The sequence below is a fragment of the Lissotriton helveticus genome, chromosome 6, assembly GCF_964261635.1.
Source record: "Lissotriton helveticus chromosome 6, aLisHel1.1, whole genome shotgun sequence".
Classification (NCBI taxonomy): domain Eukaryota; kingdom Metazoa; phylum Chordata; class Amphibia; order Caudata; family Salamandridae; genus Lissotriton; species Lissotriton helveticus.
Genome location: NC_136067.1, coordinates 1683927229 through 1685080661, shown reverse-complemented (window position 1 = coordinate 1685080661; position 1153433 = coordinate 1683927229). Strand labels below are relative to the sequence as shown.

The 1153433-nt window shown below is 44.8% G+C and overlaps 5 protein-coding genes across 10 annotated transcripts; 4 read left to right on the top strand and 1 right to left on the bottom strand.

Annotated features, from left to right (window-relative positions):
- Positions 1-46171: 46171 nt before the first annotated feature.
- Positions 46172-96662, top strand: JAG1 (jagged canonical Notch ligand 1). The gene is made up of 26 exons (XM_078649542.1): positions 46172-46597; positions 48622-48933; positions 66345-66396; positions 70003-70257; positions 72019-72079; positions 75914-76044; positions 76516-76635; positions 77465-77578; positions 77901-78014; positions 78692-78805; positions 79232-79278; positions 79850-80023; positions 80414-80564; positions 81639-81803; positions 82698-82811; positions 83262-83375; positions 83486-83599; positions 83858-83974; positions 86157-86184; positions 86324-86409; positions 87740-87853; positions 87945-88054; positions 90298-90531; positions 92747-92878; positions 93452-93602; positions 94692-96662. The coding sequence occupies exons 1-26, from the start codon at positions 46529-46531 to the stop codon at positions 95147-95149; spliced, it is 3651 nt and encodes a 1216-aa protein (XP_078505668.1). The 5' UTR covers positions 46172-46528; the 3' UTR covers positions 95150-96662.
- Positions 96663-351266: 254604 nt separating this feature from the next.
- On the bottom strand, positions 351267-978492 carry SLX4IP (SLX4 interacting protein). 6 transcript variants are annotated; one of them, XM_078649535.1, is made up of 8 exons: positions 978425-978492; positions 949177-949230; positions 676959-677048; positions 642455-642578; positions 480725-480802; positions 474745-474839; positions 354436-354545; positions 351268-352991 (listed from the first exon to the last, which is right to left on the bottom strand). In XM_078649535.1, exons 2-8 carry the CDS (start codon positions 949201-949203, stop codon positions 352238-352240), a joined length of 1278 nt encoding a protein of 425 aa, XP_078505661.1. In that variant the 5' UTR covers positions 949204-949230; positions 978425-978492; the 3' UTR covers positions 351268-352237. The 6 variants fall into 6 exon arrangements, with proteins under 6 accessions (XP_078505664.1, XP_078505663.1, XP_078505661.1 ...); XM_078649534.1 differs by lacking the exon at positions 978425-978492 and adding an exon at positions 974915-975046; XM_078649533.1 differs by lacking the exon at positions 978425-978492 and adding an exon at positions 974775-975041.
- An 18676-nt stretch (positions 978493-997168) lies between these two features.
- LOC144763698 (uncharacterized) lies at positions 997169-1062882 on the top strand. Its single transcript, XM_078649540.1, has 2 exons — positions 997169-997383; positions 1062669-1062882. Exon 1 carries the CDS (start codon positions 997169-997171, stop codon positions 997358-997360), a length of 192 nt encoding a protein of 63 aa, XP_078505666.1. The 3' UTR covers positions 997361-997383; positions 1062669-1062882.
- LOC144763699 (uncharacterized) lies at positions 1062716-1062882 on the top strand. Its single transcript, XM_078649541.1, has one exon. It carries the CDS (start codon positions 1062716-1062718, stop codon positions 1062866-1062868), a length of 153 nt encoding a protein of 50 aa, XP_078505667.1. The 3' UTR covers positions 1062869-1062882.
- Positions 1062883-1063019: 137 nt separating this feature from the next.
- MKKS (MKKS centrosomal shuttling protein) lies at positions 1063020-1138828 on the top strand. The gene is made up of 4 exons (XM_078649539.1): positions 1063020-1064096; positions 1102258-1102433; positions 1127438-1127548; positions 1136519-1138828. The coding sequence occupies exons 1-4, from the start codon at positions 1063022-1063024 to the stop codon at positions 1136957-1136959; spliced, it is 1803 nt and encodes a 600-aa protein (XP_078505665.1). The 5' UTR covers positions 1063020-1063021; the 3' UTR covers positions 1136960-1138828.
- The last annotated feature ends 14605 nt before the right edge of the window (positions 1138829-1153433 follow it).

Genomic DNA, 1153433 nt, shown 5'->3' with positions numbered 1-1153433 from the left:
GGAGCGACAATTTATACACTGCCGTCCAGCCGCGGTGTATGCACCACCATGTCATCCTTGGGGGTCACAGAAGTGAAACAGCAGCCTACACGGGATCGAGGACGGGCCCACTTGCGGGGTCCATGCAGGACTTGATTATGTGCTTTCCGCACCACACTTCCCATAATACACAGTCTCATTTGAGCCTCCCCTTGGTGGTTGTGTCATATGGAAAATGGAGAAGTGGGTTAGCGGTTGCGCACACCGCTTCCGTTAAAGCCCCTGAAGAGAAGCATATGGAGCTTCGAAACGCATCGGGCAGATCCATTACGGAGCGGCATCTACAAGCGGATCCCCGTCCTCACCTATACATAAATCAAGCTGCTGCTCGTGTGCTACTCAAAGGTGGACAACCTTGGAGCGACAATTTATATGCGGCCGTCCAGCCGCGGAGTATGCACCACCCCGTCATCCTTGGGGGTCACAGAAGTGAAACAGCAGCCGTACACGGGATCAAGGACGGGCCCACTTGCGGGGTCCATACAGGACTTGATTATGTGCTTTCCGCACCACACTTCCCATAATACACAGTCTCATTCGAGCCTCCCATTGGTGGGTGTGTCATATGGAAAATGGAGAAGTGGGTTAGCGGTTGCGCACACCGCTTCCGTTAAAGCCCCTGAAGAGAAGCATATGGAGCTTCGAAACGCGTCGGGCAGATCCATTACGGAGTGGCATCTACAAGCAGATCCCTGTCCTCACCTATACATAAATCAAGCTGCTGCTCGTGTGCTACTCAAAGGTGGACAACCTTGGAGCGACAATTTATACACTGCCGTCCAGCCGCGGTGTATGCACCACCATGTCATCCTTGGGGGTCACAGAAGTGAAACATCAGCCGTACACGGGATCGAGGACGGGCCCACTTGCGGGGTCCATACAGGACTTGATTATGTGCTTTCCGCACCACACTTCCCATAATACACAGTCTCATTTGAGCCTCCCCTTGGTGGTTGTGTCATATGGAAAATGGAGAAGTGGGTTAGCGGTTGCGCACACCGCTTCCGTTAAAGCCCCTGAAGAGAAGCATATGGAGCTTCGAAACGCATCGGGCAGATCCATTACGGAGCGGCATCTACAAGCGGATCCCCGTCCTCACCTATACATAAATCAAGCTGGTGCTCGTGTGCTACTCAAAGGTGGACAACCTTGGAGCGACAATTTATATGCGGCCGTCCAGCCGCGGAGTATGCACCACCCCGTCATCCTTGGGGGTCACAGAAGTGAAACAGCAGCCGTACACGGGATCAAGGACGGGCCCACTTGCGGGGTCCATACAGGACTTGATTATGTGATTTCCGCACCACACTTCCCATAATACACAGTCTCATTTGAGCCTCCCATTGGTGGGTGTGTCATATGGAAAATGGAGAAGTGGGTTAGCGGTTGCGTACACCGCTTCCGTTAAAGCCCCTGAAGAGAAGCATATGGAGCTTCGAAATGCGTCGGGCAGATCCATTACGGAGCAGTGGATTGCGGGTGCGCGAAATATAGTTAGTACAACTAACTATATAGGAGCAATTTCAATGGTTTTGTATGAGTGAAATGTCCAGCTAACTATAACACCCCTAAAACTTATAGTTTTTTGAGTGAATTTCAAAGGTTTTTTAAATGCTAATTCCTAACTATATAAGGCCTGACACCTATGGTTTTTTCAGTGAATTTGCAAGGTTTTTTAAATGCTAATTCCTAACTATATAAGGCCTGAAACCTATGTTTTTTTCAGAGAATTTCAAAGGTTTTTTAAATGCTAATTCCTAACTATATAAGGCCTGAAACCTATGTTTTTTTCAGTGAATTTCAAAGGTTTTTAAATGCTAATTCCTAACTATATAAGACCTGAAAGCCCACCAGGAATCTCCAGTATGCGCCAGGGGACTGCATTGCAGAGAGGTGTAATGAGGCCACACCCTTTTTTACACCTCTCTGCAACGCAGCCCCGTGCATGTTTGAAGAGGGGGAACTAATTCCCCTTGCATACTGGGGGTCCTTGGGGGCCAACTAGCCCACCTGGAACCTCTAGTATGCGCCAGGGGGCTGTATTGCACAGAGGTGTAATGAGGCTATGCCCCTTTTTACACCTCTCTGCAACGCAGGCCACTGGCGCGTTTGCAGAGGGGGGACTAATTCCCCTTGCATACTGGGGGTACCTGGGTCATATCTGCCCAAACGCCGATATTCCGAACGATTGAAAATTACTTTTCTTGAGAAACATTTGGATTTGGATTATCATGTCCTATACTTTGGAATTTTTGAAAGACTGACTATGAGGATGCTATAAATTACTCAAGTCTGCCCAAATTGTGTGGGTAAAATTGATACCTAGTCACTTTGAATAAGAATGTACTTACGTCTCGTCTAACATTTGGAAGAAATATCTAGGTATATGACAACAGGATACCGACATAACTTGAAGGAAATAAGAACGCCCTGAAGAAGTTCTGTTGTACAGAACGAAATGCGTCGGCTGGCTGTGGTACATAAACTTAAGAAAAATAAAAGCATTTGAATATACACCAAGATTCAGCGCTTCAATAAGGACTCTAAGTGATATGATTTGATTGGACCTATTGTGCAAGTGGTGCTGTGCCAAACTTTGGAATATTCTCCACTACTCTCTACTACTTACTCTCTACTACTCCACTACTCTCTAATACTCACTCTCTACTACTCATTCTCTACTACTCTACTACTCTCTACTACTCTCTCTCTACTACTCACTCCTTACTACTCACTGTATACTACTCTCTACTACTCACTCTCTACTACTCTCTACTCTCTACTACTCACTCTCTACTACTCTCTCTCTACTACTCACTCTTTACTACTCACTCTCTACTACTCTCTACTACTCACTCTCTACTTCTCACTCTCTACTACTCTCTACTACTCACTCTCTACTACTCTCTACTACTCTCTACTACTCACTCTCTACTACTCACTCTACTACTCACTCTCTACTACTCACTCTCTACTACTCTCTCTCTACTACTCTCTACGACTCACTCTACTACTCACTCTCTATTACTCTCTACTATTCTCTCTCTCTGCTACTCACTCTCTACTACTCTCTACTACTCACTCTCTACTACTCACTCTTTACTACTCTCTACTACTCACTCTCTACTGCTCTCTACTACTCACTCTACTACTTACTCTCTACTACTCACTCTCTACTACTCTCTACTATTCTCTCTCTCTGCTGCTCACTTTATACTACTCTCTACTACTTACTCTCTACTACTCACTCTCTACTACTCTCTACTACTCACTCTTTACTACTCTCTACTACTCACTCTACTACTCACTCTCTACCACTCTCTACTACTCACTCTCTACTACTCACTCTCTACTACTCACTCTACTATTCACTCTACTACTCTCTACTACTCACTCTCTGCTACTCTCTCTACTGCTCTCTACTACTCTCTACTACTCACTCTCTACTCTCAATAACTCACTCTCTACTCTCTACCTCTCTACCTCTCTCTACTTCTCTCTCTACTAGTCTCTACCTCTCTACCTCTACCTCTCTACCTCTACCTCTCTACCTCTACACCTCTACCTCTCTACCTCTCTCTACACCCACACATATACACATATATATATGCATATGCATTTATATATATGTATGTGTATATATATATATACATACATATATAAACATATATAATCTGCATATCTATATAAATACAAATATAAATGCATGCATACATATACATATATGCATACATATGCATGTTATTTACATGAAAGTTTTAAAAACACTAATAAAAGCAAAGCTAAAAAGCCACCTCATTACAAACAGAATGGCTTTAACTTAAACGAGGGCGAGATCTATTGCATTTTCAATGCTTGTTTACTTTGGTTCCATCAAGAAGGCATTCAGATGTGTCACACATTTGCCATAAATTCTGAATGTTAGCACTCTAGTTGCTCATTAGATCACTGTAGTAGAGCTACTGCTCACCAGGGAAGTCTGCTGCTGGTATTCAAAGTGCATGTTTCAGTCTGCATGTCAGAATTCTTTTAATGAAATAGAAGAGGATTTGAGAAGTCACTCAAAATGTGCCCTAATTTTTCTTTCTGAAGCACTAATCATACTTTCTATGGCAAAATGAACCCCCTCATTTTGTTCCTTTTTAAATTAAATGTTTTAAGAGTTACCACTTTATTCCAATCAAGATGGCTTCAGGTGTGCCATACCTTTGTAATAAGTAGGACTGTTAGCGCTCTAGTTGTTCTTTAGAACACTCTGGGACATTCTGTCATTGGGCTATACTTGGGCTACATCTGGGTGATATTTGGGCTACATTTGGGCTCTTTTGTCTCTGGTGGCCATCTTGGGAGACTGCATGTCAAAAGTTTTTAATGAAATAGAAGAGGGTTTGAGAAGTCACTTAAAATGTGCCCTAATGTTTCTTTCTTTCTGCAGCACTAATCATACTTTCTGTGGCAAAATGATCCCCCTCATTTTGTTCCTTTTTAAATTAAATGTTTTCAGACTTACCACTTTATCCCAATCAAGATGGCTTCTGGTGTGTCATACTTTTGTCATAAGTAAGACTGTTAGCGCTCTAGTTGTTCTTTAGAACACTCTGGGACATTCTGTCATTGGGCTATACTTGGGCTACATCTGGGTGATATTTGGGCTACATTTGGGCTCTTTTGTCTCTGGTGGCCATCTTGGGAGACTGCATGTCAGAATTTTTTAATGAAATAGAAGAGGATTTGAGAAGTCACTCAAAATGTGCCCTAATTTTTCTTTCTGAAGCACTAATCATACTTTCTATGGCAAAATGAACCAACTCATTTTGTTCCTTTTTAAATTAAATGTTTTCAGTCTTACCACTTCATTCCAATCAAGATGGCTTCTGGTGTGTCATACTTTTGTCATAAGTAAGACTGTTAGCGCTCTAGTTGTTCTTTAGAACACTCTGGGACATTCTGTCATTGGGCTATACTTGGGATACATCTGGGTGATATTTGGGCTACATTTGGGCTCTTTTGTCTCTGGTGGCCATCTTGGGAGCCTGCATGTCAGAATTTTTTTATGAAATAGAAGAGGATTTGAGAAGTCACTCAAAATGTGCCCTAATTTTTCTTTCTGCAGCACTAATCATACTGTCTATGGCAAAATATACCCCCTCATTTTGTTCCTTTTTATATTAAATGTTTTAAGAGTTACCACTTTATTCCAATCAAGATGGCTTCAGGTGTGCCATACCTTTGTAATAAGTAGTGTAATAAGTAGGACTGTTAGCGCTCTAGTTGTTCTTTAGAACACTCTAGGAGGCTGCCGTAGAACACAAAGGAATCAACTGACAGTCTCTGTCCTTGTTGGATGTACATGTTTTACTGAGAATGTCAGACTTCATTCTCACTTGACTGAGAAAGATAATGTGAATTTACAGAAAATATGCTTTCAGTTTAGCTTATAGATCCCCTTCCAAACCACTGTGGGAAAAGCATGAGATAATAGTTTTCTTTCAAACATGATTCATGATATCCCAGCAGAAGGCTTTCTCACATGGTAAAATCACCTTCGAACACACCACAATTCCTAAAATGAGTATGGTACCATCAACAAATGATTTATAATGTAACTATTAACTACAATGCTTTTTAATGAGGTGCTCTCATGTATATTGGTCCCAAGATGGCTGCCAACACTTCTTGGATGAAGTACTGACAAGCCAATCAGATCTCACGATGAGATGTGTGGTTAGGCTCCGCCCAGATATATATGTGTTTTTGAAGTTAATTTTCATAAAAACCACTGGAGCAATTTTCACCAAATATAGAAAAGGCATTTCTGCGTACCAGTCCCTACAATTTTGCAAAGTTTGGTGTAATTCCATTCACCGGTTCGGGCTGTAGCCGTGTCTATTCGTCCTATGGAAATTAACATGGGGAAAACACGTTTTGGGACCCCCCTTTTTTCTCGGCCCCCGCATACCGAATCCCCCCGAAACTTCCAGGGAAGGAGCGGAGCGGAGCTGGCCTAAATTGTGGAAAATTACACGCAAATTCCTCGACCGGCGCCAAAGTTATTCCCAATAGAATGTTGCGGATTTCCTATGGTAGCTAGGTCCTAACTATATATACCTACTGGCTATCGCCAGTAGGTAATATATATATATATATACATATATATATGTATATCCATCAAGAGCAGGTTAGCCCCAAAGGAGTTCAACCACCAGAAGATCATGTAGTTCGAAATATTTAAATGAAAACTTGCAAGCAGGCAATAAACAGGATACAGGCATCAGTGTCTTCAAAATGCCAAACGTGTTTCAGGAATCCACAATGTTCCTTTCATCAGTGGCAAGCATGACGGCAAAGAGCAATGTTCATCGCGCACCTCATATATTCATAGCACCTGCCCCAATAGTCGTGGTTTTTCGTAAAGCCTTCTGGTGCTTGTAGTGCGCCTAGATTCTTCCCCGGTGGGTGTGCTCTTATACTTCATGAAACAATATGTATATATTATATATATATACATGTTTCAACAAATGCCCTTAAAGCTGCGCAGGTCGCACTCAGCAGTGAGCCTCCCATCCGGGTTTCGTTGACTGCTCGCCCTTGCTTACAGGTATTCAATTGTTTGCCTCTTTTTTTTTTTACGCGTTTCAAGACACAGGGTCTCTTCTTCAGAGGCAGCTTAACAAGTGAGTAACGGGTTGCTCCTTAACATTTTATTTAAATCATGCTCTCTCCTTATTGGATGATTGCCCTAAGTGGGCTGCACTCCCATTGGTGCCACAAACATAATGCATGTTGGGATTATAGTCCCGAGGAACAACACACACAGTCTCCGTTCAGTAGGTTCCGACTCACTTGTAAATTAAAAGCAGTTCATTTTCCTTGATAGGATCCTGGAAGTTCGGGTGAGCATCTTTGTTAGTCTGGCTCTCTGCGCCACAACAAGTCCAAACAAGTTTCAGACCACGGCCTCTCGCTATTGCCAAGATGGTGTGTCCTGCCACGATGAGGGCCGCTGTGCCTAAAATGTGTTTCAACAAATGCCCTTAAAGCTGTGCAGGTCGCACTCAGCAGTGAGCCTCCCATCCGGGTTTCGTTGACTACTCGCCCTTGCTTACAGGTATTCAATTGTTTGCAGTCAACGAAACCCGGATGGGAGGCTCACTGCGGAGTGCAACCTGCGCAGAATCTAGCAGCAGTGTTCTGAATTCTTTGTAGTCTGCTCATAGTTGACAAAGTTGAGTCATGAAACAGACCATTAGCGTAATCCAGTTTTGATAGAACAAGAGACAGTAGCTTGTACCCTGTGTAGGAATCCAAGGAGCTGGAAGATGTACTGCAGTGTTTTCATAGCGTGAAAGCTTGATTTGGCTACAAGTGGATACTTTATCCACTTATAGATTTATTGGCTGTTTGGCATCGATGGTTATTCACAGGTTTTTAACCTCCATAGATATTTTTGGAGGTGGTCCTAAATCATCAGGCCACGCACAGAGAGTGGCGCAGGTTTTCCAGTCACCAAGGGTAAGAATATAAATTTTGTAGGCATTCAATTGGAAGTGGCTCCATGTCATCAATTAATTAAGAGCCCAAGGCAATCTAAGATTTCTGAAGATTTAATTTCCTTTGGACTTTCCAATTTCAGAAGTATCTGCATGTAATCTGCGTACAGTCGCGGCTCACAATATTCGTGGTGGGGGAGCGGGGATAAGGGAGTTAAAAGGAAAAAAAACATACCTGACCAGGTCCCGCGCCGCCTCTGCTCCTGGGCCAGGTCCTGCGTTTGGTGTTTTCTGCTCCTGAACAGGAACAGGCATGCTCCCTCCCCTCCGTAAGCTATTCACAACACTGCAATAGCAGCGTTGTGATTGGTGCGTACAGCTCCCAGCCGGGCGCCTGTAGGGAGGCCATTTTCTCTATGTAGGCTGCAGCCTACATAGAGAAAATATAGAGTGCACATGACTGTTTTGGTCGGCCCCAGGGGAAACTGTTGTATGCGCTCCAGCGCAACAAAAGTAAAGTGCACAATTAAATGTACCAAGCCTATCGCTGCTCCTAACCGTGCTCCAGCGCGAGTACACGGAACAGCTTGAAGGCAGGGAAACTTCTGTTTGCGCTCCAGGGCGACGTAAGGAAACTTGCCCGAGGCAGTCTCTTTCTCTACCAGGAGAACCCCGGCGGCAGAGAGGATACGTGGGCTCGAAGTCTCCAGTCACCAGCTAGCAGCAAGAGAGGAGTAAGAAACGGCCTTCCGGGTGTGACCTCTAATCACAGGTGACAAGCACAGGGTTGTCAGTAGGCGGTGTTTAAATAGAGAGAGAGGTAGGACTGTGAAGTACTCCCTTAGCATTATGGGAGATGTAGTTCTAAGCGGGAAACATCATTTACCACGAAGGCATTACCACTACTAACATTTACCACGTGACACTTACCACGCAGGGTGCCTTCCACGCAGGGTGCCTTCCACGACGTCTTTACCACGGGCTGGGGGGGAGATGTGGTATTCCTTCGAGTCGTTCTGCGTGGGCTTGGGGGGCAGAGGGGGGTCTCCCCCCCCAAAAATAACAAGCGGGGGGCTGGGGGGGGTCTCCCCCCCAAAAAATAACAAGCATTTTACTTTAAAAAAAAAAAACGAACATAATTTTAAAAGAAAAAGGAAAGAGCCTCCCCCAAAGACGTGCCGTGTACGTCAAAAAAACAGTCCTTTTTTTATTTTGGTATACGTGTTTTGACGCTTGTTTCAATGGAGGATGGAAGTAAGGGCTCGTAGAGAAAGACGTGCAGGTAAGACGTTTCTAGGCGTAGTAAAATCCTACGTTGTAAATACCAGCGTGGTAAAGCCACTTGCGATGTAAAATTCGCGTGGTAAAGCCATGCGTGGTAATTGAAATCGTGGTATAATCATATATTCGTTCTAAGCCCTACACACTCCATACTTCCTCTTTCATTCAATGGTGTTTACTACGGTGCTTCTCCCGCTATCTACACCTAAACGTGACAGAGAGAGGGAGAATATTTGATTTGAGAGAAGTTTGTAGGCTAAGCAAAAGAATGATTTTATCTTATGTGTGTACGGTAGTGTTGATAGCATGTTTTCATTCTAGGTGCGTGAGAAGACAGTGTTTGTAAGTGCTATGATAGATGGTTGAAGTAAGGGTTCAGAGGGGTAGCAGGTGCATTACTAGAAGTAATGAGAGGTTAGTGAAAGGTGTTTATGTCAAAAGGGTGAAGTTTGCGAGATTATATTTTGTATTTTGTGTTTATTGGTAAGTAAAATGTGTATTTAGTTGTGTTGTAGTACAGAGTAATGGATTAATATATAATAATAATAATCCACATTTGTAAAGCGCACAATCACCCATTAGGGTCTCTAGGCGCTGGGGGCCGTCAGGAAGATTAAACAAGCTATTGCCCAGAGTCACATGGTGCTGGGCTAACCTGCCGCCGGAGCCAGAGATCGAACCCTGATCCCCAGATTCCAGCGTCAGTCGCCCTGGCTGCAGCGCCACACCTCTCCCTCCGATTGTGTAGATGTTTGTGAGTGTAGGAATATAAGGACGTGTGGAAGTGTGCTGTAGTACTGGGTAGAGTTTGGTAAGTAAGTAGATTGACAACGTATGTTTATAGAGTGTTGTGTGTGTTTTTTGTGAGATTGCATGCATGGCTGTGTTTGTGGCCTTTCTTGGAGAGTGGTTTTAGATTGTGATATGGGCAGAATCCCTAGGCCTGAACAGGCCCAAACAGGCAATACCATTAACCTGTCACCCGGGCTGGACTCCCCGAGCAATCAGATTAAATCGCTCTAGTGATCCTGGCCTTTGGGCCAGGGGAACACCTAGCTCTAGGCAATCTGAATCCTACCAACCGACAAATCAGATGCCAACACCTGAGCCCCAAGTATAATACAAATACTAAGCCCTGAGAACCAATCAGAACACTATCCCTATCGACCCCCTGTATGCCAAGAAATGAACGTGCGCTCTGCGTAGAGACCACTGAATGCAGGTTCTAGCATTAACCCCAGGATTCCTGGCAAATAGTGTCACTTGTCCATTGTGCACGACAAGGAGCCAGGAACCGGTCTGGGATACTCATCTATTATGCATAACCATATAAGGTAGCACTATCCAGGTGATCAGCTCCGACACCAATGTGCCACATCAGTGTGACAGAGCAATTTCAGTGTGACTAAAAGTATTATAAGAATCCTGAGCAAGCATTTCTGCTTAATGCCAAATTAGCAATAAAGAAAGCCATAGCGCTCCAGTCGAACACTTTTGTTGAGAGATCTGATTTTATGAGACTCATGACCATTGTAAACCACCACTGGAAGATCCCAAGTCACTTCTTTCTGACTCATGTCAGCAAGTGGTTTTTGCAATGGAAAAGGAAACATTCTCCGGGCAGTGGACAGCCAGCACTGCAGAGAATTCAACCTCAAGTTGTTCATCAACCAGCAACTTAATGCATGCAAGGCCTTGATGCTAAGTCCCACAGAGTTGATATGGAGAAGTAATCTGAAAAGGTGGTGTCACAATGGCTAACTCCACAAGCCCTGCTGAAAATGGCACACTGTAATTCCTGCATTGATGCTTGGGAACTGAATGCATGTACTTTGCTCTGCCTATGTTCTCCTACTTGTGGTTTCACATTTTGAGACACTGCCCACCCACCAAGGAGATGGTTTGTGATGCCCAATAGATTTGCCCTCATTTTAGTAGGTCATATGGTACCTTCAATTCTTTGCATACATTGTAGACCCCACAAAATCTATCACGACAACAGCAAATGGCACCATTAAAAATCAGCTGGATTTTGACATTGCATATTCCAAACCACATATCTGAGTAAAGCAGGGTGCTAAGTGCCTATGCCAACAATCACTTCAAAACACAGGACAGATCATTTTTTATAAACCTACTCAGTGACGGCTGACGCGCAATGTTTGTGGTGTTCTGCGGCCATGTCAGTCACAACAAGGAACTACATTTGGCGTATCTACTGTTCAGAACTGAAAGTGAGCATCATAAAGCTGGAATCACTGGGAGTAGAGGTGGTGAGGAAATGGTTGTCTGCTTTTGTGCTGAAGTTATTTTAATGGTATTTATATAGCGCTTACTACCCCATACGAGGCTTCGAAGCACTTTTTAGCGAGTAGCACGCTACTCCGGAACACAAAGAGGATTAGTGGTGAATTAGAATAGGGAGAAATTAATTTGAGCGGTGGACATGTGAGTTTGTTATTTGGGTTGAAAAAGGATAGTGGAAGGATAGAAGAGGGAAGGGTTTGCATTTACATAGCGCTTGCTACCCCTCATGAGGTGTCGAAGCACGCTACTATGTGTGCATAAAAGGCACTAACATCAGTATTGTAAACCGACAAGTATCATTCTTTTACCTATGCTGCAAGATCAAAGATGGCAGGTCTGAGTATGCATCTGGAGCAGTGCTATGTGTAGGTTGGCACCTATTTTATTAGGAAGAAGAGGACTGGAAGTGACGTATTGGCTAGCAAAAGGTAGAAAACAATTGCTGAATAGCTTCACAGCCTGTCTGCCTGAAGTTTGCGCTCAGTATCTGTGACGGGTTACACTGAGTTTACACAAATAACAGATATTTATGCAGATTTCCATACTCTATTTACTTATTTTCACAGACATCTTCATACAACAATCAAATAACAATACAATGCATTTACTAAAATAGACAGTTGACCCATATCATGAAATACATTTATATGCAAGCGTGGGGCAGGCTGAGATTTATTAAATTAAATGACTTGTTGTAGCAGGCCAGCGATTGTCTTCCCTGCATTTCTCTACTCTTCGCAGTGATCAAGTGACATCCTGGCATCCACAGATGGGCAAGCTAGCACAGGTCAATCTATTAGAAAATGTAGAAACATAAAATGTTTTCGCAGTCCAGGAACACCAGGCACACAGTGTATCTATTTCCGAGGACAGAGAACTCAAAAACCACAGACCCCCTACTTAGTTCACACTCTTCATTCTATATGTTAGTTTAGATATAATACCTGGGAAGGGTCACAGGATAGAAAACTCGTTACAAGCTTATTTTCCTATTTAAAAATGTTTTGAGTTCATTATTGAGTTTCACTTGAATAATTCTAATTTAATTCTACACAAGAAGACATTGTTTCCTGATCATCTTTATTCCAGACAGGATAACAACTATGTTTACCTTAAACAGTGAGGAATCCCTTATTAGGCCAAAAATGTCTCTCAGCAGGGTCTTCTTAAGGATTTTGTGGGCCCCTATTTAGGGCCCCTGTATAAAACAAATTTGAATTGTATAACACATTTTCTGCTTAATCAATCCTGCATGATGCCAAACGAAACTAAATTATATAAACTTCACCAGGATCACAGAAAAACTGTTGAAATAGGTCTTGCTCAGAACCCCAAACATCCTTAAAATGATATAGGGAACAGAGTCAGAGGTAAAGGTAGGCCAAGAGGGAGAGAGATTTAGCAGGAGAAATAAGATAGAAAGAGGGCAAATAGAGGGAAAACTCACTTTGCCAGGGGGCCCTTGGAAGGTGGGGGCCCTGGGCAATTGCAAAGGCCTCACTAATATATGCCACCATACCATGACTGGTAAAGGGCGAGACTCCTTAAAAGTGGCCTTTGTGGTACAAGTCAAAATGTGCAGTTTGATGAACGGCGTGATGTATGGCGCAATAGACAAGGTACCTAGTTAATGCTGTTCTGAGCAAATGGACACTGTTCTGCAGTACACAGGAATTTATGCCATTTCATTTTCCAATTTGAATTTATCCTGTCTTTGCTCAAGTATCATATTAAATCATAACATTTCGATGTCATCAAAATCATCTTGAAAGCTTTGATTCATTAGTACAATGCAAAAGCTGTTTGTGAAAGTGTCCATCCTTGAGTTGTGTTAAAGTTGACAAATTCTGGCCACACTTAATATGCAGTATTCCAAAAAGGTTTTCTTGAGAAAAAGGTGGCATCGCATTAGTCATTTGAAGATGTAGTTGCATCTTTCCGTGACACTGAGATATCATTTAATGGTGTTGTTCCAGATAAGGACACAGGTAAACTTTATCAATGGTACTGTTACTGGTCCACTTGTAATAACATCAGTTTCGTTGCTTAGTATAAGTGACTGCAAACCCTGGCTATAAAGTAATATATAGAATGTCCTATTGGAGACAGTGATCTTCAAATAATGCTTTCTGAAGAAACTGAATTACTTGTTACAATCTGGGATAATTTACCTGCGTACTGAGGACAGTGGGTACTCCCCTCCATGCCCTGGTGCTACCACCGGTGGGTCTCCCACATCGAGACCCTCTCTCCTTTTTCACAGTAGGGCAGTTGTCGGACTAGACTGATGCTGGGCTGGCGACTGTGGGGGACTGCTACCAACAGGGCGCCCTCCTCCTGCCGGAAGAACTGGTAACCCAATATGACAACCTCAGGACAATTCTTCATATATGAATCTCTGATTTGAACGTGGGTCTCGGGAGGTGGCGCTAGGAACTGCCAACTAATGTGGTGCTGCAGCTGTTGGTGTCCTTGGGCACCACAAGACACCTAGTGACATTGTTCTCTCGATCACTATCCACGATGACCCATAAACCATTGATGACATTACGACGGAGGTGGGGGAGACACAGGAACAGGAAATAACAGACTTGGAGAGGCGCAGGATAATGGCGTACCCTAAGAAGGTCTCCAGGAACATGAGGCTAAAACACACATAGTTTAATTACCTCCAAAGGACGTATATGATTCCCCATAGACTCCAGGTTGTTTACGGGGAGACCCATGTAGCTGCGCTAGATGCAGACAATAGGATGGAGACTTTGTACACATGGCTTGGCGCCCCCCGCTGCTGCATTCATTTTGGGGCACGATAATAGACACCCTGAATACCACATTGGGGCTCTCCTTTACTTGTTCCCTGGAGGCCTGTTTGCTGGGGTTGTTCCTGAGACCCCGCACATGGAAAGTGGGCTCTAGATTTCTAGACCTGGCCTTAGAGTTGGCCAAGAGGCAAAGAGCGATGTCCTCGAAATCCACAGTAGGGATTCCTCCAACTGACACTCAGTTGGAGGAATCTGAAAAAAATTATAAATGTATTGAATTACTGTGTGCTACATTTGAGCAAGGTCTATTTAGTAAACAGCCACATAGTGTCGCACTAGTCAGATTTCCTCAGAGTGGTTCTCTTATAAACCATAGGGGGACACTCGTATGTCTAATTTGTTTAGGGTTTTTGTTATGCGTCATATTGTGTATCAGTGTTTTTATATGTATAAATAATTGTATTTTGTGTTCTTTTTTCCACTGCTGACAGGCGTTAGAGCCTTTGTCTATGTAAGATTGATATACATTCATGATGAACAATGGTCATCTCTGAGAGAGTAATTAAATGTACTCAACTCATTTAAAGTATCCTGATCATTTCCTTTGATACCAATTTTGTTTGTATACCAATACTGTTGCAGGTGCAGGGCAGCTTGAAGGTATGGATGGGACAGTTAAGGCCCAGAGGAAGAGGGATGCAGGGGGAATCCTACCTGAAAGGGGCAAAAAAGTCTAAAGCCACCTTGGACGTTCTACTACGCATTATAGGCGGTGACATGAGCGATGCCTTGGGCACTACAGATGGCTAAAAAACAGGCCCGGAAATTCCCATCTCCATGACAGTGATGAGGAACTGAAGCCCAAGATGTACCTCTATTGCTCCTCTGAATTTGATACAAATATCGAGGAGGTGGAGATTAGGAGGATGGGAATGTCTGATGAAGCATGTAAGGTCTCAGGTTAAAAAAATGTGCATCGTTGACCCTTTTGTGGAAGATATGTTTGAAAACTGTCTTATCAAACACCCTTTCTCACCCGAGTGGGTGCCTTCTCAGCACATTGCTGAATACCTCTCATTCTGGCTTAGGAAAGAGATTCCAAACAAGGTCAGGTCTCGCTTGAGATCAGAATGCCCACACTCCTTCCTCCCTGACAAGGTTGCAATGCCAAAGGGGTGTCACTGCAACCTTGATGCCATAGTGGTGGAATTCATTTCTTAGGGGGCACGGACCCTAGAAAAGGGATCGTCACGGGCTTGACGTCTTGCCAGGATTGTCTGCTTGACGTCACTTGCCCTCTGACCAAACGTTTTGAGATGGCCGAGGTAGCCTATCGCTGCGACACTCTGATTGACCCTAAGGAGCAGTGCCAATGGGCCCAAATGGCCATCGGTCTCCTAGAGAACGCAAATACTGGGCTCTCAAATGAGAGAAGGGCATCCTACTCAAAATCAACCCTAAGCTGTTGGCTAGCAAGTAAGGGGGCCCTGCCTCGCAGAGGCTCCTCTTTGGTGATGATTTCATAAGTGACATGGCCAAGTATGTGGGAGTGTTTAACTCCATCCAGAAGTCCTAAAAGGACATCAAGAGGGTGTTCCAGGATAAGCTTTTTGGTAGGGCCGGGAGAACGAGGGGTCAGTTCCTCGGTCAAGGTCAACCTTCTACAAGACTCTTTCTGGGCCTTGGCGCAAGATTCTCACAGTCAAGCTTTGGCACCCACCAAAGCTTCAATCACCAGAAGCTGAGATTCCATGTGAGATCCTTCAGAGGTGATCAGAAGCAGAGAGGATTCTCCTCAGGGAAGGGTTTTGAAAGACCTTTCAGGTACCCCTTTCAAGGTGGGAGGCAGAGTGGGAATTGGAATTTAGTGACTCAGGACTCTTGGGTTCTGGACACAGTCAGGGGCTACAAGATCAAGTTTGTAGGCACCCTGGTCCAACTGAAGATACCTCGGGAAAATGGTGTTCTCACAGGAGGACACAAACCTAGTAAAATAGGAGGTAGAGGATTTACTGGCAAATGAAGCAATTCAAGACGGTACAGGGTCAGGTTTTGTCAGCAATATCTTCCTAGTAGAGAAGAAGGACAAAGGTTTGAGGTCGGTGATAAAGTTGAATGATCTAAATGAGTGAGCGGTCTACCATCATTTATTAATGGAAGGGGTTAACCTTTTATGGGACGAGCTAAGGAAAGGGGATTGGCTGACAAGGCTGGATCTCAAGGATGCATATTTCACTGCTCCAATTTGGCCTCCTCATCAGAGATATATCCAATTTACTTGGGAGGGCAAGCTTTGGCATTTTTGCAGTCTCACTTTAAGCCCTTCTTTGGCTTCTAGGAGTTCCACCAAAGTCCTTCGTACTATAGCGGCCTGGCTCCAAGCAAGGGGAATGAGGCTGATAATATACCTGGATGATATTCTGTTAATGGCTTAGTCCAGAGACGTGATTTCCCGTCATACCGATCTCAGCAAAGGCATACTAGAAAACCAGGGTTGTGTCATAAACAGGAAGAAATCATGACTGGTGCCGAGCCAGGAAATGAAGTTTCTGGGCTTTGTTGTGAACACAATACAGGCAGAATTTATGTCACTAGGGGAGAAGCTAAGGAGGATTCACAAGGAGTTGAGGAAAATGCTAGGGAAAAAGTAGTTCCCCTTAAGGTTTTTGGGGAGTATCCTGGGTCTTCTGTCCTTGACGATCCAGACAATAATCCCTGGTTCCCTATATTACCAGGCCCTCAAGGCAAGAACATTGAGAACAACTCAGTCATATTGCCAAATGCTGCCTTTGGACCAGGAATCAAGAAAGGAGCTGCTGTGGTGGCTCAGGTATGCAGAAACATGGAGTGGCAGAGCCATTTTTGGGGAGGAGCCGGAGGTATATATAGAATTGGATACAAGTTTGGAAGGATGGGGTGCGAGATGTGGCAGCTCATCAACAGAGGGATGCTGGACAGATCAAGAGAATGAGTTGCACATCAATTGCTTAGAATTGTTGGCAGGTTCATTTGCAATTTGCTGCTTTACCCAGGGCTTGATGAAGTGCTGTATGATGCTGTGTATGGACAATGTATCGGCAGTGAGGTGCATCAACAAGAAAGATGAGGGGCCTTCATTCCAAGCTGCTTGTAGATTTAGCACAGTTTCCGGAGGTCTGCTTGAGCAAAGGAGTTTCGGTGTGGCGGAACATATTCCTGTGTTAAGCAATAGTGTGGTAGATTGGTTCCCCGGAATTTCAAAGATTCCACCAATTGGAGAATGGACAGGGACATATTCCAGAATATCCAAGCAAGGTGGGGGCACTTAGGGGTGGACCTCTTTACAGGCAGTCTGAACACACAGTTGGTGAGATTCTTTAGCTGGAGGCCAGACCCTCAGGTTTGGGGGTAGATGCCTCTCTTCAGAATTGGAGGGGTCTAGCACAATATGCATTCCCTACGCTCTTGCATGTACGCCAGTGCGGAGAAACCACGTTGGTGATAACACCCCTCTGGAGGTCAAAGGCCTAGTTCCCAATTATGCTAGAAATTACTGTAGATTTCCCAATCTTTATACCGACATTCTGGGAAATAATTCTAGGCCCAGAAGGAGACTCACACCCTCTCGTAGAGCAAGGGCTACTGGTACTGATGGTCTGGAAGATTTCAGGAGACAGTGGGAATCCCAGGCCTTTTGTCAGAAGCTTTCCAACTCGTATCTGAGTCATGGGCATCTGGAACAAGGAAAGCATATTGATTTGCTTGGGAGAAATGGGTTTGTTGGTGTCTTCAAAGTAATTACCATCTTGTTTTAGCTGATTTAGTGCATGTGCTTAATTATCTATCAGACTTCTTCACCTCAGGTTAAACAGTTAATGTTTACAGATCAGCTATATCAGCAGGTCATCATCTTGTGGATAGTGTCTCTTTGGGCCAGAGCTTACTGACTAAGAAAATCATGCGAGGTATGCGTGTACTGAACCCGCCTACTGTGAAATAAACTGCTTTATGGGATGTAAGAGATGTCCTAAGGGTCCTAGTCAGTCGGGGCGAGAACTCTGGCCTATCTCTCAAGCGTATCTCAAATAAGTTTACAGTTTGACTCTGCCTGGTGTCTTTTAGACTGACTTTGGACATGAATGCCGTGGATATCACTAACAGGGCCTATCAACCGGAGGGGGTTTGCTTTTATTTTAAAAGGAAAACAAAGACAATGAAAACTTCTGTTTTCTATCCTTTCTGTACACAGAATGAAGACTTCACATTGTTAAGTGCTTGAAGGAGTATGAGAGGAGAACTGAAGGTTTGAGAGGAAATGCAGCACAATTGTTGATTTCTCATAGATGGCCTCATAGGGCTGTTTCTTCCACCACCTTGGCGAAGTGGGTGAAGGAGATTATGAGTAAGGCCGGTGTGAATATCACTATCTTTGGCGCACACTCCCTTAGGGGTGCATCAAGTTCCAAAGCTTTTATCTCGGAGGAAGGTTTGCAGAACATCCTTAGAGCTGCAGATTGGTCCAATGAAAATGTGTTAAAAAAAATATTTTAGACCTATTGCAAACGCAATTGATAATGTGTGAAATGCACGTTAACCTTGCATAATGCTAGCCTCCGTGTCATGCCATGAAATGTAGATTTTTCACAGCCCGGTGGGCAAAAAATCTGGATTTTATTAAAGACAGAAAAGCTAAGATTAGCCATCCACATTGATACCCTCCCTAGTAGAGTTAAAGTTTATTATCTTAAATGTGTTCGTTTTCTTTCAGAATAAGAAGTAGCATCTGTTTGGGAGATCTGCTGGTGACATTTTATCTACTGAAGTTTAAGTTCTTTGGAGAAGGCTGCATGTGGAGGGACTTTATACCTTGTTAGAATGTTCTTGAAGTTCTATTTTCTTCAATTGTTGCAGCTGTGAGCTGGCATTAAAGGAAATTTTCATTTTAGCCTCTGTGTCTTTAATAAAATCCAGATTGTCTGCCCACCAGGCTGTGAAAAATCGAAATTGCCTTTGAGTCTGTGAAAACACATCCTCTAACGATATCTTGTTAATAAGGACATTAAACACTGCAGTAAGTGTGAACATGCGGAAAGGAATTCACATAGCTTCACTGCTAAAGTGCTAAACCACAATGTGCAGTTGCCTAATTGACACATTTAGGATGAAACAAAGGTCAAATGTAAATCTTCATTTTTTTTATTATGCTCTTGTTTCTTGTTAGGGATGTGGCTGAATATCAGCAATGCAGTAGAGCTCTGATTGGGTTATGCTACTAACATACATGCCAATAGACCCGATTCAGGTGGGAGACTACCGATTTTTCAAGCCAACAATGGCTTTATTTTAGCTGTCTCATGCCTCCGATTCAGGTGGGAGACTACCGATTTTTCAAGCCAAAAATGGCTTTATTTTAGCTGTCTCATGCCTGAAATTGGATTTTTTACAATAGAAGTCAATGGGGAATTTTCATTCTCCCGAATTTTTATTTTATATCTCCCACGTCCCTGTCCTAAAATGTTGGCATGTATGCTGCTAATACCCCAGTCTTTGCATAATCCCGCGTCTCCTGGTAGTTTTGTTCCTGCTGCTGCACCTTTCCATACAGGGGAACTGGTGTTTTGTCCAGTGCAATGTCCACATACTCTTCCCTACGAGAACCAGCTATGAAACAGCTTGCGGGCCCCTACCGCCCTCCAGTGTGAAGAGCAGAGTGCCTGGCTGGAGACGGTAGAGAGGGCTTTCTACTCACTTGATTATACCTGGTGTTGTACCGGTGCAATCAGGCTGCCACTGGTGGTGAGCCACTACAATTACAGCAGCTTGATTCAGGCAAGACACTAGGCCAAGACACAAAATAGACACCTACCTGAACCCCGTCACCACATGCTTGTTCTTCACGGACAGGATGCTGATCACTCATAGTGATCACTGATTGCACATGAGAATATCTGAGAGGCTAGAAGCACTTTCCAGGTTCTCCCCTCTTGTGAATGGTCCTAGCCTGGTGAGGCTGTAAGACAGTAGGAAACTTATCAGTGGGGGTCCTGTGCAGTATATGGATTTAAATGGTCATCACATGCCAAAACGTGCTAGCACATGCACAGAAGGTGCTGTGTTTTAACCAGAAGTGTTGTCACATGCTTCAGAAGTCCTCTAAGATTCTTAAAATCTACCACCATATTTCCAAGAAACACTATCATATACCCAGGAAGTGTAATCACGTACCAAAGTACTGTCATATTCCCTTATTTGCCAAATGTGCCTCCATATAAGTATAAAGTTAAGGCCTATTTTTAGGATATGCCACTGTATGAAAGGCTGTGCAATTATATGCCGCACCAGTGAAATCAATGATAATGTCATTGGTAATGTCATATATGAGGCCATGAGCTGTGCAGAGTGTGGGATTTACTGTTGTGTAGTTAAGTAGTGAGTGTCTGGCTATGTTGGTGGTATGGATCATGGCTGCCCCGTCCCAATAATTTGCTTCTGACCTAAAAACTAATTCATTTACTGCATGGTTAAAAAGTATTTAAACTGATAAACCACTCGGGTGAAGAAGGATTAAATTGTACAAGCCAAAGGTACAGGGGAATCCATCACTGTAAGTGTGGAAATTCAGGGCAGAGTGATGATTTCCTAGTGATGGTGTACCTATTTGCACACATACTTTGTCACATATTTTTAAAACTGTCATTTTTTGCTTTCATTTCATGTCATAGAATTTGTGAGTCAAATGTTAACAGTTCCTTCTTTTTCATTGAGATATCTTATCAGAAAGCGAATGCCCACTTTTCTACTGTAGACATCCTGGTATCGAACACTAGCTACAGAACTAACAACAAAATAAAATGTGTACAACAGTAAGGCACAGTAGATGGGTTGAAAAAATGTGATCTAATGTTTGAAGAGGATGTTGGACAATAATCTGTTAGAGTCAGAGTAGCCTGGCTGTTTAACCACAATGGAGAAAGAATGGATGTGCTGCAGAAAGAATTCGGGAACATTTTGGAAAAAGGTACACTAATTGTAATTGATAATACTGATACAACAAAAATATGACAGTCAAGCAAGACATGTCAAGCAAGATGAGACATTCTAGCAGGACTTGACACTTTAATGTCAGAAAGGATCATCCCAGACCCTCTCCCTCATATCCTGACAGGTTCAGATGAGCCATCTCTGTGCATTCAGGTCAGTCTATTGTTTACTCCTGAGAACAAGTTAATCCCTCATTCATGTCTATTTAGATGCTAATTACTGGTTGGCCGAAGTGGGAGAGCAAAATGGAGATTTAAATTCCAGGGACTTCAGGCAGGTCAAAGGTAACTTAAAAAAGTTACTTTTCTGTAATATTTAGAAAATATCGGACTTCACAATTCAATTGAATTTTTAACAAAAAATAGTCAATTGTTTTTCTAGCCGGTCCCAATCCCATGATACAGTATTAGCACAGCATCCCAGTGTTTTCCTATGGACTGCCAGTCTTGTTACAGTGAAAATGGATTTGAGTTGCTAGTCACTATAAGGACACTTTGAAACACCATGCATCCTGTCTTGTGAGCAATAAGGCCTACTTGTACGAAAGGGTTATTTTGACAAGTCAAATCTGCACTGGATATCTGCATAGCCAAGCTACTGGTGGCAGGCCTGCAATCATGTTTACAATTTTCACTGTAGTGGGTGGCGCAACAGATGCTGCAGTCCACTTGTGATATTTAACTTAAAGGCCTTGGGTACACCTTGGTACCATATACTAGTGACTTCTATACAAGTTAAATAAGAGTACAAATGTAACCATGTTGAAAGGAAAAGCACAATCGCTTTACCGCTGGTTAACAGGAGTAAAGTGCACAGAGTTCTATAGCCAGCAAAAACAGGGTTGGGAATAAAGGCAATACAATTCAGGGAAACCCTGCAGAAAGGGCAACTTCCCAATAGTACTCACAGGTGAGTCTAGATTGTACGAATTTACCAGATTGCCAGCAACGCAGTAGAACATTCAGAGAGCTTTGTCCTAGTTAAAGCACAAAAAATCAGTACTCCCCTTAATTTAAAGAAGAACAATAAGGTTTCAGTTCTGGCACTTGGGTGCTTTCTGGCATGGGCGTCCTTCAAAACGATCTCAAACTGAAAGACTCTCAAAATAGGATTAAGTTGAGGCTGTGATCTTTGGAAAAGATATACACAGATTACATGGCTGCATTGCTAGTTTACAACAACGAGGTCCTATTAATGGCAGAAATACTCCTGACAAAAACCATATAAGCTATAATATATTATTCATAAATTTCAACTTTAACATTTATTTTGCTTATTTTGATTACACGTGTGCGGTGCAAACACGTGTTGTGAGTTTGTGTTAAACTGCCTTTTGGTAAAGCGCTGTGAACGTAGCACTGAGTAGCATATAGCGCTCTAAAATAAAGTGGCAGTGTTACAGTTACACGTTCATATGCATAGAGGAAATACATTCTACCATTTTGCGAGAGCTTTGAACTAGGGATACGTGTAAAACTCGGGACTCTGGAAGGGGCATTTTAGGAGAAAGGATATGGAGAAAAGGGGGAGGGAGGGGTCAGGTTCCTTCCTAACGTGATGATTAAGCAGCCCGTGTCTTGGAAGCGTGTGGTTAAATGAGGTGGGATGTGTTTATTTTCACAACTGTCTCACTGCTCCTAAAATACTGAGTTTAGGATTGCTGAGAAAACAACATACCAGAGCGACTCAATGCACATCACGTGCAAAATAAGACACTAGCGGTTCTACCTTGCCTTACCATGTAGCTGTGTTTATTCCAGACTGTGTTGCCGGTCTTTAATATACACTTCTAATAAACACGAGCAACTTGTATTTAATAAAAACTGTTTATCCCGTTATTTTGTTTTGCTGGTGTGTGCTAGCTCGTTTCAGTCTGCTTGCACGTTTAGAATGTTAACAAAATTCGCTAAAATTAAAAGAACCGTGTTTGAACCTCCATTCACTACACATTGGTCATGAAATGTCTCCTCCTGCGACAAATCCCCCTCACCCAATAAATGAGCCTTTCTGCTATTCGCGAATAAAGTTGGACAAACCAGGAACCTGAAATATTTGCGCCGTGACGGCTCAGGTCTTGACAAAGGAGCTGTGTGCCCTGGCCAACGTGAGAACTCCCTGGCAGGCCGCGCTGCAGGTAAATGACAGTGTTAATAAGTGGGATATTGCTGCGCGAGGCTTATCTGGCCCGCGTTAATAGGTAACAGAGCTCTGCCCGGGTGTAAATTGTTTCACATGGCAGGCAAAAACAACACTGCGGGTAATGTTTCAGTCAGAGCGCAGGCTCAAGCGACGCCTACAGGCGCAGTTCCACCAGGCCACGAGCGCTGAAGGCTGCAGGCCTGCTGAGAACCAGCTTGCTGCCCCCCAGTTTGCTGGCTTACAGGCACAGTGTTTTTAACCCGGTAACCCCATTCTGTCTGATCCCCAGAGCGGTTTCGGGTTCTACATAGTTAACTCTTGGACCAGCTGTCTTTTTTCGTTTGTTCTTCAGACTGGCGTTTTATAAATAGTACTGTAAACAGCGCTTGTAATGTGCTAATGACTGGTGTGCTGTGTGCCATTAGGGTTGGAGGCAAGTTGTGTCAGGTATGCGAGAAACATGCCGTTTACTACACAAGAGGTAAAAAGCACTGAGCTTAACCAGAGCATCAAGAAAGGCTAAGAAAAATGCTACTGATGCAACATAAAATACATTTGTTCGTCTGCACCCTAAGAAATTATGAGGCGAGACTTCACCTTGACAACTTTATTTCTCAATTATGTGATTTCTCTGAGGCACAACTAAGTGCAAAGTGATTCCTGCAATCTCTATTTTACAATTTTCTCTGTAAATAAATGTGGCATGGTCGCCAGCTTTACATGAAGCGGTGACACATGCACATTTGAGTTCATGCCATGACTGTGGATAAACACAAGACTGTTTATTTTTTTATGTATATAAAGGTTCGCTGGCTCTTATTTATTTGCGCGTTTTTGAGCCAAAAGGGTGTCAGGCCACTGTACAAAATTAGTTAAAAAAAAGGGTAACGGTAGATGAGGGAGCTGAAAATACTCGGACAGCAAAAACAATAAAATGTAATTTAAAAATATATTACATAGTGAGAAAACAAGAATATTACACAACTAGGGTACGGCATCATTTTTTTCTACTGGATTTCATGCATATTTGGAATATTGCAGGCAGTGTATATAGTAGAAGAAGGCAGGGAGAAATGAGCATCTCTTACAGAAGATAAAGTGAAAAAACACAAAAGTGTCCAACAAACGTAAGGTCAATTTCACATTTTAAATGTATATGTGTGGCATCTGTATAGCATACTTAGCCAAAGGCAGTGAAGAACTACATAGGGTCGAAGACAAGTATACAGTCAACAAGTGACTTGAGAGGTAGCTGGTTTGTGTACTGTTAGTCCATCATTATGTAGCGTTCTTTAAAGAGGTACATTTTCAATACCTTCTTGAACTAGAGCAGGGTTGGGGCTGTCCTGAAGGATGAAGTGATTTTGTTGCAGATCTTGAGTGGCATAGAAGCAAAAGGCCTGGTGCCCTGTTTTTTTTTCTTTTTTGCAGTTCAGCAGTCTGATGGTTTCCTGGCTGCAAGTGTGCCAAGAGCCCTCAGAAGTGGGGTCTTCTCAGCCAGATAGATGTGCAGTCCGTGACGGCTTTGTAAATGAAGGCATATTTTTAATATAGTGCTGGCCAACAAGGGGAGTCAATGGAGCACCACCAGGATGTAATGTGACCATATTCTTTCAGGTCCTAGAGGAGATGCCCTGCAGCATGTAGGATGCTCTAAACAGTGGCCAATGTATGGGAAGCCAGGGAACAGGGTGTTTCCAGCCTCCAGATGCACGACTTTGAGTGTTTGAACAGCAGTTCTGAAGTCGCTTTCTGGGAGGAATGGTTCCACTTTCTTCAGTACAGAGAGAAGGTACCAGGGTGTCTTTGTTTTCTTGGTGAAGTGTTCCTTGAGGTTGAGGTCCTGGATGAATCCAAGTGACTTGGCACTGGATGAAAGATGGGGTTTAGCCCTAACGTTTCATTCCACTAAGCTAGGTTTGTACTATTTCGTGCTTGTTCTTGGCAATAACAGAAATGCTGATTTGATGGGCTTGAGCTTCTAGTAGGTGCTGGATATCCAGGTCTGCATGAGATGCAAGCAGAGTTTGAGGTACTAGATGTATAGAGCAGAGACGACTTTCACATAGACTTGTGTAATGTAGGCATATTGCAGAATTTTGATGTTAAAATTCAGAAAAGCACCAAGGGGCTCGATGTAAAGGTTGAAGATGAGAGGAGTAGAAAAGAATCCTTTGGTGCTCTGCAAGTGATAGGGATCTTCTGGAACCAGGAGGTGCCCATGTGAACGAAGTGACATTGGTTTGACAGGAAGGCGGCAAACCATTGACAGACATTGCCAGTGAATCTTATTTGAGGCTTCAAGGTGTGGATGAGGTCTTCCACCCCCAAACAACAAATACAGCCCTTCCATTCACCCCCAGAGTCACAAAAGATGCACAATCCTCTGGATTAGGGGTCGTAAACCCCAGCCGTATTTTATTACGCAAATATTGTTGAAGAAAACAAACATCATTTCCATTATTCATATGCAGTAACCCTTAATATTTACGGCTTTATTTACAAATTCTGATGCCTAAACTTAACAGAGATGCTGTACATCAGATTTCCTACCACTATCTAGACACGTTCCTGTGTACCTCAATTTATGCCCTTGAGTGAGATCAAGACTGGTCCCAGTCGTGTCTCCTAGGTCCAGACCTACCCTTTTCGTCCACTGAATTGTGGTGGGACACTCCTTAGGGAAGGACCCCACCCACTCGCATCCCCTCTCAGGGGTACACCTGTGCAGGGGGCCCATCTACCCACCAGGATACCTACCTCGGGCACCCCATACACCCAAGACTTTTCCAGTCCCCCAAGGCCAGTGCTAGCTTCGTACCCATTGAGCATGTATGGGTGGTTGGTCACAAGGGCTAGATGCCATTGATCGCTCGCAACCCCTGCGCACCTGGATCCTCAATTCTACTTCCTGCCAGCACCCCTTGGAGGGCCCGTGACCCAGCTGTTGTGCAAATGTAAGGAAAGGTATGCCAAATTGTCCCCCAATCATGACTTCATCTACACCAGGTCAGTATTGTTACCCTACTATCTGACCTTCCCCAATCATGCACCTCTACCGAGGGCGATGCACTTGCCAAGCCAAAACATTCTCAAGAAACATATCATTACCAATCCTCAAGAGGTGTACGCTGTCCTGCAGGAAAAAACGCTCACCTTTTATGAAACCATGGGGTATGGATGCCAGCATAGGTGATCTGAACAACTTACTAACTTTATTCTTTATCCGCCTCACCGAACAATTAAAAGCTCTGATCGATTTGCCATCCGTCAACTGCAATTTCGGGATCATGTGAGACCATGCCAACACCACCTTAGGGATTTTTTTAGCCAGCCAACCAATCTCAGCTATCAGTAGCTCCAACAGCTGTCGCCAGCCATCATGCACCAAATCGTTGCCACCCAATGAACCACTTGGATAACATTGTGTCCAGAGAAGTCCTCAAGTGGGTCAGCTGTAAGCCTTCTCAACCATAACAGAATAGGCGGTAACCAGCTTGTTGCGCCATGGACGGAAAATCATCTGCAAAATAGTCCTCTTTCGTATGCTAAACTTAGGAGTGGCCTAGGACCCACACATCTGTAATCCCGGTCACCTCTGTTTGGACAAGGGCTACCAAGAGAATTCCAGCTGCTCACTTGACTCTTTGAACTCACAACCTGCACAAGCATGAAAAAGGAAAGAGAGAGATCAGGGATCCGGTGTAGCCTTCACAACATGTGCAGCCTCACAAAGCACTTGTAGCAGTCTGAACACCGCCTGCCAATCCTCCACACTGCCGCGCCAGAGAGCCCTATTGCGGCCGCCGCTGTGGCCGCCCCAATCCTAAAGGAATGAGACCCGAACTCTGATTGGTCATAACCAGTTGCCGTTGGGCTCTGTGAAGGATTCTGCAGAACTGATACCTGAGAAGGTGACCCATCAGCGTGGACAGGTATGGAGTCACCTACACCCCGAATTTGGTGAGCCAAGCATGCCTTTATGTTCTCAACTGGGCAGCATGCCTTAACCTGCAGCATACTATGCAGCAAGACGTGGTCGCCTCTACTGACCTGGTCTGTTATGGACCTGGGGATATTAACTGCCAGACTCCCAGTCCCATCCAACCACTGGACATCTGTCAGTTGCAACCTTCCACTCGTGTCCTTCTTGTTCTTGGCTACCAACTCACTCACCCTGAAGGCCCCATAAAAGGCGAGAGTAAATGCCGCCCTAAATAAACTGACCGCATCCAGTGACCCAGAAATGCCTGTGCCCCACAGATGCCCCCCTTGGATCCCAGAATTGCCACTAACGTGCCCATATCAATGGGTGCCTCACATCTGGCTTTGCCCCCTCTAGGCACTGCTATCCCATCAAGGCCCTTTGAACCAAGAAAGACTAGGTCCAGTCAGCATGCCTCTGCATTTTTGCAAAGAATGATATTGCCACTATGTGGCGTCTGGCACAAGCAACCAATCACTCCTCACCCCACAGAGCCCCCAGGAATGCCATGACTGACATAGAGGTATACCAAATTGTGGCATCCGGCATGCCTCATGAGGTCACAGTAAGTGTGGAACACCCCCTCATAAGCACACCTGATCCTGGGAATGAAGCTGGCTGCCACGAGATCCGGTAAGCTTGGGCACACCGCTGCCACTGATGGTCCAGCAATTCCGTAGGTGAGTCCACTGCTCCTGGGTGATGGAACCTGAAAGCCTGCATCTTGAAACAAGACAATGCATTAGAGGCGTTGTATAAAATGCCTGGTACACGCTTGGCTCTGTACAGCACATTTAGTTTCAGACACAGCAGAACAATTTCCTCCAATAGTCTTAGGATCATCTTGCATTTTGCTGACTGCTAATTAATGCACTCTACCATTGTCATAATATCAGACCAGAACATGACTCACTGATTGCAGGTCTGGTCTGTCCAAATTGACAATGCCTCCAAGATTGGAAACAGCTCGAGGAAGCCTATGTTGTTAAACAGCCCAGACTGCACCCACTCATTGGTCCACCGATGCGCACGCCATGCTGAACCTAAAATGTCGCCAAATCCCTCACTACCTGCCATGACGGTTAAAAGACCTAGCTCCTAACTGGTTCTGTGCTGAACAGGCCACACCACCGTCCCAATAAATTCCTTAAAAAATGACTTCCAGATTCTCATATCCTGTCTGACCTCGCTAGACAGTTTGGTATGATGATTTTTAACCTTCAGGCCAGATATGGCTTGGGCGATGGACCGTGAAAATGGGAGTTCCATGGGAATGAGCCACAAGGCAAAATTCAGCTGCCCAACAAAGACCTGCAACTGATGCAACATGACCTTCTTAGCCCCAGACATGCTTGCAAGGCTTGGGAGAAAGGGTTAACCGTCTCCATGGGAAGCTTGATGACCCATGCCACCAAATTCAACTCTATTCCTAGAAACTCAATCATGGTGGTAGACCCAAGAGTCTGTCCCTGAGCCAGTAGGACCCCAAACTCACACACCAATTCCTGAAAAGTTTGCAGGGCCTCTGCACATTGCCCCGTCCCTGGTGGCCCCAATAAGAAGAAATCATTGAGGTAATGCAATACCCATTGATTTCCCAACCTCTGCTTGTAAGCCCATTCAAGGAACGCACTCAACTTCTCAAAGTATGAGGAAGATAGCAAGCAGCCCATGTGCATAAACTTATCAAAGTATAAGGCACCCTCAAATTGGAAACCTAGCAAGTGAAAATCCTGCAGATGCACAGGGAGCAAATGGAAAGCAGATTCAATGTCAGACTGAGATAGCAAAGCCCCCGGATCCAGCTCTTGCAGCATCTAAATCGCCTGATCAAGGGAAGTGTATGTAACCGGGCACAGCACCCCATCAATAGCCTAATTCACTGCCCTCTGGGTGGTGACAAGTTATAAATAAGTCTAAACTATCCCTGCTCTTTTTTAGGAACCACTCCTTGAGAACAGCACACAAAACCATCTAACGGGATCGCATCAAATGGACCTGCCAAGACTCAACTTCTTCAAGATCTTTGCCCTGGCCACACCCGGATTCGCCCAGCGACTGTTTGTTTTTACAGTAGGGAGAGCCCACATAACCCACTGCTAAGATCCTAAAACCTTCCTTGAAACCTTTACATAATGTCTGAGCCGCCAAAGGATTATTGTACATATTGAGCCATGGGACCATTGCCATCAAGTTAACCGATGAGGGAGCATTATCCAAAACAACATGATCAATCCTGCTTCTTGGTACCCCTTTCTTTGGACTTTCTGAAACACTTGGATTCTGGGTTTGAGGACAAGCTGCAGAATGAACAACAGTGGTTAACCCTACAAGTTCCCGCTGGCCTGGTACAGGTTCGCCTGTTGCAATCCCAACAATCTCCTTTCTGTGCCCCCCGCCGCAGAAGCATAACTCAGGTCTGAGCGCTACAGATAAAATCCAGAGTGGGGGCCCCTCTGTGTATATTGCAGGGGGGCCCCTTAAACTTTTGTTAAGCCACTGCCCCGCTGGGCTGCTAGTGGACCTTGACCCAGTATGAAAGGGCTGACCAGCGGTAGCATCGGCACTGGGATGTTTCATGTGACAGAGCCACGCGATGGCCTCTATCTGATCCCATGTTAATGATGGGTTAGTAGCCCTACTCCCCCTGAACTCCTCATAATATTCCTTCCAGGCCACACACCCCCATACCCGTTATTCACATACAATTCTACATTGGCAGCACGAGAGTTGGGAGCCCAGATACTTAAAAACACTCCACCAAAATGGCTTGGTAAATCGAGATGCCTCTAACCTAGTTCCCTAATGTCTCGTCAAGGAGAGTCCGCCTCCCCCCGTTCAGATCGGAGGCCACCGAAGTCATCTGCGGCGTTCCTCAAGGCTCCTCGCTCAGCCCAACACTCTTCAATGTCTACATGAGCCCCCTCGCAGCCATCGCACGTCAGCACAACCTCAACATCATCTCCTACGCCGACGACACCCAGCTGATCCTCTCCCTCACCAATGACCCCGCCACCACCAGAGCCAACCTGCACGAAGGGATGACAGACGTAGCCAAATGGATGTCGAACAGCCGCCTGAGACTGAACTCGGACAAGACGGAAGTCCTCATCCTGGGATCCTCACCCTCCGCCTGGGACGACTCCTGGTGGCCCCCCGCCCTGGGCAGCGCACCCAAACCAACAGACCACGCACGCAACCTGGGCTTCATCCTGGACTCCTCCCTCTCCATGACCAGACAAGTCAACGCCGTCTCCTCGTCATGCTTCAACATCCTGCGCATGCTACGTAAGATCTTCTGATGGATCCTCACCGAGACCAGGAAGACGGTCACCCAGGCCCTCGGCACCAGCCGTCTGGACTACGGCAACTCCCTCTACGCCGGAACCACCGCCAAACTCCAGAAGAGACTCCAGCGGATCCAGAACACCTCAGCACGATTCATCCTGAACATCCCCCGCCGCAGCCACATCTCCGGACACCTGAGAGACCTGCACTGGCTCCCGGTCAACAAAAGAATCACCTTCCGGCTCCTCACCCTCGCACACAAAGCCCTACACAACCAAGGCCCAGGATACCTCAACAGCCGCCTCAACTTCTACGCTCCCAAACGCCAGCTTCGATCGACCAGCCACGCCCTCGCCACCGTCCCCCGCATCCGAAGAGCCACCACAGGAGGAAGGTCCTTCTCCTACCTGGCCGCCAAGACTTGGAACTCCCTCCCGACCCACCTCCGCCTGACCCAGGACCACCTTGCCTTCAGGAAGCAGCTCAAGACCTGGCTGTTCGAGCAGTAGCGGACCCCCTCCCCCCCAGCGCCTTGAGACCCTCCGGGTGAGTAGTGCGCTATATAAATGCCTTGATTGATTGATTGATTGACCTTCTACTTGAGGGGCCAATGACCACAGTCCCTAGAGTGCAAACATTTCTTGCAACACTTGGCTTCTTCCCTGTCAGATCTATCCACCAGTAACTCAAAGATATCCACATACGCCCCCTTCCAGATTTTTTCATTGACCTCCATTGAAACATGCCTGCCTAGCTGCTCACGCTCTGTCCACACCTCACTCAAACCCACGGGAAGTAAAGGAGACCCCGTACCTGATTCTGCTGTTCCCTGAGCAGAGGGAATCGTCACCATTGTTGTAGAACTTCCAGGCATGCAGCCCCAGACGCGGGCACCTGGCCCACCATCTGAGAGGGCACACCCCCAAGCCCAGCCACATTTCCACAAATGCTGCCTGCAAATTGGTGACCCCCAACTACCAGTCCCCCACAGCTATCAAGACACCAAAGTAAGCTGTCCTTGCACTCTGGCCAAAAGCTGCCCACCTCAATAAATAAAACAGCAGCCCCCAACTACCTCCACCACTGCTCAATGCATTGCCTGGAAGCATGTCGCTGAAGCACTCAAAGTGCCTCTGGGGTCTCTGCTTTGCCGACAACCAATCGCCGCCCGCCTTGTTGGCAAGCGGCCATGCAAACACCAGCCCGGCGAAATCCGCCATATGTGTGGCTCACCTGGTTTTGGGGAGTCTTTGCCATTGCCAGTGAATCCCATATGGGACTTCAGGGAGTGGATGAGGGTGGCACAGGTAAGGGTGTCTAAGGCAGCGAATGGTCCAACAATATCAGGAGGGAGGGATCATCTTCATCTGTGGTCGGGAAGGCGTTGTTTACAGTTCATACCGCTTTGTTCGCCATAAGTTGGCAGGGTATGCTCAGACGTGAGTCCCTTGCTCACTTTGCCACTGGATTCAAGCAAGCCTGGCTGAAGACGGCTGAAATGCCAGAAACCGGTCCTAGGAAGCTTGTTTCCGGTCCAGGGAAGGCATGGCTTGGCCGTTCGGGCTGGACTGTTCCCATGAGGCACAGGGTCAGACTGATTTGCATATGGCCATGTCTGAACAGGGGTGGCAGAGTGGGCTAAAGAACGGTGATGGATTAAACCCAGATCTTTTGACTGGGTGTGAGTTTTTGAATGGTTCAGATGCTCCGTCCATCACCACCCCCTTTTGTACCACGTTAGGTAGCCTAAGCACACCCAGCCCCTCCCAGAGCTCCTGTGTACACCTGTGTAATATTTCAGCTGTTTAGTAGCTCAGTATGGCACAAACAGCTTTCTAGAGTACACATGCAAAGTGTGAAATGAGTATCCCATTAAAATCTACAAGAACAGTTTTAAATGATTCAATCTTAGTAAATTAAGCAACAATTCCCCCCTGAAGAAGGCTCACTGCAACATGTGTCAACCTATATATTACTAAAACCGAATAAATAAACATGCTTTGAGAGCCCGACTCATAAAGATGTTTCCACGCATAGTTGTGACTTACTCCAGACTTGGGTGTGAATTATTCTTGAATTTCCAAGTCTGATTCTCAAAGCAATTTCATTGGTTGGTTGTGTCTTAACACAAATGTAAATGTAATGTACTCATGAATTTCCAGGAGCAAGACAAACTCACTGAGAATTAGTTGAAAATTAGGGTTCAGAGCAAGCATGTGCTACTCGTGCAAATAAATGAATTGGCCACTCTTTGGTCTGGAGAAGGCCATTGATACTCAAAGAAAAAGGTTTGTGAATCTGCCTTTGACTCCTACCTTTCGGTTTCATTTGCTTTGACCTCCTAAAATTGTTCTGAAATCCACCAAAGATCACTTGCTAGTGTCTATCCATATCTGTCTGATAAAATAATAATAATCTAGCCAAATGCAGCAGTGTTTTTCAACGAATCTGAACAAATATTTTCCATATGAAAAAGTACCCATTTCCTTCAAAGAAACTCCACTTTTTCTTTCCACAGTAAAGCAGGTTGCCTTTTTTTCTTGAAAAAACAGATGCTTTCAGCCGAATGGCATACCACAGTCAAGACCTTTAAGACGCAGCGCAAATTTGTGTTTACCAGTCATCTCCCAATTCACTGTCAGTTTCTTGGGTTAAGGCCACTTCAAAAATATCTCTGGAACAATTGTCTCTACCATTAGGGGGCAGCCAGGAAGCAGCTGCACTGCCTCGTTAAGATCAGTCTCCACGAAATGGTAACCAGCCACTGGTGCCTACCTTCTGAGAACACACCAATAAATGTCCTCTTTTCTGAGCAGTGCTGCTAATAAAAGGGAACTCTAACAGAGATACTCAGTCCAGGGTTTATTGTAAAAGCATTAGAAGAACTTCATATCACTCACTTCATAGCCAAACCTGGGCAGAGTTTTGGTAGTTAGCAGTTTTAGGTCTTGCAAGGTATATGGAAAAGGCTTTGTAAATAATCATACAATATAATACAATAAAACAATGTTCCTTATTTGCAAGTTGATTCAAGATGAGAAAAGGCTAATATTCCCATGACGGCAACCTCATTCAGAAAGCTACACATGGCATACCCACATATTTGGGTAAGACCTCGGATCCTTTCACCACTATTTCTTGTTTTTATTTGAAGCATTTATTAGTAGGTACATAGCCACAAAGGCAGAAAAGTGTTTTACAGATAACACAAGTAACATGGAACCATGGAATGACAGTATGGGTTGACGAGAGAAGGATAAGAAACAACCTACTTAGCATGGCCACCTGTTAAGAGGTGAGACTTCAGTTCCTTTTAGAATGTAATGACTTACAGATACAGTCTGTTTTTTTCTAATGGTATTTGCACAATCTATGAGCTTGGCACGATAAGGCTTTTATCCTGTTTTTCTTCTTGTACCTCCAGGGATTTCCAGAATAAGATGGTGCCTGGTTCTAATGTACACCTGGCAAACTGTAGCTGGACGTTTTTCATTTAGGTAGGACCGAACGACAGTGTAGATAACCTTTTGTGCTATGACTCGTACCTTGAACACTACAATAGATTTAAGAGGGAAACAAAATATATTAAAATAGAACTAATGTGGTCAGATTTTTTTACTCTTGTTACCTATCTAGTAGTAGCAAGGAAGACGACCTTTAGAGGTGTAACTGTGGTTTTGGGAAGCCTTGCAAGGACTGCATCTCATCCACCAAGATATGTGAGTGTGAGAGCTAATACTGCAAATCTTACCAGACCTGCTCTTTCTGACAGAAACTTGGCTGACCGCAACATCGGCCCCACTAACATTGCCATGGCAATTCCCCCAAATACAAGATCGTAAGACAAGACAGGACCAACAAACCCAGAGGACTCAACATAATTTTTATAGAGCAGATCTACTGCTACAGCACTCCGTGAACACCAGCAGGAGCATGAAATACTTGATCTTCAAACTTCACAAAACCGACAACTGCAGCCTGAGTGACACCCTTGTCTACTGACCTCCTGGACCAGGCGCCAGCTTCAGCTCCATAATCGGGGACTTTGTTGTCTACCTGGCATTCGACTACATCACCTTCATCGTCCTTGACAACCTCAATTACCACCTGGAGGACGTCACTGACCCTCGACGCGAACAACCTCTGGGAGAACCTGTTGACTATCGGACTCATCCAGCAAGTAAAAAGTCCCGCACACGCACGTTTTCACCAGCCTGAATACTATAATAGACAAGCCCACACCGCTCACCTTGACGGGCCATGCATTTGTCCAGTGCAACATGCCCATCCCCTACCACCACAGAACTCCTGTCAAATTCACACGAGAATGGAATAAGATTTCAAAAGAAAATTAGTCCCCGGAGTGCCTGGACAGCGTGCTGCTACCACAACAACGAATTCCCAATATCCATCTCTAACTTCAATGCCCGGATCACCTCATGCGCAGACATTTTGACCCCACCCTAAAACCACCAACCTCAATGAAAACCACCACCTCGCCACCACTTAACCTGGATTCTGACCCAACTACTGCAACAAGACCGTGATCACTACTGTCAAAGATGATGTAGGACTGGTCATGGCAGAGGAGACACCACATCCCTCATCCTACTGGACCAGTCTGCTGCTTTTGACACTGTACACCCCTCCATCCTCATTCAATGTCTACATAAAGCTGGCATAAAAGGACCCGCACTACACTTGATCAGCTATTTCCAAACAGACCGCAACCATTCGATCAGCCTGGCTCCCTACACTTCGGTTGCAACCAACCAGCAGAGTACCCCAAAGATCATTCCTGAGCCCCACACTTTTCTATATCTACATGACCCCACTCGCAAATATCATTTGATCCCACAAAATCAACATCATCTCATATGTTCACAACACCCATCCCATCCACTCCCTCCGACCAAACACCAAGCATCTGGATCAACTTCACCTTCTGCATGTCCGAAGTTCCCAGATGGATGAAGACCGACTGCCTAAAACTCAACAAATACAAAAGAGATATTGTGTTCTTTAGCAGAGACATCTCACTATGAAACTTCACCTGGTGGCCTGCGAACCTAGGACCTACACCTTGCCAGGCAACCCGCACTAAGAACCTCGGAACAGTGGTAGACAACCAGCTTGCTATGACTACCCAAGAGAAAGAAGTCAATGTTTCCTACTTCCACAGCCTCATAGTGCTCAAGAAAATCTTGAAATGGCTCCCGATCAACGAATGAAGAACAGGCATATACAGGCCCTCATCACCAGCAACCAAAACACTCTATGTAGGAATCAACACCCAACTGAGCAGAAGAATCCAGACCATACAAAACGCAGAGGCCAGACGCACACAAAGATTTTCTGCTCACACTTACATCACCCCACACCTCAAGAGATCTCTGTCTCCCCATCCACAAATGTGCACTCTTCAAACTCCTCACACACACTTACAAAGCTCTGCACAGCTATGGTCCCACCTACCTCAACGGCCACATAAATTTCCACACAACTACCAGACACCTCCGCTAAGCAGGACTCCTCGTCTTTCATACGCACCACCAGAGCCGGTGAGCGTGCCTTCTCCTACCTTGCCCCTAAGCCTGGAACAATCTGCCCGCTACACAGTAAAACTGCCTTCTTCGTACCTGAGCTCCACAAAAAACTAAAGACTTGTCTTTTCACCTAGACAAAGCCCAGATACTACCACTGCAGCCTGTTTCACAGCACCAGAACACATTCCAGAGTGAGTTGTGTGCTCAACAAATAACTATAACTTAACATAACATCTTGAATTTTTGTTCAGGATGAATGGTTTAGTCTTCCTGAGAAGATGCATTTGGTAGGTGGCAGAATCAGTCAGTTGGGTAATATGATAGGATTCAGTAAGGTGTTGGACATTGACAAAGCTGAGAATCTGGTGGGTGAAACCAGGGTTAGGTTTAAATGTTAACATAGTAAAGCATGTCAAGCCATTTTTGGACAAAGCTTAGGCTGGTGGAAGAGAGTAGCTGGCAGAGAGGAGTAAACATTCTATTTTACCAGGTTACATTTTTGAAAGAATGAGGACAATTAATTAATTAACATTTCAAGGAAGGGTTTTAGGCTTAATTACAGGACAGGTTAGATACACTTAGGTAAAGTCGAGTATCATCAGTGCATTTATGAATTTGGTTACTTTTGGCTTCTAGTATTGTTGCAGGGGAACAAGATGAGTCAGGGTTAGGGTAAAGTTAACATTAGGCTTTGAGGGTTATGGTAAGGATCAGGTTCTATGCACGCTGCAGTAGGGAAATGCTCTGAATACTGAAGAACTGGGCTCTCAAGTACCCAGCGGCGCCAGGGACACGCCCGAAGTCCTCTGGATTCCCTTGCCTTGGTATACAGAGACACGGAATACTTCTAGGTGGCGTCAGAGATCAAATTTATTAGCTGCAGCTAGTAGCAGAAATCCCAGCAATACAACACGGTGTACAACTCAAGAAACTGCTCAACTTTACAAAGCAAGTCATCCCTTTTTATGCCAAACAGTATGCTTCAGGCAAACATTCCTTGTTTACAGTTTAACCAATCACATGTTTCTACAGCAAAAGGTATTGCATAGCGACAAACCCATTTTACAGTTGTCCGGCCCATGATCAATCATTGAACAAACCCAACATTCTTCTTTAGACAAGCCGGACAAACCCATAATAAAAAAGGACCACAACCCATATCATAAATAGACCATAAAAGAAGGAACAGAAAACACCTATAAGTAAGATAAAGCATGTTTGTGTGCAGTAAAACTTTACGATGTCCTGTGCTCTGATCCTTAATCTAGATCAGCTAAAGGGCAGGAACTGGTTTAACAAGGTCAGCTTCAGGCAACAGGGTCAGTTCACTCAGGTCAAACAGAAGTCACCACGAACTCGAGCTAAGGTGTACGTGTACCTAAAAGACTAGTTCATCCACAGTCATCGGCCTATGTGAGGGCAACCACAAAATGGCTGCCATACACAAAATGGAACCCAAGGGTTCAGAACGAAATCCCTAAATACGTAGTGAATCCATCGGTCTAACATGACGAAAACACTCATACTTGCCGCACTAACTAGTTACGGTTCGCTAATATCAAATTCGTAACGAAACCATGCCATTTATAAAACGGGTTCAGAATTCACGGAACCACAGACCCTCCTTTTGCCCTTACATAGGCAATCACTCAGTCTGCGTCTGAGTCGATGTCAATATTCATTAGATCATCAAGATGCTGCTGGAGCATCATCCTATTACTCAGGACCTCTCTCGAGACAGGTCTTCTCACACACGTAGTAGCACAAAGGCCACATATGGCAGGGCCACACTGTATGCAAAGACAACATGAGAAGAGAATCGCTAAAACCATCCCAATGATCATCAGAATCTTCCATCCCCAAGTGGATAACAATCCCCAAAACCATCCAGTCAACGACCAATCTCCATTATCCACATATATAGACTCGGAGATCTTATGTAACTTAGGAATGGCCTGGTATACTGTAGGAGCATTGTCTGGAATGACAACGCAGCAACTCGATTGAATCACTTTACATACCCCACCTCGGTCCGCAAGTATGACGTCTAAAACCATTCGATTCTGTAACGTCATAAGACGATCCGCTTGAAGCTCAGCGGTCAGATTACTAAGGGCACCGGCAGTTTCATTTATGGTGGATTCGACCACTCTCGTTAATTGGTGTATGTTCCTACTGTTTGCCATAGGTCCCCAAAATGGCAGGAAACCCTTAAAAAAGTCTCCCACTTCTTGTCCAGCAGTATCTTCCTGATCGAAGACACCCCTAACAACTCTCATTCTATGGTAATCTACAGCAGCAGTGTACGTAGGAGGCAACAAATATGCAACATAACATGTTCCCGAAAAATCAGGGGGCAACCATGTATATGCTCTATCATAGCAGACAAAATACATGCCCTTAGCTGCTAAAAACGGTGGGGAAGTTTGGGACGCAAAAACATAAGTCTGAGTACAAACACTCTTCCCTAACTGAGCTCTCGGATTCTTGCCTTTCCCTTGCAGACAAAAATGACCACGATGGGGTACGATCCAAATCGGAGGTGACCTCTTCCGTCTCTGCTTCTCACCCAGACTAATACTATATCCGGTTGCATTCCAACCAACATATGCTAGTAACGCATCCTTGGGAATAGTCTTATACGTTTCGATATCTCTACTCATATCTGTAATTCCCTTCACCAAGGCTTTATTACTTGAGTTATCTCTCATGGAACGCAGGGGATAGACTTCGATGGCATAAACAAACATCGTCTGATATGCCCATACGGACCCATTGTAACTGAATGGCAGAACCAGATAAGGAATACCTCTATCCATAGTATGTGGCATAAGACCACACACCCAACAATTAGTGGTGTTCACTACCAACTGGTGTTGATGCAGAAGATGTACAAAAGAATTATTCACAAATTCCGACCTTCTAATTTGCTCGTGTTCAGGTAAAGTATGAAAAGAATGCAAAGAAGTAGTAGTAGGAAAAGACATAGGTTGGGAGGTGGGTGCAGTAGTCAATTGGGAAGAAAAACCAAGATATCCCACTAATGCTAACGTCATGCTTAAAAACATCAAAACACATGTTACCAAAAAACATTTGCTATGCATTAATTTTAAAGTTCATTTTCTCGGCAGCTCTCTCCATCACAAAAACTCCATCATCTAACCGTGCTGTTCGCGGCAGTTGGTTTTCTTCTGCTAAGGAATGCATCTGTCAGTCCAGGGAACGCCCTAGGACCAACCAGAATGGTCGACCTTGTGTCTACAGCTTACAATCCCAAGTCTTTATACCGCGACCCTACAGCTGAGCTCGGATGGCAGCTCGAAAAAGAAAAATAGGCCAAAACAGTTTCTTGGATGAGAGAGTGCAGTTCTCCAAAAACAAAAAGAACAATTATACTTTTATTTGTTCATTGTTTCTCGGTCGCAAATTATAACGGCCTTTACCAGGCACTGTCTGGTCTGTGAACAAGAGTTCAGGCTCAGTGGTGTCCAATCTCAAATGCGGAGGCACAGCGGCTTGTAGAACATCATCATCCTCACGTTCAGACCTTGTCCATGTCAAATGAGCATCACTAAATGGAATGAATCTAGGGACCTTCTCACAATCAAAATCAGCTTTTCCATCCCTTACCCACTGATCATATGGTAAAGGCAAAGGAACTTTTTTACAGTGGGTGGCATGCACCCAGTTCTTTTTGCCTGCTACTCTAACAGCAGTTCTAGTAACCAGCAAAATCAGATAGGGGCCGGTCCATCTAGGCTGCAAGTTCTTGGTACGCTGAAAATTCTTCACAAGAACATACTGTCCAGGTTCAAGTACGTGGCCTGGATCTGTAGTAGCTGTCGGCAGACTGTCATAGACCTGTTGGTGGAGAACACGTAATTTAGCAGTCAAGTCATGTAAGTAATCAACCAACATAGGGTATTCAATACTGCTGTATTCTTTCGGACGAGGCACACTCCAAACATTCGCTGGACGTCCAAACACAATCTCATACGGACTAAGTCCCACTCTAGAATGCACAGTCGTCCTTGTTGACAAAAGAGCCAACAGTAAGGCATCTGGCCATGTAAGACCAGTGCTCGCTTGTACCTTATCCAATTTCAGCTTAAGCGTACCATTGTAACATTCAACAAGTCCAGCAGACTGGGGGTGATTCGCTGCGTGGAACTTTTGGTTAATTCCCAATCCAGAACATACTTTCTTCATGATCTGACCCACAAATTCACTCCCATTGTCCGACCATACAATTCTCGGCAAACCATACCTAGGGAAATGCTCTCTCAACAAAACCTTGGCTGTAGACAAGGCAGTATTATCTTTTAGGGGGTAAGCCTCTATCCATCTAGAAAAGGCGCAAACAACCACGAGAACGTATTTTAGGTTGTTGCATCTCTCCATGTGAATATAATCTAACTGTATCACCTCAAACGGATACGTCGGAGGAGCAAAATGGCCAGCTGGAGTTGGAATTCCCTTACCAGGATTATATTGCAGACAAATCATACAATGTTTCACCACGTTCTCTGCACATTTCGGTATTCCGGCATTCTGCCAAACTGGAGCCAACAACTTGCATATCCCTTTCGAACTTATATGAGCCAATCCATGAGCCATCGTAACCACTGGGAGCACATATGCATCTGGCAACAACCATCGCTGGTGTTCCGACAACTCAATCCAACAACCTGTAGAATCCAACATACCCGTACTCTCTCTCCAAACATTCATTTCCTTTTCTGTAGCTTCAGCCTGAATCATCTTCACACTTTCTATCGTGTCTTCACACATTCCACCAGCCATAACCCAATTAGCTGGGCCTGCAACATACATACGGCTCATCATATCTTTCGCTGTTTCCTTCGCAACTTCATCCGCAAACACATTCCCTCGACCAACATCGTCCACAACTTTCTTATGCGCACTTCACTTCACTATGGCAATCTGTTTTGGGAGAATGAGAGATTCCAAAAGTTCATTCACTAACTGCCCATGTTGAATTTTAGTACCATGGGAAGTAAGGAACCCTCGTTCTCTCCACAAACGCCCAAAACTGTCAGCAACACCAAACGCATACTGGCTATCGGTATAAACATTCACTCGTTTTCCTTCTGACAACACACACGCTCGTGTCAGTGCAATTAATTCTGCTGCTTGCGCAGAATTCTGTGGTATGCGCGCTGTCTCAACAACTGTATGTAAAGTTGTGATAGCATACGCTGCAGTCGTTTCACCATTCGGAAGCTTGAAACACGAACCAACAACCCACAGCTTACCATCAACATTATCGAAAGGAGTGTCCTTAAGGTCCACTCTAGCTTTTGTTTCTTCCTCTGTACGAAGAAAACAATTATGCTGTTCTTGAGCATCCGTCTCTGTAGAGATCGGTAACAACGTAGCTGGATTCAACACGTTACATCTCTTAATATGAACATGGCTAGCCAACAGTGTCAACTCGTAACCTGAAAGACGTGCACTAGTAAGGTGCTGTGTCTTAGTCCTGTTTAATAAGGTATCCACTGCATGCAGAACCATCACAATCAGCGTATTATCCAATACCAAACCAGCAGACTGTCGGATAGAAACAGCCGCTGCCGCTGTAGCTCTCAAACAACTCGGCAATGCTTTAGCAACTGGGTCTAACGTTGCTGAGAAATACGCGCATGGACGCTGCTTGTCCCCAAAAGATTGTGTCAACACTGACAACGCACAACCTTCTCTCTCATGTACATACAACGTAAAAGGCTTGCTATAGTCTGGAGTACCCAACACTGGAGCAGAACACAATGCATCACGCAATTCAGAAAAACTTTTCTGACATTCGCCAGACCAAGGAAGAGGATACGGAGTATACTTCACAGTCAATGCCAACAAAGGTTTCGCCAGAAGAGAAAAATTGGGGATCCACTGTCTACAATATGACGTAATACCCCAAAAAGCACGAACTTCTCTCTGTGTGGATGGCACACTCATTTGCGCAATCGCTTGAATTCGTTCTGGGGTCAATCGCCTTCCCTCCTTCGACAAGAGATGACCTAAGTAGGTTACTTCTTGGCGGCAATACTGTAACTTCAAAGGTGACACTTTATGATGAAGGTCAGACAAATAACGCAACAATGAAAGAGTAGCCTCTTTACAAATCTTTTCGTCATTTATTTATTTATTTAAAACTTGTAATGCGCAACAGCTACCCGCAGTGGGTTTCCCGGCGCAAGGGATAGACTAGAGAAGAGAAGGACAACACTGCTGAGTTATTAACATCTGGAACTGCAAGGGACTATTAAAAAAGTAAAGTTTTCAGTCATCAGCAGTAACCAACAAATCATCGACGTACTGAATAAGAGTCGCACCAACAGGCAACACAAAACCACCATAAAGCTGAGTTTTCAACGCCTGACTATAAATTGAGGGACTTTCACAATAACCTTGCGGAGCTCTTTTAAACCGGAAGCTTCGTCCTCCTAAAGAGAATCCAAAAATATCTCTACTCTCCTCAGCAATCGGAATACTGAAGAAAGCATTCATCAGGTCAATAACAGAAAACCAAGCTGCCGAAGCAGGAATCAGAGTCAACAAAGCAGTGATTTCAGGGACAACAGGAAACTGTGGCACAACAATCTTATTCACTTCTCGAAGATCGATCACAAACCGATACACAGGTGGCTGAGAAGCATCAGTACGCTTAAGGACAGGCAAAACAGGACTGTTACACACATTACCTCTCGTTTCTTCAATTACACCCTTCTCAATCAAATCATAAATGATCGCCAAAAGAGCTCTCTCGCCATCACTTGAGATTTTATATTGGGGAATACGAGGCAATTTAGCATTCGATTTGAGCGTAACAACATACGGCGGAATCAGCAAAAGGCCAACATCATTTGGACCCGTAGCCCAAAGCGTATCAGGAAGCGAACGCAATTCCAGTGGCAAACAATCTTTCAACAAATACATTGGAGAAATCACGTTCTTACCAAGGGTAAGCTGTACTCCCGAAGGAGAACAATGCAATGTTGCATACAATCTTTTCAGCAAGTCCAATCCCAACAGATTCTCATTACAACCAGTCGTTAGAATAAGTGGAGCTTCCAATTCACAAGGGCCAATAGAAAGGGACAAAGGGCTAGAAATCGGATTACGAACTGGGGCGCCTGAAAATCCTACGGAAACATTGGTTAAGCCAGACAAAGGTGCGCCAGGGAGTTTAGAATGCATAATAGAACTCTTTGTCGCACCAGTATCCAAAAGAAAAGGCTCTACTACACCTGATGTAATCACTTCAACATACGGTCCACTCTGATCTACTGGAACTGACACTACCCCCTCTCTTTGCCCATGGCTGTCCTAGCTATCATTATAACCAGAACTCTCACCTTCGACATAGTAATCCTCAACATAATACTGGGCAGACTGTCCACTCGGAGCATTCTGCCTGTCGAAATATTTCGCAGAATTCTGTAGGGAAGAAGAACGCTCATTCTGGGGAATCACACCACGACCTCTTCCTCTAGGCGCTTGCTGAAAACCACCACGACCTCTCTGACCAGGTGCACCATTCGCACGTTGTAACAAAGCCGGGCAACTATTCTTGAAATGACCTTCCTCTCTACAATAAGCACACTGATTAGGGCCAGGAAAGAATCGCTGAGCATATGGGTCAGGTTTCTGTAACAATCTCTGAAATTGCGGAGGTTGCTGAAACTGAGGCTGATTTTGACGAGGAGGATAAGCTTGCTGTAAAAGAACTTTCGTCTTTAAATCTTTCGTTTTCTTCTCCGCTTTATCCTTTTCATCTTTATCCCTATTCTCGTAATATTGGGCAGTAGCCAATATCTGGGCCGACGAAGAAACAGCCATGAACTCTCAGAATCCTATAACTTATTAGAAAGTTCGGGAAGCAAATTAAAGACAAATTTATCCACGAACAACCTTTGACAACCTTCCGTACTCATATCCTGACCACTGTGATCAATAAACGTTTCTTCAAACCTAGTGAAGAAATCAGACACACTCTCCTCTTTCTTCTGCTTACATGCTGCTAACTTATCCCAATTCACTCGTAACGCAGGCATCGTCGTTTTCATCAAAGTAATAATTCTACCTGGCAATTCTGAAACCAAAGATTCAGGTTTAGCACCTCCCTCTTGTCTACCATCTGCAGCAATAATATTCGCCCAAGTATCTCCTAATTCTGCTGCATGATTCTCATGACGAATCTTCGCCCACAAAGGTTGCAGAACTACATTACCCATCAACATATCTATATCAGCTAAATTCATGATACATGCTTCAACTGTCTGAGACAACTCCTTGTAATAACCAGCAGGATTCTTACGAGAAGCATAAAAGGCCACAGCTGGAGGGTGCACATAAGCAAAGAGCTCAGTGATCTAGGTCTGAGGCCTTGTTTATGGCGGAACTCTAGCCACATAAATGCGGATAGAACTTTAGTTGTTAAGGGCGTCTACTGGTGAATGAAATCGGCCTCATAAATAGCAGCGCAAGCCCTATGACTGCAAACAAGTGCAATACATGGTAGTTTTAGATACAGAAATTATATATATGAAATGTAAGCTAGGAGCCTACCCAACTGGATTTTATCGCTCTAAATAGGTTTAAAGTCTTTCTCAGCTCTGTGCGTGTGCAAGGGGGTTTAGATTCAATATTACATGTCATGCTTCTTATACAACATCAGGTCTAAGCGGAATTGGTTTCTTCCTCTCAACAAAGAAATAAGAGCCTACCATGATGCCCTTTCACTATGTTACAGGACAGGTGATATTGCCATGGTTTGCACTGTTGCTTCTAACATATGGCCAGCTTGGCTTATTTTGAGAAAAGAGCCAGAGTGAGTCCCCGTCCATTAACTGCAATGCACAAAGACATTACTCTTCTAGTTCGTTGTTTTGATATAGGGCTTCTGTTGATTATTTTTAGAAAATTGCCAGATGGATTTTCCATCCATTGTTTGCACTTCATAACCTTGGTAGTTGCCCATTTATATTCATGTTCTTCTTTTCTAGACGTTTTTGAGCATATTCTAAGGAAGGGAATCGAGTTAATTTTACACATATGTTTGTATTTTGTCAGCTGAAATTCTTTCACAGATTTTTACAGAATATGGATTTTTGAAAACAGTCACAAATTTAGACGTTTTATATGTCCGTTTTGCTATGTTATGTTTATAAGCTGAAACAGTCATAAATGTAATCTAACTGAGTGACGTAACATTAAACGTTTTACTGGCCTGCTGCAGCAAAACAAAGCACCAAACCACAGTTCTGAACAAGACTTCAGACAAACAGCAAAAAAATCAATTACGTACTGGCAATGATCTCACTGTATAAAGGTATGACAATACAACGTGATGATCATGTAAAGGTGACTATGTACAGTTTGATAATGTAATTGCTGCAGATGTAGTGATAAAGGCTTAGAATTGCTGTTATTTACACTGTCCATTGTTGAGTAGACGACCATTGTATTCGTCCCCTTATATGTCATCTGTGACTGAAGAGTGTAAAATGTAACCTGTTTTCAAAGTATATCTAAAGCGTGCTGCCAGTCGTAAGATGTCTTCGTGCGGTTGTCAATAACAGATGTTAACTAATATCCAAGTCAATGGTACTAATTTTGCCAGCCTTGAAAATAATTATTGTGAATCCAACGCGAATTAAATGCGACTCTGGTGTCGCGTAAATTCTAGCAGCAAGCCCAGCACACACATGGTTGCCCTGTAGACTGACATGGGATGTCATCAAACCTAAAGGCAGCAGAGGCATTTTTGGTGACGTTTAAAGAATGACCATCCCTCGAAAATCAGAACATTTGGCGACCAAACCCAAACAGGTGTTAGATATACCAATGGGGAATTTTGCATCTCCGCAAAATAAATGCAGCTGCGGCGTGAGGGGGACGCCGAGAGCGTCCAGGAATCCAGCGCAAACAGCACACCGTCTGGAGTATATTATTAAGAGCACGCCGCCTCCCGACAGCTTGCTTTTTTGTTTCCCGCGGGATAGGCGTGCCGGGTCCCATCTGATCCCCCCTCTCCCTATTAAACTTTGCCCCCTCGCTACCTGTCCCAGGCACCTTGGCTCCCAGCGTTTTTTGTGTGTGCTGGGCTGGGAGGGCGTGGGGGGCGGGCTGCCGGAGGGGTGGGGGCTTGGCTGCGGGAGGAAGGCCTGGGCCTGGCGCTGAGGGCGTTCCCCGCCCGCCACCCTCCGCCTCATGCATATGGAGCAGACGCATGCGCCCGGCCCCGCCCGGGATGAGGCCGTCTCTCTCTGCAGCGCTCTCCCGGCCTCTCGCATTGTGGCTGCGCCCCCACGGATCACCCAGCGCTTTCCTGGCCTCTCTCCTCCTCCGCCTCCTCGCAGAGCCCGCTGCCCGCGAAGAAAAGAACAGACAGCAGAAGAAAAGGAGGGGAGGCACAGAAAGGACCCTGAATAATAACCGAGACCTGGGGCACAAAAGGGCGCTATTGAGGAGCCCCCCCGCCCCTTCGGAGGGCGCCGTCTGTCCTCCACTCGTGCATGCTGAAATCGGGCCGGTATATGAGCGCGGCCCGAGGCGCCCAGCAGCACTAAAGCGCACACCCCGGGGGCAGCAACAGCAGCACCACTAGAACCGCACAGAAGACCTGCACGCCCCGGGGAAGCACGGACCATGCCTACACCCGCCACCGCCTCCGGCTGCAGGAGGCTGCTGGCCCTGCTGCTATGCCTGCGCCTCAAGGTACGTGCAGGACCGCCGCCTCCAGGGCTCTCCACGGACCCCCGCCAGGATGCTTGATGGTTTTTTATTTGATTTTTTTGTCTTTGCATGTGGCACCGTGCACATGCATGCAACCTGCGACGCACAGGGGTGTGTGCGCCAGCCGAGCCTCAGCCCTGCCGCCAACATGGAAACTTCGTGCACTTTGCACTGTCTCAGCTTAGAAAGTTGGAAAGAGGAGCAGTTTGTGCCCGAGTGGCCCCATCTGTGTTGGAATGCAGCGAAAGAAGTGATTTGTTTTAAGGAGGACCAAGCAGTAAAACGCATTACAGAATGGACCAGCGTTGCTGCTTGCTGCTCGTTTTGTGTCAGTTCTGTGTGGGGGCCCTGAGCCTGGCTCACACTTGGAAGCACCTAAGAGGAGCAAACCAATAATGAGGGGTGGATTTGCAATTTCTTTGCACTAACTAGAAGGAATGTTTTAGCAGGGAGTCAGTGAAAAAAAAAATAAGTACAGACGGCTTTGGCTGTGAAACCAGAGTCTGCCTTCTACATGGGAGAGGGATAGCGTGTGTTTCCGAGCCGATCAGCCCAAGGTGTTAATCGTGGCACTAATGCTTTGAGCCTGGATGACACACCACCCTCCTCCCCAGAGACTATACAGCGTAATGATCCTACCCGCCCTCCCTAAGAGGGGCAGGCAGCTCCGTGTGTGCCTAGTGGGATGCATGTCCAGTTAAATGGTCTGGCTAGCATCAGTACATGTGTCTATCAAATCTAATGAGATTGTGTTAGTTATTTTTCCCCCAGGGCTGCTTCCACAAACTTGCATTGGGGTGAATAACTAGAAAGAAAGGCGAGGCTTTGTTCATTTGGTTTAAATATTGAAGTTGTTGTAGTAGAGTTGTAGATTACATTTTGTTGTTAACTCGACAGGAAGGAGTTGTGCACCCAGTGGCTTTGGATGTGGTCTCCACTTTAAGTGTTTCTCTATGCGTCCATGAATACTGTCCCCATCAGAACTGTATGCATTGTTACCATGTGTTCACTGCTGTAGCGCATACAAAATGCCATTCTCTGATCATTTTGTAAGTCGTCCACCCTGTATGTCGAATGTTGTGAAGTGCTGCGCACATGTGCTGGGATTCTGGTCACATACAGCTCGAGCTGTAGCTTTCCCTATGGGTAGGGTTTGTCACGCCTTGCAACCCCAACTACCGCTGGCTGCAGGTGCCTGTCTGCGAGGCCTGTTAGGTTTGGTGTGTTTCAATTCTCTATCCAGGTCACCGCCTCACCCCCGCAGATGTCCCTATGTTATGGAATGTGGCTGTGCATGTTACACATGCCCGAACCCTCGCTCTTCCACTTTTGACTTAAACGTTATGTCCTTGTACTTTCCATACTTTGTACATATGGCCATGTCTGTGCACGTGCTCTTACCCCTCTCCAATCCGGTGCAATACTGCCTGCATTTCCACGCACTCCTTTTCAGTTGTGTGTGCTTATTGTAATGCCTGGTGTGCGTGCTCGCTCCAATGCCCCTCCACACTTTCCACTGAGGTGTCCCTGTGTTGTGTATATTCTACATACCCTATTTCCCCCACACAATGGTGGAGAGATCACTGCTGTCTTGACTGTGCATTATCCTGCTTATGGTTTTATATTAGCGGCTGACCCCTCTGTATATGGTAATCCCTCTCCTGTTAGGTGCGCGTGTCCCTGCCCTGTGTCGAGTGCATGCTGTCGTGTTCTCTGAACATGATGTAATCCGTCTTCCAGGGAGGGCAGTTGTCTGCGGCACCGTGTGATTGCTGTCACCCACCTCCCTGGTGCACACGTGTGTTAGTTTGCAGAGTGCATGCTGTCATTTTCCCCACGAGGTGCAGCCGTCTCCATGAGGTACTGTTTGCTGAGTGCATGCTGTCATGTCCCGGGTACATACATGCTGTTTGTGCTTGCTGTTTTTGGTTTGAGTGCTCGTGTTTTTCTGCCGTGTGAATTGAGCGCAGTGCCAATGCTCTAACCCCAGCTCTCTCCCGGTGCAGGTGTGTCTGTGCTCCGGGCAGTTCGAGCTGGATATCCTCTCCATGCACAACCCCCGGGGGGAGCTGCAGAACGGCAACTGCTGCGACGGGACCCGCAACCCCGCTGACCTGCGCTGCACCCGCGACGAGTGCGACACCTACTTCAAGGTGTGCCTGAAGGAGTACCAGGCCCGGGTGACGGGCTCGGCCGCCGGACCCTGCAGCTTCGGCGGCGGCGCCACCGCCGTCCTCGGCGGCAACACCTTCAGCCTGCGCTCCGGACGCGCCTCGGCCTCCAGCCGCCTGGTGCTGCCCTTCACCTTCGCCTGGCCGGTGAGTCCCGGATACCTAATCGCGGAGGGATTTTAACCCAAGGATTGTTGTAAATTGTGGTGTGGTTTTTTTTTGTTGTTTTTTTTATTTTTTATTTTTTAAGAGTATCAATTGTGGTTGCGCGTGGCCTGGCAGGGAGGCCATCTTCCCACCCTGAGTTCCCCGACCCTGGGCCTCCCTCCTTGGGCGAGGCTGCCCGTCGCTCCCCGGCGGCGCGTCCAGCTCCCTGCCCCCGGGAGAAGCACGCGTGAGGCGCCGCCGGGAGCCGGCGAGGCCTGGGACTCTCAGCGCCGTAGTAAGCGCGCCCCCTAGTGTGGCCGGGGGGCATAGCGGGCACATAGCAGAAGACCAAAGCCTGACACAGGCCTCAGCCACCCAGCAGCAGCACTCCGGCTTTAGTAAGGCGCACGGGTCCTTGGTAGCCCACTGGGGACCTGCTTCTGACTTGCCCCCCTTCTAGAAGACACTGACACACAGGGGGCTTCATTCACCTACACACGTGTACCAGTGCCTCCCGACATGCTTGTGTAGACAGGAGTCCATGCACATGGCCTCGTTAACCTCAGGAGGCACGTGCTGAATACCTCCCAGCCACACATACCCCATGCGCCAAACTTTAATCACTTGTTGAGGAGACACGCTCTAACCTCCACATATCCTGCTTTCCCGCTCAGGGAACTTAATGGCCAAGGTCTCCAATCCCATGATCAGACTTGCCTGCCCAGGAGCCCAACCAGTGTAGAACCCCTTTCCTTCCTGAATTACCTAGCCAACCCCGCCGCCCACACCTCCCTCTTCATAGCCACATACTAGCACCTGATGAACCAGCCTGCTTCTTCCCCTCACTTGCTTTCTTCTTAATACTTGTGCTTTTATAACTATGGGTCAGGTTTCTTAAAAAATTGACATGTGGATTCGTGCATCTAGAAATGCATTGATTGTTGTAATCTGGGTTGTTTGTAATGTCCTGCTAATGGAGCTTAGCCAGTGACTAGAATACCATTTCAACCGTGTACAGAATATAGCCATCATCAGGGTTTTAAATGTTAGCATATTGTTTCAGAAGTATCTGGAAAATAATGTTTTCTGCGTGTTCTCTGGCCAGTTTCCCAGTTCAGTAAAAAGGTCAAATGACAATGGGTATGGCAGGCAGAGTGTCCTCGGCTAAATATCTGAAAATATGCTTCCTTAACGGGTGCTCAAACTGGCATGGCGTTTCTCACGAATTGACCTGTTAGTACTTTATTCTTGAAAGCAGCCACTGTTACAGTTAGTCTAATTTGCTTTGTTTGTGCTCTGAGAGCTCATAATACCTGTCTGGAGTGGAGTAAACTTTGGGTGTGATTCAAGTGTGACAATTGACTTGAGTGACAGCATTATTCTTGGTACAGGCATAGGTAGACGTGTTGAGGGAGGCAGTTTTGGAAGCATCCCATCCCATCGTTGATCTGAAGGACTCGAAGCAGGGTTTTGAGGCTGTGTCTGGCAACCATTGGCTGTTGCTAGGTTGCAACTTTTCAATAGGATGACATTCCAGATAAAATCTTACTCCTTTCTCTAGGTGTGCCACTTTTTCCTAAAAGGAAACTGTTGATGCTGCCTTGCTTCTGTAAGCTAGAAGATGACTCTGTATGTTTTTATTTTTAAGTGGCTTGATTCGTGCAGCAAGATTGGAACCAAGACCACCCTGCGCAACCTCCCAAAGATGGCCTGGGTTAACCCAGTGTCACTGGCAGCAGTAGCTGCTTAGGGTTCCCTGCAAAGCACTGCACAAGTGCAACTTACCACAGAACATAGGAGCCCTTGGGGCCTCTGCAGGCCACAGCCTTGAATAATTGCAATGAGCACACATTTCACAACTTGGCATCAGTGTGCTGTGGATTAACCAGTACATCGAGTATATCGGTTTTTGTACTATTTAAGTAGATGCCATTCAGTGGCACTTTCTGCAATATGTAATAATGCTGCCCATGGGAGTGAGCACTATTCTTGTTTTATTGTTTTATTACCTTTCGGATGTTAAAAAGATTGGCGCTGCACTCCTCTTTGGCCACAACAAATGTTAAAATTGACTTTAACATTAGGATGAATGTGTGGGAATAGTCCCACTAACTGCATTAACATGGTGTAACCGCAGTTGAGCCACACTGTGCCTGCCAGTGCTGCCACGCTAACAGGTGTTGAGAACGGGGATAATAGATAAGCAACCATAACTAGCTATTTCTTCCTTTGGGAATCTAGAAACATTAGGAGTTGGGCACATGCCAGCACCCTGTTTCCACCGCCTCCCGCTCCTTCATTTTTTTTGTTGGCAAAACACCATTGCTGGCAATAACAAACCAGAGGCTTGTTACTGGAGTGTCTTTCCCACAATATTTCAAGTTTGCAGCCAAGGGATTTAATTTACAAGTGTATCGGATAACGCCCTTAAAAAGGAATGCAGGAAGAAATGTGCATTTCAAAATGGGGTCCCCCCGCCTGCACCTTAAGCACCTCGGGCCGATTTCCTGAACTGCAGATAGGGAAATAAACTTTCATTTTTTGTGTGAGTGAGAACCATGGGAAGGACAATGTGAGCACAGTGTGCGAAACTATTCTGTCGGATGCATAAAAGCTGTGTTCTCTCAGAAGAAGATAGAAGTTGATATCAAATATGCCATCAAAGGGATTAAGGTTTTTATAAAAAAATCTGAGGTATTTGATGTGCTGCCAGGGCCTGCAGTTCTCTGTTGTGCAGCATTTGACTTTACTGAAGGGCAGAGCCGCGGTGGATGTCTGTCTCCTAACTGTAAAAAATGAACCGAGGAGGGACTTGAAGTCTCCACAAAGGGCTGGATTTCTTCAGTGGAGGACAATGTTGTGCGTTTTTCCTGGCTGTGATCCCTTTTTGTTTATCTCTATGCAAGATCAGTTTCCAGGTAATTGGGGCTTTTTATTTAGCCCTGCTGTTTGTTCAGCCTTTGTTCACCAGACCAGTTGGGCCCATAGCTTTGTTTTGAGGTACGTACAGGAAAAAATAGTAGTTGATCGCTGTAACTCATTGTGGTTTTGCAGGCAGGTTTTCAGGGCTTCAAACTACTAGCTGAAAGATCACAGGACAACTAAAAATTGGTGCACCTAACAGCGCGAACATGGCAGGTGAAAACTGAAATAGGAATTTTGTGTGACTTTTTCTTCGCGGTTGTGGCGTAGGGTAATGTAAATTGGGTCTTCTACTTGTAGGAGGCCCAGGAAAAAGTTATATGGTCAGAGTCCTTACAAGAACCCTCCACTTGACACTGTTCATGCAGTAGTAGTTCAGACAGCCCTGGTCTTTTCATCTTATTCCAGAACTGAGCCTTGAAACTATATTGAGATAAGCAAAACTACAAATCCCAAAATGCTAAAAAAAAACTGTCATGAATTGGATTCGGTCATGGACCTGGTAAATTTCAGAGCTCTGTTTTGCATTGATATTATGTTATTTCGATGGATGCTGCTCACTAAGAAGGGTGTATCGCTGCAAAGTAGCATATGGTCCAACACGTTTTCAGATATATAGTGATGGTATGCATATTATTTGGGAAGAGGGTTTGGGTCGTCCACTTTGCACGCCTGGCTATTATAACAAGGGTTTCAGTAGGAAACGTGTTTGTATGTGGGTCTTAATAACAAAAGTGTCTGATTGGGACTTGGGAAGGGGCGGTCTCGTCTGTGTATGAGTCGCACCCGTGCTTGTTTTACGTTGTTTCATTTAAAATGAAATGGAAAGCTGATTCAAATTCTCCTGCATAACTTTCAGTTCACATAGATACATGAATATGTATGAGCGCCTGGTTTTGAGAGATTTCCTTAAGCGTTCCTGCTCTGGAATTGGTTGCATTGAAGGCCCAGTTGCCCTGACTACTTTGTGACCTCTCGCTGGCGCACTCCTTATCCATGGCTGCCTCACCCTTGTGCCCTCTGTTAGAGGATTTAACAAGATCTTGTCGGTTTTTGTTTTCACGTTTCAGTGAATCCGTACAATGCAGCGTCAAGTTTCTTTTTTTGGTGGGCAGCTTGGTGTTTGCAAAATGCAGGCTCGGCAGTCCTGTTGGAGTGAAGATGGGCCACGGCCATGTGGTACCGGTGTGAGTAATGGTACTGGAGACGGTGGGCTGTAAAGTCATCCAAGTGATTTGGAGGTCTGACTGAGTTGCTAGGACACTAGCCAAGGTCCAGCGTGGAGGAGAAAGAAGGACCCCTGAATGCTGCACCTGCATCCAGTGTGAAGGAACGCCGTAAACTGTGCAGCTTGCTACTGTGGTTGGGTTCCTCAGCAAAGGCATCTTAGATGTAATATTAACTTCTGCTACGGTTGCTGGTTTTGAAAGGTAGCGGCAGAGAGAGAGCATGTTTCAACGTATAATAATGAGGCACAATGTCCATTGCCCCAACTGCATTTATGTTTCCTGAATTTAGGCTGTTATGTAATCTATAAATAGAGAGGTAAAACTGCTTAAATAACAGCAACTAAAACCTATTTCCTTTCAATCTCATGGGTAGTCATGTGTTGTATGACTGCCACCCCCACAGTATGGTTTATTTACATATAATCTGCCCCTTGTAGTCTCTTACGAAAACCTCTCTAGGGGGTTGAGCCACCTGTAGCCCCAGTCTGGCATCCATTTATGGTTTGTGTCTTGTATTTACTTGGAACAAATCCTATCTGAATAACTAACTGTTTACTAGGTTCAGTCCTGGACTTTGTGATACTCCACTTTAAATCCACACTCTGCTCAGAGGGACAGATCAGCACCACCCCTTGAAAGTCTACTTTTCTCTTTGGTCAAGAGTTGTGAAATTGAGTGACCACTTGGTCAGATGCGTTGTCAAAGTCCACATATGTAATATTCATCTTCTTTCCCAAATCCACATTTACTCTACTATCTTAAAATCTCCACTAGTTAGTTTGGTGAGACCTGTTTCATCACATGAATGCTAGTTGATTCTAATTCGGCCTCTCCCTTTCAGGGTTTCCTCCGTTGGCTAATAATAGACTTAATATTATTTCTAAAACGCATCTAATAGGCATCGATTTATAGGTTCTTTTGTTGCCCACTCCTGTTTGCATCCAGTTTATCCTCTACCAATCATTGGCCAGCAAAGTTTGATGGCTCTTAAGTCTGCATTTCTGGCACAGCAGTAACTTCTCTCGCTAAGAACTGACAATGTGTGTGCATACTGCGTTACGCCAGAATGTAGCCTCTAGGCACTCTACTGTGGACCTAAGATGACCAAGGCGGTTTCACTTTTACCATGACTGCCTTACTTTCTTCTAAGCAGGCACTAATCTTCCAGGTACTTCGGTCACTGCGGCATCTGTTCCATCCCATTATAAAGTACATTCATCTGTTAAGAAAGTAATTAATATGGTTCACCATAATTGGCGTTATTTCTGCTGTCCTCTGGAGTTCATACTTTACTTGTCGCTCTTAAAGTTGGCTTTTAATTGTTACTGATTGGTGGTATTCTGGGATTGCCAGAATGGACCACGGGGCTTTTGGAACAGTTTTGCTCTTTTGTTGTTGCGTTCGCGCACACAATACTTAGAACACGTGTTTCAGTGTGTGGAGGGAGATGTCTCGTTGTGAGTTGCTAGGTTCAGGCAGGTCAGGCTGGCGGCCCTGGGCATCCCTTGCAGTTTCTCTGGTATGCGTAACTTGCATTTCGCACACGTCGATTCTGGGAAATCACTCTGTGGCCCCTCGACATTTTCCCAGCGTGCCAACATCAATTGCACCAGCCCTGTTATGTGCAAACGTTCCTACATGTTTAAGTAAACAGCTTTGCTGTAAGTGTAGGCGCTGTAGCCCGAGGCTTAGGAAAGAGCAGGCTGCGAACTGCTTTTGTCAAGACCCTTTGCTAATGTTCTTCGAGGCTGAATGTGCCCTCGGTGGGGAGGGTGGTGCTTTGTTTCTAAACCTCCGCATTCAGTGCAGAAAGATTGTTATGAAGTGTGCAAAGTCTAGTGGTTTGTTTGCACAACATGGGAAGAAGGCATTTTGTGTTGTCAAGTAGCTTGGATAACGCGGCCTTTGACACGGTGATAAACCTGGCCCATGTGGGCTGTCCCTGCCTTACTCAAGGCCCAGGGAAGTGTCGTGCTTTCCCTTTGGTTAGCGATTGACAGTTTTTTGGTACTTTTAAAGAGACGGTGCTGGGCTTTATGTTTGGTTTTAGAGTCCAGTACACAGAATGATTGTTGGTACTTCAGCTGGTTGTGCCATGCTTCTGAACATTCCCATTGGCGTTAAACTGAGACCCAGGGTGCTAATGGCTGGCCTCCCGCTAGCCAGTGTGTTCTCGTATGATCTTGGACCTGTGGATTGATTTGGCACCGTCTCATTTCTGCCTCTATGTCTTTAAACACTGTTCACAAGTTGGCCCATCCTGGCACGAGCCGTACCCCCGCTTTGACATCTGCCACGAATGTGTGCGAGCAGGGATCCCCCGTCAAGCGATTTTTAATAAAAAAAAAAAAGCATAATCCCCAAAGTTCCATTTTGTACCCTTGTAAACCTATCCAGAGCTGGTCCATCAGACTTTTCATATGTGATTGGTATAAACTATACAGTGTTGTAGACATTGGAGAGTAATGTTCCCATAGCAGCCTAGAATAACATGTACTTGTTTCTTCGGTTGGTTGGTGTTCATGCTGTTCTTGATGTCAGTGGGCATCAGGTGCTTGCTAAGTGAAAAATATAGTAACAGTGATGTACCTCCAGCCCTTCAGAAGAGCCCTGTCTCTTTTGAGAAGTCACCAGGATACACCGAGTGCTTCCTAAAAGCTAAACATAACATCAAGTTATGTTCAGGGCCCTCTCCAAGAAAAGGCCTCGTGGGCTGTCCTCTCCCACCTCATTCCTCAAATGTATGGTACCAGGAGGCTACCTTGAAAACAACTTATCTGTACATTTTCTTCCAATGTGTTTAAGTGTAGGGAGGGGTCGAGCTACTCCTTGGCAATGACCAGTCTGTCTTTGTTTTTAGAGGTGCTAGTACCCTGTTCTTTTGCCCCCTCTTCTTGCAGTTTGTGTTTCGGCGTCTCATGTAAATCTTTTATACGTTTCTGCAAATCATGTACTTTCTGTCCTGCATGCAAACGAACGCTTGATCTCGTGCCATTTGCAGGGTTTGTTTTCTAATGTGTGAGTGTGTCTTGCAAGAATAGATTTGAAAAAAGGGCAGTATTTAGTTTTGTTTCCCTCTCCTCCATCGATTCGTCAAAAATGTGTGGGCCTTTCGCCTGTCTGGTGAGGACGTCTCAGTTGCTGTCATTTGTCTCCGAGCTGATAAATGGTGCCTTCTGCCCCCGCAGCTCTCCCTTTTACATCTGGCCATTGGCATCTGTGGTATTTCGACCATCATAGTTACTACCAGGCTCTGGACGTGTCACATAGCAGTGCATGCTTACTGCACAGGGCCCTGGCAAGGCGTGGAGGAAGGCCTGCTGCAACCCAGGCCTTGGTTACCACACTCCCACCCGTACGAAAGAAACTGGGTTTGGGCCTTTACCACCCATCCCAAGCCCGGTAACATCACCACTGGACCACTGCTTCCTCACGAGGCCACAGCGAGCCCAGGAGGCCGCTCTGCTGTAGATACAGCTGGTGTTGCTGGTAGCTAATGTATTAGGGGCCTTAGACAGTACTTAACTTAATGTGTCGGTAATGGGGGCGGGAAATGATGTCAAATGTGGTCGAGGGCACATGCTGGGTATTCACCAGATCACCATTACCTTAACAGACCTGAAAACTGGATCCAAAATGCACATGCATCTGTCCGCTTTTTGAACTGCATTTGTGGAAAATGTTAGTTTCTTTAAAATTAATTCCCCATTCTACTGGATTACCTTTTGCTCCTGAAGCGGGTAGAAACCCCCAAGTTTAAGAGTATGATATGTACATTAGATTATCGTGATGAAAATAAAAACAAGTATGTTGGTGTCATTTAACTGGGTTCCTACAAGGTGACATGGTTTCAGGGTTTCCAATTGAGCGTGCCATTGACATCGGTCAGGCCAGGCAGTGTATGGCCAAGACCTGTTTTCATGACGAAGATCTGTTGTGAGTCCATAAAGGCGACCTTTGAATGCGTGGAAGGTGGAACACTTACCAAGCAAGAACTTCACCCTTGACCGTCGCCGTTCACAGTGGACCTGCTCCTTGTGTGTTCCAACATAAAGAAACCGTTTCTGGTTGTGGCCATGAAGGCCTAGGGCTAGCATATGTGGAGGATTTGAGTTGCTGGGTAGGATTCTGGCAAACAAAGCATGGCCTTGTGGCTGCCTGGGGTCTGGTCCATCTTGTAAAGCGCAGCGCTTTGACTGGTCGCATTGGAGATGGGGCCTGGTCCGGTGCGGAAAGCGCAGTGCTTTGACTGGTCGCATTGGAGATGTGGCCTGGTCCGGTGTGGAAAGCGCAGTGCTTTGACTGGTCGCATTGGAGATGGGGCCTGGTCCGGTGTGGAAAGCGCAGTGCTTTGACTGGTCGCATTGGAGATGGGGCCTGGTCCGGTGTGGAAAGCGCAGTGCTTTGACTGGTCGCATTGGAGATGGGGCCTGGTCCGGTGTGGAAAGCGCAGTGCTTTGACTGGTTGCATTGGAGATAGGGCTTGGTCCGGGGCATAAAGCGCAGTGCTTTGACTGGTCGCATTGGAGATGGGGCCTGGTCCGGTGTGGAAAGCGCAGTGCTTTGACTGGTCGCATTGGAGATGGGGCCTGGTCCGGTGTGGAAAGCGCAGTGCTTTGACTGGTCGCATTGGAGATGGGGCCTGGTCCGGTGTGGAAAGCGCAGTGCTTTGACTGGTCGCATTGGAGATGGGGCCTGGTCCGGTGTGGAAAGCGCAGTGCTTTGACTGGTTGCATTGGAGATAGGGCTTGGTCCGGGGCATAAAGCGCAGTGCTTTGACTGGTCGCATTGGAGATGGGGCCTGGTCCGGTGTGGAAAGCGCAGTGCTTTGACTGGTCGCATTGGAGATGGGGCCTGGTCCGGTGTGGAAAGTGCAGTGCTTTGACTGGTCGCATTGGAGATGGGGCCTGGTCCGGTGCGGAAAGCGCAGTGCTTTGGTCGCATTGGAGATGGGGCCTGGTCCGGTGTGGAAAGCGCAGTGCTTTGACTGGTTGCATTGGAGATAGGGCCTGGTCCGGGGCATAAAGCGCAGTGCTTTGACTGGTCGCACTGGCGTTGGGGCCTGGTCCGGCATGGAAAGCGCAGTGCTGTGATTTGAACGTGATTGTTATTCCTTTCTCCGGCTCAAAGCGAGTAGAAAGGGCCCTTGTTCGGGCTTGCTCTGTGTGAACCTGACTGTTGTGCTTGGCTGGCTCAGTGGTATTCTATCCATTAACCTTGCCACCCCTAGTAACTGGTGCATTTAATTATCCGCAGGATGCTTGAAATGGGTAGGCCAGGTTCATGACAGCCCGGCTGACTTGTAATGCGCACACCACTACCACGAGAGGGCTCTGGGTCCTCCTGTTGTAGAGCGCCTTGAGAAGTTGCGGCTGTGGGTAGGTGCTGTTACCTTATGTTCAGATCTGAAAAAAGTTATTTAAAAAGTCCTTGTTGTGAATAGAGGTCGATCATCTTAAAAGTTCGAGGCTACATGATATCTCTCTTCTTTTTATTTTCCTCCCCCCTATCAGTGGCTTAGTTTTGCGATTATGATGGATTGTCGCCTGGCCACCCAGACGGAGGCCATGGCGGCTAATATTAACCGTGAACAATAGTGCGGCCACGCCGACTGCAGGGAGGATTACAGAACATAATGGGGCCCATCCAAAAATAATGCTCATACAGGACAAGCAACAGGAAGCAGCGGTAGACTCAGCAGAGCCCGGCTCCCAGACAACCCATGGACTGGCTCCGCACAATGGCAACTTCAGCACATTATGTATTCACAGGACCCTCTTTATTCCAGCAGGGTTGCCAGAGTGGATGCGCGTACACATAGTTTGGAAACAGGCACTTTTTGCGTTGTCCATCGTTTGGCATGAGAGGGCATCTGTTTTGTGGCAGGCGGCACAGCCTGGGTAGAGGATCTGCTAATATAACTCATTTTTTTTCATTTGTGTCCCTCTTTAATGAATGAATGATCAAATTGTAGAGCGCAAACAAATGCCCAAGGGCGTCAAGGCACTAATGTGGCAATGAAGTGTTTAGAACTCTTACCACAATCAAGAAATTGCACTTTACCATCTAGTATTAAATGTCAAGGCACATCCGTGGTGTTAAGCATATTGAAGGGTAGCCCCTGGTTGCTGAGCACAGATGGCAGTAGAATTCTCAAAGGCCCCATGGACTTAACAAGGGACCAGGTCCAACTTTGACATGTGCCCGCTTTCGTCACTCTGTTACAGGTGTGCCCTGCTTCTGTGGCGCGCACGCAGACAGCCCGCGACCCAAACCATCAGGAGAGCTTTTAACAGGCAACCTATAGCGTGCACATACCACAATTGTACATTTATGACCGAGTGAAGGGCAGGGTATTGCATTTTACAAGAAATTTTGGCAGGGTACTCAAATTCCGAATCCCTCCCAGAGCGGAAAACAATGAGGCCTTTAACAGAGGAAGTATGAAACGACTGATTTGTTTTGACTGGACCCAGTGCTCGCTGCATACATGGACAATATATATCGCAGCCAACATTTTTTTGTCAGTCATCTACTTGACTGTTTGAGCAAGCCTCCCGATAAGCCAAACCTGCTCTTTGGTACCTGCTCTACTGGCACAAGTTGTAGAAAGTCCAGCGCTGCAGTGGAAACTGCTATTCTTCATGCCATATGGAAAAAAAAAAGTTTCAATATAAATGCAACCCTTCCCTCTGCTATCCTTTTTCAATCCAAATCACAAACTCTCATGTCCACTGCTCAAATTCCATATCTCCCTATACTAATTAACCACTAATCCTCTTTGGGTTCCAGAGTAGCGTGCTATTTGCCGAAAAAGCGCTTTGGCGCCTTGTCCTGGGTAGTAAGCGCTATATAAATGCAGTTACATTTTCTCTCTTTCCTTTTGATATACCTTATTATAATGCCATACCTCCGTTGCAAGTATTTGTTTACAAGTGGCAAGTTCCACAAAACTATTTTTTCAGCATCCCCTGTGTGGCTTTTGATGCCAAACTTGACTTTTCTGCATGTTCAAGAAGGGCTTTGTTAATGTAATCCACCCCCCAAAAAGTCATATGTCAAAACTTTCCCTCCTCTTACATGAATTGTGGTTATTGTGCCATACAAGAAGTAAGACTACCTGATAAAAAACTAACCGGGGGCACTCCTATGGGATGACAGATCCTTGTGGTTTCATGCTAGCATCTTTCTTCATCTTCCGCCCCTCCTACTAACGGTGATCACTCTCAACCTGGTCCAAGAAGGAGAAACCAGAGTGCCTGTCCCTGAAGTCTTGACATAGAATACATGGGCAGGCATTTTAAAATCTAGTTTTATGAGAACTGTTCGACAGATGTATTGCTGTGTGCCAGTAAATCGAGCATTGTCCGTGAACGTCTTTCATCAACTTTCTTTGTCAGCGATGATTCCTAAGCAATCAATCGGGTTTCTTATAAAGTGCAACTACTCAACCGTGAGGGTCTCAAGGTGCTAAGTGGTGGTGGTGAGACCGGGGGTCTGCGGTTCAGTGTAAGAGCCAGGTCTTGAGGTCTTTACTGAATTGTGCCAGCGATGTTGATTGCCTACGGTGCAGAGGCAGGGAGTTCTAGGTCTTGGCAGTGAGATAGGAGAAAGATCTTCCTCCAGCTGTGCCCTTACGGATCCGTGGTATGGTGGCCAGCGTCAGTTGGACGGAGAAGAGATGTCTGGTGGGAGTGTAGGAGAGGCGGTGGTTGAGGTATGCAGGTCCGGCCTTGTTACGAGTTAGCCTAAGTAAAGTAAATCTTTCTTTGCTTTGGGAGGGGGGTGGAAGTTGTGATAGGCGCAGTTAATTCTAAAGTAAATAGCCATTCTAGACTTATCTTGTACAGCGAGTCGCACCCGTTCTTCTGTGGCAAGCACATCTGTATGCTTTTGCACAAGCTGTGAAAGTGAAAAGTGTTCAGAGGCACCAAAGAGCTGATGAGACGAACAAGCAGCTCTTTTGGACTTCATGTACTTGCTGGTCCGTATGGTTCATTTCTACTTACCTTAACGTAGCTGGATCTGAACTTAAGACTCCTGGTGAGTACCATTGAGTTGGGTGACAAACATCTGTTATTCAGTGCCAAGATACCCTTCGCAGTGAACGTGCTCTTTACAATTACACATTTTATGTTATGGTGAACGGTCAGTGTGTTTGCTACGCACCCTCAATCAAACCGCAGGTTTTTTCGAGGAGCGCGTAATCTCTCCTGAACCAAGCAGTCGTTGGCTGGTGGGGTGCGCCTTAATAATTCCCCGCTTATCTGTAACAGTGTACTTTCTTTTGATTAAATAAGGTGTGTGAGCTGCAATGTGTCAGCAGGTTTCTGAAGTTGTACAAAGGTCGCCTCTGGACATGTGAAAAAAAAGTCTTTGTGGGTGTGCAAAGGTTGGGGTTGGGAGGGCAAGGTCTCAGAAGTGGTGTAAACCACAGTACTGAAGTTCTGAACCTGTGTGGGTCTTGTGTTTTCCATTGCATGGGTGGCAAAACGCTGAAAAGGAGCACTAGACCTCTCGCCTCGGTACCACTGCTCTATAGATTTGTAGACTCAGCATTTGGTCATGTCCTTTACCTGAGTGTAGTGTTGATACTTTGATCCCTTTGTATGTGTCCTACTTTACATAGTCTCATTCATAGTACCGCTACCTCCACACTGATATTGAAATTAGGCTAGTTATTGTGGGGAAAGGCACTCTGAACGTAATGGCGGACGTGTAGTAAGTCTTTTCACTTCAGTCCTTTTTCAACCCCATGGGGTAGGGGGCTTCTGTAGTAGACATTTGTTTGCAATTTCTCATTCCCAAATATCTATATGTTCATTTGTAATTTAAATTTGAATGTGGATTTTGTTTTCTTGGCTCGCTTCTCCCCAACCTTTTACTGTGATTCCTCTTTCAGTTGAGTGTCTACCTGTATGCTTTGCCTGTTTTGAGAATGTTCATGATGTTTTCACTTTGGATTTTCCCTCCTTTTCTATTCACCCTTCCCTAGTTTTCTCTCTTCATTGAAATATGCTGCAACCTTTGTGCATTGCCTCCCCGGATACTTATGTTTCTCTGTGACCTCAGCGAGGGTCGCTATCTTTTGTGTTTAGTATTGTACAGGTGCTAACACACTTATTAGGTGTAAAAGGTTGGATTACAATTACCATGTGATCACTGTTGCCCTCTCCGAGCCCCTTTTCCGGGGTCTGGCTGTAATTTCTCCCTTTGAAGGCATGTGACCTGTCTCCACTGTTGGTCTTGCAGATGCTTTGCAGTACTGTTTGCAGTAGAGATGTGACCTGTGGGCAGGGATCCCTCAAGGTCTTTGTCAGTGTTCATTAAATGGTTGGAGGGGTGGTGTGGTGGAAGTAGGTGCCACCTACTGTTGGCTCAAGACCCACTGCGGCCAAGACCTAAGGTGGGCGATGGAGCTATATAGCAAAGAGAACTGTGATGAACAGCCCAGATACAATTGGTATTTTCACACGTATTCACCACCTGAAAGTTTGCTCTGTAGTCACAGTGTAATGTGTTGGAGTCCTCGGCCAATTTCCCAGAAGTTGTGGTTCACTTTATCAAAACTACTGTTGCCATTGGTCGGGTGCTCTTTTTGATAGTTACAGCAAAGAGGCAAAGGCATGAGTAAGTGTTGATTCTAAACTGCCCTGCTGGGCAGAGTTGGCGGGCACAGTGGGAGGTGTGGTGAAACTTGCACTGCTGCAGCAGAGTTGGCGGCGTATACTGTGGGAATTGAGGTGAAATCTGCTCTGCCCTAACAGAGTTTGCAGGCCTGTGGGAAGTGTGATGAAAGTTGAACATCTGCAGGAGAGTGAGTTAGTGGGACGTGTGGTGAAACATGCACTGCTGTATCATAGTGCCAGAGCTGTATCTCACTCTTTCTAAGTGTGCCATCCTACACTCTTCGAACCAACAAGGAAGGTACTGTTCCTATCAGAAAAAAAGAAAGAAAGAAAATGGTAGATGAGATGTGGAGAGGAAATTCTAAGGATTATTTCCTGGTGCCCTAAACATCCCTAAGAATATCATGCTTCATCATCGGGCATATTCCTTGTAGGGCCCACACTGCAATGCCCTACAGGCCCACGAAGGGTGGCTTTGGCAGAGATCTTTTATTGTTCTTGCTGTATGATGGGTGCAAGTGTGAGGGCGTCCTAAATGAGTGGGGTGGAATAATAATGAATTCAAGAGTTAGGAACAAAATTGATAACACTGTCTAGGAGATACCCCAAAAATTATTTTGATATGATGGTTCTCCTGGCAGGATTAAAAAACGTAAAGGTGTCAGGGCTACTGTAGGGGCGTGATGTATCCAAGTCGTTTCAAGTCTATGGGTGCAGTTAGATCAACATGTTTCGCACCCAACGGTCCAAAAAAGGATCTAAGGCACTTCTTCGGGACCTAAATAAGGAGTATGGTAATTCTACCCCACACCTAAACTGTGATGTGTAGTATAGGTATTCACCTAAAACAAATACCTGGTTCGCTGGCAAAAATGATTGCCCAACCCTTTGTATCAATCATAAACATGTCCCATAGGTTGGCACAGAGGTTAGCGCACAGTGCTAAGTGGCTTCTATGCATGTAGTGCAAGAGACATACCCTACTCGCCTAGATTTCGGTTCTGTATCATAGTGCCAGAGCTGTATCCCACTCTTAAGTGTGCTACTCCACATTCTCACATGAAACTTTGACCTGTGCTTCTAAGGCACTGCAGTTTCGCAGCTGCACTAGCTCTCTGATCCAAACCCTTGTACTGTAAAGGATTTTAATGGCCAGTGCCATCCTAACTTGCTGGCCAATCCCGGGCGTGGAACACTGAAGCTCAGTGAGTGCTGGATTCCTGCCACAGTGAAGCAAAAAGGGAATGGGGTGATAGAGTAGAGCGTTCAGTGAACCCCATCATCTTTGGATCTATTGACCTTATGAAGTCAAATTGAAAATAGTCAAACATTTGGCCAGTCGCCAAATTTGAATAAATTCTGAATAAACATTTGTTTTTATTAGGTATTGCAGAAGGCCTGTAGACTGCGCCTCTTGGGCCTTTTTGCAACATGGGTGAAGCATTCTGCTTGTACATTGTAATGGGACCTACTTTGTGGCTCCTTTTAGAAACTCTAGCGGTTTCGCACCGCGCTCTTTGAATTGGGTTTTGGGCGCTTAAGCCTGCGTGGGAACGCCAAGTGGAGTGTACACTTCAAACAGCTTAAGCGCGTTTCCTTGGGTTGGGTTTAGAAATCCTTAAACCAACACCATGTTTTTTGTCAGCGCCACACTGGGGGCAGGGCGTCGGCCCCAAATCTCGCGTTTTTACAGGAAATCCCAGTAGCAGGCCTGCTCCTCGCGCGGGGCATTTTGATAATGACAATAATAACAGGTCTGAGCTGCGTGCCTATGAATAGGAGCCGGGCTACATGCCCGAGCCTGCCCGGCTTTGCTTCTCATATAAGCATTTTCCCACAGTTATCAGTGCACGAGATGGAATCCTGTTCGGCGCTGAATATGAAACATATTTAGGCCGCATTCCAAGACAGTGCCTGTCACTGGGTAACTTTTCCCTCGCAGCCTGCAAGCTCTGTCACGTCGTGAGAAGCGAGATTGCCTTGACTTTTTAAGTTAGCTTTACAGCTACACCTCGCAGGTGTTTGCTTTTCTGTCTGAATGTTTGCCTCTGGAACGTAATATTTACCTGCCCCGTGAATTTGACAAATGGCTCGATATCTGAGAGTCGAGTCGGGTGTTTGCAAAGAGTGCCTCAGAACATACCTTGTGACTGCGAGGCTCGGGGCTGTTTTTCGCTCCCTCACCCCGCCTAACCCCACCACCCTAAAAAAAAATGTATGTATTTATTTTATGCGTTTTTATATAGCGCGGACTTCACCCGAAGGTGTCGGAGCGCTTCACAGTAGGAACAGAACTGATACATGAGGAGAAAATTACAAGTGAACACATTACAAAAGCAAACGTTAAGTTAGTTACATGAGGCAAAAGTGACAATTGTGAGCAAACAAAATACAAGAGGTAGCAAACGGTGCATTACAGGAGGACAAAGTGACATATGTGCAAGTTACAAAAGCGTACAAAGTACAAGTAGAGGTATAGTACTGCAATAAATGGCAGACACTCAAACACAAGAGCAGTCAAAGGGATTTGGAGCACCCTGCTGACACGTCACTCTAACACAAGAACAAACGTTACGTAGGCAACGTTGGTTACCCCCTCCTCCTGGGGCCACCACAAGTAAAGGAAATTATGGTTTTACCTTGCAGGCCGGTCCTGGCCTGCAAGGCATTATAAGGGCCGGTTCTCCCAACAGGTGAATTAAAAGCACGGGTTGGCGGAGCTGCCGTGTGCCAAGCGGCCGTCTCGTAGGCGGGCACATTAGAGTGCGAGCTGGCAGGGCTATAGAATTCCACAATAAGTGGCCGAAGCGCTCTTTTTATTCGTTCCCGTCTCGCGATAGGAGATTAAAGGGAGTCGGAGATAGGCGCTGGCGAGCTTCCAGCCCAAGCGCGCCCGTGTGAGCAGAGGGATGCCTTTGGTTGTTAATGGAATGTGCAGATCTCATTGGCAGATTAGTGCCTCTGTAAATGTGCCGCGGTGATGAGCCCCGTTTTTTCCGAATGGCTAGGCCGCACCGCGCTGGCTTTGTTTTAAACCAAGGGAGCGTTCCCTCCTCTCCCCCACCAGGGCAAGATTCATCCCTTCTTTCCTGCGTCACCTGATACTTGTGGGAGCAGGGAAGGGCTCGCGCATGGACAAAGCTTTCAAAGAGGTGCTGAAAAAATGTCCCCAGAGGATGCTCGGCCCAGACTTTAGTAGCACCCCCTCGCTCCCAGCACAGCAGCGAGCCGACTGATGTATCCGAATTTTTCTGGGCAAAATAAAGTTTGTTTTCAGCTGTGTGCGGTTTACAGGAATAGGTTTGTGGGTGGGTGCACGGGCACTTGGCGGTTAAATACATAAGTTTCCTTAGTGGGAACTGAGATGCGCACCTCGAGGTGAAAGGTTTCTGCTAATCCCCCCGGATAAGGTACTTTAAGGGGTTTCAAGAGGATTGCTTTGGCCGCGATTCTAATCTGTTTCCTGTGGAGATGGAAATAGATGCGACTTCATACAAGGTGACCGAGTTCTGTATGTGAACCAAATGCCTCTTGGAGTTTGAATCAATGCAGTGACTTTAGTACTTGTGTGTCCTTTTGTTGTGTAGCTTGTGAAAAGTTGCTGAATCTGTATTTTTTTCTGTTTTTGCAGCGCTCCTACACATTGCTGGTGGAAGCGTGGGATTACAATAATGACACGAACGGTAAGTATAGAGCCATTGCTAATTATAGCACTACCTGTGAAACAATGTTCTGCGCTTGGCCTGCGACCAACAGGCGTTCATCTGTACGGGTTGTGTGGGCCAAGCAAGCTGTGTCCGCCATTTTGCTTTGCGTATGTCCACTCTTATTACAAACCATCTTTAATGGACTTTATTTACCCGTCTCCTGGCTGTGCGTGGTTTTTTTTTAATCGAGAGGGGTTGCCAAGTAGCGGGCCTACTGTGGTCCACAGCTAAAAGTAAGAACATTCTTACACTGCAGTAGAGGAAGTATTTAATTAGAATTGATCCACAAAGGCCTGCTCCCTGCCAGAGTTTCAGGCTCACCCCTATTTAATTGATTACATGTTGATACATTGTATAAAAACGTGCTCCCAGTGTCTGAAAACCTGGTGGGACTCCATCACTTGGGAACTGACGTGGGAGACCCCCTAATATTCATGGCTTAGTGACCAGGTGCCTTGTGCATTCATGAGTATGTTTGTTGCTAATTGGCCCCGTGTTAGCATAGCCTGGAATAGTTATGTAGGAGTCATTTTATTATTAAATGCGTTTGTAGGAAACAATATTTTTTATGTTGTTCTGTTTTTTACGTACAGTTCGTAGTGACCACTCACTTTGGTAGCACAGCTTCTTAACCGGTCCCAGGATGCTTGTTTCCGGTCCAGGGAGGATCTGGCCTGGCAGTTGGGTTGCACTGTTCCCATGAGGCACAGGGTCAAGACTGATTTGCATATGGCTGGGTCCAAACTGGGGTGGCTTAGTGAGCAGAAGAATAATGGATGAGGCCCAGATCTGTGACTGGGCGGGTGAGTGTCTGAAAAGTTTCAGCAGTCCGTCCATCATCTTATTTTGTTTGCTAAACACAACAAGTGCCACAAAGATCACCCTACAATTTTTTTTTTTAAAGTTTGCTGGAGTACGGTTTACAGTTTTGCTCGCTTTCGCCCCTGCGTGTGAACGGCAGTGACATGCCTATGTATTTTCACCTGTCATGGCGCCCGTTTGGGCTTAGACGTAGGCACTTGTGCAGTCCAGCGTCTGGCTCGGGGTAGGCCGAGGGATGGACGGTCTGTGATTGTATAATATGCTCGGAGGGGTTGTGGGTGGAAGACAGGAGTGAGCGGTTTCCAAATGCGGTAGAATGCAATGGAACTAATGGGCTGTGGGGTAAACACAAATAAACTGAGCAGCTGTGTGCACCAGGCCCTTCTTTTTATCTCAGACGCCAACCGTTTTTTTCTCTCCAGCGGGTTGGTATTCGACTGGCAAGAACTACCGTATCGTGGGAATTTCTCTCAAATGTAAACCAACACTGCAGCCAACTTCACGGGTCTCTAAATGGATAATGACTCTTCCAACTTGTCAAGGTTTCAGGTCAGCGGAGTTTAAACGAGCTGTCGATGCAATTATGGAGGTCATTTTTTTCTCCATTCCTGGGGCTTCCTGAGGCCGCCCTCGGTGCTTATTAACGGCGCCCGGGTGGCCCGCTGCTGCTGGGCGCTGGGCTCTCTCCTGGTTCGGGGGGTCGCGTGCTGACAGGTGGGCTAGAGGGGGGGGGGGGGTCGGTCTGGGGCACTGAAGAGCTGGCTGTGCTGGGTTTATGAAAATGTTTTCATATGGTGATGGCTCCTGCCAGGTGCTGACTGGGTCATGTTGTGCCCGCATCAGGCGTTATGTAAACAGCTGTATTGTTACAACGTGTGTTCAGAGGAGCGTTATGCCATGTTAGGGCTGGGGCAGACTTCCCATTCTTTCCTGTCATATTGAAGCTGTTTATGGAAGTCTCTATTCTTAATTGTAAAATATCCCGGGGCTACTGGCAATATGATGCCTTTTTGGTGTTTGAATAATGGACCTTAAAGGGGCATTTACTATAATATAATACTCCGGCTGTCTTTTCGAATCACTGGAATGGATTTCATCTCCACATTCTGGACACGTAATTATTGGCGCTTGGTGTTGATTGGACACAAGGGGAGGAATTTGGCATGCAGTGCCATGTGACCCTGGAGGGCAGCCAATTTTCAAATACTCCCATCTAGTGCCTGCTGCCCATTGGGGGTAACGAGGGTGACGCGTAATGCCTGTATGTGGCTGGCACTGCCCGTGGGTTTGATTGGTTTAGTTCCGAGTTTATTGGAAAGTTGCACTTTGCTGTGTGTTGTGCAGGTGGAGTATGCAAGACCTGCATGGGTACTGCGCTGTCGGGCATATTTTTCTCAGTGCCTGCCATTGAAGCGGTCATGATGCTGGATAGATATGACGTTAGCCAATACCGATATATGCAACAGTGATCGATATATTTAATGGGACAATTGGTAAGACCACTTAAGTTTTAGCTTCATTTCACTGCGAGTTAAGGCATTCTGCTCTTTTAAAAGAAGCACCTAATGGCAATGTGTGCTTTATGAGACCAAATATGTTTGCTTTTAGGGATATTTTTATATGAGCAAGGGCTACAAACATTTACCCCCAAAAAACAAGCACTGGCAAAGCCAAAAGGCTATCAACCAACCCAGATATATTGGCTTTGTATTGCTTATTCTTGTGTGATTTGAAGCTGTTTCACTGCTGCCTTGTGCCTGGTTACAAGCCAGTAGTCGATGCCCAGGCATGTTTGTTGATGGTACATACAAGTGTTTTAGCAGCCTTGGAGGTGGCTTCCTCTGCACCCTTTGAAAAGGAGCCTTTGTGGTGCTGTTGGTCGAGCTGCCTGCCTTTTGCCGTGTGCCTGGGCGTTTGCTTGCTGTCTGAAGAATCTAGAGGCTGCAGTCACCGTGCTGCCAACAGCAGGTCGTAAGGCGGTGTCAGATCGCTGCGGTCACAAGACCTGGACTTCAGAGTGAAATACCACAGAGATGTACTATGTTCCGGCTTCATGCGAAATATTATTTGAAACAGATGCAGGGCTTGGAAAAAAGCAGGCCATTTTTTTGCTCCCATAATCCCAAACTCTGGTCGATGTCGGGCACAAATTCTGAACTCCTTGTCAGATGCTTTCAAGAGTGAAAGCGAGGAGGAAAGGGAAATTTGTCCCACAGGTATAAAGTAATTTGTGCTGTGTACACAAATCCCTGTGAGCCAACCGTGAAAATCCATTAAGGAATGAGGCCCAACATCTCAAGTGGTTGTTAATTTGCATGCTGTCCCCCTGCCAAATTTGAGTGAAGTCACTTATGTCAATGTTTTGGCAAGTCATTGGCTTCCTCGCAAAACAACTAGCCTTGTGGCATTCATACCTGCTTAAAGGAGCGTCGGACACACAGGTTAAACCATTGCTTCTGCTTTTAATTTTTTTTTTTTTGAAGGTTCATTCCTTTTATTCAACCCAAATCTAACCATTTTATTTTGAAATGTTGTAAATCCTGAGGTTGATTTGATTATAAGATATATTTTTTGACTTGCTCTCACTTGCGTAAGCTATGTCCCTCTGTAGCATTTACTGCTTGACATTAGACTAGACCTGTAGGCTTGCTTTGTAGAAATGTTTGTTTTGATGTAGGGTGTTCTGTTGAAGCTGGAAAGCTCTGCGACCGTCTCTTCAATAAGTATTTGTGTTTAATATTCTATTTCTTTCGATTTTAGATCCTGGTGACATTATAGAAAAGGCGACACACTCTGGAATGATCAACCCTAGCCGACAGTGGCAAACGCTGAAGCACAACGCCGGCATGTCGCACTTCGAGTACCAGATCAGAGTAGTTTGCGATGAGTACTATTATGGCTTTGGCTGCAACAAGTTATGCCGACCAAGAGATGACTTCTTTGGACACTACAACTGCGATCAAAATGGCAACAAAACATGCTTGGAAGGATGGATGGGCCCAGAGTGCAAGAATGGTATGCGCAAACATGGTCTTCTTGGTTATAACTCGATTACTTAAAGTCTCAAAATGTGCATAAAATGTGTTATTCAAGTGTCTGTGGTCTTGTACAGAGTTGAGATGCTGTTCTTTTTTAACAAAGCCGAAGGGCCAACAGAAATACAACTGTGTGACCTTTTTCTAAACCTTGTGCTGCAGTTTCTCATGGTGGCGGCTCATATTTAACATTTACTGTTTGTCTTGGAAAAGTGGTCAACAGCACAATATTACTTTTCAGGGAAGAGGAGATTGTTATTGATGACATGGTTATAGAACAGCAGTTTTATGGGGGCTAACATTGCAGTGTGCAACATTATTGGCAAGGAAGAGGGTTTTTGGAGAGTTCATCTGATCATTAATGCCTTTGGTACCGGGTGGGTCAGAATAGGCGGGAGCTCGGACTGAATCATTTGTTCTGACATGAAACCACGAAAGTTGTATTGTGTCCTTTGACATTGAGCGGTGCTTATGGCCAACCCGCAATTTTGACCTAGACATAGACCAACTAGAATCTAACTGGCTTCTCCAACAAGTAGCTCGTGAGCTACTGGTAGTCTCCTGCTACCTTTAAGGAGCTCTACAGGGTGCAGCCCTGCCTACTAATTGGAAGGTTTTGCATTGTTGAATTAATTCCTCATTGGCAAAAAATGTTTACATTTCTGTGGACTACCATGCCTGATGCACTGATGTGATCACTGCTGGCAAATGTAGCATATGGTGGATGGCCACTAATTCAGTCTTGTGTGAAGTGGTCCCTAGTAAAGCGCTCGTAATATTAGTAGCTCTGGATGATTTCCATTGAACATAAGCAGCTCTTGTTACAGAAATGGCTGGAGACCCCTGATCTAACTGGTATCTAGTGTTCTGGAAAAGTTAAGGTGCTAGCATGTAACCTCCACCTTAGTAACCACCCCGTCTGAAGCGACAGTGAGGTCCACTTTTGACTCGCACCCCTATTCACCCAGAATGCCTTCAGTTCTGGCTTTTCAGTTCTGTGGGGGTTTTTTTTGTTTTGTTTTAAGCTATGCAGAGGTCACATCAAACAAAAAGATATCATTTTATGTGAGTCTCTTTCTTCATGAGCATACTGTTTCCTGTTAATTTTGTCGAAATTGGGGAATCTGTAACACCTCGCCTTCTGTAAAGAGCCCTAGAAGAGATTAATTGTAGTAACATAAAGAAAGGGCTACACATGACATGTTTAAGAAACATAGTATTTGCAACAAGGCACCCGGTCAAGTGGTTTCTTATCTTGGATGGTGAGGGGCACAGCTTTCAATGTACTTAAAACCATAGTTGTCCTCTTTAAGGCGAGGATGGCCAAATGTATTCCACAATTTCAGTAGATTCAGGCAGAATGAAATGAAGGCGAGGGTTTCATGCTATCCAGACAGAATACAATACATTTATATAGAATGAATGTAGATGGAAATAAATTGAACAAGATATATTCCTAATATCTGGTGTGGATCTGGCCCTCCAAATCTTGTGTTGGGCACCCCTGTGTTAAACTCTGAGGCAGACTAGTAGCCCTTGATGATCCAGAGTCTTTGAAGAGGGAAATACCGGTGGCAGCAGAATGCCACAGGGCACACTGGTCCGCATTGGGTCCGCAGTGGTAATGTTTTTATGCTTGGCAGATACAAGAGGCTGGGCACAGATGAAACACATTCCTCTGGGCTTGGACTTGCTTGGGTTTTGCTGGCTGATTCATCCCTGTGTGCTCTTTTCTTCACAGCAATCTGCCGCCAGGGCTGCAGTCTGAAGCATGGCACTTGCAAAGTTCCAGGAGAATGCAGGTAAAAACCCAACCTCTTCTTTGTCATCTTGTGCCAAAAGGCTGCCTAAATTTCAGTGTGTCTGCGTGACCATGATTAAATGCTTTATAATAGAGTGACAGTGGAGAGTGTCGTTTTGTCTTCTTTTCCTGTAAGTTGTGGTTGAGCAAATTGAAGAAATGTGCACCCTTCCCTAAGTCGCTCTAAAACTCTTGGCGGTAAGAAGGATGCAGGTCAGTTGAAGGTGATGCTGATGAGAGCCAGTTTAGCACTTCTCCTGCCTCTGGTATTGCCTTTCCCTCGCCCCCTCTGCCCGCTCAGTGGGCAGAAGTGAAGCATTCTTCAGAGTGGGATTAGTTAAATCTCTTGCTTTCTTTGCTGTTGGGAGCCAGGCTCTGAGTGCTGAGAGGTTAATAGCTGGGAAGGAATCTTGTCGGGAGACACAGATGAATGCAGACTGTGGCCGCAGAGCTTTGATGTTGGGTCCATTCTGGCCCAGGCCCTGAGACGCAGTCCTCCACATTCTGCCAGTTTACCAGATATTGCACCCTTGGCGTGCATTTTGGCTTGTGGCATGGATTGTGTGTTTATGCAAGTGGTTGCTAAAGTGCTGGCTTGTTATGGGGGTTACTTTACAGCCCCAGTGCAGCCTTAGTGCAGTAGTTTGCAAGAGCCTCTGCGCTCACCGGCTGGGTAGGATACAGGGTCTGTCTGTGAATGTTCGAGGACGGCTGCAGGTTCTTCCACGGTGTCTCCAACCAGTAGCTCATAAGCTAACATAGCTCTCCAGCTACCTCTGAGTAGCTCACCTGTGTGAAAGCCCAGTTTATTACATTAGAAAGCTTTTCCTTCCCTGAATTATAATACTTATAAAAAATAGAAATTTTATAGCACTAATAATATTAGTAGCGGTCAATGTGTTTCATTGAACAGAAGTAGCTCTCAGTACAGAAAATGTTGGAGACCCCTGTGACACTGCAGTTTTACACACCTAGCAATCTGCATTCCTTGGTGTGTGCTCTACACGCGCCTGTGGTGCTCTAAAGTGCATGTGATGGGTTTGCCATGCACGACTAGTTATGGGAATGGTGCTTGTGGCTGTATTTTTTGTTTTCCGTGCTCAGTCGTACTTCAGTGTGGTTGATGGTATGCCGCAGGATTTATTTTGTTAAGCTTTAATAGCATTTCGAACAGAAATGTTCACCAGGACAGTAGTGGTTCATAGCATGAAAGGGTGATTCAGAGGTATCGAAGTGAGTGACTGAGGTGAGTGATCTTACTCGACGTATCTCCCTAAACAGAGAAGAGAAAGAGAGAGGAGGCAGCAGGGATTATATCTGTCAGTTTATAATGTGAAATAAAGGAGACCGAGGAGGGGCGTTAATTAAAGTAATATCCAGTAATAGTGGGGTGACTGAATTCTTGTGGTGTCCTTCCCTCAGTGAGTGACCTCCCCGCTTGGGCCCAGTGTCAGGCCTGGTTCGCACCACTGGAGTTAGCCAGATGCTGGCCTGTCCCTCCGCTGATACGCAAACAATAGTGTCCGCCACCAGTGGTCACAATGGACGTCCCTGGTGGGAGGGGCGGGGGGCCCCCAGCTCGGACAGCCGCCTTTGTCTCCAGATTTTGAGGCCCTTTCTCTTTCCAAAGCTCACCTCCCACTCACTGCCCAGACATGCACTGCTGCTCTTGTTTGCTTAAGGTGCAACTTTCCCACGCCTCATTTGCATACTTGTTTCTGATCAACTCGAAGTTGTCTCTTGCGGCGAGCGTCTGTGGCCCCCAAACTTTAATTATAAGCTTTACTTCTAAGCTTTTCATCCTATACCTACAGGAAAAATCATAATTGAAAATTCCTGGTCGAGGGGGCTGAGTGTGTTTATTCCATAGTCCCGTGCATTACTTTCCTCAGTTCTCCCTTGCCAACAATACCAAGTTTGCTTTCTACAAGCTCCAGTTTCTCACGAGAAAGTTAATTGGGCACGTTACATCCGCATAGCTGCAGGACTGGCTGTCTTCGGGGAGTTGGTTTCTAGCCGCTGCACGCTCGGGGGTTACCCGGCGTCTGGCCTGGTTTGTGTTGCTGGGCATTGACGTTTTAATCTGCGCTTTCTAGCGGCGTGCTCCGTTCTTCCAACTAGGCCCTAAAATCCGTCACGAGCAAGTGATTTCAGTGGCCAATATTTTGCATTTGTGGGTGGCGTTGATAGATCCTAGCAAAGAACATTCATGGTCCCGTTTAGTCCTTTCATATGCATTTGTGAAATCGGAGGTTACAGAACACCCCCCTCCCCCATGCCACCAAAGAACACAGTGTAGCGGGGGAGAAAGAACCCCTAAGCACAATGAATGTGTGTAAAAAAAAAAAAAGGAGAAAAAAAACTTGAGGAAATGTCTCCAGGAGATAACAATACCCCGCCCCCACTTTGTAATGAGGAAGCGATTTTTTTTCTCCCGAGGGAGCGGAAGGAGGGGTGAAGCTCACCTCCGGCAGAGGGTGATTAGTCTTTGGAGCCCTGTGTTTTCTCATGATGGGGATTAGCCGGTCGGTCTCGGTGAAGCTTTAGAAACCGCGAAGCTTCGCAGACTCCCGTGCAAGCCAAGGGGCTCATCTGTGGCGCGCGAGACTGCGTGGGAGGGGGGTGTGGCGTGGCGTGGCGGCCTGTCACTGACAGTCCTATGCACCTTTCTGCCTGCTGCCATGAAGAGAAAGACAAGAGTACACCAATTGGCGGGCTTTATTGAGTTAGGACGTTAGGAAATGAAATGGCCTTACACCAAAAGAATAAGAGATGTTTGCAAACGTTTACATGGCAGAATTAAGTGTTGCATGACTAAATGAATGTTTACATGTAATACAATTTGCTTGTGCAAGTGCTGTTTCCATTGGGGGCATCAGTAGGTGGGAGGAACTGTGGCTGTTTTCCCCAGGCCCATCTTATTTGGAGGGCCCCGGGCTGCCACTGTTAAATGTATTTGCATATTATGATCAGTTGGGCAACACCAGCCTTCTCTAGATGTCTGCACATTCTGGTGACCCCTCAAACGATATCCAAGGTCATAGTCTTTCTTTTGAAAGAGGTCCTGTTGCACCAAAGAGGACCCCAGCATTACTTTAGAGGCCCGGGGCCCCCAAGCCTTCAGACAGGTCTTCTTCCCACTCTGTTGCAGACAGAGGCCCTGGCTATCCAGCTATAACCTGGATCGCCTTCTCTGCGCTGACCCTTTCCATACCAATAGAGAACCCCCAATTTGTGACTACTGTTTGAGGAAAACTGTTCAGTTCATATATTACAAATAAGTATTTTACCTTGGGTGATATATATATAATCAAGGCTTATTTAGGGTCGCTTTTGGCTGCGAGGTCAGTGTGCAGGTCAGACAAATTGTTGTTTGTTAAGAAGGAACACCGAGTTCTGAATCCGTGTGACTTTATACATCTTAACTGTTACCTAGAATAGGTGTGTTTTGGCCATGTTGCCAACGTTTTGATTGGCCTAGCTTTACTCGTGTCTACAGCTAAGAGTCATATCTTACTGTACTCTGTGGCGGTGCAATTTGGTATCCACTTACAGATCTGTAGTCCTCGCCAACCTAGAACATTTTAATGCATACTCAGCATTTTGTCTCATCAGAGAGTATTTTGGGGTTGCCGTTCAGGGTTCGCGAGAGCCTCTCTTGGGATAGTTGTTTTAATCAGTGGGTTAGATCTGAGACCTAGGCAGACTTCTGTACCCTCACTTTGAGAATACCCCAATTCTGTGGATTTCAAAATGTGGCCTTATTCACCAATAAACTTGTTTTTTTGTTTACATTTTATAATTGTGGTTACTAAGTGTGTGCTTATGTTCACAGGTGCCAATATGGGTGGCAGGGCCAGTACTGTGATAAATGCATCTCGCACCCCGGATGTGTCCATGGCATTTGTGTTGAACCCTGGCAGTGCCTCTGTGAAACTAACTGGGGTGGCCAGTTGTGTGACAAAGGTAAGCGCTTCTTCGTGGTCCTATCTGTCAGATTAGAACTGTAGTAGTCTGTCTTTACTATCCCTGTGTGTGTGTGTGCTGTGTTTGTGTACTTTGTGGTGTCTACGTGCATGCACGTATGTGTTGCGTTTGTGTGTGTGCAATTTGTCACTATTAGCTGTAGGGGGCATATTTCCATACATGGCTTGGCAGTTCGGGCTGGACTGTTCCCATGAGGCACAGGGTCAGACTGATTTGCATATGGCTATGTCTGAACTGGGGTGGCAGAGTGGGCTAAAGAACGGTGATGGATTAAACCTAGATCAGTTGACTGGGGGTGAGTGTTTGTATTGTCAACGCTCCGTCCATCACCACCTTTGGTTTTTCTTTGGCATATTTCCAGTGCCAACATCTACACTTCCGTGTTCTTTAAAGTTCTTCTTCGAATAAAGGAGTTTGACACTTCATTAACACAGGCCTTTCATTTGACAGATCTTAATTACTGTGGAACACACCAGCCTTGTCTAAATGGAGGAACTTGCAGCAACACCGGGCCCGACAAGTATCAGTGCTCCTGCCCCGAGGGATACTCTGGACTTATCTGTGAAATTGGTAAGTGCTTTGAAACCGATACTAATTGCTGTTCAGCTTGAAATCTGCACCCAACCCTTTTCCAGCATAAGAGCAAGGCACTGCTGTGTTCCAAAATAGACAATGTAGTGCCGTTTTCTGCCTCCATGTGCGGGAAACCCACATTTTAATGAGACTAGGCGTTGTGCAAACGTTTAACGCCTCTAAATGCTTCTGATTGTTTTCGGGGCATGTGTATGTTCATGGTGTCGTGGGGGGTGAAGGGGGCCAGCCTTTCGGAGATTAATGAGTGTCTGGCTTGTGTCTGGTGGGGGAAGTGTCGGAATCCGCGAGATTTCCAGCAGATATGTCATGCTATGGTGATCAGTGTGGCCTAGCGTGAACAATCATTTCCTGCCTGTATCGCCAGCTGCAGGTGAAAGTGACAGGCGGTGACTGATGGGTGTCACGGCCACTTTTAGAAGGATGGCTTTTGTAGGCTTCAAGCAGCATTGGGAACCCGTCCAGCCAACCCCACTATCGAGCGTTGATCAGTGGGAAATAAAGCATTTATCTATCAAGCTGCTGTGCTGCCCTGTGTTGTTTCCCTCCTCGAAGTGTGCATGTATTGCTGCTATGTTATGTGCACCTTGCTGGTTGCTTCACTGTTCAGTGTGCCTGATTGGCCCGATTGTTTCTTCGATTTGGCCATAGAGATGGAATCAAAGGATTTATTTTTGTTAGTGACGGCTCGTATTGCTCGAATAAAACGCACAGTCGACTTTGAAAACATTTTCTTGTTTGTAATGTGTTCGCTTGTTTCGATCGTGCCACGTTCTCACTTTGTGTTTGTTTGTGTTTTTTTAAACAGCTGAGCATGCGTGCCTGTCGGATCCTTGCTCCAATAGCGGCAGTTGCTCCGAAACCTCGACGGGCTATGAATGCAAGTGTGCCCCTGGTTGGTCGGGCCCAACTTGCACTATCAGTAAGTACATTTCTGTAAACGCATTGTTAAAAGGCCCAGTTTGTTTATTTATTCTCCTATATGATTATATATTATTGTATATTTTCTACTTTATGTTCTCTCAATAAACTCTCTTTTGAATAACACAAAAAAAAAGTCTTAGTTAACTGGGGGAGCAAAACTATCTTTGAGTTTTGCATGCCTGTGAGGTAAACTATTTCTCCCGTCCCTCAAAATGTGTGTACCTTTATTCCCCTCGTGACTACGACCTTGCTGATTCCTTACTTCTGGTGCATATTATTAACTATTATGCATTTACATTTTTCTTTTGTTTTGTTTGCAGACGTTGACGACTGCTTTCCAAACCCCTGCGGCCATGGCGGGACCTGCCAAGATCTTGTGGATGGATTTAAATGCATATGCCCACATCAGTGGACTGGCAAAACATGTCAGATAGGTAAATGCACGTGTGTTTGCTTTGGCACATGACGCATGCCCTGCTTTCCGCGCTGGTGAATAGTCGCCCTTGCCAGCTGGATGAGCTTTAGGGCATACACATGTCGGTGTCGCTCTGTGCAGTACATTTCCTGGTTGGCGCTTCCCTGTGGGACTGCTGGGGACGCTTGCGCTGACACTGCAGATTATAGAAAGTAACAGAACTCGGGGCAGAGATAACGACCCATCAGTCTTGGCTTGAGCCTGCGTTCCCCTCGGCTGGGCCCTGTGGGAAAGTGACTGTATCTTTTCAGCCGTGTCAACTCCTCCAGACCAAGGAGCTCGCAGCTGGACTTGGGATGGCTGATCTCATGACGGATGGGCACTTGCATTCTCCACTCCAGCTGACCGCCCTGAGAGCAGCGCCCTCCCCGAATGGCTCACTTATTCCCAGTTAGTGGTTAGGCATCTCTGCTGCACATGCGTGTGGTGCGCCATCATGCACACACTCCAGCCATGCAATCAGGAAAGCAAGGCAATTTCATGCATTTGCATAAATGCCTATTTTTTAAAAACATGTTTTAACCCAAAACATTGCCTAAGGCCTAGAGGACTTACAAAAGTAGTGATGTGTTTTATTTTGACTTGGCTTCTCTGTCCTTTGGTCCTGAATATTGTTCTGTGCTTCTCTCCTTGTAGATGCAAATGAATGTGAAGGGAAACCTTGCGTGAATGCCAACTCCTGCAGGAACCTGATTGGCAGCTACTATTGTGACTGCATGGCTGGCTGGACCGGCCAGAACTGCGATACAGGTAAGCATATTTTGCCCTTCTCCCCGCTTGTAGGTTGTGTCCCAGGCCCTTGACTGGCTATTTTTGAGTTAAACGGAGTGTCTGGTGCAGAAGGGGAAATCTCAGCGGCTGGTGTTTTTAGAAAGGGAGTAGTCGGTCTGGAATGAAAATATACAATTTTATCAGACTCATTAGTCCGTAGCGTTGCCATATTCCGATAACATAACCGAAACAATGATGTGAAGTTGCGTGGAGCCTCCTGGAAGAATGGCCTGGGGTTCCCACCCATTATAATAACCTTATCTGGAGGAAAGCATGCAGGAAATTTGACAAAAGCTTTATCTCGCGAGAACTGTACAGACGTTTGCATTGTTTGTCTGCATCTGGAATGTACGTTGACGTTCTCTGTAGCAGGTATGCTAACAAGTGCAATGTTTTTTGGTGCAGATATTAACGACTGCGAAGGTCAATGTAAGAATGGAGGAACCTGCAGGGTAAGTTGTTATGCCCTACCTTTTTTTTTTTTCATCTCTTTGCCTATTTTAATAGTTTAAGTATTCCATACAGTACAGGCTTTGCGTGCCCTTTAGTAATTCTCAACCAGTATAACCGTTCTTCCCATCAGTTTAAAGTCCTGCTTTCTGGACAGTAATCTGTGCTATATAGCTTGAGCTTATGTACAGCTCCTCCTATTGAATACTACTTCCTTGTCCCAGCACCCCATTCCCTCACTTAAATATAGTGAGTGGATTGTATGATTCGTTGGGGTAAGGAGCTCCCCTCTTTAGCAATCTGACCATAAGGGGGCAAGACCAAGACTTAGCTCAATCCTCAAGCATGAGGCCTTGACTTTGGACGCAGGATTTCTTATATCCAGAAAATTAAAATGGTGTTGTGCCTATTGACGGCGAAAAACACTTGGCACGTGTTTCGTTTTATCGCTCTGCGTCGTGCCAGGAAATGTTAAAAGAATACAATCAACTGCAACACCAGAAATGTTCGGGGCGATGAAGGTTGGACTAATGCTGTGGCTTTTTTCTGTTGTGTTACCCTTCCTCCCTTCAGGATCTTGTTAATGGTTATCGCTGTGACTGCCCAGATGGCTATGCAGGCGACGACTGTGAGAAAGACCTCAATGAATGTGCGAGCAGCCCCTGCTTGAATGGGGGTGACTGCAAGGATGAAATCAATGGATTCCAGTGCCTATGCCCTGCTGGTTTCTCAGGAAACCTCTGTCAGGTGAGCATTGGTGAAAGGCAAGCCCCACATAGCCAGGGCTTCTTCCCGCAGTTTCTTTTATTTCCTCCCCTTTTCTTCCCCATATGATTTGTGCACCGAATACCTCCCGCAAAGTGAGGCCTACTATAAAGTCAAGTTTCTTATAGCTGACTAGCCCCAAAAAATGAATATTTTTTTGTTTGACTGTTTGTTTGTAAGTTAGCTTCTGCTGTTGTCTGTTCTTATCTGTGCTGCGATTGTGGCAAGTGTAGGGCACATTATGTGCAGTTAATGGGGCTGCCAGATAAAAGGTCATATTCCAGTGTCTGCTGCCTGTAGCAGTAAAAAGCACAATAATAAACCCTTTGTTTAACTTTGCTGTATGTTTTTTCTCCTCTTTTGCAATTACAGTTGGACATAGATTATTGTGAGCCCAACCCTTGCCAGAACGGAGCCCAGTGCTTTAACCTTGCCACTGATTACTTCTGCACCTGCCATGAAGATTACGAGGGGAAGAATTGTTCACACTTGAAAGATCACTGCCGCACTACTCCTTGTGAAGGTACATGGCTTGGTTTATATATAGTAGCGTGCGGGGAATCCCTTCATCTGCTTTTGCTTAATTATGTGAAGTTCTGCAAAAATTGCTCTATGTGAAATGTAAAACCTGCATTAAGCGCTATATTTTAGCACCCTGCCAGTTTGTTCATTAGTTTAATTTCTGCAACAAGCAGTTTTCAACCTTCTGGGGTCCTCTCAACTGGCCCCATGTCATAAGTGCCTTCAGTTCTGATTAGGCCAGCACCCCTCTGACTTCTGAAACATGTAGCTTTGCTCTTGCCCTTGTATGTACAGGCGGGCCATCCTCTGCATGCAATGTGCCAGTGTCTAAAAAGACCAGCTGAAGGCGCTCAGGGTAGCAGCCATATGTGTAAACAAGTTTGGCAAGAACAGTAGTTTGATAGAGGACAAAGCCTGCCTGTTAACAGCATGTTTGAGGGACTGGTGCCAGCACTTTCCATGCGTATTTTGCCCATTCTGTCCATTTGTTTTTATTAATGTACAATTTTTGTCTAGAGGTGGTGGTAAGTACCTGGTCTGCCCCAAAAAAAAATGTTCTAATGTTGGTCCTGGCACTCTTAGCCCACATCCCAGTCTCCAGCTCTAGTGGTCTATTCATCTGCTGCCCCTGTGTCCGTATATTCTATTAAGGAATTTGAAGGCCTCTTGCATGTCTCTCCTAACACACAAACCAACATGGTCCCTCAAATATGAGAAACTACTGTTATTTGTAGGTCTGTTATTTTGAGTAGGGTATAGCTTATTTTTTGTAATAAGTGTACATTTTTTAAATTCCCTATAATCTAGTATATCACTGTTAAGTCACCGCCAACACAGGGTTTAAACTCGCTCTGTTCAGTATAATGCATTTTACATACCTCTCACTCAACACCTGCTCACAGTACATATACCCTTCTAGGAGCGCGGTACACCACGGCGGGCTTCTTTCACTGCCATTTGCTTTATGCGCTATAAACTTAAATGACTACACAATTGCTAAAAACTGTTGATTCTTATTTTCAAAGAGTTGCATATTTAGAAGACTCTACAGACTTGTTTCTTGTATCATTTACAGTAATTGATAGCTGTACGGTTGCAATGGCTTCCAATAACACTCCGGAAGGTGTCCGTTACCTTTCTTCAAGTGTCTGTGGACCCAGTGGGAAGTGCAAGAGTCAGTCTGGAGGCAAATTCACATGTGAATGTAACCAGGGCTTCACCGGCAGCTACTGTCATGAAAGTAAGAGATCTCCATGTTTGCTGCTTGTATGATCTGTGTGTAGTACTGTCTGTGCCTAGTTCCTGAGATTGGATTTACAGAAATCAGCATTCTGCTCACAAGAGCTCATTGACCAGTTGACTATAGCCTTATAGCCCACCTTAGTGGGCTATGCCGGCTTTTAAAGACCCGAGCCGAAGGCCAGGGACTTTAACAAGGGACCGAGACTTTAATATCCCGTATAGCCCTGCTACGAAGGGCTATAAGGCTATTAGAACATCCTGCCACTAGAGGGCAGAATGTTCTAACAAATAAAACAAAGGCCTCTCGAGGGGATTTAAATCCCCCTGAGCTCCGAGAGGCCTTTGTAAAACATTGGAATGTTGCTCTGCGGGCCTTTACCGGCCCGTAGAAGCATGGAGCTCTCCATTGTCTACAATGGAGCTCCCAACATTCCAATGTTCTAATATATTTTAAATTCCAAGAAAAGGAAGTCTGGGTTTGAGAGTGCGTCCCTTTGCAAATACAGCAGGCAGCAGTCTAACCATTTTCAACCAGGGCCTACTGGTTATTAGTATTTTCTGCCTTCAGTGGGTGAAAAAAATCAGTTGATTTGTTAACGAAGGTGGTGTGTTGGGCTGTGGGCCACAGTCTAAGCATCCAGGCGTATCAATGTTTTGGTTTTGAAATTGGTGAGCATACTTCAGTTGATATCACTGTGTATGCACAAGGCTAGTTCCCTTACATGTAAAGCTTTTAATTTTAGTATGTTGTATCTGAAGTTTCCTAAAATTTTATGAGGGGAATACGTGTCCTTCTGTCTTACTCTTTCTAGGGTGGGGACTCCTCTGATTAGCCATGTGGCCCCTGTACCATTGCTTTAACTGAATCGTGTTCCCCCGCCTTTTGTTGCAGATATCAATGACTGCGAAAGCAACCCATGTGTGAATGGCGGGACATGCATTGATGGTGTAAACTCCTACACGTGCATTTGCAGTGACGGCTGGGAAGGAACGTTCTGTGAGACCAGTGAGTAACCCGCCAGGCATTCCACTTCAGGGCTGAGGGTTGGGCTTGGATAGCTTTCCTCTAGACTGACAGGTTTGGTGACCACAGAGAAAGTTGTTTGCTCGACTTGCTACATTGAAGCAAGAGTTTCCCTGAATTCATCTTTTTAGATGCTTGTTTTGGTGCTTGTCAGCTTTGGGTGGGGTTGTTGGAAGATGTACACCATGGAAACAAACCTTTTCAAAGTAGATTTTTAAAAACAACTTTTACAAAATGATATGTCAATTCTGGGTGAAATAATTTTGTGGTATGTAGGCAAGCTATGCATTCTAATATGTTTTAACTAGGTGTTTTGTTCCATGGGTGAGCGAAGATAAAGAAAGAGATAATTTATGCAGAGGGAGTGCCATCGAAAAATATTCTATTTAAATTTTGTTCCTCCTCTACAAAATGTTTTCTTTTCTTTTTTAGACATCAATGACTGTAGTCAAAATCCTTGCCACAATAGAGGAACATGTCGAGACTTGGTCAACGATTTCTTCTGCGAATGCAAGAATGGGTGGAAAGGAAAAACCTGCCACTCCCGTAAGTATTTTTTCACATTGAAATAGGCAATCGGGTCCAGTGTTTGTAAACGCGACAAATGTTTAATTTTAAAGAACATATCACCAAGGAATGTATTTCTCCCCCTGCAGGCGACAGCCAGTGCGATGAAGCCACCTGTAACAACGGAGGGACTTGTTATGATGAAGGGGATGTGTTCAAGTGCATGTGTTCGGGAGGATGGGAAGGAGCCACTTGCAATATTGGTACGTTGGGCATCTCTTGTCGGCGAGGTTAAAATTCATTGTTGGACACACACCCGTTACAAAAAACTCCATAACACACGCCTGTTGGTTCTAAGAAATTGAAAAAAGCTTATTTTTCTATTACCTAACTTATAATTTACCGACCTTTGGAAAGATGGTGGTAGTAGTAGTCTGCTAGCTGAGTTTCACACTTGTGACCTCCCATCACAACATTTCTCCGTGGTGTGGACTAACATTAAGTTTTTCCGCTTTCTACAGCAAGAAACAGTAGCTGTTTGCCGAATCCCTGTCATAATGGCGGCACCTGTGTGGTCAGCGGCGACACTTTCACTTGCGTCTGTAAAGAAGGCTGGGAAGGACCAACTTGCACACAGAGTACGTATCACACTGCTTCTTTCGCTTTAGTGGGGCATTGTACATTGCCTGATGGTAATATTACTGGCTTGTCCGCGATCCGCCTGAGATGTAAAATTAAAACCAGAAGGCGGAACCTTTTGATGTAGCCTGCTGCTTTACCTGAATATTGGGTTTTAATAACTTTTTTTGCTACAGTGCTGATCTGGGCATGAGTAAGTTGCAGATGTGATAAGTGCAGACAGATGTTGCTTCCTGCTCCCTCTTTTTTTCTCAAATCAACCTCTGCTTCCACTCAATTTCTTCCTTAAGCATCTTTCCAAGGCTCTCCTCCTGGGAGTGTATTTGTTGCTTTGAAGTTGGGCCATAGATCCCTTTTGGTTGATTTTGAAAGCTGTTCTTACCTTCCGTATGTGCTGGTGCTGCTTCATGTAACTGGCTCCTGAAGATTAATGGCCTGATTTAGATTTTGGCGGACGGGTTACTCTGTCACAGCGGTTATGGATATTCCGTCTGCTGAAATCTAAATCCCATAGGACATTATGAGATTACATTTCGGTGGATGAGATGTCCTTCACCATCTTGACGGAGAAACCTGACCACTGAAATCTAAGTCGGGCCCTACGGAACTTAAATTAAGGACCACACTAGCCTTGCTTGACCTAGTGGATGGAACTGGACTTATTGTGTAGGGAGATGTCGAACTAGGGTGTGGACAATAGAAATGTCAACACTATAATGTCAGCAAAAATCTATTTGGGGGCTTAGAACCTTGAGAGGCTAAGGATAACCTGGAGCTGGGCGGTACACTTCTCATTGCCATATGTCCACTGCTGTATTTCAGCTGGAATTAAAGCTTGGATTAGGAAAAGGTCTAGGCTCTCTATATAGGGCAAGGCAAATGCTACACACTGTACAGCAACAGCACTGATAGCTTTGCCAGTCTGAGGTCTTCTGCTTAATTGGAAGTAGCATAACGCATTAATTATGGGTAATCGACATCCCTTTTTCAACAGAGGTCAGTCCCAACAGGGACGTTTCTCGAAGTTTAGGAAAGCTAACTGTTTATTAGTGTGCAACCTTGAAGGCGTAGGAATATTCAGGAAGTGAAGATGTCCGCCAGAGAGCAGATGAGCATATTTAGTCAATTTTGTCATGGATGCCCAGGTTGCAGTGTTTGACACCTAATGTGCCGATTAACAGCCATTAAAAAAAATTATGAAGCGAAACATATAATTGGCATGCATGATGTCATCGATTGGATATTCTCAAATAACCCCAGTGACATCACAGAAAGCGATCAGCTCTCTTTATGTAAAAGAAGCTTGCACTGTGTAATTTTCTTATGGGGGGATTGTTTGCATAATCAGCGCAAGCTGTACTGGTGGTCTTTAAGGAAGCTTGCACGACTGCTCCCAGAACTACTCTTGTTATGGAAGCACGAGGGATGCTTATATTGTACTGCTTCCCTTCCTCTTGATTTCCTGGCCTCCATTTCTGTTTCCACTGCTTCTCTCCATCTGTTTATCTGCCTGCTCTGAGCATCATTGCGAAGTAGCAGGAATGGACAAGGATCGGAAGATTCTCCGATGAGAATTTTCAACTTTCCCTGACTCGCAGAGATGTCAGGCGGCTGTCCGATTGTCAGCTCTTTTTTTTATTTTGCCTCACTGTATTTGTGCGATTTTGTTTTGTAGAATTTATTTATACTTAAAACATCACTCAAAATCCAATCATGTTCTCTGGTAAACAAGTATTTTTTTTAATTCTTTGAACACTAAAATACTGGTTCAAAGTCCATCGAGGAATAAGTCTGCCGTGCTCTGTTGCCCTTTACTAAATATGTAACATTCTTCCATGAGGTGGGGGGGATTGCAATTAAAACAAAAAAAAACTCCGGAAGTAAAGAAAGTATCAAAGTACGAGTTGTGAAGCCAAAGAACGAGTAGGGTTTGGTGTGTTAGGCAGTGTGGGGAGACCACCAAACCAGAATTACCAGGCAGTCGTGTCTGAGCAGATCCGTTTATCTCCACCATTGACTCTTTAATAGATTAGCATGCCCAAAATTATTCAATGTCCCCAGACGGGGAATCTTGGATAGGAAATGCACTAATTTAATATAGTACTGTGTAGAGCCTTGTACAAAGCATGCAACTCCTTGCTGCTGTAAGATTTTTAAATTGTTCTTCGCTTGCTTTTTCAGATACCAATGACTGCAGTCCTCATCCTTGGTAAGTGGCGTTTCTACATTTCTTTCTTTGGGAAAATGCTGTCCTTGATGGACATTGTTACCCGCTTATTCGGTTTTTGCTAAAAGTTGTTTTAGTTGTTCAAATAGTAACCGCCTCTTTCTGTGTCTTGCTAATCTAGCTATAATAGTGGAACCTGCGTGGACGGCGACAACTGGTACAGATGTGAATGTGCTGCAGGCTTTGCTGGACCGGACTGCAGAATTAGTGAGTACTGCTGCAAGAATCAGCCCTTCTTAAACCTTGTGGTTGGTCGGAACCGGATTCAGTAGGCCAGACCCTATCCTTGAACATGGTCCGCCACATGCACCTTCTCTCCTTTTAGTCAGTGGGCTCCTTGATTGAATTCTGAAGCGTGCAACTACTGCCCGAGCTCCAATAGTGATAATTGTGCACAATTCAGAAATGTCTAATGTAACTATGATTTTTCAAATAATCTTGTATAAGTTGTTTCACAACGAGAGTAATTATTGCACAATATGTGCTCCCACGTTTAAATTAAGGGTTTATGTTAGTAGGAGGCATTCTAAATGTGATTAGTCGCGTTGTTTAACTTGTATGTTTTGTTAATGTGGTTTGGGCCACACATTTTTAATTTACACCAGGGAGCTTTTTGATGTATCTTGTGATTCTGTTTATTGACGTAGAAATTGAGTGTTACACTTTCTCCCACAAAGCATTGCTTTGTATTGTGGTGGTTCATATGTATGTTGCGACAACCTCTAGTCCCCAGAGTACCACCCCGCTTTGACATGCAGCTACACCACCCAATCACTTTTAGCCGGTTTCTCTCCCATCTTGGTTTTTCTCACGTTTTAAAATGCTAGCCACAAGCGCCCTTTGCAGGATTCACAACTGATATTTCTAGTTTTATCTAAATGGATCCTACGCCATTCCAAGCAACTTTTCCACTGAATCAAATAGTCCTTCCACAAACCGTTATTAGGAACTTGTCGGTGACTCCTGTCATCATGAGCCTATAAAAAAGGACTGCATTCTTCAAAACTTTGGTGGCTCTGTGGCAACGTCCCATCAAAGATCAGACTAGATGCTTCTTCTCTTCTTGCTTTTTAGAACACATTCCTTCCAGGAATATTTAATCTGCCATTGGGAACCTCCTGCCTCTGCTTCTCCCATTGGCTGACCTTGGAGAAAGTGTCCCTCTCTACTATGTACCCCGTCTTCTATTGTCCATCCTAAACTTGTGTACAGTGCCCACTGCTTCCCAGCTAGATTTGCTCTCTGTAACTTCCAATACATACATATATGTGTGGTTAATCTTAGTCTGAGCTTTGGAAAATGTAAGGGAGCCTTTAGCAGTTAAGCAATCCAGATATTTTGAGACTTCATTGGCCTGTGCCACATCCTTTAAATTAAATGTATTTGTGAAGAACAACAGCCTCTTCACCCCAAAACCAGCTTATTATTACCCCTGCCTCCTTCCTCACATCCCCCAGACTGCTGGCCTCCTATCATTGTAACTGCCTCATTGGTCAAAGAAGATGGATGAGATAATGAGATGTTTTTCTCTCTGCAGATATCAACGAGTGCCAGTCCTCACCCTGTGCTTATGGTGCTACATGCGTGGATGAAATCAACAGCTATCGCTGCCACTGCCCGCCAGGGCGCAGTGGACCAAGATGCCAAGAAGGTACTTTCATTGTTCACTTGTCTACTGTAACATTTCTTCTTGCTTGTTAAACTTGATAGAAATGAGTAAGTAAATGGTTTGCCTTTTTCAGTGACTGGAAGACCTTGCATTACAAATGGACAAGTGATGCCAGACGGAGCCAAGTGGGATGACGAGTGTAATACCTGCCAGTGCTTGAATGGAAGAGTTACCTGCTCAAAGGTGAGTGCACTTATCCCACTCCTGTCTTAGGCGCAGGAGGCATTCATGCCATGGGAAATGTTTTCATAGTTGTAAACTGCTGGGGCACTGAGTAACCATGAGTGAGCATGCTAATGCTTTGCTGATGAGATCAGATACTGAGAATGATAAGTGGTAACTGACTTCAGTGCCATCTAAGGGTGTTCTGCGTTGATTTAGGGAATGCTAGGGTTTTCATTTTGCTAGCATCTTGGTGGCATGGCTAGTACCACCAACACACAGCATGAACTTACTGTCAACACCAAACTCAGATCCGGGTCATTTCACTGTTGCATCCTGGTGGCATCTACAGCGTCCTCTTCCAACTCTGATTCATTGATCAATCTTTCATCCAAAGAGATGAGAAAATTGATCTCTTTGAGCTCTTTAAATCTTTTTGCTTCTTCGTGTGTTCTTGCTCCCACCGTGGGCAACCCTGAAGTATAGTGCATGAATACTTCTTCACTAAGACTTTTTACCATTTTTATGGCCAGGCATTCTTTATTTCCCCTTCAAAAAATTACCTAAAGCATGGGTTCAAATTCCCATGTTTCACCTCGAATAACTGTCCCGTTGTTTACTTGAGCCCGCTGTTCCTCAGACAGCATGCATATCCAGTATGCATTTGTATCGCTTCTCATGAGAACTAAAAGTATTCTGCGCTCCATTTGAAGCTGCCGCCTTGCTGGTACGATGGAAGCTATAATCTGTCTGAGGATGTTGCCATTGGCTGACCAGGGTCGAGTCTTTAACGAACAAACTCATAAAAACATTAGCAGTACTAAATATTGGTCTTCATGGGAGAATGTTTCGTTCAAGATTTCACCCTTGCTTTTTCAGAGAGATAGCTTGCTGCTTCCAGCAGACAAAGAGAACTCCACCTTGTTTTAGATCTTCCAGGCTTTTATTTTATGGGCCTTCTTGTGCAGATGTACTTTCTTGGTTGGCTGCTTGTTGGAAAGAATGCGGGGGTGGAATTGGTTGTAGGCATTTTTAAGTTTGTCCCGTCTCAGCTTGTCTTTTCAGAACCATATTCCAGTCTCCATTCACCTGCAGAGCACATCTTGTTGACGTAATACTGTAATTTGAATCAAACTTGTTTGCGTTAATGGCTCATTTTTCTGCTTCCAAGCAGATCTAGATTAGCCAATGTATAAGAGCCGGATAGAAGTCAAATAGAGGAAACACTGTCTTATTTTGTGTTTTTGTTTTTTTTTGTATTCAGAAGTTAAGATCCGTAGTTGGTCACAGATTTATTTGGGGCAATTTATTACAGATAAGGATTGGTAAAACAGGGTGACTTTGTGGTTTGATGTAGGACTTTAGGAGTCTGTGTTTGAGCAGCAAGATAGTCAGGGGTATCTTAGGGAGGGGATCCATCTCTCATTTATAAAATTAAGTCCACAAGCTCTGGATGTCTCTAAGCACCGCTCTTGCAGAACACAAAATGTTTGAGCGTCCAGTGTTAGGAAGAGGTTTTAGGTGGGGGTTTGGTGTTTGAAGTATTAAATTGGACAGGGCATTGAAAGGGAGAGAGGGCTGGCGCAGGAGTATTTTAAGAGGATGTTCTGCAATTTGACTATGCCTGGATTTTGGATAAACATTCCTTATGGACAACCCTGCAGCCCATGGCCCTGCTCTTGGTAACCTGCGAGTGCATGAGGTTTACTCACGCTCGCAATGTTGCTGCGCATGCTGGTTGTATCTGAATTAAGACAGTGAAATATTTGGTTGGCCGTATCCTTACAGCAGGGAGCTTACCATATGTTTTGCCCAGTTGTTCTATGGATATTACCAGATTCACTGAAATGAGGCGATTCTGAGGCTTGTTCTTTATAGATTTGCCACATATACCATCACCTGCTGCAGAATTTGCATATTTCAAGAAAAAAAATTCTTTAGCGCAAAAGGATCAAAATGCACTCAAACCACTGCCACACTTGTTGTTGCGCCTTGGTAGGCCCTTTGCACAGGTTAACCGGTCACCTTTCAGATATTATTTGCAGGTTAAATTGAGATTAATTTGGTGCATAATGAAATAAAGCTTCCACAATAAGGGTCTGCATTATGCCACATAATGTCTTTTCTTGACGCATAACTTAGCCTACCCTACCACATAATTCCAGAGCCCGGGGTACAACAAACAACATTTTAAGGGTGTAGAAAATTGTGCAACAGCCTCGAATCCCTTTACCGCACTTACATATGTTTCCTTTACCTTACAGGTGTGGTGCGGCCCTCTGCCTTGTCAAGTGAACGTCAAAGGCCACAACGAGTGCCCGGCTGGCCAGACCTGTGTGCCCATCAAGGACGACCATTGCTTTGTCCCGCCCTGCAATGGAGTCGGCGAATGCTGGCCGTCCAATCAACCCCCGGTGAAAACAAAGTGCAACTCCAACTCCCAGGACAGCAGCTGCGCCAACATCACTTTTGCCTTCAACAAAGACATGATGACGCCAGTGAGTGTTATGTTAAAAAATGCCCTTTAAAAATCTAGAATGGCTAGCACGGTTCTTTTCGAAGCTCTGTTTTCACAGTCTGAGCACAGGGATTTACGTAGGTCTCGAGAGAACAGAGAGGCTGACCCAGTTCAGGAAATGGCGTGATTATGAGATCAGCGTGTAAAGCTTCCCGCCTCCAGAGGCCGAGAGCGGCCCTGGACCGAGGCAGGGGAACTGCCGCCGACTGCTAGTCCCATTCGTGCAGGCCGATGGGTATTGTTGAAAGGGAGACAGAAATATAGAGTCCTGAATATCTCTGGGCTGCACCAGGAATCTCAGTTTGACCTGCTCCAAACTTTGAAAAGAACCCTCTGAATGTTTGGCTATTCCGGGAAGCTATTTTCCGTTGTAAGCGTCCAGGCTAGTCAACCTATTAATTGAAAATGTTAACATTTTAGTAATGGGATTAGTCAGAGCTTCCTCCGGCTGGTTGAGTTCTTGCCGCACAGTTGTGAACTCATAAAACGGAACCCTAGCATGGCGGCTGCAAAACCTCATTATTATGCGGTTTTCTGATTAGTGGAAACTGAAATGAGTACTGAACTTTTTTACCTATTATTATTATTATTATTATTAGGTTTTTTTTTTTTTTTTTTTGCAAGCCCTCTCTTTCCAAGTCTTCCATTTTTATTTGCCACGCTTCATTAAAATTTTTGGATTTTTCCCTTTGCTAATGGAGATATTCTGTCCTCTTCTAAAGGGGAGGTTTAATATCTTCAGTGTGCCTGTGTTTTCCTGGTTGCAGTTCTGAACTGTTGGCATCTGACCAGGGTTTCTTTAGGCTTCCATACACAATGAAGTCCCACATCACGATGTCGGGCGGACTGCCAATGACAGGCCGTCAGTGGCAGTATGCCTGACATCCAGGCCAGCGGTTTGACCGTTGGATTACAACACTGGCGGTCAGAGCGCAGTTGTCTAGGGGGTGGGGGGATGAGACCGCTGCCTCTGACAGGTTCAAGAAGCCAGTCGGGGCGGAGGTAGTTCTGTAATCCCTACAATGAAGCCAGTACCTGTTTGTACTGCGGCTTGTGCGGCACAAAAAGGCACATTCCGACTACCCTGCTGGCGGTCCTATCCTAATCAGGCAGGTGAGACCACCAACTCATTGTCGGACAGACACCTCCTGTGGCTATGACAGTCAGACGCTCGTCAGACCGCCATCTTAATGAGGGCCCAAGTTGGGTATTGGATTTTGCCCACTTCTTGGGTGCTGAAGGTACCCCACTTTTTCTGGTGATGGAGGCTGTAACTCTTTACCACACATTTGGTTGTCACTTCTCTCTAGTACTCTGTTTAGCTGCCCTCTTTTTTTCAGTGGTTTAAAGGAATTGGAGGTAGAGGCTGTGTTGCCTCAGAACTGTGGGGCATATTACCAAGCCCCAGCGATAATTATCGCTAAGCGCACTTAGCGCTAGGATAATTATCGCCGGGTTGCGTGGATTTTTATCACTGAGATAGCGTGCTATCAGCAACGCTTATCTCAGAAGTGATAAAAATCCTTGCCCTAACTGCCAAATGAGAGATTATCGCTGGAAAACCAGTCTCTCGAAGTTTGGCGTTAGCTTGATGATAGAGGCTCACAAATTTAGCCATGATATCCACCTTCCATAGGATATCATGGCTAAGTCAGGAAAATACCAGGTGTAAAAAAAGCAGCGCTAACCGCGGTTAGCGCTTTTTTAATCACTAACAGAGTTAGCAACATCCTTGATAATAGGAGAAATGTCGCTTAACAACATTTCTCCTATTATTTTTCTTTGGAACGCCCCCTTTGCATCTCATTAGAGATGCAAGGGGAAGCGTAGAGAAAATGGGTGCTAACATGCGAAGTTGCGTGTTAGCACCCTGTTGCTGATAAGGAGATAATTTTATCTCCGCTTTCTTGGCTTTTAAAGCCAAAAAAGCGGAGATAAATCCCTTGATAATATGCCCCTTTGTGCCTTAGCATGATGATTTTATTTAAGGTTTCTGTATAGTGCACACTGAATCGAGACCCCCTGCCATGAGAGAATCCGCGAGAATTATAATATGCAGAATTAGAATGTTGCCTGAATGTGGTGTATGCCTGGTCAGTGTAATTTAGCCGTTCGTGCTTTGCATGGTATTACGGTCACTGATTTCTGGCATAATGTTTCTTACAACCCTCTAAATCGGGTTTGTGTGCTTGCAGGGTTTCACCACAGACCGTATTTGCAACGAACTGAGGAATCTTGGCATTTTTAAGAATGCATCGGCTGAATATTCCATCTACATTACCTGTGAACCGTCGCTTTTCGCAAGCAATGAAATTCACGTTGCCATTGTAAGTATTTTATTGAAGCATGTTTTTTGTTGTGGTGGTCCAACACTCTTACAAGCTACTAGCAAGGTCTGCACTGCAAGTAATGACACAAGTTTACAATAGGCAGAACATTTGAGAGCTCAGTAGGGAGGTAATTGACTTATGTTCGTACCGTAGTGGCTTTGTACACCACAAATGAGGGTTTATGTGTATTTGTGCAGTGCACATTTCCTGGTACAATTAGCACTTTGTCAGGTGTGGACCATGCTAGGTCCCTCAATTTAATGTTGTTTATATGGTTATTCACGTCTTTCCGGTATGAAAGCTACTGGGTAGTAATACATTAAGTTAAAGAAAGTGCAACAAAAAAAGGGCCTAAAAATTATGGGGGGGGGGGGTTGCTGGTATGTTAGTTTGGTTTTCTGCTTATTGACTGTGGTTAGTATTTCTAGATTGTTAGTTGTGCTTCTGCTTTACTTTTCCATAATGTTTTACCCGATTGTTTTAAACTCTCGAAGTATTATTACACTGGCATATTTTTCAACCCTGGATTTGTATTAAGTTATTTAAACCGGCATGTTTTTTCCCCGCCAGTCTGCCGAGGACAGTGGCGAAGAAGGAAATACCATCAAAGACATCACGGACCGAATCATTGATCTTGTTAGCAGGCGAGATGGAAACAACACCTTTATTGCAGCTGTGGCGGAAGTCACTGTACAAAGGCGGCACACCAAAAGCAAGACTGGTGAGCCTCAATATTTCCTAGTCCACAAATGGCTAAGTGACCACTGGTGTGGTAGTAATAATGGCCCCACAGAAATATTAACATGGTGGCGTGGTACTTGTTCACCTGCTGGAACATGAACTGACTTCCTTGTAACAAACAGTGGAGATGCTTTTGGGTACCTCATGATTAGATGGCACAATTGTTTCCAGTAGGTGGCGAACTAACTAATTCTGTACCATTTGTTGATGAAAAGCTATGCAGTTTCCTGCAGTGAGATATATGTAGGAGTCCACATATCCTTGCCAAACAGTTAACCTGTACGGTGCTTGCATGGGTATTTTAAGGAAAGATATCTATTGAGTAGTGTCTTATGTTCTACACTTAATAAGTTGTCTTTATAATTAACTGGAGATTACTCAGTAGTTGGAGGCATAAGGGGATAACTGAGACAGCGGAAGAACCACTGAGTTACCCCCCCACACTGTTCTGTTCCTTTCTAAACAGAATGTGGGGTTCCCTCAAAGTAATGTACATGTAAAATGTCTGCTTGACTACAGGTACGTGCACAGACCAGGTTTCTGAAAGAAACTGGACCATTTTTTTCCTGTGGACTAGAAAATATATTTTTTCTCTGTTCGATCAGTCAAGCTCAACCTCTATGTAGCAGGGCATTGCACCACGGTTGGGTAGTTTATATGCCCTTGGTGTGCAATTATGGTACCAATAATGCAGTTGGTGCAGAAAAAAACTCTTATTTTTGTCACTCTAGGTATTGTGTAAAAGTAATCCTATCAATTGCCCATTTTAAAAACAAAAGGAATGAGCAAAATGGAGGTGAACCTATATTGGCAGCATAGCTCATAAAAATGGGTAGACACCCAGACATTACCTGATATTTCACCACTTGGATGGTGTCATTATACCGCAAGAAGAGATTGCAACCCTATGCATGTTTTGTGATGCATTGATACCTAGTCTTTAATATTCTGCGTTGAAGATCCATTTTTTCCCAGAGATTTCTACTAAAAATCATGATTTGCGAATCCTTATTTTTATTTATTGTGTTCAGAATTTCACTAATTTCTTGCTACTTTTGATGCCTTGCAGATTTCTTGGTGCCTTTGCTGAGCTCCATCTTGACCGTTGCTTGGATCTGTTGCTTAGTAACTGCGTTTTACTGGTGCATGCGAAAACGCAGAAAGCAGAGCAGCCACCCTCACACCGCTGCAGAAGACAACACCACAAATAATGTGCGGGAACAACTGAATCAAATAAAGAACCCAATTGAGAAACATGGAGCAAACAGTGTGCCCATAAAAGACTACGAAAACAAAAACTCCAAAATTGCCAAAATAAGGACACACAATTCCGAAGTGGAGGAAGACGACATGGATAAGCACCAGCAGAAGACACGATATGTCAAACAGCCAGCGTACACACTAGTAGACAGAGAGGAGAAGCCTCCCAATGGCTCTCCCTCAAAACACCCAAACTGGACAAGTAAACAGGACAACAGAGACTTAGAATCTGCACAGAGCTTAAGTCGGATGGAGTATATTGTATAGCAGACAACTATGCCTTCATTGTCAAGGCTTGGAGCTCCTAGTTCTTAACTGTTGTGTAATATTCTGAGTCTAAGGCTATTTTGTACTTAGAATCCTCTGTTAATTTAAGTTTTGACAAGCTGGCTTACACTGGCAAAGATAGTTGCTGTGGTTGGCTGAAATACCAAGTGCTGCATCTCACATCTATGCAAAACTAGTCAAAACTGTCCTAATGTACAGTCGGCGACAGCTGATACACCATGGATCTGTCTCGAGGGTTTGGCGCCATCCTTCTTTGCTCCTCCACATGCTTCAGCATTCTGCCTGGACTTCTGAGTTCTATATATAGCCTTAGAAAATGCATTTTATTTATATTTATTGAATGTCTTTTGTTCTCTTTTTTTGTATATTGGTTTTATGTTGAGTACAACTAGTTCTGTATTTGAAAGTGCCTTTGCAGCTTAGAACCACAGCAACTATCAAAATTATGTTTATTATTTATTTTTTTATTGTATTTGTGTTCGGGTCGGGAAGGGGTGGGGACTCTGTCGGCAGTTGCTGGTAAAATGAAGAATTTAAAGAGATGTGTCAAACTAGGGTTGTATAGATATGTAAATATTTTTTTTATTAATCACTGTGTATATTTGATTTATTAACTTAATAATCAAGAGCCTTAAATATCATTCCTTTTTATTTATACGTACGTGTTTAGAGTTGAAGGTTTTTGATAGCTTTGTAAAGCTCATGGCTCCTTTATTTTTGAATTTTTCTTGTTACATGTTGCCTATATGCCAAAACTGAGGTGTTCTAAAAAAAATAGTTTATTTTTTAACAATAGTCGGGATTTAATGCCCCGATGCAGTTTTTGTACAATGTCAAATGTTTGAACCACCTTCTCTAGTATCACTTGATTATTTGTAAGTATTGACTGAGGCAGTTTAGAAATTTAGACTAGATTTTTATTTTTTTTGCTGCTTTAGATTTAATGATAAAGGAGCGACTGGCAGATCTGCTGCAGAGCAGCTTAAGGGAACAAACCGAATTTGAACTATGTAGAAGATGTGAGTGGTTGCATGTAACAAAATCAAACTAGCGCATGAAGTTGGAAGCCAGCAATCTTGTTTTGTAAATTCTGATTTATTTTATTTTTCACCATGGAAACGTAATACCGAACCACTTGTAGATTTGATTTTTGTATTGTAACCTACTGCATTTAGGAAGTATTCTTATAAGCTAGTTGTTGAATACTTGAACAGTAGTATGTCCAGTGAGATCACGGTGTAGATTTGCTATAGACTCCACTGCCTGCCTTAACAAGTGATGAAATCAAAGTGCTATTACCATGTCCAAGGTAAACCGGATAGGCTGATAAACATAGTAATCTCTTTGGTAAGCCATTGAGATCCTGAAGATATCTTGTATTGTGATATTAGTGTTATATATGAACCTGAAAATGCATCTTTGATGTGTTACTGGCAATAAATTTTGAAAAGTAATATTTATTAAATTTTTTGTATGAAAACCTGAAAGAAAATGGTCTGTGTGGGATTTATTTGTAGCTGCTTGTTGTCTGTTCAAGTTTCTTTACAGCAGATTCTCTAAAGATGCTCTTGCTGGAAGAGAGCTGTCCTTTCAGGTTAACCTTAAATTTACATTTGTAGGACAATAAAATGTGTACAGGATAAGCATTCCTTTGGTAATAAGGTAAGGAGCTAAAATCAAGCGTGATCAAGGACTGGTTTAATGAAATAAAATTAAGAGCAACGGAAAGAACGCAATCTCATTCCTCTATTTTCAAGCATGGGGCTAAGTACATGTTTTTATCAGCTTCAGGTTATTGCCCGTCCTGTGCCAACATAGCATCCATTTCCTTAGAATCTCAACAGAGTGGAATAGTCCACTGGAGTTTAAGAATGTCATACCCGGTTCGAAAGATACACAACACTGGCTTCTCAGGTATTTTGAACGAATTGGCTGTTTTCATGTCATAATGATGCTATGTAACGCAAGCTTGTGTTCTTTGAGTTTCCTTGAGAGAACTATTTTTAGTAATAGTTGTTATTCAGCTAACGCTAAATGGATGATTTTATTTGAGGGAAAAGTCAAAAGACCTCGACACCATAACTGATAAAGTAAAAATCAACCCTAGATTCGAGCTTACAAAATGTATTGTGCCAAGTTTTCTTAAATAGGTGGAATGATAATTATTTACACCGATCCCCTTCCTCTACTTCCTGAGACCAGATTAACTTGGCATCTTGTATTCAAAGCTAAAAAGAGTTTATTAACATAATAAAAATTGCAGGTTCCAAACTGATCACTTGTCCCTACTCCTTTACTGCTGACAGCAGATCACACAGCTATCTGCACTCATGCACAACACTGCATTGCTATAGCCTTTCTGTATTTGTGTAAATGGGAAGTTGACCACTGATATAGCTGTTATGAATATTGTGGCAAACTATGTGGACTGTAGCCTAACGGTTAGGGAGTGGGGTGGAAGGAGAGTTATTCTAGTTTTAGGGTTTGTATGTGGTACATTAACTATCGCAAGTGAAAAAGGAAAAATGTGGCTTGCCATTTTAGGCAACACCAGTGTGCAGTATAATCAGAATAATGAATGATTGACGTATAACTGAAATACACCGATATGTACTGGGATATATTTTGTTTACTGAAGCCCATAATGTCACCTTATATATAACTTGAATACAAGATTTCCTAGCTATCATGAAGGAAAGTGTAAATTCTGTTAAAGACACTAAGGCAAGGAGTATGTTTAGCCATTTTATTAAAACAGCAGCTTCATTTAACAACATCAACCAGAACTACATGCCGCCATGAAACATGGCCTGGTGGAGAGTTTAAAATTAAACAAATTATGTAACATTAAGTTCATAACACTATCCCGCCTTTCCTTCTTGCGATCAGCGTTGGTTATCCGTACAATATTCCTTTATTCCAATTTTTAGTCCAATCCTATGTAAGAATGAGACCATCAGAGCATTCCATAATAAAACCTTAAGCACAAAAATGCAAATGTAGGTAATGGTTATTAACTAGATCATAAAACATCAACACATTTATACAGTATCAAAGTTTAACATAAGATCTATATATTTGCATAAGTACAAACATCTTCAAATCCATGGGTGTGTTGACCTTTGTTATACGGAGCAAGTGGGAGAGATAGTCCTCACCTCCCTGTCCTTAATAGAATTGCAACTTTCATTTAAGATAGCTAGAAAATATTTTATTCTGTGTCACGGGTACCCCAGATAGTGCTAGTTTAAAGCTTGTTCACCACTAAAGATGCCACATTTTAAAATGGCTTAAAGTAGAAATGTTTGAAGGTAAATTCAGACAACCAGTCTGCCACCTTCATTATGTACTCCAAAGGGGCTCCCTGAGGTGAACAAACCTTGAGGACATAGCTCCCCTTGCAGAATTAGCTCTATATATATATCTCAATGCCTGCCTCTTGCATCACCCACCTGACCCATTTAGTGATAGTGCGGGAGGATACGACTTTAAAGGTTTTTTGTTTTTTTTAGTTTCAACAAAACTTGTACCCCAGCCTGCTATCCTCAGACATAATTTTGTATGCCTTATGCACTGTACAATACACAGTATGGGGGTATCCTTGAAGTCCAGGTACAAGACAATCATTTTGTTGTCCTTAACACATCAAGACATGGAAAAAAAGTGATTTCATGAGGAGTAAACATCCTACCTGTTAACTCCAAAATTTGGATATCTGACACTCCTTTGCAAGACGCAAGGCAAAGAAGCATCACAAGCTTACTTGCCAGTTTCTTCATGGATAGGAACTGATTTGCAGCCATGATATGAATAGGTTCAATGTACAGTTTCCATCCTATAGACAGGAATATATCAGTGCTATGTAAATAGAATGTCTGACCCTTCTAAGGAGTCTACATACTAGTGGGTGTCCTCCAGTAGCTACGCCATCCACCAAAATATGGCCTGCTGAAATGTCTGATTTAATGTAATTTACCGACCTGTAAAGCTCTTCCATTGGATGCTTCTCCTAGTAGGAAGTTAAGTATATGGACACTATAGCCCCCGATCCAAAACCTGTTTAACACACCAAGAGGCCCAATTACACCATCTAGACTTGTATTACCTAACTGAGTTTTCTGACCAGGCTTGTGTGATCAGGCCTTCAGCCTGTCCCAAAAGGGCTAGGAAAGATCCTTGTTCCCTGTGATCCGCCCCACCATCAAACTGAGAACTGTCCTTTACCAGGTGATGGCGTTGACCCAATATTATCCTCTGAATGAGTGGAAGACAGATCAGTGTATCAGAAGAAAGTTCTATGAGAGTTGGAAACCAGACTTGTGATCTCCAGCTCAGAGTGATGAGAACTGTTTGCCCTCTGCCTCTTTACCTGTGCTGCCAACCAGTTGATCAATGAGAACGGTAGAATGGGATAGTTGGTCTCCGAGCCCAGTCCTGTAGAAATAGGTCTGTTGTTGCTGTCTCTGGATCCGATCTCCAGCTGAAGTAGCGCATAAGTTGATGGTTCAAGAGAGATGCGCAAAGGTCTGAACTGCACAAATTCCCGGTGGTCATGGAAGATCACAAGGAGTTTTCATGCACTGGTATCGTGGAAATGTCAGGACTACCAGTCTACTGTGAGGTTCTGTTGTACCAGGAGATATTTCGCTGTAACAGATAGCGGATGCTTCAGGCAGAAGTGCCAATAAATAATTTGCCAGTTCAGGGAATGCTTTTAACCTTGTTCCACAAAGATGATTGTGTAACATACCACCGAGATGATGTTCATCTTTGTAAATATGCAGCATCGTATATTGTCTCTCGACCAACATCAGGCCATGAAGGGGCCCACCAGAATCTCCAGGTAATTGATATGCAATGCAAATTCTTCCTCTGACCGCTGCCCTTCTGTAGAATACTTTTCACAGCTGGAAGCCCTGTCTGACCTGCTGGTGTCAGGCTCTATTACAAGATCCGGGGACGACACAAAGGTCTCCTTCCTGTTCCACGCTTCTATGTGTTGCATCCACCCAGTGGATCTCCTCCTTGGAAACTTAAGAGAGGTCAAACTGTTGTAAATACATTAGCCTTTTCTGTAGGTGTAAAATCTTCAGGCTTATGTTATGTATGTTATAACAGGATTTGTAGCGCGCACTGTTAGTAAAGAATGTCCTGGCGCGTGGAAGAAACCATGACAGATTAAGCCCGGGGTCTAAAGCACCTGTTGGAACAGATGAGTTCTCAGGAGTTTTTTTGAAGGTGGCCAGATCGGTCGTATGTCTCAGTGAGTCTGGCAAGGAGTTCCACATGTTGGCAGCTCTAACCGCCAGAGACTGACCGCCTAGATGAGATTTCCTAAACCTAGGGACAACCAGACGTCTAAGAGCAGCCGAGCGAAGTTGGCGCGTCGGCTGGTAGAACGTAAATCTGGCCCTCAGGTAAGATGGACAAGGTCCATGTAGAGCTTTGTGAGTCAGGATCAGAGCCTTGAAGCACACTATTTGAGCCACCGGGAGCCAGTGAAGATCACAAAGCTGTTTGCGAACACTTAGGCTCCTCTTTGACATTCCCAGGAGACTAACAGCCGCATTTTGTACCACTTGAAGTTTGCCTAAGAGAAAGCCAGGGGAGCCAATGTAGAGGGCATTAGCGTTGTCCAGTCGCGAGAGTATAAGGGCCCTGGCTACTGTCTCCTTGGCTGCTTGGGGCAGGAGGGTGAAAAACGTCCTTAGGGTTGTTAGGGTACCGAAACATGTTCCAGCTAGTCTCGTGATTTGTTCGCGGAAGCACAAGTCAGCCCCAAACCAAATCCCTAGGTTCTTAGCTACCCCACAGTCACCCTTTGACCAGGGTGATCCTTTGGGCCACAGTGATTCTTTAAAGGCCACCGGGAATTGGCCGTAGAGGAGTCATTCGGACTTATCCTCATTACATTTCAGGCTGGCCTGGGCAAGCCAGGTGAATACTGACGACAAACAATGTTGGGCTTCATCAGTCTTTAGATCACTGCCTTTCCAGGTGAAGAGAAGTTGGGTGCCCTGTAATGAAGAGGTGGCCATTATCGACGATGAGAAAAGCCCCAACAAGTGAGACTGTTGGTGCAGAGATATCTTGGGACTGCTCTCAGTTCTTTCTTGATATTGGCCAATTTCTTGTTGTGTAGCTTCAATAACTCCTGTACTGAGACCATTAGAAAACCCAGGAAGGTGGTTTGCTGAGATAGTTCCCGCTGTGATTTTTTCCTGGTTGATCAAAAAGTTCAAGTCTTGTAGAAAGGAAATTGTCATCTGTAGATGCTGCTTTAGTCTTTCCTTTGAATTGCCATGATCACTATGCCATCCAAACATAAGAATTTACAACAAGGGGTGGTGATGGACAGAGTCTCTGAATTAAGCAGAGTACTCTCACCCAGTCAAGAGATCAGGGCTAGATCCAACACCGTTTTTTAGCTCATTGCACCATCCCAGTTTCAGAACCTGGCTGTATGCAAATTAGTCTGTCCCTGGCCCAGTGCATCATGGGAACAGGGCAGACCAGACTACAAAAGCCAATTCTTACACTGGGAAGGAAACCAGCTTCCGGGGACCGGTTTCTGGCATTTCAGCCGTCTTCGGCCCGGCTTGCTTGAATCCTGATGGTGCAATGAGCAAGGGACTCACATCTGAGTATACCCTTCCACGCTTAGGGTGGACAAAATAATTTACAACAAGGGGTGGTGATGGACAGAGTCTCTGAATTAAGCAGAGTACTCTCACCCAGTCAAGAGATCAGGGCTAGATCCAACACCGTTTTTTAGCTCATTGCACCATCCCAGTTTCAGAACCTGGCTGTATGCAAATTAGTCTGTCCCTGGCCCAGTGCATCATGGGAACAGGGCAGACCAGACTACAAAAGCCAATTCTTACACTGGGAAGGAAACAAGCTTCCGGGGACCGGTTTCTGGCATTTCAGCCGTCTTCGGCCCGGCTTGCTTGAATCCTGATGGTGCAATGAGCAAGGGACTCACATCTGAGTATACCCTTCCACGCTTAGGGTGGACAAAATAATTTACAACAAGGGGTGGTGATGGACAGAGTCTCTGAATTAAGCAGAGTACTCTCACCCAGTCAAGAGATCAGAGCTAGATCCAACACCGTTTTTTAGCTCATTGCACCATCCCAGTTTCAGAACCTGGCTGTATGCAAATTAGTCTGTCCCTGGCCCAGTGCATCATGGGAACAGGGCAGACCAGACTACAAAAGCCAATTCTTACACTGGGAAGGAAACAAGCTTCCGGGGACCGGTTTCTGGCATTTCAGCCGTCTTCGGCCCGGCTTGCTTGAATCCTGATGGTGCAATGAGCAAGGGACTCACATCTGAGTATACCCTTCCACGCTTAGGGTGGACAAAATAATTTACAACAAGGGGTGGTGATGGACAGAGTCTCTGAATTAAGCAGAGTACTCTCACCCAGTCAAGAGATCAGGGCTAGATCCAACACCGTTTTTTAGCTCATTGCACCATCCCAGTTTCAGAACCTGGCTGTATGCAAATTAGTCTGTCCCTGGCCCAGTGCATCATGGGAACAGGGCAGACCAGACTACAAAAGCCAATTCTTACACTGGGAAGGAAACAAGCTTCCGGGGATCGGTTTCTGGCATTTCAGCCGTCTTCAGCCCGGCTTGCTTGAATCCTGATGGTGCAATGAGCAAGGGACTCACATCTGAGTATACCCTTCCACGCTTAGGGTGGACAAAATAATTTACAACAAGGGGTGGTGATGGACAGAGTCTCTGAATTAAGCAGAGTACTCTCACCCAGTCAAGAGATCAGGGCTAGATCCAACACCGTGCTTTAGCTCATTGCACCATCCCAGTTTCAGAACCTGGCTGTATGCAAATTAGTCTGTCCCTGGCCCAGTGCATCATGGGAACAGGGCAGACCAGACTACAAAAGCCAATTCTTACACTGGGAAGGAAACAAGCTTCCGGGGACCGGTTTCTGGCATTTCAGCCGTCTTCGGCCCGGCTTGCTTGAATCCTGACGGTGTTGGATCTAGCCCTGATCTCTTGACTGGGTGAGAGTATTCTGCTTAATTCAGAGACTCTGTCCCTCACCACCCCTTGTTGTAAATAATCCAAACATAAGAGGCGCAGTCCTGTGCCCTGAAAAACTTCATTAATGGACGAAGGAGATTTATAAAGTACCAAGGCAATTGCTATACTAATCCTGTTTCCGCCAAAGGCATTGGAGGAATTTGCCTTTGGGAGAAAATATGGTACTGCCAGGTTGGTATCCGTGATGCATAGTCTGAACATTCAGTCAGTGGGTCGAAGGGCATTCCTGAGGAGGTGAATACCCTCCATCTTGAAATGCTGGAATATCAACCATTTGTTGAATTCTGAGGTTGATTACTGGCAGATGGCATTTGTCCTTTTTCATTAACAGGAAGATATTGCTCAGTTGCGTGTAAGTTAGCTAGGCCTGGCCGGTGAACGTAGCTCAGTTTGCGGAGTATTGAAAACTCCCCTTCGTGATGTGCAACTGAGTTTTTTCCTGCTCACGATCGCGGTAAGTTCGCAAGCTACCGCTCTGGTAGAATTTCTACCCGAGCCGCCGGAATACCAGCACACACTACATTTCGAACGGCACGCCGCCACTCGCGTGACTTCGCAGAGTTTTTTGTAACTTTGCGGAGTTCCGTATAGCAAAACTCCGCGAACTACGCCCAGACCTAAAGTTAGCAATGAACTTACGTTTTTTCTATGAGCTCGGGATCCTTGTCCAACACAGGAAAATTATTTTGAAATGTGCACAAAGGGAATAAATTATTGATCAATAACTTTACTTGAATTGTATGATTGACGGATGGGGATGTCTAGATATGCTTTCCTTGCATTCTAGCATAGAATGGTGTTTCTTTGAATGATATGTTAAGTAGTGTATTACTGGGGGAGCACGCGCGGCACCGGAGCTCCGTGCCACAGCGGGGAAGGCCACATTAATTATCGCGGTTCTAGCAGCCTTTTCTCAGCGAAATGGAGAGATTGCCAAATCCGAAGTGCTCCTGCAGGTTTTCTCTTCCTTTTCTGTGTGCCTCCAAGCTTCTTTCTACTGTAATGGCATAATCTCCTACAAAATCAGATCCGGACGTCATTTTAGTTTTTTTTTCTAATACAGAAACTTCATGCTCTTCAGGTATTTCGCGCGCACAATGACTTTTACCATCATACAATCTGCTATTTTGGATTAAATACTCTCTTGTGTGACCAAGACTATTCATTCATCTTGCTTGTGCTGCATTCTACATCAATTTTCTGGTTTTACTTCAAATATGAATTTACCTCATCTGTACTGCTCTTCCTCAGGTGCTTGAATTTCACCCTTTGGCCTTAATGTTTGCCATGTATACGAGGCACCTGGTCTTCTGAGCACAATTATATTTCGTCTTACTTCAACAGTACTTTATTAGTTTAAATATTCTGTTCTGCGCAGTTATTTCAGTCGCTGAGGTTATTACTGGCGGTTTCTCCCATCTATCATTGAAGTGTACTGCTCCATTTTATGGGTAGGAGTAAGAGATTACTTACTACCAGCAGGAGATTTCCAGCCTGCGCCCCTATTTTGAAACCCCCCTCATTTGGATTCTGCGCTCCGTGGAGCTTTTGAAATGGCGCATTCTGGTTCTTCAAAATCTTAAACCCATCTATATCCTCCACCAAAATGCAGTCTCCTGCTTCTACTGTCAAAAGTCTCAAGCAAGACCCTCCCTCTCCACCGAAGCCGGCTTCTCCTGTTTCTTTAGATCTGGTTCTTGATGAAATCCGTGCCTTATGCCCCTTCATTGAAGAGACTAACTCACGGCTCCAACTGTTGGACACCAAATGGGCATCTATGGAATCCCGTATCACTAATGTGGAGCATCAAGGCGGTGACTTTCAGAATTTTTCGACTAAAATATCAACTTTAGAGAAGGAGGTCTCTTTACTCAGGAAATCGGCAGAGGACCTTAAAAACAGAAACAGGCACAATAATCTACGCCTGTACGGCCTTCCTGAAGGTTTGGAGGGGTCTGACCTGGTCCAATTCTTCAACAGCTTTCTTATAAAACGTTTGGACCTTCCTTCCTCTACAACGCTCAGCATTCAATGCGCTCACAGGTTGGGTCCTCGTCTATCCTCAGCTGCTGCGCCTTCGAAGCCAAGGGGTGTGATCTTTTTATTTTTTTAATTTACAGATCTGTTACTAGTCGTAAACGCTGCCAAGCACAAAAAGCAGCTGACTTGGCTCAGATCTAAATTTTACATTTCGCAGGATGTTTCTCAAGCAACAGCTAAACGACGGAAAGAGTTCCTTGATCTTCGTCCAGCCTTAAGTTTACTTAGACCACGTTATGGACTTTTTCCACCTCTGCATGTTTAAGGTTACTTTCCAAAACAATACTTCCTCTTTCGATGATCCAGCTGACCTGAAGAAATGTATCCACTCACATTCTTCCTCTTCTATGGAAACTTCCGGTGCTCTCTCCTCCTCAATGTCCCCCATAACGTGACTCTCATTTATTACCATGTATGGTTACTTGCTGTTATTTTGTTTTCTCTTACAGGTTGTTGATGGTGACTACTTAATAATGATTTATTTCTAACTCTTCATGTAATGTATTCTCTTTGTTCTTTTGCAGATGTTTCCCTTGATATCTCTCTCTCTTAGTTTCCCAATCATTTCATTTGGTTCCCTGTTGTGGTGCTTTCTCCTCAGTTGGCTGTGTCTTCGTCTTCTCTGTGTCGCTACCTTCCACCTGTTTCCTTTATTTATTGTCCTTTAAAGGTATGTATTACAGTCGTCAATCTTCCTTTACCTTCTCTTCTTGTTCATCACTCCAATTTGTATCAATTGTTGACATGTACGGTCTTCTTTTATTACTCATGTTTTCTTCCTCTTCTCTTTCCCTGATTTTTTCTTGTTCTTTCTCTCAGTTTTTCATTACTGCATGTTTTGCTATGTATACAATTTTAATGGTTTTACATTCAAAGTCATATCCTGGAATGTGAAGGGTTTTATTAATCCAATTAAAAGACACAGAATTCTTTCCCATCTTGCCTTCTATAACCCTGACTTGGTTCTCTTGCAGGAGACCCATCGTACAGAAATTGAAGTATTAAAATTAAAAAGAGGCTGGGTGGGTTCAGTTTTATTCTCCCCGCCTGCCAATAAGAAAAGTGGTGTTCTAATCTTATGCCACAAGGAATTAAATTGTAAAGTTATTTTGCAGGAAATTGACACAGATGGTAGATGGTTATTAGCGAAGTTGTTAATTAATAATGTTTCTTTAACGTTTATGGTCCTACAAATCCTGATTGTTCCTTTTGGCCATTGATTACACAGAAATGTATCCAATTTAGAGACGATCTCTTTATTCTAGGAGTCGATTGCAATCAAATCGTAGATCCATTCCTTGACCGCCAGTCACAAGTTAATTTTGTCCCTCATAAGACTCACAAACAATTTCTTAACTTAATTAATTTCTTAATCTCAAATACACCTTATAGATTCCTGTAGACTCTCCCACCCAGACACTCTTGATTTTTCTTTCTTCTCTCCTCCTCCTCATTCCTCCCTTTCCCACCTTGATTATATCTTTCTCTCTCAATCTTTGTCTCAAAACCTATTATCTTCCTCTATTGAGCCTATAGTTATCTCAGATCATGCTCCAATAATAACTGATATTGATTTGCTTCCCCTACATCTCAGGTCCTCCCGATGGCATTTTAATAACTCTCTTCTTCTAGACCCTCTTTTCGCCTCTTCCTTTCACTCTTTTGCAAATGAGTTTTTTTACCTTAATAATGACCCCGAGTCCTCTCCCCATATTGTATGGGACTCTTTTAAAGCAACTGCGAGAGGATTCATCATAGATTTTGTTTCAAAGAAAAAGGAACCCTTCCTTCAAGAACAAAAGTCTGCCTTGGTGAATATTAAATCCTTAGAACATACATTTTATACTTCTTCAATGAAGTCGATCCCACTAAATTAGACTTTAATAAAACTACTACTGATAACGTATCCTCCATAATTCTTCGCAGTATTGCTCGCTATTATGGTTGCCGTAATAAAGCGGGTAAACTCTTGGCAAATTATCTAAAAAGACGCAAATACCATACTTTAATTAATTCCATCTATTCTCCAAATGGTTCTCTCTTACATAAAGACCAAGATATCCTTAATGAATTCAAACTTTTTTATAAAGATCTTTACACCCCTCAATCCCCTCCTCCTTCTACTCTTATCCAAGACTATCTAAATAAACTTCAACTCCATCCAACTCTCATCTTAATCTTTCTGACCTAGATTTATCCCTTACTGAATTATCCAATTCCCTAAATACTTGGACCAAAGGAAAGACTTCTGGCCCAGATGATTTTTTTTTAATTCTATCTACACTTTTCAAAATTACTACTCCCTAAGCTCTTAAACCTTTTCCAATATTTTTTTCTAGCTGGTAAGACAGAAGGTACCTTTCAGGAAGCTATAATATACCTCATACATGAAGAAGGTCGTGACCCCATGTTTTGTAAGAATTATCGTCCGATTTCCCTGGTCAATGTTGATTATAAACTATTTGCCAAATCACTTGCTTTACGCCTAGATCCACTTATGCCCCATTTAATTGGCAAAGAACAGTGTGGGTTCATCAAGGGCATACTTACTTCTGACAATTCCCGTCTCTTCCTCAATGTTTTAAATAAAATTCCTTCCCTTTCCACATCCTTGGCGGCCATTTCTGTTGATGCAGAGAAAGCTTTCGATAGAGTGGATTAGTCCTTCTTATTTGCTTCATTAAAATTCCATGGTTTCGGTCCCAAGTTGATTTCTCTTATCTCCTTACTGTATTCGGTCGTAGAGCCTCAGTCTTAGTTAAAGGGTGTGTTTTATCTTATTTCTCTCTTCAACGTGGTGTCAGCCAAGGTTGCCCTCTTTCTCCTCCTTTTTATTTTAGGTCTTGATCCCTTTCTCTCTTTCTATCTTCTATTCGTTATAATGACTCCATTTCTGGGTTCTCTTATGGTGATCATCAATTAAAATTCTCTCCTTACGCAGATGACATATTTTTCTTTATTTCTGCACCCAAAACTTCTATTCCTCCTTTATTACATGAATTTTCTTCATTCTCCCTGGTTTCCGGTTATAAAATTAACTCAGACAAAACAGAAATTCTCCACCTCACAAAATGTTGTTTTCGCCATGATTTTTCTACCACTGGTTTTGCCTGGAATAATTCAAAAATTAAATATTTAGGTATGTGGTTCTCCAATTCCATCGCTTCCTCTATCAAGTTAAATATGTCCACAGTCTTATCCTGAACTGATAAATTACTTTCCTCTTGGAATCCCCTCTTTCTTTCCTGGTGGGGTCGGCTACACTCAATTAAAATGATGATCACCCCTATTTTGATTTATACATTATCTATGCTTCCTGTTCATATTCCTGCTTTTTACTTTACGCGGATTGACTCATAATTTTCTAAATTTCTTTGGAAGGATAAAAGAGCTAGGATCTCCTTATCTTCCCTGTGTAGGCCAAAATCCAATGGTGGTGTGAATTTTCCTGACTTTCGTCTCTACCATAAGTCATTTTCTCTTCGTCAAGCATCTTCCCGACCCTTCACCCTTTACTCCTCTCTGGCTACATATTGAACAAATCTTATCACCACCCTTCTCCTTCAAGGAAGTCATTACCTTCTCTGCTAAAAACCCCCTTACCACTCTTACTTTGTTTAAACACACTTGTTCTCTCTTGAGACTTCTAGTTCAATCAGATCCCATCTCTAGAGAATCCTTTTTAGAATCTCCTACTTGGCAAAACTCTCTTATTCTCATTAATAATAGACCCATTTGCTGGAAATCTTGGAGATCAAGGGGTATAATTTGGGTCAAACAGCTTTTTGATGGACTATCCCCATGCTCATTTCCAATCTCTATTCCACTGCCCCTGATCTTTCTTACAGAAATTCACTAATTTAATGACAGTTCTTAATGTTTATTACTCTTTTCCCTCTTCGTCCCCTCCTATTGTTCAAAATCCTCTCCTTCAAATATTCCTCTCTCTCTCTCTCCCTAAAGCTTCCCTTATTTATAAGTACTCCTTAGCCCCTAATCCAGATCGTGTAAAATCCAAGTTTGAACTCTCTTGGGAATCTGACCTAGGATGTGAATGGATTGTTATCTTTTGGGACAAACTTTGGTCCCGCTCCTTAAAAATATTTTGTTCTGCCTCACTTACACAATCTCTTTTTTTCTTTTATCACAGACTTTATCTCACACTATCTATTGCGCGTTTCACCTTCTGATTCTAATTGTTGGACCTGTGGTTATCCTAACGCTGGTTTCATTTACCTTATTTTTCTTTGCCCTTCAGTTTCTATCTTTTTGGGAGAAGCCTGGTCCTACATCTCTCGCCTGTGTCATATTTCTATCCCCTATTCTGTTCCTCTTCTTTTTTCCGGAAGCCTCTCTGACTTCATAGATATGCCTCCCTCTTATCATGGTCTTTACGATCTTATGCTTGCTTTAGCTTTCCAACATAACTGGAAATAGCTCACAAAATTATCTATAATACACTGGTGGAATAGCCTTTGCCAGTTTCAAAGACTTGACACTGTTTTCGCCTATGCCTGTAAACCAAGCTTTGATAGAGATCTTTTTTGGTTACCTCTTACTTAGATCAACTAGTCCTAATAGATAAGTCTTGTGTACATTCTGAGAATTTTAAACCTCCTTGAATGTATGTTCTCTCAGTTTTTCTATTTTTTAACCCTTGTTAGCTTATTGTATGAAATTACTTAGTTAGTTACTCTTTCACATTCCTTTGTAATATGCTCTACCCTAGTATACCAATGTATATAATGTTCTCCTCTCATTTCCCCTTCTCTCTTTTCCTTATCCTTCTTTTCCCCTTCATTCCCTATAATTTCTTTTTTTTTTTTTAAAGCTTTGTATCTTAATAATGCTAACCAATGCTTTCATTATATTGCCATTGATTATGTTTATTAGGTATTATTGGCTTCTTATATATTTTATTCATTTTAAATAAAGCTTTTTTTTTTTTACTTAAAAAAAGTAGTGTATTACTGCATTGGATAGTGACTTGTTTTTGTGTTGTCAACAGCTGTTGATTTACTTTCTCTCTCACTCTGTCCACTGCCTAACAACTTGTTTTTGCAGGATACAATCTGTTGTGTTTATCTTTCAGGGTGTAAAGTGTGAGTGAAAGGCATAATGGGCAGCTGAAATTCTAAAGACAATAGGAAGGTGGTAAGCCCATGTATGCAGAAAAAGAATGAAAAGTAGTTTAAACAGCTGGAAGGAAGACAGGGTATGAGAGGTGGCCTAAAGTTGGTTCTTGTGAAATAGGTGATATAAAATATTTACCAGAGACTATTTCTAATGAGGAATTACAGCTTACAAGTGTATTAAGGAATTCCCAATGTTAACCTATAAGAAGAGTGGGCCTCACATGAGTGAAAAATGAATGTAACTGTCACTACCATGAATCCAAAACGTTAAAGTACATGTCCTCCCTTTTGCTTACACAGCAGCCTGCCCCATGGGCTACCTAGGGCCCACCTTAGGGGTGATGTAGGTGTAATAAAAGTGGAGTTTAAGGCTTGGCAAAGAGTTTTGAATGCCAAGTCAAGTGGCAACAAAACTGCGCACACAGGCTCTGCAGTACAGGCCTGGACAGGTTTGAAAGGCTACTTGTGTGGGAGGCACAATAAGCCCTGCAGGCCTACTAGTAGAATTTAATTTACAGGCTCTGGGTATACGGTATACATGCAGACATTTATTAATCTATTGTTAGCATCTGTGGCCCATAGCTGTAAACTGCCCCAACCGTACTGGTCTACTAAATGATTTTGAGACGTGCACGCTTCCGATAAATATGGAAAGGGATGGTATTTTCAAGGTATAGAAGGACACAGTTAACAGTGACAAAAGGATAAGGCCCCGAGAAATATAGTCGCCCACTGGTTATGGCGAGTCAGATTTCATCAGGGCATGCTATTTTTAGGGCCTATTGTCCTGTTCTGGCGAGCTGACAACAAGGTGTTCTGTTCACTAACTAAATTGAATTAGCCATAAAGATACCTTTAAATAGTGTTTTATCTAGTCACATGTGCTCCCCATTCAGAGACAAAGGTCAAAAGACAGTTTGTCTTTTAACATTTGCCTTTCTTTCTCTGACTAGGAAGTTAGAGGATTTTGTAAAGTGAACTGTCTAACCATAGTGCTGTGCAAAAGCATGTAAAATGAAAGGCTGTAAGATGTGAAGGTTTTTCTAACATAATATTTAAATAGCTAATAAGTGAACTGCACAAACATTTCAGGAATATTTCAGTAGTTAGAAAAGCTTATTTGTTTTAATTCTGTTGTATAAAGAGAATTTAAGGATGAAAACAAATTAGAACACTTTACTTGGTGATGTGTAAATGATAAATGTTTTTGCTGAAACCCAATTTTCAAACATTGTTTATGAGCTAGATTGTTTTATTGGTAAAAATGCATGGTAGAGGGGAAGTTTGTGGCCATTCCAATGGAAAATGTGTGGGCTGCAAATTGACAGTGCACTACCACATCATGTTTACTAATATATTTATTAAAAGTACGTTTTAAACATGAACTGAGAAATATTCCTGCTCCTGCCATTATAACAATGCCATTGGTGAAATGAGAGGCAAGTCAGGGGTCATGTGTACCCTATATGTAGGCCAGTGATACAACTTGCAGTCAGACTGGTTACCCTTTCACAGTGCTCACATTTGGGACTGTTTTAACCCCTGATGAGATCCCCAGAGACCAATTACGGGGCACTGCCAGAGATGAGGTGCACCTGCTCGGCTCTCGTCCGAGGCTCTGACTAAGGTGCCAAATGAAACCTCATTAAACAACAAGACCGGAGAAGAAGTAAAGCCCTGGCACAATGACCATATGAAACAACTGGGAAATTGTGTTAATTAATATTGATTATTTCAATGGTGTCTGCGGCTTATCTCTGAACTCAAACATTAATTGACTAGGCATTGATGAGAGGCTAAATCAGCAGCACTGGAATTTAAAACAATGTCCTGGATACTGCAGGCAAATCTCCACAACAGAGTCACAGAGTGGTCTAACTTCAATAAAAACCAATGGCTTTCAGTCTATGTGAGTGTGATGATTATTGTAAGCGCTCAACCCACTGCACTGACTTCCCAGGATTCCAAAGGCATATAATCAATCAATCTATCAATCTATCTATCTATATCAGGGGTTTAAGCCACTTTGCAACCTTACCCGGAATAAAACTGGTATCTCAGTTTACATGATGGAGATCTTTAGTAAGCGCTCAACATACTGAGAAATGTTAAACCGGATAAATATTTTGAACTGCAGGTTAAAAACCGATCTCTGCCGCAGGCATATAACGCTGCTGAGTTATCTTACCATCATGTGTAGCCGCACACCAATAACTCTGAGCACAGGAGAGACTGGCAGATCCTGAGAATGACTGCTGCACGGCCTGGGAGGCTTTGTATCATGGGCTTTCCAAAAGAACTTTGGGGCAGATTTACAAGGCCCTTGCGGCACTTTTGCGTCATTTTTAACATGGGAAAAATGACGCAAAAGTGGTGCAAGAGGCTTGTAAATAAGCCCCTTTGTTTTCATTTATGAGGCTTCTCAGGTTGCCAGGTATTTTGAGAAGATTAGAGAGGTAAATCAGGGAGTTGGTGTGGACTGTGTCTTTGGCTAAATTTTAGTTGTGGAAGAGGTGTGGCGCAGCAGCCAGGGTGCCTGACTCTGAACCACAGGGTTCACGGTTCGATCCCTGACACCGGCGTGTGGTTATCCCAGCCTATGTGGCTCTGGGCAATAGCATGCTTAATCTTCTAGACGGCTCCCAGCGCCGAGACACCTCTCCGAAGGTAGCTGTGCTCTTTACAAATGCTGGTATTTCATATTTATTTCTAGCCTCACTGAGAAGCCAATGTGACTTGACGAGGGTTGCAGTGACGTGACTGAATTTAATTGAAAATGAGATACATGGAGTGTATGGCAGTTTTGAGCGGACAGAGGTAATGCTTTCTCCTCCAGCCCAGCTCCTGCACGAGTCAGGTATTCCCATCGCAGGCATGAACAAAACATGGGGCCGACTGCTGCCATGCCTGCTGATACTATGCTTCCTCGCTATGGCTCCCCACGAGGCGCCATCTTGGACCAGTTGAATTTTCTGCATGTTCCACTAGCAGTAGCGTGCAAAGAAAGACATGTGGGACAGTTGCAAGGGGAGAGGTAGTTTCTGTTGGTGCACAATTGCACATAGGGGGGCTTATTTACAAGCCCCCTGCACCACTTTTGCGTCATTTTTAACATGGGAAAAGTGATGTACGGGTGGCGCAAGTGGCTTGTAAATAAGCCACACGGTGTACCCGGAATACATTGAGCCACCATTATAGCCAAATATTTGTAATTCAGGCCCTATGAGTTCAGTGGTAAAACCGATTTTATTGTCAGCTTTTACCACATTAGTGGCAAGGTAAAAAGGGCATCATGTGTACCAAAAAGAAAAAAAAACTAAAGTATTAGGTTGCGCGCAATGGACATGTTTTGTGCCAGCTGAAATAGCTCTTTCCGAATGAGCCCATTATGTTTCTTTTAATTTTGTGATGTTAGAGATTTCAGATTGTTTTAGCATATTGTAATTTAGGTAACTTTGGGGCATATTAACAAGGGCCTTAGCTTTAAAAGCCCAAAAATCAGAGATAAGATTATTGCCCTATCTACAAGGGGATGCCAACGTGCATTAGCGCATGTTAGCGCCCATTTTCCCAACGCCTCGCTTTGCATCTCTAATGAGATGCAAAGTGGGCATCACTGGGCGTAAATCTGATGGATTACCTTGTAAATTATCGCTAAATACACATAGCAATATTTACAAGGTGGCCCTCAGGGTTTTAGCAGACGTTAGTTTTTGGCGAAAACCGCGGATTTCGCGAAAAACTAACGTCTGCTAAAATGTTCACTTAGCTATACTTATCATTGGGGGTGGATTATGCTGACACAACCACAGGGTCGTATAAGCAATGTTATCGCCGTTTTCAATGGAACATCGCTGAAAAACCAGCGATGTTCCATGGAAGTCATCGCTATCGCTTTGATAATTATCGCCATTGCGCTATGCATTGTTAATACAGCGCTAGCATGGCTATAATTATCAGCGATAGCCGGCGATAAACATTTTCCCGGAGGGCGGGCAGTGATAATTATCGCTGCCGCTTGGTAATATGCCCCTTTCTAACCTACAAAATTCCTCTTTTCTCTCTTATTGAGGTATACACATCCTGCAGAACTTTAACTTTAGCCCACTGAATTATTTTATCATTAATGGGCCCTTAACATAAATATGTGCAACACCACCGGTTGTGACTAAATAACAAACGCGCTGAAAGATGGTGGGAGAACACTGTGAGTAATGTACAGACAAGAACATAATGTTTCAAAAGTGCTAATTTATGGAATAGTAAATTGAACTAGGGTCTGATAATGCATTGGGGTTTCCATGTGCCCCAACACATTAGGGTTCAAATTCATGCTCAATACATTTAACATTTTTAGGATATTGTCATTTAAATACAAGGAATATGAATGGAGGCATTTACATAATGGTTGCAATGAAATTCTGGCCTTGGTACAGCCCTGCTGGACCTTGAATGGACACCACGGGTGTGTTTTCTATTCAGCAGTATACAAAAGATACACCATTGGTTCTTGGCCACTATACTTCTAGGATGAAAAAAATATTTATTGACCCCTTTATGGTACATTTTGCAGTGTCAATAAAGATGTAACTAAAGAAGTAGGTTGTAACTTGCTTTAAGGAGCATTACAATGCAACTCACAAGACTGGCTAAAAGAAGAAATGCATATTTTGTTAGGGTCAGAGCAGACATTTCTGCTTGCTTGACGAGTAGTACCTTTGTAGGAGATCTGCATGTTTTGGCCTACCTTACTGAATAAAATACTGTTCTTTAATTTGCATAGATTAGCTTATTTTCACTTACCTCAACACTTACAACTACAAAAAAATGATGCCCAGTTATAAATAAGATAAGAAAGAGAGAATGTACTGCCGGGAGGGGGATGGAGGGAGAGTAGACAGGATGGAGGACAAGGATAACTGAGAAGATACAAGAATAGGGATCAGTGTTATGTTCACCCATGCCCAGAGAATACCAGGAGATGACTTCATGAGGAACACTTTACGGGGACAACAAGGATCCACACAGGACAACGTGGAGAGATGGTGACCCAATTTGCAGAAACTCCAGCCCAGTGTTTTATGATGAAGGTAGCAGACACTCCTGAGGAGAATCTCGTGTTTCCAATTAAGGTAGGAGGTAAAGAGATAGATTTCTTAATATCAGCAGTGAGTAACAAGACAGTACCCAGCAGTGGCGAGAATGTGACCATTTTAACTGCGAATGGAATGCGGATGCATGAAGAGATAACAGAACCCCTACTAATATCTGTTGATAATTATAAAACGACCCATCAGTTTCTCCTGTCACCAGATGCGACCATCAATCTGCAAGAGAGAGACCTCCTCTGCAAATTGCATGCAACATTATATTTTTCACAAAATGCAATTTACTTAGAAGTACCTGAGGACAGATTAGAGTTGACTAATATGGTGCTAACTGCTTGCAAATTAAGTGAGGATTCTGGGTTATGTGCACCCCCTGTCTTGTGTCTCTCTCCCACATGATATCAATGGGCTCTGCTACAGGGAGATTTTTATAAAGACATGTTTCAAGAACTGTTTAAATACAGCCCTGATATATAAATTGATTGGTCACACATTTAGTACATTTGACATTAGTACCAGGGCACGTACACTGTACTGGAGTATTTTTCACAGTACCTGAATGGTACACCTACATTGCAGACAAACATTTCTACTGGACAATGGAGTTGCTAGAGGACACATTGGGGCAGATTTACAAGCCATTTGTGCCACTTTTGCATCACTTTTCCCTTGTTAAAAGTGACGCAAAAGTGGCGCAAGGGGCTTATAAATCTGCCCCATTGTATGTAGGCAAGGAACGGTGTGTAGTGAGCATTGAGCTTAGACCACAGGAAAATAGGTTATTTTAAGTGCCAGCTTCAGAACCACGTGTGTCTAAAGCACAAAATTGAGGCATGATTGTTGAAAATATGCCCTCCACATAAAGTGACACTTAAGTAGAATGCGGAATTACCTAATGTGCATCAGTACAGACTGTCTCCTCAGACAGAGGAAGGAAAAAAACTGTAATTGAGTCTCTCTTACTACAGGCTATCATTAAAAAGACCACTAGCCCCTGTAATAGTCCTATTATTCCACTGCCCAAGGCTAATACAGAACAATATAGGTACATACAGGATTAACTTCAGATAAACAACATTGTGGTTCCCTTAGCGCCTCTAGTGCCTGACACCAATACAAAATGATCTCTTATACCTGAAGAGGCAGAACATTCTTTGGTCATAGATCGCTCGTCTGCATTTTTCAGTGTGATAGTCCATCCAGAGAGTGAGTTCCTCTTTGCCTTCACAGTATAAGGAAGGCAGCACACGTTTACTTGATTAGTCCAAGGCTTCACTGAGAAACCCAGGGTCTGTGCACAGGCAGTAATGAGGGACCTGAACAGCCTACACCTGGATTGTGGTAGCGTCGTCTTGCAGTACACTGATGACCTCATTGTGGTATCACTATTACTTGAGGCCTGTGAAAAAGAAACTATAGCTGTGCTTAACCACGTCCAGGAGAGATGAAGCAAAGCCTGTTTGTAAAAATGTCTGTGCTCCCCAAAAGAGGCGACTTAACTGGGTTATATGGCATCCAAAGGTATACACCGCATATCACCTGGCAGAATAAGATTGATTCAGAGCATACAGCCCACCTCCACTAAGAAATGAATACTGTCCATCCTGGAGAGGATGAGCTACTGCCGGCAATGGATCCCTGAGTACAGTTCCTATGATGACATCTTTTTGGAGCCAGTGGGACACACAGCTGTGCTGCTGTATTTTGTATTTGGACGACACCCCAATTTTCTGGGGGTTGCCCTTATAAGGTTTCTTCTTTGCCTGGTTGTCTTCTCCCGTTTCGCTTTTGCTGCAGGAGCCCATAGGGGGGGTATTGGAATTGTTGATGTGCATGCCTGACCTCTACTTATCGGGAACCGGGAGGAAGGGAACGCTATTCATTGTTGTTTATTTCCCTTAGCTCTGAAATGGGTCATGTGATGCTTACCTGGAATGTCCGGGGTCTCCGCAGAGCTTCTCGTAGGTATGCAGTGTACTCCTATCTTAAACGCCATAATGTAAACAAAGCACTCTTGCAGGAGAAACACTTAAACGAAGTAGAGATTACCAGAATACAGTGCAGGTGGAGGTGTAAAATATATGCAGCAGATTACTCCCTGTTTGCTAAGGGGGCTCTTATTTGGATACGTCCTGGGACACCTTTTGCCATGGATGAGGTCCTTACTGACAGGGAGGGTACGTGCTCGTAAAGGCTAAACTGGACGGATGCCAGATATTGCTGGGGAATGTGTATTTGCACCAAATGTGGATCAGAGTCAGTTCTTTAATCACCTGTCCCTTGCTCTGAGGAAATGGCGTGAGATCCCGTGGTTACTGGGTGGGGGCTTAACAGTGTCTTAGATGTAGGAATGGACAGATCCTTTCCTCCACTTAGGAGCACGGCCGCCATGACCAACTCTGTGGTGCTGAATGGCTAGGCACGGGGTTGGGGTCTGGTTGACGTTTGGAGGCATCATCACCTGGAGGAGAGGGTGTACTCTTTCTGTTCAGGACCTCATAACCTGCATGTCCATCTTCATAGATTCTTTGGGTCCCCCTCTCTCCTTCCATATGTCTCGAGATCAGAGTATTTATTTTATTTATTTATTTAAACTTATAAGGCGCACCGCTAACCGCAATAGGTTTTCCGGCGCCAAGGGACAGACTGAAGAAGAAAGAACTACCAGGCAAACTATCAATGAAACTACTAAAGAAGACTGCTCTGATTACTGCTGAAAAAGCCAGGTTTTTAAACCCCTACGGAAGCGAAGAAGATCCGTCTCCAACTTCAGGGTCACGGGCAGGGCATTCCAAGATTTAGTGCCTAGATGAGAAAAAGTTTTAGAAAAAAAGTAGTGCTGGCCGTACATATACTTTACAACGTCTCCTTAATAGGAGTAACAAATCACCTATTGATTGAGGATTTGTATGGTATTGTTTATTTATACCTTTTGAATTATTTATTTTCAGGCAGGAAGATAATTTTAAGAAAAAGACATACCATATATACACAATTATTCGAAAAAAATCAACTATACAAAATTACGACACTACTACATAAAACATGAAACAAAACATTTCATATGTACATTTCATATGTACATTTTGCACAATATTCAAGTTTGGTCAATATCATATATACATTACCACAGTATCCACATTTTTGATACAGTTCCAATCAAGGAATGGTGAACACAATTAAGAAAAAATCAAGTGGAGAGCAGATGAATCAATAACATGCACAATATTAATCAATGAGAGAAAAGAATAAACTGAATCAATGTTTCAGTCATTTAAGAGTGCTTGTCTCCATTTGGCCGACGCGTTTCGAACTCGAGATATGAATTAACGTGTTCTCATCAGGGCTGTATGATTTTCCTGTGTGGTTTTGTGCAAAAGAGTAAAGAGAGAAGAAATATATACATGAGTTCCTAATTTAAAATAGCCTCTGTGAACTGCTCCAATGTGAGCTTTAATTGCAAGGGGGTTACCTTACAAGGGTCGTCGCACTTTTTATTGGGTTTCAGTTGAGGGAGTTCAGTTACTTTTTGTGGTCCCTGCCGCAGTTTCTGAAAGAGGGACACCAGATCAATAACTTGTTCCTAGATAAGGTCAGTTTATAATGCCAAAAACGTGCACTATTTTCTCGACATTTGTGACATGTATTACCTTAAGGTGATTGCGTTGGGCATCCCAGATAATTACAGAGAGGACTTGTGACGTGCCCACCGGTGCCAGTTGCGAGCCTAAAGAGTTAAAATAAGGTGGAATGTGAATCACACTCGTTGTGTGCTAGACCACATATTTAAATTTTGGATGAACAACGTTTGTACCTGTACTTGGGTTCGCGTGTTTTCAATGCACCAGGTGGTTTTAAGGATGGTTTTTAGAGTGAGAAAATTCCGGGCAGATCAGCGCGGTTCAGTGCAGTGCAGGACCTGCAAGGGGGAGAGGATGTTTGTACCATCATGCAACATGAGCGCTAGCTTTTTGACTCTCATTAGCGTGTTACAAGGCATCTATTATTCTCAACTGACAGTCGCTTGTACCTGGGTTTCAGGTCCCGTTTTTCCACTGCTTGTGGCGGGTTCAGGGCGGCAAAGCTCAAGACCAAATCAGAGCGTGTTCGATTCTGCAGGAAAAACGAGCGCTCAGTTACTAACTAATTTGTTTGTCAAATAGGCACTGATTCAAAGCGGTAGTGGCTACTAGAATTCACTTACTTATTAACTTTGGTTTAAGGGCTCTCCTTCCAAGTGCTGGCGACAAAACATCAAAGCGCCATGTTGGAAGGGGGGTGGGTACTATATTCAGTCACCTGACCTCAGGAATTGTGGGACATGTAGTTCGTGGAGATTTCCTTCTATTCTAAAGAGAAGGTTGCATTTATAATCTTGAAATTTCAGACATAGAATTTAGCCCAGTCTGGTGGCTATTAAATCGTAGTATCAGGTAAGCTTCCTTTTTCAGTAGAGCATCATCGACATCAAAGACTCTTCTATTATGCCCAATTGTGTGCAGGACTGTCCATTTAAAGTCCATTTCTGAATGGCCATGATCCATAAAGTGTTGTACCATGGGAGCAGATGTGACTTTGTTCTTAATGCGCGATCTATGTTGTGTGACCCAGGCATTAATTTGCTGGTTCGTTTTGCCTATGTACAGTTTGTTACACATACAAATGATTGCATAAACCACATTTTTGGTTTTGCAATTGCTGAAATTTTCATTTTTCCATTTTATATTTCTGTGGATGAATTCACTGCCCTCCATCGTTGTGTCGCACGACACGCAGTTGCCACATCTATGGTGGCCCGTGATCTGTTTTAGACCCCATGCTGATAACAAGTCATGTTTAGGTTTGTCAACCCTTATATCAGCACGAACAATCTGTTGTCCGATGCTTTTGTTTTTTTTAAAAGCAAAGATGGGCTTCGGAAATGGGCATTCCAACTCTTCCAGCAAATGCCAGTTCTTAAGTATAGTCTGTCTTATTTGATGGACATGGGGACCAAACGTCGTCACACAAACCATTTTATCCAATTCCTGTTTGGTTTTGCGTTAAAGGAGGCACTCGCGTGGAGTGTAACGTGCCCTCTTGCATGCGTGTTTGAGCAGTTTTTTAGGGTATCCCCTCGTCATCATCTCTTCACAAAAATTCTTGGAGTGTAAATCAAAATCTGTAATCTCTGAGCAGTTCCTCCTTATGCGGAGAAGCTGCCCATAGGGCAAATTAGTCCTCAGATTCCTCGGATGTGCACTCTGATGGTGGAGGATGGTATTTCTATCTGTCTCTTTCTTGAAAAGAGACGATTTGAGACGTCCTTCCTTACATTTTATTTCAACATCTAGGAACGTCATCTTAGCATTGCTCTGTTCCATCGAGAACTTGATGTCCTGATGCTTATTGTTAAGCCACTGATGGAATTCAGTCAATTCGGTGTGACTCCCCTGCCACAGGAGCCACACGTCGTCAATATATCTGAGCCACTGTTTGATGTGTTTCTTATATGGATTATTGTTCTCCACTAATTTGTTCTCGTACTCAGCCATAAACAATACGGCCATCTCCGGCGCATAGGGACAACCCATAGCTGTCCCCTTGATTTGAACAAAGAACTCATCGTTGAAGCGAAAATAATTTTTCTTCAACGTGAGCTCAGCAAGTTCTAAGATGAAAGACGTGGGGACCCTGTGTGGTCGTGTTCTCCTATCCAGGTATAGCTCCATCACCTCTAATGCTTCACTTTGAGGGATTTGCGTGTACAATGATGTCACGTCCATTGTAACCATGATTTCAGTGGAAGCGTTAAACTCCATGTTTTCAATTTTGACCAGAAACTCCGTAGTATCCTGTAAGTATGATTTTACAGTGGTCAAAAATGGTTTCAAAAAATAGTCGACGTATTTAGAAAGCGGTTCCAAGCACGAGTCACACCCTGAGACGATCGGTCTTCCAGGGGGCTCTGCTGGATTCTTGTGAATCTTGGGAAGAAGATACAGCACGGGTGTGCGGGGGAATTTTTTCACAAGAAAATCTTTTTCTTTCACACCCACATACCCACCGTCATATCCCTTTTGGATCAGGTCCACAATTATTCCTTGGATTTCTTTTGTTGGGTCCACAGTTACTTTTCTATACCAGGTTTGGTTGTTTACCTGGAGTTCGCCTTCCTTCAGATATTTATCCCTGGGCCACAGAACCGTCGCTCCGCCCTTGTCGGCGGGCTTTACTATGATTGTGCCGTCTTCGCTGAGGCCCCTCAGTGCTATCTGTTGGTTTTTACTTAAGTTGGGTTTGGTATACGTGTGTTTTTTCTCAAGCTTGTTAATTGAGGAAAGAACCACTTCCTCAAAAGCACGAATCTGTTTGGGAATATTCTGATTGGGAATGAATGTGGACTTGTTCCTCAGCCCAGTTGTTTCATAGTTGTTTATAAATGGCTGGTTGTGAAAGAAAGCCTTGAGCCGGATCTTACGGCAAAATGCGATCATTTCCATTTTAGTTTTAGTGAAATTTGGCCGTGTGTTCGGCACAAATTTCAGTCCCAAGTTGAGCACAGATTGTTCATCCGCTGTTAAAATTTTAGTTGACAAATTGACTATTGTAGATGGAGCCTCTATGATTTGTAGGAGTTTTTCCGGGTGCGCATCTCCCATGGTATTTTTTGTCTGGGTTTGTTTTGCTGGCCTTTCTCTAAAAAAGAGACCTGCTTTTTGTTAGTATTACCTCGTGTTTCGGGGCCGGACGAGTCAGATGAAGATGATGTCTCTGAAAAAGTTTCTAACCTGTTTCGTGATCGTCCTTGATAGTTATAAAGGGCCCCTCTTGATTCAGCCTGAGAGTAATAATCGTCCTTCAAGAACGGATAGGCTTTCTCCAAAGTGAAGGATTTGGAGTCCCTTTCGTATTGGGCAGTTTTATTGTTTATGGCGGTGTCTTTGAAAGACAAAATCTCTTTTTCAATTTTTTCGAGAAGTGCTTTGGCATCAGTAACCAACTGGTTATCCTGGATACTTTTAGTAACTTCCTCAATTTCTTCCAATTCCTTCTGGCACAAACGTTGAGCTGTCTCAATCGTGTGGACCATAAGGTCCCTACTACACTTGGTGTTTATACAACTGAAACCCTTTTTGTATTCTGCGTCCTCCGTGAAGATCACAGGCACATTTTTCACTTGAAGTCCCCAAGGGATGGTGCCACCCTTCAGGTGCCTCAAAAGAAAATGGCCGTGTAGTTCGGTTCGAATATGTTTTTTACTGAGTCTGATTAGTTTATCAGATTCATTTTGTTGCTGTGCGGAGGTGCTTAAAGCGATATTGGAGAATGGAGCGGAGGCTATTAAAGACTGAATGTGATTTTCAGAGAACGACAGGGTGTCTTTCTCGGACATATCTTGGAGGGGCGAGGACGTCCCTCCACTTGATCGAATCTCAATGAGTTAAGCGCACGTGCTGCTTATAGTGCCCTTACCCCTTGGGGACTTCAAGTGAAAAATGTGCCTGTGATCTTCACGGAGGACGCAGAATACAAAAAGGGTTTCAGTTGTATAAACACCAAGTGTAGTAGGGACCTTATGGTCCACACGATTGAGACAGCTCAACGTTTGTGCCAGAAGGAATTGGAAGAAATTGAGGAAGTTACTAAAAGTATCCAGGATAACCAGTTGGTTACTGATGCCAAAGCACTTCTCGAAAAAATTGAAAAAGAGATTTTGTCTTTCAAAGACACCGCCATAAACAATAAAACTGCCCAATACGAAAGGGACTCCAAATCCTTCACTTTGGAGAAAGCCTATCCGTTCTTGAAGGACGATTATTACTCTCAGGCTGAATCAAGAGGGGCCCTTTATAACTATCAAGGACGATCACGAAACAGGTTCAAAACTTTTTCAGAGACATCATCTTCATCTGACTCGTCCGGCCCCGAAACACGAGGTAATACTAACAAAAAGCAGGTCTCTTTTTTAGAGAAAGGCCAGCAAAACAAACCCAGACAAAAAATACCATGGGAGATGCGCACCCGGAAAAACTCCTACAAATCATAGAGGCTCCATCTACAATAGTCAATTTGTCAACTAAAATTTTAACAGCGGATGAACAATCTGTGCTCAACTTGGGACTGAAATTTGTGCCGAACACACGGCCAAATTTCACTAAAACTAAAATGGAAATGATCGCATTTTGCCGTAAGATCCGGCTCAAGGCTTTCTTTCACAACCAGCCATTTATAAACAACTATGAAACAACTGGGCTGAGGAACAAGTCCACATTCATTCCCAATCAGAATATTCCCAAACAGATTCGTGCTTTTGAGGAAGTGGTTCTTTCCTCAATTAACAAGCTTGAGAAAAAACACACGTATACCAAACCCAACTTAAGTAAAAACCAACAGATAGCACTGAGGGGCCTCAGCGAAGACGGCACAATCATAGTAAAGCCCGCCGACAAGGGCGGAGCGACGGTTCTATGGCCCAGGGATAAATATCTGAAGGAAGGCGAACTCCAGGTAAACAACCAAACCTGGTATAGAAAAGTAACTGTGGACCCAACAAAAGAAATCCAAGGAATAATTGTGGACCTGATCCAAAAGGGATATGACGGTGGGTATGTGGGTGTGAAAGAAAAAGATTTTCTTGTGAAAAAATTCCCCCGCACACCCGTGCTGTATCTTCTTCCCAAGATTCACAAGAATCCAGCAGAGCCCCCTGGAAGACCGATCGTCTCAGGGTGTGACTCGTGCTTGGAACCGCTTTCTAAATACGTCGACTATTTTTTGAAACCATTTTTGACCACTGTAAAATCATACTTACAGGATACTACGGATTTTCTGGTCAAAATTGAAAACATGGAGTTTAACGCTTCCACTGAAATCATGGTTACAATGGACGTGACATCATTGTACACGCAAATCCCTCAAAGTGAAGCATTAGAGGTGATGGAGCTATACCTGGATAGGAGAACACGACCACACAGGGTCCCCACATCTTTCATCTTAGAACTTGCTGAGCTCACGTTGAAGAAAAATTATTTTCGCTTCAACGATGAGTTCTTTGTTCAAATCAAGGGGACAGCTATGGGTTGTCCCTATGCGCCGGAGATGGCCGTATTGTTTATGGCTGAGTACGAGAACAAATTCGTGGAGAACAATAATCCATATAAGAAACACATCAAACAGTGGCTCAGATATATTGACGACGTGTGGCTCCTGTGGCAGGGGAGTCACACCGAATTGACTGAATTCCATCAGTGGCTTAACAATAAGCATCAGGACATCAAGTTCTCGATGGAACAGAGCAATGCTAAGATGACGTTCCTAGATGTTGAAATAAAATGTAAGGAAGGACGTCTCAAATCGTCTCTTTTCAAGAAAGAGACAGATAGAAATACCATCCTCCACCATCAGAGTGCACATCCGAGGAATCTGAGGACTAATTTGCCCTATGGGCAGCTTCTCCGCATAAGGAGGAACTGCTCAGAGATTACAGATTTTGATTTACACTCCAAGAATTTTTGTGAAGAGATGATGACGAGGGGATACCCTAAAAAACTGCTCAAACACGCATGCAAGAGGGCACGTTACACTCCACGCGAGTGCCTCCTTGAACGCAAAACCAAACAGGAATTGGATAAAATGGTTTGTGTGACGACGTTTGGTCCCCATGTCCATCAAATAAGACAGACTATACTTAAGAACTGGCATTTGCTGGAAGAGTTGGAATGCCCATTTCCGAAGCCCATCTTTGCTTTTAAAAAAAACAAAAGCATCGGACAACAGATTGTTCGTGCTGATATAAGGGTTGACAAACCTAAACATGACTTGTTATCAGCATGGGGTCTAAAACAGATCACGGGCCACCATAGATGTGGCAACTGCGTGTCGTGCGACACAACGATTGAGGGCAGTGAATTCATCCACAGAAATATAAAATGGAAAAATGAAAATTTCAGCAATTGCAAAACCAAAAATGTGGTTTATGCAATCATTTGTATGTGTAACAAACTGTACATAGGCAAAACGAACCAGCAAATTAATGCCCGGGTCACCCAACATAGATCGCGCATTAAGAACAAAGTCACATCTGCTCCCATGGTACAACACTTTATGGATCATGGCCATTCAGAAATGGACTTTAAATGGACAGTCCTGCACACAATTGGGCATAATAGAAGAGTCTTTGATGTCGATGATGCTCTACTGAAAAAGGAAGCTTACCTGATACTACGATTTAATAGCCACCAGACTGGGCTAAATTCTATGTCTGAAATTTCAAGATTATAAATGCAACCTTCTCTTTAGAACAGAAGGAAATCTCCACGAACTACATGTCCCACAATTCCTGAGGTCAGGTGACTGAATATAGTACCCACCCCCCTTCCAACATGGCGCTTTGATGTTTTGTGGCCAGCACTTGGAAGGAGAGCCCCTAAACCAAAGTTAATAAGTAAGTGAATTCTAGTAGCCACTACCGCTTTGAATCAGTGCCTATTTGACAAACAAATTAGTTAGTAACTGAGCGCTCGTTTTTCCTGCAGAATCGAACACGCTCTGATTTGGTCTTGAGCTTTGCCGCCCTGAACCCGCCACAAGCAGTGGAAAAACGGGACCTGAAACCCAGGTACAAGCGACTGTCAGTTGAGAATAATAGATGCCTTGTAACACGCTAATGAGAGTCAAAAAGCTAGCGCTCATGTTGCATGATGGTACAAACATCCTCTCCCCCTTGCAGGTCCTGCACTGCACTGAACCGCGCTGATCTGCCCGGAATTTTCTCACTCTAAAAACCATCCTTAAAACCACCTGGTGCATTGAAAACACGCGAACCCAAGTACAGGTACAAGCGTTGTTCATCCAAAATTTAAATATGTGGTCTAGCACACAACGAGTGTGATTCACATTCCACCTTATTTTAACTCTTTAGGCTCGCAACTGGCACCGGTGGGCACGTCACAAGTCCTCTCTGTAATTATCTGGGATGCCCAACGCAATCACCTTAAGGTAATACATGTCACAAATGTCGAGAAAATAGTGCACGTTTTTGGCATTATAAACTGACCTTATCTAGGAACAAGTTATTGATCTGGTGTCCCTCTTTCAGAAACTGCGGCAGGGACCACAAAAAGTAACTGAACTCCCTCAACTGAAACCCAATAAAAAGTGCGACGACCCTTGTAAGGTAACCCCCTTGCAATTAAAGCTCACATTGGAGCAGTTCACAGAGGCTATTTTAAATTAGGAACTCATGTATATATTTCTTCTCTCTTTACTCTTTTGCACAAAACCACACTGGAAAATCATACAGCCCTGATGAGAACACGTTAATTCATATCTCGAGTTCGAAACGCGTCGGCCAAATGGAGACAAGCACTCTTAAATGACTGAAACATTGATTCAGTTTATTCTTTTCTCTCATTGATTAATATTGTGCATGTTATTGATTCATCTGCTCTCCACTTGATTTTTTCTTAATTGTGTTCACCATTCCTTGATTGGAACTGTATCAAAAATGTGGATACTGTGGTAATGTATATATGATATTGACCAAACTTGAATATTGTGCAAATGTACATATGAAATGTACATATGAAATGTTTTGTTTCATGTTTTATGTAGTAGTGTCGTAATTTTGTATAGTTGATTTTTTTCGAATAATTGTGTATATATGGTATGTCTTTTTCGTAAAATTATCTTCCTGCCTGAAAATAAATAATTCAAAAGGTATAAATAAACAATACCATACAAATCCTCAATCAATAGGTGATTTGTTACTCCTATTAAGGAGACGTTGTAAAGTATATGTACGGCCAGCACTACTTTTTTTCTAAAATTGACATATGGTCCAGCTGCCCGTACGTCCCAGGACCTAACTCCCTGTTTATAACAATAGATGAGAAAAAGAGCGGCCGCCCATCTTCACCAACCTAAATCTAGGGACAATAAAATCGCCATTTCCCGAGGATCTCAAACAACGACTGGGCTTATAAGCCTGAATGAGATTCTGTAGGTACCTCGAGCTGAGCCCTGTTTTATCTTGAAAATGTGGCATAAGGCTTTGAATTTAATTCTACTCGTTATTCTCAGCCAATGCAGATCGCGAAGGGCTTGAAGGGCAGATGTTCTCCGAGGAACATTACGTAGAAGCCTTGCGGCCGCATTTTGGACGACCTGAAGTTTATTCACTGTTGTTAAATCGGCACCAAGATAGAGGACATTGCCGTAGTCCAGGCGAGAGACTACCAATGCCTGGACCACTGTCCTCTGTGTAGAGGCGGGGAGCATCCACAAGATTTTTTGAAGCCATCTTAAGGTGGCAAAATAGATGGAAGCCACCCTAACAGCCTGTTGTCGCATCGTGAGCTTTTCATCAATGAGGAATCAAAGATTGCGAACCTGAGCAACGGGTTGAGGGGTCGGACCCATACTCTCGGGCCAATGTTGAGGACCCCATAGATCTTTACCCTTGCCCAGGATCACAACCTCGGTCTTATCCCCATTTAACTTGAGGAAATTACCCTGCATCCACTCCGCGACTCGGGTCAAACCCTGCTTAAGAGCCGAGATGTTATTACCTTCCGTATTAGAAAGGGAGAAAATGGTTTGTGTATCATCGGCGTAAGAAAATAAAGTAAGACCAGCTTCCTCCACAATAGTAGCCAGGGGTCTAACATAGATGTTAAATATTAATGGACTGAGGATGGACCCCTGGGGGACGCCGTACGCTGATGAACGTATTTTAGAGGATGCTTTAGCTGAAAAAACTTGGAAAGTACGACCATTTAAAAAAGAGGTTATCCAAGCCAAAGCAGAGCCCTCAACTCCCAAGGATTGAAGAGTTGCGAGGAGGATGGAATGAGACACGGTATCAAACGCCGCACTTAACTCCAAAAGGATACGTGCAGATGTATCCCCGCGATCGATACCATACCATAAATTCTCAGTAACTCCTAGAAGTGTGGTCTCAGTTGAATGGTGCACTCTAAAGCCGGATTGGGATGGATGCAGAAAGCTCGAACTCTCTACCAAGAGAGTCAGCTGTGAGTTGATGTGCCTTTCCAAGATCTTAGAAAAAATGGGTAACAACGAAATAGGCCTGAAGTTGGATAAATTAGAGACATCAGCTCCAGCCTTTTTGAGCAGAGGAATAATCATCGCATGTTTCCACTCCTGTGGAACATGAGATTCTATCAGCGAGGAATTGAGGAGTGTCATCACAACGTGACGAGAGTCCAAATCAAGTTGTTTAAGAATCTTAGCCGGTAGGGGATCACGGGTGGAGCCAGATTTGATGCTCTCCAGACAGTGAACAAAAGAGACGTCATCAAAGAGTAGCCATTCAGTAAGTTTGACTGTCAGGGGGGACTGACTGTTTTGGACAGGCACAGGCATAGAAAATAATTCTTCATTCAAAAGTAACGGACTCAAAGAGTCATAGATGCGTTCCACCTTAGTGATGAAAAACTCAGCGATGGAATTACATTGTGCCTCATTCAAAACAGGAGGGGCAGGAGTAGAATCTGCACCTGTTAGTTTTTTTACCACAGAAAAAAGCACGCGAGGACAGTTCTGGGCGTGTGTTACGGTATTGGCAATAAAGGTCACTTTAGCCATTTTTCATTGTTTGTGGTAGTCTCTAAGAGCTTCCCTATATGCCACCTTGCGAAACGGAGAGTAAGAACGTCTCCATTTCCTCTCGAGGGCCTTACATTGAGATTTCATGGTTTTTTAATTTTCCGAGAACCATGCCGCAGGGTGACGGTGGGCAGAAGATGCCTAGGTACCAATGGAACAAGTTTGTCAACAGCAGCACTCAACCATTTGGAGACTGCAGCCTCCAGCACCAACAGAGATGCGTCAGCATCCGGTAAGGTATCAAACAGGTGCGAGTTGAGATCAGTGATGTCAAGCTTGCCCCAACGACGTAGACTCTCTCCTGTATCAACACCACCAGATGCTGTGATCTTAGTATAAGAGAGGGAAAACTGAACTGCGAAATGATCAGACCATTCCACAGGGCGAGCGGCAGGTTCACAATCATACGGAAGGTTCGAGAGGACAGGATCCAATAAATGTCCTGCAGAATGCATAGGGCCCTGAATTACACAACAGAATATTAAGAGCTTCTAGTATTGGGGGCGCACACACTCAGATCACAACCCTCATTGTGTTGTGCTGGCCTGGGAGGGTGTGATCCCGGGGGTCCCTACATGGAGGCTGCAACCGGCGATGCTTGAGGACCTGATCTTTTGAGAGACGATCAGAGAAGCATTCGGGGAATACTTTGCGCTCAACACGGGGACAGCCTCCTCTTCGTTGGTGGAGTAGGGGGCCATGAAGGTCACCCTGTGAGGGAAGTGTTTGGGGTTGGGCTGCGGATTGCGACAGCAGGTAGACTTGCGTGACATATAGGGGCGTCTGTTGCCGTTGGAGTCTAGGGCAGTGGTCGATGCTGGGAAATTGGCTTCCTTGGAGAAGGTGCGCAAGAAGCATGCAGACCTGCTTGATCGGCAGCGCTGCCTCAACTTTGTAGCGCTCGGGCCTCTATTCGCATTGTTAATCAAACAGGAGCAGTCGGTTGGGCCGATTACAGCTCTCCAATTTTTGGATTTGAGACTTAAGCACACACAGATAGAAATCCACGGTGAGTTGTGCGCACATTTTACAAGGCTTTACAAGTCTGGTCAACAGGCCCCGGAGGAGGCGATACAGGAGTTGTTAGATGGACTCCCGTTCCTGGTCCTGTCGCTGTAACAGCGGATTGAGCTAGGTGCCCCGCTCACGTTAGATGAAGTTAGAGGTACGATGAGGGCTCTGCCATCTGGGAAGGTTCCTGGTCCCGACGGTTTTCCCCATGAATTTTACAAGGCATATGCTGACCTCTTGAGCCCACACCTGCTTGATGTATACACAGAGGCACTCAAGACCCTCACCCTTCCAGCCTCAATGACAGAGGCTACGCTGATCACGCTTCCCAAACTGGGTAGGGACCCCACTTCTGTGGAGGCCTACCGCCCATTGGCGCTCCTGAATGGAGACTATAAGATCTTAGCGGACATCCTGGCAAATAGGTTAGCACCACTGATCCCACAATTGGTTCACCAAGACCAAAATGGGTTTGTACCGGCCCGTACCACGTCGCTTAACATACACCGGTTGTTCCGGGTGATGCGCTGTGCTACGGTGGATTGGCCGACGGCCGGTTGTATTGGACTTGGCGTAGGCTTTCGACACGGTTGAGTTGTCCTTCATGTTTGCGGTGCTTCATCGATTTGGATTTGGGCCGTACATCTTAAGCCTTATTACATTACTATACGGGCCTCCTACGGTCCGGGTGAGGGTGGGGACTCTCTTCTCTGACCCTATATTGATAGAATGGGGAACCCACCAGGGGTGTCCCCTTTCCCCATTGGTCTTTGCCCTGGTGATTGAATCACAAGCGATGGCACTGCAAAACTCAGCACCGGAATGGGGAATATGTCTTGGGGATGGCATGTATGCGATTTCGCTTTATGTGGACGATATTTTGTTGTATGTTAAGGATATTCTAGCGATCCCACGAGTCATCCCTGACATGTTGAAGTCCTTTGCGTCTCTGTCTGGGCTAGGTGTGCACGGTGGTAAGGCCTGCTTATACCCTTTTAATCCTGGTACGGAAGAGCCGGATTGGGAGGTGGACGGGACAGTAGTGCATTGGCAACCGGTGGCATTCAGGTATCTGGGAATCTGCATTATCATAATGATCAGGATCTTATGGATTGTAACATCACTAGGGTGGTTACAGCGCTCAAGTCTCAGATTGAGTTTTGGAAGACGCTTAACCTTTCGGTTATAGGTAAGGTAGAGTTGATTAAAATGGTCATGCTGTTGTGTCTCCTTTATTATTTTTCTACTCTACCGCTCTATCTACCCATGTCCTTCTTTCACTATCTGGAGAGGAGTGTCTGGAATAATTCATGGTGCAGGGTGGCGTTGACGAAGTTGTATCTACCACGGTCGAGGGGTGGGCTGCTCTACCCAACCTAAAGCATTATTTTCTGGCATCTCAAATTCTGTGGGTGGCAAAATGGGTGGAGGAACTACAGTTATTCGACTCCGCAGAGCGTGATCCCGGTACTCTCTGGACAAGATCCTCTCCATATTCCACCCTTGTAACAAATCAAATGAACCTCTTCCTTTATTGGTCCATACTACGCGGAAATGTATTCACAGGGCGCTGCACCTTACTAGACACATCACACCATACGCACCCGTAGTGCCCATACTGGGTATGCCGACAGTGCAGGGACAAGTACAGGGTACGGACCTTATTGACTGGGTGGGAGCTGGTAGAACCACCCTAGGGGATCTATACGGAGAGGGCGCATTACGGCCGTTCCTCACCATTACGGACGAAGACGGGGTTCCCCTAGGCCAATTTCTGAATCATGCTTCCTGGACGGCCGCAATGAGGTGCTGGTGGGGTGACATTGTGCAGGAGCCTCCAACACATCTCCTCATGCAATACATACACGTCATGGGTACGGGACGCCCCCTGATGAAGTGCTTGGCGGAATTGATCAGGGAACATATCCTGGTGGACTTAACTCCGTTGCGAGTTAAATGGGCGGCAGACCGGGAAGGGCTCTCCTCGGAGAAGGAGTGGTCCGTGGTTTAGGAGAATCCCAAACAGGCCCCCAGAAACACCAGTTTTAGATTAATTAAATTCTACATTGTCCACAGGGCACATCTTTCCCCTGATAAGATAAATAGATATTTTCATAGACAGGATGCGTGTTGTCTGGCTGCAGGCTGGTAGATGCTGATCTTTTACACATGCTCTGGTCCTGTCCCGATCTACATGCATACTGGGAGGGGGTAATTGGGGCGTTAGCCACTAGCATGGACAGGGAGGTGCCGAGGACATGGGAGGCTTGCATCACTGGCATATTTCCAAAAAGCACAAAGCATCCACTAGATTTCTGGATTTGGGTTTCATTGTGGCCAAACTATTAATTACGCGCAGGTGGAAGGCGGAGGAACCCCCGCCGATAAAGGCTTGGTTTTTTCCATGGTGAATTGGGTGAAGGCTGAAGCGGTTTTCTTAGTGGATGAGGATACATTGGGCCTGCGTTAATTCCCTATTTCTGTTGCATGGAATGCAATGCTGTGTGCGTTGCAGGGGCTGTTGGCATCAGAAGACCCTTTGAATATTCCTTTTCCGGATTGTGTGTTATACATGGGCAGACTTATGGCCCGAGCTATGCTTTGATTTGTAGACAGCGTCCCTTATACTCCAAACTCTACTGTCATTTCTCCTAGCAGTCATGATGTGCACCCATATGATAATTAAATGGGTTCTGTTTCACAGCATTTGGGATCTGTGTTTCTTTGCCATTCATCGCTAAGATCCTGGAAAAAACGACTAATAAAACGTTAACTGAATATTTGGACAGTAATAAGCTACTGGACCCATCCCAGCACGGCTTCGGCCCAAGACACTCCACTGAATCTGCCTTGATCGCCGCAGCTGAGGGGATTCGGACAGTAGTTGATGGAGGGGAGGGCTATTCTTGTTCTCCGTTATTTGTCAGCCGCATTCGACACCGTGAATCACATGGTGTTGGTGCGGCGACTACAGGAGATTGGAATCAACGGGCTGGCTCTTGCCCTCCTCTCCTCGTTTTTAGATAATAGGAAACAAAGCCTGAACTGGGAGGGTCTATAATCGGATAGTTTTAATCTGCCTTGTGGGGTTCCGCAAGGTTCAGCTTTGTCCCCAACATTGTTTAATGTATATGTGAAGCCGCTGGCCAGGCTTGTAAAGAAGCATGGCTTTAACCTCGTGTCGTATGCGGACGACTCGCAGCTGGTGGTATCCATCTCAGACAGGCCGGAGCTAACAGCGGAAGCATTCCATGCCTGTCTGAAGGACGTCATGGAATGGATGAGTCGGAGTTTTCTGAAAATGAATACTGAGAAAACAGAAGTGATTGAATTTGGGAACGGATTGCCAATCTGGAGCAATCTGTGGTGGCCACTGGAGGCCGGGGAATGTCCTTTACCAGTAAAGAAAGTGAGGAACCTTGGGGTCATTTTTGATGATAAACTGAATATGTCAGCTCAGGTGAATAGCTTATCATCGACTAGCTGTTTCTTACTCAAGACCCTGTGTAAAATCTTCCCTTTCATTCCCCTGGCACTTCAGAAAACAGTTATGGCCGCCCTTTTCATGTCCAGACTGGACTACTGTAATGCGATGTTTTTGGGCATCGATAAGCATCAGATTAGCAAACTTCAATCACTGCTGAATGCTGCAGTTCAAGTGATTTTAAAGCTTCCGAAGGGCCATCCCACTACTCAGGGTAGGTGGGCACTACACTTGCTCCCTGTCCAGCAGAGAATGGAGTTCAAGGCACTCTGCTTGGTGCACAAGGCATGCTATGGGGGTGGTTCAGAGGACTGTCAGAATAGGTTCAGGCTCTATACCCCCTCGCGAGACCTACGGTCGGCCAATCTTGGCTTGATTTGTATCCCTAGGTACAGACGTGCCAGATGGGAGGGCCGTTTACTTTCTAGTTGTGCGGCCCAATTGTGGAACAAACTGCCTGTGGCCCTGAGACTTCAGCCGAACCTTTCATCATTCAGGAAAATCCTGAAATCCTGGCTTTTTAATGCCGAGTAGCTTTTAGCCTATCTCTTTGCTCTGCTCCACTCACGCACATCAGCGCCAAGACGCCTCGGCATTCGATCGCTTTATAAGCATTTTTATAACATTATAACATACCTTTATGCGGCTCTGGTTTCCCTTCCTACCCTCTCTTCCCAACAGTGTTCTCACGTTAGGTGTTATTCATAAGTCTGTTTTGTTTACATAAGCAGACTGATATGATATGGTGGAGTGAAGCCATAAGTACTGTACATGTGTACTTGAAATGTAATCGCATAGTTGAGTTATAATGTACCACTACGTGATTAAACAGCATTATTGATGGAGGGGTGAGGCTCTGTGATTGATGGGGTATGCCAATTGCTGTTATCAGTTGTATATAATGCTAATGATGTAACCATGCCGTTGATTCACAAATTGGGTATGGCTAACTACCTACTGTTTCTGTATGATAATTCTTATGATGGTATATTGTTTTTTGTTCATGTACAAAAAACTTTTAATAAACAGATTAAACAACAAATCAGGCTGCTGATAAGTCTCTGCATCTTATATCTACAGGTAGTCCAGATATAGAGTTGGAGCAGACCAGTTCCTTTTCCTGGGATTGACTACTCTCTAATAAAATCAATTGGTGGTAATGTTGCTCCATCTGTTGCTCATGAAATTGGTATGATAATCACAAACCCAAAGCACCCTGCGAGCCTTTAACTGAATAAGGAGTAAATAAAGAAGCACGCTGAACCTTGCATGTGTTCTATTTGACCAAAATAGAAATGAGAAATGCATAAGTCTAACCAAAAGTGTTAAGCTGTCATTCTGCACCAGATCTATTAATTTAATCTAGTATAAAATACTGACACATTTATGAGCCAATTTGATCTCCCATTGGGATCATCAGAAGTAATAGACCAAAACACTGAATGATGTCTACCCAAATGTAATGATACCAGGCACCACAATATTTAGCTTGATGCTGTTTGAGTTTATGAACATAATGTTCAAAAGATCATTTGCCTTGAAGAACTATGGAGGGTTGAAACCCTGAGCTTGCCGCACTCCTACCATCAGCCCAGCCCCAACTTGTTTTCAACCCCACATTGTTTCTAGGATTTCTTGAAGAAAAAGGATCTTTTGACCATAATGTTCATAAACTCAACCAGGATCAAGCTAAACATCATTACTTCCTATCATTAGATTACAGATAGCATATGTCATGCGTTGTTTGAACACACTCACAGTAATACAAATAGAGAAATGGTGCATTTGTTCAGATATAATGAGTGAATGGAGAGCAGCTATAAAGCAGGAGAATGTATCTGACACGAAGAGATCTTGTTGGATAGCTGCACACTCTCTGGTTGCTCGAAACTTTTTGATTTTATAAAATGTATTGACTGGGGTCTTCCTTAAAGCCAATCCAACCTTGTGAAGCCTTTGCCTTATCCAACTGGAGTGTTTGGAGCTCCATAAATGATCCAAAGTCCAAAGGTAGAGTTGATTGAATATGAATTTACTTTGAAAAAACAAAAGACAAGAGGCGTTTGGCAAAACAGGAACAGTTGGTTTAATTAAACACTTCGGCCGGGAGCACAGGTACAGAAGCGGGTCTGATGACTGTCTCAAAGTACAATCAAACTGAGCATGGTTTTATACAATTTTTGGGTATCATAAAAATACTTCAGGCAAACCTTGCCGTAAATATGCTCCTGATAAAAAAAGTAGGTGGGCCTCGACCTTGCATGGACACAGTGTGGGCTGGTGGGTAATTTGTCAGATGTAAGGCATGAGGGGCGCATGATCCTTGTGTTTACTGTGTTTGTTTTGTCCTGATTGACTATGAGTTCCTAACTTCATGTGACACCTGACTTTATGATGCTTTGGGAATGTGTGCAACGCTTGGGGCCAATCTCCCAGGACCATTGTGGTACCACTGCACTTATCTGAGGGATGGATCTATTCATGCATTTTTCTGCCACCTACGTACCACCCCACTTGTGACCTGTCAAATCAGTTGCCTAGGCTGCAAAGCCTTTCTGACCTTGTATTTCTGAGTCTGGGTTGAAGGAGAGGTCATGATTGGCGAATGTGCTAATAGTGATGCGATTTCGCTAATACATGCGAGTGTATTATTATAAACATTGGCATTGATTTTATCAATATTAAGATTGCCCCTCTAGTTAAATTTTCAACTACATTATCTAACCCATACTTCATGACAGCCATATTATTGGGGACATTTTGTCCTTCCATTTTAACTATTACTGCTTTCCTATTTACTTGCATTCTACCTAATTTGAGGACTGCATTTTTACAGCAGGAAACCTGAAGAACCGGGTCAGAACCCAGCGGTGCCAGGGACACACCTGAAATCTTCGGGCTTCCACCTGTCTTGGTATACAGAGACACGGAATACTTCTGGGTGGCGTCAGAAACCAAGGTTATTAGCTGCAGCTAGTAACAGAAATCCCAACAATACATCACAATGTATATTCCTAGGAGACTGTTCAAATTACTACGGCAAGACATCTCCTTTTATACACCATATTCTCATTATAAATGTACACCCACTGTGCAAAATTCTAACCAATAGGGCACATTTTCTAACTGAGTATCACATTAACAAAACCCAATTTACAGTAACCCAACCCAAAAGTTAATTATTAGGAATGTCCCAAATTCAATCTTTGCAAGCCGGACAAATTTATAATTGAAAAGCACAACTCATGTAATGTCAGAACATAAAGGAAACAGTAATAGATGCTGAACAAGATAAAACATGTGCAAGGAAACTAAAGGTTAACGAGGTCCTGAACATTAAGTGGCAATCTTAGACAAGGATCAAACCAAGGGAAATTGGCTTTGCGAGGTCAGTTTCAGGTGAAGAGGTCAGTTTCTCTGCAGTTCTTTCAGAGTCGAAAGAAACCGAGTTAATGTATACATGAACTCAGAAGGCCAGGCCACTTGTTTGCCGGGCCTCTTTCACAGGCGTACGTGAGGGCAACACAAAATGGAGTCAGGCTCGAGAATTACAGAACCTCAAACCCCCAATTGTAGGAAACTACATAAGAACAATAAAAATATGAATAAAGACAACAATGATGTGCACTGTCTGGTCAGCCACTGGGAGAGCCAGGCAAACCAGTTCAAACACCATACCTGCTCAGGGGACCTTCCTCGTCATGCATGTCTCAGTGTGGTGTGTCCTAAGTAGGAAAAGACCAGGAGCCAGGATGTATATTTAAGTCTTCTTTATTTAGTCTTATGTCAAAGTTACATCAGTCTTGACTCCAGTCAACCTAGTGTGGTACCAGCCCCACCAGGAGCAGCCTGCCTAGCTGCTCAGCTCATCTCTAACTGCAAACGCTCATGCACTCAGACACCCAGGCATTCCACGCATCACAGGCACACCAACATTCCATTACCATTTCTCACTCTGGTTGAGCAGCTAGAGGCAGCAGCGCTGGAGTACATGTAAATACAACTTAGTAGGGTATAACATTATCCCGTTTTCTTCAAAAGAGAACGAAAAATGAAAATTAATAACAACAAGCAAGATCTATAAACAGGAAAAATTAATAATGGTACAAAACTCAAGGATGCAGCAATAAAGGCAGAGCGTCACAAGAGAGAGAACCATTAAGACAAGCAAGGATAGTTAAGATACAGCATACAAACATTTGAGCAACAATATCCCCCATCCTCCCTCATAAGAAATGATAAAACATTTTGAAGCATAAGCAAATCGTAGCATTAAAAGAAATACAATTTGTAACATTTTGTATCATAAACTGTAAGGTTATGTACTATAATGCAAAAGGTAAAAGACCCTGCAAAACAAATGCCATAAAGCATAACGTAGAGTAGCGAAAAAGATAGAATACCCTACAACCTCAATCCCAAGAGTAAGAGAAACAAAAAAGTGAATGGGTCATCACCCATAGAAACGCCTGTGAAGGGATGTACAATTATACTGCGCGCAACTGTAAATGGGGTATAGTCCATATCCCCACCCAGTGTAAGGGTTAACCTAGGTACTGTGTATGTATGGGAACTAAACCCATGTCCCAACCCCCTTGTGGAGAGTACTTACCCCCATGTAGGAGTAACAAAACTTAAATTAAAAAAGAGCTCCCAACCCCCTTGTGGAGGTTACATACCCCCATGTAGGAGTAACAAACATAACTGAGCAAAGGGCTGTTACCCACAACCTTCCCTCGTATATGGGAACAATGTGATGACCACCCAAGGGACATCAAGGAAGAACCATCCTTAGGAAAACGTAAGCCTGTGGCATCACAACATTTGAAACTATTACAACGCTAATACTAATGCAATTGCATTAACTGTAGAGCACTAGTGCAATGTGCCCCACGCCGGTGAGCGATCTCACACCCGAGTGAAATACATTTTAGCGTAAACATAGCGTGAACTGAAGTAACATAATACAACATAAAGTCTTCTCATAATAAAACAAAGAGTCTATGGTGTGGTTAATTCTTCAGTACCTCACCTCGAAAAAGTGTAACCAGGGCAAAGCACACAGCAATACCTTGTTGGGAACAACACCATGTCCAACCAGTGTCACGTTTCAACAGTGGGAGCATGCTGACATGTACCACAGTGCTAGCAAATACAGCGACTATCCGGTGTGATGTACATAAAACTTGGATACAGAAAGCTAGAGTCACCTTCAGAACGGTTACACTGCTTGCAAAAAATAGCTGAAGGCAGAAAAACAACTTGTAGCAGGAAACAGAAAAACAACAAGAGGCAGGAATCATGGTTGCAACGTGTAGCACACATGCACACAACTGTGGGAACAATAACCACGTATAATACCTTCGACATGCATGAAGTGGAGGATCTACAAGAAGATTCCAAAATCAACGATTCCAGATGATGTTCAAGTCGTGAAGACACCGCGCTGTCCCCGGCCCTGATGTCGACTTTCACAAAACGTTATTGAATTTAAGCACGAACACTGTAGTTGGCAGAAGGAAGCCACGTGGTTGGCAACTCTACAGCAAACAGGATCCACCAAAGGGGAAAGGCAATAACGGTCGGCAACCGCAAGATGGCGGCATGTTGTTGACATCGCTGCAGAGTGGCTCACGGTGCGTCCGTGCACCAAAACGTCCACAAGAGCCAGAAGACGGAGTTGAGGCAGCCCTCTACGTCACTCTGAAGATACAAGAACACAGGGAACATCGCCGGAAGACTGCACGCGACCCTGTAGCTGGACAAAGGTAAGCGCTGCGTGGCTTGTCTCGTGACATGACTAAATGAAGGCTGCAGTTTAACTGCCAAAAGTCCAAAGGGCAGCCGCGTGGGTTCGTATCCCATCCTCATTGCCAAAATTTGTTGTGTCCTAAGTAGGAAGACACCAGGAGCCAGGATGTATATTTAAGTGTTCTTTATTTAGTCTTATGTCAAAGTTACATCAGTCTTGACTCCAGCCAGCCTAGTGTGGTACCAGCCCCACCAGGAGCAGCCTGCCTAGCTGCTCAGCCCATCTCTAACTGCCAACACTCATCCACTCAGACACTCAGGCATTCCACGCATCACAGGCACACCAACATTCCATTACCATCTCTCACTCTGGCTGAGCAGCTAGAGGCAGCAGGGCTAGAGTACATATAAATACAACTTAGTAGGGTATAATATTGTGCAATGCTTGGATGGCAAGAGTCAAAGTCCCGTTATCCAGGTCGTTACCTGGGATAAGGGTGCAGCAGGAGGCACCGATCTTGGCACACACCCCTCTCTCCATTGCAGAAATTAAGTCCAACATATATCGATGTTGCATCACCATGAGGCGGATGGCTTTTAGCTCTTCCTTGATCGCAGTAAAGCCAAGCTCTGTGCTGTTTATCACCTTGAGCATTTCCCACCGCGTTATTTGCAACCACAGGCTTTTGCTTTCGTTTGCACTGTGAAGAAGGTTATGGAACCTCCTGCATTGATTTGCATGTCAGAAAACAGTTTGAATTCTTCCAGAATATCCTTGTACTGATTCCAGCCAAAATAATCAGCAGTTCTTTTTTCTCGAGCCTGGTGCAACAGAGCCGTCTTCTTCCTTAGTGGGTGTTGGTGTCACTCTGACAGATCCTCTCTTTGGGATGACCAGGGTCGGGTGGGTATGGTGATGAGCAAAGGCCACACCATCAGGGGATGAACTGAGTGTAGGAAAACTCATCACACTGCCAGTAGTTATCCTTCAGCATGGAGGTGCCCCATTGCATGTCCGGCATGTGCAGTACTGTGCCACAGTTCTCATTTGTTCCCAATGGAATGGTTTATTTACCTCTGAAACACAAGCAATAAGGTGTAAGTTTCTGTACAATTAAGGTTTGTCCCTTCCCTTCTAACCACGTATACCTATTCACCTGAGTATTCCTGATTTCCTGACATGGAGTATCTATGCTGATTTCAACTCTCCCCTATGAGACTCGTTTCCCTTTGTATCATCGAGTTGGATGGCCCTATGCTAGAAGTCCATGTCTGGGGTCCATTTGTGATTAAAGAAGAAAGTCCCAAAAATGCTAAGGGCCAACCTGGGACCACAGATGGAAGTGGGAAGCATGCATTGGGGTGCTGGCTTTTCTCCCTCCAAGAATCTCTTTTCTGGAAAATCTTGGGGTCCAACAGTATCCTCCCCTATGGTGCCCTTCCTGGGCATCCTATCAATCTCAGTCTGAATGCCAACAAGCTCTGTGAAAAAGTACAATGCTGTGGGATTGGTCTCATATTGGGTCAGATTCACTGCTACTCTATGGGGATCTACTCTGTTGGACTGTATCTTGGTCCTAATCCTACATAGGTATAGGTGGAGAAGGCATTTTGCTTTTTTGGGAGCCACCTATTGGGACAAGTAAAGTCTGTCGACACCTACTGCATACGGTATCAGCGAACAGATGTAACATGACTTGGCTGTTGTCTTGGAGCCCACGGTGGTCATGTGCTGATACCACATGTCGTGTAAGAGGGTGCTGTGTACTGTGTGTGGAATGCTAGTGTTGGGTTCGGTGTAATTAGAAGTGATGTGAAAGAGGTCCCTATGCAAGCGCTGGGATAGCTTCGGGTGGACTCCATCAGACCGGGAAGTGCTTTGGTGATGAATGGATGCGGAAACACACATAGCAAGCAGAGGGTACATAGAAGTACAACAATACATAAATTATTGAACATTACAGGTCTTGGGATTGGCTCCAGGGGAGACGTCTGTAATCCTTTGACAATTGGGAGTGTGTTTAGTCAATAACGTTTGAGGCAAAAGGTTCACTTTACAGTTTGCCGTTCTTAATTCACACACTATAGATCCTGTCAGGGTGCTGATGTGGCCACTGAAAAGGTGGTGCACTTGGATGTTTGATTGCCAACCTGTTGAATAAGAGCTATGTTCTGATGGTTAGTGTAGGCGGTCCGACGGTCAGACACAAAAGGGGATACTTTCTGAGTCCAACCAGTTCCTTTTATTGGCAGGACTTTAGCTTTTCACTGGGTTTTTAGGTATGGGACAGGTTCCTATCCCAATACAAAGATAATAAAGAAAATACGGCTACAGTCAAAGGTTAGGTTCAGGGTGGGATGTCCGCTCCTTGCTCCGGGTGTCTTGGGGCTTGTCTTGCTGCTCTCTGGGCTTCTTCCCCTTAGTCTCCAAAGAAAGGAAAGAGAAAATAAAAAAAGGGCCAGGATTAATTAGGCCTGTCCTTACTTAGGGTCTTTATGTGCTACCATCACCTGACGTTGTGTAGGAATGGGAAGGGATCATGGAGTGTAGGAAGGGATGCCGACAAGAACCAGTGACTTTTAGCTCCCCGTACCCCCCCCACCAGCCCCACCAAAATGAGCCCCTCAGAGCCACTTGCCTTGGGCCATGACCCGTAAACAGGGCCGTGGCATTGGGACCAGGGGCGTCCTCTCCCTTCCTTGGGCTGCCGGGTATGTCCGCGTTGTATGGTGTCTCGGGGTTTCCACTGCTCCGTTCCTCCCGCGTCTCGGCTCCACCACTCCGCTTCTCCCGTGTCTCGGCTCCATCGCTCCGCTCCGCACTTCCCGCGTCTCGCCTCCACCTCCTTGATTCCTGGGCTTCTCGTTCTCAGCTGTTCCGCTACTCTCCGCCTATAAACTGTGCCGCCACTCTGTCTTTGATTCTCCGGTCTTATAGTCCTTCTCTTGTTTTGCCGCTCTGACGTCGCCCAGTACAGCTAGACCGCTGGCTGCTTCCGGTCTTTCTTTAGCGTCTCCACGCGCTTCTGTAGGCTTCCGGTCAGCGGATTCCTCGTCCCTCTCACAGTTAAGAAAACATGGCAGTATTGCATATGCCGTCATTGTCTTTTGGAGTTCCTGTGCCTTCCTTTTTAAGGGTGTGCTCTCTGGACTATATTCAACATAATTTTTGGAGATTGGAGAGGCACCAGAAGGTTGCCCCAGTCAGAGTATCTATTTTTGATGGTGCGCTATTGTTCATGGGACGCATTAACTTATATGCGTTGTTTGGTCTTTAAATTTTATAGGACGTTGGGCTTCCCCCTCTCCATACCTAACTGGGAGATTGGTGCAAGATTTTTAAGGGGTAGTATCATGTACATGGGATGATATTAATTTTTGCCAGGGTTCCTTGGACGTCACCAGCCTCGTTCTCCAATGTATACATGGGGGTGTTATCAGTGCAGGTGGTGTCTTCTGACCTACATGTGCGCTGTGTGGTGTATAAGGAGTGGGCGTATCGCAATTGAATGTTGTTGGTGATTGCAACGTGCCCTGAGGTCATGTGTATACCCCTCAAGTCCTGTCATGCAACGTGTCCTTCCCTAGTGGCACCAGGTGTCTTGACTACGCCCTTTTTAGGGCTCGCTGCAAAAAGCACGCGAAAAGCACGCGAAAGCGCGCTCTCACTGAGAGAACTATAGCTGTCGGCTCAGCCGACAACGAGGGGAGACAAGAGCTGGCCACGTGCGCAGCATTGTCTGTGGCAGAGTCGGATTCCGACGCGCGCCTTGGGATTGGGTCACGCGCGTGAGCTTGTAATGTAGACAGCTCACGCGTGCGACCCAATCCCAAGGTGCGCGTCGGAATCCGACTCTGCCATGCTTCTGAATGCTGCGCGTGGCCAGCTCTTGTTTTAATGAGTTTCTCTTCGTGCAGGCACGATGTGCGCTGCTTGAGCTTGTTTTTTTAGCCAAGCAGAGTGAGTGCCTCTCCCGCTGACATCACATCCCTGGTCCGATTGCACAACAGTGAGGAGGGGTCCGGGCGCTGGAGGTGAGGAGGACAGAGGCAGGAACCGGACGGCGGTCACGGGTTAAGCAACGCTGCCCTGCGAGCGCCAGACGAGTTGCCAAACTTAAGGAAAGTGCGAGGGACGCTCCTGGGGCGTCAGGAGGAGCGGTCAGACCAGAGGAGGCGAGGGGTTCCCGACAAACAGCATGACCCAGACTAGGCACCTGGGAGGTGGTTTGCGCTGCCACACCATCAAGGAAACTACAGCCAGTGTCCGGCAGCCGAGCCGCCGCCTCCCCCTCCCCGGGACGGGCTTCTGAGCGGGGCAACCATTGACAGGCGGGCATCGGGACAGAGCGGGCACCAGGTCCCGTGCGGCGGAGCCCTTCTCTCCCCACGGCTGTCAGTAATGGGAGCCGCTGCCTGGAAGGAGGTAAGGGCTGCTCCTGCGCATCCTATGGAGGGGAGGCTGGCTGCGCCGGGGGCGCTCGCAGGACGGGCGCGGTGAGCGGGTGCGCTGTCTCCGCCTTGTACAGGTGCCAGCCGGAGTTGAACTTCAGTCGTGTCCCCCGGTGTTCTCATACTTCACGCCGCTGAACTGAACCGAAGTAAAATGCACCACCGCCCAAATTTGGCAGTTCTGGGGGCAATCACCACAGCCGGACCTCTGCAATCCGATGGGCCCCTTCATCTTGCAACACGGTCGCCTCTTTGGTCTTTAAATACGGGCTCCCACAACTCCACAGGGCCTACAGTCGCTGGCAGCTTTCCGCGATGATGACCTGTCATCAATAGCCGCCCCGGAGCAGGGAAAATACGGCCCAGCGCCGGAGCAATGGACCCACATGTTGGACTCCATGCGCTGCTTGTCTCGCCCCGATACCCTCTATTTTGGCAATAATGTGATTTCCTGTATTTCTTGACGCCCCCCTATCCATTCCCGGCAATCCCAATATTGTGCCTCCTCCAGTTTATCCTATGGTGTTTGTTTGCCACCATGAAAGGCTCACCGAGCATAGAAGGATGAAAGGCTGACTCAACCCAGTCGGGATTAAAACTCGTGGCGTGCAGTTGTGATATTCAGATGATGAAAATGTGATGGTATTGACACCTTAGGATTTCCCCCATTTTTTAAATGCATTTCGTGTAAATACCCACAGAAAAGTCAGTTTATACTGACTTTCTTTTTTGCTGCACAAAAGTACACGAAAATGCCTGCGCACTCTTGCAGAATATCTGAACAGCGTCTTTCAGCACACTAGTGACATTTTTGCCGGATGGACAGATGTCAAGTAGGCAGGCCGTAGCCACAAAAGTGGTTCCCATTGCCCAATCTCGGAAATATGTTAAGAAAGCAGAAGGGGTCGTTGTTTTTTAATTTTTATTTACATGCTTAATAATGGCTGCCGTGCTTAATGAGACACGCAGCTCACCCAACTCGAAACAAGCATTTCCAATGCAATAGATCTCGCATTTATGCAAGTTTGAGCTGTTGGCATTGTAAATGACAATGCCTTTTATTTATGTATTGGTTTTTAAATTTTAAATAAAAAGCATGGACATTTACAATGCCAATAGCTTAAACGTGTCATTCCTTTCCTCCACATATTGTTGTCACTTAGTGCCCCAAGGTGGATTTAGGACTTATGCATGCTATATTAGGACACCACATAACATCATATTGTCCCTTCTCGCCATGCTATGCACCACCAAGCCCAGGTGTTCATTTATACACCAATTCAAAGTTTCAAAAATAATTGATGCAACGCATTTTCATACACAATGCCAATAACTCAAACTTTAATGCTGCGAGACCTATTGCATTGTAAATGCTTGTTCTATACGTTATTTTTTGGGCTGGCTTCAGGCTTCTTTTTATTGGTCTTTTGGGCACTTTCCCTGGGTATCACATCATGATCTGTTATTCTATTGTAAATGGGGAAACAAAGGAGGAGGTGGGAAGGCTGTCTTGCGGCCTCTGTGTGCTTTCGATATTGTGGTGTCTGAGATTGGGCTTACATATTCTTTCAGATGGTGTGTAAGGCCTGGTGTATTCGGCCAATTGCTAGGCCTGATACTGGAGTGAGCATGTACTTGAGTATGGATTTTGCACGGAGCTGAGATGGACTTACGGACTCCCTTTTCCCAGGCACCCCCTCTTCCTTGGACCTTGTTTTTTAACCCGGGGCACACTTTTGTCATTATTGTGGAAGGGCATGGCCCGGCAAACAGGTGTTGGACACTTAGAAAACTTTAAGGGAGAAGGCAGAGAAACATTACTGAGGGCCTCATCGAAATTCATCTAGTGAAGGTGATCGATTTGGGGCATTGGTTACCCAGATGGGACCTCCCTCCTGACTGACTTGTCACTAGGTGGTGATTTGCAACCTGTTGGATATTGTGCGCTGGAGGTTATGGGTTCTTCACTATCCTGAGCATACGGTAATTCTGGCTTCCGACATTGGGGACAGCTTTGTTTTGTAATCTAATTAACTTAAACGCCATGAAGGAAGTTTGGCCCCGGACTGGGGGCAAAGAATTGGGTCCTTTTTATTTGGTGATTAGAACCTGTCCCAATCGACTTGTAGTTGCGAGGACCTGGGTCCCCGCTTTTAAGGACTGGATGGGAGCTGCCCGCCCCCTTGTCAGACTGCCCTCCCCTAGGGGTCTGGTCAGCAAGCCCTGCCCTGGGTGATCAGCAGCAGAGTGGGGCCTAGGCACTTGCAGGCACCCTGACTGGTATGGAGGTTTTGACTGACTGCACATTTGAGTTCAGTGTTTGCACGAAAGCATTGCCTTCCCAGACAGTTACCCCTCCATGCCACTGTTGTGGCCTCAGTCCCTGTTGGGCTAGGTTTCCTATCTGTTGTTGCTGTTGCCACGCGTTTGACCAACTACCTGATCCCTGTTGCGGTGGTGCGATACCTGACTGACTTCCCTGGGACTGTATTTAGGGTGTATTCATGTTCCCCATGGCTTAGTTTTGTGGATTGGGGTTTTGAGGGGACTGGCTCAGGTTTATTGACCTCTGTTCGTGGTACGCTTTTAGCCAGCATCGGTCGGCCATTCTGTGGCAATAGTAACATTCTCTAAGTTCTGGTTGCTGTCAACCTCTTTAAAGTCTGCCATTATATTTAGGTTGAAACCCACTGGTGTTTGAAGGAGGAGCACCCTTCAAGAGTGGTGCCATTTGCATGCTCTCGGCCAACGTGGCCCCCTCAAGGGTGGTCTTTTTCAAATTGTGTCGAACAAACTTAGCAATGTCTCTCTGGGTTTGCTTCTGTTTCTCCCTGTCCTTTTCTTGTTTCTTTTTGTAATAGTGTAATATGTGAGCTTGTATCTCCTGCCAAGGTTTGGTGTCTAACATAGACATCAAACCCTGGCTGTCCAAACTGCTCTGTTTCCGGGTGAGGATATTCTAAAGGAATGTGACTTGCTAGCCCATGTCAGTCCATGGCTGTCTGGTCTTTGGTCCGTACCATTCCCTCATTCTATCCAGAAACTCAGTTATGTTCTTCCCAGGTTTCACAGTTTCTGCCATCAACCCTACTACATCGGGGAGGTCGGGGAGCATTTCCCTCAGGACCCACCATATTTGGTGCCTGTACGAACTGAATGCGGCCCCAGCATGCTCTGTGTTTCTCAGCGTGATTGCTGGGATGGGAGCTCGGGGGAACAATGTGTTAGACTGCTCTCCAATGAGGCTACTTAGCAGGCTTTTAGCATTCCCAATCCCTAGATTTACTCCTGTGGTGTTCTTCCCAAAACATGAGATCCATTTCCCTGCTCCATCCAGGATGGACGGCAGTTTGGTCATTAGCCTTTCTTTATCCATTGGAGCACAGGGCACATAGATGGTCCCTGACATGCCCTTCTGCAGTAGTGGGTACATTTTGGTATGGCTGAGATCCACTGGTCTTTCCCTAACATAGCATTCCCATCTTCTTAGGCAATTCTACATGTAGGGGAAGTTCCACTTGGGATCTTATTTCCTGGTCAGCCCCTCTCCTGCATTGATTATTTGGTGAGGCTCAGATCCCAACCGGAAGCCTCTGGTTCTGCCTCAAAATCTTCCATGAACGGTGCTCTGCACCTACCCCCACTCTCCACAAGTTGAAGGCGCGCTGCTCTGCATTCTTGTAGTGCTTCCAGGGTGCGAGCTCTCTCTTTTTTCCTCCTTAGTTTGCGCCTTTCCTCTAAATTCCACCTAGATTGCCTTCTCTCTGAGCTGTGCTGTGTTCTTTTTGGTAGGAACTTGCCTTCAAACTCGCTTCCTGTCATTTCTTCAGCTACCTAAGCAAAACCTGTGGCTTCCACCTCTTCGTCAGATTCCAGAGGACTGGGATCCCGTTCCTCACTCTCACTAGTTGTATAACTGTCCAGACCTGCTATAAATCTCCCTGTTACTCGGGGGTGTCCACATGATCCGGTGGGGGTGCACATTCTTCGCGTCTCTGGGGTTCGATGGGCTGAATACCACAGATGGGGGGTTGAACTTCGGGGAGCTCTGGGACTGGACTGGGGTGGTGCTGGTTTTGCCCCGGGCCTGCTGGCCTATTAGACGCTTGTGCTGGACCTAACAGTTCATGTTCGGAAGGGGCCTCTTCGGCTCCCTCAATTGGTGGGTTTCTATATCCTAATGCAGGCTAGCCAGCATTGGTTAAAGCACATCCATACCTGTATATGGTGGGGGAGGTTGTGGTAAATATTTTAGTAATTTACCTTGATCGGAATTTCTAGGCAATATTAATAAGTTCAAGTATGAAGAGCAGAGTCTGTGGTGGTTCGAATTCAGGGTCTTTATTCAGTAACTCGAGTTAAGGGAGAGCTCCGTCACCTGAGGAGGATCGGAAGAATCTCTAACTTTATTCTCAGAACATACAGTATATATAACAGAAAAAGAGGAAGGAGCTTCCCTTCAATGCATGCCCGGATCGTACATTGAAATAGAACAGAAGTCATGTAGGCCCAGATCATATGTGGCAATAAAACAGAAGTCATGACCATAAAAGGAGACAACGTCGTGGAAAAAGGGGCACATGGTAGAGGAAATAAGGCTGAGTCAAGATTCAGAATGAGGAAGCACAAGAGAGCCAAAGGTGTGAAGAAATAACGCTAGGCTGGTTCCTTAGATAAGAGAGAGAGAGTCGTGACAGGATGTCTGTTTGTCGTGTTTCAGCATTCAGGGGCTCTTCTTCTCGGAATTGGTTGTCGTGGTTTAACAGAACGGGGGCTATTTCTCGGAATGGGTCTGATTATAGGGAAATGGTCACAGATGGGGGGTCTTGTTCTCGGCGTTGGCTTGACCACAGAAATGTATGGTTTAACTGAGGAAACTGGTTCTCGGAATCGCCCTGAGCATAAGGGTGTAATCTTTGACCCTTTTTGGGGAAGGAGAGTGTGTGTGCAACTTCGTGAGGTGCATGATCAGCACGTGATCAGTTCGTGCTCGTGTGCTCGTGTTCTCATGTTCCCGGGTGTTTGTGTTGTAGCAAGATGGGCTCGGGGACGTGACTGAAGAGGGTGTATGAGGGGACATAACTGTACGATAAATAGTCATTTTCCACAAGGTGCAGAGACTTTGCTTTTTGCCAGTGAAATTGGATTGTCTGTCTGGGCCTCCTCGAGGATGGCCCACAGCTCTAATAGTGCCTCTCTCCTGGGCTTTTTCTGTCCTGCATATTTGGTCCATATGAATAGGCATTGAGAGCTGTGGAGAACCACCTTCTGTGTTGCAGAACCTTTCGAATTCCGCAGGTGCTTAGCATCAGCAGAACAGTCGACTTAGCTGTGGTGCCTGCGAATGCAACGTCGTGACTACTTCACTTCACGGGAGATTCCTTCAGATGTCTTTGATGTCCACAGGCCTAGGTTCCTGTGTGGTGCAGAGGCACAAACGATGCATCAACTACTCATGAAGAGGAGACCCCTGAAGTTAACTATAGGCAGAGTAGCAGGGGAATGCAACCAGTAAATAAGAAAAACAATACTCTGCCTATAACGTTTGAAATATGCTAAATGTCATCTGATCAGTGAACCACTCTTGCTAGACCATAAAACAATATTATTCACACTATCCAAAGTGTATTAAATTAAATATTGCTTTATTTTATTTTTTACCTTTTCATCAAATATATTCATATCATAAATACATATCACTTCTAAAAGAGATTAGAAACACCAGAACCCATTACAATCCTTCCACTAACTATATGCATACAATTCATACTCAAACATCTTCACATACACCACAAAATACAAACATAACATTTCTGTCAAAGAGCATAATATGCACCAAGTCCCCTCACAGAGTGTAACAATAATGATCTTCCAACATGAACTTTTCTAACAGTTCATTATTTTTTTTAAAGCTAATAAGTAAAAAAAAATTCATAGAGGGGACAAATTCACAGTGCCGAAGCGTGTTTTGGTGAAACACCCCTTCTATGGGTAACACCTTCTTCAGGGCGCATATGGAATATAGGGACCAAGAAGCAATGGGACCTGTCTGAAGTAAAACTTGAATTGTGTCAATTAATCGTTATAAAAATCTGTTATACATACAATAAAGGCGATCACAGTTAAGCGTAATACATCGATGTTATATTTCAAGGTTTCTAAAAATATGGTCAATAGCATAGTGTCCATAGTTAGTATAATATGGATACAAAGAATAAATGCAAGAAAACACCTTTACACTAAGATAGAAGCAGGGTGAGAAGAAAAATCAAAAAAGAAGAAAAATACAAATTTAACTGACATTCATATTGGAAAGCCTGCCTAGACCTAACAGTTCATTGTTCGGTAGGGGACTCTTCGGCTCCCTCAATCGGTGGGTTGGTGTATCCTAATGCAGGCTAGCCGGCATTGGTTAGAGCACATCCATACCTGTATATGGTGGGGGAGGTGTGGAGACTTTGCTTTTTGCCTGTGAAATTGGATTGTCTGTCTGGGCCTCCTCAAGGATGGCCCACACCTCTAATAGTGCCTCTCTCCTGTGCTTTTTCTGTCCTGTGTATTTGGTCCATATGTATAGCCATTGAGAGCTGTGGAGAACCACCTTCTGTGTTACAGATCCTTTCGGAGTCCGCAGGAGCTTAGGATCAGCAGACCAGTCAACTTAGTTGCGGTGCCTGCGAATGCAATGTAGTGACTACTTCACTTCAAGGGAGATTCCTTCAGGTGTCTTAGATGTCCCCAGGCCTAGGTTCCTGAATGGTGCACAGGCACAGACGATGCAGCAGACTGAAAGGGGGACGAAGTTGAGCCCAAACGAAGTCCAGCGAAGTTCAGTGTGTCCTTACGGTAGAAAAAGTGGTGCCTGACTGCATCCTGTCCCACTATGAATCTAGGGACCCACCCTCAGGTGAGCCCTAAGTGCCCTAAGGAAAAGTTTGGGACGATTCAGGGGACTCTCCCAGGGGAGGGTCTGGACAGGGGGAGGCTTTTCCCATGTCCTTTGTCCAGTATTGCGCCAGAGCAGAAGCCAACGACTCCCAGAGCTGGTTTGAACTGGACTATGCACAGGGACACCAAATGTGCCCCTCATGCAGTCTTAGTCATGCTGACAAGCGCATCCACCCAGTCCCAATACACTAAATCCTGCCTGTATGCATCCTGTCCTCCCTGTGACAGGATGCCTATTGTTCTGCCTTCCCCTGCTCAAGTGTGGCTCAGCAGCAGGAGGGCAGAATTGTGTCTCTGGTCGGCAGCAACCATTTTGTTCTGTCCGGGTCTAGAAGGCTGGTACCGGGAACACTGAGAGTCTAACAGAGGGCTCTTCCAGTGCTTGGAACCCTACACCGTTTACAGTGTACAGGTATGATTCCAACATGTTTGATACCAAACATGATAGGAATAGTTGTAGCCAATGTCAAGATGGTCAGTGCGTAATTACACAGTGCCCCTCTATATAGTGTATGGCTGCTTCACTTACAACCTGGGAGAATGGACTCCATAGGCTGTAGGGGTGTCCTGCTCATGCAGGGCCACCCTCACTCTTAGAACCAAGCACCCTGCCTTCAGGATTGATAAGGCCTGCTATAGGGGTTATTTATAGGTTTTAAGTGCAGTGACCCTAGATATAGGAACCCTATAACTTTAGTAAGTGGTGCCAGCACCAGCTTACACAGGCTGCAATGGCAGGCCTGTAGTTCCATTTTGAATGGTCTCCCATGGGTGGCATAATACATGCTGCAGCTCATGGGGGACCTCTGGGGTACGTGTGCCCTGGGTACCTTAGTACCATATACTAGGGACTGATTAGAGGACCCCAGTATCCAACCTGGGATGTACTTAAGTACTGAATATAACAATTTATGGGAGAAAGCAGATAGACCGGGTCCTGATTAGCAGGATCCCAGTCAGACTTGTCAGTAACAGCTTAGCACCAGGCAAAAAGTGGGGATAATCATAAAAGCAGATCCTACTTTCCTACACGTCCACCCCCCAAACGTAAGGAGATGAGACTAACCTTGCCCAGTTGAGTCTTCATTCTCTAGATGGAAATATCTGGAGAGTCCATCTGCATTGGCATGGTTACTCCCAGGTCTATATCCCGCCGAACTATTCAAGATCTTCATTGGCTGCCTGTTGGGCAAAGGATTAAATTTAAGGCTCTTTGTTTAACTTTTAAAATTCTCAAGTTAGCCTCCCCCCTATTCTTTCGCAGATAATCTGTCATTATGTACCTTCCATAGCCCTTCGATCCTCGGGGTTAAATCTCGCCATTGTGCCACGCTTTAAAAGAGCTAGAATGGGTGGACGTTCTTTTTCCGTCATGGCGGCAGCTCTCTGGAACTCTTTGCCTGCCCCTCTCCGTTCCATCCCTGATCTGCTTTCTTTCAGAAAGGCCTCGAAGACCTTCCTATTTTCTACAGTCTAGTTCCTTCCTTTTTTGGGTCATTAGTTACTGTGTTGTGTTTTACCATATCCTAAGCGCCAGGACGCCACTTGGCTGCGGCATCTGTGCGCTATATAAAAATAAATAACATAACATAACATAACATAACTGTATAGTCCATCCCCTGTAGGGAAATGGACCACCTTAAAAGTTTGGGATTTTCACCCTTCAGCCATAAGAGGGGCTTATGGTCTGCCTGAACAATGAAGTCAATGCCAAACAAGTATGGCCTCAACTTCTTCAGGGCCGAGACCCCAGCAAAGGACCTCCTCTCAATAGCTGACCAACGTTTCTCACTGGGGGTCAACATTCTGCTGATAAAAGCTACTGGTTGATCCTGGCCCTCTGCATTCAGTTGTGATAACACAGCCCCTACCCCTAACTCAGATACATCTGGCTGTATATTGAAAGTTTCATCTGACCCACTACTTTTCTGGAGGTCATCTAACAGTAATGCCCCTAGGAGGCATTGGGTGTTGGCACCTTTCCCTGTCTTCAATGTTCTCGGCATATAGGGCTTTCAGTTCCTGGAACGAAAGCTCACTGTATCTAGCAGTCAGAGAGCCACTGGCATCTCCTTTAGTAGACATACTAAGTGTGGTGTTGCTCCTACCTAACCTAGTGGGAACTAAACTCTCTGAGTTTGGAGAAAGGGTGTGCTAGACCCTTGGCTACCTAACCCAACCCTACGTTTAATAGAACTTACTTATTCTAAGCTTGTATTATATGTGCCTAGTATTAGTGTCAGATCCCGCCTTCATCCTCACACGATTCAGGTCAGGCATTTTTCATGTGCCACTCCGTTTTTGCCCATGTGGAGTTGGCGGCAGAGAGTGGCGCAACAGTGGTCAAATAGGAGGTAAAGGCTTCCTGGTTGTGCCACCAGATTTCGTTGGTCAGCGTTCTAGTGTTCGCTGACTGTCCGCCATTTCGTGCGCGAGAGCCCTCTGCTCTGCGCACTTCAACTGTCGCTTTGAGTTGGAAGGTCGCACTTCCTCAGCGCTTCCGATTCTGAACTGTAATTAGTCTTTTGAGGGCTTTTGTTCCAGTTTTTTTTGGGCTCTTTGGTATATTACGAGCCTCTCAGCACACTCGGCCATTATTTCTGGTTGATTAATCGGCCCGTGTGCAAGTCCCGTTTTTTGTCCGTTCAGAGGCTTCATTTTCTTTCCGCCTCTCTTCACCGTTCAGCGGTTTTTCCCGTCAGACTGTAAATTAAGTTCCAGCATTCGTGCCAGTCCTGTGGTGTTTGGTTTCCTGGCAGCAACTTTGGCGTTTGAAGAGTTCCTGGGCATTATTCCTGACAGCAGTTCTGAAAACGACAATGCAGTAGGATTGCTCCTTGCTTTGTTTCTTCATTTGTGAACTCTCTTGTGTTATTAAGCCTGCATTAGCCTTGGTGAAACAGCCTTATAGCCTAGGGCTGACCTGCTATCTCATTGAACTTCAGTTGAGATATTCTTCTGGAACATTTATCAGTAATCTTCATAGCTTCCTGCATCTTCCAGTCATCATTCCTTTGAGCGTTGTAAATGGGGTATTCATTGTATGCATATAATTAATACTGCTGTCTACCAACATACCTTCATCCTACAACCTGCAATCTATGAGCACTGAACTGTATGCATGAACATTTCTAGGAAGCCTATTATATATCATATGAAGAATTAGAGAGCAGCAAATTCCACACTTGAGTAAGGTAAATTGAGCAGCTAGTGGATACGAGTAGTGTAGGAAGCCAATTCTTGTGGGAACTGTATTAATGATGTGCTTCATATTTTAGGTGCAGTTGGGCCATCGTAGAAGAGTCCTTAGGCACCAGTGTGGCAGTCTCTCTTGTCTATCCACTTCCCCTTTCCCTTCCGTTCCTGGTCTTGGAGAAATCCGGGTCCAGGGAGGTGAGGGAATTCGGAATTACTCAACAGGGCTCCTCCCTCAAGTCATCAGCTTCCACGGAAAAGCCAAGAGTTCAGGTACACTTCTGACAGATTGAAGTGCCTCAATTCTATTCCGTCTGAGCAAGATGGCTGAGGGATTAGATGTAAAAGCGCTAGCCTCTATTTTGGAAGGGTTGCAGAAACAACTTAGTGAGACTAGGGAGGAGGTTAGAAAATCTAATCAAGAGGCAAGTTTTCTTCGGCAAAGAATTGATCAGATGTCCTCAAGTCCTAGTCCTAATTTTGGGAATTTAAGAGCCCTGTGGAAAAGTAAATTTTGCCATGTTCTGTGTCCCTACGTGTCATCCATCATATGTTATGTGTGCATGACCAATATGCATATGTTATTCCCCATGTCCGATTAATGACGCAATTACGGTTGTGTCCACCTCTAATATGCCAGTTTCCAGTCCTCGTGAATACTACGAATATCAGGCCTATGTAAAGTAATGTTGCCACGTTTCTCAGTGTGCACGTTATTTCATTATAAAGTTCCCGTTTCCAGGCCTCAAAAGGGCCCGGACATCAGATTCAGCTCCTGTCTCCTGAAAGCCTCGCTAAGGAGCGATACAGCCCCCACCTGTATCCTCGACCCTTCACTTACTTCCTGCCTCGCAGTGCCCGGTGCAGCTCGGCTCTGCCTCTGAGTCTGCCAAGAGTATGTTATAGTTCCAGCTATCAGTTCAGTCCTCCTTCTCTGCATTCCTAAGCTACTGACCTGCATCAATAGTTTCCGTCATTGTCTAGCCTTCACGGCTCCATGTTAAGAGAAATACTGTATTTAATGGTCATTTAGTATTCTTCATCACGCACTACATGTAGAATAATGCATGGTCCAGTCTTAGAGTCAAGTTTGCTTTTCCCCTCATGACTTCTAGTTTATATCAACATGTTCCCTAAACATCAGATACTAGATAGGGTTTAGGTACATGTCGCTCCGACCCTCCAGACTTTAGTCTCTGCTCCTAGCACAGAGTTCATAGCCCCCAGCTTCTCCTAGTAATACGTCATTACCAGTTTACGCGCACCACCAGGTTAGAGGTCCCGGCTCCTTAGGTAGCCCCCTCCAAGGTTTCCGCCCCATTCATGACATATTCTGTTACGTTTGCACCACATGTCTATGTATACGCCCAGTTACACCTACTTTTACTGTTATCTTTCGCGACTGCTACGCGTCACGCCTTCTGCTCCACCCACTGCTACGCCTACTGCAATGTAATGCTATGTGTTTGCGCTATGTATATATGCCCGTGTATTGTTATTAAAAGTTAGCGCGCTCATCCCAGACCCGGCCCCAGCAGCTGCTGGGTCATCCTATGCAGGTTGTCCTGATCCTGTCCTTATGCTGTATTAAACCTGCAGAAACTCCTACTACCTCGAATCTTGACTCTTATTTATTGAGCTATCTGTTATGCTATATGCCTAGTCAAAAATAGGGTATTATTTATTTATTTACCACATAATGGCGCCCGAATAGGGACTTGCCCTTTCCCCACGCGTCGGTGAAGCCACGCCGACCCCCTGACCCTCTACAGTCGTGACGGAACTCTTCTGCGCAGTGGCAGATATTTCTGCTCAAGTATCCCTCAGGCCCACGGAGGAGACGGAGGAGGCGGTCCAGCATCCGAACGAGACGGTGGAGGAACGCGGCGAGTCCCGACCAGAGCCCAAGCCGAGAGTTCAAGGTCCGAGGTATCCGGAGGCCCACCCGTAACTGAAGTCCGAAGTCCGAAGTTCGTCGTCGTAGCAGTCCAGTCCCGTCCGAGGCCTTCCGTTCCGTGCTGCCCGGTGAGTACCATTGCTGGGGTAGTATCTAGACAGGACCAATCTAAATTGACTCCTGGTCCGTGGGTTGGTGGTACCCAGACTCACAAACGAAGTGTTCACCTAGGTGGATACGGGTCTTGATGCGTTCCTTTATGGGACCGGTATGTTCCGTACTGTTACAGCAGTGCATCCAGTAATTCTAGTCTGTTCCGTTCTCGAGAAAATTCTTGTATTTCTGCTCTCAGTATTCCAGGTAATATTCTGTTCAAACTGTTATTTATAATGTTCTTCATGTATTTTAATGTTGTGGTATGAGTGTGACGTGATTTCGTGTTTATTGTGTATTGTATTGTGTCCAGATTACAGTTCAGTCATGCCTATATTTTCCAAGTTACGTCAGTTAAAAACTAGAAAGGGTCTGCTGGAAGCAGCAGTTCCTGTTCCGCCTAGGGACAGTCCAGGTCATTTTATGTATCAGAAACATGGCATAAGCGCCATATTGTATCTAGATTTATGGGTAGAGTATACCAAACGGTTAGAAGAAAAGTATAGATGGCCCGTATCGGGTACATGGGATGCCGAATGTATCATGCGAGTAGAAGAAGCATTATGGAAAAAGAAAGCCAGACAGTCACAGAAAGATGCCATCGAGTTATGGCGTAAAGAAGCGCATAGAAGAACCGAAAAGGAAGTCAGAAAGTCAGAGTTAAGTAGAGAATCCCAAGAACGAGCCCAAGAAAGAGAATTAATCGAGATAGGTGAACGAGTCAAAGCCGAACAGTCAGACAGACAGAGGCATGCCCTCATTAAGGGAATGTATCCTCTTCTTGCCGAGGGCTTGCCAAAAGCGACCCCAGAGGCATCCAGTAATTTCCCGCCACCATTAGTTCCGACCAAGCTACGTCACAAACAGACCGCAGCTGATATTTTTATTTCGTCCTATTTGGACGACACAGTCCCAGAATATGCAAATCCTGTTCGCGCTCCGCCAGTCCCTGTAAATCAGGCACTTCCCGCTCTTCCAGACACCGGAGTACCTGCTACGGTACCCCCGGTCCAGCCAGCATTTCAACTTCCCGCTCCGCCACGAAGAATGTCCGTCGATGATTCTAGTTTAGGGGCCGCAGGAGGAGGTCCTCCTCAAACCCCGCCGCCACACAAGCGTTTAACGTTAGCCGAATTACATGCACAAGCATCACAGCGTACGCCTAGGTATCAGTCTGTTGCAGAAATAAGAAAATCCCTTGCCGAATGTGTCTATGATCCAGTCCCAGGCGAGGATAATATGGTTTTATATTCGTTCCGCGTAAGAAAGGTGGCCGAGTATCTAGTCACCTTACCGAATATGAAAGAAGATCTAGACAGAATATATCGTTTCATCCGTACAGGGGATGATCCAGAAAGTATTCACGAAGCCATGTCTCAAAGGAAAGCCGAGATCCAGCTCATGATATTAAAGTTTCTGATTAATTGTCTAATAAGAGAACAAGATTACCCGTCTAAAGATTCTGCCGAAATGAGAATCCTGACAAGGTGGAGTGATAATATAGCCGAGGGTAAGCACAAGACCGTCGGTGCTATGGAGAGTATGTACAAGAAAATCCGTAAAGAGATAATAAAGATACACGAACAGCGTAAAGCAGCACAAGTAAGCGAGAAAGAAAGTATCTCTGATCCCGAAGAAGAAGAGGACGAGAATCCCGCCAGAATAGCGTATGTAGGAAAATCTAGATTTCCAGATCGCCATTTACGCCTAGAACACAAGTCTATTTTTCATCATTCAGCACCAGAACAAGGTTCGCTAGAACAAGTATTCCAAGCTACCGATCATATTCTGAAATCACGAATCGGTTATAGTGAGTTAAGTACCATGCATGAACAAGAACTAGCCCGATCAGCAGTCCGATGGATTACTGATTCTACCACTTTTCCAGACGAAATAGTGGCACAAATGTTCCTGAAACTGCCCCCAGCCGAGCAGCGACTGGTGGGTATGTATATGATTCAGCACCTCATTACTCTGTATGAGGGTCAACACTCTGATCCAGGTCCGTTACATGATATCCTGAACGAGTTACTCCAGTACAGATGGAGAGGTCTAGGTACCGATTTAATTAGTGTCATTCTAGAACAACGCCACAAATATAGAACGTTCTTGAACCCGCATTTTGTTCATGTCTCACCCCCAGAAAGTAAACCATTCTACATAGACAGACAGAATCCGTTACGAGAAGTCCACCCAGTCAAAGGAACGGGTGGCGAAATGCAGCGAGTGTTTGTATACACTCCAATCACAAAGATGGAACTCCTTGAAATGAAGAAATTAATTCCCTGTCATGACAAAGATCCAGCAGGGTTCCATAGAGAATTAAAAGACATGCTCCGTATGGGAGAATACACTTACCCAGATATCATTAAAATGTTAAAGGTCCTGTTGCCCGCAGGGGTGTATGAAAAGCTAAAGGAAAAGGAATGGGAGGTGGGAGAGAAAAAGATCGATTGGACAGCTCTAGAAGCTGAAGACAAGGCACGAGTACCAGGTACCGGTCTTGGAGATAAATGTAAAGAATTACCAGAATTATTAATTCAAGTTTTACCCAGATTATTAACAACGAGAAAAGAAGACTGGGATGCAATCTCAGCCTGTAAACAGAAGCAAGATGAAGATATTAGTGATTTCTATTCTAGGTTTGAAAAGTGCTTTAGTATCAACAGTGGTCTCAAGACAAGTAGTGAGTCATACCCTCACCTTTTCGTTACTAAATTAGTCGAGAATTCAAGTCCACAAATTAAAAATCGAGTTTTGAAAGTTGAAAGCACCTGGCAAGCAAATACTCCGTCCCAGATGCTCCAGATGCTTCAGTATCACCAGAATAGAATTAGGGAAGAGCAAGAGCACGAGAGAAAACGTATGAAAGACACGAAAATGAAAGTGCTAGTTGCACAATCTGTTCCTCAAGACAGTCAGAAGAGGGGTCCGAATCAAGCCAGTCATTCTGCAGCTCCCGTTAAAGGGAACTGCAATTATTGTAAACAGCCAGGTCATTTTATAAATGAGTGTGCAGTTCTGAAACACAACATAGCTACTGGTAAGACTAAAGAAAGACCACGTCCGCCTAGACAAGAACAAGTTTCACAGATTCCTCAGCCACAGAATGCACAACAGACAGTTACAGCACCGCAGCCTATTGCTGCAACACAGCATGTCACATCGCAGATGTACCAGTATGCTCAGTCCGAGTATCCAGAGTACCAGCCATATTCATGAAACAGCCTAGAGAGGGAGGTAGGCTTGCCTCTCATCGAGATACCTGTAGATCAAGAAGGTCCCTATGTTCACAGTCAAGTATTAGGGAAAGACAGAAAGTTTTTGATCGATACAGGGGCAAGTAGGACCACAATTAGTCATGCCGAAGTTCCAGGGGCTCCGCTCTCAGGCTCAAGAAATGTTTCCCTTGGATTTTCAGGAAAACCCATTATAAATGAGATCTCAAAGCCAGTTACTCTAGAAGTAGGTCCATTGTCCCGCACTACTGATCTGTTACTTACTAAGTCGTGTCCAGAAAATCTATTAGGCATTAAGACACTGAAAGAGTTAGGTGCCGTCATATGCTGTTCCCCAGAGGGAATACGATTGTTCCTACGTGACTTTAAGGGCCACTATGTATTACGAGATTTTGATTCAAGATTGTCTAATGTTCCACAACATTTATGGGCGCAAGGTCCAACTGATGTAGGTTACATGCAGATCACACCCCATCGTGTGACTCTCAAGCCAGGTGTAGTGTTACCCCGAATCAGACAGTACAGATTGCCACCTGAGGCTGTAGCAGCCTTATCCAAAATTATTGACGAGCTCATCGCTCAAGGAGTAGTTGTAGAAACTGACTCCAATGTATGTAATTCTCCGATCATTCCAGTCATGAAACGTACGGATCCAAATGCACCCCCAGTATATCGATTAGTGATTGATTTACGAGAGCTTAATAAATGTATTATTCCTCAGTACCCAGTTGTCCCAGATATCTCTTCCCTGTTAACTGCTATTGATTCCGAAGCCACGTTCTTCACTGTCATAGACCTCAAGAACGCATTTTTTAGTGTTCCAATTCATCCAGACAGCCAGTTTCTTTTCGGATTTTGTTTAAATGGAAGGAGCTATATGTTCACACGCGCTCCTCAAGGTTTTACAGAAAGTCCTAGTATTTACAGTCAAGCACTCAAGAGACAACTAGACAACATTCACATGCCAACTGACACTACCCTGCTCCAGTATGTCGATGATCTACTGATCACAGCCCGTTCTGAACGTGCTTGCGAGCGAGCATCACTTACAGTCTTGTATTTCCTAGCCGAGATGGGGCACAAGGTGTCCCCTTCGAAGCTTCAATTCTGTGTCCAGCAAGTGGTCTACTTAGGACACTTACTGTCCAAGAGGGGTAGGCAGTTGACACCCGACCGTATCCAGTTAATAGCGAGTCTTCCCCAGCCCAGAACCCAGAAGGAGGTACGTGCCTTTATCGGCCTTACTTCTTATTGTAGACAATGGATTCCCCAGTATGCATTTCTAGCCAAGCCACTGATACAGTTAACGACACAGGAGGCAGCCGTATCGACTGTCCTCCCTTGGACATCTGAACATACACTTAGTTTCAACGAGTTAAAGAAAGCCCTATGTCAAGCTCCAGTTCTAGCTACACCGAACTACAGTAAGCCTTTTACACTTTTCGTTACTGAACGTGAAGGTACAGCATTATCTGTTCTCACCCAAGATCAAGCAGGAAAATACAAGCCCTGTGCTTACTTTTCTAGCACATTAGATCCAGTCGCCCAGGCGTTGCCTGTGTGCCTCAAGTCAGTTGCAGCCACAGCACTAGCTATCAGACAAAGTGATTCCATAGTTTTAGGACATTCCCTGACAGTACAAGTTCCACATTCCGTGGAAGTTCTTTTAAATCGAACACAAACACAGCACTTGACAATTGCACGTTTAACAGGTTATGAATTGACACTGTTCCAGCCACACATAGAAATTAGACGCTGCAACGTCCTGAATCCTGCTACACTGTTACCAGCAGTTAATTCAAATCCTGACCCACATGACTGCGTGGAAGTAGTCAATATTACGACAAAGCCAAGACAAGACCTGACAGACATTCCGTTACCAGATCCTGACCTGACACTTTATGTGGATGGTTCATGTATGAGAACTAGTACAGGAGAACTAGTCGCCGCGTATGCAGTGACTACTGACACCGAAGTTATTGAAACACACCGTATTGATACCCTGTCCGCTCAAGCAGCAGAGCTAGTCGCTCTGACACAAGCCTGTATACACGCCAAGAACCAGAAAGTTAATGTTTACACAGATTCACGTTACGCATTTGGAGTTGTACACGACTTCGGAGTGCTCTGGCAAGAGAGAGGTTTTATGACTTCTCATGGAACCAAGATTCAGCATGGTCTCCTTATTCAAGCTCTGCTAGATGCCATACATTTACCGACATCTATTGCTATCATGAAGTGCAAAGCACATACGAAAGTTACTGACATTATTTCCCAAGGTAACGATCTAGCAGATCGCACAGCCAAGCTTACCGCACAGACTCTAGACATTCCGGTTAATCAGACACACACTCCAGATCCGACTACATGTATGACAGTTAAGGACCCTACACAAGATGTCATAGATATCCAGTTACATGCTACTCCCGATGAAATCAAGAAATGGTCCGAACAAGGAGGGGTCCAGACAGATCAAGGATGGTTAACGAAGGGTAGAGCCACATGGTTTCTCCACGATTCTATGGTTCAAGTCATTATTAATACCGCACATAGTCCAGCACACTTAGGAGAAAAAGCAATGCTAGACAGTATCCAGAACATTTGGTTCAACAAGCATTTACGAGCTGCAGCCAAGCAGAAAGTCCGTACCTGTATGATATGTTGTCAGTTTAATCCAGGTAAAAGTGTCCCGGTGGAACAAGGTGGTTTCCAGCCCCCTGACCACCCTTTTGAGGTCCTCCAGATGGATTATATTCAAATGGAGCGATGTCGAGGTTTCAAGTATGTCCTTGTAGTTGTATGCGCTTTGTCCAGATGGACAGAAGCATATCCAGTCCCAGATTACACAGCCGCGACCACTACCAAGCAGTTGGTTCGTGAATTCTTCCCTAGATATGGACTCCCTAGAGTCGTATATTCTGATAACGGTCAGCCATTCTCATCTGAACTCATGAAGCACGTTTCCCTTTTGTTAGGGTACCAGTGGAAGTTTCATTGTGTACGCCATCCTGAAGCAGCCGGTCTCGTAGAGAGACATAATCAGACCCTGAAAATTCGAATCGCCAAAGTCTGTAAAGACAAGGGTGTGGACTGGCTAGTAGCTCTGCCAGTCGCTTTGTTTTATATGCGCATGGTCGCACATTCCAGATCAGGTCTGTCCCCGTATGAGGTCGTTTTCGGCCGCCCCCCTAACATGTGGGGTACTCCTATACCCCGAAGTATTACTGATGTTTCATGTAATATGCTGACAGATTACCTAGCTTCCTTGATGTCTGCCCTCAACTCATGTCGTTCACAGGTTGCCGCCGCATTTCCAGACAATACCGAGGTGGCACCGCATGAAATCGTTCCAGGTTCGCTGGTGATGATCCGAAATTTTGACAGATCAAGTCCGCTGGAACCTCGTTGGAAGGAGCCACGTCAGGTCCTCTTGACCACCCGTACTGCCGTCAAGCTGGAAGGCAGGAAGGGGTGGGTCCACCTTTCTCATGTAAAACTTTTCAATGGACTGAAACCCGTTTCTAAAAACATTTCCAAGGAGTCCCAGGATTTTAAAGACTGCCAAGACATTGCTCTTAAGGACTGTCCCGCAAAAGACATTGTTACAACCCCTTCCCTGTTAGAGAAAACTCCGCAGCAGGAGTATAAGTTAAAGCTCAGGTCTAGTAAAATAAGTCAGCCAGTTTGATTGTATAAGTCCTCCCCTAGGTGAAACGGTTAGACTGTTTCTGACATGTATAAAATAGACCCCCATAGTGAGAGAGTCAGTCAAAACTCAATTCAATGTATCGTTTTTCTAAGTTTCATATTATTCATCAGCATAATGATTTCCTGCACTAGCTACGCACTTTTCCTGTGTTTCTCAGTTCCTCATGTAAATAAGTCTGCTAATGCTACAGTAGAGCACACGTTTAGTGATCTGTCTCCTCACGAATATTCTTACCGCCTCGCTATGCGTAACAACACATTTATCCGTATGTTACATTATTCACACCAGACCAGCAATGCCACTAATTGTTGGGTGTGTGGTCGACTCCCCCCTTTCCAGACCCCGAAGGGAGTTCTGCCACTCTTTCCTTATCCTTTCTCACATAATGGTTCGTGTGGAGCATGGTCCACGTTAACGTCATCCTCAACAGATATGTTTTTTTCTTAACAGTACATGTTTCCCAGACAAGCAAGGTCTCCCCCACAGAACAGGTTTAGATCTAGAAAACGAAGTGTATAATTTAGGTAATTATTCGTCGAATTTCATGGTCCTGAATGTTCAGTCTGATACTACTCCAGACTCACCTGCTATTTCAGTACTACCAGTCAAAGGCGAATTATGTGTCCGTAATTATGGTTCTGTACACGTAGGACATAGTGATTGTACTACTATTATCCAGTATAGTGACAGTGGGAAATCTATTTTTAAAGCTTCACGTCATTCTTATTTTGTTTGTGGTCAGACCGCATATGTTCGTCTGCCCCTCGATTGGGAGGGAACCTGTTACATTGCCTTCCTACTGCCACCTGTTTTTCTAGCCCCAACTGACTACCATAGGAATCCCTTCCTAGTACACACTAGACACAAGAGAAACCTCCCGATTGTCGATTATACTGAAACTGCCGCAGAGCAATTCATTGATATAGATAAAGGTGTGTTCCCTTATTTAGGTACAGTTGTAAATAGTAAGCTAATCCGTAGGTTAACAAGAACCCTTGAAGCAGTAGTAGATGAGACTGCCTCCGCTCTAGGTAACTTAACCGAAGAGCAATCCTTTATGAGAATTGTCGTTTTACAGAATCGTCTCGTCCTTGACGTCATACTGGCCGATAGGGGCGGGGCCTGTAGACTCATCGGATCCAGTTGTTGCATTTTCATTTGTAATAACGCGCCGTCTGTTTATTCAGCTATAACCAGACTCCATAAAATTGCTCATCTGTTACACCAAGATCCAGGCACCTGGACATGGTCCGGTTGGTTCTGGAATATAATTTCCGCCTGGGGATGGAAAGTCCTGTCCTTTTTAGGTATTGCAGTAGCGATCATATTTAGCTGCTGCCTCTGTATACAATGTGGCCCTGCGATTTGCGGCATTTGCGCTACCTCTTGTATTCCTAGTCCCAAGCCCCGTTCTAAGTCCCGTTCCAAGATAATTCGAGACGAGCAAATGGTACTGTATGAAATGATAGATGGTATCATGAATATTGATGTTTCCTGATGGAAACGTAGTGACAAGGAGGGAATGTGGAAAAGTAAATTTTGCCATGTTCTGTGTCCCTACGTGTCATCCATCATATGTTATGTGTGCATGACCAATATGCATATGTTATTCCCCATGTCCGATTAATGACGCAATTACGGTTGTGTCCACCTCTAATATGCCAGTTTCCAGTCCTCGTGAATACTACGAATATCAGGCCTATGTAAAGTAATGTTGCCACGTTTCTCAGTGTGCACGTTATTTCATTATAAAGTTCCCGTTTCCAGGCCTCAAAAGGGCCCGGACATCAGATTCAGCTCCTGTCTCCTGAAAGCCTCGCTAAGGAGCGATACAGCCCCCACCTGTATCCTCGACCCTTCACTTACTTCCTGCCTCGCAGTGCCCGGTGCAGCTCGGCTCTGCCTCTGAGTCTGCCAAGAGTATGTTATAGTTCCAGCTATCATTTCAGTCCTCCTTCTCTGCATTCCTAAGCTACTGACCTGCATCAATAGTTTCCGTCATTGTCTAGCCTTCACGGCTCCATGTTAAGAGAAATACTGTATTTAATGGTCATTTAGTATTCTTCATCACGCACTACATGTAGAATAATGCATGGTCCAGTCTTAGAGTCAAGTTTGCTTTTCCCCTCATGACTTCTAGTTTATATCAACATGTTCCCTAAACATCAGATACTAGATAGGGTTTAGGTACATGTCGCTCCGACCCTCCAGACTTTAGTCTCTGCTCCTAGCACAGAGTTCATAGCCCCCAGCTTCTCCTAGTAATACGTCATTACCAGTTTACGCGCACCACCAGGTTAGAGGTCCCGGCTCCTTAGGTAGCCCCCTCCAAGGTTTCCGCCCCATTCATGACATATTCTGTTACGTTTGCACCACATGTCTATGTATACGCCCAGTTACACCTACTTTTACTGTTATCTTTCGCGACTGCTACGCGTCACGCCTTCTGCTCCACCCACTGCTACGCCTACTGCAATGTAATGCTATGTGTTTGCGCTATGTATATATGCCCGTGTATTGTTATTAAAAGTTAGCGCGCTCATCCCAGACCCGGCCCCAGCAGCTGCTGGGTCATCCTATGCAGGTTGTCCTGATCCTGTCCTTATGCTGTATTAAACCTGCAGAAACTCCTACTACCTCGAATCTTGACTCTTATTTATTGAGCTATCTGTTATGCTATATGCCTAGTCAAAAATAGGGTATTATTTATTTATTTACCACAGCCCCAGGGTTTGATCCTTCCCCAACTGCTTCATCGTCCCTTACCACTCAAGTAGTGCATGCCATGTCCCCCACCATTCCCTTGGCAGCCCCAGAGAGGTTTCAGGGGGATCCCAATAAGGCGCAGATCTTCATGACTCAGTGCTCTCTCCATTTTTTATGTAAGCCCATTTTGTTTAAGGAGGATCAATCCAAGGTGGCTTTCGTGCTCTCTTACCTGAGTGGAGACGCAGCTTCGTGGTCTATGCCATTGGTCTCCTCTAATGATCCTGTGCTGTACAAGTTTGAAGATTTTAAGAAAGAGTTCTTACGAATTTTCGACAGAAGAACCATCTCCCAGACTACTGATAATGAACTATTGGATTTGAAACAGGGCAATCGAGAATTGGTGGCATACCTTGCTCAGTTCAATAAATTAATTGTGGAAACGAATTGGCCTCCTGAAAAAAGAGCAGCAATCTTTTACAGAGGCCTCAAGGATGAGTTGAAAGATGGATTGTCGCAGATTCCCCAGAGACCCACGGATGTGTCCGAGCTCATCGATCTTGTGCTACAAATTGATCAGCGTCAGTCTGAACGTCGTAGTGAAAAGAGAAAAGACTTTAAGCCAGTCCCTCCTAGATTTGATCGTGTTAGAGCGGAACCGGTTAAGAACTCTGAAGGGGTTGTTCCTGAAGAACCTATGCAAATTGGCACAGTTCGTGGTCCGCTGTCCAAGGAAGAAAGGGAGAAACGCCAAATGGGAAGGCTCTGTATGTATTGTGGACAGTCTGGTCATTTTGTCCGAGAATGTACCAAGAAACCAAAATCTAAGCAATGGGTAAAAGACAGGCTCCACCAGTAGACGGAGTTGCTCTGGTGGGAGCTCCTTTTGAGTCAACTCCCAAACCTCAATCATTAGCGAACACTCTCCAGTCAGCAGCTCCACATCTGATCTTGTCCTGCAAAATTCGCTTTGGGGAAAACAGAGAAGAAGAGGTCGACATCATGTTGGATTCCGGTGCCACGGGGAATTTTTGCGATATCCAGTTTGCAAAAACTATGGGCATAAAATTTGAGAAGAAACCTAGGCCGGAGGCGGTTAGAGCAGTGGATGGTACCAACTTATCATCTGGTCCTATTGTCTTCGACACCGAAGCAATTTTGGTAGTAGGTCCCGGAGAACATCGAAGCAATATCAGTTTCAATTTAATTGACGCGCCTCAATTTCAGATGATTTTGGGATTGCCGTGGCTCACAGAACACAATCCACAGATCGATTGGTCTAGGCGTACTGTGGAAATGAATTCAACTTTCTGTCGTGAACATTGTTTCTGTGAGCAAATTGAAAGGGTGCAGACCACGATGTCATCCAGTTTGGCTGCTCAAGCACAAATGATTTGTGCGGTAGAGCTTCCTGAGATCCCCTCTGAATACCAGGATTTGGCAGAGGTGTTTAATGAACAAGAAGCCAGAAAATTACCACCTCATCGGGATTACGACTGTCGTATTGAGCTGGAGCCAGGAGCAACTCTGCCCTGCAGTCGTATTTATGCGTTGTCTGAGCCAGAGAATTTGCATTTGAAGGAATACATTGAGCAAAGTTTAGAGTGCGGATTCATACGACCCTCCCAGTCTCCTGTGTCTTCGCCTCTCTTCTTCATTCCCAAGAAGGATGGTTCTTTGAGAACCTGTATTGATTACAGAGCTTTAAATCTAGTGACAAAAAAGAATCGCTACCCGTTACCTCTCATTTCTGAACTCTTAGATCAGGTCAAGAACGCTTGCATCTATACCAAGTTGGACCTTCGAGGAGCGTATCATCTTGTTAGAATGGCAGAGGGAGAGGAATGGAAGACAGCCTTTCGAACGCGGTTGGGGTTGTTTGAATACCAAGGCATGCCCTTTGGGTTATGCAATGCCCCAGCTGCCTTCCAGCATTTTGTAAATGATGTGCTTCGAGAATTTTTGGATAGATTTGCTGTGGTCTACATCGATGATATCCTCATTTTTTCGAATAGTTTGGAGGAGCATGTCGGACATGTTAGAGTGATTTTGGAGCGTCTGTTGGAACATCACCTGTTCGTGAAATTGGAGAAGTGTGTTTTTCATTCTTCAAAGGTGGAGTTTTTGGGATTTATTCTGTCTCCTAGAGGGGTTTATATGGACGACTCCAAACTCCAGGCAATCAAATCTTGGCCAGCTCACAGATCTGTGAAAGAGATACAAAGTTTTTTGGGATTTGCCAATTTCTATCGGAGGTTTATCCAAAATTTTTCGGAAAAGGTGGGTCCCATTACCCGCCTTTTGAAGAAGGATGCGCGATTTGTTTGGGGCCAAGATTCTGAAGATTCTTTCCAATTGCTAAAGGAAGCGTTTGTGTCGGCCCCGGTCTTACAACACCCGAATTTAAAAGAACCTTTTTACATTGAAGCAGATGCCTCAAATCTGGCCATAGGAGGAATCCTTTCCCAACGTCATAATCAGACGGGCCAGTTACATCCTGTGGCGTATCATTCGCGGAAACTATCTCCTGCGGAAATCAACTACTCCATTGCAGACAAGGAACTACTGGCCGTCAAGGATGCCTTCCAGGTTTGGAGGCATTATTTGCTTGGGGCAAGACATGTGATAACTGTTTTCACAGATCACCGCAATTTGCAATTTTTGAAATCAGCTCGAACCCTCACACCTCGTCAATTGCGATGGTCGCTCTTCTTTGCAGATTATGACTTCGTGTTAACCTACAAGCCTGGATCTGCAAATGGAAAGGCAGACGCATTATCCCGCCTCAGTTCAGAAGAACAGAGTGAAAAGGTTTCTGAAGGATATATCATCCCACAAGAAAAGGTCGTAGCAACTGTGGCTGAAGATGACCTGGGAAAATTAATCAGGGAAGAATTTCAAAAAGAGAAATTTCATAATTGGCTGGCGGAAGGAGAGGATCGTGAAATTCGAGAAGGAAAGCCTTACATTCTGGGAAAGATGTTTGTGCCCAGTGAGGAACTGCAAGAAAAAGTCATTCGGCTTCTACATGATCATCCACTTGCTGGACACAAGGGAGAAGTCAAGACAGTGGAATTGGTGAAGAGGACTTTTACCTGGCCTGGAATGGAAGCTCAGGTGAGACAGCACGTAGCCACTTGCGAGCAGTGTATCAAGGGGAAGAGTTCTAGACAGGCTCCTCAGGGTTTACTCGTGCCCCTGCCATCAGCTCCGTCCCCATGGCATACTATCCTCATGGACTTTATAGTGGATTTGCCCTCCAGTCAGGGATTTTCTGTAATTTGGGTGGTGGTTGACCAATTTTCTAAGATGAGTCATTTCATTTCCCTCAAGACCTTACCCACAGCCCCGCAACTAGCCTCTTTATTCATTCAACACATTGTCCGGTTGCATGGGATTCCGAAGGTTGTCATTTCTGACCGGGGACCACAGTTTGTTTCTAGATTTTGGAGGTCCTTTTTGAAGGGGTTGGGGGTGGATTCTCGTCTGTCCACCAGTTTTCATCCAGAAACAGATGGACAGACGGAAAGAGTAAATCAGGACCTGGAGCAATATCTTCGTCTGTATTTGATGGATCAGGAAGGAGAGTGGCCTTCGTTATTAAGTACAGCGGAGTTTGCTTATAATAACTCAATTCATTCAGCTACAGGTTTCTCTCCATTTTTCCTAAACTCAGGTCGTCATCCCAATATGCTAGTTGGTCGGGAGGAAGTGGAGGTCCCAGCAGCTGCAGAGGTGATTCAGAATTTGCAGACAGCTTTCCAGTCTGCATCTCTCAATCTATCCAAGGCAAAATCAGGATACAAGAAACAAGCAGATAAGAAACGAAGAGAAAGTCCAGTTTTTAAGGCTGGGGACCTAGTTTGGATTTCAACTAAACATATGAGATTAGTGGGGAACCGAAAATTTCAACCTCGTTATGTAGGTCCATTCCCAGTAGATCGTATGATAAATCCAGTTAGCGTGAGAGTAGTGCTTCCAAAATCCATGAGAATCCATCCTACTTTCCATGTCTCTTTGGTCAAACCAAGTCCACCCGATTTGAGATGTGAGCCATCTCCATCTTCCGTTCGGGTGGAGTCGGATCAAGAGTTTGAGGTGAAAAGAATTCTGGACTCCAAATTGAAGAGGAATAGACTGTTCTACTTAGTGGATTGGAAGGGTTTCGGCCCTGAGGATCGTTCTTGGGAGCCCAGTTCAAATGTACACGCTCCCAGACTGGTATCTGAATTTCACAAGACTTACCCACAGAAGCCTAGAGAGGGGGTTTTAGTGGGGGGTACTGTCAGATCCCGCCTTCATCCTCACACGATTCAGGTCAGGCATTTTTCATGTGCCACTCCGTTTTTGCCCATGTGGAGTTGGCGGCAGAGAGTGGCGCAACAGTGGTCAAATAGGAGGTAAAGGCTTCCTGGTTGTGCCACCAGATTTCGTTGGTCAGCGTTCTAGTGTTCGCTGACTGTCCGCCATTTCGTGCGCGAGAGCCCTCTGCTCTGCGCACTTCAACTGTCGCTTTGAGTTGGAAGGTCGCACTTCCTCAGCGCTTCCGATTCTGAACTGTAATTAGTCTTTTGAGGGCTTTTGTTCCAGTTTTTTTTGGGCTCTTTGGTATATTACGAGCCTCTCAGCACACTCGGCCATTATTTCTGGTTGATTAATCGGCCCGTGTGCAAGTCCCGTTTTTTGTCCGTTCAGAGGCTTCATTTTCTTTCCGCCTCTCTTCACCGTTCAGCGGTTTTTCCCGTCAGACTGTAAATTAAGTTCCAGCATTCGTGCCAGTCCTGTGGTGTTTGGTTTCCTGGCAGCAACTTTGGCGTTTGAAGAGTTCCTGGGCATTATTCCTGACAGCAGTTCTGAAAACGACAATGCAGTAGGATTGCTCCTTGCTTTGTTTCTTCATTTGTGAACTCTCTTGTGTTATTAAGCCTGCATTAGCCTTGGTGAAACAGCCTTATAGCCTAGGGCTGACCTGCTATCTCATTGAACTTCAGTTGAGATATTCTTCTGGAACATTTATCAGTAATCTTCATAGCTTCCTGCATCTTCCAGTCATCATTCCTTTGAGCGTTGTAAATGGGGTATTCATTGTATGCATATAATTAATACTGCTGTCTACCAACATACCTTCATCCTACAACCTGCAATCTATGAGCACTGAACTGTATGCATGAACATTTCTAGGAAGCCTATTATATATCATATGAAGAATTAGAGAGCAGCAAATTCCACACTTGAGTAAGGTAAATTGAGCAGCTAGTGGATACGAGTAGTGTAGGAAGCCAATTCTTGTGGGAACTGTATTAATGATGTGCTTCATATTTTAGGTGCAGTTGGGCCATCGTAGAAGAGTCCTTAGGCACCAGTGTGGCAGTCTCTCTTGTCTATCCACTTCCCCTTTCCCTTCCGTTCCTGGTCTTGGAGAAATCCGGGTCCAGGGAGGTGAGGGAATTCGGAATTACTCAACAGGGCTCCTCCCTCAAGTCATCAGCTTCCACGGAAAAGCCAAGAGTTCAGGTACACTTCTGACAATTAGTGATGTTTTTTTCAATTATTCAACACAAAGATTTATCTGGTAAAACAATGCAGGCTTGAATCCCAACCGCTGCACACCAATGTGAGAAGCCAGCCTGGTATATGATGTCCACTTATGTAAGTGGCACCTTGCACGAGTCCAGACAACCCTCATGGTGACTAACGAGGTCTTCGATAACCTTAGAAAGCTATCTAAGTGATAGCTGTGGAGAGCAGTATTCGTGCTTAGTCCAAAAGGAGAGTAAAGCAGCTTGTTTTTACCAGAATGCAATCTTATAGTTTAGATTAAGTGAAAAAGAACCATACAAGGTATTTTTAAAAATATGTTTTTATTATATAATACTCTCTAACATATAGAAATATCTCCTACCCGGAGATATGCACAATGCACACAATACTTGGTAAAGAAACGCACTAAATAACACAGACTACACAGTGGACCTCGGGGAGGGGGGGACCATATACTAATAAAGTGGTATAAGAACCACCACTCAGGTCAAGACAATGTTGAGAGGCTTTAGAAGTGCTGGGGACCCAAGGAACCACCCAATGTGAGTGACTAGGAACTCCATTGAGAGCATTGTGCAGTGTGGGAACAAATCATTGTGTAAGTTGTGGTTGGATTTTTAAAGATTAAGGACCCTTCTCAGTGGACCCTGAAGAAACCCTGGGGAAGACAGAAGGTTGGAGAGCCACCCCACCCATGGATACCCTATTACCAGGGAATCCGGGTGCATAGGTGTAAAGTGGTGTCGGAAACCGCCGCCGAACCCAATGAGGACTTCAGGAAAGTGCAGCTGCTGAAGGAGGAGAAAGTGTCTGGTAGAATCCTAAGGTGGATTCTAGTTGAGAGTTACCTGCAAGCTTAGGGACAGAGTCTATGTCACTAAGGAGTGATCAGGCGATCTGGAAGACGAATGCCCACCAATGTTGGGAGTTGCAGGATAGCCGACGATGACCTTGACTCTGCAGCTGTGAGGACCGGGTGATGCTGAGGAAGAACAGGATCCGTATACGAGCTGTACTACATCAGATGTCGAGTGTTGAGGGGTCCGTGTCCAGCGGGAGCACCAACAAGCCTTGGCAAAGGCAACCCACATAGAAGTCGAAGAAGGTGCAATGTCGGGACCAGCAAGGTCCAGGGAGCTCACCACAAGCATGGGAGTCAGGGCAGGCCCCGAGCAATCAGGGGAGCCCAAAAAAAGCAAAGATAACCCTCAACAGGACCCACAGGCTGGAGGCATTGGAGTCGCAAGAGGACCTTGACCAGCTCACCAAAAGATGCAGGCCGCGGTGCAAACAATGCGATGTGGATGAAGACTTTGGTCACTGGAGATGCTTGAGGTTGGGGCTACTTGGAGACCAAAGATCTTGATGGAAGGAAACCAACAAGCCTTTGCAACTGCAAGTTGATGCATTGCACAGGGGTTTGGGTATTGCAGCCCCCACGAGGGATACTGGCCTCAAACTTAGTGAAAGGGCAGGGCAGGCCTTAAGAGTTGTGAAGAACCACCACCTGCATTGCAGAACCTTTCAGAGTCCGGAGGAGCCCAGGATCAACAGGCCGGTCGACTTAGATGTGGTGCCTGCGAATGCAGGGAAGTGACTCCTTCACTTCAAGGGAGATTCCTTCAGGTGTCTTTGATGCCCACAGGCCTTGAAAGGTTCCGGTATGGTGCACAGGCACAGACAATGCAGCAGACTGAAAGGGGGAACGAAGTTGAGCCCAAACGAAGTTCAGCGAAGTCCAAAGTGCCCAGACTGTAGAAGAAGTGGTGTCTGATCTGAATCTTGTCCCACGAAGAAACTAGGGACTCACCCTCAGGTAAGCCCTTAAGTAGCCTAAGGAAAGGGTTGGGATGATTCAGGGGACCCACCCAGGGGAAAGTCTGGACAGGGAGAAGGTGTTATGTAGATAGGCTTTGCCTTCACACTGTGTTAAGTTAGCATGAGCTTATTAAGTTTAAACGCCATTTTTCCTTTCTGCTGCTTCTGCACACGGCACATATTGTTATTAATGGTTTGAGCCTAGTAGAATATTTTGCTTCACACGAGAATAATATGTTTTTTTATTGTATCAGCTTTGCTTCGTGAGCTATGTCTGAACAGTGAGTGCCGAGGCCTTCAAGGTTATTTCAACACAGTGGTGTTGTGAGGTCTGATCAGCGCACGTCTTAGACATAACACATATGCAGCTGTGGCCAACTCTGGCTTTTGGCGCGTTTAATATAATGCACTGCGCAGAGCATGCATACACACTTGATGAATATTCGCATGCAGAGAGCTGGGGTAGAAGATGATGTGATCCCTTTCTACTAAGATCAGAGGTATGGGGCCGCCCTTCTAAAACCCAAAGAGACCTTCTTTAGATATAATATGATTAGGCTGTGGGGTTTTAGGTTTAAACCTATAATAACTGATAAAACCCCACTGAAAGAAAAATAGCCCTCACCGGTGAAAACATATAAACACTGAAAAAACACCTGGACAACCCCAAACTAAATGCCATTCAAAGAAAGGAAAAAGAGAGTGAAAGTGAAAAAATGTTCTTTCTGAAGGGGTCAAAACAATGTAACTTTGTTATACAAGCTAGCAGTAAGAAAGACTGGCTAACATTATTCTGCTCGAGTTTTGTTCTTTAGGGATGCCACTAAAATATTGTTTCTTCTTCCTTTTGCTGTTTTCAGTTTTGTGGCCTTTGGTCTAAAGATGCAGAGTTTAGTTTCATGTTTTAGGTCTAGTTTAATAATTTTATAAACTATAGAGAATCAGGAAATATCAAACTCATATTTGATATTTTGGCTGCATTTGAGGTAAAATGGCTGGTTTCATAAAAATCTTTCCTTATATGTGTCATCACATTTACCCACAGAGAATGGGTAAAAACCCTTAACACATCAGACCATAGTTTCTAGTGGGTCAGTATTGATAGTAGGTGAATTGCCAACACCTCAGGCTTTAAACATTCAATGCAAGGTATAGTGACAAGTATATATGTCACCATATATGTCACCAAGCATCTGGGATAGTGGTGAAAACATGACACCAGACTTTTGGAAAACATGGAACGCATTGTCACTTGTAATGCTCTGCAAAAAAGGTTCTTTCCAAGTTCAACAAAGATTGGAGTGATATTGTTTGTATTTGCAGTGATTCAGCTACGTATATAAAAAAGTTGTGTGATGACCTGTCAAAATTGATACCCGAGCTGAAGTGATTCCCTGTAGGAGATCCTTGCCACTTGTTAGATGGTATGCTGAAAGCATCTTTACAATCGTCAGAGTTAATGAGGGATGCTATTGACTTTTTAGTCTATTCTGGTGCACTGTTTTCTTATGCACAGGAACTAAAACGCAAGTATTCATCATTTTGTGCTTTATGTGGCATCAAAGAAAGAGTCATTCCAACTGTGTCCCTTAGGTGATGGTTCTCAGCCCAAGGGGCTATGAATGCTGAGAGGGCCTTTTCATAGAAGTTTACATAGGAAGGAAAGGGCGAGCGCACATGACCCAAAGACTCAGTGAAGAAGTATTGTATGGTGTGCTACAATAAGATTAATTTGCAAAAATCTATTTGGACCTAATATACACTACAAGTACATGTTCTTTCAGTGCAATAAGCAAGCAATAATAAAAGCAAAACGTTCCATAAACACCAGAAAAACACTTTTTCTGTTGCTTTTAGTGGCGCGAAAATGTGTGACCACTGATAACAACTGTTTTTTAAGATATTGAAAACACTGAAAAAACCCCACCAGAATTTACCAAAAATAGAAACTGAAAACAGGAAAGCCTAAATATGATATACTAGCAAGAGAGGGTAAGACTAAGATGCCATTTAGCCTTCTTCCCTTTAGCATTTTAACATGCTTTCTCCCTTTGTAATTATGGACTAGTAACTATGCTGATAACCTTGTTGCTTATAATATGTTTGCTTGTATTAGCTAAGATACTGGGACTGAGAACACGGCATTAGAAATAAATATTTAAAACTTGCACGTGTCTTCATTTACTCCTCGTTTTGGATTGGTATGTTAGTATAACGAAAGAGTGTTCATGTGTTCCACGTTACCTGAGGTGTTCTAAGTCCATGTTCTGGGTTGTCTAATCATTGGGGGGTATGGAAGAACCATTGAGACTCTGATTGCTAGTCTGGTAGGGGATTTTGGATACTGAGGTGAGTTTTGGTACACCGTAATTCACTGAGGTTCTAAGTCTCTATGCACAGTTCTGTGTAGGATTCCTGCGACATGGTGCCCAATCGTTGGTGGTCTTATTACGTGACACTTGAGTAGTGCTTATATCAGTCCTTAACCCCCTTCACTATTGTTTCCGGAAGACAGTGGTATAGGACAAACCTACCTATAGTTACATAGGTCTTTTCAAGCTTGAATCTTTTCAAATGGTTTCCTTTTGAATTACTACCCAGTTGTGCTACGTAGTTTTTGTTGTACCTTTTTCTTACTGTGTCACTACGGCTGACGTTGACATACCGGAGCATAGTCGAATTGCGGTTCGCAATCATTTGCAGGCTTATAGCGTCAGGTTGGAGGGCATGGCAGTTAATATGGTTGTGAGTGTGGAAGTAGCTTACCCAATTTTCTATTCATGGGTGACGTTCCCGGCTGTGAACGCAAATACCAATGTGTTCGACACTTATGCTCCTACTGCCGTGCCACAGGAATATGTTCCATATAGGACACAGGAGGTTCCGATTAATGCTTGGCAGCATCTAGTTTGGTTTAATTGTGCGCTACCCCACACTTTGTTAGGCTCAAGGTTAGGTCATTTGTCCATTCCAGGCACTACCTGGCCTATTTTGGCTGGATTTACACCACATCCTAGACATGGAGCAGTTCCCGTTGCAGATTTACGGCTGCTACATACAGTCACAATTAGTGTAATTCGGTCATTAGTGCATACATTACCCGCAACCTCCCGGGCGGGGCCCCAGGTGCTGCGGCGCTTCCAGCCGGACCGAGCGGTATGAAGCTTAGTTCTGTTATGGTTAATGCAGTGATGGGCAAGCGCCCCTAGGATAAGGATGATATGCTTTTCTGGCTTGCCGAGAAATTTGACCAGCTGGAAGCAGTATTTCCTAGCACCACTCCTGTCGAGAAACACAGGATTCTGACAAGTAAAGACTTGATACCAGAGGCAGGTGACTATGAGTCTTGGGGTAAGATTTTTGCGGCGGTGTACACGAGGTGCTCCGGCACTCCGTCAATGACCGTCCTTCCCTCGGTCATTAAACGTGTTCAAGATGAGCACGGATCTGAGGCAGCGGTTGAATTGCGGCAGTTCTGAAGTAGTTTCCGATCTCGTCCTTGCGAATGTCAAGGGAGATGTGGTAAGCTTTCAGGTGTCTAATGCTTTGCAGGTGGTGCCCGATACCGATAAACCCCGCCAGTTACCGAGAATTATTACGGCGGCTTATAAAACCGTGGGCCGTAACAGTTTGGGTGTAAAGCCTTTCGCTACAAAAGAGAAAAAACAACCCCAAGGGCAGAAGTCGGAAACAGACGACCAGCCCAAGGCTAAGAAGCACAATTGGCTGAAAAAACAAAAACAGGGTAAACAACAGCAACAGAAACAGGGGTCACGTCCTGCATCTCCAGTGCCTGCACCTACAGAACGTGTTTATGACTTGCGCAATCGCGTGACGATAAAATCTCCTGATCGTTTTCAGGTTTCTGAACAACGCTCTACTTGTTCTTTTCAGGACTCATCGGCCTCATCGACCGGTGGTGGAGGAGGCGGCAGAGGTCGAGGTGGCCAGCAGGGACGGGACCAGCCCCGCCCGAAAGACAGTAAAGGCAAGCAGGACGATTCAACACCGAAAAGACCCCAGTTTCAGAAAAAAAAGTTGCCGCTTTAACAGCGAGATATGCCACAGATAGTGAAAACGCAGCTTCGGAATCTGCCATGGGCTCTGACCTTGCTGGACAGCGTGGCGGAGATTACCATAGTGCGAGAAGCCCCCCGTCCACTACTGAAGGTGACAGCGACTGACCAGTATGTTGTTGTGGAAACAGCTGATACCAGAGTAGCTCCCCCTTATAGGCTGTATAACATTGTCCTTTTAATTGAAAGTGACATACAACGTACCGTAAAAGGGGTATTTTGGGAAAATCTTATGACTACCTATGACATTTTGTTAGCGGAGGCTGACTGGTCCCCACCTTTTGTCCTCGCAGCTCCGAGAGGAGAGGAGGTGATCCTCCCTAGTTTCGCGCACACTATCTCAAAGGAGCATGCGCTGAATTTTGCAGAACAGTGGGCTAAAGCCCTTGCGCCGGCTCTCTACGTACTCACTGTGGTTGGGATACATTTTCCCCACACCACGAGATTCCCTTACGGTCTATGCCACAGCCTGAACCTCAATATCCCATCCGACGCAAAGTTAAGGCTTCAGTTGCGGAAATCCTTGAACAATTGGAATATCAAGGTGTAATTAAAACTTGTGTGTCACCGATGAATAACCCTCTTTTTACTGTGACCAAGCCAGACAGCTCGTTCCGTTTGGTATTGGATTACCGGCATTTGAACTAGCATTGTCGTACCTGTGCAGTACAGAATACCCACGGCTCTGCCTTAGTGAATGGTCTTGTGCGTAAACGGTTTAAAACCACACTTGACATTTCCAATGGTTTTTTTGCCCACAATTTGGATGGTCTTAGTCACCCAATGGACCAGTTTTACACGTGGTGGCAAACAACGCCAATACAAACGTTAACTATGGGCTACAAGAATAGTACAGGCGTGTTTGTTGCCCGCATTGTCTCTCTCTTAGAGAGAGTGGACACGGATGCGTGATTGTATGTGGATGATATCCATCTCACAGACGACGAGCTTTGGGCGCATCTGTGTCACGTTGACCGCATAATTTGTAACTTTGCGGACTTTGGTTACAATTTCAACTTTGCAAAGTGTCACATTGCAGAGTACACAGTGTTGTTCCTGGGCTATGAGCTCAACAATGAAGGTCGAGGATTGGCTCCTCACTTCTTGGAGAAATGCGCACAACTGCGCGCTCCTACAACTCTGAAAAAGTTACAGTCCTTGCTGGGATTTTTGATTTTCTGGCGTACATACATTCCTGAATATGCCCAGCGTAGCAAGCCTTTGTATGCTTTGATACAACCTACTTTTACCAAATCTTGCTGGCTGCCGGAACATTCCGCTATTTTGCAATCTTTGCAGCATGATCTTCTAGAATCTACATTCTTACTGACTCGTGATAACCACACCAACCTGGTGATAAGAATCATCCCTGGGGCAGTGGGTTTCACTTACCTTACTTTTAACGAAGGAGACACAGTACCTATTGCTTACAAGTCACACTTGTACACTTCGGCAGAAATGCGGTTTTCCACTGTGGAAAAAGTTTTGACAGCAGTGCAGATGGCGATTATTAAGGAACGTGAACTGTCGCAGGGAAAACGCATGTTGGTTGTCACCCCGTATCCTGCATTAGAGGCAGTGACGAAAGCCAGTGTACCGAATTCTAAAGCTTTGCACCCACGGTGGATACAATGGGCAGCATCATTGACGTCTCCGGGTGTCACATTTATTTTTGATGCCTCCCTACAGTCGCAGGAATTTTTGCAGTATGAATTTGTTCATCCTGCGCCTTTGACTATGCGGCCTTTGGAGGATTTCCATTGCATCATATACACTGATGGTTCAGCGCAAGTTGCGCATAGGTCTAAGCACGCATACATTTCTGCTTGCGCCATTGTGGTAGGTGCCATGGTGAAGGATGAGTTCAAGTCCAGGGTCGTGCACACGCAGACTTTAGGGGACTGCACCGTGCAATTGGCAGAGCTTCGTGCTCTGATGCTTGCATTGGAGTACGCTGATCCTAGTGTGACGACTCTTATTGTGAGTGATTCTTACTACTGTGTACAGTCTTACAATGAAAACCTGTTCTTTTGGATTCAGAATGATATTCGTGATTCCAAGGGTAGCACAATAAAACATAAAATGATCTGGGTCCGAGTGGCTGAGCTTAAAGAGAAGTTGCCACTCGTGTTTGTAATTCATACTCTCGGTCATCAGAGCGTAGGAGTTCACGCTATTGGCAATTCATTGGCTGATGAGGCCGCAAAATCAGCAGTATCGACATATTTGGTTGCAGCAGTTACACGTTCCAAAAGTAAGATTGATGATGATATCTTGACAGCTGTTGCTGCTACTTAGAAGGGAAGTAAATATCCTAAGGGGTTCCCTTCGAAGTATTCATACCACTTATGTCCTGATAAAGTTCCTTATGTGAAAATACCTGACGGTGGTGAAAGTTTAATTCCCAACGCGGACCGCAAGCCAGCGCTGATTACTGCAGCCCATGAAGGTATTGCGTCTGCGCATGCGGTCGTTTCGGCTACTGAATCTCAGTTACAACAACGTTTCTGGTGGCGGGGACTGTACAAGAAGACGCGGGATTATGTCCTTCAATGTGACATTTGCCAGCAGATTAAACCTTCAACTGCTGCGCGTCCGCCCCAGACACAGTTGTACATTTCTAATAAACCACTTGGTTGTGTTTGCTTCGATCACTGCGGTCCTTTTTCTTCTGATACTGCGTATAAGTACATTTTAGTAGCAGTTGATTCATGCGCATGCTTGTGTGGGTGTGGCCACACCGCAGCACTGATTCACGAACTGTCATAAGAGACTTGCGTGTCTTTGTAGGGATTTTTGCTTGTGGTACCTCCCATTCGGATCAGGGTCCGGCTTTCGCCTCTAAGGCGTATAAGGATGCCATGACTTCTTTGGGGGTCCAAGTCAAATTTTCGTCTCCATACAGACCCGAGGGTAATAGTGTTGTGGAACGAATGAACCGAGATTTAAAGCAGTCTTTGACAGCTAGAGTTATAGGCACTGGCTAGCCCACCTCAATAGCGTGCAGCGTGCTCTCAATAATCTCCCTAGAAGGTCTCTGGGTGGGCGGACCCCATACGAAATGCTCTTTGGTATCAAGATGTTTGTACCGGACCTTGACGGTCTAGACCAGGCGGCTGTTGCTGCCTCCTTTGACGTAGATGAACGTTGCAATGTTTTACAGAATCTACAAGAGACGAGAGACAGTCTTGCAAAGGAACATTTGCCCTCTACCTCGGATGATGCGTTGCAGATCCCGGTAGTTGGCTGGCTACCCCAAGTTGGTGAATTGGTTCGAGAGAAGATCGAGAACAAGAAAGAATTTGGGGCCAGATGTAGGTCGGTCGGTAACGGCCGAAAATCGGTATTTTCGGCCGTTACTGACCGGTATTGAGCGATCGGCATGTAGGTAACAGAAATTTGGCCGAATCGGTAAATTTACCGAATCGGTAAAATACAGACTCGGAATATTTACCGAATCGGAAAATTTACCGAATCGGTAAAATACCGACTCGGAATATTTACCGATTCGGAAGATTTACCAAATCGGTAAAATACCGACTCAGTAAAATACCGATTTGGTAATTAAGAATAGGTAAAATTGAAGATTGAGATGTAGGGAGGCTCTGAAATACCGAATTTGCTTCAAATTCGGTATTTAAGAGTCGGTATTTACCATGGATTCAAATCAGGTGGTAACCAGGTGCAGCCTATAAAAATGGACCCAAAATGCAATGCTGTTTGCACAATGGCGGCATTTTATGTCATCGCAAGACGGCTACGGCTACAGGAGGAAGGAGAGAGGGAATGGCTGAGACAGGAGCAGGTCTACAAGCAGAGGGTGACCCTGTTCATGCTCACAGAGGAAGAGATACTGCAGAGGTACAGGTTGGCTCCAGACACCATCTTGGTGCTCATCAGGGACCTACAACCACTGTTGCAGCACCCCACCCCAAGGGCACATGCAATTCCACCCCATGTACAGGTGCTGTGCAGCCTCCACCTGCTGGCGTCAGGGAGCTACCAGAGCGTGGTTGCTGCGGTGGGAGGGGTGACCCAGAGCACCCTCTCAAGGTTTTTTCACAAATTCCTTGACGCCATGTTGCAAATGATGGAGCATTACATTTCTTTCCCATCCACCCATGCTGAACTGGTTCAAACCAAATCTGAGTTCTACCAGATGGCAAGATTTCCCCATATCATCGGCTGCATTGATGGCACGCACATCCCCATTTGTCCCCCTGCTGACACAGAATACATCTACCGGAATAGGAAGTCAACCCACACCATCAACGTCCAGGTGATTTGCAATGCAAAGTTCGTCATCTCAGAGATTGTTGTGAAATTCCCTGGAAGTACCCACGACTCCTATATTTTTCAGAACAGCGGCATCTATGCACGGCTGTCAGCCGGGGAATTTGGCGAAGGATACCTCCTAGGTAAGACAAAGTGTGCGACCCCTTCAACACCTATTGCAGTGAGAATTACAAGTATACATGTGAGTAATGTATTCCAATTTCCCTTTTAGGAGACCATGCATATGCCCTACGTTCACTTATCCTCACTCCCTACCTCAACCCCTCCACACCCAGCCAAAGGAGGTATAACCGGGCCCACAAAAGTACACGCAATGTGGTAGAACGGACCTTTGGCATCTGGAAGAGCAGATTTAGATGCCTTCACAAGAGTGGAGGTGCAAGGCAGTATACCCCCATCACCTGCTGCAAGATAATTGCTGTCTGTGCCATGTTGCACAACTTGGCTGTGAGGAAGGGTACTGTGGTGGAGTTGTCTGACTACGAGGATCATGACGACGACAATGCTGTGCCAGACAGACAACCTGCTGGAGTCACAACACCAAGTGATGGCAGATACAGACGTGAGGAAATAACAAGCAACTATTTCTGAGTAAGTAATGAGACACAGACAGGTTGTGTATGGGACAAAAGTATTTTTATGTTGCCACAAAGTTAAAGCACTTAAGTGCAACTAATTAAATTAAAGAAAGGTGGGGACAACATGTCCTGGGTTACATCACCCACACTGGCAAAGTCATTTGCGCCCGCGCTTCCCAGAGCCACTGGGATGTTGCTCACTGACTTCCTCATGGCCTGCAGGCTCAGCTGGGCGCCTGCTGCTCCTACGAGGCTGAACCACAGCGCTAGCCAAGCTGCTGCGGCTACTGCCGTCGTCTCCCTCAGCCACATCCAGGGCAGGATCCTGTGCAGTTTGAGATATTATCATTGCCTCGAGGGCACTGGTGATCCTGGCCATGCCCCTGGTGACCTCGGCCGTGTTCTGAGTGAGGCTTTCCTGCATGGTATTGCCTCTACGGTATAGCTGTGCTGTGGCTGTGGCCAGGCGATTCATGGCCCTATTGGTTACACGGGCGTCCCTGCGCCTTGTGTGCTCCATGCTGTCCAGTTTTGTGCACAGCTGCGTGATTGCAGTAGTTATTCCTGCAGCTAGGTCAGCATTGGATTTTGCAATCTCCCTGTTGCTTTGTACCATGTCACTGATGCCCTTCCCCATTTCTCCAATTTGTTGGTTTAGGGCACGGAATTGGCGGTGGCAGGCCTGTATTGCTTTCCCCTGCATGCGTTGGATGCGCACCATGCTTCCCTCCAGCCCACGGAACACAGTGCCATCTCCAGAGCCACCTGCACTGCTGGGCCTGCGTCGACGTCTGCGCATGGTGACAGATTCTGTGGTGGGCTGCAGTGCAGCAGGACGCATAGGTGCAGTGTCTTGAGCCTCAGCCTCTGCTGCCTCCATCACTGGCAGTGGGGCCACGACTCGCCTCCTGGCTGGTGAGGTTGCAGGTGCAGGCAGTAACATTGATGGGGAGGTCTCAGGAGAGAATAGCAATGAAGGGGATTGGGAAAGGTGTGGGGAGTGGGGAAACTCGGGGGTCAGGACTGTCTCCTCTTCCTGGGTGATGGCAGTTGTGTCCTCCTCATCCTGCGAGGCATGGACATGGCTTGGCCCTGCCTCGTCACTGTCCTCCCTCGCTGCTGCAGTCCCTGCTGTTGGTGTTGCTTGACTGGCTGATGTTGCCCCTAGGTGTAAATAAGCGTATGTCAACTGAGTGCAACTGTGTCACGGTGACTAAAATAAAATCTTTACACATTTTACTTTCATTAATCTGCATTACTTTCACTGCCTTGCTGATGTCTGTTCAGTTATACATGGTCTAATATTAGCAGACTACATTTCCCATAATGCATTGCTCCTATATAGTGCTAGCAGTACTGGACTGGGGTTGGCCTGTGCACAAAGGGTTAAGGGATGCTGATTGGCATGGGGTGTCATGCTGCGCATGCATCTTACCTTTTGCTTTGGCTCTGGCTGAGCTGTCCACATCTCTCAGTCCCACAACACTGTCTGCCTCGATGGTTGACGCCACCAACTCCTCCAGGTCAGTCAGGGGGGGTGCTGGGTTCCTGCCTCCACCGGTGAGACCAGCCTGTTTGTGTAGCTCTGCCATCTTTCTTTTTGTGAGGCTCCTAATGTCGTAGAACCTTTTTTTCAGGTCATCAATGCTCCTGCTGGTGACTCCCACAGCATTCACCCTTTCACCAATGTCTAGCCAGAGCTTGCGTTTAGCTGACTCAGCTACAGTGAGGGATAGCTTGCCAAAAAGTTGTTTGTGGACTCTAACCACCTCCTCCACTAGTACCTGCAGCTCCATGCTGCTGAACTTAACTTTCCTTTTCCTCTCTGCCTTCTGACTCTCACTGCTGCTAGCCATTTTCACTGTGAAACACTCCCAGAAATCACTCCCTGCTGCTCAGGGGCGTAGCTAGAGCTTGTGGCGCCCGGGGCTATCCCTCAGATTGCCGCCCCTGATGAGGAGGCGGAAGGGTACTAGGGAAAAAGGACCGAGAGACACATAGTATTGCCACTAATAGTTACCTCGATCATGCAAGTTACATGCACATACTTGACACGGTCCAAGGCTACGCAGTTGAATACACCAGTGACCGGCAGTACAAAGGAGAACACACAGACTGCCACCCTGCAGGATTTCAAGAAGGGCCTAAAAACATGGTTATTCGATTAACATACCTCATCAGCAGCATACATGAGAATAGCTAAAATTATAAATGTGAATAAATCACTGATGTTGCTGAATATATGACTAAAGAGTTTTAATTTTAACTGGTACACCAGTTGTTTGATGTTCTTGGGTAATATCGCATATATGTGGGAAATGGAGCGAGGACGATGGGCGAGGAGGTAATGATCAGTTTAATTACTAGTAATCTTTATTACTTGTCACAGTTCTAGTTAGCGACCCTCCCTCTTCATACACACACAAACCGACTGTACAGCTTCATTTTTAGATACCCTTGATAATACAAGAAGTTCGGAGGTGTACTTCCTCCTTTTCTAGAGGAGGGAACAGTGAAGTCATAGGATGAAGTTATATTGGGTACGTTTTTTTAATGCTATTGCTGAGATTGGTAAACAAAGCCTGCATGCGTAAAACAATCACTCATATGGGTAAGGATTGGGAGGAGTAAGACGGGTGAGGAGGTAATGCGTAATTTCGGTGGTCGTGGAAATAGCATTCAGGTATTCAGCATAACCTTCATAGCTGCCAAGGTTTCAGATTGCTATGTGTGACATTTTCATAATTTCAATGTAATTATGAGTGACGTTTCAACGACTATGAGTGACACTTCCTCGCAAGCAAAATCAAGTCACAATCCAAGGTGCTCAAGTCTGGGTGAAGTTTGCCTTTTACAGCAGCCTATAGTGCCACATTTCAAGGGTAAGCCAAGTCTACAACTCACCACATTAAATATAATTATCACACATTATAGCGCTTCCTCAGTGTCAAGCTGAAGTGCTGCAGTATAGGAATTGTTCATATAAGAAATATGGTAGCCATTAAGCTGTATTTACTTGGGGCCTCTCAGCTCCTTGAGTGTGTGAACAACATATTATAAGGGCGGCCTGCAGCGTCAGTGAAAGACAGTCATTATGCTGTCTGGGGGTAGGGGGGTTAGGAGCATGAGAGCCATATTAAAGATGTGCTCTCACCTGACTTCCCTGTGGTGCCGGCCACAACAAAAACAAAATCAGCCAGGATCCTGTACCATTCCCACTTCGCTACCCACTGACAGTGGAGCAGGCACCTTGCAGGAAAATCAGCAATGTAGGCAGAGCAGTAAGCAGCAGTCCATCACAGATCTACAAGGGGTGGGGAGTAGTACTATTAAGGTACGTTATAGGATGATGTCTAGGGTTAAAACAAATAAAGTGTTGGTGACACTGTACATATTAGAGTGTGGGCAAGGCGTAGTGTAAGGATTAACAGTTTATGCGTAGTTAGGGTTTGAATTTGGTTGTGTTTACTAAGGGTGATAACAAATATTTTTGCTACAGAAGACTCAGTTGTATATAGTCCACCATGGTGGGTAAAGTAGTGGTAATTTAAACATCTGTTTGGAGTCTCATTGTGACGGATTCTCAGAAAATATCCTTCTGAGTAACAGTCTCCTGGAATGACAAGGATCCTTTGCACAGTGCTCCTCCATCAGAAGACCCACTGCTGAAAATGACACGTGCCACATATTTTTTCCTCCTCGCTTAACTTTCCACTTGGAGTGCTTTGACTCTTCCATCCGCTGTGCTACCTCTATATAAGGGCACTACATGGACTAAATAGTTAATCCAGAAGTAAGGAAGAAAAAACACACACACACACACACAGTATTTAAACCTTCACGAACAGCATCCACTCATTTACATATCCCTGATGGGGTAGAGAAAAGCATGATAATATAACAACTTCATTTGGTATTCAAGAGTCCCTTCACTAGTCTGCAGTCTGCCATTCCCAATGTGTATCTCAGTAAACATAAATATACAGTACGTTTCATCTGCTATAAACATTTTAGTAAAATGTAAGAAGGATGCCTTCTTTTGTAGAGCATTATTTTCAACATAATGGCAACTCCATTTAGGATATTTTTTTCAAATAATGGATTTGAAATGAGCATGCAGACTTTATAGCGCTTTAATACGATCCAGGTAGCAGCACGCTTCCTGTGTGCGTTCTATTTTACTGAGGATAAAATAAAATCCATAGTTGCCCATTACCAAATAAATAAAATTTAATAATTACGTAATTATGAAAAACAAAGAGGAAGTCAGCAAAGAAAAGAAATGCTAAGAAACAAAGCAAAACATGATTACATTTTTCAGAATAAACGAAGTACTGTGAAGAAAATCATCTCGGCTTGAAACTCAGATGGCTGCAAACCGAAGCTACTTTATATTTCTTTCTAATGGTGAGGATTGTTACGAGAGAGCTAAGGATGGTGGGCGGGGTGAGGGAAGTTAAATGAAGCTAATTACCTTGACACTACTACTCACACAGCGTGGCCGCGGTCTCATCAGGACTCGCACAGAATTCTTGAGGCTCAGCTGCAGGAATTCTCTCGTGTGGCGTGATCGGCTGAGGAGGCTGCATACATTACTGGCACCTCAGCGCTACATAGCACACTAGGGGTGCCTCGGGAACTTCAACTACAGCGGCGGGATTTGCCTTCTGACCATAACGGCCGCCAGCTTGTGCCTCCTGCCGCCCGCCTTCATGTGTCCTGTCTCTGCTGTACAGCCATTGAATTCCTATACTGCAGCGTCAGACCGGCCCCGCTCCTACCGCGCACGAGGGGCAGGGCGTCAGAAGAGGCAGCATGCTGCCCGGCAGGTCATGGAAGGTTGGCATTGCCCAGGAGACTGCATGTCCTGACCTTAGTGTCCCAGGCGCGATTCGCGCTCTCACCAGACCAGTGCGTGCAGCTTGCGTGTGCGTGCGTGCAGCGTGCGTAAGCAGGTGAGCTTGCTTGAACTTCAAATGTGCCGCGCGGCACTGGTGGTCCGTTGCGGCGGCCTTTATTATTTATTTGGGGACAGTGAGCATCCCCAAATAAATGATAAATGCCGCCGCAACTGACCACCAGTGCCACGGGACCGCCGCCACCAAAACAGTGCCGCCTGGGGCGGTCCGCCCCCCTCGCCCCCCCCTAGCTACGCGGGTGCTGCTGCTCTGTGTCTCTGCTCAGCTCTGACTGCCTCTCCAGAACCTTCTAATGAGTTGCAGCTGCCTGGGTAGCCACTTCCTGGTTGGGAGGGGGAGGGTGGTAGCACCTGATTGGCTGTTTTCATTAGTTTCACTTTTGCTTGCTTCCCGAATCGGATCTTACCAAATCGGTATTTACCGATTCGGTATTTACCGAATCGGTATTTCCAATGCATTCCTATGGGCCTTTGGGCCCATAGGGATAAATGGGAAATACCGATTCGGAAAATACCGATTCGGTAAATACCGATTCGGTAAATACCGATTCGGTAAAATCCGAACGTCCGATACCGACTTTTAACGAAGCGGTAAAAAATACCGATTTTTTACCTACATCCCATTTACCGATTTTTGAATACCGAATCGGTAAAATTCGGTATTTAAGAATCGGTAAATCTGGATTACCTACATCTGGCCCTTGGTCCCTCTTATCGAGCTCCAGTTCCGGTGCTTGGTGTGAAGGGCCGATTCTTCTTAGTATGACACCGGCAGTCTCATGTCCTTCGATTTTGAGAAATTCTGTTTTGGCCCCGGCTTCTGATCCAGTGCCTGATGTTGCCCTCAAGATGCCTGCAGTTTCTAGTCCTTTATTAAGTACACTGCCTGTTACTCAACTTGATGAAACTGATTACACTTACCCAACTGACTTATAAATGTCCCTAATGTGCTTAGAGTTTCTATGGGGGATGTAATTAAACAAAATATACGTTCTGATGATTGGGATGTTCAGGCCGTAGAAGCTTTGTTTTCTGATTTGAAATATTATGCTGCCTTTGATGCTGAAGATTTGTATTTAGAATATGCTAATTACGGTGATTTATATTCTTACCAACATGTTGGCAATCACTACCTGCATAAAACTAATACCAGGAGGTACACTGTAAATTATACACAATGGGAGCATTGTCCAGCTCCTATACAAGGCAGTTCTGCTACCTGTTTGAAAAGGTTCACTTAATTTACTGATTTTAATCAGTCAAATCCCAATGCGTTTTATTTTAAGATGACGAAAAATCCACATCCAAAGTTAGACTTACCGATACTAAATTATTGTATTCGAAGTCCTTTCTAGACCAGTTGGCTGTAGGTGGCTACGAGTTGTGGAAGGATACAATTGACTTTAAATCAGTTTGGCGTTCTAAAAGCTGGCAAGTGCAAGGCACTGAGGCTTTGCACCGTGCATGCCTCATCCCGAACCATATGTTGTTCTTGAATTCTACAATTTCACAGACGGCATGCTTTGGATTGGCTACTACTAAAAAATTAAATGCTCCTTCTTTTCCTGAATTAGAAGAATATTCCGGTTGGAATAATAGCACTAAATTTTTGATCAGAGAGTTACAAACTCTGTTGCAAAATTCTTCCTTTAACATATCCAGTTTGGATCCTAAGGGTTGGTTGCTATGGCACAGAAGTGCTGATTCTTGTCAGCATCGTTTTCTGGGTTTGGCTCAAGGCTTTACACAGGTCAGGGTGGATCCCCGTTTTGAAAGTGGCCATTCTGTTACTACCTATTCTGTAGGCAAATTATGTCAGAATTGGCTCAAACATTCCACTTTGACCTCGGTTAAACTACATTTATCTAAACTGACTGACGATGTTGATCTGAATGATTTTATAAAGGGCCTCGGCTAATGGCAGATCTAAAAGATGGATATATGCTATTTACAACGAAGTCTGGAAAACGTCCCAGATTGAGGCGGCTACCCGCATTAGAGCTATAGATCAGGCTAATTCAGAGAAAGTGCTAGCAGTTGTAGATAACAGCATTAATACGCTTTCTTCTGGCATTTACACGTTAGACAATATTGTATCATCTGTTGTTGATATTGTGCAGGATGAAGTGTCTGTTTTGTACCATGGTCAAAATCAATTGCGTTCCATTATGCACTTTACACGGACTTTACAAACCTTAAAAGCTGGCAAAGTGCCATGGCATTGCATGAACACGTCATCATTGTTTGCCCCATTTAATTTGACTGATAAGCAGCGTTTACTGTCAATGAAAGATGCATCCTTTTCTATCTTACACATTGAAAGGTTAGAACCATTACCGTTTTCTGTGGCAGTGGCCAATTCAGCAACGTGGCCTATGCACGGGTTAATAACTCTCCCGTTCCCTCTGTTCAAGTTCGAAGGGTGTATGAAGTACTTTGCAATTGGTAGATATGAACCTCTTGGAAGGGCTTATCTCCATGAAGCTTGGTCGCTTCCGTTTACCTATAGATGCCTTAGGGAGGGTAAGGAAGTTTATTTGAATGGTGAAGATTGCACTGAAACCCCAGATCACTCATTGATGTGTAGACATATCCAATTACATGGCTCTTGTAACCAGAATGAGCCAAATTTAGCCTGTATTTTGAAAGGTACGCCTGTGCCTGCTATCGTGCCCACATTCACATTACTGGCAAACGGGAGTTATTTACTTTTAAACAATGAAGATTGCTGTGGGCTAATAAAAGGAATTGCTTATGTAGTTACCTTCAGTGAATGTGTGGTTTGCTGTAAGAATGTAATGTATCCACCCCCGCATGGGAAGCTTGATGTTTCCATCTGGCCCACGATTCCGACCTTGAAAGCAGAGTTCAACAAGATGAGTCGCATAAGAGCTCTATTGTCCCAGAAAGAAGTTGCCCTCACATCTGCTTGTGAGACATTCATCCTTCACGTGGCTAACACCCGCACAGAGGTGTATGCTTTATCAAATACTGACCTGCCTTTGCATTTTGGTGAATTACTTCACACTATCTTTAATGCATCCTCCACAACGGGGCTGGCACACTTTTTTAAAGTTATAAGCAGTGGCCTTGTGACTTAGTTTCAAACTATATTCGGTGTCTTCCATGCTTTCTTTCATTCGATCTTTTCCAGCCTATTTGGTGGATTTCCCTTACTGCTGGCTCTGGCTGCAGGCGTTCACTTACTGTTTTGTTTCAAAATGGATGCACGTCCTGTGTTTCGAGACGAGCTATCACGACTGGCGCTGTTTCGCAACCGCATGCTTGAGTACTACGGAGCGCTTCCTCTTGCAACCTTAAGTGCAACTTATGGATTATCGTTTTGATTTTCCTACTTTGCCTGTGTCCAGCCTGTGTCCAGCCTGTCTTTCATTGTCTGAGTTGCGATTTCGACTGGGCTCTGGATTTGTGTCTCTGCAATACGGTGTCTCCCGATGTGGATTATAATCAGTTTATGAGCCCCTTAGTTGCTCATGTATTGCTTTGTTCTGACGGAGGGATTATGGCCTTTGCAGCGATGCATGGAATACTGTGTCGTTGGAATGTGTTCGCAGCGGCACAAGATTTCTTGACACACAGCTTCATTGAAAACCCACCGAGTTGTCCTCTAATGTGCTAGAGGCTCCGGTAATTGAAGAACATGTATGTCCTTTCCCATTGTTAAATTGGATGGCTGAACTATTTTCGGATGAGAACAGTGACTTCCTGTTGGAGGCTGTTGCTGCATATTTTGCATATTCATTGTTAGGATGAGATATGTCATCGCTTCTCTCTCCCATAACCGAGGTCATTTATTGGACATCGAACATTTTTTATTTTTTTAAACCTCTACAAAAAAATGTCTCTGCCCCAGGCCTATTGACTTTGCTAAGGCCTATGACTCAATTTATTGGATTCGCATTCACCTTTGTCTATGTGGATTTTGAAAGACGATTTTTTTTTACCTTGTGCAAATTTGAGCTGACTGTCGTTCTTGAACTCTGCATTCAAAAATATTTGCCTCTTATCTTATCTTATCCGTGCACGGATCAAGGGAGGGTGTCATGTAGATAGGCTTTGCCTTCACACTGTGTTAAGTTAGCATGAGCTATTAGAAGTTTAAACGCCATTTTTCCTTTCTGCTACTTCTGCACACGGCACATATTGTTATTAATGCTTTGAGCCTAGTAGAATATTTTGCTTCACACGAGAATAATATGTTTTCCTATTGTATCAGCTTTGCTTGGTAAGCTATGTCTGAGCAGTGAGTGCCGAGGCCTTCAAGGTTATTTCAACACAGTGGTTGTTGTGAGGTCTGATCAGCGCACGTCCTAGACATAACACATATGCAGCTGTGGCCAACTCTGGCTTTTGGCGCGTTTAATAATGCAATGCACAGAGCATGCATACACACTTGATGAATATTCGCATGCAGAGAGCTGGGGTAGAAGATGATGTAATCCCTTTCTACTAAGACCAGAGGTATGGGGCCGCCCTTCTAAAACCCAAAGAGACATTCTTTAGATATAATATAATATACTAGCCAGGGAGGGTTAGACTAAGGTGGCATTTAGCCTTCTTGTAATGTAATGTATGTATACTTCTAAAGCGCACTGTTACCTCGTTACGTGGCGTCCTGGCGCTGTATACCGCTGGGGAACCCGTCCTGGCTTTCCCTGTGAGAGGGCACCCCAAGGTGAAGCTAGGCATCCCCGGCGTTGCTGGGGCCATTGTGGAGATTAAGTAAGCTATTGCCCAGAGTTGCAGAGTGGGACCCATGGTTAGCGTAGGCACCTAAGCGAGAATTATCGAGTCCGCGGACATTGACCCAAGACCCTGCCGCGTCGGGAATTGAACCCTGGTCCCGGGCCGACCTCTGCTTCAGGGTCTGCCGCTTCTAACCGGTGAGCCACACTTCTTCCCTTTAGCATTTTAACATGCTTTCTCCCTTTGTATTTTATGGGCTAGTAACTATGCTGATAACCTTGTTGCTTATAATATGTTTGCTTGTATTAGCTTAGATACTGCGCCTGAGAACACGGCATTAGAAATAAATATTTCAAACTTGCACGTGTCTTCATTTACTCCTCGTTTTGGATTGGTATGTTAGTATAACGAAAGAGTGTTCATGTGTTCCACGTTACCTGAGGTGTTCTAAGTCCATGTTCTGGGTTGTCTAATCATTGGGTGGTATGGAAGAACCAATGAGACACTGATTGCTAGTCTGGTAGGGGATTTTGGATACTGAGGTGAGTTTTGGTACACCCTAATTCACTGAGGTTCTAAGTCTCTATGCACAGTTCTGTGTAGGAGCAGAATCCCTGCGACAAAGGTTACTCCCATGTCCTTGTTCCAGTTTTGCGCCAGAACCAGTTTCAACTGGACCTTACACGAGAACACCAAATGTGCCCCTGATGCAGACTTAGTGGCGCTGGCAAGCACCCACCCGGTCCCAATACACTAAATTCTGTCTGGGAGGTGGTCACACCTCCCTGTGACAGAATGCCTATTGTTCTACCTTCCCCTGCTCAAGCTTGGCTCAGCAGCAGGATAGCAGAATCGTGTCTTTGGTCGGCAGCAACCATTTTGTGTTGTCCGGGTCTAGAAGGCGGGCACTGGGAACACTGAGAGCCTAACGGAGGGCTCTTCCAGTGCTTGGAATCATATCTCCCACTCTGTTTACGGTGTGGGTGTATGATTCCAACATGTTTGATACCTTAAGTGATAGGGTTAGTTGCAGCCAATTTCGAGATGGTTATCGCATAATTACGTTGTGCCCCTCTATATAGTCTATAGCTGCTTCACTTACAACCCGGGAGAATGGATTCTGTAGGCTGTAGGGGTGTCCTGTTCATGCAGGGGCACCCTCACACTTAGAACTAAGCACCCTGCCTTCAGGATTGATAAGTCCTGCTATAGGGGTGACTTATACGTTTTAAGTGCAGTGACCTTAGATATGGGAAACCTATATCTTTAGCAAGTGGTGCTAGTACCAGCTTACACAGGCTGCAATAGCAGGTCTATAGTTCCATTTTGAATGGTCTCCCATGGGTGGTATAGTACATGCTGCAGCCGATGGGGGACCTCTGGGGCACCTATGCCCTGGGTACATTAGTATCATATACTAAGGACTGATAAGGGTGCCCCAGTATCCGATCTGGGACGTACTTAAGTACTGAACATAACAATTTAAGGGAGAAAGCAGATAGACTGGGGTCCTGATTAGCAGGATCCCAGTCAGACTAGTCAGTAACAGCTTAGCACCAGGCAAAAAGTGGGGGGTAACCATAAAAGCAGAACCTACTTCCCTACAGGTACACTTTCCATATGGTACCAGATACCAAACATATCTGAACATATCCAGGAATGTTAGCATGGAAAGAAAACCTACTGCTCACATCCTGGCTGGGGGTGTGGCTTCTCTAAACACCTTTAAATTGCTGACAGTCAGTCATAAAGATACAATGTTCACGTTCGCAAAGGAACATACATTTGTTGCGGGGGAGGCTGTGGCATAACAACCAGAACTGCCAACTTTGGAACTGGGGAACAAGGTTCAAGTCTGGGCGCCCCAAATGTGATTCTGGGCAAATCACGTAATCTCCTCGTACCTACAAACAACATGAATGTGTAATGTAACTGGTGGTCATGTAAAGCGCTCCAATACCTTTGGCTCGAGTACTATGTAAAAACTGCAACAACAAAAATAAATCTGAATGACTGGAGTCTTTACAGCACAGGTATGAACAATACCCAGTATGGTAGGGAAATCCACCATTTGTATAAATGTGCACACTAAGAAATGAATATCTATGTACGTTGCCTTCTGCTTTGATTTGAATGCTTAAGATGGTACTTTTAGCTTTCTGCAAGCAATTGCCCCCCAACTTGGCATTTCTAGTATGCCTCCCTTCAACAAGAATTTGTCAGAGGATAAGGCATGACCTCAGAGTTATGCAAGTGCGAGGATACAAGATGTCTAAAGGTGTCCAAAGGATGTGGGATCTTTACTCATACATAAGTGATGTCTGATATGAATATCTCCTAATAAGTATATAAGCCCCAGTTCATCGTCTGCAATAAAAACAGAGGGACAGTGAATAAACTACCCAAACTATCTGATACTTCCATCACAAATAACTCACCTTTTGAATCCTCCCAGACTCCTAACTAGATCTGGAAACATCTGCAGTAACTCATGTACAGGTGGCACCATCTGCATTGACTCCGCACCACATCTGTATGTGGTGACACAGGGGTGCCATACAGGTGCCACCCTTGCTCACTGATGTCAGATCCTCTTTTTGGGGATCAGGTGCAATGCTCCTGAATTGCTCTTGACATATTTTTTGTCAAATAATAGTTTCATAATAGTGTTCTATGGATGTCTCCCCTCCATCCCCACGCCTAAAAGGGACATATTTCTGACCCTTGTGGTGAAGGGCAGCTAAGCAAGGGTCAAGGCACCTTGCTGTGCCACCCGGCGTCACAGGGAAAGGGCAGAAATGCGCCATATTTATCCAATACCACACATTCCTGTCCTTTCCTATTGCACTGGCACAGTTTTGGGAGTCTAGTGCCAGCGGAGGCACCCGTGCACCAAGGTGCAAGGGTGTCTCTGCTGTAGGCAGGATAGTTTTTGTGCTGGAAGGGGCACCTTCCTGCACACAAACAATCCTCAGAGACGTGTTTCTCTTTCTATGTGTGCTGTAGAATTCATCACACATAGAAAGACGAAATAATGAGGCAAAATAAAGATATTTCTCCTTGTTACAGCTCACCTAGAGAGGCGTATCTTTTTGAAGCATTCCCATGTTTACCATGTCTGCTAAATGTGGGAATACGTCAAAATCATGGGAGTTGCATGGGAACACCTACACAATGTCCATGGAACGCCTCCCCTGTGCAGAGTAGTGTAACAGAGAATATTTGAGGTGCGTTGCATTACTCCATATTTTTGAAGCCATTCAAAGCCACACAAACTGGCTTTCGGTTCCTTGAAAAATATGATTTTAGGTTTGCGTCGCTCTTGCACCACCTTGTATGATGCAAGAGCAACACAAACCAGGTCATAAATAAGGCCACAGGTTTCAAGCTGTGATGCACCTAAGTAAGGAGATATTTGTAATGGAACCTCATGACTTCTGCCTTTGGTGCCTCAGCACTAAGCATGACCTGAAGTCCTGTGATAAATACACCGGAGGCCAACCGGGAATGTATAACCAAATTTTATGTCGCTGAGCACAAGAAGAGGTGTGGGTTCCTTGCAAAGTCCTGCAGTCTTTCACTGTCCCTATCCCATTTGCTGTCCTTGGGTAAGTCTAAACCTAGAGTAAATGAGAAGTCAAGGCATAAGTCCAACTGGGGTTCGATTTCCACCCGGGGTGCTCTGTTCCACGGAGAAGCCATAAAGTCACGACTCTAAGGTGACTCTGGAGGCATTTTCTGATTTAAACCCAATTGTGATTCTGGAACGAATGCACCCCAAGCTAACTGGACAATCATCTACTCTCTTGCATATTGAGTTCTTCTGAGTCCCTTTGGTAGAGATTCAGGTCCCATGGCTCTAGAGCCAACATCAGCTTGATCCGCTCTATGTCATGCTATAAAATAACAACATAGTCGATGGTTTTGGGTGACTTCTCTGTTGCCCCTTTGCCCCGACATCAATATTGCCAAGGGTTGGTGGTCTTATGTGGTTCCAGTTCTGATGCCTTCCAGGGGCATGACCCAGTACCTCATAACGATGGTGAAGATAAAAAGGCGGATCAGCTTTTTCCCTCTCACTACACTGATGAAGGTCTGTATGGATTTCGCAGAATGCTAGTGTCCTAGACAATTTTCCTGAGACTGACCTGAATTTCCCGTTAGGGCTCCTGTCCACACTCACTGAGGTGCATGCCTCCTGGCGGTTGTACGCAGGGCTGCAGAGTTCTTGGATTTGTAGCTGCCTACAATGGACACTAAGGCTCATTTATTGACAGATATTTGCCAACCAAGACCATCTACCTCTGAGCCCTTGTTGCCATTTAATGAGGCCCTCATGGACTGCCTTTCTGTGACTTTGTCCAAATCTTGCTCTGGACTCCATAAGTGAGACACTCAGTTGCACAGCACTGTAGGCATGCTCTCAGGGACCTCACATGTTTGACTCAGCACCTGATGTCAGACAGCCTTGTGGTTCAAGCTTCCACTAGCAAGGTTATTCTCAATGCCATTCACACAGCTCCTCCAGATAGGGAGTCCAAATGGATTGATTCCTTGGACAATAGTGTGTTTACGTCTGGCCCTCAGGTCCTTGAATGACCTAAGCTTCATGGGCTCTTACACTCATACTCTTTGGGGCACTGTGACTGAGATTTTGACTGCCTTCCTGACAATTTTAGGAATTCATTTGCACAGACAGTGCAGGACAGCAAGGATGCGTCCAAATATGTACCTCAAGCTGGCATGAACACTACAGATTCTGCTGCTCGCTCCATGGGCACAGTCATGGTTCATTTTCATCACATCTGGATGATAGCCATTTTTCTGAAGCTGTCCATGTTTCTTTAATCGATCTAACATTCGATGGAGACAGGCTCTTTGGTGAAAAGGCAGCTTGAGCTCTAGAGCACATTACATATAGCAGAACTACGGCAGATTCTATGGAGCTCATTTCTCCTATTCGTCAGTCCCATCAGAAAATCTGGGGCTATTCAAGAGGCTCAGTTATTGACAGAATCAGCCCTTATAAAATATCTAGGAGGCTGACCTGTCTTTTCATGGCCCCAGTTAGGTGGCGGGAGCGGCTTTGGCCACCAGCAAGCACAGCATCCCCCTTCTTCATACTTGCCTACAGCAGCTGCCACCGAGCTGCTGTAGTTCTCCCTCCAGTGATCCTTTGAGGTTGTTAGGGGCATAATGTGATTTTGTCTGTCCTGCGGGCATGCAGTTGCTTCAGACTAGTGAGTCCTGCAGTTTGTTGAAGTTGGTTACACCCTCTTGTTAGACCTGGCATCCTTGGCGTGATTTCCCCTGACTTTTTGCCTCTACCGCCTGTATTTTTGATGCTGTGATGGATTTAGTTTTTTCTGGCTTAGATGCTTTGGGCACTTTGCCACTGCTGATCTGTGTCAAAGTGCAAGTGCTCCCCATGTAAATTGTTATTATGATTGGTTATCCATGATTGGCATCTTTGATTTACTGATAAGCCCCTAGTAAAGTGCACTGAGTGTGCCAGGGTCTGTAAATCAAATGCTACTAGTGGGCCTGTAGCACTATTTGTGCCACCCACATGAGTAGCCCTGAAAAGATGTCTCAGGCCTGCCACTGCAATACCTGTGCACAGTTTGTTAACTGCCATGTCGACCTGGCAAGTGCACCCACTTGCCATGCCCTAACCTTTCCTTTTCTTATATGTTAGTCACCCCTAAGTTAGGCCCAAGCTACCCCTGTAGGCAGGGTGCAATGTATGTGAAAGGTAGGACATGCCCTTATGTGTGTTGCATGTTCTGATAGTGAATTACTACCAATTTCGTTTTTCTCTGTTGTAAGGCTATCTGTTCCCGTAGGATAGAATGGGGAGTTTGCTTATACCATCTTATAAGCATAACTGCCCCTGGGAACCAGATAAGAAAATAAAGTTTAGTATGCCTGAACTTAGAATGTTGAAATGAATTATTTAGTGAGGGTGATTTTTACATTCTGTGTTTGAAAATACCACTTTTAGAAAGTGGACGGGGTGGAGATATGTTTTGGACCACAGACATCTCCCTAAGGATTGACAAATTCAAAATGCTGACACTGGCCTAGGTTCTTTCTGCAATTGATCACGGGACCGGATGGTATCATTGGATTACAGGATCAGTAATTTAATGTGCCAATGCCAAAGTCTCTCAGATGTTACCTCTGCTTTTTAGTCAGAATGGAGCACTACCAATTCACTGCCATGCCCTTTGAGCTTAACTCAGCCCACCCCTCAAGGTGTTCACGGAAGTGATGATGGTGGATCCTGCCCATCTTCACATATTGGGGATAGATGCAGTCCAATCTTTCGATGACTGGTCTCTAGAGATCTCCATCAACAAACAACACTCCCATCTTTGGCGTATGCAGCAGATTCTATTCATTTAGGTCACCCTGGCTATGTTGGCATAGAAGGCCTTCTCACTCAACATCGGGTCCCTGGAATTACTGTATTTTCTTTTGGTGCTATCCTATTATAATGTCTAGTTTCATATGTGGATTCTGCCATGAGGTTGTTCTTTTCTTGTTGGCAACTTTCGATGCACATATAATTGAGACATATGTATACAGTTATAATCCGCATTTGAAATTGTATATCTATGTCTGTTTATAGAAACTGCACGATGTAACATGGCATAATCATTTACGCAGGCTATGCTGTCGCTGAAACCCAATAAAGTTTATATTAAAAAAATAGAAGGCCTTCTAACCAAGTTCAAAACATTCAGGCTTTGATCCAGATTTTTCGGGCATAAGCATTTGCTCCAACTCTCATACTTCTGAAGTTTTGGCTTAGTAGGTTTTGCTGATGCACGATGCCCATTGGCAGATGCATGCTGTGCAGTGGAACCTTCAGCTACAGTCAGCCTAGTACTGAGGGGGCGGGGGGGGGAGGGGGGACTATCAGACAACAACCAAGAAAATAGGTCAATATCAGAGAATGCCTTCGTACAATCGGTTTGTGTATTATAAACCTCAAAACCAAATTTAGATCTTAGTAAGAGACACGTGTTTGAAAACAGGGCTCAAGTGCATCAGCTTGGCAAGTGGTTTAATTTTCAACTATAATCTGTCTTCAGGTACGTTCAAGTAGAGCACGATAGGAAAATGATATTACATGCTAGAGTCTGTTTAAATAGCTATACCTTCCAGGTAAGGCAGGGGCTCAAGTTATCTTATTATATAGATTTCTTTTATTGATATTGTCACTCAAACTAACAACAAAAACTTAGAATATTCACATATAACGCCTCCCTATGGCTAAAACCGGATTTATGTCCAGTCCATACGATTATACTGTAATTAGCTACAAAAGCAAATTTATTAATGTAACAACGCGCCTGGCCAAACTTGTGGGACCCTTTCTGTTCCTATAGATTGATTTTGACTTTTTCGCGGAGCTGGGGGTACACGCCCTTTTATCTTCCGGAATTAACAGTAACGGCTGCTAATGATGAAACAAAGATTCACAGATACAGTTCATAGCGGAGAGGGGTTGGCCTAACGGCTAAGGATACAGTTCATAGCGGAGAGGGCGCTCGACCTCGGACCTGGGGATCTGGGTTCGAGTCTCGGTAACGACGCCAAAAAACCCCTGTGATTCTGGGCAAATCACTTATCTCCCCGTGCCTAAAAAATGAAAGTGTGTCCTCATGTAAGGTAACTGGTGCTATGTAAAGCGCTCTGATAACTGATTCGGTTCGGTTCTAGTTCGCGCTATATAAAACTCCGAAAAAAAAAAAATAGCAGGGGTTCTTATAATATATTATAGATTACGAAAAGACAAGATCTTCGTTTGTAACATCAGATCAGTTAAAGGCAGTTTGAAAAGTTCAGTTTCCAGGGCTATATGCGGTTCACTTCTATTCCTTTGTTTCAGCTGGATGAGTGACCGAACAACGATGGGATGTTTCACGAATGCCTTTCACAATGACGCTGTAGCCACAACAGCATCATTACAACGGAAGTCTTAACATCTGTTTTTACCACGAACATGTAAGTTTTTTTACAGGTAAGTATAAACCCTTTTTTAATATATATCTATTTGTGCATATATATTTATATGTGAAATGGGTTTATATTGACTTATATAATACTTACATTTTCATTGTAAACGCATGCATGGCAGAAAATGAATAGGTAAGTTTAACCCCATTTTATTAGCACAAACACACACATATATATATAAATGTAATTATATTTTCAAATATATATATATTTATACTGCTTCCTCCTCACGAACACCCCCTCCTCCCGGCCCTGACGGCAGCGGTGCACAGTCGGTTGTGAGAACCGCATCAAATATTGACACACACTCCAAAACTGCTTGCTCTGTGCATTTATTTTAAATGTACAGAGCAAGCAGTTTTGGAGTGTGCGTATTCCTTGCCAGAGGAGCTTGTGATATGTATATATATCACCCTATTAACACACAATTCTTAAAACCTTGAATTACACATACAACCAAAAATACGCTACCCACCCTAAAATTATCCTTGCCACCCAAATACCCATACCCAACCTTAACCCTAAAATTGCCTTTGACACTCAAAAACCCATACCCACCCTAAGCCCTAAAATCACCCTTTCCAAACAAGAACCCAGGCCCTCCTTAAACCCTAAAATTTACCCATACCACCCAAAAACCCACACCCAAACTAAAAATACCATTGCCAACCAAAAACGCACACCCACTCTTAGCCCTCAAATAATCCTTGCCACCAAACAACCCATACCCACCCTAAACCCTAAAAATACCTTTGCTACCCAAAAAGACATACCCACCATTAACCCTAACATTTTCCTTGCAACCCAAAAACCTATATCTACCCTAAGCCCTAAAATTACCCTTGCCACCCAAACATCCAACCTACCCTACACCCTAAAAGTACCCATGCACCCAAAAACGAAACCCCCCCTAAACCCTATAGTTACACTTACCACCCAAAAACCTATACTCACCCTTAGCCCGAAAATTACCCATGCCACCCATAAACTCATACCCACCTTAACACTACAATTACCCTTTCTACCAAAGACCCATACCCACCCTAAACCCTAAAATTACCCTTTCCACCCCACATCTCATACCCACCCTAATATATATATACATACACATACATATTAAAAACATGCAATACTTACCAAAATGCTTACATGTAAAAATTTTACGAGTATGCCTTTACCATTCATGCTTTTTCAACGAAATTCGTTGTAAAGGCATGCATGGTAAAAGCATACTCGTAACAAATTTTGCTGTAAAAACAGTTGTGGTAAAGACTTTCGTTGGAAAGCCTGAATTGTAAAGGCATTCATTGAAAATTCATTATTGTAAATGATGTTTCTCAGTAGAATCACTATAGCAGATTATGTGTTTATATTCTGAGTTGTATGGTCTTCGCAAATAACTCCTGTGTACAATTTTCTTTAGATTCAGGTTGTAGGACAATATGCAGCCACTGACCTCTGTTTTAAAGGAGAAATTAATAGAATGACCAGCTGTGCTGTGAAGGTTTTTAAAGTGTATTGATAATTGCTATAGTGGTTATATAGGTAGCTGTTTTGTAATAAAACCTTTTTCCTTAATTTTAAGGCATGGCAGTGATGGATTCGTTTTTTGAACGTTTTTTAATTAGATAAGTCAAAGTCTGGTATTATATAAAATTTTATTTTATGGATAATATATATTTTTATAACTATTTTATTGCAAATAATGTTAAGCAATATGATGAAGTTCTTCCCGCCTATCTCACTGTAGATTCATTTGCATTAAGTATAGAAGCAAGTGATTCAATCTAGATTGCTTTCTTTTTGCATGCAAAGAGGAGCAAATGTAATCCAGGTTTCAAAATAATTTAAAAGGCTGATGTCTTGACATTGTTTGAAAGTTCCATTAAAAGTTGAAGTCTCCCATAAAAATGTTGTAACAGATGTGATGTGACGATGATCAACAAATTTAGCATTATGGTGAGCTTGACTGTACAATATGTGAAATAAACATAAGCCCACCATCGCGGATCTAATGGCGGTCACAGAATGGAATGCCTTTCCTCATTTTTCACAGTGAAATGCGGAGTGAGGAGGTGTGGCTTGACTGGCGTAGGACTTGCAGTTATGAGGTGGGGTGAAAAGTAAACACACGGTAACGAAAGTACACCCATAGAAAATGCAAGTGATGCATTCATTGAGAATTGGGCATCACTCAATTTGGAGAAAGATATGGGAATACCAATGTAGAGGTCGAATATAAGAGAAAGTCTTACTCCACTGATAAACTGTGATTCATGCATATATTAAATAACAAGTCAAAGTGAAAACTCTCTAACTTGAAAAGTAAACAAATAACTCTCTGTGACGTATGACGATTTGCCTGTGAACTGTAACTGGTGGAGAAGCGTAATTTAGACTCCACCCTCGATATATACTGTATTCACACGTTACTATACGTAGTGTACTATACATAGTGTATTCAGCATGTATCTTAACTCATTTACGCTTGTGTTTCACGCATATGCATAATTGTAGATAACCTTTCTGTGCACATTTACAAATCACCTGTAGTGTATTTGAGTGAATAATAACTCATGCATTTGCATGTATTGAATATGCATGTTCTAATGTTGACAGCTTGTTTTTCTTTGGTCAATAGTGTTAGAACATGCCTCCATTTTCATTCTCAAGCTAACTTAGCTTGATATTAGGCCTTAGTCGGGTGTTATACATTTTGAAACTGTTAGTATGCTGTTTATTCCCTTCTTTGTAGGTGTTTTATCAAGTCCCTCGTTAACTAGAGAAAGGCTAATTACCTCATCGTCCCTCCCTCGCTTCCCTACCTTACGCAATGAGGCATCCCTGCCTCACTAGACACCCATACCACGTGATTTATCACGCGGGGACTATAAGTAGCCCCCACCCCCCTCAAACCTCCTGTTTCACCTGTTGAGATGCGCGTACCACGCGCTGGCCGTTTGCGGTGCTGCGGTCTTCTTGTTCGAGGTTCTTCTTCGTTTTGGATTCTTCATGGGGGTGTCTTCTCCCTCGTTGTATTCTGCCTGCTGGGCCTGGCGGTGCCGGTCTGGACAGCACGGGGCCTTCCCTCACCGCATCTGGAGTAGCGGTGCACTTTTGGCGGCAGAGAGGACGGGGTCCGGCTGACGGAGTCACCGGTCCTGGGTGGCTGGGGCTGTCTTTCCGGGTCGGAGGCCGGAAGGGGAAGCAGCGGCAGTGGGGACGGCTGGAATCCTCAGGTGTCTGTTTCTGGTCCTCGTTACAGTAAGGGCCTCGTGTGAGGCCGTTTTTTATTATGCTTCAGTGTGTTTGCCCCTATTTTAGACATGGCTCTGCTGTACTTCTGGTTGCTGTGTCATTCTGGCATCGCGTGCTACAGAGCGCTTACATGTTTTGTCCTCCTCTTCTGTGGATGAGGGGACTACCCCGGCTCACCGGACTACGTCCCTGGGTCCGGGGGATTCTTCTGCCCTGCTATCGGCTCCTGGGGTCCAGGTCTTGATTGTGGGTGCGGTGGCTCGTGCTTTGGTAGACGGATTCCTCCTGCACACGAGTCCTCTCATTCTGAGGTGGGTCCGGTGGACTCTCCCTCTGGGGACTCTTCTTCTTCGGGTGCTGCCAGGCCTTCTGCCTCCTCAGGGATGTTTGTTCGTGGGGAAGAGGTTCCTGCGATTCTCCCACACGTTAGGGTGGTCTTGGGGTTTTCGTCTCTCTCTGCTCCCGTGGGGTCGGATGTCATGTTTCCACAGTATATTATGCCCCCTGTGCTCGCGATGCCCTTTCATGGTTGCATCATGGTCTTGATTTCGGGATAGTGGCATGTTCTAGAGCTCTCTTCGGTTCCCCGCTTTTGGCAGATGCTTTTCTCCCTGGAGGAGGGGGGGTCTTTCTTCCTCACTCCATCACAGTGGATGCCATGTTGGCCACCCTGATTGGTCATACGGCTATCAATCCAGAGGATTGTTCTCTTACTGTTGCTTCTGATATGACGGTGGAGGGGGCTCTGGAGTTGGGCTTTTCTGCTGGTAACTTGTCTGTGCGTGCTGGCTTTTACTCTGCTCTTGCGGCTCAATCATTGGTGTCTGCCTTTGGGAAGCTGGCCTCGGCTATTCTCCTTGGTTTTAGCGTGCTGTATTTGTGCATGCTAGCCTGGAGGGCTGTTTCTTCGGAGTAGTCCTATCTTCTGCTGCTCCCCTTTTATGACTGGATACTTTTTTGTGAACGGCTGGACAGTTTGTTCTCTAAGGCCTTCATAGTTCGTGTGCGTGCTTTGCCTTACGAGGGCGTGGCGTCTGCGTCTGATCTTAAATATGTTGGAACTTCTCCACTCTGACACCTGGGTGCAGGTGAAGCTAGGAAGCGGCACCCATCTGTCATCCAAAGTCCGTACCACCAAAGGTCTCAAACAACGGTGCGTGCTGGCCCCGACACTATTTAACCTATTCATGGCGGATCTATCAAGCCAATTAAACTCATGCAACTCCCACTCCCCGAGGCTGGGAGGAAAAACTCTAAGCAACCTACTATATGCGGACGATGTTGTACTCCTTAGCCACACTCATACTGGTTTACAGAAGCTATTGAATGAAATGCATAGCTACGCAATGCAAAACAACTTAATAATAAACCTGAGCAAAACACGCACAATGTCAGTCAACAACAGGAACAAACAGCAGAAGCCCTGGTTCCTGGGCGGCCGGAAAATAGAGCCATCAAGCAAATACAAATACCTGGGAGTCATTTTTGACAGTGAAGGTTCATTTGCCCATCAGCTGCAGGATACAAAAAGAAGAGGAGCTCTAATAGCCGTCACACTGAAAAACCTAGCCAACCAACTCTCAGGGCCAACTTTGACACCTTACTTGAAAGTCATTCAGGCTAAGTTACTCCCCTCTATTTCCTACGGAAGCGAGGCACTACGAGGAAGAGATTCCAGGAACCTAGACACCACCCAGGCAAAAGCATACAGAACAATGTTCTCGCTCCCGCCCTACACCTCGCCCGCACAACTAAGGCTGGAGTTTGGCTTGCAAAAACAGGATCTCGCCAGACAGGGAGCTTACATCATCTGTTGCCATAAACTCCGCGCTGCCAGAATTGACACACTAAATTCACTGCTGTGGCTTGATATACAAAGCAGGGATGTATCTCAGGCACGCTCCTACCTGAAGGCGGCATTGGGGGCCGTCAAAGCATCTGCGATCTGGGATATGCAACTCGGGCACAACCCGTTCAAAAAACTGGTCTGGAAAAGTGTAAGACATCTCTCCTTATTAGAGGACAAGGCGGCCTTCGCTAAAAGAAACCATGCTTGGATGACATTAAATACGTACAAAACACTGTCACCACAAGCATACTTCAGCCAGGGCTACTCAAAAACCATCAAACTGAAGTTCTTGAAACACAGACTGGGGGTGCTGCCCAGTAGAGAACACATTCCACCATGGCTCAGAAGCAACAACCACGAAACCTGTCCACTTTGCAACCTAGAAAAAGGAGACATACTCCACATGACCTGCCTCTGCGAAGAGCTTCGACAAGCCCGCCAACAGCTCTTAAAGGATCAGTTTAGGCAGTTAGGGACTACCACACGAAGGCAAGCGGTGCTCGCCTGCTTGAATCCAGCAAATACCAAACTGAACTGTAGATACGTTAAGTTCCTGGCTATAATAGAGCAAAGACTGCCAAAAACTGCAAAAACCGACGACCCTTAACACAATCAACAAGCAAACAGCAACTAGGTCGCAAAGGGTGCATGTTGCCCTGGCTCAGGGAAAAGACTGCCAGATATTCATTTTGGGCCCTCCACTGCATGTTTTAAAGAAATGCTGATTTAAATGATCAAACTTTTAATCATATTTTTTAAATTTTTAAATGCAAAATGTTTGTACTGGTTTTAATTAACTATGCAATAAACTTACTTACTTACTTACTTACTTACCCTGTGCTCGCGATGCCCTTTCATGGTTGCATCATGGTCTTGATTTCGGGATAGTGGCATGTTCTAGAGCTCTCTTTGGTTCCCCGCTTTTGGCAGATGCTTTTCTCCCTGGAGGAGGGGGGGTCTTTCTTCCTCACTCCATCACAGTGGATGCCATGTTGGCCACCCTGATTGGTCATACGGCTATCAATCCAGAGGATTGTTCTCTTACTGTTGCTTCTGATATGACGGTGGAGGGGGCTCTGGAGTTGGGCTTTTCTGCTGGTAACTTGTCTGTGCGTGCTGGCTTTTACTCTGCTCTTGCGGCTCAATCATTGGTGTCTGCCTTTGGGAAGCTGGCCTCGGCTATTCTCCTTGGTTTTAGCTTGCTGTATTTGTGCATGCTAGCCTGGAGGGCTGTTTCTTCGGAGTAGTCCTATCTTCTGCTGCTCCCCTTTTATGACTGGATACTTTTTTGTGAACGGCTGGACAGTTTGTTCTCTAAGGCCTTCATAGTTCGTGTGCGTGCTTTGCCTTACGAGGGCGTGGCGTCTGTGTCTGGCTCTCGCCACTTCTGGAATACGGCTCCTTCCTCCGCTTCTTCCTTCCAGTCTGCCCGGCAGTCCTCAGGGTCCTTTTTCATCCAGTCGGCGCTAGTTCCGGCCCTATTGGTCTTCTACCATAGCTGGGCCCGAGGATCCGTTGGTTGCCTTCATGTGGTTTTCCTGACATCAGCGGCATTTTGGCCTCAGGACCTGTGGGCGGGTGGCTGTTGTTTTTCCTGGAGGCTTGGTGGCTGGTTGTGACGGATCTCTGAGAATTGTCTGTTATCAGGGAGGGTTATCTTATAGACTTTGTCGCTATTCCGCCCGCCTGGGGCCCCGTCCGTGCTCCTGTTCCCAGGTCCCCGGCGCTACGGGTGTCTCTTCTGGAGGGGGTTCGGATTCTTCTGGCGGAATAGGCATCATTCCGTTGGTGGGGGTCCGGGACTTCATGACGTTTATCGATTTGCAGGACGCCTACCTTCATGTTCCGGTGGCTCAGGCTCATCAGCAGTTTCTACGTTTTGCGGTTGGCAACTCCCTCTTCCAGTTTGCGGTTTTGTCATTTGGGCTGTAGTCCGCTCCTCGGGTCTTCACCAGGCTTTTGGCCCCTTTGGTGGCCCTGGTCCACTGTCAGGGGATATTTCTACTTTCATATCTGGACGACTGGTTAATTCATGCTCCCTCTTTCCAGTTGACTCTCGGTCACACAGAAGTGGTTCTGGCCGTTTTGAGGGAGCCCGGCTTTCTTGTCCTGTTCCGTCCCAGGATCGTCTCTTCATTGGGGCCCGGTTTCGGACAGATTTGGGGGAGGTCACTCTGCCCGAGGCTCGGGTGGCCGAGATTCATTCTCATACTGTCTCTTCTGTCCGGACCAGTTCAGGTGGCAGCTCGTTGGCTCCAGGTTCAGGGGGATTTGGCAGCCACGGTTTTTCTGGTTCCATGGGCCAGGTTTCATTTACACATGCTGATGGCTCATGTACTGGCGCATTGGTCTCCCCATTGCCTTCCCCTCTCTTCTCCGATCCCGGTTTCCCCTCAGGTCAAGACGGCTCTGGGTTGGTGGCTGGTTCGAGACCGTCTGCTGCAGGGTGTCTCTCACTCTCTCCTCCGGCTCCGGTTGTGGTGTCCACGGATGCCAGCCTCTCGGGGTGGGGGGCCTGGCTGGGGGTTCATCAGTCCAGAGACTTCTGGTCTCCCACTCAGATCGGGTTGTCATCGAACTGGGGGGAGTTGGAGGCTGTCCGTTTGGCTCTGTTGGCCTTCTCCCGGTTTCTGCAAGGTTCCGTGGTCCTGGTCAGGGCGGACAACTTCTCTGCCATGGCTTACATATACAGACGAGGGGGGACCGGGTCCTCTTCTCTGGCCCTGGTGGCGAAGCGGTTGTTTGTTTGGGCGGAGTCTCATCTGTTGGCTCTCTCGGCGATCCATATTCAGGGGGTGTCCAATTATCTGGCGGATGCCCTCAGCAGGGCCTTTCCGTCCTCTGTGGATTTCTGCCTTCGTACGGAGTTGTTTGTGGATCTGACGATGCGTTGGGGTGTTCCGGTGGTGGTCCTCTTTGCGAATGTGGACAGTGCCTTGGTGTCCCGCTTTGTCTCCCGCAGTCGGGAGGGGTCGGCCTGGGCGGTGGATGCTCTGTCCTGCCCTTGGCCCCACGGGCTTATGTATGCCTTTTCTCCTTTCTCCGCTTCCTGCTGCGGGTCCGCTCCTCGGGGGCTTCTGTGATTCTGGTGGCCCCGGCTTGGCCTTGTGCCTCCTGGTTTCCTCTCCTGGTGGCAATGAGGTCGGAGGTGGAGTGGTTGCTGCCTCTGTCTCCGCCCCCTTTGATTTTTCCCGGCGTTACAACTGGATGTTCTGGGCCGGATGCGCTTGGCAGCTTGGAGGTTGAACGCTTAGGTCTTCTGCGTCAAGGGGTTCCGGCTGGTTTGACCTCTACTCTGCAGGCGGCTAGGCGCGCATCGTCCAACATGTCTTACCTGCGGCACTGGCGTTCTTTCAGTCGGTGGTGTCTTGTCAAGGGTTTGGACCCTACTTCCTCTTCTTTGTTTGAGGTGATGCTGTTTCTTCAGGAGGGTGCTGCCTTGGGCTTGGAGGTTTCTTCCCTTCGTTTGCAATGGGCTGCGTTTAAGGCGTTTAGGAGCTCTTGGGGCTCTCTATCTGGTTCTGAGGGCTTGGTCAGTCCCCTTTTTAGGGGTTTGGGTAATGTTCTTCCTACCCCCCGGAGGCATTTTCCGACCCGGGATCTGTCTCTGGTCTTGGACGCCTTGATGTCCTCTCCCTTTGAACCCTTACTTTCTGTGGATCAGCGCCTGTTGTCCTTCATAACTTTCTTTTTGGTGGCCATTTCCTCTGCTTGCCGCCTGGGTGAACTGGGTGCTCTTCTTCCAAACGCCCTTTTTGTCGGGTTTTTGAGGACGGGATCGTGTTGCGGCCGATTCTTTCCTTTCGTCCTGAAGTAGACTCTCGGTTCCACAGGGATCAGGGGTTGGTTCTTCCTTCCTTTTTTGATTCCCCGTCCTCGGAGTCTGGGGTGCGGCTTCACTCTTTGGATGTTAGGAGGGCTCTCCTGGTCTATTTGGAGCGGGCCAATCCTCTCTCGGATTCCCTTTTTGTTCATTTTGGGCCTGTGACTCGGGGTTTAAGTCCTTCTACACCTTCCTTGAGTCGTTGGGTTCGTTCGCTGATTTCTTTGGCGTACAAGGAGGGGGGGGCACCTTTCTCCTTTGGGGGTTCAGGGTTGTTCCACTCGCTCCATGGCTGCTTCCTGTGCAGAGGTCCAAGAGGCTTCATTTCTGTGATTTGCCGGGTTGCCGCCTGGGCTTCCCCGTTGACCTTTGCCCCTCATTACAGGATTGGACAGGTGGTTGCCTGTGCTGTTGTCTTTGGACGCAAGGTTCTTTCCGCTATGGTTCCTGAATAGTGGTTTTTCCCTTGTTTTATGTGCTTTTTATTGAGCCTGTTTTTGCATACCTTCTTTGGTTGTCTTGTTTGGCTTTGTACATCTCATTGAGTAAGGAAGGGAAGCGAGGGAGGGACGATGAGGTAATGCCTCAATTACTTACCGGTAATTGCATTACTCTGAGCCCTACTCCCTCGCTTCCCTTACTTACATCCCTCCCTCCCTCCCTGATGGTCCAAGCCAACCTATGGTATGGTTTCGGGGTCTGTGGTATTACAGGAGGTTTGGGGGGGGTGAGGGCTACTTATAGTCCCCGCGTGATAAATCACGTGGTATGGGTGTCTGGTGAGGCAGGGATGCCTCATTGCGTAAGTAAGGGAAGCGAGGGAGTAGGACTCAGAGTAGTGCAATTACCGGTAAGTAATTGAGGCATTATTTTATATAAGGGGAGAGGAGTTGGCATAACGACTAGGGCGCTCGACCTCGGATGTGGGGATCTGGGTTCGAGTCTCAGTAACGACGCCAAAACCTCCTGTGATTCTGGGAGAATCACTTAATCTCCCTGTGCCTAAAACGAATGTGTCCTCATGTAACGTAACTGGTGCTATGTAAAGCGCTCTGATACCCGATTCGGTTCGGGTCTAGTTCGCGCTATATAAAAATTTTTTAAAAAGCACAAAGACAAAAGGCTTGTAGGAGATGCCGAGAAACAATGATGAAAGGAGTCTCCTGTACCTGGCACACTCGAAAGATGCCACTGTCAAGGACGAGCAGATGGGGTAGCTAATTGTTTTGCGATGGGAATTTAGGGGGCTACCGGCTCCCAACAAATGCCACCTTAAGATTGTGTCTGGACTGTGGGAATGAGATATGGATGTTCTGGGACCTTCAATTTTGTTTTAATTGGTGTTCCATAGTAGTAATGGGGAAGACCTGTTCCTGACTTACAAGAGAGCAGATCTCTCTACTTTTCTGATTTTTCCCGAGTGTGAAGCATCATTCTAAACACACTTTTTTGATTTCTCAGAACATCTCACGAGGTACATATGATGCTGACACCTTCCTCTTTTCCCCTTTAGAAATCCCCTTTGCACTTTCATTGCTAAAATTAGCTAGGGCTAGTTTCTTTATGGAACACTAGGTTTGGATGTTTTGCATTCGTTACACATTGATTATTTGCATTCTGTACTTCATAATACTTAAATTCAGAGTGCTTGAGTGCCGTAACATTTTTACTGTAATGATATATTTAATTAGTCATTGCCAATTTTCCAAACTAATTTGAAAATAAACCTTTCGGGTTGCCTACCGTCCTCTCTGTCATTATTGTGGAACTGTACTGGTTTCACTGAAATACAAATTAATTCTGATTGTTAGCTCTCCCTAAATGCTTCAAGTCGACTACTAAAGGTCCATACCACCAGTGAGGGATTCTGTTTGATGACTATACCAAGAAACTGAGGTTTAAAAATCCGCGCTCGATCAAGTGGTAGATGAGAGGATGGTTAGTCACTTAAGTGTAGAAAGACAGAATACTATGGAAAACATTTGGAATTGCCCAAGTCCAGTCCATGCCCCTAAACCAATGTCGCAGTTTGGAGGATCAGCAGTGATTCAGCGATTCTGAAGGAGTTTGCGGTAGCTGAGGAGTGAGTATCAATATGGTTTTGCATCGCAATTGTAATGTTGAGGTTATAGTATTGTGTAGAATAGTGAGTGATTTGTATTTTGATTAGGTTATGGTTTAAAACTGCTTATTTGTGTGTAACCACTTGATGCTGAGGAGTTGAAATTGTTATCGGACCTGACGTGGTCTAAGATCCCGGGATAGGTAAAGATATTGTTGATAAACTTGTCTTCTAAGTTTTATGGTGTCAGTTCTTGAGGTATTATCGACCATAAACTCGATATAGGGACTTAACCAATTATTATGAGTATACTAATAGTGCTTGTTGTAAGAAGATCCTTGTTAGGCAGAGGTGAAACTACATTTGTCAGGGTGATTTCCCACTGGTTGAGATCTCATCAGTGTGTGTGTGTAAGTTGTAGAGTCTTTTCCAGTTGTGCTTGCATTAGTGATTAATTTGAATTTCTTTAGTGGAGCAGAAAAAAGGTATTTGTCCATTGTGCTTCCTTTGTAATGTGAGAGTTGAACGTATGGGAAAATTGTTAAGGAGGGTGAACTGCTGCGAGGAATGAGGATTGCAAGAGATAGTGTTGCACTGGGATCAATCAATCAATACATTTGTAGAGTGCACAACTCACCTGTGAGGGTCTCAAGGCACTGGGGGGGGGACAGGGGGTGCTGCTACTGCTCGAACAGCCAGGTCTTGAGGAATCTCCTGAAGGCCAGCAGGTCCTGGGTCTGTCGTAGGCGGATGGGGAGGGTGTTCCAGGGTTTTGCGGTGAGGTGGGAGAACAATCTGCCGCTGGCGGTCGATTGATGGATGTGGGGTAAGGTGGCAAGGGCGAGGTCAGCGGAGCGAAGCTGGCAGTTCGGGGTGTAAAAGGTGAGTCGTTCGTTGAGGTACACTGGTCTGATGTTGTGGAGAGCTTTGTGAGCGTGGGTGAGGAGCTTAAAGGTGATCCTCTTGTTGACGGGGAGCCAGTGTAGGTCTTTCAGGTGGGCTGTGATGTTGCTCTGGCAGGGGATGTCGAGGATGAGGTGTGCGGAGGCGTTCTGTATGCGCTGTAGTCGTTTCAGAAGTTTGGCTGATGTTCCAGCGTAGAGAGCATTGTTATGTTATGTTATGTTACATAGTTTTTATATAGCGTACGGCTACTCGAGAGGAGTGTCCCGACGCTTTTCCACCAGTGGCTCAGAAAAAGTAACACAACACAGCTAAAAACAGAAAACATAAAAGAAAAGTAAAAAGAAACAATTCAATAAAAGAACAGACTAAGAATTAAAAAGCCAAGTCTTCAGGCCCCTCCTAAACTGAAGCAGATTGGCAGTACTGCGCAATGAAAGTGGGAGCAGATTCCACAGCTGGGGAGCTCTACAACTAAAAGATCGCCCTCCAGCGCGGGCCTTCCTCACCCGTGGGACCCCAGCTTTAAAGAGGGATTCCGAACGGAGGGAACGGACTGGATGATAAAAGTTCAGTCTCCGCTGCAGATATCCCGCCCCTGATCCATGCAAAGCTTTATGCATCAGGGTCAGGGATTTAAACTGGATCCGCTTCCTAATAGGGAGCCAATGAAGCGTCTGAAGCAACCTCGAAGCACGGGCTCGTCTACCAAGACCGAAAATTGCCCGGGCAGCAGAGTTCTGCACCACCTGGAGGCGCTGAACCAGGTAATCGGGGAGGCCAAGAAAGAGGGCGTTTGCATAATCCAGCCTCGAGCCGACAAGAGCCTGAACGGTAATCCTCCTGTGCTCCCTCCGACAGCAGAGGCAAAAATTTGCGGAGCATCTTCAGGATTCCGTAGCAGGTGCCGGCCAGGCCAAGAATATGAGTTCGCAGCGACAACTGGTTGTCTAACTTGACGCCCAAATTTTTGGCAACCTGGGAGGACTGAGCAGGGGGATTCATGTCGGACGGCCACCAATGCTGCCAATCCGGCTCGACGACGCAACCAAAAAATAAAATCTCAGACTTGCCCGAGTTGGCCCTCAGACTGTTCCGTTGGAACCAGTCGAAGACCAACGCAAGGCAGTTCCGGATTCTCTCTCCATCAAACTCTTGGTCTTTCCCGCATGTGAAGAGGAGTTGCGTATCGTCTGCATAGGAGACGATCTGGGCCCCGTACGCCTCCACCAAGGCAGCCAAAGGGGACATAAAGATGTTAAATAACGTGGGGCTCAACACAGAACCCTGTGGAACCCCAACTCCCAATGGCGGCATCTCGGCGGAGCTCTGGGAAACCCAGACCGTCTGGCGGCGGTCTTCAAGGAAAGAAGTGAACCACCTGAACACCGTCCCCCTGAGGCCGATGTCATGAAGCCTCGCTAAAAGCGCATTATGGGGGACGGTGTCGAAGGCCGCCGACAGATCTAACATGACCAGCATAGCCCTACCGCCGACATCCAGAGTCTCCCTAATAATCTCAGTGACCTCCACCAGAGCCGTTTCCGTACTAAAATTAGGACGGAAACCCGATTGAGATGAATGGAGCAGATTGTTAGCTTCCAGAAAGCTCGACAAGACGCCGTGGGCATGTTTTTCCGTTATCTTCGCCAGTGCTGGTAAAAGCGAGATTGGCCTATAGTTCGCCAAAGCCTCGGTGTCAAGACCCGGTTTTTTTAGGAGGGGGATCACCATCGCTCTTTTCCAAGAGCTGGGAACCCTTCCCTCCCTCAAGGAGGTATTGAGGATAAAATTGACCAAAGGATTCACCACCTCCGCCATCCCGGCCAAAAATTTGGCAGGGCAGGGGTCAAGTGGCGAGCCAGATTTAAGATTGGCCAGTAACGTCTGAGAGACATCACAGGAGACAGTGGGGAAGTCGGACAGCACCGCCGCAGGTATCTGCGGAAGACTACAGTCCGCCCTAACACCACTGCCTCCATCCGGTCCCTCCACAAAGGTGGCCTGAATAGCCTTGATCTTACTTGTGAAGAAACCAGCAAGATCACATGCCCAGGCATCCGCCGAAGCTGGCGGGGGCGGATGGGAGCTGGGGGTTGTAAACTCCTTCACAATATTAAAGATCTCCTTACAGGAGTTCGCCGATGCCTCTATCCTCCTCGCCAGATAGTCCCTCTTGGCACCAAGGATGTCCCGATGGTAGGCCTTGACCGCCACCTTATAGGCAAGTTTGGCCTCCCCATCGTACATAAGGCGCCAGGCCCTCTCGGCCACCTTGCACTGACTACGGGCCACACGGAGCGCCTTCGTAAACCACGGGGCAGATTGCCGAGCCACCGTGGACCGGGAGGCAGCCTTAGGGGCTAACTCGTCAAGCCTGTCAGTAAGCCAACGCTGCAGAGTCTCCGTATCGCTGTCCAGATCACCCGAAAGATGGCAAGGGTGATCCAGCAGCGCCTGCTCAAGCATGTCAGGTGTCACTCTATACAGCGCTCGCGAGGCCGGTCTAAGCAAAGTGGGCGCTCTGTAATCCGGGCGCGCACATTCCATCACCGAAAAGCTGATCAACCGGTGGTCAGTCCAGAGCATCTGCCGGGTAGCAACCTCCATAGGTGGAACAGATGAAAACACCTGATCCAGGGTATGCCCCTTCTCATGTGTTGGCCCCGACACGCATGGCACAAGACCAAGCGGAGATGTAACATCCAACAGTTTGGCCGCATCGGAGTCATCTGCCACATCCAAGTGGAAATTAAAATCACCGGCCACAATGCAGTGCTGTGTGGTCAGCGCCAACTCAGAGGCGGCAGTCTGTAGATCCTCAAAAAAGGAACCCACAGGACCTGGTGGCCTATATACCAGCAGGCCCTTCAGGGCCTGACCCGGGGACAGTCTAATCGTAAAAGCGAGCGACTCGGCATTCCCGATAGGGTTCAAGGGAAGCACTGAGCAGGAAACGCTCTTTTTCACCACGACCGCCACTCCCCCTCCCCTGCCCTTGGCTCTGTCCGCCCGGAAGATGTTATACAACGGGGGAATGGCTGAGAAGACGTCCGGATTGGAAGCCTCTCCCAGCCAGGTTTCCGTTAAAAGCAGACACAGGGGATTTTCCCTGACCAAAAGGTCGTGAATATGCAGGGCATGGCGGCCTACCGACCTCGTGTTCAACAGCAGGCAAAGATGCTTCGCACCAACAGTTGGCGGGCGAGGAACGGTAGCGCACGTCCAGGCAGGCGTCCAACCACAGGCCGGGCATTGACGTTTGCCCCTAAACCGCCCCGGGAAAACGGAGCGACAGGAGCTGGAATGGCCCCGCAGATCCCGCAGTGACGCAGAGGAATAGCATATCATTGCTGCCCGAGTAATGCCAAACCAGAGTCCCCCGCCGCCCCGACGCCTCCTGGCGCGGACGGGCGCAGACGGGCAGGACTCCGGCACGACTCAGGCGCAGTGAAGGCGCGACCGCTGCGCGTCACCGCTGCGCGCTGAAGGGGAGTGTTAAGTGGGGCGGGTGGAGGAGGCCCAGAGAGCTAGAGCGCTCGGTCCGGCGCCTCTACAGCGTCGCACCCACACCCAAAATGGCGGCGAAAAAGCAGCAACAGGCTGAGAACCCCCAGATCCCGGACCCGCTAAGCAGCGGTGGTACAAACTATTAAAGTGCAGGTAGGGGCCAGTACCCTGTTAAAAGCAGGGACGCGCTAAATTAAATTTAAACTAAATCAAAAAAACGAGCGTTTTTTAAAAAGCGCAAAGCGCTGTCAGGCAGAGCAGCGTGCAGCATGCAGATCGCCAGCAAAGTGGAGTGAAAGATGGTCCAGTCTGTAGTCCAGTCTGCTGGTGACAAGGGCCTGAGTGACTATCCTTCTGGTACCAGTGGGGATCCATCTGTAGATCTTGCGGAGCATGCGGAAGGTGTTGAAGCAGGAGGAGGAGACGGCGTTCACTTGCTGGGTCATTGACAATGCGGAGTCCAGGATGACTCCCAGGTTGCATGCGTGGTTAGTGGGTATCGGCGCAGCTCCCAGTTTGGCCGGCCACCAAGAGTCGTCCCAGGCGAGGGGGTGGATCCGATGATGAGGACCTCCGTCTTGTCCGAGTTCAGTGTCAGGCGGCTGATCGTCATCCATTCGGCGATGGCCTTCATTCCTTCATGGAGGTCGGTTTTGGCGGTAATGGGGGCCTTGATGAGGGAGAGGATCAGCAGGGTGTCGTCGGCGTATGAGACGATGTTGAGGTCATGCGCTCTGGCGAAGTTGGCGAGCGGTGCCATGTATATGTTGAAGAGTGTCGGGCTGAAGGATGATCCTTGGGGTACGCCGCAGATGCTGTTGGTGTCGTTAGAGTAGAATGGGGGGAGGCTGACACTCTGGGTTCTGCTGGTGAGGAAGGAGGTGGTCCAGTCCAGTGCTTTGTTGCGGATCCCTGCGTTGTGAAAGCGTGTGCGGAGGGTGTGGTTGCAGACGGTGTCGAAGGCAGCCGAGAGGTCCAGGAGGATGAGGGCCGTGGTTTCTCTGTTGTCCATCATGGCCCTGATGTCGTTGGTTGTGGCGGTGAGGGCTGTTTCTGTGCTGCGGTTGCTGCGGAAGCCGGATTGAGACAGGTCCAGGATGTTGTTCTTTTTGAGGAAGGAGGTCAGTTGTCTGTTGACGACCTTCTCGATCACTTTCGCCGGGAACGGGAGGAGGGAGATGGGCCGGAAGTTCTTGAGGTCCTTGGGGTCAACTTTGGGTTTCTTGAGTAGGGCGTTGATCTCGGCGTGCTTCCAGCTCTCCGGGAAGGTGGCGGTCTCGAAGGAGCTGTTGATGATTTTGCGGAGATGGGGTGCGATGGTGGAGCTTTCTTTGTTGAAGATGTGGTGCGGGCAGGGGTTGGATGGTGAACCGAAGTGGATGGTGTTCATGATTTTGATGGTGTCTTCGTCATTGATGGGGTCCAGGAAAGCAGGGAGTCGATGTTGATGTTGCTGGGAGGCGGTGAGTTTGAGGTGTGTGTGTCTGTTGGGGAGGCCTGGTTGCTGAAGCTGTCGTGGATGTCTGCGATCTTGCGGTGGAAGAAGGTGGCTAGGGAGTCACAGAGTTCACACAGAAAACGTACTCTACCTCTATATTTCAATTTGTACAATGTATCATATACTCAACTAATGACACTCTGACTGGATCAAGGAACAAATTATCTAGACCATGATAAAAAATACATTCATTTTCTTGTTTAAAATATTTGTTTAAACAAGAAGAACAGTTCTGAAAAAACATGTGTAGACAACTGATAGATAATCATACATTAAAATGACTAGCATATAGCTGCAAATGGAATCAAATAGAGCGTAGTGAAGATCCCAATAACCAACCATTCAATCACAGCATTCACTCAGACTCAACCCAAATTCATACAGCATCACAAATACATATATCACACCTGTACCAGAAACAAACTAAGTGTATATTTTGGGCCCCACAGACCTTAAATCCAGAAATCCAATTTGTAAATACTTAAATTATATCACAATAGTAATAATTAAGTTATAGTTTCAGAAGCATAGCATTTAATATAATGCAATAAGGACGGGGCCTTGTTCAAGGCAGGGGTCGGATGGTAACCCGTAGTGGATGGTGTTCATGATTTTGATGGTGTCTTCGTTGTTGATGGGGGTCCAGGAAAGCAGGGGGTCGATGTTGATGTTGCTGGGGGGCGGTGAGTTTGAGTTGTCTGTGTCTGTCGGGATGCCTGGATGCTGATGCTGTCATGGATGTCTGCGACATTGCGGTGGAAGAAGGTGGCTAGGGAGTCACAGAGGTCTTGTGATGGTGGGATGTCGTTGGAGTTGGAGTTGGAGCTGGGGTTGGAGAGTTCCTTCACGATGTTGAAGAGCGCTTTGCTGTTGTGTGCGTTGTTGTTAATGCGCTGTTTGAAGGATGTCCTTTTGGCAGTACGGTTCAGTTGTTTGCGTATGGCGCTTTTGTAGGCTGTGTTGCTGTCTGGTGTCTGTTCGTGGTGCCACTTCTTCTCGAGCCTACGGCAGGCCGGCTTGGATGCCTGGAGGTCGGCGGTGAACTAGGTGGCTTTTCTGTCAGGGCGTCTGTTCGAGGATATTTTGATCGGGGCGAGAGTGTTGGCGCAGTCGTTGATCCATTGCCTGAGGTTGAGGGCGGTGGAGTCGGTGTCGGTAGTGTCCGTTGGTGGGTTTCGGGCAAGGGTGGTGACTAGCTGGTCTTCGGTGACTTTGCTCCAGCTGCGGTGGGGGGCCCGTTGTGTGCGGTGGTGCGTGGTGGGCTTCTCGAAGGAGAAGTGGACGCAACAGTGGTCGGTCCAGTGGAGTTCGGTGGTGTGGCTGAAGGTGACGTGGTTGCTGGCTGAGAAGATGGGGTCGAGCACGTGTCCAGCGGAGTGGGTGGGAGTCATGGCTTGCTGTTTGAGTCCGAGGTTGGCAAGGTTGTCGAGCAGGGTGGTGGAGTTGCTGTTGTTGGTGTTCACGTGTTGGAAGTTCAGGTCTCCGAGGAGGATGTAGTCCGTGGACGCAAGGGCGTGCATGCTGACGAAGTCGCTGAACTGTGGCCGGGGACCGGGTGGGTCTGTAGATAAGGGTTCCTCTGAGGGTGGTGTTGGGGTCGGTGTGGATCTAGAAGTGCAGGTGTTCAAGGGTGATGAGGTTGTTTTCGGTGCTGGTCAAGATTCTGAGGGTGTTTCTGTGGACGATGGCGATTCTTCCTTCTGTTCCGTTGGTGCGGACCCTGCGGGTGATCTTGTAGCTGTCAGGGATGGCTATGGCGATGTCGGGTGGCGAAGAGGGGTTTATCCAGGTCTCCGTCAGCAAGGCGACGTCTGGGGAGGTGGAGTCGAGTAGGTCCCAGAGTTCAATGGCATGTTTGCGGGCGGAGCGGGTGTTGAGTAGAAGGCATCGGAGGTTGTTGCTACCTGCCCCGGTGGGTGTGGTGGTGGTTTGGAGGCTGGTGTAGCGGCAGTTCTGGCAGGAGAAGGGTCCATGGGTCCACTTTGGGGTGAAGAGCCCCAGAAAAAGAAAAAGTTGAAGGGAGAGGCGATGAGTGTGATTCTATTGAAGGCCTTTTTGACATATTGTTGTCCTCTCATCCACTACCTTATAATGCTACCCCATCTTACAGTTCGAGTGGTGCTGCCACAAGTGGTAGTGCTGTGGGTGCCACAGCTCCTATAAAGCCTAATTAGGTCCTGACAGGAGAGACGCCTTTAATTCATAGCCCTCCAAACCCGTTGGTTGCTAATGCCTTGGATTTAATAAATGTTCCTGTTACAATTGGTCCTGCAGTTCCCATGTATAATCCAAAGTCATCTGGAGAGCAACAATATCCAGACTGTGATGACCCCTCAAAATAATGCCCCTATGGCCAAGACTTTAGGAGCAGGAGGAGGATTACACTTAATCGCAACTGTGACAGCCCTACCAGATAACGGCCCATGTTTACAACATTAGGCACAGTAGGAGTAACTCCTATAGAGTACCTTGCCCCGATACCCCGAAATTCTCCCATATCCATTTGGAACACACCCCAATGTATCCCTAACAGTAGCCCTAGAGGAAGAATGGTGTTTAATACCCCAGTGTCACAAAATGGGATTAGCACACAAGTAATAGAATGCTTTGGCTTGATTCTTTAATAGATACCGTGGAAGTGGCAAGCAGGTGCGCATCTTCAAGGAGGACAGATAATACAGGGTGTGAATGGTGTTCAAAAGGGTAGAGGGCAGTGCTTAAGAGAGGAGGATGAGTGTGCCCTTAGTGCAGTCTTGGAGGTAAAACAGAGCAGTCCATTCAAAGAATGTGATGTGAATGGCCACGGACACAGGTGCTACCCTTTCCACTGTTAGAACAGCAGAAGTCAAAAACCTACCCCTTTTGGGAAAATAATCCAATTTGTAGGTTTCTATTAATAGATTACTAACCCTGTCACAAAAAGGGTTCCAGTCAAAAGAGGGTTGTTTGAAGAAGGTCACCAATTTGTAGTACAGTCCCGTAAATCTTTAGGGATCTCATTTTTTATGCAAGTTAAATTGCACCATTTACTGTACCATGATGAATATGTGAATTTTAAATTCATCAGCTGGGTACAACTTGGTTTCAGTAACACAGTGAGTAAAGGACCCACTTTTGGGCATTCCCATGCCACTTAGGGCAGTACTTGAAATACACAAAAGATGATGGGAGGAATGCTTACAATTTGTCTAACCACTGGCAATTGCTTGTGGTAGCATCCCAACCCATTACTCTTTTGCTTACCATGCCACATCAGTTTGGACCCAGCCATATGCAAATCATTATTCACCCTCCTCCTCATGGGAAATGTCCAGCCCTACCTGCCAGGCCGGGTCCTCCCTGAAATGGAACACAAGCAAACCAGGACTGGTTTAGCCCTAGTTAAGGGCTCATCAGCCGGGTACAGCTTGGTTCCAGTGACATAGCGAGCATGGGACCCACTTCTGAGCATACACATGCCACGTAGAGTGGTAAATGAAGGGCGGTAGACAAGCTACTGTTGTTTTGTTGAACCACTTAGAAGAATGGACATAAAGTATCAACGAGTAAATTACAATAGTGCCATAAAGAAATCCTGTATCCTGGACACCACATCGAAAGGGGAGCAAGGAAGGTGTCACTAGAGAGAATTTCTGCCATTTTAAAATTGAATCTGCCAGCTACACAAAGAGAAGTCAGGATGTTCTTGTGAATAGTGGGCTACTGTTGACAGTGTATCCCCAATTTTCCCTGGTGGCAAAGCCTTTACAGAGGATGATGAACAACAATGTGCCAGATCTGCTACTGTGGGACAACTATTGCCTGATTGTGTTTCTAGAGCTGAGAGAATTTTTGCTGCAAGAGGGAGGGATGCACTCTCTCGGTGCTCAAAGACTGTGGATTATATTTCTGCTACTCTTGATCCTGTAGCCGCAGGGCTGCCTGGCTGCCTTAAAGTAGTAGCAGCGGTAAGTGTCAACATCAAAGTTATGAAAGCATAGTCATCGGACACCCTCTTACAGTGATGGTCCTGCATTCTATGGAGATTCTATTGACACCAGAACACAGCACTTGACTAATAGCCATTTAACATAATATGAACAAATAATCCTGTCAGCTGAAAATATAACTCTAAAAATATGTTTTATTCTTAACCCAGCTACATTGTTGCTATTGCTTAAAAATTAATTGGTAATGGGGAAATCGAGCTTGACTGTTTGGATGACATGGAAATATAGGGGGGGGGGGGTGTAGCCATCGTGGTGAATAACTCTGTTGCGTGCTCTATCATTCCCACTAAGGCCATCAAAGGGTCTGAGTCCCTTGCCTTTTCTTTAACTTTGGCGCCGCATCAGTCAGGGAAAGGTTTGTTAGTCTATAGACCCCCGGGTCCAGCAGGCTCGTTCTTTGATGAACTCCAGTCTGCTATGTCATCGCTGGCCATGAGAGCTGACCATTGCATTCTGGCCGGTGACTTTAACTTTCACATGGATGATGCCCAGGACTCAGACGTGATCAAACTATCGGATATCACGACCCCCTTGGGCTTAGTCCCTTTTCTCTCTGAACCTACGCACGACAAAGGCCATACCTTGGATCAGGTCTTTTCCTCCTCCCCCATAGAGGTGACAGCACTTCTGCCGGTGCTTTGGACCGACCATCGCCTGGTACAGTTTTATATACCGGCTAATGAGAGACCCTGGAGCAATGGCCCTAGGCAGCTTGGTTCAGGGACCAGGGCGTTGCACCAGGTAACTCCTGAATTGCTGTCCAAAGCACTACGTGAACATCCGTGCCCGTTGACGGGAGATCTGGATAGCGACCTGGAATCCTTGCAGGCCTGGCTTGAGGAGAGGCTAAATGACCTGGCCCCGGTTAGACCTCCTCGACCATGACCTAAGCGGGTTTCTGCCCCGTGGTTTACGGGTGCGCTGCTTGCTTCTTGCAGGCAGTGCAAGGTGGCTGAAAGGTCCTGGCGAGTCCAGTATAATCTAGAAGCCAAGCTCGAATATAGGACTATGGTCAAAGCCTACCACCGAGCGATTCTGGTCGAGAAGAAAAACTATTTTGCCAGGAGGATCGAGGATGCTTCGAACTCCTGTAAAGAGATCTTCACGATCGTTAGGGAATACATCGCCCCGCGGTCGAACGTGGCCCAGTCTGTTCCCACCCAGAAGTGGGCCTCGGATTTGGCTTGCTTCTTCACCGCGAAGATCAAGATGATACAGGAGTCGTTTCCATCGCGGCAGGCGGTTGCCCTGCCGGGCCCCGAGGTTGGCCCTGTTCCATCGATCCCCTCGGGACCTGTCTTGTCAGACTTCCCGCCTTTATCTATGGCCTCATCCTTGGCTCTGCTGGCCAATCTCAAATCTGGGTCACCGCTTGATCCATGCCCGGCCAAATTTTTGGCAAGGATGGCGGAGGTAGTTAACCCGTTGGTTAACCCTCTACTGAATTGTTCTCTCAGCCTAGGTGAGGTCCCTTTGGCGTGGAAGCAGGCCATGGTCATCCCCTTGATCAAGAAGCCTGGTCTGGCTCCTGAGATCTTGGCCAATTATAGGCCGATCTCTCTTCTTCCGGCTTTAGCCAAGACCCTGGAGAAGCATGTCCACAGCGTGCTTTCCAATTTTTTGGAATCCAATGACCTGCTTCACTCCACTCAGTCGGGCTTCCGCCCTAATCTGAGCACGGAGACGGTGTTGCTGGAGGTTTCTGAGGCCATCAAGGAGATGCTAGATCTGGGTGGGAGAGCTATGTTGATCATGCTCGATCTGTCGGCGGCCTTTGACACCGTCCCCCATGAGGGCTTGCTCATCAGACTCCATGAGATCGGTCTGAGGGGGACGGTGTTCAGCTGGTTTACATCCTTCTTAGCTGGTCGCCGACAGTCGGTCTGGGTTTCCTCGACTTCCGCCGAGATGCCGCCACTGGGAGTCGGAGTCCCGCAGGGCTCTGTATTGAGCCCGACTCTGTTTAACATCTTTATGACCCCTTTGGCGGCTCTGGCTGAGTCCTATGGAGCCCAGATCGTATCCTATGCGGATGACACCCAGCTGCTCTTCACCTGCCGGAAAGGGGAGGATTTTGACGGAGAGAGTATCCGTGAGTGCCTTGGGGCTGTTTTCAAATGGCTCCAACTGAACAGCCTCAAGTGCAACTCAGATAAATCGGAGGTACTCTTCTTCGGCTGTCAATCCGACCCGGACTGGCAGATGTGGTGGCCGGCGGGCATGTCTCCTCCGAGCCAGTCTTCGCAGGTAGCGAAGAATCTGGGGGTCAAAATTGACAACGGCCTGACCCTCAGATCTCAGATCTTCACCCTTACAGGCACATGCTTTGGACTTCTCCGCATGTTGCGGAAGTTTTTTCCGCTGCTTTCTGAGGATCACAGGAGGATTACGGTGCAGGCCTTGATCGGTTCAAGATTGGACTATGCTAACATCTTATATCTTGGCCTGCCCGAATACCTCCTGCAACGGATGCAGGTGGTCCAAAATGCGGCGGCTCGTGCCATCTTGGGTCTGCACAGGCGAGCGCCTGTTTCTGGTCTACTACAGGCACTCCATTGGCTGCCTATCCGACAGCGGATAGCTTTTAAAACCTTGACCCTTGCGCATAAAGCCTTCTATTCCACCGGGGCTAAATACCTGCAGAGGAGGTTTAAGCAATACTGTCCGTCGCGATCTCTGAGATCAGAATCGCAGCTCCTTGCCATTGTTCCCCGTGTGAGGAGGGCCCGACTGGGAGGTCGCTCTTTTATGCTTCGGGCTCCTCAGCTTTGGAACTCTCTGCCCTTCGCGTTACGAAGCAATTCCAACTTTCTTTCTTTTAGGAAGGGCCTAAAAACCTGTCTGTTTGCCTCTTAGATTTTAAACTTTTTCCACCCCTCTTCTTTTCTTCTGTGTGTTATGTTTGCTTTTCAGGATGTTAATAAAGCGCCGGGACACTCTTTTGAGTAGCCGTGAGCTATAAAAGCCACAATATAACATAACATAACATAACATATAGCACCAAGCCAAGACCAGATATCGGGGACGAGCCCCTGCCAGAGACTGATTATAAATTGTTTGTGGATGGCTCTTGTTTGAGAGATGATGCAGGAAATTTAAGAGCTGCATACACAGTCTGTACCGTGAAGGAAATAGTGAAAGCCTCTTTGCCCTGGGGTGTAACCTCAGTACAAGTGGGCAAACTGGTCACTCTTACAAGATCCCCCTGTGTTTCAGACTGTTAGAAAGGGGGTATCAAGTAAGTCTGGGCAGTGAACTAAACTCCGCTCGCAGCGCTTGCGGAGTTTTCCACAGTCTGCGTTATGCGTAGCCGCGGAGCTCGCGGAGCCCCGGAGCAGAGTTTTTTCCTCGCTCGTGCTCGTCCTTGTTTGCGATCGTCAATATCAAGTTAGCGAGCGCAAGCATGGAAGATCAACCTCCTGGTGAGATTTCTCAATCCGGGCGGTCAGATTTCAAATTGCGAGTGGCCACGTTGAGAAACCGCCTGTTCGCATTGCAAAAGCTGTAGCGCGAGTAAATAATGTACTCGAGTGGCAGAAAGGAAGCATGGCCCACTTGTGTTGTGCATGGTGCCATTCGCAATGACTGCACAGTGTGGACAAACACCCGGCGCTCAAAATCACTGTGAACGGCATTTATCTAAGGCACTCCTCCACTTGCGGAGCTCCGTGTGGTGGGGCAGTGTTTTTTGCACTTTGCGGAGTTCCGGAACTCCACCCAGGCTTAGTATCTAGTTGGCAGGTCTTTACCCTGTCAAAGTAGGGATCCACCCTCTAATCAGGGTAAGGGAGATCTTCTAAAATAACCCCTGATCACCCCCTTGGTAGCATGGCACGAGCAGACAGGCTTATCTCAGAGGCAATTTGTAAAACATTTGTACATAAGATACAGTAACAGTGAAAACGCTACAAATGGACCCCACACCAGTTTAGAAAAATAAAGTATCTTTTTCTAAACCAAACATGACTAAAACGACAAAAACCCAGCATACATATATATCAAGATATCACTTTCAGAATGATTATTGCAAAAATAACGCTTGTAGAAACATATAGCTCCAACTGAGGCTATTACAATGTCGTAACAGGCGCAAAGTATGGCGCCGACCGCAAGGTGCGTGGTCCGGCCACCGAGTCACATGGCGCCCCAAATAACAGTATCTTCTAAAATTAAGTCAACAGATGCTGCACGACATCAAAGAAGTGAGGCGTCGATGGGCCATGGCGAGGCCCGCTTCTTACTTCCACAGGTGAGGCTGTAGTATGTTTATCTAGGGACCTGTATCGATACTCCAATTTCTGACCCTTGTCCGGTTATAAATCACTAATATCCATACAACGGCACAGAAACCCGTTTCATAAATTAGTCATAGCGCATGCTGTCACATTAAGCAAGCACTATTCCTCCAGCCCCCTAGAAAGCACATCGAGTTCTCTAAACAAACCAAGCCTCCAGCAAACCTGGGAAATCCCCGCTGCTATTGTTTTGATTTCGTTTGAGAACTCCTGTAAAGAATGTAAGAACGACCAGTTCTTAATGACATCTTTTATTGACGTCTTATGTCCATCCTTACGTCAAACCCGGCACCTTTCAGGTATAAATATACCGACGCTGCCCTAAGCAAAGACACGGTGGTGATGAGCTTGGAGCAGTGACTACTTGCCGGAGAGCCCAGCTGATGCAGGAAGCCCACGGACGCTGCCCATCCCTCCTGACGCGCTGAGAGAGACGCTGCCCTTTCTCCTGCCGAGAAATCCAGCTTCCAGCGTTTCCAACTTGCCCTTGCGGGTGATTGGGATACCGAGTCCTGAGACAGAGATACCAGCCCTCCTGCTTTCTAAATCCCAGGTACTGAACTGACTAACCCCTTACAGAGAATTCTTGAGTCAGATTCTTGGCAAAACAAACTTAACTTAAACTGCTACTTACTTACTCCCTCCCACGTATTAGGCTTAGGTCAGGTACACCGGGGTAGGCGTAGTTAGAAGCACCAGTTGAGTACGATTAGTCAATGTATATATGTATGTATATCTTTTATCCATTTTAAAGTATCATATGGCTAAGAAACCATATCAATGCTTTTACAGTATTATTTTATAATCCTGCTTTTACTGTATGCATTTTACTTAACCTTAAGTATTGCTACTGTAGCGATTCATTTCTCTTGTATGAGAAAAAGAGACTGATCAATAAATAACACCTTTTATTGAACACGCACATCTCTTCTTTCTCTACAATCTGGTGGAACTAAGTATGCACGTACTGACTGAGTAAAATAGTTGTCTTTTGTTTTCACACGACTCTGGAGATATACTCTTGATTAGGGAGAGCAAAGTTGTCATGTTCTATGGTTGTCAGAAACTAAATCCCTTCTTGTCTATCCAGGGAGGTTAAACTCCTCCTCGCCTATTCGAGAAAGTTTCTAGTGAACTCTGAGCTAGCTGGCACACTAAACTTAAGTCTAATATCGTCAGTAGAAGACCTAGTTAACCTCTGTCCTACGTCTATACTATTGAAGATATTATTCCAATGCGCAGAGCCTATTGGGATAATAGGTACTACACTACATGGCGCCCAACGGTTTGGTAAGGCGATAAAACTAACGCAAGACATTAGAGTAACTCAGTCGTGCTTTTCACACAGACCCTTTCTCCCATAAAAACTCCAAAGACGTCTGGAGTGGGTAAAAGGTTAAAAATCCGCCAAACTTAGTAGGAGGAGACTTCTATGTATGGTTTTTTGGTTTATTCAACGTTGAAGGATACAGTGTTCCAAAATATTGTGCACCTAATCTTTGTTTCCGTGAAAACCTGATCTGCAACAAAAATCTTCTTGTCAGTAAAATGTCAGACAATGAAGAAGATAGGGAGACAGCTAGAATAGCAGCTCAACTCCTAGCGGATGACACAAGTCTCCTACAGCAAGACCCGGATGCAATACTCATCCCGGTCAGCATAAGAAAAACTATAACTTTAAAACTTATAGAAAATGGACTGACATCGAGAGGTGGTACAGTCATATTTGTAATTGAGGCACATGAATATCGGCAGACAGAGGTATTCTATTCATGGATAAACTTTCCAGCAGCAAATACTGTAACAAAGGAGTTCCACTATTACAAAATAGAGGAACCACCGGATGAGTACACTCCTTTCGAGGAGGTGGAAATCCCATTAAAATACCAAGAGCACCTGCTCTGGTTTAAAGGCGCCCTAAAACATAATGATCACATCACCAGGCTCGGTCCACTAGGTAGACCAGGAGCAACGTGGCCGGTTCTAGCCAGCTACACACCACATCCAGACATTGAAAAAATGTCAGTACCAGAACTTTTAGTACAGCTAAAACAACTGATTAAAATACATAGACAATTAGTCCAGTACATAATGCGGACTTCAACAGTCCAACCAGCTATTAAAATCCCACAGCTGACCCCTCATCAGGGGAACACAAATAAGATCACACCACAGAACATACAGTCCTGTCTAGGTAAAGTACCCATTAAAAGGGAACAAATTCCATTCTGGTTAGCACAAAAAAATCACTCAAATAGAGGCAGTATTTCCGGATACTACCCCTACTGAGAAACACAGAATTCTGACTATCTGTCTTCCAATGGGGATCGCACCACATGTGGAGGACTGTGACACTTGGGGTACAGTCTTTGCTTCCATTTACACAAAAACACATGGTGTTCCGTCCATGGCGGTAATACCAGAAGTGCTAAAACAGATTCAAAATGAATACGGTCCAGAACCTGCTTTAACTCTGGGTATGAAATTACTGAAAGATTTCAAGCAGGTCTCGGCAATATTACTAGCCAACATAAAGGGGGAAGAAGCAACTGTGGCAATCCGCCAAAGACTGAAAGAAACAGATATAGCAGAACAACCATTTGAACTTGCCAGAATCATAGAAAAATCCTATGAAGAACTAGGAAGAGATAGTTTGGGTGGAAAACCAGTGAAACCCCAACTAACTGAAAATCCTGAAAAGGTATTTATTAAAAATAATCTAAACACTCCAAAAAAGAGCTGGGATGGAAATAAACAATCCACTCCCAAAGAAAAAAGATTCCAGTCCAGAGGAAGGTCTCCTCGGCGGAGAGAAAGATCTCCGGACCAAGGACACAAGTCTCCCCAGAGGGAGCCCTCTGAGAAAAAATACAACCTTAGAAATAGGGATAATTTGAAGAAACCTGATAGATATCAAGATATTGATACACGTCCATCTCGATCTTTTCAGACTTCCTCGCAGAAATCGGAAAGAAGAGGACGGTCAGAACACAGGGAAGAGCACGTCAAGTCCAAAGACAAGGAACCTGCTCATCAAAATAAAAATTTCCAATTTCCAAAGAAGAAGGTAGCCAGTATTAAAGTAATCAAACATGCCGAGGATACTGAGGACACAGCTGAAAAACGGAGAGTGGGCTCAGACAATGCTAGACAGCGCAGCAGAAGTGAGCATAGCTCGCACGATCCTGATGAATCATCTGGAGACAGTGGACACGAATGAATACACTCAGGTGGAAACTGCAGATACCAGAGTTAGCAAACCTCATAAAATATATGAAATAACATTACCTATAGAGGGAGATAAGACTAGGAAAATAAGGGGTCTATTTTGGGATAACCTCTCCAAAGGCTATGACATCCTTTTAGCTGAAAAAGACTGGCCACCAGAGTTTGTCAGGGAGTGCCCTCATGGCGAAGAAATGATTATGCCTGCCTTCTCAAATCACATTCCAATACATAGAAAATATACACTTGCAAGAAAGTGGGCGGTAGCCCAAGCTCCTGCATTATATAAAAACCACGTAGGATGGGATGAGGACTCACCTCCTCACAAAATCCAGTTAAAATCTCAACCAACTGCCCAAAGGCAGTACCCAATTAAGCAAGAAGCTAAAAAACAGGTCAGGGAGATCTTAGATCAACTTGAATACCAGGGGGTGATTGAAACTTGCACCTCACAAATGAACAATCCTTTGTTTCCTGTCTCCAAGCCAGATGATTCATATCGTCTTGTTTTGGACTACAGACACCTTAACTCATGTTGCAAAACTTTTGCAGTACAAAACTCACACAGTGCAGCACTAATGAATAGCATAGTGCGCAAAAAATACAAAACAACATTAGACATCTCTAATGGATTCTTTTGTCAAAATATAGCACCTGAAAGCAGATATTTGACCGCTTTCTCAATAAATGGCTCACATGAAATTTCTGTCGTTTGCCACAGGGGTTCAAGAACAGCCCAGGATTATTCTCAGCGAGAGTAACAGAGTTACTACAAATGTATGATGATGAGGCATTATCTTTTGTCGACGACATCTATCTAACAGATGATGACTTGGATACTTGAAAAGAGTGAACACCATAATACTTGGGTGCGCAGCAGAGGGTTACAAATTCAACTTCAAAAAGTCAAGAATTGCCCATCTGACTGTCCTATTTTTAGGATATGAATTATCAAGTGAAGGCAAAAGCCTGGCTGACAATTTCCTGGAGAAATGTGCTGTAATCCAAGCACCAAGAACACTGAAAAACTTACAATCAATTCTAGGTTTCCTGAATTTCGGAAGAACTTACATTATAAATTACGCGGAGAGGGTTAAACCTCTCTATGACTTAATAAGACCAGATTTTAAAAGAATCAATTGGACTCAAAAGCACACAGAAATTTTGAGATCTTTACAAACAGACATGTTAGTTAAAACAAAACTACAAACACGCGATAACACACACAACCTTGTGATTCGGGTCATCCCAGGAAGATGCGGATTCACATACCTAACCTCTAATGAGGGAGAAACGGTACCAATAGCTTACAAATCACATTTGTACACAGAAGCTGAAAAAACATTCAGCATTAAGGAAAACATTGTTCATGCGGTTCAAACAGCTGTAGCAAGAGAAAGATACCAAGCAGACGGCAGACAGATTACAGTCAGAACAGCAGAATCGGCCTTTGAGGCATTAACAAGCCCATGTAATTTACCTACTATGGCATTAAATCCAAAATGGATACAATGGGAAAATTGTCTTGCTACAGACAGAGTGAAATACTATTTTGACCCGGAAATGAAAAAATTAAAAAATCTAGAATATGAAAGAGAATACCCTCTGCCTAGCGACATTCTGCCCATACAACTTTACGCCTGCGTAATATACACAAACAGTTATGCTCAACCCTCAGTTTGGGGAGAGCAAGCCTACAATGCCACATGCGAGATTGTAAAAGACGTGTGGAGCGGAGGTAAATTGAGACCTCTGTTTACAAAAACACACTCAGTGGAAAATAATTCAGAACAACAGACTGAAATAATAGCGTTAAAAATGGCGCTAGATAATGCCGATCGCGAATTCCCGACACTAATAGTGTGCGATTCGTATTACTGCGTCAAATCATACAACGAAGACTTGCAGAAATGGGTTCAAAACGGTTACAAAGATGACACAGATGCCACAATAAAGCAAAAATCGCTTTGGGAACAAGTAGTTCTTTTACAGAAAGAACTACCAAAGACTCATGTGATACATTCATTGAGTCATCAGCGTGATGGCGTTCACGCTGCAGGGAATTTATTGGCTGAGACAGCCACAGCGGAAGCAACTAAATTGGCTCCCGTTGCTACAAAAAAGCGTTCAGGAAAATACATTGACGGCGAAACAATGCTGGCGGTGAAAACGTCATCAAAAGGCGACTGCTCAGCGCTACCCATCACCTATCCACTCAATTATACATACATAATCGATGCAAACTCCGTTCCTTTTGCTCAAATCCCTGGAGTGGGGGATAGAGTAATTCCAAACACGAACAGGAGAATATTGTTAATAGCAGACGCACATATGGGTGAGGGTCATAGACACCTTAAGCTAAAAGATTCTCTGGAAGAATTGCAATCCACATACTGGTGGCCAGGAATGAGCCTGCAACATCACATATACAACAGAGATCGCAGTGGCGACCAAGACGGTGTTTTACCATGGCGTTTCGCTCAAGATGGGATTAAACAATAAATATATAAAACCCAGTATGATTAATGCGTCAAATTAACAAATAGAGACAATCGTCACTTAAAATGTAGACCCCAGCTCTCGGCTGACGTCTGAACTTTTATAAAAAGATTTGCGAGTCTATAATGGCATATACGCATGGGGCATGCTACATTCTGACCATTGCCCTGCTTTTGGCTCTCGAGCTTATGGGGGGTGTATGGCCAGAATGGGCATTGCATTGCGGGACTCTTATCACTTCCTTCCTGAGGGAAACGGGATGGTGTAAAGAAAAAACCAAGGCATAGAGCAATCTATAACGGCAAAGATATTAGGTTCGGGGCTGGGTGGGTCAAACATTTAATAAGTGTCCAACGTAGTCTTAATAATCTGCCAAGAAATTCTCTGAGAGGTCTCAGTCCGTACGAACTATTGTTTGGGACTAGAATGTTAATCCAGGACCTCGATAGTCAAACTTCAGTGGTTGAAGAAAAATGCTTTGATATCAAAGATCGTTTGGCTATTTTACAGGACTTAAATGAAAAAAGAAAAGACCTAAGCAACATAAAGTTGAAGCAACAGCCAACAGCCACTGAAGAGAAACCACCTGTCCCAGCAAGGCCTGTCTGGATTCCAAAAATCGGGGATCTGGTCAGAGAGAAGATTGCGGTAAAGAAAGAATTTGGGCCTTCTTACAGAAAAGCAGTACCTGTCTTGTCTGTCAACGGGACAAGATCAGTGGTATTACCGCCCCTTGCTGGTAAAAAGGAGAACCGAGTTGTATCCATCGACCTGGTTAAACCACAATCAGGTGGCCGATAATAAGTAGTAGGCCAAGTGGACTCCCAAGAAGTAGTAGAACACCAAAGTTTGCTACAAATACAGAGGTTCAAACTGAGAGACTAATCACAATTGATAAACCTACAGTGAATCAACAAGGACTATGCAACAAAGCCATGGAACTTAAACCTCTTGAAACCCAAATTAAAAACTTACATCAAGAAACACCAGTCTACAATGATGTAACAACAGACTATGCTAATGAAACAAAGAAAATTCAAAAAGCAAAAAAGAATCCAGAAACAATTGAAACAATTGACAGAACAGCATCAGGCTACTTCATCAACTTCGATGATTTTTCCGAGGATCCGAGTGAACATGATGAAGAACCAACAACAAAAACCTTTAGAAAACAAAACAAAGGAACTCTTTCATCAACTAAAAGAAACCTATCTGATTTCACCATGGATTGAACTTTGGGTGGCACTAGGAGTATTCATCCTCATACTTTGGCTCATCATGGTACTATTCTTGGGACATTTCATTGAGGGAAAATATGTTACAATGGACACAGCAAGTCAGAATATCAACTTGGTCCTGAAACCACACAAGTCTTCACACATCGAGAAAAGAGAACTTTCTTCAGTGAACTTCACAGCAAATCCTATACCAGGTGGGGTAGCATGGGACAAAACTGATTACGAAATCTATGGTCCGGTCGAGCTCCTGAAGTATCCTCATCAATTCAAGATTTCATTGAGTGACTTTGTAAAACCAAGCACATTCGCTGATGATTGGGACTTTGACAGTATTAATGATATGATGTCAGATCTAGTGATGTCAGCTAAATTTACAGGACATGATTATTTACAAGGTTCATCTAATTATGACCAGATGTATTGTTATAACCACTATGGTAACCATTATCTGCATAAATCAGCTCAACCTAGAAATGTTTTTACTTATAACCAATGGGAACATTGTGCAACTCCACCAAAAGGAAGTTCAAAAACATTTTATGATAAATTTTCATACTTCTCAGGGTTTAACACAAATGATGCAGAAACATTTTATTTTAGACTGTTAAATAAGACAGGAATGAAAAACATGGAACTTACCTTATACACACACATGTTACAGTAATAAGGGACAAAGTGTATTTCTTAGTGGTAATAATTGTGAAAAATCACTAAGTGGTATACTTCTGTGTCAGGGCAAAAGTTTACATGGGGCCTGCGAGGGGACTTCAAATAACCTTTCATGCCACCAGCTCGGCACACCTGCAGCGCAAATAGAACACTTCTTTAGACGGCTTTCTAACGGGAGCTATATTCTAATTGTGGATCACAGATGTTGTGGCTTACTGCCAGGAAAACCTTATCTAGTAAGCGTGACTTCCATGGTCATTTGCTGTGAGCGAGTATTGTTTCCGAATGACACTCCAGACAGGGAGGGAAAAATTTGGCCCAGTTTGAATATCTCTTCTATTCGAATTGATACTTTAAGCAGAATGAAGGCTGTGCTCCTACAGACGCCAGTTCACTTGACGTCATCAAAAGAAACGTATGATCTCCAAGTTGCAAGGACAACGGGAGAGATACATGCATTGTTATCAACAAATTGCCCCCTACACTTCGCAGAAATGCTAAACGAAATCTTAAATATTTCTGATACAAATGGTATCGCGAGTGTATTTAAGACCATTTTTTCCGGACTGTTAACCCCATTCAAAGCAGTCCTGGGTATTTTTCCAAATTTCGTCCATTCCATCTTTGGCGGACTTCCTCTCCTGTTGGGACTCGTAGCAGGCATCCTATTTTTGCTACTCTTGCTTCGTTATGGCAAGCCATGTCACAGACAAGACTCCAGCAACAATGGAAGAAACGATCCTAGCTATACGCTACCGGGACCGCATAACTAAAGTCCTTGGATTAGCCCGGCTAAGAGATCTAAATATGACCTGGTTTCTTCCGTTCAGACCCATATGGCAGAATTGTGTCTTACCTGTATTAAGATGCATGCTATGCGGCGAAGAATGCGTGTTGGACACTACAATCAGAAGTACCATTGGATGCAGATACTTTGTTGGGTCCAGTAAAGGCTCATGCATTGTGCTGTCCCCAGCGGCTACCTATCCTGATGACGGCATTCGTGGAGACTTCACCACTACGATTGAAGGGTAGTGAAGTACAGGATGAGAGCAGCATCAACCAGGTACGACCTTCCTTAAGCAGTACTGGTCTAAACATCACTGAAAGCGAACATGCGCATGACTGCATGGTAGCGACATTTTCCAACTTGGTCGAACTTTCACCAGAAGCGGTAGACTGTTTTTTCGAGAGTCTGTCTGAAATGATGTTTTCACCAGAACAGAGAGAATGACTTTAAGCAGGATTGCACACAGCGTTCCCTGAACTCTGAATTTGGCCTTCGGCTTTGAAAACAAAGCTGCTAACAGTTTTTTTTTCCTTCTTCACTGAAAAACTAAAACTTTTTCCCAAACCCAAAATATTTACCTTTTGGCACTTATCTTCTGCTTAAAGTAGAACTATTCTTAAAGAAAGAGCTTCTATTTTTAGGAACTCTAGAGACAATACGTTACCTCAACCTCTAGCTTATGTACAAGTAATTGTATTTATATGTGATGAGATGGTCTCGCACCTTTTTTCTGTATTAAGAGCCATTTCATGTGTTAATTTCGCAAAATCATTCATGCTGATATAAATTGTGCATCTTTTTGTGAATGATTACACTGCTTGAATGCATACAATACCTATACTCATTTTCGTGTATTTCGAATATGCCTATTTTCAAATGCAAAAAATTTATTTTGGGGTGGTTCGGTATACACATGCACTATTAGTTATGTTTACTATTGCTTAGTTAGTAAATATGGACATGAATTCGTGGAGTGGGTGTAGTATGTTTATCTAGGGACCTGTATCGATAATCCAATTTCTGACCCTTGTTCGGTTATAAATCACTAATATCCATACAACGGCACAGAAACCCGTTTCATAAATTAGTCATAGCGCATGCTGTCACATTAAGCAAGCACCATTCCTCCAGCCCCCTAGAAAGCACACCGAGTTCTCTAAACAAATCAAGCCTCCAGCAAACCTGGGAAATCCCCGCTGCTATTGTTTTGATTTCGTTCGAGAACTCCTGTAAAGAATGTAAGAACGACCAGTTCTTAATGACATCTTTTATTGACGTCTTATGTCCATCCTTACGTCAAACCCGGCACCTTTCAGGTATAAATATACCGACGCTGCCCTAAGCAAAGACACGGTGGTGATGAGCTTGGAGCAGTGACTACTTGCCGGAGAGCCCAGCTGATGCAGGAAGCCCACGGACGCTGCCCCTCCCTCCTGACGCGCTGAGAGAGACGCTGCCTTTTCTCCTGCCGAGAAATCCAGCTTCCAGCGTTTCCAACTTGCCCTTGCGGGTGATTGGGATACCGAGTCCTGAGACAGAGATACCAGCCCTCCTGCCTTCTAAATCCCAGGTACTGAACTGACTAACCCCTTACAGAGAATTCTTGAGTCAGATTCTTGGCAAAACAAACTTAACTTAAACTGCTACTTACTTACTCCCTCCCACGTATTAGGCTTAGGTCAGGTTCACTGGGGTAGGCGTAGTTAGAAGCACCAGTTGAGTACGATTAGTCAATGTATATATGTATGTATATCTTTTATCCATTTTAAAGTATCATATGGCTAAGAAACCATATCAATGCTTTTACAGTATTATTTTATAATCCTGCTTTTACTGTATGCATTTTACTTAACCTTAAGTATTGCTACTGTAGCGATTCATTTCTCTTGTATGAGAAAAAGAGACTGATCAATAAATAACACCTTTTATTGAACACGCCCATCTCTTCTTTCTCTACAATCTGGTGGAACTAAGTATGCACGTACTGACTGAGTAAAATAGTTGTCTTTTGTTTTCACACGACTCTGGAGATATACTCTTGATTAGGGAGAGCAAAGTTGTCATGTTCTATGGTTGTCAGAAACTAAATCCCTTCTTGTCTATCCAGGGAGGTTAAACTCCTCCTCGCCTATTCGAGAAAGTTTCTAGTGAACTCTGGGCTAGCTGGCACACAAAACTTAAGTCTAATATCGTCAGTAGAAGACCTAGTTAACCTCTGTCCTACGTCTATACTATTGAAGATATTATTCCAATGCGCAGAGCCTATTGGGATAATAGGAACTACACTACAAGGCGAGGCATCAAATCCATGAGGAGGTGAGGCGTCAAGTCTGGGCTGGCAGGGGAGGTGAGGCGGCATCGGCGGTGAAGCGTTGGTTCCATTCAGCAGTGCAGTGATGGTGATTTTGGGAAGTCACCCACATCGGTTATCGGCTGCGGGATGATGAGATGCAGGCTGCAACAGATGTCAGGGCTAGCGCTGGCATCGGGGAGATCGATAACATGCGGGCATCAGAGCTGCAGTGCAGGCAGGGCGGTGCAATGTGCATTTCACAAGCTGTGCCCACGGCATCAGTGCAGGTAGTAGCATCACTGACGACGTCGCTGACAGCATTGGTATTGTTTTTCCTGGGTTGCAGCACCAACCACACGATTCCAAAGGCCCAGGAACTAGAATTGACACCCTTAGGCAATCAGGAGTCCAGCTGCGGAACTAGGTGCTGTTTAGCAAGTTGCAGGTGAATACTTTGTGTCACTGAGACTTCAGAACAGGAAACAAGCTCTACTTCTAGCCCTTGGGGAATCTTCGTATGCAAGATACCACAGTAAGCAAAAAGCCCAGTCCTTTCCACTGCCCACAGACAGAAACATCAACTGTAGGCCAACCCAACAAAGCAAACCATAGCAAAGGGGCAGTACTCTTCCTGACAGCTCTTCAGCTCTTCTTCTTGGCAGGGTTCTCTAAGTCCAGAAGTAATCTAAAATTCCGGGGTTTAAGGTCTACTACTTATACCCCATTGTGATGTATTTCCTATGGGAACTGTATCAATATTCCTGTTTCTGACCCTTGTCCGGTTAATAAATCAATAGTGACCATACAACAGCACAGAAACCCGTTTTCTGATTAGGTCATAGCGCATGCTACCACGTTAGGCAAGCACTATTCCCCCAGCCCCCATAGAAAGCATACCGAGTTCTCAAAACAAATCAAACGTCCAGCAACCTGGGAAATCCCCAGTAGCTATTGTTTTGATTTAACCAAGAACTCCAGTAAAGAATGTACGAACGACCAGTTCTTATGACATCCTTATTGATGTATTTATGTCCATCCTTACGTCAATCTCGGCACCTTTCAGGTATAAATATTACCGACATTGCCCTAAGCAAACACACGGTGGTGACGAGATTGGAGCAGCGATACTTGCCGAGGAGCCCAGCAGATGCAGGAAGCCCACGGACGCTGCCCCTCCCTTTTGACGCGCTGAGAGACGCTGCCTTTTCTCTTGCCGAGAAATCCAGCCCCGGCGTTTCCAGCCGCCCTTGCGGGCAACTGGGATATCGAGTCCTGAGATTGAGATACCAGCCCTCCAGCCTTCTAAATCCCAGGTACTGAACTGAAAACCCCTCACAGAGAATTCTTGAATCAGATCCTTGGCAAAGCAAACTTAACTAAAACTGCTACTTATCTACTCCCGCCCACGTATTAGGCTTAGGTCAGGTACACTGGGGTAGGCGTAGCTAGAAGCACCAGTTGAGTACGATTAGTCAATGTATATATGTATATAACTTTTATCCATTTTAAGTATCATATGGCTAAGAAACCATATCAATGCTTTTACAGTATTATTTTATAATTCTGTTTTTACTGTATGCACTTTACTTAACTATAAGTATTGCAATAATAGCGATTCATTTCTCTTGTATAAGAAAGGAGACTGATCAATAAATAACACCTTTCTATTGAACACGCCTGTCTCTTCCTTTTCTCTACAATCTGGTGAAACTAAGAATGCACGTACTGACTGAGTAAAATAAGTTGTCTTTTGTTTTCACACGACTCTAGAGATATACTCTTGATTAGGGGAGAGCAAAGTTGTCATGTTCAATGGTTGTCAGAAACTAAATCCCTTCTTGTCTATCCAGGGAGGTTAAACTCCTCCTTGCCTATTCGAGAAAGTTTCTAGTGAACTCTGAGCTAGCTGGCACACATAACTTTAAGTCTAATATCGTCAGTAGAAGACCTAGTTAACCACAGTCCTACGTCTATACTATTGAAGATATTATTCCAATGCGCAGAGCCTATTGGGATAATAGGAACTACACTACATGGCGCCCAACGTGTTTGGATAGGCGATAAATCTAACGTAAGACATTAGAGTAACTCAGTCGTGCTTTTTCACACAGACCCCTTTTTCCCATAATACTCCAAAGACGTCTGGAGTGGGTGAAAGGTAAATCCGCCAAACTTCGTAGGAGGAGACTCCTATGTATGGTTCTTGGTTTATTCAACGTTGAAGGATACACTGTTCCAAAATATTGTGCATCTAATCTTTGTTTCCATAGAAACCTGATCTGCAAATAAACAAAATAACCTTCCTGACGGTAAAATGTCAGACAGTGAAGAAGGAAGGGAGACAGCTAGAATAGCAGCTCAACTACTAGCGGATGACAATAGTCTCCTACAGCAAGACCCGGAGGCAATACTCATCCCGGTCAACATAAGAAAAACTATAACCTTAAAACTTATAGAAAATGGACTAACACCGAGAGGTGGTACAGTCATATTCGTAATTGAGGCACACGAATATCGGCAGACAGAGGTATTTTACTCATGGATAAACTTTCCAGCAGCAAACGCTGTAACAAAAGAGTTCCACTATTATAAGATAGAGGAACCACCGGATATCTACACTCCTTTCGAGGAAGTGGAGATATCACTCAAATACCAAGAGCACCTGCTCTGGTTTAAAGGCGTCCTAAAACATAATAATCACATCACCAGGCTCGGTCCACTAGGTAGACCAGGAGCAACGTGGCCGGTCCTACCCGGATACACACCACATCCAGACATTGAAGAAATGTCTGCACCAGATCTTTTAGCACAGCTAAAACAACTAATTAAAATACACAGACAATTAGTCCAATATATAATGCGGACTTCAACAGTCCAACCAGCTATTAAAATTCCACAGCTGACCCCTCATCAGGGGAACACAAATAAAATCACACCACAGAACATACAGTCCTGTCTAGGGAGAGTACCCGCAAAACGGGAACAAATCCCATTCTGGTTAGCACAAAAAATCACTCAAATAGAGGCGGTATTTCCGGATACCACCCCGGTTGAGAAACACAGGATTCTGACTATCTGTCTTCCAATGGGAATCGCACCAAATGTGGAGGACTGTGACACTTGGGGTACAGTCTTTGCTTCCGTTTACACAAAAACACATGGTGTTCCATCCATGTCAGTAATACCAGATGTGCTAAAACAAATTCAAGATGAATACGGTCCAGAACCTGCTTTAACTCTTGGTATGAAATTACTAAAAGACTTCAAGCAGGTCTCGGCAATATTACTAGCCAATATAAAGGGAGAAGCAGCAAATGTGGCGATCCGTCAGAGGTTGAAAGAGACAGATATAGCAGACCAACCATTTGAAATTGCCAGAATCATAGAAAAATCCTATGAAGAACTAGGAAGAGATAGTTTGGGTGGAATACCTGTGAAACCCCAACTAATTGAAAATCCTGCAAAGGTATTTATTAAAAATAATCTAAACACTCAAAAAAAGAGCTGGGATGGAAATAAACAATCCACCCCTAAAGAAAAAAGATTCCAAACCAGAGGAAGGTCTCCTCGGCGGAGAGAAAGATCTCCGGACCAAAGACGCAAGTCTCCCCAAAGGGAGCCCTCTGTGAAAAAATACAACCTTAGAAATAGGGATAATATAAAGAAACCTGACAGATATCAAGATATTGATACACGTCCCTCTCAATCTTTTCAGACTTCCTCGCAGAAATCGGAAAGAAGAGGACGATCAGAGCACAGGGAAGAGCACATCAAGTCCAAATACAAGGAACCTGCTCATCAAAATAAAAAATTACAATTTCCAAAGAAGAAGGTAGCCAGTATTAAAGTAATCAACCATGCAGAGAATACTGAGGACACAGCTGAAAAACGGAGAATGGGCTCAGACAATGCTAGACAGCGCAGCAGAAGTGAGCATAGCTCGCAAGATCCTGATGAATCATCTGGAGACAGTGGACACGAATTAATACATTCAGGTGGAAACTGCAGATACCAGAGTTAGCAAACCTCATAAAATATATGAAATAACATTGCGTATAGAAGGGGATAAGACTAGGAAGATAAAGGGTCTGTTTTGGGATAATCTCTCTAAAGGCTATGACATCATTCTAGCTGAAAAAGACTGGCCACCAGAGTTTGTCAGGGAGTGCCCTCATGGCGAAGAAATAATTATGCCTGCCTTCTCTAATCATATTCCAATACATAAAAAGTATACACTTGCAAGAAAGTGGGCAGTAGCCCAAGCTCCTGCATTATATAAAAATCATGTGGGATGGGATGAGGACTCTCCTCCTCATAAAATCCAGTTAAAATCACAACCTACTGCACAGAGGCAGTACCCAATTAAGCAAGAAGCTAAAAAACAGGTAAAAGAGATCCTAGATCAACTTGAATACCAGAGGGTGATTGAAAATTGCACCTCACAAATGAACAATCCTTTGTTTCCTGTCTCCAAACCAGATAATTCATATCGTCTTGTTTTGGACTACAGACACTTGAACTCATGTTGCAAAACTTTTGCAGTACAAAACTCGCACAGTGCAGCACTAATGAATAACATAGTGCGCAAAAAATACAAAACCACATTAGACATCTCTAATGGATTCTTTTGTCAAAATATAGCACCAGAAAGCAGATATTTGATCGCGTTTTCAATAAATGGCGCGCAAAAAAATTCTGTCGTTTACCACAGGGGTTCAAGAACAGCCCAGGATTATTCTCAGCAAGAGTAACAGAGTTACTACAAATATATGATGACGAGGCATTATCTTATGTCGATTACATCTATCTAACAGATGATGACTTGGATACTCACTTGAAAAGAGTGAACACCATAATACTTGGGTTCGCAGCAGAGGGTTACAAATTCAACTTTAAAAAATCAAGAATTGCCCATCTAACTGTCCTGTTTTTGGGATATGAATTATCAAGTGAAGGCAAAAGCCTGGCTGACAATTTCCTAGAGAAATGTGCTGTAATCCAAGCACCAAGAACACTAAAAAACTTACAATCAATTCTAGGTTTCCTAAATTTCGGAAGAACTGACATTATAAATTATGCAGAGGGGGTCAAACCCCTCTATGACTTAATAAAACCAGATTTTAAAAGAATCAACTGGACTCAAAAACACACAGAAATTTAGAGATCTTTACAAACAGACATGTTAGTTAAAACAAAATTACAAACACGTGACAACACACGCAATCTTGTGATTCGAGTCATCCCAGGAAGATGCGGATTCACATACCTGACCTCTAATGAGGGAGAAAAGGTACCAATAGCATACAAATCACACTTGTACACAGAAGCTGAAAAGAAGTTCAGCATTAAGGAAAACATTGTTCATGGGGTTCAAACAGCTCTAGCAAAAGAAAAATACCAAGCTGACGGTAGACGTATTACAGTCAGAACAGCAGAATCAGCTTTTGAGGCATTAACAACCCCATGTAACTTACCAACAACGGCACTGAATCCAGAATGGATACAGTGGGTAAATTCTGTTGCTACAGACAAAGTGAAATACTATTTTGATCCAGAAATGAATTAATTAAAATATCTAGAATATGAAAGAGAATATCCTCTGCCAATCGACATTCTGCCTTTACGACAGTACGCCTGTGTAATCTATACAGACGGACATGCTCAACCCTCAGTATGGGGAGAGCAAGCATACAACGCCACATGCGAGATTGTAAAAGACGTGTGGCGCGGAGGTAAACTGAGACCTCTATTTACAAAAACACACTCAGTAGAAAATAACTCAGAGCAACAAACTGAAATAATAGCGTTAAAAATGGCGCTAGATAATGCTGATCACGAATTCCCGACACTTATAGTGTGCGATTCGTATTACTGCGTCAAATCATACAATTACGATTTAAAGAAATGGATTAAAAACGGTTACAAAGATGACACAGGTGCAACAATAAAGCAAAAATCACTTTGGGAACAAGTAGTTCTTTTACAGAAAGAACTACCAAAGACTCACGTGATACATTCACTGAGTCATCAACGTGATGGCGTTCACGTTGCAGGGAATTCATTGGCTAAAACAGCCACAGCGGTAGCAACTAAATCGGCTTCCGTAGCTACAAAAAAGCGTTCAGTAAAACCCATTGACGGTGAAACAGTGCTGGCGGTGAAAACGTCATCAAAAGGCGACTGCTCAGCTTTACCGATCAACTATCCACTCAATTATACATACATAATCGATGCAAACTCCGTTCCTTTTGCTCGAATCCCTGGAGTGGGGGATAGAGTGATTCCAAACATGAACAGGAGAGTCTTGTTAATAGTAGACGCACATATTGGCGAGGGTCTTAGACATCGCACAATTAAGGATTCTCTAGCAGAAGTACAATCAACATACTGGTGGCCAGGAATGAGTCTGGACCAACACCTATTCGCGAAAAACTGTTCAAACTGCAACAGAGATCGCAGTGGTGAACGAAACGGTGTATTCCCACGGCTTTTTGCTCAATAAGGAATAGGCTAACAACATAAACTCACCCAGTATGAATAATGCGTCTTATTAACATGTAAAGACTATTTTCACTTGTAATGTAGACCCCAACTTTCGGCTGACGTCTGAACTGTTATAAAAGATTTGCGAGTCTTTATCGGCACATACGCAATTGGCATGCTGCATTCTGATCAAGGTCCTGCTTTTAGCTCTCGGGCTTATAAGGAGGCCATGACCAGCATGGGCATTGCATTGCGGTACTCTTGTCCCTTTCATCCTGAGGGAAACGGAATTGTGGAAAGAAAAAACTGTGACATAAAGCAATCTATAACAGCAAAGGTATTAGGTTCGGGAGCTGGGTGGGTCAAACATTTAATAAGTGTCCAACGTAGTCTTAATAATCTGCCAAGAAATTCTCTGAGAGGTCTCAGTCCGTACGAACTGTTGTTTGGGACTAGAATGTTAGTCCAGGACTTAGATAGTCAGACTTCAGTGGTTAAAGAAAAATGCTTTGATATCAAAGATCGCTTGGCTATTTTACAGGACTTAAATGAAACAAGAAGAGACCTGAGCAACATAAAGTTGAAACAACAGCCAACAACCACTGAAGAGAAACCACCTGTCCCAGCAAGGCCTGTCTGGATTCCAAAAATCGGGGATCTGGTCAGAGAGAAGATCGCGGTAAAGAAGGAATTTGGGCCTTCTTACAGAAAAGCAGTTCCTGTCTTGTCTGTCAACGGGACAAGATCAGCAGTGCTACCGCCCCTTGCTGGTAAAAAGGAGAACCGAGTTGTATCCATTGACCTGGTTAAACCACAATCATGTGGCCGATAACAAGTAGTAGGCCAAGTGGACTCCCAAGAAGTAGCAGAACACCAAAGTTTGCTACATCCACAGAGGTTCACACTGAAAGACTAATCACATTTGAAAAATCTACAGTGAATCAACAAGGACTATGCAACAAAGCAATAGAACTTGAACCTCTTAGAACCCAAATCAAAACTTTACATCAAGAAACTCCACTCTACAGTGATGTAACCACGGACTATGCTAATGAAACAAAGCAAATCCTAAAAACAAAAAGTAATCCAGAAGCAATTGAAACAATTGACAGAACAGCATCCGGCTACTTCATCAACTTCGATGATTTTTCTGAAGATCTGAATGAACCTGACGATCATCCAACGAAAAGAACTTTTAAAGACAAAGCAAAGAAACTTTTTCATCAACTAAAAGAAACCTATCTGATTTCTCCATGGATTGAAATTTGGGTGGCATTTGGTGCATTTATCCTCATACTTTGGATCATCATGGTAGTATGCTTGGGACATTTCATTGAGGGAAGATATGCTAAAATGGACACAGCAAGCCAGAATATCAACTTGGTCCTTAAACCACACACATCTTCACACGTCGAGAAAAGAGAACTTTCTTCTGTCAACTTCACAGCCAATCCTATACCCGGCGGGGTAGCATGGGACAAAACTGAATATGAAATATATGGTCCGGTTGAACTCCTGAAGTATCCACACCAATTTAAGATTTCATCAAGTGACTTTGTAAAACCAAGCACATTCGCTGATGATTTGGATTTTGAAAGTATTAATGATATGATGTCTGATCTAGTGATGTCAGCTAAATTTACAGAACATGATTATTTACAAGGTTCATCTAATTACGATCAAATGTTTTGCTATAACCATTATGGTAACCATTATCTGCATAAATCAACTAAGCCTAGAAATGTTTTAAATTTTAACCAATGGGAACATTGTGCAACTCCACCAAAAGGCAGTTCAAAAACATTTTATGATAAATATTCATACTTTTCAGGGTTTAACACAAGTAATGCAGAAACATTCTACTTCAAATTGTTAAATAAGACAGGAGTGAAAACCATGCTTACAAACACAAAATTGATATATTCAGACTCATTTTTTGAAAAAATGAATACATTTGGTTTTGATTTCTGGAATGATAACATTGAAACGAAAACGATCTGGGGCACAAAAGATTGGCAAGTGCAAGGTATAGAATCATTATTTAGAGCCTGCATGATCCCAGAACAAATTATATTTTTGAATGACACAATTTAGCAGACCACCTGTCTTGGTCTAGCCAAAATCAAAGACTTAAACAAACCGTCTATTCCAAAACCAACAATGGATAGTAATAGCACCTCTGATGTTGAGATAGACGTAACCAGTATTTTAAACCAAAATAGAACACATCCTGAATGGAAACAATGGTTGATCTGGCCCACAGACACGCATAACTGTCAAGACAGATTCCTGAACAAAATACAGGGGTTCACATTGACCAGGCCAGACCCAAGATACTCCCAGAGACAACATCCAGGGATTGTAACTACTTACAGTGTGGGAAAGCTCTGCCTTCAGTGGCTACATACATCCACACTGGCGGAAATTAAGCAACACCTGACTTTACTTAAAGAAGGTGCTGACTTGCGCGATTTCATTATGGGACCACGCAAACAGCGTCAAAAACGTTTCATAGCGGCCTCTATATATGCAGCTTATAACGAAGCTTGGAAAGAAACTCAAATTGAGACATCAGAAAAAATACAGGAAATTGAGTGTGTTAATTTGGAAAAAAAACTTTCTGTTGTGGACAATGGGTTAATGAATATTCCAGAATATATTCACTGGACAGTATTGTGTCTTCAGCAATCGATATATTAGAGCAAGACTTACTGATGTTACAACACGGTCAGTCTCAATTACGTTCTATTGTACAGCTCGGCTGGACGTTGCAAAATCTGCGTTCAGGCTATGTGCCTTGGCGTTTAATCAACACAACGTCATTATTTAATATCTTTAACCTTACTGATAAACAAATCAGTTTGGCACAGAAGGGTGCTGACTATACAATTCTGAGCATTGAAAAACTTGAGAGATTACCATTGACAATGTCAGAACGACCTGTCATTGAATGGATAATACATGGGATAATAAATATTCCGATAACTACTTTCCAGTTTCAATACTGCCAAAAATATATACAGGCAGGCCAGTATGAAAGGTTGGGTAAAGGATACATTAAGTCGACATGGGACTTGCCCTATACACACACATGTGTTAGTAATAAAGGACAGAGTGTATTTCTTAGTGGCAATAATTGTGCAAAATCACTAAGTGGTATACTTCTGTGTCAGGGTTTAAGTTTGCATGGGGCCTGTGAAGGGACTTCAAATAACCTTTCATGTCACCAGCTAGGCACACCTGCAACACGAATAGAACCATTCTTTAGGAGACTCTCGAACGGGAGTTACATTCTAATTGTAGATCGCAGATGTTGCAGCCTAATGCCCGGAAAACCTTATCTCGTAAGCGTGACTACCAGGGTCATGTGCTGTGAAAGAGTATTTTTCCCAAACGATACTCCAGACAGGGAGGCAAGGTTATGGCCCAGTTTTAATTTCTCTTCTATTCGAATTGATACTTTAAGCAGAATGAAGACTGTGCTCCTACAGACGCCAACCAGGTTGACGTCATCAAAAGAAACGTATGATCTCCAAGTTGCAAGGACAACGGCAGAGATTCATTCACTGCTATCAACGAATAGCCCCCTACACTTCGCAGAAATACTAAAGAAATCTTAAATATTTCTGATACCAGTGGTATCGCCAGTGTATTTAAGACAGTTTTTTCAGGCGTTTTAACACCATTCAAAGCGATCCTGGGTATTGTTCCAAACTTCGTCCATTCCCTCTTTGGCGGACTACCTCTCCTGTTGGGACTAGTAGCAGGCGTCCTATTTTTGCTACTTTTGCTTCGATATGGCAAACCGTGTCACAGACATGACCCCAACAACAATGGAAGAAACAATCCTAGCTATCCGCTACCGGGACCGCATAACTAAAGTCCTTGGATTAGCATGACTACGAAATTTAAATATGACTTGGTTTCTTTCATTCAGACCCTTGTGGCAGACCTGTGTTATGCCTGTATTAAGGTGCTTGCTATGCGGCGAAAAATGCGTGTTGGACACCTGTCTCACACTACAATCAGAAGTGCCATTGGATGCAGAGACTTTGTTGAGTCCAGTAAAGGCTCATGCATTGTGCTGTCCCCAGCGGCTACCAATCCTGATGACGGCATTCGTGGAGACTTCACCACTGCGAATGAAGGGTAGTGAAGTACAAGATGAAAGCAGCATCGATCAGGTACGACCATCTGTCAGCTATGCTGATCAAACCATCACTGAAAGCAATCATGCTCATGACTGCATGGTAGCGTCATTTTCCAACCTTGTCGAACTCTCACCAGAAGCTGTTGACTGTTTTTTCGAACATCTAAATGATATGATGTTTTCACCAGAACAGAAAGAATGACTTTGAGCAAACGTGCACACAGCGTTCCCTGAACTCTGAATTTGGCCTTCAAATTTCAAAATAAAGCCACTAAGAATTCTTCGAGTCTGCTCCTGCAAACAGGAACGTTCTCCAAACATCCAAAATATTTACCTTTCAGGCACTTATCTTCTGCTTAAAGTAAACTATTCTTAGAGAACAGACACTTCTATTTTTAGGTACCTCTAGGAGACATTACCTCGAACTCTAGGTTATTTACACATACAATTGTATTTCTATGTGATGAAATGGACTCACACTTTTTTTTCTGTACTAAGAGCCATTTCATGTGTTATTTTCACAAATCATTCGTGCAGGTATAAAATGTGAATCCTCTTTGAATGATTACACTGCTTGAATGCATACAGTAACTATTTTCATTTTTCATGTGTTACGCAAATCCAAAGTTAATGCAAAATTATTGTATTTTGGGGCGGTTTTGAATACACATACAATATTAGTTATGTTTACTATGCTTAGGTTAGTAAATATGGACATAGATTCCGTGGAGTGGGTGTGATGTATTTCCTATGGGAACTGTATCAATATTCCTGTTTCTGACCCTTGTCCGGTTAATAAATCAATAGTGACCATACAACGGCACAGAAACCCGTTTTCTGATTAGGTCATAGCGCATGCTACCACGTTAGGCAAGCACTATTCCCCCAGTCCCCATAGAAAGCATACCGAGTTCTCAAAACAAATCAAACCTCCAGCAACCTGGGAAATCCCCCGCAGCTATTGTTTTGATTTAACCAAGAACTCCAGTAAAGAATGTGGGGAGGAGCCAAGCTCGCGTCCGAGATGGCCGCGTTTTAGCTCGGCTCCGATCACTCTCCTGTCTGCTACAAATATCCTGTACTTTATCCTGCCCCGGGAAGTATTCCACGATGTGCAGTGGAACGACGATAACTCACAGGCACTTACCGTTTGCTCCGGTGATTCCTGGGTGTCACGGATCCTGAGTTACGCCCCTTTCTGCTTCGGGGCCTCCGGAGCGGCCGGGCCTGGCACTCCTTGGCGGCGCCCGGGCTGGACGGGGCGCGGTGGCCGGCCCTTGGTGGTGGTGTGGAGTCGGTCGGAGGGGCCGATGTGCTAATAGACCGATTGCGGCCCCCCGAGCCTGGTCCGGCGGTCCTGCGGCCTGGTGTTGGGGAGCTGACTTCCATGGACGGGGTTGACCGTGCATCTGGCTCGTCTCCCCTTTGTTCTCCGGCCCGGCCATTTTGAGTTCCTCCGCCCGGACTCGGAGAACGGTGCCGGCGGCGTGTGGGGTGCCGGCGCATCGCCTTCTTTTGGTGGCTCCCCTTCCTGCCCTGGTGGCACCTCCGCTGGTGGTTGCCGGTATCCTGTTTTGCCCCGCTGATATCCGGGCGGGGGTCGGTGTTCGCAGCGGCCCCGCCGGGCTTCTAAGATGGCGGCCGGCCCCATGATTCTCGGCCTTGCGGGGACCGGCGATCCGAGTCCGCCGCGCGGCACGTTTGCTGAATACTGTAAAGGTGAGCCTACGCTCCGCGACATCCTCGCCGCCCTGCGCTCCTGGGGGGCACCCATGACCGCACCGACCGCTATCCTGGAGGGGGGTCCCTTTGTTGGGCCTGCCGGACCCCCCTCGGTTTGTGCGGCTTCATCTCTGTTGTGTGCTGCTGGAACTTTCCTTGGGGTCGTGGACCTGGAGGCTGCTGATGGTGTGGATGTGCGGGGGTCCGCTGCCCTTCTTCGTCCTGTGCCTCCTTCTGCTCCGGAGGTTCCCCGGCTGGATCCCGTCTGGACCGACCTCGATGGGTCTCCTTTTCCTCTTTTGCCTCACATGGCCGTACGAAGATCCTGTGACGGTGCCGCTGGACCGGCTTTCTCCGTATTCTCATCGGAACTTTGCCTGCTTTGCCTGAAGTGGTTACTGTACTTTCTGGATCATCCGGGTCACGATCGCTACAACTTGAGTGTATTTTTGATTCGACTCCCTGTTCTTCACCTCGTGTTTTATGTGATCTGGTTCCTGGTGCGCTGGACGATTACAGTTTGCGAAAAACGAGGGCAGGGTTGAGCTGATCTTGCCTCTGTGGACTGTTATTTTGTGGTATGGTTGGGTGATCCGTTCATAATTGTATGATTATGTTTGATACGTCTTTACGTTCCTGGAGCTTATCCGTGTGTTTATTATCTTCCCGTGGGCTCTGAGTATTTTCGGGCGGGGGGGTGGGAGCTGAAGTGGTTTTGATTCTGTGGCTCCTCTCCCGCTGTTTTTTCCCTGTTTCCCCTTCCCCCCCTTTTTTCATCTAAGTGATTCTTTCTTTCTTATATTTCTCTATATTTCGGGTTCTAATTAGGGCGACAGGCACGCTGCTGGGGGGTAGGCCATAGCCTTCTGCAGGGGTGCAGGGTGGGCTGTGCGGGGTGGTGGGGGGGTCTGTTTATTGTATCTTTCCCTGTTCCTCTTTTTGGTTCTATGGCTCTTATGTATCCCCTAATTTCGTGGCGCGGTGTCGGCACGTAGCCCCCCGGGGTGTTTGTGCTGGCATGGCCCTTTTGGTATGTGTGCTGTCACGGTTTGCTACGCATTCATTTCTCCTGTTGCCACTAGTTCCATGTGCCGAATTAGTATTGGGTGCTTTGTTAGCCGTGGGGGGCGTGCACTGATGCTGCGCCCTCACTTTCCCCCTCCCCTTTTTTGATGTCCTCTTCCTCCCCTTTTTTCCTTTTCCCCACCCCATTTTCTTTTCCTCCCTTGGGTTGTTGTAACGGAGGGCTTTTAGATTTGTAAACGTATTTTTCGCTGTTTTATTATTATGTGCCCTGATAGTGGCGGGTGGGTGCTGAGCAGCGATTGTGATTGTTCTTGATGTGGGACTCACGTTCTGCCTTTGCCAAAATGTATTGTTCTGTTGGTCTTTTCCTGTATTCGAGACTTCGGCTTGCTCACGGCCCGCCACGGCCCTCTGGACTTTACAGATTGACATTATCCTGTGACACCCTTTATTCTATTATAAAATTAACCTACTTTTATCCTGTCCTTGATGGCGACTCAAAGACTTGTTGCCTTTGCCTTTCATATGAGCTATTTAGAAATCCTGTTGTCTCTCCTGTATTGCCTCGTATGTTTCTTTATTGTGGTGGCCGGCCCGGTGGGTTGTAGGCCCGTATCTGTGCGCGCCTTCTGTACAATAAAGGTTTAAAAAAAAAAAAAAAAAGAATGTACGAACGACCAGTTCTTATGACATCCTTATTGACGTATTTATGTCCATCCTTACGTCAATCTCGGCACCTTTCAGGTATAAATATTACCGACAACGCCCTAAGCAAACACACGGTGGTGACGAGATTTGAGCAGCGATACTTGCCGAGGAGCCCAGCAGATGCAGGAAGCCCACGGACGCTGCCCCTCCATTTTGACGCGCTGAGAGAGAGACGCTGCCTTTTCTCTTGCCGAGAAATCCAGCCCCGGCGTTTCCAGCCGCCCTTGCGGGCAACTGGGATATCGAGTCCTGAGATTGAGATACCAGCCCTCCAGCCTTCTAAATCCCAGGTACTGAACAGAATAACCCCTCACAGAGAATTCTTTTTTAGTTCAAAGAAAAGTTTATTAAGAGAAACAAGTAGTGGCAGTACAATAAATAAAGAGAATACAGCAGGTAATGTATGAATAAGAACTGAGCACATCATTAAAAATCGTGGTAAGGTAAAATGGGGGAAAGGGCCAAGAAAGAAAGGAAGGATAGGGAAAAGAAAAAGGGAAGGGAGAGAGCTATCAGGCTAAAACTCTAAAAATTACAATCATTGAGGCTATACAACAGTAGAAGCAATGCGCAAATATGCAGATAAATAAACATTAGTGAATAAGAAGGAACAAAAGGTTATTCAAGGGGGTTTCGAAACTTCTTGTTGAATTGGGGATAGAGGAAAGGAGCGCTTGGCACAAGCATCTAGGTAAAGGGTGATGGGAAGCCATAACGCAAGTCTTTTCGGTGCTAGGGAAGTGGGATAAACAAATGCAGTATCTAATCTATGATTGTAACATACATTGAACCACCAAGCTTTAAAAGTAATACCCTTGGAGTCTTTCCAGTTAACAGTAATCTGCTGAAACGCAACAGCCAATAACAAATCAACGATATGAACATTTGCTTCAACATCAATCCAAGAAGAGGAAAGTGAACCAAGGAAAATGTCAGTGATAGAAAAGGGGATGGAGGTTTGGAAAATAGAATTGATTTGAGTCCAGACTTTAGTCCAGAAAGCATGCGTGAGAGGACATGTGAAAATCATATGAAAAAGTGTAGCATTAGGGTTGGAGCAAGACCAGCAGAGGTCCGGAGTCAGGGGAAAACGTTGGTGGAGGAGAGATGGTGTGTAAAGAAGTCGATTGTAAAGGAAAAAAAGTGTTTGCGTGAGAGAGGCTGCTCTGGAAGATTTGCGAATTTTAGTCCATATCTTGTCCCAAAGAGACGTGGACCAGGAGACATTTAGATCAGATTCCCATTGCTCCTCAACTTTGGATTTAGGCCTAGGTGATGGAGGATTGTAAAAGGAATGGTATATGGAAGACGCTGATGGATTGGAGCGTAGACGGGTGTGCAGAGAAGAGACGGGAGTATTAGTGGTTACAATCGAATTAGAGGTAGAGAGAGAATCATAGGCAGACATAACTGCATTTTTGAGTAGGGTGTACTTGTGAGCAAAGGAGGCAGGAAGAGAGAAGAGGCGACTAAGAATTGGAAAAGGTATGAAGGCAGATCCAGTGAAAAGTTGGGAGACCCAGATTAAGCCACGCTGTCGCCAAGTTTTCCAATAAAAGGGTTTCAATTTAATAAGAATGCTGTTATTATACCAAATCGTGGTAGCAAGAAGCTCTGGAATAGAAGAGGGAGGAGCCGGAGTAATGGCTAAAAGTAATTTCGCAGTATATTTGTGAATTGGACTGGACAGGAATTGGAGCTTGCGAGAGAAAGATAAGTACTCAGCAAAGGTAAAAGGAGAAAGAGAAAGACGCTCGAGTTCAGTACCTTTATGGTAGGCAGGAAAATTTGGGAAGTTAACCCCGCCCTCCGATTTGGGGAAGCAAAGGCGTGATAAGGACATACGCGGTTTCTTTCCAGACCATAAAAATACGGAGAGTATGAAGTTAATTTTAGTGAAAAATTTGGTAGGGATGGAAATCGGTAAATTAGAAATTGTGTATAGGACGATTGGGGAGAGCATCATCTTAATGGTGTCGAGACGGCCCCACCAAGAAAGGTATAGGGGGTGCCATCTAGAAGTAAGGTCAGACAGTTTTTGAGAGCATTTAGTAAGGCATAACGAGACAGTATCTGAAACGGAAGGAGTAATGTATAAACCGAGATATTTGATATGAACCGGACTCCAAGTGAAATTGGATGCAGCAAAATCGGGTTTAAAGGTGAATTTGGTGAGAGGCAGGATTTCGCACTTATCGCTATTAAGTTTATAACCAGAGAGGTGGGAATAGGTATGAACTTCATCGAGGAAAGCAGGAATGGAGACAGACGGATTTGAAAGGAAAAGTAAAATGTCATCTGCATAAGCAGCAACTTTAATTTGCGATGTTGAGGATCCTTACCCTCTTTCGGTATGATGCAGATGTAAGCATCCGAAAAAGTACCTAAGGAGGCATCGTTGGTCTGGAAGGAATCAAGAAGGCGGAACAATTTGGGTAGTAAAAGGTTGGCAAAGTGTTGGTAAAATTCGACGGTGAAGCCATCTGGACCGGGAGCCTTATCTTTTTTAAGTGAATGGAGTGCAGTGCGAAGTTCGTGAATGGTAAGGGGAGTCTCAAGGGAGGACAAATCAACAGGAAAGGAGGGAGGAGGATGTATGCTGGATAAGAAATTGGAAATAGAGTGGTCAGAAGGTTGAGTGCCAGAAGAGTAAAGCGTAGAGTAGAAGTGAGAAAATACCTCCAGGATGTCAGCATCTTTATGTTGCAATATTGAATTGACATCAAAAACAGACTCAACATTCAACTTATTTTGTTTGACTTTTAAATAATTGGCAAGAATTTTCCCCGCCTTATTTTTCCCACCATAAAATTTCGAACTGGATTTCAGGAGGTATAGGGAGGCATCATCAGTGGATTGTTTATTATAGTTCATTTTCGCAGTAATAAGAGCTGTCAAAGTCTCCTGAGTATGAGAGGTATAGTAGGAGTGCTCAAGGGTTTTAATCTGAGATAAAAGATCATGAGTGCGTTGGCGAGCAAGTTTACGTTTTGCCGCAACATGTCTGAGGATAAAGTCTCTGGCTGCTGCTTTGAAAGCGTCCCAGACAGTGTGAATAGGCAAGGATGGAGTCTCATTAATAACAAAAAATTCATTAGTAAATTCAATAAAGGAGGCGGTAAATTTGGGATCAGTGAGGAGGGTATTATTGAAGCGCCACCTTTTAGGACCATTGGATTTAGGTAAAAAATCAACGTTGATGAGGACAGGGGCGTGATCGGAGAATACAATGGGACCAATCTCAGCTTGGGTGAGGGATTGGGAAATATGGTGAGAAAGAAATATGTAGTCAAGACGGGATTGGGAGTGATGGACCGGGGAGTAGAACGTAAATTCTTTGTCTGTTGGGTGACAAAGTCGCCATGCATCAATTAATTTGTGTTGGGAGATGGCGTGGGTAAAAAGCTTATGGGATTTATTAGGAACAAAGGAAGATTTGGAGCGTCTATCCAAAAAGGGGTCTAATGGTAGATTACAATCACCTGCTAAAATGAAATTATCATCAATACAATCAGTGATACGAGAGGCAAACGCATTCCAAAAAATAGGACTTCCACCTGCAGCGGCATAGACATTAAGCAAAGAAAAAGGGACACCTTTAGAAGAAAGTTTGACAAATAACCATCTGCCCTCAGGGTCAAAGTCAGAATGTAGCACTGAATGAGTGAAAGATTTCCTAATTAACAAAACAACACCATTTCTTTTGCCATCGCCAGGGGCGGAAAAAACCTTACCCACCCATCCTCTTTGGAGCTTAGCAGCCTCACTATCAGATAGATGGGTTTCCTGTAAAAAGGCAATGTCAACATTGAATTTAGCTAAATGAGAAAGTATCTTTTGCCTCTTAATGGGCGAATGTAAACCTTTAACGTTCCAAGAAACAATACGGACTGACATCAAGAAGAAGGGAAAAGGGATAGTGCAGAACAAAGGTGAGAGTAAGCCTCATAAAATGCGAGAGGAGAAAAATGAAAAAAGGAGTAGAAGGAGGATGGTGTAAGGAAGAAAATAGTCAGAGAAGTGCTAAAAGGGGATAGCATGAGATAGAAAAATTCAAGGAGGAGAGAAGAGAATCGTATCGGGAAAGCAGGAAAAAATTGTGCATAAGAGGAAACAGTAAAGGGAGGAGTTGGCATGGTAGAAGTTAAAGATAGGATGTAAAAAAGGAGCATAAAGGAAATAGAGATGGTGTCTGAAGGAAAATGAGAAAGAAGGATAGAAAAAGAAAAAGAATGAGAAAAGACAATCGGCTAATAGGAGAGGAAACTGAGAAGAAAAATTAAAAGCAAAGCAGGAGCGATCTAAAGAAGATTAATCTCAGAAGAACCAGTAATAACAGATAAACAGTGAAGACAAAAACTAGCTGAAAAGTAGGGATCATGTCAACAATGGAGGAAGAAAACATGGGGTAGTACTTACAAAAAATGATGAGGGATGGGTGTTCAAGAGCAGGAAACAGAAGGGAAGGAGTGGAGACGAGAGGAGGGGGGAAAGGCCAACCAACGGAGGACAAGCAAACGGGGTCACGGGACGTCCCACCGGAGAGACATGACGGCACACAACGAGATGATCTGTGAGAAAAAGAAAACAGTGAGATTAGAACAAGCAAACGACTAAATAACAGGAAAAAAGCGTTAAATTAAACAATTGGAGAACAAGAATAAGCCAGCACGAGCTGAGACCGATAAGGTCATGTAATAACTGAGGAATCTGTGGAAGAAATATCATAACGTTAGAAGAACAACAAAATATCATAAATAGCAGGAAAGACCAGAAATACTAGCAACAGAGTCATGGCGGAAAGGAAGAAGAAGGGCCAGAGAATTCCATATCAGCTGGACCACAGGAATTGAGGAAACTGCGGAGTCGGAGAGGATCTTCATAAGTCATTGTCTTGTTGTTATAAGTAACTTTGAATAAACAAGGGTGAAAAAGTCCATATTTGGCTCCAATGGACCGCAGTTCTGCTCTCATGTCAAGAAATGCTTTGCGACGAGAGGCAGTAGCTTTGGCGTAATCCTGGGCAATAAACAAGGTGGAATCCGACCATTTCAAATGAGGTATTGCTTTAGCCGCGAAAAGAACCTTCAGCAGATCTGTATACTCAAGAAAGTACATTATGACGCCTCTTGGCTTTGTCTCAGGAGAAGTATTGGAAGGAGCTCTACCAAGCCTGTGTGCGCGTTGAATGTTAAGAGAGGTGCCTTCAGGAAGATGGAGGAGCTTGGGCAAGAAGGACTTGAAAAAGGCAATGGCATCATTCCCCTCGCAACCTTCTTTCAGGCCGTAAAGACGCAGGTTATTGCGCCTATTCCTGTTTTCAAGGTCCTCCACCTGCTTCTGGAGAGTGGAGAGCCTCACATCCATATGTACTGATTTGGTAGCGGCTTCCTGGAGAGAGGACACAGTCTTTTCCACATTAGAAACCCTGGTATCCATTAACGACCAATTGTCAGTTAGTACTTGCAGCTTTGAGTTGGTCTCCTCCATAAATGGGCGCAGTACTCGTATTTCCTCAAGAAGGAGTTCCATGGAGATAGCTGTCGGTGACTTTGGGGGCGACGGAGGATTATGTTTCACCCTCTTAGGAGTGGTTTTCGCTCCTGGCAGGGGGAGGGTGTCCATGTTGAGAGAAGAGTCGCAACTGGAGGGGCCTGCAGAGGCTTCTAATTGAGCCAACGCAGTAAATAACTTTGAGTTTTTAACGAAGTTGCGTTTAGGGGTCTTGCCAGGACCCTCCGCCATGGAAGCGACAATGAAAGGAAACCTCCAATAATGAATAGAGCAGATATACAGCACAAGAATGAGAAAAACCCAGCAGAGTCAGTTATAGGAGGAGGTGGAGTGAAATCCAACACAAGTCAAGAACAATTGAGAAGAAACGGTCGCATTCCGAGCAATATTAAGTGAATAGCAGAGGTGGCAGATCAACAAAGCAGTAGAAAGTTCAAAATGGCCGCCAAAGCTGAGGAGAGTGCTGGAAATCGAATAAAAATGAAAAAAAATGATTCCAGAAGAAAAAGAAAGTCACCTGGCTATGTATTCATGAAGCGCCGTCATTTCCTGCAATTATGGGATGTTTCCATGAGCTGTGCTCGGTGCTACAGATGACGACGTGTCAGGCGCGCTCCTGAGACAGGCGCCGGCTGAGGCATCAAGATGGCGGTCGCGGCAGTGGCAGAGCCGCGACCGAAGCAAAACGGAAGCTGCCGGGCAGGGATGAGGAGCCGGTTAGCAGCGTGTGGCTATTCAGGCGTGCGAGGTATTCCGCTATCGTTTGCAGGTAGGCATGTCGGCAGGGGAAGGCTGGAACCGCCGAATATCCCCGGTGGAGACGGAGCCTCACCCCGATGCGGCCATCCGTCACGGGCGCTTAGCCACGCCCCCCTCACAGAGAATTCTTGAATCAGATCCTTGGCAAAGCAAACTTAACTAAAACTGCTACTTATCTACTCCCGCCCACATATTAGGCTTAGGTCAGGTACACTGGGGTAGGCGTAGCTAGAAGCACCAGTTGAGTACGATTAGTCAATGTATATATGTATATAACTTTTATCCATTTTAAGTATCATATGGCTAAGAAACCATATCAATGCTTTTACAGTATTATTTTATAATTCTGTTTTTACTGTATGCACTTTACTTAACTATAAGTATTGCAATAATAGCGATTCATTTCTCTTGTATAAGAAAGGAGACTGATCAATAAATAACACCTTTCTATTGAACACGCCCGTCTCTTCCTTTTCTTTACAATCTGGTGAAACTAAGAATGCACGTACTGACTGAGTAAAATAAGTTGTCTTTTGTTTTCACACGACTCTAGAGATATACTCTTGATTAGGGGAGAGCAAAGTTGTCATGTTCTATGGTTGTCAGAAACTAAATCCCTTCTTGTCTAACCAGGGAGGTTAAACTCCTCTTTGCCTATTCGAGAAAGTTTCTAGTGAACTCTGAGCTAGCTGGCACACATAACTTTAAGTCTAATATCATCAGTAGAAGACCTAGTTAACCACAGTCCTACGTCTATACTATTGAAGATATTATTCCAATGCGCAGAGCCTATTGGGATAATAGGAACTACACCACACCATGTTCTCTTAGTAGTCTTTGTTTCAAGAGCGTCTGAGTTCAGTAAAAAAACAGTTCTGTCCTCTCTAGTCCAGCTTCACAACAAGAGGTGGGGAAAGCATTGTGCAGAGCAGACACAGCCTAATTAGGTGCTATTGAAAACTCCTCCCAACACTCTAAATGCAGCCTATTCAGCCTTGCTCTGAGACACCAAGGAAAGGCAGGACACCCCTCAACCCCCATTGTGACTGTCTAGAGTGAATGTACATTCCCAGCTCCTGTCACTACAAAATGAGATGGTGAATACACAAATAGCCAGAGGTACACAGGATGGTTAAACAAGAAAATGCCAACTAAAGTGGCATTTTCAAACATAAGTTAAAAACCACCTTTACTAAAAGGTGTGTTATTAAATTCTAAGTTCAGAGAGGCTCAGAAATCCAAATCTTTAGCTGTTCCCACTTGAAAGTTACACGTAACAAAATGTTACAGTGCAGCTCCAATGAGAGAGCTAGTCCTTGCAATAGTGAAAAACAAAATTCACCGGTACATGGCCTACCTTCATTATACACTACACAGTGCTCATGGGGGTACCCTGGCCCTACCTTAGGGGTGACTTACATGTAAGAAAAGGGAAGGTTAGGGCCTGGCAAGTGGGTGCACTTGCCAGGTAAACATGGCAGTTTAAAAAATGCGCACGGAGACATTCGAGTGGCAGGTCTGTGACACACTTGAAAGGCTACTAATGTGGGTGGCACAATCAGTTCTGCAAGCCCACTAGTAATATGTGATTTAGAGGCCCTGGGCACACACAGTGCACTTTACTAGAGACTTACCATTAAATCAAATATGCCAATTGTGAATAACCAATCATAATTACAATTTACACAGGGAACACTTGCACTTTGGCACTGATCAGCAGTGGCAAAGTGCCCAAAGCATCTAATTCAGCAAAAAACGAAATCCAGCACACAGTGAAAAATGCAGAAGATAGAGCAAAAAAGACAGGGGAATCACGCCAGGGATGCCAAGTCTAGTACAGACCAACTAAGAGTGACTGTTTTTACAGATATTCAGCACTGCTTTGGTATGGTCCGTGATTTTGGACAGTATGTCACAGAGGGGATTTATTATAACTTCAGGATCCCCAATTAGAAACGGGGAATATGTCATGAGACTGCTGGAATGCTTGCAGATGCCTCAAGAAATTGCTGTTGTCAAGTGTGCGGCAAACAGGAGTGTAAATTACTATATGACAATCGTTATGCTTATGAGGTCACACAGTATTGTTCTCACTGGTCCCATACCCTCAATGGAGAATATGTAAATTAATATGAAAATGAGACATCTTAAATCAATACCTGGGAAGAAGTTAAGAGGTTGCAGGAAGAAGTACCATAGGCATACAAAAGGGTTGGGCTAGAGCTGGTTGTGTAAAGAACGAAGATGAAATGTGGGTGTCTACCAACGGGAGACCAGTGTTGCCTGATAGTTTGAATTCTCCAATGGATAGGCATTTCTATGGTCCTGCCCATAAAGGAAGAGATGCAAAGGTGAGACTGTTTAGACAGAATTGCTTTAACTTTCGATTCAGACTGATGGTTGAGAGTTTGTGTCATCAGTGTGTTGTGTGCCACCTGATGAACTTAGGAAAGAGGACCCATGCGAAAATGAGTCACATAGGTAGATCAGGTGGTCCCTTCAACAGAATGCAAATTGACTATTTCGAGATGCCTGCGTGTAACAGGCTGAGATATGCCTTGGTTATTGTGTGTATTTTCTCCCAGTGGTTGGAAGTCTACCCTACCAGGAGGAATGACAGTCTTACGGTGGCAAAATTGTTGTTGAGAGAGTTCATATCCCGGTTTGAGTTCTCTTCTTTTCTAGAATGAGACCGAGGAACTCATTTTAACAATGAGGACCTGAAACTGTTGCATGCAGCACTGCTGGTGGAACAGAGGCTACACAGTGGTTACCAAACAGAGGCTTCTGGAAAAGGAGAAGACGTCAAGGGGAGAGGTGTGGCGCTACGGCCAGGGCGATTGACGCTGGATGCTGAGGATCACGGTTTGATCCCCGGCTCCAGCAGCAGGGGTCTGCCCAGCACCATGCGAATCTGAGCAATAGCTCGCTTAATCTCCTCAATGGCCCCCAGCGCCGAGATACCCCTTCGGGGGTGTTTCGCGCGCTATACAAGTACTGGATGCTGAAGTCGCAGCTGGCGAAAGTGTGTGCATCTACGTCTTTGAAATGGCTGGATGCTTTGCCTTTGGTAATACTGAGTCCTTGTAGTATGCTTGACAAGAGGACATGGCTGTCACCCCACGAGATCATCACGCGGAGAGCTAGAAGACTGCCTACTGGGCCTGCAAATGCACTTGTGAACATCACAGATTATATGATTTTCAACTACTGCAAAGGGCTAGCTGATGTGGTACGTTCTGTGTCTCACCAGGTTACTGCTGCCACTGCACTCCTACATCAAATACAGTGCCACGACCTCAGTCCTGGGTCCGGGTGATGTAACATTTCCAGAAGATGTCTCTAGAGCCTCACTGGAAAGGTCCTTTCCAAGTCATCTTTGTGACCAACACAGCTGTAAAGTGGAGGGGATACCCAACTGGGTTCATGCACCACACACCCACTGGGTGGAGTGTTACCTTGATGATGTGACTGTACCAATACAAAGGTGCAATCAGAAGTTGCCAGATCCCTGGAAGTACTGGAGGGGCGAGGTGAGTGAACCTGAGCCCAAAGATCCGTTGATGAGTCAAGACTCCACGGTGGTGCAAGAACGGGTTGAGGCGAGCCTTGACTCAATGGTGACCAAAGCTGAAGCAAATGAAGAAACCTGGACATTAGCAAAGGTTGAGACTGACCCTGATCCTGGTGAAGGGCCAAGTGGTGCGACCAGCAGAAAGCGAGACAGAGGAGAGTGGGCGAAATGGCAAGAAAGGGTGAGGCAAAGCCTGTCAGTTGACGCTTACTACAAACTGTTGTTAAAGAAGCGTAGAACAGAGGGGCAAGTCACATTGAAGACAAACAGTCAGTGCTAAGAAGGTCAACAAGGGCTTGGGTGCCTTGCTATAGATAGTCAGCTCTGTATGGACTTACTACACAAATAGTGACATTGTTCGAGTTCCTTACTTTTTCGATGACAATAGTGCTTTGCCAAAAAAGCCTCCATGGACCTGAACATTGCCACACAATATTGCTTGATACGGATTTCATGATCAGATGACCTGATCCACTCACTTTGCTTGCTAAACGTTTCAATTGAGCTGAACTTTGAAATTTTCCATTGAACTTTGATTTGTTGTATTAAGAAGAGTCCCTAAAGCCAAAGTGTAAGGGTGTCATTCTAGAAGAAGACAGAATAGGGAAACTGATGTCTCATGAAGACTGCTGTATATAAGGAAAATGTTATTACATTATGAACTTCAGTTTTGCCTTTTGCACAAGTAGAAATGTTCAGAGGATGAATCTGTGTGCTGTTCTACTCAATGGTAAGATTGTAGTGAAGTAATGAGTACCCATAATCCTTATAGTAATAGGTTGCTGGTAACAGGGATATTAATTGTTGTCATTATAGTGTTGATTGCTTTGCTTATAGGGTTAAGTCACCCAGCACTGAATGATTCGGCAAAGTCCAACTCTCAACCCACTGAGCTTAGTACTACTGTAAGAAGTTTGGAGAATTTTGATTTTAAGATGCAACATAAGGATGTTTCTAAGGGAGATTTTTCCTTGAACACATATTTTAAGTTGCTTTATGACTACATTGACACAATGGGCGCAAAGTATTTCTACGTTTGCACTCAATTACCAGCTTCAGTAGCTGAGGGTATTACCTTTCATCCTATCCCTCTCACTTATGGTATTTCCAAGTATGAGCTACTTTTTCCGACGTACCCATGTACAAACATGCAAACCTACACCTTAATGTGAAGGAGATGGAGACTGCCTGGAGCTTCTTTAGGTCCATAACTAAGCTTAACACTGCTTATGCCCATAGATGAAATTTAACCTGCTACGAATGCGATATAAAATAAATATATTGAGGAATTAGATGATAGGAGAAGGGTGATTAAGGAGAGAACATAAATGGGAAAATATTTTGGAAAGGATAAGTAGGCATCAGAGGAGATTACTCACTCACAAAATGAGTGGAGTTCAACCTACCTTAACTTTAGATTACTAAGATTAGGGGGAATTGTGTGTGTATAGAAGGCGAAATGTGGTGCATCATGTTTTTATGGGAGAAAGTAAGTATGAACACATGTTCAAGTTAGGGTGAAACCTTGATCAGATTATGGGAGGTAAAGATCCTGTCATTCCAGGAGTCTATCACGTGTGCGGCTCTAATGCACATTTACCATTCACAGAAGTTGGTCTTATACTTGCTAAAAATAGCTGTTGTTTTCCCAAAGATTTATCATGTAGAAAAGTTAGAGGAGCATTAAGGGAATTTGCCTGCTAGTCCAAAATGTAGTAATTGTGCATCTGAAATAGTAGGGGATATTTTTGGAACAATGAGCCCATCTGTGAGGGTTGTTCTGAATGATTTGAAGATAAAAACGTTTTCTACAATAGTGGATACATTAGCAGCTAGTCCTGCTGAATCATTGTTAGCTATTGATACTGAAATGATGGCCATTGGGTCTATGGTGTTACAGAATCGCCTTGCATTAGATATTTTCTTTGCATATTTCAGGGAGCTCAAATAGAGAAGCAGCCCCGCATAGTGTCAGATCATAGTCCATTGATCCTAACTTTGAAAATGGGACAGGTACAGAATACTAGGTCACAATGGACTTTCGAAAGAGCTTTATTAACAGATGCTGCATATAGAGGACATATGGAGAAATGGATACAATTTTATTGGGAAATTAATAGAGAAACCGCTTCTCCTGGAGTCGTATGGGATGCTTTTAAGGCTGGGATAAGGGGAGAGACAATCAGTTTTGTTCTAGCAAAACAAAAGAAAGAGAGGGTAAGATTGGAGGAAATAAGATTGAGACTGATAAAGGAGGAAGAAGATCTAGCCTCGGCTTTAACACAGAATCTTCCAGTAGAAACACATCTCTTTAGAATCATAGCTGTAAAAGCAGAAGCGTTAGAAGGTATTGCTGAGAAAGAGGCAAAGAACTATTTGACCAAAAAGGAGAATGCATATGAATTTAGTGAGAGGGTAGGGCATATTTTGGCTGTGCGCACTAGACAAAGAATGGCTACTTCAGATATTAAAGAGATTAAGGATTGTCAGAGCAACATGGTAAGTGAGGCTGAACAGGTTAGAGAAGTATTTAGGAATTACTACACTACCCTTTACACCCCTGAGAAGGAAGAGAGTACTATTGATATGGATGGGTATCTTAGGGGAATTGATTCTTATAAATTGTCTGAGGACAGAAGAGAAGAACTAGAAATAGCATTTCATATAGATGAGTTTAATGCTGCTTTGAATAGTCTACCATCAGGTAAAGCTGCAGGGCCGGACCAGATTCCGGTGGAATTTTATAAAGTATTTAAAGGATCACTGATAAATGACATGTTTAACATTATGGCTTTGGCGCAAAAGGGAGACGCGGTCCCTCAATCATGGGGGGGAGCGGACATCATTGTAATTTTAAAAAAGGGGAAGGATCCAAAAATCACAGGATCCTACAGACCGATAACACTGATGAACGCTGATGTTAAGGTGTATTCTAAAATCCTAGCTACAAGGCTGTCAGGGGTCATTGAGAGCTTGGTAAGTCCTGTCCAACATGGATTTATCCCCGGTAAAGGGACAACGCAGCATACTAGGACGGTTCTAACTATGTTCGATGCGGCAGGTAATCTGGGAGACCCTATGGCAGCGCTTTTCTTAGACGCCGAGAAGGCATTTGATAGGGTCTCGTGGGAGTACTTATGGCAAACTATGAAGTGGTCTGGGATAGGAGAAGGTTTTATCAGGGCTATACAGGCGCTGTATAAGGACCCTATAGCCAAAATTAGAGTTAACAGAGGGTATTCGGCAGATGTTAAAATTGGAAGGGGGACGAGACAGGGGTGCCCCTCATCCCCACTGTTGTTTGCACTTTATTTAGAACCATTGCTCCATAGACTTGAAGGTAACCCTCTGATCCCTCCAGTTAGGGTGAATGGATGTGTGGTCAAATCACTGGCCTATGCTGATGACGTGGCAATACTTACTCCCGATCCTCATATGTCAATTGCTGAAGTCGAACGCGAAGCTGAGCTATTTGGGCAAATTTCCGGATATAGTCTTAACAAAGCAAAGACGCAGATTGTAGAGAATGCATATTCTAGTTGTAATGACCCGCGTGTGGTTACCTCAGAAGTTTACCTAGGGGTGGATATTTCATCAGATTTGGATAATGTGGTGGGAAATAATATTGCCCCCCTACTATCAAAGGTTAAAAATGATTTGGAAAGGCTTAATAATCTGCACTTGTCCCTGTTAGGAACTACCAATGTTATCAAAATGTTAATTCTCCCCAAGTTCCTCTATTTATTCAGAGCTATCCCCCTTTTTTTCGAAAATAAATGGTTCAACTCATTAGAGATCATTTTGAATAGATTTATATGGGCACAGGGTAAGACCAGAAGGGCCTATAGATTTATGGCTCTACCGAGAGAGAAAGGGGGTTGGGGAGTGCCTGATTTTAGGATGTATTATTTTGCGGCGGCCCTGCAATATATGCAGGGGTTAATTGGGGGGGATGGTAATGTGCAAAAAGTTACAAGTATGTCTACAGAAATTTATGCGGCTGTTCTAGGTGAGGAAGCAGAAAATTGCTTCTTAAAATGCACAGAGTATGGGTCTTACAAAAGGTCCAGATTTAAAACACTTAATGCTGCAGTCAAAATTTGGAATGCTTTTTTAAAAAAGACAGGCCTTGGTAGATTTAATAGATATACTAGGCTATATAAGAATAAGTCATTTCCTGCGGCAATATTTGTGGATAGTACAATGGCTAGATGGGCTGAACGAGGAATTGTACAGATTGGGGATTTGAGAGGTACGGAAGAGATGGTACAGTTTACAGACCTTATGATGAAATATAATATTGACAGGAGGACTTTTTTTTAAATATCTCCAGATTAGGAGTTTTTTGTGTAATAAACAAGGAGGACCTGCAGGGTATCAAAGTAACGAAATTCTGGAGAAAATACAAGTTTCTGCAGACTGTACAATTAGGAGTTTGTATGCATGCCTGGTGAAAGGGAAAGTAGATGATATGGAAAAATTTTGTAACAAATGGGTAGCTAAGTTGAGCATTCCAAATGAAATATTTCAAGAGTCACTTGATCTTGCTCGTACGGTATTGTGTTCGGCACCCCTACAATCCCAGCATTATAAAACTTTGTACTTTTTATATTTCACCCCAGCGAGAATAGCTAAATGGGGAGGCACTACTGGTATCACTTGCCCGAGGTGCAACTTCCTCGAGGCAGATATAGTTCATGTTTTTGTCACCTGTCCACAATTGTATACCTTGATTGAAAATATAGAACGTTTTTTAAATAGATCACTGGATTTACAAATAACCCTCACCCCCTCATTATTATTGTTGGGGATAGATCATGATTGGGGAACTGCACAGAGAGGATTCATTTTTGTGGCTACCGCAGTCTATAGACTGACTATAGCTAGAGCATGGCTCGATAAAAATCCACCTATCATGCAAAACTGGTTGGCTAATTTATTAGCGGCTTACAATATGGAAAAATCTATTTATGCCCGGAAAGGGATAAGAGGTAAAATGAGAGGATTAAGAATTTGGGAACCTATAATTAGATGGAAAGAGAATATTGGTTCGCAGTAAGATTAAGATTTTCATGGTAATGAAGAGTTAAAAGATGTACTGTATATGTATAATAGAATGAGTTATTTTCGCTGATTTTTTCTTTACAGGTTATGTATATGAAATGTATAAGTGTACAATGTGCAATGTGCAAAGTATGGAAATAATAAAATATATTTTAAAAAAAATAAAAAGATATTTTCTTTGCAGAGGAAGGTGGAGTTTGTAAGATGTTGAAAGATCAGCAATCCTGTACTTACCTTCCCAACAGGAATGAAGAGATAAGAGTATTTGTAAGGAACATCACTGATTTGAAACAGGATTTAAAGTAATGAGAAGCTTCTGGTACCTAGGAAGCCCTTAAATTTCTTTTGCTACTGTAGTTAATTGGTTTAGTAACTTAGGTAGTGGGTTTTAGGTGCTATATTGAGGCCTATTATCATCACTGCTATTTGTTTGATTTTCTGGTTTGTTATGTTTCAGGGATTCAAGTACATGAGATCAAATGAAAGGGGATTAAGAGAAAGAGGGATGAAATATATCTAGAGGACAATCAGCAGTGGCGTAGTGAGCCCCCCGCTTTGTCAGCTTAAGTGTTCAGTGTTCATACATAAATATTTATGAGCCTTGTCTGTCTGCACCTCTGCAGAGGGCCAGATGAATGACCAATGGAATTTGCGACTCGCAAATTGCGAGTTGCAAAATCCAAGGTACAACAGTGTCTCAGACACTGTTTGCAATCACAAAGGGGTCGCAAATTGCATGCCTCATGAATAATAATGGGGCTGTCACAATATGTGACCCCATTATGAAAGGCTGGCACTCCCGGGGGTGTTGGCCTGCTGTGGTCAGCAGACCACCATGTCTGGGACTGCTTTGTCAATAAAGCAGTTTTTTAAAAAATGCAGCCCATTTTCCCTAAAGGAAAACAGGATGCATTAAAAGGAAAACAGGATGCATTTAAAAAATAAAAATGAAACATTTCAGTTTCATTTTTTAAGGGCAGGCACTGGTCCCTGGGACGGAATATTGCACATTGGCAAAACATTCACCCCCCAGTCACAGATCTGGGTTTAATCCATTGTTATTTTGCTCACCACACCACCCCAGTTCAGACATGGCCATATGCAAATCAGTCTTGACCCTGTGCCTCATGGGAACAGTCCAGCCGTAACTCTCAAGCCATGTCTTCCCTGGACTGGAATCAAGCATCCTAGGACTGGTTTCTGGCTATCAGCCGTCATCAGCCAGGATAGCTTGACTCCAGTGGCGTAGTGAGCACGGGACCCACGTCTGGGCATACCCTTCCCACATAGGACGAACAGCAAAACACACAAGATGATGGACGGAATGTTGCACATTGGCAAAACAGTCACCCCCAGTCACAGATCTGGGTTTAATCCATTGTTATGTTGCTCACCATGCCACCCCAGTTCGGACATGGCCATTTGCAAATCAGTCCTGACCCTGTGCCTCATGGGAACAGTCCAGCCCGAACTGCCAAGCCATGTGTTCCCTGGACCGGAATCAAGCATCTTAGGATCGGTTTCTGGCTATCAGCCATCATCAGCCAGGATAGCTTGACTCCAGTGGCGTAGTGAGCACGGGACCCACGTCTGGGCATACCATTCCCACATAGGGCGAACAGCAAAACACACGAGATGATGGACAGAATGTTGCACATTGGCAAAACATTCACCCCGAGTCATAGATCTGGGTTTAATCCATCGTTATTTTGCTCACCACACCACACCACCCCAGTTCAGACATGGCCATATGCAAATCAGTCCTGACACTGTGCCTCATGGGAACAGTCCAGCCCGAACTGCCAAGCCATGCCTTTCCTAGACCGGAATCAAACATCCTAGGACCAGTTTCTGGCTATCAGCTGACATCAGCCAGGATAGTGAGGTTTCGAGATTCTGAACCCGTTCAATAAAGGTTGTCGTATCGTGACGAATCTGGTGTCAGCAGACCGAGAATGGCGAGTATATTATGTACGAGTGTTTTCGCCATGTTCGAGTGATGGATTCATTATGAAATAAGGGATTCCGTTCTGAACCCTTGGGTTCCATTTTGTGTACGGCAGCCATTTTGTGGTTGCCCTCACATAGGCCGATGATTACGGCCGAACGAGTTCTTGAGACACGTACACCTTTAGCTGACTCTTGTGTGACCTGGGCAAGCTGATTTCGTTGCTCGAGGCCAAACTTGTTAGGCCAGTTCTTTTCCCAGTAGCTGATCAAGATTAGTGATCAAGGCACAGGACATTATTAACCCTTTTATTACACACAACTATGTCTTATCTTACTTACACCTGTCTCTGCTCCTTTCTTTATGGCCTGTTTACGATGGGGAGGTGACCGATTTTGTGATGGGTTTCGATCGACTTGTCTGATGAAGAAAGTTGGGTTCGACCAATAATTGATGGTGGGCTGGACAATGAAATGTGGGTTTGTCACGCAATGCCTTTTGTCGTATATACATGGGATTGGTTGATTGTAAATAAGGAATGTTTGCCTGAAGCACAATATTTTGTATAAAAAGGGTTGACTGGCTTTGTAAAGTTGAGCAGTCTCCTACAAATATAGGTCATTGTACTTCGTGGACTTCTGTTACTGGTTGCAGCCAATAAATTTGATCTTTGACGCCACCTAGAAGAGTCCCGTATCTCTGTATGCCAAGACAGGGGAATCCGAAGACTTCGGGCGTTATCCCTGGCGCCGCTGGGTTCTAAAAACCCGGTTCTTCACTTGGCGCCCAAAGTGGGGCGACTTCAGCGGTACCGGTCCAAGCCTGAAGATCGTGAGGAGCTTCGTGTGAAAATTCTGAAGGAAGGCCAACCCCTTCATCGACCCCTGTATGTCGTCGTGGTCCGAAAGTCTTTGCTGCGAGGTTCCCCGCTTTCCGACGGCTACGAAGGACTGCTGCCCTGACTGTCGCCCTGTCTTGAGCCCTTAGACGATTTGTAGAGCGAGACGATAGACGGGTCTTCTGGTAACATCATCGATACCTCAGTTAAGTATGAGTGGAGCGTCTCCCAGTCCTTAGTTTTGGTTATCCCCTTGGGATCTTAGATTTGGAACTTGCAAGTACCAAAGCCGAGGGACTCGTGTATTCACAAGACTATCGTATTCGATAATCCTTTGAAGTTAGCCTAACGGCTAAGGCGCTCGACCTCGGACCTGGGGATCTGGGTTCGAGTCTCGGTAACGACGCCAAAACCCCCTGTGATTCTGGGCAAATCACTTACTCTCCCCGTGCCTAAAATGAAAGTGTGTCCTCATGTAACGTAACTGGTGCTATGTAAAGCGCTCTGATAACTGATTCGGTTCGGTTCTAGTTCGCGCTATATAAAACTCTGCAAAAAAAAAAAAAGTTTGAAGCTAGACTAGTGAGCAAAGATGCCTGGTCTTAGCAGACTTGGAAATTTGTTTTGTTGTGGTCGAAATAGGGACTCCCGATTGGAAGATTCGTGTCCGGTTCCTCCAATTGGAACTCCAACATATGAGCTTTACGTAAAACATGGCGTGGGTCCTATCACGTATAATGAAGTATGGATCCGCTACACTAGGAAGGACGGTGCCTTAAAGTGGCCCCATTATGGTAGCAACGACACCGAGATTTTAGATAATTTAGAGGTTAGGCTCTTCAAGAAGAAAGCCCGGCCGGCGATGTTTGACTCTTTCCGCCTATGGCGAAAGGAAGCCAAACAGAGAGAAATTAAATTAGCGAAGAGGAATAACAGAGAAAAAGGTATTTCGATAATGCAGGCTGCTATACAATTTAAGGATAACGAAGAGGAACAAGTGAGCGAGCAGTTGCACAGGCAACGTAAACTAGTGATTGATAAGTGTTATCCAGCTTTGCCGCTTCTTCAGCAAGATGCAGCGAAGGAACTTGAGAAAGATCATTTAATGTCACAGTTGTTGAGTTCGCCACCCCCTTATATGCAGAGTGCTACAGCACCTCCGCAACATTTAGTTGCGCAACCTCCGGTTGTTTTGCCTCCTATTATTCCACAACCGCCAGCTCCCCTTCAGTTGGCTCCTACTCCTCTGGTGCAGCCTTCTCAAGGCCTGCCACCGACTTTGAAACCTGCTCCGCCTTAACTTCCTACGACTTTTTCGCCTGTTCTCGCTGCCTCTTCTGTTTCTGCTCCTACATTAACCTTTTCTCAGTCCGCTTTATCTCCTGTCCTGTCGACTTCTCCTTCTGTTTGACAGAGAATGACTGATACTGTTACCAGTCTTTTATCTCCTTTCTTTGGGTCATTAAGTATGACCCCTGTTTCAGAGTGTAAACAGTTGCGTAGTCAACTGCCTGATTCTAGAGAGCGGGAAGTATTGGGTCATTTGGCGCGTAAATGGGTTACTCGCCCTTTAAGATATGATGTGGATTCTGTTATGGATGTCTTCCATCAATGGGAAGCACCGAAGCAGAGATATGTTTTTGATAAGATGTGTATTTTCCTCCGTGAGGAATGGGAAGATGGTGATTTGGGACAGACTCCGTCTGAGTTGTCCCGTGTACAGTCCGAGTTTGCGAAGGGAACTATAGTGGGTTCCGATGTTGAGAAAGCGGTTGCGATATTGTTGTCGTTTAGAAGTGAGGATCCTTCTCAGTCGTTGTTTGAGCCTGATCCTTCTGTTAGGAGAAAGGTGCGACAATATCCAATGAGAGAAGTTCCCCCAGTTTGGAAAGATCCAACCGCTAATCCAGCTTTTCTGCCTCATTTTCAGCTTGTTTGGGTACATGTTCCATGGAAGCGAGCTGACGTTTTGGCTCTTAAACAGACCTTACCTGACCCCCGTAAAAATCCTGCAGGATACTATAAGGAATGATCACAGACTGCGGACTCCTGTATTATGAATTTAGCTGATATAGACATGTTGTTTGGGAATGTTGTCCCACAGCCTTTATGGGGATTGATTTGTCATACGGATCATGCGCAAGAGCTAGGTGATACTTGGGTTAATCTTTCTGCTGCGGATGCGCGACAAGTTGGTGGTGCTAAACCTGAGCCTTTAGTAGCAGAACTCCCTGGTAAGATTGTTACTTATATGAAGACTTTAATGCCGGCTATGCGAGTAAACTGGGATAAATTGTCTGCATGTCTGCGTGTAAGCAGAAAAAGGACGAAAATGTGTCTGATTTCTTTACCAGGTTTGAAGAGACATTTATTGACCATAGTGGTCAAGATAGGAGTACTGAAGGTGGCCAACGATTGATTGTTGATAAATTTGTGCATACTTTGCTTCCCGAGTTGTGTAAGAAGTTGAAGGATTCAGAGAGTTCTTGGGCCGTTTCCTCATCAGCACAGATATTGGCTACTGCACAGTATTATGAAAATAGAGATAAGAATGAGAAGGATAGAGCGGAGAAGAAGACTAAAGAGTTGAAGACGAAGGTGCTTTTACAGCAGGCGTATCCGCCTCGTAGTGGCCAGCGTGATTATCAGCAACCACAACAGTTTCAGAAGAACTCGCAAAGGTTCGAGTCTCCTCAATCGCGTTTTCCTGTAGGCCCTAATCAGTGTGCAGATTGTAAGGAAGAGGGTCATTTTAAAAGTAGTTGCCCGGTTTTGTTACAGCGCGGGAATGGTGTTTTTGGTGTGAGAGGTCGAGGTGTTCAGCAAGTTCCTAGAGGTAGGGGACGTGGAGGTTTCCCCCAGAATGCACGTTTCTTTCCTCAACAGAATACGATGAATTGCTTTGATCAGCAGAATGGTGCGGCTGGTAGGACGACTCAGTACTATGCTGACGACTACTACGTCGAAGGTGAGAATGTGGACGATAATGATTGCTAGGCCAGCCACAGACAAAGAGAGGGAGTTGTTTCAGTTCCAGTAGATCAGAGTGGACCTTATGTTGAGGTGATTACATCAGGTGTGTCAGAGCCTTTTCTGTTGGATACTGGTGCTACGAAGAGTTCTATTATGCACTCTAAACTCCCTGGCGCACCTTTGTCTGGCAAAATGAATGTTTCAGTAGGTTTTTCTGGCGCCCCGGTAAGGAATCCGATTTCTAGTCCTTTGTCTCTTTCTGTTGGACCTTGTGAATTGGAAGCACCCCTCATTTTGACGACAGGATGTGGTGAGAATTTGTTGGGATTGGATCTGTTAAAGAGATTGTATGCAACGCTACAGTGTTCTCCTTCGGGAGTACAACTTACATTAGGTAAGAGAGTGATCTCTCCGATGTATTTGTCGAGAGACCGACTCCCAGTTGAATTGTCCTCCCTGCCTAATACTCTTTGGGCTACTGGTCCTAATGATGTGGGTCTCCTGGAGATTCCGCCATATGTTGTGACGCTGAAAGCGAATGTTAGACTGCCACGTATTCCACAGTACAGGATTTCTAGTGATGGTGAAAGAGAGTTGCTAACGATCATTTATGATTTGATTGAGAAAGATGTGATTGAGGAAACGAGAGGTAATGTGTGCAATAGTCCGGTTTTGCCGTCTTGAAACGCACTGACTGTTCTCAGCCACCTGTATATAGGTTTGTGATTGATCTTCGAGAGGTGAACAAGATTGTAGTGCCACAATTTCCTGTTGTTCCGGATATTACTACTTTACTGACAATGATTCCAGCTTCGGCTGCCTGGTTTTCGGTGATTGATTTGAAGAATGCTTTCTTCAGCATCCCGATTGCCGCAGAGAGTAGGGATATTTTCGGCTTCTCTTTAGGAGGTCGAAGCTTCCGGTCTAAGAGACCTCCTCAAGGCTATTGTGAGAGTCCATCGATCTATAGTCAGGCTTTGAAAACACAACTTGATACGATTGTCTTACCTGATGGTGCTGCCCTTGTTCAGTACGTCGATGATTTGTTAGTGGCTACGGATACTGAGGAGATTTGTAAAGAGGCTACTTTGTCGTTGTTGCGTCCTTTGTCTGACTTCCATCATAAAGTGTCTCTCTCGAAGTTGCAATATTGTCGACAAGAAGTGACCTACTTAGGTCATCTCTTATCGAAGGAGGGAAGAAGATTGACCCCAGAGCGAATCCAAGCGATTGCGAGAATGAGTGTGCCAACTACAAAGAGAGAAGTGCGTGCTTTCTTGGGTATTATGTCATACTGTAGACAGTGGATCCCGAATTTTTCACTTCTTGCGAAACCTTTGATAGCCCTTACTGTTAAGGATACCCCGAATCCTATTCCTTGGACTGATGAATGCCAAAAGAGTTTTTCTGAATTGCGTGACGCATTGTGTTCGGCTCCTGTGTTGGGTACCCCCGACTACAGTGAGCCTTTTACACTCTATGTCCACGAGAGAGAGGGATGTGCGTTGTCAGTGTTGACACAGTCTTTTGGGGACAAGCAGCGTCCATGTGCTTATTTCTCGTCGACTTTGGATCCGGTAGCTAGAGCGTTGCCGAGTTGTTTGAGAGCAACAGCGGTAGCGGCTGTTTCTATTCGACAGTCTGCTGGTTTGGTGATGGATAATACGTTGATTGTGATGGTTCCACATGCAGTGGATACGTTGTTAAATAGAACCAAGACACAGCATTTAACTAGTGCTCGATTCTCAGGTTATGAGTTGACACTCTTAGTGAGTCATGTGCATATAAAGAGATGCAACACGTTGAATCCAGCTACGTTGTTGCCGACTTCAGTGGAGACAGATGTTTCTGAGCAGCATGATTGTTTTCTGAGGACAGAGGAAGAAACGAAAGGGAGAATAGACCTTAGGGATACTCCTCTTGCGGAATGTGATGGTACCTTATGGGTGGATGGTTCGTGTTTTAAGCTTCCGAATGGTGATACGACTGCGGCATATGCTGTTACGACTTTGCATACGATTGTTGAAGCTGCACGTATCCCACATAATTCAGCCCAAGCAGCGGAGTTGATTGCTTTAACGAGAGCGTGTGTGTTGTCAAAAGGGAAGCGAGTGACTGTATATACTGACTGCCAGTATGCATTTGGTGTGGCTCACAGTTTTGGACGATTGTGGAAGGAACGTGGGTTCCTCACTTCTCATGGAACTAAGATACAGCATGGTCAGTTGGTGAATGAGCTTCTTGAGTCACTGACCCTGCCGTTGCAAGTTGCAATTGTGAAGTGCAGTGCACATAAGAAGGTTACGGATGATGTTGGTCGTGGTAATGCATTTGCGGATGAAGTTGCGAAAGAAACAGCGAGAGATGTGATGGGTCGAATGTATGTTATGGGTCCGGCGAGATGGGTTCCGGATAGAGGAATGTTTGAAGATACAATAGAGAGTGTGAAGTCAATTCAAGCTGAAGCTACAGAGAAAGAATTGAGTGTATGGAGAGAGAGTACGGGTAGATTGGATTCGAATGGTTGTTGGGTTGAGTTGTAAGAGCATCAGTGATGGTTGTTACCCGATGCGTACGTGCTTGCAGTGGTTACGATGGCGCATGGGATGGCTCATATCAGTGTGAAAGGGATTTGTAAGTTGTTGGCTCTAGTATGGCAAAATGCTGGAATTCCTAAGTGTGCAGAGAATGTGGTTAAGAATTGTATGGTTTGTTTGAAATACAATCCTGGTAAGGGAACTCCAACTCCAGCTGGTCATTTTGCTCCTCCGACGTATCCGTTTGAGGTTTTGCAGCTAGATTTCATCCACATGGAGAGATGCAACAACCTGAAATATGTGCTCGTGGTTGTTTGTGCCTTTTCGAGATGGGTTGAAGCATATCCCCTGAAAGATAATACTGCCTTGTCCACAGCTAAAACACTAGTCAAAGAGTTCTTTCCTAGGTTTGGTTTGCCGAGAATGGTCTGGAGTGATAATGGGAGTGAATTTGTGGGTCAAGTGATGAAGAGAGTGTGTGAAGGGTTAGGAATCCGCCAGAAATTCCATGCTGCAAATCATACCCAATCAGCTGGACTAGTAGAATGCTATAATGGCACACTTAAGTTAAAACTTGCCAAGATACAGGCGAGCTCTGGTCTTAAATGGCCTGATGCTTTGCCATTAGCACTTTTGTCAACTAGGATGACTGTGCATTCACGAGTGGGACTTAGTCCCTACGAAATAGTTTTCGGTCGCCCGGCAAACATATGGGGAGTGCCGAGGCCGACAAAATTTAGCGAGATTGAACATCCTATACTGCTTGACTATCTGTATGATTTGACGGCTAAATTGCGTGTCTTACACCAACAGGTTCACGATACACTGCCTCAGGTTTCTGAAGATCCAGGACATGTCATCGATCCTGGTTCATGGGTGTTGATTAAGAATTTCCAGCGAACAAAGAACGATCAGCCCCGCTGGATTGGCCCCTACTTGGTCCTGTTATCGACACGATCTGCAGTACGAGTGCAAGGAAGGAAGCACTGGATCCACGGCGTACACTGTGAGAGGGTGCCTTTGCCTCTGCCGTACGACCGGTGGGTCCAGGAGGGTATTCCAGATTCGGAAACTGAGACTGTGCCTCGTTTTCTGCCTTTTAGCGATGCACGTTTATTGGGGACAAGTTCTGAGCGTGAAAGTGACAATCTTCTGCAAGGAGCTGTGCCATTACCGATTCGATTGGACACTACTGAGCCTGACCTTTTGTTTCGTGATGAGACATTGCCAGGGAAAAGCAGTTATAATTTGAGATCGAGAACTATGGACAAATAAAAGTAAAAATTATTTTCTTTGATACTTTTGAAAGTTCAGCTCTCCCATCTGAGAAACTGTTTTGACCGATTTTTGTTTTTCGAGCCGCCATCCGGGTTCATCTGTAGGGTCGCGGTGTCAAGTCTTTGGAGTGCAAGCCGAAGACACAAGGTCGACGGTTCTGGTTGGTCCTTGGGCGTTTCCCAGGACTGACAGACGCATTCCTTAGCACGGAACACCCTACCTCCGCGAGCAGCAAGGTTAGAGGATGGAGTTTTTCGAGATGGAGAGACCTGTTGAAGAAGAAAGTTTCAAAAGCAGAATGTGTAAAATAATGAGCAGAAAATGTTTTTTAATATTGTGTCTTTTCATAATGCTTAGCCTAATGATGTTTTTAATGGGATATGTTATATTCTCTTTTCAAGTGACGTTTGCACCCACTACACAACCCATGCCTCCTTCTACTGTTTCTTCGCATTCTTTTCACCCTCTGCCTGAACATGAGTCCATTAGGAGATTAGAGTTCGTTAATAACTCTTTTGTTCAGCTTTTGCACCAGCACCAATTAGTAGTGAACACGACTAACTGTTGGGTATGTGGTCTTATGCCCTATACTACTGATAAAGGTATTCCTTACCTGGTTTTGCCGTTTAGCTATAATGGTTCTGTGTGGGCATACAGAACGATGTTTATTTACGCCCGTGAAGCCTACCCCCTACGTTCTGTGAAGGACAATCCGAAGAATAGTGCTCTAGTTAAGGGAATAGTGGATATGATTAGAGGAATAGATTCCTATGAGACTATCCCGAAAGATGAGACACTAGCGTACATTGGATGGAACGTGACTGGATATGGAGCTAGTCTGAGTAAGAACCAGCAAGCGAAAAGATCCTCTCCGATTTGGATTGTACCCCATCAGGGTCATCTATGTCTGCAAGGTAATGGCAAGAATCCGAGAGCTCAGTTAGGGAAGAGTATCTGCACTGAGACGTATGTCTTTGCGTCCCAGACGACCCCATTGTTTCTAGCAGCTAAGGGTACCTAGTTCGTCTGTCATGATAGAGCGTACACATGGTTGCCCCCTGATTTTTCAGGCACATGTTTTGTCTCGTTCCTGTTGCCTTCTACCTATACAGCTGCGGCAGATTACCACAAGATGAGAGTTGTTAGAGGTGTCTTCAGTAAGGAAGATACTGCAGGACAAGAATCAGGTGATTTCCTGAAGGGTTTTCTACCGTTGTGGGGACCGATGGTTAACAGCAGGAACATACGGAAATTGACGAGGGGGTCGAGTCCACCATAGTTGAAACTGCCGGTGCCCTTAGTAACTTGACTGCTGAGCTCCAGTCGGATCGCCTTATGACTCTGCAGAACAGAGTTGCGTTAGATGTCATACTCGCAGATAGAGGAGGGGTATGTAAATTGATCCAATCGAGTTGCTGTGTTTTCATTCCAGACAATGCTCCGACAGTGTACCAAGCCATTTCCAAGCTACACAAGATCTCTGAGTCTATACATGTGGACGAAGGAGATTGGTCGTTAATGGGATGGTTTTGGGGATTGTTATCCAGATGGGGATGGAAGATTCTGATGGCCATTGGGGTGATCTTAGCCATTCTTTTCCTGTTCTGTCTGTGTGTACAGTGTGCTCCTGCTATATGTGGCGTCTGTGCTACTTCGTGTGCAAGGAGACCTGTATCAAAAGACGTGCTAAGTAATAGGATGATGCTACAGCAACATCTTAATGATCTGATGAGTATAGACCTGGATTCAGATTAACGTGAGTTTAGGTGATTAGCTATGTAAGGGCAAAAGGAGGGTCTGAGGTTCCGAGATTCTGAACCCGTTCAATAAAGGTTGTCGTATCGTGACGAATCTGGTGTCAGCAGACCGAGAATGGCGAGTATATTATGTACGAGTGTTTTCGCCATGTTCGAGTGATGGATTCATTATGAAATAAGGGATTCCGTTCTGAACCCTTGGGTTCCATTTTGTGTACGGCAGCCATTTTGTGGTTGCCATCACATAGGCCGATGATTACGGCCGAACGAGTTCTTGAGACACGTACACCTTTAGCTGACTCTTGTGTGACCTGGGCAAGCTGACTTCGTTGCTCGAGGCCAAACTTGTTAGGCCAGTTCTTTTCCCAGTAGCTGATCAAGATTAGTGATCAAGGCACAGGACATTATTAACCCTTTTATTACACGCAACTGTCTTATCTTACATACACCTGTCTCTGCTCCTTTCTTTATGGCCTGTTTACGATGGGGAGGTGACCGATTTTATGATGGGTTTCGATCGACTTGTCTGATGAAGAATGTTGGGTTCGACCAATAATTGATGGTGGGCTGGACAATGAAATGTGGGTTTGTCACGCAATGCCTTTTGTCATATATACATGGGATTGGTTGATGGTAAATAAGGAATGTTTGCCTGAAGCACAATATTTTGTATAAAAAGGGTTGACTGGCTTTGTAAAGTTGAGCAGTCTCCTACGAATATACGTCATTGTACTTTGTGGACTTCTGTTACTGGTTGCAGCCAATAAATTTGATCTTTGACGCCACCTAGAAGAGTCCCGTATCTCTGTATGCCGAGACAGGGGGATCCGAAGACTTCAGGCGTTATCCCTGGCGCCGCTGGGTTCTAAAAACCCGGTTCTTCAATAGCTTGACTCCAGTGGCGTAGTGAGCACGGGACCCACATCTGGGCATACCCTTCCCACATAGGGTGAACAGCAAAACACACAAGATGATGGATGGAATGTTGCACATTGGCAAAACATTCACCCCCAGTCACAGATCTGGGTTTAACCCATAGTTATTTTGCTCACCATGCCACCCCAGTTCAGACATGGCCATATGCAGATCAGTCTTGACCCTGTGCCTCATGGGAACAGTCCAGCCCGAACTGCCAAGCCATGTCTTCCCCGGACTGGAATCATACATCCTAGGACCGGTTTCTGGCTATCAGTCGTCATCAGCCAGGATAGCTTGACTCCAATGGCGTAGTGAGCACGGGACCCACGTCTAGGCATACCCTTCCCACATAGGGCGAACAGCAAAACACACAAGATGATGGGCGGAATGTTGCACATTGGCAAAACATTCACCCCAGTCACAGATCTGGGTTTAACCCATAGTTATTTTGCTCACCATGCCACCCCAGTTCAGACATGGCTATATGCAAATCAGTCCTGACCCTGTGCCTCATGGGAACAGTCCAGACCGAACTGCCAAGCCATGTCTTCCCTGAACAGGAATCAAGCATCCTAGAACCGGTTTCTCGCTATCAGCCGTCATCAGCCATGATAGCTTGACTCCAGTGGTTCATATGATCCTGACACCTTCCTTGTTTCCAGTACAGAAATCCGCTCTGCACTTTCATTGCTTAATTTAGCTAGGGTTAGTTTCTTTGTGGGACACTCAGTTTGGGTGTTTTTTTTTACAAATTGATTATTTGCATTCTGTACTTCATAATACTTAATTCAGAGTGCTTGTGTGCCCTAACATATCTCATGTAATTCTATATTTCATTATTCATTGCTAATTGTGCTGATTGCTATGAACTAATAATTAGAAAATAAACCTTTATGGTTGTATACCATCCTCTCTGTTGTTATTGTGGAACTGTACTAGATTCAATTAAATACATATGAATTCTAAATGTTAGTTCTCCCTCGATTCTTTAAGTCGACTACGAACGGTCCTTACGACCACTGGGGGATTCTGTTTGATGAGTATGCCAAGAGATTAAGGATTAAAAATCTCCATTCGATAACTGATAAATTGAATGTGAAGGCATCTTGGAAAAGGCAAACACATTCCGTTTAAACCACTGAAACATGACACCGATATATTGTCAGTATTCAATATGGTTGTAATTAATGTACTGTAGATCTGAAGTATGGAATAGAAGTTAGGAACTCATCATTTTTAATTGTGTAAGTGAGAGAGACTGATAAATTGCTGTGCTGGAGAGAGAAAAGGAAATCAAGTTTTATGTGCTCATGGAATTGAAAAGCGAATTTAAATATCATATAGCGTTTAACAATATCGATTATAAAACATAATTTAAGGTTGCCACTACCTCTTAGATGTATGCAATGCCTAATCCACTAATTAAACTATTTTTAAGAGAGAATAATGAACTAGAGGTAGACACAGGAAAGGAGGCCCATCGACTGAGATGGGAATAAACACCTCTAGATATGTCGAGGCACAAACCGAACTAAATTATTCGCCAGAACCTTCCCAAGTCCTTCATAACTAATTTAGGGGCGCTGTGATCAGGCCAAGCAGATTGAAGGGCCAATCAATCACATGTTGTTATGGAGGAAACAACGCTCTAGTGAACCCTGTCCAGTAATTTGCTGTCATCTGACTTGATAAACGTGCTGGTCCTCTAACAATATTGAGGTAAATGAATCAGCAACAAAGCAGCATCCCATCTCATATATGAGAAAAGAAACTCAATAAAGGGCTTAGCAGCCATTAAGTCCTTTGGGCAGTATAATACATGCAAATGCACTTGGAGGGGAACACCTGCTCAATAAACATTTAAACAGACTGGAGTCAAGCTATCTTGGCTGATGAGGGCTGAAAGCCCGAAACCAGTCCTAGGATGCTTGTTTCCAGTCCATGGAGGACCCGGCCTGGCAGTTTAGGCTGGACTGTTCCCATTGGGCGCAGGGTCAAGACTGATTTGCATCTCTGTACTGGGGTGAATGTATGACATTGTTCTGCATTCATTCCATCAATTGTTGTTTTTGCATTTGTCACCCCGAGTGGGACGGGTATGCCCAGACGTGGGTCCCATGCTCTCCATGCCACTGGAGTCAAGCTATCCTGGCTGATGAGGGTTGAAAGCCTGAAAGCGGTCCCAGAAGGCTTGTTTCCAGTCCTGGGAGGACCTGGCCTGGCAGTTCAGGTTGGACTGTCCCCATTGGGGGCAGGGTCAAGACTGATTTGCATATGGCTGGGTTCAAACTGAAATGGCCTGGTGAGCAAAAAAACTATGGATTTAGGCCCAGATCTCTGCACTGGGGTGAATGTATGACATTGTTCTGCATTCTGTTCATCAATTGTTATTTTTGCATTTGTCAACTCGAGTGGGACGAGTATGCCCAGACGTGGGTCCCGTGCTCTCCATGCCACTAGAGTCAAGCTATCCTGGCTGATGAGTGCTTGTTTCCAGTCCAGGGAGGACCTGGCCTGGCAGTTCGGGCTAGACTATTCCCATTGGGCGCAGGGTCAAGACTGATTTGCATACGACTGGGTCCAAACTGGAATGGCATGGTGAGCAAAAAAATGACGGATTTAGGCCCAGATCTCTGTGCTGGGGTGAATGTATGACATTGTTCTGCCTTCTGTCCATCAATTGTTCTTTTTGAAATAAACATTTACACATTATTTCTGTGCTCCTGAGCCCCTTTGGCGTTACTGAAGGGATTGGAGACATTTGTGAGGCCTCTTCCATAAGTGCACTGTGCAGATACATTTTTAGCACGTAGCATAATGGGATCCCTCTCATTTGCAAGGGGTCTGACCCAAGGAAAATAAAGGAACACCTTCTCCTGTACATATGTGCCATATTACAGATGTGGTAACATGGGCAAAGAGGCCCTTAAGGTATATTCTAACAGGTGTTCCATCCAATTGGAGGAGTAATTAGAACCCACTACAAGGGCATCTCTTAGGAGGTAGCATGGAGTGAGGCAGGGTCCTCCTCACACATGAGGTTGCAAGCAGCAGTCACAGAATGCACCCCCACCCCAAACAGTACCCCATCAATGGCAGGGGATGACCCTGCATTCTAACTGCTCCAAAATAAGAAACAGGAAGGCAGGGCCAATGCAGGTAGGAATGGCGCAACATAGGTATCCACCATCAGACCTCCAAAATAAGCATTACTAGAAGGGTTCATCAGTGGAGTGAAAGGCCTAAACCAGTCAGTTGTAGTTTGTAAGGAGGCATATTGGAAGATGCTTCTACTTTTCCATTGAGGTGGTGAGGAGCCAGCCCAAATCCACCATGATACCAGGGGCAGGGGGCAAGCAAAGAATTGATATACTGCAAAGTCCTGTGTCTTACTTTGGGATTAGCATGCATCCAAATCCAATAAAGGCATGCCATATTATTGCTCTAGGATTTGTACCAGGCCTAGCCAACAATCTAGTATGGACACTATTCTAGACACTATAGATGCCCTAATTAAGCTGGGACACTTCACTGTACACAAAGGCCTTTCTCTGGCACTTACATTATCCAGGGTAACAAACTGAAGGCAACCCCTGAGGTTATTGCTACAGGCAGGAGTGGAGGCAGATTATTTCATGTTTCCTGGAGGCGTTTTTTAAATTGCTGGGACTGACTTACGCCTGTTATGTGAATACTAAAACTGTACTGATGGCCAAATCAAAAGGGACAATCAAAAGGTCAAACAGTATCTACAATTTATTTCACAAGAAAGCGAAAAATAATTGTTTGACATTATTTAGTGTGCATAATTCAACTACAGTGCATACATTCCGCAACAATGTATTCCACCATTTTTAGTCATGTATAGTCTTCATCTTAAGATAATAATGAAAGGGGGCGTGGCTTGACGCCCGTGGAAGATGGTAGCGCCCGAGTGAGTCTCCTTAGGACGGCACAGACTGACCAAGCGTCGGAGCCTTGTGTGTTTGGCAAGGTGTTTTAACCAGCGGAAGGCGGGCACATCTCACGAGCAGTTTTCAAGACGTGTGACCTGACTTTCATTCGGTTATACTTTCACTTCATGCCGCGCTGACTACAACTGCCATTTTGGGCACAACATCTCCTCACGCTGAGGAGAATAATTTGGAGGTCTCTGTACTCTGGCAGCACTGACGATGAAGTATTCTTTGTGGAATACACTTAACTAAACCTACATAGCCTATGTAACGTTTTATTTTCTTCTTTTTTTTCATAAGCAAAGGCAGGAATTCCCACGTCGCCATTTTGTCTGTCCTGAGCGCTAGATTCCTGACACAGCTATAATGGAAATAGCCTTGTAATCCATATTTAACGCTACCCTTCACTTTTCTTTACTTCTTGCTGAGTCAACTGTGAGGCATTTCCACACTACATTTGTCTGGTGATAGTTTGGTGCATTTTTTCATGAAAGGAAGTAATTTTTTCCCAGATGCATTGCTGGTAACACTTCAAATGTGTTCTTTTCCGATGAGGGAGCGCTTCTACATTTTTTGATACAGCTGGGTCCTAGTATTCTATTTTTTTACTTCTTCTTATGGAAAGATTGGAAAAGCTGGGGCCCCCCTGCATCACTTTCTACGCAGTCCTTTATTAAAAATTCTAAGATTTTCATAGAAAACCGAGGATTCTCTGGTTTCTATACATACAGGCTCTTCATCCCCGAGCACTATCCCTCCTGCTGCATGGAAGGCGGCTACCATACGCTTGAAAAAGGATCCACATTCTCCACTAAAGCCCTCCTCTCCTTTCTTCTTCACATGCTATTGGAGGAGATATGTGCTCTTCATCCCTTCATAGAGGAAACAACTACCAAACTGCAATTTCTAACAGAGAACTGGACTCAGATGAACGACCGACTTACAACAGTAGAGCATAGAGTCTCCTCTTATTTACTCATCAACGAGAAAGTTAACACTTTTCAATCCCAGGTCTCTTCACTTCAGCGGCAGGTCGAAGACCTTGAAAATCGGGACAGAAGAAATAATCTTCGTATTTATTGTCTGCCGGAATGCTCGGAGGGCTATGACCCCCCACTCTTTCTTCAGGTGTTTCCTTCCTAAATTGCTGTATTTACCAGAAGGAACATCGCTCAATATCCAACGTGCTCACAGACTTGGTCATCAGAATACAGGTGTATCTCATTCTCAGAGACCAAGAGAAGTTATCATATACTTTCGCGAGTATACAGACCTACTCAAGGTTCTTTCTCAGTTTATTTATTTATAAAGTTTTATAAAGCGCAAACGTGACCCAAGCGGGTATCAGGGTGCTTTACAAATGTACAGAGGTACAAACAGAGTTGCAGGTAAAACAACAACAATGGTAAGCAAGGTAAAAGAGCCGTAAAATATGCAAGCGGCAATAGTTTAGCATATAAATGGAACAAACACATAGCAGGTTGAGCCCAAATCAGCAGACTGGGCATGGTCAATGGAGGTAGGTGCCATCAAGTGCATTCATCCAAGGGGCTTTCACTTCTTTTTTGAAAGACGCCGAAGAGGGAATCAGACTGATGTGGGGAGGCAATACCCGAGAACGCCAGGTTATAAGTTTTCTTTTTCGGGAATTTTTGAGGTTTCAGAAGCAGAGTGCTGGACCATCTAGAAGATCGGCTCCTGACAGTGAGCTCCAGTTTTTGGGCTTGGTACAAAGGGGTGTTAAAGTGAAGGGCCTTCTGCGTCATGCATGCAATCTTGCATAGAGTTGCATAGAGTCACATAGAGTTGCGCAGCCATAATCTAGCCTGGAGATTACTAGAGCTTGCACAGCAGACTTGAAGTCATCCGGGGGGAGAAAGGGTTTTATCTTTCTTAGAATACTCCTGTGGAAGTTGGCCCCATTGGTGGCTGAGCTAATGTGTTCCTGCATGCTCAAAGACTTGTCAAGTATAATTCCAAAAGACCTAGCAGAGTCAATGATGTGAGGGGTACATTTGAGAGCTGTTAAGTGTTTCAAGTACTCAGCGATGACGGGCGTATTTTTGGTTGGTGCTTTCAAGAGAAATTCCGTTTTGGAGGAGTTGAGCTTCAGATGTTGGGTAGTCAGCCAGTGTTGAGTTTTGAGTATGGTAGCATTGAGTGATTTGATGTCGTCTGGGGAAGAGATTTTCAAGTAAAGTTGGGTGTCATCGGCATACGTGTGAAAGTGAATGTTGATAGAATTGAGTAAAACCGTTAGAGGCTCCATGAACAGGTTGAAGAGCGTAGGAGAGAGAGCAGATCCTCGAGGAACCCCAATAGTGGATGGCAAGGTGTTAGAAAGGGCATGATTGACTTTAAATCTTTGTGTTCTGTTGTTGAAGGAGGCAAACCAGTTTAAAACGGGGCCTGAGAGACCCATCCTTCATTCCAGTAAGTCACGGAGGTTATCATGCTTGACTGTATCAAACGCAGAAGATAAGTCCAGGATGATTAGAAGGCAAGCTTAATTTTGATCGAGCATTTTTATGGCGTCATCTACTATATGAGTAATAGCCGTTTCAGTACTATGGCCCTGGCGAAAACCCGATTGAAATTGATCCAAGAGCTGGAATTGGTCAATGTGGTAACAGAGTTGGGTAAGAACACATTTCTCAAGGAGCTTCGCTAGAGTGGGGATGCTAGTGATATTACGAAAGTTATTAAGGTCCTCTTGGTCAGCCGTGGGTTTTTTGAGAGTGGGGGAATCCTGCCCTGCCTTCAGACAGTCAAGAATCATACCTTGATGTAGGGAGGCATTTACTATTTTGGTCCAGATGGGGACTAGGGACCCTTTCATCTCTTTTAAGAAGCTTGAGGGTAGAGGGTCACTGAAGTGGTTAAAGGGTTTCAGAGTAGTAAGCACGTTGAGAATAGAGCATTGATCATAGGGAGTGAATTGGCTCCAGCAGGAGTTGTTTTTTTATGAAAGTCCTATATCAGGCAGAGGCTGGAGTGGAGTGGATTGGCTCCAGCAGGAGATATTTTTGGATGAGGGAACAATAGCGGGCAGAAGATGAGGTGGAGGAGGGGAAGTAGGGTTAGTGGGGCAAAGGAGGGAAGATAGTTTGCTTCGTAGAGCTCGTAGATCATGTTCAAACTTAATAGTGTTTTCAAGGAAGAAAGAGGCAAACACTTCACAGTTTGGCTGCAAAGGAGCCTGCGATGGTGGAAGGGTGCGCAGATAGTTGGAGGAGTTTGATCAGTTCATAAGGTTTTTTAGGTCTGTTTCATCCATTATCTAGTTGGCTTCTGAAAAAGTTCAATTTTGCCCTCTTTATATGTTTATTGTAAGAGCTTCTTCTAGTTCTCAGGAGCATGAGGAGTTCCTTGGATGGGGATCCTCTCCAGGATCGTTTGGCAAGTCTAAGATTGCGTCTCTATATTTAAGCTACCATTGAACCAATGTTTGGAATCTTTGGAGGACTGTCGGTTCAGTTGTAGGGGGACAACGGAGTCTAGGATACTCAGCTTAGAGCTGTTATAACGTTCTGTGAGGTCCTGTACCTCGGACATATCAGTAGGAGGCAACAAGGTGTTCTTGCAGGTCATCCATGTTTGAGTTTTGAAGAGATTGTTTCCAGAGCCTCGGATTCTTGTCTTGTGATCTTTTCTTGGACCAGGGTTAGATGATGTGGAAGGAGATATAGTGATGATCAGACCAGTCACCAGAAACTAATTGCACTTAAATCAATTCAGCATGTTACATGGTCAGGCTCCACTTTTTTGCTCAAGACTACGCCAAATCCACAGCGAATAGACGCAAAGAATTTCTCAACATGAGACCTGATTTACGTTCTTTAGGGGCCCGCTATGGACTGTTTCACCCTTGTCTCTTCAGGCTCACCTATATGAACAAGACTACAACATATGAAGATCTAATTAAATTGCACAGTTTCATCAATTCCTGTAAATCAGAATCTATGGACTGCTCTAGAGTATCAACATCTCAAAATATTTGATGTTTCCCAACTTCCATAGTAGTTTCCATAGTAGTTTCTTTTTTCTCTTCTGTTTCAGAGTTCTAATATATGGTTTAATAGTTTAATGGTGTTTGGTACTTTGTTTCTCAACAGTTCACTTTGTCATCTTATTTTATATCTCCCTCCTATTTCATAATAATTGCTTTATCTCCTCATTTGCAAGATTGTTGATGTCTGTGCCTGCCTTATACCCTTGCCCTGTGTGATGTGATGTGGTTCTTCCTCGTTCTCTGTTCCGTCGAGTTTGGACGTGCCATCCGTTCCATGTGGTTTCATCCCCTCATCCCCATATGAAAATTAACCCTGGGCGCCCGATTCGGCTACGCCCACGGAGTAGGCGTAGTGTTGCCTTCTACGCATTTGGGTAGACAGCGTAGCCGGCAACACTACGCCCACTCCGTGTGCGTAGCCGAGTCGGCCGCCACCCGCCTCCCTTCCGCCCTCCCCTAGATACATTATTTGAGCAATTAGCCTTATTAAAACAATATTAAAGCACTTACCTTGTCCGGGGCTCGTCCGGGGCTCCCTCTTGAATAGCGTCCTTTTCCTGGATACCAATGCGCATCCGCGGGCGGCCGCGCATGCGCATTTCTCGGGAGAAATGCGCATGCGCGGCCGCCCGCGCATGCGCATTGGTATCCAGGAAAAGGACGCTATTCAAGAGGGAGCCCCGGACGAGCCCGGACAAGGTAGGTGCTTTAATATTGTTTTAATAAGGCTAATTGCTTAAATAATGTATGCAGGGGAGAGCGGGAGGGAGGTGCGTAGTGGGGCTACGCGGAGTGCGGGAGTGGGCGTAGCTTCTCGCCCTCTCCGCGTAGCTCCGCGGAGCCCCACTACGCCCACCCTTAATGAAAATCTTCTGTATGTCACACCTTCTTTAATGTTGTTTCTATCTCTTCCTTTCTCCTTTTTTCTCTTGCTTTACTTTCTGTTTTGTTTTCTGTCTCTCCTTTTCCTCTTTTCTCGGTTCAATATTTCACATTTATACTTGTATTCATTCTTTTAAAATACTATATATCGTCATGTTATATGCATACGTGGTTGGGCTGTTAGGAGATTTGTCTATGCTTTTTGATGGTTTTCCTAAGGCAATATCTTTTTATACTCTCATTGTTGTCTCCATGTCTATGAAACTTTTGTCATGGAATGTCAGAGGTTTGAATTCGCCTATTAAACAACAGTGTGTTTTATCACATTTACCTAAATTGGAGGCTGATATAGCCCTTATACAAGAGTCTCATTTAGCAGCAACTGAATCTTTAATACTGAAAAATGGCTTGGTAGAGGAAGTTCTTTTTCTCACCAGGTGATGGCAAATGAAATGGAGTATTAACCCTCTGTCATAAATCGATTTCTGTTAAGTTGCTCTCTCAGGTATCTGATGATGATGATGGAAGATGATTATACACTAAATTGCAAATTGGGAATGCTCCCACTAACGGAGACCCCACTTTTTGGATGTCTCTCGCTCAACAAATCTCATCTTGCATTGATGATTATTTCATCCTTGCAGGAGATTGCAATCAAGTAATTGATCCCTTTATAGATCGCAACTTGTTGGTCTCTTTTAAACCACATAAATATTTCGTCTTACTATCCAGCAATATAAACTTATAGATGCCTGGAGAATTTACAATCCTACCATGAGGGAATATACATACTACTCTCCGGCTCATTAGACCCAATCTCGAATAGACCACTTTTTTGTATCACACAATATATCCCAATCTTTAAGAGATGCAGATATTGGGTCTATTCTAATATCTGATCATGCTCCCATTTCCATTCAATTGGATATAGTCCCAAAATCTAATATATCCAGGAGATGGCATTTTAATAACTCACTCCTTTTAGATCCAAAATTTAACTCCTCTTTTGTTTCCTTCTTTAATGAATACTTCTCCTTAAACCAAACTGATACTTAATCATTCACTGTTGTTTGTGATGCATTTAAAGCAGCCGCCAGAGATTTTATTATTGGTTTTGTGTCCAAAAAACAGAACATTTCATGTAAACTAAGCAGAGATCTTTTGGGGAGGATAAAGAGATTGGAGCATTCCTATTATTCCTTGAAGTCCAAAGTTTGTTTGTTTGTCTCAGTTTATGATGGCAAAGTTGCAATTCAATAAGGAGTCAACCAATAATGCCTCAATTTATTTGTTGAAATCTAGTGCAAAGTTTTATGGTGCCCAGAACAAAGCTGGTACACTCTTGGCGAATTATTTAAAAGTTAGCAATAACAAGTTTGATATTGAATCTATAATGGATTACCAAAATACGTTAAGGTTTAAGGATACAGAAATATTAAATGAATTTCCTTCTTTTTTATAAAGCATTTTACACTCCTGAAACCACCCTCAGAAATTGATATTTCTCAGTTCCTTTCAGGCATTCACGTCCCTCTGACACCCAAATACATTTCACTTCTTTAGAATCGGATATTTCACAACAGGAACTCCTCATCGTTTTACAAACACTCTATAAAGACAAGGCCCCAGGTCCGGACGGCTTTACATTGGAATTCTTCACACATTTTGCAGCACTACTTCTTCCCAAATTACATACCCTTTTAATTTCATTTTCACAATTGGGTGAATCCTCTGGTTCTTTTTTTAGAAGCCTTAATTTGTCTAATTCCTAAAGAAGGGAAAGATTTAAAATATTGTAAAAATTACAGGCCTATTTCACTGGTCAATTTTGACTACAAAAATGTTTCTAAGGCTTTGGCCATGCGCCAGGAATCCTCTCTCCCTTAATTACTAGGCGCGGAACAATCCAGATTTTATCTCGGATAATACTTGTCTGTTTTTTTATGTTCTATCCAAGTCTTCTCACTTACCTCATTCTGTGGCAGCAGGGCCTTGGACGCAGAGAAGGTATTTGACTAAGTTTACTGCTCTTATCTCTTTCAAGTGCTTAAATGTTTCAGTTTCGGCCCAAGGATTATATCTTTGATTTCGGTTTTATACTCTAATCCAAGTGCAGCCGTATATGTAAACGGTAACACATACCCTTACTTTGAATCGGGAGAGGGGTTCGTCAAGGCTGTGCATTGTCCCCATTCCTTTTCAACCTAGCTTTGGAGCCTTTTCTGTCTAGAATTAGTCAAAATAAAGATATACATGAATTTTATGTTAATAACAAACAAATTAAATTGGGGGAATACGCTGATGATATACTATTATTTATCTCAAGACCGCAATCGTATATCCCACATTTTTACAAGAGGTGGGGCTCTTTGCCTCTGTTTCTGGCTACAAACTAAATGGAGATAAATGCAAAATGATATCTTTGACCAAGTATACTTTCAAGGAAGATTTCATTACTTCAAACTTTAGTTGGAATTCTAAGCACATAAAATACTTAGGACTATATTTTACCCCTTTAATTCCAACAACACTTTCTTTGTGTATAGAGAAGTGTACACAGAAAATTTCCACATTAACGACCAAATTGCACCCTTTAGATATTTTAAGGTGGGGTCATTTAGACACCATTAAAATGAAGCTCGTTCCTATAGTATTATATACCATCTCCAATATTCCAGTACCCATTCCCATAAAAAATAAAAAAATAAAAAATTCGATACTATCATCATTCTTGTGGAATAATAAAAAAAAACTAAAATGCCATTTGTGAGATTAACAAGATCAAAGTCAGAAGGTGGTGTTAACTTTCCTGACTTTCTCACTGATCACACATCTTTCTTACTTCGTTAATCTTCAAGATAGCGTTCTGAATCTTTATTGGATTGTCCTTTGTGGGTGGATCTTGAAAGTTCATATCTTTCTCCTTTTTCTTTTAAAGAATATCTTTCTTTCACCCATAAACCACAATCTATATCTACCCCTATCCTCAAACACACCTGCAAACTTCTAGAATCTAGTCCAACGATACCCCCACAGATTGAAAATATTTTCCTAATTCCACACTATGGCACAATAAGTTCATACTTATCCATAGCAAACCCTTTTATTGGAAATCTTGGAGACACAAGGGTTTAATTTGGACGGACCAACTTTTTTTTCTTCAAAATAAAGTCATATCCTTCTTACAAGCTAGTCAGCTTTTCGACCTACTCCCCTCTTTTCAGTCTAAGTACACTCTTCTCAAGCAGGTCCTCTCGCTGCGCATGCTCACATTTGATCCCACAGCCACTCTACTCCTCACCCTGTTAATGGTTTACACACTCTCATACACTAATGCCCTAGAGCTTCTACTATTTAAACTTATCTACGTAATTTACATACTGAAAGAGAGAAGCCTAAAGTAGAACTACATTCCGAGGAGGATCTTGAGGTGGATTGGCCAATTTCCTTTTGGAACAAAATATGGGCTAAAATCAGAAAATCCTCCAGAGCAGCAAAATACTACACAAACACAATTTTGTATTTATAACAGACTTTTATTACACCTGGTTATCTTACATAAAAGACATTCTGACATCGTTGATACCTGTTTGACATGTTCGTTCACTTCTGCTGATCTAAAACACTCTTTATGTGCACACTTCGGGAAAAATGTCTGGGTTCAAATTAATGTAATTTTTGGCTCCAAGATTCCTTTCTCCTTTGTTCACTTATTTTTAGGAAGTCTATCACCCGTCTGGGATGTGTATTTATAATACAAGGATTGTGGATCAGTTGCCTTTCAGCAGATTACAAAAATCTGGAAAGATTTTGCTAAACTATCCTTCCAAGCCAGGTGGTATGCAGTATACTTTAATCATAGATAGGATACAGTATTTGCAAAATGCATGAATTTATGGTCACAATATACACAAGCGCTATTTCTCCCAATCTCCTATTCAGTAAGAAGTTGCCCAACCTCTGTGACATTCCTCACCTTAGTAACATAGTGTTATATTTCTGTTAATATCATTTTTTAAAAAAAAATTTTTTAAACCTTTATTGTACAGAAGGCGCGCACAGATACGGGCCTACAACCCACCGGGCCGGCCACCACAATAAAGAAACATACGAGCAATACAGGAGAGACAACAGGATTTCTAAATAGCTCATATGAAAGGCAAAGGCAACAAGTCTTTGAGTCGCCATCACGGACAGGATAAAAGTAGGTTAGTTTTATAATAGAAAAAAGGGTGTCACAGGATAATGTCAATCTGTAAAGTCCAGAGGGCCGTGGTGGGCCGTGAGCAAGCCGAAGTCTCGAATACAGGAAAAGACCAACAGAACAATACATTTTGGCAAAGGCAGAACGTGAGTCCCACATCAAAGACAATCACAATCGCTGCTCAGTACCCACCCACCACTATCAGGGCACATAGTAATAAAACAGCGAAAAATACGTTTACAAAACTCAAAGCCCTCCGTTACAACAACCCAAGGGAGGAAAAGAAAATGGGGTGGGGAAAAGGAAAAAAGGGGAGGAAGAGGACATCAAAAAAAGGGGAGGGGGAAAGTGAGGGCGCAGCGTCAATGCACGCCCCCCACGGCTAACAAAGCACCCAATACTAATTCGGCACATGGAACTAGTGGCAACAGGAGAAATGAATGCGTAATAAACCGTGATAGCAGACATACCAAAAGGGCCATGCCAGCACAAACACCCGGGGGGCTACGTGCTGACACCGCGCCACGAAATTAGGGGATACATAAGAGCCATAGAACCAAAAAGAGGAACAGGGAAAGATACAATAAACAGACCCCCCCACCACCCCGCACAGCCCACCCTGCACCCCTGCAGAAGGCTATGGCCTACCCCCCAGCAGCGTGCCTGTCGCCCTAATTAGAACCCGAAATATAGAGAAATATCAGAAAGAAAGAATCACTTAGATTAAAAAGGGGGGAAGGGGAAACAGGGAAAAAACAGCGGGAGAGGAGCCACATAATCAAAACCCCTTCAGCTCCCACCCCCCCGCCCGAAAATACTCAGAGCCCACGGGAAGATAATAAACACACGGATAAACTCCAGGAACGTAAAGACGTATCAAACATAATCATACAATTATGAACGGATCACCCAACCATACCACAAAATAACAGTCCACAGAGGCAAAATCAGCTCAACCCTGTCCTCGTTTTTCGCAAACTGTAATCGTCCAGCGCACCAGGAACCAGACCACATTAAACAGGAGGTGAATAACAGGGAGTCGAATCAAAAATACACTCAAGTTGTAGCGATCGTGACCCGGATGATCCCGAAAGTACAGTAACCACTTCAGGCAAAACAGGCAAAGTTCCGATGAGAATACGGAGAAAGCCGGTCCAGCGGCACCGTCACAGGATCTTTGTACGGCCATGTGAGGCAAAAGAGGAGAAGGAGACCCATCGAGGTCGGTCCAGACGGGATCCAGCCGGGGAACCTCCGGAACAGAAGGAGGCACAGGACGAAGAAGGGCAGCGGACCCCCGCACATCCACACCATCAGCAGCCTCCAGGTCCACGACCCCAAGGAAAGGTCCAGCAGCACACAACAGAGATGAAGCCGCACAAACCGAGGGGGGTCCGGCAGGCCCAACAAAGGGATCCCCCTCCAGGATAGCGGTCGGTGCGGTCATGGGTGCCCCCCAGGAGCGCAGGGCGGCGAGGATGTCGCGGAGCGTAGGCTCACCTTTACAGTATTCAGCAAACGTGCCGCGCAGCGGACTCGCATCGCCGGTCTCCGCAAGGCCGAGAATCATGGGGCCGGCCGCCATCTTAGAAGCCCGGCGGGGCCGCTGCAAACACCGGCCCCCGCCCGGATATCAGCGGGGCAAAACAGGACACCGGCAACCACCAGCAGAAGTGCCACCAGGGCAGGAAGGGGAGCCACCAGAAGAAGGCGATGCGCCGGCCCCCCACACGCCGCCGGCACCGTTCTCCGAGTCCGGGCGGAGGAACTCAAAATGGCCGGGCCGGAGAACAAAGGGGAGACGAGCCAGATGTACGGTTAACCCCGTCCATGGAAGTCAGCTCCCCAACACCAGGCCGCAGGACCGCCGGACCGGGCCCGGGAGGCCGCAATCGGTCTATTAGCACATCGGCCCCTCCGACCGACTCCACACCACCACCAAGGGCCGGCCGCCGCGCCCCGTCCAGCCCGGGCGCCGCCAAGGAGTGCCAGGCCCGGCCGCTCCGGAGGCCCCGAAGCAGACAGGGGCGTAACTCAGGATCCGTGACACCCAGGAATCACCGGAGCAAACGGTAAGTGCCTGTGAGTTATCGTCGTTCCACTGCACATCGTGGAATACTTCCCGGGGCAGGATAAAGTACAGGATATTTGTTGCAGACAGGAGAGTGATCGGAGCCGAGCTAAAACGCGGCCATCTCGGACGCGAGCTTGGCTCCTCCCCCAATATCATTTTTGTATATTTTATAAGAAATGCATTATCTTATTGATTATATTACTATCTTTTTGCTTTGTGAATCCATCACAGCCATATGCCTTATACTTCTACTCAAATAAGTCTACTTCAATGCTTAATTCATATTTATATGCTTATTTATTTATTATTCTATGTTTCTTCAATAAATTTACTTTTGAACTTGCAATAATAACAAAACCATTTTAGTACCTCATCACCATTTCTTGGTGACCCTGTACATTTCCCCAACTGTGAACATATGGACCTGAACTCTGACCAAAGATCAAAATAAAACTGTAAGTGTTCCGAATTGCTCATGACACACAGATAAAAAAAATATGACTAGCACCTTTGTGCAAGGCAAGAGGCGAGCAGGGCTATTCACAAAGATAAATTAAATCTGTGAGTAAGTTACACGGATAACTTTACTCTTACACCTTTTATTAACTTTACTACTTCTGGCTATTCACCATTTTGAGTGTAAAGGTACTCAAAAGTGTAGACTTGCATGTCTTCACTCCCTCAGTTAAGAGAGAGGAGTCAGAATAATCATAGTTTATGATTGAATACTTATTATAAGTAACATATAACCATATTTTGTGTGTAGAGGAACCTTTACAATCATGGTTGAACTTCTACACTCAGGCAACAGACCTCAGCACAGTAGTGAATAAGAGACCTCCGTACTCGGAGAAGAATCCCCGCACTCAGGGTGGAGTCCTCTGTATGGTCACATGGCAGGAGAATGCAGTCTCTGTGAATGCACTGGGGAGGATGCCTGCTCTGTGGGAGATGTTAAAAAGAAATGGTAAGATGAAATGAGCCGGGTGAAGGAGAGGTTCTCCTGGAATCAGCTGGCAGAAGTTCTTCCGGGAGTACCTACTGGATCCCATTTCAGTCTCACCCCTCTTGAGAAGGCTGTCCTCTCCACATCGCATATATGTTATATGTGCTACCTCTTTCCGACAACAGTAACATGGTACCAAAAAATAAAATACCCTCAACTATCCCTCTCTAAATTCAAAGCGACAGGCATTCATTCATATCTGTCCTTTACACATATCTGAGTTATCGCACATCACATATATACCCCTCCGACACACACTGCAACACAAACTCTATAAAATCATAGATGTTGTGTTAATGTTGATTACAGCAACTTTTTCAAGTAGTTTGATTACTTCAGCTTAGGCAGTGGTCATGTAACTGCAGAAGGGCGACACACAGGGCATGTCTTATAACGCAACCCCCCCTCCATATGCAGGGTATGCCCTCACACTGATAATCTTATAATACACTCTAGAGGATTTTTATCACTTGTTTTTATTAAATCCTAACACTATTTTTTACTGTGTATTCTGCAATGTTTTCTAATTATACTCAAATGTAAACTTGTTTTTAATACTGTTACACTATTTTATACTCATACTTCTATTTGAATCGATTTAAAGCCCTGCGTTGTTGTCCATCCAACACCTGCCACAACATTGACTTCTCCTCGTAGCAGTACAACAAAACCTGGACTGGCGCCACACAGTAAAAAAATGGTACACAATGGTAAGTTAAATGTCTGCTCTTAAGCCGAAGGATTTACCCTCTTTACTACTGACAGGGAACCTGTATGTCTTTTATCACACCTCATGGTTGGCACCATGCTCAGTATGTTATCCTATTTTTCCAGATATTACATATTGTCTTAAAATAGCCCCTACATTTGGCAATGTAAGAGCAGTACTATAATATGTCTGGTAGGCCTTGTTTTAATTGGCAGGGTAACAATATTTATGGTTCTCAAAATTAGTATATTAGTATTGAAATCATATTCTTAGCACCTTCGTTTATGATCTACGATGACTTACTCCACTATGTATGTCTCTCTACTTTCAGCTTCTGTCATACAAAAGACTCTGATGTTCACCTTGAGAACATCCACAATGATGAAATCATGGGACATCCTGGCAGCTGCTTTTAGGCCCCCTACCATAAGTCAGGTAAGCCTGGGAATCTAAGATCTTAACTTTTGCATCTAATCAATTGTCCTTTCAATAACTCATTTATCTCGTTTCTGTAAGTTTATCAAATGTTAAAAGTCTGTTTACTGGTGCTGTATATTCTCCTGTACATATCTCTAATGCATTGGCATTTATTGTCACAATGACTTATATAGATTTACAATATAAATTGAACCTAATTTTTATCTCTATAGTTGCTGAAACTGTAGATACACAGGAAACACCAACTAAAAGGACCCACGTTCAGCAGCTGATGTTAGGGGGAATCTTCCCAAAACTATCATATATGTGACTGGAGCAGAGGAGTTCATATTGCTGAAATATAATAATTTTATTCATAGATCATCCCTTAATTATATATGATGCTGTATGCTCACATAGTACCAATATTATTATTTATTTGCACAACAATGCTCATTAATATATTGTGTTGAAATTTAGACACAAGACTGGATTTGTTGTACTGCATCTGTTGAATCGTCTTGTTTGGAACTGGGGACCTTGCCAGATGATGATGCTGAACCATCTACAAGCAGAGGAAGGCTTGCAATCTAAGGAGAGAATACAATCCAATAACAATTCCATGCTACAATATCAGCAGCGATCACTTCTTAACAAGAAGAGAAGGGGGAGGAGCAAGAAATGGCATAGGAGGAGAATGAGAACAAAGATGAGAACATTTTTGAACCATTATAGTACTTGGTTGACAAGTGCACAGCTGGGTTTAACAATAGTTTAACGAAATCTTCTGTCTGTTGAGTCGGTGCTCCTAAGGTATCGCCTTCCACCCGGGAGACGAGTACGAAATGAGTGAAGAAACGTGCTGTCAATTGAAAATTGATGGCATCCCTTGGGGCACACGAATATCAGGGGTGATATTCCTCCTTTCAATGTTTTTTTTTTTTTTTTTTTTTTTTTTTTATAGTTCAACTGCTTTTATTAGTTTTGACTTCAATACACTGTTTCGCACGCCTACAACCCGGAGGCCGGCGGCTACCCTGTAATCAGCAGAGAGTAATCAAGTATTCGGACACAGCCTTAAACCGGCATCCCTGAGGCCCGGTGGCGAAAAGACGGAGTAGTGAGAGGAGCAGTTATCAGCCTGTGCCATTGAATATGCAGCGCATTGAAGGATGTCGTGCAGTAGAACAAAGGTGTGCATTGTAACAAACCCAACTTCTAAACCCTTCCCCCCCCCCCACCCACGCGTAACCTAGAAACAAAGAAACAGTGGTCAGTGAGTTACATCAGTCTCAGCGCAGTACCAGCGCCACAGGCGCAGTGGCAATAGACCCATCCATCTGTTATTCCCATGTGACAGGGATCTTAGTCTATGTCTTCCTGCCCAGCCTGTGCAGCCAGGGGGGGTTCACATATGTTACCTCTAAATTCATTCCAGCAGGACCATATATCGCTCCATTTGCGGGGGCAGCCTCTTGTCTCATAGACTGTCTTTTCTTGCAGCATGCACCAGTCCATGTCGCTTCGCCACTCTCTCAGTGTCGGGGAATGAGGGGCTCCCCAGAGACTTGCTATGTTTCTCTTTGCCACCATCTGCCCAAGTGTTACCCAGACCCTCCCCTTGGAAGACAGGTCCGTGGGTTCCCATATGTTCAGGAGGCATCGTTTGGCCTCAGGGCGAAGTTCTACCTCCAGAACCTCCTGCATACAGTGGACCACTTTCCTCCAGTATCTTTGCACATTTGGACACTCCCATAGTATGTGGAAGAAGGTTCCTTTCCCTCCGCAACCCCTTCTACAGAGACCTTCTCCACCCTTCCCCATCGCCACCAGCCTAGTGCAGGAAATGTATACTCTATGGAGGATTTTTAGTTGGACTAGCCTTAGTCGGGCCGAGATCGCTACCTCCCTGGGTGAGGCTAGTGCGTGAGACCACTCCTCCTCATCTATCTCCAGCCCGTCTGTGACCCATTTGTCTCTCAGAGGAAGTAAGGAGTCAGGGGGGTTGTTAATTAGTTTGCGATATGTGAGGGAGATGGCATGTTCTGCTAGGTGTCCGTCAAGTAGTCTATCCTCCAGTGGAGAGGCTAGGGGCAAGGTGGTGTCTGGTGGGATATTCGCTTGTAGTGAATGTCGTACCTGTAGGTACCGGAAGTACTCAGTGCACCGCCATGTCGTATGTGTCTCGTAGGTGCGCAAACGTGTGGACACCCTTTGGTCCCCAGAGGTCTCTAACGTGTGAAATCCCTATCAGGTCCCAGCCGCGGAACCCTTTGGTGCGCCCCAGAGTGCCCAGCTTTTCAGAGGCCCACAGAGGCGTGGACATGGTGAGGACATTCGACCATCCCAGCTTTTTGTGAGCAATGTGCCAAATTTGAACTGAGTGCTGGGTCGGCCCGGTAAGTTGGTATCTCCCCGGCCTTGAGTAGAGCGCAGCCTCGTAGTTCCCCCCAGGGAGCTGCCACCTGTCCATCCCATATCCGGGGTCATCCCCACTACTGTATGTCCCTTGGTTAATGGCTGCGAGGTGTGCTGCCCAATAGTATTTGCGGATGTCGGGAAGGGCGATCCCACCATCGTACCATCCTAGTGTGAGTTTATGTAGTCCGATCCTGGGCGTGCCCGCCCACAAGAGTTCACGTTGCGCCGCTTCCACCGCCACAAAGTACGCGTTGGGCACTTTGTCTGGGTAGTTCTGTAGCGCATAGAGGAACCTAGGCAACGCCACCATTTTAAATAGGGCCGCCCGGCCCAACAACGACAGTGGAAGAGTTTGCCAGGATTTCGCCTCCCGCTGGAGCCGTCTGAGGGGAGGGAGTAGGTTGCGCTCATATAGCAAGGTCTTGTTAGTGGAGACAAAGACTCCCAGGTATGTGAATCCGTCCGTTGCCACCGTTAAGGGGCAGGCGGCCGGTAGTCTCGGGGGGTCTCCGCGTAGCACGTAAAGATGTGATTTACTCCAGTTTATTCGAAACCCTGAGTTTCGGCCGAAGCTGGTGAGGATGTCAAGCACTGCCAGGATGGATGTACGCGGTCTGGACAGGTACAGGAGGATGTCGTCAGCGTAAAGGGATATCTTGTCTTCCCATTCTTCCGTCCAGGCTATACCTCTAAGGTATACGTCCTGCCTTATCCAGGCCGCGAGAGGCTCGAGTGAAAGCGCAAACAGGAGGGGAGAGAGAGGGCATCCCTGTCGGGTCCCCCTCTCAAGGGTGAAGACTGCCGACGCCTTCCCGTTCACGACCACTTGGGCCAGAGGTTCGGCGTAGAGGAGGCGCACCCACGATATGAAGTTTGGTCCGAATCCCAGTTTGCGCAGCACTGCGATCATGTATGGCCATTCAAGGGTGTCGAATGCCATGGTGGCGTCGAGGGAGACCACCACCGCGTCCTCTTGCAGTTTATGTCTCTGACCGAGCACCCCGTGCAGGCGGCGAATGTTGAGCGCCGTGTTACGGCGGGGCATGAACCCTGACTGGTCCGGGTGGACCAGGGTAGCCAGGACCGGCTGGAGTCTATTTGCGAGCGCCTTGGCAAGGATTTTCGGCTCCGCGTTGATCAACGAGATCGGCCTGTAGGAGGCACACAGTTCCCTAGGTTTGCCCTCCTTAGGGATCGCCACAATAGTAGCCAGCCGCTGTTCTTTGGGCAGGATGCCATTCTCCCTACTTTCGTCGAACATGGGCTTAAGGCGCTTACTGAGGGCGTCTGGTTGCAGTTTGTAGAGCTCGATCGGGAGGCCATTCGGCCCCAGGGCCTTGCCTGGGCGTAAGTCTACAATTGCGCGCTGCAGTTCTGAGGGAGTGAGCGGGCTTTCGAGGGATTCTCTTTCCGTTTCTGACAGGCAGGGCATTTGGATGTCCGCCAAGAGGGCCAACGAGTCCTCTTCCGGGCGGTCCGATACCCGGCTGTATACTTGCCTGTAGTGACGCGCAAATTCTGCCACTATCTCCCGGGGTTCTGTTACCGTCGTCCCCTCCGCCGTCAGGATTTCGGGGACCACTCTGGTGGCCTGTTGCTTTTTTTCCAGCCACGCTATCAGTTTCCCGGCCTTGTCGCCCTGGTCGTATATCCTGCCCATCGTGTGTCTGGCTGCCCTTTGAGCGTCTTGCGTGACTAGTTCTTTATATTCAGCCGTTTTGAGCCTTAGCCTAAGGCGTATAGCAGGCGCTCTAGTTGTACTCACCTCCTTTTCTAGGGCCGCCAGGTCCGCTTCTACCGCAGTGACCTGGCGCTCTTTCTCCCTCCGTTTCCCGGCTATATTCGACAGTGCCTCCCCCCTGATTACTGTTTTAAAGGCCTCCCAGAGGATGACCGGGGAGTCCACTGAACCTGCATTACTATCGAAGTATTGGGTAATCGATTTTGTGAGCGCCTTCTTAGTCTCCTCCGATTTAAGGTGCCATGCGCTGATGGGCGCTATACAGCCCTCTTGCCGAGACCCAAACGTGAAGTGAGCGAGAACTGGTGAATGGTCAGATATGCCTCGCGGTAAGTGTGTTGCGTCGTGTACCATCACGTCTTGGGTTAGTAGGGTGAGGATGTGGTCCAGTCTGGAGAATGTACCATGGGGACCGGAGAAGAAGGTATACTGTCTATCAGTCGGGTGCAGCAGCCGCCAGACATCGGTAAGCCCGAAGGCTTCTAGGAAGGTGGATAGCCATTGCTGCCCTTGTGGTGTGTCTCTGGGTGGGTGTCTGTCTAAAGTGCCCGAGAAAACAGCATTGTAGTCCCCCCCCAGCACGAGTCGACCATCAGGAAGAGAAAGCAGCAATTTGCCCAAGTCAGCGTATGCTTGGGTTTGGAGGCCTGGCGGGACATATACCGACAGCAGGTTGAGGTGGTGTCCTTCCCACCTGCCGGACAGCACTGCGAAGCGGCCCTGCGGGTCTGACTCAGTGTTTGTTATATGGATGGGAAGTGATCGGCGTATCAAGATCCCCACCCCCCTGGAGCCTGACGTGAAGCCTGCATGTACTACAAGGGTGTACCCCAACCTATTGAGGGCCTGACACGTTACCCAGGAGGTGGGTTTCCTGCAGCAGTACTGCGTCTGGTTGGTGCCTTCTAATGAACTGGAGGACTATGGTGCATTTGAGTTTGTCTCCGAGCCCATTCACGTTCCAGCTCAGGATCTTGAGGTTTTTTTCCCAGCGTCTAGCCATAACCGTGACTGTGTGAGGCAAACTGTGGCCGCCTTCCGGCGCTCGGGCCGAGTCTGACAGTAAGAACTACACATGACCATAAAACACTCCCCCCCCCCCAATTGCCCTCCCAACAGTAATATGTAAAGCAAACAGAATAATCGTGTGTGGAAAATTGTTTCTCAATCCCCTTCCCGGCCCGCAGAACCCCCCCCCACAGTGAACTAGCCCCCCACCCTGCCCCCTGCTCTGTAGGCTTCGAACTACCCACAACCCCAATTAGCAGAGCGCCTGTCGTCCCCATCCCACCCCGGAGAGAGTAAACCACTTCCCCCCCGAGGAACTCTGGTAGTAGGCACGTGTGCCAGTCCCAACTCCAGCCGCCATTCCCGTGTCCCCGACATGTAAGTCCCTTAAGTCTATGGAAATGCGGCGATCAGCCCAGTATTACAATAGTCATGGGTAGGTGTGCCCGCACCCCAAAGCAGTGTAGGAGTCTTACCGCTGTTGACGTCAGCGCAGTCATGGCCAAGTGGCGGGCAGATGCTGTCCGGCGCCTCAACGTGTTGGATTGTCCCGGGGGGAGTCCCAACGAGGACTGACGGATCTGGAGCGCCACGACCTTTGGCTCTGTTCGCCCCCTGCAGCTCCCCCATCCGCCGACCCGGGGGAAGGGGCCCCAGGTTCCCTCCAGACGTCCCGGTTCTGCGTTGTCGGTGCCTCCGGCGCCTGCTCGTCGAGCCACTCCTGGACCGCCTCCGGCGAGGTGAAGAAGCGGGATTTTCCTCCAAATATGATCTTGAGCTTCGCGGGGAAGAACATCATGTACTTGATTCCTCGCTCTCTGAGTGCTGCCTTCACCCCCATGAAAGAGCGGCGTTCCTGCTGAACCTGCAAGGTAAAGTCGGGGAAGAATCTGATGGTGGTCCCCTCATACTGTAGGTCCCCCTGTTGTCTGGCCGCTTGTAGGATGGCATCCCGGTCACGGTAATTCAGGATTTTCGCGATGATCGTGCGCGGCGGGGCGCCAGGCTTGGGCTTGGGGAGCAGGGCTCGGTGGGCCCTCTCGATGGTGAAAAACTTGGAGAGCCGCTTCGGCCGAAGATGGTGCAGGATGAGGTCCTCCAAGAACAGCTCCGTACTCTGCTTCTCCGAATCTTCCGGCACACCTACGACGCGAATGTTACTGCGCCTGGCCCTCCCTTCCTGGTCCTCGAGTCTCAGAGCCATTAGCCGGTGTCGGTGGACGAGTTCATTTACCCGGCCTTCCAATTGCTTTGAGGAGGCCTGGAGCGTCGCAATGTCAGTTTCGTTGGCCTTGGATCTTTCGATGGTTTTGCCCAGGTCAGTACGCAGTAGATTGACTTCAATCGTAACCTTGTCCATCTTGGATTCCAGAGTGGTGCCGAGCGTCTGTATTGCGGCCATTATGGACGTCAGTGAGGGTTCGGTTGCGTCCGAGGTGCCTCCTCCCTTTGCTCCCGACTGCGCGGGTCCTGTAGCCACCGCATATTTGTCTAGTTTGTTCGTTTGGGTCGGGACTACCGTTTTGGGCCTCATGGTGGATCAGGGCCCTTCCTCCAGTGGCCAACAGTCGGCGGCGGTCACCTCTGTTCCCGGCTGGCGTGTATCGGTTGTGCAGGAGTCTGGCCTTTACGTCGGTGGATCTCACAGCTCCGGCCTGCGGTAGGCTTCCGGCCCACTTGTTCCCACTCGGCAATTGAGTATGGCCGTCAAGGTAGGCCGCGTCCCGTCGTCAATCTAGGAGTGGGCTGGGGTCTGCAGTTCTCCACTGTAAGCTGCCTGGCTGGGCCCTGCGAGTTCACCCCCGGCGCGGCCTGAAGGCGATAGGCCCCCCCTCGGGTGGCGGCACTAAGTGTGGGAGCCCGGCCGTGAGCTGAGTTCGTGGGCTCTCCCCCACAGTGGCCGGCACTACGTAGCCCCTTCCGAATGCCCAGCGCTCACCTCCGGAGTGTGGTCGAGGGCCGATGTCACTCGGCAGCAGGCAGCGCTGTGGACTCAGGCTGTCACGGCACCTACGTCGGGCTCTCCGCCCCCCCTTACTGCCCGTGTGTCCAGGCGGTGTTCAGCTCGGGGCCACCCCCCTCCGAGGCACTGGAGATTAGGCCCGATTCCGGCCGCCGAGGTGTAGGCCACAAGCCGGGGCCTCGATTTTGGGCAGCTCCGAATCCAGGCTCCGGCCGCTAACACGAGCCCGCCCGCGAGACGAACGCAGCGGCGTTTCGCCTCTGCAGGGAATGCGCTCTCCGTTCCAGAAGCGGATCAGCTGCGGAACTGTTCAGGGGGCCGGTGCGCTTATCAGAGGGCGCTCCGGCCAGGATTTAAAGGCGGATTTCTTCGGGGACAGGGTCGTCCCGGCGGAGCTCCGGTGCTAGGCGGCCATCTTCGTTGGCGTCTGGCCACGCCCCCCTCCTTTCAATGTTAAAGAAATTAATCTTGGTCAGTTGATTCAAGTTCATGATACTTTTTTAATCAATTATGATCATTGTCGTATGTTTCTTCACATACTTAACGTAGTTAATAAAGTTTTTGCTTTCAATATCAACAATTATTTTCTCCAGCTCCAATGCATTTCGGGCCACTGCCCTTGGTCTGGGAGCATCTAAAAAAAAAAACGACATATAAAGCGTGCTTATAGTTTCCTCCTATTTGTCAAAACAAAGCTATAGTATGTACTATCTTACTGAATAAAGTGATCGTGTGTCTTAAAAAATATGGTCTTCAAACGTCCTTACAACTATATAAAGTGTTGGATTGTGCACGATAAGAAGGTATAACATGCTATTAAAAAGTTACCGTCCGTGTTTGTGATGAAGCAGCTATACGACTGGTGATGGGAGAACCGAAGTGAAAAGTTACGCTGTTCAGCATCGATCAGGGCCTAGATAAAAGTAACAACCTAGTTGCGTGGTGGTTAGAAGTATAACTAATGATTAGCATGCGCATAAAGCTTCCGTGACTGTATTGAATAAAGAAACAAAATCGTGGTAGCAGTGCTGGGCTTCAGTGCAAAAACATGCAATAGAGTCTATAAAGTTACTTACGCTTGGAGGCAGGGGTTGGAATAACTGCGGGTAGTAAGCGAATTCCTGGTAGTTCAAACGCTAAGCGGTTAGTGTGTGAAAGACGCGGGACTAGCGCGGCTGTATAAATCAAACGGGTATGTCGATCACGTGATCGGAAGTATGGAGGTAAACAAAGGAGGTAAACAGAGGACTAATCATAGTAATAGTGGAAACGGTGAATGGTAAACACGGTAAACATAAGTAAAACAGTTCTAAAAGATGAAAACGGTTAACAAAACATTAAATCACAAATATAAGCACATGATATTGCAGTAAGGAAACAGTCCAGAACGAATGACCCCATAACAGGGGTGTCATAAAGTGTTATAGATAACAAGAAAATTCAATCCGTTCATTTAAATCAAATGGCTTCATGGACTTAAGTCTATATATCCAATAGTTTTCTCTTTGGAGTAAATATTTGTTGTTGTCTCTTCCCTCAACTTTATCGATTACTTCCAAAATCATGTATTTAAGTCGAGAGACGTTGTGATTCATTTCATGGAAATGGGTTGCAACTGTCGATTTTTGATTCTTTGTGCGAATGTTTGAATTGTTTTTTTTAAAAACCTTTATTGGCGACAAGGAGAGTGTACACAGCCAAATGCCTACAACCGGTCATCCCCAGGCCGGCAGCGCTCGCATGTCAAGCATGTATGCAGGTGAGCAAATGTTAGAAAGCAATGCAGTACTACAGACACGGCAAGTTGCCTACAACCCAGAGGGCCGGCCGCGGTGTAAAGGCTTAATTAACTGTTAAACTATGGTTTAGCAAGCTTGCAAGTTGGCAGCGTACAAACATATTCTCATGACATGAGGTTTAATTTATCTAGTAATGCAACCAAATAAAGCAACAGAACGAGAACAATCCCAACTGTGATGCCCTAATCATTCAAGAAAGAAGTAAGGGGTGTCGAAAGGTGTAGAGCGGCGCACGAGATGCAGGGGGGGGGGAGGACGATGAACCGATCTAGGTAAGAGTGGTGCATGACTTAACGAATTGGGCGCTCCGCGTGGCATGTGGGAGTGTGGCAGGGTAGCAGCAGAGATAAGAAGTGATGTCTGCTCGGCTGCGGCAGCAGGGGGTGATGGGGCAGTCCATGAATTCGTACCCTGTGGAAGTGTGTTCAGACCAGTGGTTGTACCCAACCTCCCGTGTTGGCAACTAACAAGCCATCATGCAGTAGGGCAGAGCCCCGGGGGCGGGGGGGGGGCAAGGCGTCAGGGCACAGTTCGGACTTAGGGAATGGGCACGCCTAGTCACCACCCCTAACCCCACCAGCCCAGGGGTCGTCCGCTCCCTGCAGTGAAAGGAGATACGTGGTCAGGGGGGTCCAGAGATCTTTAGGACGCGACTTCGGTGGTAATAGATCGGCATATGTGTGTAAATGTTCTTGCCATGTTGACATCGTAGAAAGCCATACCTTAAATTTGGGTGCGCGACCCCTACCCCAGCGGCACGCCACATGTCTCTTGGCCAATAGGAAGCCCAGCGCAAAGAACTTCCGATGCACCTTGATCGTTGGAGGTGAAAGACCTAACAAAGCAATCTTGGGGCGAATGTTTGACTTGTGCTCGCTAAGACGTGTTTTGATTTTTTGCTCAGTCTTACCGATATGATTTTGGAAGTAACGGAATCAAGCATCCAGAAACCGGTCTTTGGATGCTTGATTCCGGTCCAGGAAAGACATGGCTTGGCAGTTCGCGCTGGACTGTTCCCATGAGGCACAGGGTCAAGGCTGATTTGCATATGGCCATGTCTGACCTGGGGTGGTGTGGAGTGCAAAAAAACGATGGATTTAGGCCCAGATCTCTGTACTGGGGTGAATGTATGACATTGTTCTGCATTCTGTCCATCAATTGTTGTTCTTGCATTTGTCACCCCGAGTGGGATGGGTATGCTCAGACGTGAGTCCCATGCTCTCCACACCACTGGAGTCCAGCTGTCCAGGCTGATGACGGCTGATAGCCAGAAGCCGGTCCTTGGATGCTTGATTCCGGTCCAGGAAAGACATGGCTTGGCAGTTCGGGCTGGACTGTTCCCATGAGGCACAGAGTCAAGGCTGATTTGCATATGGCCATGTCTGACCTGGGGTGGTGTGGAGTGCAAAAAAACGATGGATTTAGGCCCAGATCTCTGTACTGGGGTGAATGTATGACATTGTTCTGCATTCTGTCCATCAATTGTTGTTCTTGCATTTGTCACCCCGAGTGGGATGGGTATGCTCAGACGTGAGTCCCATGCTCTCCACAACACTGGAGTCAAGCTATCCAGGCTGATGACGGCTGATGGCCAGAAACCGGTCCTTGGATGCTTGATTCCGGTCCAGGAAAGACATGGCTTGGCAGTTCGGGCTGGACTGTTCCCATGAGGCACAGGGTCAAGACTGATTTGCATATGGACATGTATGAACTGAGGTGGGGTGGTGAGCAAAATAATAATGGATTAAACCTAGATCTGTGACTGGGGGTGAATGTTTTGCCAATGTGCAACATTCCGTCCATCATCTTGTGTGTTTTGCTGTTCGCCCCATGTGGGAAGGGTATGCCCAGACGTGGGTCACGTGCTCTCCACACCACTGGAGTCAAGCTATCCAGGCTGATGACGGCTGATAGCCAGAAACCGATCCTTGGATGCTTGATTCCGGTCCAGGAAAGACATGGCTTGGCAGTTCGGGCTGGACTGTTCCCATGAGGCACAGGGTCAAGGCTGATTTGCATATGGCCATGTCTGACCAGGGGCGGTGTGGAGTGCAAAAACACGATGGATTTAGGCCCAGATCTCTGTAATGGGGTGAATGTATGACATTGTTCTGCATTCTGTCCATCAATTGTTGTTTTTGCATTTGAACTACACTCCCCAGCATTGCCCTCGGCACCCAGCGCATCCGCCAGCGTCATCGTTATTCCAGGAGGCGCATACTTAATGATCAAGATCACGCTCCCAAGCTTCGGGGACCCCGAAGTCTCTAGTCGGAAAGAGAGCCAAGCTAGCCTTGTACAGTTCAGATATTACGTTTTCCCGTCCAGAATGAGAAAACTGGGGATCTGGGCACTCAAAATCCTCTGCAGCCTGCTCAGTATAAACGGATCCATACATGGGGCCCCATTGAAACTGACATCTTCCGTCCTCGAGTATATACGCCCCCCCAGAAAGAGGTCATCCACGGTGTCAAGAGAATATTTTGTGAGGGTGTGCCGCACCAGCCCCTCTTGTGTGATGGGCAGCCACGGATTACCAGCCAGAGGAATAGCCGAGGAGTATAGTGAGCTATTGCCAGTCAGAAGGGCCAGTTTTTTCCAGGCCCAACTTATCGTCGATACCGTTTGTATATCATGGGGTCCTTAGAGAGGCCATGCGAAAGCACTGCGGCCAGCGGGGTTGGGTCAGCAAGTTCTGCTTCTGGTTTTGCGTACGGAACCCGGGGGTCGGGATACCAGTGGTGTGCAAAGCTGCACTGGCCCACCAGGTAGTATAGTTGAAAATTGGGGACTCCAAACACACCCCGTTCATATGACAGGGACATTGTTTCCCAATTGATCATGGGTCGCTTGTCCCCCCATACCAGGCTAATGAGGGTGGTGCGTAGTGTTTGGAAAAACGTATTGGTAAGCGGGATGGGTACATTGTGGAACAGATACAGGAATTTAGGCAGCACCACCATTTTTATAATGGCGACTCACCCCGCCAATGATAGAGGGAGTTTTAGCCAAAGCTCCACCTGCAAGTTTAGTTTACTTAACGCTGGCCCATAATTCAGTCGTATTATCTGTTCTGCCTCCTTGTGAATGTGTATCCCCAAATATTTAACAGACGTATCGCACCATGACCATGGGAATTCACAGTCCATGCTTACCGTTGTGGCCGTTAAGAGAAAAGCCTCACATTTGCTCCAATTTATTTGGAGCCCAGATAACGCACCATATCAAATTATTTCTTGGAGTACTTACGCCAGGTTTTCACTGGGGTGCCAGACATAGATGATAATGTTGTCCACGTAGAGTCTGATCAAGAATGTTCCGGTTTTGAACTGCAACCCCCTGTGGAGATGGTGTTCTTGTTGGTGCAGAATTAAGGGGTCAAGTGCAATGATGAAAAGCAAGGGTGATACAGGGCATCCCTGCCTCGTGCCAAGTGACAATGAAAAGGTGCGGGGGGGTAAGGGTCCTGCTTGGTCTGATTCGAGCCCTGGGCTGTGTATAAAGTAGTGTAATGAACGATATAAATTCCAATGTTATGTCCATCTTGTGCAGTGTTGCTATTAAGAACGGCCATTCTAGGGAGTCAAACCCCTTCTCCGCGTCCGGCAGTGTGGCAACTGCGGTTATGATGTCAGGCAAGATCCTATGCAGTACTGCAAACAGGGTGCACAGATTCAGGGCCGTGGATCTGTGCGGGATGAAGCCCGATTGGGCCGGTGAAATTATTTGTTCGAAAAAAAGGGAGAGTTGTGTCACTATCATTTTAGCTAGGATTTTGTTATCAAAGTTTAATAAAGAGAGTGGCCTGTATGAGCCACGCAACTGTGGGTCCCTCCCAGGTTTAGGAAGTAGTATGATAACCGCTTCTCGCAATGTGGATGGCAGTACTGTTGCGTTTGGGGTCTAAGGGTAGATTAAAGTTGCCCCCCGCCCCTTGCATATAGACTGCCTCAACATGATCAATCTGGGCTTTCAAATTGCAAAAAAAATCTGGACTTTCCATATTGGATGCATATAAGCAGATAAAGGCCATGAGGTAACCCATGAGGCGGCCCGCCACCAGGGTGTAGTGCCCCTCACCGTCTGCGCGGATCATCGAGGGTGCTCTTTTCACACACTGGCAGCTGAGCTATGGAATGGCCTCCCTGTACATATCCAGAGTATGGATAACTATCTAGCATTTGGAAAAGCACTAAAGACTCATCTGTTCCCTTCTCATTAGGTTTTCTGCAGTCCACGCTCTTCTGTCTGCCATTATGGTGCTCAACGGCCCACTGGCCTTCTTTCTTTCCCTCGTTATGTTGGGTTCATGCTGGCAACTGTTATCATTGCTCTTAGCGCCGGGACGCCCCTTTGCTTGGGGCAGCTGTGCGCTCTACAAGACATCTTAACTTAACTTTTTAGAATGACAGTACCCCTGGCATATGTGCTGTAGCCTGTAAAGTATCGGTGCACCCCCATGTGGATGTACACCCGCGGTTTGGCGTAGGTGGGAGGTGAGACTCCTGCGAAAAGGCAATATCAACCTTGTGTCTTTGGAAATAGTGTAAAACCTGTTTGCATTTGCGTGCATTTTTAATCCTCTGTTGTTCCATGTGACTAGAGTAGTGAAAATGGAAGTAGCCTACCTTGTGCATTCATGGGGTGTATTTTGTGAGGATTGGTGTATATGACTAGTGCCGTCACGTGTTAAGAACAGCAACCATAACATGAAATTGTTACAGAACTACCCACTTAAACCTGGTTTCTCGTCTTCCCTCCTCCCACCTATTGCTGCTGTATCCATAACCGGGAATTCCCAACTACCCACAATTTACCATGAATATGAAAAGATTGATTTCTTATCTATGGTTCAAGAAGGTGTAATTCACACTAAGAAAATGACGATGCTTCACCAGTTGGTCATCTATGTACGATGGTACATTTACAAAAATATGATGCTTCATTTGCCATATTCTGGTTATAGGAACTTTAAGCAGCATCTAGGCATTATGCTCTGCTGTCGCTTAGTTTCCATGTGTTCATGGTGGCTATATGTTGAGCCGGTAGCTATTCAGTGGACAAGAGGTCAGTGCTGGCTCCGGAGTTTCTGTCAGATGGGGATCTCAGCATCTGCTTCCTCCTGCGTGTCCCATGGGTCTCCGAGTATGTGCTGCAAAATTCTTGCACTGCGTTGAGGTATCAAAGAGCCGCATTATACCTTCCACCACTATACGCAGCCGGCCAGGGTAGATCATGCCGTATCTCAGGCCTAGGTTCCATAGAGTGGCCTTGACTCCTGTGTATTTATGGTGGGCCTCTTTTACCATGGCAGTGAAGTCTGGGTATAGGGAAATCGAGGAGCCCTGCCATTTCAGTGGACTTATTTCCCTAGCCAAATGTAGTGCAGTATTCCTGTCTCTGGAGTTTACCAACCGTGCTATTAGCGGCCTCGGGGGTCAGCCAGGGTTAGGGCAAGGGCCCAGTGTTCGATGGGCCCTCTCAACTAGGAATAAAGTTGTGAAGGATTCTTTGTTGAATAATTCAATAAAGAGTGTTTCTACAAGGTGATCCATGTGGCCTGTATTTGTGGTTTCAGGTACACCCAGGATGCGTATGGTATTGCGCCTACTTCTCACCTCTAGGTCTTCATTTTTCATTGCCACGGTTTTGAGGAGTTTTTCCATTTGATCTAATTTCTTTATCGACTGCACAGCTTCATCTTCAAGGTCAAAGACCCTTCCCTCAACCGTGTCCAGACGTTTTTTTATGAAAGTCTATGGTTGCCCCTATTGTGTCCAGCCACTTTTCCAGGGAGTCAAAGCATCCATCCAGGGCTCTAAAGCCAGCTCTAAGCTCCAGCATTAGGGCATCTGCCCCCACCGGTTCCGCATTTGTAGGGCCTGCTGCACCATCACTCTCCGCCATCGTCACACTGGGATTCTTCTCAGGGCCTTTTGTTTTTTTTAAACTGTAACGTCTCAGTTTGTGGTCCCTAAGGACCATCACCTGCTCCACCACAATATCTCTGTATGTCCTGAGCAGTCGAGGCCACAACTTGAGCCTAGACTCACAGAGGTGCGGGCTAGAGGTTCTACCCCTCCGCATGGTCGACTGTAGATGAAGGACCATTTTGCGGCACCCTCAAGTCTCCTCTCTATGTTTTATGGGGCGGGAGGGGAAGAATATCCCTCCAATTAGCTCCCCGTATCCATGGCTGCCAATGGCTCTAAGTGCCCCAACCGTTCTTCCCTGTTTTGCCAGAGCTAGGCCCAACTAGGTCGCAGGGCAAGCCATATATAACAATCCTGTCCTTCACGCGGCACTGGGCGTCAGTGGCCTGCACCCGCCAGGTCTCTCGCATCGCAGGGCAACCGTGTTCTGCGGTGCGCTGTTTTAGTGGTATGTGAGGGGGGAATGTGGAACGCAGGTGTCAGCAGATGCCGCTGCTCGCAGTCGGCCCGACCAGCCAGACAGCCGGCTCTCAGTCACGCCCGTGGATCCTTTCACAGCAAGGTATCCGTGAGCAACACGGACCAGCTTCCCTACCGCGCTGTGTTGACCTCTTGCTCTGGTAGGGCGTCGAGGGATCCCGGACTCCGCGGCTCCATCCCAGCCACTAGTGTTGCAGGCATCGGCAGTCCCGGAGAAGTTCTGTTTTGCAGGGCAGGGAGCACGAGTGATCCGACCCTCCGGGTCTACGGTCCACAGCCCAGGGAGGCTCCCGTCACTCCCCAGCAGGCTGTACCTAACCGGATGTCCCCCCATAGCAGCCGCCTCAGTGTGCAGGGTTCATGGCCGTAACTAGCGTACCATCTTCATTTTCGGGACTTCTGCTCCTGAATTCCTGTGTCCACCGTGACTAACTGCACAGCCCTCAATGACTGCGGTTACAATGGCTTTTTTAGGGCCTGATTGTGGCACGGATTATGGGATGCCTGGCGGAGCTGCAGCGCTATGAGCCCATCTTGGTCAGCAGCCTGGCCACGCCCAAAAGGTTCTTAGTTAATAAGGAAAGCAAAAACAAGAGACCACTGTCCCAAAGTCTCAGAAACATGTTCCTAGCTTGGGAGCAAAAGCTGGTGGCTTTATTTGCTCTCGGTCTTCACAACAATGTTCAAATCCTTCTCAGATGCGTTTGTCAAATGACTGGCTGTAGCAGGACCAGACACCGCACTGGAAAGACGAATCAGTGGGGTATCAGGGGAAACAGGAATCAAAGAGGCGGGAAACAAGGAGGTAAGGCCGGTAGGGGAGGCAGACAAGACATAAGACCTGCTATTAAGAAGGTCATAAGGCCACAAAGTTTGGAGCTTTTCAGTGGCAGTCTCTCAGAGTATCCAGACCTTGTCAATGAAGTCCTGGATATTCGATGAGATCATTCCCTAAACCTCACCGATTGGCCTCAGGCATCCTTGAGAGCATCCAAGGACACACATTCAGGTAGAAGGAATTAGGCGCACAGAGGGCTATGGGTGATGAGGGGCAAAGGTGTCCCTCAACTCTAGTACTGGGCGGGCTATGGAAAAAGGAGGTAATGAGTGGGGTGGGGTGCAGCTGGAATCCCTGCTGGAATTGGCTGCTCAGGACTTAAGGAGAGATGGTGCAGCTCTAGAAAGCGTGGGGTTCTGCTCTTGGAACACCACAGGTTGATCTTATTTAAGGCCAGTAGGAGACCCAGAATATTACTGATTCTGGCTGGTAGTGTTCGGATCCACTGCACCCCAAGTCGCTCTTCAGCCTCCACCTAGAGCCTCTTAGCAACCAATCTTGGTAGTCTTCAGGCCGGCCGGAGCACTACCTCTGCTGGTAGTGGGTTCCTCCTCACTGGTGGTGTAAAGTGGTTGTGCCCCTCTTCGAGCCAATGACTTACATTCTTGGCCCTGATCCTCCTGTGATCTTCCTTGGCCAGCCCAGTTCTCTGAAAAGGAAAGTGTAATAAAGGACTTTTTGAATCAATTTTGTCAATAATACATGGCAACATAAATTTGGCTAAAAGGGAAAATATTTCCCATTGTACAAGTGCTGACATTGTGGAGTCTTAAACAAGTGTGTCACTATCCTCCACTTTCTTTCGAAATGTTGGTAGTTACAAAGAGTTAAAATGAGAAATTCTCAAAATATCTGCAGAATCAGCCATTCAAAGGAGGAGAAATGGCAATAAGAGTTTATATCTATGAAACATTCAATTTAAACTGTTAAAAACATAGGTTTTCACCGGGATCCACACATTGATTATCTCAGAGGAGATAGTTTTTAAGCATGGCTACAAACTATTGTAAAGGGTGTTAAACTACCCTACATATTTAACATCAAACATTCTACACATTATTAATTAATTTTGTGAACTTTGAAGCCAATTGTAATTGTGGTTAGGTAGTAAGGTAAAGATGCATGGTATCCGCATTTCAAACTAAAATTGGCAAACCTGAAATGTTACAGATTTCAAAGTGATAATGTGGGTTTTAACTTTTATGTTGACAAAATGTCCCTTTATGTTAAAAGCATTTCCATAATGTCAAGATCAGATAATTAGTCAATCAATAGTAAAGAAATACTAAACATGCATGTTTAGAAAGTTTAACTTCCAAATCTGTCAACACACAAAAAATCTTGTTATTATAATATAACATGGAATGTTATTACAAAACTCCCAGCAAACACTTGACAGGACATTAATCTCAAAACGCATGTGAATTTAAGTTGTTAATAATAATATACACTTACAGTCTCTCTGCTGCTCAAACTCTTCAAGTTGAGCATGGTGGGTTGGCCAGGCAACTTTCAGGACCCTTCTCTACAGAGGTGTTATGCAGGCATAGCGAGAATGTTCTGTGCCTTAATTCTGGCCCGATGATGAAGTTCCTCCCAGCCCTTGTGGCTTGCGTCCCCCATGGGATGTGGAAGCCCACTGCATTAAAGCACAAAACGTCTTCCCAGATTTGTGCCCTGCTGCATCGCTCAGATGGGTCTCTATACCCCCATAAAGCCGACGGTACTTGTCGACTACCTCCTGACTAATGCTGTTCAATTTGGTCTTACAAAAGGAAGGAAACAACTTGCATAGTTGATGTATGGTTCTATGGTGGGGGTCTATGACTGGGTTGTAAACCATAGGTATTGAGATGTACTTGTGAAAATTATGATGAATATATAATTGATTAGAATTCTTTTTGTTATTTATAGTGATCCTTGATGAAGGGCATCTGTAATGCCCGAAATGCATTGGATTTTTTTGAATAAACACTGCCTGTGATGAATCGTGTGCCAGTCGTGTTTCCAAAAGAGATTCGGATGGGCACATTAGAAACATTAGAAATTTAGAAAATGGCACATAATTCCACTTGTGGACCAGCAAGCAAGAGAAACCATATCACAGAGGAGAATTAAAAGGATTACTAGGATTACATTGATAACATTGGAGTATAATTTACGACAAAGGGCACACAGCAGTGCAATTGGCTTGGGGCGCGATGACGCCCCACCCCCTGGCATGTGCAGTCAATGACACCTAGCACACTAGGGAAGTGGCCAAAGGCATAACATTCTCTTACCGCCCTTTGTCTTTCCGCTAGTGAATGTGGCATGGCGATAAAATGGTGCTCGCTTCTGTTGATGCATCTCAGAACCTGATGCATTGATTTCTGTGAGAGGGCGTTGCAGTACCAAGGTTCAGCCATTTGTGGTGCTGGACTTACTACAGCTCTAATCATGAGTACATTTACTACTTTTTGGCAGTAGTTACTTGAGAAGTACAGTTTAGAACAGTAATGGGCTTACTCTTTTGTGAGTGGAGCTTTAAACGTTTGTTAACCCCTCCCTTAACTCTTTCCCTTTAATAATAAGTATGCTCAATTTTCCAGCCACTCCCCTCTGTCCCTCCCACATTTACTACTAAAATGTATACTTTTGGGTATGGAGACCACAAAGTCAGGGCAGAGATTCCTGCACAGAGAAAGATAGAGATGGAGGTGAAAAGTCTGCAAGTAAGTTTGTAAATAGCATTTTGTAGTACATTTGCAGTGCTATTGTAGTACTACAAACGTACCACAAATGTAGTTTGTGAATAGGCCCCAATGTGTGGTTATCAATGAAGCACCTGCTTCTAGGAGGACCACACAAATGTTAAACTTCATAGAAATAAAGTCACCTATCCTGCAGCCGCATGACTTGGCTTTGTAGGAAACTGGAAAGTATGCTTAATGTTTATGCATCCCTAGTGAAACTAATAGCATGCAGTCTTTGTCTGAGAAAGCAACCTTGTCTAATTGTAGTAGGAGATTCATAGAATGCAAAGTTAAAAACCTGTACTCAACGCGAGGGGGAAATCAGTTACTATTTAACTAATTAGTTGTGAATCTTTGGTGAATATTTTGTAGCTGCATTGTGCTGATGTTGCATGATCTTTATGTGGTATTTCACTCCCTTATGAGGCGGGTGAGTAGGTTAACTTAGCTATAAAAAAATAATCTAGTCTCCTATTTCTTATTGCATATGTGGTCTACAATGCTGTTGTTAAATTTACCTCGACTGGAACCCTAGTGACTTGTTGAGTGCCCTAGGACTCGTGTTTCACCAGCACTTTTTAGTTCTGGCGTTAACCATAACATTTTGACGGAAACATAAAATATTCCCTTTGGTGTTAAGGACCTTTTGTAAAGAAAATATATATTTTTGACATTTTTATCTGCTTTTTATTTTTATTTTGCATTGGCTTGGCAACTTCCCAGACAAAGTTACCATCTTCTCGCTGTGGCTTGTAGTGCGCTGCATCCGGCGCAAGGACTCCAAGCATCAGCTATCATCAATGGGCTTGAAAACGTTTTAATTTTAAAAAATGACAAACAAAGCAAGCACTGGTAAAGCCAAAAGGCCTGCAGCCAATGCCAGACCTATTGGCGTTGTCAATAATTGTTAATGTATGTATGTATACAGTACACCAAGCCTCAGGAACTCTTTCCATAATGATGCAGATGAGATCCAAATGATCATTAAACTGTCTCATCCAGTCGACAAGGCCCTTCCTTCGAGCCATTCATTCTACTTTCTCCATCATACAAGAATGGAAGAGCAGCAATTTATTAGGCCTTAAGAAAATCGACCCTGCTACCCTAACAATCAACAAAAAACTTTACTTTTCTTAATCACTTCTTAGGCAAATTAAAAAACTTAGGTAGTCATCTTTGAATTAACGTTGCTATGGCAAGCACTATCAATGGTGTGCTGTCCACAAGGGGTGTGCTTTTTTGCCATGTTGGCAGAAAGGCATTGCTAAAGCAATTAATAGTTCATAAGAAAAAATTATTGTAACATCTGTTTACTAGACTCCAAAAACAGTTATTGAAACTGAAGAACATTTCGAATTTGACCATCATGTAACATATTTCCCTCACTCTCAGCAAAGTCTCCAGTCACTTGTTAGACTGCTTCCCTGCAGAGCAGTCAGCTCCTTTACAACCAACCACTTAAGAACACACCGCACCGAGGGAAAGCTTTTCCTGTTGGTGCTTACAGTTTGCTAGATGTGGCTGGTGACAGGTCGTTTTTCTGTTTCACACCAGTAGCCTGGGGAACTCATTGTCCAAACCTGTATGTCAGGAACATGGTAACATCTTAAATTTGTTGACAATTGACATCTGATCTGTAGATTGATAGTACCCGAATCCCTCTGTCATGATGTCCTGATTATCGTTCTATGAGACAATACAACCAACCAAAGGGTGTGTTGTAATGTTCCCCATGATGCGTGTACAAAGTGTTACGCGATTACCTTATTTACTACATGTATTTTTACATCCCATATCCAATTATAATATGTAGATATACATTTTCAAAGGCAGGATTATACATAATAGAACTATTATCGGGGAAACATAAATATCCCAATTAAAATAACTCAAAAAAAGGTATTTTCTTTTTAAAAAGGGTACAGTTGTGGAGTTTTTTTTAGCAGCTGTGCATTTCTGAAACACTGTGGCAACAGGGGCACTAGCTAATTTATAAGCCTTTATCAAATAATTGGGAAAAGTACATTATTGAAACTGCAAGCTATTCTTGAAAGACACTTTCAATAAAACCGCATTCGAATTGACTTGGTACGTTAGAAGTGTACTGAACGAATGTTACATTATCGAATAAAGGAGTGTTCAAACTGACAAAATACATGACAAATAATGCAGAGACAATGAACTCCTTTCGATAGATGGGAGAGGAAAGAACACTGAAATGCATTAAAATATTAGCTGCATAAAATGTAGAGCACAAATGCAAAGTTAAATCAATAACTTTTTTGTCACCATCGGACATTATCGAGGTGCAGGACAGTCCAATGGAAATGTTGAAAAACGACAATGTATAATCCTTGAAACAAAGGCATGTGTGTGGTACGTGACATTTCTGCACACACACTGCAGGCCACACGGTCATGGCGTGGGCTGCTGACAAAACAAATGTTGTCAAATTCTCCCACACTCTAGTCAGCGCTCCGAAACAATTGAAAATAAAACCTTCAGGGCCCTACTGATTGCAGTCTCTCACTTGGATGGACTCCAAAAAAAAGTGATTCAACAATAGCTGCTGATGCAACTTGAACTGCTTTGCACGAAGAATGGCGGAGGTCTGGAGTGCCCATAATATTCCGTTTCCATTTGTTAAGCTGCTCTCGTGCAGGATTCGGATTGCATGTTGTGCTAAATAAAGTTGAGTCGAGTGTTACGCCACAGAAAGCACCAGTGAAGATCAAAGGGAAGCCAGGAGACTTACTCAACACAAATGGTACAGAACATTGTTAAATGGGGTTATAACGCCACATTACCTCGTCATCCACATCTCTCATTTCATTCTTTACTAGTTGCATTTGTGAGGCCCTGCCTCTTTTCTAGGACCCCTTGACAAGCACACCTTTTCCATTTCTACTCAGAAATAAACCCACCCCCTTTACTATGTAAGGGAATTATGTCACGAGTTGTGAAGTCATGAATACTTTCTTGTGTGCCCTTTGGGTGCACTCTCTTTCTGGTCATAATGCTTGGGAATTTTAAGTTTTTGTTTTTTAGAGTTGTTTAGAATATAATGGGATGCATCAGCCCACATTATTGTAAACTATTTTCAGCTCTTGCATGAAAATATTTTAGAATGCATTATGCGATCTTCCTTCATCACTGTGCAGCAGCCTGTTCTTTGTGGGAGAGAGCAGCCTTCATTCACTGTGGTGCAGCATACCACGTGTTGTGATCTGGGGAGCCTTCACGCAGTGCAACAGCTTCAGTTTTGTGATCGTTCGCCTTCATCATGGTCCATCGGTCCACATTTATTTATCTAGGCTGCCTTTGTAAAGGTTTAGCAGCCCGCGTTTACCAATCCCACTTCTGATGTCTGCCACGGCCTGAGAGGTGATCGACAAGCGGTTCCCAGCAGGGCCTTCCTAACAGCATTGTGGCCCCCCAGGCAAAGCAGTGCACTGGGCCCTGCCTACACAACCACTCACAGGAATACAAATATTTAATTGAAAATTTGTGTTAAATTCTGGCCTGCATGTGGCCCCTATATTTGTGGGGCCCAGTGTGCCCACGCGTTAAGACAGAACTGGTTCCCAGGACAGTGTAAGGAGGACCAGGCCGACTGCTATGGTAAGCAGTCACCAATTCTCTATTTTAAATTTGAGTTGTGTCAATAGGTAGTGCAGGAAGGGAGCATTTGTGTGACATGATTTTGGAAGCCAGGGAGATCAGAGGTGATCTTAGCAGTGACTCAGCAGTGCTGTAGTTATTTGGATATCTACATTGCATGCCTACATAATTGATTTATTTATTGTTTGCTTACCTGCCATAAATGAGTATTTTTGTAGAGATTTCCTGCAGAGTATTTAAAAGACAGGCAATGTGTAGGGGTTGGTTCGAGGTGACAAAATGGAGACACAACCAGAAACCTCTGCCACTTGCCTCCCTCTCCTCCTCCCAAAAGGGGGACGTGGCAAGATTCTAGGAAGTCCTCAAGAGTCAGAGACCAGAGGCTTGGGTCACAGCATGTCAGGTAACCCATTACAGCTGATGGTCAAATCAATACCAGAAGCTTTTAATAAAGAACAGGAAGAGAAGGAAAAGATGGGATTCCCCATATCTTTTCAAGGGTCATGTTCTTCTCCATGATAAGAAATTAGACAACAGTGAATTTGCTGTTCCTAGAGAGAAGTATATCCACAAGGAAAAGCTTCATAAAATAATTTATAGATGTCTGATAATTGTTAACAACCATCTGAAGATGAGTAAAGTTCAACTATTGGGGAGTAGTTCAGACAATTCAACAGACATTCGGCGAAGCTTCCTGTTAACTCTACCATTCAGGATTCTTTTTTTTTAGCTTCAGGTCTGAGGACCGTGGTTAGACACACTTCCCGTTATTTATGGGTGAGATAGAGCTCTCGCAATTGATGGTAGAACTAATAAAGGTGCCTTCTTGAAGGGAGTGTATTCAGACCTGCATGTGGCAATAAGGGCAGTTCTTTATTCGATGGACACCTCTTCGCCCCTGGTGAAAAATTTTCTGTTTCTGTCCAAAGTCAGTCAGAACAGTGAGGATGTTTCAGAGCTGTTGGCGACAATGGATTACCTAGCAAAACATTATTGGCTGTCACTTTTGATAACTTGAAGACTTTTTTCTTTGGCAGTTGGTCGTATAGTAGCAGCTAAAAGACAATTGTTTTCAGGAGTTTGGAAGGCTGTTGATACGTAAAAAGCATGCTTCTTGAAATTCCTTTTGCATGGAATAAACTATTTCGGGAAGAACTGTTGGATGTGATTCTCAGATCCTTTCAGAACCAGAAACAAGCACAACTTTTTAAGTAACATTAAGGACAAAACATAATTTAGGCAGTTTTCGTAGGTTATTTAAAGAGCCTTCTATCTCTTCCCCCATATTCTTGTTATGCAGCGACTCCGAATCAGAGGAACTAAGAAAAAAAAGCAGATAAAGTGTTGATACTGTGGGTAGGAATGCAATTGTACCAGGCCCACAAGAGGGAAAGTGTTTTGGTTGGTACTCAATAGCATTACTAATAAAGAAGTAATTGGGCAATTAATGACTATCATAGACATAGGCATCTGAATGTTTTTTCTGTCAACAATTCATTGCAAGATAAATTCCTTGCAGCATTAGTAGCAGGGGGTAATTACTTGTACTCAATAGAGCTACAGGGCGCCTCCCTGCATGCCCTTATAATGAAGGACCATCAAAAGTATTTGAGATTTGCAGTTTGGGAAAGGTATTTGAAATTTCAGGTACTACTGTTTGACCTCAAACTATCTCCCAGAACATTCACCAAAGTTCTAGTGCCAGTGAAGGCACTCTTACATAAGCTGGGAGTTCAAGTACATCCTCACTTGGATGAATTATTAATTGTGTCTCACTCTAGTAAACACATGCGAGAGATAACACACAACACTGCTCTGATTCTGGAGAGGTTTGAGATTTTGTTGAACTTTTAGTAGTGTCATCTCCAACCACTGCAGAGCCTAGAATATATAGCTGCCTCATTCCGCACAGTCATGAGGATGGCGTGTTTACTACTACCGACAGGTGAACTTAGATGCTGGAGTCCTGCATCAATATTTAAATAGAAGGTCTTACAGTCACTACAAGCTACATGTACAAACAAGTGTTAAGCATTTATCTCCTATACATTGTTCCCAGGAGGATATTCTTACATTCCTTCATGATGGATTCGACAAAGAACCTTAGAAGTACAGCGGGCTGCGGTTAAGACATAGATCTCTATGGGATCCTCTTGCATTCATTGTAGGGTGGGTAGCTATGCTTTTCAGAGGATTTGAGGTCCGGACAACCAAAGATTAGAAACACATTTTCAGGTTGAGCTCTACATTTGGTTTTAGCATCTCTACAAGACAATCTCTTTGAACAATTAGACAAATGTTCATAAGAACTGAGGTCCTTTAATATGTTCTTTTTAGTAGTTATCAATGTGGTAATTCTGTTAATGGAGTTAAATGCACTGGTGTGCAACACCCCATATCTTGGATTTTTAGATGACTGAATTGTATTAAAATTGGATCCAATTTCTGTCCCAAAAGTAAATTCAGCTTTTCACAGCAGACAATAGATAATCCTACCTGTTTTGTTTTGCAACCCAGTAAGAGGTTATGCTGAAATTATTGGATCTGGGTAAAGAACTGAAGCTTTACTTGAATGGAACAGAGGAGTGCAGGAAGTGTGAATCACTTTCTCAATTTTGGTTAAACAAACAGTGGATATAAGTCTTTCTCGTCCACCGTGAATCGCTGGATTAAGGAAATGATCATTCTGGTGTATTAGTTACTGATCAGTATGTTCCATGTTCTGTGCATGAAAGGTCAACATGAAGAATGGTTGCCTTTTGGAGAAGTAGACTGAAGACTCTATTAAAGATATTTGTGCAGCAGTAACTTGGGCTAATTTGTCTACGTTTCTTTATCACTATTAACAGAATCAAGCCCAAGTAAAATAATTAGAGTTTGGTACTAGGGTTCTCCAAGCGAATGGTGTATATTAATTTGTTTACTTTTTGAACAGGAATATATCTTGAATTAGGGTGATCTTTGGTTGAATAATTTATGTTCTATTTGCATTTTCATTATTACGAAAGAAGACCGATTTTGAGGTTCCGTGAAAATCGTTACAACGTTTTGGGCATCGCCGAATATGGACGAGTGTGGTATCTATGAACCGTAAATGACGAGTTTAGTAAGTATACGCGGTATCGCCATGCTACTCAGAAGAGTTCGTCTCATTTACAGGTTTTTCCAATGAACCCTCGGGTTCCATTTTAGATACGGCATCCATTTTGTTTCTTGCCCTCACGTAGTCAGCGAACAGGCAACTGTCCGCATCGTGACCTTTTGTTCCCAAGCTTCACGGAAGAAGCATATGCCTTTTCATGCGTCTTTTATGAGTAGGGGGAGGACACTGCTAAAGCAGTTGCCTCCGCTCGAAGGTGATTCTGCCGTGCCGGTCTATTGTTTCAGCCTCGCACGTGCTGGGATCAAGCCCTTTTAAGCTACGATTACGCATCCAATATTATCCTCACACTCTCTCCTCCCTGTTGTCTGACTTCCCTGCAGCTGTTCTTGTCTCTTTCTCTTGCTTATTTACAACTCAAGTGGAATGTACCTAATGGTGGGAAGATGTGCTTTTACAGTTGGAACTGGTGATGTTAATGTAATTATGTTCCGGGGTTCTGAATACATGAAAGCGATCCTTTTGAATTTTACTGTGGGAACTGAGCTGTAACCTTTTGCTTACATATTGTGCAATGACATGATCTTGTATAAAAGAGAGCGACCCACAAATGCAATTTGAAGCAGACTCTTGGAACCTACACTCTGTTGTACTTCTCATGACTTTTGCATCCGTGCAGTAATAAACGCTGATCTTTGACGCCGAAGGAAGTCTCCCGTGTCTCTGTCTTTAGTGCGCCAGAACAGGTATCCCACGAAGGTTTTAGGTGTTGTTCCCTGGCACCGCTGGGCCTTAAATAGTCCAGTACTTCAGTTGGCGCCCAACGTGGGGCGACATCGGCGGTACCGGTCCAAAGCCTGACGATTGTGAGGAACTTCGTGTGAAATCTCCGAGGAAAAGGTGCACCCCGCTTCATCGATCCTGTTGTCGAAATAAGTGGTCCGAAGATTTTTCCCGCGAAGATTCCCGCCTCCTGACGGCTGCGACGGACCGATGCCCTGACTGTCGACCTGTTTTCGACGCCTGGCGTAGACCTTTCGTACAGCGAGACGATAGACGGGCCTTCCTGGTGACGCCATTGAAGCTCTCAGTTAAGTATTTGTGGGTCGCTCCCAGTCCTTAGTTGTTGTTTCAGCTTGTTGAAGCTTTGTTGTTTGCATGGTTCCATTGCATTTGTGGTTCTTAGTTGTTGGTTCTTAGTTGTTATTTGACAGTTGCAATTGCCAAAAACCGAGGGTTTTGTCTTTCACGAAGATTCAGTACTTCGGTAACCCTTGAAGTTTGATACTAGGTTAGTGTGCACGATGCCTAGCCATAGTGGTTTTCTTGGTTTCTTTAAATGTTGCAACAAGGATTCCCGGTTGGAGGACTCGTGTCCGATACCTCCAGTTGGAACTCCGATATATGAGCTCTATAGTCGACATGGTGTGGGCCCTATTATATATAATAAATATTGGGTCCGTTACACGAAAAAAGATGGTGTCCTTAGTTGGCCATCGCACGGAAGTTTTGAACTTGCGATTTTAGATAATCTTGAAGCTAAATTGTTTAAAAAGAAAGCTAGGCCAGCTATGTTTGATTCCTTTCGGTTGTGGCGTAAAGAGGCCAAGCAGAAAGAAATCAAACAGTTTAAAAAGAATCGAAGAGAAGGTATCGTTCCGATAATGCAAGTTGTACAACAATGTCAGCGAGATAAAGAAGAAAAAGAAATAGAAGTTTCCACTAGACTGCATCACATGAGGATAGACAAATGTTATCCGGTTTTACCAACTAGTCAGGATAAGAAAGAAGAGGATTTAAAGGAGGATCCCTTGTTAGCGTATTTGATGAAATCGCCACCTCCTTATGCACAGGGTGCTACAGCCCCTGTAGTTCCTCCTGTAGTTCCGCCTGTTGTTCCTCCTGTTGTCCCTCCTGTTGTTCCGGCGGCTGCGGGTCAGCCCGTTGTTGGTCCTACTTTTGTCCCACCACCTGTCTCTATTCCTACTGCTCCTTTGCCTGTACCTTCTCAGCCTCTTGTCCCTGCCACCCCGACTATCTTGCCTGCTTCTGCTGTGTCTGCCGTCACTTCAAACGCTGTGGCTCCTGTTCTCCTTTCTCCTTCTGTTCGTAATCGTATCCCTAACACTGTTGCTACCCTTTATTCACCGCTTTCTGGTCAGTTATTTCCATCCGATACTTCTGAAACTCCCCAAAGACGGAGTCAGATCCCTAGTGGAAGGGAAAAAGAGACGTTAGTGACAATGGCACATAGGTGGATAAGACATCCTGCCAACTACCCTCCACGCATGGTTTTCGAGACGTTTTCTCAGTTTAATGAGCCGACACAGAGATTCGTGTTCGAAGAAATGTGTAACTTTTTGAGGGAAGAATGGTATAATGACAATTTAGATAACGTACCGCCCGATATGATTGAACTTCAGAGTCAATTTTCGAGCGGTATGATTGTAGGTGGCGATGTACGACGTGCCTTAGAGCGATTGTTATCCTTTAGATCCACAGTGCCTTCTCGCGTGTCATTTAATGATGACGACTTAGAAACTTGGAAAGCGGCTCCTGGTCAGTATCCCATGAGAGAAGTTCCGCCAGTATACATGCCAGGTGCTCCTGCTGCTAATCCTCCGATTCTTCCACATTTCCAAAGAGTTTGGATACACCTCCCATGGAAGCGATCAGAAGTCTTGCAGGTGAAACAATCTTTGCCTGATCCACGCAAGAATCCGGCGGGTTACTATAAGGAGTTGTCCCAATTGGTAGATGCTACTATTATGAACCTTGCCGACATCGACATGCTGTTCGGTAATGTTGTGCCACAACCGGTTTGGGCGAAAATTCGTCAGGAAAATCATGCGAATGAGTTAGGCGGTGATTGGGCTGCACTAATAGCAGCTGATGGCCGACAAGTTGGTGGGGCTAAGCCTGAGCAGTTAATTACGGATCTACCTCAGAGAATAATTACACTTATGAAAACTCTCATGCCAGCGATGAGGGTGAACTGGGATAAATTATCAGCTTGTAAGCAAAAGAAAGACGAGAGTGTCTCGGACTTCTTTACTAGGTTCGAGGAAGCATTTGTCGATCATAGTGGTCAGGATATGAGCACTGAGGGAGGTCAGCGGTTATTCGTTGATAAGTTCGTGTTAAATTTGTTACATGAACTATGCAACAAATTGAAGAATTCAGAAAGTGCATGGGCTGTTTCAACCACTGCACAGATATTAGCGACGGCTCAATATTATGAGAATAGGGAAAAAGAAGAAAGTGATCGTGTAGATAAGAAAACGAAGGAGCTCAAAACGAAGGTTTTGTTGCAGCAAGCGTATCCTCCACGTTCAAATCAAAATGATTCGCAACAGCAATATAGACCACAATCGCAATCCTCCAGAATACAGTCACGTCCTGACTCCTCTGACTTCAGATCTATGCTTGGGTATAACCAGTGTGCATATTGTAGAAGAGAGGGACATATAAAATATGATTGTCCGGCTTTACGTGATCGCCTTAATGGTGTATCGGCACGAGGGGGTCGTGGTGGTCCTCAACAAGCATCTCGAGGTAGAGGCCGCGGTACCTTCCAAAATCAGACTGAGCGCCCTAATACGTCCTCGGACGCGATTAATTGTTTTGACCAGCGAAATGTAAGGTCCGATAAATCAGCGCAGTATTATGCGGACGACTATTACGTTGAACATGAGACTGTTGTAAACGATTGTTACTAGGACAGCCACCGACAGAGAGAGGGAGTAGTATCAGTTCCGGTTGATCAGAGTGGGCCTTACGTCGCAGTTGCTGCATCTGGCGTAGTAGAGCCTTTTCTGTTAGACACTGGTGCGCCGAAAAGTTCCATCATGCATTCGAAACTCCCTGGCGCACCTTTGTCCGGCTTAACAAATGTTTCCGTTGGATTCTCTGGCGCCCCTGTTAGCAATCCTGTCTCTAGCCCTTTACCCCTTACAATTGGCCCTCGTGAGCTGGAGGCTCCATTGATTTTATCTACTGGTTGTGGTGAGAATCTTCTGGGCTTGGATTTGTTAAAACGGTTATATGCGACATTGTATTGCTCTCCTAAAGGAGTGGAGCTTACATTAGGTCGGAGAGTAATCTCTCCTATGTACTTGTCGATCGATAAACTCCCGCCGGAATTGAGCTCCCTTCCTGCGTCTCTATGGGCCACAGGTCCCAATAATGTGGGTCTCTTGGACATCCCACCTTATATGATCAAGCTGAAACCAAATGTGTGATTGCCACGTATACCTCAGTATCGTATCTCCATTGAGGGAGAACGGGCGCTATTAACGATTGTACACGATCTGATCGAAAAGGACGTCGTTGAAGAAACTCGGGGAAATGTGTGTAATAGTCCTGTGTTACCCATTTTAAAACGAACTGATCCATCTAAACCTCCTGTGTACCGTTTCATAATCGATTTGAGAGAAGTAAATAAAATCGTGTTTCCACAGTTCCCCGTGGTCCCTGATATCACGACTTTGTTGACCCTGATTCCAGCGTCTGCCTCCTGGTTCACGGTGATCGACCTAAAGAATGCTTTTTTTTAGTATCCCGATTGCTGAGGAAAACAGAGACCTATTCGGATTCTCATTAGGTGGTCGCAGTTTTAGACTGAAACGTGCACCACAGGGCTATTGTGAGAGTCCGTCGATCTACAGTCAAGCCCTTAAAAGTCAACTTGATTCATTTGTATTACCGGCAGGCGCAGCCTTGATTCAGTACGTTGACGACCTGTTGGTAGCTGCTGATACCGAAGATATTTGTAGAACTGCTACAGTATCGTTGTTGCGGCATTTATGTGACTTACATCACAAGGTGTCACCTTCCAAGCTGCAATATTGTTGCCAAGAAGTAACCTACTTAGGTCACTTATTGTCAAAAGAAGGGAGAAGGTTGACCCCAGAGAGAATTGCAGCGATTACCCAAATGACTGTGCCAAAAACTCAGAGAGATGTACGTGCCTTTCTAGGTATCACGTCATACTGCAGACAATGGATCCCAAATTTTTCACTATTGGCGAAACCATTGTTAGCTCTCACCTGCAAGGATGTTCCGACTCCTTTGCCATGGACTGAAGAGTGTCAAAAAGGTTTTTCTGAATTACGTGATGCGTTGTGTTCGGCTCCTGTGTTAGGTACTCCTGATTACAGTAAGCCATTTACACTGTACGTTCACGAGAGGGATGGTTGTGCGTTGAGTGTTCTGGCGCAACAATTTGGTGACAAACAGCGCCCATGCGCATATTTTTCTTCGACCTTAGACCCAGTAGCTAGAGCTTTGCCGAGTTGTTTAAGAGCAACAGCGGCAGCTGCGGCGTCCATTCGACAGTCCGCAGGTCTGGTCATGGATAATATGCTTACGGTGATGGTTCCGCATGCAGTTGACACTCTTTTGAACCGAACGAAAACTCAACATTTGATGAGGGCAAGGTTGTCTGGGTATGAGCTGACGTTACTGGCTAGTCACATACGGATAAAACGGTGTAATGTGTTGAATCCAGCAACATTATTGCCGATCAACACGGAGTCAAGTGATGTAGCACCACATGACTGTTATCTGAGAACTGAAGAAGAAACGAAGGGTCGTATTGACCTAAAAGATACTCCATTGGTAGATCCCGATGGTACTTTGTATGTTGATGGTTCCTGTTTTAAGTTACCGAATGGTGATGTGACGACTGCGTATGCTGTAGTGACGTTGAGTACGATTGTGGAAACTGCGAGATTGAGTCAGAACTCAGCTCAGGCAGCTGAGTTGATTGCCTTGACGAGAGCGTGTGTGTTGTCTAGAGGAAAACGGGTGAATGTGTTTACAGACAGTCAGTATGCTTTTGGTGTGGCACATAGTTTTGGGCGATTGTGGAAAGAAAGAGGATTTTTTACGTCGCATGGTATGAAGATTCAGCATGGACAGCTTGTGAATGACCTTTTAGATGCACTTACATTGCCTAAGCAGGTGGCCATAATTAAATGTAGTGCGCACCGAAAAGTGACAGATGATGTTGGTCATGGTAATGCGTTTGCAGACGAAACTGCTAAAGAGACAGCTAGAGATCTGACAAATCGAATGTACGTTGCGAATTCGGTAAGATGGCCAGCCGAGACTAGCATGTGTGAGGACACAGTTGAAAGTGTGAAGGAAATACAGAATGAGGCCACTGAAATGGAAAAGACTAAGTGGAAAGAAAGCACGGGAAAGTTAGACGAGAATGGATGTTGGGTTGACTTGTCAGAGAAACAGAGATGGATGTTACCGGATGCATATGTGCTTGCTGTTGTTACAATGGCCCATGGCACAGCACATATTAGCTCGAAGGGCATATGCAAGTTATTGTCTCCTGTATGGAAGAATGATGGGATTACTAAATGTGCAGAGAGAGTGGTTAAGAATTGCATGGTATGTTTGATGCATAATCCCGGTAAGGGCACCCCCACTCCACCTGGTCATTTTGCCCCTCCTACATGTCCTTGCGAAGTTATCCAATTGGACTTCATCCATATGGAGAGATGCAACAATTTGAAGTATGTTTTGGTCGTAGTATGCACATTCTCCAGATGGATTGAGGCTTACCCTCCTAAGGATAATACTGCTCTATCCACAGCTAAAATTCTGCTCAAAGAGTATTTCCCCAGGTACAGCATGCCTCGGATTGTATGGTCGGACAACGGAAGTGAGTTTGTGGGAAGTGTGATGAAGAGTGTGTGTCGTGGTTTAGGAATATCCCAGAAATGTCATAGTGCTAATCATCCTCAGTCAGCAGGTTTGGTGGAAGGATATAATGGCACCCTGAAATTGAAGCTTGCTAAAATCCAGGCAACGACTGGTTTATCATGGCCCGACGCTTTGCCTCTAGCTCTCTTATCGACCAGGGCTACTGTACACTCTCGAGTAGGGCTTAGCCCATATGAGATTGTGTTCGGCCGTCCTGCGAACATTTGGGGGGTTCCGAGGCCTAAAGAGTTTAACAGACTTGAATATCCAATGTTGATTGATTATCTATATGATCTGACTGCTAAATTGAGTTTGATTCATCAACAGGTCTTTGAGGCTCTGCCGTCACAAACAGAGGGTCCTGGTCATCGGCTCCAACCAGGGGACTGGGTCCTCACCCGTAATTTCGGACGAAAACGTCACCTTGAGCCGAGATTTGTGGGACCCTTCCAGGTGCTACTAGCCACGAGGACGGCGGTTCGGCTGGAGGGACGAAAACACTGGGTGCATGCCACCCACACCAAGAAGGTTCCGCTTCCTCTGCCGGCAGACACATGGATACGTAAAGGTTTTTCCTCGTCTGAAACTGACGTTCCCCAGCGCTTTGTCCCATTTAGCGAAGCTCAGCCCATAGGGAACACTTCAGTTTTATCTGACACCCCTGTTGATTCCTCTCAAACAATTTCCTTTCCTTCATCATTGGAGAATTCAAGTACTGAACAATTGCCTGAACAATCGAACACTCTTTCGCCATCCAATCCACTGTTTGAAGATCAGACTCGACCCGGAAGAAACCGATACTTTCTTCGTACACGCACTAAAGATGAATACATTTTTTTATTATTTTGATTTCAAAATACCCCCTCACATTTTGCCTTGACCATTGTGGACATTTTATTATGTATGTATTTCTTTTCCAGAACAGCTAGGAGAGGTATATAAAATTGATTATTTAACTGATTAAAACCTGCCATCTGGGTTGGCCGTAGGGCCGCGCGGGTACTTCTTTCTGTTTAGCAGTTATTGACATTAGGTCAATTTCTTTTGTCGATTTCTGGGAACTCCTGGGAATTGATAATCGCTACTCAGAACGAAGTGCGTCAAGAACGTTGCGGACGGTTGTTAGAGGATGGAGTTCTCCAAGCTGTCGAAGCTAGAGGAAAAGACGGCGCAAAGATCTAAATTGTACAGCACATTTCGAACAAAATGTTTTTTATTACAGGTTTTCATGTTGTTCCTAACTGTTTCTATGCTGCTGGTGGGTGGAGTATATTTTGGTTTTCAATCATTACTGCCTTCTGCCTTACCTACCTCTCCTTCTCACGATCTAAATTTCGTCTCTACTGTTTCTCCACATTCTTTTCACCTACTGCCCCAACATGAGCAAGTCAGACGTGCGGAATTTAGAAACAATTCCTTTGTGCAACTTTTGCATCAGCATCAGTTGGTGGTAAATACTACAAATTGTTGGGTGTGTGGGCTAATGCCACATACCATGGACAGGGGTATCCCATATTTGGTTCTTTCGTACAGCCCCCAAGGGTCAGCTCGGGCATTCCAAATCATGTTCCGTAGTGCACTAGATTCCTACCCCCATCGAGAGCCACGCTCAGCAAGCTTTGGTCCTGGCCCGTACCATAAGTCTCTGGCGATAGCGATGGCTGATCTAGATAGAGACATTTTTGATGCTTCCAGAGGAGGAAGTGCAGGCCTATAAGTACCTTAGTGAGGCTGAGTATAGTATATCAGTGGGTGATAGGCAGCTTAAAAGCTCATCTCTGATCTGGATTGTACCTCACCTAGGCCACTTTTGTCTGCAAGGTCGTGGCCGAAATCCAAGAGCCCAGCTTGGGAAGAGTGCTTGTGTGGATACTTACGTTCTACCGATGCTCTCTTCCCCTGTCTTTCTGACTGCCAAGGGTACCTATTTTGTATGTTATGACCGAGCATATACGTGGTTACCTCATGACTTCTCAGGTACCTGCTATATTGCAAATCTCTTGCCCCCGACTTTCACTGTTGCTGCCGACTATCACAAAATCAGAGTTGTGAGAGGCGTCATTAGTAAAGAGGATACTTCCGGTCAAGAAGCAGGAGACTTCTTCAAGGGTTTTCTACCGTTTTGGGGCCCTATGGTCAATAGCAGAAATCTGAGACAGTTAACTTGTGTAGTAGAGTCAACCGCTAACATAACTGCAAGCGCCCTTGGTAATCTGACAGCAGAGCTTCAAGCGGATAGGCTTATGACGTTACAGAACCGTATGGTTCTAGACATTGTTCTAGCAGATAGAGGTGGTGTGTGCAAAGTCATCCATTCGAGCTGCTGCATATTCATACCGGATAACGCTCCAACGGTTTATCAAGCCATCTCCAAGTTGCACAAAATCTCGGAGTCCATACACGTGGACGAGGGAGATTGGACGCTTCTAGGATGGTTTTGGAATCTAATGTCGACTTGGGGTTGGAAGATTCTCATGGTTATAGGGGTTGTTGTGATGTTTCTGTTCACGTGTTGTCTTTGTGTACAGTGTGGTCCTGCCTTATGTGGCCTTTGTGCTACAACGTGTATAAGAAGGCCATCTGTTACCAAAGAGGCATTGATGGATAGAATTATGTTCCAACAACATCTGAATGATCAGATGAGAATCGAGATTGACTCCGACTTCGACTAGTTCTTGCCTACATGAGGGCAAAAGGAGCGTCTGAGGTTCCGTGAAAATCGTTACGACGTTTTGGGCATCGCCGAATATGGACGAGTGTGGTATCTATGAACCGTAAATGACGAGTTTAGTAAGTGTACGCGGTATCGCCATGCTACTCAGAAGGGTTCGTCTCATTTACAGGTTTTTCCAATGAACCCTCGGGTTCCATTTTTAGATACGGCATCCATTTTGTTTCTTGCCCTCACGTAGTCAGCGAACAGGCAACTGTCCGCATCGTGACCTTTTGTTCCCAAGCTTCACGGAAGAAGCATATGCCTTTTCATGCGTCTTTGATGAGCAGGGGGAGGACACTGCTAAAGCAGTTGCCTCCGCTCGAAGGTGATTCTGCCGTGCCGGTCTATTGTTTCAGCCTCGCACGTGCTGGGATCAAGCCCTTTTAAGCTACGATTACGCATCCAATATTATCCTCACACTCTCTCCTCCCTGTTGTCTGACTTCCCTGCAGCTGTTCTTGTCTCTTTCTCTTGCTTATTTACAACTCAAGTGGAACCGCTGGGCCTTAAATAGTCCAGTCCTTCAATTTGGCTTTGGCATGTCTGCAATTAGTAAGTGGTGAGACTATGAATGTGGATAAGAAGATAATGACTAGATTACTTAATTATAATCCTCATTACTCTGATTGCACAGTGCTTACGTTATACATAGGCTTTTCTGTTTTCAGTTTCTATTTTTGGTAAATTCTGGTGTTTTTTTTCTCAGTGTTTTCAAGTTATTTCAATACCTTAAAAAACAGTGGTTATCAGTGGTTACACATTTTCGTGCCATTAAAAACAACAGAAACAGTGTTTTTCCGGTGTTTATGGAACGTTTTCCTATTATTATTGCTTGTTTTCCGCACTGATAGCGCATGGTATATAGACAGTGTACGTACAGTGTATATGTGGCCCAAATAGATTTTTGCAAATTAAACTTATTGCAGTAGACCATACAATACTTCTTCAGTAAGTCTTTGGTCATGTGCACTCGCTCTTTCCTTCCCATGTAAACTTCTGTGAAAAGGCCCTCTCAACATTAGCAATTGAGACGGGCAACACCAAACAGCCAGTACACAATTTGTTAACTCTGGCCACTGACCTAGCTTACCATGCCAATACTGGTGCACTTGAAGATTGCGATTCTCAGGGCAGGTTCTGCAACAATTGCATTGAGATGGGCGCTTATCCCCTCAGAGTTATTGAAGAGGTCAAAACTAAAGCAGCACTTTTGAAACTACAGAGGAAATTCCCCTTTACGGAAGGAATCTAGAACTTGTACAGACTACTACAGTGAGGTTCCATTGACTTCAAAAGCCATTGGTGGTGAAGGAACATTTCTATGCATCATTGCAAGCCATTTCTCATACATTGTAAAATAATAGTTCCTGAATTGCTCTTCAACATTGCTTTGCCTACCAAGTGACAAGCACTCTAAAATGGAACAAGTTGCAGTGCCAAAGTCAATAAAGGGGTTGCCCAGCCTACTCTCCAGGAGATGTTTCACATCAACACCAATTATGCTGAACACTTGGCAGACAAGAGTGTATTCAGACTCTATTTTTTTTATTATGACCACTACAGCAGTTATGTTTTCCTGTAAAAATCTAAGAATGAAGTAGAGAGTACTTTTTTCACATCACTATCAATATGTGACCAAAGATCCTCACATTTCTTGCCTTTGGCATCATCACTCAGCAAAAAGTCTGTAAATAGTTGCCACATGGATAATATAGCATTAATCAATCAATTAATCAGGGGTTTGTATAGCGCGCTACTCACCCGTGAGGGTCTCAAGGCGCTGGGGGGAGGGGCGGCTCCTGATCAGTCGAAGAGCCAGGACTTGAGGTCCTTCCTGAACGTGTGCCGGGTGGGGAGCGTCCGATGTTCACAGGGAGCTTGTTCCAGGTTTTGACTGCGATGTAGGAGAAAGCTCTTCTGCCAGTTCTGTTTCTGCGGATGTGGGGAACCTCTGCCAGGGCGAGGTCGGCAGAGCGGAGGTTCGTCTTGGAAATGTGGAAGGATACTCTCTCGTTGAGGTATTTGGGAGCGATGTTGTGGAGGGATTTGTAGGCATGGGTGAGGAGTGAAGGTGTCATATGATCATGGCGTGGTGTCCCGAGGACGAGTCTGGCTGCGGCATTCTGGATGGTCTGGAGCCTGTGCAGAAGAGTCTTGTTGATTCCAGCGTAGAGGGCGTTGCCATAGTCCAGTCTGCTCGTGATGAGTGCGTGGATGACGGTCCTTCTGCAGTTGGGGGATCCACTTGAAGGTCTTGCGGAGGATGCGGAGGCAGTCGAAACAAGTGGAGTCGACAGGGTTGATCTGGCGGTTCATGGAGAGGGAGGAGTCCAAGATGATGCTGAGGCTCCGAGTGTGGTCTGTAGGGGTGGGTGGGCTCCCGAGGGCAGAGGGCCACCAGGTTTTGTCCCAGGCAAAAGAGCAGGGATCGAGGATGAGGACCTCGGTCCTCTCTGAGTTTAGCTTCAGGCAGCTTTCCTTTATTCAGGCTTCCACGTTCTTCATACCTTCCTGAAAACAGTGTCTGGTGTCTTCGGGATTTTTCGTGAGCGAGAGGATGAGCTGGGTGTCGTCGGTGTAGGATACGATTCTGAGCCCATGCTGTCTGATGATGGCGGCGAGGGGAGCCATGTAGATGTTGAAAAGCGTGGGGCTGAGTGATGATCTCTGGGGTTCATTTCCCTGGGTTTGGAGAGGAAGGGAAGGAGTCGGATCCTCTGGGTTCTGCTGGAGAGGAAGAATTGGATCCAGTCGAGGGCAGCTCCTTGATTTCCCGTGTTGTGCAGTCTGGCTGCGAGAGAGTGATAAGAAACGGTGTCGAAGGCTGCGGAGAGGTCTAGCAGGATGAGGGACGCGGTGTGTCCCTGGTCGAGTAGCATGCGGATGTCGTCAGTGGCGTCGAGGAGGGCAGTCTCGGTGCTGTGGTTGTTGGGATGCGTCCAGGATGGAGCTCCCTTCTATGAAGGCAGTCAGCTGTTTACAAGTCTCTCAGTGACTTTGGCCACAAAGGGGAGGAGAGAGATAGGCCGGTAATTTTTCAGGTGTGTTGGGTTGGCCGTTGGTTTCTTGAGGAGGGGTTTTACCTCCGCCCATTTCCAGTCATCTGGACAGATGCCTGATCTGAGGGAGGCATTGATGGTGCGTCCTAGTTCGGGTGCGATGACTGTGGCGGCTCTGTGGAACATGTGCGGAGGGCAGGGGTCCGTTGGGGTGCCTGAGTGGGTTTTCTTCATGGTTGCTGTGGTGAGTTAGATGGTAGCGGGCTCCCAGGACGTGATGGTCGCATTCATAGCCCCTTGGACTGAGAACCATCAGCTAATGGACACAGTTGGGATGACTCTTTCTTTGATGCCAGACAAAGCACAAAATGATAAATATTTGTGTTTTAGTTCCTGTGCATAAGAAAACAGTGCACCAAAATGGACTAAAAAGTCGATAGCTTCCCTCATTAACTCTGAAGATTGTAAAAATGCTTTCTGCATACCATCTAACAAGTGGCAAGGATCTCTTACAGGGAAGTACTTCAGCTCAGGTATCAATTTTGACAGGTCATCACACAACCTTTTCAAAATAATAATAAATAAATAAATATGTCATCCAGGAAGGATGCTGTGTAGCGTGGCTAAAAACCATTGGCACTATTTGGTCCAGTGTTTGCCAAGAATACACACATAGCCCTTCTCAGCAAATCTCTGTAATCAGAGCACTTCATGTACTCACAATTCAATAGAGGACATACCACCTGGCAGTATTCAAAAAGTATGGGCGCTCTACCTAGGACTGGTTCTGCCCTGATGTACCCTTCACTCTCCCACAGCATGCCTTTGCCACACTGGGTTAAAATGCAGACAAACCCATCGGCATCCCAATCAGGCTACAGCACAATCCCACAGCAACATCTTGAATATGGTGTCCCATAGAGGGAGGGCTCAGCTGCCTCAGAATTTAAAGGCTCAATGGGTGTAACCCATTCATCCAACTTACGCCTCAGGGGTTCTGGTACTCGGATCTGATTTTGCTACCTCAGCGCAGAAGCTTCATTGAAGTTCCTCAAAAACGTTTCCATTTGTCTGCCCAACAACTCCATTCCCTAGTGCAATCGCTTCAGGGCAAATAGAACAGTTTACAAATAAATGCTATGAACATTACAAATGCTGTGGGTGCATAAAGTAACACTGAAAAGTACTAATACAGAATCTTTTACAATAAGTTGTCATTTGACATAAAGGCGTGGCCGGCATTGGTGAGAGGGCTTTCCCAGCTTGTAATGATCGGTCTCTCTTAGTGTGATCAGCAATGAAATGATGCATGACAAGGGGTAGCTCTTCCATTACGGTGGAGGAGCGTCGCCCCACTAACTAAATTGACCCCAGAGATGGAAAAATAAAATGGTAATAAAGTTAATTTATTCCCATTTTATTTTTCAAAACCCTGTCCCGAGCCAAGTGTCAGGACGGGGGTGGGGCTTTCTGCTGCTGTCAGTCAGGTAGCAGCAGAAAGAAGTGATGGACAGGACACTTTAAGTTTAAAGTGCGCATGTCTCTTTGGCCAGCCGTCTTGCAAAAGTCAGCCAGGCATACGCTGGGTTAGAGACAGCATGGGGCTCCAGTGTCCTCGTGTGTGCCGAAGGGGGCCGCCCTCTCCAATCCTGGCACTTCTTTAATGCTGCATGAGAGCAGCGCCAGGATTGGTTACTGCAGTTTCCTGGGTCACATGTCGGAGCCTGCCTGCCTGGAGAAGACCCGAGCGAGGAGGACGTCACACCTTGAAGGTAAGTGAAATGATTTTTAAACGTATTTATGTATTTCTATTTTTGTCCCACCCGTCTCATCACCCTCTGTGCATGCCAGCCGCCACTGTAGCTTGACTCTGATATCAACCCTGGTACAGCTACCCACCAGAGTGCAGAGGTAAAGTGCTCAGTTTACAGACTCCTTTGAAAGGCGGCTGCATTCTACATGAATAAGTGGCTGGAAGAAGCCAGTCCTTAGACTGCACGGTAAATGCACAGCATGTACAAAGTTTGCAAGGTGCAACTCGCCTCTGACAAACTCCTGAATCACACGCCTGCGGGCAATCAATCCAATGTTTGTCTGGTATCGATTAAAACATCTACATAGGTGTGAGAAAGTAAGAATCATGTTAGTATTCTGTGTAGTGAAATAACGTAATGCTTAGATACGAAAGCAGAAGGAAAGTGGGTAAGTCTGAAGCACTGCAGATTTTCAGACGAGAAGGAGCTTGTAAACATCACCACGGATAAGAAGCATGAAGCTCTGACTGGTTCACAATGGGGACCCAGGGGGACTGTGGCGCGAGCCGGTGTCCCCCTGGGAAGTTTCGCGCGGTGGAACAATCCATCTTAGCGCGATTGGGCGTTAGGTAGGGAAGGGGGCGGGGCTTAGGCAGGCTACTTAGGAAAAGGTGGGCGGGAATTACGTCATCGGGAGGCGTGTGGCACAGTTTGTTGGTCCCACTCACCCTCCCTCTTTTTCCTTTTGTTTTTTTTTCTTTATTTGTTTTAAAAAAAAGAAAAGAAAAAAAAATATGTCACGTTAAGACAGTTGTTACAGTTTAACCTTTCTTGGTTTAGATTGGTATTAGGCGCTCTGTGGGGGGTCTGGATAGTCTAGAGCGGGCTTATCCTTTCCCTCTGGGGGTGGGGGGAGGGCAGGAGAAAAAATGGTGAGGAAAGACAATGAGGAGAAAAAGCAATATTGGGGACTGTACAGTATTTGGGGCATTGATTGATAAGTGGTTGGGAAATGTTTTGCAGTTTACATTTATTAAGTGAAATGTTTGGGGGAAAATGTAATGGGAGTTCTTTCGATCATAACAAATTGCAAAGAATTGGATATCTGTTTTTGACTGTGTTAAATAAAAGGGACCTTTTTGATATAAATATATGGTGTGGATTGTTCTTAATGCGCGAGGCTCTGCACTGCAAACTGCGTCATAGCTTCTACAAACACGCTCTCTTTAATGTACTAGTGATATAGGAACAGTGACAAACAGTTTGCATTTCAATTGAGCTCATCATATCTGCTTGTTCCTGCTTAACGAACAACACAGAGAGGATTTAAAAAAAAAAAAGTAATGAATTTATTTGTGTCAATAGTTTGGTACTGGGCAGAGACACCGGAACATAGAAAATCATAACAATTAACGTCTTGAGGTCATCTACGCGGAATGTCAAGTTACGGAAACAACTCCCATCCAACCTCGGCATAGTTTTCCAATTACCAAGTTAACAAAGTCCCTGAAATGTCGCGTATCACGGGGAAGAACTCCTCTAATGGGGCAGTCACCCAGGAGCGCAGATGATCTGCTAATTTTGGAGTCAAACAAGAGCCAAGCAAAGTTCCTTCTCTAATGACCCTTCATGAATATCCCAGCACCACAAACCATAAGACGGGCCTGAGGCTGCAGCCAGTGTAATGCTGTAGATTTCTTGTTGAGCAGTAAGCACAATTTACAAATCCGTAGCAGATATTACCCTTAGGAGTAGCCCCAATAAACAGAGACGTTTTAAGGCATGAGCAAAGTTGGCTCTGGCCCAGGGCCCCCCGCCTTTCAGGGACTCCCTAATAGAGCCTGCTCTGTTCTGCAGAGTCTTGCACTGATGACCTAGAATTCTTAAATAGAAATGCAGTTTTCATGCAACATTCATAAAAACGTTTTATTTAGATCAAAACAGGACTCACGTATGAGACAGGGGAGGGTGTCACTGACATTATTTGCAGTAATATTAGTGAGCTGCTTCTGTGTTACAATACTGAAAACACATGTCACTATTACAGGATATTAGATGTAAATACATTTAGGATTTGGACGAGTGTGCAATGTCAGTGACCTGGACAAAGAGGCCATGAAAAAGCTGACATTGGATCATAAATCAAAAGTTGTTAAAACTAGGGGCCCCAAAACACGTTCGGTCCAGGGCCACCCAAAATCCTTAAGCTGTCCCTGCAGATAAACACATACCGATATAGGTAAAGATTCTCTAAAGGGCCCCTGCCCTTATTCACAGCAGAAACCACTCTCCCAAACACACAGTCATCCATCGACAGGACAGTATCAACTGATAGGTTGCATCATTTGCAACAAATCAGAAACTTTAGTCTCGTACAGGGGAGATGGTTGGGGTATATCGTAAGCATTACTGATGGAGACAGGCTGTCTTAAACACTGTGACAGGACCCGTTTAGTTCTTCTATTTTTATCAAGTGCTTGTTGGCAGATTCTTTTATCTCTTATAGTAGGAAGTTTTAGACACACACAGAGGTGTTTGTATCATGGCTTCCTCCTATCTAGGCTGACATATTAGTTTTAAATTTTGCTATTGACACTGCCATAACATCATGGACGCTTACAGTGGAAGCTGAGATGCTTTTATTGTTTTAGTTATGGGGGCATATCGTCTATTTGTAAATCGAGATGACACATTTATAGGCAAATTGATTTAATCTTGTTGAGACTTTAGGGTCTGCAAGTACTTTTTTTTTATAGATATCAGCTAATATTGGTATTCAGATAGTATAAAAACCCTGGAATCAGAACATTAATTTGGAGGGGTTCACGCTAGGGTTATCAAGCTAGAGGTCAGGTTGCAGCAACAAACGGCCTCAGTCAGGGGCTGCTCTCGGAGCAGGGCAGAGAAGTGGCCTTCAGCCTTCTACTGATTATCATTCCCAGGCAAGAGCTGTAATACAGAATAGTTGAGCAGCTATTTTTATGGAAAGGAGTATGCTGTGTGATCCATCCTAAGAAACTCAATTTACAGGCTAGTTATTTTCTCCTACTAAAATTCAGCATAGCACTTAGAAGTACTGATAGGGTATTAGGATGCCAGGACCATGTTAGGAATGTTCATATTTTTTCCCCGGCTATATCATGCATTGCTGCACTTACATTTTAAACCTGTGGTTGCCATTCATATTTTATGCACACCTGGGTTTTAGAAATAGACATTTTATCCCGTTTCTTAGTGTTATTTTGAGAATGTTATTCATTTACGAAAGAGGATTTGGAATTTCACTATGTCCCTGAACTCATCTAGTGGGAATGATCATGATCAGGAACCACTTTCCACACAATACTGCTGAGTGGGTTGTGTATGGGTCGCATTTCAACTGGATGTCTAGTTTGCACTGGTACACCGAACTAAAACATAAACAAGGCTGGTCACCAGGTCTCACACTTGTACAAGCTCCTCCGCCCAGCATCCTCCAAACTAAACGCAAAGAACAGCAGCTATTGGGTATCACAGCTTGGCTCCAACCTCACAGACCAAGAGCTAGAAACCTTCTGGGCGGCCCCATCAAAAAACATGATATCCCCAGTGCTAGCACAAACTAAAATCTGGCTTTTACACCAAGCGTACTTGACATCTGCACGCCTAGCATCATTAGGCCTGAAAGACAACGATAGCTGCTGGAATTGCGGCACGGCAGATGGAGACCTCGCACACCTCATCTTCCACTGTAGTAAGGTCAGTAAATTCTGGGAAAAGGTGCTCAGCTTCACCAACAAGGACCTAGGATGTACTCTAGAACACTCATTTGCCACAACAACCACCGCTCACATCACAGCAGACCTAGCCACACAACAAGATAGAAATCTCCTGAACTGCCTCCTGACGACAGCGGTCAAAACGATACTAGCCAAATGGAAGGACACCACCAAAGCCACATTCAAGGGGTGGCTAAACTGGGTCACATTTCCCATCACCGTACTTAGACAGACACCAGGGAGAAACCCCAAACGAGGAATGTGGTCAACATTAGATAAATTCCTCAGTACATACAAACCTCCATAAACAACCGTAGACGCCTGATCAGCCACTAGCAACCCAATGCATACCGGAAGGTCTAACACTACACCACCGCCAAACACCTATATGTTTTGTTTTTATGTCATATGCTCAAATTGGACGCGTGCACAGACGCAAGTACCTATATGTTCAATGTTAAATGTATAATGTCATTTGCAGAAATGAGGAGCAAACAGTAATGTAAACCGTGTATCCCTACAGGCATGCCCGTGTGACATCCTATTCGCTATATGTCACAACTTTTCTATTTTTGTATTGTGTAAAATACCAATAAAAAGATTTAAAAAAAAAAAAAAAAAAAAGAGAAATCCAACCTCTGCAGCTCTGAAAGAGGGGGGGGGGGCACATGATAAGGTAAGCTCTTGTTAGGAACTTAAGCTGTGTGAATCTAAACCTAATGTTGCTAATTCCCTTTCGGTGTAAACAAGGATTATGCCACACTCAGCATGAGAAAATTGCATCCCACAATCTTCCTTCCATTTAGAGTGAGTTAAAAGTGTTGAGTAGCAAAGCTACCTTTTCTGCACAGTCTTACTGGATTTTCCACCTTTTTCTGGGCTCTGTGTTTGTGGATAGTAGGACTCTGTGCGCTGTGATAGTGCCAGTCAGTGTGCCAGTGTCTCAGTGCCACAGTGTGTGTGCTCTGTCTCTAAAAAAGGTACAGCAAAAAAAATAGTTTTTTTTCTCATTGGTTTATTTAACAGTCCAGTAAAGCAATTGTAAATTATTAGAACAGTACTTGCATTATTGGTGTGGAAGTTAAATGTCATATGTTAACTGTAGTGTGTTTTTACACCACCCTCATATATGGCAGAATTGCATGGCTCCAGGTAGCACCATTGAGCTCTGGCTGGGCTGCACTTAAAAGGACTGGAGTGACACATGGCAGGGAAAAGTGCTCTTGCCACGTAGGAAAATCTTTTTTATACATTAGATAAGTCATCCCTAAAGTGTGCGTTGAATGCCCACAGAGCTGAGTGCTTAGTAAATGCGACATACTACATATTAGAAATCGAATGCCCTCTTAGTGAAGAATTACATGAAAGCGTTTTTCACTTGAAGTGAAGGATAGATTTTTCCAGAACAGCCCTGAATGGATTTCGGGGCCACTGTTATTAGATTTCAATCATCTCCCTCCTGTTTCTCTCTATCTCGTTATAATGTGGATCTGATCCCTACCGCAATGTTGATGCAGTGCCCCCATATCAATGTCTTAAATGCTTCACACCAGGAGTGATGATGCAGTGCCCAGGTTTTCTCTAAATTATCTATGTATTTCTTCTCCTGTCGTATGTTTGAAGACCTAACCCTCCAGCGTCTCTCCCGTTAGTCTCCAAATAGGGACTGTTGTTCTCTGTTTGATTCATGCCACCACTATTGCCACTGGATTCAAGCAAGCCGGGCTGAAGACGGCTGTAATGCCAGAAACCGGTCCTCGGAAGCTTGTTTCCGGTCCAGGGAAGGCATGGCTTGGCAGTTCGGGCTGGACTGTTCCCATGAGGCACAGGGTCAGACTGATTTGCATATAGCCATGTCTGAACTGGGGTGGCTGAGTGGGCTAAAGAACGGTGATGGATTCAACCCAGATCTTTTGACTGGGTGTGAGTGTTTGATTGGTTCGGAGCTCCGTCCATCACCACCCCCTTTTGCACCACCCCCTTTTGTACCACTATTGTTAGCACATTTTGGCCTGGGTTTTTCTCTGTATGTATTCAGCTCTCTCATGGCTTGTAAATTCAGGGTATTTAATATGCTGTCTAGCCTCACATGTAGATCGCGTGGAGCTCAGGAGTGAGAGTAATCTCTAGTGTTTGGATGCAATGTTCTCCATGAATCTATTGAGTTCCATTGATATAACCAAGTTTGCAATGTCCTTGGAGTTCTTATTTTAGCCGATGCCAGCAGGGCATGGAGTTGAATTCATTCCCCTAGTAGTATTAAATCTGCTATTTGTTTGGATAGTCCATTAAATAAATTAAATTGGTCTCAGTTCTGGGTATAAATATTATAAGGCGGCCTGGTGATTCGCTATCTTCCGGTCATGCTGTTTTCTTGACTACCTGAACCCCAGAGATGACACACTATCGTCATTTTTAAGGTGAATGGTCATGCCCCTCATACTTTAGGGTATTGATGCACTTTGGGTCCGTTTTTATTTTTTCTTGTTTCCATAAAGTCCCGGTATATATGGTTACACCATTGTTTTCAATTTTAGATCTTTATCTGCTTGCGGTGGAGTTCCAAACTATCGTATTAATTTAGCGTGCATAATACAACACGTCTGCTATCCATTTCTTAAGACTCTAAGCATAGATGCTCACACCTATAATCAGGTAATAGTTGCTTTAGTCGCTTTTTCGACTATGCACTTGTGGCTCCATCTATTTACTACAGGTTGTTCTTTTGCTACATTGTTTCAATTTCTCTCAGTTTTCTTTATCCCAGCATCATCTGACTTTTGCCGAACTCCGTTTGCCTGCTGCCTCTGCAGTCTGTTGATATCGCCCTACCTATTGTGAATCTTACGCTATTCTTTCAGGTTTGTACTGTTTATTATTTCATCACGCTGCGGGCTCATTTAGTTTAGTTTAGCTTACATTGCTCACTTGACACTAGCCCTTGCGTGTTTCAAGCAATTAATGTCCACTACCTTTCTGCGTTTTACACATTAGGATTCAAATACTTTTGCATACAACTGTGGTGTCTTCTACATCGTCAAATTATCAATAGGTAAGGCATGGCTCATTTTAATATTCTTCATTTTCAAACCACATTGTCAGTTTGAAGTGCTACTCATCCATTGGGGGGAAACCCCCCCCCCCCTTTTCTTTTTTCTTGTGTCACCATTAGGCAACCTCATATTTTACTTATCAACTCTGCCTCCTAACCAACTTCTGTGCTCGCCATATTTGAATTTGAATTGAATTTGAATTTAAAAGAATTTATAAAGCGCGCATTCACCAGGCGGTTTCTTGACGCTGGGGGATACTAGTGCCGGGAGTACAAAGAGTTAGAGAAGAAAGGCTTGCTGGAACAAAAAGGTTTTAAGAGCCCTACGGAACTCCATATAGGAGTCGGAAGATCTAATAAGAGGCGGAAGTATGTTCCAGAAGGTGGGGGCGAGAACAGAAAATTTCAAACCACCGGATCTGCTTTTCTTGAAGCGGGGGATTGAAAGAAGGGATTTGGAGGAAGAGCGCAGGTCTCTGGTGGGGCAGTAGGCTTTAATAGCAGAAGAGATAAAAGCAGGGGCCGTGCCTGCACGAGCCTGAAAAGTCAGGCAACCCAGCTTAAAAAGAGCCCACTGTTTAATGGGTAACCAGTGTAGTGATTTGAGTAGGGGGGAGGAGTGGTGGAATTTGGGAAGGCCGTATATCAGGCGGGTGGCCTGGTTCTGCACTAGCTGGAGGGCGTAGGCGGGAACCCCGTTGTATATAATGTTCCCATAATCGATCCGAGACAGGACCATCGCCATTAAAATCAGCTTGAGTGCAGGAAAGGAAAAGAAACGGGAGATTTTCCGGACAATACGCAAAGTAAAGAAACAAGAAGAGACAACAGAACTAATGTGGGAGTGAAGTGTAAGATGTTGGTTAAGAGTGATCCCCAAGGTTTTGACTGAGTGTGAAGGAGAGGGAGATGGGCCTAGGGAGGGGGGCCAAAAGGAAGGGGACCAGGGGTTGCGACTGCCACCAGTCAGGAACAACTCTGTCTTATCCGGGTTGAGTTTAAGGTGGTTGGAATTCATCCAATCCCGGATAAACAGCATGACCGATTGGAAGCTGTGAATGCCTGCTGTGGAAGGGGACAAATTAAAAATGAGTTGGAGGTCGTCGGCGTAGTTATACACCGTGACCTCCATCTGCTGCAAGGCAAAAACCAGAGGGAAAATATAAAGGTTAAACAATAAAGGGGAAAGGGAGGACCCCTGGGGGACGCCACACTGCACCTTGCGGGGGAGGGCAGAGAATTCGGCCAATTGGACGGCCTGGGTACGGTCACTCAGGAAGGAGCTGAGCTGGGCCCCCCATGCCCGCCGCCTTGACACGGGAAAGAAGAATAGAATGATCAACCGTGTCAAAGGCGGCGGACAAGTCAAGGAGGACAAGAGCCTGAGGAACGTTAGTATCCAGCCCCTCCCTAAGCTGATCCATGACCGAGATCACCACCTTCTCGGTGGAATGCCGAGGGCAAAAGCCCACTTGGCAAGGTGCAAGGTAACCGCTATCCTCCACAAAGGAGCGGAGTACCTGAGTGATGTACGACTCAAGGACCTTTCCCAAAAAAGGAAGAAGGGAGATGGGACGGTAGTTTGCCGGGGAAGCAGGGTCAGCCCCGGGTATTTTTAGGATGGGGATGATGGTGGCGGTTTTGAAGGGGACAGGGACAACACCCGTAGTGAGGGAATCGTTCAAGATGGTAAGGGGAGGGGAAGGACAATCTGAAAAAATCTGGCGCAAAATGTGAGCTGGGCAAATGTCAGCAGGAGAGCCGGATTTGACACGGCTGAGAAAAGGGAGAAAAGCTTCTCTGGTCAATAGAGGAATGTGAGTGAGAGCAGACCTATTGGATGGCGGTTGGGGGTCGCTGAAAGTGGGGGAAAGGGGGGGGAATATTGGCCTTGATGAGTGCGACTTTCTCAATGAAAAACTCATTGAGAGAGTCTCAGAGATCCTGGGAAGGGGGAATTTTTGACGATGTCCTGTCAGATGAGGCCAGCTCACGAACAGTAGCAAAGATTTCTCTTGGCTGACTCTCAGCAGCCAGGATTCGCCCAGAGAAATATTCGGCCTTGGCGGCAAGAATATCTCTTTTGTATTCACTAAGAGTAGAAATATAGCGTTGCTTGCGAATGGGACAGTAGTACCATCAGGTATGATGGTTTGTTTTCTTTAGATACATTTTTGTCGTGTTCTTTAGATATCAGGCCGTCAACCTTGTGTATATGTTACAAATAGGGACTGCCTTTTTTCTATTGCATGTTTATATCCGTTGTATATACTCTGATACCAGCCATGGTGTTGCATCAACATGACATCTTCTATGTGCTAGCCAACGTCTCTTGCTGTTGTTTAGTCCACACAATATAGTGTTAATTGTCTCAATCTATATTTATACCACACCAGTGTTTACACATTTCTTGGTTTATTTAAATACAGGACCGCTCCGGTTTGTGACATTTCATGATCTGTTTATTGTTTTTGGTCAGCACTATAATCTGCTACTTTGTAAGTATATATATCCTTCGTTGTTTGTCTGGCTTGTCTTCGTTTTATCGCTTGAATGTTCTTCAATTTAAGGTATCCATGGATGGCCTACATGGATGTCCGTGTGTCTGCATCCAACATAGACAAGACTTTCATAAATATACATAACGTGAGATATTGGTTCATTTAGATCTCTTGGTTTCGGATATAACATAGTACATCATTGAAATGTTTTCTGATTATTTGTGATATAAATTGCTGCATTAGCAATATCTTTACCTGTGCTCTCTTTAATCAATATGTCCCCATGTATGTTTGCTTTTTTGAGTAATATACAATAATATGTATACATGATGTTCATAAACTATATCCATCTTGGTGTACATAAACAAACATTTATCATGTCATATATAAAAAAATCGACGTGTATTATATGTATATACAGCTCAGCACGTTTAATATATGGTTTTGGTACAAAATGTAGTTGTCGTCTAAAACTGTATAAAAAGTATGTGACTAATATCTTCCCTTATAAACAGCATAACTTGTTTGATATAAGTTTTTGTAATCAAATGGAGTTGTCAACTTAAATTGTATAGAATGTATATGGCCAATATCATTTCTTTTTTGAGTGAGTTCACATGTCTAGGTGTTCAAAAACTTTTTTAATATGTATTTCTCCCACACTGTATATTAATAAGATGTCACTTATTTTTATTTAATTGTAGTGCAATAGACGGTAACCTGATGAAGGCCCAGATGCCGAAACGCGCGTAGTTCTGATTCCACCTCATTGCCTCCGTCAATACTTGTCTAATGCTTTGATGTTTTTAATGGAACAAATGTACAATAATAGCAATGTCTGATATCAATTTTGCACATTAGATAAACAAGAGAAATATTGATTCAAAAATATATTTAAAAAATAATATATATTTCTAAATAACAAACAATTAATCAATAAATATTAGAAAGGGCCATATCCCTCCTATCCAGTTTACCACATACAATTTCAAACTGCCCATCCATGTCAATAGTTGAAACTGCCTAGAACGGTGTCCCCGGACAGGCCCAAATCATCACATCCCTGGTGTATGCTAAATAAAGAGTGAAATATCTGGACATCTCGAGCACTTTGCAGGGCTGCACACTCTGAATAAGATGTGTCTCCGGGAGAAACACTATCATATCACAAAATGGAGATTTCCACTCTGTGTGTGGACCAACAAGTGCCCTGTCATTTTCCCTGAGCTCTCTGGGTTCCCATAACCTATGAACAGTAAACATCCCCAACAATCCTTTCCAAAGACAGAAGCAACAGCCAATGTCTATAATTGCATTAACAAGTCAGTGTGCTATAGTTAGGTCCATGTTTGGGTGCCTACAAAGGGAGGTGACCTGTACTTTGGTTTTACTCACAGCTCCAGCCAAACCACCCAACAAGGAAGGTTGAGGATGCACTGCTCCGCTTTAGGTTTCAAACCGTCAGATGCAATGAAGAAGACTACCACGCTGACAATCCATGGCAATATCCATGTTAAGCAAAGTTAGATGTGACTGCAGATGCACTGTCTATTTGGTGATAGACCATCATTCCTCCCTCTATGATAAGTCCTCCTTCTTAGCTGTCAAAAGGTGTAATTAAGTGTGTTATTAGTTAAAAAAAGGTTAATACCTACTACAAATATTACTTCCAATACTTGTCTGGGTGAACCATTAAGTCTCACTAATTATGGTAGCAATGGCACAAGGCGGACAGGCTTAACGTAGAGGCAAGGTGTACAGTTTTTATGCATTACTAAAACAAAGAAAAATCTAAATGCAAAACAATAAAAATTCCCAAAAAATAGAGTAACATTTAATAAACAAAATGACAAAACTCCAATATAGGGAACCACAGTTGTGAATTTTCGTATGTTTAATTAAAATAGAGGCAAGAATGAAAAAGTACCAATGATAGTCATTGGTTGCAGAAGTCCGGGACCCAGTCGCAATTTGAGACTGACCGCAATGGAGCACGATTCGGACACACCAACCAGGTTTGTCATGGTCAAAGATTTTACCTTCATACTTTAGAACCTTATCCACCCAAGGAGAACACTTCTATAGCCCCCAAAATCTCAGGGAGGTAATGAAAGACTGACAGGGTGGCAGGCAGAGGCTAACAGTAGAGTCCAGCACAGGTCTAGTTGTCACTGGTCTACCGAATCTAGGTATGTGCTCTTTTGTCTATAGGTACTGTTGTAAAAGGAACAGTAGCATGGCTTTTCTTTGCTGATGCAATTCAAAATAATCTGGGGTAAGATTAGCTTTGAGAAACAGGAGGTCCTGCTCAGATGTTCTGTATTTCTTTGAAAGGAATGCTGGAGCTGCCTTAGCGGACACAGATACCGAGATAAGGTTCACAGAAAGTTCCAGACAAATGTTTTTTTAAATTATTGGAGGTTTTTGCCATCGGTGTGAGCATATATATATATTGTACTTAGCAACCCCTCTGACTAGGGCTTCATCAAAGATGTTTAGGTCATCTATTGGAGAATCTCTTGCTGGAGGAGAGTCTGACAATTTAGGTGAACACCGTTTGGTGGAGGATGAAGATGAGAAAAAAGGTGAAGCCACTCTAGGAGTTTGAGAGACTGGAGAAGAGTGAGATCTACATGTCAAACACAAGGAGATGATGGCCGGAGCGCTGAAACTTTTCAGACACTCACCCCCAGTCACAGATCTGGGTTGAATCCATTATCATTCTTTAGCTCACTTTGCCACCTCAGTTCAGACCCAGCTATATGCAAATCAGTCTTGAACCTGTGCTTCATGGTAACAGTCCAGCCCAAACTGCCAAGCCACTCTTCTCTGAACTGGAAACAAGCATCCTAGGACCAGTTTCGGGGTAACACCCCTCATCAGCCAGGCTAGCTTGAATCCAGTGGGAAAGTGAGCAAGAGACCCACGTCTGGGTATACCCTGCCAACTTAGGACAAACACAAGGAGATGATGGACAGAGCACTGAAACTTTTCAGACACTCACCCCCAGTCACAGATCTGGGTTGAATCCATCATCTTTCTTTAGCTCACTTTGCCACTTCAGGTCAGAACCAGTTATATGTAAATCAGTCTTGACCCTGTGACTCATGGGAACAGTCCAGCCCGAACTGCCAAGCCAGGTCTTCCCTGACCCGGAAACAAGCATCCTGGGACCGGTTTCGGGGTAACACCCCTCATCAGCCAGACTAGCTGAACCCAATGGCAAAGTGAGCAAGGGACCCACGTCTGGGCATACCCTGCCAACTTAGGGCGAACAAAGCAGGCACAAGGAGATGATGGACGGAGCGCTGAAACTTTTCAGACACTGACCCCCAGTCATAGATCTTTGTTGCATCTACATGTACCAGGAGAAGAATGCTGCCTAGGAGTAGGTGACCTTATGCAAGAATGTATCTTTGATGATGAGTGACATGATCATCTGTGTATCCTGAACCTCTGGTATGCTTAACTACTGAGCCGGTGCTGCTAGAAGTTGTGCAAATTGAGGGCACTGCTCTTGAGGAACTGAGGGTCCTGTGTAGGAATATCTTTAAAGTGATGCTGCAGAAGGAATTCAAGATGCACCACAAGCAGAAAACGTCTATAAAGATGAACTCAGCATCCGGCATGAAGACTGCCTCAGCAGGAGAGCCATAAACACAGGTGAAGAGCAGAACCAAAGCATAAGAACACACCTGAAAAGTTGAGATCAAACAGAGGGGCCCTCTCAGCAAGAGAAAGGGAAACCAAGTACCTAGCCATGTCCTGGTAGCGGCTTTTATAAATTGCATGGTCCTCAAATATTGCAAGGTGGACACAGAGTTCATCCTCTCAGATGTTTTCAACTTGTAGCACATCTTGGAACTTTTTCTATAGGGTCACTTCAATAATTATCTTGTATCCTTGGAACATAACTCTTCAAAGAATTTCCTTGCATCTTCGGAACTGTTTACCCTCTTCCAGTGCTGTCTTCAGATGCCCCAGGTTAGTTACTAGGTAAGAAGAGCTATATTCGTTTGCTTAGATTGTAAACAAGTTGGATTCTTGAACTGTCCCATGCACCTAGAGCTAGAACTCTACCTCATCTTGTAAGTTGTGCTGTACCAACTATCTCTTGGACATTCACAGAGTTATTTACAAATCCTGGGTAACTTTTGTTTCCGTTCAGTGCCTTAAGTTGTGGATTTTTAACACCTGTGTATAGGTCATCAGAACAAGAGAAGTGTCTAGCAAGATAAAAGTCCTCCAAAGGTCCTGTACCATTGATACATTGAGTGTTTATTATAACACACTTCGTGTTAGAGTGTTACTTTGGTATTTGTCAGGTTCTGTACAATGTTAATGTGTAATCCATGTAAAACTAAAAAGTGCTTGAAATTGAAATGTTTATTTTACTCAAACAAACACTGTGGCCTTCCACACACTTTGGGACGCATTTAAAGCTGCTGGCCGTGATTATCTTATCAGATATGCCTCTAACAAGCGAAAACAATCCGGTATTTCCACTGGTGAACTTCTAACCAAAATAAAGAGACTGGAAAATTCTTTTATACTTCAAATCGAAGGAGTGCTTATCAGAACTTATCAAAACCAAAATCCAATTAATAAGGAATCCAATGACAATGCCTTGCTATACTTACTGAAAACTAGAGCGAAATTTTATGGAGGTCAAAATAAATCAGGTAAACTGTCAGCTAATTACCTTAAGGTCAGACACAGTAAGCTTCAAATTGAATCCATTTTTGCTGCACACCAGACACTAAGATATAAGGATTAGGACATTTGAGACAAATGTGTGCAGTTGTATAGATCATTATACATGCCGAAGATTATACCTTCAGATGCTGACATATCTCAATACCTCTCTGCTATTCAAAAATCCTCCAACATTTTGGTGAATTTCGATCTGCTGGAATCCGATGTGTCACAGATGGAATTGCATAATGCATTGAGGTTTCTCAAAAAGCCCCAGGCCCAGATGGATTCACAGTGAAATGTTACTTACATTTTGCTCGATGACTCCTTCCACAATTGCACACTCTCATAACTTCCTTTTTTCACTCACATAGGTCCTCTGGATCCCTTTTAGATACTTTAATGTGTCTTATTCCCAAAGAAGGAAAAGGCTTGCACTATTGCAAAAATTACAGACCAATTGTTTTAGTCAACGTTGATATACAGTTTTTTCTAAAGCACTGACTATCCGTCTTTAATCCTGATCGCCTCAACTACTTGGCAAGGAACAATCAGATTTTGTTAAAGGGCGTTACATTACTAATAACACACGTTTATTTTTCGACATTCTGTCAAAAACTTCACTCTGTACTGAATCTCTTGCAACGATTGCCTTAGATGCCGAAAAGCCATTTGACCGAATATACTGGCCTTTTAGTTTTCATACACTTAAATGGTTTGGACCAAAAATTGTATCCCTTATTTCTCTACTCTATACTGATCCAAAAGCTGCTACTTTTGCAAATGGCCTTACTTCTTATTTTACTCAGCACAGAGGAGTTCTCCAAGGCGGGCGTCTATCCCCTTTCCATTTTAATTTGGCATTAAAACCATTTTTATCCAAAATACGGCAAACCCAACTTATTCATGACTTCACGTTTAACACTCATCAGATTAAATTAGCGGCATACGCTGATGATGTCTTACTGTTCCTCTCTCAATCTCAACCTTTTCTCCAAGCGTTCTTACATGAAATTGAGTCCTATATGTTGGCATCTGTCTACAAATCGAATAATGAAAAATGCGAAATATTACCTCTAACTAGTTATACTATTAAGGAGGAATTTTCAACTTCCAATTTCACACGGTGTCCCCACCATACTAAATATCTTGGCCTATGGTTCACCCAATCTATTAAACCTTTAATTTCTTAAAACGTTGACAATTGCCTCAACACATTAAATCTGCTCATAATTAAATGGTATCCACTTTATTTGTCCTGGTGGGGCCATCTTGACACCATTAAGATTATGTTAGTTCCTATCATAATTTATACTATCTCGAACATTCCACTACCTATACAACTCAAATCCTTCTATACTTACATAATTTTTGTGGAATAATAAAAAATCTTGTATGTCACTATCAAAATTGGCACATCCAAAATCAGAAGGAGGTGTAAATTTTCCTAATTTTTCAAGATACCATAAGGCGTTTTTATAACGACAATTATCTAGTTGGGTTTCAGAAGTATCATTAAACTCCCCATTATGGGTTGACTTTGAACATTACTTTCTTTACAAGAATACTTGCCTTTCACCTGCAGACCACAAACTGTGTCCACACCGGTCCTTACACATTTCTGTAAATTGCTTAATTCTGTCCTTCACTCTAACCCGAATGATCTAGATACTTTTCTTACTTCCACTATTTGGCACAATAAATTTATATTAATAAACAATAATCCCATATATTGGAAATTATGGAGAAATTAGGGATTACTCTAGGTACATCAACTTTTCTACCATTCTCACAAGCACACCATCTTTTTCACCTTCCCAAAGTAAATTTTCGGCTCTACAAACCGCAGTGTACATTGTATATACTCACTTTTGATTCTCTCTCTCCTCCTCTCTTGGAATGGGGTGGTATAACCTCCTACCTACAAATCCCAAAGCGTCTACTATTTATTCTCATTTGACATCCTCTTCTACTGATAGAGTTAAATCAAAGATAGAATTATCCCGGGAATCAGATTTAGGTACGGATTGGTCCATCTCCCTCTGGAATAAGATCTGGACAAAACTCAGGAAATCTTCTAGAGCAGCAAACACCATACAAACTCTTTTCTTCATTTATAACATACTCTTATTATCTCCTATGACCTTACATAAAATGCATTTCAAACTCACTGATACTTGCTTGTCATGCTCCTTTGAGCACGCTGACTTAAAGCGTTTCATTTTCACATGTCCATTAGCTCTCGAGTTTTGGATGCAAATTTGGACTTAGATTAACACAATTCCTTTTTTTATTTGCTAATATCTTCCTGGGAAGTTTATCTATTAATTTGAGATGTGTCCCTCTCGGATAAGAATTTTGGATTTGCTGTTGGTAGTATCACGCATTTCAGCAGATCACGATAAATTGGAAGGACTCCTCTAACCTATCCTTTCAACTATGGTGGTATGCGGTTTGTCACAACCATAGATTGGATACCACGTTTGTATATTCTATATCTCTTGCTGTGAAACGTTTACATTTATGGTCCCCTGTTACATAGTTCTTAGATGATAGTACAAAGCGCACCTTTGCTCCTACACCCTACCAACAAGACATTTTTCAGCCTCCTTAACTTTCCCTTTATTGATATTAATACTGATTTTACATGTTTATTTCTATCATTTAAACAATTGAATATTTTTATTATACTACGTTTCTACATGTACAAGCTAGCTTTTTTCATTCCTTGATGTATATTATTCCTTTTTTCCTTGGACAACTTATTTACATTAATACTGTTCCTTATGCAATCCCTTATGTTTCATTACGTTATATATTGATGTTTTAATATTTCTTCAACAAACTTACATTTGAACTGGAAATGTATGTAAGAGCAGAGAGTACCAGACAGCTGGTGTTCTGTTTAGTACAGATATTTATTTCTTGGTAGAGACTGCAGGACTCCCCAGAGAGCCTCTATTTGATGAGATGAGCTGTGTGACTACAACCCAACTTGTGCCTTGTTTCATATCGGTGTAGATGCGATCAGTATAGAGCAGTCTTTGATGTGTTGGGCACTGTCGATGGGAACGGAGACAGGTGCGTTTCACATCATTTTTGCATAAATACTGGCATGTAGAACCTAGTGACAATGGTCCTTATGGCAATATTCCACTCAGTTATTTTAGATGAAGAACAAGGGTAGTACGAGACCTACATACTCCTAAAATGTATGCTATTAAATTACACACCCCTTGATGGTTCTAGAAAATTGAAAAAAAAGATTTAAAAAGTTTTTGAGAGCAAGAAGATGACAGAGGTAAATTTTCATGTTCACTTTCAGAAGTTGATTTACATTGCTATAATAAAGAAACACTGTGTTTTGGTCCTCCTTATTTTACAATAATAAATGTTTATTGAAGATACACAGCAAAATGAGTGCATGTCTGTGTTATCACAAAAATACATTCCAAACACTAGTGAAAAAAAAGAGTACCAGCGCTAAATGCCTAACAAACATGATGTTTTCAGGATATTCATCCTACGATTGATCGTTGAATGGATCTCAAATATGTAAATGTATAGAAAGAGAAATCCTGTTTCAGAATCAGACACAGATTTATAAACTGAACTACTACTTAAAAATTAGGTTTTAGCCTTAAGATGACCATCTTTATCTAACTTCAGCATGGTATTTTTCAAAGGCAATTCTAATGATCCAGTTTTCCCATAACAAAAAGCTGGCAGACTGACTAAACAATTACAAATTCAGTTTTACGAAACAAATCTGAAATCTAAATCCGGATTATATGCTTTCACCAGGCGAATTAAGCTTGCTCAGATTTGTTCAAGGCCCCCAGGAACGTGTTGCGCATATTTTTAAAAAGTGTCGGTGTAAGAGTCATGGGAACAAACACACAGCCTTCGATTCTATCCAGCCATGGCTGAAGATGTTGTGGCCATGTGAAGGTGGTATGGCCCTCTTTCTAAAGAGTTTTCGGTCCGATCTTATAAATGAAAACTACAAGCACATTAACAAATAAATTAACATGCCTTACTCAATTCTTCCTCTCCTTTGGAACTGAATCAGTTCACTGGGCATTGATGAGCATCCCTTTTTTAAATCCACTTCATTAGCAATACAGGATGCTCTTTCATTAAATAACTACAGCAGTTCCTATAGTAAACTCTTGCCATTTGTTAATCTACATGAAATTAAATCCTGCTTTCGTAATTTATTTCTTAATTTTTTTCAATGCCAATCAATTGATGATAGGAAGAATGAGATTTTATGATGCAAGCTACAAGAATGTCAGAATTTCAGAAAAATACACTTTTAGTGGTAACTTAAACAACACGCTTCTATTACCTTTTACTTCTTTGTAATTTTAATTTTCTGGGCTGATTTTCTACCTTTTTTAGGTTTTCTGGGATAAGGGTATCAGGACTGCGGCATATTTTCACAGGAGAGACTTTCAGAACAGGGGCAACATCTTCAGGGCGCAATAAAGGTTTGATTTGGTTTATCTGCTCCATGGAATTTGCGGAAATCTGGACCAGAAGCGCATTTTCTGTGGGTGCAGGGATACTGAAGCTTTGACTACACATCACTGGATGTAAAGTCTGCACTGGATATTCAACATTGCTCTCTTGAATTGGCTTCACATCTGTAGGGATACAGTTATCCCTACCGTAGGCTGCTTTCTTGCTTGTGGCCAAATTTTCGTCAGAGAAAGGCCTCCTGCGCTTCTGCTGTGCTGGCGCTGCACCTCCATTTTGATTTCCATCTGGCACTTGTGATTCAGAGCTACATGGGAGTTTCCTGCTTAAAGTTCCTGCCTTGAAACACTCCCCAGAATTAGGTTTTTGCTGGCTGCTGGATTCATTTGGCTGCCTCTGATTAGCATAAAATTCCAATTTTGGAAGACTAGGCTCCACGCTGCTAGCAGCTGTTGTTATGCTGTCCAATGTCTGTCCTGTTCTAAAACATTGCATTTTAAGTGATCCATTTGAAGGAATTTCTTCTTTTTCTTGGTGGTTGTTAGAGTCCTTTGGTTCAAGCGGCATTTTTCTGGCTGAAGGCTCCATAACTTGTTCTTTTGTTTTTGTCTTCTTTATGCTGAAATAAAACACAAAAATACACATGTATATGCATCAGTAAAAATGTGAACAGATTCCAATTTAGGACATTATGTATTTTGGTTGAAGAATATGAACAATACCATATGAAGGTGTTTTAATGCTTCTATTCATCTCTGACAAGCAGTGTTGGTGAAACAATATTTGTAAAATCCCCTTCTGATTTTCCACCACACAACACAATGAAGTAATAATGGCGCCGCTCTGAAGGCGGTCAGCCTTTCTTCCAGCTGGAGAAGCTTGATTCCTTGCAGATGCAAAGGGTCAACGCTATATTTGCGTATTCATTTCTAGGATCGGTCGAATAAAGCGTGCAATAATCACACCACCCTCTTTCTTCTACGAACTGTCTCCCAGGACAATCACTAATATTACTGCACTCGCTTCTCTGTTGAAATCAGGCCCACTAACTGACCAGCTGGGGAAGGAGTGAGGTCATGGCTGCCTTCAAGACATGGAAGAGGAAAGGAAGAATTCACAGGAGAGAAGCAAGAGTGTTGTATATCGGTTTCTTTTACATTCCTTGTTAACTACAAAAGTAAAGACCACATAGGCTTCACAAGTAAACTATCTAGCAACGTGGCACAAAAGCGGAGAATAGTTTAAAGTTAGAAAATGTCACTTAAAGTCGAGGTCCTGAGAAAAAAGCAACAAAAAAAAAAGATCTGAAGCTATTATTCAACTTTAATTGGTAACTGTTCAACTTTAATTGGTAACTGTTCAGTTCCAGACTTGCCTGGATAGGACTAAGGAAACGTCTAATGTTCTTTAGCCTGCTAGGGTATGTGGGGGAAGAGGGAGGTATTTAGACTGACCTGGAGATAGCACTGAAGGGGGCTCCAGTAGCCCTCCTACATATACTGAGCGGCCCAACACAAGGTCAACCCTGAAGAATGTGAAGAGCAGGTCCGCACGGGGCGTAGCGGGCACTCGCCGTTCCCCAGTGGGCCAGAGTGGGGGCAGGTTTTGTACCCGCGGGGCCGGTTTTGCAGCAATGCTGCAATATGGCCCCCTGTAACAAAAGCGGGAGCGGTGCTTCTCACTAGCATCCACCCTCCCCTCCCCCCTTCCAAAGGTCGGTCCGAGCAGCACTCTGCCAGGGCTGGTTGCTGTTCCCAGTCCGGCCCGGGTGAAGAGGGGCCTCTGCGCCTACCATATCTCACAGATATTCATTGGCCTTGGTCTGAATGGGGGCAACTAGATGTGGTGGGGGGCCGGAAGGGTTGCCCGCTTACCTCCGGCACAGCAGGGGCTGTTGGGGCCTGCTTAATGCCGAGTAACTTTTTATACCATCACTCAGTTTCAGCCATGTTAAACAAATCTGATACACTACTTACAAAGTCTGATTACTAACAATGCAACATTCAATTACATCAAACGTGAATATGCTCATTGTAAACAATAAAGTAAGTGGGTACACCTACATTTCCTTGAGGATAAATTGTTGTTTCTTTGTGGCCGAAGGAACGGTAGCATTTCCGTTTTCTGTGCGTTGGATAAAATATTCGGATGTCCCACCGGAAACGCTGTCTTTCTACTCAAAAAGAAAACAAAACAGTGCAAATAAACTTCATAACAACACTATTTCTAAAAGAATGGTCAAACGTTTTTCATTTTGACAGACTGTGGCAGATTGGTTAGATTCGAATACTTTTCATTTTGTTGCCTGTGGTACTGAATATGGCGAAAGTCGAGTGGGGAATAAAAACAGTTCTGGCAAATGCTGACATATTCGCCCCATATTGAGGAGAACTACTCTGACTACAACAAGTAACACCTTTTACAGCATAAAATCGACAACGTCACAGTGATAATGATCTCTAGTGATGGTGTGCACGCAGGCGTTTAAAGCAAGCTTTGGCAAGCCCAATAGGTCTCGCCTATGGAAGGGCTATTAGCTTGGCCAATGTATTTTAGCCACGTTGTACACCAGCGTGGCTGCTCTTCAGGATGGCAAAAAATGTGTGGCAAAGAGCAGAGTGGTGTGGAGTGGTATAGAGTGGACCAGCTTAAAGGCCTGGGTATTGGAGTGTCAGAGTGGAGTCATGTAGAAAGGCATACAGTAGAGTGGCAGAGTAGACTGGATTATAGTGCATTGGCATTGATTTCATAGGTGTAGAATACAGTTGCATTGATTAGAGAGTTGCATAGTAAAGTGCAGTGGCGTAGAGAGCAGTGGTGTAGAGTACAGTGGTGCAGAGCATAGTGCTGCACAGTAGAGTGGCATAAAGTGCACAGGCATAGAGTGGTGCAGAGTATATTATAGTGCCATAGAGTTCAATTGCATAGAGTGATGGAGAGTGCAGTGGTGTAGAGTGGAGTGATGCAGAGTAGAGTGGCGTAGAGTGCACTGGCACAAAATGCAGTAATGCAGAGTAGATTATCAGAGTTCAGTGGTGCACAGTGAAGTTTTGCAGAGCAAAGAGTCGTAGAGTGCAGTGGTGTAGAGGGGCAGAGAGTGAATTGGCATATAGTGCAGTGGTGTAGAGTAAAATGGTGCACAGTAGAGTGCAGTGGCACAGAAAGGCATGGACTGGCGTAGAGTGGAATGGTGTAGAGTGCACTGGCGTAAAGTTTTGTCGAGTATAGTGGCGTAGAGTGCAGTGGCGTAGAGTGCAGTAGTGTAGAGTGCAGTGGTGTATAATGCAGTGTCGTAGAATGCAGTAAAGTAGATTAGAATGGTGCAAAGTAGAGTGCAGTGGCATAGAGTGAAGTGGTGCAGAGTGGAGTGGTGATGATTAGAGTGGCAAAGAACACAGTGGCGTACAGAACAGTGGTGCAGAGTGGCAGAGAGTGCAGTTGCATAGTGTGTGTAGAGTGGAGTGGAATGATGCAGAGGGTATTGGCGTTTAGCCCTGCAATGTAGAGTGGCGTAGAGTGCACTGGCATGGAGTGCAGAAGTGCAAAGAAGACTGGCAGAGAGTGCAGTGGTGTAGAGTGGCTTTGAGTGCATTGACGTAGAGTAGAGTAGTGCAGATTAGATTGCAATGATGTAGAGTGCACTGGCGTAGAGTGAACTGGCATAGTGTGCAGTGTTTTAGAGTAGAGTGGCATAGAGTGGTGTCAAGTGCACAGTGAAATGGAGTGGTGTTGAATGAAGTGGCGTAGGGTGAAGTGGTGAAGAGTAGAGTACAGTATCATAGAGTAGACTGGCATAGAGTGTAATGGCATAGAACAGTGTTCTCCAAAGTTGGTCCTGGAGGGCAGGATCCACGCCAGATTTTAAGCATATGCCTATCTAGATAAATGTAGTTCTCTTAAAAATCTGGAATGGATCCGCCCTCCAGGACTGACTTTTTAAAACCGTGGCGTAGAGTAAAGTGGTGTAGAGTGCAGTGGTGAAGAACAGAACAGAGTGGAGTACAGTGGATTGGTGTAGAATGCAGTGTTTCAGAGTTGTGTGGTTTAGAGTGGAGCTGTGCAGAGTAGAGTGGAGTGGAGTGGCCTAGACTGGAGTGGTGTAGAGTGCAGTGGTGAAGAGTGCAGTGGTGAAGAGTGCAGTGGTGAAGAGTGCAGTGGTGTAGAGTAGAACAAGATTTACAGGCCTGTTTACAGAAAGGAGCACTTGTGGAAGAGTATAAGGAGAGGTAGTGTGAAAAGGTTTTGCTCCTTGAGAGGGCTGAACTCACGCTGGATAGTCTAAAACAAATAAAGCCCGCACATAGAAATCCAGAACATGTGAGTAACAAACCACAAAGCCAATGGTAAGCAGCGGGCAGAATGTATTCCCAGAGAAGCCTTCTGAATGTCCCTAAGATGTCTTGTCTTGTAACTGGCTCCCTCACCCTCTAGGACTTTGCTTAGGTTTGAGACGGTACTGCAGTGCACCAATTCTAAGGGATCAGCAGTTTATTCCTTCAGCATGGGAGTCACAATTGCTTTAAAAGGATTCTGTTGTAGGAGTATATTTCTGGCTTTTCTTTTTTCAAAACATTTGTGAATTTACACCTCACAACCAATGGCAACTCATACAAAATGCAGGAGAATTACGCTGTGGAGGCAGAGTAGACCAGTGTCACGATGGAATCTGGTACATTTACAAACCTTATGTCTGGAATTGGGTTACAATTTAAATTGGAGTGCACAACCTAAGTTTAGATAGCAACAACTTCTGGCAGTGACAGCTGATGCCCACAGAATGTGCGCTCACCACAGACCAGGGCAATACTCATGCCACTACAACAATGCTACAAAGGCATATGTGCATATGTTAATACTATCAACTAGGTATGCCCCTGAAATGGAGCAAGAAAAGAAAATGGTTGTGGTTCACCAGCTACCCCTCGTCACTGCGCAGGGGCCTTCGGATCGCTTTTCTATCTGTATACTTTGGTTGCAAGTATACTACGAGAACACCCAGGCAATTACATTTGTGAAAGAGACTGTGTAAAGTGATATAGACAATTCTACAATCTCAAAGCACTGTGAAAGTATTAGAGTGGGCACACATGCTTTGTCAGGATAGGATATATCACCAGAATACCTTAGATACAGTTGTAGTTTTGGTATACAGATAAGGACTCACATAGGCAGTAAAATACCTTAACTGCAAATGGGGACCCAGGCAGAACATGATCCTGTAAATGCTGCATGTTCCAGATGCTTGCTCACCACGGGCTGCATTACTGCAAGAATCCCAATACTCTGACTCCTACAGCTTGTCTGAACTCTCTTATTTAAGCACTGTACCACCTAAGACCTGCAGAGCATTTAGATGAGGAATTACTTCTTTGTTTAGAAGTAAGTAAGGACTAGTGCAAAAGACTAAGGAAATATTCAGAGAAAGAGAATCTTGGTTAAAGTGGTCGGCGGAAATGTCCTTTTGAATGAAGAAACTGAGAATACTGAAGCTGTGTCAATAAACAATATTTATAGATCAGAAGGACTCCTGTAGCAGAAGGTTTACCTGTTACTCCTGTTCTCTCATACGGGTAATTCCATGATAGTTCTAAGCGTTGAATAGTCCTGTCCTCCTGTGGGGACCCCAAAGCACTTTTTCCAATATACCTTCTTAAGTGCTGAAGTTTAGCCTTCTTCAGGAAGGCCTTGAATAGTCACTTAAGAAAGTCATTATGCAGCATATAAAAGGGGAATACCCAAGGAAACATGCAACTATTGCATGAAAACCTTTGTAAGACAACAGAAACCGATTCAAGAGGTCTTTATTCGTTTGCATCATAAAAGACAAATACATAATAAAAAAAACAGTTCATACGCTTTTACATATAAGATAATAAATACGTTACATATTAAAACCATGTTAAGAAAAGTATTACATTTTTAGACAATGATGTACCGGAAGACCCCTTACTACATAAAAACAGTGCTACATTAAAACTAAGAGTCATAAAAAACATATACAATGGGAACTTCATTTACCAAGGTTGCGGGTACGGATTGACCAAGCCCAGCTCACAAATTTTGCTACACCAATGGCGATAGGGGGGGAAGTATCAGTTTTAAGAATCCTAGTCGCTGCAACAGCAGATCTAGTACATAGTAAGCGGCAGACTGGTAAAAGCCAAACTTTCCTGGGTAACAAGTACATAGGGCAGCAGAAGAAAAGATGTTCAACATTCTCTACTGCTGTTACACAGAAGGGACACTTATCGCTACCACCAGTTGACCAGGAGTGCGTAAGCCCCCGCACGGGTAACGAGCCTACTCGTAGTTGGTGATACAGTTTGCGATCATTTGGTTTAGTAATTAAGTCCCAGTAGGCTTCATATTTAGGGACATCCTTTACAACCAAAAATTCCAGTGACATGGTAGGACCAACAACCATAGCGGATCTCCTCTCAGCGATCCAGTACCAATAAATATCTTTGAGTGCCTTTTTTGATGGAAAGGTCGCACGTGCTGGATCAACCCATAATGCCTCCAGGCTCAAATTTTTCAAAAGCATCCTGAGATGAGAGAACCAGGGAACCCTATGGGACCCTTCAAGCCCCCTCACCTCAACGATAGCCTCAGCAAACAAGGTTAATTCAGGTGTAGTCCACAGACGACGCCAGAACGCCAGTGGTCTATACCGTGCCACGTCCTCAATGGATTTAACACCTAAGTCAAGCTGCAGGGGTAAGCAAGGTGTTGATTGTGGAAGACCAGTTGCCATTCTGAGAAACCTATTCTGAGCCACCCTCAAAGAGAATAAGTCACTATACCCCCACAGTTCTGCACCGTAGATAATTGCTGGAATTATCTTGGAGCCATAAATTTTTACCACCGGTGCCAGGGGTTTAGTGAGAGATTTTGCGTGCTCCTTCAGTAGAGCTCCCCCAAGTTGAGCATGTTTCAGGGTCATAAGATCCTGTTGGGGTTTCCAGCTCAAGTTCTCACTTAATGTGACACCCAGATATGTAAAAACCTCTGTTTGATCCAAAATGGCTCCGCTCATCGACACCTTGGCCTTCACAGCCTTGGGGCCTCGCAGAACCATAAATTTGGTCTTGTTAACGGTCACCTCTAACTCATGCTCGCTGCAGAAACACTCAAAACGGGCCAGTGCGGAATGAAGGCCCTGCCTCGTTTTAGAAATAATAAGAGTGTCGTCCGCGAACATGAGGAGGGGAATTTTCCTTCCAGCAAGAGAGGGCGCGTCCGTTGGATAGTTGGTGAAATACTTAGTCACCCCATTAATAAACAAGGAAAAAAGGGTGGGGGCCAACACACATCCTTGTCTAACCCCCTTGGCAACTTTAAAACTGTCAGTGACCTCCCCTGGACCACCCCATCTTACTTTGGCATAGGTGTTTGAGTGCAGATTGATCAGTAGTGCCACCAGCTCTTTGGGCATGCCCAAGTCCAGCAATACTTCCCAGAGCTTAATCCTGGGCACTAGGTCAAACGCAGACCTGAGGTCCACAAATGCCGCAAACAACAAACCTCCCCCAAGATAGACCACCTTCCAATATAATAACATCAATCTAAAAACTTGCTCTAAAGTCCCCATATGTTGCCGAAAACCCGCCTGGAGAGGACTTAAAAATCATAATCAGAGATTCAAGTCTGGATCCTACCCAAAAGAAGGCGAGCCACAATCTTTTGTACAGCATCAATAAGGCTAATAGGTCGATAATTAGCCGTTACTGAGCGATCACCCTTCTTGTGAATAGGGAGGATCTCCGCCCCCAGCCATGATTCAGGGACTTTCGCACCCCTTGCCAAAGCATTGGCTAAAAGAACAATGTATGGGACCCAGAGGTCCTGTTCCTGCTTAAACATATCAGCTGGTATGCAGTCAGGTCCTGGTGCTTTACCCCCCGCGATAACCCTTAACACTGCCCTCACTTCGGAAGGCGTAAAAACCAAGGCTTCGTTGGAAGTAATGGGCAACAAATTTGCAGAACTAGTGACATTCGCTTTGAATTGATTCCCATAGTATTCGACCCATTCCCTTGGCTCAACACAGTTTGAGGGGGATCTATCCTGTGGGCGATTGCCCCATTTAAGCTGCAGCCAGAATTTAGTCATGTTATTACTCTGGCAAGCCTCCAACAATTCCTTCCAACGGGTCTCGTCCCAGTTCGTCTTGGCAGTGGCCTGCACAGCTTTGTAGGAGGCCCTGCAACTGCGGATTAAGCTCTGATCTCTTGACTTTAAAGCCGCATGCAGCGCCTTTTGCGACTCCCTGCATGCACTGTCATACCAGGTTAGGGGCTTCAGCTTATTTCTTCTAGGGCCAGTGGATTTAATAAAAAGAGTTTTAAGATTTAGAAAAAGATCCCTATGTAATGTAGTGATGTTGTCCAGAAGGGCCGACTCTTGGCTGAACCCGCTGATTTGATCCATTGTATCCCTCAGCATGGTTCTAATCCTTGACAGAACCTCCTCATCCAGGGCTATTTTAGGCCAACTAACCCTTCTTTCATTATTGGATAACAGGACCTGCGGCAGGGACGCCTCTGCCACCAAGGGCTCTGCAAAGGTACCTTCTTTGATCGATAGAACCAGTGGAACAACAGAAACAATCTTTCACAAACCCTTTGTTATGTGGGCGAAGGATGAAGGAGTGCAGGGCAGTGTGGTCCATAGGCAGCCAGTATAAGGGAAGAAAAAGGAGACTGTGCTTTTAAGAACTGTGTGACCTCCAATATCCCATCATGCTCAGCCAGAGGCAGTTACCTCTGTTCTTTCTGTAGGCTCTACTAGCTGAATAACAGCAGAGCATAAAAGTGTCTGTGTAATCCACTGGGGAAGAGGGAGGGCTGCTTATGACTATCATGGAAATACCCCTACGAGAGAAGAGGAGTAACAGGTAAGAAACTATACCTTCTCTCATAGGAGATTTCCTTGTATAGTCATAAACATTGAATAGAGTATCAAGCCCATCCCCCTAGACGCGATGGAGTAGACAGAAACAATAGCTAGCAATCAATCAATCAATCGGAATTATAAGTGCACTTCTCACCCACAAGGGTATGTAAATGTAAATGTAAATGTAGTATACTTGTAAAGCGCACAGCTGCCCCAGCAACGGGGCGTCCCGGCGCTGTATAACTCTGGGGAACCCGTCCCGGCTTTCCCTGTGGGATGGTCCCTTGCTGGGAGTCCCCAAGGGGGAGCCAGGCATCCCCGGAATTGGTGGGGCCGTTGTGGAGATTAGGCAAGCTAATGCCCAGAGTTGCCGAGTGGAACCCCTGATTAGAGTAAGCACCGAAGCGAGAATTATCGAGTCCGCTGACCAAGGTCCACGACCTTGGGGAGGGGGTACTGTTCCGTTCAGCCAAAGAGCCAGGTCTTGAGTGTCTTCCTGAAGGTGTTCAGGGAGGGGGCACGTCTGATAGAGAGCTCGTTCAAGGTCTTGGCCGTAATGTAGGGGAAGGCTCTTCCACCTGTTCAAGATTGATAGCTAAGCAAAGAGTTTTCTGAGGGATGCCTGTCCCACTTGAGCATCTATTCTAGCATCAGCGTCCAGACAGTAGTGTCTATTGAATGTGTGGTCTGACCGCAATGTAGCAGCTTTGCTGCTTTGTTTTCCGCTGTATCGAAAAGGTCGGTAGAAGGTGTGCCCCACAAGCGGAAAATATCTCGCACAACATCTTCGTTCAGCACCGATGGTTTTCATCGAGAGCCCTACTAAGCGCATCTGCTTGGACATTCTGAACGCTTGGAAGGTGAGTGGCTGTTACCTTCAGATTCCTGGCAAGGAGCAAGTGCCAGATCATTTGGGCCTCTTGTGACAGGGCTCTGGGCCTTGTTCACCCCCTGCTTGTTCAGGCAGTACATGGTGGTGGTATTCTACATCTGAACAAGCAGGTTGTCAGTCATGAACGATGGGTGAAACGCCTTGAGCGCCTGATGAACTGTGAGGAGTTTAAGGAACTTGATGTGGTATGTCCTCTCCTTCAGAGACCATAAGCCTCGTATTTGCAGGTGACCCATGTGGGCTCCCCATCCGAGCAGAGAAGCATCCATCACAAGGGGCTGCGTTAGATCCTGTTGCTGTAATGGCATCCCTTGCAGGATGCTCAGAGAACACCACCACTTGAGGGATCTGATGGCATAGAGGGATAGAGTGATCCTGTCTTCCCAGTGTCCTGAAAGCTGGTTCCACTGGTCCTCCAGACACTCGTGGAGAGAGTGCATGTGGAGGCGAGCATTGGGAGCTAAAAAGATGCAGGAGGCCAACGAACCGAGCAGTAAGGAGATTATGCGGACTGTTGGACAACACATTCGTTGGAGAGTGTGACATTTTTGGAGATTGGATAAGCGTTGTTCCTCCGAAAGACACACGCTTGGGTAAATGGTGTCAACAGTAGCTCCTAAGTAGTGCAACTTCTGGACTGGTGTTCAAGTGGACTTGAGAAAATTGACCTGAAGACTACACCGATAGAGAAGATCGCAAGCCCATTTGAAATGTAGTTGGGCTTCTGGAAAAGTGGACGCCTTGATTAACCAGTCATCCAGGTAAGGATAGACAAAGATTCAGTGTTTTTGAAGATGTGCTGTCACCAAGGCCATGCACTTGTAGAACATCCTGGGTGCTGACTTGAGACCAAGTGGTAGGACGGCATATTGGTAGTGGTCTTTCCCCATGATGAATCTTAGGAACTTCTGATGGGAATATGAAAATAGGCATTGTGCAGATCAAATGAGCAAAGCCAGTCTCCCTGGTGAAGCTGAGAGTATACCTGGTGTAAAGCCAGCATCCTGAACTTCTTATTTCGACTCCATTTGTTAGCCACCCTGACGTCGAAAATGGGGTTGAACTCTTGTTTGTCCTCTTTTAGGCACGGGGAAGTACCTGAAATAAATGCCCTCTTCCCGTTAACTAAGGGGGGACAGGTTCCACCACCTTCTTGCGACACAGAGTGTTGACTTCCTTCTTTGAAAGTTTTAGGTGGGAGGTGGATGACTTTGGTGGAATGTCCGGTGGTGGGGAAGTAAATCTAAGACAATACCCATTTTTTACAATATTCAAGACCTACGTTTCTGTCGTTATGTGGTCCCACTCTGCCAGGTAATGAGATGCTTCTCCCTACCGGAGTGGCTAACAGAAGAGGGTGAAGGGGGGCTTTGATGTTGTTGGTAGTCAGCCCCCCTGGTTAGGTTGTTTTTGCCGCACGACCACTCTGATGCTTGCGCTGAGGTTAGTAGGACCTTTGGTACTGCTGTTGCAATCTCCCAGTCTGCCATTGAGGGGTTTAAACCCTCTGTGAAGAGAAACGACGATGTAGGGAGGGAACGATGGGCACTGGTCCTTAGATTTCTCAAGCCCTATGGCTTTTAAAGTGTCCATCGCTATCTTCATCCGTGCCATTTTGTCATCAGCGTGAGAGCCAAATAAATAGAGTGGAACCTAAAAATTATAAGTTCTGAATACGCAGCTGAATGTCAGGTTTTATTGATGTCAGTCAAAACCATGCATGTCTGCGCAAGGACACTCCATGGCAGTAACCGTGAGCCGCTAGAGTATAGGTATCCGCTGCCACACTAATGATCTGGTTGGAGATCATGGTACCTTCTTGGACGATTTCCTGAAAATCCTGCCGGTGATCAATTGGGAGGTGTTCTGCAAAATGAAAAATGGAATCCCACAAGGCTCTGTCATATCGGCCCAAGAGGGCTGTTGCACTGGCCGCCTTCATGGATGTACCTGCAGTGTTGTAGACTTTGCGACCCCAAGAATACAATCTTCTACTCTCCTTATCCGGAGGAGAAGTGGCAGAAAGAGTTGTGGGTTGAGACTTGCGGGCTGCCAGAATTACCATGGAGTCAGGTGGGGGGTGGAACACAGAAATAACGGATATTGATCCGCAGAATTATATTTTTTCTGGAGGTCGCCAACTTTGCCATAGCTGGAATAAGAAACAATTCCATGACTGGCTCAAGAAGACCTGGCACTGGTGGGTGCAAAGGACTCGAGGCTGTGCGTTGGTGGAGAATCTCGAAGACCACTGAGGTAGGTGGCGTTGAAACAGCCATTGGTATGTCCAGTTTATCTGCACCTCTAACAAGAACTTCTTGAAAGGTTTTTATGACGTCAACCGATGAGGAACGAGGCAGAGGAGAATCCGACAAGGTGAGCAAATAGTAGGGGGATGGGAGCACACTGTTTCACCTCCCAGCACAGTTCACCCCATAGCATCCTGGTAAATGCAGTTCAGTTTAAATGCTGACTTGAAATTTTGTGAAGTGTTTCACCAAAGTTAATCTCTAGACATATGTCTTTCTGGATATTATCCTTCATCAGTAGATTTATAAATAAAATTCATCTGGGGTTGCTGAGAAAGCTGCCACAATCCTCTCAGGTATCTGCACCTCGCCCTGGCGCACAGGTGCATCTCCAAGAGCTTGTCAGCTCAGCAGCAAAAGGGAGCCTTTTTAAACAGAAGGGGGATGGGGGCACCCTGCTTCATCTCCCAGCACAGTTCCTCCCTTAACATCCTGGTAGGTTATACATTTGTAATAATCAGTTTCAAGCGGGAGAGAGAGGAAAGGCTAGAGCTAGTTCACTTCCCCATATAATGTACGAAAATCAATGGGACCTAGCTACAGGGTAGAAGCTCCTAATGTGGGTATGCAGATGGAAACGCATTTTTTAAAAACATTTGTTTTTTATGAAGACCCACACCCACCAACCTAGTTAGTGGCATGCTTCATCATCAGGTCCCACCCAAGGCACCGAGTGTACCTTGGGTGTGCTACAACGCCTGATTACAGTGGAGGGGGTATTGTGCCGTGAGTGTGCAGTGAAGGTGAATAGTGTGTGGATTAAAAAATTGTCCAAAGGGTCCCTGGACTCAAAAGACTATTTTAATGGTGGGCCCTTGGCAGTTATAAAAACTGAGAGGTAGATATTAGTGGAGATAATTATTGACTCCAATATCCAGTGTGGTCAACATGTTTCAGCCAGGTCTCAGTACTAAACTGGCTTTCATCAGGACCTTATGTGTGTGAATTAAAATAATGGTCATAAAGAGTGTATATTTGAGACCAACTATGTGGCGCACACGCTAAGGTGCGATACATCGACGAGGATGATTTCCTCTAATGGTTCAGTTCTCTGAAACTTTCAGGAATAAGCCCCATGAGCTCCGTGGGGGGCCCGACCTATTGTCACACATTCATCAAGGTCTGGGATCCTGAGGGTCTGTGGGGGGGCCCGACCTATTGTCACACATTCATCAAGGTCTGGGACCCTGAGGGTCCGTGGGTGGCCTGACCTATTGTCACACATTTATCAAGGTCTGGGACCCAGAAGATCTCAGACCTTGATGAATGTGTGACAATAGGTTTGGCCCACCATGGAACTCATGGAGCTTATTCCTGAAAGTTTCAGAGAACTGAACCATCAGAGGAAATCATCCTCTTCCAGGTATCGTACCTTAGCGTGTGCGCCACATGGTTGATCTCAAATATACACTCCATTATTTTAGTTCACACACATAAGCTCCTGATTTAAGCCAGTTTAGTAGAGACCTGGCTGAAACATGTTGACCACACTGGATATTGGAGTCATTAATTATCTCCACTAATATCCACCTCTCAGTTTTTATAACTGCCAAGGGCCCACCATTAAAATAGTCTTTTGAGTCAAGGGACCCTTTGGACAGTTTTTTAATCCACACACTATTCACCTTCACTGCACACTCACAGCACAATACCTGCTCCGCTGTAATCAGGCGTTGAAGCACACGCGAGGTACACTCGGTGCCTTGGGTGGGACCCGATGAGGTTGGTGGATGAGGGTCTTCATAAAAAACAAATGTTTTTTCAAAATGCTTTTCCATCTCCAAACACACATTAGGAGCTTCTACCCTGTAGCTAGTTCCCATTGATTTCCATAGGTTATATATTTGTGCATTTATATTTTCAACTCACTGTGGTAATTACTATTTTTTTTTCTCAAAATTATGGGTTGGAATACTACGCTACCTCAAGTGATTGCTAATGGTTAGAATTATGGCAAGCATGAGAACCACCACCTTTTCTGTGTATGCCTAACCGTGGGATCCTTGCTCTCTGTGCCACTGGAACCAAGCTGCACCTGAATGACCCCAATCAGGGCGAAACAAGTCTTGGGCTGCTTGAGTTCAGGTACATGGAGGACCTGTTCTGACAGTTCAGGCTGTACAGTTCCTACTAGTGCATATAGCTGGGTCCAAACTGAGGTGGCATGGTGGGCAAAAGAACAATTGGGTGGAATGCTATCTAAGTGATTGGCAGTGGTTAGACTTATTGCAAGCATATATGGAACGTTATTTATCGTAGTAAGTCTCATTTTCTCATTACCAATACTTAGTAAACTCTTGACAGAACCTAACAAGACTTTTAACGTATGAGGAACTGACCATGCATCTGATGTTCGCTGGCCTGCTCACTGTAGGCCTTTTCAGAAAGGTAAATTTAACATGTGAGTAAATCTACATAAGTAAATTTACTGGCTATTCACCATTTCTAAATGTGTAAATTTACTACATGTATATTTATATGTCCCCACACCATGCAACTAGGAGGTACAGTCATATTAACAAGTGCAAAGTTCCTAATAGTAAAAAGGAAAAGTTGAAGATTATTACTTTTTAAGAAAAGTCAGCAAAAATATTTTTCAAGTTAAATAACAATGCAAGTAACTGTATATATTTATTTGAAATGTAGAACCAGTGAAAAATGTTACAGCACTATGAATTTTGAATTACATATTTAAATAATGTAAATATACACAATTAAATATAAAAAAAATATTTTTAAAAATCACACCTAAAGTACTTTATTTTCTTTATTATGTAGAAAGAATTATTAAACATAAGTATAGAATTAATGTAAAATATATTTAAATTATTTGCTAAAAAAATGAGTAACATTTATTTTTTAATTTAAAAAATTGTTATTAATATCTAAATATTTTCAAAAATAAATTCAACATATATATTTAACAAAAGTCAAAATAGATTAATTTATTTTAGCATTATTTCCTACAGGGTGTTTCTTTAAGTCCTCACCTCCATTATCATGTATGGAAGGGTGCTGCAGTACCAGTGGTTGGCCATGTGTGGTTCTGGGCATACTCCACATCTGGGCTGCAGTACGTTTACGACTGTTTTGTGACTTTTTTGGCTGTAGTAACTATAGACATTGAGATTGTGAATAACAATAGGCTTACTCTTTTGTGGGTCGGTGGGTGTTTGTCCCTCCCTAAACAACTCCATGACCCCTCTCTATTCCCATTCAATCCTGTAGTAGAGATTCCCCATTTTCAAGTCACTTATCCCTGTTCCTTCCACGTGTATAGCATTTTATAGTCTGTGAGTAGTACTACTGCAGTACTACTAAATATGCAACAAAAAGCAGTTTGTGAATGGGGCCCTGTGAGTTCTGACAATATAGCAAGAGGATTATGCTATTGCCTACACCTGATCCCAGATGGGAATGGAGCATGGTGTGCTCTGGCTATCTTTAAGTAAGAGATATAACAGTAAGTAACTTCTCATATTACATTCCACCACTGTGCCTGGCTATGGATTGCGCTGCCAACCCATGAAGCACTTGTCTGCAAGTGGGTGCATCCAAGAAAGATGGGAGCAACACACAAGTTATTTTGTAATCCTGGTGCTAACCATGTTCCTGGCTAAGACACTCCTCTTATACCAAAGGCAGCTGTTCACTCCTATTTAGAGGTATGGGGTTATCCCATTGCATTATTTGCTCTGTAAACACCAAACAATCTTATTTCTATGAATAGTACTTGATGCTATGATTTAGCCAAACCTCCTTGCACTTTCTAATTCTCACCTGAACTGCCACATCCGCCATACAAAGGGAAATGACAATACAGCCATACAAAGGGAAATGGCAATACAGCCACTCTGTAATATATAGCTAACACAAACCGAGCCCTATTACCTAACTACAGATGCCCAGTAGCTCTATTCCCTTTCATTCCATTAATTTCTCTTGTGAGCTTGCATTTCAAGCTCTATCCCGGTTATGGGCCATAGTTTGGAATAGGGCAGATAAAGTGCTGCTCTCCTGGAAATAAGGTTGTTGCTTGTGTGCATGTGTGTGTGGGGGAGCAACTGGGTAGGGGTTTGTTTGGGGGTGTGACACGACCTCCCCCATCCAATAAAATCCATTCTTGGCTTGGTAGTTTGGTTTGGATGACATGGGTACTGTTTGTAATGGCTCTGACTGTTTTACTCCAGATCTGATGCAAAGAGACCTTTCATATTGTAAAAAGCAATTTTGTCCCCATTTCACTAAGAAAATAGTTTTTAATGTGTTCATTTTTTGCATCAGGAAGTTAAAGATATATGGTGACTGCTTTACACAGACTAATAAATCTACACTCTCAGAAGAACTCCTATGAACAGGTGCAGATTTACTACGTTTTGGAATTCACAAACATTGGCAGTAGTAGGCTTGGAAAGATGCACCAATTTCATATCCCTGCATTCACTACTGGCTGTGTCATGTGACATTTTGGTCATGTAATATTTTGGCTATGTAATATTTTTGGATGGGTGTTACTCTTTCCAAAATGCAGCTTGTACACACAATACAGTTCCTCACTGGGAAAGGTAGATTTGTAGTTGTATTTTCTTTCTCCAAGTTGAAAATATTTTTCTCCTTCGAGAAACCCCTCACCCCACAACATTTTTGAGGGTTGCACTCCCCTTCCTACCATGTCAGAGGATTAACTTCAACGCTTTGCGGAAGCAAATCTCCAACAATTTCTAGTGTGTTAAAAGGTCTAAAAGGAGTCTGTGAATGCCCAATAAATCACATGTTGGCCACTCATGCCACACCTCCTGCATGGAGTTTAGAACTGTACACGTACAACTATGCAGTAGCAAAATGGAAGGTATTCTTTGGTTGATTCTTGACAGGCATAAATCTTTGGTAGTAAATATGACTTTCGGAATTTGACCCACAATGCCATATAGTTTAAGGGAGAGCAACGTAAATGTCAAAGATCCCCTTTTCCTTATGGTTTTTTTGGGGTGTTGTGAAGTGTGATGTGGAACAGCATGGCAAAAGAACACAACAGATCCATCAATCTATTTATTTATTTATAAAGTTTTATATAGCGCGATCTTGAACCAAGAGGGTATCAGAGCGCTTTACATTTAGGATCATTGCGTTAAAAGTTACATCAGTTACTTACAAGAGCATTGTAATGTATACTGAAAAATATATCAGTAGAGCTAGATTGATAGATCGGCAGAGATAGAGTGCAGAGCTACACTGGGGGCTAAAAGCAGCCCATCCCTTATTGCACTGAGCCAGCATGAGTTTCACCTTCTCCAGGAAGGTTTGAGTTACCCTACCAACACCATCTAAAATAAAGTAGGGGCTTCACAATTGATTTGAAAGCACATTTTAATGGATTAAACGCCATTTGCCCAATTAAAAAACAGTGAGAAAGCTACACCCGCAGGTTTCTGACCTCTCAAAGGTGCAGTACTCCTTGTCATCTCACCCCTCCACCAGTGGAAGAGGTGTGGTGCAGAGGCCAGGGCGATACAAAAGGGGATGATGGACGGAGCATTTGAGCAAATCAAACACTCACCCCCAGTCAACTGATCTGGGTTTAATCCATCACCATTCTTTAGCCCACTCAGCCACCCCATTTCAGACATGGCTATATGCAAATCAGTCTGACCCTGTGCCTCATGGGAACAGTCCAGCCCGAACTGCCAAGCCATGTCTTCCATTGACCGGAAACAAGCATCCTGGGACCGGTTTTGGATTCATAATCCTCATCAGCCAGGCTATCTTGAATCCAGTGGCCAAGTGAGCAAGGGACTCACGTCTGAGCATACCCTGCCACACTTAGGGCGAACAAAGCGATACAAAAGGGGATGATCGGACGGAGCATTTGAGCAAATCAAACACTCACCCCAGTCAACTGATCTGGGTTTAATCCATCACCATTCTTTAGCCCACTCAGCCACCCCATTTCAGACATGGCTATATGCAAATCAGTCTGACCCTGTGCCTCATGGGAACAGTCCAGCCCGAACTGCCAAGCCATGTCTTCCATGGACGGGAAACAAGCATCCTGGGACCGGTTTCGGATTCATAATCCTCATCAGCCAGGCTATCTTGAATCCAGTGGCCAAGTGAGCAAGGGACTCACGTCTGAGCATACCCTGCCACACTTAGGGCGAACAAAGCGATACAAAAGGGGATGATGGACGGAGCATTTGAGCAAATCAAACACTCACCCCCAGTCAACTGATCTGGGCTTAATCCATCACCATTCTTTAGCCCACTCAGCCACCCCATTTCAGACATGGCTATAAGCAAATCAGTCTGACCCTGTGCCTCATGGGAACAGTCCAGCCCGAACTGCCAGGCCAGGGCGCCTGACTCTAGAGCACAGGGGCTCACAGTTCGATCCCAGCACCATGTGACTCTGGGCAATAGCTCGCTTAATCTTCTTGACGGCCCCCAGCGCCTTGACACACTTAGGGGTAATTGTGGGCGCTTTACAAATACCGGGTTTCCTTTCCTTTTCTGCCCACCACTTTATTAGTTGGGAAATTTGAGATTCACATCCCCCGAATCTCACGGACTAAAATACGCCCCTAGCAGGAAGGGCTCTCTCCCCAGCCATGGCTGCTAGTAACACCCTCTGTCGGAGCGGATATTGGCCAGTAAGGAAACGGGCCACACAGCAACTAACAAGAAAGTGGAAGCCAGTGTTCACGGTCGGATCCAAAGGTATCTCCTTAGGGGGACCTCCAACTGAAGCAAAAAAAACAGAGAAGACAAGAGTTTTTTTTTTTTTTTGCAAAAGATGTTTCATTCCATCTGAAGACGGTTACAGTGGAAGACACAATCAGTTGTATCCGTTTCTCTTTTTCACTAAATTGGACAGACTTTAATATCCTCTTTTAGTCTTGTACACACCGTAAACATAATTTTGAGTTAAACTCGTCTTTGCAATCAGCTTCCCAGATGGTCATGCTCGGTGCATTGACTGAAGTCTTCAGTGTAATTTTCACAGCTGCTTGCCCTGTCCAGTAAGGAATTTAAAATTACAGGGAACAGGTCGCGAAAATGACATTCTTGCTTAAATGGGCCTCCCCACAGACAGCGCTACTCATACTTAGTCGTCAGCGGGCACCCGTTCGCAAGCTACAAACGCTGAGAGTATTGGTAACAACGCGATTAATTTTGTGCTATCAAAAGTTCTTTGGCTTCGTGCGTTTGAACTTCATCATGTAGACGGCCTCAATATCTGACCTTTTAATCGGAGGTGAACCTTTGCTACTTCCCAAACGCCAAGACTTGCGAGGAGAACGCCCCAGGCACAATGAGGGCGTATTCCAAGTCCTTCTGGCGTCAGACCCGAAGCACCGTCTGAAATGGACCTTATCAATCGGATGCCAAACATTCAGAAAGTCTGGGTACTTTTTTTTTTTCACAAGAGGGTTGAATCACGGCAGACCTCTGAGAATTCAGTCCCATTGTGCTCCAGAATCCTTTTTTTTTTTCGTACAGTGGCCGCGCTGAGGATAAAACAAATGCTGAAAACTAAATGATTTATATGTGAAACACTTCAGAACATGCCCTAGGAGTGCAGTAGACTTTCCCTTTGCAGCCACACCCTCGAAAATGCTGTATTTTGAGAGCTGAACAATTAACATAAGGAGCATGAGTCAGACACTGAACAACTGTGGGAAAGCAGAATCGTGGGCTGCGAGGAATGATGTAAACTCCCCGAGGCTGGACAATACCGACAGTCGAGCTGAAAGGAGCCATAAAAAACAACAAGGGATACTTCATGTTTGATGTCAATCTCGGCCTTACAAAAGGGGAGAATTATGTTATGTTCATAATGCGGCCTAATCATGTGTCTAGTTGGTTGTCCCATTTTCGTCGGTAGGGTTATTGAGATTGCTGTGGGGTTAAAACGCGCACAAAAGGCATCTGCGTCATCTGCGCAATCTCACACCTCGGTGAAACCATGGCATTGTGCCCACCCTTACCACTGCACCCCAACGCGAAACAAATGGAGGCAAATGGGTGCACAGAGAGTGTTTCACAACTTTTAGCCTGCACAAAGGAATGGCAGCAGAAAAAGGAATTCCTACAAACTTCCTTGAGAAGCCTTATGGTGGTAGATCATAAAATCCCACTGGTGCAAAATGACTTCCTGCTGTATCTACCTATATGGATCTAAAATTGACAGTATACATAGCTGCCGAGGTTTCAGATTGCTATGTGTGCCGTTTCATAATTTCAATGTAATTATGAGTGACATTTCAACGATATGAGTGACACTTTCTCGCAAGCAAAATCAAGCAATGAAGACAGGGAAAACATAGAAATATCAGATATTACACCCATTTGAGCAACGAGAAACTCTAAGATCTTAAAACTACTGGAAACACCAGAAATCAGGAGAGTGAGGCACACACAATACAGCCAGCCAGGATCCTGTATTAGACTTGCTTGACTATAGTTCTGCATGCTCAACCCTAATAGAAATGATTACCGACTACTACTGAGCGGTGTCCTCCCCAGTTAGCGTGCCGCTACCTGCTGCCCAGCCACACTGACACTGGGGGTGGCACCAGTTTGTCAGCCTAGCGGTGATATACGCTTATTGTAACTGCAAAATAAAACATGTCTCTACTCACATCACATGATCCTTGGTTTAAAAAAAAAAATCATGAATTTGGCTATGAGGTAGCCTGGAGGATCACAGCTGGAACAAGACCTGGGCGTCATAATGCGGCTCGGGGCTTCTATTTGCCGGTTCGACGAAGTGTCAAAGACTTCTCTCGTTTGTATGAGGAGTGGCAGAGTGACGGCGCGGCACAGTGTTTGGGAGACAGGTGCCATGGACAGGTGCTGGAAAGGTAAATCGCCGCAGAACACGCATGCACATTGTACCTTTGGCCAACCGCCTGTAGAAAACAAGCAGAAGCGCTGTGGGGGTTTATACTTGGGCAGTTACACAAAACAAGCTTAATCCCCTGTGGTAATAAGAAAAACAAACTGGAAGGCCGTTTTGAAGCAAGGCGGTCATTTATAGTTGGGCTGTAAAACAAAGTAAGCACAATCAGTTGAAAGAAAAAAAGGACCACCATTTTGGATTGGGGTCCATCTATCACGGAGGAACACTTGATGGGCGTCACACATAAGCAACATGAAACATTGGCAGCTATGAAGTTGAACGCCACGCTACTGTAAATGCAGCTTCAACGGTTGAGGTCGCTTACCTGCTTCACCCTTCAGCGCACAGGTAGTCACGCCGTTGCTAAGATGTGTGATTCATGTATTTTAATGCGGTGATGAGGACCACCACATTAAAATGATTTAGTCTAATGCCTGATGCGTGGTACTTGGCAGGGCTCAGTATATTTACGATGCACACATTGCTTACTTATTTTTTTTCTTTTTTCTATAGCGCAAACTCCACCCATTTGGGTTTCAGAGCCCTCTACAAAAGGAAGAACAAGGGGAGAGAACGCATAAGGTGAACATGGTTTCTGAATGCTTAGCAGAGTGCAGGCATGAATTAAAGCGCTATTTAAATACCTCTGCTGTCAAAAAAACATAGGAAACACCCACTATAACTTTCTAGGAAGCTGTAGAAACATTTATAATGTTAAGTGGGAGAAGCGTAGAAGCCCTGCGCTAACACAACAATAAGAGTAGCACTGACATGCAAACGAGTACATAGAAAAGTAGAAATGAGCAGCAGTCTCGTAATTGCTATTTGAAGGTGGGTTTATAGAAGTGCTGAGAGTAGGAACACTGTCCAGAGAATGGGCCATCTAATTCAGAAAGATCACAGCGCAGAATAGTACACCACAGATGGAAGCACAATAAGGGCCTGATTACAGGTCTGGTGGTCCGAGGACCAGCAGATTTGTGAGGGCGCAGCATTCCAGCCACCGCCGCACTATCAGTCCGACCGCCCAACTAGGACTTTGTCAGTTGAACCGCCTTTGCACCACTGCAACCGACAGGAAATCGCGTACCCTGGCGGTCCCGCAGCGGTCTGAGGCCCTGGGGCACCGCCAATTATATTACGGCTTTCCTTACCGCCAGCAGTGTAATGGAGGTTCTTCCTCCATGCAACTGCTGGTGGTGTGGTGAGGAAAGAAAGAGGCCCCTACAGGGCATACTCTTGCCCCTATGCACAGGGGTGCATGCAAGGGGGAACATGTGAGCCTTTAAACAGCACCGCCGCCAAATCACCCACCTGCCAGACCAAAAATTACTTGTAATCTGGTGGGCGGGTGGCAGCAGCTCTTGGCGGTACGGGGGCAAGGCGGTGGCATGCCGCCCGCTCCAGCACCGCCAAAAGTTAAAATCAGGCGGAACAGTCTTAAAATAGAACATTCGTATTGAGTTGGGTGGGTTGGATAATTATATTGTGAATCCAATAATCCCTGGTGAAGTGAGGTAAAGTTAAACAAGGTCAGTATAGTACAGTGAGAAAAGGCTACTGAATAAAGCAGGGAGTCTGAAGACATTATCCGAGTAGCATTTTTAGAAAGTATTTGACAGCAGAGAAATAGGGAGAGTTCCTTATAAGTATCAACAGGGCAGCAGATAGTGTTTGCATTTTCCAAAAACAAGGTGCAATTCTACTTGAAACATGCGGGACAGACAGATCTTTTGTTTCAGGATTTAAGTCTCTGGGAAGCTCTAGTAATGTAAAACGTTTCAGTGAGGTATTTTGATGTGTTGAGGTGTAAGGTTTTATCACTGGGGTAGGCAGATTTCATAGTGCACCTAGTGTCAATAGGTAACACTATGGAATGTAAGAGTTACCTGGTATGTTCATGTTTTTGGGTTTGGTCAAGGCTCGCCTCTTGCAGCTGAATGTAAGACCGTTCTAAGAGGAGCCAATCTGCTTTGGGAAGGATGGTGCGGATGGCCAAGCTGTAATCAAGGAGAGAACTTACCAGAGTCTCTACTGCCAATTTGAATGCAGGTCGTATGAGTTTTAGGTGTTTTGGCGGCTGAAGCTTATATCTTCCAGCTCTAGCTATAGCATGAATATGCTCATGTAGGTGAAAGTTGTCATAGAAGTGAAAAAGCGAGTGATTTGGCAGTAATGGCAAGTGTCGGACTAATACCAGCATTTTTATGGCTTCCAACACAGGGTGTCTATTGTTACAATTGGCTTTGATAGAGATACCACTAGGAAAAGAATACATGGGTAGCCTTGAACAAAGGTACGGCTGATGACATCTGATATAATCATGAGTATCATGAGGCCAACCGTAAATCTGGATTGAATGTGCCGTGGAATTCATTATCCTGAAAGTGTTTTTTTTATTGTGAAGCATCCCACCTCTGCATAGCTTAAGTATGAAAGACCAGGCTAGAGAGGGGGTAGTAGTTCTTAACCATAGATGGATTATGGCAGATGTGAGCATAGTTGAGATTCTGTCGCACTACACCATGGAGGAGAGAAACTTTTGATATAGCCATTGAGTGTGGGATTGTATACTAGTTCTTTCTTTGGCAGAAGCAGGTAGAGGAGATTTTTACAATACATAAAGGGCTTGGTGTTGGAGATAGTAAAAGGAAGGTCTACCGCCATTAAAGAAAATGAGGTCCAAGTAAGTGCTTACCTTCTGGTTTGTTTACAACAGAGGAGTCCTTGCAGTTGTATTGCTTACTTCTTTCCTGATTTTGATAACCTTATTTGACTTAGAGAAATACTTCTCTAATTTGAGTGGTGTTCGCGAAGGTAAAGGAAACAAAGCAGTGCGTCTGGTTGATCAGGTCGAACTGGAGAAAACATGTTTGCTTGTGACTTGATTTCAAGTTTTTTCGGTCTGTGTTTTTTGCTGAGTGAATAGAGAGTTTAGGCAGGTGTCTTTTGAGGAGATGATAGCTGATATGTAAAATTTTTGGAGGATTTTTAGCTCCTTAAGTGAAAGTGGGATTCCTTTTAAGTCAGTCATTTCTTTCAGATTTTCAGGGAGTACATTTTTTCAGACACTGAGATGTCTGAAGAGTCATTTTATAGATGTAGCTTTATTTAGAGTGTTTCTAGGTAAAGGAATACATTACTTAAGAAGACATTTAGCACCTGTGTGGTCCAGAGGTACTTAGTCCAGGCATATTTTTCTTTGAACACAAGGGCTAGCTGTTTGAGTAAAGATTGAGTATTGTTCCACCTAATGTTAAAGTTCTTTAACAGGAGTGTCAAAGGGGGGTAAGAAGATTAGAGGCCATACAGTCGCTAATCTCACTGGAGAGTTGCGCCCTGTGGTGTTGTAGATTAAATCAGTCTCTGCTTAGTTATAGTGGGGAGTGCGAGCTCAGCTTGGAGAAGGTCAAAGGATGAAAAGAAAGGCTAGAGAGACAAGGAGAGGGCATAACAAGTTGCTTTTGTAGAAGACAATCCTTATCCTCATTTAGAGACAATCTTGTAATGATAGAATAACTGGCAGGGACAAGAATGTCTAGGAGAGCTCTGGATGAGAGGTTTAACCACGTCTTGATCAAGAAGAAGTCTAAATTCCTATCCTTATACGGTAAGAGCTATTGGTATGCTTAAAAGCTGCCAAGTGCCAACTGAGAAGGGCACATCTTCAGCCATAAGAGGCAAAAAGGTTGGAGGATGAGGCAGAGCTAGAAAGGTCCCTCTTTACAAGATGGGTGTGGCACTGCTGTCTTCTGGAGGTGTGGTGTGTTCTGGGCTATTTAATCAGAGGCATTGAGGGGGTCAGAAATGCAGTGGTGACATTTATTTCTCACATGCAAAGGAAGGCGCACCAAAAGGTAAGACCAGGTACAGCAGATGCTTATCTCTGCAGCTTCTGATGGCAAGATACAATTCAAGTATATCAAGAAAGTTCTAGCTAAACCTGCTAGCTAGTTATGAATAAAGTTCCTGTTGTTTACTTCCACTACTGTGTTCATGTTACTTCAAGTGTACACTAACAAAGAGATGGTGCTTGAAATCCATGTATACATTCAGCGAGATGCTTGACTGCTTCTAAGGTGCTTTCTGTTGAGGGGCCTGCATTTTGTTCCATACAATGCTGTCCTACAATGAAAAGGTTAGTGGGCCTGAACCCAATAAGGAGCCTGTGTCACCAAATGGCAGTGCTGTCAAGCAAATCAAAGGGACCGGATGAAGCTGATTCTCATGCATCAGTCAACCCCGTGGTGCTAGTGCATCAGCGCACTGTGATACTTAAGTCAGGTGCTACTCGATCATGAGCTGGGATGGGCTGTAGGGGAACCCTGGTTGTGCTCTAGTGTTTTTGTTTGTTTCCCACCTTATGTTTCTAGTAGAAGTCAGGAGTAGTCTGGTACACGAAGTTCCGGATCTCTACACTCAAAACGAAGAAGTTAATTAACTTCTTGTTGTTTACACGTCTTCTGCCTGCACGAGGTGGGTATTATTATTTAAGCCGTGCTGCAGACAGGTAAGATGCTTGTCTTTAGTGCAGGGAACATGGAAGTAGGAATCAGTCCATACGTCAATGATGACAATCTTGCCACTGGCAATCCTGTGGCTTTGTTCTATGCCACATCGTTCCTTTGAGTGTGATAGCAGTAATGGTTGAGCGTATAAAATGTTATCTGAGGTATTTACAACTTGCCCATGGTTTTGTGTGTTTCCCACACTCAAATTAGCTTTTTGACAGTTGCTGATGCCACACAGATTTTAGAATGTTCAACGTTTCTTGTTAATTGGCGTCCTTGAATCCCTGCTTTTTTCTGCAAAACACCTGTTTCCCTGTTAGATAAGGGACTTCTTGGATATTAGGAACTTAGCAGGTCATTTTAAAGGTTTGTGACTGCTCAGTGAGATACTTCCCGGGTAATAGTAACTCAGCATAATAGTATTTGAAGTCACAGATGTTGAGTGAGATACTGTTGTTGGGCAGTAACTCTGTTCTGAGATTTTTTGAGATCCTTGAGTGAGGAACTGTTTCCTGGTAGTAGCTGAAGGCATTTGTGGTTGGACATTGTGCCACTTGTGCCTGCTAAAGTGTTTAGTGTAAGAAGGTATGCTTAAGTATTGAGACAGACCTTGTTCACTAGATAGTTTTGGACTAAACACGGTCTAGTTGTTTCTATGCACTAAGAAAAAGCAAGTCTAAGAGACCTGTGCAGAGGAACCCTCATATCTCCGCTGGTGATAATATTCTTCTGGAATAAATGGCTAATCCTTCCCTTTTAAGTCAGAACTCCAAAGAAAGGACACCATTATCCAGACACTGAGAGTCTCCTATTTTACAGAAATCACTGTGAAGACGTAGAGAAACATTCACTCCGAATGAAGCCTGCCATTATTTATTTTCGCCTCCGTCCAACATTTATGTATCTCTTCCAGGCCCTAAACTATATTCGGAACTGAGGATCGCCAATTACTGGGCAAGGTGGGCCACTCACGTCTCCGCAAGTCGCTTTTTGGTTCCTTGAAAGGTTAGTAAAAATTACCTGTTGCAATAGTCAGTGAATTGAGCAGCCTGGGTCCCAGATAGTCCTGCTGGATTAGGCGTTTCATCACACACAGACACTTTGGGTGGCATGGACGAGTAGGACATGAAAGGTCTCGGGGCTTTTATGCGCACGTCCTGATAATCAGTGCCTTGTCTGACATGGCAGCTTTAGTCACTAACTCATATAAAGGTTTGAAAGACACTCTCCTGAGATTTTTCCAGTCACATAAAAACAATGATTATAAGGTACATGTTTCACTCTATGCGTCAGAGTCCTGGGAACCCCCTGATGCATCCATAACACAACTCAACGGTCATCTCAAAGACTGTACATTTGATGAATGCATCTGTGAAAAGACCTTGAAGTCCAGGTCACAGCAGGCTTTGAGTCATCTTCCTAGGCATTTGGGGCTCCCTCTGCAACTGCTCAGGGGAAGGCATAGATTTCTACAGACACGCAATGACATAATGTGGTCAAATTTGTCATGTAAAAGGCAGTAGCTAGATTAGAATACAAGCTTTGTTCCCAAAATGCAGGTGAATGAGCTTCACTTACGAATGACTACAATATTTGTAGAGCGAGTGGTAATTTCAATAAAGTATGAATGTATCAAAAGACTGATAAATAACATTCCAAAAGACTGATAAATAACATTCCAAAAGACTGATAAATAACATTCTCTCTTATGTAGTTCCCCAAGGCACTCCATGGCGTAGCACAGTGAAGTGAGCAAGACAAGACATAGAGAGACAGAGCTTTAACAGCAAATGCAAATGTGATTTAGCTCAATCTCCTGAACACACAGATTTGAGACCGTTAATAATACACTCCATAGGAATCAAATGACGAAGGAGAAAACATCCCTGAACTGGTGCTACTATCAACAGCTGTGGCACAAAAATCCCATTGTTGCTCATTCAAGAAGCACAAATAAATGTAATGACTGGCACTGCATTTATGAATCTACCACATCATATCTCACTGCGTCCTGCAAACACGAAAATGTATGCTTATAACTCTGGGAAACTATGGGTGTTTTCATTTCACACAGTCGCCTGAGGGATAACAAGACGACTTTAATATATTTGTTATTGAAGCCACTGCTGGCAGAATGCCGTGTAAACATTCGTTTAGTAGTTAACATTGGTCTGCTCCTGGTACTCTACTGGATAATTGCAAGCACTGAGACATTAGAAGAAAACAACATGGAATAGGCAAGTTAAATGACCAGCAAATCAGACTGCATAATAAAGATGTTAAGCCTCAGGCTCAGCATTTTTCAGACACATACGATTCACCATACATAAGCAAGTTCAGACAGAAGTCAACAGTTTCTTGAAACAGTACGTTTTTGAGCCTTTGATAGGACCCAAGAAATGATCTTCAAGAGTTTGTGTGCTCAAGAGACAGCCGGGTGGAGGGATCTGCATCCATGTGGACATTCACCATCCATACCTGGCTATACAAAGAGAACATCACTTGTCTCCAACATCAACCAAACAGCACACAACTGAGCCTCAATAAACATCATCAGATGGAGATGAAAGAATTATCAATACTTCAATAAATATGAAACAATTATGGTTCTATTTTGATACAAAAACTTTTTTTCATGACATATCTTCTGCTGCTACGCAAACAAATGATGGACGGAATGCTGGGTCCAAACTGGAATGGCATGGTGAGCAAAAAAACAATGGATTTAGGCCCAGATCTCTGTACTGGGGTGAATGTATGACATTGTTCTGCATTCTGTCCATCAATTGTTCTTTTTGCATTTGTCACCCCGAGTGGGACGGGTATGCCCAGACGTGGGTCCCGTGCTCTCCGTGTCACTGGAGTCAAGCTATCCTGGCTGATGAGGGTTGAAAGCCCGAAACCGGTCCTAGGATGCTCGTTTCCAAAACAGGAAGGACCTGGTCTGGCATTTCGGGCTGGACTGTTCCCATTTGGCGCAGGATCAACACTGATTTGCATATGGTTGGGTCCAAACTGGAATGGCATGGTGAGCAAAAAACGATGGATTTAGACCCAGATCTCTGTACTGGGGGGAATGTAGGACATTGTTCTGCATTCTGTCCATTAATTGTTCTTTTTGCATCTTCTGCTGCAGCAGTCTTTCAGGAAGAGATTCAGAAGGTGGTCCAAGGTGTTTGCAAGTCTCAGAAAGAACACAATCAATCAATCAATCAATCAGGTCATTTGTAGAGCGCACTACTCACCCGTAGGGTCTCAAGGCGCTGGGAGGGGGGGGGGGTGCCGCTACTGCTCGAACAGCCAGGTCTTGAGCTTCTTCCTGAAGGAGAGGTGGTCTTGGGTCAGGCGCAGATTGGTCGGAAGTGAGTTCCAGGTCTTGGCTGCCAGGTAGGAGAAGGATCTTCCTCCTGTTGTCGTTCTTCGGATGCGGGGGACGGCGGCGAGGGCGTGGTTGGTTGATCTGAGGAGGCGCTTGGGAGTGTAGAAGCTGATCCGGTTGTTGAGGTAGCTCGGGCCTTGGTCGTGTAGGGCTTTGTGCGCGTGGGTGAGGAGCCGGAAGGTGATTCTCTTGTTGACCGGGAGCCAGTGCAGATCTCTCAGGTGTCCGGTGATGTGGCTACGTCGGGGGATGTCGAGGATGAGTCTCGCCGAGGCGTTCTGGATCCGCTGGAGTCTCTTCTGGAGTTTGGCCGTGGTTCCGGCGTAGAGGGCGTTGCCGTAGTCCAGTCGGCTGGTGACGAGGGCTTGGGTGACCGTCTTCCTCGTCTCGGTGGGGATCCACCGGAAGATCTTGCGTAGCATGCGCAGGATGTTGAAGCATGACGAGGAGACGGCGTTGACTTGTCTAGTCATGGAGAGGGAGGAGTCCAGGATGAAGCCCAGGTTGCGTGCGTGGTCTGTCGGTTTGGGTGCGGTGCCCAGGGCGGGGGGCCACCAGGAGTCGTCCCAGGCGGAGGGCGTGGAGCCCAGGATGAGGACCTCCGTCTTGTCTGAGTTCAGTTTCAGGCGGCTGGTCGTCATCCATTCGGCTACGTCTCTCATCCCTTCGTGCAGGTTGGCTCTGGCGGTGGCGGGGTCGTTGGTCAGGGAGAGGATCAGCTGGGTGTCGTCGGCGTAGGAGATGATGTTCAGGTTGTGTTGGCGTGCGATGGCCGCGAGGGGGCTCATGTAGACGTTGAAGAGGGTTGGGCTCAGCGAGGATCCTTGGGGTACGCCGCAGATGACTTTGGTGGCCTCTGACTTGTACGGTGGTAGGCGGACTCTTTGTGTTCTTCCGTCGAGGAAGGAGGTGATCCATTCCAGTGCCTTCTCCTGGATTCCGATGTTGCTGAGGCGCTGTACTAGGGTGCGGTGGCAGACAGTGTCGAAGGCCGCGGAGAGGTCCAGGAGGATGAGGGCCGCTGTTTCTCCGTTGTCCATCAGAGTTCGAAGGTCGTCGGTGGCGGCGATGAGGGCGGTCTCCGTGCTGTGGTTCGCTCGGAAGCCGGACTGTGAGGGGTCGAGGGATCCATTCGTCTCGAGGAAGGCGGCCAGCTGTTTGTTGACGGTCTTCTCGATGACTTTGGCCGGGAACGGGAGGAGCGAGATGGGACGGTAGTTCTTGAGGTCGGTGGGGTCTGCTGTGGGTTTCTTGAGGAGAGCGCTGATTTCGGCGTGCTTCCAGCTCTCAGGGAAGGTGGCGGAGTCGAAGGAGGTGTTGATGATGTCCCGCAGGTGGGGTGCGAGGACAGCGTCGGCCTTGTTGAAGACGTGGTGAGGGCAGGGGTCAGTCGGAGATCCGGAATGGGTGGAGTTCATGGTGCGGATGGTGTCTTCGGTGCTGATCGGGGTCCAGGTGCGGAGGGTGGTGGATGGTGGCGTCGTTGCGGTTGTGGCTTGCGTTGGTTGGTTGTTGAAGCTGTTGTGTATGTCCGTGATCTTGTTGTGGAAGTAGGACGCGAGGGAGTTGCAGAGGTCTTGCGACGGGGTGATGTCGTTGTTTCCGGCGTTGGGGTTGGAGAGCTCTTTCACGATGTTGAAGAGTTCCTTGCAGTTGTGTGCGTTGTTGTCCAGCCGGTCCTTGTATGCATTTTTCTTGGTGGCGCGGATCAGCTGGTGGTGTTTCCGGGTGGCGAGTTTGAGGGTGGCCATGTTGTCCGTCGTAGGTTCCCTTCTCCAGGCTTTCTCGAGGGCTCGACAGTTCTTCTTGGAGCACTTGAGTTCGTCGGTGAACCATGGTGTTTTTCTGCTGCAGGATCTGCTGGGCGGGGTCCTCAGAGGGGCGAGTTCGTCCGCGCAGTTGCTGATCCACTTCGTGAGGTTGTCGGCGGCCTGGCTGGGGTTCGCTGAGTTGTCGGGAGGGTGCTGGCTCAGGGAGGCGGTGAGCTGGTCGGCTGTGATCTTGTTCCAGCTTCTTCGAGCGACCTGTTGCTGGAGGTGGTGGATCGTCGTTCTTCTGAAGGTGAAGTGGACGCAGCTGTGGTCCGTCCAGTGGAGTCCTGTTGCGTGGCTGAAGGTGACGTCTTTGCTGGAAGAGAAGACGGCGTCGAGTGTGTGTCCGGCGAGGTGGGTGGGGGTGGTCACCAGTTGCTTGAGTCCGAGGTTGTCGAGGTTGTCGAGCAGGGTGGTGGTGTTGCGGTCGTTGTTGTTCTCCAGGTGGAAGTTGAGGTCCCCCAGGAGGATGTAGTCGGCGGAGGGGAGAGCGTGCGGGCTGACGAAGTCGGCGATGTCCTCGCTGAATCGTGTGCGCGGTCCCGGGGGTCGGTAGATCAGGGTGCCTCTGAGGGTGGTCTTTGGGTTGGTGTGGATCTGGAAGTGCAGGTGTTCAGCGGTGGTGAGGGTGTCGTCGGTGTTGGTCGTGATGCGGATGGTGTCTCTGTGGATGATGGCGATGCCTCCTCCGGTCTGGTTGTCGCGGTCCCTCCGGGTGATCTTGTAGCCCTCTGGGATGGCGATGGCGATGTCTGGGGCTGAGGAGGCGTTCATCCAGGTCTCGGTGATGAAGGCAACGTCGGGGGCGGTGGTGTCGAGCAGGTTCCAGAGTTCTACGGCGTGTCTGTGGACGGAGCGGGTGTTGAGCAGGATGCACTTGAGGTGGGTGCTGCTGGAGTTCGGCTTGGCGGGTGCAGGGAGGGTCCGGATGCAGGTGAACTTGCAGGCGAGGCAGCTGAAGGGTCCGTGGGTGTGCTTCGGGGCGGCTCGGTGACATCCTGGGATGTGGCCGGTGTTGAGTGCGACGAGGTCGGTGGCGCTGTAGGTTCGTCGGGTCGGCTTCCGTCGGTGGGGGCCAGGGGTCCTGGCGCTGGGCGCGGTCCAGGCGCGGACGGGCGTAGACGGGCTTACCTTTGGCGCGCCTTCGGCGCACAATCGGCGCGCCCGCTGCGCGTCAACGCTGCGCGTTCGCACGGTCGCCATTTAAGGCGAAGTGCGCGGGTGGGCGGAGCAGCTGGGAGGCGGGAGCGGGGAGGGAAACAGAAGAAAAAAAGGGGCGGGGCTAAGGCGGTGGCGGGAAGCGGGAGCGGGGGGCGGCGAGATGGGCAGATGCAAAAAGCGGGGAAAAAGTCAGAGAAACACGAATAAAACAACCACAATTTCAGGCAAAATACGGGCAAAAAGTCAGAGAAACAAGAATAAAACAAGCACAATTTCAGGCAAAATACGGGCAAAAAGTCAGAGAGACAAGAATAAAACAAGCACAATTTCAGGCAAAATACGGGCAAAAAGTCAGAGAAACAAGAATAAAACAAGCACAATTTTAGGCAAAATACGGGGAAAACCAAGGAGCGCGCTCAGGGCGGCAGCGAGGCCGGCGCTGAGACAGAGGCAGGCACTGGGGGCACACGCAGCAGCTGGTGGCCGTGCGGCGCGGGGGTGTCCCACAAGTGGGTCACACTCACCTGCGTCGCACGGTCGCCATTTAAGGCCAAGTGCGCGGGTGGGCGGAGCAGCTGGGAGGCGGGAGCGGGGAGGGAAACAGAAGAAAAAAGGGGCGGGGCTAAGGCGGTGGCGGGAAGCGGGAGCGGGGGGCGGCGAGATGGGCAGATGCAAAAAGCGGGGAAAAAGTCAGAGAAACACGAATAAAACAACCACAATTTCAGGCAAAATACGGGCAAAGAGTCAGAGAAACACGAATAAAACAAGCACAATATCAGGCAAAATACGGGCAAAAAGTCAGAGAGACAAGAATAAAACAAGCACAATTTCAGGCAAAATACGGGCAAAAAGTCAGAGAGACAAGAATAAAACAAGCACAATTTCAGGCAAAATACGGGCAAAAAGTCAGAGAAACAAGAATAAAACAAGCACAATTTTAGGCAAAATACGGGGAAAACCAAGGAGCGCGCTCAGGGCGGCAGCGAGGCCGGCGCTGAGACAGAGGCAGGCACTGGGGGCACACGCAGCAGCTGGTGCCCTTCTGAAAATCTGCCATGCAGCGTCACAATCTAACCTTACAATTAACAAGAGCAGATGGGATTATTGTAAGCCCTCCCTTAACTTCTGTGGTCTACATTTTCTTGTGTTAGAGAATGAAACCTGATACAGACAAGACAGAAGCCCCCTGCACCAGTGTCAGAAATCTGCATTGTATCATCCTTCGATCGTTTTGTTTCCAGGGAATTGCCAATTATTTTAAGTAGTACACCGAGGACTTTTTATATATCAATGCTGTGCTTTGCGAGCTTACTAAAAAGGGACATGAATTTCAGGGGTCCCGAGACTGTCTAGCCAGTTCTAAGACTATGCGAACAAGAATTCTGAAGCTGACGTAACACACTGTGACTCATTTTTAGGTCGCAGCCTACCAGACAGTGCAGCTGTGTGGTATGTGAAAGACATGTTGGGGAGTTTCAGAAATTCGACCTGGGATGCTTTCTGCCCATTGCTTGCCATTGACTGTGTGGTTTTTTTTTCTCAAATGTTTTTATTAAAATATAAGTTTCATATCAGAAGTTACATACAGTACATTATAATGCAGAAAGAAAGAGGAGAGAAAGAAAGAGAAAGGGGGGGGATTTGTTGTTAAGTCCTTCGTGACTCCAGGTATGTGTCGAGGAGCTCCCACATTTCATCTTTGGCATTGTGCTCCTTTGTGAACTTGCTGGTGATGTTGTCTGCGCCTCTGAGGAAAGTGACCCAGTTTATCCATGTTTTGAAGTTTGCTTTGGCTGTGTTCTTCCAGTTTGTTAGGATGATTTTTAGTGCTGCCGTTAGTAGGATGTTTACCAGGTCTCTCTCCTCTTTGCTGTCCAGGTCGTCCGTCATGAAGCCTGTGGCGAGGCTCACAAAGGTTAGCTTTATGTTCTTGTTGGTGATGTCCTTGATAAAGTTGTTTACTCTCGCCCAGAACTTCTTGACTTTGTGGCATTCGAAGGTTAGGTGTTCCAGGGTCCCTTCCTCTTTATCACAGTTCCAGCAGATGCTCGTGTCTTTTATGCCTATTTTGTGGAGTCTTGCCAGGGTCCAGTATGCTCTGTGGAGGAGCCAGAACTTAGTTTGTGCCAGTTGTGGCGTGACCTTGTTTGTTGTTGCCGACCGCCACAGTTTGCCCTTTTCTTCCTCGTTTAGCTGCCTTCCAAGGAGTGATTCCCATGTGTTCGTTACTTTCTTGTTTAGCGAGGATGTTTGAGGGTTGAGAAGCTTGTATATTTTTGCTGTGTGGTGGCCAGTCGCGTTGAGGGCTTCCATGTATTTGATGATGGTTGGCGGGATTTTGCTTAGGTTTGCCTTTGTAATGGCCGTTTTCATTTTCAGGAATGTGTATAGTTCCTTTGCCGGGAGGTCGTGTTGTTGTTGCAGGTTCTGGAATGTGACTGGCGAGTTTTTTGTTTCCAGTTGGTTGGGTGTGGTTATGCCTTTTTCCATCCACGTTTCACTGCTTAGTGTCTTACCTTGGTACGTTATTTTTGTGTTTAGCCAGATCGACTCCCAGGTTGAACCCTTCAGTTTCTGTTCCATTCGTTTGTCTATTTTCATTAGTGCCTCTTTGTTGTGTCTGAGGATTGGGTTGAATCGGTGAGGGTGTTTGTTCGCTGTGAGTAGCGCTATGGGGTTGAGCCCCCCCAAAATGTTTTTTTCCACCTTTAGCCACTCTGGTTCGTATTCCTGCAAGCTGGTCAGCCAAAAGGTGCCCTGTTTCACTAAGCAAGCCGTCTGGAAAATTTTGAAGTTCATTAGGTTGAGGCCTCCCAAATTTTTTGTTAGCCTCAGCTTTTGTAGACTTATTCTCGGTCTTTTGTCTCTCCAGATGAAGCCATTGATTAGTTTATCAAGTTTCTTGTGGAATTTGTCTGTCGTAGCCAGGGGCAGCATGCTGAGCGTGTAGTTGATAGCTGGTGTAACCATCATCTTGATCGTTTCAATCCTGCCCCACCAGCTTATGTATTTGGGCGCCCAGGTGTCCAGTCTCTCCTTTATCTTTTTCAGGATGGCCTCTTCGTTGTGTTCCAGTGTTGTCTTTAGGTCCCTGCCGAAGAGTAGGCCTAGGTATTTGAGCGGTTTGTTTTGCCAGGCTAAGCCTGACTGGCCCAGTACATCTTTAGTGGTGTGCACGTTCATTGGCTTACACTCCGACTTGTCCTTATTGAGTTTGTATCCCGAGGCTGCTGCGTATTCCCCTATGGTCTCCATTAGGGCTGTGATTGATGAGGTGGGCTCCGTGGTGGTGATGAGGATATCGTCTGCATAGGCAGCGAGTTTCACCGTCTTGTTTTTTATTTTGACACCGGTTATGTCGTTGTTGTTTCTTATTCTGGCTAGTAGTGGTTCTAGTGCCAGGAGGAAGAGACCGGGTGATAGGGGGCAGCCCTGCCTTGTGCCTCTTTCCAGCGTTAGTGTCTCCGATGTGCACCCGTTTACCACCACCTTTGCCCTTGGTTTGTTGTAGAGGGCCATTACCATTGTTCTGTATTTTGTACCTAGTCCGAATTTCTCCATGCATGCGTTGAGGAAGGGCCATAATACTCTGTCGAAGGCTTTCTCAGCATCTAGAGCTATCATTACTGCCTGGTCCTCGCTGTGTGTTGTGTGTGGTTGATGAGATGGCATAGTAGTCGCGTGTTATCCTGGGAGAGTCTGTTCTTGATGTAGCCCACTTGCGAGTTGTGGATGAGTAGTGGTAGGACCCTGTTCAGTCTGTTTGCCAGGATTTCCGCGTATATTTTACAATCTACATTAAGGATATTGGTCTGTGGTTTTGTGGAAGTTGCGGATCTTTCCCTTCTTTGGGTATCACAATGATGTTGGCTTCGGCCATGGAGTCTGTCACTCTGCCCCTGTGAATGCATTGCGTGAAGGTTGCGGCCATGATCGGTCTCAGTTGGCCGTTGAATGTCTTGTAGAAGTCTGCCGTGTACCCATCCGGTCCGGGAGCTTTGTTGGGTTTGAGTTGGGTGACTGCTGCGTCGATTTCCGCATCCATTATGTCTTCCTCAAGTGTATCCCTTTGAGCCGCTGTGAGGGCTGGCAGGTTGGTCTTGCTGAGTAGGCTTGAGCCTCCATCGGCGTCTAGGTTTTTGTCAGCGCAGTATAGTTCTTGGTAAAATTGTCTGAAGACCTCTAGGATACCCTTGTTTGTTGTTTGTGATTTGTTTGATTTGTCAGTTATGGCCGCGATTGTGTGCTGCCTCTGTTTTGCCTTCAGGTAAGACGCCAGTTGTTTCCCCGCCTTGTTGGCTGCGCATAGGTTTATTGCCCTGAATTTATTTATCCGCGTACCTGCCCTCTCGCTGAGTATCTTGTTTAGTTCATATTACCTTTTGGTTAGGGCCGTTAGGGTGTTCTTGTCTGTCAGGTTCGCGCAGTGCCCCTTTTCGTCTTCTAGGTCCTTGATTTTCTTGTTTCTACCGCGGTTCATTCTGGCCTTGATGCTTATCAGTTTCCCTCTCAATGTCGCTTTTAGGGCGTCCCCAAATAGTGCTCTTCTCCACCTCGTCATTGTCGTTGCGGTCCAGGTACTCTCGTATGGTGTCTTCGATCTCTTTCACATTGCTGGGGTTCTGCAGGATGTCGCTGTTCAATCTCCATCTGCTCGTTGGTTTCTCATTGTGTCTTCCGCTCAGTCTGATATGCGGTCTGATATGGTTATCGGCGCTATTTCAGTGTGGTCTATAAGGTGTGTGTGTGTGGTGGACATCAGTATGTAGTCTATCCTGCTGTAGGAGTTGTGTGGGTGTGAGTAAAAGGTGTACTCCCTTGCGCTTGGATGTTGAATTCTCCATGGATCGGCGAGGTGGAGCTTGGCACATAGGTTTTTCAGGGTGTTAGTGTTTTGTGATTCGTGGCTTGTTCTGTGTGGGTGTCTGTCTGTTGCCTGGTCCCAAACTTGGTTCATGTCGCCTGCCACTAATAGAAGCTCATCTTGAGGTACTTCCCCGAGCATCCTGCCTACTTCCTGCCAGAAGTGTTTGTCCTCTGCGTTGGGGCCGTAAATATTGGCAATATGTATCCGTTCATCTCCTCTGGCCAGGCTTGCGATTAGTACTCTGCCTTCCTCATCCGTACGGGAGGTGTTTAGGATTAGGTTAGCTTTCTTGCTCACTATGGTAATCACCCCCGCTTTTTTTGTTTGGCAGGAGAGCATAGGACTTCTCCTATCCATCTTGCCTTCAGGTGGGATGCTTCTTCTTGTGATAGCTTGGTTTCCTGAAGTACGTAGATGTCTCCCTTCAGTTTGGCTAGGTGGTCTAGCACCTTCCTGCGCTTGATGGGGTGGTTGAGACCTTTGACGTTCATGGACACTACTTTGAGGTTTGTGGCTCGCCCGGCTTGCGTTGGTGGGTTCATGGTGGTTTCGGTGTTTCGCTGCTCAGTGGGTTGGCTTGGTGTGTGGCTATCTATGGCATTGTTCTGTTAGTTCCTCCTCTAGCGGCCCCCCGGGCCGTGGGATAGTGACAGCGGGGATGTCGATAAGATAGAGATGTACAGTGAGTGAGATGCATATACATGTACTGTGGCGTTTACCCGTAGTTTCCCATTCCCATTTCTTCCCCCACCCCCCTCCCTCCGCCTATTGAATTGTGAGCGTGTGACAGCAAGGGTCCTCCCTCTCCCCCCACAAGTCCTTGTCTGTTAGGCAGGTGAGGAGGTCTTGTGTCCCATGCATAGTGGCATTCCCCCAATTGTTCGAGCGTGTGGAAAAGAGAAAAAGGATATGTCGACTCTGGTGTGTCTTTGCATTCTTCCGCCGCTTCTTTCCGTGGTGTCTGCGTCCTTTTTACCCCTCTGCTGCTAATGTCATTGGGTGATCGTAGTTGTCACGCTTGCTCTCGTCGGGAACTTGAGGTGGTTAGAGGTAGATAGGTTGTCTTTTTGTGTGCTTGTGCAAGGGTCCCTCTTGGGGTCGCATGATATTCGTGTCGCTGCTTTCTCCTGGTTGAGGTAGGTATGTTGTTGAAAGTTCGCAGGTGGTTGTGCATGTAGGACTTGCGGTTGGCTGTTGTTTATATTCAGTGCGTCCTTATTCTGCTCCGCCTGTGGCGGCATCTGACGATGCTCTTCTCTTCGCTCCTGGGCCCTGCAGGTCCATTTCCTCCTGGGTTGGTCCCTCTAGGTATCTCCTTAGTTTGTTAGGGTCCTCGAAGACGTTGGTGCCATTCCTGTCTGTTATTTTCATCTTGGACGGTCCTGCGAAGCTGAACGTGATGTTGTTCCTTCTCATTTTGTCTCTGAGGGCTAGGAACTCTTTCCTTATCTCCACCGTTATTTTGGAGAAGTCTTCTGTAATTGTTTCTTTCTGGCCGGTGATGTGAAGAGGCTGCCCTTTCCTTGCAACTGCGAAGATTGCATCTGTTTGGTTTGCTCGAAGTGGTTTGCATATTATAGGTCTTGGGCTGTTGCTGTTGGAGGGTTTCCTAGCTGGTATACGGTAAGCTCTCTCAATTTCAAAGGGCCTGTCGAACTTGAGGCCTGTGAGTTTCGGTATTATGGTCTCTAGCATGGCTGCGCACAATCCGGGGGTTTCTTCCTCGCCTTCAGGCACCCCCAGCAGTCTTATATTCCCCTTACGGCTTCTGTCGTCTTGCTCTGCTTGGATTCTTTGCAGGATGTTTGTTCTTCTTATGACCTTGCCCAAGTCTTTGTGCATTACTTCCGTGCGGTCCTCCACGGCACTCACTCTTCTTTCAGCCTCGTCTAACCTCTCATTTGCTCTACTTTGTTCGGCCCTAATAGCAATTAGTTCCATTTCAATGTTGTCCACAGTTTTTTTCGTGGCTTTAGCGAGGTCATTGCCTTCCGTAATTTTCTTTAGGAGTGTGTCTAGTGTTATTGTTTCACCGCCTTGACCGTTTTTGATTTTCCCTGGGGAGTCCTGGTATTCGTTCTTGCTTTTTTTTTAGTTCGTTTGAGATTCTTTTCTCGTCCTTCCCTGTCATGGTGTCAAAACCCCTTCTGATTTGGTGAGTTAGTAGCCTGCCCTCTCTTTGCTGCTGTTTAGTTGGGTCTTCTTTGGGAGCTTTGGTTGTTTTGGCGACCTTAGTGGTGGTATTCCCCTGCGGTGCGGGAACTTCTTCTCTGAATCGACACGGCCACTTGATCATCCTGGTTCTGGTTTTTGCCCCCGCCAGCTCTTTTGTCTGGTCTTCCTGGCCTGGGGGTATGTCTAGCTGCGTTTACTGCGTCTTGTTCTGCTGCTGTGGCCTTGTTCACGTGCTTGTCCCTTGGGAGGGGTGTGCCTATGGCCTCGTCTCAGGGTGGCCGCTCTTTGTGTCTGTTTTAATTGTACTCGCTGCCTTTACCCCCTCGTTAATTGGCCTCGGTCTTGAGAGCCTCCGCGAGCCACCGTGTTCTATCTTCTGTCTTCTTGTTTGATCTCCCTTCAAAATGGCCGCAGCAGCGCTATATTTGCCCTCACCAAGATGGCCTTCAATGATCGGTGTGTCAACCCGATCCAAAATGACCGCTGTGTTACCAAGAACCAGTGATGAGCCGTGCTCGTGAGAGCGCGTCCCGCTGTCTATGCTAGTCGCACACCTGTTGCAGACCGTGTTCAATCTTCTCTTTTGCCTATTTAGTCCCCCCTCAAAAATGGCCACCGCTGCATTTGCTCCTCTTACCGTGTGTTGTTCTTGTTAGATCCACTGCGTCAGTTCGTGCTCCCCCCAGCAGGTCGCTAGCCTCTTGTGCCTCTGGCTTGGTATGGTGCGATATTGAGAGAGAGCGCGTCGTGCTGCATCCGCGAGTCGCCGTGTTCAGTCTCCCTTCTTCTTTTTTTTTGGTCCCACCTCAAGATGGCCGCCGCGGCACTATGCTCCTCCCACCTTGCTGCTTTGGGGATTTACCTTTACCAAGATGGCCTCTGTTGACTGTTGTGTCTGCCCGATTCAAAATGGCCGCTGTATGTCCAAGTTCCGTTCCGCCTCTCCGTGCTGAGGTTTGTCTTGCTTGGGTGTGGTGGCTTTACACGCTTGTTTCCTGTTTGTTGGCTCCAAGGGAGTTGTTAATCCTGTCTCCTTTGTTGTTGTAGCCGCTCATATATCGATTCTTATTCCCGCATCATGATGGCCGCTGCCTGGTTCTGTTGGTCTCTGGCCGCCGGTGTTATTAGTGCAGGTTTGCGCTTGCCGCTGTTCTTGATTTTAACAGTTGGCTTCTGCGCCTGTCTCGCTTAGGCGTGGGCCGGTTGGTGGGGGCTGCACCCCTTAATTCGCACCTTGTGTCGCTGGTTGTGTCTTTGCGAGTTGGTGTCGCTTGGTCGCACCACCGCTTGCTTCTGTGCGTCTGATCTCCCTCCTCTCCCCTGCGCTCTGCCTTGCTTCCTGTTCTTCACGCGCTGTGGCGAGTGAGGGCTCTCCTGCTTGTATGCCGGGGTGAGAGGGCCGCCTGAAAATGGTTGCACCTTGAGCCCGCTTGTTGGTTTCGGTTTGCCTCGTGAGTCTTCCCAGTGCTTGGCTACCTTATGTCCCTATTGTGTGATCTTTTGTCCGATCGCTTCCTGCGCACCTCTCGGCGGTTACCTGCTGTGTGGTGCCAGCGTTGGGTGCGTTTACGCTGGTGGCTTCTTCTGTAGTAGCTTGATCGCCTACTTCCCTCTCGCCGCCATCTTGGGGCTGCGGTCCCTTCTCCCACAGCCGTTGTTTCGCCGCCTAAAACTTCTTCTTTACGGGTTTCGGGGGTCTGCAGACTGCTCCTTCGGATGCCTCTGGCCTTCATACACCTCTTCGTTCCACTTTTATCCCCTTTTGAGGTGTTTCCCCTCGGTTGCTCGCCGTTCGTTCGACTTGGGGGTCGGGAGCTCCGGACTTAGGTCTGCTGCCTCCTCACCATCCAAGGCCCACCCCGACTGTGTGACTTTTAACTTACATTTTCCTACTTTCCATTTGGTGGCTTAGGCTCTCCAGGTTCACTTCGTCCTTCCCATGCCAAAAACGTATTTACCAGTCCTTCTGAGAGCTCCCTTTATGTAAGAGGTCTGTAAATCTTGTTCTTATCTTATTTGCTGTGCATTCAAAGACAGAGGTCAGATGTCAAGCTGATTTCAATCTCTGCATGGAGCCACCCATGCTCCATTTACAAGGCAGTAACATTACCCTTAAATAGCACATCATGTAACATATTATTGTATATTTTGTTTTGGACAGAGAGAGATAAGTTCCTTGCCCAGAATCAACAGGATGTTGCAGAGGCGACGCAGTCTCTAATTGTTAAAATATATTGTGCTTGCTTGGGTGTTAACCTACAAATTACAAATATATATGCTTCTGTAATAAGAGCTACTCACCATTATTATTCATTGAAGAGACCCCCCCCCCCATCTCATGTCCATAGCCTTTGCACCCACGCTTACCAGGGAGTACCTTCTGTTCATCCAGCAGGCACAGTGGCACCAGGACAATGAGGAATCAGGAACATATTGAACACAGACTATTTCTTCATTTTATATTTTAAACAGGAGCCAAGGGGCCTGTTTCCTTCTTGACACTGGAGGCATTGTACACTGTCCACCCAACTGTGCACTTCCACACATTCCGCACATGAGCACTTTCACATATTACACTGGCAGTATATTTTGTTAACTACAAAGTATGCTGCCAGTGCCTTAGTGACATCTCCACTACCTGTCGCCATTCTTCACTGCCCAGTCACCCCTTCCACAACCCCTCTTCGTCCTCTGTCCGATACTGCACTTACTAGACCGTACTTTCCATTTGTGCCGCAGATGCAGTGCACATAGCCCTTTCCATCCCTAGCCTTTACCCTAACGGTTTCAGGGTCGTAGCTTCTGTTAGTGCAGCAGTTGCTGTCGCACCTGGACAGTAGTCTCTCTCCTGTGGGCTTTTCATCATGATCCACCCAATTTGTGATTTTTAGTGCCATTCTACTGGTAACTAACCAGAAGCCTACTCGTTGTTCTTGATAGGCCACAGATTTTGCTCTTTCAGTTGTAGGGGTGCATTATAATCAGGAGTAGTTTGAGCCCGCATATAATCCTATATTGTGCTAATATTGGGTGATTAGATTGTGTACATTTTAATGTAAACTCGAAGGAAACAACGTAAAATGACATGTGGTTAGATGAAAACGTTAACATGTAGGGCTCACGTGTGTGGTTAATGAAAAATCTCACATTTAGTGTGCTTATGTAAAGTGCTAGTGAATATGCTCAGTAATAATGTTCATTTATACGTGTGTTTTATGAAAAATACTTGTTATTTCTTATGTTGGCCGAATTCTGTAAGCCTATTGTGTATTCCTCCCTGAGACTCTTGAGCTAAGTTTTGCTAGTAAAATTCATGTGTATGCGGAATTTGTCTTTCTCACATTTCAGTTACAGGTGGATGAATTCATCCTTGTTAGTTAGAATAATGTCTTTGTTTTAGGAGTTAGGCTTAGGGAGGAGAAGATACATTGAACGGTGATGCTGATAATGTGGGATGGTGTTCTTTCTCACCGGAGAGATCCTGGGAATCAAGGTCATTGAGGCAAGGCATGGGAGCATTTATTTATTTATTACACTTATGAAGCGCACTATCACCTCGAGAGGCATCCTGGCGCTGGCAGCGTCGAAAAAGCAAAAGAGGGCGGCTAGTAGCAGGCTGAGAATTAAGGAGAGAGAGGAAAAAGCCAGGTTTTTAGCTGCCTTCTGAAGGCAGGAAGGCAGTTAATCTGCCTTCCTGCCTGCCTCCTCCTCATAAGTAACTTTCCATGAAGCATTGCAGCTTCATGGAAAGTTACTTATGAGGAGGAGGACCTAGACCAACACAGTTTGAGGCATTAGATGCTTGGATGCGAGCAGCTCAGGCAAGGAGCAGGGAAAGTTATCAAGGGAGAATGAAAAAGGCAATGAAAGCATAGCAGGATGCGCGATGGGTTGCACAGTTGAAGAAGTGGCGAGTAGACACCATTGGGGGAGAGAGATTGTATCCATTGTTGGTAAAGAAGGGAGACACTCGGTGTAGAAATGTAGATGGAGATGATGGGAGTGACACTGACGACAGCTTGTTAGATAGGTTATTAGCGGAGCATCCTCAACCATACAACCAACATTCAGAGGAAGGATGCAGGAATTGGCAAATGTGACGAATATGGAAAGAATGGTAACGCCACAGACAGGCACTAGTGAAGGGGTAGTGGGAAAGATTTCAGCAGAAGCAGAAGGGACAGGGATACCAGTGTTTGGAGGTGCAGAGTCAAGTGGAGTCAATGCTGCTATATGGTTACCAGAAGCCCTTAAGGTACCGGTCACCATCGGACCTTTCGTTTCCATATATAATCTGAGTTCAGGGGAAAACGCTAGTCAACAGCAGTCAAGAAAGGGAAACCAGGTCAAACCAGGGAGGAATGTTACGATGAATGGAAACAGCCCATTTTTAGTGCCCTTGGAAGCAAGTACCTCATTGCCATCAACTGTTGATCCTTCGAGGGTGCGTGTTGGGTCTAGTACCAAACGATCAGTGTCACTGAGAAATTCAAATTCAGATTTGAGAATGTGGGAAGTGGCAGTTGGAGGACCCATGGGAAGGATATCAGAGGTAGCGGCAGGCCATAGAGCTTCTGGAGATCAGCATGTTTTGCAGACCACAGCATTAGAAAACCGACAAAGGAATCAGAGTAGTGAAAGGGAAGGACTGAGTAGCATCTAAAGTCAGGAAACTATTAAAGCTGCAGTAAAGGTGAAATTGCTAGACATAGTGAGACTAAAAGCAGAAGTGGATTAGATAATTAGTGGCGCTTGCCCTTGGAGAGGATAGAACTTTACAAACAGGACGAGTTGTTGTTTGTTGCGAAGGATGTCACACGTAAAGCAAGGCGAGCACATGAGAAACTGACAGAATTGGCTCATAAATATGATGTGGATTTGTCCAAGACATAGATGTTACAGGGAATCCACAGGTTAAACTATACTCTTCATGAACTAGAGGAGAAAATAGTTATAGGGTTGAAGACACACATTAGAGAGCTTGTCATAGGGATACGCGCACAGAGCACGCTTGATAAAAGGGAGGCAAGTTGGTCAAAGAAGAAAAATGTTAGGAAGGTAATGGGAGATATGCCTCTGCCAGGAGGTGGCATACCAGGAGTTGACTCTTATCCACTGCAAGAGGTACCAATTGGAGGGTATGTGTGTGTGCCTTGGAGCAGGGGCGATTTGGCAGCGTTCACAAATGATTTTCCTCGGCTGAGGGAAAAACCTTCTGAAGGGTATAAGCAAGTTGATCGCTTTGTGAAGATTCCAAAGGTGTTGTGGATTAATTTGAATACAATGTTTGACATTGTGGCTCCTAGCGACTTATGGTCTGCTTGTAAAATTGCTATTGATTTGCCTTCTACTGAACCAGATAGAGACCCCATTACTCATAGTCCTTCAACCTTGGTCATGATAAAGCTTGAACAAGTAAATATAGGGTTACAGTCTAAAAATTGGTTTAAGATAGATCAAACCACCCAGGAGCCTAAGGAATCAGTGCACGCTTATTGTGAACGACTTTTGCAAGCCTTTAAGCAGTATAGTGGGTTGGATACTCTAGATCCAAAAGATATATAAAAAGACAGTTTGTTTCCAAGTTTGTACTAGGACTGAGACCAGAGATTAATGTCATGATTCAGCAACATTTAATCTGCTGGCAAAATAAGTCAGTGGACGAGATTCTATGGTATGCCAGATATTGTAGGTCCAGATGAGGAATGCAAATAAAGTAGAGCAAGTACAGACAAATGGAGGAACTTTAGTTCGGATTCAGGGAAATAATCAAGGAAGGACCAGGAATGTGGCAAATCAGACCGGACAGGGAAAGGGGAAAGAAACAGATCCCAAGTTAGGGGTAGGCATTGGTATACTTAAGAACCACTGCTTACCATTATTGTCACAAAATCGGGCATTGGAAGTGCGAGTATCGAGCTAATCCAGCAAATCAGTTCCAGGATGAGGAAATTGTACAGTGCTTGAAGTTGTAAATATTGTGACGAGACCTAGATCCATGAATGGGGGATGGCGCAAGTACCCCAACTTCTGAGAATTTCACAGAGCAATCAAGCGTATCATCAAATGCCCTTTATGGAGACTTTGGACGGATTAGATCCAAATCCATTACAATGACGGTGCCTGAGGGGGGATGAAGTCGGTACCCTTGGAGAAGTCTTAGAGGTAGGCCAGAGCGGACTGTATGTGGAGGCAGACGTAGACAGTCATCCCAATACAATCTTGATTGATCCTGGGGCTACCCGTTCTACTGTAAGATCCACAGTAGTTGCAAAAATGGGGGACCCCTCTATAAGAGATACTTTAAGACTAGGGAGAAGAGGGGAAAGAGAAAACACACAGCTAAATATCCTCCCTCATAGTCTATCCATGCTTTACATCAAGACGTGGTTCTTCTCAATTAATAATATGCATATATACACAACAGTGACTTTAGACAGAAAGATTTTCCATTGTCTTTATTTTTTGCATAACTGCATCATTTCAATTTTTTTCCTTTTATTCTCCTTTTATATATATTTTTTCTTTTTTGTTGATTCAAAGTAGATTTTTTTAACAAATACAAAGGTAAGCACAATAATTACAATCAATATTCTTTAGACAAATCTGTACAATAGAAAAACAGAACACCCCTGGACTGAATTCAATAAATACACACATACCATACCCATTCAAACACATTCACACACTCACAAAACTTCATACAACTTGCATCTGTACATGGTAGATGTTGTAAATGACCAGCGGAACCTCTGCAAAACACAGATGTTAAAGTTCAGAGCACAAAGCCCGACACACGGTAACAAACCTACCCCTCTCTGGACAATCAATCCAAGTTGTACGGTTGCCAATAGGAGAATGACAAACCTGTTTACAGACTAGATTCCAGTGAAGATAGGAACGTTCCGGGATCGACAACAGTTTGTGGGGTGCAATTCAAGTCCAGTCTGTTTATTGGCACATGGCCATCTGTGTTTGCTGAATTGTACCATCTATTGCACACCCAAAGGAGTAGAATTGCAGTCTAATGATGATGACATTGTGTTCAAATTGGCGAATCAGAATCACTGTATAGACATGTATCCCGTGTTAACAGTGGATGACATGCCACGTGACCTGAGAGACACAGTCTCTCCTGTGGTGTGGAACTTCTCAGGAGACGCGATAGGACTGATTTGAGGAGTTGAGCCAGTCCGCAAACAAATCAAGCCAAATGCCGAATTTCCGAAAACGCCCCAGTACAACCTGACCCCAGAAACGGTGGCAGGGATTATGCCTGTAATTGTGTCTATTACAGCGCAGCGCATCCTAAAGGAGATCATTGGAAGTCCATGCAATTCAGCTATAATGGGGTTGCAGAAACGGAGCAGTAAGTACCGCATTGTCCAGGACCTTAGGAAGGTCAACTCGATTGTGATTCCATGTTTTCCTGTGGTACTGAATCCATCTGTGATCCTATTTCAGATTCCTTGCGAAGCTGAATGGGTTACCGTGATGGACTTATGCCAAGCCTTCTTTTTGATACCCTTACATGAGGAAAAACAATTTTTATTTACTTTCCAGCTGAAGAATCGTGTGTTAACATGGTGTGGTATTCCACACGGGTATACTGAGAGTCCATCTATTCTTAACCAGATCCTGAAAAACAACCTTGAGAGCTTAGTGTTGCCGCAGAGATCAATGGTCATGCAATACATTGACAACCTCTTGATTGCTCCAGAACTGAGGAGGCTTGTAGGGTTGACGCTTTTGCTCTATTGAATCACTTGGCAGAGAATGGACACAAGGTGTCCCCGAGCAAACTTCAGTATTTGGTGTCATCATATTGAGAAAGGTGTCACCAGACCACATTGAGGCGATAATGAAAATGAATCAGCCTACCACGCAAAAGGAAGGCAGAATGTTTCTGGGAAAGGTTGGCTACTGCCGACAATGGATCCCAAACTTCTCATTGAAGGCAAAGCTCTTACAGAGATTGACACACAAGGATGTAAGAGATCCGGTACCATGGGATAACGATTGCTTGGTTGCCTTCTTGGAGCTGAGAGAATGTGTGTGCCGCACTCCGGCTCTGGGAATGCCTGATTACAACAACGCATTTTCATTATTCTGTTGCGAGAAGGAGGATTACGCTCTATCTGTACTCACCCAGGTACATGGGGGGGTACGTACACCAGTGCCGTACTTTTCAGCTACATTAGATCCTGTATTTTCAGCGTTGCCCTGATGTCTCAGATTCGTTGCTGCAACTGGTGTCAGCACTGAAAGATGTGAAAGTATTGTGATGGTTTCATCTTCTTACTGTTTATGTTCCACACTCAGTTGAGCTCATGATGACGAGAACCAAAACGCAGCACTTGACCACCAACAGTCTCACGCGATATGAACAGATCTACGAAGACCCTACTTTAAGGACTCCAATTGCCTATGTACATTTCTAGGGTCGAAACGTTGACGGCTTTTATTGTCTGTTAACCGAACAAGCACTGGGGAGAGTGAGGCGAGCGAGAGTACCATGTTGGAGATGCGCTGCCCCTGAGTGAACTTGTCTGATTACAGATGCCGGGAAAAGCGAAGTTCGGGAGAGTGAGGTCCAGATTAGTGAGGCGCGGAACCTCAGTGCTGACAATTGAAATTAAACTGTTGGTCCCTGGAGTAGAAGTTTATCGAGTGTTAACACTGACGGTGCAACATCCTCCGAGATTGAGTGGCTTGCCGAGCTTGATTCTGAAAGATCTCATGTTTCCAACTTTTGGTTATCAGCCACCAGCTCAGAAGATTGCTGAATTTCGTATTGAACTTTCACAGCGTATCACTGAAGAAATTGGCTCTGATCTTATAAGGAATGTGAATTGAACTGTGAACTGTAAATAAAAATTCTTGTTTAAAAGAAGATCTAGGCCCGAGTGGAAGAAGAATAAAATTAGGGACTCTTCCACACATTACATTGGGAGCTGACTGTGCTATGATCTATCAGACTGTGTTTGTTGCACATAGATTTGTCCAAAGGTGATTATAAGTTGAATTTTTATGCAAAATTGTTGTATGAATATGCGAATACAATGGATATGAGAGAGTGCTATGTGTGCATGCAGTTACCTGCGACATTTGAGGAGGATATCAGATACCATCATTTGCCTCTGACGTATTGTATTACTTGTAGCTCGCTGCTTAGTATATTTTATGGTAAGAGAAATTAAGAGTACTATTTCTCAAATTATGATGTGGCGCTTTTAGAGGTTCCAGCTTACAAGCATCTGAATAAGTATGATTATTATAAGCAAGAAGAGAGAGTGGGAAAGTATTTCATACCTACTGTTACATTAGACATGGCTTATGCACATAGACATAATTTGACATGCATGCTGACTGACATAGAGAAGAAGTTTGTAGATTGAGTAGAGGATAGACATAGGCCATTAGCAGTTAAGCTTAACAATAGAAAGGGACATTTCGAATGCACCACGGAGGAGTTAGCTCACAAGGCTAAGGGAAGTTATGGTCCAATACCTTTAGATTGGGAACAGCGAGGAAAGCTTTGCATTAGCCAGGTATAGACATAATATGACAAGGTCTTTGTGGGAAAGAGCCTTAGTGACCACATTTTCACAATTGAAGCCACTACAAAGAAGTTCTTACAAGAAGCAGTACAATGTGTGTGGTAAAAATGCCTACGACCAATTGCCATTGAATTGGTATGGCACATGTGGAGGATTTGAGAAGTGCTTTGAACACTGATACCAAGTTTGGGAGTGGTTCTTTTTTTTCATTTCAAAAGATTTTATTATTTCGAAGGAGCACATAAGGAAATAAGGTACAGACATTAGTGATACCATTGAAATCAGATAACTACAATCAACATATGAGGTTCAAAAATAATTTGCTCGAGACAGAGTTCTAATACACTAGGTCTACTGAAGTCAGATACAAAATCAATTAAAGGAGAAAAATTAATATGCAGCAGACGTAACTATCAAAAGTAACACTATCAGATAAAAAATTAGGGGAAAAAGAGAAGGAGAAGAGAAGATAGAAAAGAGGAAAAAAGTAGAGAAAGGAAGAAAGAAATGAGAGCAAGAGAAAAGGACTTCCAAAGAGCCTTCCTAAAAAAGGAAAAACACCATTGTAACAGACATATCAAAGGGATATTGAGCAACCAACCCTTTCGAGACTGAATCCATGTACGAATCCAAGGCAAACCAAACACCCCCAGATATGGAAGGAGAAAGATGAGCCTGATCAACTGAAGTATGAGCACTCCGTAAAAAGGAAACTCAAGCCCACCAAGTATGATAAGAGATTGAGGAAAAAGATTTCCATTCCATGAGAATGACTTTCACTGCAACAGTTAACAACAGGTCTAACAATTGCAATTCCATGGAGTCCAAAGGGAGAGGGACCGGGGTAGCTAACGGACCTAAAAGAATTAATGGAAAAGAAAGTTGGAACTGAATACCAAAAATAAGCATAAGATGTTTGTGTATTAGATCCCAAAAGGGTTGGAGAAGAGAGCAACCAAAGAACATATGCTGGAAATCACCAGGTAACAAACCGCAACTCCAACACAAGTTATCCTCTTTAAGATTCAGCGAATGCAAGCGAGTAGGAGTCCAGTGAAGGAGATTCATAGAGAAAAATTTAGATTGCATTAGTGAAGGGGCAATTTTATTATGGAGAGAGAGCTTACCAATAAGCTGCCAGGTATCAGGAGAGATATGATTCGTAACACTATGATCAAAATGATGCAACCATTTCCGTTGAGCAACAGTTGGGGTAGGTAATAAAGAAGATGATAAGAATTTATAAATTTTCGAGGCTACATGCCCAGACCATACCCATAGTTGAAAGAGGGTGATTGTGGGGGAAGAAGGATGAAGGCGCACCTTAGCAATTGCCACTTTAAGTTTAAGGAAGGTATAAAAATCCAAGTTAGTTAAAGAGAATCGGTTCGCTAAGGAAGAAAAAGGTACTGGTTGATCATCAGCATCATAGAGATGTTTAACAAGCGATATCCCTTTGTTAGCCCAATAAGACACCAGAGAAGGATCAATATTGATTTTGATTCTAGAATTCCGCCAAATAGACGACCATCTAGATTTATGCAATGGAACCGCAACCTTCTTATCAATCTTTCGGATCGCAGCAATAGTATCTATAATAATGGAGCGGGAGAAAGGGATAGAAAGTGTGTTCGTAGTTATAAAAGAAGCAGTCGGCAAAGGGGAGGCCAGAGTTTGTTCTATTAACAGCCAAGATGGAACATGAACAGAAGGGGAAGAAAACCAGAAAGCGCCTTGAGACGCCAAAAAGGCAATTTGGTACTTCTCCCAGTCAGGAAGATTACATCCTCCCATGTCACAAGGTTGACGTAAGGATTCATAGGCAATCCTAGCCCTTTTATCATTCCATAAGAATTTAGAAGTAAGAACATCGATTTCATGAAAGAAGGAAGCAGAAAGTTTAACCGGAAGCATAGAGGAAACAAAATTAATAATAGGGGTAATCATCATCTTAAGCGTTTGCAGGCGACCCCACCAAGAAATGTGTTTCGGAGACCAAGTTTCCAAAAGACGCCGCACCTTAAGAATGGTTTGAGATTCATTATAAGAGACGGTAGCAGAAAGGGAAGAACAAAAATAAATACCCAAATATTTTAATTGTTTAGATTGCCACTTAAAGCCAGCAGGACCCATATGGTGAGAGAAACAATACGCATTCAAAGGGAACATCTCAGTCTTATCCCTATTCAAGATGTATCCAGAAACCTTTGAAAAGAGAAAAATCGTGTCAGAAATAGCAGGGATGGCCAAGGCAATGTCATCAGAGAAAATAAGGACATCATCTGCGTAAGCAGCTGTTTTTAGACAGTGAGAACCAAAAGAAAAACCTTTAATATCTGTGTGGAGGTCAATCAGTCTGAGAAGAGGATCAATGGATAATAAAAATAAAAGAGGGGATAGGGGACAGCCCTGTCTAGTACCTTGGCGAAGGTTAAAAAAGGATGATGTAGCACCATTAACTCTTATGTTAGCTCTAGGGCAAGAATAAAGAGACATAACCATTTGAATGAAGGAGTCTCCAAGATTATGAGCACATAAAATAGCAAGCAGGAAAGGCCAAGAAACCTTATCAAAGGCCTTCTCAGCATAGAGTGCCAAGGCCGCGGCTGGAAGCTGAGAACGTTTAGCTGATCCGAGAATGTGACAGAATGTTCGAATATTGTCACGTGCCAATCGACCCTTTACAAATCCCATTTGAGAGGGATGTATCAGTTGAGGAATAAAGGATTCTAAGCGCTTAGCTAAGATTTTCGCAAAAATCTTAGCTTCCATGTTGAGAAGAGATATAGGACGGAAATTTTTGGAGTCGGAATGATCCTTACCCTCTTTTGGAATCACTACAATTGTAGCATCAGCGGCAGAACCAGAGACAGAGCCATCCTTAATAAAAGCATCAAAGACGGATTGTAGTTTGGGAACAATTACAGGAAGAAAGGTTTTGTAAAACAGAATAGGGTAGCCATCAGGACCTGGGGCTTTCCCAGAGCGAGTATCTTTAATTGCAGCAGTAATTTCGTCAGAAGTAATTGGATGATTCAAAAAGGAACTATCCTCCACTGATACCGATTTTATTGGAATTGTTGACATTGCTCAAACGATGCCTGATTAGAGGGAGTATATAATTTATTATAAAAATCTCGAAATACCTCAAGAATCTCCTCAGTCTGAAATTTCTTACGACCCAAGTGGTCATTAATAGAAGAAATCCGGGAAGATTTACAAGAAGATTCCTGAAATTTTAATGTAGCAGCAAGAATTTTGCCAGCTCGATTTTTTAATAAGAGCGCCTTAGATTTTTGAGCTTGAAGTCCAATATGAGCTCTTCTGGTGACAATAGTATTATATGTATATTTTTATTGTTTAATGGATTGTAGACAGGATTTATCTTTAGAGTGACGAAAAAGAGATTCTTGGCGTTTAATCTCTCCAGCTAAATCTGTGAGTTCCTTTTTAATAGCAGCATTTCTCCTTGACATACATTTAATGACCTGACCGCGGAAAGTACATTTAAAGGAATCCCAGAGCACCACCGGGGAAGCAACTGAGCCTACATTTTCAAGGAAAAAAGTTTCAATCTCCTTAGAAAACTCACAAACCTGGGAATCATCATACAAAATTTCGGTATTTAGTCTCCATGCACGAGATCTGGTCGTGGGAGCAAAGGACAACAGCGTGAAAGAAATCGCGGCATGATCTGAAATCAAAATAGGATGAATAAGAGGAGAGGAGGAAGATTGAAGAAGAGAGGAGTGTACCAAAAGATAGTCAATACGCGAAAAAGTAGAATGAGGGGAGGAGAAAAAGGAAAAATCACTACCAGTGGGATTAAAGAGACACCAGACATCCTGAAGATGGAGGAGAGAACACATATTAGTCATTTGTTTATGCGACTTCGGGGGGGCGAAAGTGAAAGGCTGAATTCCTATCTAGGATGGGATCCATTGGTAAATTAAAATCTCCACCAACAATAAGATTACCAGAATGAGGAGTGTCATGCAATTTTTTGGTTACTGCCTTCCAAAACAGCGGATCGTCCTTATTACGGGCATAAATATTCATGACAAAAAGATCAACATTACCATCAGACAACTTAGATAATAGCCAACGACCCTCCGTGTCCTGTTCAGAAGAGACAATAGACAAACCAGACCTTTTAGAAATCAACGTAATGACCCCATTTCTTTTGCCACACGCGTCTGAACATGCAACATCTGATACCCACTCCTTCCTCAGGAAGAGAGCCTCTCTGACCGAGACCTTTGTTTCCTGTAATAGTACGAGATCCGAAGCAAGAGATTTGCAATAGTCCAAAATTTTCGATCTTTTTACTGGGTGATTTAAACCCTTAACATTAAGGGATAATACATCCAAACCAGGCATGTTCTACGTAGGAGATAGAAAAGAAAATACATAGATGATAATATATGAACAAACAGAATAGTTGCAATCTCCAAACACCAAACAAAATCGTTAAAAAGGGGAAGTTCAAAAAAGAAGTCCAAGAAGAGAGAAAAGCGAAGAGAGAGGAGAAAAAAAAGAGGACAAGATAGGGGAAAAAGAGAAAGCAAGAGAGAAGAGAGAAGAAGGGGAAGAAGAGCAAGGAAGGGAAGTCTGAAAAAGACCAAATTCATACTAGGGGGAGCGTGAAAAGGGGGATCAAGGAAGCCGTTATGAGGAAAAATAAATTCAGAAACATCAGCCCCAATAGAAATCATTTCTTGACAACAGATAATTGACTGAAAAATATCTTGAAGAAGCAACAATAGTAAAAAAAACATATGATAGAAATAGACTATCATGTAAGTGCAAGAGAGAGTAGATATAAATAAAGAAGCTACAATAGAGGAATAAAAAAATACAATATAAATACAATAAATTGGTCATATTTTAGAAAAAGCATGTAATAAGTGCTCCAAGTAACAGACAATGAAACATTAGTGATAATAGATACTCTAAATAAGAATATAGTGAAATAGACAAAAAGCTCACAGAAATCCATACAACAGCAATCACCATACTATACAAAACTTATCATCATTAATTAGAAAAAGAAGGAACCACATAAAACAGAGGTGAACTCTAAACAGAACCATAGGAAAGTAGACCACCTTTGAAGGCTAGAAACTAAAGGCTAGAGACTAATAATGATGTGTAGGGTTACGTCTCGAGAAGAAGATAAAGTGCTATATAAATAAAAGAACATGACCCAAGGAAAAAGAAACAAGCAATAACTACTAAACAAAGTAATCCATGAATCTATAGAACAACTAGTGCAAGGAATTAATTTCTCTAGCAAATAGATAAACACTAAGGAGAAACAGCCTAAACACTACTTAAATAACTGCTTATGGGCATATACATTTAATTATAGGTAAGGTAAAAGAGAAGAAACATCTTACAAATAAGGCAAAATTCAGGAATGAAAACGTAGATTCTCCAACATGGGAGATAAGTAAACAACAATGAAATATTTATCAGTGGAGTATGAGCAACAGAAAGAGTAGTACTAACTGAGATAAAGTAGGAAAAATCAAAACCTAGAGATATGAATGCAAACAAGCCCACGGAGAGGGCAAAATTAAATTAAGAGACGAAACAGGATCAAAAGAACCATACCAGGGCCGGACAGACAGGCCCACGAACAAGATAGGAAAAGAAGAGCAGGAATAGGGATGATATGAAAAAGCGACAATCTCCCAACTAATGAGAGAAAGACAGAACGTAGAGATGGACAAAATAACAAACATCTACCCCATAAAAGGAGAAGGAAGAACAACAAACAGAGGAAAGAAGGAAACAAAACCCAAAACTCCATTGGTAGAGCCACAAACAAACAGCACCAATATACCAGCAACAGAGGAACATAAATCCACCATACAGATCATAAGAGACAATTAAGTCAATAGATCTGAAAAACAAAAGAGAGAGCAGAGCAGGTATAGGTATACACTTCAAGTGCCAGAAGCACCAGGATCAAGTGAAGCTGCCATTTGAAGCTCCTTCTGCAGTTCCATCTGATTGTCCAAGAAAGAAGCTAGATCTGCGGGTTCATCGAAAATCCTGGAACGACCTTTGAAGGTAATACGAAATTTCGATGGACCAGAAAAGGAAAAGGGGATGTTCATCTCAGAAAGACGTTTCCGAAGATTAAGAAAGCCCTTCCTCCTTATCACTGTATCCCTGGCGAAGTCCTGGGAGATTGAAATTCGATGACCTTCCCAGGAAACAGCTTTAACCTTCCGCATGTGGGCAAGAATCTGCTCCGTGTGTTGATGACGCAGTGGTTTAAAAATTATCGCTCTTGGCTGTGTGGCAGATTTAGAACGAAAGGTGGGGACACGATGAGCCCTTTCTAATTCAAAGTCTCTCTGGAAGGAGATTTGTAGAGTAGAAGGAATCCAGTGGTATAAAAAATCAATCATAGAAGAGGATGTTTTCTCTGCATCTTCCGGCAGACCAAAAATGCGCAGATTAGATCTGCGATTACGATCCTCCTGCTCAGTGAGATCCCTTCGTAATGCCGCCATTGAGCGCTTCAAGTGGGTAAGAGACCTAGATTGCTTCTGCATATTATCCTCTGCACCACTGATACGTGTCTCCGTGGCCGAAACACGAATAGAGAGAGCCTTGAAGTCATTTCTGATAGCGGACACCTCCACTTGCAGTAAATCTGTGTTAGTCTTTGTTGACTGCGCAATATCATGAACCTCATTGAGGCGCATTAAAATTGCGTCAAGAGTGGTATTTGTGTCCGTTTGAGAAGACTCAGGCGTAGGAGACAATGGTTTGAGTCTTTTAAGAGAGGCACCGGAGTCTTTTGAATCTTTAGGAGTTGAGGAACGGCCCATAGTTGCAGCCATGGAACACCAGCCACAGAGAAAAATATAAAGCCACTTGAGGTATAATAGAGGCAGGCAAAAAAGGTCAAAGGGAGTGTATTCCCCACCAAAAGTAAAGGAATAGAGCGCACTGAAAGCAAACAATCAAAATAGACAAAAAGGGCGGACTTATATGGCATGCACTCTCAGGAATTAATAAAAGAACCTTCCAGAAACCAGCAGGCCAAAGCAGAGACACAAAGAGTAGATGAAATGCAGCTCCGACTTCAAACTGCTGCACCAAGTTAATCCAAAACGTATGCAAGCATAAATAGCCACAAAATAACCAGCCAAGCAGCGCGAAGAAAAAAAAAATGAGTAATAAAGAGTCAAAAAGTAACCAAATGCATTCAATAGCACCTGATATCTCGCTGAACTGGCAAGAATGTATCCATGTCGTCGTGTCTGAGGAGAAATGCCGAACTCCGTCACAAGCAGCTAAAATGGCGGCCGCCCGTAAAGATAACGAGCGTCACTTCAGCCTGTCAGAACTCACTCAGCTGCAGCCGGAATCCGACGGAAATGCGCACAAACGGCTCTCGGCATATTCCCAAGACCGGGAGAGCTTTTGCGCGGAACAGGGGCACTTGGAAGCGGGTGAAAACCTCCAACGGACCTCAATCGCCCTGGAGCTCAAGCGCAACTCACCATCATGCAGCGGCGCGCAAGCCACGCCCCAAGTTTGGGAGTGGTTCTGAATGATGTTAAGATTAGGAAGTTATCAACCATAGTGGATAGGTTGTCAGTCAATACAGCTCAGTCATTACTACTCGTAGATGAAGAGATGGTCTTGATAAGAACTATGGTGATGCAAAAGCGTCTTGCTTTAGATGTGTGATTAGCAAAAGAAGGCGGAGTCTGTAACATGTTCAGGATTTAACAGTGCTGTACTTATATCCCAGACCATAGTAAGGATCTTATGGAAGTATATAAGTAACATCACTGAGATACATCATGAGATGCATGATTTGGCAACAGAGGGAGTCTGAAGCAAGGTTGGTAAAGGATTTGGGAAGGTTGGAAGTTGGTTTGCAAACATTGGTAAGGGAATCCTTGGTTATAATGTCTTTTTTTAGGAGTTAGGCTTAGGGAGGAGAAGATACATTGAACGGTGTTGCTGATAATGTTGGATGGTGTTCTTTCTCACCAGAGAGAGCCTGGGAATCAAGGTAATCGAGTCAAGGCCTGGAAGCATCGTGGCTGCATGGAAATTTATCTATGAGGAGGTTTCTTACACGGATGGGTTGATGTTATGTAGTATTGTGGGATGTTCTTTCTATTTGCTCATGTATTTGAGTTAGGGACAGAGCCCAGAGACTTCTGGCTTGCCATGAGAAGGAGAGCATCTTAGAACGAGTTCTGTAACTTTATGCTACTTGACCCATTCAAAGTGAATGGACTTCTTAGGAGGCCTTCACGTGCTGACACCTTTACAGAACTTGCCTTGGAAATGCTAAGTAGGGATGTTGCGCTAGTAGTAATAGTGTAGGGACAGGGTAAATGCTTTTACCTACGAACCTTCAATGGAGAGAACTATTAACATTGGTGCCGTCATATTCTGTGTCCTGATTCTAGAATTGGTAATTTTATGCATGCTGCACCGTCTTAACTTCATTCATAGGTTTGGCTTTATATTAGTTCCAATGTATTTTTACACCCTCGTCTTGAGGTGTTTGTATGTCCAACGGTTTTTGGCTGGCAATAAACATACTAGCATTTGGACCAGAGTCTGTGATTCTTCGTAGTCATGATTTACTGGAATTGTAATGTGTAATTGACCAATGTTTTTTTCTCCCCTTCACACTTTCGAGCAGACAAAAAGAGACATCGACCAGTGGTTCCTGAGTAATCTTGAACATGGAACCTGGCTCGTTCATTCTCTAGGCTACCCCCATGCACCTCTCCCTCTTCCTGTTCAGCTTTAAAGCTCGCCATCCCCCCTTCATGCCTTTTTTCCCCTTTTGCCGCCACAGCCTCTATGTGCATGGTCTCATCACACAGAGGCTGCCTTTCTTCCTGGAGTTTACTTTCAGCATTTGTGGAATTCTGCTCTGTACCAATTACACTCCATCCTTAATGGCCTTCCAGCCATTTCTAAAATACAAACTAGGCTTGTTTGAGCCTTGTCCTATATTTATAAACCCACCTAAGCGAGGTATGTTATAGCCTCCCCCAAACACACCTTCAAGCTTCCTTTCCCAAGCCTGCTCTATTCAACTAAACTTACTGGGCTGTAACTTAGGGATATACAGCAGGTGAAGTGCCACAGTAACCCAATATTACAACCAACACAGATGAATGCTTTATTTCACTTCTCTTTGAGAAGCACAGCTGCCCATTTCCTCACACTGCAGCCATTGACACGCTGGCTAGGATGCTGCATTTTTAAAATTAACTATGTAGAGGCTGCTGGTATTCTCACCTGAAAACTATGAGGACATGTCCTTCTGAAACAACAACAACTCCATTACTGATCTTCTATAGTGCCTCTCCAGTGCCTGCCCTTTGCATCTTCACTTCCACAGGAGTACTTTCCATTCATGCAGCGGATACAGTGGCACCAGGATACTGTGTTTTTCGGGACCAACTGACCACAAATTAATGCTTCATTTTAGATTCTAAAAGCCCCCAAGGAGCCTATTTCCTTCCTTGCACAGAGGCCATCACACACTGTCTACCCCCACTGCTCACTTCCACACATTTTGAACTTGGCTGCGTTGTTAACTACAAAGTGTCCTCTTTCACGCCTGTGCTATAAAAACACCATAAGCAGCTGTCACCCTTCTTCGCTGCACTCCTCTCCCAACACACCTCTCCATTCCGTCCATACCCAGCGCAGTTAAAGGTCCTGGCCCATAGCTTCCTTTTGTGCAACAAGTGCAGTGGCAACGTGCACCAGACAAAATCATTAGCCACACACTTCGGCTTCTTTTTTTTTTTTTTAAATATCTTTATTACATTTTTTATATTTTCCAATACAATAGTATACAGGCATCCATATGCAGCTCCTTACAGTTACCTTAGCAGTTGTTCGACAGCCTTATACATATAAATCAAGACATTCCTTTCTCACTGTTTTCCGCATCGTTTTCTGTTGTGGCATGATGCTACATGTGTATTAATAGGTTACCTTGGGCTCCTGCAGCCCGTACATTCCATCATCTCCAACAGAAGGCCGGACTCCCGGTATATATTGCTTCATTTTGTAGTTTTACATGGTAGTACGTGAACGCGATAGTACATTCATATCAAGGCTGTACAGAACAGGGCTGATCCCTTTAATAGAGGCAGGTATCGCATCATAATCAAATAAAACAGTAGATATGCAAATGCTAGGCCTGTATGCGTAGAGATTGATTCTCATAATAAGACAACTACATTTTAACAATAACCCTTACTAAATCTAAATAAAAAAAATAAAAAAGGGGAGGAGGGGGGCGACGTCAGATGACCGAACGTGCATGTAGCAAGTGTTTAATGTGTCGATTGAGCATTATCGCAGCCAGGTATATCGCGCTGGTATAAGGTGTGGGCCACCGCTCCCGTCACCTATGATGTAACATATCTTTCCTTTGTGTGAAGATGACGTTCGACAGGTGTTCTATCTGTTGAATGTCTCTGAAGAATATGAGGGCCTCGTCTAGTTCAACAGCAACAGTCGGAGTGGCATAGAAAGATAGCACATCCTCTACCCCGAGTGGCACCCTATGTTTCTGGTGCTGATCGCTCCGCAGGGAGTGGCCGCTGCAATGCGGCGTCCGGAGGTGTGAGTGTTCTGAGCATATCATCCCAGGTCTGCCGTTTCTTCCCTATGGAGGGTAGTGCTTTCCGCTCGTGCCCAGACTTTAAAGGATTTGACCCAGTACGATGCCTCCGGTGGATCCTTGTGTTTCCACCTCTTAGTTATAAGACGCTTCGCTGTTATGAAGCCTAGGTCCCAGAACCTGGCACATTTCGGCCTCATATCACACATCTATATATCCTCTCCCGTCCCTAGAGTTGGCTCCCCATTTCCAAGGGCATAGCCTCCATTGGTGCAGCAGGTGCAATGGTGCCACAACACCGTTCTCTCTCATATGTGATCTTCATCTGAAACCACGTTTGCTGTGCTTTTTTCACTCATGTTACTTGAAAAGAACCACAAACCGCAACTGTTATCTTTCTGGAAGACCACTCCCTCTCCATCTTCCTATTCCACATGAAACCTTTGCAACCTTCTTTCACGCTCATTTTGCCCATTTGCTGCCACCACATTCCATTACATTTTAACAAAATTCACACACTGCTTATGCTCTTTGTTCAATTCTGTTCTACACCCATTACACTCCATACTTCGTGCCCTTCAAGTCCATTCAAGAATACAAGCTTTGCTCTTTCACAAGAAGTGTCCTCTTCATACAAAACCAACAACTAAGATATGTTGTTCTTTCCTGTCCCTACCCTACACTATTACAGCTACTGGGCTGTAAGTTCATCATCATGTGCAACAGGTGCAGTACTACAGTATTCCAAAAATGCAATACTTTACAAACAAACATTAGCAAAGCCACCAGCTCAGCACTCACATTATAGGAATATAGCTGGTTACAACGCATGCGTTTAGAACGCATGCGATTCAATGCGGGCGTTACAACAACCGCGTTGTTACATCGCAGTACCATTACAATGCATGTCTTTACAACGACTTCAAAAGTACTTTATTCGGTTTACTTATAAGAAACCATAAAAGTGCAAATTACAAAATACAATTCTGACATTAAGTTAAAAATACACAAAATACAAGTTACCCAGATTAAAACAGTGATGATGGTTTTTGCTTCAACAGTTACACAATGATAAGGGCATCGGAAAAGATTCCATAAAAATACTAAGACAAATTAAAAATCCAAACTTTTTCTGTACTTCATTGAACATTTCAGGAAACCGGCCACAAACGGGATACAATCAGGTTTTAACAGTTGCAAGTAATGTAAAGCGGGACGTACTTGCACAAAGTTTAGCTTTTTTAAAATAGGTTTTATATAAAAAGCCTTTGGGAATTCATAATATTTACAGAAAAACAAAGTGCAGCAGATTCTGAGGAGACATGTTGTCGCAGCCACAGGGTGCTAGCACCTTCCCTTTGTGACAACTCCTTGGGACTGCTAATAAAAAGTGTAAAAGATTAAGCCTGAACCTGATTAATAAAAATCGCTCATATGCTGGTAGCGACCAGAGTAAATATGGTTCCATTTCAGGCGATGTTTTAAGCATCATATGTAAGCGCACACTGGGCTTCAGCAAATCTTTCTCCTCCCTTTCCATTGTTTTGCGTAGGGTGAAGGAGTGTTTTATGAGCGCCACATCTTTTCTAGTGATTTCTTCTGGTTTTAGAAACAAGTCCAAGCGGCCCTCCTTGCTAAAGCTAGATTTTAAGTATTTTATCCAAGGAATGTTGGTCATATAATTTAGACTCAAGATCTCTCTTAAAAGGCAATGTGTGAGACCAAGATGTTTGTTAAGCCAACATTGTTGCCAAAAAGTGAGGGGGCGCAAAGACAAGGTATCACTGATAAAAGGCGTGCCGGTTTCTTCATGCACGGACAGGTTCGAGGTCCCCTTTGGGACACTCAATAACTGCTTTAAAAAGTTGTTTTCGGTCACCTGAAGACCCTCAAGGCCAGAGTATCCCCATAGATCGCTCCCGTAGCTGGCTATCGATATGCTCTTTGCTCGATAGATCTTTAACATGGCCGCCACGGGTCGGTTGCCCATTTTAGAGGCAAAGCCGAATAGAGCTGCATTGGCCCTGATGACCTCACCCCTTTTGTTGTTTAAGAGTGCGACCCAGTTGAGCCGATGATCTAATAGGACGCCCAGATACGAAAAGGATGTGCATGTAGGCACCCTAACTCCGTTAACCTTGAAGGGATACTGTCTTTTTGAGCACTGCCCTACCTGCATCACATAAGATTTTGAGTTGTTTATGGATAGGTCTCGCCTAGCCATAAACCCATGGAAAGCATCAAGTAGGGTTTGTAGCCCTTTCGGGGTGCGGGCCAGGAGGACAGCATCGTCTGCGTATAGCAAGACAGGCAGTCCCCGTCGTCCCACATAAGGATAGTCAGCCCCTGTTTCTAACAGTGATCCTTCCAGATCGTTTATGTAACGATTGAAAAGGAAGGGAGCCAATATGCACACCTGTTAGACCCCCCTTCCGGTGCTAAGGTTCCTAGATACTTTGAGGTCTATGGTGTATCTGATGTTTGCCTTTGTATCTCTATGCAGATCCTTTAAGAAGTCCACCAAACATTGCTCCACACCCATGGCCTCCATGGATTGCCACAACTTTCCCCGGTTGACACAGTCAAAAGCGGACGAAAGATCCATGAAGGCCATGTAGATTGTCCCTGTGCGAGCAATGGTGTACTTTCCCAGGATCAAATAGAGATTTAGGCATTGAGTCATAGTCGAGTGACCTGGGCGAAACCCGTACTGGATATCTGAGATGATCTTGTTCTCCTTAGCCCAGGTAATCAATCTCTTTAATATAACTCCCCCTAGAACTTTTACAACGGAGTCAATCAGGGAGATAGGCCTGTAGTTAGCAGTACAGTTACAATCTCCCTTTTTGAATACTGGGACAATAGTTGAGACTCCCCAGGATGATGGGCATCCTTTTTTTGCCGCAGCATTTCCCACAGCTGCCAAGATCGGGGCCCAAAAAGAGGGGTTAGATTTAAAAAGGTCCGGGGGAATACCATCCAGGCCTGGGGCCTTCTTATTTGTAAGGTTATTAATGCCCTCCTCCATTTCATTCACTGTGAACACCACTACATCCTTGCCAGACGTCTTCTCAGGCAAAGCTAGCTGGGTAGATGTGTTTTTAAAAATATTAACAAAATGGGACACCCATTCATCCTCTTCTTTAGCCCCTACCGCTAAGAACGGTGATCGATTGATTGTGTTCCAGAATCTGTAGCTGCTCGATAAAGTCAGAGGGTCTAGGAGGTCCCTCCATAATGCATCTTTCATCTCCGCTTTCCGTTTAGCCTGAGCGTTTTTATAGTTAATCCGGAGTGAACTGATCAGGGTTCTATCCCTAGGAGTTACTTTCAGGGCCACCTTGAGATCTCTCGCAGCTTTGGAGCATAAGTGACAGAACCATTTAGGTTCGCTAGTCATACTTGGTCGCCCTGGGCCGAGTAACATTTCTCCCACCTTAAAGGCAATCCCTTCGAAGGCTTTAAGAACCCCTACAGCCGAAGATTCACCACGAAGGCAACAAGAGAATTCTGCTACGCAGATGTTCTCAAGTGTATCGTGGAAAAGGGACGGGATTACTTGGTTCCATTTAATCCGCCGCCCTCCATTGATTGGTTGTAGCGTGTTAATGCCTACTGCTTGACCCTTTTTCTTCATAAGGCTCCCCCCCCATGGTCACACAGACTGGGTTATGATCGCTGTGTGCACTTGGGATAATAGAAAAGCCCTGGAGGAGGGAGAGAGTGGTTCTGGATACCAGTATATGATCTATAAATGATCCATGTCCTCTTCCTTTAAAGGTTGGATCCCTTTGTATACTTGACGGCGGAGCATAACTCATCGCGGAAGATAGATCATGCTCATTTAACATAACATTAAGAGCGTTTCCCTGTTTAGTGTGCTCAGAATGAAGACCCGATATCAGGGGGCAACCCAATGTCCCTATAGTGTTTAACTTAGGGTCGCCACATGGGTGCACGGTAAAATCGCCTGCGATGAGCAAATTCTTCCTAGTAGAGCCACGACACTGTACGATATAATCATTTAGCTCAGTAATCCCACAACCCTCGTCTTTATGAATAGCGTTATAAAAATTAACCACACAGAGATTGCTGTCTTTTTTCCCCAAAATGATAGCCTGTATGTTTCTGTTGTCAGAAGGAAAGGCCCTGATACTGCATCTTAAAGCCAACGATGTAAAAATAACCAGTCCTCCAATTGCTCTGCCACTATTTGATCTTGTTGCTGGGACAAAGAAAGCTCTGTACCCCACCAGCAAAATGTTGCAATTGACAACCCACGTCTCTTGAAGGCAAATTATTGAGTAGTGGCTGACAAACTGCACCCATAAGGGGTCTGAGACCTTTTCTGCCAACCCCGCGATATTCCAGGAGAGTACATTGTGATCCCGGGTATACTCCTGTATACCAGGGATAGTCTCTCCAGGAAGATTAGGCGATGTTTTTTCAGGGAGGTTAGCTACACAAGGGCCTACTTCTGCAGAAACAACAGGTTTTTCTAATTTAACCTCCACGGGTACAGGCTCTAACACAAGGCTATCTGTTAGGGGAGGGTAAAAAGTCATGAGGCTAGTTCTGTTAAGGGGATTTGATGTTTCTTGATTACCACGCAGTCAACAGTCATTGAGACCAGAGAGAACTGCGTATCTATTTGGGCCCGACGGAAGCGGGGAGAATCCATATCTGCCCCTCGTGTAATCCCAGATGGGCCTCAAGAGTAATGGGTTCATCCCCGATTGTCCTCTGTGGTTAGGTATCTCGTTGTAATAATTCCTATTCCCAAGTTCAGGACCACCATGCGACACAGTCCTGTAGAAGAAGCCTAGAGGTAAAATCTCAATACCCGGGCCCCTATGTGAAGCTGTCTCCACTTCCCTGAATATCCTTTCTACTGGTGCCGGGCTATTAAAGTTTATCACTGTACAGTCTCCATTTCTAGATTTTTTGGAGCTGCCCAGCCAGGATACTCGCCGGGCCATGATTATGTTGTGCCCCGCCATGTGCCCCTCTACAGTGTTGCGAGACAGCCAGTGAGTTACCTTGTTTTTAAGCTGGCTGAATTCCTCTTTAACTCCCTCGGGAAGGGGCGGCACATTTCCCAGTACTATCACCAAAGGGGTAGATTGTGGAGGTAGGTCAATAATAAGGAGGTTATCCGCATACCTGGTTATCTTGTTAGTGTATGTATTTCCGTTAACCTGTGTAACTGATAGTGTGCTATCTTTCTGATGGTTCTTATGGACCCCTCAGTGCATAATTTTCCCACGTCTCCCTGAGGTTTGGTTTTTAAGTCCTCTGGTCTATGCTCCCTGTTAGTCATGTTCCCTCTCTTCTTAGCCGTGTCAGATGGAGTTATGGTGGACTTTAGTGAGGAATATTGGTTGGATTCACACCGTTTTCTTGGGTATGTGACTTGACCCCAGGTTTTCATACTGGCTGACAGGCTTTCCAGCATGTGAGTATTATCTAGGGTGGTCTGATGTAATTTCCCCAGGTTCTCGTTAATTATCTTCTGTCTCTCTATAAGTGGAAGCATGAGTGACTTTAAGATCTGTTCTACCTGTCCAACCAGTCCTCCGTCGCCCTGTACAGCTTGTATCAGTCGTTTGGGTTGCTGGAATATACCATTAGAAGTAGATTTAGGGGGTATGCCGTTTGATATGACAGCGGCGTTAGCTGGTAAAGAAGTGCTTGAAAGAGATGATTTTGCCACTGTGTTAGAGGTTTTAGGTACCTTTGAGCATCTACCTTTTTGTCCACCCCCGCCCCTCTTTCTTTTCCCTGTTTGTTTGGTGCATATTACTGGAATTTTTGTGGTAGGACATAATTGGGCCTTCATGGGACTTATAACGGGTGGCCCACTTTCTTCAAGGGATATGCTGCTACCTGGTGAGGTATTCACCGAGGTAATGATGTTACAACCATCTGGTCCTGTGCTAATCTCTAGCAAGCTGGTACCACTAAGTCTCAGGATGACTGGATGTTGTGGGGTTATAGCATTCTTGATGTGACCCAAAGAGGACCGTTTTGAGCTAAGAGATTCAAGGGAAAGCCGCTTTTCTGTGAGCACTATTTCCGGTTCTAAGACAACCGCTGCTCTGGTGATGAAATTATCTAATGTTCCAGTGATGCTGCCCCCTATGGGGTTTAACGCTGTCCTTCCCCCCTTCCCAGGTCGATGGAACATAGTTATCAATTGGGGGGTTACTTGTAATGGGCAAATCGAATACAAGCACAGGCAACAATATACACTGAACAATAATGGCAGTCCTGTTCACCTGGAAGTACTTTCGCTTCAGAATATGGCACATTAGAGAGGTGGCCCGTCCCGGCCTCCTCCGGCCTGTGACGGCCTAGGACGGTCCCGCCCTTGTCCCGGGCTTCTCCCGGGAGGCTCCCGCGCGCTCCCGCTCAGCGGGTGCCAAAGCCTATTTTGTATCACGTGTGGTAGCCTGTGGGCGGGGCTGGCAGCCGAATGCGGGACCAGGTGTTTTCAGTCAAGCAGGTACTTCGAGTCCCTGCAAGCGTTCAGCGCAAAATCTCCTTCCTTAACAGAGGCGCCCCCAAAACACAGGCATCAACTAGAGCCCAGGTAAGCACACAGTCCCGGCTCAAATCGGCGATGCGCGGCGAGTGGTAGTGGTGAGCAGGTTCTTTCCTCCCAAGGTGTCCTCAGGGTACAGTCAGTGACAACAAATGGCTCTCCAAACTCCTATGGCGATGCGTGCGGCGAGGAGTAATAATGCGGGTGGTGGCCTGTGGGCGGGGCTGGCAGCCGAGCGCGGGACCAGGTGTTTTCAGTCAAGCAGGGACTCCTGGTACTTCGAGTCCCTGCAAGCGTTCAGCACAGAATCTCCTTCCTTAACAGAGGCGCCCCCAAGACACAGGCAGCAACAAGAGCCCAGGTAAGCACACAGTCCCGGCTCAAATCGTGCGGCGAGGGTAGTGGTGAGCAGGTTCTTTCCTCCCAAGGCGTCCTCAGGGTACAGGCAGTGACAACAAATGGCTCTCCAAACTCCTATTGCAATGCAATGCGACTCCTTACAACGACTTGCTGTAGGGGGCGTGCTGGATTTAGGAATAATATAATTTACTATTCCAACTCCTTTGTGTGCAACAGTAGTGAAGGTGTTGGAATAGTAAATTATACTATTCCTTAGTTTAGAGCACATCCTAGAGCAAGTTGTTGCAACGACTTGCGTTAGACTGGTACTGCGATGTAACAATGTGGTCGTTATAACAACCGCGTTGTAATCGTGTGCGTTGTAACGCATGCGATGTGATGGCTGTTTCTCACATTATAGGGCTGAGACCTATTGGCTTTGCCAATGCTTGTTGTACATTGAAATCATTGTAGATGTCAGACATGTGGATTAGTGCTCACATGTTACAAGGTCACAGTGACCCTTAAGCTCAACAAAGTAACTGCGAGTGCCTGTGGAAGCTTCACCAATCTAGCAACAGCTCACTTAAGCTGTAATGGAGAATTTAGCAATGTTCTGGATGTGTGCGCCTGTTTGTATATGGAATAGCGTAAACTGTTGTCACCGATCACCAAGCACTCTCACGATATGACAAAATGAAACCAAAAATAGCAATTAGTACTGAACAAGGATCTGTGAGTTTAGCTCTATTAAAAGGCACGAAAAGCCCCCCCCCCCAAAAAAAAAGCCTGGCTCACAACTCCTTAAAGCCAACTGCTGAGGAACATTTGGGATAGAATAGGCAGCTGTGAAACAATCAGAAACAATAAGTCCAAGCAACATATTTTAGGTTACTCGCACTGACACAACACCATTGACTGTATCTGACCTCAATGAATCTCAGAGTAGAGTTGAATTACGTAAATAAAGCCTTTAGAAAATTAGAGGTGGTCGAGTCCACAAAATAACAGACAGCTGAGCTACAACCGAGGCAGTGGTCTGGCAGGGCTGTAAGAGCCAACGCACGAGCCCAGTTCGGTAAATGATTGGCACGTAAATAGATTAACAAACACCAAATAAAATTAAGACTGCTCGAAATTCTAAAAAAAAGTGGCTTTTTTTAACATGTGGAAGTGTTTCAACTTAGTACATCGGTTTACATCACGGCATTGAGAGGTGTTTAATAAAAGTGACAATTCTCAAACATGACCTTAAAAATATTCATGCCCAGGTGTGTGTAGCTAGGGGGGAGGGGTAGGGGGGCGGTGGGTACAGTCCACCCCATGTTGGTTAAAGGGGTGTAGCAGGGCACTTTTAAGTGGTTCTTAGAGGGAAATTCACAGCCATGAGGACTGGACTTCACAGACTGTGAGCATTACAGGTACAGTGGCAAAAGCCAGAACGTAAGGATACTAGAACCAAACAAAAAGACTTGGTGAAAATCAGGTAGAAATGACTTATAACTAAGGAATAGAAACAATTCAATCTTGGTTGACAAAAAAGGCTAACAAAGGTTTGGTATTTTTGTTCTGTGTGGTAGAAAAACAAATCAGACTGTGGTGCGGATCTTTCAAAAACCTATTGTATCTGCACATGGTCAATCTCCTGTTTGTGGCCTCTTGTTTGTGCTGGAAAGCAAGTGCAACACATCTGTGATATCTCTCACGCAACTTACTGGCTCTTGAAATGATACAAATCACCATTCTATAGTTAAATATACCATTCAGGGCCAGCTTCAGCATTGAGGTCAGATGACTAAAATGTTGATATGCTTCTGTTGAAAAAAAATCTGCCTTTTCTGGACCCTATTTCTGCTGGCTTTAGAGCCCTGTGCACTTTTCCCTAGCTAACCAGAAGTACACTGCCTGTGCTCCCCATCTAAACATAGTTAAATTGGCTTATTACCGATTGTCACAATAACCTTGACAGTAAATCTCTACTATATGGTGGAGAAAGTGCAGCCAGGTCCTATAAGTTAAATGCCAGTTGTGGACTGCAACACCTTTTGTATCATTCACCACAGTGGCAGTAAAGCTATGGCATCAGGCCTACCCTGTGTAGGCTTACTGCTGCAGTGTAATACCTGCAGTACAATCTGTAAAATAACCCCTTTTGACAGTTAAAGACCACCTTTTTAAATATCAGTAAGTCACCCCCATGTTGGCCTGTTAGCCCACAAGGCAAGGAGTAAGGTATGCAAAAGTGAGACAGGTAGGAAAATATTATCATAATATCCCTACAGTGACAAGGTCATAAAAGCTATTTTCAATGTAGCAGGCCTAGCTGTCCTATGCAGAAAATCAGATTACAGATTAACATACTAACACTGTATCTCGGGAATGGGACCAGGACCAGTGGAAAATAATAATTAAACAACTATCTTTAATAGTTATTGAAATCCAATGTAATAGCAAAGTCAGATTTTTAATAAATATTTAGGTAATGTAACTTTTTAAAAGTTCGCTTTTTCATGCCTGACGTTCCTGGAGGCTAGTTTGCATTAACTCTCCAGCAACTCCCAGCCTGTGCTTAGTTGGAGAAGAGGTGTGAATAAAATTCCTCTCAGGAGCACATACAGATTGACCGGAATTGGCAGAGATAGCTCCTCTGAACTTAGAATAAGCAGGGTGAGGGGTCTGTGGGCATTCCGTTGACACCACATAGTCAAATCCTACCTGCCTGGTTTGTTGAGCTAAATGCAACAGTATGGTGCACTTGAAAGGGAGAGAACAGGATGCCAGGATAATTCTTGCATATCCCTTATCTGGCTGCTGAAGGACCCTGCTTTAGTCCTACCAGACAGCTGTCTCTGGGTTTGTGTGGGCGCAGTGCCTGACTCAAACTGGATTTTAGAGTTAGATGTGGAAGGACACCAGTGAATATGACAGTGCGCTTCCCTACACACCTGCATCCCACAGGGCTCAAGTTTAGGGTGGCTGAAGCCTTTTGCCATCTTGAAAATGCCCTGACAAATGCACTGGTCTGTTTGTAGTAAGACAAATAAGAAAACTCCAGAAAAAGTGGGCAGGTATGCCCATTGGAGATTTTACCCCATTAATTAGGGAGAGCCCAGGAGTTCCACCAACTACTAGCTGGTGCCAGGCATAAATACGGCACCAGAACACACCTTTGTGGACCTGCAGAGCAGAAGAGAACCGGACCTGCTGTCTGTGACCTGATGGGAGCCCTGACAGACTGGACCTGTTCCTCCCTGCACCCAGGAAAAAAAAGTGAACTTCATGGGTCAGCTGGCTGGCCGCCCCTGTGGCTAATGGGACACAACAAGCTGCAAGAAGCTGTTTTCTGGAGTGCCCAGCTAACCAATAACAACAATTTATACAACTGTGGGTGGCCTGCTATTCCGCAGTGGGGACGGAGTAAATTACTCTGTCGCCATGACTAACAGCCCATCCGCCAAATTTATAAATGACCACCAACCAGGTAGCATTTATAAAGGCATTGGCAGGAACCGCCATCACAGGAATTATTGTCAATGCATTTAACCTTTTGCTAAAGGGATGCGTCAGCAGGATGCAGCCCTGTAGCAAACAGTATTCTTTGTTTTTTCTATTAAAAAAGAAGTCCTGTTTAAAAAAAAAAAGATAATGCTCGCCTTGCCATGGGAGTCTTTTCCCAAGGCCGAGGCGCATGATAACGATTTTGCTGTTCCTTGCTGTAAGGAACAGTAATGAATTACTACATGTCCACCAAGGATCAGTAAAAAATGAATACATGTCTGCCCATCTAAATTGGGCAGAGATGTAGTCATTTCTCTGGAAGCCCTTACTCCATAGGGCCGTCCAAGAAGTGTGGCCACGACGGAGACAGAATAGTCTCTCCTATGGCCAAACTTAAGCTCTGCCCGCAATGAAATTTGGCAGCATACCCACTATATTGTCAGGTAGGGAACTCTGTTGAGATGGAGTACCTTCTCCATCAACATATAAATAAGGCCCTAAGTCAGAAGAGAAAGTTTTTTTTTTCGTTCAAAATTTCTTTTTTGGCAAGAAGTTGTAACTTAACAAAAAGTCAGTCTTGTGTCAGCAAGTATATCAGCACTTGGGGGAACAGTGTACATATAAATAAAATAGAATATCAGCATACTGAGTGGGGACATCATGTGTGCACAATCTTCTCATGTCTACCTTAATGCAAGTAGGGTCTCTATTGCTATGACATTTCTCAGGGTGGTGCCAAGTATAAAGAAATGGAAAATAAAATGATAAACAATTGTAGCAACAAAACAAAAACACCAGAAGCAGCAAACCAGGACACCAAGGACTAAAGCAAAGGCATAATAATACGTATGGGAACACAAGCAAGAAGTATGAGTGTAGCATTTGTGTGGGTCGGGGGTCTACAGACTAGGGGGTCTACAGACCGGGCACATCCGCTGGCCAAACACCATACCCCAATACGGGCAACGGGCATCTGATGATGATCCTCTTCAGGCTGCTTAGGGGAAGAGATAATCGGGCCGATCTCAATCACTCTATGTCACGTATTCTCAAGCACTATGCAGGGGCATTTAATTGATAAGTTTAAGTATATGTGTGTCCCAAAGCGTGGCAGTTCCCTCTCCCCCACTAAGCTGCAGGTCTCAGGACATGGCATCAGATTCAACCACAGCCCATTTATGTACTTCCCGCAGTCAGAATTCGATCAGGGGTGGCTGGGTAGCCTTCCAGAACATTGCAAGAAAGCACTTAAAGAGGGCCATGGCTTGATCTACTAGCTTCATGTAGTGTTTGTAGCGTTTCGTCGGTTTAGTGATTCCCAATAGCAGAGCAAGGGGTCAGGTGGCAACTGTACATCTATCACACTGCTGAAATATGGTCCATCACTTGTGTCCATACCAGGGCCAATGACGGGCACCCCCACACCATGTTTAGGAAGGTAGCATTAGGGTGGTGACAGTGCGGCCACAATAGGGCCATATCTGCGAATATTCTCTGGAGTCCGTGCGGTGTAAGGTAAGTGTGATGTAAGGAACTGAATTGTGTAAATTTGGTGGGCATTATGGGAGACACACTTCACTTGTTCCATGGCCATCCTGTATTGCTTAACCTCCCAGCAGAGCTCACTGCGTGGGGCGTGAACTGCGTCCGCAGCCGGTAAGGCTGTGTATAGCATCGTGACAGCTTTCCTACCCAGGCTGTGTGTTAGGATGCACTGAAGTCCGTGAAGAAGGGTCGGTTCCTCCTGTCCTACCGCGGGTACCTCTGACCTCCAGGATGAGTGCATTATAGGTAAGAAATACCCAGGCGCCCAGCCCATATAGATCCTGCAGCTCCTGGAAGGAGCACAGGGCACCATCATTATAGAAGTCACCTTTACAGGACACCCCCACCACCTGCTATGGTATCGGGTCATGTGCCCCAGCAGGGCTCTCTTCATAGGCACGCTCCAAAGCGGCATTTGAGGTGCGTAGGGTGTTGGCTTGCGTTTGGGTTGCATATACCTATTCCAGCAGAGCTTGGCAACATGCACCAGTCTGCCCAGATCCCTAGACGGGTTGGCTGTCTCAGCAGCCAGCCCAGGACCCTCACATCTCCCAGCTCCGCCAAGATTGTTCTACCCTGTCCCATGGTGTCACCTATCAGCCATCGCATTGGCCACTGCATCTGTGCCGCCGCAAAATATAGTTCGAGGTCCAGCACCCCCAGACCATCCTCCATTAATAGACACTGGATTGTCTGTATAGACACTCGCTTGCAGGTCCCGCCCCATACTAGTCGGAGATGAACCCCTGCAGGTCTCTAAAGAATGCCTTAGTCTGGACAACCGGTACTGTCACAAAGGAATATAAAAAATCATTGGAAGCACTAACATCTTGGCTATGGAAGCCCGGCCCATAGACGATGGGGGCAAAAGCGTTTATAAGCCCAGAGACTGGAGTACCTATGCCAGGGTTCTCCCATGGTTACTGTCTAGGAGATGTTTATCAGTGTGGTACACATAGATACCTAGGTATCGAAAGGTCTTGTGATACCAGGGTAGGGGGCCAGGCACAGGAACCTCTACATGTGCGAGCTCCACTTTGCATAGGGGAAATACACAAGACTTCCCCCAACTGAGTCAGAGGACCGTCATTTCCCTGAAAAGTTCTAAAAGATCAAATAGTAAGGGAAACGAGCGTTCGTGGTCACGAAGGTAGACAAACACGTTGTCCGCATATAGGGAGATGGTATGCCAGACCGGACCGACCAATATGCCCCGTTCCAGGCCCCTCGCCCACAGGAGTGCGGCCAGTGCCTCCATGGCCAAAGCGAAAATTATTGGTGATAAAGTACAGCCCTGGCGCGTGCCTCTGCAAATCCCAAACTGCAGGGAGATTTAATTACCTGTTCTCACTCTGGCTCTAAGAGCCATGTAAAGCAACCTGAGCCATTCTAGAAATACAGGTCTCATCCCCCGGGCCTCCAACACTAGTAGCAAATAGGACCACCCAATGGTGTTAAAAGCTTTTTCTCAGTCTAGAGAGACCGCCACTGGAGGGCTTTCTGCCTCCTCAGCCGTACCAATAATGTGACACAGACAGTGTGTGTTATAATAAGTTGCCCCATGGATAACTAATCCACACTGGTCAGGGCAGACCAGTGTCCGAAGCAATGGAAGTAGTTGATTAGCTAGCAACTTTTTTAACATCTTATAATCAATGTTGAGCATTGATAGTGGGCAATAATAACTCACCTCTTAAGGGTCTCTGATGGGTTTGGGCAACACCACTAAAAGGCCCTCAAGGAGGGAATCTGGTAACATGTCCGTTGGTGCACCTTCTGGTGTACCACCAGCAACTCGGGGGCAAGGGTGGCCTTAAACATTGCATAATATTCTATAAGGAACCAGTCAGTTCCTGGGACTCTATTTTGGACCCTCTGGACGTATCGCCGCCTTGATCTCTTCGATTTGTAAGGGGTGTTTCAGTTCTTGGAATTGCAGGGGTGTCAGGCGGGGAACAGTATCTTCCTGAATACAGTTACTGGACCTGGTCTGGTGGAGGGTCTGGAGGAGCGGAGCAGTGCACTTCGTAGTATTGGACAAAGGCCTCATTTTTGTCTGCTTGAGTGTTTATGATGTCCCCAGCAGAGTTACAAACCGCTCCAATGAGGGTCCTAGGCACAGGCAATAGCAGTAGCCATGCCAGAGCGCGTCCAGGTTTGTCACTGTCTGCATGCTGGCGAGCCAAGGAGGACTTATAGTCGATGTTGCCCAGGCATCACGTCTCCTCCCTAGATTGTTTCCAAAGCTCAGTTAGCTGTACATAAGCCTCAACCACCCTCACCGCTTCTATTTCAGAGGTACAGCGAGGGGGGTGGCATGGCAGGTGAACTGTTGAACAAGAATCAATGAATACCGTGCATCTAATGTCCACACCCCGACAGCATCAGTCGCGACCCCTGATGCGGCAAGAGGAAGGGGAATGGGGAATGGGGAGAGCGGCGCCTGGAATTCAGTTCTACAACATCCTGACTGCAATTAGAACATCTGCGGAGTCCAGATGGAGGGGAAGGCGGCCGTTCAACGTGGCGCCAGTGGTTTATGACTTACTCTATGTGCCCAGTCAACACAGTAATCACTGAGGCCTCTCTTTGTCGGCATGGGTGGCTAGGCAGCACCGCTGTCCCCCGCCTCACACAGGTGCTAGTTCCCAAGGGAGCCCGCGCTCTAGGGTCCGGCTTGGCCTCCGCGGCAATGTCTAGCGGCATCGCCATCCAGTCCTGGAGCCCACCAACAAGCTGCACTCCTTACTGTGGCTGAAATTGTCCCAGGCTCCGATCGCCCCACGAATCCGGGCACGCCATGCCCCTTCAGCTCCTCATTTTTAGCTGCAAGGGGCCTATAGACAGGTATTGCTCCTAGCAGTGCAGGTGGCTAATGCAAGCGTGCCTGCCTCTGCCCTCCGGGCACCATGCAGGAAGGCAGCAAGGCCATTCATGGTCTGACATGGGTGGCCAGGCAGCACAGCGGATCCGTCTCACCCAGCACAATGTTTCCAGTTTCAAGGGGGCCCGCACTATGGGGCCCTAGATGGCCCCTGGGGTAAAGTTCAGCGGTGCGGCCGCTCTCATTCGGACCTTGTTGTCCCACCTCATCTCATACCTGCAGTGGATCTAGTCCCAGGCACCTGTCAATCCACAGGGCTAGGGAAGTCAGACATCCCTCTCTGCCACCCTGACGACCCCACCATGGCTAGCTGCAGCTCCTCAGTCTGTCCAGGCAGCTAGGGAGAGTCCACTATGCAGTGTGGGGGCCCAGATCGCCCCTAAGTAGAAGGATGCATACAGATGGGCCTGGTATAGAGAGGACCTCTATTCAGGGGCGACTGCTCCAGGCGCCATCTTGGCCAGCCCCCCTCCCTCTCTCCCCCTTCCTCCTCCGCCCAAAGGTAAAGTCTTTGACCATGATGAACCTGGTTGGAGTATCTGATACCCACTCAACTGCGGTCAGTCTAAAAGCGTGCCTAGGTTTTGTGAACACTCTTTTCATCTAGGTGGAGAGGTGTGGTGCAGCGGCCAGAGCAGCTGACTTCTGAGCACAGGGTTCACAGTTCGATCCCCGGCTCCGGCAGCAGCTCAGCACCACCATGTGCCTCTGGGCAATAGCTCACTTAATTTCCATGACAGCCCCTAACGCCTTGAGACCCGTAAGGGTGAGTAGTTCGCGCTTTACGAATACGGATCTATTCACTGTCCTCTGATATCTGGTTAAGAAAACCGATGTTTATCACCTTTAGGTTTGATAAAAAAGGAGCTTAGGGATATTAGGTGCTATTTCTACTTAAAACCTTTGAAATTCATATATCTGGTTCCCTTTATTAGATTTGCGTTGTTTTTGGTGTCATTTTGTTCATTGGATTTTTTAGGTCGAGCCTAGCTGCAATGTGCAGGCGCTGCGCGCTCTGCGAGGCATGGTGTAAGTATGCAGTGGAAGTCCCGCCGACTCTCCGCCCATATATGTCATTGGCTTGTGTCATTGTGCTTCTTAAATGCTGGCTTTTGATTCGTAAAAAGGCTTGTTAGTCCCTCCTTGGTACCGCCTTGTGTCTTTTAGTTACCGTCCATAACGACAAGACCTTTTACCTGGCTTGCTACACGGGATGCCTTATTTAGTCTGTGCTGTAAGCACTATTTTTTAAATGAATAATGTGGGACAATGGCAGCGCTTGAATTTGCAGCGCGTCCACACAACACTCGTGGGACAATTGCAGTTGCTACTTGTATAGAGCGCGCGCAATGCTCGCTTTCGCTTTGATTAGGCACGGGTCGCCGAAGCAGCCTGGTGATGGTTGGGCAGAAAGTGAAAGTTTTACATGTGAATAGGCACATCGAGTCTTTCGCAGCTTCTACCTAAATGGGTTTTATACCGTAAACAGTCTAAACATGTCGGCTTCATGGGCGTGACACTCCAGGTATTTTAGTTGTTGTTGGGGAAAAAAACGTTTTCGGTTCCGGGTTCATCAGGAAGTGGTATTAGAAGATCAGCAGCTTGCTTGCTTTCTGTAATGAAGTAAATGTGTTAAAAGCTTGTGGAAGCGCAGCGGACAAGGGTTAATTAGGGCACTGAGTTGCTTCTCTCCGTACAGCAAAGGAAGAGGCCAGTACGATTGGTATCCAAGAAAGGCAGCGGTGAACCCTCATCACGGTCACTGAGTTACTCTGAACTGACTATATTTGTCATTAGGACCCTGTTGTTTAATTTTGTGTTCTTCCATCTCAATTTTGCACAGAACATTAAATGTAGCTATTACGCTGTGAGTTTTCATTAGATAGAGACTGGCCAACCAGCATCTGCCACAGTTGTATTACTTGCAGTGAATTATTGTACGTATAACCCGGGTTTTAAGTAGGATGAACAAACTGGGGGCCTCTAAAAAGGGCGTGGTAAACCTGTTGAAGGAGAGGGGTCAACACAATTAGAGGCTTGGCTTAAATCATTTTCATGCGTTGAATTTGCAAACTGATCTTGCATCCACAACTGAGTGGCATGCCTTTGTTTTCAAGTTTACCATCACTCCTGCAAGTAGCAAGGAAAATAAGCATTTGCAATACAATAGGTCTTGCAAATGAGAGATTTTGAGCTATTGGCATTGTAAATGGCAATGCCTTTTATTTATGCGTTTAAAAAACCTGCGATAATAAAAGGCATTTTCATTTACAATATCAATAGGTCAAAGTGTCTAAAATGCGAGACCTATTGCATTGGAAATGCTTGCCAAAAATTGGTTTGGAATTTTTATTGCTTGGTATTGCATATATACTTCACACATTGCCCTAAGTTAAGCCTCTATACGCTGTGCCCTAGCTACCAGGGGGTTGAGTTCAGGTTAATTTAGTAAGTTAAGGGTTCACACAGACGGCAGTTGTGATTATTCCTTGAGATAGCAAACCGAACCCAAATAATAACACCACCGGGGAAGCGACCGAGGGGATCTCGGCGCTGGACCGTAGAAGGGTCCTTGGATACGGAGGCTCGATCGCAGTTTGCATAGGTATAGGTCTACGATCCAGCGCCGAGATCCCCTCGCTCGCTTCCCCGGCTTTAAACACTTGCTAACAGCGCAACACGCGACTGGATCAACTGCATCCAACTGACTACAGTCAGCCTACAGCCATCGATCTCTACCAACACACACTCCTGGACTCCGCTGTAACAGTCAGCAGTCCCATTGGTTATACTATCACCAGCAGACTGAATCCCCTTGTCTGACAACAAAATGTATTTAAACAAGAAATGTGTATTGTCCTGGATTTAAAGTACACAGGCATGAATTTTTACTGTCCTGAAGATGCTCCCTTTATTTTTGACATAGGGATCGAAACGCCATCGACGATCTGTACATCATATGCATATTATTATACTGTATAGTTTTACTTTGCAATGGTGTCTCCATCTTACTTAGGTCTACTACGAGGATATGTTTTTAGACTTCTTTTTGTTGCCTGAACCGTTTCCCCAATCTTTTTTTTGTCGTATTGTGGTAGTAGAACCCAGGTGGTGTCCCACTTCTATTATGTTTGAATGGTTTGTCTCTCTATATTCATTTGACTATTAAATTCTGTCCGGCTGGACAAAGAATATAGCAGCTATTCAGCCTATATTTATTATTGAGTAAATTCAGCAGCTGTCTAGGGACCACGGTCTTTAGCAACTGCATACGTACCCAAGGTCCCTGACCAATCGCATATTGGGTTCCCTTGTTCCTTAAAACAATACTGCATGATTGTACGCCATAACTGAATTCACGCAAGGGGTGGGTCTAGGCGTGGTTTGCCTTGAGATTTTGTGAACACTGATAACTTCAGAAGTTTGTGGTAATTCAAAAATTCATTTCTAACTCTTTTCTACCCTGAAAATGGTTTGAAATTACCTCCAGCAAAGAGAATACATCCTCTTCAATGGTGCAGAAAAGAATGGAGCACCCCAACTTATTGAAGGTCTGGAGGAAGAAAATTATTTCCCGATGGAGATAAAAAAGGAAAGAAAATAATGTAAATTTGCACAGCGTTCAGCCTAGGACCAACAACATTCAGACTGAGCATACTTTGGGGAAAAAGAAACAATGGATATGACATTCTCAGCAGTATGCCTGGAACCCTACAACTGGTAGAGCTTTCCAGGCATAGTACTGGGAATGTGCATACATTCCCAAACACTTAAAGCTATCCTGGTGCATATAAGTACCTGTATTATTGTGGATATATGAGTTTTCTTTGTGAAACGAACCCTGTATATTTGTGGATATAATAGTTTTATTTGCTATTCCAACCTTGTATGATTGGGGAGATGTGAGTTTTCATGGTGAATAGAACCCTTTGCTGCTAATCGTTCTTTAGTCATTTTCTCCTATGCTCCAATTGTTGAACTTTTTCTGTTACATTGTTAATTCTCATGTAAAGCACTCTGATACCTCCGGGTCTAGCCAGCACTATATAAAACTCTTTAAATAAAATAAAATAAATAAATAAATAAATAACCAGCCCTCAGCTTGCTTTTTAGGCGCTACAAAGGGAATCAGAAACTGACAAGTTAAAAACTGCTAAATAATAAGTGGAATCCAAAAGTGGAAAGATCTAGGATGTAGGGAATTGGACAGCCATTCTTTCATGTAATGCAATTTACTTCAACCACGAAAAATCAGTAGGAAATGAAATGATAATGACCCAACCATCAAAAAGGTATTAAGCAGTAACTATCCTTTCCCTGCAACATCCGAATGGCCATTTGGGGCAAAAGGGTATAGTTCTAAACAACATATCAAATGCTCCCTAAGAGGATTACCTTCCAGAATGTGATTTGCTCAAAAAGTATTAGTGCCTGAAATTGATTCTAAAATGTATTGCTAATTTTGGAGTTTCATATAGTGCCATGCTTGTCCCCAAGCGGCTACTGCAGAGTGCGTTTAGACATAATTACATAACTTACACAAAATGGGCTAGTGAGACCTAAATTGAGGATAGAGGTTCATGTGTTATTAATGTGGATACCTGGGATAGATTAAACATGCCCAACCCGAAGCTGGTAGGGCAGGTAAACTTTGGGGGATGCTGAAGAGCAAGTTTATGATGGGGTGAAGTGGAAAGGGGGGTGCCGATTGATTAGTCATTGTGCCTAGTCTGTGTGGTAAGGATCCAGCCGAATTCAAATGACGCGGTGCCCAAGAGATAACAGTTCAATCAAACGCATCCTTACAAAGCTTGCTTTTTATCATCTTTCTGAGGAGAAAGTTTATTGGTTGGGCTTTAAAGAGCAGATGATGCGTTCGAAATTATTCTATCAACAAGTAGATGGCAAATTCTAGATGCGTTGTCGTGTCCTATTTTATAATAACATAAGACTATCAAAGGCCCTCCAATTGTCATCTGATAACAAAATAAAATAATACAGTGACTTTAAAAGCGCGTTTTTTCACGTAACCCACTATCCCGGCCGGGAGTGAAGGCGGACAACGGAATCATATTTTTCAGTGAAAGTGAGACGGAAAGCTGTAAGAATGCAAGACTCCTAGACAGCGTTAATAGGCAATATCACCACGCTGAGGCCAATTACACCGAGTAAATGCGCTGGGAATGAGTTTCTCCATGTGTCATATTAGTGCGCCTGTTTCAAGAGAGCTTAGAACCAATTAGACCGTAATGTGGAAACTGAAGACGCCACAAAACCGGACCAGGCCGTTTCTTGACACTAAACTTGATGTCACCTTGCTTTTGTGAAGCATTGTATAAAGCAGACACACGTTTCTTTTGTGTCGCAGCTAACTGGAATTGTGTTACTGAAGGCAACTAGAAATTACTGTCCTGGAGAAAAAAATCCTGATATGCTCCAAGTTATGACAACAGAAACATTTATGCTTAAGGCTAGCTACCACGTGTATTTCTCAAAGACTGCCCTGCACATAAAATATTTGCCAAACTATGGGATGCTACTTCTAATCTTACTCCTCTTACCATTTCCTCTAAAGATGGTCAAAATCTTTAACAGATAGATCTTAACAAGCACTGTCAATGCCAATACGTCTGGGTTTAGAGGAATGCTGTATGGTAATGGGAAGCAATACAAGTAAATAGTTTGGTAATGCATATATATTTGTGTAGAAGCAAACAAATGTAGAATAATATTGTTGGTAGGTTAAAAGGTCAGGTGACAGTTGCACAATCAAGGCAAATTTAAAAATCCATGTAGTATAATGACAGCCTTCCTCCTATCCCTGATGCTGCCAGAGAAAACCAAAATATATCATCCAGTTATCTAAGAGACTAAAATAGCATTGAAATTTGTGTGCCACTGAAAGATCTGGCTCAAGCATCTGAATAACCAAAATAATCACAGTATGTGCAGGGCAAGCACTTTTTTGTGGAAGCACACAACTTCTTTCCAATAAAAACATGTACTCCTGGCTCCAAACATGTGGGCGGAGCCAAAACTCTGGTGCTTTTCACATAATTATCTGGCGATAAACCAGATTATAAAAACAGAACTCCAAAGTTGACAAGCATGAAGTGTTGTTCATGGTAACATCGGAACTGCAGCAAGGATGAACCAGCCGTCAAAATATGCACAACTCTTTATAGTGCTTCATTCAGTACAGTAGTTAAACTTTGTGCATTGCAATTTGTACTTGTCTGTGTTACTCAATATACTGTTGAGACTCTTGTGCACTCAGCCATACCTACACCTTACTTTATGACAGAGGTCTTCAAACCATTTTATTCCAGTCGTCCTTGAAAAACAAGTGTGTCTGCCCTCTCTTCAACTCACCCCTTAAGGTATTCTGTTAACATTAGAAGTAAATGAGTGTTTGGAACTGAACTCAAAGATCTACCACAATTTCCAGTGAGTCATGTCCACACCCGATCCCCACACATTACATAGCACAGCTAGGAACAGCCTTTCTCATCCAGTAAATAGGCATAGCACAGTAATGCGTAAGGCAACAGAAGCCACAAAGAACATGATCAGCAAGGCAACAGCAGTAAATGCTTTCCCTCAAACACAGAACATGAACAACAGATGTAGCAGCAAGCCTCTCACACCCAAAAGAACAAGTTACTTACCTTCGGTAACGATATATCTGTAAGAAACATAGGTCAGTTATAGATTCCTTCCCTTAGAATTACCCCCAGGCGTCAGACTGGATCCGGAAAGTTTTATGTCACCAGTACCCCTGCTCGTGGGTAGGTGGCATCGGTCAACTCTGCGTCCGTTGTCGGCGTCGTAGTTGCCAGGATGACGTTGCGCAAGTTACTTAGACGCCGCCCTCACGCCTTGACGTCAGTTCTGTACACGTCTTTCCACACCAGAAACGCATAGCCATGCAAGACACTGACCACTGGTGCACAAAACTAGGGCCCTGAATGGATGACCTTAACCCTAGAAATCAGTTCGCAGAAAGGGGAGGTTAGGTGGGGCCGTAAGGAATCTATATCTAACCTATGTTTCTTACAGATACATCGTTACCGAAGGTAAGTAACTTGTTCATCTGAAAGAAAAAGTTAGTTATAGATTACTTACCTTAGAATAGATACCCCAGCAATACCAACACCAGAGGTGGGTCTGCGAACTAAGATCACACCAGAAAGTCCTGAAGAACAGAACGGCCAAAGAGGCTGTCTCTTCGGACTTTGCTGTCCAGGCAGTAGTGCTTGGTGAACATGTGCAGTGATGCCCACTTAGCTGTCTGACAGATGTAATTTAGGGGGACTCCATGTCCCAAAGCAGTAGTAGCTGCCGTCGTCCTGGTGGAATGGGTGTACAGCCCCACTGGAGGTTCCTTCTTTGCCAAGGAATAGCAGGCTTTGATGCACACAACGACCCACCTGGAGATGGTCTGTTTGTGCACGGCCCGACCTTAGCGCCCACGTAACCAACAAAGAGCTGGTCGTCCACCCGGAATTGTTTGGTGCGATCCAAATTAAAGGAGAGCACACCATTTGGATCCAGACAGTGGACCTCTCTTTCACTTTTGAAGGATGCGGAGGCGGAAAGAAGGTGGGCAAAGTGATAGTTTGGCCAATATGAAGAGAAGTGACCACTTTTGGAAGAAAGGAAGGTTGAGTTCTGAGGACGACCTTGTCTGGATGAACAGCCAGAAAAGGAGGCTTGGAAGAGAGAGCTTGTAGCTCACTCACCCTGTGCGCAGAGGTGATGGCCACCAGAAAAGCAGTTTTCAGAACGAGGAGTCTGAGAGGACAGTTATGTAGCGGCTCAAAGGGAGCGCACATCAGAAAAGTAAGAACCAAGTTCAAGTCCCACTGAGGCATTACGAAGGGAACAGGAGGAAAATGATGAGTAATGCCTTTGTGAAATATATTTACAACAGGGGACTTGAAAAAAAAAGGCTGATCAGGAAGCCTGAGGAAGGCTGAAATGGTTGAGAGATAGCCATTAAGAGTGCCCAGAGCAGAGCCCTGCTGGGTCAAAGACAGGAGGAACAAGAGAACCTCAGAAAGAGGGGCAGAAAGAGGATCCACAGCCTTTGCTGTGCACCATGCCACATATTTATTCCATCTGCAGGCGTATACCGTCTTAGTGGAGGGACGCCTGGCAGCCAAGATTACATCACAGACTTCGGGAGGCAAGGCAAATGACACCAACTACCGCCGCTAAATCTCCACGCAAGGAGGTGGAGGCTGGACAGGCTCAGGTGGAGGATCATCCCTTGCTGCTGCGACAAAAGATCCTCCCGAAGAGACAGTCGGATTGGGGGATCGATGGCCATGTTGAGCAGCTCGGGATACCAGACTCTTCGTGCTCCTTCCGGAGCCACAAGAATGACTTGGGCCTGGTTACGCTTGATCTCCTTCAGTACTCTGGGCAGAAGTGGTATAGGCGGTAAGGCGTACAGAAGACCGCAACTCCACTCGCGATGAAAAGCGTTGCCTAGCCAGTGCTGCTTTGGAAATCCCAACACGCAGAATTGCTGGCATTGCGCAGTCTCTTTGGTGGCGAATAAATCTAACCAAGGCTCTCCCCACTGTTGAAAGAGAACTTGCACCACCTCTGAGTGAAGATGTTATTCGGGATCCATCATGCACCAGCGGCTGAGTTCGTCCGTCCTAGCGTTTAGTGAACCTGCCAGGTGTTGAACCACCAGGGATATGCCCTGATGTTTCAGCCATGTCCAGAGACGGAGGGCCTCTTGACATAGGGTCCACGACCCCACCTCGCCTTGTTTGTTGCAGTACATGGCGGTGGTGTTGTCCATGAACACCTGCACTACTCTTCCCCGGACAGAGGGAAGGAATGCTTTTGGTGCCTGACGGATCGCCCGAAGCTCCAGAAGGTTGATGTGGAGCTCGGACTCCGCCGGAAACCAGAGGCCCCTGATCTCCGCGTCTCTCATGTGGCCTCCCCATCCCAGAAGGGATGCGTCTGTCACCACTATGTGTTTTGGTTGGGGAAGGGAGAGGGATCTGCCATTGACCCAATCCTGGTTTGTGAGCCACCACTGCAATTGTCGTGCAGTGCCCTCCGAGATGTGGACGCAATCGGACAGATTCCCCTGATGTTGCATACACTGGAACTTCAGGTCCCACTGCAGAGCCCGCATATGCCACCTGGCATGATCGACCAGCAGGATGCAGGAGGCAATGAGGCCCAGCAGCCTCAGGGTCATCCTGACCGAAATCCGGGTTAGAGGTTGAAATATTGGAATCATAGCCCGAATATTCCGGACTCGCAGCTCAGTAGGATAAAGTTGAAACTGCGTTGTATCCAGAACCGCTCCGATGAAGAGGAGCTTCTGAGAGGGGGTCATGTGTGACTTTCGCACGTTGATGGTGAACCCCAGTGAATGCAGGAGGTCGGCCATAGTCTGGAGGTGGGAGACGACTGCGTGGGGCGAGCCCACCTTCAACAACCAGTCGTCGAGTTAGGGGAAGACTGGAACCCCTGATCTGCGCAGATGAGCTGCGACCACTACCATCCCTTTTGTGAACACCTGAGGGGCGCTGGTAAGGCCAGAGGGGAGCACGCTAAACTGAAAATGATCATGGCCTTCCGTGAACTGCAGGTAACGCCGGTGGGCCAGCAGGATGGGGATGTGAAAATAAGCGTCCTGCAAGTTCAACGCTACAATCCAGTCTCTAGGGTTGAGGGCAGACAAGACCTGAGCCAGGGTCAACATTTTGAACTTCTCCTTCCAGAGGAAGTGGTTGACATCCCTGAGATCCATGATAGGGCGCAGGCCCTTGTCTTGGGCACCAGAAAGTAGTGGGAACAGCAACCACGACCTACTTGTGGGGCAGGAACACGCTCAATGGCTCCCCTGGCCAAGAGAGCCGTAAAGTTCTGTTGGAGAAGGGCTAGATGATCCTCTGACATGTGATTGTACTGGGATGGCATGGCTTGAGGGATAGTCCCGAAGGGGAGGTTGTAGCCCCTTAGGACTATCCGCAAAACCCACCTGTCCGACGTGATGGTGCGCCAGTGGGGGAGGTGATGGGGAATCCTGCCACCCACCGGCGTTTGATGGGCCTGAAAGTTCAGACTAGGAAGGTTTGAAGGCTGCTGCAGAGGGGGCGGTGGTGGACTGGCCTGCCCGCTGGCCCCCAGAACCACGTCGGTGGTTACCACGTCCCCGACCACGCTGAGGATGAACAGCTTGCGCTGGCCTGTGGCTGTGAAAGGAACGTGTTGGGGCACCCCTTTCGTGGCCACGAAAGGGGCAAAAGGCAGACCGTGCAGGGAGCGTGGTGGAGAGGCCCAAGGACTTGGCTGTAGCCCGAGAGTCCTTGAAGCGCTCTAGCGCACTGTCTGCCTTGTCCCCGAACAGGCAACGGCCACCAAAGGGCATGTCAATCAAGGGGTTCTGCACATCCCCAGAAAAGCCAGTTGTCCTCAACCAGATGTGACGGCGAAGCGCCACTGGTGTTGAAATGGTCCTACCCAGTGAGTCGGCAGTGTCCAGTGCAGTGCACAGACCCAAGAGGCATGCGGTATTCACCGACTGCAGCCCTAAGCAGAAGGAAGGAAACAACTTCTTCCCAAACTGATACCGCTTCTTGGATTCCCTGTCCGGTGGTGCAGTAGGGAATGCGCTTTGGGATGCTGAGACTTGGACTACCAAGCTCTGGGGGGAGGGGTGTTGGGAGAGGAAAGTAGGGGCACCTGGAGGTGGCATCGGGCAACTATCCTATCCACAGGAGCCCCTGTGGTGGGCCTGGACCAGGTGCCCAAAAGGATGTCCGTGAGGGCTTAATTAAACGACAGCAGGGTCTCAGAAGAGCTCGCTGCCGGTTGAAGCACCTCTGTCAGGAGGTTAGTCCTAACTGCCACAGTAGGTAGCTCGAGGTGTAGGTCCTCGCCCGCCCTACGCAACACCACTACATAAGACGCTCCCTCCTCCGTAGGCACGGTAGGAGGAGACAACACGCTATGGTCTGGTGAGATGTCCAGACCACTGGCATCCCCCAGGTCCTCTCTCCAGTCCTGATCGTATTCCAGATGAGCAGTGAGAGGGTCCTTATACCCCTCCCAGTCGTCCTCACCCTCCTCTGGCTGCAAAACTGGCTGAAAATGGGCAGGGTGGAATGCAGGCACAAAAGTACCCATCGGTGTCGGATTCGGCATCGGTTGACGCCGGTCCGGCTCTGTATCCACATCAGGGTGGAAGCCGGGGTCGACGCAGGCTGAAGGTCCAGCTGTCGCCGGCTGCAGACGAGGTGCCGGTGGAATCGGTGCTGGTGGAGGTGTTATGAGGTCGATCATCGCCGATGAGTCTACAGGACTGGATCCAAGGGGGCCCTACGGAGCCGAGGCCAGAGCCACCGGCATCTAAGGCCTATGGTCCCCAGCCGAGTCCGCGGGGCCCAAAGGTGCACCAGCGGAGTCGGGCTGCCCAAAGATGGCATGCATCGCTTCACATAACTGACGAAGCTGGGCAGGGGTCGCTCCCGGTACCGGGAAGGCTGGAGTCGATCCTGAAGGCTCCGCACGCAGAGCCGCGGGAGTGGCACCACCCGCACCCTATGTCACTTCGGCCGAGGGACGAGAGGAATTCGAAGAGCGACGATGCTCTTCAGCTACGAGCGGAAAAATCTGAACCAGTCTTTTATAGAGGACTGAAAACCTGGCTCTACAATCTCTAGACCAACTATTATACCTACACCTACTTTTGTGTTTCTAGCGCGGGGACACACCTTTTGGGCTAACCAGGCGCTCTATAAATGTATTGTTATTGTTTCTTCTTCTTGAGCTTTGACTTACCTGACCCCGAGTGTGAACACTTAGTCGAGGAATGATAGTGGCTCCGCAATTGGTCCCTCGACCTCCAACGGAACCGGGACCTTGAACAATGCGGAGCACGACTTCGGGTCGGGGTTGCGCTCCAGGCAGTAGAGGCACACGCAGTGCGGATCCGTCACCGACATCAGTCAAGAACAGGAACCACAGGCCTTGAAACCGGGCACCCCTCGTGCACCTTGAGTCGATGTAAGACTCAAAAAGAAGTCGACAAAAGTCACAAAAAGTCAGTCAAAAAGTGACTGGGGGTACCAATCTCTGTGGATCTGCGCTTGCTGAGGCGGAAAAAGAAAGAACGGACGTCAGTGCGCAAGGGGGGTGTCTAAGTAACTTCTGCTACATCATCCCGGTGACCACGATCCCGACGACGGAAGCGGAATTGACCGACGCCATCTACCAAAGCGCAGGGGTACTGCTGACGAAAACATTTCCGGATCCAGTCTGACGCCTGGGGGTAATTCTAAGGTAAGGAATCTATAACTAACTGTTTCTTTCAGCTAGAAAGCACAGAATTAACGGCAGCACTGTAAGCTTACCTCACGAACAGAACAGCTATAGCAGTTGCAACAGAAAATCTAGTATGGGGGGCTTCTTGACCCCAGAAGTATATGGAGGCAGGTGTGGGGCATGGCCTGCTAATAGGCCTTCATGCAGTGTGCATCAGAGACCGGGTGAGAGTATGGGACTCCTCTTATCCACATATGTTCATGTAGTACTGACGTAAATTTGTCTCTTACAAATACAAGCTCATTTAACTGATAAATGCAAAAGTATATGAATATAAAATGTATATTTCAATGCAAATTTGCAGTGGGCAACCACACTTAGACAAAGTGAGCATAAAAGAAATAATAATGTACTGACTAAAGTTAGCTTAGCTGTCGATGCCATATTAATTGAAAATAATGCATTAACACTGAATGACCTGTTTTCCACACAGAAATGTTGTTTTGCTCTTTTGCTGCATATGTTGTAACATTCCAAAAGCCTTTTTGTTAGTGAATAGGCATTTGTTTTGTAATAGACAGCTGATAGTGAGCTTCTCACCGGGAGAAGATGAGTCAACAGGAAGGATGAAAAGCATGAACAATGGCACAGTCAAGTCAAAAGTTTCAAAGATGAGACCTTTTAGGTTTGGCAATGCTTGTTAGATTTCAGCACAACATCCCTGTGATTCTGAGTAAATCAATTAATCTCCCCATGTGTGAAAAAAACATTTGTCAAAAAAAAGTATCACACAAAAAAAAGCAACTGCACCTATATTCATGTGTTAGAGAAAATCCATTTGGAAGTAGATAATATCTACTGTTACGATAAAAACAGATGGCATCTGCAGTCACAATACACATCCATTTCAAAGGTAAAAAGGGCTTATTTGAAGAATGTGTAGCATAATAAAACTTCGCTACAAATGGCAACAGTTTCAACAAGAATGACGGGTAAGAAGAAAAAATAAAAGTAGTGCCTCAATCAAAGCACGATCAGTAGGACAACAGCAATCAAGCTGAAGCAATCAGTACTTAGTCCATACTTCAACCGAAAAAAGAAAAGTGAAGTCAGCACGCACTGGTCAATTAGAAGGCAGAAAATAAGAGTGACAATGAAGCCAACAAATGTATGGACGGGCTGCAAGCTCATTGTTGTATGCAAAATCTCTTGCAAGCAAGAGTGCATGTGCTGTCGCAGGCAAGTCCTTAACCGCATGCGCGCTAAGCGATTTCCCGCTGTGCGCGGCACTTTCAAAAAACCCGCATTTCATGACGAGCTCAGCTCGTCATGAGCGTACGAGAGGCTTAACTCATGAGGAGCTGAGCTCGTCATGAGCGTCGAAGGGGATAAAACGCTTTATCAATTTAGAATAAAACTACGTGGAATACTTCACAGCCTTAGCTGCAATGCTCCTAGCGCCAAGGTAATAATATGAGTAATACATTTCCCCAATGCCACATGCTTGATCACTCATATATCAGCTTTGAATATATCTTACAAATTCAACCATTTTTCCACAAAAATCAGCTTCTGAAAAAAATTCTTAAAATACACACATTTTTATCTCAAATACATGCTTTTCAGTTTTGGTATACATATGTTAATTACACCAAACAAAAGCTTCTATATTATTAGAATGGGCTGCACACTAGAGAACAACTTACAGCTAGGTGGAATCTACCAGTAGCTCACAAGCTACTCGTTGGAGAAACTTGCCTCATATCCATTCCATCAGGCCTCAGATACCCTCAGGTGCTCACCTGCGATTCTCATGGCCCTTGAGATATCTTTCCCTGCAATGCCTACCCTGGCCTTCACAACTCATAAGACTCCCCTGCCAGCCTGCACTCAGCTCCCTGACCAACAGAGTCCACAACCACCTGCATTCACTATGCAGCCAGGTGCTACACTCATTTTCAGCCCCTACACTGGCAAATTTGCTTCAAACAAAATGTAGACTTTAGGTGGGAATCTTCTAGGCTGCTTTACAGCAATCTTTATAACAGATATCAAATACATTTACATACATAAGTATGCAACTATGTGTTAGCGCATTTACACACATTTGTACTTTTCCTTGTTTATATACAACTTGTTATCAAAATCTTGCAGTTTAGTTACAGTGTTAATATATTTTCTGCAGAGCACTGTTTGCAACCTGCAACTCTGTTTCGAATCACAATACGATAACTCTGGGTTCACAGGCTTCCTGCAGAAGCCTATGTGTAACTTCCTGTTACAAGCTCTAATTTCAGTTAGTGCCCCTGCTGCAAACATCTACATGTGAAATGCTTGTATAATTTTATATGCTTGCAGGGCTAAGTGAAACTTTAAGTCATAGATCCTGGATTCACTGACTATTATACAATTGGGTAGTTATATTAGTTATTGCAAAGAATCAGTTTGTACTGTTATGTTTTATGTATTTGTTCATAAAATGGTTTATTTATTAGTATAAATGATACATATATACCTTTAAAAATTCCATAGAATTGGCTAGCCTTGTTATTTTTCATGCATGTAATGAAGACATGATGCAGCATTTCTGGGTGTTGCTCTTTGTTATTCTTTCATCCTTACATGTTGTTTCTTCAACTCTTTTGTGAACCCTTTGCTTTTTTAAAGGGGTATACAACAGAACACTTTCGGAACTATGTTGATTTGTGGACCACCTTTCAAAGTGAGATGTATAGGGCATCTTTGCCAGTGCGGCATCTGGAGCTCAGATGTGAATGTTCAGTGGGTTGGCCTTTGACATCTAATGCCTAATTATGGGATGCAAACCTCACAAAAGGTAGTCACTGAATGCTCTAAGAGGTTGAACTGGGGGTGTTCACTCTTTTCTTTCACTAACCTCAGCACTGCTAAACAACATGAGGCAGTGCCTTTGACAAGGCACACACCAGGCTCAAGTATCAGGTGCCCAAGGGCACAAAGCATAGGCTTAAGGCTATTGATCTCAAGTATTTCGGACGTGCCATTGAGCCCTCTGGGCAGGAGAAAACCGTCAGACTCAAGGCCCTACTCAATACTGATGCCAGATCCTACTTAGCAGGGGGTTAAAAATCCATTCTTAACAGAAAAAAAGATTAAAAAGCAGAGAGTATATAGGATTTTGCCCACATTCTACTCAATACTTTTTTCAATTTCAACAAGGTCCGTGCTTTTGTCCTCATTGATACAAACAATATACCCCAAGACAAGAGAGAATGGGTGCTTGGTGGGAGACTGAAAGGGAAAGGCGCTACTGTAGGTACGTTTTACTTCTAATTCCTAATCTCTTTCTTCTACACTAATGTAAAGTGTTACAAGAGGGAAGCATCTGTCAAGTGCAGAGAGGATTCAGCGAAAGATATTCTTGACCATCGCCTGGAAAAACTGAACATCGACTGCACAGTGTTTGTAAAGAGTATATCATGTTATTAAAGTGGTTGTCTGGCAGATAACTTCCAGAGGAATACGGATATGGAAAGTCACTGACCTCGCTTGGGTGTAACCGCATAGGAATGTAAGCCATGGAAAACAATAGGCTTCTTATATGTATGCATATAGTATTTCTATAGCATGATACTAGCCAAAATGCAGCAGTACGTTGTACATGGTCAAAGACATGCATAAAGTCAGAGTAATTGTGGAGGAAGCTGGGTTTCTGAAGGTTAATGCAGTTATTTAGTGTTCTTCAAAGAGGTGAGTATTCAATTCTTTCCTAAATTGGAGGAGCATTGGGACAATCCTGATGGATACAGGAATGCTGCTAAACATTCTGGGTGCATGGATGGAAAATGCCAGCTATCCTATTTGGTTTTATTTTTTACACTTCTTAGTCTGCAATCTGATGGTGTACCGGTTGTAGGTGTGAAGAAAACCACCAGAGATGGTGAGGTTGTATTCAAGGTAAGCGGGCTGCTGGTAATGATGGCTATGTAAATGATGCCGCTGGTTTGGAAGATGGCTACAAGCCAACGGAGTTCCATCAGGATGCGGTGAATACATGAGATAGCCAAATGGGCCATGGAGACATTTAAAAGAAATAACCATGAAACAAAAAGTATATCTGTGGAACTTAAAGACAAGGAGAAGCGTGGCTCAGTGGTTAGAGGCGGCAGACCCGGAAGCTGAGATCAGCTGTGGACCAGGGTTCGATTCCCCGCCTCGGCGGGTCTCGGGCTCAAAAATTCCATGGACTCGATAATTCTTGCCCCGGTGCCTCCTCAACTCACGGGTTCACACTCTGCGACTCTGGGCAATAGCTTGCTTAATCTCCACTACGGCCCCTCGCGGCGGGATGCCTGGCTTTCACCTTGTGAATACCCTGCCGGGGTATCTCACAGGGGAATACCAGGACGGGTTCCCTAAGCAAGCGCCTTGAGACCCCTGGGTGATTTGTGCGCTATATAAATCGAAATACATTTACATTTACAAGATGGTCCAAGGAAAATCTAAAAGTCCCCCTAGATTATGGGAGGCCATCTCAGTATCCAAACAGAGGCTTGGTAAAAAGACGGTTTGAAGAATTTCCTATTCGTATGGAACTTTTCAAGGATGGTACATGCACACCAATGTTCTAAAAGTGATGGTTAAGTTGCAACAGATTAAGAAGTTTTGCGTGCAGATCGGGTGTCGCTCACTGGTCCACGAGCATCTTAATTAATCATTAAAGTGTCACCCTATGGGAGACGTCTCCTCAGTGCACAGCCCTATTCTCCAGATGAGTGGAGTGATTCCATTTAAAAAAGCTTTAATTCGTAAATAATCAATCAATCGAAATTCTTTTTTCATAAATTCTTTTTTCCAATGTTAGTCATGTGAACTTCATGTAAGTTCCACAAAAGAGAACACTTTGCATTAGTTAGCATCAATTGTTGGGGGCCCAATTGGTCACTCCCAATGTATTTCGGGCTCTATGGGCCATTTGCCAGGGGAATATTCAAAATCTGTGAGAGTGAAGCACAAACGAATAGCTGGGTTACCATCACTATATTAGCCAGATACATATGTTAATCGATGTGGGGGACATGGTACCATACATGCACGTGACGACTGGCTCTGTCCAACTGGACCACGAGTGTGGTGAAAAGGTGAGGTTAAGTGAAGGGAATCCATCCCATAACAGTATATAATGAGAGAAAAAGCTGGTGATGTAAGAAAGGTAGTGACGACTTTACATACTGATAATACTATATTGTGTGCCCCCTGGGGGCAAATAAGACTCAAGTGGTATGAAGTGGCACAAGAAAGCCCCTGGCAGGCGGCAGATGTTAGAAAGTTCTGAAGTGCCTTGCAGCGCGAGTAAAAATAAACAACGTGGGGTGTTGAAACTTGCAGCAAAAACCACATAGTGCTCATGTTTCAGTCCCAAACAGTCTGTGGTGCCATATGCGCGATGAGTTTAATGTTTGAAAATAGTATAGTGCGAGTGCAATAGTGTAGAAAAATGCAACGAGAAAAAAGACGTCCTGCTTGCAAAAGACCATCTTAACATTAACGTGAGTGAAAGCTATTATGAGCGGCAGTGTATTTAACACACACTGCTCGTGTACAGACCCGAACTGTTTGTATTGCCACAAGCTGATTGGAATTAAAATTGGAATTGTAATGAGGGATAAAGAAACTAGTTCGTACCTCAAAGTTTATACCCACGGATTCCCGAAAGGATCCATAGTCGAAAGGACAGTGTGCTCAGTTGAGGCCAACGTTTAAAAGCGTCCCGATTGAGCCATCACAAAAGTAATGAAGTAAGAAAGCATACAAGTATAGAAAGGTAGAAAAATTGGATGAGTGCCATCTTGGAGTGTGGAAAGAGTAAGACATTAAAGCAAATACGCTAAAGCAAATAGTCACATATGATAAATGAATGGTAACAAATGAATTAAAATGAATGAATGAGCATATGTACATTAAAACACGAGCAAGAAAACTAGAAGGGTAGACTGAGAAAAACTAAGAAAAACTGAGAATTGGGAAGAGAAAACAGCAAATGTGTGAACAGAGTAAGAACAAGAGAGACTGGAGGCGTGCCAAGATAATCCAGGTAAATGAAAAAAACTGGAAATCTGTGGTTGAATGCATATAAACGAGGGTGGAAATTAAACATATATACTAGAGGTGATGATTCAAGACAAAGTCCACCCATTGTGAAAATAACCTGAAAAGAATCTGAAGACTTAATGTAGTAGCCGGTCTGTGAACTGGATGCTAAAAGAAGATAAAGTGAAATGAAAATAACTGAAGATGTAAAATGGTACAAGACATAAGATTGACAGAATCAAAATAATACTAACAAAGAAGAGTGGAAAACATATCAGAGGGTAAAAGCATGTCAAGACAATGAAGGAACTTGTTGAGAGAACCGTGTTTGGTTGTAAAAAGCAGCTGTACTCCATACGGTTATTCAGTCCATTAGGGTGCAAAGCGTCCAAAAGTTTAATTCAATAAATTTCTCTTTGTAAAAGAGCCTTGGTGGTATTCGTGCCTTCTGTGGGTGTCATAGATTCCAAAACCAAAAAGCGCAATTGGCTCACATTGTGGTTATGCACCTAAAAGTGTGTAGCTACACATGATTTTTGGTAGAAAGTATGTATGTTGCTTTTATGTTTATTTATTCCCTCTTTGATTTTTCGTTCTGTCTTGCCTATGTAGGCTAAGCCGCATGGGCATTTCAGCATGTAGATAACATTCACACTGTCACATGTTGCTGTGTTGCGTCTTTTATAAATATATATATATATATATATATATATATATATATATATATATATATATATATACATACATTTTGACTTTTAGACGATTGTTTCCATACAAATAAGCATTGACAAAGCCAAAAGGTCAGCTGCTGAAGTTGCCACTTGGCCAGTGTTATACCGGCATGACAGGCATTTTAATGGCTCTGTTGGTACAAAAAGTACAAAAATCACCTACAGCCGATATTTTTTACCTTATCAGTCCATGTTTTAAACAATAAATGTTAGAAGGAAACCCTTTAAATGTGTCCTACAACTGCCCTAGTGACCCATGACTGATAATTAAAGTAAACAGAGACAGAAAGAGCATGTTAAAATGAATGCAGACGATTTCATATAAAGTCCTACTTAAGAACCAGGCCTGGTCCTTTGTTTACTCTTACAACGTGGACAGGTGGTCCGTATTTCTCTCTGAGAAAAGTGGAAACCCTATGAGCAGTCAATTCCAGAGTTAATACCTTTTCCAATGCTTCCATACATTTTGAATATAGTAACAATTGCCACAGTAGTGATTCTTCATCCAGTGTTTATGGCTAGAAAGGGTTACATAGATTTTTTGTAAATGTTTACAAATGTTAGCTTTGAAACGTACACTTTTTTTGTAATCTTGTGCTACAACCTAGAAATACACTAATACAAGTATAATACTGTTGTCCTCTACTTAGATCATGACTCTCAAGCTTCAATGAGAAGTGCTCAGCAAGTTGATAGATATGAGGACTCAATCAAATGATGACCGAGCGCAAAACTGAGTGGGACTGAAGTGAATACATGCAGAAATGTTTGGATGAATATCAGTTGTTAATCTCAGAATTCTACCTCACGAGCCATTACATCCCAGGAGTTACATCGGAAGTGCCTTTAATTCACATCCTATTTTAAATATATATTTGAAAGTACATCTTAATATACACATTCACAAAAAAATGGTTATAGTGATGTTCTAGTATGGTGTTGGAATGAGACATGAACCACTGTTAATACACCAGTTACAGTATATTCATAAAATCTGCCCCCATCATGCACTGTCCTTCAGCCAGGCTATGCACCCAGCCTTGAGCAAACACCCAACCTACATCCTTGTCCTTTTCTCCCTAATTTTAACATGCCCAAAGAGATCCAACTTCCTGAGTGCTTCTCAGTGACACCTGAGAGTCATGATCTAATTTTAAAATGCCATAAGTGATGTAATAGGTTAGGTCATAAGCACTGCATGATATATTTTACTAAACTATAAATGAGCTTTTTTTGTTTTGTTTACATTAGCTTAATTCCAACACCTACGCATTTTTAAAGTTTTAAAAAGTTTTTTGGGGGACCGTTGTATTCTTATGGTACTGTCCTACAAGCGTCCAACATATAGTACCACTTCCTCAGTGAAGCTTTCACCTTACTGCGAGACCACGGAGTGGAAGCTTGTTGGATGAGGACTGCAAGAGTACTGCAGTACCTCATGGGAGGGCTGCTCTGGGTACCCGTAACACAATTTTCTTATTTGTAATCATTGGGGAGGTACTGTTGGGTCATCTACAGAAGTGCCTGGTAGTCAAGATGTCCATACCCTCCTCCCTTATGCCCTTTTATACAAAAAAGATTTCAACACCGGACACAGGTACTGGGACTCTGAGTTCTGTATTGGTGCTGCACCATTTCTTTGAGTTGTTGGGGGTTGCCAATCAGAATGCGGGGTACCACTGTACAGTCCCAGGTATTGCATTACCTCACTGGAAAAAAGGCTACCTTAACCAACGGGATTTGAGTATTTTTTTTAAATGTTGGTACCGCAGAACTGCTCCACTACATAACGGTCCAGAGCTAACTATAACTTATGGCCCCGCATTGCACTGCTTATGACTTCACATATCATGACATGACATCTCAAATGACCTCACTGATGACATGATCCAGTGAGTGTGAGCGTTTTCTAAAATATTATGAGTGTTAAACATATATACCAAGGTACTATTAAAGGTTAAAATAGTATGATTTCTTTACTACTAATGAGTGATACTATTTCTAACATATTATGTGAGTGACTGTGTGTATCTGTGTGAGTGGGTGTATAAGTAGGTGTGTGAGTAGCTGTGTGGGTAACTATTGGTGAGTGGGTGTGTGTGTCAGTGGCTGTAAGGGTGAGTGAGTAGCTGTATGGGTGGATGTGTAAGTAACTATATGGGTGAGTGAGTGGCTGTTAAGTGGCTATTTTGTTAAGTGAGTTGGTGTGTGGATGTGTGAGTTCTTGTATGGATGTGTGAATGGGTACGTAAGTGGTTGTGTGCTTTCTTGGGTGTGTGAGTGGCTGTGTTAAGAGGCTGTATGGGTGAGTGGGTCAGAGTAGCTGTATGGGCAAGTGTGTGGCTGTGTGAGTGGCTGTATGGGTAAGTAAAACACACAAGGTGATGGACGGAATGTTGCACATTGGCAAAACATTCACCCCCAGTCACAGATCTGGGTTTAATCCATTGTCATTTTGCTCACCACGCCACCCCAGTTCAGACATGGCCATATGCAAATCAGTCTTGACCCTGTGCCTCATGGGAACAGTCCAGCCCGAACTGCCAAGCCATGTCTTCCCTGGACCAGAATCAAGCATCCTAGGAACTGTTTCTGACTATCAGCCGTCATCAGCCAGGATAGCTTGACTCCAATGGCGAAGTGAGCTTGGGACCCACGTCTGGCATGGTGAGCAAAAAAAAGATTGATTCAGGCCCAGATCTCTGTACTGGGGTGAATGTATGACATTGTTCTGCATTCTGTCCATCAACTGTGGTTTTTGCATTTGTCACCACGAGTAGGACGGGTATGCTCAGACGTGAGTCCCCTGCTCTCCATGCCATTGGAATCAAGCTATCCTGGCTGATGAGGGCTGAAAGCCCGAAACCGGTCCTAGGACGCTTGCTTCCAGTCAAGGGAGGACTTGGCTTGGCAGTTCGGGCTGGACTGTTCCCATGGAGCACAGGGTAAAGACTGATTTGCATATGGCTGGGTTCAAACTGGAATGGCATGGTGAGCAACAAAACAATGGATTTAGGCCCAGATCTCTGAACTGGGGTGAATGTGTGACATTGTTCTGCATTCTGTCCATCAACTGTTGTTTTTGCATTTTTGTCACCCCAGGTGGGACGGGTATGCTCAGACGTGAGTCCTGTGCTCTCCATGCCACTGGAATCAAGCTATCCTGGCTGATGAGGGCTGAAAGCCTGAAACCGGTCCTAGGATGCTTGTTTCCAGTCCAGGGAGGGCCTTGCTTGGCAGTTCGGGCTGGACTGTTCCCATGGGGCACAGGGTCAAGACTGATTTGCATATGGCTGGGTTCAAACTGGAATGGCATGGTGAGCAAAAAAACTATGTATTTAGGCCCAGATTTCTGTACTGGGGTGAATGTATGACATTGTTCTGCATTCTGTCCATCGACTGTTCTTTTTGCATGTGTTACCCCGAGTCGGACGGGTATGCTCAGGCGTGAGTCCCGTGCTCTCCATGCCACTGGAATCAAGCTATCCTGGCTGATGAGGGCTAAAAGCCCGAAACCGGTCCTATGTTGCTTGTTTCCAGTCCAGGGAGGACCTGGCTTGGCAGTTCGGCTGGAATCTTCTCATGGGGCACAGGGTCAAGACTGATTTGCATGTGGCTGGGTTCAAACTGGAATGGCTTGGTGAGCAAACAAACAATGGATTTAGGCCCAGATCTCTGTTCTGGGGTGAATGTATGACATTGTTCTGCATTCTGTCCATCAACTGTTGTTTTTGCATTTGTCACCCCGAGTGGGACGGGTATGCTCAGACGTGAGTCCCGTGCTCTCCATGCCACTGGAATCAAGCTATCCTGGCTGTTGAGGGCTGAAAGCCCAAAACCGGTCCTAGGGTGCTTGTTTCCAGTCCAGGGAGGACCTGGCTTGGCAGTTCGGGCTGGACTGTTCCCATGGGGCACAGGGTCAAGACTGATTTGCATATGGCTGGGTTCAAACTGGAATGGCATGGTGAGCAAACAAACGATGGATTTAGGCCCAGATCTCTGTACTGGGGTGAATGTATTGCATTGTTCTGTATTCTGTCCAACAACTGTTGTTTTTGTATGGGTAAGTGACTGGTTGTATGAGTAGCTCTATGGTAAGTGAATGGTTGTGCGAGTACTATGGGTCTGTGAATGGGTATGTGAGTGGCTGAGTGAGTGGGTGTATGAGAGGTTGCATAGGGGTGTGAATGCTTCTGTGGCGGTTATCATCAGTGATGTCATTTGAGATGTCATCAGTGATACCATTTGAGATGTTATCAGTGATGTCACTGACCATGCCATGAGTGAAGTAATATGTGAGTTCATAAGCAGTGAATTGTGGGGGCGTAAGTTATAGTTAGCTCAGCCAACTATAGCTACTGAATTTCGCTGGTTTTGTACAAGTGAAATCTGAACCTAACTATAATGTCCCTGTAACCTTTGTTTTTTTGGGTGAATTTCAAAGGTTTTTTAAAAATTCTATTTCCTAACTATAACATCCTTGAAACCTTTGTTTTTTTCAGTGATTTTTTAAGAATTTTATTTCCTAAATGTAACCACTAACCTTTCACAGTGAGTGCCTGCATGAGTGTCTCAGTAAGTCTATGAGTGGGCGTGTGAGTCTGTGAGCGGGTTTTTGAGTCAGTGTGAGTGTGTCTGAGTGGGTCTGTGACTGCATGTGAGTGTCTGAGTGATCTCTATTTCGACCTCTTCGGCTTGTTTTTCTGCCCTCTCTTTTGCCTTTCCTGCTTGGTTTCTGGCTTCTGTTTTGCCTCTTTCTGCTCATTGGAGACCTTTAGTTTGCCTCTTTCTGCTCGTTTATTATCTTAATTCTGCCATTTTCTGCTCCCTTTCTGACCTTTATTTTACCTCTTTCTGCTTGCTGCTTACATTTATTTTGCCTCTTTCTGCTCGTTTTTCACCTTTATTTCGCTTCTTTCTGCTCGTTACTGATATAATGTTGGTTCTCAAATAGAAAAATGTTTTGATGTGAACAGAGTTTAATCATCTTTTGCAATATAACTGTGCGTTCTAGGAATTTTACTACTCTTGCACTAAGATAGTGTTTACATGCTCTGATTCCACCACAGTGTCTCATACTTGTTTATAATGCAGAGATGTCAATAGCAATTAGAATATAGACAGAATATAATTTGAATTGAAGGCAGTTCAGGTGTAGCTTGTGTGTCGACTAGACTAAGAATATTTTTTATCCTTTATGTAAGCGAGTGTGTGAGATACCCTGCCAGTAATCTCTGGCTCTTCAGCAGGGAAACTGACTCTCTTGAAAAGGTGCAGAAATAAATAAATATATATATATATATATATACACACACACACACACACACACACACACACACACACACACAGATGTTATACAGTGGCGGTCACCACTTTGTAGTTATAGTTAGGCCAGAATTTCTATAGGAAGGGTATTATTCGTTTTGCTAATAACTTTGGCGCTGTTTGACAAATCTTCACAAGTTTCCAAAAAACATTCATCCACCTCAGATCCTTCTCAGAAAGTTTTGGGGTGATCCGTCAGGCAGGGTCTGAGAAAAAGGGGAAGGTTCCAAACGTAATTTTCCCAGGGAATTTTAGACATCGCTACAATCAAAACAGCTGAATGAGATTACACCAAATTTTGCAGAAATCTACTTCTTTACCCAGAAAGCATGCTTTTTTGTGAATTTGGTATAAATGCGTGCACATATATATATATAGTTATATCATCCAACGTTTACCGCCTTAGAATTGCTGCTCTCTGCACAGCGGGTGCCGCAGACCACGAAGGCTGTTTCATAAAATTAATCACACCAAATGTCCAAAGACAAAACTGCGCACTCAGGCTGATAATGTAATTCGATTTTTATTCATGCCACTCGAAACAGACAAACGCGTTTCAGCCTCCTGGCTTTCGTAAATGTCCTTGACGCAGGCCAGGAAGCTGAAATGCATTTGTCAGTTTCGAGTGGCTTGTGGTGCTGAGGTGTGCCTTCCCTGCCCGTTCCACTGCGGTTGTTGTGCCGATTGAGTGGAGGGCGGGCGGCCATCGTGTGTGTAGTCCCGAACCCCGGCTGGACCAGTGGCAGCGTTCTAGCTGGGGGAGGGAGGTGCACCCATAAATTGAGCCTCATTTTGGGACACTTGCGGCTAGTGTGGGTGGTGGCAGCTCCCACGTGGACCCGTTTGTTGTGCTGAGGCTGCATTTACGTTTTTTTAACTTTGCTCAATTTAAATTGCATTTTAATCTTCCTGTGCCTAAGTTCTGCGCAGAGGCGCCTTCGCTTATTTTTTTAGCTCACTACTCTGATAAACCTTGGGTTTGTAAATCGCTTACCTGTTTTGACACTTGTGGTGCTGAGGTGTGCCTTCCCTGCCCCGTTCCACCACGGCTGTTGTGCCAATTGAGACTGAGGGCGGGCGGGCGGCCATCTTGTGTGTAGTCCCGGACCCCGGCTGGACCAGTGGCAGCGTTCTAGCTGGGGAAGGGAGGTGCACCCATAAATTGACCATGCCCTTTCGAACGCGCAGCGGTCGCGCTCAGCGGACGCGCCGCTGGCACGCCGAAGGTAAGCCAAAGGTCTACCCGTCTGCGCCCGTCCGCGCTTTGTGCTGGCCATGCTGCCCAAATTTTCCCAGACTTGGTAGTTGATGTTATAAGGTATTCTCGAGAGGAGCTATTTGCTTTCAAAACTACTCAGTGCAGGGACACTAGCTCATGGGATGTTTCGGATGGCGTCCCTAGCTTCTGCCCTGCCTGTGATTTTGATTCTCCTCAAATTTTGGCGACTCCCACTCACAATATAAATAATTAATTAACTATTGCAGCTGCTCTCATAAATGCGCGCTCCATGAGTAAACATGCCGCTGATATTTTTGAACTCCTGTCCGATGGCCAACTCGACATCTTATTTATAACAGAAACATGGCTTACTAACACCAGTGCCCCCATACCAGTGCCCCCATTATAGAACTCGCCATCCCAAGGGGTTTTAAAATCATCAGGGCTGATCGAGCAACAGGGAGAGGGGGGGGGCTGCTATTGTTTTTAAAGACATTTGGTCTTTTCACAGCAAATGCTCCAATGAGCTAGGAGAGGGGGAGGTTCTTCATTTCTCTCTCACCCTCTCACCTCATTTCACGCCTGGAGACACACTGGTTTACTGGCCTCCAGGCCCGTCTGGACCGTTCCTCAAGGCGTTGGTGGATGTTATTGTGCCCCGAGCCCTGAGGTTCTCTAGATTTCTTCTTCTGGGGGATCTTAATATCCACGTGGATGCGGGCGAGCTACCTGATTCCATAAATTGGTGGAATCTCTAAGCCTAGCCCAACTAACTCAATGGGTCTTGTTGCCCACACACTCGGGGGGCCATATTTTGGATGTGGTGTGCTCTAATTTTCCTCTAACGATATCTGACCCCGAAACACTTACCTGGTCCGATCATACGCTGATCAGGTTTTCCTGGTCTTTCGAAAACCCCTCTTCCAACAGTATGCCAATCTGCCTGCCCTGTCCAATGCTCTTCATCTGGGTCGCCCAGCGTTAGGCCCTGAGCTGATCACTGCGGTGCAGTTCTTCAATACCTGGATTTGCTCAGGGGTGGAGACCTCCGCTAAACGGAGCGTTAGCTCTAAAAAACGTTCCGCCCCCTCTAAGCCCTGGTTCTCGCATGCCTTAAAGGAGCTGAAGCTCGGCTGCAAGAAACTGGAAAATGCTGGTGGCGCTCTTATTGCCCTACTGCTAAGGGGATATTACATACAGCGCAGAGGGAGTACTATGCCAGCATCAGGACGGCTAAGAGTGAATACTATGCGGGTAGGATCTCTAAGGCCAATAATAATAGTAGGGAAATATTTGCTATTGTCAACAGCTTCCATTCCCCCTGCGCTGAGCAACCAATAGTGCCATCCTCTGCGGAGTGGTGCGAGGATTTGTCCTTATTCTTGGAAGATAAAATAGCAGGATCCAGGCTAGTCTGCGCACCGCCTGTCTCAGTCACAGCTTCTCAGCCCTAGCTCATTCCCCACCTTCCTCTCCCACTATTCACTACTTTAGGGAATTTTCCCCTCCATCTGCAGTTGACACCCTGGCAGTTCTAAAAACTATGAAATCTGGATCACCTACTGACCCCTGCCCTGCGCGTATTCTTGGACGGGTGGCTGAGGTGCTCTGTCACGAGGTCACTGAAATCATTAGTCTCTCCTTTAGGACGGCGACAGTCCCCGATTGCTGGAAGCAGGCCAAACTTTTGCCTCTGAAATCGGGCTTGGACCCGGCAGTTCCTGCTAACTACCGGCCAATCTCTTTTGCCAGTATTGGCCAAGGTAAGCAAGAAGATTGCTTTCCAGCAATTGAACACTTTTGTGGAAACCTCTCATGCCCTCCATCCTGCTCAGTCCGATTCCGCGCTGCACACAGCATGGAATCCGCCTTGGTGGAAATTTCCGAGGCTATCAGGAAGTGTCTGGATGCGGGGGGCAGAGCGGCTCTAATACTATTGGACCTCTGTGCCGCGTTCGACACGGTCCCCCATCAGCTTCTCCTTACCCGTCTGTCAACCATTGGCATTTCCGGTTCAGCCTTAGAGTGGCTGACTTCATTTCTTCTTAACCAGAAGCAGCAGGTATGGCTACCCCCTTTTTCGTCATCGGCCAAGCTTCTTTCCACCGGGGTGCCCCAGGGGTCGACTTTAAGTCCGTTATTGTTTAATATATATCTGACTCCTTTGATTTTTTTGGCTGAACAACTGGGCGCTAAAATAATAGCCTACGTCGATGAGACGCAGTTGCTGTTCATTTGGTCGGCCACGGATCTGGACACCTCATCCGCCCAGACCTGTCTTTCCTCAGTCTTCAATTGGCTGGCATCTGCCCAGCTAAAATGTAATGAAGACAAATCTGAAATTTTACTTCACGGGAAGTTCCCCCCACATTTCAGAGAATCTCTGTGACCTTTGGACATTCCATCTCCCAGCTCTCTGGGCAATCCGGCTAAGAACCTGGGGGTATGGTTCGGGGAAGATTTAAAATTTGAGGAACATATTAAGAAACTCACATGCGGTTGCTTTGGCACTCTCAAAGCCCTCCGCAAATTTTTTCCTCTTCTTCCCAGAGTGGCAAAAGAAACAGTGACGAGAGCTCTCATTCTCTCTTGCCTCGATTATGCTAATGCCCAGTTCATCGGCATCCCGGCATATCTGACTAATCGCTTACAGATAATACAAAATGCGGCTGCTAGACTACTTTTTAACATCTCAAGAAGGACCAGCGTCCGTTGCCATCTGCGCAGCCTGCACTGGCTTCCAGTCTCTCAACAGATTGTATTTAAGTCACTTACCTTTGCACACAGAGCTGTTTATGAGCAGGGCCCACTTTACCTGAGGAAACATTTTTTGTTATACTTTCCGACTCGCCCCCTCCGTTCTGCCACTCAATATCGGCTGGCTGTTCCCCGCTTCAAATGTTTTAGTCTTGGTGGACAGTCTATTGCCGTGAAAGCAGCAGCTGCCTGGAATTCTCTACCTCTGGCTCTTCGTGCTAATCAGAACATTAATCTCTTTAAAAAAGCACTTAAGACCCATCTTTTCATAACGGTGATGTAAGTCTCTTTCATCTTCTGTATTGCTGCCTCATCATAACTCCCCCACCACGCCAGGATACTCTTGAGTAATTGAGCGCGCTATAAAACCACCTGTAACATAACATAAATAAAAATCGAATTACATTATTAGCCTGAATGAGCAGTTTTGTCTTCTGACATTTGGTGTGATGTATATATATATATATATATCCCCTACTGGCGGTCGCCAGTAGGTAGTTATAGTTAAGACCTAGTTTCCATCGGAAGAGTGTTTTTTTATTTGGCAATAAGTTTGACGCAGTTTCATGAATCCTATAGAAATTTTCAAAACTAATACAACACTCACTTCCACTGCTGACTTGAAAGTTTTGGGTGATATGTCAAGCGGGGTCTGAGAAAAAGGGGGCTCCCAAAACACGTTTTTCCCATATTAATTCCAATTGGACCTTTAGACATGGCTGGCCGAATATAGCATGTTACAACGGGTGCATTCACAACCCTGTCATTTACAACGCGGTTGTTACAATGACTATGTTGTTACCACGTGTGCCATTACATGCAAGTCGTATCAACGACTTGCTGTAGGGGGCGCGCTGAACTTAGGAATAGTATTAATTACTAGTCCTACTCCAGTTTGTGCAACAGCAGGGAAGGTGTTAGAGTTAAAATCCAACACATTTCCTGGTGTTGCCCGCCCCCCTACAGCAAGTCATTGATACAACTTGTGATGTAATGGCATGCGTGTTAACAACGCAGTCGTTGACCCGACCGCGTTGTAAACTACTGCTTTGTGTTTACAGCGTTGTTTAAACGCTGTTTCCCGGCTGACCTTTATACATGGCTACAGCCTGAACTGCTGAACGGAATTACACCAAATTTGGCAGGTAGGTAGATGTTGGTCCAGGGAAATACCTTTTTGTTATTTGATGTAAATCCGTTCAGTAGTCTTAGAGATATTAACTGAAATCCATATTTGTATATCTAAAGACGCAGTGGAACCGCGACACCTCCCGATCTCGTGCTGAGATCTGATTGGTTGCCAACACTTCAAACCAGGAAGTGTTGGCGGCTAAACCGGGAAGTGTTAGCGGCTATTTTGGGACTTGACTTGAGCTGAGTTGTAGAAAAAAAGCAGAAAAAAAGAAAAGGGGGCAGGGTAGAAACAGTGTGACCTCCTAGGCCTCTTGTGGGGGGCTCCACAGGGTAACCGTAGGGCGAAATATTTTTTAAAATTTTTAGCAAAATCCACGGATCCTGCTGAAAATATTTTAAAAAAAGAAGCACCGGCTCCTGCGCTTTGTTAATTATTGACACCCAGGTGGGTCAGGTCCCAGGCGCATTTTCGATATAAAAGAGGAGGGGGCGCATGGGCCCCCCCTTCTGGGGCTTATTATGCTCCATGGACCACCACCTCCTTGGGGATTGATTCATGATAAATGGGTGGTCCTCTTGGAACACCCAGGGCCACCACCTTCCAGGGGCCATAGTCCAAACAAATAAGAGGGGAGAGGGTCTCAAGGATTTGCTGTGCGCCGTGGACCACTACCTGCCTGGGGCTTATGCATTCTATGAGGGGCTCTCGGACCCTTCATGACCCTGAGGTCCACCACTTCTGAAAGGCAAAGTTAATTATTTTTCAAATGGGAGGGGGGCCAAACGGCCACCTTCCCGGGGTAGGCCTTACAATAAGAAATGATCAGGGCCACGTGGCCCCCCTCTTGGAGCCAGAAGTGGCCCTGGGGACCACCACCCCCCAGGGCTGGCTCCTGCTATATCCCGGGGTACTCACCCCCAGGACATAGCTGTTTACTCTATGGCTTGGCGGGAGACTCATAAAACTGTGCTTCGCTTCCAGCAAGCGACAGCATTAAGAATGCTCTTGCTTGCTGGAGCAGAATTGCTTTGACAGAGAGGGCAGGAGGTGGGGAGCCGGCAGGGGCCTTAAGGCTCCCCCCGCGGTCCCCAACAAAAATACCTAGGTGGGACCAGGGCACCCAGAAGAGAGGCCGGGTCCTGGGGGATAGGTCCCCGGGGTCGAAATCGGCACAGGAAGGGGACTGCGAGGCCCCCTTCCCCTAATTAAAAAAACATACATACATAAAAAGGCCGGGCCCCGGGGGATGGGGAAATTAGCCCACTTTCACCACCACTTTGCAAACAGGCCTCCTGGCACACTACTAGTTGGAAAATGTGGCGCCCTTGGCTCCAGAAGGTCCTTGGGGGCAAACAAGCACTCCTGTTACCTTCAGTAATCCCCACACAGTCTGGCTGCTGAGAGGACTTTGGAGGCCAGGCCCCCTTTCTCCACCACTCTGCAAACATACCTCCTGGCGCACTGCTGGTTGGGGGATGAAATCCCCTTTGCTCTAGAGTGTCCTTGGGGCCAACAAGCCCTCCTGTTACCTCCAGTAAGTCCCACACAGTGGAATTGCTCAGGTCTTCGGAGGCCACACGCCCTTACTCCCCCACTCTCCTGGCACAGTGCTGGTTGGGGATGAAGCCCTCTTGGATGCTGAGGGTTCGTGGGGGCCCAGAAGCCCTCCTGGTACCCCAGTAAGTCCGACACAGCAGGATTCCTGACAGCTGGTTGGAGGCCCGCCCCTTTTCTCCACCACTCTGAAAACGCAACTAATAGTTAAACAACCACAGAAATTCACTCAAGAACCCAAACATTACAGGGACGTTATAGTTAGGAAATAGAATTTGAAAAACCCAAAATGCATCAGGCTCTTTCATTATGGCAGCTTAGTACGTTCTGTCGGGGAGGATGATGATTTTGGCTGGCAGGCACAGATGGAGGAGGAGACAGAAGAGGATATCTAGGGTGAGGGTCACCCTGTTTCAAGGGACCGAGGAGGAGATTTATGATTCAGTAGTCAGGCAAGTCTTGATTTAATTGCTGAGTTACAACCTCAGCTACAAACCCCAAGACTCAGAAGCAACGCAATCGCACCCCATGTGCAGGTATTGTGTCGCCTACACCTCTTAGCTTCTGCAAGTTACAAGGCGGTCATAGCAGGGGCAAGGGGGTGTCGCAAAGTGCCTTTCCAGGTTCTTTCACAATTTCATGGACAACATGGTTAGTAAAGTCAACCAATATAGATCTTTCCTCATTACCCCCAATTACTGCATCAAACCAAATTGATGTTCTACAGTGTAGCACAGTTCCCCATCATTGGCTGTGTTGATGCACACATACTGCCATATGTCTCCCCCCTAAGCAGATGAATACATATACAAGAACATGAAAAGCTCACATTCACTCAATGTGCAGGTAGTGTGTGATGCATCTTACATCATAACAAACTTTGTGGGTAAATTCCGAGGCAGCACCCACGACTCACTCATGTTCTGCCACAGTGGAATACAAAGCTGACTGTCACAGGGCAAATTTGGGGGTGGTTTCCTACTAGGTAAGAAAATTGAAGACTCAATGAAAACAGTGGTCAGGACGGTGTGTGTAATGTGACCTAATAGTTTTCCTTCTCATACTGTTCAGGTGACAGTGCATATGCCTTGCATCCCTAGATATTCACACCATACCTGACTCCAAGGACAAGAAGTGAAAGTACAACAGGGCACACAGGACAACGCGCTCAATCATAGCAAGAACCTGTGGGGTCCTGAAGTCCTAGTTCCGATGCCTCCATAAGGCCGGTGGGGCCCTACTGTACAGACCGGAGACATGCTGCAAGATCATCGCCAAATGTTCCATATTGCACAATATTGCAATGAAGAAGGGTCTGCACGACAACCCCATAGAATCTGATTCTGACTCTGATGATGAATTACCACCACTACAGGTACGGCAGGAGGTTGCACGTGCAGCAGACGGACGAGCATGACACAGAGATCACAAACAACTATTTATAAGTTAAGAGTAATTAAAACATCTTATAATGAGACATCACACAAGATGGTAATGCTTGGTCCATAACTGAGAGACCACCTTTTATTCAGGTAGTGACAACCTTATTTCACTCAAGGATCAACTGTTTCCTTGTAAGATGTAACATTGTTAAAAATAAACAACAAAGTATGGTATGCCAAACAAAACAAAGGCAACTCATTCCTCTGAGTGTTCAGTGGTTCACTTCTTTCAGGCTCTGGTGTTGGGCTGTGGGACTTTAAACGTGTTAGGCCCAGAAGTGTGCTGGAGTGAACGCCTGGAACTGCATGCCTCCTGAATGGATGTGCCACTGAGGCTAGAGCCCGGTTTGCTTTCATGTGGGGCAGGATGTTGGGTATATACAGGTTGTTGGTCTATATAGTCTCATGGGCTATAGTTACTTTCACTAGCCCACGTGCAACGCCCTGACAGCAGTGCCCCACATCAGTCTGTATGTTCACAGTCCACTTTGCTAGTGTTGTTGTGGCTACTGACAATGAGTTGATGGAACGGGTGACCGAAACCTTGCCAAGTACTGCCTGTGCCTCTGTCTATGCACACAGTGCTCCTTCTCCATTTCAGCTAGCCACCGGTCCTGCCCTTTCTCCAATTTCTGCATTGACCTAGACATTCATAGCAGATGCCTACCGATAGTCCGTAGTTGTTTTGTTTGCAGGCACTGTACGGAGATGATGGACCTCTCCAAGCCATCATCCAACTTGTCGTCTGACACATTATCATTATGGACTGTTTATGTTTGGTCTCTGCGCTGTGCGTCCTGCCCTCCGATGTTGTACGGTCCCTCTTCTATGATTGTCCCTTATCACTGTCCACAAACTCTGGAGATGGTTGCTTTCCTGGCAGTTGGAGTTGTGGTGATGGGCTGAGCGGATGGTGATGTTGTGTCCTTAATTTCCACATGAGTGTCAGTAGCCCCTTAGGCTGCAATAGTTCCTGACACGTCTGGGCTGTGATCTGTGGCAATGCATGTAATAGGGTTAGTGTAAATAAATGTTTAATATTTGCCCACAATATTGTTGTAACTGTGCTTCATGTGTTTGTGGCATATTTATGTTGTACAGATATGTTTGATGTGGTTATCAGCACACAGTACTGCAAGCAACTGATGTGTACTACAATTCCTATGATGCATTGCCAGGGTACGGCAAGTATATCAATGGAGTTATTCCTGCTGTGATGTATGATATATGGATTTGCTAACTTTAAGTTACGTAAGTAAAGGAAAGAAGATTTACCCTTGCTGGTGCCTGCTGGATTGGAAGTGTCGATGGCAGAGGGTTCTAGGGTCCCCTCGATGATTGTCTCCAGGAGAGCTGTTGGTGGTGTTTTGAGGGTCCATCACCTGTTCCACAACCCTCAGCGATATTGCTGACCACCTTCTCCTTTGTGCGAGACCGCAGGTCATACCAGAGTTTGCGAATCTCGGGAATGGTCCTCTGTGTGACTATTAGGGAGTTCACCTTCTCCAAGATGCTGGTTTTTTGTCTCTCTAGTACTGTGAAGGAGGTCTTCCCAAACAGTTGGTCCATATGGGAGACATTTTACAGTCAAGAGCTCCAGCTCCTTTTCTGAGAATTTTACCTTCCTCTAACTGCTCCCTGAGTCCTTGTTCCCATCTTCTATAGACATGGTCTTCTCCAGGAATGGTGTGATACAGTGTCAGTAGTGATGCAGGAGCACTCTTTACTTCCAGCACCTTCCTAGGCTCCTGGTCACACCCTATATTTGTAAACTACCTGGTCTGACATGATTCTGCATCCAGAAAGCTCAGTTTCCTATTTTGCGATTTCCTATTTTGCAATTGCGAATCCGTAGGAATTGCAATTTGTGTAATCGGCAGTTACATACATACCGTTTTATGATATCCAACTAGTGATTTCTATGTATTCGCAATTTGGAAATGGCAAATATGCTATTTCGTACATTAGGCCTTATAACTCACACCCCCTCCAAGCACAGTTTTCTCATCAATAATTTCATTGCAAATGAACAAGTTACTTATCTTCGGTAACGTCTTTTCTGGTGGACACAGTAACTGCCTGTGGATTCCTCACCTTTTGAATTACCCCTTGTGCAACATTCCATTAATACAGCGTATACAACATTTCCTCAAGTATACATAGAGTATCATATAGAGAAGAAAGAAAACTTGAAATTATAAAATATAGACATTTCATAGTGATATGCATCACAACATCTCGAATGACAATGAAATACAAGAATTTCATACCAATAAACTTTTCGGTATAAGTAGGCAGGCAAGAAGGAGGTGGGGTCAGTGAGGAATTCACAGGCAGATACTGTATCCACCAGAAAAAGCGTTACTGAAGGTAAGTAACCTGTTTTTCTGATGAATACATCTGCCAGTGGATTCCTCACCATTTGAATTGAATCCCCAGGCAGTCCTGCTCCCGGAGGAGGGTGCAACACAGAACGTGCAAAACGGCCGTCCCTCCGCACCTCTGAGTCTAAGCAGGAATGTTTCACAAAAGTGTGGAGGGAGGCCCAAGTTGCTGCCTTGCAGATGTCCACAACAGGGACACCTCTAACCAAGGCTGAAGAAGAAGACTTAACTCTGGTGGAATGAGCTTTAATACTCTCAGGAGGTTCCTTCTTGGCCATGCTGTAGAGGATGATCCACCAGGACAGTGTTCTCTTGTGGACAGCCTTGCCATTCATTTTCCCCATGTAACCAACAAAGAGTTGGTTGTCCAGCATGAAGTCTTTAGACCTTTCCAGGTAGAGCGGACCGCCCTCTTAGGGTCCAGGCAATTAAGTCTCTCCTCCTCCTTAGAAGGGTGAGGGGGACGATAGAAAGTGGGTAAAGTGATAGATTGTCCTAGGTGGAAGGGAGTGACCACCTTAGGCAGGAAAGCAGCTCTGGTCCTAAGAACCGTCTTATCTACATGAATAAAGGTAAAAGGACGCTTAGAACTAAGAGCCTGTAGCTCATTAACCCTCATGGCAGAGGTAATCACAATCAGAAAAATTGTCTTGAATGAGAGAAGCCTCAACAGACAACTATGCAAAGGCTCATAGGGGGTTCCCATCAGAAAAGTAAGAACTACATTTAAATCCCACTGAGGTATGATGAATGGAGTGGGAGGGAACCGGTTAGTGAGACCCTTAATGAACCTCATGACTATGGGAGACTTAAAAACAGAGTGTTGGTCTGGTTAGCAAAGAAAAGCTGACAAGGCAGACAAGTAGTCCTTAACAGTTGCTACTGCACAATCCTGCTGAGCTAAGGGAAGAGGATTGATCTCTATCCACACCACTTAACGAACCGGGACCATCTACCAGAATAAACAGATTTGGTGTAGTGTCTCCTGGCCTATAATTCAACACCCACCACATCCGGTGGGGGAGAGAAAGAACTCAGGTTGCCCGTTCAATCTCCAAGCATGAAGGTGCATGCTCTGGAGGTGGGGGTGGGGGTGTAGAACATGCCCTTGCGACTGTGAGAGGAGGTCTGCCCTGAAAGGGAGATGGAGCGGAGGGTGCTATGAGAGGTAAAGTAGGTCTGTGTATCACACCCTTCTTGGCCAATCCTGTGTGATCAATATGACTTGGGACTGGTCGTGGCGAACCTTCCTCAGAACCTGAGGAACAAAGGCTATGGGATGGAACACAGAGAAGCTGAGAGCCCCAATTCAACTGAAACGCGCCCCCCAGCGCTCACTGCATCGGAAACTGGAAATATGATGGACCACCTAAGGATGAAGATACCACTCGTGATCCGTCGAGGATTGTCGACTGAGACGGTCTGCAGGCACATTCAGCACCCCGGCCAGATAATTTGCAATTACACAAATGTGATGGTCCTGAACCCAGGACTAGAGTCACAGAGCCTCTCTGCAGAGACAATATGACCCTACTCCTCCCTGTTTGTTGAAGTACCATATCGCTGTAGTGTTGTCCGTCAGGACCTGAATTGACTGGCCGTGATGGGAGGGAAGAAAGGCCTTGAGAGCCAAAAGTATCGCCAGCAATTCTGGAAGATTAATGTGAAACAATCTTTCTTCTGGAGGCCAAACAAATTTGACCTCCAGATCCCCCAGATGAGCTTCCCACCCTAAAGTGGAGGCATCCGTTCTCACTGTGGCCACTGGTGGAGAAGGTTGAAATGGCTTCCCTTGAGAAAGGTTGTCTGGAACAATCCACCATGACAGCTCCGCTGTAGTGTCTGTAGATTCTGACCACTTCCCTGAGATCTCCGTTGTGTTGAAACTACTGCCTGCAAAGGCACTACTAAGAGCTCAGAAGGGCTCCGTGTAGGATAAACAAAAGCCCACCTTCAAAAATATATCTACTTTGGACTCCAACTTTTTAAGCAAGAACCTGCTAAACAGATGTGAGAGGTACCAAGTCCAACATAGAACTGAAAGCAACCACCATCCATTATCAATTGTGATTAATGTAAGCTTGATGACCAAAGGAGTTACATTCCGGCTGGCCAACCACCACCATCTAATGTCGGCTCACTAAAAAAAGTTAAATGGGGCCCGGTTTGTAAAGCTCGTTACTTATTTTGGAAATCAACTTTCATTCGTCCAGTTTCGGGGAACAAAAGGAATCTAGTTGAGAAATATTGAGGGATAACAATAACAAAGTTACACACAGCCCTAACATATTATAAGCACAAAATCCAACTCCATATGCCCATAAGAGGAAGTCCACATCCACCATTTTATGACTAAAGAGTACAAGGAGAGTAGAAGGAAGTGCCACCTTGTAGCGTGCCTCCATAGAAGACGGAAGGGCCCCAATATGGAACACAAGCTAAAAGATGGAAGGAACAAACATAAAAAGTTAGTTTGGGCATTAAAGCAAAAACATCTAGACGAGGAGTGCAAATGTATGTACTCACTGTTAGCACCAATCAAGTCCAGGGAATTCTGGTGCTACGTCAATAGCCTGGCAGGTAAAACCACAGGCAACGTGAACGATGTCCTAGCCGATAAATGGGCTGTGCATGTATCAAACCTTTATGTAGACCCCACACACACAAGGGCCACCATCAAGAATTCACTTGTTAATTTCCTAGAGGGCCTGGAGGAGAATCCAAATTTAGTCTTCGAAAAGGAGACGCTAAGCATCCTGAAGACAATCCAGAAGGATGGAGCCCTGGGCCCAAATGTCTTACCTGGAAGCATCTTCAAGGAGACTGGGAATTTTGGGCACTCTACATGCTCAAGTTCTTCAACTAATGTATTCGGCTGTCTGCCATCCTGGAATCATAGAAAGGCTCCGTTTTGGATCCAATATATAAAAAAGGGGCTAACACCTCACCTGAAAATTACAGGTTAATAGCCCTGCTTGACGTAGATGGTAAGGCCTTTGCAAAGGTACTCTTGCATGAGCTGGAAAACTAGATTAACAACAACATCATCATCCCATGCTATCAGACGGGGTTCAAGCCAAACTCCTCAACAATGGATAATGGGACAGCTCTTTCCTACCTGGGGGCCAAGGCCATTGATAAATCCATGACTGGCTGTATGCCTGCTTCATCTATTACAGCGTTGCATTCGATGCCATCGACTGGAACATCCTTTGGACCAAACTCGGGAATTGGGGAACACAAAGGCAACTCCTGGCTGCTATTACTGCACTGTATACAGACACCTGGGTCCGGATTAAAAGAACTCAAACCCATGCCACAGGAAAAATATGCAAAACGCCTGAAGCAGGGATGCGTTATTGCTCCCACCCTGTTTAATCTATATACAGCTGAATAAGGCGAGGGGCTGTTAAAAGGAAATATCTTTCCACCTGAGCTAGGCCACCTCAAATTACCCATCATTCAGTAGGCGGACGACCTGGTATTACTGGATCAAACATGAATTGGGATGAAGAGGTCCCTGGGCATATTACATTCATAAAACACCAAGAACGACCTGCATGCAAATGCTGCATAATCCAAAGTCATGATCTTTGACCAAAGAGCCTAGAAACATTGGCTGGAATGGCATTTGAGCCCCTTTAGCAGAAGTATGGCCTGAAAATAAAATTATATCTCTGCATCTGGCTGTCAGACACTGGCAAATCCTTCTTACATGCAAAGGCCCTGGTAGAAAAAACAGCCAAAAGTATGTTTGCATTAACCAAACTACATCACAATCTACAATCACTCACCAGAGGGGATACGATTAGTAACGCGGGTGAAACTAAGACCAACAATAAGTTACGGATACCTCATATTTCTTGGTACGCTCACAGAGCAGTTAGAGCGATGGCATACAGCTGCATACAGGAAAACATTCAACCTCTCCAAAACAACCTGACGTACATTGATTTGTCTAGAATTTGGACCACTGAAAATGGATATTGAATGTAAAAAGGATGTAATTAAATACTACCATCAAGTGGCAAGAGCAGACTCAGACTCAATGAAAAGGTGCCTCACATACGATATTTCAGATACAAAGAGCAACTGGGCAAGGTACCTCGGCAGTGCAAGAGACTCACTGAATATGACAACAGAATGTTTAACTAATACAACTGTAACAGCACAACACCTAAACAGGTCCCTAAAAGAGGAGGGCAAGCTCATATCAAGGGAACAGGATATTAATTAAATTAGTACACCCCGGGGTCAGAGGGACTTGACATATCACATGAAGCCACTGCTTGCCATCCATATCTGAAAGCAGCCTTGGGAAGACAAGCTTTAAAGAACATTCTGTTGACCAGGCTCCTAACACTGCCTGCATGGGAATACAGGTCCTACTTGAAGAACAATCTGCAAGGCCATGGGGTGTGTAGACTGTGCCCATATCCTTCAGAATCCATGGTGCATACTGTATGTTGTTGCCCAACACTGCTACCAGAGAGGTGAGTATATTTAAGCCTAATTTTTCTGCAACATGGTGTAAGAACATGCAAAGAGGCAATGACATACATCTTTACATCTGACGTCCCGATGGAACTAGCATGGATTGGCAAGTTTTTTTTGTTTTAGCAGGTAGGCTTGTGCGAGACGCTTGCACACTCCAGGGGACATATTTCTAACAAGTCTCAACTACGAACTGTAGACTGCAGCTGCTTATAAATGCTGTTGAATAGGCACCTTGTACTTTAAATGCTGGGCACGTTTATGAGGTTTGCTCATCTTGCTTATGATCCCACTGTACTGTGTTGTTTGGTATGGCAGGATGACTTGGCACCTCGATAGAACAGGCCTATTTATATTCATTGACGAATCAGCACGTGGCACTTTAGTGAATTTGCACCTTTGTGTTTCAAGCAGCTAGCCTTAGTCGGGATCTGCTTTGAATTATTCGATAAGTCTTGACAGCTTTGAACCGTGCATATTAAGCATGTTTTCACTTAGCCCAGAGATCTGGTATCTTGCACACAGTACCACTGCCTGGTAATACTTGATATGGCCTGACAACATCGCACCATGAAATAAAGGGCTGTTTGCAATTGCTACAACTGCCCTGAACTATTTTATATATGGCCTGACAACTTGGAATAATGCACCTTGAAAGAAATGTCTGTTTCTTAAATTACATCTGAATTGTCCATTCCTGCTGTATTTTATACTTCTTGTGTCACACTGTTTTAGTTTGGTTTTAGACAAAATTGTCTCTTAATTTTATGTTGTTTGTTTTTAATCAAAGACCCCACTTACTGTGTTTTCATTGCAAATTTTTATTCTGTGCACTTTTTGGCTCTTGGATTGCATTGTAAAGATTTTAAGTAATCACACATTAAAGTATTTGAGTGACTATCTATTTTCCCTTTTATTTTAATAATAAATGTAATACATTTAAATAAAAAATATTAATTAACAAATTATGATTCTAAGTAGAATACACTTTATACAATTATCATACTAAAAATAATAATAGTGTTGATAATGTTAATACTTATAACTATAACAATAATTAGATTTTTAAGAAATATTTTTGAACCCCAAAAACCCTTGAAAAACTCCTGAAACTTAAAACATAAATATCAAAACACTCCTCAAAAACCGAAATCTAATTTTTTACTCTGAATCCATTCCCTTGCATGAACCTTAAAACTCCATTACCCTTACAACTCTACCCATCAATGATCCCAAAAAATACAGTTAACCCTTATGAAACAGATCCCTGACAACCAAAACATACAAAAACGCTTTCACAAAACTGAAGCTACCCCTTTACCCTCAACCAATTCTCACGCCTGAACCATAAACTCAATATAGCCAAAACTCTACTCATTCCCTACATTTAAAAACCCATGAATCCTTAAAAAACACATCCATTAACTCTACAAAATTTGAAACCTTACACCAAAACACACCCTAGAAAAACTCCAGCCCTAAACCCATCCCGGAACCCTAAAAACTATTTACCCCCACAGGGGTGTGGAATTTAATAAAATATCTACTTGTCCATGGGGCAGGTTGCTTCTTAAATCTACTTGTCCTGTAACAAAATCCAATGTTTGCTTTTTGTGACCAAAAATAACTTTAGATTTTGCCAATGCTTGTTATAATGGTGAAGGCCCAGCAGCTCCCATAGCAATAAGGTTTTACCGTAAAAAACATGCCAAAACAAGTCACAAATTGACAAAACTAAAAAGCTGACCACCAATTTCAGACTACTGGCTTTGCCAATGCTTGTTTATTTGTGTTTCCCATAATCTTATTAAAACTGTTTACACTGATTTTCCACTATGAATATTTTTGGGAAATACTAGCATGCATCAACATATGTTACTAAATGATGCTGCAAGAAATGGTATCTGAAATTTTACAGTAGTTTACCAAAATGTTTTTATTCCTGCTTTCATTTTTTATGAACATTTTGTTTTGAAAGCAAAGAATTATCAATGTTGCTTTCAAGCTTCTGCAAATATTTGCATCATATCAGAAAGCATTCTGGGAGCATATACATAGCCTCACATTGCTAAACTTTGAAAACGTGTGTACACATTTTTATACTGGAAACACTGTCAGTAGTGCAGTCAGAGCTTACAACATTTACTTAGAGCGCTCACCCAAATAATAAAGGCTTTCAATGAATGAACCATAAATACAAGTTTGAACAGCATTAACATATGGACAAAAATATTACTTTAACTACAGACAGTGCCCTTCCCTGATCCATAAAGTGGGACTGCAAACTGGTAGCCAAAGGGTTTGTGCTGCAGGGGGTTGGGCCTACTTGTCCCAAGGACAAAATACACATGAAAACTTGTTGCCCATGACCCCAAACAATTTGTCCTGGGCGTCGGGCTATAGGAATTCCACATCCCTGCCCCAGGAATCTGTCCCTGAACCCTAAAAATCCCACAATATCATAAAAAACATCCCTAAACCCCAAATGCCCATAATACCTTATACTCAAACACTCCTGAAATCCCAGAAAGTTAACCAAAACCCACGCCCCATTCCCACTCCAAACCCTAAATATTCAATATATACATTAAATCAAATGATTATACATATCAAAATATACATACATTTGTATTTTATGTACAGATTACATTTCTTTAGTTTTAATTAAACCGATTTTTAAAAAACATTAATTTTCTTAACTTATAAACTTGTAAATTGAAAATAATTATTGACATTAAAATACACTTTTGCTAATAAGTTAACAATATACTTAACCTAATCATTAAATGTGCAATGTAATAAAATGTACTTTGAAGTAAAGGTCTGCAATGCTAAGGCATTAATACTTGCATGGCCTGCTAAGAAGGACAGGCTCCTGATTAGACCCGCAGAGCCCATCTACCTTCGTTGCCTTTACTCTCATCAAACGAAATGCTTTTCAGACGTTGTTATGAATAAGTAAAATATGCAAACCGAATGTTTGTGATTAAAAAGACTACCTAGAACTCAAAAATATTAATATAAAGCTGTTCGCCTTCTATGGCCTTGGACACTACATCTGACATGAAACAACGGAGGTGCCCTTATAGAGCTAATGTTAGAGATGTAGACCAAATGGTCTTTAAAACTAGCCAGACAATAAATATTTTGAGAGAATGTTAAATGGAGATTGTCTCCACATTTGTTCCCTATGTGTTGTATTTGGATGTAAATCCCTCCCTGAGAATGTTTATAGCTGCTCCACGGCTTAGTAGGGGCAAAGACCTGGTGATCTCTCTGGAAACACATGTTCTAAGTAACTATTTGGATCTGAGCTTGAGTAGGCTTTCTTTAAGGGCTATGAAACACTCTACAAAGGGTGTGAGGAGGGTGCAACCTTCTGCATTGACTACCAATACAAGACACACTGAAGTCTATATAAATTCAGCTTGATTCACTGAGAAACACAGTATATTCCTCCCGGAGGGCCTCCAGATGCTGATTGCCTCAAGATTCGGATGAACTGTGGCGGTGATAATTTAGCAGTTCAGTGAAAATGTGGGCTAATTAGTGGAGTAATGACAATTGTTAGCACCATGCCGAACACTTAAGGTTCTAAAGTAAAGCCCAGAGTACTCTGTACCATAGTAGTGTCTCAACCACAAACACAATGCTTGCCAAATTCCGACTGTGTCATGGATTAGGGCATCAAATAGGTTTACAGCATATGGCCAATTACCGCAAATTTTGGTACAGTAAACAAGCATTTACAATGCAATATGTCTCGCAATAGCGAGATTTTGCCCTATTGGCATTGTAAATGGCAAAGCCTTTTATAATATTAAAAGGCATTGTCATTTACAATTCCAATAGGTCAAATTTTAGCAAAAGCAGACGTATTGTATTGTAGAGCGCAGTGTCTGTAAAAACGAGCGCCGCGCTCACCAATAAAGTAAAAAAAAGAAAAAAGAAACAGAGCGCGGTGTCCCTGAAGCGGGCGTCACGCTCAACATTAAAGTTAAAACAAAAATAATTAAACTGAGCACAGTGTCACTAAAGCAGGCGCCGCGCTCAACAAGCAAATTGTTTAGAAAAAACAAAAGGTGAAAGAACATGCGGTGCCCCATGAAGCCGATGCCGCGTTCTTCTAAAATGTAGTAATACTTTTCAAAAGCTTGGCAATTGTGCAGTGAGTGCTGTGGGGGTAGGGGGCAGCCGCTAAAAAGTTAGATTGGCATAGCGCTGTATATGAAAACAGGTGGGTGGCTGCAAATACAAACAAAAAAGCAGCCGCCATTGTTTGTCCCCATAGTCAATAAACAAAATAGTGCTCACCCACATATAATGCCGACCGTGTAGCTAGCCAAGTAAAAGGTCCAGTTGTTATGGGCCGTAACAAATGCAGACAAGGCAGTACCAAGGAGGGACTAATAAGCCTACTAACGAATCAGAAGCCATCATTTATGAAGGACAAAGAGACATGCCAATGACAAATATGGGCGGAGAGTGGAAGGTGCTTCCAGTGGATACCCTAATACAGCATGCCTCGCAGAGCAAACAGCGCATGCGCGCCTCCCTTAAGCTCGACATAAAAATGGCATTAGTTTAAGACCTCTTTCATGTAATGTAGTTAAACTGTAGAAGAATCTTTGATCTCGTAATGCTACATGAACAGCTTGATAGCCTATTATATCTAGGAGTTTCTGGATATAAACTATGAGATATATAAAGTGCATTTACCGTAGGTAATGGCACATTAAAATGAAGAGTGCAAGTCTTAATTGAACGATTTAAAACAGGGTGCCACACAAAGGTTCAGAAGGACGAGATCCATATCAGACTTCCAGTATATCTTTACATGAGATAAAGAAAATCTAAGCACATAAACAATGGTTATCCTGAAAATCTGGCACAAGTTCAGCACTTCAGAATCAAAACTGGATCTCCCTGATTCATAGAAATGCTCGCTACTGACTACGAAGACAATTAATGACAAAATGAAGGAACTCTGTTGGCAGTAAAGAGATGTGCCCATTGAACTGTTTATTAGCACAGTGATCTCTGCAAGGAAGCCTACATAATCTTTTGGATGTCTTAATGTAGGTGACAAAGATTCTTGGAAGAAAAGTTGAAATAGCTCTCTTGCCAGTGCCAATTGTTACATCAAGTGTCAGCACGCGGAGCAGGTAATCTTTGAATTTTTTGCAATCCTTGCTTTATGTCGTCCAAACAATGCAGAAAAGTATTACATGAATCAGCATTTGGGTAATTATATAATTAACATGTGGTTCTATCCCATATTATACTTGCCAACAATGAAAAAATGCTGGGTGGTGTTTTGTGTTGAAGCATATCGGCATCCCCTGGACAGCTGTGCCAGTGAGACTGAACACTCGATTATAAGAGCAGTTCTTGCTTTTTCCAAGCCTTCATTAAATTAAGAACATTATTCTCTGCATGGTTCTCTACCAGTGTGGGCAACGAACTCTAGCAGCTCCACCCACATTACAATTTAAAAGTTGGAGAATGCTTCAGGTGGGGCAAATGGCAAAGAATAGGCTTGTGTTTTAATAGATTACACGTACAAAAATCTGTTAAACTGTCTCTCTATCTCCAAAGCTCATACATTAGATGAGTTGAACTTTTACCCCTCACAGTTGAGTAGATATTATAAAGGACTTTGGGCAGAGTCAGACAGACGTGATCAAAACCTGATAAACAACCCAAGACACCTTATTACAAGTGTCATATGCTATAATGTTCTTGTAATACGGCAGACTGAACCGTGTTTGTGACAGATTACCCCATCTTCTAAACTATAAACAAGCATTTACAATGTAACGGTCTCGCCTTTGCAAAAGTTAGAGCTATTGGCATTGTAAATGTCAAACTTTTAATTTATGTGTTTGTTTTGAAAACAGATAAATAAATGGCATTGTCATTTACAATGCCAATAGCTTAATCTCTCGCAAATGCCAGACCTATTGCATTGCATTTCGCTGCCTGTGCAAGAAAAGTGTTGGGTGCAGGACGAGATACAACAAGATGCATGCATATTCCTCTAACAAGTGTAGTGGGTAAAGGAGTGAACGGGTGGGGGAGAGACACGGGCAGCGGGCGGGTGGGGTTCAGGGCTCGAGTCGGGGTACCACACGGGTGGACGGAGTCCCCCCACTTATTTTACCGGGTGGACGCCATCCCCCCTGCCAAGCAGCTGAACTTCACTCTTTGGCCTCTCTGGGACGAGATCTGAGCCCATTCAGAATTCTGCTCATGCGCTGGCTTCTCAAGATGCGAACGCATATAAGGGGTGAGCGAGGGGAGGCCATGAGCCCGATGGGGCAAGCCACCTTCCGTGACGTCACTTCCTGTTGTGACGTCACTTCCGGTGACAGCGTCCCCCCACTTCTGTTTTTTGGACTTGTGCCCTGATGGGGTTGCTGGGGCCGAGAGTGCAGAGTGTGCGTAGAGTGGGCAATTCAAGCACATAACACAGTAAATGTTAAAAGAGTGGGTGGCATAGCAAGCACTGAGCAGGGCTACGGCGGAAGGGAAATTAAAGCTTGTTAGTCACTACCTGCAATATCAGCTGACTATCGACGGCAGAAATGGGCTTCGAAAGATGGGGGAGCCGCTGGTGTCCTTGGTGCTTGCGCAGGACGGTGGGGGTCAGGCATGGCCCTATTGGGGGTTGGTTCTGGGCGGTCGAGGTGCGGGGGGGGATGGAGCTATGCGGGCAGCTGCAGGGCTTGTTGCGGCTTGAATGGTGGTGCAGTCTGAGGGTAGAGGTCTCGGGCAAGGACCGTGGACCAGGGGTTAAACGCTGTCGGGTCATCGCGGGGATGCCATGGGGGGGGACTCGCAATTGAGTGTGACAAAGGGCTCGTAAAGAGTGACAGGATCAGGTGGGCACCCATTTGGGCGGCGGGGGGGGCTCTGAGGAAGGCAGGGAGCTGCTGCAGGTCGCCGGAGAGGGAGGATTGCTGGTCTGGTGGATTGTGGAAGGGTTGTGGTTTTGGGGTGTGCAGGGCATCATTGGCGGTGGAAAGGAAATACTGCGGGGCTCTGAGAGAGTGATGCTCGGGTTGGCAGGCATTGCAAGGAGACCCGGGGTGCTGTTGGAGGCTGCCGGGTTGGGGTTGGTTGCTTAGAGTTGTGGTTGTCGTGGCCAGTGGCCGCATATTGGTCTGCGGGTGAGAGCATTTGGGTTCCCGAGGGCCGGGAATGCGGGCGAGTGTCGCGGACCAGTTACCCTAAGGGTTGCTGTTTGGGAGGCCCCCCACACTGCACAGCTCCCAGCGGGCGGGCCAAGGCATGCGAGCGATCCGGGGCCGCAGCTGCAGAGAGGGCTGGCGCGCCCCCTGGTGAAGGTGTCAGACTCCGCGCTGCAGGGTGTGCAGGAGGCCGCCGTCGGCGGACTGCAGGAGTGCTACACACATGGGTGCGAATTTGGGCTTGGTGGGCACGTTGTGTGGGGAGTGATCGGGGTGCCCGTTGTATGTAGCACTTGGCATGGCGGGGCTGACTGAGTCCTTGGTTAGGGGGGTAGGGTGTGCTCTTTGTGTGGAATGGGAGCCCTTTGCGGGTGTCGTGTGGGGTGGGCATGGGACCGCACAGGGGCGACAGCTGGGCCAGGATGCGGGCCACACTCGAAAGAAAATACTGCAGGGCTCTGAGAAAGCGATGCTTGGGTTGGCAGGCATTGCAAGGAGACCCGGGGTGCTGTTGGAGGCTGCCGGGTTGGTTGGTTGCTTAGAGTTGTGGTTGCCGTGGCCAGTGGCTGCATATTGGTCTGCAGGTGAGAGCATTTGGGTTCCGGAGGGCGGGGAATGCGGGCGAGTGTCGCGGACCAGTTCCACTAAGGGTTGCCGTTTGGGAGGCCCCCCACACTGCGCAGCTCCCAGCAGACAGGCCAAGGCGTGCGGAGAGGGCTGGCGTGCCCTCGGATGAAGGAGTCAGACTCCGCGCTGCAGGGTGTGCAGGAGGCCACCGTCGGCGGACTGCAGGAGTGCTTCACTCATGGGTGCGAATTTGGGCTTGGTGGGCACGTTGTGTGTGGGTGATCGGGGTGCCCGTTGTATGCAGCACTTGGCACGGAGGGGGGCGGCAGCTGGGCCAGGATGCGGGCCACACTCCAGCACACTATGCCTGTGGTAGCGGGGGATTAGTGCACAGCAAGTCAAACCTTTTTACAATCACGCAGCGGAACATGTCAGCAAGCACGGGGAGGAGGGAAACAAAGTTCTTGCGAGGAGGGAGCGTTGGGGCCCGACTTACTGCTGAAGTAAAAGGTTCCTTATCTTCCTTATGGGGCGAAACAGATGGCCCCATAAACAAGATAAGAAACCTTTTACGCCACCAGTAAGTCAAGTAAGCCAGTCTGGAAAGGACGGGGCTTACAGAGAAAGAAGAATGTCACTAGGACCTCTTCTCCAATGGCTGGCCACCGTTTAGGACGCCAGCCAATGGAAAAGAGGGGCGGAGCTTAACCTTACTAGTGAACAATACTCTATCTCATTAAATCTCGCCAGCTCGACTGCGCATGTGCGCAGGCCGAGACCTAATAAGGCCTAAAGTCCAGTATACTGTCTTCTCAACACTCCATAGAAGAGGAAGACACAGAAATGTTGTCATACCTTTTAGAGCTAGGAGACAAAAGGTAAACGTTGCACAATTAAGCCTTTTAAAATGTTCTAGATTAAGACCAAAAAGTTTGAGACCTGATTCACTAGTCAACACCCGCCATCAGCTAAAAGAGACTCTTTTCCTGATTGGAAGTACAAAATACACTTTGATGTCGTACTACCTTAACAAGTGCATCCAATTTACACGTGTGTTATCCTATAGGTGATAAATGTGTGTAAGAAAAAAAGCCTCAATTCTTGTAATATGAGCACAATGACAAGGCAGAAGTAAGATAACAAAAGTTCTTTTCATCTGCTGATGTGGGCATCACTTCTGCCAAGGAGCTCCCTGTGTATTACTAGTAGTAATTTCTATGCAAATGAGAACAGAAACCGCACACGATAAGACTGGATAATTTTTGATTTAGTCATTTAACATACATACCATGGTTAAGCTATCACTAGTCCAGGGAGTGAGAGTGAGAGCTGGTTCCTGCAAGCTTGTGCAGACCACAAATCTGTATGGAAATACTCTCAGCCCTGTAAAAGATTAATGAAAAGTTTAGTTATTCAATTATTTAAAATAATGCATTCCAATTTTAAATTATAACAATACAATCTAACAAACAAATAGAAGAGGCATTATGAGCTTAAGTTAACACGACCTACATATCCTCTTTCTAAGATAGATCAAAAGCAGGCATTTTGGAACACAGACTGCCACCAAGGCCAATATTGTCAAGTAGATTGATTTACCTGATGTAGGAGCCACAGTGCAACACGCAAGTCACACAATGAATCTCAGTGGCCAAATAAACTACTCTCTCTTTAAAGATTGATACAATGTACACTTGGGGCCCGATCTCGTTCAGAATGCATTGCGACCGAATCGGTTTCGGAATGCTTTCCGGATGACTCAGATCGGGGGACTCCGACCGAGCGAGTATGATGCATCCGGATATGATTTGGTCGGACTCCCATTGACTTCAATGGGAGTCTGTGTTTTGAACGCGAACACAGGCTCCCATTGAAAAAATGGGTTGTTGGGGAAAAGCATGCACCCTGTGGCGGGCACCCCATGGTGCCTGCTACACTGTGCATAGGCGGGAAGAGGGGACCCAACGGGCATGATTCGGAGGGCCCAGGGTGAAGGGGGGCCTGCTACGGGGCCTGAAAGAACAATTCCTGAAGCTGATTCGTTTCGTTCAAACTGAATTGGAAAGGTTGTTCAAATTGTTCATCATCCTTGCTCGTTTGAGAACCAAGTCCAAGGAGCTGTATGAATCAGATCCGGAAGGCTCGTCCTGTCCGAATGCCTTTCGGAACCAATTCGGTTAGCGCTAATGGTTTCCAGGCATCGCACTTGGTCGTTCGGAACTGGGAACGAGTCGGTCGGAAACAAGGGCTCCGGATTGGATTCGGCAAACCTGAATCTGAGTCAGAGCCCTTCAGAACGACATCTGAATCGACCCCAAAGTGTTACTTAACAGTATTCATATTTCCATAAGTGCTAACTGAGGTGAGTGCTTTATCAAATCAATCAAAGTATATTTCGGTTAAACCATTCTGGCTGACTTAATAGTGGTAGGGTAATGCCACAGCGACACTACAGGTTCAGAATGGCTTTAGGACCATGGCAATTTAGGGCATGGGATTTATACCAAAGACTAGCCATGAATCTTAAATTCTGAACAATGCTAATATTTGGCCAGGCCTACCCTGATTGTTTTCTTTCTAAAAAAAGCATTTGTGAAATTTGGATTTCTTCCCCATTTCCATCTTTTTAATTTGCGACACACTGACACAAAATAATACAACTCTTCACATGTAAAAATCATCAAAAACTGGTACTCAGTTATCTATGCTTTATGTCCATTTTTCTTACTATTTGGATTTATTATTCTTAGAGCCCCATTCAGATGGCCAAGGGGGAAGCAAGAGCTATTGGTGCCAACCATGAGGGCTGAGGCCATTTAATCCTGATGTCGTGGGGCCCGACCTACTATGGATCCTAAGCAACTGGGTGAAGTAACCTTATAACACTTGACTGACTGTTAGTCATGGAGTGGGTCAAGCAGTCCATGGCTTCTTGGTGGGAGGTATGCATGGGGGGTGCAGGGTGGGGGGAGACAGTCTCACAGCTAAAATTACGTTCAGATGCAGCAGCAACAAATGACAGTTCGGCCAAATATTTGCTTTTTTTTTAAAGAGTATTTACATATGAACACAGAGTAAAATACAATGGATCACTGACAGAATCTCAGAAACAAAAATATTGTGTGGACAGAATATTGTGTCAAAAATATCAATGACCAAAATATCGAGAAGGTAAGTGCACATTCTTTACTATTTACTTTTGCTACTTTTAACTCCACAGCTATGTACCTTGACGATATATCATATGTGGGGTTATATATTGTAGAACTTTGCTAACCTACAGAAACTTATCTTCGCAATATTTTTGTCCTCAATATGCGTGACACAATATTTTGTCTACTTGATATTTTTTCCAATATTTTGTCTAAACACCAAAGACAACATTCAGAAACAATACACACAGTCCCCTGAGGTGAGGACTCTAGTGTTTTATAGCCGGGTCCCTGAGTCCCACTCACCACTCGCTAGTGGTAGTGGTTATTCCCCATTCACTATAGATGACATTTAAGGTAAGCCTTACTAATAGTCCAAGTCTGAGGAGTCTCACTCCGTCTCTTCATTAAAGTAAAAAATGTTCCAGTGCTAGAGCGCTATATAGCAGGTAAGTTCTCCACGGGGCCATCTGGCTCGTAAATCAGTCTTATCTACATCAGCAGGATATGAGAGCCTGGAGTCTCCAAGCGTTCTCCCTTCGCGGCTGCTGAAGTTGCAGCCGCTGTCTCCAGTAAGTGTCTCGGCCCCCTGTCCTAGTTACCTGCAGGAGTGACAGAGCTTTTCCTCCTCACACATTCCGACTAGCTGATTGACAACTGACAATTTTGGAGGCATCGAGCTCCCATTTTTATAGTCCATTTTCAGACACCAAATGTGATTAAGAGTCTGAGTCTTTGAAGTTTATGTGGGGCATCTGCTTCCTTCTGATATGCCCTCTCCTCTACCCTGCCCATTCTCCAGAAAGCAGTCTGTCACAGCAGGAGCGACTCTAAATCTGGTAGCCCCATAACACAGGCCATGGGAGTGACTAGAGGTTCACACCTGGATTTAAGCCACAGTGATATGTGTTTCAAAAAGGTTACCCCAGGGCCTTAGCCCTACTCTTTATGATTCTCTTTTCAGCCCCATATCCTTCTGGAGATGTGTCCAGGCCCCTTCCTATTGACCTTTCTTGGAATCAAAGAGCACATTTTGAAGTGTACTGAAGAGCCTGGCTCTCCCTTCCTCCAATGTGCCCAACTGTCTCATAGGAATGCAGCAATCTAGAAATGTATCTGGGGGATTCCTCTACCTCTTTATGTTCCTCCAGTTAACCCTGGGTTTCCGAAAATGGAGCCTAGCATCTTCTATGTATTGTACCATTCACAAGCACATATACACCCAGCACAAACATATAACACACACGCACTGTACAGCACTATATCCTTCACGTATGGTACCATTCCCATGTACACATACACCCGGCACATGACAATAACACCCACCCACTGCCCAATCCACATATTGTGCCATTCACAGGCACATATACACTCAGCACATGTATAATACACACACAAACACACTGTGCAGTACTATGCATGGGGAGTTAAGCACACAGCAGTGGAATTTTAAATGAGTGAGCCTGTAGGCTTCTCTCCAGTGACACAGGTAGAAAGGCCTGTTCACTCCTACTGATCACAATGTGGTATGCTGACACCACAAAAGCTGCCAGAAGGAGCAGAAAGGAGTGCGCTTACAATAGCCCGGAAGGCATCCAATGTTCCCTGAGCTGCCTTAGCCAAACATCTTGTTAGTATTTACTTAGCAATGTGTAGAAACGTATAGTATATTTACTCAAAAAGTGAGAGACAACTTCCAGAGCTGGAAGGTGCTACACATGTTGTTACGGGGAAGAGGACAAATTGTAAAAATGAATGTGGCACCTTAGGCTTAATTATATATTTGGAAGCTGACAATGCCCATTTCTAGGCCCATTAAGGGATATGGACGCAACTCTTAAAAACTGCGCTTGGGTGACAATAAACCGTATCTAAAGGTCTGATTTATATGCCTCCTCGAAAACTGGAGGTTTAAGAATGCCTCATCAGTACTCTTATTAATTAGCTAATAGACATGCACCCTATTTTACGATTATTCCAACAATATGACATACCACCAGCATGGCTGATAATAGAGATATAATTGATAGTAGCAGAGGACAGCAAGGAGCTCGTTTATGGGGATACTAGGGACTTAAGAAGGGCAGATAACCAGATACTGGACCCTATTAGACCAGCTTAGCGAGTGAAACATAAACTGCTCAAGGTTCACCCACACGTGCATGCTGAGTTCCCACTGTGGAGGAACATGCAATTAAAAATAGGCGTCTATGCTACTGGGTAGAAGTTGTGGGCTGATGCAGGGTTGAGGAACATGCGTGAATTACTTCATGAGGGACTACAATCTATCAGCTAATCAAAAGTAGAGACATTTGCACCCAACTCACTATTTAAGATCGATCGGAGTGCAAACCCATTATGATCCTCCTACATCACCCACTGAGACATATTTATAGAGGTGTTCTGTCAGAGTAATACGGGACAGTTGTGGTACGTTTGTTCTCGATACATACATGTCAGGGTCTTGGATAACAAAGGCAAAGGTTGCTGAAACATGAGTACATGGAAAAAGGCTGACAGAAATTAAACTGACGCTTAGTGTCTTCAAGGTCACACATGGGTGGCGCTGGGGACTACAACAGTGGCACAGATTAAACCTGAGTCCTAAATACAATTGTTGGAGTTGTTGACAAGAAGGAGAAGAAATATTGCATATTTTATGGCCATGTCTACGACTAACACAATATTGGCAGGAAACTCAAACAGAAATGGAGGTAACAGAGGGTTGGGCTTTACCAATGTCACACATGGTGATGCTGCACGCTTTTTCAGGCATTTGAGGTATGGCTAAACACTGGCCTAACTGTTTTGCTACAGCTCTTGCTGTGTGCATCGTTAGTAAATGGAAATATGATACCCCTCAAAGAGCTTAAATGTATTCTGGGTTCACCTGGTCCTAAGTTCCAGATTCTAGCACAGTTTGTATTGTCATCCCTTTGTATTCCTGTTCTGGTGTTATTGCAATGGTTGGCTGCAAGAACTCCATTAACAACTGGATAATAGGATTCTCCTCTGACCTCTCAAACCTTGGCAGGAGGACTTCACCCATAGGTAGTGCAACAGTGAATAGCTGATATTCAGTTCCCTAGTAGCAGAATCTATTTACCTGAGTTAGCACTCTTCACATGGTAACCCACAGTGTAGCCCATGCTGTAAAGCCAGCAGCCAGGGATTGGTATATTTTAATATGCAGGATAGTTATTGGTCCAAAAATTGCCAGATGGCCTTACTCAGGTGAGCACATTTTGAGCAGTTTGTGCATGTGTACCGTGCAACAAGAATTTTTCATCAAGTGGGTAGGGACTGTGTATATGTTAAGGGATCACATTCCTTTACTCCTACTCACTTTTTACAGATATGTTAGAAATACTGTGTGTATACATGTAACTCACTTGTGGTACAGATATCGCCCCAACTTTACAATGGAGTTTACGATCTCAGTCATGTCACAAAATGCCATTCTCTACCTCCACCATACTCCTTCAATGTCATAACTCAATTTTCACAAACATGACTTTGCAATCAGATTTGTGAACCTAATGGCAAACTGCTTCTCTGGGTGATAAGGTCCTAATTATTTTATGCTAATTGAACAGTTAGGATTTTCTGAGAAACTACTGCTAGCTTACTCCAGGCTGATTCTTGGATTTAAAAGAAAAACAAAGGGTAGCTGTTGTTACTTCTTTATTGATGTTGGCTGCAATGAGCTGATGTCACTTCCTGACAGAACATGTAAGCTTTGGGAAACATGAAAACGGTTTTGGCTCAATGACCACCTGTATTGTGAGGATTTATGGCAGTGGGCTGAACAAATGTTTTCGCTTGCATACACTTGTACCATGCAGTTAACTTTACAAAACACTATAAAGACTGATTCACTAAAGTGATTCAAAGGGCAAACGCTTTTGGGAGACACATTAAAACTGATCATAAAAACAAAAGTCTTGTGCAACCCACCCGATTGCCCTGGGGGAGTCCACGCAGACCACATTAGACATTTGCATTAATTGAGAGCTCTGTGAATTACTTCATTTCACAACACGAAACAAATCATAGATGCAAGCGAATTAAAGACAAGATCGGGAAATGGGGAACTCAAATTGAGATATACATTACCACGATACTGTTGTTTTAAAATGCAACGGAGGTTGACCCATCTTTTCATGAAGTACGCAGCAATACGACAGCGGGTGCCTGTAAGAGACAACACGTTCACACATCATTGATTCATCATCATTCTTTAATTGTAAAGTCCATGCAAACACAATTCTAGGGAAACACAAGGTTACTAAAATCAAGAATCGAATAATCGTCACATGTTCACATCTGAAGATAAAAAACATGCACCAAAGTAACAAGAAAGAGCTTTATTTAACAATTGTAAAAACATCATAGGTAGAGGCACTTGATTACAATACATAATTAAACCTCTTTAAAAAGGAAATAATAAAACCTCGTCTGGGCATGGCATAAAAAGCACAGAACAACAAAAAATGGGTTATATTTTGTAACAAAACATGGTCGCAGCTGTTAGGACCAAGATTTTTTTTTTAATCCATCCATCCTTTTGGGACGGACAAAAGTAAATGAGATAAGTGACACTAATAAAGGGTTAACAAAAAAATGGTTAGAGTTAGTCACTGATGTAAGATAAACCTCAGCATGAAAAACTGTTTTCAGAGATAAATATGCTCAGACAGGGGGGCTTATGAAATTCCAGGTACTCCATTTCAGCCTGGCGTCAGGTCATGAAAGCTTTCCTTCTCCGGGTCAGGTCTGTTTTAACACTTTTATTATGATTGACAAATAGATCACGGCGCCTCAAATGTGCAAACATTTTATAAAACAAAAAATAACAAGGGAATAAGCGGAACCCTATCAAGAGAGAAACAATCCGCAGTATGTCTTGATTCAATTTCATCTTAGGCTGCCACCAAATACTTATCCATCTGTAACAAGGGCACGGGGTCTCGCCCAGTACAGGGGACCCCTTTAACTATGTACGACCCCCCCCTCTTGTCTCAACAGCCTCCGCAAGCACCTGGATGGGCCCCCACCAAAAGGTACAGCTGCGACGAGGAGGATGATGAAGGTTGGAGCCCCTTTAAGTGGACTACTGACCCAATTGCGGAGGCGGAGCCCGAAGGGAGCATAAAAGGCGGTAACAACAACCCCCAGGTGTGTTACTACACCGGAGGAGCGGACAGAGTGCAGGAGAGCGGAGAGGCGGGAAGCAGAGAGACGGAGCGGAGCGGAGGAGCGTATTGGCGAGGAGAGGAGGTGTGGCGCGCTGGAGAGAGAGGACTCGCGACGGAGTGGCGAGGTGGTGAGAGCTGGTTCAGCGGAGCGGATCTTGAGGAGGAGGATACGTCGGAGGAAGCGTCCCCGAAGCCAGCGGCCGTGGAACCAGACACCCCGCCCGGAGCGGAGCAAGGAGAAGCGGAAGCCGTCAAGCCAGGAGGCCAACCCCGCGAGCCGCCCAGCCGTGCGCCAGGAGGTGTACGGCTAGCAGAGGTACGTGAACGGGTCCGGGGGTGGTGGAGGAAAACGAGCCGCCTACTGCCATAAGCAGTATAGTAAATCCCGCCCGCGCTTGCCTGCTGAACACGGTCACTTCACCTTTCCCACCAGAGTTTGCTGAGCACCGTGTGTCCCCTTCACTCTCCCCCTCACGTTCCCCTCCCCCTCAATACCTTGATCTGTGTTCACTTGTATTTACGGTTCCTCTCTTCTGTTCCCTTCTCGGTGGCCGGCGAGGGCGAGCACTACGGAGCCTCAGGAGAGCAGCACCAGGAGGAGGAGCCCCGTCAGGAGAAAGGAGGAGGGCATGATCCGCAAGACCCGACAGGAGAGAAGCCGTTCCCATAGGAAGAGTCACCTCAGAAAGAAATGTACCGATGACTTGTTAACTCGAATAAAAACCACTGCAACCAAAACACGTTTACTGCCACTTCCACGTCCCGCGATTACACCATCTTCATAAAAGAGGAAGGGCTAATTATTCCGATAATTAAGACCCAGCTCTTGATGTGCAATATACGCTGGAGAAGATGGGGGAACTTTCAAAAGACATTTTGTTTTCCAAAGTCTGTAGTATGGTACTACCAGAGTAACCACAAATGTTACTGTCAAAAGCAACTGCAGACAAACAATTTGCCCGATAAATCGAGTGGTTGAAAAAGGGGGTCCAGGTACCTTTCTAATCAAATAAGACTCTCAAATAGTTAACTTACAAATATTGCTTCAGAAAGTCCAAGACTCTTTTTCGAGGACCTAAAAAACTGAAGGTCTCACCATTGTCCTACTCTGAGAACTCAGTTGCAATGAAATTATATAATATTCAAAATTGTTTAATCAGGAGCATCCTTGATACACAAATTGTTAAAGTTACAATTGTTTAATGGGTACGATCAGGTACTTGATAACCACAGTACATGATAATTGCTAGAGACCTTGTTATAACACAAAATTATTGGCAGGTTTAACCACATGAAATATTCAACGATGTATATATGGATGTACCCCATCTTGAAACGCCTCATATATCATCGTAATTTACACACAAATATTTTCCTTCTTTTGGGAGCTTTCCAAGAACTTGGCAAGCTGGTGGAACACAGCACCTATAAATTCTTGAATATCGGGTTTATCGTTTTTCCAAACCACAAAATACAGCACTGCCATCTTAAAGATAAGACCCATGGGTAGCATTTTAACCTTAAACACAAAAAATCCTCGGGTCTACAATATTACCAAGCTAAACATGAAAGAGACACTAAAGATTGTCTCGATGTGCTTGTGGGGGAATCCCTTTGTTAGGACGAAATACCTCACCCACCATAGGTGGCATGCTTCATCATCTGGGATTCTCCTCTTGACTGGAAATCCTAGCCCCGCCAAGGGCTACGACTCCCTCTCTGAGAAGGATGAGCTCAGGGATGTTTTATTCCTACTCTGTTAGGCTATACAAAATCCTGCAAATGAGAAGAAAGATAACTGGTTGGGTCGAGGGCGCAGCGCAACAAAAATACAAACTGTGAGGGTAGTGATGTTAAAACTAGCTACAGAGAGCGACAGAGCTGGCTTTATTGACTCGTTCTTGGTGCTAGGATTAAAAACACTTTGGATCCCACGGATAGTCCGCGAGGTTGTTCTCATCTGAGATTGATTCTCAGTCAGCCGACCACGTTAGGGATCGGCGATCTAGAAATTAACTTCTTCTGGGATCTACAAGTGACTCGATATCTCTGACCCGGATTTACTCACAGCCAACTGAGCACGCTTGTGATCGGCCACATTGAAGCCACTTTTACCCGGGATTGCCACGGGACTCTACTACTCGAACCCGGACCAAGAAGTCACTTTGCACTTTGGAATCAACTGCTCGAGCTACTTCTGCTAGTCCTGAACCAGAAGCTGAACATACCTCTTGGCTATTGTTGTCAACCGGCGATTGATTGCCAGTTAAATGGCCCCCAGCACTGCCCACGACCCAGTCCTGATGAAGATCCTGTAGTAACCTGGATCGAAACGCCGACGACTTTTTCAGCGCAAATATAGGCGCGAGATACGAAGCGGTTGAATCTGGAACCGCCGTATATCAATGAATACACTGTATAATTATTCACTAGTCACTTTGCGCCATTCACGCTGTTTCACATTGTCACCTGCGTCGCTATATTGGTTTTCACTGTTACACCTAGAGCACCACGTACAATTTGGGTTGTTTTTTCAGTTGTTGTGATTTATATACTGCAGTGCTGCTATAACTGTAAACTATAATTTTGTTTCCTTTCCAAAAAAACTTTTATACATAAAATGATGCTTTTAGCACTTGTCAGAATTATATAGAGTCTCCTTGTTTCCTTTTAGATAATGCTTTTACATATCTTTACTAATTGTCTTTAATTAATACCAGTTGGGACATTGTTGTTCTTACAGGATTAAAAACAGAGCACCTGCAGTGTGAATTTATAACTGCACGTGTCAGACGAAGACAGGTCCAATAATCTTTTTGGCCCATGTTAGACTTAACTCTAAAAAATAATATCAAGTCAAGCACAGTTTTTCCAATACTTTATTTCTTAATGTGCTGGTGTTACAACCTTAGCTCCTGTAGACTATGACAATGATCAAGCAGGCAGGGAAGGTTAGCCTTATAGTCTTAGAGCCAATTACAAGCTAACTTCCATGTGACTGTCTTCTGCTTACTGCTCATTTCCTTTTTCAAAACAAATATATGCCACTAAAAGCTGTTCTTTGGCCTGACGTCTTGATATTAATCGATAAAATACTTGAGACATCATTTGATACTCAAAAACACTGTTCTGCTGGAATAACGGAGTTCCTCATTATATATATATTGACAAAGAGAAGGGGGACTATGGGGGGCTATTTAAAGACGTCCAGACTCCCTGCCCACCCGGGTCATTTTCAGCAAAAAGAGATTGGGGCCGTTCCTCTATGATTGGTGTCACCTACCAACTAATTAGTGGTGGTGAGGAAGGAGGGGGTTGAGGAGGTAGTGGGATTGGGGGATCCCGCTTTGGCGGAACTAGGGTCCTCACACACCCAGCAAGCTAGGTGTCATGCTTCATCATCTGGACCTGCTTCTCGTTGAGCCGGCGCTGCAATGCTCAACGAGCACCCGCGAAGGGGCTCTTTGTCGGAGATCTTTTGTTCCTTTGCCGTATGATGAAGTGCGGGTATGTGGCCCATGTGTGTGTAGATAAAGTGGTGGTGCAGTGAGTGCTTATCTATAAAAAAGGTCAGATATTCCAAATAAATACGTTTATTCTGATTGGTAATCCACCTTAATAAAAAGGGTATATGTATACTAGAGTGGCAACAGCCCAGATGAGGGATATTTCATGGATCTAGTGCTCTACTCTATGGGTCGACATGTTTCTTGCCCTGTTGGTCAGTAAGTACCGTGGCAATTCTTCAGGACCTATATACGTGCAATATGTGAGAGAAGGTGGTGTTTTAGTATCTACACTAAGTGGTGCTTTTAATTAGTTGCTACCATTAATGGTTGAGAGATTGAAGGACCTCCCTCATTGGTAAGAGGTACTTCAACATGGGCTGGCGGGTCGCCGGGGCGCCTCGTTAGTAGGAGCCTTGTTGCTGAATCGGTCCACGCTAGTAACCTACCCTCGCCGCCAGTACCACAGCCGCTGGTCCCTCATTACCAATGGCGAATTATTTGCTGCAGTAACACTATACCCAGTACAAAACAAAGGTAAAAGTTGGGTTAATAGCTGCGAAAGATAGGAGTCATTCACAAGTAATAAGTCTGCAACTCTCTCTGTATTGGGAATGAAGTACCCCATTGTAGCACTTAATACTCTCAGGGTAATGAATCAGAGCAGCATGAGGCCTACTCAGAGGAGGTGGACTGGGCTAATACCTGCAGCTAATTGCTACGCAACACCAACACTCAATAACTCATTATCCAGTCAGTCCTTTCACTTATAGAAAGGAAAAGTACTTTATTACACACACTACAAATACTACACCATTCATTTCAAACATATACAAATAGGTACATGGAAATGCCTTTGGTGACACCCTCAGTACAGTTGGCGCCCCAGCAAGCAAGAAACATAAATCACAGTAACACTACACATATGTCTAGACACAATATCACAACACAAGAAGGTGGCATTACTAATATTGCAGGCCTACCGCTTTTGTGAGGGTGTTGTCACATTAGTAAAAGAAGAACAATTGTATAATCAACCATTGTAACACTACTGAAATCAATGGGCATAGTACCGACATTCAGTACTATTCTCTTTAATAGCATTGTCCATCACCAACAATGTCAATAAAGCATTATATTGAATAACGTGTCCACCAGTCTTATTCCTACATTTACAATGCGGCTGCTGCATCTTTAGCACTAACAGAAGTCCCTGCACTCCACAGCGCATATACAAATTTACAGGCTCAGGGAGAGCTTTAAATCCAACAGAAACCATCTTTTGGGGCATGAATGCAACCCCAGAGGAGACTAATGGTAACTTTTGGAGGAAAACTGTGTGGGCTTTTGTGGGAGCTGCTACACTCCTGGCAACCCTCTGAACACATTATAGAATGTTGGTGGTCTTCCAAAGGCACCACAATACCCAATATGCTAATAAGAGAGCAGGGCTCGAGAAATCATAAAAAAGTTACTAGACCTGCAGGTGTAGTAACTTGAATGATCTACTCGACCTAACTGTAATGTACTTGACCCGTGAACTGGTCTCAAATTGTGTGATCCTAGGCAAATATTTTGTCTTATGGAGCCACCTTTTTCTTCATTATCAAATAAGAGAGCACCTTCAAATATGCAAGTTCACTACTTCTGCTGTACAAAAAAATATTTATTTACTAGACTAAACGTTTGCTTTATGTAAAATAAGAACCAAGCCCACATATAGAGTATATGGCTTCCCTCTTAGTTCACTAATAGCATTGTCATCTGGGCAGGAGCAACAATATTTACCAGTTCGTGTTTAAAAACTCACTTTTCATAAATAGATTACTTAAACATAATGTGGTAGTGCACTGTCATTTACAGATAGCACATTTTCCATTGAAATGGCCACAAATCTTTCCCACTAACATGTAGTTATACTGATTAAACTATAAAGAGCATAAACAATGTTAGGAACTTGGGTTTCAGCAAAAATATTTAAAATTGGCACGTCACAAGGTAAAGTGTTCTCATTAGTTCTGATCTTAAAATAATCTTTGTTTTACCACAGAATTACAAAAATGTGTCTTCATAACTAGTGAAATATATTTGAAATGTTTGAAGAGTTCACTTATTAGCCTTTTCAGTATTGTGTTAGAAAAAAAGCCTGAGATCTTACAGCCTTTCATTTAACATACTCTGCATAGTGTGATTGTCACACAGTTCACTTTAGTAAAAACCTCTAACTTCTGTCACAGAAAGAAAAGTAAATGTAACAAGAACAAATTACCTTTGACCTCTGGCTCTTAAAGCTGAGCAAATATGACAAGATAACAAGATTTAAAGGCATCTTTAATGCTCATTCACTCACTGTGAGCAGGCAGAACCCCTGTTGTCAGCACCCCAGAACGGGTGAGTAGGCTCTAAAAATAGCTCATCTTGATTAAATCTGGCTCGCCATAGCAAGTGGATTTTGCGAGCCCTGAATATGCTAAAAAGAGAGCCCAAACAGTGCTTCTGGGAGGCTCTTTTAACCTTGAGGCTTGAAAATTAGATTAGTGGCTTCTCGCCTTCCCAAGCAGGGAAGCCATGACTGTGCAGTTTTGTTTTTAATTTATGCGGCATTACACTGCACTGTCCAAATCAAATCAAATAACACTTTATTCGATTAATAAAAATCATAACAGCGATCACATATATACATACATAGAATAAAAATAGATTAAAACCTGATTCATCATTAATGTACAACATTTCATAAAAAGTTAAAATACAAAAATTCATTTGCAGGAGATAAACAATCACTCCACCATCTCTAATGCCGCTAATCTGCACTGTCCCATTTTTAAAGGGCTGGGTGCCCCTGCCCCTCCTTTGGGGCACTCAGCGCGTATACTCACATACACCAGAGTGGCTTGGGGGAGCCCTCTCCCATGCAGGCCACCTACACAGCTCCTGTGCGCCAGACCGGAGTTGGCTTCCTCTTCCTTCCTCCTGGGTGGCAAGAGGTGCAGGTTGGGAGGGATGTGCATTGGGTGCCGCCCGCACCCCCCAGACACAGGTAAGGAAAGATGGGTAATGCCCCAGGGGTTTGTCCCTCCCCTGGAATTTCAGTTGCAGAAGCGTAATGGCACTCAGGTCCTTTTGTCTCCCTGAACAATCTCCATGGTGCCAAGACTGGGGGAATGGTACCAGGGGCCTTGGGTGGTTCTGTGGAATGGGATCCGTGCACAACCTTCTCCCCATGCATGTAATTAAATGAAGTTGCGGCTACACATGTGGTCAAGCCCTGTCCAGGAGAAAATCAGTATTTTGCAAAAGAGCAATATTTGCTCTGTTTCCCCAGGGTCCTGAGTGTTATCTGCCTCATTTTGAGCTTTTTTTGCTGAAAGGACCGTGTGTAGCCACCAGGAGAATTTTTTTCAGGGCCCCGGACCCTTAAAGTGTACTTGTGTTGGGGTGCTTGGTTTTCAGGGTTCCCTTTAGCAGACTTGTCCTCTGCCTGAGCTCCTGAGGCACTTTCCCGTTTTGGGGGGTGAGTTCCATAGTCGCTCTACAGACACAAAACAGAGCACCCTCACTGCTGCACTCCCAACTTTTCCTCAGAGGGCAAAAGGGGCAGCGTCACCAGCCCTGGAGAAGCCCATCCGGTTGTTTGGCGGCCTTCTCAACCACCCCAGAACTTTTCTCTACTGATGAGGGATACTATCCCGAAACACGAGCCATGTCTCGTGTCTAGAGATGCTGAAATTTAAGTACTTACTTGCACCAACTTTGGTGAATCACACACAAACTTTTTCCGAAACTCTTCAAGTTATACGCACTGCATATACCACAATGCAGAGGGGAGATCCGGGGGAGAGGCTAGCAGTGTGCTCCCATCGTGGTTTTCCTGTTAAAGGGCTCCCGTGAGCCCTTAAGCTGACGAGCTTTTGGAGATGCACCTGCGCGCCTAACAGGCATCGAGGCCTGTGACGGTTGTTTGGCGGCCTTCTCAACCACCCCAGAACTTTTCTCTACTGATGAGGGATACTATCCCGAAACACGAGCCATGTCTCGTGTCTAGAGATGCTGAAATTTAAGTACTTACGTGCACCAACTTTGGTGAATCACACACAAACTTTTTCCGAAACTCTTCAAGTTATACGCACTGCATATACCACAATGCAGAGGGGCGATCCGGAGGAGAGGCTAGCAGTGTGCTCCCATCGTGGTTTTCCAAGCCCATCCTATGATGCCAGATGGAGTCCTTCAGTCTCAATGGGTTGGGTGGCTTCTTCCACCACTGTCACTCAAGGTCCAGTGTCTTCTTAGTGTCACACCCCTGTTCAGGGGTTTGTATGTGGGGCAGTAAGTTCTGGAAGATAGGCACATCTGCCCAATTTGACAGTGCCCCATCGTCACTCCGCCCATGCCTCAACAGTCCTGCACAGCACTCTGGTACATTACAACACGGCAGCTTCAGGTGGTCTATGGATAGACCTTCCCAAGGAACCTCAGCACCACTCCCACTTGACATAGCTGCCTGACCTCTTCCCACCAAAACTTGAAACGGGAGCCCCTTCTGTGTTTGGCTCCAGAGTTCTGGCCTTCCTCCTTTGGTTCCGTAGGTTTGGGCTTGCCCAGTCGAGGTGCAGTATGAAGGTATAATTAGTATATGCAGATTTCTTCTCCACCCCTTCATTTCCAAGGAACTTGCTAAACAATATCAATTGGCTCTACTATGTGAGAAGGCCTCCAGTTCTCCTACTGGCCAGCAGAGCAATTAACTTGGCCCAGTAGAGGGACAAAGGCCTTGAATATAATTATGGCTGAGCTAGAGAAATATATAAATTCTCAAAGTGTCCTAAGGAGTATAGCTATCACGAAAGGTTCAGTGGATCTGTATTTTGTGTACATGTTTTCCCTACGATTGACACCTGACTGGTATCACTGGGCCTACAAATTATGAAACTGTTGGCTGGTGCAAATTTTAAAACACTATATGACCGGATCCAATTTTGTGAACAAACTCCCTTGGATTTCAATATAACTATTAGCTCCCACAATTTTGTGTGCTATGTGGGCAGTGTATATATCTACTGTCCCCCACTTGAATCCCTGTTCAGTAAAATCGTCTGTTCCCTCCTTGTGCACCCTACTGTGTAGTGCAATACTTAAAAAGAACACCATAGAGAAGAACACCAGAAAAATGTGTGAAAAGATGTTGAGTGCCTCACGGACGTAACCCCATGGGAGTCCACTGGTAGGTTCTCACCAGTGGGCTCAGGTTCTCATCATTAGCACTACCACATCTAAAAACAAAAAACAAGAAATAATGTGTAAATGTAGAGATAGTGTTGTGAGCACTAGGATGTGTCTCCCTAGTACATATAAGTACTCAGCGGGACCACCATCCTTTGGACATTGTGATACAACCCCCTGGGTGGCACATTTTCATGTGGGTATTATGTTCACTTTTTCCGGCAGGCTGAAAGATAGTAGCAGTTGGATTGCACCGCCAGAGTGACAAATAATGGGGGTCCCCGGTATGCTACAGTCGGGCATTCAAGCGGTAAATATATAAACATGTCAGGATGATGTTGGTGGTGAATGAGAAATGGCAAGCGATGGCATGTCCCTAGAGATTGTACTCACGATGTGCTGTCTGTGTTTTTAAATCTGTTCCCCAGGTTACTTATACATGAAATGTATGCAGTGTGGGGAATACTGACCCTCGCCCTGACGAAATCGCCTAAAATTTGTAAGGCAATGAAATATGTTGGCCCTCTTTGGAGATAGAAGGCAACAGAGTGTATTTTAATGTGAGCAACCTCATGGCACAGAATAAAAAGGTAAAGCCAGTGTTGGTATAGCTCGTTTTTAATTCCAAATAACGTGGCCTGAATCTTTAAGGTCCACCTTATTTTGGGGTCAGTTGTTATATGCACTAGGGAGACACATCCTAGTGCTCACAACACTATCTCTACGCTTACACATTATTTCTTCTTCTTTTTTGATTTTAGATGTGGTAGTGCTAATGCTGAGAACCTGAGCCCACTGGTGAGAACCTACCAGTGGACTCCCATGTGGTTACTTCCGTGAGGCACTCCACATCTTTTCACACATTTTTCTTGTGTTCTTCTCTATGGTGTTCTAAGTATTGCACTATACAGTAGGGTGCACAAGGAGGGAACAGAAGATTTTACTGAACAGGGATTCAAGTGGGGGACAGTAGATATATACACTGCCCGCATAGCACACAAAATTGTGGGAGCTAATAGTTATATTGAAATCCAAGGGAGTTTGTTCACAAAATTGTATCAGGTCATATAGTGTTTTGGATTATTGAGTGGGGGCTGACCAGAGTCCTAGAGAGCCCCTTAGCTCCTTATTGAAGATGGTGCAGATGTTACCCATAAAGTATAATGCAGTGAGCAAACCCCCTTTCAGTAAGCACAGCAGACCTATGCTATGAATGCCAACTCAAATTATCAGGCCTACATCAGGTCAACACCAATCCCTGAATGGTCCATACTACGACAGGCTACCTGTGCGCAGATACCAAGCTAAAATAAACAGCAGTCTCATACCCAAATGCTCCAATTTCACTCTGAATCAGAGTGTGCACCAACCACTTGTGCATCCTGGATCAGTTACTATTTTATGTACATAGATTGTATAGCACCAGTGCGCTTTACACTTATTTAGTTCACTTACACTGCATCATTGCGCCGTTTGGGATCACCTTCTTTCTTACAGATTGATTTAAATATAAAATTGCTATAATTGTTTTGTATTAAGAAATTGAAATAAAGCTATCTTATCGAAATATTGAACCAGTCTCTTGATGGCCAAAATGACTCTCTCCTAGAAAGTAGAGGTTCAAACTTTCCCCTTGAGAGATCACTGTTCAGCCTGCATATGTATGCACACCTGTGTGTTTGCGTGTAACTAGCCTAGGGCTTCTTAGCACAGTTGCGCAACAGTAACCTTGGTCCTTTTTCAAAGAATTTACAGTGAGTGAGACTCGCTTGTAGTAAACAAAACCAGTTAGTCAAAAAGTACAAATTTCGGGGAGAAAACATTGGCAGCATCAATTTCCTGCTCTCATACCATACTGTGCGGTATTTATTGGGTACCATTTTGAGCTCTATATCTCAGAATTGGAAATCATGGTAATACTATGTTTCCCCAGCTCCCTGCTTCATATGAACTTCACAGGTGTATTTGTATTTTAATTCTTACTTATCTTGTGGGGTGAACTGAGTGCTCCAAATGTTAGAAAGGATACTCTGTACATGGTCATGAACCTAATATTAATCTTTTGCACTATGGTGTTGCACAACCAGGAATGTACAAACATCTTTCTATTTAACTCTACATTTACTCTTCGACTACAAATTTCTCAGAAGGTTGGTTCCTTATCATTTACTTGCTGTTTATTGCCCTTGATGCCACCGCTATACCTCATACCCATTCACACAAGTCAAAGTGTGAATTAACTGCAGAGTGGAAAACTATGAGCACTGTAAATACTCTAATAATGTTTATCATCCAGTCTTGCAGGAAAATTGGGAAGTGGGATATACATATGATTTATTGTCTGGAAAAAACAGGACACAAAATATAAAACTTATTTGAAGCAGGCATTATGGTTGATAATCCATATACTAAACACTTCATTCACAGAAACACTTACCAAAACTGCCTTTAACAAGACTAGTTTCTTTTAAAGACCTATTTCACTGGAGAATAAAAATACAATTTATTACTAAAAGTATGCATACCTGTGATAGAAAGAGAGCCATTTCAACCAACTCTGACTTTCTATATTCCTCGTTAGAGAGTCCAGTACTGAACTCCATTACCACTGAATGTGATGTAGGGTACACTTGGATGCTTTACTTTAATATAGCCTTATAGCCTGCTGTCGAGGGCGATACCGGTTGTTAAAGGACCTGAACCTGAGTTACAGACCTGAGCACAGGCGAGGGCCTATAACGAGGGTGAGGGCCTTCAACAACAGGTAAAGCCCAAAGCAGAAGGGCTATAATGCTATTAGAACATTCACCCAGTAAGGGTAAAATGTTCTAAATTAAAAAATGAGAAACAGAAATACAAATATAGAATATTGGAGCAGAATGCATATACTAGTCGTTATAGGCTGGAAGCCACTCTATTGTGTTAAAAGGAGAACTCAATATTCCAATGTACTACTATAGCCTTAGAGCCTGCCGTGGTAGGCTCTACAGGCCAATAAAGGTTTGCGCCCGCGTCAAAGGCCGGAGCGGGAGTCGAGGGCCTTTAACAAGGGAGCAGACATTCAATGGCCAGTAGAGCCTGTTATGGATGGCTCTAAGGCTATTAGAACATTTCGCCCCTGGAGGGAAGAATGTTCTAATTTGTAAAACAATGGCTTCACTGAGCCTAAGGGGGTTGATAATCCCCTCGGGCTCCGTGACGCCTTTGTTCACAGCAACAGCTGTTAACCAAGCATTGGAATATTAAAGCTCCGGGCTTCTACTGGCTATTACAAGCCCGGAGCACTCCACTGTTTTTAATGGGGCTCCCAACATTCCAATGTTCTAATTTTCTTTTTTTTCTTCCTCCTCTTATAATTTTCATGGATGGAAAAGGGGCTAGAGTTGCGTTTTATAATACTGGAAGCTGACTTTAGTACAAGTAGCAACAGTAAAGCTTTTAGAATAAACGCAGGAGGGGTGCAGGCATATATGGAGAAAAACTGTACAACAAACATGTTCACGTCTTATTGCCAGAACAAGCGACAGTTTTGGCAAACTGAACCATTGTTCAATGACTACCGACCTCAGAGTGATGGCTTGCCGTGTCTTGTAGGTATATGTGTATATCACCAAATTCATAGAGGGCAAACTAATCTATGAAGAAACAGACTGCTGTACAAGTACTGGGTATGAGACAGTCAGGATCATGTATAAAAACTGGAAGGGAAATCACTCCACATTTGTCATGTAAGTTGAAAGGGCTTCCTTATTAGTAGTTGATGATATGCTCCTTCTAGAGCTAAGTTTTCAGTGTCTTTCTGAAGCACAGGAGGGACATAACGAACTGAATATGTAGCAAAATGTTTTCAGGATCCTATGGGCCATATGCATGAACACATTTTCCCATAGACACAGAATGGGCAAAACCCTTTGATGCATCTGGCCCTTAGTACGCAAGCCTGACAAATCTTGTTGTGTTCTTTTCCTTTTTTCAGGTTATTAACTTCTGACTGCCATCATCATGGCTTTCACACTGAGAGGATGAGGTTTGCTTCTAAGTAGGGCGGTGTATTCATTGTGACTGACTTATGTGTGAGGCAGAAGGCAATGGCCCATTAAGAATGCTTTCGAGGAATCAAGTACCGGTCTTTTAGGGTGAGAGTAATGCAATTTTGCTTTTAAGTCTGCAGAAGTCCATGGCAGCATGCAGACCACAGGAGCCTGTTGAGAGTTTGGGATGCCAGTGAATACGGTGCTGCCTCCTCAAGCTGGGACAGGATCAGCGTTAGGACAGCATTATAAATCTGGGTTACCAAAGGAAGGGCCCCTTGGATAAAGAGTCCCAGGCAGTCTGTTTTTTTCTTATGATGTATTTTCTGAAAGAGGATTGCTGTTGAAATGAATTTGCAGCAGGGTGCCTAACAGACAAGCACATTTTGATCTAGGACTGGATTTCTTCGTTCAGAGGGCAAAGGGCTGCTGGTGGTCCCCCGTGATAGGAAACTATGAACAGGAGGCAAAACATTTGCCTATCTAGCTCCGAAATATTGGAATTCTTTGCCCGTGGAATTGCGTAAATGCTTCAATCTCCTCCTTTTCAGGAAACTCCTGAAGACTGAACTATTCGGTTATTGAATATTCTGACCTGTCTTTTGCCTTTTCTGCAGCGCGGAGATACTCCTTCGGGGGTGATTCCGGCGCTTTATAAATCCCATACAAATACAAATTTGCTGTTGGGGATGAACATGAACATAGCCTTCTTAGGCTTGCATGACAGAAAGGCAGTCTTTGGGAGTGGAGAATTCAAGATAGAGATAACCTGCTTCTGGCTCTCTTACTGCGATTGGCAAGGAGGATTCAAGAAATGACAAGGGAAGGGCCCTCAGTGGGACACAAGTAGCTGCTAGACTCTAAAGAGGACCATCTGGACGAACTGGTGGTGAGGCCAAATTAAATAAGACGACACTGAGACAATGTTCTCCTTTGCCTACCATAAGAAGAGCCTCATCCATGGCATGGATACTATTTGTTCCAGTGCTTTAAGTCTGAATGCTGAAGAGTGGTCATTCATTAGGCTGTAGAGTACTGATTTACTCATTCAAAGCTGGAATACAACTGCTGTCTCAATCATTTTCCAACAAAGGGTAAATATTAATTTGATTGAAGCTGGCAAGGTCATCAGGGTTTGTATTTTCTTTCAGTTGCAAGAGGATTTTTCAATCACTATGTAAGGGAAACACCATTGGAAGAAAGTGGCTGACAATATATAACACTGGCATGAGTGCTTCTCCGTGGAGGAATTTCACGATGGATGATAGGAGAACACTGTCTTTGTGGTGGATTTAGGGCATGGTCACTGCTGGTAAGGTACGGAAGAGTGAGCATTCTGAAGTATATCTTCCTTGGAATGATACATAGGAGAAAAGGAGGGAAGACCATTACTTACTTGGACTTGTTACTTGGCCCTGCTTCTTCAGCAAAGCATTAATATTGTTGTACTTGTTGGTTCGGTCCAATACCTCACAGTTTGATGACAGCTATGTAAAGGTCAAATTGTGCTAAGAGATTTAGCTGGGCTGATAAAGTTTATGTACAGAGAAAAGAGGGCTTTACATTTTCTAAAGCCATCCTGGACTAGAATTTTGCGTAATTTCATGACATGTTTGTGGAGGCCTCACTTGCGGATAAGTTATAAGGAGTACTACGGGTTTCATGGAGTGCGTTTTTATAGGAATGTGTCAATTTTGGTTTCAAAGATGAGGTTGAATGGGTCAAGGAGAAAGTTGATGCTAGTTGTGGTCACAAATTAATTTCGATGGGGGAAGTCCTCGACTGTGTGGCACTGTTGTTTGATAGTTTATAGTTGATCTTGCTAGTTCATGGTGGATGCAACTTGGGAAGGTGGTGTGGTTCATGCTGTCAAAGAGCATGGGAGATGGCATTTCTGGGGATGAATGGAAGTAAAGATGAAATTGGAAATGTTGTCACTGGCACGGAATGGTTTGGAGAAGGGTTCGTATTTCTGTACGTGGATATATATTGTACAAACCTAGCTAAAAATCAATCAAGCACCTTAAAATGTGGGTATGGTAAAGGGGAAAGAAGAGGAGATAGATGGAAAGACAAGGTTTTTACTAGGTGGGATGTATGATTCAGATGGTTGTGCAAATGAGGTGCTACCTCAAGACAATAGTTGTCAGCTCTATTCTGTTGCGCAGGAGTGAAGAAGCTTGCTGTATCTAGGTGGTGAGGGAATTCCAGTCCTAGGAGCACAGCAAGAGGAAGATCTGAATATTGTATGATATGGTGTTGCCCATTCAAGAGGTCAAGTGCTCAAGTCATTTAAAAAAGGTAAAGGTTCTTGAGAGCAACGCTGCTGGAGTGGTGCATGGGTCAGGTGTGTGAGAAGTTGGACTGGCATATGCTGTCCACTATTCTAGTGGGCACCTTGCACCAGTCCAAACGACCCTTATTGATGGTAGGTTTAAAGACAACCTATATAGAAAGCTATCCTAGTGGTAGCTGTGGAGAACAGCCTTCAGGCTAAGTCTTGAAGGAATGTAAAGCAGCTTGTTTTACCAGTCTATAATCTCGTGAATGACCAAATGAAAGGAGAACCACACCAGGTATACATATAAAATATATGTATTTAATCTAAACACATGCCTCTAGTCTCTTTATGAGGCTAGAGGCACATGTACATACAGTAAACTTATTTAGCACACAGTAAATTGGCACAATATATGATTGGCCCTAGGGGCGTCAAAAACCATATACTAAGTAAGTGGTATAAGAACCACGACAGACATAGAGACAAGGCCTAGGGCCTGTAGAACTGCTGCGGCAACCAGGAACCACCCAAGGTAGTGAGGCAGGAGACTCACGGGGGACGCGTGCAGTGTCTAAACACAGCCGCGAATCACTGTTGACTTCTATGGAGAAAGTTGCGATTAGATTTTTAAAGATTAGTGACACTTAGGAGTGGACTTGGAGCAAACCCCTTTAGAACTAGACAGTTCGAGAGTCAAGACCCACGGGAGAACCAGAGTACTCTTGTTACCTCACCTATGGAAGCTGGGTGCATAGGTGTCTTTTCTTGTTTGGTTTCATCGTTTTCTATGGCGAGCTGCGAAAAAGTGCTGCTGGCGTCCAAGTGGAAAGTGTCCGGGTGGATCCAAGGGTGAATCGGAGATCTGAAGAACCTGAAAGCAGAGGGGACAGAGTCTGGGTCCCTAGCCAGTGACCAGGAAGGCAATGAAAAGATGCCCACTTATGTCGGGTGATTTCAGGTGCAGAAGGTGAAGCTTGATTCTTCAGCCATGAGGACCAGGAGGCGTCGACGACGATCAGGAGCTGGATTTGAGCTGTCCCACGACGGATGTTACGTGCTGCGGTGTCGGTATCCAGATTGGACCCAACAAGCCTTGGCAACAGCTACCCACGCAGAAAGCAAAGATTGGCTTCGGAGCAGACCAGCAATGTCTGAGGGACTCACCCTTTGGAGGGGAGTCAGGGCACGTCTGGAGCAACCAGGGAAGCCCAGGAAATAGAAGAGTTTCCTTCGTAGGGACCCACCAGTCGACGGACCAGGGATCGCGAAGGGGCCTCGAGCAGATATGCTAGAAGCGGGCCCACGGAACACTCTTGGAGTGTAGGCCCACAATCTTCGGTGCAGAAGGTGCTCAGGGCTTGGACTACGAGTAGCCCAATGCACAACTTCGGGAAAGCTCGGGAAGTAGGTGCACAAGCAAATGTGCATGTGTCAAGGTGTTCCAGTTCCACGTCTCTCGTGAGGGCTGCGGGTCTCAGCTTTACTGTGATCTTGTGTCGGCCTCAGAGAAGTCTGGAAGTCTGGGTCCTGTGTCGCGAATCCTTCAGGATCCGGCGGGAGCCTTGGAAATGCAGACCGGAAAGATGCTTCTTTGGTGCCTGTTTGAACAGGGGAGTCACTCCTTGACCCCAAAGGGAGATTCATCCGTCTTCTAGTCAAAATAGAATGTCGAAGTTCCAGGATATATGTTGCAGAGTTTCGTCCAGGTATAATCTAAAGTCTTAAGGACTGGATTCCTATACTTATACTAAGTTTAGGGGTTGGACTTACTCTAGGGTCCCACCTATGGGAGGACCCAGGGAGGGGGTGGTTACACCCCTTCCCCTTTGTCCAGTTTTGCGCCAGAGCAGGGGCTGAGTGCCCCTGCAACCGGTTTGAACTGGGGTATGCACAGGGACAACAAATGTGCCCCCAGCACTGTCTGAAAAGCATTCACTGAGTGCACCCACCCGGCCTCAATACACTAAAGCCTGTCTGGGGAGATGGGTACACCTCCCTGTGACAGGAAACCTATTGTCAGGCCTCCTCTGCCGGAGTTTCGTTCAGCAGCCGGAGGTCACAATCGTGTCTGTGGACGCAGCATCCATTTGGTGATGCTGGGGCTCTTTTAAACTATTACCGGTCAGGTAAGTGGGTACTTGGGTACGGGGGGAGGGCGGTAGGATTCCAAATTGTTTGACACCAAACACGACATGTTTCCATGCAGCCATTCCATGGCGAAGTTATAATGAACTCAAGAGTATATGGTCTGGCTGCATCACAAAACAGCCTCAGAGAATAGATTCCGAAAGCTGCAGAGGGGCTCAGCTTATGCTTGGGCACCCTCTCACACAAAACCAAGCACTCTGCCTTCAGGATTGATAAGGCCTCCCATAGGAGTGACTAATAGGTTTATATGTGTCAGTGATTAAAGGTAGATATAGGTTACCTATATCTTAGTAAGGGGTGCAAGCACCACCTTACCCAGGCTGCAGTAGCAGACCTGTGGTGCCATTTTGGAAGGCTTCCCAGGGGTGGCATAATACATGCTTCAGCCAATGGTAGGCCTCTGGTGTACCAATGCCCTTGGTACCTAAGGTACAATATACTAGGGACTCACAAGGGTAACCCAGTAACCAATCTGGAGTGTACCTAAAGGACACGCAATCAATTTAGAGAAGAAGCAGCTAGGCTGGGGTCCTGAATAGCAGGGCACCAGCCAGACTAAAGTCGAAAAACAGTGAAACACAGCAAAAAGTGGGGGTAACCATAGTAAGCAGATCCTACTCTCCTACAAGGTGGCATTGAGGTTCGTTCTTTAGTGTGCAGTTCATGCACATCTGGGAAAGGGCATGTTTAGAATTCAGGTAGAAGTGGGTAGGACTAATTTTTTCACGAAGATTGCATATAATCGGTGTTTGCAGCATGATGAACTATGTCATGTGCATTAATGAGCAGGAGGTGGGTATCTCAGTATGTGTGCCAATGATGAGAGTAATGTGTATGAGGTTCCTGGAATTGGATATAAGTGCGAGTTGCATGCTAATGGATTGTGTTTTAGGGTGGAGACTGTGCATGGGGTTTGTGGAAGCAGGCCCATTATGGGCACTTATCTGGGGATATGGAATCAGGGGCGTTTTCTCATCCCAGCAGGCTCAAACCGGGGGCACCCTTGTTTTCATCTTATTTTATTTATTTATTTTGTGTATTTTATAAAGCGCGCAGCTACCCCAACGGGGCGTCCCGGCGCTGAAAGAACAAGTAGAAGATGGGCACAAAGTGGGACTTATGAGCCAAAGAGGAAGGTCTTGAGAGATTTGCGGAACTCGAGTTCCTACCGGCTCGCACGAAGGGATAGCGGAAGCTTATTCCACCGCTGCGAGGTACAGACTTCAAAAGTTTCAAAAGTTTTACCTCCCGTTCGAGTTTTTTTTATCCTTTGCCTCGGGTGCTTGTCAAGGATGCTCTGGAAGTCTTGCTCTTTAAAGAGTAGAGGGAAAAGGGGAGGTTAAGCCTCTGAATAGCTGCTGATTTGTAGGTGATATGCTGGTCATGTGACCAAGGACCTTTCCTCATTGAAGATTAAGTACAAACTGGATGCACCTTTTTTTATGCACTTTGGTAATAGCAGGAAGAGGAGGTTAAATCTCTAATTATCTATCAAGGTGTTGTTTGGTTACAGGGCCACACTTGTCGTGTGAGGTTTCTTAAATTAACATGCAGACAGAGGAGCTCTGCAATCAACGGCATAGAGGACACTGACCCAACCAGGCCCACCTTAATTTAAAGAAAGGCGGTATCTGATTTATGGGCGCTATTCTGACTGTAGGATTCCTTTGTGGGTAAATGCGTGTCTGGAGAGAGCACCCAGTGATTGGAAAGGCAAAGTAAGTATATGATGAAAGATGTGCTCGGTACACAGAACCCGGGACAAAATGTCAGATATATGGAACAACATGTCTTGAATCGAGCCCTCCGTGGTACAACCCAGTTGAAGATGCAAGATGCTGAGTGGGAGGGTCAAAGTGTAGACTCTTTCTGCTCCCCTGCAAAAGTTGAGGGAAAAGATATTCAACAACGGAATTCCACACAAAAACCCCCAAATAAAACAGGTAAGAAGGGAGGCTGAGTGTACACTGGAGAACTGTACATGTGCCTTTGGCCTTCCGAATTTGTAGCTCTGAAAAGTGCGTTTGAAATGGAATAGAGGTGGTAGAAGCAAAGACATAAAAGTACGGTGTGCCATTAAGAGTCGGATGAACCGGTCACAAAGTAATAAACAACAACTGAAACTGCCAGATGCTCGGTAGCTGCTATATTACAGATTTTAAATATGCTTTCAACAATGCTATTAAGGCATAATGGCAGCTGATGCTGTGAAAAGCAGAAGCTGCATTCCTCTGAGTTGAATGGTTCAACATTTTGAGCACAGTGACATTACGGTTAAGCTGCCAGAATTCCCAAGACGAATGCCAATGTCAACTTTATAGTCAGCTTTGGTATGCAAGTGGGATTTTCTGTGAATTCCCCTTCTCCAAACGTTTTGACCTGTCGCCCCTTGTGATATTCTGTAATCAGTGAACTAAGCCTCGCAGTCGATGGACGCAGTCACGGGGTTCTCGGACTGCTTGCCTGCTATGAAGTCTGGACTGCTTGCCTGCTATGAAGTCTGGACTGCTTGCCTGCTATGAAGTCTGGACTGCTTGCCTGCTATGAAGTCTAGCTCTTGGGCTGCACGAGATTACTCAGGGGAAAAAAAACTCAGAAAATTACTTAAACGTTGTTTTTTAATAATTAATAAACTTTGCATGCAAGCGACAGGCTGACTCTTCAGGAGCATTCATAAAGTTACAAGTGTTTTGAGCAGCTGCAGCCTTAGAAAAAAGGCCGCTTTTTAACGTCCACGTTTTAAGTTCATCAGCAAGCAGCGTGTTTAAGGGAGTAGCCATTTTTGCCTCGCTTGTTATGCTTCCCAGTCTGTCCCATGATGATGGGAGGAACATCAGACTGCGTGTTAAATGCTGGGCTATCCAACAACACTTGCTTTCCAGTGCAGTCACAGCCAAGCTGACTCGAGCTTCGCAGGGCTGCCAAGAAGAGTCTGCGGTGCAGTGTACAGCAGTGGAAAGCCCTCCCTCTCCCACGGCTATTAGTGACCATTCATCTGGGAGCCTGGGAAAATGCCTCAGAGCTGCTGAGTTATCTGGAGCAGGCTGGCAGGTGTTCGCTTCCCAGCACAATCTGGCACCTGCTTGGCTGTGCTGCTGAATCCTGCAAAGTCTCCAAAACCACAAGGCAGGCCCAAGAAGGCAGGCTGCCTCGAGACGATGATTCTACATGAGACACCTATCATTTGGCGTGAGCATCTCCTCTCCAGACTGACTCATCGAGCTGCTCCAGACATCACTGTTCCCTGCACAAACTACATATACAGATCAAATATTGGCTTTGGAATTCAAATACACATTTTACTTTGTAATAGTTTTAAATCTCCCATGGGTGAAATCGAAAGAAGATCATAAAAGTGTGAGAGATACAAGTCTGGTTAACTTACAAATTATGTTCCTCGTATGGTATGGTATGGTATGGTATGGTATGGGGTTCTTCCCACAGGTAAGAATCTGTGGTAGAAATAGCTAAAAGTTGAGGATATAGTTAAAGTAAGAAGTTATCTACCAAGTATCCATATATTTGAAATTGGAAAAGTTTTGTTATATCACATCTGCAATGCTGGAAGCCTGTGGTCAAAGATGCTCTTCCAAAATGTTTTCAAAATGTTAGCTTCCCTCAACCACAACCCTGTTTCAGCTGTGATTGTTTCTGGTTACAAGATGACAGGTATGGCCAACTACAACACGCCCAATGTTTGGCTTCCTGCCAACAATACTGAAGCAAGGCAAGGTACATAAAAATGCTGCATGAAGGGGTCTTCTATAGTATCCCTCCCAAACAACCAGCACACCTTTTTCTTCATGCCCCATCCCTAAAGATTCACATGGCAAATGAGAGGATGGTTTCCCACCCACCGCCAGGTTTGGGAATATTAAACTCTTACTCTTCACCCACAACTGCCTGCAAATCACATTAACTCCCTGGTCATGAACAATGAAATGCAGGGCACCCAGCAACAACTTGGCACGTAATGAGCTGACCGCATGTAATGACGACCCATACCAAGCTCATATGTGCCATAATAATTCTTTCAAGCCTCTCGGTCTTTTGGTCAGGTGCAACCGTATCTACCAGCTTCCACCTTCGTCCGCCTCACACTGATCGTCATCATGAGACATGACACCTTAAATGTGCACACATTCCTTCATCAACCAAATCTATCTGGCGAAACTCCCCACTAGGCTCTATCTACAATTTCAGGTATCATCCCCTTCCCCATCACTCCAGACCCTAGCAAAATGAAACGCCTTCTCCTATTTAAACTTAATATGTGCCCACCCACACTACTGTAAGGTCCCACTAACACTCCACAAACATAATACTGCTGCAACAAATTATCACCTTACCTAACCACTTCAATTCCAGCATCACTATACTCATCGTGATTGTGCTCTGTATCTACATTCAAGATAAACAAACAATATCCCAACTGGTATTATTGTAAAGACAGTTAAACATGCATGCGAAAAGCATTGCGAGAACAGAAATAAGGAGACTCAAATTGTTCCAGAACATGGACATGGCATCGTGTAATTGGGGAAAAATTATAATAACAGTAGAAAACACAGTTGTATCAGCACTGTACATGAATAAATAACAAAATAACCCGAATTGGACTTGGTGCTGGGTATGTGCAGGTGACACATTGATGGCGACGCAAGTGACAATTGTGTTCAGCGTGAACGGAGCATAGTGTGAAAATGTGTTCAATATAAACAGTGAATCGGAAGGTTAGTATGGCTCAAATTCAGTTACAATGCACAGGTAAGTCTGATTTTTAGCAGCGATGATTCAGACTAGCCAAATTGGGGGATGCGCCATTTAATGAGCTGAGGGGTCGACGACGTTTCGATCCTAGTAAATCAGGATCTTCATCAGGACCGGGTTGTCTTTTGAAAAACGGTGCTGCAAGGGACGTCAGGTGTCCTCAGGGGGTGTGTGGAAAGGCCTGATCCCAACGTGGTGTATGGGTCATACTCCTGTAGTTAGTTACAAAACGGTATCTACATTCAGCCACAACCCATAAACATCTATGGCAAGGGAACTGACAACGCTAGTTGATCAAACACTGGCTGAGCACAGAAAAAGGTCCCCCCAATCCATCCCTATTCCTTTACTCTAAGAACTTGGACACCAAGTCCCCCGTCATAAAACAAGTACCAGCAACATTAAATGTCCTTTCGCTCTCGAACGCTCTGCTGCACACCATAGCTCAAATCCATATAACCTGAGGACCTACAATCAGCAGCTACACAGCCTCAACACACTGGAACTATACCTCAAAACCATCTGCAAATACATGCTCTCATACCCGGAGCAATCAATAGTGATTGTGTCAGTTCCTGAAAAAGGAAGGGGTGGGGAGCAAATCTGCATCTGATAATCCGTTTATCACCCTGCACCTGGGCTGAGGCAGTCCAGGCATGCTGGAACTAAAGGAGGATGTCCAGACCTCTGGATCTAATTCAGGGGTTGCTCACCTTTGAAGCTTTAATGGGAAGGGATCAGGCAGCTGTGACAGCTAGATGCAGAGCGGAGGCTCTCCGAGGAGCTCTGACAAGAAGCAATTTGATGTTGCCATGCTGGATTGTTCCAGAATGCTGTGCAGAAGGGGTTGGACAGGGGTGGAGGAATGATGTGGCATCCTAGTATTGGCCAGGCAGTGCCTGTCATCTATAACTTTCAAAGTCCACTTAAAAATCCCTGTACAAGGATTGCACACTTTAGAAGACAGCAATAGGATGCTCAGCTGGAAGGAAAATCCACCTGTTGCTCTGCAAGGATGTCTGAAGGAATCCAGCTAATTCTCAGGACTTGGGTCTCTCCCTGATCAGTGGAGCTGGTCCCATTATGCCCCCAGAGGACCAGTTTGGGGAAAGGCTCAGCTTCGGGACTTTAGATGGTTGCCCTAGGATCTCTATGGACTGGCCCTAGACTCCACTGCCTACCCCCAGGTGTACTTCAAGAGACCAGGAGGCTCTGTGGCCTGAAGAGGGCAGGCAGTAGGGTGTTTTTCTGGATGGTATAACCAAAGAAAGGGAGGAGCACAACCGGAATTATTTACGAGAGTCTAAGAAGATCTCTTACACATCATAATGTCCATAGCCAAATTGTAACACAACTCTTGACAGCAAATTATAAGACGAGGAGTACTTTATAAAAGAGGTAAGCAGTAGTGGGATGCCGGCTTAAGCTAAATTGGTTATTATCCATGAGGCACATGTGGGTGATATGGTTGTGTTTTATTAATAGTGTTGAAAGAAACAAGACACAGCGGAAGACATTGATTGCGTTATTGATGTGCACAACAGATCTTGAATCTATAGAGGGAACTGATTGAGGTAAGAGATTGTGCAATGATGTTGTAAGATGGTGTAAAACTGTGGGTGGGTTTGAATTATTAATGCGAATACTCTCTATGGCTCCACATCTAGGTCTAAATAAGTGTATGAGGAGTATTGAACAGACAACGGGTGTTTAAGGATAAGGCTTACAACAACACAGAGCGCCAGTAAGCTGTTATCTGATTTACATTTAAAGGAATTTGGATCTAGAACAATTGGAGTAAACTCTTGTGGCACTACCAAGACAAAAGATATGTAGGTATAGAACATAGGGGACAACTGAGGCATGCCCCAAATATGTGTTAGATATGATACGATTAGTGAACCAAATGACAGCAAATTTAGGATTGAGCCGATTCATGATGAGGTTTTAAATTAGGAGAAATGTTCGTTATAAAACTGAGGGGAGTTTCTTGATTGGGAACAATGGTGGATGCTATCAATCAGAAAAGTGCTAAATAGAAAAAATTTGTAAAATCGATATGTCTATGACATATAATTTGCATTTCTGATGTGTACAATACAAAAGAATCATGTACTTATTGAAAACAAGTTACTTTTCTGTACATAAGAGAGCATATGGTGCAACTTCTTTAAATGTGTGAATATATATTTATATATATTTTTTAGAAATATATCTGTTACTTGCTAAATGAATTATAAGGAACGGATTTGAATGATAACTCCTTTCAGTGGAATTCTTGTTATTGTTAATAGATTTGTGGTTGACAGTTATTTCTAATGTACTGTTTGTCTGTATGTTTTTATGTTCAACAGCCCTGAAGAAGTCCCAAGTGCATAAGGACATAATGCGTAAGCTATTCATCTTGGACATGTCATTTTGCTTTTACTTGGAAAATTATGAATAAAATTGATGAAAAGCAATCTGAAAGAATAAGGTGTATTATATGATTGTTTGCTGTCAAGAGTTGTGTTACAATTTGGCAATAGACACTATGAAGTGTCAGAGATTTTCTTAGACTCTCGTAAAAAATTCCGGTTGTGCTCCTCACTTTGTTTGGTTATATGTATAGATTTGTTTTTTTTTTGGTTGACCCAAAAGAGTGAGCATATCTAAAAACATGTGGGACAAACGGTGTGCAGGCGAAAGTATACCATAACTGTCTTGCTATTGTTATATTTTTCTGGATGGTGGTCGAGAGTCTGTGTAACATACCTCCCCCAGCAGGGGAATGGTACCAGGAGCCCAGCAGAGGACAGATGTGGTGCAGAAAGCATTAAGAATCCAGCTCCCTATGCACAGCACCCTTTAGAGGCCAGGAGGCCTGAAGAGATTCCACTATCACTGATGCTGGATAAACAACAGAAATTGATCATTCAAACTTTCTCCGTGAAAGTATCATTATGAACAATGTGCTGTGCCCTGAAGAAGTTTATAAAACAATGATGTACCAAAAATTGTCAACATTTTGTTTTTGTTGTCTACCAATTGCTAGATTAACTTAATATAGATTGTTGAGTAAAAGATGACAGAAATTACTTCTTGTTGGGAAATTATTTAATGCAAACCTTATTAAAGGCTGATGGAACGCTCATCAAAAAAAAGGCAGCAGTTAATTTACATCTATAATAGATTAGCAAGACAATACACTCCCATGAAAGTACTAAGACAAATACTGTTCAAATAAGAATGCTGTCTTCTCTAAATATGCAAGGGCATTCAACTAATTTATTTGCTCTACTATAACACCCTTGAGGGTTGCCATTCATGCTTCTTTTCAAAACTATTATTATTCCTTTGAATAATGTCTACAACTATTTTTCCGTCTTGCTGTATGCTTAAACATTTGAAACTAAATATTTTTAGTATGAATGTTTTTCCATGTTTTAATGAGTTAATTAAAAGAGCAGTAAATTAATAAAATACTTCCATTTTATCTGGGTGAATGTTCAGGGATGCTTGATTATTTGAAATTATTGTACATTAGGTTGTACATATGAACTGCAAGGTGGATGAAACATTTATTGATGATCTAACCTGGTCACAAGTAGTGCTTTTATCAGGATGCAACAAAGTCATGTTTGTTTCTTGTATCGTTTCCTCCCAATTTTATTGTGTTAGAAGTTTCCTAGATTAATGGAATGTATTCTGAATTTACCAAGCACTACATTAATAGCATGTTTAACGAATATGTGCAGGGCTAAAGTTGAAAAGCAGGGTCAGTAAATTTCTTTTTGAAAAGTCTGCTTTGGACCCTCTCTTTCCTTCTAGCTACCACCATATCTACATTATGTCCTCCATAGCCAAAATCCTATTAAGATTTGTAGTACTGCAGCTTTAGTTCTACTTTCTCCAATGGGTATCCACACCAATTAAGCAATGAGAACAGTCCTCCTGGAGCGTGGGATGATATCCTAGCCATGGTGTGGGCAGAATTATATGCACTTGTTACTAGCTCATTCATATCCAAGTGGTTTCAGTAAGCACCTTTGTAGCCACTTCTAACAGAGATGACTAATTAGTTCCCTAGGGTTCACCATTGTGAACTGTGGTTATTTGTATAGATAGTCCTTGATTTAGTTCTAATAGTTGCAGCACATCCCATTCTTGTTGGGTCTAAAAAACAACTAGAGAACTAAAACAGTCCCCGGTTGCTTTCCATTTTCTTTTGAAAGACTACAAAGTTTGGGGTAAAAAAAAGACCTGGGGGTCTATCTTGGCAGGGAACTTACACACGTACTGCACATCCTCACCAAAGTGAAAGGGTATATTCAGGTCTATGATTGTTACAAAAGGTGGCACGTTATTCTAACTACATACACTGCATTAACGGTGTTGAACTCCAAACCAGCTCCATGCCCTCGCACCAGGTCTCATAGGTCTAAATCTTGTAATGATGTTCCCCTTATTTATCAATGTGTGCTCAATTTGACATTCCTATTGAAAAGCATTGGACTGGATGAATATGGTAGATGGTCACAGCAGAAAACTGGCAATTCGACTAAATGTTAGACTACAAGGAGGGTATGAACTATCAACAAGTGTCACTTTTGAGCTACACACTTTGTGCCCTAGTACATTCTTTTTCTATTTCTCTAATCTTTGCAAAGTGAAAATGACCAGTCATTAACAGACTCCTGCTTTTGACTGAAGCCTTTACTTACATAAGTTCAGCAGTAGATCATTCTCTTTACAGATGAATTATGCTTAGTCTATTTTATGAGGGAGCTCATATTGACTGAGGCACAAACAAAGCTGTATGAATCATGAGCACTAAAAATCCAACCACTGTATTGTGCTTTACAATTGGGGAAGCGGGTGAGGTACCGAGGTTCTCCAGACAGCAGGACAGAAGCATCCCAGCATTAGCATGTGCAGAAATTAAAGTAAACACTCCCCTTTTTAGGTCTCGCCTAGGTAGCGCGCACGCGCTGCTCTTGGAGATGACCTTTAGAAATTGGTCAGCTCTTTTCAAGCACTCGTCCTTGTGCTGACATCCACCTTGGGGGATCGAGCAGTGGCGCGCACGGCCACGCTAATTTAAAGCAGATGACTTGCACGCTGCTGCTCGCTCCCGCAAGATGGATGTCAGCACAATCATAAGTGCTTGAAAAGAGCTATTTGCATTTGCCTGCTCGCTATCACCGAAGCCTGAACAAGGCGAGGAGCTCTTGGGCCAGTGTTATCAAGCCATCTGTGATATTTAAGAAGAGAGACCGTCTCAATGAAAACTATTATTTCTAAGTTTTTGAACTTGAGCCCTGCTGTTCTCGCCATGATCCTGCTATCCCTCACAAAAGCAGATCGGTGCTCCCTCTTCCTGCAGTGAGGCTCCACCGGATGTGCTCGTTCACGTTTCATTTTAAATTGTGTGCAAAATCAATGCTAGTTAGGTAAGTTTGTAGACCTGCTCAAGATGAGTGGGGCTCAACCTAAAATTATTCTTGACACCTTGGTACGCTTGAACTTTTATGCCTCGCATCTGCAGACTACTCTCACATGTGACCTCTCCTCCCAGCGTGCCCCTCATTAAGCTGATTTTCGCTTTAAAGTTTGTAATATCAGCCGTCTCTAAGGGCAATTAGGAATGGGTGGCTCCCCGCACAACCACTTTTTTTTTTTAAAGCAGGGCGAAGTGCTTAATGTTTAATAATGGTGGCAGTGGCGGCTCCTTCTTGAGGAGGTGAGCATGGCTCCCTCACTACTTCCGGCATGTGCATAGCATCTGTATATGTTTTCTCTTTTAAAGACACTCCCTCTCTGCTTTACCGCCACGCAGCATGCCGCACTTGCTGGGACGTGTTCATAAAACTCGATTTTTGGTCCTGTCTTGCAGTCTGCACTTTGCAGCTAACGTAATGTCCTCCTTGTGTTTAGTGTCCTTCCCATTTGTCGCAATCGTCTTTACTTTGCAGTTCTTTAAGCTTCAAACTAATATGCCTCAAAGTTTGTTCCATTTAAGGGAAAGGATGCGTAATTTCATGAGCGGCTTTACCATATCAGTAAGGGACTTCTTTTTAACCCGTTTACCGTGGCGATAATTTCGCCGCAGTGCGGGGTGTTCTATTATGTGGGCGGGGCCGCATCGGCCAACGGCCGTGCGCAGCACTACCAAGGTAGTGCTCGCGACGGCCGTTGGCCGACGGCAGCAACAAAAGGGTTAAGCGCTTTTGAAATCACAGGAGATAAGAAGTGGCTATAAATATACCATTACAATACACTATCAGTATGAGCGCCTCCTAGCCTCAGAGATGGTATTTCCAGCTGCTGCCCCTTGGGAATGGCTGAACATGTGCTTGTTTACCTCGGGTTGGTTCTCTGAGGGGCCTTCATTACAGGGGAGGGCCTCTGCCTTTTACAGACTCTTAGTGCACTTTCTGTGGTGGCGATGTTTATCGCGGGTAATAAAACTCATTGTTCAAGTTTATTTAAGGGGCAGACAGCCCACCTGCCGCTCCGAAGGAAGTGGTTCCTATGAAGACAACGTTCTACTGGATAGGTTCGGAACCTAATAGCTACAGTTAGCCCCACCTTGCAGCCAGTGCAATCATTGAAAATACCAATGCTCTATTGCAATAACTAAAATATGCAAGCTCTGCTACAGCTTGGTGAGACATGGCATTTCTTTCACCTGTACAGCAGACTGAGGGCCCAATTGTTTTGTAGCCAGACTAAAACATTTGCAACACAATAGGTCTCGCATCAATTAAAGGCTGAGCTATTGGAGTTGCAAATAATAATGCAACGTTAATAACCCAAACTTTCAGTAATGCGAGACCTATTGATTGCAAATGCTTGTTCTTTCCTGGTGACGATGGGGGGCAATGGTGAGTGAGCGGTCAACACATGTAACATCTCTGAAACACACCACCTGCCTGGATCAGGTGCAGCACATGCACTGTGAAAGAGAAGATCAAGACACAACTACAGGAGGGGTTAAGTGAATGCTTCCGTCTTTAAAGTGCCAAGAGTCTCTAAATGTGCCTTATAGGCCTCAACCACTGAAGGCATCACACATGTTCAATTACTTGTCACACTTCTCCCTCTTCGAGTTGTCTGTTGCCTGCAAACAGGATGTAATGATACCTTACCCTCGTCAGCTGGGGCACCAAAGCTCCGAACCAGCCCACAACAAACGTGTGTGTGTGTGTGTGTGTGTGTGTGTGTGGGAGGGGGGGGGGGCGGGGTGAAGGTAGCAGCTCAGCTTCCAAGGATATGCTAAGTAGGATGCCCTCAGCGAACGAACCCTGATGCTTTTTTCACAGTTATGCGAAAAGAACATTCATCGTACAAACTGAGCAAATACCACAATTTAGTAACCGACTTTTATTTTGCTTTACTTTTCAAGAGTTCGGACTTTCTGAAACAGCAGTTTACTTTCATGTTAAAAAAATTATCTGACAAGAATATTGCGGTGGATACTGGATGAGATCCACTGGACACAGAAATGCTTAGACTAATTACAGAGAAGTAAAGTAAAGTCCCAGTTTAATCTACCTGCTCTCGTTCACATGGCTGTGCTTCCCTAATGTATACTGTTCTTCTATCAAGGAAAACATGATTAACCAGATACATAACAAACAAAAAAACTAAATTATCTAAAACTGTGCTGCTGAAAGAGTAACTTTTGGATATGTATTGAAAAATTGCATCTGAAATCAACCTTAATAGAATGAGAACACTTACATTGAGTTTTTACAAATGAAAAGCAGACTGACCCTGTCAGCATACCCTTATTTGAGTTTACAAAACATTTAAGATATGAATGTTAAAGACTCTTGGTTGACACTGGTTAATGGAGCATTTATATGAGGTTACATGGAAGAAAGTGACTTTTAGCGACCGAGCTACATACCTCAACTAGGAGTCCTTGCTTTCAATCTTAGATCCTTAACCGTATCAAATTGAATAACGCTTTATGTCCCAGTGACCCAATTCTCATGTTGTTTAAAACTGTAGGTGTGCCGAAGGGTGATACATTAACAGTGTGCTGTACACAAACATGCACAGATTGAAATTGCACCGATGAGACGTTCCTGACTCCATTTGATATGAAGTGCATGCCTCCTTCAAAATGACCCCTTGCTTCCCAGCTTACCTTGAGCATATTTGCACAAAATCTTTGCACAGGGAATGGTCATTGCTTCAATATGTGTTGGTTAGCTTTCGCTGCTTGGTGCATTTTAAAGGAATACTCGTTTGAGACATTACTGCCATTATTAGAGGGGCACTGTAAACACAAATGTATTAGAGGTATCTTTTGTGCAAAGCTACCTTCACCCGAATCAACGGCACCCCGACTTTTGCTCCCATTTCATTTTAACCTCACCCCAAGTTCTTAGTTTTATTTAAATCTCCATAGGCACTTTGAGTTTACTCAGGACAAAGTTTTAGAACTTTTCTTTTCGCCTTTTCTATTTCCATGGACTGCTAATGCTTTATACAGTTGCCAGTTTGTTATGCAGTGCACACTTTTAAGGGGAAATGAGTGTCTGTTTATTAGCCGAGATAAAGCACCCCTCTTTTCAATAGTCATTGGAAGCAAAAACGGCTAATGAAACACATAAGGATGTTTTGCGAAGAGCTGGTCCGGAGCCAACTGGGTTCCACGACCACGACAAATTATTTTCCTGACGGGGAATACTCTTGGTGAGTGCCTTTAGTTTACTGATTAGAGCCCAAAACCTAACATCCTCACAAATATGACAATGATTATGGTATAAGCCACAAGCCTTTTTGACTGGATATTCTCTCACATGCAGTCTTTGGGGAGGATGGTGAAGAATGGCTAGGACATGGACATCCTGACGCATAAACCCCATACCTATAAGTGGGATTTTAGGGCAAAGCTGGCAGTTAGTAGTAATCGTCGCATGCAGCATAAGGAGCAGCTATGGAAAAATTGTCAAGTCAAGAAAGTGACAGGAAGAAGAGCTTCTTAGTGAGGAAACACTATTTATTCACAAAGAGTAAGAACTGTAACTAAAACCTGGAGATCAGTGTTCAAGTTCTAGACTAGTGGACGAAAAGAAATACAGAGGCTTACAGGAAAGTGCAGATGGATGCCAGAGGCACACAAAACACACCATGATGATTCATGCCTGGGGTGTTCGGTTGCCAGAAACTGAGCAAAATCACAGGCAGAAAACATAGACTGTCCTCTTTACTGAAAATATGGCCTTTCTGTCAAGCCACTGCTACTTAACCCTACTTGAACTTAGCATTGACTATTAACTCGTTTGTATAATTTTCTTTCCAGAGACCAAATTGTTGAAAGCACTTCACAAACTTATTTCAAAAAGATCAAAGAGAAAAGTAGAAAATAGGGGTGCTTTATCTCGGCTAATAAACACACACTCATTTTCCCTTAAAAGTGTGCACTGCATAACAAAGTGGCAACTGCATAAAGCATTAGAGTCCATGGAAATAAAAATGGAGAAAAGGCGAAAAGAAAAGTTCTAAGACTTTGTCCTGAGTGAACTCAAAGTGCCTATGGAGATTTAAATAATTAACGCTTTAGTAAGAATATCTTAAATGTGCTGTAGGAGAAGCAACATACGATCACAATTTCTGCCTAGTGCCACAATATAGCAGGTTTTATCCGAAAGAATGAAGAAGAAATGGTGCTAAATGATTAGGCTTGCATTTATCATCCAGTAAAGTGTAAATGCATTTTTCCTCCCAGATAACATGACTGAATTGGGTATGATTGATGGCTCAAAGTTAGTCTATAGATTAGAAGTAAATGCTATAAACTCTCAGCTCATCATTAATTGTACTTAAAGTCTTACACAGCAGCTGCAGGGAAGATAAGAACATTCTTCAGCCATATGTTCTCAATACTGTATCTCTTTGATGTTATCCCTTATCAATAGAGATTATCCTCACTTCTTATGGGATCCTGTGTGCAGTAATACAGAAAATCAGCCAACAGCACTGAAACCTTGGCTGGGCAAGAACTAAAGCCTACTAGTTTGGGTTTGAAGATGGTGACACCTGCAGGTGCAGCTATCAATAGTGCAGCAAGGTGAGCCGCACCACAGCCTAGGGGTCTGAGAGGCCCACTGTACCCCACTGTAGCTGCTCTCTACTACCAAAGGGGCAGGGTATATTGTCCTTGCTTGCGTTAGAGTCCATAGCACCCTTGCTACGTCACTAACCACTTGCCATTTACAGCGCAACAAAATGGCAAAAAACATTACAAGTGCCACTTGTATATTACTGTTGATGTTATAAATATGGTTCAAAGTAAACAATATAAGTTCGACAAAAACAGGACAACTTTCAAATGTATTTTGCAAAAGACCATAATAATAGTTATTATGAATCTCGACAACTGATTTCGGTAGACATCTTAAAACTACATTCATGGAAGACATCCTTAATCAACAATATGGGACTACTGCATTTCAGATGAACGATTCTTCGGATTAAAAAAAACAAAAACAGGAGCTTTATTCTGTCAAAGACGGCAACAAATGTCACATCATAAACAACATTTTCCCTCTGTCTTGTCAAAGTGTCTGAAACCCGGATGATCTTCATGAAAGGCGTCAAGAACAAAGTGATCAATCCTAAACACAAACTGTCTTCTAACACCAGTAAGACACAGAGAGAGGTCAGCTCCGAAGAAAAAAATTCAGAACCTCTGAACGTGCAATACAGGTCCTCAAATCTGTGCAAGAACAACTACAGACCTGAAGAGGTACATTTGTGCCTGGAAAATGTGAGGCCTAGTAAAAATGGTGAACGCTATAATGCTTGAGGTAGGAGGCCAAGGGCCAACATCTTGTGGACTTGTATTTGCCCATCAAACATAACATCCCAATGATCTATATACAAACATTCACAATTGCTACAAAAATGAAATGATGGTTCTCACACATGGCCTCGCCACTTACCGTCGTGGAAATGAAGAAAGACAATACATCTAAAGATGAAACAAAACACTTCTGAGGACGTTTACTGCAAGTTGACTTCGCCATAGAGTCTTTCTAATCACAGTTCTAAATGTATTTCTAGGGACTGAATTGGTATGTCCTGACCCTGCAGCACTGGAATGGTTTGATTGCTATTCAGCAGATCACTAACCACTGATCTTTCTGTAGCGCCCTTAAGGTCCATCTGTCATGTCAATTGATCTTACAGGATTTTTTCTCAGTCCTATCAAACAAGATGTCCCTGGCCAGATGTCATGCTTTTAGGTCAATCACTCACTCACGAGAGGAGATCTCATAACTAGACAGAAAGGGATTACAGGTCTAGTTTCTGCACAGCAGTGGGTTAACTTTCTCTGTTTGTGCATACTTTAAAAAATATGTAAGCAAATGTATTCACGTTCTGGAGGGAACCCTTCTGCTTTTTATGATTCGAGATGGTTGCTAAAAAAATGTGAATGCAGGTAATATTGAGTCCCCATTAAAAGGAAGAGCCGGTTACTTACCTTTGATAAAGCTCTTTCTAACTGCAGATTCCTCACCTTAAGAATATCCCCATGTGCCTGACTAGACAAGGAGATTTTTTTCAGCAATCCTATTCATGTGCTAGTATATGGTGCTACATGGTACCAATAGCACAATCTTCACCATCATAAAAGATTTTACCTCTCCAGCAGCAATCTCCACAAGCAGCAATCCTTCACAAGACCTCTGCACCCAGCTGGCCTTCAGCAGCAGGCTCTCCAGAATCTACTACAACTTTGAGCCCAGGCCAGATCCCTTACCCCTGCCTGGTGCCTTTCTGATCACTTCCAATGCCCAGATGATCGCCCAGAGGACCACCCTGACTACCTGGACCACCATCACCATTCAAGAAATGGCAGCAACCAAGTGCACCATTAATTACAGAGCACAATGGACTTCTGCAAACACATAAAATGGTGACAGGAGGAATGCTTGCAATAAGTCTAACCACTAGCAATCATGTCACCTCTCGTGCGTTTGATGTGACACACTAAGTGGCCAGGGGTATGCACAGACGTGCGTCCCTTGCTCACTGTGCCACTGGACACAAGCTACACCTGACTGAAGAGCCCAATTCAGGGTGAACCCAGTATTGGCATTTCAGGCAGGACTGTTCCTTCTGGAGCAGGACCAAGACTGATTTGGATATGGTTGGATCTAATCTGAACTGGTATGGTGGGCAAAAGAACAATGTGTTGGAATGCTACTCCAAGCAATTGCCAGTAGTTAGACATATTGCAAGAATTCCTCCGGTCAATTTTTGGATCACTGGTAGTGCTTTAGTAATTTCATAGTGTGAAAAAGGCCTGGCGTGCTCTGACGTTGGTTCTTGGTCAGAAACTGGCATCAGAACAGGATCTGGTACCAGCAAGGCTGGCTCCGGGAGTTGTGCCAAAACCCAAGAAACTGGTGAGGACCCGAAGTCAGAGTATAAGTCAGTTGGCGTAGGGGAGGATTCTCCAGCAAATGTCCAATTAGGGGCCCCCGTGGCTGCATCAGGCCCAAAGGTGCACCATTGCGAGCTGTTAGCGCCTGGAAAATTTGCAGCGTTGCCTCCTGGAAGGGCACTATCTGATGCAGGGGCAATGACAACCCAGAGAATTTGGGGAACGCCAAGACCAAATATGAGACCAGCTCTGAGCCAGAAGTTGCTGGTCCCTTTTAGTGATGCTCTTGCGACTTCTAATCAGACTCTGAGTGGTGGGATGAGGATAAGTCTCGCTTAATTTTATTGTGCTTATGGCTTACTTTCGACTTACCACAAAACTTTGATAAGAAACAGGACTTCGCACAGAAGCGGCCTCATGACCACAATCAAGAACACCCCCTAACATGGAGTGGAACCTCTGTTTTGAACATAACCACATATTATGCTCAGTGACGTAAAGTCTTGTCTCCCTCTCCCTGATTTTATAAGGTGCATGAACGAGCACTTATCACACAACGTTTAGTCATTACCTGAACTCCCACATCACAAATACACATTGTGAGGGTCCATGATAGAAATCTGTTTCCTGTAGTCACATCACCCTTTGACTGCTACCATTTTTCAAAAAGACATCTACCGTGGCGAACTGTCTTAGAACTAAATTTGGATTTTTGGGGGAAAACCAACCAACTCAGGAACTTAGCTCACATCTATCTTAGAGGGTATAGAAAGAAAGAACTGATGTCTACGCACAGGCGTAGCGCTTATTTGCAACTCTGCTCCACCACTTCTGAGGTTATGTGACGTCAAAATGGAGACTTGTGGCACCACCTACCAGCGCACGGGGAGCACTTTTGAAAAAAGTTTCCGGATCCAGTATTGCACTTGGGTATTTTCTAAAGGTGAGGAATCTGGAGCGAGAAGTAGCCATCAGAAGTAATTTCTACCATGGAAAGTCCCTTCAATCTGAAGGCTCGTAGGGAGTTAAATTTGACTTTCGACTGATCTATGTCATTATCTGTTAGTACTCCCCGAGCTGGAGGGGTAGGATTTTTAACCCCTAGGTGTAAGGACTCAGTTCAATAAAAAATAGAAATTCAGCTGGACTGCGACGGATAAACAACCTACTGAGCAATACCTTGTAGGTGGTGTTTTGTGGTCATGATTAGTCCAAATAGATGAGTTCAGGGGCACAGTTGAACACCAATCCCTCTTTCGTAAATGAACACCACACTCAAAACAGCATTAAGAACTATGGGACAAAGTTTAAAAGTTTGTTTTTAAAACCCAAGTCTAGTGCATAAAATATGAATGGTACCCTCATACAATGAAAAAAATTGGTTCAGCAACGTATGACATGGCAAACAAAAACAATATGAACATTCCCAACATGGTTAGAAAGTTCCGAACACCCCATCGCTACTTCTAAGCACTATGCAACAATTTAGCAGGAAATAAGCCTATAAATCGAGTTTCTTATGACTAATTACATAGCATTACTTCTCCCAGTAAAAATAGCTGGTTAGCTATTCACTATCGTAGCTCTTTCCCGGGAATGATAAGCGTTGCTGCTGGGCTCAAGGCCACTTCTGTGCAATGCTCCTGGAGCTGCCTCCGACCGAAGCCGGTTGTTGCTGCACACCGGCGTGACATATAACTTGATAGTTATCTCGCAAAGCCCCTTCAATTATTGGTCAAATACCTGGGATAATATAGTACCGGATTGCCAATTTTATCTCATGTTTTTAAAACTAGAGACAGTAAAGTCTCAACCAGAAAAAAGAAGTGTGCTGATAAATGAGTCATTTCAAACTACACATAGATAGTGCCAACCTTCAAGGCAAGCATGCATAGTGTCATGGCAGCGACTATAAAAGAACAAAAATAGGTCAGCTAGATAGAAGGCAGACATACTAATACTTTTGCGTGTGCCTAAACTTCACACTTTCTAATAAAAGGAAGTAAAAGAGCCTGCAAGCAAGCATTTCATTTCATTTCAAGAATCTTTATTCGGTGATTAAAAAACACCATAAAAGCACATATACATATACATAAATTTAAAAAAGCATTAAATATTAATCAAGATCCTTATACATAGTTAGTACAATAAGAAATACCAACATACAGTGCCATAAAAAAAAAAGAAAAAAAAAAGGGAAACTCAAGTCTTTCAATCCACTTCTCTCGTCATCCTTAATCGGACTGCAACCTTGATAAAATTCATGATACTACACAAGGTAAGTGGGTCAGAGGCTTTTTGCAAAAAGACTAGTGCATCCCTGGCATGTTCCAGTTGGGCTTTTTTTAAAATATTTACAAGGTATCTACGCCTCGGCATAGAAAAATAGGGACAGAGCAAGACGAAGTGGAGGGAATCCTGCGGGGACCGATTGTCACACCCACAGGGCCCCTTCTGCTCAATTGACGAGGTGAAACCTGTCGGTGTAGCCAACATGAAAGGAAGCAAATTCAATCTGAAACGGCACATAAGGAATCTGTCCTGCATATTATGCACAAGAAATAAGTAAGGCTCCATACCCACCACACTCTTCACCAAATTATGAGCCCTCACAGATTTTTTCGCTCCTTCAGCCTCAGCTCGGCATTGGGTTTTCCGCTCTAGGAAAATTTCCCCTACTTGCTTCTTATGCTGTGCTGAGATGGATGCGGGGTTCGTGAAAAGATTTCCAAACCCTAAATCCTCTAGGGTGTTTTTCACATACTTTAGCCAGGGGATGCGCATACAGCGAGTTCTACCTAGACAGTCCAGGAGAATTTCTCTGCTTAAATGCGCATCAGGGTTGGTCCATATTTTTAACCAGGCCACAATTGGCCTGAATTTTACCAGATCATCTAAATATGGCCTCCCTAGCTCCCTGTGTGCTATGAATCCAGAGGTGCTGGGTGGGGCCCTCAGAACCGATTTCAGATATCTATTTTCTTCCTGTTGGATTTTAGTGGTGTTAACAAAGCCCCAAACTTCTGCCCCATAAGTTACTTTGGAGCATGTTATGGAGCTATACAAGTTCATCACCTGTTCCGGGCTCCATCTGCCCAGTCTCCTACCATATCCTGCTATTGCCCCATTAGTGGCGATCATTTTGCTACAGCGTTCCGCCACCAAGGAGTTAAATTGCAGAGCACCATCAAAAGTTACCCCAAGGTAGGAGAACGTTTTAACCTGCTCCAAATTGTGAGTGCCTATTGTGTAACTGAATTTGGAGGAGGGTTTTTTGCCGGCCAAGAGCACGTATGATTTACCTAGATTAACAGATAAATCCAGGTTACTCATGAACTTAACGAACCCATCTATTAAAATTTGTAGGCTTCGAGGTGTTCTTGCGAGTAAGACCGCATCATCTGCATAAAGCAGGACCGGGATATGCCGCGTCCCGATCCTTGGGGAATCTGCCTTTAGACCCAAAAGGAACTGCTCCAGGTTATTAATATAAAGGGAGAACAAAAAAGGGGCAAGTATACAGCCTTGTCTGACTCCGCTTTTGCATGGAAAGGAATCAGACAGTCCTCCCTCCCTATTAAATCTGACCTTGGCCGTGGTATCATTATGCAGTTCCCTTAGTATAGTAATTAGGCCACTCTCGATCCCCATTCCTGACATCATGTCCCACAACTTTCCTCTGTTGACGTGATCAAATGCTGCTGCCAAATCCATGAATCCCATATAAATGGGTTTGTCACTGGCTAGGGTATATTTGGCAGTCAGCATATATAGGTTCAGGCATTGGTCACTGGTTGACCTCCCTGTCCTAAACCCATATTGAGTGTCCGAGAGGATGTTATTCTCTTCGGACCACTCGGGCAGTCTACTCAGAATTGCCCTACCTAAAAGTTTGGCCGATACATCAATCAGGGAAATAGGCCGATAGCACTTAGGGTCGTCCCTGTTGCCCTTTTTGAAGATTGGCACAATAATCGCCTTGGACCAAGATGGCGGGAGACCGCAGGTGATGGCAGTGTTTATGACCCTAGTCATCAGAGGGGCCCATAATTCTATGTTACTAAGAAACAGGTCAGGGGGAATTCCATCCGGACCCGGGGCTTTATTTTTAGTTAAGCCCTCCATCCCTGCCGTGATCTCCTTGAGAGTAAATACTACAAGGGGAACCTGACTTGGAGTTGCCGATGACTCCACATGGGTGCCAGGCTCGTGGTTATATAAACCCCTAAAGTGAGCGACCCACTGCTCCGGGAGGATGTTAGCCCCTATCTCCGGGGAATCATTCTCTTGAAAGGTTGGTTTGTTAATAATTCTCCAAAACCCCGCTAGGTCCTTTCTTTCCCCTGCCTCTCTTAAATCAGCCCATGCTTCTGCCTGTAAGGCAAGTTTCCTCCTTTTGGTCTCCTTTTTATACTTTTCTCTGCACTGCCTAATGTTTTGAGGGTCCCTTGGTTTCATCTTAAGGGAACATTTCAATTCCCTCAGCGCCTTGGAACAGTCTTTGTCAAACCAACGGGGATTTACCAGATTGCGTGAGGGACCACTGGACCTCAGTAGTCCATCGATCAAGTTAGCGACGTGGTCAAACGCTTCCAGTAACTTTGACCCCTGGACTTCCAAGTCTAGGCAATCGTTAATAGCCGGTAGGCCCTTCTCACCCAGAGCTTTATAAAACTTTACCCCATCTATTTTAGACCATTTCAATCTCCTACCTTGGTCAGTGGCCCTCTCCTCGGATGAACAGAGGGGTTTAGTTCCAATACCCGCCTTATACAAAAGTGTTAAGGTAAGTGGATTATGATCGCTGAAGCTGCTCCAATCTATCCCTACATAAGTTATTTTATTAGTCAGGGATCTCGAGGCCAAGATATAATCAATAATAGATGAGCAGCCCCTGCCCTTAAATGTTGGTGGGAGTGTGCCATCCGGCTGAAGGTCTATCATATTAATAGTATGCTCTAGGTCATACTTAAGCCGAAGCATTCTGAGAGTCAGCCCAATAGGCGTGTGAGAAAAATGCGGCCCCTTCTCAGTTGGGCAATATTCCCAATCTATATTTGCCTTAATCAATGCCGGACAGAGATGACAATTAAAGTCACCCACCACAAGCAGCCCATGAGAAAGCCCCTTATTCTGAGATGTAATTTCTTGTCCTAGCCTGTGGTCAAGTTCAGCTAATAACGGGGTTTGGTTATTTAGTGTCTCGCTATTATAGACGTTAAAGACTGAGAATCTTAACCCCTTTCCAAAGAACCGAACTGCCTGGATTCCATGTGAGGTCCAATCTGGGGCCGACCAGGTGCATGGGAGAGCTAAATCTACATAGATAGACAACCCGCCTATAGCTCTTCCTGAGCTAGATTTTCGGGCGGGAACAAAAAAACACTTGTACCCATGGAGGTGGTAATTATTCACCACAGCCCATGTCTCCTGTACACATATAACATTGAATTTTCTGATAAAGTCAGCCCATTCCTTATTGTTGAATTTGCCCGCTATACCTGCTACGTTCCAAGAAATAAGCCTCACGCCCTCTCCACTCGGTTCCACACCCCCCCGGGTCCTTGATCTTGTCTCCTGTATCGGCCCTTGCGTGACCAGCCCGTTTCCCCCTCCTGTACTGTCTCTAGCCATAGTCTCAAATTCAGGAAGCATGGATTCCCCCACACCAGTCATTTGGGTTTGCAGAACCAGGTGATTTTGCTTCTCCGACATTTCTTCCTGAATTCCCTTGTCTATATAACCCTGGGGCGCATTTTCTGTTTGTCAATCCACCCCCTCTAACCCGTTCAGGCAATTAAACCGGTTATAAGTGTAAACGGGTGGTTCCGGTTGGGTGAATAATGGCCTAGGGTCAAAGACCTGATGTCTCCCCCTCCTTCCAACCCTCTCCCAGCTGTCATTACTTGGAAGTGGCTGAGATGGAACTGGGGTAATGGGAAAAAAGAAAGACACACGAAGGGTTTGGATAGTGGATTCCCTTGATCTGTTCTTCCCTTTGCATATATGAGACACCGTACCTGTGTCCCTAAAACTCACCAATATGCAGTCCCCTATAATAGATTTCCGAGATCTACCCACCCATGGTACCCTTCTTACCATTATGATTTCGTTGTTAAAATGTGTCGGGAGGGGTCTGTTTATGTTTAACCACTTGATTACCCTGCTTTTCAGGGCACAAAAGTCCTCAATTTCACCTTCCACAAGCGGAGGGACCCCCGCCATGACTACAGTGAAATCATTAGTCTCCGGGGGTAGGTTAGGTCGACGTGGTCTTGGGAGGAGCTTCATTAGAGGGGTTGGGGTGGTATTATCTACCGGCTGTGCCGGGGGTACAGGTCCTAGCGGAGGGTTAGGCAAATTGGCATTGATGGACTTAGTTACAGCGGGCTTTACCTTTAGAGGTTGTTGTGAAGCCACCGCTAAGTTTGCTGCACTATTTACCAACTGTTGAGGGGCTACATTGGTGACAGTGGATTCTGGGTACCTTCCCTGTCGATCAGCTGGAGTTTTCAGACTGCCTAGGGTGGCCTCTAATATAGTTAGTCTGATCTCAATCTTTTTTATACTTTCGCTGATCGGTAGCAGAAGAGACCTTAGCAAAAATTCCAGATTTCCAAGCGGGACCACAGAAAGAGGAACATTAACAGAACTAGTTCCTATATCCTTTATAATGACCGGAGCTGGGTCATCCTGGGCAGTAGATTTAGGGTGTGGATCCGCCGGTGGTTTTACTACTAATACAGGGGGTTTTAGGGATTTCCCAAAATCCAAGTAAGAGGTCTTAGGTTTATTACTTCCCTGGGCCCCCTTTGTCTTCCTCCTACGTTTATTAGGCGGTGGTCCCAGGATAACTTGTGTGGTAACTGTTTGCAGTTTAGCTTTCCTGTTCTTGGGTACTATGGGGGGTTGGGAGACTAAGTCAATGGTCACCTTAGTAGGGCTGGGACTGATTGCTGTAGCTGTACTCATAACAGCGACTGGTGAGATGTTAGTACACTCCCTCAACAATAGTGGTACATCGTCAATTCGGGACATCTCCTCCCTGGATATTATGGATTGTTCTTCAAGGGGGGTATTTTTCAAATTATCTACTGAGCGTCTCCGTTCTGCCCTTAACCGGGACAGATTACACTCTTTATCCCCCTCCCCCACTGCCCGGGAGAAGTATTTTTCTAGGGTCCCATTTTTTGCTCCGCCTGGCTTCGATGGAGTACTCTCCCTTGCTGGGGACGGCATAATGTTAGGAGACAGTAATGTTCCACCGGGGTTATAACAGAGTGATCAGTCCAGGGTAATTGCTCAAATCAAGAGGGTAGGCCCAGCCCGGCCTACTCTGGCCTATGACGGCCTTGGACGGTCCCGCCCTTGTCCCGGGCTTCTCCCGGCGCCCTCCCGCGCGCTCCCGCGCTGCTGGATACCCAACTGAAATTATACTAGCGGAGGTGGGTGGGGAGAAGCGGGGTGGGGCTGGGCGGGGCGGTCAGGGAGAGCGGGCCAGCTGGAATCGGCCTGTGCAACCCGGGACTCCTGGGAAACCGAGTCCGGGTTGCTGCTCGCAGCCCTGTCACACACTCACCGCCCAACAACAGCAGCAGCCTCTGCAAGCTCCCTCCTGCGACGCGGGACCCGCGGAGCGGGTTCCGCTAGCTGTGGCGAAAAGGTCCGTGAAAAGGTCCGTGGGCAGCAGCAAATTCCAAGCGTCCTTGTGAGTCCCGAGGCAAATGGAAATCCCCGCGCAATTTGAGGCGGGTGGGGCTGGGCGGGGCGGTCAGGGAGAGCGGGCCAGCTGGAATCGGCCTGTGCAACCCGGGACTCCTGGGAAACCGAGTCCGGGTTGCTGCTCGCAGCCCTGTCACACACTCACCGCCCAACAACAGCAGCAGCCTCTGCAAGCTCCCTCCTGCGACGCGGGACTCGCGGAGCGGGTTCCGCTAGCTGTGGCGAAAAGGTCCGTGAAAAGGTCCGTGGGCAGCAGCAAATTCCAAGGGTCCTTGCGAGTCCCGAGGCAAATGGAAATCCCCGCGCAATTTGAGGCGGGTGGGGCTGGGCGGGGCGGTCAGGGAGAGCGGGCCAGCTGGAATCGGCCTGTGCAACCCGGGACTCCTGGGAAACCGAGTCCGGGTTGCTGCTCGCAGCCCTGTCACACACTCACCGCCCAACAACAGCAGCAGCCTCTGCAAGCTCCCTCCTGCGACGCGGGACCCGCGGAGCGGGTTCCGCTAGCTGTGGCGAAAAGGTCAGTGAAAAGGTGCGTGGGCAGCAGCAAATTCCAAGCGTCCTTGCGAGTCCCCACTTTCTAATAAAAGGAAGTAAAAGAGCCTGCAAGCAAGCACATGACAAGCATTTGCAATGCAATAGATCTCGTATTGCTGAAAGTTTGAGCTATTGGCGTTGCTAATAATAATGCAACGCCAATAGCTCAAACTTTCAGCAATGCTCGAGCAATTGCATTGCAAATCTTTTTCCTAGCAATTATTGTGCTCCCTCGTGTTTATTGTAAATGCGCGAGCTATCGCCGAACCACGAGGCAAAATTCAAGTAAGAAAAAAGCAAATGCATGAAGTAAGGAAAGGGTGCAGTAGCACAAGCTCTTGCTAGGTGTCCCTGTGGGTGCAGTGCCTTATGTTGCTAATAGAGGTGTGTTTATAACTCCACAGGGTCACCTAGCAACAGCCTGTGGTACTGTACCCTTTCCTTGCTTTGTGTATGGAGGGAGATGCAGCACCAGGAAGCTGCAAGCAAAAGAAAGTATGCATGACGATGTAACAGACACAAAATGAGGAATGCTGAAGCAGGGAGAACGGAAGGTGGTGGTGTGGGGACCGCACTGGGGAGATTAAGGGCAGGAATGACGGGAGAGAAGGAGTACGAGCGAGACGCAACAGATTGCCAAAGCTGGCCAACCCCAAAAAATATATATAGTACTCACAGACTTATAAAGCCGACCGTGTAACAACACCAGTAAAAATGTCCAGTGCAGACAAGGCGGTACCAAGGAGGGACTACTAAACCTATTTACAAATGAAAAGCAACGATTTTGCAAGGACAGTAACAGGAGCCTATTGAAAAGATGGGCGGAGCTTCTATGCTGTACCTCAATACAGCATGCCTCGCAGAGCAGCGCATGCGCTGCCCAGGCTTGACCTAATAAAAACAGAAAAGGCCTTAAAGGGACTTGTCACGGTGTTCACCGCATGACAGAATGGAGTTCAGATCGAACCTAAGAGTGGATTCTAGGCATAAAAATACAGAAATGTCTCAAGGCTGGAACTGCGGCCAGAGAACTTCTGTGTAGATGGGGTAGAGAGGGGATGGCGTAACTAGAGTTAACAATACAGACTGGGTCACAGATCAGTCAACTGTTTTGAAGCTAGAGACAGGTTAAGCAAATGCAATTGTATAATGCTATTAATGTACACACACTGCAATTTTGATTCTGCCAAAATGTTGCTCTGTACATCCAAGTAGGATTATAAGTGCACAAATTGTAAAATATGCTAATGTCCATTTTGCATAATGCTAAGACCTCGAAAAATGTAGGGTGCACACATTTCTGCAGAACTCACAGTTAGCTTTCGCATGCTTACAAGTGAGTGAGTGGCCCTTTCCGAATGACTTGAGAATGCATCCCTCGTAGTAAAAAAAAAGAAGTTCAAAGCTAGGTGCGCCCCTATGCCTTCTGAAGGCCTGTGGGATCATCAAGCACCCTTAGAAAGTTGAAAAAAGTGGAGCAAATCTAACTCAGTAGAACACAGAAGTTAACATACCAAAGACAAGGGCAATTTGCTTTTTACAACAATCCATGATCACCCATTCTTTTATCCAAAGACATACCAGGAGATGGCGTCAACTGCGCTGAGCTCTCGGACATTGATAAATAGAATCACATCCAATAATTATGCGCTTTCTCCTTCTCTACTAGGTGGGGAAATACTGTTTCAAACTGACGCCCGTTTTATTAAAATATTTTGGCATCTTGTAGAGTGATGTGAACATTAACAAATCCCCAGAGAAGCCTTTTCCATTTATTTAGGATATTATCTACTGGTCACTCAGAGAGAACAGGGAACCGGATGGCCGGAAATCTGGGATTCTCTGGCATCAGTAAAACTAGGGTAAATATTTTAGAGAAGGAGGTTGTGGAGTAACTTCAAAGAAAACTTTGCCCTTACCATATTTTCTACCCTGCAAAGTCACTTCTTGGACCATTTTATGTGACAGACACAAGGTATGTAACTGGAAAATGATGTTGAGTCTGGGCATTTATTGCATATTTGGGGTTTTCGGCACTGAGTGAAGGTGGATAGACAGTGGACATTGTTATTGATTTTACTTAGTAATGAATCATACTTTTTTTTTTTTTTTTTTTATGAGGGAGGCCTGGGAGGAGGGCATCAAAACATAATCCAATCTCGAAAGGCTGCCATGGGCCCCAGAGTGAAAAGTAAACTGCTGTTGCCCAGGATGATATAAGCGCCAGCAATCGGTCAGCCCCAGCGCCTCCAGGAAGTCCCCTAGGGTAACGATCATACATCCCAGACACCACTGAGTTGAAATCCCCCCCTACTACAAGCAAACCCTCGGGGACTCCCAGGATCACTTTTCCCAGATCAGCATAGGTCGTAGTTTGAAGGCCTGGGGGTATGTAGACCGAGAGCAAAGTAATCACCCTCCCCTCCCAGCGCCCCACAATGGCGGCATATCGCCCCCTATCATCAAGTATGATGTCGTCAACGGCAAGAGGGAGGGAGGTCCGAACCAGAATGCCCACCCCTCTGGAGCCAGAAGTGAAACCTGAGTGTGCCGTGAGACGGTAGCCACGCCTATTCATGGCGTGGCACGTATTACCAAGCAAGTGCGTTTCTTGAAGCAAAACAACATCCGGAGACAAGCGTCGTAGCAACTGTAAAACCACCCCTCGTTTAACTCTGTCACCCAACCCATTTACGTTCCAACACAGTACACGTAGTCCCCTATCCCCCATCCCAGAATCCATCCCAGGTCCCCCCCACACCAGCCGCGACACAGCAACACAGAAGATCAACAGCACTATGCCTTGAATAAAACAGAGAAACACAAACCAAACCCCTCCAACCCCCCAAAACAACATCATACCCCCCACCCCGCACCCCTGCGTAAGACTCAAGAGCCACCCCAACTTGCAGTGTGCCTGTCGCCCTAACATACAACTAATCTACGAAAAGAACCCCAGAGGAGGAAGACTCACCCGACTCCCACCCACACCCCATTAAGACAACACAGTAGCGAACAATAGTAGCATAGCGTCAAACCACTGCCGAAAATCAATACGTTGGTCCAGGAGCCGCTGCGCTCCCTATTCCTGCTCCAGCGGGCCGCCCTCCGCTCCACCGGAGTGTTCCGAATGATCAAATTGCCCTCGTCCCGGGGGCAACGAGTCCAACCAGTCACCAGCCGCTCCAGGATGGTCAAAGAAAAATGTTCTATCATTGTAGACCACACGCAACCGAGCCGGGAAAAGCATGGCATATTTCATGTCTCTGTCCCTCAGTCTCTTCTTCACCCCCTGAAATCCCAATCGCTGCTTCTGAACCTGTTGGGTGAAGTCCGGGTAGAAGCTGACCACGGCGTTTTCATATTCCGTAGGGCCCGATGTGCGGGAAGCCTGCAGGATCGCATCTCTGTCGCGAAAGTTAAAGATCCGCGCAATGATGGGGCGCGGAGAAGCTCCCAGCTTGGGCGGGCCACCCGGGATTCGGTGGGCCCGTTCCACTGCAAAAAACTTGCTCAGTCCCTTGGGCGCTAGATGATTCAGGACAAGGTCCTCCAACAGTAGGTCTACTGCTGACGATTCCGTCTTCTCCGGGACACCGACCAACCGGACGTTGTTCCGTCGTGCGCGGCCTTCAAAATCGTCCAAGCGTCGAGAGAGGTGGTCACGGGCGGATCTCAGATTACCGACCTCCGTCTGTAATTCAGAGACGTCGGCGACAAGACTAGATGTCTTCAGATCAAGGGATTTGACCTTCTCGTTAGTCTTTGCGAGGTCCGCCCTAATCAGGGTAACATCTATAGCAACCGTGTCCAGCTTGTGGGTCAGGGCCTCATACTGTTGTCCCAGCGCGGCCTTCATCCCAGCAATGGCGCCCATGACGTCTTTCAACGACGGATCTTCACCCAGCAGGGAGTCATCCCCAAAGTTGGCCGGGGGTTTGGTTATGCCACTCGGAGAGCCCTTTGTGAGGGTATATCGATCCATAACGTTGGACTGCACAGGACCTCCCCGAGTTGCCGGTCTGGTCTTGCGTCTCTCCACCTCGGGCTTGGTGGCCATTTTAGGTCGTGCGCCCCGGAGGGTATTCTGAGACCTGGTAAAAATGGCTACACTCGATGCGCCCGCAACAAAGCGGAGAATAGGTCGAGGGCCAGCCACTAGTCAAGAGCAGTGAAAGTCCGGATCGCCAAACGATAACTTGGTAGTAGAAAGAAGCAGGAGACCAATGTGACCAAGGCAAAGTCAATGAGGGCAAACCACCAGAATCGAAACTGAAAGTAGAAGACCGGGCAAGGGAGACTCGCACGGGCCGATGTTATTCAATTACCACCCGGCTGGCAGAAGAACCAAGCCCGGGGCAGTACCACGGAGCAGGCCAAAAATGATCAAAAGTCCATATCTGCGGTTTCCGGGGGCCAAATCGTAATTCGGAAACGGATAATTGATCAGCAAGGTCTCGTCCACAAAAGCCCGTCGTCTAAATCAGGATAAGGTGCAGGATGATCGGTGGAGGTGGCGAAGGTCCGGGAGCTCTGAGCTCACGCGACCATCTTGGGTGCGCGCTAAGCTCCTCCCAGTAATGAATCATACTTGACTGCGTCCAACTGACTCATATTGGATAGTGTACAGCTAGATCCCACATTTGTCAATGTAATGTGGTTATGTGCACAGATGTACGTACCAAAGGACGCTGCTGTGTGTTCCTTATCTAAGGGGGATCATTAGCTGCTTATATGGATTAGATCCAATGTTTTGCTTCCACACAACAGTTACCTCTTAGACTTTTCCCTAGCACGTTTTGCAGAATTTATTCTGATCTATTTATTGATTCTACTACTTTCTTGTACATTTTTTGGAATATGTTGTGCTTCCGTGCTAAAGTGGTGAGACTTGCACTTACAAGCGGGTTCCTAAAGCATAAAATAGACTACATTCAAGTTACACAGCAGTCAATGCATGGGTAAATATATATGGAGGAGGATTCCTTTGCAAGGAATCCTGCACTATTCAAGTGCACCAGACGTTCAGTAGGCTATATTTTAAATTATAAATAATAAAGAAAATCTATTTTCTTGGGCATAGCAAAACAGCCGGGGAGACGGACTTAGAAATTAGTATACACTTGTGCTTGATCTGTTTTCATCTAGATGCATCCTACCTAACATGGTATATATACGCTACTCTACATTTAACTCATATTCGTACGGTGACATTTTGGTCACTACTGTCTGGCGGGTGTTGGAAAGCACAATGTCCAAAAGAAAGCAGATCTGTAAATAAGGTGGGGACCGACCGCAGCTTTTGCCGCCTTCTGGGGACAATCTTAAAGTAGCTAAATCTTGGTAAACTTGGTACAAGCATAAACTACAAATGCATTCATATCTATTCTGACATATCCACAGCTTTTTTTCTCAGTCTGTGCTGTGAAACGGAACGGACACCCTATTTCCTATGTAGGAGTTCAGTCATTGAAGCAGTAGTGAGGTTGGGAGAAAGAGGAGGAAACTGATGAAGGCTGCACGTTTCAGTTAAAAAAAAAAGCCAAGTATGGAATGGAGTCTGCCATTCTGAATTGCTGTCTTCATTTTGTACAATACTGTTTCAAGCTCATTTTCCACACAGGACCACTACATTTACAAGATACAGTATATTTAGAAGTATCATTTACTAGCTTGAGGAATAAGGCAAAGTCGATGTCCTATAAAAATTCTTAAAAATCATCGTAACAGTTTAGCAGCAAGAAACATATAAGGTGCATTATGTTCTCCATTATTAGTTTCAAGAGCATTCTACAGAAGATACTTTCATAGAGTCCCGAGGGGCTGATGATAGATGCAGCTATCCTCAGAATGTGACACACAGAGCATTACAGTTTAAAAACCCATAAAAGCAAAGCAGCATCATATATACACTGCACCGCGTTCTTACATCTTTAAACTGATAAAATACTGTACAGAATCTTTTCAGAGAGACGTGATATACCACATTCTACATACAATAAGCATAAATACAACAAGACATTTTTTTATCACTTTCTTTTAGTTTATTTAGACTGGAAAATGGTGCTTGCCAAAAAAAAATCGTGTGCTACTGTAATTCAAAATGTCTACATTTATTGTTTTAGTTTCTTAAAATGACGGAAAGTTGCGCGCTACTTTAATCCAAAACGTTTATATGTATTGGTTGTCCCAATCTTCATCTAATTCTCGTGGTCTCTTAAAATGAACTTAAATCAGCCACCCATCCGCTCTGACGTTAATACTGAAAAAATGTTTTCCCTGTGTAACACACAGCTTTAAGTTACCACTTTGCATAACTGTAGCAAGTAGGCTATCTATTTTCCTGATATTCAAGTGCCTGATACCCGGAAATAAGAAGCTCCATCTTATGTGCAAAATACTATTAGATGCATCAGGGTGACAGGGCAATTTTTACCAAATGGCATATTGGTGTTGCCTCAGCGGCTGTTCCACTAGTGTTTTTATCCAGCGTCCAGTTGATAAACAAGGGACTTGCCTGAATCTGAGCTCCAACCACTATCGCCTAGTACTACCCTCCTTCATCTCTTAACCCCTTCCGTGCTCATGACGAGCTGAGCTCGTCATGAGTTGCGCCGCTCGCATGCTCATGACGACCTCAGCTCGTCATGTAACGCGGCTTTTTAAAAAATGCCGCACAGCGCGAAAATAGCGGCCGCACGCATGCGGTTAAGTATGGCTATAATTTTCCATCCGGCTACACCTTTTTCCCACAGTGCTCTCCATCTTTTCCGCTCGTTTTCCTTCTGTTTCATAGTGTTATTTCTCCTGGATTTACTTTTCCGGTGGGGTCAACTATTGCCAGGATTTTACTTAAGTTATCGAGCCAAGATATTTGGATTCCTGACTGGAGATAGTATATTTCTTAGGCTCTAGCATACATCAGAGAGCCCTCTGATGCATCAACTATGCCTTTGCCAATAATTCACTATTCTCTGATAGTATTTACATATTATGTTCACCAATCCCAGGTCTAATCTCAGTGCGGAATTCCTGGTATTCTGGGAAGTTCAAACCATTTGTCTAAAATATTCATTTCCACTGTATCACCCCCTTGATTCCCATGCTCATGGACCTGGGTCAAAGAAAACTATTGCATAAATTGGGCTACAAGCAGCTAATGATCTGGCCAGGGGCGTAGGAGACACTAAAATTCTGGGGGGGACAGGGACAACCTTGTGGACTTTCCATTGACCCTATACAAATCACCGCCCGTTAAACAAATACAGTTGCATAGTTTTGAAGTGAAATATTGAGAAAAGCAAACATGTAGTCACAGTTTGCATGTATGCTTTATTGTTATTTACATTCACATAGTAATCAGACCAAATGTTAAAAAAACATGTATATGAATCTTGCATCTTCATGCACCAAGCAAAAAAGGTCGCTGACTTCGGGTGAGGGAATCATGTTTGTAAGTGCATTACGGTTTGAAAAGTACCTGCTGCTGCAGTCCTGGTCTCCCTCCAGCAATTTTCAGGCAACAATAAAAATGTGAAGATAACTTCGGTGATTAATGATCTTTATTGAGAGAGATCAGAGGTCTGACTACTGGAAGTTTTGACTCATGGTAAGGTAGCCACAATGTGTTAATATGCCTGCTGCAAAGAACGTGCACCAAGCAGATCACAAAATGCATATCATGTAAATAGGTCAGTGAGTTACTGCTTTTGTCTGAGAGATTATTTTGCTATTTGCGGTTTATAAGTTAAAATCCTAACATTGAACAGTGAGCTATTAACCATCATCAAAGAGCTGCATGAAAACTGCAAGGTATAGATTAGAACGTTATGATTTTTACCCAGTCTTTCATTATCCTAAGGTTGGAAAATGGGTTCATTAGGATGGAAATCAATTCTGATTATTAAAGAGAACCCCCAACCATGGTGTTATGTTTTAACTTCTGAGTTTGTGCTTCTCTAGTGTTGCAAAACCATCTGTGCCCTGGGCACTCTCCAACTTTTTGCTGACTTGTACTGGTGGTACCTCACTCTGACTGACCCTGGCCTCTAACTAACCAGGCCCAGGGCCAGTGCTATGTTGAAAGAGACACTTACAAATGCAGTAAAAACACCTACATACAATAGGGTGCACTATGGGTTAGGGTACCTCCATGATTGACATGACCTCTCCTATACGGCCCTAGTACATAATAGGGTATAGGGATTGAAACTACCTTTAAGTCCCTAGTATATATATATTAGGGCATAGTGGTTTAGAGGCCAGCAGCCCTTCCTGCACTTGCATGTGTGCACTGCTGTAGTCTGAAGTCAGTTTAAAAGCAGGCCCGTGTTGGAGGACTACTTTTAAAATGCAAATTGTGCCCAATATTGCATTTTGGGTTTGGGACACTTACAAATTGATAAACTACAATGTTGGGGCATATTAGGTATCCCCAGGGATTCCCCTAGGTGTCCCAGGGGTTAGAGGTCAGGTATCTACAAGGAGGACCCTTATAAAATGAGTGTTATATGCCCTGGGTTTAGTGAAATTGCACATTTCACAGCCTACATTGTAGTATAGTGCTTCCCAAAATTGGCTTTTGTGCTAGGAGCACTGTGAAGTGAGGATCTGCAATATTTTGATATAATCAGAACCCCTAAAGTCTTTCCTATGTATTCTAGGGGTGGGGGGTCCTGTGTATAAGGAGGATCCTTATATAGGCCCTGGTATTGGAGAATTTGGCCAGTTAATTTTTCCATTGCAGATCCCCAGCCCATAGGTTAACATTGCAAGAGGTTATTAATTAATAACTGGAGAAAGGGAAGCCATACAACTAGGATTAAAGGACTCAGAAGAATGTTAATGATAAATTCAACAATGTGGTTTTGTTGAATTTATTCTAAAATTTAGAGACATGAAGTTATAAGACTTTCTTGTCTGCAAGCCACAATTCAGCCCTCTAGTGCCCTGCCTTGATTTGTCAGAGGTAAGTGGATTGGACTGGCTGTTTGAAGAGGTGAGAAATGACCCCTAGAGTTAGGAGGCTTGTCTGGGAGTAGAGGTTGCTGGGCATAGGAATGCCAGAGCCAGGGGGAGGGGTAGTATACAATGCTCTTCAAGAGAAGGAAACAAGCTGGAAAAATCACTTTGATTTACACCTCTCCCACAGCCGGATGGGGGGATTAAGGAGAAATTCACAGATGTAAGTGGAGTGGACCTAGGTAGATGAAGCCATCCTGTAGGCTGGTTTAGTTAGTTCTGCTCCCTCTGCTGGAAAATCAGCCATGATGAATTTTGGAGAAATTCTGCTCTCTTAGGGAAAATAACATGTGGTCATACCCTGGAGCATTGCCCTGCACCTCATTGGACGGGAGTGTCCTCCTTTTTGACCCAGAGAAATTGGAATAAGTATCTGAAAGGGACAAAGCCTCTCAGATGATGCTGCTTCAAACTTGGGAGGAGAAGTGTCCCTGCTGAGGAGTTTGATTTGAACCAACCCGGCCCTGGACTGAAGATTGTGCATGTTGCACAATCTGGAATTACAGTCCTATGAACTACCTTGCTTCAAAAGGACTAAAGAGTGGAGTCCCTGCAAGCTGAAGGTTAACAGAGCACAACTGGACCACCAAGAATCCCCAGCCTGGAGGACTACCAGTGAATTTGAAAGGCTTTTGTCCAAGTGGATTGTGGTAACTGAAGTCCATTTCAAGGACCATCTTGGAGATTCCAGACCCTTGGAGTACATTTTGGACACTTTGAGACCCTTTGGAAAACTTCACGAAGAAGTTCCAGAGGTTTGGAGAAGTTTGGAGCAACTTTGGTAAAAAGCTCCATAAGTGGACCGACTCACTCTGGGCCAGCCAAGTCGACAACCATCAACCATGAGTTGGCCTGCCGTCCAGGTTCCTCCCGCTGAAAAGCTCCAGGAGTCCGACTTCCAGAGTATGATCGGGCATAGGCGGAAACCCAAGCTGGCGAACCCTCACCGACTCCGGCCTAGTGAAAAGCATTGAGGGACCCTGCAAGAAAAAGCTCTGCAAACATTTCTAATTCCGAACTTAGCAAAGGTGACCGGGACCAACCATGAGAGCCAAGCCACCCACTATCAACTGTGTGCCAGCCTGCATCCCTAGCTCGTACCGCTGGAAAGCTCCGGAGGTTGGACTTCCATAAGTTTGACCGGGAGTTCGTTGCAAGGCAAGCCGGCGAGCCCTCACCGAATCAGGGCGGGTTGAGAGCTTCGACGGACCCCGTGAAGAAAAGCTCCAGAAAAGTTTCTAAGTCAGAAGGTAAACACTTTGACCGAGACATACCGCAAGGAGTAGCCTCGCAGGGCCTCATCGTGGTCGGCCTGAAACTTTTACTTTGAGCAGGTCCAGCGTGACCAGATGTACCAAAAGGGGATATATGTGCTATATCGTGCTAAATTTTTTAAAAGTCATATTCCCTACATTGGATTTTTTTCATTTTAAAGAGAAAAATATTTTGTATTTTTATAAATTGGTGTTGGATTTTTATTGTGTGTTGTGTCTTAATTATTTACTGAATTGGTGTTTTTAAATGCTTTACATACCTGCTCACAGCCAAGCTACCAAGGGTTAAGCATGAGAATAATTTCCGAAGACCGGTAAGGAGCTATATATTGAGGTAGTGTCCTTATTGCCGGGGACATATATACATTTGCCCCTACTATTAACCCACTTTCCAACATCCAGACCAAGCACTCTTAAACAATACTGACTACAAGTATGGATGACATGTGACTCCTACACCCTGTAGTTTTATTTAACATTTCCTATACACAGATCTACACACCTATGATTGACTGCCTCTGTGTAGTGTGAATGATGTAAAGTGCTGACACCCTGCACTGGTATGAGTGGCGCTATATAACTAATTAAATGCATCTGAGAGAGTGGTTATGGAGACTTGAGCAGCATTATTAAAGGGTGGTAGTGAGGGAATCCCTGGCGGAGCTGGGTTGTTGAATACCAAGGCTGTCTGATTTCATCTCCTGCCTCCTTTATCCACCAACATACTCTCCCTCCACATTATCTCACTCTTCCAGGTTCTTTCTCATCTTTTCTTCCTCCTTTTCCTCCGTTTTCCTTATTTCCCTTCCTCCTTCTGCCAACAACTCTTGATGACTTTCTCTTGTTCGGTTTTACATTCTGATGGTTTAAATAATGTACCGGTCTCTAATAAAGAATACAGTTACGCCTCACCTGCAGACACCAACTTAAATTAAGCATAATTAGCTTGCAGCCCACAAAGGAAATGCCAGAGTGGCTAATCTGGCCCTTTCTGCATTGTATATCCTTCCTGAAGAGCAGATACACCTTTTTCTCTCCTTTCTGCAATAAACAAGGATCCCAGCCATCTCCCTTCCCTATGGAAGGGAGAAGTATGCGTGGCGATCGGTCTCTCCGACTGCCAAGGAACCGCCCGCCATTGTAATATGGCGTGCAGTAATGCAGTCATCAATGGCGGATGGACTGTCAACGACGCAGTGATGTGGCAGTCCCACCACCATTATAATCACCCCTTAAGTTTAATGTGCATGCAAATCCTACATTACCAATCCCTGGTAAGTTGCACTACTAATGCTGAAAAAGTCCAATGGAGGTACCAATGGACGAGGTGGACTGGCCTCAAGGGTCTTGTTACCTCAGTGACAGAGTCACTGTCGCTCTAGTGTGTGCTTTTCGTATGCCTGCTCGCAAGACTGGAGGTGAACTGCATGGATTGTGGTGGACAGGCCTTCACGGTTAACTCACACTTGCCACCGTTAGGGTCCACCTGCTGGTGATAAGACACCAGGGCTTCTAAGGTCTATCGGGCCTTCTAAGGTGTAGCATCGGAATGAGCTCTGTCAGGAGTGTGGTCTGGGGGACTGGTCATGAAGGCTGAAAATGGTGCTCCAGTTCCAAACTTGGCAGCTCTGGCCAGAGTGTCACATCCTCTCCCCTACTGAACACCATACTCCCCCACTGGGAGAAACTGGCACTGCCTTCAGCTACAACCCAATTGTGCTGAGACTCAATTCATATTATGCATTGGACAAGAGTAAAATGCTGCCTGGCAAAAAGTAACAACACCCTCTAAAAAGCAAACACTGAATGCAAGGATGAGCAAAGCATGTGAAATGTAAGCAGGAACAACATGGTTACCTTACGGTTTTAAACTAATTATTCAGAAATCAGTAAGTGATTTTGCCTGAAAATTTCAGGACATGACTACCGGACCAGGAAGGGACCCGTTTCAATGTCCATTGCTTATATCCTTACAACATGTAAGCAATTTGGTTTACAAAAGACCAAATCGACAGTGAAGAATGTGTGACGAAGCCTACCGTTGACTGTGAGAATATGTGCTTCATTGTCGGGTGATGACTTTAGTTGGGTTTGATAGTTTTTTGATGTTTACTACACAGTGAAATTGTTAGGGACGGGTACATGTGCCTATTGATACTCTGCCTCTCCGTTACCATCAAGGCATGGAACTGGTTACGTTCTATGTAGTAATTGATTCTGACAACCTCATGTCATGCTCAAGGTACCAAAAGTTGTATGTTGTAATACGGTCTATCTTATCGTTTATTCCTCAATGTGCACAGATTGATACTCGAACGTGAAATGCCTATGTTATTGAAAATATGTATCCTGTATTCCTGACAATAAAGTTTTTATAAAAAAAAAAAAAAAAGACCAAATCCCTCAACACAGAGCTGCGAAAACATTTTATAGGCTAAAATAATTAAAACAGTTGAAAACGCTCATATTAAACGTTTTCCACTCCACCCCTCAACCAGGTTTTGCAGTCCCTTTATGAATGGTGCACTTCCCCACTCTGGGAAAACAATGTTGTTCAAACAAAGAAGATAAAAAGAAAGTAGCGTTTCACTGGAAAACTCTGTAAAGCAGCGCTAAGGTGCATGGGTGTAAATAACAATCTGGCCTGTCTGCTGACCACTCTGTATTGCTTTATTTGGTTATTTAATTATTTTTCTTATTTTGATACTTTTTTCTCTCCGTCCCGAGGTTGTACTTTGGAATAGAGCCCTGTCAGAAAATGAGGACATTTCCAGCCAAAGTGTTCTGCTCGTTTTTGGATCCATTTCATGGGGGAACAAATAAAGAAAAGGAGAGGCAAGAGAGAGTATGTAACAGCTGTCGTTTGAAATCAGCACTTAAGGATAAGCGAGACAGAGACAGAAAGAGATGGAGGAATAACGAGAGAGAGAGAGAGAGAGAGATGGGGGGAGGAGGGAAGCTACCAGAGCAGAGCAGGAGAAGCAGACACTGTCCTTGTCTTCTCTGGGCATGACGGAAAATAGGTTTTTTCCTTCTCTGCCCTTCCCAGACTGGACAAGCCTTACTGCAGAATAACAAAGGGCAGAGGGCGGGGGGCCTCTGACTGCAGGCAGGTGAGGGCACAGGTCAAGTACAGGGCCATTAGGTAGCGCTTTCGCGCGCTAATGCCCTGCGACTAACATAAGGGAGAGGGGAAATTCTTTTGTCCCCTCATCCCCCCACCCTTGTCCCCCGTGTCCCCCCCACTCCAAAATCTGGGGGGGATATGTCCCCCTCACTTCCTACGCCCATGGTTCTGGCACCGCTTGTGGTCAGTAAATTAGCTCATCCCGTATAGAGCAGAGGCGATTGATCTCCTGAAGCGACCCCAGGTAAAATCTATACCGTGGTTCAGCTCTCTGAAGAATTTACTGGAGAGCCTTGGGATGGAGGAATATTGGTACACTCCTGAAAGATTGTGTTCTATCCCAAAATGTAGGGTCAAAGAGATCTATTGGAACACTATTATGGTGAAGGAGATGACCAAACCGGTGGGCGCGTTGACCATGGATTTTATTAATTTTAAAGTTGCCCCATTTTAGGAGGAAACAATTATCAGAATTGTACCTCTACTGGCACACATTTATTTATCCAATTTTGTTTCAAAAGTCTACTAACCAATCTGTTTTGTAAAAAGGGGAGTAACAAAACCACCACAGATGACCTGTGTCCTGCATGCAAGACAAGCCAAGAATCAAGTCCACTTGTTATTTTTCTGCCCCAATATAGAATCTTGAGGGGCAAACTATTGGGCCGTTGTGTAAATTGATTGGACCGGCTCACTACTTGGAGGTTATGAGAATTTCAGCTACCGACACTTGCAGGGTGGCTGTCTTTGGCCTGGCAAAAAGTTGGTAGGCATTATGGATCCAGCGTTCTAAATGTATTATATAGTTTGTAATCCCTTCATATCAAATCTTGGCCCATTTTATAGAAAATCTCTTTTAGCTTTCAATTCTTTTAATCATTGTTGTTTATTGCACTTTGCTACTGTCTTTTTTATTGCTTGTACTGCTTTTTGTATTGTATGGCACCTTGCAGTTCATAAGATCCATGTGAAAGAAAATAAAGTTAATGATGATGGTGTATCAATGTGTTTTGTGTTTCTCTCTTCAAGAATCTCAGTAGTTTATAACAAAAGGTTTACAATTTTCAGATTATGGGTTTCTTTTAAAACCTCCTCCTAATTGTGGCCTAGTCATGATCAAGTCAGCCAGGACTCCAGCCGCTGCTTTACTTCGTTGTTCCTGAGATGCAAAACGGTTTATAAAATTAGGAATGTCTTTAAACATCATCCCAGATACTTGTATTCTGTAACTAGCGCTACTTTTCGTCCATCCAGTCATCATTACTGGTCATGTTTTTCACCCAAATTCTTGGAGAAAAACAACAATGTTTTTTCTCATTAACTCAGTATTTAGCAAATCCATTCAGTTGCCTTTGCAGTATAACCAGTTTAAGGTCTATTAGAATTGTGTTATCTGCGTGTAATATAGAGGGGATTTGTTCCAGACCAACTTTGGTGGAAACATCCCACACCATCAAAATTTTCGGGATGTCAGCTCTATAGCCGGGACTGGTGGCTCAGTGGACTAATGCATCCACTGCAGGAGCCTGTGTTCAACCTCATGGTCACAGGTTCAAATCCCGGCGGGTCCACTCAGCCTTTCATCCACCTGAGGTCAATAAAATGAGTACCATTGAGTTGGGTAACAATAAACATCTGTTATTCAGCGCCAAGATACCTTCGGGTGAACGTGCGCTTTACAAATACACGTTATGTTATGTTGTGTTATATATTGGAAATAGAGGCGCATGTATGCAACCCTGCCTTAACCCATCTGGAGTCTCAGTTTTCTGGGATAGTGCTCCATTGCTGCCAACTCTTGTTGCGACCAGGACCCCTCATGTAGTTCAACAACCAGTTTCGAGAGCCCCAGGGATTGAACCATATTTCCAGTTTTTTAAATAATCGGGTTTGATTAATGGTATCAAAGGCTGATATTAAATAATCATAAGTCACAAAAATGCAGATTTTTCCTAATGGCATACATTTCAGCCAGAAGTTTCAATGTAAAACAACTGTCTATTAACCACATCGCACGGGATTTTTTTTTAAGTTGTATCAGAGAGCCACTGCTTCCCATTAGCACAACCATTTGCCTGATGTGAATCCAATTTGCACTGGGCACACAGTTTTTATTGGAACACACATGGTTAGCAGCAAGAGAGAAGAGTTGCACCTGAGTACCTGTTAAGTAAAGAAGTATTTCAGAACTACCTTTCTAATCTAAATGATGGCATTGTATTTAATGTTATAATGCGCTATAACAAGCACATGGCCTAAGGTCCACAAAACATCCTTTGATCCAACATATACCTACTTGTAAAGGGTTGGAGGTGTAATATTGAGCTGGCATGAACATTCTGCCAAGGCTGCTTTTGAATTCAAAGCCGGTGCGATAAGTGGACACCGCCATCTCTATGGGGGCTCCCTCAGTTAGTATTTTCGGTGTATTATAGGAGTTCTAGAGTCAGCAACATGCACCACGAATCTGCTCGAGTGTGCAAACGACACATTTAAAGCGATTCAGATAACTTGATTTGAGCAAAAGTGGTTTCTTATGTGGGAGGTACTTTGCTGCTTATAAAAAGGCTGGACTGAGAGCGAACCCGGAAGCAGTCATAGATCGTTTACAAGGTTTAGAGACCTGTAAACAACATCGACATCCAAACTATGGATTATTAGAAAAGATACTCAGGAAATATACGTTTAAGTTTCTCCTTTGTTTATTAGTGCAACACAAAGACTTGGTTGACAAGTGCAGTAAGTAAAAGAAAAACACACAAAAAACTGGCACTTATACAGGATGTAGTCATAGCTATGAGAGAAAGATCTGTGCTGCCCTGCTCTTTAACCTATGAATGAATAGCTGGTACATTCTTAGTGGGCAGCGGTGTGTGCACTGTATACCCACAAAAGATTGCTTTGGAAGGTTGCCTGCAGCTTTTATATGTGAACAATGCGGTCATATTGGATGTTATTGAAAGACAGCTTAGTAACAGCAACCATCACATGCGTTTGATGATTAAGCACAGTAACCATTAATCACGACATTGCAATGCAAAAATATTTTGCTGGTCAATTACTTTAATGAGTTAGTAACTGAGGAAAGTGTCTGTCTAGTTAGGTGTCAAATCGACTAACATTGATAGGATCTGTCAAAAAAACATAGCATTTCTCAAATGCAGTCATTTTCCAGTAAATGGCTTTCCAATGTACCTACTCATACATAAGCGGTATTTATGTAGGGAAAGCAGCTGAGAGGCCCTTTCTAGCTAAATCTTCATCATGCATTTTTGGAAAGTGTCTGGTTTTTCAGTGGATTTCAAAGGGTTTTTAAATGCTAACTTCTAATTATAATGTTCATTAAACTTATAGTTTTTTCAGTGATTTTCAATGATCATTCTATTCTCAACCTGGTGAAAACAGCCGATAGTGCCAGTTTTCCAGCAATAGCTTCCGCAAGAAAATTGCAACAAATGAGAGCAAGGACTAACCCTAATAATGTGCAGAGTAGGCATGCCTGTGCAAAAATAACACTAAAACACCACTTCCAGATATTTTTAACGAACAGCCAAATGAGCGGTGCGATCCAAAAACAGGCGATAAGCTGCGTTAGCAGTAGGAATGTAACATCTGCCTTTTACTAGTGTAAAATAAGACTACCTACAGTGTGAAAAGGAACCCAGCCCAGAATCACATCTGTAAACCAACACATGTCATAGAGCTACTGATCATGCACCTCCCACCCCCAAGAAGGCCACAAAACCCCTTGCCACCACCCTCAGGACCTCTCCACAGGACTCCCCCCCCCCCCGACTACCACCGAGGCAGCGCACTACAACACAGCAGACTTTCCAAAAACAGCATGGTCCCTCAGCTACACAATAGTTGCATGTTGAGAGATGTAGCAACCAAACTTGTGAAGGACGCAAGTCACCCACCAATAATAATGCACACAATACCAAGTGTAGCGGTGATGTGCTGGACAGACCTCACTATGCAGAGCACTAACCTTTCCATGTGTACATATACTGCTGGTGCTTGTAGTGTTGTGGACAGAGGACGCAACCATGTTACCTTAGGCAATGGGCAAGATCTCAGTCATGTATTTGTGTTGTCGTCCACCGGAAGCGGAAGCGCAGTGGGCTGGTCCAACGTACGCCACTCCAGCGTAGAAGTGTGAATAAATAGGCCGGGGCTCTGGGCGTGGTTCACTTGTGTGAAGGCCAACACGTCTGCCAAAGCAGCTGCCACCATGACCGTCGGCCTCCTCGACACAGGCCCCCTGCGAACACAGCGGCACAGCACCGCAGGCTTATGTCTGTACAGACTACTGCCTTCATTCTACACTATGGACAGCAGGGCTCACAATTCAGATGGAGTGGAGATTGCAGATGATACAGTCCAGTAGGCAAGACACATTGTTCCCAGTGAGGCCCGCCCAGACGGCGCATCATCGCAGGCTGCACACACGCTGAGCGCCAGAGGTACCACTAACTCAGTGCACCGCAAGTCAACGCCACGTGGCCTTATTAAGGCAGAATTAATTAGACAAAAGACATTGCTACCAGTGCTGCCCGACCGGACCATGCATCATCGCAGGCTGCGCACAAGCTGAGCACCAGAGGTACCACTAACTCAGTGCACCATAAGTCATCGCCACGTACCCTTATGAAGGCACAATTAATTAGACAAAAGACATTGCTACCAGTGCGACCCGCCCGGACCACGCATCATTGCAGGCTCAGCACATGCTGATTGCTTCAGGTGCCATTAACTATGCAGCTCAACTTAACACCACGTGGCTGTTGGCCTTTGCTGACCACTGCCTCCGGCCTACACTGCGGTCAGCAGAGCTCACAATTGAAATTCAGTTTTCATTCCTTAAATACAGAATTCAGTAGGCAACTAACAACAACGTCCCTAAATCCTACATAATATCCTTTTAGTATCCTTGCTTCAAGAACTTTTTTAGATCAATTAGAGCTTTAGAACAATGACCAAATTAATCATGCAAGTCCAAAGGAACACTGAATGGCAGTCTACACTGCGGACAGCAGAGCTCACAATTTGAATTCAGTTTTGATTTATTTATTGCAGAGTGAACTGTACTCTATGTCGTTGGATTTTCTCAAGAGGAAGTCCCAAAAAGCATTCTTCGATGTCTGTGCGGACTACTGCCTTCGATCTAGACTGCGAACAGCAGGGCTCACAATTCAGATGGAGTCACGATTGCAGATGACGCAATCCAGTAGGCAAGAGACATTGCTCCCACTGCGGCCCGCCCACACCACGCATCATCGCTGGCTGCGCACACGCTGAGCGCCACACCTACCACTAACTCTATACAGCTCAAGTCGATGCCACGTGGCTGTGGGCCCTTCCTGACCACTGCCTCCGGTCTACACTACGGTCAGCAGGGCTCACATTTTAAGATTAGAACTGATGCAAATTTTGTAAAAGACTATAATCGGTAAAGAAAACCAAATGCTCCCAATCTGTGCAGCTAAAGTCAACGCCACGTGGCTGTGGGCCTTTACTGACCGCTGCCTCCGGCCTACACTGGTCAGCAGGGCTCACAATTCAAATTCAGTCTTGATTCATTCATTTCAGAGTCCAGTAGGCAACTAACGACAACGTCCCTAAATCCTACATAATATCCTTTTAGTATCCTTGCTTCAAGAACTTTTTTGATATCAATTATAGCTTCAGTACAATGACCAAATTCATCTTGCAAGTCCAAAGGAACACCAAATGGCAGACTACACTGCAGACTGACTCACAACTTGAATTCAGTTTTGATTTTTGTTTTGCAGAGTGAACTGTACTCTATGTTGTTGGATTTTGTCAAGAGGAAGTGACAAAAAGAATCCCTCGATGTCTGTGCTGACGACTGCCTTCCATGTACATTGCGGACTGCAGGGCTCACAATTCAGATTGAGTTGCGATTGCAGATAACGCAGTCCAGTAGGCAACAGACATTGCTACCAGTGCGGCCCTCCCGGACCACACATCATCGCTGGCTGCGCACATGCTAAATGCTTCTGATGTCCCTACCTCAGTGTACCACAAGTCATGGACCCTTTATGATAGAATCTTTTGTGTATTATTTCACATCTGCTGCCCCTATCTTAGTGCAGCAAAAATCATTGACACTTTATGATTGAATCTCTGTGTCTGATCCAATGATTACTGGTGTACTTGTTGCCAGCACCAACCATTCCCGGAGGGCTGGCTTACACTCACCCCACACGCATCCATCACCGACGTCACTGGACATGTGACCCTGGTAATAAAAAAGAGACGAGCGCACATGCCCGTACCCAGTTCCACTATCTATCTGTGTCCATGTGTTCATTATGTATGCAAGATGGTGCCCCGGGACTCTACCACATTACATTGTGCTAAGGACAGCTTATGCAACCATGTTACCTCTGGCAGTGGGGAAAACTTTGGATATGTAACTTTGTCTCGGTCATTGTACAAGTACGTACATAGAGACTGGATCATTAGAGTACTGGAGAGTGTATAGTGAATTTATAAGTGCTTGGGAATTGGCAGAGTGATTGGATAACTACATATGTTGGCAGAGCCTAACCCCCGAGCACAAGCTTGGCTCTAATTGGCTGCCCTCCATGTGCCAAAAACAGAAATTTGGGCTTTGCATTGCCCTGCATTGCTACAGCTGCAACACTCCACTGAATGTGTAATAAACATTTATATCCACACAGATGTGTCATGTGCACGATCTTTCATGTGTGGAAGTATGGATTCCCCCTACCTTCCATGTCTGCCATGTTTTGGGTCTTGGGTCACAGGGTGACACATTGGCGCTTGCTGCCCGGGTGGCAGCAGCAGTACAACATGGACATCCGCATCATCTGATTCCTCATACAGCCCAGGACGGAACCATGCCCAGAGCTCATGAGTCATTCTTCACAGTCTCACGCAGGGCTAGCATATGCCAGGCCAGCCCACTCCACTTACGCATACAACAACAACGCTACATGGCCCAGATTTTCATTGCAGTGATCTGCTGGTCTAGTTGTCAGTACGCCACAGCCACTCCCTCACGGCTGGTATACACCCACACCACACCCATCCAGCACAGACGTAAAAGGATGCGTGACCCTGCCAATAAAAAAGACCGGTTGCACGTGCTCCTCGCCATTTTAGAATGGCTCGCACCGGTTTTGTGTGCCCTACTGGACCGCAGTGTAGGGCTGAGCCATGGAGCCGCGGGGCCTATCGCCACGTGGCGTGGCCTCACTGGTCACAGAGTTAGTGCCACCGCAAAGGCTGAGTGGGTGTGGAACCTGCAATAATGGTGGGTGCACTGGTATGTCCTCTGCCATGGTGAAATTAGGAGGCAGCACTAAATGTGAGAGCTAGTGGCTTGCGGAGCGGGGCTGCATGATAGGCAGGGTTCCCTGTCAGCGAGATCCGGGCTTGGAGCAGCATGTGATAGGCCCTCTTTTCTACACACAGGTTGCGAAAGGTGAGCAGAGAACCTTGTTTGCGCAGCGGCGGGCAGTCACCTTCGGGCAGTGGGAGTGGTTGTGGTGCGCAGCCTAGGTGCGCAGCGGTGGGCAGTCACCTCAGAGCAGTGGGAGTGGATGGGGTGCAGCAGACCGGGTGCGCAGCGGCGGGCAGACACCTCTGGGCAGTGGTAGTGGATGGGGTGCAGTAGCCTCGATGCACAAAGGTGGCACAGCAATTTAGGCGCGCGCACTCGTATGTACTCTGCCATTACTGATTCTGTACTGTTTTAGACGAGTGAGCTTGAGGGCTCCACTATGTCCCGGCACGTGGTTGGAGACACACCGGTGGCGGAAAGATGAACTGTGAGGGTTTTGTCCACAGTGTGGGCACTCACTGTCCCTCCCCATCTCTCCCTCATACTCCTTCTCTATCTCTCTCTCTCACTCTTCCGCTGTGTCTCTCTTCCTCTTTCTCACACTGTTTCTCTCTTCCTCTCTCTCACTGTTTATCTCTCTCTTCCTCTCTCTCTCTTTCTCTGTCTTCCTCTAACTCTTTCTTCCCCTCTCTCTCTCTTCCTCACTGTTTCTCTCTTTCACCCTATCTTTTGATGGGTGATTGACGCACACTCTTATCTTGCTTTTTGTCCAGCAGGCTGTGATTTACCGATTGTCGACCCCCCCCCACACGGACCTCCCGCCACAAGGCGATGACTTCACTTCCACTGAGTTAGTACCACCAGAGCTGAACGCATGTGCAGCCTGAGATGATGCGTGGCCATCCTGGCAATCAACACACTTTCTAAATTGTGAGCTTCGCTTGACCGCGTGTACCCAACTGTTTCCCTCTTACAGACACGCCGGTGGCGGAAGGTGAGCAGAGAGGCTTGTTTTCCGCAGCAGCTGGCAGTCACCTCTGGGCGGTGTGAGTGGATAGTGTGCAGCAGCCTGGGTGCACAAGAGTGGGCAGACACCTCCGAGCAGTGGGAGTGGATGGGGTGCAGCAGCCTGGGTGCACAGGAACAGGCAGTCACCTCTGGGCACTGGGGGTGGACGGAGTACAGCAGCCTGGGTGCACTGCAGAGGGCAGACACCTCTGGGCAGTGGGAATGGATGGGGTACAGCAGTCTGGGTGTGCGGAGGCGGGCAGACACCTCTGGGCGGTGGGAGTTGATAGGATGCAGCAGCCTGCGTGCACAGCAGCGGACAGACACCTCTGAGCAGTGGAACTGTATGGGAGGCAGCAGCCTGGGTGCACAGCAGCGGGCAGACATCTCTGGGCAGAGGGAGTGGATGAGGTACAGCTGCCTGGGTGCGCAGAGGCAGGCAGACACCTCTGGGTGGCGGGAGTCGATGGGGTGCAGCAGCCTGAGTGCGCAGGGGCAGGCAGACCTCTCTGGGCGGCGGGAGTCGATGAGGTGCAGCAGCCTGGGTGCGCAGGGGCGAAACAGTGAATCAGGCCTGTGCAGTTGTATGTACTCTGCCATTACTGATTCTATACTATGTTTCAGATGACTAAACTTGAGGATGCACTATGTCCCGGCACGTGGTTGGAGACACACCGGTGGCAGAAAGGTGAGCTGTGAGGTTTTTCTCCACAGTGTCAACCATCACTCTCCCTCTCCATCTCTTCCTTTCTGTCACTTACACTCTTTCTCTCTCTCTCACTCTCTATCTCTTCCTTTCTCTCTCACACTCTTTCTCTTCCTCTCTCTCGCATGCTTTCTCTTCCTCTCTGTCTCACTCTCTCTCCCTTCCTCTTTCTAACACTGTTTCTCTCTTTCGCTCTCTCTTCCTTGTATCTCACTCTTTGTCTCTCTTTCTTCTTCTCTCTCACTCTTTTTCTCTGTCTTCCTCTCTCTCTCTCACTCTTTCTTTATTTCTCTCTCTCTTCCTCTAAGCCTGGGTGCGCAGGAGCGGGAAGACACCTCTAGGCAGCGGGAGTGGATGGGATGCAGCAGCCTGGGTGCACAGCAGCGGGCAGACACCTCTGGGCATTGTGAGTGGATGGGGTACAGCAGCCTGGATGCGCAGAGGCGGGCAGAACCCCCTGGGCGGCGGAAGTCGGGGTGCAGCAGCCTGGGTGCACAGGGGCGAAACAGGCATGTGCAGTTGTATGTACTCTGCCATTACTGATTCTATAATATGTTTCAGATGACTAAACTGGAGGGCTGCTTTCTGGTGATTCGCTTCTACAGAGTCACAAGATGGCTGCCAACACTTCCTGGTTTGGAGTGTTGACAGCAAATTAGAATGAAGGTCGTGGTCGTGGCAGCCAAATAGAATGAAGCTCGTTGTCGGGAGGGGTCGCGACTCCACTGCTACCCTAGATATCGAAACTTTTATTTTTTTAATTTCTCAGCAACTACGGAACGGATTTACACCATTTGAAAAAAAGGTTGCTTTCTGATCCAAGAACTACCTTTTTGCCAAATATGGGGTACTTCCGTTCAGCAGTTTCGGCTGTAGCCCAATCCAAAATTTCGTATGAAAATTAACATGGGGAGAAAGCATTTTGGGACCCCCCTTTTTTCTCAGCCCCCCCTTGACGAATCACCCCCAAACTTTCAGAATAGGAGCTGATCTGGATGGACTTTTTTTGGGAAGAATTTCGCGAAGATTCGTCAAACAACGCCAAAGTTATTAGCAAATCAATAAATGCTATCTAAATATACCTACCTACTCATCGGACCCACCAAAACGATAATATACCCTATAGTGAAATATTGACGACTCGTAAATTGTGCATATCTGATTTTTAATACATTAAGAATGCAACATACATTGAAAAAAATCTATTTTCAGACAGAGTATCATTCCAAAGTAAACGACAAAGCACATCACCAAACTTCATCAATCAATAGTTATCATCTACTATATGAAATGAACCTGTCCAAGAAAGACAACACAGGTGATTAGATTCCCAGATTTATCAAAGGATATAATATGAAGAATTTGAGTAGCTATAGAATTTTTTTTTTAAACACTGGCATTTCTTCAAAAGTGATAAGGAAGTATCCCAAAGCCAATTAGGCAAACCTTTAGGAGAGGGACCACCCTCCAAAACTCCCAATGTGACTCTCCCCCCACCCCCCAGGGGGGCAGAAAGACCACTAGACGCCAGAGATGTTGCCTTTGGGGCAAAAAACAAAAAGGGATGAGGGCATCACACTCTGGCAATGGGTCATACTCCCACCCCAAAAAAAGGCAAACCCGCCTTTCTGCCCCCCCCCCCCTTTCCTGGGGAGACAAGGGCTTTATTTATTTGCTCCTTGGAAGGGCAGAATTCCCACTAGACACTAGGAATCTCAAAAAGTTGTCAAAACAAACACAAGGATGGGTCAGCCAACCCTGGCATCAGTCCATACCACCACCAACCCAGTAGGGGCAATAGTGTATTTCATCCCCAGTGCATATAGGATGTTTAAACCAATTTGGAAGTTTACCCCGACTATAACACACCAGGGTGGTAGAACGCCCACTACACTCCAGGATCCACAAAATCCCTACTGCCCAGCATTCCCCCACTTGTTATGACAAAACCAGTACCTTTCTTGTGAGGGTGGGCCTCGACCATGCATTACAGGAAAAGCCCCAAAATATAATGTGGAGACATCAACTTTTCTGTCAAAAATTGCCGTGCTTTGCCAATGAGAGTAGCTGCGTTAACTGAGCCCAGACTTGGCTGCCACCTAAAGAAGCCCCGCAAACCCAGATATTTCCAAAAAACTGGACACCCTGAGGATTCAGGGTGGTGTGTCTGATGTGGATCCCACAATGTTTTCTTACACATAGTTCCATGCAGTCATCAAACTTTCGTGGCTGACGCCCGGCACCCAAGGGTTAGGTTCCATTAGTACCTCGTCGCAGTATCTAATCATGTTAGGGGCAATTCCATAGAAGATGAAGTAAGTTGCTCACATCCTCTCCAGCATTGAATGCCCTCAGTTGTGTTCCACTTCCCCACTCTCTCCAATATTCTCAACCACTTCATCAATATTTTATATTAAGTATTACGTGTTTTGTAGCCGAACATTTATTTCAAATGTGTTCACCCTATCACAGAGTTTTCCACACTCCTTACCTTTTTTGTCTGGGTGTCTTGCCATGACGAGTAGTATCAGTAAGCTAACTATAGAATGAAGAGTTCAGAGCTCTGTTATATACGACATTTTTAAAACATTTCTCAAGCCCAGTGAGGGATCTCAAGGCAAGTGGCGGCTCCTCCTCAATGGGGGAGGAGTGTCCTCCCGCTGAGCCGCTGAGAGGCAGCTGAGGGAAACGGGGAGAAAAATGATAATAAATTATCATTTTTATTTTTCTAGTTTCCCCCTAGAGCCAGGGCGGGGCTTGGCTGTCATCACAGCCAGCAGGGGAGGAGTAGTGCGCACTGTAAGTATTCGGCCGGCCAAACTGATATGGGCACTTAGGCTTCTCCAACACAGCTGTGTTTCACAGCCGGGTAGGAGAAATTGTAAAACACACAAGATGATGGACGGAATGTTGCATAATGGCAAAACATTCACCACCAGTCACAGATCTGGGTTTAATCCATCGTTATTTTGCTCATTGCCACCCCAGTTCAGACATGGCCATATGCAAATTGGTCTTGACCCTGTGCCTCATGGGAACAGTCCAGCCCGAACTGCCAAGCCACGTCTTCCCTGGACCGGAATCAAGCATCCTAGGACCAGTTTCTGGCTATCAGCCGTCATCAGCCAGGATAGCTTGACTCCTGTGGGGAAGTGAGCATGGGACCCACGTCTGGGCATACCCTTCCCACATAGGGCGAACAGCAATACACGCAAGATGATGGACGGAATGTTGCACAATGGCAAAACATTCACCCCCAGTCACAGATCTGGGTTTAATCCACCGTTTTGCAACGGCCGCTACTGCTCAAAGCCCCTTCTCTGACTGAAGGATCGCATGACAGACTTGGGTATACACAAACTGATTAGTCTCCTGGAGACCAAACTGTTGTCAGAGTACCTCAAAGAAAATAATCTGTTGGTTTGAAAAGAGGGAGCCTACCATGAGGCATGTCTTTTCTCTCCAGATACGAAAGCTCTACATATCTCTGGCCGGCATAAAATAGATATAAAAGATAGGTGTGACTGGGGAGAGGAATAACATGAAGCCTGATTCTGAGACAACTTTGTCCAATATTGTTATCATGACACTAATGTTGAGTATAAACTCCAACTTCTCTGCGATTTACTCATCCAAGACACCTGGCAAAAAGGCATGACAGCTGTTGATTGTCCATAAACACCACTGCATATTCGTCTAATTTTTCCGCACGGAACTAGAAATCTTAGTTGGGTTCTCTGAAAGTAAGATATATTGTGTGGAACTGCCATATCCCTTTTTGTTATTGCCAGAAATTACATTCTGTTAGCAATGCATGGAACTTGCCCTTCCCATATGTCAGAGTTTATTCACCCTCGAGCTGCTTAAGGTTTGCGGGTGGAACCAGAAGAGTGATTGTCTGGAAGAGATAAAGTGTTGATTGCAACATTCTCACTTGATCACTGTGATGCTTCCTAGCCAAGAGAACTGCTTTCAGTAGCATCACTGGAAATGCTGTCTCATATATTTAATGAGTTTGGGGTAATACAGGGTCAAAACCTGACTGGTGCTGTGACCAAGTAGGACCCCTAGATATTTTTTGCACTCAGAGGGCCAGGGGATTTGTATGAGTTGGTAAAGACGTTCCGCTTGCTGGTAAGGGTTTGCATCAAAAGTGTCCTACATTAAGTAATGTTTACTTTGAAGATGGAGATAGCCTTAAACAAATACAGCTCATCCAACACCAGGGGAACTGAGGTCAAAGAATTAGTTAATTAGAGCATAATGTCATCAACAAACATGGTAAATTTGAAAGTAACTTCACCAATGGTGAACAACCTCCTTAAGTTTAATGGCATTCACAAAAGATTCAATGGTAAGTGCAAAGATAAGAGGTGATGGGGGTAGCCCTGTCTAGTGCCGCTCTCAATCATAATTGGCTGCAATATAGTACCATTCATTTGTAACCCGACTTTGGCTTCTGGTAATTCACTAAGGGAAGGGAGGACCCATGCCCAGTTTCCTCAGGACTCCTATCATGTAGGTCAAAATGTGCTGAATGCCTTTTCGGCATCCAATGACAGTAGGAGAACAATCCTTCTCTTCCTTTGAGCATTCTCCAGAATTAGATTTTTAGTGCTGTCCCCACACTGCCATCCTGGAACAAATCAAGCCTGGTTGGCTCGGACCATCTCAGGAAGGAGAGGTACCAGTCGTGCCACCAGAATCCCAATGAGAACCTTGACATCAGTGTTCAAAAGAGAAATGGGTCTGAAGTGCACCGAGCTGGGTCCTTCCCTACCTTGGAGATAACTACTACTGCTGCTTCACACATTGTATCTGCAAGTATCATGTCTTGCCAATGTTGTTAAAAAGGTGAACAAGGACCAGTGTGAGCTTGACACAGTTAAGCTTGTAAATGTTTGCTGTGTACCAGTCCAGGCCGAGGATTTCTCTGAGTTAAGCATAAACATTGCTGTTATTACTTTGTCTGCTTTATTGGGAGCATCTTGCCAGTTCTAGGTGAGGGGCCAGTTAAGGTGTTCCCAGAAATAGTACAATACCTTATCTGGAGTTACTTGTTCCCTAGTAAATAAATGCGCATAGAAGGCAAAGAGAAAGTCTGCAATGGCGATATGATCGCAAACTATTTCACCGGAATTGTTGCTTATCTTGTAGACTTTTTCCCAGTTTACTCTAGCTTTTAGTTGTGTTGCAAAATTTCCCTCCGTTGTTAGCCGAGGAGAAATATTGTTGCTTGTTTTAGAAGTAGGGTGTACTCTGCCTTTCCTCAATCTAATGCTTTGAGCTGGGTTCTGAGAACTACAACTCCATGTAAAGGTCTTTTTGATCAGATCTGTCCGTCGTCTTTCCCAGCCTGTGGTAGTGAGGAATCAATGTGCATCTCTAATCAGTTTGTACATTCTTCTATCTGGCTGCTACTGTGATGAGAATGCCCCAAATTAAAGCTTTGAGTGAGTATCAAAGAATGGAAGATGATGTCTCAGATGAGTCTTTTTCCTGTAAGTATCTCAAACTTTCCACTCCCATTTCCACTCTTTTGCCTGTTCTCATGAAGCACAGGGTCAAGACTGATTTGCATATAGCTGGATCGAAAATGGTGCGGCGAAGTGAGCTAAAGAAAGATGATGGACACAACCCAGATCTGTGACTGGGGTGAGTGTCTGATAAGTTTCAGTGCTCCGTCCTTTATCTCCTTGTGTTCACTCTTTTAGCTGTGACAAGTAGTAAGTACTCATTAAGGCACCAGGTTAAAGGATTATTGGGCGGTAAATAGGCTTCTAATGTGATTATAATGGGTGCATGATCTGACAGAGCAATCTAGCCTATTTTAATGTTAGCTTGTGCCCCTCTAAATCTAGCTCCAAACAAGAAATGGTCCAGGCTTGCACACCTTTTATGGGCTGAGAAGTAGAATGTCTAATCTTTATTGTGTCTAAGTGTGTTTCTCAATGCATCCATTAGCATAATCTCCCTAAGCTGGTCCCTGAAGTGGGCAGAAACAGAACTTCCACCATCATATCGCTGAGCCGCTCTATCTATTGTATTATCCCTAACAATGTTCAGATTTTGTCTCCCACCAACAGGTCCCCCTGGGTGGATTCCAATGCAGTGGCAATGTATGTCTTTAAATAAACATCTTGCTGGGTACTTGGGTGATACATGTTGAAACTATAGTGAATATTCACGTTTCTATCTATATCACCGGACCCAGGGTAAACTATGATTATGCAAACTCTCCAACCTCACCCTTTTCGCAAGAGCCAAGGTAAAACAGTAGAACCCAGGAATCGTGGAACATGGCCATCTTGTTTCACGTAGGTCAGCTACTTGATCGCTCAACCCCCCTCAACACCGAATTCTAAGTTCCACCATTGCCACCCCGGAGTATCTGCTTCCCACGTTGTTCAGTGTACTCATTAATGGAGAGATACCCTGAGGAACCACCTTCCTCTTCAGGAGCCAGATCAGCTGTTATCATCTCTCCGATTCACTGAGGGCTGTTCGGTTTGCCTTCTTAATAACACCAGGAGGCGGAGACACGCCTTTGTGATTCTTTGCCATCAGTAGCATACGTTGGTGTCCACTTCACTGGGAGGGATGCCCCACTGCTCCTTTTCCTTCAGTAGGTCCAACACTAGTCAAGCCTCCTGAGCCCTTTTTAGGATAATGTTTCTGTCATTCCACATGAAAATCAGGCAAAAGGGATTGCCCTATTGATTTAAGATATTGGCCTTTCAAAGGTAGTCTGTGGTCAGTGATCTGCATGTTTTGTCTGCGCTTGAGAGTAGGTGTTCCCAAATTTTGGTAGACAGTCATTTTGTGTCCCTTGTAAATGACGTGGTCCAAGGCATTGACACAGGCCATTATCTATTCTTCCTCGTCGAAGCAGGTAACACGTGTTGAGAGCCCGGAGATGCTTCTCTAAGTTGACCACCTGTGTTATTCTGTGTGTGCGATCAACGTGTAAGGGCAAGTCACATGAACGTTTCCAGACATAGTGTAGTAAGTTCAGACCTTAAGCCTCGGTGTTGTTTCCTTCTGCTCCTTTTGTGAGTCCTTGAATCCTTATATTATTACGTCATAATCTGTTTTCAGGGTCCTCTTATCTGAGTGCCAGCTCCGCATACTGATCTTCTACAGCCATGATTTTAATAGCTGCCTGGTGGGTTCCATCTGAATTTTCATTCATGTTATGCTCAAGATTGTTGATTCTGTAGCTGAGTTCCATTATGTCCTGCTGCATAGCCTTGAGGTAGCTCCGAATTTTACTAACTCCATCCATGATCTCCTTGAGGAACTGCTGGGAGAAATTCCTGCATAATGGCAACCCCTGGTGTTGAGCCCAGGTCTTCATCCACTGTGGCCCCAGAAGTTAAGGGGTACTTTTCTGGCCATTCCATTTTAGAGCTTGTGTTTGTTAGCATAGCTTTAATGGGGGTGTTCCTTTCATTTTTTTCATGCTGTCTAAGATTCACAAAGTGTGATGAGAGGATGCAGTTCTATCTAGTTTACAGAAAGAGCTTCTTGACCAGCTTACACAGCCTAGTCTTCTTACCGCATAAAGACTTCGCAATTGTGGCTGGTTTCTTGGGAGCTCTCCAAGGTCCCCCATGCATTATGGACTGTGTCTGCAATTCTGACAATGAGGCACAATATGTGAAGTAATTTGTTTTGGTTATGATAATCAAATGTAAATATAAATTGAACCAACATATTCGGCCCTTTCTTAACTTTTAATGCTGCAGCTGTGAGATGTGTTGACTATATACAGCATTTTTCCAGGTAACTTCCTCACAAACCATTGTCACCATAACTGAATGCGACCGTTCTACAATACATTTTGCCTCATCTGTATGTTCCTATCATGGTAGCCTGGGATGCCCACATTTAGTTCACAATAATGATAAGAGTTTGGTACATTTACTTGTAAAACGTGCAATACTTCGCCATATGTGTGTTAGACGACATGTATGCCAATTCACTTGTACTACATCTATAACAGGTGTTATGCTCTTCTAAAAAACATTACAATTAATAATTTATTTCCAATATGCCCCTCACTTATACATATTTTTTTGAATACAGCAAATAATTTGTTCTCTTTCCTAACCGTCATCCCTTAAATAAGGCTTTTGTGAGAGGCAAATATATAATTCCTTGAAACACTTTACCTTATTTTTTAGTCACGAAACACATGCCAGCCAATTAATTTTTAGACCCTTTTCTCTTTTTCTGAATAAAGTACAACATCTTTTAACCTTGAGAACACCCTGTTATTGAAGTATGACCTTTTGTTCTTAACAATCTGTCTTCAAAACACAATGTCTAGGTGGACATTTTGGTTAGGATGAGTAATATCCTTTCATTTTTTCATCACTTATATCCTCACCCCTGCTTTCTTTTCCTGCGTCCACCCTTTGTCCTCATCCTATGATGTCTTAATGTAGGCCCAGAGCCACCATAATATAAAACAAAATTGCAAACATCCGATATGGAAGGTTAAAAAAACAAAAGAAAACACCATTTGTTTTGTCCCATTTCAATCCTAGATGAAATGAAATGATGAAATGATGAAATGATTACGCACTTGTATAGCGCACGACTACCCGTAGGCATCTCTGCGCTTGTACGAATACCGCAGAGGAACCCTTCCTGACCTTTCCCTGTGAGGAGCCCACTCCTGGGCACCCCCAAGGTGAAGTCAGGCATCCTCAGCGTTGTTGGCGCCGTTGTAGAGATTAAGCAAGCTATTGCCCAGAGGTGCAGAGTGGGACTCATGATTAGAATAGGCACCGAAGCGAGAATTATCAGGTCCGAGGAAATTGAGCCCGAGACCCGCCGAGGCAGGAATTGAACCCTGGTCCCGGCCAGACTACTGCATCAGGGTCTGCCGCTCTAACCATTGAGCCACACTTCTCTACTCTAGATGGCTAGTCAATGCATAAATGGTCGGGCCTGTTTTTATTGAGAATAAAAGGGGAATGCAGCATTGAATGGTTTTATCGTTACAGAACATTACCATGTTTTACAGTACATAATGCAAGGAAATGGTGTCTTTTAGTAATAGCTTAATGGTTGCAGGAAAGTCTGATACTGAAGGATCCTAGAAGAATCAGAATGGAACATTGTTTTCTCGTCAATATGAAAACCAAGGCAGCATGGTACCAGCTCTCAAACCTTATTTTTCTGAAACTGACTTCAGAACAACAGTTCAAGATTTGGTGCTTCCCACTCGAATGGAGACAATGCTTTGCTCAATAGCGTATCGCACACCATATTGGCACCCTGAAAGGCATCAACCTTAGTGTATCCAACACATAAAGGGTCTAAAGAAATCTGAGCACATAATCCCAACACTGAAGGAACTACATTGGTTCTGCATTCAGACCTGTATCATCTTCAAGATACACTGCATCACCTAAAAGGCCATCAGAAGCAACACCGTATAATACTTGGCAGAGAAACAAACCACTTCACTTGGACTGTGCCACAAGGGGAGCCAGGACAGTGGCAGACTGGGGACAATGAAACAGAAGAAGGAAAAGACTAGAAGGCAGGCCGCCTTCCTGATCCTCACAGGTTCTGGAAAAATATCCACATCAACATCAGAACGGTTCCTCCCATTATGCAATTCAGAAAGAAACACAGGACACTTCTCTTCTAAGAAGAATTCCACATTCTACATATTCGGAAATCATGCAGTAGATTTAGAGGACAATTGTGAAGCGGCTCAAAGGGAGCGCACATGAGATAAGTTAAAACAAGATTCAAGTCCCACTGAGGCATTATGAAAGCAAAAGGAGGGGACATATGCGTAATACCTTTTAAGAATCTCTGTAAATGTAAATTGATACTTGTATAGCGCACTACTCACCCGCAAAGGTCTCAAGGCGCTCGCACGAATACCGCAGTGGAACCCATCCTGGCTTTCCCTGTGAGGTGTCCACTCCTGGGCCCCCCAAGGTGGAGGCCAGGCATCCTTAGCGTTGTGGGGGCCGTTGTGGAGATTAAGCAAGCTATTGCCCAGAGTTGCAGAGTGGGACTCTATGATTGGAATAGGCACCGAGGCGGGAATTATCAGGTCCGTGGAATTTTTGAGCCCAAGACCTGCCGCGGCGAGGAATTGAACCCTGGTCCCGGGCTAGATCTCTGCATCAGGGTCTGCCGCTCTAACCATTGAGCCACACTTCCACACTTCTCCAACAGGGGACTTGAAAAGAGAAGCTGATCTGGAAGTCTTAGAAAGGCTGAAATGGCTGAAAGATAGCCCTTGATAGTGCCCAGAGCAGAGCCCTTCCGGGCCAGAGAAAAAAGGACCAAAAGGACCTCAGAAAGAGGGACAGAAAGGGGATCCACAGCCTTGGCTGTGCACCATGCCAATAATTTGTTCCACCTGCAGGTGTATACCGATTTAATGGAGGGACACCTGGCTGCCAGAATGACATCACAGACTTCGGGATGCAAGTCAAATGCAATAAACTGTCGCCGCTCAATCTCCACACATGTAGGTGGAGGCTGGACAGGTTCGGGTGGAGAACCGTTCCCTGCTGCGTGACAGAAGATCCTCCCGCAGAGGCAGTTGGATCGGGGGATCCAGGCTCATACTGAGTAGCTCGGGATACCAAACTCTTCGAGCTCAGTCCGGAGCCACAAGGCTGACTTGGGCCCGGTCGTGCCTGATTTTCTTCAGCACTCTGGGTAGAAGAGGTATAGGCGTACAACAGACCACAGCTCCACTCGCGACAAAAAGCGTCACCGAGGGAGTGCCGCCTTGGAAATTCCAACGGGCAGAAATGCAGACATTTCGCGTTCTCTTCTGTGGCGCATAGATCTAACCAGGACTCTCCCCACTGTCGAAAGAGACCTTGCGTCACCTCCGAGTGAAGACGCCATTAGTGATCCATCAGACACCGGCGGCTGAGTTCCTTCAGCCCGGGTGTTCAAAGAACCCGCCAGGTGGTGAACCGTCAAGGAAATGCCGTGGCGTTTAAGCCATGTCCAGAGGCGCAGAGCCTCCTGACAAAGGGCCGAGAACCCCACAAGCCCTGTTTGTTGCAATACCACATGGCGGTGGTGTTGTCCGTGCTCGACATAACCAATCAGATGTGATGTATAAAATGCTGCACTTATTGTAATGCTCAAATAATACAAATGCCAATAAACAGATTTGACAAAAAAAAAAGAAAATGGTGTGGTGTTGTCCGTGAACTTCTGCACCACCTTCTGAGAGGAAATCAGGTGTGACTTCGGCATATTGATGGAGAAGCCCAGCAAATGCAGGAGGTCGGCCATAGTCTGGAGGTGGGAGGAGACTGTCGGGGGTGAGCCCGCCTTGAACAACCAGCCATCGAGATAGGGGAAGACTGAAACCCCTGATTTGCGCAGATGAGCTGCAACCACCACCATCACTTTTGTGAACACCCGAGGGGCGCTGGTAAGGCCAAAGTGGAACACGGTGAACTGAAAATGCTCCTGGCCCACTGTGAATCGCAGGTAAGGCCGATGGGCCAGCAGAATGGGAATATGAAAATAAGCGTCCTGTAGGTCCAGTGCCACCATCCAGTCTTGTGGGTCGAGAACAGACCAGACCTGAGCCAGAGTGAGCATCTTGAACTTCTCCTTCTGGAGGAAGCGATTTACATTCCGAAGGTCTAAGATGAGACGTAGACCCTTGTCCTTTTTCAGAACCATGAAGTAACAACCATGACCTACTTCTGGTGTAGGAACGCGCTTGACGGCCCCCTTGACCAAGAGGGTCATAACTTCCTGCTTGAGAAGTGCCAAACAATCCCCCCGACATGCGGTTGAACTGTGGTGGCATGGCTGGGGGGGGGCGGGGGGGTAGACTCGAAGGGGAGAGGGTAGCCCCTTCAAACAATCTCCAGAACCCACCTGTCTGATGTAATGGTGCGCCAGTGGGGGAGGTGAGGACGAATCCTGCCATCCACTGGCATCTGGTGGGTCTCAAACACCAGACTAGGAAGGTGTGGAGGCACAGGCAGCGGGGTGGTGGTGGACTGACCCGCACGCTGGCCCCATGACCCGCCTCTGCGAGTCCCATGTCCGCGGCTGCGCTGGGACTGCTGCTGCGCAGGCCTGTTCTGAAACTAACGCGTTTGGACAGACCCTACCGGAGCTACGAAAGAAACGAAAGGTAGAAGCGGAAGGAGTACGCGTGGCCGAAAGACCTGAGGACTTGGCTGTGGTTCGAGAGTCCTTGAAACGCTCCAATGTGGAATCTGCCTTATCACCCAAAAGGCGGGTGCCATCGAAGGGCATGTCCATCAAAGTATTTTGGACATCCACAGAAAAACAAGTCGTCCTCAACCATGCATGATGGCGCAGCGCCACCGTTGTGGAACTCGCTCTACCAAGCGAATCAGCGGTATCAAGACCACAACGTATCGTGAACTTAGCCGCATCTCTTCCCTCCGTGATAGTGCGGGAGAGAACTGCCTGGGCCCCCTCCAGACACTGAGGAAGCACCTGCGCAAGCGCATCCCATACAGAATGGGAATAGCGGCCCAAGAGACAGGCATTATTCACAGACCACAGTCCGGAACTTGCAGAAGAATAAATCTTCTTCCCAAACTACTCCAGTTTCTTGGATTCCTTGTCTGGCGGAGCAGAAGGGAATGTGCTCGGAATGTCGAAGCCTGAACCTCCAAACTCTCAGGTGTAGGGTGCTGGGTGAGGAAGGGGGGGGGATCGCCCGGGCCGGGCGATGGCGTCGGCCCCCACCCTTGTCCACATGGGCCCTTGTTTTGGGCCTGGACCAAGTGCCCAGAAGCACATCAGTGAGTGAATCATTAAACGGCAACAGTGGTTCTGTAGAAGAAGAAACTGGCCAAAGCACTTCTGTCAGTAGGTTGGTCCTGACAGCCACTGTAGGGAGCTCGAGGTTAGGAGCCTCTGCCGCCCTATGCAGCACCGTTGAAAAGGTACCACTCTCCTCCATAGTAGCAGAAGGAGATGGTGAACCAGGCGCTGGCGTGTAATCAGGGCCACCGGCCTCCGCGTCCTCATCTCAGTCGGGAAATATTAATGAAAGGGGGGTACCCCAAGAGGTACGGACCTGGGTATAATGCGTTAAGAATAAACAATGGTCCAGAAACTAGTACTTAATACACTGATTTGATCAGTACATATTTAACCATTTAAGTATTTATTGGCGTTCCTCACAGATACGCTCCAAAACCATGAATGAGCTAAGTTACTCAAAAATAAACAATATCACTACAACACAATTATCTAAACGAAGGAGAGGACAATGTATTAATTTATTGTCTCTAGCAAACAGTTGATAATTCACAAAATTTTCAACATTGTTAAAATAACAAAGAGGTTGCCAAAAGAGCGTGCACAATAGTGAGTGATTAAAGAAGTGTGCAGTGAATCAAGAGGAAAAGGAAATTCATAGAGAATAAACAAGAGTTATGTTCACAATTTTTTGTAATTACGGTCTTCCAAATTTCCGTATTCATACAACCTGGCCCATAAAACAATTGATAACAACTAGTATCTAAATCAAATAGATGCAAACCATCATATTAATGCGTGCACTTGTTCATACATAACAGAGATGGGTCCAAGGTAGAATTAGTATCGTCGACGTTTCGACTCGACTTAAGGTCATCCGGTGAATTAAACCTGGACCATGCGAGTCTTCATCAGGACAAACCATAAAGGGCAACCAAGGGCAAGGAAGATAACCCCAAAGATGTGAGGCTGTAGTACATATGCCTCCAGTTCAGTCAGACAAATTGACCTTTTGGATTCAATCCTTTTGACGCGTTCGGCGACGCGAAAGAATAGCGGACACCGTTTCACCCGGGTTCAACAACAGAACGTTCCTGATCACGATGGGACAGGAGCCAAGCTAAATGAGACTATCGGTTGCACGCTTCCTGATCATGATGGGACAGCTATTTTAAATGCAACTACCAGTTTAAAGAACTCCCACATTGGGCGGGGTCGAGAAAGGATTGAAGCAATTTCGCAAACGGCTGATTGACATATGTGTCAGCATTTCCTGATGCAGGATTGAATCCAAAAGGTCAATTTGTTTGACTGAACTGGAGGCAAATGTACTACAGCCTCACATCTTTGGGGTTATCTTCCGCCCTTGGTTGCCCTTTATGGTTTGCCCTGATGAAGACTCGCATGGTCCAGGTTTAATTCACCGGATGACCTTAAGTCGAGTCGAAACGTCGACGATACTAATTCTACCTTGGACCCATCTCTGTTATTTATGAACAAGTGCACGCATTAATATGATTGTTTGCATCTATTTGATTTAGATACTAGTTGTTATCAATTGTTTTATGGGCCAGGTTGTATGAATACGGAAATTTGGAAGACCGTAATTACAAAAAATTGTGAACATAACTCTTGTTTATTCTCTATGAATTTCCTTTTCCTCTTGATTCACTGCACACTTCTTTAATCACTCACTATTGTGCACGCTCTTTTGGGCAACCTCTTTGTTATTTTAACAATGTTGAACATTTTGTGAATTATCAACTATGTGCTAGAGACAATAAATTAATACATTGTCCTCTCCTTCGTTTAGATACTTGTGTTGTAGTGATATTGTTTATTTTTGAGTAACTTAGCTCATTCATGGTTTTGGAGCGTATGTGTGAGGAACGCCAATGAATACTTAAATGGTTAAATATGTACTGATCAAATCAGTCTATTAAGTACTAGGTTCTGGACCATTGTTTATTCTTAACTCATCTCAGTCGGGGACAGACTCGCACTGTGCTGCGAGAGGGCCTTCAAACCCTTCCCAGTCATCACCTTCCTCCACAAGTGGACGAGGATGTGGGTGAGTGAAAGAGTAAAATTCCCCCATCGGCGTCGGAATCTGAGTCGGGAGACACTCCTCTGGCACCGTGCCGACGCTGGAAAAGAAGTCGCCGCTGACGTCGGTGGCCGCCATAAGCGTTGATGTTGGTGGGGGCCGTACGGGGTCCACTGGCTAGAACGGGGAGGCACGGCCGGAGCCATGGAGGCCTCTGGGCGTCGACATTGGGGCCGGAGCCGGCGACATTGAGGAACACGGAACAGTGGGGCCCGCAGGCGTGCCGACCGGGCAACACGGGCCGAAGATACGTGCCATTGCAGACACAAACTGTAGCAATTCGGCTGGAGTCGCCGATAGACCCGGGAAAGGTGGGTAAACCAACGGTAACTGCTCAGGCTCCGTCGGAGCCACAGGGGCGGGGCCACCTGCCCCCTCAGCCGCGTCCTGCAACCGGCGAGGGGAGGACGAAGTGCGGCGATGCTTTTTCGACTTTTTCTGCTTCGCCTTACCTGACTCCAAGTGCGAAGACTTCGAATAATGGTGCTTGCTCTGCGACCGGGCCCTCGACCTCCCGCGGGGTATGGAGCAACGTCGGGCCGACTCCCGGGCCTCCAGCCACTTTCGGGATCGCACCCGCAAAGTTTTCGGGCCATGGCCCGGCAGTGGGAGCACGACTCGGTGTCATGCCCCAGGCAGAAGAGACACTCATGGTGTGGGTCCGTCAGCGACATCATGCGCGGACCGGCCTCGCAAAGCTTGAAACCGGGCATCCCTATGCACCAGGGGTACAGTGTACTCACAATTTCTAACAAAAAAAAACCTTAGTCAACAAGTGACGGGGTACTGCTCTCTCCGGATCTGCGCCTGCTGGCGCGGAAAAATAAAGAACTGACGTCCGCGCGCGACGGCGCGTCTATGTAGCTCCAGTGACGTAATTTCGGCGAATATGATGCCAACGACGCACGCGGAGCCGTACGACGACGCCTATCGAGGCGCAGGTGTACTGCTGACGAAAGCTTTCCGGGTCCAGTCTGACGCCTGGGGATATTCTAAGGTAAGGAATCTATCACTAACGTGTTTCTTTCAGATTTACATTTTAACAAATGTAATATGGGCAACATTTAGCTCAAGTGCAATATCGTTGTGTATTACGTTGCTGTATTTTATATTCATGATATAAATCTATAACAAGGTAGTTGTATTTTTATGTACCCTATATCTTGAATTCATGTTGTTTGAGTGTTGCAGGTATTGAGTACGCTTGTTATAAGTTTTGAAGTATATTAAGTTTGCTTGGCGTTAAAAGGCGAACTTATTTGAATCTGTTCCAGGGTAGTTATTCATTCAAGGGTGAATAATGTAACTTTAGCGTCAAGGATAATTATTGATAAGGAAGTGGGCATTAATTCCTCTTTGTGGAGCATAATTGCATCTAAAGATTTCTATTTTCAATACAATCTCCTTCTTTACTTTTCAAATTACTGGCCATAGAGTACTTACATTATAACGACTTTAGTAACGTGCAAAGTAAAGACATATACTTTCCGAATAATTCCATAACTGGCATACTTTAATCATCATAAGAATAAACTGACCTGCATCAAAAGATTGCTAATTCTTAAAATCTAGGCCCTAAACTTTGAGCAGCGACTGAGGTACAGAAGGCCCTTGACGGGTGGGAGATTGCAAGCTGCAGTCACTGAGCAGGATGAGGGCGTGGCTTGTCCTTGGGGGGGGATAGCTTGTCCTTGGGAGGGCATGGCTTGTCCCTGGGAGGGCATGGCTTGTCCCTGGGAGGGGGCGGCTTGTCCCTGGAGGGGGCGGTTTGTCCCTGGGAGGGGGCGGCTTCTTTCTGGGAGGGGTTGGCTTGTCCTTGGGAGAGCATGGCTTGTGCCTGGGAAGGAGCGGCTTGTCCTTGAGAGGGCATGGCTTGTCCCTGGGAGGAGGTGGCTTGTCCTTGGGAGGGCTTGGCTTGTCCCTGGGAGGGGGCGGCTTGTCCTTGGGAGGGCATGAATTGTCCCTGGGAGGGGGCGGCTTGTCCTTGGGGGGGAATGGCTTGTCCCTGGGAGGGGGCAGCTTGTCTTTGGGAGGGGGCGGCTTGTCCGCGGCAGTGAGCAGGGCAGGCTGGTTAAGAGATCGGACAGACTGAAGGGATGGGCTGGGCAGAGGAATGGGGAGTTACATGCTGAAGAAGGATTACGTTATTCAGTTGTTAATGACCACCTTACCATTGTTAGTTCATTCTTACCTCTATAGTTCATTCTTACCACTATAGTGAAAAATTTGTGAAAAGTCCTATTTAATCAAAAAAGTGTTATCTTCATTCAATCTGTGTGAAATCGGCCCACGTAGCAGCACTACAAAAGAATCTACCTTTACTGAACGGTGCAGTTTTAAACACTGAGGTTAACCAAGAAACCCTTTTCACACTTGAATTATTCACTAATTAAAGGCTTTAATATTGACAAATCGTTAAGGGCTAGGACTCCATGCCTAATCACCTAATCACCCTTTCGCGTGTGCCCGGCCTTGCTATGGACAGCTTCAGAGCTTGCATGCAAGATCTTGCAACCTGGATGTCCACTAACTGCCTCAAATTAAATGGCAGCAAGACCGAGGTGCTCGTGGTGGGGAGGAACCCATCTGTTTGGTCATCGGCGTGGTGGCCCCCATGCTTAGGTGAGGTTCCAACACCTCGTCAGGAAGTCAGGAACCTTGGAGTCTGGCTTGATGCCGACTTGTCCTTTGGACCCCAGATAAACCGTGTGGCGGGTGTCTGTTTCAGCGTTCTAAAAAGTCTACGGAAGGCCCTAGATCTCCTTCCTACGTCTGTCCGTAGAACGCTGGTGCATGCCCTCGTCACATCGCGCCTAGACTACGGCAATCTGTTGTATCTGGGAGCAACCTGTAAAGCAATAAACCGCCTTCAGGTGTTACAGAATGCGGCAGCCCGCCTCATTTTAAAATTTCCCAAAAGATCGGCCTCCAAAGCTGCCCTTCAGACGCTCCATTGGTTGCCAGTAAGGAGCAGAGTTGAATTCAAAGCCCTCTGTACTTGTCATCGCATCCTTGCTGGGAAGGTGCCAGCACCACTCCAGAACCTAGTCACCAGGTATGTACCAACACGCGCCCTACGCTCCTCACATGGAGGCCTATTAAAGGTCCCTAGGGTAAGGAGGGCTCGCATGGGAGGAAGATCTTTTCGCTACCTGGTGGCGAAGAGCTGGAATGCCCTACCTCTTAACCTCCGCCTGGAGCCATCTGAATCGAGCTTCCGGAAGAAGCTAAAAACATACCTATTTTCACGCTAACCGGGCTCACTCCACACTCCTGTTTCTGAGTTTTTCGGTTTCAGCGCGGGGACACGCCATCTGAGCGTAACCAGGCGCTCTATAAAACTCCCTTATTATATTATTATTATTACATTTGTGTCAACAGACAAAAAGCAGGATTTAGAGTAAATAATACGGTCCGCAACACACCAGATGTTTTTAATTTGAATGCAGTAACATTTCCAAACTGCAAACAAACCAGTGTCGAAACAATATTGCAGTAAAGATGTTTATAGTCCTCACCTGGAATTCAGATTCCCTTCCTGAGTTAAAAGACCGACAAATCGTCACTTTACCTAAAGGAAATAGCATAATGATGCATAACTTTGAGGAAACTCAATACATGCCCTTGTTCTTGTATGTAATGGACCTTTTTATGATATATTTGTATTTTTCTTTTCTGTATGCTATATGGTTATATTTTATATACCGAATAAAGCATTTGAAATTTGAATTTGAGTTAAAAGACCGACAAATCATGTACTACTGGAAAATGGTGGCTTTAAGGTGGTCCCCTTTTTAGGTCTCGCGACCTATCAATGCGCGCAAGCGCATTGAGGTAGCGAGAATTCAAGTGCTCAAAATACTTGTGAAACCACGGGTTTTTCCATGCGGTTTTCTTCGAGTTCACGTGGCCACAGGCACGCGCTTTTGGGGCATAAACGTTCCCCCTCCCCAGCCAGCTTTGCCAGCAGCATTTGCCTCATCAAAGGCTTCCGCTGCCCCGCCCCCCGCCCTCACTTATTCACGGCCGCAGGCCGTGACTTCAAAGGGTGCCCCCTGCTTCACGGCCATCTGTTCCCCAGCACCTCCCCTCTCTCTCCCCTAATTATTCACTAATGGCCGGCCCGCACATCTAGTTTTCCACGCCGTAGGACAAGCTTCTTTGCTGTTTACAGCGTTTTTTACTTTCAAAATATACAGAATGCTCTCTACATGTGTTTAGCACTATGCTTATCAACAATCTCTCGTTTTCACTGTTAACTTTCACTCCTACTTTGGGCAATGCTATATTTTCCTTGTGGCTGGAGTTTTGTATCAACAATTAATTTAAAAAAATGAAGCTACGTAATGAAATATCAAAACGAGCCTCGAGTTTCTTCGTGGTGCAGGGTTAGTCCATTATAATTCATGTCTTCATTATTTTGTTTTATGTGCTCCGTCCTTCAGGTAGTTCTTCTCTATTTTATTTACTTATTTCTTTTCAAGTTTTACATTTGTAGATTAAGAAGAGGACATTTTAGAGACTAACGCCAGTCTTAAATCTACCGGCAGGAGGCGCTCTTGCCACATGGCTCATGTTTATAATCTGAATAATTCATTAGGAAAGTGTAAGCTATTGGCTTTGTAAATAACAATGCTATTAATTTATATATGTTCAGTGGCAACACTATTAAAAAAATAATTGTCATTTACAATACCAATAGCCCACACTTTCCTAATGCGAGACCTATTGGCAACGCCAGTGCTTGTTTAAGTCTGGCGTTGGTCAAGACCTTTTGATCTTACTAAAATATGTATAACATACTTACATGTAGGGGCCTTCGGCCACCCCTCTTTTGTTGTGTCATTCACATTTTGCTTCAGCCAACAACAGCGCAGGGCATAGGGCAGTGGGTCAGCCTACTTAAGCCACTGATTAACTTCAACTTAAGTGACTGCATTTTGTTCTCTCACAAGGAGCATATCCACACACAAACTAGTTCCCTTCAGTGCCAGCGTTTTTGTTGTTGTTTACTTTATGATTATTTTATTGTTGCCCTTATGTTAAGAGCCTGATGTGATAGCAGGACACTTCTTGTGCACATTTCAACTTTATCAGATCCCATCTCCTGCCAATGCTGTTGCAAATTATTTTTTGAGTGTTTTGCTGCTATTTCACAATGTACCAGATTAGATTGTATACATTTGAAACTGTTCTACATGAAGTTATCCTTTTGTTTAACTTTTTCTTCCTTTCCTTCCTTCTGTTTTTTCTTCTTTCTTCGTTCTATGTCTTTCTCTTTTCCTCTGTTCTTTCTATTTCTTTCTTTCTTTTTTTTCTTGCCTTTCTCTCAGTCTTACCATTCTTTCTTCCTGCTTTCCTTCTCTCTTTTTTCTCGTCTACTTTACGTCTTTCTTTCTTTTGCCCTTTCCTTCTCTCTATTTTTCCTTCTTTCTTTCCTTTGCTTCTCTTGCCTTCTTGAATTGCTTTTCTTCGCTTACTTTCTTTCTTGTTCTTGCTCCATCTGTTTTTCTTTCTTTATTTCTTTCCCTCTTTCTTTCTTTCCTACTCTTTCCTTTCCTCTTTCTCCCTCTTTCCCTCTCTCTTTCTTTTGTTTACTTTCCTTCCTTCGTTCTTTCTTGCCTTTTCATTGTCACAGGTAGGAGGCCTGCAGCCAATGCCAGACTGAATGACTTTAGGTTAGTGTTAGCTAAGACCTTTTGATTTTTCTAAAATTATGTGTAAAACATAGTGACCTACAGGGGTTTCAGCCAGACCTCCTCCATCAGTCTGCAGTTGGTAGCATTCACAGATTTTCTTCCAACTAGTCCAGCACGCATTAAGGGGCAATGTATCAGCCCATTTCAGCAATTGGATGACTTCACTACGAGTTACAGCAGGAACCCTTTCATAAAGAACACATCTGCACAGAAAGTAGTTCCCTTCCGTGTCCGGGAGTACTATGGTAATGTGTACTTTTTTAGACCCCAAAAACTTTATGTGTAGTAATTTTTTTTTTTACTTGACTCTTTTGATTGGCTAGTGTCTGGCGTATATCCAAACATTAAAGTTTTGTAAACACCACGACAAAAGAAAACAAGAATTGGCAGAAGGCTGGCGCCAGACCTATTGGCTTTCCCAATGCTTGCTTAATCACGATCCTACACCTTAAGATACATTGACTTCTGGATTTCGCAGTGGGTCACTGGATTGAGCAGCGCACTCGGCTGCCGTCATACAGATCGTCAGGAGAAATACTAACCCTGGACTGAGCCCAACTCGGCTCGTCTTTCTTTCGAGTGCTGAAAATTGATCGTCACTTTACCTTAAGTGACATTGGACCATTTCATGTGATAAGTCCTTATTCATGTGATTTTACTTTGGGAATTTATTCCATTTCTACGCCAGCCGGGACGGAAGTACAACTGGCGGAGTGATCGATCCATTTCAGTCTTTTTGCCAAAGAGCCTTGAAGAAGTTGTGGGTTCATACCCTGACGAAACACATGTTGGATGGTCAATCGATCTCCATTAAAACAATAAGGACACAAGATACCCGGAGTGTTCTGCTGTTATTTCACTTATTTATGTGTAAACAGTAGTGTGTTACTTAAATTCTTACAAATTGAAGTTATGCAGTACTGTTTCTGCAATTTAAAAAAACGTGTGCAAAGGCATTTGTAACATACATTGCCTGATGTTCTGACCTCTACAAAGGACCATGTGCTTGACTACATACCATGTCATTCTTTAATGCTATACCTTGCGAAGTGGACCGTCAGGTGGAGTAAAGAACTTGAACCTAAGACTCCTGGTGAGTTGAATTGCCACTGCACACAGCACTGCTGTCCTGAGTGCTAGGGTGATTTTTTAATGCATAAGTAAGCTGCATATCCGCAGTCACCCTGAACAATAGGAAGATCTGTCCCACAGTTCTAAATTTTGGTGGACCTGCTTTCCAGAGCTACCCTGGCTGCCCAGATATTCCTCTCTTTTAGAGGGATGGTATTACCGCTGCAAGTATAGTCTGCTTTTACATCATCTCCCAAACATCCATTAACTTAAGAATCCGTAAGCCGCTGTCTGTTCTGGTCCGTGTCAAATAACTTTTACTTCCAACATCCTTCTATGCCTTAGACTTCACTATACAGTTGACAATGGTACCTATTAAACAATCTCCTAGAATCCCACAAATTCATCTTTTTGAAATGTGTCTTTTCAGAATAGAATTCCTGGCCTTAGCCATAGTGGTTTCATTCTTGCGGAGTTTCATAAAGGGCCACCATAATGAGTGCAAACGTTTTTATTTCCTCAATGGTTCATTTATTCAGTCAGTCAACCTCAGAGGTTCTTTTCAATGAATGTTGACTGACCCAGACCAGTTCCCATTTGTTGAGGTGGCCTTGGTGAAATTGCTAATGTACTTGCAGTTAGGACTGCCAATTGCTTCTGCTACCTATTTCTCCCCATGAGGTTGATGGGAGGCCAGTTCTTCGTGACATCCAGAATACAGGGGTAACTGGTCAATTGTAAGCGGTATTGGCTGCGGTCTGTAGAATCACAGAAACCAGATAATACTGAGAGCTTAATGAATGCTAAGAGTCTACTTTCTAGGTTTCAACTCCCAGGGGGTGTAGGATAGTGGATTATTATGGTGTGGTTGCAAAGTCTCACCATGTAATAATGTCACAATAAACCCCTTAGCTCAGTTCTGGGTGATGTGGCACAGATCAGTGAGGTTTAATCAAAGGAACAAGTGTAAAGCACACACATTTACTATAACAATTAATAAGTAAAAACACAACTCAATAAAAATGTTTACACCAATTTATAAAAATATGGTGTAATTCAATCTTAAAATAGATTAATAATTTATAGAGGGGAAGCGAATAAATGATTTTTGAAAGGTAAGTAAAATACTTCAACTTTAATCTTTTAGATACAAAAAAATGACTACAAGCGGCTGGCAGCCAATGGGCCAAAACTCCTGCTAGAGTCCTCTTGGATGAGCCACAATGGGCTGCGGCCAGACACAGAGTCCACTCAGGACAGTTTACCTGTCATAGTCAGAAGTCATAGGGTCCTCAGTGCACTTTATCCTTTAATGCTATCCAGCAAGAAGTGGTCCTGATGCTGGTGATGAAGGATGCCCAGATGCTGTAGATGTGCTGAAGAAATGCTTTTGAGTTTTCCTGGAACTACCCTGGGTTTTACGAACTTCAGGGGTTGTCTTCGGTCTCAGAACTCAAATTCTAAGTTGTAGCAGGGGAGACCAGTGCAGGTGCAGGTTTTACTGGTCGGCTGGTCTCTCATTTACAGCACATTCAGCGGTTGGCTACAGGAAAACAAATTATTTTCTTTGGAGACCCACAGTCCACTTTGAATTTAGCTATGGGTCCCAAAGGCTTGGGGACACCTTAGGAAGGTCTGGAATCGGTCACCCAGCAGGCATTTTGTCATACAGCAGCAGGCAGGCGTTCCTAGCTGCTGGGCTATAGATAGGTGCAGGCTAATTTAGCTTTTGGTGGCCCAGAAGCCTAGCCGAAGGCTAGCCAGCTAGCCCATGGAGTGCCTTCTTCCGCCTGATGGAGCGAGATAGAAAACAAAATTTTGTTTAAACTCGTGAAGTCACATTTCCATAACATGAATAATAATATTAATGATTTGTGATATGTCGTGTTAATACAACTTAGATTAAACTTTACACATGGGGGGACTAACATGTGTGCTCATAAACGTGCATAATTGTTGCATCTTTTTGTTCGTGCAAAATAATAAAATAATTTATTGTTTTCGTTTTTGTCATTACTAACTGCTGCAAACTTAAAAGAAGCATGTGCTTGTTTTGCTTTTCCTTGTCTGTGTGATGTCATTTCCACTATTCTAGGTGCATATAAGTCTCATGGATTATCGAAGACTGGTAGATATAAATGCTGCTTTATTTGTTTGCATTGGCTAGGTAACATTTGATTAATCGGGTGGGTTAAATTAATTAGTAAATCTTGGGGTGGATACAGAATCTACATTATTTCTTACATTAATACTTTTCTTGTGTTTGTTTTATACTAGAAAGCATAAGTTGCCTGCTTTTGGGCCTAGTCTACTCGAGCTACAAAAAGTTGAATTTTACTTCTGCAAAAGTCACGAGACGCCCATTCTGAAATAAAATGTTCGTCAAAAACTGCGTTCACAAAGCAAAAGCTGACGTGCTATCATCATTCTGTCGGACATGGCCAAGGTCGAAAAAGAACATTTTGTCAGTCCTTAACTTGGCATCCGCGGAAGTCAATTGGAAGTAATGAGACATTTGTAGCAAACCTAGGAAGCTCCTGGTTGCATACTGAAAAGACAATGGTCCTTAAGAAAAGTGACCTAATGGAACTTTTGAAATGTGGGTGACATGTCACTTGTCACTCTCAGCCAATGGGACGTCGAAGATTTCTGAAAACTTTCCTTTGCGTAGTTTAGTTAGCGTAGAAAGGTATAAAAAGTCATGCCCCTAGGGATGGGCTGGCTGCTGCTTTCTGACTTTCCGATGAGGGTGAAGTGCTGTCGGACTTTGCGTGGAGCACGTAAGAATCCTCAAAGAACTTTACTTTAATTTCTATCTATTTAGCTTAGTTAGAGACTTAGGTTTTAGAAATGCTAAACTTTAAATATTCACTTTAAATTTGATTCACTTGCTTAAATTGTATTTTTCTCACGTTTCTTTACAATCATGCTTGCTTTATTGCTAATAAAATTCATTTATAAAACTATCAACTTATATACCATAATTTAGTAAATAAAATCTTACTTTTGACAAACAAGCTGGTCTTGGTTATTCAGGAGTGTAGGTTACTATTAGCTAGATCACGTCGCCAATGGTGGTCGTTTAAATGGTTAGGTTTTATTCTAATGACAATATTCTTTCCGCAGATGTATAAAATTGTATATAGTTTGTAGATAATGTGTATATAGATTTAATCTGACCACCTGATTCAGTAGGCCCAAAATATGTCAGGTTTATAAATGGGTCCATATTTAGTATAGAATTTTGTTTATAGGTTATGAAGTTGGGTAGCGTTGTTTATGATATATTTTCTATAGGCCGCTGGATCAATTCTCTGGTAGCAGAAATTGATGGTTGCTAAGAGTAACCAAGGTAATATGTTGGTTGCTAAGGGTTACTAAAGCGTTATGGTATGGAAATAGGATCGATGTTTTAACACATGTTGAGTTCGTTTTTCGTGCTATCTGTAAGCTATACCGGTATAGATTGTGTGGCGAGAAATTAGTCACGCAAGCCATCTGTTCTGTTTGTAGTGATATCGCCGAGTATCACAAGAGGTATCGCCGTGTACCATAGTGTTGTCGCCGAGCAGCACAGTTTTAGGGCTAGGTGTGAATCTTGTATAGTGAGGGTTTTCTAAGAAATTAAAGCAGCATGAGAATAGGGACAAAGCGCCTTCCATAAAACTCACTGTGATAAGAGTATTAGTTATATCCGAGCTTGAGTGAAGGGTAAATTAGCGTCGGTGCATGACTATCTATAAACAGGTTAGAGTCCTGTACGGGTACATGTTTCATATCTATAAACAGGTGAGAGCCCTGTACGGATAACGTCGTTATTTTACTAACGGTGCATGATCTCTATAAACAGGTGAGAGTCCTGTACGGATTTCATGTGTGTTTGAAATTAGGGAATTTTCAGTGTGAAAGTGCGAGTTTGAATTGTATTTTATGTTCAAGTGGAACTCTTAGAACTGTCACTTCGCGGTGGGTTCAGAGCAAAGCGAGTTCATAATTATACGTGTTAGAAGGGTGGGGTAAGGGTTACTCTACTGACAATTGAATATTATCCTTAGTGTGAATAGCGCCGTCTATTCCGAAGTGTGGATACTTGAATGTATGTAAACTATCCTAAATAGTGAAACGAACAGATGTTGTCCTTATAGTCATTGTTAAGAATTAATTTACACTGAAAAGTGTTCTTAAAATGGCGCTGTGAAAAGATTTTGTGAAGGAGGGGTAAGCGCCAGGAGTGAGAAACGAGAAACCGCAGCTGCTGTGTACGTCACAGAGCCGCGCTGGGATTGGGTGACCTACGTCACAAGCTATATTCTAATTGGCTCTTGAATCTCTGACGACCTGTGAGCTGATTGGTCCTTCAGAAAAACTCCAATTTTATTGGTTGAGCAGAAAAGTGACGTAGCTCAACTGTCATTGGCTTGTTGGTGTGTTTCGCGCACGGATTGGTTGTTTTGCGGAACATCCCGGAAATATTTTACGAACGATTTTGTGAATTAGATTTAACTCTTAAAAATGAGTTATCATTTTAAACATGTTGAGAAAAAGCCAACATTATTTCAGAAATGTAAGAATTTATTTTCACCTGATAAGAAAATCGAAACGCGAGGTGGTAAATTACTTCATAAATATAAAACACCTGCAGCGTATATGGAAGGTGAATATGGATATCATACTGTCTTATGGTTCGACAGTTGGAAACGCTATACAAAGAACGACGGTGTTTTAACTTGGCCTGATGATGGTTCATTTAATGTAAAAGTCTTGAGAAATTTACGAGAGAAAATGAACGCTCTTGTACCGAAACCGAGACCAACTCAATTTGAAGCTTTAGTTGAGTGGGAAGACGAGATGTATCAGTTACAAAGAGAAGCTAGTGGAATTAAAAGACCTTCTAAAAATCCACCTTGGAGAAGAGAAACTCATGAAGATAGATTGCGAATGTGGAGACAGGGAAACATGAGTGAAGGATTATATTTAATTCAGGAAATGGTAATGGGTACTCCTACAGGGAAATCTATGGAAAGTGAATCTGAGGATGCAGTTATGGAAGAAATATATACAACTGCTAGAAAGAATCAGCCTTTGAGACCTCCTAGATCATGGTCTACTCCGGTGGTTTCTACTGAAACTTCACCGAGTGCACCTCCAATTAATGAAGCTCCTAAACTTTATCCAAATAATTGTGAAATCATTGAAACTCCTAGAAGACCAGAATTTGATAATGCTCGAAATGAAGGTAGACATTTTACAATGGCTCCAAGGGCAAGAGAAGCTCCAAAAGATTATACAAGAGAGGCAAGAAATGTTGAAGATGCTGATTATAATGAATATTTAAGACCTAAAGAAGAATTAATAAAAAGAATGACAAAAGGCATGGAAGCTGTGACAGTTCCAGTAACGATTGGTCCTGTTCAGCCTGTATTTGACCAAAAGGAAACAAACAAAACAGGATTAACTATTCCTTTAAATACAGAAATTCAAAAAGCTGCTGAAAAATTTTATTCAGACTTATCTGAAATAAACTCTTCTAAATCGAGAATGCCTGATTTAACCTTTAATGAGGATTTATCTCCAAAAACACCAATGGGTGCTATATCAGATATAGGGAGTCCTGAAGTCAGGGTAACCACACCAAAACTTGATGTGGCCAAATTAAAAGCAAATATCGAAGAATTAATAATTGGAACAATCGGTCCTGATAGTTTAAATTACTATCGAGATGATGAACTACTGTTCATTTGTAAAAGCATTCAGTGGAAAACAAAAAATAAATATGATCAACTAGAGGATCTAGCAGCAGAACTTGAAATTGATGTGAGCAAACAAAAGAATTTTGCGAAACATTACAGATTAGACTTTTCAGAAAGTGACATTGAGAGTTTGAACTCAATGGGAAGAATAGTACATATAAAAGATTTGATTGTCTATATCAAAAAGCTAGGAGAACTGAATAAATGGAGAGTAAAATGGACGAAAAAGAAGGAAGATGAAAGATTGGAAAAATTGTCAAAACAATTTCCAATGAGAGAAATTGCAGGTGGAGGATATGTTCATGTCCCTTGGTCGAGACAGGACATTCTGTTATTTACAAATGACTTTCCAAAATTGAGGGAAAAACCAGTTGAGTGGTACAGGCAAGTCGATAGATTTATCAAAGTGTCAAAAGTTCTGTGGATTGATTTAGATGGATTTTTTGACATTGTCGTTCCATCAGATCTTTGGACAGAATGCAAGATATCGATTAGTTGGCCAAAAACAGAACCTGAGCGAATCAAAGAAACAGGTGCTCCAAATCCACTTGTAATGGATTTTTATGAAAAAGTAATTGTTTGGATGAAAAACAAAATTCCACCGAAAGAAGTCGATTGGGTTAAAATAGAAAGGACAGAACAGGAAACAAAAGAATCAGTTCATTCTTTTTATGAAAGACTACTGTTAATCTTTAAACAATACAGTGGTTATGAAAAATTAGATGAAAAAGACATGAGCCATTTTGTCTATAGATTTGTTTATGGACTAAAACCTGAAATTGGAGAAATGATCAGAAATAGCATTGTCGGATGGCAATCACTATCTGTAGATGATATTCTAAGAAAGGCTAAATATTGCAGCGATGAAATAGAAGTAAAACAGAAGAAGCTCAAGGAGAAAGCCATGTGGGCTCAGGTAAAAGTGGCTGAGCAACAAATTGCCAGCATGGGTAATAAGAACACTAATTTTGTTCAAACTGGAAATACAAACCAGATACAAGGAAAGTTTAAAAGTAATAATTTCCCAAAGAAATTTAGCCCAAAAATTGAGGAGTTGAAACAAAGATTACCTTGTTTTAATTGTGGCGAAATTGGACATTGGAGAGACGAGTGTCCTCATCCTCCTAAAAACTTAAAGAATCCCTTATTGAATCCACAGATGCAGAATGGTGTTGACCTGCAGCGACAGCTACAGATGCAACAGGGGTTAAACGAATTAAATATTCAGCGACAGTTACAGCAACAGCAACAGGTGAATAATCGTCAAGACCAATTGCCACAACCACCTTTTCCGAATTGTGGGGGAGTTCAAAAATATAATCCAAACGTGGGATTTCAGGGAAGTGAACAGGTAATAAAACCACAAAAACAGCAAAAGCAACAAAGAATTCAAATGCAAAATGCTTCACAACAGTTTTTATTAACAGAAAGTCAAGACAGCGATTCTGATGATTATTGCTGACGGTGCCCGAGAGAGGAGGAAGAGTGTGTTGTTGGAGCCACTCTTGAGGTTGACCAGTCTGGTCCTTTTGTAAACGGGAAAGTTAATGATGTAGACATCACTTTTCTAGTGGACACTGGTGCTACCCGTTCTACTGTTAGATCAGTGGAAATTGAAAACCTACCTCTCTCTGGGGATACCATCCAAGTTGTCGGAGTAAGTAATCAGCAAATTAAAACTGACTTAACTGATCCAGTACCAGTTGAAATTGGAAATTACAGAGACAAACACAGATTTGTGGTTTGTAATAGTAGTCCAGTGAATCTATTGGGCAGAGACATCCTATGTAAAATGAATTGTAGAATATATTGTTCTCCTGATGGAGTTGAGTTACAAACAATGGAGGAAGATGGTTTATACAGAATGACAATGATGATGATGGAAGCAGAAGAAACAAAATTGTTTCCTGCATTTGAAGAAAAGGATTTACCTGAAGAACTCAAGGAAACAGTGAAATCTGAAATATGGGATTTTACTGGAAATGAGATTGGTCTGATGAAAAACGTAGATCCAGTAAAAATTACATTGAAACAGGGAATAGAATTTCCAAACATTCCACAATATAAAATGAAAACAGAAACAATTGAAGGTATTACACCAATAATTAAAAAATTAATCAAGCAAGGTGTATTAAAAGAAATGGAGAGTAGTCCTTGTAATTCACCAATTATGGGAGTTAAAAAGTCTAACGGAACATTTAGAATAGTACAAGATTTGAGAAAGGTTAATCAAATTGTCGTTCCATGTTGTCCTGTGGTTCCAAATCCAGCAGTAATTCTATTCCAGATTCCACATGATGCTGAATGGTATACAGTCATTGACCTTTGCAATGCATTCTTTACTGTTCCCTTACATCCAGACAGTTATGAAATCTTTGCTTTCAGATTCCAAGGTAAGACCCTCGGATGGTCAAGAATCCCTCAGGGCTATACAGAAAGTCCTTCAATCTTTAATGAACTGTTAAAAAGATCATTAGAAGACCTAGACTTACCTGGTAGGTCTACGCTAGTGCAATATATTGATGATTTGTTAATAGCTGCAAAGACAAGAGAAAACTGTGTGACAGACACAATAATTCTGTTAAATCGCCTTGCAGAAGAAGGACATAAAGTGTCCCCAGCAAAACTACAGTTTTGCAAACAAGAAGTAAAATATCTTGGTCACAGAATTGCAAAAGGAAAAAGACAAGTAACAATAGAGAGAATAAAAATGATTCAAGCAATGTTACCACCTAGAACACAGAGACAGGTCAGAATGTTCTTGGGAATGGTAGGTTACTGTCGACAATGGATAAGTGGATTTTCAGTAATTGCAAAACCACTACAAAGACTGACAAAGTCAGATGTAAAAGATCCAATTATTCTCAATGATGCTGAGATGGATTCTTTTGAAAACCTGAAAAAGAGCTTATGCCAAGCTCCTGCTTTAGGTATGCCAAATTATGAGAAAGATTTCGAACTGTATTGTAGTGAGAGAGAAGGATGTGCATTATCTGTGTTAATTCAGAGACACGGAAATTTAAAGAAACCTATTGCATACTTCTCTGCAGTTCTTGATCCAATTGCAAAAGCATTACCAGGTTGCTTGAAAGCAGTTGCAGCTACAAGTATCAGCCTCGAACAAAGTGAAGGGATCATTATGGGATTTCCTGTGAAAGTTTTTGTGCCTCATTCAGTAGAAATATTACTAACAAGAGGTAAGACTCAACATTTAACAAGTAGCAGATTAACAAAGTATGAGAAAATCATACTAGGAGCAGATAATGTTTCAATTTCAAGATGTTTAAATCTGAATCCTTCTACATTACTGCCTGATTCTGAAATTGTTGATGACATTGAAACAGAACATGAATGTTTAGATGTCATGGAATTCTGCACTAAACCAAGAAAAGACATCAAAGACAGACCTTTGTCTGAATCGGATTTTGTCTACTTTGTAGATGGCTCATGCTTAAGATCCGAAGGAGGTGTCTTAAAAGCTTCATATTCAGTTTGTACAGTCACAGATGTCGAAGAAGCATCATGTCTTGAAGGAGTTCGTTCAGCACAAGTGGCTGAATTAATTGCTTTAATTCGTGCATGTGAAATATCAAAGGATATAAGAGTTACCATCATTACTGATAGTCAGTATGGGTACGGAGTTGTGCATGATTATGGACAACTCTGGTCACAGAGAGGATACATGACATCAGCAGGATCACCAATTAAAAATGCAGTTTTCATTAGGAGATTAATTGAAGCAATACAATTGCCAAAAGAAATCGCCATTGTTAAGTGTGCAGCGCACACTAGAGGAATTGATTATATTTCCAAGGGAAATGCCTTCGCAGATGAAACAGCTAAATACTGCGCAAGAAAAAATTATTCTTACAATCGGGAGAGGAGTAAAGAAACTGATTCAAATTCATTAATGCTAACAACAGTTGTAGAAACATGGCATGAAATTAGAGATTTACAAAATGAAGCAGAAGATGAAGAAAAAGACTTGTGGTTAAGATCAGATTGCAGACCACGTGAAGAAGATGGAGTGTGGGTTTACAAAGATGGCAGAGTAGTCTTACCAAATTGCTTGATTGCTGACATGGCCAGATTATATCATGGTCCAGCACATTTAGGAAGAGATTCTATGGTTAGACTTTTCAGAGAAACATGGTTCAATACTAAGTTTAGAACTATTGCAGAATCTTTTTGTCAAAGGTGTTTGTCATGCCAACAAATGAATCCAAACAGAAAATCAGTGGTGGGGACAGGAATAATTGGTCGAGAGGGTGGTCCCTTTACCAGGTTACAAATGGATTTCATTGAAATGCCCTTACACAATTGTTTGAAATATGTGCTTGTAATTGTTTGCTTATTTTCAAGATGGGTAGAGGCTTTCCCTACACGACATTGTGATTCAATTACAGTAGCAAAATTAATGCTCAGAGAAATCATCCCAAGGTACGGTTTTCCAGTCACTATTGAGAGTGATGGAGGAAGCCATTTTGATAACAAACTGATGAAGTTAATTTGCGAAGCTTTGAGCATTGAGCAGAAAATACACTGTGCATACAGACCAGAGGCATCAGGAGTAGTTGAACAAATTAATGGAACAATTAAAAACAGAATTGGAAAAATGTGTCTTGAAACAGGTGTAAAGTGGACCGATGCTCTTCCACTTGTTTTGATGTCATTAAGAAGTACACCAGATAAAAAGACAGGTTTGAGTCCTCATGAAATTTTAATGGGAAGAGTTATGAGGCAAGCTTTTGTACCTGTAGGTAAACTGTTGAGCATAAATGACAGTGCTATTTTGGATTACTGTAAAAGGTTATCTGATATGGTAACTTCTGTGTCTAATCAGGTGGGAACTGAAGCACAATCAGATGAAAAGGTTTTGACACATGATCTGAGACCTGGCGATTGGGTCAGAACGAAAGTACATCGGAGAAGGAATTGTCTAGCTCCTAGATGGCAGAAACCTAGGCAGATAATTTTGATCACTACTAATGCTGTAAAGTGCAGAGGATTGAAACGCTGGATTCATCCTAGTCATACTATTCCAGTACCAACTCCGGAAAGTTCTGATGTTGAAAGTGATACCACAGATGATTCTGATTCTGAAGCAGAAGGCGAAACAGAAGGTGAAATAATTCCAGATTCTGAAGATCGACAAGAAAGTCGACATTTGGAAACTGTGCCAGTGAATGGAAATTTGACAAGAAAAGACTTAGAAATCATTGAAATAGATTCTGAAGGTGAAGAGAATCTGTTAAAAGGAAAGATAACTGAGGATTCGGTTGTCTCTATTGAAGACAAAGAAGCAGAACAAAAAGAAGTTTCAGACCAGGAGAGTATCGAAAGGCAGAGAACAAACTCTGAAGTAAGGAACAGAAATCCGAAATCTGGGAAGTTGAGGGTAATCGAAGAAGAGGAGGAAGAAGAATTACCGAGTACCAGTGATGGAAGACAAAGTGAAGTTCCTGAAGGAGTGAAATTGCCGAATAGAGAAGTTCCTGAGTCAATTGAAATTTCAGACTACGAAACTGAAGAAAGTGACGTGGATGGTGAAAGTGAAAACAGAAAGAAAAGGACTTCAAAGTCAGAATCAAATAATTCTGAACCAAAGAAGAAGTATGTGAGAAAAGCAGACTACTGGCCTGGTGGAAGATTGAGAGTCAGATTGATCAAGAAACCAAAAGAACAAGTTGAAGAAATCAGTAGTCAAAAGAGTCCTGGAAAAGAAGTTGGAGTTGGAAGAAAAATTGAAGTGATATCGAGAAAAGGAAAGAGAATAGTAAGACCAAACCAAAAATACAAGTCTCCTGAGTGGACTTACTTAGTAATTCCACCTGTTATTGACATATATGATAGTAGTGAAGAAGAAAACGAAATCCAAGAAATTAGTGACAATGATTGAAGTACAGATATATTAAAGTGGCAAAAGGCTGAAGAAAAACTGTTAGTTGACACAAGGTCGAAGAAAAACTGTTTAGTTGAAGAAAACTTATGTATGACATAAGGTCGAAGAAATCTTGTTTAGGGTTTTAAAAAAAAAAAAAAAAAAAAAAAATATATATATATTTTAAAAGGGGGGTGTAAATATAAATTTAGAATTTTAAAATTTATTTTTAATTTTTTTTGAGGCTAAAACTAACCAAAAATGCCTTATGTTAAGGAGAGCACTTCAAAGTGTTCTGTTTTTAAAAGATGCTGTAAGATGACTCTGGTGTGTCTGCTCATTTTAATTCTGCTCTGGTTGATTTTAGCTGTGATTATCCCTTTAGAGATGAATAGAGAATTACACAAAGTTAACATAACAAGCAAAGCTCTGGTTAGCCAAACTAAACATAGTGCGTCTGCAAAAGTTATTGATCATCAGCCTAACATTCATCAAGATAAATCAATTGGTGATTTTTCAAGTAATACATTCACAAAGCTATTGAGTGAATATGTTAAGGTAATGGATGCAAAAGACTGCTACGTCTGCGTTAAATTACCTGCTTCTGTTTCTGAGGGAGTAACATATAATATGCTTCCTCTCACTTATGCTGTAACATGTAGTGTGTTAACTAGTTTATTTTATCAAACTGGACGTTTAGAATATTACTATTCAAATTATGATGAAATTTTTGCAAATATTAAGATTGAAAATGCTTTAAATAAGCATAAGAAAGCAAAGCAAATGAGAGAATTTTTCCTTGTTACTAACGAACTTACTTATGAGTATGCTTATAAAAATAATCTAACTTGCAAATTAAGTGCTGAAGGAAAGAAATTTTTGAATATGGTTGAGGAGAGAAGAGCAATTTATAAGAGGAATGAATTAGTCAAGCAGACTAAGTCAAGTTTCTGGCAGAAAGAGGATGAGAAGTTAAATGGCAAAATGCTTGAAAATATTGCAATTCACATAGACAAACCAGTTAGTGGAAAGCTTTGCATTAGAAGAGATAATACACTTTTTGATAATTACTTTGTAGGTGCAAGTAACTGTGAAGATACTTATCAGATTTTGGGAGGTTGGGGATTCAAAGGTGGAAAGGATCCAATCTTTCCTGGGATTTATTTTGTTTGTGGTGACAAAGCCTACTACAACCTTCCAGACCACTGGTATGGAACTTGTTATGTGGGAATTGTTTTTCCTAAAGTGTTTCATGTTGACAGAGATTCAGAAGGATTGTTTAAAATTCATAATTATGTAAATAGAGTTAAAAGAGAAACATTTACTGAAGTTCTGGGAGATATTTTTCAAGCAATAATACCTTTTGTTGGTATAACCTTAAACGCAGGGAGAATTAGAAAATTATCCACTATAGTTGATAGATTATCAACTGACACAGCTGATGGGTTTCAATTAGTGAATGTTGAAGTTATTGCAATTAGATCCATGGTAATTCAAGACCGCCTTGCTTTAGACATACTCCTAGCAAAAGAGGGAGGAGTCTGTGGCATTTTACATGTACAACATTGTTGTACATATATACCTGACGAAAGTAAGAATATTGAAATGTATATTAAGAATATTACACAAATGCATTCAGAGATAATTCCTTTAGAAGAAGATGATTTTACAGGGAAACTTTCAAAAAGGTTTCAAGCAATTAAAAACTGGTTTCATGATATCGGAAGTTCAATTCTTGGCAAGATTTTGGCACCTTTGATTATAATAGTATTCATTTTTATTTTGACCAAAATAGGTTGTTTGTTACATAAAAGAAAGAAACAATTGAAAGAAAAGAAAAGAATCTATAAACTAAGAAAAGAAGAAGAAAGGGAGATCGAATTACAGGAGTTACATAGAGAGCGTTATGCTAATTCCAAAGATTATGCAGAAACAGACTTTTAGGTTTACTGATACAAATGAATTTGAATCGATTTCTTAGAAATTTAATTTACCAAAATTTTGAGTGCTGGTGTGGTGATTTGTTAATCACCAGATGAGGGAGTTGATGGAGCGAGATAGAAAACAAAATTTTGTTTAAACTCGTGAAGTCACATTTCCATAACATGAATAATAATATTAATGATTTGTGATATGTCGTGTTAATACAACTTAGATTAAACTTTACACATGGGGGGACTAACATGTGTGCTCATAAACGTGCATAATTGTTGCATCTTTTTGTTCGTGCAAAATAATAAAATAATTTATTGTTTTCGTTTTTGTCATTACTAACTGCTGCAAACTTAAAAGAAGCATGTGCTTGTTTTGCTTTTCCTTGTCTGTGTGATGTCATTTCCACTATTCTAGGTGCATATAAGTCTCATGGATTATCGAAGACTGGTAGATATAAATGCTGCTTTATTTGTTTGCATTGGCTAGGTAACATTTGATTAATCGGGTGGGTTAAATTAATTAGTAAATCTTGGGGTGGATACAGAATCTACATTATTTCTTACATTAATACTTTTCTTGTGTTTGTTTTATACTAGAAAGCATAAGTTGCCTGCTTTTGGGCCTAGTCTACTCGAGCTACAAAAAGTTGAATTTTACTTCTGCAAAAGTCACGAGACGCCCATTCTGAAATAAAATGTTCGTCAAAAACTGCGTTCACAAAGCAAAAGCTGACGTGCTATCATCATTCTGTCGGACATGGCCAAGGTCGAAAAAGAACATTTTGTCAGTCCTTAACTTGGCATCCGCGGAAGTCAATTGGAAGTAATGAGACATTTGTAGCAAACCTAGGAAGCTCCTGGTTGCATACTGAAAAGACAATGGTCCTTAAGAAAAGTGACCTAATGGAACTTTTGAAATGTGGGTGACATGTCACTTGTCACTCTCAGCCAATGGGACGTCGAAGATTTCTGAAAACTTTCCTTTGCGTAGTTTAGTTAGCGTAGAAAGGTATAAAAAGTCATGCCCCTAGGGATGGGCTGGCTGCTGCTTTCTGACTTTCCGATGAGGGTGAAGTGCTGTCGGACTTTGCGTGGAGCACGTAAGAATCCTCAAAGAACTTTACTTTAATTTCTATCTATTTAGCTTAGTTAGAGACTTAGGTTTTAGAAATGCTAAACTTTAAATATTCACTTTAAATTTGATTCACTTGCTTAAATTGTATTTTTCTCACGTTTCTTTACAATCATGCTTGCTTTATTGCTAATAAAATTCATTTATAAAACTATCAACTTATATACCATAATTTAGTAAATAAAATCTTACTTTTGACAAACAAGCTGGTCTTGGTTATTCAGGAGTGTAGGTTACTATTAGCTAGATCACGTCGCCAATGGTGGTCGTTTAAATGGTTAGGTTTTATTCTAATGACAATATTCTTTCCGCAGATGTATAAAATTGTATATAGTTTGTAGATAATGTGTATATAGATTTAATCTGACCACCTGATTCAGTAGGCCCAAAATATGTCAGGTTTATAAATGGGTCCATATTTAGTATAGAATTTTGTTTATAGGTTATGAAGTTGGGTAGCGTTGTTTATGATATATTTTCTATAGGCCGCTGGATCAATTCTCTGGTAGCAGAAATTGATGGTTGCTAAGAGTAACCAAGGTAATATGTTGGTTGCTAAGGGTTACTAAAGCGTTATGGTATGGAAATAGGATCGATGTTTTAACACATGTTGAGTTCGTTTTTCGTGCTATCTGTAAGCTATACCGGTATAGATTGTGTGGCGAGAAATTAGTCACGCAAGCCATCTGTTCTGTTTGTAGTGATATCGCCGAGTATCACAAGAGGTATCGCCGTGTACCATAGTGTTGTCGCCGAGCAGCACAGTTTTAGGGCTAGGTGTGAATCTTGTATAGTGAGGGTTTTCTAAGAAATTAAAGCAGCATGAGAATAGGGACAAAGCGCCTTCCATAAAACTCACTGTGATAAGAGTATTAGTTATATCCGAGCTTGAGTGAAGGGTAAATTAGCGTCGGTGCATGACTATCTATAAACAGGTTAGAGTCCTGTACGGGTACATGTTTCATATCTATAAACAGGTGAGAGCCCTGTACGGATAACGTCGTTATTTTACTAACGGTGCATGATCTCTATAAACAGGTGAGAGTCCTGTACGGATTTCATGTGTGTTTGAAATTAGGGAATTTTCAGTGTGAAAGTGCGAGTTTGAATTGTATTTTATGTTCAAGTGGAACTCTTAGAACTGTCACTTCGCGGTGGGTTCAGAGCAAAGCGAGTTCATAATTATACGTGTTAGAAGGGTGGGGTAAGGGTTACTCTACTGACAATTGAATATTATCCTTAGTGTGAATAGCGCCGTCTATTCCGAAGTGTGGATACTTGAATGTATGTAAACTATCCTAAATAGTGAAACGAACAGATGTTGTCCTTATAGTCATTGTTAAGAATTAATTTACACTGAAAAGTGTTCTTAAAATGGCGCTGTGAAAAGATTTTGTGAAGGAGGGGTAAGCGCCAGGAGTGAGAAACGAGAAACCGCAGCTGCTGTGTACGTCACAGAGCCGCGCTGGGATTGGGTGACCTACGTCACAAGCTATATTCTAATTGGCTCTTGAATCTCTGACGACCTGTGAGCTGATTGGTCCTTCAGAAAAACTCCAATTTTATTGGTTGAGCAGAAAAGTGACGTAGCTCAACTGTCATTGGCTTGTTGGTGTGTTTCGCGCACGGATTGGTTGTTTTGCGGAACATCCCGGAAATATTTTACGAACGATTTTGTGAATTAGATTTAACTCTTAAAAATGAGTTATCATTTTAAACATGTTGAGAAAAAGCCAACATTATTTCAGAAATGTAAGAATTTATTTTCACCTGATAAGAAAATCGAAACGCGAGGTGGTAAATTACTTCATAAATATAAAACACCTGCAGCGTATATGGAAGGTGAATATGGATATCATACTGTCTTATGGTTCGACAGTTGGAAACGCTATACAAAGAACGACGGTGTTTTAACTTGGCCTGATGATGGTTCATTTAATGTAAAAGTCTTGAGAAATTTACGAGAGAAAATGAACGCTCTTGTACCGAAACCGAGACCAACTCAATTTGAAGCTTTAGTTGAGTGGGAAGACGAGATGTATCAGTTACAAAGAGAAGCTAGTGGAATTAAAAGACCTTCTAAAAATCCACCTTGGAGAAGAGAAACTCATGAAGATAGATTGCGAATGTGGAGACAGGGAAACATGAGTGAAGGATTATATTTAATTCAGGAAATGGTAATGGGTACTCCTACAGGGAAATCTATGGAAAGTGAATCTGAGGATGCAGTTATGGAAGAAATATATACAACTGCTAGAAAGAATCAGCCTTTGAGACCTCCTAGATCATGGTCTACTCCGGTGGTTTCTACTGAAACTTCACCGAGTGCACCTCCAATTAATGAAGCTCCTAAACTTTATCCAAATAATTGTGAAATCATTGAAACTCCTAGAAGACCAGAATTTGATAATGCTCGAAATGAAGGTAGACATTTTACAATGGCTCCAAGGGCAAGAGAAGCTCCAAAAGATTATACAAGAGAGGCAAGAAATGTTGAAGATGCTGATTATAATGAATATTTAAGACCTAAAGAAGAATTAATAAAAAGAATGACAAAAGGCATGGAAGCTGTGACAGTTCCAGTAACGATTGGTCCTGTTCAGCCTGTATTTGACCAAAAGGAAACAAACAAAACAGGATTAACTATTCCTTTAAATACAGAAATTCAAAAAGCTGCTGAAAAATTTTATTCAGACTTATCTGAAATAAACTCTTCTAAATCGAGAATGCCTGATTTAACCTTTAATGAGGATTTATCTCCAAAAACACCAATGGGTGCTATATCAGATATAGGGAGTCCTGAAGTCAGGGTAACCACACCAAAACTTGATGTGGCCAAATTAAAAGCAAATATCGAAGAATTAATAATTGGAACAATCGGTCCTGATAGTTTAAATTACTATCGAGATGATGAACTACTGTTCATTTGTAAAAGCATTCAGTGGAAAACAAAAAATAAATATGATCAACTAGAGGATCTAGCAGCAGAACTTGAAATTGATGTGAGCAAACAAAAGAATTTTGCGAAACATTACAGATTAGACTTTTCAGAAAGTGACATTGAGAGTTTGAACTCAATGGGAAGAATAGTACATATAAAAGATTTGATTGTCTATATCAAAAAGCTAGGAGAACTGAATAAATGGAGAGTAAAATGGACGAAAAAGAAGGAAGATGAAAGATTGGAAAAATTGTCAAAACAATTTCCAATGAGAGAAATTGCAGGTGGAGGATATGTTCATGTCCCTTGGTCGAGACAGGACATTCTGTTATTTACAAATGACTTTCCAAAATTGAGGGAAAAACCAGTTGAGTGGTACAGGCAAGTCGATAGATTTATCAAAGTGTCAAAAGTTCTGTGGATTGATTTAGATGGATTTTTTGACATTGTCGTTCCATCAGATCTTTGGACAGAATGCAAGATATCGATTAGTTGGCCAAAAACAGAACCTGAGCGAATCAAAGAAACAGGTGCTCCAAATCCACTTGTAATGGATTTTTATGAAAAAGTAATTGTTTGGATGAAAAACAAAATTCCACCGAAAGAAGTCGATTGGGTTAAAATAGAAAGGACAGAACAGGAAACAAAAGAATCAGTTCATTCTTTTTATGAAAGACTACTGTTAATCTTTAAACAATACAGTGGTTATGAAAAATTAGATGAAAAAGACATGAGCCATTTTGTCTATAGATTTGTTTATGGACTAAAACCTGAAATTGGAGAAATGATCAGAAATAGCATTGTCGGATGGCAATCACTATCTGTAGATGATATTCTAAGAAAGGCTAAATATTGCAGCGATGAAATAGAAGTAAAACAGAAGAAGCTCAAGGAGAAAGCCATGTGGGCTCAGGTAAAAGTGGCTGAGCAACAAATTGCCAGCATGGGTAATAAGAACACTAATTTTGTTCAAACTGGAAATACAAACCAGATACAAGGAAAGTTTAAAAGTAATAATTTCCCAAAGAAATTTAGCCCAAAAATTGAGGAGTTGAAACAAAGATTACCTTGTTTTAATTGTGGCGAAATTGGACATTGGAGAGACGAGTGTCCTCATCCTCCTAAAAACTTAAAGAATCCCTTATTGAATCCACAGATGCAGAATGGTGTTGACCTGCAGCGACAGCTACAGATGCAACAGGGGTTAAACGAATTAAATATTCAGCGACAGTTACAGCAACAGCAACAGGTGAATAATCGTCAAGACCAATTGCCACAACCACCTTTTCCGAATTGTGGGGGAGTTCAAAAATATAATCCAAACGTGGGATTTCAGGGAAGTGAACAGGTAATAAAACCACAAAAACAGCAAAAGCAACAAAGAATTCAAATGCAAAATGCTTCACAACAGTTTTTATTAACAGAAAGTCAAGACAGCGATTCTGATGATTATTGCTGACGGTGCCCGAGAGAGGAGGAAGAGTGTGTTGTTGGAGCCACTCTTGAGGTTGACCAGTCTGGTCCTTTTGTAAACGGGAAAGTTAATGATGTAGACATCACTTTTCTAGTGGACACTGGTGCTACCCGTTCTACTGTTAGATCAGTGGAAATTGAAAACCTACCTCTCTCTGGGGATACCATCCAAGTTGTCGGAGTAAGTAATCAGCAAATTAAAACTGACTTAACTGATCCAGTACCAGTTGAAATTGGAAATTACAGAGACAAACACAGATTTGTGGTTTGTAATAGTAGTCCAGTGAATCTATTGGGCAGAGACATCCTATGTAAAATGAATTGTAGAATATATTGTTCTCCTGATGGAGTTGAGTTACAAACAATGGAGGAAGATGGTTTATACAGAATGACAATGATGATGATGGAAGCAGAAGAAACAAAATTGTTTCCTGCATTTGAAGAAAAGGATTTACCTGAAGAACTCAAGGAAACAGTGAAATCTGAAATATGGGATTTTACTGGAAATGAGATTGGTCTGATGAAAAACGTAGATCCAGTAAAAATTACATTGAAACAGGGAATAGAATTTCCAAACATTCCACAATATAAAATGAAAACAGAAACAATTGAAGGTATTACACCAATAATTAAAAAATTAATCAAGCAAGGTGTATTAAAAGAAATGGAGAGTAGTCCTTGTAATTCACCAATTATGGGAGTTAAAAAGTCTAACGGAACATTTAGAATAGTACAAGATTTGAGAAAGGTTAATCAAATTGTCGTTCCATGTTGTCCTGTGGTTCCAAATCCAGCAGTAATTCTATTCCAGATTCCACATGATGCTGAATGGTATACAGTCATTGACCTTTGCAATGCATTCTTTACTGTTCCCTTACATCCAGACAGTTATGAAATCTTTGCTTTCAGATTCCAAGGTAAGACCCTCGGATGGTCAAGAATCCCTCAGGGCTATACAGAAAGTCCTTCAATCTTTAATGAACTGTTAAAAAGATCATTAGAAGACCTAGACTTACCTGGTAGGTCTACGCTAGTGCAATATATTGATGATTTGTTAATAGCTGCAAAGACAAGAGAAAACTGTGTGACAGACACAATAATTCTGTTAAATCGCCTTGCAGAAGAAGGACATAAAGTGTCCCCAGCAAAACTACAGTTTTGCAAACAAGAAGTAAAATATCTTGGTCACAGAATTGCAAAAGGAAAAAGACAAGTAACAATAGAGAGAATAAAAATGATTCAAGCAATGTTACCACCTAGAACACAGAGACAGGTCAGAATGTTCTTGGGAATGGTAGGTTACTGTCGACAATGGATAAGTGGATTTTCAGTAATTGCAAAACCACTACAAAGACTGACAAAGTCAGATGTAAAAGATCCAATTATTCTCAATGATGCTGAGATGGATTCTTTTGAAAACCTGAAAAAGAGCTTATGCCAAGCTCCTGCTTTAGGTATGCCAAATTATGAGAAAGATTTCGAACTGTATTGTAGTGAGAGAGAAGGATGTGCATTATCTGTGTTAATTCAGAGACACGGAAATTTAAAGAAACCTATTGCATACTTCTCTGCAGTTCTTGATCCAATTGCAAAAGCATTACCAGGTTGCTTGAAAGCAGTTGCAGCTACAAGTATCAGCCTCGAACAAAGTGAAGGGATCATTATGGGATTTCCTGTGAAAGTTTTTGTGCCTCATTCAGTAGAAATATTACTAACAAGAGGTAAGACTCAACATTTAACAAGTAGCAGATTAACAAAGTATGAGAAAATCATACTAGGAGCAGATAATGTTTCAATTTCAAGATGTTTAAATCTGAATCCTTCTACATTACTGCCTGATTCTGAAATTGTTGATGACATTGAAACAGAACATGAATGTTTAGATGTCATGGAATTCTGCACTAAACCAAGAAAAGACATCAAAGACAGACCTTTGTCTGAATCGGATTTTGTCTACTTTGTAGATGGCTCATGCTTAAGATCCGAAGGAGGTGTCTTAAAAGCTTCATATTCAGTTTGTACAGTCACAGATGTCGAAGAAGCATCATGTCTTGAAGGAGTTCGTTCAGCACAAGTGGCTGAATTAATTGCTTTAATTCGTGCATGTGAAATATCAAAGGATATAAGAGTTACCATCATTACTGATAGTCAGTATGGGTACGGAGTTGTGCATGATTATGGACAACTCTGGTCACAGAGAGGATACATGACATCAGCAGGATCACCAATTAAAAATGCAGTTTTCATTAGGAGATTAATTGAAGCAATACAATTGCCAAAAGAAATCGCCATTGTTAAGTGTGCAGCGCACACTAGAGGAATTGATTATATTTCCAAGGGAAATGCCTTCGCAGATGAAACAGCTAAATACTGCGCAAGAAAAAATTATTCTTACAATCGGGAGAGGAGTAAAGAAACTGATTCAAATTCATTAATGCTAACAACAGTTGTAGAAACATGGCATGAAATTAGAGATTTACAAAATGAAGCAGAAGATGAAGAAAAAGACTTGTGGTTAAGATCAGATTGCAGACCACGTGAAGAAGATGGAGTGTGGGTTTACAAAGATGGCAGAGTAGTCTTACCAAATTGCTTGATTGCTGACATGGCCAGATTATATCATGGTCCAGCACATTTAGGAAGAGATTCTATGGTTAGACTTTTCAGAGAAACATGGTTCAATACTAAGTTTAGAACTATTGCAGAATCTTTTTGTCAAAGGTGTTTGTCATGCCAACAAATGAATCCAAACAGAAAATCAGTGGTGGGGACAGGAATAATTGGTCGAGAGGGTGGTCCCTTTACCAGGTTACAAATGGATTTCATTGAAATGCCCTTACACAATTGTTTGAAATATGTGCTTGTAATTGTTTGCTTATTTTCAAGATGGGTAGAGGCTTTCCCTACACGACATTGTGATTCAATTACAGTAGCAAAATTAATGCTCAGAGAAATCATCCCAAGGTACGGTTTTCCAGTCACTATTGAGAGTGATGGAGGAAGCCATTTTGATAACAAACTGATGAAGTTAATTTGCGAAGCTTTGAGCATTGAGCAGAAAATACACTGTGCATACAGACCAGAGGCATCAGGAGTAGTTGAACAAATTAATGGAACAATTAAAAACAGAATTGGAAAAATGTGTCTTGAAACAGGTGTAAAGTGGACCGATGCTCTTCCACTTGTTTTGATGTCATTAAGAAGTACACCAGATAAAAAGACAGGTTTGAGTCCTCATGAAATTTTAATGGGAAGAGTTATGAGGCAAGCTTTTGTACCTGTAGGTAAACTGTTGAGCATAAATGACAGTGCTATTTTGGATTACTGTAAAAGGTTATCTGATATGGTAACTTCTGTGTCTAATCAGGTGGGAACTGAAGCACAATCAGATGAAAAGGTTTTGACACATGATCTGAGACCTGGCGATTGGGTCAGAACGAAAGTACATCGGAGAAGGAATTGTCTAGCTCCTAGATGGCAGAAACCTAGGCAGATAATTTTGATCACTACTAATGCTGTAAAGTGCAGAGGATTGAAACGCTGGATTCATCCTAGTCATACTATTCCAGTACCAACTCCGGAAAGTTCTGATGTTGAAAGTGATACCACAGATGATTCTGATTCTGAAGCAGAAGGCGAAACAGAAGGTGAAATAATTCCAGATTCTGAAGATCGACAAGAAAGTCGACATTTGGAAACTGTGCCAGTGAATGGAAATTTGACAAGAAAAGACTTAGAAATCATTGAAATAGATTCTGAAGGTGAAGAGAATCTGTTAAAAGGAAAGATAACTGAGGATTCGGTTGTCTCTATTGAAGACAAAGAAGCAGAACAAAAAGAAGTTTCAGACCAGGAGAGTATCGAAAGGCAGAGAACAAACTCTGAAGTAAGGAACAGAAATCCGAAATCTGGGAAGTTGAGGGTAATCGAAGAAGAGGAGGAAGAAGAATTACCGAGTACCAGTGATGGAAGACAAAGTGAAGTTCCTGAAGGAGTGAAATTGCCGAATAGAGAAGTTCCTGAGTCAATTGAAATTTCAGACTACGAAACTGAAGAAAGTGACGTGGATGGTGAAAGTGAAAACAGAAAGAAAAGGACTTCAAAGTCAGAATCAAATAATTCTGAACCAAAGAAGAAGTATGTGAGAAAAGCAGACTACTGGCCTGGTGGAAGATTGAGAGTCAGATTGATCAAGAAACCAAAAGAACAAGTTGAAGAAATCAGTAGTCAAAAGAGTCCTGGAAAAGAAGTTGGAGTTGGAAGAAAAATTGAAGTGATATCGAGAAAAGGAAAGAGAATAGTAAGACCAAACCAAAAATACAAGTCTCCTGAGTGGACTTACTTAGTAATTCCACCTGTTATTGACATATATGATAGTAGTGAAGAAGAAAACGAAATCCAAGAAATTAGTGACAATGATTGAAGTACAGATATATTAAAGTGGCAAAAGGCTGAAGAAAAACTGTTAGTTGACACAAGGTCGAAGAAAAACTGTTTAGTTGAAGAAAACTTATGTATGACATAAGGTCGAAGAAATCTTGTTTAGGGTTTTAAAAAAAAAAAAAAAAAAAAAAAATATATATATATTTTAAAAGGGGGGTGTAAATATAAATTTAGAATTTTAAAATTTATTTTTAATTTTTTTTGAGGCTAAAACTAACCAAAAATGCCTTATGTTAAGGAGAGCACTTCAAAGTGTTCTGTTTTTAAAAGATGCTGTAAGATGACTCTGGTGTGTCTGCTCATTTTAATTCTGCTCTGGTTGATTTTAGCTGTGATTATCCCTTTAGAGATGAATAGAGAATTACACAAAGTTAACATAACAAGCAAAGCTCTGGTTAGCCAAACTAAACATAGTGCGTCTGCAAAAGTTATTGATCATCAGCCTAACATTCATCAAGATAAATCAATTGGTGATTTTTCAAGTAATACATTCACAAAGCTATTGAGTGAATATGTTAAGGTAATGGATGCAAAAGACTGCTACGTCTGCGTTAAATTACCTGCTTCTGTTTCTGAGGGAGTAACATATAATATGCTTCCTCTCACTTATGCTGTAACATGTAGTGTGTTAACTAGTTTATTTTATCAAACTGGACGTTTAGAATATTACTATTCAAATTATGATGAAATTTTTGCAAATATTAAGATTGAAAATGCTTTAAATAAGCATAAGAAAGCAAAGCAAATGAGAGAATTTTTCCTTGTTACTAACGAACTTACTTATGAGTATGCTTATAAAAATAATCTAACTTGCAAATTAAGTGCTGAAGGAAAGAAATTTTTGAATATGGTTGAGGAGAGAAGAGCAATTTATAAGAGGAATGAATTAGTCAAGCAGACTAAGTCAAGTTTCTGGCAGAAAGAGGATGAGAAGTTAAATGGCAAAATGCTTGAAAATATTGCAATTCACATAGACAAACCAGTTAGTGGAAAGCTTTGCATTAGAAGAGATAATACACTTTTTGATAATTACTTTGTAGGTGCAAGTAACTGTGAAGATACTTATCAGATTTTGGGAGGTTGGGGATTCAAAGGTGGAAAGGATCCAATCTTTCCTGGGATTTATTTTGTTTGTGGTGACAAAGCCTACTACAACCTTCCAGACCACTGGTATGGAACTTGTTATGTGGGAATTGTTTTTCCTAAAGTGTTTCATGTTGACAGAGATTCAGAAGGATTGTTTAAAATTCATAATTATGTAAATAGAGTTAAAAGAGAAACATTTACTGAAGTTCTGGGAGATATTTTTCAAGCAATAATACCTTTTGTTGGTATAACCTTAAACGCAGGGAGAATTAGAAAATTATCCACTATAGTTGATAGATTATCAACTGACACAGCTGATGGGTTTCAATTAGTGAATGTTGAAGTTATTGCAATTAGATCCATGGTAATTCAAGACCGCCTTGCTTTAGACATACTCCTAGCAAAAGAGGGAGGAGTCTGTGGCATTTTACATGTACAACATTGTTGTACATATATACCTGACGAAAGTAAGAATATTGAAATGTATATTAAGAATATTACACAAATGCATTCAGAGATAATTCCTTTAGAAGAAGATGATTTTACAGGGAAACTTTCAAAAAGGTTTCAAGCAATTAAAAACTGGTTTCATGATATCGGAAGTTCAATTCTTGGCAAGATTTTGGCACCTTTGATTATAATAGTATTCATTTTTATTTTGACCAAAATAGGTTGTTTGTTACATAAAAGAAAGAAACAATTGAAAGAAAAGAAAAGAATCTATAAACTAAGAAAAGAAGAAGAAAGGGAGATCGAATTACAGGAGTTACATAGAGAGCGTTATGCTAATTCCAAAGATTATGCAGAAACAGACTTTTAGGTTTACTGATACAAATGAATTTGAATCGATTTCTTAGAAATTTAATTTACCAAAATTTTGAGTGCTGGTGTGGTGATTTGTTAATCACCAGATGAGGGAGTTGATGGAGCGAGATAGAAAACAAAATTTTGTTTAAACTCGTGAAGTCACATTTCCATAACATGAATAATAATATTAATGATTTGTGATATGTCGTGTTAATACAACTTAGATTAAACTTTACACATGGGGGGACTAACATGTGTGCTCATAAACGTGCATAATTGTTGCATCTTTTTGTTCGTGCAAAATAATAAAATAATTTATTGTTTTCGTTTTTGTCATTACTAACTGCTGCAAACTTAAAAGAAGCATGTGCTTGTTTTGCTTTTCCTTGTCTGTGTGATGTCATTTCCACTATTCTAGGTGCATATAAGTCTCATGGATTATCGAAGACTGGTAGATATAAATGCTGCTTTATTTGTTTGCATTGGCTAGGTAACATTTGATTAATCGGGTGGGTTAAATTAATTAGTAAATCTTGGGGTGGATACAGAATCTACATTATTTCTTACATTAATACTTTTCTTGTGTTTGTTTTATACTAGAAAGCATAAGTTGCCTGCTTTTGGGCCTAGTCTACTCGAGCTACAAAAAGTTGAATTTTACTTCTGCAAAAGTCACGAGACGCCCATTCTGAAATAAAATGTTCGTCAAAAACTGCGTTCACAAAGCAAAAGCTGACGTGCTATCATCATTCTGTCGGACATGGCCAAGGTCGAAAAAGAACATTTTGTCAGTCCTTAACTTGGCATCCGCGGAAGTCAATTGGAAGTAATGAGACATTTGTAGCAAACCTAGGAAGCTCCTGGTTGCATACTGAAAAGACAATGGTCCTTAAGAAAAGTGACCTAATGGAACTTTTGAAATGTGGGTGACATGTCACTTGTCACTCTCAGCCAATGGGACGTCGAAGATTTCTGAAAACTTTCCTTTGCGTAGTTTAGTTAGCGTAGAAAGGTATAAAAAGTCATGCCCCTAGGGATGGGCTGGCTGCTGCTTTCTGACTTTCCGATGAGGGTGAAGTGCTGTCGGACTTTGCGTGGAGCACGTAAGAATCCTCAAAGAACTTTACTTTAATTTCTATCTATTTAGCTTAGTTAGAGACTTAGGTTTTAGAAATGCTAAACTTTAAATATTCACTTTAAATTTGATTCACTTGCTTAAATTGTATTTTTCTCACGTTTCTTTACAATCATGCTTGCTTTATTGCTAATAAAATTCATTTATAAAACTATCAACTTATATACCATAATTTAGTAAATAAAATCTTACTTTTGACAAACAAGCTGGTCTTGGTTATTCAGGAGTGTAGGTTACTATTAGCTAGATCACGTCGCCAATGGTGGTCGTTTAAATGGTTAGGTTTTATTCTAATGACAATATTCTTTCCGCAGATGTATAAAATTGTATATAGTTTGTAGATAATGTGTATATAGATTTAATCTGACCACCTGATTCAGTAGGCCCAAAATATGTCAGGTTTATAAATGGGTCCATATTTAGTATAGAATTTTGTTTATAGGTTATGAAGTTGGGTAGCGTTGTTTATGATATATTTTCTATAGGCCGCTGGATCACGCCCAGGCACGCAGAAATTGATGGTTGCTAAGAGTAACCAAGGTAATATGTTGGTTGCTAAGGGTTACTAAAGCGTTATGGTATGGAAATAGGATCGATGTTTTAACACATGTTGAGTTCGTTTTTCGTGCTATCTGTAAGCTATACCGGTATAGATTGTGTGGCGAGAAATTAGTCACGCAAGCCATCTGTTCTGTTTGTAGTGATATCGCCGAGTATCACAAGAGGTATCGCCGTGTACCATAGTGTTGTCGCCGAGCAGCACAGTTTTAGGGCTAGGTGTGAATCTTGTATAGTGAGGGTTTTCTAAGAAATTAAAGCAGCATGAGAATAGGGACAAAGCGCCTTCCATAAAACTCACTGTGATAAGAGTATTAGTTATATCCGAGCTTGAGTGAAGGGTAAATTAGCGTCGGTGCATGACTATCTATAAACAGGTTAGAGTCCTGTACGGGTACATGTTTCATATCTATAAACAGGTGAGAGCCCTGTACGGATAACGTCGTTATTTTACTAACGGTGCATGATCTCTATAAACAGGTGAGAGTCCTGTACGGATTTCATGTGTGTTTGAAATTAGGGAATTTTCAGTGTGAAAGTGCGAGTTTGAATTGTATTTTATGTTCAAGTGGAACTCTTAGAACTGTCACTTCGCGGTGGGTTCAGAGCAAAGCGAGTTCATAATTATACGTGTTAGAAGGGTGGGGTAAGGGTTACTCTACTGACAATTGAATATTATCCTTAGTGTGAATAGCGCCGTCTATTCCGAAGTGTGGATACTTGAATGTATGTAAACTATCCTAAATAGTGAAACGAACAGATGTTGTCCTTATAGTCATTGTTAAGAATTAATTTACACTGAAAAGTGTTCTTAAAATGGCGCTGTGAAAAGATTTTGTGAAGGAGGGGTAAGCGCCAGGAGTGAGAAACGAGAAACCGCAGCTGCTGTGTACGTCACAGAGCCGCGCTGGGATTGGGTGACCTACGTCACAAGCTATATTCTAATTGGCTCTTGAATCTCTGACGACCTGTGAGCTGATTGGTCCTTCAGAAAAACTCCAATTTTATTGGTTGAGCAGAAAAGTGACGTAGCTCAACTGTCATTGGCTTGTTGGTGTGTTTCGCGCACGGATTGGTTGTTTTGCGGAACATCCCGGAAATATTTTACGAACGATTTTGTGAATTAGATTTAACTCTTAAAAATGAGTTATCATTTTAAACATGTTGAGAAAAAGCCAACATTATTTCAGAAATGTAAGAATTTATTTTCACCTGATAAGAAAATCGAAACGCGAGGTGGTAAATTACTTCATAAATATAAAACACCTGCAGCGTATATGGAAGGTGAATATGGATATCATACTGTCTTATGGTTCGACAGTTGGAAACGCTATACAAAGAACGACGGTGTTTTAACTTGGCCTGATGATGGTTCATTTAATGTAAAAGTCTTGAGAAATTTACGAGAGAAAATGAACGCTCTTGTACCGAAACCGAGACCAACTCAATTTGAAGCTTTAGTTGAGTGGGAAGACGAGATGTATCAGTTACAAAGAGAAGCTAGTGGAATTAAAAGACCTTCTAAAAATCCACCTTGGAGAAGAGAAACTCATGAAGATAGATTGCGAATGTGGAGACAGGGAAACATGAGTGAAGGATTATATTTAATTCAGGAAATGGTAATGGGTACTCCTACAGGGAAATCTATGGAAAGTGAATCTGAGGATGCAGTTATGGAAGAAATATATACAACTGCTAGAAAGAATCAGCCTTTGAGACCTCCTAGATCATGGTCTACTCCGGTGGTTTCTACTGAAACTTCACCGAGTGCACCTCCAATTAATGAAGCTCCTAAACTTTATCCAAATAATTGTGAAATCATTGAAACTCCTAGAAGACCAGAATTTGATAATGCTCGAAATGAAGGTAGACATTTTACAATGGCTCCAAGGGCAAGAGAAGCTCCAAAAGATTATACAAGAGAGGCAAGAAATGTTGAAGATGCTGATTATAATGAATATTTAAGACCTAAAGAAGAATTAATAAAAAGAATGACAAAAGGCATGGAAGCTGTGACAGTTCCAGTAACGATTGGTCCTGTTCAGCCTGTATTTGACCAAAAGGAAACAAACAAAACAGGATTAACTATTCCTTTAAATACAGAAATTCAAAAAGCTGCTGAAAAATTTTATTCAGACTTATCTGAAATAAACTCTTCTAAATCGAGAATGCCTGATTTAACCTTTAATGAGGATTTATCTCCAAAAACACCAATGGGTGCTATATCAGATATAGGGAGTCCTGAAGTCAGGGTAACCACACCAAAACTTGATGTGGCCAAATTAAAAGCAAATATCGAAGAATTAATAATTGGAACAATCGGTCCTGATAGTTTAAATTACTATCGAGATGATGAACTACTGTTCATTTGTAAAAGCATTCAGTGGAAAACAAAAAATAAATATGATCAACTAGAGGATCTAGCAGCAGAACTTGAAATTGATGTGAGCAAACAAAAGAATTTTGCGAAACATTACAGATTAGACTTTTCAGAAAGTGACATTGAGAGTTTGAACTCAATGGGAAGAATAGTACATATAAAAGATTTGATTGTCTATATCAAAAAGCTAGGAGAACTGAATAAATGGAGAGTAAAATGGACGAAAAAGAAGGAAGATGAAAGATTGGAAAAATTGTCAAAACAATTTCCAATGAGAGAAATTGCAGGTGGAGGATATGTTCATGTCCCTTGGTCGAGACAGGACATTCTGTTATTTACAAATGACTTTCCAAAATTGAGGGAAAAACCAGTTGAGTGGTACAGGCAAGTCGATAGATTTATCAAAGTGTCAAAAGTTCTGTGGATTGATTTAGATGGATTTTTTGACATTGTCGTTCCATCAGATCTTTGGACAGAATGCAAGATATCGATTAGTTGGCCAAAAACAGAACCTGAGCGAATCAAAGAAACAGGTGCTCCAAATCCACTTGTAATGGATTTTTATGAAAAAGTAATTGTTTGGATGAAAAACAAAATTCCACCGAAAGAAGTCGATTGGGTTAAAATAGAAAGGACAGAACAGGAAACAAAAGAATCAGTTCATTCTTTTTATGAAAGACTACTGTTAATCTTTAAACAATACAGTGGTTATGAAAAATTAGATGAAAAAGACATGAGCCATTTTGTCTATAGATTTGTTTATGGACTAAAACCTGAAATTGGAGAAATGATCAGAAATAGCATTGTCGGATGGCAATCACTATCTGTAGATGATATTCTAAGAAAGGCTAAATATTGCAGCGATGAAATAGAAGTAAAACAGAAGAAGCTCAAGGAGAAAGCCATGTGGGCTCAGGTAAAAGTGGCTGAGCAACAAATTGCCAGCATGGGTAATAAGAACACTAATTTTGTTCAAACTGGAAATACAAACCAGATACAAGGAAAGTTTAAAAGTAATAATTTCCCAAAGAAATTTAGCCCAAAAATTGAGGAGTTGAAACAAAGATTACCTTGTTTTAATTGTGGCGAAATTGGACATTGGAGAGACGAGTGTCCTCATCCTCCTAAAAACTTAAAGAATCCCTTATTGAATCCACAGATGCAGAATGGTGTTGACCTGCAGCGACAGCTACAGATGCAACAGGGGTTAAACGAATTAAATATTCAGCGACAGTTACAGCAACAGCAACAGGTGAATAATCGTCAAGACCAATTGCCACAACCACCTTTTCCGAATTGTGGGGGAGTTCAAAAATATAATCCAAACGTGGGATTTCAGGGAAGTGAACAGGTAATAAAACCACAAAAACAGCAAAAGCAACAAAGAATTCAAATGCAAAATGCTTCACAACAGTTTTTATTAACAGAAAGTCAAGACAGCGATTCTGATGATTATTGCTGACGGTGCCCGAGAGAGGAGGAAGAGTGTGTTGTTGGAGCCACTCTTGAGGTTGACCAGTCTGGTCCTTTTGTAAACGGGAAAGTTAATGATGTAGACATCACTTTTCTAGTGGACACTGGTGCTACCCGTTCTACTGTTAGATCAGTGGAAATTGAAAACCTACCTCTCTCTGGGGATACCATCCAAGTTGTCGGAGTAAGTAATCAGCAAATTAAAACTGACTTAACTGATCCAGTACCAGTTGAAATTGGAAATTACAGAGACAAACACAGATTTGTGGTTTGTAATAGTAGTCCAGTGAATCTATTGGGCAGAGACATCCTATGTAAAATGAATTGTAGAATATATTGTTCTCCTGATGGAGTTGAGTTACAAACAATGGAGGAAGATGGTTTATACAGAATGACAATGATGATGATGGAAGCAGAAGAAACAAAATTGTTTCCTGCATTTGAAGAAAAGGATTTACCTGAAGAACTCAAGGAAACAGTGAAATCTGAAATATGGGATTTTACTGGAAATGAGATTGGTCTGATGAAAAACGTAGATCCAGTAAAAATTACATTGAAACAGGGAATAGAATTTCCAAACATTCCACAATATAAAATGAAAACAGAAACAATTGAAGGTATTACACCAATAATTAAAAAATTAATCAAGCAAGGTGTATTAAAAGAAATGGAGAGTAGTCCTTGTAATTCACCAATTATGGGAGTTAAAAAGTCTAACGGAACATTTAGAATAGTACAAGATTTGAGAAAGGTTAATCAAATTGTCGTTCCATGTTGTCCTGTGGTTCCAAATCCAGCAGTAATTCTATTCCAGATTCCACATGATGCTGAATGGTATACAGTCATTGACCTTTGCAATGCATTCTTTACTGTTCCCTTACATCCAGACAGTTATGAAATCTTTGCTTTCAGATTCCAAGGTAAGACCCTCGGATGGTCAAGAATCCCTCAGGGCTATACAGAAAGTCCTTCAATCTTTAATGAACTGTTAAAAAGATCATTAGAAGACCTAGACTTACCTGGTAGGTCTACGCTAGTGCAATATATTGATGATTTGTTAATAGCTGCAAAGACGAGAGAAAACTGTGTGACAGACACAATAATTCTGTTAAATCGCCTTGCAGAAGAAGGACATAAAGTGTCCCCAGCAAAACTACAGTTTTGCAAACAAGAAGTAAAATATCTTGGTCACAGAATTGCAAAAGGAAAAAGACAAGTAACAATAGAGAGAATAAAAATGATTCAAGCAATGTTACCACCTAGAACACAGAGACAGGTCAGAATGTTCTTGGGAATGGTAGGTTACTGTCGACAATGGATAAGTGGATTTTCAGTAATTGCAAAACCACTACAAAGACTGACAAAGTCAGATGTAAAAGATCCAATTATTCTCAATGATGCTGAGATGGATTCTTTTGAAAACCTGAAAAAGAGCTTATGCCAAGCTCCTGCTTTAGGTATGCCAAATTATGAGAAAGATTTCGAACTGTATTGTAGTGAGAGAGAAGGATGTGCATTATCTGTGTTAATTCAGAGACACGGAAATTTAAAGAAACCTATTGCATACTTCTCTGCAGTTCTTGATCCAATTGCAAAAGCATTACCAGGTTGCTTGAAAGCAGTTGCAGCTACAAGTATCAGCCTCGAACAAAGTGAAGGGATCATTATGGGATTTCCTGTGAAAGTTTTTGTGCCTCATTCAGTAGAAATATTACTAACAAGAGGTAAGACTCAACATTTAACAAGTAGCAGATTAACAAAGTATGAGAAAATCATACTAGGAGCAGATAATGTTTCAATTTCAAGATGTTTAAATCTGAATCCTTCTACATTACTGCCTGATTCTGAAATTGTTGATGACATTGAAACAGAACATGAATGTTTAGATGTCATGGAATTCTGCACTAAACCAAGAAAAGACATCAAAGACAGACCTTTGTCTGAATCGGATTTTGTCTACTTTGTAGATGGCTCATGCTTAAGATCCGAAGGAGGTGTCTTAAAAGCTTCATATTCAGTTTGTACAGTCACAGATGTCGAAGAAGCATCATGTCTTGAAGGAGTTCGTTCAGCACAAGTGGCTGAATTAATTGCTTTAATTCGTGCATGTGAAATATCAAAGGATATAAGAGTTACCATCATTACTGATAGTCAGTATGGGTACGGAGTTGTGCATGATTATGGACAACTCTGGTCACAGAGAGGATACATGACATCAGCAGGATCACCAATTAAAAATGCAGTTTTCATTAGGAGATTAATTGAAGCAATACAATTGCCAAAAGAAATCGCCATTGTTAAGTGTGCAGCGCACACTAGAGGAATTGATTATATTTCCAAGGGAAATGCCTTCGCAGATGAAACAGCTAAATACTGCGCAAGAAAAAATTATTCTTACAATCGGGAGAGGAGTAAAGAAACTGATTCAAATTCATTAATGCTAACAACAGTTGTAGAAACATGGCATGAAATTAGAGATTTACAAAATGAAGCAGAAGATGAAGAAAAAGACTTGTGGTTAAGATCAGATTGCAGACCACGTGAAGAAGATGGAGTGTGGGTTTACAAAGATGGCAGAGTAGTCTTACCAAATTGCTTGATTGCTGACATGGCCAGATTATATCATGGTCCAGCACATTTAGGAAGAGATTCTATGGTTAGACTTTTCAGAGAAACATGGTTCAATACTAAGTTTAGAACTATTGCAGAATCTTTTTGTCAAAGGTGTTTGTCATGCCAACAAATGAATCCAAACAGAAAATCAGTGGTGGGGACAGGAATAATTGGTCGAGAGGGTGGTCCCTTTACCAGGTTACAAATGGATTTCATTGAAATGCCCTTACACAATTGTTTGAAATATGTGCTTGTAATTGTTTGCTTATTTTCAAGATGGGTAGAGGCTTTCCCTACACGACATTGTGATTCAATTACAGTAGCAAAATTAATGCTCAGAGAAATCATCCCAAGGTACGGTTTTCCAGTCACTATTGAGAGTGATGGAGGAAGCCATTTTGATAACAAACTGATGAAGTTAATTTGCGAAGCTTTGAGCATTGAGCAGAAAATACACTGTGCATACAGACCAGAGGCATCAGGAGTAGTTGAACAAATTAATGGAACAATTAAAAACAGAATTGGAAAAATGTGTCTTGAAACAGGTGTAAAGTGGACCGATGCTCTTCCACTTGTTTTGATGTCATTAAGAAGTACACCAGATAAAAAGACAGGTTTGAGTCCTCATGAAATTTTAATGGGAAGAGTTATGAGGCAAGCTTTTGTACCTGTAGGTAAACTGTTGAGCATAAATGACAGTGCTATTTTGGATTACTGTAAAAGGTTATCTGATATGGTAACTTCTGTGTCTAATCAGGTGGGAACTGAAGCACAATCAGATGAAAAGGTTTTGACACATGATCTGAGACCTGGCGATTGGGTCAGAACGAAAGTACATCGGAGAAGGAATTGTCTAGCTCCTAGATGGCAGAAACCTAGGCAGATAATTTTGATCACTACTAATGCTGTAAAGTGCAGAGGATTGAAACGCTGGATTCATCCTAGTCATACTATTCCAGTACCAACTCCGGAAAGTTCTGATGTTGAAAGTGATACCACAGATGATTCTGATTCTGAAGCAGAAGGCGAAACAGAAGGTGAAATAATTCCAGATTCTGAAGATCGACAAGAAAGTCGACATTTGGAAACTGTGCCAGTGAATGGAAATTTGACAAGAAAAGACTTAGAAATCATTGAAATAGATTCTGAAGGTGAAGAGAATCTGTTAAAAGGAAAGATAACTGAGGATTCGGTTGTCTCTATTGAAGACAAAGAAGCAGAACAAAAAGAAGTTTCAGACCAGGAGAGTATCGAAAGGCAGAGAACAAACTCTGAAGTAAGGAACAGAAATCCGAAATCTGGGAAGTTGAGGGTAATCGAAGAAGAGGAGGAAGAAGAATTACCGAGTACCAGTGATGGAAGACAAAGTGAAGTTCCTGAAGGAGTGAAATTGCCGAATAGAGAAGTTCCTGAGTCAATTGAAATTTCAGACTACGAAACTGAAGAAAGTGACGTGGATGGTGAAAGTGAAAACAGAAAGAAAAGGACTTCAAAGTCAGAATCAAATAATTCTGAACCAAAGAAGAAGTATGTGAGAAAAGCAGACTACTGGCCTGGTGGAAGATTGAGAGTCAGATTGATCAAGAAACCAAAAGAACAAGTTGAAGAAATCAGTAGTCAAAAGAGTCCTGGAAAAGAAGTTGGAGTTGGAAGAAAAATTGAAGTGATATCGAGAAAAGGAAAGAGAATAGTAAGACCAAACCAAAAATACAAGTCTCCTGAGTGGACTTACTTAGTAATTCCACCTGTTATTGACATATATGATAGTAGTGAAGAAGAAAACGAAATCCAAGAAATTAGTGACAATGATTGAAGTACAGATATATTAAAGTGGCAAAAGGCTGAAGAAAAACTGTTAGTTGACACAAGGTCGAAGAAAAACTGTTTAGTTGAAGAAAACTTATGTATGACATAAGGTCGAAGAAATCTTGTTTAGGGTTTTAAAAAAAAAAAAAAAAAAAAAAAATATATATATATTTTAAAAGGGGGGTGTAAATATAAATTTAGAATTTTAAAATTTATTTTTAATTTTTTTTGAGGCTAAAACTAACCAAAAATGCCTTATGTTAAGGAGAGCACTTCAAAGTGTTCTGTTTTTAAAAGATGCTGTAAGATGACTCTGGTGTGTCTGCTCATTTTAATTCTGCTCTGGTTGATTTTAGCTGTGATTATCCCTTTAGAGATGAATAGAGAATTACACAAAGTTAACATAACAAGCAAAGCTCTGGTTAGCCAAACTAAACATAGTGCGTCTGCAAAAGTTATTGATCATCAGCCTAACATTCATCAAGATAAATCAATTGGTGATTTTTCAAGTAATACATTCACAAAGCTATTGAGTGAATATGTTAAGGTAATGGATGCAAAAGACTGCTACGTCTGCGTTAAATTACCTGCTTCTGTTTCTGAGGGAGTAACATATAATATGCTTCCTCTCACTTATGCTGTAACATGTAGTGTGTTAACTAGTTTATTTTATCAAACTGGACGTTTAGAATATTACTATTCAAATTATGATGAAATTTTTGCAAATATTAAGATTGAAAATGCTTTAAATAAGCATAAGAAAGCAAAGCAAATGAGAGAATTTTTCCTTGTTACTAACGAACTTACTTATGAGTATGCTTATAAAAATAATCTAACTTGCAAATTAAGTGCTGAAGGAAAGAAATTTTTGAATATGGTTGAGGAGAGAAGAGCAATTTATAAGAGGAATGAATTAGTCAAGCAGACTAAGTCAAGTTTCTGGCAGAAAGAGGATGAGAAGTTAAATGGCAAAATGCTTGAAAATATTGCAATTCACATAGACAAACCAGTTAGTGGAAAGCTTTGCATTAGAAGAGATAATACACTTTTTGATAATTACTTTGTAGGTGCAAGTAACTGTGAAGATACTTATCAGATTTTGGGAGGTTGGGGATTCAAAGGTGGAAAGGATCCAATCTTTCCTGGGATTTATTTTGTTTGTGGTGACAAAGCCTACTACAACCTTCCAGACCACTGGTATGGAACTTGTTATGTGGGAATTGTTTTTCCTAAAGTGTTTCATGTTGACAGAGATTCAGAAGGATTGTTTAAAATTCATAATTATGTAAATAGAGTTAAAAGAGAAACATTTACTGAAGTTCTGGGAGATATTTTTCAAGCAATAATACCTTTTGTTGGTATAACCTTAAACGCAGGGAGAATTAGAAAATTATCCACTATAGTTGATAGATTATCAACTGACACAGCTGATGGGTTTCAATTAGTGAATGTTGAAGTTATTGCAATTAGATCCATGGTAATTCAAGACCGCCTTGCTTTAGACATACTCCTAGCAAAAGAGGGAGGAGTCTGTGGCATTTTACATGTACAACATTGTTGTACATATATACCTGACGAAAGTAAGAATATTGAAATGTATATTAAGAATATTACACAAATGCATTCAGAGATAATTCCTTTAGAAGAAGATGATTTTACAGGGAAACTTTCAAAAAGGTTTCAAGCAATTAAAAACTGGTTTCATGATATCGGAAGTTCAATTCTTGGCAAGATTTTGGCACCTTTGATTATAATAGTATTCATTTTTATTTTGACCAAAATAGGTTGTTTGTTACATAAAAGAAAGAAACAATTGAAAGAAAAGAAAAGAATCTATAAACTAAGAAAAGAAGAAGAAAGGGAGATCGAATTACAGGAGTTACATAGAGAGCGTTATGCTAATTCCAAAGATTATGCAGAAACAGACTTTTAGGTTTACTGATACAAATGAATTTGAATCGATTTCTTAGAAATTTAATTTACCAAAATTTTGAGTGCTGGTGTGGTGATTTGTTAATCACCAGATGAGGGAGTTGATGGAGCGAGATAGAAAACAAAATTTTGTTTAAACTCGTGAAGTCACATTTCCATAACATGAATAATAATATTAATGATTTGTGATATGTCGTGTTAATACAACTTAGATTAAACTTTACACATGGGGGGACTAACATGTGTGCTCATAAACGTGCATAATTGTTGCATCTTTTTGTTCGTGCAAAATAATAAAATAATTTATTGTTTTCGTTTTTGTCATTACTAACTGCTGCAAACTTAAAAGAAGCATGTGCTTGTTTTGCTTTTCCTTGTCTGTGTGATGTCATTTCCACTATTCTAGGTGCATATAAGTCTCATGGATTATCGAAGACTGGTAGATATAAATGCTGCTTTATTTGTTTGCATTGGCTAGGTAACATTTGATTAATCGGGTGGGTTAAATTAATTAGTAAATCTTGGGGTGGATACAGAATCTACATTATTTCTTACATTAATACTTTTCTTGTGTTTGTTTTATACTAGAAAGCATAAGTTGCCTGCTTTTGGGCCTAGTCTACTCGAGCTACAAAAAGTTGAATTTTACTTCTGCAAAAGTCACGAGACGCCCATTCTGAAATAAAATGTTCGTCAAAAACTGCGTTCACAAAGCAAAAGCTGACGTGCTATCATCATTCTGTCGGACATGGCCAAGGTCGAAAAAGAACATTTTGTCAGTCCTTAACTTGGCATCCGCGGAAGTCAATTGGAAGTAATGAGACATTTGTAGCAAACCTAGGAAGCTCCTGGTTGCATACTGAAAAGACAATGGTCCTTAAGAAAAGTGACCTAATGGAACTTTTGAAATGTGGGTGACATGTCACTTGTCACTCTCAGCCAATGGGACGTCGAAGATTTCTGAAAACTTTCCTTTGCGTAGTTTAGTTAGCGTAGAAAGGTATAAAAAGTCATGCCCCTAGGGATGGGCTGGCTGCTGCTTTCTGACTTTCCGATGAGGGTGAAGTGCTGTCGGACTTTGCGTGGAGCACGTAAGAATCCTCAAAGAACTTTACTTTAATTTCTATCTATTTAGCTTAGTTAGAGACTTAGGTTTTAGAAATGCTAAACTTTAAATATTCACTTTAAATTTGATTCACTTGCTTAAATTGTATTTTTCTCACGTTTCTTTACAATCATGCTTGCTTTATTGCTAATAAAATTCATTTATAAAACTATCAACTTATATACCATAATTTAGTAAATAAAATCTTACTTTTGACAAACAAGCTGGTCTTGGTTATTCAGGAGTGTAGGTTACTATTAGCTAGATCACGTCGCCAATGGTGGTCGTTTAAATGGTTAGGTTTTATTCTAATGACAATATTCTTTCCGCAGATGTATAAAATTGTATATAGTTTGTAGATAATGTGTATATAGATTTAATCTGACCACCTGATTCAGTAGGCCCAAAATATGTCAGGTTTATAAATGGGTCCATATTTAGTATAGAATTTTGTTTATAGGTTATGAAGTTGGGTAGCGTTGTTTATGATATATTTTCTATAGGCCGCTGGATCACGCCCAGGCACAAGCGGATCTCTTATCGACTAATGGGCACAGCAGGCACAGTCCTCTTTTCTGGTCCTTTGAGTGCAGAAGATGCAGTCCAGTTTTTGGTGTAGCCTCTCTTTGCTGGGTCTGGGGAGAAGCAGGTTAGTCCTTCTCATCTTCTTTCCAGTCCAGATGTGATTTGAGGATTGTGGGTCTGCCACTTTTCTACCATCATCTCATTTGTGGGAGTGAAGGACTTACTAACAAATGGGCAATAGTTCCCACAAGGATACCCTTCCCACTTTAGATCACTTTTTGGAGATTGGGTTGTTTGGTACCCAATTCCCCAAAAGTGCAGGATGTCACTCTACTCTAAACTAAGAAGATGCAAGTCTTCTTCCCCTGTGAGGAGCACTGGGCACACCCTGGGTTGTGCCCAGCATAATGAACCACTCCTCCTGGAAAACCGATTCTGCAATGGATTTTCCCTATTTGGGGGAGATGCCAGTCTACTTGCCCACACAAAGGAGCGGGCAGGCGAAGGTGAAGGTGTGATCACCAGTTGCTTCACTGAGGCGGTAGCCACATGTAAGCTGGGCCATCTGTGGCCACTGCACAGTAGTCATCCTGTTGGAGGCACACACCTCCACCCTTCAGCAATTCTCTTTGTTCCCTGTTCCTAGGAGCACTTCACACTTCCTAGCACAGAAGCAGCATGTTGTCTCAGGGTGACAATTGCTTCAAATAGAAAACGCTACTGGAGGTCTGGGCAACAAAGTGGTGGCTTTTTAAAGTCACCTTTCTATTAAAAGTTACCTTAAATCTGATCTCAGTAATTTCATACCTAGGAGTAATATATTTGTCGGTCCTAAATGGAAGTTAGCACTTAGCGTGGTAGCTAGTGAAACACCATGTTAGCCAATGGAACTAATGGCATTGCTACAGTGAAAACAGCAACTTCGAGTTTTCACTGTCAGGGAATGTTAGCCACAAATATATATATATATCCTCCTTCTTATTAAGCACCCTGCCTGAAGGGCTAACAAGGCCTTCCCTAGGGGGGCTTACTAATATTAAAAAGGAAGGTTTTGACATGGCAACACGATTTACTTTGCCATATTAAGTTTGCAGGTTTAAAGTTGGCTGACCAGCATGCAGTGACAGGCTTAGAGTCACGTTTGCACCTTGTCACAGCAGTGGTGGCGCAATTAAGTATTACAGACCACGAGTGACATTTAACTTACTACCCCATGGTACCTATTGTACAATATACTAGTAAGTTAAATGAGCACATTGTACACAAACTTTGGGGGAGTCAGAACACATGCAATGAGGCCTGGAAAGCAGGGCCAGGACACTACACAGTCAAAAAACACAGCAGCATCAGTCCAAAATCTTGGAGGTGATCAGACCAATTGAGCTCCCTTCCTACGGGGGCAGCAATAGTAAACAGTCAGGACTTACGCTTAAATGTCCTGAATGGCAGTATCAGGTAGAGTTAATACTAAAATGGCACACTAAAGTCAGAAGACACATAATATATTTACAGAAAACAGGGCACGTTTTCCTCCCATGTGAAAAAGAGTGAGAGAAATAATGTGACTGCCTGCATCAAGAGTTAATACTAAAATGGCACGCTACAGCCAGAAAATACAGGTTATGTAAATATTTACAGAAACAGCGGAAGTTTCCCACCCATGTAGAAAAAGAGTGAACGAGTAAGAGAAATCATTTGACTGCTTGCCTCTTCTCCTCCCCTAGGTGGTTAAGAGCCTTTCATGAGGTGATGTGTGGTGCAAGGGCATAAGAAACACTACATTTGTAGAGGTCAAAGGGGTGGGGATAGGGGCGCATACAGCATAGGAGACAGCTGTGTCAGGGGTCTGGCTTGGCTCTAAGAGGCGACGAACATGCATGTGGTGAGCCATTAAAAGGTGTAAAATAGGCAAAGAATGTTCCCAAAAAAATGTATAACTTTAAAAGTGTCTCAAATAAATCAAACATTTATATCAATGAATTGAGTGACATTCATCGAAAGTAATATTTTGAACATAAAACATTCAAGAATACCTCCATGCACTGACAACGTTACAATAAGTTACCCAAAATGTGACCGTTTGCCATGTTCTCTCTTTATATAATCTATAGTGTTATTAAATGTGAAGCAAGATTATTTTATACTAATTTATGTGTAAAGTTTTTATAAAGCGTAGTAATACATAGTTAAGTGAAGCTATGAGCTGTCTGTCACACAATTTAGTCAAGAGGCTAAGCCAATGTTCAAATCCAGGACTGCAAATTGTGCAGTTCAGATTTTGTAAGATTACATCATTCTCTCTTGTTATGTTATGTTATGTATAGGTCTCTTCTATAGCGCACGGCTACCCGGAGGGGTGTCCCGGCGCTTTGGCAAAGAGAACTACGGCGGAGAACACAACACAGCTGCTCACGCAGGTCAGGAGAAAAAAAAATCATACTGAAAAGAGCCAGGCTGGTTGACTTTCTTAAAGAAACCGGTAGCTCGTTCCAGCAGCTTCCATTTAATGCCATAGGTCAGTGTTCTATGTTCATGTATTCAATTATTGTAATTCAATTAGCATTAGTATACGGAGTTCAATCAGTGCTTAATGTGAACTGGTGCTTTCCGGTGCTCAGCAACAGCACTTAATTCTTAGCACCGGCGCTTGTGACCGTCTGCCACATGGTGGCGCTGCCTGCCAGATTTGAGTATGAGCACAACAGCTGTTTATTAATTTAATATACATTAACAATCACTAATGCATGCCACCCAAGCCATTTTTACAGCTTTCGGGGCCTTGACTAGTCTGCATTGTCACACTTGTAGGAGTGTGATGTAAGTAGTTGTGTGGGTACTGTATGTAAGTGGCAGCGCTGGCAGGGGCAATGGATGGTGCAAGCTGCTGTGTCCTCCTGATGAGGGCCCTGCCACTTATTGTTTTACAAATCAACCACTGACAATAAATACACTTATCACACCTAAAATCAAACTGACTCAGTATACACATATACCCAGGTCTGTAGTCATAAAATTCAACGGTGTGTTTTTTGACTGAAATGTTTTCAAAGATAATGAAGACAAAACACAGTGGCAGAGCATGCTTGTCTGAAATGATGCTGCGCCTGGCAAGCGTCTCCTTCTTTGAAGAGCTGTAATCTAAACAGCAAACTCTGTGGAGGCTACCAGACCGTTTCCTTTTTTTAAATAATTATTTAATTATAGTTATTGAGGTGTTGAACTTCTCCTAAAATCAAGCCAGGCAAGCCAGCAGTAACATGAACATAAAATAGCATCCTCTACATTCCCTATCCTCAGTTGCCACGCCTACCTTGACAAACAAAAGGACTTTAGGAGAGGTTTAGCACCTGAGCGACTGCAATTACATAATTAACAACACAAAGAGGTCATACAGCCCCCACCAGGCATGTGCAGCTCGGCTTCCCAGACATGCTCTGTCTGCAACTGTTTATTCGTCAATTTACACTTAAGATATCTGGAAGGTGGGGGCGTAAATGCCCCTTGACCCCTTAGTTTCAAGCCGATGGAGTTGGTCTCGAACACCTACACCTACAGAACACCTACAATAAAATCATCGCATATAATATCATGTTTTTTTAATGAGTCTGCAAATATCAGTGGCTATTTTACTATCACTATTTCCGAGCAGCTTCCTGAAAGCGCCCTCTCGACCTGGCTCACTCCTCTTCAGAGAAGTGTGCAGTAAACGTCAGTCTCTCTGTTGATTCAGTTCGATCCAAACCTCAGTGGTTTCATTCAAGCCCATAAATACAAACCAATATGGCAGCAGCACAACACATTAAAACCCCTCATAATACCACAAAAACATACTTTGTCAAAACAAATTATCCTGCGCAGAAGATTCTGCCCAGTCAGGGCTCTTATAATGGCCCAAAGGACAACCATTGTTATTCTTCACTGTTTTGGTAACCGGTGCCATACTAGGCCAAACAGCTGATTCAGACAGTCATGAACTTGCTGATCTCGAAGAACTTTCGAAATAGAATTTGAGTTCTTGCAGTCCTTTACATTCATTCATTTTATTTGCATTTGTTTTCAAAACCAGAGGAACGTGACACTCAAGCGCGAATGCTATAGGTGGCCATACAGCAGCGCTTCATATCAGACGTGTAATTTCAAATCAATTTATACAACCAGGTACAGGTTCGACGTATAATTTTAGTGTGTGCTTGAGGGAAACATGCTCCTGTTGGAATGGGTGAAAACGTTGTCAATGAAGACCATGATCTGTGCAGGCCCGACAATGACAACTACAATACATGCAATGCCAAAGTGTGCCATAACCTGTGCCCGCATAACAATGTCAATACTCATAAATGCTATGTTAAAGTATGCAGTAATCAATGACCGCACAACAGTGTCGATACAGTCAGTACCAATGATAATGTATACTATAATCCATGTACGCATAACAATGTTACCAGTAGAAACAATGTAGATGTACGCCATGATCTTGGCATGCATAACTATGCCAATATCATTAAAGACAATGTTGATCTACGCTAAAACTGTACGCACAATGTTGAGAATGTTGATAAAAATGATATCAATGACTGCCATATTATTTTCAGGAGTTCTAGTGAACTCGTATCATTGCTGTTGGATTCCCCAAGGTGACCTTGCCATCAACTCTGAGTCAGAGATACGTGATCATACAAATCCTACGAACCCAACCCACGCCTCTCGAGTGACAGGTCCAAGTGGGGTAACACTTAGCCCAAAGACAAATGTGCGCCCAAGAGAAAACCCTGATCAACCCTACAGATAGATAGTTGCACCACAAACAGGTCCGAGGATATTGGCCCCAATAAAACACGTTTGGCCAAAGGTGCACTTTCCCCAAAAATACCACAAAAGTATATGTCACATGTAGGTAGGAATAGACAGCCAAACAGAACACGACATGCACACCACACATAGTGATCACATGCTTCCCACATCGGGCATGTGGGCAAATACACTGGAGCACACTAGCTCTCCCCGAGGTCTACAGCCATCTTTGTCCATTTATGACAAATGTTTTTTCAAAAATGCAGAGCGGTTTTATTGTATCTCACAAGATGTATAAATTGACAGCCGAAACTTGTGCAAAGTAAAACTTTCCTCAGGGGCACTCTGTCGAGACTCTCCCGGAAGCTGTATTTAATTAAACCAACTTCTTACTGTTATGCCTCTTGTCTTTCAATTTACTTATGTAAAATCATATCATAGCAACAATTTGGTAAGCCAGCCAGAAGAGATTGACATTTGTGCAAACAAGATCGGTGAGCAGACACCATAATTGATTAGAAATTCTGCTGAATCTGTGGGGCGGAGGTCCGGCTGGAGATAGCTGTCACAGGGTAAGAGACTACAACTGATCTGTAGTCCCAACAGGTGGAATGTGGCAAACTAGGACAAGGGAATAGCTCACCTTTGCTTTAAACCTAGTCAGCACGCTAGAGAGCGTAAAGGTAGCTACAGGTTTGGGACCACAGTGGAGGACACAGGGTACGTACGCTCTGTATCTGGGTGTCAGTCAGTTAGGGGCCGCCTAGGCCTTTGGGCATGATACATAGCCTAGCGGATTTCTTTTTGGAAAAGGTAGAAGGAGTTTATAATCTATTCTCCTCCTCAACCTCCTCTCCTGATAATATCACTGCCTCTACCTTTACATGTAGGAATGGACCAAGTCTTGGTAAATTTACGCCACTCACCTTAGAACAGGTAACAAACTCACTGAGAGTAACCTTGTTTGGCTCTCCACATGACCCATGCCCTCCAAAGATAGCAGGTTTAGTGGCGGAGACCACTGCTCCCCCACTGACTGCTATCTTCCAAACCATGCCAATTTCCATCTATCTCGAAAAAAGCTTCATGTTTTCCACTTTAAAAAAAGAAAGCCTGGACCTTAAAAGCCCCAGCAGCTACCGCCCTTTATCACATCTCCCTCTCAAGATCACCAAGAAGTTCATAAATACACACACGATGGACGATATTCCATCTAACAACCATCTGGATACCACGCAGTTCGGTTTTCGCAGCCAAAATAGCACAGAAACAGCTTTAATCAAGGCAACCGAAGAGATCAGGCAGTCGCTCGATCAGAACCAAGGAGCAGCACTTATACTGCTTGATCTCTCGGCTGCTTTTGATACGGTAGATCATGGAGTGCTATTAAACCGCTCATCCGAAATCAATGTCAGGTGTACTACATGGAACCTATTGAAATCTTTTCTTTCTGATAGAGAACAGTCCGTCAGACTTCACATCTCAATCTTTCTTCTTCCACTGTGGTATTCCTAAGGGTTCTTCACTCAGTACTACCTTATTTAATATTTACAATACACCCCAGGCCAACCTAATCAAAAGCTTTGGCTTTTTCTAAAGTCCTATGCAGACGACACCCAGACTGTCGTATCATTGGCCAAAAAAGACTCAGGAGTAGGCTACAGATTTCACGATTGCATGCAGGCAGTACATATCTAGATGGGTAGGAATTGTCTCAAATTAAATGCAGATAAAACTGAAATAATACTCTTTGGAGCACAAAATTCCTTCTGACACATCATACTGACCAGCAGAAATGAGCCATATGCCCGCACCCATCACCAAGGCTCAGAATTTGGGAGTTCTGATAGACCATAAACCAACCTACACAAATCACATCAATGGCCCATCAATGACAATATTTCTCACTTTAAGGATGCTAAAGAAAATCCTGCCTTTTATTCCTTCATATCTGCAAAAAACTCTTATTGCATCACTAGTAATGTCTAAATTAGACTATTGCAATGGTCTGTTACTCACCGCGCATCAACACACTCTTAATATGCTACAAGTATTACAAAATTCAGCAGCAAGACTTCTGCTAAAGATACCTAGACATCAATCTATAACCGCAACCATTAAAAATCTGCACTGGCTTCCTGTCAGACAGAGGTGCACTTTCAAGGCACTCCGTATTTCCTTCAATGCACTTCACAGCTTAGGTCTTACTTATCTGCAGCAAAGCTTCAACTGGTATGTCCCAGCCAGAACCTTATGATCGGCCTCTTTAAAAAACATTGCTGTGCCCTGATTTAAACTGTCCATGGCAGGAGTTTCTTTCTAGGCACATCCAAAGCCTGGAATGCTTTACTATTAAACAAAAAATCCACCCAACCTGCTGAACTTTAGGAAGCAGCTGAAGACTTGGCTCTTCAGTATCTGTTAATTGACACATATCTGCTTAAATCTCCCTCCATTATCAAAGCCAGCGCCAAGACACCTTTGGGTAATTGTGTGCTTTACAAGACATAATAACATGACAAAACACAATCTCTCACATACCCATTCACAGATCCATACAAGTACTCACACAACCACTCACTCTACCACACAGTTGCTCATACAACCAGTCACTCGCTCACTCAAACAGGCACACACACAGCCATACAGTTACTCACACACCCACTTCTTTACCTATACAACCACTTACTCACCCACACAGTCTCATAACACAGCCACTTAGTCACTCTTACAAGAACTTGTACACTCACTCACACACCCACACACTCACATACCCAATAACACATCCATACAAGCACTCACACATTGCTCACTCACCCATATAGTCATTCACACAGACATTCACTCTCCAATACAGCCACTCACACATCAGCTCACTTAACCAAACATCCACTTAAACAGCCACACACTCCCCCATGCAGCCACTTACACACCGTCACTTACTCATAGTCATTCAGACACCCACTCATTCGCCCATACACTCACTTACACACCCATTTACCCATCCATACAGCCACTCACACAGCCAATCACTCATCCATACAGCCACTCACCTCACTCACCAATACAGCCACTCACTAAACCAAACAACCCACTTATACACCCATACAGCCACTCACACACCCACTCACATCCATACACCCACTCACACACCCATACACCCACTTACATATGGATACAGTCACACAGCCACTCACATAATAGATTTTATAAATAGTATCACTTATCAGTAGTACACAATGTATATTAATTTACCGTTTGTAGTACCTTAGTATATATGTTTAACATTCAAACACTTAAAAAGCACTAACAATCACTGGATGATGTCATCAGTGATATCATCTGAGATGCCATCAGTGATGTCACTTATGTCATGAGTGATGCAATATGTGAGATCATAAGCAGTGCATTGCGTAAGTCATAGTTAGTTCAGGTATTTATATATGTATTCAGTGAAACAACTAAAGGTTACAGGTACGTTATAGTTAGACTCAGGTTTCACTCGTACAAAACCAGAGAAATTCAGCAGTTCTAGTTAGTTGAGTTAACTAGAACTTGTGCCCCTGCATTGCACTGTTTATGACCTCACATATTGCATCACTCATGACACGATCAGTGACATCACTGATGACATATCAAATGACATCACTGATAAAATCAAGTGAGTATAAGCGTGACCATGTCATGAGTGTGGTAATATGTGAGGTCATAAGCAGTGCATTGCGGGGGCGCAAGTCATAGTTAACTCAGCTAACTATAACGGCTGAATTTCTCTGGTTTTGTATGAGTAAAATCGGACCCTAACTATAACGTCCCTGTAACCTTTGGTTTTTTTGTGTGAATTTCTAAGTTTAAGTAAAATTCTATTTTTAACTATAACGTTCATGTAACCTTTGTTTTTTCAGTGAATATATATATATATATAATATAAATATATATATATACACACACACACACACATATGTATATATATATAATATATATCTCAAAATATATATATATATATATACACATGCCTTTTATACCCATCATATGTGGTAAAGACATCTGCGTGGTAAAGCCATTTGTCATACAATCCCTGCAGCCAGAATGGCCCAGCTGTGCTCTTCCCATAGGAGTACTGCAGTACCTCACGAGAGAGCCATAATGTGTCACTTTGTGTACCCCTCAATGAGTGCCAGGGGTTCAGAGTGTACGCTGCCCTTTACATGTTTTTACACTAGTTCAGGACACTAGACTGAGCCATGGTCCTGCAATGGCGGCTTCAACATTTGTTTTCAGGTGATGTCCAGCCACTGACATCTTTCGTCTTTGCTGTAAAAAAAGCTTTCTTGCAAATCAGAAGCCCTTATTATTTTAATTTAAAGTGCCACGGGTCACTGGCAGGACCAACTGCAAATTTCAAGAAAATGTGTGAACAGATTTTCACCAAATAGCAAAAAGTAAATTGTGGCCCCCGTTCCTCACCACTATTCTCCCAGGCTTGTCTCTTGTGATATGTGCTGGCAGCAGAAGAGCTGGCACCTCAATTAAGTTACCGGCAGTACCTCCCACCACTCCACACATTGCAATACTGCATAACATTCTTGTGTATCCTCTTTGGCATGGTTCAGTGAGGCATGGTAGTCTGCGGCATATAGGGAGAGATAACTCCATTTCAAACTGGCTTGTAGGAAGTAAGAGGGTGAGATAGTTAAAGATAAACCAGTTCCCTGGCCGGACCAAAATGGACCAATACACAGTAGGCGGGGGTGTGTGACAACCACCACCACTGTCTGTGGTATAAGATATAGGAGCGACCAGGGGGCTCTGTTGCCCGAGTTGGCAGTACTGAAATCCTGGCTCAAATCTTAATTTTCATTTGAACTCAGTGGGTGTATGTACCCTATGGATGGGTGGGGACAGGGTTAGCTTACTATGCCTATTTGTGGTGCTTTTGTTTTTTCCATGGAGTGACAGATAATTCAGAGGGCTATTGGTGTGGGCAGAAACCTCAACTGAGTGATGGATGCAGGGTTAGAAACTCACAGTAGACCTAGGTAGGCCAGCTCGCTGGGATTAATAGACCTTTGGCACTAATGGAACATGCAGACCAGACAATTCACTCACTACTCAGGCAAGCATCACTCCTCTTACTGAATCTCCTGCCGAATCTAGAGATGCTGGTTAACTTACATGTCTGTTTTGTTGGTGGGTACATGTTTGGTCAAATTTCTCCGCTTGTGCTCCTGGTTGGCTCTGTTAAATAGGAGTGAGTTGATAATACTTATGCTGAAACAGCTTTTTAAATCTTCATGCTTTGTTATAAAAAGCAAATAAAAAGTGTTTTAAAACATAAATCAATCTTCATTTTCGGTTGTGGTGTCTGTTCTTAATTAACCGGGAAGCATTTTCTTTAATCACACCTTAATTATTTTGGCTTCTTCCTCATTTAACGTCAATTTCTCTGCCTTCCTGTGTGTAATGTATCTTATTTCTTGAAGAGGCATTTTAAATGGTGCAGCCACATGTTTTTGGTTGTATGATTCCTAACAAATATCAACAGATGTTTTTGTGTGCACTCAAAATCTCAAGTAATATTTCTGTTTCTACCAGTAAACTGTTATAGGTGCATTAATAGATCAGCGACCTCAATGTATTTCTAGGTTTTACCTCTCACTAAGGGATAATGAAAGTTTTAGGTAGTAGAGAGCCAAAAAAACTGTATAGAGGCAAAGAAGACAGCATGTCACTAAATGTACACGAACACAATTAACAGACTTTTTAATTTGTTTTACAATTTAATATCCAGGTTGTTGAGTGTCGTCTCTCTTAAAACAGTAGGTAAGGCTCACCACCACCCACAAGCACACATTAACACCTTGTTGGGACACGCTACTTACTTTCAGTAACTCTCTTTCTGGTGTACAATCTATCTAACTGCACACACCCCACCACAGGATATATTCCCCAGGCGCCAGACTGGATCTGGAATTTTATTTCAGCAGTGCTCTCAAACGCTTCTAAAGATGTACAGTGCACATCGTGTTGGCTCAGTTCTGTTCCAGAGCCACATATAGCTGTAATATTTTATATTATAAAGATGTTTATGAATCATACAATAAAGAACACACCACTATAGCTGCCACCCTGTGCACTGGCGTCAATATATTTAGTTTTTCATGCCCTCCGATGTGGAGTCTGAACAGTTGTTGGTACCAGTCAGGTGATAGCATGGGCCTTTTTAAGATGCTAAAAATATGCCACTCCTCAGAACAGGGGAATGGGAGGGCGGTGAGGAATCTGTGGTCAGGTAGAGTATCCACCAGAAAGAGAATTAAGAAAGGTATGCAACTTGGTTTTCTGATGGATACTTCTAACCACAAGTTCCACACATAAAAAGAGATACCACAGCAGTGCCTCTTCAAGGTGAGGCAGGGGTTCTGTGGAGTAGACTCAGACCAAAACATCCGGCAGGACCAAATAGGCGAAGTTTCCATTCCATCGGAACTGGCCTTCTATGCAGTGGAGTTGCATGAACATATCCACTGAAACCCACGCCTCAGCCTGGTGGACGTCAAAGACAGGCACTCTGCAAGTCAATGTAGTGGTGGCATCCTTCGCCCCGGTGGAATAGGCCCTCAGACCTTCTGGGGGCTGCCTCTGGGCCAGTGCACAGCTGATCTTGAAGCAGAGGACTATCCGTCTCAACAGGGTCCACTTCTGCAAAGCCTTCCCTTTCTTCACCCTGGAGAACCCCACAAAAGACTTCATTGTATTCCTTGGTACAACCTAGGTAAAAGCTTTAATCTCTTCTGGGATCCATCTGATGGAGCCTCTCTTCCTCTTTCAAGGGGTTTCAGGGAACAAAGAACTCCGCCAGGGTGACGTGTTGTCTAATATGAAAGGGAGTCATAATTTTTGGTAAGAATGTTGCCTGCGTCCTCCGCACCAACTTGTCAGGCAAAAAAGCGATGTGCATGTACAAAAGTGTCTAAAGTTCACTCATGTTACAAGCTGATATAATCGTGATTAGGAAGATGGTCTTCAAAGTCAGACAACGCAGTAAGCAACTATGCTTCTGCTTGATTGACATATACATTAGAAATGTCAAGACCAAGTTAAGATCCAACTGTGACATTACAAATGGTCTGAGAGGGAACCGTAATAAATCTCATCACATAGAGTGGATTTTCAATCAGTGCGCAGATCTCCCCCTTTAGTGGTGGCCTCAAAATGTCTGAAACATATCTTTATTACTTGGCAGCACACTTGGTTCCAATAAATGATGGGTTTAATGGGAGTTGGGGTGATCCCTCTGGAAGTCCATCTAGTGGGCCTGGATTGTCTGTTGACCTCCTCTATGGAGCTGGTTTACCTCCAATATTATCTTCCTGCACGCAAATCTCTCTTATCTGCTGGAGGACAGTCTTACATAGTATCTATTGGGGCCGCCGCCTGACGGGGTTGACTCCCCTGTGGCAGGGTACATGGCTCACCACCTTTCAAATTTGGAGGGCTTTACCCAGTGGGACCGAATTGGCATTCCATATCTGAGGGATGAATATAGAGGGGAAAACGTGATGTCTTTTCAAGATTTGAAGGACCGATATGCATTCACCAATTCACAGTTATTTCGCTTTTTCAGCTGTGGTACGCCTTGCAATCGCATGCCCTTCCGGACACCCTGCTTCCTAAATATAACCTTCTTGAAGCCAAGATTTCTTTTGGAGACCTGGGGAAGGGAGCCATTTCTCCGATATACCGCTCACTGGTCATCCACGCACCAGAAGGACTTGAGCGACTTAGACAGAAATGGATATTGTGGATGGGAGACCTTGATGAAGATGAATGGAGGGAGGCTTGCATGGCACCTCGAGAGCTGGCGATCTCCTCCTGCATGCGCAAGATAGTGTGGGAATGCCCAGTGCTATGCCCCGTTTGGGATGAGGTGAGTCGAGAGCTATTAGCGGTTCTTGGTAGCTCTCTGGATCTGACCCCACGTAATGTGCTGCTGGGGGTGGTGGAGGAAGAGGGGGCACACAGACTGAAAGTAAATTCCTTGGGGTAGCATGTTTGGTGGCAAAGAGATGTAGCTCGTGCATGGAGGCAACAGGCACCCCCTTCGAGTTGGTGTTTGCATCGGGGAGTAGACTGGTGTGCGCAACAGGAAAAGCCTATCAACATTGTACTTGGGTGCCCTCACAAACATAAACAGGTGTGGGGGAAATGGAGCTCTTTCTATGGACTGTCGATGTAATGCAGTCGGTTTTCTCTGCCATGATGATCCCATGTTTTGATGACTCATTCTATGCCCAGTTCCATCTGTATGTGATAACAAATGTCTTTGCCGTAAAACTTTCAATAAAGTTGGTTATAAAAAAATAACTAATTAAATCTCATCCCAAAAGGTGATTTAAAAGAAGGACGATTGATCCGGTTAACCTAGAAAGGCCAAAAGGGAAGACAAATAACCTTTAAGCGTGCCCACTGCATGGCCTTGTTGGGCGTTAGACAAAATAAACACAAGGTTGTCTGTCAGCTTTGCTTGGAAGGGGCCAATATTACAAGCACCACACTAAGCCACAAATTAATTCCAGAACCCGCATAAATGGATTTTGTGGTAGGGCATGTGGTGGTAAGTATGCCATCGACTACCTCAGATGGCAGGTCATACAGTCAGTTGCTGAGGCACATTATCTGTGCATGTTGGTGTAGACTGAGAAGATTTGAGTGGAGTACCATGCCCTTTTGCTGAGTCAGAAAATTCTCTCAAAGTCCTATAGCGATGAGAGGACAAATAATCATGCCCAAACATTCAGGGTACCACACTCTTCTGGCCCAACTCAGAGCCACTAGGAGGACTTGCGCCCGGTCGACCTTGATCTTTTTCAGAACTTGAGGCAGGTTCAGGGAGCATACAGAAGACCTGTTTTGTATTCTTGTCGGAATGCATTTCCTAATGAGTGTTCTTGTTGAAATTCCAATGTGTGAAACTTTTTACACTGGTCATTCTCAATAGTGGCAAAAAGATCTAGCCCGGGTTCGCCATGCAACACCTGGGTATATAGACGCTACTTGTGGTCTGCTAGGTACCCACCTGCTCAACTCATTCTCTCCGACATTCAATGACATTACCAGATGGTTCACAACCAAGGAAATGCCCTGTCGATCCAACTCCAAAGGTGCACACCCTCTTGGTGAAGGGACCAGGACCACACTTTGCCCTGCTTGCCATACCACATGGCAGTGGTGTTGTCCAGGAGAACCTGCACTACACACCCCCGATGGACAGAAGGAAGGGCTTCAGAGCCACCCGAATGGCACACAACTCCCAAAAATGTATGTGGCGCTGGGCTTCTGTTTGAGACCAAAGTCCTATGATCTAGCCTCCCCACCCCCTCCAAACAGCCTACCCAACCCAGCAGAAAGTTATCCATAACCCCTATCAGCTCAGGGTGTGGGAAAGGAGAGGGGTCTGCCGAAGGACCAATTTGGTTCTAGCAGCCACCACTGTAGGCAGTGGTCAGTCTCCTCCAAAATCTGGATGACATACACCAGATTTCTTTGATTCTCTGCCCATTGGAACTTTAGATTTGATTGCAGAGCCTGTATGTGCCACCTAGAATAACTGACAAGAAGATGCAGGAGTGGAGAATGCAAAGAAACATCAGAGCTGCCCCCATCATGATCCAGGACTGGGACTGAAACATCGAGATATAAACCTGAATGTCCCCGGTCTTGTTCTGGCAGAGGGAAGGCCTCGAACGCTCATGACTGCTCCAATGAATGGAAGACTCTGCAAAGGAGTCAGGTGCGACTTCACTATTAGTGAACTCCAACGATGTCAAGGGGGTTCACTGTTGTCTGGAGGTGATCTACGACTGACTGTGGTGAGCCTGCTTTCAACGGCAAGCTAGTGAGATAGAGGGAAACTGGTGTCCCCAAGCTTCGAAAAGGGGCTGTGACTACCGCCATCACTTACAGGCACACCCAAGGGGCACGGGCAAGGCCAAAAGGGAGCACAGCAAACTGAAAATAATCTTAGTCTGCCTTGCATGTAGGTTACATCTGTGGGACTGCCGGGTGGATATATAAAAATACACGCCCTGCAGATCCAAGGACACCATCCAGGCACAGGGATCCAGAGCAGACAGGAATTGGATCACAATAAGCATTTGGAATGTATCCTTCCACAGAAAGGTGGTTAGAGGTGGAAGGTTCAAATGAGACAAGAGACCAGCGACCCCGTCCTTTTTCGGCACAAGAAAATAACCAGAAAGAATCCTCTCCTCTTTCTGAGTACAGTACGCCATCAAGAGCACCCTGGAGAGTTATGCTCACACCTCCTGCGAAATGGACAGGTGCTTTTCTGATGTGGGGGGAATGTTTGCTGTGCAAAAAAGTAGGCCATAGCAAAGCTGCACAATTTGGAAGACCCATCTGTCGGACCTTGGAAGAAGTGCTGAATCCTGCTCCTCCACTGGATGGCAATGCATTAATACAGGGAAACTAAAGCAGTTTGGTGGCTGTTGTCAGTCAGTCAGTCAGTCAAAATAGCTTTATTCGATCAATTAAAATCATAAAAGCATAGAAAGATGCACAATATTCCAAAAAGATAAAATCTATAACATCCATAAGCAAAGAACAATAAAATTCAGGGTTAAATATTTCATGTTAATAGTGTACAGCATAACAGAAGAATCTACTACACAAATAAATAAAACAATTTAAAACCAACATCAATAGAGAAACAAGAATTTCACACATATTAGAACAACCACGTAAGGGGTTATTTTCTTTTGCTTCTTACTCTGACTGCTGCAACTAAAAAACTAGCAATATTAAAAATTTCCCAAGAGTTGTTCAGCATCTGCAGGTACACTAAAGGCTGGTCGAACCTGCAAAAAGCCCTTATTTTTTAAAATTGGGAAGATAAAACGCTTCCGTAACTGCAATTAATGATTGCAAAACATTACAAAGTGCATGGTGGCTGTTGTCACAAAGGAAGGGGAATAGGAAGACTAGTAAGTTCAGCTTTGAACTGTGGCTCCTCCTCACTAACCACAGCCGTTGTGCAGCAGTGCCAAAATCGTACCTGCCTACTAGATTCGGTTTGGCTTGGTTCCACGCTGATGCGAACCACCAATTTTGGCAGTTGATCCTAGCTCCCCATTGCCGCTCTCCCATGGCTTTTCCTGCCAGGGGGTATCGCTGGGTCTAAACAAACAGAATGCGGCACTCCCAGATGGGGTGTAGCTCTACAACTCAGTGGTGACCAATCTAGCAATCGGCCATATGAGTTGCGCCACCTGTCCGCACTGTGTCTTCCTCCTTCTCTACCTCCGCCCCTCTTGCCTCCGGCAGTATACAGAGGAGCCTGTGTTCAGTGCCAGAGTGCAGAGGCGTTGCGAGGGGCAGGGGCTTGGGGCAGAGTAGATTTGCGGTCTTGTTGACATGACCAATGTAGATGCCCAGGATTTAGATGGGACAGGGGCACCTACTCGCCAATAACCAGCCAAGTGGGTGGAGGAAGCGGCTTGGCAGACACTGTTTGAGGGAGGAAAGGTAAGTAGTCCCCCCAAAACACACAATTTCTCCCAATTGCACTAAGCTGTGGAATGTTACTGGGGAGTAACAAGGAAATTGCTACCTGGAGACGCAACAAACTTTAAAGCCTCTTTTTGTGAGGAGTAGGATTTCTACTGATATTAGCCACCCATATCTTGCTAGTTTTTAACAAGGCACTACTTCAACCTTTGCCTATATGTGAACAAATGCATCACCCACTCTGTAAGCCATACGCCTTCTTGTAGCACCAATTATTCTTCAAGGACTGTATAATCTGCTGCTGAAATACGAAACTAATGGGATGCTACCTCTCTCCTCCTAACTTGCGTCCCAAGCGTGCGTTTCTTGGGAACTCCAAGGACAAGAGGTGTGAGAGGCTGAATAAAAGGAGGATAGTGGCTATAGTGCCACATGATAATATTCAAAGTTTCTCTGCAAGTAATGAAAATGCGACACTTTCCCCCTTAACTAGCTCCATAAAGAAGTTTGTCACTAAACACTTTAACCTCACCCCTAACCCTTATGCAAGTACGCCTTAGGTATTAAGGATGGTGTAGAAGTGTCTGTATAATGCGATAATAGGCGGCAAGAGTGTAATCTGGAGGAGTCTCTCTCTTTTAATCAGAGGGGCACCAGATTTTTATCTTCGCCTTGGCTTGGGTTGCTGGCCAGCCCATTGTCAGTATGGTGGACCGATGCCTATAAGAAACAATCCAACCTGGATCATCAGGCCTTATTACAGTCTTGGGAGCTGCAGTCCCTATGATCCATTTTATGCCAGGCATAGTGGCATCTACTGACATTTAGCCATCTGCATCTTAATCTTTGTTGGAAAAATAAGAAGAGTGGTAAAGCGCAATCAACAAAGAAGTGTTTGCGGCTAAATATAGGGAAAAGGACACAATGTTCCTCTAGTATTACGATTGCTGTGCCAGGTGTGTCCGGTTCAGTGGGGATCACATTCCAAGGTTGAGGTCAGCCGCCCAAGATAGTATAGCTTACACTTGGATCAAGTTGACAAAAATAATAGCAGCCCAGTGTTTGGTGATGGGAGGGAGACTGAGCCTAAATTCAGTAATGTCAAGGGTAAGAAAAACCTTCCTGTGCTTAAAACAGGTAACTGTGTATGGATATTAGATACAGTCTGGAGTGGAAAGAAAGTTAAGTAACTGTGCCGGCTGATTCATTTGAAATATTGGAGACATTTTAAAAGATCCCCTCTCTCCGTGATCTCTTGAGGTGGTTTAACCTATGTGGGGTTTCAGGTCGGGGAGGATGGGAGGGAACTAACCATAATCGATTTTATCTCACTGCTTATTGCAAATATGGTAGCCGAAGCAGAATAATTTAGCTGGTGCGGGCCTGGGGTTAAAGGTTCCCACAGAGGACGAGTCTTTGTTAAGGGGATCCAGTTTAAGTTCACTTAGAAGCTCAATTTCAATCCAATGGGAGTTTATCTTTTCTTACTCCTTAACATGGAAAATGCAAAGGCCCAACCTAGAGGGGTATAGGCCTGATTCACAGCCCCTTGAGAATCTGATAGTTGTTATAGCCAACAATAGAAATGTGGAGCCAAGGGGGGCTCCTAATTTGTGGGAGAGGAACAATTGGTTTACCCCTGATGAAGCATCGGGACTTGTAAGAATGGGATAGCTGGGAAAGTGATGCTTAGATGGTGAAGTCCTCGCGCAACCTGAGAATCCTGATTTAGAATATACAACGGTTTGATCAAGTTAAAAAGGCTGGTAATCTTGATCAGACAGTCTATACCATATTGTGTTCCTGCAGAAATCTTAGTTGGGAGAGGTTATAGCAGTTGAGGGCTTTGTGACTGTAAGCAACAAAGGTAATCAGTGGGGAAAGGACAAAGCTTCTGCAGGAGTATTGACTCTTAATTTCCACTAAAGTAACTACAAAGATAGTCGAGGTGTTCAATGTATCTGACAGAATACAAAATGTTAGTAGTAGAATTACGGGTAAAGAACGAGGCATATAAACAAGTTATATTAATAAATATATACATCTTGAAAGAAGAGTATGGTAGGATTTTTAAATGGATTGAGGATTTTGATCACACTTTCCAGAAGGTTTTGGGAAAGTTCCCAGATGCCATGGTAATTATTGCTCTGGATTGGTGTGTCCTAGGCAAATGGATGAAATGTTGCACGAGGTACTAAAGTGCTTTGTATCCTTCCTGCTACATTCCCAGTATGTACTATTAAGAAAGAGGCTAGGGTGTTGGGTCAATGACTGACAAATAATGGGTCGTTATCCCTAAATGGTGCCTTCAGAATCATGTACTGGCAGCCGAAACGTTTCATTATGGCTGCCAAGAATGTACCATTGTTAATATTTTTGTTCCTGCCTGACAGTACCAATTTAACTTGGATTTTAAAAACTTGTCTTATCAGGGAAGTGACTACTGGGTAATTTCGGCCCCATTATGCTTTGAGGAACCAGAAGCGATTGGTAAAGGTTTGACTCTGGGTATAAGCTACCCTCTGAAACTCACAACATGCCTTGAGCCACCATATTTTCAGCATTTGGAAGCATACCAAGCTTTGGAATGCCTAGATGTTTATTCTATGGATATTATATCTATGGAAGATAGAATAGAGCGGTTTAGTAAGATTTCAGAAAATGTGCTGGCTTGAATCTGTGAAAAAATGTGCTGACTCATATAACTGGACCAATGTTGAAGCATGTAGTATTTGGTTTAGTTTATGTCCGGTTAGATATTCTAATTGCTTTAGTTGCTGGGAAATTGATCCCCTTTGTATATCTGTTAATTTGAAATACAAAAGGGTATGTGGAGGGTCGAGGGGAAATATTTAATGACCTTTCTGCTCGCTCCCCTTCATCAAAATACTAAACACACAGAAGAGCAGACCAGGTCTATGAGTGGTGTGTGGCTGCAACAGTGACCGAGAGGCACTGGTGGTGAGTGCGTGAGACAGAGGTGTAAAGACTATTAGTCACAGAAAACTCAAAGAATTCCCATCAGACCACCCATGTAGTGGAGTTTTCGTCATGTGGGAATTACTGAATTGTGACAGCCCAAATTCGACCAAATAGTGTCGATACGGGACAAGTTTATCAAGAGAATATTCTCGATATACATCCATAAGTGATGTGAATGAAAACAGTGCAGTGCTCAAAACATAACAAAAGGTAAAATCAACTACCAGGACTCAAAAGAACATTAAGATAAAAGTCCAAGTGTCAAGAGTTAAAAACACGCCAAGTAGTAAGACTACTTAGTGGCGCTGTGCAGTGTGGTCGACATGTTTCAGCCTAAAGGGCATCTAGCCCGGCTTTCTTCAGGACCTTTGATAAACAATTCTTTAATAAAGGCTACTGCAACTACATGTGAAAAATAAGAAATAACAAGAATGTGCTGATACAAAGTCACATATATATACCAGGAACTTGAATACTTAAACGTCCACTGGAGAGAAAGAACATTGTCTTCTTCCTATCGAGAGACAAAGGACAAAAAAACATTTGTCAGGCTACACCTAGTCACACACACACACAACCACGAACACACACAGAAACCATGCAGCCACACCTGCAAGAACGTATTACGTTCTGCATACTGTAAAGCATAATAGCTGAATCACATTAAGGCATTTCCTCTCAGTGATACTCACCCATCTTTGTGTGGGTGATGGCCTCACCTCACCCGGCAACCGCTCGGGAGTATGAGGCCCCGCTCTATAGTGTAGAAATAAAAGACACAGTAAGCACGCAGCTTTATAGTGTCTAGCCCAATGGCTCTACACATCTAACCCAACAGACTTGTGATAACAGCCAACCTGCCACATCCAACACTGACCATGCGAGCTCCCAAAAGGAATGTAGGACTCCCACATCTTATGATTTTAATCACGTCCCAGGTCAATATCTTAACACTACTATGTGCCTCAAAGTAGCTTTTTGAGAGCATGTATATCATTAATCAGTATGACATTGAAAAATAAAATGGGGAAAGAAACCTAAGACCCATTGGTACCTACAGTGTTAAGGCATGAGTAGGAGATACTAAAAACAGCCTATGAGTAGCCACCATGGCCACCCATATTCATTGGCTCATAAGCCCAAAAATTATGTCCAAAGAAAAAGTTCTCTGGTATAAGGCTTAGTTCGAAATGGGGCCATCCTGGTTATTACAGGTCTAACCCCTTCAACAGAGAGTAGCTTAATCCAGCAACTCAGGAAAGTACAAAATGTGGGCACTGAGCGACTCACCTATCCGTCGGTGCCCCTGATGTTGAAACGAGCGGCAGTGGAGGTAAATACACTAACGCCCTCCCTGCTTAAATAGCCATCATAGTCTGTACCGTTTGGGCGGAATCGCGGCAAAACGCGAGGAGGAAGCCGCTGCTTTTTAGCGCATGCGTGAGAGAAGAGAGCCACTGCTATCTAACGCATGCGCGGTCACCAGCTGTCGTGAAGCAACCAGGCTGCATATCCCGGATGCGAGCAAAAAGGTTCTCTTATTGGATAGTTTGAGCTACTTTAGGGGTTAGACTCAAAAATAAGATTCCATGCCTCTATGAAAGACCCCGCTTGTCTGACATATATCTGGGCAATATTCCAACCTGAGCCCCGCAGTCCAAAAGGGTCTCCAAATTTGAAAAGTATGTGTTTAAGGTACACACTTCTCACGTGGTGGATGAAATGGATAGTGTTACTCTACCATTTGTATGGGGATTAATAAGATATTAATTTATATCGAGAACAACTAACCCACAAAAAACACAAAGAATTTTTATTATAAAACGAAAGTAAGTTTCAAGGTGTGTGTTGTCCAAATGGACAAACTCGAAAAGTGACTACTTCACTGGCTCATTATAAGGGAAAGGCAGAAAGTATCTTTGACATTCCTGCCACTCTCAGTTACAGGGCATGAACGCCCTCGTTGGTCACTACATGATAGCACTGTGACTAGATACCATGTGGGATAATTTAAATTCCACAATTACGAAGCAAATGGGTTTATCTTAAAGTATCAGTGAAAGTGGACAGAGAGGCTATACACACACTTCAGTTGGGTGAGCTATAAGGTGCAAACTGAGAAGCGTTTGCATCTTGATCGAGAAAGACCCGCAGCTGGAAGCTGCACTTAATACTAAAAATACAAAAGGGTATGTGGAGGGTCGAGGGGAAATATTTAATGACCTTTCTGCTCGCTCCCCTTCATCAAGATACTAAACACACAGAAGAGCAGACCAGGTCTATGAGTGGTGTGTGGCTGCAACAGTGACCGAGAGGCACTGGTGGTGAGTGCGTGAGACAGAGGTGTAAAGACTATTAGTCACAGAAAACTCAAAGAATTCCCATCAGACCACCCATGTGGTGGAGTTTTCGTCATGTGGGAATTACTGAATTGTGACAGCCCAAATTCGACCAAATAGTGTTGATACGGGACAAGTTTATCAAGAGAATATTCTCGATATACATCCATAAGTGATGTGAATGAAAACAGTGCAGTGCTCAAAACATAACAAAAGGTAAAATCAACTACCAGGACTCAAAAGAACATTAAGATAAAAGTCCAAGTGTCAAGAGTTAAAAACACGCCAAGTAGTAAGACTACTTAGTGGCGCTGTGCAGTGTGGTCGACATGTTTCAGCCTAAAGGGCATCTAGCCCGGCTTTCTTCAGGACCTTTGATAAACAATTCTTTAATAAAGGCTACTGCAACTAAATGTGAAAAATAAGAAATAACAAGAATGTGCTGATACAAAGTCACATATATATACCAGGAACTTGAATACTTAAACGTCCACTGGAGAGAAAGAACATTGTCTTCTTCCTATCGAGAGACAAAGGACAAAAAAAATTTGTCAGGCTACACCTAGTCACACACAACCACGAACACACACAGAAACCATGCAGCCACACCTGCAAGAACGTATTACGTTCTGCATACTGTAAAGCATAATAGCTGAATCACATTAAGGCATTTCCTCTCAGTGATACTCACCCATCTTTGTGTGGGTGATGGCCTCACCTCACCCGGCAACCGCTCGGGAGTATGAGGCCCCGCTCTATAGTGTAGAAATAAAAGACACAGTAAGCATGCAGCTTTATAGCCATTGGGCTAGACACTATAAAGCTGCGTGCTTACTGTGTCTGATGGGAATTCTTTGAGTTTTCTGTGACTAATAGTCTTTACACCTCTGTCTCACGCACTCACCACCAGTGCCTCTCGGTCACTGTTGCAGCCACACACCACTCATAGACCTGGTCTGCTCTTCTGTGTGTTTAGTATCCGTTAATTTGACCTCTTGTATAAGTGGTCCAGTTGTGAGACTAGGCATGTGCGTAAGCAGCATGCACAAAAACATTGGCTATTGGATGTTTGATCTACCCTTGTAGTTCATGAAATTGTTTTAAAAGAAATGTTTTTTGTTTTAGGATTTCCCCTGAAGAAGGGACTTAATTGTCCCAAAATGCATTGGGCATGAATCAATCAGGATGATTATATACATGTTGGATTGCCAAAGATAAATTGTATAATTGCAATGTAAAATAACCTGATGAAAATTCATGAATGTTAATTTATTTTATAGATGGTACATTATGTATTGAAAGTAACGGAAATTCATAAAAACCAAAGACCAAAAACAAAGATTAAAAAGTGATGTGAAAAGAATGATTAGAGTATTGTGAATAATAAGAATGATAAGTTTATGTATGTGAACAGTGCACACTGCATTCGAGTCGACTGGCTTAATATATTATTGATGAACATGACTGACATGTGTTGACAGCACATGTAGCAGGGTAGCACCATTGGTTAATAGTGTTAAAAAGTTTTTATTGGAGAAAAAACATGAGTGCACCCCAGATTGAACTATTATTCCCCGCCAATGTCACCCATTATGCAGGTGAGCCCCTTGAAGGGTGCCGAGCCTAGCTGGTTTTCTGTGAAACAGATAAGGTTAGTAATTGACCGTATTATGCTAACTAGAGCTGCAGCTCCAGACAATATTCCAGCTGCATTAATTAAGATTAACAGTAAGTGCTAGGCTATGGTCTACTCTTGCTTATTTGGCTGGATAAGCACAACGTTGTGAAACCCATAGTAAAGAAGGGGAATGGCACACAACCATTCCATTATAGAGTAATTGGCCTTCTGGATATTTCAGAGAGGGTGTTCTCTTAAATTCTATTGACACAACTGGATGAATGGGTACAGGGAAATAAACTCATCCCTATTGAGCAGGGTTGGTTTTGTGAAGGCCACTCCATTATAGATCATTGCTTTGCTCTTTGGGCTATTCAGAAATAACAGGTAATCGATCAGAGATTATGCTGTTGTTTTATCGATTTCCGTACAGCTTTTGACACAGTGGATAGAGGCCTGCTGTGGGGAAAACTCCCGGGATGAAAGATTCCACCCAATTTACTTAGTATGATTCAGGCTCTATACACTGATAACTGGGCACAGGTGGAACATGACAAATCAGGGAGATTATTAAAATGGATCCCAATTCGGAAAGGCCTGCATTAGGGATGTGTTCTGGCCCCATCCCTCTTTAGTTTATTTCTGGCAGACCTACAGGCAATTTTAAATCTATCAAAACCTTTCTCTCCTAAAGTAGGGGGGAATGCATAAACCCTGCCTGATATATTCAGACAACTTGATTCAGTTGGATTATGCCCAGTAGGGATTACAATGGAAACTGGAGTCTCTGGAAATGTATAGTAAAAAGTCTCTGAACATCAATCTAGAGAAAACAAAGATAACCTTTTTGGGAAACAAAGTCATTAAGTTCAGATGGGTTCTGAACTTTCTTCCTGTTGAAGTGGTGAACCTTAATAAATATTTAGGGCGGACCTTTTAAAAGAACCTAAATCGGGATCACATATGGGGAGCATTAAATCTAGGGCTGTGTTACAAGCAGGATGCTCAGTTAAGTTTAATCAGAGGTATGGTGGCCTGTCTCCTGCTCCCCCCTTTGAAATCTTATAAAAAGAAGAAAATACTTCCTCTAATACTTTATGGGGCTGAGGTTCTTGCACTTGATAGTACTTGTGGTTGGGAACCATTGCAGGGTACAATTTTCAAGCGGTTACTCTGCCTCCCATTGGAAACTATGGTACTGGGCTTATGAAGGGAACTGTAACTTGCATCATGGCAGCTGTTGGCCATCTCCAGCACTTTGAGGTTTTTTAACAACTTATCTAAGGATGAAGATGTTTAGAAGATCTCTAAGTTATGGCGGGAGGAGATCTATGTCAGTGAGAGGCAGTGGGCCAGGCATATCCGGTTCAGGGTAAAAGATTGGGAAACTATGGGGTACAACAGAAGCTTTGACTCCCTATCCAGGTAAGCAAGCATTGAGGCAGTCAGCTAAGAAAGTTTGTTGAGCACTAGATATGGCCTGCTTGAGGCGAGAAGCCCTCCATAAAATTCACACTTCAATCACTTGGTCAAGATGACGTCCTTCCTTATTGCTTCATACAGGCCCCTGGTAAATAAATAATTGAATTTACCATTAAATCTCACATGTAGCCACTATATGCTAGTAACGCCACTTAAACTTCCTGCCATGTCACCCTTCATATCAAATACTGTGCATGTATAGGTTTTTCTACTTAAAAACAATTAGCAACGATCATACCAATTGTAATTGCATGTCCATGCCAACTCACTCCTCATGTCTATAATAGTCTGAATATGCAACTGTTCAGTAAATACGGTTGCCATCTTTCAAGCTTGCTTCACATTCAATGCATTCCGAGCAAAAGGTAATATTTGTGTAACACTGCTAAAGCTTGAGCTTTACGTTTCAGAGACTCACTGCTAACAATAAATCACATATCTCCCTCCTTCTAACAATATATTCCTATTTTATTCCCTCCTCTCCTCCCCCTTCTTTTCTTCTCTTAGACTCTAACAGGCATCTGCCCCATGCATTACATGTCTGTCCTGAAGATGATTCCAGTACTGTGCTAAAGGGTTTGAAACGTCGTCCACTTCTCGCTCTCTGGCCCAACCTTATACCCCTCATTATTATGTGCTAGGGTGTTGTAATGTATTTTCTGTTGGCCTAACTGATGTATTGTTTTTTTTTGGCCATGCTTTGTCAAATGCCTGAGTTCTTCCTCTTTTTAAATGTGGAACATGTTCCCACTTGTATGTTGTTCTTTTAATTCCTTACATTAAACTATCATTTCCAGTTGGACAGCTAAATATAGGTATCATTGTATTTCTATATAAAAATCTTTTCTACAAATCGTTTCCTTGTTATGGAACGTTGTTCCTGTAAAATAGTCCTTTCTTTTTGAGCATAATTAGGTTACGTAATGAAATATTGCTAATAAAACTGGAGTGTAAACCAACCTTCTCAAGTTCCGAGTGGCATCGAATGGTAAGTCAATACAAAAGTGGGAACCACATGTGGACGATATTTAAAGGGGTCCAGTGTACATGTCCAGTCAACCATATACCAAAAAAGGTACAAAGTTCCCCAGGGGAAAATTAATAATAATAAAGTGTGTGCGTTCAGAGAGGGAGAGCAAGGGCAGGGAACAGGGTGTTCCCTTGTAGGAACTAGAAGACCTCACACACCCAGTAAGCTAGATGTCATGCTTCATCATTGGTCTCCTGCTCCTCGTCAGACTGGCGCTGAAATGTCCGACGGGCGCCAAATAGGCGCTCTTTGTTGGAGTTCTTTTGTTCCAGCCAATGGTTGAGTGCGTGTGAGGGGTCAAGTGGAGGTGTAGTCGTGAGGGAATAGTGATTTAAAAAAGGTGGGTCAGTTCACAAGGACCTTTATTCACGTGGCTGACTCCCTTGATTAAAAAGGTGGGAGGGGAGATAGGGACTGTAAGGGGCACAGCGAACTACCTCAACCCTCTAATAAGGTCGACATGTTTCTTGCCAAACTGGCAATTCTTCAGGACCTAAGGTGCTCAGTACTACACGGTGAAAAAAACAGGAAAGGAAATAAAAGATACAACCTCTCTGGGGCAGGCCAGAAGGTCCTGCTCTAGCGGGATGACCTAGAAGAGATGTGTAGAAGTAAGCCAGACATTGATAGTGGCGTAATCACATCAACAATTGGTCACCACAGCTCTCCAAAATACACACAAAAGAAATAGGAAACACAGTCACAGGGCATCTCTGAAGTATATGCCCATGATCACAACTATGCAATTTTAGCAGAATAAAAACACATAAATGGGATGAAGAAGTCATAAGGTATATAATGCAAGGGCTAATCCTTACCCAAGGAGTGTCCCTAATGGGCCCCGCAGTCTGTTCCCGTGGGGCGGCACAATAAGGTACGATGCCTGAAAAAGAGAGAGACACATGCGCACCGGGTGCCAGCTTGAAATTGGGAAGGGGGCAGGGAGGGAGACAAAGAAAGAAGGAAACATAACGTTGAGGAAGCCACTAAATTAGTGGTTAGTGCAACGATGTCTGGATACTGGGTGTCAAGGCATGCTCTTGATTAGTGCTCGCCCCTGCTTCCAGGGTCATCGCGAGCCAACCAAAACCCCCCTAAAAAAGGTCTCCTGATTGGTTGGCCTCTAGTGCAACTCATGAAGTGAAGATAGGCCCCTCAATAACCCTAGAGAGGCCCTATTGGAGACACATCACAAAGAACCTGATAACCTGATCACTTGCGTGACTTGCTTCACTAAAAATTCAGCATTTATGAAAAAGACTGTGAACAGACATTGGGGGTTATTGAACACAGGGGGCTTAGACATCCCACGTCCCCGTTTTGCCTTCAAACGCACATCCAACCTTAAAGATGCCCTGATTCCCACACGCCCTAAAAAACAAATGACCCCTGGCCAAAGTACCTTGTGGAGGCTTCCACCAGTAGTTGGTCACTATCAGTGCGGGGGCTGTGTTGTATGTCCACAGGCAGTACAATGCAAGGAAATCGAACTGTCAGATACATTTACCTGGCACATGAATAAACACACAAATTGTAATAGCCCTAGATGTATCTACATGCTGATCTGTCCTTGCGGAAAAAATTACATCGGCATGACTATGAGGCAGGTTAAGATAAGGATCACGGAGCATAAGAGCAACATCCGGTGCTCTAGAACACATACAAGACTTTATGAACACTATGTCCAACATGGCCACCAGGCGGATAGCATCAAATGGTTAGTACTCGAAACTCACCCATCAATTACACAACAAGCTCTGTTCAGGATTGAACAGCGATGGGTACACCGCCTCCAGTTAGATACACTGGGCCTAAATGACTCCGTCCCTTGGGCATCTCTGTCTAGGTGATCCCCAACTGCTTTCGTAGGTTTTACCTCACTTCATTGTTAGACAACTATCAGTTTCCAAATTCTGTCCTCTATCCCTGGTTGGGTTTAAGGCTGATCCAGTCTGTTTATCCGTGATCAGCACCCTGTTTGTGAGGTTTACACACTACACTATGATAATCAGTGTCAAGATAACCCCCTCAATACCCATATATACGTCTTGCAGAGGCACTGGGGCATAATAACTATAATGACAGCTTCATGTGACGCAGTGTCCTCGTGCACGAGAGTAGAGAGATACTTAGGTCCTGTTCACCACCCCCTCTCAAAATGGCTGCCGCATTTACCCTTCTGACACTAGCAGCCTCCGACGGCACGCATACACTGTTTCTACGCATGCGTAGACAGGAGTGCCGGGAACCACGCCCACCGGCAGAGTCCTCTATGCGGAAGTACGGGCAGCTTATAACTCCGGTTGCATCGAGAAACCGGGACCAGCTGTTCCGCGCTACCTTTGGAGCGCGACGCGTGTGGGTAGGTTTTCGAGCCCTGGCTGCACTGACTAGAGGTAAGCAGTGTGTCTGTTTGTGGAGTGCAAGGTCGGTGTGGTATGCAGGCTCCTTTGCATCTCATTGGTGGTACTCAACCACGCTCTTCAAAGGTCTACTCGAGGAATCGACATGCCCTCGCAATACCCACTCTGAGATCGGCTGGCTGTCTGTGTAAGTGACTCCCCATGGGTGGGGTAGGACGAGCCATAGGGGGGTGCGAGGGTGTTTGGCAACATTTCTTACATCCCCTCGTCAACCTAATGGGGCGATAACGACATGGTCTTTGCCGTGTTTGATGTTGGGCGGGCCTCCTTGCATTCCCTGATTGTCCGCCTATCTTCACTTCATGAGTTGCACTAGAGGCCAACCAATCAGGAGACCTTTTTTAGGGGGGTTTCGGTTGGCTCGCGATGACCCTGGAAGCAGGGGCGAGCACTAATCAAGAGCATGCCTTGACACCCAGTATCCAGACATCGTTGCACTAACCACTAATTTAGTGGCTTCCTCAACGTTATGTTTCCTTCTTTCTTTGTCTCCCTCCCTGCCCCCTTCCCAATTTCAAGCTGGCACCCGGTGCGCATGTGTCTCTCTCTTTTTCAGGCATCGTACCTTATTGTGCCGCCCCACGGGAACAGACTGCTGGGCCCATTAGGGACACTCCTTGGGTAAGGATTAGCCCTTGCATTATATACCTTATGACTTCTTCATCCCATTTATGTGTTTTTATTCTGCTAAAATTGCATAGTTGTGATCATGGGCATATACTTCAGAGATGCCCTGTGACTGTGTTTCCTATTTCTTTTGTGTGTATTTTGGAGAGCTGTGGTGACCAATTGTTGATGTGATTACGCCACTATCAATGTCTGGCTTACTTCTACACATCTCTTCTAGGTCATCCCGCTAGAGCAGGACCTTCTGGCCTGCCCCCATACTGACCCAGAGAGGTTGTATCTTTTATTACCTTTCCTGTTTTTTTCACCGTGTAGTACTGAGCACCTTAGGTCCTGAAGAATTGCCAGTTGGGCAAGAAACATGTCGACCTTATTAGAGGGTTGAGGTAGTTCGCTGTGCCCCTTACAGTCCCTATCTCCCCTCACACCTTTTTAATCAAGGGAGTCAGCCACGTGAATAAAGGTCCTTGTGAACTGACCCACCTTTTTTAAATCACTATTCCCTCACGACTACACCTCCACTTGACCCCTCACACGCACTCAACCATTGGCTGGAACAAAAGAACTCCAACAAAGAGCGCCTATTTGGCGCCCGTCGGACATTTCAGCGCCAGTCTGACGAGGAGCAGGAGACCAATGATGAAGCATGACATCTAGCTTACTGGGTGTGTGAGGTCTTCTAGTTCCTACAAGGGAACACCCTGTTCCCTGCCCTTGCTCTCCCTCTCCGAACGCACACACTTTATTATTATTAATTTTCCCCTGGGGAACTTTGTACGTTTTGTGGTATATGATCGAATGGTAAGTGACAGAAACGGTGGCTGTAATCTGAAATGTTCATTGTGCCATGTTCTCATGGACTGTGCCTTTCATAAAACTTCCCATATTAAGTTTTTGAGACCCCTGTTTTTAAAATATCAAACATATTCTAGGGTAAAAGCAATGGGATTATTGTCTGACATGCGCTTTATGGATGTGTGTACTAGGGATAGTGCATTTTATGCTTTTTATTAAGAAACATTTTATGAATGGACTGGGCTAGTTTGGTTTTAAATTGCACGTTTTTAAATAGTTTTTAAACTGCATGTTTGTTTTTAGAAGGTTTCATGGACAATTGTCCCAATAAACTTGCTATTTCTCGCTCACAAAGACAGATGCCCCTGCTGTTCTGGGCAACTCCACTTATTATCAGACCCACAACCACTTATTATCATAAAGTTGGTCCATATGGGGGAAATACAGCCTTGGACTTCCACAGCAATAGTGACGTGAAGAAACTCTTCTGCTGGTTATTTAACTTATGCGAAAAGTGTGTTTATTTGTCAATTATATTCATATAATGAAAGACAGTTCATAATAACATGAAACAGCATTCAGATTTCTCAACAGACAAGATGCTCCTACAAAGTGACGGCACAGTGAGAGTGAATAAAGTGATTAAAACATGTACACTTGTGATATATACAAAAATATATACATGTGACTGATTGGGACAGTATGTTGTTGTGAATGGCACTCGAAAACCACAATCAAAATTTAAAACAAGTCCACATATGCGATGGTCAACGTTTCGAACCCTTAACACAACTACTTAGATTGAGGTCATCATAAGGACAGACTAAGAACAGGAGACACCAGGTGATACTCCTAAAGGCAAAGAGACGCCCAATGTTGATGTGTCAAATACAGTTTCAAGGGAAAGCCTAAGCGAACTGCCTTAAAACAGCAAGGAACTGTGCCAATATTTCTTACAGGCAGGACTGTCACTCATGTCCAATCTGAAGGCAAAGATTGAATTTTCATTTCAGCAAGTGTCAAGGTCCCTAACCATTCAGGGAAAATATCACCTGTAGGCAGTTAACCATGGTTATTTACATCTGCGTTCTCTGTGCATAAATCAAGTGAAAGAGACTCCTCAAAGGGGTGGCAGAGAATACAATATTATATATCTCTCTGCGTGCAAAAAATTGAAATGTCCTTTGCAGAAGAATGTACAGACTGTCTTTGTCTATATACCAACCTTCTGGAATAACCACTGAACTTTTTGAATGGGTGCGGAGACTGTTTAGCAGGGGTCAAAAACTCTGGGAGCGTGCCATGGCTCTACTCTCCTTAAAGGTTGAACTCTGAATCTGCCTTTTCACCACAAACGTCTGAGCCCTCAAAAGGCATATACGTGACAGAGGAGTGTATCCACACATGTTGGAGATGCTAATGCTAGTGCCAACTGCCCTCCTGCAATTGGTAGTATCTAAGACAGTTCAGATCCATATTTGGCCATGTCTTGTCCATCATCAGTTGTTTGAGCCAAGAAGAACTTTTAGAACAGGCCGACTGTGTAAAATTAGAACCGACAGAAACGTACGTGGTTGTAAATGATACAAATCTGCTCTCCTGGGGCTGCTGGAGCAGTACTATATTGCACCAACTTTCACCATCACACCTCCAATGCCACAGCCCACTGCTAACTTCATCCTTCCGGCAATGTTTCTTCATCTTTAGCGAGGCCAGTCACTGCTATCTTCCACTCTTTACAGATACAGGGGATAGGGTAGTACTTTGAGAATATTTAAATAGAAGATTTCATTAAACTAGGTACTGAAGCTTCTTTCTGGGACAAAAGAACGTATGACCTTCTTCCTGCAGCTTCAGTTCTTGTTCAGTCTGTTGGATTGTCCAGAAGAAAAGCAGCAGGAGCGCAGAGCTTGGATAGTCACTGACATTTTGACACTCGTATGGCCGTTCACCACAGTTTATAAATATTTTGGAAATGTAGAAATGTTTTGTATTTTGTTGGCATGTTTATAGCTGGCTTTTAACATGCATCTAAGGTGCTGCTGGGTGCAAAAGCAGGAGTAAAAATTGATCTATTTATCAGGCCACTGCCCTCTGTATAGTTCTTTGCGATTTATAGTTCTATGATAATTTCTTTTGCTTGTTGTGTTGTATTTTTCCTTTCATCAATGAGATGAGCTGATAGTTTTTCAGTGCAAAATTAATAATTGGCATTTGTAAAGCGCAAACATATCACACTTAATAGTAGCTGTTGCAAGGTGTCCAGTAGGTCTAATATAGTTCAGAGGCTTGTCTGGATGTTCTTCAATTTTCTGAATAATTTAAACATCACTTCTAGTTTCTGTCAAATTTTAGTTTAAGGATGGATAAAGCAAGAGTCCTTATTTTAGGGCTTTAATTTTCCCTAGACTGTGTATATGGAAAGTTTGACCACAAGTAATTTCCCCTTTTCTTGGATAAACTTCTATGCTCACTCCCTTGTCCATTTTGAGCTTTCGTATGACCTTTCCTTTGCCTAGTCATATTCCTTATAGCGGCTGTTTCACTGCTCCTTTTTTATCCTTTGAATTTCTCCTTCAAAAATTGATTTTTGTGATTAGGTTTTCCTCTGTTCCATGTTAGAAGTCAAAAACTCAGAGGATGAATGGGGAACCTGGTCTCATGTTCAAATTTTTCTACTAAATTTCTCGCTAAACAAACATTCTGCTTTTTGTGCAAACAAATTCTGATGTATGATCCTTTATTTCCTTTTTACATTTGTCCATGTCTTGTTGGTATTTAGTCAAATCCCTTTGTGCATGTTTGGTTGAAAGGTCAATCAAGTTGTTGGCTGAATCAATGATATTCTTTTCTGAAGACTGTATTAAAGTCTAATTCGTGTCATTAGACTTCACGTGTTGCAAAACTTTGAGGCCAGAATGTGCCCGAATCTTTGCAATCACAACCACACGATACCAGCTTTAAAAGCACACCTCAGGCTCACGGTGGATGCCATTATCAAGATAAAGTTCTTGGCATTGTACATATATCTTACTGAGGGAACTTCCCAGAAGACTTGTGAATGCTGGACCCACACTATTCATCTCCCAGGAATCTATAGTCAGCAACTGCAGACGTAATCAACCATCACACCTAAAATTACTGAAATCTGGAGACAGATCTTTGAGCGTTCAACTCCTTCGACACCTGGATGGAGTCTAATAAGCTGCCCTGGAGCTGACCCCACTGAGACGCCAGACCCCACTGCAAAACCCGTTGTGCCACGTGACATGGTCCACAATCAGGACATCCAAAAGAGACGCTCTCACTGATACTCAAGTCAAAGGATGAAACATCAGGATCATAGCTGGAATGTCCTGGACTCGTTGAGATGGAAGAACAGCACGAAAAGGTACAGTATCAGGATTGCTCGGATGAAGGGGAGCAACTGTGAAGGAGTCAGATGTGACTTTGGCACATTGATAGACAATCCCAATGATTTTAACAGGTAGGCCATCATCTGGAGGTGGTTTACGACTGTTTGAGGCGAGTCATTCTTCAGTAGCCAGTCATCAAGGTGCTATACCAAACCTCCGCAGATGGGCTGTGACCACCCCATCACCTTTGTGCACAATGACGTGCAATAGTCACGTCTAAAGGGAGTACGGAGTACTGAGAGGGCTCTTGGCTTACCAAAAACCACATGTAGATTCTGTGGGACTGCAGGATGGGAATGTTGAAGTATGTGTCCTGCAAGTCGAGAGACACCAGCTGTTGCTGGTGGATACCTGCAGAGTTGCAGTGGCGTTACACAGGCCCCGTGGAGGGGCCCCCGGACTCCAGGAGGGCCCCTTAGCACAGTATTCTGGCAGGAGAGCTCCAGATTGAGTCCGGAGGGGGCCCCTCCATGTGCCTTGCAGGGGGGCCCCTCATGCTTCCTTATGCCAGTGCCGGGTTGGGCCCAGTGAGCAAGCAGTAGCTTTGCTTTACATTCATTTCTACATTAGCCTTTGCCCTAAACGTTTGAGCCTTTGAACAGCATGAGCATGAGGGAGTGGTGGAAGTTAGAGTAGAAACTGTGGAGCGGATCCAGGATTAGCATCTAAGTATCATGCTGGTGGTGACTGCCCTACCCGATCAGTGGTTTATGTTCAGGCCAGAACGGACTGCAAATATTTTACAGCATCTTGGCTGTCAAGGATCAGACATTGTAGGGTGTGTCTAACATCCTCTGGGACAGTTGGCAATACATCCAACACTCTGCCCCACAAGGTGTGCAAATACTATCCCTAGAACCACAAGGCCTGTACCATCAAGATCTCCAGAGTGGGCTCTGGTATCAGAAAGTCTTTGTCTTCGGGAGTGGACCTGTGTTGTCTTTTGATTGTGAACAAGAGCCTGGTTTCGTCCAGGGGCAATTACATCTAAATGGGCCTCACTGAAAAGAAGCAGAGGTTGCTCAGTGGTAGCTGCCTGGTTAAGATCCTTCATCAACACGTTTGTCTTTAATTTCTGCTTTGGCAGGTTGAGGTCAAGAACTCCTGATGACTGTTGCAAAGGAGGTATATTTTTCCGTGGCCAGCTTACATCGATGTCAGGGGCGGTATCCAACTCACTGGCATCTTGCAGGTCCTCAAAAACATTGCCCTCCTTGTAGAATACATCTCCTTCAACATCTTGATCATAAAACTCTTGATCAGCAGCATAAGTAGAAACATAACGTGATGAAGAAGGTAGCGGTCGAGCTTTCGATTCTGATACAATTATCGGTTCCGGGTCTGGCGTCATTGACATAGGTGTCAGCAGCGAGGGTGTGCCCCATGGGTCTGCCTAGAGGAGTATTACTCTCAACTCTTGCCATAGGCTGTTTGGTGTGTTACTACCTCTTCTATGCAATGCTTGCATTACAACGCAAGAGGGACTATTTTACTACTCAAAAATAACCGATCGCATCATATATTATGTTCTTGTCTGTTCATTACAGAACTCTTTTTAATGTTTTAGTCAAGATTCACATTTTGTATATTAGAATGTATCATATACATGGACAAACACGCTTTTGCAAAACAAATAGGTTTAAATGTAATAAGACCACAAAGGCATGCACACACACTTTTTGCATACTTAAGGAATTAGAGCTAGACATGCTGGATTTGCCACTGCCTGTTTATACTGGCACATATATTGTCTCTTAAACATGTAGTTGTGTAAAAATGTTAGCATTTCATCATCCCTTGAAATTAAATAAAATTGAACTAAAGATTTCGAATGCTACAAAATATTTCGATAAATACAATAATCAATGCTATATAAGTAGTTTTCTCTCTGTCTCAGTTACAACTAAGAAATTGCATACTCCTTTTACCTTTTAGAAACAGGGGATTGCTCTGTGTAAATTCCTTGTTCTTCTGTTGGCCATTAGATTTTCGAGCTTCCACAAACTGTTTAACTCTTGCATCAATAGGATCTTTGAGAAGCAGACAGACTTCCTGAAACACACAATGTACACGCTAACTCAGGGCACAACTAGTAAGAAATATCCTCAGGATGCATGTGCATCCTGAAAACATTTAACTTTAAGGTGTTCTGAGATTCGAGACTCACTGATGTGCAACGTCTAATAACAAATTACAGTATAGCTTTAAATCCAGAAATTAGATACATCCACAATGACAGTTTCGTATGGCACTATGAAATATGTGTAATACAGAGAACCTGTCACGGTCACAAAGCAACAGCAAGGAATGATCCCTGGGGCAGGCTTAACTGTACAAGACACAAAATATTTCAAACATATATATTTAATAGTTATCAGTAAATGCTATGCGGTCACTGGTGAGTGGCGAGTGAGTTTTGGTGAAGACAAGACATATCCTACAAAAAATACTCCTCAGCAATATGTGGGATGAGTCAGTAGCTCTTAACCTTTTGACTTTTGGGGACATCAAATGACCCTACTGGACCCCGGGCCCCCCACCTAAGCAATTTCTATGATATGAACCTCAAAACAATATGCAAAGCTACAGAAACAAGTAAACATACATACATTTTTAAATATTTTGTTTATTATATACACAAAAGTTATACAAATATCTAAATTTTAATAGCAAGGTTGGAAAGTTTCAACATGTTTGTTTTAAGGGAGACAACGCGATACTAACAAGTCGAGCATATTGCTCTGTCTCTTTTACTCACAATGTATGCTCCTTTTTTATTGGTGCATAATAGTGCTTTAATTAAGGTCCCCAATTGTCCATACAACTTTTTGCTGCAATTGAGTTCCTCCTGCAAATCAACTTAATTTGTAGCATCCCATTTCATATTCCTTCGTATATAAAGAACATTTTAAAATGTTCCAGTTTCAGTTTCCATTTATCTTTTTTATGTATATATATATATATATATAGTTTACTAATCTGCTAATATTATTGCATTTTTGTAAACAGTTGTGGACCTTCTGAGTAGTTGCTGTGGACACCAGGTTAAGAACCACTGATCTAAATGATATACTACACAGTGAATGGAAGAGACAGTGACACACCAAGATGATTCACACCTCTGGCCAGTGTCCTGCTGTGTATGTACTAGGACAATTATATGGGAGTTTATGGGAGCTAGAAGGAATGATTGTGGCCTGTACAAGGTCAAAGTTGAGAAGCTCTTCAAATGAGTCTTTGTAACAGGCAATTAGGAGCATTACTGCTTGTGGTGGATTTGAAGATGTTAGCAGCATATGAGTTGTACTGTGTTGCGCGGGAGCAATTGGTGGGCACATCACTGAGCAGCAATAAGGAGATAGAAACACAAATATTGCTAATTAGAGGGTGGAGATGGTGAATATTAAGATCCTCAAATCTATGAAGCCTTGCAATATCAAGAAAAGGCGGAGTTTTAGCACAAGGGATATTGTTTTGTTTTACTGAATCGATGGCGAAAATTAGAAAAATTACCAATTATAGACACAAGTCAAATAAAAACATTCAATTTACACATAAACATGCCTGCTTTGCACATATCACTTACTGTACGCTCACACCAAACATCCACAGTTGTAACCACCCAACATTCCAACGGGATAAAGATTGTTCACTCGGTCTGGTTTGGTCCAGTCCTACCACACTTCCCAAATCAGATACCAACCAGTTTGCCAAAATTTCCATGAAGATTTTATAATCTGTGTTCAGGACAGTGATCAGTCGATATGAACTGCATTGCACCAGGTTCCTAGGAGTTTCAAAAATACGCAGCAGACCACCTTTAAATGTTCCCGAATCCCTAGAAGAGTTATATAGCTTACAGAGATGAGAAAATAATTTTTGTATATATCTCTAAACAAAATCCGTCTGGACAACCCCTCGGCCTACGGACACATTCTTAATAATATCCACAATCTCTTTGTTTTTCTTTTATAAATAGGGTATTGTAAATTTGTAGCCTGCTCATCGTAATTCAAATGCAAAAATAACAGTTAATGGACAGAATGCAGAACAATGTCATACATTCACCCCAGTACAGAGATCTGGGCCTTGGACTAACGGATAGGGCGCTCAACCTCGGACCTGGGGATCTGGGTTTGAGTCTCGGTTACGACGCCAAACATCCTTTGATTCTGGGCAAATCACTTAATCTCCCCGTGGCGAACAAAAATGAATGTGTGTCCTCATATAACGTAACTGGTGCTATGTAAAGCGCTCTGATATCCGATTTGGTTCGGGTCAAGTTCGCGCTATATAAAACTCTGGAGAAAAAAAAATGCCATTCCAGTTCCTAATTCAAGGCATGTCTAACCTATAGATGCATCAAGCATCCATGTTGCGAATCCTAAATAGCGAAAGATAACGAATCGCTATTTAGAAATCGCAGAATGGGATATCACATCCAAATCGCAAAATATCTGCGATTCGCACCCGCTCGCAATCAACAAATGCGACTCTGCAAAAATCCCTACAAAATCGCAGAGTCGGCTGTTTCCAACCCCCTAATTGTGAATCCTCAATTACCGATTTCGCAAATAGCGATCTCGCACATTGCGAGATCGCAAAAACGTGAAGTCGCATTTGGAGCACAATGATGACATCACTACCAGGAAGTAGCCTGCTCCATGCTTCATTCGGACCACAGAGCTGGATACAGGAGGAGGCAGAGCACAGAGCTCCAAGAGCCACACCCTGCAGTGCCCATACAGGTGTGGAAATCAAACCACTATGTCCCAGGAAGCTGCAGGAACATGGGAAAAACCCCGCCAGCGCAAAATCAAGTTCAGTGATAAAGAACTTGAGTACCTGATTGAAGGAGTGAGCAGGGACCACGACCAACTGTTCGGGAAGCAGTCCCGGAAGGTGCCCGAGGCAACCAAGAGGCGCATCTGGGTGCGCATCAAGGCAAAGGTGAACGCGGTGGGAGTCACCCATCGGACCATCGATGACTTAAAAAGAGGTGGTACGACCTCAGAGGCCGTGCCAAGGAGCGAATAGCTGAGAGACTGGGGAAGACAAGGGGTTCGGGAGGGGGACACTCCCCAGTCCCTGAAAACACCCACATGGAGGACCTAGTGGAGGACACCATACACCCTGAAGCCTGCGTCGGCGTTACCCAACTGAACACCTCCCGCGCCACACACCAATCTCAAGGTAAGAGGCATGCTACTGCGACTCCGTACCCTAACAATGCCCATGCCCCCAGTGCAATCTATATTTGTGACCACAGTATTCAAGTCCCTGCTCCTCCCAAACACCCAAATGCATTGTGGAACCTGTAGTGTGTAAATGTGCCTTGATAGCCACACACAGCTAGAATAGGCAAGATACCCAGACCCCTAAAGCCAGCCAGGGAATGCAGACATTAACCAATAGCGAGCCTGCATGCATGATGCAACATCCCAGGTGCCTGAATCATATCAGTAATCATGCACTCATCCACATCACAGGTGCTGCGGATACTGACACGTCCGACTGCGACATCCTTCACTTCGCGGAAGCACACCTGAAGAGACGGAGGGGGAGAGGCAGCCTGCACCTGCACCAAGACCCAGGGCCACCCCTACAGCTACAGGCGGAGCACAACATCACCTCTCGGCACATATGGCAGTGGAGCAGACCCCACCAGGAGGCACACACGAATCACAGCAAGTGTGCAGGCCTACGCCAACAGCAGGTCAAAGCAGCAGCGCTCCGTGCCCACCACAGCAGCCATGGAGCAACACGCACACAATGTGGGCCTGGGCATTGAGGCTCATATGCTGTGTGTGCACCGCAAACAGGCGCAGCACATGGCAGCAATGCAGCTGCAGCTATACAAAACAGCACGCAACATCAGTCTCCTCACAGAGAGTGTGCAGGAACTGACCGCGGCGGTGAAGGAGAGCAACCAACTGATGGTAGCGCAGCAGGACGTCACCCGCAGACGCCACAGGCAGCTGCTCACACGGCGGTCAGCCTACACCCGTTCCAATCACCTGATCGGGAACGCCACTTCCCAGCTCTCGCGAAGATTATTGGCCATGTAAATCCAGATGGTCCAACGCTGTGCTGATGTAGCAAGGGCCTTGGAGCAGGTCACCAAAGCTGTGGAGCACTAACAGGTGGCAGACCATAGCAATGCAAAGGGGGGGAGGGATGATGCCAGCGAAGGTACATCTAGCATCAGCAGCCTGTCTGTGCTGGTGCAAACAGACAAGAGGCGCAGTGCCCGGCCCAACATTGCATCCCAACAGAACCAGCCTAACGGGGAGGGTGAGAGGCGACAGGGTGCGTGCGGCAGGAGGCGCTAGTTGCATTACATTTCAGGCTGTGCCGTGGTGAGGCAACCATGCACGCCAGCTCAGGTTACATGACCTTGGATGTTTAAAAGCCGTACCCTTATTTGATACTGATGGAAGCACATTGAGACCTTGTGAAATAAACAAAAGCTTTATTTTGACAACAAATCTTCCTCATGCCAATCATTGATGTGGTTTGCATGAGTGCAGTGTTGTGTGAGGGGTATGGATGCACTAGAAGTAGTTCTGTGTGATGTGCGCGCGGCGCCTGTGACCTTCAGCAGGACTCTCCACGTGTGAATGATGCACATGTGCAGGTGGCAGGCCGTCCCCCTCCGACTCACTACCAGACACCTCAACAGGTATCCTCCGTTGGTGGCAATATTGTGCAGCATGGCGCACACGGCCACGATGCGGCAGCAGATCTCGGGCCGGTCTTTTAGGGTCCCGCCAGTCTTGTGGAGGATGCGGAATCTACTCTTTAACATGCCAAATATTCGCTCAATCACATTTCAGGTGTGTATATGGGCACTATTGTACCTCCGTTCCTGTGGTGTTGCTGGGTTGAGGTATGGGGTGAGGAGGTATTCACGGAGGGCCTAGGGGCTGTCACCTGAAGGGAGGAGCAGAGGGTCAGTGCCTGTTATGCGCGGCAACATGGTATTAACATACTGTATGTGGGCATGTGTACTTACCTAGGAGATGTCCCTCGTCAAATTCACCCCTGACCAAGCGGGTGTGTATGCCGCAGTGCCGGAAGATAAATGAATCATGCGTGCTCCCTGGGTATTGTGCCACAATGTCTGTAATGATGTTCTTCGCATTGCAGACCACCTGAATGTTGAGGGAGTGATATGACTTGCGGTTCCGGTACATGTATTCGGTCTCTGTGGGTGGACACGTGTATGTGGGTGCAGTCAATGCAGCCAATTACATGGGGGAAATGGGCGGTTTGATAGAAGTCCTGTTTAGTTTGCATTAAGTCCTGTTGGGTTGTTGGGAAGGTGATGTGGTGATGGATCTGGCTCAGCATGGCGTCCAGGAAACTCTGTAGGTAGCGTGAAAGTGTACTCTGGGATACACCCCTGCAACTGCGACTATCCCCTGGAAGCTGCCGGAGGCTAGGAGGTGCAGGCAGCACAGGACCTGGACATGGGTGGGCACGGCATTTGTCCTCCGTGTTGAGTGCTGTATCAGGGGCTCAAGGTCTCTGATGAGCTTCAGGATCATTGCCCCATTGAGCCTGTATTTGGAGTAGATCTCATCTTCAGTCTGTCCCAGTAGTGTAATCCGCAGACGGAAGATGAGTTCATGGATCCTGCATCTGTTCTGGGATGCAGCCGGGAGCCTCAGCCGCCTTGCCATGATGTATAGACCTGTCATTGTGACTTTCCTCATGATCCTAATAAGTCTCCTTAAGTGTGTTTGATTTAGCCAACATCTGTTTGTAATTTCCAACATTTTATTTTTTGCCCCTTTGACTTCATGGTTACCACCTGGTTTAGCTTCTCCTTAATTTGCGACTCGTATTTTGCGAAATATGGTGTTTTGGCTATTTGTGATTGCTGATGCATGTGGATAGAAATTTGTTTGCTAATTCGCTATTTGACTGCGAATTCGCTATTTAATTTGCAGAATATGTGGCGAATCGCTTTAAAGGAATCGCAGTGGGGGTTTCTACGGGTTTAGCATCCAACAATAGAATGTTTGCATATTGGGATTGATTTTCTAAAACTTTGTACCATCATGTTACACAGAAGCCCAAACAAACACCTAGTAAGTTATGGAGAGCATACGTTTGGATTTGGCAAATCGAACACATCTACAGCTCTACAATCGTTTGATCTGATTCATGAGGCTTCCACATCTGTTTAATAATCTACCTTCCTTCGTCCTCGCACTATTTAATAAAGAGATTTTCTGGTTAAAGACATGGACCCAATACACAGCTTGACAGGCACCTTTTGGTAGGGACACTGGCAAGTTGATTCCTTCAGTGAAGGACAGCTATGGTTTGCTTTTTCAGAAATCAAAGGAAACTTTCCCGACGGACAGATTGTCAGAAATGGATTGGGAATTACAGTTTGTAAATTATTTCACAAAGAACAAATTATCTCTAGCTACATTTTGAACAAAGTGTATGTCACTCTCAAGGAGGGGACTTTGTCAATGAGTGCAGCAAGGCTAGTAGTGTAAGAGCGGGGTATTCCATTGCTCTGAGCCTTGCTTGTATCTGGGGTTGGATCTTTTGGTTCGGAGGTGGCTTCTTGCATTACTACTCCCAGCGCTCTGGGCAAAAGCTTTTGAAGGTCTCCTAGCACAGGGCTGAGAACTGGCTTAACTCCTTATATGCCTTTCACACAATAAGGCTCAATACTGAGACTTTAGAAAGGGCAACATCTTATTAGTAGAATGGAGAGGACATATGACAAGGTTTGAATCCTAACTTAGCTCTAGTTAGCAGCTCCTTCTCCTCAGCACTTTTCTTGCTAAACCCTCTGGGATTTTGCATGAGTTTAGCAGTAGTCCCTCATCTCCACCCTATGACTTTGATCGCTGTGGACCCGTATTACCCACTCAGCATTTCTTTCCAAAGATAACTCACCAGTCTCCCTACTTTTCCTATACCTTGTGCCTGTTTTGCAAAGCCTTCCGTTCGTGTTTCAAATGTGCTTGCATCTAACAAGAAGTCGGTTAAGCTGATAATTCTCTCCCCTTAACCCTATTAATTAAAAGAGATCTAAGTTAAATCAAGGGAATGTCATTTCCACCTCAATGTCTTAAGGGTGTTTTATAAGCTTCCATTCTTTCACTGTTACAAAATGTTATAGGGTGTTAGCCTACAGTGAGACATCCTAATCTTTCATGGTTTTGGGCAAGTGAACAAGGGCTATGACGCAGCCAAAGCGTCCGATAGAGTTAACTGGTCATATCTGAACGAAGTACTAAAAAACTTCAATCTGGGGACAAATATCCAGAATATGGTGGAAAAAATTTACAGCTCTCCTAGAGCACAAATTCTAATTAATGGTAACCTCACAGCAAACATCCAGATAAAGAGAGGAACAAGACAGGGGTTCCCTCTCTCCCCCTTGCTTTTCAATTTTTATATTGAACCAATGGCAGAGTGTCTCAGAAATGAACCATCAATATCCCCCTTTTCCTTCCAAGACTGCACCAAGAAGGTAGCCCTATATGCAGACAATTTGATGATCTTCACAGATAACTTAAGCAGGTCTCTAACCACAATAGAAGAGACTCTGACCAGCTTTGGAAAAATCTCTGGCTACCAAATTAATCAAGCCAAGACGGAAACCATGAGCTGGAATGATCACACAACCAGCCCTTACAATAAGGATAAAATCAGATACCTAGGTATAGACCTGGTCAAAGACTTAGACAAAGTAACTCAAATCAATATCCTAAGAATCGAAAGGGAAGTTAAGAAACTATTGAAAGTGTGGGGAGGATTGCCCTTGACATTACTGGGCAAGTCCAACATAATAAAAATGTCAATTTTACCGAAATTCACCTTTGCTTTCGGTGCTATTCCGTTGGAGTTCAATAGAGAAACAATAAAGAAAATCCAGGGAGAAATCACAAGTTTTATCTGGTCCTCAAAAAACCCTAGAATTGCCTGGAGCAAGCTAAGAAGGAAAAAAGAACAAGGCGGAATTGCCAGTCCCGACCTTCTGGAGTACTGTAGAGCATTCCAATTTAAATCAAGCAGGAAGATGCTAAGCACATTTGAAAGCTACCCTTCATATCTCCAAACAATGACCAATAAAACTAGCCACTTCCTCTATAAATTCGGGCATCCAAAATTCTTCAAAAAAATTAAACTCAAGATGTTGAAGTCAGCTGCTAAATTATGGTACTGCATAAGATGTACTCTAAATATCCCCTATTACAGCGATTTGGCCCCAACATGGGAATCTCCAGGCACTCCCGAGTGTCTTAAAGATAAGCTAGCACTCCCGATAAAAACAGCAGGAATAACAGAGTGGGGACAACTCCTGTCTCAGAACAACATAATGGATTGGGAGACAATATCTTCAACAACAAATGCTTCCCTAGCAAAATTCAAATACTACCAGCTTTCAAGTTGGGCGAAATCTCTAAAAGAAGTGAGAGCAGGAAACATAACTTTGGAAAAAGAAATGCTGAAAAAGGATGCTATCCACAACGAAATCTCGCATTGGTACTGGGCCTTGATCTTAGCAGGGGAGGAAGAATTCCTGATGCCAGAGAGAATATGGGGGAAAGATCTGCCGACGCTGGAGTTAAATAATCAATGGCAAGTATCTATGAGCAAATGCTGGACAATTGTAACATCTGCTGCCCTAAAGAGGAATCATTTATTTACGTCTCACAGAGCATACTGGACCCCGAAAAAGCTGTCTAAATTCACCGGGGCGTCAGTGAAGATTTGCCTGAAATGCGGACTGGAAAAGGCCGACGACCTCCACATGTTTCGGCAGTGCCCCCTTCTCGATGGTTTCTGGAATGAAGTGGGTAAGACACTGAATGAGGTACTAGGAAGACATCTAAATGTAAGTATGGATCTAGTTATTTTTGGGGTAATGAGCTCAAATGTCTTAGAAAAAATGTCTAAAGCACAGGAAAATCTACTATTCTTACTGATATTACTGGCTAGGAGAGAGATCTGTGTGAAATGGGTCAGCCCAGTCCCCCCGCTACACAGAGAGTGGTTGACCTCAATATTAAGAACATACAAACTGGACAAAAGGAAAACACCTAGTAAAAAGTTAAAATTTTGGGAGATTTGGGAAAACTATCAGCTAGGATTAAACTAGACAGTCTTGGAGATAATCCTACGGGTAATGTTTTAATTGATGGGCCGGTATAGAACTGTCTTACCACAGTCCACGTGTGAGCAATGATAAGCCAGGAGAAGGCCTGCATGAGTAGCCAGAATGGCTAGCTCCCCCCCACTTGGTAAATCCTTCGACAGAGTAATGGAAATAAGGGGACTCTCCTTTCTTCAAAGCTCCACAGGGATACTGTCCAGACCCACAAACCCAGCTTCATGGCAGTGAAGGCAAAGAAAAAAAAGAGAGAATGGGGCCCCGACAACTACTTACTAACAATATTGCACAAATGAGGACAAAAAAAATAAAAATAAAATAAAAACAAGGGCTATGACACAAAATGCACCACTTTAGTGTGGCTATGTTTTTGCTAATTCTAATTTGAGCCTTTCACCTCACAAGACAGACCTTTCCATCCACTCTTCTGATGGGCTGGTTGACGCTGTTGACTGCAGCAGTGTCCCACAGCCCGTCTTTTGTCTCCACACAGCTCCACAGATTAATCATTATTTTCGATATTTCATCCTCGAAAGGATGCTCAGTCATCAAGGCCAGCTTTGCTGCAACCAAAAGGCTGGGTAGAATACGTGAGTGCGTCAGTGGGAGATGGATGTCCTCCAGGCCATTAGTAGGCCCTTTTCGACCACAGGGGCGGGAGCTTCGTCATTGATCATTCTCACCATGTCACAGCATGATGGCTAATGGAATCAGCTTCCAGACTGCATTAATATGGTAGGTCTGGTAAGAAGGGAAACTAATACAAGCGGGAACGAAGTTGGCTCTTTTATTAAAAGCATGGCACAGTGGAACATAACTTGCCAGGACCCAGAGAGCTTGCTGCCTACCAGGTAGGCCTCTGGCGTCCATCTTCCCTTTTACTAACTGTAGATAGAGTTTTTTAACCAAGGGGCTATAATTGTAATCAAACAGAGCCCCTGGTTCTTCTGAGTACTTTATCTCAAAAATCACAATTACAGTAAGCCCCATCAAACAATCTGCATGGACTCTTACATAGTTATTATTACACCCCTGAAGTGATCGCTTGGTGTTTGAGCAAGAGAAAAAAAACTCTAGAGTTTTTAGGGATGATAAGAACAACAAAAACAAATAGAATACAAAAAGACTCAATCATAAAATGAGAGATCAATATTTTTAAGGAATTTAAGATAATTAGGTTAACTTTTAAAAGCCGATGGAAGCTTTCTTCGCTAATAGGAACTAAGCACATTTACCCCCCGAAACTTTCTGAATTTGGAGAAAGTAATCTGCAAATGATAACCAAACATAAATAACAAGAAAGTTAATCTTTCAATAGTATTTTTTTTTTATCAACAGTAAGTATACTAAACTTTACAGACTTAGTAAGACACATTAGGTACAATGCTTTTTAGTGAAACTAGTTTGAGAGTAGTTTGAGAGTAACAGCATCAAATTTCCGCAGTCCAAAAAACAGGCATTATGAACATGCTGAAGCCTCAGTAGATTATTGTATTTCAGAAAGACCTAAATAAACAGCATTGCATATGCAATCCTGGAATAAATCAGAACATTGATAAGTTCCTTCTCAGTGATCTAAAATTAAAAAAGTAATTACCAACTACAGTGGATCCCTAAAGTTCAGCTAAAAGTCTTTGTCAACTAGCACTCCTACATTGAGGACACTTTGTACAGGAGGATGACAAGGCCCCATGAATGTAGGTTGGAGTCAATGGTAATAGTAGAATTATGAGTGAACATCAATTGCATCTTAGATGGATTGAGCTTAAGATGTGAGATTTTGTGTACATTGGACGTCGAGTCCTTGTACACAAATATCCCCCAGAGGGACTCCCTGCTAGTCATGGAACTGTTCCTCAACCAAAGACCAAGACCGCACTCAGTCCCTACCAATTTTATCCTCCAAGTCTTAGAGGTTTGTTTAACCAGGAATTTCTTTCTCTTTGGAGACCAATTCTACCAACAAGTGAAAGGTACATTTATGGGGGCTATTTTTTCCCCCCAACCTGGCAATTCTATACATGGATTCGCTTGAGGTCTACCACATCTTATCAGACACCAATCCCTTTTATACAAGTGTTGGAGAATGGAAACGATACATAGATGACATTTTAATGATCTGGCAGGGCGATCTTATCATGTTGGAATCATTACTGCACTGGCTCAATAACAACTGTGGCGGCCTAAAATTTACATTGACTCACGATAAAGCGTCTTTCGCTTTCCTCCACCCCAAAATCGCACATGTTGATGGCATCTTAATAACCAGATTATTCCGTAAACCTATAGAGCACAGCACCTTATTAAGCTAAGATAGCAACCACCCGCGGGCACTCAGAGACTGCCTCCCATTCTCACAGTTCTTAAGAATCAGAAGGAACAGCTCGCTCAACACTGACTACTTTAATGAAGCTAAGACACTATGCATCAAACTCACCAGTAGAGGGTACCCACGTAGACTTGTCCGCAATGCAATGACAAGAGCATGGTACTGCCCCCGTGAGGCCCTACTAGAGCCTAAAACAAAAACCAAAACGGAGCGACTGGTATGAGTGACTACCTTTTCGCCAATCTCCAATGCAATACGCAAGGCCATCATAAAAAAATGGCCTGTTCTCAATGCTGGTTCCCTTGACTTAGAACACCCTATGTTTGCTTTCAAGAAAAGCAAAAACATTAAGGATCATTTAGTGCGCTCAGCCTTACCAAGTAACAAAAATCGCAACCCCGCATTACATGATCTCTGGTCCCTCGCACCACTAAAGGGACATTCCAAATGTGGTAGCTGGGCCGTATTTGAGTTCACAATTAAATGCAAAGAATTTGTGTTTAAAGATGTCAAGAATGAATTAAGAATGTTTTCAAATTGCAATACGTGCAATGTTGTGTACACAATTTTCTGTCCCTGCGACAAAATATACGTGGGACAAACTACTCAGAAGATCCGTCTACGAATCGAAAACATTGGAGCAGGATCAGATGCAAAACACCAAATGCACCCTTGGAGGAACACTTTGAACAGAATGGACACTCTGAAAATGACATTCGCTGGACCATTATCCCTGTGATAAAACTAACCCCTAGAGGAGGTGACATCTCAAGGATACTAAACAAAGAAGAAATAAAATGGATATTGAAAACAGACAGTCTGAATACTTATGCTTGATACTGTATTCAGAAAAGTACCTGTATAATATGTCACACCGACTAGTGCACCTTTTTAAAACCACTCTTTTAAATGGCACCCGGGAATGCACCAACCGTTAGACCCTTTTCTATTACCTTGGAAGCCAGGGACTAGCACTGCTTAGTCCAACTTCCCTTTCCCTCACCGCCCCACCTGCACCGTTAGTCCCTTTTCTATTACCTTGGATGCCAGGGACTAGCCCTGCTTAGTCCATCTTCCCTTTCCCTCACTGCCCCCACCTGCACCAATCGACTACCAGGAATCACAGCCCCGCCCTCTTAAGTGAAGTAGAGGAGCCACTACCCTGAACACCAACTTGGAGATGACAGAATACCGCTAATCAGCCTCTGTCCCTGGAACCGGTAAGCACTGCTGCTTCTGGCAAAATTCACGCAGCACAACCCTGTAGTGGGTTCTAACCCTCCCTCACTCCTTGTTCCCTACAGGCAACCGCGCCAGTCGAGTATGCTACGCGACTCTCCTTCTATCGACCAAGAAACCAGATTCCCTCCTGAATTCGTAAGTCGCCTCGCCAACTCACCCAGGTCACCACCCAAGGTAGCCGCTACATGCATCACATGCAGCCTGATTCATTAATCTCCCGTTTTGCGAGCCCCTAATAGCAAATCATAAGGAATCGCTATTAAGGACTTGCAAAACGGTATTCATGTAGGAATTGCAAAAAATATAGCGATTCCTACATGTTCCTTATTTGCGATTAGCAAATAAGGATGCGATTTCAAGGGTGCAGGGGTGTCCAAAGGACACCCTGTAGCACCCCTGAAATGTAATCTACATTGGTGTTGCGCACACACATGTCCAAAGGACATGTGTGTGTGTAACATGCAACTTAGAAAAATGCATTTAAATGCATTTTTCTAAGTTTTTGCTATTTACCACGAGGTCTGACCTGTCGGTAAATAGCGGCCCAAAATTGCTATTTCGCAATTTTAAAATGATTCATGAATTGCATTTAAGGAATCTCAAATAGAGATTCCTTAAATGCAATTCTTCGCAAATGTGCGAATTCTTTAATAGCGAATTTTGCATTTGGGATGATGAATCCCAAATGCAAAAATTGCACTCGCAAAAGGCAAGATTCTGAGAATCTTGCCCTTTGCAAGTGCAATTTAGCTTCATGAATCAGGCTGCTAATCCCCCCACCTTTCCCCCCACAGGAGCCGTAACCTCTACCACCTCTGTTCCTTGCACGGAGCATTTCTACCCTTGCCCGCTGTTAGACCCGGCTTCCTGGGCACCAGGGCACTCAGGGGTAACTGCGCTCCAATCGCATCAACTGGAGTGTTCCCTCACTGATGTCCTGGGGCATCAGTACTAAGGGACCCAAAACTGGATAACCAAGTACTCCTCTCCAGCACTTGACTCTCTCAGGGTAGCGAGACAGAGCAGTCCAAGGCTTACTCAAGGAGGTGAGGTGGGGTTAGACATTCAGAATACAGTGTAAACCGTACCACCAGCTGATAAACTCAATGTCCAGTCAGTGCTTTACTTTTTATAAAAGAAAAGTACTTCAATACACATAAGATAATTATACTACACATAAAACTAGGATAAACAGTGAAAACCAGAAGTCTCTACAACCCTCTGGGACAGAGTTCTGACCCCAAACAGTATTATAGCGCCTAGACGCCAAGCACTATAAAAACACAGTTAACATGAAAACACACAGTAAGCATTGCATATTACAGATCATGTTACACAGGGCTGCTCTCATTCACTAGAGCCTTGATACCAAACTTTGTATTGAAAGGATATAGTTTCAGCATATGATGTGAAGTCAAATGTTCATGATCAGCCCCATAACCCCCCACCCAAAGCAACAGAAGTGCCCTCTCATTGTGAGTGAGGACACGCTCTAGTGGTGTCAGGGATCTGATCATAGGTGCCGGATGTCTTGGCACAGTTTACTGGAGTCCCACTAGTCCAGTAGCCACTGGCTAGCTGTAGGAGGGTAGTGGCTGGACAGAGTGCCAGTTCACCCTGATACCCTCAGAGTTCACAAAAAGAAAGGTGGGGGCCTGCTTCACTGGCCTCTATTCCCAGTTACTGCTTGTACAGGCTCCCACAGCGCAAGGGAGGAGCCTAGAGGGGATTTGATCTCACCTTCAAAGACTAGAATCATGCATCCTCCTCTCTGGCTCTCGTCATGTGCTGCAAGCTTCTTTCCACCAGCCTCTGTGATGTGCTGTAAGCTTCCTTTCCACACTGGGTGATGTGCCGCAAGCTTCCTTTCCACACCTTGGGCAGCTGTCTGTAATTTCCTTGGTCCAAAGCGAACGCTCCTCCAAGCCTCACAAGAACAGCTGGTCCTTAATGTTGCTGATGCCTTCCTTCCAGACCGCAGTGAACAGTCTTATCTCCTGTCTTCACACCGCGGGGTCGCGGCTGGTTACTGTCAGAGGGCTCTGGTGTGGCTGCTCGTCAGTCATAGACCAGTCTTGAACAACAGCTGACAACTCAGGCCAGACTTTTATCACCTCTGATTGATAGGCTCATCCAATCAGAGGGTCTGCTACTTTTTGCATCCTGAATACACCTCCAATCACAGACCATTCACCGCGTGTTCAATGCATGGGTAAAGCAAGTAGCAAGTTCTGTTCTGGTATCAGGCTGTGCAACCCTCTAGAGAGGAATTTTCATTAACTCCAGCCCAGGAGGCCCTGACCAGCGGGGGAGGGTCCTCTCCACACAGTTAGTGCAGCTAAACCCAGATAAGAGCTGAGTGTCTCCCCCAGCCCACCAGGCCTTTCCAAGGAAATAGGGAGGGGGACGGGGGAGCTGGGATGTCCAGCAGGACAGCTCGCATTCCTCACACTGGCTCAAATCCCCATTCTTCCCCTGTACACCCACGGGCTCTCAAACACACATCAGTCAGACAAAGGCAACAGGCCCACAGGCATGGCAAACTGCACAGACTTGGTCAGGAGGGTGCCTAGGGACTCACCCCTCCTGACTATAGATTTATTGCTGCCACCACTGTCAGTCTACCACAACCTTAATACAGAGGGCAGTAGACACTCTCTGAAAAATAGGGGTGCACTAGGCATGCCCCCTCAACCTCCGAGCCAAGCTCTAGGGTCTCAATCCATGTAAACAGGGAGACCCTCAGTGGACATGTATGATTGTCATGCTCACCGAGGTAGGGATCTAGAAACTATACAGTAGCTTTGGAGCGACTTGCCTGGAGATTAGCATAAGGCAGGGGAAGCACTCTCTCCAGAGACATGCAGGAGACTTCCCGTCCCAACACCCGCCGTGCACGCCTTCGTATTCCACTTCATGTAATGGTCTCAAGCTCTGCACCACCTCCATATTACCCTCACATTAGTGCGGTTCTTTATGTTTTAAATGTACCGATATGTTCAGCGATATTCTAATTACATGAATAGCGCCGCTTTTATAATTCAAATGTCCCGATAAGTTCAGCGATATTGCTATTATGCGAATGGCTCGCTCTGAGTACGAAGCATAGTACAACACGTTGTCTGATAATTCCCTCACCTTTGAGCAGGCTTTATAAATGTACCAAAAGTTCAGCGATATTGAATTTGAATGAGTGCGAAGTACAACACGCTATCTGATTAAGCGTATTAACCACGACTGCAGAGATTTTGCCTTGTTTAATTGACTGGTTATCGAATCATTATTGTGTCTCTTTGATTTAACCTGAAATAACAATGATAATCATGTTGATCGCCATTGCTGGCACCCTTCGCCTTTACAACGCCTTGTAATCTCCCGAAGTACCATCTTGCTCTTCCTTGGATGGTTTGCGACAGACGGCAGCTGATCCTTGTATAACTTGATTAGTACAATATCACCGATAGTACTCCTCACCCTGAGTCACTCCACCTTACGAACTCACATCTCGCTCTCCCTACCTGGTTCATATTTTACAGCCACTGTTTACAGCTCAGGTTGCTTAATAAGGGGCTTCTATAAGCCCAATATCCTGATACTGGCTACCCATATTGAACGCACAATTTTCTACGAGCCCATCCCATCACATCACTTCTGTTATCCACCCAGGCCCTTCACCACTGTGTAAAATTCACAGAGCAATGCATGTCCTCTTACTGAGTTGCATGCTGCGTTGCCTTCACTGACTCCTTGTATATGATGTCAATTCCTAATCTTTCGCTCTCTGTATTTTCCCTCCTTAACTTGCTCCCCCAGGCATATGAGGCTCTTATTACACAGGTATAATAAATTTGTCCTGATGATGATCCGCTCATTCCTTCGCCGGATGAATGAATGAATGAATGAAAACTGGTTTTTGTAAAGCGCAACGTTCACTCCAAGGAGCATCTTGGCGCTAGATAACAGAGGGCCGGGGGGAAGATAGGAGGGGAAGAGTACAGAAAAGAAAGGATGGTTACGAGAGATCAGATGAGTGCTAGGATTTCCTGGTCAGGCGCGCTAAAGATCCAAGTTTTTAATAACGTTCTAAACATGGGCTCGTTGTTGGTGTGTCTTAGTTGGGTGGGCAGGAGATTCCAAGCTTTGGCTCCCAGTGTAGGCAGGGTTTTTCCCCCTCGGGTTTTCATTTTGAAATGGGGACTAATGAGCAAGTTTTGGTTGGAAGACCGCAGAGTTCGATTAGTTTTGTAGGGTCTAAGATGATTTCTCAGGTATTGTGGCCCACTTTCAATGGTGGCTTTATGGGTGATGGTTAGGATCTTAAACATGATCCTTTTATGGATTGGAAGCCAGTGGAGGGCTTTTAGTGCATCCGTTGAGGATGACCGTTTGGGGAGTCCCAGTACCAGCCTGGCAGCGGCATTTTGGATCACTTGTAGTCGTTTTATCACCATCTTTTTTGTTCCCGCATATAATCCATTGCCATAGTCAAGGCGGGACAGAATTAGGGCCACTGCAACAGTTTTCCTAGCATGCAGGGGAAGCAGATCAAAGAATTTCCTCAACATTCTTATTATTTGAAAACAAGTGCCTGCAACTGTGAGTGCCTGTTTGTGAAAGGACAGCGACTGGTCAAATTTAAAACCTAAGTTTTTGGCTGTGTCAACTGTGGCGGGCGGAAGATCTGAGTTAATGGGCCACCATAAGGTTGGGTTAAAGTTGTTAGCTTTCCCGAACAGCATCATCTCTGTCTTGGAGCTGTTACACCTGAGATGGTTTGACTCCATCCATTTCATGACTGAGGTGAGGCAGTGATGAAATCTTTCTTTTGCCGCGGTGGAATTTTTATCCAGGGTCAAAATCAGTTGGGTGTCGTCTGCGTAGCTGATAGCTTCCATATCGAAGGAATCAATCAGTGTGAGCAGGGGGGACATGTACAGGTTAAAAATGGTCGAACTCAGGGAAGATCCCTGTGGGACGCCTGAGGACAGTTGTTTCCCTGTGGACTTGTATCTACCCAAAGTGACGACCTGGTTCCTGTTCCTAAGAAATGCGGTTAACCATTCGTGGGCTTTGTTGTTTAAACCAATTTGCTTCAGTCTGTTTATAAGAATGTTATGGGAGACCGTATCAAAGGCCGCAGAGAGGTCCAACAGAATCAGCACTGCCTCCTTGCCTTGATCTAGTGCCCATTTCAGGGTATCTGTGGTGTGGAGCAGTGCTGATTCTGTTGAATGACCTGCTCTGAAGCCTGATTGCTTGGGGTGAAGGCAATTGGAGCTTTCCAGGAACTCATTCAGCTGAGTGTTCACCAGTTTTTCCGCAATTTTACTTAGACATGGGAGAAGGGAAATGGGTCTAAGGTTGGAAAGTATGGTGGGGTCAGATAGTTTCTTTTTTTGGAGAGGTTTGACCGCGGCTATTTTCCATAGATCCGGGATTTTTGCTGTTTCAAAGGTAGAGTTTATGATTTGATTTATGATCGGGTTCACAATCTCAATTAGTGCATGGAGAATCTTTGGCGGGCAGGGATCAAAAGGGGACCCTGATTTACATGAAAGAATAGCCTTCTTAGATTCATCTAAACTAATTTTTTTAAAGCATAGGAGTTCTATTCCAGGACCTGGGTTTTGGGCTGGGGGGTCTTGGGCTATACCGTCAGAGAAATTGTTTTTTAGCTCACTGATTTTATTTTCAAAGTACTCTTCAATATCATTACAGAGTTCTTGTGAGGGGGGTATTTCAGAGTCTAGGCTAGCTGGGTGGGTAAAAGATTTGACTATTTTAAAAATAGACTTTTGGTTATCATCTGCCTTTTCAATAAGGTGCGTATAGTACTTCTTTTTTTTCCACCTTTATATGTAGATGATAGGAATTTAATCCTAATCTAAAGGATTTCAAATCTTCTGTTTTGTAGTGCTTTCTCCAAATCTTTTCTAGGATCCTACACTTATCTTTCATAGTTTTTAATTGGGGTGTGAACCAGGGAGCTGACTTACGTATATTGTTCTTGCCCTTCTTCCATGGTGCTAGCGTATTAGCTATTGATAGCATCCATTTATAAACAGATTGTTGTCTGTATCTGGATCATTTGTAAGGGTAGGTTTAGTGGATTCCGCTAAATGTAGTAGGTTGGGGCTAGCTAGCAGATTTTTCCAATTGCGAATAGGCGGAGTGGTGATATCATGCCCTATTTTGGGTCCGATTTCATAGTGTATATTAAAAGGCACCATTTTGTGGTCAGTCCAGACAAGGGTGGACGGGGGAGGTGTTACTATGTTAGTAGCATTGGAGCATATCCCGTCTAGGGTATGCCCAGCTTGATGAGTGGGAACTTTATTATGAATTTTTAGACCAAGGGAGTTAGTAATTTCCCTGAAATTTCTTGAGTTTGGGCAATTCTCCATTTCTAGGTGTAAGTTAAAATCACCCAGGACTGTAAAATTGTCATAACGTATCACCATGGGACTTAGATAGTCACCAAGAGTATCTAAAAATTGGCCCAAAGGGCCAGTGGGTCTGTATACCAATACTCCCGCAAAGGTGTTTTGATTATTTATTTTGATATTGAAGCAGAAGCATTCTGCGTCCTTCAGTTCAGAAGCGGGTGATATGGTACATTTTAGGTGTTCTTTGAGGATGATCGCAATCCCCCCCCCCCCTATTTTCCCTGTTCTGTCTAGTCTTTATATAGTGTATCCCGATGGTAGTGCTTGTGCTAAATCCGGGTTAGAGCTCTCGGACAACCATGTTTCCGTAACAAACAAACAGTCAAAGAGGTTATCAACGAGCAGGTCATATACCTGTGTCGCATGTGTCGCGGATCGAAACGTCGACACTGCAAAAACACCGTATACGCTATAAACTTTTGTTTATCTTGCAGTAAAGGTGTATTTTGCGATTTGTTCTTGTGACACTGTTTAATCCATGTGTGTAACAAAGCCCAGTTTTTCCTGAGCCATTTCTGCTGTTCCTGTTTCCCCCTTGTTTTGTACTCTATCGGCTAAGTTGGGCACAGGCTTGTGTCCCACTTTATGCATTTCTGTGTATCATCCTCTAAATTACCTAACAAGTAAAGAATTGACCTCTGTCCGGCTGGACATGTCCACGTAATATAGCAACGATTGAGTCTATATTTATTAAATGCTTACGCATATCCCTTTTTCTGGGGACCACTGTTGTTTAGAATACATAAGATAGTTACAGCTCATTCAAGCTTGAGTCAAGTCACGAGGCTCAGGGAGATTTTCAGTTTGAAAAAACTCTCTCACCTCTACTGTTTAATACAATTTGTGTTTCATCCACAAAAAGTAGGAGAGACCCAAGTCCTGAAACATCATCCCTAGCGGACAAAGATACAAGTGCAAAAGAAGGGGTGAGGGGAAAGAACCTTGTGAGTACTCCAGGGCAGTGATCTTACTTGCGAGATATATTCACTAAATTGGTCATTTCGTACTTCATTGGACAAATAGGAGCTCAGCCAGTTCACTGACTTGCCCCTGAACGGCCAAGTCTCACAATCGAGAAATCAGGATTTGATGGTCAATGGTGTCAAATGTCACAGACAGATCTAATACAATTAGAATTCCATCAGCATCTAGAATGATTCTCAACTCATCAAGCTCAGGAATAACCAATCCTCTCCATCAGTTTGGCGATGTACAGAAGAATGGAGCTAAAGCGACAGTTTGCAGGATCTTTAGACTTTAAAGATGGCTTTTTAAGAAGTGGTTTAACTACAGCAATTTTTAGCACAGAAGGCGCAGAGCCGAAAGTAAAAGATGGATTAATGATCTCTTGAAGTTTTAAGAGTGAAAATCTCTGCCAGGCTTTTGACTGTTACCAGAAAAAGTATCCAATGGGGAGGTGGAAGTTTATTTTTAGTGATTATAGAAAAGCCTCCTCTAAAGTGAAGTTGCTAAACGTTTCCAGAGAGAAATCAGGATTGAGATTAACAGAACAGTCAAAAGATTGCAGTTGGCAGTTGCGCCACGATGAACAATGACCAGAAGCGGTTCCTTCTTAAGGGCAAAGGGGCGTTGTCAACCCTCCCCCTAATGAGCGACACATGCATTACCATAAATTAGAAATTATGCCCATTTACCACAGTGTAGTGTTTCTTACAAGCTGCTGATTGGCAGACATCAGGTATAAGTAGAGTGTGCATGTCAGGTTGGATAGGTCTATTTCTAGGACCAACCCGACATGCGCCCTTTGTGCTTAATGAACCCACACTGCAAAGGAACCAGGGGAACACAGCACAGCTGCCCCAGTCTCCTTTGACGCGTTGGGTTCTCCTGCACACACCAATCCTTGCATTGCTCTCATGCCTTTTCCAACTAAAAATAGCATGAAAGCAATGCATATATTGGTTGTGCTTATGGCAGTTTAGGCTTGCCTGTCTCCACTGACCCTTGCTCAGGAGGCAGCGTGGGGGTGTGGGTACAACATGGCCAATCACCTTATGGCTGTAAGCATTACAGTGATTGGCCATGTTTCTGTTACTTGTTGAGTCACATACACTGTGGGAAGGGAAGGAGAGCTTGAAGAGGGCAGTTGGCGTTTTCGCATCCTCTCCAGTTCAGCGTGCATGCTGCCAGGCCCTGGTTAGTGGCCTTTATATATCAGTGTAGAAATGTTTTGATGAGAATTTGTCATCACACACATATCTTATTGGAGCGAAATTCTGTTTTGATTTCAAAGCACAGAGTTGGCAGATTGGAGAGAAACCAGTTTGTGAAATGTTTCCTTGGTTGTATGGGGAAACGCAACACCCTAACATTTGATTTTTACTTCCACTTTGATAACTTCTTGTCTGAACACTTCTCCAAGATTTGTCAGACCTGTCTGCGCCCAGTTTCTTGCAGTAGCAGTATTTAACTTGTATAACGCTCCGCTGTTACAGTCAATTGCCGCTCTCTTATGGCTGCAGCGTGTCACAGAAAAGGAATGTTTTCAACTTAAAGCAGTCTGTCCTGCAATAATTGAATGTGTCAAATGGGCACCAGCCCTAATTGGACATTTGGAAGCAGTTTGTCAAGATATACCAGGAAACTTGGGAACTAGACAATTGTTTCTTCCTTGAACAATACCAAACCTACTTTGTCCCAGCAGTAGCATCAGGATCGGAGAGCAAAGAATGGTTCGATTGTTTTTGTGAGATTAGAGCTTTGTGACTGTGTTAAAGCTTTAAAGTGGGACTCACACTTGTCTCAGACCCTCAAATTGTATGTTAAAGGATTTACAATGATTGTCTTGATTAATTTTTATAATGCAAAATCAATGTCAAGAAGGATATATAATCTCCGCAGTTTCTGCTCGGCCATTAACTCTTTAGATGGATGGGGTCTGGGTCGGGAGAAGCTTGTATTGGAAGGCGATTTCAAGTGTCACTTGTGTGCCAGCCCTATAGATCCTGGTGATGTGAGCTCGAGATGTATGCTTGAGGAAGGACTCCATATGGCACATACACCTGAAGGCAGTGCATTTAACACTTTTTTACATACTTATAGTTTGGTTTTTGCTTTAGAAAAGCTGGTAAATTCAATTAAACCCCGTATTACCCCAACATTCAAAGGGAGGGGTTGTGTATCAATCATAGATTTTATCTTTGTATCAGCCCCTGTGTTTTTGTTTATCTCAAGTTTTAATCAAATGCACCGCCAATTCAGTGATCATAATCCACTGATATGTATTGGGGGAATTAAGTGGGGGGTTAACCCAATACAAGCGACACAGGCTGCGTCTATCATCGCAGATCAAAGAAGAAGACTAAAATAGTCTCTTGTGAACCCGAAGGCATTTAATTTGTCACTCTTTAATGAGTGTTGGCAGGATATCTCCACTTGTCTGGATTTGGGTGTCTCAGATGAGGAGATTTTAAATGCATTTGCAGCGATTGCATGGAAGGTGTCGGCCCGGCTTCCAGTTCCAGCAATTAAGACTAACTCTGATCATACTAGTTGGTTTGGCAAAGCCTGTTGTAAGTGTCTTCACCTTCTGAAAGCCACTTTAAACAGTCCCCTAGAGATAAGGAGTTTGTTCTCAAATGCCGGAAAGATTACAAGGTGGCTCTCATGAATCGTAAACACATGCTACGTACGGCCGCATGGGAGTAGTTAGCCCAGGTGTGTGAATTAAAAGATAGATCTCTTTTGGCGTGTGATTAGCAAGCCCTGTTTCTTTGAGCCATCAGGACCTACATTGTGCCCTCACATTTCGGAACAGCAGTTGGTGGATCATTTTAAGGGCGTTTATAATGTAGGCCGCCAAGATGGTATGGTGGACCAGATATGCTTAACGTAGGGGGGAGCTAACCTGGTCTTTACTATCGAGGAAGTTTGTCACAGTATTTTAACCCTGTCCTATAATAAAGTTCCAGGCCTTGATGGCATACCCCCTGACTTATTCCGAGATAATATTGATGTATGGGTACCAGTTATAATCTTAGTTTTAAATGCTGTAGTATGGGAGGGTGCCTAACTTTCGTGGTCCTCTGCCATTATTGTACCGATTTTGAAAAAGGGTGACATAGACAGTCCACAGTGTTACCATCCAATATCTCTCATAGATGCTTTTGGTAAAGTACTTGGGAGGATTTTATTAAATATGATCTTGTTTTGGGCAGATGAATATAATATGATGTCCGAGGTCCAATCTGGTTTTCGGCCGGGTATGTCGCCTATTGATCAGTGTGTTCATTTATATTACATTTTAAACAAGTACACTGTTGCTGAGTCTGGCTCGCTTCATTTAGCTGATCGGCTGGGTTTGTGGTCACCGGCTACCTTAATTAAGCTTTTTTCAGTCTAAGTGCATTTCCAAGGTGTTATATGGAAGAAAAGTTTGGGGCTACAGGCAGGTGGATAAGAGCCAAAAAGCAGCAAACACATTTTTGAGGTGGATCTTGCGGGTGCCGCAAAGCACCCCGACGTACTTGGTTCACAAGGAGCTAGATCTTAGACACATTAATGATCTTATAGCTCTCAGGCCACTGCTTTGTTGGGTTAAGATATGGACTGGGGAAGATTGACAGGTTGATTTTGCTGGATTGTTCAACTCTTGACCACATGCACAAAACCACATCAATAGAATATGTAAAAGCCACCCTGACTTGCCTCGGGAGGGCGGACATGTTTTATAATCATCACTCATTGTGCCCTTTGGAAAGAAAAGGTTTTTGGATCTGTTCTTTGAATGTGCCTCCATGCAATGTGAACAGCTGGAATTTCTAAGGTTTTTAAAATGCTAATTCCTAACTATAACGTCCCTGAAACCTGTTGTTTTTTCAGTGAATTAATATATCTATACAGGGTGCACTGTAATGAATTAAGGGATCAGGAATTCCTGTGTGAACAACACATAGAGGCCGCTGCAGGAGATGGTATCCCTTTTAAACCAAAATCAAAATTTGTGCCAGTAATTTCACATGATAATATAAATGAATTTGCAGAAGCGGTGGTGTCCGAGTTAAAGAGAATGAGAAACAAGAGATGTGAGAACAGATCCGCATGTTTGATACATGAGAGAAAATTTAATTAAGTGATTGATAATTGGAAAGTCAAAAAGATTGTGTCATGAAAGCCTCGGACAAAGGAGGTAAGTTGGTCTTGTGTCATTTGGATATGTATTTGAATGACGCTTATTCACAGCTTAATGATTTAACTTGCTATAAGAAGATCACCCTAGTTGAGTACATGAATGTCAAAGAGAGCTTTTTTGGAGAACTGAAACATTGGTATGATGAAGGTTTCCTAAATGAGGATAAATATATATATTTGTTTAAGTAGACTGTCCTAAGTTACCAGTTTTATACCAACTACCTAAGGTTCATAAGAATAGGGATAGACTTCCAGGGAGGCCTATAATATCGGCAATAGGTTGTCCTTTTGAAAATGTTTCAAAACACATAGACCATTTTCTATAATCGCTGGTTAGGAATTTACCATCTTTTAATCAGGGTACCTCTGATTTTTTAAAGAGAGTTTTTGATGTAAAGTGGAAAGAGTACATGTTGATATGTGTCTTGATGTGCCCTTAATAAATACAAGTATACGTCATGATGGACTGAATGCAGTGAAGCATTTTCTGAAAGCTAGACCGATCAAGTCTTTTTACACATAATGTAATGATATTGGAACTGATCAAATGGTGTTTGACATATAACATCTTTTCCTCTCTACTCTACTCTACTGCACGGCGATGGGCACCTGCTTCACCCCTAGCTACCCTAATTTGCATATGGGTTGGTGGGAAGAGTAGGTGCTCAATGACCCAAGCATGCATGAATGGTCAGAACGTATTATTTTATAGGTCAGGAATTCAGATGACCTGTTTGTGTTATGGAAGGGAGAAATCAAGTCAGCTTAAGAATTTGCATGACTTACCAATCATATACGTGACATTACTTTACATTTCTTACATGTCTGACTAGAGATCAAACAGGAAAAGCTGACCACAACAGTCTTTCGAAAGGAAACAGTGAGCAACACTACATTACATGCCAGCTGTTTACATCCAGCACCTTTGACCAGAAGCGTACCTTATGGTGAGCTGATGCATCCCAGACATATATGTAGCATGCAGGAGACTTTTGATACAGCACAAAAACACACAATCAGTAGGCGTGAAGCTAGAGGGTAGCCAGATGAAGCACTACAACTTGCACAAAATCAGATTTCTTGGTGAACACAGAAGATTGATCTAGTTGGGTTTTAAAAAAATCGAGACATATGGAAAAACAGCAATGTAGGTTCATAACTACCTATAATTATCAACATAATGAGTTGAGAACAGTTCTCCACAAACACTGGAACTTTATCCGTAAGGATCCTATTATTGGCACAGAGGTTGGGAAGAAACCACACATACAGAAGAGCAGTGTCAATAAAGGACAGGTTGGTTAGTCTATACTAATATAATAAAGAGAGAGCCCAAACCTTTGAGGCGAGTAATCTCAGGAACCACAGCACCAATCACAACACCCAATACAGCGTTGGAAATGGCAGTTGCAGCAGAAGGACATAGGCTATGCAGACACCCACCATATACATTTAAAAGGTAAAAGAACCGTGCCAGCAAAGTAGTCCCTTGTGGGCGTGTCTGCGTTGTGCTGTGGGCGTGACAAACGCTGGGGGCATGTGGTACGTTCCGCCCTTCATGCCATGTCTCATATTGTGTGCTAATCCTACCGTGCTCCCTTTAAATACCCCTGCACCCCATAATCATAATCCACCCTTACTCCTTAAAATACCCCAACACCCTTAAACACTAACCCATCTTAAATAACAGAAGCTTAACGGTGAACCCTTCTCGTTGTCAGCACCTGACTTCCTGTCTCCCCAGAAGTTTCTCCTCCCCACAAGTTCCAATTGGGGGTTGTGTGCACACTGTCTGACACCCACCGTAACTGTGCCTGTTCCCTAGGGAACTAAATTCAACTAAACAACCGCAAAAGTGCACCACTAAATACTTCAAATAACAATATATAACAATATGATCAATCACAAAAGCAGATGATGTTTTTCTTGTCTTTCTTTATTTTCAATAATGAACACCAAACAGCCGACGCGTTTCATCCACAAAGGACTTCTTCAGGGCTTGTTAATGGAAAGGACTATTTCCAAACTGAATCCTCAATGGAAAAGCTCCAATACAGCTCCTAACACCAAATTGCTTGCTCAAAGGAGTTTAAAAATATTGAAAATATATGCTCTAATGTTCAAGCGTGACTAATAAAAACTTTCGAACGTCACGCAAGCTGTGAGTAATCCGGATCTCCTGCGTTTATGTACTAGCTCTATGGAGATCTTATCATGAGTTCAAAACTCGATAGGTCAGAGTTCGGGACAACCTAACGTTTCTTAAGAAGTCCTCTCGGTATCCCACTCCGAAAATTTTATTCAAGTGGAATGCGATGGCGACCTGTCCGGTCGATCATAATAAATCGTTCCGACAGAGAATAAGTCCAGAGAGCCCTCGATTCCACTGTGGTCCGTAGTTCGAAGTGCGGACCACGGTGGAATCGAGGGCTCTCTGGACTTATTCTCTGTCGGAACGATTTATTATGAACATTAGAGCATATATTTTCAATATTTTTAAACTCCTTTGAGCAAGCAATTTGGTGTTAGGAGCTGTATTGGAGCTTTTCCATTGAGGATTCAGTTTGGAAATAGTCCTTTCCATTAACAAGCCCTGAAGAAGTCCTTTGTGGACGAAACGCGTCGGCTGTTTGGTGTTCATTATTGAAAATAAAGAAAGACAAGAAAAACATCATCTGCTTTTGTGATTGATCATATTGTTATATATTGTTATTTGAAGTATTTAGTGGTGCACCTTTGCGGTTGTTTAGTAGACTAACCCATCTTAACCCTATAAATATACCCTGTACCCCCAAACCTATGCCTAAACCCTAAAAATACCTCTGTACCCCAAAACCCAAACCTAGCCCTGAACCCTATAAATACCCCTGTACCTCAAAACCCAAACCTACCCCATAACCCTAAAAATACCCCTGTACCCCAAATCCCAAACCTAGTGCTGAACCCTAAAAATACCACTGTACCCCAAAACCACCCCTGAACCCTAAAATACCCCTGTACCCCAAAACCCAAACCTAGCCCTGAACCCTTAAAATACCCCTGTACCCCAAAACCCAAACCTACCCCTGAACCCTAAAAATACCCCTGTACCCCAAAACCCAAACCTAGCCTTGAACCCTAAAACTACCCCTATACCCCATATAACCCAAAACGATATCTGAACCCTTAAAATACCCAAACACCCCAAAACATATACCTCAGTACCCCAAAACATATACCCCTATACTCATACTTACCTTATCCAAACATTAAAAAAAACATACTTTTACCAGTCATGCATTTACAACTAATTTCGTTGTAAATGTATGTGTGGTAAAAGCATGTAAAATGCAATGCCATGCGTTATAATGGCATTGCGGAGTCATGGTACTTTCGTAATGAAAGCATGCGGAGTGATGGTATGCGGAAAGAAAGTTGCGGAATAATGGGTGTTTAGCCTCCCCGGTAAGTACATTGGTGGACACGGCGGCCCACATCTCCAGCAACATACTCATATTTTTTCACCACCCATTTGAAAAATGCACAGGTCTCTCTCATTGATGGCCAGCACCGACATACACTTTTAGACACACCTTCCGCCACAAGTTCTAGAATTGTGAACTTTAGAGCTGGGGAGCTACGTTCGAATCTCGGCATCAGCTCAACATCCTGTGATTCCAGGCAAATCGCTTTGTCTCCCCGTGCCTACCACAAATAAATGTGTTCTTCTGTAATGCAAATTGTGCTCAGGCCATGTTGTCGAGTTCGCGCTATATTTGATATTTTTTGATATTTATGGGATTTTGTAAAGCGCGACTATCGCTCCGGAAGGAGCATCTTGGCGCTGAGCGTGCAGAAAAAGAAACGTAGTGATGAGTGAATCAGATGGCTGCGAAAACTGAGGAGTCGGATTGCTGGAATACCCAGGTTTTCAAGAGTTTCCTGAAATGGCTCTCAGTAGCGGCTAGCCTGAGGTTGACGGGAAGGTTGTTCCAAGCTCTAGATGCTAGGAAGGAAAAAGTCTTCCCCCCTCGCGTTTTTAACTTAAATCTTGGGATAACGACAAGGTGGGTTCCTGAGGATCTCAGGCAGCGCGTAGGATTGTAGTACATAAAGCGCTTGGTAAAATACAAGGGACCGGTTTTTCTAGTGGCTTTAAATACAGTGAATAGGAGTTTAAACAAAATTCTTTTGTGAAGAGGTAGCCAGTGGAGGGTGTTGAGGGCTGCTGAGGCTGAGGACCTTCTGGGGAGTTTAAGGACGAGTCTGGCAGCCGCATGTTGAACACTTTGCAGTTTCCTCAAGGTGGACTTCTTCACTCCTGCCATTAATCCGTTGCAATAATCGAGTCGGGAGTGGACTAGGGCAACCACGACTGATTTTCTGGCTGAGATGGGGAGGAAGTCGAAGAATTTCTTCAGTGTTCTAATAAGACTAAAACAGCTCCCGGCAGTGATGCGAACATGGTCATCAAAGCTGAGGGATGCGTCGAATTGGATGCCAAGATTGCGTGCCGAGGAAACAGCATTCGGCGGGGCTTCTGAGTTTTTTGGCCACCAGTCTTTTGGGGAAAAGGACAAGTCTTTCCCTAGGGGTATGATCTCAGTCTTGGCACTGTTACATCTGAGGTGGTTACTATTCAACCATAGAAAGACCTCGGAGAGACAGTTCTTAAATCTAAAGACTGCATCCGTGCATTTTTTATCGAAGGTAACGACAAGCTGAGTGTCATCAGCATACGATGTAACGAGGATTCCGTGGGATTCTATCAGTGCAAGGAGGGGGGTCATGTAAATGTTAAAAAAAAAAGAGGGCTGAGTATGGACCCCTGGGGGACTCCTGATGTAATTGGTTTTTCTCTGGAGAGGTAGGGACCTAATGAAACCGTTTGGGATCTATTGGACAGGAACGATGTAATCCATGTCAGCACAGTATCTGACACACCAATCTCGCGCATTCTGTTGATAAGAATGACATGCGAGATGGTGTCAAATGCTGCTGTTAGGTCAAGCAGAATGAGTACAGCCTGTCTCCCCTCATCCTGCAAGAACTTGATAGAGTCAGATAATTCAATCAAGGCGGTTTCAGTGGAGTGGCCGGGACGGAATCCTGATTGTTGGGGGTGCAGAAGGTGATTGTTCTCTACATAGGTTTTTAATTCGCCGTAAACTAGCTGCTCCGTGATTTTGCCAAGCGCAGGTAGTAAAGAGATTGGGCGCATGTTAGTGAGGTCAGTAGGGGATTTGTTATGCTTCTTCATTAAAGGCTTTACTATAGCCTTTTTCCAATCATCGGGAACGATGCCTGATTCGAGGGATTTGTTGATAATGGCGTTAATCGAGGGATTTACAGCCTCGATGAGATAATGAAGAATGCTAGGGGGGCATGAGTCCGTGGGGGCTCCCGATTTGCAGGCCAAGATGGCCTTATGAGTTTGTTGAAGGGAAACTGGTGGGAAACTGCCAAAGATGGAGGGAATTGTAACGGCGTCATGGGTGGTAGTAGGGGGTTGAGGGAAATCTTTCTGAATGTTGGCGATTTTATCTATAAAGAAATCCGCAATTTGGTTGCATAGGGTTTGGGATGGAGGAATTTCAGGTAGGAGGGCTTTGGGATGAGTGAAGGACTTAACTATAGAGAAGACCATTTGCTGTTTCTGCTTGGCTTCCTCTATGGCTTTGGTAAAGTACTCCTTTTTGGCCGCTTTAATATTAGAGAGATAAAGTTTCCTCTGTAGGATGTAGAGTAGCCTGGGGGCTTCGTCGTAAGTTTTTCTCCATTTCCTTTCTAGGATCCTACATTGGAGGTGGCTTTCAGTGAGGGACTGGGTATACCAGGGGGCATTGGGCTTTCTTTTACGGCGGATTGGCTGGCGGCGATTCGGACTGGAGTTGTCTGAGACAATTTTGTCAATCCAAATGTGGAAATTACAAGAGTCGGACACTACATCCCCAACTAAGGTGGGGGGCGGGGCCAAAAGCTGGGAGTCTGATTTGATACGTTCGGCCACCTTCTTCCAATTAATCGAAGAAGGAGGGAGGAGGCGCTTGGCGCTCGGTGGCATGAAGGAGTTTACCTTGATGGCAAAGGGGATAAGGCAGTGATCAGTCCATATTTGCGGAATCGGGGGGAATGTGGTCATGGTTGTCAAATTGGAACAAATGCCGTCTAACGTATGTCCAGCCCTATGTGTCGGGGAAGTAACAAGTTGGGAGAGACCAAAAATACTGAGAGATTGTTGGAAGCTGATGGTATGAGGGTCTGTGCCTGATTCCAGGTGCAGGTTCAGATCACCTAGAAGGGTGAAGGTGGAATAATGTGTCAGGAGTGATCCAAGTATATTGTCGAGGGAGTCCAGGAAAGGGGTGGCATTTCCAGGGGGGCGGTAGATAAGTCCCCCTGAGAAGGAGGTGGAAGCATTAATTTTGATTGCAAAGCCTATGCCCTCACAGTCCTTGAGGTGGCCTAGGTCGAAGGTATGGCAAGTGAAGGATTTCTTGATGGCAAAGGCCACCCCCCCTCCCCGCCCGATGGGTCTATCCCGCCTAAAGATAGTAAAGTCTGGTGGTAGGGCGGTTGCAAGATCGGGATTTGATGAATTATTGAGCCAGGTTTCTGTAATAAAAAGAGCATCTAAATCATGATATTGTATGAGGTCATGGATGTCTTGATCGTGACATGCTAGAGACCTAGCATTGATGAGCCCTCCCTTAAAAGTATCCAGCTTTTGCTTAGATAGGGGGGCGGTTTAGGTGCTCCGGTGGTGAAACCCAGGGACGTCCACCTACAGAGACGACACGAGAAAGGGCCCCAGAGTAGGTTGCTGCGAAGGCAGCCCTTACAGTGGTGGGCTCCCATAACGTGACGCAAGGAACGTAATTCAAAAGGGTCATACCTGATCATGGGAACGCTTTGGCCGGCATGCCCTGCGCCTGGCGCGGTCTTGGCGCGGACGGGCGCAGACGGGCTTGGCTTAGGCGCGGCTTCGGCGCGCATCCGGCGCCCCCGCTGCGCCGTCTGGCCGCCTTGCACATTTTATAGGAAGGTAAGAAGGCGGGAAGGACGGCCCGACTTGAGCGCTGTCCCCACCTGCCTCACTCAAGATGGCGCCCACCGCCGCCGAGTATCGGCTGAGAAGCGGCTGGGCTGAAGGCGAAGAATGAAAGGTGTTAGAGGTGTCAGAGTACCTAGCAGTTCAATTCCCCTTATACTGACATCCCCCAAAGATAAAATAAGGCGATTTTTAAATTGATTAAAAACGCTCCAGATACGCTATTCTTAAAAACACAATTCTAATTATCACATTGGTAAGATTCCTCTGCAGCTCGCAGCCCCAGTTCCCCTCACCAGGGAGAGCTTCTGAAAGGCTTATAATAATATAATATTGCAAGGAAAAATAAAGTAGGGAAACTCGAGTTCACACACTACTGAACGCGCACTCTTAAGTGCATCAGCAGTGCACTGTGAATCGGAGCGTTTCACAAGCCTATCACAGATAAGAAAGGCTATCAAAACGAAATCCTACAAAACAATATACTACTGGCCGGCAGCAATTCATACCCGGACAACGTCGGGACGGGCTGCTAGTAATTTGATAAACCAGAAGAAGGAACAATGGTTGAAACCCAAGTCAGGTTTCACCAGATGTAAGAGATGTAAGGCATATGAACATGGAATCAACTTTACAGAGATAGATATTAATGGAAGAGAATACTTCAGGTTTAAACACCCCATGATTTGCAAGACAGAATTTGTGGTTTATATTCTCTTTTATCTATGCCTGAAGATGTAGATACGGAGTACCATACCTACGGTACACAAGTGCATATTACAACACCTGCAAGCCATCAAAAATGCAGATGATACTTATCCTACAGCTCGCTACATCAGGTCGGTTCACCAGGTAGACTCGACCAAACTGACCTGTAGTGTGTTACACTGAATCTCCAAATCATTCAGAGGTGGCAATAGATAGATGCAATTGAGGAGACTAGGATCTGGGCTTACTTATGCAAATCGGGTCAGGACGCGGCGGAGCCACCGCCTGTACAGGCTTAACAAAGTCGTTTTGGTGGAATTGAGGTAGTGGGAGAGGATACTTGCCGGTTCCCTACACTACAGGCCTATCAGAGCCGCATAGTGGATTGTGTTTAGATTGTGGTGCTGGAACCAGATGATTACTGATGGGGCTTGCTCTACATAGCACGTGTAGCGATACATCATAAACACAACAGGTTTATCTGTTCTGTTCTAACAGGAGAGGACCTTATACCAACCACGGGAACGGACAATTATTGTGCATCTCGTTATACTGGGGAATTTCTCTTGATTGAAACTACAGAAACAAGCTGTCATTCAGGTTATTACAACGTTCTAAAACTGTTTCGCGGTTACGATTACCTCTAATACATGGATCTTGGAGTTACTTACTGTTCTGCAGTTTCTATTAGCCTTGAAAAAGTTCACGTGTCGGCTGCCAGTGTTTTTTGTGTAATGGGATTTTGAAATGAAATAAAGAATATACAAGAGAAAAAAGATTGACTTATGGACTTCCTCTATTTACTATAATAGTTACTGCTTCCAATCAGATTTGGACTGATTTTTGGTGTGCCTCGACATTTGTGCAGGATATATATATATATATATTGAGGCTAATATAGTTGTCACTTAAAACCATTAAGAAAATGACTTACCTGCGTTGTAAAGTACCATACAAAAACTCTTGTGGTACTTATCAGCATTGGAAATACTTGCATGGCTCTTTACTCCATTGCAATGACTGCTTTGTAAAGGCGGAGGCTGCATACTATTAATTATTTTATACATTCATTTGGATATTTAAGATCTTTAATTGTATTTATTGTGAGTGCTGTTACCTCATACACGCCCATCGAATAACTAATAATTGTTGTATGTTTGCTCAGGCCAAAGTACTAAATGCGAGCCAGAGGATGCATTCAGAAGACTATTCTTCTGAGCTATCCTACTTAGGTGGCATGGACTTTCAGTCAGCGCTCACATCAAGATTGCAGCTTTTCTCCTCCAGGTGAATTTCCTGCAGGCAAACGTGAAAGGAATGAAGGTTCCCCTCACCATGCGTTCTATCGGTGCCATGGTCAAGCGTACAATAATCTCAGTAACAGGAACACAGTCAATCCCAAAACCGAATGTGAAGGAGACGACTTCATGCTGGTTTCAACCAATGAACTGGCAAATGGAATGGAGCACATACTGATTCAAGTCGCTTATATTCTTGTCTCCCCAGGTAAATACGAAGCACTATGTGCGCTGAACTGTTAAAACAGGTCTTTTATTTAACGGTTCCTGCCTGTTCATCCATCATCAATGTCGTAATATGAAGTCCTGTACTAACTACGCGACTACCAATGTAGCATAAAGATCCCTTGAGCGACTAACATTTAATAAGAGCATCACAGCTCTAAAGTACGGTTCTCTTCACTGTAATGCATGGATTTGCAAAATCCAAATCCACCCTGTTTTTGCTTGAATTAATACATTCTTTACTACAATTACTCAAACATACAAAATGACAATACAAATTTGAGAAGTAACATTCCCCCTTTAAAGTAGGTTCGACACTTTTAAAAACATTTGTAGATGACCTGCAATCAAAACATCCTGAAAAACAAATGCCAGACATTGCCTGAAAGAATCACATACATTTTCTTGGACTTAAATTTCCTAGACTTGCCGTATTACAGAACTGTTACAATAGCAAACACAGCAGATGAAGTCATAATTTTTTGCAGAAAATCAAAGAAGGGTGCATTTTCTAAAGGCAGTGTTTCCGCTGGGTACCTTCAAAGTTTGTAACTTCACTGGACCTACGCACACTCCTGCACTGACTCAATTAAAAGCACTAGCAAAAAGGTCAGAAAGACGAGGATTCACATGGTATTATCAAACAGGCCGACACCAAAGCCGTCATTAAGTAAAGGAAAGGAAAACAGAAGACATCACAGAACTAATAGTCCCAGAGGAGTAGTTAGGGGTTAGGCATAACCCGGAGTGCTCTCAGCCTAACAATGAAAATAGGATCCGAGCCGCTAGATCAGTGCGGCCGAGCTCGCTCCCTGCAGCTATGCGCTTTTGAAGTTGAAATGGTTTTGTTGTACCTCCTTCTCTGGGTCCGAAAACCAGCTGGTGTCTGTGCTGGAGCCTCGAGGCAAAACATGAAGATCCACCAGCACGGCGAAGTTCCCACACTGCAAAACAAAAGAGTCCCATTACAAGCTGCTGTGAGGCGCAAGTCTGAGAGACAAGAGGCGGAAGCCATGTTAAGAAGGCTCCTCGTGACATTCATTACTGCAGCCCCACAGGTGACAATGTGCTCCTAGCCGGGGCAGGCACGCTTTCACACTTTGTCTGCACCTTGTCCCCACTCCAATCACCAATAGGAGAAACACAGCAGGTTGAGTAGACAGAGAGAACTGTAGCTCCAATATATCGTATATAATATATATAGGCATATATATGTATTAGTTGTCTAGTGTTGGACGGTCTTTCCATTGAAAAGGCATTTTTGCTTATGGCTTTTGACACGGTGAGCAGATTTGCACGAACTTTAGCAATCTATTCAGTCAGCTAAGTTTCGACATGCTACGTTTTGTGACAAATCGCCCACAGGGGGAAACATTAAGGGGAGATTAAAAAAACAGTATGATTCCCCATTTTAGCTCCTGTAGGAAATTTTGCAGAAAGGTAGAGCAAAAAGTGCTCAACAGATGCAAACCAAAGTTAGCATAAATGTAGAACTTTACTCAAAAAGCGTGCTTTTTTTATTTGGTGTAAAACTGTTCAGTATGTTTTGAGATCTAAGCATCTGAAAAAGGTGCTGTGTGAGCATGAACAGGTTAACACTTTTGTAGAAGTTGTCAGCTGAAAAGCCATCTGTTAATTTGCTTACAACTTCAACACCTTTGAACAATATGCCTGGAATGTGGCAGACAGTACGTTCAGATTACAACTGGTATTTTGAAATGTGTGCATATCTATAAAGGGAAGGGGGCAAACAAGCGTCCACTTGCTAATAAGTTGGGCACCGTGTGATGAATGTGGACAATATTAGGCAGAAGCTATAAAAGAATAGTTTCTAATGTTAAGTCGTGTTTTCTCTATCCATACGGGGTGGAGGTGGCAACGTTATAACTGTGACTTTGATCAATCTTTGGGGCAAGCAGTTAGCAAGTGATAACCAGTGCAGGTAAGTTAGGTTTTGTGAAAATCCATTTTTGGGGGGAGAGTCCAAAAATAATTTTCATGAACTAGTAAATTGGGTGTCATCTGATGTATCTGGACAAATTTGGCAGACTTAGCATGTTTAGCCTACTCTTGGTTTTCTCAGTTTCATATAGGCATGTCAAAGTGGAGTGGGGATTTCATGGGGGTTAGAGAAGTGTTCGTCTGCTACTAAATTTGGCATTGTTTGATGATTTGGATAATGTTAAGCATGTTTAGCTTACTGTTGGTTATGTCAAGTTTTGAGCCGATCCATCGGGGTTAACCCTTTGGGCATGGCTGGAATTCCCCCATCGTGCACGCGAATTCCACGCATGTTCAAATCGGATGGCCCAGGGCGTCTGACGCACACGCACACCGTGACGTCGGATGGCTGGGGGCCGGCCGACGCATGCCAGGGGTTAAACGGGAGGCAAATACAGATGAATTCACTAATAACTTTGTTTCATTTTAATCAATCTGCATGGAATTCTGCAGCTAGCAAATTAAACCCAGTGCAAGTCAAGGCAAGTCCGGTAGCCAATCCCCGCTGCACACAGCCGAAAACGGTTAGGCACAGTGCCTGGCCAAAGTGTGCACACAGAACTTGTACATGGCAGGCTGTGCGCACACTGTGGGTTGGGCAGCCACAGTGTGCAGGGAGCAAGGCCTGGCTGCAGGCCTAACTGTGCACAGCCAAAAACAATGTGCAGCAGTGTTCCGGGTCGGGATGCGGGCATGAATCCGTCTCCCCCCCACACTCATCCAGGTACACATGTGGTTCCATACCAAGACTTACCAATGGCTGAAACTACTAAACACCACTGGGTATGGGCTCCCAAGCAGCAAGGCCAACCTCCTTTATTTGCCTTCAGAAAAGAATCAAGTATAGCTAATAGACTGGTGAGAGCAGCATTACCAATGAAAGAGCAACCAACTTTAAGGACCATGATTGGATTACCTCCTGTTATGGACCACCACAAATGTGGTGGATGCAACTGTTGTGATTCTACTGAAGAAGGGTCCACTTTTAAACATAATGAAGTAACGTGGAAACACGAGACCGTTACAAATTGCAAATAACGGTTCGTGATATATGGGATCAAGTGTCCATGCAATTTGCTTTATATCGGCAAAACGAATCAAGAGATTCGTACAAGAATTCAGCAACATAGATCGAGAATTGAATGAAAGGTTCCCAATGCCCCATTGGTGAACCACTGGCAAAAAAAGAACCATGGAGAGAATGAACTGCGATGGACAGTTATTGCTAAAGTGGACCAGGACTTAAGAGGTGGGGATTTGGAAGCCAAACTTTCACGAAAAGAAGCCATGATGATTGTGAAATTTAACTCAGCCACCGAAGGACTAAATGAACTGTCCGAAATATATAAACTATAAACAGGATCGAGATTGCTGCCATGGAGGGCACCTTAAAAATGTTCTCCTGATACCACAGCAAAATGGCAGCCAGTAGACCCACATCACAGTTCACAATTTTGTGAACGAGTCTCCCAACACAAGATGGCGCCCACGGACAGAAACATTGATTTGAAAAGAAACCGCTATCTCTAAAAGCATCCGCATGGACATCAAACATAAATTACCGAAATATGAACCCAAGATAAGCCATGTAGTATACAATAGATCAATGCCGTTTGCCCAAAACGGCACGACACCCACGAACCTTGCTCACTCAAAGATGGCGCCCGTGTAGCAGCTAGAAATCATGTGATGTGAATAAAAACACGGAACTACACGCGGAACAACACAGACTGCCCGGGATTGAGGGACCGGACCCTGATCAAGTCAGAAAGCAGAACGAACGAAAGGTGAGCACCTTAGAGCACTACACGTTCAGAAAAGATCTGTCAGACACCGTTATGGAAAGCACATACCTTTGGACATCACTATAACATAAATAAGAATGTATCCTTTCACCTTCCAGGCACATTGCGGGCGTCGTTCAAGATCCACCCCCCCATAATTCACGTGTGGATAATAAGAATAACAAATAGGTAAGATACACGACTTTTTCCTCAAATAAATTACAGATCAGTGAGCGTAGTGACCAGATTCACCCAATCATTAAACAAAAAGTTTGTTCTCTTCCACAGAATAGAGAGAGGCGAATAACCACATGAAAGCAGTGAGTTATTTTCGGATTCAGTTTGGGTATTTATGTATGGGGTTTTTAGTGATGAAATACCAATATGTGTGTTTACCATTCTGGTGGTCCCGCTTCGCGGTTGTTGGTGACTAAAGGATTTCAAACTTGTCTGACGATTAGAGAGGTAAGAGGTAGAGAGGTGGTTGTTGAGCCTGATAACAGTCTTCACTTTGGGTAAACAAACAATTAATAAAGGTCTCCCCTCTTTTCCATTCACAGTCTATGGTCCTGATGAGAACTCTGAACTAAAGAGAGTTCGAAACGCGTGGACCTTGTTGTGTACAGACCTTGTCATGTTTAAACCATAAGAAAATCAAATGATACTTGTATTATACTGATTCACTCTTGAAATTACATTCTATGGTTTCCCAAAAAGTGTATATAATCTGTATAAAAATATTTTTGATATTAGAGTATTAGGAGCGTGTGTGTGTGTTGAGTATGTCTGACAAAGATCTTTAGTGATAGTGTGTATGAATGATATGAAGGGGATGTGGTATAACAGGGATTAAGAATATGTCCGTTTATGTTATGTTTTTCTGAAATGTTTCTTTGAAATATGTGAAATTTGTAAAAAGTAAATGAAAAAATGAAAATTTGAAATAAAATAAAAATCAAAAGGATTGATTCATAAAAATCAGATACTTCTCACATAGTGTTCTATTCCTGTGTGAGGAAGACAAATAATTTACTAATATTAGCAGCATTGGCACTTTTTTGTAGTATACAAATGGCTGAAACTAAGCACGAGTTGGATAGACGTGATTGAACATCTTTTTATAGATAGCAGTTTCGTTGTTGTAGATTGTAATCAATTTTTTAAAATTTCTTTGTAATTTCATGCCAAATTAAAGGCTTATAATGTCACTACTGCATTAGGTTTATTGTATATGGCATACCCCGACACCCTGTCTATGCTGCTCAAGCAATTGCTATTGTAATGCTACGCATAAGATTATTGCCACAAGAAAATCACTTGTATAATTTCCTGAAAACCAATAAAGAATATTTATTTAAAAAAGAGAAAATGTGCAGCAGGGATTGAAAATTAAGTGAATTTAATTTTTTTTTAAATCTATGAAAAACACAGTCCTAAAGTGAGTTATGTTCCTCACTCTCCCTCCACCTGTTCAACCTATACCTCCTCCCTCTGATCCGGACCCTGAAAGAAAGGAAAGTGCGCACCTTTAACTATGCGGACGACTTTCAACTCATGATTTTCCATCAGCAACTTCCCTTAAACCATCCACGAATTTCAGACCACTATGCTACTCATCCACGACTGGATGAATAGCAATTACTTAAAACTTAATCCAGACAATACGGAAGTGATCCTAACGGGGGGATCACTGAACCCTTGGAGACCTCTTTTTTGGTCAAAGGAATTAGGACAGCCTCCCACCCTGTCCTTCTCTGCCAAAACTTTTGGGGGTAACAATTAACAGCGATCTCACAATGAAGACCCAAATTGGCTCTGTGATCTCAACGTCCTTCTTCCAGTTGAGAAAAATAGGAAAAATCAGTAGATTCCTCACACAGGAAGCTATAATACAGGTAGTTGTAGCTATGGTAATATCCCACATAGACTATGCCAAATCTCTATACTTTGGCATTCCAGCCTACCTAATCTATCAACTACAATTGGTACAGAACCAGGCAGCAAGACTGATTTTTCAGCAAAACAGGCGTCAACATGTCACACCCCTTATGAGGAAGTTGCACTGGCTCCTTATAACTCAGAGATGCGCCTTCAAGGTGGGATATTTCATCTTTATATCCCTGAATGGCAGGAGCCCTAAATTTGTTGACAGTCTCATTCAAAGGCAAAATCGTACGCGCAATCTGCGATCTGCTCACATGCATCTTTTATCTACCTCCACCTTCAAACTTCCTTTAAGCGCTTCTGTGAAACCAGGTTCGCCGTACTAAGCCCCAGATACTAGAACTCCCTGCCTCTTGAAATCAGATCCTGTACAGATCTTATTAGCTTTAGGAGGCTCCTTAAGACATGGCTGTTTAGACAGGCATATGAGTAAAATCCCAGGACTCGGCACACCTCAGAACAGCGCTATGAAACCATTTCAGTGTACGCGCGCTTTATAAGCAATATTAAACATAACATAACACGTCAGTTTTTTTTCTGTCACATACAGCCCGATTCGCAGAATTGAGCAGTTTGTGACTGGGAAAATGCCTTTTCCTATGTTCCAAATCCATTTTTAGATCTGGTAAACTATTACTGAATCGCAAAATGGGTTAGCGATTCGGTATTAGGAAGGGGCCTGTTAAGGGCGTTTCTTTCTAATAGCGTTTCGCAGTGCTATGTACAAATGTTTTGTGGTTGCAAAACATTCGCATATTACCACCTACTTCAAGAAGGTGGTAACCCATTTGCAAACTGGAAGTGGTCCACAGGGGACTCAAACCCTGTTTTGAATCCATGCGAAAACGTTTTCAGAGCAGGCAGTGGTCCGTAGACCCACTGCCGACTCTTAAAAATTTGAAAACTGAAATGTTTCATTTTTCTCTTTGAAACATGCTGCTAACACTGTTACAACTCCAAAGCTATAGGGTTTGTGTAAAACCAAATCGCTATGTAAAAGACATCACCTTGCAGCAGGAGTATGCTGGGAGTTGTGAAATGTGTTCAGTGGTGCACTTTGAAGCATATTGTCACAAATATATGCGGATAGGAAGAAACGGTAGGTTACCGCCATGTACAGATAACTTTTCCATTAAAATGTCCTCTTTCAGTTGCTATTACATTTGCATGAGGCATGAAGTTTCACTGCTAACTGTATATGGCGTGCACCCAATAACTTGTGGAAATGTGGTTTCTGTGCATATTTATCACAGTTAGAGTGTACTGTATTTTTTTACCCTATTAACATTTTTGTATCCATCATAATTCAGAAGTGGCAAAAACATGCATTTTTCGCACTTTACTTGCTGCTTATATATTTTGAAATATTTGTCAAGTTAATTTACAAGTATTTCAATGTTATTGTGTGCTAGAAAACATTGTGACTTGGTTGCAAATTCATTCTCTTTGCAGTAAGAAAAGGGAAATGTAAAGAACAGTCTCCTTGTAAAAAAAAACCAAGCATTTGCAATGCAATAGGTCTCGTATTTGCGAGAGTTTGAGCTATTGACATTATAAATGACAATGCCTTTTATGTACGTATTGTTTTTCAAAACATAAATAACAGGCATTGTCATTTATATGAGAATAGCTTAAACTCTTGCAAATACGAGACCTATAGCATTGCAAATGCTTGTCTAGCACTGTCGACCGATCAGTATTTTTTGTAAAAATGGAATGAACAAATTGGTCAATTCATAACACAATATGTTGTTTTTAACTTAACTTTGTGCTTGCTTCCTATTGTATTAGTTTGTGTGCAGGGGTGAGGGAGTTAAGCATTGGCCGAAAGCAGTGTGAATGCTGGAAGTTGTAGGACTGAGCTTCTCCCTGTTGCTTCCTACAACTGTGGTCACTGCTGGTGGAATAAGTAATCATGTGCTCTTTGTAGGATTGCAAAGGAGAGCTTTAATGCAGAACTTGGAGAGTATTTTATGCATAAATACAATCTGCAGCAACGGAGTTAAGATAATATTTTGAGTGTCTGGTAATTATATTAGAGAATGTACAAGAAATAAATGGTGTAAGTTTACTGAGGTTTTTTGCCCTTGCCGGCCTTTTTGCTCGAGCAAATGGGCAACCTAAACAAGAGGAAAACAAATCCTAGTGCGGAGGCAGAATGGGCAGGAAGAGAGGGGAACGCCCCGTGCACAGAGGGAGAGGATGGGGAAGATGTAGAGAGAGCTTCAGGCGTGGAGAGATGATGATTGGGAGTCAGAGGGCAGGGAGTAGGAGGGCAGGGAGACATCATGTGGAGAGACTGTTGGAAAGAGGGAGGTGTCGCAATATCGTTAGTAATGGAAAGAGTTGCTATCCACAGAATGGCACATACAGTTGAAATCCTATAATGCAGGTATTAAAGATTGGGATGCATATCATTTAATATTACTAAACCAGGATTTCAAAATCACTCACATTTTTATTGTGACTCGAATGAGGCTGTATAAAATAGCATAGCGCTGAAAGAAGAAACCGGACGTGGTTTCTCCGACATACTTTGGCCTGCTCTACAGACCCGTGGGCTTTTTTATAAAGAACATATTTCTCAGGCAGCGCTTTAATTCTTGCTCAGCGGTGGAGAGATTCATGCTCCAGCAGCGACAGGTCTGACTTGTGAACGGCAAAAGAGATATAATAAAGAGTGGCTCAGCTGGCGAGATTCAGGCAGTAGGGTGAGGTATGGCTCGTATGAAGCATGCTGCTGGGAGGTCAGAAGGTACGCTGGCCTGCAAGGCTAGTGGGCAGTAGGCTCAAGTAGATTTTGTGAGATCGGCTGGCCAGTTCTTTGCCACCCTGCAAGCAAAAATGTGACCTGCAGAGGCAGCGGCAATGAAAGCAACATGGAGAATGAGAGGGTGGGGAACGGAAGCTAAAGAATCGACAAGCCTTCTTATCAGCAGTTAATTGATGGAGTCACATAAAGCTGACGACGGAGCGGGCGCTGTATTGCACCATGGAGCACGGCTCATGAGAAAAGTTATGCGTGCCCACAATCAAATGCAAGCATTATAGACAAGCAGGCGCACGTATACAATAAAAGAGTGCGCTGTGCTGAAACATGGAGCACAGCGCCTGAGAAAAGATATGCGTGTGTTTGCAAATTCTATAAAGCATACATAGAAATAAAAAAAAACAAGCAAAACAAACCAGTGGTGCGCGCGCACCACAGAGGAGCAGGGCTGGGAATCGAAAGTAGTGGTGCGCACGCACCACAGAGGAGCGGGGGCGAGGAAGCGCGGCAGCGAGGCGAACGCGCGCTGCTGCGCGTGCTAGACACGGATGGGAATGGGAGTTGCATAGGCGGGACAAGCGCCCGCCTTTGCCCAATTGCGTGCCTTTTTTTAATAAAAAAAAACACGCTATAGCCAATGCCTGCCTGCGAAAGCAAAACCACACGCACCAGAGGGTGGTCAGCTTTCAAAACTCCCTCACAAGAGGTCTTGCGCTGCACGAACAGTGCTGCGCACTGCAACGCTAGGCACGAGACCTAAAAAAGGGAATAATGAACAGACGACATCGTCTGGCATTTGACCTCCGTGTTTGAATACACAGCAAATGCTAGACGATAAAAACAAAAGTCAAAGGACTCTGTGTTAATCGTTGTCATTTTCAAGTCCTGCAAGGTTATTCTGGGGGTGCTGCAGATGTCCCCCCCCACACCCACCTCTTTCCAGAGTCAATGCAACCAGGAACCAGGCGAGAAATTGCTAAGTGGGAAACAAATTTGGGAAGTCGATAGTTTTCAACAGACAGCATAATAGCAAAGTAAAGAAAGAGTATATATTTTTATTCAACTTCCTGCATTTCCAATCAGTTTTGAAGCATAACCAGTGTACATGTTCTGATTCTTTGAACAGATTCTTTGTGAGTTTTAGCGTGAATTGTTTACAGGGCTGTTAGCTTTGTCTCTGAAACACTAAAAATTCGCAGCTCCCTAAAATGAGGAATCCAAATATCTTCATGAAGGCAATTACTGCAACCCAGCACCAGTGCATCTACTCATTAATACAAAATGGTGAAAGAGGCCAAAAGTGGATTTTACGGCGATAGTAACTACCCATAGCCTTTTTAGACTCAGTAAAAGAGGGCACGTAATACATACTGCCATTTGGTACAGTAAGACATTATGTTTATGATAGGAAAAGAAAAAAGAAACAAAAAGGGGTAGGTGGACTTAAATATCATGATCTTAGACATTATTTTAGGTATTTAATTAACCAAGGGGTCCATTAGGATGGCGGACGGATCGCCACCGCCTGCATGGCGCCATCCTTGCCCGTCCGCCACCTTTCCCCCCCCCGCCATATTAAAATGGCGGGGGGCCATGGCAGACGGGAATACCGTCCGCCGGTTTTCCGCCGCAGGTTGGCTTGCGACCGTGGCGGAAAAGCTCTAATATGGTGGCGGTGTCTATCAGGCCGACATGGCCGGAGGGGAATGCCTTTCCATGGCGGCAATGCCGCCACGAAAAGGCATACGGTTCCTGCTTTGGGGGCCCATTGCAGACCCCCAGGGTAAAGGGGGGGGTGCACATGGGGGGTACCTATGGTACAAAGGGGGGGGTGCACATGGGGGGTACCTATGGTACCCCCCTGTGTTTCACAGCACAACATGGCAGGCACAGCGCGGTGCCTGTCATGTTGTGCTGTGAAACGCACAACACGCATTTTTCACATTGCGGCAGCCGGTGCTTTATGCACCGTCCGCCGCAATGTTAAAAATGCAGGATGCACCCGCCACTGTGGCGGGTGCATCCTAATTGGGGGCACGGTTCCTCCGCCCTTGTGGCGGATGGTACCTGCCCCTGACAGGATCGCCATCCTAATCGACCCCCTAGTATTTTGAACTGTAATTTAGTTAGCATTATATATTTGCATTATATATTTTTTTATTTTTTCCATATATGTGCACATGATGGAATATTTTTTCAGTATTCCAATAAACATAACTACCTGGATGTTTTAACCTATCCGAACTTTCAGACCTGGGGGATTATTAATACCCTTGGTGAAGACGTAAAAGAAAGCATGACTGGTGACACAAGTTACCTTCAGTAACACATAGGTACATAACTAGCAAAGCAATTAAGTTGCTTTGTATCTAATGAAGTTAGGATGATGTTGCATTTTAATATGCATCAAAAAGTTTCATGCTTTGGTAACTGGTGACTAAGAAAAAGTTGCACGATAATATGGTAACATACGTAAGCATTCAAAGTTCCTCAGGCTTCATTGCCAGATGGTATTAACATGCTAATATGGTGTTTAGGTAGTAGGCTAGGACATCTTTCAAACAGATATTAACTTCCATTTGGTCCACTAGAAACTATTGGAAAGCGAGGTCGATACAGTTGTGCCACAAGTGAATTCTTGAGACGGGCCATACTTATCCTAATCTTACATTTTGAAAATAACTTAATGGGGCCAATCATGGTTGACAAATAATAAGATTTCTTTAATTGCCGCATTAAACACCTGGAGCAAACAGTTTAGCTAAAGCTTTTGGCTTACAGTTTAGAAGCCAAAAGTAAAAAAAACAAAAAACTTCTGTTGTATTCAGAGACAAAATTAGGTTTAATAAGTGCATTTGCATGTCCTTTTTCACTAAGGGTGTGAATGGCAAGGTGCACTCACCTAAAGATAATATGTAGGGCTGTCTTAAGTAATGATAAGACTGAAGAAATAGCTTACATGCTGAAAAGGGTCTTCATTATATCTGGTTTGGATGTTTGGTGTACAGAAAGATGCTTCACATTCATGCTATGGTCTCAGATATGCAGCTGCATCCTCTTCCTCGCCCATTTGCTCGAATACTGTGAAATGACTTCCCAAAGCATAGGTACTAGCAAACTGTAAATACTAGCAAAATGATCATGTTGTCCAAGTCTTGACTTAAAACGACATGCAGTCAGTTGTTCGTGTAGCTACTAATCACTGGACCTTTTGTAATGTAAATATATAATTTGAGGCTAGTACAAGTGGATTTCAAAGTTTCTTCCAAATGGGCAAGTGTCTGGGCCACATAATGAGTTAAAGGAACTGCACATAGTGCATGCCTAAAGCAATGTTAAATGAGTGTACACGACCACTGCTGTTCAAATATAGACTACTGAGGATTCCCATCTTAAAGTTGAGAAAAATGCAAGCATTTAACACTAAGAAAGATCCAAAGTTAGACAACTGAGGGTTTTGAACAAATGAGAATTTGTTTTGTGATAGAGTGATTTCCCTTAGACTGGCCGGTAAGAACCATTTCAGTAATTGGTGGGCAGTGGCAATGTACTTTATTCTTACCACTTAATCTCTACAGATTGAATTAAACTCCAAGAAGCAATTACTCTACCACAAGTGTGCAATTCACTGCACTTCATATGGCGAAGATTTTTCTCGTCAGACATGTAATATTTTGTGGCTTCTTTCGCTTAGCTGATATTCTTCATGAACCCAGCAAACATGGTGCTTAATGCAACACAATCCATTATCCTGTGAATGTCAGCACCTTGAAGACACTCTAAACACTGCATTACTTCAGAATCACTTTAATTCAAAACTTTAAAAAAAAATCAAATTAGAGTAACATAGTAAAATACAAAAGTAAAATAATTGGTTATATACAATTTAGAGCAGCCCTGTTCAAGGATTACACAAGTCTCCTCATGCGCTAGGTGGAATAGAAGATTTTATAGTGTACATGCTTACAAGAATCATTGTATGCAGTCAGTAATGTTAACACAAACATGTTCTCATGGGAAACTGAGAAGGACTCATAGGAAGGAGTATTTTTAAATACTTCTATATTGTAGACACCATCTGTATTCTATGATTTACCTTTGGTGTACTAGCATCGTACATGAACATTTATTTTAACACTTCAATGAACTCAATCTAAAACAGTAAGTTGGGTGGTGTCTTATTTCTAGAGTGCACACAGCGTTTTTCTCCCCATAAAATTGTGAAACAAAATTACATTCAATGGGTTTGGTGGCTGAAAGGTCTATTTGATCGGCTGCAGGAATATGGATTGGTGCCCTAAATCACAGATCTCAAACCTGATGTGTTCACTCAGCTTTTCATCATCCTTTTGAATTAGATGAAAATAGTATGATTGAGGTTGGTAAAAATAAAAATACATTATCTGTCAACAGCACAAGAAATCCTATTGGGTCGTATCCAAAATGCAAGTATATTTATATAATATATATAATATATATAATACTTCATAACTTGGAGTGCAGGCATGTGATTAAACTACTTTATTATACGTTATCTACATTAAGAATGTCAAAAGATGTGTAACTTGGCAATATTCAATGCAATGCTTAAGTTAAAGCTGTTTGAAAAGCTGGGTTAAAAGCAGAGTTAATGCTAATTTCCATAATTAGACCAATTAAAAAACATTATAACCAAAGGGGCACTATGGGTTGTCACTCCTTTGTACATTTAGCAGAATACTTAGGCCCTCATTAGGTGTCGCCTAATAGTTATTGAGCTAACGGTGCACCTTATAGCTACCATTGACACCGCATGTAGCATTTTCTGGATGTGATATTACCTCACTAGTCTGAGTTCTGAACCTCAGAATGAAGGACATTTGAGTTATAACTCCAATAGAGCTACAAAACTCACCTTATTTATTTTTTCCCCAACACACATTTCACCTGGTTTTACCTGGTGAAATGTGTGCATTGGAAAGGTATGCTACTTTAACATTGTTTGTAATTATAGTTGCTACCTGGCCGGTTTTATACCGGCATGACCAGTATTGTAATGCCTTTGATGGTAGAAGAATCACCTAAAGCCATTATTTTTTCCTCTTATGCCCTTGTACTTCAGACAGTAATAGTTAGAAGAAAACATTTTAAAATGCGTTCTACGGCTGCCCTTAAGATCCCAAAGACAGAAAGGTATGTTAAAAATGAATACAAACATTTCATTTAAAGTTCTACTTAAAAAGCATGTCTGGGAATTTGCAGAACCTTAAAACGTAAACAGACTTTCTCTAGGAAAGGAGGTAACCCTATATGTTATCTTGATGGAAATGAGGCTCTGAGAAGAAATCTGCACTCTGAAAAGCTAACCATTGCCCCAAAAAACAACTGGTCCTAAGATCAGAGATTGTTATATCTTTGCATTTCCACTCGTAAAATCTCTTGAAACCACAATACAAAATATTAGAGGTCAGTTATACCCTCTAAAGGTAAATTGTTGTAACACGTATGATAATGCCATTCGGGAGAGATCTGATCAATAATGGCGGTTTGGTGCAAATTTGAAAAAGCATGCTAGCTCGCGTGGGCAGGGCTTTCAAGCACATTGTAACCCGGGCTGAGAAGGCGAAGCCGGACCCAATGGGGCCTGGGACAAACGCCGTCCTGGGGCTAGAAGTCCCTCCCCACCCATCTGCATAGCCGCTAGAGGGGGGCGACCAGGATTGTCCACTCTAGGGCAAACTCAGACCCACCCAATGCGGGGGCGAGCCGACCAAGACGAGGGGGGATAAATAGGGGCAACAGGCTTGAGAAAGCACAAACCCCCCCTCGCAGAAGAGAGAGGGACGTTTCACCATCGAGCAAAGGGCATAGCTGCCTAGCAGATCGCTGGTCGGAGGCAGCAGGAATAATCAGGTAGCGGATACCGGATTGAGGCCATACCTAAAGCCGGAGCGGGAGCAGGCAGCCTCCAGAAACGACCCGGATCCACAGCGTCCAGCCGGAAGATGGACGGAGCAAGCAGCGGACATTTGTCAGCCTCCCCTCCCCCCTTCTGTGGAGCACATCGGGGCAGCTGGTTTCTGCGTGAGGCAAGAAGCGAGGGACAGCAGCAGAGAGGCATGGGGTGGCTCTGTAGCAACCGGCACCAGAAGTAAAGGAGGACATGTGTCTCAGGGCGGGCGTGCCCAGCTGCAAGGCGAGGCCCCCTCTTAAAGGCACACTGCCTTTTTTGGCTTGATCCGGTCCCTGAGAATAGAGCAGGGCCATCGGACTCTGAGCCTGCATCGGCATCAATTTTACCCGGCAGCAGAGGCAGCAAGGCTGCCAGCAGGAGGTTTCAGGTTGCCGCAAAGGGAGAGAAAGAGGCGCGAACAGCGTCAGGGATGTATTTGCTATCTGTTTTCCCCTGGGACAAGCAGTAAGGGCCAGAGCCCTGAAAGGAGACCGGTAGTGGATCTCTTGCCAGACGCAGACTTCAGCAGGATCAGACAAGCCCCCAGGGCCACAGCGACCCAGGAAGGGCTACAAGGGGATTCATTTGGGCACGATCGGCAGCAGTAGAGGGTATTTGGGCACCATCCGCAGCTGTGGAGGATATTTAGGCACAAGTTGCAATGGTGGAATATATTTGGGTTTACTGAAGGTCACTAGTGCCCAAGGATCTTTGTACCCCCTTTCTGTTCAGCTCACAATTACATAGGAGTAGGAGCAACACAAGGTCCTGCAGGCGATGGCAAGCAAGCGCGGGCCAGCCAGGAGGAAAGCACTTCAGGGAGCCCAAAGAGCAGCCGGAGGCCCCCCCGAGAAGGGCCAAAAGAGGCGCAGAGGAGACACAGGGCCCGATCCGGACGACAACTTGCAGGCGATGTTGGAGAAGGTTGGGGCACTGGTAGCCCTGAAGGGAATGTCCTGGATGGACCAGCAGATCAAGGAAGGGGCTCAGAGGAAAGGGAAGAAGCCGCAACAGGCATCACCAACAATGTCGCCCCCAGGAAACCTGGGGGTAGGGGGCATGCAGCCAAAACTGCAGCCCCTGCAAAGGCCAACAAGGGAGGCCCACGAAACACCATTGCCAGGGGAGTGGAGTGAAGTGGGAGGAAGTTCCCACAAGCCAGGAGCAGGAGGGCTGCAACTCCAGAGCTGGTGTCCAGCTCAGAAACAGACGGGAACAGCGATATCGAGGGGTCTGTGGCCAGCACGGCGGCCCCTCAGGAGACACGCAGGAGGCGAGCGGGCGCGTTCGACAGGGAGAGAGGTAAGCATGGCACACAGAGAGTCAAGGGTGCAGTGTGGTGCTGTGGTCCAGCGGAAGGAGACCAGGGCAAAACGTAAACATGGAATATCAGCTGGGAGTGAGCAATGTACCAAGGCAGGGGCCATGATCCATACAACCCCCACGGCAGACAGGGCTAGGCCAGGAGCAACAGGATTTCCAAGGGGAATCATGGGGTCCAGTGGCTACCCACACAGCGGATTGGATGCCCTGGTGGCAATGGCCGGGGGCAGGAGCTCCCTTCAAGGAGTCCTCCCGTGGGGCAAGGAAGAGCAAGGGGGTAGCCAGAAGCCAGACCAGAGGGCGGACCGAAGGGGCAACACAAAAGGGGCTACAAGCAAGGGAAAAGGGGACTCCAACCAGGCGCAACACAACGAGAAGGTGGGACTCAAGGTGACCACACAGAAAGGTACAGCGGGCCCCGGGGTTAATAATACAAGTACAGGACCACCCCACAACCACAACACTCTTAGGGCTGGCCAATCTCATCCCTCTGACAATGAAGGAGAGAATATGGAGAAAGGAGTTCATAGACATTTTCTCACTGCCTGAAGTGCGCCAGGCAGGTTTAGACCTAGTGACGCAAGACAAAACGGACGATGACACGAGGGACCGTCGTAAGCCCAGAGTAGAAAGATCAGTAGAAAATTGGCTAAAAGCTTTCAGAACATTGGCGTGCGTTTTCATAGAGAAATTCCCCCAGAGTGCAGCAGCACTGATTTTGTACGAGCAAAAGGTACATGAGGGGCAGCGGATATATATATATATATTCACTGAAAAAACCATAGGTTATAGACCATATATAGTTAGGAATTAGCATTTAAAAAACCTTATTTTACTCACACAAAACCATTGAAATTCCATATATAGTTAGTTGCACTAACTATATATCGCGCACCCGCAATCCACTGCTGATCATGTCACATATTACATCATTCATGACATGGTCAGTGACATCACTGATGACATCACTGATGACATCTCAAATGACATCACTGATGACATCACTGATGACAACATCCAGTGACTGTATGTTTCTGTAAAGTTAAAATATGTCTTACATATTGAAGAATGAGTGGATGTATAAGTGTCTAGATGAAGGATTTAGTAGGTGCGTGACTGACTGTATGAGTGAGTGATTAAATGTGTCTCACTGAATGCATGGGTTAGTGACTAAACTGTCTTAATTTGTGCATCATTATGTCTGTTGTGATGTAAACTGCTGCATGTGTTGATCATTAGCTATACGAGAGGCTATATGTGTTATTAATTGGTTGCCCAAGTATTTCTATGGGAGATTGAGTTTGTGTGGGGGTGGCTGGAAGGTGTGTGACTCTGTGCATAGATGTGTGAGCAGTTTATTCACTAGGTGTATGAGTTCAAGAGTGCATGTGGAAACAGCTACATGGGCAGTTGACTGTGTGCATGAGTGTATTGATGAGTGAATGGATATCTCAATGCTACATGTCATAGTAAGTACATATGTAAAACACAGTACATGTGAGAGTTGGCATATATAAATAACTGTGCATGAGAGCCACTGAATGAGTGAGTGGTTGTATCAATCATTGTGAACTTGTATCAGGGATTGTATAAGAGAGTAAATATGTGTTAGTATATGTTTCAATAAGTAAGGTGTGTATAACTGTATAGTTGAAGAAATGGAGGTGAGATTGTTTCTTTGCATGACTGACTGGGTGTGTGAGTAACTCCATGGATGAGTGGCAGTGTGTGAGTGTCTGTATACACTGAGTGTATCTAAGGTTATATTAGAGTCTGAAGAGGTTTATCGTATTAGCACAAGAATGATGTCAAATGAGACGTCATCAGTGATGTCATCAGTGATGTCATTTGAGATGTCATCAGTGATGTCACTGACCATGTCATGAATGATGTAATATGTGACATGATCAGCAGTGGATTGCGGGTGCGCGATATATAGTTAGTGCAACTAACTATATATGGAATTTCAATGGTTTTGTGTGAGTAAAATAAGGTTTTTTAAATGCTAATTCCTAACTATATATGGTCTATAACCTATGGTTTTTTCAGTGAATTTTCAAGGTTTTGTAAATGCTAATTCCTAACTATATATGGTCTATAACCTATGGTTTTTTCAGTGAATTTCAATGGTTTTTTAATAGCAAATATCATAAGCTGTCGAATGTCAAGTACGTGGTAAGTAAAAACATTTTCGTGTTTATGCACACTGATCTGCTTTGAATGCTGCCCCCCACCCCTCATTTCTATTAGGAGTACTCTCTCTTTGCAGATAGTGAAGGGTAGTTAACGCAGGCCTTTGCCCCCGTTGTAATCCGTCGTGCCTGCTTCTCTCTCCATTTGATTGATTGTTCTCTTTGGTTCATTCTCTATTTACAAACAAGCACAGAGTCGCAATACTCTGTTTAGTCTTTGCAGATAGCGAAAAATCGTGTAAAAAAACAAAAGGAATCGAGCAAAATCAGTAGGCCACTAATGGGATCTCTTTTTGACCTCCCTAAAATAGAAACATTAGGAACAACCTGTTGATAATACCAATGTGTATGTACATAAGCGGCGTTCATTTGTGTTCACAGTACCCCTTGTTGATTGTTTGAATCGACCATTGAATTGTTCGAAGTTGGTTCTCTTAAGAATCTTCTCTGCCTGCAAACGAGGAAGAATAGGAATATTCTCTCTCCCTTTGCAGATAGTGAAGGGTAGGTAACGCAAACCTTTAACACGTCGTGCCTATTTCGTTCCTCATTGATTGATTGTTTCCCCAAACATTGACTGTTTGGGAATTGGTTCTTTTTGGAGGTATTCCCTGTTTGCAAATATACGTAGGAAAATCTTTGCAAATAGTGAAAGGGTACGTAATGCGGACCTTTCTCCCCCGTTGTAATCTGTCATGCCTATCTACTCCCCACTGATTGATGCACCTGTTTCACCCGGACCATTTACTAGAGATACGTCATCTGGCCCGACCAGAGAGCACCCCTAGTGAAAAGGACATATGCAATAATAACGAAGTGATCACTGTATCCTGTTAACAGAAACTTTAGCATGAAACAACCTGGAAAGAAAAGAATAGGAAAACGAAAATCAGTAGGCCACTGATGAACATGAACTTTTATTAAACAACGAACAAAGAAACGATAACATAACGTAATGATAAAACCTATTAATGTCCTAGAAACAAGAAAACGTTAGAAATATGCCAGTGGTGAGAGACCAGAAAAACAGTAAGAGAAACCAAATCACCCCTCGCTGTCCCACCGCCTGCCACGCCCAAAAAAATCGATAGACTAGGGAAAATGCAAGTCAGTAGAACATCCGCCCCCACTCTGGAAACTTCCAAGGTGGGGCAGGGTTGCGGCTACGCCCAGCCGGGAGCAGCCCATATAAGGCGGGTCCTGCTGCCACGCCTCGGCCAGGAGATCCTAACGTAGGGTGTAGCCGGAGGAGAGGCCGAGGCCAGCGGGACCCGGCCAGGGGATTGCCTTTACAACGCTGAAGAGTTGCAGGGGGGGGAATGTCTCCTCGACCCTCCCCTCTCTCTCCCAGTCCGGCCGCGGTGGCCCTTGAGAGTTTCAGGTAGTCCCGCCACATGCTCTTCCGGTCCGGCCACCAACGGTCGGGGGGCCGAGGCCGACGGGATCCGGCTGCAGCCGATAAACCAAGGAACCCGTTCATGGGGCCAGAGCCAGGGGCGTCCGGCCGACATCCACCGGAAGCCCGGCCCAAAGACGGACGGGACATTTTTTCTTTTCTCCTTCGTAATAGCAGCGGCAACACGCCAGGCACCACTTCTTTCTTCAAAAATGGCTTTGACAACACTGGGGGGGATGTCTTGCACATGCCTCCGACCCCCCCCCCCCCATCGCCACCGGCCATAACAAATATCAAGCGGGGCACCGTGGGGTGCACTGGGAGGGAGAGACGGTGCGAACAGGCCTCTCCCGCCTCCTCAGGTGAAGGCTTCCCAGCTGCACCCTCAGCGCTCCAGGCGCCCCGAAAAGGGTTCGTCCACTGTGGCGATGCTGCAACGTCTCGCCCGGCAGGGTGGAGCCCGTCCGCTCATGTGACCCCGCGATCGCCGGTAGCTGCCGAACTCTCAAAATGGCGATCGACCTGGCAAGAGCGGGCCCAGCATGAAGAAATGGCCCGGTCACTGGTTGACTCCACCACCGTAGTCCTCCACGACCTTGAAGATTCTACAGGAGCCGCGGGAGTCTCCGACCCCCGATGGGGAATGACTGCCATGATCGCCCGTGAAGTGACGAAACTGTATCCGCGGGACGTCGGCGCTCCCATGCTGGCGCCAGCCTCACTTTGAATTACTAGAATCCTGCAGACCTCAGTTCCGGTGAAAGCACAGTGTGACCCGGTAGGAAAAATTGTTGCACCCCCTCCCCTTTTGAAGTGATAGTTCAAACCACCGATCCTTTCCTTTGCCCTTTTAACGGAACTTTGGACTGCCTCCCCCTCTTTTACATTTTCTAGAGAAAACAAAACATTAACCACTACATTACCATAGCAGTTAACACCAGAACTGTTTTCAAATTGAAAACCAACAACATCTTCAACAGAATCCTTTTTGTTTCTGCTGTGACCCTGCTACAGCACAGGCATTGTCCCCAGCAGTAATTCTGCAATGCCGGTAAGAATAGCTGTGGTGCCTACTGGACTCACTCACCCCCGCGGCGCCCCACGCCGTTATTTGCTGGGCGGCAACTTACTAGACATCACTTTCGTGCCATCTAGATTTCAGCGCGTTCTGCTGCCTTGGAACTATTCGCACAACAGACTGCTACTGACGACCCACCCCCAGGCAACATCTTCTGAATTTTCATAATTTGAAAGAACTAGTAACATGTCCTCATCAGGAATTCAAAAGAAATTGCCACGGTCTCTTCGTTGTTTAAATGTTTTTACTGTTTTTGTTTTGTTGTATATATTTATATGTTATTAAAGTTTTATATTCCTACTACTTTGTTGGAGTGCTATATATTTTTAATGTGACACATAATTGTAAAAACTTTGATGTACAAAGAGTCATTCCTAGAATCTTCCGCTTCAGGCTCGGTCCCCTCCCCAATCACAATACAGGATGGTTTTCAGATAGTAGGAACACGTGTGGTGTGACGGATCTCATCGGGTGTGGGCCTTGATCTACTATAACTCCTTTGAAGAGGGGTGATTCTTTACAGCTGGAGCCATAAACTACATCTGCAGGGCTAGCTGATAGCCTGGACAATCGGACACAGAGGAAGAGGAGTGTCAGAGGGTGCGGTAGTGAATAGGGCGAAAGGGAGGTGTCGGGCGGGCACAGAGTGTGATTCTCAGGGAAGAGCAGCGCAGATGGGGGGAGGTTTATTGCCCATGCATAAGACAGAGAGCGGGGGTGACCAGTGCCTGGGGAAGATGCTTGCGAGGGTGGGGAGCCATGCTACGAATCGACAGCGTGCAGAGAGTGGGTCTGGTCAAGGCATCTAAAATGGCTGCCGTGCACGACAAAAGTGTGGCATTTCAAAAAATGCAAGATGGCGCAAACAATGTTTTTCAACACTTCCTCATTTCCTTCGAATCGAACGTTAACAGACGTTGGTGCATATTACCAAACTTAAGCGATATTTATCGGTAACGATGCTTACCAACGAATTTTTTACCGCTAAGCATCGTCAGAAATTATCGAAGATAAACCTTGCTATTATCAAGGTTTATCGCAAATGCGATAAAAAATGGCCGCAATGCATGAATATCGCTAAAAAGTCAGCGATATTCATGCATTACCGAGCTAATGCTCTTAGCCATGTTATCCACCTCCCATTGGATAACATGGCTAAGAACTGCTCAGGGCAGGTGTTACTTTTTGGAGATATTCGCGCTTAGCGCGAATATCTCCAAAAGTTGGTAATAGGAGATATATATCTTGCATGTTGTAATGCAAATTATTGTGGTATATGGAACTCATACCATAATCTCTCAGGAAAGCAGAAACTGATCCTTTTGGGATCGCCTGAGAAGGCCTAGGGGGTGAGGGGTACTCTACTTTGCCCCCTTTTCACGTTCCGAACTATTTTATTTTACTCTCTTCTGTAATTACACAAAATAGCAGCGATAAGATGCATCAGAGACACACAGTGAGAGAAAGGAGGCCGGAGATGAAGAAGAGATGTCAAATACACATTGGAGATAATATAGTGGGAGAAGGGAAGTAAATATGAGTAAACTTACCATGTAACATAAAAATGTTGCACTCTATACTATAAGTCTCATTTTATACTACAATCACTTCGCTACAACCTCATAAATTAAAAATAAAAATGAATAATGTCTCAAACAATTTTTGATTTCTAAATATAAATTTATTCTTCAGAATTTTCTAAATTTGAAAGAACTAGTAACATGTCCTCATCAGCAATGTCCTCTTCAATCATCTCATCTGGAATCTCCTCATTAAAAGTCTGCAATGATGATTCTTGTAACTCTATGGTCTCCAAACATTCGATAAATTCGCCATCAACAGATTGATCAAAAAAATCATTCAAGTCATCTCCTCCTTGTGACAATATTTCATTATTGGTGCTGTCAATTTCAATCAATGTAGTGGAATCATTCAAGTCATCTCCTCCTTGTGACAATATTTCATTATTGGTGCTGTCAATTTCAATCAATGTAGTGGAATCATTCAAGTCATCTCCTCGTGACAATATTTCATTATTGGTGCTCTCAATTTCAATCAATGTAGTGAAATCATACAAGTCATCTCCTCCTTGTGACAATATTTCATTATTGGTGCTCTCAATTTCAATCAATGTAGTGGACAATGCAAAAGAAATTGCCACGGTCTCTTCATTGTGAGCCATTTTATTTTGAAATTGCTTGCTGTAAATTGCAGAAAAAAATAATCACTTTCATTTATCGTTTTTAGTAATACATAATATAAAACTAACTTTATCAAGTATTTAGTATAACAGAAGGACTGCAAATAAATAACTGAAAACATTTTTCAAATTATCTTCAAGTGTACAACATAGTTCCCCTTACAAATTAACAACTCACCTTTTTAAAAGTAGGAGAAGTGTTAGTACTGTGTAAATCAAACACCAGAAATTCACCACCAAAAATTCCTCACAAATGTACCTCAGACAGTAGTATCACAAAATGGCTGTGGTTTCCTCTCATTTGAGATATATACATAACCAATTAACTTTCATCACACACAAATACAAAACCAAAGTAACATTTTAATTGGTTCTAAATTTCAACACTTTCAAATGTGTTTTCCCCATGCAATTTTCCATAGGACATTTACATACGTCTACAGCCTGAATGGCTGAACGGAATTACACCAAACTTGGCAAAATGGTACATCAAACCTAAGAGGTCAGGAAGGATCTACTATGCCCCCTTATGGTCATTTGCCCCTTCGCTTTGGCCTCCTCTTGTCTCTCGATCCTACCGAGAGACAAGATGGCGGCCGCTACGGACTGTTTGTAATGTTGACAGACGCCGGAGAACCAATCAGCTTCGCAAAGCTCCGTAACGCGAAAAGTACGCGAAGCGGAGCGCTGTTACAGATATATATCTTTTTTTGAACGTTCATTTCTCAAAATCCACTGGAGCACATATATTGAGACCTAGCAAAGGCACATCGGGCTACCAGTCCCTAATATTTTGCCAAGTTTCGTGCAAATCCATTCAGCCGTTCGATTATTGACATTTAGATACGTCTACAGCCTGAATGGCTGAACGGAATTACACCAAACTTGGCAAAATGGTACATCAAACCTAAGAGGTCAGGGAGGATCTACTATGCCCCCTTATGGTCATTTGCCCCTTCGCGTTGGCCTCCTCTTGTCTCTGGATCCTACCGAGAGACAAGATGGCGGCCGCTACGGACTGTTTGGAATGTTTACAGACGCCGGAGAACCAATCAGCTTCGCTTCACAAAGCTCCGTTGCGCGAAAAGTACGCGAACTGGAGCGCTGCCCGGTCCGCTGTTACAGATATATATCTTTTTTTAAACGTTAATTTCTCAAAATCCACTGTAGCACATATATTGAGACCTACAAAAGGCACATCGGGCTACCAGTCCCTACAATTTTGCCAAGTTTCGTGCAAATCCATTCAGCCGTTCGGGCTAAAAGTGAGGCCAACCGCCCTATGGAAAACTCAATGTTGAAAACACGTTTTGGGACCCCCCTTTTTTCTCGACCCCCCCTGGACGAACCCCCCCCCCAATTTTCAGGGGCTGCTCAGAAACAAAATGTGCCATTTTCCTGAAAATTTCAGCCAATTCCGTCCACAAACGCCAAAGTTATTAGACATAGAATTTTCAAAAATCCCATAGAGAAAAAATCCTAACTATATATACCTACTGGCGACCGCCAGTAGGTAATATATACGCTAGCGCTCCCTCAGCGCACCGCACAAAACAGCACTCCCAGGGAGAAAAACGGACACAAATCCGGTAATCTGTGCAGCAAAGTTTCTTTTTTATTTTATCCCATTGCAGTGTCAATGGTGCCGCGATATATATATATATATATATATATATATATATATATATATATATATATATATAAGGCGATGCATGGCTGAAATACGACGAGGGTTTCAGGGAGAAGATGCAAGTATGGCCAATAATGGGATGGGATTGTCAGGACATGGAAGGGTTCACAACGCAGATGGTGGCAGCCAGGGAAGGTGTCAGCACATAAGAGAGAAATGTTCGTCCCTATCGGAGTAAGGGCAAATATGATGGGCAAGGACAAGGGTTCAAAGGGAAAAACCAGGGCAAAAACAAATCAGGTAAAACATGCTGGAAGTTCGACAAAGACGATTGTTAATGGGGGGCGGCATGCAGGTTTAAACACGCCATAAGTTGTAAGCGGGCCCCGTGGGCGGGGCCCACAAAGATAAAACAGGCTCAAGGAAGTGAGGAACAGCCCCCCCCCCCCACCCCAGACGGGGGCGGCGGGAGCAGCAGCTTCTGACCCCCATAAAGGCAAGCAGGCTGTTGCATATGTTGAAACAATATCAAAAGACAACGGACAGACAGCTGCTAGCAAGGGCTTCACCCAAGGTTTTCCAATCCCTTACAAAGGACCCAGGGGCGCCCGGGAGAGCCTTAACCTGAAATCAGTGGGAGCCAACCCGGGGGTGGCAAGGCAAAAGGTAGAGAAAGAAGTTCTGATGGGGCGGGTGGCCGGCCCTTTCACTTCCCCCTCACTAAAAGACCTGGTGGCATCACCGCTCGATGTGGTGCCTAAAAAAGAGGCAGGCAAATTCTGGCTGATACATCATTTATCCACCCGGAGGGGGAGTCCATAAACGACTGCTGGAACAGGGGGAATGCACAGCGGCCTACGCATCAGTGCACGATGCGGTGGACCTGATAAGGAAGGAAGGGAGGGGTGCACTGCTGGCAAAAACAGACATAGAATCAGCCTTCCGGATATTGCCAGTGCACCCAGACAGCTACCACCTGCTAGGTTTCAAAATGGACAGTCATTACTACTATGACAAATGCTTACCAATGAGTTGCTCGATATCATGTGCATACTTCGAATCATTCAAAGGTTTCCTGCAGTGGGAGCTGGGCACATCTGCTCCAAAAGGTGAACGGGTCCACTACTTAGATGACGTCCTTTTTATCAGCAGGGCCGGCATGGAGGATTGCGCCAACCTCCTGCAGAGCTTCATGGCTCTGACCCAGGAGTTAGGTATCCCCTTAGCTCAGGACAAGATGGAGGGTCCGACCACAAAACTGTCCTTTCTCGGGATAGAGCTGGACTCAGTAGCTGGGACGTGCAGATTGTCGCCCGATAAGGTGATGGAGCTAAAAGGAATCATTGGTAGACTGAGGCAACAGAAGAAGGCGACGCTTGGTGAAGTGCAGCAGCTCCTGGGAAAGTTGAATTTTCCTACAAGGGTGATCCCCGTGGATGACCAGGAGCATGACACAGAAGCACCACAGGGTCCGCATCACACCAGGTGTGGAGGAGGAGTTAGGGCAATGGGAGAACTTCCTGACAGATTTCAATGGTGCCCTCATGTGGCGAGAGCCTTGGGTGCATGCAAACCAACTTGAGCTCTACACAGACTCAGCCAGGTTTTTCGGCTTCGGGGCCATTCTAAGGACCGCATGGAAGGCAGGGGTCTGGCCAACATCCTGGCAGAGCGCAGGCCTCACCGCCAACATATCCTTGTTGGAGCTGTTCCCAACTGTGGTGGCTTTCCATATTTGGGCCCAGCGGCTAGCTAATAGGCAGATAACATTATGGTCTGACAACCATGCGGTGGTACAAGCAATCAACACAGGGTCAGCAAAATGCACGGCAGTGGACACCCTGCTGCAAAAACTGGTTGACTGAGAGCTAATATCGCCCTTAGGCGAGACACATCCCAGGGGTAGACAACTCAGTCGCCGATGCCATTTCTCGTTTTCAGTGGGTGTAATTCTGAGAGCTTGCCCCGGACAAGGACCGATGGATGACCCCAGTGCCAGTAGCATATTACACAAAAATGGCAGCAGGGGAGGAGCCAACTAGGGCCTTCCAATGCAGGATGGCACTGAGAGACTGGGGCAGGCTGCAGCAAGCAAAGAAGGATGCAATTTAATATACTGCAGCGGATGATGGTGGTCCTAGGGGGAGTAATCTCCTAAGGACAGGAAACCAGGCTCTTTGGGGCGGCGTTCACGTTAGCATTCTTTGGGGCTTACAGGATCAGCGAGTTGGTAGCCCCATCAGTTGGTGACCCAGGGAAAGCATGCATTAACAGGGGGGATGTGGTGTTAGGCGAAGGGCACATGGATGTCCTGCTGCGACGGTCCAAAACAGACCAGGCAGGCAGAGGGAAGAGGACCAGAATAAAATGCATTAAGTACAAAGCCTGCTGCCCAGGGTGCTTACAGCGGGAATACCTGGGACCTGGGGAATATGCCCACGGGCCTCTTTTTTCAGGCAAAGGACCGGTTGTTCCTCAGCCATTTTCAATTCATAGCAGTGATGAGAAAGACTCTAGAGGCAGTGGGGCTCCCTTCCGGAGAGTTTGGGTCCCACTCTTTCAGAATAGGGTCAGCCACCACAACTACAGGGCTAGGTTTGGATAACGAACAAATCAAGGGGATAGGGCACTGGGTGTCCAGCACATTTAAGCATTACATACACCCAATGATGCACTAATTCCGGTTTATGCCTCCCTCGCCTCCCGTCTAGGTCCGACCGAACCACAGAAGAAGGTATGGATCCTGGGGCACTCCTATGTGATGCGGGCTCAGAGATGGGCAGCGGCTACATGCAAATTCGGCAGGATATGGCTGCAGGACACCGACGTAGTCTGGTTGGGGTGTTCGGGAATGAAATGGGATCAACTGCTCCCCGCGGTGCGGGAAGCACTAGGAAATGGTGGCAGACCGGATGCGGTGATAGTCCACCTGGGAAGCAATGACTTAGCAGCATTGGGGAGGAGGGTCCTACTGGAAAATATGCAGAAAAGCCTCACAGCCTTGGCTCGAATGATACGCCCAGCCGAAGTAATTTTTTCAGAAATAATAGTGTGGAAAGCATGGCGTGGGGCAATGGACTTGGGGGCGGTGGAAAAATCCAGACGGAAACTCAACATCACCATGGTGAAGGTTTGCAGGGCCAATAGTTGGGCTTTCGTTAGACACGGTTTCATAAACTTGAGGTGCCCGGGCTATCACCTGGAAGACGGGGTACACCTTACCCGGATAGGTATGGACATGTTTCTACTGAACATGGTAGGGGTGCTGGAACAGATGGGTTTCAAGTAACCGCAAAGGGGAGGCCAGGGCAGGAGGAGCTCCCTCCGATCATGAAACCGTAGGTAGAGTGGCAGAAGGAACACAAGTAAGGTAGAAAAAAGAGAGAAATTACTAAAAGGAGGCTGGGTCCACACAGCGACTAAAAATGATTGCAAAGACAATGAAATGTGCTAACATGAATACTAAGAGAGCAATTTGTATATGAATTTTGCAAATGTATAAACATGTTATGTTGAATAGACTGCGTCCTTTTAAGGCAACAAAGCACGTTGTCAGTGGTGTGATTTGAGGGTTAATAAGGATGTAGTTTTGAAGGAGGGGAGGGGGGACAACTCGCCTCCTGGAGGGGGTTGCACAGCGGCTCAATCAAAGGATTTAAAAAGGCAATTGTCAGGAAAGGGTCAAGAACCAACAGTAGCCCCACCAGCTTCTCCACATCAACACCCCTTTCATTAATGAGCAAATCAAGTAAGTACAAGCTAGGTTTGCTAATTGTATTTTGCTCAGTGAAAAAGTGACTTTTAGCGCGATATCGAGACGAGTCTCTTTTCCTTTCTCGCTTTACTCCAGCTCTGGTCTCCATCATTTCCACTTCCTAAACGTCCTTCCACCTCTCCATATCTATCTCCTAGTTCCCCACTGACAAGCGCTGTTTTTTGGAGTTATGGTGCTGTATGAAGGGAAATTGCTCAGCACCTCACTGCCCTTTGGCACAGCTATCAGGATTGAGATTTTATCGGCCACATGAACAAAGATCTTAGCAAAGAATCTGTCTTTGAAGAGAAATGTCTGTGCACGGTTGTACAATTAACAGTAACAGATGTTGAGAGGGTGTCGGACGGGAGGCACAGTAAGAGGACTGCTCCAGCAAAAACGTAACTGATTTAATAAAGCCTTATGGAGCATTTAAATGAGGGTGTTACTGCATAACTGTTAGTTTGTTCATTTATTTTGGCGTGTTTATTTTCAACTTTGCTGTAAACTGTCTCTGTTCATTATCATCTTTCTAGAGCACAGTGGACTGCAAGATAGGCTCCGAATGTAGCATGAAGAATATGAAAGAGAAAACACACCACAAAGGATTGGCACGCTGCATCTTGAGATGTATACATTAAACCCTTTTAATGATAAGAGAGTCTATGTAAGCACCGGAGGCAAGGATTATGCTGTTACTTTATTCATTTTTGATAAAGAGGAAACTGCATTTTATTTTTTGTACGAGTGCCTTATAATCACACGTGTAGATCGCACCCACATAAAATCCTTTGTCGTATTAACGTGAAGTGTTAGAATTAGAAATTTAATTACATGAAACTTGAATGTATTTAGTCCACTGAATAGTAACTTGAAGAATTAACGCAGAAAGTTAATGAAACTAGCAGGAACCATTTACATGAAGAACTCATGTTGTGCAACTGATAATCATTCATTTATTAAATGTGTTTATTAATGTGTCATTTTCCATGTAAGTAGGAATATTACATGAACGTAGCTTAATTTCTTATGCATTTCATTAAGCTCATATGCCGTTTCCTTATGTTAGCTGAACTTGTAGGCCTGAAATGCAATTTCCCTGGAAGCTCTCATTTTAGAATTAACAGTTTGAATTTCATGTGTGCTGTGAATTTGTTCTCACTCACGTTTCGTGTTGCAGGTGGCCAAAGCGCCATTGTTAGCTAGAATAATGTCTTTGTTCAATTAGTCAGGCAATGAGATACATCGTAAGCTCAAGCTGATAAGGGAAATTGTTGCGTTTTCACAACGGAAAAGGCCTGGGTATCAAGGTCAATAATTGCATGTTAGGAACATCGCTATCCAGTGGAAAATTACCTACAAGATCATGTTCAGAGCGGATGGTGTAACCTGCAAGGACTCTTGAGAAAAATACCTGTAATAATGCGATGTTAGAGTAGGGAAAGTGCCCACTACTTCTCTGCCTTCGGAGAGCATCTTAAAACGAGCTCTGTCTTGATATCTTTATGCTATTCCGACCCATCGATGGGGGAGAGACTTCTTAGGGAGACTCCACATGCTGATACCTTTATTCCTTTCCCTGAAGATGATTAAGTAGGGATGTCAGTGCTAGTATAGGGATAGACTGATGCTTTATTTTGATCAACCCTCAATGCAGGGAAATATGGACTCATTCTTTCTGATTCTCTACATCCTATTTCTTGAGTTAATTGTATTGTGCATGTTGCATCCCCTCAACTTGATTAGCAGATTTGGCTTTATGCTGATTCCCATGTATTTTTACACTCTAGTTTTGAGGTGTCTCTATGTCCAGTTATTTTTGGCTTTGTATTAAATTAACTAACCTTAAGCAGTCGTCTACGGATACTGCGTGTTAAAAAAACTCCGGATGAATTGATTGGCAATGATAACTATTTTCTCCCCTCAACACCTACATGATGCTAAAACCATCGGATTGTGATTCTAGAGTAGGTCTAGAACATATGGGCCTGGCCCTTTCAGTTGTCAGCAGAGTAGGATGGTTTACACATGAAGCAAGGGGAGATCCCAGAATTAGTCTATAAAAGAGAGAACCTAGAAACCTAGAGCCCCAAAATAGATCCCAATGATCGAGAAGGGAGAGCAATGGAAGTCAGTGGAGACCTACGGAGTTTGATGGTGCTGCGAGATCAGCGGTGAACTAAGGAGTGAGTATCAATAGGGTGTATGGTTAGTGATATATTGCGGGAATGAATTAGTTGTGTGATGTCTGGCGGAGTTGATGTGAGAGTTGAGTAAATGTGGTTTCAGGCCAAACATGGTCCAAGGATTGAGATTTGAGTTTCAGGTCACAAAGTGGCCTAAGATCTCGGATATATTAGATGGTGTAGAAGACACAGAGATTTATTATGAATGACTGACTGAAAAATTGCAGAGTTATCGTGAGACGTCATTGACAGTTCACAAAGTGGCCTAAGATTCCGGTATGTATTAAATGGTGTAGAAGACACCTAGATTTATTGTGATTGTCTGACTGAAGAATTGCAGAGTTGTTGTGAGACGTCATCGACAGTTGCACCTAAGACAGGGAACTTTGTGTAAATGGGCCGTATGGGAATCATTTAGTGGACCTTGTGTACAGAGGTGAACTATACTGATTCAGGTGACTAGCGAAGGTCGAGGATGTGAATGTTCTTGGATGACTGAATTCTATTATCCTTTTAGATGGCATACAATTACGCAGTTTAAGACGATTGTGTGAGTTAATGGGTACAGATAAATTGTAAAGGAGGGCGAGTCGCTGCGAGGAGTGAAGGTGACATCAGAGAGTGCTGTGCTGCGATAGGTTGGTTGGTGTAACAACCCGCTGGGATTGGTTGGTAGTCATCGGGAAGTTGTGGTTCGAAAATAGTGTTCCGTCATGCCACCTGAGGATACTCCAGCACACTAAATGATGACAAAAGTAGGGCTCCATACTATAATTTGGCTTAAAAGCGGGCGCAAAATCACAAAAAAAGAGGGCGAAATGACATTTCCACGTTTTGGTTGATTTCAGTTGGAAATCAAATTTTTCCATGTTTGCATTGGACAGGCACCACAGTGACATATGATGCCCCTGTTTACAATATGCAATAGTGCATCAAGAAATTAATTGGTTGGTATATTTTCTTGTGTACCTTGCAGAAAAGGGAAACTGGGCACAGAAAGGTCAAGTAGTTTTCCTTGGAACAATCTATTTGGTCAAGATAGACACCCCGTATTCGTACCCAGTTCTCCTAGTTGTGAAATTTAAGAAACAAGGCACCAAAATGATTTTAGCCACCTTTTTTTCTAGTGCAGCTGCAACGGGTTTTCAGGCAGAACCTAGGTGTGAAGGCATTTGGTGGTAAGGCAATGGGAAATATGAACACAGCAGAAAAAAAATATTAAAAAAATCTTGCCCAACACCCTTATAATAATGCACTCAAATAAAGAACACCAATGAAAATAGTAACAGTTATGCATATTTGTATAGCTCTAATCACCCATGAGAGTACCTAGGTGCCTTGCAGTTGGGTAGTGGGCGGTCTCCCAAGGAGAATTTCTTTGAAAAGTCAGATCTTTAGCTTCTTGCAGAACTCAAGAAGTGACAAGGAGGCTCTGATGTGCTGTGGGAGGTCGTTTCATGTTTTGGGGAATAAGGCACAACCTTTTGCTCTGTTTTTGCGTATGCAGGGTACATGTGCTTGCGAGAGTTCAGCTGAGCGTAGGTGCCTGGAAGGTTAGTGGAAGTGTATGCAGCTGTTGAGGTAGGCGGGCCTATGATGTGTAGTGCTTTGTATGTGTATGTGAGGAGGCTGAATTGAGTGCGTTTGGGGAACCAGTGAAGTTCCTTGAGGTGTGGGGTGATGTGGGTGCTTTGTGGCAGTTAGAGGACAGGTCTTGCGGCAGCGTTTTGAAAGAATTGGAGAGTGTTCAGGTGCTGTTTGGTAAGTTCCACGTGGAGTACATTGCCATAGTCAAGTCTGCTGGTTATCAGGGCCTGTGTAACTGTTTTCCTGGTGTTTTCTGGTAGCCACTTGATGATTTTTCGCAGGATCCTCAGGATGTGGAAACAGGTTGGCTGTCAAGTCGAGCCTGTCATCTAGAATGATTCCTAAATTTCTGGTGTGGGTTGATGTGGGACAGAGGTCTGTTGCCCACCAGGTTGAATTTGAAGCAGAGGTTTTCTTTCCAAAAATCACAACTTCGGTCTTGTCAGAGCTGAGCTTGAGGCAGTTGGATCTTATCCAGGTGGCTATCATGTCATGCAGGTGGCAAAGTTGATTTTTGTCATGGGAGTCTTGTCCATCAGTGAGAGTATCAGTTGGATGTAATTTGCATAGGAAAGAATGTTGATGATGTATAATCTGATGTTGTTGGCCACTGGGGTTATACAGAGGTCAACATTGAGCTTAGAGATGATCATTGAGGGACTCAAAAGATGCATATTCTGGTTTCTAACGTGTAGAGTGGTACCCTGACTTTTTACGCTCTTCCTTTGAAGAAGGAGCAGATCCAATTAATAGCGGATCCTTCAATCATGTTGTCTTCTGATCAGTGTGGAGTGGGAGACCATGTTGATGGCTGCTGAGCGGTCGAGCAGGATGAGGACCGGTGTTTCTCCTTTGTTGAGGATCATCCAAATGTTTTTGGTTGCTGAGATGAGGGCAGTTTCGGTGTTGTGATTGAGTCTGAAACCTGATTCCGTGATTGCCAGGATTTTGTGTATCTCGTGGTAGTGGGTGAGTTGCTTGGGCATGGCCTTCTCCAAAACCTTGGCTGGGGAAGGTAGTACGGTGAACAAGAAGTAGTTTGCTAGCTGGGTGGTAGAAGTGCATTGACCGCTGCGTGTTTCCAGACCTCTGGGAACGTTACAGTGTTGAGAGAGGTGTTCAGGATGTGGGTGAGAACTTCACTGATCAGGAAGCCATCAATACTGTATATGTGGCAGGGGCAAGGGACCGTCGGGCACCGAAGTGGAGGGTTCCCATGATGTTGGCTGTCTCTTCCATGGTGATTATTTTCTATGAAGTCAGAGTGCTTCCAAGTTTTTTCAGAGACAAAATTAAGTCAAGATGAGATGTGATGATTATGCTTTTACTTCTACACTTTCACACTCAGCAGCCTTCAAATTACAACAGCAGCCTCCAAATTACAACAGCAAACTACACATCACACTATTCCACACAATAAGTGGAAAAACAAAGACAAAAAATAAACAAAATCAGCAAATTTCATGCTCGGTATCGAAACAAAACCCTTCTAGTGTTTGCCATAACCTATCTTTCTTTGCTACTTAACAGTGCAGTCTCTATATAAGTTATATTGTTAAAATAGATACTCATAACTTGGATCTTTGTGATACTGTATTCTGGTGGTATTGTGAAATTACAGCCGGCCCCATTGCTTTTTGCCCGTCAGGTGGCTGGCTTCATGTGTGCTTTAAATCCATGAAAGTACAGGATCAGACATGCGTTTCAGATGGGATGGGTGTGCTGCTGAGCCGTTGTCCGAGGTGAGTCTTGGGATCCTGCTTGTTCAGCACTGCTCAGCCTCAAATTAGATCCCAACATTTTCCCTGGAGGCATCTTGACTGGCTACGCAGGAAAAGCTTCAGTGCCAGAGGCAGTCCTCTTTCAGTTGCAGACATGCAACTCTGCCATTTTGGCATGGTGGACAGCTCAGCCAACTATATTTAGTTGTGGTGTTAATTTCTCCTGATGTAGCGCTTTCCTGATACACTTTGTAATGTCCAGCCTTACTGGACTTCTATTTCCTGTTTTTTCCTTCTGGGCTGAGTAGTAATGTATAGGCTTTTGAGCTGCAAGGCAGGAGAGATCCCCATACAGGAAGATGTGTGTGACGCGGCAACATGCTGTTTGGGTCTACTGTGGGCTATTGTAAATGTGTTCAATGTATCTGTCAGCACTTGGTGCTAAAGCCAGGTGCAGGAACCCTTGGCGATCGTTTGTCACTGAAGTTCTTATTGAGGACAGTTTTACTGTCACAGCTGAGAGGGGCTGTGTCATCTCCCTCAGACAAGGGGAAATTGTGGAGGAGGGGCACACTATGGTGGACCTTGATTACGGCCTCTCTGACATTTGTCTGAAAGGTTGGTTGTACGAGAATCTGATTTCTCGTACAACCAAACTGTGCTATCCCCTTTGAGGGAAGATGGATCTGGTGAAGTGCAAAATCAGAAAAGGAGTAATGCACAGGATCATGACTATGTACACAACCGAAAAGGCTCTGCAGTCCACCTGGATGCATATGAGTGCCTCGAGAAACTATTTACATCCACTAGGCCTGCCACAACTATTCAGAGAAAATGTTCCACTTCAGGAGGTTACTCTGTCTGGGTGAACATTGCATGGCAGGGAGTATCAAGAAAAAGGGAAGGCGCCATTCCCTTGCAACCCTGAGTTATGTCGAGATGGGTGCACAAACAGATATGCATGCTGGGAAATGCTAATTGCAAAATCTCAGGGGCGAGACCATGTTCCCTCTTGCCCCAGATAGATCCTTAGTTGGCCCTTCAGGCTACTCTGGAAGTCGATGTGTCATTATGCTTGTCCACGCCTAAATCTATTTCGAGGCAACCATTTTGGTAACATTTTCCAATCCAAGACAGATTGGTAAATAAAAACAAACATGAAATAGAATTAGCTTGAAAGAACTTTTCTAATGCGGAGAGGCTGGTAGCAGTTTAAAGCCTGGTGCTCCCCCGCCCCGCCTCTCCCCACCCCACAAACATTAATAATTAAAACACATTTTTGTTTTTTTTTAAAGCCTATGGGGTGGGAGGCTGTTACGAGAACAGAAAATTTCGCTCCAAGCATAGCAGGGACTGTATGCCTACTAGCCACACCAATTCAGGCTATATTTCTCAGGACTCTTCCTTACATTACCCCTTCGGAGACTGAAGATTCTACATACATGAAAAGGACTAGCTTGTATTAATTCAATATCCCTATCACAGAAGGAACGTTTGGAGATTCAGTGGAGGGTAAAACACATAAAGGTAAGGAACAGGAAGCCCAATTTTAACTGGAGCATGGAGAGGACGACAAAGTCCAAAGCCAGTAGGTTATGACAGGGAGCAAGAAGTGGGGATGTGCCCACAGAAGGAAAGTGCTCATTGAACAAATTTGATCTCCACATCAACTTATTGGACCTCCTAATGGACTCCTCAGAGATGCAGTGTTTAGTGAAGTACAAGGTCGCAGGCTTCACTACCTGAAGACGTTCAATATATCTACACTCTCATGAATAAATCCCCTAGTGGGACAGCAGATCTGACTACCAGTAGAACTGCAACGGATTTCAGGAATTGTTGCCTGGTTCTACAGATTTTGGTCACAGCAGAGTTTCTGCCGGTGTCACCAATGCTGTGGCAGACTGACAATCCAGTCAACTTTAAATGTAAGCTGGATCTGATCATTTTTCAATAGCTGATGGGAGGACAGGGACACTGTTGGATGGATATCTCTGCCGCCAAAGTGAATGCTCAACTTCTGGAGTTCTACATTTGGAGACAAGATCCGAGGTGGTGGCAGCAGACTTGTTTTTGGAGGACTGGGAGAGGAAGCAAATTTTGCCTTTTTTCCCCTGTGCAATGATCTGGAAGGTGACTATATCTGCGGAGACAGAAGGCAAGCTTGGCTCCATGACACAGATATGGATGTTGTAATTATGGTTTATGGTTCTACTGGAATTTTCTTGGGATCTTCCGATCCCTCTCCCCGAGCCTCACCTAATCCTGACAGGAGTTACACCTCTTGGCTGATGGATACCTTCTGCTGCTGGCTTCCATGTTTACTGAAAAGGCATATGGCTGGGGAGTCAATAAGTGGTGTCAAAATCTGCATGGAAAAGATGGTTTGAGGAGTGTCTGAGAAAAGAATTGGACCCTCTGGGAGCTCACATGACAAGATCTTATGAGTTGTCTTTTTTGCAGAGATGGCTGGAAAGAGAATGACATTCAGGAAGGTCATTTTTTTCCCCGTTTATACTGACCATTTCCAATGGACATTTCTCGGTGGATGGGCCACTGGTTGGAACCATTGGCGGCTCCCCGCTACACTGTCATCGAGGTAAGAGTTAACTCTGCCCCCGTTTGTCCCCACCACCGCCCTAGGTTGGTGGTATTCCAATTGATTCCGGTTTCCCTTTGCCCTCAGCTCTCAGGAGCCCGTCACCGTACGCAGCTCCTGCCCGTACCCATCGCGGCAAGAGCAACATTCGCCGATACCTCGGCTCGCCTGCTGAAACCGGGCGAAAGCCCGGACGGAAGCAGACACCGCAGCTCCCTAACCACATTCAAAGTGGAGAAGTGTGGCTCACTGGTTAGAGGAGGCAGACCTGGAAGCAGAGGTCAGCCCAGGACCAGGGTTCAATTCCCGGCTCGGCGGGGTCTTGAGTCCTAAAATGCCCATGGACTCGACAATTCTCGCTCCGGTGCCTACTCGATTCACGGGTTCACACTCTGCGACTCTGGGCAATAGCTTGCTTAATCTCCACAACGGCCCCTTGCGGCGGGATGCCTGGCTTTCACCTTGCGGATACCCTGCCGGGGTTATCTCACAGGGGAATACCAGGACGGGTTCCCTAAGCAAGCGCTTAGAAACCGCTCGGTGATTTGCGCTATATAAATTCCTGTACATTTACATTTACATTTACATTTACAAAGCCTTCATTGAAAAAGCCTTCATTTATCCCAATCAGGTATACGCTGTTGTCGTTTTTTCCCTTGTAGCCTGCCACGGCACATACGGTTTTTGGCAGGAATCCTCACAAATTTCTCCTGTCTCCTCTAGTAACGTCCACAGAGGCAATACTTTACAAATTACCATATGGATCCTACTCTTGCTCCAACGAGGTTAGCCAACTCTCTCACGATCCTCTGATACCACAACGCCAATGTATAGGCACTTAGAACTTGCACATTAGCCTTTGTGCATTCAACTCCAATGTATAGGCCCCTAGAATTTGCACATTATCCTCGCCAAATAGGGCGCTCTTCCGGCCATCACCGTCACCCACACCGGGGTAAGCACACTGTTGTAACTTACACCTTGGTTCCTCCCACCCCTTCCTGGTTCCCCCCTCTGCATCCTTCTCTCTTGGTTTAGCCCGTGCTGTCACCTGAAGGCAGCAGTAGAATGTTGACAGAATTATCCTGCCAAGCTGGGAGCACCTATGTTGTATTGAACTTAATAAACGTTCTGGAAACCTACAACGCGTGGACATCATTACTACAATTTTGGCGACGGAGGAAACGGAGCTGAGCCAGGGTCAGTAAGGTGTCTCTCCCCTGGAAGCGTTTGAGCTTGGATGAGGAAAAGGATAATAAAGAGAAAGTGATTTTTACTTTCCTGCTTGAAGAGCCGGTCATTTCCTGAGGTGAAAGGAGGCTGGTCGTAATTTGAACGGAGTAAAGAACGGCACAACGGTGAACTACCTACGTGTGGAATTGTTGACATGAGGTGCCAAGGTGTATGATCGCTGTTACAAGTGTGAGTTCAACCTACTCCATGAATTTTTGAATTGAGGTGCAGTGAATCCCATATGAGAAATGATTTGAGAAGGAGTCGGAAATTATTATTACTCGGACTGGGAAAGAAAAAAAAGGCGAAAGTAATATCAGATTTTACCTTTAGCGTTCCCTTGATGCTCTTATGGTGCAGGAAAGCAAGACTCATGTCGGAGAACAAGGGGATCAGCGCAAGTCAAGGAGGTGAGACTTTTGAAGCTGTCAAAGGAGAAGTGTTCTGAGCAGGGAACTTTGTCAAATCTCTGACATCGCAGTGGAAACTGATCCGAGGCAGTGCGTCAAGCTATTTAAGCATGAGTGAGTGACTGCATTTGGAAGTTAGTTTTTCTAAACAAAGTATTATCGGATGCGAGTAAGGAACGGCCTCTGTGAACCCGGGCATGTTGATATAAGCGATTGAGGAAAAAACTCCCGAAGGCTGGACCCAAGTTGTAAAAACACAGAAGTGGTGCAAGTGCGTGTGGGAAGCCATTGAAACCGTTAGAGGAGACGGGAGCGGGACAGGGTGTGCTGTAAACCCCTGCTCCCGCGTTTGAAACAGATCTAAGGCGGCGTTCTGGTGCTGCGTGAAGAAATTGAGAATAACAGGGTGTTCAGCAAACCCCTGGGGCAGCGTATTAAAGTGATCTGAGGCAGCGCGCCGTGAGGTGATGCGCATTTCATGAAGAAATTGAGAATAACAGGGTGTACAGCAAACCCCTGGTGCAGCGTATGAAAGTGATCTGAGGCAGCGCGCCGTGAGGTGATGCACATTTCATGAAGAAAGTGAGAATAACAGGGTGTACAGCAAACCCCTGGTGCAGCGTATGAAATTGATCTGAGGCAGCGCGCCGTGAGGTGATGCGCATTTCTTAAGAACTGTAACTTACGATTGAAAAGAATTTTGATTTTACAAGCGTCAGGAAGTATAAGATAGCCACTTTCAAGGGAAAAAAGAAAAAAAAAACGTGTGATGAATCTAACTGTGAAAATTACCTGTAGTCAGCTCACACGGGTAACGGCGCAAAGCATTTTTTGAGTAATCTCTGTTAGCCGAGAGGGGAAACAGGAGGCGGAGCAGGAAACATAATCTTCCCCTCAGAGTATCGCAGTCCTGAAGGAACTAACGTTTTTACGTAGAGCGTCAAGGGGTGCCATCTTGAGTGAGAAAGACACTTTATGAAGAAACCCGATTACAGGATCTAAATGTAATGAAATATATCATCTTAAAGCGGTAGCAAAAGAGAAAAAAAAATATAATAATTATAATAATATCAGTCATCTATCGGAGCTTGAACCACGAATTACAGTACTAAAGGCATTTCCAAACTAGTTGAAATTTGGTACCCAGTTAATGAGGTAGTCCGGTACATTCCTACGGGGCTCTTCACGCACTGTGTGGCACTCGACAATAATCTACGGATCTTCAATGCTGGCAGAACACAAAGACTGTATCCTTTAAAGTTAAGTTCTGGTGAGAGTGTAAACTTGGTTGTCTGAGGAACACATATAAAAAAAAAAAACAGTAAGAAGTTATTTGTGTTCGTGAATATAAAGGGGAAATTTGGGAGAAATTTACTTTAGCGAAAGCAAAATGAGTTATCTACCGCCACCTGATCCATTAATGAAAAATGAGGGAACAAGAATTGCTGATGGGGAAGAGAGGAAGGAGTGTAAGAAAAAACGTTTATCCGTTTTGGACGTGAAGGAAGAACCACTGAAACTAAAAAAAAAAACGGAAACATCATTACACAGTTCTGAAACTGGTGGATGGAAAGTGTATAATAACAGAGAAAAGAGAAACATAAAGGGGACAGACAGAAATGTATGGGGAAAGATCTTGCATGTCTTAAATGAACACTATAAGCAAGTAGGGAGTGCCAATCTCCGTGTGAACGAAATATACAGAGAGGAGGGAGATAACGTAATGGTGATGAACAAAAGTGAAGCTAAACAGAGGTATACCTTCATCATAGGGAGAGCATTTAAGGGCCTCATCGCTGACTCAGGGTCAAATAGTACTGAAGAAGACAAAAACATTTGGAAGAGAGAATTGTCAAAAACACAAGGTAATGAATTAGAAGAAGAAGAAGAGGGTGAATACATTATCGTGAGTGAAGGAAGAGAGATGGACTGGTGTCACGTGAAGAGAAGTACTAAGATTCATAATTCGGAAGAAGAGTTTACTGTACTGGAAGGAGAGGATCAAAGGAAATTAAGAACATTGCAAAATCCCAATAGTTCTGAGCCCAGGAGAGGGTGGGCAGTAAACTACAGTAGTCTATGTACCAGGCAGGGGATTTTGAGGGTGAATACGCCTCCATTTATGGACAATGAAGCAGGGACACAAGGAGTGTGGAGGTATAAGGGAATAAAAGAAGCAGCTATTGTCAAATTTGAAAGAAAACAGAATACGTCACTGGGAAAGGATCTGGAAGACAGAAAAAACAACATTTTAGGGAAGATAATCAGTGAACATTATATTCTGGAAGTACAAGAATTTGTCTATGAGGAAACGTGTGTGGATACACAATCCACGAGGGTTAAGGAGGAGCTTTGCAAGCATACCCGAATAAAAGATGAGAAAGCTTGGAGCTTAACGGCACTGGTTGAATCCAAATCTAGGTCATGCGAAAAATATGTTGATGACATGTACCTGAAAGGAGTAGTTGGTCAGAGTATGATCAAGTCTAAGAATAACAAGCAAGGAGAGTGCTGGGATTGGTTATATAGCGTAGAGTCGGAAAAGGAAAGTGAAAATCCTCTCAGAGACTTACCAGGTCAGCACTCAAAAGGTCCGGAAGGAAGGTACAGGTTGCATATAAAAGGCTGGAAAGAATACGTGTTAGAAAACACAGAGGACACAGCCACATTCTCAAGTGGTACCCATTTGACGAAGACAGGGGAAAGTCTAGGACCCGAGGAGGCATGTACAGAAGGAGGTATGAGTGGCTCAGGCACAGAGGGCCACAAGAGAAATTATGCTGGACTTAATACTTATGAGGTCGATGAGAAGGAAACTGGTCCTATGAGCAGGGTTAGAAGCATTGTAACATGGTTCAGGAAATTTCCGAAGAAAAAAAAAAAAAACATCCTTACCCACAATAAACCTCACTATGAAGTATACAGGGGAGTGTTCTGCTGCCTAAAGGAACTGTGGGGGGAGAGCAAAGTTCCAGGTTCTATCTGCACACATCGTAAATTATTGGTTAGTCCTTTCATCTATCTCGAGGAAGAGACAGAACTGGGCCTTTGCCCACTTGGAACAAACTAGCTTGGTTCACAGCCACTCCACAGAAGAAGGAGGAAGTGGTCATTGCCACACGGACGTGGTTTAGCTAAACGCATAAAAAAGACCCTAGAGATAGTAATCCTTTTTGTGACTTATTGGTCATTTCTAGAACAGACTCCAGTGACATATGGGAAGTGACCTTTTACCTTTGTCTTCATGATTTACTGATAGTCAGACACTTGCATTTCTAGGAGCATGCTGCCTAACAGTCACTGGTTAATAATTCAGGGATTGTCGGGAAAGTTGGGTAGCTGGGGTGTCTACATCGGACATCCCTATTCGCTTTTGATATAACAGGAGGGGGTAAGGGTTCCCTAGCCCCCCTATGGTTGGTAGTAAGGGGGGGGGGGCAGAAAAGATATAGTCCCAGTGCCTACCACCCGTCTCTGTATCACTTCACCCCGTCCCGGCGTATTGGGTTTAACATGTATTTAGGGGGGCTCCCTGCCAGCTTAGGCGTGGGCCAGGGGCTCAACCTATCAGGTCGTCCCAGGCGCTTTACCTGGGCGAGGGTCTTCTGTGCAGGACCCACTGTTGTGCCTCTTTGCGCATATGTTGTTAATTCTCTCCCTTCCCCCTTTGTGTTCACCGGTTGTCCTCTCCCCTACCCCAGCTCTTTCTATTTTCCGTCCTTTCCTTTCCTCTACGTCGCTCCCACCCATTTGTCTCCTGTCTTCTTCTCCTTCTCTTTGTGGTCTCCCTAGGGAGGATGATTTGTGTAACTTACCCCTTGGTTCCTCCCACCCCTTCCTGGTTCCCCCCTCTGCATCCTTCCCTCTTGGTTTAGCCCGTGCTGTCACCTGAAGGCAGCAGTAGAATGTTGACAGAATTATCCTGCCAAGCTGGGAGCACCTATGTTGTATTGAACTTAATAAACGTTCTGGAAACCTACAACGCATGGACATCATTACTACACACACCTTCACCCGTAGTTTTAGATTCTTTTCTTTTCACCTTTCTTAATCCCTTCTTTTCATCAGTCGTTGCTCTGTTCATTCCGGTTTATGAGATTTATCCTTATGCAGTCACTTTGTCGTCACTGTCACAATTTGTCACGACTGCACATACTAAACGGATGCATGTTCTTGCTGATCTTTTGAAATGTTTATTATTTCTACATGTTTTGTATAATTTTGACAGGTTCCCTGTATTTTCTTCCCCATTCTCTACCCCACAGGCATTGTGTAAAATACCAGGCAATTAATGTTCTAGTCCGGATGATGATCCTTGCAATTTAAGAGCTAGTGATCGAAATGTCGTCGACTTTTAAACAGTACCATTGTTTCGCAATTTTTATAAAGAATGTGGTTACTGTTTTTGGCTAGCTTACTAGACTTTATGATTATTTTAAGCCGCCATTGCTCTACTGTTGCCTGAAACCCTGTATGTTTTATGTTTTTGTTTGCTTTCTCCTATATTGGGTGCAGGATTGTGTCCCCCTTTGTTTATTTGGGTGTTGTTCCTTATGAAAATTATCATTGATCAAAATTGCACAATAAAAATCCTCTGTCCGGCTGGACATTGAATATCTATAGTACCCATCAAGGTCTATATGCTATTATCTCCTCTTTATGCTCTATCTAAGGACCATTGTTTTTCTAAAATAATTGATAACCGGGGTCCTTGGTTACTCAACGGGTTCCCTTGTCTATTTAAAATTAGTACACAAAGCCATATGCAAATCAGTCTTGACCCTGTTCCTCATGGGAACAGTCCAGCACGAACTGTCAAGCCAGGTCTTCCCTGGATTGGAAACAAGCATCCTGGGACCGGTTGCAAAATCTCCTTGTGTTTTCTTTTTTTCTCCTAAGTTGGCATTAAAGTTTCATTAAAATGTAATCCCTGGTTCCTAGTGGGCTTTCCGCCCCCCCTTTCCCCGAAGAATGGGCAGAAAGACAGATATTATTTGTGGGTAGGGTGGGGCATTACAATGCCCCTTCAGGGCAGCCCCCACTCCTAAATTTACATTTAAAAAAATCCCTGGTTCCTATGGAGTATTCTGCCTCCAGGGGGGAGGAGACAGCTTGGGGGCTATTGCCTCCATCTGCCCCCAGGGAGGGCAGAAAGTCTGTCCGTTTTGTTTTATGGAGGGTTGGGGCATTGGCATTTTGGCAGCCCCCACCCCAACATATACAAATAAAAATAACCCTTGGTGGTTGATGTGCTTTCTGCCCCCTGCCCCATGGGGGGCAGCTTGAGGACTATTGCCCCCTTTCACTCCCCAGGGGAGGCAGAAAGAATGAATATGCCCATTTAAATATGGGGGAGCAAAGGTCCTTGCCCAAGGGGCTGCTCCCACCTCCCTAGTGTCTAGTGGTAGATACCTGCTTGGTGATCACCCCCCTGCAGCGATTCCCCAAGCTGGGATCCACTAGGAAAGGGTACCATTGGATATGGGAGATTCTCCCCTTTCCAACTATAACTCTCCCATGTGTTTCGGTGCTCGGGCTGAGATAGTTCTACGAGCACAGTAGCAGTGAAATTGAAACTATCAGATCAGCTCATTTCAGTTTCACTTTCAATGTAATGACATCAGCTAGCCATGCGCACGATTCTCATTACAATGAATACGAATATAATGCCTTGTGAGGAATAAAAGGCATTGTGAGGTTAGGAAAGCTTTTTCCCCACTTCCTAGAGCTAACAAAATAAAAAGGAAATCCCTCTGCTGTTTATAGCAGACTGATTTCTCGGTGGTGTGCTAAGAACGGAACGGTTACATCCTTGGCACACCAGCGCACAGCTGAGGACATAACAGTTACATCCTTGGCATGGAACGGGCTAATGTTATTACAATTGTGTCATCGCTCAATGTTTATTTTTGCTTTAGACACTCCTATGCCATCTTTCTTCAGAACTTTTAAAGGTATATCCTCATTCATTTGGGGATAGAAAAGGCTGTGGGCAGCAAGGAAAAACCTCTGTGCTTCATGAGAGAAAGGGGAATGGGCACTTCCTGATTTAGTCTTTTTACCCAACAACCCACTGAATTATCATACCAGACATTAGTACATAATATAACATCTTTCCTTTGCAGGTTATTACTGGGGATCATGTGCTTCATAGGTTTTCTGATAAAATCCATTACCCCACAAGTTACAAAATAACGGAATACCACAAAATAGGTACTTATGCAGGGGTACGCACTATGGTTAAAATCCCAAAATAATTAGCTATGGTGAAAGTCTACCACTTTAGGCACACTGAAGAAAGTTTTATCCACAAACATTAGTAGGAGGAACGCTTATGGGATCTAGAAAATGTGTTGTGTTATTTGAGAAAATTCAACAATGCCTAAACCTTCATTTTCGAGGTAGTTATATAATATCTATTGCTGCAGAACTATTTTTCAAATATTCAAAAGTTAAGAGTCCGGAACATTTAAAGAGGTTTTTCTCGGCCTGCCAGTCAGTGCCTATATTTGTATGGATTTATGAGAATCTGGTGGAACTGAAAGTCCCAGCCAAAGAGAATGTAAAACAATTTTGGCAACAGGACTCGCGAGGCCAGCTTATAGAAGGAGAATGGAAGAGTATCAGTGGGGAAATTGATCGTGTTAGCTCAAAGATTTGTTGAATAAGACACTGTATACCAGCTGTGCATGACTCCAAAAAGAATAAACCGCTTTTCTCAGTCACTCTCACCATTGCGTACTAGACATAAGTCTGGAGGCAACTGAAAGCTTATGCTGTGGGATTCTTCTGAAATCAGGCCATCCTGGAACTTGTTTTCAGTTGGAGGAGTGACATACCTGGGCCCTTGCATAGCTAAACTGAGAACATAGCAAGAGCCTGAAGGAAAAATTAAAGCTAAGCTCTCTAAGGGGGCTATATCTCTCATAGAGCAGAACTGAAGATCTGCAGAGATACTCACAGGTTTTGGATGGATTTTGGAAATGAAAAGAACACTTCAATAGTTGTTTCGCATTAGGAAGGGGTTCTTGACTAATTTTGGAAAAAACAAGGGAATAGGCAAAGAAGTGATTCAAATTGTGAATTATTTTGATATGGGGTGACTTTTTTATATCTTAAAACTTCTTTTTGTGATATTTCTCTTATGATTATGAAAGAATCTTTTGTATTGTTTGAAGTTCACTTTCCACCTAGAGTGGCAAATACTGGCAGTGTTACAACTGAATCACATCAGCAAGGCTACTTTATTTTCTGTTAAAAGCAGGAATAACAGTAAGGTCTACCCCAGGCAGAGTTGCCAACAGTAACGTGGAAAACCTTACAACAATACGAAATACCTCAACACAAGTAATAAAATGACAGTCGCTACAGCAAGAGCCCTTTAAGTATATTTTGGAACACAATCATCTTGTCCCCAAATAACAGCATATCAGTTAAAAAAATATAGACATTTTGCGATTAAGTACAAAAGCTTGCCAATTTTAGAAAACACCACATCAAAATACTATCTTTCATTTGAAATAAATACAGTTTTGTCCCCAAAACATAACTGTGTCATTTATTGATCAATTACGCACACGTACAAATGCGAAACATTCTGATGCTGCCTCAAATCACCATGTGCTTCTATCACGATAGAGATGGCACCATAACATGAAGGATTCCCACAATATACATAGGAGGTCCACTACTGTGTTATATGCGCACTCTTCCATGTCAAGAAAGCACACAATATCCCTAAGAAGATATCTATTATGCAAGAACCACACTTGTGCTATTGTTGGACACTTTAATGCCAAGGATACCTACAATATGCCATAAATAGCCATAATTATATCAGGGGTGGCCCTCATTGTTCAGAGTTAGGCGTAACTAGGCCAACAATGAGCAGACTATATAAAGGATGGACACCATTATGCCAATGGTGAGTACAGTTAGGCCCCAATATACCAAACATAACCACCAATTATGATAAATTGCCTGTAATATTTCACAGATGGATATTATCATGACAAGGGAGGGGGGCACCATTATGTTAAGGCACTGTATATTTTTATTCTGCAGGCATAATCTTATGTAGATCCCAAATATGCTGTTACCAGTAGCTTGCATAATTTTCCATTGTGCTGTACATGCTTTGATTGAAAATGTCTTTCGGGAACTGTGAAACTGGATGTGTGCTGTATGCAAGAAAAAAGGTTGCAGCGGTACACAATTCAATAGGCAAAATGTAACATTATCCGGAAACATCTTACAATGAATCAAATTTCAACATGTGCTGATTTATGCAGTGAAACAGCATGAATAGTATGTACATTTGTATATAAAATGCAGGTGCTCCTGAGGAGCTGAGAAGAAAGTGCTCGAAAGGAAGTACGCAATCGTGAGGGTTGTGGAGAAGGAAGGGAAATGTGCAAACAATTACATTGGCAGATGATAGAGACCTATCCAGCCACATAAAGGCAATATTTACATATGGACATAGTGACATTTGGCACAGATAATACATTTCTATTGTTGGTAATATATTCATTGTCCTTTTACCTAATCATCATCGAATTCAATAAGTCCATCATCAGAATAATGAGGTTGCATCATTAATTTATTGTAGGTGTCTCCTCCCCCCCTGTGGTCCTGATGAAGACACCAATGTAAGGATTAATCAACCTACACGAGTCAGGGGGTTGAAACATCGACGGTCCTTGAGTGTATGAGCGCAGACAATAGAATATACAAATGTACATACTATTCATGCTGTTTCACTGAATAGATCAGCATATGTTGAAATTTGATACATTGTAAGATCTGTTTCCGGGTGATGTTACATTTTGTCTATAGAATTGTGTACCGCTGTGACCTTTCTTCTTGCACTGTAATTTACCCGGGTCTAGTGGTCTTTCGGGTTACCCCATTGTTTTATAACTGTATATGCTATGATAGCATAATTCACTGCATAACTTAAAGAAAATAGTTTGACTAATAAAGTACATATATTAGGAATATTTGGCCCAGCATTGATAGACCGATTTCAGATCATCTTGGGAGGTTGGTCAGGGTCTCCCATCGGTTCCCAGAGCAAAAAGTTGGCAACAAGTTTCTAAGTCTTAGGTTTCCAGATTTGTTAGGAGAACACCAGGCAGGGGTCAAGAGGACATCACTAGTGGGATCAATACTCATTCCAGCAGAGACCAGCAACAATGTCCAAAGCAGGTCCAGTTGGAACTGGTCATTTTTACTCAAAGCAGGATTCATGGAGCCCTCTTCGGCCACAGCCTGCCGTCTTGCCCCGATTAGGATTTTTGACTTCTACTCCAGAGATTAAGTCCAAAGGTAAACCTCGTCTCCAGGATGAATCCAGTCATTGTATTCAACCTGTGCTCCATTGCAGTCGGCATTAAACCTTATCTTTGTCCTGGTCAACTGCAACTAGGAGACCATGGTTGAAGCTTAACACTTTTTGGCGCTATTTTGAGCCTTAAACTTTATAAAGTCATACCCTGGTCAACTTCTTTTTTTTTGTCATATTGGTGTCATTTTATTTATTAAAATGTACTTTTCATTTTCTTGGTGTGAGTTCTCGCTGCCATGGCTCCTGACACCTACGCGGTAGTGAACACAGGCGCTGCCGTGCTCCTGCCCGCCCACTCCAGTCGCATTGAGAGCCAAGCACAACGCTTATCGCCTGCATCATCCGCACCGTCTTCGTTAGTTGGACCCGTTTGGACTCGTATTCTCGCTCATTGCATCAGCTCCCCAGCATTTCCCCCCACGCTGTGTGCATTCTTGTGACATCCTGCCGTGGGGCATAAGATGGGGAGCAGACTAAAAGGTGTAGGGTGAAATCATAATCTGAAGCCCGAATTGTTATTTACTAGTCCCCTAGGGAATTGTTATTTACTAGTCCCCTAGGGGCCCAACGTGCTGCTATTGTCCCTGCTCAGCTCGGGGAGCCCAGAGGAGCGTGGCGGGCATCAGCGCAAGACCGCCGCCCACTGGGGCAAAGTTTGGCAGCTGGCTGCAATCTATTTGGACCGAGTTTGGAGGAGGCAGTCAAAGCCTTGAGTGTCAAGAAAAACCGGTTTACTAATGAAGAAGTGAAAGGATGGACGCGATGGTAAGAACAAAAGACATCTGTGGGAATCCAGGTATACAAGGGGCATCTGACATATTCCCCCTAGTGTGGGTAACCATGGGACATTATCCAGGGTGTGCTTAAACTGTGGGGTGGGATCTCGACCCTGACAGTTAAAAAATAAATAAGGCACTGCAGACAGCTGTGGGGTTTGTGTTGCTGTGCCTCCTCAAAGGAAAAGAGGCGCTAAACCCACAGCTCTAGCTATGGATATGAAAAGGGCATGAGACGTGAAGGGGCTTGCCGCAGTCTCAAGGATTTTTTGGGACTGGAGAGTATTCCACCTATGGAAGGGGAGCATGCAAGTCTTCTCTAAACAGATCGATCCCTAGAAAATCGAAAAATTCAATTTTCAGCAAAGACCCTAGCTGTTTGAATCACGGGCTCTATGGGGAAACATTTTTGGAACATAGTTCTACAGGATTCTGGGACTACCAGCCCCACGACCCCCTTATAGGAGATCAACAGGAGTCCTTGAAACCCCAGGAGAGGGTAGCCCTGGAGGCCCAGGAGAGGGAAGCTCTGGATCTGTTTGAAGACATTGAAAAGACTCACCCCTGTTTATCTTCTTCTCATTGCCTGTTCCATACCTCTGAGCTAAGCTTTGCAGGCTCTGAGTAGGAGTCGAGAGCTAAGGGGGGAATGGAGGGAGTGGGTGGAGTAGGGAGAAGCCAGAAGAGGCCATGTCTAAGGGAGTTATTGCTGCCATGATGGGGACTCATCTGTGGGGATGAATCTTACTTTGTTTATGGTGAATATAGATTCCTTATTGTGTGGCCCCTCCCCGATAATCGACATGTTGCTAAAGACCTTACATGGCTTACTGAAATCAATCCTCTTTACCTCTCTACTAATGAATCCCTGAGAGCAAACACCTGCATCCAAAAGAGATCCTCTGTAAGCTACAATCAATTAACTCCGGTATGCCTACCCTTGTCATTGCAGTGCCCTCTCCGAATTCTGTGCCTGGAGAGGAGGCCTCGGATGATGTGTGGGAACAGGAAAACCCTTCTGTGTATATCTCAAACAGACCAATGTTGGTGAAAAGTTGGTGTCACAGTTGTTTGGGAACTGGCAGATTCGCCATCATAAGCCATTGAAAGGCACATGTAGAGGTAATGGTTCGAGATACTTCCCGCATAAGGCTAGGATCTCGTCCTCCGCGAAAGAGTTGGTTAAACCTTCAAAAACATTGGAGAAGAAAGGAAGAAGCAGAAGGGTAAAAGAAGGGGGAAGGTTTCTAGGGATGGGAAAATGTGCAAATAGAAAAGGCTCCTGTTCCAACAAAGTTGGACCCCAACTGTAGGGGAACGTCTAACCGTAAGGGACCAAAGAAAGAAAGGAGTATGGGGAGTTCTGTTGGTGGGGCTATAAGAAATACTTTTCCAGATAGGGTAGAGAACTCAAAGCACATGAACCCCTTCATATTACGACGGATAGCCAAGTCGGGCAGGGTAGAGAGGTCAAACCACATGAATCCTCTTCACATTACGACAGATAGCCAAGTTGATTTTGCTTCAGATAAGATTTAGATACAGGCCTCTTTTAGAGGTCCTAGAGCAAAGCTTTGGTATCTGGATGTTATGCACAAGGGAAAGAAAGCAAATAAATCAAATCCTCTGAATTGGTCTAATCTACTGAAGGTGTTTACTTTGTAGAAGATTCTGGAGGTCTCATCTAGAGATCTAGATCATGTGGCATTTAGAAAATCAACAATGGGGAAGGAAATTATGAAAGTCTGCTTTACCTCTCCAGTCTTTGTCGATTTGGCAGCAGAAGCTGATGATGGATTTAGGTATACGAATTGGGCAAGAAGGAGAGGTTGGGACCCCCAAGGACGCCATTATTATTAAATCATGCCGGTCTAAATTTGCAACAAGTAAAGTCTGTAATAGGAACAGATTGCTTCTCGCCCCCCTCTCTTCTAGATGGATATAAGCATGGTAGCTTAGAGGTAACAGTAGCAGCCCACTTAAGAGGTGAGGTGGTGGACTACATTCCGCTCCACAACAGATTTGTGTGCCTGAGAGTTGATTGGGAGAGTGTTTCCTCCTGGGGTAGGGCATTCAGGTGGACTAGGCAGATGGCTCTACCGCCAGCCTGGATGTTTTTTCATGGAAAGTTCCAACAATAAATATTACACAAATATGGGAGGAGAAAATGATTATTTGCTTTCAAGAGACCTGGTTGGCGGGAGAGTTAACATACTTATGTGGATTCAGGTAGTTTGCAAAGCAGGCAACAAAAGTGGGGTGAGGGCGTCCAACAGGTGAATTGCGAACACTGGTTTCAACTAAATATTTCAGACAAGTTGTGAATGGATTTTGAGTTGTCACCTTCACTTGCAGGACGGGCGCCACTTAAACCAACGCCTGATAATCGTAAATGTGTATATAAATCAAGGTGTGGCTCGAAGGGAGACCTGGAAATAGTTTTTTGTGATCTGGCATCCCGGTTGGAGATCCCAGGGGCCTCACCCATTTTACTAATGGGAAACGTTAAACATAGATTGTCGCCTGTCCAGTAAGAGGTCTGTTCCAGTGATATGTTGGAAGTTATAAAATACCATATGCCACATTCCTGAAATGTACCCAATCGAAGTACGATCTTCAAATAGTTAGGTTTCTCAATGAGTTAGGATTTGTGTGCTTAAATAAGACGGTTTAGGGAGGATCATTTGGCATCCCAAACATTTGTTTATGGTAACCAGAGCTGCTAGGTAGATTATAGGTTTATACAGGCATGGTACTTCGGAGCTTGTAAAGGCTTCAAGGTGGCAAGATGGTCCCAATGGTCAGGCAGTGTAATCATGAGGTATTACAAGAAAGAAAAACCAAAGGAAATGATGGACGGAGCGTTGACAATACAAGCACTCACCCCCAGTCAACTGATCTGGGTTTAATCCATCACCGTTCTTTAGCCCACTCTGCCACCCCATTTCAGACATGGCCATATGCAAATCAGTCTGACCCTGTGCCTCATGGGAACAGTCCAGCCCAAACTGCCAAGCCATGCCTTCCCTGGACCGGAAACAAGCTACCGAGGACCGATTTCTGGCCTTTCAGCCGTCTTCAGCCCGGCTTGCTTGAATCCAGTGGCAAAGTGAGCAAGGGACTCACGTCTGAGCATACCCTGCCAACTTATGGCGAACAAAGAAAAACCAAAGGAAATGATGGACGGAGCGTTGACAATACAAGCACTCACCCCCAGTCAACTGATCTGGGTTTAATCCATCACCGTTCTTTAGCCCACTCTGCCACCCCAGTTCAGACATGGCCATGTGCAAATCAGTCTGACCCTGTGCCTCATGGGAACAGTCCAGCCCGAACTGCCAATCCATGCCTTAACTTTGCCACTGGATTCAAGCAAGCCGGGCTGAAGACGGCTGAAATGCTAGAAACTGGTCCTCGGTAGCTTGTTTCCGTTCCAGGGAAGGCATGGCTTGGCAGTTGGGGCTGGACTGTTCCCATGAGGCACAGGGTCAGACTGATTTGCATATGGCCATGTCTGAACTTGGGTGGCAGAGTGGGCTAAAGAACGGTGATGGATTAAACCCAGATCAGTTGACTGGGGGTGAGTGCTTGTATTGTCAACGCTCCGTCCATCATTTCCTTTGGTTTTTCTTTGTTCGCCATAAGTTGGCAGGGTATGCTCAGACGTGAGTCCCTTGCTCACTTTGCCACTGGATTCAAGCAAGCCGGGCTGAAGACGACTGAAATGCCAGAAACCGGTCCTCGGTAGATTGTTTCCGGTCCAGGGAAGGCATGGCTTGGCAGTTCGGGCTGGACTGTTCCCATGAGGCACAGGGTCAGACTGATTTGCATATGGCCATGTCTGAACTGGGGTGGCAGAGTAGGCTAAAGAACGGTGATGGATTAAACCCAGATCAGTTGACTCGGGGTGAGTGCTTGTATTGTCAACGCTCCGTCCATCATTTCCTTTGGTTTTTCTTTGTATTACAAGAAAGCCCACGCTGGACATCCACCAAGCCTTGGATCAATAAACAAAGTTTGGGTTTAAGGGAATGCTGATGGAAAGCTAGACCATTGCGGTGTTTCCCAGAGGGCTCTAGGGTAAAAGAAAGGTACGATCCCATAAAAATGGAACATGCCGCCCTGATCAGAAGGAAGAAACATGCTTACTTATCGGGTAACATGGGATTTGATTATCTGAACCCTCCAATCTAAAGATCTGCAAATGTTTTGGAGGTTAGTTCAGAGTGGATGCAGTAAGTCAAAGGAACCCCTAAGGTGTTTTGTGCCAGAAATGCTTGGGTCACATTCCTAAGGAATATCTATAAAGCCAGAGAAAGGAAGGTGGCCCAATCTGAGGGAGGATATATTTGAGTTTTTCTCTGTACTCTCCTTAGTGAAGCTGAGAGCCTCCTTAAAATTAACCAAGGCAGAGGGCCAGTATAATTTACCCGCCATGTTTTAAAATCCAACCCAAAGTGGTGAGCTCGTTTTTTCTCCAAGGTCTTTGTAACAAGGACAGGTATTCTTCCCCTAACTGTAAGGGTGCAATCATTAAACCTATTCACAAGAAAAAGGAGATGGATGACCGAAGAAATTATCGTTTGATAAGTTTGCTTGATGTCAAAGCTAAATTGTATTCCAATGTGATCTTATTTTCCCTCAAAGACTGGATTGAGACCAATAACCTCGTCCCAATGAAACAAGGAGGTTTTAAGCAAGGTCGCTCTATGGTAGACCATTGCTTCAGTCTAAGGGCTCTTGGGCAGAAGGCAATGGGAACGACAGGGAATCTTTTTATTGTTTCGTTGATTTTCGTTCAGCCTTTGACCTAGTGGACCACGCTATTCTGTGGGATAAGCTACGACTTCTGGTTATTCCCAGTAGCTTACTTGCAATCCTACAGCAACTGAATTAGCAGAATTGGGCTCACGTAGAACTAGATTTAAATGGGACCCTTTGAACAAAAGTTCTACTGGGTAATGAGCTAAGGCAGGGCTGTCCTGGCTCCATGTTTTTTTCGCTATTCCTAGCAGATATTCCCTGTGCCCTAGATAGTATTAAATCTTTTTCGCCGAACATGGGTGGCAGGCATATCCCATCTCTCCCCTATGCGGATGATATGGCCATTTTAGATCTGACACAAGTGGGCCTCCAGAGGAAGCTGGAAAGGTTTAATTCGTACTGTGTGGCTAATAAAGGTTAATTTGGAGAAAACAAAAATAATTAATTTTGGGAAAATAACGAAAGCATATACGTGGGTGCTAGGTATTGATGCAGTGGAGGTGGTAACCTCATATAAATATTTAGGAATGTTGTTTAATAATAAATTACACTGGGCCTCGCATAAATAAATAGTGGAGGCTCATGCACTCTCCATTACAGGACGTCTAGTCAAATTTAAAAACACATTTGGAGGACCATCTCTGTCCTTAGTATTTACTGCATATAATGCTATGGTGCCAACTCAATGCCTATATTGGGCAGAACTCCTCATCCTAAGTATAGAGGCAAGCTGGGAGAAGTGTGAGTGTAAGTGCCTGAAAAAGCTAATAGGGCTGCCCAAAGGCACAATGTGTCCAGAAATACGACTAGAAGGGAACCTGCAGGTGTGGATTTTTGTAGCCCATAAAGGTACCTTACGCTTCTGGGATGGTTCAAAAGGTTTCAAGTCTTTGTGCTATAGATAAATCAAGAAGTGAACTAAAGTAGGATGCACAAGTTAGAAAAGATTAGTGAAAACCGCTGCGACACTGAAGGTGGGAAAATTTAGAGTAATGGAGGCATCCCACCTATCGAAGTGGGAGCTGAGAGAGGCCTGTAAGATAGAATCTAGGGCAGCAGATTTCCTTACATTTCAAGAAAATACTTAGCGAGCTACATGTTGGAGTCCTGAGACAATTAAGGTTGTATTCTTACACATTGACATTGCCTAACCCCCAGATGCGTATGATGATATTAAAATTTCAGGTTGTCTTTAATTTTCGATTTCTACATCAGGAGAAGCTTGACACTCTTTTTTACTGTGATAATAACTGCATCTGTTAGTTACGGTCCCCAAATTTTTATGTTCATCTTTTATTAGATTGTTTGCATTTTTCCACCCTCCTTCTACCATTTTTAATCATTCCTTCGATGTTTTACTTTATGATTATGATTACGAATATGATATGCCATATTATGTTCGTAAGAGTCATTGACATTCATCTAATCTTTTGTCACATTATCATCACATTATTACTAGGTTATGTTTGTTTCTGTTTCTGCTTTTTATAAGTTATTTTTGAACCTATGTTGTACCTTATACTCATACAAAACCAATAAAAAAAATTGAAATAAAAAAACCCCGCTCTTTTTTTAACATATTATTTGTCATCGCAACGAAGCACTGACGCTTCTCACAAACATGAAGTCCCCTAGAAATGATTTGTGCATTAGTAAAATTCTTAAAAATAAGCTTGGGCTAGAATTATTGTTAGAGATTAATCATGGTTAAAGGTGACCTAACTCCGTGTTTATTTTGCTGGAGGAATATTGGGGTGCAAACTTGATTATTTGTGATATTATGCTATATCGGTTCTAGTGTGGTTAGGTGTGGTGGGGAACAAGTAGGTTGTTTTAATGATTAGGAGGGGTGGTAGGGTTTTTTATAGTGAATGTTTTCATTGTTTATAAACATGTGTCTAAACAATATTAAAGATTCTTTTCTTTCCTTACCTTAAAATGTCCCCTATTTTTCAAATTGGCTTGGGCTTTTTCTTATGTTCTATCAACAATAGTACTATTTGAGAACTGCATACATGCTTTACATATTGCCTCTAAGTTAAGCCTGCTTGCTCGTTGCCATAGCTACCAGAGGACTAAGCTCAGATTAATTTAGTGCCTTAAGTGGTTCACCCTGACAAGGATTGTGATTATTATTTGAGGTGGGTTCCCATCCTTCTCAACTAATACCCACATTTCTTACATGGATATATACATAACAAACATTTAATAGTGTGTGGAAAAAACAAATCGAAATTTAGGATGTTTTGTAAATACTTTAGCTATGTAATGCAAGTAAATTTTAAATTCAGCTTTGAGCCGTAAGATTCAACTAGATCACAGTTTACTCTAAAGAAATCCAGTATTGTAATAAATAATAACCACTATAAATGTCCCCATATCAAGTAAGGAGGAAAGGGATCTGAAAAGTCAGTCCGTTCCACGGCTCTGTTCAGAGATCAGCCTTTTAGACTATCTGCTGGTTATAGCAGTAGACATCGAGACACAGCTATAATAATTTATGATAGTAGTGATATTCTTCTGATATTACAAGTAAATAGTGATAACACAACTAGACTGTAACAAGGGAATTAAGTAAACTGCATCACCCCGAGAAGGTACAACCCAAAAACATTGCCTGGAACATTAGTCCAGAATAGCCAATTAGGTTGACATGTTTTCTGGATTTCTCTCCAGAACAGACCCTAAGAAAGGGTTTTCTAGACCCTCTGGCACAAGAACGTATACAATATGCCAACATGAGACAGAACATCTGATGGACAGCAACCCACCCCCACAACCCACTGAGCATTACTTGAGTAAGGTGCATTTTAATTAATGATCAGTCCTGGGAAACTCACAGGAATAGTTACCAGAACCCAAACCCTCTTTCGTCCAAAATAGACAAACTCAAGAACGCTAGGAAACTAGGAATATATTTTCAGGATTTATTAAAATAAAAATCTTACTTTGGTGAACACAATGGTTAGGAAGAGGTGTGGCGCCGCGGCCAGGGTGACTGACTCCGGAATCTGGGGATCACGGTTCAATCCCCGGCACCGGCGGCAGATTAGCCCAGCACCATGTGACTCTGGGCAATAGCTTGCTTAATCTTCCCGACGGCCCCCAGCGCCTAGAGACCCTAACGGGTGATTGTGCGCTTTACAAATGTGGATATTATTATTAATATGAATAGTAGGGATTATAAAAGTAAAACGAGATTCTGGAAACGATATTTGTCAACAAGCAGGACAACAAAAATATTGTAACAGTCAGTCAAAAAAGCTTTATTATCGGTTAAAAACCATAAAAGCAAAAATACATAATTACATAAGACAACCAATTGATCACCAGTGAGCAGCAATACATAGTGTACGTAAATAAACAATACGCTTACAACGATAAATAGTGTTTAAAATAGTAAAAACAAGTAAAAGCAGCCCACTCAGAATGGTATTAAAATTCCCTAGTAAATGCAGAGGGGTACTACACAGTTAAATAATAGAGGCAGCTTGCTGCTTGAGTTTGGCTCTTCTAGAGCACCACATGGAAAACAGGTATCTGGAGGGCGCAAACACAGTCAACGAGGAAGAATCATATTTCAACAATCTATACACAACCCTGTAATCCCTGAAACCCCTGTACTTGCATAACCGCAGGATCCGTTTGGCTCTGGCCGTGGAGTATGAGGGGCAGAAGAGCAGAACGTGCAGATCTGTCTCATCGGCGTGTTCACACCCCGGACATAGGCTAGATGCATAATGAGCCATTGACCACTTATTTGTTACTGCCCTCACTGGGAGAGATCCATGTCTAAATTGGACATACAATTTCTTCGCCAGTGGGGGCTGAATATCGTCCAAGAGTTTCTCAAATTGGTACCTATCCTTGACTTCTAGGAAACTGCTTGTCAACCTACCCAGAGATGGTCTCAATGCCATCTGGAAATGGTTAAGTGCTGTGACCAGCGCCCTCTTGGGTGTCGTGACAGAAGAGGGTGCGGGGGCGAGCCACAGATCTCCCTTCCCCAAGGCCAGGCATAGGTCTTTAACATGCTTTAACCAAGGGATTTTTCCCACACCCCTTAACGTAAATAGGTGACTAAGTTCCTCCCGATAGCTTGAGAGCTCAGGTGTGGACTTTTTATGGATGGGAATAATCTCCGCGCCACAGCTGGCAGATCTAAAGGCTCTAATTCTAGCGCTAGAAAATAGGTATCATGGGTGATTCGAGGCAAGATGGCGCCCGCACGGCTGGACGTGCCGAACGTGTGAGCTGATCTCTCTCGTTGCCCTGCAGGTCTATGGTCCGGAGCGGCTTTCGGCAGTGGGAGAATATTTGAAAATGTTGGCGCAGTGATATTAATTTTGCACGGAAAAGAAACGTGAGCAGCTTTTCACCTTACCAGCCGGTTGTGGAGAATTCTGTAAGCACGACGAGGAAGAGAACGCTGATGCTGAAAGTGCTCACAGCGCTGACGAGATTCTGCCGAGCCTGGTGGTCGGTAACTCACACAGGTGCTACAGCTTGGCTTCGCTGTGAACGCCCTGAACGCAGCCTCACTGGAGATCGTGTGGAGAGAGGAGCCGCAAGAGTTTCTGACGTTATGGCCCCGAAAGGTACACGAAAAAAGCGAGACCAGGAGGCAAATACTACTGTGACTGCGTGTGGAGGTGAGAAAGACTTGAGTGGGGCTGCTGTAAAAAAGAAAATCGGGGCTGGGGCTGCCTCTGAAACTCCTGGCACAGTTAAACAAACGATTTCCACCCTGTTTTTGGCAGCAGAGGAAAAAAAACGGAAGGAAGCTGCGCGTAACCCACAAACAGCATTACAACTGAAAAACTGTATGGGAGAATCAGCTATGTCGGTATCAAAAGAGGTGATTCTGTACGATAAGTCGCCTGTGAAGTATCAATTGCTGAGCCACCAAAATGTTATTACACCAAGTGGTACCTCATCTGCAAATGAGAGCATTTGTTCCACTATGTTAGATGGTGAGCCCAGTTCTGTATTATTGGAGATAAATGCTATAGACCCCTCTGATGGCTCAATCACGTCAGACAAAGGCTTGGCTGCAAAGTTGGATACAGTTGCAGTTAATGAGGCAGAATCAGTGGATTTTTACTCAGTGTCAGAAAACTCAGCCTCATCGTGTGAAGACTTGGTCACGCAGTACTCTAAGCAAATGCGTATGGAGGAAGTTGAGAGTGAGGCTGACGATGACGAAGTCGATGATTACACAGAAGAAAGCCCTATGACCGTGAGGGGTGAAGGGGATGCGTCTATGACAGAGGGGGCTGTTGGAGGGTATCAAGAAGGTCTGACGGAAAATATCACTTTAGCCACGATATATCAGACAATTTTGAGCCATATGGACAAAACTGAGCAAGAAAGTCATAAAATCCAAAATTCTTGTCGAAAGCTTCAAAGTTCTATTCGGAGACTAGCAAAGTCACAGTCTGACTTCGGGGAAAGGTTTACTGAGGTTGAAACTAGAGTATCTAATATTGAGGACGATTTGGCAAAGCAGAAAGCGGCCACTGAAACTTTAAGTGCTAATAAAGAGGACTTACTACGGAAAATGGCCGATTTAAAAAATTGCGCTCGGCGCAATAATCTTAGACTTATGCAAATCCCTGAAGGTAAAGAAGGGCAGGATTCACGTAAGTTCATTGTGGAACTATTTCAGAAGGCATTCCCGGATCTGAACAAATGGGATTGGGAGCGAGAGATTGAGCGCGCCCATAGATATCCTTTTAATATTCAACTTTGTTCGGGGCAAAACGCCACCAAACCTAGACCTTTTCTTGTGGCCTTCAACAGTTTTCGCGCCAGAGAAGATATATATATGCACACTCGACCAAATAGTAAAAGCATGGGTGAAGGGTTCACTTTTTTTGCAACACCAGATTATAGTAAATATACAATGGATACTCGCTGGCAGCTGCGACAGTTGGTGAATCAATTGCAAACAAAGGGCACACAAGCCTACATTATGAACCCGGCTAAACTTAAAGTAATTTACAAGGAGAAAGCTCGATTCTTCAATAATGTTACAGCCGCAAAGGAATATTTGCAGTCTATAAAGGACTCTTAGATGTTCAGACTTATCAAATTAGTATTGAACTGGATTACCTAATTATATGAAAATTTGCTATTGATTGATACTATGGTTACTCTAGTATTTACAGCTTTTTGTTTTTCTTCACTTAGCTTATCATGTTTTTTTTTTCGCTGGTTGAGTAAAGAGGGTTGAGGGGGGAAAAAAAACGAAAGCTAAGATGTGCAGGTAGAATGATCTTGTGCTTAGACCTGTGGGGGAAAAAACGACAGAGGGGGCAGGAAACTCGCTACCATCAACAGGACCGCGAGTCCAACAGCCTCGGTAAAGGGGGGGGGGGATCCTGGAGGGGGGGAGGGGGGTAAGCGGGGGGGGGGTAGGTGGTGGACACACGGGTTAAAGGGGGGAAAAACCACGCTTGTGTGACAAAAACGAAAAGAAGATATATGTTTGGTATAGAGCCATTAATTACAGGTCTGTAAATAAGTTAGGACACATTTTTTCTATTAGAATTAGAATTAACATTGGTCGAAGGAGGTGGAAATTAACATCTTATGTCCCGAAACATTAAAATTTGCTCCTTCAATGTATCTGGTCTTAATAATATTCATAAAAGGAAGAGAATAGCTTCTGAAATTCGTTTTATTCAACCAGATATCCTTTGTTTGTAAGAGACACATTTACCGTGGGATAAACAGAAGCTTATAGCAGATCTGGAATATACCTTAATCGCCGCTTCTCAACAAACTAACATGACTAGAGGGGTAATGATTCTCTCTAAACCACGCTTTGGCACTTTAGTTCGTAGTCTGACAGACAAGTGGGGTAGATGGGCAATATCCGAATTAAAGTTTCTGGGTGGTCAATTCACAATATGCTCAATTTATGGATCTAATATGGACGAGGGGGAAGTCTTGGAATGGTTAAATACTGAACTTGCGAACTGGAGATCTCCTTTAATTTTGTGTGGGGATTTTAATATCAATTTAAACACGAGAGAGTTAGCTGCTGGTCTGGAGAACTATAATGGTCGTAAATCACGTGTTTTTAAAGCTTTATATAACTTGGTTACAGATCATGGCTTGATAGATATTTGGAGTAAATATCACCCAACACTTCCAGGATACACTTATTATTCATCTCCACACAAGAAATTTGTTCGTTTGGATTATTTTTTCATTTCTACATCTATCCATTCTGGGACAAAGATACAGTTATTTTCTAGGGTATCATCGGACCACTCCCCAATTTTAATTGAATGTCCAATAGCAAAGGAGATAAATCGATCTCTCAGCTTCACGTATGACAGAAAGCTCTGTTTAGACGAACAGTATAGAGCTTATATGGTTAAGTGGATATTAGAATTTATCAATGATAACGCGAACTCGGCCAGCATTGAGATAATATGGGATACATTCAAGGCTTGTTTTAGAGGGGAGACGCTGAGTTATGGGCTTTATCGCCAAAATAAATTACGTTCTCAAATGCGAGAACTTTATAATTGTTTAAGGAGTGTGTAAGAAGATTTGATCAAGGAAATCGGTAAGAGGGACAACTTATTGAATGTTTCTGAGGCTGAAGGAAAAGTTGCACGATGTCGGGATAATATAACGGGGGCATGGAGTGAAGAGATAGCGCGGAAATATTTAGTAAATAGAAGACATACTCATGAATATGGGGAGTCTATCGGTCGATCTCTTGCATTGAGATTAAAAATGAAGGAGACCTCCCGTTTAATTCCTAAGTTACAAGATCAGAATTGTATGGTTCATGAGGAATGGGGGAAAATACTTGATATTTTTCAGCAATTTTATGCAGAACTATATACTCACCAGCTAGATTTAGTAGTTGGTTCTGTATGGGAAGATGGTATTTTTAATAAATTAACAGATAGTGAGAAAGAATTCTTAGATAGTCCCTTTTCCATGGAAGAATTGGAGGTGGCAGTAAAAAATATACCGAATGGAAAGGCGGCAGGCCCAGATTTTATTCCTGGTGAAGTAGATAAGTGCTACTTTGAACAACTGAAAAATATCATGCTGGAGACCTTTAGAACGGCACAAACTGGGAAAGCCCCCTATACTTGGAATGAGGCCTCAATTGTGGTGTTTGTTAAAAAAGGGAAGCCTCCTGAATTACCAGGATCTTATCGTCCAATATCCTTGCTTAATTGTGATAGCAAGATATATTCTAAAATGATTGCGAATCGTCTATCTAAAGTAATTACACCGCTTGTTTCAATAAATCAACATGGGTTTATCCCAAATAGAGGTACGGTTACACACATCAATAAGGTCATTACCTTATTCGATATAGCAGAAGCGGAAAAAAGAGATCTGGCGCTTATTTTGCTTGATGCCGAGAAGGCGTTTGATCGTGTGGAGTGGCAATATCTATGGTATGTGATGATAAAGATGGGATTTGGTAAGGATTTTCTGACTACAATTCAGGTTCTATATAAGTCACCAAATGCAAGAATAGTGGCGATGGGTATGAGGTCTGAAAAGATTTTAATAACTAGAGGGACACGACAAGGGTGCCCCTGCTCCCCACTGCTTTTTGCTTTGTTTATAAACCCCTTTATTACTAAATTGCTAAACTCACCCCATATTATACCATTTATAGTTAAAAATATTCCACACTCAGTATTTGCTTATGCTGACGATATTGCCATTACTACAACTGATCCCGAGAGGGCAATAGCGGAGATTGAGCAATTAGCCAGTGATTTCGGAGCAATCTCTGGCTATAAGCTAAATTCAGCGAAGACCCAAGTGCTATGCACAGATAATATACAATTTAATGACTTAAGGGCAACCACTGAAGTAACATATTTAGGTATAAAAATCAAAACCCAAATGCAAGAGATAATTGATATTAATTGGCAAGAGATAAATCAACAAATAAAGCAATCACTTGAGAGGTGGGGGCGGCTGCAGTTAACTATAGTTGGTAGGGGGAACATCATTAAAATGAGCGTTTTAGCTAAGATACTGTACCTATTTCGTAGTATCCCATTGGAGTTTCCATTGAAATATATACAACAACTTCAGTCTTTATGTTCGAAATTTCTTTGGGCTCCGGGAAAAATCAGACGTGCAACGAAATGGTTGACGTTACCAGAGGAACGGGGAGGGCGAGGGATACCGGATTTTGTATTTTATTATTATGTATGTTTTCTGCAAAGAATGAGATTTATGGTCACAGGAGAGCCAATCAAGGAAGAAGCGGAAGCTCCATCGATATTTTTTTTGTTAATAGGAGAGCATGCAAAGGGATGTTTATTAAAGGAGTTGGAGGGGAACTATTACAAACATACACGCTTTAAGGTACTAGACTCGGCTTTTAAAGTATGGAAAAGGGTACGGAAACTTATAAAGCTTGGTAGAATCACATATTATACCCCCTTTAGCGCTGATAAATTGCTTCCCTCTGTGTTTTGGGACAGGATGGCAAAAGATTGGTCAAAGAAAGGTTTAGGTAAAATTGGGGACTTATATGAAACTGATACGATATTCGTTTCTTATGGAAATTTAGTTGCTAAATATAATTTGCCCCAATCCTCTTTTTTTAAATATCTTCAAGTACGTGATTTTTTTTAAAAAAAGGCAATCAAACCCACCCCTAATAAATTAGTGGAGGGCATTCGACTTAGGAAAAGGATTAGTATGCTATATCAGATTTTGATGGAGTATAGAATTGATGATATGCATAAATATAACGTGTATTGGCAGAATCAATTAGGAGAATCAGAAATTGATATTCAAAATACTATAACTATGGCTAAAGAGGTTTGCTTGTCAGCTAATTTAAAGGCTCAAGTATACAAGACAGTATTTAGGTTATATTATACCCCAAAACGGATGGCAACTTGGGGCACACAATATGACGGTAAATGCTTCCGCTGTGGTGGGGCGGACGCAGATATTCTGCATATATTTTTTAATTGCCCTAAGTTAACCTTGTTTTTGACTAGCGTAGAAACCTTTATTACTAATGTCTTACATAACCCGTTTAGGATCTCTCCCGCGCTTATGTTGTTAGGCGTGGGGAAAAATCTGGTAAATGACAATGTATTATGTAGATATAAACATTTTATATTTCTCGCCATGACTGTAGCGCGTTTATGTATTGCAACCGAATGGCTTCAATCCGAGGCACCTACATTTCAATTTTGGAGAGCCAAACTGTATAATATATATGAAATGGAATGGAGCCTGTATGCACTGAAGGGGGTCAGAAAAAACGATTAGGTATGTTAATTTGGGGTGTTATCAAAGATCATATGGAGGAGGGATGAGTGAATTATTATCTGCTGTTATTTGTCGTCCCAATGTTAAGAAATTTTTGAACTGATAATCTTATTTTCTTTTTTCTATTTTTGTCTGTGATTGTATTTGATTAATATCATGTATATTGTCACTTGGTACAACTGTGGAAATAAAAAAAGAAAAAAGAAAAAAGAAAATAGGTTTAATGGATTCACCATATTTATAGTGTGTGATTTGTATTACTGTACCCAGTCCTGTAATAAATACCTACATTTTTTTGAGCCAGATAGACCTCAGAGATTCAAAGAGTTGCACAATAAAGCAGTATGTGCTTTGGGAGAAGTTGGTAAAGCTGAAAGATTGCTTGCCAAGGGCTCATGTAATACACACATTTAGTCATTAACATGGTGCCGTTCACGTTGCCCAGAATTCCATGGTTGATGAAGCCACAAAATTCAACAGTTCGCACTGCTGCAGTTGCTGCAATCACTCGTTCTAGCATGAGGATAGACAGAGACATCATGGTGGCTATCAAAACTGAACACAATGGTACCTACCTGCCTAAAGGCTTTCCACTCAAGTACTCCTACAAGTTAGATGCACAAAAATACCATATGCTCACATTCCTGGAGTGGATAGGGATAGAGTAATACCAAACACAGATCACAGACTGGGGTTGATACTAGCTGCACAAGAGGGTCTGGTTTCTGCACAAGCGGGGGTGGCTGCAACAATTTGTCTGTAAATGCGACATCTGCCAACAGTAGAGGGTTCCACCGTAGCATGTCCACCCCAGACACCTCTACTGATTTCACACAAGCCATTTGATTGTATCTATTTGGACCACTGTAGTGCTAGAGGAACTCTTATGGTCTGACACCATGTGATGACCTTTGACTACCATCATTTTAATTGACTTTGGTGTGTTATTTTATCCTATCCTGAATGTACGACGTCCTGCATATGTCTTGTTTCTCTTGAAGATTTTGTCGTGTATTTCTATAGGTTCTGATTCGATCCCCCTATTCCTGACCCTATTCTGGTTAAACTTACTAGCTAGTTAACTAACAGTCAGCCCATGAGGCAAGAAATCCCCCATGATGCAGATACCGTTATCTGACGCAGTCACACTACGGCACAGGAACGTGTTATCTGATTAGGTCATAACGCTTGAGATCTAATTAGACAAGCGATATTCCTCCAGCCCCTGATAAGGCATACGACGTTCTCATAACAAATCAAACCTATGACAACCTGGATAATCCGTGCGGCCATTGTTTTGATTTCACAGAGAACTTTAGTAAAGAATGTGCTAACGAGCAAGTCGTATGACATCTTTATTGACGTACCTATGTCCATCCTTACGTCAATCTCGGCACCTTTAAGGTATAAATATTGCCGACCTTGCCCTATGCAAACACACGCGTGGTGACAAGACGGAGCAGCCATACTTGCCGAAGCCGAGAGCAGAAGCAGACCCCGCAGGCAGCAGCCCCGCCTTCCTGACGCACTGAGAGACGCGCTGCTATCTCAAGCCGAGAGACCCAGCACCGGCGCTTCTGGGCAGCCCTCGCAGGCAGCCTGGAATATCGAGAGCAGAGAAAGAGATACCATTCCTCATTCATCCTAAATTCCAGGTACAGAACTGAATAACCCCTCCTAGAGAATTCTTTAGTTATTCACTTGGCAAAAACAAACTTAAACTAAACTGTAACTTTCTATTCCCGCCCACGCATTAGACTTAGGTCAGGTACACGGGGTAGGCGTATTTAGAAACACCAGTTGAGTACGTTTAGTCAAATGTATATGTGTATGTAAATATATTTTAATCATTTTAAACATCATATGGCTCAGAAACCATATCAATGTTTTTACAGTATTATTTTATACTATTGCTTCTAATGTATGCACTTTACTTAACTATAAGTATTGCAATAATATCGATCCATTTCTCTTGTACGAGAAAAGAGACTGATCAATAAATAACATCTTTTATTGAACACGCCCGTCTCTTCCTTTTCTCTACATTCTGATGAGACTAAGAATGCACGTACTGACTGAGTAAAATAATTGCCTTGTGCTCACACGACTCTCGAGATTGACTCTTGATTAGGGGAGAGCAAAGTTGTCATGTTCTATGGTTGTCAGAAACTAAATCCCTTCTTGTCTAATCAGGGGAGTTCATCCTTCCTTGAACATTCGAGAAAGTTTCTAGCGAACTCTGAGCTTAGCTGGCAAACCCAAAAATTAAGTCTAGTATCGACAGTAGTAGACCTAGTTAACGTCTGGCCTAGGCCTTTACTGCTGTAGGTACTATTCCAATGCGCAGAGCCTATTGGGAAAATAGGAGCTACACTACATGGCGCCCAACGTGTTTGGAAAGGGCAATAAAACTAACGTAAGACATTTAGAGTAACTCAGTCGTGCTTTCTCACTCAGACCCCTTCTCCCAAATACTCCAAAGACGTCTGGAGTGGGTGAAAGGTTATTATATCCTCCAAAACCTCGCAGGAGGGAACTCCTATGTATGGTTCTTGGTCTAGTCAACGTTGAAGGATAAAACAGTTCCAAAATATTGTGCACCTAATCTCTGTTTCCATAAAGAAACCTGATCTGCAAATAAAAATAATACCATCCTGTCAGTAAAATGGGAGACAGTGATGGAGAAAGAGAGGCAATTAGATTAGCTACTGAAATAGCAGATGCTGATGCTACCATGCAAACAGCAGACCCGGATATAATACTCATCCAGGTCGCCAAAAGGAGATCTATAACCTTAAAACTTATAGAAAATGGACTGACACCTAGAGGTGGCACAGTCATATTCGTAATTGAGGCACACGAATATCGGCAGACAGAGGTATACTATACATGGATACATTTTCCAGCAGCAAATGCTGTAACAAAGTACTTCCACTATTACAAAGTAGAGGAACCTCCTGAAACGTACACTCCTTTCGAGGAGGTGGAAGTACCACTCAAATTCCAAGAGCATTTGCTCTTATTTGATGGCGCCCTAAAACATAATAATCACATTACAAGGCTCGGTCCTTTAGGAAGACCAGGAGCAACGTGGCCGGTCTTAGCCGGATACACACCACATCCAGACATCGACGAGATGACTGCACCAGAGCTATTAATACAGCTAAAACAACTACTAAAAATTCACAGACAATTAGTTCAGTATGTAATGCGGACTTCAACAATTCAGCCAGCGATTAAAATTCCACAGCTGACCCCTCACCAGGGGAACACAAATAAAATCACACCACAGAACATCCAATCCTGCCTAGGTAAAGTTCCAGCTAAACGGGAACAGATACCATTCTGGTTGGCACAGAAAATCACCCAAATAGAGGCGGTGTTTCCTGACACCACCCCATTAGAAAAGCACAGGATTCTGACTATATGTCTCCCAATGGGAATCGCACCACACATTGAGGACTGTGACACTTGGGGTACGGTCTTTGCTTCAATCTACACAAAAACGCACGGTGTTCCATCCATTTCGGTAATACCAGATGTGCTAAAACAAATTCAAGATGAATACGGTCCAGAACCTGCTTTAACTCTTGGTATGAAATTACTGAAAGACTTCAAGCAGGTCTCGGCTATATTACTAGCCAACATAAAGGGTGAAGCAGCAAACGTGGCGATCCGCCAGAGGTTAAAAGAGACAGATATAGCAGACCAACCAGCTGAAATTGCCAGAATCATAGAAAAATCCTATGAAGAACTAGGCAGAGATAGTCTAGGTGGAATACCAGTAAAACCGCAACTGACTACAAGTCCAGAAAAAATATTTTTTAATAATAATTCACCAAAAAAGAACTGGGATGGAAATAAACAATCCAATCCTAAAGAAAAGAAATTCCAGTCCAGAGGAAGGTCTCCTAGGCGAAGAGAGAAATCTCCAAACCCGAGACAAAGGTCACCTCAGAGTGAACCCTCTGGGAATAGATATAACCTTAGAAATAGGGATAATATTAAAAAACCTGATAGATATCAAGACATTGATACACGTCCGTCTCAATCTTTTCAGAATTCCTCGCAGAAATCGGAAAGAAGAGGACGATCAGAAGAGCACGCCAAGTCCAAAGACAAGGAACCTGCTCAACTGAAAAAGAAATCACAATTTCCAAAAAAGAAGGTAGCCAGTATCAAGGTAGTTAACAATGCCGAGAATACTGAGGACACAACTGAAAAACGGAGAATGGGCTCAGACAATGCTAGACAGCGCAGCAGAGGTGAGCATAGCTCGCAAAGTCCTTATGAATCATCTGGAGACAGTGGACACGAATGAATACCTTCAAGTGGAAACTACAGATACCAGAGTTAGCAAGCCCCACAAAATATACGAGATAACATTACGTATAGAGGGAGATAAGACTAGGAAAATAAGGGGACTATTTTGGGATAACCTATCCAAGGGCTATGACATCCTTCTAGCTGAAAAAGACTGGCCACCAGAGTTTGTCAGGGAGTGCCCTCATGGCGAAGAAGTAATTATGCCTGCCTTCTCGAATCAAATACCGATTCATAAAAAATATACACTTGCTAGAAAGTGGGCAGTGGCCTTAGCACCTGCTTTATATAAAAATCACGTAGGATGGGATGAGGATTCTCCTCCTCACAAAGTCCAGTTAAAATCACAACCTACTGCACAAAGGCAGTACCCAATTAAGCAAGAAGCTAAAAAACAAGTAAATGAAATACTAGATCAGCTAGAATACCAGGGGGTGATTGAAACTTGCACCTCACAAATGAACAATCCTTTGTTTCCGGTCTCCAAACCAGACAATTCGTACCATCTAGTTTTGGATTACCGACACCTTAACACATGTTGCAAAACTTTTGCAGTGCAAAACTCACACAGTGCTGCACTAATGAATAACATAGTGCGCAAAAAATACAAAACAACCTTGGACATCTCCAACGGATTCTTTTGTCAAAACATAGCACCAGAGAGCAGATATTTAACTGCATTCTCAGTAAATGGCACTCAAAAACAATTCTGTCGGTTAGCCCAGGGGTACAAGAACAGCCCGGGGGTATTCTCAGCGAGAGTAACAGAATTACTACAACTATATGATGATGAAGCATTATCTTATGTCGATGACATTTACTTAACAGATGATGACTTGGAAACTCACTTGAAAAGAGTGAACACCATAATACTTGGTTTCGCTGCAGAGGGTTACAAATTCAACTTCAAAAAGTCCAGAATTGCCCATCTGACGGTCCTATTCTTAGGATATGAGTTATCAAGTGAAGGCAAAAGCCTGGCAGACAATTTCCTAGAGAAATGTGCCGTAATCCAAGCTCCTAAAACACTAAAAAACCTACAGTCAATTCTAGGCTTCCTAAATTTCGGAAGAACTTACATTGCAAATTACGCAGAAAGGGTCAAACCCCTTTACGATCTAATTAAACCAGACTTTAAAAGATCCAGTTGGACTCAAGCACACACAGAAATTTTGAGATCCTTACAAACAGACATGCTAATTAAAACAAAATTAGAAACCCGTGATAATACACGCAACCTTGTGATCCGAGTCATCCCAGGGAGATGCGGATTCACATACCTAACCTCTAATGAGGGAGATAAGGTACCAATTGCATTCAAATCACATTTATACACAAAAGCTGAACAGAGATTCAACAACAAAGGAAAAATTGTTCAAGCAGTTCAAACCGCAATAGCTAGAGAAAAAGACATAGCTGACGGTAGACATATCACAGTCAGAACAGCAGAATCAGCCTTTGAGGCATTAACAACACCGTGTAATTTACCAACAACAACATTGGATCCAGAATGGTTACAATGGGTAAATTCAATCACAACGGACAAAGTATATTACTTCTTTGATCCAGAACTAGAAGAATTAAAAAATCTAAAATATGAAAAAACGTATCCTCTGCCAATCGACATTCTGCCTCTACGACATTACGCCTGTGTAATCTATACAGACGGACATGCTCAACCCTCCGTTTGGGGAGAACATGCATACAATCCCACATGTGAGATTACAAAAGAAGTGTGGCACGGAGGTAAACTAAGACCTCTATTAACAAAATCACACTCAGTAGAAACTAATTCAGAACTACAAACTGAAATATTAGCTTTGAAAATGGCGCTAGATAATGCGGATCGCGAATTCCCGACACTTATAGTGTCAGATTCATATTTCTGCGTCAAAGCATATAACAAGGATTTGCAGACCTGGATTCAGAACGATTACAAAGATGACACGGATGCACCAATAAAGCAGAGACTGCTCTGGGAACAGGTAGCTCTTTTGAAAAAAGAACTACCAAAGACTCACGTGACACACTCACTGAGTCACCAGCGTGATGGCGTTCACGTTGTAGGGAATTCATTGGCTGAAACAGCCGCAGCGGCAGCCAGTAAACCGGCTCCCGTAGATCGAAAAAAGCGTACATTAAAATACATTGACGGCGAAACAGTGCTGGCAGTAAAAACGTCATCAAAAGGCGACTGCTCGGCGTTACCGATCAACTATCCACTCAATTACACATACATCATAGATGCAAACTCCATTCCTTTTGCTCGAATCCCTGGAGTGGGGGATAGAGTGATTCCAAACATGGACAGGAGAAACTTGTTAATCGCAGACGCACACATGGGCGAGGGTCTCAGACACCTTAAATTAAAAGATTCTCTGGAAGAATTACAATCACGGTACTGGTGGCCAGGCATGAGCCTGCACTACACCATGTTTGTAAAAAACTGCCCAAACTGCAACAGAGATCGCAGTGGGGAGAGAAGCAGTTTAATACCTCGTCGTATCAAGGCAGATAACATCACCACTAAAAAAAATGGCTTGCGATTAACATATACAGGCTAGTTCCCACTTATAATGTAGATCCACAGCACTCGGCTGACGTCCGGACTGTTATACAAGATTTGCGAGTCTAAATGGCATATACGCTAAGAGCATGCTACGTTCGACCATTTTTTTTTTCTTTTTCTCAGGAAATCCAGCCTGGGGGGGGGAAAGAATGGCCAAATGAGCACAGCCCAGCGGGAATCTTCTCACTTCCTTCCTGAGGGTATGGGATGGTGTAAAGAAAAAACCAAGACAGAAAGCAATCTATAATAGAAAGGATATTAGGTTCGGGAGCTGGGTGGGTCAAACATCTAATAAGTGTCCAACGTAGTCTAAATAACTTGCCAAGAAATTCTCTGAAGGGATTCAGTCCGTACGAATTATTATTCGGAACTAGGATGTTGATCTCTGACCTTGATAGTCAGACTTCAGTGGTAACAGAAAAAAGCTTTGATGTCAAAGACCGTTTGGCTATTTTGCAGGACTTAAACAAAACAAGAAAAGACCTGAGCAACATACAGTTGAAAGAACAGCCAACGACCACTGAAGAATCACCACCTGTCCCAGCAAGACCTGTCTGGATTCCAAAAGTCGGGGATCTAGTCAGGGAGAAGATCGCGGTAAAGAAGGAATTTGGGCCTTCTTACAGAAAAGCAGTTCCTGTATTGTCTGTCAACGGGACAAGATCAGTTGTACTACCGCCACTTGCTGGAAAAAAGGAGAACCGAGTTGTATCCATCGACCTGGTAAAACCACAACATGTGGCCGATAACCAACAGTAGGCCAAGTGGACTCCCAATAAGTAGCAGAACACCAAGGTTTGCTACCAGTACAGAGGTCCTATCAAAGAGGCTCATCACATTCGAAACGCCTACAGAAGAACAACAAGGACTATGCAACAATGCAATAGAACTTAGACCTCTGAAAACCCAAATAAAGACATTTAGCAGAGACACACCAATCTATACAGAAGTACCAAGTGAAAATGCAAGAAACAAAAATCCTGAACCAATTGGAACAATTGACAGAACTGCATCCGGTTACTTCATCAACTTCGATGATTCCTCTGAAGGCTTCAGCGAACAAAAGACACAGCCATCATCAAAATCCTTTAAAGACAAAGCGAAGGAACTTTTGAAACAACTGAAAGAAACATATCTAGTTTCTCCATGGATTGAATTTTGGGTGGGTTTTGGTGCATTTATCCTCATACTTTGGCTCATCATGGTATTTACCTTGGGACGCTTCATTGAGGGAAAATATGCTAAAATGGACACAGCAAGTCAGAACATCAACTTGGTCCTCAAACCACACACATCTTCACACGTCGAGAAAAGAGAACTTTCTTCAGAACTTTCTTCAGCCAACTTCACAGCAATTCCAATATCTGGTGGGGTAGCCTGGGACAACACTGACTATGAAATTTATGGTCCGGTCGAGATCCTGAAATATCCACACCAAATCAAGATCTCCTTGAGTGACTTTGCAAAACCAAACTCATTTGCTGATGATTGGGACTTTGAAAGTATAAACAATATGATGTCTGACTTAGTAATGTCTGCTAAATTTACAAAACATGATTATTTGCAGGGTTCTACAAATTATGACAGCATGTACTGCTATAACCATTATGGTAACCATTTCTTGCATAAATCTGCACAACCTAGAAATGTTTTAAATTTTAATCAATGGGAACATTGTGCTACACCTCCAAAAGGGAGCTCTAGAACCGTGTATGGCAAATATTCATATTTTTCAGGTTTTAACATAACTAATGCTGAAACATTTTATTACAAATTGTCAAACAAGACAGGGATGAAAACCATGATAACCAACACAAAATTGATATATTCAGATTCTTTCTTTGAAAAAATGAATACTTTTGGATTTGATTATTGGGACAAACATGTTGATTTGAAAAGTGTTTGGGGTACAAAAGAATGGCAAGTACAGGGTATAGAAGCTTTGTTTAGAGCCTGCATGATCCCAGAACAAATGATATTTTTAAATGACACCGTTCAACAAACCACCTGTCTTGGCTTAGCCAAAATCAAAGATTTAAATAACCTGTCTATTCCAAAGCCAACAATGTTTAGCAATAACTCTGAAACAGATGAAGAAATAGACATAAACCATATACTTAACCAAAACAGAACACATCCTGATTGGAAACAATGGTTGATCTGGCCCACAGATACAAATAACTGTCAAGATAGATTCCTGAATAAAACACAGGGTTTCAAAATGAACAGGCCAGACCCTAGATATCCCCAAAGACATCACCCAGGGATAATAACAACCTACAGTGTGGGCAAATTATGCCTTCAATGGCTACAAACTTCCACACTGCCTGAAATTAAGCAACACCTAACTTTACTTACTGATGGTGCTGACTTGCGTGATTTCATAATGGGACCACGCAAACAGCGTCAAAAGCGTTTCATAGCAGCCTCTGTATATGCAGCATACAATGAGGCCTGGAAGGTTACTCAAATTGAGACAGCAGAAAGAATACGGGAAATTGACCGTATTAATTTGGAAAAATCACTTTCTGTAGTGGACAATGGGTTAATGACTCTGTCCTCCAGAATTTTTTCATTGGACAGCATTGTGTCTTCAGCAATCGATATATTATCGCAAGACTTACTGTTATTACAACATGGTCAGTCACAATTGCGTTCTATTGTACAGCTTGGCTGGACGTTACAAAATCTGCGTTCAGGCTATGTGCCTTGGCGTTTAATCAACACAACGTCACTATTTCAAATCTTTAACCTTACTGATAGACAGATCGGTATGGCGCAGAAGGGTGCTGATTATACAATCTTGAGCATTGAAAAACTAGAAAGATTACCGTTGACAATGTCAGAACGACCTGTCAGTGAATGGATAATCCACGGAATCATAAATATTCCAATCTCAACCTTCAGGTTTCAATACTGCCAAAAATATATACAGGCTGGCATGTACGAGAAATTGGGAAAGGGGTACCTTAAAACAACATGGAACCTGCCCTATTCACATGCATGTATCAGTAACAAAGGACAGAAAGTGTTTCTTAGTGGCATCAATTGTGCTATGTCACTAAGCGGCACGCTTCTGTGTAACGGTATTAGTTTGCACGGAGCCTGTGAAGGGAATTCATACAACCTTTCATGTCACCAGCAAGGCGCACCTGCAACTGAAATAGAACCATTCTTTCAAAGACTCTATAATGGGAGTTACATTCTTATTGTAGACCGCAGATGCTGTAGTCTTATGCCCGGGACTCCTTATCTCGTCACTACGACGGCGAAGGTCAAGTGCTGTGGACGTTCTTTGTTCCCCAGCTCCTTTCCAGACAGGGAGGCAAGGGCATGGCCCGGTCTGAAAATTACTTCTATTCGAATAGACACTTTAAGCAGAATGAAAACAGTGCTTCTTCAGACGCCTACAAGGCTCACGTCATCTAAAGAAACGTATGATCTACAAGTCGCAAGGACGACTGCAGAGATACATACATTATTATCAACTAATTCCCCCGTACATTTCGCGGAAATCCTGAGCGAAATCTTAAATATTTCTGATACCACAGGGGTCTCAAGGGTATTTAAGACAGTATTTTCGATGGCATTAACACCATTCAAAGCCATACTGGGTATTTTTCCAGACTTCGTCCATTCGATTTTTGGCGGACTTCCCCTGATCCTAGGACTAATTGCAGGAATCCTATTCCTAGTCCTTATTTTTCGTTATGGCAACCCATGTCACAGATCAAACTCTCGCGACAATGGAAGATACGATCCTAGCCATTGGATACCGGGACCGGATATCAAAAATCCTGGGACTATCCCGGCTTAGAGACCTAAACATGACTTGGTTTCTATCATTTCGACCAATGTGGCAAAGGTGTGTTTTACCTGTACTAAGGTGTCTGCTATGCGGAGAAGAATGCGTGTTAGACACCTGTCTGACGCTACAATCGGATGCGCCGGTGGATGCAGATACACTGTTGGTTCCTACCAAGGTTCACGCACTGTGCTGCCCTCAAAGGCTGCCAATTCTGATGACGGCATTCCTGGAATCTTCACCACTGCGATTGAAGAGTAGTGAAGTTCAAGATGAAAGCAGCATCGAACAGGTACGACCTTCTGTCAGCAATGCAAATCAGAATGTCAATGGAGACAATCATGCGCATGAATGCATGGTTACCCCTATTTCCGACTTAGAGGAACTTTCCCATGAAGCTGTTGACAGTTTTTTCGAAAGCCTGAATGATATGATGTTCTCTCCGGAACAGAAATAGAGACTTTTGAGTAAACTCGCACACGGCGTTCCCTGAATTCGGCCTTCAACTTTAAAAATAAAGTCACATGAACAATTACAATCCAGTTCACGGACAGCAACTTTTTTCAGCAAGCCCTTAAAATATTTTTCTATATATTTTTTCCCGGGACACTGATTTTCTGCTTAAAGTAAGAGACTATTCCTAGAGAACTAAGATTTCTATTTTAGATACTTTATAGACTTTATAGACTTTAGCTGCCCGCTGGTATGTTCGCAATAGATTTTATGTGATGAAATGGTTTCGACTTTTTTTCTGTATAGCCATATTAAGAGCCATTTCATGTGTATTTCTCATATACCAACAATCAATAATGCATAACAATGCGTGTTCACTTTTGCATTTAATTCATAGCTTAAGTGCATACAATATATATGACTGCAATTTTTCAGTATATTTGAAAATTTCGAAATGCATTTATGTATTTTGGGGTGGTAAGGTATACACTATACTCTATAGTATGTTGTACTATGTTATACTATGCATAGATTAGTAGATATGACCATAGTTAGCGTGGAGTGGGTGTCGTGTATTTCTATAGGTTCTGATTCGATCCCCCTATTCCTGACCCTATTCTGGTTAAACTTACTAGCTAGTTAACTAACAGTCAGCCCATGAGGCAAGAAATCCCCCATGATGCAGATACCGTTATCTGACGCAGTCACACTACGGCACAGGAACGTGTTATCTGATTAGGTCATAACGCTTGAGATCTAATTAGACAAGCGATATTCCTCCAGCCCCTGATAAGGCATACGACGTTCTCATAACAAATCAAACCTATGACAACCTGGATAATCCGTGCGGCCATTGTTTTGATTTCACAGAGAACTTTAGTAAAGAATGTGCTAACGAGCAAGTCGTATGACATCTTTATCGACGTACCTATGTCCATCCTTACGTCAATCTCGGCACCTTTAAGGTATAAATATTGCCGACCTTGCCCTATGCAAACACACGCGTGGTGACAAGACGGAGCAGCCATACTTGCCGAAGCCGAGAGCAGAAGCAGACCCCGCAGGCAGCAGCCCCGCCTTCCTGACGCGCTGAGAGACGCGCTGCTATCTCAAGCCGAGAGACCCAGCACCGGCGCTTCTGGGCAGCCCTCGCAGGCAGCCTGGAATATCGAGAGCAGAGAAAGAGATACCATTCCTCATTCATCCTAAATTCCAGGTACAGAACTGAATAACCCCTCCTAGAGAATTCTTTAGTTATTCACTTGGCAAAAACAAACTTAAACTAAACTGTAACTTTCTATTCCCGCCCACGCATTAGACTTAGGTCAGGTACACGGGGTAGGCGTATTTAGAAACACCAGTTGAGTACGTTTAGTCAAATGTATATGTGTATGTAAATATATTTTAATCATTTTAAACATCATATGGCTCAGAAACCATATCAATGTTTTTACAGTATTATTTTATACTATTGCTTCTAATGTATGCACTTTACTTAACTATAAGTATTGCAATAATATCGATCCATTTCTCTTGTACGAGAAAAGAGACTGATCAATAAATAACATCTTTTATTGAACACGCCCGTCTCTTCCTTTTCTCTACATTCTGATGAGACTAAGAATGCACGTACTGACTGAGTAAAATAATTGCCTTGTGCTCACACGACTCTCGAGATTGACTCTTGATTAGGGGAGAGCAAAGTTGTCATGTTCTATGGTTGTCAGAAACTAAATCCCTTCTTGTCTAATCAGGGGAGTTCATCCTTCCTTGAACATTCGAGAAAGTTTCTAGCGAACTCTGAGCTTAGCTGGCAAACCCAAAAATTAAGTCTAGTATCGACAGTAGTAGACCTAGTTAACGTCTGGCCTAGGCCTTTACTGCTGTAGGTACTATTCCAATGCGCAGAGCCTATTGGGAAAATAGGAGCTACACTACAATTTCTTCTCGTAGTTTTGAAGTGGGAGCTGTCCCAGAGTAGAACAGCCTTGCCAAGAACAGAATGTGTGGAATGTGCATTTGAAAGCATGAGAGAGAAGTGTGGAATGTACTTTTTGGTGTCAAAATGCAGTGCTATGAGCAGTGGTGTACGCATGTGCATTGTGTTGTACATTGAGAGATGAAGCATGTGATGCTATAAACAGTGGTGCACAAATGTGCATTATGTTGTACATTGGGAGGTATTATGAAGTTCTTACTACTGGCTTTGACATGGCCTCATGTCATCCAGAATTCTGACTCTGCCTTGCTTGAGCTTTTCTGCGCGCACAGACAGGCCCCCGGAGTGTTTGACCCTGGAAGGCTTTCATAAGCTTCGTCAAGATAAAGGCTGGAACATAGAATGTAGAGGGAACATGGGAACTTCTTCTTGCCGTGAAATGCTTGCCTGGAAACTGGCCAGTTCCAGTAAGTTTCCTTGGTGCAGAGGGAAAGACTCTCGAACCTTCTAGTGTGTTTTGAGATTATAAAGCTGAGGGTTGTTGTCTTCGAAACCGGGATTTTAGGACCCGAATGGGGACGGATGTGTCTACTTTGGTACAGGGGAGCCCTGGTTGCTGAGGCTCTTATCCCCGGCTGTTAAATCCCCCGGTCTGGAGTGGGCTAAGATGCAAGGTTTGCACCAGGTGAAGTGTTGAGTTTTGATTATTGCCATTGTGATGTGTGGCCAGTGGCTTTGATAATTTGACGTGTTTTCTTTGTGATGTGTGAGTGAGTCACGGTGCACATCCAAAGTAATCATTTGATGTATTTAGTGTACATATATCTTTAAGAACTCTTGCAGGACGTCCCGTATTATTTGCTTGAGTTTTACCTCATACTATTTGCTACATGTATTTCATATTATTATCCATGTATTTAACTGTTGAATTTACCAAGTGTGTTATTATTGTTTGCATATAAATATATATTATTATTATTAATATTAGAATTTGTATTGCGCAGCAGCTACCTAAAAAGGGTTTTCCGGCGCAGAAAGGCCTTGACAGGATGGAAACTTGGGCATCTTATTTGTCAAACAGCGAGGTTTTTAGCAACTTTCGGAAGCTGGAGTAGTTTGTTTTATTTCTAAGTGAGATAGGGAGGGAGTTCCAATACGATGGTCCTAGATAAGAGAAGGATTTCCCTCCAATTCGTGCTAGTTTATATTTAGGGACCATAAAGCGTCCATGTGAGGTTGATCTTAGATTTCTAGATGGAATGTAGGGTTTGACCAGAGAACGGAGGTAATTGGGGGCTATGTTGGATTTGATTTTGTGCATGTAAGTGAGTGTTTTAAACTTCACTCGATTTTCTATATTTAGCCAATGCAGTTTGCGTCGAAATCCGGAGATCGATTCTCTTTTTGGTACCTTACATAATAGTCTTATTGACACATTTTGTGCCTTCTGTAATCTGTGGAGAATCGGTTTATTTGAACCTACATAGAGAACATTACCGTAGTCAAGCCGGGAAGTGATTAAGGCATTGATTACAGTTTTTTTGTTGTATCTGGCAACATCCAGCATATTTTCCTCAGCCATTTGATGATGGTGAAACAAGTGGCTGCGACTTTTACTGATTGTGCATGCATACTTAGAGTATCATCAAGGAGCATGCCTAGGTTACGCACTTGTGATACCGGAATGGGGAGGGTGCCCATTTTCTCTGGCCAATGTTGCGGGCTCCATAGATGTTTCTGCTTTCCCAGTATTATTACCTCTGTTTTCCCTCCATTCAGTTTTAGAAAGTTTGTTTGCATCCAGGTTGCGATGTTAGTTAGCCCTGTTTTAAGTGTTGATGTGTCTTTAGGGTTTTGTGCTGATAGTGAAAACATAATTAGGGAATCATCTGCATATGAGTAAATTGTGAGTCCAGATTGTTCTGCCAGCTCCGCCAATGGTTTTACGTAAAGATTAAAAAGTAGTGGGCTCCGAATAGAGCCCTGTGGTACACCATGTGCGCAGGAGTAGGTTTTGGAGCGGGCGTTTTGGGAAAAGACTTGGAAGGATCTGTTTAAAAGAAAGGCCTGGATCCATTTGAGAGCAGCTCCGCCTATTCCTATTTTACTCTGTGTGTTTATGAGCACAGTGTATGGTATCAAAAGCGGCGCTCAAGTCTAATAAGACGAGCGCCACCGTTTCTCCACTATCTAAGTTTTGACGGATTGCTTCAGTAACACCAAGAAGTGTAGTTTCTGTCGAGAAACCTGCTCGAAAGCCTGACTGTGAGGAGTGAAGTAGTTGGTGTGTTGTTACATATTGTGTCATGTGTATATGTATATGTTTTTCTAAGATTTTTTATAGAATTGGAAGCAGTAATATGGCACGATAATCTTTTGTATCGGCTGTGTCTGCATTTGTTTTTTTTAATAGTGGGTGGATCATGGCATGTTTCCAAGAAGGAGGAATTATTGATTCTTTGATTGATGCATTTAAAAGATGGGTTAGAATTGACATCACTGAGTGATTTAGTTGTTTAAGGATATTGACTGGCAGGGATCCTTCGGTGAACCAGATTTGATTGATTTAAGTAGAATTTCTACATTTTCAGTTGTTAGGGGAGAGGCAGTCCATTAGTGCACAGTCTGCGTTATTTTGACTAAATTCTTGCGCCGCGAGGAAAAAGGATTTCTCAGGCACGGATGCATTAAGGCTCACTGAGCTATCATATACAGGTCCTTGTGAAACAATTTCTTGGTAAATTCCTTCAACTTTATCTATGAAGAAGGCAGCTAGTTCTTCACATTTAGTTTGAGAAAGTATTGGTGGTTTGGCTATGGTCTCCGAGCCTGCCAAAACTTTAACTGTGTTAAACAGTGTTTTTGCACAGTTTGACGCCTTTGAGATGGTTAGATTCTCAAAGGTAGCCCGTGCTTGCTTACATTCTTTGTGATATTTTTTCAAGGCTGTTTTATAGACTTGTTTAGTTGATTGATCGTATTTCCTCCTCCACTGTCTTTCGAGGATCTTACAGTTTGTTTTTAAATTCTTTAAAGAATCGTTATACCATGGCGCCAGAGGATGATAGGTGGTACTTTTATATTTTGTGGTGGGGAGGCAAGTGTCGATGGCTTCAGAGAGCCAGCTTTGCACTGCCTCGGCGAGGGGATCAGCCTTTTGCTCTAAGGATGGTTTATGAGCATCAAGACATTTATTACATTTTTCAATGTCTAACTTTTTCCAATTTCTCTGTATTTTCTCTGTATTTTCCCTGTATTTTCTGCATTGTTTGCTATATTCTTATCATATGGAGAGGTCAGAGAGAAGTTGATCTGATGGTGGTCAGACCAGCTAGTTGGTAGGGCCGGCCAGCAGGTGATTGTACTTAAATTTGAAAAAATGGGATCCAAGAGGTGTCCGGCTTTATGGGTGGGGCCGGAGTTTAACAGTTTTAGGTTTTGGGAAGCCATATCAGAAATAAGTCTGGTACTATTTTTGCAAGTGGAATCTTCCAAATGTAGATTTATGTCTCCTAAAACTGTAAAATTAGCCTTGTTTGTTATTTGAAATGAGATCTCTTCCATCGGAGTGGGAATCCAATTTGCAAGGTGCTCTGGGGGCCGATATATAAGTACACCAGAATAAATAAAATTGGGGGAGAGAGTGAGTTTGAAAAGGGCAGCTTCACATGTCGCAATAGGGAGCTTATCTAAGGTGCAGCAGAAGTTTTTTTGTGTTCTATCGACTCTTACTATGGCATAATTAAAAGGTAAGGCTACTGCTATATCCGGTCCTGAGCTCTCATGGAGCCAGGTTTCCGTGAGAAAAACCGCATCTGGTTGGTCATTAAGAAGAAGGTCAAACATATTCGCTTTATGTTTGGGTAGCGACCGGCAGTTTATGCTTGTCATCTTGTATGTCTTCGGTGGGGGAGGGTTTAGTTTATCAGTATGTGCTGTGTTTTCGTTTTCCTTAGCATTAAGGTAAAAGCCACATTGAGTGCAGACAAATGGATCAGTGATGTTGTGGGCTCTGACACAGTTAGGCGATAGAGAATTGCTGATGGTTTTTAAAAAAACGGAATCGTATTTGCGAATTACCGCCTTAATAGCCTGTTTTTGCAAAGGCGGGATGGATGATGTTTTCCTCGTTGTAGTGCCAGGGGTCCTGGCCCTGCGCCCGGGCCAGGCGCAGACGGGCTTGCCTTTGGTGAGCCTTCAGCACGCCCGCTGAGCGCGTCCGCTGCGCATATGCATTAAGGAGTCCATTTATTCCTGCCTGTGCCTGACAACTAGCCCACTGCCCGCTCCGTTTCCCTCCAAGATGGCGGCGGTTACTGGTCGGCAGCTCCCGGTGTAGCCGGCGTCCCCTGTTCAGAACCTCATCGTCTGAAACCGGTCAGCTGGGGGCTGTGCTATTTCTAAATCTTGCGAGGTTATTTAAAATTAGGTCGAGTGCAGCATAAAAAACCAGCAAGTGACTTAGAAAATAAAATAAATTTAAATTAAAATGCTCCCGGCTTCCGCCTCAGGAGTTGCTTACTAGGTGGCAAGATGTATCTTTATATACATTTGAATGTTGTTCATTTGACATCTGGGAAAGCCTTTCTGTTAGAGAACATTGCATAAATAAAACCCCAAGCCTTATTCTAAAAAGAGAGTCTTTGCATTTTGTAAAGTGACACCCTTTTCTAGGTATTGTTGTGTTTTATGTCTCCTGCTTCGCCGTGTTTGAACCACCGTGGGGAGTGGTATTTGTGGAACTCTGTATTACCTGAAAAGCGAAGCAAGACAACCACCGCAGCTTTCTAGAATCAGACGGGGCATACAAGTATATCTTGGTGGCAGTGGATTCCTGCTCTCGATTCCTATGCTCATGATTGGGTATGCTCACAGCAGTCAACTGACGCCCAAATTTTATAAAGAATCTGCAAGTCTTTATTGGGACATATGCAATTGGCACATTACACTCTTACCAGAGTCTGGTGTTTAGGTCTTGGGCGTACAAAGAATCCATGGGAAGATTGGGTGTGACCATGCGTTACTGCTCCCCCCTATCATTCTGAGGGAAATTCAGTAGTAGAGGTGAAAAAACATGACTTAGGCTGTCTTTAACAGCGAGGGTACTAGGCTCAGGTTGCTGTTGAGTCCATATGGGATCCAGAAGGCACTCAACAACATGCCAAAAAATCACTGGGTGGTCGAACTCCCTAAGAAATCCAGTTTGGGGGTAAAGATGTGGGTCCAGGACCTAGACAATCCCAGGACAGTGGTAACAGAAACACCCTTTGACATCAATGAACGTTTGGCTGTTTTACAGGAACTGTACAAATTATGGGACAAACAAAGCAATATCCAAGTAAACTGCACCGCCACTGGAGAAGTGAAGGTAGGCAAGGCTTTGCTAGCTCTTGTAGGTTGGGGATCTAGTCAGGGAAATAATTGGGGACAAAAGATTTTGGGTCATCCTACAGAGTGCCTGAAGCTGTAATGGCTAATGAAGGTACCAGAACCGCACTTCTTAAGCCCTTTGCCTTCACAAAGAAAAAAGACTTGTCTCCATTGATCTGATCAAACCACACTATGTGGCAGATTCTCAACAGTAAGACGTTTGTGCTGCTGGGTAGCTACCTGCATCCTCTCGCTACAGTACAGGAAGTTCATATGGTAGCTTTAGTAACTGAAGAAGCATCCTCTCTCCAACGAGAGACAATAAACAACAATGAAGTATCTCTTCTAACCTGTTACAACAACAACTACTGTACAGTCAATTAGTTCAGAAACTCAGATTTCTATTAGGAATCAAGACAAGAATAAAGTCTACATCAATGTACGACAGATTGAGTCATTTTCCAGTTCTACAACACCTGCAAGCTGCCAAAGATTGATCAGATTGCCTCTGCCTACTTCATCAACTTTGATGATCTCTTCCGGCGCTTCGAATCCGCCACAACCACTGCCTCCCCCTTTGAGGTTGAAAGTACAGATTTGCTACCTTTGGCTGAAAAGGACATTTTTTTTCTCCTTGGTTACACCTTTGGATTCCAACTGGGTTACTTTTCCTGGTCCTCTGGATTGGTTTAGTGGCAGTCTTTTTCCTGCTTCTAATTGGACTTTAACTTCAAGAATGAACTGCAGAACAACTGGTGAACTTGGTACTCAAGCCACATGCATCATCACACCGTGAACGAAGAGACCTTTCCCTGGTGAACATTTCAGAGGTTCCAGTTCTCAAGGGCATTGTTTGGGATAGGGTCTCGTATGATGAGTATGGTCCCACTGAACTTTTACAAATTCCATATTTGTTCAAAGTTTCTTTGAATTATAAGATTATCCCTAGTACTGTTTCTGATAATTGTGACATTAATACAGTGCATGAATTGCAACAAGACCTAGAGCATTCAACTGTATTTTTCTCTGATAAATTGTATGATGGTACATCGAATTATTTATTTTACTTATTTATTTATTTTGGATTTATAATGCGCATGACTGCCTCAGCAACAAGGCATCCCAGCGCAACCAGAAACCAAAAGACAGGAGACCAAGGAGAGCGGGGTAACGAATTAGACGGCTGGTGTAGGGAAAAGCCAGGTCTTTAAGGCTTTGCGAAAGGCCAGATGATTCGTAGTGCTTCTCATGAAGACAGGAAGCGAATTCCAAAGCTTCGCCGCCAGGTAACAAAAGGAGCGACCTCCAGCCCTCGCTTTCCATACTCGCGGAACGGGAGCCAACGCGATATTAGCGGAGCGCAGTAGACGCCCCGGCTCATAAGGCGCTAGCAAATTATGACATGTTCTGTTTACAACATTACGGCCATCATTTCCTGCATAAAGCAAGTGTTCCACGTGTTCTTTACAATTGCACTCAATGGGAGCACTGCCCTACACCACCAAAGGGTAGTTCAAAAACATTTACACAGAAGTTTGCTTATTTTTCTGGTTACAATACATCAGCCTCAGACTCATATTTATATAGGCTTGCACCATCACCTGCAAAGTAAAATATGCTAACTGACACCAAGCTGATATATGCTGCCTCTTTTCTTTCGCAGCTTTCTGTACATGGTTTCGACTTTTGGAGGGACACCATAGATGTAAAATCGATTTGGGGACAAGATACTGGCAGATTCAGGGAACTGAGGCTTTGTTTAGAGTATGCTTGATACCACAAGAAATGATTTTCCTGGACAAAACTGTGCAACAAACAACATGTCTTGTAATAGCCAAGATGAAAGATTTCAACACACTACGAATTCCAAAATTTGCCAATTTTGAAAATTGGCAACAATTTACACACATAAAACAACAGAGAGGAGAAGGGCCCAAGGGGAAATTTGTTTATAGACCTAGTGGCATCTTGTCCCCCAACTGTACAATTAAACACACGGAAGATGCCACAGGTCTTTGTTTGATCCAAAAACGATGCAGAGCCTATAAAGTATTCTACAAAGGTAGCTGGAGCTAGAAGATTACTATAGTTCAGGAGAGACACAAAGGATAGTGAGTATTGAAATATAGTTCAGAATAAGAACTCAGTTCAGAATAAGAACCCATAAAAAGTACCCATCAGCCCACTCAATAGTGGAACTTCGTCATCTGGGATTTCATGTTTGAAAAATGGTGTCCACTCAGCCCTTCCTCAAGAAGAACTTGAGGCTAGCTTAGGACCCAATGGTTGAACCCTCAACCAGAGAGGATGACAGAGTTAAAGGCTGATAGGGCTTGGTTGCAGTGCTCGAAGAAAGTGTAAAAGAATATATGAAACAGAAAGGATAATGATCCAAGTGATTAAAAATACCTATCTTGATGTCAATAAGGAAACTTTATTAGGTCTGCCCATCAAGATGGTATAATTAAAAGCAGAGTGATAATAGCGGAAAAAATAATAATTTGCTATTTACCATCGATGTTGTGTGGTCAACATGTTTCAGCCTTTATAGGCTTTCGTCAGGACCTATAAATCACTACTGCAACACTTACTTTTCGTGCTGTGAAAGACAAACTACAGACATTCTCAAAAGTGGTGTATCATCTCCTGTGGAAAAACATATAAGAGAACACAGAAAAAACCACACAGCAAAGAGTTATGGTGATTGCAACAATTATCATATATATATACGTATGCATTGAATTGTACAATGTGTTCTTATTTACAACTTACCCAAATTTTGGGATGAGAAACCTCACCTCACCTGGCAACGGCTCAGGATAAAGGAGGCCACGCACTAAAAAGAATTAATTGAAATAATGTGTTTCAGTTCATCTTATTAGTTGGATCAATACATCCAAATTAATATTCCAGTACAGATACAAATAGGCAAGGAGGACAGCCGTAGGACTGATGGCGTATTTAGAAGGATACAATTTTGCAAAGTGACCTCCGTTTAGTCAATAGCAATGAAAAAAATGTATCCATAGCCTTCCAAACAGAATACAAATGACACGCTCTTCTCTAAGAGCGTTCTTTTCAATCATAAGCATGTACAAAGTTATCCTGTTTATCTCTAAGAAAATCCGACCCTCCTGAAATAAAATCCGATGTTAAAAAGCGGAGGGACGAACAAATCTGAGCGCTGTCATTGCTATGGATGGTGCGCTCCTTGTATCTCATGTCCGGTTTGACAATTCTATAAAAAGTGGACAGAACAAAATTCCTTACGCAGCCTCAAGCGCACCTACCTCTCCGTCGTTACCTCGTGCTGTTCTAAGCCGAGGGGGAGGTGGTGACCCAGTGCGGTGCGCAAGAATAAGAAGTGGGCCTGCGGACCTTAGAGAGAGTTGCCTTTCTTGGCGTTTTGATTGGCTCTTTGTGTTGTTCAAACGCGGGCCAATCGTTGTTCACATATCGAGAGCACCGCATGCTAATAATAAGCCGTGTGCTACTTCCTCTTCGACCTGGTGTTAGATTGACATTTTGCATTTGGCAGACTGCTCTGGAAACAGAGAACGGTCCACTCCTGATTGGTCTATCGGCTGAAACCGGAAATCTAAGAAACCGCCAATGACTTCTTGCCCATATGCGAGTTATTTCCACCGAGACTCAGTGCTCGTATGAAGACGGCGCGGATTCCTTGGCATTAGTATGTCTTCTAATTAACTATGTTATTAATGTACTCTATGGAAGGGGGGAATAGAGTATTGCAGAGCAACTACCATATATCGGTTAACACTGCTTGTATTTTATTCCTACCCCCTACAAATAATAACTATCGTTTAGAAGATTTTTTGAAACACGCTCTTATTTAAGTATGTTTCATAAGTTCTTGGGCAGATAGAGAAGCCTTGTCTACCTCTTGAAAACAGTCTGATTCTTCTTGAATTCTATTGGATGTAAAGAGGCTAATATGATGGAGCGCTGTCCTAGCTATAGATAATACACTATTTTTATCTCTTCTCAAGTCGTCTATTTATGCGATATCGCTCGCTCATGATGCAGCGGAAACTGCTTGTTTATGGATCCAGAGTAAAATAAGCATTTCACAATAGCCGACTGCTCTGAAAAACAGAGCACGGTTCATTCCCGCTTGGTCTTTCAAATATGTGAGAAACCACAAATGACTCATAAGCAGAAGGAGTAAAGTACACATAGAGGCAATGCTCATATTGAGGCAGCGCAGGTTCCCTGGCCGTCATGTGACTGCTTATTACTAAAGTTCTGTTAGTGCCGTTCCCGTAGGCATCAGGGAGTGTACTACATTTCCAGGGCAAACTCACAGCTGTATCCACGGGATATCATCGTTCAACCCCTCTATGTCACATTTTAATTTGTAAACCCATCTCTGTTCTTTTCTTAGTAGAAAATGGGAAACATCTGTGACATGTTGAGGTATATAGGGTTGTTCCAACACCACCCATTGTAACTCATCTGCATGATGTTTTGCGGTGAGGAAATGGGAAGTGAGGCGGGTCGCTTGTTTATTGCGCCTGATTGTGCTCTTGTGTTCCTGTATACGTAGCCTAATTTTCCTGGTCGTCATTCCTATGTACCTCAAACTACATGGACAGGTAATTAAGTAAATGACTCTCTCGCTGTTACAGTTGGTGTGGCGTTTAAGCACCCATGGTCGGGTTGTACCAATGTCTACATTTAAGGTTCTTTTAGTTTGTGGGCACACTGAACAATTCCCGCAAGGGTAATGTCCCTGGACTGGAGGGAGATTCCACGAAGTAGGGATGGGTTCCTCAATAGTGCGTCGTGGTCTTGTGTGAACCAGTTCGTCCCTGAGGTTGCTTCCTCTTTTGAACGAAAAAAGTGGTAAAGGGATGTTTTCTCCGGCACTATTCAGAATCCGCCATCTTTGTCTTATTATTTTCTGGATCTTGGAGGAGGAGGTGTTGAAAGTGGTAACACATGCCAGTCTTTCCAGAGGTGGTTTACTAACTGGGGGTGCCAGAAGCGCCTCACGATGGTTGTTTTCAGCCCGTTTGAGAGATTTTCTGACCAACGTTCCTGGATATTTGCGTGTTTTCAATTTCATCGAGAGATCTTTCGCTTCGGAGTGGAAATCCACTTTGTCTGAGCAGTTCCTGCGAACCCTCAGGAACTGGCCGAATGGAAGGTTCTCTCGAAGAGAACGGGGGTGATGGCTGTCGAATCTCAACAAAGAGTTGCGTGCCATGGGTTTGCGGTACAAGGAGCTTGCTAAATGCCCATCTTGTGGAAAGATTAAAAGATCCAGAAACGGGAGTGCGGTTTTACTGTGGTCCAGGGTGAACCTAAGATACGGGTTTTGGCTGTTCAGCCAGTCCTGGAAAGACAGTAGAGATTGTTCGTCTCCACGCCAGACTAGCAGAATATCAACAATGTACCTTTTCCACACCATCAATTGTTGATGGTGTGGATTATTGGTATTAAGGACATGATGAGTCTCGAATTGGTAGACATAAAGATTCGCCAGACTGGGCGCAAATTTGCTGCCCATTGAAGTGCCTGATACCTGTAGGTACAGGTCATCTTCAAAGGCAAAAAAAAATTCTGTCATTGCAATTCTTGCTAATTCCATTATAAAATGGATTGGTGTTATAGTGTCTGGGGCAGAGTTCTCCAGAAGTTCTCGTACTGTTTCAAGAGTGTCTATTTGAGGTATACAAGTATACAAGGATTCGACATCAAGGCTCGCCAATATGTCTGAGTCTGTGTCAAACTGTACCTCTGGTAGTAAACGAAGGACATCCTTCGTGTCTTGCAGGTACGATGGCATCGTTTTCACCAGTGGGCTGAGAAAAACGTCCACGAACGAAGATAAGGGTTCTAAAAGAGACCCTATGCCCGAGATAATGGGACGACCTGGCGGTGGTCTCGTTGGTTTATGAATTTTGGGCAATGTGTAGAAATAAGGAGTAGTAGGAAATTTAGTAACTAGAAAGGTAGCCTCCTGCATCGTGATCCAGCCTTCTGTACTGGCTTCTTCTACTAGGTGTTTGATCTCATTCGTGAGCCTTGTTGTTGGGTTTTCATCCAGAGGTGTATAAAACTGGGCATTACCTAGTTGTCTCAGACACTCAGTCCGGTATGAGGTGGTATCCTGGACAACTATGGCTCCCCCCTTGTCCGCTGGTTTAATCACGATATTAGTGTCTCTTGACAAGGTTTCGAGTGCATTTCTCTCTAATTTAGAAAGATTTTGGTAATTGCCTTGTTTAGAAAAATCAAGAGATTTCAAATCATGTAGCACTGCTGCTTCAAAAGCACCTACTCTGGATGGTACTTGTTGGAGTAGGGGCATGAAAGTGGACTTGACCCTCAAACCTGTATTCCTGTCCATGGTCAATTCTTCCGATTCTTTATCTTTAAAGAGATAGTGTAACCTCACGGTTCTGAAGAATTTCTCAATCTCACCTCGAATTTGAAACAAGTCTCCACTGTTGGTGGGCACGAAACTGAGCCCTTTGCTGAGTACCTTCTGTTCGTTAGGGGTCAATATCCGAGTGCTGAGATTCACTACAAGATCTTCTATCACTTCAAGGTCTTCTTCCACTTCAGGGACAGTCATCATTGACCTCATTTGTTGCGGGTCATTGGAAATTCTTGTTCGTCTGCCCATTGAACTTGACCTTGTCCTCTCCGTCTGCCTCGATTCCAGCCTCGGCCCTGTCCTAAAAAAGCCTGGCTATCAAAATATTGAGGCTGCATCGGATAGTGCGACATTGGAGGAGGGAATTGAGGATATCCCCATGGGGCTGGTGGCCACCATGGTCCTGGTTGGTACATATTTCCTCGCCCACTATATCTGCGATTTACTCGACTTTGGCGACCTTTCCCTCTCCATTGGTTGGTGCTATTCTTATCAGTGTCAGAAGAATCTGAGTCTGAGGAAGTGGCGTAGGAGGAACCATGTGTTTGTTTCTGTTTGTTAGAGTCATTTGGGTTGTAATTCTCACTTGTGTACGGGTATATTTTCTCATGCGAGAACTTTTCTAAATCTTTTTTGAATTTCTCTATTTTTGCAAAAAATATTGGGTCTCTGTACTCTTTATTGGCTTTGTTAGAGTCATCCTGTTGTTTCTCAAATTTTTTTGTTGTTAGAGTAGTTTTTATTTGCCCTTCTAGGACTTGTATCTCAATTAGGATGGCGTCTGCAATTCTTTTAGCAGTTGTAATGATTAAATTGAGCCAATCTCTAGTGCAGCGCCAGGCTATTAATGACCAGTCTTTAATAAAGGCTTTGTCCGTTAGGAAAAGCCTTGGCGCGTTCGTTACTATGAGTCCTGTGGGTGCACATTTTCCATGTAGGTATTCAGCCATTATCTGTCCATGTACTGTTGTACGAGAGAGACTTTTCTTAAGATTTAGTACTGTTTCCCAATCCCCTACTACTGCTGGATTCATAGTCGGGAGTTGGTCTAACATACTAGGATTTTCGCTCAAAATGGATGACAGAGTTTCATCATCAAACCCTAGGCCACCAAAATCTCTCAATGGGAGCACTGCCCTACACCACCAAAGGGTAGTTCAAAAACATTTACACAGAAGTTTGCTTATTTTTCTGGTTACAATACATCAGCCTCAGACTCATATTTATATAGGCTTGCACCATCACCTGCAAAGTAAAATATGCTAACTGACACCAAGCTGATATATGCTGCCTCTTTTCTTTCGCAGCTTTCTGTACATGGTTTCGACTTTTGGAGGGACACTATAGATGTAAAATCGATTTGGGGACAAGATACTGGCAGATTCAGGGAACTGAGGCTTTGTTTAGAGTATGCTTGATACCACAAGAAATGATTTTCCTGGACAAAACTGTGCAACAAACAACATGTCTTGTAATAGCCAAGATTAAAGATTTCAACACACTACGAATTCCAAAATTTGCCAATTTTGAAAATTGGCAACAATTTACATACTACAGTGAGGATACATTGGATGCCATGCTATGTAAAGGCACATACAATTCATCTAACCCAAATTGGAAGGGATGGTTAGTTTGGCCACTGAACACTAACAGGTGTCTTTTAATATAGCCAGGTTCTGAACTGGGATGGTGCAGTGAGCTAAAAAACGGTGATGGATCAAGCCCTGATCTGTTGACTGGGTAGGAGTGTTCTGATTAACTCAGATACTCTGTCCATCACCACCCCCTTTTTGTAATTATTTTGGCCACCATGAGTGTGGAAGGGTATGCTCAGACATGAGTCCCTTGCTCATTGCACCATCAGGATTCAAGCAAGCCGGGCCGAAGACGGCTGTAATGCCAGAAACCGGTCCCCGGAAGCTTGTTTCCTTTCCAGTGAAGAATTGGCTTGGTAGTTTGGTCTGCCCTGTTCCCATGATGCACTGGGCCAGGGACAGACTAATTTGCATATAGCCAGGTTCTGAACTGGGATGGTGCAGTGAGCTAAAAAACGGTGATGGATCAAGCCCAGGTCTCTTGACTGGGTAGGAGTGTTCTGATTAACTCAGATACTCTGTCCATCACCACCCCCTTTTTGTAATTATTTTGGCCACCATGAGTGTGGAAGGGTATGCTCAGACATGAGTCCCTTGCTCATTGCACCATCAGGATTCAATCAAGCCGGGCCGAAGACGGCTGTAATGCCAGAAACCGGTCCCCGGAAGCTTGTTTCCTTTCCAGTGAAGAATTGGCTTGGTAGTTTGGTCTGCCCTGTTCCCATGATGCACTGGGCCAGGGACAGACTAATTTGCATATAGCCAGGTTCTGAACTGGGATGGTGCAGTGAGCTAAAAAACGGTGATGGATCAAGCCCTGATCTGTTGACTGGGTAGGAGTGTTCTGATTAACTCAGATACTCTGTCCATCACCACCCCCTTTTTGTAATTATTTTGGCCACCATGAGTGTGGAAGGGTATGCTCAGACATGAGTCCCTTGCTCATTGCACCATCAGGATTCAAGCAAGCCGGGCCGAAGACGGCTGTAATGCCAGAAACCGGTCCCCGGAAGCTTGTTTCCTTTCCAGTGAAGAATTGGCTTGGTAGTTTGGTCTGCCCTGTTCCCATGATGCACTGGGCCAGGGACAGACTAATTTGCATATAGCCAGGTTCTGAACTGGGATGGTGCAGTGAGCTAAAAACGGTGATGGATCAAGCCCTGATCTGTTGACTGGGTAGGAGTGTTCTGATTAACTCAGATACTCTGTCCATCACCACCCCCTTTTTGTAATTATTTTGGCCACCATGAGTGTGGAAGGGTATGCTCAGACATGAGTCCCTTGCTCATTGCACCATCAGGATTCAAGCAAGCCGGGCCGAAGACGGCTGTAATGCCAGAAACCGGTCCCCGGAAGCTTGTTTCCTTTCCAGTGAAGAATTGGCTTGGTAGTTTGGTCTGCCCTGTTCCCATGATGCACTGGGCCAGGGACAGACTCATTTGCATATAGCCAGGTTCTGAACTGGGATGGTGCAGTGAGCTAAAAAACGGTGATGGATCAAGCCCTGATCTCTTGACTGGGTAGGAGTGTTCTGATTAACTCAGATACTCTGTCCATCACCACCCCCTTTTTGTAATTATTTTGGCCACCATGAGTGTGGAAGGGTATGCTCAGACATGAGTCCCTTGCTCATTGCACCATCAGGATTCAAGCAAGCCGGGCCGAAGACGGCTGTAATGCCAGAAACCGGTCCCCGGAAGCTTGTTTCCTTTCCAGTGAAGAATTGGCTTGGTAGTTTGGTCTGCCCTGTTCCCATGATGCACTGGGCCAGGGACAGACTCATTTGCATATAGCCAGGTTCTGAACTGGGATGGTGCAGTGAGCTAAAAAACGGTGATGGATCAAGCCCTGATCTGTTGACTGGGTAGGAGTGTTCTGATTAACTCAGATACTCTGTCCATCACCACCCCCTTTTTGTAATTATTTTGGCCACCATGAGTGTGGAAGGGTATGCTCAGACATGAGTCCCTTGCTCATTGCACCATCAGGATTCAAGCAAGCCGGGCCGAAGACGGCTGTAATGCCAGAAACCGGTCCCCGGAAGCTTGTTTCCTTTCCAGTGAAGAATTGGCTTGGTAGTTTGGTCTGCCCTGTTCCCATGATGCACTGGGCCAGGGACAGACTAATTTGCATATAGCCAGGTTCTGAACTGGGATGGTGCAGTGAGCTAAAAAACGGTGATGGATCAAGCCCTGATCTGTTGACTGGGTAGGAGTGTTCTGATTAACTCAGATACTCTGTCCATCACCACCCCCTTTTTGTAATTATTTTGGCCACCATGAGTGTGGAAGGGTATGCTCAGACATGAGTCCCTTGCTCATTGCACCATCAGGATTCAAGCAAGCCGGGCCGAAGACGGCTGTAATGCCAGAAACCGGTCCCCGGAAGCTTGTTTCCTTTCCAGTGAAGAATTGGCTTGGTAGTTTGGTCTACCCTGTTCCCATGATGCACTGGGCCAGGGACAGACTAATTTGCATATAGCCTGGTTCTGAACTGGGATGGTGCAGTGAGCTAAAAAACGGTGATGGATCAAGCCCTGGTCTCTTGACTGGGTAGGAGTGTTCTGATTAACTCAGATACTCTGTCCATCACCACCCCCTTTTTGTAATTATTTTGGCCACCATGAGTGTGGAAGGGTATGCTCAGACATGAGTCCCTTGCTCATTGCACCATCAGGATTCAAGCAAGCCGGGCCGAAGACGGCTGTAATGCCAGAAACCGGTCCCCGGAAGCTTGTTTCCTTTCCAGTGAAGAATTGGCTTGGTAGTTTGGTCTGCCCTGTTCCCATGATGCACTGGGCCAGGGACAGACTAATTTGCATATAGCCAGGTTCTGAACTGGGATGGTGCAGTGAGCTAAAAAACGGTGATGGATCAAGCCCTGATCTGTTGACTGGGTAGGAGTGTTCTGATTAACTCAGATACTCTGTCCATCACCACCCCCTTTTTGTAATTATTTTGGCCACCATGAGTGTGGAAGGGTATGCTCAGACATGAGTCCCTTGCTCATTGCACCATCAGGATTCAAGCAAGCCGGGCCGAAGACGGCTGTAATGCCAGAAACCGGTCCCCGGAAGCTTGTTTCCTTTCCAGTGAAGAATTGGCTTGGTAGTTTGGTCTGCCCTGTTCCCATGATGCACTGGGCCAGGGACAGACTAATTTGCATATAGCCAGGTTCTGAACTGGGATGGTGCAGTGAGCTAAAAAACGGTGATGGATCAAGCCCTGATCTCTTGACTGGGTAGGAGTGTTCTGATTAACTCAGATACTCTGTCCATCACCACCCCCTTTTTGTAATTATTTTGGCCACCATGAGTGTGGAAGGGTATGCTCAGACATGAGTCCCTTGCTCATTGCACCATCAGGATTCAAGCAAGCCGGGCCGAAGACGGCTGTAATGCCAGAAACCGGTCCCCGGAAGCTTGTTTCCTTTCCAGTGAAGAATTGGCTTGGTAGTTTGGTCTGCCCTGTTCCCATGATGCACTGGGCCAGGGACAGACTCATTTGCATATAGCCAGGTTCTGAACTGGGATGGTGCAGTGAGCTAAAAAACGGTGATGGATCAAGCCCTGATCTGTTGACTGGGTAGGAGTGTTCTGATTAACTCAGATACTCTGTCCATCACCACCCCCTTTTTGTAATTATTTTGGCCACCATGAGTGTGGAAGGGTATGCTCAGACATGAGTCCCTTGCTCATTGCACCATCAGGATTCAAGCAAGCCGGGCCGAAGACGGCTGTAATGCCAGAAACCGGTCCCCGGAAGCTTGTTTCCTTTCCAGTGAAGAATTGGCTTGGTAGTTTGGTCTGCCCTGTTCCCATGATGCACTGGGCCAGGGACAGACTAATTTGCATATAGCCAGGTTCTGAACTGGGATGGTGCAGTGAGCTAAAAAACGGTGATGGATCAAGCCCTGATCTGTTGACTGGGTAGGAGTGTTCTGATTAACTCAGATACTCTGTCCATCACCACCCCCTTTTTTTAATTATTTTGGCCACCATGAGTGTGGAAGGGTATGCTCAGACATGAGTCCCTTGCTCATTGCACCATCAGGATTCAAGCAAGCCGGGCCGAAGACGGCTGTAATGCCAGAAACCGGTCCCCGGAAGCTTGTTTCCTTTCCAGTGAAGAATTGGCTTGGTAGTTTGGTCTGCCCTGTTCCCATGATGCACTGGGCCAGGGACAGACTAATTTGCATATAGCCAGGTTCTGAACTGGGATGGTGCAGTGAGCTAAAAAACGGTGATGGATCAAGCCCTGATCTGTTGACTGGGTAGGAGTGTTCTGATTAACTCAGATACTCTGTCCATCACCACCCCCTTTTTGTAATTATTTCACTAACAGGTGTCAGGCACGATTCCTTGGTAAGACCGAGGGTTCAAGGGCAATAGACCTGACATTCGTTATGTGTAGTCTGAACACTCGGGGTAGTGACAACTTCCAGTGTTGGGAAGTTGTGCCTTGATTGGCTAAAATCCTCAACACTGTCTCAGGTGAAACAACACTTGTTCCTTTTTTCTGATGACCTGGAACTCAGGGACATTTTATTGGGCCCCCGGAAACCACATCAAAAGTGCTTCTGAAATGTCATATACAACAAATTATGGAAGGTTTTGCAGCAGGATGCTGCTAACAGACTACCAGAGATTGACCGGGTTAATTTAGAGAAGCCTTTGGCAGTGGTTGAAAACAGTATGACCACCTTATCCTCTAGAATATAGCCTTTGGGCAACATAGTGTCATCTGCAATAGACATTATACATCAGGATATGTCCACATTACAAAATGGGCAGTCACAGCTTAGGTCTATAATGCCATTGAGCTGTACACTTCAAACACTATGTTCTGCTCAAATGCCATGGCAGCATAATGCCACTACTCTGCTTTCTCCATATTACCTGACGGAACAGCAGATACTCATGGCACGTAAAGATGCAAAATATAACATGTCGCACATTGAAAAACTAGAGAATTTACTTTTCACCTTTGTGGAAACGCCATCCGCTGATTGGATAATCGATAGGTATTTACTTGCCAATTTTGACATTCAATTTCCAATATTGTCTGTAACACCACCGAGTAGGCAGATATGAAGCATTAGGGGAAGGGTTTCTACTTGAGTATTGGGAACTGCCTTTCAAGTTTCGATGTAGAAATGAGGAAACTGAAGTCTTTCTTAGTGGTTCCGGCTGAGAGAACACTTTAAGTAGGTCCTTAGTCTGCAAAGATATCTCGTTGCACGATGCTTGTAATGCCTCTTTGGTGAACTTGTACTGTTATCTGAAAGGTTCCACAGCGATCGTGATTCGTCCGGCTTTCAGATTTCCTTCTAATGGGAGCTATTTGAAGCTTAACAATCAAGGCTGTTGTGGAATGAAACCCGGCATCGTTTGTCTGGTGACGGTAAATTTCAAAGTTACATGTTGTCCTCAAGTTCTGTTTCCACCTGCCTGCACAGTTAGGGAGGCAAGCAACGTTTTGGTCTTCAATAAATGTCTCATGCGCTTTGATGCTCTGAGCAAAGTGAAAGCCATGCTGTTTCAAACAGATGTGGCCTTAGCATCCGCTAAAGAGACGTTTTATCGCCAGGTTGCAAGGTCCTTTAAGGAGATACAGGCGCTACTCCATACTAACTTCCCACTGCATTTTGGGGTGATGATCCATCTTATTTTTATTAAGTCTGATACGAAGGGATAGCGCACTTTTTTAAGTCTCTAGGCTCTGGGGTAGTTAGTACCTTTGAGGTTCCCTGGTTTTCGGGACCAGACTCCATTTTGTTTTACGTTGTTCGAGACGCCATTTTGTGTTGCCCTCACGTAGGCCGTGGTTGTAAACAAACGAACGAAGTTGCATGGGCCTCGTTGTCCATATAAAGTTTAACGTGGGCCTTTTCGACTTGCGAGTGAACTGCAAGATGCTGACCCCTTCACCTGGAATTGACCCGTCCACGAAACTAGTTTCGTTAACTGATAGTAATCTGGAAAACCAATCATTGTTCAGGATATCGTTAGTCTCTAGTTCCGTGCACATATCTTATCCTACTCTACATCTGAATTGCTCTTCCTTTATATCTTTTCATTACATGGGTAGTGTTTTCAATTATGAGTTTGTCCGGCTTTTGGGTAATCGAATTTGGGACAGTCATAACAATTAACTTGTGGGTTGGTACAATGTAAAGTGAGCTTTTTGGAATGTGATAATGTATAGAAATGTGTTTCTATTGGTAAGAATTTGCCGCAATGGGTGTGCATTTGTAATGGGTTGAAACTGTTCATAAAAGAAGATGTCTTGCTCTACTAAAATTGAGCAGGTTCCTGAGTTGTACACCGTGTTGTATTGCTTGGTTCACTGATACTATCTGCAGCTAATAAATTTGATCTCTGACGCCACCTAGAAGTATTCCGTGTCTCTGTAGTCTAAGACAGGAGAACTCGAAGACATCGGGTGTGTCCCTGGCACCGCCGGTTCTGAAAAAGACCCGGTTCTTCAGTTGGCGCCCAACGTGGAAAGACAGATATTTTGGTTAAGTATAAGTGGGTCGCTCCCACGAATTTGTTTGGTTCTTTGTTTGGTTCTGGGTATTGGCTTAGTTTGATCACTGCAGTAATCAAAGCCGAGGGGCTCGTATATTTGCGAGTGTATCGATAGTTGATAACCCCTCGAAGTTGGAAGCTAGATTAGTGAGCTATCAGATGCCTGGTCTTAGCAAACTTAGAAAATGGTTTAGTTGTGGTTGCAACAAGGATTCCCGACTAGAGGATGCGTGTCCGATACCTCCGGTTGGAACTCCGACTTAGGAGCTCTATTCGAAACACGGAGTGGGTCCTTTTACTTATAATGAAGTGTGGGTCCGCTATACTTGAAAGGATGGTGTCTTACGATGGCCCCAACATGGTAGCTTTGAATTAAATATTTTAGATAATCTGGAAGTTGAGCTATTCAAGAAGAAAGCCCGGACGGCAATGTTTGACTCTTTCTGCCTTTGGCGAAAGGAAGCCAAACAGAGAGAAATTAAACAAGCTAAAAGAGATAGGAAAGATAAGAATTTGTCAGTATTACAAGCTGCTAGGCAGTATAGGGATGATGGAGAGGAGCGAGCGAGTGAAGTTTTAGATAGGCAGCGTTGTATGGCCATAGATAAATGTTATCCGGCCTTGCCGTCTCCGAAAACGATTGAAGATCTTGAAAAAGATCCTTTGATGTCTCATTTGTTGAGATTGCCACCACCTTATGTGCAGGGTGCTACTGCACCTCTATTACCCCTGGTTGTTCCAGCCTTTGTTGTTCAACCTCCTGCTGTTGCTCAGCCACCCGGTACTCCACAGATGGTTTTACCTCCTCCTGCGCAACCCGCTCTAGGGTCGCCAGCTTTGCGACCAGCTTTGCCTCAAACTCCTTTGCCTTCTGCTTCTGCATCTGAGACTCCTACTGTTCTTATTCCTACACCTTCTTTGCCTCAAAATACTTATTCTCCTGTTCTTATGTCTGCTTCTTCCCCTTATGTTCGAAAACGAATGACAGAAACTGTTTCTAATTTATTATCTCCATTATTTGGGTCACTGAATATGACCCCTGTTTCGGAACGTAAGCAGAGTCGTAGTCAGCTTCCTGGTTCCGAGGAACGGGCTGTGTTGGATTTGTTGGTTCGTAAATGGATTATAAATGCCTCAAGGTATAGTTTGCCAGCGGTTATGGATGTTTTCTTTCAGTGGGAACCGCCTAAGCAAAGGTATGTTTTTAATGTGATGTGTATGTTTCTGCGACAGGAATGGGAAGATAATGATTTGGGTTTGATTCCGCAGGAACTACTTGATGTTCAGTCAGATTTTGCTAAAGGGATGATAGTGGAATCTGATATTACAGATGCCATTGAGACGATACTGGCTTTTAGATCTCGACTTCCGCCTCAGACATTGTACGAACCTGATTCCTCTGTTAGAAGAAAAGCGAGACAGTATCCTATGAGAGAAGTTCCTCCTGTATGGAAGGAAGCAGTTCAGGCTAATGTAAATCAGGGTATTGTTTCCGCTCCGGCTCATTTTCAGCGAGTATGGGTACATGTTCCTTGGAAGAGAGCAGAGGTCTTGGCTCATAAGCAGACCTTACCTGATCCCCGTAAGAATCCTGCTGGTTATTACAAAGAATTATCCCAGACAGTAGATGCGTGTATTATGAATTTAGCTGACATCGACATGTTGATGGGTAATGTAGTTCCGCAACCTTTGTGGGCGAAGATTCGTCATGAGAATCATGCGCAAGAGTTAGGAGATGCTTGGGCGAATATTATTGCTGCAGATGGTAGACAAGAGGGAGGTGCTAAACCTGAACCTTTGGTTTCAGAATTGCCAGGTAGAATTATTAATCTAAAGAAGACGATGATGCCTGCGTTACGAGTGAATTGGGATAAGTTAGCAGCATGCAAGCAGAAGAAAGATGAGAGTGTGTCTGATTTCTTCACTAGGTTTGAAGAGACGTTTATTGATCATAGTGGTTAGGACAGGAGTACGGAAGGTGGGCAAAGATTATTTGTGGACAAATTTGTCTTTAATTTGCTCCCCGAACTTTCGAATAAACTGAAGGATTCTGAGAGTTCGTGGGCTGTTTCTTCGTCGGCCCAGATACTGGCTACTGCACAATATTATGAGAATAGGGATAAAGATGAGAAGGATAAAGCAGAGAAGAAAACGAAAGATTTAAAGACGAAAGTTCTTTTGCAGCAAGCTTATCTGCCTCGTCAGAATCAGCCTCAGTTTCAGCAACCTCCGCAATTTCAGAGATTGTTACAGAAGCCTGAGCCTTATGTTCAGCGATTCTTTCCTGGCCCTAATAAGTGTGCTTATTGTAGAGAGGAAGGTCATTTCAAGAATAGTTGCCTGGCTTTGTTACAGCGTGTGAATGGTATGTCGGGTCAAAAAGGTCGTGGTGGTTTTCAGCAAGCTCCTAGAGGTAGAGGACGTGGTGTGATCTCCCAGAATGAGCGTTCTCCCTCCCTACAGAATTCTGCGAATTATTTTGACAGACAGAATGTTCAGAGTGGTGAGTCTGCTCAGTACTATGTTGAGGATTATTGTGTTGAAGGTGAGTGTGTTGGTTATAATGATAGCTAGGACAGCCGTGGACAAAGTAAGGGAGTAGTGTCAGTTCCAGTAGATCAGAGTGGACCGTATGTTGAAGTGATTACATCAGGTGTGGTAGAACCTTTTCTTTTGGATACTGGTGCGACAAAGAGTTCTATTATGCATTCTAAACTCCCTGGCGCACCTTTGCTGGCTTGACCAATGTTTCCGTAGGGTTTTCCGTCGCCCCAGTTCGTAATCCGGTTTCTAGTCCTTTGTCCCTTTCCATTGGCCCTTGTGAATTGGAAGCTCCACTTATTCTAACGACTGGTTGTGGTGAGAATCTGTTGGGTTTGGACTTGCTGAAAATATTGTATGCGACATTGCATTGTTCTCCGTCGGGAGTACAGCTTACCCTTGGTAAGAAAGTGATTTCCCCTATGTATTTGTCCAAGGATTGTTTGCCACTGGAATTGCGTTCGCTTCCTGATACACTTTGGGCTACGGGTCCAAATGATGTTGGCCTTTTGCAGATTCCACCGTATGTTGTTACGCTCAAATCGAATGCTAGACTGCCTCGTATTCCACAATATAAGATCTCGAGCGATGGTGAGAGAGCTCTTTTAGCGATTGTTTATGATCTGGTTGAGAAGGGTGTGGTTGAGGAAACGAGAGGAAATGTGTGTAATAGCCCGGTTTTGCCTGTCCTCAAGCGTACTGATGCTTCCCAACCACCTGTATATAGGTTTGTGATTGACCTTCGAGAGGTCAACAAGATTGTCGTACCACAGTTTCCTGTTGTCCCTGATATCACTGCTTTGTTGACGTTGATTCCTGCTTCGGCAGCCTGGTTTTCTGTCATCGATTTGGAGAATGCTTTCTTCAGTATTCCGATTGCTGAGGAGAGTAGAGATATTTTTGGATTCTCTATAGGAGGACGAAGCTTCCGGTTTAAGAGAGCTCCCCAAGGTTATTGTGAAAGTCCCTCCATTTATAGTCAGGCGTTGAAAACTCAGCTTGATGGTTTTGTGTTGCCTGTTGGTGCGACTCTTATTCAGTACGTCGATGATTTGTTGGTTACTGCTGATGACGAAAAGATTTTTAAAAAGGCTACTCTTTCGTTGTTGCGGTATTTGTCTGACCTTCATCATTAAGTGTCACCTTCGAAGTTGCAATATTGCCGCCAAGAAGTAACCTACTTAGGTCATCTCTTGTCGAAGGAGGGAAGGCGATTGACCCCAGAATGAATTCAAGCGATTGCGCAAATGAGTGTGCCATCCACACAGAGAGAAGTTCGTGCTTTTTTGGGTATTACGTCATATTGTAGACAGTGGATCCCGAATTGTTCTCTTCTAGCGAAACCTCTGTTGGCATTGACTGTGAAAGATACTCCGTATCCTCTTCCTTGGTCTGACAAATGTCAGAAGAGTTTATCTGAATTACGTGATGCATTGTGTTCGGCTCCTGTGTTGGATACTCCAGACTATAGCAAGCCTTTCACGTTGTATGTGCACGAGAGAGAAGGTTGTGCGTTGTCAGTGTTGACGCAGTGTTTTGAAGACAAGCAGCGTCCATGTGCGTATTTTTCAGCGACGTTAGATCCAGTTGCTAAAACGTTGCCGAGTTGTCTGAGAGCTACAGCGGCAGCTGCGGTTTCTATCCGACAGTCTGCTGGGTTGGTATTGGATGATACATTGATTGTGATGGTTCTGCATGCAGTGGATACCTTATTAAACAGGACTAAGACACAGCACCTTACTAGTGCACGTCTTTCAGGTTACGAGTTGACATTGTTGGCTAGCCATGTTCACATTAAAAGATGTAATGTGTTGAATCCAGCTACGTTATTGCCGATCTCTACAAAGACGGATGCTCAAGAACAGCATGATTGTTTTCTTCGTACAGAGGAAGAAACGAAAGCTAGGATCGACCAAAAAGATACGCCTCTTGAGAATGTTGATGGTACGCTGTGGGTTGATGGTTCGTGTTTTAAGCTTCCGAATGGTGAGACGACTGCAGCGTATGCTATCACAACTTTACATACAGTTGTTGAGACAGCACGCATACTACAAAATTCTGCGCAAGCAGCAGAGTTGATTGCATTGACACGAGTGTGTGTGTTGTCAGAAGGAAAACGAGTGAATGTCTATACCGATAGCCAGTATGCGTTTGGTGTTGCTCACAGTTTTGGGCGTTTGTGGAGAGAACGAGGGTTCCTTACTTCCCATGGCACGAAAATACAGCATGGGCAGTTAGTGAATGAACTTTTGGAATCTCTCACTCTCCCAAAGCAGATTGCAATTGTGAAGTGTAGTGCGCATAAGAAAGTTGTGGACGATGTTGGTCGAGGGAATGCGTTTGCAGATGAAGTTGCGAAGGAAACGGCGAAAGACATGATGAGCCGTATGTATGTTGCAGGCCCTGCTAATTGGATTATGGCTGGTGGAATGTGTGAAGACACAATAGAAAGTGTGAAGATGATTCAGGCTTAAGCTACAGAGAAAGAAGTGAGTGTTTGGAGAGAGACTACGGGTATGTTGGATTCGACAGGTTGTTGGATTGAGTTGTCGAAGCACCAGCGATGGTTGTTACCAGATGCGTATGTGCTCCCAGTGGTTACTATGGCTCATGGAATGGCTCATATTAGTTCAAAGGGAATATGTAAGTTGTTTGCTCCAGTTTGGCAGAATGCTGGAATTCCGAAATGTGCAGAGAATATGGTGAAGCATTGCATGATTTGTCTGAAGTATAATCCTGGTAAGGGAACTCCAACTCCAGCTGGTCATTTTGCTCCTCCGACGTATCCATTTGAAGTGATACAGCTAGACTATATTCACATGGAGAGATGCAACAACCTGAAATACGTTCTTGTGGTTGTTTGCGCCTTTTCTAGATGGGTAGAGGCCTACCCCCTGAAGGATAATACTGCCTTGTCTACAGCCAAGGTTTTGCTGAGAGAGTATTTCCCTAGGTATGGATTGCCAAGAATTGTATGGTCGGACAATGGGAGTGAATTTGTGGGTCAAATCATGAAGAAAGTGTGTGCAGGTTTAGGAATAAATCAAAAGTTCCATGCAGCGAATCACCCCCAGTCTGCTGGACTTGTTGAATGTTACAATGGTACGCTTAAGCTGAAATTAGCTAAGGTACAAGCGAGCACTGGTCTTACATGGCCGGATGCCTTACCGTTGGCTCTTTTGTCAACAAGGACGACTCTGCATTCTCGAGTGGTATTTAGTCCGTATGAAATCGTGTTTGGTCGTCCAGCGAATGTTTGGGGTGTGCCTCGTCCGAAAGAATACAGCAGTATTGAGTACCCTATGTTGGTGGATTACTTACATGACTTGACTGCTAAATTACGTGTTCTCCACCATCAGGTCTATGACAGTTTACCGACAGCTACTAAAGATCCAGGCCACTCCATCGAACCTGGACACTATGTTCTCGTCAAGAATTTCCAGCGCACCAAGAATTTGGAACCAAGATGGACTGGTCCCTACTTAGTTCTTCTGGTCACTAGAACTGCTGTTAGAGTAGCCGGCAAAAAGAACTGGGTGCATGCCACCCATACGAAAAAAGTTCCTTTGCCTTTACCGTATGATCAGTGGGTAAGGGATGGTATAGCTGATTCGGAATGTGAGCGAGTCCCTAGATTCATTCCTTTTAGTGATGCTCATTTGACAGGACTCGGTCAGAACGCGAGGATGATGATGTTCTGCAAGCTGCCGTGCCTCCTCATCTGAAGATTGACACCACCAATCCGGAACTCCTATTCAAGGATCAGACTGTGCCTGATAAAGAACGCTACGATTTCAGACCGAGAAAGACTGTACATATGGACAAATAAAAACATGAGATTGGAAAAAAAATTTAAATAGTGAATTTACACCTTGTCAGATCAGGATTTTTTTTTTGCTTTTCCCTTTTTCGAGTCACCATCCGGACTCCGCTGCAGGGTCACGGTAGGAAGTTCTTAAGGGGTGAACCACGTATTGACACAAGGTCTGTGGTCCAGGGTCGTTAGTGCGATCTTGGCGCACACTTAAGTGAAGAAGGTAACGACCGTGAGCAGCACATTAGAGGATGGAGTTTTCTGAGTCTGACCAGAGTGTTAGGAAAGTGGATTCTAAAGTCCGAATATGTATATTGGTTCGTAGCAAATGTTTTTTAATAATGTGTTTTCTAATGCTTGTGAATATTGCGTTAGCTTGTGTAGGTCTGATTTTCTATGCCACACAACAGCCGCTTACATCTACCTCCCAGCCTACGCTTTCTTTTCCTACTGTTTCTCCACATGAGTTTCATATGGATGTATGACGTTATAACGCATACTATTACTCCGCAGACCATTACAACGCGACTTTTACTCCGCATACCGTTACAACGCATAGCGCCTTGGGGCGCTGGATAGTGGTAAGTATAATTTACTATTCTAACTCCAGTCCCCGTGGACCCTAGGGAAGGTGTTGGATAGTAAATTATACTTATTCCCTATCCTAGAGCGCCCCCCAGCGCAATGCGTTGTAATGGTATGCGGAGTAATGGTCGCGTTGTAATGGTAGTGCGGAGTAAAAGATCCGTTGTAACGGGTGTATACCGTTTCATATGTTGCCTGAACATGAACAAACACGAAGCTCAGAATTTGTGAACAATTTGTTTATACAAATGTTACATCAGCATCAGTTAGTAATAAATACTACGAATTGTGTGTGGTCTTATGCCACATACGACAGATAAGGGAATGCCATATTTGGTTTTGCCTTTTTCACCTGATGGGTCAGTTTGGGCACTCCAATCGATGTTTATTTATGCGAATGAAGCCTCTCCAGTGCGTTCTGTTAATGATAATGTGAGTAAGAATGCCTTGGTACGGGGAATAGTCGATATGATTAGAGATATTGACGCGTATAAGGCTATTCCCAAAGATGAGATACGAGCATATGTCGGTTGGAATAAAACGACATATAGTGTTAGTCTGACGGAGAAAGAGAGACAGAAAAGGTCTCCTCCGATTTGGATTGTACCCCACCGTGGTCATCTTTGCCTGCAAGGTAATGGTCAGAATCCGAGAGCTCAGCTTGGAAAGAGTGTGTGTGTTCACACCTATGTTTATACGTCCCAGAAATCTCCTCCGTTCGTGCCAGCCAAAGGCACGTATTTTGTTTGTTAAGACAGAGCATATACATGGTTGCCGTCTGATTTTTCGGGCACATGTTATGTAGCGTTTTTGCTTCCCCTACATATACAGCTGCTTTTGACTACCATAAGACAAGATTTGGTAGAGGTATTATCGATGCGAAAGATACTGTCGCTCAAGAAGTTGGAGACTTCTTTAAGGGTTTCCTGCCCTTTTGGGGTCCTATGGCTAATAGTAGGAATATTCGTCAGCTTACGAGGGTGGTTGAGGCCACTATCAATGAGACTGCAGGTGCCCTTAGCAATATTACTGCTGAGCTTCAAGCGGATCGCCTTATGACATTACAGAACCGCTTTGTTTTAGATATTATACTGGCAGATAGAGGTGGAGTATGCAAATTGATCGGATCTAGTTGCTGCGTTTTCATACCAGATAATGCCCCGGCGGTGTATCAAGCTATCCAGAAGTTGCATAAGTCTGCTGAGTCTATACATGTGGACGAAGGTAACTGGTCGTTAATAGGATGGTTTTGGGAACTGCTGTCCAAATGGGGATGGAAGATTCTAATGTTCCTTGGTATGGCTTTAGCGATCTTTTTCTCGTGTTGCTTATGCATCCAGTGTGGTCCCGCCATTTGTGGCCTTTGTGCTACGATCTGTATGAGAAGACCCATTTTGAGAGAAGCGAGAGAGAATAAGATGATGTTGCAGCAACACCTTGATGATCTGATGAGAATAGATATAGACCTGGATTCAGATTGACATGAATTTAGGTCATTGCCTACGTGATGGCAAAAGGAGGGTCTGAGGTTCCGTGGTTTTCGGGACCGGACTCCATTTTGTTTTACGTTGTTCGAGATGCCATTTTGTGTTGCCCTCACGTAGGCCGTGGTAGTAAACGAACGAACGAATTTGGATGGGCCTCGTTGTCCATGTAAAGTTTAACGTGAGCCTTTTCGACTTGCGAGTGAACTGCAAGATGCTGACCCCTTCACCTGGAATTGACCCGTCCACGAAACTAGTTTCGTTAACTGATAGTAATCTGGAAAACCAATCATTGCTCAGGATATCGTTAGTCTCTAGTTCCTTGCACATATCTTATCCTACTCTACATCTGAATTGCTCTTTTCTTTATGTCTTTTTATTACATGGGTAGTGCTTTCAATTATGGGTTTGTCCGGCTTTTGGGTAATCGAATCTGGGACAGTCCTAATAATTAACTTGTGGGTTGGTACAATGTAAAGTGAGCTTTTTGGAATGTGATAATGTATAGAAATGTGTTTCTATTGGTTAGAATGTGCTGCAATGGGTGTGCATTTGTAATGGGTTGAAACTGTGCATAAAAGAAGATGTCTTGCTCTACTAAAATTGAGCAGGTTCCTGAGTTGTACACCGTGTTGTATTGCTTGGTTCACTGTTACTAGCTGCAGCTAATAAATTTGATCTCTGACGCCACCTAGAAGTATTCCGTGTCTCTGTAGTCTAAGACAGGAGAACTCGAAGACATCAGGTGTGTCCCTGGCACCGCCGGTTCTGAAAAAGACCCGGTTCTTCACCTTCCAGGCAGTTTTGGGAGTAATTCCATCCTTCATACACTCCGTACTCTGAAGCATTTTTGGAAGTTTTACCACTTGTCCTGCTCCTGGATGCCGGAACTGTGATTTTCATTTTTTCTGATCCACAATGGATGACTCAGTTCAAAAAGAAAAGAACGAGCACTACCACGTGTGTTGCTGTGCTGTGAACGCATGGTTCATTGCTTCAGTACACCTCTGTTTCAGGAACTGAATGAGCATTGGTTGTTGTCAATTCAGCCTGTCTGGTTGCACTGCGTGCAACCTGTATTCTGCTGCCTGCTGTGTACTTTCGAATGTGCCTTGGATTTATGCCTCGGATCGCATTTTGTTTAGTCGCCAGACATTGTTGTACTGGTGGACCCCTTAAAGGCCCATTTGTATAGTTGTACCCAGCGTACTCCATTGCTGTTGAATACATTTTTCAAGCCATCCTGGGATGCTTCAGCTTCTAGTGAAATGGATCTTGGCTCTGCTGATCTTCTACAGGCTGTGGTCACACCCTCAAGGGCTGCTGTGGAGGCTGGATGGTAACACATTTGCTACATAAACCTGCTTTGAGGTGCGCATTTGGGAACATCGTCTGCAGTGGCCGGGAACAGATTTGTTGTGTCTACCACTCAGAACACAAACAATTAGCTATTCTGTATGGTGGGAACTCTTAATTTGCCCTGATTTTTCTAAAAGTGATTTAAACCAGATTTTATTAACTTTTATATGCTTTATACTTTGAAGCAAACAGCTTTCCACGTGCTTTGACTTTCAAATCGCATGATTGCCTTTTTTTAGCATTAGTTTTAGATGATTTTATATCATGGCTTTTATGTGCCACTGTTTTTATATAGCTTTTCAATTTTTAAATAGCTTATTGGTCAACCCTTTGTCTGCGGAGTGGGTGTCAATTGTCTTAGTTAGGTTCCCGTACAAACAATGCCATCTTTCACAATGAACACGTTAATTAAGTTGTTTCCCTTTCACACAATAACCTTTTACACACATTTGCATGCGGTACAATGCTGGAGATTAGCTTCTCTGAAACTGCTTCGCTTACAGATTCCACTTCGCGAGACCATTATCACGACTCCTTGAACACCATGTACAGGGCCCAACACACATTGTGCAAATGTCATCCTATTTTTTATCCATGAGGCGCCACGGCTGACAATAGACCACGACAATGCTGGCTTGCCCAGGTCTCGCAAGGATGCTTTTCATAATAGATAAACAAGCATTTCCGGGTTTAGTTGGAGGAGTGCTTTGCGGTCATTGGCAAGGTCTCTACATGCTGAAGCTTCGGCCCAGCAGCTTGCTGATATCTCTGCAAAGAATGTCCGGCTTGTGACCAAGATGAGGACTTACATTCTTTCCCTCAGGTAACCGGGGTTGGAACATCCAGTATGGGGATTCTTGGCGCACACACATGGGTTAACGACTGATTAGTAGGAGTACATCAGAAGGGGATCACAAAAGGGGATACCTAAAATACAGACTATATGAAGATTATATCAAAATACTATACAAATTTCCTTTCTAGATGCTTGGTGAAAGCCATGTTGGCTCTGGTGTAGTGTGCATGTACTTCATCTGACAGTGCAGAAGCCTGAGACTTGGAGCAACAGGTTATGCTGGACCACTATAATAGGCGCTTCTGATGAGCACTTGCCCCCATATTTTTTCGATGCAACTAATAACAAAATCGAGAATAGATTTGAGAGACAATTTTCTTAAGAGGTGCAGCATGATGCCTTTGGGCTTTCCAACACACAGAAACGCATCAACATACAACTAGAATGGATGGCCTAGCTTATAGGTTAAGACCCTATTGTTGCTTTACATCTTGTAAAAAGGAGGTGAAAGTAAAGTCAGATATTCTACGGTTGCACACGTTTTGTTAGGCGTCCCAGGTGGCAATGAGTAAAACAGACACCACTCTCCAATGACTGGGACTACAATAAATAGTGGATAAGCGGGAGGAGAATAAAGGGGTGGGGATGAGATTTCTTAGGTCAGCATTGCAATACCTCACGAGATTGTAACAGAACAGACTATGATGAAATCTGCTACATTCAATCAATCAATCAATCAATCAATCAGTCACTTGTAAAGCGCACTACTTACCTGTGAGGGTCTCAAGGCGCTGAGGGGAGGGGGGTGCTGCTGCTCGAAGAGGCAGGTCTTGAGGAGTCTTCTGAAAGTGAGCAGGTCTTGGGTCTGTCGCAGGTGGGTAGGGAGGGTGTTCCAGGTCTTGGCGGCGAGGAAGGAGAAGAATCTGCTGCCGGAGATTGTTCGTTGAATGCGGGGGACGGCTGCGAGGGAAAGGCTGGCAGAGCGTAGCTGGCGGGTTGGGGGTGTGGAAGCTGAATCTGTTGTTCAGGTAGGCTGGTCCAGTGTTGTGGAGTGCTTTGTGTGCGTGGGTGAGGAGCTTGAAGGTTAGCCTCTTGTTGACAGGGAGCCAGTGCAGGTGTCTCAGGTTGACAGGTAGCCAGTGCAGGTGTCTCAGGTGGGGGGTGATGTGGCTGCGTCGAGGGATGTTGAGGATTAGTCGGGCGGAGGCGTTTTGGATGCGTTGTAGTCGTCGTAGGTGTTTGGCAGGGATTCCTGCGTAGAGTGCGTTGCCGTAGTCCAGTCTGCTGCTGACGAGGGCTTGTCACCGTTCTTCTTATTTCGGTCGGGATCCATTTGTAGATCCTGCGGAGCATGGAGAGGGTGTTGTAGCAGGCAGAGGAGATGGCGTTGACCTGCTTCGACATGGAGAGGGAGGAGTCGAGGATGAATCCTAGGTTGCGTGCGTGGTCCGTGGGTGTCGGTGCTGTTCCCAGTGTGGTTGGCCACCAGGAGTCATCCCAGGCCGAGGGATTGGGGCCGAGGATGAGGACCTCTGTCTTGTCCATGTTCAGTTTCAGACGGCTGCTTCTCATCCACTCGGCGACGGCCTTCATTCCCTCGTGGAGGTTGGTTTTGGCGGTGTGCGGGTCCTTGGTGAGGGAGAGGATGAGCTGAGTGTCGTCGGCGTAGGAGATGATGTTGAGGTTGTGCTGGCGGGCCACTTGTGCGAGGGGTCCATGTAGAGGTTGAACAGGGTTGGGCTGAGGGATGAGCCCTGGGGTACGCCGCAGATCATGTTGGTGGCTTCAGATCGGAATGGTGGGAGGCGGACTCTCTGGGTTCTGCCGGGGAGGAAGGACGTGGTCCAGTCCAAGGCCTTTTCTCGGATTCAGGCTTCTTGGAGGCGTGTCTTTAGTGTGTGGTGGCGGACCGTGTCGAAGGCGGCTGACAGGTCCAAGAGGATGAGGGCTAATGCCTCGCCATTGTCAAGTTGGCGCCTGATGTTGCCTGTGGCGGCGATGAGGGCTGTCTCAGTGCTGTGGTTTCGTCTGAATCCAGACTGGGATGGGTCTAGGATGTTGTTGTCCTCGAGGTGGCGATTTTCTAGATGACCTTCGCCGGGAAGGGGAGCAGGGAGATGGGCCGGAAGTTCTTGAGGTCCTTGGGATCCGCCTTGGGTTTCTTGAGGAGGGCGTTGATTTCGGCGTGCTTCCAGCTTTCCGGGAATGTCGCTGTTTCGGAGATGTTGATGACCTTATGTAGCTGGGGTGCGATGGTTGCGTCCGCTTTGTTGAATACATGGTGTGGGCAGGGGTCCGATGGTGATCCTGAGTGGATGGAGTTCATGGTCGTGCGCGTCTTGTCGTCATTGACGTTGGACCAGAAGGTCAGGTGGTTGGTGCTGGTGGTGTTCGAAGGGGTGTTGGGAGTCTGGCGTTGTCGGGCGGTCGTGGTGTTGAAGCTGTCGTGGATGTCGGCTATCTTGCGGTGGAAGAAGGTGGCCAGTGAGTCGCACAGATCTTGTGAGGGCGGGCTGTCGTTGGTGTTGGCGCTGGGGTTGGACAGTTTATTCACTATGTTGAATAGCTCTTTGCTGTCGTCTGCGTTGTTGTCCAGGCGGTCTTTGAAGGAGGATCTCTTGGCTGTTCGTATGAGGTGGTGAGGTCTGTGGATGGCGTCCCTGTGGGCTGCGTGGCTGTCCGGTGTGCGTTTGTGAAGCCATTTCTTCTCCAGTTTCCGGCAAGTGCGTTTGGAGGTCTGGAGCTCCTCAGTGAACCATGTGGCTTTCTTGCTGGTGTGGTTGTTGGAGGGTTTCTTGAGCGGGGCGCGGGTGTTGGCGCAGCCGTCGATCCACTGTCTGAGGTTGCTGGCGGCGGCGTCTGGGTCGGTGGGGTTGGTGGGGGGGGTTCTGGGCGAGGGTGGAGGTCAGCTGGTCTTCGGTGACTTTGCTCCAGCAGCGGCGGGGCAGCTGTTGGGTCCGGTGGTGCGTGGTTGGTTTCTGGTAGGTGAAATGGATGCAGCGGTGGTGGGTCCAATGGAGTTCTGTGGTGTGGTTGAAAGCGACGTGGGTGCTTGTGGCGAAGACGGGGTCAAGCGTGTGGCCGGCGGCGTGGGTGGGTGCGGTGACGAGTTGTCTGAGGCCGAGGTTGGTGAGGTTGTCGATGAGGGTGGCGGAGTTGGCGTTGTTGTTCTCGAGGTGGAAGTTCAGGTCCCCGAGGAGGATGTAGTCCGTGGATGTGAGTGCGTAGGTGCTGGCGAGGTTGGCGATGGAGTCGCAGAACTGAGCTCGGGGTGTCTGTAGACGAGTGTTCCTCTGAGGGTGGTGTTGGGGTTGATGTGGATCCGGAAGTGCAGGTGTTCGGCGGTGTTGAGGGTGTCGTCTGCGTGGGTCTAGCACTGGAGGGTGGACTTGGGGACGATGGCTAGACCGCCTCCAGTTCCGTTGGTGCGATCCCTGAGGGTGATCCTGTAGCCGTCCGGTATGGCTATGGCGATGTCGGGCGCCGAGGAGGTCTCGGTCAGGAAGGCAAAGTCTGGGGCGGAGGTGTAGAGCAGGTCCCAGAGCTCGACGGCGTGTTTGCGTGCGGAGCGGGTGTTGAGGAAGGTGCAGCGAAGGTGGTTGGGTCCGGTCCTTGGAAGTTTGGTGGTTCTGTTGCAGGTGAAGTTGCAAGTGTGGCAAGAAAAAGGTCCGTGGGTGCGCTTTGGGGTGGCCTGGAAGCAGCGGCTGTCATGGCCGGTGTTGAGTGCGAGGAGAGTGCTGGTGTCGTATCGAAGTCTGGCGTCGTGGTGTGCGCCGGGTCCAGGGGTTCTGGCGCTGGGCGCGGTCAGGGCGCGGACGGGTGCAGACAGGCTTGCCTCTGGCGCACCAGCGGCACGGCCGCACAGTGGCCGCCACTCAAGGTGGGTAGGGAGGAAGGAGCAGCTGGGAGGCGGAAGCAGGGTGGCGAAGGGGTGGGGCCGCAGGGGAGAAGCGGCGGGGAACGGGCTGCTAGAACAGGAGGAGCAGTGGCAGCGAGGGAGGCGCTGGCACACAGGTGGAGATGTGCGGCAGCAGGGGAGCGACCTGTTCTGCAAGCAGGGTCAGAGGTCACTCCTGCTGTCGCGCAGCGGCCGCCATTTAAGGCGGGTAGAGAGGGAGGAGCAGCTGGGAGGCGGGAGTGGGGTGGCGAGGGGGCAGGCCGCAGGGGAGCAGCGGCGGGGAACGGGCGGCTAGAACAGGAGGAGCAGTGGCAGCGAGGGAAGCGCTGACACACAGATGGAGCTGTGCGGCAGCAGGGGAGCGACCTGTCCTGCAAGCAGGGTCAGGGGTCACATTATAGATGAGGACCCGATGTCTCATAACAACTTTATCCAGCTACACCACATCAGTACCCATATTTAACCCAAACAGGGCTGGGTAACCCATAGAACAATTGGTATAATTGTGTGGGTCTTGCACTAGTCACAATGGGACATAATTGGCCTGAGGAAACAAGGCACTGACACTCTGGGAATAGTTGGGGATAATGAAAGGAGATAAGCTGTAAATATCTTGGGAACTAGAAGCTGCAGAAGCATCCTTCATCCTTAACTTCCAGGAAAGCAGTTGAATTTAAAATCCGCAATACATATTAATTAGTAAGAGAAGACATGCAGAATTGGAAGATGAATGCTGAAGTATAATAGATGGTAAGAATACATGCACAACAGTATGATTCAGTCTTAGGAAGGTGCCGCCTGAAATCATGGTGTATAGTGCGTGGGGTTCTTAAACATTTAGGCCAATGAACAAACTTTGAAATGCTGGATTATGTCAGTGAAATAACCCTGGCCAAGGGTGGGGCTCACAAGGTGGGGGTAAGGTTTCTCGCGGATACTTTGCATCATTAAATATGTTTTTGCAACACAAAGCTACTTAATGATTTGTATGTCACAACCCAGAAACTAAGGCTGCCACAATAGAGTGAATAATGTAATCTATCATGTGGAACACAATGCCCGTGTGCTGTCCTTTGGCTGTGGTTAGTCTGCACAGCACACTGGATGTTCTGAGTAATACTGATTTCCAGTGGAAAGTTTTACATTGTGTACCAGGCCTCATAAAATGGTCAATCTCACACATTATGCGCCCACATTTTACATCGGTGGTGCCTGTTGAGCTTTATTCCATGACTGAATGCACAATGTAACCCTAACTCTGCAAAGTCGTCTATACATTCGCTGTACACACATATCAAATGAGAGTCCTCAGTCTTCGTTGCGCACATGATTTTCACTTCATTAAGCGCCGTTGTCAGAGGCAGTCTCGAAGGGAACCATGACGCCATTTTAGAAGAAGGGACAAAAGTGTGCCATTTTGTATAGTCATTGAACAGATAAATGATCAGGCAGTTGAAGGTTTGGTCGACCCTGTTCACTCGCATGTATATTAGACTGTATTTTCCAAAACAAGCATAAGTAAGGGGTTAATTACCAACTGCCTGGCATTTCCTGTGGTGGTAAAAATGCTCTTGGTGAATACGGCACAGAAGGCCGCGGTATTACCATATCGTTCTGCGTCTTAGATTGAACGTAAAGCATAAGCGCACCTTCCGAGGACTCAACTTCCAAATGAATGTGTTTTGCTAGTGAAAGCATGCATTGCATTAATTACTGCAAACGTCGGAAGGTTCGAGGGCAAAGCGTTTCTGGGGGAAAAAAATCCGGCAGATGAGGGTCTAATGTGTACACAGCTGACTTTCCATATCCTGGACATGAACAGAGCAGAGCCTGCTGCATCACGCGAACATCCATTACTTTTAAACAGTGCAGATATTCCCCACTCTATCTATCTGAAAGCACCGATCCAAATTCGAGCGTTAATTGTTCGGTAAATCCCAGCAGTAAACAAACTCGTTTCACATTTGAGTTGTCTTCCCTTAAGAGGTTACAGGTCTACTGGTTCCGGCCAAAACAATGTTGACACAGTTGCACACCGAATTATTACATGCTGATATTGGGAAACAGTGCACAGAAAATATTTTTCCACTTTGTGAAAAGGCCAGACTGTTTACGTGCTGAAGTGGCTGGAGACCCTTCTGCCTGTGTGTGTGGTCTCGTGCTGCAGTTATCAGAGCCACGGATAGAAAGGACGAGCAGCCTTCGACGATGTACCCTGTGCACTCGAGGCCTGGCAGTAAATTATCTGCCGCCAGAACAAATGCTGGAGTTCAGATACCTTAAATGGGCATTTCAAAATCTGGATTTGGTTGAATATCTACGCGTCTTATTGTAAGCAGCCGCTTCGCTCCGTATCGGTTTAGTTCCAAGCAGAGAACATAAAAAAGAAAACGAGCCTGCCTGACTTCGACAAAGCCAACATATTAGCAGCTAAGCTTACCACTCACAATGAACGTGCAGCAGTACTGAGTGACGTTACAGATATGTTCAAACGAGCATTATTATAAAAATCGCAGATCGCCCAAATAATGTCGAGTAACACGATGTTTTACTGGATGGGTGTCCAAAGGGATTCCCTATAAATATATACATGCATTACGTTTACATTTACTGTATGTCATTTTATTTTGAGCTCAGAAAATATGGCAAGGGTTTCGGATTGACTTTGGACAACCCTGTTTAGTTGGACGTATTTGAACATACAACTAGGTGGTTTGAGTTGCTAGCTTTCCACGTAAGTTCATACCGTCTACCTAGTTCCTTACATCTACAGATCAAACTATGGTTTGTCCCAGAACAATTCTCATTAATGCGCCTGCGGAGAATGCAACCTCGGCCCATCAGCAGCGGTGCTAAGGGTCAAATGCGTCCAGAACCTCCCGCTCCATTCCCCGCCATGCGGCACTCCATATTTGGCAACTTTAAACTGACACGTAAATCAGACAGTTAACGGTAGGCAGTCTGCGATTCACAGAACCCCAATGATATTGCGCACACAACGCTAATAAGAGTGTAATTCACCCTTGCATCACTGGACTAAACCACTGGACCAGCAGCAGTTGGCTCACGAGCAAACAGAAGTGGCAATCACAGGAACAAGTGTATCCAGGGAAACACTAACAGCCCAGCATGAGAAGCAGAGTGAACTGACTCAGAGAAAAAACACAACCCCATGGCACAGGAAGGGTGCATCGCACTCCCTACTTCACAGTTCACGAGAGGAGCAAACCCCGTATGAACAAGTAACACGATATGATACGAAGTTCATGCAACGGCTAGATTGCCACACAACTTCCAAGCCTGCGTAGCACTGACCATCCCCAGCAGAGGGGGCAGACTACACACAAATACGCAAGCAGACTCACACACCACCGTGCCCAAAACGACCCCAGGGCCTCTTCCTTCAGTGGGCCTTTCCTAACACGACTGTTTTACACTCATCACCTGCTACATGACTGTCGAATCAGTCAACTGGCTTTCTAAAGCCTGCTCGGCCACCCACAAAATAACGTGCCCTCCATCAGCAGCGTAAAACAAATGTAAGAGATCGCTTCACAACCAGCGGCGTCTCCCTTGGAGCAGACTTTTATAACGGACCGCTCTACGGAGCCCCAACAGGCCCAGACTTCACAATCAGTATCCCCGGCTGCCCGTACCTCCTGCGCCTTCTTCCATATAAACAGAAATATTGGCTGCATATGATCACATTTTCTTAAACAGTGAAAGAAGCCACTATGAATTGAGAAACTAGCCTCCTTCTTAACACATCCAACGGACATCCATCCCAGGATAATGAGTTAGCCAAGGACTTATATTTCCCTTTGACCCAAATAATTCTCCCTTATTGAAAATTGGTGGTTTCCTGACATCAGCAGGGATTTTTATGGTACCTCTTTTTGGAAGCTGGACTGGGTCTCTCTCTTACAAGCCCCTAGAGCCCAAGTGCCATGCCACAACAGTGCCCGCACCCTGTTACCATCTAGGTTACCACATTACATGTACACTGAACAATGGCTTCAACCATGTCCTCCTTCCGAAAAACCGCCTAAAGGGCAATTATAATGTATGGTCTTCCTGGCAGTTCGGCCTGGACTGTTCCTATTAGGACCAAGAATAAGTTGGGTCCTGTGCCCACTCTGCCATTGGACTTAAGTTACAACTCCGTGACAAAGTCCAAAGGCAGAAACCAGTCTAGAGATGTGTATGTTCCTTTGTGGAGAGGACCTGGTCTGGCAATTCGAGCAGGAATGGTCCCACTGGAAACCATGACTGATTTGCATATGAGTGGTCTCTGCCTAGAGCGGCAGAGTGGGCAAAAAACCTCCCAAAAAACAATGGAATGCAACCTCAAGTAATTTTGGGTGATTAAGAATAATTAAAGCATTTTCCATCACTTTTTTGTTTTTCCACTCACTACAACACGACACCAAGGACCGTATTTACCTGTGTGTGGCCACTTTCTGCGTTGCTGGGACACTTTGGTACATATATAGCGTTGTATTTCCTCATTCGCATAAGGGTGTGACCTCATGGAAATGAAGTGAACACTTTGTGCTGCGCTCATGCCATTTTAGGGACATGGCCACAAAGGCAAGAGATCTACAAGAAGTGGTGCAGAGAGGTAGCACACAGTTAGCGCACCCCCCAGGGCACCACCTTAAACGGCGTAAAAGGGGTCCCATGGCCCACAGACATTCATCTGCAGATGAGTTTGGTCACTCAGTGCACCTGTGTGCAGGGGATCCTGGTCCCCCTTTGTGGAGCAGATCAGGTGCTACCTGCACTGTGAAAGATGAACAGCTGCTAAAAACAGTTGCACCTCTTTTGAATAATGAGGCTCTCCTGAGAACCGAATATTATATGTAACAGGGCACACTGACCCTGCTCCTGCTCGGGGCACCTAGTTATGGGAGTGCCAGAGTGTAAACAGGGGCAGTGCGCCTGTAGGAAATCCACCTTTTCTGCTTTGTCAACCCAGAGTTTTCACCTTTTTCTGTACCCTATATTTGCTGTACTTAGAACTCTGTGCGCTTTTACCCCTGCTAAACAGGAGTATAGTGTCTGTGCTACCCGTTTCAATATGGTTAAATTAGCTTAGCACTCAATGACATATTTAACTTGACTTCAAGTCCCTAGTTAATGGTCTAAAAAATACACTCAGGGTCTAAGTTAAATGCCACCTGTGGACTGCAGCACCTATTTAGCCATCCACTGAATGGGCCAGAAGAACATAGCTTCAGGCCTAACATATGTAGCCTGACTGCAGCAGTCAAAAACCTTTTGTGAAAACTGTCAAAATACCCCTTATTGACAGGTGGGAAACCCTGCTTTTAGATATTAATAACACAAAAGGTGATTGGATGCTGCTTGCAATAAGTCTAACCACTGGAAATAGCTAAGGGTAGCATTCCAACCCCCAGCTCTTTTGCTCACCATGCCACCTCTGTATGGACCCAGACATATCCAAAGCAGTTTTTACCCTATTCCTCACGAGTAGGGTCTCCCTTGTCATTTTGTTCTCGCCTAATCCTCATGGGAGCAGTCCAGCCCGAACTGCCAAGCCAAGTCCACCCTGAACCAGAACACAAGCAACCCAGAAATGGTTTCATTCTAGGGAATGCAGCCCGAGTAATTATCAGTGGCTGATATTAATTCAATAATCTATCTATCACTTTTTGTATACATTGATGCGTCGTCCTAAAAAGGACGAGTATGTATAGACATGGGTCCTGTGCACGCTGTGTAATTGGAACCAAGCTGTAACCGGCTGATGAGCCCATAACTGGGGCGAAACCAGTCCTGGGTTGCTTGTGTTCCAGTTCACGGTGGACCTGGCTTGGCAGTTCGGGCTGGACTATTTCAATTAGAGTAGGGTCAAAATTTATATAAATATAGAGGCGTCCAAACTGAGGTGGCATGGTGTGCAGAATAACGATGGATTGGGATGCGGCCTGAAGTAATTACCAATGGCTGAGATTAATTCAAGCATCCCATCCATCACTTTTTTGTATACTTTGATGTGTTGCATTAGGTGGGAGGGGTATTCCCAGATGTGGATCCTGTGCACACAGTTATTGGAACCAAGTTGTACCCGGATTATGAGCCCATAACTGGGGCGAAACTGGTCCTGGGTTGCCTGTGTTCTGGTTAAGGATGGGCCTGAATTGGCAGTTTGGGCCGGACTGTTCCCACTGGAGCAGGTTCAAGACTGATTTGCATATAGCAGAGTCCAAACTGAGGTGGCATGGTTTCCAAAATAACAATGGATTGGGATGAGGCCCAAAGTAATTTTCCAAAAGCCATTTTCACTGTCAGGGCTTTTGTTGGGTCCCAGAAGATGTCAAAGTAAAGATTATAAACTATAATATGTAACGTTTAACTAACGTTTAACAGGAAACGGCCAAATTAGTCATTCAAAGACTATTGTTCATATTTATTAAATGTCAAATTCAATGGTGAAGTTAGATGTTTAATAAATATTCAAGAAAGGTAACTTAGAAAGAGCCCTTTTACTGCCTTAAGCTCATGGAGGCTAATTACCATTAGCCTGCAAGCAGCTGCCCAGCAAGTGCTTGACCTTAAGGTGATGTAAAAACTGCTCACAGATCAGAACAATGGCCTGGGAACCGAATGTATTGGGTGTGGGGCATATGATCCCCATCAGCCCGTGAGCGAGAGTGGGCCAAGAAACTTCATTAACGTTTGAGGGACAGAGGCGAGGCTTGGCCATTTATAGTTTAGTGTAACGTCAGAGCCAATAAAGGGAAAGACTTTGTCCCCAAGGTTAATACTAGCCAGGCTCGCTCTGAACCCAGTGGTAGGGCAGCTACCCCCTACAACTGGTTTAGAGTAGGGGAACTGCTCATTTCCTTGGCCACACATCTGAATGGACACAAGAACTCAGCACAAGGAAGAAAGTGTTTCCCCATCTTGGATTGCAGGAGTGAGGGGTACTGTAGGATTGTTTGCAGTAGGGCAAAATACAGAAACTGCTTAAAAACTGAGAAGAGTTGCCCCCAGGAACTTTTTCCCATTGGATAGGGAGTAGAGTCACCTCATACACTAGCTAGAGCCAATCATAAGCGAGGCACCCCTATGAACCCTTCTCATAACACTTTCTGGACCAGCAGAAGATCAGAAGAGGACTGGACCTGCTGTCTGTGAACTGTCTGTGACATGGGAGGAGTCATGGAGGACTGAGTCTGCTCTGTTTCCTTCATGTACACCAGACAAAGAAGTGGACTCCAAGGGTCAGCTGTCTGACTTATATGGGATATGGGCTGCTGGCGCACATGATGAACTCCTCGTATCTGAGAGCGGCCACCTCCACCGCACCCAGTTTGTGCATCACTCCTCTCCACGCCGACACTGGGAGACCCGTTTGGGAATGCCAGTGGAGTGTGAGCCTGTGTCTAGCGAGCAAAAGGGCCAGGGCTGTGAAGGGGGTCTGTATTTTATGTCACTTCTTGCGTCTGAATATGTCTAGGGAGCATGCTTCCCATGTGTGGATGTAAGGTAGCTCTGTTACCTTGCACAGGGAAGTGTAGATAGCGTGCCAATAGCTTTGGAGAGCTGAACAGGACCACAGCCTGTGTGTAAGTGTCATGTCTGGGGTCCAGCAGCATGTGTATTCTAATTGTGTCTCAGGGAAGTAACGGTACAGCTCAGCTGGGGTTAGGTAGGCCCTGTGCAGGGGGAAGAACTGTATGCTCTTGAACTACGAGTTGAGGGAGACCGCTTTGGGGAATTCAAGTGCCCGTTCCCATTCCCTGTCATGCAGCACCCTCCCAAATAACATCTTCCCACTTTTGGTGGAGCGCTCTGAGGGGGCGATCGTCAGTTAGCATATGGCCTTATACAACCAGGTGATAAGGTGGCGACCAGCCCCCATAGCCAAGATGGTCTAAAGGACTGGGTGCGTCGTAGGTTCTCCCCCGAAAGATCCCAAAAGGCATGGCAGGTGAGACTCCGCTGTCTGTGACGGAGGAACTGCCCAGGTGATAGACCACTTTCCTCGGCCAACTGGCCGAAGGGAAAGAGATGTCCCTCGGCAAAGAGGTCGCCCACCTCAAGCAGCGAATGGTCGGTCCAGACCTTCAGCTCCCCAACAGTGTAATAATCTTGGTTGTGGGGAAGGTCAACCAGGGGCAAATGTGAGGCATAGGGCGGAGTCTTCAGTGAGAGGTGATGTATCCTAGCCATGCATGTCTTCGCTGCCACCACCTGTAGATGCCAGGGAGGCTGTGGATTGTGCCTTTGGAGAGAGCAGGCCTCGGCTCACAGGTTTCATCAGGGGCCCAAGATCCGTGCTGGCCTCGCCCAGGGAGTGCCCAGTTGTCCAGCGGGACGATCATTGGCTCTGTGATGCCAGAAAGCATGCTTCAACGGATGGGGCACCAAAGACTCCCCAGTCGATTGGCAGCTGTAATTATGTCCGGGGGACTCGCCTGCAACCGGATCCCCATATGAGTGTGCAGAGGAGAGAATCCAGTTCCCTGAAGAAGGTGAGAAGTGGTATAACCATGAGATTCGCAAAGTAATATAGAAGGTGGGGCAGGATAAACATCTTTGTTAAGGATATTTTGTCAATAGAAGTCAAGGGAAAGGATCGCCAGGAATGCACCTGGGACCGGAAGCCCGCCAAGGCCCTGCAAAGGTTCCCCTCGTATAAGTCCAGGGGGGTGTGGTAGAAGCAGACCCCTAAGTAATGTGTCACCTCTGAATGCCAGTTGAAGCGGATGTCACCAAGATATATATCCTGAGGTGGCTGCTCAGGGCGGACCGGATATGCTGCCAACTTCACCCAATTGACGAAGTACAGCAGTGGTGGCGTAGTCCACCAGAGTATCTCGGAGGGGCGTTAGGTCGGCTATTATGTCGCGTATGTACAGGAGTAGATCATCAGCCTATATGGACACCATGTCCCACTCTCGGCCTCCTTTGCGTAGTTGCACAGCCAGAGGCTCCATTGTGAGCAAAAATAGTAGGGGAGAGAGTGGGCATCCCTGTATCGTCCCTCGTCCAACTGGGAAGGGAGCTGAGACGAGGTGACACAGGCGGATCTGGGATGTAGAGTTGGTGTACAATAGTTTTGTATAGGCTAAAAGTCTGGGTCCGATCCCCATACGGGTTAGCACCTCGAGCAGGTAATGCCAGGTCAGGGTGTTGAATGCCTTCTCTAAACCAAGACTGAGGCAAGCCACCTGCGGGAATCGCCCCCTCATCTCGTCCTGCACATGGAAGAGGCGGTGGATAAGCTAGGAGGTACTACGACCAGGGACAAAGCCATTTTGATTGGGGTGCTCCAGTTCCAGGAAAATCTGGACATATCGATCAGCGAGAATCTTGCCAAGAATTTTGTAATCAGCACCGATTATAGCGATTGGTCTGTATGAAGCCAGTAAGGTGGGATCCCTGTCTGGCTAGGGGAGGGAGACCAGGAGGGAGTCGCAAAGTGAATGGGGGAAGCTCAAAAATGTTTAAAGCTGCTTCATACATTTCTGCCAGTTGGGGTGCCAAAAGTGATGAAAAGGTGTTACAGTACTCTAGGGGCACACTGTATAAGCCAGGTGTTTTATTCCTGGCGAGGTCAAGTATCACCTGCTTTATATCCATTGGTGTGATCTCAGCTTCCAAGGAAAGTCTTTTGAGTGTTGAGATCCCTTTCAACAGCAAACATGTTGGACAAGGTACCAGCAGCCTTTGAGAATTCCCGAACCTCCAGGATTGGCACTCTGTCTACAGCCAATACCTTCTTATGTGATGATCACTGCAAGCTCACAGAAAAAGTCTCAGAAGGGGAAAAGGCCCTGGCTTGCCTGTAGCTTGACCACGGCCTACATCTCGAGAACAGAACAGAGGATTTGAAGTGACGCTCCGCAGGAGCAATATCCGCATCTTAGGGCTCCCAGAGGCAGTTGAGGGATCGCCTACCTAGAGTAATGGTTTAAAAATTTCACATCAACGCCAGACCTCACTCCCATCTACTCTCTTGAAAGGGCACACTGAGTGCTTGTGAAACTCCTGCATTTTAAAGACCGCAACACCATACTTGGAGCCGCCAGGTGAGTGGGCCCTCTCCAGATCGAGGACAAAGCCATCATGTTGTTTCCTGACTATACCCAGGCTGTACAGCACCAGTGCTCCTCCTTCCTGGACATTAAGTGACGCCTCCATCAACATGAGGTGCAGTACTCACTGCTGTTCCCCCGCCCGTCGCAAGATCATATTCAACGGCACCCCAGTCCTCTGTACAGACCCCAGAGAAGCCTGGGTTTGGACAAACCTGCACCTGGCTGAGGCCACAGCCGATTAGGCCAAGCCGGCAGTGGATCCCCCTGTGCTGCACACCCGGCGATGGGGCAAGCCATGCAAAAGACCTTTGTCCATGGTGTCCTCGGCCAGCTCCCCAACATGGAGCAAATCATTGCAGACAGACGGCGGGACATACAATTGCTGCAAGGTTGGTACCCTGTACTGCTACAACAGATGATGAGAAGGCCCCATATATTCTCCTCTGAAGAAGACTCTCCAAAGAATCTCAAAATGACTCACAGACCCCCTGCTAATAACCCCACAGGCAGCAAACACTCATTTGAAGATCGCAATATTGATCTCTCTGACAGAATGCCATACCTATGTCTTGATATCTCACCAAAGCCGAGCAGGCCATCACTGACATGTGGGTCCCCCCTGCCGATGCGCCCCGCTCAGGCGTCTTATGCTACGCATATCTGCACCACATCAGGGACGCATGCCACACGCATTGCCCTGACAGCATGCACTACAGTCACTGGCGGCTCCCCACTGTCACTGTCAATCCTTGATCCTTATCTCTGAAGGGCATAAGGGCTACACGGTTTCACTTCAACGACTAACCTTACCCCCACGACACACTAGGGCTTAACAAACATGCTATGTTTGGGCATACCCACGGTTGTGGTACGCTCCAAGGTTTGAGATTTTTTTCTCCCCCAGTTGACATGGTTCCCCTTAAAGACTTCCTCCCCCACAACTCCACCATCCTGGTGGGCTGGATTTTCATGGTTCCCAGTGCACAAGCGAGGTGAATAGGGGCGGCCCTCCTGCAGTCTGCACTTTTGCTACTCACACTAATCATGGTTCCTTGCACGGACATTTGATTCCTTCCCCTAAACATTTCCGGCATGCACAATGCTAGGAAGCGTTATGCCATCTACTCCTACATCAAACACCAACAGGTGCAGGTAGTTTTCTGCAAGAGACCCATGTCACTGTGTGGGAGCTAGACCACTTGCACAAGCGTTGGAGGGGCCTCTTCAGCACCACGACCTACTCGGCATATGCGCGTGGTGCCATAGTGTGGATTTGCCCAGGAAACTGACAAAGACAATGGACAAGGATGGCCGATACCCCCTCCTCGAGGACCGCCTAGAGGGTCGGCGAGTTTCCACAGAAGCATTTATGCGCCAAAGACTGATCAGGGGGCCTTTTGGGATACCCTCTCTACTGCACTAGCCCATTGCATCGCATTGCCATGCGTGTTAGGAGGGGACTAGAACTGCATTCTTGACCTAGCCCTAGACAAGGCCCATCCTCCCTTACCTTGCTCCCCCCCTCATACACAGGTGGACCGTTTCCGAACCTGGGCACACCACTGGACACTTACGGACACTTGGCAATCCAGACTCCCCAGGTCCCAGCTCTTCCTACTTCCACTCCATTCCGCACAACTTGCATGTGGGGCTCAACCGCTTCCTCTTCTCTCCCTTATTCAGCATGCAGATTATCTGGGGCGAATAGTCTCCAATGATGATGCACATGTCATGGATCTCAATTGGGCAGCCCCCATTTCCCCCCACACCTACTTGGAAATTGCTTCAAGACTGTCTGGAGGATCCGGTGCTCCTGGAGGTGCAGGGAGTCTGAATCCGGCAGTTTTTTTCCGAACACCACAACACTGCATGTATAAGATTTTGGAATGGGACGCCTTTAAGGTGGTCGTAAGAGGAGCCTGTATCTAGCAGGTAGGAGTATGCAGGACTCTGGAGAGGGACATAGAAGCAGCTGAGCAGGTCTTAGTTGACCTCAGCAAAGCAGCAGACATTGATCCTGCACTCGCACCCCAACAAGCAGATGTGAAAACCACATATTTTGCCCTCTTTGAAAACCTATGGCTCTATAACTTAACAACTCATGCGGCTAAATTCACTGGGAAGGCGACAAACCTGGCATTCTCTTATCTTGGCTTATGCAGCAGGAGTCAGTGACTCACCCCACAACTGAAGTGGTCGATCTAGAAGTTGTTACGGTCCACACCCAAGTCGGTATACTGCAGGACTTCTATGATTACTACTCATCGATCTACAAGGCGCCCAAAACCTGGCATTCTCTTAACTTGGCTTATCCAGCAGGAGTTGATGACTCACCCCACAACTGAAGTGGTTGATCTAGAAGTTATTACGGTCCACACCCAATTCGATATACTGCAGGACTTCTATGATTACTACTCATTCATCTACAAGGTGCCCGAAGCACTTCAACAGACCACGCAGCCCATTTTCTGGCCCATGTTTCCTGTCATACGGGGGCCCTGCTCACAACACAAGATTGATGATTTTGAAATTCGTTCCAGAAGAACCCATATCAGGCTAAGGGGCATCAGTAATGAGATTACCAATGGAGACTCAGAGGCCCACATACAGGCTCTTTTTAATCATCATCTGCAGACGTCGGAGGGTGGAGGGGGGAGACCATCTACTAAGACCGCACATATCGGGTGTAATCAAAATATCAACAATGGAGGAACTTGGTCCATGACCTGATAATCACAATACACTATTTTAAGGATAAAGAAAGGATGCTGTCTGCTGCTTGCGAACAAGAACCGATATTCTTCATGGGCGATCCAATCTCGATCTTTCAGGAAGTCTCCTCTTTCACACTGGCCTAACACAGAGACGTCATATATATCACTTCATAATTGAAAAATAAGAAAATCTCCTACAGATGGGGATACCTGTTCTGCTTGCACCTTACTGTACAGGAGAAACAACATGATGTGACAGATGTGAGTAAAGCAAAAGAGCTACGTGGCTTTCCTATCCAAAGAGATGCATCGCAGATGACAAAAAACCCATTCAGAAGATATCCAAGGTAGCTGGAGGAGCCCAAAGACAAATAGTGCAAAGAAAGCAGGCACTTGTGACAGCAGCTGATGGGCTGGTTATGAGAGTGCTGTGTTGCATAGAGAAACGTGGAAAGGAAGGGGATCAATTGATAGGGCTCGAGCATGAGATCTTTTACTGGATTGTCTTAGAGAACCTGACATGGATGATATATCTGGAGAGGAATACACTGAGTAGTAACTTCTGAACAATCTAGAAAGGAATGCACGCAGTAGCAATTTCTGAATAAAAATACCTCAGGGTGAGAGGTGTGTAGACTATGCCCCTGGGCTTAACGCAACTCAGTGATTCATGATATAATAGGGTCAGGACCTTAAGGTGATAAGGGGGGAGGAGAAGGAGTTATTGGTTAATTCAAGTAGGATTAAGTTCATTGATGGTCTATAATGCTTATGTGATGATTTGAATATCTTGATCATATAATTTGGGAAATGTTTGTCTTATCTAAGATGCTAATAGAATTATGTTTACAACAGGAAAAAGAAGACCAATATTTGGTTTCTGACAATGTCTAACTTTCTACTCTTTTTTATGCACCAGTGTCTCCAGCTCTTTCATATGCACAGAACGTTTGTAACGAACAGAACTATTGGATTACAAGCCAATTCAAATCCTTTCATTGTGACATTGTCTAATAATGGCTTGCTGGTTTGGAAAGCTCCTAACCAGTTTACATTTTGCATACCAGATTGGCTGGCAATCAGAGACTCTGTGGGCATGAATCTATGTCGGTGGTGTTGGGCATTAGCCTGAAACCCCATAACAGAGTTAGCCACAGAGATGAGGACTGCATGGACTACCACACCCATATTCACTGACTGGGACTTGCGCGATTTCGAACATATTGATAATATGGTTGAAACTGCATAAACCTCACTCAGCGAGTTTGCAATTGCTAGCTAATGTTTATGTTGTTTTAGCTCAGCAATTTTTGTTGGTTTAAATAATATCATGGTACACATTGGAGAGAGAGACACATAATGTGCAAAGTAGGCTTGGGAATGGGGGGAAGGTAAAGAAAGTCCTCCAAGGTTGGGAGCAGCACAGACGTCTACCACACGACAACCAACTAATCCATTAACAGTAGTATCCCTCAATATACAGGGCATTAATTCCTTGGTCAAACAAAGACCAGGGGCTGAAAAAAAATGAATGAGCTTGATATAGCTTTCATAGAGGAAACTGATCTTCTCACCAAAGGCATACCATGTTTACGCTCTTTTTAGGTCTCGCCTGGAATAAGCATCCGAAGGATGCGTCCAGGCTGGAGACTTAATGTTGCATGTCTCGGGGGAATGAGGGACAAAAGGGTGCCACGCGCTTCTCTTGTGCTGGATTTGACTGCGTGCACGCGCACCCACACTCACGCATGCGCACATACACAGCCACATGCATACACAGCCACACGCATACACAGGCACACACACACACCCCGGTCGCCGCCGCACCTACACACACACTAGCGCACCTACACGCACACACAGAGACCCCCCACACACACACCAGCGCACCTACACACACGCACGCACACATACATACATACAAAGACCCCTCTCCCCCGCCGCCACCGCCGCCATCGCACACATACACACACACACACACAAGCGCGCCCCCCTCCCCCCTAGAACTAAGCCCCACTTACTGCCATTCGGGACTTCTGTAGCCGGGGCTCTCCCTCGGGCATGGGATCCCCGCTCTCAGGCACTCCGTGGGCGCGTGCGCGGGACTTCCGAAGACGGAAGTCCCGCGCAAAGGAACTGGCTCAAACGCGCATGCGCAGTGACCAGACGCTCCAGCAAACACCCGCGTAGCTAGGGGGGGCGAGGGGGGCGGTCCGCCCCAGGCGGCACTATTTTCAGGGCGGCGGCCGCGTGGCGCTGATGGCCCATGACACAGTGTCCCCAAATACATTATAAAGGCCGGCATCATCATGGGACATCAGTGCTGTGCGCCGCGCGGTCGGGTCACCGCCCCTACACTAGTGAGCGCAGATGTACAGTGCACCCCCGCACACACGGCTGTGTGTCTGTTTGTGCAAAAAAACGCGAGTCGGCGGATGCTGCTGACAGCTGCAGCTTCCAACCCGATAGAGGGCTGTTGTTAAGGCGGCAAACAGTGGATTGGCTGGCGGGGCGGGGCTGGGACGTCGGCGTGGCCTCTAGATCGACAGCCTATGATCGGTTTTCAGAGACCGGAAGGCCTAACTTTGTTAATTGGCCCCATAATCGCGGAAGCGGATGGCTGCAGACCCCCCGGTGAAGCATCCGGCTATGCAAGAGAGTTCCGACCGGAGCGGGTGCGAGCCCCTCCCGCTGCCTAGCCAGAGTTGAGGTGAGTGAGGCTCAGGCTAAGGGACACGTCACACGCCGTAGTGGTGCCCAGGGATCTGGCGGTCAATGCCTAGTGTGCAGCCGAGCGCATGGAGGATCGAGTGAGCACTCAGCTGCTCGCTGGCCCAGTTTTAAACACGATGGTCTCTGGCCTCGTTCTGACACCCGAAGCGCCCTCAATCCTCTCACTCTCATCCCTAATAATTCTCCTAGGTCTAACCTTCTCCTTTGAACACAGCCTGGCTCTGACCTCTCATCCATGGTGGTCTCGAGTTGAGCCCTCACTCCGCGCCTACCATAGTTCCGCTTCCGGTGTCCCACTGCGGGAGCAGGGCCGCAGCCCCGGCCGAGTTTTGAACAGGACCCTTCCTTGGGCAGTGCCCAACCCCACCGCCACGTTTATTTAACCACAGGCTATGCTTTGACCCCCCCACTCCTAGCATTCGACTTGGGGCCTCAGATCGTGGTGCCTCCGAAGTGGGCCTCTCGTCTAGACCTAGCTGACGGTACCCCTTAATTAACCCTTTTTCCTCAGTCCACTCTGATCTCTCCTCGTAGCTCTTGGTGCACAGTCAATACAGCAGGCTGAGTGCTCCTGGTCACACCCCCTCCCCCAAAGATAAGAGAGATGCTGGAAAGGAAACTGAAAGAACCGAGCTTTGATAGGAAGCAGGCAGAAAGCCCTCACCGATCAATCCATAACAACCGTGGACCAGAACATAAATCAATAACAGCCGGGGGGCCAGGACATGCGATGCCATGTCCACACAAACCGAACTCCTGCAGTAACGCAGTGTTTTAACACCAATACAGCTAGTGGCATCATGCTGTCCTTCACAGCCAGTGGCCTCATTCGTGGCGAATTGGCACTGCAATCCAGCCTACGTAAGTCCCTGGACCCTGAAGAGCCGACCACCGGCTGGTGCATTGAAGTGTGGGAGAATGTCTGAGGCCTGTCGTCTTGAGTGTGCACGCGGGCAGACGGTCTCGCTGCGTTGCAGGGTCTGGAGTCAGCGCATGCTGCGGTAGTAGCAGGATGTGTTTTCAGTTTCATCCCAACACCAACAGACTTGTGTCCCCAGGAAATGCTGCCGCCTCGACAGCCGAGTTTGACTGTGCCCCCTAACCTCTACACACGGACATTTCAGGGCAGCCCTGGGCATCGGGCCGCTGCAGTGCAGAATTGTTAAACTTCGCAATTTCTGGGAAGATTGCTGCAGGGTTCCCTCGTCTACAAGCGCAGGGCCGGGCCTCCCTCCTTTTCACTATGGTTTGTGTTGCTTCAACAATCAAGGTAGGAATCGTTTGGTTTTTCTTCTAATATCAAAAGTATTGTTTGTTTCTGCTGTAGTGGTGCGCAGGTGCCTGGTGCACATTGCGTGCGCCAGTTTTACCTCTCCGGACTGTATTTCAGTTTACTTTTACTTAACTTCAGGCAGTGGAGAGGCCTGTATGTGTGTGCTCTGTGTATTGTAAGCGATGCAGTGTAGGCCCGCTCACTTTTCTTTTCTGGCTCCATCTGCGAGTCAGAAGCTTGCTACCATGGTTCATGTTCTCCTTTCTCTTTGCTCAGTCTCTGCCCAGAAACAGCAGATAAGAGTGCCAAGGCCAATATCTGTCTCTGTTGGCAGTCGGGCCGCTTGGGAATCGGCTCTTCAAACTAGAATTATGTGGGGACCCCCTCACCCCTGAGGTGCTATGCACTCTGGAATAAAACCACCCTCTGCTAAATTTCTTGTCAATCCAGGAAGATATTTAAATGTCAAGATAACTCTCGTAAATAATGTTCCTGCTGCAGCCAGATAAGGATTTGTCTAGTGTCAGTTTCACCCATCATGAAGTAGCACAGATGGTTAATGTGCCTGCTGCATAGAACGTGTGCCAGACAGATCACTACACTGTATTTTATGTGGCAAGCTCAGGGGGTTACTGCTCTTGTCGCAGAGATCCTTTTGTTACTTGAAGTTCATAAGTTACAATTCTATTAAATCACATATACATATGAAACGCAATCAATGAGCTTCATTTAAACTGCATGGTATAGGTTAGAAATGTATTTTCCCTTTAGGGTTTCATTATCCCAATGTTGCTAAAAGGGTTTGGGTGGGTAGAATTATATTCTTTTTAATAAAACCAAACACAGTGGTACGTTTATAATCCTGCGTGTGTGCCTCTATTGGACCACACACTTAAAATATACTGCCTGCTAAAAGGATGACGTGTGATTCCTACAACTTGTAAGCCTCAATGTCTTACCTAACATTTCCTATAAACTGATTTGCACATGTATGATTTGTTCTCTCTGAATGTGTGTATGATGTAAAGTGCTCTGACCCCCTACACTGGTATAAGGACCGCTATAAAACAAATGTAACACGTGAAAGAGACAGATTAGTGCCCTTCCATTTCAGGTGCTTTGTAGCAGTTTGAAGATTTTACAGTTTTTCATTGCATTGAAACAAACTTCTTTATATCAATAACAAGCTGGAGGTTTTTGGCGCGATAGAGCCAAGCTACACGGTTGACTTCATTGGGGGCTCCGGAGCAAATATGTCCTTTTTCCCGAAGCCCCCTCCCGCTATCGGCCATGGGCGGCAATCTGAGGGATAGCCCCGGGCGCCAGAAGCTCTAGCTACGCCCCTGCCAGCAAAAGCAGCTCTGCGCCTCCTCGCACCTGGCCCATACGAAACTTGTTAAGAGTTGCTTCTCAGTCTATAACACTGACCATCTTAGTCCGCCATCTTACTTGGTTCCAACTCCTTCTCCTACCTGGCAGCAGAGTCTTCGTGAGTCAGGCCAGTCTATGACTGAAGGCTGCACTTTTGGTCCCTGCCGAAAAGCGCCTCAGAGCTTCGTCATATATACTAAGCGCTATAAAACTGCCATTACAATGCTATAACACTCATTTATATCTATAGCTAGTTTCTTAGGGAACGCTTTTCCATGTGAGACGAGAATTCTTTCAAAATGTTTCTTTCAGAAAAATATTGACACTCCATTGATTCCAGATCGTGCGTTGATATCGGTCTATTGTGTAGAGCATGCGTGTCGCCTTCTGTCCCCTTTGCAGCACTTTGCCTAATTTCAGCATCTTCGTCTGCTTGGTTGGCAAACCCTTTACATTTCAAAGGTCGGATGTTATTCATGAGCAATACATTAATAGTTCTGAGGGAGCGCCCAGGTTGGCTCCAGTTGTATTTACTCTTATTACATTAAAAATTGAATAAAGATGTGATTCTTTGTTAGCAATGACAGCAGAACCGTTCCCAGTCATGTCACATTAGAGGCCCCGAGGGACTAAATCGATGTGGTGTGATATGTTGACTGGCGGTATTGTTACTGATGCACATGATCGACGATAAGTTAAGTGAAGAAGGCTTAATGTCTTAATAATGCATTCAGCTATTGAAGCATTAGCATTTGCATTTAATTCTCTAGTCATTTCCACTGGCGTAGCTAGAACCGTTGCCGCCCCGCGACGGCCGCAAGTAAAAGCCGTGGGGAGGTGGGGGGAGAGGATCTCTGCGTGTAAAGGCAGGGGGTGGGGGGTGCAAAACTCGTGCCGCCTGGAGCAAACCGTAGCCCCATCCTCTCCCCCCGAGGCCACTGGTCATTTCCATGCAAAAAACAATCCATAATCTTGGGTTTTCGTTCTTCGGTTTGTCAACAAGGCTTGTGCTCAGCATTAGAAAGGCTTTTTAAATTTTTTTTTAGCCACCCGTGGATTCTCATTATTGACATGTTTATGCATAGGCTGTTTTATTATTTTTTCCTGTCCATTGAATTCCTTATATAAACAATGAATGCTAAAAAATCAACCTCCAGTGCAAGGTGCGCGCTTCTGACTCAACAAATTGACAGTTAATCGTCAGAACCAAATGTCATGTCGGTAAAATAGCTCCGTGGAGAACTACATTCGTGATGGAGCTCTGTGGGTTACCCAAAGGTCACAGATCCATCAGTCGCACTCAACCTTTAGTCCTGCTGGTCGACAAAATGAGTCCTATTGAGCTAAGTAATTACTAATCACTTCTAATGATTTTGTGCCAGCACCTTGGTACCAGACACATAGGCGATTGTGCCATACATCTGTAGTACTTAATATGCCAATTATTATTATTATTGGTTTATAAATAGAGTTTTTGCTGATGGAGCTCAGTAGTTCACTTCTGCTGGTGCGGAAATCCTTGTATAGTTTGCACCTTCCAGGTTGAGTTCCCACTGCATCTGTGTTGCTTTCCAGTATGGGCTCTGTTAGTCCTTGTAACAGTGCTTAATTTGAGCTGGTGGTTTCCAGTGTTCGGCACTGGCACTTAATTGCTGGAACCTGCACGTAAATACAACACATATTGCATTAGAAATGCTATAGGTGTCGCATTTGCGAAAGTTATAACTATTAGCATTGTAAATGACATAGCTATTAATTTAGCTATTTTCAAAAACAAAACATAAATAAAAAATTTGTCATTTACAATACCAATAGCTCAAACTTTCCTAATGCGAGACCTATTGCATTGTAAATGCTTTTTTTGTTCCCAACACAGTTCCATTCCACTAGCAATGAAAAACAAAAGGTTCTCCTGCGACGAGGGTAAGCAGTTGCACTGGATACAAAATATGTAGACAAGTATGGCAAGTATATTGGCAATAGAGGAAGGATTGGTGAATTATCAATAACATTCATCTCAATATATGCACCTAAAGACAAAAAAAGATTTTTTCTGACTTTTGCCGTAAAATAGCACATTCTTTTAAAAGGTTTAATCTTCGTGAGAACCTTAATGGCATATTACATCCTACTTAAGACAGATCCCCTCTGCAGAAAGCAAGTCCAAAGTCCTCATCTTCCTTATTACAAGGCATTAATGACCTGAACCTTCTGGACATCTGTAGGAACCAACACAAAGGTGAAAAAGATTTTACATGTTATTCTATTGTATACAAATCATACATGTTAATAGACTTTTAATCTTTCTCAGGAGACCTGTCCCCACAGATTCAGAATTTGTCCATAGGGTTTAAAGCGCTGATAGACTATGCTCCAATCTGGCTAAACCTCGACCCACTGTCAGCTCAGAAACTCAACTCACGACTATGGAGGGTTAATAAAACAGAGTTTGCGGAGTAAATAATAATAGTGAGGTAAAATATAGTGTATTATGAGATGCAGTAAAGGCTGTAATATGGGGAGAACTAATCTCTTATATGCCTAACTCTGAATGACCATCTAGAAAAAGGAAACTGGAATTAGAAGCTTAGCACTAACAGCTAGAATCCCGCCATAAACCGGGCTGGTCCATGTGAATGTACAAGGACTTAAGAAAAGTCAGAAGGAAACTAGAGCAGGTCATCATGAAAGATGCAGATAAAAAAACTTGCAAAAATTAAGCAAGCACAGTACAAAAAGTGGAGAAGGTGTATAAAGCATATAAGTTATCACAGATGCAAACGAGCATTAAAGAAATAAAAGGTGAAGAAGACAGTCAGTACACACACTGACACCTCTGGTTTCCTTAAGGCATATACTACTTTCTATTCATCTTTCTACTTACAGCAACAACTAGACTCACATAAACAGGATGAATATCTAATCCACGGGCGTGGCTTAACCACTGACGGGCATGGCTGCTTGAGCTAGGAGCTCCGCGCCTGCCTCTGAGGTTTTATCCTGAGAAAATACCTGGGGAGCGACGTCCGTGCCCTGGAGGGGCTCCCTGAAGCTGTGGTGACACCGTTGGGCTGACCGGAGACGGGCGGCGGGGACCGCTGCCGGCGTCGGAACGGAAACTGCTGCGGGCCTGAAGGCGAGTGATCGGCCATGTTGGTGGGCCCTAGTTTCGCTGCTTCATCCACGGCCTTGCGTGATCTGGAGGCCGCCGCGGAAGCGAGGCGGCCTTTTGCAGCCGATCCGGACTTTGTCAATTTATCGCCACTAACGGCGGAGACAGCGGAAAGGCGGCGGGACTGCCGGCGGATGCTACAGAGGGCGCACCCATTGAGAGGAGGACCCAATAGGCTGTGAGGCCTGGCACGGTAACCCTGTGATGCCGCGGGGAGTTCCTGGCGGCGCTCCAGCCGGGCCCAGGGATTGGAGGCATCTGAGTGCCTGGCCATCTTGAGAGCTCGATCACGAGTGGGCCCCACTGTGGTGGGACTGGGCAGCGCCTGTGAGGGAGGCTCGCTGCTGACTACAGACTCGCCTGCTGTTGGGGAATCACGGCTGGACACCGGCTGGTTGGAGAGGTGGTCGCCGGCTGAGTGGCGGAAGACAGCCTCTTGCTGGAGGGGCGGGCAAGCCCCCTACTGTCCGGAGACGGGGAGCCTTGACCATGGCCTGTGGGTGGTGAGACCGGCGAGAGAGAAACGCTTGCCACCTGGACCTGGCGGATGTCAGTGAGAAACGAGGCCCAGCTGGGTTCGTGCATGGGAGACCTGATGGCGCGAAGCATCCCGAGGCCATTGATGGATTGGGCAACTGGGGCGGCACAGCTTTGGGACTGAGGAGTGCGGTAGGGCTACACCGCTACAGCAATATACCGACGCCTTGGAGCCGGAGACACCATCTGAGGTGGCGGCAGCTGAAGAGTAGCGCCTCTCCCCGCTCCCCGTGGATACCTACCTGTGCCAGGGGCGGCTTAGCAGAGAGGAGCCTAGCCCGGCTGTGCAACTCTGGCTTGAGGAGGGGTGAGTGAGTGGCCCAGCGCTTCTCCCACTGTCCCGGAGGATTGGGTGTTGTATATCCCCCGCTTGACGGACTCTGGGACACAGTCCGCGGCCAGAACCATGGGGAAGCCGAGGGCGAAACCTGGGGCGCGCCCCCTGATCCCGTGGAGGAGGTGTCGGAGGACCAAGATCAGGAGCCCACCGGGGTGCAAGCATCGGGACTGCAGGAGCAGCAGCTGGAACAAATCCTGAAAGCCATCATGGACACAAGGGAGGCGTTACATCACAATATAATGCAGGTATCCACGAGCTTGGGGCTACTGCGGGCGGACCACGGAAAGCTAGCTGACCGAGTCAAATCTACGGAACTAGCTTTGGAAAAGCTGGAGCCAGCTCACAAGGCGACTGATGCGGCGGTGGGGGACCTACTGCGGAGGGTGCAACAACTGGAGAAAAGGGCAGAAGACGCTGAAGGCCGCAACAGACGTAATAACGTGCGAGTGGTGGGCCTGCCCGAAAAAATCGAAGGGGATGATATGGTTGCCTACCTCGAGACCTGGCTATGTGAGGTGGTGGCCCCTGAGGGACTGTCACAGTTCTACACTCTGGAGCGGGCCCACCGAGTGCCGGCCACCCGCCAGCCGCCGGTCGCCCTCCCCGGCCTGTGGTAGCGCGGTTATTACATTTCGGGGACCGGGATGTTCTATTACAGAAGGCACGAGCATTGGGTCCCTACCGGGTGGATAATGCATCTGTATCCATTTATCCTGACTATTCCTACGAGGTTCAACGCAGTCGCTCCACTTTCCTAGCGGTCAAAAGGGCCCTCCGAGACGAGGGCATATGGTACTCTCTCCTTTTTCCAGCGCGCCTGAGACTGTTGGTGGATGGCAAATCGTTATTTTTTGACTTCCCTGAGGATGCTTGGAGCTGGCTGGAAACGTATAGAGCCGGTGGGGATGGCAACGGGATGCCGGAGAAGACGGCGGAGACTGGCCCGAAGCCCCGTAGAAGACAGCGGGCCAGGGGACGCGCAGCTTCTACCCGAACACCATCACAGTCGCAGATGGAACTGGACCGTCAGACGGCTCTGCAGGCGGTGTCCGCCATTTCGGGAGCGGTGATCGCGGAGCCTGGGGTGTACTCGGGATCCCAGCCGGGGTCAGAGGAACTAGTGACTGAGGGATCTGATGTGGACAACCGGGCCTTGCCACATGCCACACCGAGAACTGCAGACGGCCTATTGGACGAATGACTCTTGTGTGCCCAGCTCATGTACAGTAAGAGGCTGATGATCTAAAGTTGGGTTGACCTAGTGGGGTGAGAGCCGGGGGAGCCTGCCACCGGGATGGGTGAATGTTTTCACTGTTTTTCATGCTACGTGGGGTCCATGAAGTAAATGTTTGCTGGGGGGTCCCTCCGTGGCGGGGCGGCGTGTGACTAGGGGATTCCTAGTGGAGGCTGAGCGTAGATTTTACAGGGTGGTATCGCAGCCTAGCTCGTTCAGGTGTAGAGTCACCCCCCCATACTCATGCTAGTTGTGAAACTCTGGTAGTTGCCAGAGTGTTCCCGCTTTCGGGACCAGGTTTGGATAGGTAACTGCAGTTTAGCGCCTGTTCTGGGGAAGGGAGGGAGGGGGGCTGGTTGGAGAAGTTTGGGGTTTAGGGGAGTTGTCAGTGTGCCCACTGGGGAGAGGGAGAAGTTCTGTCTTTGTGTATTCAGATATGGGGACCCGCCTTGAATTGAAATGCAATGCCTGGAATGTGCGGGGGCTGAACTCCATGAGGAAACCGTATAAGGTGCATGCATACTTCGTACGCAGAGGGATACAAATAGCTTTCCTGCAGGAGACCCACACTGTTCAGTTTGAAGGCCGAGCGCTGCAGCGCAGATGGAGAGGTCAATTGTTTTATACTACGTATTCTGCGTATGCGCGAGGGGCATTGATTTGGGTGCGAGCGGGTGTTCCTTTCCAACCTTTGACCACAGTGATTGACCCGGAAGGGAGGTTTGTGGCAGTGCAGGGGCGAATGGATGGAAGAGAGGTAGACCTGTGTAGTGTGTATGCTCCGAATGTGGACCAACCAGCCTTTTTCTCGCGTCTGTCTGGGAAGCTGGCGACCCTCCTGACTGGCCCGGTGTTCTTGGGGGGCGATTTCAATACATTTGGTCGCTAGTGTCTATCTAGATCGCTCACATCCTCCGCTGGCCCAGTCACCAGTGCATAGGATAGCGAAGGTGCGGCGAGAGTGGCAGAACACTTGGGGCCTAGTGGACGCGTGGCGGACGCACCACCCGGCGGACAGGGACTATTCGTTCTATTCAGTACCACATGATTTGCATGTGCGAATTGACGGTATCCTGTGCTCGCCGGAAGCCCAGGGGATGACCTATCACAGCGAATATCTAGCGAGGACGCTTTCGGACCACAATCCCTGCTTCATAGCAGTGCAGTGGACGATGCGGCGTCAGGCGATCCCCACGTGGCGTTTGAACCCCATGGCCTTGGAAGATCCTGTTTTTAGTGCTGAGGTCCGCAATGGCATAGAACATTATGTCACTGAAAACGCAAATACGGCGTCCAGTAGGGCTCATGAATGGGATGCGTTTCAAGTTGTGATGAGAGGGGTGTGAATCTCGGCTACGACAGGAGCCCGTGAGACTTTATTGCGGGTTATCGAGAGGGAGGAAGACCAGCTGCGCCAAGCAGAGAGGGCGAGCCATACGTATGCGGCAGGTCGGGAGGCAGTACTGGAGGCGCGTGAAGCGGTGGCCACTCAGGTGGAGCGACTGCGTTGTCTTGATTATAAGGAGTACCTGGTGCGGGCCCATGCGGAGAGGGACAAAGTGGGTTCTTTACTAGCTTGGCTAGCGAACCCGGCGGCCCGGGGTACCCCGATCTTATCTCTGAGCACGACCACCGGGGACCTAGTGCACTCTCAGAAGGCGATAAATGACCAATTCCTTAATTACTATACCTTACTTTATCGGAGTGCAATGCCAGACCTGCCGGAGGAGGTCCACGATTTCCTTTTGGCAGCTCAGCTTCCACGATTGGAACCGGCACAAGGCGACAGGTTGGGGGAGGATATCTCCTTGGGTGAAATTCGGACTGCAATCAAACACATGGCGAGGCGAAAGACACCGGGGGCCGACGGCCTTCCGGTAGAGTTTTATGCGAAGTATGTTGACCTCTTAGCGCCACGGCTGCACTTGGTCTACAGGGAAGATTGGGATCTGGGAAGGCTACCTGCGACTGCCAGGGAGGCGATTGTAATACCATTGCTAAAGAAGGATGGGGATGCCAGTTTACGCTCGGCGTATCGCCCACTCTCTATGCTTACGGTAGATTATAAGATTCTCAGAAAAATCCTTGCATCACGGCTCTTGGACCACATGACAACCCTGGTTCATTCGGATCAGGCGGGCTTTATTCCCACTAGGAGCACGGCGACATGCGTGCGTCGGCTGCTCAGAGTTATGGAAGGAGGTTGCCATGGTGCCCCGAACGCAACTGTGATTTCGGTTGACATTGAGAAGGCCTTTGATAGTGTGGAATGGCCCTATATGTTCCAGGTCTTAAGAGAGTTTGGTCTGGGTGATCGGTTTATCCGGTGGACTACGCTGCTATACAACTCGGCCACTGCCAGGGTCAGGACGGGAGCAACTATATCAGCGGCGTACCAGGTAGGGAGTGGCACTAGACAGGGATGCTCCTTATCCCCACTACTATTTGCACTCGCGATTGAACCGCTGGCTGCGCACGGCAGGCTGGGGAGATCGTATGAAGGTTTGTCTTTACGCGGAGAGGCCCATTACATTTCCCTATACGCGGATGACCTGCTGATTTTTTGTCGGGAGTAGATGAGTCGCTACGAGGGGCTAGAGCGCTGCTTCGGCAATTTGGCCGTATGTCGGGTCTACGTGTTAATTGGAATAAAACCTGCCTATTCCCGTTGTATTGTATTGTATTGTATTGTAAGGGGTGCTTGTAGAGCGCACTGACACCATGGGTTTCCTGGCGCTGGTAGGAAGTGGGAGGGACAGAGGGACTAACCAGATTGGGGGAAGAGCCAAGTTTTTAAAGATTTACGGAAGAGAGTCAAAGAATTAGAAGTTCTGAGAGGGAAAGGAAAAGAGTTCCAAAGCTTGGGGGCCAGGTATGCAAATCTCCGGCCTCCAGATCAACAGAGCTTGTAAGAGGGGGACAGTCAAAAGATGAAGATGAGAGGATCTCAAGTCGCGAGATGGGCAGTAAGATCTAATGAGAGATTTCACAAAGGCGGGGCAGGGCCCAGCTAACGCCTTGAAGATGAGGCAGCCGATCTTGAAGGCCGCCCTGGAGGCGACAGGGAGCCAGTGAAGTTTGGCAAGGAGGGGCCTGGCAGATTGCCACTTCGGGATCCCTAAGGCCAGTCTCGCCGCTTGATTTTGGACCACTTGCAGTCTAGCCACCGATGTTTTAGACAGGCCATGATAGATCGCGTTGGAAAAATCTAAGCGGGAGAGGACGAGGGCCATGATGACCTGCAGGAGGGCATCAGGTGTAAGGAGGTATGCCACTTTCCTGATCCTGCGCAGTTGGTAGATACAGGATGAGACCACCGTCCCCACCTGCGGCCCAAGGGATAGACCGGAGTCAATTGTGACCCCCAAACTCTTCACCGAGGCCACAGGAGTGGGAGAAGGACCAAGTTCCGCCGGCCAAAATTGTGGCCCCCAGAAGGTGGCGCTCCTACCAGGAAGGAGGAGCTCCGTCTTCCCGGGGTTCAACTTTAGCTGGTTGTGGCCCATCCACTGGAGAATGTGGGACATGACTGCCTGAAAGTTGGGGATAGCAGAAGGGGAGTTGAGAGAAAAGATGAGTTGCAGGTCGTCCGCGTAATTAAACACGGTGACATCCCACTGCCTCAAAGAAAAAAGAAGGGGGCGAAGATAAAGATTGAAGAGAAGAGGGGATAAAGAAGAGCCCTGGGGGACCCCGCAAGGCGAGTGCTCCCCAGGAGCCCTGAAAGTGCCCAGACTGAGGGTCTGAGACCTGCTGGTCAGAAAAGATTTGACCCAGGCCAAAGCCAGGCCCTGGATGCCAGCCTGCTCGACACGGTGGAGGAGGATGTTATGATCCACCGTGTCGAAGGCGGCTGACAGATCTAATAATACCAAGGCTTGGGGGGTGCCTTTGTCGACACCGTCTCTCAGGGCATCCAGCACGGCCAGGATCACTGTCTCCGTAGAGTGGCCGGGTCTGAAGCCGGCCTGGTTAGCCTCGAGAAAGTTGGAACTCTCGATAAACTGTGAGAGACAGGTAGTGACGTGGGCTTCCAGGATTTTAGAAAAGAAAGGTAGGAGGGAGATAGGTCGGTAGTTCGCCGGGACGGCGGGATCAGCCCCTGGCTTCTTCAAAAGGGGCACCAGCACGGCCTCCTTGAAGGAGCCAGGCACCGTACCGGAAGAAAGAGAAGAGTTTAGCAGAGAGAGGATGCAGTCGGGTAGAGAACGGCAGATGTCCCGGAGTATGGACGGGGGACAGCAATCATTTGGGGATCCAGACTTAATGCGGGTGGCAAGAGTGGTCAGAGAGGTAGGATCTAAAAGAGGGAAATGTGTAAGTGAAGAAGTGTTATGAGGGGGGGAGACAGAACCAGCGCCAGGAGAAGTATTTGGAATGGTGTCCTTAATCAATACAATTTTTTCAATAAAAAAAGTGCTAAGATTGTTGCAGGTTTCCTGAGTGGGGGCCTGAGTTGGGAGCTTCCTGGGATCAGAGGTGAATTCATTAAGAACTTTGAAGATTTCGTTGACCCCTGATGGGCGGCAATCCCCGGCGGGGGTGGATTTGAGGTGGGAACCCCTCTGCCTACCTTATTTGGGCACCCGCATTTATCATACTGTTGAAAATTAGTACGTTTTGGTGAACATTATCTGCGCCATCTTGCCTCTTCCCCTGATGCCACACTTTTGTCGTGCGCGCCCGCCATTTTGTTAGATGCCCCGATCAGAACGAACCCTTTTGCATGCCGCTGGCCCCTGACATAGCCTTTCGCCTTCACCAAGCCTGCACGCTGACCACCCCCTGCTTGCACCTGCCTTGAGTCATAAACCCCTCTTCGGCGCTGCTCTGCCCCAGGCCCTCATCCTGTTCCCAGCGCGACACCTCCCTGCTTCCCTTTCATGATCTCCGGCCCTTAGATGCAAACCCCCTTTTTCCCCGTGTGCCCGTTTTGTCTTCCCCGTTCCCAGGCCGACACCCAGCTCTGCCGATACCATCCCTTGCCCCTCCCCGTACAATAGAAAGCTTCCCCCATCAAAGGATCCCCGGGTTGATCAAAGCCCCCACTCCATGAGATCCGATCAAACCCCCACATTCCGTGAATCGGCGGAATATCCAGCTGCGTGATACTCATCACCTGTTGTGACTAGGGTGGGGACTTCAACTGTAAATGTGTGTGGGAACGGGCTCAAAGGGAGGTCCGGGAATGTCTTTTCCATACATCAAAGCTTTAACGTGAATGTGTAATGTACAATAAAGTCATAAACTTGTGTATAAGAGGCCAGGCCTCAGGGATGCAGTTAGAGCACCTCAGAACGATACCTTCTGTCCGTTTCGTTGTGTTCTCCTCCGGAGAGAATAAAAAACCTTGTTTCCTGCTTTCCAGTCTCCAGCGCCTGCCTCTTCATTTGATTAAATAACTAGAGGGTCACAGAGGCAATACCGCCGGGCAAATATCGATTGTCCCCGACCCGACTCAGGTTTTTACAATTGGCGTCCCAAGCGTGGGGCCCATCAGCGACTCGTGGATCCAGTGGGAGAGGTCCCGACGACAGAGTGAACGACTGCAACGATCGGGAGAGCTCTTGCCCAATAGACCCTCGTCTGGCAGCCGATCATCCGAACTTCACTAGTTCCGAACAGACCTCTCTCGAGTGATCTACGGTCCTGACTGGGAACCATCAGGAGTGCCGTGAGAAATACGAGAAAAAGAGGACGATCGGGCGCTGGATTCGGAAGACAAGAAACTGTCCATACGGTCCGGGTAAGGTCGTGTTACCACGACAAGTTGCGAAAAATTGCTTGATTGCTTGTTTGTTTAAAAATACTAGTATTGCTCTTTTTTATTTGTTTGGAGATTCACTGTCTGCAAACGGAGAAACAACGGGCTCTCTCTCTTTGCAAGCAGTGGAGGATAGGTAGGGCAGCAACCGTGCTTATTTTTTCTCCCCCACGCAATAATTACTTGAAACTGAACTGTTGTTCGCAAAACTATTGTTTCCTGGAGATTCCCTGTCTGCAAACAGGGAAGAGACCACCCTTTTTGCAGATAGTGAAAAAGGTAGGTAACGCAGATCTTTGCGGACCTACTCATTCTCCCCATTGTTATTTATTGGTCGTTTGGTTATTATCATTTTTTTTTGATCCATGAGGTATTCACTGCCTGCAAACAACGTCGAATAGAAATATTCTGTACGGTCTTTGCACCTAGTGATAAGATAGGCAGTGCTGACTTTTTAGTCCCTCGTTACGAGCCGTCATGTCTGTCTTCTCCCCACTGATAAATAGCCTGTTTAGCCCGGACCGCGTATTAGAGGTGGACCATGTAGCTCCACTAGAAGGCACCCCTAATAAGGACATGTTCATAAACTATGGATTAGTCACCATAGCCTATAATAAATTGTGGCACAGGTATACCGAAGAGAGTCAAGACAAACAGTGGCCACTGGCAGGATCCTTTGACCTTGATAAAATAGAAACGTTAGAAATAGCCCTTCGAAATAATAAGACAACGCCAATTATGCTCGACAGTCTCGGTATGTGGCGCAGAGAGGCTACGAAACGACAGAGAAAAGACGAGGACAAACCAAGTAGAGAAATATACCGACAGGACAACCCCAGGACACCGCTACCCACAACTTATCCCCCGACACTGTGCAAAAGACGACTAGACTTAGGGCCAGACCAATGCGCTTTTTGTAGGTATGTCGGACACTGGAAAGCCCAATGCCCGACTCTACTGAGCGTGAGTAAAGGCAAAGGGCCGACAGGAACGACAGACCGGCAGTACGAGAAAAAGCGCGAGACAAAGAAGAACCCGACTTACATAGACAGACCAGACAGAACCACCACGTTTGATTATGCCCGATGGCACAGATTTCGCCAGGAAAATCTCAGCGGCATGCTCAAGTTCTCCTAGGTCGGGCAATGTCAAGACGGGAACCCAGCCTCGTTGCAAATTCACAGACAGAAAGAGATATTTATGACCAATAACTGTTTTATATTCGTCTTGGGTCTTTGTATGTCGTACTTGTACTGTCCCCCGTCTGAGTTTATGTGTATGTAATGTACAAATCTGCGTCATCCCTCTACACGTGTTTCCGTGTTACTCAACCTCTGTTAGCAGAAACTTAGCATAAAAGCAACCTTGAAAGAAAGAAATGGTAAAACAAAATCCGTAGACCATTAATGAACTTGAACTTTTAATTTAGCACAACAAACAAGGAATAATAACGGTAAAACTGTAGAAAAATGAAAGTCAAACAGAACATTCGCCCCCCCCCCCCATTCTGGAACCTTCCAAAGTTGGGCAGGGTTACGGCTACGCCCAACCAACGGCAACCCATATAAGGCGGGCCCGGCCGCCAACTCTTGGTCAGGAAATCTTAACGTATGGGGGAGCCGGAGGAGAGGCAGGAGCCAGCAGCCCGGGCTGTTGTAGGTAGTCCCGCCACATGTCCAGAGGAGAACGAGGCACCTTTTTTTCCTTTTCTCTTCCGTAACAGCCGCAGCAGCTCTGGACGGCGGGATGTCCTGCACGTACCTCCACAACAATTTGTCCAAGTTGGGCTGGGAGGGAGAGGCGACGCGGACGAGCCTCTCCCACCTCCACCGATAGGAGGTTTCCCAGCCCCCGGCCCGACGCCGAACACCCCCAGTCCGGCGATGGTGGCCATACTTCCACAGCACCGAACACACCATGGTGGCACCCCAGTACTTGCGCAGCACCGAACGTGCAATGGTGGCCATACTCCCACAGCACCGAGCACAGGACTTGGGGAACACCGGATGTGGAGAAACCTTCATGCGGGGCGATGAAAAGGAGCGGCATGGAGTGCACCGGGAGAAGGAGACGATGCGAACCAGTCTCCCTCGCCCCCCAGGTGGGGGCATCACAGCTGCACCCCAGCCGAACGTCCCGCTTTCACAAAACAGGGACCTCTTCCTTTCACTCCGAAGGGTCTCTTCCACTCTTGCAAACTCGACGAGAGTGGCCCCGGTAGGGCCTCAAAATGGCGTCTGGGTCCGCTGGAAGACGGGCCCCGGCCACTAGAGTAACTTTGACCAGCCATATAACTCGAACATTTGCCCCCTGGAGCACGAACCCCCATCTCCGACAGCATCTCCGCAGCCTTGAAGATCCTACAAAGGTCCCCGACGGAACCGTCGGCCTTTGCAGGTTTCCGGTAAGGGACGGCTGCCTTGTTCGCCAACGAAACAAACATGACATTGCCACTCCTTCTGTTAGCATGAATTCTAGAACTGCCGAAAAGGACTCTGGTCCAAACTGCCAGTAAATGGGAAACATTTCCCCTGATGCTGCTTCCGGACTGAGCCGGCCCCGCCCAAAATGGCGCTGGTATCAATCGGAACTTACGAACACCTCGTGGTGTTCCTTCGCACTAATATAAACTTGATGTTCTGAGATTTTATATGATCCTTTGTACACTTGGCTAGAAAAGACAAGGAGAACTCACTCGACGAACAGTATGAAAGGATCCCCGTTACAAATGTTGATTACAAATGTACAATGTATTATATTTTTTTAACTGATGTAAACCTCATTTACGACGCACACGTACGGTATGCATATAGGAAATCTGAGTACAACTATTATGATTATGCTTCTAAATTATGAAAATAAATGCCCCCGAACCCCCAGCCAATTAATAGACGTTTTAGTTTCTTACAAATGAATGAGTAACACTTTCCGATGTTTTTATTGCTGCAAGCGACACCCCCCACTGTATGCACTTTAGCCGTTGCCACGACCGGCCGAATACGACCGCACCCTCATAATCCAAATGCTGAAATAATTTTTGCAAAATAAAGTTTTTGAAACTATGGACGGGTATTGCATGCTTTATTTTAAAAATGTGGGATCGGTGGGAAAGTTCTTTTCTGTGCACCCTACTCTGCTCTCTCTTTAAGGTTAAAAGAATATGGTTACCCAGCCCTGGAGGACGGATCGGATCAACAACACGACACTCCGCCTTCAAAGTACGCGGCTGACCCATGAACTCTCGCGTAGAGGAAGACCTTGACTTCCAAGGATGGGTAAAACGAACGGTGTAAATGAGGGAACGTAAAAGGAGGGTGAAATGAAATAATGTAAATGTTAGACAGTACAACGTTCCAAAGTATCAGGGAACGGAGCTGACCCAAGAACCGAAGAACCTTAGAACGCCACAGCGTTGAAAGAGGTTTAAGGATCCCGATAGTGAGATACATCCTTTGACTAGATACCTCACACTAAGCACCTCTGGTTTCCTTTTTTCGTTTCCCCGCACACGACCTATATGGACACACTACCCCCCCCCCCTCGACTCCAGAAACCATATCCCCGGGGACCCTGCCCCGAGGAGGAAAGACGAGTAAGAGGTAAGTAAAGGACTTATGAATCCATGTATTTGAATGCGCGCGAATGCTGTCTCCCCCACCCCCTTTTTTCCTCCCTCTGCAGGTTACATCAGAGATTACAGCCGAGGTGTGGCGAAGATCTGAAGCCTTGCCATGTCTAATACACGAAGCGGACTGGCGCCGCAAGGTGATGTCTAAGCACGCCTGCAAACTACTCACGTATCGAACAAACCCGGAAAATTAGCACAACCTGATAAAAAGCGATCACCCTTAAACCAGACCGGACGAATGAACCCATGTCACGTATGATGCGAAACTATGAGGGAATGTGTGTGTGTGACTGAGGCGTCGACCCAACTGGTCGAAGGACCGAGAATGCGAGAAAGTGCGACAACATGGTACCTCCTTTCTTCTTTCCTTTTTCTCAAAGCATGTCCCCTCTACCCTGTCTAATGCTCAAACTGCATGATTACAAGATTCTAACGCAGACCCGTGAATGCCTTTTACTGTGTAATGCACTAAATAGCCTTTCTTGAATACACTGCCACCCTCTCTGTTGCACGTGTACTATTTAGCCTGCCGTTGCACTCTCTCTCTCTCTCTCTCTCACACTCTCTCTCTCTCTCTCTCTCTCTCTCTCTCTCCCTCTATTTTTGCACTCCCACTCTTCCGAGTGGTTAGCCCCGAAATTGGCAGACCGCCACCCCTAGCACACCACCTAATTGGCTTCAAATACCGTCAGTATTTGCACAAAAACTTGTCTTTAATACAATCACCCTGAGGCCGCGTCGTTACCTCTCCTTTTCCGCTAGAAGTCAATGAACCCAGGTTGGGCCGTAAGGGAAAGGACAGGTAAGACGACAGAGGTTCCCTAATCTGACCCGAAATAAGGGAACTACATGTCAACGGCTCCTATGGTATAAAACAAGGACCTCAGAATACGCGACCCTCCCCTCCCCGAATTGTCGCAATACCCAAGCCGGAAAAATGATCACCCCCGTTACCTCCCCTGTATATGTCCCTGGTGGTTTCCCATAAAACCCCTGTCCTTCCTAATTAAGTAATCGGGCTGTAAAAGGTTACGTAGGACCCAGAATGATGTTTTACAAGGTTAACAGACTAAGTCCAAGGTAAAGAAATCATCAAAATGAACCCCGTAGTAGTTGAAAAGCAGGATGCATCAATAGAAAGGAAATGTTTAGCCATGTTCGTCTCTCAGCAAAATACCTGTGTAGTAACTAATTGTAAAGGAAAGTCATAGTAAATCCAACAAACCCGTCACCGGTCATTCATATGCCAGTTGTGAACACTAACATAACGGGCATTTTTATTCTTTGCCTGGAGCTGGGAGAGAAATAGACTTTTTTGATTATCTTCATCTGCAAATTTTCTAAAGACTGTCTTTTCAAACTTGTTTAAGGGTACTGCTGTTGGAGGAGAAAAGGACCGGATGTGGGAGCACGAGGCCCGACTGCAGACTAAGGAACACCTGCGACAGTAGCCAAGGCGAGACCACGACTGAAAAGAGCTGCAGGACAAGACACTGTTTTTGACAACATGAGAAGAAAGGGTCGACCTGATGCCCCTGCTCGACGTCCAGTGTTTATCGACAAGTCCCCGCTCTCTGAATTCGGTCACACGCCCGCCTATTTGAAGTCTCTCGTTCCCCTAGTTTGCTCCTAATTTGGCCTTGCTCCATCCCCCTTTTCCTCTGACCTACCCTATGGACTGTTTTGTACGCCCTTCTTCCATCTGAACTTTCTGACAATCACCTCAAAGGACACAGGGCGAAAAGGACCTTTCTGACCAGAAACGCGAGGAAAGGGTCGTGCCCTGCAACGCAGAACTTAGAACAGAGCTGGACTCGTAGCTCCACCGCCGGTGCTCAACAGCGCCAACGAAAGGCAGCAAAGAACATTTGACATCCCCAATCGCCGTTTCTGCTAGACCTCATTTCTCTCCCAGCCGCCATTGTATTGATCATGCTCCAATCCGAACCTGATATATATACAATAACCTGCCAGTATGAAATATGCTTGCTGCTCTCGCTACAGAATCGTTTTTGTATTTGCATTCCTATGACTTTCCTGCTAAACAAATTGATCAAAGTTTATCAAATAGGCCCACCTCCTAAAAAAAACTAGAAATGTTAAAATGTATTGTTTACAACTCTTTTCCTCTAGGGTTCCTACCGTTTCCTTTCTCATGCCCACCACAATAGAACCGAGTAGAAAATGAACCAGCAAGATGTCTTGAATATGTTAAAGGGAGGACTGTTGAAAATTAGTACGTTTTGGTGAACATTATCTGCGCCATCTTGCCTCTTCCCCTGATGCCACACTTTTGTCGTGCGCGCCCGCCATTTTGTTAGATGCCCCGATCAGAACGAACCCTTTTGCATGCCGCTGGCCCCTGACATAGCCTTTCGCCTTCACCAAGCCTGCACGCTGACCACCCCCTGCTTGCACCTGCCTTGAGTCATAAACCCCTCTTCGGCGCTGCTCTGCCCCAGGCCCTCATCCTGTTCCCAGCGCGACACCTCCCTGCTTCCCTTTCATGATCTCCGGCCCTTAGATGCAAACCCCCTTTTTCCCCGTGTGCCCGTTTTGTCTTCCCCGTTCCCAGGCCGACACCCAGCTCTGCCGATACCATCCCTTGCCCCTCCCCGTACAATAGAAAGCTTCCCCCATCAAAGGATCCCCGGGTTGATCAAAGCCCCCACTCCATGAGATCCGATCAAACCCCCACATTCCGTGAATCGGCGGAATATCCAGCTGCGTGATACTCATCACCTGTTGTGACTAGGGTGGGGACTTCAACTGTAAATGTGTGTGGGAACGGGCTCAAAGGGAGGTCCGGGAATGTCTTTTCCATACATCAAAGCTTTAACGTGAATGTGTAATGTACAATAAAGTCATAAACTTGTGTATAAGAGGCCAGGCCTCAGGGATGCAGTTAGAGCACCTCAGAACGATACCTTCTGTCCGTTTCGTTGTGTTCTCCTCCGGAGAGAATAAAAAACCTTGTTTCCTGCTTTCCAGTCTCCAGCGCCTGCCTCTTCATTTGATTAAATAACTAGAGGGTCACAGAGGCAATACCGCCGGGCAAATATCGATTGTCCCCGACCCGACTCAGGTTTTAACAATACGCAATCGGATCTCCTGGAAGGTAACGTGCACAAGGCGATAAGGGGCCTTAAGGGTAGCATGGAATTTTGGAGTGCCCTCCCTCTATCGGTTGCTGGCCGGGTGGCACTTTTAAAGATGGTGGCGCTGCTGCGCTTGCTTTACTTTTTCCGCACACTGCCTGTGTGGATTCCGACTTCGGTCTTCTGGACGATCAGGGCTCTGACCAAGGGCTTTATATGGGGCTCGGGTAGGCGATGAGTTGCGCTGGCCACCCTCATGCGACCGCGGGCTGAAGGGGGATTGGCGGTGCCTGACTTCGAATGGTATTATTTGGCAGCGCAGCTTCAATGGCTTATGTTGGCGGTGGCTCGGGAGTTCCGGGGACCTGAGGGGCACAGTGGCAGAGTGATTCCTCAACACGTCCTATCTTTCATAGTCCTTCAACAGAAGATCGACCTTGCCCAGCTCACTCTGCAAGAACGCACTCTCCGTTTGTGCTGGAATCGGAGTCAGAAACGGGTGGGTTGTTCCTGCCCGTATGCCCCGGAGATACCGTTGGGCATGTGTACGGCCATCCCCCACGGGGGAAACTGGTCCGCGCTGGTGGTTTGGGAGGAGCTCGGCCTCCACATGGTGGGAGATCAATATAGAGACGGCGCATTGTTGACTTTTCAGGAATTACGAGATGTGTTTGAGTTGCCTTGGGGCGACTATTTATTACACGCTGCGTTGGTGGTGGGGTTGCAGCGCCGCTGGAAGATGGGGCTGCAGGAGCCTCCGACTTCGCTGGGTTGTCAGTATGTTACCATGGCGGCGGGTACGTTTAAAGCTGTTACTTGCCTCTACCAACGCCTGTCACGCGAACGGCTTCCGTCCCTGGATACCCAGAAAGGTAAATGGGAGGCGGACATTGGCAGACCCATACCGGAGACGACGTGGCACCAATTGTTACAGCGAGCTTGGAAGGGCACGCGTAATGCCCGGTTCCAACTGATACAGTTTTTCACGCTACATAGGGTGTATCTGACCCCGGCCAAGATTCTACGGTACTTTGGTGTTTCCTGCTCGACGTGCCCGAGATGTAACGCAGACGGTGCTGATTTCCTGCACATGTTCTGGTCCTGCGCAGGGTTGGGATCCTACTGAGAAGAGGTAGTGACATGCCTGAACAACGTGACAGGGCGGACGTTAGAGGCTGATATGGCGACTTGTCTGTTGCTCTGGTTTCCACATACCCCCAACACGAAAGTTACTAGCAAGTTCTATGACTTGGGGCTGATTATGGCATGCATTGGAAGGCTAGGACAGGTACTAACTATCAGAGGTGGCGAGCGAGTTTCTTGACTTGGGCGGGTAGCGAGGGGATGCTCCGCCTGCAATTGGCTAGGCGTTCAGCTAATGACAAGGCGTTGGAAACAGCGAGAGCATGGGAGGCATTGGTGGCCGAGTTGCTCGCCCCGTCTGCAGATACTGAAGAGGAGGATGAGGAGGTGAACGCGGAGTCTACTCGGGGGGACCAACTTCCAGCACCAGACAGATAGAGAATGCACTGAGTGTGGATGAGGTGTGTGGGTGAACTGGAGGGAAGCCTAGCCACGATCCAGGACTAGTGATGTTAGTGGATTCGGCTGTGGTCGTAGGGCCTTGTCTGTCTCCGCGAAGACGCTTTAACCTGATACAACATTTGTTTTCTCTTCGTTCAACTGGCTATGCGGTTGGATAGCCGGTTACTATTCTTGTGACCGACCTAAGTGAGGCACACTGGTGGGGGGAGGGAGGAGTAGGGAGGGGTGTGGGTTTGTGGCCTAGGGGGGAGGGATAACTATTTGATATTTGCTTCATATCCTGTGGCAGCATGAGCCATCCGTGAAATGGCGGCCTTTGTACTGTGATTCTCAGCGGTTTCCTATGCATAAAATAATAAAAGGATGAATATCTAATCCACTGTAATTAACCAACACCAATTATAGCTGAATCCCTAGAAGAAGTCATCACTATAGAAAAGGTCAGAGCAGCAATAAAAGTTATGCCAGGGGCGAAAGACACAGGACCTGATCTCTTTCTGGTGTCGTTCTAATATTCCTACATAGATATTTTAGCAGATCTGCTCACAGACGTTTTCAACTGCATTCTAACGATCAGCAAGACGGCACACATCATGCTCAAATCTCTATTACTGAAACCGGACAGGGATCCAATGTCCTGTAGTTTCTTATAGGACCATAGTGCTTCTTAATTGTGATGTCACATTATTCAAATGTATTTGAGTTCCAAAATTGCATTTTATTTGACTTCAACTAATCTTAATCCAACCATCAAGATTAATATTAGACTGCGTGACAGGGGATAATAAGAGCTTAGCAGCAACGCTTTTAAAAGTGGCAGAAAGGAGAAAGCAGGCCTTCGGTGAGGTTCACTAGCAGTTCTAAAATGTGGTAAAAAAAAGAAGTCTGATAAAAAAACATTCACTCCATGTAATTCTAAACAACCCGGGTAGCTGGGGATTGTTCCACCACACTTCCTATAAGAAGAGGGGTGAGGGAGCGTGTAGCGTGCAGATCTTACCCATTAGAGATACTGTTATAGTGGCTTGCCTCAGAATAGGTCCAGGAGGGCAGATAGTGGAGGGGGAGGCACTCCTTAGGGTTTCCTCCCAGACTGCCGAAACGCAGGGATTGGCCCCAGCTCTGACAGTGCCACCTGATCTCTTGAGATGAGAATTGTTATGTTCCATATAGGTACCCCAATATCGACTCAAGTACTGAGTGCACCTTTCACCTACATTCCCCTGATATTACACTGCATAACGGTTCTTAGTACTGACCTTTTACCTAGTTATGATAATGCTTAAAGCTTAAGCCTCATTCATTATGCATGAGGATTCTTGGAATCACAGCAGGGCAGCAGGCCTATCATCTCCTGCATAATAACTATGTATAAGGGTCATTCCTTCCATCAACCTAATCCGACATGACACAGCGAGGTATATCACCAAGAGGTACCACTTTGGATATATATACACCATATCTTGCTGAGGTAGCCAGAAGAGAAAAAGGACTTCCATGCTGACACACAGACGCGAGACGCTGAGCTTCCTGCACGCAGACACTCCAGCTTGCAGTGGTCTGACATCCCTTGCAGGGTGTCCATCTCGAGAACAAGATGGGGTCCCACTGTCTCTCACTTCAGGTAATGAGGTTGACTTTATCCTAGAGTGATTCTTGGCTTTCACACCTACATATATGCTAGGTACATTTAGGTACATCTAATTAGGGTTGCTTCGTATGAGTACACACTATACTGTCATGTATTTTATATACTTGCCTGTATTCATTGTTTTAGCACGGTGGTAGAAATCTACCATCCTTTTACTTGAGTTAGTGTTTGTAGTCATTTATATCTGTTACTGTCTAATGGTTGTTTCAGCACACCTATTTTACACTAGAATGACGCTGGTTCAATAAATGCTTCTTGAAAAACATCCCCACAGTTTATTCTGTGTATCTCTCTGAGACCAAGTGAGCACGAGTGACTGAGCGAAAAGTATCGCACTTTTCCACAATCCCTGATGGGACAGAGTTGTCATGTTCAATAGTTGCCAAGAACTATTCTCTCCTTGGTAAGAGGGGTTTCTAGTGGCACTGTGAGCTAGCTGGAATACAGGCTAACATACCCAGTGGGGGTGTCTCAAATCAGTCCAGACACCAATCCTACAGTGTTTGTTGTATAAATGCGCAGATCCTATGTAGGTTTATAGGAACTACACGACATGGTACCACCAACGTTGGTTTGGTACTTATTTAACAGTCAAACAGTCCTACTCTGGAGGAGTTCAAAGCCTTGACGACAAAAGTCAAATCCGGTTCGCCAGATGATCCAATGAGACCCACTCAATTCCGGGAACTTGCTGAGTGCTGCTATCCTGCCATGCACAGTCTCATTGATCTGTCCTTTAACACGGGCAGTGTTCCTACTGCTTGGAAGCAGGCGACTATTATTCCTATTCTTAAAAAACCTGCCCTTGACCCTACTAAACCAGAACATTATCGACCTATTTCCCTTCTCCCCTGGCCAGCCAAACTAGCAGAAGCTCATGCTAATTTTATTTTAGCATCCCATTTGCAGGAAGCTAAGATATTGGATTATTCCCAGAATGGGTTCCGTGCGGGCCACAGCACGGAAACTGCTCTCTTGGCTGTGGTGGAGCATATTAGGAAGTTGCTGGACCTGGGTCAGACGGCGGCACTGATCCTATTGGATCTCAGTGCCGCCTTCGATACGGTTTCCCACCAGATTCTTGTACATCATCTGGTGGAGGCAGGAGTTGGAGTGGTTCCGCTCATTTCTTAAGGATCGCACCTTCAAAGTATCTACCCCTCCTTTTGTCTCTGCTCCTCGCCCTATTCTTCAAGGTGTCCCCCAAGGATCGGCCCTTAGCCCTACCTTATTTAATTTATATGTTCAGCCGCTGGCGGAGGTAGCCCATAGTTTTGGTCTCTCCTTGGTGTCATACGCCGATGACACGCAGCTGGCGGTGGCACTCAATGGTGATTCCAACATGGACGCCCCCACCTTTCAGTCAGCTCTAAAAGCTGTGGCAGGCTGGATGGCGAACAACCAACTTCAACTTAATGCCTCTAACACCGAGGTTATCATCTTTGGTAAGGATAGAGGGTTATGGGGAGATCAATGGTGGCCATCTGAACTAGGCCCTGTTCCCACTCCCGTGGATGAAGTCAGAAACCTCGGGGTGTGGTTTGATGACAAACTTTCTTTCACCTCCCACACTAAACGTGTGGCAGGCACATGTTTTGGTACTCTGCAGTGTCTTCGACCTATTTTCAAGTTTTTTGATGCGGACACCAGACAGATCATAGTCCAAGCTCTGGTTCTTACCAGACTGGACTATGCTAGCTCTCTATTTTTGGGCCTGAATCAGGCAGAGTTAACTCGCCTCCAGAGGGTCCAAAATGCGGCGGCCAGGATGCTGGTTGGCCTTCCGAAGTTCGTCTCTGTTCGTCGAACTATCCAAGATCTCCATTGGCTACCTGTGGGGCAAAGAATTAAGTTTAAAGCTCTCTGCTTAACTTTTAAAATTCTTAAATTAGCTTCCCCTCCCATTCTGTCGCAGACTATCCTTCATTATGTCCCCTCTAGAGCCCTTCGATCCGCTGGATTAAATCTTGCCATTGTGCCACGCTTCAAAAAAGCTAGAATGGGTGGACGGTCTTTTTCAGTGCTGGCGGCAGCTCTCTGGAACTCTCTGCCTGCCCCTCTCCGTTCCATCCCCGACTTGTTCCCGTTTAGAAAGGCACTAAAAACCTTCCTATTTTCTACAGTTTAGTCCTATTTTCTGGGTCATTACTACTGTGTTGTGTTACACAATCTCCAAAGCGCCAGGACGCCACTTGGCTGTGGCAGCTGTGCGCTATATAAAATAAAATAACATAACATAACATAACATAACATAAATATGAGTAGTTCAGTCGTGCTATTTTCAGAGACCCCTACTCACATTTCCCCAGAGACGTCTGGAGTGGGAAGGGAACTATCTGCCACAGCTGAGTAGGAGAAATTCCAATTTATTAGCTGTAGGTTTATCAAGCTTGAAGGACAAACAGCTTCTATTGTGCATGAAACTTTATCTCAGTTTCCTTGAAACTTTTCTTTGAAAATTATTTCTTTCTTCAAAAACAATGACTGAAGAAGGAGCCGCTGAGCGAGCACAACGTGCGATAGTTGAGGAAGAACTAGAAGGGGAAATTAACATTTTGGAAAATGTTAGAACTGCCCTTACTTAAAAACTAGCAGACTATGGAGTCACAGCTAGAGGTGGGACAGTGAAATTTGTGATTGAGGCGCACAAATCATAAAGAACAGAGGTATTCTATTCATGGGTTAAATTCCCACAAGCAGATGCACAATCAAATACATTTCATTCTTACACTTAAGATAAAACACCAGATGAATACTGTCCGTATAATGTCACTGAAGTTATGCTCACCTACCAGGAGCACATAAACTGGTTTAAAGGAGCCCTCCCTCACACAAAAGAAAGTAAGACTACGTCCACTCGGAAGAGATGAAGACACTTCCTTTGGGCTTACACACTGCATCCAGACATTGACACAATGCCAGTAGCAGATTTATGTCCACTTCATAAAGAAATTATAAAACTTTATAGAAACTTGAGACAATTTGTGATGAGAATACTCACACTTCAGCCAACAAGAGCTACACCAGCAGGACCCATACAGGGAAATGCCACTAAAATAACACCACAAACGCTACACGCAGTTATGGGTAAAATCCCCACTAAACGTGAGCAAATGCCATTCTGGATAGCTCAGAAAATAACACCGCTAGAGACAGTATTTCCACAAACAAGCCCTCAAGAAAAACACAGAATGCTAATAATCTGCTTGCCAATGGGGATAGCTCCCAGATACAGGATTGTAAAACTTGGGGTATAGTTTTCGCTGCCATATTCACCAGAACTCATGGTATCCCATCATTAGAAGTAATACCAGCCGTATTAAGACAAATACAGACTGAGTATGGAGCAGAACCTGCTCTGAACTTAAGGGATGAAATTATTAGGTAATTTTGCCCAGGTATCAGCTATAATATTATCAAATATGAAAGGAGAGGCAGCAGCAGTGGCAATACGCCAAAGCCGGAGGGATTTCACTCCTTTACAATAGGAACGTGAATTACCTAAGATTTTCTAAGACACCTATGCTGAATTAGGTAGAGATAGTCTGGGAGCTAGAGCGACAAAACCTCAACTAATGGGTGGTCCAGAAAAAGATACCAACAAGCAAGCAAATTTTTTATTGTTATCATCCCATTTCTTCCAAGAAGAAATGGGATAATAAAAATAGAAAACAAAAGAATAGACAAAATCGATCTCAATCCAGGAGTAGGTCTCCTGAACAGGAGCCCTCCGAAAGGAGGTACAACCTTAGGAATAGAGATAAGATTAAAAAACCTGACAGGTATCAGGATACTGATACACGTTCCTTTCAGGGTTCACCAAGATACTCCGAGAGAGAAGGACGGTCAGCACACAGACAAGAAGAGAGTACAAAGTCCAAAGACACGCAATGCGCTTCAGATTACACTTCTGAAAAATAAGAGAAGCAAATATCTAAACCGCAGGGATGTGGAATTCCTATAGCCCAACTCCCAGGGCATATTGTTTGGGGTCAAGGGCAACAAGTTTTCATATGTATTTGGTCCTTGGGACAAGTAGGCTCAACCCCCTGCAGCACAAACCCTTTGGCTGCCAGTTTACAGTACCACATTATGAATCAGGGAAAGGCATTGTCTGCAGTTAAGGTAATATTTCTGTCCATATGTTAATGCTGTTCAAACTTGTATTTATGGTTCATTAATTGAAAGCCTTTATTATTAGGGTGAGCGCTCTAAGTAAATGTTGTAAGCTCTGACTGCACTACAGACAGTGGTTCCAAGTTAAAAATGTGTACACACGTTTTCAAAGTTTAGCAATATGAGGCTATGTATAATGCTTCAAGAATTCTCTCTGATTTGATGCAAATATTTGCAGAAGCTTGAAAGCAAGATTGATGATTCTTTGCTTTCAAAATAAAATGTTCATAAAAAAATGAAAGCATGAAAAAGCCATTTCGCTTAACTACTGTAACATTTCAGGTACCATTTCTGTGCAGCATCATTTAGTAACATGTGTTGATGCATGCTAGCATTTTCCAACAAGCATTTACAATGCAACGGTTTCGCCTTTGTAAAAGTTAGAGCTATTGGCATTGTAAATGACAAATTTTTCATTTATGTGTTGGTTTTGAAAACCGATAAATAAACGGCATTGTCATTTACAATGCCAATAGCTTAATGTCTCGCAAGACCCTAGACGTACAGTGCACAATATTATCTCTGCATCGCTGATCAGCCAAAGGTTCGCGTAATATCACTAACTGCAGTCAGAAGTTCACATTTGTTAAATTTCACTTCATGTCATTTAATTTCATTTTTCCACCCTGCCTTTGAATAAAACATTAGTTTGAGTCTATCAAGTAACTGATTATCGTTTATTTTTCATTACGCTTCACAAACTCATGCACAATCCCTGGAGAACGGGTTGTAGCAGCAAAAAGACGATGGGACCCGATTTTCTAGCAAGAGGCTCAGTGGGTTGAGAGCGCGCGCTATGGAGGTCAGTGTGCAATACTCGGAGCACAGAATCGTGGCCCAGTAGGGCCAACGCCGCTATTCATCCTTCTAAGGGTTGAAGAAAGGAGTACCACAGCCGATATAAAATATCTATAATTTAGTATCATCCTGGCATTTCTGCTAAAAGCAAAACCTTCATACATAGAGGAAGTTGGGTTTTTGAAAAAGTAAAATCCTTTCCACTGAACATTCATACTCCAAACTTGCATACATCTACTTTCCTGGTTAATTCCTCCCTTGATGCTTCCAGAAGGTGTACTGTTTTTGCCAGGGATGTTTTGTTGCTCGACGTACCAGAAAAAGAAACGATTGGCCCGTGACTAGTCTGGTTGATGCAAATATACAAAGCTGAAACATTTATGTTTGTGGCTAAATGGTGACACATACGCGATAAAGTAAGCAATTCGACATTGAAGACACAAGTATCGAGCACTCCAATATCAAGAGCTTGCATATGCAGCTTCCTATACAACATTACAAAGTGCAGAGCACGTAAGGAGAAAGGGCAACGGGCCTGCGATAGCAGCCACCGGGAAGAGTCCCTCCGGCCACAAGAAATAGGCGGGTGCATGCAAGATCGAGTACGAAAAAGGAAGACATTCCATTAAAAAAAATTGTTTAAGATTGACGTGCAACACATGCTGTACCAGTTGTACGAAAATATATTGTGTAGTTAATTAAAACCAGAATACAAAACGTTTAAAAGGCACGTTAAAGAAAGAGCAAAAGAGTACGTCCCTGCGATACCGTCTAACGTGACTGACATGCTGTGTGTTTAACAGAATGAAAACCTCTGGACTAAACATTAATTGGAATTAGGTACCCTGGTTCTTTGTGAGTCGGGTGTCCCTTGTTGTCCTTACTTGCCTCCTCGGTCAACAGGGATGATCTGTGGTGCTGCTGCGAAAGGTCACCGCTCAGGCATGTGTGCCCCCTGGTCGGGTGCCGTGAAGATGCAGCGCCTCGTGCCTGCCAGTGCCAGCCAAACACACACTGCGCATCACACAGGCTGATGCAGGGACCCGGGGCAGCCTGTGCACACAGGCGCAGGGTGCACACACAGGGAACAACCAAACCCAACCCTCCCCGCCCCTCGGGTCACCGGGAGGCCCTCGGCGCGCCACGCCAACACAAAATCTCCATTCAGCCTCTCAGGCGGGCTGCAGGAGGCACGGCTCAGTAGCAAGCGTGGCCCACTGACGCGGTGCATCCGACTCGGAGTAACAGAAATGACGACAGGCACTTGCACTGCGCACACTACAAGGTGGCGTGTCCCTCAGTCCTCCGGTTATCTACACCATAAGGATGAGAGAGTGAACCTGCCCTGCATGGAGTCAAACCTGCTACCTGTGTAGCCTGTGTGTGAATCGATGAGATACAGAACTGATATTGCCACCTGTAACGCACTGGTTACGCACACCACAGGCATCCCTGCCCTGAGCTAAGATTGCAATGGAAAGAAAGGCCGGCTGAGCGAGTCCGAGAGAAAGGGCAGTTTTATTTTAATACCATGTGCGTGATACACGGGTTTCCAACCTGAAATATGTTAAATTCTGGGTAAAGGAAGGGTAACCGATGCAATTAAGGTCACCCGCAATGCTTAATTTGAGCCGGTAGTGTCCGGTACTCGGCACCAGCACTGAATTGTCAGCACTGGCGCTGTCTGAGATGTACACGACAACCGTGTTTATTAAATCAAATGAATGGCACTGAAAATGAATAATACCAGCTGCTCACGCCATTATAGCTTTGTATGACCTGACATAGTCCGAATTGTCACACTTGTATGAGTGCAATGGTTAGGTGTTATGTGTTGGTACTGTCATTGGCACCGGTGGCAGGGCCAATGCGTAGTGCAGACTGCAGTGGCCTTCCAAGAAGGGTCCTGGCACTTCATTTTTTATTACTAATTAAGCACTGCCAGTAAGTAATCGGTGCATTTGTCGACTCCCTGCCTTTGAATCATATAAGTGGCTCTTACAAACAGTGGTTCAGCGCTGAACTGCTAATTGTGGACACGGAAAACCTACTTCTATTCCCGACTTCTCCTCTGCGTTTTACTACATTGTGTGATCCCATACAGAACATTTAATCTCCCTCGGCTTCGGTACCGTAACTGTTTACAGTGGCTAAAAAAAGCCCGCGTCCTTTAAACACCCGTAGTAATCTGCCCCTTTCGGTTTGCAGCCACTGCCCGACGGAGGATGCAGCCCTACAGCGAGATTTGAAATTGGCACCGAGGACAGACGTGCTCTCAGCGCCGCATGCTTATTCCTACGCCATATCTGAATGCGAGGGTGAGACAGAGGGGGGTCAAATAAACTGCAGAGCTGTCGTGATTGACAGCTCAATGTTAACCCACTTATTCACTCACTTCGGTTTACTCGCTCCCTCACGCGCAAATGTGGGTGAGAATCGTCCGAGTTTAAAAACCACGCCTCAACACACACTCCTCCTGATTCCAGCTATTTAACTGTACTAAACAAGCATTGGCAAGCACATGCCTCTCCTAATTGAAAGCCAGTCCTCACAAAATGAATACCACACTGAGCCTAGAACGTAATGTAGGGATGCTTTAAGCGGCAGACATAAGATAGGATTAAAACGGACAGCGGGAGGGGGGCGGGAACGGCACGGAGAGCGGGAGGGGGGCGGGAACGGCAAGAAAGGAACTCACCTGGACCTCCTCCGGCGGCAGTCGGCCGCGGAATGGCCAAAACAAACATGGAGGACAAAAAAAAATAAACCCCGCCCACTGCCTTGATGACGATGCGAAAAGGGTGGAGAGGGAAAAACATTGCGGGAACGCCCACCAGTCGCCTCGGGATTTGACGGACGCCTCGGTTTGCCAATGGCTAGCGTCCATTTATGGAGCTAGCCAATGGCAAACAGAGGCGGTGCCGAACATCCATACTGTTTACAAAAGTTTTCGGCCTGGGCGGAGCACTTCGTGCTCCTTTCGCCAGGTCGAAAACTAAAAATGGAAAATCAGTGTAACCAGTTGCAATAGGATTATGGGAAACAAAAATAAACAAGCACTGGCAAAGACAGTAGATCTGAAAATGGTGGTCAGCTTTTTATTTTTGTTACTGTGTGAATTGTTTTGGCTTTGTTTTTGGTCTCAAAAAGCACACACTGCCACAGCAGTTACTGGCACTGAACAAAACTACTCTGTGTGCCAACATGCTCCTTGTGAAACAGCAGATTGCCGATACAGAGAGAGAGACAGAATTTTAATAAACGCAAAAGGTCCTGGTAAACGCCAGACAAAATTAGGGGCCCAATGATTAAAGAAAGTCCAAACGTGCATCCATGTTATATGCCCTTGCATTAAGTGCAGCTATCCGGCTTTTGTGAATTTCCAAGAATTTACAGAAGTAGGACAAGAAATAGTACTCCTAGAAAATATTTGTGAACTGCATTTTAGCAAGAGCAAATGTGCATGTGGAAATTTGTTCATGCAAAAATCTGAGTGTTTACAAGTTCAGTTTCCCTCCAACCACTTTTTTTCCAACTCTGGAAGAAGGTTTACGTCTGCCATTGTCAGGAATACATTTCCAACATTTCACAGTATGGGAAAAGATTAGAGAAGAGTTGTTGAAAACCCTTAAAACATGCAAGTTAGTAGGTTTGCATAGACTCGAAAGGGCAGTCTAACCCTGGAACTATTGCTTACCACTAACTTCAGCTCCAGTATATAGATATGTGGAAACATGGCAACATAAGGGGATTGCAAGTATTCAAACACTACTAGGGTATGAGCCCTGAACTAATCAGAGGCTATATAAGAGCTCTTATATAATGAGATTGTTGCCATAATTTGTCGCCACACTACATGACACCAAAGAGACAGGTGGATTTTGTTATAGGACAAGTAGATCTATGAAGCAACATGCCCCATGGACAAGTAGATATTTTATTATATTCCACACCCCTGTAAACCTCAATTTAAAAAGAAGAAAGTAGCAGGTCTTAAAGTTAGACATGCCCAGAATTCTGAGGACTCAACTTCTGAAATGGGAATGGGCTCTGACGATGCTAGACAGTGCAGCAGAAGTAACAATAACTCGCCAGAACCTGACTGAATTTCTGTGACAGCCGAGTTGAATGAGCATATCACGGTGGAAACACCTGATACAAGGGTAAGTGCCCCACATAGGTTACATGAGATAACACTACAAATGGAGGGGGACAAATCCAGAAAAATTAAAGGTCACTTTTGGGAGAACCTGATTTAGGGCTATAACATCCTTTTAGCTGAAAGAGATTGGCCACCTGCAATTGTTATAGATTGCCCAAAGGGAGAAACGTTTATTTTACTGGCTTTTTCCGACCTAGCTCCAATATACTTAAAACACACATACGCGCAGGAGTGGGCGGAAGCCCTTGCTCCAGCACTTTATCACAACCATGTTAAGTGGGATGCTGAGTCACCTCACCATTTAATCCCCGTAAAAACTACTCCAGTTCCATAGAAACAGTACCCAATAAAACAAGAAGCGAAAAAACAGATCAGGGAGATCTTAGATCAACTTGAATACGAGGGTGTAATAGAAACTTGCACCTCTTCAATGAATAATCCTTTGTTTCTCGTAATGAGACCCGATAATTCATACAGTCTAGATTTAGACTACAGCCATCTGAACACCTGCACTAAAACATTTGCAGTACAGAATGCACACAGTGCCGCATTAATGAATAACAAATTAAAAACAACTCTTGATAACTCAAATGGATTTTTCTGCCAAAATATAGCACCTGAAAGCAGGTATTTAACAGCATTTTCCGCGCTAGGTTCACAGCGTCAATTTTATAGACTCCCCCCAAGGGTACAAGAATAGCCCTGTGTTGTTTTCCGCTATGGTAACAGAATTACTTTAGAATTTGGATGAAGAGGCATTGTCCTACGTAGATAATATTTATCTGATGGATGATGATTTAAAGGATCACTTGGCCTGGGTGAGAAACATAATTTTGGGGTTCGCCTCTGAGGGCTACAAATTCAACTTTAAAAAAATCTAAAATAGCCCACCTCAATGTCCTATTTTTGGGATAGGAGTTGTAAAATGAAGGGAAAAGCCTTGCAGCTAACTTTTTAGAAAAGTGTGCGCTGCTCCAACCTCCAAAATCTTGAAGCACTTACAATCCATATTGGAATTTTTAAACTTTGGCAGAACATACATTTTGGATTACGCAGAAAGAGTAAAACCTCTCTACGAATTAATAAGACCTGTTTTTTCAGTTAGGCATTGGACACAGGAACACACAGATATCCTTCGTTCACTAAAAGCTGACATGATAGCTTCAAAACACTTTCAGACACACGTAAATGTCCGCAATTTGGTGATGCGTATAATAGCGGGTCAATCTGGGTACACTAACCTAACCTTCAATGAAGGAGAAAAAGTACCCATAGCATACAAATCACACTTGTACACAAACGCTGAAATGTGTTTTGCTTCCACAGAGGAAAATCGGACAGCAGTACAGACCGCTGTAGTAAGAGAGAGAGCACTGGCTCCGGCGAAACGGATAATTGTCGTAACTCCGGTACCAGCCTTAGAGGCTGCTACAAAAGCAAGCGTTCCAAATACTAAAGCCTTACATCCAAGATGGATACAATGGGCTAATTCTCTCACTGAAATGGATGTAGACTACAGGTATGACTCCAGTCTAAAAGCACAAGCATTTCTGCTAAATGAACAAGAATATCCTCTACTGAAGAAATAATGCCTCTAGATCAGTATGAATATATTATTTACACTGACGGATCTACTCAGCCGGCCATAGAAAGTAAACAGCAATACAACGCCACATGTGCGATTGTAAAAGGTCGTATACAGGATGGCAAGTTCCATCCTAGCAGTACGAAGACACAGTCTCTAGGAGATTGCATGGCTCAGCCTGCAGAACTAAAAGCCCTATTACTGGCACTAATAAATACAGATCGAGAATTCCCCACACTAATTGTGTGCGATTCGTTTTATTGTGTCCAGTCATACAACGAAATCCTTCCCTTTTGGGGTAAAAATGAGTTTAAGGAATCAAAAGTTGGCACAATAAAGCATAAAATGCTATAGGAACAGGTAGCGAAGTTGAAAAACGTACTACCAAGCGCTCACGTGATACACACGCTGAGTCATCATCATGATGGCGTGGCTGCAAAGGGAGCAGCACATACTGCTACCGTAGCTGCAATCACTCATTCTAAAACGGGAATAGACGGACAGATAATGGTAGCTGTCCTTGTTTCACGCAAAAACAGAACAGCCTTACCGAAAGGCTTTCCACTCAAGTACTCCTTCAAATTCCAGGAGTGGGGGATAGAATAATACCAAACACGGATCACAGATTAGGTTTAATTCTAGCTGCACACGAGGGTCTAGGTTCTGCATACACGGGGTTACCGCAACTGTTTCATTATTGAAACACCGCTATTGATCGCCAGGGTTAAACAGACAAAGAATTTTGCCTTAAAGTGCGACATCTGCCAGCAGTTGAAGGGTTCCACTGCGGCCCGTCCAGTGCAGACACCATTACTAATATCAGACAGACCACTAACTTGTGTCTATTTGGACCACTGAGACCCCTACATTCAGATGGGGCTTACAAATATATCTTGGTGGCAGTGGATTCATGCTCAAGATTCCTATTGGTATGACCTCAGCGCTCGGCTGACGCAAAAACTGTTATAAAAGATTTGCGAGTCTTCATAGGGACATACACAGTTGACACATTATATTCTGACCGTGGACCCGTGTTTAGCTCTAGGGCTTATTAGGAAGCCATGGAAGGTTTGCGTGTAGCATTGCGGTTCTCTACTCCATACCATCTTGAGGGAAATTCAGTTGTGGAAGGGAAAAACCGGGACTTAAAGCAATCTTTAACAGCAAGAGTATTAGGTTCAGGTGGTAGTTGGGTCAATCACTTATATGGGGTACAACGAGCCAGTGGCGGATGAAAAACCATTTGATATCAACCAACTTTTGGCTGTTTTACAGGATCTGAACGAATCCAGAGCACTACTAAGCAACGTGCAAGTAAAACGCAACGCCACTGGGGAGTTCAAATCTGTCACGGTAAGACCTGTCTAGATCCCCAACAGACCGGGATTTGGTCAGAGAAAAGATGGAGGACAAGAAAGAATTTGGGCCATCATACAGAAACCCAGTCCCTGTCTTGGCTGTTGAAGGAACAAGAACAGTACTTCTTCCGCCTTCTGCCGGCAAAAAAGAAAAGAGATTCATCTCAATTGATCTGATCAAACCATACTATGTAGCTGATACCGAATAGTGGGGCTCGTGGGCTCCGGGGTAGCCCACACTCTACTCTCACTACCATACAGGAAGTTCAGACTGAAAGACTAATAACATTTGAAGAGTCACCAATGCAACATGATGGAATTTCCAACAATGAAATGGAACTCGTTCCATCGGAAGCAGAACTTCAAAACACAAATATCTACATCAATAAACCTCAACAAGACACACCTGCAGTTCAACACAACCTGCTGAGCTACCAAAAACAGAGTGAACTGCATCTGGCTACTTCACCGATTTTGATACCTTCTCTCTTGATCCCAGTGAACCTGAGACAACGCCAGCTCCAGTTTTCTATAAGCAACACATTTGTGAGTTCTACACTTTTCTGAAAAAGACTTACTTAGTATCACCTTGGCTCCAGCTCTGGATCATAACTGGAATATTGTTTTTTCTGTTTTGGATTGACCTAGCTACTGTCGTTTGCTTACTCATAAATGGAAAATATCTCCCAGAACGCTCTGCAGTATCCAATGTGAACTTGGTCCTGAAACCTCATACATCATCTCATTGTGAACAAAGTGACCTGTTCTCCGTGAACATTATAGCTGTTCCAATTCCTGATGGTATAGTTGGGACAAGGTTGATAATAATGTATTTGGTCCCACTGCAGCTTTGAAAATACCACATTTATTTAAAATGTCTCTAAATGATATCATTACCTCTAGTGCATTTTCTGATGATTGGGATTTTGAAACTGAAATATGTTGTCTGATTTGGAACAATCCGCTGCATTTTCAAACAATGAAATGTTAGAGGAGACATCTGACTTTGATGGCATGTACTTTTTACCAACATTATGGTCATCACTTTTTACACAAATCTAGTATCCCCCGAAATGTTTTTCCTTAGCAGCAATGGGAACATTCTAAAACACCACCAAAAGGTAGCTCAAAAACTTTTGCACAGAAATGTTCCTTTTTTTCAGGGTTTAACACTTCTGACCCGACTTCATATTACTATAAGGTTGCACCTACAACTGCACAGAAAAATATGCTGACTAACACCAAACAGATTTATTCTGCATCCTTTATTTCCCAACTGTCTGAACAGGGTTTCGACCTATGGAAAGACACTATAGACATGAAATCAGTCTGAAGTTCAAAGGAATGGCAAGTTCAGGGAACAGAAGCACTTCTTAGAGCGTGCCTCATTCCACAGCAGATAATATTTCTGAATGACACTGTGGAACAGTCTTCTTGTCTTGAACTAGCCAAGAACAAGGATTTGAACACACCTCGGATTCCAACACCGTCACACTTTGAGGGGTGGCAAAACTTTACATCACGTGGAGGGGATACAATAGACTACATCACACAGTACAATACATCAGACCCCAATTGGAAGGGATGGTTAGTTAGCCCACAGACACAAAGAGATGTCAATCAAGATTCAGGGGTAGAACCGAAGGGTTTAGTATCCATAGGCCAGACCCACGATATGTACAAAGAGAACATCCAGGGGTAGTGACATCATACAGTGTTGCGAAGTTGTGCCTCGATAGGCTAAAAACCTCGACACTGTCCCAGGTGAAACAACACTTATCCTTACTCTCAGATGAGGTGGATCTAAGGAATTTTTTATTAGGTCCCCGAAAGCCACATAAGAAACGTTTCTATTATGCTGTCTATAATGAAATCTAGAAAATCTCTCAACAGGAAGCTGCAGAGAGACTTCGTGAAATAGATAGAATTAACCTAGAAAAGGCGTTAGCTTTAGATGACAATGGTATGACTACATTAACATCCAGGATATATTCACTGGGCAACATTGTATCTTCTGGTATTGATATACTAGAACAGGACTTGACCATACTACAACACGGACAATCTCAACTACGTTCTATTATGTTATTAAGCTGGACGCTGCACTCATTGCGCACTGGTTATGTGTCTTGGCGATTTATCAACAGTACATCCCTATTTTCTGCATACAATCTAACTGACAAGCAGATAACGATGGCACCAAGGGGAGCAAAATATACAATCCTGCGTATTGAAAAACTAGAAAAGTTACCTTTTACTGTGGCAGAAACACCATCCACAGAATGGTTAGTCCATGGCCATATAACACTACCGGTCACAACTTTCCAGTTTCAGTATTGGGTAGAACAACAGGCAGGCAGATATGATGCGATGGGTAGGGAATTCATCAAGGAATCTTGGGAATTGCCGTACAGATTTTGATGCAGGAATTGGAACACTGAAGTATTTCTTAGCGGTACCAGCTGCCAGAGCGCTTTAAGCGGAACTCTCATATGCCAGGATATTATGCTTCACGGGGCCTGTAATGGTTCAGTTGCAAACTTATCCTGTCATGTGAAAGGGACCCCAGCTGCAGTGATTAATCAGGTGTTCATGTGGCTTTCAAGTGGGAGTTACTTAATGCTAAATGATGAAGGTTGTTGTGGGATGCTCCCGGGCATCGCATATCTTGTCACTGTAAGCTCCAGGGTTACTTGCTGTATGCATGAAATGTTTTCACCGACCCATACAGTCAGGAAGGCGTTTTTATGGCCTTCGTTGAATGTTTCCTTTATACGGTTTGATACTCTGAGCGGAATGAAAGTCATGCTTTTACGGCAAACCGTGCACTTAACTTCCTCCCGGGAAACTTTTAATCTCCAAGTTGCAAGGTCCTCAACTGAGATACAGTCACTAGTACGAACAAACTGCTCTTTTCATTTCACAGAAATGGTACAACGTATCTTTAACATGTCTGATACGACGGGCATAGTCCACCTATTTAAGACCATAGGTTCTGGACTGTTAAGCACCTTTCAGACAATCCTCTGAGTTATTCCCAACTTCATACACTCTGTATTCTGAAGCATTTTTGGAGGGCTTCTGCAGATCCTATTCCTAATAGCAGGTATCCTGATTGTAATTTTTCTGCTATGCAATGGACGTTCCAGTCACCAAGGAGATGGAAAGAACGCTCTTGGAGCGCCATGATTGCATGGTAATCAATCTGGGCACACCTCATCTTCGAGAACTGAGGGAGTCTTTTTTCTTGTCATTTAGACCAGTCTGGATCGATTGTATTCTGCCTGTCCTCCGATGCCTGTTCTGCGGACAAGAATGCGTGTTGGACCTCTGTCTAACACTTCCAACAATTGCGCTACCGGACGTTGATGCTTTACTGGACCCGGTAATGGTTCATGTTCTGCAGTGTCCTCAGCGTATTCCAATGTTGATGTCCGCATTCTTAGAGCCACCACATGATGCTTCAGCTCCTGTCGGTAAGGATACTGGCTCCTCATCAAATACTCAGGCCTTGGATGACACACAAACATCCCCAGTAGCGGCTGTGGTGAAGACGGAGGAACATCTGTGCTTGATTTACCTGATCTGCGAGGTGTTGCAAGGACCGTCATCTGCAATTGCAGGCAACAGTGATGTTGCGTCTCCCAGCCAGGACAAAAGCATTTAGCTCATCGTGTGCTGGGAAAATTCAGCTTTTTCAAAAACAACCAAATGTAGTATTTTTTAACAATAAACACTTTTTCTGAACTGCCTGGCTTTCAGTCACTCTTTATTCAAAGTATATATACGTGCAGAGTTTAGTACAAACTTCTATCGCCTGCAATACATGTTTTTTAACATAGTACTATTTTTATGGACTTGTTTGCGTACAACGTTCAGCAGTAGGTTAGAATTTTTACTATGTCGTCCAGTCAGATGAGGAGTGGGTGTTATGTTCCATATAGGTACCCCAATTTCGGCTCAAGTACTGAGTGCACCTTTCACCTACATTTCCCTGATATTACTCTGCATAGCGGTTCTTAGTACTGACCTTTTACCTAGTTATGGTAATGCTTAAAGATGACATGGTGTTTTCTCCGAAAAGATTAAGCTGCATTGTTGTGCATGAGGATTCTTGGAATCACAGCACGGCAGCAGGCCTACCATCTCCTGCATAATATATATGTATAAAGTTCATTCCTTCAGTCATCCTAGTCCGAAATGACACAAAGAGGTGTATCCCCAGGGGGTACCACTTTGGGTATATATTCACAATATCTTGCTGAGGTAGTCAAAGGAGAAAAAGGACTTCCTTGCCGACACACTGACGCAAGACGCAGAGGTTCCTGCATGCAAACACTCCAGCTCGCAGTGGACTGGCATCCCTTGCGGGGTGCCCATCTCGAGGCCAAGATGGGGCCCCACAGCCTTTCACTTCAGGTAATGGGGTTGACTTTATCCTAGAGGGATTCTTGGCTTTTACACCTACATACATGCTAGGTACATTTAGGTTCATCTAGTTAGGGTTCGCATCGTAGGAGTACACACTCTACTGTCATGTATTTTATATACTTGCCTCTATTCATTGTTTTAACAAGTTGGTAGAAATCTACCATCCTTTTACTTAGTTAGGGCTTATAATCATTTATATCTGTTACTGTCTAATGGTTGTTTCAGCACATCTATTTTACACTAGAAACGCTCTGGTTCAATAAATGCTTATTGAAAAACGTCCCCCCCGTTTATTCTGTGTATCTCTCAGAGACCAAGTGAGCACGAGTGACTGAATCGAAAAGTATTGCACAGTTTCCACGATCCCTGATGGGACAGAGTTGTCATGTTCGATAGTTGCCAAGAACTATTCTCTATTTGGTAAGAGGGGTTTCTAGTGGCACTGTGAGCTAGCTGGTATATATGCTAACATACCCGGTGTGGGTGTCTCGAATAAGTCCAGACACCAATCCTACAGTGTATGTTGTCGAAGCGCGCAGATCCTGTATAGGTTTATAGGAACTACACAACAGAATGGTGTGTCTGACTGCACTGACGGATGGGTATGGATGTGATAGAAGGCTTAGGAGAAACCTGAATGCCAAAGTGGGGACTTTTTTTTACTTTATTTCCTTTGTTAAGAATTGTGTAATGTAATTCCCTTGTTAGTCTTCTTTTACTGTGCGGTATTGATAGGTACTATGACACCACACGCTCATGTGCTGATTGATCCATTATTGATTGCTTTTTTATAAGCCCCCACGTGTCCACTGTATTATGAAGATTAGTATGTTGTGTGTTGTGGGCAGGCCTAGAGCGAAAACAGGACACTCGTGTACTTTCTAACAGAAGCTTTATTGGAGCACACTACCTGGAGTCGATCCACTCCCAGAAGCCAGGGTTAACTGCCTTCTTGGGAACACACTACACTCTACATTCCAGAATAGGTTCACATCATAACACATCCCCCTCTCTCCCAAGAGATACATGAACAATATAAACATGGTGAACTAAGAAATACAATATGATTCTACAAAATAATGGAAATGAGCTTAACTGAGCCCCAAGGGAGTTGCAAATGATCACAAATAAGCCTTACACTGAGTCGTTACCACTCAACAACCTCACTAGAAACTTTTTTTCCAAGCAACAACGTGCCTGAACATCTATCATCCTCCTCCTTCAAACACATGCCACATCTTTGACACAAGGCCACATTCTTGAAACTCTACCTTTCTACTTCTTCCAACACGACAAAAGAACACCCCCACGCATGGAAAGGGCATGTGAATTTAGTGAGTCCCCCTTTTATCCTTCCTGACTAATCTTGACCCAATCACTAAATTTAATTCTGGACTCTTCCGGAGGACGTACTATACTCTTCCCCCCTGAAAATACACATCCTTTAAGCCACGCAGGAACCAACTTGGAACCCGCAGAGTGCCCCCTCACTAGCTGAAATGGGCACTTACATGTGACACTATGGGCGGTGGTGTGATAGGCCCACACCATATCAGCCATCATCCTTTTCAAACTAGAACGACTAGTGACCGACATCTGAATGATACCTTTGACTAATCTTTTAGCCCTTTCTGCAATACCATTCCCTTTGGGATTATACTAAGGGGTATGTGAATGTTTTATTCCACACCTCTGCATAAAGTTTACCATCTCACTAGAGGTTAATGGGGTCCCATTATTGGTAGTGAGGACAGAAGGAACCCCTCCTCCTCAAAAATATTCTTCAAAATCTCTATGGTGGACCTAGTGGTGATACCTCTCAAAGCTTTCACGATAAGCCATTTGGAATGTACATCAACAACCACCACAGCACATCTCATCTCATAGGACAACTTCGATAAGGGACCAATGAAGTCTAAGCCCACCATATACCAGGGCTTGCCCGAATCCTCAATGACCTGCCTCCCTATTGCTGCCCACTCTCAATCTACTTTCACTCTCCTTACAAGTGCTGTAAAATTCAACCCACCTTTTGCTTTTTTTGTCCAAACCTGGCCACCAAAACACCCCTTGAGTCTCTTACTGGTCAAACCCTGACCCAAATGACCTTTGTGAGCCAAATGGAACAACTTCGAACTTAAACCTCCCGGAGGCTCATACAGGTCTTTCCTCATCACCACAGTATCTCCACAGATAAAGTACTTTCTCTCATGGCACCATTTCGGATCATCTTACCACCTCCTCGAGGACCTGATCAGATTCCATTTCCTTTTCTTCACTGCTCCTTCTGCATCAAAACTCCTCACAGCCAGTCCATCCACCACCTCCCAGTGCAACAACAACCTAGAGAGGCAATCCCCTTGTACATTCTTCCATCCCTGAATGAATTCCACCACATACAAGTATTCTTTCAATCTAGCAGCTAATCTGGCCAGTCTTGTTGATCCTTTAGCTGCCCCACCAGATGACAAAATCTTGATCAAGGATTTATGATCTGTCTGCATGACAAACTGCAACCCTCATAAATCCACCAGAAAATACCGGGCTCCCCAAGCAGCAGCAAAATGCAATTTTTTTTAAGCAAAAAAAAAAAAGAAGAGGGTTTAGAAAGGGCTTCCACCCTAATATTCACTTTATCAACGGAACCACTTGCCCAAAGAACTCTTAGCAACCCAAACATAAAAGTTCTCGAAGTAGGCAATGTTGAACCTAATTTAACAATATTTATGGATGACATCTTCTGCTTTGTCACAGACCCAGACACCTCTTTATGAGCGCAACATGGAGGAACTCACCCTTTTTGCCAAAGTCTCTGGCTTTAAAATGAATCTCTCAAAGTCACAGGGGAGGAGTGTTTCCGGTTCAATAAATGAAAACTGTGAGCCAATTAAATGCAATGTATTTAGTTGGACTGAAGGGCGCATTAAATAGAAGAAAAATTACTAGAAAAAGCTTCTGACATGTATAAGTGCAACATCCCACAATCACTCCAGGCATTATACAAAGACTTATACCGAGGGGGAAGATTGAAATTATTGGCTGGGAAGGACGACAATTTTCAAGATAAACTTCTTGCCCCACCTACTATCTGTAGCTCAGACAACACCACTCAGGTTCTCTAAATCTATACTGAAACAAATTCAGGAGAAATGGTTGTCATTTGTATGGAAATGCAGAACCCCCAGAGTTATGAAAAACAGTGTATAGAGGAGCTTGGGGGAGCTATGCGACTACCCATTGTCAGAACCTGGATGCAAGCAGCCCAAATTCTACCAGGCTTAGAATGGAACCATAGCTATACATTACATATTATAGCTTCCCACTAGAGCTAGGCTTGGCACCGAAAACATCTTAGTCAACTTTAATGTTTCTATAATACTGGCAACAGACTGCAAGAAAGAAAGGGCGCCAATCATAAATATCTTGCCTCCCAGATCAAAATCATGGATCAACGTTTTTAAAAATTGAATAATTATAGCCCACCATCGCTGGGTGATCTTTGTGTATGGGGAACTTAACACAAGAGAACAAATTCAAGACAACCTGGGCTTACCCTAGCAAGATGGATATCAACTCACAAGCAGGGGGCAATCATGGAAGGTAATGAGTGCACGCCTTGTGTGGTTCAGGCACAGAGATCTCACTCTGTGAAGGACCCACACTCATTACACTAACTTTATGCATCACTCAGTGGTTAGAGGCGGGAGACCCGGAAGCTGAGATTGACCGTGGACCAGGGTTCGATTCCCTGCCTCGGCGGGTCTCGGGCTCAAAATTCCACGAACTCGACAATTCTCGCTCTGGTGCCTACTCAACTCACGGGGTCACACTCTGCGACTCTGGGCAATAGCTTGCTTAATCTCCACTACGGCCCCTCGCGGCGGGATGCCTGGCTTTCACCTTGTGGGCACCCTGCCGGGGTTTCTCACAGGGGAATACCAGGACGGGTTCCCTAAGCAAGCGCCGGGACGCTCACGGGCAGCTGTGCGCTTTACAAATCCAACACATTTACATTTACATTTACAAACCACTATTAAAACAAGGCATAGAAAAGTCGACTGAAAAAAATCCACATGAAACTAAAATTCCCATATGGTCGCAGAGAATAAAGGAAACACTGGTACAGCCCAATGTAAGGAAGTGGCCCACAAGAAGACACACGACGAAGGAGAGCAGGTAAGTATTAACATCTCAGCTATAAACAGATTTCCAACTGTCACTCCTCTACACTTTACGATCTCTACTGCATCATAATGTATTAGCAGCTAACTGTCCAGGACGGCTTCATCATGTTACAAACGTTTGGGAAAAGGAAGCATAAAATGTTTTAATTTCTTAATTTACCGCCTGTTGACACGATTTAGCTTCAAACCTCTTCTGTCTTTTCACCCTCCTACAACTCGTCTCTATTTAACTTCCAGCTTTAAAATGTTGATCTTTGGTTTTATGAAACATGGTGGTACGTTCACCCTTTTAGGATTTTAATGACATCAAATAAAAGTATTTTTGATTGATTGATAAAGCATCATAAGAGTCGAGGATAGAATCCCATGATGTATAGGTCTTCTTACAAGACATCACACAGCCCCATTCTTTACAACAAATAATAATACTTTTTTAAACAACTACTAAGCTATATGTGTATACTAAACAATAAGTACTCTAGACATCTAATAAAGATGCCGTGTATCTTTACAAATGATAATACAATGAATGTAGAGAACAGTATAGAAATATCACAAAAAAAGTCCTTATTCATTAACATATGCGTCTAAATAGGCTGGCCTCCTACATATCCTGGTACCTCTCATTGCCGGACCTGTACCCTACACCAGTGAATCATTATTTACACCACACCCTTCATTTTCCTTTCTTAAATTAGTTCTAAACTCATCGTCTCCAGGCCCATCAAAATTGAATACAATAACTCGATTTTTGCTCTACTATAATCTATTTTAACCGAATTCCTAAACACTTTTGTGACTTTTTAAGCATTAGTAAACCTTGACCACTGGACACAACCAACGCTCTTTTTTCATTCAATCTCCACTTGAACATCCAACTCTGACATTTCTTTTTAATCAAAATAGACCTTTCTCCTGTTTTGCAAATCCCTTTCACACACCCTCCAGGCACCTTTTCCCCAGTTCATCCACCAAGGGCATATCGGTGGAAAAAATAAGGAGGGTCAAAGAGCGAGATGATGATGATTGGAAGAAAGCAGGCTACAAGTGTACCTTAACCCCAGAGTTCCATCATTTCCGGCAGCAACCACATGGTGGCACTATTCCCTCATGTTGGGACAGCCAGGTCATAGGAGGAGCTGTTGTGAAGAACAAAGCAGCAAATACCCACTTATTAAACAAATGTTTAAAATAAGAAGAAAAAAAAGGTCACGGAAGTGAACAAACTAGACTAAAAACAATTAAGATTACAATCCCCGTGACACTAAAGTTGTTAGCAATTATGCTATGTAAGCTTATACAATGGTACCCTTTCTAGTTAAACTTCTGTTGGTTTTCGGTAGTTGTAGTTTTTCTATTTTTCTTTTTAACTGCTGTGCCACCACTTCAACTTGAAAGTATAAAGAAAGCGTGCCTTATGCTGAATCACGAGTTCATCTGAACACTTCTTATCAAAAGTTCTAACTCCCAAATCAGGACACAAAGCAGCAGGTGCGGCTAATGAAATATTAACTGGGAAACGCCCACGCTTTCACTTTGGGAGCTATTTACACGGAAGTTTTACACTCCAGAGCTGTGAAATATGAACAGCACTGTTTTAGAAAAACAGACAAGCCAGAAAGCATGATAGACAGATATTAGACGGAATTCTATCCACGTCCTGCCCACAGCACTGACCAATGCTAAACAGGTCCATAGTCAGGGCTACTGAAAATCTGCGGTAGGAGAGGGTCAAATTATGCGGTTGAGTAAATTATGCTGCAAGAAAAGGAAAATTATGCGGCGTAATGCGGCACATTTTTGGATAGTAATGAAAATGAAAATTATGCGGCGTAATGCGGCACATTTTTGGATAGTAATACTTCATTATTTTGTCATTTTTACACTGGTTAACACTGTGAGTGTTGTATCAGTTTAACACCCAAATATTTTAGAAAGGCGACAAGCAGCAAAAGGCCTTCCGTGGGAGGCAACACATATTGCTGCGTTTTGAGTTACTTTTGAACCGTTTGAGCTGGAACCAAAATCTGCATATTATGCAGCAGATGATGGAAAATTTACATATTTATTTAAAAAATATGCAAGCATAGAAATTGGCAACAAAGACATGTGACAGTTAATCAGTTCACAAAGAGGCTGCATTTTAAAATATCTTACAAGGTTAAGACACCTGCTGCAGAGATCTTTGTGCGTCCACCAATTTTGAGGGGATTATAATAGTGGCAAGATAACTCTAGTTTCTACTGCAGCTCTGGGAGAGTTCTGTGTTTTGCTCAATCGCAGTTTTCACTCAAAGTAGCATGAAAGGTTAACGTGCCTGTTGCAAAGCACATCATGTCATATGAAGATCACAGACTTAAATTTTATGTAGATAGGTACTTGGGCTCCTACGTTTGAAACCAAGATCATTTTGTAACTTCCACTTCATACATTATTTTCTCAATCTGTTATTCTAAGATTGCAAAGAAGAGCTCGTCCGAGTATTAATAAAGTCTTGTTAGTACAAACAACCCCAATCTCTGTGCTACCTTTTATTTACTGACTTTGTGTTCCTCCAGGCTGTTCACGCTTAACATATATTGTATACAAACATGGTCGATATGTGATTGCTAGACCTTATAACCCTAATTCTCTTAAGTAACATATCCTGTACGTTGATTTACACACTTGAATTATTTACTGGGTCTGTATGTGTGTGATGTAAAGCGCTCTCACACTTAAATACACTAGGATGAGTAGCGCTATAAACAAGCATTGGAAATGCAATAGGTCTCGCAGCATTAGAGTTAGTGCTTTTAGAATTGTTTATGGTTTTTTTTGTAAATCTTTAGCATTTTTGTTTCCTGTAGCCAATGCTAAAGAATTAAAAAAAAAAAAGCCATAAACATTTCTAAAAGCTCTAACTCAAATGCTCCGAGACCTATTGCACTGTGTGAGGGTGAGGGGTTGAGGGTGAGTGAGGGTGAGTGAGGGGTTGAGGGTGGGTGAGTGAGGGGTTGAGGGTGAGTGAGGGTGAGGGGTTGAGGGTGAGTGAGAGTGAGTGAGAGTGAGTGAGAGTGAGTGAGAGTGAGGGTGAGTGAGTGTGAGTGAGGGTGAGTGAGGGTGAGTGAGGGTGAGTGAGGGTGAGTGAGGGTGAGTGAGGGTGAGTGAGAGTGTGAGTGTGAGGGTGAGTGTGAGGGTGAGTGAGAGTGAGGGTGAGGTATTGAGGGTGAGTGAGAGTGAGGGTGAGGTATTGAGGGTGAGTGAGGGTAGAGGGTGAGAGAGGGTGAGGGTGAGTGAGGGTGAGGTGTTGAGGGTGAGTGAGGGTGAGGCGTTGAGGGTGAGTGAGGGTGAGGTGTTGAAGGTGAGTGAGGGTGAGGGTGGGTGAGGGAGGGTGAGGGGTTTAAAATGTTACTCAACAAGTGATTAAATTGCATCCTAAAGTACGTAACAGCTTTTTACTAACAGAGCCCCTTCTATCACTCAGAGTAAAATATTTATTGAAAAGTTGCAATTTGCACTTAGCACAAAAAAGTCTATGTGCACACTTATAATAAAAGGTGCCCCTCTTTAATTATGTGCATTCCGGTGATGATAAGGTTTTTGTTTTAAGCACAGCAGTGAACTGAAAGAATTTGCTGCAGTGGTGTGTTTACCAAAACATATGGTAATAGCATGCGAGATAGTTTGTTTAAACGCTCTCTCCAAATATTTGTAGGTGAAAGGTATAAATCCATACAGGGCCTGCCTAGCATTCCATCCTTTTGAAGTAGACAAACAAGAACCACGGCGTTGGCTAACAAGCCAGTATATAAGTAAAAAGCGCTTGTGTTTTTTTGCAGTGCTGTAACAATGGAAACGATTATTCCACATTACATTCGTACAGAATTCCACCCTAACAATTGTCAAGCAAAAGCTTAGATTATGGAGTGGCGTGTGTAAAATCATCTGTAATCAGGCGTATTACAATACGGAAGTTAAGCTCTTTCTTTCGAAAATGTAGCCTACTTTAAAGCTGTTAAAAAATGTAGCTCATGTCATAACAACAAACGTAACTATAGACTGCTTGGGTAAATTAACAAAAGGCACATCGAGTTTTCCCGCGCTCACTTGACACAGTCGATCATCGGACAGAGTATTCTGAAATAGGACAGCAGTTTCTACCTACGATTCTCAGGAAAAAATATTTAGGCCCAAAAAGAAATCCACTGAATTATCCATGAACTGCGTGGACGCTTCGTCCAAAAGGGGCCGCGATATTATCAGAGGAAAAGATGGAAGCCAGCTAGTCATATTATTTATGACAAGCCGCACGTGACAAGCTGAAGGGCAGGTAGAGGAAAAAAAACAATATCCCAACTGGTAATATTTAGGAGACAATTAAGTATGTATGCTAAAAGCATTACTAGTACCGAAATAAGGAGACTGAGAACAATTTAAGGACTTGATTTGTTATTCATCATATGTTAAACAAGAGGAGGGAAAAAAGAACAAATAAACAATTATACAGTTATGGCAGCACTGTATGAACAAATCAAAAACAACCCGATTGTACTTGGTGCTCAGGTATGTGCAGGTGACATAGGTGGCGACGCAAGTAACAGAAACGGACAGCGTGAGCGGCGCAAGGTGAGTGATAGTGTCAATATATACAGTGAAAAAAGTGGCTCAAGAATGAATTACAGAGGTGAAAGAATTTAGAGAGTTATTGATTTGAAATGAGTCATCATGGAAAACTGCGCCATGTCTTGCGCTGTGTTGTCGACGACGTTTCGATCCTCGTCAATTGGGATCGTCTACAGGACAAGATTGTGTTGTTTAGAGGGTGCTGTGGGAGGGAAAGAAGAGGTGAGGGAGGGTAGGAGGTGCGTGCAAGACTATAGAGCGGCTCCTAGGTGGGCCGTCTAAGAGACTGCTGCGCATAAGAGCAGGGGGCATGAACACTACCAGGGTGGTGAAGTAAGAGCCTGGACATAAGGTTGTGTGTCAATTCTGGGGCATCTGGGTGAGTAGGCAATTGGTAGGGGAGCAAGGGCGGCCAGGTGGGGGGAAGGGGTGAAACACAGAGTGGCGAAGAAGCTCACGGTGGCTGTGCAGTAAGCGGGAAGAACAGAATGAAGAGAGTAGCCTCAACGTCTGCAATCACGTCATGGTAATGGGCTAGGAAGCCGGCAGGTAGGTGAGTCTAGAAGAACATACCGAGGCGGAATAGCGAGAGGCAAAGGACCCGAACTCGCGATGTGCAATTAAGTCAGACTAAGGGTGACAACGAACAGTTTCAAGGTGGGGGCCAGGAATGGGAAGTACAAAAGCCGTGGGTTAGTAAGGTCAAAGTGCAGGAGGAGGGATGTCGAAATCCTGGGGCTGATTCACTCGCGTAAGGCATAGTATCAGTGTGGCGGCATCTGGAAGTAAGCGCTCAAACCATGGCCAAGTTGTCGGACCGGGTGGGGTGACATACCGGAGCAGTGCGAAAGAGAAGTGGCCAGATGAAGCGCTTAGGCGGCAGAGTTACCTGGAAAAACAATGTAGATCGGAAGATCAGTAATTAAGGTGCTTCCAGTCGGATGGGCAACATCTGTAGTGGGGGAATAAAGGAGTGGAATGAGGGACGAGGGAACATTGGTGAAGCCGGGCGGGTGAGCTGGGGGGAGCGTGTAAATACCTGAATAAAGCGGGAGGCACAGCGCGGGCGATCGGTGCCACATCCGTGGACGTCAGGTGCTTCGCAGTACGGCGTTCCACGCGTTGTGGTAGAATACCTGGCAGAGGAAAGGGAGGGGAAAGGCTAAGGATAAGGACTGGTGGATGTTGGACAGGCCACATGAAGGGCTCGCTCCCTCCCCGCAGGACAGGGGCCGGGCCACCGTCAGCACCATTGCCCGGCCCAGCCGCCATCTTGGACACGGCACCACGGGGCCGTGCGGCCTCAGCCCGACCCCAACCCTGGGCCTGGCCAGGCCCCGACATCCCGGCACCACCCTCCACCCAGGAGGTGAACGGCCCACTTGGCAGGTCAATGGGAGTACGAAGTGTCGATGGCTCTCCCCCGCCAGGTGCCGAGCACCCCCAGCCTCCTCGGGCGCTGGCTCCACCCCCCTGCTGGGTGTCTGGACTCCCTCATCCCGGACCTCCCGACCTCCAAGAGCGAGGGTCCGGACATCAAAGGGCGCCAGACCTATAACTGAGGCAGCCCAGGACAGGAAGGCAGTGGTATCCTGGAGTCGAGAGACACCGCGACGAACTCATCCTTGACGGACTGTTGGCGCTGCCACAGCCCTGACTTGTGAACTATTGTCCTGCCTGCTGGCGCTGCCGCGGCCCTCTGCAACCTTCATCCTCGTGGGACCTGCTGGCGCTGCCGCGGCCCTCTGCAACCTGCATTCTCGTGGGACCTGCTGGCGCTGCCGCGGCCCGTTGTAACCTTCATTCTCGTGGGACCTGCTGGCGCTGCCGCGGCCCGTCGTAACCTTCATCCTCGTGGGACCTGCTGGCGCTGCCGCGGCCCTTTGCAACCTGCATTCTCGTGGGACCTGCTGGCGCTGCCGCGGCCCGTCGTAACCTTCATCCTCGTTGGGACCTGCTGGCGCTGCCGCGGCCCGTGCCACCTACGACCTCTTCGGGACCTGCCGGCGCTGCCGCGGTCTGACCCCTCCGAACACCGAGCTCGAGGATTGTGAGCTATCACCGTTACACATCCGTACCCGTGGGTACCAAGACTGTCCCGCTACCCCCTTCCCTTACTAGAGACTAGAATTGAGAGGATCATCGTGTCCTGATCGCCCTGTATCGTACCACACTACTACCCGAAGTGCCTATAAAAGGTGTTACCATAAGCTTTGTGTGGTGTCCATCTGTGGGGGGGAAGTTACCTGTCTGTGCGATCACTGTGCTCGGCCGACCCTCCAGGTCCCCGTCTAACATTGGTGGCTAGCGGCGCGATCCGAACCAACGCGTACCGTACAGACAGTAACTCACCCTACAACTAAAACCACAATGACGACCAAAGAGAGCGGATCGGCGGAGAAGTTCCAGATGGAAAAGCTGGAAGAATACAACCACCGAGAGCTCAAACAATTTTGCATGGACTTAGGCATTGCTACCACCGGGCTAAGCACAAAAGAAGACTTCAAAAACGCCCTAGAGGCCTGGACAGAGACAAATACCGCAACCCCCCGGGACCCCGCAGCCCCGGAAGTCAACACCACCCGGACGGAAGAACGGAGAACAGGCCCCTCCCATGAAGAGATCCAAGAGCGGGAAAAAAATAGATTACACGAGTTAGACTTGGCACGACTCAGATTAGACGGAGAATTGAAACTGGCGGAACAAAAAATAAACTTAGAACACTTACGGCTCAGAGAAGAGCGAGAGGAAAAACAGAGACAGAGAGACCTCGAAGAAAAAAGACTGGCATACGAGCACGAGTGCAAACTAGCGGAGATCGAAATGCGCAAACTGAACAAAAACCTAGGGGTGCCCGAGCAACCGCACTCCCCGGGTCCTACCGAGCAGAAGGTCCACATCCCCAAGGATGTGGTCCGAGAATATCACCGGAACGACGACATACAGCAGTGGTTCAAGGCCTATGAGATTGCCATGACCGCCCACCGGGTCGCTCGAAGTGACTGGGGAGCCGGTCTATGGGGGAGATTCGTCAACGAGGGTCGTGATGCCCTGCTGCAGCTTCCGGACCATCAAATGACGTCCTATGACCACATGAAGGCCGCCCTCCTCAATCGATATGGACTTACACCCGAAATGTACCGCCAGAGGTTCCGCAACTGCACCAGGATCCCAGGTACGACGTGGTTGGAATACGTGAACTATTTCAGCCGAGCCTTCGAGGGGTGGATCAAGGGTAACAACGTAACCACTTACGAACAACTCTTCAATCTCATTGTGTGGGAGCACCTCTCCAACAACTGCTTTGTCGAGCTCAGGCAGCACCTCCTCGACAGTAAATTGACTGAACCCCGGCAGCTCGCCACCGAGGCTGACCGGTGGGAGAGCACCCGAGTGGCCCGGAGTGGGCCGAATGAGCAGAACAGAACCAACCAAGGTCACCATCGTCCCCGAGGAGGAGGAGGAGGCCCGGGCCGGGGCAGAGACGCCGCCCCGGCCGCACCCACTAACGCCACCCCGGCCCCAGCAGGCCGGGGAAACCCCCCGATGCGCCCGGGGTTCCGAGCTAACGTGACGTGTCATCGATGCCAGCGAGTCGGCCACTATGCCAGTGACCCGACCTGCCCGAAGAACCAGGCCCCCGGGCCCCACCAGATGGCGGCCGCCGCCCTGGGAGAAGAACAAGTCTCCGAAGACACGGAGACCTATGAGTCGGAGCAGTTCGAGTGGGAACCCGCCGCCATGACCCTGGCATGCCTAGGAGGAAGAGACATGGTCCCGCGGACTCCCCTGCCCGCCAACACTCGGAAGTACAGCCAATGGGTGAGCATCAATGGGCGCAAGGCCGAGGCCCTGCGTGACACCGGGGCCAGTGTGACGGCCGTCCGCTGTCACCTGGTGACCCCAGAACAAATCCTACCAAACGTACTTTGCCCCGTCCGATCGGCGGATAACTCGGAGAGCCTGTGTCGGATGGCCTGCGTCCCCTTCGAATGGGGAGGAGTGTCCGGCATGCTGAAAGTAACTGTCCGTGACGATGCCCCCGTAGACTGCCTCCTGGGGAACGATCTCGAGAGCTCCCCGTGGGCCGCTGTGGAAAGAAGAGAGCATCTGGGGATGTTGGGTCTCCCGAACTGGGCGTGCGTAACCACCCGGTCCATGGCCACCCGCACCATCCCTAGACCAGAAGAACCAGAATGGGCAGCACCTCCGCCCTCGATCATTCCAGAAGAAGACTTCCTCCAGACCGACCACCCGGACCCCACCCCAGAGGGGTCCACACAGCCCCCCGAGCTTCCCGACCTGGCTCAGTGGCGTCAAGAAGGGGGGCCCACCCAGGAACAATTCCGGCAGGAGCAAAAGACCTGCCCCTCTCTCGAGGGATTGCGACAGCAAGCGCTCGCCCAGAGCCAAGGAGACACCACCGGGGCCCACTGGGTTTATTGGGACAATGATCTCTTGTACAGCGAACAGAAAATCGCAGAACTGGGGGCCGGGCGAGTGCTGGTGGTGCCCCTCCACTTCAGAGACTTCCTGTTGAACCTAGCCCATGATGTCCCCCTGGCCGGGCACCTGGGCCAAGACAAGACCTACCACCGCCTGGTGACTCACTTTTTTTGGCCCAAAATGAGAAATGACGTATCCAACCATTGCCGGTCCTGCCCGACCTGCCAGGCCAGTGGGAAGAGCGGCCGCAAACTCAAGGCACCCCTACAACCATTCCCCGTGGTGACCACCCCGTTCGAAAGGGTGGGAATAGACATTGTGGGGCCCCTGGACCCCCGAACAGCACAGGGACATCGCTTCATCCTGGTCCTGGTGGATCACGCTACCCGCTATCCTGAAGCGGTCCCCCTTCGTACGATAACAGCCCCAGTAGTGGGTCGAGCCTTGATGGGGATCTTCTCTCGAGTGGGCTTCCCCCGGGAAGTCGTCAGCGACAGGGGTACGAACTTTATCTCAAAATACATGAAGTCCCTCTGGCAACAGTGTGGGGTCACCTACCGATTCACGACCCCCTATCACCCTCAAGGGAACGGACTGGTTGAGCGATTCAACCGCACGCTCAAAGGGATGATTGGGGGGTTGGAAGAGCCCCTCCGTCGCCAGTGGGATGTGCTACTACCGTGCCTTCTCTTTGCCTACCGAGAAGTCCCCCAGAAGTCCCTCGGCTTCAGCCCTTTCGAACTCTTGTATGGACACCCGGTGCGAGGCCCGCTCAGCCTAGTCAAAGAAGGCTGGGAAATGCCCCCTCTAAAGAACACTCCAGATGTTTTCAAGTACCTCCTAACCCTCCGCAACCAGACCAGAAGGTTCAGAGAGATGGCAAAAGCAAACCTGGAGGCCAGTCAGGAGGACATGAAAAGGTGGTACGATCAAAATGCATCCTCCATCGAATTTGAACCCGGCCAACAAGTGTGGGTAATGTCTCCTACCGAACCATGCGCCCTGCAAGACAAATGGACGGGGCCCTTCAAAGTAATCGAGCGCAAGAGCCCTGTCACCTATCTCATCGATATGGAATCTTCCCGAAACCCTCTCCGGGTCCTCCACGCTAATAGACTGAAACCCCACTTTGTACGCTCCGAACTCAGTCTCCTGATGGCAACCGACAATGGAACCGAGGAGGACTCCGAACCCCTTCCTGACCTCCTACGGTCACGGGAGAAGGACGGCTCCGTGGACGGGGTCCGACTCTCGGAGGCCCTCACCCTGGAACAGCGCCTAGACTGCCGAGTCCTCCTGCTCCAGTTCTCCACCCTGTTCTCCCTCACCCCAGGGGTCTCCCCCTGGTGCTTACACGACGTGGACACTGGAGACAGTCCTCCTATCCGCCATCGGGCCTACCGCGTACCAGATCGGGTACGGGCCTGCATCCAAGAGGAGGTGGCCAAGATGCTCACACTCGGGATCATCGAGCCCTCAGACAGCCCCTGGGCCAGCCCCGTGGTACTGGTCCCCAAAGCGGCCGCCCCCGGCGCCACGCCGGAGCTCCGGTTCTGCGTCGACTACCGGGGCTTGAATGCGGTCACCAGAACGGACGCACACCCCATCCCCCGAGCAGATGAACTAATCGACCGCATGGGAGCTGCCCGCTACCTCAGCATCTTCGACCTGACAGCGGGCTACTGGCAGATCGGTCTCACACCCCGGGCCCAAGAACGATCGGCATTCTCTACCCCTGATGGCCACTATAACTTCAAGGTCATGCCATTCGGCATGAAGAATGCGCCAGCAACATTTCAGCGGCTAGTAAACCAGGTCCTGGCAGGACTCGAAGGATTCAGCGCCGCCTACCTGGACGATATCGCTGTGTACAGCCACCACTGGTTCGACCACCTCCACCACCTCCGAGAGGTGCTACAGGCCCTCCAACGAGCTGGCCTCACGATCAAGGCCAGCAAATGCCAAATTGGCCAGGGGTCCGTGACCTATCTCGGGCACCAGGTGGGAAGCGGTCTGGTGGCCCCGCTGCAACTCAAGATCGCTGCCATCCAGTCGTGGCAGTCCCCCATCACCCAGACCGAGGTCCGCGCCTTCCTGGGACTCACAGGCTACTACCGACGGTTCGTGAGGGACTATGGCAGCATCGTAGGGCCCCTCACGGAACTCACCTCTAAAAACCAACCCAAGGAGGTCAACTGGACCCCAGACTGTCAAGCAGCCTTCGAGAAGCTAAAGGCCGCCATGTGCTCCGCCCCGGTGCTCCAGGCCCCCGACTACAGCCGGGAATTTATCGTCCAAACAGATGCCTCCGACCACGGCGTTGGGGCAGTCCTTTCCCAGCTGAACCCCGAAGGACTTGACCAGCCAGTGGCTTTCATCAGCAGACGGCTCCTGGCCCGAGAACGACGCTGGAGCACCATCGAGAGGGAGGCCTTCGCCGTGGTGTGGGCCCTCAAAAAGCTCCGGCCTTATCTCTTCGGCACCCACTTCCGGGTCCAGACCGATCATCGACCCCTGCAATGGCTCATGCAGATGCGGGGGGAAAACCCGAAACTACTACGTTGGTCCATCTCCCTGCAGGGGATGGACTTCACTGTGGAACATCGACCCGGCCAAGACCACGCCAACGCGGATGGCCTGTCCCGCTTTTTCCGCCTCGACGAGGAAAGTCCCCAAGAAGATGGGTGACTCTCCCCGCCTTCAGCTGGGGGGGACGCATGTTGGACAGGCCACATGAAGGGCTCGCTCCCTCCCCGCAGGACAGGGGCCGGGCCACCGTCAGCACCATTGCCCGGCCCAGCCGCCATCTTGGACACGGCACCACGGGGCCGTGCGGCCTCAGCCCGACCCCAACCCTGGGCCTGGCCAGGCCCCGACATCCCGGCACCACCCTCCACCCAGGAGGTGAACGGCCCACTTGGCAGGTCAATGGGAGTACGAAGTGTCGATGGCTCTCCCCCGCCAGGTGCCGAGCACCCCCAGCCTCCTCGGGCGCTGGCTCCACCCCCCTGCTGGGTGTCTGGACTCCCTCATCCCGGACCTCCCGACCTCCAAGAGCGAGGGTCCGGACATCAAAGGGCGCCAGACCTATAACTGAGGCAGCCCAGGACAGGAAGGCAGTGGTATCCTGGAGTCGAGAGACACCGCGACGAACTCATCCTTGACGGACTGTTGGCGCTGCCACAGCCCTGACTTGTGAACTATTGTCCTGCCTGCTGGCGCTGCCGCGGCCCTCTGCAACCTTCATCCTCGTGGGACCTGCTGGCGCTGCCGCGGCCCTCTGCAACCTGCATTCTCGTGGGACCTGCTGGCGCTGCCGCGGCCCGTTGTAACCTTCATTCTCGTGGGACCTGCTGGCGCTGCCGCGGCCCGTCGTAACCTTCATCCTCGTGGGACCTGCTGGCGCTGCCGCGGCCCTTTGCAACCTGCATTCTCGTGGGACCTGCTGGCGCTGCCGCGGCCCGTCGTAACCTTCATCCTCGTTGGGACCTGCTGGCGCTGCCGCGGCCCGTGCCACCTACGACCTCTTCGGGACCTGCCGGCGCTGCCGCGGTCTGACCCCTCCGAACACCGAGCTCGAGGATTGTGAGCTATCACCGTTACACATCCGTACCCGTGGGTACCAAGACTGTCCCGCTACCCCCTTCCCTTACTAGAGACTAGAATTGAGAGGATCATCGTGTCCTGATCGCCCTGTATCGTACCACACTACTACCCGAAGTGCCTATAAAAGGTGTTACCATAAGCTTTGTGTGGTGTCCATCTGTGGGGGGGAAGTTACCTGTCTGTGCGATCACTGTGCTCGGCCGACCCTCCAGGTCCCCGTCTAACAGTGGAGGACGGTCGAGGAGAGGGGGGGTAAAAGAACACGGCGGGCTGTGTACCTGAGTCAGTAGAGGAGCTCTCATGGAGTCAATCCAGGGGCCGTTGTTGCTTCGGCAGGGTTACTGTGGAGCCGGTCGACAAAGTTGAATACCAGGAAGTGGTGTGTCACGAGGGGTGTGATGTGGTAGCAAGGGGCCAATCTGGATGTGGTGAAGGGGCGGGGCCGGGGAGGGGAGTGGAAAAAGGGGAGCCTGGCTCTGTATAACAAGCAAATATTTTATTCAAACTGCTGAAGTAAAAAAAACTCTAGCAACTGAATAATATTTATGGAAACAACAAACCTTTGCAAGTCGATGGTTTTCATAAAGTTGTTTTTAAGGAGGGAAGAGAGGGGAGGGGGGAGGAGAAATGCGAGACGGCGGGAAGGGGGCAGACATGGCGGGGAGGGGGCGGAGCGGGGGAGAGGGTGTGTGTGTTGTTAGGAGGGCATTGCGAAATGTGAGACGGCGGGAAGGGGAGGGGGCGGAGCGGGTAAACAAAGACGGACGTGCACGCGCTTTTAAGGTCAATGCGCATGCGCATAAGCTCAATGCGCATGCGCATTGACCTTAAAAGTCACGGGCACTGCAAGGAATCGCCACGATTCCTTGCAGTGTGGATAAAGAGTGGATAAGTCGCAATACTCTCGCTTGCTCGATGCGCATGCGCATCGACAGGCGAGACCTAAAAAACTATATAAAAAACAAATTAGTTGGTGCTATTTAAATCCTTATTAGTGTATTTACTCGCACACTCAGATAAATCTTGCATTCTTCCAGTGCATGCATATATCTTACATAAAAGGGTTGAACAAAGTCAAAAACCTGCCTTCAAGTCATAGTTTCTCTAAAGTAATTGTGAAGTGATAAGGTATGTGCGTTTGTCTCCTTCCATGGCATTGGCATCTAGGTGTTAGGCTCTAAATGGCTCTAAGCCAGGATGATGTGTAAACAAAAGAAGGGCTGGTGACTATTTAAATCAGGCCTTTGTGTGTGCTTGGCAGCAAGGAAAAATGAAAAAGCCCCCTTGCTGCAAACAGAAAGCTCAGCTCGTTTTGCGGCCTAAGAGCCAAGAGAGCCTAGAGCTGAGCCAGAGCATTCAGTGGCTCACCCACCTCTTTCACAGAATGGCAAGTGAGGGGACAAAGGCATAGGAAGGATATCATTTGATTATCATCAAACAAATTAGTGAAGCAGGAGTATCAACACCACAGGGTAGGACTCCTGTTTCAAGATTTAGAACGTTCTCACTGCGCCATATTTTAGTGAGTGGACTGGGAGACTCCCCCATGGGTAAAATACATGACTTTGGGTTCCAGCCCTATTTTCTTATCACATACTTACTACCAGTGTTTAGTTTTAAGGTTTCATTAAAAAAAGGAACAGATGAATATGTTCCAAGTGCACAGTTTGTCACAAGGGGAGCCCAAGATTTAAAAAAAAACATGCCTTCTGCTTCCACAGTTTCTATCTTGCTCATTACAAAACAACTGGGGTGTGAGTGGTTCCGATGGTGAGACTCGGGAACTCCTTTCACATACGATATGCCACTGTGCTGTGGAACGTGCCCAGACCTTAAGTCCAGATTTCATAACCATCAGATTTTGGTAAAATGGCAAAACCCAGAATTAAATGTCAAGTCTCAGTGATATGGCCAAAACCTTTCCACTGTCCTATGTTGAGGGGTGGAGGTTGGGTGTTTGTGTCTGCCCACCTCAGTGAATTGCACACCTTGTTGCGGGAGGGGGGTCTTTGTCATGGATTTTTAGAGCACTTGCTACTTTAAAGATGTTTCTGAGTACTACTAATGTTTACAGATAAGAGCCTAAAGGCATAAGGAGATTGTTGGGACAGAATCGCCAGCAGACATGTACCCCTGTCCTGAAAGGACCAGCTGTATTGCTGTCTGGATCCCTAAAGGCTGATTTTTTGTCATAAGCGAACATGGATCATGAGTGTGCGCCATGACATAGGCCTGCCTCACGGATTGCGATCTTTTTAGACTGGGAGGGGTGCCCAAAGAGCTCCCTCATAGTGGTGGAAGGCTTCCACCTGAACCAGTAGTTAAGAAGAACGGGCGAGGTGGTGGCGGCACACCTGGTAGTGATCAGAAGCAGTGAACAGGATCTTTTTAACTTGTGTCACTGGAGTGGGACCCAAAGGCTCACTCGCCTTTTCAAATGTTCAGCTGCTGTGTGCTTAAACTCACGCAGGGTCAAGACTGACTTGCATATGGCTGGGTCCAAACTGGAATGGTGAGCATAGAAACAATGGATTTAGGCCCGGATCTCTGTACTGGGGTAAATGTATGACATTGTTCTGCATTCTGTCCATCAATTGTTCTTTTTGCATTTGTCACCCCGAGTGGGACAGGTATGCCCAGATGTGGGTCCCGTGCCCTCCATGCCACTGGAGTCAAGCTATCCTGGCTGATGAGGGCTGAAAGCCCGAAACCGGTCCTAGGATGCTTGTTTCCAGTCCATGGCGGACCTGGCCTGACAGTTCGGGCTGGACTGTTCCCATTGGGCGCAGGGTCAAGACTGATATGCATATGGATGGGTCCAAACTGGAATGGCATGGTGAGCAAAAAAAAAGAGATGGATTTAGGCAAAGATCTCTGTACTGGGGTGAATGTATGACATTGTTATGCATTCTGTCCATCACTTGTTCTTTTTGCATAAACTCACCCTTGGCCTACAACAGGTAAAAGTGAAATGCTGCACAGTGCAGAAGCAGTGACTCTGAGTTAGTTGTGTCTGTGTCTGGGAAGGGTACAATACAAGTATTGAGCAGTGCTGTGCAGTCAGTGTACGTGAGGTTAGTACATGTACTGGATGCATATATGCCTGAGAGGAACACATTACATGAGACATTTAGTGCTGTGTAGTGGATAAAGCATGTGCTGTGTGTATGTGTGACTGAGTGAAGTTCCATACATAAAGGGTTAAGTGTTGTGCAGTGCGCACATAGTGAATGTGTTTTTGGCAGTGCATGTGTTTTGAAATAATACACCTGGTTAGCCTCTTCCATGCAGCGCTTCGGTGCTCATGACGAGCTCAGCTCGTCATGAGCCATGGAACGCTCACATGCGGGGATAATTCCCCTGCTGTGCTGAGTGTTCCACGGGAACGGGTGTGGTTATGACGAGCTGAGCTCGTCATGAGCACACGAGCGCCGTGCCCCATGACGAGCTGAGCTCGTCATGAGCACCAGGGTACTGCGCGCGCCCCCCGCCCCCCAGCACAGCGGGGGAATTACCCCAGCATGGAAGGGGTTATAGATGAATAAGCTGCAAAGCTGAACAATGTGTGCAGACCGAGCGTGTGTATTGAATGCATGGGTGCACATAAGAATACACTGTATAGCGGTATTAGTGCTGGACAGTAAAGTGTGCTGTGAATGTACACTGATTAAATGCGCCTGCAAGAGTACATTGTTTGGAGGACCCTGGGTTCCATTTTGGGAAGCCCAGGCTTGCCTGGTAAAGACATGAGGAGGAGGAGAGGAATCCCCCCCAGACAGATAAATGTATTGTTGCATTTCTGTCAGCTGGGTGGGGGCACACTGAAGGGAAAAGGAAGAGACTACCTTTACATTCAAAAAGGCACCTCTTTGATCAGTGACAGAACCCAAAAAAGGGGCCTGGACACATCTCAGGAAGGGAAATGGGGCTGATAAGAGAATCATAAAGAGAAGAGCTGGTGGTCTGTGTGCCAGGACTTGTGAACACCTAAGCTGCGACCCCATATGCCGGGGGGGGGGGGGGGGAATCGGAGAACGGTATGGGCAACTGGACCTGAGGAGTCTAAGTAGCATCAGAAGGGTACCACGACAACCCCAATGAAAGGTGTCAGGGCCAAATCATAAAACACATGAGGCCGTCATCACGGTCTGACATGAAGCTGTGACGAGTGGGTCTAACCACACTGAAGGATCGGCTCGGACGGACCCCTGTGGACCAGGACGCCCTGGAGGAGGACAAGACACCCCACCCCCTTTGGGACTCGAGTCGAGAGCTCAAGGACTGAATTTCCCCAGCTGAAAACTTCACTTACAGCATTGCTATGAGCTGGAAGCGGCTCCGATCTCTGGGAAGAGCAGCCGCGTCACACCGGAGAGTGAGCCAGTGCCTGCCTGATGCTGCAGCGCATACAGCGAGCAGCCTGACTTCTCCAAGCAGGATCTGATCTTGCGAGTGCCCGCAGAGAGGGCACCCCCTGCAACGCAGGACACTTCCGTGCTGATGGAGCGGGTAAGACTTGAACTAGGGCCTTTGAGGGCCCAGGAAATTCGCTGCTGAAGGTGCTGCTGTACAACAGACACTTTTGACAGAAATCCTGAAGAGTCAAAAGGGAACTCTTGAGTACAGTCTAACAGTTTGCATTCCCTGATGCAGCCACCAGTGGACAGGGAAAAACCCTGAACACATTACGCGAAGGACGTGGAACAGGGATTTGCCTGAGAATTACTAGAGCCCAGACCTCAAGAGCGATTGTATTATTGCATTTGAATATCACATTTCTTTGCATGTGTACAGTTAATGATAAAATACATTTTTTTTTTATAAAAGCTAGTATTTGGCTGTACATTGATTTATTGGTGACACAGTTTGCAGTTTGAGTTATGAGTGGTGTCACTGACCTCTATCTACATCCCCCCCCAGGGGGAGCCTTGACTGTTCGACCACAGCTGCCGCTGAGAGTCAAGTGCAGATGGGGTACTTGGCCCAGTTGAACAGGATCCATAGTAGATCGGGCCCCGGGACATCAGGAGTGAAGGGCCCCAACCACCACGGTTGGGCCCACTAACCCTGCATGCCCTGGGGCCCTCAGAAAAGGGGTTCTGACAAAGATTCTGAAGCCTAATTATCTATTTCATTTCAATTATCACCAAGGGTGATGATAACACGCAGAGAAGGTTTACCCCATGGCACAGGTAGAGATACTCTTCTAGGGACTAGCGATCTACTTTAAATGGAATGAAACCATCAAAAATAACTGTGCACACCATGTACATCCTTTGTTTTCCCTACGCACCCCTTCCACCTCTCCTGCACCCCGGCAGCAATGTGGCCCTCGGTCACACCACAGACCAAACTTTTTGGTCCCTAGGAAAATGTTTGAGAGCACCCATGCTTTAATGGGATACATAACTTAAAACATGTCAGCACAGCATGGCTGACAACCGAATTCAGCTTAGGACATTAGAGAGGAATCAGTATGGGAGATTTGTGAGCTACCCCTCAATTAGATAGTATAGATCTCAAGGTCAAAGAGGCGTTGAAACAGATCCTTAAAGGTCAAGCAAACCGCTTGCAGCAATTGCGAACACAGGATGCAAAAAAAGATTACTGAAATGTCAACATGAGGTGGATCGTGAGAGACAGGAGACCGATTTTGTGAAATGGGAGAAATGAAGTTCTAAACAGATTTATTATAGAATCGGAGTTATAGCAGCCAATACTACGGGGACCTCACTAGCAGTCAATACTAACAGCAACAGCTAACAGGGATGGAAGAACCATTACCATTAGAAAAACTAATCCTTATACCTAAAGGCAAACTGAGGGCTAGATAGCACTGGAACCCGTCTGTTTAGGTTTAGAAGCTCAGTTAATAAAATAGTACATTGCAACAAAAATAGTGAACAGTAAAGAAATATAGAGCAGAGCAATTCCAAAATAACCAGTCAAGAGATATAGAGGGTGTAGAAGTTATTTGTTCAGTACGAGTCCACACCAACATTAGAAACATTACTGTAAAAATTAGGTATAGACAGCAACTGTAGGAAAGAAGCCTGAAAAATAGACCCACTTTTGTTCTGACTTTTCACCCAGGAAGTTCTATACACATGTTCATTGGTCGTTTAGCACTTGGAAACCCAGAAATACTAACACTGTAAGACAAAATAATACATCATACATAATTTAATGCGTGAGGAAAAGAAATGCTACACTCCTTTAGCAATAACAAAGGCAAAGTTGAGAAAGAGGCCATCTCCAAGACAAGAATGATGAACTGGTGGCCTACATTTCATACCTTAACACCAAACAATACCTTATTGATTATACTTGGACCTGAAGTAACATGTACTACGGTGTTGGGCATATGGACCTTGAGTGAGATGTATTAAAGTTTTTTACATACAGTTTATGTATTGAATCATTGTTTACATCCCAGAATTTACAGGAAGTCAACTTCCACGAAGTTGATCCAGAGGAACTAGAGGGAGCATGCATTTTTTCAGCAACTGGCCAAAGAACCAGCAGAGTCTTTTTTAATTGATATTTAGAAAGAGGGCATAGCAAGAGAGCCCCGAGGTGTAATACCCAGGAATTTATGAACATTAATGGAGGAAAGGTCTGCCAGCCTGATACAAAAGAAGGATACAATGACAGTATATACTATTTCTAGGCACACTTCAGCACACTTTCATCATTATATTGTAATTGTATTTATAGTGTTTCATTATATATACCCTGGAGAATGCTTGGCTTGGAAGAGTCTTGTATTGCAGTTTGGTCTACCTGGGAAGTGTTTTGGTGTAGTGTGCGCGTGACCAGAGTGGTGCTCTTATCGTGTCTTAGGTTGTTTGGCTTAGCTTTGTGATGGCAGTAGAGTAGTGAGAGAATGAATATCGGTAACTGTTGTTGTCACTGGCTGAGCAGGTCTCCGCGGGATACATCAATAAGCAGGCAAGGAGCAGTCCAAAACCTCTGCATACTCTATACATTCGCCCAGGCACGACCAGTGAGCAACCCTCAGCCATGTACTATTAAACCACGGGCATGGTAAATGATGTGACTCCATCAAGAAGTGAAGAGGAGGAAACCGTAGCCATGCAATGTATAGAAAGCGCCATGGTAAATCATCTGGCTACATCCAGTAGCATTGAGGGGACTTCACTGGGGTGAATAGGAGAAATGCAACCATATTACTGCCTTTTTGAGCTCCCAGGACCGACCCACAAGAGAACACTTGCTAAGGGTAGACACAATTAATGCTATATAGGTTCGATACAGGAACCAAAGAGGATTAGAGCTGAGCGTAATTACTGGATGAAGGCAGCAGGGATAAATGCTCTATAGTGTTCACCCTACAATCAGGAGTACCCTGGATAAAGACGACCTGAATAAATTATCAATAAATTTCACGGAGGACCGACAGGAGAGTAACCCGTGGGCATGGACTCAATACAGTCAGTCATCATTGTATATGTAAAGATTCTGTTCAGGAGTGCGGAGAGTAACCTACAGACACACAGCCATAGTAGGTATACTTCAGAAGCTACCCAGCAGTGATATGAGCGTCAATCCACAGGTCAGTGAGGGCTTCAATGTCACAGTTACACATGCAGGCTTACCCAAAAAGAATCTACACAAACAAATGTGGCAAGTCCAAGATCATGGAGGCTGTAACCTAATGCCCAGTTCATGAGGATATTCTTCGCCTTATGAAAAACATCAAGAAGCAGAGGAAGTGAGACAGACACTTGTATCACAGTAGTGGATCCATACAGTTCCCCCATATGCAGAGAAAAGATGGTACCAGGGTTACCACAAGCACCTAAGTCTACTGGATCCATCTAGAGGCTGAAAAGGCACACCCAGGAAATTTGCATACACCCCAGTAGAGAACCGATGGGATATAGTGATAGCAGAAGCAAAGAGACTCAAAAACACCTTGGTACCACCCAAAAGCGACAAACACACAACCAACAGAAACCCTAGTCCAGGGCCTTTTTGGTCCACCCAGATAGGGAAAAGGCGCAATCAAGAGAAATTCTCTAACACAGAAGTAGAAGTCCATGGGGTGTACCAGAAACAATGATTCTCAAACACCTTAGTAGTGGGACTATGTGGGATGCTCCCAAGAGCGGTGACGGAGCATCCCAAAGAGATTTACAGAAGCCTCATTAAAGCGTCTATGACATCCTACTCAGAATGATGGTACAGACAAATTGCTGGTGGTGATGGGATTTAGGAAACTTGTAAAGTATGAAAATTAAAGGAAACAATGTGAGGTAGAAGAAGCAATGCAAAGGTTAAAACATTCACCTCAGTTGAGACTATGTTTTACCTCCCAAAAACATTGAATGTGCGACCAACAAAAGTGGGTGTGAATTAGGAAACCTGTAGGAAGAATGTGTTTTGATGAATGAGAAGGGGTGGGACTTTAAGAAATGTTGAGGAGTAACATGCAAAACTGTACATTTATGGGTCATGGTCCTACTCAGACCTAACAGGCACAAATAGGGAAGCCAGCTTTAACCTCTGTAGTCTTTACCAGGACACCATGGGAGGAGACGTGGCACAAGGAGAGTGGGTGAGACCCAGACCATACTTGTCAAGACCGGGCCACTAACATATAAAAAGGTCCAGTAGGACAGGCAGAACAAGTAATCAATCAGGGGTTTGTAAAGTGCACTACTCACCCAAAAGGGTCTCAAGGCGCTGGGCGGGGTGGGGGGTGCACGAGTCTCCAGGATGTTTACGGAGAATCAGCGAAGAGCCAGGACTTGAGTCCCTTCAGAAACTTGGTGAGTGAGGGTGTCTGTCGGAGATGAAGGGAGAGGGTGTTCCATGCCTTGGCCGCGAGGAAGGAGAAGGAGCATCCCCCTGTTCTGATCTTCTTGATGTAGGGATCCGTTGCAAGAGAGAGCTGAGCTGAGCGGAGGGTTCTTTGGGGTAAGTGGAACGAGAGGCGGTGGTTCATGTAGGCTGGTCCGGTGATGTGGATGGCTTTGTGGGAGTGGGTGAGGAGCTTGAAGGTTATTCTCTTCTCAACGGGGAGCCAGTGTAGTGTCCATAGGTGTTGGCTGATGTGACAGTGGTGTGGTAGGTTGAGGATCAGTCTGGCAGCCGAGTTCTGGACATTCTGGAGTTTGCGGGTGAGGTTCTATTTGATCCTGGAGTACAGTGCATTGCCGTAGTCCAGTCTGCTTCTGAGGAGTGCGTGGGTGACTGTTTTCCTGTGTTCAAGGGGAATCCAGTTGAAGGTCTTTCAGAGGAGGTGGAGGGAATGGTAGCAGGAGGAGGTGACAGCATTTATCTTGCGGTTCATCTTGAGTTTGGAGTCCAGGATTATTCCGAGGTTGCGTCCGTGGTCCGTGGGGGAGGGTGGGTTCCCGAGGGCGGGGGACCGTCAGGTGTCGCTCCAGGCATCGGGGTGCGAGCCAATGATGAGTACTTTCTTTTTTTCCGTGTTAAGTTGTAGGCAGCTGTTCTTCATTCACCTGGCGACTGCTTCCATTCCTTCTTGGAAGTTGTGTTTAGAGATTTTTGGTTCGTGGATAGGGAGAGGATGAGTTGGGTGTCATTGACATACGATACGATGTTGAGTCCGTGTGATCTGACGATGGATGCGAGCGGTGCCATGTAGGTGTTGAACAGGGTCGAGCTGATGGAGGATCCTTGGTGGTTTCCACAGGTGGTCGGTGTGGGTCCCAAGAGGAAAGGAGGGAGTCTGACCCATTGCGTTCTGTCGGAGAGGAGTGTGCGGATCCAGTCGAGAGTCTTATTTTGGATTCCCACGTTGTGGAGTCTGTGGGCTAGGTTACAATGAGAGACCGTGTCGAAGGCCACGGAGAGGTCCAGGAGGGTGAGGGCCACAGTCTCTCCTATGTCGAGGTGTGAGCGGAGGTCGTCTGTCGTGGCGAGAAGGGCGGTTTTGGTGCTATGCTTCTATCCGAAGCCGGATTGGGAGGAGTCGAGGATGTTGTTTTCTTCTATGAAGGAGGGGAGTTGGCTGTTGACTGCTTTTTCCATGACTCTTTCCTGGTACGGGAGTAGTGAGATCGGTCTGTAGTTCTTGAGGTCGGTGTGGTCCGCCAAGGATTTTTTCAGGAGGGGGTTGATCTTGGCGTGTTTCCAGTCATCGGGGAAGGAGGCAGTCTTGAAGGAGTGGTTGATGATTCGTTGAAGCACCGGGGCGATGATGTCTTCAGCTCTGTGGTAGATGTGGTGGGGGCAGGGGTCTGTGGGGGCCTGGGAGGGGTAGACTTCATAGTCTTCAGGGTGTCTTCAGTGCTGAGGGTGGTCCTGCTGTCAAGTATCGGCAGTGTGTTGCAGGAGGTGGCAGGCGTGGGTTTTACGTGGGGGTTGTTGTCGTCAGAGGTCCTGGGAGGGTGGGATGTTGGTAGTCTTGCTGTTAGGTTAGGCAAACTCTTTGATAATATCAAAAAGTTACTTGCTGTTGTGTGTGGAGAGCACTCTTCCTTGAGTATCTGATGAGTTTGTGGTGGCTGCTTTGAAGTTGTTGAAGTCTACTGTTGTTTTGGAGTTCCTCCATAGCTTTTCGAGGCGTCTGCATATTCGGCGAGATTCTCGGAGTTCGATGGAGAACCAGCAGGCATTCTTGGCATGTGGGTTGGAGGTTTTCTTGAGGGGGCGATGGTGTTGGCGCAGTCAGTGATCCATTTGTGTGGGGTGCAGGCGGCAATGGTAGGCTCGTCTTCTTTATCAGTGGGTGCGAAGCTACTGAGGGAGACGGTGATCAGGTTGTCGGGGATCTTGTTCCAGTTCCTGCACTGGAGCTGGTGGGGACGTTTGCGGGTGATGTTGGTTTTGAAGGGGAAGTGGATGCAACAATGGTCCGCCAATGGGAGTTCGGAGGTGTGGCTGAAGGCGATGGAGTTTTCCTGCTGTGAAGATGGGGTCAAGGATGTGTCCTGCAGAGTCGTTGGTTCTGGTACCATCTGTTTGAGTCCCATGTTGTGGAGGTTGTTCAGGAGGTTGTTCAGGAGGGAGGCGTAGTTGGGGGGTCTTGGAGATTTTCTAGGTGGAAGTTGAAGTCTCCCAGCAGGGTGTAGACGGTTGATGTGATGGCTTGCGGGGTGATGATGTCGGTAATGGACTCGTAGAAAGGAGCGCGGGGACCGGGGTAGTCTGTAGATGAGGGTGCCTCGGAGGGTGGTGGACAGGTTGGTATGTATTTTGAAGTGGAAGTGTTCCATCAGTTCTGTAGGTCCGTTGGTGTGGGTGCTCAGGCGGAGGTTGGACTTGTGGGCGATGGCGATGCCTCCTCGGCTCTGTTGGGGTGGTCCTTCTGTGTGATCTTGTAGCCTTTAGGGATGGCGGGTCCCGGGGCGGTGTTTGTCCAGCTTTCGGTGAGGAAGGTGACGTATGGGGTGGTGCTGTGGAGGAGGTCCCAGATTTCTGTGGCGTGTCTGGGAAGGGAGCGGACGTTGAGGAGGATGCATTGGAGGGTTTGTGGTATTGCTCCTGTATGGTGGAGGAGGGGCCTGGGTCTTGGTGAGGGTAAAAGAGTGTCGGCAGGTGAAGGGTCCTTGGGTGTCGAGAGGTGAGGAGCGGTGAGAGCGTAGAGAATCGAGGAGCTGTAGTGCTGGCGGGTCGGAGGGCCAGGGTTCCCGACGCTAGTCACGGTCAGGTCGCCGACCAGCGCAGACAGTCTTGCCTTTGGCATGCCTTCGGCGCGGTGAAGGACTGGACTTTTATCAGTACCAGCGGTGCCAGGGAACAACACCTATAACCTTCATGGGATACCTGTTTCGGCGCACAAACTACAGAGACACGGGACACTTCCTTCGACGTCAAAGATTCAAGGTTTATTACTGCAGGGAACACAGAAGTCACGACAAGTACAACACGTGCAACTTGGGGAGACTGCTTCAAATTGGTTCTGTGGATCGCTCCTTTTATACAGATTTTCCCCATAGGACATCATGATACACAAAGTTTACAACCGGTTCCCATAATTATTCCTCAGAGGGGTCGCTTTGGTCACTTTGAAGCACATAAGGTCCGGAACATGAGTGCGGAAACATTTGGTGGTTCCCAACTGTAAAAACCCATCTTCCCAACATTAGCAAATTCCAACCGGCAGTAAAACAGATCGAAAATAGGAACTAAAACAGGTGGAGAGGAAGATGGAAACAGTGGGCGAGTCGAAAAGTGTAAAAGGGGAGGTATCGGGAAACACGAGATACAGGCATCAAAGGGACGGGCCTAATGAGATGCACGGCTGAGACAATAAACTGGCACGGCAAGATGAGCCTCGAGCGGGGCCATCTGCCTTACAGTATCATCCCCCTCATCATAAAGAAACTTACAAAGAACATGCGTCTTCCGCAAATATCGTGGGAGTCCCAGGGTCACGAAGCGGACAGTGTCCGTTCGCTGGCTACTTGAGGGCAAGAGACAAAATGGATGCCGTATCTAAGATGGAACCCGTAGGTACAGGTGAATAACCCACATAACTAACGAACAGTTTAAGTTAGCACAGCGAAACTGCGCACACTTACTAAACTCGTCATTTACGGTTCTTAGATACCAGACTCGACCATATGAGTCGAAAACATCACCTAAAATTGTCACGGAACCTCAGACGCTCCTTTTGCCCTCATGTAGGCAAGCACTAGTCGGAATCATATTCGATATTCATCAGACCCTCGAGATGTTGTTGCAGCATAGCTCTGTCCAATCGAGACCCTTTGGTAACAGGTGGCTGTCTCATACACGTTGTAGCACAGAGGCCACATAAGGCAGGACCGCACTGTACACAAAGGCAACACGTGAACAGGAACACTACAACGACTCCAATGATCGTCAGAATTTTCCAACCCCAAGTCGACATCAGGCCCCAAAACCATCCAAGTAGCGTCCAATCCCCTACATCCACGTGTATGGATTCGGAAATTTTATGCAACCTCGAGATGGCTTGATAGACAGTCGGAGCGTTATCAGGAATAAAAATACAGCAGGCCGAATGGATCACCTTACAGACCCCACCTCGATCTGCTAAGATCACATCCAAAACCATACGGTTTTGTAACGTCATAAGTCTATCCGCCTGAAGTTCTGTGGTGATATTACCAAGGGCACTGGCAGTAATATTAGCTGTCGATTCTACCACTCGAGTCAACTGTCTCAGATTCCTACTATTAACCATAGGTCCCCAAAACGGGAGGAAACCCTTGAAAAAGTCTCCTGCCTCTTGACCGGCAGTATCCTCTTCGTTAATTACGCCTCTCACAACTCTAGTCTTGTGATAATCTGCGTCTACAGTGAACGTCGGAGGCAACAAGTTTGCGATAAAACATGAGCCCACAAAGTCAGAGGGCAACCATGCATATGCACGATCATGACAGATAAAGTAGGTACCCTTGGCAGCCAGGAACACAGGGGACGAGACCATTGGCAATATATAATTTTCAGTGCAAGCACTCTCTCCAAGTCGAGCTTTCGATCTACGGCCACGACCTATTAGACAAAAATTACCAATGTGGGGTACGACCCATATCGGAGGTGAATCTTTAAGCTGTTTTTCATTAGTGAACACACTATATTCGCCTCTACTTAAAATCCTATAGGCTTGTACCTCTTCTTCAGGGATAAGCGAAAGATCATAGATATCGCTATCTAAATCCTCTATTGCTATCGACAAAGATTTTTGGTACGAGGTAGGACCAGAGTAAGGGGAACGTGGTTCTCGAATGGGGTGGAAACCCAGTGCGCTTCGAAACATTGTTTGAAATGCTCGAGCAGACCCTTGGGAGCTATACGGTAACACTAGATATGGAATTCCCTTATCCGTAGTATGTGGCATCAACCCACACACCCAACAGTTAGTAGTGTTTACCACTAACTGATGCTGATGAAGGAGTTGAATAAAGGAATTATTGCGGAATTCTGCACGTCTAGCCTGCTCGTGTTCAGGTAGGATGTGAAAAGAATGAGGAGAAACAGTGGAGATGAAGTTAAAATCAGGGGTAGGAGTAGGTGTGATAGAAGACAAGAAGTGAAACATTGTGTAATACACTGCACCTACCAAAAATGCAGAAATAGTCATAAACAATACGAATATTTGAAATATGAAACATTTGGTACGACTGAGTTGCTGCAGCTTGAATCTTCTTGCTTGAGCTCTTTCCAAGTCCATCAGCTTCGAAAATGCCATTCCCTATGACCGTCCGCAACGTTTCTTGACGCACTTCGTTCTGTGTAGCAATAGTCAATTCCTAGGAGTTCCCAGGCATCGACGGTCTTTAACCTAGCGTCAAGACCTACTAACCAGGAGGAAGTACACGCGCGGCCCTACGGTCTTTATTTCATAAATATATATATATATATACGCAAAAACAATGTCTCTCAGCTGTGGAAACAAAAAGGTGTAAAGAACGGAGCTCAATAAATATACAAAATAATTGTAATAACGTGAGTGTTTTTACAGTGTTCAGGGAAAACGGGATAATGCACTTATCAAGGGACAGAACGGATTTTTTTATTAGTCTCTGGTGCTTGATCGCAGAAAATAACGAGTTTTCCCAGAACGTGTCTGTTCATTAAACAAAAGATCCATCGGAGGGACAACGCCCTGTTGATCAGTTGAGTGTTCTGGTCTTGAGTTTTCTGATGACAAGTGTTCAGTAATGCCTTTTGGCTGCACTGAGGATTCTCCGACTGGTTGTGCGTCGCTGAAAGGTACAAACGCTGGCAATCCTTCGGTTTCAGTTGATGCAATGCCTTTCCTTACCCACGAGTCTGCTGGCAACGGAATGGGGACTTTCTTGGTGTGGGTGGCGTGCACCCAATTTTTCTTTCCCTCGAGACGAACTGCAGTTCTCGTGGCAAGGAGGACTTGGTAGGGTCCAGTGAATCTAGGGTCCAAATTGTTCTTGCGTGAAAAGTTGCGCGTTACCACCCAATCTCCGGGCTGGAGTTGGTGGCCTGGACCCTCCGTCTGTGTTGGCAATGCTTCGTGAACCTGTTGGTGAATTAACCTCAGTTTAGCAGTCAAGTCATGAAGATAATCGATTAACATTGGATACTCAAGTTCACAAAAGACACCTGGTCTAGGGACCCCCCAAACATTGGCAGGACGACCGAACACTATTTCATAGGGACTGAGCCCTACTCGGGAGTGTACAGTTGCCCTTGTTGACAGTAATGCTAAGGGTAAAGCGTCAGGCCACGAAAGACCTGTCGTAGCCTGAATCTTTGCTAGTTTTAGTTTAAGGGTGCCATTGTACCCTTCCACCAATCCTGCTGATTGTGGATGGTTTGCACTATGAAATTTTTGAACAATCCCTAATCCGCGACACACACTCTTCATCACGCTCCCAACAAACTCACTTCCGTTGTCTGACCACACGACCCGAGGCATTCCGTAACGGGAAAAATATTCTTTGAGTAAAATTTTTGCCGTGGACAAAGCCGTATTATCCTTAAGGGGGTAGGCCTCAATCCATCGGGAGAATGCGCACACCACAACCAATACATACTTCAAGTTATTACATCTTTCCATGTGAATAAAGTCCAACTGGATAACTTCGAAAGGGTATGCAGGAGGAGCAAAATGGCCAGGTGGAGTGGGAGTGCCCTTACCAGGATTATGCATCAAACATACCATGCAATTCTTAACCAAACGTTCAGCACATTTCGTAATACCATCATTCTTCCACACAGGAAACAGCAATTTACAGATACCTTTCGCGCTAATATGTGCTAACCCGTGTGCCATAGTCACAACAGCCAGCACATACGCATCAGGCAACATCCATCTTTTCTGTTCCGACAAGTCAATCCAACAATCATTCGCATCCAACTTTCCCGTACTTTCTCTCCACTTCGTCTTTTCAGTCTCGGTAGCCTCATTCTGAATGGATTTCACACTCTCAATAGTGTTTTCACACATACTTGATTCTGTAGGCCACCTTACCGAACTCGTCACATACATTCGAGTGCTAAGGTTCCGAGCAGTCTCCTTAGCAGTCCCATCCGCAAACGCGTTACCACGACCAACATCATCCGTCACTTTACAATGCGCACTACACTTAACAATCGCCACTTGCTTAGGCAACGTAAGTGCATCCAGAAGATCATTCACAAGCTGGCCATGCTGAATCTTCTTACCATGTGACGTAAGGAATCCTCTCTCTCTCCACAGTCGTCCAAAACTATGTGCCACACCAAATGCATACTGGCTATCTGTAAACACATTCACTCGTTTATCTTTAGACAATACACATGCTCTCGTCAAGGCAATGAGCTCAGCAGCCTGAGCTGAATTTTGACTCAACCTTGCGCTCTCCACAATCGTTTTCAATGTAACTATAGCGTACGCAGTTGTCACATCACCATTCGGTAATTTAAAACAAGAACCATCCACATACAGAGTACCATCAGGATCTATCAATGGAGTATCTTTTAGGTCAATGCGACCCTTGGTTTCTTCCTCAGTTCTGAGGTAGCAGTCATGTACTGCTTCACTGCTTGATTCTGTGTCGATCGGCAGCAATGTTGCTGGACTCAACACATTACATCGTTTTATCCGTATATGACTGGCCAACAACGTCAACTCATACCCAGACAATCTTGCGCTCGTCAGATGTTGAGTTTTCGTTCGGTTTAATAGAGTGTCGACTGCATGCGGAACCATTACCGTGAGCATATTACCCATGACTAGACCTGCAGACTGTCGAATGGACGCCGCAGCTGCCGCTGTTGCCCTTAAGCAACTTGGCAAGGCTCTTGCTACTGGGTCTAAAGTCGAAGAAAAGTATGCACATGGGCGTTGCTTACCACCAAAAGATTGTGTCAAAACACTCAACGCGCAACCATCCCTCTCGTGAACGTATAGTGTAAACGGCTTACTGTAATCAGGAGTACCCAACACAGGAGCCGAACACAACGCATCACGCAATTCAGAAAAACTTTTCTGACATTCTTCAGACCAAGGTACTGGAGATGAAACATCCTTGCACGTAAGGGCTATCAATGGTTTTGCCAACAATGAAAAATTTGGAATCCATTGTCTGCAGTAAGACGTAATACCTAAAAAGGCACGAACATCTCTCTGGGTTTTCGGCACAGTCATTCGGGAAATCACTGCAATTCTCTCTGGGGTCAACTTTCTCCCTTCTTTTGACAATAAGTGACCTAAATAGGTAACTTCTTGGCAACAATACTGTAGCTTCGAAGGTGATACCTTGTGGTGCAAGTCATGTAAATAGTGCAATAATGATACTGTAGCCGTTTTGCAAATAGCTTCTGTATCAGCTGCCACTAAAAGATCGTCTACGTATTGAATCAAAGCTGCACCTTTAGGCAATATAAAGTCATCAAGCTGACTTTTAAGTGCTCGGCTGTAGATTGATGGACTCTCACAGTAACCCTGTGGAGCGCGTTTTAGCCTAAAACTGCGACCTCCTAATGAGAATCCGAACAGGTCTCTGCTTTCTTCTGCGATCGGAATACTAAAGAAAGCATTCTTTAAATCGATCACTGTGAACCAGGAGGCAGATGCCGGAATCATTGTTAGTAAAGCCGTAATGTCGGGAACCACAGGAAATTGCGGAACCACTATTTTGTTTACCTCTCTCAAATCTATAACAAAACGATACACAGGAGGTTTAGTTGGGTCAGTTCGTTTCAAAATTGGCAATACAGGGCTATTGCACACGTTTCCACGAGTTTCTTCAACAACACCCTTCCCAATGAGATCATGAATGATTCCTAACAGTGCTCGTTCGCCTTCAAGAGAAATACGATATTGAGGTAACCGCGGTAATCGCGCATTTGGTTTTAATTGGATCACATAGGGTGGAATGTCTAACAGACCCACATCATTGGGACCTGTGGCCCATAAGGACGCTGGGAGGGAATTCAATTCCGGTGGGAATTTATCAACCGATAAATACATGGGAGAGATCACTCTCCTCCCCAATGTAAGTTCCACTCCTTCAGGGGAACAATACAATGTTGCATATAATCGTTTCAACAAATCCAGGCCCAAAAGATTTTCACCACAACCTGTAGATAGAATCAGTGGAGCCGTTAGCTCACGTGGTCCAATCATAAGAGGCAAAGGGTTAGAGACTGGGTTACTAACAGGGGCGCCAGAGAATCCAACGGAAACATTCGTTAAGCCAGACAAAGGTGCGCCAGGGAGTTTTGAATGCATGATGGAACTTTTCGTCGCACCAGTGTCTAACAGAAAAGGCTCAACTACACCCGATGTAGTCACTGCAACGTAAGGCCCACTCTGATCGACCGGAACTGACACTACTCCCTCTCTTTGTCTTAGGCTGTCCTAGTAGTGGTCATTTACAACAGTCTCGTGGTCTATATAATAATCCTCAACATTATATTGTGCAGACCGAACTGATCCCGCATTTCGCTGGTCAAAATAATTATTTGCATCCGATTGATTCTGATGACGATCAATCTGATTGTGGGATGAACCACGACCTCTACCACGTGGTGCCTGCTGAGGACCACTGCCACGATTTCCTCGAGCTGACACACCATTTAAACGGTCTTTTAAAGCAAGACACTCATATTTCAGATGTCCCTCTTTCCTACAATATGCGCATTGATTATATCCTAGTGTAGATCTGGGATCATAGTTGTCAGGACGCTGCTGCATCCTATCAGGCTGTGCACGGGGTCGATACTGCTGTTGCGCATCATTTTGGTTCGATCGCGGAGGGTATGCTTGTTGCAACAAGACCTTCGTTTTGAGTTCTTTCGTTTTCTTTTCTACACGATCACTTTCTTCCTTTTCCCTATTCTCATAATACTGAGCCGTTGCCAATATTTGCGCAGGGGTTGAGACTGCCCACGCACTTTCTGAATTCTTTAATTTGTTGCATAGCTCAGGCAGCAAATTTGACACAAATTTGTCAACGAATAACCGCTGACCTCCCTCAGCGCCCATGTCCTGGCCGCTGTGGTCGATAAACGCTTCCTCAAACCTCGTAAAGAAATCCGAGACGCTTTCATCTTTCTTTTGCTTACAAGCTGACAACTTATCCCAGTTCACCTTCATCGCTGGCATGAGAGTTTTCATGAGCGTAATGATTCTCTGAGGCAAATCCAAGATCAATTGTTCAGGTTTAGCTCCACCAATTTGTAATGCATCAGCTGCTAGCAGTGCAGCCCAATCACCCCCTAATTCAACAGCGTGATTGGCTTGACGAATTTTAGCCCAAACTGGTTGCGGTACAACGTTGCCAAACAACATGTCGATGTCGGCAATATTCATAATAGAAGCTTCCACCAGTTGTGATAACTCCTTATAATAACCAGCCGGATTTTTACGCGGATCGGGTAAGGATTGCTTCACCTGCAAAACTTCCGATCGTTTCCATGGAAGATGTATCCATACCCTTTGAAAATGCGGCAGAACCGGAGGGTTAGCTTGCGGATCTCCAGGCACCCACAGTGGCGGGACTTCTCTCATGGGATACTGACCAGGAACCGCTTTCCAATTCTCAGTGGTATCATCTAATGACACTCGAGAACGTGCTGCGGGTCTAAATGCTAATAAACGTTCCACGGCACGTCGTACATCGTCACCTACAATCATACCATTCGAAAAGTTACTCTGGAGTTCAATTATGTCGGACGGTACATTCTCTACTTCATCATCGTACCATTCCTCCCTCAAAAAGTTACACATTTCCTCAAATACGAATCTCTGCGTAGGCTCATTAAACTGAGAAAATGTCTCAAAGACTATACGTGGAGTGTAATTAGCAGGATGTCTTATCCATTTACGTGCCATGGTTACTAACGTTTCTTTCTCCCTACCACTAGGGATCTGACTCCGTCTCTGAGGAGTTTCAGATGTATCAGACAAAAATAACGGACCAGAAAGAGGTGAATAAAGGGTAGCAACAGAATTAGGAACACGCTTACGAACAGAAGGAGAAAGAAAAACAGGAGCAACAACATTAGAGGTAAAAGAAGACATAGTAGGAACGGACAAGGTAGTCGGAGAAGCAGAAACAACAGTCTGAGAAGGTACAGGTATAGGAGCAGTAGGAACGATAACAGATAGAGGAACAAACGTAGGGTTAACAGCGGGCTGGCCCGCAGCCGCTGGAGCAACAAGGGGAACAACAGGGGGTACTACAGGAGGAACTACAGGAGCAGTAGCACCCTGTACATAAGGAGGTGGTGATTTCATCAAGTATGATAGCAAGGAATCCTCCTTCAAATCTTCTTCTTTCTTTTCTGATTTATTCGGTAAAGCTGGGTAACATTTATCTATTTTCATATGGTGCAATCTAGTAGCTATTTCCAGGTCTTTTTCTTCTTTGTCTTGTCTACATTCTTTTATAGCTTGCATTATCGGAACAAATTCCTGCTTTTTATCCTTTTTTAGTTGTTTGATTTCTTTCTGTTTGGCCTCTTTACGCCATATTCGAAAGGAATCAAACATAGCTGGCCTAGCTTTCTTTAAAAATAATTTAGCCTCAAGATTATCTAAAATCGAAAGTTCAAAAGTTCCGTGTGGTGGCCATCTAAGGTCACCGTCCTTCTTCGTGTAGCGGATCCAGTAATCATTATAGATTATGGGACCCACACCGTGTCGACTATATAGATCATGTATCGGAGTTCCAACTGGAGGTATCGGACATGAGTCCTCCAACCGGGAATCCATTGCGCAACATTTGAAAATACGAAACAAACCACTATGGCTAGGCATCGTGCTCACTAACCTAGTATCAAACTTCAAGGATTACCGAAGCAATAACACCTCGTGTAAGTCAAAACCCTCGGTTTTTGGCAATTGCAACTGTCAAATAATACTAAGAACCAATACTAAGAACCACAAATGCAATGGAACCATGCAATACAACAAAGCCGTAAGGCTATTACAAAGCTCGGAGAGCTATTACCACAAAGCCTGAGGAGGCTATTACAAAGCTCAATGAGCTATTACAACAAAAACCTTAAAGGTTAACACCAAAGCTTTCAAAAAGCTAAAAACAATCACTAAGGACTGGGAGCGACCCACAAATACTTAACTCAGAACTTCAATGGCGTCACCAGGAAGGCCCGTCTATCGTCTCGCTTTGTACAAAGATCTACGCCGGGCGTCGAAGACAGGTCGACAGTCAGGGCATCGGTCCGTTGCAGCCGTCAGGAGGCGGGAATCTTCGCAGGGAAAAACTTCGGGCCACTTATTTCGACAACAGGATCGATGAAGCGGGGTGCACCTTCCCTCGGAGATTTCACACGAAGTTCCTCACGAACATCAGGCTTTGGACCGGACCGGTACCGCTGAAGTCGCCCCACGTTGGGCGCCAACTGAAGGACTGGACTTTTATCAGTACCAGCGGTGCCAGGGAACAACACCTATAACCTTCATGGGATACCTGTTTCGGCGCACAAACTACAGAGACACGGGACACTTCCTTCGACGTCAAAGATTCAAGGTTTATTACTGCAGGGAACACAGAAGTCACGACAAGTACAACACGTGCAACTTGGGGAGACTGCTTCAAATTGGTTCTGTGGATCGCTCCTTTTATACAGATTTTCCCCATAGGACATCATGATACACAAAGTTTACAACCGGTTCCCATAATTATTCCTCAGAGGGGTCGCTTTGGTCACTTTGAAGCACATAAGGTCCGGAACATGAGTGCGGAAACATTTGGTGGTTCCCAACTGTAAAAACCCATCTTCCCAACATTAGCAAATTCCAACCGGCAGTAAAACAGATCGAAAATAGGAACTAAAACAGGTGGAGAGGAAGATGGAAACAGTGGGCGAGTCGAAAAGTGTAAAAGGGGAGGTATCGGGAAACACGAGATACAGGCATCAAAGGGACGGGCCTAATGAGATGCACGGCTGAGACAATAAACTGGCACGGCAAGATGAGCCTCGAGCGGGGCCATCTGCCTTACAGTATCATCCCCCTCATCATAAAGAAACTTACAAAGAACATGCGTCTTCCGCAAATATCGTGGGAGTCCCAGGGTCACGAAGCGGACAGTGTCCGTTCGCTGGCTACTTGAGGGCAAGAGACAAAATGGATGCCGTATCTAAGATGGAACCCGTAGGTACAGGTGAATAACCCACATAACTAACGAACAGTTTAAGTTAGCACAGCGAAACTGCGCACACTTACTAAACTCGTCATTTACGGTTCTTAGATACCAGACTCGACCATATGAGTCGAAAACATCACCTAAAATTGTCACGGAACCTCAGCGGCCGCACAGTGGGGGTCCAGGGAGGGCGGATCAGCTGGGAGGCAGGAACACGGGGGAGGGGCCACGAGGGCCACAGCGACAGGAAGGGAGGCAAAAAAAAGGGGAGACAGGAAAAAGGAAAGAAAAAGAACTAAATAAAAGAGAAAGGAGTAGATAAACAAAGAAGGAAATAATAGAGAAGATGAGGAGTATAAGATAAAAAAAGACGGCAGAAACCGGGAGGGCAGAGAAGGCCGAAGCGGAGCAGGCCAGAAGCGAGGCAGAGCGAGGAGCTGCCTCGTACCGGGGTCAGCGGAGGAACCAGGAGGCAGGGCACTCACTGTGGAGCTGCGCGCCGGACAGCAGTATCCTAGCCAAAAGGTCAAGTAAATCAAGTAAAAGACATGATTCTTAGTAAACTTTCTGCCAAATTTGGTTTAATTCTATTCTGCCATTTTTCTGTATAGGAGTGCAAAATTTCCTTTGGGAATTAACTGGGGGAAATCACACTTTTTGGACCCCCACACCGCTTTATCTTGGTTAAAATCCCTCCATAAAGGAGCAGAGGAGGATGAATTTGTTTTGCAAAGTTTTGGGCAGACTCACACTTCCCCAAAAATATTAGTCAAACAAAAAACGCTCTTCCTATGGAAACTGACATAACTACCACTACACAATGGGGACCACCACTGTTTCATATATATATTATAGTTTTATATAGTGTGAACTATAAGGGCATTAGAGCACTTTACACGAGAGCTAGACATTTTATGGGCAAGGGAAGATACTTCAGAATCACAGGATTTTAGGCCAAGACGCCAGATTCGAACCTAGGTCCCCAGTTCCAATGTTGCCAGCTCTAGCTAGCCTGGGGTCACATCTCTTGCATTCTGCTTTCTCGTATCAGCAGCCTAAAGAGATGGCAAACCTGAACCTAATTATTCCTTGCATCCTGGGCTTTAAGTGGGCCGGGTTTTACCGGTGCTGAGCACCGGCAGTTTTTTGAAGGGGGCTTTGAAACGGGTCTCTATCGGGCTCTGTTTTGTTCCCTGGCACAAGCGGTCTGTTTTTTTCCGGACTGCAGTGACAGCAGGCACATCGATGTGCGCTGCGCACACTGCTCACTTCTCACTAGTGGCGAAGTTACGGCATGAAATCGTGCCAGGTGATGAAGAACCGGGTTTTCTTAGAACCCAGCGGTGCCAAGGACACACCTGAAGTCTTCGGATTCTCCTGTCTTGGAATACAGAGACACGGAATACTTCTGGATGGCGTCAAAGATCAAATTTATTAGCTGCGGCTAGTAACAGTAAACCAAGCAATACAACACAGTGTACAACTCAGGAAACGGCTCAATTTCATAGAGCAAGACATCGCTTTTTATACACCATATTTTCATTATAAATGTACACCCACTGCGCAAAATTCTGACCAATAGGACACATTTTCTAACTGAGTATCACATTAACAAAAACCCAATTTACAGTAACCCAACCCAAAAGTTAATTATTAGGAATGTCCCAAATTCAATTTCCACAAGCCGGACAAACCCATAATTGAAAGCACTACCCATGTAATGTCAGAACATAAAGGAAACAATAATAGATGCTGAAGAAGATAAAACATGTGCAAGGAAACTAAAGGTTAACGATATCCTGAACATTGATTGGCAATTTTAGACAACGATCAGCCAGAGAAATTGGCTTCGTGAAAGGGTCAGTTTCAGGTGACGGGGTCAGCGTCTTTGCAATTCACTCACAAGTCAGAAAAGGGCCTGTTAATGCATACATGAACAATGAGGCCCATGCAACTTTGTTCGTTCGGTTACCTACACAGCCTACGTGAGGGAAACACAAAAATGGAGTCGCGAACAACTCAAACAAAATGAAGTCTGGTTCGAAATCACGGAACCTCAGACCCTCCTTTTGCTATTACGTAGGCAATGACCTAAACTCATGTCAATCTGAATCCAGGTCTATGTCTATTCTCATCAGGTCATCAAGGTGTTGCTGTAACATCATCTTATTATCCTTCGCTTCTCTCGGGACGGGTCTTCTCACACAGATTGTAGCACAAAGGCCACAAATGGCGGGACCACACTGGATGCATAAGCAACACGAGAAAAGGATTGCTAAAGCCATACCAAGAAACATCAGAATCTTCCATCCCCATTTGGACAGCAGTTCCCAAAACCATTCTATCAATGACCAGTTCCCTTCGTCTACATGTATAGACTCAGCGGACTTATGTAACCTCAAGATGGCTTGGTACACTGTCGGGGCGTTATCTCGAATGAAAACACAGCAACTAGACCCGATCAATTTACATACCCCACCTCTATCTGCAAGTATAATATCTAAAACAAAGCGGTTCTGTAATGTCATAAGGCGATCCGCTTGGAGCTCAGCTGTAATATTGCTAAGGGCACCTGCAGTCTCATTTATAGTGGCCTCGACCACTCTCGTAAGCGGACGAATATTTCTACTATTAGCCATAGGACCCCAAAAGGGCAGAAAACCCTTAAAGAAGTCTCCAACTTCTTGTGCGACAGTATCTTTCGCATTGATAACACCTCTATCATATCTTGTCTTATGGTAATTGAAAGCAGCTGTGTATGTAGGGGGAAGCAAAAATGCCACATAACATGTGCCTGAAAAATCAGAAGGCAACCATGTATATGCTCTGTCGTAACAAACAAAATACGTGCCTTTAGCTGGCACGAACGGTGGAGATTTCTGGGATGTATAGACATAGGTGTGAGCACACACACTCTTACCAAGCTGAGCTCTCGGATTCTGACCATTACCTTGCAGACAAAAATGACCTCGGTGGGGTACAATCCAAATAGGAGACCTTTTCTGTCTCTCCTTTTCTGTCAGACTAATACTATATCTCGTCTTGTTCCAACCAACATATACTCGTACCTCATCTTTAGGGATAGCATTATACGCATCGATATCTCTGATCAAATCTACTATTCCCTGTATCAAGGCATTATTACTCGCATTATCTTTGACGGAACGTACAGGAGATGCTTCATTCGCATAGATAAACATTGCTTGGAGTGCCCATACTGACCCATTAGGCGAAAAAGGCAAAACTAAATATGGCATTCCCTTATCTGTTGTATGCGGCATAAGACCACATACCCAGCAATTCGTGGTATTTACTACTAACTGATGCTGATGCAACATCTGTATAAAGGAATTGTTAACAAATTCTGATCTTCGTGTCTGTTCATGTTCAGGAAACGTATGAATTTCATGTGGAGAAACAGTAGAAAAAGAAAGAGTAGGTTGGGACGTAGATGCAAGCGTCTGTTGTGTAATATAGACAATCCAACCCACACAAGCCAAAGTAATATTCAAAAGCATTAGAAAACACAGTAAAAAAAAACATTTGCTACGGACCAATATACATATCTTCACTTTAGAATTAATTCTCTTAACACCCTTATCAGACTCAAAAGACTCCATCCTGTAACGTGCTGCTCCCGGCTATTACCTTCTTCACTTAAGTGTGCGTCAAGATGGGGGGCGGAGCTAGCCGGCGTCCATGTAAGACGTGCGAGCGCGGAGCTCCTTCCCGATAACCCGCCAAACTCCTACAAACCCATCCTACAACAGCCCTGCCAACGTCCAAAACTGTAGCGGTACACCGCGCGACACCCCGGTAGGACAGTGGCCCCTTTACCCGGCGGAAAACAGGCGCGGTGCGACTTGGCGCCGAAGCGATCGGAGCAACGACATCCCAGGCCGCGATCCCCGACCTGAACTGGAGAACTGCCCGGGTTACGTCGCAGTGCGTGCGGCGTGGGAAATCGGGCGGTCCCGGCTGCCAGCAGGGACACCTGGTCGGTTGGCACGCTCGCGGCCGGAGCTGGCGGCGGCAGTGAGGACCGGCCCCCGTCCGGCGTTGACAACTTGAGGGGGTTCCCACAGTGAGTACAGCGCCCACATAGACTGGGTGGGGAGCCCAAAAAAGACTTGCAGCCCTGACGGCGAGGCGTGCTGTTCCCCGCCACCGCGCAGCGAAGTGACACCGGAGGGGCGGTGTGAGGCTTACCCCCAAGCACAGGTCCAAGTCGGCCGCCCTCTGGACGGATAAACTGCAAGGGGCACTGACCAAGGGTGTGACCTGCGACCCGGCCGAACATCCGCAATCCAGTGCGGGCGGCCGCCATCTTGGGCAACGATCCGGCTGCATACCACCCTAGACGGGGGGACCTCCGCCGCTTCGCTCACTACTGTGCCTGACCACTGCTCACTACTTGTGGACCCCACACCCCTGCACCGGCCGGCTGTGTGTCCACCAGGACTACCATGGGGAAAGGGAACAGGACGCAGCCCAAGCTATCTTTTGACCAGAGGAAGGCGAAGGGGGCCGAGGGGGCAGCACCAATTACCCCTCCACGCCCAACGACGTCCGAGAACTCCTTATGCTCGGAGATACGGGGCATGCTGGGGAACATGGAAAGGGGCCTGCAGGACAGCATGTCGGAGATCAGCACCAAACTTGACGCGCTGACGTACAGGATGGACCGCATGTCCGAGAGGGTGGACAAACATGCGGAGAGGCTGGACATGGCGGAGAGACGGCTTACAGAGGCGGAAGAGGCTCAAACGGAGTGGGACAAGGACCGCAGACAGTTTGGCCGGCTGCTCCAGGTAATACAAGATAAGACGGAGGATTTGGAGGCGCGCTCCAGGCGCTCCAATCTACGCATTACGGGAGTAGCAGAATCCACAAGCACCGGTAAGATGGAGCTGTTTGTGGAGAAACTCCTTCGGACCCTGTTGGGGGAAGATGTCTTCTCCCCTATGTTTATTATCGAGAGGGCCCACCGCACTCTGGGGCCGAAACCACAACCGGGCCTCCCGCCACGTCCGATTATTGCGAAGCTACTAAATTACCGGGACAGGGACTTGGCATTGCGTCTGGCCAGAGAAAAGGGAAAGCTACAGTACGAGGGCATGGACATCTCCCTCTTCCCGGACTTCACGGCGAAAGTGCAGGAGGAAAGGAAACGGTTTGCCCCCTACAAGAAGCAGCTGAGAGACCTGGGGCTCGACTACGCCATGCTGTACCCTGCGAGGCTTCGCATCAACAGGCAGGGTCACTCCCACTTCTTCACCGACCCTGCAGAGCTTAAGAAATCCTTAAAGGACTGGGAGAAGGACAACCGCAGTGGTCGGAGGAGCGGGCAGGAGGACCTGGAGGCCTCATCCCACTTGGATGATCAGGAGTAACCGGACACTAGAGCGACGCTGCTGATCTGATGGCGCTGGGCGGCGCTCGGACTGCCACACAGTCGGTGTGGTCTGTCGAGATATGACTTTGGGGTGAGATCTAACTGATTCTATCGGAATGGTTTGTCTGTGCTGTGGTTTGGGTGGGGGGCCGCTTAACTGGTTGGGGGCGATAACGGGCTGGACCCCTCCACATGAGGGTCTGTCCTAAACAGACTACGAAGACTGGAGCTGGCAGGGCTCAATGCTACGGGGCGGGGGGCGGGTCGGGAGCGCGCGAGTGGTTACTAGCTCTGGTCTCCCTGCTGAGCCGTTAGCTGGCTGGACTTCTCTGCCCCTGCGCTTTTGGCTTTTGGCCCCTTCGGGGGCTACTTGAGGTTCTGTAGTGTTTCTTGTTGCATAAAGGGGGGGATGGTGGGTGGTGATGGGTCCTGTCTGACCGGGTTGGGATTGGTCGGCTGTGGGTGGGTGGGAGGCTGTTCTCTGATTTACTTGTTGGGACTGTTGTGCGGGATGTTTATGGGTGGTGCCAGGGGGGGGGGTTTGTGTGTTCGGGGTAGTGGAGATGCTCATGCAAGAAGGTATATATGGCTTGAGGGGACTCCATGTGTAATGCTGTGTTTCGCTGCTTACCAGTTGCTCTTGGTGTGTGGCCCTGTGATGGGGAAGACTACTCGTGCTACCTGTAGACTGATGATGGAACAGTTGAAATTGAAATGTCGAATGCCGCCGTGACTGATCGCACTCACACTCCGCACACTCTCAAACTGATGACTTGGAATGTACGGGGGCTAAATGATCACCGCAAACTGAGGAAGGTCCTTAGTTACCTACACCGTCATAAGGTGGACATAGCCCTTCTGCAGGAAACGCATTTGCCCACTCACAGCAGGATGCTTCAGACGCGAGGGTTGGCGGGACACATAGTGGTGTCTGGCTTTACGACACACTCTAGAGGGGTACTGACCTGGGTTAGCCCGTCCTCGCAACTGAGGTTGATCCCGGTGGAGATAGATACTGAGGGGCGGTATGTCCTGGCCAGATGTGTGGGTAAGGGGCTAGACCTCCTGATTGTTAATGTTTACGGCCCTAATTATGACAACTCAGACTTCTATGCAGCTCTGTCCGCACTATGCAGGAAGCACACTCAACCAGGGGTGTTATGGGGGGGCGATTTTAACTTTGTCTTTGACCCCGAGATGGCCCGTTCCTCAGGACCAGCCCGGAGGCCGGTGGCTTCTGCAGCTTATATGAGAGCTGAATTACTCAAACTTGACTTGGTTGATGTCTGGAGGGAGAGGCACCCTACGCTCGGTGGCTTCACCCACTACTCGGCCTTCCATAATGTCCACACTCGTATAGATTATTGGTTGGCGTCGTCTTCGGTCCAACGAAGCATTGACAGGTGCGAGGTGCTGCCGCGCACCCTATCCGACCACTCTCCCGTGGTGTTACATCTCACCACGGCCAGGAGAGGTATCCCAGCTTTTACCTGGAGGTTCCCCCCCTTTGCCCTACTAGACGAGGTGTTTCGGGGCGAACTGGCGGAGGATATTGAGGGATTCTTTGCTACAAATCTGAGCTCAGTAGATCACTTTTCTACGATCTGGGAGTCGTTTAAGGTCTTCACTAGAGGCATGGCCATGTCCAAACACTCCAGTACGCTACGCACTATTAGAAGAGAGTTGACCGCGCTGGAGGCCTCGCTAGCGGACCTGGAGAATACACAGCTCAGAGACCCGGGTCCCGACATCGACTCGAGGTTCGCTCCTCTGTTATCAGAATACCAGGAGCTGGCGGATAGGGAGGTCCTCTTCATGGGGAAATATGCTACGGCCCGCGCTTATGGAGAAGGGGACAGGCCTGGCGCCCTTCTGGCCCGCATGGTGCGGAGTTCACGCAAACCCCTAGTCGTAGAAGAACTGACCACCCCGGAAGGTGACGTGGTCACTGATGAGGAGCAAATCCTAACAACTTTCCGTCGATATTACGCGGACCTCTACCAATCCAGATCCCTGGGCGTGGATGAAGCCATGGACGACTATTTGGGACATATCAATATGCCATTTTTACGGAACTCTGACAGGGAATTCCTGATGGCCCCCTTTCATGGGGACGAAATACTGGAAGCCTTGGCGGGCATGAGAGCGGGTAGTGCACCGGGTTCTGATGGGCTCACGGTGGGCTTCTATAAAACCTATGCTGGGATCCTCCTTCCTCATTTGATCACTCTCTTTGATGAGATTTGTGAGGATGGGGAAATGCCCCCCACCATGCGGGAGGCACTGCTAGTCACGATCCCGAAGCCAGGGAAGCCGCTGAACAGGTGCAGCTCCTACAGACCCCTTAGCCTGCTCAATGTGGATGCTAAAATCTACGCGAAAGTACTGGCCAATCGGCTAGCCCTCCTGGTCCCGGAACTGGTTGCTCCTGAACAGTCTGGGTTCGTCCCTTGTAGAAACCTGACGTACAATATACGCACGGTCCTGGGTACGATGCAACATGTGCGGCAGGAGAATGGCGCTCTGGTGATTTTCCTGGATATGGAAAAGGCTTTCGACTCAGTCGAATGGCCGTTTCTGGTCAGGGTGCTTCGGAAGCTGGGTCTGGGTGAACCATTTCTGCAAATGGTTGGCGCTTTGTATCACCGACCGTCGGCTAGATTGAAATTGGGGGATAGAGTGTCGGCACCGATACATATCAGCAGAGGGACGCGGCAAGGTTGCCCACTATCGCCGCTGCTTTATGCGCTGGTGGCGGAACCACTTGCTTGTGCCATCAGGGAGTACCACAGTTTGGAGGGGATCAGCTTCCCCTGTTATAAGATAGGCATATCCACGTACGCTGATGACACCTTGCTGTACGTCCGCGACCCAGAGACTAACCTGGCCTCCGTCCTCAGAGAGGTGGTCCGCTTCGGCTCCCTCTCAGGCTTGCGTGTGAATTGGGACAAGTCTATCGCGTTCCCTCTCACTCCTGTGACGCAGCCCTTCACTATGGAGTACCCGCTACGGTGGACGACGGACTCGGTACGATACCTGGGCATTCACTTACACACTGACCCGGACATTCTTGTCCGTGATAACTACGGTGTGGCCTTCGCCAAACTGGTGGAGGATGTGGACGCTTGGTGCAGGCTCCCACTGTCCCTACTGGGCAGAATAGCCATTATGAAGATGATTGTTCTGCCCCGGTTTCTGTTCTTGTTCACGAATCTACCAGTGGTACTCTCGAGGGCCTTCTTTAACCAGCTCACGCAGGTACTCATTCGGCTGGCATGGGCTGGCAAACAACCCAGGATACGATGGGCGACACTGATTCTCCCTTGCGAACTGGGGGGCCTGGGTGCCCCTGACATGGAACGTTACTATCGTGTGGCGCAGGCTAGCCACTTGCACTCATGGATTCACGGAGACGCGCGTACACCGCACTTGCTCCTGGAGCGACTGTTCGCAGACCCGCTCCCTCTTCCAGCTACGATAAGCCTTCCATTGGATCGTTCGGTCGGGCGCCTTGACTCCCTTAGGGCGACTAACCACGCATGGCATGCTCTGGTGCGCGCCCGCGCTTGTGATCGATTATATTCACCCCTGATGCCGATAGAATGGGCGCTATGGTTGGGCCCCCTGAGAGAGAAAGGCGTTGTGGAATCCCTTCGCGCTTTGGGTCTGGAGAGAATGGAGGATCTATTCGAAGAGGGCACGCTTAAAACTTGGGGTCAGCTACCTATGCAAATTGCGAGCCCCACACTGCTCCAACGATTTCAGTTTCACAGACTGCGATCGGCTTACCGAGACGAGATGGGCCCGGCTATGGAAGAGCCTGAGGAGATCCCGGAGTTGACCTATATTATTAAAACTAAGTCCCCGGCCAAGCTCCTCTCGTCGGTCAACAGGTTAGGTGTTGCACACCAGACTCTACCGCCATCTAAAGCCAGAGAGGCATGGCAGGAGGATCTGCAGTCGCCCATAGATGATGCCATGTGGAGATACTGCTGCTCCAGCACCCGTAAGATCTCACTCAATGGTAGGCACAGGCTGGTGCACTTTAAGTTTCTCCAAAGGGTGTACTATACTCCAGAGCGATTACACCGCTATGGCCTACGTCCTTCGGCGGAATGTGAGCGCTGCCGCACCCAAGTTGCTGACTTTTTCCACATGGCGTGGCTCTGCCCTGGTGTGCAAGCGTTCTGGCGTGAGGTGTTTGCGGAGCTTGACCAGATGCTAGAAGAAACGCTACCCAAGACACCAGCGCTGGCATTGCTGGGCTTTTCTAAGCCACTCACGCCATCACTTCGTCGACTGGCTGATATGGCGATGTTGATAGCCAGGAGAGTGGTGGCATCCTGCTGGATGCGCGGTCCGCTGCCTACTGTGGCCAGATGGAAGAGGGATCTGCGGTTTTGCTGTACCCAAACTGAGCTGTACAGTGAACTGCTGCCTCCTAGGAGTAGGCCGAAAAACTTCTGGGACCTCTATAAGGAGTACTTACGGAAGGGGGAGGAAGGTACTTCAGACACGTCTGAGGAGGTGGATCTTCAGGACCAAGTTTCAGAATAATGGGCGGGTCAGGCGGGGGTTCCTCTACGGGTGGGAGAGTGAAGAGGCTCTGGGGGGGGTGCTGGGACGCACATGTGGATCCCTACATGGGAGGGCTCAGAGGGTGGGGCCCCACGGGGTTAGACAATTGGGATAAGGGATGGGGTGTAGCGCGGGACATGGTGTTCACACGACACGATACATTCACATCAGTCTGACTGGGCATTCCACGGAACACACAGGGGTGGGTGGGTAGAGTTGGGGGTTGGAGTTAGGGTAGGGTTTCTGGGAGTTCTTGTTCTACTGTTGACCTCATACGCACGAGACCTTCCCTTCGAGTTGACATTAATGTGTGATCAGTTGTCGCGCTGCGCTGTGTGCTGCCTTTGTGGGGAAGCTATTCTCAATGCAGCTGGGTTGAGTCCTCTACATATCGCCGCCGGGCCCCCGGGATGCCGGCAAACAGGGCTGTGTAACATCTTTGCTTGAGGACTTGTTGTGCCCTGGTGGCCACGAAATGTATGCTTACTAGTGCATTTGTACTGATGCTGATTTTGATGCTAATAAAGGTCTTTCAAAAAAAAAAAAAGTGTGCGTCAAGATCGTACTAACGACCATGAACCACAGACCTTTTGTCAATTCGCGGCTCACCCCTTAAGGCTGTACCGCGACCCTGCAGCTGAGTACGGATGGTGGCTCGAAAAAGAAAAAGAAAAAAAGTCTCTTGATCTGAAAAGGTGTCATTCACAACAACAAATTCAAGTTTTATTTGTCCATTGATTTATCCTTTCTCTGTCTCAGATTGTAACGCTCTTTGCCAGGCACAGTTTGCTCTTGAAAAAGTGTTTCCGGATCCGTTGTATTCAACATTCGATGTGATGGCACAGCAGCTTGCAAAAGTTCATCATCTGCACTTTCTGACTGAGTCCATGTCAAATGTGCATCACTAAAAGTTACAAATCTAGGAATCCTTTCACATTCAGAGTCGGCTATTCCATCCCTCACCCACTTATCATACGGTAGGGGCAAAGGAACTTTTTTGCAATGGGTGGCATGCACCCAGTTTTTTTTACCAGCTACCCTAACTGCAGTTCTAGTGACCAAAAGGACCAAATGTGGTCCAGTCCATCTCAGTTCCAAGTTCTTAGTTCGTTCAAAATTCTTCATAAACACGTAGTTTCCAGGTTGAATCGTATGGCCTGTATCTGCAGTAGCTGTCGGCAAACTGTCATAGACCTGTTGGTGGAGAACACGTAATTTAGCAGTCATGTCATGTAAGTAATCCACCAACATAGGGTACTCGATGTCACTATACTTCTTAGGCCTTGGCACACCCCAAACATTGGCCGGACGACCAAAGACGATTTCGTATGGGCTAAGTCCCACACGAGAATGCACTGCCGTCCTTGTTGACAAAAGAGCCAATGGCAAGGCATCTGGCCATGTAAGACCAGAGCTCGCTTGTATTTTAGCCAATTTTAATTTGAGAGTGCCATTATAGCACTCGACAAGTCCAGCAGACTGGGGGTGATTCGCAGCATGGAATTTCTGATCGATACCCAAACCCGCACACACTTTCTTCATGATCTGGCCCACAAATTCACTCCCATTGTCGCTCCATACAATTCTCGGCAAACCATATCTAGTGAAATACTCCTTGAGCAAAACCTTGGCTGTAGACAAGGCAGTATTATCCTTTAGGGGGTAAGCCTCTATCCATCTGGAAAAGGCGCAAACAACCACAAGGACATACTTCAAATTGTTGCATCTCTCCATGTGAATATAATCTAGCTGTATCACTTCAAACGGATAAGTTGGGGGAGCAAAATGACCAGCTGGAGTTGGGGTTCCCTTGCCAGGATTATGCATCAAACAAATCATACAATGCTTCACCACATTCTCAGCACATTTAGGAATTCCAGCATTCCGGAGCCAACAACTTGCATATTCCTTTCGAACTAATGTGAGCCATTCCATGAGCCATAGTAACCACTGGGAACCCATACGCATCAGGCAACAACCATCGCTGGTGCTCCGACAACTCAACCCAACAACCTGTCGAATCCAACATACCCGTACTTTCTCTCCACGTACTCACTTCCTTTTCTGTAGCTGCAGCCTGAATTGACTTCACACTTTCTATTGTGTCTTCACACATTTCACCAGCCATAACCCAATTAGCAGGGCCTGCGACATACATACGGCTCATCATATCTTTCGCCGTTTCCTTCGCAACTTCATCCGCAAACGCATTTCCTCGACCTACATCATCCACAACCTTCTTATGGGCACTACACTTCACAATTGCAATCTGCTTTGGGAGAGTAAGTGATTCAAGAAGCTCATTCACTAACTGCCCATGCTGTATTTTCGTACCATGAGAAGTAAGAAATCCTCTCTCTCCACAAACGTCCGAAACTATGGGCAACACCAAACGCATACTGGCTATCAGTATAAACATTCACTCGCTTTCCTTCTGACAACACACACGCTCTAGTCAATGCAATTAACTCTGCTGCTTGCGCAGAATTCTGTGGTATGCGTGCTGTTTCAACAACTGTATGCAAAGTTGTGACGGCATATGCTGCAGTCGACTCTCCTTTCGAAAGTTTAAAACAAGAACCATCTACCCATAGGGTACCATCAACATTCGAAAGAGGAGTATCTTTCAAATCAACTCTAGCCTTCGTTTCTTCCTCTGTCCGAAGAAAGCAATCATGCTGTTCTTGAGCATCTGTCTCTACAGAAATCGGCAACAACGTAGCTGGATTCAACACATTACATCTCTTAATGTGAACATGGCTAGCCAAGAGTCAGCTCATAACCTGACAGACGTGCACTAGTAAGGTGCTGAGTCTTAGTCCTATTTAATAAGGTATCCACTGCATGTGGGACCATCACAATCAACGTATTATCCAATACCAAACCAGCAGACTGTCGGATAGAAACAGCCGCTGCCGCTGTAGCTCTCAAACAACTCGGCAACGCTTTAGCTACCGGATCTAACGTCGCTGAAAAATACGCACATGGGCGTTGCCTGTCTACAAATTGTTGCGTCAACACTGACAATGCACAACCTTCTCTCTCGTGAACATACAACGTGAAAGGTTTACTGTAGTCAGGAGTACCCAATACCGGAGCAGAACACAATGCATCACGTAATTCAGAAAAACTTTTCTGACATTCATCAGACCAAGGGAGAGGATACGGAGTATCTTTAAGAGTCAGCGCCAACAGAGGTTTCGCTAGCAAGGAAAAGTAGGGGATCCACTGCCTACAATACGAGGTGATACCTAAGAAGGCACGCACTTCTCTCTATGTGGATGGCACACTCATTTGCGCAATCGCTTGAATTCGTTCTGGGGTCAACCTTCCTTCCTCCTTCGACAAGAGATGACCTAAGTAGGTTACTTCTTGTCGGCAATACTATAACTTGGAAGGTGACACTTTATTATGAAGGTCAGACAAATGTCGTAACAAAGAAAGAGTAGCTTTTTTACAAATCTCTTCATCATCAGCAGTAACCAGCAAATCATCAACATACTGGATAAGAGTAGCACCAGTAGGCAACACAAAATCATCAAGCTGAGTTATCAACACCTGACTATAGATGGAGGGACTTTCACAATAACCTTGAGGAGCTCTCTTAAACCGGAAGCTTCGGCCTCCTAAAGAGAAGCCAAAAATATCTCTACTCTCCTCGGCAATCGGAATACTGAAGAAAGCTTTCTTCAGGTCGATAACTGAAAACCAGGCTGCTGAAGCAGGAATCAAAGTCAATAAAGCAGTGATATCAGGGACAACAGGAAACTGTGGCACCACAATCTTATTCACTTCTCGAAGATCGATCACAAACCGATACACAGGTGGCTGAGAAGCATCAGTACGCTTAAGGACAGGCAGAACAGGACTGTTACACACGTTACCTCTCGTTTCTTCAATTACACCCTTCTCAACCAAATCATAAATGATCGCCAAAAGAGCTCTCTCGCCATCACTAGATATTTTATATTGCGGAATACGAGGTAGCCTAGCATTTGACTTAAGGGTAACAACATAGGGTGGAATCTGCAAAAGACCAACATCATTGGGACCTGTAGCCCAAAGTGTATCAGGAAAAGAACGCAATTCCAGTGGAAGGCAATCTTTAGACAAATACATTGGAGAAATCACTTTCTTACCCAAGGTAAGATGTACTCCCGCAGCAGAGCAATGTAATGTCGCATGCAATCTTTTCAGCAAGTCCAAACCCAATAGATTCTCACCAAAACCAGTCGCTAGAATAAGGGGAGCTTCCAATTCACAAGGACCAATAGAAAGGGACAAAGGACTAGAAACCGGATTACGAACTGGGGCGCCTGAAAATCCTACGGAAACATTGGTCAAGCCAGACAAAGGTGCGCTAGGAAGTTTAGAGTGCATAATAGAACTCTTCGTCGCACCAGTATCCAAAATTACCTGATGTAATCACTTCAACATAAGGTCCACTCTGGTCTACTGGAACTGACACTACTCCCTCTCTTTGCCCATGGCTGTCCTAACTATCATTATAACCAGCACTCTCACTCTCGACATAATAATCATCAACATGGTACTGTGCAGACTGACCGCTCGGAACATTCTGTCTGTCAAAATAATTAGCAGAATTCTGAAGGGAAAAGGAACGCTCATTATGGGGTAACACCCCACGTCCCCTACCCCTAGGAGCTTGTTGGAAACCACCACGACCTCTCTGACCAAATACGCCATTCGCACGCTGTAACAAAGCCGGGCAACTATTCTTGAAATGACCTTCCTCTCTGCAATAAGCACACTGATTAGGTCCAGGAAAGAATCGCGGAGCATAAGGCTCAGTCTTCTGTAACAATCTCTGAAACTGTGGAGGTTGCTGAAACTGAGGCTGATTCTGACGAGGCGGATAAGCTTGCTGCAAAATAACTTTTGTTTTTAGATCTTTAGTTTTCTTCTCTGCTTTATCCTTCTCATCTTTATCCCTATTCTCGTAATATTGTGCAGTAGCCAATATCTGGGCAGACGAAGAAACAGCCCATGAACTCTCAGAGTCCTTTAATTTATTAGAAGGTTCGGGAAGTAAATTAAAGACAAATTTGTCCACGAACAACCTTTGACCACCTTCAGTGCTCATATCCTGACCAATATGATGAATAAACGTTTCTTCAAACCTCGTGAAGAAATCAGACACACTCTCGTCTTTCTTTTGTTTCCATGCTGCTAACTTATCCCAATTCACTCGCAAAGGAGGCATCATAGTTTTCATCAAATTAATAATCCTACCAGGTAATTCTGCAACTAAGGGCTCAGGTTTGGCACCTCCTACTTGCCGACCATCTGCAGCAACTAGATTAGCCCACGTATCTCCTAATTCTGCCGCATGATTCTCATGACGAATCTTCGCCCACAAAGGTTGAGGAACTACATTACCCATCAACATATCTATGTCAGCTAAATTCATAATACACGCATCAACTGTCTGAGACAACTCCTTGTAATAACCAGCAGGATTCTTACGGGGGTCAGGTAAAGTCTGTTTAAGAGCCAAGACCTCTGCTCTTTTCCAAGGGACATGTACCCATACTCGCTGAAAATGTGCTGGTACACCCTGAATACCCTGATTAACATTAGCAACAACTTCCTCTCTCCATACAGGGGGAACCTCTCTCATGGGATACTGCTTCACTTTCCTCCTAACAGAGGAATCAGGTTCGTACAATGTCTGAGGCGGTAATCTAGACCTAAAAACAAGTATCGTCTCCACGGCATCTGTAACATCAGATTCCACTATCGTCCCTTTGGCAAATTCGGACTGAACATCAAGCACTTCCTGCGGAATCGGACCCAACTCATTATCTTCCCATTCCTGACGAAGAAAAGTACACATTACATCAAAAACATACCTTTGCTTAGGCGGCTCCCACTGAAAGAAAACAACCATAACCGCTTGTAAATTATACCTGGAAACATTTAAAATCCATCTACGAGCCAAAAGATCCAACACTGCCAGTTCCTCGGGACCAGGAAACTGACTACGACTCTGCTTACGTTCCGAAACAGGGGTCATAATCAGTGACCCAAACAATGGAGACAACAGATTAGCAACAGTCTCAGTCATTCGTTTTCGAGCAGAAGGAGAAGAAGCAGACATAAGAACAGGAGAATAAGTGTTTTGAGGCAAAAGAGGTGTAGGAACAAGAGCAGTAGGAGTCGAGGATACAGGAATGGAAGGCAAAGGAGTTTGAGGCAAAGCTGGTAGCAAAGCTTGCGACCCTAGAGTGGGTTGCGCAGTAGGAGGCAAAACCATCTGTGGAGCACCGGGTGGCTGGACAACAGCAGGAGGTTGAACAACAAAGGGTGGAACAACCGGGGGTAATGGAGGCGCAGTAGCACCCTGCACATAAGGGGGTGGCAATCTCAGTAGATGAGAGATCAAAGGATCTTTTTCAAGATCTTCAATTACTTTCGGAGGAGAAGGCGGCAAGGCCGGATAACATTTATCAATGGCCATACAACGTTGTCTATCTGAGACTTCACTCGCACGCTCTTCTCCATCTTCCTTAAACTGTCTAGCAGCTTGTCGTACTGACATATTCTTATCTTTCCTATCTCTTTTTGCTTGCTTAATTTCTCGCTGTTTGGCTTCCTTACGCCAAAGGCGGAAAGAGTCAAACATTGCCGGCCGGGCTTTCTTCCTAAATAGCGCAACTTCCAGATTATCTAAAATATTTAATTCGAAACTACCATATTGGGGCCATCGTAAATCACCATCTTTCCTTGTATAGCCCCATATTTCGTTATAAGTAATAGGACCCACTCCGTGTTTTGAATAGAGCTCATAAGTCGGAGTTCCAACCAGAGGTATCGGACACGAATCCTCCAATCGGGATACCTGTTGCAACCACAACTAAACCATTTGCTAATTTTGCGAAGACCAGGCATCTTATAGCTCACTAATCTAGCTTCAAACTTCAAGGGGTTATCAACTATCGATACACTCGTAAATATACGAGCCCCTCGGCTTCGGCTATGGCAATATCTGAATCAAAACCAAGAACCAAAACAAAGGTCGTGGGAGCGACCCACTTATACTTAACCAAAATATCTGTCACGCCACCAGAAGACCGTCTATCATCTCGCTTTACAAATGATCAATCAAGGGTCCAAGACAGGGCGACAGTCAGGGCAGCAGTCCTTCGTAGCCGTTGGAAAGCGGGAAGCCTCGCAGAAAAGACCTTCGGTCCACGTCGACATGCAGGGGTCAATGAAGTGGCGGCCTTCCTCCAGAATTTCCTCACGTGGCTCCTCACGATCCTCAGGCTTGGACCGGTACCGCTGAAGTCGCCCCACGTTGGGCGCAAACTGAAGAACTGGGTTTTCTTAGAACCCAGCGGTGCCAGGGACACACCCAAAGTCTTCAGATTCTCCTGTCTTGGAATACAGAGACACGGAATACTTCTGGATGGCGTCAAAGATCAAATTTATTAGCTGCAGCTAGTAACAGTAAACCAAGCAATACAACACGGTGTACAACTCAGGAAACTGCTCAATTTCATAGAGCGAGATATCGCTTTTTATACACCATATTCTCATTATAAATGTACACCCACTGCGCAAAATTCTGACCAATAGGACACATTTTCTAACTGAGTATCACATTAACAAAAACCCAATTTACAGTAACCCAACCCAAAAGGTAATTATTAGGAATGTCCCAAATTCAATTTCCACAAGCCGGACAAACCCATAATTGAAAGCACTACCCATGTAATGTCAGAACATAAAGGAAACAATAATAGATGCTGAACAAGATAAAACATGTGCAAGGAAACTAAAGGCTAACGATATCCTGAACATTGATTGGCAATTTTAGACAATGATCAGCCAGAGAAATTGGCTTCGTGAAAGGGTCAGTTTCAGGTGACGGGGTCAGCGTCTTTACAATTCACTCACAAGTCAGAAAAGGGCCTGTTAATGCATACATGAACAATGAGGCCCATGCAACTTTGTTCGTTCGGTTACCTCCACGGCCTACGTGAGGGCAACACAAAAATGGCGTCGCGAAAAACTCAAACAAAATGGAGTCTGGTTCGAAATCACGGAACCTCAGTGAGCGTTGTAGGGGAAGGGAAATCATTTAAAGGAGAGTAATTTTCTCTCTGGAATTCCCTTCTCTTTTTGAAACTCAGGAGCACTAACATTGTGGTGGTGTCTCCAGGGCTTTAATTGGAAGCTTTTTCAATATTATATACAAGCCATAGTTGCTGCTTATTTATTCTTATGCAACTAACAACCATTGACAAAGCCAATAGTCCTGACTTGCTGTAGGTATGATGTCACTTGCAGTATCATATATCTGGATGCAATGACAGAAAATGGAGTCTGGTTCGAAATCACGGAACCTCAGTGAGCGTTGTAGGGGAAGGGAAATCATTTAAAGGAGAGTAATTTTCTCTCTGGAATTCCCTTCTCTTTTTGAAACTCAGGAGCACTAACATTGTGGTGGTGTCTCCAGGGCTTTAATTGGAAGCTTTTTCAATATTATATACAAGCCATAGTTGCTGCTTATTTATTCTTATGCAACTAACAACCATTGACAAAGCCAATAGTCCTGACTTGCTGTAGGTATGATGTCACTTGCAGTATCATATATCTGGATGCAATGACAGAAACAGCAACATACAAGTCGGGCGGCACACTATGCTAAGCACAGATTTTTAGCTAACGTATTTTAAGCCACGCCCTTAATTACATTGGCCACGCCCCTTTGAGAACACCCCACCCCATTTTCCCATCCCACTTAAAGCCCTGCTTGCAACTGCAGTGACCTCAAGAGGAAAAGCAGACAAAGAAAATGCAATGAAGCCCTTTCAAACACCATTATGGCAAACCCCAGATTCAGCTCCTTGAGAAGTGCTCGAAAGACTTTCTCTAGACATGGGGTAGAACAGAAGGCATCTGCAGGCGGCTGTGAGCACACCACGGCGGTTGTGAGCCCACCACAGCGGCTGTGAGCGGAACCACATTACCTTGGTCTTCGAAGAAGAGTTTCAGCTCCTGCCTTGGATGCTGTCAGGGTCCACCCGCCTGCTGGCTAGGTGCCCACCCTAAGGCTGTGCCAGTCCATCCATTCATCCATCCGCACACGTTTGTGGTTTATGAACGCAGATGCAGTGCAGAAAAGTTTAATTAACTACACTAATTCCGCTGAAATAACTCTCAAACTCCCCTCCCCTTCTGCTGCTAAATAAAGGTTCACGGAACACAGATGTGTAGTTTTTAGTTGTTTACTCGGAATAACATTTCAAAACGTAAGTCTCTACATGTGAGCCCTTGTTTAATTACACACTAGCTTGATTTATGTTTCACTGTTGCGTAAGCAATGTGACACGGGCTGGCCGCCTAGTTGCTTGCTTTGCTGGTGCATCGCTGTCGTCAGCCAGAAAACAGCTTTATTAGAAGCCCTTGATGCAGAGCTCCAGGAAACTTGAGTGAATTTTATATTGCTTTTCTCCTGCTTACGAGTTGTAACATCTTTCAGTGAAAAACAACTGTAATTACCATTTTAGGAAAGCCGACACATCGTTTCATCTGCATACAATAGTTACCATGTTAAAAGTTTGCTCAAATGTAGAGCAATTGCTCCCCCTGCTGTAAAGAACACATCACTTCTCTGCATGACACACTAGCGAGATTCGACTACTTAATAAGAACAGCAGACAAAAATGTCATACGCTACATGGAGAAAAATATGCGCAAATTGAAACCCTAATATGATTTGGATTTTATTAGCGTGCTTTAAAAAAAGCAATAGGTTAGCAAAATATAAGTGTTGTTATTTATATCCTTAACCCCGCTCGTATCCCTTCCCAGGCCTCCTCAATCTTCATACTGTTCAGTGCATATTTGTGTAAATATTGTTCAAAGAAATCTATATCGCCTTTTAAAACCTGCATATCAGGGTGCATGAGGAAATGTGGCCTCATTATACAAGCTTAGGTACAACATTCTACTTTACCGTTTAGAAGGTGTCACATAGTTGTCACAGAAGATATTTTTACATTTTTATTAGAGTAGAAAGTGAATCACAAATAGAAACTGATCCTTGTGTGCAAGGAGAAAAATCAACCTCTCACTTTATTCACGGTTCCCTCTACCTTTCAAGACTCTATCAATAGTTCAAATGCCATTTATTTTACAATTCGTTATTAGGATGACAACAAATAGAAGTAAACAAACAAATGTACAAAAAGCTACCAAAAGAAAATATTCAGCAGTATAGCATAACTGCTAGACCATGCCCTCTCTGCAGGGTCACTCCAAACCTTTTGCCTTCATCCCCTCCTAATTTTGGTGAAATTGTTTTTGTTCGCTTTAGGACTCTGTGCATTTTACTCCAGCTAACCAGTGCTAAAGTGCTTGTGCTCACTCCTTAAAACATGGTAAAATCAGCTTACATCCAATTGGCACATTTAAATTACTTGTAAGCCTCTAGTAAAATAGTATTAAATGCACCTAAGGCCTGTACATTACATGCTACTAGTGGGCCTGCAGCACTTATTGTACCATCCACTTATGTAGCCCTTTAAAACATGTCTCAGGCCTGCCATTGCAGCCTGTGTGCATGCAGTTTTAAACTGCAATTTCAACCTGGCAAAACAAACCTTTGGCCAGGACTAAAGATCTATGTTTAATTTTAGTTTGAATATATTTTATTAGTTTTTCAGCATTTATTTTCAGTACACCACTAAGTAGCGACAATACAGTACAGTGATAATACATAGCGAGGTATTGAACACAAATCACATTTCTTTCGGCAAAATTGATGGCACAATATGCATAGAAATGGAGGCTTTAGATAATGTGATGTCGCTCTGTATCAATAGTAGTGTAGTCTGAGGTGCGGGGATGAGATGTGTTGGTAGGCGGCATGTTCTTGTTGTCGCGCGCCTTCCCCGGGTCTCTCCCGGCAGTTAGCATTTGGTGTGTCACCTATTATATTGCTGTATAAGGAATGCCGAGGGCTATATGGTTATCGATAACTAATACAATATATCCGACTTTGTAACAGACGTGCCGAAGGTAAAACTACCACGACACCTTAACTTAACCATTAGGGAAGAAATGAGATGGGACAAAACGGAGAAAAAAAAACCTCTCCAACATTATGAGGTGGTGGGGGGAGAGACTGAAAATAAAAATAACATAAGAAAAATAGGATGAGGTTGAAGGGCTGGTGTGTTGTGAAGAGTGTCAATGTGTGTCCGTGGAGGTAAGCTTCCGACTCCGGGGCTAAGGTATTGGACGATAGAGGTCCTGTGGGGCTCAGGTTCCTCTCAGGGGAGGGGGAGAGTGGTTTAGCAGTGTCTAACAGACGCTAGTGTGCCGGTGTCAGGAGCACGGGCGTTCTAGACGGCTGTCGCATTACGACTCTGCAACAACACCTCCCTACATAGGTATAGGTTGCATCTTGCTCATATCCAAGATGATGGGGTATCGATTGGGGCATGAGGCTTTCCGTCCCGCCCGCTGTCCAGGGCCGGCTCAGAAAGGGGCATCATCTATGTGATTCCCAGATCCAGACTCACCTGTTGGAAGGATTTCAAGATATCATCCCAGAGTTGCGCAATGGGGAATTTTCTCAGTCTCGCTGTCTCCTCCCTGTGCAGTGTGGCGCTTTCCACCTTTGCCCAGTTAGCAAAGGAGGCATACCAGTATTTGGCCTGTGGGGGTTCGCTCTTTTTCCAGCGCTTGGTGAGTAAGCGTTTGGCCGCGACGAGCCTCAGGTCCCAGAACCTAGCTGGGACTTTATTGAGTTTAATCCTCTTGTATAGCCCCAGGATACAGGCCTGCCATGTGTGTGGCAGGTCTTGGCCAACACTCTGCTTCAGCAGGGTTGTCACCGTGTTCCAGTATGTTTGAATAGTGGGACATGTCCAGAGCATGTGTAGGAGGTCCGCTCCAATCAGGGAGCATCGTGGACACCAAGCTGTAGTAATCGAGAAGTATTTGTTGATCTTATCTGGAGACAGGTGTGCGCGGTGTAGGATGTAAAATTGTATGATTTTGAAGCGGGAGTTACGTGGGACATTAACAGGGCTGGCCAGCACCATTGCCCATTCATTGTCCGTCCATACCCTCCCCCTATCCGCCGCCCATTTGTCCCGTAGTTGGTGGGTGGAGTGTTGTGTGTGCATCAGGAGAGCCTGCGCCAGCCAATGGACTACGTGGGAGCTATTACATAACATGGAGGTATTGCACGAATTGCCCATAACATGGAGGTATTGCACGAATTGGTGCGTTTGCAGCTCCTCTGATATGTTTCCCCAGGGGTCCGCAAGTATGCATGTTATAGACGCATGGAGGAGAAACTGTCCGGCTGGCAGGCCTGTGTCCCTGACCAGCTCTTCAAACGGAAGCAGGGCGCCGTCCGCATATAAATCTCCTAATGTTTCCACCCCAGCCTGCACCCATCTCTCCAACATAGCCTCCGTCACCACTCCGCCATCTCTGGGGGTGCCCAGCAGAGGGAGCGCTGGGGCATAGGGCTTCACCTCTCGAGTTAGTTTCAAGCTACGCAGAAAGCACCTGCGAGCTACCGCCACGTGCAGCTGCGACGGACAGGGAGCCCTGGTCAGTGGGTGAAACAATGTACAGATCTGTGTGTGGGTTCAGGTGGTGGCGTCCGTGGAAGTATCGCCTAAGTTCCTTCCACTCAGCCAGCCCGTCACCCATTGTAGCTGCGCTGCAAGATAACACAGTTCCAGGTTGGGAACCGCAAGGCCCCCAGCTTCTGTGGGCACATAGAGCTTTGTCAGCGCCACACGAGGTCTCCCGGTGTTCCAGATGAGGTTCCGGTGCGAGGCTTCTAGTTCCCGAAACACCCGGGTTGGAACATATACTGGGATATTGGCATAGTAGTATAATAGCCTTTAGTAAGACTATCATCTTTGTCAGTGCAACACGACTGGGCACATTCAGAGGAAAGGTCTTCCAGAAGGTCATCTGCGCGTGCAATGAGGAGAAGGCTCGGATCAGGTTTCCCTCCAATATGTCAGACGGAGTTCTATAAATGTGTATTCCAAGATACCTAAATGTAGTAGGGTACCAGGCGAGTCTCCCGCCATTGATGCGGATGTCACACTCCTGTGTATCTGGGCTGAAGGAGTACACTCCTGATTTGGCCCAGTTGACTTTGAGTCCCGACATGGCCTCAAAGGTCCGAAAAGTATCAGACAGGGACTGCGGTATACAGGTCAGGTCCCTAACATAGAGAAGCAGATCATCCGAATATAACGAGACCGCATGCAAGCTGTCCGCCAATGGGATCCCCCACTCCTCTCCCTGCGCTCTCAGTAACGTTGCAAGAGGTTCTATGGCCATGGAAAAAAGCAACGGAGACAGGGGGCAGCCCGGTCTAGTTCCTCTTCGCACCCAGATCGCGTCAGATAACAGCCTGCCCGTATGTACATGTACTATGGGTTTTTGATATAGTAAGCCAACCATGTCGATGTAATCGTCCCCTAGGTCATATTTCTCCATCATTGCCCTGTATTTAGCAGGGCCAGCGGCCGGTATGAGCCCATGCGCGTGCCATCCCTGCCGGGTTTTAGGAGGGAGATGAGGGTGGCTTCGTTTAGCGTGGGGGGGGAGAGGAGTCCTCGGTGGCAGCTGCATACATTTTTAGCAGCTCGGGAATCAGAATATCAGAGCAGGCTTTGAAAAATTCGGCAGGTAGCCCGTCCGGGCCAGGGGACTTGCCATTTGATAAGAGCAAAAATGGCAGTGCGCAGCTCTTCGGGCGCAAGCGGTGCCCCAAGGTCACCTTGCTGTGCGGCGGTCAATCTCAGTATCTGTATTTCTGAGAGATAGTCTGTAATGTCCGTGGTGGGGACCCGTAGTTGGGAGCGATACAAATCCTGATAGTGGCCTGTGAAAGCCATGTGTATTTCGTTCTGTGTGTACACCACCTCGTCCCTGTCAGTGCATATTGCAGACACAGGCGCTGAGCGATCTTCCTGTTTAATGAGCCAGGCTAACAATTTCCCAGGTTTGTCGCTGAGGTGATGCGTGCGCGCCGAGTGGGCTGCGTAATTGATATGACAGAGCCGTTCCAGCAACCGCGCATGTTCCGCGCGAGCTGCAAGCAATGGTCCATCAGCACCTCTTATCGCCTCTTGCTCCCTTTGGAGCAGGTCAGTCTCTAAATGTGTCAATTCCCCCTTTAGTTGTTTCTGTATATGCCCCTGCGTGCCCAAGAATTGTCCACTGATCACGACCTTGAAGGCGTCCCACTCAATCTGGGGGGAGGACGCCATTCCAGCGTAATCTTCGAAGTATTGTGCGGTTTGTGTAGTAAGGGAGTCACGGAAAGGGGCATCTAGGAGTAAGGCTGGTTGTAATCTCAAGGTGGGGATAGGCGGGTGCGGGCGCTCCCATGCTATGTCCATTACGTGCGGATTATGATCGGAGTGGGTGCGGCCCATATAGTGCGTGACTATGACAAGGGGGAGAAGCTCTGTGGATATCATGTACCTATCTAACCGTACATGCAAGGTGTGCGCTCCTGAATAATAGGAATACTCCCTAGAGGTGGGATTGAGAGTATGCCAAGCATCATGTAAGTCCCATCGTGCTGCCCAGCTGGTGGGTGCTTTCATGGCCCCATGCGCTGATGTGCCGGCCTGAGTTGGGGAGGAGCGGTCCAGCGTAGCGTCTAGTATGCAATTATAATCGCCCCCCAACACACAAGGGATGCCGTGCCAAGGCGCAAGCTTCGCTGACAGCTGTGTAAAGAAACCCCCCTGGTCTGTGTTAGGGGAGTATAAGGATGCCAGAACCACCGGCTGCCCATCCAGTCGGCCATAACCGATCACGAATCTGCCCTCTGGGTCAGTGTGGGAGTATGTTACCATGAGAGGAGTTCCTGGCCTCACCCATAACAGCGCCCTGCGGGCTTAGGAGGAGTATTCTGTGGCGTAAAGCTCCTGCGCCATCTGCGATGTAGTGTTTGCACTTCCGCCTTATTTAAATGTGTCTCCTGCAGGAGTGCGATGTGGACCCGGTGACGTCTGAGGTAGGAGTAAATTTGATACCTGCGTGAAGGTGTGTGCATGCCTCTGATGTTCCAAGTACATATTTTTATCGCAGTCATTTTGCTACTCTCAGTGACCCCTACACTCGCTTCCCGCCACTCTCCCACCACATGCCACTCTCCCACCACATTAACCCACCCCCGGGTCCCTCGCACATCCCCACAGTCCATCTTCAAAGACATCTTCATTGACATTAGGATTAAATTCTCAAAAAAACATAAGGAGCTTGAATTAAAAAGTATAACAGACCATAAAAGGCCAAACCAGTGCAAAATACCAAAAGGTCGGTTGCTGTTCATGCCGCCGTCCAAACTCTCAATCGAGATAAGTAACCTTTCAATTCAAGGGGTCGTTAATATATACTAGGCATAGCTGCGGTATTATAACAGCATGGCTAGCAAAGGAAGCTTCGTCCCTCCCCAGGCCTCAGTAAACAGGCATTGTTCGGCAGGAGGCATGCTGAGCTGTCATGACCTGGCTCGCTATGCATGTGTCTGTTCGGGGCAGGCCACCGTGAAGCAAGTCATACAGGGTCATGTGCCACGTGCGTAGCCGGGCTACCAATAGTCAAGGCCCAACAGGCGGGGGCAGCAGGGGGTCATCATTAGTGTGGCGCCGTGCCACTGGTCAAGCATCAAGGGTGGTACTCACTGTGTCTCGCGACCGTTGTCAGCTGGTGAGGCAGAGGCCCCGCCCCGGTTGCCGCCACACCTCAGCCCAGCAGAGATGCACACTGACTTCGTGATCAAAACATTGCTATCCAGATGCTCCATGTCAAGATCTGACGGTGCTTGTCAATTAATCAGATCCGCTGTCTGTGGTGTGACATCCGGTTGTTGCATGGACATCTGGGAGTCAGGTAGCCCATAAATAGCCTCATCATGGGATCTTTACAGCAGGAGATCCAGACTTGGTGGCACCCCCCACCGAAACATGGCCCACTTTCTGCTCCCACTTGATAAGCCTTTTTCCGTCTAAACAGCACTCCCACAAGGCCTACATAGGCCCTCAGTTTTCGATCTCCATTCAAACTATGGCATTAAAGAAAATGAGAAACAAAGCCCTGCGCTCTTCCAAGAAATTCCCAGAGAACTTCGAGCTCCTGAATACGTATAAAGCAGTCCAAAAGTCATTTAGGCTGGCTCAACAAAAAGACCAACGCCTCCACTTGGATCAATTTTGGTGCCAATTATTATGGGAGAGTAAAAACCGCAACTCAAGAAAATTTTGGGCCTTAATCCATCGCCAAAACTCGGGTCCGCTTACCTCCGGGAGCGCAAACATTTCAGAAGCGGACTGGGCTGCTTTCTTGACCAACCACTTTAGGGCTACAGAGGGAACGGCCTCCACTGACTTAGGCATTTCCGATGCGACAATAGTAAGTCAGAGTAATAGATGGAGTACCCGCACTGAATTTTTGGAATTTCCGAGGGTAGATTTGATGATATCGGAAGAAACAGTGACTAAAGTCCTACTAAAAGCAAGATCTGATGGAGCACCTGGCCCAAATGGCCTACCACAAATCTTATTTAAAACAAATATAACCCTTTGGTCGGGGTACCTAACCAAGCTTTTTAACTGTGCACTAAGCAACTCAACCATACCGGACTCTTGGCGGGGCGCGATAATCCATCCTATCTACAAGTCAGGGTCGCATGCCTCTCCAAACAACTACCGATTAATTGCTCTTTTAGACATTGAGGCAAAACACTATGCATGCATTCTACTGGAGGAACTGCGATCTTGGGCAGAGCTGAATAACCTGATTCCAAAGAACCAGACAGGCTTTACTGCAAATTCGGGCACCACGACCAACTTATTGACACTGTCTATAATCATTGAGAAAGCACTTACTACATCTAGGGCTGTTTTCAGCTGCTTTGTAGATTTTAAAGCCGCCTTTGATCGGGTCCCCAGGGCTGCTCTATGGGTAAAGTTAAAGAAATGGGGGATCCCGGCTAAACTTCTGGACGCCATAATACAATTACATTCAGGCACATGGATACAAGTGAAGCTGGGGTCTGGCACACATATCTCTCGGAAAATCATGACGACCAGAGGCGTCAAACAGGGATGTGTGCTGGCCCCATTACTTTTTAACCTGTTTATAGCAGATTTACCAGCCACCTTCGAGGAAACAAATAACCACCCACTCAAGATTGGTGGCGAGTCAATTAGTAATCTCCTATATGCAGACGTCTTGGTTCTATTCAGTCTCTCCCGGGTAGGTCTGCAAAGGCCACTTAACAAATTATACAGCTACACCACTATGAATTCCTTAGAGGTAAACCTAAAGAAAACCCAAGTGGTAATCTTCGGGAGAAAGCGCAATTCGGGAGGCGGATGGCTATATAATAAGATGAACCTTATAATTGGAAAAACATACAAATACTTAGGGGTCAATTTTGACTCAAGGGGTTCTTTTGCTAAACAACACAGTGAATTATCACTAAAAGCCATGAACCTTCAGGTGACTTTTTCTAGGCTCTCAAAAAAATTGTCCGGTCCAAGTCTATCTCCATTACTGGAAGTTATGAGAGCAAAAATCGGGCCAACTCTGTCGTACGGCATTGAAATATTTAGAGGAAAACTCAATGCTAACCTAAACCAACATGTGACCAAAATCTATAAAAAAAAACTCCACATGCCTAAATCTGCTTCTGCAGCACAGATCAGATTAGAACTGGGTCTTTTAAACTACGAATTTTTGAATACTGGCTCTTATTTGAATCTGTGCCACAAACTAAGGCAAGCAGAGCCAGGTACTCTGGAGTCACTACTCTGGTCAGACATTTCTCAGAAAAACCCAGGGGGGTCATATGGCTGTTTTTTCAGGGATGCAGTTAACCAATTATCAAAGGGCGAACTATGGGATCTCAACCCTAGCAAGGCCGTTTTTAAAACCAGTATCAAGAAACGTTCCAGACTGAGGTCTCGAATGGCTGACAAAGCTCATTTTTCTAAACGCAAGCATGCCTGGGCAATAATGAATTCTTATGGGCCGGCCACTCCCCTCCCCTATCTGTCTTGCCCTTATCCCTTGTATTTAAAGCTTAGCTTCTTGGCTCTTAGACTGGGTGACTGGCAATTTCTAAAGGATTTACCTCACTGGCGTCCTACGTCAGAGGATGTAATATGCAGGGTGTGTGGTAAGGTGGCTGAGACTTTAGAGCATGTGGTCTGTCTTTGTCCCGAAATTGCACTACAGCGCAGACGAAAATTGAAAGTCGAGTGGAATAGGCTGGGAATCCGGACCTGCAGGCAGGCAGTAATTGCAGCCCTGAATCCAGAGAACACAGTTTTAAACATAGGCCTCACAACTCTTATACGCTACGCATACCGCAATTTTGCTCAATAACGGGCAGTGCTGGTCAACGTTTCTATTTTAAAGGTATACAGTCTATTCTAAACCGCACTTTTATTAAATGCTGCTATAACTGGTTATACTTGACTGCGTTTTCCTAGAACTAGCTGCTAGTAGTTGTCTTCTGACTGTACCCATCAGCATAACACCGCTATTGTTAAGTCTTCAAACTTCTTTTTTGCCCAAACGCCATTCTGGTTACAGTTGCTGTGCATATTTTGCCTTTTTTAACACATAACGTTACTGAAGTCCGCAAATGGAATTCGAAAGTTTTAATGTACCTACTGTTTTTATGCTGTGCTATTTTAATAATTTGTACTGTCGTTGGTATTTTCTGACCTATATTTTTATAGATATTTTATATCTAAATAAAGTTATACTTACCCCAAATAGCCTCATCATCGCTTGGGCAGGCCCGCGGGCTGGCGTCCTGGGCGGGGTTCAACGTTGGGGAGCCGCTGATTTCCGTCACTTTGCGGAGAGCGTCCTGTTGCTCAAGAAGAACAAGTTCTACAGGTGGGGAGAGGTCCATCGACCCTTGCGACTGGTGGGCTGTTGGCGATTTGTGTCTGCGGTGCCGCCGCGGTCCGCGTGTGCGTGTCGTTGTGGCGGACCCCTGTGTCTGTCTGGGCACTGTATCCACGCCGCTGTCCAGCCAAGCTTCAGTTTCCTCAGGGCTGGTGAAAAAGTGTGTTTTATCCTGCGCCACCACTCGTAGCTTGGCAGGGAAGAGGAGGGAGTATTTGAGGCCTGTTTGGCGCAGTGGCTGCTTCACAGCAAGGAAGGAGTGCCTCTGGAACTGCACCTGGACTGTGTAGTCGTGGAAAAACATTATTTTGGCGTTGTGGATCTGGACATACCTGAGTTTCCTGGTTTCACGTAGGCTTGAATCGCGGTCGCGGTAATTCAGAATCCGAAGGAGCAAGTGTCTAGGATTAGACCCTGTGGGGAGAGGCCTCGTCGGTACTCGGTGCGCACGTTCCACCATTAAATGTGGCGACAAGGCACCCTCCGGCAGTAGGGTCCTCAGCCAATCTTCCACGTGTTGCGTGGGTTCCTTCCCCTCCCATTTTTCTGGCACACCTACAATTCGGATGTTGTTTCTCCGTGCCCGCCCTTCTGCATCCTCGGCACGGTCTTCTAAGAATTCCACTCTGTTCAGGAGGTCTCTTACTTGCTTGTCCGTCTGGCTGACTCGGGGCTCAAGATCTGTCATTGCGCCTTCCAGAGACATAGTACGTTCTGCCAGCTTCTTGTGATCGGCTCACAGATGGGTGAGGTCAATCGCAACGCTGCCTATTTTGGTCTCCAGAGAGGTGCGGGTGAGCTGGAGTGATTCTTCCAGCCACTCCATGGCAGCCAGCATAGTGTCCAGTTTCATCGCCATGTGGTCGGCGTCCGTCGGTTTCGTTAGCTTATCCATTTTCCCCTTTAGCTGTGCACCGCCAGTGCCAGTTCATGTCTTCACACCCCCAGACATGAGCAGAGCGATAGGCGAGGGAGCCTGTGATGTCCGTGAGAACCCCCAGTAGTAAGGACCGTCTCAATTGACGGCTCAGGTAGTGGACGTCCAAAGTAGTGGCGGTTCTGGAGGGCCACTGGAACAGGCAGCGTTCCTATTGCGGCCAACGTGCTTTTTCTCCAATTACAAACAGTTGCAGCCACTGTGGGTCAAGGTGCCAGGCGTAGTCTACGGTTCTCAAGATGCGTTCGCGAGCCAGAGGTAACCGCTCAGTGCGGTTGTAGAGTATGCAAGTAGTCGGTGCGCCATCGCCGGCGTAGTCCTGTGTCGTATCTATCAGCTGTTGGCCCCTCCCTACTGTAGGTATCATAGCAAAGGTGTCCCTCGGCACAGAGCTACCAGCCCCGCAGGCTACAGAAGTCCTCCGGCAGGTGCGAGGGCGGTGGGGGGAGGAGGAGGGCGAAGCACGGTTTGCTCCAGCACTCTGACCTGAAGGTGGGCCACGGCGCTTTGGTGTTCTCATTGCGTAGCAGTCACAGCAGGGGTTGGCGCTGTGGTCCACCCCCGCCAGCGCGGGGCCCCGTCCCGACCAGCAACATGGGGCGCGCTCACTGGGGGATCGTACCTCTCTCAGCTATGCCCCTCCGTAGGCTCCCGGTGAAATCTCGTACTCCGGGTCCTCTCCAGGCGCCGATCAACAGGAGGTGCGAGGTGCTGAAGCGTCGGAGTGTGCCAATAGCAGCCGGGACCCCCGTGGCTTAAGTACGCTCACCCTGTTCCAATTCCGAGTTCTCAGGGGACCTCCGGCGTCTCGTGGTGTAGGCCCTGCCCCCAGGCCCAGCGTCCCGGTGGAATCTCCGGTCCCTCTTGGTCGCGCCCGTGGGGTGCGTGATGTTTCAGGGATACCACTGGAAGGGTCCGGGGCAGTCGGGAGCGTTCTCACGGCGCCAAGGTGGACAAGAAGGCAGAGGATAATGCCCGAGCACTTTGTTCGCAAATTCCAGTTAATTGCGCTCTGATGGGCTCGCCTCACCGCAGTCTCTATGTGGGTCAGCGCTGTTGTCCACTCCCGTTGTTATGGGGCTCCAGCCCGGTCGGCAATGCGAAGTCGTACTCTCCGGGGGGGGGGGTCAAATTTCTCCCAGCTATGGTTCCCTTCAGGCACCTGGTGTGGCTCCTCGCTTCGTATCTCACCTGATCTCAATGCGGCAGTAGTCGCAGGGCGTATCAGCGCCGACGCTAGTCTGCCCCAGCCAAGGCCCCGGTGGCACAGGCGCACCCATTCCAGTTCTGGTTGCGGGCCCTCAGGGGCTCTCCGGCGCCTCACGCTGCGGGCCTTGCCTCCAGGCCCAGCACCCGGATACAGTCCCCGGCCTCACGTAGTCGAGCCCGCCGGCCATGTGGCGCGCGATGTGGCAGTGATATCTCAGAGGGGGCCGGAGCGGTTGGAATCGGCCAAACAGCGCCAAAATCGGCAGAAGGGTGGAGGATGCTCTGCTCTAGCGCTCCGCTGCAATTTGCGCCGGCTACGGAGAACTGTGTCGGAGTATTGGCCTAGGGAAGGGGAGCTCAAGCCGGAGCTCTACCCGTGTGCGTCTGCCGCCATTGCGTGCCTAGCCACGCCCCCTCCTAAAGATCTATGTTTAATACATATGTCACCTCTAGGGCAGCCCCTAAATAGCCCATAGGGCAGTAAACTATTTTATTTAAAAAGATGCCAATGTATTTTTAAGTTTTACATATCCTGGTAATGCAAAACTCCAAAATTAATTTTTCATTACTGGTAGGCCTACATCTCCCATAGGATAACATGAGGTTACTCTATTACATTGAATACGTGATATCCATTGGTTGGGAGCAGGTAGGAATGTCATGTTTGCTTTCTGAGGAACTGTAATTTAAAACCGTCTTTAACCCCTTCCGTGCGTGTGGAATTTCCGCGCTGTGCGGGCGTTTCCATTAGTGGGCGGGGATTCGGAAGGCCGGGGACCGCCTGCCCACATGCCCACTGTGACGCGTGACGGCTCCCGGCCGTCACAAGCATAGATGAGGTTAATAATAATGTTAGACTTTAAGTCACAATCCTGAAAATGTCACTTTTAGAGAGTTGCAAAAAGAACAGTTGACGGACGGAATGCTGAAGCAATGTCAAACATTCACCCCCAGTACAGAGATCTGGGCCTAAATCCATAGTTTGTTTGCACACCATACCATTCCAGTTTAGATCCAGCCATATGCAAATCAGTATCGACATGCTCCCCATGGGAACAGTTCAGCCCAAACTGCCAGGCCAGGTCCTCCCTGGACAAGAAACAAACATCCTGGGACCGCTTTCAGGGTATTACCCCTCATCAGCCAGGCAAGCCTGACTTGATTGTGTCGTACGCGGACGACACACAACTTCTGTTCACCTGTGATAGGGGCCGCGATTTCGATGGGGCATCTATTCGGGGCTGCCTTGGGGCTGTGTTTGACTGGTTTAGTCGCAACAGCCTCAAGTGCAACTCAGATAAGTCCGAAGTGCTGTTTTTCGATTGCCCAGCGGACCCCAAATGGAAAGAATGGTGGCCTGTTGCCATGTTCCCTCCTGCCAGCGATTCAGAGGTTGCTAAAAATCTGGGTATCCAGATCGACAACAGCCTCTCCTTCAGGGCCCAGGTGTCTGGTCTGACTGGCAGGTGTTTCGCGATCCTGAAGATGTTGAGGAAATTTTTGCCGCTCTTATCCTTAGAGCATAGAAAGATCACGGTACAGGCCTTGATAGGCTCCCGCCTGGACTATTCCAACATACTGTACCTAGGCCTCCCAGACTTCCTCCTTGCGCGTCTTCAGGTAGTGCAGAACTCTGCGGCTCGGGCTATCTTTGGCCTCACTAGGAGAGCCAGGGCCAGTGAACTTCTTAGATCTCTTCACTGGCTTCCCATCAAGAAGCGGATCACTTTTAAGGCCCTGACCATTGCCTTTAAAGCCCTTCATGGTACTGGAGCCCGATATCTTCAGAAATGGATCAGCCTCTATCTGCCTTCCAGATCCCTGCGCTCCTCCACCCAGACCAGGGCAGTTATCCCTGTGATCCGATGTGCCCGTTGTGGTGGGCATTCCTTCAAACATCTTGCCCCAGACTATGGAACGCTCTTCCTCTTTCTCTCAGATCCAACACCAATCTGCTGGCTTTTAGGAAGGATTTGAAGACCCTGCTTTTCACGCAATAATCTGCTCTCTCATGAACCTTGCCCTTTCTCGCGCGCCATCCTCTTCCGGGGCCGTGAGTTTCTTTCAGCGCCGGGACACTTTTCGGAGTAGCCGCGCGCTATAAAAGTACCCCCTTGTCATGCTTGTGCCTCCGTTCGATCATGAACCAGGGTACTAGCGCCGAATGTTGTTTACGATGTCGGCCATTGTTTATTTACTCGGGGTTGGCAGTGGTTGGCAAAAGGAAATGAAACGCGATATACGCATGTGCTAGGTTAGTGCATGCGCATTGGCCTGATGGTAATATTTAACCCCGCCCAAGACGCATAGGAAACGGTTCGCGTTTAGCCAGCTTGTTTGGATTCACGTTCCGGGTCACGGTGTCGGGCGTCCGAGGAGTTAGCGTTTTCCAGTATATCCGAAGCGTCGTGTGAGTTGAGAAGCGTTTTGGCTCCTAATTTTGGTTCTACTTTATTGTTTCTTCGTTTGGACTTCTTAGTTGTAGTCCTATTGACTCTTAAAGCCTTTGTGCTCCGTCTGAGTTGGCTTATGGTTTTGGTGATTTCCCCTCGTGTTTACATTGTGAGGTGCCTTGTGCTGTTAACAAGGTTCACTTCAGCTGCTCCTTAGTATTGTTCCGGATTTCGTTTAAGCCAGTTACAGGGTCGAATTGGGTGAGTGCTATACAACTCAGAAATCATATATCCTCTGAAGTGGTTCTCATAGTTAATGGATGTCTTTTCCTACAGTATAGGCAACCTGATGTGATCCTCCGTTCTTTTTTGCATTATTTCTTCCTGGCATTCCTGCAACTCCTCAGTATTCTACAGGTATTTAAGTCCCCTAGAAAGCCACATATTGAGAGTAGTGTGGGGAGGTTTGTTGTTTATAACTCTTTGTTTCTTTCGCTACAGCCCCAGAATAGAGAAGACAGAAAAGTGATTCTATCCTTTCTGAAGACTGAGGAGAGCTGTGTTCATCCCCCTCTATCCTTGTTTTGTTCCCCTGTTTCCCCCTTTTCACTACCTGGGGGTTAGTGTTCTTTCCTGACTCCCGTGGGTGATAGGGGTGAGGCAGGGAGCTTGGCATCGAAGCTCCAGGACACTCCCGAGACAACAGGTGCGTGCATGACAAAACGCGAAGCCTTCATACATTTGTCTCCCGAGTGCCATGGACCTCACTCTAGAGGATGTGGCCAGTATGGTGGGGAATCTCCAAAGAGAAACCCAGAGCCTAGCAGAGAAGGTTGAGGCTTTACGCATTACTAGAGAGGAAGGGGCTAGTGCCAACACACAAGTAGTCCAAGTCGTAACACCACATACTATTCCCTTAGCTCCCCCTGAACGTTTTTATGGTGACCCATCTAAATGTGCTGCTTTTCTTACGCAATGCCAATTGCATTTTTTGTGCAAGGCCTCGTGTTCCCCGAATGACCAAGCCAAGGTAGCATTTGTTCTTTCATACTTGGGGGGGTCCGCCGCAAATTGGACCATACCTTTAATCGAAAAAGACGATCCCTTGTTATTGAATTATAACGCCTTTATACGTGAACTGCGAAAAATGTTTGACAAGCATACATTTACGCATGCAGCGGACACAGAGCTATTGAACCTGAAACAAGGGTCCAGGGATCTCATTACTTATATCTCTACATTTAACAGACTAGTGGTAGAGGCAGATTGGCCCCCAGAGAAACGCAGTGCGCTTTTTTATAAAGGCCTGCGTGATGAGTTAAAGGATGCCTTGGCACATGTCGTAGACCCTCCTGCTACTTGTCCTGAACTAATAGATCTTGTTGTAAAATTGGATCATAGATTAGGAGAGAGAGGTAAGGATCGGGTACGATATGAGTTCCCTAGAGTAGGAACTAAAGAGAATAAAAAAGCTGAAACTGAAGTTAAGGTAGATGACACTGAACCCATGCAAATAGGCAGCATTAAAGGACCCCTGAGTGAAGCCGAAAAACAAAGACGTTGTGAAAATAAATTGTGTCTTTATTGCGGCAGGGCCGGACATTTTTTGAGAGAATGCCCTGTGAAACCAAAACAGTTCCGCAAGTCGGAAAACTAGTTGACCCGAAGGTAACGGAGACAGCACCATCGGGTCCTTCCAGCCATATGGTCTCTTCATTGTTAAGTAATGATGGACATTTTTTCGTCTCCTCAGACATATCTTGGTCTACCAACTCCATCTCACAAGCTATCATGATAGATTCCGGGGCTTCCGGTAATTTTATGGACAGACAATGGGCCACTGCCCATGGCATTCCTGACCTATTAAAGCAAACTATAGAAGAAGTATATACCATTGACGGCAGCCCTTTGAAATCTGGACCTATCACTCATTCTACCATACCTCTGGATTTATGTGTCACTGTTACTCATTGGGAAAGTCTCTCCTTTGATTTAATTGAGTCACCTCAGTTCCCTGTGGTATTAGGTCTTCTCTGGCTGCGTTTGCATAATCCCATAATCGATTGGCAGCACGCTCAGATCTCTTTTAGAAAGGGGTGCAGTGAACACCTTCGCGACAACAGTAGTGAGCAGCTCAATACTGTGATGTCCAGACCTGAATCACCTAGACACCAAACTATCACAGCAGTCTCTCCCACGGTGGGGGTACCGTATACGGTAGAACAACCTGACATTGCCTTACCTCCTGAATACCAAGAGTTCAGTGCAGTTTTTGATAAGGAGCAAGCTACCATCCTGCCCCCTCATAGGGTATATGACTGCCGTATTGATTTGCAGCATGGGGCTCGTATACCTACAAGCAGAGTATACTTATTAACAGAAAAGGAAAACCTCTATTTGAGAGAGTATCTTGATACCATGTTAGAGTTGGGATATATACGGCCATCTAGATCTCCTGCTTCATCTGCCCTTTTTTTTCATCCCTAAACGGGAGGGGGGGCCTACGTTGCTGCATTGACTAAGGATCTTTGAATAGTATTACGATCAAGAACAGGTACCCTTTACCACTCATCTCCTCTTTGTTAGATCAGATTAAAGACGCTGAATGGTTCACGAAATTAGATCTACGTGGAGCCTACCATCTTGTACGCGTCAAAGAAGGAGATGAGTGGAAAACTGCGTTTTGTACCAAGTTTGGCTTATTCGAGTACTTAGTCATGCCCTTTGGGCTTTGCAATGCTCCCTCCGCATTTCAGTATTTCATTAATGAAGTACTGAAAGATCATCTGGACAAGAGCGTCATTATTACATAGACGACCTACTCATCTATTCTAAAAGTTTGATGGAACACATTGTACATGTGAAAGAGGTATTAAGTGCCCTACAGGAGAACTATCTTTTCTGTAAATTGGATAAATGTTTTTTCCATCGTCATCAAGTAGCCTTTTTGGGGTTTATAGTGTCAGCTCAAGGCTTAAGTATGGACCCACAGAAGATCAATGCGGTGTTACAATGGCCACCCCCTAAAAATGTAAAAGAAGTACAGCAATTTATAGGGTTTTCCAACTTCTATAGACGCTTTATTCATCATTTCTCAGACGTTATTGCCCCTATTACCCGTCTGTTGAGAAAGGGTGTCTCCTTTTGTTGGTCGGAAGAAGCCGACATCGCTTTCAACACCTTGAAGACGGCTTTCACACAAGGCCCCATATTGACACATCCCGATCCCAAGAGTCCTTTTGTTGTGGAGGTAGATGCCTCTCAAGTAGCTGTGGGAGGTGTTTTGTCGCAGGCTGATGCTACCACAGGGGAATTACATCCTGTGGCTTATTATTCCCATAAATTAACGCCTGCGGAAACTAATTATGCAGTGGGAGAAAGAGAACTTCTTGCCATTAAGAAAGTTCTAGAAGAATGGCGACAGTATTTGTTGGGCACTCACCATACGGTAACCATATTGACTGATCACCGTAACTTACAGTACCTCAAGACAGCTAAGGCTTTGTCCATGAGACAATTGAGATGGACACCGTTTTTTAGCGAATATGATTTTGTTATTCATTTCAGGGCAGGAAGACAGAACGGGAAGGCAGATGCATTGTCACGTTTAGGGTTTGAGCCTTGCCACCTTGATGACAAGCCTCCTTGTATCCTAGAGTCCCAAAAGATAATAGGGGTGCTCACCATGGAAGAAGACTTCATACAGCAAGTTAAACAAGCTCAACAAGACCCCTCCATACAGTCCATGTTGGTACAACACTCTTCTCTTGTCAAATCAGGTCTACATTACATACAGGGTGGGTTGTTTGTTCCTACATCACCTCTTCAAAGACTGGTGTTGGAATGGTGCCATTCCCATGGGGTCGCAGGACATCCTGGACATAAGAGAACACTAGAATTAGTGAAGAGATATTGTTGGTGGCCTCGCATGGCCAGTGATGTACAGCAGTTTGTGAAAACCTGTCACGTCTGTGCCCAGGAAAAAGTGTCACATGAGGGATTAGTGGGTCTTTTACATCCTATCCCTACCCCTCCAGCACCATGGCATTCTGTCTCCATGGACTTCATAGTAGAGTTGCCTTGTACTAAGGAAGGGAATACCACTCTTCTTGTTGTAGTAGACATGTTCACCAAGACAGCTCATTTCATCCCTATGAAAAATCTGCCCACATCCGTCGTATTGGCAAAGGTTTTTCTACAGAACGTGGTCAGGTTACATGGACTACCTTCTGTATTGATTACAGATAGAGGAACACAATTTGTCTCACGCTTCTGGAGACAGCTCTGTAAGACCTTGGGTATCGATATGCGTCTCTCCTCTAGTCATCACCCACAAACAGACGGACAAACAGAGAGAGTAAACCAATGTTTTGAGCAGTTCCTTAGATGCCAATACTTGCAAGATCAGAAGGAGTGGGATGAGTTGGTTTGGTTGGCAGAAATGTCCTACAACAATAGTCATCAGTTTTCGACCCTGTATACTCCCTTTTATGGATCATATGGATTTCATCCTAGAATCTTGCCCTTCTCTCCTTTTAAACCCTGTGATACTCCAGCAGTACAAGATCTAGTAGCCCACCTTCAGATAGTCCATTCCAATATCCAGAACAATCTCGATAGAGCTAAACTGGAGTATAAGAGAAGAGCAGATGCACATAGACGTCCAGAACCAACCTATAAACAGAATGACAAAGTATGGCTTTCCACCAAATATCTGACCCTGAAAGGCACATGCAAATTCAAGCCCAAATATGTTGGTCCTTTCTCTATTCTACAAGTTATCAATCCGGTGGCTATGAAATTGTGTCTACCACCCGCAATGAAAATACATCCAGTGTTTCACGTATCCCTCCTTAAACCGGTTGTGCCTGGTACCAGACTTCCACCGGTCCTTCTTCCTACCATGACTGATTCCAGTGAGGAATATGAGGTGGGGGCTATTGTCAACTCTAGAAGGGTACGCAGTCGCCTCCAATATCTCGTGCATTGGAAGGGGTATGGGGTTGAGGAGCGCTCATGGGAACTGGCTAGTAATGTACATGCTCCCCGGTTGGTGAGAGCTTTTCACAGACGCTACCCTTACAAGCCCAAACCGGTGGGGGGTGTTGTGGGAGGGCTATTCCCGTCATGCTTGTGCCTCCGTTCCATCATGAACCAGGGTACTAGCGCCGAATGTTGTTTACGATGTCGGCCATTGTTTATTTACTCGGGGTTGGCAGTGGTTGGCAAAAGGAAATGAAACGCGATATATGCATGTGCTAGGTTAGTGCATGCGCATTGGCCTGATGGTAATATTTAACCCCGCCCAAGACGCATAGGAAACGCTTCGCGTTTAGCCAGCTTGTTTGGATTCACGTTCCGGGTCACGGTGTCGGGCGTCCGAGGAGTTAGCGTTTTCCAGTATATCCGAAGCGTCGTGTGAGTTGAGAAGCGTTTTGGCTCCTAATTTTGGTTCTACTTTATTGTTTCTTCGTTTGGACTTCTTAGTTGTAGTCCTATTGACTCTTAAAGCCTTTCTGCTCCGTCTGAGTTGGCTTATGGTTTTGGTGATTTCCCCTCGTGTTTACATTGTGAGGTGCCTTGTGCTGTTAACAAGGTTCACTTCAGCTGCTCCTTAGTATTGTTCCGGATTTCGTTTAGGCCAGTTACAGGGTCGAATTGGGTGAGTGTTATACAACTCAGAAATCATATATCCTCTGAAGTGGTTCTCATAGTTAATGGATGTCTTTTCCTACAGTATAGGCAACCTGATGTGATCCTCCGTTCTTTTTTACATTATTTCTTCCTGGCATTCCTGCAACTCCTCAGTATTCTACAGGTATTTAAGTCCCCTAGAAAGCCACATATTGAGAGTAGTGTGGGGAGGTTTGTTGTTTATAACTCTTTGTTTCTTTCGCTACAGCCCCAGAATAGAGAAGACAGCAAAGTGATTCTATCCTTTCTGAAGACTGAGGAGAGCTATGTTCATCCCCCTCTATCCTTGTTTTGTTTCCCTGTTTCCCCCTTTTCACTACCTGGGGGTTCGTTTTCTTTCCTGACTCCCGTGGGTGATAGGGGTGAGGCAGGGAGCTTGGCATCGAAGCTCCAGGACACTCCCGAGACAACAGGTGCGTGCATGACACCCCTTTAACATAACATAACATAACTACAGTGGCATTTTTTTGCATGGTGTGCAAAAAAAAACCTATGGGTTAAACCCAGATCTTTGTGACTGCAGGTGGATGTTTGCATTGTTCAAGATTCCGTCCATCATTTGTTATTTTAGCTTTTGTTGCCCTAATTGGGAAGGGTATGCTCAGGCGTGGGTCCTGTGTTCACTGTGCCACTGGATTCAAGCTAGCCTGGCTGATGAGGGGTGATATGCCAAAACAGGTCCAAGGATGCTTGTTTCTGATCCAGGGAGGACCTGCTTTTGCAGTTCGGGCTGGACTGTTCCCATGAGTAGCTGGGTCAAGAAGACTGATTTGCATATGGCTGGGTCCAAACTGGGGTGGCATGGTGAGCAAAAAAAAAGAAGGATTAAACCCAGATCTTTGGGACTACAGGTGAATGTTTGCATTCCGTCCACCATCTGTTCTTTTTGCGTTTACAGAGTTGGCATTTACTTGTGCTATTTGGTGCCTGGAGCCTGTTTCCTGGGTCACATGGCTAGGTGTAGTTGGCAGTTGGCATTTGTGTAGTCCTCGCAGACAGCCACACAATAGAGGGCCTGGGTGTTGGCAGGAAAAGCCATCCAAGGCTGAATGGAGGTGTGGAGCCGAGTACAGCCTCACATGCAGGTCAAAGAAATTTCCTCAGCTCACACACAAAGACCTTCACAAAAGTCTGTTGTGACTGCAGACAGACTGGGACCAGGACAGGGGCAGAAAATTCCAAACTACTCTGTGGGGGGAGACTCCAGAAGCTTCTCCCATTTCAAAGCGAGCACCAGGTATAAAAAAGGGATCTTCAGACACGCTCTTCAGATCACTTCTGGACCTGTGGAAAACTCATAAGAATGACTGCTCTGCTGCACGAAGAACTGCCCTGCTGCTCTGCTGCATGAGGAAGGAATACTGCAAATGCTCCTTGAATTCAGAACCACTGTGACTGTGACTCCAAGGGCTAGCTGAGTGGCCCCCTGTTCTGAGCTACAGGGATAGGACATAAGCTCCAGAGACCTGACAGCATCTTCCCTGCTGCCCATACTCTACTGGACCTGCCTGTGTCCTGCTGCTGGCCTCTGCTGGAGTGAGTCCTGATCCCCAAGAGGTGTACCTCAGGCCCCAGATCCTTGGCTGACATCAGGATGTACTACTCCTGGCCCAACTGTGGGTTTCCTCAGAATCGAAGCAGGGCAACGCAACACAGCACCTAGCATCGCAGCCCTTGCAGCTCCTCGTTAGAACCGACACACAGTGGCACAGGACCTAGCATTACAGCCATCAGGGCTTCTAACAGGAACAGACGAAAAACAACGCAGGACCTTGCATCGCAGCTCCTCATCAGAACAGATGCAGCATGACACAACTCAACTCAGGGCCTCACATCGCAGCTCATCGGAATCTACACAGAGCAGCTCAACGCTCCACATCGAGGACATAAGATAAAATTCTCAGTAGGACTAACCGCCTTGTACCTTGCCCGCACTGCATTGTGGTCGACCGGAACCTGTGACTTTGTCACCGGCCAGCGTGACCAGATAACCACAGTTGGTGCTTTATGGTTTTAGGCATTATATTTACATTAAAACTTTGAAATTGCTGCATTGGTTAATGAGTCCAAACCACACGCAATGGAAGACTTGCCATGGCGGATGTCCATCAATTTTACTGGCCTGCACGCATTCTGGTAGTAAATGACGGCTTGCTTGGGAGTCGGAAGATCCAGCATTTCGGGGAGAAATAGCAATGATGGGCCTGGAGAACAGAACACAAATACTGCATGGTACGCAGGCCCATGATCTGCTCCTGGAACCCACAAAATAATTGTTCAGAGTCTGAAGAATGGCGATGGGCTGGACAGGCTGGGATCATCAACTTACAATGGAGAAGCCCCTTTGGGCGGGCCGGTGGTTACCGCATGTGGCAAACCTCAAGGTGTTCCAAAGATGGGACCAGTTTGGCATCTCAGGCTTGGGAAGAATTTGGGACAAGGGTCACATTTGCTCCTTTCAGGACCTCCAGTTTGAATTCCACTTGCATAAGTTACAATTCTTTAGGTACCTACAGCTCCGAGATGCTCTCTCCGACTACCATGACTACTTGGGAAAGGTCCCAGACTATAGCCCACTGGAGGTGCAAGTCCTTAAGGGTCTTCTGTGGAAAAGGAGAAATCTCAAAAATTTACAAGAGCTTTACTGCACACTCCCTTGGCCTGATGGGTCCTCTGAGGACATGATGGTAAGATTGGGTGGGCTCTCTGAAAGAGGCAGATTGGCGGGATGCCTGTTTGTAACCCTGAGTGCTGGCAATCTCTGTGTGTCTCAGGCTCATCCAATTCAAGCATCTTCACCAAGCCCACCTCACACCTTAATGTCTCTGGGGGGCCCGAGTGTCCCCTTCCACTGCATGCTTTTGCTGTCTGGAACCTAGAGGGGACCTTTTCCACACAGTCTGGATCTGCCCTGTTATACGGCAGTACTGGTCACATATCTTCTCTAAGCTCTCCAAAGTGGTAGGATCCCATGTGGTGGTCAGCCCTAGAATTGCTCTGTTAGGTATTCTGGAGGACATGGGGGGAACATGTGGGTATAGAACAATGGTGGGGCTGGGTACCTTGCAGGCTAAGAGGGACATAGCCAAACATTGGAACTGCCCTGGCACTCAGTCCTGGAATAGAGGTATGGACTGGTGCATGCAACTGGAGTACACTATATATTCTGCACGCGGGTGTACCCACAAGTATGGCAAAGTGGTGGGCCTTTAATGGCTTGGAGGGCACCAGCGGAACCTTATAGTGGAGGACGCTGTGCCATTTACACATGTAAGCTCGAGCAGCAAAGTTAATATCTGTGTGATATTTTGTTTACATCATGCTCATTTGGTGAACGACATGCTTGCCGTATTGAAAACCAAATGTTCATAAACATTTATTTTTAAAACGTTGAAATTGCATATCTCCGGTTCTACTGAATAGATTAGTGTTGTTTTGCTCTCAAATAATTTATTACATTTTACTCCTCTATTTTTCTAAATTGGTGTGGGATTTTTCATGTTTTCTGTTTTCACTTCATTACTGTTTGTGTGCTGCATAAACCCGTTACTGAGTGCGTTTTAGTTAAGCTTTACTGTTAAACCGCAGGCCGCAGTCTAGGTCTTCAGCGCCATGGCAGCGGTTCAGCCCACGTAACCTCTTTCTCTCAGGCACGCCGTGGTTCTATACGGCGGCCCACTGTTCCTGTTTTGGCATTGTGGATGCATCCCGCGACGCTTAGACATATTCACCCGAGGCTGCAGTTCAACCCGCAGCTCGTTTCCTCATATTTCAGGTACAGCACGGATCCATGCGGCAGCCCGTTACTCTTCCTTTTATGTGCCTGGGGCGCTGCGGTCCTTTTTCTTGAGCTGTGGCCCCCTGTATAGAACTTACCTCACATTAAGGTGATAGAATTACAGATCCTAGCAGAAATGATGTCTTGAGGAGCAATTTTTCCTGCAGTCATCATCCCATAATCCCACAGCCTTGGTCCCAGAATTCCTTGGGAAGGTTTTCTTTCACCATTCCAGGATGGCGACTTCTCTTATCTTTTCCATTATCACTTCCCTATCCAAGATGGTGGTTGTTCACTTCCTGCCGCATCGCTACCCGTTTATGGGACTATAAGGGGCTGAATCTTTAATCTTCTGCGTTGCAATACTTCCTGCCCCTGCTGGTGTGTCCTTGCTCCTGTTGGTGCATCTTGTTCCTGATTGGTGTATCTTTGTTCCAACTGTTGCCTCCGGTGTCTATTTTAGATTCCATTGGTGCCTTTACCCTTTCTTGGAGTTTCCTGTCTTCTGGTCGCATTCTTCCTTGCTGGTATATTCTGGCCTCAGCCTGGAACTTGTTCTATCCCCTCCTTGCCATTCCTGGAGCCTCCACCTGCAGTAAGAGTTTTTTTTCCCTTCAGGATTTTTGCTCTTGGAGGCTCCTGCAAGGCACAGTCTGCTCTGGTGTTAGATTGCTGGCAGCACCACAGCCGGGTCGCCCTTACTCTTACTTTGGACTGACCAGAACCCTTAAGAATCAAAGTCGGTAACCGTCCCAACGCACTGAAGTTGGTAAGAGAAGTTCCTATCATGACACTTGACTGCTTTTGTGCCAAGCTACCAAAGGGTTACACACAGGTTAATTTAAAGAATCTTTGTGGTTCAAACTGCCAAAGATTGTGGCTGTTGCTTGAAAAGGGCTCACACCCCCCTCAACCAACAACCCAATTTCTTTCAATAACAGTATGAATGACCGAGATTTATAATGCGCACAAAGGTCCATGGGCGTCTAGGTGCTGTAATATTGCAAACATGTAGTGAACTGTAAGCATTCAGATAATACTGTGCCTGTTTATAAAGTGAACAGCCACATTTTTAAGGCTTTCCTAAAAGGAAGATGCATTTTCAGGGATGTAACATAATAGGGAAGGGTGTTCTAGAGCCCTGCAGCTGCAACTGAGAAGGCTGTAACTCCCCATTTCTACTTCCGGATACTGGGAATCATTACCCAATTTTGGTGTACCGAGCGGAGATTTCTAGGGGGTATACCAGTTAAACATGGCTTTGTTGTCAACTGAACTTACCACATTGAGAGGTTTATGTACCGTACATAAGGTCTTCAACCATACACATTTAGTTACAAGAAGCCATTGCATTTCTCCGAGTCCTTTCGTCATGGAATGCCAGCTAGGAATGTGCAATGTAAACTGTGCCAGTGTGTTCTGCACAAGTTGCAGCTTTGCTAGAGTTGCCTTGTTGGTCTCCAGGTAGATTGCATTATAATAGCCTATCCTTGAAGAGATAGGAGCAAGAGCAAAGTGATCACGTGCTGGAAGGGCCATGAATGGAAATGTCTGCATTTTCATTGTCCAGAAACACGTTCAGACCGTACCATTAACCTGATGGTCCAAAGACAGCTCACTGTTCAGAAGGACGCAAAGATTTTTGGCAGTGTCCACTGCCATGGGCGGTGTGCTTAACATTTCCAGCCACCAGTTGCGAGGCACGACAGTGAAAAGCAGTACTACTGTCTTCTTTCCTTTCAGCTACAAATAGTTCATGGCCATCCTAGATGCTACAGCCTTCATGCAAAGATTGACGGTATCCGAGATGCCCTGAGTGTCTTTAGAAATAGATACAATAATCTGTAGTCCAAAGGCGCAAACAAGCTTAACCAAATGGGACACGTAAAGATGAAATACCATGGGGCTCAGGGAAGAACCCTGAGGAACACCACATGGCAATGAGAAGGGCTCATAATGGAACTGGTTCCTTGTCACCTTTTGGGATTTCTCAGTAAACAACCATTGCAATGCAAAAGGTCTCGCAGTTACGCGAGGTTGAGCTTTTGGCATTGTTGGTTTTGGTTTTTAAAACATAAATAAAAGATATTGTAATTTAGAATGGCAATAGCTTAAACTCACGTAAATGTGAGACCTAATGCATTGCAAATGCTTGTTAATATTCTGTAGAAGCGTGGTGGCAGAAAAGGGGTACTAAAACCAGTGTTGATGGGGTGATGGAAGAGTCCATATAAAGTAACTAATCTCCACCTAAAACTTCAGTTTTGCATATGAGAGTTGTTTTTCTACGTATTAAACACATTATAAATTGGGCTTACGCTAACCTAGGCTAATAATTCTGGGTTGTAACAGTATTAAAAACCCTCCGTTGCACTCCAGTGTGTGGCTGTACTAGGGGTTGACGGAAAGCACATACCTATTTAGGGCAACAAAATATCAAAGTTCACCCCTGTAAATGAATGGGGGTTGCACTGGGAATTAGTGATACTGATTTTTTACGTGAATCAGTGGCGTAACAAACGTTGAGAGGGCCCCCCTGCCAGGTACACGGAAGGCTGCCCGCTCTGGATTTATTCCAGAGCTCTCAGTCCTAAGTACAGTGCTAAATGTCCCCCTGCTGCTCGGGGCCCCCCGCAGCGCGGGGGCTGCAGGGGCATGTGTTACGCCCCCGATGTGAATTGAAGGGCAGGTTCAGTTCCGAGCTGACTGGGGTACAATAGTGTATTTAAGAAAACAAAGAAGGAATCGGAGCAACAGACCCAGCAGCAGCCCAAAGATGATGTGGGTGACAGATAAAAACTGTGCTTGTCCCATAATGGTCAGGTCTAAACTGGGGTGGCATGGTGAGCAAAAGAATGATGGATTTAACCCAGATCTTTTGACTGGGGTTTAATGTTTTGATTTGTTCTGCATTCAGTCCATCAATTGTGTATATTTTGCTTTATCGCTCTAAGTGCCCCAGGTATGCCCAAACGTGGGTCCGGGGCTCACTGTGCCACTGGAATCAAGCTATCCTGGCTGAAGAGGGGTGAAACCCCGACACCGGTCCTAGGATGCTTGTTTCCGGTCCAGGGAGGACCTAGCTTGCCAGTTCGGACTGGACTGTTCCCATGAGGCACAGGGTCAATACTGATTTGCATATGGCCAGGTCTTAACTGGGGTGGCATGGTGAGCAAAAGAATGATGGATTTAACCCAGATCTCTTGACTGGGGGTGAATGTTTTGATTTGTTCTGCATTCCGTCCATCAATTGTGTGTCTTTTGCTTGCACGCCCTAAGTGCGCCAGGTATGCCCAGACGTGGGTCCTGGGCTCACTGTGCCACTGGAATCAAGCTATCCTGGCTGGAGAGGGGTGAAACCCCGAAACCGGTCCTAGGATGCTTGTTTCCGGTCCAGGGAGGACCTGGTTTGGCAATTTGGGCTGGACTGTTCCCATGAGGCACAGGGTCAAGACTGATTTGCATATGGCCAGGTCTAAACAGGGGTGGCATGGTGAGCAAAAGAATGATGAATTTAACCCAGATCACTTGACTGGGGATGAATGTTTTGATTTGTTCTGCATTCCGTCCATCAATTGTGTGTCTTTTGCTTTCTTGCCCTAAGTGCGCTAGGTATGCCCAGACGTGCGTCCTGGGCTCACTGTGCCACTGGAATCAAGCTATCCTGGCTGAAGAAGGTTGAAACCCCGAAACCGGTCCTAGGATGCTTGTTTATGGTCCAAGGAGGACCTGGCTTGGCAGTTCGGGTTGGACTATTCCCATGAGGCACAGGGTCAAGACTGATTTGCATATGGCCAGGTCTAAACTGGGGTGGCATGGTGAGCAAAAGAATGATGCATTTAACCCAGATCTCTTGACTGAGGGTGAATGTTTTAATTTGTTCTGCATTCCATCCATCAATTGTGTGTCTTTTGCTTTCTCGCCCTAAGTGCGCCAGGTATGCCCAGACGTGGGTCCTGGGCTCACTGTGCCACTGGAATCAAGCACTCCAGGCTGAAGAGGGGTGAAACCCCGAAACCGGTCCTAGGATGCTTGTTTCCGGTCCAGGGATGACCTGGCTTGGCAGTTCGGGCTGGACTGTTCCCATGAGGCACAGGGTCATAACTGTTTTGCATATGGCCAGGTCTAAACTGGGGTGGCATGGTGAGCAAAAGACTGGGGGTGAATGTTTTGATTTGTTCTGCATTCCGTCCATCAATTATGTGTCTTTTGCTTTCCGTCCCATAATTCCAGCTTCTGCGCACGCCATGCTGTCAGCGTCCATAGACCCAGGCAACAAAACAAAAGAAGGACTGGGGGTTAGTAATCTTAACCGGTAAAGCTGCACAACAACCGCAGAACAACGAAGCAGCCATCTTAGAAAGGGCACTTTCCTATTGAACGCAGATTCGCACAATCAACTTGGTATACAAAGTATACACTGTAAAGTAGATGGCATATCCCTAGGTTGTCAACACAAAGTAAAACCGTAGAAGCAAAAAACAAAAAAAAATGTATGAATTTAATTTACATAGGAACATCTTCATTCGGAAAATTGAAATGTTTCACTACGAGTTCAATGGGAGTGTGGGTGGGCAAGAAAGCACGGACTGCAGAGGGGGGCACCACGGGAATGAATGAATGAATGAGGGTATTTGTAAAGCGCACTAATGCTGAGGCATCTTGGCGCTATTAGTTGTGAGACTGAACATGAACGCCGACTAAATTAGTGCTGAGAAAAGAGGCACGTTTTAATTTCCTTCCTGAAAGCCAGTCGGTTGGATATCATTCTGAGACGTACGGGGATTGAATTCCAAAGCTTAGATGCCAGGAAGGAAAAACGTTTTCCTCCACATCTTACTCTTTTTATTTTGGGGATTTTGAGCAGACCCTGAGTGGCAGATCTTAGAGAGCGCGTTGGCAAGTAACGAGTGAACATAGATTGTACATCCTTGGCTCCGCCTCCAAACAAGGCTTGTGTACCAGGCAAAGCGTCTTGAAATTGACGCGTTGTCGGGACGGAAGCCAATGAAGTTGTTTTATACGGTTTGATGTAGGGTGGTGTTTAGGAAGTTTGAGCAGCACTCTGGCCGTCGCATTCTGAATTGATTGAAGTTTCGAAAATTGGACTGCGGCAGCTCCTAGATATAGAGCATTCCTGTAATCGATTCTAGATAGAATCGTGGCGGTTATGACTGTTTTCCTCAGGGAAAAGGGAATAAATGGGAGGATCTATCTGAGACCTCTTAACATAAAAAAGCAGGTTCCTGACTTTGTTCACTGGCACTGGACAGTCACCAGCAGTAGTTGGCCACCACAGCTGATTCCAGATGGAGGTTTTCTGCCCAAACTTCCGTTTTGTTGGTATTTAACTTCAAAAAGTTAGAGTTCATCCATGTCATCAGGGCAGATGTACACTCAGAGAACTGCGCTGCCATAGCCTCCCCCGGATGTATGACAGACACTATAAGCTGAGTGTCGTCAACATATGACACCAGCGAAAAGCCATGATCTTTGATTAATTTAGCCATAGGGGCAACATAAATATTGAAAAGTGTAGGGGAAAGGGAGGAACCCTGAGGGACTCCACCAGGGAGCATAAATTCCTCCGATTGATATCCGTCCCAAGAGATGATTTGTTTCCTGGAAGCAAGGAAAGAGGTGAGGAGGGCAAGAGCTGCACCACTGATGCCAATGTTCTGTAGCCTTTGTATTAGTACCGCATGGTTAACAGCATCAAAGGCTGCTGTAAGATCAAGCAGGACTAGTATAGCCCTTCTTCCCTCACCTTACGTACTTGCTATACACCATAATCAATGCAGTCTCTGTGGAGTGCTTTGAGCGCAAGCCATGTTGTGTATCATCGAGAATGTCATTACTCTCCAGATAGGATGTTTATTCAGAGTTCATGGCTTTCTCCAGAACCTTGGCAGGCAGAGGTAGACATGAGATTGGGCAATAGTTTTTCTCGTCTTGCGGATCCAGCTTGGGTTTTTTTAAAAAGGGGACGGAGACAGACTTTTTTCCATATTGTGGGATAGACTCCTGAAGTAAAAGCTTGATTTAATACCGGAGATAGGGAAATACTAATCTCCTCTGGGGCCAGATGTAGTGCTCAAAATCTAATCGAAGTAAAGGGCCAGTAGCCATGGAAGGACACGAATGAGGACATGGCGTCATAAGTAGGGACTAACAAGCCTAAAACCAATAGGAAGGCAGCATTTAAGATACAAGCCGATGAAAAAGATGGGCGGAGAGTGGGCAGAGCTTCCACTCCATTCTGAATACTGCATGCCTCGCAAAGCGAGCAGCGCTTGTGCGCTGCCGCTATAGGCTCGACCTCAAAAGAGGACAGCAGGTTCAGAGCTCAGGCACAGGGTAAGCCAAGGAAATAGCGTCATACATCCTAACTGGCCGTATCCCGACTGCTACTTTAAATGAAAGAAGCCTATATTTTCTTAAATATATCCATTTGTGTCTGCGCCCTATAGATGATCATTTCGTAGAAGGCCCTGTGAAAGAGTATAGCTAACCATTCTCCTAAAGTCAGTACCACTGGGGACTCTAAATGTCTAAGAATACAAATATTTGCAACTGGAAGAGAGGTAGCAATGCACGTTAAAGGATCAATCGTTCTGTCACTGACCTTCTAGTAGAGTAGTCCAAATAGATGGCCACTAAGGTTCATGACTTCGGTCTGATTTAGCGGAGATCACAGATAGCCTGTCTACATCTCCAGCATAAGGAGTCTTAGCTGAGACCTGCCCTACAAAAGTTTGTAAAGAGTCCAATGCCAGCTCTGCAGAGTTTTATTGAAATTATTGAAATCATAGGTAAGAGAACTTTGTCAGATGGCAGAGGCATCTTACTTTATTCCATTCAAATGCCATGAAAAAATACACCAACCAAACTTCTAACTCTAATAAAGAACATAACAGGTGAATCCTTATCTTTTGGTTCAGACAAACTTATAAAGAAAAAAAATGAAAAGCACATTAGAGATTATTTAAATGTTATTTAGAAAACAGTGTTCACAAGAGTTTAACAAAACCAACAGGTTACTGATGCATGCATTTATTATCGACTTAGTGGACAAAGCCAGGCCTGCTGCAACTTCTTAAAAGTAATTTATTTTCCTTTCACTTGTTTTCTTTTTTAACGTTTGGCCACACACATCTTTAGGAGTGAGAGGCCTTGTGGCATAATTATTTTTTAAAGTACAATAAGATGAAGAAGAGAGAAAGAGAGAGGGATTTGGGTCAGGCCTTTTAAGCCATTGGCTTTGCTAAAATGGGATGTCTATCGAGGCCATGGCAGACAGTATATAGTCCCATTTCTGTCCCCATTATATTTTAGTCTGAGGGCATCAAGTAGCCCTCTTTGTAGGACTTCAGATGTTACATGACTTTCAACCTGAAATTGAGAGCCAGTGTGTGGTCTTTCGTGCATTTACTTTGCGGACATGATAGCATTTTAATTCCCTATGTATGCTATTTTTAATTAGGAAGTATGTGCAGTTCGATTATCTTCGCCTGTAATAGAGACACTGAATTATTCACTTATCTCCTTACTTTGCTGTTATGGTGTTAACACTGTTAGATTTACAGCATTTTGTTCACGAAGTAAAGTAAAGAATTTCTCAAAGATACAACAAAAATAGTGACCCTTTGTTAAAAGTATTTATTATGGAATATATTGCTATGTGTGCACTTTAAAATCACCACTTACAATGCCTGTTTTCATGACTCTTCTTCGAGGGTACAGCTTAACTGCACTAATGCAGTCTGTTCAAGAAAGAGGCCCAACTCCCAGGTTCCCAACTGTTGCAGATTGAGATTCAGCATCACTATCCGATTTTCTTTGGAGGAAAGTTGGAGACTACACATACAAAGTTGTCTAACTATTACCAATTACTTTCCCTAACAAAAGGCCTCACCCACTGGCTTTGCCAATACATGTTTTAACTTTGATATTATTACTTTGTCATTTTCTTGTTCTTCAGGGTTAATTGTTTAGAAACCATCTCAAGGTTCAAATAAGCTTTCAATGTTTTTAAAGGGACCATAACTTGGCCTCCAATTGGGCAATTTTAACAGAAAAGGAGCTGGGGCACATTTGGCATGCTCGTGCAGTGGGTAGTTTCTTCTGCTGCTCTCTGGCTGGAACAGAAGGCAAAGCCATATCTGCAATAAAACATTCTGCTACTCCAGTCAAGTGGCAGCTCAATTAATTTGTGAAAGGTTAAGTCCTGGACTGCTGCCAAATGTTAGGGTTGCTGAATGCCATGGCTGTGTAGTTTTGATTTGAACTCATACCTCTTTCTTCTCCCAGCATGTTCTCCCTGTCCCTCTATCTCACTCACACAGGCTCTTTTTAGGTCTAGCATTCGAGACCTCTTGTATATACTTTAGTATATAATTATATGTGCATGTACTTTGTGGGCTCTGGAAATCATCCCTAGGACTTGTCTGGTTCCACTTAGGGACTTTTTTCTGTTCAACTGCCTCTATTTATCTGTCTTCAAAAAAGACCAGTAGAGGTCAGTGAAATACCAGAATTACTTTCTGCTGAGGAACTTTCTTTTAAAAAAAGTTTCTTGCAACTGCCTCTATTTAACTTTCTTGATAGAAAACGACCAGCAGAGGTCAGTAAAATACCAGATTCACTTTAGCATTCTCTAGATTGCATTCCATAGAAATTGTCTATGGACTGGAAGAGCACCCATAGACAATAATATATTTTTCAAATCTTGTATTTTCAGTGATATGAACACCTAAGGCTCTGATTTTATATTAAAAACAGAGCTTTGGGCTATACCATTTCCCGGTGAAAGGCAATATTTCTCTCCATGTGTTCCAATACCTGGGGTGTCATGCAGTGTGGAGGTTACTTTCCACCATGTTAAAGGACAGTAGATGTTTCATCACCCAGGCTAATGTGCTGCATGGCTAAATACATATAAGGTCCCAAAGGCGAGACCGATTGCATTGCAAATGCTTGTTTATCCCTGCTTTCTCGTTTTCGCTGTGCTCCAATCTTTTTCTTCCTCTTCCTTTCTACATTTGCGTCCTTTCTTTCTCTTGTTCTGGGTCAAAGTAAAATGGTTGAAAATGAGATCTCATCCCCAGAAAGGATGCCAGTGAGTTTCAACTGCAACCACAGCTCAAATTAAGCACTGAATGGGGAATTATGATGAATTTTGGAGAGGATGGCTCTGATAGAGTTCATAAATGATCACGAAAAATCATTTAGCTTTCCAATCTTCTGTCTTCTACGGGGTTTCTTCAGGGTCCACTTGGAAGGGTCTTTACTCTTTGAAATTCTAACTGCGACTTACATGTTGATTTGTACGGAGAACGCAGTTGTGTTTCCACGCTGCACATGATATCCGTGGGGCTCCTAGTCTCTCACCTTGGGTGGTTCCTTGGCCCCCCAGCACCTCTACGTCCTCTTGACATTGTCCTGACCCGAGTCGTGGTTCTTATACCACTTTCTTAGTATAAGGTTTGGTCCACCCCTGGTGTTCACTGTGCTATTTACGAGATTTCTATGCAAAGTATTGTGTGCACTGTGCACATTTCCGGGTAGGAGATATTTGTATGTTAAAGAGTATTATATAATAAATACATATTTTTATAAATACCTTGTGTGGTTCTCTTTTACTTAATCTATACCTATAAGATTGCATTCTGGTAAGACAAGCTGCTTTACACTCCTTCCGGACTAAGCCTGAAGGCTTCTCTCCACAGCTACAACATAGAGAGTGTTATACGGTTGTCTAAGACCTCTTAAATTGCCATAAGGGTTGTCTGGACTAGTGCAGGGTGCCCACATACATAAGTAGACATCATATATAACGCTTCCGGTGTTCCGTTTGTACGGTTTTTTTCAGATAATTACAGACAGAAAACAAAATGTTTCCTGTCTATATTTATTTTTAAAAGCGGAAGAATGCAGAAAAGTGTGCTTCTTGTGGTTGACTTTCCATGCTGTTTTTCGGGATTTCTAGGACAGTAAGCAGATAGCCAGCATGGAAAGTTAAAAATAGACTAAGATCTCTGTAAATGCAGGTACATGGTAACATATATTTGTAGTATAATGCTCATATTTACCTGAAGGTGTAGTGTTGCTATATTTGGCTGCTTAATGTGATAAAATGCAACAGGCAGCAAAGCATGAGTGCATATTTAAAAAGTTAAATAAAAGTAGAAATATACCATTTTATGACACCATTTTTTTTTGAAAATTTCTTTATTTGCAAGATAAGTCACTGCATATTGTACATACGGTCACAAATTGTAACACTGTATCCTGACATATATCTCAGTATGCATTTCAATTATAACATTTTTCCATTTTTAGTGTATATCAACCTCCCAACTCCCCGACTCCCTCCCATTTCCCTCCCCCTCCCAGCACTTACCCTTTCCATATCTCAACACTATGACGGCTTTGTGTCATTGTTCACCTTACAAATCAGCATCCGACAGGTGTGCCGGTCCCCATTGTACATCATATATGTATAGCATTCAGTTTGTTGTGTGCGTCTGCATCTCAGTTCCCGCATATATTCGGCTATGGGTATTGTGTCCCCCTACGACGGTCGACAGACTCTTACTAGTCCCCTTGTTCCTGCATACCTTGTTCGAACGCTATAAGTAGGGCATTCCAGTCCATTGAGATGGGGTGTTTCCTGAGGCCTCTGCGTTCTTCCCTGCCTAGTTCCTGTCCCTCAGCCTTACCCCACCTAATCACCTCCCCGCTCCAGGTCCCTATGTCTGGCGGCCTTGCCGATTTCCACCTCATCGCCACTGACCTCTTCGCTAGTAGCAGCGCCAAATCCACAAATCTGGATCCCACACTCCTCTTCTTCTCTTTGTATCCTAACCCCAGCATGCAATACGAGGCGGATGTGTAGGGTCTACCTGGTACTATGTCATTCAATATGTGGTGTATTGTACCCCAGTATTGACCCATCTTAGAGCATTCCCAGAACATGTGCATCATACCTGCATCTTCCTGCTGGCATCTGGGACAAGTATCAGCCGCAGTCGGGAACATTATGTGTATCTTGTGGGGAGTCAAATATGCCCTGTGTACTACCATCAATTGTATAAATTTGAACCTAGGGTTCCGAGACACTTTCTTTGGCAATCTCAAAATCAGGCCCCATTCCTTATCGTTCAATGCCACCCCTAGATCCACCTCCCACCGCAATTTCAGGGGTTGTAGGGAGTCAGCCCTGCCTTCCCGTATCCCAGCAGTCAGCCATTTTGTCAAGTGACTACCCGTCCCCATGAGGTATTGCATCGTGATCAATGTGTTGGTGGGAGGCTCCTCCCCATCCTCCAACCAGTGGGTGCCTATGTAGTGAGTCAGTTGTGCATGTTGTAGAAAGAGCGCTCTCGGCGTCCGATGGAGCCTGGCGAATTCCTCGTATGGCAGTAGCCTGTTATCCGAGAAGAAATCCCCGATTTGCGTTATTCCCGCCTCCTGCCACACCTGCAGTCTTCGTTCCGTCATCGGGCCTGTCCCCAGTGGAATGCCCAACAGGGGTATCGAGGGCGCATAAATCGAACGTCCATTCGTATACCTGATCGCCCTCTTCCAGTATGTAAGGGCCAGTTTGAGAAGGGGTGGGGTCGTCTTCGGCGTTTTGACTCCCGGTAGTAACAGTCGATGGACATCCCCCCGTCGTCTATCACCCTCCGTCATATTCAGCTCGTGTAAATTGCGACCGGCCAACCAATAAGCTAGCCATTGCAGTTGGCACGCACAGCCGTAAGCGAACAAATCAGGCACTCCCAAGCCGCCCTTATCCGTGGGTAGTTGCAGTCTGATCATGCTTATGCGTCTCCTGCCCTTCCCCCATATTAGTTCGAGCAGGAGAGTGTTAAGTTTCTTAAAAAAGGGCATAGGGATAGAGACAGGTAGATTCGTAAAGAAGTACAACAATCGCGGCAATACCACCATTTTAGATATAGCCACCCTTCCTGCCACTGATAGCGGCAGAGTAGTCCAGAATTGTATCCGTGTAGCTAGGTTAGTCAGGGCACGCCCCAGATTCCCGTCCAGCAGGTCTTGCTGTTGTCGGTACACCTGGATACCCAGGTACTTAAACGTCACGGGTGCCACCTGGAAACAGTGCGGTGGTAACTGAACTTGTGGTCCCGCCACCGGGCCGCGAAATCCAAACCCGTACGACTTTGTCTCGTTGATGGCGAGACCCGACAACTCGCGGAAGACCTCAAAAATCCGCGGCAGCGGCGTCACTGGGTTATTCACGTCTCTTAGGAATAGCAGTATGTCGTCGGCATATGCCGATATGACATGGTGAGCGTTAAGCCTAGTAATCCCCACCGCAGTCGCCGTAGATCGTACTTTCAGCATTAAGGGCTCCAGGGCGATTATAAACAGCAAGGGCGAGAGAGGGCACCCCTGTCTCGTGCCTCGCGCTATCTCAATCCGATCAGAGATACATTTGTTGGTTCGAACCCGTGCCATAGGCTTCCGGTACAATAGGGACACCCAGGCTATAAATCCGGCGGGTATCCCGAATTTGGTCATGACCGCAAACATGTAGTCCCACCTGAGCGTATCGAAAGCCTGACGTAGATCCAGTGAGATACATCCCTCGGTGCCGCTTCCCCCTGTGGTCGGAGTCATTAACTGACTGAGTCTCCGCAAATTTAGCGCCGTGCTCCTACCCGGCACAAACCCACATTGATCGGGGTGTACCATCTCTGGGATGTGCTGGGACAGGCGCACCGCCAGTATCTTACTAAGAATTTTGGAGTCAGTGTTCAGAAGTGACAGCGGTCTGTAGTTGTCTAGTCGCAAAGCATCGCGTCCCAGTTTCTGGAGGGAGACAATTAGGGCTTGTAGTGTTGTGTCAGGTAGGCCGTTGCTCTTCAATGCCTCGTTATATAACTCATGAAGGCGGGGGGCCAATATGTCCATGTATGTCAGGTAAAACTCCGCCGGGAGTCCGTCTGTCCCGGGCGCCTTGTTTCTGGGCAGAGCCCTAATGGCCATTCTAATTTCCGCAACCGTAATGGGTTTTGCCAGTTCCTCACTGCCGCACTCAGTTTAGGAACGCATACGTCGGAGAAAAATTCCTCCAATGCCGGTTCCGAGAGTGGGGCGCGAGGGCCATATAAATTAGCGTAGTAACGTCGGAACGTCGTGTTAATTTCCCGTTGTCCCTGGATCAATTCCCCGGAGGGATCCTGAATCTCCATGATAGGGGTGGTTGCCGGTGCGTCCCTGGTCAGGCGCGCCAAAAGCGCACCCGCCCTGTCCGCCTGTGTGTGCTGTCGTGCGGTGTATTCCCTATAATCTAGGGCCCTTAGGTCTTCTAGAAGTTCCGCATACTGTATATTAGCCTCCTGTAGTTGTGTGAGGGCGCCGCCCGTGCCTGCAGCCTCGGTTTCCAGAGCCGCTAGACTGTCCTCCACCTCTCGCATTCTCCTCAGTACCTGATGTTTGATGCCTACCTTGGTGCCCATGGCCACCCCACGAATAGTCGCCTTGAAAGCGTCCCACTCGACCTGCCTGGAGCTTGCCGTACCTGTGTTCTCGGTGAAGTAATGTGCGGTAGCGTCTGAGAGGGTGGACTTAAACATTGAGTCCTCTAAGAGGCTAGGGGACAATCGCCACGTCGGTATGGGGGTGGGTAATCTACCCCATTGCAGGGACAATTCCACCGGGTTGTGATCCGATAGCGTCTTCCCCATATGTCCCACCTTCACGACCGACGGCGTAAGCGTCTTGGAGCAAAAGATGCGGTCTATCCTGGTGTGGAGTTTGTGCGGAGGGGAGTAGAACGTGTATTCCCTGTGTGATGCATGAAGTGCCCGCCATGTGTCAACAAGGTCCCACCCCTCAGCCCATTGTGCCAACGCCTCCGCCTGTCGTCTACTCTCGGCTGCATGTAGAGGGGGATGTGACCTGTCGAGAGATCTAGTAGCGCATTACAGTCCCCGCCTATAACCCAATCGTACTCCACCCAATCCGCTAGCGCCCTACCTAGGTCTGCAAAAAACTGTGATTGTTCTACATTCGGGGCATACAAACATCCAAGCACTACACACACACCGTTCAGCAATCCCTTAGCAAGCACGTAGCGGCCTTCTCCGTCTATTTTAGATTCAATGAGTTTAAACGGGACCGTGTTATTAATCCAAATGGCTGCTCCCCGGGAAAATGCAGAGTACTTAGTGGCGAATAGCTGGCCCTTCCATTTCCTCAACATTTTGGCCCCCTCTGTTTCATTCAAGTGCGTCTCCTGGAGGCACCCTATGTGCACCCGCCGCCTGCGCAGTTGTGCTAGAACTCTGTGCCTCTTATGTACCGAGCCCAATCCCCGTACATTCCAAGTGCAGACCACATAATCGTTAGGGGATGTCATGACCCCGGACACCTTCAAAATATTCCAAAACCATTGTCCGTATCAAGCTTGACCACAAATTGGAAAGTTTCAGTGCTACCTTTGTGAACATTACCCCAACTCGTAGGTCCCCCTCTACAACCTCAGGAGACCAAACCGTAACACCCAACATGGGTAAATGAATTCTGGAACCGTGCCTAGGCTTAGGGGTGTAAGCCCAGACAAACTCTCACAACAGTGTACTTCAAAAAGTCTCGTAACCATTGTCCCCTACTTGCAAAAGTGTCCCAAGTTCCTGACCCCCCCCTCCCTCGAAACAGATTAGAACATCCGCTACATTACCAGTCCGGCGCTGTAGGGGCTAGGATCACATGTCCGCCGCCATCTGGGCCGTAATTTGGGGAAACAACTGTATGCTGCCTTCCGTGTCCGAAGCCGCAGTATGGGAACTTGTCCGACTAGCCGATGGTGACCCGACGTTTGCGTCATGTTCCGCCAGTGCGTTGGTGGTTAAGCGCACTATCGTTGACGAGCCGACTTCTCCCTCCCGGTCCTGATGATCAGTGCGGGGCTCCTCCGTGTCCGGATGACCAGGGCGACCCCGAGACTCCGTCTGGCCTTCCGACCTCTGCGTCTCCGGCACCTCCCGCTCTTCTCGTGTGGAGTGCATCGGGGTGAGTGTAACCTCCAGCCACTCCGAAGCTTCCTCTGGAGTGTCGAAAAAATAAGTTCTGTGATCGTGAATGACCCTGAGGCGCGCCGGGTAGAACAAGGCGTATTTCATGCTGCGCTCCCTTAGTAGTTTCTTCACTCCCCAGAAAGACGCTCTGGCCCTCTGAACCGCTTGCGTGAAGTCTGGGTAAATGGATACTGAGTGGTTCTCATATTGTATGGGGCCTTTCTCCCTTGCGGCCTTCAGGATGACATCTCTATCCTTAAAGTGGAGGAGGCGTGCTATCAAGGGGCGAGGCGGGGCCCCCGGCTTCGGTGGTCTGGGAGGGACCCTGTGTGCCCTCTCCACGCTGTACATCGGGGTTAGGTCTGCTGGGTCTGCTACGGTCTTAAGCCATTCCTCCACAAAGCGGGTTGGGTTTGTCCCCTCACTGCGTTCCGGCACGCCCAAGATGCGTACATTGTTGCGTCTCGAGCGCCCTTCCGCATCGTCGACCCTTTCTCTCAGGTGTCGCATTTGCTTCTCCAGATTTTCTAGTCTCGTGGAGTGTTCCGTTTGTTGGGGTATCAAATCAGCAATCGCAAGTTTCTGCTCCGATACCTTTTCCGCTAGTTTCTTATGGTCATCTTTGAGTAGCGATAGGCCCGTCGACATCGTATCCATCCGAATTTCAAGTGCCTCCCTGGATGCCCGGATCTCCGAGAGTATGCGGTCCAGCTTAGCCTCGTGGGAGGTAGTTCCCGTGGGAGGGATCACGTCTTCATTAGAAGAGGCCAGGGGATCGTCCGAGCCAGAGGCCTGCGCTCCACCACGGGGGGGGTCGATTCCTTCCCATTTTGCTCCTCCGCAGCGTTCCCCGTGGGCGATATGCTGTAGCCCCGTCTGCCCTCTCTTGGTACCTCCGGTCACTCACCGCCGACCAGGCCAGTTATGTGCAGCGCCGTGTAACCGCACACCCCGGGGGTGGTCCGATGCCTCTGTATTCAGCTCAGCTAGCGGTTCTAGGCACGTCCGCGGCCAGGTCCGGTGTCTCGTCCTCTCCTCTGGTCAGGTCAGCTGCGTTGTTGTGTCCTCGGGACCCCAGACAATGGGTTTTGGCCCGTGATGGGCACCCTGTGCGACCATTTTATGACACCATATATTTGCAAAACACAGAATAAATATGGATAAATACCAATAAGATGGCCAAACAATAAATATGGATAAAAACAGACGGAAATGTTAAAAAAAAAAAAAAAAATACCATAAAACCAGGAGCCCTAATCATATACCTGGCCAGCTTCTCACATCCATTGTGCTTGCAGTGAATCAAATGTAATGAAGGATGACATGCGCTCACATGCCCATGGGAACTAAAGCTTATTTTTCCAGAATCTAACTATGCAAGAATGTTTGTAGCCAACTTTGGGATTAAAATCATGAGTCACATGTATTTTCGTAGGAATAGAGGAGCTGAACCTGCTCAGCGATGAGGGTTGCCACTTGATTGGTAAAAGAGGTAGAAGCCTGCTACAATGTCTGCAACATGTATTAATGTCTTTTATAATAGTGTGTGTTCCCAGTTAGCTTCAAAGCTTCTCTGCACACTCCAAAAAACATTTCCCTTGATGGTCGTGGCTACTGCTGCTACTGTCATTCTTTTGTATTACTACTTGATGCTCTGTATTTACAGATGGCTACCACAACTGTATGCTGACTCAATCTGATTTAATGAGACCCGGCTGAATTTCATGAATTACTCTTTATGGGAAATTCTATTGTTTTTCATTGACTTTGAGCTTTATGCTTCTCTGATCTCAATCTTCCTTAAATTGAACTCTTCATGAGTTCTACTATTCTAAAACTTGGATACTGATCTTTAGATAGGTAACTAATCCTTTATGGAACACGTTTGATGCATTATTTGATGATTTATTGTGACCATTCTTTTTGATGAGATTTCTGTAAACTTATTTGATTTATTGACTAATCGAAATAAAAAAGACCAAAAATAATTTTACTAATCTCTTAATGAGAATAAAGGTTTTAGAAAAGCATCCAAACTCTCATCATCGACTGAGCTTAAAACTGTTAACGCGATTGAACATTGAAATGTTTGAATTACTGCCTGATTCATAATATAACATTCAAAGGTCCATCACCGGAGGAGTGAAGGATCAAGCGCGGAAACGGGCCTAACTCAGCAAGTGATGGATAAATAAATGTTCGAACCTGATCGTAAATTATGTAAGATTATAGGGGCCCAGCCCTCGCTATCAGTTCTATCAAGCTAAGGGTGGTAAGGATGGTTACTATCAAACACCAGGAGGAAGCTCTGTCAGGCAAATTCAAGATGCGATGTCCCTCTCGATCAAAGTAATTGATAATTGGCAAAGTAAGTACGCTCCTATCTTTTGGAGATCCACTTGGAGGAATGAATGCCTTTCCATCCTCTCACAGCACTGGCTCCAAGGCATGGTCTATAATATTCTTTAATAGATGAACTACAAGAGCTATATAATAATGTATTGTTCTAATCCAGAAGGACTCGATTGAAAAAGTTATTTGGGCACCTAAGTGCATCTACGGTCACCAAATAGCAGCAATTATGACAGTTTTTAAGGCATGGGCTCAGAAAATACGTTGACGCGGTGGCCCTGCTCCAGTCCTGCACAGAGCCCTCGGATCTGGCCTAATGTGGCAAATTCATGAGCATGACACAAAGGGTCCTAACTGGAAAGAGCACCAATGAAAATGGTGCAGTCGGAATTGCGGATACTCCTGTTGTTACAGAAGGGGACAAACGGTGAGGTTCCAGCTCCAGAAAAAGGTCCATGTGGTCCCCAAAAGACCCGCAACACACTAAGTGACTTTCCTTGTCAAGAACATATAAGGGACTCGGACATGTTTTTTTTTTTTTAAACATAATTTTAACTGATGTATTTTAGGGCAAAACCCATATTTCACAAATGGTCCAAGACTGGTGTTCAAATACTATTTTTTATTTGATATACGATTTGATACAGGTGTTGTAATGGTGTGAGACATGTTTTTATAGAGTAATTTTAATATTGTATTGCAACTTTGCAATGATTAAAAGTAATTACTCAAATACATATGAATTCATTCACAGATCATTATCTTTATTTTTCTGGAAGTCATCCCAATGAACATAAGACCACGTAGGCACCTAATCATATAAATGACATTTGAAGAGCTGCAATTTTTGTGGTGGTGCTACTCCCAATGTCAAGGTAAGCCTGGATCTATAGAATTAAATGCTGAGGTAAGGTTATGAACAAAGCAATGACCACACAGGTGATGTCCAGTTACTTGTTGTAAATTCCACACTAGTGTCTTATCCCTGTATTTCTTTTAAATGAGAACACTGGATTCTCTAAATTCAAACCATTTGCGTTCAATTTATGCCAAAGTTTACTGATAATTCTTTTTACCTGATTTGAGTTGTTGGTATTCGTACTGTCACAGATTATCTGGTTCAGTTCAGTCCTTTTTATGTCCATTGAGAGATTCTCGCTTGGGTGTATCTAGCCCTTTTAGGTTTCTCTATCGGTTTTGGCTAATCGCTAGTAATCAATGTTTTGCTTAACGCTTCTGCCTCTGATTTGAAGTCTTCCAAATTGGAGCAGTTCTGTTTAATTCTTAGGAACTGCCTAAATGGTAGGTTCTCCTTCAAGGCGTGGGGATGGACACTCGTAAAATAAAGTAAACTGTTCTTGTTTCTTTTTTGTTATACACTTTGGTGCGAGTTGCCACCAAGAGCCATGTTTGATAGATTCAGAAAGGACATCTCATGTTCTCCAATTGACTTAATTGAATGTTAAATATTGATTCTGATCATTTAGTCAAATGACAAAAGTGATTGCCAGTTCCTCAGACCCCTGCAATGATGAAAATGTAATCAATGTATTGATGCCAAAGGCACACAGGCATGTAGTAAGGATTATTTGCCTAGATGTTTTCTTCTTAAAATTGATGCACATATAGGTAAGCCAGCTGGTACCAAAAGTACTGCCCATGGAATTCCTTTGCTGTTGTGGGTATACTGCACTTTCATATTCACAATAATTTAGAGGAAGGGCCAGCCTGGCTACTTTTGTGATGAACTCAATATTGTATTCCCCTGCAAGTTTGTGACAAGGCACCCTTGATGGAGTAAGTACTGCATACCTTTTCTAAGAGGACATGGGATTGACAAATATTCTGTTAATTAATTACTCTCATATTATGGTATGTTTTCTAAATACAGAGTGTGACTACAGGGGCATGTCTGTCCTTGGTTTTAAGGGTGAGACCTTACTTTCAGTTGAGATGCCAGTGTGCTCACCTTCACAAGTTTGCCGTGCAATATATCAAGTATGACTATTGCAAGTCTTCCACAAGTTGTTTTGTCCACATTCCTCAAGGGGCCATCGAGCATGCATTTGATGTGTTTGCTTGTTATGTTTTACATCACGGTTATAATTAGGACTACTTGACTCATGCGGTAGGAGAGGGACAAATTATGCGGCAGCGTTGAGTAAATTATAACTGGCTGCATTATAAACACACACTTTAGTTAATTATGGAAAAAGGTCAATGTTCAATTAGTCATCTTGAATCATGTATAATTTGCATTTGCCATTTGCCTCCATATAATTAGGAAGGGAAGTAAATAATGTGAAAGTCCATCAGTAAGATGTGCAATGGCCGCAGTAGTTGTATAATAACTTTGAAATTTCTTCTAATTTTTCTGCACTCTATGATTTGCGACATGTTTATGGCTTTAATTGACTAATAAATTATTATTACAATTACAATGACGCTGAACACCCTGTGATTCTCGGCAAATCAGTTATTCTCCCCCTGCCTAACAAAAATGTATGTGTCCTCATGTAACACAACTGGTGCTATTTAAAGTGCTCTGATACCCGATACCGGGTCAAGTTCACGCTATATAAAACTCTGTAAAAAAAAAATATATACAGTAGACAAGAGTAGGCCTGGGTGGTAAATTCCGTTCCGCTAGTGGAATTTGGGTATTTTGCGTTCTGCGGAGAACGCAGAATTGCCATAAATTCCGCGATTCGCGGACTGTTTGGCTTGTTCGCGCTTACAAAATGCGTGTTCGCAAGATATTTCTTCCCGAGCACGCAACCAACGTTCGCGAACAGCAAAAAAGCATCGCGAGCGGGACAAGCAATTCCACGTGTTCGCTGAACTTTTGCATGCTCGCAGAGATTTTTTACCATTTCGTAGAGCTTTGCGTAGTGCGACTACGCAAATTTCGCCCACTCCTAGACAACAGCGTGTATTTTCCCTGCTTGCACTAAGCGTATAGCACCATTGCTATGGCGTCGAAAGAGTGGATGTGATCCCAAGAATTTCATTTCCAGAATCTACTCATAGCACTCAGATTTGAGTTTGGGGTGGTAGATGATGGTGGGTAGGCAACACTACTCGTCACTCCTACCAGCCGAGTATGTGGAAATGAGAGGGCGGCTTGGGCACGGCGAGGCAGGGAGAAGTATGGATATTGAAACCATAAACAATTGAATAGCCTGCTAGTGCTAGCCTGCAGGATCCCACGTCGATTCTGTTAATGAAAACCATCTGATTATTAAACCCAGCATGTTTTAACTACTGACCAATACTGCAACTTGTGTAAGGATAATATTGCATTTAGATTTTCTTCTTTAGCCCACTGAAGCTTAAAAATACTCTATAGAAAAACGAACTGCATAAAATACATTTTGCTATTCCCACAGGTAAAATGAACAAAATGAGGCCTGCAGAGCCAGCAAGGCAGACGATCTCTGGAGCCAACATTTGAAAATTAAACCTGTAGGACACCAGCAGCTTGCCAACATGCTTTGCAGTGGAAGTTGCTCAGTTGTTTTTTTTTCTAGCTTCTGTGCGAAGCATCTCTGAATACTGAGCTTTCAACTTTTCTGATACTTTTTTCACAGCCGTCTGCTTCGGTACTACACGCAACATCTGTCCGTGGAAATAGTGTTTTCAATAATTTTTTATAACTGGAGATCTAGACTGTGAGCTCATTTTTCTCAGCCAAGCCATCTCTCTTTATGGATTGCTTTGATATGGCAGTAAGATGACTGAGAGAAATTAATGTTTTGTGTTCGCTGAGAATGTGAAATATATCAGCAGATATCAAAAATAAATCTTAGGGATAGAGATAGAAGTTTCTTGAGAAGACAGGGAGATGTTGTAAAAGAGAATCAGAGAAGCACAGATGGAGTATTCAGTATTGGGGAGAGAAGGACTTATTGTGGTGTAAGCCAGTTCTCCTCTTCCAAAGGCCCACACAGAGGAAGAGCCTAGGGAAAACACTGATACAACTTAACATAGTGACATACTTGTCTTCATGATGGACACACAGTAAAAGACCTTGTTGTGGTTGAAAAGAACATGTCATTTGACATGGATAACTTCATCAAAGTCCAAACATGATTCAACGTCAAACCTAGTACTGTTGAGACATTTGCCATCTACTTTATCATCATAATGTCAATGTGACCCTCCTTATACCGATGAAGGTACAATTCAGGAGCAGGTTATTCAATTTCTGTAAGTCTCAATGAAGTTTAAAAACACCCCATAAGTGGTTTGGTGCTAGTGCACCATCAGTCATGATAGTTACTAAATGATAGTGTGGTTCTTAATTTAGGACTCAATCCAGAGCCCAGTTTATCAAGCAAGCATATTCATTCCCAGGTGAAAAGCAGACCATACAACTTTCAGAGATGTCCTGGCGGGTAAGGAGACCACACTAGACTACTGTAAAACTCCCCATTACAAGTGACTGGGGCTTAGAATAATACAGACCTTGTGAATGTCCCATGGCATACGCTTTGTATATTTTAAAAAAAAATATTCGATCACATGTTCCTATAATGGTAAGGTCTGAACACGCCTACCTGCGCCATAGAGAACACAATGTTGGTTTATCATTTGTAATAGGCCAAATCACTGTAAATGTGACTGTTTTGCTCATTTGTAGCCCCAATACTTTAAGGATGCTTAGCGTTCATGCTCTGTGTATTTATACACGTAATACAGAACTTTAGTTAAACCTTTGCGCTATATTCCTCCTTACTTTACTAATGTTTACCAGGTGGCTAAAACTTCCGTTTCTACTTTTTAACCACTGTTTTACTGCATCACCTTCTTTCTCTTTATGCCTTTGATGTAGTGCTACCAGAGCCCACGAGTACTAAAAATACAGGGTTAGGGTGGAAATAATGCATTGGTGCAAATCTTGCAGCTGCTATTACTTTACCAGACACATTCTAGTGTCATGCTAGGTCAAAAACACTGCTTATCATCTCCAACTTGCCCACAGCTTGGCTGAAGCTTGCCATCTTGAGAATTTTTGCTGTCCCCGATCCCACACATTTTTTAACAACTTTGAATTTATGACACATTTTTAGATAATTCAAGCCCTCATGATGCCAAATAATATTGAATTATAAGTTTAACTTTCATCATAAAAAGCTAAACCAAACAGTATCAAACGAAATCTTGAACAAGCATTTATAAAGTAATTTTTTTCTTTGATTTATAGTTTTTGACTTGGAAGAATATTACACGTGAAATTCGATATTTATCTAGCCTGTTCCTCCCACTGTGAGAAAGATATGGAAAGAGCAACTTGGATGTTTAGTGGTCTAGTACATAATATTAAAATAAGACCTATCTGAGCAGCTGGTGTAGCTTTAATTGCAGGAGATATTAAATTACAAATAAATCCTGCATCATAACGGACATTCTCTTAGCACCATTGAAAGTCAAGACACTGTTCTGCAGAATATTAGCATTTCATCAGGTGAAATCTAATTTCTTCAGTTTAAGATTGAGTTAGCGAGCTACAGAGAAGTAGAGGTGGGTTGGAGGAAATGTAGAATAGGGGTATGGAGTAGGGTGAGGATGACAGAGGGGCACGAAGAAGATGAGTTTGAGGAAAATAGAGGCAAGGAAGTGAGAGAAGTATAGAAAGATGCAGGGTAAAGAGACAGCAGTAACAGATAAACGTGAAAATCTTAGGAGAGACAGGTCAGTTAAAGAGAGTAGTAAGGCAGAGAGTACAGTCAAGAGATGGGTGAATGGTAGCTAGAAAAGAAGTTAAACAGAGAGAGAGCAGAGGAAGTGAGGTTGAGAGAGAGGGAGACACAGACAGAGGTAGGGAGAGAGATGTGAGGTAGGTGAGACACCAGAAGAGGGTGCTGGGGGAGAGGGGAGGTAATGATGGAGAAAAGTAGATAAAGAGAGTTAGTGAGAACCGAGTAAGATACCGTTAGAGGCAAGGCAGAGGGAACAAAGGTAGAGAGAGGTGGAGAAGTGAGGTAAATTGAGAGGGTATGTAGTGCGAGATAGAAAACGGTGGGATGCAGAGAGAGAGAGAAATAAGAGGTAGAGAAAGAAATGACAGTGAGGTGACGGTGAGGTAGGAAAGAGATGTTACGTACTGAGAAAGGGCTGAGAGCAAGGTGGAGAGGGGACGTACTGAGAGATGAAGAAGTAAAGAGGTAAGAAAAAACAGAGATAACGTTGAGAGTGGTGTAGTGGATGGAAGAGGCATACTGGAGAATAAGATGGAACCAGGGCAGTGAGGTGCCTTCTTGGCTGTGGCTCAGTAGAGGGCGAAGGGCAGTAAAATAGGGAGCTGCCTTCGGCCTTCTCTTGTAACTGGAAAAGCAGACAACAGTCATTCCAGCCTGGACCTTAACGTGCACCATACACAACCAGTGGGCTTGCGGGGGAGTAAGGGGATAGGGTGACTTTTTGCTACGTGGCCTCTGATGGGAAGGGGGCATGTTATGTAACTGCTCACAGACTTCTCTGCTAGTTCTCTGTGTCGGTGGATGTTACCCCAGCCATCTAGACCCTCCCTAAGGCTCTACTACCTACCACATTACTGACCATTTAGGAGGGGGGAAATAAACCTCGGTTTGGATCCTAGCCAACTCATTTACAGGGGATAGCCAAGCTTCAGCCAGTGATTACTGCCCACCTCAACCCCTACATCTGCCTACAACTCCAAACTTCTCAGTAAGCACGGACCGCAAAATGAAAACCGTGCTGCTAATTAAAAATGCCGCCACTACTGAGGGCGGGGCAGGAGATGAGGACTTGTCAATCTGTTAATGCTAATTTCAGTCCATATCTTTTTTTGTGCGACTGTGCCTACGTCCAAAGTACGCTTGTGAATGTGCATTCATAAGTCACCTGTTTCGCATACGACCATGTGCCAGACTTCCTCGTCATTCCACTTCAATGTTTTCGGCCTCTCAATGTCCTATCTCTCCTTCCATGCGATACTGACCGCTCCCTCAATCTCACTAAAAGCTTGATCTAGCCTGAATTCCTCAAACATTCTATGTTCTGGCTAGGCCATGAAATTTACTACCTATTTTATCACTCTGAACACCCCATCTATCCTACCTTACAGATAGTTGTATCATCATGCCATTATGACTTTTCCTTCTAGCCTATTGACCTGACTTTTACTTCCATTCTCATTTCCTGACAGCCCTATCCTCAAATCAATCTCACTGTCTCATCCATCCTAGCATCATGGCTGACCCTCCAGCTTTGTTGCCCCTCTACTCTACAATGCTGACGGCCCCTCCATACTAGCATCACAAGTGCCTCTATACCGTCTTACCATGATTGATTTCTTTGACCTTCAGTCCTGATCACCCCCTCCATCATTCATCCTGACCAGGACAGGCAAAGCACCATCAAACCTGCCCCGTGCGCCTCATCTATCTGCCTTGGTTCTAACTAGTCCCTCAAACATACCATCCTGACTACTGCCTTTTATCCGCCATCACAACTACCCAAGTCATTCTACCATACAGACAGATAACTCTAGTCTACCTGCCCTAGTCTACCTGCCCAACTACTCCGCTGCCCTTCTTGAGATGTCCTCCATCCTACAGTTATAACGCTTCCCCATCTGTTCTACCATTAATACGAATCTCTCTATATGGCCATAGTGGCTGCTCCTCAACCTAGCATCTTTCTTGCTCCTATAAACATGAAACAAAGTGTAGTGCTTAACAAATAAACACGAAATATTAAAGACTGCAGTTCCACTAGCACATAAAAAACGTGAAAGCAAGGCGTATAATAACAAAACACAGAAAAAATACCTTTACAACTAATTTGTTTGAAGTCATGACGGAAGTCTCAATCCCAGCAGCAACCTATAAATATTAATACAAATTGATTAATTTACAAACATGCATATTCTAGAAAATAGCCTGCTTCAAAGCTAAATAAGGTGCTAAGCACTCGAGTCTACATTTATCTTAATTGACACCCAGCAGATTTATTTCAAGTGCTCATTACAAAATGTTAAAAGTGCACGGGCTTGTCGTACTTTACTTTCTCACAATAAAATAGTCTTGGAAAAATATTTTTCCATTTGAAGCAAACATAGAGGTTCTATCCTTTTTAGCACATAACCTTTTGCATACCTTCCTCGCTGTAGACAAGCATGTGTTTGGGTAACCACAAACGGGTGTAGGGAGACATTATGATTCTTCCATGCCTACATGTAATATTCGTTAAAATAATTAAACAAATCCCAAAACTAATTTGAAAGGTTACTTTGGTAGCCAGTTACAAATCACTGGACATCGGCCTCATGGTGCATGTCGTCACTAGAATCTCTCGATGGTAATACAGGACCATACTGCACCGCTACCAGTTACATATCCCCCTTTAAACTCTCACCAGATAGATGTTCCAGAAAACGCAATATTTGGTGCATGCGCAGTTTCCAGCTCAAAAGTAGCTTTTTATAGGCGATAAGAATAACGAGCCTTTATTTATTTATAACGTTTTTTTAAAGCCCACTTTTACAAAACCCTGGGTAAATAATGATATTGTAAGGTGCTAAAATATTCCTGGATCCAATTTCCCTTTCAAAACTAGCTACACTGTCAACTGGTCCTATCCAGGAGTGGGGGCCTGGTCCAGACTCACCAAGGAAAGACATGAATGGCGCGAGTCGTTTGGGCGTGATACACAGTTTAAAACTGACTGGGTTCGGTTCCAGTGCCACTACTATGATCCATCTACTGAAGGGTTGGGTGTAAAGCAAGACAGGCTGGGTGGACTCGATACAAGTCCATCGCCACAAGCTATGCCTCAGGTCCGGGTGACTCAAACCAACGGACCATCCTGTCATGGAATGTAAACGGCCTGCTCAGTAAGCTTAAAAGAGGGGTGGTGACACAATTTATTAGACAACAAGGCCTGGGCCTGGTACTACTGCAGGAAATGCATTTGGTGGGCAATAGTGTTCCTTTCCTTAATGTGGCAGTATGTGACCGTGGCACATTCTGGGTACACCAGAGGGTCCAGAAAGGTGGCGATCCTGGCGAGAAAACACCTCTATTTCAGGTTGACAGTACTAGAATGACCCACTTGGTAGTTTTGTAGGGGACCTATAAGATGTTTGGGGAGTCAAACCGCTACAGAAGGCAATACTTGTTTGCTCAGGGTGCCATGGGACCTTCTTGCAGCTGGATTATGTGTTAGTTCCAGCTTGGGATGCCCCAACACTTTCACAGTGGAATACATGCTGAGGTGGATTTCAGATCATGCCCCACGCACGTGATACTTGGAGACAAAAGCAGTGCCCGGAGGAGTGAGTTGTGCCTCAGTAGACGGGCGCCCCAACATAGTGAGTGATCCATGAGCTCCGTACAGACCCACTGCTTTATTTTGAAGAAAAATTAGATTCAGTGCCCTGCTCTGAGACATTTGGGAAGCGTGTAAGACTGAACTCCGAGACAAGGCCCAAAACACCATATCCTGGAAAATTTGAAAAGAGGAAAGAATAGTTAAGACAGAAAATAAGATTAAAGTCTACGAAAGACACTATATTGAGACTGAACAGCAGGCAACATTAAACCAACCAGAGGCCCTGCTTAAATCATACCACACACTGACTCATGACATAGCGACTACCGTACACTATATGAGGAGCGGCTTTCCTTGAGGAACTGCCAATCTTGAGATTAGACATAAACAGCAGTGCTCTCTTATTGAAATAGCAAAAGCATTGAGACAAATTCACCTCAGCAAAGAACATGGGTCGTAATGGGATAGTGGTAGAGTTCTATAAGCATCCTCTCATTCCTGGGAGCATATCTCATGGACATGTTCACTGAAGCGTGGGAGAGGTGAAAACTGCCGCCTGACCTACAAAATGCAACAATTGTTGCAATTCCCAAAATGGGAAAACCCGGGAACTGCATACGTTGTTTATAGGCCAATTCCTCTGTTGAATACAGAGGTGAAAATCTTAGCTAAGATTTTGGCCCTTCGACTGACAAGAGTCATATCTCCCCGGTCCACAGGGACCAGACTGGATTCAGGCTTGATCCCGCAACACTGCAGAACTGCAGCCGGCTGCATGCCAGGCTTGATTATCAAAGGAACCCTCGGGAGCCTCTAGCCTTCTGGGTCTTCGACGCAGAGAAAGCATTTTATTCTTTAGATTGGATATACCTCCATCAGGTGTTGAGGAGATTTGGGTTTTGCTCCGTTTTCTGCCTTTGATTGGAGCAACAATACAGGAAGCCAATGGTGAGGGTGACAGAGAACAAAGTGCTTTCAGAGACTTACGCGCTATAGAAGCGGACCGTCACCCAACAAGGGTGCCCATTGACCCCTCTACTGTACAGCCCCAGGAGTGACATAGTAGGTTTTGTGGGTGTGGTGGACGAACCAGAAAAGGTATTGATGCTGATGATATCCTGCTTTACCTATCCAAACCAGAAATATTGTTACCAGTGGTTTTGAAGATGTTTCATAACTTTGAAAAACACACGGGATTAACTGGGATGCATCAAATTTGCCTACATTGGTGGACAGGAGTGCAAAGCTCCCAGCCCCAGTTAACATCAAGGTAGAGACGGGAGGATTCTGCTATTTAGGGATCAAGATGGCGCAGTTTCTGGAGAAGAACATAGAGGTTTTTACGGGCTTTCACTTATAGGCAGGATCCTTATTCAAGATGTTCACCCTACCCAAAATCCTATATATTCTTCAGAATACCCCTTGGTTAATTCCTGACAACTTCTTTGATAGAGTGGATAGCAGACTGTGCACATTGCTCTAGGAAGGTGCCCCACCCCCCAAATAGCCTGCGAACATTGCACAGAAATGCCTACAACGGTGGTGGCATCTCCGGCCCCGATTTTGAGGCATACTATTAGCCCTCCCAGCTGCAAACAATAAACAAAAAGAGATTTTCCCCTAGAGATGACCCCGCAATAAGATTACAACGGTCCCTGATGGAAGTGAGCACACACATACATTACATATAAAGTTGTTTGTACAGGTACCTGTTTGGAGGCATGGGACAAGGCCACAATATATGTGGGATGGCAAAACAGGCACTCTAGGGTTACCCCCTTTGGAAGGGCAGCAGGCTGAAGGAAATTGATGAGATGCATAAGAGGTGGGATCTGATAGGTATCTCCACAACAGGCAATCTGGCTGGAAGGGGCGAGATGAAATAATTTCCAGAGTTGCAGGGAGAGTATGAGTTAGACCTGTAACAGGAGTTTCCTTACCCCCACCACTGCTCATACCTAATAAAGAAACTAAAAATCTCAGGTTCCAATTGGGATTCGAGAAACACTCAGTTCCTTCTCCATGGACAGCCCTGCCAAATACCACTTATCAGGCATTAGAATACCGCATTTTAGTGTTGTGGTCTGCATCACCGCAGCAATCCTCATGTCGAAGTTAAGGTAGGTTTGCAGGCGGCTGCTGACGTCCATGCTCATCAGCCCATCTCCTGCCCCCTTTGTGTTTGTTCTCGGTGCACAGTTCCAGCAGTCTAGTATGCAGTGAAGCATATTTTGGGTCAGTAAAGGGTATCTGCTACTGCAAATGGCTCATCTGCCAGGAACTACATTTAAAGGGGCAGGTTTGTTCCACTCACCCCTACACCAAAGATGATCAAACCTCGTTATGTCCACAGTAGTCTGGGTGACTTTCCAAGATCATAAACGAATCAAAGAGCTGAGCTCAGTCAGCGCCCAGGGTTCTGCGTACCACATGGTTCTACAGACTATGTCTCACATAAACAACAACCAGACCCACAGTGGGTATCCACATGGATTTGGGGGCCGTACCTTGCCTTTGTTATTTTGCGTCAGTCACAGTGCGCCTGCCCCCCAGTCTGGGACAAGGTAGGTGGTGATTGGTCCAAGATCTCACTCACAGTGATATATGGGGTGGTGGGAGGCAGCCTTGTTTCAGATGCAACGGATCCTTGTACACTCTAAAGCAAAGCAGGTCACGCAAGGAATGGACTCTATGTACAATATTTAGCACATAAATGCACCTCCTGGAAGCCCCCAGGAAGGACCGATGAGGACACCCTGGTGCTCATCCTGGCAGTGAGTTACTGAGGCAGCACTTGTCACAATGAGTTGTGCTGGGAATAAGATATGGTGATGAGGGATGGGCCATTACAGCCGCCACCTTTCTCAGGGAATAATACCAGCACTTTGCTTGTTTGAAGATTCTGCAGAAGCCTAGAAATGAATGAAATGAATGAAACAGGGTCTTATAAAGCGCGGACTTAGCCCAAAGGCATCAAGGCGCTAAAAACGGACTATGCATGGGAAAGGCAAAGAATGTTAAGCTGCAGACTGAGTGAAAAGCCATGTCTTCAAAGCTTTACGGAACCGCAAATGTGAGGGAAGACTGGTAAGATCATTGGGGAGGGAGTTCCAGAGTTTGGCAGCAACCGTAGGGAAGGCACGGCCTCCCCACCTGACCTTGCTAAACCTTGGACTATAAGCAAATTTTTGTCTGCTGACCTAAGCTTCCTAGAGGGAATATATCGATGTAAAATTATCTTGATACCCTCTGGACCAGTACCAAAAAAGGCCTTATGAACTAAGCATAAGTTTTTAAAGAGAATCCTGCGATCAACAGGAAGCCAATGTAACGCCCTAAGAGAGGTAGAGATGGCATGGAATTTAGGCAGATTCATCACAAGTCTGGACCCTGCGTCCTGCACTAGCTGCAGCCATTGAATCAGACCTTCATTAATGCCCTGATAAAGGGCGTTACAGTAGTCCAATCTGGACGTCACTAGGGTGGCCACTGCCTGCTTACAGGAATCAGATAAAAGATAGTGTGACATTTTCTTTAGAGTTCTGATGATCCCGAAACAGGTGGAAACTGTCCTACTCACCTGCCTACTCATGGTGAGAGAATTGTCCACCAGAATGGCAAGATTTTTTCCAAATTGTACAGGGCAGGGACAATCGCCCAAAGAGTCTGGCCACCAATCGCTGGACCAGATATCCGATCTACTGCCAAAAATCAGCACCTCAGTCTTCTCCCCATTCAACTTGACAAAATTCGTACTCATCCAAGAAGCGACTGCTTCCATGCAGAGCCTAAAATTAGAAGCCAAATCTTTAATATTATGGGAAATAGACACCATAATTTGGGTGACATCTGCGTAGGATAGGACTTCCAGCCCAAACGATCTCACCACTTTGGCAAGCGGAGTCACATAAATGTTAAAAAGTGTCGGACTCAGGGAGGAGCCCTGAGAGACGCCACACACCATGGTCTTGGGGCAGAGAAGAAAGGCCCAAGGTTCACCATCTGAGCCCGATCGTTCAGAAAGGAAGCCATAAGCCCCAAGGCTGAGCCCCCAATCCCTATCTCCCTGAGGCACTCAACTAGCCTCAAGGGGGACAGATAAGATAATTTTATTATGTATAGTTAATTAAAACCAGTACAATCGTTACATTTAAACAAGTTTTTAAAATGTGATAAAAAGAAGTCTGTATAATTGTCGTTTCAAAGTATGTGCGGTAAGTGACCTAAAGAATCTGTCTTTCAGTTTTTTCCTAGGCCCAAAGTTCGACCGTTAGATGCCGGGACCAGTGCTTGCCGCAGGTTGGAAATTGGATAATCTTTGCTCTATCGTGGTGAGATACTTAACATATCTGCAATTCAGTTTTATGTTCGCAGGGTTCAAGCATGCAAGAACAGCCTGCCTGCGCGTGCTGGTCCCTAACTGCTTGAACTGGTCCCTTAGTAGCTGTCGGCGGGCTTGTCGGAGTTCTTCGCAAAGACAGGTCAAGTGAAGTATGTCACCCGTTGCTAGATTGCAGAGCGGACAGGCTTCATGGCCATTGCTCCTTAGCCATGGTGGTTGATGCTCTCTGGTAGGCAAGATCCCCAGCCTATATTTCAAAAACTTCAGTTTGGTGGTTTTTGGGTAGCCCTGGCTGAAGTAAAGTTGTGGTCTCAGGGATTTGTACGTGTTCAGTGTCATCCACGCATGGTTTCTTTTAGAAAAGGCGGCCTTATCCTCTATTAGGGAAAGAGTTTTTACGTTTTTCCAGACCGCTTTTTTAAACTGGTTGTGGCCCAGTTGCATGGCCTAGAGTGAGGAAGCTTTGACGGCCCCCAATGCTGCCTTCAGGTAGGAGCGTGCTTGGGATACGTCCCTGCTTTGTAAGTCTTGCCACAGCGTCGCGTTTAAGGTGTCATTGTGTAGTGTAGTTCCTATTATCCCAATAGGCTCTGCGCATTGGAATAATACCTTCAATAGTATAGGCCTAGACCAGACGTTAACTAGGTCTTCTATTGTCGATATTAGACTTAAAGTTTTGGGTTTGCCAGCTAGCTCAGAGTTCACTAGAAACTTTCTCGAATAGGCAAGGAGGAGTTGAACCTCCCTGGATAGACAAGAAGGGATTTAGTTTCTGACAACCATAGAACATGACAACTTTGCTCTCCCCTAATCAAGAGTGTATCTCTAGAGTCGTGTGAAAACAAAAGACAACTTATTTTACTCAGTCAGTACGTGCATTCTTAGTCTCACCAGATTGTAGAGAAAAGGAAGAGACGGGCGTGTTCAATAAAAAGATGGTATTTATTGATCAGTCTCTTTTCTCATACAAGAGAAATGAATCGATATTATCGCAATACTTATGGTTAAGTAAAGTGCATACAATAAAAGCAGAAGTATAAAATAATACTGTAAAAACATTTATATGGTTTCTAAGCCATAAGGTGGTTTAAAATGGATAAAATAGATACATACACATATACATTTGACTAATCGTACTCAACTGGTGTTTCTAACTACGCCTACCCCAGTGTACCTGACCTAAGCCTAATACGTGGGCGGGAATAGAAAGTAGCAGTTTAAGTTAAGTTTGTTTTGCCAAGTGACTGACTCAAGAATTCTCTGCAAGGGGTTATTCAGTTCTGTACCTTGAATCTAGGATGAATGAGGGATGGTATCTCTCGTCTCTGGTCTCGATATTCCAGGCTGCCTGCGAGGGCTACCCGGAAGCGCCGGAGCTGGATTTCTCGACAGGAGAAAGCAGCGTCTCGTTCTCAGCGCGTCAGGAAGGCGGGGCTGCGCCAGCGGGGTCTGCTCTGCTCTGGGCTTCGGCAAGTCTGGCTGCTCCGATCTCGTCACCACCGCGTGTGTTTGCTTAAGGCAATACCGGTAATATTTATACCTGTAAGGTGCCGAGATTGACGTAAGGATGGACATAGATACGTCAATAAGGATGTCATACGACTTGGTCGTTAGCACATTCTTTTGCTGAAGTTCTCGATGAAATCAAAACAATGGCCGCAGGGTTTTTCCCAGGTTGTCATAGGTTTGATTTGTTTTGAGAACTGCGTATGCCTTATCAGGGGCTGGAGGAATATCGCTTGTCTAATTAGATGGCAAGCGTTATGACCTAATCAGATAACACGTTCCTGTGCCGTAGTGTGGCTTAATCAGATAACGGTTTCTGCATCATGGGATGGCTGCTAGTTAACTTGTTAACCAGAACAGGGTCAGGAATAGGGGGATCGATACAGAACCTATAAGAATACATCACACCCACTCCACGCTAACTATGGCCATGTTTACGAATCTAGGCATAGTAAAACCTACTGTAGAGTATCGTGTATACCTTACCACCCCAAAATACATATAATGCATTTCGAATAATGTAATATACGGAAAAAAATATTCACATGTACTATATGCACTCAAGCTGTAGAATAATGCTAAAGTAATCACGCATATGTATACATTATTGCTAATTGGTATATGAGAATTTACACATGAAATGGCTCTTAATACAGAAGAAAAAGGTTTGAGACCATTTCATCACAGAATAAAAATAATTATGAACATACCAGCGGGCAGCTAATGTCTATAAAGTTTCTAAAAATAGAAAAAAATAGAAATTTTAGTTCTCTAAGAATAGTTCTTACTTTAAGCAGAAGATAAGTGTCCCGAAAAATTGTAGAAATATTTTGGGGCTGCTGAAAAAAAATCGCTGTCCGTGAACTGGAGGGAAAATTGTTCATGTTATTTTGCTATTAAGTTGAAGGCCAAATTCAGGGTGTTGGGAACGCCGTGTGCTAGCTTGCTTAAAAGTCTCTATTTCTGCTCTGGTGAGAACATCATATCATTTAGACTGTCGAAAAAGCTGTCAACAGCTTCCTGGGAGAGTTCCACTAACTCGGAAAAAGGTGTAACCATGCATTCGTGCGCATGATTGTCTCCATTGACGTTTTGATTAGTATTGCTGACAGAAGGTCGTACCTGATCGATGCTGCTTTCATCTTGAACTTCACTACCCCTAAATCGTAGTGGTGAAGTTTCCACGAATGCCGTCATCAGGATTGGTAGCCGTTGAGGGCAGCACAAAGCATGAGCCGTTATTGGACTCAACAATGTTTCTGCATCCATTGGCGCATCTGATTGTAGCGTCAGACAGGTGTCCAACACGCATTCTTCTCCGCACAGCAAGCACCTTAATACAGGTAAAACACATCGATGCCATATTGGTCGAAATGAATGAAACCAAGTCATGTTCAGGTCTCTAAGCCGGGAAAGTCCCAGGATTTTTGATATCCGGTCCCGGTATCCAATGGCTCGGATTGTTTCTTCCCTTGTCGCAGGTGTTTTGTCTGTGACATGGTTTGCCATAACGAAATATAAGGACTAAGAATAGGATTCCTGCAATTAGTCCCAAAATGAGGGGAAGTCCGCCAAAAATCGAATGGACGAAATCAGGAAAAATACCCAGTATGGCTTTGAATGGTGTTAATGCCATTGAAAATACTGTCTTAAATACTTTTGAGACTCCACTGGTATCAGAAATATTTAAGATTTCATTCAGGATTTCCGCGAAATGTATGGGGGAATTAGTTGATAACAATGAGTGAATCTCTGCAGTCGTCCTTGCGACTAGGAGATCATATGTTTCTTTTGATGACGTGAGCCTGGTCGGCGTCTGAAGAAGCACTGTTTTCATTCTGCTTAAAGTATCTATTCGAATAGAAGTAATTTTCAAGTTAGGCCATGCCCTTGCCTCCCTGTCTGGAAAGGAGCTGGGGAACAATAAGCGTCCACAGCACTTGACCTTCGCAGTCGTAGTTACGAGATAAGGAGTCCCGGGCATAAGACTACAACATCTGCGGTCCACAATTAGAATGTAACTCCCATTATAGAGTCTTTGAAAAAATGGTTCTATCTCTGTTGCAGGTGTGCCTAGCTGGTGACATGAAAGGTTATTTGAGTTCCCTTCACAGGCTCCATGCAAACTAATTCCATTACACAGAAGTGTACCGCTTAGTGACATCGCACAATTATTGCCACTAAGAAACACTTTCTGTCCTTTATTACTGACACATGCATGTGAATAGGGCAAGTTCCATGTCTTAATGTAACCTTTTCCCAATTTTTCGTACATGCCAGCCTGTATATATTTTTGGCAGTATTGAAACCTAAAGGTTGATATTGGAATATTAATTATCCCATGTATTATCCATTCACTGACAGGTCGTTCTGACATTGTCACTGGTAATCTATCGAGTTTCTCAATGCTCAGTATTGTATAATCAGCACCCTTCTGTGCCATACTGATTTGTTTATCAGTAAGGTTAAAGATATTGAATAGTGACGTTGTGTTGATTAAACGCCAAGGCACATAGCCTGAACGCAGATTTTGTAACGTCCAGCCAAGCTGTACAATAGAACGCAATTGAGACTGACCGTGTTGTAACAACAGTAAGTCTTGCGATATTATGTCGATTGCTGAAGACACAATGCTGTCCAAAGAAAAAATTCTGGAGGACAGAGTCATTAACCCATTGTCCACTACAGAAAGTGATTTTTCCAAATTAATACGGTCAATTTCCCGTATACTTTCTGCTGTCTCAATTTGAGTTACCTTCCAGGCCTCATTGTAAGCTGCATATACAGAGGCTGCTATGAAGCGTTTTTGACGCTGTTTGCGCGGTCCCATAATGAAATCACGCAAGTCAGCACCATCAGTAAGTAAAGTTAGGTGTTGCTTAATTTCTGTCAGTGTGGAAGTTTGTAGCCATTGAAGGCATAATTTGCCCACTGTAGGTGGTTATTATCCCTGGGTGTTGTCTTTGGGAATATCTAGGGTCTGGCCTGGTCAATTTGAACCCCTGTTTTTTGTTCAGGAATCTATCTTGACAGTTATTAGTATCTGTGGGCCAGATCAACCATTGTTTCCAATCAGGATGTGTTCTGTTTTGGTTTAATACATAGTTTACGTCTATCTCTTCATCTGTAGAGCTATTGCTGTCCATTGTTGGCTTTGGAATAGACGGTTTATTTAAGTCTTTGATTTTGGCTAAGCCAAGACAGGTGGTTTGTTGAACAGTGTCATTTAAAAATATAATTTGTTCTGGGATCATGCAGGCTCTAAACAATGATTCTATACCTTGTACTTGCCATTCTTTTGTACCCCAAACACTTTTTACTTCAACATTTTTGTCCCAATAATCAAAACCAAAAGTATTCATTTGTTCAAAAAATGAGTCTGAATATATCAATTTCGTGTTTGTTAGCATGGTCTTTGTCCCTGTCTTATTTGACAATTTGAAATAAAATGTTTCAGCATTACTTGTGTTGAACCCTGAAAAGTATGAATATTTGTCATAAAAGGTTCTTGAGCTTCCTTTTGGAGGGGTTGCACAATGTTCCCATTGATTATAATTTAAAACATTTCTAGGTTGTGCCGATTTATGTAAAAAATGGTTACCATAGTGGTTGTAACAGTACATACTATCATAATTAGTCGAACCCTGCAAATAATCATGTTTGGTAAATTTAGCAGACATCACTAGGTCAGACATCATATTATTTATACTTTCAAAGTCCCAATCATCAGCAAATGAGCTTGGTTTTACAAAGTCACTCAATGAGATCTTGATTTGGTGTGGATATTTCAGGATTTCGACCGGACCATAAATTTCGTAGTCAGTATTGTCCCATGCTACCCCACCCGGTATAGGATTGGCTGTGAAGTTGACTGAAGAAAGTTCTCTTTTCTCGACGTGTGAAGATGTGTGTGGTTTGAGGATCAAGTTGATTTTCTGACTTGCTGTGTCCATTTTAGCATATTTTCCCTCAATGAAGCGTCCCAAAGTTAGTACCATGATGAGCCAAAGTATGAGGATAAATGCACCAAAGCCCACCCAAAATTCAATCCATGGAGAAATCAGATAGGTTTCTTTCAGTTGTTTCAAAAGTTCTTTAGCTTTATCTTTAAAGGTTTTTGTTGATGGCTGTGTTTTTGATTCACTGAGGTCTTCAGAGGAATCATCGAAGTTTATGAAGTAGCCGGATGCAGTTCTGTCAATTGTTCCAATTGCTTCAGGATTACTGTTTCTTGCATATTCGTTTGTTACTTCATTGTAGGTTGGTGTGTCTTTACTAAATGTTTTTATTTGGGTTTTCAGAGGTTTAAGTTCCATTGCATTGTTGCACAGTCCTTGTTGTTCTTCTGTAGGCGTTTCGAATGTGATTAGCCTCTTAGTTAGGACCTCTGTATTGGTAGCAAACCTTGGTGTTCTACTACTTATCGGGAGTCCACTTGGCCTACTGTTTGTTATCGGCCACATGATTGTGGTTTTACCAAGTCGATGGATACAACTCGGTTCTCCTTTTTACCAGCAAGCGGCGGTAGTACAACTGATCTTGTCCCGTTGATAGACAAGACAGGAACTGCTTTTCTGTAAGAAGGCCCAAATTCCTTCTTTACCGCGATCTTTTCTCTGACTAGATCCCCGACTTTTGGAATCCAGACAGGTCTTGCTGGGACAGGTGGTGGTTCTTCAGTGGTTGTTGGCTGCTGTTTCAACTTTATGTTGCTCAGGTCTTTTCTTGTTTTGTTTAAGTCCTGCAAAATAGCCAAATGATCTTTGATATCAAAGCATTTTTCCTTCACCACTGAAGTCTGACTGTCAAGATCTAAGACTAACATCCTAGTTCAAAACAATAATTTGTACGGACTGAATCCCTTCAGAGAATTTCTTGGCAGGTTATTTAGACTACGTTGGACACTTATTAGATGTTTGACCCACCCAGCTCCCGAACCTAATACCTTTGCTGTTATAGATTGCTTTATGTCACGGTTTTTTCTTTCTACAATTCCGTTCCCCTCAGGGTGAAATGGACAAGAGTACCGCAATGCAATGCCCATGCTGGTCATGGCCTCCTTATAAGCTCGAGAGCTAAAAGCAGGACCCTGGTCAGAATGCAGCATGCCAATTGCGTATGTGCCGATAAAGACCCGCAAATCTTTTATAACAGTTCTGGCGTCAGCCGAGCGCTGGGGCCACATCCATATGAATCTCGTGCATGAATCCACTGCGACCAGGATATATTTATAGTTACCATCCCTTTGTAAGGGACCACAGTGGTCCAGATAGACACAGGCTAATGGTTTATCTGAGATTAGAAGGGGCGTCTGCGCTGGTCGTCTCACCGTTGATACTTTCATTCTTTGACATATTTCACATTCTAAAACATAGTTCCTTGTTTGTCTTCTCATTTGTGGCCACCAGTATCTCTGTTTTAATAATGATACTGTGGCTGAAACGCCAGCATGTACAGAAGCGAGCCCTTCGTGTGCCGCTATTATTAGTCCTAACCTATGTTCCATGTTTGGAATTGCCCTATCCCCCACTCCAGGGATTCGAGCAAAAGGAACATTGTTTGCATCAGTTATGTATGAGTATTTTACTGGAAAGCCTTTCGGGAGTGTTTCTATCGAATCCTTTTCTGTAGCGCTGACAGCCTGTAATATTTCGCTGTCTATTTTTGTTTTTGACCGTGTGATGGCAGCTACGGAAGCCGTTTGCACAGCTGCCTTCGCGGCCTCATCAGCCAATGAATTCCCTGCAACGTGAACGCCATCACGTTGATGACTCAGTGTATGTATCACGTGAGTCTTTGGTAGTTCTTTCTGTAAAAGAACTACTTGTTCCCAGAGCATTTTATGCTCGATTGTGCCTCCTTTTGCATCCTTAAAACCATTCTGAAGCCAGATCTGCAAGTATTCATTGTAAGACTGAACGCAATAATACGAATCGCACCCTATGAGTGTGGGGAATTCTCGATCGGTATTTTCAAGCGCCATCTTGAATGCTAGCAGTTCAGCTCGCTGAGCTGTACAGTCTCCCAGAGATTGTGTTTTGCTGATAGCTGGTTTAAATTTTCCTTCGTGCCAGCGACCTTTAACAATCGCGCACGCAGCACTGTAAGCTTGTTTACCCCCCACTGCGGGTTGTGCTGATCCGTGTGTATATATTATACAGCCGTAATGATCTAGAGGCAGAATTTCGGTCGGCGGAGGACATTCGAATTCGTATTGGAGAAATTCTTGTGTTTTTAAATTGGGATCAAATTCGTATACCACGTCTGTTGCAGCAAGAGAATTAGCCCACTGTATCCACCTCGGATGTAGTGCTTTAGCATTCAGAATGCTTGCCTTTGTTACCGCCTCCAAGGCTGGTATCGGTGTCACGATTATTATTCGTTTACCTTTGTGCCAGGGCTCGTTCTTTTGCTATAGCTGTCTGTGTTGCAGTAAGAATTTTTTCCGTTGGGCTAAATTTCATTTCAGCTTTAGTGTATAAGTGTGATTTGAATGCAATTGGTACCTTTTCTCCCTCGTTAGAGGTCAGGTATGTGAATCCGTATCTTCCTGGGATGACTCGAATCACAAGATTGCGTGTGTTATCACGTGTTTCTAATTTTGTTTTAATTAACATGTCTGTTTGTAAGGATCTCAAAATTTCTGTGTGTTTTTGAGTCCAATTTGTTCTTTTAAAATCTGGTTTTATTAGATCATAAAGGGGCTTGACCCTTTCTGCGTAATTTGCAATGTATGTTCTTCCGAAATTTAGGAAGCCTAGAATTGACTGTAAGTTTTTTAGTGTTCTAGGTGCTTGGAGTACGGCACATTTCTCTAGGAAATTGTCAGCCAGGCTTTTGCCTTCACTTGATAATTCATATCCTAAGAACAGGACTGTTAGATGGGCAATTCTAGATTTTTTAAAGTTGAATTTGTAACCCTCTGCTGCGAACCCAAGTATTATGGTGTTCACTCTCTTCAAGTGAGTATCCAAGTCATCATCTGTTAGGTATATGTCGTCGACATACGATAATGCTTCGTCATCATATGTTTGTAGTAACTCTGTTACTCTCGCTGAGAATAATCCTGGGCTGTTCTTGAACCCTTGGGGTAACCGACAGAATTGTTTTTGAGCGCCATTTATTGAGAACGCGGACAAATATCTGCTCTCTGGTGCTATATTTTGACAAAAGAATCCATTAGAGATGTCTAATGTTGTTTTGTATTGTTTGCGCACTATGTTATTCATTAGCGCTGCACTATGCGAGTTTTGCACTGCAAAAGTTTTGCAACATGAGTTAAGGTGTCTGTAATCCAAAACTAGACGATATGAATTGTCTGGTTTGGAGACAAGAAACAAAGGGTTGTTCATTTGTGAGGTGCAAGTTTCAATCACCCCCTGGTATTCTAATTGATCTAGGATTTCTTTTACCTGTTTTTTAGCTTCTTGCTTAATTGGGTACTGTCTTTGTGCAGTAGGTTGTGATTTTAACTGGATTTTGTGAGGAGGAGAGTCCTCATCCCATCCTACGTGATTTTTATATAAAGCAGGAGCTTGAGCTACTGCCCACTTTCTAGCAAGTGTGTATTTTTTATGAATTGGGATATGATTTGAGAAGGCAGGCATAATTATTTCTTCGCCATGAGGGCAGTCCCTGACAAACTCTGGTGGCCAGTCTTTTTCAGCTAGAAGGATGTCATAGCCCTTGGAGAGATTATCCCAAAATAGTCCCCTTATTTTTCTAGTCTTATCCCCCTCTATACGTAATGTTATTTCATATATTTTGTGAGGTTTGCTAACTCTGGTGTCTGCAGTTTCCACTTGAAGGTATTCATTCGTGTCCACTGTCTCCAGATGATTCATAAGGACTTTGCGAGCTATGCTCACTTCTGCTGCGCTGTCTAGCATTGTCTGAGCCCATTCCCCGTTTTTCAGTTGTGTCCTCAGTATTCTCGGCATTGTTAACTACTTTAATACTGGCTACCTTCTTTTTTGGAAATTGTAATTTCTTATTTGGATGAGCAGGTTCCTTGTCTTTGGACTTGACGTGCCCTTCCCTGGGTTCCGATCGTCCTCTTCTTTCCGATTTCTGCGAGGAAGTCTGAAAAGATTGCAAGGGACGTGTATCAAAATCTTGATATCTATCCGGTTTCTTTATATTATCCCTATTTCTAAGGTTGTATTTTTTCACAGAGGGCTCACTTTGGGGAGACTTGGGTCCTTGGTCCGGAGATCTTTCTCTCCGCCGAGGAGACCTTCCTCTGGACTGGAATCTCTTTTCTTTTGGATTGGATTGTTTGTTTCCATCCCAGTTCTTCTTTTGACTGTTTAGATGATTTTTAATAAATATTTTTTCAGGACTTTCAATCAGTTGGGGTTTTACTGGTATTTCACCTAAACTATCTCTACCTAGTTCCTCATAGGATTTTTCTATAATTCTGGCAATTTCAGCTGGTTGGTCTGCTATATCTGTTTCTTTTAACCTTTGGCGGATCGCCACGTTTGCTGCTTCTCCCTTTATATTGGCTAGTAATATAGCCGAGACCTGCTTGAAGTCTTTCAGTAATTTCATACCAAGAGTTAAAGCGGGTTCTGGACCGTATTCGTCTTGAATTTGTTTTAGCACATCTGGTATTACCGAAATGGATGGAACACCATGCGTTTTTGTGTAGATGGAAGCAAAGACTGTACCCCAAGTGTCACAGTCCTCCACGTGTGGTGCGATTCCCATTGGAAGACAGATAGTCAGAATCCTGTGTTTATCCACAGGGGTGGTGTCTGGAAACACCGCCTCTATTTGGGTGATTTTTTGCGCTAACCAGAATGGTATTTGTTCCCTTTTAGCTGGTACTTTACCTAGGCAGGACTGTATGTTCTGTGGTGTAATTTTATTTGTGTTCCCCTGATGAGGGGTCAGCTGTGGAATTTTAATTGCTGGTTGGATTGTTGAAGTCCGCATTACATATTGGACTAATTGTCTATGTACTTTTGTTAATTGTTTTAGTTGTATTAGAAGATCTGCTGCAGACATTCTTTCGATGTCTGGATGTGGTGTGTATCCGGCTAGGACCGGCCACGTTGCTCCTGGTCTACCTAATGGACCGAGCCTGGTGATGTGATTGTTGTGTTTTAGGGCGCCATTAAACAAGAGCGCGTGCTCTTGAAATTTAAGTGGTACTTCCACCTCCTCAAAAGGAGTGTATTCATCAGGAGGTTCCTCTGTTTTGTAATAGTGGAAGACCTTTGTTACAGCATTTGCTGCTGGAAAGTGTATCCATGAATAGAATACCTCTGTCTGCCGATATTCGTGTGCCTCTATTACGAATATGACTGTGCCACCTCTAGGTGTCAGTCCATTTTCTATAAGTTTTAAAGTTATAGACCGGGATGAGTATTATATCCGGGTCTGCTTCTTGCATAGTATTATCAGCTGCTACGAGTTCAGCTGCTACTCTAGCTATCTCTCTTTCTTCTTCAGTGTCTGACATTCTACTGTCAGGAAGGTTATTTTGTTTGTTTGCAGATCAGGTTTCTTATGGGAACAAAGATTAGATGCACAATATTTTGGAACAGTGTATCCTTCAACGTTGACTAAACCAAGAACCATACATAGGAGTTTCCTCCTGCGAGGTTTGGCGGATATGACCTTTCACCCACTCCAGACGTCTTTGGAGTATTATGGGAAAAAAGGGGTCTGAGTGAAAAAGCACGACTGAGTTACTCTAATGTCTTGCGTTAGTTTTATTGCCTTTCCAAACGTTTGGGCGCCATGTAGTGTAGTTCCTATTATCCCAATAGGCTCTGCGCATTGGAATAATACCTTCAATAGTATAGGCCTAGACCAGACGTTAACTAGGTCTTCTATTGTCGATATTAGACTTAAAGTTTTGGGTTTGCCAGCTAGCTCAGAGTTCACTAGAAACTTTCTCGAATAGGCAAGGAGGAGTTGAACCTCCCTGGATAGACAAGAAGGGATTTAGTTTCTGACAACCATAGAACATGACAACTTTGCTCTCCCCTAATCAAGAGTGTATCTCTAGAGTCGTGTGAAAACAAAAGACAACTTATTTTACTCAGTCAGTACGTGCATTCTTAGTCTCACCAGATTGTAGAGAAAAGGAAGAGACGGGCGTGTTCAATAAAAAGATGGTATTTATTGATCAGTCTCTTTTCTCATACAAGAGAAATGAATCGATATTATCGCAATACTTATGGTTAAGTAAAGTGCATACAATAAAAGCAGAAGTATAAAATAATACTGTAAAAACATTTATATGGTTTCTAAGCCATAAGGTGGTTTAAAATGGATAAAATAGATACATACACATATACATTTGACTAATCGTACTCAACTGGTGTTTCTAACTACGCCTACCCCAGTGTACCTGACCTAAGCCTAATACGTGGGCGGGAATAGAAAGTAGCAGTTTAAGTTAAGTTTGTTTTGCCAAGTGACTGACTCAAGAATTCTCTGCAAGGGGTTATTCAGTTCTGTACCTTGAATCTAGGATGAATGAGGGATGGTATCTCTCGTCTCTGGTCTCGATATTCCAGGCTGCCTGCGAGGGCTACCCGGAAGCGCCGGAGCTGGATTTCTCGACAGGAGAAAGCAGCGTCTCGTTCTCAGCGCGTCAGGAAGGCGGGGCTGCGCCAGCGGGGTCTGCTCTGCTCTGGGCTTCGGCAAGTCTGGCTGCTCCGATCTCGTCACCACCGCGTGTGTTTGCTTAAGGCAATACCGGTAATATTTATACCTGTAAGGTGCCGAGATTGACGTAAGGATGGACATAGATACGTCAATAAGGATGTCATACGACTTGGTCGTTAGCACATTCTTTTGCTGAAGTTCTCGATGAAATCAAAACAATGGCCGCAGGGTTTTTCCCAGGTTGTCATAGGTTTGATTTGTTTTGAGAACTCCGTATGCCTTATCAGGGGCTGGAGGAATATCGCTTGTCTAATTAGATGGCAAGCGTTATGACCTAATCAGATAACACGTTCCTGTGCCGTAGTGTGGCTTAATCAGATAACGGTTTCTGCATCATGGGATGGCTGCTAGTTAACTTGTTAACCAGAACAGGGTCAGGAATAGGGGGATCGATACAGAACCTATAAGAATACATCACAATTGGAGGCAGAGCGGAGTTTGTGGCAGCAGATAATGTAAGCTCCTTGTCTTGCAAGGTCTTGTTTTAAGGGGGACAGGGTATCGAAAGGGTATCGAATGCTGCTGTGAGGTCGAGAAGAATTAGCAGGGTGGTATGACCTGCATCCACCTGCATACGGATGTTATTAAAAACCACCGTAAGAGTCGTTTCCATGCTATGCAGGCTTCTAAAGCCGTGTTGTGAAACATCCAGCACTTGATGGTCACTGAGATAAGAGGAGAGATGGAAATTAAGATGCCTTTCAAGGATCTTGGCCGGGACCGGGAGCAACGAAATTGGACTATAGTTCTTAAGCTCCGTAGGGTCAAGGAAAGGCTTCTTCAACAAAGGCTTTACCACTGCCGTCTTCCAGGACAGAGGGTATTGTCCCTCAGAAATAGCCACATTCAAAACGACAGTAAGATGTGGTGTAATTACGTCTCGGCAGCATTTTAATATCTTAAGGGGACATGGATCACGGGGAGAACCCGACTTAACGCCTTCAAGCAATCTGTCCGTGTCCTCAGGCGCTAATAATGGAAAAGTGAGGAGCCTGGGAAAAGTATCAAAGGGAGCCAGTTCCTCCATTGCTATGGTCAGAGACGTGGAATGTCCTACATTGGCAGCTTCAAGATTCTAATTTTGTCTCTAATTTTGGAAGCGTAAAAATCCGAAATTTTATCACAAAATAACTTTTTCAAATCAGCGGTATGAGTTGATGTCGGAACCGTAAGGGAATTAATGACCTTAAACAGTCCCCTGGAGGATTTAGATGAATCCATCATCTTTGAGTAGTAGAGCCTTTTTTCTTCCATAATAGCCTCCTTATAATGCTTCAAAGAGACCTTGTGGAGTTCCCTGTCCACAGGATCTAACTTTGAGTGCCATATCCTTTCTTGTCTACGACACGTTAATCTCAACTTTCTAAGTTTCTCCGAAAACCAAGGAGCAGAAGGTTTTAGTCTAGCCGAATAGTACTTCCTAACTGGCGCCAGATTGTCAAGAGCATCAGACAATTTTTGTGACAACTCCACAGCGACCTGATTAACATCAAGATGACTAGAGGGCTGGTAATCGTCGAAAAATCTAGAAAGAGCCGCCTTAGTTATGCAGCTAAGGTCTCTTCTTTCCATCCAATGTTTATGCTCTGAAATGTATCTCCGAGGTGAACCACTGCGTAAGTAAAAAGGTACAGCAAAATGATCCGACCATGTCAGTGGAACTGGGTCTCCCACCGAAATAAAAGGGTCATTGGAAAAAATACTATCAAGGGTATGACCCGCCACATGAGTAGGACTCCTGACCAATTGATTACAACCCCAGCCATTGAAAGTTTCAATCAGGGATTGAGTAACGCTACAGAGAGAGTTGTCCAAATGAAAATTAGAATCGCCAAGGAAGGTAAAGTTCGATCTATCTAAGAAAGGCTCCACAAGGCTACTAAATTTCTGGCCAAAGGCAATCCTGGATCCCGGAGGCCTATAGCAAAGAACACCGGAAAAACTTTCCGTCGGAAGGGAAGTAATGGAAAAATAAAGAGCTTCAAAGGGGTCAGAAGGTGAGGAAAGCTGCTGTTCACAACAGACCAGAGAATCCTTATAGAGGACAGCCAAGCCTCCGCTCCGCCGCCCTGGCCTGTCACATCTAGCAAGATGATAGCCTACCGGAATAGCCACGACAAGATCCGGACCTGATGAGTCAGAGGCAAAGGTTTCGGTGACAAAAACACAATCTGGTTTCCTAAGGGACACAAAGTCTTCAAATGCAATTTTATTCTTGATCAATGATCTAGTGTTAATAAGGTAACCTGACATTGCGAAATCGAGGCTTTGAGAATACGGAAGGGCCGGGCTAGATGTACATGGCGCCATAGCTGAATTATTCACTACCACCTTGCACAAAGTGCAGGTGAAACACTTTCTAACAGCTAGAGACTCGGGATCAATTGTATGGAGGCAGAGCGCTCTTACCGAGCATAGGTCCAGAAGTTCCTCTCTTGAGTAGCTGATGGATCCCTGATGATGTGTAGAGAGACCAGCATCTCTAGCCCCTGGCGCGAACTTGGCGCGAAGGGGCGCAATCTGGGCCCACTGCGCGCTCGATTCTGCATCCGGTTTTAAAGGATGGGGGGGCGACTAGAGCACCAACCTCCACTGGACTGGAAGTTGTCTCCCTCCACACAATCGGGACCAAAAAACCCGCGGTGGAACGGGGAGGACAACAGGTAAAATAGAAGACAATTAAAGCAGAGGTAACCACATGAACATTAGAGCCAATTTAAAAGAGAAGTTAGATGTTAAAATTCAGTGCATTTAATATAAATCGAATTCGGAATCAGCAGCAGCTAAAGAGTAGCATTAAAAGAATAGCAGCATTAGGAGAAGCACCCCCCTCACGCGCGTCCGCCGTGATATGATAAACAGGACTTTATATAAATAGTCTTTATTCTTTTTTAACACTGCTTTTGGACCATCAAAGAACCTCTGTAACATATTTTAAAGTGCTTTACTAATATGTTTCATGTTTTAAATGTGCTCTGATAAGAGAAGAAAATACCAGCTTTGGGGGATTTTTTGTGCTGGTGCATTAAAATACTAGTCAGACAAATTTAAAAAACAGCCAGGTAGCAACACCACAGGGTGGTTCTGGGTGCTGAACTGACTGCATGGATATAGTTAGGCTTTCCTGGTTTCAGTTTATATTTTTGGTTAATTCTGTTGTTTTTTTTCCAGTGTTTTCAAGTGATTTCAATACCTTAAAAAACAGTGGTTATCAGTAGTTACACATTTTTGCGCCATTAAAAACAACAGAAAGTGTTTTTACGGTGTTTATGGAAAGTGTGGATTTTACTATTGCTTGCTTTCTGCAGTGATTGTGCATGGCAGGGCTCAAAAATTTTTACTAGTCCTGCAAGTCTAGTACCTTGAAAAATTTCCTCGACCTAACAGCAATCTACTTGACCTCCGTCTCTGAAAGCAGAGCAAATGTGACAAGATAACAAGATTTAAAGGTATCTTTATTGCTCAATCACTTTGTGAGGCATTGCCTTTAAAGCTTGTTATCTTGTCACATTTGCTCCGTTTTTAGAGACAGAGGACAAAAGTTAGTTTATCTTCCTACTCACCAGAAAGGACGAGTAGGACATAAAAATAGCCGCCCTCATTAAATTTACCTTGCAAATGCGAGCAGTCAAATGGATTTTTCGAGACCTGCATGGTATATCGAGAGTGTACGTACACTGTAAATGAGGTCCAAATACATTTTTGCAAATCAATTTTATTGCAGTACACCATACTATACTTCTTCAGTGAGTCTTTGTTCATTTGCTCTCGCTCTTTCATTCTCAAGTAAAACTTTTTCTGTGAAAAGGCCCTCTCAACATTAGCACTTGAGACGTGCAACGCCAAAAACAGCCAGTACACAATTTGCTAACTCTGGCCACTGACATAGCTTTCCATGCCAATACTGGTGCACTTGAAGACTGCGATTCTCTGGACAGGTTCTGCAACATTTACGTTGAACTGGGCGCCTATGCACTAAGTGTTATTGAAGCGGTCAAAAATGAAGCAGCACTTTTAAAATTACAGAGAAAATTCCCGTTTATGGAAGGGTTCTAGAACTTGTAAGAGTGCCACAGTGAGGTTTCATTGACTTCAAATGCCATGGTTGGTGAAGAGACATTTCTATGCATCATTGCAAGCCATTTCTCATAAAGTGTAAAATAAAAGTTCCCGAATTGCGCTTTAACATTGCTTTGCTTACCAAGTGGCAAGCACTCTAACATGGAACATGTTGCAGTTCCAAAATCACTAAAGGTGTCGCCTAGCCTACTCTCAGGAGATGTTCCACATATACACCAATTATGCTGAACAATTGGCAGACAAGGGTGTTTTCAGACAATAGGTTTTTTAATTATGTCCACTACAGCAGTTATGTTTTCCTGTAAAAATCTAAGAATGTAGTACAGTGTACTTTTTTTCACATCACTATCAATATGAGACCAAAGATCCTCACATTTCTTTTTATTTCTTTTTTTGGGGGTTTATTTAAACAACGGTCAGCAGGTTCCAAGTAATCTTTCAACAAGCACAGTAAAGTACATTATCATCATAAGCATGTTAACAATTGCAATCATTAAATGAGGGACCGTGGCAATCAAAGTAGATAGGTATCAAATAGCAACAAGATACATTACAAGCATTCAGCAGTGTTATGATTAGTGATGGCAGAGCATTCTGTTCATGTCGACGCAAGCAACACAACGGGAGAGATTTTACGCAGCAGGTTTAACAGCTGCAGAAGAAAGGCACATCTGGAGAGCATACAGAGTGTGTGGGCCTATGAATCAGCAGCGACAGGGTGTTCCAACAAATATGACTGCAGCAGGCCCCATATATCGCGGGGTTGTGAGGAGCGGGGAGCAATTGGGCATATGTACAAATTTGTTCTGGTCAAAGAATCATATCGCCTAGCCACACCTTAAATTTAGGTGCATGGCCTCGACCCCACCGAAAGGCCACGCAGCGCTGTGTCAAAACTAGACAAAAGTACGCAAACTTTCTGTGGGTGACAGGAATATGTGCAGTATAGCCTAGAAGCGCAGTACGTGGTGATTTGGGAATAGATGTGGAGATCATGGAGTCCAGGGCCTTGAGAACTTGTTGCCAGTAGTCATACACCCCAGGGCACGTCAACACTAAATGTAGGAAATCTGCTTGTTCTGCCCGACACCTAGCACAGTATAGTATAGTATAGTAGCTGCGCTGGAGAAATCTGTAATGAATGATACGAAGCCTACTATTCGAAGAAACCTGTTCGATTTGTAAGCAGCAGTAGGACCACTGTTCATCAGTTAACTCCTGTCTCAAATCTGCCCCCCAAAGATCCTCAGATTTCTTACCTTTGGCATCATCACTCAGCAAAAATTCTGTAAAATGGATAATATAGCATTCACAGCGCCTTGGACTGAGAACCATCAGCTAAGTGACACAATTGGGATGACTTTATTTGATGCCACACAAATCACAAAAAGAGAAATATTTGCGTTTTAGTTCCTGCGTATAACAAAACAGTGCACCAGAATGGACTACAAAGTTAATAGAATTCTTCATTAACTCTGAAGATTGTAAAGATGCTTTCAGCATACCATCTAATAAGTGGCAAGGATCTCTTACAGGGATGCACTTCAGCTCAGCTATTAATTTTGTCAGGTCATCACACAACTTTTTCATATACGTAGCTGAATCACTGCAAATACAAACAAAATCACTCCAATCTATGTTGAACTTGGAAAGAAGCTTATAGCAGCAGCATTTCAAGTGACACTGCTTTCCATGTATTCCAAAAGTCTGGTGTTATGTTTTCACCACTATGCCATATGCTTGGTGATACCACTCTTTTCACATATACTTGTCACTATACCTTGCATTGAATGTTTAAAGCCTGAGGTGTTGGAAATTCCCCTACTATCAATACTGACTTTCTAGAAACGGGGGGCAGACGTATCAAGGGGTTTACCCATTTTCTGTGGGTAAATGTGATGGCACATATTGGGAAAGATTCTTATGAAACAAGACATTTTACCTATCAGTGAAAGAATCAAATGCATCCAAAATATCAAATATGATGTTGATATGTCCTGATTCTCAACAGTTTATAAAATAATTGAACCAGACCTAAAACATGCTCCTTTAGACCAAAGACCACAAAACCGAAAAACAGAGAAAGGGGCCTCGCTGTTTTCAGAGGCTCCTGCGCTGGGGAATATTTTTTTAAGAGTAAGGGGCCTCGCTATTTTCAGGTGCTCCTGCGCTGGAGGGCTGGGGAATAATTTCTTAAGAGAAAGGGGCCTCGCTGTTTTAAGAGGCTCCTGAGCTGGAGGGCTGGGGAATCATTTTTTAATAGAAAGGGGACTCGCTGTTTTCAGAGGCTCCTGCGCTGGAGGGCTGGGGAATTATTTTTTAAGAGAAAGGGGCCTGGCTGTTTTCAGAGGCTCCTGCGCTGGAGGGCTGGGGAATTATTTTTTAAGAGAAAGGGGCCTCGCTGTTTTGAGAGGCTCCTGCGCTGGAAGGCTGGGGAATCTTTTTTAAGAGAAAGGGGCCTCGCTGTTTTCAGGTGCTCCTGCGCTGGAGAATAATTTTTTAAGAGAAAGGGGCCTCGCTGTTTTCAGGTGCTGCGCTGGAGGACTGGGAATAATTTGGTAATAGAAAGGGGCTTAGCTGTTTTTCAGGTGCTCAGCTTGTAGGACATTGTCACTTTGGCCCTGTGTCCTTCCCAAGAACAATATACTCCCACTTACATTCCTTGTGTGTTTCATGAAAGGGCACGTCCCGCGAATGTGGGCCACTTTTTTCGTCAGTGCCCGGGCCAAATTGTGATCCCAATCTGACCCTGGCAAAGCCACACTGATTCTGGCAGATACGAATGGCGCTAGAATGGAATTCAGCTGGCTGGGATGGCTCTGATGGAGATAAGGAGGGTTAGAGTGCATTACGGAGGGTAGATCTGCCAACACAATGGGCGCCCCTGGCTGTTTCTGATCCTGTCAGTTTAGTTAGGCTACACGGGGTGGGTCAGGCTACTTCTGATTGGCTGTTAATGGTGTTAAAATGGACAATATTGCCAGGTTAGTGCTTCGAATTGCCCAAAAGGTGGTAATTTGTGATATTTAGCTTTCAATATGGATTTCATTGCTTATTCCTAATCTTGATAAAGAGTCGCCCTTTTTGTCACACACTGACCGTAGAATGCCACTCACGTGTACACTAAAACCAGGGATATCTCACACATAAGCAATCTGAAAACTTGGCAGCTATGCATGAACCCCATTCCCTTTAAGAGGGAACGCTACATGTACCAGTTTTTCCCTGGAAGTGCCACACGTCTGGAACTCCCTCCCTCAGAGCCTCTGCTTGACCCTTATCACTTCAAAATGACCTGAAAGTTGCCTAGGGAACTTTTAATAGTCATTTGGGTTAACTGCCTATACTTCTCGCTCTGGAAGGGTTAAAATCATCTGCTTAATTGTGTTGTCTCTATTCTATTGTATTGTATTTACTGTAAAGAGCTCTGATGCCCCCTGGGGCTAGTCCGCGCTACACAAAATTGCAATGAAATAAACCTACCCAGCTGAGCTCTCTGTCCCCAAGTTTCGCTCCGTGCTTGGTGATAGTCTGTAGTATTTTGGATTTAGGCGGCTCGCACTGGTCATGTCACGTGACAAACTTCAGGAAACCTCGTTGTTTTGGAAGTTGCTGCTGCTTACCTAATTTATGTACAACATTATACTCAAGGTCGTAAATTCCCATAGCACAATCTTTCCATCTTAATTCTTATGCGTAGAAATAACAGGAAACTGGAGTTGATTAAAATAAACGTCCGGATAATGGCATTTTCTGTTATGTATTAATTCTTATCTTCAGTACGTTCTTTTGTAGTCATTCATGGTTATTATGTAGGTGTAACTCGTTTCGGACGTTTCTGCCAGCACGTGAGTGTTTCGATCTTTTTTTCGAAGGACTTTGCGCTTGTTTTTATGCTTCCGGGAGGCGAATCCACACGTGATTTCGCCGGGGCTAATCACTATTCAGAATGGAGGCAGGAGCAGTGGTGTACTGGAAGTAAGGTGGGCGAGGAGCGCTTTACATAATAAGCACTAGCTACACCACACACGGACCCTCATATTTTCCTTAAGGTCCGGAGGGATTCAGCGATTTGGCCAGAATAACAGGATGTTGAACCAATGCCGAGACTTGTACCTGGTTCACCATGTTCGAAGTTGGTAGCTCTGGTCGTATTACGAGATCCTCTACCTTGACCGACATCTTGAGTATATGACAGGGCCACTTTCACCATGTCAGTTCTGCTCTCTGGAGTCCCTAGGCTTCCGCCTGTCACCTTTATCGCACAGTGCGTGACCTTCAGCTGGCATATGCGACGCACTGTATGCCTCGTTCCATGGAAGCCTATTTTGTTCAAAGCTGCCAAGGTTTCAGATTGCTAGGTGTCTCATTTTCATGATTTCATTATAATTATGAGTGGCATTTCAACGACTATGAGTTACACTTGCTCACAAGCAAAATCAAGCAATGAAGATGAGGGAAAGAGATACATATCAGAAATTACACCCCTCCCTCCTTTATAATTCACGAGGGACTATTTTTAAGCACTGAAAAGTTTGCTGTCTTTCAGCACGGCACCGGAGGCACTGCAGTCAGATCTTTTGAGATCCTGCTTCAGCAGAGATGACTGTAAAAGCTTGTCTGCTCTCCCAATGGCCACCATGAGGAAAGGCAGCAAACTGGCAGCACACAGGGATCGGCATTTCACTGTTGGTTAACCAAGGCAGCGAAGTATTATATGGTGAAAACTAAAGTGTACTCACAGAGGAGCCACTGTCTTTCAACGTGGTACTCGCAGCGGCAGACTCACTGTCAGCACTCATTATCTGCGCTCATGCACAATCAATCAGGGTATTGTAAAGCTTGCTACTCAACTGTGAGGGTATCAAGGCGCTTGGGCGGAGGGGGGCAGGGGGTCAGCAGTTCTGTTTAGACGAAGAGCCAGTCTTGAGTGCCTTCCTGAAGGTGTTCAGGGAGGGGGCGTGTCTGATGTCGATTGGGAGTTTGTTCAAGACCTTGGAGGCGATGTGGGAGAAGACTCTACCCACTGATTTGACTTTGTGGATGCGTCAGGTTTCAACGAGTGCGAGGTTGGCGGATCGGAGGTTCCTTTTGGGTATGTGGAAGATGATTTTGTCGTTGCGGTATTGGGGACGGTGTTGAGTAGGCATTTGTAAGCGTGGGTTAGTACCTTGAACGAGATTCTCTTCTTAACGGGGAGCAAGGGGAGGTTCCCTAGGTGTTGGCTGATGTGCTTGTGTCGAGTGATTCCCAGGACGAGTCTGGCGGCTGTGTTCTGTATCGTCTGGAGCTTGCGTATTAGGGACTTGTTAATGCCGACGTAGAGGGCGTTTCTGTAGTCTGGTCTGCTGGTGATGAGTGCATGGGTAACCTGTCTTCCTTGGGTCGGTGGGGATCCATTTGAAGGTCTTACGGATGGTGTTGAAGCAGCTGGAGGTGATGGCGTGGACCTGTCTGTTCATGGAGAGGGAGGAGTCGAGAATGATGCCGCGGTTACTTGTGTGCTCCGTGGGGCTGCCAAGAGCAGTGAGCCACCAGGTGTCATTCCATGCCGATGGGGTGGCGACGCGGACGTCTGTGTTCTCTAAGTTGAGCTTCAGGCATCTGTTGCTCGTCGAGACTGTGACTTTCTGTATTTTTTCCCGGAAGTTGACTCTGGTGGTGTTGTGGTCCTTAGTTAGGGAGAGGATGAGCTGGGTGTCGTCGGCGTAGGATACTATGCTGAGGCCGTGCTGTCGGACGATGGCTGTGAGGGGGGCCATGTAGATGTTGAAGAGGGTTGAGCTGAGCAATGATCCCTGGGGCACTCTGAATGATTGATGTGGGTTTGGAGAGGAAGGGTGGCAGTTTGATCCTTTAGCTTCTGCCTGTGAGGAACAATCAGATCCAGTCGAGGGCAGTTCCTTGTATGCCGCCGTCATGAAGTCTGGCAGCGAGTGTACGGTGGGAGACGGGGTCTAAAGCTGCTGATAGGTCGAGTAGAATCAGGGATGCGGTGAGGCCTTGCTCGAGGAGGGTGTGAATGTCGTCTATGGCGGCGAGTAGGGCAGTCTCGGTGGTGTGGTTGCTTTGGAATCCTGATTGCCAAGGGTCAAGGATGGCGCTGTCCTCGATGAATCTTGTCAGTTCTGCGTTGACGGTTTTCTCTGCAACATTCGCTGCGCATCTCCAACGCACTGAATTTACATTCTCAAATGTATATGTACTCAGACAAAAAGCTGTGCCTCGACCTCTACACACCTGATATTACGACGAATGTGCACTCATACTTCTGCCATTGCCGCACATGTGAGATTACCACGAAACCTGTACCTTCTCTGTATCTTGTGAATTTGCATCTGCACATCTGACACCCCGTGTACCACAGAACACGCACAGAATTCTCTCCAAGTGTGTACACACATGCCTGTGAGCCAGCACTCCCATATTGAAGCAGAGGCATTTTAGGTGGGAGACAGCTACAATGAAGCAATTTTTAGCCTAAAAAATTGGGAGTCTCTGGCCTGAGTAGGGTCTGTTGTATATGCATGTTTTACTTAAGGTATGTGCAACAGAAACTCGGGCTGATTGAAGCCTCATAGACCATTCAAATTGCCGACTTTAGACGTTGTGTGTAACACGATAACAAGCACATTGGTAAATACACTTCAGTTCATCTTAGTAGAAGCTTGCATTTATGCTCCTCTTAAACGATCTTATTTACATATGTAATCTTTTTGTTTACCTGTAGCTGTGCAGTGACTCTACTAATCAGCCCAGAGCAAAGCACATTAAGCTGATATGCATCCCAAATCTTCAGGCCTTAGCATAACACAGTATGTGGTAGAATGCGCGCATGGCCGGCCATGAGGACATTGGACCTGCAAAACAGTCAGTTAATCTTATCTGCCCGCGCCTAAAAACTGGTGCTATTTAAAGCGTTTTGTCGGTTCAGGCTCGCACTGTATAAAAGTGCATAAATAGACGACAAAGAATATCGGAGTCAAGTGTTCTCAAAACACAGAAACTGTTAACTGCTGCCTATTCCATAGAACGCATATAATACCAGGAACAACTGTAACTTAAACCATTTAAAAGATTTTTTAGCTCTGCAGCCCATGGTATTAATCGAAACTTGGGTGGCTGGTACTTACTTTGAGTCGTTTCCCACCTGCCTTTTTAGTCTAGGGCTCTCCTCCGAGTCTGTTGTTGTCCAGTGACAGACCCTCTTCTGGGCATTCTTTGCAACCGCCGGTCACCAGCTCCATGATGTGAGCTTGGTAATGAGTAATTGAATTCACTGCAGGCTCACAAGGTTTGAGACAGTGCGCAACGGCAGCCAGGCAGGTGTGAGCAGCAGGTAGCGCCGAGAGCTCCATAATTGCGGCGGCGCCCGCAAAGCCAGCCCGAGACGCTTCCTTTCAAAACAAACTCCCCGCCGTCGAGACTACTGGTTGTATAATCACACTGAGCACTACCGTGACATCAGGCTGTGAGCACCACGCCACAGAAAATATTCACAATAAAACATTGTTGCACTGTGCAGTAAGCCTACCAGCAGCCTTAACTCATCTGCAAAACCCAAGCCTGCATGTGAACAGCAGCTCGCACAACAAAGGCGCCACTCTGCCACTCCATAATATAGTTTAGACAACGCTTCAGAAAGGCTACTGAAGCACTATGTTTCAGCGTGACAATGCATTTCAGTGCGATGATGCGGAGCACCACACTGAAATGCGTTAGTCTAACGCCTGAAGGGTGGTACTTGGCAGAACTACCTCTTGCTTGCCTGCCTGCCTTAGGACATTGCAAAGTCTAGTAAGTGGGGCTACAGCTCCTTAACCTCTTATGCTGATCTGCTGGATGTTTCCTCTTAGACGGCACGGTAGCTGAGTCACTCCATGGTCTGGAGAAGACCCAGAGGGATGGTCCGATTGACTCTAGAAACAGGCCCTGATAATCCCCCGCCCCCTTCTCTCCCCCCCCCTAGAGTTTTTCGCTACACATTGCTTTTTATCAGGTGGCTGATTTTTGGAGAAATGTCAAAGGCTGCGGGACATTGGGGCAGTTTCTATTCACAAAGTTAGTTCCTATAATTTCTCTTGTAATGATCATCACTGGACTAGCAGGTTTCCGAATTTTACATTGTACTTGGTATTTTACTGTTTAATAGTTTTTCATATTAAGTTTAACAAAAAGTAACTCAAGTCAACACGTGTTTCGCGAACTATTACTTCATTTGTTGCTTCAACAGGACTCCCAGTAATGGTATTGGGTAACGTTCCAGTGATAGCTGCTTGTGATCTTGTCTATGCCTGTTATCATGCTGAAAAATTGGGTGATGGGTGTGCGCACCACTCGTGTTTTTTTTTTTTTATTTCATTTCACGGCCGCATGGCTTTACTTTTAAGACTGCGCAGCCAATGCTTGTTTCTAACAGTAAAATCTCCCTTCCCCGAGGTTTGCTTCCTTCCCAAAAGAGATTTCACAACCACCCCAGTTCCGCTAACAGCTCACTGCGGTGACCGGAATCTGTAGTGGTTTGTTTCTGTGCTGTATGCTGCCGCGCTCCTGAAAGCGCGCACCTCTCAGTCCGTGGGTCCTCACTCTGGCGTGCGATGTCCGTGGAGGGCCTCGGCCACTGGCGGTGATGAGACTCCGACCCTTGCAGGTTAGGGGCGTAACTTTATATCCGCAGGTGCAGCTGAGATGCAACCTTCATGCTACAAAGTTTTGTGTGTAGATATATTACGGTGTCCTTTAGGGGTGTTTATGTTTGTCTGTGGGTGCATGTGCTTAACATTTTATTTTTTCCAGTATAAAAAGCATGTGAGCACAATTCAGCACAATTCAGATTGTCCCACAGGAAATAGAGGTAGTTGATTTCTTGGTATTTCTTTGTTTGCATTCTCTGTACTTGTAGTTTCTTTTTGTCTAGTAAAGGTGCAAGACTTTGTGTAACAAAATGCAAAGAAATGTATGAGAGCACCTCACAGGCTACTTAGACCTGATATGGCACAGTTCGATGTCTCTGAGGATTCATCACTTTCTTCTTTACTCCAGAACCCTCAAACACCACCTCATCCTTTACCTGTTTTCCAATCCACCAAGGACAAATCTGTTACACATTCCCTCATTATCTCAAATGGACTCACTCTTGTAACTGTTTTTGGTGTTCCACGATACATCCACACTTGATCATTTACTTCTTTGTGCCAATCTGTTCCTGAGCCATGGAGAATTAGATTGCTTCCTTCACCACCTTATTGAACTCCTCTACTAGATCATTCTTTTGTGGATTGCACAAAGATGTTGTTACATATTTTACCCAGGGTTGCCTCCTGGTAGATTGTATACCAGCATGACTGGTATACTACAACAAGCATAGCCAATAGGTCTCGCTTTTGGGACCTTATAAGTATTTAGTTATGCAGCACAATATCCTTGGTGCAACAATAACAACCGTTGCATGGCTAAACACTTATAAGGTCCTAAAGGTGGCTATGCCAATGCTTGTTTATGTAGTCCACACCGTAATCTTCTTCTGGCTTTCCTCCATCCTTCCGTCCCTTTTTTTTGCTGCAGGTTATCACAACTTCAGCCTTACATCTTACTGACTCTTGCATAGTGCGCTATATATATGTTATCTTCTTTTATTCATTTTGCGTTTATAAATCTCACTGACTCTTGCACTTTACATACAGTGGTGCGTTTCATGCACTTTCAGTGAGTCGCCTCATTCTCTCACGAATCACTGTCTCACTTTGAACTTGAACCATATTTTGTGTGTGTATAAATAGGTATTGTTCTTCGAAACACTGTGGCTTCTCACCTATTTTTTTATATTATTTGATTTACTTATAAAGCGCCCGAATCACCCCTAAAGGGATCATTCTGCTCTGTAGGAGGTGTAGCTGTTGGTACAGACCAAGTAAGCACAACTCAGAAGAGCTCAGTCTTAAGAAGTTTTCTAAACAAAAGATATTCTTAGCTTTTACAAAGATGAATTGGAAGTTGATTCCAATATTAGGGGGCTAATTGGATGAAAGTTTTCCCGCCTATACGAGATTGCGTAAAAACGGGGAGTGAGGAGCAGGGATTTCTCTCCTGATCGTAGGGAACTATTTGGCTGGTATCAGATGAGTTTTTCAGTTAAGTAAGTAGGTCCTTTACCATTCAATGCTTTGTGCACAATGCAGCATATTTTAAACCTAACCCTCTTACATATCGATAGCCAATGCAGATGTCATAAGAGGGGATGGATGGTAGGCTGTTCTGGCTGGTGAGTTTTTAATGAGACGGGCAGCGGTGTTTTGTACCACCTAAAGTCTGTTTAGTGAAGAATTGCTTGCCACAAACAGGAGGGCAATACAGTAATCCAGGTGGCTTATCACTAGTGCCGGAACAAGTGTTTTATGCACACAGAGAGGATGAAAAGGAAATACTCTGTGCAGTAGGCTTAACATATGGAATCAGGAACCTTCAGTGGCTGCCACCTGATTTTCATTGTAAGTTTCTGGTCTAAACGGATGCCCAAGTTCTGGACCACTGTCTTGGGGGCAGGGGCAACACCTAATTCTGGAGGCCACCACTCTGGAGATCATCGCAAAAGACCGTCACCGAAGAGCATGATCTCAGTTTTCCCATTATTTAAGTGGAGAAAGTTCTCCGTCATCCAAGCAGCAATTGCTGTCATACCTTCTGATAAATAAGACTCAGTATTCTTAAAATTGTTATCAAACGATAGTAAGAGCTGGGCGTCATCAGCATATGAAATCGGGGTGAAGCCTAGTTTTCTGAGTAATTTCACCAGGGATGACACATAGATATTGAATAAGGTGGGGTTGGGGCAAGATCCCTGCGGCGCTCCTTTGGTAAGCTCCAGAGCGGAAGGGTCCAAGATTGATAGTCTGTGTCCGATGGGTTAGGAAGCATGAGAACCATAGTAGGGCTTGTCCACCAATCCTGATCTCTTTAAGTCTCCTGATCAAAATAGAATGGGATGCTGTGTCGAAAGCTGTTGACAGATCCAGAAGCTCCAACAGGACTGCCTGGTCATTGTCGAGGGAGTCTCTTATATTGTCTGTGACAGCAGTCAGTGCTGACTTTCTTGCTGTACATGGGTCTGAACCTAGACAGAGGGGTCGCAGCATCCAGTGGACTCAGTATATTCTGAGAGCAGTTTGTTGATGTATTTTTCTAAAAGTTTACTCAGAAGAGAGATCAGGCAGTAGTTAGATCCGCTACTAGGGCTTTTGCCTTCTTTCGGATGGGGATTATTTGTGCGACCTTCCACTCTGTTGGAAACTCACCCTCTCTCATAGAAAGATTAAGTATTGTACAGATAGAGGGAGCCAGATGTTTATGCAGCAAGGAAGAGATTCTAACTGAAATTAAATTCATGGGTGACCCGGATCTACATGATATGGTATCAAATTTTGTCAATGCACCTGTGGCAAACAGGAGCTGCTCACCTAGCCCACCTCTCCCCATTTTATGTTGTGCAATGGTGCACCATACGTAAACCCAGGAGCTTAATGCTAGGGTCATTGGCATAAAAAGTGCACCCACAGACATTCATTTACCTGAAAGAGTGCACATATTTTTTTTCAATTTATGAAGATGACCGAAGGATGCTCTGAGAGCATAAACGGTGAAAAGATAGAGATAGGTTCCTTCTCCAAATGTTTTACAGGGGGTGGGGAGGAAGGTTTGACATGAATAGAAAATTACTTTCAGTGTGTTAATGATCTCTTTGGAAAGGTTTATTGTTGTTATTTCTTAGCTTGCTGAATCCGTGGCCTTGGGTGAGGCCATCTATTTGTGGTGCAAAGACCACCATGGATGTGGAGTTTCTTTGAAATGTTCTTGTATTTTGTGAGGCGGTTGCCTTGTAAATTTCTGAGTGGGCTTTTAAATTGATGCAGGCTGGTAGAGAGAGGCAGTGCAGATTTCTTTTGGTGAGTCTCATGCGGTTGATTTTCTGATAGTTAGTGATCAAGCATGCAACTACAAGCAGGTCAACTTTCATTGGAGCCAGTGTTAATCAGCACAGACCAGTAAGAAGAGCATTGCCCTTGCTTGTTGTAAAGGATAAGGGTTTGGATAATGAAGCTAAAATTGTTGGGAAGCTGAAATGATACAATTGAGCAGGGGAGTCTCGGTTTATATCACATTGTCCAAAATGTATTTTCACAAGGCCCTAGAAGGACAGCTATCTATCTTTGTAATGTAAAGAGACTTTGCACAGTGGAAGAGTGAGGAAGTTAAGCCATCGATATTCGGAAAAGCCAGGGCTGGAACTGGGGCTGCAGGAAATTGTTGTTCATTAGCACACATGTGTTTTGCTGATGTTTAGCCTTAAGTAGATTGTCAATATTCAGGTTTTGAAGAGTGTTTGTTTTAAAGTAACACAAGCCATTGGATGCTAACACTAGGAGATGAAGGTAAAATGCTCAAAGAGCAGAACTCCTAATGGTTCTACGTATAGTTTCACCTAGAAGGGGGGGGGAGTAAGGTGATGACCTGGGGGCATCTGATCTAATTTTGATTCTTTCAACAGGAAAGAGATGAACCATTCCAAAATTGCAGAATATTCCCATGAGGGAGGAGAAGTTGGGGATTAGGTCCTGAAAGTTAGCAATATTCAAGGCAAACAACTGACTTAGGTGTATTAGGAAGTGATCTATTGTTTGTCATTGTTACATTATCGTACTCCTTATATGGATGCAGGTTTAGTGTGTTCGCAAGGGCAGAATCCAACCAGCTGGTGCCAGTGAATGTGCCAATAAAACTGAATGGTGATGATTATCTGAACGATTCTTGTAAGAAGGAAGGAGCGGCGATGGCAAATAAGTGGCACGTTCTTCTGAGTCCTTGTGAGGCTTCTTGACACAGAAGGTCTAGACCTTTTTAGGGCTCGCCTGCTGATGCGCTTCAGCGCATAGCTGGCGAAGCTCTATAGGGGCTTATCCAGTGTTTATCCACTGGCGATTCCACTGGCGATTCCTTCAAGTGCATGTGCTTTTTAGGTCATTGCGCTTGCGCAAGCCCTAAAAAGCGCGTGCACAATGCCACCAGCCGCCTGCCTGCCTGCCTCGCATTACCACATCAAAGGCAGCCCTCCGAGCGCATTTCTCACCCCCTAATTATTCACGGCCGGCTGGCAGGCACATCAAAGGCTGCTGCTGCCGTGACTCGCATTTCTCCTCCCTCCTCCCCTATCACTGCCCAGGCCGGCCGTACTTTCTCTTTACAAGGGCGCCCATTCCTGAATCACTTGAAATCTCTCCACATTATTTGCATTTTGTTAATTAAAAAAATTAACTTCAACACAGCGTTGCACATTTTTCTCGACTTCGGAAGGATGAGTCCCAATCTCATTTGTACAAAGTGTTGTAATGGGATTATTGGAGAGTTAGAGAAACGTGCTCACAAGTTACATTTTTATGCAAATCATCTGAGTAAATAAACAATAGCATGGTGCCGTTTGCGTCCTTGACTTGATCTGGTTTTTATTTTTATTTTGCTATTATTCTCACAAAGGCTAAGAAGGTCTGCCTACTTTAGTATTAAGTGCTATACGTCGCATAAGCAACAGCTAACCATTCACTCACCCACGCAACGCCACTCACCCATGCAACGCCACTCACCCACGCAACGCCACTCACCCACGCAACGCCACTCACCCACGCAACGCCACTCACCCACGCAACGCCACTCACACACGCAACGCCACTCACACACGCAACGCCACTCACACACGCAACGCCACTCACACACGCAACGCCACACACACACGCAACGCCACACACACACGCAACGCCACACACACACGCAACGCCACTCACACACGCAACGCCACTCACACACGCAACGCCACTCACCCACGCAACGCCACTCACCCACGCAACGCCACTCACCCACGCAACGCCACTCACCCACGCAACGCCACTCACCCACGCAACGCCACTCACCCACGCAACGCCACTCACCCACGCAACGCCACTCACCCACGCAACGCCACTCACCCACGCAACGCCACTCACCCACGCAACGCCACTCACCCACGCAACGCCACTCACCCACGCAACGCCACTCACCCACGCAACGCCACTCACCCACGCAACGCCACTCACCCACGCAACGCCACTCACCCACGCAACGCCACTCACCCACGCAACGCCACACACACACGCAACGCCACACACACACGCAACGCCACACACACACGCAACGCCACTCACACACGCAACGCCACTCACCCACGCAACGCCACACACACATGCAACGCCGCTCACCCACGCAACGCCGCTCAGCCACGCAACGCCGCTCAGCCACGCAACGCCGCTCAGCCACGCAACGCCGCTCAGCCACGCAACGCCACTCAGCCACGCAACGCCACTCACCCACGCAACGCCACTCACCCACGCAACGCCACTCACCCACGCAACGCCACTCACCCACGCAACGCCACTCAGCCACGCAACGCCACACACACACGCAACGCCACACACACACGCAACGCCACACACACACGCAACGCCACTCACACACGCAACGCCACTCACACACGCAACGCCACTCACACACGCAACGCCACTCACACACGCAACGCCACTCACCCACGCAACGCCACTCACCCACGCAACGCCACTCACCCACGCAACGCCACTCACCCACGCAACGCCACTCACCCACGCAACGCCACACACGCAACGCCACACACACACGCAACGCCACACACACACGCAACGCCACACACACACGCAACGCCACACACACACGCAACGCCACTCACCCACGCAACGCCACTCACCCACGCAACGCCACTCACCCACGCAACGCCACTCACCCACGCAACGCCACTCACCCACGCAACGCCACTCACCCACGCAACGCCACTCACCCACGCAACGCCACTCACCCACGCAACGCCACTCACCCACGCAACGCCACTCACCCACGCAACGCCACTCACCCACGCAACGCCACTCACCCACGCAACGCCACTCACCCACGCAACGCCACTCACCCACGCAACGCCACTCACCCAACGCCACACACACACGCAACACACCCACGCAACGCCACTCACCCACGCAACGCCACTCACCCACGCAACGCCACTCACCCACGCAACGCCACTCACCCACGCAACGCCACTCACCCACGCAACGCCGCTCACCCACGCAACGCCGCTCACCCACGCAACGCCGCTCACCCACGCAACGCCGCTCACCCACGCAACGCCGCTCACCCACGCAACGCCGCTCACCCACGCAACGCCGCTCACCCACGCAACGCCGCTCAGCCACGCAACGCCGCTCACCCACGCAACGCCGCTCACCCACGCAACGCCGCTCAGCCACGCAACGCCGCTCAGCCACGCAACGCCGCTCAGCCACGCAACGCCGCTCAGCCACGCAACGCCGCTCAGCCACGCAACGCCGCTCAGCCACGCAACGCCGCTCAGCCACGCAACGCCGCTCAGCCACGCAACGCCGCTCACCCACGCAACGCCACTCACCCACGCAACGCCACTCACCCACGCAACGCCACTCACCCACGCAACGCCACTCACCCACGCAACGCCACTCACCCACGCAACGCCACTCATCCATATGCAAAACAAAAAATGTCAAACTCTTCTATTGCGAGACCTATTGCATTTTCAATGCTTGTTTATTTAGGTAAGGAGGTGGGGGTCTAAGTGCCAGCCTGGATAAAAGATTTTACGAATCTATATCAAAATCTGCCATTATGGATGAAGATCTGTTGACATATTTACTGTAGATTTTGTGGGTTTGCAGAGAACTCTAAATTAAGTGTTTTTTGTAACCTCCAATACACATTTTAAACGTGCCAATGGCAGTGAATTGCACTGTAAAAAGTGCAATCGGTTTTCTATGTGCATTTAATAAAATCCCTTGAAGTACAGGAAACACCAGTTTGTGTACCTAGAAAGCAGTCTGTCGCTGCTTCATTGAAGGAATTGTACATTAACTATATGTTTCTCTATCTGCTAAATTTACAAGACTGATCTTTTGGCAAAGACCGTGATTGATTCGGTCTTATCTCTAGTTTGTATTATTACACTCTCTTTTGCCAGAAAGGAAGAATGAATTTTCCTGAAACAAAAACATAAGCTGCAACATACTCATCTTATGCCCTCATTATGCCATTTCCTCGCATTTCTTACAAATAAAGGTTTAACCGTCTGCTCATATTGGAAGGCTGCATATCAGCCGTGCACCCCTTCATCTAAGATTTTTTAATAGGCTCTTGGAGGATGTTGAAGTGAAAAAGGCCTCTATACTCTGCTGGGATGAGTTCCAAGGCAGTGAAAGAAGGTGGGTAAGGGAGGTAAAGAATATATTAAGAGGTATTAAGAACCTCCATTCTGATCGTGGTACAATTGCGTCCTGGTCCCCTTTTCCACATAAACAAATATTGTAAGAGTCTGTGGCAAATGCAGCAGGGACTCTGGACCTGGCCTACCTGAGTCAGAAGCCTTCAGTCGGTTTTTCAATACCCTCTCTAGTTCTAGTACAGTTTTACCCTACCTGACGCAGGTACCTGATCATGGCCTGCATAATTGAATTTTGAGGGTAATAGTGGGATGCAATCCAATCTACTTATCCTGCTTCTTTTGGGCAATGACCCAGGATCATAATGGACTTTGTTCCTGCCACCTGATGGTAAAATGCTCTTTGTTGCTTATACTTATGTACTGGGTTTTTATCTGTTGAACCGGATTAAGTTCCTAAGGTCCTTGTTTATTAAATGCAGAACAGTTTAAAGGATGAAGGCTGTAGAGTTGCTGTCAGAAATGTGTCATTTAGATGTGGCAGTAGGAATTGCTCGGTTTTTACGTTCTGTTAAATAGAGTTTTAAGGATGGATTACAATAAAGGGGGGGTGCTGATATGTTCTAATTTAATTTTATACTGTAACTGTTTATATGTATTGTTTATAGAATTTTTATGGACAATTTTTCTCAAAAACTTGTTTTCTAACTACCTTCATCTGTTCCTCAAGATTCAGCTTCAGGCAGACAATAAACTGGTCGTGACGGGGCACCATCCCTTTGTTGTGTCTCATTCAGCAGCAGCATTTCCTCCTTCTCAGAACAGCCTCCATGTTCGGGTAGTAGCCAGATTTCAAACACTTGATTGAGAGTGCCTCATCTGAATTGCAGATGAGGGCAGTTGATGGACTTGCCCTGTAAGCACCTGAAGAGGAGAGGAACCAGTCACCTCTATGAGTTGCTGTCACATATCCCCAGCCTTAGAAGCACTGTCTTAGCTAGGCAACAGCTCAACATAGAGCATCTAATGGTGAGTGCAGCCTGGCCGTTCCACATGTGTGCAGCGGAGGCAGGTGGTGGATAGGCCACATGGGCTTTAGAACAGGAGCGAAGTCACTCACTCAGTGTCAGTCACTGTGGTACAGCCACAGGAAATCTATTCTGCCCCGGCAACAGACATGACACCTGAAAAGTGGAGGTACTGATCTGGCAAGTGATCATACCTAAGAAAACTCCAGAGACTCACCTCGGCAAATGGACCCACCAAATTAAGTATCGCTAAGGAACAATATTTGGTCAATTGCAATAGCCCGAATAGAAACTTAATGGATAAAAAACAATGTAGCCATGGAGTAGTAACTACTTCCCCAGACAGCTGTTCTGCCATGCCCCCGATACTCGGGCCACATTTCTATTGGCTGCATGTTGTGAGGTACAATTGAACTTTTAAACTTTAGAGCTCTGGAGAGTACTACTACCTGTGTGATGGATGTGACTTATCCCTAGCCATATTCAATTTAAAATAGCCAAACTTGTTGGTTGTATCTAAGAATATCTTGTTGTACGATCTCAGAAGTTACTTTTCTTTGTGTACACTGATGAGAACAGATTATTAATATGCATGCAAGATAATAAGTCTTTCATCAGACAAGCATTCAAACTTGCTCAGTGGCAATCACCCAGAGGATAAAGCACAATTTATCAAGACATAACTTAGATAATATAGAAGTTCTCATCTTTTGAAACCCTGGTAGCACCTTTTCAGACAATTGGTGAAACACCAAATTGTATGTTCCCAGAGATCCCTATGGTTAACAATTGCAATCTGGGAGTCATTTTTGATGATGCACCATATTTCCAGAGTCAACGTTAATAAGGTAATCGCAGCATGTTTTAAAAAAAAATTGCAAGTCTGCTGGAAGTCTATTTCTCTACTACCTGCATTCTAGCTCAATGCCCTGGTCCTGGTTACCATCATCTCGTGACTGGATTTATCTAACTCATTTTACCTTGGCATGCTTAACTATCTTTTATCTCATTTGCTTGCCACATAAAACTCCCTCTTTTTATCTTGCCCTCTGTCTTTAGCAAATGCTTTCACATTTCATCCAATCTTGCCCCTATACATTGGCTGCCTATCTTAAATGGTCTCAGCCATCGTCTAACAAGGGCTACCTCAGGCACAGATTTGTAAAGGACTTTCCTGGTTATCTACTTCACTGGGTGTCAGAGCACTTTACATCACACATATACAGAGACAATGAATCATACATGTGTAAAACAGTGTGTAGAAAATGTTACGTAAGGGAAAGGGGACCACAAAGTGTAAGATTCACATATCATCCATACAGGTAGGCGTTTTTTAAGGATGCTTGGTCTGGAGAACCACAAACCTCTGATTCAGAACATAACACAATGGTTAGCTTTGACTTTAATAACAAGAATGTATTTCTACTACAACTTTTATTAAACAGCATCAGGATAATGAAAGACTGGGGAATAAAACATAACATACTGACGTGTACCATGCAGTTTGCATGCAGCTTTTTGACCGCAGTTCACAGCTCATTGGGCTAGATTACGATTGTAATTTATGAACTGCACAGTAACAAAATAATCTCTCTGACAAAAGCAGTAACCCACTGAGCTATGCACATTAAATGCAGTTTTTTAAAGTGTGTGGTACATGCTCTTTGCAGCAGGCAAATTAACCGCTACCTTAGATAAGACAAACTGCCACTGGAAAAAACTCCCATCTCTCTCCAGCTGGTACATTAATCACCGAGTTATCTTGACACTTTTTTTGATGACTGAAAACTGCTGACTATACATGGAAACTTTACAGTGCTTTTAAAACTGTTGCCTGCTGATCCCCCTGGGAACATGTCATGGACCCATGACGGTCAGCAGACCACAATTTGGGAACAACTGATCTACAATACCAATTTACCTGTAGTGAAGTTACCTAAAATTAAAGTGATCTTCAGAGCTCCTACAACCAGCTAACCGTGTCCCTGGGATATGGCTATCTGGGGCCACATCAGACACACACCACCCACTTACAGTTGAGCGTAGACTGATCCAAAGATTATTGAGGCATGTGAAAAGTATTATCCTGCAGGATAACTTCCTGTTCGTGTTTGTTGACGGAATCAAATTTCTACAGCCATGTCGTGACGTTAATTGATTAACGGGTTCCAATGTTGTTTTCGATTTGCTTTTGGCTGGGGATTTTAATATGTCAGTTTGTATATCAAATAATAAGTAAGTTTGTTGACTGTGCACAGGCGTTAACACTTAATTTTAGTCTATCGTAACGTGCCACAGAGGTCTCACCTTGTCATCCTTGAGGTGTTGAAATCAAATCATCACCACTGCGTCCCTTCCAATTAAGGGGCGACCCTCTGGGCGCAGCTGTAGATAAGTGATCGCAGGCGCGATATTTTCAATATGATATAGATAATCCAATCTTAATGTTCAATCACACGACATCATTCGATCTCAGTTGTGAATAAAGTATTTATTCCATCTTCTTTAAGTTTAAATTATTATGTTGTACTTCACATACAATTTCAATCCATTATTTCAAATTTCGCAAAGTCCCAATGCATTTCGTGCCATATGGCACTTCATCAGGGTAATCTGTAATTTAATATGCATGATGGGGACCCACTTTCAGATAATCAATATCATAAACAAGCTCGAACATTCCATCTAAACAATAAAGAAAGCCTCTCTCCTATATAGTATCCTGTGTGTTATATATTTACACTTCCTATTCATAAACAACTTTGTGATAGTGCATCATATACAACACGTGAACAGCCAGTGGGCTGTAAGTTCGTGGGTAAGAATATGATAAATTAGTGACTCATAAAGTAAAAAAATGAATAAATATAAGGAGTATTCTGCAAATACGGTTTATACGATTGTGCTCTCGAGTTAATGGCCAGTGATAATCTTCAGGAATACAATAATAGTGGTGTCCAGACGAGTGCAAAATATATGTGACGCATAGTTTAAAGCTAAAGCGATGATGACAGGGTCAACTCAGTTACCGCGTGGATGCAGTTCTGCCGGGTATTTGAACACAGAACATCGATATAAACTCACTCTTACCAGTTAAGCCGCGAGGCTGTTGCGTAGAGTGCAAAATGCTATCTGAAACGCCGTAGCGCAATGCTTTCGTTCCGCCATTATAAAGCGTGTTGTTGTCCGGTTTTAGAAATAAATGATGGCATACTGAACGTTATGTAAACATTCTAAAAGGTGGCGGCCATCTTGGAGTGTGAAATGTATTGATGTACAAAGCAAATATACTAGAGGTACTTCATGTTAAACTGAATCAGTAAATATATAAACCTGTGAATGATACTAACGGTTCTGACCAACTAACATAAACTAAAACTATACAAATAAAAGTAAGTGGCATATATCAAATATAGAGGAATAATAAACCACTGTCACTATCTTATGTTGTCAGTCATTGTTCATAGTGAGATGAACATGTTGATCTCAATCGGAAACTACTTCAAAAAGAAAATGAATGGATATTTAGATTGGATGCCCTAAAGCCCCATGGGCTGAATGACCGCACGGAATTCTCGTGTTATCTGTGATGTTTAATAACACTATGAACAATGACTGACAACATAAGATAGTGACAGTGGTTTATTATTCCCCTATATTTGATATATGCCACTTACTTTTATTTGTATAGTTTTAGTTTATGTTAATTGGTCAGAACCGTTAGTATCATTCACAGGTTTATATATTTACTGATTCAGTTTAACATGAAGTACCTCTAGTATTTTCGCTTTGTACATCAGTACATTTCACACTCCAAGATGGCCGCCACCTTTTAGAATGTTTACATAACGTTCAGTAGGCCATCATTTATTTCTAAAACCGGACAACAACACGCTTTATAATGGCGGAACGAAAGCATTGCGCTACGGCGTTTCAGATAGCATTTTGCACTCTACGCGACAGCCTCGCGGCTTAACTGGTAAGAGTGAGTTCATATCGATGTTCTGTGTTCAAAGACCCGGCAGAACTGCATCCACGCGGTAACTGAGTTGACCCTGTCATCATCGCTTTAGTTTTAAACTATGCGTCACATATATTTTGCACTCGTCTGGACACCACTATTATTGTGTTCCTGACGATTATCACTGGCCATTAACTCGAGAGCACAATCGTATAAACCGTATTTGCAGAATACTCCTTATATTTATTCATTTTTTTACTTTATGCGTCACTAATTTATCATATTCTTACCCACGAACTTACAGCCCACTGGCTGTTCACGTGTTGTATATGATGCACTATCACAATGTTGTTTATGAATAGGAAGTGTAAATATATAACACACAGGATACTATATAGGAGAGAGGCTTTCTTTATTGTTTAGATGGAATGTTCGAGCTTGTTTATGATATTGATTATCTGAAAGTGGGTCCTCATCATGTATATTAAATTACAGATTCCCCTGATGAAGTGCCATATGGCACGAAATGCATTGGGACTTTGCGAAATTTGAAATAATGGATTGAAATTGTATGTGAAGTACAACATAACAATTTAAACTTAAAGAAGATGGAATAAATACTTTATTCACAACTGAGATCGAATGATGTCGTGTGATTGAACATTAAGATTGGATTATCTATATCATATTGAAAATATCGCGCCTGCGATCACTTATCTACAGCTGCGCCCAGAGGGTCGCCCCTTAATTGGAAGGGACGCAGTGGTGATAATATGTCAGTTTGCCCACTTTCTAACCTTAATATATGTGGGGTGGTCAATTGCTTTGGAGACGGAGATCTCCATTTTCATCATAATCAATACGGGGAGTCTCTAAATAATCTCCTAGCATCATATGACATGGACATTTTGGTCAATGAGAAAAATGATCAGGGTGAGATAATCCCCACTTTTACAGGTCGGGGGGCAAACACTGTGATTGATTTTATTTGTACTTCCTCTAGCCTTGTTCCCTGGATTTCGCTCCCTAAAGTCGTTGATATTTTTCTCAGCGACCATAACTGTTTAACTATTGAGGCCTTTCTCTGGAAAGAGAATAGTTCATCTAGTACAGGGCTTATTGATAATATCGAACCTCCTAGGTCTAATGGGACAAGACTTAGATGGAAAGGGGATAAAGCAGAAATGACGTCTGATCTTATTATAAATAGCTGCTTATCTGAAATCACTGAGATCCTTGAGGATGTTGACGTCACTGCCGAAATTATTCGGCATTTTATTCGAATTAACTTAGTCATTGATTGCAAGCTTACTATCTCAGTTAAGCGCAAGGCAGACCTCCTAAGGGGGTGGTTTGATCAAGCATGCACTTCTGCGCTAAAAGAGCTAAAAAGGGCATTGGTAGCCAAACCTAGAGATAAGAGCTTGGTTTTTAAACTTAGAGCTAGCTATAGGGTCACATTAAATAGAAGGAAACTGGAACTTCAGCAGGAGGCCTGGGATAACTTGGCCCTGGCACCGAAACCAATAATTGTACCTTGTTTTGGGCCACAGTGAATAGTCTGTTTCTTAAAGATGAGAAGGTCCCCGAATTAACATCGAAGGTTAACAGAGAAACATGGGTCTCTAATTTTTCTACTATTTTTGATACGGACAAAGCTATGGGTCATGAAGAGGAGTGTTGGCCCATCGTCCCTTTGGACATTACTGTCACTGAAGTTTTAGATAGCATTAGGGCAAGCAAAGGGGGGAAGGCACAGGGCCCAGACGGGGTGCCTATTGATATTTATAAATTAGTTCCAGAACTATGGGGCCCTATTTTAGCTAAATATTTTAACGCAGCAGTTTGTAATGGGGTGCCTCCTACATGGGAAGAATCGATCATCAACCCTATTTATAAAAAAGGAGACCAGGGTGATGTGAAGAACTACCGCCCGATCTCCCTGCTAAATTCATCGGTAAAAGTTATGCGTAGGGTGCTTCTGGTTAGGCTGGAGGAATGGGTTGAGGCCAATGGCATTCTAGCAGAATGTCAGTTTGGATTTAGAAAGGGGCGGGGGGCGATCGAACAGTGTCTAAACCTTGAACTGTTGATCGGAACGTATACGCAGGCCAAGCCGGGCACTATCTATCTCTGCTTTGCAGATTTGAGTAGTGCTTTCGATTTGGTGGGCCAAGCTGATTGAAATGGGGGCACCGGAGGGTATCGTCTATTTTTAGCCCGTCTTTACACCAAATTACGTACTTGTGTACGATACGGTACCAATGGTGAGTGTACAACCAAGTTTAGGATTGGGTGGGGTATCAGACAAGGGTGTGTTCTTGCCCCCTTGCTCTTTACCCTTTTTATTAATGAAGTGGATTCCGTCCTAAAAACCATTGCAGCAGATGCCCCTAAAGTTAATGATGCCAGCGTCCCGGTATTACTTTATGCGGATGACGCTGTTTTATTGTCCCGCACCCCAATAGGCCTCCAACGCCTGATAGATGGGATTTCACAGTTTATAAAAGGGAGAAAGCTTGTGATTAACAAATCTAAGACCTATATCATGGAATGTGGGCAGGGGCGTAATAGGAAGTCATCCTCTTATTTTATTGATGGAGATAAGGTCCACAAAACTGGAAACTTTTCATACCTGGGTATCACATTTTCTAACAATAATAGCTGGACTAGCGAGCATAAAAATGTGAGGGCTAAGATGGTGAAGAGTGCTTACGGAGTGTTTACATTGGCCACAAAATTAGGGGATAGGCGCGTTAGAGACATGCTTAAAATATTTCAGTCTAGATGTCTCTCTACCGCTTTGTATGGTGCCGGGGTATGGGGCTTCGCCCCTGCCGGGAGCCTACAAGTGGAGGAGAACGTCTTTTTAAAAAGACTCTTGTGTCTACCTAATTCTGCCTCTAATGAACCAGTACATAGAGAACTCGGCATTCAACATCTTATCGATTTGATTCTCCTTAGACGCCTTCTGTTATGGCGATCTATCTGGATAAAAGAAGAAACATCTCTATGTAGAGCCATCATCAATGACTGCCTCTCTATGGATAATCATTCTAAGATCCCATGGATTAAATACAATTTAGATAGTTTCCAGGCGATCTATGGCCTCGATAATTAATTAGATAACTGCGGGGCCTCTTATTTATCTAAATCCGAAATGAAGAAGTCCTTCTTGAACCTTCTTTCTGAGAGGCGGCTTAGTAATAGTGGCAACCTATCCACTTGTGTGTCATATAATGGTTTGAATGAATTTGTGGGCTACCAACCATATCTCACCCAAGTGACTAGAACATCACACCGGTTTGTATTAACAAGATTAAGGATCGGGATTGTCCACAAACAGGTGGCTTTCCCTTCCCAGAACAGGCACCCGGTTGGACCATGTCCGTGTGACAATACTTCAGCATAAAGCACTATGCACTTTCTTCTGTTGTGATCAAATGTATAGGTATTTGTGAATTGTTTATTTAAAACCTATTTTTGTGAAGTTTGGAGTGAGGACTGTAAATGACTCCATGAAACTGCTTTTTAACCTGCATCATCCTGATGTTTGTTTTTTTACGGCTACCTTCCTCCATAAAGCAATCAATGTAAGGAAAAGTATGAGCTTTTAATTATTTATTAACCCCTTGCCTGTATTTCTTTTGTTCTGTTTTTAACTCTGGATATTGTCTTAAATGTTTTTTAATGTGCTTTTATGGACATTGTTCTTTGTTCCGAATAAAGCCTAATGAAATGAACAGAGTAAGTTGGATCCTAATTGCAACTACTGCACTCTGATAATTGAATTGTTTTGTTAATCTGTTTGTTAGTTATCAATATCTGCCACCCCTTTTAAAGTTAGCTATGGTTTTTCAGTCTTCTAGTAAGTCTGGAGGAACTGGGACTTGGTGTATCCTTCAAGGCAAGCTACTCGCATAATGTTGTGCTATTAGTTCCCCATTTTCTCCAGACTTAACTAGTATCCTTCTCTTTACCTCTGTGTGCAAACCAAAACAACAGCTCTGAAGTGTAGGGAGATGTTGGGTCCTATCAAGCATTGGTAAAGCCATTAGTGCTCACCTTTGTGACCTATTGGCTTTAGCAATGGGTTTTAGCCATACTGTACAGCATCCAGTATACTGTACAGCATCCCTTATGCTGTGCAGTATGACTAAAGAAAACAAAATAAATAAAGGCACTATGGCAGTCGCATCATTTTGAAGGCATCCACATCTACAAAGTATTTCTATTTTATTTTTGAAACGCAGGTGGAGGTGACCAACACGGGCGTAGTTGACTTTTACTTGCTGGAGTACACTTCCAACCCATAAAAGGCAATTTGCAGTGATTTGGCACCACCACTTGGTCTTGCTGGCACAGAAGAATCGGTCCTTAGCTCACTAAGCTTAGCAACATTGAATAAATTGTGTCTCAGAAATATCAATTAGGTATGCCTCTATTGAGAAAAATGTACTTTATGATTTTGAAAGTAGCACAGGGCATGTTTTTAATTTAAATATGTTTTGCATGTTCATGTTTGAGGCTGTCGTGTTTTAATGTTTATCTCATTAAACAGCCAAAAATATTTTACTTTTGTGCAGGTATAATCTAGAACATGGGCCTCAAAGACATTTGGAAGAACTATAAAGTTTTGATTGTTATGGGAACTGGACTCGGACTTGTGCATTGGGGCTGGTATAACATCAAATCGAATCCACTTTTCCACCCCAAAACGGAGAATGTCATAACAGAGCCTGCTATTGTGACTTATGTAATGCAAGGCAAAGAACAAACGAAAGGAAAATAGAACAGTATCGAACTTTATATCGGGTAAGTAACTTTTTTATTGAGCCAAAATAATGGTGTACTGTAATAAACCAAAATAAGGGTGTAATGTGCAATAAACCAACATGAAAATTGCTGAAATCAATATAGAAAGGAATGTCTTACTAAGTAAAGAAAAGTAACTGAAGAAGAATGCAATTTACCTTAAGGTGTAGCATGTACAGACACTCCAGCCACGGATGTAACACTGCCGCTTTGTCAAAATCTGCTGCTAAGGCTGCTGCTATAAAGTAATCATTGCATTTGCAATTTAACTTAGTTTTAAACTCTTATAAAACTGCGACTTGATGTTCATGAAGTTGTATTCCTAGCGCACTGCTCATTATTGTATTTACCGCGCTACTGTGCACTGATTGGTCTGGGGGGAACCAATCTGCGCCGTACCGGGAGGAACCTGTTAGAGCTCTCCGGACACATAATGGTGGCTGTGGGGCAGATGCGCTGGCCAGCGATGTAACGCTGCCAGTTTGTCAAAATCTGCTTCTAAGGCTGCTGCCATAAAGTAATCATTGCATTTGCAATTTAACTTCGTTTTTAACACTTTTAAAGCCGCGCTTTGATGTTTTTGAAATTGTATTCCTAGGGCATCGCACCTGATTGCATTTGCCGTGCTTCTGTGCACTGATTTGTCCAGGAGGGAACCAATCAGTGCCATACCGGGAGGAGCCTGTTAGAGCACCCTGGACACTTAATGGTGGCAGTGGTGCAGATGTGCAGCGGAAGCACGCAGAGGGCGCGCCAAAGTCAAACCCGTCTGTGCCCACCCAAATATGTACCTACTCTTCTGAGGGACATATATACTTCCACTCGGGAAGTTATAAATAAGATCCCTCCCTTCTGCCGATGCTACATAATTTAGGACTACTAAACAACATTTCAGTCTCAGACCTGATTAAACCTATTAAATCCATCCTCATGCCACCAGTCAGAAACCCTAAACCTAACCATTTAAGGTTAATATCAATCAACTCACAATTCCTTTTCTCAACAATTACTTATCTCAACACTAGATTCATGGTCAAACACTAGCTCGAAATACATTTACTCGACGCTGAATCCCCCAATAGTCTACTTTTGACCTAGACATGGTTAACTGTTGACTTCTCCCCAAACATCTTGACTGCTCTCCCAGAATGATACTACATACCCCAAGGTAAACAACCTGACGATGAAAAAGGTGGAGGTGCAGCAGCAATAATAAAGAAACCTTAGTTTCACTAGAATTGTATCACTTAGTGTCCCTGCTATTGACAGCCTTCTGATCAAACTTGATTCATCAACCTCCCCTTGACCTGTTCTCTTATGTACAGAACCCCAGGATACATGCAATAATTCCCACAACTTCTCAGTCAATCTCCCCCATAGTTATCAACCATGGCAAAATCCTGTTAATCGATGACCCCAAAAACTGTGCCAATTAGCAAACCGGAGGGCAACTACACACAGACTTAATTGACCTTCTCAGCAACCTTAATTTTGAACAGCATGTATTTTTACGCACCCATATCAAAGGCCACTCACTCAACCAGGTCTGGTCCACCAATCTAGCCCTTTCTAACCACATGGTTTCCCCTTGTACATGGCCCGACCACCATCTCATCAAAATTTCACTAACTGGCCTACATCACCCTAAAACCTGCCCAAGTCCTGAAATCTTTTCCAGAAACTGCTCCCGAGTGGATCTTAACTCCTTCTGCAACTCACTGGTAAATGTAAATTGATACTTGTATAGCGCACTACTCACCCGCAAGGGTCTCAAGGCGCTTGTACGAATACCGCTGTGTAACCCATCCTGGCTTTCCCTGTGAGGTGTCCACTCCTGGGCACCCCCAAGGTGGAGGCCAGGCATCCTTAGCGTTGTGGGGGCCGTTGTGGAGATTAAGCAAGCTATTGCCCAGAGTTGCAGAGTGGGACTCCATGATTGGAATAGGCACCGAGGCGAGAATGATCAGGTCCGTGGCATTTTGAGCCCAAGACCCGCCGAGGCGGGGAATTGAACCCTGGTCCCGGGCTAGACCTCTGCATCAGGGTCTGCCGCTCTAACCATTGAGCCACACTTCTCCACTGGTCAGCAACCTCCCTAACCAAATCAAATGCATAGATAGGCACAAGGAAGCAGTTACCAAATGGCTAACCGTATCCAGTTACACACATGCACCCCTCCATGAAGCTAAACAGTCTAGACACCACAATGTGTCTAAATGGCTTCCTGAATAGTGTAAATAGACTAAACCTGATCTTCGACATGCTGAACGTAAATTGCGAAACAACTATTCGCCTGGAAAAAAAAGTCTATACATATCTCCTTAAAGAATATAAGAAACTCATTATGCCTTTTTCTCCAACAAAATACTTAACTGTGTGAATAAATCAAAGGCGGTTTTCGGCATTGTCTCAGAATTGTCCAAAGCAGACCGAGTAACTGTGCCTGTATTACCTACACAGAATCTATGCAATGCCCTTAACTCTTTTTTTCATTGATAAAATCAAATTGATTAAAGGCAGTAGACCCTGCATCATATCTCCCAAATGTAACACTTCCAGAAGACAGAAACCCCACTCCCCTCTGACTTCCCAGCTATCAGGTAAGATGGCTTTTCGGATTTGTTGACTAAAGTTAATTTGGGATCTCCTTACGATACTTGCCCCCTAAAGTATTAAAAACACTGTTCTCTGCCTTCCCAGACCCAACTATGTCCCTCCTTAACTCATCTATCAGCCAAGGCACCTTCCCTAGCCCCTTTAAAGCAATCCTTATAGTACCGCTTAAAAAAAATGAAGCTTAGACCCACTTTACCTAATAAACTACTGTCCTATATCCTTGCTTCCTTACCTAGTGAAAATACTAGAGGCCCATATCGCCCGTCACCTCTACTCCTCCCTAGAGGAAACCAATTTCTTCAACCACCATCAAGCAGACTTTCTGCCAGCCCACTCCACTGAATATGTCATCCTCTCTGTGGTGGTGAACTTGAGAGACGAAGTTGATCGGAGCATCACCCAGGTGCCTGTCCTCCTCGACCTATCAGCAGCTTTCCATATGGTCGACCATGACCTCCTGGTGGACCGTGTCGAGGCAGTGGGGCTGCAGTGTACAGCTTTCAATTGGATTGACTCCTACCTGAGAGACCACTCTTCTTGTTCAACCAGTGCATCCTTCCTCTAGTACAGTGGTTCCCAAAGTTTTGGCTCCTGAGGTCCCGCATTGAGTCAGCACTGGATGCTGGGGACCCCCTAGCAATCTGTATTATTTAAATTTCAAACAGTAATCCGAAAAAAATAAACACAGGTGTGAACACAAAACAAATAGTCGAATTACTAAGGATTTTAGTATTTTATATTGAAAGAATCTGCAAAAAACTAAAAACTTTATTGGGAAGGTTGGTGCTGCATCTCCATGACTAACTTTTAAATGGTTGGTTTTATTTCACACTACGAGGCTCCTGCTCATGCCAGGGCCAGTCTGGAAACCCAAAGCAGCCCTGGCAAATGTTTTCAGACCAGTCCCCACAAGGTGCACACCAAGTGCAGTGAGTGAGTCGAACCACTATAAAGGGGACTTTGGGAGGCTCCGCCCCCCTCCCCCCAAGACAATTTAGGAAACAATAGTGCATTCTACAACACATTTATCATTATATATTGAATTGTACTAGCTTTAAAAGAATGGTAAATGATGATTTTACTATGCACCAGGATACGATAATCTTTGTTCGGGTTCTTCAATGATTCCCTTTTTATCACACTCCACCAGCGCCTCTCGTCTCTTCATAGTCCCTCTGTCACATGTATTTCATTTGTTTTATAGCATCTCTCATACCATTGTAGGATGTCAGAGCACTTTACAACACACACACATATAGGGCAGATTTACAAGACCCTTGCGCAACCGGTGCGTCACAAAAAGTGACGCTCCGGCGGCGCATTTTAGTGCCCCATATTTATAAGAACAGGAAAAGCCACCCTGCGTGACTTTTCCTGTTCTTATAAGTATGGCCCCTTTGCACACAGGACATTGCCTGAAAGGTGCGTTTCATGGGTTTTGCTGTGAGTGTTCCCAAGCAACACCCATGAAAACAGACACATTTCCAGATTTACGAGAAATAATGAATCTGGAAATGCGTCCAAATGCTACACCTCCCCAAGGGAAGCGTAGGGAGGTGCAACAAGAATAAATGTATTCATTTCTCCTCGTTGTTTAGGAAGATGAAATCTTCTCTAGTGATTGTATTTGTGCAGAAAGGGAATCCTACCTGAACATAAACAATCTCCCCACAACGCAGGCATCCTTGCACCATGGTACAAGGGTGCCAGTGCCGGCGCATGGCAGCAGTTTGTGCACCAGCGCAAGGGGAGCACTGAGATGCAATATACTATGGTAAATATGTTGCATCCCTGTGCTTTGAAAGTGACTAAGTGCAGCACAGCCAAATGGCTTGCAGCATTCACTGAGTCACTTTCCTTGTAAATTTGCCCCATAGAGACAATGAATCATACATGTAATTACATAAGGCAAAGGTGACTACTAGTTGTAGGATTCACATCATTCATACTGGTAGGCATAACACAGTGTTTAGCACTGACTTTAACAATGAAACTTTATTTCCATTCAAATAAACCTTTTTAGCAGCATCAGGATAATGAAAGACTGGGAAGAAACTTAAGTTACTATCTTGTACCATGCAGTTTGCAAACATCTTTTTGATGCCAGTTCATACGTCTCTGTGCTAGATCACAATTGTCACTTATAAACTGCACAGAAACTAAAGACTCTCTGTGACAAAAGCAGTAACCCATTGACCTATGCAGATCAAACACAGTTAATAAAAAATGCAGGCACACTTTCTTTGCAAGAGGCATATTAACTCTCTGTGCTACATTAAATAAGTCAAGCTGCCACTGGACAAAACTCATCTCTCTCCAGCAGGAACATTAATCACTGGTGTTATCTTGGTCTTGACACTTTTATTGTTGCTCGAAAACTTCTAATTATACTTGGAACATTTGCAGTGCTTTCAAAACTGCTGCCTGAGGACCCCCTGGGAATGTGTCACGGACCCCTAGGGGTCCGCGGACCACAGTTTGGGAAACACTGCTCTAGTACACTCCTTAAAACTAATGAAGGTCAGAATCTACAGCTACGTAGATGACATGCAGTTAGTCTTCACTAGAAACAACTCGTTAATACAATTTTACGTGTTCCATGCGTACCTCACTCCTCTCAAAATCAATTAGTTTTTCTGATCCCACACAGCCTGTCCGCGGTGCAAAATGGAAAATGCTGCGTTTGTGCACATCATCTGGGAATGTCCACTGCTACACGGGTTTTGGCGGGAGGTCCTGACCAGACTAAAGGAGCTGACAGACAGGGAGCTGCAGCTGACTCCAGGTGTTTGCCTGTTACACTGGATTCCCCACACTGCCCGAAACAAGGTCACCTGTAAATTCTTAGATTTAAGACTAGTCCTAGCTAAAAGGGAGATTACTAGTCATTGGAAAGCGGTCACTACCCCTAATACAGCGCGATGGCTGCAGAAATTTATAAAGTGGGCGGATTGTGAGGGGATTTTCTGACTACATATGGCCCGGAGGACCAACAATGATAAATTACTGGAAACTGCGAGGGCCTGGGTAGCGATGGTGGACCTTCTTAAGAGACCGGCTGATGACGACGACTGACCTTCTGCGGGCGGGGACTCACCCTCCAGCTCTGGAACATTGCCTCTGGTACGTGGGTGGGATGGATGTTGGGTGAGGCGATTGATGTGAGAGCATCCTCCTGGACAGAACCCTGATTACTGACATAACGATTTCAATAGTGTGGTAGGAATGCATATTGGGTGACACGAGAGATACAAGGGAGAGCAACATGTCTGAGGGGAGGGGGAGGAAGGGACGGAGGGGGGTACCAGGGAAGGGGGGGAGTTGTTGTTGTTAGTGGCCTTCATAGGGGAGGGGAGGAGTTCGAATATGAACAACCGTAGGGCAGCGTTGCCCTGACCTCCGGGATAGACTCAGAGGTTGTAACGGATTTGATTAATGTACTTTGTGGACAATAATGCTGAAGAAGCCAGGGATGAAGTCCTGGACGGAGTAATCCGGGCTGTGAGTGTCATACTATATCCTTAAAATGACACAATGCTGTATACTTGCAAGTAATATGCACAAGAAATATGGAAGGTCACACAGATGGTAAAGGAAAACTGAATAAAGTTTGTTTAAAAAAAAAACCAACTCGTCTGAATCAAAGGAAACCTTTCGAAGCACTATGCTGTTCATCGTGATTGGATGAATAGCAATCATCTAAAGCTAAACTCAGAAAAAATGAGGATCTCTCTATGAAGCCCCAGCTGGGAGCATTCACTTCTTCCTGCTACTCAGAAGAATGAGCTACATTCAAAAATTCATTTGTGCTGAGCTCCTTGTCCAAGTAGTCATGGCTCTGGTCATTATAGGGTTGACTACGCTAACTCTCTCTATCTAGGTCTCCCTAAGGGCCTCCATCACAGACTCTAACTTGCCAAGAACCACGCAGCCAGATTAATCTTCCATTAACACAGATACTGCTGCATCATTTTCAAATCCCTTTACAGAAGGAACATGGCATGTATAGCATCCCATATTAAAAAATGCATCCCCAAACGAAACCTCGGATTCATCCACATGAACCTCCTCACCATCCCCAAATTTAACATGCAGAAAATGGGTGACTCCTGATTCTTAGTATTGGCCTCCTGCATCTAGAACCCCCCTACAACTTGCGATAAAAAGCTCTCCCAGCTACATGAGTTTCAGGCAATGGCTAAAAACATGGCTTTTTAAACAAGCATATGACTAGGCCCCGATTAGCAGCGTGCAGTACTTCAGTTACCTAAGCGCCAAGAAACCTTTAAGGTGTATGCACGCTCTAAACATGCTAGTAAAGTGACATAACATGCATGTAGTCATTCAACTTTTCCCTTGCAGTTTGCCACTCCCCAAGAAAACAAAGGGAACTGTTATGTGCCTTTATGTATATCATGACTGTAGTGTATTATACTCCGAATTAGTGGGGAAATATTGTTTATTTTTATCAATTTCAGTGTTGCTCCAATATGAATTTACCATGAAAAAACAAAGACAAGAGGCCTTTGGCAAAACAGGAACAGTTGGTTTAATGAAACACTACAGCCGGGAGCAGTTCTATAGTCAGGTTCTGAGGACTGTCTCAAAGTGCAATCATTTTGAGCATCTTCATATACATTTCTTGGAGCATCATAAAACAATTAATAGATCCGGTTTTGGGAGAGGAATGTATGCCTAGTCATAGAGCCATAAATCATTCCCCTCCCCCAATGACCAAGGCAGGCGGGTCTCGACTATGCGTGGACACAATGAGGGCCAGTCGGTAAAGTGTCTAGATGTCCGGAATGCTGAGCACATGATCACTACATTTGCTGTGTGTTTTGCATTCTGATTGGCTAAGTGTTCCTAATTTCATGTGGCACCTGACTTTATTGTGTTTTGGTAATGCCCTCCCCCACCGGCCATGTGTGTTTTATTGGGCTCACTCTTACCCGACCTTTGTGGTGTCACTGCCTATCTGTGGGACTAATTTGGGTTTTTCCTGTTCGCGCTTTTGTCCTGCTGGCTACGTGCCACACCGCCTGTGGTCTGTCAATCAGTAGCCGTAGGTTGATGGAGAGGTCCTATCGGGAGATTTTGACAACAGGGATTCGGTTTCGTTTATTTACATAGAATTATCATTGCTTACATCGACAGTAACATTCCCCCCCTAGTTGAATTTTCAAGTACATCATTTACCCGATACTACATGACAGTCCTATTGTTAGGGGCTTGTCGTTTCATTTTTAGGGCTCGGGGCGGAGCTCCGAGATCCTAATGTAAAAGAAAAAAAAGAAAAAAGTTTCTTTAGGGCTCGGGAAAGACAGATTCCTTAGTGCGCGTGTTTTTTTTGTATTATCTGAATGTTGATTGGTCCTCGCGTTGATGTATTTTTAGTAGTCGTGATGCGATTGGGCAGATGTAATTGTCGGGCGCCATTTTGGGCATTTTCTCAGCGGTTACGTGCTCGGCAGTGCATTAATCTTAATTAGGAGCTGTCAGGGTGGCCGTGTAATGCATTCCAGATGGTGTGCGCGCGTTCACCATAGAGCAGTGCGTTTGTCGGGCGCGCGTCCTCCTCACGTGCACACAGGCTTCAGATTTAATAAGTGCGAAGAGAGATTCACTTTCTGCCCTGAAATGCAGAATTGACACTATCTCGGGTCAAGGCGACTTCTAACGCCAAGTAAATACGTAATCCGATCACCCCGCTACAATAGAGCGGAAATCACCATCATGCTCGTCGAGGAAATCTACAGTATGTAGAGGCGGGAACCTAACAGAGAGTACATCTCCCTGCCACTACCGAGCGAGACGGAGCGGCAATCACGGGCAGAAGAGGTGGGGGAGGGGATCGGAGCACATGGGGAGGGAAAGATGGGAATTTAACCGCACTGGAGGTCGGGCAGAAAATCTGAAAACATCCATCAACACGCGGTGCAGAAAGGTAACCCGCGGTGGCATTAAAAAACAACACGCATTTTGCTTCATATCTGGTTTTTCAGATTACCCGTATCTCGCAGATTTGAGCTGTGGTAAACAGGACATCATATGGAAGGTAGAATAAATTCTGATGCAGGGTTACAAGGTGATATTACTTATCTTCCCAACTGTAGCCAGAAACGATCTGTGTAGTTTCTGTTGTCATCTTTTGCTTTAGTGATGTAAGCCAAGTACAAGTCAGTGCAATCACCAAGCAAGCCTAGTCAATCCAAGCTGAACTGTGTGAATGCTATTTCTTCTGTTTATCTTGAATGCTCGTGGGGCAGACTCTAGGCAGTTACCCACGTGGCCACACAGTCATTGCTGGCACACACTTAGGAGCCTCTGCACTGTTACCTTCAAGAAATCTAATTTGCTCGTAAAATGCCTAAGCTATATTGCCCTTTCTTCACTCTGCAGAAAAGCAGCTACCTTCCTAATTAGTACCTTCCAAGATTTAAATATGCAGTCATGGGGAACCGATACTTTGCTACCCAGACACATAACTTACTACAAGCCTCCTCTAGGCAAGTAACTTCGTACAACTATCCACAGCCTGGACCCTAAAATCTATTGCACTACTATTCCCTAAGGATAAGTACACCGCAAGGTCACAACAGGAAGTAAAGCAAAATAGAGGGCACCTGAATGTTCTAACATAAGCATTGTGGGGCATCAATGTTCCATTTGTTGGCAGGCTGCAGACCACCGCCAGCCTACGTCAGAGAGTTTGTGAGGCAATTTGGGAGAGATTAGGCACTGTATGGAACAAGTTCTCAGGTGAGTAGAGTAGTGAGGTGAGTAGTGAGTGCAGAGTAGTGAGTAGAGTAGTGAGTAGAGTAGTGAGTAGAGTAGTGAGTAGAGTAGTGAGGTGAGTAGTGAGGTGAGTAGAGTAGTGAGTAAAGTAGTGAGTGCAGAGTAGTGAGTAGTGAGTGCAGAGTAGTGAGTAGTGAGTGCAGAGTAGTGAGTAGTGAGTGCAGAGTAGTGAGTAGTGAGTAGAGTAGTAGGTAGAGTAGTAGGTAGAGTAGTGAGTAGAGTAGTGAGTGGAGTAGTGAGTAGAGTAGTGAGTAGAGTAGTGAGTAGAGTAGTGAGTGGAGAGTAGTAAGTAGAGTAGTGAGGTGAGTAGTGAGTAGAGTAGTGAGTAGTGAGTGGAGTAGTGAGTAGAATAGTGAGTTGAGTAGTGAATAGAGTAGTGAGTAGTGAATAGAGTAGTGAGTAGTAAGTGTAGAGTAGTGAGTAGAGTAGTGAGGTGAGTAGAGTAGTGAGTAAAGTAGTGAGTGCAGAGTAGTGAGTAGAGTAGTGAGTAGAGTAGTGAGTAGAGTAGTGAGTAGAAAGTAGTGAGTAGAGTAGTGAGTAGAGTAGTGAGTAGAGTAGTGAGTAGAGTAGTGAGTAGTGAGTGCAGAGTAGTGAGTAGAGTAGTGAGTAGTGAGTAGAGTAGTGAGTAGAGTAGTGAGTGCAGAGTAGTGAGTGCAGAGTAGTGAGTAGTGAGTAGAGTAGTGAGTAGAGTAGTGAGTGCAGAGTAGAGTAGTGAGTAGTGAGTAGAGTAGTGAGTAGAGTAGTGAGTGCAGAGTAGTGAGTAGAGTAGTGAGTAGTGAGTGCACAGTAGTGAGTAGAGTAGTGAGTAGTGAGTGCACAGTAGTGAGTAGAGTAGTGAGTAGAGTAGTGAGTGCAGAGTAGTGAGTAGAGTAGTGAGTAGAGTATAGTAGTGAGTAGGACATCACAGGCAGCAGCTGTGCAAGCTTCTTACATTCACAAGGAGACCACAGGCAGCTGAGGTGCAATCTTCTCCCACTCACAAGAACGACATCACAGGCAGCAGCAGTGCAACTTTCTTACACTCACAGGGGGACCACAGGCAGCAGAGGTGCAAGCTTCTCACACTCACAATAAGGACATCACAGGCAGTACCGGTGCAATATTCTCACACTCACAAGGAGATCACTGGCAGTACACACCACATGAACACACTCCATAACACATAGCAACAATACATTTGCATTTACAATGCCATTAGCTCAAACTCAAATAAATCCGAGCCCGATTGCATTTCTAATGCTTGTTACCTATTGCTACTTCCCTAGTTACTTGCATGCTACCCAATTTGAGGACTGCATTTTTACAGCAGGAAATCCCTACTTGTAGGAAACCACACAAGAACAGTACAAACATGAGAATAGGCAGCAATGACTTGTACAGTCTTGTCACCCACCGGGTAGCCAGGAAAAACAACCGTTGGACTAGTCCTGCTTAGGGGCACCTCCCTCCTTACGCATGCCTGGTATTATTTTGCAACACGATGCACCGATCTCGGCACTCATCCCTCCATTGTGGTCATCAAGTCCAACACATACCAACGTTGCAGCACCCTTAAGCGGATAGCTCTTAGTTCTTCCTAAATTGCATTGAGGCCGAGCTCAGTACTGTTCATCTTTTCCCATCTAGTTATTTGCCACCAGTGGGCATTCACTTTCAACTGTACAGTGCAGGAGGGCATGGACCCTCCCGCATTGACTTGTGTGTCCGAAAACAGTATGAATTCTTCCGGAATGTCCTTGACATGAGCCCAGCCAAAAATATCAGCATTCCTTTTTTCTCAAGCCGATGCAACAGAGTTGTTTTCTTCTGTAGCAGATGTAGGTACAAATCTGACTGATTTTTCTCGAAGAATAACCAGGTTAAAGGTGTGTAAAGTGACCAGAGAGCACATGCCCGCAACCCGGGGACGAGCTGTGTGAAGGCAGATTGACTGCATTGCCAGTAGGTATCCATCAGTGTAGAGGTGCCCCATTGCATGCCTGGTACGTGCATTATTGCACTACAGTTCTCATTTGTGCCAAGTGAAATCATTCCTTTAACTCTGAAACACAAGGAATACAGTGTACGTTTCTGTACAATTAGGAGGTTTGCCTTCCCTTCTATCCACGTGTACCTATCTATCTCAGTGTCCCATATTTCCTGGCATGGGTTATCTATGCTGGTGTTTAAACCTCCCGAACGAGACTTATTTCCCTTCGTATCATCAAGGTGGATGGCCCTACTCTGGAACTCTATGTCTGGCATCCATATGTTTGTAAAGAAGACTGCAGCAGACACGCTAATGTCCACCCTGGGACAACAGACTGAAGCAGAGCAGACGTGTTTGTGCACTGGTGTTGTGTCTTTGCTACCTCCAAGAAACTTTTTTCTGGAAATTCTCGGGCCCAAACAGTATCCTTCCCTATAGTGCCCAACCTGCGCATCCTATCTAGCTCTGTTTGAATCTCGCTAGGATCTGTGAAAAGGTACAGTGCTGTGGCATTGGTCTGGTTACGGGTGACATTCACTACTATTCTATGAGGTTCTACTGTGTTGGGTTGTATCTTGGCCCTAATCCTATGTTGGTACAGGTGGTAGAAGGCATTTTGCTTTATCATGGGCTACCTCTTGGGACAAGTAAAGCCTGTCTACGCCTACTGCATGTGGTATCCGCAAACATAAGTAACATGACCTGGCTGAAGCCTGGGCTCCCACGGCAATCATGCACTGATACCGTGTGTTGTATAAGAGAGGTGACATGGGAGCAGTCCCTATGCAAGTGCTGTGCAAATGTCGGGGTTCACTCCATTTGACTAGGCAAATCTTTGGCAGCATTTAGCTGTGACCACACCAACAGTAAAAAGAGGGTATACATTTGTACAAAAATACATAACTTATGGAACATTACAGATTTGCGGGATCCAGGAAAGATCTCTGTAGTCCTCTGGTGGTTGGGGGATTTCTTCACTTAGAAAAGGTTTGAAAAGAGTTTGGTAAAAAAGTATGAGGTCTTGCACTTGCACACTTGGGTCTTTGTTAGGATTATGGAAATGTTTGCTGGAGAGATGGAGGCCGTCTGTAAAGGTGGTGCACTTTTGTGGCTAGATTGGAGACCTGTGAGATAAAAGCTGTTGTTTATTTTAGAAAACATTTGCATCTTTATGTATCATCGATCATTCCTGTGCTTTCTTTTTTAGGGGTGTGTTTTAACATTCTTGTGTCGTATTTTGGTGGGGCACCGCTTGGTGGCCCCCAATCAGGATTTCTGCTTTTTTGGAGAGAGTGGGTGTTTATTTATGGGTTGCCTTAATTCTTGCTTACGGGTCATCTGTTCTGTACCCTCACCATGGCCAGAAAGAATTACTTTTGTTAAGGGGTAGTTTTCAGCCTGTGGATGGTCTGGGTCTTTTACCTAACGTTTCCATGGGTTTTGCCAGATGTCTAATCAGACCCTCCAGGATTTCGCGATTTTTTTGCAAATCGCGAAATCCTGGAGGGTCTGAAATCGTCAGTTTTGTAAAAATTCCGCAATTTTTACAAAACAGCCCGCGAAATTTCGAAAGTTTGATCTTTTTTGATTTTTTTCACGAAGGACTGTGAAAACCGATATTTTCTAACTTAGAGGCAGACATTATGGGAAACAACAATGTCCATGCACAATGTCCAGAGAGAAGGGCTGCAGCAGATGCCCAGCGCGAGGGCTGCTGGGAGATGTAGTGCAAGTGTGAGGTGGCAAGTGGGAAGGTAATGGGAGGAGTACAGACCTGGGCTACAAGATCTGGGAAAGAGGACGTCTGTGGAAAAGAACAGAGTAAGGCAGCGCTTGGGTTGTGCTCTCACTACACCATCACATGCCGTTGTGTGTGGGGGGAAAGTTTAGCAAACACTCACCAAATACATGCCACGTGGGTCGGTTCTTGGCGGTCTGTAGGGACGTGAGGTGAGGCGGGAACTCAGGTCTTTAGAGTGTGAGTGGGTCTGAGTAGGTGGGAGGCAGAAGGAAGGTCTGCGAGGAGGCATGGTGTGCAGGGGGGAGACATGCGGCCAGGTGAGCAGGATGATTTATTTCAGGGGAGGATGATTACAGGTGTATGCGCTTAGAGGACACATATGGTGCTTTGTCACTGGGACCCTATGGTTCCACTCTGAGTTTTTGGACCGGACACTTGCATTATGGTAGACGCAAAGGAAATCAGTGTTAACGTAAAGCGTAAGCAGAGCGTGGTTGTAAAAAAAGAATGAAGGAAAAAGCACACTTACAATAATCTCAGTGACCCCCGTCACCCATTCCATTTATCATATGCGAGGCCCTGTTTACATCTAAAAGAAACTTGTTTTTATGGCTCTTGCATTAAACAAATAAAACATTTCACTGCATTTGTCAAAAATAGATTCTCACACATTCCCACATTAAAAATAAATTAAAGGAAAACAGTGCTTAAAACTATCACTGTGGGATTGATTTCAGGTCCTCACAGCAAGACTGCAGAACAGAGCTGGCTCTATCAGGGGCCCCTGAAAGGCTGGGGCCCGGGGCCAGAGCCCACATTGCCCATGCATTCAAACGACTCTGCACAGCACCCTCCAGACACCCAGAGCCCTCCAGACACCCAGAGCCCTCCAGACACCCAGAGCCCTCCAGACACCCAGAGCCCTCCAGACACCCAGAGCCCTCCAGACACCCAGAGCCCTCCAGACACCCAGAGCCCTCCAGACACCCAGAGCCCTCCAGACACCCAGAGCCCTCCAGACACCCAGAGCCCTCCAGACACCCAGAGCCCTCCAGACACCCAGAGCCCTCCAGACACCCAGAGCCCTCCAGACACCCAGAGCCCTCCAGACACCCAGAGCCCTCCAGACACCCAGAGCCCTCCAGACACCCAGAGCCCTCCAGACACCCAGAGCCCTCCAGACACCCAGAGCCCTCCAGACACCCAGAGCCCTCCAGACACCCAGAGCCCTCCAGACACCCAGAGCCCTCCAGACACCCAGAGCCCTCCAGACACCCAGAGCCCTCCAGACACCCCGAGCCCTCCAGACACCCCGAGCCCTCCAGACACCCCGAGCCCTCCAGACACCCCGAGCCCTCCAGACACCCCGAGCCCTCCAGACACCCCGAGCCCTCCAGACACCCCGAGCCCTCCAGACACCCCGAGCCCTCCAGACACCCCGAGCCCTCCAGACACCCCGAGCCCTCCAGACACCCCGAGCCCTCCAGACACCCCGAGCCCTCCAGACACCCCGAGCCCTCCAGACACCCCGAGCCCTCCAGACACCTCCAGATACACAGAGCCCTCAAGATACACAGAGCCCTCAAGATACACAGAGCCCTCAAGATACACAGAGCCCTCAAGATACACAGAGCCCTCAAGATACACAGAGCCCTCAAGATACACAGAGCCCTCAAGATACACAGAGCCCTCTGGACACACAAAGCCCGCCCCCAGATACAGAGCCCCCTCCGGAGTCACTGACGTTCACTACAAACTTTCCCAGTATTGGGTGAGGTGTTACTGAGGGGGGGGGGGGGGTATTGGGTAAGATATTACTGAGAGAAGTAAACGGTAAGGTGTTACTTAGGTGGTGGTGTTACTGAAATAGGTATTGGGTGTTATGTTACTGAGGGAGGTTTTGGGCAAGATGTTTCTGAGGGACGTATTTGGTAGATGTTACAGAAAAAGGTATTGGGTAACATGTTACTGAGATAGGTATTGGATAAGATATTACTGAGAATTCCTTACATTAGTTACTCCCATTACAACACTTCTCTTGCCTGCATCCATATGGAATCTTGATGAGCTAATAATTACGTCTCCACCTTCAAACCAGCTTTCGAAACATAAGAGAGGATCTGATCACCCATATAATGCAAGGTGATGTATTTAATCTTACACAACTGGAGGTCCATGAAACTCTGGACACAATTCATCAAATAGCAGATGGTTTCACTCCTCCCCTTTTTCTACCGTATCGGATTACTCATTTCCGAACAATGAGTAAGCAGGAGGTTACCTCACTATGGAGACTGTCTCACTTAGTTGGATCAGCAACTGCGATCCTGGACCCTAGGGTGCCAGAGGAAGAGGTTTCCTGCCGCTCAGATCCGGGAGGCAGGGGTACCCCGGCAGCGGTGCATCATGGGTGCTAGAACATCCCAGGGAGAAATACAGCTCCATCCCACGAGGTTAAGACTTCAGCTGTGCTTCCGTAGAGCTGTAGACACTTTAAACATGCCTATTGCAAAGTGGAATACTTCTAAAACAGTTTCCATTGATTTCAGGCTGAAAATGAATGATTATGAGTAAAATAAAGTGCTGCAAAAATGCCGCTACATATACATATTTGTACCGCTAAATTTCCATATTTGTGCCGCTAAATTTTGTTGTATGGCGTTTTAGGATCCAAGAGTGAATTTTCCCGATTCATGCCCTTATATAGGTATAATTCACATTACCCTAATATATGCATAGAAATCATTCCCTTATTAGGCATAGCCCATGCAGTCCAAATACAGGTATGGCTACTTCCACCCATACCAAAACGTCGCAACGATTTCTTGGAAAATCGGCTTAAGCAGTCAGGGACCTCCCCTTGCTTGAATATTGATTTGTCCAAGAACTCATGTACTTTACAAAGGACTACTATTTCCTTGGGGTTCTTTACTGACGTTATTATGCCCGATTTTAAGTCAAATTAGGCACCTTCAAGGTATAAATATGCCTTTGCTGAAGGAAGCCGACCCTTCAGCTGACGCACTGATCCTTGCTGAGAATCCAGCTCCAGTGTTTCCAAGCTCCCCTTGCGGGGTGTTGGGAAATCGAGTCCGAGACAGAGATACCAGACCTCCTTCATTCTAAACTAAGGTATGGAGCTGATTAGACCCTAAGAGAAATCTTGGATAGATTCTTGGCAAAAGAAAACTAAACCTAGGCTACACAATACTTACTTCTTCCCTCGTACTAGACTTAGGTTAGGTACATTGGGGTAGGCATATTTTAGAAGCACCAGTTGAGTACTTTTAGCCATTGTTATTTATGTATGTATTGTTATATGGCTTAGAAACCATACAATGCTTTTACAGTATTATTTTATAATATTGTTCTCGCTGTACGCATTCTACTTTGCAGCCTGCATTATGATTGTAGCAGTTAATTTCTTCTGTATGAGAAAGAAGGCTGTTCAATAAACCCTTCTTATTGAAAACGCCTGTCTCTCTATTTCTCTGCAACTCTGTAGAAACAAAGCATGCACGATTGACTGAGTGACATACTTATCTATTGTTTCCGCGACTCTAGAGCTATATTTCTTAATTTTGGGAAAAAAAGTTGTCATGTTTATGCAGTTGTCAGAAACTTATCCCTTCTTGTTTATTCAAGAAAGTTTATAATGACCTCTGAGCTAGCTGGCACTCACTATTAAGTCTAATATATTCGATAGAGACCTAGTCGACCTCATTCCTACGTCTAATCTGTAGGATATATTATTCCAATGCGCAGAGCCTATTGGGAATATAGGATCTACACTACAATTTGCCAATCCAGGCTGCAATATCCTGGGGGGTCTGTCTAATATCCTGCCTTCCCTAGTGAGGGAGTGCAGGGCATCCCTTTGGAGCTACACGTATGTAGATTGATGTGTAAAGAGGGGTGTGCCGTAATTGGGTGTTGTGGTCGATTGCAGCGTGCATACCCCTATTTTTCCTGGAACGGGACATGCAGTGGGACCCTCCCTGATGGTGCCACGTGTCTTGATTATGCCCTTTTTCTAGTGGGTTCTTTTATGGGCCAGCTTTGGGATTATTTTTGCTGGTATTGTGATGTATTCCTATAGGTTCTGAATCGATCCCCCTATTCCTGACCCTATTCTGGTTAACAAACCAACAAGTTAACTAGCAGTCAGCCCATGAGGCAGCAAACCCCCATGATGCAGATACCGTTATCTGATGAAGCCACACTACGGCACAGGAACGTGTTATCTGATTAGGTCATAACGCTTGCGATCTAATTAGACAAGCGATATTCCTCCAGCCCCTGATAAGGCATACGGAGTTCTCATAACAAATCAAACCTATGACAACCTGGGAAAAACCCCTGCGGCCATTGTTTTGATTTCACCAAGAACTTCAGCAAAAGAATGTGCTAACGACCTGGTCGTATGACATCCTTATTGACGTATCTATGTCCATCCTTACGTCAATCTCGGCACCTTAAAGGTATAAATATTACCGATATTGCCCTATGCAAACACACGCGGTGGTGACGAGACGGAGCAGCCATACTTGCCGAAGCCCAGAGCAGAGCAGACCCCGCTGGCACAGCCCCGCCTTCCTGACGCGCTGAGAACGAGACGCGCTGCTTTCTCCTGCCGAGAAATCCAGCACCGGCGTTTCCGGGTAGCCCTCGCAGGCAGCCTGGAATATCGAGAGCAGAGAGAGAGATACCATCCCTCATTCATCCTAACTTCCAGGTACAGAACTGAATAACCCCTCACAGAGAATTCTTCAGTCAGTCACTTGGCAAAAACAAACTTAACTTAAACTGTAACTTTCTATTCCCGCCCACGCATTAGACTCAGGTCAGGTACACGGGGTAGGCGTATCTAGAAACACCAGTTGAGTACGTTTAGTCAAATGTATATGTGTATGTAATATATTTTATTCATTTTAAACCTTCATATGGCTTAGAAACCATATCAATGTTTTTACAGTATTATTTTATACTTCTGCTTTTAATGTATGCACTTTACTTAACGATAAGTATTGCAATAATATCGATCCATTTCTCTTGTACGAGAAAAGAGACTGATCAATAAATAACATCTTTTATTGAACACGCCCGTCTCTTCCTTTTCTCTACAATCTGATGAGACTAAGAATGCACGTACTGACTGAGTAAAATAAATTGCCTTTTGTTCACACGACTCTCGAGATACACTCTTGATTAGGGGAGAGCAAAGTTGTCATGTTCTATGGTTGTCAGAAACTAAATCCCTTCTTGTCTAATCAGGGAAGTTAATTCCTTCCTGAACATTCGAGAAAGTTTCTAGTGAACTCTGAGCTAGCTGGCAAACCCAAAACTTTAAGTCTAATATCGACAGTAGTAGACCTAGTTAACGTCTGGTCTAGGCCTATACTATTGAAGGTATTATTCCAATGCGCAGAGCCTATTGGGATAATAGGAACTACACTACATGGCGCCCAACGTGTTTGGAAAGGGCGTTAAAACTAATGTAAGACATTTAAAGTAACTCAGTCGTGCTTTCTCACTCAGACCCCTTTTTCCCATAATACTCCAAAGACGTCTGGAGTGGGTGAAAGGTAATATCCGCCAAACCTCGCAGGAGGAAACTCCTATGTATGGTACTTGGTTTAGTCAACGTTGAAGGATAAACCGTTCCAAAATATTGTGCATCTAATCTTTGTTTCCATAAGAAACCTGATCTGCAAACAAACAAAGTAACCATCCTGTCGGTAAAATGGTAGACAGTGATGATGAAAGAGAGGCAGTTAGATTAGCAACTGAACTCGCAGCAGCTGATACTGCACTGCAAGACGCAGACCCGGATATAATACTCATCCCGGTCATTAAAAGGAAATCTATAACTTTAAAACTTATAGAAAATGGACTGACACCTAGAGGTGGTACAGTCATATTCGTAATTGAGGCACACGAATATCGGCAGACAGAGGTATACTATTCATGGATACATTTTCCTGCAGCAAATGCTGTAACAAAGTACTTCCACTATTACAAAATAGAGGAACCTCCTGAAACGTACACTCCTTTCGAGGAGGTGGAAGTACCACTCAAATTTCAAGAGCACCTGCTCTTATTTGATGGCGCCCTAAAACATAATAATCACATCACCAGGCTCGGTCCCTTAGGTAGACCAGGAGCAACGTGGCCGGTCCTAGCCGGATACACACCACATCCAGACATCGACGGGATGTCTGCAGCAAACCTTTTAACACAGCTAAAACAATTAATAAAAATACATAGACAATTAGTCCAGTATGTGATGCGGACTTCTACAAGTCAGCCAGCAATTAAAATTCCACAGCTGACCCCTCACCAGGGGAACACAAATAAAATTACACCACAGAACATACAGTCCTGCCTAGGTAAAGTACCAGCTAAACGGGAACAAATACCATTCTGGTTGGCACAGAAAATAACCCAAATAGAGGCGGTGTTTCCTGACACCACCCCGTTAGAAAAACACAGGATTCTGACTATCTGTCTTCCAATGGGAATCGCACCACACATTGAGGACTGTGACACTTGGGGTACAGTCTTTGCTTCCATTTACACGAAAACGCACGGTGTTCCATCCATTTCGGTAATACCAGATGTGCTAAAACAAATTCAAGACGAATATGGTCCAGAACCCGCTTTAACTCTTGGTATGAAATTACTAAAAGACTTCAAGCAGGTCTCAGCTATATTATTAGCCAACATAAAGGGAGAAGCAGCAAACGTGGCGATCCGCCAGAGGTTAAAGGAGACAGATATAGCAGACCAACCAGCTGAAATTGCCAGAATCATAGAAAAATCATATGAGGAACTAGGTAGAGATAGTTTAGGTGGAATACCAGTAAAACCACAACTGATTGAAAGTCCTGAAAAAATATTTTTTAATAATAATTCAACATCACAGAAAAAGAGCTGGGATGGAAACAAACAATCCAATCCTAAAGAAAAGAAATTCCAGTCCAGAGGCAGGTCTCCAAGGCGAAGAGAAAAATCTCCGAACCAAAGACACAGGTCACCCCAGAGTGACCCCTCTGGGAAAAGATATAACCTTAGAAATAGGGATGATATAAAAAAGCCTGATAGATATCAAGACATTGATACACGTCCCTCTCAATCTTTTCAGACTTCCTCGCAGAAATCGGAAAGAAGAGGACGATCAGAACAAAGAGAAGAGCACGCCAAGTCCAAAGACAAGGAACCTGCTCAGCTAAAAAAGAAATTACAATTTCCAAAAAAGAAGGTAGCCAGTATCAAGGTAGTTAACAATGCCGAGAATACTGAGGACACAACTGAAAAACTGAGAATGGGCTCAGACAATGCTAGACAGCGCAGCAGAAGTGAGCATAGCTCGCAAAGTCCTTATGAATCATCTGGAGACAGTGGACACGAATGAATATCTTCAAGTGGAAACTGCAGACACCAGAGTTAGCAAACCTCACAAAATATACGAAATAACATTACGTATAGAGGGAGATAAGACTAGAAAAATAAGGGGACTATTTTGGGATAATCTCTCCAAGGGCTATGACATCCTTCTAGCTGAAAAAGACTGGCCACCAGAATTTGTCAGGGAGTGCCCTCATGGCGAAGAAGTAATTATGCCTGCCTTCTCAAATCACATCCCAATTCATAAAAAATACACACTTGCTAGAAAGTGGGCAGTAGCTCTAGCTCCTGCTTTATATAAAAATCACGTAGGATGGGATGAGGACTCTCCTCCTCACAAAATCCAGTTAAAATCACAACCTACTGCACAAAGGCAGTACCCAATTAAGCAAGAAGCAAAAAAACAGGTAAAAGAAATTCTAGATCAGCTAGAATACCAGGGGGTGATTGAAACTTGCACCTCACAAATGAACAACCCTTTGTTTCCGGTCTCCAAACCAGACAATTCATACCGTCTAGTTTTGGATTACCGACACCTTAACTCATGTTGCAAAACTTTTGCAGTACAAAACTCACATAGTGCTGCACTAATGAATAACATAGTGCGCAAAAAATACAAAACAACCTTAGACATCTCTAATGGATTCTTTTGTCAAAACATAGCACCAGAGAACAGATATTTGTCTGCGTTCTCAATAAATGGCACTCAAAAACAATTCTGTCGGTTAGCCCAGGGGTACAAGAACAGCCCGGGAGTATTCTCAGCGAGAGTAACAGAATTACTACAAATATATGACGACGAAGCATTATCATATGTCGACGACATATACTTAACAGATGATGACTTGGAGACTCACTTGAAGAGAGTGAACACCATAATACTTGGGTTCGCAGCAGAGGGTTACAAATTCAACTTTAAAAAGTCCAGAATTGCCCATCTGACAGTCCTGTTCTTAGGATATGAATTATCAAGTGAAGGCAAAAGCCTGGCTGACAATTTTCTAGAAAAATGTGCCGTACTCCAAGCACCTAGAACACTAAAAAACCTACAGTCAATTCTAGGCTTCCTAAATTTCGGAAGAACATATATTGCAAATTACGCAGAAAGGGTCAAACCCCTTTATGATCTAATAAAACCAGATTTTAAAAGATCTAATTGGACTCAAATACACACAGAAATATTGAGATCCTTACAAACAGACATGCTAATTAAAACAAAATTAGAAACACGTGATAACACACGCAATCTTGTGATCCGAGTCATCCCAGGGAGATGCGGATTCACATACCTGACCTCTAATGAGGGAGAAAAGGTACCAATTGCATTCAAATCACACTTGTACACAGAAGCTGAACAGAAATTCAGCATTAAAGAAAAAATTGTTCATGCAGTTCAAACCGCAATAGCTAGAGAAAAAGATCAAGCGGACGGTAGACACATCACAGTCAGAACAGCTGAATCAGCCTTTGAGGCATTAACAACACCATGTAATTTACCAACAACAACATTGAATCCGGAATGGATACAATGGGTGAATTCAATCACAACGGACAAAGTATACTGCTACTTTGATCCAGAACTAGAGGAATTAAAAAATCTAGAATATGAAAGAACATTCCCTCTGCCAATCGATATTCTGCCTTTACGACATTACGCCTGTGTAATTTATACAGACGGACATGCTCAACCCCCCGTTTGGGGAGAACAAGCATACAACCCCACATGTGGGATTACAAAAGAAGTGTGGCGCGGAGGTAAACTAAGACCTCTATTAACAAAAACACACTCAGTAGAAACTAATTCAGAACAACAAACTGAAATATTAGCATTGAAAATGGCGCTAGATAATGCGGATCGCGAATTCCCGACACTTATAGTGTCAGATTCATATTACTGCGTCAAATCATATAACAACGATTTGCAGACATGGATTCAAAACGGTTACAAAGATGACACAGATGCAACAATAAAGCAGAAACTGCTCTGGGAACAAATAGCTCTTTTACAAAAAGAACTACCAAAGACTCACGTGACACACTCACTGAGTCATCAGCGTGATGGCGTTCACGTTGCAGGGAATTCATTGGCTGACACAGCCACAGCGGTAGCAACTAAATCGGCTCCCGTAGTTCGAAAAAAGCGTACATTAAAATACATTGACGGTGAAACAGTGCTGGCGGTGAAAACGTCATTAAAAGGCGACTGCTCAGCGCTACCGATCAACTATCCACTCAATTATACATACATAATCGATGCAAACTCCGTCCCTTTTGCTCGAATCCCTGGAGTGGGGGATAGAGTGATTCCAAACATGGACAGGAGAAACTTGTTAATCGCAGACGCACATATGGGTGAGGGTCTCGGACACCTCAAACAAAAAGATTCTCTGGAAGAGTTACAATCACGGTACTGGTGGCCAGGCATGAGCCTGCATCACACCATGTTTGTAAAAAACTGCCCAAACTGCAACAGAGATCGCAGTGGGGAGAGAAACAGCTTAATACCTCGTCGTTTTACTCCAGAAAAAATCAAGAGTAAAAAGCAAGGCTTGCGATTAACATATACAGGCCAGTTTCCACTTATGATGTAGACCACCAGCACTCGGCTGACGTCTGGACTGTTATACAAAGATTTGCGAGTCTAAATGGCATATACGCTAAGAGCATGCTACGTTTGACCATTGTTTTCCCTCTAGCCCTCCAGCCTGAGGGGACACATGGCCAAATGAGCATAGCACAGCGGGAATCTTCTCACTTCCTTCCTGAGGGATACGGGATGGTGTAAAGAAAAAACCAAGGCATAAAGCAATCTATAATGGAAAGGTATTAGGTTCGGGAGCTGGGTGGGTCAAACATCTAATAAGTGTCCAACGTAGTCTAAATAACTTGCCAAGAAATTCTCTGAAGGGATTCAGTCCGTACGAATTATTATTTGGAACTAGGATGTTGATCTCTGACCTTGATAGTCAGACTTCAGTGGTAAAAGAAAAAAGCTTTGATATCAAAGACCGTTTGGCTATTTTGCAGGACTTAAACAAAACAAGAAAAGACCTGAGCAACATAAAGTTGAAACAACAGCCAACAACCACTGAAGAACCACCACCTGTCCCAGCAAGACCTGTCTGGATTCCAAAAGTCGGGGATCTGGTCAGAGAAAAGATCGCGGTAAAGAAGGAATTTGGGCCTTCTTACAGAAAAGCAGTTCCTGTCTTGTCTGTCAACGGGACAAGATCAGTTGTACTACCGCCGCTTGCTGGTAAAAAGGAGAACCGAGTTGTATCTATCGACCTGGTAAAACCACAATCATGTGGCCGATAACAAATAGTAGGCCAAGTGGACTCCCAATAAGTAGCAGAACACCAAGGTTTGCTACCAGTACAGAGGTCCTAACTAAGAGGCTTATTACATTCGAAACGCCTACAAAAGAACAACAAGGACTATGCAACAATGCAATGGAACTTAGACCTCTGAAAACCCAAATAAAAACATTTAGCAGAGACACACCAATCTATAATGAAGTACCAAGTGCAAATGCAAGAAACAGTGATCCTGAACCAATTGGAACAATTGACAGAACTGCATCCGGCTACTTCATAAACTTCGATGATTCCTCTGAAGGCTTCAGTGAATCAAAGACACAGCCATCATCAAATACCTTTAAAGATAAAGCTAAAGAACTTTTGAAACAACTGAAAGAAACATATCTGGTTTCTCCATGGCTTGAATTTTGGGTGGGTTTTGGTGCATTTATCCTCATACTTTGGCTCATCATGGTACTAACTTTGGGACGCTTCATTGAGGGAAAATATGCTAAAATGGACACAGCAAGTCAGAAAATCAACTTGATCCTCAAACCACACACATCTTCACACGTCGACAAAATAGAACTTTCTTCAGCCAACTTCACAGCCAATCCTATACCGGGTGGGGTAGCATGGGATAACACTGACTATGAAATTTATGGTCCGGTCGAAATCCTGAAATAGCCACACCAAATTAAGATCTCATTGAGTGACTTTGTAAAACCAAGCTCATTTGCTGATGATTGGGACTTCGAAAGCATTAATAATATGATGTCTGACTTAGTAATGTCTGCTAAATTTACCAAACATGATTATTTGCAGGGTTCTACAAATTATGATAGTATGTACTGTTATAACCACTATGGTAATCATTTTCTACATAGATCTGCACAACCTAGAAATGTTTTAAATTATAATCAATGGGAACATTGTGCAACCCCTCCAAAAGGAAGCTCAAGAACCGTTTACGACAAATATTCATATTTTTCAGGTTTTAACATAAGTAATGCTGAAACATTTTATTTCAAATTGTCAAATAAGACAGGGATGAAGACCATGATAACCAACACGAAATTGATATATTCAGACTCATTCTTTGAACAAATGAATACTTTTGGTTTTGATTATTGGGACAAAAATGTTGAATTGAAAAGTGTTTGGGGTACAAAAGAATGGCAAGTACAGGGTATAGAATCTTTGTTTAGAGCCTGCATGATCCCAGAACAAATTATATTTTTAAATGACACTGTTCAACAAACCACCTGTCTTGGCCTAGCCAAAATCAAAGACTTAAATAAACCGTCTATTCCAAAGCCAACAATGGACAGCAATAGCTCTACAGATGAAGAGATAGACGTAAATTATGTATTAAACCAAAACAGAACACATCCAGATTGGAAACAGTGGTTGATCTGGCCCACAGATACTAATAACTGTCAAGACAGATTCCTGAACAAAACACAGGGGTTCAAAATGACCAGGCCAGACCCTAGATATCCTCAAAGACATCACCCAGGGATAATAACCACCTACAGTGTGGGCAAATTATGCCTTCAATGGCTACAAACTTCCACACTGGCAGAAATTAAGCAACACCTAACTTTACTTACTGATGGTGCTGACTTGCGTGATTTCACTATGGGACCACACAAACAGCGTCAAAAGCGTTTCATAGCAGCCTCTGTATATGCAGCATACAATGAGGCCTGGAAGGTTACTCAAATTGAAACAGCAGAGAGAATACGGGAAATTGACCGTATTAATTTGGAAAAATCACTTTCTGTAGTGGACAATGGGTTAATGACTCTGTCCTCCAGAATTTTTTCTTTGGACAGCATTGTGTCTTCAGCAATCGACATATTATCGCAAGACTTACTGTTATTACAACACGGTCAGTCCCAATTGCGTTCTATTGTACAGCTTGGCTGGACGTTACAAAATCTGCGTTCAGGCTATGTGCCTTGGCGCTTAATCAACACAACGTCACTATTCTATATCTTTAACCTTACTGATAGACAAATCAGTATGGCCCAAAAGGGAGCTGATTATACAATCCTGAGCATTGAGAAACTTGAGAGATTACCAGTGACAATGTCAGAACGACCTGTCAGTGAATGGATAATACATGGGATAATAAATATTCCAATTTCAACCTACAGGTTTCAATACTGCCAAAAATATATACAGGCTGGCATGTACGAGAAATTGGGAAAGGGGTACATTAAAACAACATGGGACCTGCCCTATTCACATGCATGTGTCAGTAATAAAGGACAGAAAGTGTTTCTTAGTGGCAATAATTGTGCAATGTCACTAAGCGGTACACTTCTGTGTAACGGAATTAGTTTGCACGGAGCCTGTGAAGGGAACTCAAATAACCTTTCATGTCACCAGCAAGGCGCACCTGCAACAGAGATAGAACCATTCTTTCAAAGACTCTATAATGGGAGTTACATTCTAATTGTAGATCGCAGATGTTGTAGTCTTATGCCCGGGACTCCTTATCTCGTAACTACGACTGCGAAGGTCAAGTGCTGTGGACACTCATTGTTCCCCAGCTCCTTTCCAGACAGGGAGGCAAGGGCATGGCCCAACTTGAAAATTACTTCTATTCGAATAGATACTTTAAGCAGAATGAAAACAGTGCTTCTTCAGACGCCGACCAGGCTCACGTCATCAAAAGAAACTTATGATCTACAAGTCGCAAGGACGACTGCAGAGATACATTCATTGTTATCAACTAATTCCCCCATACATTTCGCAGAAATCCTGAATGAAATCTTAAATATTTCTGATACCAGTGGGGTCTCACAAGTATTTAAGACAGTATTTTCGATGGCATTAACACCATTCAAAGCCATACTGGGTATTTTTCCAGACTTCGTACATTCGATTTTTGGCGGACTCCCCCTCATTTTAGGACTGATTGCAGGAATCCTATTCCTAGTCCTTATTTTTCGTTATGGCAAACCATGTCACAGACAAAACACCTGCGACAAGGGAAGAAACAATCCTAGCCATTGGATACCGGGACCGGATATCAAGAATCCTGGGACTATCCCGGCTTAGAGACCTGAACATGACTTGGTTTCTATCCTTTCGACCTATGTGGCAACAATGTGTTTTACCTGTATTAAGGTGCCTGCTATGCGGAGAAGAATGCGTGTTAGACACCTGTCTGACGCTACAATCGGATGCGCCTATGGATGCAGAAACATTGTTGAGTCCGATCAAGGCTCATGCTTTGTGCTGCCCTCAAAGGCTACCAATCCTGATGACGGCATTCGTGGAAGCTTCACCACTACGATTAAGGGGTAGTGAAGTACAAAATGAAAGCAGCATCGATCAGGTACAACCTTCTGTCAGCAATCCAAATCAGAATGTCAATGGAGACAATCATGCACATGAATGCATGGTTACACCTATTTCCGAGTTAATGGAACTCTCCCAGGAAGCTGTTGACAACTTTTTCGAAAGCCTAAATGATATGATGTTCTCACCAGAACAGAAATAGGGACTTTTGAACAAACTCGTACACGGCGTTCCCTGAATTTGGCCTTCAACTTTAATAATAAAGTCACATGAACAATTTTCCCTCCAGTTCACGGACAGCAATTTTTTCAGCAGCCCCAAATTATTTTTTACAATTTTTCGGGACACTTATCTTCTGCTTAAAGTAAGAGACTATTCCTAGAGAACTAAGATTTCTATTTTTAGACAGCTTATAGACATTAGCTGCCCGCTGGTATGTTCATTGTTATTATATTCTGTGATGAAGTGGTCTCGAACTTTTTTTCTGTATTAAGAGCCATTTCATGTGTAAATCTCATATACCAAATAGCATTAATGTATACAAATGCGTTATTACTTTAGCATTATTCTACAGCTTGAGTGCATACTATACATATGACTGCATTTCTTCCGTATATTTGAAAATTTCAAAATGCATATATGTATTTTGGGGTGGTAAGGTATACACAATACTCTATAATATATTGTACTATGTTTTACTATGCATAGATTAGTAAATATGACCAGAGTTAGCGTGGAGTGGGTGTGATGTATTCCTATAGGTTCTGAATCGATCCCCCTATTCCTGACCCTATTCTGGTTAACAAACCAACAAGTTAACTAGCAGTCAGCCCATGAGGCAGCAAACCCCCATGATGCAGATACCGTTATCTGACGAAGCCACACTACGGCACAGGAACGTGTTATCTGATTAGGTCATAACGCTTGCGATCTAATTAGACAAGCGATATTCCTCCAGCCCCTGATAAGGCATACGGAGTTCTCATAACAAATCAAACCTATGACAACCTGGGAAAAACCCCTGCGGCCATTGTTTTGATTTCACCAAGAACTTCAGCAAAAGAATGTGCTAACGACCTGGTCGTATGACATCCTTATTGACGTATCTATGTCCATCCTTACGTCAATCTCGGCACCTTAAAGGTATAAATATTACCGATATTGCCCTATGCAAACACACGCGGTGGTGACGAGACGGAGCAGCCATACTTGCCGAAGCCCAGAGCAGAGCAGACCCCGCTGGCACAGCCCCGCCTTCCTGACGCGCTGAGAACGAGACGCGCTGCTTTCTCCTGCCGAGAAATCCAGCACCGGCGTTTCCGGGTAGCCCTCGCAGGCAGCCTGGAATATCGAGAGCAGAGAGAGAGATACCATCCCTCATTCATCCTAACTTCCAGGTACAGAACTGAATAACCCCTCACAGAGAATTCTTCAGTCAGTCACTTGGCAAAAACAAACTTAACTTAAACTGTAACTTTCTATTCCCGCCCACGCATTAGACTCAGGTCAGGTACACGGGGTAGGCGTATCTAGAAACACCAGTTGAGTACGTTTAGTCAAATGTATATGTGTATGTAATATATTTTATTCATTTTAAACCTTCATATGGCTTAGAAACCATATCAATGTTTTTACAGTATTATTTTATACTTCTGCTTTTAATGTATGCACTTTACTTAACGATAAGTATTGCAATAATATCGATCCATTTCTCTTGTACGAGAAAAGAGACTGATCAATAAATAACATCTTTTATTGAACACGCCCGTCTCTTCCTTTTCTCTACAATCTGATGAGACTAAGAATGCACGTACTGACTGAGTAAAATAAATTGCCTTTTGTTCACACGACTCTCGAGATACACTCTTGATTAGGGGAGAGCAAAGTTGTCATGTTCTATGGTTGTCAGAAACTAAATCCCTTCTTGTCTAATCAGGGAAGTTAATTCCTTCCTGAACATTCGAGAAAGTTTCTAGTGAACTCTGAGCTAGCTGGCAAACCCAAAACTTTAAGTCTAATATCGACAGTAGTAGACCTAGTTAACGTCTGGTCTAGGCCTATACTATTGAAGGTATTATTCCAATGCGCAGAGCCTATTGGGATAATAGGAACTACACTACAGTATCTTGGGCCTTTCCCTAGGTTCTCAAGTGATTTGGTTATTTTCATTGTCTTGTACCGGAGGGGGGTTGGAGAGCTGTCCCATGGCCCCATGTGTCTCCGATGTGGCGGTGTCCGACATTGGGCTTATTTGATCCCCTAGATGGGGTGGGTGTGTGTGTGTGTGTCTGTCTGTCTTCCTTCGATGGGCCAGATACTGTGGTGAGCCTATTTATGAGTTCTTCTCACAGAGCTGTGATGGATTCTTGTTGACTCTCTCCTTCCCGACACCCACATTTCCCTTCAACTACGTCCTATCCAGGAATGTTTGAGCCTGATGTCCCCAGCTGTGTCTGTGAACTTCCAACTGATGACACAGTACCTTCTTTGTTTTGAAGGGACCTGGCTGGCAGCCTTTGGGTGTTTGGAGAAGTTTAAGGGAGGGGAGGCAGAAAGTTGCGCAATGAAGAGTCTGGTGTGAGGCCAGAACTTGTCGAATTTCGCCTGATGCTGGGGTGACTGATGAGCTTCCTACTGAAGTGCCATGTTGATAGTTTCTGAACTGACATACTTTTATGTGTGCTGTAGACGTCATGGGGTCTTCATCATCCTAAGTGTGTGGGGAAACTTAGGCTCCCTACACTGGAACATTGCCTTGTTTTGAAACTAAGAAGGGGCGCTATTGGCTGCGGTTGGAAACACATGTTGCGATGGAATTTTGGTCCCGGGCCAGACACCCAATAATGGGGTCTTTTCAATCTTGTAACTGGGACCCCATCTCAGTTGGACTTGAGTGAGGGGACCTCTGTGCCTGCTTTTATGCACTGAATGAGCAGTCGCCACCCCCCTCATCAGACTGCCCTCCTCCCAGGGCGTGGCCAGTCAACCCCACCCTGAGGAATCGGCAGCAGAGTGGGGCCAGTCCCCTGCAGACACCCGAATGGCGGACTCCAGTGCAGATTCCCGATCAACACTACATACAGCAGCCCTGAGTTTCCCAAACGCAAGTAAAGAATTGGAATCCCTAAAATTGTCTTACTAGTTTTCATTTTGAAATGTGTTTTGAGGTGTGCGTGAAGTGTACATTCTGCATCGGGGGTTTTGACCTTAATGCGCAGGTGGGTTTTGCGCTCGCGTAAAGGCATTGCCTCCCCTAACAGTTACTTCCCCTTCTGTATTCCTTGTTGAGCTGGGGTCCTCGTCTGTTGCTGCTATGGACATGTATTCGACCAATCACCTGCTCCTTGCTGCGGTGGTGCAGTGACTGTCTGACCTTTCTGGGGCTGAGCGTAAGGTGTATTCAAGTTACCTTGGGCTTGGTCTTGAGGATAGGGATTTGCAAGCACTGGCCCAGGTTTATAGATCTCTACTTGTATTATTCTTTTAAGTGCCCTTTGTCAGCCATGTGGCCCATTCTGTGGCAATAATAACTTTCTCTGAGGTACGGGCTGCTGCCAATCTCCCTGACCTCTGCAGTTATAACTGGGTTGAAACCCTTTGGGGTTTTGTCGTGGAGATCCCTTCATGACTGGTGCCATTTGTACGTTGGCGGCCAACACGGCCCCCTTGAGGCCCGTGTTTTTCAATTTGTGTTTGACCAACTTGGCGGAGTGTTCCTGGGCTTGCTCCTATTTTTCCCTGTCCCTTTCCTGTTTATTTCTGTTATAATGTAATATGTGGGCCTGTATTTCCCGACAGGGTTTGGTGTCTAACCCTACCATGCTGTCCAATCAACTTTGTATTTTGAAGGGCAGCCCCTCTTTGAGGATGTTGTAGAAGAATGCGACTTGGAGGCCCGTATCGGTCCATGTCTGTCCTGTCTCTTATCCCCATCGTTCCCTCATTCTGTCTAGAAAGTCAGTTGTGGTCTTCCCAGGCCTAATACTCTCTGCCATCAATGCTCCTATATCTGGGTGATCAGGGAATATTTCCCTCAGGGCGTCCATATTGGGTGCCTGTACGAGTTGAATGCGGCACTTGATGCTTGGTGTTTGTCAGTGTGACTACTGGGTTGTGGGCTCGGGCAAACACCTTGTTAGTCTGCTCTCCGAAGAGACTGCTTAGCAGAGTTTTGACATCGCCTATTGCAAGTTTATCCCTGCTGTATTCATCTAAAAAAATTAGATCCATTTCTCATCAATAGCTGCCGTTTAGTTCTGAGCCCTTCCTTATCCATCTGGACCCATGGCACATAGATGGTCCCGGACGTGCTCTTCTGCAGTAGTTTTGGCATGAGGCAGCGCTGATGGTTTCTTTCCAAAGTAGCGCTCTCATTTTCTTTGGCAATCCTGCATGGAGGGCGAAGTTCGATTTGGGATCTCCAAATTCAGGATACAGTCCTCCGCAATAGCCATGTCCTCTGTTCCGAAATATCCTTCCTTCGGCCAGGGTCTATTATACTGGCCCTCCCTTTTGAGCCAGCGGGTTATCCGATGGCAAAATGGTTGGGCGAAGTTCTCGCCTTCCTCTCAGGTCCATATATCCCTTTGGGACAGTTTGTCTATACTGCACGTTCAGGGGGAGCAGCGGACTTCATCGCTGCTGTCCTTGGGCGCATGCAAAGGTGCCATATTTGCCTTTTCTGCTTCTTAATTGAGTCTCTATCAGGCTACCTTGATCCCTTATCACCTGGTCTGCCCATCTCCTACGCTGACTATCTGGTGAGGCCCGGTCCTCAGGCAGAAGCCTCCCTTCTAGTTTTGCCTCAGACTCTTCTCCAAGTGGTGCTCTATACTTACCTCTGCTCTCCTCATGAGGAGGGCGTGCTGCTCTGTTCTCTCGCTGAGTTCCCAGGGTGAGAGCGCTCTCTCTCCATCCTTAATTCTCACCTCTCCTCCATCTACCACATGGTTTGCCTCCTTTGTTCTGAGCCAGTTGCTGTTCTGGGTACGAATTTGGCCTCAAGCTCAATTTCTGTTGTCCCATCAGCTGCTTGAGCATATCCTGCAGTTCCCCCCTTATCTAATCCCTTAGGACTGCGGCCCCTTTCTTCACCCCCACTAGTTGTATTGTTGTCCAGTACTGCTATGAATCTCCCCGTCTCCCGAGAGCATTCACCCGGACGAGTGGGAGTGCACCTTCTCTGTGGCGCTGGGGTTCGATGGGTCGAGCATGACGGACGGGCTGATGAGTTTCGTGGAGCTATAGTACTGGACTGGGATTGTCTGTGCCTGCTGGCTCTGGATTTACCAGTTTATTTGGTGGGTGGTCCCCTGGCACCCTCAATGGCTGAATTAGTGTAACCTAATGCTGGAATGGCAGTCATCGTAGAGAGCATTTCCATTCCCACAATTTGTGGGGAAGGCGCGTACGCCTTACTACGTGGATTCTAGGTTAGGATTGTTGGCCTGGGCATCCTCAAAGATGGCCCATAGTTCTAACAGTGCCTCTCTTCTGGTCTTCTTCTGTCCTACATATTTGGTCCAAATGTCTATTTCCGTGTGTTCAATTATGTTCGTCTCGAAGGTTCCCCCCTCTGGCCAGGGGAGCACATGTACCTAAATTTATTCTCGTCATTCATGGCAACACTTACTAAGGTTTTTTTAATCTGAGTAGGGAACCTAGTTTGCATATGCCTTAACGGCGACTCCTTGGTAGCTGGGAACTTTTTAAGGGACTCTAACTTCTCGGGATCAAATAATAGATTCTACTCTGATTGTTTGGGAAATAAATACACAGGGATTACAGGTTACAACTACTACTATGAGCTCAATGCTATTTATATAGATGCATCAGAATAGACCTTTCACAAACACAAACAAAAAATGCATATGGAAGAAAACAACCTGGAAAAAAAAGACAATTGTCAAAACTTGAATTCAGCAAAAACAGCAGATATGGAAAAACTAGGGGAAGAATTAGGGGCGCCTTCATAAGCACATTGAATCATGAATAAAACACAACACTCGAGACAAGACGTGCAATTGCACCAATGTACCACACCACAACATAAAGAATGCATCAATTAATAACACAATGAAGAGGCGTGGCCAAGCGGTCCAACATGGCGGACGCGCATTAGACGAGCTCCGGGAGGGCCCTTTTAATATCCAACTATTATCCTCTGCCATCAGCTACCTTCTCTCCCCCAGACTTCCCTACGCTGTGCTTGATTGTTTTCGCCATCTCGTGGCAGTGATCGGAGGCGGAATTGACGCTGGTGCGGCCAGCCGGCAGAGGCCCCTACTTGATCGGAGCCTGCTGCCTTGGCTCTAGTGCTGCTGCGTTCCGGCTCCTCCGACGCCTGGTGCCCTGCCTGCACTGAGAGTCTGCTGTCTAACATCCGGAGGCTCCCTGGAGATGACCCGGAGGAGGATTGTGCTACCCCAGCTTTGAAGACCGACGGGGAACTGTGCCTGAGCTGCAGCGCTGTCCTCCGGCACCATGTGTCGCAGGAATTGGGACCGGACACCCGCGCTCTTGTGCTCCCCGCTGCCCACCTCTTTATTGCTTATTTGTTTGGCGGCCCCACCGTAGGGTGTGGCTGTGGCCTGCCTCCCCTTCCCCTGGCTGTGAGCATACGCCCCGGCGGAAGATACCAGCTTTCTGGGCAGGGTCACAGCCGGGCCGGGCGTCGACCGGGGGGCGCTGGAGCGGACAGGCCTGGAGATCGGCGACATTGGGCCCAGCAGCCTCCGTGAGAGGTGGCTTCGCTGCGCTGCACGTCTGCTTGTGACAGCAGGAGACTTCTTCCGAGGAAAAGTGTGTGGCCCTCCCTTAGCTCTACTTTGGGGGCACCTGAATATCACCTGGAAGTGCTGCGCTCCCGTCTGGACCCGCTGTCTGCCAGAGGGCCTCCTCTTGCACTGCTCTGCCTGTGGCTGAGGCTGGGGGATGACACAGCTGGTGCTGTGCTGGGTTGGGCGTGGAGCTGCCCCCAAGACCTCATCCCTAATCTGGGGCCCTCTGTGTGCACAACTACTGGACTGGCGGCAGCTTTGAGGCCTAGACCCCTCTGCGACTCTATGGAAAGGCTATGAAGGCGGAGTGGAACACTGGCCCGCTCTGTACTCAGAGTTCAGTTGCCTCCTACTGACAATTCTGCAAGAAACCTGCTCGCCGCGTGCGGCATAGGAAAAGCTGTTGCTGGTGGGTGTCAGGGACAGTATATATCCATCACAGTCCCTGTAGAGCGCCCCCACTTATAATCTAAGCAACGCGGCATTGTCGTGGCCTGGCGGTGGCACACATTAGGGGGGGTAAGGAGTCGCCTAAGCGCGGAGGTGGCCGGGCTAGCCCCCTGTGCATCTTGAGTGTTGGTTGCTCCGCGCCTGCTTCCCTGCTTGCCCGGTTGGCGAATAATATCTGGAATGCCCGCTTGTTGTGGGGAGCCCTTCCCATCATCTGCCCACCGGGTGCTTCTGCCTCCGTGGCCGCCGGTCTGGGTGCTGATGTACAGCCTACTGGCCTCCCTTGGAGTTGGCTGACACTGCGTGGGCGCTTCTGTCCTTGCCAACCATGATTTGCGACAAGCCTCAGAGCTCTAAGCAGAGCACGCTCAATCGCTATGCCGGCTCTGGGACAGAGTCGGCGGATTCACCAAGTCAAGTTTCTCCTGGTTCAGACAATGCTGCGCTGATGGCGGCGATCCCGCAGTCGCGAGATGCACTAGAGGCCAAAATCGGGGCAGTGGGGTCCAATGTGATGCTGATCCGCTAAGATCTCCGCAAGGAGTGGACAGAATTACGTAGGCTGAGACCCGGATTTCAACCACAGAAGATACAGTTGCATCCCTCCATAAGAAGGTGTCTGCTCTGGAATTTATCACCAAGGGTCTAGCACTTAGGGCAGAGGATGCCGAGGGCAGAGCCCGGAGGAATAACCTCCGCTTTGTTGGTTTTCCTGAGGGCTGTGAAGACAAGGATGTGGAACAATTCCTCACTACATGGGTCATGGGTTGGATCCCTCAGGCGTCACTATCTAAGTGCTTTGTAATTGAACTCGCACACCGTGCCTTGATGCAAAAACCTCCACCAGGGGCCACACCTCGACCCATTATAGCTCGGTTTCTCAACTTTCACGACCGGGATACGATCCTCACACAGGCCAGATTGTTGGGAAAACTCCAGTATGACTCCCATCTCATCCTATCCTGACTACAAGAGACTGGTGCAGCAGCATCGACTATCGTTTACAGCTGCTAAAGCCCAGCGCGCAACCTTGAACTCCAAAATGCATTACTCTTTCCGGCCCGGCTGAGAGTTATCTTCAACTTTGTACACTTTTCTTTGACACCCCCGCGGAGGACTTCGCCTGGGTAGACGAAAGACAGAAACTCAAACCACAGACCCTGCCGCGCTTTGATTCGGAATCGTTCTCTTGGGAGGCCGCACACCAGCTTCCTAAGCCCAAAGGGAAACCAAGTCGGAGATCATGCTCGCGGCGCCGCTCAAACTCTCAGGGTGCTTCCAGCTCCCGGATGGTCGAGGAGCCACGACACCGTCTCCTAGCCACCGTCGCCTAATGGAGACTAAGAGCCACAGATGACGTCCCTATGCAGACCAGATGGGCCGGTGAACTCTGCCTTATTTTCATTGTTTTCTTCTCCTCTTTCGCCTATATGATGTTGGTATTGGGGTCTGAGGGTGGAGACTTGTTTATTCCTTAGGTTGATGTCATGATGAATGGACCTATGTGAGGCCCACCCCTCCCATTCCTCTCTTCTCAGTATTTAAGATTTATACTATGTGTTTTGGGGATTGTGTTATGGGGAACCATTGGTGTAGCGCCGTGCCCTGCCCCGTTGGGGCTGTGGTACGACACTCACTGCAACAGATACTTCTATTGTTTTGAGGTATTGGGTGGGGAAAGTTTTTTTTAAATTTTTTTTTATTTTTATTTTTTAAACTGTTTGATGTTACTTGCCATTGGCTCCTCTGTCATATTTGTACCTGGGATTACCACTGCCACCTGTCTTGTTAGTTTCTCTTATACATGCCACTACTGTCTGTTGCAGAACTTAGCGGGGGCCGGCAGTAGAGAGCTCCTAATCCTTAGCAGGAATGTCAATGGTATGCTCGATAAGCTTAAACTTGGTGCAGTGTTGCACCAAGTAAAAACACACGGAGCAGATGTCCTCCTTCTACAGGAGATCCACCGGGCGGGAACTAAGACACCTTGTTTGGGACGGTTTGGCTTTGCTCCGACGTATCACGCTGGCTTTACTAGAGGTTCCCAGGAGTTGCGATCCTTATACATCGCATCGTCCCCTTTGTCCACAGCCGTACATGGTCGGACCCACAAGGTAAATACATTGTGATATAAGGGACTCTATATGGGAAGCCTATTGTTCTAAGTAGTGTATATGCCCCTCCCCCCCTCATGGCCCCTATTTGAAAAATTGACGTTGCTCTGGACAGACCTTCCATCAGGACTGACTCTAGTTGGAGGGGACTGGAATGATGAAATAGTCCCATCACATGACAGGTGGCGCGCCACGCCCCGAGTTGCAGAGCCTCCAGACTCCTAATGGCTCAAGGCCTGGGGTGGGTTGACTTGTGGAGAACCGTACACCCGGATACGTGTGCTTATACATATTTTTCTGGAGCTCATTCATCCTTCGCTCGCCTAGACTACATTTTTCTCTTGGGGGCACTCACTCCTAAGTTAGTTGAGGCTGTGATTCTCCCCAGAGGGCTCGCTGATCATTCACCAGTGTCTGTTCTCTTGTCCCTAGATCCCAGGCGTGCTCACTTTCGGTGGCATTTGTCGCAGTGGTTGCTGCGAGATGATGACTATAGGGTGCATATTCATAAATCTTTGGCGGACTACTAATTATTTAATACAGACACAGTAGAGTCTCCGGTCACCCTATGGGAGGCAATGAAACCCACCCTCAGGGGAGAAGACATCGCCTTCTGCACCTCACGACACAGACAGCGACGCAATAGACTGATTAAAATCGAGGCCCAATTGCTCGAGCTGTTGCGTGGTAGCAGAGACTCAATGGGGCAGGTTGCCCGTAGGCAGTTGCTACATGTACAACAAACGTATGCCGGTGAACTCTTTAACAAAGCCCGACTTTATTGGCTTGCTACCCGTAGTCGGATATACTAATTGGGGGAACAAATCCAGTGCACTGATGTATCGCCTGTGCCAGCGGACCTTACGCCCTTAGGTGCTCCCAAGTATACGGGTCCAGATGGGACAGCTCCTACAGACCCATCTGTCATTGCAGACCACTTTTCCTCGTATTTTGCAGACTTATATGCCCCCCATGAGGTACATCCTGCTGCCCTGATACAGAAATGTATTGATGACCCTCTCCATCCCCCCCTCCCCCCTGGGCACTATTACATACAGCACGAGATTCCCTAGATTCTTGTCGATAGATGAACTGCTGCCTGCATTGCTAGCTATGCGTGTCGGAAAGGCCCCGGGCCCAAGTGGCTACCCCTGTGAGATTTTCCAGAAATACCACCGCAACTGTTAAAACCCTATTTAGCAGCACTGGAAACTGCCTGGGAGAGTAGTAGTCTCCTGGCACACTGGCGGCATGCCGAGATTGTGGTGTTCCTGAAGCCGGGTCATCCACCGGAGCACTATTCGTCTTATCTCCCGATCTCCTTACTTAATGTGGAGGCTAGACTCCTGGCCAAGGTGATTGCAAACAGGTGTGCCCATAATGCTATTACCGCGGTTGATTGACTTGATGCCCCTCCCGCGCTCTTGCTGGCGGACATGAACAAAGTCCCTAAGTTGGAAAAATCTCTTCGCCCTACTTAATCGCCTGAATATTGGTCCCTGGTAACTGCGCCTTATTTGCTTACTCTATACTGACATAACTACCGCAGTCCGAGTGGCTGACTCAATTTCCCAAAGCTTTCCTATCGGGCGGTGGACGTCCCAGGGTTGCCAACTCTCTCCCTATCTTTTTGCTCTTGCTATGGAGCCACTCGCGGCTTGGATACTCATAGACGCGAAGCTGCGAGTGGGCACTGGACTTGTCTGACCGCATAACTCTCTATGCAGATGATGTCTTTTTTTTCCTTACGGAACTTGACCGAACTAGTCTGCACCTTCTCTGCATCATGCTGATCTTCGGCGAAACATCCAGCTTATACATGAACTACGGGCAATCCTATTTGTGGCCGCTGCGAAGCAGAGACCGGCTGGGCGCTTGGTCGCCGGAAGTGGTAGTGACCCCAAACGGCTTTAAGTATCTGGGAGTATATCTCTCATCGTCCCCGGCACAGTCGTGGAATAAAAACCTCGCCCCCCCTGTGGATGCAAGTGGGTGATCAGACGCAGACGTGGTCCCATCTTTCCCTATCTCTTTGGTAGGTCCTTGTCGGAGGGATGGGAGGAAATGGAAACTAGGAGGCCGGATTGGGGGTTGAATTGTGAGATTTATTGAGTTATACAGTACAGAGAGTAGGATGGATGATGAGTATAGTGGTTGGTCAGGTGGTTGTATGGATGTTCCGGTAGATGTCTGGTCCTGTTGCTTCCTTCTTCTGGGTCTGGGTTCTGGTATAGAGTCCGTCGTCCTGGAAGGCTCAGGCTCAAAGGAAAAGGAAAGAGCGGTCAGTGGACTGTTTAGGGTTTGACAAAGTGTATCACTTTCACCACACCCGGAGTGTATCAAAACATGGAAGGTTTTCCTATTCCTAAGTGAGCCGCTTGTAGATGGTATCAGATGCGGTCTCAAAGGCCTTTAACAAAATCCAGTTTAGAGGGTAGAAGTGCGCTGTGGGCAAGGGCTTTGGGCGGGGGTGCTCAGGAGTACGGACGTGCAAGGAAGGGGATTCGCTAATTACAACACGATACTGTGCCCCGGGCTAAGGCTACCCGTGCCTCTCCCCCTCCTCTCCTCCCACAGACACTCACCGCGTCTGCCGTAACTCTCCGGAGTTACGGCGGCCTTCCAGCAACCTCCAGGGGCGTCCACCAGTCCTCCGACCAGCACTCCATGTCCTCCCCGTCAGCGTCTTCTTCTGTTGTCGTCCTTTGGAGCTTCTTCTCAGCCCGTAGATCCTTCTCCTCCAACTCCGCGGCGTCTTCCGGGTTCGTGCTCCTCGTCTCCTAGAGCTTCCACTCCCAAAAAGGGGCTAGTCCCGCCTCATCCGGTATGTCATAGTGTTCTGATTGGGTCGTTTTGTCTTCTTTCCCCTCATCTTCCTGTAGAGTGGAGGGAGGGCCTGTGGTTAACCCTTGCAGCTCCGGGGTAAAGTGTGGAAGACTCCCGGTCGTAAGAGGTGAGTCCCCGTCCCGCGCCGACTCCTTTTAACAGTCCTTTATTTTTAAGATAATTTCCCTGCCTCGTCTCCTTTACCAATTACAAAACCATCCCTATCTGCTAAAACCGACATGGTTTCGCTAGCTAAATGCTATCCTGCCCCATTTTCTCTAGGGAGGCGGAGCATCGCGTTTGGCCCTGAGGACCTGTTTCCAATCCATCTACGCCAGCGGACTGGCCAGTCTGGACGTCCAGGCCTACTACATGGCCTCTCACTTGTCCTTAATGACTGGTGGTATGGCACTGCGTAGACCCAGCATATGCTGTAGAACTTTGGTTACTGGGAGACTATGCCCTCGACCTGGTTCTCTACTCAGGGGCGTTACTCCGAGAACTACCACCCACCACAACTATGGTGTTCAAGATCTGGAAGTCGGCGCTCCGTCGGATGGGTTGGTGGGGGAAACTCACTAGGGAAACTCCACTGTGGCATAGCGGGCAGCTCCCACAGCTCACGCACATGTCTGGCTTTCGAGGCTGGGAGACCATCGGAATAGATACGGTGAGGGCAGTTGTACGTGGGTGCACTCTCAAGTCCTTCCTAGATATTCAGACGGAATATGGTATGCCCGCATGCAATTTTATCGTTATCTCTAACTCCGACACGCCTTTACCCCATATGTCTTTCATCTAACAGAGATTCCTGAATTTAACCCTAGCTAGGCAAAAGTCTTTATGGGCAACCTCAGAGACCATAAAATAACCAAACTATACCACACACTTATCAACAACACCCCTACTGCATTACACAAAACCAGAGAGACCTGGCAACAGGACTTAGGACTGTTGGAGGAGGATGATTGGATGTAGGTTCTGGAATCCCCGTGCAGTGCGGCAATTGTGGCCCGTCTGCGTCTTATTCAATAGAAATACTTACATAGAGCCTATTATACCAGGCACAGGCTGTGGCATGCTGGGCTTATCGGGTCCCACATTGTCTAAGCTGTAAGTCTATGGAGGGTACCTTCCTTCATACCGTCTAGTCCTGCCCAACACTGTCAAAGTTCTGGAGGGGAGTGTTCACGTCCGTCTGAGGTTTTGTGGTGGGTCATCGCATCCTCTTCAAGACTCGCCATGTTGCATATTACAGACGACATAGGTGGGAATAGATATAAGCGTTGCCTTCTATTTCTTGGCCTCACTCTTGCAAAACGTGATGTAGCCAGGCTTTGGAAGGACAAGGCTCCACCTTCGCTTGGGGTATGGAAGAGGGGCCTAAACTTTTGTATAGGCATGGAGCCATAAATCATTCCCACCTGATGCCAAAGACAGGTGGGTCTTGTGTCCAGATATCTGGCATGAGGAGTGTGTGATCACTGTGTGTGCTGCATTCTGGTTGGCTAAGTGTTCCTAATTACTTGTAGCATCTAACTTTATGGTGTTTTGGGAACGAGCTCCCCTCAGGCCATGGGCCACTGGGGCCATTCTCCCCGGGCCATTGTGGTGTCCCTGTCTGTCTTTGGGACTAATCTGGGGTTTTTCCTGTTCTCACGTTTGTCCTGCCAGTTACGTGCCACCCTACCTGTGGTCTGTCAAATCAGTAGCCTGAGGCCTAGGTTACAGGGCCTACCTGACGACATATTTCTCACTCTAGATTGATGGGGAGGTCATATTGGGAGATTTCAAAAAGTGAATTGATTTCATTTTTGTACGTACAAGTATCATTGTGTAAATCTACATCAATATTAACATCAGTGTTCCTTTTTTTATCAGCCCATCTCAAACACTTGACCAACACTGGGTTTTGCAACCAAATCTCCAGGTGTACCCTCCATTATTTATTGACTCATCATTTGGTTTGTCCCTTTTCTGCTAAAATTTCATCACGTCTTTTTTCCTTGGTTCCATGGGGACTACACTGGCTAGATGGCAGTGTTTTGGCAGAATCCTAATGATTTTCTGTGAATAGTACTTTGTCAATCGAGTCTTTCAGCCAAACAGTATTTTGTTTCACATATATGTGATAGTTTGTAGTGAAAGTTTATACACTAGAATCTTTTTTAACATAGTACTGCAATCTTTGTGTGATTTATCTTCATTTTGTGCTAACACTGTTAATTGAGGGTTCTGTTTTGCTTTCCATCCTATCTCATGATGTCAACCTTTGTGGGCAGTACCCACTACTACGCAAAATGATGTTGGGTCAGGAAAAAACCCCATGAGCCATCATCTTTCTATGACTCCATTTTGTTCTGCTATTTCAGAGAGAGTCACTGTAAAGCTTAAGGTTTTCAGAAGTCTGGTGACGGCAGCTGACCTAGCAATAGAATCACTCCTAGAGGATCGGGACATTAAAGGCAACTTTCAGTGTGCCAGGAGCCTTTGCTTTGTATCTCTTACCCAGAGCACCTGTGCTGTCTCTTCAGCGCAGTTGTACCAAGTGACTGTTAAGTAGGTGCTGTAATTGCACACAGAGCCTGCATCTGCCATTTTCCATGTACTGGGAAGGACCTCTCCACCCAACTGTTGCTCTAATGTTGAGGTACAGCACAATCTTATCCCATCTTGTTATATCTGATAAAGATAACCCTTTCTGAGACTGGCCTGCTTTCCACTGAATGACCCAGCTGGCATTTACATTTTGAATTTGTTCTATGTGAAAGCATCCAGTAGTAGTTTTGATAATAACGTGAATTTGCCAAACTAGTTTTTGATCACACGTTGGTTCCTTTGTCTTGCTTTTGTTTCCTCCAGGTAGCTTGCTACACCACCACCGTGCCAATTTGTGCTTTATAAAGAAACGTTACGAGTTTTCACTAAATATGAAGGAAACACAAGTGTCTATTGAAATAGGACATGGGGTGCCTCTTTTCTGCAAGGTAGATAAGCTACCAAATTGTTAATATTTTTAAATTTGAAGCATTTATAATAAATTGGTTCTGTATATTTTGACCTATTCATTAACATTCATGAAAATAGAGTACTGTTTGTAGAGTTGTCTTTTGGATTCCCATTGTATCAGTTCAGTAATGGTGCCATGCAATCCGATTGTACAGCATTTCCGTGGAGCGTTCACTCTGATAATAAAGGCTTTGCATTAATAATCTATAAATAAAAGTTCAAACAGCTTGAGCATATGGATACAAATATTACCTTAAATGCGAACTGCTCTGTCACAGATCCTTAATGTGGTACTGTAAACTGGCAGTCAAAGAGTTTGTGCTGCAGGGGTTTGCCCTAAGGGCAAATTAAACATGAAAACTTGTTGTCCTTGACTCCAAACAATATGTCTGTCATAATTGTCAAAACCGACTAATCTGTTCCAGAGGATTCCACAGGAGCAGATGTGCTTGCTCTAATTCTTCCCTGTTCCTGCGTGCACAGAATTAATTGGTCTCCAGTAAGACAGCAGTACCAAGGAGGACAGGGAGATGGGAGGAAAAGAGAGACTGTCTTCAGAGTCTGGTGCCCTTCTATAGCTCTTCTATTCTTCTTAGGAGTCTTCACAAGATCTTTCCTAAAGAAGAACCACAGCAACACCTAAAGAAAGGACGACAATGACATGCTTCATAAAAGTCTAAATATTCCTCAATGCTGTGCTCTCTGATTCTCTCTTTCAAATTCAATCATTCATCTACATTATTAACTCTCTTGGCTAGCTCCTCTCTATAACAGCTATGCAGTGTTGTTTCAAATACGTCCGTTCTCATTCATGATTGAAATGACGATCGAATAGCCAAGAGTTGAACTCTTTGAGGTTGATGACCGTTCGCTGTCCGCCATCCCTCTTCTCCACTAAGAAAATATTGCTGATGAGGCTACAGGGTTAATCTTTGACCAAACTATTGCCTCTTTCTGCGATAGGCTGTCTTTTTTCTGGCTCACCTGCGCGCTCTGCTCGCGTGGAAAAGTCAAAGTAGTGGGCGGGTGGGTTGAATCGGGGTTCCATAAAACTTGATGTGGCAACCCCCACTGTCTACAGAAGCCATGCATCTGAGGACAGCTTTCTTCAATTCGATTGAAAAAGGACCAACTGCCTCCCAATGGAAATACCTGCTGGGTTCTGTACTCCCATCTTGATTATTGTTGAAGTTGCCTCTTTGGCCGCCCCTGCCTCCACGACAAAGAGGGTAAGACTGGGTTTGGTAGAAATTGCAAAACTTGCCAGGATCCTGCCATTGGCCGAGTCTTGAGTCGCCACCTTTGGAGGCTGCTTGGAATGGACGGCCGGATGAGCGCCCCCTACCCCGACCAGCTGCAGTAAAAACACGGGGGTAAAAATTCTGTTGATTGATGATTGCTGTTTACAAATATACCCAATTCTTTTATAAATGGGTCTCCCAACAAATTCCTTTGGGCTATTGTCCCTGCCTCTGATGTAGAGAGAGCTCCCAAATTGGGATCAAGTTTAATGAGGAGTGATCTACGCCTCTCCATAGAGATCCTGTGCAGTTCGCGTTCCCTGGAAATATGATGGCTCGTTGAGCCCAATTAGAAAGTACCTCTGGGGATATGAGGGAAACGGAGGCCTTGGCGTCCTCCGCTATATCCATGATCTTTGCCAGGGGGCCGACGATGTCCAGGAGTTTATCCTTTCTTAGCAACAAGGGACCCCAATTCAGTCAGCCAGGGACCTCGGGGAACAATTTTTTGAAACAACAGTGGTCCCATGCATGAATTGATAAAAAGCAACCAATAAATATAGACGAAATCAATTCTATATTTTTAGAAGGACATGTCCAGCCGGACAGAGGTCATTCAGGTTTACTGAATAAACAAATTTCTCAAGATAAAACAAGAATACCTTCCACAAAGCCCCTATGTGGTACACAAGCCTGTTCCCAACACTTACGGGGTGATTACAGTTGGAGAAAACAGGAAAGGTTCAAAGGCAAAAACAAGCGAAGAATTAGAGCAAGGTATTCTTGTTTTATCTTGAGAAATTTGTTTATTCAGTAAACCTGAATGACCTCTGTCCGGCTGGACATGTCCTTCTAAAAATATAGAATTAATTTCGTCTATATTTATTGGTTGCATTTTATCAATTCATGCATGGGACCACAGGAGTTTATCCTGGCATGAGCTCCAGGAACAGTCAATGGCTTTTTGGCGTCGCGGGCAAACTTCGCGAGAAAAGTGACCATTTTAGGGTCTATTACCGGTGTGGTGGCCACTTTCCCCTCCAAGGCGGGTCGAGGACACTCTGCCTTAAGACAACCCCCTCACCTCCTTATCTAGGGTCTTCGTAAGCCGACTGGCCATGTAGTCCGCCACTTTTGGGCCAGGACACCATTCCGCGGATCTAGGGTGTAGGAGATCATCTGGGTAGGTCTGACCCTCCCAGGGAGCTGGCTGTCGTGCGCCATGGTCAAGAGCCATGCCCATTTAAGTGTTGGAGGGGACCTCTCCTTCCCCTAGGTCCCCGTGTGGCGGTGAGAGCGGGACTACCCTAGAGGGACCTGGTGTCTGGTCATCTAAGGTCGGTTGGGCATCTAGAAAGGCCTTCTTAAGGCATGCGAAAGTGTCTAAATCAACCCCGGGGTCATCCGTGCCGTGCGCTTCTCCACTCTCTTGGGCGGGACACTAGGTGGATTAGCCGCCTGCCCAGGAGGTAGGGGTCCAGGGGCCCATTGGAATCTTCCCTCGCTTTGAGGTGTTGCTGGCACTGCGCCTCGAGTGCCACCAATGTCTTCTCCAGGTGGGCCACCACCTGCGTCACCGCCCGTAGGGTGTTTTCCCTTCAGGCACTGGCTCGCTTTGAAACTGTCACATGCAAGTGGAAAATCTGCGTACAGAATTCTACTGACTCGCGTGCAAACAAAGCCAAACAAACTCCCATGCTCAAGCGGTATTAAAGCCTTCCCTGTTAATGGAGCCGCAGCTGGACCAACACGTCGGTGAGAGAAACTGACATGTTCCAGCTGCCGGGGGTAGGGGACGCGCAGCGCGTCTAATCCAGTGTACGCAGGCCCTCTGCTGGTCGGAAGATCGCACCATGTCCTGCGAGCTCTAATGCGCATGGCTGCGTAGGAACGTGGGCTCCCGTGGCGATAATTACAAACAATACAGTCACCAAGGGCAACCACTGAGTGAAAAGCTCCCGCAGCACACACAAATAACAATAAAAGACTCAAGAAAAACACTTATCTGCTTTGCTGCTGGAGCAGCGAAGAAAGAGGAAGCCAGAAGGGCTGCTCGGGACCTTCTACAAGAGATAGGGACATGATTGGATGAACTCTGTTAATGTTGTTCCCTTGTTTTCATGGGAAATGTTGTTTTTTATGGACTCTATGGTTTTCTAAAATGGCTGCTTGAGTGTTTTATATGTTATAAAAGTGAAGAGAGACCAGCCTAGTCACCGCCTCCAGGTCCTGACATAGAATTCCTCATCAGTGTTCAAACCTAAAGATTCCTTGGTTCTTACTTGCATGATGTACCTGCATTTTAGTTTTCTTAGTATTTTCTCTCTATCTCCTCCACGTTGAGATTTCTTGACCTGGTCTAACACACTGTAGGTCAGAAGGTTAGGATTACTTCTATGACAGTGCCTGACATGTCTTGCTACAGGATAAGTGTCATCCTCATTTTTTACAGTCCGTATGTGCTGTAAAAAACATTTATGAACCTGGGGTTTGGTACTTCCTATATAGCTTTTTGGGCAAGGGCATTTGAGTATATACACTGCATAGACCGATTTTCAGTCCAATGTTTTCTGAATCTGTATTATTTCTCCAATATCAGTTCTGACATCTGTGATGTTTATGCCATGTGAGCATGCTTTGCATTTGCTGCATTTTTGAAGCCGTTCTTGGGTTCTAACCAACCGCGCCAGTGTTAATCTGGCTCCTTACCAAAGTGTCTCTGATGGATTGTGACTTCCTGTAAGCAATTGAGGGTTTTGGACTAACTTCCGAATCTTTTTGGAGAGTGTGTCAGTAAGGCTTTTCTCACTGTATTATGCTGCTCATGATAAGTAGTGATACATCTACACTCACTATCGGCCTATGATTTCTCTGATGTTTTTTTAGCACCATTTCAGCTCTTGAATGTTTGGATACTCTGGATCTTGCTTTTTTCAAGATAACATCACTGTACCTTCTTTTTTTTCGAGATAATTTCTCCATACCCCCTTTCCCTCAATCTTTTGGTCATGTCTACCTCTGTCTTTTCGAAAAGTATTTGTGAACTGCAAATTCTTTTCCCCCTTGTCAGTTCTCCATAGAGTATACTATTTTTGAGTGCTGTAGGGTGGGAGCTCATGTCATGGACTGTGGTATTGCCAGATATTTCCTTTCTAAACATAGTGTATGTGAGGCTTGTGCCAACTACTTCGACTCTCACATTTAAGAATTCCACACTGCTATTGATAATGCGGCTGATGAGGGAGAGGTTAAGATCATTGACATTAATTCTCTTAACAAATTCCTCAGCAGATTTCTGACTCCCTATCCGTATCAGGAAAAGATCGTCAATATATCTTGTCCTCATTACAATGTGTGGGGACAAATCCTGTAACTCTGTGTTGCATAGCACCTGCTCCTCCCACTAGCACATATGCACATTTGCTTAACTTGGGGCGTAGCAGGTGCCCATCACCGTCCCTTGCATCTGTTGGTAGATTTGCATTATTGAATAGAAAGATATTACTTTTAAGGCACCATACAATTATGTCTAACAGCATTTCATTGTGTTCAAGATATATTATAGGTCTACATTTCAAAACATGGATCACTACCCTTAGTCCATGTTCATGCCTTATGCTGGTATAGAGTGAATTTACATCTTTCCTCCCAATGTATCTCAAACTCTCTCCTCAAAAAATCAGTATTATCTCTGATATACACAGGTAACTCAAGAACCATTCGTTGTAGAAAATAATTTCAAATTTAGGTACGTTTTCTAGTAGACTGCCGAGTGCAGAAAGTGTCAGTCTTCCTGCCATTCTGTTATTTAACTTTTACAGAAGTATCCTGTATAAATAGGAGTCATAAATAGGAGTCACTCCTCGTCCCCTTGTATATACAATTCAACAACAAAAGAGTGACTGACGGCACAGAACAAAAGAACCAAATGGGAGAGCTAGTGATTGCGACCACAATAATGAATAAGGGAAGTGTGGGAAAAAAAACCCTAGTTTTTAAAAAGAACCCTCACTCACCAACCAGGACATCGTGATGCCGGATGAACCATGTTTCCTGGTATCCCTAGACATTGAAAGTCTTTACACCTGCATCCCACAGGATGAGACCATCAGGGTAATAACAGAAACCCTTAATGAATCAGTTTGGGATTTCAGAACCCCAACAGAATTTGTGGTTGACTGTGCTACTCTACCACTGAAACAAAACTTTTTCGAGTACCAACGTGAGATCGATCTGCAAGCCACCAGCACTTCTATGGGTAGCACATTTGGTCCACGTGTGGCTGGCCTATACGTGTATGACTTTGAATGTAAGTACATCCTACCTCCCTCCAACCCTTTTTCATCTCATATAACCTTTTGGCAAAGGTACATTGATGATGTGCTTGTCAGCTGGAGAGGGAAGGAGGCACTTCTACTGGATTTCCTACAGTGGATTAATACATGTGAGCCACATTTGAGGTTCACATCTAACTATGACAGGATAGAGATGATCTTCCTGGATGTAACCATCAACAGAGTGGGGAATCAACTAAGGACAAAAACCAACTACAAAAAAACAACCTCCTACATTTTTCGAGTTTTCAGCCACGCCCATTAAGGGAGAATCTCCCCTTTGGGCAATATTTACGCCTCAGACGAAACTGTAGTGAGGTGTCCGATTACAAGAGACAGGCGCAGGACCTAACAAATAAACTACACAATCGTGGATACCCAGCAAGCATTCTGAAAAAAAGCTGCAAGAGGGCCAGGAACCAACATAGAGATGCCCTCTTAGAGGATATCCCTAGGGACCCAAATGAGAACATTCCTCTAACATGTGTCACCACTTACAACTCCATTTCAAATGCCGTGAACCGCTCCATTAATAAACATTGGAAGATTCTGAGAAGTAATAACCGTGATTGGGAAAAAACGCTATTTTCTTACAGACGGGCAAGAAGTCTGAAAGATTCCTTGGTTCACACACGTCCCCAGAACCCACGAAGTGAAGATGAACAGACAGTTCTGAACTCATGGGGTCTCCCTCCGGTTACTGGTCACTACTCCTGCGGTGGATGCAGCGTATGTCATCTCACCACTCCCACCAAAGTTTTGGATTTGGAACCAGGCAAACAATGGTTCCAACGTAAGCTCACAAACTGCAATTCATGCAGCGTTGTGTATCTAATCGTTTGCTCCTGTCGACTCCGGTACGTGGGCATGACCACTCGCAAAAGAAAACAACGTATCTGCGAGCATCGCAGTAACATAAGATGCCAAAGAAACACTACTAAACTGACTGCGCATTTTATTCAATCCAACCATACTCCCAACGACTTGAGATGGACCATTATTGAGCAGCTTCAGTATAAAACTGGGATACAGGAGGCCTTATTTGAAAAAGAACAACGGTGGATATACCGTTTGTCCAGTCACCAATCAGGACTTAACGATAATATCCCATGGGGCACTGTAATGAGACATTAATTCCCATGAAGACACCATATAAGAATCACTCAGTGGCTCTCAACAGAAAAGAACCCCCTCTAGAATTATTGCAGGTGCCAACCAGCTATTTTTATAACCCTTTTCTCAGGTGCAATGGGCATGGAGTAATCAGAGCAGGGTATAGGCTAGGCAGCATTGTCCTGATGACAGCCTTGTTATACACTTCTTACATTGCCAGGGATCTAGCTACATTTAGCGTGAGGATTAGTCCCTGTAATCTATGGGCTATTCCTGCATCCGTAACATCGCCACGGATGCAGGGTATTTGAGCTAATAAAATCTTGCATATGAGACGCTTCAATCACTGTTCTGTTTGGTCTCAATAAAGTTTTTTGAGTTTAGATACACTGGCCCTTTAAACTCTAGCCTGGAGGACACGCTGCTCTGCTCATGGCGCAAGTGTAACGTGGACTGGCTTACGTACTTGAACATCGGCGTAACGCCCTGCTAGCAACATTCGGGCTGCGGATGTGTGCGAAGCAGGTCACGAACGGGATGTCATCAGGCAAAAAGTAAGCAAATAAGAACCGGGCAGGAGATTGCAGTGTCATTCACAACCGATACATTTCTTTACCCAGCAAATTTCCCGCATTTCCTTTAAAACTCTAGATTTACCTGACGTGAAGATTACCCCTGCCGCTAGTCGCAAGAAGTGAAGCAGATATAGCCTTCACGTAATTGCCTTTTCCCTTTTGATTTTTATTTTTATTTCGATTGTTGTCAACCAAAATTCTTCCATATTTCGGTGGCCACAATAACTGCTTACATGTGGCAGAACTCGATACACCTCTGGGGACAAGCACTAACTAGACAGGCTTTAAAAAAGAAATATAACATGAATGAATGGAAATGCCCATCACTAGAGGGCTTATGCGTTTAAATTGCTAAATGTTTGCATTGCACAAACACGTGTATCTTGAAAGCATGCACTCTTTAGACACATAGATTCTTAAAATCAACTAAGGGCACCAATGAGTGTATACAGTATGATTAAGAAATGTGACCCACATAGAGGTCGCAGGTGGAAACAAACCCAGATACCGATATGAGAGGGAGCAATTGTCTTACTATGGAAATGTGGTAATGTTTGCATTTATTTTCTCTCTCTTTTCAGGTTAGGGCACCTGGAAATCCCAGGAACGTCTGGGTAAAACCGTGAGTTTTATCCAGTTACACACACACCCCCGAGGTTAGGGTACACCTTAGCGAGTGTACACCGCCCGGGGGATCTTTCCGGTCCTGATGAAAGCTCAGCTTAATTGGCACATATGAGCAGAAACATGTCGACCTTTATGCACATTTAGGATATAGTTGGTTCAGTTTTATAATCAACCTGTGTACGCCCCACTTGTTTTTAACGATCGCCTACTGTTCCTGTATTAAAGTTAGTCTTGGAATCAGTTTACTTTCTTTTAAATCATCACTCACATTCGTCACTTCACTTCACTAAAAAACAGCTCCACTGTAAATACAGGTGTCGCAGCACACCAGGGAGACATTCGGTCTTCCCGGTGGGAACCCTATGATGAAGCATGTCACCAACCAGGTTGGTGAGTGAGGGTTCTTTTTAAAAACAAAGGTTTTTTTTCCACACTTCCCTTATTCATTATTGTGGTCACAATCACTAGCTCTCCCATTTGATTCGTTTGTTCTGCACCGTCAGTCACTCTTTTGTTGTTGAATTGCAATCTCAACATAAAACACAAATTTACCAGCAAGAAATCCACTTTTCCCAATTTCTCTCTTACCATTTACCTTTCACGACTCACTAAAATGTCCCAACCTATTCACCGATCCCTACTCCTCCTCCTAGGCTCTAACTCACTGAGACTTTTCTCCTCTTGCCCTCAGCCACTCTCTTACTGCCCCTTTCTGAGCCGACAGATGATCCCTCTCTTTATACTGGATCACCAGTGCCCATTCAGTCAAAAGTAAAATCCCCTCTGATGAACCTCCCCAGGTTAGAATCATTGTGACATTAATTTTCGCATTCCCTCTACAGTTTATGATTTCTTCAACAATGCACCTCTCTGCTCTCTTACTGCATCTATCCCCCCCTATACACCACTGTTGCTTAACACACTCTGCGCTGGATGACACCCAGAATCTGCTTCAAATGCATGCTAACCATAAGTTGTATGCTTTAATATTTAGATTGATTTTGTTTCTATTTGCAGTCACATTTCTTGTCCCATTTCTGCCTGGCTTTCACCTGGTGCTAGATGGGGTCAGTGATCTTTGCCTACTCACCCCCCTCCCACTTACCTTTGCCCATATAATGACAGCTGCAGTGTGCCCAAATGCATCCTGCGTCAAGCCTTAATGCCCCCATCTCACTATAATGGATTGTCCTCTTTAGTACTTTTTGGAATGCTATCCCTGGTAAGACCAATAGCTGCAATTTAATCCTTGATTTGTTCTTTTCTTCCTTCCTGCTAAATGAGCATTTTATAAAAGTGTTCACTAAAGAAGACTTTTTCTGGCCTGCAAGGGATCCTGGAAGTATGCCCTCCACTCGAACCTAGGGCAACAAATCTCCCAACAAAATGACTTTTTTTTTGTCCAATACATTTTATTGCTTTTTAGCAGGAAAAGCAATATAGAGGAAATGAGGATGGACAAGAAAAAGTTTCAACCTGAGACATCCGACATTTGCATAATGTGTACAATAATGTGGTACATACAGATACTGATGAAAAAGGCATGAGATAAGATATACGTCCAGTACATAAGAAGCGACAAAAGCATTTGACACCTGGCTATGTGTATCGAATAGGACTGGATGAAGTGAAACATGTGGAACTATCAGATGTACACCCTTCGCGAATGTCCCAGTGTTATAATAAAGAAAAAAGGGGGGTAGGAGGGAAGCATCCACCTAATCTACATCCTAGTTTTTGCTCTCCAGTCACTGCTCTGGCGCAATCAAAGCCAGCCATAAAATCCCCAAACCACTGTGAATGCCGACCTGTGTAACACATGCTCCTCAGTAACACACTGCTCATTATTTCATTCACTAATTACTAGTGAGGCCCTAGACCTACTCTTTATAACTGAATCTTGGCTTGCCCCCAACTGCAACCCTTTTTAAAAAAGACCTGTTCCTGTTGAATACACTCAGAGGCAAAGTATGCCATTTCTTTCTTTCCCCAAAAAATTATTCTGGAAGGTGTGTCTGTCCAGTCACACCTGGACCACAGAAACTCTTCGTATTTATGCCTCATGCAAAAATCTTTATACCGCTTACAAAAAATACTTAATACTTTGTTAGAGAAGTGTTTAATCTAAATGTATTCTATCTCTGCCAAGTCACACTGACTCCATGTCAAACAGCACATTTATGTTTAAATCTGCCTGTCTCATATTTACATTTTTCCTCAAAGCTGCCCCATAATTTTTAGCCAACAAATGTAAAGTCTGTGCCCCTCCTAGACTCCTCCGATCTTCCAATAAGACCCATTTTACAGTTCTTGGCCCCCTAGACGCGTACCATTCTAATTAGCAACAGGTATTTGCAATGCAATAGGTCTCACATTTACGAGAGTGTACGGTATTGGCATTGTAAATGACAATGCCTTTTATGTATGTGTTGTTTTTAAAACAGAAAAATAAAGTAATTGTCATTTACAATGCCAGTAGCTTATACTCTCGCAAATACGAGACCTATTGCCTTGCAAATGCGTTCGGCGCATGTGCTATACATTTTTAAAAAAAGCTTTAGGAGAGAGCGTGCAGTCAAAACAAAGATATTTGAGAAAATTGTACTTGGAGGCTGTAATTAAAGCCTAACAACACAGTAATGTGGAGTGTTGCCATGGGAGGTTACAAAATGAGACAAGGCTGTACTAAGGAGGGATTACTCAGCCTATTGACCAATGAACAGCCACAGTTTACAGTGAACAGTGGCACAAGCAAATGAAAATATCGGTGCAGAGTGGTCGGACCATCACGTCCTTACCTGAATACAGCATGCCTTGCAGAGCAGCGTATGCACTTCCCAGGCTCGATCTAAAAAATGGGACGGTAGGGAAGTTCAGGAAAGCAATACAAACCTGCCCTTTTTACCTGAGCCAAACGAAACTGCAAGGGTAGGCCTCCAAATCAAGTTATTAAGAGCCAAGGGACTCAATTGTTGCGCTTTACTAAAAAATAAATAAAATCTAAAATTAACCCTGAACCTTTCAGCTTTTGAAATGCGTCCATTGCCAGTCCTCATCAACTCACTTTCATTTCTTTCTCCAGATCTATCACAAATATGGTGTGTCAGCCCCTGGCACAGCATCCACCCAGCCTTCACTGTTAGCAGCTGTCTTTTCCTCCTCTATATTTCACTCCTCAGAAACACCCTAATTACACTTCTCATGGCCCACCTCGTCCATCAGACTCATTCCCATATCCCTGTCCGCTTTCCTTATGTGACTCACACATTTGTATGCCTCAATTCATCTAGCCCCTTGCACACACCTCAAGTATATTTTTCTACCTTTCTTAATTCTTCAAACATCTCTCTTCGCTGTAATCTACTTAGTGCTTTAAATTTGTCATTATTCCCCTTTGTGAAGAATCTAACAGCCGATCCCTCTTCTCATATCATCATCCTCTTTATCAAGTACCTTTCATCTGTAAGTGCTCAGGAAGCTTATGTTCATGTGGCTCCCCCTTTACCTTTCCTCCTGCATTAGGTACCTGCTAAATATAGGAAAAACCTTTAATTGTCTCATCATTTTCTTTAAGGCAGTACACAGCACCTCACCTTGCTTTTTCTCCCATGAACTCAGTGAAGCATCTAAACATGAGTGTTGTTTTCCAAAACTCCCAGTCATGTCTCTGCCCGCAGGCACCCTATGATCCCATCTGTATTCATAAAATACCAGCACCTCGTTAGTAAAACTGTCTTCACAGCAAATTGCAGGTATTCGAGCCTTGAGTTGCAGTGTCTCCAACCTCGATGACTTGTGTAGCTGACCTGCACAGGCAACAAGACTCTCCTAATTGTCTTGGACTTCCTCACTTACCTTGCTACTTTTCTTGGCACCAGACCAGTGCCGAATGTATTTCTTTATTCGCACAAAATACAGAATTTTATGTGTAAAGCGCACTCGGCTATATCGCCATTCTTCAGTCTTCATTACAGGTATATTTATTTAGCTGTCTTGCTCCCCTAAGTTCTAGTGGACCGTCATATTGTGGTACAAATGCTTTATCATCCAAAAATAAAAACACTAGAAAGCTAGTAAGCTAAAGGAAACAGGGCTACTATGCTCGGTCTAAAGTGTAAGATGAAAGAGAGAAACAAACCACTGCCAAACGCTGCCAGTCAACAATTCTAGATTTTCAAAATTTGTTATAACCACTGGTAAACTAAAAACGTGTCAGAAACTCAATGCAGTAGTTTAAATGCTTAAAGAGAGACCAACAGACTTAGATACAGGCACAAGAACATTTAATACAAATGAAGTTTCAGTCTCTGAGCTTAAGTTTGGAAAAAAGACCGAGTTTTTAGTATATCCAACTTCATAATATTAGCACCGCTTGGGAAATTGTGAAACAGTTGTACAAGCTTTCAAGCCCCTGCAATTGGACTATCTATGTAAACCAGAAGCAGACACAGTGTGAACACCCACACCTGCAATATGAAATGAGAATACCTGGTAGAAGGTGTGTACCACACAAGAGGGTGTAACAAATAAGGAATTCCAGCTAATAGTCTGCAAGAAAGCCACAGATTAGAATTGTTGCCTTGCCCAGAATGAACAAATTCCTTCCCTGAAGACTATACATGAAAAACGAAACTGCATTGTGGATCACATGAATGTAGTACCTACACTAAAACAGACCAGGGTCTTGCTATAGATGCAAGAAACCTGACAAAGAAAAGGCGCCTTTCCTCATTTGCCTCCATTATACTGCGTTAATGTTGACAATTGTATCTGTCTTTTACTCATGTAGGTGGTTCGATTCACCTATGGATTGATTTGTATGTTCCTCTATAGTTACATTGGTGTAGCATCACATGAGAAAAGGTGCCCTCAACTCTGACATGTTTCTTAGCTGATCTGTGAACATCTAATGAGGGGCCATGGCTCTGCACTGTCTAAACACCCTTGAACCTCCACACCAATGTCTTGTAGTTGCCTATAGCTCTCTAGCTATTTGGCTGTTGACTTGTCTGATGTGGGGAGAGTGGGGATAGGAATACGTTTGTTGAAAGTGGAGTATCTAATGCCAGCAATGGGGCATATTAACTGTGTGGAGCATGTTATTATTGTTTGGTTTTCAGGTGCCACCAGCATCCCAATTACCCAGTTCACCTTCACTTTGTATTTGAATTGGGGTAAGCCAACAATGGCATATTTGAGAAGAAATTTATTTTTTCGAGACTGTATTGCATAAGGATCACCTAGGTATGATGACTAAGTTTGTTGTACTGAAAGGGATAAAAGGAACTGCAGTGTACCTAAAGATGTAGCTAATAAGCATATACAACTTGGCCTATTGGTTTGACTTTGCTCTCTCTCCTTGATCTCGTAATTCTATCTGTTTGGCCGACAACATGTAGAAGTTTCTAAACTAAATTAGTCAAGCAATGGATAATGACAGATAAAAATAGGTATATTAGACATATTGAGTTTATTGATCTATAGATTAATTCATAGTATGAATAACAAAATGCACCTGACACTTTATGTGACCATAACTTGTGATAAATGCTAAATCTTTTTTTATTTATTTAAATCTATTAAAAACAGTACAATCAAAGTACAAGTAGGTCTCAAGTAGGATATAGTTTTCTTTTACGTGTATTATAAGATTTTGTATTTAAACATCACAGATTCACAGCACCTTCGAGCACAAAATGCAACATCTCCTAGATTGCCCAGCTTCATCATCCAGCACACTTCATTAAAGTTTCTTCAACAGAGTAACTTATATTGGTATAGCAAGGCATCCCAAAGGAGATACTTTAAGTACTACAAATAACAGATATGTTCTGAAATATGATCTATTGCAGGCTTACAAAACTGAGTCATTCCAGTAACAGCAAAAAAAATCTGAACGGTCCACAGCAATCTTTGGCCGGTGCTTTGCGATGTGCAATATCTGTGTACTCAGATATTCTCTCATTACAATACTCCATGTCCTCAAGTCTATCTGTATGTGGAGGAGGTTTGGCTTTCATCAAGTGTATCACCACTCGCGTCTTAGCAGTGAGAAGGGTCATGGCTTAAATGTATGCACTGTTTAGGGAACACTCAGTTGGGCCAGCACAGGGAATAGAACAAATGCAATTTCAGACATCTTAGCTAACAAATCAAGCACCTCACTCTATAAGTACAACACTGGAGGGTAGAGGCATGCAATATGAAGTAAAGACCTTTATTGTCCTCCATTTTGTTTTTTAGGTCTCGCCTGAGCCAGCGCATGTGCTGCTCTGGCGAGACTTTTAGTAAGTGGGCTTCAAAAAGCACACCACACGCTTTTGCTTGTGGCCTAAAACTTGCGGTAACGCGCACAGGCGCCATCTGGCTTTCCTCTCAGGGCCTGTAGCAGTCGCTCTTCCAGGCGCGCGCGCACCACCCGCAGGCTCACCTCCTGCTCCCCTTCTCAGTTAATAGTTAGCTTGTGCTTTAGCGCTTGTTTATTTATTAATGGCGCTCATGTGCTTCAATATTGTTTCTTGCCTTTCGTCCAAGACAGTCCCCTCCCACCCAGGACACTGCATGGTTGAGCGCCTTCATTTATTTAATAACAGTGTCGCTTACAGACCCCTCCCACCTCCCGATACAGCATGGCAGTGAGCCTTAATTTATGTATTACAGGGCTCGAAAAATCTGAAAAATTGTACTAGTCCTGCAGGTCTAGTACCTTGGATAATCCCCTCGACCCAACTGCAACCTACTTGACCTCCGTCTCTGAAAACGGAGCAAAAGTGACAAGTTAACAAGATTTAAAGGCATCTTTATTGCTCATTACCTTTGTGAGCAATAAAAATGCCTTTAAATCTTATCTTGTCACTTTTGCTCCGTTTTCAAAGACAGAGGGAAAAAGTTAGTTTGTCTTCCTACTCGCCAGAAAGGGCGAGTAGGACCTAAAAATAGCTCGTCCTCATCCATTCTCCCTCGCAAATGCGAGCGGGCGAGTGGATTTGTCGAGCCCTGTATTAACGGCGCCCATGTACTTCGAAATTATTTCTTGACTTTCCTCCAAAGCAGACCCCTCCCACCTCAAAAACAGAATCGCTGAGCCTTTATTTATTTAATAAGAGTGCCGCTTTCACTTTGGGGTTGTCTGCTTGGAGTGCTGTTTATTGGATTGCCTCAAGAGCACGCTCCTCCCACCTCCTAATGCAGCACGCTCCTTTATTTATTTATCAACATCCTCACTTTTACTTTACATTTAAGTGATAGAGCTGAGAGGCTGCGCTTCAAAACACAGCTTTATTTCTCCACAGCGACATGCAACTCCTCCCTTGGTTGCTTCCCCTGTAGCTCTCACTACAGAGGGGCAGTGGCTGCTGAGTTCCATCCACTCCTTAATTGTTCTTGTTGATACATTCTTAAGATTCAATAGGTGGCGTGGCGTCCCCCCGCCAGCATCTCATGCAAACAAGCTGCAGCCTGGGGCGCTACCTACTGCTGCTCTGCGCACAGCACATAGTGACTGGTGCTGGGCCGCTGCTGCATTCCATAGCTACCAGTAAGTGCAGGACATCCTAACTCCCACGTACTCCGTAGCCCCAGTCTACCACTCCACCTCTGTGTGCATAAAGTGTTTATCCCGGCAGTGCTATCTCAGACCGTTTCCTCTTTGTTTTCGTTAAATTTTCAAACTAATATTATTTTGTGTGTCTCTGCCGTAGCTTTCGTCCCCGGGCTCAGTCATTATCACACCGGTCTCCTTTTAAAACGCTTTTAATTCCCCGAAGGATGCTTGTCTAACTGCCATGCAAATACTTACGTTTTGCCTGAGGGAGACAAATTACAAGCTCAAAAACACTGTGTGAAAAAGATCCCAACTGCAGGACCAAGGCATGCTCTCGGTGAGGCTATCAATTCAGTTCCAAAGTCAGCTGCTTTACCTGTTATATTACTGCACTGCAATAAAAACAAGCATTTGCAATTCAATAGGTCTCGCATTTACGCAAGTTTAAGGTATTGGCATTGTAAATGACAATGCATTTTTTTATTTATGTTTCAAAAATCAAAACATAAATAAAAGGCATTGTCATTTACAATGCCAATATCTCAAACTAATGTAAATGCGAGACCTGTTGCAATGCAAATGCGTGTTTCCTTTTTAGGTCTCGGCTAGTAACTCGCTGAAAGCGCGTTCTCGCCAGAGAGTCTGAGAACGCCGAAGTGAGACAAGACCTGGCCGCGCGCAGCGTTTCCCTATAGGATAACGTTGTGCGCGCGGCCAGGTCTTGTCTCCACAGCATGCCAATGCAGACCGGATCGCGTCGCGCGCCTCTCTGGAATGCAGGGGGAGTCTGCAGAGAGGCGGGCGGCGCTGATAAACAGGCTGGCTGCAGACGCCGTGGTGCGGCACCGATAAACAGGCAGGCATTGCTTACTCCCGGCCGCTGTCTGTGTCCCGCCCGCTGTCCGTGTCCCGCCCGCTGTCCGAGTCTTGTTTAATACTTCCGCCGTGCTTTACCGTTAACTTGCAGCTTCAGCGCTGGAGCCATCCTAGCATCAGGGTTTCCCTTACCCATCACTGCCTGCACTCTAGTGCCATCATCAGGGCTAGGATAGCAGAGCTGTGGGCCTGAAGAGTGAACGCCGGCATTAGAACAGATACTCAGCATTCAGGCAGTCTTAGGATAAAGGCTGTGGGGAGGGGCACAATGATTAATACCACCATTATACTGCAGTTTGGGCAACTAAAGTCCAAGGTATCTGTGCTGCACTGTGCTCGTCGCAGCTTGTGTTCGACACAGAGCCAATGACCCCTCTCAGAAGCTTTCTCCTCGAGTGCCTGCCCATGCGAAGTAAGATTCTATACCCCAAAAGAGCTTTGCACCTGCGAGAACTTACAGCCCCTCCCTAACAAATCCTATAGTCACAATTAGGGACTACCTACCCACTTATCATAACACATCCAGAGTGTGCACACCTATTAGAAATAAATTATCCACAACCTGAGACTTCTACACCCTTTTCCGAAATCTGACTCTTTTTCCTGCACCTTAAAGTAGTGTAGCTTGATGCCCTCCCCCGGAGGCTATTACCTTACTCCAAAAGAATGTAACCATGAACTTGTAGGTCTCTGTGTTGCATCACCTTCGTGTTGCATCACCTTCTGGGGTGCTTCTCGTGAGCGGTGTTGCAGGGTGTGTTCTGCAAGTGCACTCTTCTTATTCTGTTACTGCTCTTCAGATGTCTCTGTCTCCTTACACCTGCCTCCTGCAGTCGCCCCAGGCAGTCTCGAAGTGGCAGTTGTGTGGCGCAGACAAGTGTAAGCTCAGGCCAGCATTGAAGAATATCTGAGTTTATCAATGACAGGGTTCCGACCTTTCTTGAAGCCATCTTACATGAGAAGCAGACCGGCATCTCACGTATAAGCACAGGTATTACATGTATAAAATTCCATAACTGACAGTTAATTTGCTATATAATTGCATTTCAAAATTGTACCTAGATCACACACGCTTCTGCTTTTTTATTTTTTTCCTTTTCTAACGTCTATGAGCTCATTAGATGGCCACGAGCATACGACTGCTCTATTTTGTGGAGTTTGAAAATTTAACATTTCGTGTGGCAAGACGTAGAACCTCGTAAAAACGAATCTTTTTCTGAGTGTAGAATGAATCACTCGAGCTGAGCTGAGCCGCTGGGGTCGGTTATAACAGTTCGGAGCCCCCCCCCCTTAGGAGGTTGTTAAATCCAGTACCTTTAAATTGGAGCAAATTGTACCAATTGTTATTTAGCGCTTAGAAAAAGCACCGCTCGGTGTTTGCGCTATGTAAATAACACCCCATTGTTATGTGAAGGTTATTTGTCTGCGAATATGAAGATATCGCAGATTCCTTGTGCTCTTAACGATGCCGCATAGGAAGCACCGTTTAACACGACGCTGGTTCATCCAGCCGCGCCGCCTTTGAAGGAAGGACTCCAAACAAAAATGCGAGCAGTTGCATGTTTTTGATGTCTCTAATTCCTGGCATTCCCGCTGTCTGTGAGAAAGGCAGGCCCTACCCCCTGCCTGGCTTGATTTAAACAGCCCGGTGTGTTTTCTCCCCTTAAAAAAATATTTTTCTTCTCCTTTTGCGTGCGAATGATGGTGGATTTCTTTTAAGACATTTTTTGCAAGGCACACAATCACTCTCTATCTCACTACCTCACAACTTCACTCTCTCTCTCTCTAACTCACTACCTCACTCTCGCTCTATCTCACTACCTCACTCTCTCTCTTTCTATCTCACTAACTCACTTTCACTCTCTTTCACTACCTCACTCTCTCTCTATCTCACTACATCACAACCTCACTCTCTGTTTCTATCTCACTACCTCAGAACATCCCTCTCCCTCACTACCTCACTCTTTCACTACCTCACTCTCTCGGTCTCTCACTACCTCACTCTCTATCTACCTCACTCTCTCTCTCACTACCTCACTCTCTCTCTATTTCACTACCTCACTCTCTCTATCTCATTACCTCACTCTCTCTCTATCTCACTCTCTCTCTGCTAATGCAATAGGTCTCGCATATGCAAGCAATTAAGCTATTGCCAATATAAATGACAATGCCATTCATTTAGGGATACAATTTTTTTTTTATGAATAATGCCAATAGCTCTACCTATAATATTGCCGAGACCATTGCATTGTAAATGCTTGTTCTTGTTAGTATACAATGCCCTCTGACCAACTAGCGCCTTCTCTTTGAATCACTTTAGCACGTATGGTGAGTTCTGGAGTAGGGCTGAGTTATTCTAGGGAAATGGCTTTTGTAGCCTGCCTTCATCTATATAATATGGCAGCAGTGCCATTGTGGTCTTGCCATACCTACTTCTGTATTCTGCAAAGTCCAGGAAGAACACGTTGTGAAGCAAGTCAGCCTCTACATTTATGCCCGTATTTCCAGCATCTTTTCAACAATGCTCAACATTTTTCTCCAGCATGTGTGTAGGTGGGTGGGGGGGCAAAAGGTGATTATACTAAGTTTTTAATAATGGCAAGTAATGCATCACACATCGGCCTGCTTCACTAGCTGCCACCACACCGAGCCATTTACCTCAATCACATCTACATCATCTCTTCTAACTGTTGCTAGTCTTCATTTTCTCAAGTATAGTGAACAAAGTTAAGCCAATGACTGCGCTATCCACTCTTGTGTTTGGGGCATCTGTGCACTGCATTGTACTTCTGCACGACCAGATAATATAGAAAAGTCTGTTACCGCCATTCCCCCATTTTTCATAAGCTGGGCAAGAACTTCCCATTTAATGTGCGCTATAACCAATCACTGGAGCACTTGCAAGAGCTGGCAAAAAAAAAATCTTGGGCATGTGTGTCAGAATATTATTAAAGAGGTGTCAAAATCTAGGCAATATCACTATTTTAGTAAACTATATTCGGCCCTGCATTGCTGTTGGCAATCTCAGTCAGTGTTCGGTCCATGCTGTGAGATTCTCCAAGGCTGTCCCAAAGTTAAGTGGGAGCAGATAACCCATAATATTATACACCCCAAAATATCACCACAGCAGCACGCCCACAGGTGGATGAATCGGAGGCGCTGTTAAACCTCAGATTCATGAGGCAATATATCCCCGAGATAAGGCACCTTACAGCATATTAAAAAAACAGTTAAGTAAGGATGGACTCCAATTGAGTTCTAGATCACTAATACATGTTTTAATGTTATCATAAACATTTGAAAGTTGTCGTACAGAAAAATTAATGTGCAGATGCACAAAGAATCAGTGACATTAAGGCTCTCGGTAAATGGGATAATGCAGAATAAAGTGCAAATGATAATAAAAATTACGTTTCAAATGAGCAGCAAGGTCAATAAGAAATGCACAGCATCCCTAGAAGCATCAGAAAGTCACCTGACTCGCCCCATACCCGCCCCCCCAAATCTGGGGTTTATATACAGGTTTTATTTGCATAAAAAAGCATTCGCTCCTGCAGAAACATCATGGTTTGAGCAAATCAGAACACAGCTATATAAAACGTCATATTGCCTTACTAGCTAAGCACTATCTCACTACGTGAATATTGATTCTGCCCACTCTATGCTAATGTCATCCGAAGAAGTCAGAATAAACTAGTTGCAAGAAAGCAGCAACCTATTATGAATGAAGGCAGTATAGTGAGGCAGCGGAAGGACCTTGAAAAGGAAACATTAATTACAATGTTTGTGTGGGAAAGTTTTCTTCAAGAACAGCAAGTACATCATCAGTGGAAATAAACAAACATGACTGCTTTAACTGTGTGCCGGAAAAATATTGAATAGTGAGCATGCCGAACAAGACATCTATTTTGAACAAAATGGGTTTGAGGCTACGGTGGGGCATAATTAGTGTAAGCCAGGAAAAGGCACCTCTACACTTTGAAGAAAAATTGTTTCAAAGGCAGTAGTATCAGGTCAGTCTGCACATGTAAATTCGAAAGTGAATCCACATTCTGCACGTTCATTCACAAAAATATAAACTGCCCAAAAAACGTCAACAGTTACATTTCGGCAATTCCACTTTGTCCCTGGTTAACGAAATCTCTATATATTTCACTTTAACAGGCTTCCAATTGAGTGGGTATTCACCCACAAACACACTGGAATTGTGTGTCATGATGAACAATTTTGATATGCCCCTATTGAATTGTAGACCTGAGAAGCCACCAGGGTTGATGTCCTCCCTGATAATAATGATTACCTTGGTCTGTAGATTTTGAACATATATCACAGTATTGTCAGCACAAAGAGATATGACAAGGGATCTCCCCCGTGTATAAAGACCACACTAGGGGTTTAATTGTGACACTCATGAAATATACAAACCGAAGGCTCGATGCACAAAACAAATTTCATGGGATGCACATTTCATGGGATACAGCCGGCACCCTGTTGGGGGTCCCACCTGTGCTTGCCGCCTTCGAAAATCACACAAGCCAAATGTCCCATGGATAAAAGCTTAAGAAGGATTTCCCCAAGCCCATGCAACCGAGAACTTCCTGCATAAATGGCCTCTCCAGTGCACTGAATACTTATTCCACATCGAGCAAGACTTCTAAAGCTGGTATGTTCTGGTCCACTCAATGCAGAACGGCAAATAGGATCTAAATAATGTTAAAATGTCAAACTCACAGTACCTGTATCACCAGTAAGAAATGAATACATTATTTATGGGTGACAGCTGAACAAAGAACAGGGTCCTCCAGCCCAAACCCCACACGAGAATCTGCATATACTCTGTAGTTGTCACTATTGCCATATTCCCTGCCCTGGGTTGGGGAGAGGCACCGTCTGCTCGAAAGGCGAGACGGCCCACCCAAAGTCGTGCGTATGCTATGAGGGATATGCACCTAGATAGTAAATGCCAGGTTCTTATAGACAAGAACAAGAAAGAAGTTAATACCTTGTACTTTTTAGAGGGGTTGTTGTATACATAGATGAATGTTATAGCCATAGTAGGTCTGAAAGAAATGGGCCTAAGGGCCACATCATTAATTAAGACCCTTGCAATATTCTAAGCAGGGGACCAATATTCTCTCAAACTGAGACTTGGTCATGCACTTTATATATGCTACACTTGTGAAGTGGAAGAGTTCCGCTGGCCATTCAGTACTGCGAGGAGTGTCGGCGAATGCCAGTGGTGTGGTATGTAGATTTCTGTAGCAGTAAGAGCCTAGCCATCGCTGCCAATAGGGTCAGAAGTCATGAAGGATTGTCAGAACAGCAGACAGGCTGTTTGGAAGTCACTGGTGCCACTTTGTACATGGCAGGCACCTTCCTAATAGTCGTCCAGTTTTGGGCAAGACTAGAGGACAAGACATAGATCACATCTTGAGTGCCCCTAGTTCCAGCACAGGTCCTCTGCACTCAAACCTGCTTTATGCAGCTTGGAAGGGGACTGCTAAATTTATCTTTATCAATCTTTCAATCCTTTGATGAGAGTACCATTTTGTAAACCTTTTCTTTTGTATTTTTATGTTTCTTAAGCAAAGTTTAACCAAAGTAGAATTGTGATTGATGCTAGAACGACGAGTATAATTAGTTTAGCCCATCTCCTACCATAGAACAATGTTCTTTGTTACACCACACACATCCTTACCAACAAGCAGAGTTTCATAGAAGGAGTCGGTCTCACATAAGTATCACACTCCACCTCTTCAACAAGTGACTATACCCACCATATTCCTCACCCCAGTATTTCAAAAGTCACAAGCATGACTGATTTTAATAATGGCAAAACACACAAGATGATGGACGGAATGTTGCACAATGGCAAAATATTCACCCCCTGTCGCAGATCAGGGTATAATCCATCGTTATTTTGCTCACCAAGCCACCCCAGTGATTTTAATAATGCCCTTTTGACCCTGCTAGTTACCTCTGTCATCGGTGGCATCTTCACCTAGTTCTTTAGCAATTTCACTTTGCATGCTGGCAATTGTAGTTTCTTCTTTTCAAGCCACAACTGGAAATATGTGGTCTTGATGACAGTTCTGGCCGTCTGTATGTAGATAGGTCCACCTCCGTTTTTGAAGCAATGTAAGCCCGCGCCCCCTAATTGCAAACCCTTTTATGTCCTTGCTTCCTGGTGACAGTGATGCAACATATTATAGTCATGTTTCCTTGTATGAATCGTGCTAGAAGCTATTGGAAATACAAAGCTTTAGAAACCTTTGCAATTGATCCTTCGTCCTGGAACAGTTTGTGTGGTGTGGGCCTACAGTTGTGTGGGAGACAGAGGGGGCATGAGTTAATGGTAATTTTGATTTAACAAGCTAATGCTAGCTTCATTAACTGCAATCCTGTTGTACTGCTTATTAAGTTGTAAGTTGATACGCGGGTATATTCATTACAATAGTTTTGTGGGTGTTACCTTTTGAATGTGCACTTCATGTAGATTTTGTGCAGGAAGTGTCATACAATGTACTAAACGTGGAGTAGAGTAAATTTGTGACAATCAACATTTAAAAACAAGTTTTATAAAAAATATATTGTGCGTGTTTAATGTAGAAGAATGTTTGTGTGTCTACTTACTGATGTAACTTATTTTGCAGGTCTCAAACCTTTCAAGGTGCACCAACGAACCTGGATACCATCAGACATGAAACAGAAAAGCTGGTTACGAAGGAATTGGTTCCTAGTCGCAGGGGCATCGTTTTTAGGTATCCATTTTGGGACATACCTCATACAGAAATTTGCCAAGAGATCTGCCAGGTCTAGCTCCGAATTAAAGCAGCAAAAAGATGATCAATAAAGCTGTCCAATGACTTTTCTGTAGTTATTTTTTTTTTCTCCACAACGTATTGCGCTTTTGTTGTTCTTTTTCGGTCATTACGCATTTTATGGCGTAATTTCCTACATGTAATGTATTACGCACTTGCTTACTGTACAGGTATGCTAACACTTCATGAAGGCATTTTTATTAAATAATACGAAATTTAGAAAATTCAGTACTCTGGCCATTTTGGAAGCAAAAGAGGCAGGTGAAGCTACGATGTCACGTCTGGAATTAAAAAAACCTTCATTATGTTCAAGCGGGCCTTTAAACTCTGAAATACTCAGTAAATCTCTTTCGGTGCTAAGCGACATTATGATTTCGTCATATGGCCCATCCGGCAGGCTCAAGCATGTCCATAACGGCAGGGGTGGTTATGTTCTGACAACATCCCAATCGTCAGCTTTACTCAAAAGCATTTTGGTTGCCCATCCAGTGCTAAAGGTGTTGATAGCAGCAGTTACCAATCATACATCCAACTTTAGTGACTGCGGTTTGTTTGCAGCCATTATGTGCTGTGCCTTAGTTAGACATTTTCAAAGTATAAACGTAGCTCACAGAAGTGTAGTCAACATAACCAGGCATCTTTTAAACAGCTGCGTAGACTACCTCAATTCCAAGGACTGTGTCTGTAAATTAACCGTTGAGTTTGATAGCAGCAAGGCACTGATGTGTCTAGCACGGACAGTATTAACCAGTAAACCTGCTTGCATGCTTACCATAAATGAAGCGGAATACGTCAGCACATTGATTGTTAGGGCCTTTCTGCTTACAGTCCCAAATGAACAAGGAACTCATGTTTTAGGGACGGGAGTAATAGTGCCAGTCGAAGGTCAAAGAGTTATGGAATCTGCAGTGCTTCATGGGCTACTGATAGAAATGCCAGGGTTTAAATTGCATAAACTCTTTAATGAAAACATATTTTCTGCAAACTGCGTTAAAACTGCCTTTTTTAGTATCTCCCTGTCGGGCGACCTTTGCAATAATGGCGAGGCAACACTGTTCGTTCAGTCTGATGTGTCTCCTGAAGCAGCTGTTCTAGAGCAGTTGCTGTGTCTTGCAAAACAGATAATTAATGACCAAGTAGACCTTGTTTTGTGTCAGAAAGTTATCCACCCATCTTTGAAGCAATACCTCCATGAAAACCATGTGATGGCCGTGGAGAGACTTGGAGCAGCCCAAATGGAACCATTGACACAAATGACAGGTAACTTTTTTTACCCATCATTTTCTGTTGAATTGTGCTTTCTAGTTTCTAGACTGAAAACACTGTAGAAAATTGGAAATGCAGTTCACACCTATAGCACCTGTTTGAAAGTGAACTCCCCCCCACACACACCCTCCTCCCACCCCACCCCATTGTGTGTGTTCTCATTTGCAAGGCCACTGGAATTGTGATTTTCTGCATAGTTAAGGTTTTGCTTCATATGCCGCACAATCAACCTTCTGCTACTTATTATGCATATTTCTCCAATTAATTCTAGCGCAAACTGATCAAATGTTACTGAACAAACTGCGTCACACGTGGTTCCACACAATTTAAGATCCTTTGCAACGGTGCACTGGTCAGCTTCCATTTGCTGATTGCTTCATTAATGTGTAAACGAGTACTAATAAGGTACAACTTTGCCCCCAATATTCATAGTTGTTGAATTGACAAAATAGTAAATATTACTGATACAGATTGTGCTTTATAATGCTGCAGAACTTGCTTTTATTGCCACATTATTTTGTCAACCCATTGTGCAATGTGGTCCACACTGCCACATAATTCCAGTGGCCTTACTCATAAGCAGCATTAATACGTGTGCACCTTTGTATGTACCATATACTATCCAGGTCCTATTGCTTTCTTGGGTTACCCCAGTACTTTGTTACAATGCCTTCTTGCAGCCAGCTACCAAGGGTTGAGCAAGGGAATAATTTATTGAGACCTTGACTGGGCCTTATATTGTGGTTGTAGCCTTATTACTCATGGTAGGTACCTACGTATCCCTATAAAGAAACAACATTTGAACAGTATGTATTTCTTTTACTATTTACTTCAACAGTTTTTGGGTGCTATTGGGCCTGCCACTCATCAGTTAACATGTACCTCTCAACCAGAGGGAACTCCTCCAGATGGACTTCCACACAATTCACTGGAAATATAATTCATAATTCAACACAATCTTTTAAAAAGATATCCATAGATTTATTCTTGGAGGGACTTCTTGTATGTTTTTTCAATGTTGTTCACAAAGCAAATCATGTCTACAATTTAGTTATCAATGTTTATTTTATTAACTAATTGCCACTTGATGCATTTCGTGCCAGATCGTTCCCTTCTTTAGGAAAAAGAACATCTATTCAACTAACCTCTACAAAACAAAGAAACCCATTATTGCTCATGTAGCTTTCCTTGCCCATGTAACCTGCGAAATGTTGTAAAGACTTCCAGAAACGGCAACACAAAGTGGACTGAGCATAAAAATATTAGGACAAAAGGTCTAAAATTATTGAAGTAGCCCACATTAACGGGGGCGTGGCTACGGCACGACGTGGAATGGCTGCCTCGTAAGGGAGCTCCGCGCGCCGGAATCTAATACTGGGCAAATACCATCCTTCCAGCCTCCGTCTATGGCTCGAACTTACACCTGTGGAGCCAGGGAGAGACCGGGTGGAGCGGGAGTGCCGTGTGCCGCGCCCTGCAATCCTAGTGTCCGCTGGCCGTGTGCTGGAAGACAAATTGGCGGATCCGCGCCGAGTGCAGTAAGGAGAGACTGAGGCTGCGGCGAGTAGAATCACAGGGCGGCGGCGGTGAGGTTCGGCTGCCCAGCGCTGGCTGCAAGACGTTCTGCACAGCGAGGAGACCTTTGCAGGGTCGCATTGGCTGCAGGGAGCCCGCCGACGACTCCTGGTCCGAGGGACTGCGGTGGTGGTGGCGACCGGCCAGCGAGCAGTGCGGGCAGAGGCCTGTGGATCGGTCAGCGCTGAAGAGGAGTGGAGGAGCAGCACCGCGTGGCGAGACTGCCGGCGAGTGAGGGCTCTGTGTGGGGCCGGTCTGCTGGGGCTGGCTGTGCGGGCCTGGCGGGGCGCACGCGGAGACGGCTGCGTCCTGTGGGACTTGTGCGGGGTGTCTTTGTGGACCGGGGCCGGAGCGGCGCCCCTCGTGGTTCCCTGTCGGTCACCGCGCTGCCTGGGGCTACTGCGGGGCGCTGTCTGCTGGCTACTGCACGGTGCCCCCGGGGCTACAAATAGACCGGGGCGAGTGGGTGGCTGGGTCGAGGGCCTTGCGGGAGCTTCGGGTGGCGGGGAGGCTGAGGGAGCACTGAGAGCACTATCGGTGGGAGCGTGCAGACGGAGCCTGCTGGTGCTGAGAGGCCTTCTTTCCCGGGTGCAGGCAGCTGGCTGATGCGGAGAGGGCGGCAGTGAGGCTTCGTGAGACCTTGTGGCCGTGGCGTGGTGAGGATGGCGCCACAGTCTGCATAGCCACTGTGGGGGCCCTGCTTCACGGCTGATTGTGACGCTGTGGGGTCCGTGGTCCCTCGAGGGTGCTGGCGCTTGCCCTCAGCTTGCTAGTGTCGACAGGGGCTATGGGCAAGGCGGAGCCCAGGCAGGCCAAATTGGCCTTCGAGGCCAAGCGACAGACGCGACTTATGGAGGAAACGCAAGGACAGAACGAGACAGGGGGCGCCTCATCCGTGCAGGAGAGTGCTGAGGATGATAATCGCACTATCCTCCTTGAGTTGCGTGCAGGGATGAAGTCCAATTGACAGCAAAATTGATGCCTTAGCGACGGGGTTGGATATTGTGAAGAAGAAGGTAGACAAGCAGGAGAAGCGGCTCGATGTCCTAGAAAACAGAGTATCGGATGATCATGACTCGCAGGCTGAGGCACGCACACAGCTTCTTCAAATGGAAAAGATCCTGGAGGTGATAAGTGCGAAAAATGAAGATTTAGAAGTGCGGTCTCGGCGTAATAATGTGCGGATCCTTGCCCTTTCACAGACGACGCTGATTGCTAAGATGGAGCCTTTCATTGATAGTTTGCTTCGTGAACTGTTTGGTCTCGCCTTGTCCAGTGTGATGATAGTCGAGAGGGCTCACAGGTCATTGGGGCCCAGGCCGAAGCCCGGTGCGCCACCGCGGCCGATCATTGCCAGGATTCTTAACTAAGCGGATCGTGACTCGATCTTGCGGGAGGCCAGGGCAAAGGCACCAGTGACATACAAGGGCGACACTCTTATCTTTTTTTCCTGTTAACACCCCGGCGGTTCAATCAGCGCGTCAAGAGTTTGTCCCAGTGAAAAAGTTACTCCGGGAGGCGGCGGTGCCCTATGCCATGCTGTACCCCGCGAAATTGAAGGTGATTCATGATGAACAGACTCATTTTTTCACGGTCGCCAAATCGGCATTGAATTTCACGAAACACATATGCAAGGGCAGGCAGCGCGAGCAGCGGAGTGTGCCAGACAGGCAGGAGTCGGGTCTGGAAGATGCTGATTGAAAGACTGCTAATTGCAATATTGGACTTCTTTCTTATGTTTGTAGTATTGGCAGTTTATCTTTGTTATAGCCCGCTTTGGGAGTTGTCGCTCTAGTAGACCTATGAGGATGGGAGGGTATGGCGCTGCTTTATATTTGTTCCTCTCCCTGGGACCCAGGATGGGGGAGTGGGATTTCAATGTGTTATTGTAGCTGGAGCCTCAGGAGTGCTGGACCAAAAATGATTCCGGCAACCGCACTACGGTGCGAGTATGCGCAGCGGCTGTACCTCTTCCCCCAATGGGTATTACCCGCAAAATTGTTGCTCAGAGAGGGGCGGGGGTGGTCTCGACCTGATTGGGAGGTTGTAGTGGGAGGTGGGGAAGGTTTTTGAAGTTTTTGTATGTTTTGTTTTGTTTTTCCAAACAATGATCAATCTTAAGTACGCAAGAAAGTGTTTATGGCGCACATCGTCTGGGCTGCACAGGCGTCAAGGGAGCGTGCTCCTGCTGCCCCTCTGTTGTTGTCTGGTACTGTTATTCCTTAGCATACACAATGTCTACTGATTGGGCTATGTTAACTTGGAATGTGCGTGGTCTTAACTCCCCTAAAAAAGGACGTCAGGTAGCGGCACACCTGACCAGGCATGGTATACAGGTGGCTCTATTGCAGGAGACGCATTTGGCCTCGAGCACGGTATGTGGGGCGCTTGGCCGATGGGCGGGCTTTCAGTTTGCTGCATCTTATTCCTCCTATGCGCGGGGAGAGTTGATTCTGATCAAAAGGGGGATTGATTTTCAAATGATACACACGTATGCGGATGGTGAAGGACGCTGTGCGATGGTGTGTGGGAAGTTATGTGGCACGCTTATGGTGTTTGTGAACATGTACGGCCCTATAGCGGATGATCCGACGTGTGTGACCCGCGTCTGTGACCAATTGCGGAAATGGCCCGATGCGTCTGTGGTTTGGGGCGGAGACTTAAACACTTACCTAAATGTGCAGTTAGACAAGTCTAATCCGGGAACGCACGGCACCCCTAAGGTCGCTGCGAGCATATTGCGAGTTATGGAGGAGTTTGGATTGCAGGATGTGTGGAGAGTGAGGAACTCGGACAGACAGGAGGGTACGCATGCAACACCAGTACATGGCAGCTGGTCGAGACTGGACTATTGGTTGGTGGGGGAAGACTTGCTGGAGTGGGTGATAGAGGTGGCGCCGCTGGCCCGCACACTGTCGGACCATAATCCAGTGCAATTGCTCTTGAGGAATCCGACTGGAGTGCGTTGCCCTTTCACAGGGCGGCTGCGAGCCGAGGCGCTTCTGGACCCAATTTATGATAAAACTGTACATGACGCCATAGTGCAGTACTTCGCGCTAAATAAAGGCACGGTAGATAAGGCAGCAACGTTGTGGGAGGCCTTCAAGGTCACCATTAGGGGGACCTGTATCGGCACGGCTGCGGGTATCCTTCGGGATATTCGGTCGCGATTGCAGTCCTTGGAGTCTGAGCTACATGATCTGGAGCAAGAATATGCTCACCGACCGGACCTAGCTAGTTTGGCCAAAATCAAGGAGTTAGTTGTGGAACATAATGAGCAAGCGGAGGCAGAGATTAGATATGTATCGCGTAGGCACATGGCTCGTTGCTACGGTGAAGCGGCCAGGCCGGGTAGGACGCTGACGTTCAAGATTAAAGCGAGGTCGGAACAGAGACGAGTCGACAGGATAGTGGACGAAATGGGTGTGGTGCATTGCACCCCGGAGGCCATAAGGGAACAGTTCCGCGGCTTCTATGCGGACCTCTACGGCGTGCGGAGCACGCCATCTACGGAGGACCTGGATGAGTATCTGGATGGCATAGCGTGTGCATGGCTGTCGGATGCGCAGCGCGAGTACTTGTGCCTACCCATTGATGAGCAGGATGTCAAGTTGGCGATAGCGGCGCTGGCTAATGGTAAAGCGCCGGGCCCGGACGGGCTTCCGGTTGAGTTTATAAAAAGTACGCTGATCTTCTTGCGCCGCATATCCTGGAGGTTTATGCAGAGGCGCACGAGGTAGGGATGCTCCCCCCGTCCCTTCGAGAAGCACTCATCGTCACATTGCTTAAAAAAGATAAGCCGGGGGGTGTGGCTTAGGCGGCAATGTGCTGAGACGTGTCCTCTGCGAGCTCCGGCGCCCTGCTGCCTACTTCAGCAATTATAAGCGGATTCTGGGGGCTGTGCAGGGTCCCCGAGTGCTGGGGGGACCCCCGGAGGGAGTGATCTTTGGTGGCGGGTCGGCGCGGTGGCCGCATCGCTGGAAACGCTGAACGGGCTAGGTGCAGCCCTCGCGAGTGGCCCGGACCCGCCATTTTGCCCCTCAGGCCGGTGGCAGGCCCCTGTGTGTTGGACTCGGTGGTGGGCTATTTGTGTGTCCCGGCTGGACACAGAAGAGTGCGGAGACGCGGCGACATTGGTGTGGTCCGGCGGAGGCAGGCATCTGAGGGGCGGCCCGACGCTTGACGGAGACTGCGGGAGCCTCGCCCTGCTGCAGCCGGAGGTGGACTGTGCGGCTGCTGGGCCCGCTCGAGGTGAATGGGGAACCCCTGCAGTGTGGAGATGCCCCGTCGAACTGCTGGCAGGGTGAGCGAGACCCCGTCCTGAGTGCTGGCGCCCTGGTGCAGAGCGGCGCCCGCCATCTTGAAGCCCCGGAGCCGGTGTGCCTGTGAGGACCTCGGGAGGCGTGATAGCAGAGGGCGCAGTAGCGCCGGTGTGCTGCCTCTGTGGGGGACCCTTGTGTGTGACCGGCGGCGCCCTTAGACGTGGCGTGGCGGGGCGGCCCGAGGCGGCGAGGAGTCCTGGTGCTGCCCTGCTGGGGGGCTGTGGTGCGGCTGAGCTCCGAGACCGGCGCTGGACGCTGCTGGTGGTGAGAGGAGGGGCCTGTGAGTACAGCGACCCTGCGAACTGTACTGCCCGGGAGACAGCGCTTCAGCGACGAGTCGGGCCTGGGGTGCCACTGCAACCGCCATCTTTGTCCCTGTCCCTCGTGTGAGCCGAGAGTGGTGGTGGCCCTATCGTGTGGCTGCGGATCCCTGGGGGTCTGGAGATCGAGGTGAGGTGCTTCCATTGGGGGCTACGGGGGGAGTGACTGCATGCGGAGGGTGCCCCCTCATTCCTGGTGCCCCTGGTGGACCCCGAACTGAACTGCTATCCAGCGCCCCCTTTCCCCCCCCCCCCACGAACAGGGGCCTACTCTGGCAGCTGCACCCGGCGAGGGGGAACTGGACACTGCGGAGTGCCTGCATGCGGAGGGGGCCCCCTCGCTCCTGGTGGACCCCGCTTTGAACTGTTATCCAGGGCCCCCCCGCGAGCAGGGGCCTACTCTGGTGGCTGTACCCGGTGAGGGGGAACTGGACACTGCGAGCCTCTGCGGCTGGAGACGCTGCGATCCCCTGGGCCCACACCGCCTGCTGCCCTCCCACCTGCGAGTCCCTTGGGGAGCGGGCCCTTCCTGTGTGGGATACGTACTGGCCCAGGGCCCTTGATGCTGGAGCTGATCTCGCCTGTCTGGGGCCTGTCACCCTTCTCTGGTGGTGTTCGTCTAGCTGGGGGTGCGAGGCCCTACCGCTGCCTGGATCTGCTGCTGGGTGCAACCCGGTGGTGGGGTGGGGCGCTGCCTGTTGCTGGACACTGCCCTGCCCCTTGACTCTTGCAGACGTTACCTTGGATGCGGTGGGGTGCTCCTAGACTGCTTGGGTGGAGGAGCCGGCAGGAGGGTTTGCTGGGGCTGCGGGCATTGGGCCCTGGGGTCTCCTTGAGTGGGCTGCTGCTTCTTCCCACTGTGGTGCTGGGGGCGGCGCGTCGCCTGGGGCCCTCAGTTCTTGAATTGTGTGTGTGCGGGCTTTAGCTCCTCTATCGGCCTGCTGCTCTGCCCCGGGTGAACGCGCTGCACTCCATTCGGCGCTGTTAGACCCTATTTTCTGGCTTCACTGATTTGGGGCGCATTCTCCTCTGGGCCTGGAGACACGGACACTGGGCTCTTCGCTGCAGACCCGACGATGACGAGATCCAAAGGGGGCAAGCAGGAACCGGCAGCATCGGCCAAGGACATGTCGGTGATGGCTATGTGGGGCAAGACTGGAGCGGTGGCGCCAACTGAAGTCCCTTCGTCGATGACGGCGGATTCACCGCCGGTGACTCAAGCGTTTATGGCCTCCTTTATGTCTGACCTCAAGACGGAGATAGGCTCCTTGCGCACGGAAGTCCAAACTTGCGTTAAGGAGCTGCGCAAGGAGGTCACTGAGCTGGGGGACCGGGTGGACGGCCTGGAGAAGATAGTCGATGCGCGCACAGAGGACCAGGAACAGCTGTGGCAGAGAGTGGCGGCCCTGGAAGAACAAAACATTGAACTGCAGGTCAAGCAGGAGGATCTTGAGAACAGGAGCCGCCGAAATAACCTCCGCATCCGTGGCGTCCCACTCGATGAAGAAGGGACGGACATTCTGACATACGTGGCACAACTCCTTCATGAGGTGTGGGGGGACGAAGATGCCTCTCCCCCGACTCTGGACCGTGCCCATCGGGTGTATGGACCGGCGGGTAGAGCGGGCCCCCTCCCGGACATCCTGACACGGGTGCACTATTTTGCGGAGAAGGAGGCCATCTTGAAAGCGACTCGGGACAAGCCCAACCTCACTTACGGAGGCCACAAAATACAGATTTTCCAAGACTTGGCTCCTAACACCTTGCGACGGCGAAGAGCCTTCCGCCCAGTGACTGAGAAGTTGAGGGCTCTCAACATAGCTTACCAATGGGGTCATCCCTTTGCCCTCATCTTTCGCTGGGAGGACAAACGCAGAGTCCTTCGATCCTACCGAGAGGCGGCGCAACTTCTTAAGATGCCGGAGTCGCCGGCCCACAGCCCCTCAAGATCCCAGCATAAGGAGAGGGCACCTGCCCGCCCGGACTGGACCCGGGTTCGGCGCCACCGCCGCTCCCCCCCCAGTGGATGAGAAGACCGCGTCACAGGCCAAGCAGGACATCATTGCGCACATCCGCTCCCTAGAGAAAGATCAGGATGGCCAGACCTCTCTTCCGCCCACACCATAATCCGGGTCGTGTTGCCACATCCTTTCTGATGGCCCCTTCCGGCGCTCTGGGAAGCGCCGCTGATCTTCGATTCGGGAAGCTGTCCTGGCAGGTTCCATCTGCCGACGCCTTAGTGGATGCCTGGACTCTTGCACCTAGCTGAGTTAGCCAGCCGGATCCCGGTTCCCTTGAGTCATGGGCGACACACGCTCCCATGGCGCCTCGCCCTGATCTGCGTCTGACGATTTCCCTGCTCCTGACTCCAACGTGTGGGCCCCCCTAGAGCTGCTTGCGGGATGGACCTGGTCCCAGTAGGGCTATGTTAGTTTTCCATGGCTTGGTCTGCCTCCGAGGGCAGTGCGATACCGATTGACCTGCCCTACTGCTCTGCTTAGCCAGATGATGCCCTTGATCCTGGTTCGAGCGGCAGGGATGCCGGGGCCGAGGTCTTTTCTTCTGCCTGTGGGTGTCCCCTCTACTACCCCATAGGGAGTGACATTCCTGTGTGCGTCCAAACCCTCGGGTAGGGGATGCCCTGTGACTGGGGTAGTCCGATATGGCCCTGTTGGCCTCTTCTGTTCTTGATATGTCTGGGGCATTTTTGGCCTCTGGATGTTTTCTCTCTCTTTTTCTTCCGTTTTTCCTTCTCTTCTTTGCTTTCCTCTCCCTGGCCTTCCCCTCTGTTCCTATCCTCTGGTCTGGCGGGTGGTGGGGCGGGGCTGGGGTGGCGATCGTTGTCTGGGTGGTGGGAGCGGGATCTTTGGCATCTTCCTTTGGTCCCCTTCTTCTGTGCTGGTGGGAACAGGGTGTATACGTGGCCCCGGTTTGACGTTTGCTATGGCTGCGACTATACCTAGTACCCTGAAGGTTATATCACTCAATGTCAAGGGCCTGAATTCTCCTAATAAGCGTAAGCAGGTTTGGCGATATCTTCTCCACCAAGACCCCAACATCATTTATCTCCAGGAAACCCATTTACTGCAGGGGGATACGCACCGCATGGCTCACCCCAAATACCCTCTTCAGTTCTGGGCGGTCTCAGCGTGGCAACGTATAGGGCGGTTAGCGCAGAAGTTACCATTATATGCACCGGACCTGCGATTAGAATGGTACGGGCAGCAGTGAGGGGCCCGTCTATGAGAGTGCTACGAGAGGTGGGAATTACTCATTTTAGAGATGTCTACCCTAACGGCGCCTTCCTAGAGCAGGGGGACCTTGGCCACATACTGAATCAGTCGCTCTTGTTCCACTTCGCGATTCATCGTCTGAGAAGTGCGGCCAGGGTACACTACGTCACCTTCCCGGGGGAGCCTCCAGTTCTGAGGTCGTTGCAGGTGGTTCTCACAGTGCCTAATAACAAACGCCTACTGTCAAAATTGTATAAGATAATTAAGGAAGAATCAGTGGTGGGTGAAGATAAAAGTTGGGCCAAGTGGAATGCATGTGTGGATACTGATATCTCAGAAGACAACTGGAGGCACGTGTGTGGACTGACTGGGTCGCTGAGTGTGAATGGTAACCTTAGAATTATCCATTTCATGTTTTTACACCAAGTATATCACACCCCGGCACATTTGTATAAATATGGCTTGCGTGAGACGGCGTGATGTGACAGGTGTGGTCAGGATGATGCTGATTTTATGCACCTGGCGTGGCACTGCAGACCGGTGGCTGACTTCTGGGAGGCAGTAGTGAGTAGCTTGTGTGAAATGGTTGCGGCGGATCTCCCCTGTACGCCACTGGTGTGTCTTCTATGCTGTGTGCCACACAATAAGGGAGTGAATGGCAGGTTGGTACGCTTGGCGCTGCTTATGGCTTCGAGGAGGGTGGCGATGGCGTGGGGGAGGGGTAGGCGCCCGGGTCTGAAGGACTGGCTGGCTGACTTGGTGCACTGCAGAGACAGCCTAAGTGTGTATGCGGAAAAATTACCACTGCGGTCCAGGCCGAAAGACATCTGGGAGCCACTGCGCCTATATTTGCTTGCACATTCCGAGGGGAGTACAGATTGCCCTTGACTGAGAAGGGAAGGCCGATGTAGGAACGCAGGCGGAGGTGGGCCCCTCTTAGTGGCGGTGGGGCAGTTCTAGAGCGATTTTCAGACATTGGGATGGTAGTTGGATTGATCAGTCTTTCATTACTGCATTAGAATTGGAACGGGGTTTGTTTTATATTTTTTGTTTCTTTCTGATTTGTTATTGGGGGGGGGGGGGGGGGGGGTTGTTTTCATTGCCTCCGGTCATGATCCACATATGCCAGGTCCTGTATGGGAGCCGTGGCGCACCTGCCTTGCACAGTCTAGCCTGTGATTACTTCTTGATTTAACGGATTGCAACTGTGTGTTTCCATGTGCGAATTGTAACATGTGTTCTACTATACTGCAATGTGGATGTAAAACGGTTTTGTCTCTATGTATGGCAATTTACAATAAAATGTATAAATATATATATATATTTTAAAGTAGCCCACATTAACACTGTTAAACAAAACTTGTATCAAATGTGTTTCTAGATTATAAAGGTATACCACTGTTAAGAAAAGGAAATTTTCTGTAGAGAATATAGTCCATAGGTCAATGCATTGATTCGATACTTTGAAAGGTTTAAAGGAGCAACATAACTTCAGTTGTCTTCTGTAGAAGAAAAACTACATGTAGTAGAAAAGCCTCCCAGATTATCCATAATATGTAGAAATATGAGTTTAGGGTCTCTGGAGACGTTCCAGCATATCACCCCCTTAAGGCAGCCCAACTCGTGCCCCAGAAGTGGGCTAGCCCGGGCAGTGTCTGAACATGTGATGCAAATCCCTCCTCTGGTCTTCGCACCACAGACAGTTCCCTGTGGGAATCAGGCCTATGCGGGGACCCTGTGATACACTCTATGAAGTATCTTAAGTTGGATCAATCGAAACGGAGCAGCTATCATTGCCTCCCTGGGTGCCTCCCTCGATTTATCATCGTCTTCTAGACAGCCCAGCTCACCCTCCCATGCCTGCTGCATTCCCACCATTGGGTCTAGCACATTACGCAGTAAAATTTTATATATATCCAAAGTAAGCCGATCAGCCCAACCCACAGTCTTCACAGCTGCATTCCATATCTCCAGCACCACGCATTTGGTAGGAGGGAAAGCTGCAGAGGCCCTCCCTCCATAGAGCAGGTGAGAAAGGTCACGGCCACTTAACAGACAACCCTCTGCCAAATACGTAGGTTCCCCAAATCCCCCTAACCACCACCCATTCACAAAAAGCAGATGCATCACCCAATAGTATAGTAGTATGTCTGGGGTGGCCAATCCCCATCCACCGCCGCTGGATGACATTTTGCCAAGGCGATATGTGATGCACCTCCCCACATAGCAGCAGACGGAGATGTGCATTAACCTTACCAAAGAAGGTTTTATAGATCGGGAGTAGGTGATTCTGCAAGTGGTGGTGCAGATGCAGGAGGGCGACCATCTTAAAAATTGTGGATCGGCCCAGGATGGAAGAGGTAAAGTGGACCAGAACTTCACATCCTTTCCAAGGGCGACCAACTGAGGTGCCAGGTTCCGTTCTAAAGAGCTAGTCGCGTCACCAGTAACAAAAACTCTTGGGTATTTGAAGCCTAGAGGAAGAATCTACATCCCCTCCGCCCAAGACATTTCCATCAGGCAAGGAGCAATGGAATAAATGGCATATTTTTCATCTGAAGATCAGAGTAACAACCAAAGAAATCTAGGATCTGGAGCGCCCTAGGGCCCGAGACTTCCAGGTCATCCAAAAATAAAAGGATCTCGTCGGCATACAACAAAATTCTATCACCCACCCACGCAAAATGCAATTTACAAGTGTCTCAGACACTGATTGCAGATCCTAATGGGGTCGCAAATTGCCTGCCTCATTAATATTCATGAGGCAGGTGCTATTTATAACCCTATTAGCAATGGCAAGCACTCCCAGGGATGGTGGCCAGCTGGGGTCAGCAGACCACCATGTTTGTGACTGCTTTTTTAATAAAGCAGTTAAAAAAAAAAATGCTGCCCATTTTCCTTGAAGGAAAACGGGATGCATTTAAAAAGAAACATGAAACTTTTCAGTTTAATTTTTTAAGGGCTGGTAGTGCTCCTTGGGATCACTGCCTGCTCTTAAAAAATACTTTCGCACCCATCACAAAGGGGAAGAGGTCCCCTGGGGATGCCTTCCTGTTTGCGAGTGTCTTACCACCTACATGAAGTAGGTTTGCAGTCGCAAAAAAAGGTACATGCCATCTGGACTCACTATTAGGAAGGGACACCCTTGGCACGCCACTTCCTAATAGCGAGTCACAAACCCTATTTTACGAGTCGGTAGTTTGTTACTAACTTGCAAAATAGGGTTTGTACATGGGCCAGACCAATTTTGCAGTCGCAAACGGGCCGATCCCCCATTTGCGACCGGAAAAAACGGTCGTACATCTGGCCCCAAGCGCAAAAAGGGGACAAGGAGCTTCCCGGATGAGGGGCCCTCCCCACCCGGAACCACTCTGAAGCCACCCCTTCAATCCGAACCTTCGCTTCCAGGTTTGTATATAGAAGGTGCATGTAGCTCACAAACTTTGGGCCAAGCCCCACCGAATAAAGATGGGTGAACATAAAAACGCCCAGTCCACCGAATTGAACGCCTTCTGTAAGTCGATGAAAAGAAGGGCCATATAACCACAGAAGGTCCTGCTCGTGGTGATGGCACTGTGAACCCTTCGCATGTTGTGTCGGGTTGCCCATTGAGGCAATAAACCCAGATTGGTCAGGTGGACAAGGCATGTAATCTCCCTCGCAAGACGAGTGGTCAGCATCTCAGCCCATATTTAAACTTCTGAGTTTAGGAGCGAGATTGGTTGATAATCGCAGCAGTGTGTGCCTGACTTCGGGATCAGCACAATCTCTGCGGTCCATAGATCAGGGGGCAACTTGCCTTCCTTCACAGCCTTTCGAAAAGCTAAAAGTAACGGACCAGTTTGCGGCCACACTAGGTGGCAAAATTCAACTGGTAAACCATTGGGGCCGGGTGCTTTTCCGGCATGCAGCTTAGCAAGGGCTGTGCAGGTCTCGTTGCAGGTAACGTCTGCCTCCAACGTCTCTTGCTCCTCTGGGATTAGGTGCAGCATCGGTAGGTCTGAGACTAATTGAGGTAGATCCGCACAAGGGCTCAATGGGTCTGCACCATACAAATGGCGGTAAAGCTTTAAACGCATTTGCAATGGACTCAACAGGAAGGCGATTGGGGCTACCACCTCTCTGGGGGTGCCAGCCAGCGCAACGTCTTGCTAGTTTTATTACCCCGCTGGTAGACCCTGCTGCAGGGTGGCCATCCACAATGTCTCCCTGAGTCCCGGGATGGTGCGCTCTCCACTCGTCTATCAGATTCCAGTTACAAACGAAGGCTGCAAGGGGAGTGGATCCACGCCCCATCCCCACCAGTGTCGAAGAACAGTCAAGGCTCAAGTCGCACACAACATTAAATCCCCTCCAATTAACCATGGGACATCCAGTAACACCCGCATAAGGTCCCCAAATCTACTCAAGAAGTCTGAAGAGAGGGGTAGTGGGACATAGACGCTGTGTGGTGGTTAGTGTAGGATGAAATCTAGGGTTCAGGTATGGTAGGTTTGAAACAATTTGTTTATTTCTTCTGGAAACAGACCAATGAGGCGGCGCTCCTGTTCAGTCCGCATCGGTCAGTCAACTGACAGAGAACAATCAAACTGAACGGATACTCGCAGCCATGGAGACTAACAACAGAGAACCTAAAGGAAGGCTACAAATATAGAGCACGAGCAAGGAGGCAATACACAATAGGTGCGCATACTACATGCTGATCAAGGAGACTGGGCGCCCATGGAGAACGCCCGTCGCTGCAACATATCACCCCAAACTTTCATGCCATACCCTCAACACCGCCAAAGTGATCCACCCCCTAATCAGTAAGGCTGTGCACTGAGAACCTATTGTGAAATCCAGAGTGATGCACCTGAGTGTAGCCCATGCAAGCCAGAAAAGGACACATTATTGTCCATGAGGTGAGTCTCCTGGAGCATCACAATATCCACATTGGACCTCTGCGCCGCCCAGGGCACCCCACCCCCGTTTGATTTTATTCAACATCTCATTAATGTTTTATGACAAGATGGACCATTTACCCTGGCCCCCCCATCCCTGAGAGTGGTCTCTGAGAGTTATATTCAGCCATAACCCCTGCTTGTGATCGTACCGTGCCTATTAATTACATGTCCTGCCTACACCTGCACTCACCCTCTGCAACTGAAAAGGAATTACAATCAAAACTCCCTCGCCCGCACCATACATTTGGAAACTGGAAGTACCTGTTGTGGTGCGACTAGGGACCGAAGCCAATCGGGCATCATATAGAGAAGTTAAATCAATGCATGATCAGCATCAGCAGGTGGATAAAAGACAATGCCTTAAAACTGAATGCAGAAAAATCTGAGGTACTGGTGTTTGGCACTCGAGACATTTTGGTCCAACATCTGGTAGCCAGATGATTGTGGACCCCTTCGTACATTTTTTAAGATTGCCAAAATATTTGACACCACCTTGAGCTTTGACATTCGGGTCAGCCACACCGCTTACTCATCATCAGGACCTTAAGGAAGATTCTCCCTTACGTTCCCCTGGAACTGCGCCAGTCAGTTATCATCGCACTGGTCACCTTGCAATTGGACTGTTGTAATTCTTTATATCTCAACATTAATGCCTCTTGCCTCGATAAGCTTCAAATCAAGAATACGGTGGCCCGTCTTGTCCTTAATATTCCTAGACACCTTTCAGTCATTCGTATACCCTTCTAGTAGGTCAATCCAGCATTGGCATGCTTCTTTAAGACAAAGTGATCTAAGAGAGGCCCTGTCAACCTCCAGATGATGCCACACATATTCACTTTGTGGCCTTGATTCTTCTCTTCTGTTTCCCTCTTCCTTCCAAGGTGGCCTTCCTAGACACCCAGATTGTGCAAGGGGAGTCCGCTTTGCCCCAGTTTAGACCAAAGTAGGCCTTCAGTTCCTGCAGACGGAAATGTGTATGTTGTTTGTCTACCAGCCATTAAGTTTCCAGACTGGTCGACAGTCTCACCGCCATTCCCCTGAGCACGAGATAGGCCATAAGTGGGTAATGCTGCAAAACACCACTGTTATGATGTATACATCTGTTGTGTGGAGAATATCGATGTATTGGGCACCATTGTATCATTGAAGTCTCCACCTATAGTAGCGATACCCTGTGACTGTCTGTGAATAAGACCCATGAGCACATAGAGAGTAGATTTAGCTAATAGCGGAGGGATGTAGGCACCTATTGGGCTGTGTTGACTCCTTCAAGACAGCCTTCAATTGCAATATATCTCCCAAGTGGATCAAGTTTACTCCAAGAGACTGCAACCGGAGGGGTCACTACCTCTCTAGACTCTAATGTACCCTATCCTAGCTATGAACTAGCACCTGGTGCCCAGTAGGTGGGTGTCTTCAAGCATCAGCTCTGCGAGTGCATGGTGTTTCGCAAACCAGACCCCATTACCTCCTTTTTAATGAAGTCATTAGCCCGTTAACATTTCAGGTCATAACTATATTCTTACGTGACGGTGTAAAGCGTTATAACCAGGTCATAACTATATTCTTACATGATGGTGTAAGGCATGCATTGGCGAGTCTGCGGAGGCTGCAAGTGCCAGGACTCTGTCATTGCTGGATGGGGTGGAAAGGTCTTGCCCATAACGCATTTAAGTAATGCATGGCATCTTTAAGAAAAGCACTACAATTAACCAGAGGGCACTCTAAGTGAACTTAAACTATGTGGAGAACTGGCAACCAATTGGTTGAACCTAATTCCACTCCCGCCCACCAACTGCCATCCTCAAAGCATCTGTTGCCCCATCATTAAATTTGAACAGTGAAAGTGGATTTAAACCACATAAAACAGCATTTGTGGGCCCATGTAAGTGATGTATGGCAGTGGTTCTTTAACTTTTGTGGACCCCCATGTAATCATTACTGAAATCTGGGACCCCCCCACTGAAGCATCATTGAAATTAAAAGTCTCCCAACAGATTCATTATCGGAATCCACAGACCATGGCCTAAGCCATTTCAATAATTTCAACTGCAGACCAATGCACAAAATAAGGAAACCAGCATTTATCAAAGAAGTACACAATTGATGATATAATTTATTCAATTTACTATTATAAGAAAATTTACATTTTGATTTAATGGGAAGGTTGGCGCTTTTCTAACTTCATTTGAACCCACCCATTAGCCATACTACATTCTCTTTGATACACTTGCGCTGTTTCCATTAATTATTCTGAAGATACTAATTACATTTTTAGCATCCAATTTCAAAATCCTTCACATTTACAGAACATTTTAAAATGTTCAATTTTAAATTGTGCTTCTTTATTTATATACACTTCATTAACTTGTGTTATAATTTAAATATATAAGGATTAGCGGATCCCCTGAGCAGGTGTCGCAGACACCCCGAACTACAGGTTAAGAAGCATTGATCTGTGGGATGCAGCATTGCTGGCATGGCATAACAGAATAGTAGGTAGTCTGCGTGGCGTTCCCCCCCCTGCCGCTCCGGGGCTCAGGGACCTTGGTGATCTTCGTGTAGGACTTAATCTTTGGCTCCAGAGCGGTGGCCTTCTGGTTCTGAGGAGTCTGGTGTTCTGGGACAGAGAGTCAATGAGTAGTGCTCTGTCTAAATAGTCTAGATCCCCAGGTCAGTAAAAAAGAACCAGCAGTTCTAGGTTTGTACACTCAGCAAGCTCTTACTCATTGTGATGGGCTTTGCAGGATCATCGGGCTCCATTCCAATGGATTTTACATCTTGTGTAAAAGGCCTAAAGTGCCAAGGAAAACGCGGTTCTACTAGTGTCATTAACTAAGTGCCCTAGTGTTCATTTGCAGTTTGGTGGCCCTCCCAAAGTTTGCTGTTGTGCAAGAATATTCAGGCTATAGGTGTTCCTTTGGCCTCTTGCACCACAGTCTCCTGACTTATCGGGGGCAGCACATGTAACTAGGACTGCTTTTTGATCCTCCATGGAGAACACAATCCTGTTTGATTCTAGTTATGCAACCACGGGTCATAGTAGCAAGGAAGGGTCATGCCACTCTGCTCTACCTCCTTCCATGCACTCCGGGGATGCCACTGCATGTCCATTCCCAGTGCCCTTTAATGTCTGCATAGTGAGTGAGCTAAGTACTCCTCATGCAAAGGGTGATCCAACTTGGTTGGTATAGTGTGTGCCAGCATTCCCAGAGAGGTCTGCAGGATAGGCCCCAGTTCTCAGCCAAGGGTGCTGCCCCTTCAGCGATGCGATAGGGCCTAGGACAGTAGTGTCAGGCACAATCAGTAAACCTTCAGACCCAGGGTGCCCAAGTTCATTCCAGGCCTTCACCTGAATTGCACCCCAGGACCTCAAAATCCCTTCCCCTAATCATGAGGTATACCTGGTATTGGCCAAGTGGAGGGGAGCGTCCAGTCGCCAGCAGTGGGAGGGTTTCCCTAAAGCACTCTGCCACCGTAGTGCGGCCTTGGGCACCTCTATTACTTCACAAAGCCCTGAGGCAAGGCTGGTCTAGGCCCTTAGGGGTCCCTTTGCAGCCAGAACGCGCTCCCCACCAGACCGCAGGCTAGCTCCAGCAGATATTCCAGGGGCACAGAATGTCGCCGGGACCCAAGTCGGGCCATGACACACAAGCACCAGCCCCCCCTCTAGGGCATTTGAGTGTGAGCTTCAGGATGGGGACAGCATCCCAAAATTCTGGATACAGATGGGGCAGGCACGCAATCCTTTTCCGGGGGCGAGACTCCAGCCTTGATGTTAGAAATGGGGCTTTTGGTTGGCAAAGGTATGTACTTAGACCAGGCAGAACCCACCATTCTAGTCAGAGTAAGCTAGATACACAATAGGACAACCTTTGCTCACACTCTGGTGGCTTGCCACAGAGCAAACAGGCTTATCTCCAAAGGCAATGTGTAAAGTATTTGTGTAACACAATGAAAACAACACAAAAAGAGACATAGGTTTCGAAAAATAGGGACTATTTATATGAATAAAATAAGAACAAAATGGCAAAAATCCAATAAGTAGTACATGGGTTGAATTTTTTAGGTAATAAATGCAAAAGCAATGCTTTTAAATTTGAGAGTTTTTCAAATGTTCCTCCATGCAATTTTAGATGTTGTCTCGCTAAACCATGGAGAATGGCACCACCCCAATCGGGGGTTCCACACGGAGGAGACCATCGATCTGTGAAACAAAATAATGCTGATCTTGGGGATCACTCAGGAAAGTACTCCGCTGTTTAATGCCACCCCTGAGGAAGTGCAGGTCAGCTATGCATGTCGTCGTCCTCGCCGTCTCCCCCACCGGAGGTCCAGCTATACCACAGTACCCTGAGGGCGTCTGTCAGCTCCTGTGCCAGTGCCATTGGAAGAGGGGTGTCGTCGGGCCTCTGAGGTGACCCCATGTCGTCTGGCACTGTGGTTCTTTATGAGGGGGAAACTGCTATAATCCTTGTGTCTCTGGCCCATCCTTGGTTATCCGTCTGATGCATTGGGAAGAGCGAGGGCCGTGCTGAGAGACGCTGTGGCGGCTTCAGGGCAGACGCGCTGGTGTCAGACAACACGGAGCATGGGGAACGTCTCTTCTTTGCAATGGGATGAAGATCATGCTTGTGTTGAGCACGGAGTGCTGACGCCTTTTGGGAAGTTGATGAACTGGCAATCAGGTCTGGGCTGTTCACGAGCACTTGTAGCGCTGGTTGTAGATCTAACCAGGCTAATGATCAGACATGCTTTGATCCTTGATCAAAGCCAGCTGTTGGACTCACCAATGACGGAGTCTACAGGAGTGCGAACAGGGAAGGCTTTGTAGAGTTAATCACAGTCCCCTGATCCGCAGCTGTTGGGCAGCGGTGTAGTTCCCAAAACACTAAGACCTTGGCTCCTGTGGAGCACTGATCTTACAGAACCGCCTCTGCAGTGGCGTAGGCAAAAAGAAGATAGCAAGATCTTTTTTCTCCCAGAGACCTCGGGAAGATCAGGGGGCATACCAACAAGCCTTTGGAGTCACTCTAGATTAATAATTGGTCATTTAGCAGGGCAGAGGCCAGCAAGCAGCAGGGCAGCTCAACAAAGCAGGAAATCCGTTCCTCAGAACAGTCCTGCACAGCAGAGTGGCTATTGCCAGGTCCAGTAGGGTACTGATTTGATAGGGCTAGAGCCCTGGTACTTATACCCAAAAGTGTCTTTGCGGTAGCGAGTGACTTCAAAAGAGATCTCTGAAGTGTTCAAGGATCCCTTTCAACCCAGCCTAGGCTCAAGACTACCAGTGGACCGTATATCAGCCCTTTGTGTGAGGGCAGGACGCCACTTATTCAAATGAAAGTGTGAACCACCTCTCCCCGCCCAGGAAGACTATCACTATGCAGATATATCTCATCATACCCAGCCATTCCTGTGTTCGGACTGTCTAGAGCGTATGCACAAAATAGCTGACACCCAGCCCAGATGTTTATTGGAGGCAGGCTGCAGGCACACAGACCAATGCTTCACTATGGAACAACCAGCCATGCTACAGTGAAAATAGTGTTTGGGACCTTTTCACTGCCTGCCTTATGGCAGTAAGGCCTACTTATGGGTGACTTATTATATTTTATTCTAATTTAAACGAAGGTTTAGACCGGTCAAAAGGGGTTATTTTGACAGGTTGAATTTGGAATTTTAAAACTGCACAATCAGCTTACCATGGTAGACCTGCAGTCATGTTTCCACTGTCACTGTAGTGATTGGGACAAAGGGTGCTGCACTTTACCTCTAGTTAGCTGGGGTAAAGTGCACAGAATAATACAGCTAGCAAAAACAGTCCGAGCAAAAATCTTACGTGCGCCTAAATGGACACCCAAGTCAATAAATTGTTTTGAGAAGGATATGATATAGTTCGGGGTGATATTCCTTGGCAGAGCCCGGTGGCAGAAGCCTAGCCATGTGCTCCTGTGCTGTGTTTTTATACATAATTTCCAGTGTCCAGGATGTCTAGCTTCTGGATTGAGATGGTGAGGTGTACAAAAGAAAGCAACTCAGGTATGAGTAGTTTAAGTTAAGCTGTTGTAGTGAGTGCTGCCAGAAAAATGAAACTGTCAGTGGGGTGTACCTGCAGATGAGCACACCCACCTGTTTTCTAGTACTTGCACAACACTCGATTATTAAAGAGCTACAGAATCCACTTGTAGTCCTGCCACTACATTGGGAAGTATGCATAGGTGAATGGAGAGAACCAGGTCATTGGAACAATCACAGTATGTAGGGTTAATCTACATGCTATTCTAAGAAAATTAGAACGGCTTGCAGCACTTCATTGAATTAATGAGAAGCATCCTGCCTTCTAATGCACCACACAAAAGATGGTCATTTCCAACAGATAGTGTTGAAGGCCCTTGCCAAAATCACTTCATGTTGGCTTGAACCATACCAGAAACCCAATAGCTTTTCAAAAAATCTAGGGATGTCAATTTTAGGACAATACAAATTCACAGTAAAATCACTTGGCCTGTGCCCTTCCACACCTATTTGTCACCCTCAGTGACTGTAATCCTAGCAGTTTTTTTTACATTTTGTGGATGGGTGAAAGGGAATGAATACACTACTGAAATGCTCACATGAGAAGAGAATTAGTCCTCCTGACCTGAGCTCAGGGCAAATTTGATGTAATTCTTTTCTGGTAGATGTGTCTCCTATAGTATCAGGCAATTAATTTACAGACTATCGGAATTTGATAAAACTTTACACTGTACATTCAGTTCATTGAACCATTCCATTTTCCATGTAAGACAATGTATCACCCCTTTAAGTGTGCTATAGTCGCACACCCTTCTCTAGTACTCCTGCCTCCAGTTTTAGTGGGTTTTTTCAACCATGAGCAACGCCTATCACTCAGTGATCGTTATACAAGCTAGGATCTAGGCGAGTTGTTCCCATGGTAACAGTCATTTGGAGCATGAACCGTCATATGCCATATCCAGGTGTGCAAACCAAGTCAGTTAATAGACTGAATTTTAGCAGTAACCCTTTAACTCGTGCTTAGCTTTCTTCCTGCTTCAGTTGTCTCCATACAAATCTACAGTTGATCCCGCTTTACCTACCACACAGTACACCTTTCTCAGTCACGCCCCAAAAATGTTGCCATTCTACTGTGCTTGCTATTGCACCAATTGCTGCCAAGGTCAGCAGTGTGTTGCTTCGTATAATTCTGTTATTTTTATCCCTTCTAATGTTGTATTCTTTGTGCTCTAGGAGTGTGTTGTGTTGCTCTACGTTAGACCCCAAATCATCCCCATAGATTTGTCATGTTGTAAAATATTTATTGAATCGGCCATTGTCAGCTACGTGCAGCACCATGTCCAAGGTGCTGCCACAGGCCTTGGCTCCACCAGATCTCGTTGTCATGGAGTCAAAATTGCTACTGCTTAGGCCAGCGATTCTTGACCTTTTGACTTCCGTGGATCCCCAAAGAATCACTGCTGGAAGCAGGGAATCCCCAACCTTAGCAATTTCTGTGATGGGACTCTCAAAACAATGTGCAAAAATACAAAAACGTGTAACATTGACAAAATACACAAATTATAAAATATTTTTTAATTCACAAACAAAAACACGCGAAAATCAAAATTTTTATGGAAAAGTTATGGCATTTCAAACTTTTTTTTTTTCCTTAAAGATGAAGCAATTTACTAGACTCCAGCATATCACTTTAGGGTTATTTTCAACCTATTCCATAGTCTGTTTTTGTTGGCGTATTCAGTGCTGCTTCGGTTGAGGACACGTAGTTCATACTAGATTCTGTTCGCTGTATTTCTGATACCACTATTCAAGCTAAGAATGCCAACTCAATTTTTAGCTTCCAGTTTCAAATTCCTTCACATTTAAAGAGTGTTTGAAACTTTTGAATGTTGCTTTTTTTAGGTTTATACACTTTTATTAAACTGCTAATATTTCATTTTATAATCATTCGCAGATATGTGAATAGATGACAGACCGCGGATCACAGATTAAGAACCACTGTCCTAGACAGCTGTCTGTGCAGCATCCAGAATTTGCCTCATCATCTCACCGCTCTCTAATCTGGCATTGCCCTGCTGTCACTGGCACGTGATTGAAATACTTCCTTTCTTATTTTGATGGCAAGCCCAACAGAGTGTCTAAAATGCAGTTCACTATCACCCAGACTGGATTGCTCAAGCCATCTTCCAATGTTGTTGCTATTCCCCAGAGGGCTGTGAGCCCACCAATAGTCAACTTAGTATGTTTCTTACCTGCCAAGCTAGCTGAGGTAGGCAGGCGATTGGCTTCCTGGAAGGAGCAGGTGCCATTTCAAGTGCATGCAGTGAGTGGGCTTGAAAGCACGCACCACGCCACTTCTACTGTACAACTCTAGTGGGATCTTGTAGGCTGCACTGCTCTCTTCTTGTGTTTAAGTTAAGATTGTTCCTTGGCATCTCCTGAGGGTTCCACGAATTCCATAGCAGGCCTTTTCAGTAGAAGCCTGTTTCTTGTCCTTGGGATTAATTCATTACTTTGCTGTTTGCAGTTTGGCACATTTCATTTGTCTTTCTACTGCCGTTTTGCAGTCATCTCTCCATACAGCTTTCTGGCTTTTCATACCAGCAGCGAGAATTTGAGATGGGAGCTTCTCTGCTGGATTTTCACATTTCATAGCCTCGTCTCTTACAACCCTAAAGGTCTTTCAGTTCCTGTAGCTAAAAATTCTTCCGGTACTTGGGCTTGCCTCCTGGTGCTATCCTGGGCCTCATAAACGTAATCTGTGGAAAGAGATCTGCTGGCAGGACCCTGGTCATTCCCAAAATATGGCTTATAGTTAGACCCCTCCTCTGATCTCAATGGCACTCCCAGTACATGAGTATATGCTTGTTTCCAATACAACCGACCTCGCAGCACTTATAGATTCGATTATCAGCCTGTTCAGTCCCCGAAAAGGCTCTGATGATGATTCTAACAATACTGATCCGGTGTCCAGCTTTGAAAATTCTGCCAGGTTGAGATTTCATCGTTTTTTCCAGTCAGTCAAATTAAATGCATTTATAGACATGTTTTTGTAGACTCATTTCACTGCTGTGTTTCTTTATGCATATTAGCACGCTGGGGTTCAGCTGCATCCTCTGTATTGCTGCCTGTCCTGTACACTCAAGTCACCTTCATTTGTAGGGTGTCACTCTCCTTGCACTCGCCACCCTGAAAAGATTCTTCGCTGTCCAAAGAATGTTTGATCTATTTTTATTTTTATTAGATCACCCTTATTATTCCCGACATTATCCCAGTCCTCGGAGTCTCAGAAATGTAAGGCAATTCCACAAAGTAGGTATTACTCTAGATAATAAATACCGTTAATCATTCATTTTTAGGGGTGTAGGAGCCAAACTGATTGCCTACATTCCCACATTTCATCTGTGCATCCTTGGTAAATTGATGTTTATGCCAAAATGGGGTGGATCTTCATATTTGTAATTTAATTCAGATTATTTAACCAAAGTCGATGGCGAGGGGCGCCACGGGTCGTGTATTAGCACTAGACTAGAGTAGTTTATCCATCTGGTTTTTTAGGTCTCGCCCTAGGCAGCGCTTGTGCTGTCTCTTAGAAACATGCTGCATCTAGGCTATGGGCTTGAAAAAACACTCATTTTTTTTCAATGGTTCCTGTTGCTGTCCTTTAGAAATGCTTGCTTTTCATTGAGGAATAAACTTAGTAGTTCATCCTATTGGAATGTTGTATCCTCTCATAAGGACTGGCCCTCTTACATGTGTTCTCACTGTTCAGGTTATTTGTACTTTGAAAGATCTTTTTTTTGTTGGCCTGCAGCTTAGCTTGTTAACTTCTCTTTACTTGTACAATGAAACTTAGTCGCATATCTTTATCTTATTGCCTCCCCCACACCCCTCCCACAACACTGCTCGCAGGCCCCCACCACCCCTCCGAGGCCAGTGCTGTTTTACTCGTTTTTTTTTGTTGCTTTGCTCGTTTTTGTTATTTTGCAAACAAATTCTTATATTATTTTATTATTTTAAATTAGTTGCTTTTATTTATGTAGCACACCTATCCATGCCCTTGGGGGAAATAAACAATCAGACCACACCCGACTCGAACACAGTTCCACAAATCCCCAGTCGGCAGTTTTCACAGCTGCACCATATCCTTTCCCTAGCCATATTGCAGGGTGCAGTACCATATGTGGCCAAAAGCGGTCCCAAGAGACACCTAGTGACAGCCTGTACTACGCACTCTTGCAACACTGTTTGTTTTAACATGGAGTCTATACTGCCATTGTCACTGAGCTTGTGGTAGCTTCTTAGGAAGACTGCCATAAGGGCCAGTGCCTATCTGCAGATGCCGAATTCCAGTCTGATTTGTGCTGGTGATATGTAAGAGGGAAGCTGGAAGATCATTCTTTAAATGTTTACGACTGCTTTGTCTAGTTGCCCGCTGTTCCGCCCTTTCAGAGCCTCGAACCCATATGTTAAGGTGGGGAGAACCTTTGCCTGTGCCACCTGGAGGATTGGAGCAAATGTAGGGCCATTTAGTATTTTGTAGAGGGATCTAAGTGCAAAAGACAGCGCAATGCCTTGTTTATTTCAGTTCTGCCAGCTGGCTCACATGCCTAGCTACTTGTGACATTTGGCTGCTTCTATTCTGTCGTGTATTTCTATAGGTTCTGAATCGATCCCCCTATTCCTGACCCTATTCTGGTTAAACTAACTATCAAGTTAACTAACAGTCAGCCCATGAGGCAAGAAATCCCCCATGATGCAGATACCGTTATCTGACGCAGTCACACTACGGCACAGGAACGTGTTATCTGATTAGGTCATAACGCTTGAGATCTAATTAGACAAGCGACATTCCTCCAGCCCCTGATAAGGCATACGACGTTCTCATAACAAATCAAACCTATGACAACCTGGAAAATCCGTGCGGCCTTTGTTTTGATTTCACAGAGAACTTTTGCAAAAGAATGTGCTAACGAGCAAGTCGTATGACATCTTTATTGACGTACCTATGTCCATCCTTACGTCAATCTCGGCACCTTTAAGGTATAAATATTGCCGATCTTGCCCTATGCAAACACACGCGTGGTGACAAGACGGAGCAGCCATACTTGCCGAAGCCGAGAGCAGAAGCAGACCCCGCTGGCAGCAGCCCCGCCTTCCTGACGCGCTGAGAGACGCGCTGCTATCTCAAGCCGAGAGACCCAGCACCGGCGCTTCTGGGCAGCCCTCGCAGGCAGCCTGGAATATCGAGAGCAGAGAAAGAGATACCATTCCTCATTCATCCTAACTTACAGGTACAGAACTGAATAACCCCTCACAGAGAATTCTTTAGTTATTCACTTGGCAAAAACAAACTTAACTTAAACTGTAACTTTCTATTCCCGCCCACGCATTAGACTTAGGTCAGGTACACGGGGTAGGCGTATTTAGAAACACCAGTTGAGTACGTTTAGTCAAATGTATATGTGTATGTAAATATATTTTAATCATTTTAAACATCATATGGCTCAGAAACCATATCAATGTTTTTACAGTATTATTTTATACTATTGCTTTTAATGTATGCACTTTACTTAACTATAAGTATTGCAATAATATCGATCCATTTCTCTTGTACGAGAAAAGAGACTGATCAATAAATAACACCTTTTTATTGAACACGCCCGTCTCTTCCTTTTCTCTACATTCTGATGAGACTAAGAATGCACGTACTGACTGAGTAAAATAATTGCCTTGTGCTCACACAACTCTTGAGATTGACTCTTGATTAGGGGAGAGCAAAGTTGTCATGTTCTATGGTTGTCAGAAACTAAATCCCTTCTTGTCTAATCAGGGGAGTTAATCCTTCCTTGAACATTCGAGAAAGTTTCTAGCGAACTCTGAGCTTAGCTGGCAAACCCAAAAATTAAGTCTAGTATCGACAGTAGTAGACCTAGTTAACGTCTGGTCTAGGCCTTTACTGCTGTAGGTACTATTCCAATGCGCAGAGCCTATTGGGAAAATAGGAGCTACACTACATGGCGCCCAACGCGTTTGGAAAGGGCGATAAAACTAACGTAAGACATTTAGAGTAACTCAGTCGTGCTTTCTCACTCAGACCCCTTTTCCCGAATACTCCAAAGACGTCTGGAGTGGGTGAAAGGTTATATCCTCCAAAACCTCGCAGGAGGGAACTCCTATGTATGGTTCTTGGTCAAGTCAACGTTGAAGGATAAAACAGTTCCGAAATATTGTGCATCTAATCTCTGTTTCCATAAAGAAACCTGATCTGCAAATAAACATAATACCATCCTGTCAGTAAAATGGGAGACAGTGATGAAGAAAGAGAAGCAGTTAGATTAGCAGCTGAAATAGCAGCAGCTGATACTACAGCACTCGAAGCAGACCCGGATATAATACTCATTCCGGTCATTAAAAGGAGATCTATAACCTTAAAACTTATAGAAAATGGACTGACACCTAGAGGTGGCACAGTCATATTCGTAATTGAGGCACACGAATATCGGCAGACAGAGGTATACTATACATGGATACATTTTCCAGCAGCAAATGCTGTAACAAAGTACTTCCACTATTACAAAGTAGAGGAACCTCCTGAAACGTACACTCCTTTCGAGGAGGTGGAAGTACCACTCAAATTCCAAGAGCATTTGCTCTTATTTGATGGCGCCCTAAAACATAACAATCACATTACAAGGCTCGGTCCTTTAGGAAGACCAGGAGCAACGTGGCCGGTCTTAGCCGGATACACACCACATCCAGACATCGAAAGAATGCCTGCAGCAGAACTGTTAATACAGCTAAAACAACTACTAAAAATTCATAGACAATTAGTTCAGTATGTAATGCGGACTTCAACAATTCAGCCAGCGATTAAACTTCCACAGCTGACCCCTCACCAGGGGAACACAAATAAAATTACACCACAGAACATCCAATCCTGCCTAGGTAAAGTTCCAGCTAAACGGGAACAAATACCATTCTGGTTGGCACAGAAAATCACCCAAATAGAGGCGGTGTTTCCTGACACCACCCCGCTGGAAAAACACAGGATTCTGACTATATGTCTCCCAATGGGAATCGCACCACACATTGAGGACTGTGACACTTGGGGTACAGTCTTTGCTTCCATCTACACAAAAACGCACGGTGTTCCATCCATTTCGGTAATACCAGATGTGCTAAAACAAATTCAAGATGAATACGGTCCAGAACCTGCTTTAACTCTTGGTATGAAATTACTAAAAGACTTCAAACAGGTTTCGGCTATATTACTAGCCAACATAAAAGGTGAAGCAGCAAACGTGGCGATCCGCCAGAGGTTAAAAGAGACAGATATAGCAGACCAACCAGCTGAAATTGCCAGAATCATAGAAAAATCCTATGAAGAACTAGGCAGAGATAGTCTAGGTGGAATACCAGTAAAACCGCAACTGACTACAAGTCCAGAAAAAATATTTTTTAATAATAATAATTCACCAAAAAAGAACTGGGATGGAAACAAAACATCCAATCCTAAAAAAAAGAAATTCCAGTCCAGAGGAAGGTCTCCGAGGCGAAGAGAGAAATCTCCAAACCAAAGACAGAGGTCACCACAGAGTGACCCCTCTGGGAATAGATATAACCTTAGAAATAGGGATAATATTAAAAAACCTGATAGATATCAAGACATTGATACACGTCCCTCTCAATCTTTTCAGAATTCCTCGCAGAAATCGGAAAGAAGAGGACGATCAGAAGAGCACGCCAAGTCCAAAGACAAGGAACCTGCTCAACTAAAAAAGAAATTACAATTTCCAAAAAAGAAGGTAGCCAGTATCAAGGTAGTTAAAAATGCCGAGAATACTGAGGACACAACTGAAAAACGGAGAGTGGGCTCAGACAATGCTAGACAGCGCAGCAGAGGTGAGCATAGCTCGCAAAGTCCTTATGAATCATCTGGAGACAGTGGACACGAATGAATACCTTCAAGTGGAAACTGCAGACACCAGAGTTAGCAAGCCCCACAAGATATACGAGATAACATTACGTATAGAGGGAGATAAGACTAGGAAAATAAGGGGACTATTTTGGGATAACCTCTCCAAAGGCTATGACATCCTTCTAGCTGAAAAAGACTGGCCACCAGAGTTTGTCAGGGAGTGCCCTCATGGCGAAGAAGTAATTATGCCTGCCTTCTCGAATCAAATACCGATTCATAAAAAATACACACTTGCTAGAAAGTGGGCAGTGGCCTTAGCACCTGCTTTATATAAAAATCATGTAGGATGGGATGAGGATTCTCCTCCTCACAAAATCCAGTTAAAATCACAACCTACTGCACAAAGGCAGTACCCAATTAAGCAAGAAGCTAAAAAACAAGTAAATGAAATACTAGATCAGCTAGAATACCAGGGGGTGATTGAAACTTGCACCTCACAAATGAACAATCCTTTGTTTCCGGTCTCCAAACCAGACAATTCATATCGTCTAGTTTTGGATTACCGACACCTTAACACATGTTGCAAAACCTTTGCAGTGCAAAACTCACACAGTGCTGCACTAATGAATAACATAGTGCGCAAAAAATACAAAACAACTTTGGACATCTCCAATGGATTCTTTTGTCAAAACATAGCACCAGAGAGCAGATCTTTAACTGCATTCTCAGTAAATGGCACTCAAAAACAATTCTGTCGGTTAGCCCAGGGGTACAAGAACAGCCCGGGGGTATTCTCAGCGAGAGTAACAGAATTACTACAACTATATGATGATGAAGCATTATCCTATGTCGATGACATTTACTTAACAGATGATGACTTGGAGACTCACTTGAAAAGGGTGAACACCATAATACTTGGGTTCGCTGCAGAGGGTTACAAATTCAACTTCAAAAAATCCAGAATTGCCCATCTGACAGTCTTGTACGTAGGATATGAATTATCAAGCATAGCATGGTTGACAACTTTAAAAAAAAAAAAAAAAAAAAATCTAAAATATGAAAAGACGTATCCTCTGCCAATCGACATTCTGCCTCTACGACATTACGCCTGTGTAATCTATACAGACGGACATGCTCAACCCTCCGTTTGGGGAGAACAAGCATACAACCCCACATGTGAGATTACAAAAGAAGTGTGGCGCGGAGGTAAACTAAGACCTCTATTAACAAAATCACACTCAGTAGAAACTAATTCAGAACTACAAACTGAAATAATAGCTTTGAAAATGGCGCTAGATAATGCGGATCGCGAATTCCCGACACTTATAGTGTCAGATTCATATTACTGCGTCAAAGCATATAACAAGGATTTGCAGACATGGATTCAGAACGGTTACAAAGATGACACAGATGCACCAATAAAGCAGAGACTGCTCTGGGAACAAGTAGCTCTTCTGAAAAAAGAACTACCAAAGACTCACGTGACTCACTCACTGAGTCATCAACGTGATGGCGTTCACGTTGTGGGGAATTCATTGGCTGAAACAGCCGCAGCGGCAGCCACTAAACCGGCTCCCGTAGATCGAAAAAAGCGTACATTAAAATACATTGACGGTGAAACAATGCTGGCGGTGAAAACGTCATCAAAAGGCGACTGCTCAGCGTTACCGATCAACTATCCACTCAATTATACATACATAATCGATGCAAACTCCGTCCCTTTTGCTCGAATCCCTGGAGTAGGGGATAGAGTGATTCCAAACATGGACAGGAGAAACTTGTTAATCGCAGACGCACACATGGGCGAGGGTCACAGACACCTTAAATTAAAAGATTCTCTGGAAGAATTACAATCACGGTACTGGTGGCCAGGCATGAGCCTGCACTACACCATGTTTGTAAAAAACTGCCCAAACTGCAACAGAGATCGCAGTGGGGAGAGAAGCAGTTTAATACCTCGTTGTATCAAGGCAGATAATATTACCAGCAAAAAGAAGGGCTTGCGATTAACATATACAGGCTAGTTTCCACTTATAATGTAGATCACCAGCACTCGGCTGACGTCCGGACTATTATACAAGATTTGCGAGTCTAAATGGCATATACGCTAAGAGCATGCTACGTTCGACCATTGTTTTCACTCAGGCAATCCAGCCTGGGGGGGAAACATGGCCAAATGAGCACAGCCCAGCGGGAATCTTCTCACTTCCTTCCTGAGGGTACGGGATGGTGTAAAGAAAAAACCAAGGCAGAAAGCAATCTATAATGGAAAGGATATTAGGTTCGGGAGCTGGGTGGGTCAAACATCTAATAAGTGTCCAACGTAGTCTAAATAACTTGCCAAGAAATTCTCTGAAGGGATTCAGTCCGTACTAATTATTATTCGGAACTAGGATGTTGATCTCTGACCTTGATAGTCAGACTTCAGTGGTAATAGAAAAAACCTTTGATGTCAAAGACCGTTTGGCTATTTTGCAGGACTTAAACAAAACAAGAAAAGACCTGAGCAACATACAGTTGAAACAACAGCCAACAACCACTGAAGAATCACCACCTGTCCCAGCAAGACCTGTCTGGATTCCAAAAGTCGGGGATCGAGTCAGGGAGAAGATCGCGGTAAAGAAGGAATTTGGGCCTTCTTACAGAAAAGCAGTTCCTGTCTTGTCTGTCAACGGGACAAGATCAGTTGTACTACCGCCACTTGCTGGTAAAAAGGAGAACCGAGTTGTATCCATCGACCTGGTAAAACCACAACATGTGGCCAATAACAAACAGTAGGCCAAGTGGACTCCCAATAAGTAGCAGAACACCAAAGTTTGCTACCAGCACAGAGGTCCTAACAAAAAGGCTCATCACATTCGAAACGCCTACAGAAGAACAAGAAGGACTATGCAACAATGCAATAGAACCCAGACCTCTGAAAACCCAAATAAAGACATTTAGCAGAGACACACCAATCTATACTGAAGTACCAAGTGAAAATGCAAGGAACAAAAATCCTGAAGCAATTGGAACAATTGACAGAACTGCATCCGGGTACTTCATCAACTTCGATGATTCCTCTGACGGCTTCAGTGAATCAAAGACACAGCCATCATCAAAATCCTTTAAAGACAAAGCTAAGGAACTTTTGAAACATCTGAAAGAAACATATCTGGTTTCTCCATGGATTGAATTTTGGGTGGGTTTTGGTGCATTTATCCTCATACTTTGGCTCATCATGGTATTTACTTTAGGACGCTTCGTTGAGGGAAAATATGCTAAAATGGACACAGCAAGTCAGAACATCAACTTGGTCCTCAAACCACACACATCTTCACACGTCGAGAAAAGAGAACTTTCTCCAGAACTTTCTTCAGCCAACTTCACAGCCAATCCGATACCTGGTGGGGTAGCCTGGGACAACACTGACTATGAAATTTATGGTCCGGTCGAGATCCTGAAATATCCACACCAAATCAAGATCTCTTTGAGTGACTTTGCAAAACCAAACTCATTTGCTGATGATTGGGACTTCGAAAGTATTAACAATATGATGTCTGATTTAGTAATGTCTGCTAAATTTACAAAACATGATTATTTGCAAGGTTCTACAAATTATGATAGTATGTATTGCTATAACCATTATGGTAACCATTTTTTACATAAATCTGCACAACCTAGAAATGTTTTAAATTATAATCAATGGGAACATTGTGCTACGCCTCCAAAAGGAAGCTCTAGAACCGTTTACGACAAATATTCATATTTTTCAGGTTTTAACACAAGTAATGCTGAAACATTTTATTTTAAATTGTCAAACAAGACAGGGATGAAAACCATGATAACCAACACAAAATTGATATATTCAGACTCATTCTTTGAACAAATGAATACTTTTGGATTTGATTATTGGGACAAAAATGTTGATTTGAAAAGTGTTTGGGGTACAAAAGAATGGCAAGTACAGGGTTTAGAAGCTTTGTTTAGAGCCTGCATGATCCCAGAACAAATGATATTTTTAAATGACACTGTTCAACAAACCACCTGTCTTGGCTTAGCCAAAATCAAAGATTTAAATAACCCGTCTATTCCAAAGCCAACAATGTTTAGCAATAGCTCTGATACAGATGAAGAGATAGACGTAAACCATATACTTAACCAAAACAGAACACATCCTGATTGGAAACAATGGTTTATCCGGCCCACAGATACAAATAACTGTCAAGATAGATTCCTGAATAAAACACAGGGTTTCAAAATGACCAGGCCAGACCCTAGATATCCCCAAAGACATCACCCAGGGATAATAACAACCTACAGTGTGGGCAAATTATGCCTTCAATGGCTTCAAACTTCCACACTGCCTGAAATTAAGCAACACCTAACTTTACTTACTGATGGTGCTGACTTGCGTGATTTCATACTGGGACCACGCAAACAGCGTCAAAAGTGTTTCATAGCAGCCTCTGTATATGCAGCATACAATGAGGCCTGGAAGGTTACTCAAATTGAGACAGCAGAAAGAATACGGGAAATTGACCGTATCAATTTGGAAAAATCACTTTCTGTAGTGGACAATGGGTTAATGACTCTGTCCTCCAGAATTTTTTCATTGGACAGCATTGTGTCTTCAGCAATCGATATATTATCGCAAGACTTACTGTTATTACAACATGGTCAGTCACAATTGCGTTCCATTGTACAGCTTGGCTGGACGTTACAAAATCTGCGTTCAGGCTATGTGCCTTGGCGTTTAATCAACACAACGTCACTATTCCAAATCTTTAACCTTACTGATAGACAAATCGGTATGGGGCAAAAGGGTGCTGATTATACAATCTTGAGCATTGAAAAACTAGAAAGATTACCAATGACAATGTCAGAACGACCTGTCAGTGAATGGATAATCCACGGAATCATAAATATTCCAATCTCAACCTTCAGGTTTCAATACTGCCAAAAATATATACAGGCTGGCATGTACGAGAAATTGGGAAAGGGGTACCTTAAAACAACATGGAACCTGCCCTATTCACATGCATGTGTCAGTAAAAAGGACAGAAAGTGTTTCTTAGTGGCAACAATTGTGCTATGTCACTAAGCGGCACGCTTCTGTGTAACGGTATTAGTTTGCACGGAGCCTGTGAAGGGAATTCATACAACCTTTCATGTCACCAGCAAGGCGCACCTGCAACTGAAATAGAACCATTCTTTCAAAGACTCTATAATGGGAGTTACATTCTTATTGTAGACCGCAGATGTTGCAGTCTTATGCCCGGGACTCCTTATCTAGTAACTACAACAGCGAAGGTCAAGTGCTGTGGACGTTCTTTGTTCCCCAGCTCCTTTCCAGACAGGGAGGCAAGGGCATGGCCCAGTTTGAAAATTACTTCTATTCGAATAGACACTTTAAGCATAATGAAAACAGTGCTTCTTCAGACGCCTACAAGGCTCACGTCATCAAAAGAAACATATGATCTACAAGTCGCAAGGACGACTGCAGAGATACATACATTATTATCAACTAATTCCCCCGTACATTTCGCGGAAATCCTGAGCGAAATCTTAAATATTTCTGATACCACTGGGGTCTCAAAGGTATTTAAGACAGTATTTTCGATGGCATTAACACCATTCAAAGCCATACTGGGTATTTTTCCAGATTTCGTCCATTCGATTTTTGGCGGACTTCCCCTGATCCTGGGACTAATTGCAGGAATCCTATTCCTAGTCCTTATTTTTCGTTATGGCAACCCATGTCACAGATCAAACTCTCGCGACAATGGAAGATACGATCCTAGCCATTGGATACCGGGACCGGATATCAAAAATCCTGGGACTCTCCCGGCTTAGAGACCTAAACATGACTTGGTTTCTATCATTTCGACCAATGTGGCAAAGGTGTGTTTTACCTGTACTAAGGTGTCTGCTATGCGGAGAAGAATGCGTGTTAGACACCTGTCTGACGCTACAATCGGATGCGCCAGTGGATGCAGATACACTGTTGGTTCCTACCAAGGTTCACGCTTTGTGCTGCCCTCAAAGGCTGCCAATCCTGATGACGGCATTCCTGGAATCTTCACCACTACGATTGAAGAGTAGTGAAGTTCAAGATGAAAGCAACATCGAACAGGTACGACCTTCTGTCAGCAATGCAAATCAGAATGTCAATGGAGACAATCATGCGCACGAATGCATGGTTACCCCTATTTCCGACTTAGTGGAACTTTCCCATGAAGCTGTTGACAGTTTTTTCGAAAGCCTGAATGATATGATGTTCTCTCCAGAACAGAAATAGAGACTTTTGAGTAAACTCGCACACGGCGTTCCCTGAATTCGGCCTTCAACTTTAAAAATAAAGTCACATGAACAATTCTTCCCACCAGTTCACGGACAACAATTTTTTAGCAGCCCCAAATTATTTTTCACAAATTTTTCGGGACACTTATCTTCTGCTTAAAGTAAGAAACTATTCCTAGAGAACTAAGATTTCTATTTTTAGATACTTTATAAAACTTTAGTTGCCCGCTGGGATGTTCACAAATATTTTATTATGTGATGAAATGGTCTCGGACTTCCTTTCTGTATAGCCATATTAAGAGCCATTTCATGTGTATTTCTCATATACCAAAAAGCAATAATGCATAAAAATGCGTGTTTACTTTTGCATTTAAACCATAGCTTAAGTGCATACAATATATATGACTGCAATTTTTCAGTATATTTGAAAATTTCAAAATGCATTTATGTATTTTGGGGTGGTAAGGTATACACTATACTCTATAGTATGTTGTACTATGTTATACTATGCATAGATTAGTAGATATGACCATAGTTAGCGTGGAGTGGGTGTCGTGTATTTCTATAGGTTCTGAATCGATCCCCCTATTCCTGACCCTATTCTGGTTAAACTAACTATCAAGTTAACTAACAGTCAGCCCATGAGGCAAGAAATCCCCCATGATGCAGATACCGTTATCTGACGCAGTCACACTACGGCACAGGAACGTGTTATCTGATTAGGTCATAACGCTTGAGATCTAATTAGACAAGCGACATTCCTCCAGCCCCTGATAAGGCATACGACGTTCTCATAACAAATCAAACCTATGACAACCTGGAAAATCCGTGCGGCCATTGTTTTGATTTCACAGAGAACTTTTGCAAAAGAATGTGCTAACGAGCAAGTCGTATGACATCTTTATTGACGTACCTATGTCCATCCTTACGTCAATCTCGGCACCTTTAAGGTATAAATATTGCCGATCTTGCCCTATGCAAACACACGCGTGGTGACAAGACGGAGCAGCCATACTTGCCGAAGCCGAGAGCAGAAGCAGACCCCGCTGGCAGCAGCCCCGCCTTCCTGACGCGCTGAGAGACGCGCTGCTATCTCAAGCCGAGAGACCCAGCACCGGCGCTTCTGGGCAGCCCTCGCAGGCAGCCTGGAATATCGAGAGCAGAGAAAGAGATACCATTCCTCATTCATCCTAACTTCCAGGTACAGAACTGAATAACCCCTCACAGAGAATTCTTTAGTTATTCACTTGGCAAAAACAAACTTAACTTAAACTGTAACTTTCTATTCCCGCCCACGCATTAGACTTAGGTCAGGTACACGGGTTAGGCGTATTTAGAAACACCAGTTGAGTACGTTTAGTCAAATGTATATGTGTATGTAAATATATTTTAATCATTTTAAACATCATATGGCTCAGAAACCATATCAATGTTTTTACAGTATTATTTTATACTATTGCTTTTAATGTATGCACTTTACTTAACTATAAGTATTGCAATAATATCGATCCATTTCTCTTGTACGAGAAAAGAGACTGATCAATAAATAACACCTTTTTATTGAACACGCCCGTCTCTTCCTTTTCTCTACATTCTGATGAGACTAAGAATGCACGTACTGACTGAGTAAAATAATTGCCTTGTGCTCACACGACTCTTGAGATTGACTCTTGATTAGGGGAGAGCAAAGTTGTCATGTTCTATGGTTGTCAGAAACTAAATCCCTTCTTGTCTAATCAGGGGAGTTAATCCTTCCTTGAACATTCGAGAAAGTTTCTAGCGAACTCTGAGCTTAGCTGGCAAACCCAAAAATTAAGTCTAGTATCGACAGTAGTAGACCTAGTTAACGTCTGGTCTAGGCCTTTACTGCTGTAGGGACTATTCCAATGCGCAGAGCCTATTGGGAAAATAGGAGCTACACTACAATTCTTTCCTGATGTAGGGACCATACAGGCTTTTTAGTCCCGGTTGTGCGAACCGCAAGGATTTTGGTTTTCTTTTTATTTATCTTTAGACCATTCCCGTTGGAGTATGTGGCGGTCTCGTCCAGGAGACTTTGTAGGCCAATCTTTGTCTGGCTAAGAAGAACCAGGTCGTCGGCGTAGAGTAGGTTAGATAAACGAAGGCTGCTCAGTTTGGGTGGATGCGAATTGACTAAGTCGAGAACTGCAGAGAGGTCGGACAAAAATAGATTCAAAAGCATAGGAGCAAGGACACAGCCTTGCTTGAGGCCTTACTTTGTTGCTATGGGTCGTGACAGGCGCAAACCGTCCCTGATCTTAATCCTGTACCATGTGTCATGATGCAAAAGCTGCAAGGCCGAGTAGGCTGTTAGGAATATTCAGCAGGGAGAGTTTCTGCCACAGCTTCCTTCTATTGACTCTGTCGAAGTCAGATTTGTAGTCTATAAACCCCATGTATATGGGACTAATGTTGGATTCGGCCGGGTCGATCAAGAGAGAGAGTGTGATGAGATTTACCATTGTCCCGGTGTTGTTTGTAAATCCAGTCTGGTTAGGTGGTATGATTGAGTTTGACTCAACCCATGATCGTAGAGAGTCCAGCAGTATGCCTGCGAAGTACTTTGATTCATTGTCAATTAAAGCAATCAAGCGGTAGTTCCCTGGAGATTTTTTGTCACCGCCTTTGAAGATCGGAGCGAGAATCGATCCCCGCCAGGAGGCCGGGATAAAGCTCTTTTCTAGGATAGATAAGTAAAGCGGGGCTAGATGAGTGGCCCAGAAGGCTGTGGATCCTCCTTGTAAAGGGCTGGTAGTATTCCACCTGGGCCGGGGGCCCCATCCTTACGTCCCTTTGCAATATGCTTTTGGATTGATGCCTCTATAAAAGAGAGCCTTAGAGATGACTCGTCGTGGATAGTTATTTGAACCTCCTGGGCCGTGCAACCCTCGGGTCATCGATCTGCTCGTGGTTCTGGTCAAAATACTACAGGAAAAAACACACAACGGAGTTCTTTATTTTATTAAGGTGGGAAGGGCACATCTATTGCATACGTAAAAAAACATTGCCATTTACAATGGCAATATCTCCAACTCCAACAAATGCGATGATACCTATTGCATTTACAATGCCTGTTTTTCTAAAGCTATGAAACGAGTTCTGAATATTTCCACCAGGTGGCAGTGTTTCTACCGTTTGCTAACATGTAGAAGAGTATGGACTAAATGGGGATTTGCTGTGGTAGGTAAAGCTTCGTTCTTTGGAATGGAAAAAAAAGATGTTTTCCTAAAAGATTTGTGAGAAATATTTGCTGTTAAGGAGAAAAATGGAAGCAATAAACTGATTAATTTCTAGATATTTAATGAAGAAACTAGAGCCTTGCTGTTAGACATGCTCTGGTTTGTGAGGGTGGTATTCATTTCAAACCTCATTTGGTAATGTGGTAGTGAAATGGACCCTGGGTGCCACATGATAATGACTACCTTTTTCTGAAACTACAATGTGTTGAATATGTTTCGTTATTAAAGCAGAGTAAGTGTATTTGCTTATTTTTGTTTATTTTCTCCAAATGGAACAGGTGCACAGCCGATTGCTTCCCTGACTCCTGTTTCTCCAGCATGTTATGGCCACCTAAGAAGCGTTCGTGTCGAGAGTCTTGCCTCAAAACAGTTTTTGCATTTAATATCCGATGATACAACAATCTGCAGCATTTTACTCTGTAACCGGAATGGAACGGCACTCGACGAACTAAAGGTATGTGCCAAGTATTAAGAGCAATGTTTTTGCTTATGCATTGAAACTATTCTGAAATTGAAGCTGAAGTATACATTTGTAAACAAGCTGTTTAAGAAAGTGCTCGCAACCTTTTTAATATAAATCTTTTTAACCTATTTTAGAACCTTTTCGTTATTGTAATTATTGAACTCAGTGCAACACCTTATAACACAATTTCTTTTTAAATGTAATAGAATTCAGCTGGGTATTTTTCATCAATTTAATAAATTCTGTGATCCATTTTAATCTCCTTTGAATAGCGTGTACTACATACTGCGATTGCTTCAATGACCTGGTTCTCTCTATTCACCTATGCAAACCGTACTAGGTTAGTGGCAGGACTTCTAGCGGTTCCTAAGTTCTTTAATAATTAAACGTTGTGATAGTCCTAGCGTCCAGGTGGGTGTGCTTTTCTGCAGATACGCCCCACCGGCAGTTCTGTTTTTCTCCCCCCCCCCCTTTTCCCCCCACTACCACCACTTAACTCTTGAACTAGTTCCTAAGGAGCTTTTCTTAGTACACCCCATCATCTCATTCGAGAAGCTTGACTTCCTGGAACAGTCTAGAAACTATGCACAAAAGCACAGCACAGGACCAAAAGGCTTGGCTTCTGCCACCGGGCAATTTACTGACTCAGGTGTCCATTTTGGTGCATGTAAAACCTACCTTTCGGTCACTGGGGACTTTATTAGTATACGTCAGATAATACTTTTATTGAGATCAACTACATCTGACTAACTACTTTTGGCAGGGCTTATACAGCACACCACAGTGTCTTGGCATTTGAATCCAGTCCTGACCTGGTAGATGAACAAGCGCTTTGAACCTGGGCCTGTGATGAAGCTGCTCTACTGCAAGACCTTGAGTCCTCCTATCTTCTGCCAGACCCATTAGCAAGCATTAGGCTCTACCCCCTTCACAACCAAACCGCATTAGGGCTAGGTACTAATGAGCTCTCACGTTAACTTTGTTTCCAAGATGTTGACCAAGTGTCACCTGAAACAGACGGTTTCATCCCCGTCCACAACGGCATGTATGTATATATGTATAAATGTGGTAGCACTGGTGTAGCACAAACCAGGTTGGAGAGCAATGCTGTGGTGAACAGATGGCTAAGGAAATGTTGCACAGTCTGAAGGTTAATCACCTCTTAAGTTTTTCGCTACCTTAAACCAGGTCTTGCCTTCTACAGACCATCTGTTACAGAACTTTGGGGCAATGAATCTAACTAAGCTTAGTTACAGGTTATTTGCAGACCTATCGCGTTCTGCATCTCCCACTAATATACCTGCGTAGGACAGAATCTCCATTTAGTGTCCAAGCACACTCCACCAGAGCTAGGGTGACTTCAGCAGCATTCCAGGCATATGCCTGCAAGATCAATGTAAAGTATGGGGATGTGGGCTACTCTACACACATTCTGCTGGCATTCTACTCGTGAGAATTCTCCCGAAGCATGACTCCGCTTTGACCACCTCACCTAGAGGTGGAACTGGAAGCTGATTTGCTAGCTTTTTAACCAGACCTCTGGGTACACAGTACAAAGGGCCCAGATATGTGTACTGCCCTTTGCATTTCAGTGTCTGTGGATATCTACTCTACTGGTGATACTTTCAGCACGAGGCTCCTCCAGAACACTTTGGCAGGTACACCTACCCCAGACCTATTTTTTTAAATATTGTGTGGACTGTAATCTTCTTCTGCTAAGTACCCTCTACACATGGTACTAGCCTCATCTCTTTTAGAAATGTTTTTTTTTACTTATTTTTATTGAAGAGTTGTTGGTAGGTACACCTTTATAGTAATACAGAGACAGGGTGATTTCAGGCGGCGGCGGCGGGCAGAAGGAAGCCACATTTCACATATAACAGAGTACCATAGCATCTCATTTCCTGGTCCCACTTGTGCTTGTATCCCTCCCACTTTATTCTATTTAATTTCTATATTCTTCCCACGAGGACCAGATCTTTTAGTATGTGAAGTCCAATTTGTGTCGCCTGTCACTCCCAGGAGATGCCATTTTGCATCTACTGCAACCCACTGTTTCACCACCCTTGCCATAATCCGGGAAACTCCTGCCCAGTAGAGCTGTATTTTGTGACACGCCCAAATGATATGAAAGAACGTTCCAACCTCCCCACAGCCCCTGTTGCAGTGGTATGTGTCACATTGACCCAATCGGTACTGTAGCGTTCTTTGGGAATATGATCTATGTAGGATCCGGAGCTGGACCAATCTAAACCTTGCTCATATGGCAATCTCTCTGGGGCTCTGCATGGCTTCCCTCCAGTCCTCATCCTCCAGGATCTCCAAGTGGTAGATGTGGTGGATATTACCTTACTTGCCCCCACACTTCCGTATTGTCGATACACTACCCACATGGCCATAGTGGTTATAAAGTTCTTCCACATCGTGGCTAGAGCGTGCGTTATAGTGACGTAACACGCCGCGCACTGATTCATGGTAAGCCCTGCATATGTCGCCGTAACATGAGGCTACGTCGCTAGGATACATGGAACTGTGGGAGTATAGCAGGAAAGCCTCAAACATTTATTTTACAATCCGAGCAACGTAGCCTAACGTTATGGTGACATATGCTGTGCATCCCATGAATTAGTGCGATGGCGCATTACTTCACTAAGATGCATGCTCTTGCCGCAATGTGGAAGAACTTTATAACAACCATGGCTGGGTGGGTATTGTATCGACAATAAAGCAGAGTGGGGGCAAGTTAGGTAATATCCACCACATCTACCTCTTAACAAATTACATTTTTTTGGCATATATTACACTGCAATACCAGAGGCACAGCAGATTTCATGAGAATTCTCTTCAAGGTTTTCAGGGCACTACACAGTCCGCGACAAAGCCATAACTAAACATGTGTATGTTGTAGGGATATATGTCTGTCATGTAGCTGTCCTTTGACACATCTAGGTGTATTACATTCGTAATATCATACTTACAAAAGGCACGTGAAAATTCAATTTTGGACCATTCCTAAAGGGCTCTCACTGTTTCCAGCTGCTCTACAGCCTTTGACACTCAATGGCACATGTTAAATTACAATAAACCAATTGCTTTTTTCCTTAGTCATTCACTATTAAAAAGCTGTACTTACAGTTTTTGACAACCACTAACTACCATGTGAATAAAAAAAGTTGAACATTTCAGTACTGATGAATCTCTCAATGCAATCATACAATGGGGTCAGTACAGGAATAGAGGAAATTCCTGCCAGATTCTAGATCTAGCAGCCATTCTTGTGCTGGGTCCGAGATTCAGCCCTGTCCCAAAACATCATTCAGCTTGTGTCTCTGTATTGTGGGCAAACACCAAGACACGGCCGTGGCAGTAGCTTCCCTTCACTGTTTGTCTGCTGGGGAGATCTAGATGCCTCTCAACTCCTTATGCCAGCTTGTGTCCTAGGTGGTGGGGGAGCAGAACTGTACCCCAGTATCCAGGACACCCAGAAATGACTATCACCCAAATGTTACCTCTGACTGTTCTCACCCCAGGTTGATCGTGCACAAAAAAGACACCCTCTGTAACATCAGTTTAGAAGAGTAGTATAAATAAATAGCTGGGACCACTCAATAGTTGAGTTCTAGATCAAGGGAAAGTTAAAGGGTTTTATTACAAAAAATCTTAAAACAAGGTAATGCAGAATAAATGCCACTAAGGCTTAAATGCAAAATTATACAGAGTAGTCAAAATCTGAAATTATTCTATTTCCCAAATGGGCAGCAAAACAGAAAGAAAACAAACAGCAGCCCTAACAGCATCAAGGAAACCCCAAAAATCTTCTGTCTCACCCCAAAACAAGGGGTTCTTATACACAATTCTTGCATAACAAATGGTCTGATTGTAACAATTCTTTAGCAAATCAGAAGTTAGAACATAATTACTTAATACATAAACACTATCCCATTTTAAGAAACCATTCAGCATCTTCCGTGCTACTGCCACCCGAAGATGTTCGAACAAAATATGAAACATTTCTAAAGTATCAGTTTGTACAAATGATTAAAACCTATTTATGCAGCGAAACTACAGCGGAAGTGCCTTGGCAATTGCAGCATAACAAGAACACTAGAAAGGTCATTCTAGCGTTTGTACGCAGGACAGGAGGAAAAACACATTAGATCAGTTGTCTTTGCTCTGCAAAGCTCGTGGGGAGAGCAGATTCGCAGGGGGGGGGCAGATTTGAGGGGGTAAATGCAGGAGCGAATGACCGAAACAGAACCAAAATGGTGTTTTCACATAAATGTGGCATACATAACTCCTATTAATAAACACAGTTCTATACATAATATTAAACGTATTTAGCTGTTCTCATGCTAGTTCATCATTTGCATATTGGACCCAACATAAAAATGATTATTATTTATTGCACAAAACATTGGTTTTTAAAACTCTTCTACCCTGGGAACAGTTGGAGCTCATACTGAGCATAAAGAGTGGCTTTATTAGAGAGCTAAGATACATGTCACTTGAAAGGTTTGTCAAGAGATACTATGCAATGGGATTTGTAGAGCGCATGGCGACCTGAAGGAATCCCAGCGCTAGTTTGGATAGGTGTACCTAAAGAACAGAGAGGCAGTTAGGGAGGAATGCCTATGTAAAGGGCCGGATTTTAATGGCTTTTCAAAAGTGCAGTTCTTTATCTGTTGCTCGAATGGCTAGGCGGAGAGAGTTGCAGACTTTTGCTGCATTTAAGTTAAAGTATGGTGCTCCACTTCTGGCGCGCTTAGCACTGGGGACTGTAGCCAGATAGAGATTTGAGGAATGCAGGGGTCTGTTGTGGATGTAAGGGCAAACAAATTGGTGAAGGATTGGTGGGCCTTGACCCTGCAGGGCCCGGTGGAAGATGCACAGTGATTTAAATTCTCTTCATTGAGAGATGGTGTGCCAGTGAAGGTCTCTCAGGCCCTGTCTAACTGATTTGGATCTTGGGATCCCAAGTAACATGCGTGCAGTCACATTTTTCTCAACTTGTAGTTTATGCCACTCATTTAGGAGACCCTAGATACAGTGAGTCGCCATAGTCCAGCCGCGAGAGGACAAGGGCTTGGACTACTACCTGTCTTGATTTCTGTGGGAGCAGGGGCAGGATCTTGCGCAGCATCCTCAACAGTCCAAAACAGCTAGCTGAGGTTTTAATGGCCTGGTCTTCCATCCATAGGGTTTATTCTAGCCACATGTTCCGCCTTAGTAACTGGCAGGAGGCCAAGGCTAGGGAGCCAGTCTAGGGCTTGTTAAGTGAGGGAGTTATTTCCCAGAAATATTAGTTCTGTTTTGGATCCATTGAGTTTAAGGCAAGACTTATTCATCTAGATGGCCATCTGATCCAAGCAAGGTTCAATTGTGGATAAAGGTGTCGGGAGCTAGGAGCAAGAGAGAAGACCAGCTGGGCATCGTCCACATGATGAGACGGTGGTAATCCCATAAGGAGCTACAATGTCCATCAGTGGTAGGTATATATTAAAAAGAGTTGGACTAAGTGAGGATCCCTTTGGAACCTCACAAATGACTTGGAATGTGTGTTCCCTCAGAAAAGAGCTCACCCAATCCACGGCGTTTCCTGTGGCTCTCGCCTTACCACCCTATCTAAGAGTGTGGAGTGGTCTACGGTATCAAAAGCCACACTGAGGTCCTGGAGTATGATGGGTCCGTGATCCAATCTCCTTTTAGCTGCCATAGCCAGGAGAAAAGTTGCTGTGCTATATTTGGGCCAAAAGGCCCATTTGTGTGGTGTGAAGGATGGAGTTTTCTTCCACGAAGTCTGATAGAAGTTGAGTGGTAATTCCCTAAATCATTGGTAGCACCCCCATACCCCCCTTTCTAACCTGCGGCCGCATGAATCGCCAGCTCACCCCCCATCCCCCCGCTCTTCGATCAGGGGCCTAAAGCCTAGCTACGCCACTGAGAGGGAGGCACAGTTCCCATCTCCAGCGACAGATTAACCACGTTTGAAGAACCGGGTTTTAGAACCCAGAGGCGCCAGGGACACGCCCAAAGTCTTCGGGTTCTCCTGTCTTGGCAAACAGAGACACAGAATACTGGTGGCGTCAGATCAAATTTATTAGCTGCAGCTAGTAACAGTTATCCCAGCAATACAACACGGTGTACAACTCATGAAACTGTTCAATTTCATAGAGCAAGACATCAGTATTTGTACACAATATTCTCATTATAAATGTACACCCACTGCGCAAAATTCGGACCAATAGGACACATTTTCTAACTGAGTATCACATTAACAAAAACCCAATTTACAGTAACCCAACCCAAAAGTTAATTATTAGGAATGTCCCAAATTCAATTTCCACAAGCCGGACAAACCCATAATTGAAAGCACTACCCATGTAATGAAAAGTCGTAAGGAAAGAAACAATTCAGATGCTGATTAGGATAAGATATGTGCAAGGAAACTAAAAGTTAACGAGGTCCTGAACATTGATTGGCAATCTCAGACAAGAAACAAACCAAGGGAAATTGGCTTAGTGAAGGGTCAGTTTCAGGTGAAGAGGTCAGCGTCCTGCAGTTCACTCACAAGTCAGAAAGGGCAAGTTAATATGTACATGGACAACGAAGCCCATGCAACTTTCTTCGTTCGTTTACTTCCAAGGCCTACGTGAGGGCAACACAAAATGGCGTTATGAAAAACGCAAACAAAATGGAGTCCGGTCCCGATAACCACGGAACCTCAGACCCTCCTTTTGCCATTACGTAGGCAATGACCTAAACTCACGTCAATCTGAATCCAGGTCTATATCTATTCTCATCAGGTCATCAAGGTGTTGCTGTAACATCATCTTATTATCCTTCGCTTCTCTCAGAACTGGTCTTCTCACATAGATTGTAGCACAAAGGCCACAAATGGCGGGACCACACTGGATGCATAGGCAACACGAGAAAAGGATCGCTAAAGCCATACCAAGGAACGTTAAAAATCTTCCATCCCCATTTGGACAGCATTTCCCAAAACCATCCCATCAATGACCAGTTCCCTTCGTCTACATGTATAGACTCAGCGGACTTATGTAACCTCAAGATGGCTTGGTACACTGTCGGGGCGTTATCTGGTATGAAAACGCAGCAACTAGACCCGCTCAAGTTACATACTCCACCTCCAGTGGCGGCTGGTCCATGGGGGCGTTTGGGTGCCGCCTCCCCTGTTTTCTCGCCGTGCGAGAAGGCAAACAAAGGTAGTTATTATTACCAATGATAATAACTACCATTTGTTTCTGCCTTGCCTTCTCGCACGGCGAGAAATCAATAGTTCCTGTGTGGGCGGTGTTACTCGAGGGCAGGGGGGAGCGGCTTGCCCACTGTTGGTAATACTGTCTGTTTGGGCAGCCTGAGAGGCTACCCAAACAGACAGTATTAACACAGTAGGCAAGCCGCTCCCCCCTGCCCTCGAGTAACCCCTCCCACTCTCCCTGTCTCTCTGTATGCCGCTGTGCTGCAGCATACAGAGAGAAATGACGTCGGTAGGGCAGCCGGCCGAACCAATCACAGCGCTGGCTGTGGAGGGGAGGGAGGCTGCCTGCCGCCTTCCTGATGACGAGCTCAGCCCAGAGGAATTCGAATGCAGCGACGGCGGGAGTCGCAAGTCTCGAGTCTCAGTCTGGACTTAAGAGAAAAGCGGGAATCCAAGGTAAGTAAGTTATTTATCCCACCTCCCCCCCCTATCCACTCCAACGCAACAACCCCATTTCCACCCCCCCCCCTCCCGTAATGCAGGCCGCGACTGGGTAACAGTAACATCTGATATCTATGTGCAGTGCAGCACTTAGAAACAGCAGAACCGTGGCATTCATTTAGCATTTTTTTTTTAAAGTTGCTGTTATTCCCTTGCTCGGACTCTCTGGTGACGCACGTGCCCGCTAGGCCAGTACCCTCTTCACAAACCCATTGACAATATCTGGGCGTGATAGTGGTCATTAAGGTAGCGAAGAACGCTTTTAAAATCTGGATGTTTCCGTTCACATTATTTTCAAGTGCAATAAACAGCACATAGGACACCGAGATCATTTATGTCCATAGAGTAATAAACAACTCGGATGTGTAACTTATATAACATTACCTGAAAGATTATTGTGTTGTGATTAATCTGGTGCAATATATTTTGGTTCCGATGTGTTTGTAATTTTTTTTAACTAGCGCTCGCGAACATACTTCAAGTGAGAGATTATGTTTTTATTAAAGGCAGCATCAATCTGTTATAAGCATGCTGTTAAGAAGAATATTGGTCTCTATACCGATGGACTCAGTCTTTTGTTCTGTTCCAATAAACCAATGCTCCTTGAGCGCTTTTATCACCCAAGTATCAAGGCGCTTTAATAATGGATGCGGCGTGCGCCTATTACGCAACCGCAATGTCAACCATCTATTCAGCCCTGGATGAACGATTAAGCAATCCTGCTGGGAGGAAACCTGTGGATCTACAGGCTAGATCTCTGCAGGTGGTGCATTAACCTAGAGAGCCAGCTGCAGGCTGTTCAGCTTGCCCCTTGTCGTCCTGCAGTCCCGGAGTTGCTGTCACAAAGCGGTTCAGGCTGGTTCTGAGCACAGACTGGACAGACGGAAGATTCACGCAACTGTTTTTCAAAGACCAGGACACCCAAAATAGGAGACCCCCCCCAACCTTCCATGCGGCGCCGGCTGGGCTAAAGTGCCCTCACACTGATGTTTGACTGATAGCGAGGCTCTGTTTCACCCCGGGTGCACCATTAAATGCGCATGTTTCTCAGGCCTGCTTTTGACACGTCTATTTTGCCTTGTAGATGTGCTTATTCATGCACTCTGGCCCTGTGCATCCGCCCCAGACTTGTCTCCCAAAACACCACCTGGCGTGCTGGCGAATTAGCTCCCCGACACAAGTATTTGGCCTTTTAGCCTCATTTACAGTTGGTTGGATTTCTGGCTGTAATAGTATAGCTAGCTACTTTAAAATATTTTTTTCTGAACCTATTTTATTCACTGCGTCCTTTGTTTTTTATATGCAAGTGCAGCTTCCGTGTTTGTGTGTGTGGTGTATTCGTATGTAACCTTGCTGCTGGGCCCGCATTAATCTAAAAGCAGAACAGATTTACATAGTCCCTGGCATTGAAGGGAACTGCTTTGCATTTGCTCCTGGTGACGTGACAGGATGCCCCCTCACTCGAAAGCAAGTTAGCAGGCGGCTTAAGTGGGCTACTGGGTAAGTGATGTGTGTGTGAGTGCTGGGTGAGCAGTGTGCCTGTGTGAGTCCAGGGTGAGTGGTGCCTGTGTGAGTGCAGGTTGACCAGTGTGCCTGTGTGAGTGCAGGTTGAGCAGTGTGCCTGTGTGAGTGCAGGTTGAGCAGTGTGCCTGTGTGAGTCCAGGGTGAGTGATGTCTTTGTGAGTGCAGGGTGAGCAGTGATGTTTGTGAGTGCAGGGTGAGCAGTGTGCCTGTGTGAGTGCAGGGTGAGCAGTGTGCCTGTGTGAGTCCAGGGTGAGTGATGTCTGTGTGAGTGCAGGGTGAGCAGTGTGCCTGCATGAGTCCAGGGTGAGTGATGTCTGTGTGAGTGCAGGTTGAGCAGTGTACCTGTATGAGTCCAGAGTCAGTGATGTGGATGGGTGAATGCTGGCTTAGTAATGTGTCAGGGAAGGGTGAGGAATGGGTCTATGAGTGCAGGGTGACTGTGCCTATGTAAATGCAGGGAGAGAGATGTATCTGTGCAAGTGCAGAGAGACTTGTCTGGCTACTCCCAGAGATGTATTCGCCAAGCCAACTCTTTCTCAAATGTGCTTGTGAATGCACCATTTGCCCACTCTTTTTTCAAAATGTTCTCGTGGGAGAACACCCCAAACCCCTCATAGGTGGTTCGGCCTCGCTTGCTGCACTCGCTCGCCACAGTGCAGTATTTACGCCTCAGCACTTTCAAATGTCACCAGCCGCCACTGTCCACCTCTATCTGCAAGTATAATATCTAAAGCAAAGCGGTTCTGTAATGTCATAAGGCGATCCGCTTGAAGCTCAGCTGTAATATTACTAAGGGCATCTGCAGTCTCATTTATAGTGGCCTCGACCACTCTCGTAAGCTGACGAATAGTCCTACCATTAGCCATAGGACCCCAAAAGGGCAGGAAACCCTTAAAGAAGTCTCCAACTTCTTATCCTGCAGTATCTTTCTCATCGATAACACCTCTACCATATCTTGTCTTATGGTAGTCGAAAGCAGCTGTATATGTAGGGGGAAGCAAAAACGCCACATAACATGTGCCTGAAAAATCAGAAGGCAACCATGTATATGCTCTGTCATAACAAACAAAATACGTGCCTTTAGCTGGCACGAACGGTGGAGATTTCTGGGACGTATAGACATAGGTGTGAACGCACACACTCCTACCAAACTGAGCTCTCGGATTCTGACTATTGCCTTGCAGACAAAGATGACCTCGGTGGGGTACGATCCAAATAGGAGGAGACCTTTTTCGTCTCTCCTTCTCAGTCACACTAATGCTATATTCAGTCTTGTTCCAACCAACATATGCTCGTACCTCATCTTTAGGGATAGCGTTATATGCATCAATATTTTTGACCATATCTACTATTCCCTGAATCAAGGCATTATTATTCGCATTATCTTTGACAGAACGTACAGGAGATGCTTCATTCGCATAGATAAACATTGACTGGAGTGTCCATACTGACCCATTAGGCGAAAAAGGTAAAACCAAATATGGCATTCCCTTATCAGTCGTATGTGGCATAAGACCACACACCCAACAATTCGTGGTATTTACAACTAGCTGTTGCTGATGTAACATCTGTATAAACGAATTGTTCACAAATTCTGATCTTCGTGTCTGTTCATGTTCAGGCAACGTATGAAACTCATGTGGGAAAACAGTAGGAAAAGAAAGAGTAGGTTGGGAGGTAGATGCAAGTGTCTGTTGTGTGACATAGAAAACCCAACCCACACAAGCTATCGTAATATTCAAAAGCATTAGAAAACACATTATTAAAAAACATTTGCTAAGAACCAATATACACATTCGGACTTTAGAATCCACTTTCCTAACACTCTGGTCAGACTCAGAAAACTCCATCCTCTAACGTGCTGCTCACGGTCGTTACCTTCTTCACTTAAGTGTGCGCCAAGATCGCACTAACGACCCTGGACCACAGACCTTGTGTCAATACGTGGTTCACCTCTTAAGAACTTCCTACCGTGACCCTGCAGCGGAGTCTGGATGGTGACTCGAAAAAGGGAAAAGCAAAAAAAAGTTTCCTGATCTGACAAGGTGTAAATTCACTATCTAAAAACAATTCCAGATTCATATTTTTATTTGTCCATATGTACAGTCTTTCTCGGTCTGAAATCGTAGCGTTCTTTATCAGGCACAGTCTGATCCTTAAAGAGGAGTTCCGGATTGGTGGTATCAATCTTCAGATGAGGAGGCACAGCAGCTTGCAGAACATCATCATCCTCGCGTTCTGACCAAGTCCATGTCAAATGAGCATCGCTAAAAGGAACGAATCTAGGGACTCGCTCACATTCGGAATCAGCTATACCATCCCTCACCCACTGATCATACGGTAAAGGCAAAGGAACTTTTTTACAATGGGTGGCATGCACCCGGTTCTTTTTGCCAGCTACTCTAACAGCAGTTCTAGTGACCAGAAGAACTAAGTAGGGACCAGTCCATCTCTGTTCCAAATTCTTTGTGCGCTGGAAATTCTTGAGGAGAACATAATGTCCAGGTTCGATGGAGTGGCCTGGATCTGTAGTAGCTGTCGGTAAACTGTCATAGACCTGTTGGTGGAGAACACGTAATTTAGCAGTCAAGTCATGTAAGTAATCCACCAACATAGGGTACTCAAGGTCACTGTATTTTTTAGGACGAGGCACACCCCAAACATTCGCTGGACGACCAAAAACTATTTCGTATGGGCTAAGTCCCACACGAGAATGCACTGTCGTCCTTGTTGACAAAAGAGCCAACGGCAAGGCATCAGGCCATGTAAGACCAGTGCTCGCTTGTACCTTAGCTAATTTCAGCTTAAGCGTACCATTTTAACATTCAACAAGTCCAGCAGACTGGGGGTGATTCGCTGCGTGGAACTTCTGATTGATACCCAATCCCGCACACACTTTCTTCATGACTCGGCCCACAAATTCACTCCCATTGTCCGACCATACAATTCTCGGCAAACCAAATCTGGGGTAATACTCTTTGAGCAAAACCTTGGCTGTAGACAAGGCAGTATTATCCTTTAGGGGGTAGGCCTCTATCCATCTGGAAAAGGCGCAAACAACCACAAGGACATACTTCAGATTATTGCATCTCTCCATGTGAATGTAATCTAGCTGTATCACTTCAAACGGATACGTCGGAGGAGCAAAATGACCAGCTGGAGTTGGAGTTCCCTTGCCAGGATTATACTTCAGACAAATCATACAATGCTTCACAACATTCTCAGCACATTTTGGAATTCCAGCATTCTGCCATACTGGAGCCAACAACTTGCATATTCCCTTCTAACTAATGTGAGCTATTCCATGAGCCATAGTAACTACTGGGAGCACATACGCATCTGGCAACAACCATCGCTGGTGTTCTGACAACTCAACCCAACAACCTGTCGAATCCAACCTACCCGTACTTTCTCTCCATGTACTCACTTCTTTCTCAGTAGCTTCAGCCTGAATTAACTTCACACTTTCTATTGTGTCTTCACACATTCCTCTTTCCACAACCCATCTTGCAGGACCTGCCACATACATACGGCTCATCATGTCTCTCGCTGTTTCCTTCGCAACTTCATCCGCAAACGCATTCCCTCAACCTACATCGTCCACAACTTTCTTATGCGTACTACACTTCACAATTGCAATCTGCTTCGGGAGAGCAAGAGATTCCAAAAGTTCATTCACTAACTGCCCATGCTGAATTTTTGTGCCATGCGAAGTAAGGAATCCTCTTTCTCTCCACAAACGTCCTAAACTATGGGCAACACCAAACGTATATTGGCTATCAGTATAAACATTCACTCGCTTTCCTTCTGAAAATACACACACTCGTGTCAATGCAATCAACTCTGCTGCTTGCGCAGAATTCTGTGCTATGCGTGCTGTCTCAACAACTGTATGTAAAGTTGTTACGGCATATGCTGCAGTCGTTTCACCATTCGGGAGCTTAAAACACGAACCATCTACCCCTAGGGTACCATCAACATTCTCAAGAGGAGTATCCTTCAGATCAATCCTAGCTTTCGTTTCTTCCTCTGTACGAAGAAAACAATCATGCTGTTCTTGAGCATCCGTCTCTGTAGAGATCGGCAACAACGTAGCTGGATTCAACACATTACATCTTTTAATGTGAACATGGCTAGCTAAAAGTGTCAACTCGTAACCTGAAAGTCGTGCACTAGTAAGGTGCTGTGTCTTGGTCCTGTTCAATAAAGTATCCACTGCATGTGGGACCATCACAATCAACGTATTATCCAATACCAAACCAGCAGACTGTCGGATAGAAACAGCCGCTGCCGCTGTAGCTCTCAAACAGCTCGGCAACACTTTAGCTACCAGATCTAACGTCGCTGAAAAATACGCACATGGGCGTTGCTTGTCTCCAAACTGTTGAGTCAACACTGACAATGCACAACTTTCTCTCTCGTGAACATACAACGTGAAAGGTTTACTGTAGTCCGGAGTACCCAATACCGGAGCCGGACACAATGCATCACGTAATTCAGAAAAACTTTTCTGACACTCATCAGACCAAGGGAGAGGATGCGGAGTATCTTTAAGAGTCAGCGCCAACAGAGGTTTCGCTAGCAGGGAAAAATTAGGGATCCATTGTCTACAATATGAGGTGATACCTAAGAAAGCACGCACTTCTCTCTGTGTGGATGGTACACTCATTTGCGCAATCGTTTGAATTCGTTCTGGGGTCAACCTTCTTCCCTCCTTCGACAAGAGATGACCTAAGTAGGTTACTTCTTGGCGACAATATTGCAAAGGTGACATTTTATGATGAAGGTCAGACAAATACCGCAACAGAGAAAGAGTAGCCTCTTTACAAATCTTTTCGTCATCAGCAGTAATCAATAGATCATCAACGTACTGGATAAGAGTAGCACCAGTAGGCAACACAAAGCTATCAAGCTGAGTTTTCAACGCCTGACTATAGATGGAGGGACTTTCACAATAACCTTGGGGAGCTCTGTTAAAGCGGAAGCTTCGTCCTCCTAATGAGAAGCAACAAATATCTCTACTCTCCTCAGCAATCGGAATGCTAAAGAAAGCATTCTTCAAGTCGATGACAGAAAACCAGGCTGCCGAAGCAGGAATCGGAGTCAACAAAGCAGGGATATTGGTAACAACAGGAAACTGTGGCACCACAATCTTGTTTACCTCTCGAAGGTCGATCACACAGGTGGCTGAGAAGCATCAGTACGCTTAAGGACAGGCAAAACAGGACTGTTACACACATTACCTCTCGTTTCTTCAACTACACCCTTCTCAACCAAATCATAGACGATCGCTAGAAGAGCTCTCTCGCCATCGCTAGAGATTTTATATTGGGGAATACGAGGTAGCCTAGCATTCGATTTGAGGGTGACCACTTAAGGTGGAATCTGCAAAAGACCCACATCATTAGGACCTGTAGCCCAAAGTGTATCAGGAAGAGAACGCAATTCCAGTGGAAGACAATCTTTAGACAAATACATTGGAGAAATCACTTTCTTACCTAGGGCAAGATGTACTCCCGAAGGAGAACAATGTAATGTCGCATACAATCTTTTCAGCAAGTCCAAACCCAACAGATTCTCATTACAACCAGTCGTCAAAATAAGAGGAGCTTCCAATTCACAAGGGCCAATAGAAAGGGGCAAAGGATTAGAAATCGGGTTACAAACTGGGGCGCCTGTAAGTCCTACAGAAACATTGGTCAAGCCAGACAAAGGTGCGCCAGGAAGTTTAGAGTGCATAATAGAACTCTTTGTCGCACCAGTATCCAAAAGAAAAAGTTCTGTCACACCTGATGTAATCACTTCAACATAAGGTCCACTCTGGTCTACTGGAACTGACACTACTCCCTCTCTTTGCCCATGGCTGTCCTAACTATCATTATAACCAGCGCTCTCACTATCGACATAATAATCATCAACATAGTACTGTGCAGACTGACCACTCGGAACATTCTGTCTGTCAAAATAATTCGCAGAATTCTGAAGGGAAGAGGAACACTCATTCTGGGGTAACACACCACGTCCCCTACCCCTAGGAGCTTGTTGGAAACCACCACAACCTCTCTGACCAGATACGCCATTCGCACGCTGTAACAAAGCCGGGCAACTATTCTTAAAATGACCTTCCTCTCTGCAATAAGCGCACTGATTAGGACCAGGAAAGAATTGCGGAGCATAAGGCTCAGGTTTCTGTAACAATCTCTGAAACTGTGGGGGTTGCTGAAACTGAGGCTGATTCTGACGAGGCGGATAAGCTTGCTGCAAAAGAACCTTCGTCTTTAAATCTTTAGTCTTCTTCTCTGCTTTATCCTTCTCATCTTTATCCCTATTCTCATAATATTGGGCAGTAGCCAATATCTGGGCCGACGAAGAAACAGCCCATGAACTCTCGGAGTCCTTTAACTTATTAGAAAGTTCGGGAAGTAAATTAAAAACAAATTTGTCCACGATCAACCTTTGACCACCCTCCGTACTCATGTCCTGACTACTATGATCGATAAACGTTTCTTCAAACCTTGTGAAGAAATCACACACACTCTCGTCTTTCTTTTGTTTGCATGCTGCTAACTTGTCCCAATTTACTCGCAAAGCAGGCATCATAGTTTTCATTAAATTAATAATCCTACCTGGTAATTCTGCAACTAAAGGTTCAGGTTTAGCACCTCCTACCTGTCGACCATCTGCAGCAACAATATTAGCCCACGTATCGCCTAATTCTTGCGCTTAATTCTCATGACGAATCTTCGCCCACAAAGGTTGAGGAACTACATTACCCATTAACATATCTATGTCAGCTAAATTCATAATACACGCTTCAACTGTCTGAGACAACTCTTTGTAATAACCAGCAGGATTCTTACGGGGGTCCGGTAAGGTCTGCTTAAGAGCCAAGACCTCTGCTCTCTTCCATGGACCATGCACCCACACTCGCTGAAAATGGGCCGGTGCGGCCACAATACCCAAAACTGCATCAGCCTGAACTGCGTCTCTCTCATAGGATACTGCTTCACTTTCCTCCTAACAGAAGGATCAGGTTCATACAACGGCTGAGGTGGTAACCTAGACCTGAAGGCAAGTATTGTCTCTACAGCATCTGTAACATCAGATTCCACTATCGCCCCTTTAGCAAACTCAGACTGAACATCAAGCACTTCCTGCGGAATCGGACCCAAATCATTATCTTCCCATTCCTGCCGCAGAAAAGCACACATTACATCAAAAACATACCTTTGCTTAGGCAGCTCCCACTGAAAGAAAACATCCATAACTGCTGGCAAATTATACCTGGAAGCATTTAAAATCCATCTATGAGCCAACAAATCCAACACCGCTCGCTCTTCGGAACTAGGAAGCTGACTACGACTCTGCTTACGTTCCGAAGCAGGGGTCATACTCAGTGGCCCAAACAATGGAGACAACAGATTAACGACAGTTTCTGTCCTTCGTTTTCGAGCAGAAGGAGAAGAAGTAGGCGTAAAAATAGGAAAGTTAAAATCTTGAGACAAAGTAGGAACAAGAGCAGTAGGAGTCTGAGATGCAGAAGCAGAAGGCAAAGGAGTTTGAGGCAAAGCTGGAAGCAAAGCTTGCAAACGTAGAGTGGGTTGCGCAGTAGGAGGCAAAACCATCTGTGGAGCACCGGGTGGCTGAACAACAGCAGGAGGTTGAACAACAAAGGGTGGAACAACCGGGGGTAATGTAGGCGCAGTAGCACCCTGCACATAAGGGGGTGGCAATCTCAGTAAATGAGACATCAAAGGATCTTTTTCAAGGTCTTCCGTCACTTTTGGAAGAGAAGACGGCAAGGCCGGATAACATTTATCTATGGCCATGCAACGCTGTCTATCTGAAACTTCACACACTCGATCTTCCTCATCTGACTTAAACTGTCTAGCAGCTTGTAGTACTGACATATTCTTATCTTTCCTATCTCTCTTTGCTTGCTTAATTTCTCGCTGTTTGGCTACCTTTCGCCAAAGGCGGAAAGAGTCAAACATTGCCGGCCGGGCTTTCTTCCTAAATAGCGCAACTTCCAGATTATCTAAAATATTTAATTCAAAACTACCATGTTGGGGCCATCGTAAGACACCATCCTTTTTAGTATAGCGGACCCACACTTCATTATAAGTAATAGGACCCACTCCGTGTTTTGAATAGAGCTCATAAGTCGGAGTTCCAACCGGAGGTATCGGACACGAATCCTCCAATCGGGAATCCCTGTTGCAACCACAACTAAACCATTTCCTAATTTTGCTAAGACCAGGCATCTTATAGCTCACTAATCTAGCTTCAAACTTCAAGGGTTTATCAACTACCGATACACTCGTAAATATACGAGCCCCTCGGCCTCGATTTTTGCAAAAATCAAATCAAAACGAAGAACCAAAACAAAGTCGTGGGAGCGACCCACTTATACTTAACCAAATATCTGTCACGCCACCAGAAGACCATCTATCGTCTCGCTCTACAAAGGATCAATCAAGGGTCCAAGACAGGGCGACAGTCAGGGCAGCAGTCTTTCGTAGCCGTTGGAAAGCGGGAAGCCTCGCAGAAAAGACCTTCGGTCCACGTCGACATGCAGGGGTCAATGAAGTGGCGGCCTTCCTCCAGAATTTCCTTACGTGGCTCCTCACGATCCTCGGGCTTTGACCGGTACCGCTGAATTTGCCCCACCGTTGGGCGCCAACTGAAAAACCGGGTTTTAGAACCCAGCGGCGCCAGGGACACGCCCAAAGTCTTCAGGTTCTCCTGTCTTGGCAAACAGAGACACGGAATACTTCTAGGTGGCGTCAGAGATCAAATTTATTAGCTGCAGCTAGTAACAGTAATCCCAGCAATACAACACAGTGTACAACTCAAGAAACTGTTCAATTTCATAGAGCAAGACATCAGTATTTATACACAATATTCTCATTATAAATGTACACCCACTGCGCAAAATTCTGACCAATAGGACACATTTTCTAACTGAGTATCACATTAACAAAAACCAATTTACAGTAACCCAACCCAAAAGTTAATTATTAGGAATGTCCCGAATTCAATTTCCACAAGCGGGACAAACCCATAATTGAAAGCACTACCCATGTAATGAAAAGTCGTAAGGAAAGAAACAATTCAGATGCTGATTAGGATAAGATATGTGCAAGGAAACTAAAAGTTAACGAGGTCCTGAACATTGATTGGCAATCTCAGACCAGAATAAAACCAAGGGAAATTGGCTTCGTGAAGGGTCAGTTTCAGGTGAAGAGGTCAGCGTCCTGCAGTTCACTCACAAGTCAGAAAGGGCAAGTTAATATGTACATGGACAACGAAGCCCATGCAACTTTCTTCGTTCGTTTACTTCCAAAGCCTACGTGAGGGCAACACAAAATGGCGTTATGAACAACGCAAACAAAATGGAGTCCGGTCCCGATAACCACGGAACCTCACGTTCCACAGGGTAGGAAACAGTTTCAGGTTCAAGGACAATAATTCTCAAGGGTGCCAGATCCAATGGGGATCCTGACTTGACTTTCTTGAACAGGGCAGTAATCGGCCTCCTTGGTTTTAGTATTAAAATAGGTCGCTAAGGCATTGCACCTATCAATAGATGTTTTTTTTTTTTTTTTTGCAGAGTTTTATATAGCGCGAACTAGACCCAAACCGAATCGGGTATCAGAGCGCTTTACATAGCACCAGTTACGTTACATGAGGACGGACACACATTCATTTTAGGCACGGGGAGATTAAGTGATTTGCCCAGAATCACAGGATGTTTGGCGTCGTTACCGAGACTCGAACCCAGTTCCTCCAGGTCCGAGGTCGAGCTCCCTAGCCGTTAGGCCAACTCCTCTCAGCTATGGGTGGATTAGTATTAGATTCCACCAGAGATTTTGTAATCCTAAATATTTCTCTAGGAGAGTTGGTAGCTTTGTTAATTCTCATTTCAAAATATGGGCCTGAGCCTGGCAGAATTCAGTGTGATATATCCTCCCTCTCTCGTGGTATAGTGTTTTTTTCATTTTCTCCATAGGTCTTTCTCCATGCTCTTTCTTTAATCTTATAGAGTTTTTTTTTTTACATTCTGAGATGACGTATATATCATGTAGCATATTTGTTCTTGAGCTTTGCTTTACAATTTTCTTGGGAATATTTTGATCTAGAGACTGGATTAGCCATTCTAAGATCGTATTGTTAGCAACTTCAGGGTTAGTGTCCAATTTGAGTGATGTTAGACTAAGAATACTTCTCCAGCGATCTTTATTTAGTTTAGTCAAATCTCTTGCCTCTTTCACCTTATATTTAGGGTGTGGGGTTGACTCAGATACCTTGACACTCATGGGGATCACAAAATGATCCGTCCTTGGTAGGAGCGTCAGGATTAAAACCTGTAAGGCATAATAATTATTAGTAAAAATGGAGTCTATTAAGTGACACTTGGTGTGATTTGGGCCCTGGACTCTTTGCTCCATTGGATAGGTCATGTTTAAGGCTGGTTGCTTGAGTGTCATTAGCCTCATCAAATGTAGGTTTAGATCCCCCAACACTGTAAAGTTACTATGTTTTGTGGCCAGAATATCTGGAAGTATCTGAGTGAATGTTTTGGAGGCGGGGTGGGTGGCAGTATATTTAAACTCCAGAGAAAGTTCATGTATGGGACAGGGAGATATCAAACACCAAACTGTCAAAGTGTGGGAGCATGGTGGGGTCAGTACCGCATTTCAATGATGATTTAGAAATAATGGCCAACCCTCCACCTTTCTTATCTACTCTCTCTCCTTACTACGTAGTAATTCGGGGGCAGGGTTTGGGAAATTTCTATTTATTTGTTTCTCTTATTTTATTTTTGGTTTGTAAGTCATAACAATTAGTCACAATGAGTCAACTATGAATCACCATTTCAAAGGTTAATGTAGTACAGTCATTGTGGTATTCAGCACTTCTAGTGATCAATAAAATGTTTAAGGATGCACAAAGGTACAGAAGCGAGTATATAATCATTTTGCTAAGACCTCAGTATTTCCATCGGTCATATCCAGTCCATAATATGTTCACCAAGGACCCCAGAACTTAATAAACTTTTTGGGGCAGCCCCATGTCTTATATTTGACTTTCTCCGCTGTCATGTAGTTGTCTGTCCCTATTCTTCATTCCTCCAGGGTAGGCATTTCAGGCGCTCCCCAGTGCTTTGCTAGGTCTCTTTTCGCTACTGCCAACCCCAAGTTGCAAAAGAGAAGCTGGGTTCCCGGCAGAATGCCAAGGAGGGCATACTTTGGGTCTACCTGAATGGGTGCCGGAAGGATCTTAACCAGCTCGTCTATTATGTTTTTCCAATATGTTGTAATAACTGGCCAGTCCCATAGTATGTGGTAGAATGTGCCGTTCTGTTCCCTACATCGCAGTCTGTGAGGTGACTCCGCTCTTCCAATTTTATATAGTCTGGCCCAGTCATAGTAGACCCTGTGGAGAATCTTGTATTGTACTACTCGCAGCCTTGATCTGATCGCCGCCACCACCCTTGGGTGCATCTTAGCTTCTTCCCAGCCCTTATCATCTAATTCACCCATGTCTCTTTCCCATTTCTCTCTGTTTCTTTAATGTATCGGGCGTATTATTATTGATGGTCTTATAGGTACAGTAGACCAACTGCCTCTGGATTTCTCCCTGTAGTAATCTCTCTTCCATAGAGGCGTATTCAGGGAGATCAGTCATGTCAAGTCCCTCAGCATCCCATGGGTGTTCCAGTTGCACATAGTTATAATATTGTGTGTCCTGAAGATGGTAGTCTTGTTGTAGGGAACTAAGTGACATTAGCTGTCCTCCCTCCAAGAGGGCACCTAACTTACAAATCCCTATTGTATCCCAGGGACAAAAACCTCTCAATTTACCCAGTTCTGTAAATGTTTTATCCAGCCACAGTGGAGTCTCTCTGGTGTATCATGATTCCTACACCAAGTATATCTGTGCCTTATTCCAAGCAGCAATGGTTACCTGAGTCGCAAGCAAGAGTTTCCCAACTCTGCCTCCCCTGTATAAGTAATGTATATACGATTTTGAGTCAAATTGTATGCGTTTGAGTAAGTTGGTTTCGAGATATGTGTGCACAGTCTTTGATAACCATTGTCTGGGCAGCCCAATAGTATGCTCGGATATGTGGGAGAGAAATCCTACCATCATATTGCTCACTCTGCAAGGTTGACAGTGCTGTCCGCGCCATCTCACAATAATTTGCAAAGCTTTCCGTTAATCCTAGCAAAATAGTCCTCTGGCATCGGGTAATAGCTACTTTGGAGCACATACAGGAACTTAGGAAGGATGATCACCTTGAACATGGCGGCGTGGTTAAGTAATGTCCGAGGAAGGTGTCTCCATCTAAAAAACATCTGCCTGGAAGGTCCTCACAGTTCAATGAAGATTACAGTCTAGATCCCTTTTCCTATCTAAGGTGACAAAAATACCCAGATATTTAAGGCCCTCTCATTCCATCCTCAGTCTCCGAGGCAGGGTGCGCAGATCATGCAAAGTGCCTGTGTGGAAGAGGCTAGATTTGTCCCAGTCAATTGAGTACCCAGAATGTGCACCATTGAAGACTTGTAGTATTATCGAGCGTATAGCCAGTTCCGTTCCCTGTATTTTAAGTTTGACCAATATGTAGTACCCTTTGGAGTCAGACCATATCTTAATAACAGACACAGATAGGAGTGTTCTAATCAGTATGAGTATTCATCATCTTTTTTTTGGGGGGGGGGCAGTAATATGCTCTCGTTTTAATGGATCTACTGTTTGTGTTTTTCCCTCACCCAGATTTGTTTAAGCTTTTCTGATTCAGTAACGAAGAGGTGTGTCTCTTGAAGTAATGCTATGTTGAGCATTTACATTTTAATGTGGTTAGGATTTTTTGTGTTTAATATAGTGTCAGCCTGGTGCCAATTAGTGAGGTGATTGAAAGTATTTTATTATTGGCTGTTGCCATATCAGTGGGGTGTTGTTTTAAGATTTGGTTATGAAGTTTGTACAGTGGCTATTAGTGTGTTATGGTTTGTGTGACAGGGAAGTTATATCAGGTAGGCACCATTTTTCTTAATCTTAAATACGAATAGCTCTAAAAATGCAATTACAGCGAGGTTGCTAGTTACCCACCATGTGGTTCTCTTGCCATAATATGTTTTCACATTCTTTCTCTTGAATATGATGCCTCTAATAGAAAGGACTATTACAGAGGATACTTGGTGTTTATTATAGGAGTGATCTCTTTATGTAGCTAGGATCTTGTTGGACTTTATTGCTGTTTTTGCTCCAGCTTCTCAGTGTGATGTGTCTTCTTCTAGTCTTTTCCTCTCATCTTGACTTGTACTTTCAAGTCTGTGGGCCCCTGGTTTGTGATGGATGTTGTGACTGATCAGGGGCAGCAATATCCATTGATATTGTATCCAGGGAACCAAGTCCAAATCATTTAATTCCTTGGTCTTTTGATCCTTTGTGATGAACGTAATTGCTAGGTTAAGCAGGTCAAATCATGTGTCCAATTTTCATAGTCTTAGTTGCAATGCTAAAAACCTCTTTAATTCCGCAATGGTTTCAGCTGAGCAATCTTGCCAAATATATATCTTATGCACAATTATTTGTCTCTCATCATGACCAAGTAGGCCCTCTGAAATTCTAAAGGTGGATTGAAACTTCTATGAGAGGTCTGACCGAAAACTGGAAAGTAAGGCACGATGTCATTACCTTCCATATTTTTGGGTATTCCTGATATTGTGATGTTGTCCATTCTGTTCCTGTCCTCCAGGTCCATCAGGTTTTGTTAATGATTCTCCAATGATATCAGTCCCAGTCTAATGATTCTGTTATTCTTTGTTCTACTGTGGTCCGTCTGATTTCAGTTGTGGAGAGTCATGTATTGAAAGAAGCAATGTCTGCCCGTATTGATGAGATCTCATCTACTTTCTGCTTTGGACTGGGACAGAGATTAAGCCCTGGCACCAAAATAAGTGAGCCCACTAATAAATTTAAAAAGAAATATGCTTAACAAAGTTGAGGTGCCATTACTTAATGAATGGTCGAAACCAGACCAGTCTACAGAAGTCCTCCAACCCTCTATTGGTCCTGAAAAGGAGTTGTAGAGCTGATTCCTAGAGGCAGAGTCCACACAAGTCAAAGATTTAAAGTCCACAGTGAGATCCTCCACAGTCCGGATAGGGGTACATAAGTTGTGCAGGCCTGTGCTCCTATCTTGCTCATTGTCTTTTCAAACCTTCACCCCTGTGCAGGGTTTTCAAAGTGAAAGTGTTTTTGTACCAAGTCCAGTGATGCCACATTACTCTCTTACCACCTCTTCCCTCCACCTCTAACTGGAACTTTCAGGGATCAACCCACCAACTGTCAAGTTTCCCTTGCACAGTATTCTGGAAAGAGCAAAGCTGGTGACTTAGAGTGAAATTGCAGCACACCTCCACTCTTAGCTAGGCTCCACCTACTCAGGACTTGAAAGAAACTTCATGTGATGGCTGGAGACCATCACCTGTCCAGACCTCTTTCTCCAATTTGGCAACATTCTGCCGTCGCTTGACAGGCTTGTGCTGCTAATCAGTTTATGGAGCTTTCACACTTATCCTTTGATTGCCAGGAACAATCCTCTCTCCACACTGAGCTTCTTGTTGATTTTTGGTGGGGGGGGGGGGGCGCTTTAATCTGTCAGCTGGATAGCAGAGTCATTAACTTTTACAGCATGGCAGCCCAAAGGAAGAATCCCATTCAGCCTGGCTTAGGGAAAGATGGCATATTTTATAGTTCATGGAGGAATTTTAATGGAGTAATCTGTCTGCTGGATAGCAGAGTAATTAACTTTCACAGCATGGCAGCCCAAAGGAAGAATCCCTTTCAGCCTGGCTTAGGGAAAGACGGCACATTTTATAGCTCATGAAGGAATTTGTATGGAGTAAAACAGACCTAGTTCAATAACCTCTCTAGGCATTTCGAATAAATAGCTACATTGTAAGCATATTTTACCAAAAAGCTGCTTAAAGACTACAAATTTATATTTCCGCCAATAAAAACAGTGTTATTTATCCTAATTGAATTTTAAGGCTTTAGCAGGCCACAATCAATTTAATTGAAATCTATCTGGGAAAGGGCACCCTGTGCACAGATGCCAAGCTGAGTCAGACAACAGCCTTTCTCAATCAGCCTGCAAACATATGTAGAGACATGTTCACATGTAACCTACAAAGAACCTCTAACCAAAGCTGTGTGGCAGCAGACTTTATTTTAAATAGTGTGTAAAAGAGGTTATGGCTCAACTCCGTTTTTTCGTAGAGCTTTCATTGAATGAGAGTCCATTAGGAGGCCCAGACCACAGCAGCGGCCCAAAAATCAGAGCTTAATTGGCAAACAAATAGGTCAGAACCCTCTTCCTTCATGAACTATAAAGCTGTCTCAGACAGGAATTTAATTCCATTCACGCCCCCTTCATGACTGTTAACCATACACTTTCATCCCTAATTGTTCTCAGTTTTAATTTTATTTAGAGAGGGACTAATTATTTGCCAGTTGTCCAGAGGTGTACATAAGGAGCATACAATGCTTTACATGGTTTCTGACAGTTAAAATTTTACATTTTAAATTGCCGACTGTGTGTCCTGAAGTCATAACCATTTCAATTACCATTTTTATATCTGGCTACTTTAGGGGATGCTCTCTTGTTCTATACTGTTTGTTTTGATATGTTCTGTATATCAACAATACAATGACCTGGTCTCATTTTGTCTTCCAGCGTGCTTGTTACACTGCACAGCATATTCTTCAGTTAACAATTAAGCAACCTTTGGCATTGCTGGGAGGTGGTTGCACAGAAACTCACCTGGCCTCTTATCTAAGATACAAGGTGAGTAATTTGATTATTTTGATCTGATCATTTATCTAAGCTTCTAAATCGCTTAAATTCTTTCAGAAACAGCCTTTTATTGTGTATATTTATAAAAACAATGTAAATCATCCTTTGTAAGAGATTGTCATCACAATTGTAGGTGAGTAATTCTCTACTTTAGTTCTATTTATATTTGATGGTCAATTTGGCTTTTTTTATCTAGTCCTTAAGATCTGTACTTTGAAGACCATGAAGTTCTTTATCAGTTGGATTTCACCAGAGGTCTTAACTGCAGACATCGGTCTTGTGCAATCTCCCCATACCAATAACCAACATTAGAAATAATTTATAGTAATCAATTCTTGCAACTGAGGATTGGGTAAATCCAAAGTTCAGCATCTACCAATTTTTTAAAATAATCTTCTAAATCCCAAATTGCAAAATGTAGGGCTGACTTAAACATCATATTGTGTTTTTTGCAAAATAGTCCATTACCAATATCTTCCCATTGAGTTTTAAGGTGGTGGCAAATATATAATCTGTGCCCATAGCTCTGTATTTTAATGCCTTAATCGCTGATAATTTTTGTTGCTGGAACAAACGTTTTTATCCTTCTGTTTTTTAAGGTATTTATTGCTTTTTAGTTGGCAAAACACGGGAAAGAATTACACGACTCACCAAAGTAATTTAGGGCTTCTCAATCAGCTCCTACTCCTCCTTCTAAAAGTTGGCTTATTTGCAGCAGCAAGGCTACTCTCCTCGACCAAGAATGTGTTATCATATCCCCAATACACATGGATCCCCACTGGCTCACTACTGAGGCCAGGATCAAATTCTAGCTGGGATATGTAGCCTTTCAACCAATCCAAGCAAAAGTTCTGTCTTATTTGACCAATCTCAAGTCATTAGACAGTTCAAGGAACTTGAAGTAGAGAGAGCCTTCTCCTAGAAGCACCTTTATTTCGAACCTGTCATGCTCTACAACATTCCTTCTCCAGAGCAGCCAGCACCTTCTGAATCTGCGGGACTATGGTCATTGGAACTGCCCCAACCCTCCTTTCGTTAAGCTATACCTGACCCAACAATCCCAACAGTTCATGAATAATCAACCCGAACCCCACCATACATTCAGAACTGATTGTTCGGATAAACTGTAATCCTTACCCTCTTCCTCTGCCTTCGCGTTAGTTTGTCACCTTCCTCTTCCCTCCTCTTCTCTGTGTTCCAGCTAATCGCTTGTTCCCACACTCCTGCTTCCTGTTCCCCTTCTATTCTGTTACCTCCTCTTCAAGTCTTCCTCTCTCCTTACACTCCTGCCCACTCACTGATTCAATTACCCATGCACCTCCTCCCCTCTTACTTGGACCTGTTTATGTTAAACCTGTTGGCTTCAACAAATGACCTGTTCTGTGCAAAACCATGTGTCTCATTTATTGTTAACATGTAAAGCACATCTATACCCTGGACCACCATGTGCTATAGAAATATGTCAAGTCAATAAAATTAATAAATACATTTACATATTACAGTTTTTTTTACAATCATGCAGAGGTGTGTGGTACCCACATGCCACCCTTTGAGGTGAACATAAAATGTTAATATCATCATCGGTGTCATACCCTGCCCAGCACCAGCTCGGCCATCACAGCTAAGAACCATTGTTCAATATCTCGGGTATTCTTTGTATTCTGATGCAGTGCTGCAGTGGAGGTGCAAACCATAGCTGAGACAGTGCGGTTAACCATGCATCTTAATTCCCTCCGTAAATCCTAAAGGATGCCTGTACTTTACAAACCGTATCCTCGCGCTGTCTCTATTACTCTCTAGTATCTGGGAGATCAGTTAGCCCATGTAGCAGTGTAGCCCAAGTATTCTGTTCATTCCTAATCTCTTCTTATGAGATTCTTTTGACTTTCTTCTGCCACCGTCCATTCCCCCATGTCCCTGATCTAGCTGTCAAGTGGTGGTGCCTGTGACTGTATCTAGTGGACAGCTAACCATCTTCTAGCTGCTATTGCCCCAAGAGCCACACATTTATAATTCATTTTGCCCTTCTTTCTCTAAGGCACTATTCCCAATAGGCATTGCTTAGGAGTCTGGCTTGACGAACCACCCATGATTGGCTGCAACCTCATCCCAAACTCGGACCAGAATTTTTGTGCCCTGGGCAACTCCATTACCTCTGTAGACTTAGACAACCAGATAACCCTTTTAAATTGGCATCAGCGACATAAGGTAGGTTCTCCGTACATAATGAAATTGGAATGACTTGAATATTGCATTGCTCTGTAGTTTTCTTATCTTTATTTAAAGCCATCCAAAGTGAAAGAAACATTAATCAACATTAATATGCTCAAATGCATACAATGAAATCGTTTTCAGCACTGTTGACATCAACATAGAACTGTTTACTTGTTCGTATAGGTAAAAGTCACATTCCTATAAGGTCACCCACCTGTATGTAGTGCACCCGTCTTCAGCTTTTCATAGCATAGTTGCTGGTGGCCCAAACCCACCTCTCCTTTCAAAAAAACGTTTGCAGTAGGATGTGGGCCTGGCGCCATCCACAATGCTTAATCATAAATACCTCACTCATAGTTCCTGCATTATTGCAGCCCACTTTCTCAGATCCACATCAGCCATCTTATCTTTTCTGATTCTTTTCAGTCGCACGTCTTCCACTACCTCCCACTCCATTCATATCTCTGCCCCATTTCATCAATGTGAGGCATCTATTATTTAGTCAGTGAATTTCTGTTCGGCTTGTGGCCAATAGCAGGTCAAAAGTTATGAATTTCTGTTGTATTTTACCTTACTTGGGTTTACCTACACTACTCAGTAGACAGTGCTGTACTGTTGTCACAAGCCTAAGGTATGTAACTTGCATAACCTGTGATATCACTGCCTCCAAATACTTTGATATCCTCTTACATGCCCATGGCATATGTAAGAGCGTGGCACCTTGGTCATCACGTTTCGGAGAGTTCTATACCCTGGTAGTGTATATTCTCTGCAGTTGACTGGGTGTAGATACGTATGGTGGAGATAATTAAAGTGCATCCATTTGAACCGTGAATTGCCTGCAATTTCCTACACCTACATGCGGGTTTTCGCCCATTCCGCATCTATCATGGAGGTCGGCAGGGCATCGTTCCTAGCCTGTCTGGCTTTTATTGTGATTGAAGTTCTGTTGTTCTTCAATGCCTTATGAAGACCACAGACCAGTCGTCGTCTTCTTCCACCCCAGTTCAAACCTCCCAGGCTGTGCATGTCAATATAACTAATTGCAGGAACAGCCCAGTTCCAATTCCAAAGGTCTCATAAGCCTCTACAAATGGTTATAGACTTATCACCTAGGTATACATTACGCAGGGAGCGGTACCCTCTTGCTCTCTCTCTCGCCATGCAGCTAATGACATGTTCTCCTGTACTCTTATCAGATAGACTGGCAGAGTTCCCTCTGGAACCACCCACTTCAGGAGTCTGGTTTCACAGATTGGATCCTCAGCTCACCATCAGGGGTACCAAGCGCTATATAAATGCAAAAAGAGGGTTAGAGCCAGCTCACCGGAAAGAACTCCTGTGTCAGTCTCTCCGTCATTATTTATAATGTCCAACATTCCATCTTCACATACCACCAGCTGCCCAACAGTCTCAGACTCCGTCCTGTCATGCCTCATACCGGTAGGTGGTCACCCACAATGTCCACTTCCACAGTATTGTTCCATCCCTGATGTTGACACTGTCCCGTCCTGCTGCCTAGTTCCAGCTGTTCTCACACCTCCTCCGGGTATGTAAAAAGAAAATTAGATTTGCCATATTGTATTACCCTGAGTTTGGCTGGAAACAGCAACATGTACTTCAGGTTAATAGATTTCAGTTTTGTTACTGCCACATATGTTTTACGCATTTTTCTTTAAGCTTTTGCCTATAGTCAGGGAACAGTCATATAATTCTGTTCTCATAGCAGGGATCCCCTATGGTGGGAACCATTCATAGGATCACGTCCCTGTCACTTTGGTTCAAGATTTTCCCGATGATAGCCTGCAGAGGGGCACTCAGGAGCAGCATCTGGGCCAGAGCCCTCTGTGCTGGCTCAATCACAAACACAGGCAGAGTCTATCCGGCTGTAGCACACCTCGTAAACACCTCACCGGATCGTGTCGCAGGAAGAGTTTGGGGGCTGCCACAGCACAGCTACACTGTTCATCTCCAGGAATATATCTGGGACAACCCCCTCTGCACTTTTCAGGGATCCAGCGAAGCAGATATTCGTCTGTGTGGACCTGCCCTCCATTTCTTCAAGGTTGTCCTCAAGGCAGAAGGCGCAATCTGCGGTAGAGCAAGCCGTCATTTTCTGGTCAGTCACTTCACCTCCCTGTTTGTTGCCAGTGACAGCACATTAACTTTACGCAGGTCAGTTCTCACTAGGTTTATTTCCAAAGCTAATGTGTCAATTTTGTTTTTCCAGTGTGTGTCTGTATTGCTCTGTAGCCACCAGGGCCAGGGATGCCTGTGTGTTCCGACTTCTCAGGCGTGTCTCATTTATCCCCCACAGTGTGCCTCATTATTTCGCTCGTGGTGCCCCCAGTGTTTTGATCAGTGTGTGTTTGCTGCTTGAGCCCACGGGATCTATCCTGTCAATGTCCTACAAGGGCCATCCCTAGTTTCAGTAGGGGTGGGGTAGGAATTCAGTTAATGAGTCCAAACTTGTGGTCAGAAGAGCCCAGTTGTCCTGTCTGTATTTCCAGTGCTTTATCAAAGCACCAGCCCTTGTCTGGGGAAAACAAACACTCAGCCCTCCTGGATGGAATCCCCTGTTGTCTGTGCCACTCCTTTCGGGCCTGTCACATCCCCCGTTTCCCTTGATAGTACCCTCAATCACCTTCTCTCAGCCTCCCTCTCTGCTGCGGCTCCGTTCTGTTAAATCCTTCACTGCTTTCGGTGTGGGAGGCCTGCTTCCACCTACACTACAGGCTTCTTCTGCTGATCACAGTAATCACCTCTTGGGTCAGGCTTCTCTACTTGTCACATCAGGCCACATTGAGCCGCCATCTTGAGGACCCTCACCCCTCATTCATCGCCTGGCTACCACTGTGCTCCCTCTGTCAGCAGTCTCCTGCCTCTGGTGTCTCGCAGAAAAGACTCATAGCCTACCAACAGTGTGGATCATTGATCTGTTTTTTTCTTGACCTGACTCAGCAGTTAATCGATGTCAGATGTATTAGTGGCTGTGCGCCATGATTTCTATGTTTAAAATAGGTATACATCCTCTAATAGAAAAGGTGGAAGCATAGCAGCAATAGCATGGCAGCACTTCCAAATGTCCCCAATTCTTTTTTAACCTATCCCTGAAATTGGTTCAATAGGAATAAAGATGAATTTTAACAACTCTTCTTTTGTATTTCTATGTAGTTTAAACAGCGCAAAGGTTTTTGGTACATAAGGTCCTATGCAGTGCACGAGTCGGGGGACCACACGGGTGGACAGCACCCCCCACTTATTTTACAATGTCGTCTTTTATATATTTTTGTATAATGCTTTTATGATATACGCATATCGAAATAAAGCTATCAATCAATTTACAGTGTGGACGCCGTCCCCCCTGCTCAAAAGCTGGCCTATCTAAGATAGCGAATTACTTGCCCGCACTGCCGCCCCAAATTTTGGCTGGCTGTCAATTGTGTGTAGCGCAGTAATGGGCTACCTATCAAAGTTCTGCTTTGCCCTCTGCAGTGTCCATGACTGGGAGTCCGGGACGGAGCGGGGATAATTTGCTATTGGCAGGCCAGGCGCGCAACGCCCATTGGGCTCAAAGGGCTTCAGCCCCTCCCCCTCCCTGGGCTGAGCCGGCTTCCAGGGTGCACACACAACCACACCCGAGCATTTCACAGGTCTTTAAAATAGCTTCGCTTGTGATTGAGGCTTTGTTGCTTTTCACCCTTTCTTAGAGCCCCTGTATCTACACTCTGCATATTGCTGGAAGAGTCAGCCTGCCCGAAATTTTTAGCAGCCCTTCTGAAATTTGGCTCTAGTTGCGCCTCTGTGGCAGGCCTACTGGCGATGAGGGCGCATGGATACATGCACGGAGGCCACTGGAATGTCAACAGAGAGCTCTCCCTGGCGGCAAATGTTACACCCTTTAGCAAAACACAGCGTAACAACAGCTAGCATAACACAACACATGACACAACATGCAAAGTAAAGAGAAGCAAACTGAACTTGGGGTGGAGGATGTGAAGGTTGGTAACTGAAAGTGGCAAGCCACGTGCGTGTAAAAATATCTGAAGGAGTCCCGGGAGTGTTAGTCTGCGAAACATACATTTCTGAATAAAGCCATTTATGACAGGAAAAGTGGAACTGGAATGCTATGATGATATTCATTATGTGCACTCCTGGTGCATTAAATTCGGAGCCCAAGTATGCACGAAGCTGAGGTTATGAAAGCATAGCACACTGAGTAGGTGACATGGCATTCATAAAGAGGCCAAGCTTGGTTTATGCATACCAAGTAGTTACCACTAAAGCCCATGATCCTTTATAGTTGTCCTAAAATTATTGGTGACAATAAAAGTGAGATATAGGGGAAATACAGATGTGTCAGGAAAGAAAACTACGAAAAAAATCAGCACACATCAGAGGGCACAGAAAAGGAAACAGAATTTAAAGATATGGTCCGTGATGGTGTCCACCTGCAGCAGTTCCTCTGCTAGGTCCTCTTTTCCCGCAGATTGTGTGTTCCTCAGTTTTCCCTCACACTGTTATCCCTGTGCCACTCCAGTTGTTCAAAAGCACACTGCACTCTGAGCAGCTGCGTCCAGTGGCACCAATGTGTATGTGCAATAACCATGTATTCAGTCCTTGTTTTGGGTATCTTGTGACATGTCTCTATCGTTATCATTTTGTTTATATTTGGCAAGCATCGGCTGTACCTCTTTTGGACAGCTTGATCCTCTGTTAATGTTGTCTTAGGTTCATTTGATTTGCTTTCCTGAAATCTTCTCCTGTGTTTGCCCATGGTGTGTAGTTGCTGTACTTTGGATTAATGTTATACACATGGCAAGCTTTTCTAAACTTTCTCGCGTCTTCGTTATGTGTTAGTTCCAGTATTTGTAAGTCGCCCGACGCTTCCTTGTGCAAAACTAAGAAACCTCCAACAAGATGGGCTACTGGTTTTGCCAATGCTGTTTTGGGGGTATAGTGGTTAAAGGAGGGAGGCACATGAGGGAGAGACCAACATGGAGCAGGGAAGGTATTTTCCAGGTTTTGGGGACCAAAAAAGGAAGAGAGTGACAAGGAGTGCGGGGCAGGCGGTGTTTCCAGGGTAGAGAAGCACACAGAGGGGTGAGAGAGTAACACAACGCATGGAGGGAGTTTGCTAGGGGAAGTACACGAGGAAGAGAGCAACACAGAGCAGACGGAGCATCTTCCTGGGGGAGAAGCACAGAACCGATAGGGAGGAACTGATATCATGGGGTAATAGAGGTTTAAAGGAGAAAGACGCGCACGAGAGGGAGAGAAATACAGTAAAAGGGCAGGGGAGAAATGGCAAGACAGGGATTTGCAAGGGAAAGCACACAGGAGAGAGAGCAACACAGAGTGCAGGGGTGTTCAGAAGGTGAAGAAAGCACATGATGGAGAAAGCAACACAAATCTGAAGAGTAAGATTTGTGGTCAGTACTTGTGTCTCGGCTTGCCAATCTTGTTCAATGCTTCCATGAAGCATAGGTACTTTACCATCGCTTTTAATTGGCTGGCTTTTAGAAAATTACATTTTCGTTGCTTGAAGCATGTGTAGGCTAATCAGTATTTGCTCTCCAATTTCTCACAACTATAGATTGTATTTGAATGTGTGAACATGGTATGAAACGTAACTTTTTATTTCAGGTGTTTTGCAGCAATTTCAAAATATTGTGGATCTTCTAATTGCTGAATAGGGTCCAATAATTGATATCTTTTACTTTGCACTTTGTAGCTTGGTTTGGTTTTCACTGAGTGGAAAGTGTCACTCTAAGTGTCCCACATACACACTGAAACCATGGAAATGTTGCACATAAGTAGGGCTCCCGGTTTTATGGTATTTATTTATTTATTTAACATTTCCGACTGTATTTATCCATATTTCTCTTTTGGCCATTTAATCTGTATTTATCCATATTTCTCTTTTGGCCATTTTATCTGTATTTATCCATATTTATTTTGTGCTTTGCAGATAAATGAAGTTGTCAAACTGTACATTTCCATATTTATTTGACTGATAGATGCGCACTAAAACTTTGCTGTCTGTCGAGTTTTAGCTATTTAAGCTGGCAAAGATTACATAACAATATATCCACTGTAAATACTATCATTATACCATACATTTATGTTGACATATGCCACTATTTAAAGAAATGTCAGCCTGTTTTTTAATTTCCATTCTGTCCAGCTGCTGGCCTATAATTCATGTAAGACAGCATGGAGAGTCACTTAAAAGTAGGACAATTTTCTTTATTTATCCACTTTAAAAAATAAAAGCAGACAGAAAGCACATTGTTTTCTGTCTGTATTTATCTGTAAAAAATCTGTGAAAACGGGGAGCCTTACACATAAGCATCCTGAAAACTTGGCATGCCATGTTTTAGTATGCCTCGCTTACAGCACTTAATGGCTTGACTAATGTAGTTGTATGCCAAACTTCATCCACATTTGGGCTGTTAATTCCTCTATACAGGGACCTTAAGTCACAGGCTTAAGTACTGAGCAGCTTCAATTGTTAAATCTTGCAATACGTGCAAATGATAGATCTGCTGCACATGTGATGTCACTTCCTGTTGTGATCTCACTTTCGGCCGTGATGTCCGTTCCGGCCATGATGTCACTTCCTGTGATACCACCTAACTTGGAGAGTCCCCCCACTTCCTTCTTTAGGACTTGTGCCCTGGCCGTATGTATTCAGAAATGTAATGTATGTCTGTATGTGACCATCTAATTATTTGTCTTTCGCAGAGCACTCACGTGCCTGAGAGCGTTCTCCAAAACCTGAATTGCTCGCACCCGGATTACCAGATTGTGGCGGAAGTCTTTTCCCAATCACTTGAATCCGTAGCTCGTAGCTTGGAGCATGATGGGGGTGAACTCCTTACTGATACGCGCAGAGGACATTTGTGGTCGTCTCCACCTGATGCACCCTTGGATACAAATGATCCTGCTTCCCTTGCACAGTGTGGCTGTGGCTTGTACAAGAAACATCAATCTCTCTCTTTGACAGCTCTGGGATGTCGTAGTTGCCCATTCAATCCTCAAGACTTGTCTCTGGAGTTACAGATGAACCCAAAAGACCTGCTTGTGTTGGATTGCTTCGCAGCAAAGGTCAGTGGCCTGCAAGTAGCGGTGGAGACAGCCGCTCTCATTCTGGATCTGGCGTACGTCATCGAGGATCAAAATTAGCTGCGCTTCCATGTTTTTATCAAAATATGTGTTCGACTTTTGCAAACTAATTTTCAATTGTCTAAAGATATGCAAAAGGAAAGTCTGGTAATAATGCAGTGTCATCAGAATACTGTTTTCCAGATGTAATTGTAATTTGTGCTTTGACAAAAAAGCTTGTTGATATTCTTTTCACGGTACAGTTAAAAACATATGTATTTTATCTTTTCTGGGGATAGGTCTAATTAATTGATTGATATTTTTGAATAGAGTAATGTTGCAGTTTAATCAGTTTGCGGATATTTTCAGATTAATTTGCACAATGTTAATGGGCCTATTATAAAATAAATGTTGTTATGGAGCCAGATGTTTTGTTCCCCAGAGGTTGGCTAGCAATCTTCATTTTAGACGGTTATGGATTGATTAACACGTTCACCAGCCAATTTATATCCGTGATTATTGCAATGTGTTCTGAAATATTCCATGTTATGTCTTCACTCCTCTATTCATGCTTGCTGAATGTAAAGTAGGTGAGAAAAACGACGTCGGACTTTTCACTGAGTGCTCCACGAAAAGCTTTTTCATAGTTTCAGTTGCCTAATTTTTTCTTCGAGTAGTCATTCAAATGTGATCGAAATCACTTTAATGGATGGCAGCATGTCGTGCTATCTTGTTTAATATCGAAATGTGATAAATCTCCACCGTTCTCTAGGTACTTCTTCCTTTTCACGACCAATGAGTATGGCTAGAAATAAACATTCTAACCAGACTCTGGAAGGGGTAGAGTGTATGTATGCATTGGCCAGGCTGCCACGTCAATACACCAGGGACTTCTTGCCAGCTGGGGGCTGGCAATGATGTGTATTAGCAGGATGCCAACATCCTTTAACTTTTCATTATAGATGCAAATCGTGCACCTGGGTTGTTGCTGTAGAGCAGTGGTTTAGAGTCGAAGGACACTTGAGGGTCTGCCACTCCTTCTCGGGGTCTGTGGCTGCATACAAAACTAAATCTAGTCTGGATGACTGGTCGGCTCAGCTGAAGCACTGGTATGCACTGACGAGAATATGTCTTAAGAGCAAAAAGGGCAGTGTGATATGCTAGAGCAGTGATTCCCAAACTTCTTAGAACTACAACCCACATTTTTAGAACAACAATCTTTCGAGGCCCACCCAGCTTTAATGGACCTGAGGGTGGTGATATTTGTAATGTAACTAAAGCTTCATGCGGCAGTGCACTGTCATTTACAGACTGCACGTTTTCTATTGAAATAGTCACTAAGTTTGCACAGACACGCACTTTTACTGATAAAACTATATTGCACACAAAGTGATGTGTGGAAATCGGGTTTAAGTGAATATTTATCATTTGTGCATCACCAAGTGAAGTGTCTTGATTTGTTATGTATTCTGTTAAAATGTTTGCTTCCATCACACTTCTGAATTACAAACAATGTGCCTAATTTATTCTTTCCTAACTGCTGATTGGGTATAGTTCATTTACATGCATTTACATTTTGTGAGTGTTAGACAAAAATTGCACCCTACAGCCTTTCCTTTAACACTCCTTTCACCCCAGCAAGTTTGTCACATAATTTGCTTTACTTTCCTTTCTCGAGCTGCAAGGTGAGAGGAGTTTGTGAACACCTATCTCCATGTTAAAAAAGCGAGAAGCAATTTGTCACAAGACATAGCCTGACATTTGACCTCTGCATTTGAAACACAGCAGATATGAGAAGAGAAAAACAGAATTGATATGTACCTTTATTTATTGCTTGGACTAGCAAATCACTTCATCTTTTAAAAATAAATTAAATGTTGAAACTATTTACTTAGAAGTTAGAATTTTACTTTTTTTTCTTTATAATTGCATTAAACATTTAGTAATGTGTGTGTCTGTTGGATGTATACTAGGCTCTGTATTTGTAGCGATTGATTTGAAGTTCTAATTGCTTAGGCGGGTGTGCCCTGCGTCTAGTCCAGGGACTAGCCGGAAAATTAAAATAGCCCCCACTTTTAACTGATGACACCAAGCAAGTGAGCCAAACCATTCCTAGAACATCTTCCATGTCTCTTCCAATCATGCATCTATCCGTTCATTCTTTCACCCTTTGATCCTCCTGCTGATAATCCACTGTTTCACCTTTACATTCTGTCATCCACTCATTCTTTCATCCATCATTCAATCTTTTCCTAATCCATTCATCCATCCAACCATCCTAAGGGAGTAGCCAGAAAATTAAAATAGCCCCCTTTTGAACTAATTCACTGATGCCACGAAGCAAGTGAGCCAAACCCTTCCTAGAACCGCTTCCTTGTCTCTTCCAACCATGCATCTATCTATTCATTCTTTCACCCTTCAATACACCTGCTGCTATCCACTATGTTGCCTTTACATTGTCATCCACTCATGTGTTCATCCAACATTCAACCTTTCCCTAATCCATTCATCCTTACACACGGCTATACCATCTAGCTTCTCTTCCATCCATCCATCCATCCATCCATTATGCCATCCATCTGTCCATCCACTCTGCCATTCATCTATCCACTCTGCCATGCATCCACTCTACCATGCATCCGTCTAACCACCCATTCATCGACTCTGCCATGCATCCTGGCATCCATCCATCCACTCTACCATCCATCCACTCATCTTTTCACCCACTCATCCATCCTTTTACTCTGTCATCCTTTCATATGTCCATCCACGCCTTTACTCTGCCATGCTTACACCTGTCCATCCACGTATCCCCATTCACCCATCAATCCATCTCTTTAGTTTTGTCATCCTTTCAACTGTCCGTCCACCTATCATTCACTCATCCTTTCACACACTTATTCATCCGCATACTAATTCATCCACAGATTCATTTATTCACACTTCTTTTCACCCTTCCTTCCAATATTCCTTCTTTCTTTCCATATTCTATTAAACCAGCTGTCTTTTTTCCTTGCTCCTGTTCACTCTTCTATTGATTCTGCATTCCAGCGTTAATGATGAGCTTTTGTCTGCCCAGTTGCAGACACAAGAGTCCCATAAAGAACCACCCCCCTGTAGCTGCTAAAGCGAGGACTTCACGACTCCCCTGTGACCAATAGTAATCCAATAAGAGGGGGGCGAAAAGGGTGGGTAACACAATTCAAAACGTTAAGAAGTGTTGCTGTAGAGCATCAGGTATTAGCCATGTACAATACATTGTCGACTTTATAAAAACCTTTGTCAAAAACAGGCTTTTCAGATTTAAGCATGTCAGTGGCTAAGTAGCCAAGGCAAATAACATTAGTGACATGGACGGTCTTTCTTTGAGCCCATTTACAGTGGAAAAAAAAAACAAGATTCCTTTTTAGGGTTTCAGGTACAGGGCTAAAACCTCAGCCTAAAGCATAATGTACATACATTATTAATTCTAGGCCATTAAGTGACATCAGGTTTCCTATGCAATTGCAAAATCTTTTTTTATAACCATGGACATGTGCTGTTCTGTAAAAGTTACCAAAAATAGTCAGTTTCTAAACTTGCTATTTTCTTTTTTTTCTTTTTTCAAAACATTTTGAAATTGAAAAAATATACTTAGCTTTGATCACGTTGTTTATGTTTTCATCGGTGGTCATTTTTAGGTCTCGCCTAGCCAGCTCATGCGCTGCCTCTTCAAGACATGCTATATCTACTCTGTGGGCTTACAGCCTGCTCATCTTTGCTGATTTGTTTGTTTGCGTGTCGGTTCAAAAAGCTTGCATGTATGTGGCTAATCTGAGTTTGCTGTCCCTCCTTATGGTGTTTTGCTCACGGAGCATTGTCCTATTGCTTGTCTCCTTGCCCTATTGGCTATTTCATTTGGTGTGCGGACCCTTTTTTAGGTCTCGCGACCTATCGATGCGCGCATGGGAGCGAGAATTCAAGTGGCGAAAACATCATGAAACCACCAGCTTTTTGCTGGCGTTTTCATGCAGTTCATGTGAACCACGTGAGCAAACATGCACGCGCATTCACGGCCAGGGCTTCTCCGCCCCTAATTATTCATGGCCGGCCGCAGGCCGGCCGTACTTTCACTTTCCCGCTTCTCCTCCCCTAATCATTCATTCCCGGCCGCTCACAGCACATCAAAGGGCTTCGCCCAGCGTGCGCTCTGCATTCTCTCCCCAGCCAGCTTCCCCCATCCCTCGCACCCCCTCCTCCTTCAGGCCCCCACCATTTGCTTCCATAGCTTGCAAAGACCTCACAGAGAGCCTTTGACGGTATTGTCCTTGCTGTTTGCAAACATCGCATGTCTGTTTTCTGCCTCAGCAGTCGGTAAGCCAGCTGGCGCTTCATGCTTTTACTGTAATTTGCTACATTAGTATTTTTTCCCCGTGAGTCATTCTCAGCACTCCAATGGAGATCATAGTTTGCTTTCAATTCTCCAACTCTGGTCTGTACTTCGAATGTACGTTTGTGGTCTTTCACTAGCTCCGCTACCTAGTTTCTCTCGTAACCCTCCCACACTAAAATCTGCTGCAGCTCGGTGTCACGTCTGCTTCAGCTCACCCAGTTTTCTCTTTCTTCACCATCACTCTCCCACCACCTTTGCCTCTGCCAAAGTTGATTCTTTTTAAATTGCGCTAGTACAGCACATCAAAAACAATAATTTTTTTTAATCTATAAAATTGCGCTCGTACTTGCAAAGCCATCAATAGCCGAAACCAGTCGTGCTTTTAATTGCTTTCAAATTACCCACAATGCGGAGTCATGCAAGGTGCAGACTCCTTGAAAGATCAGAACTAAAACTTAACAAGCATTGGCATTGCCAATAGGTCTCGCTTGTGGGACCTTATAAGTATTTAGTTTTGCAGCACAATATCCGATTATGCAACAAGGATATTGTGCTGCAAAACTAAATACTTATAAGGTCCCACAAGCGAGACCTATTGGCAATGCCAATGCTTGTTTGTTATTTTCAGACCAACCCAATGTTATGGGAATGTTTTCTTTTGTTCCTTTTTAAGTTCTGTGTACACTTTGGGCTGCGTTTTTTGTTCAGAATCCAAGATTGAGATTTGAAGTGAACTTTTCACAGTTGAATACAAATTATGCTTAATAAAAGGCATTTTTTGGGGGGATTAACAAGAATTTTTTTTAACAATGCTTTAAGCCCAGCCCATGTTTTGGGAATGTTCACTTTTGTTCTGTTTTAACTGGGGCACCATGTGCACATTGGTCTGTGTTTTTTGATCCGAAATGCTAAACCCAGATTGCTATCCGACTTAAAAACAAACACTCGCTGTGAACTTCTCACCGTATTGTTAAAATTTGTGAGGATTTATCAGCCCTTTCGAAACGAAGCATCCATTACATGGGATTTATTGCGCACCAGCATGTTCCTATTTCTTATTATGTCGCCTTGTTGCTAAAACTTACATTTTTGGGGTTTGAGAGTTCTCTGGTCTACTTTTAAAACTATAAATGAAAAACAAGTGCTTGCCTAACCTTGCCTGTGTTAACAGTCAATGTTATAAGCATCGTGTTTGCATGGGCTTTCTATAATTCATGTGCTTGTTTGTTTTGTGCACAGTCTGCCCCGCCTTATAGGGCCATCAAAAGAACCATTCTGCTTACAATTTTACTGCATTTCACACACATTTTTGGGCCGTTGCGAGACGTGGCATGTCTCACATTCCCAACCCTTCTGGCTTTATAGAAGCAGCGGGTTCTTATATGTGACTGCCAGAAGCAGTATTTCACTTACAATTCACTGACTTTGACTCGCTTGAGCAACCCTTGCGAGACACTGCATTTCGCACTTCACCAGCCCTCCTAGCTGTACAAAAGCAGTGGTTTCTTATGTTTCACTGCGTTATAAGTGCTTACTTCATCCACAGGCCTACCGACCGGTCAAAGGCACTGATTTAAAAAAGGAAAAATACCATACTAGTGACTTCTTCCCCAACCCTACTAGTCTTTTCGAAGCAGCGATGTATCATATATGACTGCTTTATAAGTGCAGTTTTTGTACCTAGCCTTGCATCTATTTTTCTTAAGCAGTTTGAAATACCTCTCTCTCCCACATAAAGTATTGCAGTGCTTTACATATTCACCAGTTACATAGCACAAAGACGCATTTATTTATGGTTAACACAGGGAGATTAAGTGATTTGCCCAAAAACACAGCATTTTAATACAACGCCAATATGCAACTGCTTGTATTTTTGTTTCGTTCAATCTGCCCTGCCTTATAGGGCCATCAGAAAAACCATTCTGCTTACAATTTTACTGCATTTCACAGACATTTTTTTTGGCCCTTGCGAGACGCAGCATGTCCCACATTCCCAGCCCCACTGGCCGTTCAGAAGCAGCAAGTTCTTATATGTGACTGCCAAAAGCAGTGTTCTGCTTACAATTCACTGACTTTGACTCGCTTTACCAGTCCTTGTGAGACCCTGCATTTCTCACTTCCTCAGCCCTACTAGCCATTCAAACGCAGTGGTTTCTTATTAATCACTGCTTTATAAATGATTGCTTCATCCCAGCCGCATAGCTAGGAGGGGTGGGGGGGCGGTTCGCCCCAGGCGGCACTTTTTCTGAGGCGGCACCTTTTCTGAGGCGGCCGTGGCCCGTTGTCTGGCACTGACTGTCTGGACTGGAGGCCGAGGCCCGTTGCGTCCACCTCAGTGACTGTAGGGCGGGCGGCGGCGCTCTTTACATATCATCACTTCACTTGTTACCCAGCCAGTCATCTGGAGTAAAGTTAGCACTAAGCACAGAGTTCTTATGGGCATTATAAATAAATACTGTAAACTTGCTGTCGGTCGGGTTCCGAATTCAACATTGTGATGACCGTTGCTGGCCTGCCCCCCCCCGCCCCCTCCCAGCCTCGCTCACACTAGTCCTCCAGGGCCGTCAATCCAGTGGTGGCGCGCGCTAGCGCAACCAATGACGGCCCTGTAAGGACATTTTTGGCCAGCCCTCGCCGCACCGTAGCAGTGTGACGCGTTACACGCTCACCGCTCGCCCCTAGTCGTGTCGAAGAGTCGGAGGAGTGCGTCACTACTGCGGAGCCCATTCTCTTCTTCTTGCATCTTGCCTGCAGTCTGCATACCGCCAGGGGCAGCGGCACGCACGCAACAACTATAAAATAATTCAAGGTGAGGAAAGAATAAAGAACCTGGTGACCGTGACCGTCCGTCCAATTACAATCATTGCACTGTGCACAACGGCACGCACCAACAAGTGTTACACTCTTTAAGCACCCAGACTCATTTTGCACTCTGCCGTTAGTTAGAGGATCTATGCACTTCTAATTCTAATACCCATGTTACTGCTGAATTCCCAATTTCCCCTTGGAAAACCTGCAAGTCTGGTGACTCGTGACTGTGGGGTTTCTGGCAGTAGAGGGACAGAGCTCAGCTTTTAATCCAATCCAGCTGAACAGGAAAACCACCTTTTGAAGTCTAAGCGCTTAGCGTGTGCTTGGGGGCCCGGACGCGCTGTGGAGAGTGAGTCTGGCGCGCTGGCAGAGAGCAGAGCGCGCGGATAGCACCTCAGAGCGCGCGGAGTCCTCCAGAGCCTGCTGCTCCACAACACCAACCGTTATAAGGCTGGGGATTGCCATTCAAACCTCCCAGCGTGAGTCACCAGAGGGGACCTTGGCATAAATAAGGGCAGGGCGCACAATGAAAGAGCAAGTTAGTACCTCGTCAGGAGTAGTAAGCGCTATATAAATGCAGCTACAATCAATGTCAAATGCTAGGTTTCATTGTCACGGAGAGCACAAACAGAATACACTGGTTATGACTAGTTAGAGAGCGTCAGCGTTTGCTAACATAAGGGCTCGAAGTGCCTGAGTGATAGATACATCTGCTTCCTGTAACCTGCTGCACAGCTTTTCTGTGTGTCCTGTCTTATGGTAACACACACAGCAGCATCACACAATCACACACTCTCATGGTTATAGTAGATTTAGATTAACTATCACAAGAGCTTGAATACTCTTGTGATAGTTACGAGACAGTTAGGGAGAGAACCAATGGTCTGTTAGTTACTTTAGTTTTAGAGAGGGGTGATACAGAAATAATTTTGCAACAACCCCTATATACGAACGCTGTGAAGTATGTTATACTTTTCTGGTGAAGGTTCTTCTAGAAAAATAAACCAGGGCATGAGAGTTGTCAAGGAAGACTCAGAATTAATAAAGTTCTTCTCATAAGGGTCATTAAATGCTTGATATTAACTTACACTGGGATCAGTAGGTGCGTGAAACATTTCCAATATCCTGGTAGCACCAGTCATGCAAAAGTATTTTGTGTTCTTTTAAAGCTCACTTGTGTATGTACATGTGCTGCCTGTATTGATACCCTGGGATGGTTTGTAATTTGACCTGTTTTCATCCTTCCTCAGTTGTGCAGTGTTGGACCTTTACTTCACCGGGTGGCAGTGTGATGCTGGGGCTCTGTAGTGGACTTTCCTGGAAGTTAGTGGAGTGGTGGGGTAGGTGTGTGGTACTCTGAGCTGGGAGTCAGGTGGCAGTGTAACAGGGATAGTGTGGTTGTCAGAGGAGAAGTGGTTGTAATGTAAATGTAAATGTATGTATTTCGACTTATATAGCGCACGTATCACCCGAAGGCATCAAGGCGCTTGCCTTGGGAACCCGTCCTGGCTTTTCCCTGTGAGATAACCCCTACTGGGTATCCCCAGGGTGAAAGCCAGGCATCCCGCAGCAGGAGGGCCGCCGTAGTGGAGATTAAGCAACTATTGCCCAGAGTTGCAGCGTGGGACCCCATGATTAGAATAGGCACCGAGGCGAGAATTATCGAGTCCGTGGACATTTTGGGCTCAGGACCCTGCCGCGTCGGGAATTGAACCCTGGTCCCGGGCCAGACCTCTGCATCAGGGTCTGCCGCTCTAATCAGTGAGCCACACTCCAATGTGAAGGGGTGCTACTGCTTGCGATATGACAAGGTAATAGAAAGGGATTATGTAGTGGAGTGATGGGGAATCGTAGTTTGATACTGACAGATGGTAATGTGAGTCTCTTAGGTGGTATTGCTATGGTATTGGTGATAGCGCTGTGGTGGAGTAGAGGAAGGTGGTATTGTTAGACCAGTTTTACTACAGTCGGGGTTAGAAGGGCATTTTGTTTGCGACTGTGCCATGCTGTAATGTGGTTGGATTATATTGTTGGAGAAATGTAGTGCTTGGCTTACTTTTGATTTGCATTGGGTGGTAGTGAATAGTGTTGTGATGCTGGAAGGTGCTAACGTGGTAGTGCTGATGTGGTTGTGTGTTGATTGGGGAGTGTCTAGGGCTGAGGTGGGGTTGCCAGCGTGGTGGTGTGGAAGAGTATTGAGATGATATAGTGGTAAAGTGATCCAGAGATATTTTAAGGCGGTCCAATGGGGCGTTAGTGTGTTGTTGGTGGGTAGCAGAGTGGTGATGGTTGGTGGTAGTCTGTCTTTTGCTGTAAAGTAGTATTATGCGAGTGAGGATTATGGTATGATGGTGACTAAGGATGTGCGATAGTGTTATGTGGCAGTGCAGTGGTCAACATAGATATGGAAATCTATGGGTTGGTAGCATGGTTCGGAGGACGAAGCATTGTCCTGTTGGTGGCAGAGAATTTCTGGGACTGGGAAATTACCTCTTGGAGACTCCGGTGCTGCCAAACCTTAGGGGTAATAAAAAATATCTCTATATGTATAGAAAGCAGACTGTCAAAGTAGCTCTATATAGCGATACATAAGAACTAATAATAAAAATACATCAGAGCACAAATTACTAGACTGGATTTACCAGAATCAGATGAAGTAATTAATAGAAAGAAATAGTAGAAAGAATATTGAACATGAATAAACTACACAGCATACCTGCGAGCCAGACAAACCACTTGGAGATTGTTATCTTTTATTTGGTGCTTTGTCAGAAGCTGGGGGTTAATTCAAGAAGAATAGTAGATCCCTGCTGTCCTGAATCCACGGTTTTGGACGACAGTGGATGCTATGGCTGTTAACATAGTACGAAGATCACCCGACTAAAAGAGCATCCCACGGCTGTTTATTGGCCGGCGGGAGGGACTATGACATGTTTTCAAAGCAGAGAGGAAAGCAAGAAAAAGAGCAGACTTGCATTTAATGGGCTGCATAGGTAGCTTTAAGAGTGACTTGTTTACAAAATGGTGGATACTGTTTTGTTATATATATAAGAAGGTGCATTACAGTATGGGTTGACTTGGAGCATGCACACTCACAGAACCCCACATGTGCAGTACCCAAGTACAAAGCTGCGAAACCGATTACTTCGCTAAATTTCCTGTCTCCGCGCCAGAGAAGGGCTTAGAGTGATGAAGTTCTGTGCATTGTAATTTTGAAATACTTTAGCCGGAGTTAATCCTTGGCAAAGGGAGCTCTAGGTATTACTAATAGTACAGGCTTTGTGTGCTGGGTTGGTTCTGATTGCTAGGTGTGATATTTTCATAATTTTATTGTAATCATGAGTCCGCCACCACAGACATTTGCACCAGTTTTAGTCCTTTTAGAGTGTCTCTCTCATTGCTGATAGCTCAAATGGGTGTAATTACCCACACATTGTATTTATTAGTTATATCATGAGTGCATGTAAGCCCGTTATGAGATTTAACAAACTGGATTTTGCTTTGGGGTTGTGCTAAAAAAGTAGCGCAATCCCAAATGCAAAATCTGGGCCTCAACTAATTTTACATTTTTTTTAAAACCCTGCCACAAAGAAATTGGCAACAAGGAGAAGCATGTTAGTAGATCTTTTATGCTTAATTGATTACAAAGTCTGCATTTCCTAATATTTTTATAGGGTTAAGGCATCTGATTCAGAGGTGCCCAGTAACTATCAGGGAATAATAATTGGTGAGATAACCCTGGAAGTTAAAGTATTTCTTGGAGAAATTTCTGTTTTGTGTAGCCTCAGATCTGACTCGAAGTAGTATAGAAGGTTAATGTGCAGTCTGTGTGTTCTCTTTTGTACTGCCAGTCACTGGTGTATTCAACTGTCTAGCCTTTGACCGTGTCATGTATGTGCATGTAACTTGCATGATCGAGGTAACTGTTAGCAGCAATACTACGTGTCTCTCCTCGGAGACTCGAAATAGAATAGAGTAGGGACCCCCTCAGGATAATTTCAGGTCAGGGAGTAGAGGGGAAAAAATGACCAAACTAACAGAGAAACTCCCTCTTGACCTATAATACTTTTATCATGGAAAGTATCGCTCAACCACAAGGCATACACAGATCATATCAACACTTGTTTATGAATTTTACTCATTTTATTTCATTTTTCTGTAAAAAGCTTTTTTCATTTCTTTATATCATTTTAACAACAATTATAAAATATACATTACTCAAAAAGAAATTCATTTAACACAATAGGGACATGAATATATAGCATTGGATACACAGAATTCATGTATTATAAAAATAAGAACAATTCTATAAAACCAGGTAGAGAACCACACACATACTCATGCACACTTCCTAAACATACATGCCATCAAAGAACAAACATAAACATCCTATCACATTGTATCTATTGTCCAGTATGTGACCAAAGTCATTAGATCTAAAAATGAAGAAAATAAGTTGACGCGTTTCGGTGGAAAAACAGCAGTAGAACCACCTTCTTCAGGACCAGCTAGAAACAATTCGATATAGGATCTCTAAACCTGGAATTCGTGTCTTTTCAGTAAGCGTGCAGAAAGAAATTCATAATCCTACTGGGTTGCAACCCATCCTTGCACGATCTGAAATATCTACTGGATATATCAAATATCAAGGAACAACATATTCGAACTCATCTTGTCGAGGTGTAAGGCAATTATTTGCTGCCACTAGAGCACAATGAGCCGGTCGGGGCCGAGAACACCTTGTTACAGCTTTCTAATTCGGGCTTGCTCTTCATATATCATGTGGGGGGGGCCGCCACAGTCGTTATTAGTCTTTGTCGATATACTTTATATGTCCTTTTCACCGCCTTAGTCCTACGTCACTTGAAAATACGAGGTGCGTTTTTTGTAGACGAAGTTTGCTAATCCCCACAACACGTAGCCTCTGCCTCCGACCGCAGTTGATTCCTCGGAGACTCGGACATCTTTCAAGTGCTCACCGTCCTTTTTCCCCAGCACCCCCCCCCCACCCCCCAAGGGGCGGCAATCTGTGGGGTAGCTCCGGGCACCACAAGCTCTAGCTACGCCCCTGCTTCATCCACAGGCCTACCGACCGGTCAGAGGCATTTTGTCTCTCTACCATGCAAGTGGCTTCATCCCTAACCCAACTAACCCTAGTTTTTAAGTTTGGTTTAAAATTGACGGCCCTTTAAATGCAATACATTGTCACTTAAGTCTCTCCCTTTACGAATAAAATAAAGGAACCAAAAAAGGGGACATAACACCTTATAAAGCACCAGCCTTTCAGAATTGCAAGTGGGGAACAGGGATGGAGGTTGCATTCAAGCTTTATATGTCAGCCAGCCTTTTGTCTATCTTAAGCACACTTTACTATAAAGCGTTCACACCTCTTTGCACATGTTTGGTGGGTACTTCAGAATGGAGACAGCCTGGCTGCAACAAGATCTGTATTCAAATACTGTGTCTGGTTAGCAGGCTGCTTTGTCATGTTGACCAGTGATTTAGATTTTCTCAAGCGCAAACATGAAAAGGACGAAAGTAACTGAGATAGTTATCATTATAGTAAAAGCAATCTGTTTCCTACGTCAAACATATAACCATTAAAGAAAAACTTTTCATTACATGCATAAGTTAGTAACAAACTAACTTTAAGGCACCACAAAACAAACCTACATAAAATCATCAACAGCACATTAGAAAATATTGGATTACCTGAAACACAAACCATATACACATAGTGTCCACAGAACAACTGTAGAACCGAGAAAACAAAAATAAAACCTCACACAAGGGCTAGACCTAATGGCTTGGCCAATTCTTGGTTAATGTTTGTAAAATATTTACATGTGGGCGTTTAGTCAGTGTAAAGGTTATGAAAAGCTGAATACACTTATAATAGATTCTGAATTTACGGCAATGTTGTTTGTGTTGAACACCCATTATTTCTTTACCCATATTTTTCTTAAAAGCCAGACTGTATTAAAAACAAACTAGAGTAAAATATTGTCAAGACTCTCAAATTATGTAATGTCTCTTAAAATCTGAGAACGCAAATATATGCTATGCATCCCTGGCTTTTCTGATTTCGAGGACACATGGCTTGAACAGTTTGTCTTAACAACATTCGAAAACCCTGAGTCAGTAAATAAGTTAGGGCTCAAAATATTGTATTCATTGGTTTCCCACCAAGCTTTTAATGGCAATGACATCCAAGCAACATTTTCTAATTAAGGAACTTTAACCAATTTTAAGTTGAGGGTGGTTCCCATAATTGTGCAATACTTTAATGGATGGTGATGCTAAAGCTATGTTGAGAAAAATGTTTTCGAGGTATTCGCTTCCAGTACTGTGTCTGACATTATGCCGAATTAATGTGCTAACAATGCATAGCATTACATTCGACCTGCACCCCCATCCCTAAAAAAATAAGACCCTCGTGCCCGTTGATGTTTCTTCACAATTACACAAAAGGACAACACTTTAGGCAAGCTGAATATGTTTACGGAATACTTTTTACTGAAAGATGACAGCTGCATCTATCGTAACTAGGCCCCGCGGTTTGCCAGGCTCTGCTGCGGGGATTAAAGCAGATTAGCCGAGGAGAAGTGAAAGTGCGCTTTATTAAACGATAACAAGGCTAGGCCGTGGCCCTTATTCCCGCTCTCCGTGGAAAGAATACTGAAGGAAAGGTATTTTAATGGTGTCAGTAAGAGGCCTCTGTGTGTTACTTTTGTACATTTCACTGTCACTTTCTCTATGATTTTAGAATTCGTGAATTTGGGCACACATTCCTGAAACAACATTATACTTCCTTGTTTTTTCTGATCGACTCCTGAGCAAGTGGAAGAGCCGAGAGCTTGCGGAAAGGGGTACAAAGAAAAGAGACAAGGTCTTCGGTAGGCAAAACTTAATATAGAGTCTAGCAAAGTTTTTTGTGTGTTTTTTTGGTCTCCTTTGCGAGTCCACTGTTTTGATCAGGGTGTAAACAATCAATATACTTGCTTTATGTAGATTTTAAGACATTTAGGTCCAGATGTGCGACACCAGATTGCAGTCGCAAACGGGCAATTGGCCGTTTGCGACCGCAATTTAGCACATGGCCATGTACAAACCTCTTTTTGCGAATCTGTACATTTTACCGATTCGCAAAATGAGGATTGCGACTCGCTAATAGGAAGGGACGTACCAATGGGCGTCCCTTCCTAATAGCGACTCACGTTTGAATGTATGAATATTTTGCGACCGCAATTGTGGTCGCAAAACACTCGCAATTTCCCATCTACTTCAATCAGGTGGTAAACCATTCGCAAACAGGAAGGGGTCCCCTTTGTAAATGGGTCAAAAAATATGTTTTACGGGCAGGCAGCGGTACCAGGGACCACTGCCAGCCCTTAAAAGTGCTCACGGAGTGCTGTTGCTGCTGACATTGAATTGCACTGTCGCCCTGCCGCCCTGGTGAAAACCCTGCCTCCCCTTGAAGTGCTCTGCTGGTGTGAGCGTGTTCTGCATTCAGCGGACCTTGCCATCGCTCCCAGCTGGAAGCCCTTGAGGGTCGAGGTCTGCGGGAGTCTTGAGAAGGGAACCGACCGGGGGACTGCGAGGCCCAGCATTCCTCAGTCAGCGCAGCTGGTGCCTCTTCCCCCGGCGGCCACGCCCCCCGCCTCCTGCCCTGCCTTCATTACCTTTCGCGACACCCGCTCCGCAGGTGCCGCTCATGGAGTGCTATTGCTGCTGACATTGAATTGCACTGTCGCCCTGCCGCCCTGGTGAAAACCCTGCCTCCCCTTGAAGTGCTCTGCTGGTGTGAGCATGTTCTGCATTCGGCGGAACTTGCCATCGCTCCCAGCTGGAAGCCCTTGTGGGTCGAGGTCTGCGGGAGTCTTGAGAAGGGAACCGACCGGGGGACTGCGAGGCCCAGCATTCCTCAGTCAGCGCAGCTGGTGCCTCTTCCCCCGGCGGCCACGCCCCCCGCTTTCACGTACATTACTGACGCAATCTCCACCGCGACGCGGGACGCGCGTGGGACGGAGCTCGGGGCGAAGAGCGGGCCGTTTGAGGCCTTTCGAGTACAGCAGAGTCCGGGCCGGGCCATACCCCTTGGCCCCATTCTTGTCATTGTCACTGCAAACTCACCTGCTAGCTGTGCTTGCCGAAGATAAGGTGCCATGTCCACACGTGAGTACAGAAGCAGGGCAGCCAAAGGGAACTTGAAAGATGGAACACTCGATGACTTTATCACCAGAACTAACACCGCCATAGATATGGAGATCAGTAAAATGCAGCATAGGGTCTCCATTGAACTCGATGCGGCTAGAAGGATATCCCAGGAGTTGGGCACGGCTAAAAAATCCTCTTTAGGTCACTATGCCCTTGCAAAAACACTGGATCGCCCAAAGGGCCTAGCTCCTATCATAACGCAGGTAGTTATCCGTCATCCATCAGTCGTACCCCTTCCTGCCCCAGTATTGGAGGTGGGGTCCCCACGTGCATCCCCCCCATCCTTAGTTCACCATTGGGTGGGGGGGCAGGGGTTGAGGGGGCCCCCTTGGAGACGCCACAGACTGTTAAGCGTAAGGTTATGAGTGGGAGGATTTCCCCTACCCCCCCAAAGGGTTCCATTCATAAACGAAAGCGTAACAACACCACTGCCTATTCTAGGAAAAAGGCTAAGTTTGCAAAGGCTCAGCTACCCTCCCAAGTGCTAGCTCAGCCACATCACTCATTCTTCCCCATGGCAAATAGTTGCCCCTCTGCAATAGATCCTAGTCCAGCTAAATCGGTGGGGGAAAATGAGCATCTTGTAATAGAAGGTGAGGATGCTGGGGTACCACTTTGCACGATTGAAGGAAAGGACGTGGAATTTCTAACGATTGTGTGGGAAACGTTAAAAAAACTCTTAATCCCCCTAGAAGTTAGACTCTCTCGAATAGAAACCCAGCTACTCGAGACAGAAAAAAGTATTTTAAATCTAGCCACCCTGTCCATACCTCCCAACAAACCAACTAGCCCACCTGTTGCGACTCTCATTCCACCAGTACCTGCTGCTATTTCATCAGTACTTCCGGTGGTCAAACCCATTCCGAAACCTCGCCATAAGGTCACCACAAACACCTCTCTCAACAGAGTAGCGGAAAGCGCGAATGAGTTGCCGGCTCTGTCTGCACCAGCTCCGAAAGTCATGGCAATCCCGAGGGCTAAAGATCGTAACACTTATCATTCTACCCCATATAGACAAAATTCTTTTAAAAATCACTATAGGGGTTATTTTGATCTTCCCCCAGACGTAAGACCGTATGTAGTTGTGCTTACGGGGGTCCCGCAAATTCCTCACCAACAGCAGGAGGATTTTGGGTCATTAAATAACAAGGTAAT

What these genes read in the sequence shown, in the direction of transcription:
- JAG1 (XM_078649542.1), top strand. Translation starts at nt 46,529, where the DNA reads ATGCCTACACCCGCCACCGCCTCCGGCTGCAGGAGGCTGCTGGCCCTG. An exon ending in GGGCCCAACTTGCACTATCA is followed by an intron (nt 77,579 to 77,900) that starts GTAAGTACATTT and finishes TTTTGTTTGCAG; the next exon opens with ACGTTGACGACTGCTTTCCA. An exon ending in GAAGAGTTACCTGCTCAAAG is followed by an intron (nt 88,055 to 90,297) that starts GTGAGTGCACTT and finishes TTTACCTTACAG; the next exon opens with GTGTGGTGCGGCCCTCTGCC.
- SLX4IP (XM_078649535.1), bottom strand. Translation starts at nt 949,203, where the DNA reads ATGACTTCAAACAAATTAGTTGTAAAG. An exon ending in CAAACAAATTAGTTGTAAAG is followed by an intron (nt 677,049 to 949,176) that starts GTATTTTTTCTG and finishes TTTGTTTTGCAG; the next exon opens with TGTGGGAACTTCGCCGTGCT. An exon ending in CAATCCCCTGTTTCTAAAAG is followed by an intron (nt 480,803 to 642,454) that starts GTAAAAGGAGTA and finishes TGTCTCTTACAG; the next exon opens with GCACCCGCTGTCGTATTGCT.
- LOC144763698 (XM_078649540.1), top strand. Translation starts at nt 997,169, where the DNA reads ATGGGCCTCAAAGACATTTGGAAGAACTATAAAGTTTTGATTGTTATG.
- LOC144763699 (XM_078649541.1), top strand. Translation starts at nt 1,062,716, where the DNA reads ATGAAACAGAAAAGCTGGTTACGAAGGAATTGGTTCCTAGTCGCAGGG.
- MKKS (XM_078649539.1), top strand. Translation starts at nt 1,063,022, where the DNA reads ATGAAGGCATTTTTATTAAATAATACGAAATTTAGAAAATTCAGTACT. An exon ending in ACCATTGACACAAATGACAG is followed by an intron (nt 1,064,097 to 1,102,257) that starts GTAACTTTTTTT and finishes CAAATGGAACAG; the next exon opens with GTGCACAGCCGATTGCTTCC. An exon ending in CCTCTTATCTAAGATACAAG is followed by an intron (nt 1,127,549 to 1,136,518) that starts GTGAGTAATTTG and finishes TGTCTTTCGCAG; the next exon opens with AGCACTCACGTGCCTGAGAG.